The sequence below is a fragment of the Homo sapiens genome, chromosome 8 (genome assembly GCF_000001405.40).
Source record: "Homo sapiens chromosome 8, GRCh38.p14 Primary Assembly".
Taxonomy (NCBI): domain Eukaryota; kingdom Metazoa; phylum Chordata; class Mammalia; order Primates; family Hominidae; genus Homo; species Homo sapiens.
The window spans coordinates 33,296,362-34,449,794 of NC_000008.11; the positions used below are offsets into that span (position 1 = coordinate 33,296,362).

Below are 1,153,433 nucleotides of genomic sequence, written 5' to 3' on the forward strand. Positions count from 1 at the left end.
ACAGACAGAAGTAGTCCTACAAAGCTCTTTTGTAGGGGAGATTTGTGTCTGTAAACAATTTGAATTGATGCATCCAGGTTTTCTCTGAGGCCCTCCTTTGTCTGGATCTATGGAAGATTAACTAAAGATTAACTAAGGATCTGACACTTTTAAAGGCCTGAAGAGACATTTGTTATCTATATCTCAGAGGGCTGCTATTTCTGAGGTTTCATCTACATCAGGACCACCTGTGCTAGTCAGGCCTCCTATTATCTCCCTCCCATAACCTGTCTTGCCACCGTATCATGATTTACCACCATGATCTGTTTTTGGCCATGCTCTGAGCCTCCATTCTTTCAGTAATCTCATGATGGTATAAAATCATCAACCATTTGGCAGCTTGTTTTGAAATATTATTTTGTAAGAGTCCCATGCACACTAATACATTTGTAGGCCATTTCTCTTTTTAATCTGCCTTTTGTCAGTTAATTTCTCGGTGAACCTTCAGAAGTTTTTCCCTTGGGCCCTATGATAGTACCCAACAAATATGCAGACCTTTAAACTTAAGAATGTGAGAATAGGAGATATACAGAAATCTAGGTGTATGGGCATATCATTAACCCTGGAGAAGATAGCCTGAAGATGGAAGGGCCCATCTACTCTTCTGGAAGGAAGTGACCCAACCCTGGAAATACAGCAATACTAGATATGTTGTAGAGAAAAGGCTTAAGCACCAGAAGTGGGACACAGAGTGGGTCTGTGTCTCAGAAGCAAAACAAAGGCCCAGTTTGTGAACTTGAAGCACTAGGTCAGGAGCAACCTGGGAACCACTGGAAAATTTATCTCATAGTGTGGATATATAAGTCATAAGTTCTATTATTTTAAGTCAGAATTGATCCTAGATACCATCTTGGGGCTGTTTTAGGGTCCCATGGCCATAGCTAAGGAAAGGAGAATTGCAGAGACTGGAATCTAGGCTATGCCAAATACTTCAGAGTGCTACAGTTACACAATTAAGCAACTTAAATATTTAAACAATTTTATTGGATAAAAATTATGTATAGAAACTGAACATTGAGGATACATCAATAATGTATCAAGTTAAATTTCTGTGTATGTGGCAGGGAAGACTAGAATTTAAGAAGGAAAAAACATCTCCTTATTCAAGATGCTAAAAATACCAGCTTTGTGTGCCATGTTGAACATTACTGTTGAATACAGCCAAGTAATTAAATATATCAAATCTAGCTTACATTTTCCAAGCAAATATAGCAATGCTAAAAAAGTTTAAAGAAGTTATGCCTCTGTTTAGCATACCCTCCCTAAAAAATACTTTGTTAGTTTTTAAATAACCATAAACAGATAAATTCAAAAGGTAAGATTTCCAGAAAATAGGTAATTCTTATTATTTTGGCATAATTGGTTTGAAGAGGGTTTTTTTTTATCATGGCATGATTTTTCCTACCTATTCTCTTAAATCAAATAACTTGCTTTACATTGCCTCCAGGGAAGAATGTGGCAGGCAGAAAGCAAGAATAGCTTCAGAGACTCTGCATTCTGTGTTCCCAAAACCCAGGACTTTAGGGAAATTTAAAGTACTCACTTATAGACAAGACCCCAATACCCACTCCTACCTTATATAAAAAAGTATTTCTCCAAGACTAAGGAGGAGATAAAGGAAAAGGGTAGAGAAAGACAGAGAGAGAGAGAGAGAGAGAGAGGGGGTGAAAGCCAAGAAATTAATGTGTTCCTGGAAGAGGAGCCTGCACATCCTCTCCAGCAAAGGCCTACAAAGATTAACAAATCCCAGAAAGAGAGGAAATGGCTACAATGTGCTAGGTATAGAGGTTAATGGAGCCAAACACACTGGCAAAAACTCCTGGTTATCCAGGATAGCTCAGATGCAGCCAAGACAACTCCCAGGATGGAGGGGCCATAGAGACAAAAGATGTCTCAGTAGCCACCTGCACAGACCGGCTGCAGGTCAGAGAGGCTCCTGCCAGCCCATGTCTTAGCATTACATGAGGTGCCCTGACCCCTGATAAAACCCTAGAGCAGGAGAAATGCCTCCAAATTTACTAATATTACATTTTTACCACCCCATACCTCTGCACTGAGCCAAGATAGAGTAACAAGGACCAAATTTACCCTCCTTCCTGAAAGGACAACAATAAAAACAAAACAGGTTATATAAACCAATGATTCTAAAGACATTGAACATCAACTAATGAGAGACAATGGTCCTTGAGAAATGGGGAACAAAGGAGATAAGCTCTATGGTTATCCCAGATTACTGCCTTGAGAGCAGGCTCCAGACCGCAGCTCAGGGAGGAGGAACTCAGGCAGAGCCCAGCAGACTATCTGAATTGAGACAAACCTGCAGAGACCAAGGCTACTAGAGTTTGTCAACCTAGAATTTTATATCCAGCAAAAATATCCTTCAAAAATGAGGGTTGGAGTTAGAGGAAAATGACAGACAGGAGACAGGATTAAATTGCACTTCCCACTCAGACAAACAGAGCAGCATGTGGAGACTCACATCATGAACTTTTACTCCAAGAACTACTGAAGGAACATACCAGGAAATCCGAGAGAATCCACAGACCCTTTGAAAGAAGTGGATTGTTCCTGCAGGCCCCAGGAGACTGTGAGTGCCCAAAGTCTGAAGGAGGGATCATCTACCCACAAACACACACCCTCACTGGGTAACCTGAAGGTCCAGATCACGGGTGAAGGTTTTGACCTCACCTGGAGCTGAGACAACATTAGAGAACTGAGCAAAATACAGGGGTACAAGAATCAGTGGGAAGAGCTCTGTGGTCTCTCTCAGTCCCCAGAAAAGCCATTTCCAACTTTGTATCACAGAGGTCTTTGGTGATAGCTGCCAGAGGAACGGGGAAAAGACCACAGGGAGAAGGAAACTTCCAGCTGAACTCTGTAACAATTTCAACCAAACAAATGTTTCCTGGACAGAACGCGGGGGAAGGGGTGAATCCGGAGTGCAGACACAGCACAGAAACCATGCCAGTGGAGAGGCACAAAAACTGAAAGCCCTGCTTGCTTTCACACCCAGGAATCTGGTAGTCTGGGGCAAGTTCCCAACCCTGCTCACCCGCTGCCTGGAAACAAACAGTACTGCTGGGTGAGGGCTTGTGGGGCACAGTGAGGGCGAGAGTGGTCTTTTGGGCTGCATGAGAGTTGGGTGAGGCTTGTAACTGCTGGCTTTCCCCCACTTCCCTGGCAACCTGCATGAAAGAGCAGAAGCAGCCATAATCCCCCTGGGAACATAACTTCATTGGCCTGAGAACCACACCCCCAGCCCCTTGCAGCAGCTGCAGCAAGCCCCACCCAAGGAAAGTCTGAGCTCAGACACACCTAACCCTGCCTTCACCTGATGGTCCTTTTCTACCCACCCTGGTAGCCAAAGACAAAGGACATATTTTCTTGAAAGCTCTAGGGCCCCCAACCACTTCCTGATTCTCCCTATACTACCATAGCTGATGCTGTCTTAAAAATGAGAACTCCTTGCAGGAGGCCAACCAGCACAAAACTAGTGCAATAAACAAAACTACAACTAAGTATCTTCACTTAGTGAATGGACTTCAGAGTCCATTTCACTTCCCTGCCATCTCCACTGGAGCATGTGCTGCTATCCAAGGCTGAGAGACCTGCAGACAATTTACATTACAGGACTCTGTGCAGACACCCCCCAGCACCAGCCAGGAGCCTGGTATCTCTACTGGGTAGCTAGATCCAGAAAAGAAATAACAATCACTAAAGTTCAGCTCTCAGGAAGCCACATCCCTAGGAAAAAGGGGAGAGCATTACATCAAGGGAGCACCCTGTGGAACAAAAGAATCTGAACAGCAGACCCTGAGCCCAGGATATTCCCTCTGACATAGTCTACCCAAATGAGAAGGAACCAGAAAAGCAATTCTGGTAATATGACAAAACAAGGTTCTTTAACACCCCCAAAAGATCACATTAGCTCACCAGCAACAGATCCAAACCAAGAAGAAATCATTGACTTGCCAGAAAAAGAATTCAGAACATCAATTATTCAGCTAATCAAAGGTGCACCAGAGAAAGGTGGAATGCAACTTGATGAAATTGTTTAAAAAGATAGAAGATATGAAGGGGAAAATCTTCAGTGAAATACATAACATAAATAAAAAACAATCACAACTTCCAGAAATGAAAGACACACTTAGAGAAATGCAAAATGCCCTGGAAATTCTCAGCAATAAAATTGAACAAGCAGAAGAAAGAACTGCAGACCTTGAAGACAAGGTTTATGAATTAACCCAATCCCAAAAAGACAAAGAAAAAAGAATTTTTAAAAAATGAACAAAGTCTCCAAGAAGTTTGGGATTATGTTCAATGACCAAACCTAGGAATAACTGGTGTTCCTGAGGAAGAAGAGAAATCTAAACACTCAAAAAACATACAATGGAATAATCCAGGAAAACTTCCCTTGCCTTGCTAGAGATCTAGACATCCAACTACAAGAAGCTTAAAGAACACCTGGGGAAATTTATTGGAAAAAGATAATCTCCTAGGTACATAGTCATTAGGTTATCTAAAGTCAAGAGAAAGAAAAGAATCTTAGGAGTTGTGATGCAAAAGCACCAGGTAACCTATAAAAGAAAACCCAGCAGAAAGGCTACGAGGTAGAAGAGATTAGGGACCTATATTCAGCCTTCTAAAACAAAACGGTTATTAGCCAAGAATTTTGTATCCAGCAAAACTAAGCTTAGTAAATGAAGGAAATATACAGTTTTTTCAAACAAATGCTGAGAGAATTTGCCACTACCAAGGCAGCACTACAAGAACTGCTAAAAGGAGCTCTAAATCCTGAAACAAATCTTCAAAATACACCAAAATAGAACTTCTTTGAAACATAAATCTCATAGGACCTATGAAACTAAAACAAAATAAATTTTTAAAAGGTATTCAGGCAACAAATAGCACAATGAAGAAGTAGTACCTCACATCTCAATACTAACTTTGAATGTAAATGGCCTAAATGCTCCACTTACAAGATACAGAATAGCAAAATGGATAAGAATTCACCAAGAAAGTATCTTCTGTCTTCAAGAGACTCACCTAACACATAGGACTCACATAAACTTAAGGTAAAAGGGTGGAAAAAGATATTCCCTGCAAATGGACACCAAAAGCGAGTAGGAGTAGCTTTTCTTATATCAGACAAAACAAACTTAAAAGCAACAGCAGTCCAAAAAGACAAAGAGGGACGTTTTATAATGATAAAAGGACATGTCCAACAGGAAAATATCACAATCCTAAATATATATGCACCTAACACTGGAGCTCCAAAATTCATAAAACAATCACTACTAAGAAATGAGATAGATGGCAACACAATAATAATGGGAGACTTCAATATTCCACTGAAAACACTATACAGGTCATCAAGACAGAAAGTCGATGAAGAAACAATGGATTTAAACTATATACTAGAATAAATAAACTTAACAGATATTTATAGAACATTCTACCCAAGAACTGCAGAGTACACATTCATTCACTGGCACATGGAACTTCTCCAAGACAGACCATATGATAGGTCACAAAACAAGTTTCAATAAATTTAAGAAAATTGAAATGATATCAAGTACTCTCTCAGACCACAGTAGAATAAAATTGGAAATCAACTCCAAAAGGAACCCTCAAAACCATGCAAATACATGGAAACTAAATAACCTTCGCCTGAATGATCATTGGAGGAACGATGAAATCAAGATGGAAATTTAAAAATTCTTTGAACTGAACAATAATACTGACACAACCTATCGAACCCTCTGGGATAGAGCAAAAGTGGTGCTAAGAGGAAAGTTCATAGCCTTAAATGCCTGCATCAGAAAGTCTGAAAGGGCACAAAGAGATAATCTAAGGTGACACCTCAAGGAACTAGAGAAATAAGAACCAATCAAACCCGAACCCAACAGAAGAAAAAAAATCAGAGCAGAACTAAATGAAATTGAAACAAAAAAATACAAAAGTAAATAAAACAAAAAGCTGGTTCTTTGAAAACATAAATAAAATTGATAGACCATTAACAAGATTAACCAAGAAAAGAAGAGAGAAGATCCAAATAAGCTCAATTAGAAATGAAATGGGATATATTACAACCGATACCACAGAAATAAAAATATCATTCAAGGTTACTATGAACACCTTTATGCACATAAACTAGAAAACCTAGAGGAAATGGATACATTTTTGGAAACATACAACCCTCCTAGATTAAACCAGGAAGAAATAGAAACTCTGAACAGACCAATAACAAGCAGCAAGATTGACATGGTAATAAAAAAAAAAGTTGCCAACCAAAAAAATGTCCAGGACCAGGCAGATTTACAGCTGAATTCTACCAGACATTCAAAGACGAATGGGTACCAATTCTATTGACACTATTCCACAAGTTAGAGAGAGAGGGAATCCTCCCTAAATCATTCTATGAAGCCAGTAGCAGCCAAATACAAAAACCAGGAAAGGACGTAAAAAAAAGAAAACTATGAACCAATATCCCTGATGAACGTAGATGTAAAAATCCTTGATAAAATACTAGCTAACCAAATTCAACATATCAGAAAGATAATCCACCATGATCAAGTGGGTTTTATACGGGGGATACAGGGATGGTTTAACATATGCAAGTCAATAAACATGATACATCACATAAACAGAGTTAAAAACAAAAATCACATAATCATCTCAATAGATGCAGAAAAAGCATTTGACAAAATCCAGCATCCCTTTAGGATTAAAACCCTCAGCAAAATCAGCATAGAAAGGATATACCTTAAGGTAATAAAAGCCATATATGCTTTTCCTGCATCTACATTCATCAGGGTTATTGGTCTGTAGTTTTCTTTTTTTGCTATGTCCTTTCTTGGTTTTGGTATTAGGCTGATATTGGCTTCAAAGAATGATTTAGGGAGGATTCCCTCTCTCTCTCTCGTGGAATAGTGTCAAGTCAATAGAAGTGGTACCCACTCGTCTTGAATGTCTGATAGAATTCAGCTGTGAACCTGTCTGGTCCTGGACATTTTTTGGTTGGCAATTTTTTTTATTACCATGTCAATCTCTCTGCTTGTTATTGGTTTGTTCAGAGTTTCTATTTCTTCCTGGTTTAATCTAGGCAAATCAAAATCACAATGAGATACCGTCTCATGCCAGTCAGAATGGCAGTTATCAAAAAGTCAGGAAACAATAGATGCTGGCAAGGCTGTGGAGAAATAGGAATGCTTTTATGCTGTCGGTAGGAATGTAAATTAGTTCAACCATTGTGAAAGACAGTGTGGCGATTCCTCAAGGATCTAGAACCAGAAATACCATTTGACCTGGCAATCCCATTACTGAATATATACCCAAAAGAATATAAATCATTCTACAATAAAGATACATGCACACATGTATTTATTGCAACACTGTTTACAATAGCAAAGAAATGGAACCAACCCAAGTGCCTATCAATGATAGACTGGATAAAGAAAATGTGGTACACATACACCATGGAATACTATGCAGCCATAACAAGAAATGAGCTCATGTCTTCTGCAGGGACATGGATAAAGCTGGAAGCCATCATCCCCAGCAAACTAACACAGGAACAGAATATCAAACACCACATGTTGTCACTCATAAGTGGGAGCTTAACATTGAGAACACACAGACGCAGAGAGGGAAACAACACACACCAGAGCCTGTGGGGTGTTTGGGGGTGAGGGGAGGGAACTTAGAGGATGGGTCAGTAGGTGCAGCAAACCACCATGGCACATGTATACCTATGTAACAAACCTGCACGTTCTGCACACGTATCCCATTTTTTTAGAAGAAATAAAGAAAAAACGAAATTGTGGTACATATATGGTGTATATATATGTATACATGTATATATGTATGTGTATATATGCATATGTGTATGTATATATGTGTATATATGTATGTGTACATATATGTATGTATATATACACATATATACACACACATACATACACACATATATACCATGGAATACTACTCAGCCATAAAGAGGAACCAAATGATAACATTCGCAGCAACCTGGATGGGATTGGAGACCATTATTCTAAGTGAAGTAACTCAGGAATGGGAAACCAAACATTGTATGTTCTGACTCATAAGTGGGAACTAAGTTATGAGGATACAAAGGCATGAGAATGATACAATGGACTTTGGGGTCTCAGGAGAAAGGGTGGGAGGGGGGTGAGAAATAAAAGACTACAAATTGGGTACAGTGATATTGCTCGGGTGATGGGTATACCAAAATCTCAGAAATTACCACTAAAGAACTTATTTGTGTAACCAAACACCACCTGTTCCCCCCAAAACTTTGAAAATAAAAAACAAAATAGAATAAAAATGCATATGTAAATAAGTTTAAAAAACAAACAAAAATGAAAGCCAACTGAAAAACACAAGCAACAAAAACAAAAATAGATAAATTGGACTTAATTAAAAAGCTTCTGTATAGCAAAATAAATAACCCACGAAGTGAACAACCTGCAGAATGAGAGAAAATATTTGCAAACTATGCAACCAACAAGGGGCTAATATCCAAAATTTACAAAGAACTCAAGCAACTCAAAAAAAAAATAACCTTATTTAAAAGCGGGTGAAGGAAAAAATAATAACCTTATTTAAAAGTGGGTCATTTTTCAAAGGAAAACATACAAATGGCCACACATGTTTTGAAAATGTTCAACATCAATAATTATCAAAGAAATGCAAATTAAAACCACAATGATATATCATCTTATACCAGTCAGAATAGCTACTATTAAAAAGTCAAAAAGTAACTGATACATTGTTGGTGGGAATGTAAATTAGCACAACCTCTATAGAAAACAGCATGGAAATTTCTCAAAAACCTAAATAGAGAACTAACATTTGATCCAGCAATCCCACTACTGAGTATCTATCCAAAGGAAAAGTCATCATTATATCAAAAAGATATCATACACATATGTTTATCACAGCACTCTTCACAATAGCAAAGATAGGGAATTATCCTAAGCATCCATCAATGGATGACTGCATAAAGAAAATGTGGTAATCAGTCAAGAGAAAGAAATAAAGGTTATTCAATTAGGAAAAGAGGAAGTCAAATTGTCCCTGTTTGCAGATGAAATGATTGTATATTTAGAAAACCCCATCGTCTCAGCCCAAAATCTCCTTAAGCTGATAAGCAACTTCAGCAAAGTCTCAGGATACAAAATCAATGTGCAAAAATCACAACCATTCCTATACACCGATAACAGACAGAGAGCCAAATCATGAGTGAACTCCCATTCACAATTGCTTCAAAGAGAATAAAATACCTAGGAATCCAACTTACAAGGGATGTGAAAGACCTCTTCAAGGAGAACTACAAACCACTGCTCAGTGAAATAAAAGAGGACACAAACAAATGGAAGAATATTCCATGCTCATGGATAGGGAGAATCAATATTGTGAAAATGGCCATACTGCTCAAGGTAATTTATAGATTCAATGACCTCCCCATCAAACTATCAATGAGTTTCTTCACAGAATTGGAAAAAACTACTTTAAAGTTCATATGGAACCAAAAAAGAGCCCACATTGCCAAGACAATCCTAAGCAAAAAGAACAAAGCTGGAGGCATCACGCTACCTGACTTCAAACTATACTACAAGGCTACAGTAACCAAAACAGTGTGGTAGTGGTAGCAAAACAGAGATATAGACCAGTGGAACAGAATAGAGCCCTCGGAAATAATACCACACATCTACAACCATCTGATCTTTGACAAACCTGACAAAAACAAGAAATGGGGAAAGGATTCCCTATTTAATAAATGGTGCTGGGAAAACTGGCTAGCCATATGTGGAAAGCTGAAAATGGATCTCTTCCTTACACCTTATACAAAAATCAATTCAAGATGGATTAATGACTGGAATGTCAGACCTAAAACATAAAAACCCTAGAAGAAAACCTAGGCAATACCATTCAGGACATAGGCATGGACAAGGACTTCATGTCTAAAACACCAAAAGCAATGGCAACAAAAGCCAAAATTGACAAACGGGATCTAACTAAACTAAAGAGCTTCTGCATGGCAAAAGAAACTACCATCAGAGTGAACAGGCAACCTACAGAATGGGAGAAAATTTTTACAATCTACCCATTGACAAAGGGCTAATATCCAGAATCTACAAAGAACTTAAACAAATTTACAAAAAAAACAACCCCGTCAAAAAGTGAGCGAAGGTTATGAACAGACACTTCTCAAAAGAAGACATTTATGCAGCCAACAGACACATGAAAAAATGCTCATCATCACTGGCCGTCAGAGAAATGCAAATCAAAACCACAATGAGATACCATCTCACACCAGTTAGAATGGCAATCATTAAAAAGCCAGGAAACAACAGGTGCTGAAGAGGATGTGGAGAAATAGGAACGCTTTTACACTGTTGGTGGGACTATAAACTAGTTCAACCATTGTGGAAGACAGTGTGGCGATTCCTCAAGGATCTAGAACTAGAAATACCATTTGACCCAGCCATCTCATTACTAGGCATATACCCAAAGGACTGTAAATCATGCTGCTATAAAGACACATGCACATGTATGTTTATTGTGGCACTACTCACAATAGCAAAGACTTGGAACCAACCCAAATGTCCAACAATGATAGACTGGATTAAGAAAATGTGGCACATATACACCATGGAATACTATGCAGCCATAAAAAGGATGAGTTCATGTCCTTTGTAGGGACATGGATGAAGCTGGAAACCATCATTCTGAGCAAACTATAGCAAGGACAGAAAACCAAACACCGCATGTTCTCACTCATAGGTGGGAATTGAACAATAAGAACACATGGACACAGGAAGGGGAATATCACACCCCGGGGCCTGTTGTGGGGTGGGGGGAGGGGGAAGGGATAGCATTAGGAGATATACCTAATGTAAATGACGAGTTAACGGGTGCAGCACACCAACATGGCACATGTATACATATGTAACAAACCTGCACGTTGTGCACATGTACCCTAGAACTTAAAGTAAAATTAAAAATATATATATAATAAAAATAAAAAATAAAAAAAGAAAATGTGGAATAATACACAATGGAATACTATTCAGCCATAAAAGGAAAATAAAATCATGTCTTTTGCAGCAACATGGGTGTGAATTCAGAAACAGAAATTCAAATACTGCATGCTGTCACTTATAAGTAGGAGCTAAATAACGTGTATACATGGACATTCGGTGATAGACACTGGAGACTTGGAAGGGTGGGAGGGTGGGCAGGGATGAGGAATAAGAAATTCCTCAATGGATACAATGTACATTATTCAGGTGATATATATACCAATAGCCCAGCTTCATTTTATGCAATATATCCATGTAACAAAATTGGACTTGAACAATTTTTATGGATTAAACTACATATGTAATTTATATGTATAAATTATGTCTTAAATTTTTACATATAAAAAAAGAAAGTGAAATAAAGACTTTTTCAGACCTGCGAAAGCTGAAAAAATTTACCACCAAAGGAAAAGGATACCTGATGAAAACATAGATTCACACAAAGGAATGAAGATCAAAGGAAATGGTAATTACATGGGTATATATGTAAGGTATTCCTCCTCTTATTATTTAATCTCTTTTAAATATAATTAACTATTTAAAAACAAATAGTAACCATGTATTTTGGGATTTATTGCATACGCACAAGTAAAATGTATGATAACAACATGAAAGCTGGAAAGGAAGAAACATAATGTTGTTATACTATGTGTGAAGTGGCAATATACTATCAGTTGAACAAAGACTGTAATAAGATAAAGATGTATACTATAAACCTTAAAGAACCTGCAAAATAACAAAACAAACAGTTGTAGCTACCAAGCCAACAAAGGAGATAAAAATTGAATCATAAAAATTAATCTAAAAGAAGGCAGCAAAGAGAGCATTGAGCTCTATCAGGAGACCTGAGTTCCAGTCCTATTCTGTCTCTGGCTAATGGTAAGAATGCAGTCAGCTTTTCTCCCTGGATCCATTTTCCTCTCTGTAAAGTGAGGTGTTTGGACTAGAGTCTAGTCTAGGAACTGGATGATCTGCAAGGCTCCATGGAGCCCTAACATTCTAAAGCATCAGATCTTTTTACCAGAGATCACTGTGGAGGAAAAATTAAATATTCAATTTGAACTCAATTGAACATGGACACAAACAATGGTCACCAAGTCCCAGAACAGGTTGTGTGAGCCCCTTGAGGCATTCATCCTGCACTGTTTCGGAGAAATCTGTATTTCAATCTATTCCTATACATTAGTTAATGAAAAACAATAGACAGTTGCAAAAACAAGTTGACCTTTTTGTGTTCCTGGAGCCCAGTCACAAAGGGCCCTCGTGACTGGGCCTCATGTCAAACAACTTGTTACAAAAAGAGCTAGGGTCCCAGACTCCACCGAAGCTTCATGAGACCTCTCCTCATCTGTGCATTCTGGAGCCCAGGCTGTTGCTTCCCAGTCTGGTGGTGAATCGTCCATAGTCTAGTGAGTGTAGTGTCTGACTCTGGAGCCCAGGCTGTTGCTTCCCAGTCTGGTGGCGAATCCTCCATAGTCTGGTGGGTGTAGCGTCTGACTCTGGAGCCCAGGCTGTTGCTTCCCAGTCTGGTGGCGAAACCTCCATAGTCTGGTGAGTGTAGTGTCTGACTCTGGAGCCCCGGCTGTTGCTTCCTAGTCTGGTGGTGAATCCTCCATAGTCTGGGGAGTGTAAAAAAAAAAAAAAAAAAAAAAAAAAAAAATATATATATATATATATATATATATATATATACACACACATATTTTTTTCCTTTCCCCCTTCCCATTGCAAGTTGCTTATTACATCAATCTGCTTATTATATCAATTTGCTTATTATATCATTGGCTTATTATATCTGCATTGCCATTTACATGGGATAAAGGTTGTTTATCCTTAAAGGTATTGTGTGTGTGTGTGTGTGTGTGTGTTTTTCTCCCCTCGTGCGTCTTCCGCACAAAACAGTCACCTGAGACCTTAGAAATGAGAGCTTGGTTGGAGAGTTGAAGGAGGCTGAGAGAAAATGCCATTAGAATTTCCCTGTGGAAGGAAGATTGGATCAGGATTTAAGAACCCTGAACTCGAGTCTTCTTCTCTGCTGACCGGCCCAGTGACAGCAGGCATTTAGATTTCTGGACCCTCATCCATGCAGTCAGATGATTGATGAATCCTCAGGTCCTTGTTGCTTCCAACATTTCAATTTCTGTTTCTAGGTATCATCATCAATTGTTCCCAGGCGCTTAGTCAGTACTCAGTAAAAATAAATTAAAATATGTCTCACAAAGTCTGACCATAGTTTTGAAATTATATTAACCTTTAGGCAATTGTGGATAAAAACATTTCAGCCAAGCCCTGGCTGGATAAAATGAATGAAGCCAACCAGCAACTTGGCAGGGGAAACTGAATGGTTATCCAAGGCAATGCTTTCTTCTTTCCATCACCATGGTTACACACAAACAATTCCAACTGTTGAGGGAAGTCTTCAAGACCCAATTCTCCTGCTGAATTTCCAACCCCCGTGCTGCATATGATTTATGCTTTTATCATTAATATCTTCTCTATGCCTGAGTAGATTAAAAATAGGAAGGGATGGAAGGAGTATTTTCTGAAATGTAGCATATTGTGACCATTTGAGAAACTACTTTCATGTGGATCTGTTGACTGGGCTTAAAAATCTGATCTGACTTCTATCTTTGACAAACAGAATCATAGAATTCTTCTTATGACTCCTATCTTTTACTCCCCAGAATTTTGCCACACCACTCACAGCTGCTGAGATTTTACTAAATTGAAGGTAACTCAGAATTACTACCAAAAAAAAGAAGTTTTTTACAGTGTGCTTTACAGAAAAAGCTCAAAAACAAAATAAGGATTTGATATACAATTTCCTTAAAGTCACAACTCAGTTCTTCGTCTTGTTTCTCTGTCCACAGATGTGTTCTCTCATCAAATGTGTCCTTTTTCAAAACACAATAAAAATCCCCAGCCGGGCTCAGTGACTCATACCTATAATCCCAGCACTTTGGCCTCAAGGCAGGCAAATTCCTTGAGGCCAGGAGTTTGAGACCAGCTATGGCCAACATGGCAAAACCCTGTCTCCACAAAAATAAAAAGATTAGCATCCAGTCCCAGCTACTCGGGAGGCTGAGGCAGGAGGATCCCTTGAACCAGGGAGGCAGAGGTTAAAGTGAGCTGAGATCGTGCCACTGCACTCCAGCCTGGGTGACAGAGCAAGACTCCATCTCAAAAAAAAAAAAAAAAATATCTCCCACAGAAAAGACAGAACATTGTCGAGCAGAGCTGTGCCATTTCCATCTATTCTCCTGTGGCTTTCAGACTCTGCAGAACTTAAGTAATGCAAAGAGATGATGCCTGGTATCAGCTAGGCGCTTTAGCAGGCAAGAAATTGAAACTCAGCCCAAACCCAATTCACTATTTATTTGTAAATTTATTTTCTTATAATACAGAATGTCCTCATGTAAGGTTTGGTTAGTTTAGTTCCTCAACAATGTCATCAGAGACTTAAGCTATTTTTCCCTCCCTGCTCTGCTGAACAAAGCATTCGCTTTATCTTGGGGCTGGTACCCTCCTTGTCAGAGGCTGGGAAAACATATCCTTGATAATATCCAGTGGGAGAAAGGACCTGGTTTTTCTTTGCAGAAACCTCAAGCAAGACTATTCTCCTTGCTTTATTTGCTATTACATCCTCAATACCTTCAGGGTAGCCATGAAGACCTTCTGCATGCCAGCTGAAAGTTATCTGCATATTCCCATTTCCTGGACAAATTGTAATTTTTCTCCATGTTCTTTTAGATTAACACTGATGGGCTTTAAAAATCAGTAATTGACAGAGGTCACAATCTTATGTACAAGAAGTTTTTAGCCAGATATTTGAAGTATCTAGCATGTGGTAAAAACTCAATAGATACATGTTGAATCAATGAAAGAATAAATGAAGCACATTGCCCTAAATTGAGTTGAGCCTGAATCAGTCACTGGTAAGGGAAAGGGGATAACCATCATTACTTTCTCATCCAAGGGGATATGACCATACATCAAATACAATCCCACTGTAGAGAATCCTTCCTCTAGAGCGCCTTACCCTCACTATATAAAGACTGAAGCAAAAGCTTTGAAATTAAATTATTTTTATGTTAATGTCGGTTTTACTTCCCCTGCAAGGTTAAAGTTTGGGAAAGGTGCACTCTACTGTAATTTCTGAACATGGAATAGAGGCAGGAGGAGGATCCCTATTCCTTCTACATAAGCAATTCCCAAAAGTCAGTGGGGGAGGCACATTCCAGGAAAATTCATTCATTCAAGCTTCAGATGCCCTGTCTTTTGTTCTGATATGTTTTTGTGGTGGATAGAATCATGTCCCTCCCAAAAATATGTTCAAGTCACAACTCCCAATACCTGTGAACTTGACCGTATTAGGAAATAGAATCTTCATAAATATAATCAGGTAAAGATGAAACATACTGAATTAAGGCAGGCTCTAATTCAATGACTGCTGTCTTTACAAGAAGAGAGAAATTTGGCCAGGCATGGTCACACTCGTAATCCTAGCCTTTGGGAGGCCAAAGCGGGCAGATCACTTGAGGTTGGGAGTTCGAGACCAGCCTGGCCAATGTGGTGAAACCCCGTCTCCACTAAAAGTACAAAAATTAGCCAGGCGTGGTGGCACATACCTGTAGTTCCAGCTACTCAGGAGGCTGAGGCAGGAGAATTGTTTGAACCCAGGAGGCAGAGGTTGCAGTTAGCTGAGATTGCACCACTGCACTCCAGCCTGGGCAACAGAGCAAGACTCCGTCTCAAAAAAAAAAAGAAATAGAGAGAGAGAGAGAGAGAGAGAAATTTGGACATAGAACACAAGGACAATGCCATGTGATGACAGAGGCAGAGATGGCAGTGATGTGCCTACAAGCCAAGGCATGCCAAGGATTACCAGCAATCACCAGAATCCAAGAAGAAGCAAGAAAGGATTCTTCCCTAGGCCTTTAAAGAGAAGATGAGTCTCACCACCTTCCACATCCCCCCTCTCCTATCTCTGTTTCTAGCATGCAACTATGATGAGTTAGTTTTACTAACAACTTACATGAGATTTTATATTCCAAGTAAAGTTTTTCAGAATCTCTCCCAGCACCAAAGACCACCCAGATTAAGGAAGCTCATAATAGTCTAGGAAGCTCTTTGTCCACCCAGATGGTCAGCTTTTTCAGAACTGAAAACTTTCATGTTTTCATTTTAGAGTTCATCCTGTGCAGTTTGTGGCAATAGCTCAGAGCCATACCTTTTATCAAATCCCCAGAACGCTATTTCCATCCTTTCCTTTCATCTTTCTGAAGTGTCACAAAGCTACCAGTCTAGAAACAGCCATCTAAGTCAACCTCCTCCTGGCTAGACATTTGCAATTTCCAAATGATCGGAGTCACATGTGCCTTCTAGCACCTAGGCCATGAGACATGCATACCACCCTGCCTCCTCGGATCTTGCTGCTTCTGCTGCCGATGTCTCATTTATTCACTCATTCTATGATGATTCCATTACCATCTATTATTAATTAATATGTACTGAGTACATACTCTGTGCCAGGTACTACTCCAGGCTCTAGGAATACAGCAAGGAGAAAATGGACAATGAATGCCCATGTGAAGTGTAATTTCTAATAGGTGAAAATCATAAATAAACAAAGCATGCCAAGTGTTAATGGAGACCATGGAGGAAAATTAAGTAGGGAGATTAGAGAAAGGGGTTAGTGGGAGTACAATTTTTGAGGGACAGTCAGGGTAAGCCAACTTCTGGTTATTACAGCAAAATACAACTACAAACAGTACTTGCTTGCACAAACGCTATTTATTGCTATGAATGGTGGTAAGTTTTTCTTTTTGATTTTCTAGGATGTGTCATTCCTCAGAATGCTAAATCCTCAGTTTCTCTTCTATTTCCATGAGGCAGCTTCTTTTCCGATCCTAACCCTTCCACAATCATAATCTTCGCCCTCTTTGGAGCTAATGGTTGCAGGCATTCTCGTGGCTCTGCTTGAGCTGTACTTTCTCTGAATATGGTGCACAGAACTGATATCCTCCCTATTCCAGATGGGCTGTGAGCAACACGGAATAAAATGGAACCATCATCAGCACAGAACTGACATCCTCCCTATTCCAGATGGGCTCTGAGCAACACAGAATAAAATGGAACCATCACCTCTGACATTCCTTATTCTGCATACTTTCTTTCTTTTCTTATTTTAAAGATACTTTGCTACCTGAGAGCATAGATTCAAATTATCCTGAATATAAACTCCTCATATTTTATGTATGCTGGTGTAAACACAATTGTGCCCATTTTTCTCTTCTTTTTTTAATCACATTGCACTGTTGACTCATATGGAACCTAGAGTCAGTTAAATTGCTAAGAAATATTTATGGCTCCCAACTCTAACCCCAGGCTCTTTCCACTCTGCAGAGTCTCCTCCCTCTTGATTTCATTAGCTTTAGGAAAAATTTAATGAGTTAGGGCAGTAGCTGTGGCAGTCAGGACACACAGCACGTAATGACCTCTAGGTATCCTTTGTGCTCCCTATAACTCTGCCTACTTTATGCTAGAGATTTGATTAACACCATCCCAATCTGCAAAGCTTTAAAGTGCTGAGTTATCATCGGCCTATTTTTTCCCTGCTAATGTTTAAAAAGAAATCAATTGATGGCAGCTCATGTTTCTGTCCTTTTCGTCTCTTGCCAGAGGTGAATCCCACTGTTTCCGAGAGAGAACAGGCTGTGTGCCTGCCCTGCAGCCTCTCCAACTGAGGGTGAAAAGAAAATCCACATTCTCTTCTCACTGCCTTGTGACAATTCAACCACGTGGGATGGAGGTTAAACCTCTCTAATATCCACTCCCAAGGTGTTCTTTTGTATTATTTGCCTTTCAAAGTCAACAGGGACAAAACATCAAAAAGGCACTAACAGACAGTGTACTACAGCTGTTACGAGAGTTTAAATCCACCAGTTATTAGCTGTGAAATCATGAGCAAGTTAACCACTCTGACTCTGTTTCCCCTCTGTTAAATGGAGTCAAAAATAGTAGCTACTTTCCAAGCACACCATAAGCATTAAATGAGCTCACATGTGTAAAGCACTGGATCAGTAACTAGCACATAGCAAATACCATGTACGTGTTAGCTTCCATTTGGGGTTAGAATTAAATACATAAATTTGTGGTTTACTTCCAGTTACATTGGAGGCAGATTACTTGCTCTCTGTTTTTCGTAGGAAAAACGGTGATATAGCAGGTTCTGAAGTCAGACAGATGAATAATATCTGAGCTCAGTTGCATGACCTTGGAAACATTATTTACCTTAGGTAAGCCTCAACCTCCTCATCTGCCAAACAGTGGTAATAACACCGCCTTTACAGAGCTGTTGTAAGAATTAGGTGAGTTCAGTGTTCATAGGGCTCCTATTGAAAATGCACATTGAGTGTATGGCTTTGGATGCACAAATTGTAATGTTCATCCTTGATGGGAGAAGATGATTGCACAACAATTATGCTTCAGTAGAACCAAAACTTCTTTCTTGTTTCATGAGAACGTTTGCTTATCAGACTGCACATTTACTTTTCAAAGCTAGCTAGGTGCCTGGCAAAGAATGTTTATAGAGCATACCTCTGTGTGTAAAACCAAGGGCAACGTGATTCAGACAGCTAACACAGAAGTGAGCCTTGCCCAATAAATGCTTTCACTATACTGCCATCCCTGAATCACTCAAAATGAATTTGTGTCCTTGCTCATCTAATTTTCCTAGTAAATATCATCAGTCACCTTGAAGTAGGTCATTCCTTGCTGATAAACAGCCCTTAACAAGGCTATAAGCAGTCAGTGTTTACTACTTGATCATTAATCCCTAAAAATGCCCTATACCCAAATTCTTAATTGCTTAGACAAATGATTTCTATGGGTGATTAAACATCAGAGGGAATCTGCAGCAACTGCTAATAGCAAGGTAGTTCTTTGTGACATTATGGCTACTCTCTTCCCTCAATCCCAGGAAAAACTGAGTGAGAAGTTGAGAGAACTGTGACGGTCGTGAAGAGGGGGTCAGAAAGTGGGGGCCGTGTCCTGCCTTGTCTTCAGGAGACATGGAGACAACCAATCTGAAGAAAGGGAAAAATGAGAGAGAAACCGATGGGAACAAATGCAAAATGAAGACAGAGATAGTTGGGATAAGTTTTATTGCTTGTTCCAGCTGTTCCTGGAGGACATCTGCAGTCATGCTCTGAGATTCTATGAGACTCCCTAGCATTTGAATAATAAGACCTCTTTTTTTCATTAAGCTAGTTAGAAACCTGTCACTGAAAAAACAGAAATTCTAGAAAATATATTTTCTTCTTCCCTTTGATACTGCCTTCATGACGGATCATTTAAATCCAAGCACATCTCCTATTTTTCCTTTAAAATAATGTATGTTTCCTCCATGTTTATGTTATAGTTAGAGATGAGTGCCTAGGATTTATGCAATCTTGGCATTTCCTGATACTGTCTAATTGTGGGGCTGGGGAGTGGATTATCTTTGCTGCCAAATGTCAAGAACACCTGGATCTACCTGGAAACATAGCAAGTGCTAATTAAGAAACAATGCCAGGAGTGCAGGCTTGTTCATGCTGCACTTCTCATCACTGATCTACTATTTATTACAGGATATGGGTCATTATGGGGATAAGAGAGGTTCTGTATGAGTAGGTAACCCTTTGAAGTGGACTTAAAAAATTGACTTCCTGCTTCTATGGTGCTGGTGAGAATCCTGGGGTCAGGAGAGCTTCCTAAGATTCTCTATGCAAGGCCAGTTCCTATCTTCCCCACTTTACCTTGGCAAGCACAGAGAGACATGGTTACTAAGGGGTAACATCTCCCTGAGGTTGCATCTATGGTTAGTTAGTGAAAATAATATTAGAAAGGTCTAGTGGGTTTTGAAAACCATTTTGAAAAAGCAAAATTTTAGCCAGGCACGGTGGCTCATACCTGTAATCCCAGCACTTTGGGAGGCTGAGGCAGGTGGATCACCTGAGGTCAGGGGTTTGAGACCAGGCTGGCCAACATGGCAAAACCCCATCTCTACTAAAACTACAAAAAAAAAGAAAGAAAGAAAGAAAGAAAGCTGGGCATTGTTGCAGGCACCTGTAATCCCAGCTACTTAGGAGGCTGAGGCAGAAGAATTGCTTGAACCCAGGAGGTGGAGGTTGCAATGAGCCAAGATTGGGCCACTGCACTTCAGCCTAGGTGACAGAGTGAGACTCTGTCTCAAAAAAAAAAAACAAGGAAAGGAACAGCAAAAATTTGTTGTGTCTGTGAATGTGAGGCAAGGTGACACAGATTAAAGTGGAGCAATGACTTCCTGTTCTCTTCCCATATTTCTCACCACTTCCTTCCCATGATCCTATGGCCCTGTCTTGAGGAATTCACTGTAATTATTCTGTCTGATTCTCCATTTAAAGGCAACTTTTGAGCAAATGTGTAAAGTAGTGGTTCAATGTCCCCCACCTGAGACTGAGACAGAACCCCCTCATCAACCCCCTTCTTAAGGGCCTGCTGGGCCCCACTAGGCATGAAAATAAAGGAAAATCTTGAGTTCCTTCAAGGAAAATGCCAGGCACCTAGCTAGCTTTGACAAATAAATGAGCAACCTGATAAGTAAGAAAGTAATAATAGCTTAAAACAGTAGCAAAAGAAGTTATAGCCACAAAATACTTGGTTCCCCATAAAAACTAAAGATAACAACATATGTCCTTGAGTTGTTTTCAGAAGCCTGGACCCCCACCAAAGAGAAAATACTGTCCACTGGCACATCAATTTCAGATAAGGGGGAACCGAGGACTGAACTCTGACAGTTATTTTTTGTTCTAAATTTATTCTTGAGGGGTCTGAAGGAAGTCATGCCCACAGGCCAGACCTCAACGTTCCTTTCTGCTGACCCCAAGTTTTTAGACAAAGCTTCACTTCCATAGCCAATCAGAAATCAGGGAATCTTTGAATCTACCTATGACCAGTAAGCCCTCACTTCAAGATACTCCACCCTTTTAGGCCAAACCAACGTATAACCTCCATACTCGGTTTTGGAATTTTGCCTGTAACATCTGCTTTCCTGAAATGTATAAGCCCTGTCTTTTAAAACCCTTGCTTGTAAGCAAGCCATCAGGGAGGTCAGCTCTCAAGTGTGAGCTGCCCAATTCTCTTTGCTGGTTGCCCTGTAAATAAACACCCTCCTTTTTCCCCCCAGCAAAACTTCAGTGTGGATGTTGGCCTTACTGAGCTGGGCAAGCAAACCCCAGTTTGGGTCTGTAACACACCCACTCATCAAGCTGTCCCTCCGCGCCTAGAGCCTCAGACTTGACTTCCTTACCAGAGTCTTCATTTCCCCCATCAGGGCCCCAGGCATTTCCAGCCTTACTTCTCCATCCTTCATCCTCATGTCAGTTGCCTTCCATGTATTCACTGCTCTGTTCTCTGTTGGTTTCCCAGTAAATTATCCCTTTTGTGCAATATACTTTCAAACAAATGTCTGGTGAATAAAATGCCAATTTCAAAGAAATGCCTTTCATGGTAGAATTGCAGGCAAAGTGTCAGACAGGTGAGAGAGTGCAGTCTTTTGATGCTCTGGGCATAAATAGCCTGTTATCTATGCATTGGACCAGCTTCTACGTCTCTGTATCTGAGTCCACATGTAAGAATTCCATAGTGCAGCAAAGTGCTTAGGCTTATTTTATTTCCTGCTGTTTTGTATTTTCGTCTGAAGTTTAAACTGCTCCACAATAATATACTGTTTCACTTAACCTAAAAAGGAAAGCTTGTAATTCAGAATCTTGGGGGTGCTTAAAAGCTCAGGCTAGAAATAAATATTTATACAAATCCTACAATGTCTAGCACATTCCCTTGCACAAAAAGGGAAAAGAGTGAGGGGAAGGCAAGATTTTATGCACACATACACACATGTATATATGTATTTATATGTGTGTGTGTATGAATTCTATTATATTATTATAATATATAATGTACATATATTATAATATAATATATTATGATTATAATAATCATAATATAATTAGCTATTTTATATAAATATATATATAATATATAAATATATTGTATATATATTTATATAATATATAAATATATTGTATATATATTTATATAATATATAAATATATTGTATATATATTTATATAATATATAAATATATTGTATATATATTTTATATATATTTATATAATATATAAATATATTGTATATATATTTTATATATATTTATATAATATATAAATATATTGTATATATATTTTATATATATTTATATAATATATATATATTTTATATATATTATATATATATATTTTATATATATTTATATAATATATAAATATATTTTATATATATTTTTTATATCTTTATATAATACATAAATATATTTTACATATATTTATATAATACATAAATATATTTTACATATATTTATATAATACATAAATATATTTTACATATATTTATATAATACATAAATATATTTTACATATATTTATATAATATATAAATATATTTTACATATATTTATATATTATATAAATATATTTTACATATATTTATATAATATATAAATATATTTTACATATATTTATATAATATATAAATATATTTTACATATATTTATATAATATATAAATATATTTTACATATATTTATATATTATATAAAATATATTTATATATTTTACATAATATATAAATATATTTATATATTTTACATAATATATAAATATATTTTATATATTTTATATAATATGTAAATATATTTTATATATATGTTTATATAATATGTAAATATATTTTATATATGTTTATATAATATGTAAATATATTTTATATATATTTTATATATATGTATATATTATAGAAATATATTTTTATATATAGTATATATTATATAAATATATTATATATATATTTTTTATATATTTATATAATATATAAATGTATATATTTTATATATTTATATAATATATAAATATATATATTTTTATATATTATATAATATATATATATATTTATATAATATATAAATATATATATTTTATATGTATTTATATATTATATAAATATATATTTTATATGTATTTATATATTATATAAATATATATATTTTATATATATTTATATATTATATAAATATATATATTTTATATATATTTATATATTATATAAATATATATATTTTATATATATTTATATAATATATAAATGTATATTTTATATATATTTATATATATATAATATATATATTTAGCCAAACATTATTAGTTCTGATGTACCTGATGCTGACACTGGTTGAAGAGCTTTCAGGCTTTCAGGCCAGCTCCTGAGGCATAGTCTTTAAGAGGTGAAGAAGGTATAGCTAGCTGCACCTGGACTTGAGTTACTGATCAGCTCTTGGCACTGACATAATGAATAAATGAATTCATGATTCATGGAATGGAGAGTTACTAAGGATGTACTATGTGCCAGACACTGGAATAGACTATACCATCCTCTGCTTATAGCTTTGTGTTTTCCATTCACTGCCTAGAAAGACTATATTAAGAAATGCTTTGGGTATCTAAGAACAGAGACTATGCCATGTGTATGTCATTTATATGAGATCTTATAAATGATTTTATGAGATCTTAACCTTTTAATTGCTGATGATTTGATTGATGCTTTGATTGCTAAGACATATGGAAGGGGGGCATCTGATACACATTTTTGTGTTCACTTCTCAAAATAAATTAGGGGGAAGAGTATAACCCAACATTGAAGTAGAACAAAATAAAGTTATGATCAATGATAATGAGATAATATTCCAATAATTTGCAACTAGCCTAAGAGAGTTTATTTAGCTCTCAGTACCTAGAATGCTACATTTTCTTTTTTAATTCTGGGGTGTTGACCAAGTTTAAATTCTTCTGGCATGTTAGGATTTATAATGGATTCTTCCAAATCAAACACTATTTGCAATGGTTTCTCTTCTATTGCAGCACAATAAACTACTCCAAAACTCAGTGGTTAAAATTAATAATTAATTCTTACCTTCCATAGATCTGGGGTTACTTCAGCCAAGCTAGGTAGTTTTCGGTTGAGATCTGTCACGTCAGATGGAGCTGTGACTATCTGAAGCTTAACTGGGCTGAACGATTAAGATAGTGCACTTATGGCTGACAGTTGATGTCAATTAAAGACTGGAAGCTGAAGTGGAGCTTTAAACCAAAACACATGGCCTCCATGAGGCTTGGGCTTCTCATAGCTAGACTTCATGGCAGCTGAGTTACAAGAGGTAGAGTCAGAAAACCAAGCATTCCAGGAGGCTCAGACAAAAGCTACAAGGCTTCTAATCCCAGAAATTATCACTTCTGAAGCATTTCATTGGTTAACAGTAAGTCACAGGATGAGTCCAGATTCAAGTGGAGAGGGCTACATAAGGGCAGGAATACTGGGAGGCCTGGCTCATTGGAACGCCATTTTTAGACGCTAGCTACCACCATCAATATTCATAAGACCTCCACCTGCTACTAATGATTCATAAGACCTCCACCTGCAAAATACACTCACTCCTTCTAAGACTTCCAAATCTCATCCCATTATGGCCCCTGGCTCAGGTATGAAAGTCCAGAATCTCATCATCTAAACCAGGTCTAGGTAAGAATAGGCTAAGTATAGTTCCCGAGGTGCAAGTTCTCAAGTGGCAGCAATTCTCTTCCAATTGGCTATTACTACATAAAAAGCCACTGAAAGTTCTCTGGCTTATAAAAAACGTGATTTGTGAGTCAAGGATTCAGAGAAGATACAGCTGAAGGGTTTGTCACATGGCACCAGCTAGAGCAGCTGGGGCTCATAGATCACTTCCAAAATGGCTTTTTCACTCACACATCTGATGCTTCGTTGCTACCTGGTATCACTTTCTCTCCTTCCTTCCCCATTTCTCTCTCCCTCCCTCCACAGCATCTCTGCCACTGAGATAACTTTATGTGACTTTGGCTTCTCGCAGCAGGGTGGTCTCAGGATAGTTGGACCTCTTATTTGGTCACTGGCTTCCCCCAAAGATGCTCTCGAAAGTCCCAGACCATCTCTTCTGGCATATTATATTGTCAAGCCAAGTCACTAAGACCAGCCCAGATTCAAAGGTAAGGAAATAGATTCCATTTCTCAATGGGGGAATGACATGCTTGTGCCTGAAGAAAGGAATTGATGGTGGCCATCTTGGAAACAAACTAACAAGTATTCCTTATTGCCTACCAAAAACATGGGGATCTCCTAGGAAAATAACTCTTCTACTCTTCTGCCAGGTCTCAGCCTAAATGTCACTTCCTCGGGGCAGCTTTCCTTGATTCCCATAGAATACTTAGGTGCACCTTTTGAATGCTTATATAATAAGCACCCATATCACAGCAACTGTTACTACCTTTTAATAAAATGGCTTATTTAACTATATGTCTCCATGACTAGTTGCTGCAATGAGTATATGTCTGGCTCACCACTGCATGCTTAATACCCAGCATAGTACACCACACATGATCAACCCTCAACAAATACTTAACGGAATAAAAATGGAAACTGATTATGTCCATGGCCAACCCTGCTGGAGCTATCATTTGGTTTCAAGAGTCAGGACTGAGTTCTTGGTCTTCGTCTTTCCCTTTTATTTCCTTCCCCTTCAACTTTTCCCTAAATGTATAAGAGCAAGTTTTCATGTTAATAACATCATCAGGACTTGTCCTGAGCCCACTTTTTCTGCTGCAGCTCCTGTGGGCTGGAGGAGAGATTAACATGTGTAAGACACAGAAGGGAGGGGCCCTAAGCTGCTCCTGAAAATGAATCTCCCATGATGCACCAGCCTTGAGCTTAATAGGGAGCATGATCTTCAATTTGCTGAGTGTAGCTCTACAAGGGCCCTGAGCTTGGCTTGTGACATGCCATTTCTCAGAGGATTTCTACTGCTGCTGCTGCTACAGGGAAGGATTGATGACTCTGATAAGAGATTTGAACACAGTCCTCTTATAAAACAGAAGGGATGGGGTTGTCAGGCTAATTGGGATGGCAGGCAGGTGTATGTGCATACCATACATAATAATGCATGCATATTATATACATAGTATAAAAGGGTAGAATATTTGAGGATAAAGCAAAAGCCAAAAGGACAAAGACAACAGGCAATCTAATCCACTTAATGGGTCAAGGAGCTCAGAGCTGAGCTGCAAATGCATCATTTGATAACGGTAATGAAAAAGACAGCAATCTATATCTACAAATAGCATTAAGGCAGATTTGGTTTAGAGGCCAAACTAAGTTGATCTGAAATTTATGAGACTGGCTGTCTCGCAGACATGCTTGGCAAGGGAGGTGCATTCAATTCCTCCTTTTTTCCTTCAGAGCTCACTGTGAGTTAGATTTTGTTTCTGAGGTGGGTTTTCCCAATAAGTGGAGCTTTTTTTTTTTCAAAGACAACTAAGTGTTTTGCCACCCAAGCTTATCTTAGTCGTGAGGATGCCAATTTTACAAGTGGGCAACAATAATTTTAATTGCCCTTTTGGGCATTTCATTTCAGTGTCCAATCTCTGTGGCTCTCCCGCTTGCAAGGAAACAGGAGCACACATACAAGTGCACACACACAGTTAAAACTTGCAGGTGGCTTGAGCTGGAATTTGTAGCAAGGCATGTGTCTGAGTCATGACTTAGCAGCTGGTCCTAGAAAATATCTGAACTGTGTGTCTTGATGATGCGGACAGTATGTTTCATGTCTGCAAACCCCATCACAATATTCTGGGCAAAATGCTGTTGGAAACGTGCCTTATTTTCGACCAAAGTTCTCGTACATCCTCCACAGGAATGACAGTGCGTTGCACTGCAAATCTGCAGGGTGCATGAAGCTTTTTTCTTCTTCTGAGTCCTCAGTCAATATCAGGTAGCACTCACAAAGGGTAATGAAGTCTGCTTTCAACACAGCGATGTTCCTATAATTATGTGCTGATTGACCTTCACTTTGTGCTGTGCCTGCAAAGAAAGGGGACCCTGATATATTGCACAGCACAGAATATGTGCAAGTCAGATGCCTTGGAGTAAGTAATGAGCTTGTCCCTACCACATGTGGTGGAAGGTTTCACTGTAGACTTACTCCCAATTCAAGAATATATAACAGCCTACCAAATCAGAAGTTTGGGAAGGGATACGGGGCTATCAGTTCTAAAAACAGCCACCCCGGGATTTAGATCTTTACCTCTCTTGTCAGAAACCTTATAATAAGTGAAGTAACTTTTTTTACTTATTCCACAAGTTCAGCCTAGGCACGTGCTGCCTTGTGAAAGAAATATTCATTCTACATAAGATGATGTAACTGTATGGATAAGTTCTCACCCCTCTTTCATGCTTTAGTTTTTCTCTGCTTAGGTAACTACTGTAATGAATAAACTCAGAAATATACAATGACTCAAGTACAATAGACATGTATTTCTTGCTCACCTAAGAGCCCAGAGCAATTTCAAGGAATCAGGGCTGGGTGGTGGGAAGGAATGCCCTGCCCTATACAGGCATTCAAAGTGGAGGCTGATGGAAGCTTTTTCAACATGTGATGTCCATAGACTCCCCAGAGGTTTCCATCCCAGTCAGCTGGGATGTAGTAAGAAGCACAAAAAAGCCCATGTGAAAGGTTGCATGAACTATGACCACATCACTTCTCCCCACACATTCCTCTGGCTAGAAGAAATCAGCCACACCTCACAGCAAGGGAGGCTGGAAATGTCACCTAACTGGGTGCCCAGGAGGTAGAGAACATGGATAATGGTGAGCAAATAGCAGGCTCTTCCCCTCTCTGTCCTTTTAGTGTTGGAGTTCCCAGTTTTTCAGGGTCTGCCTCGATATTGTAATAGAACATGCTCTCCCTGGACCCTTTTTTAGGATGCAAGGATTTGTACATGTAAGATAATCTCAAATGTCCAGCCAAAACTCACTTCCTAATTCAAGATTGAGACTCCAAAACCCTACTCTATATCTATCTGATTGTCTAACAGGCATCTCAAATGTGACAAATATAAAACCAAATTTGTTATCTAAACCCCAGCTGTAAAATGGAGGTAGTAATAGTATCTATTCATAAGGGTGTGGTGAAGATTAAATGAGTTATTACACGCAAAACACTTTTAAAAGTCCCTGGAACATAGTGGATGCATAACAAATGTTGGCTATTATTATTATTATTTGCACCCCCCCAACCCCACTCTTCTCCCACAAACCCTCCCCCATCTCACAGCACCATCGCCTATGTAATAGATGAATTTGGAAGTCATAGCTGCCCACTCCTTCTTTCTCAGCTCTTACCCTCATCCAGTCACTTTCAAATTATTAGAAGAGCTGCTGCCTGATCTTCATTCCCAGTGCTAGGCTCTGTCTCAGACACTTACTACTTCTGAGCTGCACAGTTGCAAAATCCTGCTACGTGATCACCCCTTCTCTGGTCTCTTCTTCTTCTAACCTTCCTTCAACAATACTGGCAGAGTAAATAGCTTAAAATTTCCTAAAAGATGTTCTCAAATACTTTAATGGCTTTTTTATTGTCTATAAGTATAAAATCCACTCTCCTTAAAGCTAAAAATTTGGGTCAAGCCAGATTGGAAAGGCTCTGAACTCTATCCTGGTGCCCACATCCCGTTCTTCCCTTTCTCTGTCTCAATCATAGCCAACTACCACACTTTTCACTATCTCTGTGTCTTGCTGATTTTGGTCCTTGTACCTAAAAGTTCATCCTTTTTTCTTTCTCCTAAATTTCTCACACTCAATTCAAATATCACCCCATCAGAGTGGCAGTCCACCCCCAATCAGAATTCATTTGGTATGCCTTCATTTTCCCTAACATATTATTAAAACATCTATCACTTATCAATTATGATTTGTCCTGAAGTTAACTGAGCCTGTGTCCTCTGTTTGACTATGAGTGCTTGAATGCTCCCAAGTGGAGTTAGCTATCACCACCATGATACGTTAATTTATTTTTTAAAGTTTCTCAGCTCACTGAAATGTAAATAGAGAATTGTATTTTTACCTCAGTAAAACTTCAACTGGGCTGTGTTGATTTCTCTACCACAAAGGGCAGTGGCTCCCTTTACAATATTGTAGCAGATTCAGTCAATATCTAGTACCTGTTAGATACAAGAATATCTCCTGGTCTGGATCCAAGACACCTGCTCCTTCTTTTTCTAGCCTGAAGTTCCTCAAGTATTGGGAGAAGGGATAGTGGATGAGAATCTCCTTACATGGTAGGGGCTCTCTCTGGACTCATTCTGGTTCAGTCTATTGTGGCTTCCAGTTAATGGTGTGAATGGTATTTCCAGGAAGAGAATGGCTTTAATCCAGCCCCCTCCATAACTGAGGACCTCTCCCAGAAGGGTTCCACTATCTGTACACACCCCGCGCCCACCTGTGTTTCCAGGCCAAGCAATGCACGGTTTGGTGCAGTTGTTCACTAGGCAGACCACAGCTGCTGCTTCTCCACCAAACCTGGTGCTATTTGCATGGAGCTGCTGGGACTGCTGGAGTCAGGTCCTCTCTGACACCTTCTAAGTAAGGCCTATGAAGAACTGGGATGAGATACAAATTACCTCATCTTTTCCCCTAACACTTTATACCACAATATATTTCAAGGCTGTTCACATGGCCTACTCCAGAGGGTCTTTCATCCTCAGAAATCTCCAGATCCAAATTCTCTTTGTTCAAGCATGGCCCCAAATCTCAGGGAACATGTGAGAGTCTGGGACTGAAAGGGACAATGTAGGCACTCCTACACTGGGGCTCCAGCATGGCCCTCCAGTACCCTTAAGTCATAGTGCCCTAATTCAAGATTGAGACTCCAAAACCCCACTCTACGTCTATCTGAGTATCTAATAGGCATTTCAAATGTGACAAATATAAAACCAAAGTGGTTTTAGTCATATATTCAGTATTACATATAGCTCATTTAATTGAACAAATATTTGTTATTTGTTCAATACAGTATTCAGTATTACATATAGTTCATTTAATTGAACAAATATTTGTTAAATGTCTACTTCCTACTGAGCTCAGGAGCTCGGGGTATTTCTGAGAACTTGACAGCTCAGCACACACACAGTCAAGGAGTGAAATGCCAACCTCCACAGCTTGAAGTTACCTCCAATCTTTACAAGAAATTCTTTTAGAGCTTCCTTTGCCTGACTTTAGAGATGGGAGGTCATAGCTTCTCACCTGGAATATTGCTCTGCTCATGTAGCCAAGACTCTCCTACGTTTCCTTTTCGTTTGTCTGTTTGTTTGAAATAGGGTCTCCCTCTGTGACCCAGGGTGGAGTATAGTGGCAAGATCATAGCTCGCTGCATCCTCAAACTCCTGGGCTTATCAGTCCTTCCACTCAGCCTCTCAAGTAGCTGGGACTACAAAAGCATGGCCCATGCCCAGCTAATTTTATAAAATGTTTTGTAGAGATAGGGGTCTCACTATGTTGCCCATGCTGGTCTTGAATGCCTGGCCTTAAGCCATTCTCCTGTCTCTGCGTCCCAAAGTGCTGGGATTACAGGTGTGAACCACTGCGCCCACTCCTGCCCTACCTTTTGGTCCCCTTCTCCTAAAAGGAGGGAGTAGTGTGATAGGAGGTGAAGGGGAGCCTGCACTGCTCTGGTCTCCCAGTAAGCCCTGGGCAAATGATGCTGGCCTCGTTTGCTGAAGAGCTTCTTTGGGATAGAATGTATGTAGGGCCTTTTTTCTTCAGCTTTGGGCCTTGGCTAAATTCAGGGTCAGGAAAAAAGTCATTGTGACACACTGTAAGATGTCTTATATATGTAGACTTCTGCTGGCCTTAGCACCATTTTCATAATACTTTTCTCTAAGTATATGTCTCCCTGCAGACACTGGAAACTCTTTAAAGGAATATATCTTCTTCATTTGCTATCTCCATTTCTTAGCACAGTACTGAGCATTTTGTGGGTATTCAATGACTGTCTGATATATTATTTTCTGACCCCCAAGAAAGTCGAAGTCTCAGGATCACAAGATGCCAAGCTCCTCCTGTTTCAGAAAACAAAACTCAGGTCCAGAAAAATGAGGTCATTTATCCAAGGGCACCCAGCTAGATGGGATTCCGTTTCACACACAAGTTCATACACTTAATGGTGCAGCAGAAGCCTAAGTAAGCCAAGCATATTTGATGACTGGCCTTTGGAGGAAAGAAAGTGGGTAATGGAAAACACTGCACAAATTCTAAAAGTTGATTTTTGCAGATGAAGCACATTTTTCATGCCCTGATCTGGGAGGGTTTGCCAGTGTGTACCGTGACTAATTCCTGTTGGCCCAGCCTAGACTTCCTGTTTTCAGGGCAGCGTGACAGATTTGTTGGTAGAATTTGGCTTTAATTCATTTCAGGCTGATCCTGGAAACCAGAGGCTTTGTCATGTCTCATGGCAACATTAACTCCATTTTTCTGCCTTCACTCCTTCTATTATAAGCAGAGGCCACTCAATAGGGCATTCTTAACTGCCTGCTGAAGGTGACAGCCAGAAGTATAAATAACTCTTCTCATTTAGTCTTTTATTCTTTTCTGGGAAAAGTAGTGATCTTCTTCTCTTATCTCTCAAGTGGATCCAAAGCTGATTAAATTCATTCAAGACAGCTTACATGTTTCTTGGTGAAACATAATTTCCAGGACAGGCTGTCCGAGGAGGGGTGACTCCTACAGTGTCATCGGATGAACCCACAGTGACTCAGGGTCAATAAAAGATTTTCTATGGGGTCCAGTCATGTCCACATTTAATTCCATCCATTAGAGCATGGAGTGGTTGAAACCTGAGATATGTCCAGGAAGGTTTTACTCCTGCTTTTTCTGTAAGCCAAAAACAAAAACAAAAACAAAAAACAAAAAAAAAAAGCAGCTCACTTTTTCAAAATTCCCCAAGTCGGGGTGGAAAGGAAAACAGGTGGAAAACAGAAGTCTGCAGCTCTGCCCAGAGCTTTTCACATGGGGGTGATTCCACGGGGCACTCTGGACAGTATGCAATGAAGACTGGTCTCTGGGCACAGATCCCATGGAGGGAACAGTCAATGAGTCAACAGCCTGTCTGCATGGGTACCTTCTGTATTGTTCACCTTCACGCATGGAGTAAGGCCTGATCTAAAAACTACCACCAGCCCGAAGCCATCCCTGGCAGAGAAATAGAAGTCACAACCCTTTATTAGCTGGTGAGTCTTGTGCCCAAACATGAACCAATTGTCATGGTCAGAGAGATGTAGAACACTGGTTGGCCATTGTTTAACCAACACCCAAATCTGTAAAGGCAAAAGGAGCACCCAGTGAATGGCAGAGCAGCACCCACAAAGATATGGGGGCAAGGGAGAGGGCATTCTCTAAAAAGAGGAGCCTGGGCAGACACCCATCCATCAGTAAAGACCCCTATACACTTTTTTATTTATACATTAAAATTCTCTCATTTTACCTAAGATAATTTTGATATTTCATGTGACATTTAGGTATTTTATGTAATGCCTAGTGAATCTATCGGACATCATGTTGAAATATATTTTTCCAAAGACTGTTAGGCTTTGTATATCATACCCAAGAATTGTACACACTGGCTACCTTCTACACTTTTCCAACAATATACCACCTGTCAAATTTCTACATCAAGTGTCCGTCTTTCCCAATCAATTTCTTTCTTTTCCCATCTCTAGGAGTCACATGAAAAATATTTAGAAATAAACAAGTACTTCAGGATGGAAAAGATGGGGAAGATGTATTGCTATTGATTGGGCATACTTATCTATGGGAAAATGTGAAATATAACAGGACATTTGGAGAGTCTAAGAGTAAGTGATTATTTTCAAATACATTTCCAGAAAGCTAAGCACTAGCAGAATTTTCTGAGACAAAATCTAATTCTTACAAGGTCTATTAAAGGAGAGGCTGTTACCTTTATGCAGGAGCTGGAAAGCTGGAAATTGCCTTCTACTGAATACTTCTCTTTATTCTTCTTATGATACTGGACCCATAACTATTACCTCTATGACACAACTGCTCAATACTGCAAAGGGAAAGTTAGACTGATTTCCCCATTCGTGACATAATGTGACTTGGAGTCCCCAGTGCTATAAGCAATGCCACAGAGAAGGAAGAGAGAGGCGCTTCCCCTTATTTTCATTTTACTCTTAAGTAAATGTGGACAGCCAAGAATTATAAGTGCTCATAATGAGGTGTTCTTGCAAGATTTAATGTGTTTCTAGGCTGCCATCAGTATAACTGTGGGATTTTGATATTTCTTATAAATGGGTCTTTCATTTCAAAGAACATTTTAGTTACTTTCTGTCCAAAGATTCACTTAAGCAAAAGCTTAACCTAATGGATAATAAAACAATAATATTCCTTTTTACTTTGTAAGTCTCCTCAACCAACAAATACTTAATAATAGAAGGAAGGTCTTCTCCACCCCAGATCATTTTACCCTTTAACTAATAATAATAATAATAGAAGGAAGAGATGAGAGGAAGATGCTGGTGTTTAGCAATTAGAGGGTGGACAATGCTTTAGTAAGGCAAGTTGGAAAAGGGGAAAAGAAACTAAAATTTTTTAAACGTTTGCTTCATTCCAAGCACTCTCTTAGATATGGGGTTGACAAAGATAAATATAAAAAGATTTCCAGGCCGGGTGCAGTGGCTCACGCTTATAATCCCAGCACTTTGGGAGGCTGAGGCGGGCAGATCACAAGGTCAGGAGTTTGAGATCATCCTGGCCAACACAGTGAAACCCCATCTCAACTAAAAATGCAAAAATGAGCTGGGTGTGGTGGCAGGTGCCTGTAATCCCAGCTACTCTGGAGGCTGAGGCAGGAGAATCACTTGAACTCAGGAGGCGGAGTTTGCAGTGAGCCGAGATCATGCCACTGCACTCCAGCCTGGGTGACAGAGCTAGACTCCATCCCAAAAGAAAAACAACAAACAAAAAAAATTTCCACCCCTCAAAGAAATCACAGGTTAGCAGGGAAGACAAACATGCACATTAGCTGGAAAAGTGCCTCACACATTGAAGATGTCTTTTAAATGCTTGTTGGCCTGATAATTTACCTATAATAAAATTTAAATTCTGGCTCTACCACTAACAACCTCTGTGGTGTTGCACAAGTGACTTAACATCTCTGTATTATTGGGAACCACTTTGCACAGCACCTGGCACATAAATGTAATTGTAGTTCATATTATCATTGTTGTTGCCTTTGGCTCCCTTCACCTCCTGTCCTGGCCCCTCTTCCTCCCTTCCTTAAAAACCCATGCTCCAGTCATCCCAAACCAGGAGCCCCTTCCCAGGCGTGCCATGGTGTTTCACATCTCTGCGTCTGTGGTTTTCTTTCTATTTTGTTCATCTCAATTGGGCTTCCCAACCTGGTTGTGAAGTCTCTATGGGGAGGCACTATGGTTTTTCACCTTTTTAATCCCAGCGCCCAGCATGCTTCCTAGAACAGTAGGAAGTAGACATTTAACAAATGTAGACATATAACAAATATTTATTCAATTAAATTAACTATATATAATACTGAGTAGGGCTGGGCATGGGCTCACGCTTGTAATCCCAGCACTTTGGGATGCCGAGGCAGGTGGATCACCTGAGGTCAGGAGTTTCGAGACCAGCCTGGCTAACGTGATGAAACCCGATTTCTAATAAAAATACAAAAAATTAACCGGGCGCGCGCCTGTAATCCCAGCTACTCGGGAGGCTGAGACAGGAGAATCACTTGAACCCAGGAGGCGGAGGTTGTAGTGAGCTGAGATCGCGCCATTGCACTCCAGCTTGGGCAACAAGTGTGAAACTCTGTCTCAAAAAAAAAAAAAGACTGAATATTATGACTAAAACTATACACTATCAAAGTAGAGAAAGAGTGATGGATTCTTCATAGAGAAAGAATCATGGAAGGTTTCACATAGAAGCAGACGGCTTAAGTTGTGAATTTTGAAAGATAAATTCATCAAGGGATGGAGGTTTGGCCTATGCAAGTGTAGTTGGCTTAAGAAAAATACAAGTATTACCGGGGGCAGTGGCTCACACCTGTAATCTCAGCACTTTGGGAGGCCGAAGCAGGCACATTGCTTGAGCCCAGGAATTTGAGACCAGCCTGAGCAACATAGTGAGACTCTATCTCTAAAGATTTTGTTGTTGTTGTTGTTGTTGTTGTTTTTTGAGACGGAGTCTCGCTCTGTCGCCCAGGCTGGAGTGCAGTGGCGCGATCTCGGCTCACTGCAAGCTCCGCCTCCCGGGTTCACGCCATTCTCCTGTCTCAGCCTCCCGAGTAGCTGGGACTACAGGCGCCCGCCACCACGCCCGGCTAATTTTTTTTGTATTTTTAGTAGAGACGGGGTTTCACCGTGTTAGCCAGGATGGTCTAGATCTCCTGACCTCGTGATCCACCCGCCTCGCCTCCCAAAGTGCTGGGATTACAGGCGGAGCCACCGCGCCCGGCCTCTAAAAAGATTTTTAAAAGTAAGCAGGCATGGTGGCACACACCTGTAGTACCAGCTACTCAGGAAGCTGAGGCAGGAGAATCAAGTGGGCCCAGGAGATAGAGGCTGCAGTGAGCTATGATCAAGCCAGTGCACTCCAGCCTGGGCAACAGAAAAAGACCTTGTCTCAGAAAAGAAGAAGAAGAAGAAGAGGAGGAGGAGGAGGAGGAAAAAAAAAAAAAAAACGAAGCCAGGAGCGGTGGCTCATGCCTGTAATCCCACCACTTTGGGAGGCCGAGGCGGGCAGATTATTTGAGATCAGGAGTTCGAGACCTGCCTGGCCAACATGGTGAAAGCCTGTCTCTACTAAAAAAAGAAAATACAAAAATTAGCCAGTCATGGTGGCCTGTGCCTGTAGTCCCAGCTACTTGGGAGGGTGAGGCAGGAGAATCGCTTAAACCTGAAAGGTTGCAGTGAGTCAAGATCACCCCACTGCAGTCAAGCCTGGGCAACAGAGCAAGACTCTGTCTGAAAGAAAAAAAAAAAAAGAAGAAGAAGAAGAAGAAAGAAAGCGAGGGAGGGAGGGAGGGAGGGTAGTTGGTCCTAAATGTAAGAAATTTCACAGCGTGAGTGGGTGCTAAGTAGGGAGCTGAATGAAGGAGAAATAGAAGCACACATTTGTTCTCTAAGCAACAATTTTTTCATGCTAAGGAAAAGCACAACATAGATTGTTTAGCTTTATTTTAGCTTCTCTTCTGCATCAACAATATTATTTTTGTAAACTCGTGTGTAATGAGGAAGGAAGGGGCCTTAACCATTTCTCAGCCTTAACAGATAGATAGACCAAAAAATAACAAACAACTCTCACTGCCATTACAACTCCCCCATTTTCCAAGTCTCTTTTGCCCCAGCCCTTCATTTCCCATGGCCAATGGTGCCCTCTTCCCTATTCCATCCACAATCTGCACATATCTGTTCTCCTTCATCTTCGGGCTTGAGCTTGTATAGAAGCCAATCATAGCAACCTGAAGTTCAGGGAGAAAAGAATTTCAGCCAGAGTCATACATTTCTAAAATGTCTACAAGATAGATCAGCTATTTTCCATCTATTGGTGGGCAACAAAATGCTCCACCAAAAGGCAGACGCGGTACAAGCCCTACACCAAGGCAAATCGCCAAACTTCCCATTAGTTCTGCCTCTAAATGACTAGGGGTCAGCCCAGAAGGCTGAAAGGCCTGAGGAAAGTGAGGAAGGGACTTAAGCAAAAGGATCAGCGAGTGCAAAATTGATATGTTTCAGGAAAAAGAAGGAAAACAGAGGCAGAGTGGAAAGGATGGGAGAAAAAGTGGTAAGATCATGCACTAGGGAGGTAAGGAGGTCAGACCATGTAGTGGGGTTGAAGGGCTTGGTAGGACCTTTGGATGAAAAGACAGATATACTCCCTTCCTTTATAGAGAAATCGTCTACCAGGGAAAAGAGATGTCTAGAAAAGAATAATCCCAAACACAATAAACACTGTGAAATGAAAATGCAAAGAGTGGGGAATCATATAATGAAGGGGCTTAAAAAAGGCTTCCCTGGTTCTTCAAAGAGTATTGATGTGGCAACAGAAGAGCTGGGACCAGGGGTAGAGTATTCCTGAGAGAGCAAATGGAATAGGCAAAGAAATAGTGGGAAATAGTGGGGTACACTTGAGGCAAAAAGCCCAGGGGAGCTGAACACTGAATATAAGGAGGAGAGGGATGCCAAGAAGTGAGACTGGAAAGCAAGATGACACTGGACCCGGGGAGCCCTTGCAAATCATGGCACGGATTCAGGTCCATACTCTAAGAGCAAGAGGAAGCCCCTTTAAGCAATAGAATGACAATCAGACCAGGGTTCTAAGAAGACCGTATTGGCGGATGATTTGGTATGGCTGAAATACAGAGTGAGGAAGGGAAGTGGCAAGAGATAACACTGAAGAAATTTACTGGGGCCAGGTTATATAGGGAAAGACCTAGAAAAGTTCTTCTCTCCTTCATTTTTCTAAAAAGAAAAAGAAAAAAATAGACAATCCAACATGCACTAAGGAAAATATCATCTGTCTTGGGAAGCGTCACTTCCTTTCCCACTAACTTTATTCTCTTGGCCAACAAGCTGAAAGTTACCATTTTATCTTATTCATAGCTGTACAGTAACTGCCAACATAGGGGTCCCATACACTAGTGCTTCTCACACTTACTTGAATGTGCATAAGAATCCCCTGGTGACCCTATTAAGTTGAAAATTCCTTTTTTTTTTTTAAGACAGAGTCTCACTCTGTTGCCCAGGCTTGAGTACACTGGCATGATCTTGGCTCACTGCAGCCTCTGCCTCCCAGGTTCAAGCAATTCTCCTGCCTCAGCCTCCCAAGTAGCTGGGATTACTGGCATGCGCCACCACACTCGGCTAAGTTTTGTATTTTTAGTAGAGACAGGGTTTCACCACGTTGCCCAGGCTGGTCTCAAACTCCTGACCTCAAGTGATCTGCCTGCCTCGGCCTCCTAAAGTGCTGGGATTAGAGGTGAGCCACAGTACCCGGCCGAGTTGCAGATTCTTCAGCAGTAGTACACTGGTCCGGGACACGGTCTGAGATTCTGCATTTCTAACATGTTCCCAGGTAATACCTATGATGCTGGTCCATGAGCCACACTTAGAATAGAATAGCAAGGTAATATACAGTTCTAGAGCTAAACAGAAGATCTCCGGGCTTTCTGGACATAAACATAATAGCAGAGTTAAAACTACAAAATAAGCAAACAGAACCAGCCTCTGTTTACTTCGCTGCTTTCTGTCAGATAACTTGGATGTGGCATTGTCTTTCCAGAAAGTGACTTTAGGAGGTGTTCAGTGTGTAACTTCACTGAAGCAATTCAACTCCAACAATACTCCTCTGGGAGGCATAAGGTGAGACGCCTTCTGGCTATGACCCTACACCACAGTGACACCTGCTGGTGAATTGATGGATTACATTTTGAGCACATTTCTATAAGCAGGCTTTGAGAATAATTGTCTTGGGAGCCGACTTTTTCACAATTAAAACTGCCTGAAGTGCATCTTCTAGCTGTAAAAGGAACTTTTAAAAATAAGGCATCTGAAATGCCTTGATAAGAGTTAAGATCTGAGCAATGGTATGCTGATATATGTTTAGCAACCAGCTGTCCAGGAAAAAGAAATATATGTGTGTGTGTGTGTGTGTGTGTGTGTGTGTGTGTATCTTATACATTTTACTGATATAAAAGATTGCAGCACAGTAATGAAATGTACAACATATTTTATTATAAATTCTATATAGAAATTGACTCACAGAATGGCTATGCTTATTTTTACCAAACTTTGGTGTTGATTGCTAACCCATAATTGCAATTCAATCATGTTTTGACAAACAGACTATGAATAAGTACCTAATTAGCATGGAATTTGGCAATGAAGCCACTCAAGTCATTGATGACATGAATGTAATTCTGACATGAATGTTGGTTGATATTTAATGAATAAGGCAACAGTGAAACAACAAAGATATATGTTAGAACTTCACTCATTCATCAGTGACATAAACATAACTTTTCTTTAGAACTGGATAATACAATCGACTTTTGACTAATGTAGGGGTTAGGGGTGCCAAACCTGGGCATAGTTGAAAATCTGCCTATAACTTTTGACTCCCCAAAAACTTAACTACTAATAGGCTACTGCTGACTGGGAGCCTTACCAATAACATAAACAGCCAATTCACACATATTTTGTATGTTACATGTATTATATCCTGTATTCTTATAGAAAAGTCAGCTAGAAAAAGAAAATTAAGAAAATCATCAAAAAGAGAAAATATATTTACTATTTATTAAGTGGAAGTGAATCATCATAAAGGTCTTCATCCTCATGATCTTCATGCTGAACAGGCTGAAGAGGAGGAGGAATAAGAGGGGTTGGTCTTGCTATATGGGGGTGGTAGAAGCAGAAGAGATGGAGGAGGAGGCAGGAGAGGCAGGCACACCGGTGTAACTTTTTTTTTAATCCACGTATAAGTGGACTCGGGCAGTTCAAACGCATGTTGTTCAAAGGTCAACTGTCGTGTTGAATACTGAAAGACTATTTCTTCAATTTCTGTGTTATTCACAATGTAGTTACAGACACGACACAATTTTAAATTTAACCCACATTATTAACGTTTCTCTATCATTTTTTAAAGTCTAGATAGTCAACAAAATGATAAATCCTGCCCTGCTTTGTAGCATTTTTTAACTTCCTAGTTACAAATACTCCCATCATGACTGGCTTCAAGCTACGAGTGTGAAATCACTGAAAGTGGAGTTGGGCAGGGGCACCCCACCCTAAGGCATTTCCACCATATATATGAAACAGAGAGAAATAACCTCCAGAGGATAGGTACTGGAAAATTATAATACATCACTGGGAAGTGGTGAATTTTGAGTATTTTTAACCTTTGTTTTTAATATTATTTATTTGATTGTAAGTTTATGTAATTTAATTTTTTAATAGTGGCTGTTTTTAACAACCAGCTCGCACATCTTTTAAAAGTTTAACAACTGGGTCTCATAAGCTAGTAGGAGCCAGTTCCAGGAAACCACTGGGTCTGTTGGATTGAGGGGAGGTTTGGAGATAACATAAAAAGGTATTCAGAAAGCCTGGGAGGACATGCTGGGGATTTCACCCTGAAAAAGGTTTATGCCAGCTCTTGGCCAGGTCAGCAAAAAATGGCAGATGAAGTCATGGAATTGCAGTGGAATATAGAGCACAATTCCTGATATGGAGAACTGTTCCTGATAGTGAGAAAGGAACTGAAGTTGTCCTGCCCAAGAGTAGACATTAGCAGGAACATTGAAGGGCCAAGGCATGAGGGCCAAGGCAATAACAAGGTTACCAAAAGGGGAGAGACAGGGAGGGAAGAGAGAATCCTGGCCTGTCTCTCTTCTGAATCACCTATGCCACTGAACAGGCTCCTGTTTGACAATAGGGTAACCAGAATATTAGGGGAAAACAAAAGGTTAGCAAAGATGTTCTGCCCACAGTGCACATTCACCAGGAGTGAAGAGAGTGAAAGAATAAGGAAGACATTTACTCCTGAACTCTACCGCTAACCTAGACCTCCTCTAAAGAAAGATAGGATGATGAAGCCTCTGCCTTTGGTTTGATGTGAGTGCTGAGTCTTACTCTACTTACTCCCCACCTAAAGGGAAAAGTGGCTACATTTATTTAATTAGGATCTTGCTGTTTTAAAACCGGAAAAATCTATAGATCAATAAACCAGGAAGAGATTTTTTAAATCATCTAATCTAGTCCTCACATTTCACAAATAATTATAAACATTGACATTTCTGCACTCAGGAAGATGGAAAAGTACTTCTCCATAGTCCTTCTGAAAAGTACAGCTTTTTATCCTTCATATTATAAATGTAGTAGACTGACTAAGGAACTCAGTATTCAAAGAATGGCAAAGTGGCAAGTACCCTGGGTTTTCTTTTTGCCTAATACACATCAGAGTTGGAGCTGAAGAGGCAGGCAACTAGGAAAGGCCAAAGAACTAGGAAATGGACAGCCTAGCAAGATAGAAAGCTGGTAGATAATAACCCCTCTACTCTCACCAACAACCACAGAAATGAAAACCAGAAATGAAAGAGGGGACATTACTACCAATTTTACAGAAACCAAAGGAATGTAAAAGAGTACTATGAACAATTGTATGCCAACAAATTGGTAACCTAGATGAGATGGATGAATTCCTAGAAATATACAACCTGTCAACATTGAATCATGAAGAAACAGAAAATCCAAATAAGTTTACTAGGGCTGTCGTAACAAAATACTACCGACTTATTGCTTAAACAATGGAAAATTATGTTTCCACAGTTCTAGAGGCTGGAAGTCCAAGATCAAGTTGTCTGAAGGTTTGGTTTCTTCCAAGATCTATGGCCACATGCAGATGGCCACATTCTCACTTTGTTCTCACTCGGTCTTTCCTTTCTGTCTTTTTTGATGAGGAAGGAATACTTCCAAACTCATTCTATGAAGCCAGCCTTACCCTGATACCAAAGCACACAAATATCTGTTGTCTCTGTCCATGTCCTAATCTCTTCTTATAAAGACACATATTAGATTAGGGCCACCCCTAAAATCTCATTTTAATTGACTACTGCTTTAAAAGTCCTATCTCCAAATATAGTCACATTTTGAGGTAGTGGAGGTTAGGGCTTCAATATGTGAATCGCAGTGGTGGGACACAATTCAGGCCATAACAACCTATAACTAGTAGGGATAGTGAATCGGAAATCAGAAACCTCCCAACAACCTTCTAGATGACATCACTGGTGAATTCTACCCAATTTTTTTTTTTAATTAACACCAACACTTCTCAAACTCTTCTAAAATGTAAAAGAGGGAGAAGCACTTCCAAACTCATTCTATGAGGCCAGACTTACCCTAATCCTAAAGCCAGACAAAGACATTATAGATAAGAAAACTTGCCACTTGCCATTGGCTAGTAACAAGATCCCCCCTCCTACAGTGTCAATGGAGACCACATGAAAAGTGTGGACTTCCACTTCTATAGGCAAAAATGAAACACCCTTTCTCCTGGCTGGAGAGGTTTTAGAAGAGGTCTAATGAAGAGTCATGATGTTCACCATTGCCCAGCAGCAATGAAATCACCCCCATTGCAGTATCAGTAGAGACCATATGGGAAGCTGAACTTCCACAGACACTGCCCATCAGTAGTGAAGAGTTCCCTCCTCGGGTGTCATCAAAAGCCAAGTGAGGTGTCAGTATTTCACCTCCAATTGGCAGAAATGATGCAGTACACACTTCCCCTTCTCCTGGAGCAGTGGCAGGAAAAGCAGCTAAAACAAAAGGCTTAAATAAGACCCATATCTTATTCTTGCTTCAACAACACAAATAATAAAATTGGAATGATACAGAGATTACTATGGCCACTGCATGAGGATGTCGTGCAAATTCATGATCAATGAAAAAAAGATCAGGATCTCAAAACATAATATTTTAATGACCCAGTTGCAATAAAAAATTATTCATCATACCAAGAACTAAAAATATCTCAAACTAAATGAAAAAAGACAATCAATAGATGCAACTACCACTGAGAGAGATGTTGAAATTTACTGGGAAAAATTTTTAAAGGAGCCATAATTTTTTAATGCTCCAATGAGCTATACAAACATGCTTGAAATAAGTGAAAAAATAGTAAATTTCAACGAAGAGATATAAAGTTTCAAGAAAGAAATAGAAGATATAAAGGAGAATCAAATGGAAATTATAAAACTAAAACATACAACCGTGAGTATAAAAAGCTCATTGAGTAGGCTAACTGTAAGAATGGACGGGAAAGAGGAAAGAATCAGTTATCTGGAAGGTAAAACATTAGACATTGCCCAAATAACAATAGAGAAAATGGATTGAAATAAATGCACACAGCCTCAAGAACCAGTGAGACTGTAACAAAAGATCTACCATTTGTGTATTTGGAACCCTGGAAGGAAACAAGAAAGAAAATGGGGCTAAAAAGTACTCAAAGAAATAATGGATGAAAACTTTCCAAAATTCACAAAAGACAAAAACCTGTAGATTCAAGATGACCAAACAAGTTAAACCGAGAGAAATCCACATCAAGACATATCACATCATGATTAAACTTCTTAAAACTAAAGACAACATCTTGAAAACACCATAGAATAAATGACACCTTACCTATTGAGGAAAAACAGTTCAAATGACAGTTGATTTATCATCAAAAACCACAGTGGCCAATAAGAAATGACATGATATTTTCAAATGCTGAAAGGGAAGAACTATCAACCCAGAATCCTATATCCAACAAAAATATTCTTCAGAGATGAAGGAGAAATCAAGCCATGTTCAGATGAAGGAAAATTAAAATAACTTGTTGCCAGAAAACCTGCTCTAAAAGAATGATTTTTAAAAGCGTTCTTAAAAGGAAGAAAATTATAAAGAATATGCTAAGCAAAAAATGAACAAAAAACCCTCAAGTTTTCTAATTTATGTTTATTAGTTGAAGCACATATTACAACACTGATAAATTTCTAAATGTATGTTGAGGAAATATTTTAAACAATTCTATTATAAGTGGAGAAGGGTAAAGGAATGTAAAAGGAGACATGGTTTCTATATCTCACTCAAGCTGGTAAAATGACAACACCAGCCAATTGTAAAGTTCGTGTATATGTGATGTAATATCTTAAAAAAAACACTTAAAAACAATCAAATAATGCACACACACACATATATACACACACATATATGTAAATGGAAAATCTTTGGTGATAATAATATGTCAGTGTAGATTCATCAGTTGCAAGAAATGTACCACTGTGGTGTTGATAGTGGGGGAATAAAGTCTAGCTACATATGTGTGTGTGTATATATATATATACATGTGTGTGTGTGTGAATTATTAAATTATCAAATTGTACATAAAAAATTGCATCAAATATAAATGGTCTAAATACACTCCCAAAAAAAACCCAGCATATAGGTTTCAAAATATGACCCAACTACACGCTGCCCATAAGAAATTCTCTTAAACTATACTGATATAGGTAAATAGGATATAAAAGGATGTTTAAAAAAAAGATATATCATTTAAACATTAATCAAAGAAAAGCAACATTGGTAATATTGATATGAGATAAAGTAGACTTCAGAGCCAAAAATAGTACCAGAAACAGATAGGGACATTACAGAAAGACAAAAAAAAGTAGTCCACCAAAAAGACATAGTAATCCTAAGTAAGTATGCACCAAACAACAGAGCTACAAAACATATGAAGCAAAAACACATAGAACTGAAAGGAGAAATAGACAAATATACAATTATGTTGAAGTCTTCACTCTTTTCTCAACAGTTGACAGAACAACTAGACAGAAAATATAAAGACTACAGAAGAACACAACACAACATGCCATCAACCAACAGAATCTAATCAATATTTTTAGGGCACTTTTCTCAATAACAGAAGAATACATATTGTTTTTAAGCACTCAGAAAATATATACCAAGATAGGCCATATATCTAGGATCATAAAACAAACCTAAAAATTTTAAAATATTGGAATCATACAAAATGGGTTCAGTGACCACAATGGAATCAAACTGAAAATCAATAACAGAGCACTAAGAGAAAAATATTTGGCGAGGCGCGGTGGCTCACACCTGTAATCCCAGCACTTTGGGAGGCCACGGTGGGCAGATCACTTGAGGTCAGGAGTGCAAACCAGTCTAGCCAACATAGTGAAACCCTGTCTCTACTAAAAATACAAGAATTAGCCGAGGCTGGTGTCACACACCTGTAATCCCAGCTACTTGGGAGGATGAGGCAGGAGAATTGCTTGAACCCAGGAAGCGGAGGTTGCAGTGAGCTGAGATTGCACCACTGCACTCCAGCCTGGACAACAGAGTGAGACTCCATCTCAAAAAAAAAAAAAAAAAGAAAAAGAAAGAAAATATCCAAATACTTGGGAACTGAACAGCACACTTATAATATTTCAGTAAAGAGGAAGGCTCTAAAGAAATAGAAAATATATTGAACTGACAAAAAAACACAACTAAAGCAATACTGAGAGAGGAATTTATAGCACTAAATGTATACATTAAAGGTGGGGGAAAGCCTGAGATAAATAATCCAAATTCTCACCTCAAGAAGCTAGGGAAAAAAAAGAGCAAGATAAATCTAAAGCAAACAGAAGCAAGGAAATAATAAAAATAAGAGTCAAAATCAATGACATTGAAAACAGAAAAACAATAAAGAAAATTAGGCCAGGCTTGGTGGCTAGTGCCTGTAATCCCAACACTTTGGGGAGCCAAGGCAGGAAGATTGCTTGAGCCCAGGAGTTCAAGACCAGCCTGGGCAACATAGCAAGACTCCATCTCTACAAAAAAATCAAAAAAGCCTGGGCATGGTGGCTCATGCCTGTAATCCCAGCATTTTGAGAGGCCAAGGCCTGAGGTCAGGAGTTTGACACCAGCCTGGCCAACATGGTGAAACCCCACTCTACTAAATATACAAAATTAGCCAGGCATGGTGGCATGTCCCTGTAGTCCCAGCTACTTGGGAGGCTGAGGCAAGAGAATTGCTTGAACCCGGGAGGTGGAGGCTGCAGTGAGCTGAGATCACACCACTGCAACTCCAGCCTGGGAGACAGAAAGAGAGACTTTGTCTCAAAAAAAAATTAAAAAATTAAAAAATTAGCCAGGTGTGATGGCTCACACCTGTGGGCTCAGCTACACAGGAGGCTGAGGCAGGAGGATCACTCAAGCCCAGGAAGTTGAGGCTGCAGTGAGCTGTGTTTGTACCACTGCACTCCAGCCTATCTGACAGAGCAAGACCCTGTCCCCCCACAAAAAAAGAAAACTGACAAATCTGTAGCAAGACTGACCAAAGGGAAAAAATATTGCAACAAAGGACTAGTATTAGAATATATAAAGAACTCTCAAAACTTAACAGTAAAAAAAAAAAAAATCCAATTAGAATATGAGCTCAAGACATGACAAGGTATTTCACAGAAGATATACAGACAGCATAAAACCCATGAAAAGATGTTCAATCTTATTAGCCATTAGGAAAATGTGAATTAAAACCACAATTAGATAATCACTACACATGTATCAGGATGGCCAAAACTAAAACTAGTGACAACACTAAATGCTGGTGAAGAAGCAGAAAAACTGGATCACTCAAACATTGTTAGTAGGAATGTTACAGCCAAGCTAAAAACCATTTGCCAATGTCTTTAAAAACTAAATGTGCAGTTACCGTATGACTCAGCAATTCTACCTCTAGTCACTTATCCTAAAGAAAACTGGCCAGGCACAGTGGCTCACACCTGTAAAGCCAGCACTTTGGGATGCCGAGGCGGGCAGATCACCTAAGATCAGGAGTTTGAGACCAGCCTGGCCAACACGGTGAAACTCCATCTCTATTAAAAATACAGAATATTAGCCGGGTGTGGTGTCGCATGCCTGTAATCCCAGCTACTCGGGAGGCTGAGGCAGGAGAATCGCTTGAACCTAGGCGGCAGAGGTTGCAGGCAGTGAGCCAAGATCGCGCCACTGCACTCCAGCCTGGGCGACAGAGCAAGACTCCGTCTAAGAAAAAAAAAAAAAAGGAAAAGAAAACTTACTTTCACGCAAAAACCTATATCAAGTTTAATTTTAAAATATTTAGTTTACTTCTCAAGGGTTCCACAAGTGTGTACAGACAGACACAGGACCAGATCTCTGTCCTGACCTCTGTCCTTCACTACATATCTGTCCATCATGTCTGGAATGGTGTTAAAATTTTATCTTCATCTGATGGATACTGATTGCTCAAAGTTCTGTGCTGAGAAGGTTTCTAAGGCCTTGGGATTCTAAAATTAGCAGGAAAAGCTTTCACAATTGATTACAGGTGTCTGCCATGAATGTAACCGGCAAGAAATGCGATAGACAAGCTTAATATTGGCCAATCCTAAATTGAAATGTACTGCCTCTCCAATTACAGAATATTCAAACCAAAAGAGATATTAGCAATTACCATGTACACAACCCCTTTATTATACTGATGAGGAAAAGCGAAGCAAAGTAAGAGAGATCCAGACCCCAAGTTTACTATCTCACTTGTCCATCCTTGCTTTTAGAGGTAATTGACTAGGTATTTCAAGTCAGTGAGTTTTTTTCTGAAAGGATTTTACTTGTTCAGTTATTTTTTACAAACAGCTTCTTGATGCTAGAGGTTTCCTAGAAAAATGGGAGATGAACATTCTAGAAGAGAAAATATCCAACTTCAATATTTGGAGCAGAAACTCACACACGTCTTCTTGAAAGTCAAGCTAACATTTGCTAAGGATATCTTGTCTTATTTTAAGAAGTACATGTGTTCTCCTCTCATATGGCAGAAAGTGGTAGAGAGACATAATATGGGGTGTTAGGACCCCCAACCCACACTTCCTTGTGGGGACCTCCAAACCCCCACTTCCCTTTGCCTATGCAAATCATTACCCCATTGTGTTAGGAATTCCCAGAGTCTTTTCAGCCTTCCAAAACTAACAGCTTCCATTTTTCCGTTAGTTCGTTTGTCTTGTTAATATCAAAGAGATCCCTAAGAATGAATAAATGGAGTAAAATTAAAATTTCCAGGGGTAATCACACTCCTGAGAGTTTCCCCTATGCATGTTAAAATAAGTTTTGTGTGCCTTTTTCTCCTATTTAAAAAAATGTCAAGTCTGGATACGCTTATGTTTTTAAAAGAGGGAAAGAAGCCAGCTTCTTAAATCCTTCACTCCTAAGAACAAGCTGTGCTCAGAGATGTGAATTCATTACTGGCTACTTTGGTTCTGTGCGCCTTGAGACCTTACTGTCTGAAGCCTTGCTGCCACCTCCCTGAATAACCACGTATCGATGGTTAATGAATATATAAAGATTTGAGGATCTGACTGGTGTAAGCAGGACTGACACTTGATCTTTTGAGTGAAACTTGTGATAACAGCTCACAGAGCCCCCTCTGAAAGCTCTCCATGGCCTTTTCTGCTGCCAGCATCCTGCCTTATCAGCAGGCACCAAAAGCTTCAAATTACAGCAGCTAATTGGATGAAAACGGAAATGCATCCTTCTAATGGAGTGAGATTAATGCCCTGATCTTCTTCCTTCACTTGCTGAGGGAAAACAAAAACACAGACGAAGGTTGTGATACAGAAAAGGAAATTAGCTTGCTTCAGAGCCACAGAGTAGACGTTCCAGCTAAAATCTAAGGTGACTAAAGACACATATCAAAAGGACAGAAAACAACCCAAGATGGCAATTTCCAAATTATTTAAGAGGCAACTTGCCGAATCCCTTGCTCAGTAAAAGTTAACAGGAGGATTTACCTTTGTACACGGATAAGTCACTTGTGCCTAAAGGTAATTTCATTTATGGCTTGATTTTATGACATTTTTATAACTGTGACACCCTACATGGGTCCCAGGAATAAACAGAGCTGAATAATAAGAGAAATCAAAATAAAGATTGAATGTGAAATTGTCTAATGCAACTGAGACGGTGATATAGCCAACAGGGCATATTTTTATGAGCATTCTGTTGCTCCAGTAGATTTCTTATGGACTAAAATTGTTTGCATTAAAAACACATTTGCAGTTGGTTCAGGAGAGAGGACTTGGATGACATCAACCTATTTTATCTCAAGAATTGCAATTAAAAAATGTATGCAGAGTAATTTCATCTTTTTATTAAATTACCCTGAAAAAAAGAGCAATGCTACTATAGGGTGATTCAGACACTAAAATTCAAAAGAGCTCGAGAGTGAGAGACATTGAATTTACACGATTTAAAACACAGGTCTGCCATCAATGCCCTGGGTGATTTTCTTATGACAATTAATCACCACATGTGGTATATTTTACTTTTTTTTTTTTTTTTTTTTGAGTCAGAGTCTCACTCTGTCACCCAGGCTGGAGTGTAATGGCACAATCTCAGCTTATTGCAACCTCCACCTCCCGGGTTCAAGTGATTTTCGTGCCTCAGCCTCCCAAGTGGCAGGGATTATAGGCGCCTGCCACCACGCCCAGCTAATGTTTGTATTTTTAGTAGAGACAGGGTTTCACCATGTTGACCAGGCTGGTTTCAAACTCCTGACGTCAAGTGATCCGCCCACGTAGGCCTCCCAAACTGCTGGGATTATGGCTTTTTAAATATGTTTTTATACTCCATTTGCAAGGGATGAAATGTGTGAGTGCCTTAAGGAGGTACCAGCATGATGGCAGGAGGAACAATGGGGCGTGGAAAGAGGAAAGAAGACAGTAAAGCAGCTACAGAAGTTGGTATTTATTACTTTTTTTTTTTTTTTTGAGATGGAGTTTCGCTCTTGTTGCCCAGGCTGGAGTGCAACGGGGTGATCTTGGCTCACCACGACCTCTGCCTCCTGGGTTCAAGTGATTCTCCTGCCTCAGCCTCCCAAGTAGCTGGGATTACAGGTGCCTGCCACCACGCCCAGCTAATTCTGTATTTTTATTAGAGATGGGGTTTCTCCATGTTGGTCAGGCTGGTCTTGAACGCCCATCTTCAGGTGATCCACCCTCCTCAGCCTCCCAAAGTGCTGGGATTACAGGCGTGAGCCACCGTGCCTGGCCCTACATTTTTAAATTATAGCCACTGAGTGCAGTGGAAAGAAAAAAAAAAAAAAAACTCTGTGAGAGGCATTCAAACTGCCTAATTGTGAGCTAAATTTCCTTAGAATTTAAACCTAACTGCTTTGCATAAACTTCTAGATCAACAGATGTCCATCCTCTTCTATTATCTGAGGGTTTGGTTTACACTGTCAGCCAACAAACCCTTCTCTATTAAGCACCAATTACAGGTTGAGCTTTAGATTACATGCTTCATGAATGACCAGTGTGGAATAAATATAATTATCAGATAACATGAAAAATATACCAGGCCCATAACTAACCACTGCTGCCTCTCCATTTTATGTTGTCAGCAAAAGGACCACTAATTGTTTCCTTTGGAATCATTCTGTTTCTTTTCAGAGCTTATTGCAGAATTATCATAAACTTTGCTCTCAATCTGGACACTACCCCTTGTTTTCTGCATACATTTGGATGTTACTCGATATTCCACATCTGTTTTTCAATCTGCAGAAATCAGAGGTATAATGTTTCCATCTTACAAAGTTGTTTTGAGGCTCAAGTCACATCAGGGCCATAAGTAAAAATGTTTGGAACATATATTGAGCTATAGAGAATGCAAAGAAAGACATGAGCCCCCAGGATAAAATAATCTAGTAGGTGAGATACAATCTGGGCTTATTCTAAGGCATCATATGAACAAACATAATATAAATATAGAGAACAGAGACAGCCCATGTGAATGTCACAGTTATTCAAAGCAAGCAAAGAATCATCATGAGGTAGATTAGTCAGAGAAAACTTCTATGAAGTTTTAGTCCCTGAAGGAAATATAATTTCTCCATAAAATCAAAAATTATAATACACTATTGGCATTTGTTAGGAATATGGATCTCCAAAGTGCCTTTTGAATGCTTTACCCAACTCTCTGACACTTAGCAATACAGCCTATGCTTCAAAATATATCCAGGTGCTCCTTCTCCTGCGCCTGTCACCATCCGCACAAAAACAAGAGAACCGCTCCAGGTTCTTCCAATCCCTAAAAAAAACAAGCATCTCCACCTTGATCCCCGCAATCAACACTCTGAGCTGACACTTAGCTTCCTTTTCTGGAAGTGTTAATGAAAAAAGCCTGCACTGTTTGGTTGTATTTTCTCTGATCATTTATTTTATTCCCTTTTAAAGTACCATAGGTTCTGCAAATACTGTTTGTAGCTATATATTATGTCTACATGTCCACCACCAGCAGTAAGACTTGACAAATTATCTAAATTAATTATCCAGACTTGGCTTTGGTTACTATTTCAAAACACGATGCATTGAATTTGAGGCATTGGCACATGAAAATATTACTCATGCTTGTTGCTAATTTTAAATGAGAAAATGTTTTAAATTCAGACATATATTCAAGTACACTTTATTTACTCATGGGCAGGTTTTTAATTAAGGCAAAACAGGCTACTTAACATAAACCATGAACTGGCAATAGAAGTATAGGCAGAATTCAAAGTCATAAATTCATTCATTGATGGATTCTGCCGGGCACTGAGCTAGGCATTAGGGATGTATAGAGAAAAGGATACCACCTGACCTTCAAGGAACTCAGTCTGCAGGAGACAAATATGTAAACGGATTCTAAAACTTACAATGTAATACATTCTTTTACAGACGATGCAGGATTGATTTTTCCTTCACCTCCTGATGCCAGGTGCATACCAGACTAACATAAGAGAAGACAAAGGAGACAGATGATATTTTAAAAAGACAATGTAGTGGCCAGGTGTGGTGGCTCACACCTGTAATCCCAGCACTTTGGGAGGCCAAGGTGGGTGGATCACTCAAGGTCAGGAGTTCGAGACTAGCCTGGCCAACATGGTGAAACTTGGTCTCTACTAAAAATGCAAAAATTAGCCAGACCTGGTGGTGGGCACCTGTAATCTCAGCCACTCGGGAGGCTGAAGCAGGAGAATTCCTTGAACTCTGGAGGTGGAGGTTGCAGTGAGCCGAGATCTGCTTTCCAACCTCGGTGACAGAGCAAGACTCTGCCTCAAAAAAAAAAAAAAAAAAGGCCATCTACAGAAAATGCCTCTGTTATTGCAGATGAATGCTACATAGTCCAGAACATTGGAGACAAGGAACATACTGTCTCAGAACCAGTGAAGGAAACTGAAGAAAGAAAAACTAATAAAATGTGGCAGAAGAGTCACTCCCAATTGATGATGAGTGAAAATAATGAGTCCACCTCCTCATTAAAACTCTCAAAGAGCCAGAATGTAGAATTTCAACCAAAAAAAAAGTCAGAGTGTTAGGTGTGTCCTTCCTTTTTCCTTGTAGGTGTGTGGATGTGCACACATGAAAGTGTATATGTGTGAGTTAACCGGGTAACTGTTGAGACCATGTAGGGAATGGGTTGTACCACTTCCTCCTTTTCCACATTGGTGTATAACCTGGTAATTACACAGGAGAAATACAAATATGTAATGAAAGAAGAAGAGTAATAGCCTTTGGGGATATTAGGGCAGGCTTTACTGAGAAAATAATTTGAAGTGAGTCCTGAAGAAAAAACAGGAATCATTTATGTCCTGATATTCCTGGCAGAGGAAATAAAACAGAGTCTACAAAGATTTAGAGGTATGAAGGGAGCATGGAGTGTTTAGGGAACAGGCAAGTAGTTTGGTGCAGGCAGAGCACAGGGGCACATGAATGGAGAGAAGGAGGTGAGCCTAGGAATTCAGACAAGGGCTATATCAGAAAGTATTTATCCTAGAAGTGATGAGTGGCTCTTAAAGAATATTGAGCTAGAGAGTGTTTCGTTTATATGAGAAAAAAACCTAAAATAAGCAGCATATAAAGGTTACACCACATAAATACATTGGAAAAAGACTGTATGAACTTCATCTGAGCTGAGAGCCAAAGGATGTGGACTTGACCTCGGAGGAGATCCGTGGAGCCTAATGTATGGAGCGTGCATCTAGAGAAGCCTCATGGAAAGGAGTAGTTCCGTGTCAAGGGTCTTACCCGTTGTATTGGCTACCAGTGCCAGATAGCTGTAGGAGTCAAGCCAGAGGCCACAGACATTTTTCCCCATTCATGAATGTAGCCCTTTTCCTGGGCAAGTAGCCATGCAAGCTCCTCTTCTCCTTGCTTTTTTCACAAGTGCCTTAAAAAAATTTTTTTTGATAGTTTTGGGGGAACAGGTGGCTTTTTGTTACATAGATAAGTTCTTTAGTAGTAATTTCTGAGATTTTGGTGCACCCATCACCTGACCAGCGTACGCTGTACCCAGTGTGTAGTCTTTTATCCTTCACACCCCTCCTACCCTTCGCACTAAGACCCCAAAGTCCATTGTATCATTCTTATGCCTTTGCATCCTCATAGCTTAGCTCTCACTTGTAAGTGAGAACATACGATGTTTGGTTTTCCACTCCTGAGTTACTTCACTTAGGATAATGGTCTCCAACTCCATACAAGCAGCTGCAAATGCCATTATTTGGTTCCTTTTTATGGCTGAGTAGTAGTCCATGGTGTATATGTACCATATTTTCTTTATCCACTCATTGGTCGATGGGCATTTAGGCTAGTTCCATATTTTTGCAATTGTGAATTGTTCTGCCATAAACATGCATGTACAAGTATCTTTTTCATATAATGACGTCTTTTCCTTTGGGCAGATACCCAATAGCGGGATTGCTGGATCAAATGGTAGATCTACTTTCAGTTCTTTAAGGAATCTCCGTGCTGTTTTCCATAGTAGTTGTACTAGTTTACATTCCCACCAGCAGGGTAAAAGTGTTCCTTTTTCACCACACCCCCATTAACATCTAATTTTTTTAATTTTTAAATTATGGTAAAAATTATGGACATTCTTACAGGAGTAAGGTGGTATCTCATTATAGCTTTAATTTGCATTTCCCTGATATTTAGTTATGTTGAGCATTTTTTCATATGTTTGTTGGCCATTTATATATCTTTGTTTGAGAATTGTCTATTCATGTTTTCTGCCCACTTTTTGATGAGTTCCTTGTAGATTCTGGATATTAGTCCTTTGTCAGATACATAGTTTGCAAGTATTTTCTACTATTCTCTGGGTCGTCTGTTTCCTCTGCTGATTATTTCCTTTGCTGTGCAGAAGCTTTTTATTAACAGCTTCTTGCATATTGACTGTGGATCATCTGTAAGAGAGATTCATCTTGGCTGAAGGTATGTTGAGCCCCATCTGAAATGACCCACATCCTTTTCCCAGGCCCTGTCTTCTCCCTGAAACAGAGGGTGGTGTCCTTGACACCCTAAGGGACAAGGATGAGTGGATGTGAAAATCCACGGCCAGCTCCTGAACTTGGTAAGACTAGATTGTGGTGAGTTAGACCCTGCACAAAAATAGTAGCAGAAGGAAGGGACAGATGTGAATATATTAAGGAAGTGGACTATTGAGTGGGATTGATTGACATGGGAAGAGGAGGCAAGAAAGAAATACAGGATGATTCTCAGACATACAATTTTAATGATAGAAAAAGATCCTGATTTCCATTGTTTTAAGGTCAAGGGGCTTGCATGCATCTAAGTCAAGTTTCCCAGTGGAAAATTGATCATATATATATTTGCATCAAGATTAGAAACATGGCTTTGAAGAGAAAAAAATGTTTGGTGTCAGAAAGGAGAGATCAGTGATTGCCTTGGGCCAGGAAAAGGGGAGTATTGACTGCAAAGAGAAACTAAGGGACCTATTGGGGTGGATGAACGTTCTAAATGTTAATTGTGGTGGTATAAATACATTTATATACATTTGAAAAAATTCACTAAATGTGAAATGGGTGCACTGTGTTTTATATAATTATAATGCAACAAAGTTCTTTATTTTTATTTTTATTTTTTGGGACAGAGTCTCACTCTGTTGCCCAGGCTGGAGTGCAGTGGCACGATCTCGGCTCACTGCCCACTGCAACCTGCCTCAGCCTCCCGAGTACCTGGGATTACAGGTGTGCACCGCCACACCCGGCTAGTTTTTGTTTTCTTAGTAGAGACAGGGTTTCACCATGTTGGCCAGGCTGGTCACAAACTCCTGACCTCAGGTGATCCACCCACCTCATCCTCCCAAAAGTGCTGGGGTTACAGGCACGAGCCACTGCACCAGGCCTAAAGCTCATTTTTAAATATGTTTTAAAGTCATAAGTGTACGCTATAGTTTGGATGTTTGATCCCTCCAAACCTTATGTTGAAATTTGGTCCCCAGTGTTGGAGGTGAGGCCTAATGAAAGGGGTTTGGTCATAGGAGCAGATCTCTCATGATAGATTAATGCCCTTCCTGGTGATGGGGAGTCGGCGGGGGGCAGGGGGTGTGAGTGAGTTCTTGCTCTATTATTCTCAAGAGCTGGTTGTTAAAAAAGAGCCCTGCACCTCCTGCCCTAACCTCTTCCTCCCTTGCCATGTGATCTCCACATGCACCAGCACCACTTCCTCTTCCACCAAGAGTGGAAGCAGCCTAAAGCCTTCATTATATGCAGATGCTGGCACCATGCTTCTTGTACAGCCTGAAGAACTGTGAGCCAAATAAACCTCTTACCCAGCCTCCGATATTTCTTTGTAGCAACACAAAAGGACTAAAACAGTAAATTGAAACAGATGAGAGTGGAAAACATAAAACAGGCAAGACAGATGAGAAACATTACAGAGTGAGATAAAAAAAAAGGATAGAGGCTATAACTGTATATAACAGGTAGAAGATAAAAACTAGCAAAGTCATTAGCCAGTGGTTAGCCATGACAGAATTATATCATTTTAAAGCTGTTTGGGAATTTATATGTCATCTAGTTTCACTTCATTCTACATGTGAAGGAGCTGGGGTTCACATTGAGACAAAATCTTTTGCTCAAGGTCATAAAGATTTAATAACAAAGACAAAACTAGATATAAGCCAGGACTCCCAGGCCTGGGATGGCTGTGTGTTGAACGGCTCTGTCAATGGGACCAAGTTGTAAATGACACTTTACACAAAAAGAAACCCCTCTTGTGTCCTGCTGAGGGTGAAGCCACAGTCACTGCTTTCTGTGTCTAGTATTCATCAAATAGCCATGAAATTTCACACGCTTACAAAAAGCCTTAGAAAGCAAAACCACCTTATGAGGAAGAAGAGGTGTTCCTGGCTGTCACTACGTGAGATTTTGGAGTTAGAAACAAAATGTGCACCACTCAGCCGGAGAATGAAGGGGCCACTTTTCTGTTACACAAATACCTTAAACGGGGCTTTATTTCCCCGTGCAATGATGCATTTCTTCACATTGCACAGGCACTTTCTGACAAATCAGATAAATGAATATGTCCACAGGCTAGTGAAAATTAAGAAAGTGTGGAGAAGTTATTTAACAATGTATCAAGCCAAGTATCCCATTTTTATTTTTGATTCTTTTTTTTTAAATGAACCCACATAAGTGTATTTTCACTTATAATGAGAAAGACAAAAAGTTGACTTCATCCGTGAATATCTAACAGATGGAACCAGAGACATCTAGGGGAGAGGAAATAGAGACAAATATGGTTGTCATGGTTTCTTTGAGAGGCAGTAAACAAAGGGACACGAATGGACAATGAAAGCCCCCATTGGGAAAAGCCACATGTCTCTCTTTTCTTTGTTAGATAATTGCCAAGCTCACTTTGAATGTCGGGACTTGGCAGGACATGAGAGAATAGAGATACTGTCATTCACCCATGGCTATCCTCATATCAGATTACCCTGGGACCACCCTATCCTCCTCTACAACAGACATCAAACAATTAATGACCACCTCAGATTAATCAATTATCCCAGTGGGCAGTGCCCTGAGGACATATGGGACACATGTAAACATGAGAGAAGCTGTGCACAGCCTGAGACCAAGTTTTCTGTTTAATTGGGAAGCAGCATGCCCATAAGAGGAGAGCAACATTTCGAAAGCTTTGTAAATCCTGTTGAACACATTCAGGTTTGTAGTCCCCAGTGTCACTTTCCAGCCATCTCCAAATTGATCTAAACTCAACTCCACCATATTCTGGTTAATACATGAATGGTGCAATACTTGATAAATCTTCATTGTTGAATGTTTCCCTGTAATTTGCTTGCAGGGGTGTTAGACAAAGAGGGAATGGAAGCAGACAGGGATCCCTTCCCAACATCTTTTATGAGAGTAAAATTAAAGCCCAGTGCAATGAAGACTGTGCCTACATGATGTCAAACAGGCAAATGTTGGAAACAGTCAGTTTGGCTGAACTCACGCATGTTTTGTCTGGAGATTCTGATCAAGTTGACACAGACTAAAAGTCTTTTCCAAGGTCATCCTAGAGGCTGCCAGCACTGAGATCACTGCAGAAACCCCGGAGTTCTACAGCCATCCCCCTCCTTGCTATTGCCAAAACAGATTCTTTCTCGTCTGCACAAGATTAGAAGTTGTTTTCTCCTTGTTTTTCGTGCCCTTCATGAATGACCCCTTAAGTTTGCTAAAGGATTGTGCAACTTCAACAGAGCCCCTGTGAGGACATGGGGAATGTGGTTGTGTTGAGCAATCACTAGTTTTGGGGTGCTTGGCGGTGAGATCTGGCACCTGAGCCAGCTGCAGTCAGAGGGAGAAAGTGTGGCTTCACCTTGGCTCGGTGACATGCCCTCAGAAGCCAAGAAATCACTGAGCAATTTTTAGGTTGTTAGAATTTATCTCTCTCCTGATTCTGTCCCAAAAGCCCAAAGCTTGCAACATCTTATTTCCTGTTTGGGGATTTCCTGAAATCAAAACTAAGACTTTGGCCTCGGTAAAGAAACCAATAGAAAGCCTCTTTTTCTGGAATTATGCTGTGTGCATCAGCTCCACTGTACAATTCTGCTTCACCAACTTAACACTATTTTTATATCTCCTCAGAAAGTGCATTTTTTACTCTCTTTCTTCATTATCCATACAGCTCTGTTACTTGTTATTGTCATCCCCCTCACCTCCCGCCGACTTTTTGAAAATTTGAAAGCCTCTTATTATAGTAAAATTTGTTTGGTGTGTTGTTGGTGTTTCAAAAGATAGGCAGAATATGAATTTTGGAGAACCACATCATATTTGTCAGGGTTCTTCAGAGAAACAGAACCGATAGGAGATTACATATAGATAAGAAGATTTATTATGGGAATTGGCTCATTCAGTTATGAAGGTCAAGAAGTCCTACCATCTGTTCCACAATCTGGAGAACGAGGAGGGTTGGTGGTGTAATTCCCTGTAAGTCCAAAGGCCCAAGAACCAGAGGAGCTGATGATGTAAGCCCCGGTTTGAGTCTGAGGGCAGTAGGAGGATAATTCCCAATCTGAGACTGAAGGCCCAAGAACCTGGAATAACAATGCATGAAGGCAGAAGATGGATGTTCCAGCTCAAGAATAGAGAGATAATTCGCTCTTCTTGGCCTTTTTGTTCTATCTAACCCCTCTGGATTAAATAATGCCTGTTTTCATTGGCGATCTTTTTTACTCAGTCTACTGAGTCAAATGCTGATCTATTCTGGAAACACTCTCACAGACACACCCAGAAATAATATTTTACCAGCAACCTGAGCATCCCTTAGCCCAGTCAACTTGGCATATAAAATTAACCATCACATGTTATCTTCTATAATTGCAAAAATAAAGGAAATTTTGGATAAGAATCAAATTAAAGAGAATAACAGACTTGACTAATGGCGTCTTTGTTTCTTAGATCTGAGACTTATGTGGGGAGGAGCATAACAAGTAGGGCATGGGGGATGACATCATACGCTATTTTTCTTTGAACTTTATGGTCATTTCCCATAACTATAATCATGGTTTACCATAGCGGCACTTCCGAAATCCCAACAGTACTTTTTTCTGAACTTTCGTTGTTTACACAAATATGTGATCTTTACTTCACAGTCCTTTGTGAGCCTTATTCTGCCAGTACCCACAATGGAGAAATGGAAATACTTTTGGATGCAGAATTACAATGGCACCCTGCAAACAAATCAGGTGAGAGACCACCACACCTAGGCTTTCTTATCAATGGGAGTATCTTTTAAGGCTAACACAGCTGCTGCAGGATTTTCCAAGTGTTTAATACATGCCAACCAGATTATTTATATTCCAATATCAATATTATATCTTCCTTCCTAAAGAAGGGAAAAACAGGCTCACTTATAAGTGCTGACAGAGGCTCCCTTCCACTTGTAAAGAACTCATATTTATATTAAAGGTTATAAGAGTACAACTGGATTTTTCAATATCAATGTGGAAAATGAACAGCTTTTTCAGGAGTATTGCAAAAAAAATTGCAGCAGCCTCCATCGATTGATTTAAATGCTGATCTGTTCTGAAAACTCCCTCACAGACACACCTAAAAATAATGTTTTACCAGCTACCTAGGCATCCCTTAGTCCAGTCAAGATGATATAAAATTAACCATCATGCATTACCATAAACCAACTTGGGTTTGAAATTTGGATCTGCCAATTGTTAGTTATATAAACTGGGATGTTATATTTATATTGATATGTCCTGCTTCATCATCTCAGACAATAACAACACATTTATTTTTTTTTTGGTTTTATTATTATTATACTTTAAGTTTTAGGGTACATGTGCACAATGTGCAGGTTAGTTACATATGTATACATGTGCCATGCTGGTGTGCTGCACCCATTAACTCGTCATTTAGCATTAGGTATATCTCCTAATGCTATCCCTCGCCCCTCCCCCAACGCCACAACAGTCCCCAGAGTGTGATGTTCCCCTTTCTGTGTCCATGTGTTCTCATTGTTCAATTCCCACCTATGAGTAAGAATATGTGGTGTTTGGATTTTTGTTCTTGCGATAGTTTACTGAGAATGATGATTTCCAATTTCATCCATGTCCCTATAAAGGACATGAACTCATCATTTTTTATGGCTGCATAGTATTCCATGGTGTATATGTGCCACATTTTCTTAATCCAGTCTATCATTGTTGGACATTTGGGTTGGTTCCAAGTCTTTGCTATTGTGAATAGAGCCGCAATAAACATACGTGTGCATGTGTCTTTATAGCAGCATGATCTATAGTCATTTGGGTATATACCCAGTAATGGGATGGCTGGGTCAAATGGTATTTCTAGTTCTAGATCCCTGAGGAATCGCCACACTCACTTCCACAATGGTTGAACTAGTTTACAGTCCCACCAACAGTGTAAAAGTGTTCCTATTTCTCCACATCCTCTCCAGCACCTGTTGTTTCCTAACTTTTTAATGATTGCCATTCTAACTGGTGTGAGATGGTATCTCATTGTGGTTTTGATTTGCACTTCTCTGATGGCCAGTGATGGTGAGCATTTTTTCATGTGTTTTTTGGCTGCATAAATGTCTTCTTTTGAGAAGTGTCTGTTCATGTCCTTTGCCCACTTTTTGATGGGGTTGTTTTTTTTTTCTTGTAAATTTGTTGGAGTTCATTGTAGATTCTGGATATTAGCCCTCTGTCAGATGAGTAGGTTGCGAAAATTTTCTCCCATTTTGTAGGTTGCCTGTTCACTCTGATGGTAGTTTATTTTGCTGTGCAGAAGCTCTTTAGTTTAATTAGATCCCATTTGTCAATTTTGGCTTTTGTTGCCATTGCTTTTGGTGTTTTAGACATGAAGTCCTTGCCCATGCCTATGTCCTGAATGGTAATGCGTAGGTTTTCTTCTAGGGTTTTTATGGTTTTAGGTCTAACATTTAAGTCTTTAATCCATCTTGAATTAATTTTTGTATAAGGTGTAAGGAAGGGATCCAGTTTCAGCTTTCTCCATATGGCTAGCCAGTTTTCCCAGCACCATTTATTAAATAGGGAATCCTTTCCCCATTGCTTGTTTTTCTCAGGTTTGTCAAAGATCAGATAGTTGTAGATATGCAGTGTTATTTCTGAGGGCTCTGTTCTGTTCCATTGATCTATATCTCTGTTTTGGTACCAGTACCATGCTGTTTTGGTTACTGTAGCCTTATAGTATAGTTTGACGTCAGGTAGCATGATGCCTCCAGCTTTGTTCTTTTGGCTTAGGATTGACTTGGTGATGCAGGCTCTTTTTTGGTTCCATACGAACTTTAAAGTAGTTTTTTCCAATTCTGTGAAGAAAGTCATTGGTAGCTTGATGGGGATGGCACTGAATCTATAAATTACCTTGGGCAGTATGGTCATTTTCACAATATTGATTCTTCCTACCCACATTTATTTTAATATGAGTGTCTATCTTTCCTATCTCCAAAAGGTTTTGATCTTCTTTTCTAACTATTCTAATAAATCTAAGAATTTTAGGGGCCTATTAGCCCAAGGAGTTGTTCTTGGTTACAGAGAGAAAACTAAAAAAATTAATTGGTACATTAGAAGACCCCATTCTCTACCACCATTATCCTCTTGCAAATATATATATATATATGTATGTGTGTGTGTGTATACATATATGTGTGTATATATATATACATATATATGTGTATATATCTATATTTCTCTCTGTATATACCTCTTAAGTTTTCTTTTGTTTTCCCCTATTCCTTTTCCTCCTATTTTTCTCCTTCTCTTAATTCTCTCAATCCCAAAAATTTGTTGTGCATGCACATACACGTGCACATACACATGCAGAACTACATAAAAAACTGTCCTGTAGACCTAGGTGTTAAAGCCTGAGTCACCACCCCAGACTCTGTTTTCCCAAATAATCTCCACTCATACGCAGCTGGTCTCCTCTCCAACAGGCAGCCTCCATAAGTGTCTCTTTAGTCCATTAGAGATGTTCTAATACTGTTGAACCTCAGAAAAGAAGGGGGTCCATGAACCTAATCATGAGAAGGCAATCAGATAAATCTACATTATGGAATATTCTACAAGACAAGGCTGGGCACAGTGGCTCACACCTGTAATCCCAACACATTGGGAGGCCAAGGCGGGCAGATCACTTGAGTCCAGGAGCTCAAGACCAGCCTAGGCAACATGGCAAAACCTCATCTCTCTATATAAAAAATACAAAAAAATTAGCCAGGTGTTGTGGTGTGTTTCTGTAGTCCCAGCTACCTGGGAGGCTGAGGTGAGAGAATCACCTGAGCCCAGGAGGTCTAGGCTGCAGTGAGCCAGGATGGTGCCATTGCACTCCAGCCTGGGCAACAGAGCAAAACCCTGTCTCAAAAATAAATAATAAATAAATTTTAAAAAGGGATATTCTGTAAGATAAATGTTTTTGACTCTTCAGAAATGTCAGTGTCATAAAAGACCAAAACCACAGTGACACAAAGTAAAACAGGAGAACTGGTCTAGATTAACAGAGGGATGTGTAAAAAATACGTGCAATTCTCAATTGGAAAGAAAAAAGAAATATAGCAAATCATCATGGGGCAATTAGAAAACTGTAAATATGGACTGTGTATTAAATAATAGTATTGTATCAGTGTTCAATTTATTAGGTGCAATAATGCTCTTGTGATTCCTTAGAAGAATGTTACTATGGTCAGAATGTTTGTTGCCCTCCAAAATTCATGTTGAAATTCTAACCTGCAAGATGATGGTATTAGGAGGTGTGGCCTCTAGGAGGTGATTAAGTCATGAGGATGGAGCTCTCATGAATGGGATTAGTGATTAGTGTCCTTATAAAAGAGACCCAGAGTGCTGGGCTCGGTCTGTAATCCCAGGACTTTGGAAGGCTGAAGCAGGAAGATTGCCTGAGCTCAGAAGTTTGAAACCAGCCTGGGCGACATGGCAACACCCCATCTCTTAAAAAAAAAAGAGAAGGAGACCCCAGAGAAACTCTCACTCATTTTGCAATATGAGGTTATAGCAAAAAGAGGGTTGTTTATGAACCAGGAAGCAGTCCCACACCAGACACCAAATCAGCTGGCACCTTGATTTTGGACTTCCCAGCCTCTAGAACTATGGAAAATAAGTTTCTTTTCTTTATAAGCCACCCAGTATATGACATTTTGTTATAGCAGCCTGAATGAACTAAGACAAATCACAGAAGATGGAGGGGTGAATTGTTACAATGGCTGCAACTTACTTTCAAACAGCAAAAAAATAAAGAGAAATTAAAAGCAATGATGCAAATGTGGCAAGATATTATCAATTGGTGAATCTAACTGAAGAACATTCAAGTGTTATTTATAGTATTCTTACATCTTTTTTGTACTTCTTAAACTTCTTCAAAAAAAGATGTTGTGGGAAAATGGGTTTTGTAAGGTGAGGAAGAAGGATCTCTAAGCCTCAATAATTTGCTTTCCAAGAGTTTATGGCATCTATTCTCAAATTGCCACTTCTTCCTATAATTGACTTTTAACTTTTCCATAACTAAGATGTTTGGTGAAGGCACTATCTTTTCCAAACACAGAAAATTACTCCCACCCTATAGAACAAAGGGAGCCTCAGTGCCTTAAATCACCATATGTAAAGGGCTTGCACAAGAGGTTCCAGCTAGAGTTCAGATCATCTCCACCAAGAGGCTTTGGATGTACTCTACCACCACAAAAAGAAACTATTGGCAAATCTTAACTATTGACTTCTCACAATGAAAAGAAGTTTAAAATTTCACCCCACCATAGCTATATTATTTTAGTTTTATTTTGTTTAGTATTATAAAAGCAAGAAAATAAAAAACTATCTACCTCAGCCAGGCACAGTGGCTTACACCTATAATCCCAGCACTTTGGGAGGCCGAGGTGGGCAGATCACCTGAGGTCAGGAGTTTGAGACCAGCCTGGCCAACATGGTGAAACCCCATCTCTACTAAAAATACAAAAATTAGCCAGGCTTGATGGCACACACCTGTAATCCCAGTTCCTCAGGAGGCTGAGACAAGAGAATTGCTTACACCCGGGAGGCGGAGGTTGCAGTGAGCTGAGATCACGCCACTGGACTCCAGCCTGGGCAAAAGAGCAAGACTCCATCTCAAAAAAAACCAAACCAAACAAACAAACAAAACAACAACAAAAAACAAAACAAACTATCTACCTCAAATGGTAATTGTGTCCGATAAGTGCCATTATATATGACAGAATCCAGCAAAGTACCTGGCACACAGGGGACCCTTAATAAATATCAGTAACCGGCCAGATGTGGTGGCTCACACCTGTAATCCCACCACTTTGGGAGGCCGAGGCAGGCGGATCGTGAGGTCAGGAGATCGAGACCATTCTGGCTAACATGGTGAAACCCCATCTCTGCTAAAAATACAAAAATAATTAGCCGGGCGTGGTGGCGGGTGCCTGTAGTTCCAGCTACTTGGGAGGCTAAGGCAGGAGAATCACTTGAACCCAGGAGGCGGAGCTTGCAGTGAGCCGAGATGGTGCCACCGCGCTCCAGCCTGGGCAATAGAGTGAGACTCCATCTCAAAAAATATAAATAAAAATAAAAATAAAATAAATAAATAAATATCAGGAAACTTTTTTCTTATCCAAGGATCCCATCACCAGAGAATGTTTCTGAACATAGTGGTACTGAAACACCTTTTCCTCCCCTACACCCCCTATAGCTCAAGTGACCACACATCCCAGTTTATGCCTATTATTCTGGCTTAACCAATAGCGCCTCTTCCACTCTCAGAGTGCCCCAACTTGGATGATAAATTATAAGGTCCCTCTACCTACTGTTTTATTCTTTCCAGAAAACGTATCCTGCTAAAAGGCACAGAGAGCTGCATGGTCTTTCTGAATAAAGGCTACAAAAATGTGTCTTCAATGGCAGCCCTAGAGTCACTGCAAAAATAAACACACAAGCAAACAAATGGGGAGGGGGTGCCCCAGCAGACACGTTTTAATTTTATTGCGGAAGTGATGGAAGTGGTTCATCACTTACAGGTTAACTACACATTTGAGGTGAATTTTAGACCACAGAAACAGGAAGTAGTAAACATCTGTGATGAAACTTTGATACTTCAAGATGCTTGTCTTAGGGACCAACATTCTCTCAGACTAGCAGATTATTTCCATGGTGAATGAGTCTTCTTATTAATGGTGTGTGAACTATATACATGATGACTGAAAGCAGCTCATAAGATAAAATTCATCACCTTTTCTGAGGCACTGAGGCTGAGTAAATATTGACTCACCCCAGCCTCTCTACTTAAGGTGAACAGATGTGGATTGGCTGGAGCAGAACTGTTTGCCCCTGTGGACTCACCATAGTTATTTTCATCCCCCAAGTCAGTTCTTAAATCGCCCAGTGTTGACAGAAAAAAATGCCTCCTCTCCCGGGGAACAGGAATAAACACTGGTATAAAAATTAAAAGGACTTATTCTGGACTTGCCAGCTCACTTCAAATGTGAACTTTTAGTACTTTTAACACATCTCATTAATAATATAGCCCATTTAATATACTCTATAAATACAATCCACTTGTATCACATTTCATGTTTCAAATAGAGTGACAGAGATTCACGAGGTAAATTCTATCATATGAGGCGTCCACAAAACAGAGAAATAAAAGCTTCCTTGAAGTGGTTTACATTTTGCTAAAGCATTTCTGTTATAATTCCACACTAGAATTAGAATGTAAGCCCTGTGGTGGCAGCAATTTTGTGACTTCCATTCATTGCTATATCCCATTTGCCCAAAATAATTCCTGGCACATAGTAAATGCTCAATAAAAATATATAGAATACGTTAACAAATTTCAGGCAGTTTAATATTCTGAGTAATGCAAAATAATCATAATTTCCTTGATAGGTTTTTAAGGCATTTTTCATGTTCCTGAATACATTTTTTTCCGTGTTTCCCAATTGAAAAACCAAGACTTCTTTTCACTCATTGATCGATAGCTGTGGTTATCTTTTATCTTATTCCAATTTTCAAATTTAAAAAAAAATGATTTTTAAAATCTTCACTTAAGAGCAGTCCCAAGACACGTAATTGTCAGATTCACCAAACTTGAAATGAAGGAAAAAGTGTTAAGGGCAGCTAGAGAGAAAGGTTGAGTTATGCACAAAGGGAAGCCCATCAGACTAACAGCAGATCTATCGGCAGAAACCCTACAAGCCAGAAGAGAGTATGGGCCAATATTCAACATTCTTAAAGAAAAGAATTTTCAACCCAGAATTTCATATCCAGCCAAACTAAGCTTCATAAGTGAAGGATAAATAAAGTCCTTTACAGACAAGCAAATGCTGAGAGATTTTGTCACCACCAGGCCTGCCTTACAAGAGCGCCTGAAGGAAGCACTAAACATGGAAAGAAACAACCCGTACAAGCCACGGGAAAAAAAAGGCCAAATTGTAAAGACCACCAATGCTATGAAGAAACTGTATCAATTAACAGGCAAAATAACCAGCGAACATCATAATGACAAGATCAAATTTAAACATAACAATATTAACCTTAAATATAAATGGGCTAAATGCCCCCATTAAAAGACACAGACTGGCAAATTGGATAGAGTCAAGACCCATCAGTGTGCTGTATTCAGGAGACCCGTCTCACGTGCAAAGATGCACATGGACTCAAAATAAAGGGATGGAAGAAGATCTATCAAGCAAATGGAAAGCAAAAAAAAAAACCAGGGGTTGCAATCCTAGTCTCTGATAAAACAGACTTTAAACCAACAGAGATCAAAAGAGACAAAAAAGGCCATTACATAATGGTAAAGGGATCAATTCAACAAGAAGAGCTGACTATCCTAAATATATATGCACCCCATACAGGAGCACCCAGATTCATAAAGCAAGTCCTTAGAGACCTACGAAGAGACTTAGACTCCCACACAATAATAATGGGAGAGTGTAACACCCCACTCTCAATATTAGACAGATCAATGAGACAGAAGGTTAACAAGGATATCCAGGACTTGAATTCAGCTCTGCACCAAGCAGACCTAATAGACATCAACAGAAATCTCCACCCCAAATCAACAGAATATACATTCTTCTCAGCACCACATCATGCTTATTCTAAAACTGACCACATAATTGGAAGTAAAGCTCCTCAGCAAATGTAAAAGAACAGAAATCACAACAAACTGTCTCTCAGACCACAGTGCAATCAAATTAGAACTCAGGATTAAGAAACTCACTCAAAACCGCACAACTACATGGAAACTGAACAATCTGCTCCTGAATGACTACTGGTTAAATAACAAAATGAAGGGAGACATAAAGATGTTCTTGGAAACCAATGAGAACAAAGACACAACGTACCAGAATCTCTGGGACACATTTAAAGCAGTGTGTAGAGGGAAATTTATATCACTAAATGCCCACTAGAGAAAGCAGGAAAGATCTAAAATCGACACCCTAACATCACAATTAAAACAACTAGAGAAGCAAGAGCAAACAAATTCAAAAACTAGCAGAAGGCAAGAAACAACTAAGATCAGAGCAGAACTGAAGAAGATAGAGACACAAAAAACCCTTCAAAAAATCAATGAATTCAGAAGCCGGTTTTTTGAAAAGATCAACAAAATTGATAGACTGCTAGCAAGACTAATAAAGAAGAAAAGAGAGAAGAATCAAATAGACGCAATAAAAAATGATAAAGGGGATATCACCACCGATCCCACAGAAATACCAACTACCATCAGAGAATACTATAAACACCTCTATGCAAATAAACTAGAAAATCTAGAAGAAATGGATAAATTCCTGGACACATACACCCTCCCAAGACTAAACCAGGAAGAAGCTGAATCTCTGAATAGACCATTAACAGACTCTGAAATTGAGGCAATAATTAATAGCTTACCAACCAAAAAAAGTCCAGGACCAGATGGATTCACAGCCGAATTCTACCAGAGGTACAAGGAGGAGCTAGTACCATTCCTTCTGAAACTATTCCAATCAATAGAAAAAGAGGGAATCCTCCCTAACTCATTTTATGAGGCTAACATCATCCTGATACCAAAGCCTGGCAGAGACACAACAAAAAAAGAAAATTTTGGACCAATATCCCTGATGAACACTGATGCGAAAATCCTCAATAAAACACTGGCAAACCGAATCCAGCAGCATATCAAAAAGCTTATCCACCATGATCAAGTTGGCTTCATCCCTGGGATGCTAGGCTGGTTCAACATACACAAATCAATAAACATAATCCATCACATAAATAGAACCAACGACAAAAAACCACATGATTATTGCAATAGATGCAGAAAAGGCCTTTGACAAAATTCAACAGCCCTTCATGCTAAAAACTCTCAATAAACTAGGTATTGATGGAATGTATCTCAAAATAATAAGAGCTATTTATAACAAACCCACAGCCAATATCATACTGAATGGGCAAAAACTGGAAGCATTCCCTTTGAAAATGGGCACAAGACAAGGATGCCCTCTCTCACCATTCCTATTCAATATACTGTTGGAAGTTCTGGCCAGGGCAATCGGGCAAGAGAAAGAAATAAAGGGTATTCAATTAGGAAATGAGGAAGTCAAATTTTCCCTGTTTGCAGATGACATGATTGTATATTTAGAAAACCCTATCGTCTCAGCCCAAAATCTCCTTAAGCTCATAAGCAACTTCAGCAAAGTCTCAGGATACAAAATCAATGTGCAAAAATCACAAGCATTCCTACACACCATTAACAGACAGACAAATCATGAGTGAACTCCCATTCACAATTGCTACAAAGAGACTAAAATACCTAGGAATCCAACTTAAAAGGGATGTGAAGGACCTCTTCAAGGAGAACTACAAACCACTGCTCAATGAAATAAAAGAGGACACAAACGAATGGAAGAATATTCCATGCTCATGGATAGGAAGAATCAATAGCGTGAAAATGGCCACCCAAAGTAATTTATAGATTCAATGCCATCCCCATCAAGCTACCAATGACTTTCTTCACAGAATTGGAAAAACCGACTTTAAATTTCATATGGAACCAAAAAAGAGCCCACATTGCCAAGACAATCTTAAGCCAAAAGAACAAAGCTGGAGGCATCATGCTACCTGACTTCAAACTATACTACAAGGCTATAGTAACCAAACAGCATGGTACTGGTACCAAAACAGATATATAGACCAATGGAACAGAACAGAGGCCTCAGAAATAACACCACACATCTACAATCACCTGATCTTTGACAAACCTGACAAAAACAAGAAATGGGGAAAGGATTTCCTATTTAATAAATGGTGCTGGGAAAACTGGCTAGCTATATGTAGAAAGCTGAAACTGGATCCCTTCCTTACACCTTATACAAAAATTAATTCAAGATGGATTGAAGACTTAAATGTTAGACCTAAAACCATAAAAACCCTAGAAAAAAACCTAGGCAATACCATTCAGGACATACGCATGGGCAAGGACTTCATGACTAAAACGCTAAAAGCAATGGCAACAAAAGCCAAAATAGACAAATGGAATCTAATTAAACTAAAGAGCTTCTGCATGGCAAAAGAAACTACCATTAGAGTGAACAGGCAACCTACAGAATGGGAGAAAATTTTTGCAATCTACCCTTCTGACAAAGGGCGAATATCCAGAATCTATAAAGAACTCAAACAAATTTACAAGAAAAAAACAACCCCATCAAAAAGTGGACAAAGGATATGAACAGACACTTCTCAAAAGAAGACATCTATGCAGCCAACAGACACATGAAAAAATGCTCATCATCACTGGTCATCAGAGAAATGCAAATCAAAACCACAATGAGATACCATCTCATGCCAGTTAGAATGGCGATCATTAAAAAGTCAGGAAACAACAGATGCTGAAGAGGATGTGGAGAAATAGGAATGCTTTTACACTGTTGGTGGGAGTGTAAATTAGTTCAACCATTGTGGAAGACAGTGTGGCAATTCCTCAAGGATCCAGAACTAGAATTGCCATTTGACCCAGCCATCCCATTACTGGGTATACACCCAAAGGATTATAAATCATGCTGCTATAAAGACACAGGCACATGTATGTTTATTGTGGCACTATTCACAATAGCAAAGACTTGGAACCAACCCAAATGTCCATCAATGATAGACTGGATTAAGAAACTGTGGCACCGTATACACCATGGAATACTATGCAGCCATAAAAAAGGATGAGTTCATGTCCTTTGCAGGGACATGGACAAAGCTGGAAACCATCGTTCTCAGCAAACTATCACAAGGACAGAAAACCAAACACTGCATGTTCTCACCCATAGGTGGGAATTGAACAATGAGATCACTTAGACATAGGGCAGGGAACATCACACACCAGGGCCTGTCGGGGATGGGAGGCTGTGGGAGGGATAGCATTAGGAGAAATATCTAGTGTAAATGATGAGTTGATGCGTGCAGCAAACCAACATGGCACATGTATACCTATGTATCAAACCTGCACGTTGTGTACATGTACCCTAGAACTCAAAGTATATTAAAGAAACTTCACTTGTAGAACTTTTCAACTAAAAAAAAAAAGTATTTAACTTGTAAAAATTGCTGTCTCCAGTACTTAACACTTCCTTCTTTAGAATTATAAAAACAAATGATAAACAAACTAAAAACATTATTCCATGTCATTATTTCTGCATTTATTCAGTGTCAACAGTAACATTTGTTAATATTACCACCAATCTCCTCAGGAAAGTCTTTTAAGTATTGCAAAGTTGTCAAGCTCAATGTGGTGGATATTCGTTTTCCAAAATTTCACTTTTCGCTTGAAAGCTGAGATTTTTATCATTGGCAACAAATTCTGTCTCTTAAAGTGACAGGCTCACTTTGTTTTCACAAAAATTGTTGACAAAAACACAAGACAGAGTAAGCATAGTTTGTCAGATTTTTTTAAGTAAAAATAGTATTCCATGGAAAAAGCAGCAAGTTCAGCTCACAACTCAATCACACAAGCACTGTGAGACTCCTGTTATACTATGATGTGTAGCACAGGTATTTTACTCTTATTTTTGTCACACAGAATATTAAAAAGACATGCACTGGCCGAACATGGTGGCTCATGCCTGTAATCCTAGTACTTTGGGAGGCCAAGGTGGGTGGATCACCTGAGGTCAGGAGGTCGAGACCAGCCTGGCCAACAAGGAGAAGCCCTGTCTCTACCAAAAAATAAAAATAAATAAATAAATGTTGGGAACAAGTCCCCCAAAATCTGGACATAAACTGGCCGCAAAACTGGCCATAAACAAAATCTCTGCAGCACTGTGACATGTTCATGATGGCCATAACGCCCACGCTGGAAGGTGGTGGGCTTACCGGAATGATGGCAAGGAACACCTGGTCCGCCCAGGGCAGAAAACCGCTTAAAGGCATTCTTAAGCCACAAACAATAGCATGAGCGATCTGTGCCTTAAGGACATGCTCCTGCTGCAGTTAACTACCCCAACCTATTCCTTTAATTCGGCCCATCCCTTCGTTTCCCGTAAGGAATACTTTTAGTTAATTTAATATCTATAGAAACAATGCTAATGACTGGCTTGCTGTTAATAAATACGTGGGTAAATCTCTGTTTGGGGCTCTCAGCTCTGAAGGCTGTGAGACCCCTGATTTCCCCACTTCACACCTCTATATTTCTGTGTGTGTGTCTTTAATTCCTCTAGTGCTGCTGGGTTAGGGTCTCCCCAAACAAGCTGGTCTTGGCAAATAAATAAATAAATAAAAGACATGCACTTAAAGGTCAAGATTTAATAAAATTCATCATTTTTATTGCTTCACTAAGGGCATTCTTATGTAAAACTGGCTTTTTTTTTTCCCCATGAGTGGACTCATCAGATGAATTTACTCCATTTATATAAGAAGCAACTTACGTTACATTCATTCCAAAAGTTCTTGGGATAATATCCTGACCCAAAAGCATTAATATTACCCCCTACATACAGTAATGGTTTTTAAATATAATTACTTTCATAATCAGTTTTTTTTAATTTAGAAGCTTAAATTTTCAAATATTCATAATGGCCTATTTGGGCTAGTTGAATCATCTTCTCTGGTAAGCTGGGTTGGATGATGTGGTTATGGTTTGCATGGGAAATAAAATAAACAATAAATTTTTGACCTAATGCTCAAAATGCCCTTGGAGGCATTAATCAATTCCAGTTCTGACTCATTTCAGAGGCTTAGAGACAGTAATTTAACTGCTCATGTCACTGTTCCAGGAGGATACAAAGGGGCAAGGGTATATAGCAGAGAAGAAGCCTCAGGAAGATAAAAGAAGGTATCTGCTGGTCATGACTGGTCATATCCTCTTTGGGATACAGCCACACCTCTGACTGACCAGAGGCTTGGCTGTTAAGTCCAATGACTCGAGAGGACAATAATCCTAAAGAGTCACTTCTCCTCAAACACCTCTATCCCTTGCCGATCTCCTTAATTGGGCCTACTACCAGCACCAATGGTGTTGCTAAATTAATTGGTTTAATCCCAGGATATAGATGAGGCCACATTTTACTAGTGAAAAAGGTTAATATGACTTAAAAGTAAGCTCCCATGCATTGTACTCCATATTCTTGCATCCATATCACATGGACAGCAAGAGAGGGCTTGTCTCCTAGGAGAAAGGCTGCTCAGGCTCCTCTTCTTCTCCTTCTTCAGTTGATCTTCAGTATGAGCAAGCAGGGTCAAGACCTACAGATCTAGGCATTTTTCTCTCCTCTTTCTTATTGCAAGCACATTGAATAGACTAGTCCCAAGATTCAGAATTGGGAAATGGAAAGGCAGTAAAAGATCCTCTCCTAGTTACACTTCAAATCTAAATAATATGCTCAGATCCAGCTTATACAATCAATCAGTGTACTGCATTTATGTGGTTTGCAAAGCTACTATAAAGAGGCTGTTTGAGTCTGATTATCCTATTGAGAGCTTTGTGCAAGACTCCACCAGAAATCCCATGGAGGGTGGGAAGAGTCAGAGAATAATTTAAGCATTCCTCAGTCCTTGGTTTTAATACCATCATAATATCAAAAAGCCCTACTCAAAACCCTTCACACCTCTCTCTCCTGTGTCTTATTCCTATCAGCAATGGCGCCTAGTACAATGCCTATTTTGTAACACAATAAATGTGTACCACCCCAGGTACTATCATCAACGATTCCCTTTTTCTGGACAAATCTCAGTCAAGCTCTTCAAACACAAAGGGTAATGACCACAGATAGCTGTAACCACTACAACAAGCATCTATTGAGCAAAGTGAACACTAGCTCATCACAATAACCTCACAAGGAGGTTGGATATTATAACATCCATTTTACAGATGAGCAAGCTGAATCTTAGAAAGGCCATATAACTTGACCAAGATAATAAAGACAGTATGTTGCAGAGTAGCAACTAAAACTAGATTATTTCTTAGAGTCATCATTCTATATCCCCTTTGAGTTTTTCAAGCATTTTTATGTCTGTAATCAAAGACAACAAGATATATGCTGATATTAGAATTACACAGTAAAGATATTACCATTAACAATAAAAATTAAAAGAAAGAAATTTCCTAAAGAAAATTTCCATAATTTATATTTTGCTCCAGAACTGTGAGCAATAAACTTCTGTTTCTTATAAGCCACCCAGTCTATCGTATTCTGTTACAGCAGCCTGAGGTCCTAATGAATTGCCATCTTTAGCAGGACTTATGTCCTATTAATGACTTTTTTAATGCACATTTTACTGGGCATTTTACTGGGCAGGTCGGCACTGTGCTTGAATTCATACAGTCTTTTATAGATATTGAGCAGGTTCTTCTATGTGTAATATACAATGTGTGGCTGAAGGAATGATGTTCATTTTTGCTTATGTCTCTTATTTCTGAGTAATGCATAGAACACTATATGTTTCCAATCTATTACTAACAATGATAATGACCCCAACTGATATTCTGGTTACTAGAATCTAGTCCTTAACAGCAACAAAGAAGCCATTCAGCATTCAGGTTCCAAAATATATTTGCTATATGATCAAGGGTAAAAGTTGCATTCATTTTTAGGCGAAGACTATTAACTAGCATTAGTGATCATTTTCTCCAACATTTCTGAAAAGGCTTCTGACCACTTTGTAATATTGCTTTTAAAAATTAGTCATTGAATGGCCAGGCGCAGTGGCTCAGGCCTATAATCCCAGCACTTTAGGAGGCCGAGGTGGGTGGGTCACTTAAGGGCAGGAATTCAAGACCAGCCTGGCCAATATGCTGAAACCCCATCTTTACTAAAAAAAAAAAAAAAAAAAAAAAAAAAAAAAAAAAATTGTCCAGGCCTGGTGGCAGGTGCCTGTAATCCCAGCTACTTGGGAGGCTGAGGCAGAAGAATCGCTTGAACCCAGGAGGTGGAGGTTGCAGTGAGCTGAGATCGCACCACTGCACTCCAGCCTAGGTGATAGAGCAAGACTTCTTCTCAAAAAAAATAAAGTTCTTGAAAACAATCCAAGTAAAATGTACTGAAGGGCTAAGCAAAATGTTGCATTGTACAAACTCCTTCACAGCCATGAGGCATTCCTCAAAACAGTCCTGTGAGGGACGTTGCTTTCTTAAAATATTTCACAAAAGGAGACAGTGAGGTAAAGTGAAAGGTATGGCAAAATGGGATCAACACAGATTAATGATTTTATTTCACTAAATTTGTTCAGGGATACATACTTCAGAAACGCTTAGAGAGGATTTTATCTATGGACTTGATGAAGAACTAAGATGGAATGAGATTTCATGAAAGTTAAGGTTTAAGACATACACACAGCACATAAGCACTGGGTATTTGCTGAAGGCATTTATGGAGAAGAACTGAAGTTATCATGATAATACCTTGCCAGAGGCATAAATCACCTCTCAGGCTTTCTTTTGAGGGTTCAAAAAAACACAACTCACTTCATTTTATATGCAATTTAAAATCTGACCTTTAACAAGGAATCCCCCTTTCCAGTCTTTATTTCTTTAATATTATCAAATAAAATGGCAGAGAGAGAAATTCCCTTTCATCCTCAATACTACCCATTAAGTATGCTCCTTCCTCCAAACAGCGTGCTTCCCTTGAATAACATACAGCAGTTCCAAAATAGTTTGTTACCCTCTTTAGTAAAAACATCTACAAAATTAAATTTCTTAAATGTTGATGAACAATGAAGAATGTTACACAGGGGAAAAAAAAGAAAAAAACCTTCCAAGACCAGCCCAATCACTTCTTTTTGGATGCAAAAACTAAGGCCGATGGAGGTTAAGAGATATGTCCAAGATCATATTTAGTTAATGAAAGAGCTGGGATTGGGAAGAACCCAGTTATAGACACCTTCTCTCATCCAATGTGATCCTTCTGGCTTCTATAAGGAGGTATTGGTTTTGGTTCTCCTTTCTCACACGCTGGCTGACAAAGCCCAGCCAGAGCTACCTAATGAAGACGCTGCTCACTGCTAAGCACACCAAGGGCACAGCCTTCAATACAATGAGAGCTGATGCTAAGCAAGCACTCGTCAATTCCCCCTCATGCCATGACACAGACATGAGCATCACAGACTCTTCCTGTCCTCTGGCTGCCTTCTGAGGCTTGTGGCTTTCCATGATGAAGAATGGAAATCATGACACAACAGTGGCAACAGGCTTTTAGTATCATCTAGAAACCTCCCCTCCCTCACATGGAAAGAAAACATGAGCCAGTGTTTTCCTCCTTGTCTTCTGAGGTGCTCCAGTAGATGCCCCAGACAGGAGAGCTGAACCTTCCCTATAGCAGGATCCGAAATGACAGGAAATGCCCACAAACTGAATGCCTGTGGCTGCCACTGTGACAGGCTGCACATCATCCTACGAACAGACAAATCAGCTTCAGCACAATTGGAGTTCCTGGGGGTATTCACTTCTACTCTCGCGCTGCTCAAAATGTCCAGGCTGTCCAGCCTGAATCATAAGCATAGCAATTCTTAATATTATTCTGCGCAGCAGAAGGGGTAAGTGGTAACATCTCACTAATCAAAACACACAGGAGTTACTGTGTCTTTACAAGACATTCTACTTTGAAGGGAAAATGGGAGGCGATAGGGCAAGGCACAACTAAAGAAAGTGAGAGAGGTGGCTCAGGGTATGGAGAAGAAGGTAGACACACATAAGTTCTTTTCACTTGAAGAGTGGATAGTGGATAAACTTGAAACAGCTTTTATTACTCACTTACATCCCTGGAAACCAACAGATGGGATCTCTCATTGCCAAGTTCTAATGTATTTCATGTTCATGCTCGGCTGCAGGATACCAGGTTTGCCAAATACCAATAAGCTGTTGAGAGTGAGGTGAGTATCAAGAATCTATAGCTAGATCGTCTCCCTCCATTGCACAAGGAAAGTACTCACTCTAGGTGAATTTCCACAAAAGGCAGTAAGTATGTGGGTCCACAGACACGGACATGGAAGATAACCAGTGTCCATAAGAAATATTTCCTTTTTTAGTATAAAAAATATAGTGGCTACCCCTAAGGGTAATTTACATCTATTCCTTGAAAGGGCTCATTATGAGTACTGCAGCAACTAATTATTATCCTGATGGATAGTCAACAGAATAGCTATTATGTTCAAATATTAAGGCAACCTAGAAAATAAACCTCAAGAAGGCTCTAGTCTGTTTCATTCTGATCATTTTTGAAATCAGTCCTTGAATACTAGGCCCCAAAACTCTTGAGATGAAAAGTTTTGATTCCTATCAACCAGCCACCTTAGTGCCTGGGCTTCTTTCTTGGATTGTTCAAAGCTGGAAATCCACATCTCTCGCAAAGAGCTCAAAGGTGGAGTCCGGAGTGGTGAGAAAGCAAACACTGTGGGCTCTGGGCAACTCAGGTGGGTATCTTCTGCCTCCCATCTTTTGGGTGGTAAGCCCTGCAGGAAGAGAAAAGAGAAATGAATTAAAAACATATGATAATGAAGCACAATTCCCTTAAAGCAACAGACTTTCCTTAAAACAACAGCTTTACTCCATGGAGCTAAAGGGGAAAGAAAGCATCTCACATATTGCCTCACTTAATTCTTATGGTAAGCATATTGAATAGGTGCTACTACCCCATTTTACAGGAGTGGAAACTAAACCACAAAAAAGTTACATAAATTGCCCCAAACAGTATATACTTAAGATCGAATATAGTTCTCTTTAGATTCTAAAGCCTTCCCCTCCCTCTGGTTATTTATCTGTTGATTTGTTTATTCCTTTTCCCCCTATTATCCCACCCCTATCCTCCTCCCCATAGGCAAATATTTTAAGATGTTTAACACAGTTCTTTGTATTTGCATGTAAGCGTATTCGAATACTCATTGCAAAATGTGTTCTCAATCTCTGGGCATTTATTTTTAATATACTTATATGTTATTGTATGTCTCATTTGTTTGCTACTTTTCACCAAGCACTGTTTTTACATCTATCTATGTTGTCACATATTACAACTAATCCCTGTTTTTAATATATTTCCACTGCACTCAACTGTCCCCAGTACTAAGATGTTTCCACCCAACAATAATGGTACCTGACATTGGCATAATACCTCCCAGCTTCAAAATGCTGCAATGAGCTTGGTCCACGCTCAGTCTTGGCTTATTTCCATGGTCTCCTAACTAACCCCTTGATTCCACTTCTGATCCTCTGCAGGCTACACTCGGCAGCCCTTCTCATTCCAAGTTCAAGTCCAAGTCCTTAAAATGGCCTACATGTTCAGGATTTGACCTTCCAATAATTTAGAAGGGAGAAAGGGAGAAAAGAAAAAGAAAAGTAAAAGAGAAAGAGGAGAGACAGAAAAACTCCAGGATAACAGAGTGAACACACATATCCAATTTCATTTCCTCCAGAAACACCATTAAAATGAGAGTAAAAGGACTGTTCTTGAAAGGCATTAACCTGTAAGAATTGGGAGAATGGAAGAGGGCAGAAGAGTAACAAAACATAGAAGAATAGGAAAATTAGCAACTTCACAGTGGGAAAACCTAGCACATACCACCTGAACCAAGCAATCAAAGTTAACATTACCAGTTATACGTTATGTTGGTATAATGCATCCCCTGATACAGGGGTCCTCAACTCCCGGGTCATGAACCAGTACTGTTCCCTGGCCTGTTAGGAACCGGGCTGCAGAGCAGGAGGTGAGCAGCATGCATGTGAGCATTGCCGTCTGAGCTCTGCCTCCTGTCAGATCATCAGCAACATTAGATTCTCCTAAGAGGGTGAACCTTATTGTGAACTGCACATGTGAGGAATCCAGCTTGCTCACTCCTTATAAACATCTAATCCCCCACCCACCTACCGGTCTGTGGAAAAATTGTCTCCCACAAAATAGGTCTCTGGTGCCAAAAAGGTTAGGAACAGCTGCCCTAATAGGATGCAATGAGAACACGTTTACCTCTGTGGTATTATTCCCCATAATCCATAACCCAAGTGTTAACATGAGAAGACATTAGACAAACCGTATGAAGGGACATTCTACAAAATACTGACCAGTACTCTTCAAAAGTTATTAAAAATAAGAAAAAGCTTGAGCAACTGTCCAGACTGGAGGAGACTAATGAAACGTGATGGTTTAATTACAGCCTGGTATCCCGAATTTGATCCTAGCGCAGACAGAGGATGTTACAGAAATATGGCCAAATATGACTAAAGAGAAATATGACTAGACTCTGCAGTTTAGCAAGCAGTAATGTGCCAATATGAATTTCTTATTGGTGACAAATGTACCACAGTTACATAAAATGATAGCATGAGGGGAAGCCAGGGAAAAGGCATACAGAACTCTGAACTATCTTTAAAATATTCTGTAAAAAAAATTAAAAGTGTTTTTAGTAAAAGACAATGGCAAAATACCTTCAAAATTCTGAGAAAAATGAATGTCCATTTTAGTGGTTTACAGTCAGCTAACCTATTGCTTAAATTTAGGGTAGAATGAAGACATTTTCTTTTTTTTCTTTTCTTTTCTTTTTTTTTTTTTGAGACAGAATCTCGCTTTGTCTCCCAGGCTGGAGTGCAGTGGCATGATCTCAGCTCACTGCAACCTGCAACCTCCACCTCCTGGGTTCCAGTGATTCTCCTGCCTCAGCCTCCCAAGTAGCTGAGATTACAGGTGCCTGCCACTATGTCCAGCTAATTTTTTTTATTTTTTTTTATTTTTAGTAGAGACGGGGTTTCACCATGTTGTCCAGGTTGGTCTTGAAATCCTGACCTCAGGTGATCCACCTGCCTCAGCCTCCCAAAGTGCTGGGAGTACAGGCACGAGCCACCGTGCTCAGCTGAAATGAAGACATTTTCACACATTCTTGCATGTACCTCTTCTCAGGAAGCGACTGGAGAGTATGATCAACCAAAACAAGAGAATAAACTAAGAAAACAGGAGACATAGCATGCAGGAAACAGATGTCAACAGAAGAGAAAAAAAGAAAAGAAAGAAAATTCCCAAAATGCTGGGGAAGTGACATCTCAGGCTGCTGCTCCACACTAAGGTAGAGGACAATGAGCACAGATAGGAGTGGGTCAGAGGCTCCGGGAGAGATCCCTTCCATAAGATCAAGAGAGCTGGATGCCTGCCATATCTCAACATCTTCAGAGGAGAGTTAAACAATCAACAAAGACTGAATGACTGACAGGTACATGGAAAAATAATCAAATAAAGATGCAATTATTACCTGGGAAAGAAACAAAAAACTGTATATGTAAGGGGGAAAATGATAGTGTACTACATGGTTTATTTTTTAATAACAGTCACACAGTTATATTCAAACACTGAATATAAAAAGAATACTATGTAAATGTGTTACTTAGAAACATAGAGTAAATAGGCCAGGTGTGGTGGCTCATTCCTGTAATCCCAGCACTTTCGGAGGCCAAGGCAGGTGGATCACCTGAGGTCAGGAGTTAGAGACCAGCCTGGCCAACATGGTGAAACCCTGTCTTTACCAAAAATACAAAAATGAGCCGGGTGTGGTGGCGCGTGCCTGTAATCCCAGCTACTCAGGAGGATGAGGCAGGAGAATCGCTTGAACCCAGGAGACAGAGGTTACAGTGAGCCAAGATCATGCCACTGCACACCAGCCTGGGTGAGAGAGTGAGACTCCATCTCAAAAAGAAAAAAAAAAAACAACAGGAAAAGAAACAGAAACATTGGGTAAATACCAAAATAGTTAAATAATTAGCTAAATATTGTGGTTGCTTCTGGGAAGGACAGAAAAGGGAAAAGAAGTGGAAGACTGCTGTTTTTGTTAATTAACTTTGTAGAAATATTTGATTCTTCAACCTATATGCATGTATATATTTTTCTTAAAAAAAAAACTGTCTTAATGGGAAGACAATCCATTATGTGTCAGGTTTATAATGATTAGAATCTTCATCCATTCCAAATTTAGAAAGCATAGCAGAAAAACCAGTTGGAAATATAAAAATGTGGGTGCTACTTATGATTGGCTCAACATATTTTCTTTTCTTTAAAACTCCCATAGGAAATATATGAGGAGATACTAGGAGTATTTAGTGTGAAGAGGTGATGACTTTGAGTGAACAGAGTTTGTCTTCAAGCAAAGAAGTCCCTTCAAGTGAAGGGACTATATAAGTGGAAGTGTGAATTAACTTGTTTGGTAAAATGTGAAGGATAGAGATGGCCAAGTCCTCCTTTCTCTTGGGAACCACTGATGGATTATCATGAAGTCTGACTTCCAAGGGCCTAGAACTTGAGCAGGAATTCTTTACCAAGCACAGAGAAGCAGAGTGCAAATTGAAATTGCAAACCATTAGGAATGCTAAGACAAAATCTGGGAAATCTATGAATATCAAGTTCAAAGGACCAAAGGTAGGCTCAAAATTGTGATTACATTAGCCAGAGTTCATGGTTGGATAGAGACTGGATTTGAAGCAAGAACAGAACAAAATCACGTAAGGAGATGCAAAACAACTTTCAACTTTTGAGAGGCCACTGTTCACCTCTATTGGCTGGTAGGTACAGATGCCAGACTGTATCCTGCCAAACTGAGGAATCAGAGCAGGTAGCTAAGAATTGACTATAAAGGCCGGGCACATTGGCTCACACCTGTAATCTCAGCAATTAGGCTGAGGCGGGTGGATCACGAGGTCAAGAGTTCGAGACCAGCCTGGCCAACATAGTGAAACCCCATCTCTACTAAAAATGTAACAAATTAGCTGGGCATGGTGGCATATGCCTGTAATCCCAGCTACTCAGGAGGCTGAGGCAGGAGAATCACTTGAAGCTGGGAGGCGGAGGTTGCAGTAAGCTGAGATCGCACCATTGCACTCCAGCCCAGGCAACAGTGCAAGACTCTGTCTCAAAAAAAAAAAAAAGAATTGACTATAAAAGGGGAAGTTTCAGTTCAATACAAAGAACCAAATGTTCTGTTTATCTTTTGTCAAAACAAACAAAAGATAAAATAAGCTACCTTTAAAAATAATGAAATCACCAACACTGAAAATGCCCCAGCACAAATTAATGGATGGCTTGCTCATGATACTCGAGTCACCAGTCAGCTGGTAATTGTACAGATCACATAACCTTCCAAGGTCTTCCCAACCCTGACCTTGCATAACGGTTTATATGAGAAAGTCAGTAATATTACCCTATTTCCTTGCCTTCCCACTCAGGAGAGGAGCCCATCAAGTGTAGGATAAAGTTCCAACTCAAGGTGACATCACAGAGAAAAGAATCTTATGAAATGAACTCTTTCCACTCTAACATTCTGCCAGAAATATTTCACAGTATGACCCAAAGGAAGTGTGTCTGATGAAGTAGTTATGACAGTTTTAGAAGTAACTTAAGTTTCAGTATCCCTTTCCAGCTGAGGTCTTGTGCGGAAAAACCAGCTGTTTCTAAAGTATGATTTTAAAAGATTTTGTTTCCAAAGAGAACGTGGTTCCTAGCAATGAGAAAAATACAGATAATCCTTGAATTCATAACTTCTTGAGCCCATCAGGGAACTGAATTCCAGAGGGTGACAAAGCCCCTTTGAGGAAAGATGGATAATCTGTTTCACCTTTGGCAGAACACAGGAGAGAGAGGTGATCACCATACAAACAGGTAACAAGAAATCAGTTAAAATTTTAATAAATTCTTAGAAGTGGAGTAACCATATCAGCTGGAATAGCTGGGATGCCCAGATACAAAAATGAGAGTTCAAACTCATCAAAAGCTCTTTTCTATGGACCTCCATCAAATGCTCAAAAGGAAGATTGGGGGCAGCACAGGATTGGAAAGAGTCTCCCTCCTTGGCACAGCGTGGTGGATGATCTTCCTCTGCTAGGGGAATTCAGGAAGCCTCTCCACCCTCCCCAGACCTTTTCCTCATACATGTAAAGGCCTTAAGCCACTGCGGGAGCAGTAGCAAACGCTTCTGCTCCCAGATCCAAGGGAAAAATCTATTACTTCTTGGGGAGAGGGAGAAGCAAAACTCCTCTTTCTCATGGTTGGGTGCAGGATGGAAACCATTTTGGGCCTAGAATCCTATCATGATACCAGAAGTTACACCACTGGGGAGGGGCATAAACTCTCCCTCCAACTAACCACAGATACAAGGCAGAGCTTGGCTGCCAAGAGAAGAAGAGGCAAGGACACTGGAAAAGCTTCACCCCTGAGACCCAGGAATCCAGAACCTGCCTGAGGCTGTGAAGACAACAAAGAACCTGCCGTACTCCCAACATAAGTTTACTGCTAAGGAATGAATAACAGGAGTTTGCTGGTGGGGAGAAGCAAGAATATTAAAATAGACCTCATCTGTGGCATAGCAATGCAGGAATTGCTAAAAGCTGAGGGTGGAGGAGAAATACTGAGAAAAACTCTTTAACACCCCAGGCCCCACTTTAAACATAGGCAATAGCAGTGCTTAGTCACTGGATAATTATTATTACTGGAAATGTTTGAAACCTGAGGAGCACAAAAGGTAACAATAGCAACACAAAATCCAACTCTAGCTCAACTCTTGACTAACCTGACTCTACCTCCCTAATATGGTTTGGCTTTGTGTCCCCACCCAAATGTCATCTTGAATTGTAATCCCCGTGTGTCAAGGGAGGGAACTGGTGGGAAGTGATTGGATCATGGGGGTGATCTCCCCCATGCTGTTGTCATGATAGTGAGTTCTCACGAGATCTGATGGTTTAAATGTGTGGCATTTCCTCTCTCTCTCCCTCTCTCCCTCCCTCCCCTCCTGCTTTGTCGTGGTAAGATGTGTTTGTTTCCCCACTTTGCTTTTCGCCATGATTGTAAGTTTCCCAAGACCTCCCTCGCCATGCAGAACTGTGAGTCAATTAAACCTCTCTCCTTATAAATACCCAGTCTTGGTTGGTTCTTTATAAGCAGTGGGAAAATGGAGTAATACACATCCCTCCTCCCCAACCCACGCACATTAACAGCCTTGACAGAAAAGAGGCATGTCCATTGCCATACATAAACATTGATCTTGGTCTCTATGCTTTTGTACATAATGTCCAGGAATCAAAAAAAAAAAAATCATGAAACACATAAAAAGAGAAAAAACAAAAAAACAAACACTATCAAGAGCTAAAGCCATCAACAGAACCAGACTCACAAATGACTCAGATGTTGGAACTATCAGGCAGGAACTTTAAACTACCATTAGTATGTTAAAGAATATAGTAAAAGGCTGGGCGCAGTGGCTCACGCCTGTAATCTCAGCACTTTGGGAGGCTGAGGCAGGTGGATCACGAGGTCAGGAGTTCTAGGCCAGCCTGGCCAACATGGCGAAACCCTGTCTCTACTAAAAATACAAAAATTTGCCAGGTGTGGTGGCATGAACCTGTAGTCCCAGCTAGTCAGGATGCTGAGGCAGGATAATTGCTGGACTCCAAAAGGCAGAGGTTGCAGTGGGCTGAGATCATACCACTGCACTCCAGCCTGGGCAACAGAGCAAGACTCTGTCTAAAAAAAAAAAAATATATATATATATATATAATATATATATACTATATATATAACATACATATACACTATATATATGCTATATATATACACTATATATACACTATATATACCCTATATATACTATATATACACTATATATACACTCTATATATATAGTATATATATATACTATATATATAGTATATATATATACTATATATATACGATATATATACACTATATATATACACTATATATATACACTATATATACTATATATATACACTATATATATACTATATATATACACTATATATATATACTATATATATACACTATATATATATACTATATATATATACTATATATATATACTATATATATATACTATATATATATACTATATATATATATACTATATATATATATATACTATATATATATAGTAGAAAAGGGAGACAATATGCATGAACATAAGGGTAATTTCAGCAGGGAGATGTAATATAAAACAGGAGTCAAATGGAAATACTAGGTTTCTGCAGCTAAAGAGATGCTGAATTAGGTGATTCCTAAGCTACTTTCAATTCTGACATTGTATGATTCTAAGACCACCACTTCAAGAAGGTAAAAGAAGATAAATGATAAGAAAATGGATGGTTTATATGTAGAAAACATGAGACAACTAATAATCTCCCACTTGGAATTGTTCCTTCTCATCTTCAATTTGAAATACAAAAAGTGACCAGGTACAGTGGCTCATGCCTATAATCCCAGCACTTTGGGAGGCCAAGGTGGGAGGATTGCTTGAGGTCAGAAGTTTAAAACCAGCCTGGGCAACATAGCAAGACCCTGTCTCTACAAAAATAAAAGTTAAAAAATTAGGTATGGTGGCACATGCTGTAGTCCCGGCTACTCAGGAGGCTGAGGCAGGAGGAATGCTTGAGTCCAGCAGTTCAAGACTGCAGTGAGCTATGATTGCACCACTGCACTCCAGCCTGGGTGATAGAATGAGACCCTGTCTCAAAAAAAAAAAAAAATGCCAGGCACTGTGGCTCACACCTGTAATCCCAGCACTTTGGAGGGCCAAAGCAGGAGAATGGCTTGACCCCAGGAGTTTGAGACCAGCATGGACAACATAGTGAGACTCCAACTTTACAGAAAAACTTTAAAAAATTAACCAGGCATGGTGACATGCACCTGTAATCTTAGCTACTCAGGAGGCTGAGATGGAAGGATCACTTGAGCCCAGGAAGTGGAAGCTATAGTGAACCATGACCACACCACTGCACTTCAGCCTGGGCAACAGAGGAAGACCCTGTCTCAATCAATCAAATTTATATATGTGTATATATAAAATATATAAAGCAATGGAAAATTACTTCAGGCAACTCCAGTTAAAAAGTAAATTCTATTAACCTTAAGACAGATTGTCTGTTTTGTTCAGCTTAAATACAGATAGGAAATCACCAAATTATCTTGTCTTTTAGTCTTTCGTACTAAATCCTTTTTTCCTAGAAGCCTTCCCCCATTTTTATACTTTATCATTCTAACTTAAAAAGAAATCCAAACTATTTAAAACATCACATTTAATCTGTAGGAAGAAAAATTTTGACCTAAGGTACATCTGTCTTTGAACAACTGACATCATGATACAGGAAGTATAAGATCTTACCCTTCATAGATAGTAGATAAAAGTTTGTTCAAAGAAAGGACATGTAAGGTAGTTCATGCTCTCCTGGTAAGTGCCCATTTGATGACTTAGGGTTATTACTTCTGGTGGTGATTTAGTACCAAAGGATGTCTTATGCTAGAAAGCGTTAAAATGAAGAGAGTGCACTTAAATGCAGCATTTGTTACGAGTTCATCATCTTAGCGTGGTAGTTAATGGAATCTCTGTAACAGCTGTATTCTGATACTGTGGCGGTAGTACTAACAGCTGGCTGCCAGTGATTAAGATGGCCTTTTGGAAGACTCTTGTAGAAGCTTTACCAAAAGCATCCAGATCTCTCATTTTAGAGAATTTTTCCTTCACAGTGCACAAAGCTTATTCCTTTAATAATGTCTAATCTAAACTGTAAGCCCTATGACAAGGGACCATGTCTTTTCTTGCTTACCATTATCTAGCACAATAATGCCCGAATCAGAGCGCACCTTCAATACAATTTTTTTCAACTAGTTTGTTTAATAAAGAAAATAGGCTGGGCATAGTGGCTAACACACGCAATCCTAGCACTTTGGGAGGCTGAGATGGGCACATTGCTTGAGCTAAGGACTTCGAGACCAGCCTGGGAAACATGGCAAAACTCCATCTGTACAAAAATTACAAAAATTTGCCAGGCATGGTGGCTGCGCCTACAGTCCCAGCTACTCGGGAGTCTGAGGTGGGAGGACCACTCAAGCCTCGGAGCTGGAGGTTGCAGTGAGCCGAGATCACACCACTGTACTCCAGCCTGGGTGATAGAGACCCTGTCTCAATCAATCAATCAATCAAATGGAGATTTCCAAATAAAAATGGTTGACTAGACACACACTTTTAATTTCATTCCCTCCTGAAATCCCATAAAATGACAGCAAGGTGGTTTTTTTTTTTATGGCATAGATTCCTGAAGAAAAACAAAATGATAAGGAAAACAAAAAATTTCGGAAGTTGCAAAGTTAACAGATGGGTGGCAAATGACTTAGTTGATGTGAGAAAGCTGAGTTCTAAGAAGCAGCGGGAAAGCAGAAAAGCAACTCAACGTTCACTGCAGCTTGCACAAGATGCTGCAGAATTTGGTGGCGCACAGAACTCTGGCAGTGGGTGTAAAGAAGGGGCTGAAAGGGAAGTGGTTGCCAGTTTTGTAGGAGGCAACTGAAGACCCAAATCATCACTGTGCACAAGCAAGAAACTGACGTTCTCCTACCCCAGCAGCAGCTGAGTATTGTCCAAAGAAACTTAACAGTAGATCATTAGACTAGGGGAGAGCAGGCATGAACGAGGGTAAGAGTACCGCCCTCTAGCAGATTCCTGAACTTCTCAACTTCATCTATCCCTTGCCCCACCTGCACAGGGCTCTGACCAACAGTACACCTCACCTCCTTCCATGTGACTTCCTGCTCTAGAATTTAACTGTTGGAGTCACTGTGGAACTCTTCTCAGCACCCATATCACACACGTGCAACCCAAAAGGTAGAGCAAGTTAGGACCAGTGGGACAAATTTTGGACTACGGAGAAAGCAGGGCCCATGGATCAATTTTCTCCCCTTCCTTACCTGGAAGGAATGATTCCGAGTGCAGTATGTGCTTCTCAGGGGCAGGGTCCTGAGGATGAACCAATCACTCCCACTTAACACTCAGCTCAGTAACATCATCGCATTGCCCTCCTTCCTTCCCTGGTTCACTCCCCTACTCCTCCCTCCAACCCTCTAGGACTGCACTCCCTAACAGAATCACAGCACAGATGCCTCTGTTTCCATTTCTGTTTTCTGTGGAAGCCAGGTTAAGATCGTTGGTACCAGGAGTGGCGCTAAAGAGCATTATTCACCTGATGGCAATAAAAGCCCCATTGCTGGTGGTAAATCCCCATTAAAATTAATATCACCTGCTTTATCACCAGCACTCAACACCTAAGTGAGAAACAGAGGCCCTACTCTGAGAAGAAATAGCTTATATACCAAGAGAAGCAGCAAAGGCTAGGGTGTACTGTCAAGAACTGGGTAAGTGGCCAGGCACGGTGGCTCATACCTGTAATCTCAGCACTTTGGGAGGCTGAGGTTGGAGGATCACTTGAAGTCAGGAGTTCAAGACCAGCCTGGCCAACATGTTGAAACCCCGTCTCTACTAAATATACAAAAATTAGCTGGGCGTGGTGGTGCACACCTGTAATCCCAGCTACTCAGGAGGCTGAGGCAGGCGAATTGCTTGAATCCAAGAGGCAGAGGTTGCAGTGAGCCGAAATTGCACCACTGCACTCCAGCCTGGGTGACAGAGTGAGACTGTCTCAAAAAACAACTGCCCCCTCAGACAGGATAGTAAGTCTGAAGCAACACCATCATCTTGGAAAAACTGTAGAGATCAATGCCCCATAAGACCAAGGAGTTTTCCCCATCATAATCCCCACCACCACCATTTAATTCACCGTTCTGACCCCTGAAAAAAAAAAAAACAGATAAATCATGGTAGATGGTAGGGGACTACCAGGAACTTAACCTGACAGTAGTTCCAACTGCAGCTGCCTTGCTGAAACTGGTATCTACACAGGATCAACATGGCTCCAATCAGTATCTGATATTGATGCACACCAATAAGCAGCCACTGAGAGAAAGCTCACAACAAGCAGGTAGGTATTATGAGTTATTGGATTTCAGCCAGCCTGTCCCTTTGTTACCCCAATACTGGTTCCACTGACCCATGAACAGGACATTGTAGGAATGATGGAGGCTATGCATGAACAGAAGAGCTTTGGTTCTCACTCACAGGCAGAATTCATCACTGCCACTGTTGAAGACCTGATCTACCAGCAACAATGATCAATGCTAAAGCTTCTGATAAGGCACAATTCCTTGAGGAGAATATCTAGTCTCTAGTCTCCCAGTGACAGGCTAAAATCCTTTTACTCGAGAAGGAATAGCAATTAGTCCTTGCTGAAATTGACACCTACCTTAGATATACTCATGGGGAACTTCCTTGTCCCCCATACCTCTGCCTACTCTATCACTCAGGGGTTACAGAATGCCTTCTTCAGGCCGGGCGTGGTGGCTCACATCTGTAATCCCAGCACTATGGGAGGCCGAGGTGGGTGGACCACCTGAGGTCAGGTGTTCAAGACCAGCCTGACCAACATGGTGAAACCCCGTCTCTACTAAAAATATAAAAAATTAGCCAGGCATGGTGGTGAGCGCCTGTAATCCTAACTACTCAGGAGGCTAAGGTAGGAGAATCATTTGAACCCGGGAGGCAGAGGTTGCAGTAAGCCAAGTTCGTGCCACCACACTCCAGCCTGGGTGACAAAGTGAGAATCTGTCTAAAAAAAACAAAAAAGAATACCTTCTTCAGCAACATGGTATTTTGTACAACACTAACTCAGACTCAGGGACCCATTGCATGGTGAGAGAGGTACCAAAATGGACACATGACACTGTGACAACAATGTGACAGTGGGCACAGCAGTCACTGGTTTTACCAGGTACTCCATCACTCAGAAGAAGCCAGCCTCAAAGAACGATGGAATAGCCTATAAATAGCTCAGCTCAAGGACAATACTCTCTGGGTTTAAGAAACCAGTAGTCCATACATGGGACTGTGCTCCAAATACCTAGACTAGATACAGGAACCAACCCATTGAAGTAGAACTGACTAATCTCACCCTCATTCCCAGTGACCCGCTTGCTTATTTTGTGGTTCTCATCCCTGCAACCCTAGGCTTTCCAGGTTCCTGGTTCCCGGGTGGTGGGGGAAGGGGCATTCTTTTCCATTAGGGGCACAGGAAGGTTCCCACTGAACTTGAATCTACAGAACTGTAACTGCTACCCAGTCACTTTGAATTCATTGTGCAAGCAGGAAAATGAAGAAATTATTGTACTGGTCGTGGTAATGGACTCATGAGGAGATGACATTCCCACTACACGGTAGAAGCAAACAGGGTCTGTCGAGGACGGGGCCATGATGAATGGGGGAAAGTGTAACTGCCATGAACACAGTCTCAGAGGGGCAAGGCAACCACAGGCTCCTAAGGGAAGAGGGTCTGGGTCACCCTATCAGGCAAGCAGCCAAGAATAGTCAAATCACTGGCCAAGAGTGAAGGAAGGCAGGGCGCAGTGGCTCACACCTGTAATCCTGGCACTTTGGGAGGCCAAGGCAGGTGGATTACTTGAGGTCAGGAGTTCGAGATCAGCCTGGCCAACATGGTGAAACCCCATCTGTACTAAAAATACAAAAAAATTAGCTGGGCATGGTGGCAGGTGCCTGTAATCCCAGCTTCTTAGGAGGCTGAGGCAGGAGAATCACTTTGGCTGAAAGAGGAAAATAAAAAATGAAACATACTTAAGTAGCTTACTTTACGTTGTGCCATATAGAACGAATCCTGTAAAATAAGTGCAAATGAAAACTGGTGGCTGGGCGCAGTGGCTGATGCCTGTAATCCCAGAGCTTTGGGAGGCCGAGGCCGGTGGATCACCTGAGGTCAGGAGTTCGAGATCAGCCTGGTCAACATGGCGGAAACTCTGTCTCTACTAAAAATACAAAAATTAGCCGGGTGTGGTGGCATGCGCTTGTAATCCCAGCTGCTCGGGAGGCTGAGGCACGAGAATCGCTTGAGCCTAGGAGGCAGAGGTTGCAGTGAGCCGAGATCACGCCACTACACTCCAGCCTGGACAACACAGCAAGGCTCCATCTCAAAAAAAAAAAAAAAAAAAAAAAAAAGTGGTCTAATACCTTTTCATTTACTTTCATAGAATGTTTTATTCTGCTTTTCAATAATAAGCACATTAGCATTTTGGAATTGGAACTACTTCATTAAAATGCAAGCAAAGCCTCCTAATCATCTTCGCTGACCACCTCTCTGGGAGGAATCAGAGCAGGCTGGAGAAAAGCCTACTCTCATTTTCCTCAATGAGTCCAGAGAGAAGGACATCCAATCATACTACCTTTGGGCATTCTGAAATGCCACATTCAGTTAGCTGTTTCTGTTAGAACTGCAGGAATGATCTCCTACATCTTTTCTAAAGCTATTTACCCGCTGGGCGCTGTGGCTCATGCCTGTAATCTCAGCACTTTGTGAGGCTGAGGCGGGAGGATCACGAGGTTGGGAGATCAAAACCATCCTGGCTAACACGATGAAACCCCGTCTCTACTAAAAATACAAAAAATTAGCCAGGCGTGGTGGCGGGTGCCTGTAGTCCCAGCTACTCGGGAGGCTGAAGCAGGAGAATGGCGTGAACCCGGGAGGTGGAGCTTGCAGTGAGCCGAGATCACGCCACCGCACTCCAGCCAGAGAGACAGAGGGAGATTCCGTCTCAAAAAAGAAAGCTATTTACCAACGCCAGCATACCCTCTCTTCCAGTTCGCAATAATTATCTCAATAGGGTTTTTGTGAGGTACAGAAGCAGTTAGGGTTTTTATATTTCAGTTTTCTGTGAATATAATCTTGAAGCCTTGAAATGGTCTTGAAACCTAGCCCAAGCAAATCATCACCCTCAGAAATTCTGTTTTCTACCTTGATATATTTTGAGAATAAATAATTGGTATAGCATGGGCAATTAATGTGGTCTCTACTCTCTCATGTTTTCACATGGGTGGGTGTGTGTGTGTTTGTGTGTGTGTGTGTGTATTTAATTTTTTGCTTATGGCCCTATAAATTAGATCATACAGGAAGCCATCAGAAATCAGGAAGCATTCTCTGAGAAGAATGATGTAATATTTAGTGTTCATGTTGTGGACCAAGACAGTCAGCATAAAATAAATGATTTTATGAGTTGAACAGTTATACAAAACAAGAAAGAAGAATTTAAATTTTAATAATTCTTAAAATCTTAAAAAATACATTTCAAATATTTTAAATTTGTCTACCATATACATAGTATCTGAGAGCCCCATATGGTATACATACAATACCTAAAGATAATTTCACACACTGTTTAGGTTTATGTTTGACCTAAAATTCATATAATAACCAAAGTAAACATGTAAATATTTAAGAAAAGTTGTTGGCCTTCGGAAAATTTAGATAAGGCCAGATGTGGTGGCTCACACCTGTAATCCCAGCACTTTGGGAGGCTGAGACAGGCAGATCACCTGAGGTCAGGAGTTCGAGACCAGCCTGGCCAACATGGTGAAACCCCGTCTCTACTAAAAATACAAAAATTAGTCAGGTGTGGTGACTTATGCCTGTAGTCCCAGCTACTCAGGATGCTGAGGCACAAGAATTGCTTGAACCTGGGAGGTGGAGGTTGCAGTGAGCTGAGATGGTGCCACTGCACTCCAGCCTGGGCAACAGAGTGAGACTCGGTCTCAAAAAAAAAGAAGAACAAGAAAATATTTAGATAAAACCTTACACATCTATGAGAGTCTGGCACAGCAATGATGGGTGATAGGCAAGTGCTATGAGTGGGCCACCTCATTGTGTAAAAATTTCAGGAGAAGTTGAAAGTAATCTTTTTCTTTCAACAAATTTCCTTTGAACAAATTAAGTTACACATAAAGTAGGTTCATTCCCATTATAAACAAATAAAGTAAGCAAACAAACACCAAGCACCATCTAGAAATTTGAAGACATTACTAAGAAGTTCATAACAATTTAAGAAAGTTTTTATAAGGATTATCCCCACCATTATTTCAGTAGTTTCTCTCTATATTAATAAGCACATGTTTGCCAGAAAGAGAAAGAGTAAATATTAGAGCAGCAAGCAAAATGAAAATGAGTTTGAAAGTGGAGGCTGTGGAGTGTCAGTGTGAGAGGTCTGGCAGAAATTATCATACTCCTTCGCCACGGCATTGATGGAGAGGCTAAAGGATTGACCATGTGGATAAGCAGAACTCTTTTTTTTTTTTTTTTTTTTTTTTTGAGACAGAGTCTCGCTCTGTCGCCCAGGCTGTAGTATTGTGGCATGATCTCGGCTCACTGCAACCTCTGCATCCTGGATTCCAGCAATTCTCCCACTTCAGCCTCTCGAGTAGCTGGGATTACAAGTGCATGTCACCATGCCGGGCTAATTTTTATATTTTTAGTAGAGATGGGGTTTTGCCATGTTGCCCAGGCTGGTCTCGAACCCCTGGGCTCAAGTGATCCACCCACCTCAACCTCCCAAAGTGCTCCAATTACAGGCGTGAGCCATCATGTGTGGCAAGAACTCTTAATTTTTTATGTTAGGGACTCTTCCCCTTTTCTGCAGTTTTCTGTGTCACTGCCCAGCACCTGCAGCACGGGATCCCCCAGAAGAAACAATAAAGGAGAATGAAGGCTTTCAGGAATGAAGGCCTGTCCAGGGCTTGTAAACTTTACGACAGTCCCAAAAGGTAGTAATGGAATATTCAACCTTCCTGCAAAGCCCGGTCTTTCTGATAGGAATGAAGAACACTGATGAGGTGGCAACAACAGAAGGAAATGCAGGAGAGCAGAGAACATCAAGATGGCCAGCCTGCTGGCTCTATGCCCACCTTTGATTTGCTTACCTTTTCCTGAAGCCTGATATTAGCCCACACCTTGGTGCACACCATACACTCAAATGCATCGATGTAATTGTCCTGGTTGACGTCTTGCACTCCCCATTTCCGTTCCCTGAGAGCTGTCAGAAGTCGCTGGTTAGAGATCTCACCCTTCAGCTTCCATTCTACATAGGCCTCATACAATCTGTCATCAGAATCCAGTCGTCTGATGTAACTTGCCAGTTCCCTGGGGTGAGAAAATTCTGATACAAGAATAGCACTTTTGTTACTTGGAAGCCAGTCTGTGATGCTGGGGGATCCGTAATATACAGGGACTACCCCCAGTTTCAGTGGCCTCCAGAACTTCTCAGTGATGTAGTCATCACAAACTGCATTCTCAAAAGCTAGGATAAACTTATACTGTGCAATGATCCTATAAAAGCCATCGGCATCCATAGAGGCTGGATTTTTCAGCTGCTGAGGGAGGTCTTTGTTTCGTAAACATTCACCATAGGAATCGACCTCGATGTAAGTCATCAGCTCGCGAACATAGCTGTCCCTGTCTGATGGTGGGTCACAGTCTGACTGTACATACACCAGCGGAGCAAGTCTTTTTCTAAGCTTGTTTTTGGACTGCAAAGGAACTAGGTATCGGAGTGACTTCAGGACTTCAATGCTCTCCAAGTATTGGGTAGTTAGTGGCAAGTGGGAATGCCTGCTGAACGTGGCAGTGTAGTTGAACAAGGTGATCACTGGTTTATGAAAGAGCTTATAATTGTTTTTCGGGGACTCTTCATGAAAAACAGCCCAGTCATGATGGGCTTTCCGAGGCAGAGGTAAGCTATCTATGTTAAAGTCAGTACCTAGGAGAAGAAAATGAGATATTAATTAGTATTTCCAAAAGATGTTGCTAAGTTTGGGTCTACCTGGTAAGATTAGAATACAGAGGAGTCTGAGGCTATGAATAAGAAGCATGTGGCCGGGCACGGTGGCTCACGCCTGTAATCCCAGCACTTTGGGAGGCCAAGGCAGGTGGATCACTTGAGGTCAGGAGTTCGAGACCAGCCTGGCCAACATGGTGAAACCCTGTCTCTGCTAAAAATACAAAAATTAGCTGGGCATGGTGGCACATTGCCTGTAATCCCAGCTACCTGGGAAGCTGAGGCAGGAGAATCACTTGAACCCGGGAGGTGAAGATTGAGCCACTGCACTCCAGCCTGGGTGACAGAGCAAGACTCTGTCTCAAAATATATGTGTGTGTGTGTGTCATACACACACACACACACACACATGAAGCATGTTACAGTGTCACTGCAAAGTGCCTGGCAGTCAGTCACAAAGCTTTCACCCCAGAAACTACTGAGGGAGAGGATCACCAAAGAGGGGGACTATCATTTCTCATTTTACGAAAAAGGAAACAGGAGTCGTGTCTGGCCAGGTTCTAAAGGAGAATTTATTCCACTGCCTCTTGCAATGGGCTTTTCTTCCTGAAAAGTGTTACCTACAAGTAAATAGGAGAAATAAAGAGATAAAGACAGTTCTTTAAAAAGAAAAGAGCAAGAGAAAGGAAGCCAAAAAAGGAAAGCAACCAGGTCAGCAGGTTGATTAACTGCAAAAAAAAAAAAAAAAAAAAGTGAAACCATGCAAAAGTAGCCAGAAGAAATGTAGAAGATAGATTTTTTTAATCCAAAATGATTGATTTCAGCAAAGTGCAGTTAATCAATCTTAGTCAAAATGGTAGACAAGAGGCTTTTAAAGACGAAAGAGCTGATAATAGCACTATGTTACAGACCACTGCAGGATGGACAGGAATTAACAAGCTCATGGAGAAATAAAGAAGGCCTAACAGGATTACAATTATGAGTGACCCTAGCATCCACGGGATTAATTGAAAAACCTCTGAAACATGATGATGTGCAGACAGAAGTGATGGATGTGGTAAGCGATTGTTTCCTGGCTGCATGGGTGGAGATCCAATCAGGGAGAACTTATTTCAATAACTGAGAAAGAAGAACTAAGACAATAACACAATAGGTAATATACAATTTCTGAAGTATTCTTGACATGGATAATTTTGTAGACCCTTGAGTTTTTTTAAAATAAATATAAGGAAACGGGAAAAAATTCATCTTCCAATACCCACTGGAAAAGAAAATACCGAATATATATTTATGCCAAAATAAAACTTTATCAACATTTTCTGGCAGAGCTCATAAAAATTAATTATTTAATGCCAGTGTACACTCCCACAAATAAAGATAAACTCTTCAGTGCCAACACTACATCAATGAGAAATCAATTAATCAAGAAAGGCTTTTAAACAAAGATCAGATAAGGTTATGTCACAGGACATATACTAAGCACAGAGAAATTGCTGAAGAAAGTGCCTCTGTTTTGATAGCAGGCTTTTATTCTCAATCTTTGGCAATGACGTACTAACGTAAAAATGGGCTTGTCCTTGTTTATTGGCATTTGCTATATTTGACCTTAGGCTTAAAAAAGAACACTCACCCATATACCTGAAATCTAATGGCATATAAAGTTGGATGGCTGGCAAAGGTTAATAATCATTAAGATAGAGAAACATGAGGATATGAAAGAGAATGTGAGAAGAAAGGCAAATGACTGCATTGAAGTACAACAGCTGCTGCTCAAAAAGGGTCTAAGCTGGCTGAGAGGCCAATGATAGGAACCAGAACCTATATAATTGAGTTAGAACACAAAGTTGCCACCTAAGGCATACAGAGAATCAAGGCCATTTGCCTGGGAGAGAAAGTACTAGAGTCCAGTCCACAGGAATCAGAAGCAGGGATTCAAGGTGTGAGATGAGAGATTAAAGAGGATATGATTAAAACAAAAGTGGGTCCAGAATTAACTGGGGGGATCAGGCACAGGGGATTTGAGTGAGTGACCCAAACACCAGTCACTGTCTGCTGCTACCTGCTAGGTGGCACATGGAAGATTCTTAACCTAGCTCAGCATGGGTGCACCTCAGCAAAGATACCAGATGCAGAGCTGGGAAGCAGAAAGACACAAAGCCTGCCTCAGGTGCATTCAGATGAATGCTCTCCTGCATTCATCTGAATTATGTTTAGTCTGCAGGGGTGCAGCTGCCTTTAATAGTGGGAGATGCTTATTAATAGAGAGGAAAGTTAAAGGGACCTAGCCTTCCAGAAATATTTCCCATGTTTGCTATCTATAAAAGCATTTCCTGGTAACTTCCCTGAGATACATCCACACAAAACACAACCACACATGCGTGCGCATGTGTGCAATCACGCTAATATAGGTTTTCTGTAAGATTGTCAGATGCTTTCAAACTAAACTTCTCTGGAGAAGATTGAAAATAGGTCATTTTGGCATGGCACAATGGCTCACACCTATAATCCCAGCACTTTGGGAGGCCGAGGCAGGCAGATTACTTGAGGTCAGGAGTTCGAGACCAGCCTGGCCAACATGGTGAAACCCCATCTCTACTAAAAATACAAAAATTAGCCAGGCATGGTGGCACATGGTAGTAGTAATCCCAGCTACTCGGGAGGCTGAGGCAGAAGAATTGCATGAACTGGGGACGCAGAGGTTGCAGTGAGCCAAGATCACATCACGATACTTCAGCCTGGGTGACAGAGCGAGACTCTGTCTCAAAAAGTAAAAATAAATAAAATAAATAAAAACACGTCATTTTGCCCTGCAAGCATCTCTCCTAAGCCTAGAGCTTCAGACGGTAAGTGCTGAAGAATACTGAAATTAGAACCATGACCAACCTGGCCAGGCATGGTGGCTCACACCTGTAATCCCAGCACGTTGTGGGGCTGAGGTGGGTGGATCACCTGAGGTCAGGAGTTCAAGACCAGCCTGGCCAACATGGTGAAACCCCGTTTCTACTAAAAATTCAAAAATTAGCTGGGCATGGTGGTGCATGCCTATAATCCCAGCTACTCAATGCTGAGAAGGAGAATCGCTTGAACCTGGGAGGCAGAGGTTTCAGTGACCCAAGATTGCACCACTGCATTCCCTCCTGGGCGACAGAGTGAGACTCTGTCTCAAAAACAAAACAAAACAAAACAAAAAAAGAACCATGACCAACCTAAACTACTTCACTGGGGATATCATGGCCTAGAACATAAGTGTCAATATTGAACAATTTCTAAAAGGTATTGGATGTGGCTCAGAAAAAAACTGAGTTATTTAGCTCTCCCCAACTCCATCGCAATGCCTACTGTAACAAGAGTTGGAACTGGAGTCTATAGAGGAATGAAAATCAATTAACCTATGGTATATCCATAAAAATGTGACTAACGTATGTGCAATTGGCTCACTAGTTTTCTAGTCATGTTCACTGCTCTTACATTTAACAATTTCAGATTCAAACTTTCATTCCTCTGGGTTATTTTGTGTTTACTGAATTCTGACAAACGTATTCGTTCCTTTAAACAACAGCTAAATAGATCTTTGGCACTAATGTGCACTGTAAAGGGAATTGCAACTTGGAATACAAATGGAATAAAACGAATGCTGGCAAAGGGTGGCAGATTGCTGACTATGGAGACTAGATCTGAAACAGCAGAGGAGCCTGAGAGTGACATACTTTATGGGACATGTTTATATGCCCCTCTCCTTCTGCAGGAGCATGGCCTCTTCTTTCATTACTCCCATACAAACTGGTGAAAACAGAAGGCAACATACATTATTAACCTCACTTTACTAATGCAGTGTGAATCACTCATCTAGAGCTGAAAATCCCGGGTGGGGACAAGAACGTCTGACCAGCAAATAGGAAAGGACCAGAGGGACGACAGGCCCTGCTGCAATGTTGATTCCATGGAATGACATTCTTGGTACTTGCAATTACACCCACAGAAATGTTAGCCAGCTTTAGCACACGAATGATGTGGAAAGCCCAGCCTGCCTTAATTTGGAAAAGAGAAGTGCTTCTGCAGAATGCTCTCCAAAGGTAATCTGTTTTAAAAAATAATCTCTACCATAAAACTGTTGTGTCCTTTTGGGAGACTGAGGCAGGAGGATTGCTTGAGCCCAGGAGTTCAAGGCCAACCTGGGCAACATAGTGAGACCCTGTCCACAAGAAATGTTTTTAAAAAATTAGCTGGATGTGATGGTGCACACCTATAGTCCCAGATATTCAGGAGGCTGAGGTAGGAGGATCGCTTGAGCCCAAGAGGTTGAGGCTGCAGTGCACCGTGATCACGCCACTGCACTCCAGCCTGGGTGACAGAGTGAGATCTTGTCTCAAAAAAATATAAATAAAATAAAATAAAAATTACCATCATTTTCTGCCAAAGGTGGTGATTCTTCTTGGGACCTGGCATGAGGTAAAAAGGGGGAAAGAGATGACTCTCCCTTGCTTGCTAACTGACCCTCACCTAATCCCTCAAACCTTCCCATCCATCCACTCAGGACCCCCACAAGTGAACCACTCATTTCCTCTTCTTCTTTGGAGTGAGGGTGGAAGTTCACTCAAATCCTGTTCGAAGTCTTACCCCTCTTTACCCACAATGTCCAGACTGACTCCAGATCACATAAGGACCTGCCACTTAGCAACACTGCCCCAGATCTGAGTAGCCCCTTAATCTTTCACATGCTGAACCAACACTGTAAGCCAGTGATAAAGTTGTTTTTCACATTTATATTTTTCGTGGAATGATTTCAAATATACCAATGCCAATTTCCTATAAGAAACAAAACATGATATACATGAAAGGTTTTGCTCTTAAAAATTAAAAAAAAAAAAAACATCTCCACCTTAATGGGTCAATGTGCCAATGCTCATATAAATCCATCTCTAAAGCACAGAATTTAAAGCAGAGACTTCCTTTCTGGTGGAGAAAAATTTCTTCCAGATACACCAATGTCCCCCAACACACCTGCCTTTCGGATTTAAAACACTAGCCTTATTAGTACAACAGTCTTTAGCCCAAGATTACAGTACTCTCAGCCAAACCCAGGTTCATAAAGAGCACAGAGTCAGCTTAGTACTTTTTTTCTAAGAGGAGGCTGCATGAGTCATTGGCTTGTCAGTTGCTCAGCTCCATGTCCAACCTTCTATGCTATGCTCCTTATTGTATGGGGCTGAAACTCTGCAAACTTCATTCCTCAGGCTCCCTGGACAACTGGCTTGCAATTAGGTTTTACAACTAGGAGCACTGTAAGAAGACTGAAGGTGGGAATGATACAGACAGGAGGCAGGGAAATACTGGGTAGAAGAGGGTGGGGTCCCTGGCAAGGGTTCTACCCTCAAGCCTGGACCCTCGGCCCTAAATGAGAAATTTACATCCCCACTTTCCTGCCCAAATGTTGCCTTTTGGCCTGCCCCACCACCTATCCTGTGCCCATAAAAACCCCAAGCTCCACTGGCAGAGGAGCAGAGCGGTGTGGCAGAAAAGCAGAAGAGAAGGAGCATCTGAACATGGAGAGGAGAAGAGGCAGCTGGACATCAGAGATTATAGTCAGAGAGGAGTTCGGCCAGGGACGATTGGAGAGGAGTTTGGCCAGGGACAGTTAGAGAGGAGTTTGGCCATCCCCGGCCAAACTCCAGGGGAAGATCATCTTTCCGCTCTATCCCCTTTCCAGCTCCCCATCCCACTGAGAGCCACTTCCACCACTCAATAAAATCTCCACATTCACCATCCTTCAAGTCAGTTTGACCTCATTCCTCTTGGGCACTGGATAAGGACCTGAGCGTAGGTTCAAGAGGCTGTCAAACTGACTCTCCACTGAGCTGTTTAACACTTAGCCATCCACGGACGACAAGTGCTAAAAGAGCACTGATTGTAACACATGCCCTCTGGGGCTTCAGAGGTCACAGGCAACCCCTAGACACTGCCGTGGGCTGGTATGCGGTTTGTTCCTGCTGGCGCCCAAAAGCACTTGCCCAGGCTCCTGCACCCACTCACCTGCGTGCTCCCCTTCCTGCAAGGGGTTTGAGCATGGAGGCCAAGTAAACAAGTAAACAAGTCATCCCTGTCGCAAGGCCCACAAGGAAGTCACGGGAACTATCCTGTCTCAGAAGGAAGAGAGAAGGAAACTCTTCCAATTCTCATGTAGCAGAGCAAGCATTAGCACTCCTGACTGTGATAAGATCAGCTGTAGCATCAAGGAGTAGTGGCAGTGGTGACATGAGCTAAGCAGACAGTGGTGATAGCGATAGTAGCAGTGACAATAACCTGGGAGTGCTGGCTAGAGAGTTCTTGCCCGGTTAACTCACCCCCAACAGTAGAGCCTCAGAGACCCACTGGCCCTCACTCTGGGCAATGCTACCCTTCCTGTGCCTCTCCAGTCGAAGCGTAGCAGGGATTTCCTGCAGTTATTCATTCTGTATAACCTTCTCTTTCTGTATTTTGCTCCACCAGCCCTTCAGCCCCTTTGTAACCAATTCTTGTAATACATTCCCACTGTTTGAAATACCTAGAATAATTTGTTTTCCTATCAGAATATGATTAATACAGAGGTCCATTTCAAAAGCTTGGAACTTCCATCCGATCAACTGATTATTCCAAGTTCTGTTGCAAGTTTTCTCTTGCTGTCTTGCTCCTTGATTTTTCTAAAAATACTATGTTTCTTGGTTCTAACCCCTTGTTATCACCATCCTAGGCTTCTATTTTCCCTTCTCTTCATCCATCTGGTGATAATGTAAAAGAAAAATGCAAGCCTTTTATTTAAGAAGGAAAAATTGAAAATCAGAAGATGAGACTCCTTTTAAGAAAGAAACCATCAAAATACTTGAAACCAAAAACACACTCCCCATTCAGGTACTGTGCTGTAAATTCCTTCTCTGAGCTAAGAATTAAAATATACAGAATACTGAGACCCAGGTAACCACAAAGAATAATCAGGTTGGGGTGAAGGTCTCCAGTTACGTTGTTTGACTACATTCTAATTTTATCACAAATGACAAATCCTCTCCACTGTGTTCTTGACACTTAATTAAACAGAGATAAAGACTTTCTTTTTGCTAAAAGATTTTACTACAGAGCCTTTTACCCATCTGAAGGGAAAACTAAGGCCAAAAAAATGTTAAAGCTCATGAAACAATTGGCAAAATATGACTATTGTAGGAATAGCAATAGTTCATAAATTACAACTATTGTTAATCACCTCAGCTGTAACTAAACTTGCAGTGACCTGAGTTTTTTCTCATTTTCTGCTTTGGATTAAATCGTTTGTTTCACAAAACTCAAACAACTTCTAGTGTTTGAGATAACTATGAATAGTGCTACTTCCCTATTAGAACTCCCCAGAATAAGCTTAAAGCAAATTAAAGTACTTCTGACAACTTCAATATCCAAGCACGAAACAAAATTCAGTTTCTTTCAATAATAAGAAAAAGTGAGAATTAGGTGTTGGGAAGAGGAGAGGTTTTGGGAAGAGCATTGTCCAGAGTGTGGGTCCGTGGGTCTCTGAGGCTCCGCTCTTGGGGGTGAGTTAACCGGGCAAGAACTCTCTAGCCAGCACTCCCAGGTTATTGTCATTGCCACTATCGCTGTCACCACTGTCTGCCCAGCTCATGTCACCACTGCTGCTACTCCTTGATGCTACAGCTGATCTTATCACTGAAAACAGAGGAGGAGCAACAGTTTAAGGCACTGCCCTTCACTCAGGGAAACAGGGGCTGAGACGGCCTTAAGGGGTTGGCAAAGTCAGTTCGGAGTCCCAGAATGTTCTGCAGAACTCTGACATGAAACTTTCATGATGAGGCTATATAACTCTGTAGAGGGTTTGTTGCTACCTCTTATTCTTAGTTATTAAAGACCACATACAGATGTATCACACTCTGGTTAGTTGGTTAGTTACTAAAACTGGATTGACTGATTGATTGATTGGGACACGTTCCTCACTATGTTCCCCAGGGTGCTCTCAACCTCCTGAGCTCAAGTGATGCCTCCCACCTTAACCTCCTAAAGTGCTTTCTATTGCAGTCAACATATCTGGAGACAGAAGACATTACTAACTCAGAGAAGCATAGGCATTTCTAAAAAGCAAGGTTTTACTGAGTCCTATTATTTGAAAAGCATTAAGCTGAGAATTCTGGGACTTCAAAGATAAACAAAATAAGCCCCAAGGGATATTATGATTATGAATGTAAATGTTAAACCATTAGCCAATATTCAATCTAGACTAACAAAAATGCAAATGGCCATGGTGGGAGAAAGGAGTAATTATTTCTGACTGGTCAAAGAGTTTGGGGCTGAATTACTGATAAGTACACAGAAAACCCAGCAATTAAGAAAATTAAGACACAATTACCCAATTATTATTTTTTTGTTTTGTTTTTCAATTTTTAATCATCAACATTGTCAAGCTTAGAGAAAAGTTAACTGTACAGTACAATTAACATGGAACACCCACCGTTCAGATTCAAAAATTATTAAAACTGTCGTATTTTCATGTAGCATGTTAACACTGTTTTTAAACACAGATGACTAGTCAAATCCCCCACCTCCTGCTGGGATCCACACTGAATCGTTTGTGTATTTCCAGTGATAGGAAACTCATTATCTCCTAATACATCAAAACAAATAATAATCACATTTTCTCTTACACTGAGCGAAAATCTGCCTTTCTTGCATTTCTAGCCATTTATTCTATTTCTGCTTTTTGGAAATACATGGTCAAGATCTTTTCCTCTTCCCAGGGAGAAGAGCAGAAAAAATAACTATTGAGTACTGGGCTTAGTACCTGAGTGACAAAATAATCTGTACAACAACCCCCTGTGACACAAATTTACCTATATAACAAACCTGCACATGTACCCCGGAACCTAAAATAAAAGTTAAAATAAAAAGATCTTTTCCTCCTTCCCTAAGCTCCCTTTCATAACACTGAAGACGATCTCAGATATAGATCTCATCTGTATTTTCTTCTCTTGTAAATTGAGTACAAAGGAAAAGATAAGGATGATGTGAGGAGGTAGGGTAGGGCTATGGGCCTTCTTATGGGCCGGCATTTTTTTCCACAAATTTTGATTTGTAATATTTTCATTTTCATTCAGTTTGAGGTTTCTCAAATTTCAGTTTTGCTATCTTTAAACCATGGGATGTTGTGAAGTATGTCTAATTTTCCAAAAGAAGGGCTTTTTCTAGTTTTGTTGTTGTTGTTGTTGTTTCTATCTTATTTGCATTGTAGTTGGAGAACATAATCTGTATATTGCAAATCTTTGAAATTTATTTAGATTTACTTTAATGCCAGCATATAGCCATTTTCTTTTAATGTTCCCTCAATACTTAAAAAGGCTATGTATTCTGTACTGTGCTCTATACATGTCAATTAGTTCAAAGGTTTTAATCACATTTTCTATTCATTTCTGAAAACAAGTACTTATTCTTTCAATTACTAGGAGAAGTGTGTTAAAATCTTACTGCACAATTATCCAATTATTAACTCAGGGCAAAAAAGAAAAGTAATCCTTGTGCTCTCTGGTTCACCTATGAATATTATTTACATAGTCATAATAATGTAAAGAGGGAATATTGATCCATCAAACATGATAATATAACTGTAAGTGGACGGGGGATATAGGAAGGATGAGTGTGTATGTGTTGAACAGGAGAGGGTAAAAGAGTGATTCCTCATCTTCCAAGACAGGGAGTCAATGATAATGCTTAATAGCAAAAAATCATGAAATACTAATATCAGCATGTTATTCAGAGATCTGATGATAACAACCAAGAGTCAGAAAAAACTATTGAAAGTAGTCATCTTTTATTTATTTGTTTTTTTTTTGAGATGGAGTCTCACTGTATTGCCCAGGCTGGAATGCAGAGGCACAATCTCAGCTCACTGCAACCTCCCCTACTGGGTTCAAGCACTCCTCCCACCTCAGCCTCCCCAGTAACTGGGACTACAGACGTGCACCACCACGCCCGGCTAATTTTTGTATTTTTTGTAGAGACGGGGTTTCACCATGTTCGTCAGGCTGGTCTCGAACTCCTGACCTCAGGCGATCCGCCCATCTCGGCCTCCCAAAGTGCTGGGATTACAGGCGTGAGCCACTGAGCCCAGCCTAAAAGTAGTAATCTGAGAAGATACCCATTTGCTATTGAAATGTGGAGCATATATAGCTTTGATAAAAATAAAAGTAAAGTGAACAAAAGATTATATGGGAAAAGTAAGTCTTCTTCCCCACACCCCAGCCATCTAGGTCCCTTCCCTTTATTAAAGTTCCCTTTGTTAAGTTCATTAAAAAAAAAAAAAAAAAAGATGGTGGGGGGGTGGGGAGGGGCCAGGCGTGGTGGCTCACGCCTGTAATCCCAGCACTTTGGGATACTGAGGCAGGCAGATCACCTGAGGCCAGGAATTCGAGACCAGCCTGGCCAAGATGGTGAAACTCTGTCTCTACTAAAAACAGAAAAACTTCATTTCGTGTAGTGGTACACACCTGTAATCCCAGCTACTCGGGAAGCTGAGGCACAAGAATCACTTGAACCCGGAAGGCAGAGGTTGCAGTGAGGCAAGATCGCTCCACTGCACTCCAGCCTGGGTGACAAAGTGAAAATCTGTCTTCAAAAAATAAATAAATAAATAAAAATAAAATATAAAATAAATGGAGGGGTGGATAGACGGATGAAGGAAGGAATGCGGGATAAAGGAAGAAAGGAAGGGAGGGAGGGAAAGTATATCCAATTAAACTATGATACAAGGCTTTCTTATACCTAGACTTTGTATTTATAGTTAGTGAAAGAGCTCTTTTAAATTTACTTATAGATTTTTATTATTTATCACTCTTGTGAATACTTAGAAAAAAATATAAGTTAAATTGGTTTAAGTATCAAAACTTCTTCAGAGTCTCTTTTGAATCACTTTTTGATCTTTGATGTCTGTGTATTTCTGTACAATATTTTGCTTGTTAACATTAAGACCGTAAGCAACACAGCATTGCTTAAAAGAGTGCTCTACTATGACCTCTGAGATTTGCCTCCAAGCTACTGACATCGCCACGTTTTAATGTTGATGCTTTCTTAATATTACCAAAGTTGCCAAAGAAAGTTTTCAGACACCAACTAGACTCATATTCTTTTTGTTCTGTTTTTTTGTTTTGTTTTGTTTTTTGAGTTGGAATCTCACTTTGTCGCCCAAGCTGGAGTACAGTGGCATGATCTCAGCTCACTGCAAAACCTCTGCCTCCTGGGTTCAAGTGATTCTCCTGCCTCAGCCACTCGAGTAGCTGGGATTACAGGTGCATGCCACCATGCCCGGCTAATTTTTGTATTTTTACTAGAGACAGGGTTTCACTTTGTTGTCCAGGCGGCTGGTCTCAAACTCCTGACCTCAGGTGATCCGCCCACCTCAGCCTCCCAAAGTGCTGGGATCACAGGCATGAGCCACTGTGCCTGGCCTAGACTCATATTCTCTTGTCAAATGGTCATTAAATGGTGTGTTGATGGAAGCATCAAAGGGCTGTAGTTGCCCCATCATTCCAGGTAGAAGAGCAACCCAGTTCATGTCCATGCAGGCATTCATACTACACCACTGCCGCTGCCCAGCTGACACAGACAGGCAGGAGGCTATCAATTGCAAAATACATGTCGATTTCAGAGACATTCAAATTTAAAAAGAAAATAAATATTTTTATAATTAAGGAAAATCTTTTCACATACGTGAAAACATATATACCGTTAGAAACCTGGTATTATCCATGTAACTACCATGGAAATACTTCAGTATTGGTACATATAAAGCTACCCTATTTTCAAGAATGATCACATGGTATTATTTCATTGTGTATATGCAGTCAGTCCAATATTCTCCCAATTATTCCACTTTGTGGTGCAAAATGCAAATTATGAAAAGTGGGTTAAGGCCAGGCACGGTGGCTCACCTGTAATCCACACACTTTGGGAGGCTGAGGCGGGTGAATCACTTGAGGTCAGGAGTTTGAGACCAGCCTGGCCAACATGGCGAAACGCTGTCTCTACTAAAAATACAAAAATAAGCCGGGTGTGGTGGCACACGTCTGTAGTCCCAGCTACTCAGAGGCTGAGACACAAGAATTGCTTGAACCCAAGAGGCAGAGGTTCAGTGAGCCGAGATCACGCCACCGCACTCCAGCCTGGGTGACAGAACGAGATCCTGTCTCCAAAAAAAAAAGAAAAAGAAAAGTGGGTTAAGAAGCAGCTATTTTTCTAAGTTAGGTGCATTATATCCTAAGGCACTCAGTAATTGCTGATATCTTCAAAAGCAACTAGAATTTCAGAGCATATTGTCCATGTGTCTGCCCCAGACCCTTGGCTGGAGGGACATTTTACAGAAGTCAATAGTGAATATAGCAATCAATCTCCAAATTAATTAAATCAAAGGCTTATTCTCTGAAACTAATGATCAAGATACCAACCGAATGCTTTTTTTGAAAGCAAGTCTATCTACCAGGTAGATATGGAAACTGCCAAATCATTTTACTCCACTTAGCCTTTGTGATACATTTGACCTCAGTTAGAAGCTATGACCTGGAGAAATAAACTCTTTATTCTCAAAACCTGCAGTGTTCCACTCCATTTAATCTTCTTAGAGTCTCTCTCTACCCAAGAGGGAAACAGCACAGAACAAAGCACTGTCCTCCAAAGTTAACCATGTCTAGGATACCCCTACCTTGATTTTCTAATATACATGTCTCATCACTGAAACAGCAAAAAACTTGGTCCAGGATTTTTGGTCCACATTAAGAATCCCGAGTAATACAATGTATAAATTGTATTTTATATGCCCAGGTCTAATACTGTAAACAAATAAGATGCAACTCTCCGATGGCAGTAAAAAAAGAATGAGACAGTAAAAGCATAAAGCAAAGGACATAAATATTTTCCAATAATTTTTCTTTTATTTAAATTATTGGCCAGATTCGGTGGCTCATGCCTGTAATCCTAGCACTTTGGGAGGTTAAGGCAGGAAGGTCACTTAAGCCCAGGAGTTTGAGATCAGCCTGGGCAACATAGGGAGACCTGTCTCTATAAACAATTTTTTAAAAATCAGCCAGGTGCGGTGGTGTGTACCTATAGTCCCAGCTACTCAGGAGGCTGTGGTGGAAGAATCACTTAAGCCCAGGAGGCAGAGGTTACAGTGAGCCGAGATCGCACCCCTGCACTCCAGCCCGGGTGACAAAGTGAAACCGTGTCTCAAAAAAAAAAAATTGTTTTCATCAAATTTTTACTAATAATATATACTCAATAACGAGAAATTCTATTGAGCTCAAATACATAAAAGAAGGAAAGGGGGTAGAAAGAAAGAGGAAAAAAGAGGAGAAGAATCATCACCCGTATTCCCAAAGAAAAGCAATGCTCATCATCAGGATTTTTTTCCATATGTGTGCATGTTTGTATGGTGTGTGCGTGTGTGTGTGTGTGTGTATGAGAGACAGTGTGTGGACTGTGTGTGTATGGGACTGAGTAAGAAAATACTGATTTCAGCTCACTACTGATGAGTAGTGAAGTCTCTCATTACTGATTAGTAGTGAAGTCACTACTGATATGTCTTGAGAAAAAGAAGTTATTGGCTGGCTGTAGTGGCTCACACCTGTAATCCCAGTACTTTGGGAGGCCGAGGCAGGAGAATCATTTGAGGCCAGAAGTTCAAGACCAGCCTGGGCAACAGAGTGAGACCCTGTCTCTACAAAAAAATTTTTGAAGTTAGCCAGGTGTGGCAGTGCATGCCTGTAGACCCAGCTACTAGGGAGAGAGTGTGAGGTGGGATGATGGCTTGAGCCCAAGAGTTCAAGGCTGCAGTGAGCAATGACTATACCACCGCATCCCAGCCTGCGTGGGAGAGTGAGAGCCTGTCTTTTAAAAAATTTTTTAAATAAAAAATAAATTTATAATGGGTTAATTTTATATTATTTATATCTAAAGTAAGACGAACTCTGTCCCAAAACACCCTATCCTGTAGAGACTGGGGTTCAAAGAAGGAACAGAATGGACCCCAAAATAAGAGGTGAAAATCCCCACGTACACTCCAGTCATGCCAAGGGCAGCCTGACAGGCAAGGCTTCTTGCTTCCTGTCTCAACTTATCCCTGTCCTGCAAAGCTGTGGCAGGACACATCTGCAGCTCAGCACAGCAGACAGGCACAGGAGCACAGGAACAAAAACACAACATGGGTAAGAAAATGAAGGTTCCAGGCCGGGCGCGGTAGCTCACACCTGTAATCCTAGCACTTTGGGAGGCCAAGGCAGGCAGATCACCCAAGGTCAGGAGTTTGAGACCAGTCTGGCCAACATGGCAAAACCCCGTCTTGACTAAAAATACAAAAATTACTCAGGTGTGGTGGTGCATGCCTGTAATCCCAGTTACTTGGGAGGCTGAGGCACAAGAATCACTTGAACCCGGGAAGCGGAGGCTGCAGTGAGCCAAGATCACACCACTGCACTCCAGCCTGGGTGACAGAGTAAGGCTCTGTCTCAAAAAAAAAAAAAAAGAAAAAGAAAAAGAAAATTCGGGTTCTCAGAGAGGAGTCTCATTATACAAAGTTTGGGAGTGTGGGATGTGCTTGGATAGGTGAGTTCACAAAGCTTTCAGCTGCTACGGGCTTCATACCACAACGTGGAAAGACTTCCCCACCATGTGGAGAAATGGCAGAGTAAAAGGACATCTTCAGTAACAAGTTGAACTGCTGAACAAAACAGGTCTGCCTGCCCCAGATTTCTGACTAATTTAATAAATAAATGCCTTTATTGCTAAGCCACTTTGGGTCAAGTTCTTGATGGATGCAGCCTAATGCATTTAAATGACAATGGCAGGTCTCATCACATTTGGAAAGTCTGCATACTGGTGTTAAAAAAAAAAAGAAAAGAAAAGAAAACTATTCCATTTAATAGCATCAAATATGAGAAAGTACCAAATGGGTACAATGTATGTTATTAAGGCGATGGAAAACCTAAAGCCCTGACTTGTATGTAACAAAACTACACTTGCGCCCCATAAATTTATACAAATAAAATTTAAAGTTTCATCACAACAACAACAAAAAAAGAAGCAGAGTTGTAGATGAGACCTTTCCTGCTCTTTTTTCTATACATGATAATTTGCTACTGCCAACAGGACTCTGGAAAGTGAATACTTTTGCAGGAAGAACTTTCCAAATTGCTCAAGTCTTCATGTTGCTCCCTATCCAGTGATCTCGTGGCTTTTTGTATGGATCTGAACTATAATATTGATCATACTCAACTGTAGTTATGTGTGCACCTGTTTAGCTCCCCACCAGACCAGAAGCCCTCCTATCATCCATGTCTCTTTCATCTTGGCCCACAAAATTCTCCTTGGCAGGAGAATCACTTGAACCCGGGAGGCAGAGGTTGCAGTGAGCCGAGATTGTGCCACTGCACTCCAGCCTGGACAACAGAGCAAGACTCCGTCTCAAAAAAAAAAGGAAAAATAGGTGAAGCAAATTGATCACAAAACCACTACATCGTCTTAAGAACTTTCTCCTGCCTCATTTACTCAGACAAGTATGGCAGTTTTAATTACTTACGATGGTAGACTAGTAAGTGGCACTACCACCTCATTAAAAAATGATGAAGCTTAGCAACACTTTGGCATTCAGTTATTCTTTACAAAAAAAAAAATAGTCGATGATTCAAGAAATTAGTGAGTTGTAAAAATGGGAATGAAATATTAAGGAAATACTAAAGAACTCAACTTTTAACCTGACCTTTGGTATGAAAGAGATCTTTTAGTTGCAGGTAATTTCTTGATTATTCCAAGCTGATCACATTTTAATTAGTGTTTATTATATAGAAACATCTTATCAGTCAGTCATGGGGAAACACTCAGATTCATTCTAACTCAGAGCTCGTGTGAAGTCTATTAAATTATAACTGCCAAATAAATCAACAAGCCAAGTGTCCTAAGCTTTTCTGAGAAGTTTTATACCAATCAAATGTATAAGTAAATAATAAATAAAATTTTGTTAAAAGCAGAGCAAAGTCCCAGTTTGTGATTTGAGCTTACAAAATTTAATTAACTATGTTTACTTTGTTTCCAATTTTTCCCATTAAAAAAGTTCAAACTTGGAGGGAAAACTGGTATAGCTTTTTCAGAGACCAAGTTAGTAGTACGTAGTAAATTTTTAATTTAATTCACCCATTAACACAGCAACTCAAATTTCTAGATATTAGATAGAGAAATAATCGCACATATGAGGAGAGACAGATAAATATGTTCATAGTAACACAACAAAAAACAGAAGTAGCCTTAAAAAACTATTGACAGCAGAATGGTTAAATAATTTTAGTTATAGCCATACTATAGAATCAACATAGCTTTAAAAATAATGAAGTCAATAGATATATTCTAACATGAAAAAAAAAATCTTCAAAATCCACTTAAATGGAAAAACAAATATATATCTATGGTATGATTCAGTTAAAAAAATACATAAAATTACAGGCTGAATTCAATTGTACATAAAAATTCTGGAAGGATAGCCCTTAATCTGACTGGCATAGGGCTTGACATGGTAAAGACTGATTTTCATTTACCATGAAGTATACCATTTACTAGTATACTTCTTTTTTATTTTTTGAGACAGGGTCTCACTCCACCCAGGCTGGAGTGCAGTGGCAAGATCACGGCTCACTGCAGCCTTGACCTCCCAGGCTCAAGCAATCCTCCTGCCTCAGCCTCCAGAGTTGGGACCACAGGTGCACTATCACGCCTGGCTAATTTTTAATTTTTTTTTTAGAGAAGGGTGTGTCACCATGTTGCCCAGGCTGGTTTTGAACTCCTGCGCTCAAACAATCCTGCCTCAGCCTCCCAAGTACCTGGAACTGCAGGTATGCACCACCACATCCAGCTAATTTTTATTTTTTGTAGAGACAGAGGTCTTGCCATGTTACCCAGGCTGAGGGCAAACTCCTGGGTTCAAGCAATCCTCCCATCTCAGCTCGCCAAAGTGATTACAGGCATGAGCCACTGTCCCTGGCCCCTAGTAGACTTCTTTTTGTTTAAATTTTGACATAGTGATACGTTCATTCATTCTGCATGTAATTTTTAAAAATCAAAAAACTAACAAGAAGAACAAAGGCATTTCTTTGAAGTCAAGCATAAAAAGGCCTCACAAACCTTGTATAATATGTAAAAGTTCACAGATAAACTTCAAAACCATCACATCATCCCCCATGATACTTAGGAAATACTGCCCTTGGAATCCTACCTGCTTATAAGAGGATGATATTTCAAAATTTATATGGAAAATTATGTGGCACAGTAAAATGCCAGAGATTTCATCTACCCCAAAAGGAAAGCTGGCAGATATTTTATCTGAACATCAACAGAAGAACGTGTTCTGCTAACATCCAGCTAATGAATTATTTCAGCTATAAATGGGAGATTAGGACACATCGTCTGAGAGGCCCTGATAGAACAATGCCTTCTAATTCAGCTGAAAAACTGGCTGGATTTGAAAAATTAAACTGACTTCAAAGTAATCAAGCTGGAGTCCATCAAATCAAGCAACTCGAAATCATAATAATTATTAATTTGTTAATCTTAGTGCTTTCAAATACATACTTCACAATCTTCATTACATTTAAGAGCATTAAATGCTGGTGATGTTAAATCTCTTAAAGTAATATTTTGGAAGGTAGAAAAGTAATAAAACATAATATGGCCTTAATAAAATAGAAAACCAAATTATAGAGAATGTTAAAAAAAATTTTTTATCTCAGTTGAAATCAGGTAAGTAATGCAAGCCTTCAGCAAACCCTCCAGCTGGATTTAGTTTCCACAGGGACTCTCCCAAAGTTGGGTCCTTTGTAGCTGAGAGCCTTAAGTTAAAGAAACATAAGGCAGGTGCAGTGGCTCACGCCTGTAATCCCAGCACTTTGGGAGGCCGAGGCAGGCAGATCACCTGAGGTCAGGAGTTTGAGACCAGCCTGGGCAACATGGTGAAACCCTGTCTCTACTAAAAATACAAAAATTAGCCAGGCATGGTGGCACACATCTGTAGTCACAGCTACTCGGGATCGGCCTGAACCTAGGAGGTGGAGGTTGCAGGGAGCCGAGATGGCACCACTGCACTCCATCCTGGGCAACAGAGCGAGACTCCATCTCAAAAAAAAAAAAAAAAAAGAAAAGAAAAGAAAGAAAGAAAAAAACATAAAATCCGGCAGGGAACAATGGCTCACACCTCTAATCCCAGTACTTTGGGAGGCTAAGGTGGGAGGATCACTTGAGGTCAGGAGTTTGAGACCACCCTGGGCAATATAGCAAGACTCTATCTCTACAAAAAAAATGTAAAAATTATTTGGGGGTGGTGGTGCATGCCTGTAGTCCCAGCTACTTGGAGGCTGAAGCAGGGGATCACTTGAGCAAAGGAATTCAAGGTTGCAGTGAGCTATGATCACACCAACGCACTCCAGAGAGACTCTGTCTCTTAAAAAAAAAAAAAAAAGTTTCTACCCTGGTGTCTAATGTTCTTTATGGTACTTCCTAGAGGAGGACAGGTAACCAATCTGTCTCAATTTGCCTGGGACCTGTCAAGTTTACCACTGAAAAATCTCATATCAAGGAAATTCCCTGAATCCTAGGCAACTCAGGACAGTTAGTCATTTCCTGGGCACACTCCTATCAAAGAAGAAAAATGTTCAGGACCTTCAATTGCCTCAGCATGGGCACAAGAAGCATGCAATGATGCTCAGCCTGGTCTTATTCCATGTCATATAAGTGTGCAACAAAGGCTGGAAATCTCTTGATTTTAGTCTCCTGATTGGAAAATAGAGGAACCTCAGAAACATGCTGTGAAAAAGATGCCAGACAAAAAAGAGAACATAGTGTGCAATTCAATTTATATGACTTCTCTAAACTGGCAAAACTAACCTGCAGTGACAGAAATCAGGTCAGTGTTTTTTGGGGGTGGAGAGTTGGGGGTAAACTTACAGAGGGGAACCAGGGAACTTTCTGGAGTAAAGGAAAGGTTCTATATCTTAATTGGGATGGTGATTACATGATACACTTGTCAGAACTCACCAACTGCACACTTAAAATGTGTGCATTTTAAGTAAACTTAACCTTTAAAGTGTTGGTTTTAAAAAGAGATGTGAGATCCTCCATCACAAAAAAAGATTCAGGACAGATTAAGCAATATCTTTTAGGGATGTCGTTGGTGGGATTTCTGAGTTAGATATAGGCTAGAGGCATATCAAAGATCTATGGTCATTTTCTTTATTTTTATTTATTTATTTTTGAGACAGAGTTTTGCTTTTATTGCCCAGGCTGGTGTGTAGTGTCACAATCTCGGCTCACTGCAACCTCTGACTCCCGGATTCAAGCAATTCTCCTGCCTCAGCCTCCCAAGTAGCTGGGATTACAGGCATGCACCACCATGCCCATCTAGTTTTTGTATTTTTAGTGGAGACGGGGTTTCGCCATGTTGGCCAGGCTTGTCTCGAACCCCTGACCTCACGTGATCCACCCGCCTTGGCCTCCCAAAGTGCTAGGATTACAGGCATGAGCCACTGCACCCGGCCTGATCTGTGGTCATTTTCAACTCTCATTTATAGGATTCTAAAAGGGCACTACATTACTCCACTCCCTTATCTAAAATAAATTTAAAATTCATCGGAATTTGTCCAGTCCTCCATCACTGGAAAATGTACAGATTCCTTCTCTGGAAATATCTAAAGAAAAGTACAGCTAATGTTCCCCCATTTCGTGTTGTTTTGTTGCTGCTTTAACTATGAACTCATCTGGCCGGGCGCAGTGACTCACGCCTATAATCCCAGCACTTTGGGAAGCCAAGGTAGGTAGATCACGAGGTCAAGAGACTGAGACCATCCTGGCTAACACGGTGAAACCCCGTCTCTACTAAAAATACAAAAAATTAGCCGGGCGTGGTGGTACACACCTGTAATCCCAGCTACTCAGGAGGCTGAGGCAGGAGAATGGCGTGAACCCATGAGGCGGAGCTTGCAGTGAGCGGAGATTGCGCCACTGCGCTGCAGCCTGGGCGACAAAGCAAGACTCTGCCTCAAAAAATAAAAAAAAAACTATCAACTAATCAAAGATTAGAAGACAAGACACACAGTAGAAAAGGAGGTGGCACAGATGTCAGTGCCTTTGAATAATGCAATAGAGCAGCCCAACATCAATAGCTTCTAGCACAGAGATAATCCCAGCTGTGGGAACTTAATCTAATAAAGATGTGTGAAGTGGCTTTGGGTCAGGAGGTGGACTCCATTCTGATCTGGAGGTCTTATTTACTTATTTCAAGGAAGTGTCCGAGAGTTGACTAGATCCTAGGGAATAGGCTCCCAGGATGGAAAGGTGCAAGTACCAGGGAGGGGACCAGAGGACCCAAAGAGATGTCCTTTGATGCATCCAGTGACCCTTCCAAGGGATGCAGTCCTTGCATCTTTGATTGTTAGAGTGTTAGCTTGCCCTGATCCAAGGAAATGATCACTTTTCAGTTCCTCACATCTTCTGTGATTCTAATGCTGCCCAGTAGATTGGTATGCACTGCAAATAGCTGGCATCTGGGCTTGTGTCGCCGGGCAGCCCCGAGATAGGAGTGTAGCACCCACAGGGGAGGAGGAGCTGCCTACTGGTGGTGACTGTGAGACAGGAAAGCAGCTCAACCCTTAAACAGCCCATACAGACGTTTGCACTGAACATTTCTCAAGTGAAAAGCCAGAAGTCTCCCACTCAATACACATTTGGCAAGGTATGAGACTCATAGGCCTTTGGGTGTGTGCGTGTGTGTATGTCACCACGTGCCAAATGTCTGCTGGTTCCTATTAGCCAGTAACACAGCCCTTTGCATTGCACCGATAGAGCCAAACATCTTCCCAGAATTATTTCCCGGTTGGGAAATGGAAAGTTATTGGGTTGACTCTTCCATCTGATGGTTTGTAATGAAGTCAAGTGCAGAGCTGAGTTCCTGGCCCAGTAAAACAGCAGAGCCACTTCTCTCCTCTGCAACCTGAAAGCAGAACTGGTACACGGGGGCCCCAACACAGTGCCGTCTGCCCAGGCCAGACCCTCCAGGCAGGCTGCCTGTTCCTGATCACCACCCCTAACAGCCACTCACTCGGGTTTCCTATCATACCATCAAGTCCCCTCTGTCTAATAATGAGCTGGAGAAAGCCACTGGGTGTTATGGTCTGGGCCATTCAGATGCCAAACCTTGAAAATAAATCCTCCCCCAGTAACTTGGAGCTAGTGATCAGGAAAAATAATGGCACCACAGAGATATTGTTGAGTTTGCATGAAAGGAATTAGAGGATTAGAATTGGTGAATGACGTTATGAGAAAAATAGCAAATTCACTGATCCAAGGTACATATGAATATTAAGATCAAATAACACAAAATCAGGATGGAGGGGTGAGACAGGGCAACGCTGAAGTCGTTTTAATCCACAGCACAGCTGGAACGAGCCCAAAATGAACCAGGGAGTCTTAGTTTTATTTTCCATTAATCTGCTCCCTAGCAGACCTGCTGAAAAGGATGTGCTGGTTTCAACTTTATTGAATGCCTCTATCTCAAAAGGAAAAATACATGGCACCATTAGTTCCTAAGAAAATAGATTCTGAATTTTTTTTAAAATCTTCATTTGGATTTAAAATGACAATATGGGCCGGGCGCCATGGCTCATGCCTGTAATCCCAGCACTTTGGGAGGCCGAGGTGGGCAATCGCCTGAGGTCAGGAGTTCGAGACCAGCCTGGCCAACGTGGTGAAACCCCATCTTTACTAAAAATACAAAAATTAGCCAGGTGTGGGTGACACATGCCTGTAATCCCAGCTACTTGGTGGCTGAGGCACGAGAATCACTTGAACCCGGGAGGTGGAGGTTGCAGTGAGCCGAGATGGTGCCATTGCACCCCGGCCTGGGCAAAAAGAGTGAAACTCCATCTCAAAAAAAAATAAAAATAAAAATAATAATGATAATCTGCCAAACCTAGAGGGATTCATCTACAACACGGTCTTAGGACCAGCTCCAAATCAAGTACCTGGGAATTTCACTGGGCAGCGCCAGAGAACTCTGACACTCAAAGTCTCTTCACTGTACTTGCCCAGGGGTTCACCATTCACAGCTCAGAACAGGCATTTGACAGTTCCTGAGTTTTCATTCACAGGTTGCACACTGAGAGTTTCCTCATGCACATCACACAAGCAATGCAAACCACTTGACAGAATTAACATACGAACACTGATTAAATAACAAGGCTGTGTATTTACGGAACACACATTTTCATCTTCTTTAGTCTAAAGAACTGGGACGGAAAATCCTCAATGTAAGTAAAACCCACGGGCTTTGAAATCAACATGATCAAGTTAGTTGTTTTAATAAGGCCTCACATATCTTCAAAGACATTAAATACAGGGTGAAGGAAACCAAAAGTGAAGCATTGGGAATTAATAGTAAGTCAAAGCAAAAGCAGAAAAAGGCCTCCAAGACAAGACTCAGCAATGACAATACAGCTAGAATTGGAACTTGATCCATTCAACTCATTCTTCAACTACTGCGCCACCAAGGAGGCAAGATCTAAAATGACTGGGCTCCTTCACCAGTCATCAGCCTAGCTGCAGGTACAGCACAGGGAAATGCTGAGGCCTGGGCTGTGATTTTTGCCCTGTGTCTGAGTAGATCCACTGGTATGAAGCCTGTCCAGCTAACTACTAGGAAGTACTCTTTATTCAAGCGAAAAGCTCTCATATCACTCATTGCATCTCTGCTTTGCCATCTTTGGTTGTTGTCATTATTGTTGTTTGAGACAGAGTCTCACTCTGTTGCCCAGGCTGGAGTGCAGTGGCACAATCTTGGCTCACTGCAACCTCTGCCTCCTGGGTTCAAATGATTCTCCTGCCTCACCCTCCCGAGCAGCTGGGATTACAGGCGTGCACCATCATACCCAGCTAATTTTTGTATTTTTAGTAGAAACGAGGTTTTGCCATTTTGGCCAGGCTGGTCTCAAACTCCTAGCCTCAAGTGATCTGCCCACCTTGGCCTCCCCAAGTGCTGGGATTACAGGCATGAGCCACTGCACCTGGACTGCTTTGCCATCTTAAGAGACCCTGGGCACCAAGGCATTGCAGTAATGGGTCCATGCATAAGAAAATGAAAAAGCACACACACACAAACACACAAAACTTCACTTTCTAGGTATACGAGACCGTGATAGTTGTGTTCATTTCATTTTTTTATTTATTCACTTCTTTTTCTTCCTACCTGTTCCTTTCACATATATTTATTTTCAAAAACAAAAACAAGTGCTAGCACTTTGCAAAAGACTAAATGTTTGTGTCCCCTAAAAATTCACAATCTATAGCCCTAATGTCTTTGTACTGAGAGGGAGAGTCTTTGGGAGGTAATTAGGTTTCGATGAGGTCATGACACTGGAGCCCTTATGATAGGATTAGTGCTCTTCTAACAAGAGGAAGAGACTAGAGCTCTCTCGGGCGCTCACTTGCTTGCTCACTCACTCTCTTTCTCTCTCTCTCTCTCTCCCCCTCTGTCTTGCTCACTCTGCCATGTAAGGACACAGCAAGAAGGTGGCTGTCTGCAAACCAAGAAGCCAGCCCTACCAGACATGAGATTTGCAGACACCTTGACTGGACTATCCCTACCTCCAAAACTGAGAAATTAGTGTGTCTTTAAGCCACCCATCTGGAGTAACTTGTTATAGCAGCCCAAACGGACAAAGACACACTCATATCTTGGAAACATTATTCAACAACTCTCTTCTCCTCCTCTGCCATCTCTGTCCTTCTCTAGTCACTCTAGCAAATGTCCTTATTGCACCAACTAAGTGGGAATTTAAGTGAGCAGTGTGCCAAGGATGCTGGATGAAGCTATCACAGTGCCTTCTGCCATAATAGCCCATCAAAATAATATATATAATGAATAACTGCAATACATACAATAAAGATACATATACCATAAGTGCATTTCACCCTCCAAAATGAGCTAACTAGAATAATTGGATATAAAGATGAACCCAATTTTGACTTATTATCTGTAAGTATCTCTCCTTTGCTGGGGCTCAGAAAATGATACCCAAAGGTTGGGCACTCTGGTATGCTGAACACTTCAAACTAAAATAGGAAGGCCTTAGAAGCTACCTCAGAACCAAAGACTCTAATCTTCTCTGTCCCCCCTTCACCTCCACCCTCAGTGCAGGGAAGGGCTTCTTATCTGACTAAGGAAACTTATTTCCAAAAGAAATACAATTGTCTTAAGATTCCCCTCTGTAGGAATATCATTGAATAACCAGGAAAGATTAACCACCAAGAGGCGATTAAAAGTCCATTACCAAGCCCAAATAGGTTTTGTAATCTATTTTTCTGAGAGCAACTCCGAGATTGCCTGGGAGACTTTATCTGCATAATAAAACAAACTTTGTTTACAGTGAACTTCTGTCCCTCACCTTTCCACCACCTCCCCCAGAGCTCAGAGGAACTCTGTCCCAGGCCACTGTTCTTTCAGTTCATTCATTCCTCCTAAATATCATTTACTACCCCTCTAAAAACTTACCTACAGCCCCCTCACCCTTCTCTGCCCTATGAAGAGAGTATTTAAGCTTCAACCATCTGGCCTTTCTTTGAGTCTCATATCTATTATAGCAGCCCAAACTGACAAAGACACACTCATATCTTGGAAACATTATCTATGGGACTCCCTTGTCTATATACATGTTAATAAATTTACCATGGCTTTTTCCCCCTATTAATCTGTCTGTTGTCCATCATTCAACAAACCCTCAGTGAGCAGAGAGAATGCTTTTCCGTCTCCCCTACACCTTCAAATAGCATAAAGTTCTGTGGTTATTAGCTCAAATTTAACAATCTAATCTCCCTTAATTTTGTGATAATCTTCCTTCTTTTATTTCCAAACAACACACTGCCTTATTTCCTTCTCTGTTTATTGAAAAACTCCCAAGAGTTGACTTGGACACCTAAACTCACAGGCAGGGTAAGGAGGGCACTAAGCTCAGTGCCTGGCTCATTATGTTAATCATTCTTCAATATGCGAGCTAAATGCTAGTTCATCTCTTCCCCCATCACCAAACCCCACTAAATGAACCATAAAGAAAAAAAAAAAAAAAGGCCAGGCGCGGTGGCTCACGTCTGTAATCCCAGCACTTTGGGAGGCCGAGGCAAGCAGATCACCTGAGTCCAGGAGTTCGAGACCAGCCTGGCCAACATGGTGAAACCCCGTCTCTACAAAAAATACAAAAACTAGCTGGCTGTGGTGGCATGTGCCTGTAGGCCCAGTTACTCAGGAGGCTGAGGCAGAAGAATCACTTGAACCCAGGAGGCGGAGCTTGGAATGAGCCAAGATCACGTCACTACACTCCAGCCTGTGCAACACAGTGAGACTCTGCCTCAAAAAAATAAATAAATAAATAAATAAACAAATCTACAAGGACAAATAATTAGAGAAAAGTCTGAATCAGATGAGGGACTTAAATTCCTTTTTGAAAGATGTGGAGCTGGTGGACCCAGTGGAGAAGCTGCTTTGGAGGAGAAGGGAGCCAAGAGAACCCAGGGGACACTTGGAAAGTGCAGGACCAGACACTGACAGGGACTATGAAGGAGGGGTAGAGGTGAAAATATCGGGATTTAATGGAAAATCTAATTACAGAGCAGTCAAGTACCAGGTCCCCACCCTCATACATGTAGCCTGTGATCAATACACTCCCAGCCAGGTGACAGATTTATTCTCCCCATAGTTTTGAGATAAAAATCTTCAGACTTGGTTTCATCCAGCATAATAAAGGGTAGAGAGAGATCCTGAACTATAAATAGGAGGATAGAGGGAAAATAGGATTAAAGTCCCAGGACCTATCCCCATCAGCTCCCAGAGTATTAACAGTCAGGCTTATGTTACTCAAACACTTCCCTTCAGAAACTGAGCAGCCCACAGAAATGACCCGCATTAACTGTACTAATATTTAATGGTCCCCCAAGGGAAAAAAGCGGGTTTAATCAGCCTCCCGCTAGAAGCCACATGTCTATAAGCTTCTCTCCCTCAGAACTCCCAAACAGTTTTTTTAGTGCCTTACTCTAAAATAAAAACAATCAAAAATCATTAGTCAATGTAAGGTAAACCTACAACACAAATTACAAAGAATAAACAAAAGTGGAACTATTAAAAAGCAGGATTTAAGTATTAAAATTTATTTAATCAAAGAAATGTTGCATTATTGCATCCAGAAAACAAAAACAATCAAAGAAACAAAATTAAGAGCAATATAACAAAATGTTTAAGTGTAACAGAAGAAACAGAAATAAAATGGAAACCTGGAAAGCAGAATAAAATGGCAAAGTATGGAAAATATTTATAATAATTAATGCAGAGAATTAATCCAGGAAAGTGGATATCCACGTAGTAGTCATTTTAAGAATAAAATCACACAGGTGGACATGATTCAGAAAATAGTATGGGCCAGGTGCAGTGGCTCACATCTGTAATCCCAGCACTTTGGGAGGCCGAGGCAGGCAGATCACTTGAGGCCAGGAGTTCAAGACCAGCCTGGCCAAAATACAAAAATTAGCCAGATATGGTGGCGCACACCTGTAATCCCAGCGCTCTGGGAGGCCAAGGCGGGAGGATCACTTGAGGCCAGGAGTTCAAGACCAGCCTGGCCAACATGGATAAACCCCATCTCTACTAAAAATACAAAATTTGCCAGGTGTGGGGGTGCATGATTGTGATCCCAGCACTTTGAGAGGCCAAAGCAGGAGGATCACTTGAGGTCAGGAGTTCAAGACCAACCTGGCCAACGTGGTGAAACCCAGTCTCTACTAAAAATACAAAAATTAGCTGGGTGTGGTGCCGCATGCCTGTAATCCCAGCTACTCTGGAGGCTGAGGCAGGAGAATCGCTTGAACCCAGGAGGCAGAGGTTGCAGTGAGCTGAGATCGCACCACTGCACTCCAGCCTGGGCGACGACAAAAAAAAAAAAAAAAAAAAGAAAGAAAGAAAAGAAAAAAATAGTTCTGACAGAAGAGGATGTTTGGCCTCAAATTCTAATCTTCCTTTATTACTCTACTTGGGAAACAGTTAGAACAGGGGTCCCCAACCCCAAGGCCATAGGCCGGTATCCATCCGTAGCCTGTTAGGAACCCAGACAGACAATAGGAGGTGAGTGGCGGGAGTGAGAGAAACATCATCTGTATTTACAGCCACTCCCCAGCGCTGGCATTACCGTCTGAGCTCCGCCTCCTGTCAGATCAGCAGCAGCATTAGATTCTCACAGAAGCATGAACCCTACTGTGAACTGCGCATGCAAGGGATCCAGGTTGCACGCTCCTTATGAGAACCTGACGCCTGATGAACTGTCACTGTCTCCCATCACCCCCAGATGGGACCGTCTAGTTGCAGGAAAACAAACTCAGGGTTCCACTGATTCTACATTATGGTGAGTTGTATCATTATTTCATTATATATTACAATGTAATAATAACAGATATAAAGTGCACAATACATTTAATGCCCTTGAATCATCCCGAAACCATCTTCCCCTCCCCGCCCCACAGTCTGTGGAAAAATTGTTGTTGGTGAAACCAGTCCCTAGTGCCAAAAAGGTTGGGCACTGCTGAATTAGAAGATGAGCTACAGCCACTCAGCGGAGCAAATCAAGAGAAAGGAAAATGTGGGAACTGGGAAACAGGGACTCCATCGTAAAGCAGCAAAAAATAAAATAAAATAAATCCTTAGGATATCTGAAGCTCCACGATGGGAATATTCAGCAGGGTTAGGGAACAACAAGTCCAGCTTAAAGGAGGAGGGGTGGGGGCTTCAAGAAGGCTGAATAAGAAGCATCTGGTACTCGCCTCCTCCACCAAGAGCCAAAATAGCAAGTAGATAATCACACTTCAAATAGATCATCTAGGAAAGAACAGAGAAGTGACAGGAAACGTCTAAGGCAAGAAAGGAGAAGGAAGGCAGGCAGCCTGCTCAGCCAGGATCAGCCGGAAGCCCAGAGAGGCTCCCCAGTGCAAGGAAGGAGTTGCGGAGAGAACCCCAGGGGTCCACATTCCCACTCTGAACTCCCGCAATCCTAGCCATGCGACAGCACCTCACCCTCACGTGCCCTGATACTAACACTGGGAGCTGTCTGGAGACTGTATGACCACACTGTTTCAGAGAGGGAGCTCACACCGGGGTCCAACCCACGCCCAAACCTAAGCGGCTACAGCAACGCACCATTTTGAGCCCCCAGCCCCCAGCAGACTGCATCCTACACTGGAATCCAACAGCCCCTGCAGTTCCATATTTGTGGCACCCCAGTGATATCCCCCTTGCTGGCTGCTGCCCTGGGGCCAAAGCATGAGCCACAGACAATGATCCCACTGGCCCCACAACCACCACCGCTGAACCATAGCACAGCCTCCACGCACTTTCACCCAACTGGAGGACAAAATGCAAATCAAAACCACAATGTGTATCATCTTATGCCAGTTACAACAGCTAAGATTAAAGAGACAAAAAATAACAGATGCTGGTGATGATGTGGGAAAAAAGGGAACTCTTTTTTTTTTTTTTTTTTTGAGATGGGATTATAGGCACGCACCACCACGCCCAGCTAATTTTTGTATTTTTAGTAGAGACAGGGTTTCACCACGTTGGCTGGGCTGGTCTCGAACTCCTGGCCTCAGGTGATCTGCCCACCTCGGCCTCTCAAAGTGCTGAGATTACAGGCGTGAGTCACCAAGCCCAGCTGAAAAGGGAACTCTTATACACTGTTGGTGGAAATGTGAGTACAGCCACTATCAAAAACAATATGGAGATTTCTTCAAAAACTAAAAACAGAGCTACCATGTGATCCAGCAATCCCACTGCTGGGTATCTTTCCAGAAGAAGGGGACTCAGTATGTCAAAGCAACACCTGCACCCCCGTCTTTACTGCAGCACTATTCATAATAGCCAAGATACGGAATCAATCTAAGTGTCCAATGGATGACCAGATAAAGCAAATATGACACATATACACAATATAATACTATTCGGCCATTAAAAAGGATGAAATCCTGTCATTTGCAGCAACATGGATGGAACTGGAGGTTATTAGGTTAAGTGAAATAAGCCAGGCACAGAAAGACAAATATTACACGTTCTCACTTATATGTGGGAACTAAAAGAATTGATCTCATGGAGGTAGAGAGTAGAATGGTAGCTACCAGAGGCTGGGAAGGTTGGGGGTGGGGTGGATAAAGAGAGGCTGTTTAATTGGTACAAACACAGAATGAGGTAGAAAGAATAAATTCTAGTGTTTGATAGCAGAGTAGGGTGACTACAGTTAGCAACAAATTATTGTATATTTTGAAATAGCTAGACTAGAAGACTTGAAATGTACCTAACACATAGAATAGTAGAGGTGATAGATACCTTAAATCAGCAGTCTCCAACCCTTTTGGCACCAGGGACTGGTTTCATGGAAGACAATTTTTCCACAGACTGGGGTGGTGGGGGATTGGTTTTAAGATAAAACTGTTCCACCTTAGATCATCAGGCATTAGATAGATACTCACAAGGAGCAAGTAATCTAAATCCTTTGCATGTGCATGACAATAGGGTTCATGCTCCTATGAGAATCTAATGCTGCTGCTGAGCTGACTGGAGGCAGAGCTCAGGTGGTAATGCTGGCTCACCCGCCACTCGCCTCCTGCTGTGCAGCCTGGTTCCTAACAGGCCACGGACAGGCCCTGACGTTGGGAACCCGTCCCTTAAATGCCATGACTCCCTGACTTGATCATTATACATTCTATGCATGTAACAAAATATTACAGGTTCCTCATAAATGGGTACAAATATTATGTATCGATAAAAAGAAAAGAAGGAGGATGGGGACTGCAGAACAATGTTTTCTGGGGGAAAAATAAAGTTGATACATTATGTAATATGTTAGGTCATTTATTTAAACTTCATTTATTTATTTAAACTTCATTTATTTATTTAAAGTTTATGGCCAGGCATGGTGGCTCAGCCTGTAATCCCAGCACTTTGGGAGGCCAAGGCAGACAGATCCCTTGAGACTAGGAGTTCAAAGCCAGCCTGGTCAACATGGTGAAACCCTGTCTCTACAAAAGATACAAAAATTAGCCAGGTGTGGTGGCACACTCCTGCAATCCCAGCCTCTCTCGAGGCTGAGGTGGGAGGATCACCTGAACCCATGGAGGTCAAGGCTGCAGTGAGCCATGATCACGCCACTGTACTCTAGCCTGGGAAACAAACTGAGACCCTGTCTCAAAAAATAAATAAATAAATAAAATGTATGTACTTATTTATTACATATATGTGTGTGTCTCATATATCTAATGGAACACTGTTAAAATAAAATTAATGATAAGTAATTAATAAAAACTAACAAAAATTTAAGAGAGAATTATTAGTTTTAGACAAATAAAATATACAAAAAAATGTAATTGCTGGTTCTATGTTGAGCAGTATTTTCAAAGTCTTAGTAATATGAACAATGCTGGTGAAATGACAAGGTTTAAAATTTGTTTAAAATAATTGAGAGGAGGAAGAGACAGTGTGGGAATAATTAAACACGAATGAGAAGACTGATGGTTGTTGAAGCTAGATGAAGACTAAATGGGCATTCTTTATATCATTCTGTCTGTTTTGTTTGCATAAGAAAATTGCCAAAATGAAAAGTTTCAATTATAACATCTCATTGTAAACAATGATTTCTGATGTAATAAAATTGGACTACATTAGATAGATTTGGGGGGAGCAGAAAAATGTATCTGGGGAAATTCATTAAAAACAAACCAAATAATCACTTGCCTCAAGAAATATAAGTATGACAATTACAGCTAGATAGAAGGAATAAGTTCTCATGTTCTAAACCACTCTAAGATGACTATAGTTAACAATAATATATTATACAGTTTCAAATAGCCAGAAGGATATTGAACATTCCCAATACAAAAAAAAAAGATAGATGTTTGAGATGATAGATTTGCTAACTACCCTGGTCACATTATATGTATCAAAACATCACTACGTATCCCATGAATATGTAAAATTATTTGTCAATTTAAAAAGAGAAAATTAAATTTAAAAAAAGAAAAAATATATATATGTTCATATTAAATAGAAATACAAATGTAAATTCAGAAGACACTATAGGAAAGACAGGTGGGAAGAAGAAGGGACAAGAACTTCCTTTTTGTGAAAGAAATGTTAATACTATTTAATTTTTAAAATTTTTATCAAATTATTACTTTGATAAATATTAACAAAATTCTTCATCCTCAAGATATTTTTTATGATGACATATAATTTGAATATATTTTCCCTTTATCTATGGAATGAAATGAAAAGACTTCAGAGCTGACATTTGAATTTTAAAAAGCATTAATTGGAAATGGGAATTCAGTCTTGTTCCATTGCAAGGTTTTGCTATATGCACTGCCCTCTAGTGTCACTTTGTGGGACAAGCATCTTGAATTTCATAAACTAGAAATTTAACTAAATCTTCAAATGCCATATTCTCTCTTCTTGGATCTTCCATCTCCTCCATGTGGTCATATCCTATTAGGATATGACCTACGACCCAGAATTCAGGGCAAGGCTACTAGTTTTATAGGATGGTTCGTTATGGATTCAAAAGGTTTTAATGGGAGGGCCTTGGAACCTGATCTTGATTAATGGGGAAATGTGTCTGAGTTCTAAACAAATGTTTATTCGCTTGAGGGAAAGAACCCATCTGTTTGTCTTTGACTCCTTGAGAGTACTGTACATGCCTCGAATCAAATGCAGTGCTGGACAGAAGTCTGATATGCGGTGGATGCTCAAAGGAACATTAAGTGAGTCTGGCAATGACTGTTCAGAACTCGTTTTGTTATTTGGAGGCAGTCTGAAGTATTCTTTTAAGCATGAAATGCCATAAAGGAGAGTGATCATTGTCATCATTAATAACTGCCCAAGCCAAATCTCTAATGAATATGGACAAATCAACACAGATTATAGAATCTAAATCATTTCTGGAGGGGAAAATGGAGAGATTAATGGGTGAAAGGCCCACCTTGATGCCTTCCATCACCTCCTAAAAGGAAAAAAGAACAAACTTTTTAGGCCAACTTCCCTAGATCAAATGGTTTTTGTCTAAAAAAAAAACAACCACACAGAAAACAAAAACAAAAACAAAAACAAAAACAAAAAAAAACCCTGCTTTTCCCTCACAGTCTTTTCTTTGCAATGAGAAGAATGTATTTTCTTCCTCAGCATTATTTACTTTTTGATAAAATCACATATTTCTCCCTGCCAAAATTCTGACACATGTTCAGTTCCAAGATGTTCTTCCTTTGCTACTAGATAACAGAGGAAGTGCGCCTTGTTTCCCCTTGACTTCAACAGTTTTCGGTTTCCAGGCCTGGCGCGGTGGTTCCCGCCTGTAATCCCAGCACTTTGGGAGGCCAAGATGGGTGGATCACCTGAGATCAGGAGTTCAAGACCAGCCTAGCCAACATGGTAAAACTCCGTCTCTACTAAAAATACAAAATTAGCCGGGTGTGGTGGTGGGGGGTGCCTATAATCCCAGTTACTTGGGAGGCTGAGGCAAGAGAATTGCTTGAACCCAGGAGGCAGAGGTTGCAGTGAGCTGAGATCGTGCCATTGCACTCCAGCCTGGGCAACAAGAGCGAAACTCTGTCTCAAAAAAAAAAAAAAAAAAAAAAAAAAACCACAGTTTTCAGTTTCCACAAAGTTGTTGCCCCTCCACCCCAAAGCCCCAGGCTCTGAGACCTTGATCTTATACTCAATTTGCTAATCAGGAAGATTAACTTTTGCTAAAGACTGGCTTGGCATGGAGTGTTCAAGTCATGCTACAGTCAATACCTACAATAGGGTGGATTTGTTTTCTATTGAGAAATCCTCTCTTAGAGGATTTCACAAGAATGTTTCTTCTCTGATAGTTATATTCCAGGTCAGAAATCCATTTTTTTTAGACAAGGTGTTGCTCTGTTGCCCAAGATGGAGTGGCACGATCTCGGCTCACTTCAACCTCCGCCTCCCAGGCAGCCTCAAGCAATGCTCCCACCTCAGCCCCCCGAGTAGCTGGAACTACAGGCATGCACCACCATGCCTGGATAATTCTTTGTATTTTTTGTAAAGACGGGGTCTTGCCAAGTTGCCCAGGCTGGTCTTGAACTCCTGGACTCAAGTAGTCCACCTACCTTGGCCTCCCAAAGTGCCGGGATTACAAGTGTGACCCACGATTCAGAAATTCTTTAACTCACTTTATGGCGCTTCTCATTTTAGCTTATGATCCAGGAGCAGAGATCCTATTCCCTACACTGGTATTCACTTGATTAACACTTTGACCAAAAACCCTCCCCATAAGTTTGTATCCTTGATATTAAATCAAGATGACAATTCTTACAATTTTTTTTTTTTTGATAAAGGGTCTCACTCTGTCACCCAAGCCATGGTACAGTGGCACAGTCATAGCTCACTGCAGCCTTGACCTCCTGGGCTCAAGTGATCCTCCTTCCTCAGCCTCCTGAGTAGATAGGACTACAGGTTCATGCCACTATGCCCAGCTAATATTTCAAATTTATTGTAGAAATAGGGTCTCACTATGTTGCCCAGGCTAGTCTTGAACTCCTGGGCTTAAGTGATCCTCCTTCCTCCATCTCCCAAAGTGCTGGGATTACAGGTGTGAGCCACCATTTCCAGACCAATTCTTGCAGTTTTTGACCCTCACAGGCATGCCATATAGAACTTGGACATTTCAAATTCTGAGTTATTGTTGACAATCAGAGATTATATGCTGTTAGCCTAAAATGCAACATTTTATATTTACATTAATAAATTTCTCACAGGCCAACAAATCTAAAAATAGGGATAACAGTTTCTAGTATAGATTTTGAATCTACCAATATGGTCCATAACTGAGAAGGGTCTATTTCTCTTTAGGCACACCAAGTAAAAAAAAAAAAAAAAAAAAAAAAAAAGAGCCATTACTGGGCGGGGGCGGTGGCTCACGCCTGTAATCCTAGCACTATTGGAGGCCAAAGCGGGTGGATCATTTCAGGTTAGGAGTTTGAGACCAGCCTGGCCAACATGGTGAAACCCTATCTCTACTAAAAATACAAAAATTAGCTGGGCATGGTGGTACATGCCTGTAATCCCAGCTACTCAGGAGACTGAGGCAGGAGACTTGCTTGAACCCAGGAGGCGGAGGTTGCAGTGAGCCAAGATCGCACCACTGCACTACAGCCTGGGTGACAGAGAAAGACTCCATTTCAAAAAAAAAAAAATATGAGAAAGAACATGGGTTTTTAAGCCATGGGAATTAGGGTTAAAAACTGAGTTTAGCCACAATATGATTTGGGCAAATTACTGTAACTCTCTCAGCCATGACCCTCATGTTTCAAATAAGGAAAATACTGGCCATATTGGACTCCTTTGTGCCTGTAACACAGAAGCTACTTAGGAAATGTTAGTTTCCATCCCTCCCTACTTCTTCCCTGTGTCCCGCAGCCCAATCTCATGGTCCTATGTCCTGTGCAATGGATAGGAGCACTACACACCTGCCATGCAGAAGCTTCCAAAATGAAGCTGCTACCAGCAAGAAGTAATTGTTCTCTCCTCTTCCTATACCACATCTGTCTGCATCGTTAGGGCCTTCAGGTATACTGGGACAGGATGCTTTCCAACCCTCGAAAGGCCTAGAGAGAAGCAGGATGCCCGGCCACGGACTGTGTACCACTCACAGCTGAGATCCCTTTCCAGCTAACTCCCTTTCACTCCATTTTTCTTCTGGATAATCCCTGTACTTTTGCTTCTTGGATTCCCCTTCGACATTCCACCCTCTCCTCCACTCCTGATTAAACAGCCTGACAAACTGGATTTGCTAACCCAAAAGATAAACTAGAGGCCTCTACTCTGGTAGCTCTCTGCTGCCCCCTCTTGTCGCCAAATGGAACAGGCCACTGCTCTTGCCGCAAAAATCTCATTTCAGGTTTCAGGAACGCACAGCACTTACTGAGGTCAGTGCCAGGCACTGTGCTAGGTATTACAGATTCAACAGTGAGCAAAGTGAGCAAAATCAGAAAATGCCTTGTTCTCATGGAACTTACAGTACAGTGAAAAAGGCAGGCATTAAATAATCTTATTAGTAAGTATAATACCAGAACTCAAAAGTGTGATGAAATGCTCAGAGGCCGGGTGCTGGCTCACACCTGTAATCCCAGGACTTTGGGAGGTCCAGAAGGAAGGATGGCTGGAGGTCAAAAGTTCAAGACCAGCCTGGGCAACACAGTGAGACACAATGCCTACAAAAAAATTTTTTAATTAGGTCATGGTGGTACACGCCTCTAGTCCTAACTAATTGGGAAGCTGAGGCAGGAGGATTGCCTGAGCCCAGGAGTTCAAAACTGCAGTGAGCTACAATCATACCACTGCACTCCAGCCTGGGCAAGAGAACAAAACCCTTTCTCTTAAAAAAATAAAAATTAAAAAATTTTTTAAATAAATGCTATGAGAGCCTATAATACAGAATCTGACCTTGTCAGGTCAAAGAAGTCTTCTTGGAAGTGGTGGTTAAGGCTGAAATTGAAGGATGAGTGGAATAAACAGAAAAAAGGAGGAGAAGGAAAAAGTCCAGAGGGGGAAGCAGCTTGAATATAAGGTCTAGGGTCTAGGTTAGGAGAAGCATGTTGGGATGTTAGAAGGGACCTGAAGAAAATCAGTGTAGCCAGAGGAAGGGGGAGGGTGGAGGAAGGAGCCGCAAAAGGGGCTCAATGGGCCAGGCATGGTGCCTCATGCTTGTAATCCTAGCACTTTTGGAGGCTGAGGCAGGCAGATCACTTGAGGTCAGGAGTTCAACACCAGCCTGGCCAACATGGTGAAACCCCTATCTCTACCAAAAAAAATACAAAAATTAGCCAGCCCTGGTGGTGCATGCCTGTGGTCTCAGCTACTCAGGAGGCTGAGGCACAAGAATCACTTGAATGCAGGAGGCGTTCAAAGGTTGCAGGGAGCCGAAACAAGAGCAAAACTCCATCTCAAAAAAAAAAAAAAAAAGATTAGTGAATTCACTCTTGTTGCTCCAGGCTGGAGTGCAGTGGCATGATCTCGGCTCACTGCAGCCACCGCCTCCCGAGTTCAAGCAATTCTCCTGCCTCAGCCTCCTGAGTAACTGGGATTACAGGTGCCTGCCACCATGCCCAGCTAATTTTTTGTATTTTCAGTAGAGATGGGGTTTCGCCATGTTGGCCAGGCTTGTTTTGAACTCCTGGCCTCATGTGATCCACCCACCTCAGCCTCCCAAAGTGGTGGGATTACAGGTGTGAGCCACCATGCCCAGCCTGAAGATCACTTCTTAAAGAGATTATAGATATAAACTGGACTCTGCCCATATATGAAGTATTACCTATCTCTGTGGTCAGTATTGAATGAGTAGGAAAATGTAAAGTAGTGAAAAATGAGGACTGTCCCAGCTTCATTTTGGGCTAAATATTTTTAGAAAAGTGTTGACCATAAGCTATGAGGCTCACGGTGATCTTGTCTAAATAGCTGGAGAGACTTTAGGAATGAAAGCACAGTGAAGACACAAAGAAGCTGTAGGAAAAAGTAATTGTTCATTGACAAGCTTACAAAATTTGCTCACCTAGTGCTCAGTGTTGCAGAGGAAGTGAAGTATATCTTCTCTGTAACTAATCCAGTTTTTCTCATGAGTCCCCATCCACTGGGCATACAAAGGTAAAACAACAGATTCAATCCGATCTAAGGCAAAACCTTAAAACTGTGCTCTCAGGTAATTTTCACTCTAAGTAAAAATGGCTGCCTTTCAGATTTCCCAGGTCCTACCTCCCTCCCCAGCTCTCCTCTATGACTACATTTGCCAGGGGAAAGGAGGGCCTGGAAGCCGTGTAATTTCTGTCCTCTGATTTCTCTGACCTCAGAATGCTGAAATCGGCACCTGGCATCCTTGTGATCTGGCCCTGAAGGACCCTCCCAGGGCCTGGGGAATGTTCAGTGAGGACTCAGCCCCACTCAGGGCTCACAAGGGTACCCTCTCTGGAATAGCCACAAAATTTATGTGTGCCAGTTGTACCATAAATTATACGGTTATTCCAGAGAGTACCAGTGACAGAGGGTACCAACTGCAGAGAAGCCTAGGACAGCAGGTGAAAGCCAGGCTGCCCTAGGCAAACAAGCATACAGCCCCCTGCAGAGGAATCGCTGCCACACACTCTGCCCAGGCTTTGGCCCAGGTGCTCACTTTACAACTTCACTTTAAGCAGAACATCTAATACGGAAGCAAAGGGGCTTGGTGAGCAGCCAGGCATAGTGGCATGCATCTACCATCCCAGCTACTTGAAAGGCAGAGATGGGAGGATCAAGAACAGCCTGGACAACATAGGAGACCTTGTCTCTTAAAAACAAAAACAAAAAAGGGCCAGGCGTGGTGGCTCACACCTGTAATCCCAGCATTTTGGGAGGCCGAGGCGGGCAGATCATCTGAGGTCGGGAGTTCGAGACCAGCCTGGCCAACATGGAGAAGCCCCGTCTCTACTAAAAATGCAAAAAATTAGCTGGGCATGGTGGTGCATGCCTGTAATCCCAGCTACTCAGGAGGCTGAGGCAGGAGAATCACTTGAATCCAGGAGGCAGAGGTTGCGGTGAGCCAAGATCACGCCATTGCACTCCAGCCTGGGCAACAAGAGCGAAACTCCGTCTCAAAAAAAAGCAAAAAATAAAAAACAAATTATCTTGCTATAACCAGTAATTACAAAGAAAAAAAATTGTAAAACACCAAAAGCTTGGAAAGCAGACGACAAGCCCACTGCCTGGCCAGCCAATCTACCTAAATAACTAATTTATCTCAAAACCTGTTGTCTTTTTGGTGTCCTCAACTTACCACAATATTTCTAAAGTCCCATCTTCAAAAGCTATCCCCAAAGCAAGCTTTGGGGTTGGCAAGAGCGAATATAAAAACTGACCTCAGCCTGGCGCGGTGGCTTACACCTGTAATCCCAGCACTTTGGGAGGCTGAGGTAGGCGGATCACAAGGTCAGGAGATCAAGACCATCCTGGCCAACATGGTGAAACCCATCTCTACTAAAAAATACAAAAATTAGCTGGACATGGTGGCGCATGCCTGTAATCCCACTACTTGGGAGGCTGAGGCAGGAAAATCGCTTGAAACCAGGAGGCGGAGGTTGCAGTGAGCCAAGATCGCAACAGTGCACTCCAGCCTGGCGACAGAGCGAGACTCCGTCTCAAAAAGAAAAAAAAAATGACCTCTAACTTCCTCATCTCCTTCTCTCTCCTGGTTCTTTTCCCAATACCTAAGACTAAAAGACATAAGGCTGTCTCTTCTTCCTTCAACCATGGAGTGTCAAGGCTCCTGACCAAGCTGTCACCACTGGAAGCAGCACGTTCTCAACAGGAGAAATCTAAGCACTGAGTATTCTAATCTTCATTCTTATTATGTTAAAGGAGAAGCTAAAGAAATTTTTTAAATCCCTTCAAGGGAATGTCTGACTTTAGAAGGCTCTTATAATTTTATAGGAAAGACCTTATTATCAATGTCAAAATTGAGTATGAATGTCAAACTTCTCTCCTGCAATAGTCCTATTCTCCCCAAAACAGATGGATGCTTTAGACTAACTAACAAGGGAGATGGTAACCTATTCAAAAGAAGAAGAACTTTCCCCCAAAAAACCATCTTGATTAGTACAGCTTTTAAACATATTTGCTATGGTTTGAACGTGTCTCCCAAAAAGCATGTGTTGGAAACTTAATCCCCAACACAACAGTGTTGGGGGGTGTGGCCTAATGGGAGGTGGTTAGATCATTAGGGCTCCACCCTCTGAATGGATTAATGCCAATGATAAAAGGGTTTGAGACTATGAGTCCAACCTCTTGCTCTCTCACTCTTTTTGGCTCTTCCACCACGGGATGACATAGCAAGAAGGACCTCGCCAAGTGATGATCCCTCCATCTTAGATTTCCCAGCCCCCAGAACCATGAGCCAATAAATTTCTGTTGCATATTAATTACCCAGTCTCCAGTATTCTGTTACAGTAGCACAAAACAGGCTAAGACAATATCATAATCCTATTGCCACTGCTCTTTAACTTTGTACAGCAGCTCACCTGAACAAATGCATGATGCTAAGTCACAGGATACAACTTACTGGGCATCCACCCTGCCCCAGGCAATATGTTGTGTACTTTACATGAATTATACTCAAACCTTACAAAAACCCTAAAGAAAATGGTTTTCTATTTTCCTTTTACAAATAAGAAAAGAAGCTTAAAGATATTAAGTAATGATGCCAATGTCAGAGATCTAACATGTGGTGGAGATGAATTCGGCCCAATATTTACTGCAGTACTCTCGGACCCAAGGTCTTTCCATTACTCCAGTTTCTCAAGCAATTCAGGGTACAGAGTTTAGTTATGACATGCCTCACATCACCCCTCTCCCTGCCAAAAAAAGTCACTATTATCTCTGCAAAGTATAGAAATGTATAAAATTAGATCTGCCGTTGTGCATAAAGACAGAAGTTGTTTCTGTCAAACTGAGTATGTAATCATTGTTTGACTAATGTAAAATCAACTTTGGCTTCTTTCTTCCAAGGAATAATACAGTATAAAATAGATCATGTGGGGTATTACAAAGAAGATATGTACTTTCTATAATTCATGGCAGAAATGCATGAAGCAATTGAGGGGGAGGGCAGATGGAGGAAGGGGAGGAAGAGACAGACACAAAAAGCCGAGGAAGAAAAGGTACAGGAGGTACGAGTGCATGCAACCAACAATGAGGAGAAACACTTGATCTTAACTAAAATGAAAAAAAAAATGGGCCAGGCATGGTGACTCACACCTGTAATCCCAGCACTTTGGGAAGCCGAGATGGGCGGATCACTTGAGGCCAGGAGTTTGAGGCCAGCCTGGCCAACATGGTGAAACCCTATCCCTACTAAAAATACAAAAATTAGCTGGGCATGGTGGTGGGCACCTGTAGTCCCAGCTACTCGGGAGAGTGAAGCAAAAGAATCACTTGAACCCAGGAGGCAGAGGGTGCAGTGAGCCAAGATTGCACCATTGCACCCTAGCCTGGATGACAGAGTGAGACTCCATCTCAAAAAAAAAAAAAAAAAGAAAGACTCCAGTTTATATGTAAGCCTGGCAAACTTTCCCATGTGCCAAAACTCACCACCCTCTACTCCACCAACGCCATTACCAACCCCCATTTTACACCGAGGCTATGACTGAGAAAACCTACGACTTGTATGAGCATTATGATGTCCTGGTGCCAAATGTCATTATTACCCTTGAAAGACAGAGCACTGGCCAGGGAGATCAATGTTACAAGATGAGCAAAAGCCAAAGTAACTTGGTTGCCCCAAAAATCAAAAATGGTCCTTTCATCTTTATGCCTTCAACTCCTCTCAATCTTTTGGTGACTTAACCAGGGAGTGCTAGGAAAACCAAATTTAGAGGCTTAAAGGAAACCTGGGAATTTAGAGTGTGATCGTTTGCCTTTGCTTCAAACTATGGGACAATTTGACTAGGAAGGCTGCAAACTGCTGAACATCATGTATGAAAATAAAAACTAGGGTTTAGTCACCTTGAGAAAAAAGGGAATATGGACCACCCAAGCCAATCACGTGTCAAAGACTTGAGAAAAACCAGGAGTTTTACACTTATTGCTCACAGAGAAAATTTAAAGACATTGCTTTATTTATTTATTTTTGTATTTTGAGACAAAGCTGTGCTCTTATTGCCCAGACTGGAGTGCAATGGTGGGATCTTGGCTCACCACAACCTCCACTTCCTGGGTTCAAGCAATTCTCCTGCTTTAGCCTGCCTTAGCCTCCCGAGTCGCTGGGATTACAGGCATGCGCCACCATGCTCAGCTAATTCTGTATTTTTAGTAGAGATGGGGTTTCTCCATGTTGGTCAGGCTGGTCTCGAACTCCCAACCTCAGGTGATCCACCCGCCTCGGCCTCCCAAAGTGCTGCGATTACAGGCGTGAGCCACCGCACCTGGCCAAAGACATCGTTTTAAAGAAAACTAGGAACACCTGTATACTGTGGCAGACACTAACTCAGATGACCCCAGAGCCCCCTCAGCCTCAAGAGTTTTACGGTTTTATGGCAACATGCACACTTACCCTTGGAAAGTGTGCATTGTGGGTCTGTGTGGGCCTGGGTAGAGACGGTAGAGAAGGATTTCAAAGTCATCCCTCCTGGATCCATGCTTTTGCTCAGCATCAGCTAAGTATCTTATTCTAAGCAGAGACCACTCATTTTGACACTTTTAGATATCATCAGATGCCATATTAGTCAAATAATTAAGTGCTCCTCAAAGGCTAATCATGCCCATGTGGCTAAAAGTATACCCTAGTTGGCCAGGCACGGTGGCTCACACCTGTAATCCCAGCACTTTGGGGAGCCAAGGCAGGCGGATCACTTGAGGCCAGGAGTTCAAGACCAGCCTGGCCAATATGGTGAGACCCAGTGTCTACCAAAAAATACAAAAATTAGCCAGGCACAGTGGCATGTACCTGTAGTCCCAGCTACTTGGGAGGTTGAGGCACAAGAATTGCTTGAACCTGGGAGGCAGAGGTTGCAGTGAGCTGAGACTGAGCCCCTGGACTCCAGCCTGGGCAACAGAGCAAGACCCTGTCTCAAAAAAAAAAAAAAAAAAAAAAAAAAAAAAAAAAAAAAAGAATATCCTAATTGCATAATTCCTTTGAAGGAATCATCAAAATTCACATTCTTGATTACAAACAGTTTTCCAATTTCAACACAAAACATTCTTGGAAACTTTGTTACAGGGCTGATGTATTAAAGATGATTATATATTCCCAAAGGCATCATGTTGTAATTGGATTTTTTTTTACCAATCAAGGCTAACACCAAATAAATAATAGGCATATATGAGCAATAACAAGAGATAAAACCAAAGATACATCTACAAATTCCCATGATGAAGCTTAGAGATTTTATATTTAGTCATAAATATTAGCAGTGGAAACCACTTAAGAGATCTTCTAGGAGCTGTCCCCAACACATTCCCTCTGAGGGACCACACCATTATCTCCTGGGAAGCTTCATAAAGAGCACAAATTTGGGGACCTGGCACAGTGGCTTATGCCTATAATCCTAGCACTTTGGAGGCTGAAGTGGGCAGATTTCTTGAGCCTAGGAGTATGAGACCAGCCTGAGCAACATAGTGAGACCCTGTCTCTATTTAAAAAGTAAAATACAGCCAGGCACGGTGGCTCACGCCTGTAATCCCAGCACTTTGGGAGGCCGAGGTGGGCAGATCACATGAGGTCTGGAGTTCAAGACCAGCCTGGTCAACATGGTGAAACCCCGTCTCTACTAAAAACACAAAAATTAGCCAGGCATGATGGGCACCTGTAATCCCAGCTACTCGGGAGGCTGAGGCAGGAGAACTGCTTGAACCTGGGAGGTGGAGGTTCCAGTGAGCCAAGATCGCACCACTGCACTCCAACCTGGGCAATAAAAGCGAGACTCTGTCTCAAAAAAAAAAAAAAAGTAAAATAAAAAGTAAAAATAAAAAACAACACAAGTTCCCAGGCCTCATTCCTATTGGTATGGGTAAGAAACAAAATGCTGTCTCTTTTAATTTTTCCAGGTGATTCACATGTACATTTAGATTTGGGAATGCTAGATTGGTTATGTGAATTGTTCACAGTTACATGACTAGTATTAGAGCTGGATCTCAAACCTAGATATTCTGACTTCCAAATCAATGCTCTTTCCACATCAGAGTACCTGCTATACAGAAAGCCCAAATATGCTGCTTATATAAAGGCCTGAATATACTAAACATTATAGTGCTAGAATACATTAAAATGTGCAACCAAATAGAAATATTTAGCTATCAAAAAGATATATTAAAATATGTTAACTAATTCCACATGCATTTTTTATTATAAAGGAATTTTCAGGATGATAAAATAACCAAGGTCTAAGTAAGCTCTTCAAAGGAAATTTGCACTGCTCCTTTAAATTTTGATAAATTTTCTTGTAGCATATAGAAGTACTTAAAATCATTCATTGAGGCCAGGCACAGTGACTCACACCTGTAATACCAGCACTTTGGGAGGCCGAGGCAAGTAGAACACCTGAGGTCAGGAGTTCAAGACCAGCCTGACCACCATGGCAAAACTCCATCTCTACCAAAAATACAAAAATTAGCCGGGCACGGTGGCACACATCTGTAATCCCAGCTACTCGGGAGGCTGAGGCAGGAGAACCACTTGAACCCAGGAGGCAGAGATTGCAGTGAGCCAAGATCACAACACTGCACTTCACCTTGGGCAACCGAGTGAGACAGTCTCAAAAAAAAAAATCATTCATTAATCATTCTTTTCAAAAATAGCCCTGCAGAGTCTGGGCAACATAGGAAGACCTTATCTCTACAAAAACTAAATGTGAGGCTGGGCGCAGTGGCTCATGCCTGTAATCCCAGCACTTTGGCAGGACAAGGCAGGTGGATCACCTGAGGTCAGGAGTTCAAGATCATCCTGGCTAACACGGTGAAACCCCGTCTCTACTAAAAATACAAAAAATTAGCCAGGCGCGGTGGCAGGCGCCTGTAGTCCCAGCTACTCAGGAGGCTGAGGCAGGAGAATGGCATGAACCAGAGAGGCAGAGTTTGCAGTGAGGGGAGATTGTGCCACTGCACTCCAGCCTGGGCGATAGAGTGAGACTTCGTCTCAAAAAAAAAAAAAAATTGAAAAACTAGCCAGGCTTGGTGGCAGGTACCTGTAATCCCAGCTACTTGGGAGGCTGAGGCAGGAGAATCACTTGAACTCAGGAGGCAAAGATTGCAGTGAGCCAAGATAGCACCACTGCACTCCAGCCTGGGTGACAGAGCAAGATTCAGTCTCGGGAAAAAAAAAAACAAAAAACTAAATTTAAAAAATTAACTAGGCATGGTGGTATGGACCTGTGGTTCCAGGTACTTGGGAGGCTGAAGTGGGAGGATCGCTTGGGCCTAGGAGGTGTAAGCTGCAGTGAGCTGAGATTGTGTCACTGCACTCTAGCCTGGGCAACAGAGCAAGACACTGTCATAAAAAAAAAAAAAAAGCCGGGTGCAGCGGCTCATGCCTGTAATCCCAGCACTTTGGGAGGCCGAGGCAGGCAGATCATGAGGTCAGAAGATCGATACCAGCCTGGCCAACATGGTGAAACCTGTCTCTACTAAAAATACAAAAATTAGCTGAGTGTGGTGGCGCATGCCTGTAATCCCAGCTACTCGGGAGGCTGAGGCAGGAGAATCGCTTGAACTTGGGAGGCAGAGGTTGCAATGAGCCAAGATCACACCACTGCACTCCAGCCTGGGCAGCAGAGCAACACTCCATCTCAAAAACAAAAAAGCAAAAGTTGCCCTGCAGCAGGTCCACATTAAGCATTTTACTTGCAGGACCCTCTTGAATCTGATTCTCTTATTCATCTTGTCTTTGCTCTTCCTAGCTTTTTCTTTCCATCCCCCACCAAGGCACCCCTCCCACTCCCATATTCCCAAAGTGTGGAACAGAAAGGAAGTCCCAGAGGGCATGATGGAAAGGCAAGCTAATGGGAAGGCCACTACTGATTGCTCTTTCATGACCCTGCTACCTAGGACCTAGTGTTTAACACAGCTCTGTGGGTTCTTTAAAAACAAACCAAATAAGCATAAAAGCTATTACCTTTTTTCCCCTTCCCATGATCACTCGTGCCCCACTGTAGAACTGGAGACAGCCCCTTAGCAGGGCACCAGACCTCGGCTTTGGGTTCAGTGCTGCTGATGACTCCAGGAGGACCACCTGGAATCAGCTATGGCCCCAGAGAGGAGGTTCCAACCCTCCCTAGAGCGAGGCTCACTGATGTGCACCTCCACCCCTGCTAAAGCCACTGCAGGGCAGCTCCTCGCTCCCCGAGGACTCCCACATCGCCTCACAGGGCCTTGTTGCCTCCTGGGGTCTTCCCTGCCACTGCCACCAGATAACAAGAGGCTGGCTGGGCACAGGTGCAGGTGCACTGGCTCACTGGCTAGTGGTGCAGATGCTGTCACTGGCTCTAGTTTTCCCAGTGGCTGTCCAAGGAACAAAATAACATGACCCAGAGTGCTGGGGCAAACTTTGATCAATCAACAACAGGAAGGAGACAGGGAGTAACTGAAAAATATTTTCTTATTCATTCCTCCCCATCCAAGACATGTTTCCTTTCCAGAGACTTCTCATGACTATGCTCCCTGGTGAAACTGCCATCTACATGCTTTTTTCTTTTAATATTTTACTCATAATTTATTCATATCTTGCTTAATTTTATTTAGTTTTTAATTTAATTTTTTTTTTTTTGAGATGGAGTCTTGCTCTGTCACCCAGGCTGGAGGGCAGTGGCGTGATCTCAGCTCACTGCAACTGCCACCTCCCAGGTTCAAGTGATTCTTCTGCCTCAGCCTCCCAAGTAGCTGGGACTACAGGCACACACCACCGCACCTGGCTAATTTTTGTATTTTTAGTAGAGATGGGGTTTCACCATATTGGCCAGGCTGGTCTCAAACTCCTGACTTTATGATCTGCCCACCTCGGCCTCCCAAAGGGCTGAGATTACAGGCGTGAGCCACCGCGCCCAGGCAACTTTTTTTTCTTTTTCTGAGACAGAGTCTTACTCTGTCACCCAGGCTAGAGTGCAGTGTCATGATCTTGGCTCACTGCAACCTCTGTCTCCTGGTTCATGCAATTCTCCTGCCTCGGCTACCTGAGTAGATGGGATTACAGGTGTGTGCCACCACTCCTGGACAATTTTTGTATTTTTAGTAGGGATGGGGTTTCACCATGTTGGCCAGGCTGGTCTCGTACTCCTGACCTCAGGTGATCTACCCACCTCGGCCTCCCAAAGTGCTGGAATTACAAACCTGAGCCACCATACTCGGCCTAATTTTGTTTTTATATATTTTTTTTCAACTTTTTTTTAAAGTTGAAAAACCATTTATCTCACCGGAGAGAAAAAAAAAGTGATCAACTCTATAGGTCTAGCCTTTGGACCAAAAAAAGACCCAGGGGCAGTGAGACTCTTGCCACAGTCATTCCCAAATCCAACAGCTGCAGGAGGCAGGGAGGAGACAGCACAGCCCCCACCACAGTTTCTGCACACAATGAGGCCTGCTGGGAGAACAGAACATGAATGGGAAGCTACAGAAGTACTGAAGGACAGAAGAACAGGAAAATGGGCAGGAGAGGAAAGGAAAGGAAGAGAAGGTCTCAACTTAGCAAGGTAAATTAAGGTCCACGGTTCCTAAGGGACTGAATGCACCAAGCCGAGAACGTCCCAGAGACTGGGTACCACGAAGGGTGTATTCTCATGCACAACAACAGCTCGGAATTTCAGCCCACACACATCCCACTGTGAAACTCTGTGTTATCAAGGCCCTTGATGGTCTCCACTGCATCCTCTGCCCGCTCCATGTGTAAGAAGGCATCATCTTTCATGATGTCACATTCAACGACCGTCTGGACCATACTCCTCAAACTTGGCTGGAAGCTCCTTATTGGTACAGGTGGGACTGATGTTGCCCACATGCAACTTGGTTGAGGTTTTGCTCTCATTCGTGCTGGCTTCCACACTGATGTTTACCCCATAAAGCTTGTGATGGTGCAGGTTGCGTATGGCATCTTCCTCTGCAGTTCTGTCTTCTATGTGCACAAAGCCATAATTCTTAATGATGCCACATTCCAGCACCTTCCCATACTGCTAGAAGAGTGAGCGAATCTCCCGCTGTGTAGCCTCCCAGGGCACGTTTCCGATGAACAGCTTCACCATCCTGACCACAGCTAGCACAGAAATCAGCAGGGCCTCCTCCTTGCAGCACGGACGCTTCTGACAAAACGCTAAAATAGCGGCCAATTTTTTTCAACTTTTATTTTAGAATCAGGATGTCCATGTGCATGATGCTGAAGTTTAGGGTATGAATGATCTCGTTATCCAGGTACTGAGCACAGTACCCAACAGCTTTTCAACCTTTTCCCCCCTCCCTCCTTCTCCCCTCTAGTAGTCCCCAGTGTCTAATGTTGCCATCTTTATGTCCCTGGGTACCCTATGTTGAGTTACCACTTATAAGAGAGAACGTGCAGTATCTGCTCCTGCATTAATTCTAATTCGCTTAGGATAATGGCCTCCAGCTGCAGCTGCATTCATGTTGCTGTGGAGGACATGATTTTGCTATTTTTTATGGCTGTGTAGTATTCCACGGTGTATATGAAGATTTTCTTTATCCAATCCTCCATTGATGGGCACTTGGATTGATTCCATGTCTTTGCTCTTGTGAACAGTGCTATGATGAACATGCGAGTGCATTACATCCTTTTTCTTCCTTTCCAACATCACTTCCCTTCCCCCTCACTCTTGCTTCCCTAGCACTGTACCCATAATGGAGCTCGAACTCCCCTAGCTAAGACAGAGAGAACTGAAGCATCGGTCACACAGCAGAGGCTCAGTTAAAATAACAAATTAAAAAAAAAAAAAAAGCAGACTGCCAGCTTTCAAGACACTTTTATTGGAGGGGAAAAAAAAACCATATAAATGCCTCTGGATGTTTTTCTTCTAGATTTACTGATTAAATGGCTTCATCAGTTAAAAAAGGAGTCTGAAGGCAGGGCATGGTGGCTCACACCTGTAATCCCAGCACTGTGGGAGGCTGAGGCAGAAGGATCACTTGAGGTCAGGAGTTTGAGACCAGCCTGGCCAACAGTGTGAAACTCTGTCTCTATTAAAAACACAAAAATTAGCTGGGCATTGTGGCGCATGCCTGTAGTCCCAGCTACTTGGGAGGCTGAGGCAGGAGAATCGCTTGAACAGGGGAGGCAGAGGTTGCAGTAAGCCAAGATCATCCGCTGCACTCCAGCCTAGGTGACAGAGTGAGACTCCATCTCAAAAAAGAGAAAAAAAAAAGGAGTCTAAGGAATTTGTATTTACATTTCTAGATATAAAGTTTTGGGCTGTGAATTATATGACTGCCTACCAGTTGCACACTTAAATTTTTTCACTGGTCCTCACATGCAACCAAAATATATAGTTATCAATGATCTGATGTCAAATTTAGACACCTGTACTCAGGAAGGTAAAATATGTAGATGTCAATTACCTTAAGGATTAAATATTTACATGCCTATGGAAGCAAAATATTTTGTGATCAATAATTTACTGACGTTTTTATACCCATTAGGAAGGAAATGAATAATTGCATTTAGGTTGTTTATGCATCACAGTTGTGTTAAATTGATAACATGAGGTTGAACAAAGCATCTGAAAAGTCAAGGGGTTAAATAAATAAGCACAGTTAATTATTCTTTAGTACATATATACACCTGTATATATGAAAACAGATACCACTAAGCCATCAGCAAGACATAGATTCTGGCCAGATGCAGTGGCCCATGCCTGTAATCCCAGTACTGTGGGAGGCCAAGGTAGGTGGATCGTTTGAGCCCAGGAGTTCAAGACCAACCTGGGCAACATAGGGAGACCCTGTCTCTACAAAAAAAATTAAAAATTAGCCAGGTGCGGTGGCGCATGCCTGTAGTCCCAGGCATGGACCACTCAGGAGGCTGAGGCAGGAGGATTGCTTGAGCACAGGAGGTTGAAACTGCAGTGAGCATTGTTTGCACCATTGCACTCCAGACTGGATAACAGAGCAAGACCTTGTTCCTCCCCCACACCGTACCAGTCTGTTTTCACACTGCTAATGAAGACAAACTCGAGACTGGGTAATTTATAAAGAAAAAGAGGTTTAATAGACCCACAGTTACACATGGCTGGGGAGGCCTCACAATCGTGGTGGAAGGCGAAAGGCATGTCTTATATGGTGGCAGGCAAGGGAATGACAGCCAAGTGAAAGGGGTGAATGAGAGCCGAGCGAAAGGGGAAGCAGACAAGAGAGAATGAGAGCCCTTATAAAATCATCAGATCTTGTGAGATTTATTCACTACCATGTGAACAGTCTGGGGGAAACCGCTCCTATGACTCAATTATCTCCCACTGGGTCTTTTCCACAACACGTGGGAATTATGGGAGCTACAATTCAAGAGAGATTTGGGTGGAGACACAGTCAAACCATATCACCCACAAAAAATACATAGTATCTATCTTCAAATCACATCTCAAAGCTACCACTTCCTTCTGCTCTGCATCTCAACCTAATCCAGGACACCATCATTTCCACTTATTGAATAGAAACTGTGTTTTGCAGCTGGGAGTGGTGGCTCACGCCTGTAATCCCAGCACTTTGAAGGCCAAGGTGGGTGGATCAGTTCAGGTCAGGAGTTCAAGACCAGCCTGGCCAACATGGTGAAGCCCCATCTCTACTAATACAAAAAATTAGCCGGGCATGGTGGCGTGTGCCTGTAATCCCAGCTACTCGAGAGGCTGAGGCAGGAGAATCGCTTGAATCTGGGAGGCGGAGGTTGCAGTGAGCCGAGATCATGCCAATGCACTCCAGCCTGAACAACAGAGTAAGACTTAGTCTCAAAAAAGAAAGAAAGAAACTGTGTGGTTTCCATGTTCCTGTTCTAATCTGTTCTCCGTGGGAAAGTCAGAGGTATCTTTTTAAAGCATAAATCAGAATCAAACAAAATAAAAATCAGATCATATCACCCCTGCTTAAAACCTCCCGATATTTTCCCAAGGCCCTTAGAATATATCCTAACTTCAGCCGGGCGCGGTTGCTTATGCCTGTAATCCCAGCACTTTGGGAGGCGGAGGTGGGTGGATCACAAGGTCAGGAATTCAACACCAGCCTGGCCAAGATGGTGAAACTCCGTCTCTACTAAAAATACAAAAAATTAGTCAGGTACAGTGGCAGGCACCTATAATCCCAACTACTTGGGAGGCTGAGGCAGGAGAACTGCTTGAACTCAGAGGGCGGAGGTTGCAGTGAGCCAAGATCGCGCCACTGCATTCCAGCCTGGGTGACAGAGTGAGACTCTGTCTCAAAAAAAGCAAAAAACGAAAAAGAATATATCCAAATTTCCCACCCTGTCTGATGAAACCCTGATGGCCTGGCTCCTGACTCCCATTCAAATCTCATCTCATGCTGCCTTCTTTCTCTTCCTTCCACCTTCAAACTGCTTCCTCTTCAAGTCTCTGCCTCAAATGTTAGGTCCTCAGAGAGGCCTCCCTGATCACTCTGTCTAAAGTCAAAATGCGACAGAACCTGATGGCTCATACCTGTAATCCCAGCACTTTGGGAGGCTGAGGCAGGAGGATCACTTGAGCTCAGGAGTTCAAAACCAGCCTGGGTAACATATTGAGACCATGTCTCTGTGAAAAATTAAAAATTAGCCAGGCATGGTGGCATGCGCCTATAGTCCTAGCTACTCAGGAGGCTGGGGTGGGAAGATTTCTTGAGCCTGGGAGTTCCAGCCTGCAGTGAGCTATGATCATGTCACAGCACTCCAGTCTGGGCAACTGAGCAAGACCCTCTCTCAAGAAACTAATTAATTAATTAATTAAAGTCAAAATGCTCATCCCTGTCTGGTGGCATGCTGTGTACATATCTCATGAGCTCCATGAAGGCAGAGCTTGTTTTCTTTGCCACTATAACCCCCCCGCACCTAACCCATAATAGGTTTTTAGATGCCAGTTGTATAAATGAATAAAGCACAGACTCTGACAGTAGCAAGGGATACCTCCTGAGACACCCTCAAATTATCCCAAATCATAACTATTACAGCATATGATTTCTTCAAAAAAATGGAGTCACGTGAACCACTTCACACAGATGCAAACCATCAAGTTAGTCCAATGTTCTACAATTTAATCTATTTACATTGCTATCTGCTGCCTAATAAACTGCTATTTTAAAACACTTGACTTTTGTCTTCATTTCCATGATCAGTACATGTAGTTGACTTCCTTCTGAGGGGTCATTTTTTTCACTAGTAAGCAAAATTTTTAATATTTCAAGGGAGTTCCAACATATGCAAAAAGTATATAACACAAAGCTGGTTGAGAAATAGACACTGGTTCTCAACAGTGGGCAAGTGACTCTCTGGCACTCACATTTCTTAAAGGCCAGGGGACTCGAATCTGTGCCCTAGAACAATCTAGATAAGGTATATCAAACTATGACTGTAAAATTTGTAAAATAAAATATATATAAATAAATGGTTCTGGCCGGGCACAGTGGCTCACGCCTGTAATCCCAGCACTTTGGGAGGCCGAGGTGGGTGGATCACCTGAGGTCAGGAATTCGAGACCAGCCTGGCCAACATGGTGAAACCCCATCTCTACTAAAAATACAAAAATTAGCCAGGCATGGTGGTGCACGCCTGTAATCTCAGCTACTCAGGAGGCTAAGGCAGGAGAATCGCTTGAACCCGGGAAGCAGAGGTTGCAGTGAGCCGAGATCATGCCACTGCACTCCAGCCTGGACAACAGAGCAAGACTCCATCTCAAAAAAAAAAAAATGCAAGTTTAAGTTGTTTTAATATTTTTTCCTGCCTTTTTTTTTTTTTTTTTTTTGAGACAAGGTCTGGCTCTATTGACCAGGCTGGAGTGCAATGGTACAATCTTGGCTCACTGTAACCTCTGCCTCCCAGGCTCAAGCAATCCTCCCACCTCAGCCTCTGGAATAACCAGGACTATAGGTGTGCACCACCATGCCCAGCTAATTTTTGTATTTTTTGTAGTGATGGGGTTTCCATATGCTGCCCAGGCTGGCCTCAAACTCGAGAGCTCAACCGATCTGCCCTCCTCGGCCTCCCAAAGTGCTGGGATTACAGGCACGAGCCACTGCACCCAGCCTTGTTTTAATTTTTGACAGCAAAGAAAAACACAATTAAAGCTACATGGTTTTATTCTGCATGCCTATGAGAGATATAGTTGTCTGCTCTGCAGAATGGAGCTGCACGCACATCTCAGAGGATTTCTGTGGGTCGGAGAATATGCCTAGACCTGGATGGGGGCCATCATTTCCAAAGGCCTCAATTGCTGTAGCTGCAGTAGTGAAATCTGTGCCCTGCCTCCCAATGCCAGCCAGAGGGGAAGTGCTTAGGTTTGGGCACCTGTCACTTCTATTTTTTTTCTTTTTTGAGACGGAGTCTTGCTCTGTCACCCAGGCTGGAGTGCAGTGGCACGATCTTGGCTCACTGCAACCTCCGCCTCCTGGATTCAAGCGATTCGCCTGCCTCAGCCTCCTGAGTAGCTGGGATTACAGGCGCATGCCACCATGCCCGGCTAATTTTTGTTTTTCTGTTTTTTGTTTTTTGTTTAGTAGAGATGGGTTTCACCATTTTGGCCAGGCTTATCTCGAACTCCTGACCTTGTGATCTGCCCGCCTCAGCCTCCCAGAGTGCTGGGATTGCAGGCATGAGCCACCACGCCAGGCCTCATGTGTCACTTCTTTTTCTTTCTCTTTTTTTTTTGGGGGGGGACAGAGTCTTGCTCTGTCGCCCAGGCTGGAGTGCAGTGGTGCGATCTTAGCTCACTGCAAGCTCCAGCTCCCGGGTTCACACCATTCTCCCGCCTCAGCCTCCCAAACAGCTGGGACTACAGGCGCCTGCCACCACACCCAGCTAATTATTTTTTTAGTTACAGATGGGGTTTCACCATGTTAGCCAGGATGGTCTCCATGTCCTGACCTTGTGATCCGCCCACCTCAGCCTCCCAAAGTGCTGGGATTACAGGCATGAGCCACTGTACCTGGCCTCATCTGTCACTTCTTAACCAAAAAAAGGCTACCAGATTTTCAGCCACTTTTTTTTTTTGAGATGTGGGTCTCTCTGTATTGCTCAGGCTGGTCTCGAACTCTTGGGCTCAAGCAATCTGCCCGCCTTGGCCTCCTAAAGTGCTGGGATTATAGGCATGAGCCACCATTCCTGGCAAGATATTAATATTTCCTATAGCTATAATACTCATTTCCTTCCATGAAAAGATGACATATTAATATTTGATTTTTAATCTTTCCAGCTAAAAATGTAAGTTCATAAGGTTTTGCTAGATTTAGTTTGGTATAAGGACACAGGCTTTGGTGAGCCCCATAATGTTTAGCAACATGGCAAGACTCCATTTCTAATAAAATGCAAAAATTAGCCAGGTGTGGTGGTGTGTGCCTATAGTCCCAGCTACTCAGGAGGCTGAGATGGGGGGATCAGTTGAGCCTGAGAGGCAGAAGGTGCAGTGAGCCAAGATCACACCACTGCACTGCGGCCTAGGTGACAGAGCCAGAACCTGCCTACGAAAAAGAAAAGAAAGAAAGAATTATGTCTTTACATAATTAAAATTTCCCAAAAGTTATCTTGTAAAACAAAGAAGCCTAGGAATTACATCATTTATTAATAATTTTATTACCACCTTTCTGCGTAACTATCTCCTGAGACGAAATGTCTTTGTTAGTTAAATTTTCACTTATATCAAATTAATACCTGCACAGAGCTTTAAAGTGAAATCATTTTTTCAGGCCTATAACATAAGACAGCAGTGTCCTGCTTCATCCCTACTCCCGATTTTCACAGGCCAGAGCTCACTGCTCCAACGCTTTCAGGTGTTTCATCTGTATTCATACTTCAAAAATATCTAAATAACATGCTTACTGTGCTATGTTTTGATTTCTCAGCTTTATTTTATTTATTTTTTTGAGACAAAGTCTGGCCTGTCACCCAGGCTGGAGTGTAGTGGCACGATCTTGGCTCACTGCAACCTCTGCCTCCCGGGTTCAAGTGATTCTTGCACCTCAGCCTCCTGAGTAGCTGGGACTACAGATGCCTGCCACCATGCCTGGCTAATTTTTTGTATTTTTAGTAGAGATGGGGTTTTGCCATCTTGGCCAGCTGGTCTCGAACTTCTGACCTCAAGTGATCCACCCTCCTCAGCCTCCCAAAATGTTGGGATTACAGGCATGAGCCACTACATCAGGCCTAGGTTTAGGCCAGTTTCATGCATGCAATCATTTATTCAACAATGTCTACTGGCCAGGCATGGGGACTCATGCCTGTAATCCCAACACTTTGGGAGGTTGAGGCAGGAGAAGCACTTCAGGCCAGGAGTTTGAGACTGGCTTTGGCAACACAGTGAGACCTCATTTCTACAAGCTTTTTTTTTTTTTTTTTTAAAGAAAAGCAATGTCTACTGAGGCCTGCCATATGCCAGGCACTGTTCTAAGCAGTAGGGCTATAGCAATGAACAAAGCAAAGTCCCTGTTCCTACAACTGATAAACCAGTCACCAAAGGAGTAAGAGGGCTTCAGGGAGTGATAAGGGTTATGAAGAAAGAAAATACGGCAGGGGTTTATGTCCTCAGAGTGGTGAGGGAGGGAAGCACTATGTCAGAGAGAAGGAGAGGATGAGATCGCCTTGAGAAAATGTCATCTGGGCACAGATCTGACCGGTGTAAAGGAGTAAGCCAGAAATGCACCCCAGTTGGAGCAATGGCAAGTGAAAGATTCTGGGGCTGGAAAATGCTTCCATGTCTGAGGGCTGCGAGCAGAGCAGCATGGGGAGGAGGAACAAGGAGGACGGTAAGGGATAAGCATGGGCAGAACGTGTGTGCTCGCAGGCTACCATAAGGACTAGGGACTTGAATGAGGTGGGGTCACTGGAGGAGCCTGAGAGAACCCCCAGGCTGGATTACTTTATGTCAAATACTGTAAAAATAATTATCTGGGCCGGGCGCAGTGGCTCACACCTGCAATCCCAGCACTTTGGGAGGCCAAGGCAGGTAGATCACCTGAGGTCAGGAGTTTGAGACCAGCCTGGCCAACATGGGGAAACACCGTCTTTACTAAAAATACAAAAATTAGCCAGGTGTGGTGGCGTGTGCCTGTAATCCCAGCTACTCAGGAAGTTGAGGAAGGAGAATCACTTGAACCCAGGAGGCAGAGGTTGTAGTGAGCTGAGATCACGCCACTGCATTCCAGCCTGGATGACAGAGTGAGCCTCCATCCCAAAAAATAATAATAATTACTATTATTTATTTAAATAAAAATGGATGTCTATTTTAAACAAGGTATCTTATTGGAGCAGATATATATAAAATCTATTGTTCAGTTATGACCTTCATCTTTTTTTTTTTTTTTTTTGAGATAGGTTCTCACTCTGTTGCCCAGGCTGGGGTGCAATAGTGCAATCTCGACTCACTGCAACCTCCACCTCCCAGGCTTAAGCAATCCTCCCACTGCAGCCTCCAGAGTAGCTGGGACTACAGGCACGCACCACCATGCCCAGCTAATTTTTGTATTTTCTGTAGAGCCCGGGTTTTGCCATACTGTCCAGGCTGGTCTCAAACTCCTGAGCTCAAGCAATCTGCCTGCCTTGGCCTCCCAAAGGGCTGGGACTACAGGTGTGAGCCATTGCGCCTAGCCATGACCTTCATTTTTATGTCCAACTTTATTACTGCCAAACACTCTAATTAAGCCCATTTCTTTGCCACTTCCCAAAAAAGTCTTAAATCTGGCACACTATAAATGACAATTACCTACTATCTACATTCAATACACAGTTTCCAAAATAAAGCTAACCTCTGGAGAAAAAAACTAGTAAGAATCAACATGAAATGGATGAGATCAGCAGAAATCTCTACTCCTGAGAATGGGTCATAGATATGTCACTCATGAAGCCTTAGGAGACACCCAGTACAAGATGACCAGGGGTGGCGGTATAAGGAAATCTTTCAAGGTTGCTATCCCATCAATGGTGATATAATCATGTTGGACTGTACTTGTTCCTTTTCTGTGTTTCTCCAACACAGAAGAGGCCTGGCAAATGGTGACCCTCCAAAGAGCCATTCTAGAACTGAATGTTGAGATGGAACTAAAAGGACAGATATCAAGATTCCAAAGTAACCATGAGGACATAGAGACCAGAGACCTCTGCAGAAAGAAGCTGGCTGTGGTCTGCAAAATGCCAGGTGCTGGGAAGCTGTCCCATATGACTACCCACAGCAGAGATGCAGCTTCCTAGGAAAAGAAACTATAAAAGCAACAAGTCCAGCAAGGAAATTTCAAATGCCAGAAACCACCTCAGAATAAAAAAAAGTTCACTTGCATCACCTACCAGACCCACCCAAAGACACCAGCTCCAACCACCTGCCAGGTTCAGAGGACATAAAGCCACCCAGCCAATTAAGAAATGTCCTGTGCCTTCATTCTCCTTCCTGTCCTCACTGCAACTCTGACAGGCTCCAGAAAGCAGCTGGAGAGGGAGGGAGAAGAGGAACCAGGAAAGGGTATAGAGCAGAAAGACCATGGCAGCCTTCCAGTGGGGAAGGGGTCTGAGCTGGGGAATGCAAAAAGATACAACTGGTGGCCAGGTGCGGTAGCTCATGCCTGTAATCCCAGCACTTTGGGAGGCCGAGGTGGGTGGATGACTTGAGGTCAGGAATTCGAGACCAGCCTGGCCAGCATGGTGAAATGCCGTCTCTACTCAAAATACAAAAATTAGCCAGGTGTGGTGGCGCACACCTGTAGTCCCAGCTACTCAGGAGGCTGAGGCACGAGAATCTCTCGAACACAGGAGGCAGCAGTTGCAATGAGTCGATATCACACCACTGCACTCCAGCCTGGGTGACAAGGCAAGATCCTATTACAAAAAAAAAAAAAAAATACTTGGACAGTGTCCTTTGGCGCCTGGCACAGAGTAGGTACCAATTAATGACAGTGATCATTATTACTGCTCCTTTGTTAGGGACAAAGGAAGCTAATGAGGCTTTCTCATTTCTTGGATGGTCCATTGCTCAAGTGTTTACTGTAATTCTAAGCTCACTAAGCAACCTCATGATTCTAATGCCATTCTCTGTCTAACCTGATCATCAGGACTAGGTACCCTGAGCAATAAACATCAGTACTCCTGTTCCCATGCAAAGACACCAACAAGTTGGTTTTTTATTATAAGCATGAATCTCCTATGTAGGTCAATGCCATTCGGTTCATTAAAGTTTTACTGATTCTTTGTGAACTGAAAAAACTGACTAGATATTGAAGAATGAGGACTGCAGCAGAGGTCTGACCCTTGAGAGGCCCTGCCTGAACAGTCAGGCTCCCTCCTGGGTGTGCCTCTCTTTTTAATTACACGTGATCACATGAAGGCACTGAGAAATCCCGAAGCATCCTCTGAAACAAAGGAAGCATCGACTAGGTCTGCTCTCAGTTTTTCTTAATGTATTTCATTACAAGCCTCTGGGAATTCGTCATCCATAGATGGTGTATGGAGAGATACTTCATCGCTCGGGAGACCTTTTCAACCAGAACACCTGCTCTCTACCACATCGGGTCATGGAGGACTACAACAGTGATTCCAGGCCGGGCGCGGTGGCTCAAGCCTGTTAATCCCAGCACTTTGGGAGGCCGAGGTGGGAGGATCACGAGGTCAGGAGATCGAGACCATCCTGGCTAACACACTGAAAACCCGTCTCTACTAAAAATACAAAAAATTAGCCAAGTGTGGTGGCGGGTGCCTGTAGTCCCAGCTACTCGAGAGGCTGAGGCAGGAGAATGGTGTGAACTTGGGAGGCGGAGCTTGCAGTGAGCCGAGATCGTGCCACTGCACTCCAGCCTGGGCGACAGGGCAAGACTCCATCTCAAAGGAAAAAAAAAAAAACTTTATTCTTTTCCTCCTCACTTCAATAAACTAGTCTAAAAAAAATAACTCCTTCAGTGGTGGCTAGAGAATTGTTAATGTAGCTAAATCCTTGCATTTCTCAAAGACTCAAACCAGACACAGTATTCGCATATTTCACTGCTTAAAGTCTTTAACTAGTACCTCCAGAAACGTGTTTATATTCAGAAAATGATTCATCTCTAGGAAGAAGGAAAAACAAGGAGGTTACAAAGGTAACAAACAAAATTTAAAATGTAAAATGTTTGCAAAAGCTTCCAGGCCACATAATCCTGTGAGTTTCCTTTATCCTTAATTAGGTCAGCTTTTGATACTTCCATCATTTTTTCAGCATTTTCTTTTTCAATACTGCTGCCCCAGAATCCCATTTGCAGTTTTAATTGACCTACTTAATTAGGATTTGGAACACTCAGACAGAAGAGTGTGTTGTCTTCATTCTGTTTTGCTCAATAGACCTTATAAATAAATTGAATTTCTAATTCTGTTTGTTAAAAACCAGGCACCTTAGGCAATTCCAAGACCCAAATATTCAGGTTTAATTATGGTCATGAGTGTCTATTCAAATATGGTCTAGGCCAGGCACAGTGGCTCACACCTGTAATCCCAATACTTTGGGAGGGCGAGGCAGAGAGACTGCTCGAGCCCAGGATGTCAAGACCAGCCTGGACAACATTATGAGACCCCCGTCTCTACAAAAAAAAATTTTTTTTTATTAGCCAGATATGGCGGCAAGCACCTGTAGTCCCAGCTACTCAGGAAGCTGAGGCAGGACAAAAGGGAGTAGCCTTTTGTCCTTCAAAAGGTTATTCTAACTCCAGTGACTCCTCAACACTATCCTATGATGTGATGGAAAGTCTTAAACCAACATTTGAGTCCAGGAGTTGGAGGATGGAGTGAGCTATGATCATGCCACTGCATTCCAGCCTGAGCGACAGAGTGAGATCCTGTCTCCAAAACAAACAAAAAACAAATATGGTCTAGGTGAAGGAGCACACAGTCAGGAGTCAGTACACCTTGGTTCTCCACTGGTGTACTGCAATGGTACTAACCACTGCAATCTTGGCACATCCCTAACACTCCTGAGCCTCAGTCTCTCACCTTTACAAAAAAGAAGGTAGACTCTCGGGTTTAGAATGGGTCTCTCTATTCATAAAGACTCTAAGTCTCGGCAGGGCATGATGGCTTACACATGTAATCCCAGCACTTTGGGAGGCTGAGGCAGGTGGATCACTTGAGGTCAGGAGTTCAAGACCAGCCTGGCCAACATGGTGAAACCCTGTCTCTTCTAAAAACACAAAAATTAGCCAGGCATGGTGGTGCACTCCTATAATCCCAGCTACTCAGGAGACTGAGGCAGGAGAATCGCCTGAATCTGGGAGGCGGAGGTTTCAGTGAGCTGAGATCATGCCACTGTACTCCAGCCTGGGTGACAGAATGAGACTCCATCTTAAAAAAAAAGACTCTAAGTCTCTAAGAATATTTTCTGAGCACCTACTGTGTACAAAGCAGTGCGCTATATACAGTGGGTGGGAGGAGGAACAAAGATGAATTGATGTTGTCTATCGTGAACTCTACACTGCACTAGGGAAGAGAAGGTCATACAGTATAAGACCAAACGCCATAGCTGCCTTATTTATCTTCTGTATTCCTCATGATTGGCACTGTGCCTGATATACAGTACTCAATGAAATGACATAAAGGACATACAAAATGCTCTGTGGGCACTGAGAGAAGAAGGGCTTTATCTGATGGAGAGGAATCAGGAATGGTTTGTAGGTGTTATATCCGAGTTGATTTTTTTTTTTTTTTTTTTTTTTTTTTTTGAGACAGAGTCTCACTCTGTCACCCAGGCTGGAGTGCAATGACACGATCTTGGCTCACTGCAACTTTCTCCTCCCAGGTTTAAGCGATTCTTGTGCCTCAGCCTACTGAGTAGCTGGGATTACAGGCACCCATGACCATACCTGGCTAATTTTTGTATCTTTAGTAGAAGCAGGGTTTCACCATGTTAACCAGGCTGGTCTCAAACTCCTGACCTCAGGTGATCTGCCCACCCCAGCCTTGCAAAGTGCTGGGATTACAGGCGTGAGCCGCCGCGTCTGGCCTGAGTTGACTTTTAAAAGGTGGTTTTAACTCCAGGGACTGACTCCTCAACACCATCCTATGATGTGATGGAAAAATCTTAAGCCAACATTGAAGGTTCTCCAAGCTCTGGTCCCAATATGTCCTTCAATCTTTATCTTTCCCTTACCCAGAACTAAGCTATAGCCAACCACTCTGCTTGATGTACCTCAGATATTACTTGTAATTGTTTTCCTCCATGCCTCCATTCATGCTGTTCTTCATACTGAAATATCCTCCAATCTCAACGTTATCCAACCCCAATATCCTTCAAGGCCCACTTCAAATTCAAATTTCTTACTTTTTAAAGGAGGGGTTATGAAGCTTTTCTTTTTTTTTTTTTTTTTTTTGAGACAGGGTCTCACTCTGCCTCCCAGGCTGGAGTGCAGTGGTGCAATCTCGGCTCACTGCAACCTCCACCTCCCAAGTTCAAGTGATTCTCTTGCCTCAGCCTCCCAAGTAGCTGGGATTATAGGCATGATGCATGACCACGCCCAGCTATTTTTAGTATTTTTAGTAGAGACGGGGTTTCACCATGTTGGCCAGGCTGGTCTTGAACTCCTGACTTCAGGTGATCCACTTGCCTTGGCCTCCCAAAGTGCTGGGATTACAGGCATGAGCCATTGTGCCCGGCCTATGAAGCCTTTCTTGATCCTTCCAATAGTAGGTGCTCTCTCCTGTCTTTGAAACCCCACAAAGACTTGTTGGCTTTTCTCTCGTGGTACACGTACCATTTGCCCCTGCATTACAGTTGGGTCATATCTTTTTCTCAAGATAATAATCTTTGACATCAGAAACTATATTATTCATCTATATTGCCAAATAAATGGAAGGTATTCAGTAGATTATTCTGACAGGACAAATACGAAAAGGACAATCTAGGACATAGAACTATATGAACAATGGTGCTAAGTTAGGAATATTTCTGACTTATGCCTCAAATGGGGACTATTCCAGTTTGACTTTTGAATGTAAGGTTTAGTTGGTAGAATCAGAGGCGTTGAGCTTGGAAGGTAGGTTGGAGTCAGATTACACAGAGCCTTGAATGCCAAGGTAATAAACAGCATAGATTCGGTTCTCCATGAGAGTCACTGATAGTTTTGGGCACTGGAGAGTAACAGGATCTGAGGTATAGAAGGTCAAACCAGAAGTCTCCTTGGAATTTGGTTGGAGATTAAGTCCATCCCAGACAGAAAAACCAACTCTTAAGTGTACTGACAAAATTAAGTGCATGACTCTGTAGATCTGTGAGTCCCAAAAAAGTCACCAAGTTAAAGACTGTTTTGTAGGCTTCCTGGCAACCAGACATTTACGTTCCCACTTCAGTAAAAGGAGACAGACCCACACCAAAGCAGTTATTACTAAATTTCCAAACTGGTGAAACAGAGAAGATTCTATATGCTTCCAGAGAAGGGAGAGAGGAGCAAAAAAAAAAAGTACAGTACACACAAAGGAGGTGTATGTGTGTGTGTGTGTGTGTGTGTGTACACATACATGTACATACATACAGATTGAGTATCTCTTAACAGAAATGCTTGGGACCAGGAGTTTTTTAGATTTTGGATTTTTTTTTAATTTGGAACACCTGAATTATACCATTGAGAATCCCAAATATGAAATTCTGAAATCCAAAATGTTCCAATAAGCACTTCCTTTGAACATCACGTTGGTGCTCAGAAAGTTTTGGATTCGGGGGCATTTCAGATTTCAAATTTTTCAGATTTAGGATGCTCAATCTGTATATGTATATATAAATTACAGTATGTGTATGTATGTAAGTGTATGTATGTATATACATGTGTACATGTATACATGTGTGTATATACGTGTGTATATATGTGCATGTGTATATGTGTATGTATATGTGTGTGTATATGCATATATGCATATATGTAGATGTATATGTGTGTACATATGTATATGCATATGCATATGTATGCATAAATGTGTATGTATGTGTATATATGTATGTGTGTACATATGTGTATGTGTGTGTGCATGTGTATATGTGTATATATGTGTGTATACGTGTATATGTGTATGAACATATATATACATATATGTATATTGTATTAGTCCATTCTCATACTGCTATGAAGAAATACCCAAGACTGGATAATTTATAAAGGAAAGAGGTTTAATTGACTCACAGTTCTGCATTGCTTGGGAGGCCTCAGGAAATTTACAATCATGGCAGAAGGCAACGGAGAAACAGGCACTTTCTTCACAGGGCAGCAGGATGGAGTGAGTGCCAGCAGGGGAAATGCCAGATGCTTATAAAACCATCAGATCTCATTAGACTCACTCACTATCATGAGAACAGCATGGGGGAACAGCCCGATGATCCAGTTACCTCCACCTGGTCCCACCCTTGACACATCGGGATTATGGGGATTACAATTCAAGATGAGATTTTGGGTGGGGACACAGCCAAACCATATCAGTATATACGTGTGTATATATGCATGTATATATGTGTATGTATATGTATATATATATGTGTGTGTGTATATATATGTGTATGTGTAGGCATGTGTTTATGTATGTATACGTGTGTACAACTTGTTTTCCCTAGAGTAGCATCACATATTCTTAAATAAATTTCTACTACAGATTTCTAACAATAACATAAACAATGTAGAGTAGTGTTATATGTAACTTTCTATCTGTAACTTAGTTTTGAGGTTTATCAAAGTTACATGCTCACAGCTCTAGTCATTTTCATCATTGCATAGTATTCCACTGAATTTCTATATTACACTTATTTAATCATTTTTCTGTTATTGGACCTTTAGGTTACTTTAAAAGCTTTACTTATGATGAACAATGCTATAATGAACAATCCATGTATATATGTGACATTTCATGCGGTTATAAATTTAGTAGTGGAATTACTAAGTATGAATTCACATTTACTAGATATTGCCAAACCAATATCTAAAGTGGTTGTACCACGGTCAACGTTTAAAACATTTAAACATTTAAAAAACTTTTTTAAAAGTTTTAAACATTTAAAAAACTTTAACACACATGTATATATAACTCCTATTTGTCTAAATAACATACTTAGATTGTTACACAAACACACACACACACACACACACACACACACACACAATCATGATTCCCTCTAGAGTATCAGGGAGGGAAATGGGATCGGTCAGGGAGGGACTCATACAGATTTTCAATTATACATGTAATATTTTATGCCTTAAGCTATGTGATAGGTACATAAATGCCCATTATATTATCTATATTTTTTGTGAATGTAATGGAAATCTTTCTAGAAGCTTCTGCTACAATTTGGGAAATTAAACTCAACATTTAACTTTGCTTCATCTCAAAGCACAACTAGAAGATCATAATCCCTTATCCAACCCTTCAGAGATACAGGTGTTAGAGAATTCAGAAGCCACCACGCCCGGCCAGGCTTGTTTCTTTTTTGTGTCTGCTAAATGCTCAGGCCTTCCACAGAGCAAATGCAAAGGAAATCAGGGGTGTCAAAGTGTTTTCAAGGGGAGCTCCACCATCACTTTTCAGAGGTAAACTGTAACTCAGCTTTGGAGGAAGACCACAGCAAACAAGGGAGAAAGGCGAAAGTCCTGCTTACCATAGAAGAGGAATGCTTTGGTCATGTGATGATGGAGGTAGGTCCGGTTGATGGTGAAGAAACAAGCATCTGCTCCACATTGGCCTAACCTCCCAGTCTCCCCCGTCAGCGGGGACCACCAGAGCATAATGGGGTAGCTGTCCAATTCCCATTTTCTTTTCCTGTTGAAGGTCAATCCTTCTTTCTTAAGAAATGAATTAAGATGCGTAGGTGCTTCCTCCATTTTTGTATGTCCATCTTGCAAACTGGAACTTTTAAACTCCTTCCTTTCAAACTTCCCCAGCTCAACCATGACCTAAAAGAGAAGACAATTATTATCAGTGTCAAACTGTTTGATTTCCTTTTGCACATCTCTCATTAATCTTGATGATTTAGCCCCTGACTCGTTTTCAATTGCTGCTGTAACAAATTACCACAAACAGTAATTTAAAATAACACAAATTTAAGCAAGGTGCACTGGCTTATACTTGTAATCTCAGTGCGTCGTCAGGGGGGCAAGGTGGAAGGATCACTTGAGACCAGGAGATTGAGACCAGCCTGGCCAACATAGTGAAACCCCGACTCTACTAAAAAATACAAAAATTAGTCAGGCATGGTGGCGGCACACACCTGTAATCCCAGCTACCTGGGAGGCTGAGTCAGGAGAATCGAATCACTTGAACTCGGGAGGCAGAGGTTGCAGTGAGCCAAGATCGCGCCACTGCACTTGAGCCTCGGCAACAGAGCAAAGCTCCATGTCAAAAAAAAGAAAAGAAAAAAAAATTGGCCGGGCATGGTGATGCATGCCTGTAATCCCAGATACTCAGGAGGCTGAGGCAGAAGGATTGCTTGAGCCCAGAAGTTAGAGGTTGTAGTGAACTATGATTGCACCAATGGTATCCAGCCTGGGCAACAGAGCAAGACCTTGTCTCAAAAACCAATCAATCAATCAATAAATCACAAATTTGTTATCACACAGTTCTGAAGTCAGAAGTCTGCAATGGGTCTCACTGGGCTAAGACCCAGGGGTCAGCAGGGCTGCATTCCTCCCTGAAGACTCTAGGAGAGAAGCCTCTTTCTTGTTTCTCTTTTAGAGCCACCACCATTCTTGACTCATGGCCTCCTTCCTCCTCTTCAAAGCCAGCAACACTGCATCTCTCTGACTCTTCTGATATCACCTCTTCTCTCTGACCATGTCAGGAAAGGCTCTCCATCTTTAAGAACTCATGTGATTACATGGGGTCCACATGAATAATTTGGGATAATCCCCCCACCTCAAAGTGGGTCACATTGATCCCATCTGCAAAGTCTCTTTTGCCTCCTAAAGTAACATATTCACAGGTTTCAGGGATCAGGGAGTGGACACAGCCTCCAAATATCAACCAACAAGAATGGCCAACGATTCTACTAAACACTTAGAACAAATACATTTCCCTTCCATTTCATAAGTCTGTAGGATATCCAGAAATAGTTTTGCCTCTTTTTTTTTTTTTTTTGAGACAGAGTCTCGCACTGTCACCTGGGTGCAGTGGCGCGATCTTGGCTTACTGCAAACTCCGCCTCCCAGGTTCAAGTGATTCTCCTGCCTCAGCCTCCCAAGTAGCTGGGATTACAGGTGCCAGCCACAACACCCAGGTAATTTTTTGTATTTTTAGTAGAGACGGGGTTTCACTATATTGGCCAGGCTGGTCTCAAACTCCTGACCTCGTGATCTGCCTGCCTCAGCCTCCCAAAGTGCTAGGATTACAGGCATGAGCCACCACGCCCAGCCAGTTTTGCCTCTTAATGAAACCTATGACAGGATAATTACCTGACTACTACTAGAGAATGCACTCTAGGGAAAATGAGTTATAAATTATCAACTGGTTTCTTTTTTATTACAATTAAAGTAGTCATAACATGGGTTTTATGTTTCTAATAATACTCACTATAGCACTGAGATAGTGAAATAATACCTAATGTCAAAATTCCCTAGAGTCTATGTTACCAACATAGTAGACCATGAGTACTGGGCTTCCACTTACTCCCACTTAGAACCACATTTTTAAATTTATTCCAGGATAGTCTAAGTCTGGGTCACTGGACAGCTTGGACATCAGTAACAGTCATCTGGAGGGCAGGGTGAGTGTAGCAGAAACTCCAGAAGTGCTGCCTTTTCATCAAATTTTAAGATTTGGTATTGTGCTGAGCACAGTGGCATACACCTATAGTCCCAGCTACTCAGGAGGCTGAGACCAGAGGATCACTTGAGTCCAGGAGTTCAAGGCTGCAGTGCGGTATGATTGCACCACTGTACAGCAGCCTGAGCAAAAAAGGGAGACTCCATCTCAACAAAAAAACAAGATTTGGTATTAATATAATTGATATGGCACTAATTATAGAAATATGCTGGAGAAAGGGTTGATCTGCTCCATATGTAACTGAAAGTTTAGTAGACTATGAAACAAATACAGCGTTAAAGCAGTTAAAGTAAGGCACATTTACATTTCTATGTGTTAACTGCTCCACCAGTCGGCCATGGAGGCCATTCCCTGTGCAGCCCTCAGGTCCCGCTTTTAGCAGCCAAGAGTGTTACCTCTTTTATGTGCTCGCTGCTCCTGGTGTTAGATAAAGGCCGCTGATCATTGAAGCATTGCATGGAGTCTGTAACTCCCTGGGGAGGGCCCGTGACTTTCATTAGATTCTCAACGGTATCCAAGGCCAAAAAAGAAAAAAAAAAAAAACCACTGAGTGAAAGCCAAGCAGCACTCCAGAAGGAGTAAGAAATTATATTGGCTTTAAAAAGTCATGGATCACCTGAGACGCCAAAGTCAACACTAGAGCAGCAGAGCCATCACTGAAAACTAAAGTCTGCCTGTTGCCAATAGCTCTCTCAGCATTTTTATGATGGAACAATGTGGCTCTCCCCAGTAGTTTGATCCATGGGAGATGACTTGTAGCCACAAACTATCTTTTCATCTGACCTTCTTCCCCTGCAAATGTACAACCAGTCACTTAAAAGAAAGGCTTTTAGAAAGCCATAGGATACAACTCCAAAGGTAAAATTTATTCCACATTTCAGATCAATATCTACTATGTGAGTTATAAATTCATTTCCAAATAATAGGGATGCTTTTAAGGAGAGATTCTTCTTCTGCCATACAACTTATTTTTTTATTTATTTTTTATTTTTTTATTTTTTGAGACAGAGTCTCTCTCTGTCGCCCAGGCTAGAGTGCAATGGCGTGATCTCAGCCTACTGCAGCCTCCTCTTCCCGAGTTCAAGTGATTCTCCTGCCTCAGCCTCTGGAGTAGCTGGGATTACAAACGCAGGCCACCACGCCCTGCTAATTTTTTTGTATTTTTAGTAGAGACAGGGTTTCATCACGTTGGCCCAAACAGCTTTTTAAAAGGTATTACCTTCGGATATCACTACCAGATTGTAGGAAATATGGCAGAATAAAGGAATGCATTAAATAAAACCATAATCAGCCAATCCCACACTCTAGAAAAGTTAAAAGGATAAATGACCCAGTTTTTAAAAGTCCATGACATGGAATAAAAAGTGGGGCAGAAAAGCCTTTTATTTTCTTTTTTCTTTTTTTTTTTTTTTTGAGACAGAGTCTCGCTCTGTCACCAGGCTGGAGTGCAGTGGTACAATCTCGGCTCACTGCAACCTCCACCTCCCAGGTTCAAGTGATTCTCCTGCCTCAGCCTCCCAAGTAGCTGGGACTACAGGCATGCACCACCACGCCCAGATAATTTTTTTGTATTTTTAGTAGAGACGGGGTTTCACCATGCTGGCCAGGATGGTCTCAATCTTTTGACCTCATGATCCACCCACCTCAGCCTCCTAAAGTGCTGGGATTACAGGCCTAAGCCACCATGCCCGGCCAAACCTTTTAAGAGTGAAAAAACAAAAACATAAAACTTGAGACTCACCAACCAAATGCAATGTATAGGTTTGCTTATCCCAAATTCAAACCAACTTGGGACAGACATGGTGGCTCACACCTGTACTCCCAGCATTTTGGGAGGCCCAGGTGGGTGGATCACCTGAGGTCAGGAGTTCGAGACCAGCCTGGCCAATATAGTGAAACCTCATCTCTTCTAAAAATACAAAAAATTAGCTGGGCATGGTGGCATGCCCTGTCTCTCCTAAAAATACAAAAATTAGCTGTGCGTGGTGGCACACACCTGTAATCTCAGCTACTTGGGAGGATGAGGCAGGAGGATCACTTGAACCCAGGAGATGGAGGTTGCAGTGAGCCAAGAACATGCCACTGCACTCCAGCCTGGGCAACAGAGGAAGACTCCATCTCAAAAAAAACCCCAACTCATTATGAAAATTCTTTTTTTTTTGAGACAACTGGGAAAAATTTAACATGGCCTATCATACAGAGAATATTCAGTAATTGTTAATTTTATTGGGTATAATAGTAGCAATATGGTTACATTATATTTTTCAAAGTTCCTAGCTCCAAAGTGAGAGAATCATATTAACATATATCCAGGTGAAATGCTATTATGTCCTGGATTTGCTTTAAAATACTCCAAAATATATTCCTAAACTATTTATGCAACTAAAAAGTAAAATTAAAAAATAAATATACATATATACCCAAAGAATTTACAGACAGTTTATACAAAATATAGTTAAATGTGAATGGAAAACAATGTCTAAGTTTTCCTCCAGAGAACTATGTTTTAGCTTAAGTGTAGGTAACTATAATATTTTCATGTTTAGATTAATATTAATTAAATAATTTATGTTATAGAATCTGCTATGGGCTAAATTGTATACCCCAAAAAAATTCATAAGTTGAAGTCCTTACTCCCAGTACTTTATAACGTGACTATATTTGGAGACAGGGTCTTCAAAGAGGTAACTGAGTTAAAACGGGTGGGCCCTAATCCATTAGGACTGGTGTCCTTATAAAAAGGGGAAATTTTGACACACACAATTACAGAGAGAAGGCAGTGTAAAGATACAGGGAGAAAACAGCCATCTATAAGCCAAGGAGAGAGGCCACAGAAGAAAGAACCCTGCTGACACCTTGATCTTGGACTTCCCAGTCTCCTGAACTGTAAAAAAAAAATTAATTTTGGTTGTGGAAGCAAGCGACTTCATCTGCAGTATTTTGTTACAGCAGCGCTAGCAAACTAACAAAGGATCCATGGCATGATTTTTTTCTATTTATCCTATCTTTACCCTATTCATATGGCAAAGTATTTCATTTGCCTAAAAACAGGAATGGAGGCCAGGCCTGGTGGCTCACGCCTGTAATACCAACATTTTGGGAGGCCAAGGCGGGTGAATCACTTGAGGTCAGGAGTTCGAGACCACCCTGGCCAACATGGTAAAACCCCATCTCTACTAAAAATACAAAAAATTAGCCAGGTGTGGTGGCAGGCACCTGTAATCCCAGCTACTCAGGAGGCTGAGGCAGGAGAATTGCTTGAACCCAGGAGGCAGAGGTTGCAGTGAGCCCAGATCGCACCTTGCACTCCAGCCTGGCAAGAGAGCAAGACTCCGTCTCAAAAAACAAAAAACAAAAACAAAAACAAAAAAAAACTTCCCACAGAAAGCAGCAGAAAGCTGAAAATGTCAGGCCTTCTGTGCAGCAGGTCCTAGATACCTCCAGCACAAACAAGGAAAGAGACACATGTTGCCTCTCACCAGAATCCCAATCTGGCAGAAGGCAGCAGTAGAAATACAGCACCATATTGTCTGCCAAAGTGCTTTTATAAGCATTACCTCATTCAATCCTACACAGAAGGGAGATCCTGCAGAGTGAAAAAGCCCAGAGAACACCTTAGCGTCTACCAGTCCCACAACTGTAACTACTCATATCCACAAATAACCTTTAAATGTTGTGTGGAGAACCAGGCGTGGTGACTCATGCCTGTAATCCCAGCACTTTGGGAGAACAAGGCAGGTGGATCACCTGAGGTCAGGAGTTCGAGACCAGCCTGGCCAACATGGCAAAACCCCGTCTCTACTAAAAATACAAAAATTAGCTGGGCATGGTGGCAGGCACCTGTAATCCCAGCTACTCAGGAGGCTGAGGCAGGAGAATTGCTTGAACCCAGGAGGTGGAGGTTTCAGTGAGCCGAAATCACGCCATTGCACTCCAGCATGGGCAACAAAAGCAAAACTCCACTCAAAAAAAAAGTCCTGTGGAAGCCAGGCGCAGTGGCTCACACCTGCAATCTCAGTGCTTTAAGAAGCCAGGTAGGCAGATCTCTTGAGCTCAGGAGTTCAAGACCAGCCTGAGCAACATGGTGAAACCCCATCTCTACAAAAAAATTAGAAAACTTAGCCACGTGTGGTAGTACACACCTATAGTCTCAGCTACTCAGGAGGCTGCGTTGGGAGGATTTTTTTGAGCCTGGGAGGTAGAAGTTGCAGTGAGCCGAGATCATGCCACTGCACTCCAGCCTGGGTGACAAGAGTGAAACTGTCTCAAAAAAAAAAAAAAAAGTTCTGTGGATTTTGAAATGGATGGCTGGTACCTGAATGGGTGCAAATTCTATCAGAGCTGATATCTATACTTTTACTATCACTGCCCAATTTTTATTTCAATTTGAAATCAGTGAAGGGGCTGGGAACGGTGGCTCACACCTGTAATGCCAGCATTTTGTGAAGCCAAGGTGTGCAGACTGCTTGAGCCCAGGAGTTCAAGACCAGCCTGGTCAATGTGGTGAAACCCCGTCTCCACAAAAAAATACCAAAATGAGGCCAGGTGTGGTGGCTCATGCCTATAATCCCAGCACTTTGGGAGGCCGAGGCGGGTGGATCACTTGAGGTCAGGAGTTCAAGACCAGCCTGGCCAACATGGTGAAACCTCATTTCTACTAAAAATGAAAAATTAGCTAGGTGGCGGAAGCCTGTAATCCCAGCTACTTGGGAGGCTGAGGCAGGAAATCGCTTGAACCGGGGAGGCAGAGGTAGTAGTGAGCCAAGATCGTGCCACTGCACTCCAGCCTGGGCAACAGAGTGAGACTCCACCTCAAAAAAAAAAAAAAAATTAGCCAGGCACCATGGCACATGCCTGTGGTCCCAGCTACTGGAGATGCTGAGGTAGGAGGATTGCCTGAGCCCAGGGAGGTCGAGGCTGCAGTGAGCCGAGACTGCGCCACTGCTCTCCAGCCTGGGTGACAAAAATGAGATCCTGTCTCAAAAAATAATAAATAAATAAATAGAAATCCATGAATGAAGTTCGGAATAACTGACTAAGGGATTACAGGTAGGAGAACTAAGCACACGTTTCAGTTCATTCATCCATACACAGTCCTTGGTCTAGAAGCACATGTCAAGATTTACTTATAATATAGATGTCTGTGTTCTACACTTACTACAAGATACAGACTATCTTGTTCTCAGAATAGTCCTTGCTTCTCCAAGAACGCAATCTTTCAAAAGTGATAACAATAGGAGATTCTGAGGAAGCCATCCAATTTTGACCCAGGAAGACAGACTGAGCTTTACTTCCTGTTTCTCTACAACCAGGAGCTTACGAGAATCTCAAACTCACCTTCTATTTCAATGACTTTGTTTCTGCCTGACACGTCCATTCACTAAACCTCAGTTTCACCTGTTTAAAAAAGGGGGGCAGGGGGTGAATTGGAAGGGTCTCCCTGCCAGAGGTTTTTTACTGGGAGGTATTTTCTCCCAGTAGAAAACCTCTGATCCTGGCTGGGCACAGTGGCTCACGCCTGTAATCCTAGCACTTTGGAAGGCCAAGGCAGGCAGATCACTTGAGATCTGGAGTTCGAGACCAGCACGGCCAACATGGTGAAACCACATCTCTATTAATAATACAAAAAATTTAGCTGGGCGTGGTAGCGGGTGCCTGTAATCCCAACTACTCGGGAGGTTGAGGCACAAGAATTGCTTGAACCCGGGAGGCAGAGGTTGCAGTAAGCAGAGATCGTGCCACTGCACTCCAGCTCGGGCAACAGAGTGGTACTGTGTCGAAAGGAGTGGTACTGTGTCGGAAGGAAGGAAGGAAGGAAGGGAGGGAGGGAGGGAGGGAGGGAGGGAGGGAGGGAGGGAGGAAGGAAGGAACCAACCCTGATCCTGAACACCCCTGATTCAGCAAAAAGTGAAATAATTGGAGTTTTGAGAAAATAGGGGGTAGGGGGACATGGCAAAGGCCCAGCTATCAACACTACACAACCCACATTCTTGGTACCTGGAGTGTGACAAGCAGAAAGACGGTGGCTGTGACGCACAGGCAAGATGCCAAAAGCTTCCTCCTCTGAATCCGCACCATGCTGCCCTGCCCTGGGTGACTGACAGAGGGCTAACCTGGTTACCAGGTGTTCTCTCGTCAGCCCAGAGCCCGAGACAACTTCACATGGAAGAACCATCTGGGCGCCAATTTCCTGCACTGCCATTCCTGCTGGGACCAGGTCTCCATGAAGGACTGAGATCCGAGGTTGTGAGAGGGTCTGGCTTGGCATCGAGAGGAAGCAGCATGCAGTCTTCTTAGGCTATCATCAGAGCAGCTGGAGATTTCTCCAAATAAGAAGGAATCAAAAAAATTCTGCAACAAAAGATCATCTTTTAGCCATAGCGCAGATTTAATAAATATAGTCTTGCAGCAGGGTGATCATGAAAAAACATAGACATTTTAAACTAAAAGGAAACATTGAGATCATGTAGTCCTAGTACCTCACTCATAAGTAAGGAAATCAAGGCTGGGCGTGATGGCTCACTCCTGTAATCCCAGCACTTTGTGAGGCCAAGGCAGGTGGATCATTTGAGGTCAGGAGTTTGAGACCAGTCTGGCCAACATGGCAAAATCCTGTCTCTACTAAAAATACCAAAATTAGTTGGGCGTGGTGGCACGCACCCGTAGTCACAGCTACTCAGGAGGCTGCAGCAGGAGAATCACTTGAACCTGGGAGGCAGAGGTTGCAGTGAGTAGCCTGGGTAACAGAGAAAGGAAAGGAAAAGAAAGGAAAGGAAGGGGAGGGAAGGGGAAGGGACCAGAGTGGTGAATTGACTTACTCATGGCCACACAGCCCATCAGAGGAGAGTGACAAATCTACAACCAGATCCCAAATCTCAAATTCTGCTTCCACTTAATGCTCTCTGCCATCAGAAGACTGAATTCCAAGACTTTTATATGAAGTCATTCCCTTCTAAGTTTCAAAGGAGTTTAGAAATGGAATAAAAATTACCAGGACTATCCACCCACTCCCATAAAATTTAGGAAGAAAATAAAAGATTCAGGCTTCAATCAAAAATGGATAATCATCATGTGGCCCCCAATGCCCACTAAGGAAACCAACTTTTGCCACAGCATAAGGAATTCTGAATATGATTTATTTGTCTTTTACAGCAAGTGAATAAAGCAGTGGGCTGTTGGAGCAATATTATTCTTTGGAAGTTTCCAAATAAAATTTTCATCTATCTGAAATGAATGATCTTTTCAAAAAAGTTGTAAAAATGAACTAAATGAGTGCCAGGTACAGTGGCTCATACCTTTAATCACAGCACTTTGGGAGGCCAAGGCAGGAGGATGGCTTGTGCCCAGGAGTTTGAGACCAGCCTGGGCAACATAGTGAAACCCTGTCTGCATAGAAAATTTTACAAATTAGCTGGGCATGGGGGTGTGCACCTATAGTCCCAGCTACTCAGGAAGCTGAAGCAAGAGGATTGCTTGAGCCCAGGAGGTCAAGGCTGCAGTAAGCCGTGACTGCACCACTGCACTCTAGCGTAGGCAACAGAGCAAGACCCTATCTCAAAAAAAAAAAAGGTAAAAAAAAAATGCCCCCATAGAATGCCCTTTATCCCTATGATATTCTATGAACTTCAATGTCCTGGGCAAATGGCACTGTGGAGCTCAGAGTGGAGGAAGGGTCAACTTTCCAGAGGAAGGGCAATGCTGCTGCACAGTACTTCACAGATCTGAGTCTAAGTCAGACCTACATCATGCCCCTGACATACAGAGTTAAAGATATAATTAGATATCATTAGTCCTATAAAAATAATATAGAATCCTGGTTAAAAACTTTAGTCTTAAAGGTGTGCTCCCAGGTGGGTGCAGTGGCTCACACCTGTAATCCCAGCACTTTGGGAGGCCGAAGCAGGTGGATCACTTAAGGCAAGGAGTTCAAGACCAGCCTAGCCAAGATGGTGAAACCCCGTCTCTACTACAAATACAAAAATTAGCTGGGTGCGGTGGCAGGCACCTGTAATCCCAGCTACTCGGGAGGCTGAGGCCAGAGAATCACTTGAACCTGGGAGGCAGAGGTTGCAGTGAGCCGAGATTGTGCCACTGCACTCCAGCCTGGGCGACAAAGCCAGACTGCGTCTCAAAAAAAAAAAAAGGTGGGCTCCCCTCTCATGAGTCTACCTTGATTTACTTTTTTTTTGAGACAGGGTCTTCCTCTGTCACCCAGGCTGAAGTGCAGTAGTGTGATCATGGCTCACTGTAGCCTCCAACTCCCAGGCTCAAGCAGTCCTCCCACCTCAGCCTCCCGAGTAGCTGGGACTAATGGCATGTGCCACCACACCCAGCTAATTTTTGTTTGTTTGTTTATTTGTAGAGATGAGGTCTCACCATGTTGTCCAGGCTGGTCTTGGACTCCTGGGCTCAAGTGATCCTCCTGCCTTGGCCTCCCAAAGTGCTGGGATTACAGGTGTGAGCCACCGTGCACGGCCTTACTTTTAAATCCAGGAATTTTTTTTTTCCTTCAACCACAAAGTAACACTTGGACTCAGAAATCACCAAAAGTGCATTTTTCTTCTTTCATCCATGAAATTCCCAAAACCCAGTGACTAAGAGAAGGTCTCAAGTCTGCCTGCCAGGATTCAAATCCCAATTCCCCAGCTGGCTTAACCTCACCTCTCCATAACTCACTTTCCAAAAGTAGATCCTCATGAGGCCTAATCAGAGTTGTGAGAATTTTATGAGCTATGATTGGTAAAACACTTATTTCAGACCCTGACACATAATACCCAATAAATGTATGTTATCCTTATATTTAAATATTATTGTAATTTATTATCCCTTTAGGTGGAAAATGAAGCATATAAAATAGATTGCTACCCCATCAACTGGAACGTTAAAAGGAAAAATGCTCACTTTGCCAAAGAAAAGGAGATTGCTAATATTTGTTGAGTAACCTATCATTGGCAAGGCCTTTCCTAAGTACTTAGCACACAGGCAGGCGCTCATTCAATCCTCCCAACAACTCCACTCTCATTTTCAAATATAAGAAAACCGAATCTGAATGAAGTAAAGTAACTTGACCAAGACTCTAACTTTGACGAGTATTACGATCTGAAGTGCACACATTCCTTTATATTTTTTAGCATTAATACTATAAAATTCCTTGACTGCACACAGTGGCTCATGCAGGTAATCCCAACAGCTTGGGAGGCCAAGGTGGAAGGACCCACCTAGGCAACACAGTAAGACCCCATCTCTACAAAAAATAAATTAGCCAGGCATGGCGGTGAGTGTCTGTAGTCCTAGTCCTGGGAGGCTGAGGCAGGAGGATTGCTTCAGCCCAGGAGATTGAGGCTGCAGTGAGCCGTGATTGTGCCACTGCACTTAGCTTGGGTGACAGAGCCAGGCCTGGTCTCAAAAAATAAAAAATAATTTTAAAAAAAGAAATACTATAAAATTACCACCAGACAATACCAACACTCACAGGTTACCTGCCTAAACCACAGAAAACATATGTAGTACAGTTGTCAGCTAGTATATCAGAGAAAAAAGGAATACAAATCTATAAGAACCTGTAAAGTACCTTTGCTCCTACTTAGTAGATGCTTGTAGCTATTAACCACACACAACATGGAGCTAGCACTTTGGGTCCCAATCCTGGTTCTTTTACTTAATATAAATTTAGACAAGTTACTGAATCTTTCTAAGCCTCAGCTTCTTCATAGTAAATAATAAATGTTAACTATCACTATTTCTTTCCCTTGCATAACAGAAAGATTACCAAATTTTCATTTAATGTGCAGAAGCAATTTATTATAGTTATCATTAACGTAACCCAGATTATGTAGTAAAATAATATCACCTACTAAAATGGGAATAAAACTATACTGTTTTCAAAAATGTTTAGATATATCACTCTACTCAACCTTATTTATAACCACTTTGAAAAGTAGGCAAGGTAGGTATTATTATTCCCAGTTCCCAAGGAAGCTGAGCCTTCTCAAGTTTAAGTGATTTGCCCAAGATCATATATATATATATATACACACATACATACATATATATATAGAGAGAGAGAGAGAGAGAGTTGTTGCTGTTGTTGCTTTTGTTGTTGTTTTCAGACAGGGTCTCGCTCTGTTGCCCAGGCTGGAGTGCAGTGGCGCAATCTCGGCTCACTGCAACCTCCGCCTCCTGAATTCAAGCGATTCTCCTGCCTCATCCTCCCGGGTAGCTGGGACTACAGGCGCGTGCCACCACACCCAGCTAATTTTTCTATTTGTAGTAGAGACAGGGTTTCACCATGTTGGCCAGGCTGGTCTCAAACTCCTGAATTATCTTGAACACCTCAAATGATCCACCTGCCTCGGCCTCCCAAAGTGCTAGGATTACAGGTATGAGCCACTGCACCCGGCCACAGGATCATATTTTTTAAAGACAGAAGTGAGTCTAGATATCAGCTCACTCAACTCAAAGATGTGTGGAAAGCAGATAAATGAAGGAACATAGTGACAGCTTGTGAAAAGTACAGAAATAATCAGTAATAAAGGAAAACAAAAGATACAATTTGAGGACAGAGTTTGGGATATTTTTATAGCTACTGCATAGCTCAGGTCTATCATAGGAGCTTTTTGGGACCTTCGCATAGCTTTATGAACTATGACAGAAGAATTTTAAGATTATGAATTCCCTTATATTTAAAGAATCTCAACCTAGGCTATCTTCCCAAAGCCAGAAGTGTAGTAGGTCTCAGGGAACAACGTATGGTTAAGTAACTACCACTAAAGAACAGAGCCAGCCAGGTGCGGTGGTTCTGGGAGACTGAGGCAGGAAGATCCCTTGAGCCCAGGGGTTCAAGACTAGCCTGGGCAACAAAACAAGACTCCGTCTCTACAAAAAAAATTTTTTTTAATTTAAAAATTAGCTGGGCATGGTGGTGCATGTCTGTGGTCCCAGCTACCTGGAAGGCTAAAGCAGGAGAATCACCTGAGCCCAGGAGTTCAAGGCTGCACTGAGCCATGATTATGCCACTGTACTCCAGCCTGGGTAGCAGAGTGAGACACTGTCTCAAAAAAGAAAACAAAAGAAGGAAAGGAAAGAGAAAGGAGAAGGGAAGGGAAAATGGAAGGAGAGAGAAAAGAAGGGCAGGGCAGGGAAGGGGAAAGAAGGGCAGGGCAGGGCAGGGCCCAGCCAGGGTAGATAGTAGTATTGTGACTTAGAGCATACAACCATTATCCAGGCCTCAGGGTACATTTATAACAGTAACAGTCAATCTAATACTGTATATGGTATTAGTTACCCAGGAGCCTGACATCAAGTCAGCAGTCCTCCAACTGGTGGGACAGGCAGACTTGCAGAGAGCACTATGAAGGACAGCAGGCTCCAATTCAATAGAATAGACCAAAAGAGAACAGTAAGGGAGAAAGGGACACTGGCAGCCATGTCAATCAAGACTGGTGATTAGGCCGGGCATAGTGGCTCACACCTGTAATCTCAGTACTTTGAGAGGCCAAGGCGGGTGGATCACCTGAGGTCAGGAGTTCGAGACCAGCCCGACCAATATGGTGAAGCCCTGTCTCTACTAAAAATACAAAAATTAGCCGGGTGTGGTGGCAGACTCCTGTAATCCCAGCTACTTGGGAGGCTGAGGCAGGAAGGATTGCTTGAACCCAGGAGGCAGAGGTTGCAGTGACCTGAGATCGTACCACTGCACTCCAGCCTGGGCTACAGAGCGAGACTCTGTCTCAAAAAAAACACACAAAAATTAGCCAGGCATGGTGGCATGCACCTGTAGTCCCAGCTACTCGGGAGGCTGAGGCAGGAGAATTACTTGAACCCGGGAGGTGGAGGTTGCAGTGAGCCGAGATCACGCCACTGCACTCCAGCCTGGGCGACGGAGCGAGACTCTGTCTCAAAAAAAAAAAAAAAAAAAAAAAGACTAGTGATTAATCAAGGTGTGGCCAGAGCACATTTCTATTACAGAACTGAAGGCGATGCCATTCTTAAATTCCAGACACATACTGAAGCACTTAAATTATGAGACTCCAAGACAAAAGCTCTCATTTCATCATTGCCTACAGGATGAATCTGAGTCCTGCAAGAGGGTGCCCTAGAATACTCCTTCCTGGGACAGAACAATATGTATATTCAGACATCCACGGCAGGTACCATCTGAAATGGACTCTCACTCACCAATCCTCTTACCCCTAGGAGCTGAGCTTCTAAAGTGCATTGCACGGCTGGCATGCAACACCAGGGTTGGCCATCTGCTGCACAGAGTGGGGTTTGGAGCTGAGTATGACTACCTCATACTCTTGCACGTGCTATGCCATCAAAACCAGCAACACTTTCATCCTAAAATAATTCCAAATTTTCAACTGTATTTTGAATTAAGATGGACAGAAGAGGGACTGAATATCTTACAGGTAATTAGCAGCTTGAGGGTGCCAGCTTCAAATTTTGGCCATTCAGGCCAGTTGAAGGTGTAAGAGTCTCAGAAATGGAACCAAGGGGTGATTTCTTTCCTGCGTGTCTGACTGTAAAATGAGAAACCAACCTTAGGTGACACTCTGAGCTTTCCGAACCTGGTAGTTTGTGAGGCTGGGTGCGGTGGCTCATGCCTGTAATCCCAACACTGTGGGAGGCCAAGGTGGGCGGATCACCTAAGGTCAGGAGTTTGAGACCAGCCTGGACAACACAGTGAAACCTCATCTCTACAAAAAATACAAAAATCAGCCAGGTGTGGTGCCAGGCACCTGTAATCCCAGCTACTGGGGAGACTGAGGCAGGAGAATCCCTTGAACCTGGGAGGCAGAGGATGCAGTGAGCTGAGGTTGCACCACTGCACTCCAGCCTGGACGACAGAATGAAACTGTGTCTCAAAAAAAAAAAAAAAAAAGAAGAAGAAGAAGAAGAACCTGGTAGTTTGTGTGCCCCTCCTCCTCCTCCCTCTCCCTAGTTGCAGGAGAGGCAAGGCAGAAGGCAGGGAGCTCTGGGAAGACTCCTTTGCCCATTTCTGCTCTGGTAATTGGGGAGTCAACTGGGTTAATAAGCTAGAGGTAATACCAAGGAGAGTTTTTAGAAGAAATGTATCTAATTATCAAATTTAAACTATTCACACTAAAGTGCAATGTATCAAATAGGTTTGACTCTCCCAAGGTGTTTTCACTGGATAACGTATAAATCTCCTAATGCCCCTTAAATGGTGACTGTCCTGGCGAAGACATGTGATAGGCTGAGGAGATGCCTAAAGGCCTTTGGACAACTCTTCAGGCACTTTTAAGTACCTCCTTTCAACTACACCTCAATACTCCTCATTCATTTCTGCCTGATTACTCCAAAGTGCCCAACAACTGGTGTTCTTCCCAGTGGTGACCCTTTTGCATTCTTCATGCAGCCATAAAGAGATGTCCCTAGAGTGTTGATTGGATATCTCTCCTGATTAAAATCCTTCAATGGCTGCCCAAAGACCTCAAGATAAAAATAAAACTGTTAGCTTAGAAAACAGGGAGCTCTGGGAAGACTCCTTTGCCCATTTCTGTTCTGGTAATTGGGAGTCAACTGGGTTAATAAGCTAGAGGTAATACCACGGAAAGTTTTTAGAAGAAATGTATCTAATTATCAAATTTAAAGTATTCACAGTAAAGTGCCATTTATCAATGTGAGGCCGGATGCAGTGGTGCATGCCTGTAATGCCAGCACTTTGGGAGGCCAAGGAGGGTGGATTTCTTGAGGCCAGGAGTTGGAGACAAGCCTGGCCAACATGACAAAACCCCGTCTCTACTAAAAATACAAAAATTAGCTGGGTGTGGTGGTGCGTGCCTATAGCCCCAGCTACTGGGGAGGCTGAGGCAGGAGAATGGCATGAACCCGGGAGGCGGAGTTTGCAATGAGCCGAGATCGCGCCACTGCACTCCAGCCTGGGCTACAGAGCAAGACTCTGTCTCGAAAAAAAAGCAAAAACAAAAACAAAAACAAAAATCTGTGTTAATGTGTACCTCGCTCATTTTCAGTGAACTTCATATTTTGCTGAGCATTTATTTTTATATAAAGCATGCTTTGGATTGTAGATTTCTATGTGGGAAAGTCATCCTCTTCATACTAGTGCAAATTTCAGGAGAGACCAGTAGAGGACAGTAAGGGAGAAAGGCACACTGGCAGTCATGTGAATCAAGACTGGTGATTAATGGGGAAAGAGGTGTAGCCAGAACACCTCTGCACTTCTATTGCAGAAATGAAGGCAATGTCATTCCTCAATCCTTAAATTCCAGACACATACTAAAGTACTTAAATTATGCAGTGTTAATAATACAACCTCACAAGAAAGAGTATTCAGTGGATCTACTTGATGTAGAAACTAAAAACAAATCCAAAAGACAGAGAGCCAGATAAACAGACAGACTGATACAATGCCTCAATTAGAAACACAGATTTTTTACTTTTTCTTTTTTTTTTTTTTTTTTTTGAGATGGAGTCTCACTCTGTCACCAGGCTGGAGTGTAGTGGCACTCACCACAATCTCTGCCTCCCGAGTTCAGGCGATTCTCCTGCCTCAGCCTCCCGAGTAGCTGGGATTACAGGTGTGCACCACCACACCCAGCTAATTTTGTATTTTTAGTAGAGACAGGGTTTCACGATGTTGGTCAGAATGGTCTTAACCTCCTGACCTCGTGATCCACCTGCCTCGGCCTCCCAAAGTGCTAGGATTACAGGTGTGAGCCATGGCGCCCGGCAAGAAGCACAGATTTTTAAAATGGAAAGCTTGGTGTCGTGGCTCATGCCTGCAATCTCAGCACTTTGAGACGCCGAGGTGGGTGGATCACTTAAGCCCAGGAGTTCAAGACCAGCCTAGGCAACACAGCAAGAACCCATCTCTACAAAAAAAAAAAAAAAAAAAAAAAAAAAAAGTTAGCTGGGCATGCTGGTGTGCACCTGTAGTCATAGTCCCAGCTACCAGGAGGCTGAGCAGGAGGATCCCTTGAGCCCTGGAGGTCAAGGCTGCAGTGAGCTGTGATCGTGCCACTGCACTCCAGCCTGGGTGGCAGAGCTAGACCCTGTCTCAAAAATAAATAAAAATTAAAAGTGGGGTGACAGCACAAGACTATGAAGTTTATGTGTCACAGTAAGAACTAAGGCAATTCTTCAAGAGCAGGGATTCTTTTTCATCTTTGTTTTTCCTATGAGGTCTTATACTAATAAGTATTAGTAACTATTCTTCCTCCAAGTAGGGCTTATAGGTTACTTTGTGGCAATTTCCCACCCTACAAGATACTCGAATTAAAATCCCTCATCTCTAGAAAAAATATAAATTAATAAATATTGAATAACTGCAGACTAGAAAAAACAAATAAAATCCCTGATCTGCTTTTATCATTTATATATTCATGAATGAGGAGCTGGTTCAGTAACACTGACAAAATGTAGCTAATATTTCACATGACTAAAGACAAATCCCTGAGGATCTTCTGAGGTTCCATCCCAAAACTAAGCTCTCTCATCCCATAAATTATATCCAGGAGTAAAAACTCTCCATAAAAGATTAATCAAGAGACAGTAATCCAGACAACTTGAGTCATCACAAAGTAAGATTTCCGGAAATTTTTTTTTTAATTGTATATAACAGGTTTAGGATTACTTTATCTTCATTTTCCTTGTTGGTAATTCTGTATAATCTTTTGAAAACTCCAATTTCATTATCAAAGAAAAAAATCTGAAAGACATTTTAAGATAAACTTAACTTCTAAAAATGTTCAAAAACCCATGTTCAGAAACATTGTAACAAATGTTCACTGTAGAATGCTGGTAATTGAATTAGATATTGAATATCTACCCGAAATCAACTCTTTACATTCCGAGGTTGGTTTTTTTGTTTTTGTTTTTTGTTGTTGTTGTTGTTGTTGTTTTGTTTTGAGACAGTCTCGCTCTGTTGCCCAGGCTGGAGTGCAGTGGCGCAGTCTTGGCTCACCGCAACTTCCTCCTTCCAGGTTCAAGTGATTGTTCTGTCTCAGCCTCCCGAGTAGCTGGAACTACACGCACACGCCACCACATGAGCCCAGCTAATTTTTGTATTTTTAGTAGAGACGGGGTTTCACCATATTGGCCAGGCTGGTCTAGAACTCCTGATCTCGTGATCCGCCCGCCTCGGTCTCTCAAAGTTCTGGGATTACAGGCATGAGCCACCGCGCCCGGCCGGCCTACATTCCAAAGTTTAAAGCATTTAAATATGGGTTGGAAATATCTGCCTACTGAACAACATTTGTACATATATAAATAACATTGTTTTTCCAAACTATATTCTTTTTACTTCCTGAATTTAACCATAGTTTGAAATTTTTCAAAAATATTGTTTGTAAGATAAAACTTGAAAACTTACTTTTTTTTCTTATTGTAGAAGACAAGCAATAACAACACAGTAAAAGTTGAGATCGTGTTTTTAATTCACTGTTACACACTGCCATCTAGCAGGAAGCGAGCAAGAGTTATTACAGCAATTTCGAAATTGGAAGACCTGAATGATCACCTGAGGCTACCCAATCGCCTCTGGCTTCTCCTTACTCAGAAGAAAGTTTTAAAACGGAGACTACGGTGCTGCTAGATTGGAGGCAGTGAAACTTCAGCGTTCAAAGAGCTGAGCTGCTTATTCAATGCGAGAAAGGCCTCCATTTGAGACTACGGTAGACCAGGGAGAAACCCTGCCCTAGTTGTAGTGTGACGTTACTAACAAGCCCAAGATTGGTCGTGAGTTTCCTGGGTGTCTCATTGGAAAGAAAGGTGTACGAAGGGAATAAAGTCCTGAAAGCCAACTTGCCTTATTCAAAACTGTGGCCAGCCAGAGCTGGATGCATTCCACAAACTAAATTAACAATCCAAGTCATTTCATGCACAAAACACTCTAACCAACTATTATTGCAGGGAGCTGCAGCAGGGAGCAGGGGGCAGGCTGTTGGGGCCGTGGTGTTAGAAAAAGTCATTCTGTGTGACATTTGCTTTATTTTAAAGAATCATTAAAAGATTCCCAGAAAATGTCATAAAATCACAGAAAAATTACTTCTATAGTTTACAAAAAATGAGCTCTGTTCTGAGGGTACTAATCGGGTGCAAAATACCTAACACATGGCTTGCAAATGGGATAACCCAGGCCTGCGGTTGCCGGTGCTTTCCTGGGGCATTTTCTCCATTAAATACGCCGTATTCTCTGCAACTAGAAAGTCACAGTTGCTACGACTTCAACACAACATTCCTGCAACAAGTGATTCTCTGGGAAGACCTGGGGGAGAACAAGGCAATTCGCGCCCCGCAAAGGCAGATTAGGTTCTGGAATGGACGGCCGCGGACCTGGGGAGGAGGCCGATCGGGGCAGGCGGGGAGGCGCCGGGACCCCGCGCTCCTTCTCCGGGCTCCAGCAGAGGCTCCGGCCCGGCACCCGCCTCCCGCCTGGTGGATCAGGCTTCAATCTCAGGCAGTGGCTCTGCCTTTGCGCCACTAAGTCTCCAAAACAGACTTGGATTATTTTGCACACACCATTCCGTCTCTTACACGCACCCCCTGCTCGGTACAGAGAGGGAGTTTCCTTAGGCTGTGACTCCCGGAGGTAGTGTCCCAGCTTCCGTGGGACCAGAAAAGCGTCTTTCCGTGTCTCAGCATCAAGCCCCTACCCCCACCAAGAGACCACAGAGGCCAGATGTGATGCGGCGCTCGCACTCACCTCGCGCGGAGCAGGGTTCGTCCCGCAGAATGCAGCGCAGCTTCCTTTCTCCCTATGAGCCCAAGCCTGGGCGCCGGGAAGACCCGAAGAGCCGATCAGGAGCGGAAGAGGCGGCCGCGCGGGCGAGCTCGGGGCGCGTTCCGGCGGAGCCAGCCTGGATCCGGGTTTTCACTCGTGCCCTGTTCACAAGCTCTTGGGACCCGGGTTCTAAGAACACCGGGCCGCCCCCTGCTGATGATCTTGGTTCGCAGTCCGCCTGAGGCCACGGCCCTATGGAAAGTTCTCGGGAAGGCTGCGGGGGCCCTCTTCTTTAAGACAGGGGAAACTCTCCGCTTCTCCAACTGGACTAGGACTGGAGCGCATGCAGTCACCTATTCAGGCCAGGCGTGGCAGCGGCTCACACCTGTAATCCCAGCACTTTGGGAGGCCAAGGCGGGCAGATCGCTTGAGCCCAGGAGTTCGATACCAGCCTGAGCAACATAGCGGGACCCTGTCTCTACAAAAAATGCAAAAATTAGCAGAGTGTGGTGGCCCATGCCTGTAGTCCCACCTACTGGGAGGCTGAGGTGGGAGGATCTCTTGAGTCCAGGAGGTAAAGGCTGCAGTTAACCGAGATCAAGCCACTGCACTCCAGCCTGGGCAACAGAGCAAGACTGTCTACAAAAATAAATAAAATAAATTTAAAAAAAAAGGTCAAAGTCATTTATTCAAGAAAAGATTGTACTGGTTGCTATGGTGTGAATGTTTGTACCCTGCCCCAAATTCATATGTGAATTTCGTGCCTTTATAGTCTATATAAATTTACAAATGTACTGTGTCTTTATGAAAGAGACCAGAGCAAGCTTCTGCCATGTGAGGACACATAGAGGGTCTCTTGTATGAGGCACAGACGCTAACAGATGAGGAATCTGCCAGCGTGTTTGTTGATCTTGGACTTCCCATCATCCAGACTGGGAGCAGTGGAGTTCCGTTGTTCATGCATTACCCAAACTAAGGTGTGTTGTGATAGTAGCCCAAACGGACTAGACACTGGTAAAGGAAAGCTAATTGACTTCAAGCTACTGAGTTCCAAATCCAAAAACTCAAATAAAATTATTGTGCCCTAGTCTAGGAGGTAATAAACCTAAGGAGGTAATTCAGCATTTTGGGAGGGGTGGGTCTAGGGCAAGGCAAATGAGGTACTTAGGGCTCAAAATCTGAGGAGGTGCTGACCCTGGGTGTCCTGCAGTGCTGGGTGCACTGCAGAAGCCTGAGAGCGATTTGCTGTTTCGGGCCTGCCTCCCTCTGGTCCCGACCCTGCGGAGCTCTGGTGCCAAGAAACTCAACTTTTCTATGAAAACAGGTTGATAATAATGGTGTCCACATCTAAAAAACATCAAACACACAGAAAAGATTGATAAATTAGATATGATTAAAAGTAAGAAACTCTATTCATCAAAAGACACCATTAAGAAAATAAGAAATGGGTGCAGTGGCTCACACCTGTAATCTCAGCACTTTGGTAGGCTGAGACGAGAGGATCACTTGAGCCCAGGAGTTGGAGACCAGCCTGGACAACATAGGGAGACCCCGTCTCTACGAAAAATTTTTAAAAATTAGCCAGGTGTGGTGGTGCACGCCTATGGTTTCCGCCACTCAGGAGGCTGAGGTGGGAGGATTGCTTGACCCTGGGAGGTCAAGGCTGCAGTGAGTCAGGATTGTGTCACTGCACTCCAGCCTGGGCAACAGGATTAGATCCTGTCTCAAGAAAGAAAAAGAATGAAAACTGATCTACGGAATGAGAGAAGGTATTTTTGATATATTGTATCTAACAATGAATTTAGAATATAACAAGAACTCCTAAAAGCAATAAGAAAGAAAAGCAATCAATAAGTACAGCACTTCACCGAAGACGAATCCAAATAGCCAGGCAGTATGTGAAAAAGATGCTTAATGTTTTTAGTCATTAAAGAAATGCAAATGAACACGATGATGATATATACTACACATCCACTAAAATGGCTACAGATTTTAAAACTGACAAGACAACACAAGGACAAAGCCGTGAAGCACATAGAACTGTTATGCACTATTGTTGGGGGTGCAGTTGTGACAGCCACTTTGGAAAATCATCTGTTCATATTTACTAGAGCTGAATATACACGTTGTGACCCAGAAATTCCTAGGTATAGGCCTAATACACATACCTATATATAAACATCAAAAGGCATGTATACTGGGCCATAAAACACACCTCGGCAGGGCACGGTCGCTTACGCCTATAATCTCAGCACTTTGGGAGGCCAAGGAGGGCGGATCACCTGAGGTTGGGAGAGCGAGACCAGCCTGACCAACATGGAGAAACCCCGTCTCTACTAAAAATACAAAAAAGTTAGCCAGGCGTGCTGTCAGGTGCCTACAATCCCAGCTACTCAGGAGGCTGAGGCAGGAGAATCGCTTGAACCTGGGAGGTGGAGGTTGCAGTGAGCCAAGATAGCGCCATTGCACTCCAGCCTGGGCAACAAGAGCGAAACTCGATTTAAAATAAAAAATAAAAAATAAAAAAAATTTAAAAAAACACACACACCTCAACAAATTTCAAAGAATGGACATCATACAAAGCATGCTATCAGACCACAAAGGAATTAAACCAGAAACCAGTAACTGAATGATAATTAGAAAATCTCCAGATACATGGAGATAAAAACAACACACTTCTATATAGCACATAGATCAAAGAAGAAAACTCGGGCGGGTGTGGTGGCTCACGCCTGTAATTCCAGCACTTTGAGAGGCCAATGTGGGTGGATCACCTGAAGTCAGGAGTTTGAGACCAGCCTGGTCAACATGGCGAAACCCTGACTCTACTAAAAATACAAAAATTAGCCAGGTGTGATGGCAGGCGCCCACAATCCCAGCTACTCAGGAGGCTGAGGCAAGAGAATCACTTGATCCCGGGATGCGGAGGCTGCAGTGAGCAGAGATCACTGCCGCTGCACTCCAGTCTGGGTGACAGAGTGAGACTCCATCTCAAAAAAAAAAGAAAGAAAGAAAATTCAAATTCAAGGTTGGCTCTGCAACTTGTGTTGGCCACAGAATGTAGCAGAAGTGACAGGATGCCATTTCCGGGTCCAGGCCTTAAGTGGCCTAGCATACTTCCACTTATTTTCTTGCCACTCTATGCAACTGCCATGAAACCAACTGCAGAATAGCCTTCTGGGCTATGAGGGATAATGGCTCAGTCACCCCTGTTGCCCCAGTCAATTGCTACCCAACTCTAAGATATGTGAGTGAGGCCATCCTAGACTAATTAGCCTCGAGTCAGTCCACCAGATGACCACAGATATGTGAGCAACCCCAGGTCAGCAGACTACCCACCGACTCATAGAAACACAAACATGAATAAATGCTTACTGTTTAAGCCACTGAGTTTCAGAGGCGTGTGTTATACAGCAATAGCTAACTGATACAGAAATTGGCATCTATGGCCGGATGCGGTGGCTCATGCCTGTAATCCCAGCACTTTGGGAGGCTGAGGTGAGAGGATCACGAGGTAAGGAGATGGAGACCATCCTGGCCAACATGGTGAAACCCCATCTCTACTGAAAATACAAAAATTAGCTGGGTGTGGTGGCGCGCGCCTGTAATCCCAGCTACTCGGGAGGCTGAGGCAAGAGAATCACTTGAACCCAGGAGGCGGAGATTGCAATGAGCTGAGATCATGCCACTGCACTCCAGCCTGGTGACAGAGCAAGACTCTGTCTCAAACAAAAAACAAACAAACAAAAAAAGAAAGTGCCATCTAGAAATGGGATGCTGTTTAACAAAAGCCTAAAATATGTGGCATTGGTTTAGGGACCAAGTCCTGGACAACACTGAAAAAGCAAGAAGCATGCTTGTGTTTGACAGACCTGATGCACTTACTGTCTGCTGCCAAGGTTTCCACTACAGATGCAAAAAGAAAAAAAGCAGTGCCATGCTCTCTGTTGGATTGTGGCAGCCAAGATTGAGTGGGGGAAATACAGGAGAAAAAACATGGTAATAAAGGGAAAAACATGGACAGAGAATTTTTGCAACTCAGAAATAATCTTGTAAATAGTAAAGAGCCTGTTTTACTCCAAAACGAATTTAAAATTTGAGGGTTTTCTTAAGGTGCTAAGAAAACTGCTATAGCAAACTGGAAGAATGATGACATGTTAGATAGCAGTAAAATACTTGGTAAAACTATTACCTGTAACAACTCACAAGATATAAAACATACTTAATTTGTATGCCTTGATAAAATGATTTCCAGGCAGAATGCTAAATGTGTTAGTTGGTGTCTTTTAGCTGCATATTGTAAGGACTGCCAGAAAGAAATAAGAGAAATAAGGAGAAAGGGGTGCTGTACAGAATTTAGAGGAACTATCAAGAGATTAAAATTGAGCAGATTGGAAAATAAATCCTGTTCTTATCTCCAGCCTCCCCAGCCAGTAAAAGATCCTCAAGATGAGGCTGGAAGATCTTTTGTTAAGACATCTAAAAGAGTTAAGTTGGTACTAATGGATCTTTTCAGTTAAACGAAAGAGCCAGTAAGAATCATAAAAATGTCTTCTCTTAGCTGCCGGTTACAGTCAAAGTAAGCTCAATTAAGTCTGGAAAGAAGTTTGTCTGAAAAAAAAAAATGATGTATACAGCTTTTGACCAGCGGAGTAGACTGAAATCAGACTCAACATAGAAAGTTCACAAAGTTTCAAAAGTTTTACATAGCGAACATGTTTTGACCAGGCACAGTGGCTCACGCCTGTAATCCCAGCACTTTAGGAGGCCGAAATGGGCGGGTTGCTTGAGGTCAGGAGTTCAAGACCAGCCTGGCCAATATGGTGAAACCCTGTCTCTACCAAAAATACAAAAATTAGCCGGGTGTGGTGGCACGCTAATTAGCTGGGTGGGGTGGGCCAAGTAGTAATCCCAGCTATTTGGGAGGCTGAGGCATGAGGATTGCTTGAACCCGGGAGGCGGAGGTTGCAGTGAGCCAAGATTGCACCACTGCAGTCCAGCCTGGGTGACAGAGTGAGACCCTGTCTCAAAAAAAAAAGTTTCTGAGGCCCCAAGTTTCTGTGGGCAAGATACAGACTTAGAAGGGCACTCAGCTGCCAACAGGAGTCATTTCTTCCTAAGAATCCACAAAGCCTAATGGAAAAGAAAGGTGCTTCAGAGAATCAATCCAAGAGCTTTGGTGAACCAGGTGTCAGGGAGCCATTCCTAGAAAGCAAAACTGGGCCCTAATAACAGAATGTTCCCTGCCCCTGGAGAAGAGGGACCTGACAACATTTGCTGGGTGGAATTTCAGTATTGCATGGAGCAGTGACTGCTGTGTGCTTACCGCCGGGTACTAACAACTCTAATTGAATATCTAGTGGGCAAATGAAAATCAACACGTTCAGGCTGGGCATGGTGGCTCACATCTATAATCCTGGCACTTTCAGAGGTTAAGGCCAGAGGACTGTTTGAGCCCAGGAGTTTGAGACCAGCGTGGGCCATGAAGCAAGACCCTGTATCTACAGAAAATTTTAAAAATTAACTGGGCCTGGTGCTACCCACCTGTAGTCCCAGCTACTCAGAAGGCTGAGGCAGGAGGATCCCTTGAGCCCAGGAGTTTGAGGTTGCAGTGAGCTATGACTGTATCCTCCAGCCTGGGAAACAGAACAAGATCCTGTCTTTAAAAAAATAAAGCGGCCAGGCGCGGTGGCTCATGCCTATAATCCCAGCACTCTGGGAGGCCGAAGTGGGCGGATCACGAGGTCAGGAGATCGAGACCATCCTGGCTAACACAGTAAAATCCCGTCTCTACTAAAAATACAAAAAAAATTAGCCGGGCGTGGTGGCGGGCACCTGTAGTCCCAGCTACTTGGGAGGCTGAGGCAGGAGAATGGCGTGAACCCGGGAGGCGGAGCTTGCAGTGAGCAGAGATCGCGCCACGGCACTCCAGCCTGGGCAACAAAGCGAGACTCCCTCTCAAGAAAAAAATAAAAAATAAAAAATAAAATAAAGTAACATGTCCAAAATTCAATTCTCACCACCTGTAAAATCTGCTCCTCCAGTTGGGCACGGTGGCTTACGCCTGGGTGGCTCACCCAGCACTCTGGGAGACCAAGGCGGGAGGATCACTTGAGGTCTGGAGTTCGAGACCAGCCTGGCCATCATGGCAAAAACCCATCTCTACTAAAAAATTTAAAAATTAGCCAGGCGTAGTGGTGCATGTCTGTAGTCCCAGCTACTCGGAAGGCTGAGGCAGGAGAATCACTTGAACCAGGAGGGAGGTGGAGGTTGCAGTGAGCTGAGATAGCGCCACCGCACTCCACCCTGGGTGACAGAGTAAGACTCTGTCTCAAAAAAAAAAAAAAAAAAAAAGAAAAAGAAAAGAAAAGAAAAGAAACAAGTAAAGAGGGAGCCTGGTGACCTTCTATAGGCAGCTTCAGTTCTTGCATTCCCCTGTTTCTAAGAGGGTACAAACTGTTTCAGAGCATTGCTTCTCAAATACAAGTTCTTGCACTGCTAATGTGTCTGGCACTATCTAATATGTGAATCATCTGGGAGCTCTACTCCTTGAGTTTCTGACACAGCAGTTCTGATGTTATCAATGAAATCTGTATTATTAATCAGTTAACAATTTGCTTCTGATGTTTGAACATAACCAAGTTTGAAAGTCATTCCTCTAGATTGTTTCCTCATCACCTCTTTCCTATTTCCCTTTTTTTTTAGATGGGAGTCTTGCTCTGTCACCCAGGCTGGAGTGCAGTGGCACAATCTCAGCTCACAGCAACCTCCACCTCCCGGGTTCAAGCAATTCTCCTGTCTCAGCCTCCCAAGTAGCTGAAATTACGGGTGCCCATCACCACGCCCGACCAATTTTTTATTTTTAGTAGACACGGGGTTTCACCATATTGGCCAGGCTGGCCTCAAACTCCTGACCTCAAGTGATCTGCCCGCCTTGGCCTCCCAAAGTGCTGGGATTACAGGCATGAGCCACCGTGCCCAGCCAAATATTTCCCTTCTAACATGGAATAAAAAGATAGATGAAGTAGATAAAGGAGGGAAGATGTGGTATGTAAAATGCTAGTTTTTTTCCACATCCTGGTCTATGTTCTGTGATAAACATACAGTCATCTAATGAACAAAGAATCACAAATATGTTCTACCCCAGGATCTGAGAGTTCTCAACTTCCATCCCCTTCCATCTCAGTATTTCTTCGTCTGTGAACAAGATATGAAGCAAATGTAAAACAAATAGAAGCAGATATTCCCCACTGCACCTTTTTTATGAGCAAAAGCAAATATTGAATCATTTAAGGAATATTCATGGAGAGGCAGTTAAAACACACTTCATCCACCGGTGCAAAACTCTGAATGATCGAGCTCATTGGCAAGACAGGAGGCTGCAGAAATGACCCTCCCCATAGGACTTCTAAAAAAAAAGTATTGTTTACATTTTATTTATTTGTGTTTTTAAATTGATATATCATAGTTACATATATTTTGGGGGTATGTGTGATACATGTATACAATGTGTAATGATGAAATTAGGGTGATAGAGGTATCCATCACTTCAAACATTTTTCTTTGTGTTGAAAACATTCTAATTCTTCTCTTCTAGCTATTTTGAAATATGCAATAAATTATTGTTAACTATAATTTCCCTACTGTGTTATCAAATACCAGACTTTATCCTTCTATCTAAGTGTTTTTTTTGTACTCATTAACCAACTTCTCTTCCTCCCCCTCCTCTCCATAGGACTTACAATCATTGTGTTGAACTCAAGATCATCCAGCTCCAACAATTTTCTTTCCTTTCCTCCTTTGCAGTTCTAGCTGCTCAATTATTATTTTGGCAACCTAAAAATCACATTAATAAAGAGATGCTAGACCAAAAGAACCCTGAAAGTTAATAAAGAAAAAAAAAGAAAGAAAAAACAAAATAAAGTGATGCTAGACCTCTGATAATGACTCCCATTTCTTCCAGCTAGTCATTACATTTACAGAGAGAGGTTCTTTTTTTTTTTTTTTTTTTTTTTTTTTTTTTTTTTTTTTTTTAATGAGATGGAGTCTCTGTTGCCCAGGCTGGAGTGCAGTGGCGCAATCTCGGCTCACTGCAAGCTCCGCCTCCTTGGTTCAGGCAATTCTCCTGCCTCAGCCTCCCAAGTAGCTGGGATTACAGGCGCCCAGCACCATGCCCAGCTATTTTTTTTTGTACTTTTACTAGAGACAGGGTTTCGCCATGTTGGCCAGGCTGCTCTCAAACTCCTGACCTCAGGTGGTCCACCTGCCTCAGCCTCCCAAAGTGCTGGGATTACAGGCGTGAGCCACAGTGCCTGACAAGATTTATAGAGAGAGGGTCTAAATTCATTCCTGCACATCTCTTCCTTTTGGGGAGCTCTGTGGTTCTGCTAAAACAACAACAAAAAACTATGTATTTTTCTTCTCCTTAAATGGTTTATTCCTCTGATTGTATACAAGCAAACACACATGCTTTACAGATGAGCAACTTTATTAGGTTTAATCCTCCAACAAGCTGCCTTCCACACTTCAGGGTTTCGTGTGTGTGTGTGTGTGTGTGTGTGTACACTTCATAGGAAACCTGACTCTGCCCAGGGTTAGCTCTGGGAAAAGTTGCTGTGGGAGTGGCTGAAGGTGGCAGAGGCCTGGAAGGTAAGACAACGGAGACCCTGTCTCTAAATAAATAAGTAAATAGAGACCTAACAACTAATTTATTGTGAATTTATTATGTACCAGGAACTGTACAGGAGATTGTGGATAAAGAAATGAAAAGACATCATCCTTAATCTTGAAAAGCTCAACGTTGGCCTGGCTTGGGCGCTCACACCTGTAATCCCAGCACTTTGGAAGGCCAAGGTGGGCGGATCACCTGAGGTCAAGAGTTTGAGACCAGCCTGACCAACATGGTGAAACCCTGTCTCTACTAAAAATGTAAATATTAGCTGGGCATAGTGGAACACGCCTGTAGTCCCAGCTGCTTGGGAAGCTGAGGCAAGAGAATCGCTTGAACCCAGCAGGTGGAGGTTGCAATGAGCTGAGATCGCACCACTACACTCCAGCCTGGGCAACAGAGTGAGACTCTGTCTCAAAAAAAAAAAAAAAAAAAAAAAGAAAAGAAAAAAAAAAAACAGAAAAGCTCAAGGCCTAAGAGATAATAAACCAATAACAATAATACAACACTAGTGAGGAATACATAGTGCACTGTGGTAACAGAGGAGAATGCGGGTATGTATAGAGAATGTTGAAATAGCATTACATTTTCTTATCTTTTCTTTTCTTTTTTTTTGAGACTGAGTTGCGCTCTGTCACCCAGGCTGGAGTGCAGTGGTGCGATCTCAGCTCACTGCAACCTCTGCCTTGTGGGTTCAGGCAATTCTCTGCCTCAGCCTCTCGAAGAGTTGGGATAACAGGCACCCACCACCACGCCCGGCTAATTTTTGTATTTTTAGTAGAGACAGGGTTTCACCATCTTGGCCAGGGTGGTTTCGATCTCCTGACCTGCTGATCCATCTGTCTTGGCCTCCCAAAGTGCTGGGATTACAGGTGTGAGCCACCGCACACGGCTAAATTTTCTTTCATTCTTCTTTTGAACTGGAGATTACTTTTTGTTTGTTTGTTTTTTTAATGAGACAGAGTCTCGCTCTGTCACCCACGCTGGAGTGCAGTGGCGGGATCTCGGCTCACCGCAAGCTCTGCCTCACTAAATACTACATAATATCATGATAAATGCTTTTAAACTTTATATCAAATTTCTCATGTGTTTCAGTTGCAGTCAAATCCAGGGTATCCCTAGGGTGACCCCAGTGAGTCCCACTCCCTGGTGTTCATGTCTTGTATCTTCTCCTCCCCTCCAGTGAGGGTGGCACCTGTGACTTGATCTAACCAATGGCATAAGGCAAAGTCTATGGAAAGTCACTGCCATAATTTTTTAAGATTATTTAAGATTATTTAAGATTAACATTATTTAAGATTCTGTTTTAGCAGACTGGAATTTAACTCGTTGCTGGCTTGATGAAGTAAGGAGCTATGTTGAGAAATCCCATGTGGCAAGAAGCCACAGGCAGCCTCTAGGACCTGTGGGTGGCCTCCCGGACACACGCCATCCTTACTGAGACTGTGTCCTTCTTACACTTTTGTTATTAAAATGGTCTTGTTACTGGAAAGTGGTCCCCAATCAGACCCAAGAGAGGGTTCTTGGATCTTAAGCAAGAAAGAATTTGAGGTGAGTCCATAAGTTTCGTAAAGTGAAAGCAAGCTTATTAAGAAAGTAAAGGAATGAAAGAATGGCTACTGCATAGGCAGAGCGGCACCGAGGGCTGCTGGTTGCCCATTTTTATCGCTATTTGTTCATGTATTTTTTGAGACTGATTCTTGCTCTGTTGCCCAGGCTGAAGTGCAGCGGCTTGATCTCAGCTCACTGTAATCTCTGCCTCCCAGATTCAAGTGATTCTCCTGCCTCAGCCTCCCAAGTAGCGGGGACTACAGGTGCCCACCACCACGCCTGGTTAAGTTTTGTATTTTTAGTAGAGATGGGGTTTCACCACGTTGGCCCGTCTGGTCTTGAACTTCTGACCTCGGGTGATCCACCTGCCTCGGCCTCCCAAAATGCTGATTACAGGCGTGAGCCACCAAGCCCAGCCTATTTATTGATTATATGCTAAACACGGAGCGGATTACTTACGCCTCTCCTTTTTAGACCATATAGAGTAATTTCCTGATGTTGCCATGGCATTTGTGGCGCCAGTGGGAGTGTAGCAGTGAGGACGACCAGAGGTCAAACTCATTGCCATCTTGGTTTTGTGGGTCTTGACTGGCTTCTTTACTGCAATCTGTTTTATCAGCAACATCCTTATGACCTGTATTTTGTGCTGACCTCATCCTGTGATTTAGATGGCCTGACCCTCGGGAATGCAGCCTAGCAGATCTCAGCCTTATTTTACCCAGCCACTATTCAAGATGGGGTTGCTCTGGTTCAAATGCCTCTTGACAGTCTTTCTTTCCTTTTCTTTTTTCTTTTTCTTTTTTTTTTTTTGAGAGGTAGTTTTGGTTGTCACCCAGGCTGGAGGGCCACAGCATGATCTCGGCTCACTGCAACCTCCGCCTCCCGGGTTCAAGCGATTCTCCTGCCTCAGCCTCCCAAGTAGCTGGGATTACAGGCACCTGCTACCACGCCCGACTAATTTTTGTATTTTTAGTAGAGACGGGATTTCACTATGTTGGCCAGGCTGGTCTGGAACTCGCCCGCCTAGGCCGCCCAAAGTGCTGAGGTACAGGCGAGAGCCACCGCGCCCGGCCCGGCCGACAGTCTTTCTTCTATAATACGATACAAACTAGTAAAGATTTTCTTTTTCCCCTGGCGGAAAAGAGCTGTTAGGCTTCCAGATTTGTTTTTGTGGGTTATTAGACCTCTACTTTTCTTCTTGGTATTTTCCCTCCCTTATCAACTTTGTTTGTTGTCTCAAATAGGCAATGAGGAAGACACAGGTGTTTATTATTATTGGAATGCTCTTTCCATTTGGTCAGTGGTTTCTCAAAGCAGGAGGAATTCAAGTTCTGAGTTTCTAAAGTCAGGACCCGGTGCCGCACCCAACGTGGGCGTGGGGAGTGGCTAAGTCAGGGTCTGAGGGGCAGGGCCGGGGCCTGGCTGCGAGCTGGGGCCGGGGGACTCGGAGGAGCGGGGACCCAGCCCCGCCGCGCCGCCTGCAGCTTTCCCCAGCCTCCTCCCAGCAGAGGGGAGGCCCGACAGGGAGGGGTCCCATCCTCATGAACGGTCACAAACAGGGCGCTAGGGAAGCACGCCCGACCCCCGCGGTCCCCGCGCTCCAGGATTCGGCAGACTGCGCGCGTCCTGCCTCCCGCGGATCGCACTGGGTCCCAACAGGGTTCCCAGCTCCAGGCTGCGCCCATGAACAAGCCCAGCATTGCGGACGGGCGCGCGCAGACGCCAGCGTGGTGAAGACGCGGGGGCGCGCGCGCGGCGACGAGACTGCCAGGGGACGCTTCGCAACACCGAGAGTCTCAGCGTTTCTCGAGATAGGTGAGGCTGCGCGTTCCGGAACTGGTTTCCCGGAAGGAGCATGTCTGCGCCCGCGATCCGACCGGAAGTTGCACGCTGAGCCGCGGACACCATGCAGTCGGATGATGTGAGTCTCCTCCGGTTGTTCTTACACCCGGGGTTTGCGCAGGGAATTTTGCCCATTTTCGGACACTTAGAAAACGCGTACGCAGCGGGTCTGTTGCCTCGTGCCGCTCTGGATGTGAGGCTTCCGGAACCCCGATTTTCCAACATAGGTTCTCACGCGTGTCTAGCAGGGGTTTACTGCCCGCTGCCCCGGCCGGGTTGTGAGCACAGGACTCCGTCACCTCAGCCCATGGGGTCGATGTGTCCCGTCCTTCGTGCCTACCAATGCAGGACGTCGCGTCATGCTGTCAGCTGTCAGCTGTCAGCTCCGGACTTGGGGTGGGGGGCGGCCCGGGATTTGGCGAAGCTGACTCCAAGTTTAAGCGTCCTTCTCATCCATGTGCGCGTTACTCTTCCATCTGCGTTTCCTGTGTAGGCTTTTCTTTACATTTGCTCTACTTCTGCCTAAGTCATAATTTCGGAAGTATCCTAGATTCATTCATTGAGTTTTTTGTTGGAGAAATAACAGTGTGCTTACAGTGTGCCAGGCATTGTGGTAATTATTGAGGATTTGGTTAACCAGAAAAAATGTCCCACCTCTCCTGGAACACTGATGGGGGAGACACAGTAAACAAGTGAACAAATAAGTTAACAATTACACTATATAATCATACTATGAAAGAAAGACCAGAGATGATGAAGGACACTTCAGATAGGGTTACTCAGGGAAGGTTTCTCTGAACAGAAGATGTTTGAGTTGAGATCTAAAAGATAAGAATAAGCCAGTCACTGAGGAGCTGAGGAAAAAGCAATCCAGGCAGTAGGAACAGTAAAGTACAAAGAGTTGAAGATATGAGAGAATGAATATAAGGGTCATCAAAGTGACAATGTAAGACAGGTAATGAAATTAGATATGCTTGCCAGGGCGAGGTCATGCAGAATCTTGTAGGAAGTGTTTTTTAGGCCTTTTAATGATCTATGTTTGTGAAAAGTTGTCTAGTTGCTGTGTGAAGGACTTTTGGAGGGAAAAAATGAAAGCAAGGAGACTAGGGTATGACAAAGGTTGCTTCAAGCCAGACACAGTGGCTCATGCCTGTAATCCCAACGCTTTGGGAGGCTGGGGCTGGAGGATCGCTTGAGGCCAGGAGTTCGATTCCAGCCTAGGCAATAAAGTGAGACTCCATCTCTACAAAAAATAAAAAATTAGCTGGGCGCGGTGGTGTTCGCCTGAGGTCCCAGTTACTTCGAAGGCTGAGGCAGAAGGACTACTTGAGCCGAAAAGTCCGAGGCTGCAGTGAGCTATGATGGCACCACTGCACTCCAGCCTGGGTGACAGAGAGACCCTATCTCTAAAGTAAATAAATTTTTTTAAAAACGAAAGTGGCTTCGCCTAAGGTAGTAATTTAATGGTGGAGATGAAAAGAAATTGATGAATTTGAGACCTTTTACGTCAGTATAATTGACAAGACTTTGGTGATGGATTAAGTGAAGAAGAAAAGGAAGAAATCAAAGGATTTGGGATATAAATACATAGTTAAATGGTGATTTTATTTATTGAAGTGGGGGAACTCTAGGGAAGACTGTTCTTACGAGGGATGTGGAATTGAGAACTCCTTGTGGATATGTTAATATTTATGTTGCCTTTTAGATATTGAAGAGATGTCATATAAAAATCTGGTGCTCAGGAAAGAAGTCTGACCAGAAAATAACAATTTAGGAGTCATCCATTTAGAGATGATACTTAAAGCCACAAGCCTAAAAGAGCTCCCTTATTCTTCTTACCTGTTTCCTACCATCCCCCACCAGACACACCTATAAAATTCTTAAAGTGTGTTTTATTCTTTTGCCCTCTTCATATTTTTCCTTTAACAGTGGTAAAGCTTTTTTTTACCCCAGTTCCTCAAGGCAGCGCACTCAAAGGCTGTCATACTCTTACGCATGCTATGTGGCCTTTAGACCTGCTATTTTGTGATACTTTGTTTACATATCTTTCCCCTAACTAGATAGACGAAACTCTTTAAAGAGTATACTTTCTTTCATTCAGCAAATACTTAAGTGGCTACTGTGTGTCAGGACTTGGAGATGTCAGTGCCTTACATAAATTAAGTATATAATGCTGAATGAATAAAGAGCACATTAAGTACAGGAGGATAGCAGTAGATAGTTTTCTTTGCCCTCAATGAGATAAAATTATGGTATGTATATCTAAAAATCTAATACCATGAAGCCTTTTTTTTTTTTTTGGAGATGGATTCTCACTCTGTCGCCCAGGCTGGAGTGCAGTGGCGTGATCTCGGCTTACCGCAACTTCTGCCTCCTGGGTTCAAGCGATTCTCCTGCCTCAGCCTCTCAAGTAGCTGGGATTACAGGCACCTGCCACCACACCTGGCTAATTTTTCTATTAGTAGAGATGGGGTTTCACCATGTTGGCCAGGCTGGCCTCAAACTCCCAACCTCAAGTGATCCGCCTGCCTTGGCACTCAAAGTGCTGGGATTACAGGTGTGAGCCACTACACCCGGCCCATGAGAGCCTTTAATAATGGATAATGAACATAAGTAAAAAGGGAAAGTTACGAAGTATATAAAATGTGATTTCACAGAGTATGTCAAAAAAAGTCTGGAAAAATATTTACAGAATAGTAATGAAATTTTATCTCTGGGTAATGGAGTTATGATTATTGCTCATCTGTATTTAGCTTTTCTATAAGAATCTGCTGGGCTTTTTTGTTTTGTTTTGTTTTGTTTTGAGACGGAGTTTCACTCTTGTTGTCCAGGCTGGAGCGCAATGGCACAATCTCGGCTCACCGCAACCTCCCTCTCCTGGGTTCAAGCGATTCTCCTGCCCCAGCCTCCCGAGTAGCTAGGATTACAGGCATGCGCCACCATGCCCAGCTAATTTTGTATTTTTAATATAAACAGGGTTTCTCCATGTTAATCAGGCTGGTCTCAAACTCCTCACCTCAGGTGATCCGCCCAACTCAGCCTCCCAAAGTGCTGGGATTACAGGCGTGAGCCACCGTGCCCGGCCTTGCTGTTTGTATTTTAAAAAGTAAACAAGTCAGGCTATTTTACAAAACATTTCTTCCTCTCATTCCTGTCCTTGGGCATTGCCTTCTTGAATTAATATAGTATCTCTTGGGGCAGAGGATTTGAAATGGGCTTTTACTTTGTCTTGCAGGTTATCTGGGATACACTAGGAAACAAGCAATTTTGTTCCTTCAAAATAAGGTGAGTCTCAATTTACAACTTGGTCAAAGATTCCTTCAGTTGCCTCTTTGGCAACCCATTTTATAATCTTTGTTTCTTTTCTCCCATTCTAGAACCAAGACTCAGAGCTTCTGCCGAAATGAATATAGCCTGACTGGACTGTGTAATCGGTCATCCTGTCCCCTGGCAAATAGTCAGTATGCCACTATTAAAGAAGAGAAAGGTAACTCCCCAGTTTTAACTTCTAGAAGAACTGCTCCACAGCTTTTACAGGGATGTTCTTTAGTTTCTGTAAATAACACTAAAGCTATTTTACTTTATCTTCAGGACAGTGCTACTTGTATATGAAGGTTATAGAACGAGCGGCTTTTCCTCGGCGTCTCTGGGAACGGGTAAGCCTTACAACAAAACTACAGTGACCGCTGATCAAGAGCATCAAAGCCACATGCTTGACCATGATGCCCAATTCCATGACCATTAACTTTTGAGGCCATCCTCATTAGGCCATGGGTGTCACTGACAGTGAAAACCTAATGAATCATTTACACTTGCCCTTCAAACTTCCTGTTTCTGTTTGGTAGGTCCGGCTTAGTAAAAACTATGAGAAAGCACTGGAGCAAATAGATGAAAATCTGATTTACTGGCCCCGTTTCATTCGACACAAATGTAAGCAGAGATTCACCAAGATCACCCAATACCTAATTCGAATTAGAAAACTTACACTAAAGCGACAGTAAGTATTTGGATCATTCATTATTTTTAAATCTCTCTTTTTATGGAGCTTGTTTTGAAGTTGAGAAATTGTGAAACTTCGGGGCTTTCTATTCAACTTTGTGGAGTCTGTTATGATGTACTAAAGAGAAACTTTAGCTTTGACTAAAGGTGTGCCCTTTGATATGGCAGGACTTTTAAAACAGTAGAATACAACTTGATTATCACCCTCCTTGTCTGAAAATCTTTCAGAAAATTTTATTTTCTTTTTTGTTAAGACGGAGTCTCACTCTGTCGCCCAGGCTGGAATTTGCAGTGGCGCGACCTCAGCTCACTGCAACCTCCATCTCCCCGGTTGAAGCAATCCTCCCACCTCAGCCTCCTGAGCAGCTAGGATTACAGGCATGGACCACCATGCCTGGTTAATTTTTTTTGTATTTTTAGTAGAGATGGGGTTTCACCATGTTGGCCAGGCTGGTCTAGAATTCCTGACCTCAAGCGATCCGCCTTAGCCTCCCAAAGTGCTGGGATTACAGGCATGAGCCACCATGCCCAGCCTTCAGAAAATTTCCTCTATGACCCCCGAGGGAATCTTAACTTTAGAGATTTGAAAATGATCTAAGACATGTGACTATACAGGAATGTAAGAACTTTACTCTGGATTCACTGAAAACTAATTTTTAAAAGTGATATGAAATCCCCAGAATTAACAGAATACCTTCTCTAGGACTGTTAGGCCCTAATGCTTTTTGACTGTGATCTACATAGAATGCTAAAGATGATGTCAGACTTCGACAGAAAATTCTTTTTTCTTAGTTCACTGAAGTCTTAATTTTAGCATGGTGAATGCCCTGAGAATCCCAGAATGCCTGAACAAAAATGGCCGGATTAAAATACATGTAAAAATATATGACTTTTTATAGTATTAAATTTCTAGAAGCGTTTAGTGTATCTTGCTGTATTGAGCTGAGCCCTACAGCACCAACCTTGGGCTCCAAGGCTTGTTTGAATCGCTAGCCTCCGTGAATGCCTGAAGCTCAGCCATCCTGCCCTGCACATGAGTAGACTTCCATTTTAGTCACCAATTCCAATCCTTTTTTCTTCTCATCCTTAAAAAGGAACACAGCACATGACAGTGGATTTTCTGATATATTTTCTTTCCCTTAGGAGGAAACTTGTTCCTTTGAGTAAGAAGGTGGAGCGTAGGGAGAAAAGAAGAGAGGTAACTTATTGTTGAGATATTCATACCTTCTACATTTTCTTTCTGGGGGTCTCTTATAGATTCAGTCACCATCATTATGTAAACTGTTGAGGCCTTGGATAATGGTTCACTAATAGATAACTATTAGTTGCCTAAGACATTTAATTTTTCATATTTTAAGATTATGATTTTCAGCACAGGTTAAAGTATGTGTGCTTTGGGGATATATGTAATGGAGAACAGAAAGAATCCACAACTCCTTTTTCTGAATTTCTTGTGGTCAAATATTTCAGACTTCAGAATTTTGATGTTGCATATTTTACATACTACATAAAACCTTTAGTAGATTTTGAGCATTCTAATCAAATGGAATTTCTGCAGTGAAATACAATACAGGCATGCAGTGAGTAATAACATCATGGAAAATTGGGTATCCGTCCCCTCAAGCATTTATCCTTTGTGTTACAAACAGTTCAATTATCCTTACAGTTATTTTAAAATGTACAATTAAATAATTGACTATAGTCACGCTGTTGTGCTGCTAGCAAATACTAGGTCTTATTTCATTCTTCCTATTTTTTTTAGCGGGGGTACCCATTAATCATCCCCACCCCCATTACCCTTCCCAGCCTCTGGTAACCATCCTTCTACTCTGTATATCCATGAGTTCAATTGTTTTGATTTTTTGATCCCACAAATAAGTGAAAATGTGCAGTGTTTGCCTTTCTGTGCCTGGCTTCTTTCACTTAACATAATGACCTCCGGTTCCATCCATGTTGTTACAAATGACAGAATCTCATTCTTTTTAATGGCTGGATAGTACTCTATTGTGTATAAGTACCATATTTTCTTTATCCATTCATCTATTGATGGACACTTAGGTTGCTTCCAAATTTTGGCTGTCGTGAACAGAGCTGTAACACACATGGAGTGTGGGTATCCCTTTGATACACTAATTTCCTTTTGGGTCTGTACCCAGAAGTGGGACTGCTAGATGGTATGGTAGCTCTAGTTTTAGTTTTTTGAGGAAGCTCCAAACTGTTCTCCATAGTGGTTGTACTAATTTACATTCCCACCACCAGTGCACAAGGGTTCCCTTTCTCCACATCCTCTCTAGCATTTGTTATTGCCTGTCTTTTAAAAGATAAAAGCCATTTTAACTGGGGTGAGATATTTCATTGTTTTGATTTGCATTTCTCTGATGATCAATGATGTTGAACACCTTTTCATATGCCTGTTTGCCATTTGTATGTCTTCTTTTGAAAAATGTCTACTCAAATCTTTTGCCTCCCCAATCCCTGCCCCCTGCTTTTTTTTTTTTTTTTTTTTTTTTGAGACAAGGTCTCACTCTATTGTCCAGGCTGGAGTGCAGTGGTGCGATCTTGGCTCACTGCAACCTCTGCTTCCTGGATTCAAGTGATTCTCATGCCTCAGCCTCCCAAGTAGCTGGGACTACAGGTGCATGCCACCATGCCTGGCTAATTTTTATATATTTTGTAGAGACGAGGCTTCACTATGTTGCCCATGCTGGTCTTGAACTCCTGGGCTCAAGCAATCCAACCACTTCAGCCTCCCAAAGTGCTGGGATTACAGGTGTGAGCCACCATGTCTGGCCCTTTTATTCACTTTTTAATCCAATAATTAGAATTTTTTCCTATAGAGTTGTTTGAGCTCCTTATATAGTCTGGATTTTGTTTTGTTTTGTTTTTGAGATGGAGTCTCATTCTGTCACCCAGGCTGGAGTGCTATGGGGCAATCCCAGCTCACTGCAACCTCTGCCTCCCAGGTTCAAGCGATTCTTGTGCCTCAGCCTCCCAAGTAGCTGGGATGCCAGGTGTGCACCACCATGCCTGGCTGTTTGTTTTGTATTTTTAGTAGAGATGGGGTTTAGCCATGTTGGCCAGGCTGGTCTCGAACTCCTGACCTCAGGTGATCTACCTGCCTCAGCCTCCCAGAGTGCTGGGATTACAGACGTGAGCCACCGCGCTGGCCTGTATTCTGGTTATTAATCCCTTGTCAGGTGGATAGTTTGCCCAGTCAGTGGATTGTCTCTTCACTTTGTTGTTTCCTTTGCTGTGCAGAAGCTTTTTAACTTGATGTGCTCCCATTTGTCCATTTTTGCTTTGGTTACCTTTGCTTGTGGGATATTAAGAAATTTTGCCCAGATCTATGACCTGGAGTTTTCTCAGTGTTTTCTTGTAGTTTTGTAGTTGGAGGTCTTAGTTTTTTAATCCATTTTGGTTTGATTTTTGTATATAGCACAAGATAGGGGTCTAGTTTCATTCTTCTGCATATGGAGATCAAGTTTTTCCAGCACCATTTATTGAAGAGACTGTCTTTTCCCTAGTGTATGTTCGTGGCACGTTTGTCGAAAATGAGTTCACTGTACGTGTGTGGAATTGTTTCTGGGTTCTCTATTCTGTTCCATTGGTCTCTGTGTCTGTTCTTATGCCATTACTATAGTGTTGTGGTTGCTATAGGTCCATAGTATAATTTGAAGTTAGGTAATGTGATTCCTCTAGGTTTGTTTTGTGTTTTTTTTGTTGTTTTTTTTTGTTTGTTTTGCTGTTTTGTTTGGGATAGCTTTAGCTATCCTAGATCTTTTGTGGTTTCATAACAATTTTAGGATTTTTTTTTCTATTTCTGTGAAGAATGTCATTGGTATTTTTCTTTTTTTTATATTTATATTTGTCATTGGTATTTTGATAGGGATAGCTTTTCTTTTGATGCTTCTGTCCCCATTAATCACAGTTATGTATCTAAAATCTGTATCATTGGTCTGCAAAGTTGTGCTCACCTCAGTAAAATTTTTGAACATGTATTCCCCAATGTTATTTATAAATATTTTATTTTGAGACAAAGGTTCATTCTGTTTCTCAGGCTGGAATGCAGTGGTGCAGTTTTGGCTCACTGCAACCTCTGTCTCCTGGATTCAAGCAATTCTTGTGCCTCAGCCTCCCAAGTAGCTGGGATTCCAGGCATGCACCACCACACCCGGCTAATTTTTGTATTTTTAGTAGAGATGGGGTTTCACCACATTGGCCAGGCTGGTCTCAAACTCCCAACCTGAGGTGATTCACCCGCCTTAGCCTCCCAAAGTGCTGGGATTACAGGCTATAAATGTTATTATACATACACACTTCCACTAATAATACAATGTGTATTATAACTAATTGTGATGTAGTGAAACAAAAGTCTGCTTCTTAGCTGAGTATGATTTTGTCTTGAAGGGCTGTCATACATAACTGAGGGATTGTAGAGAAGTGCATTGTTGATAGGTGGTCTCAAGTACTTTAATTTTTCATTATGCTCCATTAGTTATGGAGCGGCTTTTTTTCAAGTCCAGTTAGTGAGTTTTCATCTCCAGTTGTCAAACAGGTGTTCCTACAAACCTTTCAGAAGAAATTAATTTTTTCTATTTTCACCAATTGAGTTTGTAACCCTCTGAAAAATGTAGATTTGGAAGAGTTTTAAATGCATTACAATATTCTGTTTCCACATTTTTAAAGTGTGTGATTGCAATTTTTATAGGAGACATGTTTTCAGCAGTGCCATATGTAGATATAATCAGTTTTCTTTTCACAACCTTCACAGAACAAGTTTTTTTTTTTTCAAAAAACAATTGTCTTCCTCAAACTATTAAAATGTTGCTTTTGTTTGGAAGACACAGATTAAGCGTATTTATTTTTAAAAATGTCTACTGGGTTACATAAAAAGATTGGCAAATTTGGAATATTTTTCTTTTTGTGAAAAGTGCATGGATCATCTTTAGGTTCTACAGCTTTTGCTCTGTCGCCCAGGCTGGAGTGCAGTGGCGCCATCTCGGCTCACTGCAACCTCCACCTCCTGGGTTCAAGCAATTCTTGTGCCTCAGCCTCCTGAGTAACTGGGATTACAGGCATACACCACTCTGCCCGGCTAATTTTTTGTGTTTTTAGTAGAGACGGGGTTTCACGACGTTTGTCAGGCTGGTCTTGATCTCCTGACGTCGGGTGATCTGCCCACCTCGACCTCTCAAAGTGCTGGGATTACAGGCATGAGCCACCTTGCCAGCCTGGTTCTACAACTTTTAAAAATACTAACCCATTAGATAACCAGCATACTTTTATAACTACTCTCTATCTTTGGCAGAATATTCAGTGTCATCTATGAATCCGCTTAACTAAGCAAACATAAACAGTTAAATAGTCGTCTAAATAAACAAGTGAGACCACCACTTGCAAGCCCTATCTGCCGTATTCCTCCCTTGAGATATCTGGCTCACTGTATCTGACACACAACTATTTACTTTATAGACAGAGTCAAGGCACCAATGTCAGTGTACAAGAAAAGTAGTAATGATGTTAAATTTTTTAAGGAAAAAGAGATATGTGGAAGTTTTGAATATTTTCTTCCTACACTTCAGCGGATACCCTTGAAGTGTAAACACCCCACTCTAGAGAACAACATGGAACATCGCTGTAGCCCTTTTTTTTTTTAAGATGGAGTCTTGCTCTGTTGCCCAGGCTGGAGTGCAGTGGCGTGATCTCGGCTCACTGCAAGTTCCGCCTCCTGGGTTCACACCATTCTCCTGCCTCAGCCTCCCGAGTAGCTGGGACTATAGGCGCCCGCTAACATGCCTGGCTAATTTTCCATGTGCCCCTACACAGTTTTACGTAATCATTCTAACATAACTTACAGATATAACACTTTAAAACCCTCTATGACTTTCACTATCAAATTAATGCACCATCCTGGGCTATTGTGTGGTAGTACAGGTTGATGTCATGTGTCATCTCCAATGAGAGATCACTGGAGGAAGAGATTTTTACCTATTCTGTCACATGGAATCTAGCATGATTTTAGAAAATGTAAACGAATGAAGATTTCTGTTCTCTTTTCTCAGCTTTTACAAAGTCTGGCTCCAGAGTTGCTAGATTATTTCTGAGACACTTAAATGTATATAGACTTACATGCTTTGTATCTATCAAAGCCTGTGTTAGAATTTAATTTAGAATGTTGTTTACAAAACCATAGGAATTTCAAAATGGAAATGTTCCCAAGGAAGTTTACAAGAGAAAGAAGAAGAAATCTATCTCGTTGGAAAGGCAAAAGCCAGTATTAGCAAGGAGGGGAAATAATTACATTGTCTTTCTTATAAACAACTTGGTAGTTTCTTCCATTTTTATAAGATGAGTAATGAGCACTGATGAATTAAACAGATTTGCTCTTTCCCCCTTATAGGAAAAGGCATTAATAGCTGCTCAGCTGGACAATGCCATTGAGAAGGAATTACTGGAGAGACTGAAACAAGATACGGTGAGAAAGCCATTAGCTTTGGGGTACTGAAATTTTAAGTGGTAGTATGTTGCTAAGACATATTGGGAATTTTTTTTTTTTTTTTTTTTTTTTTTTTTTTTTTTTTTTTTTTTTTTTTGAGATGGAGTCTTGCTTTGTTGCCCAGGTTAGAGTGCAGTGGTGCAATCTCGGCTCACTGCAACCTCTGCCTCCCAAGTTCAAGCAATTCTCCTGCCTCAGCCTCCTGAGTAGTTGGGATTACAGGCACCACCACTGCACCCAGCTAATTTTTGTATTTTTAGTAGAGACAGGGTTTCACCATCTTGGCCAGGCTGGTCTTGAACTCCTGACCTCGTGAGCCACTGTGCCTGGCTGGGAAATGTTTTTTAACATGATATGAAGATCTCCACTCGAATTTTATCCCTGGAATAAAATAAATCCATATCGGCCTGGCTTCCTTGCTTTAATTAATGCAAGCACATAAAATGCTTTGGTTACCCTTGATACTCCATTCACTATAAGAGACCTTTCCCTTTTTGCCATTATTCTCAGCTCCATTCCCCAAGACAACAATTCCAGATTTCTGTATAAAAGCCATGGGGTTTTGCTTCTCCTGCATATTACCCTAGTCTTTTAAGGCTCTTTGAAATAAGTTTTTATTCTCTTTTTAAAAATTAGTGTTGTTTATACAGACAACATGACTAAAGTATGCTTTTTCCTTATTATTTCCCCTTGTCAGCAAAATGACATTTGTCCCAATGCATGGGTTTTGTAGACTATTACATTTTAAATTATTTTAAAATGTAACTCCATAGAAGTTACCTATTTGATACTAACTGCAGATGATTTAAATGTTCAAAAGAACATGCTTTTTTAAGACACTGCTGGCTCTACACTTAAAAATATTACTCATCAAATTAAGTATTCTGATTTAATCACTGAGGAAAAAGTAATATTCTCCACAGAAAGTGGAACTTCAAGTGTAATATCCAAATGTAGTTAAAGCCAATCTGTGTTTATGTTCTTCAGTATGGCGACATCTACAACTTCCCCATTCATGCCTTCGACAAAGCCCTGGAACAACAGGAGGCAGAGAGTGACTCTTCAGATACTGAGGAAAAAGATGATGATGATGATGATGAGGAAGTAAGTCTTGTTTTTGTTTTGCCAAACCTACTAGATACCATTTGTATAAAACTGAGAAACAGAATATCATCTTCAGTCCGCTAACCAAAAATGATATGTCTTCTTTTTTCTTTCATGTGATTAATTTTGGTTTAGCACTGGTTGCTCTGTTCTTCAGGCTAACCAACAAACCATTAACAATTTTAGTCTTAATTTATTGGTCTTCTAAAATTGTTCCTGCAAGGTGACAAATTATAAAGCCTTTCCTGTCTATATGTAGTTTTTAACCATAATGAGGATGTTTTATTGCTAATAATTTAAATCAAGAATAAGAATGATCTGGTAGCCCTAAAATTTTTAAAATTCAGAAGCATTAAATTTAGAAAGAACTAAATTTTCATTGCCTAGTGAAAAGACTGTGGTTCTCATTATGTTATTTTGTACTTACTTAGATGTCTAATCTGAATCTTCATTATGTATTCTGAACCTAACAGTTATGTTTTATTTATAGGATGTGGGGAAAAGAGAATTTGTCGAAGATGGTGAGGTAGATGAGAGTGACATAAGTGATTTTGAGGTGAGCTTTATGGGTAAAAAGATTGTCCTTTGGCCTGCAGCAAAAAAAAAAAAAAAACAAAAACAGGGAGGTGGCCAGGCACCGTGGTTCACTCCTATAATTGCAGCACTTTGGGAGGCCAAAATGGGAGGATTGTTTGAGCTCAGGAGTTCGAGACCAGCCTGAAGAACATAGTGAGACCTCATCTCTAATAAAAAAAAAAATTTTTTTTTTTAGATGAAGTTTCGCTCTGTAGCTCAGGCTAGAGTGCCATAGTGCAATCTGGGCTCATCGCAGCCTCAGCCTCCCGGGTTCAAGCGATTCTCCTCCTTCAGCCTCCCAAGTAGCTGGAATTACAGGCATGTGCCACTCCACCCGGCTAATTTTTTGTATTTTTAGTAGACACGGGGTTTCACCATGTTGGCCAGGCTGGTCTAGAACTCCAGACCTCTGGTAATCCGCCTGCCTCAGTCTCCCAAAGTGCTAAGATTAGAGGCATGAGTCACAGGGCCTGGCCTAAAATTTTTTAAAAATCATGACCAGGCGTGGTGGCTCACGCCTATAATCCTAGCACTTTGGGAGGCCGAGGTGGGCGGATCACATGAGGTCAGGAGTTCGAGACCAGCCTGGCCAACATAGCAAAACCCCGTGTCTACTAAAAATACAAAAATTAGCTAGGTATGGTGGTGCATGCCTGTAATCCCTGCTACTTGGGAGGCTGAGGCAGAAGAATCGCTTGAACCTAGGAGATGGAGGTTGCAGTGAGCTGAGAGCGCACCACTACACTCCAGCCTGGGCAACAGAGCGAGACTCCGTCTCCAAAAAAAAAAAAAAAAAAAATTAAAATTCAGCTGGATGTGGTGGCGGTTGCCTGTAGTCCCAGCTACTCAGGAAGCTGAGGTGGGAGGATTGTTGACTACAGCAGTTTGAGGCTGCAGTGAGCCATGACTATGCCACTGCACTCCTGCTTGGGCAACAGAGCAAGACCCCGTCTCAAAAAAAAAAAAAAAAAAAAATTAAAGAAAGGGACAATTTCTGAACACAGACATAGACAAATCAATGCCCTAGTCTGTTCTAGATTGAGGGGACAAGGAAGGGAGTTTGGAGAAATCTAGTGTTTTCCCTCTTCCTTTATCTTTTCTCTCCCCGTAATAGGATATGGATAAACTGGATGCCAGCAGTGATGAAGATCAGGATGGTAAATCCTCCAGTGAGGAGGAGGAAGAAAAGGCCCTTAGTGCGAAACACAAAGGCAAAATGCCCTTGAGAGGACCACTGCAGAGAAAACGAGCCTATGTGGAAATAGAATACGAGCAGGAGACAGAGCCCGTGGCCAAAGCCAAAACCACGTGATTTCCCTTTCAGCATTTATACCCAGGACTGAACATGCAGAACTGTTTTTTTTTTTTTTTTATCTTAAACACATACACACCTCCAGTTTTTGCTCTTTTGTGTTGTACTGAACACAATATTTGTGTTTTTATTATTTATGCCACGTCAGTGGGGCAAGAAATCTGGAGTGAGTGAAGAAAGCTAAGTTGTGAACAAGAGTGTTTTTATAGCATATGTGTTGAAGTAACAGCTTGTGCCCGAGAAACTTAACAGATGAGTTCTTGAATCTGGGATGAGATGACGGATGTAAATATTTCTAAATTTTAAATGCTACATTACTTGGTGTCCTTTTTTCTCCCAAACTTTATTTAGAAATGGAAGGAGTTCAATTTTTTCTTGTTCTACTTTCCCTATTCTTATGGAGGTAAAAGGAAAGGAAGGAAGGAAAAAGCAGCTTTCACTTACAAAGTTTCGTGTAAAAATATCTTTTTTTCTTAAATAACTCCATTCATACAAATTGGGATGGGAAGAAAATCCTTTCCTCTTGGGAAAGTAATACAAGTCTTAAGTTCCATTGTAGGGTGCGCCTTCAGAAACCTGCTGCACTTTTCTGATATAGTTCACCACTTTTCTGTCTTCACAGCTTTGGGGAATTTTGGCCAGGAGACCCTGAAACATGAAACCAAACAGGCTTTGATATTTTTTTTTTTTTAATTACTTTCCCCTTTTGCTTGATTCTTCTTCCTTGGTATCATATTCAAAGGAGGAAAGAATGGATGACACTTAGGGACAGGTCACTAAGCAGAATAGGTATTAGTTGGTTTTTTATTATTTTTAAATTTATATAGCTCTCATGTATTGAAGGTGCTACTTTAAAAACTGTGTTAATGTACTTGCAAATCTCCTGCTGGCTCATGAAACAGCAGAATTCCAGCCAAGGCAAATTCAGTTGGATCTAGGGCTTGAAAACTGCCCAAGATTAAAGAGCTAAGATGAAATAGTTTGAATAAACTGGTAAAATAACAATTCATACTATCTCTACATATTTTTAGGATATGAATTTTTTTTTCCTGCTGGGTAGATTGTCCAGTGACTTATGGCATGAATTTCTTTTCATGCTACCTTCAATCTTCAACTAAAGATTTCTAAAAGGGGTAAGAAATGAGGCAGTAGTTTATTAAATACATAGAAGTACACAGCTATTATATGCTGTGGCTTTGAGAAGTTAACTTTTGTGGAATATGAAACCAAAGGAAGAATTTCCATGTAGATAAATTAAGAATAGGGAAAAACATCTACCTAAAAGATGGTTGTCCCTAAAAAACTGGAAACATCTGAAATGCTCTATTTATGTTATTATTCCTGGGAGCTTATAGCCCATTATTTTTACTTTTTTTTTTTAATTCAGAAGACTAGAACAGAACTTAAATTTTACAAACTTTTGATCATAATGCTTTTGCCCATACTGTCTCGTCCTTAGCCCCAGTGACATGTGCTGATCCTCCTGCCTTTAGTTCTAAATGGTTCTGAATAGCTTTAAAAGATGAATAAGAAAAAAGATCAAGCTCTTTTGAGGCTAGAGGGCTCATATGGAGATCTAAAACCCTCCATGTTCATTTCCAGACTTGGTCAGGCACATACATAGTAAATTATAATCAATCATGGGAATTACATAAGGATAATGAGGCCCAACTGAAACCAAGTTTCAGTCTGCCTTACCTTTACCCGTCCTTGAGAACAGCGGTCCAGGAGAATCAGGCAGTCTGTGGCCTCCTGTAGCAGGGCGCTCTTAACAGACTCAGGTGTAAGGTTTGGATCCCTTGCTACATCACAAATCAGTTTCAAGAGGGCCTTCAGTAAGACCACAAGTCTGCAGGAAACTCTGGAATCAGGAAGAAAAGCTATGTTCATACTCTAAATCTGGATATTAAAATTGGAAGAGACTTCAAAGACTGTCAAGTGGAAAGCTATCATTTCCTAAATTAAGGAACTTAGGTCAAAGTTAAATGAAAAAGACCTAAAAACAGAACCAAAGACAGCCTCTAGATTTCTTACCCTCAAGTCTCCTGTTAGCATACTGCCTATACACACAGACACACCCTCTGCCACACTGCTCTCTTCCTTCCAGAAGCTTGGTTCTACTGTAAGCAACAGCTCCTTCATGGGCTGAGAAGGGGAAACCAGGATCTCCCCAACCAAGGGCCTATACTTTTATTTTTCAACTCTATTAACTGAACTATGCTTGGAGAGAGCCCTGAATCCTTTAACTTTAATGCCATCTTAGGCCTGGAAGTTAGAGTGAGGGAAATGAGCTTGGCTTCTGGGACTGTGTCAAGTTGAATTTTCTGTCATTTAATTTCAGATCCTAGCTCATCATCAGTGAAGTCCAGCCTACTTACTTGTAACTATTAACCTTTCTAAAAGTTTTCATCGCCTTGGTAAAGCTCCAGAAATGGACAATGCTAGTGACTGCACAATATTGTGACTGTACTTAATGCCACTGAACTGTACACTTTAAAATGGAAAATTTATATGTATTTTTACCACAATAAACAAAAAACCCTAAAAAAACTTTAATGAAAGGTGGAAAATAATTTAACTTACAATGTGAAAATACAATGTGAAATGTACAATAAATCATATTTATGGACAGATGCGTGACTGGGAGAAAAAAGTTTTCATCTCTATCTAAATACTCCTCATTTTCCTATGGTTTGGGTGCCTCTCAGCCCTCGTTATTCAACTTATAATCGGCTCTGTTTTCCATTTCCCATGCTTCACCCCCTCATACGCATACACACATATTCCTTTTCTACCTCCCTACATTTATTCACTCTCCCTTCTTGGAATCTTGGTCTCTGCTCTTTAAAGACCTGACAATCTGATTCGATTTTATTCATCCATTGATTCATTCTCTTCCAGTCCATTCATTCTTTGAATATTTGTATACCTAATACTAGGTACTGAACATACTTTGGGAGAATATAATAGATGTGGTTTTCCGTTATCCTGGAGATTATAATTCCGTAGGGAGAAAGATAGTAAACAAATGCAACCTAGTTACCAATATGACTAAGGGAAAGGTTGTCATGGGGAAATGTTACTCTGGATTCCTTGCACATTTATAAGGAAGTGAGAGAATACGGTGCAGAATAGCTACTGTATGTTGTTGGGGCACTAGATTCTCTGGCTGAATTCAATTTTCAGCTATGCAAGAGATGCTTCTGCTGACTCCACAGTTTGGGTTCCAGTTCCTGACACCTACCTCAAGCCAGAGTTGGAATGATTTCCAAGCAAGTATATCCTACATTAGTATGCTTTTTTTAAATTTTTATTATTTTTTTTTATATTTTGAGACAGAGTCTCGCTCCGTCACCCAGTCTGGAGTGCAGTGGTTCCATTGCACCTCACTGCAACCTCTGCCTCCTGGGTCCAAGTGATTCTACTGCTTCAGCCTCCTGAGTAGCTGGGACTACAGGTGCGCGCCACCATGCCCGGCTAAGTTTTGTATATTTAGTAAAGACGGGGTTTCACCATATTGGCCAGGCTGGTCTTGAACTCCTGACCTTAGGTGATCCACCAGCCTTGCCCTCCCAAAGTGCTGGGATTACAGGCGTGAGCCACCGCACCTGGCCTCTAGATTGGTATTCTGATCACTGCTCTGCAGATGTTAAATGATGTGCTATGAAGTACTCTATTCTCAATTAGATTTAAAGAACATTAGGATTAACAAAGTTAAGCAAATGTTTTATTGCAACACTTCTAAATGACCTTTAATCTTCTAATATGCATTCTAAATCTAGAGAGAGGTACAACCTGTATGGTTTCCCAACCTATTTGACCACAGAATTTTTTTTTTTTTCCTGTGGGGCATCAAAGAGTACCTAGATGGAGATTCTGCAAAACACCAATCTAAACCATTCTTAAGATATATAGCCAGGCACAGTGGCCCACGCCTATAATCCCAGCACTTTAGGAGGCTGAGGAGGGGAAATCACGAGGTCAGGAGTTCGAGACCAGCCTGGCCAACATGGTGAAACACCATCTCTACTAAAAATTTTTTAAAAATTAGCCAGGCATGGTGGAGGGCACCTGTAATCCCAGCTACTCAGGAGGCTAAGGCAGGAGAATCACTTGAATCCAGGAGGCAGAGGTTGCAGTGAGCTGAGATCGCGCCATTGCACTCCGGCCTGGGTGACAGAGCAATACTCCATCTCAAAAACAAAAACAAAAACAAAAGGCTGGGCATGGTGGCTCACGCCTGTAACCCCAGCACTTTGGGAGGCCAAGGCGGGTGGATTACAAGGTCAGGAGTTCAAGACCAGCCTGGCCAACATAGTGAAACCCCATCTCTACTGAAAATACAAAAAATTAGCCGGGCCTGGCGGTGGGCGCCTGTAATCCCAGCTACTTGGGAGACTGAGGTAGGAGAATCACTTGAACCCAGGAGGCAGAGGTTGCAGTGGGCAGAGATCGCGCCACTGGACTCCAGCCTGGGCGACAGTGTGAGACTCCATTTCAAAAAAAAAAAAAAAAAAAACAAAAAAGATATACTAGAGTTTCAAAGAGAAGCGATTTAACTGTCAGAATCTGGAACTGATACCTGGTAAAAGAGTCAACTATGAGCACCTCAAGTAACTATAGTATATTTTATCTTTCTAATGCCATTTTCTCAGTTTAAAATCCTATAGGTGTGTGAAAATGGGAGGTATTCAAATACATAGTATACATTTAATACTTTGTACTGAATGTATTAAATACATCCAAGCAAGTTCTCAAGAGAAAATCGGCTGAGTTTTGCACCTTAAGGCTGCTATTACCTGGGCCAAGTATGTTGCATGAGAAGTTTTAGGGTTTCCAATATCTTCAGTCTAGCTTCCTCCTCAGGTCCATCATAAACCTCCAGATAACCAATGATGACTCTCTCCAGCCTCTTTAAGTGCCGGACAGTTAGGATCCCCAACCTAAAGATGAAAGAGAAAATATGACGCCAGTGCAGTGGCTCATGCCTGTAATCCCAGTACTTTGGGAGGCTGAGGTGGGAGGATTGCTTGAGGCCAGGAGCTCGAGAGCAGCTCAAGCAACATAGCAAGATCCTGTCTGTATAAAATAATAATAAATAAAAGCCCAGGGCCTCACCTGTTCACGAAAGCCGGCAGGTTTCTTGCGTAGGTCCTGCGTAAAAGAAGGCGGTGCTCTGGCTCCATGTGGGTCAGGATCAGCCGCAGGACCTCATCACAATGGGTGGTGGGTCGAGCTCCATCTCCTTTCCAGTGCAGGGTTTTCTCCAGGATGGGGAATAAATCCAGCAGACACAGGAGCACAGCCTAGGAGGAAGGAATGGAAGGACGGTGCATAGTTCATCCATTTGCATTTACAATACTCACTGACTTCTCTAGAACTTCATTAATCTACCGTCCTTAGGGTCCATACCAGAGAATTCTAAGATACTAGTAATCATATATGAACTGCACATTACTTTACATTTTCAAACTTTTTTACATTCTTAATCTCCATCTGACAGTCTCAAATCAATACATTCTCCTCAGGACCATTCTTTGCTAATTTATAAAATCGGAAAAATGGCAGAGCTGGGACTTTAATCCAGATTTTAGGAATCTAAGTCTACTGTTACTATGTCACTAAGTCTAAGTGACTTAGTGATACATGATATTTACACATTTTTTTTTTTTTTTTTTTTTTTTTGTGAGACAGAGTCACTCTGTCACCTAGGCTGAAGGACAGTGGTGCAATCTTGGCTCACTGCAACCTCCGCTTCTCAGGCTCAAGCGATTCTCGTGCCTCAGCCACCTAACTAGTTGGGACTACAGGTGTGCACCACCACACTTGGCTAACTTTTCTATTTTTTAGTAGAGACAAAGTTTCACCATCCTGGCCTCAAGTGATCCACTCGCCTTGGCTTCCTAAAGTGCTAGGATTTATCCCTAGGCCAGGGGTATCCAATCTTTTGGCTTCCCTGGGTCACAGTGGAAGAAGAATTGTCTTGGGCTACATATAAAATACACTAACACTAATGACAGCTGATGAGCTTTAAAAAAAAAATGCAAAAAAAATCTTACAACATTTTAAGAAAGTTTACAGATTTGTGTTGGGCTGCATGCAAAGCCATCTTGGGATGCATGCAGGCCATGGCTTGGACAAGCTTGGTTCAGGTACTTCCTTTTAACTTTCCTGGGACCTTTGGTTTTTCTCTTGGTGTTTTGGTTTTCTAAAATTTATTTTCTCTACCACCTTAAGAACCCCAGCCTTTCCGGCTGTTACAATCTGGATTCTCAATACCCAGTATTTAAAATACTGTAAAAAGAAAAAGAGGCTGGGTGCAGTGGCCTATGCCTGTAATCCTAGTATCTTGGGAAGCCAAGGCGGGCGGATCACTTGAGGTCAGGAGTTTGAGACCAGGCTGGGCAACATGGCAAAACCCCGTCTCTGCTAAAAATACAAAAATTAGCTGGGCATGGTGGCACCTGCCTGTAATCCCAGCTACTAGGGAGGCTGAGGCAGAAGGATCGCTTGAACCTGGGAGGCGAAGGTTGCAATGTGCCAAGATCGCGCCACTGTACTCCGGCCTGCATGACAGAGCAAGATCCACCTCAAAAAAATAAATTAAATAAAATAAAAATAAAGGCAGCAGGGTGGGGAGGGGGAAAGGAGGGAAGTAAGGCATAAAAAAGAAACAACGTTGCTTCCACCTCTCATTTTATATAACTTGTTTCTTCTGTCTTTGTAGTTTCTTTCTCCCTCCTAAGAAACTTTTACTTATTCATCCTTCATAAAGCTAAGTATCACCTCCTTCCCAAAACCTCCTAAAGTCAACCCAAACCTAGTTAGTTACCTATTGCTTGAAAGCCACTGCACCTTTTTTTTTTCTTTTTTTTTTGAGATGTAGTTTCACTCTCGTTGCCCAGGCTGGAGGGCAATGGCATGATCTCGGCTCACTGCAACCTCTGCCTCCTGGGTTCAAGCAATTTTCCTGCCTCAGCCTCCTGAGTAGCTGGGATTAGAGGCATGCGCCACCATGCCTGGCTAATTTTGCATTTGTTTTTTAGACGGAGTGTTACTTTGTCACCAGGCTGGAGTGCAGTGGCGCGATCTTGGCTCACCGCAACCTCCGCCTCCTGGGTTCAAGTGATTCTCCTGCTTCAGCCTTCCGAGTAGCTGTGACTACAGACACGTGCCACCATGCCCGGCTAATTTTTTGCATTTTTAGTAGAGATGGGATTTCACCATGTTAGCCAGGATGGTCTCGATCTCCCGACCTCGTGATCCGCCCACCTCAGCCTCTCAAAGTGCTAGGATTACAGATGTGAGCAACCATGCCCAGCAATTTTGCATTTTTAGTAGAACGGGGTTTCTCCATGTTGGTCAGGTTGGTCTTGAACTCCCAACCTCAGGTGGTCTGCCTGCCTCGGCCTCCCAAAATGCTGGGATTACAGGCGTGAGCCCTCGCGCCTGGCCACCCACTGCGCTTTATAGAAACCTCTTCTAATGCAGTCATCATTCTGTACTGTATATATATGTAGACATCTAAGTACATATTCGTATTTACATAAATGTCTTTTCCAAAGCTTATCTTAAAGCCAAAAATCCCTATCCGTTCATTTACTCTTGGAACCATGTCTGTTGGATGAAATAATAAATCACACTCCGATATCTAACATGCAAGAAGTTTCAAGTGTGTGTGCTGATAAAAGGCAAAACAGAACACTTAACTAATAAAAATAGACTTTTTCAGACATAAAGCTGCCTCCAAAGTAACGTACTTTTTTTTTTTTTTTTTTTTGAGATGGAGTCTCGCTCTGTCACCCAGGCTGGAGTGCTGTGGCATGATCTCGGCTCACTGCAACCTCCACCTCCTGGGTTCAAGAGATTCTCCTGACTCAGCCTCCCGAGTAGCTGGGACTACAGACACGTGCCACCACGCCTGGCTAATTTTTCCTATTTTTAGTAGAGGCGGGGTTTCACCATATTAGCCAGGATGGTCTTGATCTCCTGACCTCGTGATCCGCCCGCCTCGGCCTCCCAAAGTGCTGGGATTTACAGGTGTGAGCCACAGTGCCAGGCTTTTTTTTTTTTTTTAAATTGAGATGGAGTCTCGCACTGTCACCCAGGCTGGAGTGCAGTGACGTGACCTCAGCTCACTGCAACCTCCGCCACCCGGGTTCAAATGATTCTTGTGCCTCAGCCTCCTGAGTAGTAGGGACTACAGATGCACAACATCATGCCCGGCTAATTTTTTTGTATTTTTAGTAGAGATGGGGTTTTGGCATGTCAGCCAGGCTGGTCTCGAACTCCTGACCTCAGGTGATCTGCCTCCCTCAGCCTCCCAAAGTGCTGGGATTACAGGCGTGAGCCACCATGCCCAGCCCAAAGTAATATACAATTGACTCAGATGAATAAAAAACACTGTCTTATCTGTGGAGACTCAGGAATGTGGAGGCCTGCTTGGTGCTGAGATATTTTTAACTTGGCAACGCTTTTAGTTATCATCCTCACTTTCCAAGGCAGGAAAATGTCTCTCAATTACTACTACTCACACAATGCAACCTTCTACTCAAATTCAGAGAATCCAGACCCAGTTATGAAGAAATCATACTATTACCTGAATGAGGTGGTGCTCTGGTGTGTACAGGTGGTTGGAAATGGCATGGTATAGGACCTGGGCTCTGTTATACTGGAGCAAATCAGCAGCTGGCTGCAACCAGACAAATCGTCAAATTAAAAGAATAGTTTCCCAAGATTGGCACATGTTGACTATCTTTGAAATTGGATTATGGGTATGAAGCATGAAGAACATGCCATCCCAAAATATGCATGATTGTTTCGAGTTGAAAATATTGCAGAAACTGTAGATTCAGAAAGGGTGAGCTGACTTGTCTCTTTCTGCATGCAGCAAGTGATAAAAGATTCCTCTGGGTGGGGTATGCTTTCCATACCAGGGTAAGAAAACAGCCCTTACAGAGACTTGGAATTGAAGGCTGCAATGGACCTACATAAACTGAACAAAGTAACCTTTATCTTCCACCTATCCATCCCCCCACCACCTACAACCATGTATCTCCTAGTGACTACCCTAGAGCCAAGCATGGTGACTCACACCTGTAACCCCAGCACTTTGGAAAGCCAAGGTGAGAGGCTCACTTAAGGCCAAGTTTGACAGCAGCCTGGGCAACAGAGCAAGACCCTGTCTCTACCAAAAAAAAAAATTAAAAAATTAGTTGGCCTGGTGGTGCATGCCTGTAGTCCCAGCTACTTGGGAGGCTGAGGTGGGAGGATCACTTGAGCCCAGGGGGTTGAGGCTGCAGTGAGCTATGATTGTGCCACTGCACTCTAGCCTGGGTAACAGAGCAAGACCCTGTCTCAAAAAAAAAAAAAAAAAGGAAAATGTACTGCCCCTAGCCACATTTTCTTTGTCCTGTCATTTTTTCTGACAAGACAAAGAAAATGTGGCTAGCGGTAGTAAAAAAAAAAAAAAAAAAAAAAAAAAAAAAAAGACGAAAAATTTATCATTCTTAGTCTAAAAAGTATAAAAGCATATTGCTTTGGCCACTTCTTCAGAATACTCTCTCTTGTGAAGATCCCCATGTACACGTAAAACTAATAAAATGTGTATAGTTTCCTCTTGCTAATCTGCCTGTTGTCAATTTGGTTTCTAGATCCAGGAAAAGAGCCCACTAAGAGATAAAAAGGGGGCTGAGGCCGGGCTCACGCCTATAATCAATCCCAGCACTTTAGGAGGCCGAGGTTGGTGGATCACTTGAGGCCAGGAGTTTAAGACCAGCCTGGCCAACATGGTGAGACCCTACCTCTACAAAAAATTTAAAAAAAAGAAAAAGTAGCTGAGCATGGTGGTGCGTTCCTGTAATTCCAGCTACTCTAGAGGCTGACGCACAAGAATCGTTTGAACCCGGGAGGCAGAGGTTGCAGTGAGCTAAGATCACACCACTGCACTCCAGCCTCCAGCGTAAGCGACAGAGCAAGACTCTGCCTCAAAAAAAAAAAAAAAAAAAAAAGGGCAGGGGGGCAGGGTTGGAGGTGATCTCTGGCTCTCCCCTACAGGTACATGGAGATTAATTATACCACTCTCTCTACTTCTGTGTATATTTTAAAAGCTCCATAGTACAAAGTTTTTTTAAAAAATTTTTCCTTGAGTAATAGCTTCCACATTTGGATATAGTCCCTTTCAGGCTCTGATTTTGTTTGTTTTGTTTTCGTCCTTGAAACTCAACTGTAGGCCGGGCGGGGTGGCTCATCTCTATAATCCCAGCACTATGGGAGCCCAAGACAGGCAGATCACCTGAGGTCAGGAGTTCGAGACGGACGTGGCCAATATGGTGAAACCCCATTTCCACTAAAAATACAAAAATTAGCTGGGTGTGGTGGCTGCTACTAGGGATCCCCAGCTACTAGGGAGGCTGAGGCAAGAGAATCACTTGAACCCGGGAGGCAGAGGCTGCAGTGAGCCAAGATCACACTCCAGCCCAGGCGACAGAGTGATAATGTCTCAAAAAAAAAAAAAAAAAAAGAAAGAAAGAAAGGAAGTAGGCCAGGTGCAGTGGCTCACGCCTGTAATCCCAGCACTTTGGGAGGCTGAGGCTGAGGCAGGTGGATCACAAGGTCAGGAGTTGAAGACCGGCCTGGCCAAGATGGTGAAACCCCATCTCTACTAAAAATACAAAAATTAGTTGGGCATGGTGGCACGCACCTGTAATCCCAGCTACTCGGGAGGCAGAGGCGGAGAATTGCTTAAACCTAAGAGGTGGAGGTTGCAGTGGGACAAGATCACACCACTGCACTCTAGCCTGGGTGATAGAGTGAGACTCCCTCTCAAAAAAAAAAAAAAAAAAAAAGAAAGAAAGAAAATCAACTGTTGACCAGTTCTCAACATCTGGTTATTCAGTTTGATAATGACCCATGCCTTCCTGTTTCTTCTATAATTATCATTTTAGTTATTACATTACCTATAGGATACAACTTCTACCAGGTGGATAGAGGAAAAATATAAGGAGAAAATACAAATAAGTAAAGTTGAATGACTTAGCATTACTAGAAATGAAGAACAGCCAGGAATGACTCAGTCTGTCCTGTCAACACAGATGACAAGCCAGAGGTTGCTTACCACATTAAGCACAATGTGATGGAGACAGTGTACACCCAGGATTTTGTTCTCAGTCTGATAGTCATCTGAAATGACCAATGATGCGGGAAGTACCCTTTCCAGATGCTGGCTCAGCCAGGGCCGAGTGACCTGTTGCAGAGTCCATGAGAAAACATGTTTGATGGCAGGGTTATTCTTCCAGGATTCCCTAAGTGAATACATAGAATTACATTAAGTGACATGGTGATAAGTAGCAAAAAAAAAAAAAAAAAAAACTACTTCAAGCTAAACAGAGTATTTTCATGTCTTTGAAAAAAAAAATACATCGCACATAAGATAACTCTTGATTCTATATCATACATTCTAAGATCTGGATTAAAATAACTTCCATAACTTACACCAAATAATCATCCAGGGCTTTGGGTCTACAGCCTATCCAATGAGAAGGAGTCAATTATAACCAGAGCTACATAAAGGACTTATGGTGATGGATGGTGAAGGTATGTTGAGAAGGGAGGGAGGAGTAAAGGAAATGGATTAGTAGTATTACACTAAGGAAACAAATGAATCAACACTTGAACACCTGTTAATCGCTAATAAAGTGAGTGTACACACGACTTAACTAATTCTCAAAATAATTACTGTGTAATAGGTACATTATATTTATTTTGAAATAGAGTCTCACTCTATTGCCCAGGCTGGAGTGCAGTGGCACCATCTGGGTTCACTGCAACCTCCGCCTCCCAGGCTCAAGCGATTCTCCTGCTTCAGCCTCCCGAGTAGATGGGATTACACACTTGCACCACCATACCCGGATAATTTTTATATTTGTAGTAGAGACGGGGTTTCACCATGTTGCCCAGGCTGGTCCTGAATTCCTGGCCTCAAGTGATCTGACAGCCTTGGCCTCCCAAAGTACTGGGATTACAGGTGTCAGCCACCACACTCCGCCAAGTATATTATCTTTATATTAGAAACAAACAGATTCAGATAACTGTCTAATCTGGTCCTACTCAGAGCAACAAATAGAAGCACGAAACTCAAAATCAAGCCTTTTAATTCCGTGTTCCTGGTAAAATGACAGTTACAGATACTTTTTCTCTCATTACTCCAGTGCTAACAAAGTAGCAAGTGGAAACTCATTGAAAGAACTTCAGCTAACAGTAATCTAAAGGTGCTTTTCACTTTTTATCCTAAACATGGCTTTCTTAGCTGATAGTCATCCTTCTCTAACAAGCAGTAATGAGATTCAAGATCCCCAAGTCTAAATTCAAACCATAAGTTTAAATCCTCTCTAAATCCCCCATCCAAATTCTAGTAATTTGTAATTTTTTTTGAGACGATGTCTTGCTCTGTTGCCCAGATTGGAGTGCAGTGGCCCGATCTCAGCTCACTGCAATCTCTGCCTCCTGGTTTCAAGCGATTCTACTGCCTCAGCCTCCCGAGTAGTTTGGATTACAGGCGTCCACCACCATGCCCAGCTAATTTTTGTATTTTTAGTAGAGATGGGGTTTCACAATGTTGGCCAGGCTGGTCTCGAACTCCTGACCTTAAGTGATCCACCCGCCTCGGCCTCCCAAAGTGCTGGGACTACAGGAGTGAGCCACCTCGCCCGGCCACATTTTGTAATTATTAACTCCAAGTAAGTGGGACAGAATTTCCAATTTTCCTAGGCAGTCGTCCTAAGGGCTGGAAAGAGCATTGGACAACTGAGCCCGAACATCTCAGTTATGACCTCCAATTTGCCACTATCCAGTTATGTCATTTATAGCAAATCACAACGTTTCTGGGCCTTAAGAGATCCGTGGTTACAGCACCCTTATTTTACTGCTGAAGAAATTGAGCTTCCTTTGAGGTATAACGCTATAAAAAATTAAGCTAGGGCAGGCGCAGTGGCTCACGCCTGTAATCCCAGCATTTTGGGAGCCCGAGGCGGGTGGATCACTTGAGGTCAAGAGTTCAAGACCAGCCTGGCCAACATGGTGAAACCCCGTCTCTACTAAAAATACAAAAAATCAGCCAGGCGTGGTGACGGGCAACTGTAATCCCAGCTACTCCGAAGGCTGACACAGGAGAATCGCTTGAACCCAGGAGGCGGAGGTTGCAGTGAGCTGAGATCGCAACATTGCACTCCACCCTGGGCAACAAGAGTGAAACTCTGTCTCGAAAATAAATAAATAATAAAAAATAAAAATAAAAAACTGTGAGGCTCAAGTCGGTGGCAAAGGGCAGGAGTACTCACTTATACAAGTCGGGTTTGAGAAGCCCTAGTATCACCGAAAGTCTCCCTTTCTCATCTTCATTTTCTCCATGTAGGAATCCTGCCACAGAACCGCATTCAGTAACTTGAAGCAGTGAGGTGAGCACCTCCCTAGCAACTTCCCGAGATCTCGGAGTGGTCCATGGTTGCTCCAAGCTGTGTGTGATGGCAAAAATATAAACGGGTCCTGCCAAGTGATGCAGGCCCGTCTGCCATGCAGGGCCGACCAGGGAATTCTTAGCAGTCTCAACTTTCCCTAACAGTTTAAGAAACAGTAACCCAACTTGGGCTGCTTTCTCGGCCGCTTCGGAGTGCCCATCACCTCCACCTTCCTCCTCCTTGGAGGGGGCTGCATACTTCTCCAGGGCTTTTGCTACCTGCCCCAGTGTCTCCGGCATTCCGCGGAGCCGTGCACCAGTCCCCTCAAATAACCTATCAAATTCTGTGGCTTCTATTAGATCACCGAGGTCTTTAAGAACTGCATCTTTTACATTGCCTCGTCGTGCCTCCGGGCGGGCAAGACAGTGTAAAATCTTGGAGAAGGCCTGTCCAAAGGCGGAGTGAGACAACTCCTCGGACAAATTAGAGTCTTCCTGCGATGGGGCTTCCAGAGCGCTGTCAAGCTCCATTCCTGACTGCAGCACCAGAAGGCTGGTCTCTCCCACAGAACGAGGATGGAGGCGGGGAGGGATCCGTTGAAGAGGGAAGGAGCGATCACCCAAAGAGAACTAAAATCAAATAAAATAAAACAGAGAGATGTCTTGGAGGAGGGGGCGAGTCTGACCGGGATAAGAATAAAGAGAAAGGGTGAACCCGGGAGGCGGAGTTTGCAGTGAGCCGAGATCGCGCCACTGCACTCCAGCCTGGGCGACAGAGTGAGACTCCGTCTCAGTAAAAAAAAAAAAAAAAAAAAGAATAAAGAGGAAAGGACGCAAGAAAGGGAAAGGGGACTCTCAGGGAGTAAAAGAGTCTTACACTTTTAACAGTGACGTTAAAAGACTACTGTTGCCTTTCTGAAGACTAAAAAGAAAAAAAACTTAAAAATTTAAAGAAATAAACTTCTGAGCCATGTCACCAACTTAACCACCCCCAGGTACCTGCAACGGCTCGCGCCCGCCGGTGTCTAACAGGATCCGGACCTAGCTCATATTGCTGCCGCAAAACGCAAGGCTAGCTTCCGCCAGTACTGCCGCAACACCTTCTTATTTCACGACGTATGGTCGTAAAGCAATAAAGATCCAGGCTCGGGAAAATGACGGAGAGGTGGAACTATAGAGAATAAATTTGCATATATAATAATCCGCTCGCTAATTGTGTTTCTGTTTTCCTTTGCTAAGGTAGAAACAAAAGAATAATCACAGAATCTCAGTGGGACTTTGAAAATATCCAGGATTTTATACGTGAAGAATGGATGTATCGCATTACGGTAGTCACCCTATGTGTAAATTAGTGGCACATACTTGGCACTCCTTAATGTCAACTATAAGATGATCCTTTTGTAGTTCATGAGCGTGATGATTGGGTGTTCATACGCTTGTGTGAGATGTGCCACCCTTGAACCTTGTTACGACGTGGGCACATTACCCGTCTGACCTGAACTTCAAGGATCGATTTAACACTTGTATTTGTGGGCTTGTTACTTATGATAACAGGTGGCCTAGTTTCATGGCTTTGTGTTTACCGTTTTCGGGTGCCCTTTTTTCTGGCTGTATGCTACACGCACGGGTGCTTTTCCGTTGTCCAACTGTGTAATGTGTTTTTGTGTTTGTTCTTTTGTGAGTCGGAGTCTCGCGTTGTCGCCAGGCTGGAGTTGCAGTGTTGCGATCTCGGCTCACTGCAACCCCCACCTCCGGTTTTCGAGAGATTGTCCTACCTCAGCCTCCCGAGTAGCTGGGACTATAGGCGCGCGCCACCACGCCCAGCTAATTTTTGTATAAATATTGGCAAGGATGGTCTCGATCTCTTGACCTCGTGATGCGCCCGCCTCGGCCTCCCAAAGGGCTGGGATTACAGGCGTGAGCCACCGCGCCTGGCCAATGCAGAGCTTTTTAATGGCTTTAATTTTTTAGGTTTGGGAGATACCTGCGCAGGTTTGTTACCTGGATATGTTGTGGGATGCTGGGATTTGGAGTGCAGCTTAGCCCGTTTTCATTGCCCCCTCTAGTAGACCACAGTGTCTGTTGTTGCCACTTTTATGTCCACGTGTTCCTAATGTTTAGCTCCCACTTATGAATGAGAGCATGCGGTATTTGGTTTTCTGTTCAATGCAATACTTTAGCTGGTTTCTGGAGCTAGCGTTTTAAAGCCTGTAGCCACAAGCGTTTGAAAATTCAAATTCTAGCGTCAAGGTAGAAGCCCCCAGCTGGCGTCTGGGGCAGCCCTGAGGGAGGTGGGTCGTCGGGTTGGCGGATCCGGCTTGGGCCCGCCCCGCCAGTGTCGGCGCCGGGTGCGCAGGGACAGCAGAGCGCTGTCTTGGGCATGGGTCGCAGGCGGCGCCCGGAACGGGCCAGGGGAGCTGGAGGCTGCAGACTCGGGCTCGGCGGGTGTAGGAACCAGTGGTGTTTGCTTGGGTTTTGAGAAGGCGCGAGAAGGGTCGCGCCTGTGCGACCGCCCTGTGTTGGGTCCCCCACGCCGCGTCGGCATTGCTTGTTCCCTCTTCCTGCGCTTTCCTGGAGGGTAGAATTGCGTCCGATTGGCCTTCAGTTCCCGAGGAGCTGCTTCCATTTAGGACCTTGTGACTCTCATAGCTTCCACGGTTTCGCAGGAGCCCGAGGAGGCAAACTTCATTTGTGCCACTGCACAGGCGGGAGCTTCGGACCCTGGGAGGGGTGGCGCGAGAGAGACGTGTCGCCAGCTGCTCGGAGAGGGACTCTTATTCAGCCTCTAAGGCGTCAATTGCGCCTCCAGGGTTCCAGGAGTCCAGAGAAAGCCCTTCGGGGTCTTCTGACCTGGGGTAGGGTGAGGGGCGTGTGTGCGCGCAGGGGCGAGGGAGGGGTGACGTGTCAGGTGTCCTTTGTCCTCGCGAGGAGGTGGTTATGGGGTAGAGGGACATACAGTATTTTCGTCCCACCTTGGGGAGCGCACCAGCTTCTTGGTGCACTACTTGCAACTGTCCCATCTGCGGTGTCTTGCTGCCTACTCGCCTGCCCTTCTTTCCATTTTGCTGTCTGACCTTGGGCAAAAGTTCGGTAGCCTCTCTGTGCCTTCATTTCTTTTTATTTTTTATTTAATTAAAAAATATTTTTTTAGAGACAGGGTCTTGCTCCGTGGCCCAGGCAGGAGTGCAGTGGCGTCATCGTATCTCACTGCAGCTTCAAACTCCTGGGTTCAAGCGATCCTCCCGCCTCAGTCTCCCAGTAACTGGGACCACAGGCGCGCCCTACCACACCCTACTAATATTTTCTAATTTTTTTGTAGAAATGGGGTCTCGCTGTATTACCCAGGCTAATCTCGAGCTCCTGGCCTCGCGATCCTCCCTCCTTGGCCTCCTAAAGCGCTTAGATTACAGGTGTGAACCACCCACCTCGCTGGTGCCTTAATTTTTTTTTTCTTTTTCTTTTATTTTTCCTTCCTTCCTTCCTTCCTTCCTTCCTTCCTTCCTTCCTTCCTTCCTTCCTTCCTTCCTTCTTCCTTCTTCCTTCTTCCTTCTTTCTTTTCTTTCTTGTCTCCCTGTCGCCCAGGCTGGAGTGCAGTGGTGTGATCTTGGCTTATAGCAACCTCTGCCTCCCAGGTTCAAGCGATTCTCATGCCTCAGCCTCTCGAGTAACTGGGATTACAGGCACCCACCACGCCCAGCTAATTTTGTATTTTTACCAGACACGGAGTTTCACCATGTTGGCCAGGCTGGTCTCTAAATCTTGACCTCAAGTTATCCACCTGCCTTGGCTTCCCAAAGTGCTGTGATTACAGGCGTGAGCCACCTCGCCCAGCCACCTTAATTTCTTTATCGGAAAAATGCAGGTAGTAATAATTCGTACCACTTAGGAGTGTTGTGAGAAAGGAATTATATGTAAACTGCTTAGAACAATATCTGGTCAGCAGAAAGTTCTACATAGGTGTTGGCTCATGTTAAACCACAGCTCCTGTGTTGTTACATTTCCTCTTTCCAGGGTAATTTTGTGGTTAGGACCCTCCCTCTCGGCCTCTTTCATTCAGCTTTCCCTTCTCTGACCAATTGGTGGCACTCATGATTTTTTAAGCAATTTCAACCACTGGTAACCATCTCCTCCCGAGGGGACTCTCCTGTTTGCAGGCCCAAGTGGAAGCAAGATGCCAATAAATAGACAGTTATTGTGTCCCTCCTGTGTGCAAGCGTCTCTTCCCTGTTCCATGTGCCCCTTGTGCTAAGTGGACCCAAGCTATTACTTCTTATAAGGAAAGCACTTGTATTGTGGAGATCTCCCCATCTGCACTTCTGAGTTTCCTGAAGCCAGAGACCACGTCTTTATTCCCAGTGCCTGGCACAATTTGGTCATGCAATAAATGTTTGTTGAACCCACACATCCATCCACAGAGGACTGGCTGAATAAACTATGTATATCCACACAATGCAGTTTTATGCCGCTGCACAGAGGAAAGAGAACCATCTCTGTGGACTGCCTTGGAAATCTAGGATGTATTGTTAAGTGAAAAAAGCAGGACAGAGACCATGTGTATGTTGCCTTTATTTTTATTTTTCCCCCTTTTCACACGTGTTGAAATGCTGCCTTTCTTGTAAGAAAGATGGGAAAATAGAAATAATGATGTGTGCATTTGCTTACATGTTAAAGATGCAATAGAGTGTAAATTATAAACTAAGAAAAATGGTTATAGGTAAGAAAAGAACGGGGTGAAGGAAATAGGAATGGAAGCTAGATTTCTCTGTATACACTGTGTTTAATAGCTTCAACTTTGGATTCATGTAAATTTTTTTGTTGTTGTTGAGATAGAGCCTCACTCCAGTCCAGGCTGGAGTGCAGTTGTGCGATCTCGGCTCACTGCAGCCTCTGCCACCCCGGGTTCAAGTGATTCTCCTGCCTTAGCCTCCCAAGTAGCTGGGATTACAGGCGCCTGCCACCACACACGCCTGATTTTTGTATTTTTGGTAGAGATGGGGTTTTACCATGTTGGCCAGGCTGGTCTGCAGCTCATGACCTCACGTGATCCACCTGCCTCGGCCTCCCAAATTGCTGGGATTACAGGCATGAGCCACCGCACCCGGCCACATAATTTTTATTTTTTTTTGAAGCAACAAAAGCAGAGACGTATTGAAAATGAAAGTATACTCCTCAGGGCAAGAGTGGGCCAAAGCAAGCAGCTCAAGAGCCTACATAACTATTTTTTTAAAAGAAAATAACAAAGCATTTCCTAAAAGAAAAGAAATAAAGAGTACATTGAGTCACTGGCATAACCACACAAATTAACTGTAAAACTCATTAATTTGACTCTATATCCTTAGTGTGACAAAGCCTAAAATCAGAAAAAAATCAACTGCATTTAATAATGGTATACTGTTGGTAATATTAATATTGTTTAGGTGTGTTTCTTTTGGGTTTGTTTATTTGTTTTTTGAGACAGAGTCTCCCTCTTTCGCCCAAGCTGGAGTGCAGTGGTGCGATCTCGGCTCAGTGCGACCTCTGCCTCCTGGGCTCAAGTGATTCTCCTGCCTCAGCCTCCCAAGTAGCTGGGATTACAGGCATGTGCCACCTTGCCCAGCTAATTTTGTATTTTTAGTAGAGACGGGGTTTCACCACGTTGGCCAGGCTGGTCTCGAACTCCTTACCTCAGGTGATCCACCTGCCTCGGCCTCCCAAAGTGCTCGACCCACCGCGCCTGGCCTGTTTAGGTGTTATTACATGTATTTTGTATAACTTATATATGTATATAAGATAACAAGTAACAATATTATTAGAAACCCAGATTTTCAATGAAAGATAAAAGAGATACTAGTATCAAATCAATTAAGTTAGCTATAAATTCTGTAATCTGATTGAGTCACATATTTGAGTAAACAAATCTGTAATCTGAAATTAGAATTGGCAATGTTGGTATGAATTTATATATGTATATATACACATATACATACATATATATACACACACATATACATATATATATCCCAGTTGTGTCCACTGAAAGGCCAAGAAGAATGACAGTCTAATGGCTGTGAGCACCTGGATGTCCAAATTTGTAGTTTAAATGCCATTTCCCACTAAAAGGAACCAGTGAGGCTTTAGGAAATGATTGATTTCAGAACTAGGGCAGGAATTACACAAGGTGGGCCTGTGGCATTTTGTTATGCCTGAAAGCAAGGTAGCTATTAAATACTGCTGAGGTGATGTGAAAACAAAAACAAAAACAAAAACAACCCAAGGCCCTATAGCTCACGGATTACAGCACTGGTCTTGTAGAGGAGTAATGACTGTAATGAATTAAAACAAATATATACAAATCCATGAGTTCATAATGATACTAAAAAAAATCACTAATCATTCATCTTTGGATCACTTAAGAAAACAAATGTTTATTTTGAGAATTGATATATAAAGGAAAAAAATCAAGCATTTATTCTTCTGTCTATTCGAGGGTACCCAAATCATTCGTAAGGGTCATAAATGCAACAAAATGGTAGAATTAGAAAGTCACTATTCACACCTCCTAATGAAACATTGAGACAAGGCAACTATCATCCATTGTGATTACAATTATGAGGTGAAGGTTGATGGGGAACTTTATAACTGAACTACTGATTTATCGAACATCACTAAAAGCAAGGCAGCCAGGCACCTCTTAATGGAATAAGGTAGGAAGTACACACCACCTATGAAATATTTTTGCCCAAAAATGGACCCTAAATCTAATCAAATTTTTAGGTCTACTACCAAATGACAAGAAACATGAAGGGCAAAGAAACAAAAGACGCCAACAAATTCCACTGATATATTCAAGGAAAGATAAATAAATAAATAAATAAATTTTTTAAAGACACCAAGATGATATAATCAGTCAAGCCAAGGATGAGAACTGATATAGATTAAAAGTTCTAAAATATTCTCAACTAACAATGTTGCATATTCTTTCTTTCTTTCCTTTTTCTTTCTTTCTTTCTTTCTTCTTTCTCTCTCTCTCTCTCTTTCTTTCTTTTTTACAGGCAAGGTCTAGCTTTCTTGCCATGTCAACCTCCCAAAGTGCTGAGATTACAGGCGTGAGCCACTGTGCCCCACCAGATCTTATTTTCTTTCCCTCCTTTTCTTTCTTTCTTCTTTCTTTCTTTCTTCCTCTCCCTCTCCCTTTCTTTCTTTCTTTCTTTCTTTCTTTCTTTCTTTCTTTCTTTCTTTCTTTCTTTCTTTCTTTCTTTCTTTCTTTCTTTCTTTTTCTTTCCTTTCTTTCTTTCTTTCGAGATAGAGTTTCATTCTTGTTGCCCAGGCTGGAGTGCAACAGCGTGATCTCAGCCCACCGCAACCTCCACCTCCCTGGTTCAAGTGATTCTCCTGCCTCAACCTCCCGAGTAGCTGGGATTACAGTCATGCACCACCATGCACAGCTAATTTTGAATTTTTAGTAGAGACAGAGTTTCTCCATGTTGGTCAGGCTGGTCTCGAACTCCCAGCCTCCGGTGATCCGCCCACCTTGGCCTCCCAAGGTGTTGTGAAACGGAGTCTTGGTCTGTTGCCCAGGCTGGAGTGCAGTGGCATGATCTCGGCTCACTGCAACCTCCATCTCCTGGGTTCAAGCAATTCTCCTGCCTCAGCCTCCCAAGTAGCTGGGATTACAGGCATGTGCCACCGTGCCCGGCTAATTTTTGTATTTTTAGTACAGATGGGTTTTTGCCATGTTGGCCAGGCTGGTCTCAAACTCCTGACCTCAGGTGGTCCGCATGCCTCGGCCTTCCAAAGTGCTAGGATTATAGGTGTGAACCACTGCGCCCGGCCCAGATCTTATTTTCAGTAAATAAATTATAGGCCAGGTGCAGTGGCTCATGCTTGAGCCCAGGAGTTCTAGACCAGCCTGAGCAACAAGTGAGACCCTGTCTCCACAAAAAAATAAAAAATAAACCCACCCAAATTGTAAAAAGACATATTTAAGACAATCAGGGAAACGTGAATATAGATTAGTTATTAGGGTGTTCATATAATTTGTCATCTAAGCAGAATATGTTGAGAGTTCAAGGAGGCTCTATTAACAGTTGTGCTGGGACAAAGGTGTAAACTGGATTTGTCCCAGGCAAATGTGATTATCCTAGTATTACACAATTTTGTGGAATCACTGTTAATTTTTTAAATTGATAATGTTAGCACATTTATGTTTTTTTGAAAGCTATTAGTCAGAAAAGCAGTTCTGAAAGGTTTTAGTCTCAGGATCCTTTACACTCTTAAAAATTATTGAGTCATACTCATTAGGATGGCTAGAATGAAAAACACTGAAAATAAGTTTTGGCAAGGATGTAGAGAAATTGGAAGATAAATTGGAATGCTCATACATTGCTGATTAAAATGTAAAATGGTGCAGCTGCTATGTAAAACAGTTTGACAGTTTCTTAGAAAGTTAAACATAGAGTTAGCCATAGGACCCAGCAGTTCTATTCCTAGATATATTGCCAAGAGAACTAAAAACATGTATTCATACAAAAACTTGGCTACAAATGTTCATTGCTGCATTATTTGTAATATCCAGTGGAAACAACCCAAAAGTCAACTGATGATTGGGTAAACAAAATGTGGTATATACATACAATGGAATATTATTTAGCTATAAAAAGGAATGAAGTTCTGATACATACCACAACATGGATGGACCTTGAAGACATTATGCTAAGTGAAAGAAGCCAGAAACAAAAGGCTACATATTGTATGATTCCATTTATCTGAAATGCCCAGAATAGGCAAATCTGTAGAGTCAGAAAGTACATTAGTGGTTGCCAGGAGATAATGGGAGGGGATATTTAGAAGTTACTAATAGGCTGGGTGCGGTGGCTCATGCCTGTAATCCCAGCACTTTGAGAGGCCGAGGCAGGCGGATCACAAGGTCAGGAGTTCGAGACCAGGCTGGCTAATATGGTAAAACCCTGTCTCTACTAAAAATACAAAAATTAGCTGGGCATGGTGGCAGGCGCCTGTAGTCCCATCTATTCGGGAGGCTGAGGCAGGAGAATCGCTTGAACCCGGGAGGCAGAAGTTGCAGTGAGCCAAGATCGCGCCACTGCATTCCAGCCTGGGTGATAGAGTGAGACTCCATCTCAGGAAAAAAAAAAAAGAAGGGACTAAAATGGGTATAGGGTTTTCTTTTGGGGTGATAAAAAGGTTTTGGAATTAGCTAGTGGCAGTGGCTGCCCAACCTTACAAATATACCAAAACCTACTGAAGTGTACACTTTATTTTTTATTTTTTTGAGGCAGAGCCTCACTCTGTCACCTAGGCTGGGGTGCAGTGGTTCAATCTTGGCTCACTGCAACCTCTGCCTCCCGAGTTCAAGCAATTCTCCTGCTTCAGCATCCCAAGCAGCTGGGATTACAGGCTTGTGCCACCACACCCGGCTAATTTTTGTATTTTTTATTAGAGGTAAGGTTTTGTCATATTGGCCAGACTGGTTTCAAACTCATGGCCTCAAGTGAGCTGCCCACCTTGGCCTCCCGAAGTGCTGGGATTATGGGTGTGAGCCAGCGTGCCCAACCATTAGGTGTATATTTTATTTATTTTTTGTGTTTCTTGTTTTTTGTTTCTGAGGTGTACATTTTAAAACAGTGAAGCTGCTGGTCATGGCAGTATGTGCCTGTAATCCCAGCAACTCAGGAGACTGAGGCAGGAGGATTGCTTGAACCCAGGAGTTTGAGGCTGCAGTGAGCCATGAATGCACGATTGCACTCCAGCCTGGGAGACAGAGTGAGACCCCAACTCTAAAATAATTAAAAATAAATAAAATTGTGAATCTAGTGGTTTATGAATTAAATCTCAAAAATATTTTAGAAGTATTGGCCGGGCGTGGTGGCTCATGCCTGTAATCCCAGCACTTTTTTGGGAGGCCAAGGCGGGTGGATCACCTGAGATTGGGAGTTCAAGACCAGCCTGACCAACATGGTGAAACCGTCTCTCTATTAAAAAAATACAAAATTAGCTGGGTGTGGTGGTTCATGCCTGTAATCCCAGGTACTCCGGAGGCTGAAGCAGGAAAATCACTTGAACCTGGGAGGCAGAGGTTGCGGTGAGCCAAGATCAAGGCATTGCACTCCAGCCTGGGCAAGAAGAGTAAAACTCCATCTCAAAAAAAAAAGACAACTCTCTCTATATATATATTAGAAGTATTAAGGACCCCAAAGAGCTTTTCTTTATGTGTGATGCGTAAATATTCAGATAAATGGATTATTTTCTACATTAGAAATTAAAACTGAAAAAATTTTTAAAATACTCATTTGATTTTTAAAAACAGGTCTGGTGCGTTGGCTCATGCCTGTAATCCCAGCACTTTGAGAGGCCGCGGTGGGTGGATCACCTGAGGTCAGGAGTTCAAGACCAGTGTGGCCAACATAGCAAAACCTCATCTCTACTAAAAATTAGCTGGGCGTGGTGGCAAGCACCTGTAGTCTCAGCTTCTTGGGAGGCTGAGACAAGAGAATTGCTTGAACCTAGGAGGCGAAGGTTGCAGTGAGCCGAGATTGCGCTACTGCACTCTAGCCTAGGTGACAGAGCAAGATTCCATCTCAAGAAAAAATAAAATAAAATTTAAAAAACATAGTAATAATAAACATATTACATGTTAAGGACTTATTTTTATGAAAATAAGTATATTTTTCAAACAGCATCGTGACGAGTGATATTGTTTTACACTTTTGTCAATAGATTTGTAAAAATTTGCAACTCTGTCATATCTGGTTTAATAGGAGACAGCTGGATTTTCAGATTTGTGGCTGCATTCAATCTGTGTTGGAAAATTCTGCTGTACACGAGATAATGAGAACAAAAAGATAAACAATATATTAATATTGTTATAAAAATAGTTTTGACTTAGCAGGCTGCCTGACAGGGTCTTGGTAAGTCCCAGGAATCCAGACCACACTTTGTGAAGTATTATTAGAAACACACACAAGTATTAATTGTTGAAATGATGCAATGTCTGGGATTTGTTTTAAAATTCCCAACACTGGGCAGTAGACACTAAGCAGACCAGATTCCACTTGCTAGTGGGCATTGCTCAGCTTCCTCTGTGACTATGTCTGACAAGTCCAATATGGATGAGATCGAGAAATTCAGTAAGTCGAAACTGAAGAAGACAGAAATGCAAGAGAAAAATCCACAGCCTTCCAAGGAATGGATCGAACAGGAGAAGCAAGCAGGCTTCGTAATGAGGCGTGCATCGCCAATATGCACTGTTCATTCCACAAAGCATTGCTTTCTATTTTACTTCTTTTAGCTGTTTAACTTTGAAGGATGCAAAGAGGTCAAATCAAGTTTAAATGACTGTGCTGCCCCTTTCACATCAAAGAACTGCTGATGATGATGGCTGTGCCAGCCTCTCTTATCCGCCTGTCTGGCTGGCAGGGAAGGAAAGAACTTGCATTTTGGTGAAGGAAGAAGTGTGGTAGGATAGCAGTGAAATCTAGAATAAAACCAAGCTGGCCCAAGGCATCCTGCAGGCTGTAAAATGCAGTTTAATCAGAGTGCCATTTTTTGTGGTTATTGTTCAAATAATTTTAATTATGAGAATGCATAATTTTTTTTTTGAGACTGAGTTTTGCTCTTGTTGCCCAGGCTGGAGTGCAATGGTGCGATCTCAGCTCACTGCAACCCCACCTCCCAGGTTCAAGCAATTCTCCTGCCTCAGCCTCCCGAGTAGCTGGGATTACAGGTGCCTGCCACCATGCCCAGCTAATTTTTTTTTTGTATTTTTAGTAGAGACGGGGGTTTCACCATGTTGGCCAGGCTAGTCTTGAACTCCTGACCTCAGGAGTTCAACACCTGCCTCGGTCTCTCAAAGTGCTGGGATTACAGGTGTGAGCCACCGCGCCTGGTTCAATTTTTAAAATAGGCAAATAAAAAGTTTAAAAACTTGAAAAATAAAATTCTCCATGACAGGGGATGGTGGTGAAGGAGTGGTCAATAGCTAGATGAAAAAGATTATCAACATCTTGACAACTGTAGAAGCTGGGTGATGGATCACAGATGTCCTCTATGTTAATCTCACTTCTTTAGTGTAACTCTGAAATTGCCCATAATAAAAGTTGTTGTTATTAGCTGGGCACAGTGGCTCATGCCTGTAAGCCCAGCACTTTAGGAAGCTGAGGTGGGAGGATCACTTGAGCTCAGGAGTTTGAGACCAGCCTGGGCAACATAGTGAGACCTCATCCCTACTAAGAATAAAAAAATTAGCCGGGCGTTAGTGGCACATGCCTGTGGTCCCAGCTACTTGGGAGGCTGTGGTGGGGGGATCGCTTGAGCCAAGGAGGTCAAAGCTGCAATGAGCTGTAATCATACCACTGCACTCCAGCCTGGGTGACAGAGCAGGTTGCTGTCTCAAAACAAAACAAAACAAAAACAAAAAAATTGTTGTTATTGCCCTTATTTCAATCAATGCTTATTTAGCAGAACAAAAGACCTGGAGGTAGTTGGTAGGAGGAAAAACCAAGTTAGGGACTGGATATGTAAAGATGCAAAGATAAATTAGATACAGTTCCTGCATTCAACAGGTTTTCATCTGACGAGGGGAAACTGATACATAGCTGGAAAGAACTATAAGGAAGACATCTGATAAAGAACCCATCATATTTAATGAGCACCAGGCACTCTGCTGAGGGCCTTACATGCACTTCCTCCTCAAGGCAACCCTCTCAGACTCGCATCATTATCTCCATCTTGCAGAGGAGGAAACTGAAGCTCTGAGAAGTTGAGTAACTCGCCCAAGATCTCACAGCGGAAAGTGGTAGAGCTGCAACTTACACTTCGGTTTGTTGACTCCAAAGCCTGTGCTTTTCATGGCTCCACCCTTTCTTTCTAAACCTTTCAGTTACACAATCCTGGAACATCACTGTCACTGTGTACCACATAAATGGCACTCATCAGAGGCCCTGCTGGCGACCTAAAGGAGCCCACAGTCTTTAGAGAACAAAAAATATTATCAGCCAGGTTGGTCTTTACACTGTACCTATGTCCTCATTCAATCCTCACAATTTAAACTCATGGAGTAGGGGCTAGGCGGGGTGGCTCACACCTCTAATCCCAGCACTTTGGGAGACCGAGATAGGCGGATTGCTTGAGGTCAGGAGTTCGAGACCAGCTTGGCCAACATGGTGAAACCCTGTCTACTAAAAATATAAAAATTAGCCGGGCATGGTGGTGGGTGCCTGTAGTCCCAGCTACTTGGGAGGCTGAGGCAGGAAAATTGCTTGAAACTGGGAGGCAGAGGTTGCTGTGAGCCAAGATCACACCACTGCCCACCAGCCTGGGCGACAGAGTGAGGCTCTGTCTCAAAAAAAAAAAAAAAAAAAAAATTCATGGAGTAGGCATTTCTGTTCAAGTTTGCCTTTCTTTTCTTGACTCTCTTCCTCAAGGTTTTGGAAAGCAACATCTCTTAAAAAGAATAATAAATTCAATGGCAACTCTCCTGTAACTAGCAAATGCAAATAACCATATGTAAGGATATGGATTCAAGACCATAAAGATAAAGAAGTAGGTTTATCACATCACTATTCATAATGCAGAAATGTGAAAACAGTGAAAGCTTGCTCATCGATGGCACATCCACACTGGGGAATTCTCCAGCCATTTTTTTTTTTTTTTTTTAAGAATGACATGGAGCTAAGCCAGATGTCAAGGAGAGGTTTCCATAAGGTACTGTTAAATGGTGAATGTAAGATTTAACAGGCTAGGTGTGGTGGCTCACGCCTGTAATTCCAGCATTTTGGGAGGCTGAGGTGGGTGGATCACTTGTGGTCAGGAGTTCGAGACCAGCCTGGCCAACATGGTGAAACCCCATCTCTACTAAAAATACAAAAATTAGCTGTGCGTGTTGGTACACACCTGTAATCCCAGCTGCTCGGGAGGCTGAGGCACAAGAGTCACTTGAACCTGGGAGGCAGAGGTTGCAGTGAGCTAATATTGTGCCACTGCACTCCAGCCTGGGCGACAGAGTGAGACTCTGTCTCAAAAATAAATAAATAAATAAATAAATAATAATAAAGATACCATGAGTGCTTGTTTACAAAACTATGATTTAAGAAGTGACTGCTCAGCCGGGTGCAGTGGCTCATGCCTATAATCCCAGCATTTTGAGAGGCCAAGGCAGGTGGATCTCCTGAGGTCAGGAGTTTGAGACCAGCCTGGCCAAAATGGCAAAATACTGTCTTTACCAAAAATACAAAAAATTAGCTGGGCATGCTGGCATGCACCTATAATCCCAGCTACTTGGGATGCTGAGGTGGGAGGATCGCTGGAGCCTGAGAGACAGAGGTTGCAGTGAACTGAGATCGCACCACTGCACTCCAGCCTGGGCAACAGAGCCAGACTCTGTCCTCCCTCTCCCCTCAAAAAAGAAGTGAATGCTCTGTATGTGTAGACTCATATATATATGTGTAGGTATAAGATTACCTGAGTAAAGAGGAAACATGGGAGGATACATCCCAGGTTCTCGGTGTGGATGGGTGACCTTGGGCAAATGGTGTTGACATAGGGGAAGGGAGGAGGAGAGGAAGATGGGGGGCTCAGCAAAACAAAAGGAAAGAAAAAAAAGCACTTTTTTTTTTTTACAAAGCATATATGTTACTATATTTAGGTAGTTAGGTAAAATTATGTATGAATGTGATTATGATAAAGATTACATTTTAAAGTATTTCCTTTAAAAAGAAACGGAAGGCTGAAATAAATTCCTGGGAATTGATGACTAAATGGTAAGCAATACGTCTTAGCTTTCCAAAGACCATATGATCAACAATTTTAGATGAAGATTTCTTCATAAGGATAAACAAAAGTGAGAGAAAGTAAAAAAGGAAGTATTTGCTCCCCTTCATTCTACGAATAACAAACTAATGGAATTGAAGCGTGACAAATACACCAACTACAGCTTTCAAGGTTCATGTGGTCTAAACATGGTTAATAATAGGAGTTTGAAACACACTGTAAGGGCTGGCCGCGGTGCCTTACGCCTGTAATCCCGGCACTTTGGGAGGCCAAGGGGGACCGATCACGAGGTCAGGAGTTGGAGACCAGCCTGACCAACATGATGAAACCACGTCTCTATTAAAAATACAAAAATTAGCCAGGCGTGGTGGCACACGCCTGTAATCCCAGCTACTTGGGAGGCTGAGGCAGGAGAATCACTTGAACCCAGGAGGTGGAGGTTGCAGTGAGCCGAGATTGTGCCATTGCACTCCAGCCTGGGCAACAGAATGAGACTCAGTTTCAAAAAATAAAAAAATAAAGAAACACACAGTAAGATAATTACTGCTTGCAGCAGAGCTACTTTTCTGATTATAGGCCAAATGGAAAAATAATATTACAATATTTATCATCCTTGAATGCCTGCTAAGATTGAGGGAACCACTATATTCTTTTGCATATGAGGCTATAAAATTTTTTAAAATAAAAATTTAATATATATATTTTTCCGTAGAGGTGGGGTTTCACTATGTTGCCCAGACTGGTCTCAAACTTCTGGGCTCAAGGGAGCCACCTGCCTCAGCCTCCCAAAGTGCTGAGATTACAGGCATGAGCCACTGCGCTCAGCCTACAAAATTTTTAACGTGGATTATGAAGGTTAGTTTAGGCTCAGGGATATACTAATAATTTTAAAGAATATTCTAATATACTAAACATTTTATTTTATTTATTTATTTATTTATTTATTTGAGACAAAGTCTCGCTCTGTCACCAGACTGGAGGGCAGTGGCGTGATCTCAGCCCACTGCAACCTCCGCCTCCCGGGTTCAAGCAATTCTCCTGCCTCAGCCTCCCGAGTAGTGGGATTACACGTGCATGCCACCACACCCAGCTAATTTTTGTATTTTTAGTAGAGACGAGGTTTCACCATGTTGGCCAGGATGGTCTCGATCTCTTGACCTCATGATCCACCCGCCTCGGCCTCCCAAATTGTTGGGATTACAGGCGTAACATGTTTTTAAATTTGTAGAACAAGCACCAAGTGAAACCAAAATATTTTCAAACAATGTAGACAGCTATATAAACAAAAAAATCTTGTAAATACAAAATAGTCATCAAAGTAACAAAAGTCATATCCATGCTGAACATTTGACTCCAGGTGTCTGCTTTGACTTGGATACAAACACATCACATTGCTAACATTCCCTTACTCCTTCTACAATGATAGGATTGCTTAGCTTCCTTTTCCCTTTTCTTTCTTTTCTTTTTTCTTTTTTTTTTTTTTTTTTGGAGACAGAGTCTCACTCTGTGGCCCAGGCTGGAGTGCAGTGGCATGATTTCGGCTCACTGCAACCTCCACCTCCTGGGTTCAAGCGATTCTCGTGCCACAGCCTCCCTAGAAGCTGCGATTAACAGGCACCTGCCACCATGCCCGGCGAATTTTTTGTATTTGTAGTAAAGATGGGGTTTCGTCATGTTGGCCAGGCTGGTCTCAAACTCCTGGCCTCAACAGAGCTGCCCACTTTGGCCTCCCAAAGTGCTGGGTTGGCAGGCGTGAGCCACCATGCCCAGCTAGCTTCCTTTTCATTCTGTTTTCAGTTTAATATTTGTACAAGTATTTAGCCGGGCGCGGTGGCTCACTCCTGTAATCCCAGCACTTTAGGAGGCAGAGGCAGGCGGATCATGAGGTCAGGAGTTCGAGGCCAACATTGGTGAAACACTCATGTCTGTAATCCGAGCACTTTGAGAGTCCAAGGCAGGAGGATCTCTTGAGCCTGGGAATTCAAGACCAGCCTGGGTAATGTAGTGCGACCCCGTCTCTGTTTTTAAAACAATTTAAAAAAGAAACATTCCAGGATAACTCTAATTTCCAAAAAAAAAAAAAAAAAAGAAAACTAAAACTTAAGAAACATCAAAAAATAAAAAATTTTTAAAAGATGAGTGGATAATTGGGGACAACAGGTGTGGATTTGTTGTGGTTTTTTGATTTGTTTTTTAGAGGGTCTTACTCTGTCACCCAGGCTGGAGTGCAATGGCATGATCATGGCTCACTGCAGCCTTTAACTCCTGGTCTCAAGTGATCCTCCCACCTCAGCCTACCAAGTAGCTGGGACTACAGGTGTGCAGCACCATGCACAGTGAATACTTTTTACTTTGTAGAGATGGGGTCTCCCTAATTGCCAGGTTGTTCTTGAACTCCTGGGCTCAAACAGCCCTTCTCCTTTGGCCTCCCAGAGCACTGCGATTATAGGCATGAGCCACTGAGCCCAGCCTGTTTTTGTTTTAAGACATTTTGCTGAGCAGAGAAATAGCAATTGCTGGAGAGAAATATGGCATATAGAAAATTTCAACAATGAAATTGAATATTTTGGAGCACTAGAGTAAAAAAGTGTGGTCTTATCCTTTGGGTAAGATGTTCTTAGATAATGTATTACCTACCCTAATCAAAAACACTTGTAAAAATATTCTTTCTTTTTTTTTTTTTTTTTTTTTTTTTTTTTTTTTTTTTGAGACAGAGTTTCGCTCCTGTTGCCTAGGCTGTAGTGCAATGGCACAATCTTGGCTCACTGCAACCTCCATCTCCTGGGCTCAAGCAATTCTCCTGCCTCAGCCTCCCGAGTAGCTGGGATTACAGGCACACACCACCATGCCCGGCTATTTTTTGTATTTTCAGTAGAGATGGGGTTTCACCATACTGACCAGGCTAGTCTCAAACTCCTGACCTCAGGTGATTCTCCCGCCTCGGCCTCCCAAAGTGCTGGGATTACAGGCGTGAGCCACTGCGCCCAGCTATTTATTTATTTTTTGAGGTGGAGTTTCACTCTGTTGCACAGGCTGGAGTACAGTGGCACAATATCTGCTCCCTGCAATCTTCAGCTCCCGGGTTCAAACAATTCTCACACTTCAGCCTCCCAAGTAGCTGGGACTACAGGCATGTGCCACCACTCCTGACTACTGTTTTGTATTTTTAGTAGAGACAGGGTTTCACTGTCTTGGCCAGCCTGGCCACAAGTGATCCGCCTGCCTTGGCCTCCCAAAGCACTGGGATTACAGGTGCTCTTGATGTTATTTTTAATTTGTTCCTCTATCTAACCCATTTCCTGTAAAGGGGTGGTTGGATCTAGAGATAAAATGAAATTTAGGATCAGCCTTGGGGGTGGGGCTGTATACTTCTTACTGTATCACAGGAGGCATGTGATGTCTGATTGTCCCACTTTTACTAATGATAAGACAGATTGATCTGTTACAAAAGTCTCCATCAATCTTTCCCCTGGTGTCTACAGGAGCCATGAATAATCACTGCTTAATTTTGTTACTTCATTAGAGTTACAAAATGGCAATTTCCTAATTCTGTTATTTCCTTTTGCATCTTTACCTGGAACTCTGCTTTAAATAGAACTTTCCCCCAGCAACCAGTTATCTGATCACCCTGAATACAATTTGCACAGGAAAAGCAGGATAAATGCTTGATTTTTTCCTTTCATTAGCCAGTTTTTAGAATAATGAATTTAGTGCCTTAGTGACCTTCAATGAATACCTGATATTTGGTGGTTGTTCTTGTTAGTTTTTATTTTATTTTATTTATTTTTATTTTGTGGAGACAGGGTCTCACTATGTTGCCCAGACTGGTCTACTAACTCCTGGGCTCAAGCAATCCTCCCACTTCAGTCTCCCAAAGTGCTGGGATTTGGGAGGCATGAGCCATTGACACCCAGCCCGTTCTTACTAGTTTTATATGATCTTAAGGAATTTTATACATTTAATGAGTTTTATTCCATTGTAATTATTCTTGTTATACTCAAATCGTCCCATCTTTTGCCAATGGGGGTCTTTTCATTTTGGCTTCTGTGTCCTATTAACATGACTCAGTAGTCATGGATTGCTTCTTTCCTTTCTAGAATGGCAAGGTTGAAGCAACCATGTCTCCAAGAATCCCTAATTCCTTGTAAGGGGAAAGGCTATTTAAGGGCTACAATTTGAAGAGTGAGATGCCATTGCTCTTGAATTCGTATTGATTTTAGTTTTCTAGGTCTCGGTGGATGACACATCTAGGAAATATATGCTCTTTAAAAGCAGAAAAAAATCATAAATTTGTATTAATATTTCCAATTCAGATTTAAGATTTCAGGCTTATACTTCTTTAAAATGAGACTTGTATCTCTCCTCTCTTTTACTGCCCAGGTTGGAGGGCAATGGCACAATCTCGGCTCACTGAAACCTCTGCCTCCCAGGTTCAAGCTATTCTCTTGCCTCAGCCTCCCAAGTAGCTGGGATTACAGGAGCGTGCCACCACGCCCAGCTAATTTTTTTCTGTATTTTTAGTAGAGACGGGGTTTCACTATGTTGGCCAGGATGGTCTCCATCTCTTGACCTTGTGATCCGCCCATCTTGGCCTCCCAAAGTGCTGGGATTACAGATGTGAGCCACCGCGCCCGGCCAAAAATCTTGATTCATAATAACATTAATGTAATTACTTATTTGCTTTATTCTAAAATATACACATAAAGGTATTAAAATAGCAATATTGTTATTACTAAACATAAGATTACCTGGGCGTGGTGGCTCATGTCTGTGATCCCAGTATTTTGGGAGGCTGAGGTGGGCAGATTACCTGAGGTCAGGAGTTAGAGACCAGTCTGGCAAACACTGGTGGAACCCCACCTGTACTAAAAATACAAAAATTAGCCAGGTGTGATGGCATGTGCCTGTAGTCCCAGCTACTTTGTAGGCTGAGGCAGGAGAATCAGTTGAACCCAGGAGGCAGAGGTTGCAGTGAGCCAAGATCGCACCACTGCACTCCAGCCTGGGTGACAGAAAGAGACTCCGACTCAAAGAAAAAGAAAGAAAGAAAAAAACATGAGATTATTGAATATAATTTAAGACTTCTTTGCTATTTGTTTTTGTCTTTAGGGTACACTGAGTAAATAATTGCAATCAGCTGGGCATGGTGGCTCGCTCCTGTAATCCCAGCACTTTGGAAGGTCAAGGCAGGAAGATTGCTTGAGGCCAGGTGTTTGAGACCGGCCTGAGCAACATAGCTAGACCACCCCCACCATCTCTACAAAAAGTAAAATTAGCCAGGTGAGATGGCACATGTCTATAGTCCCAGCTACCTGGGAGGTTGAGGCAGGAGGATCACTTGAGCCCAGGAGGTTGAGGCTGCTTGAGCCATGATTGGGCCACTGCATTCCAGCCTGAGTGACAGAGCGAGGCCCTGTCTCAAATAATAATAATTTCAATCAAATGTTATGTTTCAAGTTACTTGAAATAGGCTTCTTTTCTATATAGCTGTGATATTCATTTTAGATGTCGACTCAACTGGGTCAAGGAATACCCAGATAGCTGGTCAAGGAATACCCAGAAAGCATTATTTCTGGTTATGTCTGTGAGGGTGTTTCCGGAAGAGATTGGCATTTGAATCAGTGATTGAGTAAGGAAGAGCTACCTGATGTGGGCAGGCATCATCTAATTTGTTGAGGGCCTGGATAGAATAACAAGTCAGAGGAAAGTCTAATTCACTCTGTCTTCTGGAGCTGGGACACCCATTTTCTCCTGCCTTTGGACATATGAACTCTAGCTTCTCAGGCCTTCAGACTCTGGGACTTACACCAGGAGCCCACAGGTTCTCAGGCCTTCGGACTCAGACTGAATTATGCCACTGGCTTCCCTGGTTCTCCAGCTTGCAGATGGTATATCATGGGGCTTCTCAGCCTCCATAGTCATGTGAACCAGTTCCCCTAATACATCCCCTCTTATCTACCTATCTGGAAAATTCTGACTTATACAATGGCTATGTGAGGACCTTGATATACGTTTATATGCATTTTTGTTTCTTTTCAATTTTCTAGGAATGGCTTGTCTCTTCTCATATATTATTATTTTTCTTTGTAGAGATAGGGTCTTGCTGTGTTGCCCAGGCTGATCTTGAATTCCTGGTCTCAAGTGATCCTCCTGCCTCAGCCTCCTAAAGTGCTGGGATTACAGGCATGAGCCAGTGTATCCTGCTCATTCACTGTTCAACACACTCAATTTTTCCTTCACCCCATGAATCCAGCAAAACTGCTTTTGCTCAGGCCCCCAGTAGCCTCCTCATTGCCAAATTCAATGGAGTGAAGTGGTATGCCCTCGACTCACTGCAACCTCCGCCTCCTGGGTTCAAGCACTTCTCGTGCCTCAGCCTCCCAAGTAGCTGGGATTACAGGTGTGCACCACACACCTGGCTAATTTTTGTATTTTTAGTAGACATGGGGTTTCACCGTGTTGGCCAGGCTGGTTTTGAACTCCTGACCTGAGGTGATTGGCCTACCGGGGCCTTCCAAAGGGCTGGGATTACAAGCATGAGATAATGCGCCCGCCCTGCCCGGCTCATTCTTTTTTTTTTTTTTTTTTTTTTTTTTGAAACAAAGTCTTACTTTGTTACAGTAGGTAGCTGGTCAGGCATGAGCAGGGCAGGAGAGGGCTCCGCCCAACACACACAAATATCAGGAATATCAGGCAACCATCAGGTGATGATCAGGCAGTTGTTAACTGTCTTTCTAAAATAGTAATTGGTCACAGCCAGTGCCAGGGAAAGGCAGTGTCCTAATACATGGAAAACACATGAAATGTGATCAGTGGCTTCTTGAGAAGACCTCAGGGGTTGGGCAAGTGGGCTCAGGAATGTGCCTGCAGACAGCCCACCCCAAGGGATGAATCAGGGGAGAAGTAACAAGACCGCAGAAGCATGCCAGCGTATAAAACCCCAAGTCAAAAGGTCAAACCGCACACTTGTCTTTCAAGTCACACACTTGGTCCTCGTCCAAGTGTAGGTTCTTTCCCTCCTTTTATTCCTGCTCTAAAGCTTTTCAATAAACTTTCACTCCTGCTCTAAAACTTGCCTTGGTTTCTCCTTTTGCCTTAGGTCCCTCGGTTGAATTCTTTCTTCTGAGGAAGCAAGATTTGAGGTTGCTGCAGACCCCTACAAATTGGCCTTGTCTAACATATTTTGGTGCCATGTGACTCGGATACCTTCCACCAGTAACAACTCTGTTGTCCAAACTAGGGTGCAGTGGCGCAACCATGGCTCACTGCAGCCTTGACCTCCCAGGTTCAAGGGAGCGATCCTCCTACCTTAGCCTCCTGGGCAGCTAGGACTATAGGCACATGGCCCAATGCCTGGCTAATTTTTTGTATTATTTTATATATATATATATATATATATATATATATATATATATATATACACACATATATATATATATATATATATATATATGTATATGTATATTTTGTAGAGATGGGGGTTTCACCATGTTGCCCAGGCTGGTCTTGAACTTCTGGCCTCAAGCGATCCTTCTGCCTCAGCCTTCCAAAGTGCTGGGATCACAGGCATGAGCCACTGTGCCCGGCCTATTTTCCATGAGCCACTGTGCCCGGCCTATTTTCCATTCTGGTACACAATTCCATTTCCAATAAAAACTTAACCCAGATAATGTCACTTTTCTGCTACAGTCCTATTATCAAAAGTTAGAATTCCCTAACATGGCTACTAGGCCCTCCCTGATCTGCTGCTGTGTCTCTTTGACCTCATTTGTACCTCCCTTCCCCATCTCTCACTAAGCTTAATTACATGGGATGTGTTCACCAACAGCCCAAGCTCTATTCTCTCTCAATTTCTTTTCTTTTCTTTTCTTTTCTTTTCTTTTTTGTGAGATGAAGTTTTGCTCTTGTTGCCCAGAATGGAGTGCAATGGTGTGATCTCGGCTCACTGCAACCTCCGCCTCCCAGGTTCAAGCGATTCTTCTGCCTCAGCCTCCCGAGTAGCTGGGACTACAGGCGCCTGCCACCACGCCTGGCTAATTTTTTTGTATTTTTAATAGAGATGGGGTTTTGCCATGTTGGCCAGGCTGGTCTTGAACGCCTGACCTCAGGTGATCCGCCCGCCTGGCCTCCCAAAGTGCTGGGATTACAGGCGTGAGCCACCACCCCCGGCCCTCAATTTCTTTCTTTTTTTTTTTTCCTCAATTTCTTACATACACTCTTCTGTCTGGCCTTTCCCTACCTCTTGTCATTCTTGTGCTCTGAGCTTAAATGTCTCTTGCTCAGAAAAGACCTTCCTTGTCCATCCCTCTCCTCTGGTTTTACGAAGGTAGTCACTGGATACCTTACGATGGTTGGTCCATGTATTAAATATATGAGTATGCTTGTTTAGGCTTCATCTCCCCCATTAGACTGTAAACATCTTGGGAGTAGGAGCCATTTTGGTCTTGCTCATTGGCACAATGCCTGGCATGTAGTAGGCACTCAATATGTGTTGGCTGTTTAATAAGTTTGAGAAGTTTGATTCTAAGTACAATCATCCACATCAGACTTCTCTACAAATTGTATATTCAGTGGGCATCAGCTCTGCCCAGTGAAAGAAAGCAAACCCGGAATGCAGTGCTTGTGACTTAGTACAGGCTCAGTAAGGGACAGCTGTATTAATTGGGATAATGGCAGGGGAGGGATATACACAAACTTCCTTATTTCTTACAGACTTTTCACTTAGTCCCCTTGTTTAGTTGCATGGCTTCCTATGACCTTATTTTATTTATTTTTATTTTATTTTATTGATTCATTTTTTTTTGAGACAGAGTCTCGCTTTGTCACCCAGGCTGGAGTGCACTGGTGCAATCTCGGCTCACTGCAACCTCTGCCTCCCAAATTCAGGTGATTCTCCTGCCTCAGCCTCCTGAGTAGCTGGGACTACAGGCGCATGCCACCATGCCCGGCTAGTTTTTGTATTTTCAGTAGAGACGGGGTTTCACCATGTTGGCCAGGATGGTCTCGATCTCCTGACCTCGTGATCCACCCGCCTCAGCCTCCCAAGGTGCTGAGATTACAGGTGTGAACAACTGCGCCCTGCCCCCTGTGACTTTAGAAACAAAAATAGCATGACTTCAAGTCTTTCATATACACTTTTTTATGTACTCTTCTTAATCACACTCTGAGGCAGTTACTATATCTCCATTTTACAGAGGAGAAAAAGGAGGCTTAGAGAGATTAAGGAACTAGGCTGAGGTCTCCTGGCTAATTAGAGGCAGAGCTGGGTTTAAAACCCATTCTTTGAATTCCAGGGCTAGCTTTGTTTATTCCACACTACAAATTAATCTCATAATGAGGCGTAGAAGGGAAAGATCCCATGTTTTCCCAAACACAGCCACATTTCATCACTGACTCTTGTCAGTGAACCTTTTGTTCCTCAAATACTAGGAACAAAAATCATTCATTTGGAACTGTTCTTTCTTCCTCTGTACGTGCTTCGTGCATTTCTCTTTGTAAACAAGACTTTAAATAAATTACTTCTAGGCCAGGAGCAAGGGCTTATGCCTGTAATCCCAGCAATCTGGGAGTCCAAGGCAGGAGCATCACTTGAGGCCAGGAGTTTGACACCAGCCTGGGCAAAAAATCGAGACCCCCATCTCTACTAAAAAATAATAATAAGAAGAAAACCAAAGAAATTACTTCTAATTGTTTTATTCTATAGGCACATCTCACTTAAACTTATTTACATGCAGATCTTAGTGTTTTAAAGTCTATAAATTAAGTAAAAAACTCCTTAAGTCTCATTTTAGAGAGGTTTTAGTTGTAAAAAGGCTCGACATAGACTTCTTTAGATAATGAAAACCCCTGGCATGTTTCAGGCAATTATTCAATTCAATGTGCACAGCTTCCAGAACACAGAATGCAGAGATGCCCAGAATTAATGGTCTGGCAGCAAGTCTGTTTCTCATGTTTTCCAATCTGAATGTATAAATTTTTAATCTTACAAACCTGTAATGAATGTGTTGGATTACTGTCTTTGCTCTATTGTCAGCATATAAAGAGACTCAGCTTCTTGGCAGAATGATTAAGTTAAGGATATTGCATTCTAACCACAAGGAAACACAGATCTCCTCCTTGTCAGCATTCTTCCTTCCAAAAAGGTTGCTTAAAGTGGTGCTTAAAAGATAATTCTATCCTAAAACACAGTGACTTAGGAAAAAAAAAAAGAGAGAAATAAATAAAGATAATTCTAGCTTACTAAATTTAGGGTGTGGAAAAAGTCCAAAATGAGAATATTCACTGGGTAATTGTGCAAGGAATGTTAATATGTGTGATAAAGGGAGGGTATTCTACCCACCTGATGCTTGCCTCTGCACCCTCCCCCCCACTTCCGTTTTGCCTTGACATACAACATACAATTTATCAAGGTTAAAAGTTAAATGAGGGCCAGGCGTGGTGACTCATCCTGGTAATCCCAGCACTTTGGGAGGCCGAGGCAGGTGAACTGCTTGAGCCCAGCCTGGGCAACATGGCAAGACCCTGTCTCGATAAAAAATATAAAAAAATTAGCTGGCTGTGGTGGTACAAACCTGTAGTCCCAGCTACTTGGGAGGCTGAGGTGCGAGGATCACCTGAGCCCAGAAGGTCGAGGCTGCAGTGAGCCATGACTGTGCCACTGCACTCCAGAGCCTCGGTGACAGAGTGAGACCCTATGTTACTCTGTTCTCATGCTGCTATGAAGAATAACCCGAGACTGGGTTATTTATAAAGGAAAGAGGTTTAATTGACTCACAGTTCTGCATTGCTGGGGAGGCCTCAGGAAACTTACAATCATGGCAGGAGGCAAAGGAAAAGCAGGCACCTTCTTCACAGGACAGCAGGACGGACAGAGTGAGTGCAAGCACGGGAAATGCCAGACGCTTAAACAACCATCAGATCTCGTGAGACTCACTATCATGAGAACAGCATGGGGGAACCACCCCCATGATCCAATTACCTCCACTTGGTCCTGCCCTTGACACACGGGGATTATGGGGATTATAGGGGTTACAATTTAAGATGAGATTTTAGGTGGGGGAGCAGCCAAACCATATCAGATCATGTCTCAACGAAAAAAAAAAAAGAAAGAAAGAAAAGCTAAGTGAGGCAGTCAACTCTTTGTCACTGCCACCACATTTTAAATATGAAATAGGCTGTGTGCGGTGGCTCATGGCTATAATCCCAGCACTTTGGGAGGCCAAGATGGGTGGATCACCTGAAGTCAGGAGTTCGAGACCAGCCTGGCCAACATGATGAAACCCTGTCTCTACTAAAAATACAAAAATCAGCTGGGTGTGGTGGCAGGCGCCTGTAATGCCAGCTACTCGTGAGGCTGTGGTAGGAGAATTGCTTGAATCCAAGAAGCGGAGGTTGCAGTGAGCTGAGATCATGCCATTGTACTCCAGCCTGGGTGACAAGAGTGAAACTCTGTCCCTGCCATACCAAATAAATAAATAAATACATAAATATGAAGTGATTTCATATCTGAGTTATTCCTTTTTTTTTTTTTTTTGGGACAGGGTCTCACTCTTTTGCCCAGGCTGGAGTGCAGTGGTGTGATCATAGCTCACTTGTAGGCTCAACCTCCTGAGCTCAATCAGTTCTCCCATCTCAGCCTCCTGTGTAGCTGGGTCCATGGGCCCACCACACCCAGCTCACCTTTGTTTAAATTTTTTGCAGGCATGGGGGTCTCACTATGTTGCTCAGGCTGGTCTCAAACTCCTGGGCTCAAGTGATCCTCCCACCTTGGCCTCCCAAAATGCTGGGATTACAGTCGGGAGCCACCACACCCACCCATATAGCTGAGTTATTCCTGAAACCACCCTGAAGTCAGAGCTACTCTTCAAAAATCTGTCAGCAAGTTCTCTGCTCATCTTCATATTCAAGGCAGATTTCTAGTCATCCTCAGTTAACTCACAAAAAGAGAAGCTAGCAGCACAAGTTAATATAAGAAGCTTACTGGTATCTGCTTTGAAATGCATTTTTTTTTTTTTTTGTGACAGGGTCTCACACTGTCACCCAGTGTCTGTGCCTTTGACACTTCAGTAAGCTTCCTGCACTTGACATTAGGCACGAAGGGTGACAGATAGGGGCGGGGCCAGAAAAGGTGCCCAGGAGACCAGCAGCTTAGTGGTTAAATGGTGTGTACAGAAGGATGGCTGGGTAGTGTTGATCTGTGTGACTCTGAGGTACATGAATATTTATGGAAAGAAAGACAGCATTGCAGACAGGGTATGGATTTCCCATGATCTCAGAAGGATGGTAGCTCAGCATCAATTTAATGGGAGGAAAACTGTAATTTCTAGAATATCTGAGTTTGCAATGGAGATTCATGCTTACAACATAATACTGATGACCACCAACTTGCTTGTCTCTTGGTCTTTGTCCCTCCAGATTTAAAAATACTCTTTCAATTTCTTCCTCATGGCAGCATATATATATATATATATATGCTGGGGTCTCACTATAGTGCCCAGACTGGTCTCAAACTCCTGGGCTCAAGCGATCCTCCTGTCTCAGCCTCCCAAAGTGCTGGGATTGTAGGTGTAAACCACTGTACCTGGCCCCTCATGGCACTTTTTACAGCCTCCCTATTTTTCTGCAGATGTAAAATGAGAGTAAAGGAATCCAATAGAAATTTGGTCAGTATTGAAGGCAGAAAGGACTTCTCGGCATGTTATAATTGTGCTATTGCATTTTGGATTCATTTTGACTTTTTTCTGCCTTATGACCAACTTGACATCCACTATGCTTTCAAATCAATTTCTCCTACACTTAAGAAAATCTAGTTTTTTCTTCATTTAGGTTGGTATTTGATGGCCGCCTTCACATTGCATCAAAGTCGCCATGGATTCTATTCCTGTCTTTGAGGATATCAGCATCATCTTGAGAAATAATAGACATATATAAGTAAACATTCAGAAACTCAGAGCTGGTTGCTGTGGGGGCTTAAACCCACATTTGGGTTAAACCATTTGGGTGTACTCTTAGTAATCTGTGTATCCTTTGAACTATTCATGACTATCGTAGCCCATCAGGAGGGGTTTTGCAATGGCTTGGCATTCTCAGCCATGATAGAGACTAGACTGCGATGAAAGGTGAAAAAAAGAGGAAAGAAAGGAAGAGGGAGAAAAAATGAATGGGAGAGGAGACGAGATTGATAAGAAAGAAGTTCTGATCCCAGTGTGCAATGGCTGCAAACAGCAGCTTTCTTGGTGGTGTACATGGCCTGTTTCTTGTATGGGTTGCTCTAAGGGTCCTTGGAGACAGGCCTTTCAAATGTACGTTCATGTCTCTGACCTTGCACTACCCCCGATGTAGGCTCGAAACAGGCATTCAAGGTGCCTTTGGAAAGCCCCAGGGCACTGTGGCCAGGGTTCACATTGGCCAAGTTAAGTCCATCTGCACCAAGCTGCAGAACAAGGAGCATGTGATTGAGGCGCCATGCAGGGCCAAGTTCAAGTTCCCTGGCCACCAGAAGATCCACATCTCCAAGAAGTGGGGCTTTACCAAGTTCAATGTGGATGAATGAGAAGACATAGTGGCTGAGAAGCAGCTCATCCCAGATAGCTGCAGGGTCAAGTACATCCCCAGTCATGGCCCTCTGGACAAGTGGCAGGTCCGGCACTGGTGAGGGCTTCCACTGTGCTGCTCCCCACCCCCTACCTTTTTTTTTTTTTTTTTTTTTGAGACAGAGCCTTGCTGTGTTGTCCAGGCTGGAATGCAATGGCGCAGTCTCGGTTCACTGCAACCCCCGCCTCCCGGGTTCAAGCAATTCTCCTGCCTCAGCCTCCCAAGCAGCTGGGATTACAGGCGCCTGCCACCACACCCAGCTAATTTTTTGTATTTTTAGTAGAGATGGGGTTTCACTATGTTGGCCAGGCTGGTCTTCAACTCCTGACCTCGTGATCCGCCCGTGTCGGCCTCCCAAAGTGCTGGGATTACAGGTGTGAGCCACTGCACCCGGCCTCTGCCCCATCTTAATACCCACCAATAAATGCTACTTCCTGTCCAGGTAAAAAAAAAAGAAAAAAGAAAAAGAAAGAAAGAAGTGCTGATGTTTAGCACCAGAGAGGTGCCGAAGATGGGAAAGTGTGCTCAGTAGTCATCAAAAACATCTTCTAGTCCTCCTGGCGCTCTCCCTCCTCTACAGAGCACATGCCCTGGTTTCTTTTCTTTTTCTTTCTTTTCTTTTGAGATGGAGTCTCACCCTGTCTCCCAGGCTGGAGTGCAGTGGCGCGATCTTGGCTCACTGCAACCTCTGCCTCCCAGGTTCAAACGATTCTCTTGCCTCAGCCTCCCAAGTAGCTGGGATTACAGACACCCACCACCACGCCCAGCTAATTTTTGTATTTTTAGTACAGACGGGGTTTCACCATGTTGGCCAGGCTGGTCTTGAACTCCTGACCTTGTGATCCACCTGCCTCGGCCTCCCAAAGTGCTGGGATTACAGGTGTGAGCCACTGTGCCCAGCCTGCCCTGGTTTCTTACTGAGACTTTCACATGGGAACAGAATAGGAAGTCGTGCCCATGTACAAAAGTGACATTGGTCAGGTCCTCCTTGCTTCCCTGGCTGACTAGTTTATTAGAAAAGGAATTAAATGGGCATGATTTTAAAAATAAGATAGGTAGGAATCCAGTGCTGACTGGGGTGTCGTAAACAGCTTGATTTTTTTTCTGTGAATGGCACTGGCCACACATGCCTGCATTACTGGTCAGTCTGTCCTTGTCTCTAATTTGATCACATCTGTCCCTCTGAACCTGTGCATATGGCTTCAACAGAAGACTCCCTCTGAGTGAGTCAAGAGCATGCAGGATATTACTCTGACACCCACAAAGATAGAAGAGGGTGGTAGAATGGAAGGCAGAGGTTGCGTCCTACCTTAGTGGGGAAAATATGCAAAACTGGGGAAACATAAGAACCCCAGGTGAGAATGGGAAAAGCCCTGTTGAGGGATGGGTGGCAGAAGTAAGAACTGATGGGAGGGGCCGGGCACAGTGGCTCACGCCTGTAATCCCAGCACTTTGGGAGGCCGAAGCAGGTGGATCACTTGAGGTCAGGAGGTGGAGACCAGCCTGGCCAACATGGTGAAACCCCATCTCTACTGAAAATACAAAAATTAGCTGGGCATGGTAGTGAGTGCCTGTAATTTCAGCTACTTGGGAGGCTGAGGCAGGAGAACTGCTTGAACCTGAGAGGCAGAGGTTGCAGTGAGCCGAGATCATGCCACTGCACTCCAGCCTGGGTGACACAGCCAGGCCCTGTCTTTAAATAAAAACAAAAACAAAAAACTGATGGGAGGGAATAAGGAGGAATGGGAGGGCACAGTCCTTGAAGAGACCCATTGTTTCAGTCTATCAGTCAGGAGTTTTCATATTCTCATCCACGCTCCAATTACTCATTTCATAAATGCTTCTTCAACATAGATTCCTTATTAGCTCAGTGTGGCTATGGGTGCCTGTAATCCCAGCTACTTGGGAGGCTAGGGCAGGAGAATCGCTTGAACCCAGGAGGCGGGGGATGCAGTGAGCGGAGACGGCGCCATTGCACTCCAGCTGGGCAACAAGAACGAAACTCCATCTCAAAAAAAAAAAAAATAAAGAAACAAACAAACAAACAAACAAACACAGATTTCTTTAAAAGAAGTAATCCACTGTGGAGTTAAAAAAACAACAAACGGCCGGGTGCGGTGGCTCACACCTGTAATCCCAGCACTTTGGGAGGCCAAGACGGGTGGATCATGAGGTCAGGAGATCGAGACCATCCTGGCTAACACGGTGAAACCCTATCTGTGCTAAAAATACAAAAAACTAGCCGGGCGTGGTGGCGGGCAACTATAGTCTCAGCTACTTGGGAGGCTGAGGCAGGAGAATGGCGTGAACCCAGGAAGCGGAGCTTGCAGTGAGCCGAGATCGCGCCACTGCACTCCACCCTGGGCGACGAAGTGAGACACCATCTCAAAAAAAAAAAAATCTCATGGAAGTAGAGAGTAGAATGATAGATACCAGAGGCTGGGAAGGGTATGTGGGGGGAGTGTAAAGAGGGGTTGATTAATGGAGAGAAACATGTAGTTAGAAGGAATAAGTCCTAATATTCCACAGGAGAGTAGGATGATTCAAGTTAGCAACAATATATTGTATATTTCAAAACAGCTAGAAGAGAGGACTTGAAATGTTTCCATACATTGAAGTGGTAAATACTCGAGGTGATGGATACCCTAAATACCCTGGCTTGATCATTACACATTCCGTACATGCAACATATATCACATGTACCCCCAAAACACTTACAAATAGCACAAAAAGAAAACTCACACCCCATGGCCCTAGATAATGACAAGCACACAAATCACTTGACAATTTTCTGGGGTTTTTGTCTTCCCGGATTGCATCAGTCCAGGCATTAATAGCACCTGCCGCTTTCTTATCTTTGCAGAGAGCAATCTGCTTCTGAAGCTACATGTGGCAGCAAACTTAGATCCATACAACCTGGGTTTGTGCCTTGACTCTGATGCTTATTATCTGTGTAGTCACAAGTAAGCTGTTGCTTTTCTCAACATTCTTTCCTAATCCGAAACTCAGAGGGATATATATGGCAGTGGGGGCGGGGCAGGGGGAAGCAGGAAATGCATTTTGTGAAACAACTTGGTGGGTAAATGCTTATTATCTTTGACTGATTGGTGTTTGTTTGCCACAGATAAGATCATTGAAGTTGGAATTCTGGTACCTATGATTATCACCCAGCTTTCTTCAGTTTTTACCTTTTTATTTTTATTTATTTATTTATTTACTTTGAGACTGCATGCAGTGGTGCAATCTTGGCTCACTGGAACCTCGGCTTCCCGGGTTCAAGCGATTCTCCTGCGTCAGCCTCCCCAGTAGCTGGGATTACATGCACCCGCCACCATGTCTGGCTAATTTTTTATTTTTAGTAGAGATAGGGTTTCACCATGTTGGCAGGCTGGTCTCAAACTTCTGACCTCAAGTGATCTAACTGCCTCGGCCTCCCAAAGTGCTAGAATTACAGGCGTGAGCCACCGCGCTTGGCCCAGTTTTTCACCCATTGAAACACATTCAGGGTACAAATTATCCTTCAGTAATGAGAATAGAGCTAAGTACACTGTAGCTGCCCATGGCCATCACATGAACAGAGAGGAAAATTATGTGCTTAGCTCCCAAATGGTGCCCCAATTTTTTTTTCTTTTTGAGACAGAGCCTCACTCTGTCTCCCAGGCTAGAGTGCAGTGGTGCGAATTTGAATCACTGCAACCTCCGCCTCCCAGATTCAAGCGATTCTCCTGCCTCACCCTCCTGAGTAACTGGGATTACAGGCACCCGCCACCACGCCTAACTAATTTTTTGTATTTTAAGTAGAGACAGGGTTTTGCCGTGTTGGCTAGGCTGGTCTCGAACCCCTGACCTCATGATCCTCTCACCTCGGCCTCCTAAAGTGCTGGGACTACAGGCCTGAGCCACTGCTCCTGGCCCAGTGGTGCCCAAATTTTTAAAAAGCCCAACCTAAAGAAACTTCAGAATTCTCACTCTATCAAGTCCCAAGTGTCTGGCCCCACCCAAGACTTCTCTTCTCCAGCCTTCGCCCACCTCAACTTTATTCTCTACAGTTTGCATTCTCTGGTACCCAACAGGCTGTTATCCTGTGTGAGTTTGCCCACACTGCTCTCGAGACTCAGATGTCATATCCCGGCAGGTACCCTCGCAGTTTTCAGAGCAGTGGTGCTAAGGGTCTCTCTGCCATACCAGCCTGCTCACCTAAAATACACTGCTTACACTGTTTTATGAGGCAGGAGTTATCCTATCTCAGCACCTGGCCCAGGTAGTAGGTTCTTTAGAAACACTGAACTGAGTCACAAGACAACGCTAATGACTACAAGTTGATTCATGATTATTTAACTTGTTTTCAGCTGCTGCCAAGTCATATCTGATCAGCTAAACAATATCCAGTTTTCCCTTCTCGGTGCTCCATCATGGCATTCTACCTAACTGTATGGAAGCACTAGAAATAATACAAGGAAGTTTTTCCCCTGTCCTCTTGACTTCAGGACATTGATTTTCAAATTTGTGAACACAGACAATTTAGTGCTAATATTTTAATCAAAATTGGCTGGGCATGGTGGCTTATGACTGTAATCCCAGCACTTTGGGAGGCTGAGGTGGGCAGATCACCTGAGGTTCAGGAGTTAGAGACCTGCCTGGCCAAAATGGTGAAACCCCGTGTCTACTAAAAATGCAAAAATTAGCCGGGCATGGAGTCCTAGCTACTCAGGAGGCTGAGGCAGGAGGATCACTTGAACCTGGGAGGTGGGGGTTGCAGTGAGCCAAGATCGCAACACCACACTCCACCCTGCGTGACATAGTAAGACTGTCTCAAAAAAAAAAGAATAAAATTCAATCAGAATTATGCTAATCTGATGAATTCAACACCAATAAATTTTCCTTAAGAGGAAGGGGAGACGGTTGAGGCAGGAAAGTTGAAGCCAACCTACTGATCATACTTTCCCCATCTGATCCCAGCAATGCATCTACCATGAGGCTGCAGCAGGAGCTGGAGGGAAGGCTCTGTGTTTTGCTTAGGAAACACATTTTATTTCCCACATTAAAGCAAGCTGAGGGTTGCTGGGAGATGATGCGGTACCCCCAACAAAGAAAGGATCAGGCTCCATAGGGTTGGCAGCAGCAAGCTGGAGCTGGTGGCTTCAAGGAAGAGCAGGGGTTACCTCTCAGTGAGGGAAAAATAGGTGGTAAGAACAGGTGTACCCTTGGGCAAAGAACTCCATCAAGACAGGTATCAACAACTGCACCAGGACTGCCAGGTGCCCCAGCTGCACCTCGGGACTGCCCAGCATGAGCACACACTGTGCTGACAGCCTCCATGGTGCAACAACAGGGGTGAGAAGGCATCGCACCTACCTGTGGGGCCTGGAACCTCTGGGTGTATGGGCATCTCCTGCTTACCTATGACACCAGAACAGTATACTTATTCAGCAAACGCTCTTGTTCAACACATAGGGGCAGTATAGGCCCAGCTGCTCCATGCTTATTATGGTCACGAAAATCATTCCCAACATTTTTACTTTTTTTTTGAGAGAGAGTCTCACTGTGGCTGAGGCTGGAGTGCAGTGGTGCAATCTTGGCTCAGTGCAACCTCCGCCTCTCAGGTTCAAGTGATTCTTGTGCCTCAGCCTCCAAAGTAGCTGGGGTTACAGGGGTGCGCCACCATGCCCAGCTAATTTTCCTATTTTTAGTAGAGACATGGTTTTGCCATGTTGGCTAGGCTGGTCTCAAACTCCTGATCTCAAGTGATCTGCCTGCCTCGGCCTCCCCAAGTGCTGGTATTACAGGCCATTCCCAACACTCTTAATGCACTTTGCATGCCCCCTGCTGACTCAGTGCTTCCTTGGGACATGGACAGAACAAAGCTGGAGGGCATGGATGCAAGGTCTGAGTGCACATAGGACCATAAAGCATCACCATGCAACATTGCTAGAGGTGGCAGCAATTGTCAGCAATTGCAGCTACTAGCTAAGAAAAAATAAGAGGCCTGGGCTCAGTGGCTCACCCCTGTAATCCTAACACTTTGGGAGGCTGAGGTGGGCAGATCACTTGAGCCCAGGCATTTGAGGCCAGCCTGGGCAACATAGTGAGACCCCATCTTTACAAAAAATACAAAACCCAGCTGGGCATGGTGGTGTGTGCCTGTGGTCCTAGCTGCTTGGAGGTTGAGGTGGGAGGATTGCTTGAGCCCAGGAGTTTGAGGCCACAGTGAACCATGATTGTGCCACTGCACTCCAGTGACACTGGGTGACAGAGTGAAATCTTGCCTCAAAAATTAAAAAAAAAAAAAAAAAAAAAAGGGGGTGGGCACGGTGGCTCACGCCTGTAATCCCAGCACTTTGGGAGGCCAAGGCAGATGGATCACTTGATGCCAGAAGTTCAAGACCAGCCTGGCCAACATGGTAAAACCCTGTCTCTACTATACACAAATAATTAGCTGGGTGTGGTATCACATGCCTGTAGTCCCAGCTATTCATGAGGCTAAGGCAGGAGAATCACTTGAAGCCAGGAGGTGGAGGTTGCAGTGAGCCAGAATTGCACCACTGCTCTCCAGAGACTCTGTCACCACAAAACAAACAAAAAAAGAGAGATCAGAGCCTCTATGGTAGCAACCTCTATGGTATAACTAAAAGGTAGACCTTTTTAGTTGTGACTAGTTGTGTTAAGGGCACTGACAATTGCTTAAATTACAAGTAGAATTCTTAGTTTCAAGTCTTAGTCGACGGAATGCTGTGATTGAAAATACCAACTTCCTTTAAAAATATGCTAGAAATCAGACGGAGCCTGGTTTAGCAAGGTCTTAATGTACCTTGTGTTAATCCTAACATATATTGTTCAGGTAATAACCTAAGATCGATTTTTGTTCCTAAGGATTAGGAACTTTTAGGCTGAGCGCAGTGGCTCACATCTGTAATCCTAGCACTCTGGTGGCTGAGGTGGGAGGATTGCTTGAGCCAAGGAGTTAAAGACCAGCCTGGGCAACATAGGGAGATCTAGTCTCTACAAAAAATTTTAGAAAATTAGCCAGGCACACGCCTGTGGTCCCAGCTATTCGGGAGGTTAGGTGGGAGAATCACTTGAGCCGGGGAGGTTGCAGTGATCTGTGATCATGCCACTATGCTCCAGCCTTGATGACAGAGTGAGACCCTGCCTCAGAAAGATAAAAGTAAAGACATTTAAAAAGGATCAGGAACGTGTGTGTGTGTGTATGCGTGTGTGTTTGATTTGGGTATGGAAAAGTGAGAAGAGGCAGTTTGAGAACTTTTTTCCCTCTACTGGCAGAAAAGGGCCAGGCAGCCACAACCACAAGCAAAAGTAGGTTAGAGAAACTTGTTATTAAATTTATTTTTCTTTAAATATGTAACTTTCTCCCACCCTCACCCACTCCAGGGAGGAACAGAAAATCCCCACCCCCTTCCATTCTGGAGATTTCGTATCTAAAGCCTGAGAGGCGAGGATGAAGTATAAAAATACTATTTACAAAGGGAAGGAGGTATCTGTTGCTTAACCGTAGACACCCCCATCCCCACACCCCTTTTGATCAAAAAAAAAAAAAAAAAAAAAAAAAAGGCCCCTGGGAATCAATTTAAGTATAGAACTAGCCCTCCTCTAGAGGGGCCCACAAACCTCAACATGGAATAGGAAGCTCCGAGATTAACTGAGGAAGAGACTGAATGGATAGCACCGTGGGTCCTGGCAGGGGAAGGGCCCTCTCTTACTCTGGAGTCAGCTGGCGCCCGCCAGCCTTTGTTTCCATAGGTCCCATGTAAACACTGACATTTTCCTTTATGTCCCTGCTCTTCTGTTTCATACAGAGCCTCCCTCGCCTCCCGTGGAGGCGCTTGGTTCCTTGATCTTTCCTTCCTTCCCTTCTAACCTTACTCCGGAAGGAGTGGGAAGGGGAGGGAAGGTTGTAGAGAGGTAAGAGCCCGTCTCATCCCTTCTGGGTCAAGGCAGCTCATCCTCCTAATGGGAGCCTTGAAAGAGGACTTTCTCCATGTTCTTGATCGGGGTGGACACCTTCCCCCAGAACAGGGACAAGGCAGGTAGATAGTCCAGTACCAGGAGACAGTGGTCTTGATGGGTGAGGCCACCAGCATGGAGTAGCAGGGAAGAAGGCTTCAGGAGGCAGGAAGTGGGGGCACATCTGGCACTGGTCTTGCACTGAGGGTAGAAGCCCAGTCCTAGACCACCCTTCTCATCACTGGGAAAGTGATCGTCATCACCCTACAGTCCTGTTGGTTGGAGCTGTGCAGAGGGACCAGACATCCATGAGGCAAGAGGTCTTCTCCAGGTCTCGGTGTAGCGGCAGCACTCACACCAGCTCATCCAATAGAATCCCAATGTTCTGCGTGGCCTCTGAGGGACTAGCAATGGGCTTGTTACACATGGGGCAGACACAGCGAACTTCCAGCCATTTCACCAGACACCTGAGAACAAATGAGGAATGGTAATCTCTAACCAGACAGACCACGCTGCTCCAGTTGTCTCTCAAAACAAGAATATCCCGTGGTGGCTCACAACTGTAATCCCAGCACTTTGGGAGGCTGAGGCAGGTGGATCACCTGAGGTCAGGAGTTCGAGACCAGCCTGGCCAACATGGTGAAACCCCATCTATACTAAAAATACAAAAATTAGCCAGGCATGGCGGTGGACACCTGTAATCCCAGCTACTTGGGAGGCTGAGGCAGGAGAATCGCTTGAACCTGGGAGGCAGAGGTTGCAGTGAGCTGAGATCGCACCATTGCACTCCAGCCTAGGCAACAAAAGCAAAACTCCAACTCAAAAAAAAAAGAAGAATATCCCTACCCCTGTCCCAACCTAATCCCTCTGGGCTTTGCTCGGTGTTCACGTAGGACCTGGGGCATCACGGATAAGGGGCAAATAGAAAGTGGCAGAGACTGGAAGTTTCCAGAAGATGCTCCCTGATTATTTCTCCTTCGACGGGCACCCTGGACACATTCCCACGTACTTGCGGTGAAAGGCGTGTTGGCACGGGAGCACGCCTAACTCATCCTTCCCCTTGAAGTCTTCCAGACAGACTGCGCAGGTCTGCTGCAGAGAGAAAAGAGCAGGTGTGTGAGGAACTGGGGAACCATCTCACTCATTCAACCCCAGACAAGAAAACTAAGCTCTAGCCTAGTCTGTTCTACCAGGCAGAGAAACTTTTTAGCCATCCTTTACAAAACTATATTGATGGCATGGTAGTCATTAACCATATGTGGCTGTTTAAATTTAAATTAACCAAAATTAGATGAAATTATAAATTCAGTCCCTAGTTACACTCACCACATTTCAAGTGCTCAACAGCCACATGGTTTCCATATTGAATGGCATGGATATAGAACATTCCTATTATCACAGAAGTTTCCACTGCACTGGAAATTACTGTCCTAGAAGAATGGTTTTCAATCCTTTCTTGCCCAATACATTTGGTGATGTGGCACTTAATACCAACTAGAGGTAGGATGAGGGCATGGTATATGTGATCAGTTATGTTTTTTTTTTTTTTTGAGATGGAGTTTCACTCTTGTTGCCCAGGCTGGAGTGCAATGGTGCAATCTTGGCTCACTGCAACCTGCACCTCCCAGATTCAAGCAATTCTCCTGCCTCAGCCTCCCAAGTAACTGGGATTACAGGAATGTGCCACCACACCCAGCTAATTTTGTATTTTTTGTATAGATGGGGTTTCACCATGTTGGTCAGGCTGGTCTCGAACTCCTGACCTCAGGTGAGCCACCCACCTCGGCCTCCCAAAGTTCTGGGATTACAGGCATGAGCCACCGCACCTGGCCCAGTTACATTCTTTAAATCCAGACTTCCCACATCCCTACATATTAACTCCCTTGATCTCAGTTGAATTATTCTCTGAGAGAAAGGCTTGGGAAACATCAGCACTTGCAGAGGTGTAATAGACAAAATGAGGCCACGTCTAGGCAGTCTCATGTTTAGTGGAACTGTGATCCGCTCTGCTCCCAGACAACCACAAACATGCTCTGAGTAGGAGTGTCTGTGGTCATGAACAGGAGCCTTGGGAAATGGGTTAGGTGACCTTAGAGGCATAGGTAGGAAAGGAATAGGATATGACTAATTCCTCAAGTCAGAGTTGAGGGGACTCAAGGAACTGGTGTATGGGTGGGAGTGGGGTGGGAGAGAAATGGCAGAGCCACAGGAATGAACACACTAGTCAGATCTAGTCTGTTAAGATGGGGTATATACAAAAGTAAAAGGACCTCATTTCCTATGATAACAACCAGGATGTAGGGGCTGAACATAGGGAAAGTTAGCTGAATTCTGTCTATGGCATGAAAGGGTACGACCATCCTCCTGGTAAAAATTATGTATTGTGGGACTCCTGGGGCTGTGGGGCACTACTTATCTAAACCCTTCTGTGATCCCTTCATGTCTTCTGCCTGAGGCTGTTCCAGGTGTAATCAATTCCACATATTAATTACTTGCTGAGATGTGTCTCCATTATTTGGCCAAAGGAGATATGAAGGCATGGACTAAGCAGTTTTCTGAAAAGCGTCCAGGCAGAGAACTGGAGCAAGGTGCTGTCTGCCTCACCTGCTGGGGCCCTCCTGCACACTTTCCTGGCACACTTACCCCATATAATTGTAACTTCTTGGCATCACCTTTAAGCACCACCTGAAAAGAAAGAGGAGGCATGATGTCCAAAGAAGAACCAACCACTGGGGCCAGCCAGGTAGTATCAACCAATGAAGGGAGTCCCCTGGACTGCCTGGGGCAAGCCGGACTTCAGACACTGAAGGGGTTTAGCCTCAGGGAGACCCAGAGGTGAGGCCAGGGGGATTCCTGCCCAGGAGAACCTGAGCCTGCCCTCCTTGCCTCTTCCTATCAGGTCAGGCAGAGAAGGAAGCTTCTGGGAAACACGCAGCACTTTACCTCCTTATATCCGTATCGCTCACTCTGTGCCTGGTTCCGCAGTTTGCTGGGAGAAAGAGAAAAAAATTAGAGAAAGCAGGTTAAATGGAACAATTCAAAGCAGGAGAGGCTGGCTGGCTGCTTGGGCATTCTTCCGAGGGCAGGGAGGGGTGCTTGTCCCATACACACCACAGGGCATACTTTGGACCTATGCAAGCCAACAAGGGTTGATAAAGGACTAAGACTGTTACTCGGGTTTGACAGCCTCAAAATTCACCACCAGGTCTCATACACAGATTGGGGGACCCTCCAGCACAGCATCCCCAAATAGCTCATTCACTCACCCTGCCTTTTTCTGGTCGGCAAATTCCTTCAGTCACCAAACTACATAGAAATCAACACTGTGTTTACTGAGTGTGCGGAAGTTAGACAGATATGCATAAAAGGGTTATTTCTGTTAAGCCAGGATAGCAGAATAAGTCTCTGTTGACCCTGGGGAATTTTCCACCCGGAGAACATAAGTATTCTGGAACCAAAGCACACTCTTCCCTTCACTGTGCCGGACAACACAGACGATGCCTCCTTTGTTTTCTTCTTTTCATTTTAAGCTGGTGGCCTGCAAACGGGCTGACTCTCAATGGCCAAAACATGGCATGCCGTTACTAATGGCAATAGCATAATATAATGGTTATGAAGTACTTGCTATATGTCGCTGGGACACTTAACATATTCATATATGTTCTTAATGATTCCAAACTCCAAGAGTGAGATACCTTCGCTTTTACAGATAAGAAAAATAAAGCCTGGCTGGGTGCGGTGGCTCATGCCTGTAATCCCAGCACTTTGGGAGGCCGAGGCAGGTGGATCACTTGAGTTCAAGACCAGCCTGGCCAACATGGTGAAACTCCGTCACATTAAAAATACAAAATGTGCCGGTGTGGTGGTGCATGCCTGTAATCCTAGCTACTTGGGAGACTGAGGCAGGAGAATCGATTGAACCCAGGAGACGGAGGTTGCAGTGAGCCGAGATTGCGCCATTGCACTCCAGCCTGGGCAACAAGAGCGAAACTCTGTCTCATAAAAATAAAAAAAGAAAAAGAAAAAGAAAAATGAAGCCCAAAGAAGTGAATTTATTTGCCTAAACATCACAGAGCTAATTGGTAGCAGAGTCTAGATTTGAATCAAAGTTGGTGTGATGACAGAGTCCAAGCTCTTTACCATATAATGTGGTCTGTTCCCCTAATCAGGTGGAATACATCATAGTCCTGAGAATATGATCTGGTCTTGGGACACACCCTACCTTTTATTAAGTTTACAACTCTGAATGGCTTGCTGTGCAAATGGCCGAGACCATAATTATACACTGGATTTTTTGCCGTATTATTTTCAAGGAAGGGATGGAGGATCTTACATGCTGAACTCTGCAGGTAGCTTTAGAATGCCTCCTGTATGTGGGTTGGGTGGGATGGCTCATGCCTGTAATCCCAGCATTTTGGGAGGCCGAGGTGGGCAGATTGCTTGAGCTCAGGAGTTTGAGACCAGCCTGGGCAACATGGCAGAACCCCATCTCTACAAAATGTACAAAAATTCACAGGACAATTCACACGGCATGGTGGCATGCACCTGTAATCCCAGCTACTCAGAAGGCTGAGGCATAAGCATCGCTTGAACCCAGGAGACGAAGGTTGCAGTTAGCAGAGATCGCACCACTGCACTCCAGCCTGGGTGACAGAGCAAGACCCTGTCTCAAAAAAAAAAAAAAAAAAAAGAATGCCTCCTCTATGTGTGCTATGGGGGAACCTTATGGAGCTTTTCCTGGTGATCACTTCTAAACACAGTCCTGGGTTATTTGGAAGGAAACATAGAAACCCAGCAAGCCAGGAGAAGCAGGAAACTTTAGTCTGAGGACCAAATCCAGCTCACTACTTGTTTTTGCAGGGTCTAGAGGCTAAGAGTGGTTTTTATTCTTAAATGGTTGAAAACAGAAATAAAGAATAATGCCAACTCAGGTGGATTGCTTGAGGCCAGGAGTTTGAGACCAGCCTGGGTGACACAGTGAGAACTTGTCTCTTCAAAAATAAATAAACAAAAGAAAATTAGCCAGGTATGATGGTGCATGTCTGTAGTCCTGGCTACTTGGGGGGTCTGAGGCAGAAGGGTCCCTTGAGCCCAAGAGTTCAGAGGTTACAATGAGCTAGGATTGCCCCCACTGCACTCCAGGCTGAACAACTGAGTGAGACTCTGGCAAAAAAATTTTTTTTAAATAAATAATTAAAATAAATAAACAAATGAGTGGATAGATGGATGACTGACCCAAGTCAATAAAAGGAAGGCTCCAATCACAAACAGCCCCAGTGGAAGGGGGTGGGGTGAGAAGCTGAAGCTGCTCCCTGGGTAATGGAAGAGGCAGAAGATGGGGGCACAGCCAGGCCCGTAGCACAGTGCAGGGCAGATAAGATCAGGCTGCCAGCCTCCTCCATTGTTCCTGATAGGAAGTCAGGTGTCCTGGCGAGGTTCATGTTCCTGGAGCCTCTTGAGAGCTCCAGTCCAAGTGGACTCATGCCACGGGCTTGGGCACTGGGGCAGCCCATCCACCGTCCCCTCCCCTCCCACCTCTCCCCACAATATCCTTTCTGCTTAAGGCAGGGCTGGGCTAAAGGCCTAACCAAGGCTCCCACTGTCTCATCCTTCACTTTGCAGAGAGCTCCTTGGTCCAGAAAAGGTCTTTGTACATACACATGTGTCTCTGTTCCAATTTCCAAATGAGCAGGGCAGGACATACCCAACGCTTAGGTGGCTACTGTTGCTTGACTGACACTGGGTTCAGCAGAGGTGGGAAGGAAGTGTTCCCAGGGACAGGGAGCTCACAGCGGCCTTGAGGGAGAAAGACACTGTTGCTCTGTTATGAGGCACGTGCAGAGTAAATAAGGAAGTGGTGAAAAGCCTGTGTTTTTAACTGTCTGGGGAATGAGTGATTGCTATGCATCTTTGAGGCACCAATGTCTCACCTGCAATGTGGCTATACTTATGTAGCAGATGCTGTCTTTTTCTGTTTTCTGTACCCCAGGCACCTAGAGTACCACTTCCCCACCCATCATGCCTCTTGTCTGGCTGGATCCTTTAGTGGTTTTGCCCAGGGATCCTCCAAAACTCAGAACAGGGAGGGGCATCAGAGCTGCCCCCTCATCCTGCATACAGATTTCAGCTCAGAAAGGATGAGATCATGATGAAATGTGGCCGAAAAGCTTGCAAGGAAACCAGAGCAAAAAGCAAAAACCCTGGGCAATCCCAGCTGGGGACCTAGTACCAACCAGTCTGGACAGGTGGCCTTCTCAGCTGTTGGGTGAACACAGCAACTAAAAATACCCTGATTTCAATGAGACCATTTCTAGCCGCTGCCAGTGGGCTCTCCCTTTCCTCTTTTCCCTTTTAGAACAAACAATGCAGCCAGGTCCTGAAAATAATGTTTCCCTTCCTGCCTATTTGTACTTCCCCGGCCCCTCCATTCCTGTGTAGGGCAGAGGTCAGCTCTGAGAGAGGGGGAAGAATGAGCGAGGGGCTGGCCTTGGCCGCTGAGCTCACCAGGTCAGAAGTGGGGCCTATTTTGGCTGAGGAGGAAACCGAGAAGCAGGGAGAGGAAGTGGTGGCTTCTGCGCCTGTGTGTCTTTCTATATATAGACATTCACAGGCTACCATGTACCAGTGGGCCTCTGAGACTGTGAAACTCCAGGGTCAGCAGGCTTCAGGCAGGCTACAGACCAGGGCAGGGTGACGAAGGAGATTACTAAAGGAACAGGTGGTGCTCAGTAGCACCACAGTGGGGTCAGCTTTTAGCATCATGTGGTTACTGTTCTGTTTTTTGTGTTTTTTTGGGTTTTTTTTTGTTTGTTTGTTTTTGAGAGGGAGTTTCACTCTTGTTGCCCAGGCTGGAGTGCAATGGCATGATCTTAGCTCACTGCAACCTCCACCTCCTGGGTTCAAGTGATTCTCCTGCCTCAGCCTCCCAAGTAGCTGGGATTACAGGTGCCTGCCACAGCACCCGGCTAATTTTTGTATTTTTAGTAGAGACAGGGTTTCACCATATTGGTCAGGCCAGTCTCGAACTCCTGACCTCAGGTGATCCACCTGCCTCAGCCTCCCAAAGTGCTGGGATTACAGGCGTGAGCCACCACGCCCAGCCCTGTTCTGTTCTTTGACCACAGCCAAAGAAAAAGAAATCAGCAATTCACAGCTCTCAAACCTGTCCTTCTGCAAGAACAGATCCTGACCTGCAAGGGGGTGGTTGTGGAGCCTATAGCGGCTCCTCTACTTCAAGGAATATGACTCAAAAGGCAAACACTTGGAAGGACTCGGCAAGACCCTAGCTCATTGCTACCAGACTTGTCCACCTCTGTATCTTCCTCTATGTATCACCTTGGGCAGATCCTGAACAGTCTGAGCATGAAATTCCTCATTTATAAAGTGGGTCAATACCTATACTAAGGATTAAGCGAGCTAAATGTTTTTTCAAATGCTGACCACAATGCCTGGCCTATGGAAAGCCCTTGGTAAAGAGTGGCTAAAGGCCGGGCACGGTGGCTCATGCCTGTAATCCCAGCACTTTGGGAGGCTGAGGCAGGCAGATGGCTTGAACTCAGGAGTTTGAGACCACCTTGGGTGACATGGTGAAACCTCATCGCTACAAAAAATATAAAAATTATCCACAAAAAATTAAAAAATTAGTTGGGCATGGTGGCACACACCTGTACTCGGGAGACTGAGTTGGGAGGATGGCTTGGGCCCGGGAGGTGGAGGTTGCAGTGGGCCGAGATCTTACAACTGCACTCCAGCCTGGGCAACAGAGCAAGACCCTGTCTCAAAAAAAAAAAAAAAAAAAAAAAAAGAAAACCTAAGGTCACACCTATTATTGGTTGATTTACGAAATGAACTCTGGTCACCCACTTCCTAGCCTAGAGTAGTTTTCTCTAAGTCATTTTTGTAGAGATGGAGTTTTGTTCCCAAGGCTGGTTTCAAACTCTTGGACTCAAGCGACTCTCCTGCCTTGACCTCCCAAAGTGCTACAATTACAGGCAAGGGCCATGGTGCCCGGCCTAGATGGTCTCTTGAAGCCCTTTGCCGCTTGGCATGTGTATGCTTCTGTGTGTGTGTGGTGGGCAGGGGGAGCAGGGAGGAAAGGGACCAAGGAGAGTTGGTTTTACAAACCCCTCTCAGCCTCATCATAAAGAAATCTTTGGTATTTGGTGTATCTTCATCCCTGTCTCCAGGATTTAAGTGTGAATTGCTTAACACGGGTGTGCGGGAGTGGGCAGGTTGGTGGTCAGGAAGAATTCAAGGAAAAAAACAGGCTTCAGGAAAGGGGAGGAGACAGGAAGAGAGGAGAGATACCAGAAATCTACCCTCATCTCCGCTTAATGGTTAGATGCAATCTTCAGACCCAACTGTACAAGAGGGAAGATAAACCAGTATCTCCTCTGCATAGATTTTTATGTGGAAAATTCTAGTTTCAGGGACCTGTGTGAAAAGTTCTGAGAAAGAACAGGTCCAAGGTAGCACCTGGGAGTGGTGGGGAGATGTGCCTGAGGGCACTTCCCCTTCTTAGAGGGAGCTCTTCCAGCCTTGGAGAAGATGGACTAGTACCTGCCTCTCTTGTAGCTGCCTTCTAGCAAAGCACTCAAACCCAGAAGGGCATCTTAGGAATAAAGCCAGCAAAGCCTTTTCCTTAATCTTAATTTAATCTTCTTAAATTATTTGATCAGTCACCAGCCCAGACCACAGCTGATGTCTACCCAAGCATTTGGTAATGTGTGGGTGGCGGGGGAGACAGCTAATGGCCACAATGGCCCTAAAGACTACTAGTATGCCCTATTGGCCAGGGATGTTCAATATTCTCCAATGTACAGAACAGTCCCATACAATGAGGAATTGTCAATGCCAACAGTAAACCCCAGTCAGAAACACTACTACTTTGATTCCCATTCTAAATACCAGTCATGCTCAAAATTTTTTATAGAAAACAGCCACCAGAGGCCGAGCACGAGGGCTCATGCCTGTAATCCCAGCACTTTGGGAGGCCGAGGGGGGTGGATGACTTGAGGTCAGGAGTTCGAGACCTGCCTGGCCAATGTGGCAAAACCCCGTCTCTACTAAAAATACAAAAATAAAAATTAGCTAGGCATGCACCCATAATTCCAGCTATTAGGGAGGCTGAGGCAGGACAATCGCTTTAACCTAGGAGGCAGGGGTTGCAGTGAGCCAAGGCTGTGCCACTGCACTCCAGCCTGGGTGATGAAGTGAGACACCGTCTCAAAAAAAAAAAAAAGAAAGAAAGAAAAAGTAAAAAGAAAACAGCCACCAGTCCCCATGTCCTTCAACAAGAGATAAGAGAAAGCGTTCCTGGAGTGTGGCGAGCCCTGCCAAACTCCAGGTCTTCTCTTGGATCCCTAAGCAATCAAGAATAAATGACAGTTTTTTAGGTTTGTTTTGGTTTTTTCCACTCTCAAAAATAAGAGCTTATAAGGCGGAATAAACAAGTAGCTCCGCCCGGGTGTGGTGACTCATGCCTGCAATCCTAGCATTTTGGGAAGCTGAGGTGGGTGGATCACTTGAGCTCAGGAGTTCGAGACCATCCTGGTCAACATGGTGAAACCCCATCTCTACTAAAAATACAAAAACTAGCCAGGCGTGGTGGCGTGCGCCTATAATCCCAGCTACTTGGGAGACTGAGGCAGGAGAATTGCTTGAACCCAGGAGGTGGAAGTTGCAGTAAGCTGAGATTGCACTCCAGCCTGAGCATCTCAAAAAAACAAAACAAAACAAAAACCAAGTAGCTCTCTAGACACCGGCTTGCTTCCTAATATTAGTATCTGGAGGGCTGACAACAGGTCCCAGGAGGGCAAAGGAACATGACGCTGGCATAACTGATGCCCACCTGTTCCCGACCACCCAAAGGGCATGAGTAGGAATAGAGACAGACAGACAAGGAAGGGACCACTAACTTTATTACTCAGTCACACAGTAATTCTAGGCAACCTTAGAATAATTGGCGAGGAGGTGGGATGCAGCCCAACCCGTGGTGACCTTATATGCTCAGGAACAACTTGATAGGCTAATGTAAATAGAAACACCAGATCCTCAGGGGCCTAGAGAAGGGCAGGCTCAGCCGTGTCCTCAAAGTGGTGGCTCCAGTATAAGACTGGTGACTCTGCTGTGGGACCCTCGCTCAGCTTACCCCACAACCCTGGTCTCCTCCCTCCTGCTGGACTCCCACCCCGGTCAGCCAGGGATCCACGCACCTGATAAAATAGCAGCAGAAGATAAGGCTGAGCATGAAGACAAAGATGCCTGTGCCGAAGATGACCATATAGATGTTGAGCGGAAGGTCCTGGAAACTGATGGGTGGCATCGAGCAGGACTTGTTGGTGCTAACCAGTCCCAGGCCACAGAAACACCCTGCAAAGGGAGAGAAAAAAAAATCATTAGGGTTGGAAATTTACTGCTGGGCTGATAGCACTGTGTCAGCAGGATAGAAATAACTGGCAGGCTCTGGGCACCTAAGCCTCAGATTCAGTGGCTCCAGTTTTATATCCTAGTTCTAACATTTACTAGCTATGTAATCTTGAGTAAATCTGATCTACAAAATTGAATACTATCCAAAATACTTAAAACAATATCCCCATCTAAGGGACAATAAATTCAGGCAAGCTGGGTGTGGTGGCTCATGCCTGTAATCCCAGTACTTTGGAGAGGCTGAGGCAGGTGATCTCGAGGCCAAGAGTTCAAGAACAGCCTGGCCAACATAAGACCCCATCTCTAAAAAAAAATAGAAAAATTAGCTAGGCATGGTAGCGCATGTACTACCATGTAGTCCCAGCTACTCAGGAAGCTGAGGTGGGAGGATCACTTGAGCCCAGGAGTACAAGGCTGCAATGAGCGGTGATTACACCACTGCACACCAGCCTGGGTGACAGCGTGAGACCCAATCTCTATTTTTAAAAATTAAAAAAAAAAAAGAATTTAGGCAATGGGCAGAAACTGGAGAGCTTAATTCCATTAGGTAGGAGCCCATATTGCCTTAGCTGAGAAAATATTATTTGGGTTCCAACTCCCCCATCCCTAGCTAGCCATATGACCGTTAAGAAATTACCTCTAAGCTTCACTTTGTTATATGAAAACAAGCAAAATAGAGAGAGGAATGAAAATGAGCGCATAAGAAAATATGCTTTGTAAATTGCAAAGGACAATTGCAAAGGTCATTTGTCATTATTAAGCCACCTGTTCCAGAAGACAAGCCATGCCAGGACTAGAATAGAAATTATTCACTCCAAGTCCTGGGCCAGCATTCCAGAAAGTGGCGATGGGGGTGGGGAGGAGGTTGCAACTTCCCTTACTGTGGTCACCTTCCCTCTTTCTCCTCAAAGTCTCAATGTGTGGTACCAATGGCAGCAGCATCCTCTGGGAGCTTTTTAGAAACATATACTCTCGGGTCCATCCCTGCCTAACTGAATCAGGACCTACGCTGTTTTTTTTTTTTTTTTTTTTAAACAGAGTCTTGCTCTGTCACCCAGGCTGGAGGGCAGTGGCGTGATCTTGGCTCACTGCAAACCCCGCCTCCCAGGTTCAAGCGATTCTCCTGCCTCAGCCTCCCGAGTAGCTGGGATTATAGGCGCACGCCACCATGCCCGGCTAATTTTTGAATTTTTAGTAGAGATGGGGTTTCACCATGTTGCCCAGGCTGGTCTCGAACTCTTGACCTCAGGCGATCCACCCACTTTGGCCTCCCATGGTGCTGGGATTACAGGCATGAGCCACGGCACCTAGCCAGGACCTACGTTTTAACAAGCTCCTCAGGTGATTCCCCTGCACATTCAGTTTGAAAAGCACTGGCCAGCCACTAGATGCATCCCTTCTCACAGGACTCAGGGATAAATACTGACTGGCCTACTCATCATGATAGTCACCTCTCCCTTCCCCCCTTGCCAGTATTTGGTGTTCAGGTGGGTACGTAACCAGGTTCTGAGCAAAGAAACAAAGAGATCTGCTGGAAAAGGAACTTTGCTTGTTTGTTTTTGGAGACAAGGTCTCACTCTGTCCCTGCAGGCTGGAGTGCAGTGGTGTAAACATGCCTCACTGTATCCTCCAACTCCTGGCCTCAATGAGATCCTCCTGCCTCAGCCCCACAAAGGGCTGGGACTATAAGCATGAGCCACTGCACCCGGCAGGTTCTTTTTTTCCTTTTTTTTTTTGTGAGGGGGGTCATGTCTCTCAGAGACACCTAGAATTGTGATAGCCAAGCTGTAGCTGGAAAGAGCAGCTCAGTAGAAAGTCAAATGCTTGACCAGGCATGGTGTCTCACGCCTGTAATCCCAGTACTTTGGGAGCCCGAGACGGCTGGATGGCTTGAGGTCAGGAGTTTGAGATCAGCCTGGCCAACATGGTGAAACTCCATCTCTATTAAAAAATTAGCTGGGCATGGTTGCACACATCTGTAATCCCAGCTACTCGGGAGGTTGAGGTAGGAGAATCACTTGAACCTGGGAGGTGGAGGTTGCAAGTGAGCTGACATCGTGCCACTGTATTCCAGCCTTGGAGACAGAGCAAGACTCCATCTAAAAACAAAAACAAAAACAAAACAAAAAAAGTCAAATGGCTGAGGATGGCAGAAGGGAAAGGGAAAGAGGGGAGTCCTTGATGAAAGGGAGAGCTGGAATTTGCTGTTCACCTGCTGCATCCTAAGCACATTCTCATGCTATCAATTTAATCTTTGTACTGCCACAGTAAAGGTTACTTCCCCCCGCCAATGGGAAAAAGACTCAATCATTTAGTAACTCGCCCACAGTCAAACAGCTAGGAAAGCCCAGCTCCAAAGGGTTCTCTGTACCCAGGCCTTGGGTTCTAGGCACTTTCCTGACATCTTGGTTAGGAGCCAGGATGCATTCACATGCCACAGAATTCTATACGCTAATAACCAGTGCTACTACAACTCAGCAGAAGGTGGCTTGAAAGACTGGAAGTCAACTTGGACATCAGTCCTCCTCATCCCTTACTGATGACTATATAACGAGCCTCCATTCAAACCTCTTTCAGGCTGTGCCCAATTCTACTGCCACAGCCCTATTGTAAACACTCATCACCTCCTACTGTTTCCTAGTTGATGTCATCCCTGTTTCTAGTTCCTTCTCTCATTTACCCCACACGCCTGACACATCCTCCTAGTTGCCTTTTTTTTTTTAATTTTTTTTTAGACAGTCTTGCATTGTGTCACCCAGGCTAGAGTGCAGTGGCACTATCTTGGCTCACTGCAACCTCTGCCTCCTGGGTTCAAGTGATCCTTCTACCTCAGCTTCCTGAGTAGCTAGGACTATAGGTGTACACCACCACGCCCAGCTAGTTTTTGTATTTCTAGTACAGACTGGGTTTCACCATGTTGGACAGTCTGGTCTTGAACACCTGACCTCAAGTGATCCACCCGTCTTGGCCTCCCAAGAAAGTGCTGGGATTACAGCGCATAAGCCACTGTGCCCCGCCCTCTCCTTGTCGTTTTGATCTTGTATTTTACAAACTCATGACTGGCTTCAAGTCCTCCTAAAACATTCACCCTGTCCCTTCACAACTTCCTACTTAAAAGTTCTCCAATACTACTCCATGTGGGCCAGTCTTTTTCACTATTTCTTGTACAATCTTGTCCTTGCCTGCTTCCCTGTCTTTGTTTACACAGCTTTCCCTGCCTGAAACGCTCTCTCTGAGGCCCATCAAGCCTGTGATAGTCCAATAACCTCTCTTCCTTCAATTCTACAGCACTCATGACCTCCATCATTTGTTCGGCCCCTACTTACTCAGTTAACTGTCTTACATCGTTCCTAGCATTAAGTTACTTTAACTCAAATGTGCATTAAGCATTGATTATATGGTAAGTACTATTAAAAGAAAGCACAGGCCGGGTGTGGTGGCTCACACCTGTAACTCCAGCATTTTGGGAGGCTGAGGCAGGAGGACCGCTTGAGGCCAGAAGTTCAAGACTAACCTAGGCAACATAGTAAGACCCCCACCTCTACAAATAATAATAATGATAAATTAGCTGGGTGTGGTGGTAAGTGCCTATAATCCCAGCTACTCAGGAGGCTGAGATGGGAGAATCACTTGAGTCTGAGAGGTCGAGGCTGCAGTGAGCCACAATTGCACCACTGCACTTAGCATGGGCCAGAGTAAGACCTTGTCTCAAAAAAAAAAAAGAAAAAGAAAAAAAAAAGATTAGATGATCTGATGATCTTACCACATAGGAAAAAAAGACACAAAGATTTTCACCATAGAAAGTGAGGCTCAGGCCAGGTGCAGTGACTCACGCCTGTAATCCCAACACTTTGGGAGGCTGAGGTAGGCAGATCACCTGAGGTCGGGAGTTCAAGACCAACCTGGCTAACATGGTGAAACACCATCTCTACTAAAATACAAAAATTAGCTGGGTTTGGTGTCTGGCACCCGTAATCCCAGCTACTCGGGAGGCTGAGGCAGGAGAATTACTTCGACCTGGGAAGCGGAGGTTGCAGTGAGCGGAGATCACACCACTGCACTCTAGCCTGGGCAACAGAGAGAGACTCCCGTCTCTAAACAAAACAAAACAAAAAACCTGGGCATGGTGGTGCACACCTGTAGTCCCAGTTACTCGGGAGGCTGGAGCAGGAGAATTGGTTGAACCCGGGAGGCAGAGGCTGCAGTGAGCTGAGGCAGAGGCTGCAGTGAGCTGAGATGGCGCCACTGTGCCCCAGCCTGGGCGACAGAGTGAGACTCAAGAAAAAAAGAAAAAAAAAAAAAAGCCTGAACCCTCCTAGGTTTGCTGACTCCAACTTGGACTTTTGTATATTCTCCAGTGTCCGGCCTAGCCTAGAGTTTGGCTTGTTCTCAATAACTAGTTAACAGATAAATAATTCCCCATTTTCTTAAAATAACCTGGTCCCCTTGGCAAAACCTCCCACTTCAAAGCAGCAGGACTGATGTTTGGGAAAATTGCCCAGAAACTGCCCTCCGCTAATGGATCACCAGTCAACCAGCAAGTATTATTGAGGGCTTGCTTTATGCACTGACCTACACATTGTGGGAAAACAGAAAGTAGAAGTTCTTGTTGTGAAAGACTTTTTGATTAAGTTGAAATGAAAGAAATAATTAGCTACTAAACTTTGCTGTGCCCAACAGGAAGTTCCTTGTGTCTAGGCTCTAGTAGGGGTTAGAGAGAAAGTGCTTTTCACCACCAGTCCCCACCCAAATATTTACTTTCTGTGGGTCAAAGAAGAACAATTTTCCATGAGGACATCATGGCAGACTGGCTAGAGTGACAAACTTCAGTCTATGCTGGAAAAGGGGCTCAGGACTTCCCTTCCAACAAGACCTGGTGCTCCCAGCTGTTTTCTCACCTCCTTCCCCCGCACTATTTGATGTTACAAGAGGGTCTAACCCCCCGTTTCCTTAGTTCTTCCAGGCACCTTTTATGAGCTGAAACCTCCTTTGGTTTCCAGTTCTGGGAACTTGCAGAACCTGGTCAGAGCTATTACAGAGGATATCTGTGCACTCCACAAGCACGATGGTCCCCGCAAGTCCTCTGATCAGTTTATCCCCACCAACTTATCCTGCCTGATAAAGGCTTCCCCTTTATCTCCCACTGATTGAATCAGTGAGCTTGGTATTTCACGTGATAAAGAGGTCGGTGGGAAGAGCATAGTCAAGAGGAGATGGTTCATTTGCTTGTGTTACTATTAAAGAAATGGCAAAATAGTCTACTGGTCAAAAGCTGACACTGTAGTAAGTTTTTCTTTAAAACTGTATAAGGACAGAGAATACCAGCCCCAGGAAAGAGGGGCTCCAGGTAGTTTCTGAAGGGGTGAGGGAAGGGTTGCTTCTTCACAGGAGTCAAAGGACAGGATCTCTCAGTCACTTTTCTAAGAAGTGCAAAGAGGGCCAGACAAGGTGGCTCCTGCAGGTAATTCCAGCATTTTGAGAGTCCGTGGTGGGAGGACTGCTTGAGCCCAGGAGTTCAAGACCAGCATAGGCAATGTAGTGAAACCCTATCCCCAAAAAGTAGATTAATTAATTAATTAATTAAAAATTAGCCAGTAGCCAGGTATGGTTGCACACACCTGTGGTTCCAGCTATGCTGGGAGGCTGAGGCAGGAGGATCCCTTCAGCCTGGGAGTTGGAGGCCGCAGTGAGCCCTGATCGTGCCACTGCACTCCAGCATGGTTGTCGGAGTGAGACCCTCTCTCAAAAAAAAAATTAAAGTAGGCTGGGCGCAGTGGCTCACGCCTGTAATCCCAGCACTTTGGGAGGCTGAGGTGGGCAGATCACCTGAGGTCAAAAGTTCAAGACCAGTCTGAACAACATGGAGAAACCCCCTCTCTACTAAAAATACAAAATTAGCCGGCCATGGTGGCACATGCCTGTAATCCCAGGTACTCGGGAAGCTGAGGCAGGAGAACCGCTTGAACCCGGGAGGCGGAGGTTGTGGTGAGCCGAGATCACACCATTGCACTCCAGCCTGGACAACAAGAGCGAAACTCAGTCTCAAAAAAATAAAAAATAAAAAATAAAAAAAATAAAGCAGCAAGTCTAAAATCTGATATGAAAGGGCGCTGCCCAGAAAGGGCAGTGTTACTGACAGCTGCCTCATTTCTCCCTAAGTCTCTGTTCCATTGTCTCGGCCAACCTATGAAAGCACTGACATCAGAATGTCTCATCTCATCTGGCAGGCTGGGAGCAGGAATGACGTCAGACAAGGGCTGGCCAAGAAAGACCAGGGGATCTGGGAACTGCTTCTCTTTCCCAGCCAACGGGAATCTTTCCCAGATGCTAGGGTGCAAGGGCCTTCCTCAACCCCCATCCTCTGCCCCCTCTCCCACAAAACCGCCTATCACACACGGCTTGGTTCATTTTCAGGAAATGAGATCCGACCAGCAAAAGGAGGAAGGCGGGGTGGGGGGATGTGGGGTATACATGCTACCCAAACCCTGCCTCAAAACAAAGCCTCTTGACATAATTAATCCAAGATCTGGCAGGAGTCTACTCTAAAGAATGATTTTTTTCCCCCTGTAACTAGCTCGCTTGCCATACTGAGAGATAAGGCCAGCTGCTTCCCATCTCTCTCTCCCAGAAACTCTCCAAGCATCGGAACAACGCGGTCAAGACTAGGACCCCAGGAGGACTGGAGCGGGTGGGGTGGGGGGCGATTAGTATCCAAGGTTTTGAAGTGTCCCGCTCAGAAACACCTACCTTTCAGGTAGCTCGCTGAGGAATCAGACTCCAGCCTAACCCAGTATCACCTGAACCTCCAAAAAGCCTCAGGTGAAATGAACTAACTTAGAAGCATCACCCAGGCCTGGGGAGAAATGGGGCGAGGGGTTGTCGCGTCTGGAGGTGTGGCCTTCACTTGGGCTCAGGAGCAGACACCCTAATCTGGCCTTGTGGCCAGAAACACGGCTCCCGCCAGGCCAGCCTCGCACCCCAGGGACAGCCGGGCGCGGAGCTCTCTGCGAGGGTTTATCAACTCAGGAAAACGGCTTTTTTTTAGATGGAGTTTCGCTCTTGTTGCCCAGGCTGGAGTGTAATGGCACGATCTAGGCTCACTGCAATCTCCGCCTCCTGGGTTCAAGCGATTCTCCTGCCTCAGCCTCCCAAGTAGCTGGGCTTACAGGCATGCGCCACCACTCCCGGCTAATTTTGTATTTTTAGTAGAGACGGAGTTTCTCCATGTTGGTTAGGCTGGTCTCGAACTCCCGACTTCAGGTGATCCGCCCGCCTCGGCCTCCCAAAGTGCTGGGATTACAGGCGTGAGCCACCGCGCCTGGCCGAAAGCGACTCTTTAATCCAGTCTTCCGCAAGCACCCAAGCCACGCCAGCAGCCCGTGGGAAACCAACAAAGCCAGAGGAAGCTACCCCCGCGCCCAGTCCCGCACGCTGCACGGTATACATATTTACAATAGCCTGCAAAGTTTCAGGCCGGGAACTTGAGCTCCCTCTAGGAGATCCCAGCCCGAGTGCGGATTTAATTCTCCTCCAACAACCACAACAAAGAACAGAGTTTGAGCGCACAAAGGCAGGGGAAGGGGGTAGAAGAGCCGGGCCGCCACACAAAGGCCGGGAACCCCTCGGCTCCCACGCCCCCGGCCCGCCGCCAGTCCGGAGGCCCCTTCCAGGCTCTGGAGTGAAACCTGGATAGTTTCAAATTCCGCGCTGTGCAGAGCAGAGTGGGGCGCCAAGACGCCTTCTCGACTGTCCCATTTCAGGAGAAACTTGGTTCCCGAGGGAGGACCAGCGCGCTGCTGTCCGACCTCGCACCCCGCGCCGCGGCTCCCACCAGCCCCACGTAGGCTCGGCCCTCGCCCCGGGGACTCACCGTTACACCACTGGAATGGGTGCATCAATGAAGTCGCGGTTGGCTTCCTCGGGCGAACGGACGCAGGCGGGGTGCCAGGAGGGCGGGGTGGGAGCACTAGCGGCGTGAGGGGCCGCAGGCGGGGTCGGGGCAGCGCGCTGCAGCCGCCCTGCTGGAGAAGCCGAACTCCCTCCGGAGTGGGGGGCTTTGACGAGGCTGGTGTTCAGCCCAACAAAGAGGGACGAGGAGGAAACAAACAAAGTCCCGCGGAGCACAGCCGCACGGAGCGCACGCGCCAAGGGCCCCGGGCTGGGGGAATGTGGGGCGCCGCGGGGCGGGGGTGCCCGGGCTGCAGAAGCCCTCGGCCGGGGGAGGAGGGAAAAACCTTTGCCGGAGGCTCGGATCGGGTTCAGCGGCGCAGAGGTGAGCTGGCTGGGGTTCCGAAACTGACACCCGGCGGTGCACACCCCCTCCCTTTTACTTCCCCCACCAGTCCCCAGGAAAACTCCGCCCCTTGTTCGTCACCCTCCCTCCGACCAATCGGAGCCTTTCTCCTGCCCCCGGCTATTATTTGCAGGCCCAGCCTCCCTTCCCTGGAAGCCGGGAGGATCTTCGCACGGTGGGCGCCTCCCACTTAGTCTTCCCAGGCCTGGGGAAACTTCGGTCTGCAGAGAATGGAGCGGCGACGAGCGATGCCCCGGAGTGGGGGCCTGCCTTTTGCCCAGGGACACCAAGGCAAAGGAACAATTACTGCCACATTGTTTTCCGCCTACAGATCTGTTATTTATTTACTTATGTATTTGGAGGCAGAGTCTGCCTCTATCGCCAAGGCTGGAGTGCAGCGGCGCGATCTCAGCTCACTGCAACCTCTGCCTCTCGGGTTCAGGTGATTCTCCTGCCTCAGCCTCCTGAGTAGCTGGGATTACAGGCGCTTACCACCATGCCCAGATAATTTTTGTATTTTTAATAGCGACGGGGTTTCGCCATGTTGGACAGGCTGTTCTCGAACTCCTGGCCTCAAGTGATCCTCCTGCTTCAGCCTTCCAAAGTGCTGGGATTATAGGCGTGAGCCACCGCTCCCGGCCCTCTTTTTCTTTTTTGAGTTAGAGTCTTGCTCTGTCACTCAGCTGGAGTGCAGCGGTGCAATAATAGCTTACTGCAGCCTCCAACTTCTGGGCCCAAGCAGTCCTGCCACCTTAGCCTCCCAAGAAACTGGGACCACAGGTGCCTGCCACCAAGCCCAGCTACTTTTTAATTGTTTTGTATAGATGAGTGGCCTCACTATGTTGCTCAGGCTGGTCTCGAACTCCTGGACTCAAGTGATCCTCCCGCCTGAGCCTCCCAGATTGCTGGGATTACAGGCATGAGCCATGGCACCCAGGACATTTCATTTCTTAATTGGATAATTGCAAAAGCTTCCTAACTGGCCATTCTGATTCTAGTCTATAGCTCAGACTTCAGAGCCTACAAGAATCACTCCTATGTTTGAGATGTAACATGCAGATTCCCAGGCCTTGAACCCAGAGATTCTGATTCAATAAAGGGTGGACCCAGAAATTTTCATTTTAATGTGCCTTGTCTTCCCCACCCCTCAAATTCTCATGCGGCTATTGAAAGAAACAGTGCTCTGATTTCACTCTCAAGTCCATCCCTTCTGGTCACAATTATCTCTGTAAAATGTAAATCTGAACATTTCTTTGCTTGATAACGTTTGTTGGTCTCCAGTGTTTACTGAATAAAGTTCTGTAAACTAGAGTGTGGCATTCAAAATGTTTCAGTCTAGACTCACTCCTATAATCTCAAAACTTCGGGAGGCTGAGGCGGGCAGATTGCTTGAGCTCAAGAGTTTGAGACCATCCTGGGCAACATGGTGAAGCCACCTGTAAAAAAAATACAAAAATTAGCTGGGCCTGGTGGTGCGCACCTGCGGTCCCAGCTACTCTGGTGGCTGAGGTGGGAGAATCACTGGAGTTCGAGAAGTCGAGGATGCAGCTGCAGTGAGCTGTGATTGTGCCACTGCACTCCAGCCTGGGCGACAGAATGAGACTACTCTGTTTCAAAAAGAAAAAAGAAAAAACTATTAAAATAAAGTGTTTCAGTCTAGCCTTATTTGTTTCAGTCTTCCTCATACTCAAATACTCCCCTTCACCACACACTATTCATCAGCCATGAAGCTTTTTGTTGTTACTCTTCCTTGAACATAGGCTGTGTATATTCTTTTTTGTTGTTGTTTTTATTTATTTAGAGACAAGGTCTGGTTCTGTTGCCCAGGTTTGAATGCAGTTGCATGATCTTGGCTCACTACAACCTCCACCTCCTGGGTTCAAGCCATCCTCCCACCTCAGCCTCCTGAGTAGCTGGCACTACAGGCACTCACCACTATGCCCGGCTAATTTTTTTTTTTTTTTTTTTTTTGTAGAGACTGGGTTTAGCCACGTTGCCCAGGCTGGTCACAAACTCATGAGCTCAGGCTATCTGCCTGCTTCAGCCTCCCAAGTGCTAGGATTAATGGGGGAGGCTATACATGTGTGGGGCTGGGGGTGTATCAGAACTCTGTACCTTCTTCTCAATTTTGCTGTGAACCTAAAACTACGCTGAAAAATAAAGTCTTTAAAAAAAAAAGTGTGCATAATGGTAACTATTGTTCTTTCTATTCATTGGCTCGGGGGAGAGATGTGATGGGTAATCCTAATTTTATTAAGGCTCTCCTGCTAACTGCCTCCAGCGCCAGACTGTGAAAGAAGGAGAGCCTTTGAAGGGAAAATTGATGGGAAGTGAGGAACACCTCCCGTCCCACTCGCCTTTGGACTAGAGGTTCTTGGAAGGAAAACACCCTTAAAGGTAGGAATGATGGAAATTCTTCTTTTTTTGAAACGGAGTCTTGCTCTGTGTCGCCCAGGCTGGAGTGCAGTGGCTTGATCTCAGCTCACTGCAGCCTTCGCCTCCCAGGTTCAAGTGATTCTCCTGCCTCAGCCTCCTGAGCAGCTAGGATTACAGGTGCAACAATTTATATTTTAAGCCTGATATTTTAAGCATTCAATAAGATCTCCAGAGGCACTTAAGGACTCCAATTTCGAAAAACTGCTGTATCCCTTCACACTCTCCTCCCTTCGTCCCTCCTGGCCAGTGTGGCCACAGGACCTCAACTGATGGCTGACATTGGGAGTTATATGTTGGTAGAAGGGCTTTGGTTCTGGGCATCTTTGAAATGATTGGTTCAGTCCCAGCATTTTCCTGGACTGAAGGGTTCTATGAAAGATAAGCTGATTTCTCACACCATGTCAACCAAATTTAGATCTCTCACTCCTCCACCCTCACCACCAGGTGACTCAGCTCCACATGAGTCAGGAAGACTAGTTTGGTTTATTGAGGAAGAAACTGAAACAGTAAAGAAGATGATGGGCCATATATTCAAAGCTACTTGATAAATATGAGGTAGAAATATGTTTCTAGGATGGGTGTGGTAGCTCACACCTCAGCACTTTGAGAGGTTGAGGTGAAGGAGCTTGAGCCAGGAGTTGGAGACCAGCCTGGACAACATAGCAAGACCCCATCTCTACAAAAAATAAACATCAGCTGGGCATGGCGGCACATGCCTGTAGTCCCAGCTACTCCAGAGGCTGAGGTGTTCAAGGCTGCAGTGAGCTATGATTGTGCCACTAGACACTAGCCTGAGCAACAGAGCAAGACAAAAGAAAAGAAAAGAAAGAAATATGTTTTAAAATCTTCCATGGAAAGGGAAAAAATAATACTAAACTTCCGGAAAAACTTTTTTTTAAAATTAATTAATTTTTTTATACAGGGTCTTGCTCTGTCACCCAGTGGTGCAGTGGTGACATCTCGGCTCACTGCAACTTCCACCTCCCAGGCTCAAGCGATCCTCCCACCTCAGCCTCCCGACCAGCTGGGACTACAGGCGCATACTACCATGCCTGGCTAATTTTCTGGGGTTTCGCCATGTTGCCCAGGCTGGTCTCAAACTCTTGAACTCAGGCAATCCCTCAGCCTTGGCCTCCCAAAGTGCTGGGATTACAGGCAGGAGCCACCGTGCCTGGCCTAGGAAAGCTTCTGAGGAGTCAAGGGATTCTTTTTATTCCCACTGCCTGACTCCAGCTTCCTCTTAGACACTCCGTGAGCCCCCTCATTTTAAGGCCTTGTGAACATTAGAGAAACACTCTGGAGAGAAGCAGTCAATTCTGTGGAGGTGCATGGGGGAAAAGGCCTGAATCACCTCCTTTCATCTTTAGTAAGACACCCTCTTTCATGGGCCTCCAAGTGTGACCCGATAATGTAGCAGAGAATGGTAACCATGGATGGTTGTAAAAAATGATAAATGGCTGGGGGCCATGGCTCATGCCTGTAATCCCAGCACTTTGGGAGGCCAAGGTAGGCAGATCACTTGAGCTCAGGAGTTCAAGACCAGCCTGGGTAACATGGCAAAACCCCATCTCTACAAAAAGTACAAAAATTAGCTGGGCATAGTGGAGTGCACTTGTAGTCCCAGCTATTCAGGAAGCTGAGGCAGGAGGATGGCTTGAGCCTGGGAGGCAGAGGTTGCAGTGAGCTGAGATTGTGCCACTGCACTCCAGCCTGGGTGACAGGGTGAGACCCAGTTCCCTGCCCTCCCACCAAAAAAACGATAAATAACCCCAAGTAAACATGTCATGTTTCAGAATTAGACAAATTGTGACAATATTTTCCCAAACTTTTAAATTTTGTATAAGAAGCATTTTCAGGCCAGGCACGGTGGCTCACGCCTGTAATCCCAGCACTTTGGGAGGCCGAGGCAGGCGGATCACGAGGTCAGGAGATCGAGACCATCCTGGCTAACACAGTGAAATGCTGTCTCTACTAAAAATACAAAAAATTAGTTGGGCGTGGTGGCGGGCGCCTGTAGTCCCAGCCACTTGGGAGGCTGAGGCAGGAGAATGGCGTGAAGCCAGGAGGCGGAGCTTGCAGTGAGCCGAGATCGCGCCACTGCACTCCAGCCTGGGCGACAGAGCAAGACTCCGTCTCAAAAAAAAAAAAAAAAAAAAAAAAGAAGCGTTTTCATGGGAGGGGCATGTAATTCTTTGAAGGTGTTGAGAGTCGTGCATTGTATATTGGGCAAATGAAGCCTTCGCGTTTTCTTTTTATTTTTTTTTTGAGACAGGATCTTGCTCTGTCTCCCCGGCTGCAATTTTTATTCTTGGAAGATCTAGCCTTCTTCTGTCCAGATACCCTAGAAGTCTCAGTAACAGGAATTTTTTTTTTTTTTTTTTTTTGAGACAGAGTTTTGCTCTTGTTGCCCAGGGCTGGAGTGCAATGGCGCAATCTCGGCTCACCGCAACCTCCGCCTACCGGGTTCAAGTGATTCGCCTGCCTCAGCCTCCTGAGTAGCTGGGATTACAGGCATGCACCACCACGCCTGGCTAATTTTGTATTTTTCGTATGTTGGTTAGGCTGGTCTCGAACTCCCGACCTCAGGTGATCCGCCTGCCTCGGCCTCCCAAAATGCTGGGATTATAGGCATGAGCCACCGCGCCTGGCCAGTACCTAGGTTTTTTTAGGGGATCGATGCAACTCTTGGCCAAAGGTGTTCATAATCTACCCAGCAATGCCCCCAGGTCCTAGTCTGTGGTTCTCCAGGAAAGCAAAGCAGCAATTTCCCACCCTTCCTGTCAGCTCGAAAACCACGTGGAAAGTGCAATCAGAGAAAAAGGCATTGGTGTGACTAAGGAGGAAAACACTTTGTCTCTCCAGAAGCTGGGGCAGTTCTGGGATGGTGCCAGGGGCTTTTATTAATTAAAGTATTTCTTTAGGGAATGCTCTGATGCTTTTCCTAAGTGTCAGCAGAGGCTGGGAGGAAACAAAGGCTATGGAGTTCAGGCGTACCTGGTTTCCCAGGAATTCCGCATAGTCCTGCTACGTTTTGCTTTCTGGAACGAAGCCAACAGTCTGGCCACAGCTGAACCATCTCATGTATGAATGAGAGTGGAGATTTGAGAAAAAAGTGAAGGAGAGGAGAAGACCACCTTTTACTGACCACCCCTATCTGTGCCAAGCCCTGTGCTCAGGTCTTTGGATAGTTTTATTTATTCCTTATCATAACCATTAAGGGATTATCTTTTTTCTATTTTTCTATAAGGTAAAATCAAAGCCCAAGAAGACTAGGTTTCACCAAAAATCACATAATTCTTGCCTAACAAAGATGAGCAAATAAAAGAAAAATCACATAATTCTTTTTTTCTTTTTTTGAGAAAGGGTCTCGCTCTGTCACCAAGGCTGGAGTGCAGTGGCACCATCTTGGCTCACTGCAACCTCCACCTCCTGGGTTCAAGCAATAATCCTGCCTCAGCCTCCCAAGCAAGTAGCTGAGACTACAGGTGCCCTCCACCACGCCCAGCTAATTTTTGTATTTTTAGTAGAGATGGGGTTTCACCCTGTTGGCCAGGCTGGTCTTGAACTCCTGACCTCAGGTGATCCACTCACCACGGCCTTCCAAAGTGCTGGGATCACAAGTGTGAGCCATGATGCCCTGCCGAAAATCAGACAATTCTTAAGTGTTGGTGCCAGAACTCCAACCAATCTCAGTCTCTCTCCATAAAGCACACATTTTCCCCAGCACTAGTTCAGTGATTAAGAGTAAGGCTTGGGGGAGGGATAGCACTAGGAGGAATACCTAATATAGGTGATGGGTTGATGGGTGTAGCAAACCACCATGGCACATGTATACCTGTGTAACAAACCTGCACATTCTACACATGTACCCCAGAACTTAAAGTATAATTTTTAAAAAAAAATCTAAAAAAAAAAGAGTAAGGCTTGGGACCAGGCACAGTGGCTCATGCTTGTAATTCCAACACTTTGAGAGGCCGAGGTGGGTGGATCACCCACTGGGAGTTTGAGACCAGCCTGGCCAATGTGGTGAAAAAACCCTGTCTCTACTAAAAATAAAAAAATTAGCCAGGCATGGTGGCAGGTGCCTATAATCCCAGCTACTTGGGAGGCTGAGGCACAAGAATTGCTTGATCTTGGGAGGTGGAAGTTGTAGCTAGGTGAGATTGAGAGGTGACAGCGTGCTGGCAGTCCTCAGAGCCCTCGCTTGCTCTCAGCACCTCCCCTGCCTGGGCTCCCACTTTGGTGGCATTTGAGGAGCCCTTCAGTACCCCACTGCACTGTGGGAGCCCCTTTCTGGGCTGGCCAAGGCCGGAGCCCACTCCCTCAGCCTGCAGGGAGGTGTGGAGGGAGAGACACGAGCGGGAACCGGGGCTGTGTGCGGCACTTGCGGGCCAGCTGGAGTTCTGGGTGGATGTGGGCTTGGTGGGCCCCGCACTCGGAGCCGCCAGCCAGCCCTGCTGGCCCCGGGCAATGGGGAACTTAGCACCCGGGCCAGTGGCTGCGGAGGGTGTACCGAGTCCCCCAGCAGTGCTGTCCCACCGGCGCTGCGCTCGATTTCTCGCCGGGCCTTGGCTGCCTTCCCACAGGGCAGGGCTCGGGACCTGCAGCCCGCCATGCCTGAGCCTCCCACCCACTCCATGGGCTCCTGTGCGGCCCGAGCTTCCCCGACGAGCGCCACCCTCTGCTCCACGGCGCGCAGTCCCATCGACCACCCAGGGGCTGAGCAATGCGAGCGCACGGCGCAGGACTAGCAGGCAGCTCCACCTGCAGCCCCTGTGCGGGATCCATCAAGTGAAGCCAGCTGGGCTCCTGAGTCTGGTGGGGACGTGGAGAGTCTTTATATCTAGCTCAGGAATTGTAAATACACCAATCAGCACCCTGTGTTTAGTTCAAGGTTTGTGAGTGCACCAATCGACACTCTGTATCTAGCTGCTCTAGGCCTTGGAGAACCTGTGTGTGGAAACTCTGTATCTAACTAATCTGATGGGGACGTGGAGAACTTTTGTATCTAGCTCAGGGATTGTAAACGCACCAATCAGCGCCCTGAGAAAACAGGCCACTGGGCTCTACCAATCAGCAGGATGTGGGTGGGGCCAGATAAGAGAATAAAAGCAGGCTGCCCGGGCCAACATTAGCAACGTGCTCGGGTCCCCTTCCACACTGTGGAAGCTTTGTTCTTTCGCTGTTTGCAATAAATCTTGCTACTGCTCACTCTTTGGGTCCATGCTGTATTTATGAGCTGTAACACTCACCGCGAAAATCTGCGGCTTCACTTCTGAGCCCAGTGAGACTACAAGCCCACCGGGAGGAAGGAACAACTCCAGATACGCTGCCTTAAGAGCTGTAACACTCACCGCGAAGATCTGCGGCTTTATTCCTGAGCCAGCGAGACCACGAACCCACGAGAAGGAAGAAACTCCAAACACATCTGAATATCAGAAGGGACAGGCTCCAGACACACCACCTTAAGAGCTGTAACGCACACCGCGAGGGTCCACGGCTTCATTCTTGAAGTCAGTGAGACCAAGAAGCCACCACTTCCGGACACAAGATAATGCCACTGCACTCCAGTTTGGGCAACACAGTGAGACTCTCAAAAAAAAAAAAAAAAAAAGTAAAGTGTAGGAGTGTGGACTGGTATGTACTCTGCTAAACCTGTTTCCTCACCTACAAAATTAAGGCATGTCGGCAGGGCGCGGTGGCTCACGCCTGTAAGCCCAGCACTTTGGGAAGTCGAGGCGGGTGGACCACCTGAGGTCAGGAGTTTGAGACCAGCCTGGTCAACATGGCGCAACCCCGTCTCTACCTAAAATAAAAAAATAGCCAGGCATGGTAGTGCATGCCTGTAATCGCAGCTACTCAGGAGGCTGAGGCAGGAGAATTGCTTGAGTCCAGGAGGCAGAGGTTCCAGTGAGCCGAGATCGTGCCATTGCACTCCAGCCTGGGCTGGAACTCAGCCTGGGCTGAAACTGGAAAAAAATAAAAAATAAAAAAAATAAGGCTTGTCGTAGAATCTACCACAGAGGTTCTCATGAGGCACAAAATGTTTGAAAATGCTTGGCATGTGCCTGGCACATAAAAAGCCCCCAGTGATGTTATTATTGTCCTTGAACTACATCATGAAGCATTATGGCTCAGAATATGCACTGGGATAGGAGTTGGTAGATTTAGCGTATTAATTAGGATGCAGAATAAAAAAAATTCTGTAAAAGTTATGGATTAGGCTGGGCACCATGGCTCATCCTTATAATCCCAGTGCTGTGGGAGGCCGAGGCGGGTGGATTGCTTGAGCTCAGGAGTGTGTGGTTTTTTTTTTTGTTTGTTTTCTTTTTTTGAGATGGAGTCTTGCTCTTGTTGTCTAGGCTGAAGTGCAGTGGCATGATCTCGGCTTACCGCAACCTCTGCCTCCCAGGTTCAAGCGATTCTCCTGCCTCAGCCTTCTGAGTAGCTGAGATTATAGGCACCCGCCATCATGCCCAGCTAATTTTTGTATTTTTTTTTTTTTTTTTTTTTTTAGTAGAGACAGGGTTTCACCATGTTGGCCAGGCTGGTCTTGAACTCCTGACCTCAGGTGATCCGCCCATCTTGGCCTTCCAAAGTGGTGAAATTACAGGTGTGAGCTACTGCACCCAGCTGAGCTCACGAGTTTGAGTCCAGACTGGACAACATAGCAAAACCCCATCTCTACAAAAGAAGATACACACACACACACACACACACACACACACACACACACACACTCTCTCTCTCTCTCTCTCTCTCTCTCTCTCTCTCTCTCTCTCTCACTCACTCACTCACTGGCTGTGGCGGTATGCGCCTGTAGCCCCAGCTACCCTGGAGACTGAGATGAGAGGATCACTTGAGCCTGGGAGGTGGAGGTTGCAGCAAGCCAAGATGGCACCACTGTACTGCAGCCTGGGGGACAGAGCCAGAACTTGTCTCAAAAAAAGAAAAAAAAGTTGAGTTAATAATGATAGTTAGGATACAGGCTGAGCCACTACGGTTGTTTTAAAATATGTCCACACATTCTTTGATACTCCTCCCTTTAAAAAGTGGAGCCTAGTTCTCACCCCCTTGAGCTTGGGCAGGATTTGGTGACTTTTTCTTAAAAAAGAAATTTATTTTAATTCTTAATTTTTAATTTTTTTTTTTTTTTGAGATTCACTCTTGCTGTCCAGGCTGGAGTGCAATGGCGCGATCTTGGTTCACTGTAACCTCTAATTTTGTGTTTTTAGTAGACATGGGGTTTCTCCATTTTGGTCAGGTTGATCTCGGACTCCCGACCTCAGGTGATCTGCCTACCTCAGGCTCCCAAAGTGCTGGGATTACAGGCATGAGCCACGGTGCCCGGCCGTATTTTTTGTTTTTAATTTTAATTTTTTTTTTCTTGAAACAGTGTCTCGTTCTGTCACCCAGGCTGGAGTGCAGTGGCTCAATTCTAGCTCACTGCTTCCTCCAACTTCTGGGTTCAAGCAATCCTCCCACCTCAGGCTCCCGAGTAGCAAGGACTACAGGTGTGTACCACCATGCCTAGCTGTTTATTTTGTTTTGATTTTTGGAGAGATAGGGTCTTGCTATGTTGCCCAGCTGGTCTTGAACTCCTGGCCTCCCACCTTGGCCTCCCAAGGTGATGGGATTACAAAGAACTTGGCGACTTTTCTAGCAAATAGAATGAAAGGGAGGTGACAGTGCTTGACTTGGGACTGGAGACTGGGTTATAAAAATGCACGGCAGTTTCCTTCTGGGCCACTCCTTATTTCTGGTCATTTGCTCTGGGGGAAGCCAAGAACCGCCTCACAAAGACACTCACCTGTGGAGAAGCCACGCGATGAGGAGCTGCGGTCTCTGACAGCAGCCAGAGTGGATGAACGTGGGAGTGAATATTCTAGTCCTGAGCTAGCAGTTCTGGATGGCTGTGGTCCCCACCAATACTCTGGCTGCAGCCTCAGAAGGGATCCTGAGGCAGCTGAGCTGCTCCTCAGTTCCTAACCCACAGAAACTATGAGACAAGAAATGGTTTTAAATTTTTTTAATTTTAATTTTAATTAATTGTATAATTTATATTTTTGAGAGAGAGTCTCACTCTGTTGCCCAGGCTGGAGTGCAGTGGTTCAGTCTCAGCTCACTGAAACTTCTGCCTCCTGGGTTCAAACAATTTTCATATCTCAGCCTCCTAGGTAGCTGGGACTGCAGGCATGCACCACCATGCCAGGCTAATTTTTGTATTTTTAGTAAAGACAGGGTTTCACCATGTTGGCCAGGCTGGTCTTGAACTCCTGGCCTCAAATGATCGACCAGTCTCAGCCTCCCAGAGTGCTGGAATTACAGATGTGAGGCACTGCACCAGGCCTAATTTTTATTTATTTATTTATGAATTTTTGATACGGGGTCTTGCTCTGTTGCCCGGGCTGGAGTGCAGTGGCATGATCTGGGCTCACTACAACCTCCACCTCCCAGGCTCAAGCGATTCTCCTGCCTCAGCCTCCCAAGTAGCTGGCATTACGGGCACCCGCCACCTCGCTTAGCTAATTTTTGTATTTTTATTAGAGGCAGGATTTCACCATGCTGGCCAGGCTGGTCTCGAACTCCTGACCTCAGGTGATTCACCTGCCTTGGCCTCCCAAAGTGCTGGGATTACAGGTGTGAGCCACTGTGCCCGGCCAATTTTTATTTTTAAGACAAGGTCTCATTTTGTTGCCCAGGCTGGAGTATACTAGTGTGATCATAGCTCACTGCAACCTTAAACTCCTGGGCTTGAGCAAACATTCTGCCTCAGCCTCCTGAGTAGCTAGGACTGCAGGTGCAAGCCACTATGCCCAGCTAATTTTTAATTTTTTTTTTTTTTTGAAGAGATGGGTTCTTGTTATGTTGCCCAGGCTGGCATTGAACTTCTGGCCTCAAGTGATCCTCCTGCCTGGGCCTCCCACGTTTTTTGTTTCAAACTACTGTGTTGTGGGGTAATTTGTTACTTAGCAATTGATAAATGATATAGCTACTGTAACAAACAGACGTAAAAATACCAGAGTGCTCCAACAATCCAGTTTATTTCTGTCTCATAAATATTCCAAAGAAAGTAGAAAGTGCAGGGCAAGGAGGTGGTTCTGATTCACAAAGCCTTCGGGAGATCCAGGTTCTTTTTCTATGTGGGTGTGTCCTGAGACGTGTTCCTTGTTCATAAGGTCTGGTCTTATCTTATCTCAACAGTTAGATATTTTATGTCCCAACTCAAAGGAAGGATACCAAAGAATGAAGAAACAGCATTTTCCTTATAAGAAACAGAGCATTATTTTCATTCACATTGCTGAGAATGTAGTCACTGCAAAGGAGGCTGTGGACTGTGGTCTCTAGCCCAATAGTTATGTGTCTGGTTAAAGCCTGGGGCAGGTGTTTCAATAAAAGGAAGAAGGGGAGAATGGAATCTGGTGGATGCCTAGAAATTTCTCCATACTTGAGTCCTGGTTTGCTTACTTTCTCTGTGACTTCCAGTTATTCGCCTTTGTATCTCAGTTTTCTCATTTATAAAGTGAAGAATAAGATTGGTGATTTTCGATTTTTTTTTTGTACCTTAACCTTTTCCTTTCTCTTCTTTCTTTCTTTCTCTCTCTCTCTTTCTTTCTTCCTTTCTTTCTTCCTTCCTCTCTCTTTCTCTCTCTCCCTTTCCTTCCTTCCTTCCTTTCTTCATTCTTTCTTTCGATGGAGTTTTGCTCTTGTTGCCCGGGCTGGAGTGCAATGGTGCCATCTTGGCTCACTGCAACCTCTGCCTCCCAAGTTCAAGCAATTCTCCTGCCACGGCCTCCCTAGTAGCTGGGATTAGAGGCGCCCACCACCATGCCCCACTAATTTTTGTATTTGTAGTAGAGACGATGTTGGCCAAGCTAGTCTTGAACTCCTGACCTCAGGCGATCCACCCGGCTTAGCCTCCCAAAGTGCTGGGATTACAGGCGTGAGCCACCGTGCCCGGCCAGCTTAACCTTTTTTTTTTTTGAGATGGAGTCTCACTCTGTTGTCCAGGATGGAGTGCAATGGCGGGATCTTGGCTTACTGAAGCTTCCGCCTCCCTGGTTCAAGCGATTCTCCTGCCTCAGCCTCCCGAGTAGAGTAGCTGGGATTACAGGTGCCCACCACCATGCCCAGCTAATTTTTTTTTTTTTTTTTTTTTTTTTTTTTTTTTTTTTTGGAGACGGAGTCTGGCTCTGTCTCCCAGGCTGGAGTTCTGGAGTGCAGTGGCGCGATCTCGGCTCACTGCAAGCTCCGCCTCCCGGGTTCACGCCATTCTCCTGCCTCAGCCTCCCGAGTAGCTGGGACTATAGGCACCCGCCACCATGCCCAGCTAATTTTTTGTATTTTTTTTTTAAGTAGAGACGGGGTTTCACTGTGTTAGCCAGGATGGTCTCGATCTCCTGACCTTGTGATCCGCCTGCCTCGGCCTCCCAGAGTGCTGGGATTACAGGCGTGAGCCACCGCACCCGGCCATTTTTTTTTTTTTTTTTTTTTAAGTAGAGATGGTGTTTCACCATGTTGACTAGGCTGGTCTTGAGCTTCTGACCTCAAGTGATCTGCCTGCCTCGGCCTCCCAAAGAGCTGGGATTACAGGTGTGAACTACTACGCATGACCTGTAGCTTAGTCTTTTAATGCAGTCATTTTTAAAAAAAGAGATGTGGTCTCAACATGTTGTCCAGGCGGGAATGCAGTGGCTATTCACAGGCATGATCCCACTACTGATCAGTACAGGAGTTTTGACATGCTCCGTTTCTGACCTGGGTGAGTTCATCCCTCTTTAGGCAACCTTGATAGCCCTCAGCTCCTGGGAGGTCACCATATTGATGCCAAATTCAGTGTAGACATTTAACTGGCATAGCGCACTGCAGCCTAGAATTCTTGGGCTCAAGCAATCCTCCCACCTCAGCCTCCTGAGTAGCTGGGACACAAGTATGGGCCACTGCACCCGGCTCATGTGCAGTAATATAGTTAATTTAATTAACTTATTTAAATATTTAATTGAGGTGAAATGTACAAACTGTATGTATAAAAAATAAAAATATCCAGGCATGGTGGCTCATGCCTGTAATCCCAGCACTTTGGGAGGTTGAGGCAGAAGGATGGCTTGAGCTAGGAGTTTGAGACCAGATTGGGCAACTTGGTGAGATCCCATCTCTACAAAAATAAAAGCATTAGCTGGGTTTGGTGGTGAGCACCTGTAGTCCCAGCTCCTTGGCAGTCGGAGGCGGGAAGGTTGCTTGAGCCAGGGAGGTCAAGGCTACAGTGAGCTTGGATTATATCACTGCACTCCCATTCCAGCCGAAGTGACAAAGTGAGACCCTGTCTCTAAAATAATTTTAAAAATACAGTAAAAAATAAAAATAGACCTGCTTTGTTTGAATCACAGTAGGATTTCTCTCTCTGTCCCCATTCCACATCAGTGGCCCCTTTGAAAGTTATTTAAAATACTAGGGCTCTGTCAAGCACTGTCCAAAAATCACCAAACTAGAAGTTCTCCTGGATTCCTTCCAGTTCTGGTATTTTTGAGGTTGTGATCATTCACCTGTGTGCCCTGAACTGGGTTGGATCACAGGCTTGTCTTGCTTGGCTGCTGTGAGCTTTTTGTACTTGGCCTGCATTGGCCGAGGAAAATGCTCTGGCTATCCAGACTCACGTCACTTCCTTTCACCCCTCATGAGGAAGGGGCATACCTCTCCTTTCTCCTAATGCAAGCGACGGTCCCCTTCCTTCCGGGACCAGGGGCCAAAGTGCGGTGGGGCTGGGATGGAGTGTTGTGGGTTGCTAGTATGCATCCCCCCACCGACCTCTGCGCTGCACCTCTCTCCTGGTGTTGGACTTGCAGATTGTTGGAGCGGACTCTGCCTCTCTCCCCAGGTTAATGTTTTTACTCACCCTCTGGCCTTGTCCTCTTGTAGGCTGCCATTGGTTTGGACTGGAATCAAGAGCTCAGGCTCCGTCAAGGTTATAGACTGAGGATATGAATTTACCCAGCCCAAACTCAGTTTGTGAGTAAACTCCGGAGGCCAGAGAGGAGGGGCCTGAATTCATCTTGGTATCTCTCCAGAACACAAACTGCTTCAGGGAAAGTTACCCAGGAGGAGGGGGCATTCGGCCTTTTCCTGGGCAGACCTTCAGAAAGAAGCCTGCCTGGGAACTGATAAACACATCTCCCTCTCTGGTTCCCAAGGACAGGGCTTGGCCTCTATCCACTTGTTTCCAAAGTTCCTTCCTGAGTGGCCTGCCTGTGTTAGCTACCTTCTCCCAGCCTGGCTCCAGTTGCTGGGTGGGAATCCAGCTGGGGGCTTAAGTGTCTGCTGTATCAGGGAAAACAAAATCTTAGGCCATTCTGAAGTCCAGAAACCACTGCCCAAAAACTAAGAGCATTCCTAGAATGGCTGGGAGAGGAGTGGGGATTGGGAGAAGATGAGAGAAGGTGAACTAGCCTGAGTTCCCTTTTTTCTTTTTGAGGTGGAGTCTCACTCCATTGTCCAGGTTGGAGTGAAGTGGCGTGATTTCGGCTCACTGCAACCTCTGCCTCCTGGGTTCAGTTGATTCTCATGACTCAGCCTCCCAAGTAGCTGGGACTACAGGTGTGTGCCACCATGCCTGGATAATTTTTGTATTTTTAGTAGAGACGGGGTTTTGCCATGTTGGACAGGCTGGGCTTGAACTCCTGACCTCAGGTGATCTGCCCACCTTGGCCTCCCAAAGAGCTGGGATTACAGGGTGAGCCACTTCACCTGGCCTAGCCTGAGTTCTTAAGATGAAGAACTCAGATGAACTCTTAAGATGAATAACTTTTTTTTTTGAGACAGGATCTTGCTTTGTCACCCAGCTTGGAGTGCAGAGGCTTGATCACAGCTCACTGCAACCTCCAACTCCTAGGCTTATGCCATCCTCCTGCCTCAGATTCCCAAGTAGCTGGGACTACAGGCATGTGCCACCGCGCCCGCTAATTTTTCTGTTTTTTGTAGAGACAAGAGTCTCTCTTTGTTTCCCAGGCTGGTATTGAACTCCTGGCCTCAAGTGATCCTCTTGCCTTGGCCTCACAAAGTGCTGGGAGTACAGGTATGAGCCACAACACCTGGCCTCCCTTTCAGCTTTTTAAGAGAAACCAGAACCCCACATTTCATATTAAGTTTTCTAGTTATTGAAGCAGTGTACAGAAAACAAAACACCCTCTTCTGTAGGCTTTGCTCTTGGGCTTTTCGTTTGCAAGCCCTGGTTTAAAGCCTTTGACAGATACATCCTTCTCCATGTACTTTTGCTTCACCAATGACCAATTTCTCAAACCATGTTAGAGATGAGCTCTGTCATTTGTCTAGATTTCCATGGAGAAAGGTCTTCATGGTTAGTCAAGGGACTCATATTAGATCCCTATTGCTGCTGTAGTAAATAACCACAAGCTTAATGGCTTAAAGGACACAAATTTATTCTCTTCGTTAGGTAGGTCAGAAGTCTGACACAGATCTCATTGGGCTAAAATCAAGCCTGTCAGTAGGGCTGTGTTGATGAAGAGTCAAACTCTGTAAAATACTTAAAGAGGTTTATTCTGAGCTAAATATGAATGACCATGGCCAAAGGGACAGTCTCAAGAGGTCCTGAGAAAATGTGCCCAAGGTCATTGGGTTACAGCTTGGATTTATACAGACATAAGACATCAATCAGTATATGTGAGGTACACATGGGTTCAGTCTGGAAAGGCAGGACAACCCGAAGCAGAGCTTACAGGTCACAGGTGGATTCAAGGATTTTATGATTGGCAGTTGGTTGAAAGAGTTATTATCTAAAGACCTGGAATCAACAGAAAGTGGTGTCTGAGTATAGGTAAGGGTGTGCAGAAATGAGAGTTATTATGTAGATGAAGTCTTATAGGTGGCTGCCCTTAGAGACAATAAATGGCAAATGTTTCCTATTTAGACCTTTAAAAGATGCTACACTCTAGCTAATCTCTTCAGGATTGGGAGGGTCTGGAAGAGGAAAGATCTAGTTAATAGACATTATTATTATTATTATTATTCTTTTGAGACATCACCTCACTCTATTGACCAGGCTGGAGTGCAGTGGCACAATCTTGGCTCACTGCAACCTCTGCCTCCTGGGTTCAAGCAATCCTCCCACCTCAGCCTCCCAGCTAGCTGGGACTATAGGTATGCGCCATCATGCCTGGCTAATTTTTGTATTTTTTGTCTTCCTATATTGCCCAGGCTGGTCTCAAACTCCTAGGCTCAAACGATCTGCCCGCCTTGGCCTCCCAAAGTGCTGGGATTACAGACGTTAGCCTCTGCACCTGACTGTTTCCTTCTTTGCCTTTCATGTGATGTTGTGCCAGAGTCAGGTTGGAAAGTAAGCCGTGTTATATAGGGTTAAATAAAACCCACCTGATGAGATTTTACGATTTGTAGAAGGTGAATCCTGGGGCCCCTAAGAAAGGAATTTGGGGTTGGGCGCAGTGGCTCACGCCTGTAATCCTAGCACTTTGGGAAGTTGAGGCGGGTGGATCACTTGAGGTCAGGAGTTCGTGACCAGCCTGGCCAACATAGTGAAACCCCATCTCTACTAAAAATACAAAAAATTAGCCTCAAGTGGTGGCATGTGGTGGCGTGTGCCTGTAGTCCCAGCTACTCGAGTGGCTGAGGCACAAGAATTGCTTGAATCCGGGAGGTGGAGGTTGCAGTGAGCCCAGATCACACCACTACACTCCAGCCTGGGTGACAGAGCAAGACTCCATCTCCAAAACAAAAAAAAAAAAAAGGAATTTGGGCAAGACAGGAAAAAGGCTAGAGTTTAGATCTCAGCTGTGTTCCTTTCTGGAGGATTGAGGGAAGAATCCACTTTCTTGCCTTTTCCAGTTTCTAAAGGCCACCCACATTCCTTAGTTTATGCCCCTCTTCTTTTTTATTAAATAATTCATTTTTAATTGCTGAATAGTATTCCATTGCACAACATTTTTTTTTTCTTCATAGAAACAGGGTCTCGCTATGTTGCCCAGGCTGGTCTTGAACTCCTGGGCTCGAGCCATCCACCCGCCTCAGCCTCCCAACATGCTGGGATTACGTGTGTGAGCCACTGCCCCTCTTCTTCATCAAAGCCAGCAAATGGGGCCTAGGTGAGCCTAGGTGGCTCACATCTGTAATCCCAGCATTTTGGGAAGCCAAGGCAGACAGATCGTTTCAGCCTAGGTGCTGGGATTATGTGTGTGAGCCACTGCCCCTCTTCTTCATCAAAGCCAGCAAATGGGGGTCCAGCCCTTCTCACATCAAACTTCTCACCACAAAACAGGTTCACCACTTTTTAATTTTAATTTTTTTTTTTATAGAGACAGGGTCTTGTTCTGTTGCCCAGGCTGGAGTGCAGTGGCAGGATCATAGATCACAGTAGTCTCGAATTCCTGGGCTCAAGTGATCCTCCCACCTCTGCCTTGGGAGACTCGACCCCTCTCTACAAACAAATAAACATCTTAAAAATTAGCTAGGAATGGTTTTAACCTAGCTAATTTTTAAAACTATGCCTGGCTAATTTTTAAAATGTTTGTTTGTTTGTTTGTAGAGATGCCCTGGCTGGTCTCAGACTCCTGGCCTCAAGCTATCCTCGTGCCTTGGCCTCCCAAAATGATAGGATTACAGGTGTGAACCACTGCGCCCAGCTGGTTCTCTACTTTGAAGGATTCCTATGATTGGGCTCATTCAGATACTCCAGGGTAATATCCTCATCTCAAGGTTGTCATTTTAATCAAGGGCAAAGTCCCTTTGGTCAGCTAAAGGGACATATTCGCAAGTTCTAGGGATTTGGGTGTGAACAGGGCTTTCTCATAAACTTTTGAATCTCTTGCCTCTTCATCCCACTCAAAAAAAAGTAATAAGGACAGAAACTTATGATAAACAGGCTTTATCTTTCCTTATAATCTGGACCATTTTTCTTCTATTCAGTCCTTTTCTTTAAGGGATCCGTTTCTAGCAGGGGCCTTTTGGTGCAGCAATGCTGAACCCACTATAGCCAGCATAATTCTGAGCTGCCTACCTGTGTATTTCCAGCTCCATCTGCCACACTGGGGCTCAGAATCAGTAGTTTTCCCTTAGCTGCATCCCTGTGGAATTTCCCAGCTGGGATTAGTTACAGGGGTGAAGGACTGGGCAAACATCCCTCCACCTTCCCAGAGAAAGCAAAGGCTCCAGGGGTCTGCTCAAGGATTTGAGTGAACACTGCAGAGTTGGTGGCTGGAGGTGATAAGGGAAGAAGGGGTAGGATGACAAGATTGACTTGGATCTCAATTTTGGAGCATTGAGGCTCCATGGGCTGGAAGCACAGGCTGAATACAAGAGCACGTTTATTCCTATTAATGCTGTGGTCCATTGTTTGGGATCAAATGATTAACTGCTCAAGAGCAGGATAGGGGAGGCTGGCTGGATTTTTAATTTTGGTTTTGGAGGTGGGAGTAAGACTCATTTGTGACAGGTGTCACCCTTGGCCCCCCGGAAGGATAGGACTGATTCTATCTATGTGACACCCAGGCTGTGGCCTCTCAGTTCTTCCCCTTGAACTATATAGATCCCTCTAGAAGAGTGGCAATCTCTAGAAAAGATAGGGAAATCTTCAGTCACTTGATATCTCCAGATGTAAGCTCTCAGAGCTAGTAAGAGTGGGGCTTCCCAGTCTGAAGTCTGAGTAGCAAGTCCTCTTCTCCCTCCCCCAATACACACACACACACACACACACACACACACACACACACACACACACACAACTTGAGATGGCGGAGTTGAAGGCAAAGCATAGTAGGATGATGATATATATATATATAAAATTTATATATTAATTATATATAAATATAAATATATATATACATATAAATATATATATTTATATATATATTCTGGAGTCTGAGAACCCAAGTATAAATCCTAGCTCTTCTATTTACTATTTTGTGTCTTTGGGCAAATTAGGCAAATTTAATCTGCCCATTCCTAAGCAATTGCAATTATACCTACTTCACAGGGCTTTTATGAGGATTAAATGAGTTGATATCTATAAAGACAGAAGAATGCCTGGGTATAGCCATAATATGTCTTTGTTAAATAATAAAAATGTATAAACTGTTTTATGAGGATAATCTGGAAGTTGTTCTTTGGTCAAATATAATTTTTTTTTTTTGAGGCGGAGTCTCACTCTGTTGCCCAGGCTAGAGTGCAGTGGTGTGATCTCTGCTCACTGGAACCTCCACCTCCTGGGTTCAAGCAATTCTCGTGACTCAGCTTCCTGAGTAGCTGGGATTACAGACTTGTGCCACCACATCGGCTAATTTTTGTATTTGTAGTAGAGATGGGGTTTTGCCATGTTGCCAGGCTGGTCTTGAACCCCTGACCTCCGGTGATCTGCCCGCTTCAGCCTCCTAAAATGCTGGGATTACAGGCATGAGCCACTGCGCCAGGCCTCAAATATACTTTAGTAGCAATACTTCCCTACTAGAAGTTAGAATTAAATTCTGAAGTTATTCAGCATGCAAAGAGTCTAAAACCATTCAGACTGGATAGATATTGTTATGGCTGTTAGGTTACATTAGTAAGTATATATTTTCTAAATGAGAACTGGCAGGACATGGTGGCTCACACCTGTAATTCCAGCATTTTGGGAGGCTTAGGTGGGAGGATCACTTGAGCCCAGGAGTTCACGGCTGCAGTGAGCTATGATGACACCACTACACTGCAGCCTGGGTGACAGAGCAAGACTATCTCTAAGAAAATAAAAAGAGCAATAGGAAAAAGAAGGTGAGATCATAATTACAGTCAGTCCTTCTAAGAGCCTGAGTGATTTGAGGGCTCTTTTTAGTTATACTTAAGTCCTTTGGCCCATGGTCTGACAGCGAATCAAAGCATTTAATTAGAGTCAACATTCCCCTCCTCTCCTCCCTCCCTCCCTCCTTTCTTTTTCTTTCTTTCTTTCTTCCTTACTTTCTTCTTTCTTTCTTTCTTTCTTTCTTTCTTTCTTTCTTTCTTTCTTTCTTTCTTTCTTTTTCTTTCTCTTTCTTTCTTTCTTTCTTTCCTTCTTTCCTTTTTTCTTTCCTTCTTTCCTTCCTTCTCTTTCTCTCTTTCTTCTTTCTCTTCCTTTCTCCCTTTCTCTCTTTTTCTTTTTCTCTTTCTGTCTTCCTTCCTTCTTTCTTTCTTTTTCTTCCTTTCCCTCTCTCTCTCTCTTTCTTTCTTTTTTTTTTTTGTGACAGAGTTTCACTCTGTCATCCAGGCTGGAGTGCAGTGGTGCGATCTCAGCTGACTGCAACCTCCACCTCTCTGATACAAGTGATTCTCCTGCCTCAGCCTCCTGAGTAGTTGGGATTGCAGGTATGCACCACCACGCCAAACTTACATATATATATGTATTTCTTCAGTAGAGATGGGGTTTTGCCATGTTGGCCAGGCTGGTCTCAAATTCTTGACCTCCAGTGATCCACCCACCTAGGCCTCCCAAAGTGCTGGGATTACAGGCGTGAGCCACCGTGCCCGACCGAGAGTCAACATTTCTAATGAAGGCCTCACTCTCTCCCTTAGATAACTGGCATTTTTAAATGCCAGTTAATAAATGTGTCCCTTAACAGTGACCACATTTTGAGATCACAGCCAGTAAATAGATCTTGCTGGCCTCCTATCTTATAGGTCTAGCCTGGAGCATTGAGAACTATACATTCTGTGAGATCTGGAATTTCAGTTGCCGTAGTTGGAAAAGAATGCCAATGTTGGCAATTTAAAATATGACAAATGCAGGCGATTGAAAACAATCGTGGCTGTTAGGCTAAAAGTAGGAGGACACAGAACCCTGACAGCTGGCTTCAAACCACGGGAAGGGCTGTCACAGGGAGGGAAGAAGAGAAAGAACTTTTTTTTTTTTTCGATGCACACTCTTTTTTTTTTTAAGTTATACTTTAAGTTCTCGGGTACATGTGCACAATGTGCAGGTTTGTTACATATGTATACATGTGCCATGTTGGTGTGCTGCACCCGTTAACTCGTTATTTACATTAGGTATATCTCCTAATGCTATCCCTCCCCCCTCCCCCCACCCCACGACAGGCCCCGGTGTGTGATGTTCCCCTTCCTGTGTCCAAGTGTTCTCATTGTTCAATTCCCACCTATGAGTGAGAACATGCGGTTTTCTGTCCTTGAGATAGTTTGCTCAGAATGATTGTTTCCAGCTTCATCCATGTCCCTACAAAGGACATGAACTCATCATTTTTTATGGCTGCATAGTATTCCATGGTGTATATGTGCCACATTTTCTTAATCCAGTCCATCATTGATGGACATTTGGGTTGGTTCCAAGTCTTTGCTATTGTGAATAGTGCCGCAATAAACATATGTGTGCATGTGTCTTTATAGCAGCATGATTTATAATCCTTTGGGTATATGCCCAGTAATGGGATGGCTGGGTCAAATGGTATTTCTAGTTCTAGATCCTTGAGGAATTGCCACACTGTCTTCCACGATAGTTGAACTAGTGAAAGAACACTTACTAAATACTGATGTTTGGGCTTTATGTCTCTTATCTATTTTATATTATATATATTTTTTGAGATGGAGTCTCACTCTTGTCACCCAGGCTGGAGTGCAGTGGTGCCATCTTGGCTCACTGCAACCTCCACCTCCTGGGTTCAAGCAATTCTGCCTCAGCCTCTCGACTAGCTGGGATTACAGGTGTTTGCCGCCATGCCCAGCTAATTTTTGTATTTTTTTTAGTAGAGACAGAGTTTCACCATGTTGTCCAGGCTGATCTTGAACTCCTGACTTCTAGTGATCTGCCCACCTCAGCCTCCCAAAGTGCTGGGATTACAGGCGTGAGCCACCATGCACCCAGCCTCTTATGTAATTAAATGATCACAACAATCCCATGGAAGTCTGCTGTACGATTGCCAGTAAACAGAGGGGGAAGAAGTAAGTGACTTAGTCACCTCCCCTAATTGGCGTGTGCTACAGTCAGCCCAGGAATCCTGGCTGGTCAGATCTTTCAACCTCCTCTCAGCACCACCATAACACGATTGCATTATGTGCATACAAGGCAGAGCTTTCTAAAATTTAGAGCTGGTGGGATGGTGTGGAAATTATGTAGTGGTTTCCTATTCTCAAAGATGTTCGAGCAAATGCTTGATGACTGTTATCAAAAATACTGAATAAGTGGCTCACACCTGTAATCCCAGCACTTTGGGAGGCTGAGGTGGGCAGATCACCTAAGGTCAGGAGTTCAAGACCAGCCGGCCAGCATGGTGGAACCGCATCTCTACTAAAAATACAAAAATTAGCCAGGCATGGTGGCGCCTGTAATCCCAGGTACTTGGGAGGCTGAGGCAGGAGAATCGCTTGAACCTAGGAGGCGGAGGTTGCAGTGAGCCAAGATCACCCCAACCCAGCTTGGGCAACAGAGCAAGACCATGATTGAGGAGAGTGGAAATGGATAATCTATGAAGGCACCTACCAACTTTAATGTTCTGAGTTCTGTACTTTGGGACTGGACATACAGCTATATTAAGTGATTTTTTTTTTGGTCCCCCTGTATTTTCTTTTCTTTTTTTTTTGAAAGGGAGTCTAGCTTTGTCTCCCAGACTGGAGTGCAGTGGCGTGATCTCCGCTCACTGCAATCTCCACCTCCTGGGTTCAAGCGATTTTCCTGCCTCAGCCTCCCTAGTAGCTGGGATTACAGGTGTGCACCATCATGCCCAACTAATTTTTGTATTTTTAGTAGAGACAGGGTTTCACTATGTTGGCCATGCTGGTCTCGAACTTCTGATCTCAAATGATCCACCCGCCTCAGCCTCCAAAAGTGCTGGGATTACACGCATGAGCCACCGCACCCAGCCTCTTTTCTTTTTGAGACATGGCCTTGGTCTGTTGCCCAGGCTGCAGTGCCTTGATGCCGTCACAGCTCACTGTAGTCTCAACCTCCTGGGCTCAAGCGATCCTCCCACATCAGCCTCCTAAGTAGCTGGGACTACAGGCATGCTCCACCCCGCCTGGCTATTTTTTAATTTTTTTATAGAGATGGGGTCTCGCCATGTTTCCCAGGCTAATCTCAAACTCTTGGGCTGAAACAATTGGCCTGCGTTGGTTTCCCAAAGTGCTAGGATTATAGGCATGAACCACCGTGCCTGGCGGTATTATATTTCTTAACACCCAGGTGTGTGAATAGAGACCTCTTTTTTTTTTTTTTGAGATGGAGTCTCGCTCCCATCGCGCAGGCTGGAATGTAGTGGCGCGATCTCGGCTCACTGCAACCTCCACCTCCCAGGTTCAAGCGATTTTCCTTCCTCAGCCTCCCAAGTAGCTGGGATTACAGGCGTGCGCCACCGTGCCCGGCTAATTTTTGTAGTTTTAGTAGAGATGGGGTTTCGTCGTGTTGGCCAGGCTGGTCTTGAATTCCTGACCTCAGGTGATCCACTCGGCCTTCCAAAGTGTTAGGATAACAGGCGTGAGCCCCTGCGCCGGGTCTAGAGACTTCTTCAAAGCTGGGAAGGTACAGGGTGTGCCCTCTGAACAGCAGCAGAGCTTGTTGCAAACCTGAACTTTCTGGTCCTCTGCTGCCCCTTTGTGGACTACCTGGAAACAACAGCCCAATATATCGCTGTAGGAGCATGAAATTGGACTTGGGAGAATAGCACCAGAAGAACTGGTGGAGGTTTGAAGGCTGGTGGAGGATACGAGGGAGTCACGACTGTTCTTTTCTCCAGCAAGGTTGGGGTTCCCAGGAGAGAGGCCTAGAACTCTTTCAAACTGTCAATGACTTCAAGAAACTCTCTTCTTTTTCATGATCTTTATTTATCCTCGAGACGCTTGGATCCAGTAAGCGAGTGACAATTTCAAGACTGCCAGCCATGCACCTCTGTATGTTTTTGGCCCAAGCAGCAGCCGTGGGCCTAGTGCCAACCCTCACACGCTAGCTACCTCCTCCTGTGCTTGGAGTGGAAAGTCTGTGGGGTTCTCTGTCTGGTTCTGCAAGCTTTTCACACCATCTCTTCGCTGTCTGTCTCTATGCTAGGGGTTTCACACAACTCTACACCATTGCATTCATGCTTGCCGTATCCCTGACTTTCTGCACAAGTGCAGGGCAGAGATGGCCCTTTTGTTTTGGTGAGGGAGAGAGGGAAACACTTGGGCACAAAGAGGGGAAGGGACTGTGAATCCCAGGGAGCACCCTGGCCAGATCCCAGCGGTGTTCGAATCCCAGGACCATCTTCCATCTACAGCCTAGCTGCCTCCTTCCCTGGTCAACCCTTCCTGGGTGCCCATCCACCACACTGCCCAACCTCACTCCCCGTCCCCTCCCACAAAGAGTGACAGTGGCCTGGGGCTCGGCCTCTCCTGACCCCAGGGGAGGATGGGTGATCTGGGCCTCCTGCTACCTGCCACCTGGGCCTCCTATCTCCAGCTGGGAGCCAGGGACCTACCCACGGGCCTGGCCTGACCTCTCTCCCCCTCCCCTCATGCTTCCAGACCCTGCCGCAGCCTGCGGTCCAGGGCCAGGAGCTGCCTCAGGAAGCCCCGGTTGGGGATGATGCCTCGGTGGTCTTTGACTTTCTTGATGGCCTCCACGAGGGTAAGGTGGTGGTACAGCATGAGGTAGGCCAGTACCAGGGTGGCGGATCGGCTCACGCCCACAGCACAATGCACCAGGATCTTCCCTGAGAGGAGAGACACAGAGAGAGCTTTGAGACTGCTTGTGGCAGCTTGGAGGAGGCTGGGGAAAGGGTGACATGGGGCCGGGCATGGTGGCTCACGGCGGTAATTCCAGCACTTTTGGAGGCCGAAGGGGGAAGATTGCCTGAGGTCAGGAGTTCGAGACCAGCCTGGCCAACATGGTGAAACCCCATCTCTACTAAAAATACAAAAATCAACTGGGCGTGGTGGCCCATGCCTGTAATCTCAGCTACTCAGGAGGCTGAGGCTGCAGTGAGCCAAGATCGTGTCATTGCACTCCACCCAGGCAACAAAAGTGAAACCCCATCTCAAAAAAAAAAAAAAAAAAAAAAAAAAAGGGTGACATGGACAGGGAAGAGGAAGACAGGTAAGTACAGGTGCATGAAGACAGGAATGGGTGCAGATGAGTGGATGTTAGGAATGCAGATCTCTGGCAAAAGGGGAGAGGCCTGGACAGAATGAGAGGAAGGGGACATGCAGTGGCTCAGTGTCCATAAACCTGAAAGGGGTCAAAGGTGGAGACTCACCACTGATGTAAGAGCCAGCTTTGCATAGAGTAGCGTGAATGAGTCCATTGAAAACACTGTCATTACTGGCCCCTTCCTCAATCTCTCCACCATTCTAGCTTGTTATTCTCAACCATTGAATATATATATATGTATATGGAGACAGGGTCTTGCTCTGCCTCTCAGGCTGAGTGCAGTGGCACAATCATAGCTCACTACAACCTCTAATTCCTGGGCTTAAGAAATCCTCCTGCTGGCTGGGTGCAGTGGCTCATGCCTGTAATTCCAGCACTTTGGGAGGCCGAGGCGGGTGGATCACCTGAGGTCAGGAGTTCAGGACCAGCCTGGCCAACATGGTGAAACCATGTCTCTATTAAAAATACAAAAATTAGCTGGATGTGGTGGCGGACACCTGTAATCTCAGCTACTTGGGAGGCTGAGGCAGGAGAATCGCTTGAACCTGGGAGGCGGAGGTTACAGTGAGCTGAGATCACGTCACTGCACTCCAGCCTGGGTGACAGAGAAAGACTCCATCTCAAAAAAACAAAAAAGAAAAAGTCGATCACATATAATCTTGCCACCCAGGTGTAACTTGCCACTCTTAACATTTTTGATAATTTCCTTCTTGTCTTTTTCTGTATTGCTTTAAAAAAATGGTTGAGATAATATTTTTTTCTTTCTTAACAAGATCCTGAGCATTTTGTCATGTCACTAAAATCTCACTCCACTCTCAGACCCTTGGACTTCCCCAAATTCCAGGCACCCTGTTCTTTCCTGCTCCCAGCATTCCCCTCCTACCTCCTGGCTGGCTCAGCGCCCGGTGGATGAAGTCGGCAGCCGTCTGGAAGTGGATGCTCATGTCAAAGGCTGGCGAGTCGTGGGCCTCAACACCCAGGTAGCGGATGCCCAGCCCCTCATAGGCCTCGGGCGTGCCTCGCCACCGGCTGTGTGAGGCATTGAGGACGTGCGTGATGCCCAGGCGGCGAAGCTCCCGGCGGTTGTTAGCCATGTCCCTGCATTGAGTAGAGGTTAGAGGAAGGGTGGGAAAGCCAGGTTGTTGGGGAAGACTCCCTTGTCTACACCCTGTTAACTTCCTGAATCCTATTGTTGATTTTTTTTTGAGATGGAGTCTCGCTCTGTTTCCTAGGCCAGAGTGCTCACTGCCACCTCCATCTCCTGGGTTCAAACGATTCTCCTGCCTCAGCCTCCCGGGTAGCTGGGATTACAGGCACATGCCACTATACCCGGATAATTTTTGTATCTTTAGTAGAGATGGGGTTTTATCATGTTGGCCAGGCTGGTCTTGAACTCCTGACCTCAAGTTATCCTCCCGCCTCGGCCTTCCAAAGTGCTGGGATGACAGACGTGAGCTACCATGCCTGGCCTCCTGGATCCTACTATTGGCCTAAGGACACTACTTTACTTACTAGTGATCCAGAAGGGAGGAACCAAGATGGGCAATGACTTGGAGTCTTGTCCTGTGAGCCATGGTTGAAGGTATAGGGGATGTTTTGCCTGGAGAAGAGAAGACTAAGGGGATGGGGTAAAAATAGCCATAATAAAACTGAAAGTGTGCGGCCGGGCGCGGTGGCTCACGCCTGTAATCCCAGCACTTTGGGAGGCCGAGGCGGGCGGATCACGAGGTCAGGAGATCAAGACCATCATAGCTAACATGGTGAAACCCCATCTCTACTAAAAATAGAAAAAATTAGCTGGGTGTGGTGGTAGGCGCCTGTAGTCCCAGCTACTCAGGAGGCTGAGGCAGGAGAATGGCCTGAACCTGGGAGGCGGAGCTTGCAGTGAGCCGAGATCGCACCACTGCACTCCAGCCTGGGTGACAGAGCAAGACTCCATCTCAAAAAAAACAAAACAAAACAAAACAAAACTGAAAGTGTGTTTTCTGGAATTGAGATTGTCTTGGATCTGTAGGGTTCTCAAGGGTACAATGAGGATCAAGGAATTAAAGCCCCAGGGAAGCAGATTTCATTTTTTTTTTTTTTGGGAGGTGGGACAGAGTCTTGCTATGTCTCCCAGGCTGAAGTGCAATGGTGCAATCTCAGCTCACTGCAACCTCTGCCTCCCAGGTTCAAGCGAATCTCCTGCCTCAGCCTCCTGAGTAGCTGGGATTACAGGTGCCTGCCACCATGCCCGGCTAATTTTTGTATTTTTAGTAGAGATGGGATTTCATCGTGTTGGCCAAGCTGGTCTCGAACTCCTGACCTTGTGATCCACCTATCTAGGCCTCCCAAAGTGCTGGGATTATAGGCGTGAGCCACTGTGCCTGGCCAGCTGATTTCAATTTCATACAAGGAAGTACATTCTAATGGTGGAGTCTAGCTGAGGAAAGGGTGGAGAACCTCGAGAGAGAGTGGTTTTCCTGTCCCTGGGGTATTCAGGCAGAAAGAGGAGATGGCCATGTAGCCATGGATGCTGCAGAGGGGAAATGAATGTCAGGCAGATTGTTCTGCTCATTTCATCGGTCCTGCTCACTCTGAGATAGTATGGTTCTGACATCCACTTCCACACCTAACTCCCCTATGTCTCTACTCTTGTTGACACCCAGAACCGTCTTGTGTTTTTGCCAGATATTCCATGGCTCACATTTACTGTGACTGTGTTTTTTTTTGTTGTTGTTGTTGTTGTTTGTTTTTTTTTTTGAGATGGTGTCTTGCTCTGTCACCTAGGCTGGAGTGCTAGAGTGCAGTGGCGCGATCTCGGCTCACTGCCACCTCTGCCTCCCGGGTTCAAGCAATTCTCTGCCTCAGCCTCCCGAGTAGCTGGGATTACAGGTGCCCACCACCATGCCAGGCTAATATTTGTATTTTTAGTAGAGACGGGGTTTCACTATCTTGGCCAGGCTGGTCTTGAACTCCTGACCTCGTGATCCATCCGCCTAAGTATCCCAAAGTGCTGGGATTACAGATGTGAGCCACCATGCCCGGCCACATTTACCCTGTTTTATGACGTCACCTTCAGGTGTTCATCCGGCCCAGACCCCTCAGCTTGGTGGCAGACACCCCTGGGCACCACAGTCATATCTCAGGGCAAACTGAGTTGCCCTGTCCAGTGCAAACTCCTTAAGCAGAAAGAGCACTGAACTTGAGCCTCCAAGCCCGGGCTCTGCTACTTACAACCCGTGTGACCTTGGCCAGGCACAACTTCTCTGAGCTTCAGTCTCCTCATCTGTAACCCAGGGAGAGTGATACCTATCTCACAGGGCTGTTGTGAAGATTAAGAGAGATAATGTGTGTGAAAAAAATCCTTGTAGGCCAGGCACGGTGGCTCATGCTTGTAATCCCAGCACTTTGGGAGGCTGAAGCAGGTGGATCACTTGAGGCCAGGAGTTCAAAATCAGCCTGGCCAACATGGCTAGACGCCGTCTCTACTAAAAATACAAAAATCAGCTGTGTGTGGTGATGGGCGTCTGTAAGCCCAGCTACTTGGGAGGCAGAGGCAGGAGAATTGCTTGAACCCGGGAGGCGGAGTTTGCTGTGAGCTGAGATTGGGCTACTGCACTCCAGCCTGGGCAACAGTGAGACCCTGTCTCAAAAACAACAACAATGCTGGGCACGGTGGCTCACACCTATAATCCTAGCACTTTGAGAGGCCGAGACAGGTGGACTGCCTGAGCTCAGGAGCTCAAGACCAGCCTGGGCAACACGGTGAAACCCCGTCTCTACTAAAATACAAAAAAATAATTAGCCGGGCAAGGCGGTGTGTGCCTGTAGTCCCAGCTACTCTGGAGGCTGAGGCAGGAGAATCGCTTGAACCCGGGAGGTGGAGGTTGCAGAGAACCAAGATCGCGCCACTGCACTCCAGCCTGGGTGACAGAGTGATACTGTCTCCAAAAAAAAATAAAAGAAAGAAACCAAAACCAAAACAAACCAAAGAAGCAAAAGAAATCCTTGTATAACTTTGAGGGAGAGAAGTGGGGATGGCTCTTCCTTTGATGTTTTTCTCTCCATAGCCTTCAAATTGCAGAATCTCTGTAGGCACTGCCGCTTTGCTTGGTCTCAAGAGAAACCACTGCAGCTTCCTACCTACTGCTCCTGGCTTCCAGTGGCTGCCTTTTCCCAGAGACATTGCACAATAGATGGAAGGTCAGAGAAGTCATCTATTGTGCCTGGTATGTAGCACTGGCATGTAATAATAAATATGTGATACATGAATGATATTATTACTGGAACAGAGTCTTTCTGTCCAGACTTGGGTATTTTTATTTTATTTATTTTATTTTAAAATAATAAGTAGAGATGGGGTCTGGTTTTGTTGCTCAGGCTGGTCTAGAACTCCTGTACTCTAGATACTCCTGCCTCAGCCTTTCAAACTGCTGGGATCACAGGCAAGAGACACTGTGACTGGCCAGAGTTGGGCATTTCAATAATCCTGGCCAAACTCTCCCAAACCTGCAGCCTCTACTCTTGGCCCATGTGCCCTATCCCCTCAATCTTCAACCAGGAACCAATGACACCACTGCATACCTGTCTGCCACCCTTCTCCTTTCTTACACACACAAACACACACACGCTCTACCGTGGGCCCAGTCTGCCCGATACATACTGGTCTCCGAGATAGAGGCCTGGCCAGACCTCGTCGGCATGGTTACAGGCTGTCTTGCCTGTGTAGAGGAGCCGCTCCAACTCGAAGACATTGAGGAAAGGATGTTGAACGGTTGGCATCTCCTCCAGGGTCCCTCGAGTTCGAACAGGAGACCTTGAGCTACTCCGGGAGAAGCGGGCCATAAAAGTCATAGAAGCCCAAAGCCAGTTACCAGGGCACATCTTAGAGGTGGCAGAAACCGTGGCAGCTGCAGGAGTGGCTGTGGTGATGATGGGTTCAGTTGCCAGGTAGCTGCTGCTGGAAGAGGAAGGGGTGTGAGACACACTTGAGTGAGTCCAGAGCAGCTGCTTCCCTTCCCTGGGCTGGTCCTTCGGGAGAAGATTCTCGAGGGAGAGAAGGTAAGCCTGGCTCTGGCAGGAGCCTTCAGGGGTGGCTTTTTCTTCAAGCTGCAGCAGCTCCTTTTGCTCAGCTCTTTGGCTCTGCCACGAAACGAGGTGGGAGAGTCACATGTCCTTGTTTACGGGGAGAGGGAGCTGCCCAGCTGCTAGGTTTCAGCTTCATCACCCCACCCCCACTGCCAGCACGCATACACACACACACACACACACACACACACGGCACTTGGGTGGTTGTCCCCACTGCTGGGGATCTTGCCAGCTGGAATCTGAGTCTCATCTGCCTGGGGCTATCGGCAGAGAGCCTAGGGAGCTGGGATGGGGTTGGGGGTACCTTTAGACCCATCCAAAGAGAATTAGCAGGGAGACAACAGCAGCTGAGGCCATGACACATGTCAGGCCTGCCATCTCTGTGCCAGAGTTAGACTTTAACCCCTTCGTGACCTGCCACTGCCTCAGAGATAAACCTGCTATGGGAAGGGTGTGGTGGGGGTGGGATGGGGTGAGTGGAGAATAGCAATAAAGAGGAAGAGTAAGTTTGCAAAAAATAAATACTTGCTGAATGCATGAGCTTATGGAAGAAGGCACCAATCTATGTGCACAACAGGCAAACCACCCTCCTTGGATCAGCATTAGGAAATTACTGATCAGATCTCAGCTCTAATGTGAGAATTTCTGAATCTAAGCAGGGTTGGAGTGTTTTGTCTGTGTGTGTCTTGAGGGGAGGGTGACAGAGGTGGATGGTGGGGGAATTGACGCAGGGTTGGAGTGTTTTGTCTGTGTGTGTCTTGAGGGGAGGGGGGACAGGGGTGGGTGGTGGGGGCCTAGAAAGCAGGAAGGAAAGGGAAAAATGAGGGATCCTGCCAGGTCCAGGGGCTCAGAGGCTTAGAATTACCAACCGTATGGCTGTTGGAGTCAAGTGACCCTACAAAACACGAGGTCAATAACGAGGGGCTTAGCAGGTGTGTCTCAGATTACCTGTTGAGCTGCAGAGCTGGGAAGGACCAGCGTTTGAGGCTTGCCCTGGGACCTTCAGGCAGGGAGGCAACAATGGCAAGGCCCCTTCCCCCTCCCTCCCCATCCTCTCACACCTGTGGTCCTGCCTGTTTGAAAGCAGGAGGTCCTGGAGCCTGCAGAATCCCCTTCCACTCCCTTCCTGGCCTCCTGCCAGGGGGACTTCAACTCTATGACCAGCAGTGAGAGGCCATCTTTGTCCCTGCCCATGCTCTGTCCCCATCTCACACCCCTAGACAGGGCCCAGCTCTCCCTTGCTCCAGTGCCAAGAGAAACCAAGCACTTACAAGGCATTAGAAGCAGGGGTTTTAGGACCAGGATTGGTGAGGGAAGATTGGATGTTAGGGAGTTTAGGGAGAGAGAGTTTTCAATGGCTGGGTCCGGAAGGAGCACAGAAATATAGCACTACAGCCATCATCACCACCACCATCACCATCATCACTACCACCATCACCACCATCACTATCACCATCATCTTCTTCTACCTTTGCACCCAGGCCTAAAGACCCCATTACTGTATTGCAATACAACCTTTCCTCTTAGAGAGTCTGCTGTCTACGAGATGATGAATGGGATGGGGGAAGCGTGAAGGAGCCCAGGTCTAAGAAGGATCTCCGTGGGGCTGTTTTTCCCGGGGGATGCAGAAGCCCCTTTCTGTCCAGGGATACAGCCCTGGGCATTCTCCAATCCCATCCGTCGGCTCCAGGGGCCCTGGCCCGCCGCTCCCTCCCTCCGCCTGCGGTCGCCTTTGTAACAGGTCCATGGCTGTCGCCCCAGTCCTCGCCAGCCTGGCAGCCGGGCCCCGCGCGCGGAGGGAGGGCGCCCGGGAGAGAGAGGCTGGCTCGCTGGGCTCGGGTGCCCGCTTCCCGGTCCCCTCCCTCCCCCGTCGCCCCTAGCTGGGCGCCTCTCCCCAGCGTGGAGAGCCAGCTGAAAAGGCGAAGGCCCGCCGCAGCCCCTCTACCTCTTTGCAAGCGCTGCGCTGGGCCTCAGTCCGAAAGGCGGATCGCCGGCGCAGACAGCGCCACGGCCATGACGCTCCTGCTGCTGTCGCCGCCGCTGTTTCTGCCCAAGACAGGTTGACAGATTAGCAGCTATTTTTAAGCCATGACACACACGTCGAAGCAGGGTTCAAATCAGCGTGTGCGCTGGTGACATAAAGGGACTCGGTCTCACATTCGGTGGCCCGAGTCGCCAGGCAGCGTGGGCTCCCCAGCCAACCCCCCACGAGCCCGCGCGCCTTGCAGACCAGACACGGCCCCGCCGAGCCCCAGCAGCACCGCCTGGAATGCATGCGTGTGTTCTCAGAGCTGCACCAATTACAAAGCGTTTTGCCTAAAGATTACATTATAAGTCATCCCAGGCACTGTCTTAAACACACACACTCCTCCCAGACAGAATTAACTAATTACATAGACACGATTCTGTGCACTGGCTTGTACATGCCTCGGTCTCAAGAAACCGTGTCATAAAGAACAATGGTCCGAAGCCCCCATTAGCCTTCATTATATGCCATGTGCTTCATTTAGCTTAAGGCATTTTATACTCCCCACAAGTCTATGAGGGAGACATAATTACTATTGTCCTAATTTTAGGGAGGAGGCGACCTAGGCACAGAGAGGCTAGGTACTCTGCCCTGGTCACACAGCTCGTTACTGGCAGAGCTGAGCTTGTTCAAACAATGCAGCCTGGCTTTGCAGTTTATGTCCTTAACCACTCTCTAAACCAGTGCCTCCCACAAAATGGAGAAGGCACCATGGATTTCCTTCATTCAGGAAGCCATTTCCACCAGCTCAGCTCATAGTGAACTTCACTTTCCCCAGACTCTCAAAACATTCATCTTCATATTTCTTTCTTTCTTTTTTGAGATGCAGTCCCACTCTGTCGCCCAGGCTGGAGTGCAGTGGCGCAATCTTGGCTCATTGTAACCCGCCTCCCAGGTTCAAGCCATTCTCCTGCCTCAGCTTCCCAAGTAGCTGGGATTACAGGCGCCCGCCTCCATGCCTGGCTAATTTTTTGTATATATTTTTTCTTTGTTTGTTTGTTTTTTAGTACAGATGGGGTTTCACCATGTTGACCAGGCTGGTCTTGAACTCCTGACCTCAGGTGATCCACCCACCTTCTCTCAAAGTGCTCAGATTACAGGCATGAGCCACTGTGTCCGGCCATCTTCATATTAATTTCTCATGTGCTGCCTTCTAGTGACATATTCACTTGATCGGCATTTTTATTGTAAGCACCAAGATTGTAAGCACTTTGAAGGCAGGGACTGTGCTACCTTCCCCAGTGCCTACCTTATTGTGTGAGAGGGAAGTGGGGGAGATGATAAATGTTAGCAGATGATGCTGTTGAGAACTAGGCTGGCTTGAACTCTCGCTGTCTACTAGAAGAAAGGCAGAAAGTAGATTGGCTCAGATTGAAGCTGATGGTGTCAGCTATAGCTGAAACCAGGACTGACTCCATTCCCAGCAGTGGTGGCAGATCAGGTTTTGATCTCTGGGTTAGAGAAAGTACTGGCCAATGTGACCAATCCCCAGGTTCCATGACAGGCTGCCATCCAAGTTTAATGTACCGCCTAGCCTTTTTTTTTCTCTAGAGAAACAAAATTCTTTTCACTTTTCCTTGTCCCTTGTGTTACAGCAGTTTAAATATGAAATGAAATCCTTGTCATTTAAAACAAAGAGGCAGGGCATGGTGGCTCACACCTGTAATCCCAGCACTTTGGGAGGCCAGGGTGGGCAGATCACCTGAGGTCAGGAGTTCGAGACCAGCCTGGCCAACATGGTGAAACCCCATCTCTACTAAAAAACAAAAATTAGCCGGGTGTGGTGGCAGGCGCCTGTAGTCCCAGCTACTTGGGAAGCTGAGGTGGGAGAATCACTTGAACATGGAAGGTGGAGGTTGTAATGAGCTGAGATCATGCCACTGCACTCCAGCCTGAGCGACAGAGCGAGGCTCCCTCTCAACAAACAAACAAAAGCGAAAATAAACAATCAAACAAACAACAAAAAACCCCAAGGAATTGACCTGAGAAATTTGAGATTTTAATTTGCGCATCCAAATTAAAATTTGGATTTAATTTGCAAACCTAGTTAAAACATTATCATAAAAGGAATTGTGAAAGAGCACTTACAAGATCAATATCTTTTTTTTGTTTGTTTGTTTGAGACGGAGTTTTGCTCTTTTTGCCCAGGCTGGAGTGCAATGGTGCAATGTCAGCTCACCGCAACCTCCACCTCCCGGGTTCAAGCGATTCTCCTGCCTCAGCCTCTCAAGTAGCTGGGATTACAGGCATGTGCCACCATGCCTGGCTAATTTGGTATTTTTTAGTAGAGACAGGGTTTCTCCATGTTGGCCAAGCTGGTCTCGAACTCCCGACCTCAGGTGAAGATCAATGTCATTTTAAGTGAAAAGTCTTCAAGATTGGTAGGTTGAGAGGATGTTGTAGGTAAAGCTGATCTCAATCTTTGACAAGACCTCTGTTTCAACCCTGCATTACACTTTTTTCAAAAAGCGGGGAAAATACAGTTTAAAGTACACCACAGACAATGTGTACAGCTGTTTATGGGTAATTATAGAAATTACCTGGGGACTGACATATCCGTGAGGATCATTTTCATGAGTCGATCTATAGCCCACTTGATTTCTTTTGTTTTGTTTTGTTTTGTTTTTTTGTTTGTTTTTTTGATTTTTTTTTGAGGCAGGGTCTCAGGCTGGAGTGCAGTGGTAAAATCATAGCTCACTGCAGCCTCAACCTCCTGGGCTTAAACCATCCTCTTTTAAACGATCCTCTTGCCTCAGCCTCCTAAGTAGCTGGGACTATACAGGTGCATGCCACAATGCCTGGCGATTTTTTTTTCTTTTTTTTTTTTTTAAGACAGAGTCTTGCTCTGTCTCCTAGGCTGGAGTGCAGTGGTGTGATCTTGGCTCACTGCAACTGCTGCCTCCCCAGTTCAAGCAATTCTTGTGTGTCGCCTCCTGAGTAGCTGGGATGACAAGTGCATGCCACCACACCTGGCTAATTTTTGTATTTTTTGTAGAGATTAGGTTTCACCATGTTGGCCAGGCTGGTCTCAAGCTCCTGACCTCAGGTGGTCTGCCCGCCTCAGCCTCCCAAAGTGCTGGGATTATAGGCCAGAGCCACCATGCCCTGCCAATCAGCTCATTTTATCTCACCCATATATTAAATTGGTGTCATCATTCTGATTGAATACCTGAGAGAGACTGACATTTGGTCAGATTAGTTAACTCATCCACATCTAGTGTGTGGCAGGACACAGGTTCAAACCCAGGGCTATCTTATTTGAAACTTCAGTGTTTCAAGACTAGGCTGGAGAATCGTTTCCTCTGTAAAGCCTTTTTGGATTCACTCTTTTTTTTTTTCGAGACCAAGTCTTGCTCTGTTGCCCAGGCTGGAGTGCAGTGGCATGATCTCAGCTCACTGCAACCTCTGCCTCCTGGGTTCAAGCAATTCTCCTGCCTCATCCTCCTGAGTAGCTGGAATTATAGGCATGCACCACCATGCCCAGCTAACTTTTTGTATTTTTAGTAGAGACGGGGTTTCACCAAGTTGGCCAGGTTGGTCTCGGGCTCCTGACCTCATGATCTACTTGCCTCAGCCTCCCAAAGTGCTGGGATTATAGGTGTGAGCCACCGTGCCCGGCCTGGATCCACTCTTTTTTTTGTTTGTTTTTTGAGATGAAGTCTTGCTCTGTCACCCAGGCTGGAGTGCAGTGGCTCAGTCTCAGCTCACTGCAACCTCCACCTCTCGGATTCAAGCAGTTCTCCTGCATCAGCCTCCCAAGTAGCTGGGATATAAGAGTGTGCCACCGTGCCTGGCTAAATTTTGTATTTTTAGTAGAGACAGGATTTCGCCATCTTGGCCAAGCTGGTCTCAAACTCCTGACCTCAAGTGATCTGCCTGCCTCGGCCTCCCAAAGTGCTGGGATTACAGGCATGAGCCACTGTGCCCAGCCTGGATCCACTCTTATTTGTCCGTTTCCTTCTTTGTGCTCATATACACTTCCATCAAAGGACCTATGAGCTATATTTGTTTCACTTATTTATACACTTATTTAAATTCATATTGCCCGTACTAGAAGCACGAATGGATACACTATGCTGGGATGAAGAGATTAGAGATGGAAAAATAAGGCTATGGAAAGATAAAGATAGGGCCAGGAACTGCAGCTCGTATGCCTGTAATCCCAACACTTTGGCGGACCGAGGTGGGAGGATTTCATGAAGCCAGGAGTTGGAGACCAGCCTAGGGAACATAGTGAGACCATGACTCTACAAAAAATAAAGAATTAGCTGGCCATGGTGGCAAGCACCTGTAGTCCTAGCTACTCAGGAGGGTGAGGTGGGAAGATCGCTGGAGCCCAGGAGTTTGAGGCTGCCGTGAGTCATGATTGTGCCACTGCACTCCAGCCTGGGTGACTCAAAAAAAAAAAAAAGACAAAAATAGATTTCAAAATAGTTCTGAAAGAAATGATTAAATAAATATACAGACAGGGAGGTGTTCAAAAATAGAATGTGGGAAAAAAGAAAAAACAAGAATGACCATCAAAATATGGCATATGTTAAAGGTCAATTCTAACTGCTACCATTTAATTATGGGCTGGGCTTTACATACATTAGCGAATTCAATCCCATAAATAGATTTAATTAATTCAATTTTACTGTTGAGGAAACAGGTTTAGAGTGCTGGTGGTAAATCCGCTCTGAGGCCAGAGAGCTAATGAGTAGAATTTGAGCATGGATTTCAACCTAGAACTATTTTAAACCAAAGCCTGTGCCTCAAACCACTGTAGTAGACTTAAAGAAAATAGAAGAGTAGTTGTTAAAATGTATCAAGTCCTGCTGCGTGCCAGGCATTTAACAGAAATGGCATGAATCATTCTCAAGCGACTCTCCTGGCTTTGTCCCTTCGGGGATGTGGCTCCCCGTGGCAGGATCTGCGAGGTGCGATGCGTACAGAAGGTTGGGACCAGCAGCCTCTTCAATCTCTGGAGAAGCTCCCTGCTGCTCTGTAATTCTTCCTCCTAAGTAGAGGATAGCGCTTCCTCCCAACCACACACCAGATACCGCCATGCCCATCCCTCCTGGGCTGGTGCACCCTGAAATCTGCTGCTGGGTGAAACAGCACTTTCACTTAATGCTTCAGATAGCAGAGGACCGACAGCTGTGACTTTATTTGGTGATGGAATAAATAAGGTGAGGGGGACGAGGGGCACAGAATGTTCTTCAAGGGTGCCCATTTTCATAATGTTATTTTTCTAAATCTGCATCTTCCCAGTCCCAAACCTTCTTCAGCTTTTTTTTGTTGACTGTTTAACTCCTGCTTTCCTCCACGTCCTTGCGTGTGCTTTGTGTCAGTTCTTTCAGGTACCAAGCGGGTGGTGGTGTTAGTGGGGCTCTTGCTGGCTCTGAACTGGGGAGAGAGGCACGCTGGTCTTTTGCGTAGAGTGAGAATCTGGTTTTGCTTCAACTCCACTTCTGTCCTTCACCTTTCCACCAATGCATTCCCCTCCATTTTCCTACTGATTTACCTGGGGGTGAAACCATCTTAACACTGTTAATATTAAATATTAACTTTCTTCTAAGGACCACACACTGTTGCAAGAGCAGAAATTCTTTCCATTAGCATAACTTTGTAAGGGACACTAGTGCTCCTCTAATGGTAATAAAGTAGAATTATTATTTGCAAAACAGGATACAAAACGAATATACAGTAAATCTCAGTATTGCAACAACAAGGAGATAGAAAAAAAATTCCTAAATACACATCTTGAGAAAGACTGAAAAGAAGCATGTCAAATACTAAAAGAGGTAAACTGTAGCCAGAACAGGATTTCAGATAATTTTGTTTGTTTTCAGATAGGGACTTGCTCTGGCACCCAGGCTAGAGTGCAGTGGTGCAATCCTGGCTCACTGCATCCTCAATCTCCTGGGCTCAAAGGATCCTCTTGCCTCAGGCTCCCAAATAGCTGGGATTACAGGGAGGCACCACCACACCCAGTTATTATTATTATGATTTTTTGTATAGATGGGGTCTCTCTATGTTGCCCAGGCTGGTCTTGAACTCCTGGCTTCAAGTGACCTTCCTACCTTGGCCTCCCAAATTGCTGGGATTATAGGTGGGAGCCACCATGCTTGGCTAGATTTCAGATAATTTTTTTTTTTTTTGAGACTGGGTCTTACTTTGTCACTCAGGTTGGAATGCAGTGGCATAATCTTGGCTCACTGCAGCCTCGACCTCCCAGGCTCAAGCGATCTTCCTGCCTCAGCCCCCCAAGTAGCTGGGATTACAGGTGCTTGCCACCATGCCCAGCTAAGTTTTATATTTTTTGTAGAGATGGGGGTCTGGCCTTGTTGCCCAGGCTGGCCTCGAACTTCTGAGCTCAAGGGATCTGCCCACCTTGGCCTTCCAAAGTGCTGGAATTACAGGTGTGAGCCACCACACCCCACCTCAGACCATTTCTAATCTTGTCCTTTAAATTGTCTATATTTCCCAAATTCTCTGCAATCAGTACGAATTAATTTTTTTTTTTTTTTTTGAGATGGAGTCTCGCTCTGTCACCCAGGGTGGAGTGCAGTGGCACAATCTTGGCTCACTGCAAACTCCGCCTCCCGGGTTGATGCCATTCTCCTGCCTCAGTCTCCCGAGTAGCTGGGACTACAGGTGCCCGCCACCATGCCCAGCTAATTTTTTGTATTTTTAGTAGAGAAGGGGTTTCACTGTGTTAGTCAGCATGGTCTCAATCTCCTGACCTCGTGATCCACCTGCCTCGGCCTCCCAAAGTGCTGGGATTATAGACGTGAGCCACTGTGCCTGGCCATGAATTAATTTTAAAATGTCAGTTTCATGAAATTGGTTGAGACTTTTTTAGTGGCTTCTTATGTGGCCAATTTTAGTAAATGTTCCATACATGCTTGAAAAGAATATATCATTCCTGTTTTGGGATGCAGATTTCTATCTTTATCTCCCTTCTGTGTAAGTCTTTATTTTTATTATTTATTTTTTATTTTTTGAGATAGACTCTCACTCTGTCTCCCAGGCTGGAGTGCAGTGGTGCGATCCCAGCTCACTGCCACCTCCGCCTCCCAGGTTCAAGCGATTCTCCTGCCTTAGCCTCCTGAGTAGTTGGGACTACAGGCAGGTGCCACCACACCTGGCTAATTTTTGCATTTTTAGTAGAGATGGGGTTTCATCGTGTTGGCCAGACTCGTCTCAAACTTCTGACCTCAGGTGATCTGCCTGCCTCGGCCTCCCAAAGTGCTGGGATTACAGGCATGAGCCACCTCACCCAGCCCCAGATGGTTGAAACTTACATACCCTCTTCATAGGGGAGAGGGAGGTGGGGGAAATGTGAGCAATTGTGAAGAGTAGTAAATAATTTTCAGGGGAAATGAATGGGTCCAAAGAGCAGACAATAGTTTTAAAATGATTGGGTGAGTAAACTGAATGGGATTGGTAAGTTATGGAAAGGTGAGGGGTGGAACTACACTGTGATCAAAGGTTGTCTTATTATGCAGGTAAAGTCTCTTAGGTAATCTCTCAGAGCTGCCCTCAGAAGAATAGACGAGAAGTCTGTCTGAGAGTGGTGATGACTTTTATTCTTGTTTCTTCTCTTGTCTCTTCTCTTCTGGTTAATCTTTCCTGGTTATTTGATGAGATTCTTAGGGAGGGGGTCTTAAGACAATTGCATTTTTTTTGGAAAATATCATCTTATTCAGATAAGAAAATTTCTGAGAGACTCTCCCTGTGCTGGAGGGTGGGTTGGGGGGCAATAAGAGAGGGTTAGGAAGTCCTTTGTTCTGAGGCAGCTCCTGAGGCCTTCTAATTTCCTTTAATTCAAAAGTGCTCAGCATGCCAAAGCACCACACTTTGGGGTATTGTTCTCTGCACCTCTCTTTCTTTCTTTCTTTCTTTCTTTCTTTTCTTTCTTTTCTTTCTTTCTTTCTCTTTCTTTTTCTTTCTTTTTTTCTTTCTTCTTTCTTTCTTCCTTTTTCTGTTTCTTTCTTTCTCCCTTCCATCCTTCCTTCCTTCCCTTCCTTCCTTCCCTTCTTTCCTTCCTTCCTTCCTTCTTCCTCCCTCCCTCCCTCCTCCCTCCTCTCTTCCTTCCCTTCCTTCCTTTTCCTTCTCCTTCCTTCCTTCCTTCCTTCCTTCCTTCCTTCCTTCCTTCCTTCCTTCCTTCCTCCATTCCCTCTCTCTCTTTCTCTTTTTGGAGACAAGGTCTTGCTTTGTCATCCAGGCTGGAGTGCAGTAACACAATCTTGGCTCACTGCAGCCTTGACCTCCCAGGCTTAAGCAATCCTCTTGCCTCAGACCCCACAAGTAGCTGGTACTACAAGTGACCAGCTATATATATTTCTTTCTTTTTTTTTTTTTAGATTTTATAGAGGCATGGTCTTGCTTTGTTGCCTGGGCTGGTGGCCTCAAGCTATCCTCCTGTCCTGGCCTCCCAAAATATTGGGATTACAGGCATAAGCCACCATGCTCAGCCACCTATTTTTTCTTATATAACTATATCATAATTTTGTTATATAAATATTCAGTGTTTAGAATATTAAAAACTATACAATTGTTATTCACAGTTGAATCATGTCATATGCCATGATTTCTTCTCCTGCATAATGTTCTGTCTTCCCATCAGTAAATAATTATTTTTTGTTTGTTCGCTTAATTTTCAATGAATGTCTCAGTAATTCAGCCCCCATATTCTTTCCCAATTGCTTAAATGTTTTCTTGGTAAATATAGTTGTTTTCTTAATATCATTTTTTTCATTAAGTCCTTTCTGGAGCCTTCTGACTTACCCTCATCTGGACTGGTTGCCGTCTACACTAGTATAAAGCTTGATCACCCTGGAGATTAGAATCTTTTACTCTCATGCCGGGAATTCTTTTTGCCTCTGAATGTCCTGTTTCCTGGGCCTTCTCTGGTTTTTATTTTTAAGTTTTTATTTATTTATCTTTTGGGGTATCCTGCTTTAGAATAACATTATGCTCAAATATGCCTAGTATCCCCCTAATCAAGAGATCCTTTGTTTTACTTTTTCAAAGAATAAACCTACAATCATATGCTGGTGTAGGGCAGGAACAGTTGCCTGACTGGGCAGTGATTAGAGATCTGGGGGTTTAATTTAAACAGATTTGCAGATAAGTCTGGGCTACACATCCTTATATGTGCTTCCAGAGGTAACACTGTCGCCAGTTCCTGAGCCTTTTGGATATGTCTGTGGTGTAAATCACATTGATTGTCAATATTCCCCAAGTGACTTTCTTTTTGCTTTTCAGCCTCCAACATTTTGTTGCTATTAAAAGATTTTCTGTTCTTTTCATTCTCATGGAATATATATATGCACATACATTTATATATGTATAAATATATATGGATAAATATATGTATATATAGATACTTATATCTGTCTATATAAAATCTACTGTCATTTTTATGAAGTTTCAGGAAGAAACAGAATTAAATGCTTGCTTTTAATATGCTATCTTCAACTGGGAGAGCCAGCTGGTTTCTGAAAACACTCAAAAAATGATGGCTATTCTAACTTTTTTCCCACTCAGTATTTATTTAGATTTACCAGCATTTTTAAAGAATTCTTTGGCATTTTTATATATATCTTTATACTGTTCATTCCTTGTAGGTTTATTTTCTTATTTAGTAGTTCTTTTTGTAAAGGACTGTTGTTAGTAAATTCTTAAGTGCTTGAATATCTATAAATTTTAAATTTTTTCTGACTTGTGAATGACATTTTGCTGGAGTTTAGAAATTTGGGCTCCCAATTATGTTTTTCAGCACATCAAAGATGTTACCTCATTGTTTTCCGCATTTATTTTTGCCAATGAGAAGTCTTTTCTTCTGGGGTTCTTACCATTTCTTTGTTGTAATCTGCCTTCCCTTTATGTTGGCTGTAGAATTTTCTCATTGTCCTTGTGGAATGCTGGCTTCCCAAGTATCATCAGGATAACCTTTTAATATCACAAAGCTGAGTTTATTGTTTATCACAGTAAGTGAGAATGCTAACTTTGCAGATAGCAACTCTCAGAAGGAATTGCAAGATCTGATTTATTGATATTTTGAAGTTTGGTTTAGGATGGGTCTTTCAATGCACAGACTTCATTAGAATTGAGTAATTATCATCGTACAATAGTTTAGAATTTGTAGAAACAGCAAGGTAAGAATTTTGAGAAGAGGAGCTCAAAGAGTCTTGGGATATAAACTGTATACTGATGCTTTTTGGAGTTGCTGGATCTTTTGATAATTTTTTACAGTGAACGAGAAAGTTATTTGCAACTTTCACCTTCTTGGACAAGTCTCTTGGGGTAGCAAAGTTATGCAAATGAAGACAATGGAATGGTAAAGTCCTGTTAAAGCAGACAGCAAACTATGTAGGGGTAGATAGTTTTGTTTTTTATTTTTCTCCTTTTTACCATTTTTCATTCTGAGCTGAAGGATAGACCATTAGTATTTGGGATTTGATCAATCCAGGTCCTTGCTGATTTGAGGCATCACAATTATGTATCAAGTTTATGGGAATGGCTTGTTCAATCTCCAAGATTCCAAAGGTACATGTTTCAACCTCCATTAGCATAAGGTTTTCCTGCTGTTTTTTTGGATGATTATTTGTTGAATTATTAGTTGGGACAGCTATTGCACCTCAGCATTTAAGACTGTGGAGATCACCATCTGAACACTGCAACACAGACAAATGTACTAAACAAAGGATCATATTCAGAGTTTGTCTTCTACTTCTCAACCAGGAGCCAAGTGTGCCCAAAGTAAATCAAGACCACAGATCACATCCCTAGTCTGAGGATCCCACAAAATCAAATTTGGTATTATTAGCCAAATTACCTAATTTTTCTGAAAATATTGACTATTATAGGAAAGATTCCAGAGGTCTGTAGGGCAGTAAGTACAACATTCTTCCCCTAAAAGAATAACTATTTCTTATGAGAGGTCAATATTAAATCTGAGTCATCTTCATTTTGCACCCCTGCCTGTTCAATTTCTCTCTTTTTTTTTTTTTCTTGAGGCAGAGTCTCACTGTGTCACCCAGGATTGGCTCGCTGCATCACCCAGGATCGGCCCACTGCAACCTCCACCTTCCAGGTTCAAACGATTCTTCTGCCTCTGCCTTTTGAGTAGCTGGGATTACAGGCACGAGCCACCATGCCCAGCTAATTTTTGTATTTTTAGTAGAGCCGGGCTTTCACCACGTTGGCCAGGCTGGTCTTGAACTCCCGATCTCAGATGATCTACCAACCTTGGCCACCCAAAGTGCTGGGTTTACAGGTGTGAGCCACCATGCCTGACCTCCAATTTCATGAACTTCTCAGGTGAGTACTCCCATAGCCTTGATGGCATTGTCTAGCTTCCCTGTCACACTCTAGGATTCACCTTACTTTTCAGGACTATTGTGATGCATGAAGTGAAGAGGTTTGGAGAAGAAAGAAAACAATCCAGAATTCTCCTTAAGTGGGTAGGATTTAGGTTAAAAAATAAAGTCAATGTGGACGGGCACAGTCGCTCATGCCTGTAATCCCAGCACTTTGGGAGGCCCAGGTGGGCAGATCACGAGGTCAGGAGTTTGAGGACAGACTGACCAACATGGTGAAACCTCGTCTCTACTAAAAATACAAAAATTAGCCGGACATGGTAGCGCGTGCCTGTAATCCCAGCTACTCAGGAGGCTGAGGCAGGAGAATCGCTTGAACCTGGGAGGTGGAGGTTGGAGCAAACTGAGGTTGTGCCACTGCACTCCTTCCTGGGCAACAGAGCAAGACTCCTTCTCAAAATAAATAAATTAATTAATTAATTAAAGTCAATGCTTAGTCTCTCTTCTACTTGAATTAAATAATCTAATGATCTGTTTTTTTCTAGAGAAGAAATCAAGCCAAAATTGATCCTAGGTGACATTAGTGTCTCTTCTGAAAGCAGGCATTGGTTGATCAAGGTAATATGTTTCTGTCCAGCTTAAAGAAAATGGTTACTAGGTCTTTGTGCCACAAATTCAATATAGTCATTGGAGGCCACTTAATAATCTATTTTTGGCCAAAATACCCTACAAGATTATCTAATGGTTGTAACATTCTGACACTGCTCATCAAGAATAGTTTGGCACCAGACAAAGAAATCTGTAGTATCAGGGTCATTAGATAGTTTTAAAGCAGAGTTTCTCAAACTTGCATTATTGACATTTTAGGCCTGGTCATTTCTTGTTGTGGATGTTCCATAATAAAAACTTTGACTGGCCTTTATCCCTGGTTCTGAGAGGAGATATTCTTGAAATTTCAGAATGATAAGTGTATCTTTGTTATGATAATGGAGCAACTCAGGGTGGGACCCAAGAAAGCTTCAGGATGCAATCTGGTCATTGGAAAGACCAAACACATAGGCAGAGCATTGGGACTTTCAGTTAACACAATCTCTGGAAAGGAGAGAGAGGTTGGAGATTGAGCTTGATCATTTTGCCAATGATTTAATCTATCATGCCTACATAATGTAACCCCAGTAAAAACTCTGGACACTGAAGCTCAGAGAAGCTTCCTGATTGGTGGACACATGGATGCACTATAAGGGAAATGCACTCTATGCTATGGGGGAAGGGCATGGTAGGTCATCACTCCTTCCTGGGTCTTGCCCTATGTGTATCCTTTACAATAAAAGTAATTGTAAGTATACCACTTTCCTGAGTTCTGTGACTCATTCTAGTGAATTCCTGAATTTGAGGAGGTCAGGAAAGCCCCTACATTTATAGACAATCAGAAGTGTAGGAGGCCTGGGGACCCCAGAGACTGACAGCTCCTGTCTGCAGGTAGAGCAGTCTTGTGGAGGACTTTGAATCTAATCTGTGATGTCTTCATTAACTCTGGGTAATTAGTGTCAGAACTCTACAGCAGAACTTCACTTGGAGTTGAGGCTGAGCGAGGGGGCTCTCCTATGAATTGTAGGGTGTTTCTCAGCATCCCTGGCTTGAACCTGGGAGTCGGAGGTTGTGGTGAGCCAAGATCATACCACTGCACTCCAGTCTGCGCGACAGAGTGAGTCTGTCTCAAAACAAAACAAAACAAAACAATATTAAGAATAGGGGTCTGGCTGGGCGTGGTGGCTCATGCCTGTAATCCCAGTACCTTGGGAGGCCAAGGTGGGTGGATCACCTGAGGTCAGCAGTTCAAGACCAGCTTGGCTAACATGGTGAAACTCCGTCTCTACAAAAATACAAAAATTAGCCAGGCATGATGGCGGGTGCCTGTAATCCCAGCTACTCAGGAGGCTGAGGTGGGAGAATCAGTTGAACCTGGGAGGCAGAGGTTGCAGTGAGCCAAGATTACACCACTGCACTCCATCCTGGGCAACAGAGCGAGACTCCATCTCAAAAAAAAAAAAAAAGAATAGGGGTCTAATGAATAAATAGGTGAAAATAGCCTCAAATCAGCAACAGAGAAAAGAAGAGGGGTAGGAAAACAAAAAACAAAAGAATGTAGATTAAAGAGTAGCAATCTGTGGTCTTAGTGCGTGGACCTCAGGTGGGAATGTCTATATCCCCCACAGTCGTCTTGTTGGGTAAACGTTATCTCTTCCCAAAGACTGTATGTTTCTGTAGGTTCCTAAGAATGCTCAGGTTAAGGTCTCTGATAAAGACAATCTTCCAATAACTCGGGGATAGTTTATGTTTCTTCAGTTGAGAGACAGCCTTCTTAGTTCTCTGTTGCTGCTGTACCAAATTCTCATGGGCTTATGGCTTAAAATAACACATATTTATTTTATTACATTTCTAGAGGTCAGAAATCTAAAATCAGTCCATGGAATGCCTTCCTTCTGGAGGTCTTAGGAGGCAATCTGCTTGCTTGCCTTTTCTGGCTTCTGGAGGTCACCTGTATTCCTTGGCTCATGATCCATTCCTTCATTTTAAAGCCAGCCATATGGTATTTTCAAATCCTTCTCTTTTTCTGCTTCTCTCATTGCATTGCTTTTTCTTTATTTGTGAAACTCCTGTTTCCTTCTTATAAGGATGCTTGTAAATACATTGATTTCACCTGGAAAATCCAAAATCATCTTTCTATCTCAAGGTAATTAATCTTAATATAATTAAGCTTAATTATATCTTCATAGTCCCCTTTTTCACAAAAAGTAACAAATTCACAGATTTCTGGATTTAGGATGTAGTCATCTTGGGGGTGGCTCAGGCATGAACTGGAGGATCAACACCTTACAGTTTTGCTGCTGTGCTAGTTGTTAACAGCACGTGATAGGGTCATTTCCACCATGGTTCAAAGGCTGTTTTTTTCTGAAGTCTGTTCCAAAAAACCGGGTCTCCAGATTTTTTTTTTTTTTTTTTTTGAGATGGAGTCTAGCTCTGTCACCCAGGCTGGAATGCAGTGGCAAGATCTCGGCTCACTGCAACCTCCACCTCCCTCCTGGATTCAAGCGATTCTTCTGCCTCAGTCTCCCGAGTAGCTGGGATTACAGATGCCCGCCACCATGCCTGGCTAATTTTTGTATTTTTAGTAGAGATGAGGTTTCTCCATGTTGGCCAGGCTGGTCTCGAACTCCTGACCTCAGGTGATCCTTCTGCCTCAGCCTCCCAAAGTGCTGGAATTACAGGCATGAGCCACCATGCCCAGCCCAGGTCTCCAGATTTTAAGTCATGCAAGGGTTGTTTAGGATAAAGTTGAAGAACAGCTTCTCCTACCTATTGATGATAAAAATGGGTGTATTGTGCTAGTCCCTTAAAACAGTTGACCATGTCTTCTTGGAACAGGGTAATGTCTACATTTAGAGGTAAACTTTCTAGACTCCCGAGCCAGCCTGTTACTAACTCATGGGTGGAGTTGCTAAGCCCCAGAAACAGTCGATCTCATTAACATTAAAGCCAACGGCAATACCTTAGGCCACAGAAGTTTGAGAGTCTTGAAGAATTTTGGTAATTTGAGTTTTAGAATTTCTTTATTTCTTTCTATCTTTCCTGAATATTGGGAGTGATATGGGACAGTGAAGTATCTAAATGTGTCAGGGCTCTGTAAAGCTCTTTAATAACAGTCCCAGTAAAATGAATATCTCTATCACTAGAAAGATAGATTAGAATTCCCCTGGTTGGAAAGATCATATCAAATATTTTTTTCTTTCCTCTTTGCTATTTCTCTCTATCCTGTCTAGCCTTTCTAAAGATTTTGACAATGACTCTCAACTAAAAGCAAGATAAGAGCTTAAAATCAACCATAAGAACTTTTTTGTGTTCAAAGAAAAGTTTAATTTTAAGAGGCAATTGAGTTTTGAGGGTTGCTAGCTAGCTAGGAAAAAGAGGGGAACAGATAAAAGAAAAAGATGGGGCAGAGGGAGGTTTAAATAACATAAGATGCAGGATAAGGAAGAGTAGGATAAAGACTCTTCAGTTTGGAGTTGTGATTTAAGGAGAAAGAACATTTTAAGTTTTCATTTTTTCCTCTTGGCCGGCCAAGAAATCACTTCAGGAAGCTATTTTGGAATTTGAATTTCCTTCCTTCCTTCCTTCCTTCTTCCTTCCTTCCTTCCTTCCCTCCTTCCTTCCTTTCTTTTTTTTGAGATGGAGTACAGTGGTGCAATCTCAGCTCACTGCAATCTCTGCCTTCCGAGTTCAAGCAATTCTCTTGCCTCAGCCTCCCGAGTAGTTGGGATTACAGGCAGGCGCCACCATGCAAGCTAATTTTTGTATTTTTAGTAGAGACGGGGTTTCGCCATGTTGGCCAGGATGGTCTCGAACTCTTGACCATAGGTGATCCGCCTGCCTCCACTGCACTCCAGCCTGGACGCCAGAGTGATACTCCATCTCGAAAAAAAAAAAAAAAAAGGAAGTGAAAAACAGAATGGTTGTATAGGTACTCAAAATATAGTTTCTACTGAATGTGTATTGCTTTCACACCATTGTAAAATTGAAAAATCCTACGTTGAACCATTGTAAGTTGGTGACTGTATATATACACATATATTTATATGTATATAAATCACATATATTTATGTGATTTACATGTATTTATGTAAATATGTGTGATTTATTTCTAATTTTCTTCTGTTATAAGAGACACATGCACATAAATACACACTTATTTTTGAAACTAACTTGCAGATGCAAAAATACTTTCTTCCTTTTCTTTTCTTTTTTTTTTTTTTTTCTAAAGATGGGGTCTTGAGAGATGCCCAGGCTGGCCTTAAACTCCTGGGCTCAAGTGATCCTCCTGCCTCAACGTTCTGAGCACACAGGATTATAAAATCAGCCACCGTGCCTGGCCACATTAATTCTTTTTTAAATGTCATGATCACTAATTCGAACAGTTTTTTTTTTTTTTGAGACAGGGTCTCACTCTGTCCCCCAAGCTGGAGTGCAGTGGTGCAACCATATAGTTCACTGCAAACTCAAACTCCTGGTTTTAAGCACTCCTCTTGCCTCAGTCTCCTGAGTAGCTGGGACTACAGGCACGTGTCATAGCGCCCAGCCCAAAATACTTTCATCTCAAATACCCTATTATGTATCTCCTAAAAAAACACATTCTCATATATAACCACTATGCCATTATGACCCCTAAGGAAATTGATAATAATTCCTTAATCTTTTTTAATATGCAGTCCTTTTTTTTTTTTTTTTTTTTTTTTTTTTTTTTTTTTTGAGACAGAGTCTTGCTCTGTCGCCTAGGCTGGAGTGCAGTGGCATGATCTCAGCTCACTGCAACCTCTGCCTTCTGGTTCAAGTGATTCTCCTGCCTCAGCCTCCTAAGTAGCTGGAATTACAGGCATGTGCCACCATGACCAGCTAATTTTTTGTATTTTTAGTAGAGATGAGGTTTCACCATGTTGGCCAGGGGCCAGGCTGGTCTCAAACTTCTGTCCTCAGGTGATCTGCCTGCCTTGGTCTCCCAAAGTGCAGGGATTACAGGCATGAGCCACTGTGCCCAGCCCTTTTGAATTTAGAATATAACCTCTCTACCATGTTCCTCTTCCATTACATTGACTTATTAGATGTAAGTGGCCAGTTGTCTTAAAGGATGTCCCATACACTTGTCTTGTTTGTTTCATCATAGTGTCATTTACATTTTTTCTCTACTCTTGTGTTTTCTGTACACTGAGTTGTGTCAAAACTGAATTCTTTGTCAGGTCATTTGTGGATTTCCATTTCTTGTTACTGGTGCTTTAGTTTGAAACTTTGGTGGTGTCACGTTTCCCTGATTATTTGAGTTTCTATGGCCATGTGTTGGTGTCTGCGCATTTGAAGAAACATGCATCTATTCTGATCTTTTCATTTTTTTGAGACAGAGCCTCGCTCTGTTACCCATGCTAGAGTATAGTGGTGTGATCTTGGCTCACTGCAACCTCCACTTCTCCAATTCTCATGCCTCAGTCTCCCAGGTGGCTGGAATTACAGGCATGCACCACCATGCCTGACTAATTTTTGTATTTCTAGTAGAGATTGGGTTTTGCCATTTGGCCAGGCTGGCCTCAAACTTCTGGCCTCAAGTGATCCACCTGCCTTGGCCTTCCAAAGTGTTGGAATTACAGGCATGAGCCACCGCGCCCACCCACTTATTTTAATCTTTACAGGCTGACTTTGTTAGGAAAAGCCATTTGCCAGTCAGCCTGTCCAGAGTTTCTTGGTGGGCCATCATGGCAGGCTTACTGCTGGAGGCCTAAGGCAGACTGGCCTGGTATTTGGGTCCACAGGGCCTGGGCATCATGCCTGGGTCTGTGGGGTTGGGCCTGGAGCCTGGGTCCGCTGTGTCAACTGATTCTCTGAGGTTGGGCCTGAAGCCTAGATCTGCAAGGACAGGCCTGGATCCTGGATCCATGGGTGCTGACCTGAAGCCTTCTGTGAGTCCACAGAAGCTGACTTGGCACCAAAGTGGGCCTTGAGCCTTAGTCTGTGAGGGCTGGCCTGGCACTGGGATAGGCTTGATGTCCAAGTCCATAAGAATGTTTCTGGAGTCTGAGCCTGTGGGGGCACACCTAGGTCTTGGGTCCATGGAGGCCAGCCTAAAGCCTGGGTCTGCAGGGTCTAGTGTAGAGCCCAGGTTTGCAGGTGCTGGCCTGGTGCCTGGGTTTGCAGGGGCTGGCCAGGAGGCTGGATCTGCAGTGGTCAGCCTGGAGTCTGAGGCCACGGGGCTGTGCTGAGGTGGGCCTGGAGGCTGGGTCTACAGGAGCAGGCTTGTGTCCTGGAGCCACAGGGGCTGGCCTTGAGCTTGGGTCTCAAATCCCCATTTATTAGAGCCTGTTATGTAATATGGCATTAGCTTAGGCATTGCATTTTGCATGTAGTAGACTTTGAGTGATGTTTTATGGCTTACCCACTCCAGTCTTCTTTATTCATAATGCAAATTGCAAGGATTAGAAAAATTCCTGGTCACTGAAAAAGAGCTTAAATAATTTGTAATTTGGCCACAGAAGAAAATATTTGAGGGAAATTTAGAGATTGAATTAAGAATTTTAAAAAAGTTTAAAAATTTTTTAAGCCCAGGAATTCTGGGCTAGCCTGGGAAACAGAGTGAGACCCTGGCTCTCAAAAAACGAAAAACAATTAGCTAGGCATGGTAGATGGTGGTGCGTGCCTGTAGTCCCAGCTACTCAACTACTAAAAGTCTACTACATGCAAAATACAATGCCTAAGCTACAGGCAGTGGCTCACGCCTGTAATCCCAGCACTTTGGGAGGCTGAGGCGGGCGGATCAGAAGGTCAGGAGATCAAGACCATCCTGGCCAACATGGTGAAACCTTGTCTCTACTAAAAATAAAAAAATTAACTGGGCATGGTGGCACACACCTGTAGTCCCAGCTACTCGGGAGGCCAAGGCAGGAGAATCGCTTGAACCCGGGAGGTGGAGGTTGCAGTGAATCGAGATCGAGACACTGCACTCCAGCCTAGTGACAGAGAGAAACTCCGTCTCAAAAAAAAAAAAGTTTATGATAGTGGCCTTTATCTTTGATGAGGTCAGATATACTTCCTTATTAAAGTGTAACAGTAGACAAAAAAAAGACTTCAAGCAGTGTTGTGTCTGTTACAAAATGGTCCTAGCTCATTCTCTCTCTCTCTCTCACTCACTCTCTTTCTATATATATATTTTGAGACAGAGTTTTGCTCTTGTCACCCAGGCTGGAGTGCAATGTCATGGCATGGTCTCAGCTCACTGCAACCTCCACCGCCCCGGTTAAAGCAATTCTCCTGCTTAGCCTCCGGAGTGGCTGGGATTACAGGCGTGCACCGCCACACCCAGCTAATTTTGTGTTTTTAGTAGAGATGGAGTTTCACCATGTTGGCCAGGCTGGTCTTGAACTCCTGACCTCAGGTGATCCACCTGCCTTGGCCTCCCAAAGTGCTGGGATTACAGGAGCGAGTCACCGTGCCTGGCCTATATTTTTAATTAATAGATAAATGGTATAGCTTCAAGCCATGATTGATTTTCCTCAGTCTGTAGTAGTTTCACTTCTGTCATACATCTGGTTGATGGTCTCAGTGATATCATTAGGGCTTCTCCATATTTATGATTCCACATTCAAAATAGGTCACGAAAGTTAAATTAGCGAAATTTTAATTATTCATGGGAGAGGAAAAGTTTGGGATTAAATGTACAGCAGATTAAAGATCTTTATAATGGCCACATTCTTTACCAGGGATCTTGAGAAATTGTATCTCATGAACTCGTTGGGATACTTCTAGCTAGAGATAGTAAAAGGTTGGTGAAATGTATATGGAAGTTCCTTGTACTGTTTTTGCAGTTTTTCTGCAAATTTGAAATTATTTCATCATAAAACGTTAAAAATAAAGACTCTGCTGGGTGCAGTGGCTCACGCCTGTAATCCCAGCACTTTGGGAGGCTGAGGTGGGTGATCACCTGAGGCCAGGGGTTCGAGACCAGCCTGGCCATCACAGTGAAATCCCATCTCTACTAAAAATACAAAAAATTAGCTGGCATGGTGGTGGGTGCCTGTAATCCCATCTATTAGGGAGGCTGAGGCAGGAGAATCGCTTGAACCCTGGAGGTGGAGGTTGCAGTGAGCCAAGATCGTGCCATCACACTCCAGCCTGGGTGACAACAGCGAAACTTTGTCTCAAAAAATAAATAAATGAATAAATAAATAAATAAATAAAGACTCTAGGTTGGGTGTGGTGACTCATGCCTGTAATCCTAGCACTTTGGGAGGCAGAGGCAGGAGGATCACTTGAGCTCAGAAGTTTGAGGTCAGCCTGGGCAACAAAGTGAGACCCCCATCTCTACAAAAATAAAAATTAGCTGGGCATTGTGGTGCATGCCTGTGGTCCTAGCTACTCAGGAGGCTGAGTTGAGAGGATTGCTTGAGTCTGGGAGGTTGAGGCTACAGTGAGCTGTGATTGTGCCACCGCACTCCAGCCGGATGACAGAGGGAGACCCCATCTTAAAAAAAAAAAAAAAAGACTCTGGTTCCCAAAATAAATGAAATAGATACATTGAGTATATTGTATATACTGTATATTTCTATTTGGGTACCACACATGTATTATTACTAATATATTTTATTTATATGTCCTTATCAGAACATAGTTACCTTTTTCTGGCTGGGCACGGTGGCTCACGCCTGCAATCCCAGCACTTTGGGAGGCCGAGGTGGGTGGATCACTTGAGGTCAGGAGTTTGAGTCCAGCCTGGCCAACATGGTGAAACCCCATCTCTACTAAAAATACAAAAATTAGCTGGGCGTGGTGGCGGAGTCTGTAATCCCACTACTTAGGAGGCTGAGGGAGGAAAATCAGTCACTTGAACCTGAGAGGCAGAAGTTGCAGTGAGCCGAGATTGTGCCACTGCACTCCAGCCTGGGCGACAAGAATGAGACTGCATCTCAAAACACACACACGCATGCACACACACACACATGAACATAGTTACATTTTTCTAGATGTAATTCCAAAGCTATTGGTTTATCCTTCTGAGTCTATAGGAGATTAGGGCTAGGTGCAATGGCTCATGCCTGTAATCCCAGCATATTGGAAGGCGGAGGCTGGAGGACACCTTGAGGCCAGGAATTCGATACCAGCCCAGGCAATTTAGGGAGACCCTGCCTTTACACACACACACACACACACACACACACACAAAAGTCGTGGCGCGTGCCTGTAGGTTCAGCTCTTTGGTAGGCTGAGGTTGGAGGATTGCTTAGGTTGCAGTGAGCCATGATTGTGCCACTGCACTTCAACCTAGCGACAAAGCAAGACCCTGTCTCAAGAAAAAAAAAAAAAAAAAACTGTAGGAGATTAAAGGAAGCAAATCAGAAATCTGGAGAGGTAGTATTTAGCAATCTATTAGAAATGGAAGTTGCAGGAAAAGGGAGAGATCTAAGAACTAAAAAAAGGTAGAAATAATTATAAATCCTTCAATACCTCCTGGAGCATTGCTGTTTTACAGCTTTGCAAAATAATGGAATGAATGAGTTAATACTGATTAATGAATTTATATATGTAAAGCAATTAGAACAGTGTCTGTCATATGGTAAGCACAAAATAAATATTAGCTCTTATTTGTTTATTATATTTTTGTGTTGTCACCCAAAGGGTAAATTCAGCTCCTTTATTTCTAAGAAGGCAAGAAACTGTGTAATATGTTGTGCTGGATGAACTGTTGAAGGAGATAATGAAACCGCAATGCCTCCCATGTACCCATGAGAAACATAGACCCACTGTTCCCCACTTTCCACCTCCCTGCCCCCAGTCTGAGTTGCGATTGCTTATGGAGTGTGTTCTGCTAGGGAACTTGTCCCAGTGGCTAGAATATTTTCTTTTCTTTTTTATTTATGTGTTTAATTTCATTTATTTAAATTTTTTTTTTTTTTTTTTTTTTTTTTAGAGACGGGGTCTTTCTCTGTCACCCAGGTTGAAGTGTAGTGGAGCAGTAGCTCACTGCAGCCTCAAATTCCTGGGCTCAAGCGTCCTCCTGCCCCAGCCTCCTGAGTAGCTGGGACTACAGGCATGCACCATCATCTACCATGCCCAGCTAATTGTTTTTTGTTTGTTTTTTTTTTGAGAGTCAGGGTCTCGCTCTGTTTCCCAGGTTGGCCCAGAACTCCTGGGCTTAAGCGATCTTTGTGCCTTGGCCTCCCAAAGTGTTGGGTTTACAGGTGCAAGCCACCACGCCCAGCTCCAGTAGCTAGAATAGCCATGTGGATAAAGGTGGGCATTGTGGCTCACCGTAGAAGGCAGTCATGTAAATAGACGATTCCAAATGGTTTCACAGCAACAGAGGCAGACAGAGGTGAGAAAAAGGGATAATGGAAGGAGTGGAAATGGATGGTGGAGAAGCACGTCCTTAGCTATGTAGAAGTCTCAGCTATCCACAGTGAATCATTTCCTTAAAGTTCAGCTGGCATCTAGAACTTTAATAATGGAATGAAATGTTTTGTAGCTGGAAAGGGAATTTCAGAGCATAGGAAAGCAGAAGTCGAGAAAGTAACACAGTGTTTGAACATTGGTTCCAGGCCTTTTTCGCTGCCTGTGACAAATCACTTAATCTCACTGGGCCTTAATTCCTCTCCTATAAATGGAGAATTAATATTCCACCAGGCCCTGTTGATGTCTCGGGGCTGTTATGAGACTTATGGATCACACACACGCACACACAGGCATGCACACATCCTAAAGTGCTATGCAAATTGAGGGGTTATGGCTGGGTGTGGTGGCACATGCCTGTAGTCCCAGCACTTAGGGAAGGAAGCCCAGGTGGATGGATCACCTGAAGTCAGGAGTTTGAGACCAGCCTTGCCAACATGGTAAAACGCTGTCTGTACTACAAATACAAAAATTAGCGAGGCGTGGTGGCACACACCTATAATCCCAGCTACTTGGGAGGCTGAAGTAGGAGAATCACTTGAACTTGGGAGGGGGAGGTTGCAGTGAACCGAGATTGCACCACTGCACTCCAGCCTGCGAGACAGAGCAAGACCCTGTCTCAAAAAACAAACAAACAAACAAACCAAATTGAAGTGGTTTAGCTAATTTAAGGACATATTTTGAAGGTGAGTGGTGGGGTTCAGTAAGCCTGTCCCAGGCTCCTCCAAAATTACCCCTCAATGGCAGTAAAGCATATTTATTAAGAGCATGTGCTTTGGAGTCAGATACCTGAGTGTGAATACTGGCTCTCTGCCTGAGTGTCTCTAAATCTCAATTTGTTCATTTAGACTGTGATATGACTTCTTGTGATGATTAAATTAAATAAAATATGTAAATCCTTTATTGTTACCAGAAAGGGGTCTGGATCTAGACCCCAACAGAGGGTTCTTGGATCTCGCACAAGAAAGAATTCGGGGCAAGTCCGTAGAGTAAATGAAAGCAAGTTTATTAAGAAGGTAAAGGAACGAAAGAATGGCTACTCCATAGGCAGAGTGGCAGCTTGGACTGGTGGGCTAAGAATACTTACAGTTATTTCTTGATTATATGCTAAACAGGGGGTGGATAATTCATGAGTTTTCTGGGAAAGGCGTGGGCAATACCCGGAACTGAGGGTTTCTCCCTCTTTTAGACCATATAGAGTATATAGGGTCTAAACATCTAACTTCCTGACGTTGCCATGGCATCTGTAAACTGTCATGGCGCTGGTGGGAGTGTCTTTTAGCATGCTAATGTACTATAATTAGCATATGAGCAGTGAGGACGACCAGAGGTCACTCCTGTCATCATCTTGGTTGTGGTGGGTTTTTGCCAGCTTCTTTACTACAACCTGTTTTATCAGCAAGGTCTTTGTGACCTGTATTTTGTGCTGACCTCCTATCTCATCCTGTGACTAAGAATGCCTTAACATCCTGGGAACACAGCCCAGTAGGTCTTAGCCTTATTTTTACCTAGCTCCTATTCAAGATGGAGTTGCTTTGGTTCAAACACCTCTGGCATTACCACAGTACCTGGTTCATGATAAGCACTCAACAAATGACTATTTTGATTACCCCACTGTGTGTAAGCATATACTAACATTGTCCTCATGAAAACTTTATTTGTTCATTCACTCCTTTATTTTTTGTGTGTGATGTGTATCATGTCTTGAGTCTCCTTTCATTTAAGTTGACATAAAGGAAATGAGGCAAGTATTAGGAATAATTTGAAGAGGTCATCTATGGTGACCACATTTTCTGAACTAAGAATCTGAACATATTATCTGACAAAGGCATGAGTGTATGGAAGAAGATAATGGGACAGGATCTTTGAAATTGGGTTGACTTAGAAAATCTGGGACCTGTTGGAGGGGTAAATGAACAGGAAGAAAGAAAGCAGGGAAGGCCGGGAGCTGTGGCTTATGCCTGTAATCCCAGCACTTTGGGTGGCCGAGGTGGGCGGATCACCTGGGGTCAGGAGTTCTAGACCAGCCTGGCCAACATGGTGAAACCCTGTCTCTACCAAAAAATACGAAAATTAGCTGGGTGTGGTGGCAGGCACCTATAATCCCAGCTATTTGGGAGGCTGAGGCAGGAAAATCGCTTGAACCTGGGAGGCAGAGGTTGCAGTGAGCTGAGGCTGTGCCATTGAACTCCAGAGTGTGGGCAACAAGAGCTAAACTCCGTCTCTGCTTCAAAAAAATAAGAAAGGCCCGTAATCCCAGCACTTTGGGAGGCCGAGGCGGGCAGATCACCTGAGGTCAGGAGTATGAGACCAGCCTGGCCAACATGGTGAAACCCCATCTCTGCTAAAAATACAAAAATTAGCTGGGCGTCGGCCACCACCCCGTCTGGGAAGTGAGGAGTGCCTCTGCCCTGCCACTGTGCAACCCTCCAAGTGTGAAGTGACAGCCTTGTGTGTGATCTTTCTGCCTTCCCCAAGTTTGCATTTTCGACATTAAAGTATACTTTTTAATTAAAAAAAAAATTAGCTGGACGTGGTGGCGCATGCCTATAATCCCAGCCAGTCGGGAGGCTGAGGCAGGAGAATTGCTTGAACCCGGGAGGCAGAGGTTGCAGTGAGCTGAGATTGCGCCATTGCACGCCGGCTTGGGCGACAGAGCGAGACTCTGTCTCAAAAAAAAAAAAAAAAAAAAGCAGGAACGAAAAAGGGCTGGGGGAAAGAAAAAGAGAGGAGGAATTCACATCTCAGCCACTGGAGGCTGCTCTGGTTTTTCTTATTAAGTGGCTCTGTATCGCAAACAGTTTACTAGCCAGGAAATCTCACACACAACACTAGAGATCCCAAATATGAGGGAAATGTGATCACCAAAAGAGGAAACCGTAGAGTCAGAGCTATTAGTCGCTGGTAGAAGGATGGATGGATGGATCATGAAGAAGGGATCTCCTTTGAGGACTAAACTGTTATTTCTGAAAGTCTGGTGAGGAAGTAGGTGGGCTAAACCACAGGACATCTGAACTTTATAGAACTCAGATTTCCTCCTAATTAGAGAGCATAACAGGTAGGTAAATACCTCTGGGGAAGAAGTGTCAAATTCACATGGAGGTGCAAATGACTAACATCAGGCCCTTTCCTGAAAGTGAAATTTTATGGGACAGAGGAAGGAAATAAATGTTTCCTCCTATTTCCTTTTTTATTTTTGCATCTTCCATGAGATCTGAAAACATTTCTTTCTAAAAGCGTTTCTAATTATTAACCTTTCTATTATGGAAACAATTAACAAAAGAAAGAAATAATATGTATTACTCTTATTCCCACAAGGCAAAGATAACTTCTGCTGACTTGGTGAATTTATTTTCAGTTTTAAGGTTTGACACTGGAAGTATAGAATAAATTTATAAGACAAAACATTTGGAAACCGTATTAATTTTTAAACTCTAGTATATTAAATATTCATTGTTTTGAATTTAGCAAATGCATAAAAACACAACAAGACAATTTAAAAAAATCATCCCAAATCCCAGCACTTAGAGATAGACATAATTATATTTTGCTGTTTTGCTTTCCATTTGTCCCTGTGCATACACAGATGCACACATATTTTTATGAAAATTAGAATCATAGTGTATATAACTATTTTGTAACTTGCCTTTTTTTCTGCTAAGGAGTATTTCATGACTATTGCTCCATTTACTAAATTTTTTTAATACAAACTGTTTTAAACAGTTGCATATTATTTTGTTGTGTGAATGTATTATCATGTAACCAATTAGAAAGGGACATTTAAAAAATTGCAAGGAAAGAAGTTATTTTCTAATACCCTTAAGCAATTTGAAAATAACCATTTAAATCCAAACAATTATAAAATTCTTATTTGTCTACAAGAGAAGATTCAATAAAGCAACTGAAGTAGGAGACAATAAAAATAAAAATAAAACAAAGCAAAATAAAAAATAATAAGAAAAGAAAAGAAAGCAAAACAAAAACACAGCACAATCTTATAATTTTTCAGCTTTAGTCTATAATTTAGTTTTCTGTTAACTCAAATGAATCTTCCTAGTAAGACTAAACCAGAGGGGCTTCCATGTTAGCATTTATCCTACAAGGACTCTTTCACTCGCGTCCGTGTGAAGAGACCACCCTTTGTGTCAGCTTCGTGTCAGCAACAAGGCTGTTTATTTCACCTGGGTGCAGGCGGGCTGAGTCCGAAAAGAGAGTCAGCGAAGGGAGATAGGGGTGGGGCCGTTTTATAGGATTTGGGTAGGTAAAGGAAAATTACAGTCAAAGGGGGTTGTTCTCTGGCGGGCAGGGGTCAGGGGTCACGAGGTGCTCAGTGGGGGAGCTTTCTGAGCCAGGATGAGCCAGGAGAAGGAATTTCACAAGGTAATGTCATCAGTTAAGGCAAGGACCGGCCATTTTCACTTCTTTTGTGGTGGAATGTCATCAGTTAAGGCAGGAACAGGCCATTTAAATTTCACTTCTTTTGTGATTCTTCAGTTACTTCAGGCCATCTGGATGTATATGTGCAGGTCACAGGGGATATGATGGCTTAGCTTGGGCTCAGAGGCCTGACAGACTCCAACTCAATCTGCTCCAAACCCAAACTGGTTTCATTTTGCTCCCCTATCTCATTAGGAATGTTTCTCCCTTTCCTTCAGTTGCCTTATTCTAAAACCTCAACTCGGGCTCCCTTGGTTCCTTCCTCACCCCCACCCGATCCAGTGTATTGAACCAAGTTACTAATGTATCAATTCCTTACCTTCCAGTCTTTCAAACCACCCCTCTCCTTCACCATCACTGTCACTCCTTGGGTGTTCCCTCCTCATTTCCTTATTTTTATTATGTTTATTAAGATGGAGTCTCGCTCTGTCACCCAGGCTGGAGGGCAGTGGCACGATCTCAGCTCACTGCAACCTCCGCCTCCCGGTTTCAAGCGATTCTCCTGCCTCAGCATCCTGAGTAGCTGGGATTACAGGCGCGCCGCACCATGCCTGGCTAAATTTTGTATATTTAGTAGAGATGAGGTTTTGCCATGTTTGCCAGGCTGGTCTCAAACTCCTGACCTCAGGTGATCCACCCACCTAGGTCTCCCAAAGTGCTAGTATTACAGACATGAGCCACCATGCCAGGCCTTCCATTTTGTTTTTAAATTTTTAAATTTTTTTATTTTTTGTAGAGATGGGATCTCACTATATTGCCCAGGCTGGTCTTGAACTCCTGGGCTCAAGCAGACCTCCCTCTTTGGCCTCCTAAAGTGCTGGGATTACAGGTGTAAGCCATTACACCCAGCTTCCAGTATTTTGAATTTACTCTAGGCCAGGTGTGGTGGTTTGCGTTTGTAATCCAGCACTTTGGGAGGGCAAGGCAGGTGGATCATGAGCTCAGGAGTTTGAGACCAGCCTGGGAAACATGGTGAAACCCTGTGTCTACCAAAGATACAAAAATTAGCCGGGCGTGGTGGCGCATGCCTGTGGTTCCAGCTACTCAGGTGGCTGAGGTGACAGGATTGCTGGAACCTGGAAGTCGAGGTGGCAATGAGTCATGATGGTACCACCGCACACCAGCCTGGGTGACAGAGTGAGACCCTATCTCAAAAATAAATAAATAAATAAATAAATAAATTTACTGCAAATATATTTTCTACATTACTGGGTAGTGACCTTTTATTTTTAACTAATTTTTTTGAGGCAGGGTCTTGCTCTGTTGCCCAGCCTGGAGTGCAGTGGTACAATCATAGCTCACTGCAGCCTCAAGCTCCTGGGCTCAAGTGATCATCCTGCCTTGGCCTCCTGAGTAGCTGGGACTACAGGTGTGCACCACCTGGCCAAGCTAATTTTTAAAAATTATTTTTTATACAGCTACTCAGGAGGCTGAGGCAGGAGGATCGCTTGAATTTGGGAGGCGGAGGTTACAGTGAGCCAAGATCATGCCACTGCACTCCAGCCTGGGCAACAGAGCGAGACTCCATCTAAAAAAAAAAAAAATATTTTTTGTAAAGACAGGAGTCTTGCTATATTGCCCAGGTTGGTCTTGAACTCCTGGCCTCAAGTGATCCTTCTGCCTCAGCCTCCCAAAGTGCTGGGATTATAGGTATGAGCCATTGTACCCAGCCAGAGTTAATCTTTTTTTGTTTTGTTTTGTTTTTTACCTGTCACCCAGGATGGAGAGCAGTGGCATGATCTCGGCTCACTGCAACCTCCTGCGTTGAAGTGATTCTCCTGCCTCAGCCTCCCAAGTAGCTGGGACTACAGGTGCCCACCACCATGCCCAGCTAATATTTTTTGTATTTGTAGTAGAGACAGGGTTTCACCATGTTGGTTAGGCTGGTCTTGAACTCCTGACCTCAGGCAATCTGCTGTCCTCGGCCTCCCAAAGTGCTGGGATTACAGGCGTCAACCACTGCACCTTACCTAGTAGTCACCTTCTAAGTGCAAATTTTTCCTGGGCGCGGTGGTTCACTCCTGTAATTTAGTGCTTTGGGAGGCTGAGGAGGGCAGATCACCTGAGGTCAGGTGTGAGGGTGTGTGCCTGTAATCCCAGCAACTCAAAAGGCTGAAGCAGGAGAATTGCTTGAACTGGGGAGGCAGAGGTTGTAGTGAGCCGGGTTGAACCACTGCACTCCAGCCTGGGTGACAGAATGAGACTCTCTCTCAATTAAAAAAAAAAAAAGAAAAATTTAAAAAAGCAAACTTGCTTTTGTCCCAGCTGCTTAAAGTAGTTTGATGGCTCCCAGCTGACTGTAGAGAAATTCCAGATTCTTTAGTGTGGGGCCCCTGTCTAGCCTCATTTCTGGCTATTTCCCACCTTGAATTCTATTGCACACCAGTCCTAAGAAACAATGTAAAAATTCAAAATATTCCATGTTTTTTTTCATCTTCATGTCTTTGAATGGGCCTAGGATCAATTAGCCTGTTCTTCTCTTCCATTTTGCTTGGCTAAATCTGCTCATCATTTAGAGCTTATCTCCAAGGTTATCTCACAAGTTGTATGTGTCTCTCCTTCTCACTCTCCAATCTAGGTAGTTATCTCTTTTATGCACTGGATAGCCCCCGAAGCATAATTCTATTATAGTGCTTATCATACTGCATCATAATACCTGTTTTTCTCATACTAAACAGTGAGCCATCTGAGCTAGGGGCACTGGTTTTTAGCTCTATGTTCCATTTTTTTTTCTGCTTAGTACTTGGGACATTGATGGTGCTCTGTAAATATTTTACTCAATAGTTAATGATTGACACTTTGGAGTGAAGAAGGGCTCAAACCATTCATCAACAGGTATTAGAGTCAAGAAAGTAATTAATTTCTGATGTGTGGGAATTTATCAGGACCTGGGATATAGCTTAGGGCACTTCACTGAGAGAGGTAAAATGCCCCTTATAAGTAAGGAAGGAGTTTGTGTTTGTGAATCTATTCTTTGTTAAGTGCATGGGTGCAGTGATTTAAAAACATGTTTATATGGGGATGGTGGCGCATATTTGTAGTCCCAGCTACACGGGATGATTGTGAATTTGAGCTGAGCCCAGTTTGGGCAAAATAGAGAGACTGTAGTCTCAAAAAACAAAACCAAACCAAAGAAAACTTATAAAAAACATGTTCACAAATACTTTGATAGTTCTTTTAAAAAGTAAAGCCCAATACTGTTTTTGAATGTGGGTTGTACTTCCTGACTTTTAATGAATAAGATGTTGTGGAAATGATGATATGTGACTTCTGAAACTAGGTCATAAAAGATAATGAGATTTCCTCCTTGTTCTCTCTCTTGGATAACAGGCTATAGGGCTATAGGGAAATGTGATACTCAAGCAACCCAATGAATATACCCAAATGGCAAGGAACTGAGGCCTCCTGCCAAAAGCCAGCAAGACACTGAAGTCTTTTCATAACAGCCAGGTGAATGAGTTGTTTAAGAAGTGGTTCTTGGCTGGATGTGGTGGCTCACGCCTGTAATCCCAGCACTCTGGGAGGCCGAGGTGGGTAGATCACCTGAGGTCGGGAGTTCGAGACCAGCCTGACCAACATGGAGAAACCCCGTCTCTACTAAAAATACAAAATTAGCCAGGTGTGGTGGCACATGCCTGTAATCCCAGCTACTCAGGAGGCTGAGGCAGGAGAATCACTTGAACCCAGGAGGCGGAGGTTGTGGTGAGCCGAGATCGCACCATTGCACTCCAGCCTGGGCAATGTGAGTGAAACTCTGTCTCAAAAAAAAAAAAAAAAAAAAAAAAGAAGTGGTTCCTGGCCAGCCAGGTGCAGTAGCTTGTAGCTGAAATCCCGGCACTGTGGGAGGTTGAGGTGGGAGGATCACTTGAGGCCAGGAATTCAAGACCAGGTTGGGCAACATAGCAAGATTCTGTCTCTACAAAAGATTTAAAAATTAGCTGGTGTGGTGGTGTGCACCTGTAGTCCTGGGTATTCCAGAGGCTAAGGCAGGAGGATTGGTTGAGCCTGGGAGTTTGAGGCTGCAGTGAGCTGTGATTGCACCACCCTGCACTTCAGCCTCGGCAACAGAGCAAGACCCTATCTCAAAAAACAAACAAAAAAACCAAGAATAGTGGATACTCCATCTCCAGTTAAATTTTCAGATGACTGCAGCCTCAGCCAATGTCCTGACTGCAACCTCAGAAAAGACCCTGCCCCAAACTATCCAGCTAAGTCGTTTTTAAATTCCTGATCCACAGAAACTGTGATAATAAAAATTTGTTAAGCTTTTAATTTTGGAGTAGTTTCTTACACAGCAATAGATAACCCACTCAATGGGCAAGGCCAAGATGGCTCTGAGCTCCTTATGTTGAAGCATGGCTGCTTTCTAGCAGGCACCACTGAGAACTTTCAAAGCCTGATGATACTTCTGTTCTTTGTGAAAATATTCTCATCTTGAAATATAACTGTGGCTTTTATAGGTACCCCCAGAGCCCTAAAGAGCTCCAGACACAGCATAATTAGGTGGGCAGCTCAACCAGTTCACTGAATTGGCTGTTTTTCTATATCAGCGAAAAGAGAAGTATCTTAGTTCATTTTGTGCTGCTGTAACAGAATCCCACAAACTGGGTAATTTATAAAACACAGCAATTTATTTCTCACTGGAAGCTGAGAAGTTCAAGATTGAGATGCCTGGCCAGGTGCAGTAGCTCACACCTGTAATCTCAGCACTTTGGGAGGCCGAGGCAGATGGATCACCTGAGGTCAGGAGTTCGGGACCAGCCTGGCCAATATGGTGAAATCTCATCTCTACTAAAAATACAAAAATTAGCCAGGCATGGTGGTGTGCATCTGTAATTCCAGCTACTCAGGAGGCTGAGGCAGGAGAATTGCTTGAACCTGGGAGGCAGAGGTTGTAGTAAGCCAAGATCATGCCACTGCATTCCAGCCTAGGTGACAGAGTGAGACTCGTCTCAAAAAAAAAAAAAAAAAAAAAAATAGATTGAGATGCCAGCATCTGGTGGGAGCCTTCTTGCTGTGTCCTAATGAGAGGTGACAGCCTGCTGGCAGCCCTCACAGCCCTTGCTCCCTCTTGGTGCCTCCTCAGCCTCGGCGCCCATTCTGGCCATGTTTGAGGAGCCCTTCAGCCCACCGCTGCACTGTGGGAGCCCCTTTCTGGGCTGGCCAAGGCCAGAGCCAGCTCCCTCAGCTTGCAGGGAGGTGTGGAGGGAGAGGCATGGGCAGGAACTGGGGCTGCACACGGTGCTTGTGGGCCAGCTAGAGTTCTGGGTGGGCGTGGGCTTGGCAGCCCCGCACTCGGAGCAGCCGACCAGCCCCGCTGGCCGCGGGCTCTAACGGGCTTAGCACCCAGGCCAGCAGCTGCGGAGGGTGTGCCGGGTCTTCCACCTGTGCTGGCCCACCGGTGCTGCACTCAATTTCTCCCTGGGCCTTAGCTGCCTCCCTGTGGGGCAGGGATCGGGATCTGCAGCCTGCCATGCCTGAGCCTCCCCCCATACCCACCGTGGGCTCCTGCGTGGCCGGCGCCTCCTTGATGAGCCCCGCTCCTTGCTCCACGCCGCCCAGTCCCATCGACCACCCAAGGGCTGAGGAGTGCGGGCGCACTGCCCAGGACTGGCAGGCAGCTCCACCTGCGGCCCCGGTGCAGGATTCACTGGGTGAAGCCAGCTGGGCTCCTGAGTCTGGTGGGGACTTGGGGAATCTTTATGTCTAGCTAACGGATTGTAAATACACCAATCAGCACTCTTTATCTAGCTCAAGGTTTGTAAACACACCAATTAGCACCCTGTGTCTAGCTCAGGGTTTGTGAATGCACCAATCAGCACTCTGTGTCTAGCTCAGGGTTTGTAAATACACCAATGGACACTCCATATCTAGCTAATCTGGTGGGGACTTGGAGAACCTTTATGTCTAGCTAAGGGATTCTGAATACACCAATCGGCACTCTGTATGTAGCTCCAGGTTTGTAAATACACCAGTGGACACTCTGTAGCTAGCTAATCTAGTGAGGGGGGCGGGGGTGGAGAACTTCTGTGTCTAGCTCAGGGATTGTAAATGCACCAATCAGCACCCTGTCAAAACAGACCAATCGGCTCTCTGTAAAATGGACCAGTCAGCAGGATGTGGGTGGGGCCAGATTAGAGAATAAAAGCAGGCTGCCCGAGCCAGCAGTGGTAACCCACTCGGGTCCCCTTCTACACTGTGGAAGCTTTGTTCTTTTGCTTTTTGCAATAAATCTTGCTACTGCTCACTTTGGGTCCACACTGCCTTTATGAGCTGTGACACTTACCGTGAAGGTGTAACACTCACTCCTGAAGCCAGTGAGACCACGAACCCACCAGGAGGAAGGAACATCTCCAGACACGCCCACTTAAGAGCTGTAACACTCGCCGCGAAACTTTGCAGCTTCACTCCTGAAGCCAGCCAGACCACGAACCCACCGGGAGGAACGAACAACTCCAGATGCGCCACCTTAAGAGCTGTAACACTCACCGCGAAGGTCTGCAGCTTCACTCCTGAGCCAGCAATGTGTCCGCAATTGGTGGGTTCTTGGTCTTACTGACTTCAAGAATGAAGCCGCGGACCCTCACGGTGAGTGTTACAGCTCTTAAGGTGGTGCCTCTGGAGTTTTTGTTCCTTCTGATGTTCGGATGTGTTCGGAGTTTCTTCCTTCGGTGGGTTCGTGGTCTCGCTGGCTCAGGAGTGAAGCTGCAGACCTTCCCGGTGAGTGTTACAGCTCTTAAGGTGGCGCGTCTGGAGTTGTTCCTGGACTTGTTCTTCTGGTGGGCTCATGGTCTTGCTGGCTTCAGGAGTGAAGCTGTAGGCTTTCATGGTGAGTGTTAAAGCTCATAAAAGCAGTGTGGACCCAAAGAGTGAGCAGTAGCAAGATTTATTGCAAAGAGTGAAAGAACAAAGCTTCCACAGTGTGGAAGGGAGCCCTGAATGGGTTGCCACTGCTGGCTCAGGCAGCCTGCTTTTATTCTTATCTGGCCCCACCCACATCCTGCTGATTGGTAGAGCCCAGTGGTCTGTTTTGACAGGGCGCTGATTGGTGCGTTTATAATCCCTGAGCTAGACACAAAGAGTCTCCTCCTCCCCAACAGATTAGCTAGATACAGAGTGTCCACACAAAGGTTCTCCAAGGCCCCACTAGAGTAGCTAGATACAGAGTGTCGATTGGTGCATTCACAAACCCTGAGCTAGACACAGGGTGCTGATTGGTGTATTTACAATCCCTGAGCTAGACATAAAGGTTCTCCACGGCCGCACCAGACTCAGGAGGCCAGCTGGCTTCACCCGGTGGAACCCGCACTGCGGCTGCAGGTGGAGCTGCCTGCCAGTCCCACGCCTTGTGCTGGCACTCCTCAGCCCTTGGGTGGTCGATGGGACTGGGCATCGTGGAGCAGGGGGTGGTGCTCATTGGGGAGGCTCGGGCCGCACAGGAGCCCACGGAGGGGGTGGGAGGCTCAGGCATGGCGTGCTGCAGGTCCCCAGCCCTGCCCCGCCCTGCAGGAAGGCAGCTAAGGCCTGGGGAGAAATCGAGCGCAGCACCGGTGGGCTGGCACTGCTGGGGGACCCAGTACACCCTCCACAGCCGCTGGCCCGGGTGCTAAGCCCCTCATTGCCTGGGGCCGGCAGGGCGGTCCGGCTGCTCCCAGTGCGGGGCCCGCCAAGCCCACGCCCACACGGAACTCCAGCTGGCCCGCAAGCGCCCCATGCAGGCATGGTTCCTGCTTGCGCCTCTCCCTCCACACCTCCCTGCAAGCTGAGGGAGCCAGCTCTGGCCTTGGCCAGCCCAGAAAGGGGCTCCCATAGTGCAGCGGTGGGCTGAAGGGCTCCTCAAGTGCCTCCAAAGTGGGAGCCCAGGCAGAGGAGGCTCCCAGAGCTAGCGAGGGCTGTGAGGACTGCCAGCACGCTGTCACCTCTCAGCGAGACCACGAACCCACCAGAAGGAAGAAACTCCGAGCACATCCAAACATCAGAAGGAACAAACTCCGGACACGCTGCCTTTAAGAACCGTAACACTCACGGCAAGGGTTGGCAGCTTCAGTCTTGAAGTCAGTGAGACCAAGAACCCAACAATTCCGGACACGCTAAGATGGCAGAAGGTATCACATGGCAGAAAGGCAAAGAGGAGAGGGAGGGGGGCAGAGAGAGGGGAAAAGGTGGGCAGAATTTGTTCTTTTATAAGGAATCCACCCCCATGATAAGGATATTATTCTATTCATTAGGACAGGGTCTCATGGCCTAATCGCCTCTTAAAGTTTTCGCCTCTTACTACTGTTACAAGGATAATTAATTAATTTTATTTTTTTATTAAAAAATTTTTTTAAAAATACAGACGGTGTCTCACTATGTTGCCCAGGCTGGTCTTGGGGACTCCTGAGCTCAAATGATCCTCCCGCTTTGGCCTCACAAAGTGCTAGGATTACAGGCATGAGCCTCTGTGCCAGCTGGTAATTAAATTTTAACATGAGTGTGGGAGGGAACAAACATTTAAATCATTGTAGGAAGGTTTCCAGCAAAATTCTCAGGCCTTATTATTTGTCATTAGAACCCCAAAACATACAGCTGAAAGAGGAAAAAACATTGGGAAAAGGAGATGCCATCTTTTTCTCAACTTCCCTTGCCCCACCTCGTAAGTGTAGCCTCTGTCTTTGAGTTCTGTTTATAAATCTGAGCCGTAAGGGTGTTTTTTCGTTTTGTTTGGTTTGGTTTTTGAGACAGTCTTACTCTGTCGCCCAGGCTGGAGTTCAGTGGCATGATCTTGGCTCACTACAAACTCTACCTCCCAGGTTCAAGCGATTCTCCTGCCTCAGCCTCTTGTGTATCTGGGATTACAGGTGCCTGCCACTGTGCCTGGTTCATTTTTGTATTTTTAGTAGAGATGGGGTTTCACCATGTTGGCCATGCTGGTCTTGAACTCCTGACCTCAGGTGATCGCCCACCTCAGCCTCCCAACGTGCTGGGATTACCGGCATGAGTCATCTCGCCCAGCTTGATCTGTAAGGGTTTTCACTGGATAGTGAGGGTGAATTTTGGTGGAATATTATGGTAAAATAAAGGAAGAACTGATGACTCCAATGGGACATTTTGAATAATCATTGATGAAATTCTCACACACTTTGGTAAAGGGATTCACTTATATTTTGAACTCTTGAGCCGGAAGGAACTGGGCTCAAATCTAGGTGTTCTGCTTGTAAGCTCTGTGTCTCTGGACACTTTGTTTTGTTTTGTTTTGGAGACAAACTCTTGCTTGGTTACCCAGGCTGGAGTGCAGTGGTGTAATGTTGGCTCACTGTAACCTCTGCTTCCTGGGTTCAAGAGATTCTCGTGCCTCAGCCTCCCAAGTAGCTGGGAGTACAGGTGTGCCCCACCACACTCGGCTATTTTTTTGTATTTTTAGTAGAGACAGGGTTTCATCATGTTGCCCAGGCTGGTCTTGAACTCCTGAGCTAAGGCAGTGTGCCCGCCTTGGCCTCCCAAAGTGCTGGGATTATAGTCGTGAGCCACCATGCCAGCTGTGGTCACATTCTTAGACTTCCTTAGTTCCAGCTTCCTCATGTCTAAAATACAGGAAAATAATACTGATCATGGCCGTTGAACAGATATTTGTCGAATGTTGATCATGCGTCAGATAATTAATGAAGTTCTGGGTACACAAATGGCCCCTTCCCTTATGGACTGCTCAGTCCAGTAGAGAAAACAGACAAGTTAACACACCCTTACATTTTAAGAGCCTGGGTAATGCCCCCAGAGGGATAGTTGGTCCCAGGGTATCCTGAAGGTCCGGTAGTTAATTCAGTCTTGGCAGCATGAAGCTGGCATGGAAAGTTTTCAAGAGGGAAGGACTTCTGAGATAATGTCTGAAAGATAAGTAGATGGTAGCTAGAAGAATGTTGGGAGTAGGCAGGGGTCCTTGCAGAAAAAAACACCATTTATAGAAGATTGGAGGGCTGGGCGCAGTGGCTCACGCCTGTAATCCCCGCACTTTGGGAGGCCAAGGTGAGCAGATCACCTGAGGTCAGGAGTTGGAGACCAGGCTGGCCAACATGGTGAAACCCCGTCTCTACTAAAAATACAAAAAATTAGCTGGAGGTGGTGGCGCGCACCTGTAGTCCCAGCCACTTGGGAGGCTGAGGCAGGAGAATGGCTTGAACCGGGGAGGCAGAGGTTGCAGTGAGCTGAGATCATGCCACTGTACTCCAGCCTGGGCAACATGGTGAGACTCCGTCTCAAAAAAAAAAAAAAAAAAAAAAAAAAGAAGATTGGAGAGGAGAGTTAGCTGGTACGTTCAGGGACTGGAGGTAGCTTTGTATGGTTGGAAAATGGAGTGCTGGGTTAGATGGATGAGAGAGGCTAAGAGGTCAACAGAAGCCAGACTGAGAAGGACTTCACTGGGTTGGTGTAAAAATTAAATGAGATATGTGGAATGTGTATAAATAATGGTTCCTTCTTGACTTAATCTTGTGCTATGAAGAAAGTATTCTGCAATAGGGAGCAGTTTTTAGTGAAGAATTCTTGTACAGAGATGTTTAGCTCCTTGAGGGACAAGGATTACATGTTATTAATCCTTTTTTTTTTCTTTTTTCTTTTTTTTGAGGCAGAGTCTATTGCCCAGGCTGGAGTGCAGTGGCCCGACCTCAGCTCACTGCAACCTCTGTCTCCTGGGTTTGAGTGATTCTCCTGCCTCAGCCTCCCAAGTAGCTGAGACTACAGGCTCCCGCCACCATGCCTGGCTAATTTTTGTATTTTTAGTAGAGATGGGGCTTCACCATGTTGGCCAGGCTGGTCTCGAACTCCTGGCCTCAAGTGATCCACCCGCCTTGGCCTCCCAAACTGTTGGGATTACAGGCATGAGTCACCGCACCCGGCCTGTTAACCCTTTTTAATATGGTGAACAAAGCCAGTTGCTGTGTTGCATTAAAGCCTGGTTCCAGGCTATTTTCAGTCTTTGGTGCCATTTACATCTTACCCTTTTCAGGATTTGTCAGCGTGTGCTTATACTTGAGGTTTTGTAGTGGTGACGAGTGGATGTCTTGGGGGTAGGTAGGAGTTGATAACAACTGAGTTTGCAGTAAATAAAATAGATAAAAGGCAATTATTTGTGAGAAAAAATAATTGGCAAAACCATTCTGCTGTCAGATTTGATAGAGCTTGGACATGCAGTAGTCATGGCAAACATTTTCTAAGGGTGTGGCAGATGGGTGGGAGTAAGAGTTGGGTGATGAAAGGAGGAAGGGAAAGGGAAAGAGAAAGGTTCTTGCCTTTAGGTCCTCATGCTAAATGAGCTGCATGCATATGTAAGCCTACATGGGGTAGATTGCAGAAATGCCATAAAAAGCCTTGAAATATCAGATGTAAAGAAATTAATTCTGATCAAGGCATCAAGAAGAATGCAGAGAGTAGAATCTGGGCTTAAAGGAGGGACCAAGAACACACACAAATGACTTGGCATTGAGGGTGCTCACTGAGTGTTCTCCTCCGATTCATTCCCTCACTACATTCTTTCTGTGCCTATCCTTTCTAAGACTAAGCAGTAATCTGCACCGAGAAGTGGCTCCAAGAGAATGTCGTGCAGGGACAGCAGGATTTTGTTGATGATGCTTCTGTGCCTCGAAGGATAACATGGGCCAGAAGAAGCCTCAGCACATGAGTTGAATGCAAATGTGCCAGGCCTTGAAACCTTAATTTCTTAGAAAATGAAGTTTAATCACCAAATATAGTCAGTTAGAAAAATATCATTCCCAAATCTGTAGTTGATCTTGAATGCAATATTGGTCTAAATCCACTCAATCACTTTTTTTGTATTTTTTATTGCGATAAAATATACACAGTATTTACCGTTTTTACCATTTTATTTATTTATTTTTTGAGACAGGGTCTTGCTGTGTCACCCAGGCTGGAGTGCAGTAACCTCTACCTCCTGGGTTCAAACGATTCTCATGCCTCAGCTTCTGGAGTAGCTGAGATTACAGGTGTGCACCACCACACTCAGTAATTTTTGTATTTTAGTGGCGACAAGGTTTTGCCATGTTGGCCAGGCTGGTCTCGAACTCCTGACCTCAAGTGATCTGCCTGCCTCGGTCTGCCAAAGTGCTGAGATTACAGGCATGCACCATCATGCCTGGCCTATTTTTACCATTTTAAAGTATACAATTCAGTGAAATTAATTACATTCATTATGCTATGCAACCACCATCATCTATTTGCAAAAATTTATTATACTGAACAGAAACTTTGTAAGCATTAAATAATAACTTCCTATTCTCACCCCATCCCCCCAGCCTCTGGTAACCTCTAATCTGCTTACTGTCTCTGTGAATTTGCCTATTCTAAGTAGCTCACAGAAGTGGAATCATACTATATTTGTCCTTTTGCGTCTGGCTTATTTTACTTAGCATAGTGTTCTCAAGGTTTCCGTGTTGATCATGTATCAGAACTTTACTCCTTTTCATAGATGAATAGTATTCCATTGTATGGATATGTCACATTTTATCCATTCATCTGTTGATGAATACTTGGGTTGTTTCTATCTTGGCTATTGTGAATAATGCTGCTATGGACTTGGTTGTACAAATTATCTGCTTGGACCTCTTCTTTCAAGTCCTTTAGGTATATACTTAGGAGCAGAAGTGCTAGAACATAGTCTATGTTTAGCTTTTTGAGGAACCACCAAACTTTCTCATAGCAGCTGCATGATTTTACACTCTCACCGGCAATGCACAAGGGTTTCATTTTTTCCTACTTCTTTGCAAACATTTATTTTCCAACATTTTTTTTCCTTTTTTATTTGTTTTCTGTTAGTAACCCTCCTAATGGGTGTTTAGTGGTATCTCATTGTGGTTTTGATTTGCATTTTCCTAATGACTAGTAATGCTGAGCATCTTAGGGCTTGGGATCTCACGTACATTTTCTCACTTGGTTTTCCAAATAACTATTAGCATCACCACTTTAGGGATATTGAAACGGATTGTAACTTGACCAAAATCTTACAAATCTAAGAGTTGGAGCCAAGGTGAAAATCCAGGACTTGTGACTCCAATATCCTTTCTACTACACCTTGTTTTGTAAATTGTTACACATCTTATAACGTAAGGCAGTTTTAATGTTATTTTTACATGGCAAGGTAAAAATAACATTCTGGGGAAGCCCTTCTGTTTCAAGCCTGAATGATATTTCCGGCTCATGAAAAAGAGTAACCTTTTGGGGTGGGCATGGTGCCTCATACCTGTAATCTCAGTGCTTTGGGAGGCCAAGATGTGAGGATTGCTTGAGCCCAGGAGTTTAAGACCAGCCTGGGAAACATAGCAAGACTCCTGTTTCTACAAAAAATTAAAAAATTAGCCTGGTGTTGTGGTGTGTGCCTGTAGTCTCAGCTACTTGGGAGGCTGAGGAGGGAGGATTGCTTGAGCCCAGGAGCTCGAGGTTACAGTGAGCTATGGTTGCCCCACTGGACTCCTGCCTGGGGGACAGAGACCTTACCTTAAAGACAAAAAACCATAAAACAACAGTAACCTTTCACCTGTTAAAAACAAACACTATTCCCCCCATACCACAAATACTTCCACACTTAGTACATAAAGAAAACAGGTGACATCACTGAAATGCTTAACAACCACTTACTGATGAGGAAGGGCCAGGGACAATCTCTACTTCCAGTTCAGCAGCGGTAATTCCTGAGAGCAAAAAGGCAGAAGCCTGGGGAAAAAACAGAAAAAAAGAAAATTTTCCATATTTTTGGACCTGAATTTGATTTTCTTTCTCCTGGGATAAGCCTCACATTCCTAGAAAGCAAAGTTTCTATTTGTGCTGGGAAGGAAATACAAGCCACTCAAGCAATATCTTTTTTTCAAAGATTTTTTTTTTCCCAAAGGCTCAGCACACGCCACCTGGTGGAAAGAACGTTAAAGCACAAGGTTCCATTTCTCCACCCTTTAACTGGGCATTTACTGGGTCTTGAAGGACCCTAACGGAGCAGGAGTCAATATCTTCTCTCTGGAGACTATTTATCTGTTTTTTTTTTTTTTTTTTTTTTTTAAATTCTTGTTTACTTTCAAATTTTACTTTCATGACCTTGGGTTTGGGGAGGCAAAGGTTTTCTGAGGATACAGAACTGATATTCCCTTGTCTCTCAAATGTAATTGGGATCAAAGTTCCAGATCTGGTTCAGAGGCAGCAGAGTTCCAGCCTTGCTACTGGGAAGGGCTGGGGGTGTTTTGGGAGGTGACCATGACATACTCAGTTCTGGATGTCTTCAACATAGATCACTTTTAGGGACCCAGAGGCTTGGGGAGACCCAGACATCATGGAAGTTCAAAGTCCAGGGTGAAGTGGGAGTGGGGCCAGAGTGGCCACTGGAGGAACAGCTTTTGTGGCCACAGGGCACCCTCTCCACCATGCTTCCGGCTTCCCACTGGCTTTGGGGGACCCGGATCATGAGCAGTGCAAGGACAGGCAGAACCAAGTCCATGTATGTTTGAGTCTTTCCACAAGGTTAGACTTTTACTGATGCTGTTTTAATCATAAAAGCCACAAGCTACACAGGCAATTCTCCTAAATACCACCTGCTCACTCAGTCAGAGCCATGGGCACACAGGTTCAAGCCACTCCACAAGTCAGTCAATATTGCAGACCATTCTTAACAGTATACTTAATCGATATGTAAACGTTATAGATTAAACATTACACATCAAACAAGATTTAACATCAAGAGAAAAGGGGATAGGAATAAGGGTTAATGAACCAGTCCAGGGAGAGCTATGTGGACAAGGAAGATGTCCTGGGCTGATCCAGACAGTTGTCAATGTCTTGCAGGAAGAGTTTTTGATTTGAGCACAGCCTTGGGTGGCAGATGCCAGGTGTCGATCACAAGCACCAGCAAGACGGGGTCTCTCAAGATGGCTAGGGCTGGCTGGTGAAGTCCGGCTCATCTTATCACCCTTGAGTCCTCGGATGAGGGCTGATAATAAAGGGTCATATGCCCTTATCTAGTTGGGTGTTGTCTCCATTGATTAGGCAAACATCTGGTCCTGTTGGCATAATGCCTTTTGAAATGTAAAATAAAGTATTTTTCTAAGATGAAGTCACTTATGTCAAGGGTGCCCTAGACAACCTGGCAGATGCAGTTGGTTCCAAAGTTGGTATCCTGAGTCTGAACACACCACAGGCAGCACAAAGCCTTGTAACTGTCTCTTTTCCACTTGGCAGTCAGGTTTGGATCTGCATAATCTTCTTTCAGATAATACGCACACAGTTCTCTGCTGATGGCTTTCTGCTAATGAAACATCTCTAAGATGTAGCAGGATTTCCAATGAGGAATCCTGAAGGTGGGCCAGAGACACTCCCCTGGCCTCTTTTCTTCCTGAAGTTCTCTCTCAGCTTCATCTTCTGATCCAACTCATCCAATGTTGCCTCAATTGGCTACCAATTATCACAGGGCATTTTCTGACTTTTTTTTTCTTTTTCATTTGCCATGTGTAGGATGTTTGCATTGAGCTGAGTCTGGAGGGTTTGACATGGATAAGTCATTTTGAGGATCCTCTCTCCTTTGCTGTCTGTATCTCTAAACCTCAGGGAGTTCCCATGGGCTATTTAAACAGTTTCCACTTGCTTGGGTCAGCCCAACCCACACCTTATCTCTCATGATTAACTCAAGGATTTTGGGCTTTGTTTACGTCTGCCAAATCCCCTTAAAGCCGCACCTCAACTAGGGTTTGATTGGACAACTGGGAGAAGGTGTGCTACAGACCATCCTGAGAACAAGAGTCAGCGTGCCCAAATCATCACAAAGCTGCAATCGAATCAGTCACAATTCCAGGCTATAAATATGTTTATAAATTTAACTAAAGGACAGACCGAAAATGTTTTCACAAGATTGGTTCTTGATAGGTGAAGCACTTCTTTATACGGCAAGAGTGATGTCATCTTCTGCATAATGTATAGAAAATGAATTCAGCGTTTCCTCTAGCACAGGTGATCCTAGTGAGCTCTCCATGGTTGATGGTTTAGAAGAGTTCTGCTTGGGGCCAGGCGCGGTGGCTCACGCCTGTAATCCCAGCATTTTGGGAGCCAAAGGTGGGTAGATCACTTGAGGTCAGGAGTTCGAGATCAGCCTTGCCAACATGGCTAAACCCCTTCTCTACTAGAAATACAAAAAAATTAGCCGGGTGTGGTGGTGTGTGCCTGTAGTCCCAGCTACTTGGAAGGCTGAGGCAGGAGAATTGCTTTAATCTAGGAGGCGAAAGTTGCAGTGAGCTGAGACATTGTGCCACTGCACTCCAGCCTGGGCGACAGAGTGAGACTCTGTCTCACAAAAAAAAAAAAAAAAAAAAAAAAGCTCTGCTTGGCTTCAGAGCCCTCATTGGTAGAGCTCCTTCTCTAATTCCTCCACAGTTTTGACCTGGCAGGTGCTGTCTGTAGTGGAAGCTTCTGGCAACCTTCTCTCCTAGTTATGGAGAGGAGCCTATGTATGTGAGGGCCCTTTTGGTAGGCTCAAAATGGTCCTTCTAAAGATATTCATGGTGGAGTGTGGTGGCTCACAACTGTAATCCCTGTGCTTTGGGAGGCCGAGGCAGGAGAATTGCTCAAGCCCAGGAGTTGGAGATTACTCTGGGCAGCATAGCAAGGCCCCATCTCCACAAAAACAAAACAAAACACAACACAACAAAACAAAAACTGGCCAGGAGTGGTGGTGTGTGCCTATAATCCCAGTTACTTGGGAGGCTGAGGAGGGAGGATTGCTTGATCTCAGGAATTTGAGGATGCACTGAGCTATGACTACACCACTGCACTCCAGACAGAGCGAGACCCTTTGATTTTTTTAGTTTTTATATATTTTTTTTTATTAGAGACAGGGTCTCACTGTGTTTCCCAGGTTGGTCTCAAACTACTTGGCTGGAGTGACCCTCCTGCCTCAGACTCCTGACTAGCTGGGACTACGGGTGTGCACTGCTGCACCTGGAAATCTCCTTGACTTCATTCAGTTCCAGTGCCCTTTACATTATATTCTGTATGAACAGTGCCTCTCTGGAGTCCAGCAACCCTGTGGTCCTGACTCTTAAAAAATAATATAGAATCACAGAATCTGATCGGGCATGGTGGCTCATGCCTGTAATTCCAGCTCTTTGGGAGGCCAAAGCAGGCAGATCACCTGAGGTTAGGAGTTCTAGACCACCTTGTCCAACATACTGAAACCCTGTCTTCACTAAAAATACAAAAATTAGCCGGGCGTGGTGGTGCTCGCCTATAGTCCCAGCTACTTGGGAGGCTGAGGCAGGAGAATTGCTTGAGTCCAGGAGGTGGAGGTTGAAGTGAGCCGAGATTGTGCCACTGCACTCCAGCCTGGATAATGAGAATGAGACCCTGTCTCAAAAAAAAAAAAAAAAAAAAAATCACAGAATCTTTCTGAAGATTTATTAAAATTGTTTTATCATTTTACTTACTCTATGATAATAGGTGATTTTACGTAGAAAGATTTTTTTATTTTTTTTTGAGATGGAGTCTTGCTCTGTAGCCCAGACTGGAGTGCAGTAGCATGATCTTGGCTCACTGCAACCTCTGCCTCCTGGGTTCAAGTGATTCTTTTGCCTCAGCCTCCTGAGTAGCTGGGACTATAGGTGTGCGCCACCACACCCAGCTAATTTTTTTGTGTTTTTAGTAGAGATGGGGTTTCACCATGTTAGCCAGGCTGGTCTTGAACTCCTGGCCTCAAGTAATCCACCTGCCTCCACCTCCCAAAGTGCTGGGATTACAGGTGTGAGCCACTGTGCCCAGCCAATATTATTTTAGATTTATTTATCTTGAAAAATTGTATTATAAGCCAGGCATGGTGGCTCACACCTGTCATCCCAGCACTTTGAAAGGCCAAGGCGGGTGTATCACGTGAGATCAGGAGTTTGATACCAGCCTGGCCAACATGGTGAAACCCTGTCTCTACTAAATACAAAAATTAGCCTAGAGTGGTGGTGTGCGCCTGTAATCCCAGCTGCTTGGAGGCTGAGGCAGGAGAATTGCTTGAATCTGGGAGATGGAAGTTGCAGTGAGCCAAGATCACACCACTGTACCCAGCCTGGGCAACAAGAGCAAAACTCTGTCTCAAAAAAAAAAATTGTATTATAAAGTTTAATATAATCTTAACAATATATGTTCATTTATTCCAGGAGTCCCCAACCACCTGGCCACAGACCAGTACCAGTCCATGGCCAGTTAGAAACTGGGCTACACAGCAGGAGGTGAGCGGAGGGCAAGTGAGCATTACCACCTGAGCTCCACCTTCTGTCAGACCAGTGGCAGCATTAGATTCTCATAGGATCACGAACCCTATTGTGAACTGCACATGTGAGGGATCTAGGTTGTATGCTCCTTATGAGAATCTAATGCCTGATGATCTGAGGTGGAACAGTTTCATCCCTCCCTACCCTACCCTCCCATCCATGGAAGAATTGTCTCCCATGAAACCCGTCCCTGGTGCCGAAAAAGTTGGGGGCCACTGTTTATTCAACAAATGTGGTTTGAGGCCTTTATATATAGCAAATACTGCTCCCTTAGCTTATCCTCATTTAATTCTTGACATGTTTTTAAATTTATCTTAAGTCACTTATGTGTAAAATATATTTTTGTTGACAAACATAAATTCCAAACTGGCATTGTATCCCATATGGTTTGAAGACTAAATTAATATAAAAATATTCAAGTTAAACCTATGTTATGCCATCAAATCTAGAAAAAAACTGCCTTTACGCTGTAAACTTTTGAATTCATGCATTATACATTAAATTATAAAATAGTTTGTTTTAGTATTTGTGTGTTTTATTTCTTTTCTTTTTTTTTTTTTTTTTGAGATGGAGTCTTGCTCTGTTGCCCAGGCTGGAGTGCAGTGGTACAATCTTGGCTCATTGCAACCTCTGCCTCCTGGGTTCAAGTGATTCTCCTGCCTCAGCTTCCTGAGTAGCTGGGAAGGTGTGTGCCACTGCACTTGGCTGATTTTTGTATTTTTAATAGATATGGGGGTTTTACCATGTTAGGCTGGTCTCAAACTCCTGACCTCAGGTGATCCACACACCTCGGCCTCCCAAAGTGCCGAGATTGCAGGCACGAGCCACCACACCCAGCCTGTATGTTGTATTTATAACTGACAAGATGAGAAGTTTAAAGCTGATATTTGCAAGTACTTTACTGCAAGTAAAACATTTTTGATATGGATAGCATTCACTCCGATTTAATGAAGATGCAACCACTATATTTTTGTTTAACCTATATTTTAGGCAGAGATATTCAATGAGTTCCTAAAGCATTGCATAAGCAGAAGGTAACTCAAACCTATGAGAAAGATCTATTTGAAAGGAATTTGCAGAAATATTTTCACCTTACTCTCCAAACTTACTGTTTTCATTTCTGTTTCTTATATTTCCTTTTTTCAACCAATGTTACATTACTGGAATATATTAAATGATAATTGAGAGTAAAAATCAAAAGGTTATAAAGATCACCATGATAGCTAATGATGTTCAGCTGAATTGTAACTCATCAGCCAAGTGGCAGAATCATAAAGCACTCATTGAAAACACACTCAGTATTGGAGGCCAGGTGCAGTGGCTCACACCTGTAATCCCAGCACATTGGAAAGCTGAGGCAGGTGGATCACTTGAGGTCAGGAGTTTGAGACCAGCCTGGCCAACATGGTGAAACCTCGTATCTACTAAAAACACATAAAATAGCCGGGCGTGGTGGCATAAGCCTGTAATCCCAGATGCTCTGGAGACTGAGGCAGGAGAATTGCTTGAACCCAGGAGGTGGAGGTTTCAGTGAGCTGAGATCGTGCCACTGCACTCCAGCCTGGGCAAAAGAACAAGATTCCATCTCAAAAAAAAAAAAAAAAAAAAAAAAAAGGAATAAAACATGAATACTAGAACCATTTTACAATATTTTTTTTTTTTTGAGATGGAGTCTCCCTCTGTTGCCCAGGCTGGAGTGCAGTGGCATGATCTTGGCTCACTGCAAGCTCTGCCTCCCGGGTTCACACCATTCTCCTGCCTCAGCCTCCCAAGTAGCTGGGACTATAGGCACCCACCACCACACCCGGGTAATTTTTTGTATTTTTAGTAGAGATGGGGTTTCACCGTGTTAGCCAGGATGGTCTTGATCTCCTGACCTCGTGGTCCGCTTGCCTCAGCCTTCCAAAGTGCTGGAATTACAGGCGTGAGCCGCCGCACCCAGCCATTTACAATTTAATGTAAAATGCATGAATTCAAAGTTTAGGGAGTAAAAGTGGTTTTTTTCTAGATTTGATGGCATAACATAGGTTTAACTTGAATAGATAATTTGATATGAATTCAGTCTTGAAACCATATGGGATATGATACCAGTTTGGAATTTATGTTTGTCAACAAAAATATTTTTTACACATAAGTGACTTAAATTAAACAACATGTCAGGAATTAAATGAGGACAAGCCAAGGGAGCAGTATTTGCTACATAAAAGGCCTCAAACCGTATTTGTTGAATAAACAGTGGCCTCCAACCTTTTTGGCACCAGGGATGGGTTTCATGGGAGACAATTTTTCCATGGATGGGAGGGTGGGGTAGGGAGGGATGAAACTGTTCCACCTCAGATCATCAGGCATTAGATTCTCATAAGGCGCATACAACCTAGATCCCATGTGTGCAGTTCACAATAGGGTTCGTGCTCCTATGAGAACCTAATGCTGCTGCTGGTCTGACAGGAGGCGGGGCTCAGGTGGTAATGCTCACTTGCCCTCCACTCACCTCCTGCTGTGCAGCCCAGTTCCTAACTGGCCATGGACTGGTACTGGTCTGTGGCCAGAGGATTGGGGACCCCTGGAATAAATGAACATAGGTCATTAAGATTATATTAAAGTAAAGTTGTTAATATAATTTTTCAAGATAAATAATCCTAAATAATATTCTTGGCTGGGTTCAGTGGCTCACACCTGTAATCCCAGCACTTTGGGAGGCAGAGGTGGGTGGATCACTTGAGGCCAGGAGTTTAAGACCAGCCTGACCAACATGGCAAAACCCCATCTCTACTAAAATATAAAAAATTAGCTGGTTGTGGTGGTGCACGCCTGTAGTTGCAGCTACTCGGGAGGCTGAGGCAGAAGAATCGCTTGAACCCGGGAGGCAGAGGTTGTAGTGAGCTGAGATTGCACCATTGCACTCTGGCCTGGGCGACAGAGCAAGACTCCATCTCAAAAAAAACCCCAGAATATACATAAAATCACCTTACTATCATAGAGTAAGTAAAATGATAAAATAATTTTAATAAATTTAATAAATCTTTGGAAAGATTCTGTGATTCTATATTCTTTTGCCCAGGCAGGAGTGCAGTGGCACAATCTCTGCTCACTGTAACCTCCGCCTCCTGGGTTCAAGCAATTCTCCTGCCTCAGCCTCCAGAGTAGCTGGGATTACAGGCTTATGCCACCATGCCTGGCTATTTTATGTGTTTTTAGTAGATAACGATGTTTCACCGTGTTGGCCAGGCTGGTCTCAACCTCCTGACCTCAAGTGATCCACTGGCCTCAGCTTCCCAATGTGGTAGGATTACAGCACATTTATGGGTCAGGGCCACAGAGTTGCTGAACTCCAGAGGGGCACTGTTCATACAGAATACAATGTAAAGGGCACTGGAACTGAATGAAGAAAAGGGGATTGCCAGGTGCAGTGATGCACGCCCATAGTCCCAGCTATTCAGGAGGCTGAGGCAAGAGGGTCACTTGAGCCAAGTAGTTTGAGACCAGCCTGGGAAACACAGTGGGACCCTCTCTCTTAAAAAAAAAAAAAAATCAAATTGACAAACATCTCTACATGGATTGCATCATTAAATCCTACCACAATCTTTCAAAAGAGGTATTATAAATGTGAGGAAACTAACAAGTTCATTACCTTTTTCAAAACTACTTGGTAAGTTAGTGGAAGGACTTGGATTTGAGCACAGGTTTTCCTGGGTCAAGCACCTGCCCCGGCACCCCCTAATCCTATCTTAGGGGCTTATCCTATCTAAATGAGCAACAAGGAAGGCCTGAGAAAGGTAGTGAGGTGGAGGAGGAACACAGTAGAAAAAATTGGGAGGGATCCATGGAGTATGAGGTGTGAGGGAACAGCCTGGTGCTTGCACACTGGGTGGGTGGAAGCTGGTGTGATCATGTTGGGAGGATGGGAGTCGGTTTAGTTTGGGACAGCTTATGCTTGTGATTCTGTAGGACACCGAAATGAACAGGCCCAGCTGGATGTTAGTTTTGTCTGATTGGAATAAGCATTTTCTGGGTCCCTAAGATGATTTTGAGCAATGGTTATGGGGGAAATACCAAAGATAATATTTACCTCCTTCCAGAATTTGTCAGAGGACAGCCCTGGAAAGGAACCCTTGATGTCTTGACTCAGGCTTGTTAACTGAAGAATCATGCAGGAAATTCATACATTTTGAGAAGAGACTTTATTTCTTATAAAAGGTTATAGCTTGAAGGTTGGCCATGCTGTAGGCTGGGAAGTGAAGCCTCTGTAAGAGACCAAAAGCAAGCACTTTGAGGGAGGAAGGATGAAACAGGAATATTATGCTGAAGGGGTTGGCCAAGTATACATATTCAACGGATTATAGGAGGAGCTATGAATATTCATGAAGGGGGTCCTAATGCATGTGTAGTGAATAAAGATGTATATTGTATACCACCCATGTTCACTTTGTGGTGGTGACAACATTTATTTCTTTTTTTCGAATAGAGATGGGGTCTTGCTATGTTGCCCACGCTGGTCTCAAACTCCAGGGTTCAAGTGACCCTCCCTCCTTGGCCTCCCAAAATGCTGGGATTACAGGCATGAACCACTATGCATGGCAGATAGAGACAACTTTTAAATGCAGTAAAGTTAGGCTCTATATATTATTAGTAGAAAGTGAAGCAGGGATACGAAGCACTCAGTGCTCAGCCTCTGTAAACTGGCCAGAACCAGTTCATGGTCGGTGGTCTTTTGTCAGGAGAAAATGAACCCAGTCTTTCGTCAAATCAAAGCTTTGGTTATGGCTGGTGGAACAGGGGTAAGTTGGTCAGTGAGCTGCAATTGCTTTAATACTGTGTATCTGGAGGCCAATTCTTGTTTGTCTGCTAGAGAAAAAGAAGAAAACCTTGTGGCAGTTAAAACATAGTTTACTCTTTAAGTGTAGGGGGTGCATGACTTAATCCTTTTCTGGCATGGCCTTAGATCTTTATAATTTGGTATCACGTTATTACAGTGTCTGTCCTGTCTCACCTGGGGGCCTGGGGCTTTATTTTTGCTTTACAAGGTTTATGTGGATGTGGAGTCAGATGAAGGCCTGCACTATAGGAGTGCAGGTGGGTCCATCATAGCCTCATCTCCCACCTGAGCCACCTGTATCATATTTAATCAGGCTTTGAGCCAGCCAGTCACCCCTGGGTGCAGGAGGCATCTGCTAGGTCTTGCTGTCTATACAACCCCTCATAGTCCAAGTTTATGTTCAAGGTGCTTTCTTAATGTACTAGCCCAGGGAATACCAGAGAACACCACTGGGCCAGCAGCTTAGCTTTGCTGCAAGGAACTTGAATAGGACCTGTGGTTGTTCCCTAGTTTAAGCCTTCCAGGCATACCCAGTCTAAGATTCTGCCTGTGGCTGTGGTTATGGCAGTATTGTGGGGCTAGGTTTGATGGGAGAAGGTATCTTTACTTGATCTCTGCTTTGAGGTAGGGCTTGAAATGTTCAATAGTGTCTATTACCATTAGTTTATTGCTTAATTTTTTTTTTTTATTTTTTTTTTGCAATGGGATCTTGCTCTGTCACCTAGGCTGGAATGCAATAATGTAATCATAGCTCACCCCATCCCCAAACTCCTAGGCTTAAGCGATCCTCCTGCCTCAACCTCCTGAGTAGCTGGGGCAACAGGTGTGCACCACCATGCCTGGCTACTTTTTTTCACTTTTTGTAGAGATGAGATCTTGCTATCTTGCCCAGGCTAGTCTTGAACTCCTGGCCTCAAGTGATCCTCCCACCTTGGCCTCCCACAGTGCTGGGATTACAGGTGGGAGCCACCATGCCTGACCCATTTATCACTGTTCTGTTTTTTTTTTTTTTTTTGAGATGGGGTCTCGCTCTGTTGCCCAGGCTGGAGTGCAGTGGCATGATCTTGGCTCACTGCAAGCTCTGCCTCCCGGGTTCATGCCATTCTCCTGCCTCAGCCTCATGAGTAGCTGGGACTACAGGCGCCTGCCACCACACCCAGCTAATATTTTGTATTTTTAGTAGAGATGGGGTTTCACCGTATTAGCCAGGATGGTCTCAATCTCCTGACCTTGTGATCCACCTGCCTTGGCCTTCCAAAGTGCCATTTATCACTTTTTATGGAAACACAAAAGCTGTATGCAGCATCCCCCTCTGATATGGTTTGGCTGTGTCCCCACCCAAATCTCATCTTGAATTGTATTTCCCATAATCCTCATGTGTTGTGGAAGGAACCTGGTGGGAGGTAATTGAATCATGGGGGCAGTTACCTCCATGCTGTTCTCATGATAGTAAGTGAGTTCTCACAAGTTCTGATGGTTTTATAAGGGGCTTTTCTGCCCCTTCACTCTGCACTTCTTGCTTTCACCATGTGAAAGATGTGTTTGCTTCCCCTTCCAACATGATTGTAAATTTTCTGAGGTCTCTGAGCCATGCTGAATTGGGAGTCAATTAAACCTCTTTCCTTTATAAATTACCCAGTCTTGGGTATGTCTTTGTGGCAGTGTGAGAACAGACTGATACAGTAAATTGGTACCAGAAGTGGGGTGCTGCTGTAAAGACAACCAAAAATGTGGAAGGGAGTTTGGAACTGGGTAACAGGCGGAGGATGGAACAGTTTGGAGGGCTCAGAAGAATACAGGAAAATGAGGGAAAGTTTGGAACTTCCTAGAGACTTACTGAATGGCTTTGATCAAAATGTTGATAGTGATATGGACAATGAAGTCCAGGCTGAGGTGGTCTCAGACGGAGATGAGGAACTTGTTGGGAATTGGAATAAAGGCAACTCTTGCTAAGTTTTAGCAAAGAGACTGGTGGTATTTTGCCCCTGCTCTAGAGATCTGTGGAACTTTGAACTTGAGAGAGATGATTTAGGGTATCTGGTGGAAGAAATTTCTAAGCAGCAATGCATTCAAGAGATGACTTAGGTGCTGTTAAAAGCATTCAGTTTTATGTATTCACAAAGATATGGTTTGGAATTGGAACTTATATCAAAAAGGGAAGCAGAGCATGAAAGTCTAGAAAATTTGCAGCCTGACAATGCAATAAAAAAGAAAAACCCATTTTCTGAGGAGAAATTCAACCTGGCTGCAGGAATTTGCATAAGTAACAAGGATCTAAATGTGAATCTCCAAGACAATGAGAAAATGTCTCCAGGGCATGTCAGAGATCTTCATGGCAGCCCCTCCCACCACAGGCTTGGAGGCTTAGGAGTAAAAAATGGTTTCATGGGCCAGGCTCAAAGCCTTGCTGCTTTGTGCAGTCTTGGGACTTGGTGCCTTGCATCCCAGCCATGGCTAAAAGGGGCCAATGTAGAGCTCAGACCATTGCTTGAGAGGGTGCAAGCCCCAAGGCTTGAGGGCTTACACGTGGTATTGGACCTGTGGGTGCACAGAAGTCAATAATTGAGGTTTGGCAACATCCATCTAGATTTCAGAAGATGTATGGAAATGCCTAGATGGTCAGGCAGAAGTTTTCTGCAGGGGCAGAGCCCTCATAGAGAACCTCTGCTGGGACAGTGTGGAAGGGAAATGTGGGGTTGAAGCCCCCACACAGACTCCCCACTGGGTCACTGCCTATTGGAGCTGTGAGAAGAGGGCCACCACCCTCCAGACCCCAGAATGGTAGATCCACCAACAGCTTGTACCATGCACATGGAAAAGCTGCAGACACTCAATGCTAGCCCATTAAAGCAGCTGGAAAGGGAGCTGTATGCTGCAAAGCCACAGGAGTGGAGCTGCCCAAGGCTGTGGGAGCCCACCTCTTGCATCAGTGTGACCTGGATGTGAGACATGGAGCCAAAGGAGACCATTTTGGAACTTTAAGGTTTAATGATTATCCTATTGGATTTTGCCTGTAGCCTCTTTGCTTTGGCCAATTTCTCCCATTTGAAATGTGTGTATTTTCCCAATGCCTCTACCCCCATTATATCTAGGAGGTAACTAACTTGATTTTGATTTTATAGGCTCATGGGCAGAAGGGACTTGCCTTGTCTCAGATGAGACTTTGGACTGTGGACTTCTGAGTTAATGCTGAAATAAGACTTTGGGGGACTGTTGGAAAGACATGATTGTTTTTTGAAATGTGAGGACATGATATTTGGGAGGGGTTGTGGTGGAATGATATGGTTTGGCTGTGTTCCCACCCAAAATCTCTTCTTGAATTTTAATAATCCCCATGTGTCAAGGGCAGGATCAGGTGGAGATAATTGAACCATGGGGGTGGTTTCCCCCATACTGTTCTCATGATAGTGAGTGAGTTCTCATGAGATCTGATGGTTTTATAAGGGGCTTCCCCTTTTGCTCGTCTCTCATTGTCTCTCCTACCACCATGTGAAGAAGGATGTGTTTGCTTCCTCTTCTGCCACAATTGTAAGTTTCCTGAGGCTTCCTCAACCATGCAAAACTGTGAGTCAATTAAGCCTCTTTCCTTTATAAATTGCCCAGTCTTGGGTATGTCTTTATTAGCAGCATGAGAGTGGAAGAATACACCCTCTTTTCCTGAGCTGACAGGTTAAGCCTTTATAGGTAAGAGGGGTGTGTGTGTGTGTGTGCGCGCACCTGTGTGTGCAGGAAGAAGGCTGGGTGGTGGGGGTGGCAGACAGTAGAAGGACAGGAGATTAAAGCAAATAAAAAGAATCAAAAGGATAGGAGAGAGAGAGAGAAAGAGCTATAGTAGAGGTAAATAATATCCAAGTGAACAATGGTAATTTACTTTAGGAAAGGGCAGCAGGCATCAGCTGATAGCTAACATTGTCTGCCTATGAAAGGAGTAACCTTTCTAGAGAGCAAGAGATTCACACAGGGAAGGGAGGAAATGAAGTTGTTCTTTGCGGTGCGAGATAGAGTGTGGCTTTCATTAAAATAAGAAAGGTCGAAGAAAGCAGGTGTTGAAAGTTGGCAGAGTTCTAGCAAAACCATTCATGGTGCCCTGAAGCAGGGGCCTTGCCACCAGCAGGAATAGGCTGTTCAGCTCCATAGCTGAGCTGCTCCTCCCTGCCCTGGCCTCCTCATTGTAGATAACCAGTCTCGTGCATACTTTGGCAGAAATATGCAGCACAAAATCTTTTTGGTCTCTGTGTGAAGATTAGTTAAATTACAAGTACTCAGTTTAGACAATGAGTTCAACTTGACAAAGAATCCTTACAGATATTTGTGTTGTTACAGAATTTGTTCATTCCACCAGTGCTCGGTGTGCTGGTTTCATCTGTGCACTAAAAAGACTTGGTTCATGGTTCTCCTTTCTACACATGAAAGGCTGTGGGGTGGGAGACAGTGTCCCCAGCTTTACGATTCTTTGTTTTTTCTCTGAAAACAAGTCATATGTATGTATGTATATGTATGTATATATATGTTTTTCCATCAGGACTCAGCTAGCTAGAGCCAGATCTCTTAAGGGTTTTATTGTTGACTTTTATGGGTTAAATAAGGTACCCCACCCCCACCAGTTCATATGTTGATGTCCCAACACTTGGCATCCCAGAATCCCAGAATATGATCTTATCAGGAAATAGGGTCAGTACAGATGTAACTAGCTGAGATGTGGTTATACTGGCGCAAAAGAGCCACTAATGCAATATGACTGGTGTCTTTATGAAAAGGGAAAATTTGGGCACAGATACATACACAAGGAGAATGCCATGTGAACATGTAGACAGCCATTGAGAAGCCAACAAGTGATGTCTAAGGCTGAATACAGTGGCTCATGCCTGTAATCCTAGGGACTTGGGAGCCTAAGGTAGGAAGATTGCTTGAGTCCAGGAGTTGGAGATCAGCCTGGGCAACATAGTGAAACCTCCATTTCTAAAAAAATTTTTTAGAATTAGCCAGGTGTGGTGGTGTCTGCTTGTAGTCCCAGCTACTAAGGAGCCTGAAGCAGGAGGATTGCATGCGCTCAGGAGTTGGAGGCTCTAGTGAGTTTTGATGGCACCACTGCACTCTAGCCTGGATGACAAAGTGAGACCCTGTCTCTCAAAAAAGATTATATCTTTATATAACAAAAATTGGCCAGGTGCAGTGGCTCATGCCTGTAACCCCAGCACTTTGGGAGGCTTAGGAGGGTGGATCACTTAAGGTTAGAAGTTCAAGACTAGCTCATCTCCACTAAAAAAATACAAAAATCAGCCAGGCATGGTGGCTCATGCCTGTAGTCCCAGCTACTTGGGAGACTGAGGCATGAGAATCCTTGGACCCAGGAGGCGAAGGTTGCAGTGAGCTGAGATTGACCACTTCACTCCAGCCTGGGTGACAGAGTGAGACACCGTCTCAAAAAAAAAAAAAAAAAAAGAAATGAGGCTTAGAACAGATCCCTCCCTCAGAGCCCTCAAAAGGAACCAATCATGCTAACACCTTGACCTTGGATTTCTAATCTCCAGAGCTCTGAGAGAATACACTTTTTTTTCTTTGTTTAAAAAAATTTTTTGTAGGTACATAGTAGATGTATATATTTATGGGATACATGAGATGTTTTGGTACAGGCATGCAATGCATAATAATCACATCATGGAAAATTGGATGTCCATCCCCTCAAGCATTTATCCTTTGTATTACAAACAATACAAATATACACTTTTAGTTATTTTAAAATGTACAATTAAACTATTACTGACTGTAGTCCTCTTGTTGTGCTACCAAATACTACGTCTTTTCCTCCTTTCTAACGATTTTCTTTTGTACCTGTTAATCGTCCCCACCTACCCCCATTCCCTCCACCACCCTTCCCAGCCTCTAGTAACCATCCTTCTATTCTCTATTCCCATGAGTTCAATTGTTTTGATCTACAAATAAGTGAGAGCATGCAATGTTTGTCTTTCTGTGCCTGGCTTATTTCACTTACGAAAATGACTTCCAGTTCCATCCATGTTGTGGCAAATGACAGAATCTCATTCTTTTTAATGGCTGTATAGTACTCCATTGTGAATAGTACCATATTTTCTTATCCATTCATCTGTTGATGGACTCAGGTTGCTTCCAAATCTTGGTTTTTGTGAATGGTGCTGCAACAAAACATGGGAGTGAAGCTATCTCTTTGATATACTGATTTCCTTTCTTTGGGGTTTATGCCCAGCAGTGGGATTGCTGGATCATATGGTAGCTCTAGTTTTAGTTTAGTTTTTTTTTTTTTTTTTTTTTGATACAAAGTCTCTCTGTCTTCCAGGGTGGAGTGCAGTGGTGCAATCTTGGCTCACTGCAACCTTTGTCTCCTGGATTCAAGTGATTGTCCTGCCTCAGCCTCCCAAATAGCTGGGACCACAGGCACACACCACCATGTCTGGCTAATTTTTGTATTTTTAGTAGAGACAGGGTCACATGGTTTGGCTTTGTCCCCATTCAAATCTCAACTTCAATTGTATTTCCCAGAATTCCCATGTGTTGTGGGAGGGACCCAGGGGGAGGTAACTGAATCATGAGGGCTGGTCTTTCCTGTGCTATTCTCATGATAGTGAATAAGTCTCACAAGACCTGATGGGTTTATAAGGGGTTTCCACTTGTGCATCTTCCTCATTGTCTCTTGCTGCCACCATGTAAGAAGTGCCTTTTGCCCTCTGACATGATTATGAGACCTCCCCAGCCATGTGGAATTGTAAGTCAAATTACACCTCCTTTTCTTCCCAGTCTCAGGTATGCCTTTATCAGCAGCATAAAAATGGACTAATACATGGGGTTTTACCATATTGGCCAGGCTGGTCTCAAACTCCTGACCCCAAGTGATCTGCCCACCTCAGCCCCCTAAAGTGCTGGGAGTACAGGCATGAGCCACCATGCCCAGCCTCTATTTTTAGTTTTCTGAGGAACCTCCAAACTGTTCTCCATAGTGGTTGTACTAATTTACATTCCCACCAACAGCATACATGGTTTCCCTTTTATCCACATCCTCACCAGCATTTGTTGATGATACACTTGTGTAATTTAAGGCACCTAGTTTGTGGAATCTTGTTATGGTGGCCCTAGTAAATGAATACACTGATCACTGTGAGTATTTAATTAGAGATAACAAACGTTTGGATATTGCAAAGGTAATTATGTTTCCAGAATCTGAAAAAGTCTTCACCAGAGTGCCTTCTGGGTGTTCCTCAGCTTTCGCCTTTAATTAGATCTTTATTCCAAATAGCCTAGAAAATCTCATTTGAAATTACTCCAAGTTATTATAATAGATGATAAAATGTATTATTTGTTCAAATGATATATCCATTTCCCACCCCTGCTGTGCTTCCCTGAAGCAGGACTACACCCACTTCACTGGCTTTGAATTTGGTCCTGTGACTTGATTTGACCAGAGGTGTGTGGGTGGATGGGATGTATGCCACACAACAGAAGCTTCAAATGCCATTGCTTTAAATGCAGTCACTCCTTGCATGCTGCTGTCTGCCATGAGCATATGCATGTCTCAGATAGGAGCGTCTCCATTGACTTGGGTCCTGAAATGAGAAGACATGTAGAGCCCAGCCTAGCCCAGTGGAACCGAGTGAAGTACTGTGGGTGAGAAGCAAATGATAGAGGTTTCATTTATTATTATGATAAAATCTGACAGATATCCAAATGAACAACCATAGTGATAGCAGCAGGAGGCAGACAAGCTCCTAGGCAGGCAGGGGTGGGTCCCTGGTGAAACTGGACCTTCAAACCAAAGACAGTTTAAAGCCTGAAAATCAAGGTACGAGTCTCAGATAAATCCATGGGCCGGATGGAGAACCTCTCTTCCTGTTTAGTGTGCTTTCCTCTGACTGATGCCACCCTTCCCCTATTTTGCATATACCTACCCTTCCCTAATTGGTTTTTTACACTGTTATGCCCATCTTTGAGTGGTGCCTTTTTTTTAAAATTTTTTTATTTTTTTTTATTGATCATTCTTGGGTGTTTCTCACAGAGGGGGATTTGGCAGGGTCATGGGACAATAGTGGAGGGAAGGTCAGCAGATAAACAAGTGAACAAAGGTCTCTGGTTTTCCTAGGCAGAGGACCCTGTGGCCTTCCGCAGTGTTTGTGTCCCTGGGTACTTGAGATTAGGGAGTGGTGATGACTCTTAACGAGCATGCTGCCTTCAAGCATCTGTTTAACAAAGCACATCTTGCACCGCCCTTAATCCATTTAACCCTGAGTGGACACAGCACATGTTTCAGAGAGCACAGGGTTGGGGGTAAGGTCACAGATCAACAGGATCCCAAGGCAGAAGAATTTTTCTTAGTACAGAACAAAATGAAAAGTCTCCCATGTCTACTTCTTTCTACACAGACACGGCAACCATCCGATTTCTCAATCTTTTCCCCACCTTTCCCCCCTTTCTATTCCACAAAACCGCCATTGTCATCATGGCCCGTTCTCAATGAGCTGTTGGGTACACCTCCCAGATGGGGTGGTGGCCGGGCAGAGGGGCTCCTCACTTCCCTGTAGGGGCGGCCGGGCAGAGGCACCCCTCACCTCCCGGACGGGGCGGCTGGCCGGGTGAGGGGCTGACCCCCCGACCTCCCTCCCGGACGGGGCGGCTGGCCGGGCGGGGGGCTGACCCCCCCACCTCCCTCCCGGACGGGGCGGCTGGCCGGGCGGGGGGCTGACCCCCCCACCTCCCTCCCGGACGGGGCGGCTGGCCGGGCGGGGGGCTGACCCCCCCACCTCCCTCCCGGACGGGGCGGCTGGCCGGGCAGGGGGCTGACTCCCCCACCTCCCTCCTGGACGGGGTGGCTGCCGGGCGGAGACGCTCCTCACTTCCCAGATGGGGTGGCTGCCGGGCGGAGGGGCTCCTCACTTCTCAGACGGGGCGGCTGGGCAGAGACGCTCCTCACCTCCCAGACGGGGTCACGGCCGGGCAGAGGCGCTCCTCACATCCCAGACGGGGCGGCGGGGCAGAGGCGCTCCCCACATCTCAGACGATGGGTGGCCGGGCATAGACGCTCCTCACTTCCTAGATGGGATGGCGGCCGGGCAGAGACGCTCCTCACTTCCTTGATGGGATGGTAGCCGGGAAGAGGCGCTCCTCACTTCCTAGATGGGATGGCGGCCGGGCAGAGACGCTCCTCACTTTCCAGACTGGGCAGCCAGGCAGAGGGGCTCCTCACGTCCCAGACGATGGGCGGCCAGGCAGAGACGCTCCTCACTTCCAAGACGGGGTGGCGGCCAGGCAGAGGCTGCACTCTCGGCACTTTGGGAGGCCAAGGCAGGCGGCTGGGAGGTGGACGTTGTAGCGAGCCGAGATCACGCCACTGCACTCCAGCCTGGGCACCATTGAGCACTGAGTGAACCAGACTCCGTCTGCAATCCCGGCACCTCGGGAGGCCGAGGCTGGCAGATCACTCGCGGTTAGGAGCTGGAGACCAGCCCGGCCAACACAGCGAAACCCCGTCTCCACCAAAAAAATACGAAAACCAGTCAGGCGTGGGGGTGCGCGCCAGCAATCGCAGGCACTCGGCAGGCTGAGGCAGGAGAATCAGGCAGGGAGGTTGCAGTGAGCCGAGATGGCAGCAGTACAGTCCAGCTTCGGCTCGGCATCAGAGGGAGACCGTGGAAAGAGAGGGAGAGGGAGACCGTAGGGAGAGGGAGAGGGACGTGCCTTTTTTTTTTTTTTAGCCAGTTTTGCATACTTACAAACCAGTGAGCATGCACTCCCCCATTCTGATCCATAAAAGCCCCTGCTCAGCCACACTGGGGGACTACCCACCTTCGAGGGGATCTACCTGCTTTAGGTGGGGGACCACCCACTTCCAGTCCCCTCTCTGCTGAGAGCTGTTCCGTCACTCAATAAAACTCTTCTCTGCTCTTCACCCTTCAGTTGTCAGTGTAATCTCATTCTTCTTGGACATGGGACAAGAACTCAGGACCTGTGAACCCAAATCTCATCTTGAAATATAGCTCCCACAATTCCCAAATGTTGTGGGAGGGACCTAGTGGGAGGTAATTGAATCATGGGAGCAGGTCTTTCCCATGCTGTCCTCATGATAGTGAATGTCTCACGAGATCTGATAGTTTTATAAAGGGGAGTTTCCCTGTACAAGCTCTCTTCTCTTGTCTGCCTCCATGTGAGACATGCCTTTCGCTTTCTGCCATGATTCTGAGGCCTCCCCAGCCACATAGAACTGTAAGTCCATTAAACCTCTTTCTTTTGTAAATTGCCCAGTCTCAGGTATATCTTTATCAGCAGTGTGAAAATGAACTAATACATGTGGGTACGAAAAAGGCTATAACACTGTAGCTCCAGTTTTCCACCAGTGCCAGGTAGTCACTCCATGTGACAGGAAGCAGTGGGAGGGCTGGGCCAGCCCTGGAGCTGGGGGCTGGAGTGGGGTAGCGAGACCAAACAAGTTGTAACACAAACAGGCTGAAGCAAGCCAAGTGCAGCCACATGGCTGAGCAGGCGGGGTACCTCCAGCTGTGAGCTCAGAGCTGAGTGGAGCCCCAGTGGGGGCGTTGCCAGCTGGGTAGGTCTCCAGCTGGTGAAACAGCACTGAAAAAGTCCTGCATCAATAGTTTTCATTTGTGTGTCAGATTCTGTGCTAGGAATTCCCATATGTTATCATGGGTAGGGCCTTTATATGGTTTGGATGTTTTGCCCCCTGCAAATCTCATATTGAAATGTGACCTCCAAGGCCAGGCATGGTGGTGCATGCCTGTAACCCCAGCACTTTCAGAGGCAGAGGCAGGTGGATTGCTTGAGGCCAGGAGTTTGAGACCAGCCTGGCCTATGTGGTAAAACCCCGTCTCTACTAAAAATACAAAAATTAGTCCGGCATGGTGGTGAGCACCTGTAGTCCCAGCTACTCCAGAGGCTGTGGTGGGAGGATTGCTTGAACCCAGAAGGTGGAGGTTACAGTGAGCCAAGATGGACTCCAGTTTGGGGGACAGAGTGAGACCCTGTCTGAAAAAAAGGAAATGTGACCTCCAGTGTGGAGGTGGGGCCTAGCAGGAGGAGTTTGGGTCATGGGGGTGGATCCCTCATGAATGGCTCGTGGTTGGTAATGATTGAGTTCTTGTTCTGAGTTCACATGAGGTCTGGTTGTTTAAAAGAATGTGGCCCTTCCCCGATCCTTTCTTGCTCCCACTCTCACTATGTGACACCCCAAATCCCCCTTCACCTTCTGCCATAATTGAAAGCTTCCTGGGCCTCACCAGAAGCCAAGCAGATGCTGGTACCATGCTTCTTGAACAGCCTGCAGAACTGTGAGCCAAACAAACCTCTTTTCTTTCTAAATTACCCAGCCTCAGGCATTTCTTTATAGTAACGCACAAAATGGCCTAATGCAGGCCTCTACACCCCTGATGTATTTCTATTCCATGTTGAGGAAAGGGGCTCAAGGAGGTTAAGTAACTTTCTAACTCAAGCAGTGGCAGAGTTGGGAAATGAATCCAGATGATGTAGACTCTAAAATCAGTTTTCTTTCCTGCCTGCTAGGATCCTCCTGTCTCAGTCATTCCTGTTGTTCTTCATGATGCTAAAGAATTCTCACTGAGGCCAGGCACGGTGGCTCACGCCTGTTATCCTAGCACTTTGAGAGGGTGAGGTGAGTGGATTGCTTGAGCCCAGGAGTTTGAGACCAGCCTGGGCAACATGGTGAAACCTTTTCTCTACAAAAAAATACAAAAATAAGCCAGGTGTGGTGGCACATGCCTGTAATCCCAGCTATTTGGGAGGCTGAGGCAGGAGGATCTCCTGAGCCTGGGAGGTGGAGGCTACAGTGAGCTGTGATTGTGCCACTGCATTCCAACCTGGGTGACAGAGCAAGATCTTATCTCAAAAAAGAGGAAGAAAAGTCTCATTGGAATTGATTATATTACAGTATCTTTTGTCAAAAGTCTGTTGGAACCCAGAACCCCTTATGTCCATACCTGGCATTGGTTCCTGTAGGAGTTTGGTGAGATTTTACTCTGGGTGGCCTTTCATATATTCTCAACAAATCTCTCTTTTTCTTCCCATAGATCTTTCAAACTTTTACATTCCCTTAAGTCTTTCACTCCTCATGTCCTCCTTATCTTTTTTCTTTTCTTTTCTTTTTTTTTTTTTTTTTTGAGACGAAATCTTTCTCTGTTGCCCAGGCTGGAGTGCAGTGGCACAGGCCTGGCTGCAACCTTCACCTCCTGAGTTCAAGCCATTCTCCTGCCTCAGCCTCCTGAGTAGCTGGGACTACAGGCATGTGCCACCACGCCCAGCTAATTTTTGTATTTTTAGTAGAGACAGGGTTTCACCATGCTGGCCACGCTGGTCTTGAACTCCTGACCTCAGGTGATTTGCCCGCCTTGGCATCCCAAAGTGCTGGGATTACAGGCATGAGCCACCATGCCCGGCCTTCCTTATTCTTACCAATGATTTTTTTCTTTCATTTTAGGAGGGATTTTTAAACTTAAGCAAGTACCAGAATCACTGGAGGGTGATTCTGGTTTCCTTTTTCTTCTTTTTTTAGAGATGGGGTCTCATTCTCTTGCCCAGGCTAGAGTGCAGTGGCACTGTCATAGCTCACTGCAGCCTCCAACTCCTGGGCTTAGATGAGCCCCCCTCCTCAGCCTCCTGAGTAGCTGGGACTACAGGCAAATGCCACCATGCCTGGCTAATTAAAAACAATTTTTTAGAGATGGGGTATTGCTATGTTGACCAGGCTGGTCATGAACTCCTGGCCTCTAGTGATCCTCCTGCCTTGGCCTCCCAAAGTTTTGGGATCACAGGCATACACCACCATGCCTTGCTGCATGACTCTGTTAAGCACAGAGTGCTGGGCCTCACCCCCAGAGTTTCTGATTAAGTAGGTCTGGGGCAGGGCCTTAGCTTAACTTTTCTCACAAGTTCTCTGCTGATGCTGATGTTGCTGGCCCAGGGATGACACTCTGAGAACTACTGGTTTAGAGAAAATAATAGTTATTAAAAGAGAACTTCCTCAGTGACTTGCCACTACTGCCACTTCTTGACACTTCCCTCCTTTCTACCTGCAACGTTAACGTGAAGGCTGGCTGCTTCCACTTGTGATCTGGATCCTAATGCTGTCTGTTTCCTCAGATGTGGTTCAATCAATTTTTCACTTTTTCTTTTTTTGAGATGGAGTCTTGCTCTGTTGCCCAGACTGGAGTGCAGTGGTGCCATCTCGGCTCACTGCAACCTCCCCTTCATGGGTTCAAGTGATTCTCCTGCCTCAGCCTCCTGAGTAGCTGGGATTACAGGGACGCACCACCACACCTGGCTAATTTTTGTATTTTTAGTAGAGACAGGGTTTCACTGTGTTGGCCAGGCTGGTCTCGAAATCCTGACCTCAGATTATCTGCCTGCCTTGGCCTTCCAAAGTGCTGGGGGCATGAGCCACCGTGTCTGGCCTCCTCTGGTTTCTCAATCACTGTTGTGAAGGGACTTTGCAGATGAAATTGAGTTTACTAGTCAGCTGAATTTAAACAGAGAGAGAGCATTCTGGATTATCTGGGTGGACTCAGTGTAATTTTATGAGCCCTTAAAAGCAGAAAAGGAAGGCAGGAGAACCAACCGGGAGAGGTCAGGGAGATTTGAAGTGTGATCAAGATTTGACCTTGCCAGACAAGGTGGCTCATGCCTGTAATCCCAGCACTTTGAGAGGCCTAGGCAGGAGGATTGCCTGAGTCCTAGAGTTTGAGACCAGCCTGGGCAACATAGTGAAACACCATCTGTACAAATAGTTTTAAATTTGGCTGGGTGCGGTGGCTCACACCTGTAATCTCAGCACTTCAGGAGGCCTAGGCGGGCAGATCATGAGGTCAAGAGATTGAGACCATCCTGGCCAACATGGTGAGACCCCATCTCTACTAAAAATACAAAAATTAGCTGGCGTGGTGGTGTGCGCCAGCAGTCCCAGCTACTCGGGAGGCTGAGGCAGGAGAATCGCTTGAATCCAGGAGGCGGAGGTTGCAGTGAGCTGAGATCGTGCCACTGCACTCCAGCCTGGCAACAGAGTGAGACTCCATCTCAAAAAAAAAAAAAGAAAATTAACCCAGCATGGTAGCATGTGTTTGTAGTCCAAGCTACTTGGGAGGCTGAAGTGGGAGAATCGGTTGAGCCTGGGAGGTTGAGGCTGCAGTGAGTCATAATTGTACCACTGGATTCTAGCCTGGGCAACAGAGTAAGATCCTGCCTAAAACAAACAAACAAAATATTTGACCTGCCATTTCTGGCTTTGATAACGAAGCCAAGGATTGTAGGCAGCCTCTAGAAGGTAAGAATAATTTCCAGCTGGCAGCCAGCAAGGAAATGGGGATCTTAGTCCAACAATCACATGGAATTGAATTCTTCCAACAGCCGGAAAGAGAACATTCTTCCCTAGAGCCTCCAGGTAAAAGCCCAGCCAATCCACACTTTGATTTAGGCCAGTGAGACCCGAAGTGACTGTGACTTTCCAACGGGTTCTTCCTGCCCACTGCACAAACAAAATTTAATTCATGGAGATCATGGCATTGCAGTAAAGAGAGAGTTTTGTTGACATGAGGTCAGCCATGCCATGGGGGAGACAAAATTATTACTCAAATAAATCTCCCTGAGCATTTGGGGACTAGGCTTTTTCAAGGATAGTTTGGGGGAAGAGATGGGGGTGGCTCGGCAGTGGGTGCTTGCTGCTGATTGCTTGGGCGTGCAATTATAGGGGTTTGGGAAATAGTCTTCCTGCAGGCTGAGCTGCTTCTGAGTGGGGCTACGGGAGCTGGTTGGCAGGTGTCAGACGTACAAAAAACCTGATAGCATATCTCAAAAGGCCAATCTTAGGTTCTGCAATAGTGATGTTATCTGTAGGAGTAATTGGGGAGGTTGCATATCTTGATCTTGTGACCTCCAGAATAATGACTGGCAGTCGTTTATTTCTACACCTTGGCAGAATTCAGCCTCCTCTATCTTCCTAGGCTGGTGGTCTCTCATTAGCTTTACAAAGGTGGTTGAGTTCTGGGGAAGAGCTATTACCATTTAAACTATAAACTAAATGTCTCCCAAAGGTAGCTTCACCTAAGCCCAGGGATGTCTAAGGGCAGCTTGAGGGCCAAAGGCACGATGGAGGTTTGGCCAGATCAGATCTTCTTCACTGTTATGATTTTCTTACTGTTATAAATTTTGCAAAAGCAGTTTTGCAATCTGCTTGGCTTCTGAACTACAGAACCATGGGATAAAAAGTGTATGAGTTTTAAGGCATTGAGTTTGTGCTTATTTGTTACAGCACCATTAGGAAGCTAATACACCACTTTCTCATCTTTCATTCACTCTTTTGGCAATTGATTTCAGTTTTCTCCTCCATCACTCTACTGAAACAATTATGATCAAGTTTTCAGAGATATTTTGTGGTGTAATCCTACAGATGCATTTCAGGCCTATCTAATTTGATACCTTTGTAGTATTTGAAGCTGCCTGTCACAACTCTCACCTCCTTTAAGTTTCATGACGCCATGCTGTAGGTTTTTCTGTTTTCTTTCTGGTACTTCTCACTTTCCACCAATGGCTTCTTTTTCCTTTGCTGTCACTTTTTCCTTTGCTGATTGATATATTTGCATTCCCTAGAGTTCTAGCTTCTCTTCTCATTTTATGATCTCTCCTTGAGTGAGCTCTTTTTTTTTCATGACTTCTACTAAATAATGATGAAAGAACTTTCTGGGGCCAGGTGCGGTGGCTCACACCTATAATCCTAGCACTTTGAGAGGCCAAGGTGGGAGGATTGCTTGAGGCCCAGAGGTAGAGACCAGCCTGGGAAACATAGGGAGATCCTATCTCTATAAAAAATAAAAATAAGTTGTGAGGGGAGGAAAAACTTTTCCTCCACCCTTGTATGTTCAATGCCTGGGGCCTGTGAATTAAACTAATATAAGACAGATTAACAGGAAAAAGATATATAGTTTGTATTACTAGTTATGTGCACAGGAGTTCACAGACATAAAACTCAAAGAAGTAGTTAGACTTGGGGGATTACATACCATTTTAAACAAAGGAAAAGTGGGTTTGGGCTTTGACAGATGATAAATCATGGAAAAATAATTAGGAAATATATAGAAGAAACTAGTGAAGGTAAGGGTCATTGTGGCAAGGTTTGTTTACCTTACTAAACAGGAGTTGGGATAGCAGGCTCTCCATCTCTGGGGATAAAAATCACTCTCCTCCTCCTGGTTCAGAAGAGGCAGACACCTTCATGAAACACATTTATGCCCTACTTTTAGTTAGATAAGGGGCAGGCAGAGAACTCTTCCAGCATCTGCTGATTCTCAATTACCTTCACCTCAAAATAATTTCTGTGCTGAAGTGGCATATTCCATTGCCAAAGCCAGAAACCTGCAGTCATCTTTAGCTCCTGTTCATCATTTGCATACAATCAGTCATCAACTTCTTTGGTCATCTTTATTCTCACTTCCTTTACTTTATGGTTTCCTTATTTTTAAGCTATGGTGATATTGACAATGATAATATGAATAACTAACATTTATTGAACTGTTACCACATGTGACTATGAAAAGCGCTTTATATGTATTTTCTTTCTCTTTCCTTTTCTTTTTTCTTTTTTTTTGTTTTGAAACAGGGGTTTGCTCTGCCACCTGGGCTGGGGTGCAGTGGTGTAATCATAACTCACTGCAGCCTCAACCTCCTAGGCTCAAGCAATCCTCTTGCCTTAGCCTCCCAAATAGCTGGGAACACAGGCACGTACTACTGTGCCTGGCTAATTTTCTTATGTTATTCTCACAATAACTCTATAACTCTACTTGATGAGTATTATTATTAAATCCATATGCCAGATTATGAAACTGAACCTTAGGAGATTAAGAAAAGTGCTCAAAGTCCTATGATTAGCACGTGGCAGAACTTGAACCAATCCTAGGTCTTTCTACCCCACATTTACTACTTCATACAGAAAGTCTATGGTAGCACTGACAGGAATGGGCCCGCACGCTGGAATTCAATCCCAAACAATGCTCAATTTCAGGTATGCCTACTTCCAGGACATTCTCCACAGTGAGTGGTCACAGAGTGATCTCTCTTAAATACACATTGATTCTCCTTCTTGCCTGATTACTGCTTTCCATGAATTTCTAAATTTTTCAAAATAAATTCTGAAGCCCTTTCTCAGTCCTTCAGCCCTTAATAGTTTCCTATAAACAGACTATGCCTAAACTATACTGCAGTACTGTATTTCCTGGCATGCAATATGCTTTCCTTGGGCTTCAGCACTCATTATTCCCTCTGCTGGGAACTGTTCCCCCTCCCACCCACTTCATCTGGACTCAATTCATACATTACCTCTTCTAAGAAAGGCTTCCTGACCTTCTCCTTCACTCAGTTTAGGCTAATTTTCCTCCCTCTGAGCTCCCTAGGCAACCTGCATAGACTTCTAAACTAAATGGCAGTAAGCACATTGTATTAGTCCATCTTCATGCTGCTGATAAAGACATACCCAAGACTGGGTAATTTGTGAAGAAAAAGAGGTTTAATGGACTCCCAGTTCCACATGGCTGGGGAGGCCTCACCATTATGGCAGAAGGTGAAGGAGGAGCAAAATCACATCTTACATGGTGGCAGGAAAGAGAGCATGTGCAGGGGAACTCCCCTTTATAAAACTGTCAGATCTCGTGAGACCTATTCACTATGATGAAAACAGCACTGGAAAGACCCACCACCACGATTCAATTACCTCCCACTGGGTCCCTCCCATGACATGTGGGAATTATGAGAGCTACAATTCAAGATGAGATTTGGGTGGGGTCACAGCCAAACCATATCACACACTAATTTGTAATTGTCTATTTCTCTCTGTTTTCCTCAGTAGTCTCCAGCTTCTTGAGGGACTGGACCCTGTCTTAATTATCTCTTTTTGCATCTCTAGGACCTAATAGGGTGCTTGGATCTTTTTTCTATTTTTTTTTTTTTTGACATGGAGTCTTGCTCTGTCACCCAGGCTGGAGAACAGTGGCGTGATATTGGCTCACTGCAACCTCCACCTCCTGAGTTCAAGTGATTCTCCTGCTTCAGCCTGCCAAGTAGCTGGGACTACAGGCATGGACCAACATGCCCAGCTAACTTTTGTATTTTTAGTGGAGACAGGGTTTCACCGTGTTGGCCAGGCTGGTCTTGAACTCCTGATCTCCAGTGATCTGCCCACCTCAGCCTCCCAAAGTGCTGGGATTACAGGCATGAGCCACTACACCCAGCTGGTACTTGGCTCTTAGTAAATGTTAAGTTAATGAATACATGTGCTGAATAAAGTAGATTCTAAATAAACATTTCTTGCTCTATGATTAAATCATCCTCACATCAATATTTCTAAAAATTTTAAAAACTAAGAGAAAATGAGCACAATGTCTTGTTTTCTTTTAAATACCAGATCTGATCTACAAGAGTAATTATTAGCTCTTTATCAGAAAACAAATACACACTCAGGGCTAGGTGCAGTGGTTCTCTCCTGTAATCCCAGCCACTCAGGACGCTGAGGTGGGAGGATCCTTTGAGGCCAAGTGTTTGAGGCTGCAGTGAGCTATGATCACACCACCACACTCCAGCCTGGGTAACAGAGTGATATTCAGTTTTTAAATAAATAAATAAAATACACACTCAGGCTTCTGGTGCATTTGAGTGGAAACAGAGATGATCTACTGTCTGAACTATTGTAAGGAATAAGATAAAGTATAACATGAGAGGTCTAATTTAATACTTGCCTCATGCACAAGAAAAACCCCACCATACCTAGGAGTACATATAACCAATGAGGTAAAAGATCTCTACAAAGAGAACTACAAAACACACCTAAAAGAAGTCAGAGATGACACAAACAAATGAAAAAAATTCCATGCTCATGGATTAGAAGAATCAATATTGATAAAATAGCCATACTGTCCAAAGCAATCTACAGATTCAATACTATTCCTATCAAATTACCAATGTCATTTTTCACAGACCTTGAAAAATCTATTATAAAGCTCATATGGAACCAAAAAGAACTCGAATAGCCAAAGCAAAGCAAAAAGAAAAAGCTGAAGGTATCACATTACTGGACTTCAAACTATGCTAGAAGGCTACAGTAACCAAAACAGTATAATACTAGTACAAAAACAGACACATAGAGCAGTGGATCAGAATAGAGAGAACCAGAAATAAAGCCACACACGTACAGCCATCTGATCTTTGACAAAGTCGACAATGACAAGCAATGGGAAAGGACTCCCTATTCAATAAATGGTGCTGGGATAGCTGCCTAGCCACATGCAGAAGAATGAAACTAGAACCCTCATTTCACCATATGCAAAACTTAATTCAAGATGGATTAAAAATTTAAATGTAAGACCTCAAACTATAAGAATCTTCAAAGAAAACCTGGGAAACACCATTTTGGATACTGGCATTGTGAAAGAATTTATGACTAAGTCCTCAAAAGATCTGTAACAGAAACAAAAATTGACAAGTGGGACCTAATTAAGCTAAAGACCGTCTGCACAGCAAAATAAACAACAGACAGAGAAAACAGACAACCTACAGAATGGGAGAAAATATTCACAAACTATGCATCTGACAAAGGTCTATTATCTAGAATCTATAAGGAATTGAAACAATAAGGCTGGCATGGTGGCTCATGCCTGTAATCCCAGCACTTTGGGAGGCTGAGGTGGGACGATTGCTAGAAGCCAGGAGTTCAAGACCAGCCTGGCCAACATGGCAAAACCCTGTCTCTACTAAAAATACAAAAATTAGCTGGGTACGGTGGTGCACACCTCAAATCTCAGCTACTTGAGAAGATGAAGTGTAAGAATCACTTGAACCTGGGAGGCAGAGGTTGCAGTGAGCCGATATCACACCCCCGCCCTCCAGCCTGGGTGACAGAGTGATACTCTGTCTCATAAAACAAACAAGTTCAACAAGCAAAAACCAAATAACCCCATTAAAAATAGGCAAAAGACATGAACAGATACTTCTCAAAAGAAGATACACAAGCGGCCAACAAAAATATGAAAAAATGCCCCATATCACTAATCATCAGAGAAATGCAAATCAAACCCACACTAAGATACCATCTCCCACCAGTCAGAATGGCTATTATTAAAAAGTCAAAACACAACAGATGCTGGTGAGGCCGCAGAGAAAAGAGAACATTTATAAACTCTAGTTGGTGGGAATGTAAATTAGTTCAGCCACTGTGGAAAGCACTTTGGAGATTTCTCAAATAATTTAAAACAGAGCTACCATTTGACCCAGCAATCCTATTACTGGGTATATACCCAAAGGAAAATAGATAGTTATACCAAAAAGACACATTCACTTGTATGTTTATCACCATGCTATTCACAATCGCAAAGATGTGGCATCAACCTAGGTGCCCATCAATGGTAGACTGGATAAAGAAAATGTGGAATACTTCCCAAAGGTGGCATGTGAATTAGTTAAAAATATTAAAAAAGAAAATGTGGAATACTACATAGCTATAAGAAGGAATGAATTTATGTCCTTTGCAGCAACATGGATGCAGCTGGAGGTCTTTATCCTAAGTTAATTAGCATAGAAACAGAAAACCAAATACTGCATGTTCTCATTTAAAAGTGGGAGCTAAACACTGGATACTCATGAACATAAAGATGGGAACGATAGACACTGGAGACTGTTAGAGGAGGAAGGGAGTGAGGGCGTCATGGGTAGAAAAATTAACTGTTGGGTACTATGCTCAGTACCTGGGTGATGGGCTCATTCTTATTGCAAACCTCAACGTCACACAATATACCCAGGTAACAAAGCTGTACATGTACCCCCTGAATCTAAAATAAAGGTTGAAAAAAAAAATACTTGCCTCATACAAGAAAACTAACAAATAATTCCATGCTAATTTCTCCTTCCCACGTTCTCTTTCTCTGCTTGATTCTTCTTTTCTTTCCCCCTTTCCATCTCAGACGGATGCCATGTTACTGGAATAAAGAGCTCTGGATGCAAATATGGGAGTTTGAATCTCAGCCCTGCTGCTGACTGTTTTTTTTTTTTTTTTTTTGAGGCAGAGTTTCCCTCTTGTTGCCCAGGCTGGAGTGCAATGATAGAATCTTGGCTCACTGCAACCTCTGCCTCCTGGGTTCAAGCAATTCTCCTGCCTCAGCCCCCTGAGCAGCTGGGATTACAGGCGTGCGACACCACGCCTGGCTAATTTTTGTATTTTTAGTAGAGATGGGGTTTTGCCATGTTGGCCAGGCTGACCTTGAACTCCTGACCTCAGGTGATCCACCCACCTTGGCCTCCCAAAGTGCTGGGATTACAGGTGTGAGCCACCGTGCCTGGCCTGTTATTCTTAAATTGCATAGGCTCTTGGGACTCTTCGGAGAGTCCCCATCAGCAGGAAGGCCCTCACTAGATGAGGCCCCACAGCCTCCATAAGAAATAAATTCCTTTTCTTTATAAATTAAAAAAATTAGTAATTTTCATTTTATTCCTTGAGTTACATTTTTTTGTTTCACCTCCAGCCCCTAATATAGTGCTAGGCACTGAGTTTATGCAGTAACATTTATTCCTTCAGGAAATATCTATCGGGTCTCTATGATTCCTAGTTAAAGAGCCTGTGCAGGAAGAAGGATTTCTGTAGTTAGGGAGGGATGACAAGTTCTGAATTCCGGGGTGAGGCTGCAGCTGCTGACCTGGACAGCCAGGACTGGCTCCAAGCCATCTGCTTGGCCAGCACGTGATTGGTTGGACATAGAAAGGAATAAAAACCAATCAAGAAAGATGAACTTTAGTGGAATTAAGCAATTTGAAAGCAGCTGCAGAGATCCTAGGACCCCTATAAGAGCAAGCAGATTTGCCTGTCTTTTATGTTGGACTCCCATCAAACTTGTTAATGTCAATAAGAGAGAAATTGAGCTTGTCTTTGTTGTGAGCCTAATGTGGGCATTTGCTGGTTGCACTAAATTTCTCTCTTTGATTTCCTTCTCTTTGCCTTTTTCTGTTCCATTTATTTAGTGTCCCTCTTGGTAGTGGGTCCGTTAGCCTTTATTTTCAAACAAAGGAAGGGAGAGAGAGAAAAAGAGAAGTTTCAAAACCAGGAAGAAACTTTAGAGTGAGTGGTTAGCCTTTCTCCAAGGTGATATGCTTAGATCCTCCCAGTTCAACTCCGGGGAAATTCTACTACAGATTGATGGGTGCTTTGGTGATGCTGGGGTACAGTTATGGAATAGGTTGGAATTCCTACCCAAGGAGAGCTGATTGCCTCCATCCCTGCTGAACCACTACTCAATATGAAATATCTCATTTGGAAAGATTGGTAACTTACGCTTCTAACTTACTTCTAAGTAGTAAATTAGGTTGTAGATAACACAAAACTCATTTCAAACTGAGTTAAGCAAAAGGGGGAGTTTATTAGCACATATGGTATAGCAGAAAAATCCCAGGGGAAAGCTGGCTTCAGGTACTGTCATCTGAAATTAGTTTCTCTCCATCTCTTATTTTTATTTTTTTAATTTTCTTCTTCTTCTTCTTCTTCTTTTTTTTTTTTTTTTGTAGAGACGAAGTCTTGCTAAGTTGTCCAGGCTGGTCTTGAACTCCTGGCCTCAAGGAATCTACCCACCTTGGCCTCCCAAAGTGCTGAAATTGCAGGTGTGAGCCACTGCACCTGGCCCTATCTCTTGGTTTTATAGTCAGCTTCATCCACAGGCTTCATGTGAGACCTCTGGCAATTGTAAGATAATATCTTCCTAAATCTAAGTTCAACAGAAAAGAAAAAATTAAGTCTCTTTCCTATAGCTCCTCCATAAATCCTGGGATTAACTATGATTGGACCAATTTGATATTACTGAACCAATCACTGTATCCAGGAAATGAAGTTTGCCGTTTGACCAGATCTAGGTCACATGTTCACATTGATCAATCACTGGACTAGAGAATGTTGAGGCCACGACTGTCAACCCGAGGTTACATATTCCACTCCTAATCTGGGGTGGATACCCTCCAAATCATGTAGCTTGAGAATAAAAAAAAGCTTGTATTCCTGAGGAGAGTAAAGGAAATTGGGATACTATTGCCATTAAAATAAATCAATAAAGGAATGGATGCAAGGCAACCAAACCAGATAATTATTAATATCCACAAAAACTGGGTAGTGGGTGGAAACAGAATTTCTCCTAAGTAAAATAATGCTATTCAAAGCCATAGTTAGACAACCACCCCTGAGGTTTCTGGACTGAATGCTTTATTCTAATAATTACCATAATCATATGAAGCATTTTATTTTATTTCACTTTATTTTGAGATGGAGTTTTACTTACTCTGCTGCCCAGGCTGGAGTGCAGTGATGCAATCTCTGCTCATTGCAACCTCTGCCCGCCAGGTTCAACCAATTCTCCTGCCTCAGCCTCCTGTGTACCTGGGATTACAGGTGCGCACCACCATGCCTGGCTAATTTTTATATTTTTTGTGGAGACAGGGTTTCATCATGTTGGCCAGGCTGGTCTTGAACTCCTGACCTCAAGTTATTTGCCCGCCTCGGCCTCCCAAAGTGCTGGGATTACAGGTGCGAGCCACAGTGTTCAGGCTGCAGCATTTTAATAATAGGTGCAATGATGTAGAATAGACTATTTTGTGACGTATTGTCTCATTTTATATATATTAGTGCTTTTTAAAAATTGTATTTTATTGTGGTAAGAGCGCTCAACATGAGATCCGATCTCTTTGCAACTTTTTAAGTGTACAATGCAGTATCGTTAACTGTAGGTTACAATACTATTATAGGTTATAACCTACACGTTACAGGCTATAATGTTGCACAGCAGATCTCCAGAACTTCATCTTGCTTAACTGAAACTGTATGCTGTTGATTAGCAGTACCCCATTTCCCTCTCCCCAGACCTGGCAACCACCATTCCACTCTTTGATTCTATGTGTTCGATTATTTGAGATACTCCCTATTGGTGGCATCATGCAGTATTTGTTCTTCTGTGATGAGACCTGTTTCACTTAGCATAATATCTTCAAGGTTTATCTTAGGTTAATGTTGTTGCATATTGCAGAACTTTGTTTTTTTAAGGTAGAATAATATTCCATTGTATGCATATACCACATTTTCTTTATCCATTCATCTACCGATAGATGTTTAGATTGTTTTCACATCTTGGCTATTGTGAACAGCGCTGTAATGAATATGAGAGTGCTAATACCTCTTTGAGGTCTTGATTTCAATGCTTTTGGATTTATGCCAGAGGCGGGATTGCTGGATTATATAGTAGTTCTACTTTTTTTTTTTTTTTTTTTTTTTTTGAGACAGGGTCTCTGTCACCCAGGCTGGAGTGCAGTGGCACTATCTCAGCAACCTGAAACCTCTGCCTCCCAGGGTCAAGCAATTCTCCTCTCTCAGCATCCTGAGTAGCTAGGATGACAGGTGCATGCCATCAGGCCTGACTAATTTTTTTTTTTTTTTTTTGAGATGTAGTCTCACTCTGTCACCCTGGCTGGAGTGCAGTGGCGCGATCTGGGCTCATTGCAACCTCCGTCTCCCAGGTTCAAGTCATTCTCCCGCCTCAGCCTCCCAAGTAGCTGGAATTACAGGCATCTGCCACCATGCCCGGTTAATATTTTTGTATTTTTAGTAGAGACAGGGTTTCACCATGTTGGCCAGGCTGGTCTCAAACTCCTCATCTTAAGTGATCCACCTGCCTCGGCCTCCCAAAGTGCTGGGATTACAGGTGTGAGAGACCACACCTGGCCACCTGCTACTTTTTTTAAACAAAAAGGATTTATTTAAAATAAAGCCTAAGAAAAGGTGTGTTGATTTTTGGGTAACAAGTAATGCCAATGCACTTATGTACAAATGAAGTAACAAAGTTGGCAAGGTCCCTTGCACTGCACTTGCTTATCTAACTATGTGCTTGCTTATAAATTACAGGGGCTAATCTTGAAATAAATCAGGCATAGAGACCCAGCTGCAGAATCCTCCCCATGTAGAGATTACCTCAAGGCAGTTAGTCTGCAACACAGCCATTGTCACCTTGAGATGGCACCAGCCCACGCTCCAGGTGGACAATAACTGAAGATGGCAGTCAGAACAAGACATACAGACCCTGCACCACTCCCGCATGCTTCCCATGCCAACTTCACTTTTTGAACACACTCACTTGCCTAAAGTTTTGAGATGGTTCCTTTGGGACTTGAGCCCAACCATCTCCTAGCTGCTAGCCTTTGAATACAGTTGCTTTCTTTTCAAAGCATCTTGCTTCTTTAATTTTGGTTTTCCAGTGGCAAGCAGCTGGACCTGAGTTTGGTTACGTTGGCAAGTAGAGTCTAAAATTCCAAAAAAGTTTATTTTTATTATTACTAATGTTCAGATAAAGTATATTCTCAATGCTCAATGAATACAATTGGCCCTTGAACAATGTGGTGATTATGGGCACCCCATGCAGTTGAAAATTTGTGTATAACTTTTGTCTCCCCCAAAACTTTACTAATAGCCTACTGTTGACTGGAAACCTTACCAATGACATAAATAGTCGATTATACGTATTTTGTGTTATATGCAGTATGTACTGTGTTCTTACAATAAGGTAAACTAGTGAAAAGAAAATGTTATTAAGAAAATCACACAGAAGAGAAAATACGTTTACTATTCATTAAGTGGAAGTGGATCATCATAAAGGTCTTCATCTTCATTGTCTTCACATTGAGGAGGCAGAGGAAGAGGAGGAAGAGAAAGATTTGATTGGTTTTGCTGTCTCAGGTGTGGCAGAGGCAAAGGAAAACTCACCTGAAATTCAAACCCATATTATTCAAGGATCAACTGTACTTCTTAATTTACCCAGTCTTTTGTGATGAGTGACAGTTTTTTATTAGTTTGAGGGTTAAAGAGAATGTTACCAAAGTAATAATATAGGCCATGATAAAAACAAAATATAATAAAAACAAAAATTAAAAAAAGAAAATAATTTAAATTTTACTTTAGAGATACAACTTTTAGAATACAAAATATTTGTTTAAAAAAGCCTAAAAAAAGGCTTGATGATTTTTGAGTAACAAGGAATGCTGATTCACTTATGTACAAATGAAGTAACAAATTTGATAAGATTATAGAAATTGAGTTAATTGTCACAAGGTGGGTGGTTAAAATAAGACTTCCATGACAAAAATAGTTTACACTCTTAGTGAACTAACAATTTGCTATAGCACACATTTTAACAAATGTAATTTCCTATAACAAACATTCATAGTATCAGAATTATAAATCAGCAATCATTGGCACTATTAAAGCAAATCAATATTACAGGAAAGCTCTTTGCCATTCTTGGTAAACATTCTTAGAAACAACTTTATGCTGACAAGATACAGATAAGTCTCGTTTAATGTAAATTTTATGGTAGGTAAGTTGTACGTAAATATTCACTAAGCTTTTTCTCAACTCTAACAAGATGATCATCTAGTTGAATACTTTGTCTTCTCAGAGCTCCTGTTCAACAGTCTTTGAGTCTTCCAATTCTTCTCAAGGGTTCCTCACTCAGCTGCTAATTAGGTTTTATAGCTTTTGGCTTCAGTTACATTTTCTTTCTGTTTTTTTTTTTTTTTTTTTTTTTTTTTAACACAGTTTTACTCTGTCATCCAGGCTGGAGTGCAGTGCCATGGTCTTGGCTCCCTGCAACCTCCACCTCTTGGGTTCAAGTGATTCTCGTGCCTCAGCTTCCTGAGTAGCTGGGATTACAGGTGTGTGCCACTATGCCAGGCTAATTGTTTTTTTTTTTTTTTTTTGTATTATTAGTAGAGACAGGGTTTCGCCATGTTGGTCAGGCTGGTCTCGAACTTCCTGACCTCAAGTGATCCACACGCTTTGGCCTCTCAAAGTGCTGGGATTACAGGAGTGTGCCACTGCACCCAGCCAAGTTATATTTTCTAGTCAAGGCTGAATTTTAAAAGATGAGGCACTCCTGAAGGAGAAATGTTATCAGTGGGCTGTGATTCCTCTGGTGGGCCCATGATTCAGGCTCTCACCACCACTGTGACCTGTGATTCTGGAATTTTACATCTCAGCCTGATGGGGACTGGGGAAATAGCTTACCACACTCAGTTTAAATGCTTTAAGATCAAGGATTCCCATCCTTTTTTGGGGGGCTCCCCGCATGAAATGCAGTTGTATAATAAATGCATGTGCATTGAAATTGATTCTGCTGCTCTCATCAAATCCAGGAGCAAAACCAAAGAGAATGTAATAGCAAGTAAATAATGTTACAGGTTACGACCCAGGTCTATACCTTGGGCTTTACATTTTTCTTGTTAATACTGTTGTTGTCTGAAGTGTTTCTGCCCAGAGTGATGCTTTCTTCTGGGCTTCATGGTCAAAGCTCAGAGCCCATGATTTTATTTTAACCCCATAACCAACCTTACATGAATCCTATCCTTATCTATTCCAAGTTGGTGAGCAAAAGGTTACTCACCAGAAGAAAATATTAAGTGCTAATATGCCAGTAACATCAACCTCAGTTTAGGAGAGCAAATTCTGTTTTTAAAATTTATTATTATTATTTTTTGAGATAGAATCTCTCTCTCGGCTCACTGCAACCTCTGCTTCCTGGGTTCAAGCGATTCTCGTGCCTCACCTCCCAGAGAGCTGGGACTAGAAGTGTGTACCACCATGCCCGGCTAATTTTTGTATTTTTAGTAGATATGGATTTTCATCATGTTGGCCAGGCTGGTTTGAACTCCTGGCCTTATGTGATCCACCCACCTTGGCCTCCTGAGGTGGATCACATTCTCTTTACTCCTCAACACTGAAGCGTTGGGACTGCAGGCGTAAACCACTGTGCTGGCAACATTTTATTATTATTATTTTTTATAGAGACATGGTCTTCCTATGTTGCCCAGGCTGGTCTCCAACTCCTGCACTTAAGCGATCCTCCTATCTTGGCCTCCCAAAGTGCTGGGATTACAGGCGTGAGCCACCACACCCTGCTCAAGTTCTAAAATACCCACCACAGTATGATTTTAATAAAAGATACCATTTTATGAAATTTTACCAGAGCTGCAAGGAAAAATCCTCTGGCAAAGGGTCCTTCTACATAGTTATCCTACTTAAGTTTGGATTTATTTTTTGGTGGAGGTTGCTACAATGGGGTGGGATAAGTCTTTCAAATGGAGCCATGTTGATATCTAGGAACAACCTCCTGCTTTCAGCATGGAACCTCAGGGAAAAGGTTACGGAACATGAAACCACAGTGATGAAAGCACTCACCTGATATTTCATGCCAAGAATGATTTATGTTTCCCTTGAACTCTGCCCACTTTGCTACCTGAGCCTCTTGTGGGTGTGGGGTGGTGATGAAGTTGTGGAAAAAACATGTGAACTCTAGATCTGACCCCGCTTGCCATCTTCAGGTATGTGATTGGTGTCTAAAGACACTTAGGATGTGTGTTGTGTTTACAGGAGGGTGACATTTTCTCTCCTTGGGGGAGACTTTCTATGTGCAAATGTGTGTGTGTGTGTGTGGGTGTGTGTGTGTATGTGTGTGTCTAGGAAGCCCTAGACCTGGATAAAACAGCTGGCTGCTAATTATATAATATTATTTAAAGATTGTCACTAAGAGTTTTCCCTCATCTGAACCATCTAAATATTCCACCATCAGTATTCACGGTGCCTACAGTTCTGCCAGTTATTCATGTTTTTAATTATGTTATGGGCTGACAGAGGCCTTGGTCAACATGCAAACATTTGAAGGTAGTTAATATATTAAATAATTAGCTGCAGCAACTTGACTTTCTCAGCTTATGTGACTTGCCACAAACAATTAACCACATCATCCAAGAGTGGAAAACTGGAATAATAAGTTTTGTTGAGGTGGTAGTGGGTGGTGGTTGAGGAGGAGTCAGGAAAGTTGTCAAGTCTGGGAGGACCCAGGGGTCACAGTGTGCTTCACTGGGTATCTCAAAGGGTAACCGGGACAACTAAGCCTCCTCAAAAGGTTTTGGCCATGCCATAGTCACCAAAACAGTGTGGTACTGGCATAAAAATAGGCATATTCTGTTCCATAAAAATGGAACATCTCTCACCTTATACAAAAATCAACTCAAGATGGATTAAGGGCTTAAACCTAAGACCTGAAACTATAAAATTTCTAGAAGATAACATTGGAAAAACCCTTCTAGAAATTGGCTTAGGCAAGAATTTCATGACCAAAAACCCAAAAGCAATTGTAATAAAAACAAAGATAAATAGCTGGGACCTAATTAAACTAAAGAGCTTTTGCACAGCAAAAGGAACAGTCAGCAGAGTAAACAGACAACCCACAGAGTGGGAGAAAAATCTTCACAATCTATACATTTGACAAAGAACTAATATCCAGAGTCTACAATGAACTCGAACAAATCAATAAGAAAAAAACAAACAATCCCATCAAAAAGTGGGCTAAGGACATGAATAGACAATTCTCAAGAGAAGATATACAAATGGCCAATGAACATATGAAAAAATGGTCAACATCACTAATGATCAGGGAAATGCAAATTAAAACCACAGAGCGATACCACCTTACCCCTGCAAGAATGGCCATAATCAAAGAAAAAACAGTAGATGTTGGCATGTATGTGGTGATCAGGGAACACTTCTACACTGCTGATGGGAATGTAAACTAGTGCAGCCGCTATGGAAAACAGTGTGGAGATTCCTTGACGAACTAAAAGTAGAACTACCATTTGATCTAGCAATCCCATTACTGAGTGTCTACCCAGGGGAAAAGAAGTCATTATTTGAAAAAGATACTGGTGGCTGGGCACAGTGGCTCATGCCTGTAATCCCTGCACTTTGGGAAGCTGAGGCAGGTGGATCACCTGAGGTCAGGAGTTTGAGACCAGCCTGGCCAACATGGTGAAACCCCATCTCTACTAAAAATGAAAAATTAGCCTGGTGTGGTGGCGGACGCCTGAATTTCCAGCTACTTGGGAGTCTGAGGCAGGAGAATCACTTGAACCTGGGAGGCAGAGGTTGCAGTGAGCCAAGATTGTGCCACTGCACTCCAGCCTGGGCTACAGAGAGAGACTCCATCTAAAAAAAAACAAAAAAAAAACAAAAAAAAAAAAAAAGAAAAAGAAAAAAAAAGGAAAGCATACTTGCACACACGTTTATAGCAGCACAATTCATGATTGCAAAATCGTGGAACCAACCCAAATGCCCATCAATCAACAAGTGGATAAAGAAACTGTGGTATAAACATATTATGGAATACCACTCAGTCATAAAAAGGAATGAATTAACAGCATTTGTAATGACCTGGATGAGATTGGAGACTATTATTCTAAGTGCAGTAAGTCAGGAATGGAAAACCAAACATCCTATGTTCTCACTGATATGTGGGAGCTAAGCTGTGAGAACACAATGGCATAAGAATGATATAATGGGCTTAGGGGACTCGGGGGTAAGAGTGAGAGGGGGTGAGGGATAAAAGACAACATATATGGTGCAATGTATACTGCTCAGGTGATGGGTGCAACAGGATCTCAGAAATCACTGCTAAAGAACTTACTTATGTAACCAAATACCACCTGTAACCCAATAACTTATGGAAAAATAAAATAATAAATAATAAGGGTTTTGGCCATGGAAAGTAGGAGAAAAAGGAAAGTGCATCTCCAAAAGGTTAACAGAAGGCTAAAGATCAACTTTGTTTATGTCATGCATTTTCCGAAATCGGGCTCCATCTCTCTTTTGCTTAATTGCACTTAGGGTGTGGGTGTATTATTTTGGGTGTAAAAGAGTCTGGGCATGTCTGTATTTAAAGGAATATTTTTTGTGTCTACATTCTTTTTTTTCCCGCTGGGGCGAGGTGGCTCAGGCCTATAATCCCAGCACTTTGGGAGGCTGAGACAGGTGGATCACTTGAAGTCAGGAGTTTGAGACCAGCCTGGCCAACATGGCAAAACCCTGTCTCTACTAAAAATGCAAAATTAGCTGGGCATGGTGGCCAGTGCCTGTAATCCCAGTTACTCACGAGGCTGAGGCAGGAGAATCGCTTGAACCCTGGAGGCAGAGGTTGCAGTGAGTCGAGATCACACCACTGCACTCCAGCCTGGGTGACAGAACAAAACTCTGTCTCAGAAAAAAAAAAAAAAAAAAAGAAAGAAAGAAAAAATAAAGGTTTTGGTGATGGAAAGTAAGAGAAAAAGAAAGCTGCGTCTCCAACAGGTGCACAGAAGGCTAAAGATCAACTTTGTTTACGTCATGAATTTTCCAAAATCGGGCTCCATCTCTCTTTGCTTAACTGCACACTTAGGGGTGTGTGTGTACATTTTGGGTGCAAAAGAGTCTGGACATGTCTGTATTTAACTGAATTTTTTTTGTGTCTATATTTTTTTGAAAGACAGGGTCTCCAGGCTAGAGTGCAGTGGAGCGATCATAGCTCACTGCAGCCTCAAATTCCTGGGCTCAAGTGATGGATCCTCTTGCCTCAGTCCCTGAGTAGCTGAGACTACAGACCACTCCCAGCTAATTTTATGTTTTCTTTTTGTAGAGACCGGGTCTTGCTTGTTGACCAGGCTGGCGGCCTCAAGCTCCTGGCCTCAAGCAATCCTCCTGCCTCGGTCTCCCAAAGTGTTGGAATTACAGGTGTGAGCCACCACGCTGGCCTCATTTATATATATCGAAACAGTCTCCTAGTCAGTGTGCACATTTATGTTCCCAGAAAAAAAGGAAATTCCCTAAGCATTTATTATTATCGTGTCCTTGTGTACAGGCTGTCCTGAGAAACGAGACCTTGGGTTCACCATTAAAAAATGTGATGCTGAAAACGATGTTTCAACATTAAGTAATTCACCTTGAGTAAATGAAAGAAAAGAGAAAGCCAAGTTGCTCTATGATAGGGCAAGACAGTGAAACTGTAAATAAAGGATTAAGTTAGCCAGAAAACCAGGTGAGTTAGCTAAGTAGAGGGGTAACTACTTCCATAATGTACTGAGCTACTAGGATAATAGAGTAATTTACCTAAACAGAGCAGCACCGATTTGTCAAGGCATTGATTTTTTGTTTGTTTAATTTCCTCCCTGTAAAGACAGCAACTCCACTTCCATACGGCAGGTGGCATCATTGCCGGCCGCAATCCCTGCTCAGCCATGGCCGGCTGCGTTTTGTGATGAATCTGCCAGGGCAGAAATGCTTGTTTGCATTACAGGAGACTGTAGCCTTTTAGAATTTCATTAAGAAGAGAAAGGCCGCTCTTATTACTATTAGAATCATTTTACACTTCTGATATGTCTCTGGAGCAGGCAAATACAGTAGCAGTGTTGAAGTGCCTGGGTGGCTATTTAAAAAACAGATGTAAGAATTTGTTCAATTCTTGCCCACAGTGAAAATAAATTTACGGCTTTTAATTATATTTGCAAAAGGAGATTGGGGCAAATCTTGCCGAGATTACAGTCTGGGAATGTGCATTGTGTTGACTATAACCACACTCTCAGTTTTCAGCTGGATTTTATTTATTCATTTATTTTTGAGATAGAGTCTCGCTCTGTCACCGAGGCTGTGCAGTGGCGTGATCTTGGCTCACTGCAACCTCCACCTCCCAGGTTCAAGCGATTCTCCTGCCTCAGCCTCCGGAGTAGCTGGTATTACAGGCATGTGCCACCATGCCCAGCCAATTTTTGTATTTTTAGTGGAGACGGGGTTTTGCCATGTTGGCCAGGCTGGTCTCGAACTCTTGACCTCGGGTGATCTGCCCGCCTTGGCCTCCCAAAGTGCTGGAATTACAGCCATGAGCCGCCGCACCCATCCTGGATATTATTTTATATATTTTATTTTCTTGATTCTATCTGTTGAATAATACCTTATTAAACAATAATAATTGGCAAGGTTCTACCATGGGTTTTGTGCAGAACATATACATTTTTAGATATGGGCTCCTTGATAGTAGCCATTGTATTTTAATTATAGTGTGGTCCCTTTACTGATAGAATACATGTAAAAATAATAATATTTAATATTTATTCAGTGCTTACTTTATGCCTGCCACTGTTCCAAATTCTTTACGTGAACTAATGTATTTAATTTTCATCACAGGCCGGCCGCTGTGGCTCACACCTGTAATCTTAGCACTTTGGAGGATCACTTGAGGTTGAGAGTTCGAGACCAGCCTGGCCGACATGGTGAAACCCTGTCTCTACTAAAAATACAAAAAAATTAGCCTGGCGTAGTGGCGGGCACCTGTAGTCCCAGCTACTCGGGAGGCTGAGGCAGGAGAATCGCTTGAACCCAGGAGGGGGGAGGCTGCAGTGAGCTGAGAACGCGCCATTGCACTCCAGCCTGGGGGACAAGAGCGAAACTCCGCTTCAAAAAAAAAAAAAAAAAAATTCTCATCACAGTGCTCTGAGGAATGTATTATTGCTATCCCCATTTTATAGATGAAGAATTTGAGGCATAGAGAGATTAAGCAACCTCTAGTAAAATTTCAGGATATGATAATCCTTGTTTTTATATAATTTACTTTTTGGTTCCTGATTTTTTTGGGGGGGGAGGGGTTGCAGCCCTCAAAATGACAAATGTGTGAGTTTCTGAAAAGTTGATGCAAAACAACATTTCACATATTTTAAAAACTCATATTTTGTCATTATGCAAATAGTACATGGTCCCATTCATATGAGGTATCTAGAATCATCAAATTCATAGAAACAGAAAGTAGAATGGTGGTTGCTAGGGGAATGGTGGTTGCTAGGGGATACAGGCAGGAGGAAATGGATAGTGGTTTAATGGGTATAGGGTTTCAGTTCTGCTGGATGAAAAGCTTCTGGAGATCTGTTGCATATCAATGCAATACTTAACACTACTGAACAGTACACATTAAAAATGGTTGGTTGGGCGAGGTGGCTCATGCTTGTAATCCCAGCACTTTGGGAGGCCAAGGCGGGTGGATTACCTGAGGTCAGGAGTTCGAGACCAGCCTGACCAACATGGTAAAACCCCATCTCTACTAAAACTACAAAAATTAGCCAGGCATGGAGGCAGGTGCCTGTAAATCCCAGCTACTCGGGAGGTTGAGGCAGGAGAATTGCTTGAACCTGGGAGGCGGAGGTTGCAGTGAACTGAGATTGCACCATTGCACTCCAGCTTGGGCAACAAGAGCGAGGCACCATCTCAAAAAAAAAAAAAAAAAAAAAGCAGTTACAGTGGTAAATTTTATGTTATGGAATTTTTAACCACTATTAAAAATTGAAAAAAGAAATCTGTCAAAGAGAAACAAACCAACAAATCCTATTCTGTCATTAAGGAATGAATTCAGTTTGCAGTTAATTAAAATTGTATTTGAGCCTCTTAGCATATTACAATAATATTTGTTGAAACAAGAAGCCCAGTAGTATGTTTGCTTGCTTTTTTATTGTTCCTAACAGTGAACTCTGAAAAAAATAGACATCCATTTGAAATTCCAAAACCTACTGATAAGGAGAGCTACTGATAAGCAAACAGTTTTTAAAGGGAGGAGAAAAGTATCGATACAGGCAAAATATGCTAATTTGTTAAAAATTTGTAAGATTTTGTCATAAACATGGTAAAGTAGGAAGAGTCCTAGACTTTGAAATACAAGACTTAGGTTTAAAGAATTACCTTGCTGTGTGACCTCATGCAAGTCACTCCATATGTCTGAGCCATAGTTTCCTCATTTTAAATGAAGATAATTTCTGTGTGTCTCTTAGAATTCTTAAAGGGATTGAATGAGTTAATGGCAAGAGAGCATTTAGTAATGTTAATGACTATAATTATAAATTATGATCAATATTAATGCTTTATATTTGTATGGCAAATTATATAGAAAGTCTATGCTTTATGTCAGAGTAGACTATTCAAGCTTGAGAAATCCTAGAAGGCAAGTAGCAGTTCTTGGTTAGCTTTTGTATGTGTCATGTAGAATCATAAACAAGAAATTAATGGGCAAACTTTTTGGTGGTGCTGACAGTGATAGCTGAGCTATCATTCCTGAACAGCAAAGGGCAGTTTTTACTTAGGAAATAGGGATATTTTATAGTTTGATTCTCTCAAATAAGTTGACCCAAATTAATTTCAGGGGTAACCTCTTATTATAGGCCTGAACTTTTAGAAAAGTAGAGTTTCTTTCTTTCTTCTTTTCTTACTGTTTTGCTTATCTCACCATTCAAAGATCTAAGATCTAGAGTTACTGCTGTTAACAATATGGGACACTCTTCCTGTTCTTTTTATACAGTTTTTCATAGCTAAGCTCATATTGTACATGTTATTAATATTTATATACATACTTATATATACATATATTTAGAGATGGAATCTTGCTATGTCACCCAGGCTGGAGTGCAGTGTCTATTCACAGGTGTGATCATGGTGCACTGCAACCTTGAGTTCCTGGCCTCACGCGATCCTCCTGCTTCAGTCTCCCAAGTATCTGGGACTACTTGTGCGCATCATCTTTCCTGACTTGTACATGTAATTTAGCATTCTACTTTTTTTTTTTTTTTTGTGAGATGGAGTCTCACTCTGATGCCCAGGCTGGAGTGCAGTGGTGTGATTTCAGCTCACTGCAACCTCCGTCTCCCAGGCTCAAGCGGTCCTCTCACCTCAGCCTCCCAAGTAGCTGGGATTACAGGCACACGCCACCATGCCCAGGTAACTTTTTGTATTTTTGGTAGAGACAGGGTTTTGTCATGTTGGCCAGGTTGGTCTCGAACTCCTGACCTCAGGTGATCCACCTGCCTTGGCCTCTCAAAGTGCTGGGATTATAGGCGTGAGCCACCGTGTCCAGGCACCATCCTACTTCTTACACCAAAAACGTATCATAGCCATTGCTTATGTCTTTAACTGTCTATAAAATGATATTAATGACTATAGAATGTTGTATTATTTGGATTTATACTAATTGATTTAACTGATGGCCTATTGTTGGACTTTTAATATGATTCATTTTATTCATATACATATTTTTTGAGGCTGAGTCTTGCTCTTTTACCTGAGCTGAATGCAGTGGTGTGATCTTGGCTCACTGCAACCTCTGCCTCCCAGGTTCAAGCAATTCTCCTGCCTCAGGCTCCTGAGTAGCTGGGACTATAGGCGCGCACCACCACGCTGGGCTAATTTTTGTATTTTTTAGTAGAGTCAGGGTTTCACGATGTTGGCCAGGCTAGTCTCGAACTCCTGACCTCAAGTAATTCGCCACCTCGGCCTCCCAAAGTGCCGGGATTATAGGCATGAGCCACCATGCCCAGCTGACTTAATTTTATTCAATTTTTGATGTTAGTAATAAGATTTTATTGCCTCCACTGTGGAACTACTAATCTAGACCCAATTTTATTTCTTTGTTAGGAGAAAGAGCCAGACTTTCTGGGTTTAAGAACTGTGGTTCTTATGAGAATTTTTAGTCAACACAAAAATGCCAAGGAAGATGTAGAGGTCTCTCTGACACTCAACAGGGTCTTCATGGGCTCTCTGAAATATCTGTAACCATGTCAGTCCCCCAAGTTTCTTTTGTGAAGATGGGAGCAGCATGTGGTGTTACCATTTCCTCTGTTTAAAACCATCACTGGGCTGTCATTTCAGCAACATCTTAACAAATGAAAATCCTCCTCTGAGTCAATAGTAATTATAGGAATTTATCACAATTGCCAATCAAGGTGTTCTGAAGAGACTCATCTTTCTTGTTAAATTAGCTTTCACTGCACGCAAACAGTGAGTTATCTTTAGGAAATCAATTGCAGGGAAATTACAGCTTTCATGGAGTGATATAACCTTGCCAACCGTCTTGTTATACATAATTCCTCTACCAAGAAATTCAGCTGGGCTCACATGACTTATTTTTTGGGATTGTATTTCAATGCAGTAGATGTGGAAAAGTCAACTTCCAAAGGGGCAGGAAGGAGACAGAGGCAAGGACCTTGGAAATGTCTCAAGACACTTGCAGCCAATTAAACCATCACCTCAGAAGAGGTCAGCAGGCTGAGGTTTGTCATTTCAAAAGATTTTGATCCAAGGTATTTGGAGATAGATGTCACTGGTGGTAGATGTCACTGCTAGTCTTTACATACCCACACTAGAAGAAACTTTGGTTGGAGGATACTTTGGGTAATTATTGAGCTCTTTAAAGAATCAGTAACATAGGAGTTTTTCTGAGAAGACTTGTTGATATCGTGTGAGCAGGGATCATTTTCTGCAGCAGTTGGGGAAAGTCTCTTTTAGCATTTAGTCTCTGCTGTAGGTTCCCACATCAAATGTATGGCTCATTGATGCTATAACAAGATGGTAATTAATATGCTATTAACCCAGAATTACTAGGGAATTACCATGTGGTTTTTAAACGAACTTGATTTAGGAATTTTTATGTTTATTGGCCATGCCCAGTGCATGTTTTCCTCCTGAAGCATTTATGAATACACTAGATGATGCCAGCTATTGTGAAAACCAGACAGAATCCTGACTCTCACTTTAGCATGACTCACCTGAGCATGGCATGTGTGTAAAGTTGATATGTTTCAGGAGGTCATTAGTGGAATTGGCAGACATATCACTTTTAAGTGTCAAGTACTGTGTTAAACACCTCTTCTGTAAGTTACCTCATTTGATCCTCATCTCAGTCTTACAGGGTTGAGCTACTATTGTTCCCGTTTTCAGATGATGAGATTGAAGCACTTGCCCAAGGTGATGAATCTGGGCAATGTCAGAGAGGAATTTCACCCCAGGTGGTGGACTCTTGAGTCCAAATTCAATGCCTCTTTCTCCCTTATATTCTCTAGCAATGGCCCCTGAGGGCTAAGTACTAACAGTAGTGCATGAAAGCACTGTGAAATTTCCTTATTACAGTCTCTTAGGTATTGCCTCTCTTGAGAACATCAAGGACAACTTCTCTGTACAGAAGCTTGGTCTACATTTGGTAGGTGGATAAATGCGGAATCCACGGAGGGGAAGATTGCAAACATTGCACTGTATTCCTATTTTTGCAACAAATACTTTGTGTGGCTTTGGGTTAAGTCACTGTCTTAGTCTGTTTGGGATGCTATAATGAAATAAATAACATAGACTAGGTGGCTTATAAATGATAGAAACTTATTTCTCATAGTTCTTGAGGCTGGGAAGCTGGAAATCAGGGTGATAACATGGTCAGATTTTTTCTTTCTTTTTTTTTTTTTTTTTCCTTTTGAGACAGAGTCTTGCTCTACCAGGCTGGAGTGCAGTGGCGCCATCCTCTGCCTCCCAGGGTCAAGCAATTCTCTTGCCTCAGCCACCCAAGTAGCTGGGACTACAGGCGCCCACCACCATGCCCGGCTAATTTTTGTCTTTTTAGTAAAGACCAGGTTTCACCATGTTGGCCAGGCTGGTCTTGAACTTCTGACCTCAGGTGATCCACTGGCCTTGGCCTCCCAAAGTGCTGGGATTATAGACGTGAGCCACCATGCCTGGCCTCAACATAGTCAAGTTCTGGTGAGGGCCTCTGCCAGGCTGAACACTGCCTGCTGACTTCTAATTGTGCCCTCATATGGTGCAAGGGGAGAACCCTAGTCTCTTCAGCCCCTTATGAAAGCAATAATTCTATTCATGAGGTCTCCATCCTCATGACCTGATTACTTCCCAAAGGCTCCACTTCCTAATACCATGTATTTGAGGAATAGGTTTCAACATATGAATTTTGGTGGGGGGCATGGACTTTCCAAACCATGGCAGCAATCACTTACCATTTCTAGCCTCAGTTGCTTGATATTCCTTTTGAGAGGTAAAATTGCATAAGATGAAGGCTATGATCCTTTCTAGAAACCAGACTTATAATTCTGTGGAGTTAATTATTTTAGGCATATCCTGGAATTCTCTATTATATGGTTTCAGGAGTCAAGCATAGTTCCAAAATTCTGAATTCAGACAGACAGCCTGGGGAGGGCCCATGATGACATTGTTATCAAAGGGTCACTAAAGCTACAGGAAGGTGCTAGGCAAGGAGCACTGAGAAAGAATGGCCAATGAAGTAGCATCTGAATGGGATGGCCAGGGAAAGGGAAGTGGGCGGGGGGCAGGGGCGAGCATTTGTCAAGGATCAAACACAGTGGAAATTGTAAAGGAAAGCTATTAAATACTTTGCAAAAGGAAAGAACCATTTATTATGGGAACTAAAAGGAAAACTTGGTCTGAAAGTTAGATGGGGCCTAGGTAGTCTTTCAGCACCTAAAAAACATATTTTCTTAGAGACAGGGTCTTACTCTGTCACCCAGGTTGGAGTGCAATGGTGGGCTCATAGCTCACTGCAGCCTCAACTCCTGAGCTCAAGTGATCCTCTTGTCTCATCCTCCTGAGTAGTTGGGACTATAGGCATGCATCACCATGCTTGGCTAATTTTTAAATTATTTTTTTTTGAGACATGGTCTTGTTGTGTTGCCCAGGTTGGTCTTGAACTCCTGACCTCAAGCCGTCCTCCCACTTCATCCTCCTAAAGTGCTGGGATTACAGGTGTGAGACACCTCGCCCTGCCATAAAGAACCTTTTATAAGAAAATAACATAAAATACTCAGCTTCCCTACTTGGGTCTTGGATGTACAGTTTACAGGCAGGTTTCTGTGCTATTCAGATGCAAGATACACAGGCACCTCCAGGATGGCTTTCTCAGTTTGCTCAGGTTGGGCCACTGCTAGTGGATACTGTGTTTTGTGTGAATTAGAAAAGGGTACCCCCACAGGGCAGGCAGTATACCCCTTAGCAGTGCAGCTTGGGGAGCAGATCATACCATTGTGAAAAAGGCACTCCTTCCTCCAGGCAGCTGTCCCTGGGCCAGGAACATGACAGGTTGCATGTGCCTTGTGCTGGAGGTCAGCCCCCACTGCTCCTAGCCAGGAACCCTTGTGCACAGACAGGCAGCACAACCATACACAGTCCTTCTGACACGGGAGTGGGGCAGGGAAGTGTTGGGTACAGAAGGTCTGGGTCTTTGGTGGGGGGTCCACCCTCAAGCCTGTGCCTGTGGACCTACATGAGAACAGGAACTCCTGTTTTCAAACCCAAATGTTGCATTTTCTAAGACCACTGTGCCCCCTCCCCCGCCCACTGAAGCCCCCATCTTGTGCCCATATAAACATGAGCCCTTAGTGGGCACAGACACAAGCAGGTGAATATTGGAACCAGCAGACCGGTGATGACAGAACAACGTGACAGAGAAAGAGAGAAGAAAAAGGAAGTCTGGACATCGAGGAGGGTTCAGCCGGGGGGCAGTCGGGGAAGAGTCCGGCCGCTGGGCAGCCCCACTCCAGGGGAAGATCACCTTCCCACTCCATCCCCGCTTCCAGCTCCCCATCCATCTTGCTGAGAGCCACCTCTACCACTCAACAAAACCTTGCATTCATCCTGTGAGCCAATTCTTCTGGTACACTGGGAAAGAGCTCGGGATACAGAAAGCTGTCACATTGGCCCTCTTCCCTTGCGATAAGGCAGAGGGTCTATTGAGCTGATTAACACAAGCCTTCTGCAGCTGGCAAAGCTGAAAGAGCACTCTGTAACATATGCCCACTTGGGCTTGGGGAGTTGCAGACACCCACCCCTAGATGCTGCCGTGGGGCTGGAGCCCCAGAGCAACCCCAGGGCCCCTGCACCTGCCCGTCTGCATGCTCCCACTAGAGGCTTGAGCAGTGGGGCAACTGAAGGGGCAAGCCACATCCCTGTTGCACATCCTGCAAGGGGGATAAGGGAACTCTCCCGTTTCACCTCCACTTTGGGAATGGGGGCCCTCATGCTGGCAGAATCAAAGCTTTGGCTGAAGAGAGCAGCTATGTAGTTACAGGGTTAAGTTTTCTCTCTCTGTGAGAGTGGCCTTCCATCTGCAGAGTGAAATTGAGATGTCCCTCTGATTCTGTTTCCCCTGTTTATAGGCTACAGCTTCTGATGTATGAGAGGGGTGCTAATACATATGGGTCCACATGTTGATAGACTGGAGAGACAGCATGAGGGTATAAAACCAACCTGCCATTCCTAGTTTCTCTCCTTGATCTAGTTATGAGTTTAGCAGCCGAAATAGTTTATGGCTCACTCCCATCTAGAGAAGCAGTTGGGGGAAGACCTGCTCTGAGAAATAATGCCAGCATCTGAGGAAATCAAAATGAACATTGCAAGCTTTCGGAGTCAGCACCTTGTCTTTCAGAATGGGAAGGGCAAGGGCCTTGGAAGCTGCAGCCTTTGAATCAGAGCCCAAGGCCAAACATGATGTGATGGCTTTTCCTGTGCCCTCAGTGTCCCCAGGAGCCCAGAGTCATAAATCTATAGAAGGCAGCAGCTCTTTACCGTGAAGGGGTCTTGGAGCATCCTCCAGTTGTTCTGTGCAAACTTCTGTCATTGCTAGAAGCAAATGCTACCCTCTAGGCCCCCAGGGTTTAAAGGTACTGGGCCTTTGATCACCTTGGAAGTCAGTAATGACAGAGATTGTGGGCAAGTATTCAGCGAGAAATTAGCTGATAAACATTTAAAAAGGGAATAGAATGCTTATTTTCTTGTCCTCATTTGTTATCGCAAAAATAATAAAAAAAATCAAATGAAATTAAAAGAAAAATGTGACCCCTTTGTTTCACTTTTGCATATTGACTTTCAGTTCTTGTTTTTGTATCTGTATATTTACACAGTTATAAATCAGAGTTGTGATTTATAATATATTAGGGGAAGGAAGCAGAATGCTCAATGCCTTCCCATATTTCTTCTCCACATCTTCCTGTTTCTGAATTTTAGTGGCTACATGACACTCCTATACTAGAATAAGAATATAGTTTCAAAATCTCGCTGTTTAACTCCTGTTCCTTATCTGCTCTTTCTTAACTTCATTCAGGCTGGGACAGGAGGGAGTGAAGCCTATCCTGTTTAGAGTTTAGAGAATATCCTGGGCTGAACAATATGGATACAATGTCTAAAGGTCTTTCCTGCCATCATTTTACTTTATATCACTTGTCAGTGAATCCTGCTATAGTTTATAAATCATTTTCAGACATGTTATCTCATCACCACAACTGTATGGTATATCTTTTCCCACCTTTATAGATGAGGAAAAAAGAGCCACGTATCAGTAAGTGGCAGCTCCAGAACTTAAAGTCAGACTTCTGACTCATCATCTAGCGAACTTCTATTCACCCTTCAGAGCCCAGTTCGAAAGTCATGACTTCTAAGTAACTTTTACTATCGGTTCCCTCCTGATATGGTTTGGATCTGTGTCCCCACCAAATCTCCTGTGGAATTGTAATCCCCAATGTTGGAGATGAGGCCTGGTGGGAAGTGATTGGATTATGGGGGTGGATTTGTCCTGAATGGCTTAGCACCATCCCTCTTGCTACTGTCCTCGTGATAATGAGTGAGTGTTCTTGAAATCTGGTTGTTTAAAAGTGTCTGGCACTTCCCCGCTCTCTCTCTTCCTCGTGGTTCTGTCTGTGTGGGGGCTCCCCTTTGCCTTCTGCCATGATTATAGGTTTCCTGAGGCCTTCTCAGAAGCCAAGCAGATGCCAGTACCATGCTTCCTGTACAGGCTGCAGAACCGTTAGTCAATTAAACCTCCTTTCCTAGAGTGAGGTATTTCTGTCAGCGTGAGAATCCCATCCTCATTGAATATAAATTGTTCTTGGTTGTTGTTTTAAAGTTGTGGTTTTAAAATATGTGGTACACACATAACAAAGTTTACTATCTTAACCATTTTTAAATGTACAGTTCAGTGACATTAGGTATATTCATATTGCTGTGCAGCCATAACCACCATTCATTTCTGGAGCTTCTTCATCATCCCAAAAAGAAACTCTGTACCCACAAACAATAACTTCCCATTCCTCTCTCCCGACAGTCCCTGGATAACTCCATTCTACTTTCTGTCTCTACAAATTTGCTTAATCTAGGTACCTCATATAAGTGGAATCACACAAGATTTGTCCTTTTGTATCTGGCTTATTTCAAGTTTTATTCATTTTGTAGCATGTATCAGAATGTCTTTCCTTTTTAAGGCTGAATAATTTTCTAGTGTGTGTATATGTATATTTTGTTTATCCATTCATCTGTTGATGGAGACTTGGGTTGTTTCCATCTTTTGACAACTGTGGATAATGCTGCTATGAGTATTGGTGACATGGGAAAAGTTCCCTTGTCCCCCTCACAGGGTGAGCCACAGGGGTGTGGCTTGCTTCTTCAGTGCTCCACTGCTCAGACCTCTAGGGCAGCATATAGACAGGCAGGCTGTGGGGCTCCGACCTCACGGCAGTGTCTGGGGTGAATGTTCACAGCTGCAGCCCCAGTGGGCGTGTGCTACAAGGTGCTCTTTTAGTTTAGCTATCCGTAGGCAGCTTGTGTTAGCTCAGTTAGACTCCTGCCTTATCACAAGGACAGAGGGCTTTCTGAATCCTGGGGTTCTTGCCTTGGTGTACCGGAAGAATCAGATCACATGTGGGCTTGGAGAATGAGTGCAAGGTTTTATTGAGTAGAAGTAGCTCTCAGCAGATGGGGGAGCCAGAATGGAGATGATTTTTCCTTGGAGCTGGGCCACTTGGTGTCCCGGGCTCTCCTCTGACTGCCCCAGTCAAACTCTGCCTCATTCTGCTGGTCAATGGCCTGCCGGCATGCTCCCCTTGACGTCCTTTCAACGTCCAGCCACTTGTGTCTTCTTCTGCCGATGTGTTCCTCTTGATGTCGAGCTGCTTGTGTGTCTGGCCTGCTAGAGTCTTGGGGGTTTTTATAGGCACAGGATGGGGGTGTGGCAGGCCAGGGTGGTCTTGGGAAATGCAACATTTGGGCACAAAAGCAGGAGAACCTGTCCTCACCTAGGTCCATAGGCACAGGCCCAGGGTTGGAGCCCTAGCCAGGGACCACACTCTTCCCTTCCCAGGACTTCCCTGCCCACCTCCTGTATCATTGGTATACAAGCGATAGTGACAGGAGTCAAAGAAATTCTAGGCAGGCAGGGGCAGGTCCCTGGCAAAACCCCACCTTCAAATCAAAAATCCTGAAACCCGTGGCCCAAGGTGAGAACTTCCATTCCTGTGTGCCTGCTCTCTCCCAGTTGGTTCTTTCTGAATAATGTCTTTTTACCAATCGAATATTGCCTTTTCCAAAACTACCTATGGCCCGCCCTACCCCCATCATGTGCCTATGAAGAACCCAGACTCAACTGGCAGAGAGAAGAAGCAGCTGGATGTCAGAAAGAAGTGGTTGGAGGTTGGGAAGAGGTGACTTCAAGACAGTGGCTGGATAAGGCAACTTGACTTTGGGAGAGAGAGGCAGAGAGGTGGCTTGACTTCCCTTCTTGTCCCCTCTCCAGCTCCCCTCTCCATTAAGAGCCACTTCCATCACTCAATAAAATTCTCCACTTTCACCATCCTTCAGTTCATCCATGTGATCTCATTCCTCTTGGGCACTGGACAAGAATTTGGGATGTACCACATGCAGGTACCCAAAAAGGCTGTCACACTGGCCCCTTGCCCTCACTAGTGGAGGGCAGCTGCCCCATGTGATGAGGCAAACAGCCCACTGAGCTGATAACACACTGCTGTCTGCAGATGGCAGAGCTAAGACAGCATTATAATACGCCCTCTGGGGCCTTGGGGTCACAGACACCCTATATGGATGCTGCCGCAGGGCCCACACAGAGTTCGCTCCTGCTGGTGCCAAAGCGGCCAGTTCCTGCAAATGTTCACTCGCATGCTCCCTCCTGCGAGGGGTTGAACGGGGTGGGCTAAGTAAACAAGGCACTCCTGTAGCGAGTCCCACAAAGAGGTCAAGAAAATATTCTGTATCACAAGTATTTGTTTAAATCTCTGCTTTCAATTCTTTTGGGTTTTCACATAGCCATGGAATTGATGGATCATATGGTCAATCTATGTTTAACTTTTTGAGGAGCCACTAAATGGTTTTTCACAGTAGGGGCATCATTTTACATTCCCAGCAGCAATGTATAAGGGTTCCAATTTCTCTACATCCTCACCAATATTTGTTTTTGATAATAGCCATCCTAATGGGTGTGAAGTGGTACTTTCATTGGCTTTTAAGCAAGTATTAAACACAATTCTATTGCCCAGATCAGCCCCAGCATCATGATGTGTTGTTTCTGAATCCTGCTACAGACTGTGAGGTGTTTGAAGACAGGGACTGTGTATCCTCAGTCCCTGGTACAGTGCTTTGCAGAGTATAGATGCTCAGGAAATGCTTGTTGAATCCTGACTATTCACTATCTCCTCATTGTGACTTGCTGACATTCTTTTTCAAAGTGCCGTTTCATTGTTTTGGCACATTTTGGAGAGAAGAGGCTAAAAAAAGGTCTTTGTCCCCTGAGAAGTCTGTATGGAAAAATTAACTGTGCTGGGCACAATTTGGCCTTTCCATTTCATCACAGATATCAAAATGCTTCACAGCTTAACAGCATTTTTCCTGGTTTTTCTTTAATAAAATGCTTAAGAGCACCTTTTAAGCAGACAATGGATTGGTGCTAAGTATCTAAAATTGAACAAGACAGTGCCCGCACTTGAGAAGTTCCTGGCTTATTGGGGAAATATCTACAAACAGCAACAAAACAATGTGGAAAGGACATTGTACTGTTGTGGGAGGGATCTGGTGGGAGATGACCGAATCATGGGGATGGGTCTTTCTCATGCTCTTCTTGTGATAGTGAATGGGTCTCATGAGATCTGATGGCTTCAAAATGGGGGTTTCCCTGCACAAGCTCTCTTCCCTTGTCTGCCACCATGTGAGATGTGCCTTTCACCTTCTGCCATGATTGTGAGGCCTTCCCAGCCACATGGAACTGTTAAGTCCAATAAACCTCTTTCTTTTGTAAACTGCCCAGTCTTGGGTAGGTCTTTATCAGCAGTGTGAAAGTGGGCTAATACACAAGGGGAGAGAGGTAATCCCAGAAAGGAGGACTGGTCTGTATAAAGTCAGGGAGGGAGATGAAAAGAAACATTTTGGAGTAATGAGACATTGGGCAAGACTGTAGGTCAAAGAGGACCATTAAAGAATTTTAAATGAGGAAATGAAGGGTGGGTTGGAGGGGGCTGAGGTAGAAGGCAAGGAGACCCATCAGGAAGGTCTTGTCATACACAGACTTGGAGAGGGAAGATGAAGACCTGAGCCATGTCATTGGCAGTAGGGATAGAGAGGCAGAGAAGGGTCCTGCAGATATATATAGGGTTGGAATGGCAAGACATAAGTGGTGACCAATTGAATATAGGAAGTGAGAGAGAGGAAAGAACCAAGTATAGGCATACCTTGGAGATATTGCAGGTTTGGCTCTGTGCAGTGGGCAAGAAGAACCCATTGGGTTATAACAATTTATCTTAGCATGTGATGCTCTTTGATAGCATTTTACCCATAGTACAATTTATTTCAAAATTATAGTCCATCCTCTCAAACCCTGCTACAGCTCTATCAACTAAGTTTATGTAACATTCTTCCTTTGTTGCCATTTCAGCAATGTTCATGCCATGTTCATGGCACCACCAGCAGTAGAGTCCATCTCAAGAAACCATTTTATTTTTCGCTCATCCATGGAAGAAGCTCCTCATCTGTTAAAGTTTTATTATGAGATTGCAACAATTCAGTCACATATTCAGCTCCACATTTAATTCTAGTTCTCTCATTATTTCCACTACATCTGCGGTGACCTCCTTCACTGAACTCTTAAACCCCTCAAAGTCATTCATAAGAGGTGGAATCAACTTCTCTCAAACTATCATTAGTGTTGATATTTTTACCTTTTCTCATGAATGCAAATGTTCTTTATAGCATCTAGAATTGTCAATCCTTTCCAGAAGGTTTTCAATATACTTTTCTCAGTTCCCTCAGGGGAATCACTCTCTATGGCAGCTGTAGCCCTAAAAAATGTATTTCTTAAATAAGAAGACTTGAGAGTCAAAATTACTCCTTGATCCATAGGCTGCAGAATATATGTTGTTTTAGCAGGCATGAAAACAACATCAATCTCCTTGTACATCTCCATCAGAGCTGTTGGGTGACCAGGTGCATTGTCAGTGTGCAGTAATATTTCGAAAGGAATCTTTTTTCTAAACAGTAGATCTGAACAGTGGGCTTAAAATATTCAGTAAACCATGCTGTAAACAGATGTGCTGTCATCCAGGATTTGTTTTTTGATTTGTCGAGCACAGATGGAGTAGATTTAGCATAAATCTTTCTCTTTTTTGAGACAGGATCTTGCTCTGTTGCACAGGCTGGAGTGCACTGGCTCAATCATGGCTCACTGCAGCCTTGACCTCCCAGGTTTAAGTGATCCTGCCACTTCAGCTTCCTAACTAGCTGGGATGACAGACACATACCACCATGCCTGAAAATTTTTTGTTGTTGTATTTTTTGTAGAGATGGGGTTTCACCATGTTGCACAGGCTGGTCTTGAACTCCTGGGCTCAAGCAATCCTCCTACCTTGGCTTCCCAAAGTGCTGTGATTACAAGCATGAGCCACCACACTCTGCTGACTTAGCATAATTCTTAAGGGCACTAGGACTTTTGGAATGGTAAATGAGCATTGGCTTTAGCTTAAAGTCACCAGCTTCCTGAGCCCCTAACAAGAGAGTTAGCCTGTCCTGTCCACTAAAGCTTTGAAGGCAGGCATCGAATTCTCTCTAACTATGAAAGTCATGGATGACATCTTCTTCCAATAGAAGGCTGTTTTGTCTACACTGACAGTCTTAGTGTAGCCACCTTCATCAATGATCTTAGCTAGATTTTCAGGATAACTTGCTACAGTCTCTACATCAGCACTTGCTGCTTCGTCTTGCACTTTTATGTCATCGAGATGACTTATTTCTTTAAATCTCATGAGCCAATGTCTGCTAGCTTCCAACTTTTCTTCTGCAGCTTCCTCACCTCTCTCAGACTTCATATAATTGAAAGGAATTAGGGCCTTGCTCTGGACTTGGCTTTGGCTTGAGATAATGTTGTATCTGGTTTGATCTTCTATCCAGACCACTCCAACTTTCTTCCATATCAGCAATAAGACTGTTTGTCTTTCTTATCATTTGTAGGTTCGCTGGATTAGCACTTCTTATTTCCTTTCAGAACTTTCATTTGCATTCCCAACTTGGCTAGCTGTTGACATGCCTTCCTTACTAAGCCTAATCATTTATTTCTAGTTTCTGATTTAAAGTGAGAGATGTGAAAATCTTCCTTTCATTTTAACACTTTGAGGCCATTGTAGGGTTATCAATTAACCTAATTTTAATATTGTTATGTCTCAGGGAATAAGGAGGCCTGAAGAGATGGTGAGGATGAGAGAATGACTGGTCAGTGGAGCTGTCAAAGCATGCCAAGTATTTATGGACTAAGTTAGATGTCTTCAGCGGACATGGTTTGTGGTACCCCAAAACAACTACAATAGTAACATCAAAGATCAATGATCACAGATCACCCTAATAGATATAATAATGAAAAAGTATGAAATATTGTGAGAATTATCACAACATGACACAGAAACATGAAATGGACACATGCTGTTAGAAAAATGGCACTCATTAACTTGCTCAATACAGGATGGCCACAAACCTTCAATATTTAAAAAATCTTATTATCTGTGAAGTGTAATAAAGTGAAGCACAATAAAATGAGATGTGCCTGTAGAGGACTCCAGATTTCTACATGGAATGACTCCTTTCTATTCTTTAGTGTTTTTTTTTCTTTTTTTTTTTAATTATTATTATACTTTAAGTTTTAGGGTACATGTGCACATTTAGGGTACATGTGCACAACGTGCAGGCTTGTTACATATGTATACATGTGCCATGTTGGTGTGCTGCACCCACCAACTTGCCGTCTAGCATTAGGTATATCTCCCAATGCTATCCCTCCCCCCTCCCCCCACCCCACAACAGTCCCCGAAGTGTGATGTTCCCCTTCCTGTGTCCATGTGTTCTCATTGTTCAATTCCCACCTATGAGTGAGAACATGCGGTGTTTGGTTTTTTGTCCTTGCGATAGTTTGCTGAGAATGATGGTTTCCAGTTTCATCCATGTCCCTACAAAGGACATGAACTCTTCATTTTTTATGGCTGCATAGTATTCCATGGTGTATATGTGCCACATTTTCTTAATCCAGTCTGTTGTTGTTGGACATTTGGGTTGGTTCCAAGTCTTTGCTATTGTGAATAGTGCTGCAATAAACATACGTATGCATGTGTCTTTATAGCAGCATGATTGATAATCCTTTGGGTATATACCCAGTAATGGGATGGCTGGGTCAAATGGTATTTCTAGTTCTAGATCCCTGAGGAAACACCACACTGACTTCCACAATGGTTGAACTAGTTTACAGTCCCACCAACAGTGTAAAAGTGTTCCTATTTCTCCACATACTCTCCAGCACCTGTTGTTTCCTGACTTTTTAATGATCGCCATTGTAACTGGCATGAGATGGTATCTCATTGTGGTTTTGATTTGCATTTCTCTGATGGCCAGTGATGATGAGCATATTTCATGTGTTTTTTGGCTGCATAAATGTCTTCTTTTGAGAAGTGTCTGTTCATATCCTTTGCCCACTTTTTGATGGGGTTGTTTGTTTTTTTCTCGTAAATTTGTTTGAGTTCATTGTAGATTCAGGATATTAGCCCTTTGTCAGATGAGTAGGTTGTGAAAATTTTCTCCCATTTTATAGGTTGCCTGTTCACTCTGATGGTAGTTTCTTTTGCTGTGCAGAAGCTCTTTAGTTTAATTAGATCCCATTTGTCAATTTTGGCTTTTATTGCCATTGCTTTTGGTGTTTTAGACATGAAGTCCTTGCCCATGCCTATGTCCTGAATGGTATTGCCTAGGTTTTCTTCTAGGGTTTTTATGGTTTTAGGTCTAACATGTAAGTCTTTAATCCATCTTGAACTAATTTTTGTATAAGGTGTAAGGAAGGGATCCAGTTTCAGCTTTCTACATATGGCTAGCCAGTTTTCCCAGCACCATTTATTAAATAGGGAATCCTTTCCCCGTTGCTTGTTTTTGTCAGGTTTGTCAAAGATCAGATGGTTGTAGATATGTGGCATTATTTCTGACGGCTCTGTTCTGTTCCATTGGTCTATATCTCTGTTTTGGTACCAGTACCATGCTGTTTTGGTTACTGTAGCCTTGTAGTATAGTTTAAAATCAGGTAGCATGATGCCTCCAGCTTTGTTCTTTTGGCTTAGGATTGACTTGGTGATGCAATCTCTTTTTTGGTTCCATATGAACTTGAAAGTTTTTTCCAATTCTGTGAAGAAAGTCATTGGTAGCTTGATTGGGATGGCATTGAATCTATAAATTACCTTGGGCAGTATGGCCATTTTCACGATATTGATTCTTCCTACCCATGAGCATGGAATGTTCTTCCATTTGTTTGTATCCTCTTTATTTCATTGAGCAGTGGTTTGTAGTTCTCCTTGAAGAGGTCCTTCACATCCCTTGTAAAGGTATTTTATTCTCTTTGAAGCAATTGTGAATCGGAGTTCATTGATGATTTGGCTCTCTGTATGTCTGTTATTGGTGTATAAGAATGCTTGTGATTTTTGTACATTGATTTTGTATCCTGAGACTTTGCTGAAGTTGCTTATCAGCTTAAGGAGATTTTGGGCTGAGATGATGGGGTTTTCTAGATATACAATCATGTCATCTGCAAACAGGGACAATTTGACTTTCTCATTTCCTAATTGAATACCCTTTATTTCCTTCTCCTGCCTAATTGCCCTGGCCAGAACTTCCAACACTATGTTGAATAGGAGTGGTGAGAGAGGGCATCCCTGTCTTGTGCCAGTTTTCAAAGGGAATGCTTCCAGTTTTTGCCCATTCAGTATGATATTGGCTGTGGGTTTGTCATAGATAGCTTTTATTATTTTGAGATACGTCCCATCAATACCTAATTTATTGAGAGTTTTTAGCATGAAGGTTGTTGAATTTTGTCAAAGGCCTTTACTGCATCTATTGAGATAATCATGTGGTTTTTGTCTTTGGTTCTCTTTATATGCTGGATTACATTTATTGATTTGCGTATGTTGAACCAGCCTTGCATCCCAGGGATGAAGCCCACTTGATCATGGTGGATAAGCTTTTGATGTGCTGCTGGATTTGGTTTGCCAGTATTTTATTGAGGATTTTTGCATCAATGTTCATCAAGGATATTGGTCTAAAATTCTCTTTTTTGGTTGTGTCTCTGCCCGGCTTTGGTATCAGGATGATGCTGGCCTCATAAAATGAGTTAGGGAGGATTCCCTCTTTTTCTATTGATTGGAATAGTTTCAGAAGGAACGGTAGCAGTTCCTCCTTGTACCTCTGGTAGAATTCAGCTGTGAATCCATCTGGTCCTGGACTTTTTTTGGTTGGTAAGCTATTGATCATTGCCATAATTTCAGAGCCTGTTATTGGTCTATTCAGAGATTCAACTTCTTCCTGGTTTAGTCTTGGGAGGGTGTATGTGTTGAGGAATTTATCCATTTCTTCTAGATTTTCTAGTTTATTTACGTAGAGGTGTTTGTAGTATTCTCTGATGGTAGTTTGTATTTCTGTGGGATCAGTGGTGATATCCCCTTTATCTTTTTTATTGCGTCTATTTGATTCTTCTCTCTTTCCTTCTTTATTAGTCTTGCTAGTGGTCTATTGATTTTGTTGATCTTTTCAAAAAACCAGCTCCTGGATTCATTAATGTTTTGAAGGGTTTTTTGTCTCTCTATTTCATTCAGTTCTGCTCTGATTTTAGTTATTTCTGGCCTTCTGCTAGCTTTTGAATGTGTTTGCTCTTGCTTTTCTAGTTCTTTTAATTGTGATGTTAGGGTGTCAATTTTGGATCTTTCCTGCTTTCTCTTGTGGGCATTTAGTGCTATAAATTTCCCTCTACACAATGCTTTGAATGTGTCCCAGAGATTCTGGTATGTTGTGTCTTTGTTCTCATTGGTTTCAAAGAACATCTTTATTCTGCCTTCATTTTGTTATGTACCCAGTAGTCATTCAGGAGCAGGTTGTTCAGTTTCCATGTAGTTGAGCGGTTTTGAGTGAGTTTCTTAATCTTGAGTTCTAGTTTGATTGCACTGTGGTCTGAGAGACAGTTTGTTATAATGTCTGATCTTTTACATTTGCTGAGGAGAGCTTTACTTCCAACTACGTGGTCAATTTTGGAATAGGTGAGGTGTGGTGCTGAAAAAAATGTATATTCTGTTGATTTGGGGTGGAGAGTTCTGTAGATGTCGATTAGGTCCACTTGGTGCAGAGCTGAGTTCAGTTCCTGGGTATCCTTGTTGACTTTCTGTCTCGTGGATCTGCCTAATGTTGACAGTGGGGTGTTAAAGTCTCCCATTATTATTGTGTGGGAGTCTAAGTCTCTTTGTAGGTCACTCAGGACTTGCTTTATGAATCTGGATGCTCCTGTATTGGGTGCATATATATTTAGGATAGTTAGCTCTTCTTTTTGAATTGATCCCTTTACGATTATGTAATGGCCTTCTTTGTCTCTTTTGATCTTTGTTGGTTTAAAGTCTGTTTTATCCGAGACTAGGATTGCAACCCCTGCGTTTTTTTGTTTTCCATTTGCTTGGTAGATCTTCCTCCATCCTTTTATTTTGAGCCTATGTGTGTCTCTGCAAGTGAGATGGATTTCCTGAATACAGCACAGTGATGGGTCTTGACTCTTTATCCAATTTGCCAGTCTGTGTCTTTTAATTGGAGCATTTAGTCCATTTACATTTAAAGTTAATATTGTTATGTGTGAATTTGATCCTGTCATTATGATGTTAGCTGGTTATTTTGCTCGTTAGTTGATGCAGTTTCTTCCTAGCCTTGATGGTCTTTACAATTTGGCATGTTTTTGCAGTGGCTGGTAGCGGTTGTTCCTTTCCATGTTTAGTGCTTCCTTCAGGAGCTCTTTTAGGGCAGGCCTGGTGGTGACAAAATCTCTCAGCATTTGCTTGTCTGTAAAGTATTTTATTTCTCCTTCACTTATGAAGCTTAGTTTGGCTGGATATGAAATTCTGGGTTGAAAATTCTTTTCTTTAAGAATGTTGAATATTGGCCCCCACTCTCTTCTGGCTTGTAGAGTTTCTGTGGAGAGATCTGCTGTTAGTCTGATGGGCTTCCCTTTGTGGGTAACCCGACCTTTCTCTCTGGCTGCCCTTAACATTTTTTCCTTCATTTCAACTTTGGTGAATCTGACAATTAAGTGTCTTGGTGTTGCTCTTCTTGAGGAGTATCTTTGTGGCGTTCTCTGTATTTACTGAATCTGAATGTTGGCCTGCCTTGCTAGATTGGGGAAGTTCTCCTGGATAATATCCTGCAGAGTGTTTTCCAACTTGGTTCCATTCTCCCCGTCACTTTCACATACACCAATCAGAAGTAGATTTGGTCTTTTCACATAGTCCCATATTTCTTGGAGGCTTTGTTCGTTTCTTTTTATTCTTTTTTCTCTAAACTTCCCTTCTCGCTTCATTTCATTCATTTCATCTTCCATCACTGATACCCTTTCTTCCAGTTGATCGCATCAGCTCCTGAGGCTTCTGCATTCTTCACGTAGTTCTTGAGCCTTGGCTTTCAGCTCCATCAGCTCCTTTAAGGACGAGTATTTAAAACTGAACATTGTATGATAAGTCTTTAACCAGACCTTTGGGTGTGGCTCAAAAAATACCATAAGTACACATAGCATTTATTCATTTGTTTTTAGCTCTTTAGAGGTTACTGTTTGCAAGTTTTTGACCCATTGGTTATGTCTTTATGTATTAATATCAAATATTATGAGCCTATTATGTGTTGGGTACTTTGCATATATCCATCCTTCCTAAATCCACACATCATAGTTATTATTATTCCTATGTAGTGGATATGTCACAGACAGGGGTGCTAAAGATGTCATATATATATTTTTTTAATCAAATCAATCTGACTCCGTGTACCCCTGTCCCACTAAGTCAATCTGTCATCATTAGGATTCTCTTTCCAACCCCTTCCCTATGATAGTACAAATGTCGGAAGGGTCTTACTCAAACAGAGGCTTTGGAGAAAGCCATTTGGTTTTCTGCCCATCCTGGTCACAGCTCATTTGCTCATTGTATAAGTCCACATTTTTTTTTCTTTTCGAGACAGTGTCTTGCTCTGTTGTCTAGGCTGCAGTGCAGTGGCACCATCTGGGCGTACTGCAACCTCTGCCTTTCGAGTTCAAGTGATTCTCCTGCCTCAGCCTCCTGAGTAGCTGGGATTACAGGCACACACCACCATGCCTAGCTAATTTTTGTATTTTTAGTAGAGGTGGGGTTTCGACATGTTGGCCAGGCTGATCTTGAACTCCTGGCCTCAAGTAATCCCCCTGCCTTGGCCTCCCAAAAGGCTGGGATTACAGGCCTGAGCCACTGCCCCTGGCCCTGTATGTTTTTTTTTTTTTCTTTTTTTTTTTTAAGGCATCCTTGTCAAGACTGAGAACAAAAGTACTTAGGGTCACTTCTCTCTGTGATATCATCCAGCCATCACCTTTTTTTACACTGCAGTCTCCTAGGGATCCTGCCAGGTTAGTTTTTTTTATGAAAACAAAGCCAAGAAGAAAAGCTGTCTTCAGGTATCATAAATAAGGTGAGGGAGGCCTTGAAACCTTCTTTGAATGGGAAGAATAAAATGCAATGATAAAACAAAAAAGTGAAAGCATCTTGCCACATCCCATTTAGAGTAGTTACTCTACCCTTTTAGAGTCATCAGACAATTTGCCAAAGTCATTGTGGTGGGCAGGACAATGATTTCCCAAAGATGTCCACATCCTAATACCCAGAAGCTGTGATTGTTACTTTACGTGACATGAAGGAACTTGTGGATGTGCTTAATGGAAGAATATCCTGGATCATTTGAGTGGATTCAATTTCATCTCATGAGTTCTTAAAAGTAGAAGATGGGTCAGATATAAGTGAGGACTAGACCATCCATGTGGCTGGCTTTGAAGATGGAGGGAGGGAGCTATGAGTCAAAGAATGTGGCAGCCTCCAGAAGCTGTGAACAGCCCTTAGCTACAGTCAACAAGAAAACTGGGACCTACAACCACAAAGAACTGAGCTCTGCCAATGATCTGAATGAGGAAGAAAATGGATCCTCCCCTTGAAGTTCCAGAAAATAAAATAGCTTTGCCAATACCTTAATTTTAGCTCAGTGAGTCTGTAGGTATGGCCCAAAGAACTGTAAGATTATACATTTGTGTTGTTTAAACCATGGAGTTTGTGATAATTTGTTATGGCAGCCATAGCTAATACAGTCACAAAGTTAGTAAAAGCCAAGCTCGCACTCCAGATCGGTCATAGTCTAAAGTCCATGCTCTCTGTATGACATTATATTTCATCTATTTAAAGTATTCCCAGGGCCAGTGCTATCCTACACAAAGTTAAATTAGAAAATGGAAGATGTGGATTTTTTTCTTCTGAAAATGACCTATTGTTGTAAAAGCAATAGATCTTATTCAAAGAGTCAGATAATACATACAAATACAAAAAGAAAGTAAAGTAAAAGCCCCAAGAAATCCAGAATCTAAAAATCAGTGCTAACATTATTTTCATAAACATCCTTCCAGAAAATTTGCTTCACGTGTATGTACGATAAATATTTATATTTTTATATGTTTCTGTAATTGCTTTTTTGATGAGACAATTTTTCATAGATATCATTGTGCCAGTAAATATAGATCAACACCATTATTTTAGTTGACTGAGTAATATTCTATTGTACAGATGTTTCATAATTGATTTAAGCAATTCTTATAAATGGACACTAATGTTGTTTCCAATATTTAGCTCTTATAAACAAAACTGTGATTAATGTCTTTTTGTCTTACCTTTCTTGTTTGAACATCACATTAAGATAATTCCAAAATGGGGATATTCACAGTATGCATAAATTACACTTTTATATATTTTGAGAAAACTGACTTCCAGGCAGGTTTTATAATTTACATTCTCAGCAATACTGTGTAAGTGAGTCAGTGTTTTCACAAACTCATCAATGTTAGGTTCTGTTAATCTTTGCGATGTTTGTCTACCTGATAAGCAAATAAATGATAAATTATTATTATTTTTTGACTTCTTTGTTATTTAGCAATTGACTTTAAAAATGTTTATTGGTTATTTGTGTGTCTTCCTTTGTGGGCTTCTTATGAGAAATTGATATAACATAGTGTAAAAGTGTAGACTTTTTTGAATGACTGTTTCATCATTTGCTAGTTGTGCAATTTGACACACTAAAGTTATTTAAACGATCTGAGCCTTAGTTTTTTGACCTATGATATCGGCATAATATTATTTACTTCCTAAAGTTACTGAAAAAATGAAAATAGATAATTTAGGTAAAACTCTTAGCCTGGGATGTAATGAGGTGTTTCATAAATATTTGTTATTGTTAATGAGATCTTTTGTCTTATACATTTTAATTTGCAAAAATTTAAGAGCTCTTTAATTCTTAAGGCTATTTATCCTTTGACATTAATGTTGCAAAATGTTTTGTGTGAGTATATTTTAAACCACTAGAAATAGAGAAGAAAAAACTTGTATAGTCATAGAAATACAGGTACTTAAACAAATTCTTTCAAAAAAATGAATCAGTGGCCAGCCATGGTGGCTCACACCTATAATCCCAGCACTTTGGGAGGCTGAGGTGGATCACCTGAGGTCAGGAGTTCAAGACCAGCCTGGCCAATATGGTGAAACCCCGTCTCTACTAAAAATACAAAAATTAGCCGGGTGCGGTGGTGTGTGCCTGTAGTCCCAGCTACTTGAGAGGCTGAGGCGGGAGAATCACATGAACCTGGGAGGCGGAGGTTGCACTGAGCCGAGATTGTGCCATTGTACTCCAGCCTGGGTGACAGAGTGAGACTCTGTCTCAAAAAAAAAAAAAATCAGTGTATTACGGCACCAATCTAGTCCTACAGAAGGCATTTCATCTAAAAAAAACTGTAGAGAATCTCCAAAAGGTTCAGCTGTACTTGGCTGTTCTGATTTCTATGTTGTCATTTGCCAATGGCTGAGGTTGTTGAATCTCAGGGACTGGCTATAGCTGTAGGGTTTTTAGCTTATAACAAAGACAGGAGTGGGGAACTCACGGTTAATTTCAGCCTCCATTTGGCCAGTGCTTCCTTTGCTGGCAAGGCCCTAACCAACTTTTCCATACCTGGTGTTGGGGGCTGCACACTGTCATCACTTAATTTTGTTTGTTTGTTTTTTGAGACAGGGTCTGCTTTGTTGTCCAAGCTGGAGTGCAGTGGCGTGATCATAGTTCACTGTGGCTTCAACCTCCTGGGCTCAAGTGGTTTTCCTGCCTCAGCCTCTTAAGTAGCTGGGACTACAGGAGCATGCCGCCACACCTGGCTAATTTTAAATTTTTTTGTAGAGACAGGGTCTTGCCATGTTGCCCAGGCTTGTCTTGAACTCCTGGGCTCAAGCTATCCTCCCAATTTGGCTTTCCAAAATGCTGGCATTATAGGCTTGAGCCACTGCACCCGGCCACTGACGTCACTTAAGCGCTACTTAAAAATCATCCCTTACTCTTGCTCTTCCCTGGCCTCATGAGACACTTTCATGAGCATTGATATCGCAGCACTAAATTCTAGGTTTTTAGTAGGGAGGAGCCCTGCCTTTGACGGCCCCTCCCTCAGCCATACAGAGAGGCGCGGAGTTCTGGTTAACATTTATTTCTCTTTGCTACCATCTGGCTCCCTCTCCTTCCTCAGAGGGGTCAATGGCCTGCCCCCTTCCCTTGCTCAGACTTTTCCTGGAATGATCAGCTTTCTTCCCCTTAACTGACTGATTTGGGGCCCAGCCCGCCAGCTGCTGACAGAGGAGTGATTTGTTGATTCATGTTAACAACTATTAATAGGGCTCATCATTTCCCAGGAAACCAATAGGATGATGCTCCTCCTTGTCTTCTGTTTTGGGGGCACAGCTGATTCCTCCTCACCACATTAAGTGGCAGCCGTTTCAATCATATTGATGCCTACCATTCAAAGTGATGCCTCTGATGTTTTGCGTGGTAACAAATTAAATATGGGAGCTGAAATCCTGAACATGCCATTTACCTATTTTCAGGCACAGGGTGGAGCTTACTGCAAAGAGTGAGGTGCTGGGGTTTTTTATTTTGAGGCATAGATGTGTGCATATAGTCTGTTTGTGTGGAGTTTCACAGATAAGTGTCTATGTGTCTGACTTCTGCCTGGGTATGCATTTTTTTCCCCCTTGTCAGTTACTAAAGTCTGAATTTCTCTCTTTATCACTAACTTTAAAATATATCCCCAGTGTTTCAGTGGAGTTAATCAGAGGACCTTATGATTTCTGGTGATTTCTGGACTCTTCCAGAAGAATGCTGCACTGTTTTAAGTGTATGCACTGGGTGGGTAGGACTGTCAGGCAGGTGAGTGAGAACAGGAAATTAACATGGACATGGGAGAAGAAAACATAAGATTCAAGATTAATTACCTCTGACTGGGCAAAGTGGCTCATGCCTGTAATCTCAGCACTTTGGGAAGCTGAGGAGGTAGAATTGCTTGAGGCTAGGAGTTCAAGGCCAGTCTGGGCAACATAGCAAGACCCTGTCTGTACTAAAAATATAAAAATTACCCGAGCTTGGTGGCACATGCCTATAGTCCTAGCTACTAGGGAAGCTGGGGTGGGAGGATTGCTTGAGCCCAGGAGTTTGAGGTTGCAGTGAGCTATGATTGCAACAGTGCACTCCAGCCTGGGTGACAGCATGAGACCCTGTCTCTTACAAAAAAAAAGATCAGTTACCTCCAAAAGGAGATGGGATTAACATGAAGCAAGTCACCTCGTGGATAGCATTGCAGCAGGAACTGGTGGGACATTGGACTAATGTGGTTTGCCTGTTGTTTCTTTTTTATTAAAAACAAAACAAAACAAAAAAACCACTGTTCTTTCCATCCACCCTGGCCAGCATGCTTGTAAGATGGGACATTGTTGGTGGATCTTCTCTTCTGACACTGTGACTCCTCAGGTCTCCCGCTGGGGTCCTGAGCCCCATGACTGCTGACCGTGACTGCTGTGTGGAAGCTGGTGGTCCTGCCCTGGGATGTGCATGTCTTTCTGTGTGTCTGCTGGAGGATGCTTGCTTGTCTGTGTGTGCATGTGTATTTCTGTGTAGGTGCATTTCAGAATGTTTGCAGCTTGTCTGGGAGTTGCTGATTTGCCAAGTGTGGTGCAAAGCCACAGAGGGAGAAAAAACTTTCCTAAGGACAGATTTGTAATGGCTTCACAAAGTGGATGGAAGTCAAATAAGACAGCCAGGAGAAGCAGCTTATGCATTGATTGCTTCCTGCGCACCACTTAAGTGAGTTGGCAGCCCGAGCTTCAGTGAGTGGTGCACCTGATTGATTGATTTAACATTACAGCCTCCAAAAATTGTGGAGGAGCTGTAATTGTTGCTGGAGGTGGCTGTCAGCTTCACGCTGAGTGAGTGACTGGTGTTTGAGAGATCCCTGGGGCCCTCTCGCTGGCCCTGTGTGAGGGGCTCCCTCCATGCTTCGCTGGCACTGCTGTTGCTTGGCGGACCCCTCGGCGACCACTTGGTTTAAGGGCTTTGGAGGCTAATGTGCAGGCAACACACACACAAACACACGTGGGTGCACACAGTCACACACAGGCACAGGCACATCACATCTGTTTGGGTTTCTGTTAAAATGACCTGGAAAATGGTCTCATTAGACATTTACCTTTACTGCCTCTTACCTTTATTTCCCTGGCCATAGGGCAATTGGGTCATAGGGTCACAGGGAAGTTAGGTCAAGCCCCAGACTTGAGCACAGCAAGATGATGACTTTTTGTTGTTGTTGTTGTTTTGTTTGTTTGTTTTTGAGACAAAGTCTCACTCTGTTGTCCAGGCTGGAGTGCAGTGGCATGATCACAGCTCACTGTATCCTCGACCTCCCCAGGCTCAGGTGATCCTCCCATCTCAGCCTCCCGAGTAGCTGGAACCACAGATGCATACCTCCGTGCTTGGCAAATTTTTAACTTTTTTGCAGAGATGGGGTCTCGACATGTTGCCCAGGCTGATCTCAAACTCCTGGGCTCAAGTAACTCTCCTGCCTTCCAAAATGCTGGGATTATAGGCGTGAACCACTGGCCCTGACTAGATCTTGGCCATCTGTATAGTTTGGCATATTTGGAGTTGACTCACAGTGTAGGAGCAAGGATAAGGACACCATTTGTTTAGCTATCTATTTATTTATTTGAGCAGAGTCATAGAAAGAGTCCCTGACACAGGGACTAGAAGGGAGGGAGCAAAGGGTGTTCCACACAAAGGAATGAGGTGCAGACAATCAGGAAGTGTGTGCACCTGCAGAGGACCTTACAGGACAGGTAAAGGTGGGGCAGTCAAGGAAGCCACTTTGAATTGTTCCTGGAGCCCCACTGTTTTCTCAGGAAGTAGCTGCTGAGTAATGTGAATCCAAGACCACTGGCCCTTAAACTCCCTAAGCTGATGAATGATATTCCATTATTTTGCCTCTTGGTTTAGGGTTTTGGATACTTTAAAATTCAAATATCCCTGGGGGAGGAAGTATTTTCATTTTTTTCCCCACTCATTTACACCTTTCTGGAAGTTGGCTTATTAGATCTTCTCCCTAGAACATGTTTTGAGTGGGTGAGGGCAAGTGGGTGGTGGATGTAAGGAGGAATCTGCAGGAGTGAATTAGCTTGTTCTCTAAGGGGATTGATGAGGTAATTCATCATCTAACTGACTATATCTTCTGGTAACTATGGCTGTTCTCTAGAGTGGTAGCAAATGTGGTTGGGTGGACATGGGATGGATGACCACTCATAAAGAGTAACCAGCCAGACATGGTGGCTCATGTCCATAATCCCAACACTTTGGAAGGCTTAGGCAGGAGGATTGCTGGAGTCCAGGAGTTCAAGATCAGCTTGAGCAACAAAGCAAGACCCCATCTCTACGAAAAATTTACAAATTAGCTGGGCACAGTGGTTCGGGCCTGTAGTCCCAGCTACTTGGGAGGCTGAGGTGGGAAGATCCCTTGAGCTGTGATCCCAGGAGTTTTTGAGGCTGCAGTGCGCTGTGATCGCACCTCTTCACTCCAACCTGGGTGACAGAATGAGACCCTGTTTCAAAAAAAAAAAGTAACAAAATACATGTATGCTTCCTTTAATCTCAATTTCTTTTGGATTTGTTGCATTGCATGGGGAAACTGAGGGCCTAGGAAATGCTTCAGAATGATTCTTGCTAAACATGGCCTGAACAATTTCAGGCCAATGACACTGATAAATGACACATTCCTCAGGGCAGGCTCATCCTCAGGGCAGGGTCCCGGGCCGTGTGTGAGATGCGTGGTCTGTGCTTTCAGCACGTCATCTACTCCCACTCCTCCTGCTTTGCCACTTTCCTGCAAACCCCTGATCTTCTCTAAACCTCCTCCAGTGGCAGCCTTCCCTACTTCCCTAGCTAATGTGATAGCAATTTCATCCTTTAAGTCGCTCAGGACCAATACCTGGACACTCACTGCTTCAGAAGGTCCTGGGATATATACCTCCAGAGGACCTTGGGGTTCTACCCTCAGCCTCCAGACACACGGTGTCTGAAAATCACACCTCCAACATGGTCACCATGATTCATCTACTGTCAGCTCTTGCCTGGATCACTACAAAGTCTTCTGAGAAGCTCTCCTGCTTCTTCCACCCTTGTCTCCATAGACTAGCATCTGTTCTTAGCACCACAGACAAAGTGATCCGTGTAAATCATAATCCAGGTTGTGCCACTTCTCTGGCTCCCAACCTAGCAACAGCTCCCTATTTCAAGGGTGAAACCAGACTTAGAGTGGCCCACGAGGCCCTACACGATTGAACCCTTAAACCCTTGCTTCTCCTTCCTTCCATTCGATTCTCCTTGCACATTCAGCTCCCTGTTCTTCCTGGAGCAGCTCAGGATGTGTTTGTATGCTCCTACCGTGGATCCTTTGCTCTAGCTGTACCCTTCGCCTAGAAATTTCTCCATCGACATCTGCTTGGCTCCCTCCCTCACTCCTTCCACTCCACTCACATGCCATCTTCTTGGTTAGCATTTCCCTGACCATCCTATTTAAGACGGAATCTCCCCTCCTATCCCCACCCCTACCATGCCTCACCATTTCTTTCTCTTTCTTTTCTTTTTCTTTTTTCTTTTCTCTTCTCTTCTCTTCTTTTCTCTTTCTTTCTTTCTGTCTTTCTTTCTTTCTCTCTCTTTCTTTTCCTTCCTTCCTTCTTTCCTTCTTCTTCTTCTTTTTTTTTTTTCCAGCGTCTCTCTCTCTCTGTTGCCCAGGCTGGAGTGCAGTGCTGCGATCTGGGCTCACTGCAACTTCCACTTCCTGGGTTCAAGCAATTCTCCTGCCTCAGCCTCCCGAGTAGCTGGGATTACAGGTGCCCATCACCACGCCTGGGTATTTTTTTTTTTTGTATTTTTAGTAGAAACAGGGTTTCACCATGTTGGCCAGGCTGGTCTCGAACTCCTGGCCTCAAGTGATTTGCCTGCCTCGGCCTCCCAAAGTGTTGGAATTACAGGCATGAGCCACCATGCTATGGAATGTGTTACTTTTTAATGCATAACTTACCTAATTAGTATGTTAATATTTCATTATCCGTCTCCTTCCACCAGAATGGAAGTTCTATGAACTCCTCCTTTGGTTAGTAATGTATTCTGAATACCTCGAAGAGCAGTTGGCATACCATAGGTGCTCAGTGTGTATTTGTTACTTGCTTTTTGATGATTCTCTCTCTTAGTTAGCTGCCTCTGTCTTAAAAAATTTTCATGTGGCCGGGCGCAATGGCTCACACCTGTAACCCTGGCACCTTGGGAGGCTGAGGCAGGCAGATCTCTTGAGCCTGGGGGTTCAAGACCAGCCTAAGCGACATAGTGATACCTAGTCTCTATAAAATATTAAAAAAAAAATTAGCTGGGCATGGTGACACACACCTCTAGTCCCAGCTACTCATCAGGCTGAGGTGGAAGGATTACTTGAACCCAGGAGTTTGAGGCTGTGTTGAGCCACAATTGTGCCACTGCATTCAAGCCTGGGCAATAGAGTGAGACCCTGTCTCAGAAAAAAAAAAAAAATTACCATTTGACTCTCAGGTTTCTAGCAGGCCATGGGGCAGAGAGTTTTCAATGGTGAAAGAAAGAGCTTATATCTCAAATAGGTAGCATGAGTGGTGTGGTCTGGGCTAGCCCTGTCTGCTTCAGAACAGCAGCCAAGAATCCTCATCCCCAGTCTGTGCCCCAAATTCTATATGCTATTTTTCTATTACTAATTAAACAAACATGGGCTGTATGTCTCTATGTATTACTTCATTTTAACCAATGCCACATTTCTGTCTGGAAGATATTATCATCCTCATTTTATAGATAGGATCCCCAAGGGCCAGAGAAACCAAGTAACTTGCCCAAGTGTGACTGCTAGCAGGTGACCAAGACTGTGATAGGGATTACAGTTCATATCTTTTCAGTCCAAGTTTAATGCTCTTAAAAAAAAAAGCCCCCCTTTTCTTTTCTTTAAGAGACAGGGTCTTGCTCTGTCGCTCAGGCTAGAATGCAGTGGTGTGATCATAGGTCACTATAACTTCAAACTCCTGCTTTGGTCTCTTGGGAATCCTCCTGCTTTGTTCTCTTGGGAAGCTAGGACTACAGGTGTGCACTACTATGCCTGATGATTTTTAAATTTTTTTTGTGGGGATAGGGTCTTGCCACATTGCCCAGGCTGGTCTCCAACTCCTGGCCTCAAGTGATCCTCCCACCTCAGCCTCCCAAAGTACTTGGATTACAGGTGTGAGCCAATGTGCCTGGCCAAGACTTCATTTTTTAGGCCAGTTGTAGGTTCATAGCAAAATTGAGTGGAAAGTAGTGAGAGTTCCCATAGTCATTGCCCACCCACAACCTCCCCTATTATCACCATCCTTCACCAGAATGGTGCCTGTTACAATGGATGAACCTAACTATCATTATTGCCCAGAGTCCATAGTTTACCTAAGGGCTTGCTCTTGGTGTCGTTCATTCTATGGTTTTTGACAAATGTACAATGATATCTATTAATCACTGTAGTATCATACGGGGTAGTCTCACTGTCCTAAAAATCCTCTGTGCTCTGCCTATTCATCCTCCCGCTGCCCTAACCCTGGGAAACCACTGAGCTTTTTGCTGTCTCCATAGCTTTTCCTTTTTCAGAAAGTGATATAGTTGGAATCCTACAGTACATGGGCTTTTCAGATTCACTTTCTTCACTTAGTCATATGCATTTAGTGCACATTTTAATACATCAGATTCCTCTTGGGTTCAAAGAAATTACCCTCTATGACCCAGAGTCAGAATGCAATTAACCATTCCTAATTTTGTTATTGTAATGTATTTGTCTAGTGGACATTTATAAGATGCCTAATTATAGCTGATTGTGCACATATAATATGATTCCATTCATTCTGATTTCCTTCCCCCAGCCCTCAACCTTTTGTAAAGATGGACCCCCTCCTAAGCCCATAGCAAAAGAACTCTGAGCTGGTGACTCCCTTATAAGTAATGAGGGGTAAATGTAAGATAAACAAGATGGGGAAAAGAAGCCAGAGAGAGGGAGGGGAGTGCAGACACAGGGACATGGTGACCTCCGATTATCCAAAGCTGTTTCTCTAACACATTTTTGTGCTATGACCGCCTGCTGTCTACAATCTGCACGCTGCCTTCACTCCTCCTAATTAAAGCCAGCAGGCTAGGATGGAAAAAAATAATCTCAAGCCAAGAGGGTGGGGTAGGGAGAAAGCAATAGCTTCTTTTCTTTTTTGGGGGGAGATTCTGAGCTTGTTCTAGGCTAGGTGAAGCTGCCCCAAAGGACATACCCAGGAAATTAAAACCCAGGGTTGTCAAAGGTATCATTTGAATTTACTGCATTCCATTTTGCTGAGGCCTCTGGACTGTGGCTCAGCATGCTGGAAGAAAGGGAATGACAGATGAGGGAAACTTAGACGTTGTCAGGCTGACATGAGACATGAGAGTCCGCATGACTCTCTCCTGGCCCTAACTATTCATGGAGTCTCAATGGGAGGAAATAGGTATTCAGAAATGACTACATTTGCCATTACTCTCCTTTTTTTTTGTCTACTAGACTACTAGGTGGTCTCAAATTTTGGTGGACATCGAATCACCTGTGTATTAGTACATTCTCTCATTGCTATAAAGAACTACCTGAAACTGGGTAATTTATAAAGAGAAGAGGTGTAATTGACTCACAGTTCTGCAGGCTGTACAGGAGGCCTGGCTGAGGAGGCCTCAGGAAACTTACAATTATGGCGCAAAGGTGAAGGGGACGCAAGCACATCTTCATGTGGTGGCAGGAGAGAGAATGAAGGGGTAAGTGCTAGACACTTTTAAACAACCAGATCTTGTGACAACTCACTCACTATTATAAGAACAGCAAGGGGGATATCTGCCCCTATGAGTCAATCACCTCCCACCAGGTCCCTCTCACAACACTGGGGATTATAATTCAACATGAGATTTGGGTAGGGACACAGACCCAAACCATATCAACCTGGAAGACTGATTAAAACACAAATAATCAGGATCCACCCCAGAGTTCTTTTTTTTTTTTTTTTTTTTTTTTTTTTTTTTTTTTTTTGAGATGGAGTCTTACTTAGTCACCCAGGCTGGAGTGCAATGACACGATCTCAGCTCACTGCAACCTCCGCCTCCTGTGTTCAAGCGATTCTCCTGCCTCAGCCTCCCGAATAGCCGGGATTACAGGCACCTGCCATCATGCCCGGCTAAGTTTTGTATTTTTGTAGAGACGGGGCTTCACCGTGTTGGCCAGGCTGGTCTTGATCAGGTCTGAGGTCTGAGGTCAAGATCTCCTGACCTCAGGTGATCCACTCGCCGTGGCTTCCCAAAGTGCTGGGATTACAGGCATGAGCCACCACACCTGGCTTCACCCCAGGGTTTCTGATTCAGTAGAATCAGGGTGGGTTTCAAGAATGTGCATTTCTAACAAGTTCCTGGGCGATGCTGATGCTGGTGGTCTGGGACCACACTTTGAGAACCAGTGCTCTAAACCAGCTGTTCCCAAACTTTCACATGTATGGGCCTTCAGAATCATCCATTATTTGATTTTCTCGATTGGCATTAGCTCACAAACATGGAGCTGACATGTACTTGCAAGAGAGAGAAGGTTTTCAGTGCAGGGCATTCTGAGCTAACATGATCCCTCTGTCAGCAGGCAGTGATACTTCTATCCACAAAGGCCTGGGTGAAGGAGTTAAGCTCCTTTTAAATCATGTTGGACTGGGCCAGGCATGGTGGCCCATGCCTATAGTTCCAGCTACTCAGGAGGCTGAGGCAGGAGAATGGCTTGAGCCCAGGAGTTTTGGGCTGTAGTGCACTATGCCAGTTGGGTGCCCATACTAAGTTTGACATCAATATGGTGACCTCCCAGGAGTGGTGGGCCACCAGGTTGCCTAAGGAAGGGTGAACTGGCTCAAGCTGAAAACGGAGCAGGTGAAAACTCCCACGCTGATCAGTAGTGGGATCACATCTGTAAATAGCCACTGCACCCCAGCCTGGACAAGCCACAAAAAAACAAAAAAACACAAAATGTTGGATTGGGCAATGAGGAGGTTGGGGTTGAACCTATTTCCACTATGGGATAGCAGAAAGAGCATATGTGGTTTGAGAGTTAGTCAGGCATGTTCCATTCAATTCCTAGCTCTGCCTCTTATGGTGGATTAGCTTTGAATGTGTTATTTAACTCATTTGTGCTTCCATTTCCTATCTGTAAATTTTATTTATTCCACAAACATTTATTAAGCACATGCTGTCTTTCCAGCTTCTGGGGATACAGTGGACACAGTCTCTGCCTCATGGAACTTATACTGTGGTCCCAGCTTCTTGGTAGGCTTAGGCAAGAGGATTGCTTGAGCCCAGGAGTTTGAGGCTGCAGTGAGCCACGATTGTACCGTTGCACTCCAGCCTGGGTGACAGCGTGAGACCTTGTCTCAAAAACAAAGAAATAAACAAACAAATCCTCCCTGCATTTGTATCCCCTAAATCTACAAAAAACAAACAAACAAAAACAAAAAAACTAAAAGTACCTAAAAAAAAAGAATGTCTTACCATAATTTATGAGATTTTAAGTGAATGGTTTGTCTTTTCTCCCTGAGCTGTTCATGGTATCATCTCTAAGGTATAAATGACACATCATTTGACTCTTTCCTTTGACCAGATTTGATGGAGAGAACAAGGTAAAAGCATAAGGGCCAGTTGAGGGGAAGGTGGAAGAAGAAAACAATTCCATACTTTGCACCCTCGTAGGGAAAGGGCATGGATTTTGCTGCAGACAGGCTCAAGATTGAATTCTAGTAACTCCACTTAAACTTTGTGCAAATTGTTTAAGCTGTCTTTGTCATCCATGAAATGAAAATACCACTACTACTAATACCTATTTTGTAGGCTAGGAATGGTGGTTCATGTCCGCAATCCCAGCACTTTGAGAGGTTGAGGCGGGAGGATCACTTGAGATCAGGAGTTGAAGACCAGCCTGGCCAACTGTGTCTACAAAACCCTGTGTCTACAAAAAATACAAAAATTAGCTGGGCGTGGTGGCAGGTGCCTGTAATCCCAGCTACTCAGGAGGCTGAGGTAAGAGACTCACTTGAATTTGACAGGTGGAGGTTGCAGTGAGCTGAGATCATGCCATTGCACAATCTGGGTGACAGAGTGAGACCCTTTTCTCCAAAATACACCCCAAAAAACAAAAAGCCCAAAAACCTATTTTACAAAGCTATAGTAGAAGAATGAACAAGTTCTGGTCTGAAGTATCTACTCAATAAATACTTATTATTTGGCATGTCGTTTAGTGCCTTTTTCTTACCACTTTCCTCTCTGTTGATTCCTCTCTGCTCAGGTGAGAAATTTCTCTGCTGTCTGGGCTTCACCTTTTAGGGAAGAAAGATATAAGATATTATGCTAATTTGCATTAAGGTTTGGGGCACAATAAGTCACATGGTACCTTTCCCATGAATGTTGCATTTTAAAAGAGAGTATCCCATGGAGAAGGCAATGTTTAACACGCAAGCTGGAATTTCAGGGTTCTACAGCAAAACTAATTTGAAGTGATGGTGGGCAGAGGAGCTCTACTAGTATTGGTCAAAACACCTCTCAAGATCACCAATTTCGTTCTCATTCCTGGATCCTAGGAGGTGGGTATTTGCATTGTCTTTAATTGCCATGCTCATAGGGTCGAGGGAGGCCTTTTTATCTGGGGAGTCAGGCAGGCAAAACACTTCCTGGGCCTTAACAGGTTTTATTAGTTTCTGTCCAGTCATTTGGTGGTGGTGATGGTGCTGCTGGAGGTAGTATGTGTATGCGTGTGGATTTATAGTTGTTTATTACTCTAGTGGTAGAAATGGGGGCTATGGGCCATGGTGAAGTGGTCGGGCAGGGAAGGAGCCAGAAAGGAAACATTTGGGCTGTCCTTGAATGAAGAACTGGAGTCCAGCAGGCTGGAAGGACATTTCGGGCAGAAGGAGGAGCATGAACAAAGGCATTTACTAAGAAAGCATCCCTTGGGATGGAGGGGAGGGCTGGAGTGTCTGTAAAGCTGCTGGCCTCTGGCCCTGGGGGGGTTCCCATCCCCACCCTGTCCATTTCATGGCCTTCCAAACCAGTGCGCAGTTAGCAATTCATTGTCTTGAAGGACAAACACATTGCCCTTTCTTTACTTCAATGCTGCATTCTTTAGGTGTCGGGTCCCACACAGCCAAGGCTTGGGGACTCTGTCCACGCATGCCTTTTTGAGAGGCAAACGTAACCTTTTTGGTCTCTGGGTGACTAACCTCTGTGATTGTTTTGCTCATTTGCTATAAATGACTATCTCTACCACTTGGTTAATTATGTGATTACAGCAGCCAGTGACAAGGAGAAAATTAAAAATCCATGCTGCATTTTCTATAACACTTTTGCTCTATGCAAAAGAGGGCAAATGCAATTTAGCTGAGCTGCGGTGAACAAGAGCTGCTTCCTTCCCCTCGTTTCAGCCCCTCCCTCGTCCTCCCCTGGAGAGAAGCTGTGTTAGCAGATGACTAAAGCTGGGAAGAGAGCAGGTGTGGAAGGAAACATAAATTACCATTATCCCTGACAATTCTGGACAGTGCCACCCACGGAGCAGCAGCTCAGCCAGACATTTCCCCCTGATTTCAGGAAAGACCAGTAAGTTGTGGGCTTCTGCTAAGTGCATTAGTGTAGAACAAGGTTTCAGCTTGGGCTCCATATTTAATCTTTATTTCTTTATGATGCCCTGCTATAGTTGTGCCTCTTCTGAAAAATCCAAGATACAGAAAGGGGAGGTACTGCTAACACGGAGCGAGTACAGTTCTTGGAGCCAAGACACCTGAGTTCTTGGAGTCAAGATAATCTGCCACTTACCTGGTGTCTGAGGCGGGGCCATTGCTTATTCTATCTAAGCTTCAGTTTTCTCACTTATAAATTAGGGATTTTAAAGCACCCTTTCTCCTCTCTCACATTTAACATCTCTGAAATCAGGCTACCCTGATGATGGTTGCATTTTAGCATGTGTCAAAAGTTTAATTGACTTCACTTTTTTAAACAGTGTTCCATTAAATAATATTGGGTCTCTGAATTGGCATTTTAGACTTGATGAAATAAGGTCCTGTGCAGGCTGGTTGTAGAGATTTAAAGAAGAAATATATGTTATCTATGTGACTCTCTATGCTATTGTCAGACCCCCTAGGATATGAATTCTAATCCAGGCTCCCTTGTGTCACCTAGACAAGTTATTCAAAATTGATCCCCTCACCTAGAAAATGAAACAACCTCCAAACTCTCCATAAGAATTAGCCTAAAGCAGTCTAGGGCCAAGGAACTAAACAAAGCTTAGGGGTCAATAGTATCCGCACCATCTCTATCCTCGTCTACACATATTTGTGGATGCAAAGATTCCCAGGAGTTACAAAGGTCAAAGTTAGAAAAGTTACAACTATTCCTGGGAGTTACAAAGCCTGGTCACAGGTGAGGTTTAGGGTTTATGGGTGTGAGCGGCATACATGTTTAGTTTATGTGTGTTGCTATAACAAAATGCTACAGGCTGGGTAATTTATAAGCCAGAGAAATTCATCTCTCATAGTTTTGGAGGCTGGGAAGTCCAAGATGAAGGTACTGGCAGATTCTATGTCTGGTGAGGGCTGGGTTGCTCTGCTTCCAAGATGGTGTCTTTTCACTGTTACCTCATGTGGTGGAAGGGACAGAAAAGGGTGAGTCCACTTCCTCAAGACCTTTTATTTTATTTTATTTTATTTTATTTTTTGAGATGGAGTCTCACTCTGTTGTTCAGGCTGGAGTGCAGTGGTGTGATCTCAGCTCACTGCAACCTCCACCTCCCGGGTTCAAGTGATCTCCTGTCTCAGCCTCCCAAGTAGCTGGGATAACAGGTGTGCGCCACCACGCCCGGCTAATTTTTGTATTTTTAGTCGAGACAGGGTTTCACCATGTTGGCCAGGCTGGTCTCAAACTCCTGACCTCAAGTGATCAGCCTGCCTCGGCATCCCAAAGTGCTGGGATTACAGGCGTTAGCCACCACCACGCCTGGCCCCTTTTATTTTATTTTTAAGAGACAGGGTCTTGCTGTGCTGTCCAGGCTGGAGTGTAGTGGTGCAATAATAACTCACTCCAGCCTTGAACTCCTGGTTTGAGCCATCCTTCTGCCTCGGCCTTCCAGGTAGCTGAGACCACAGGTATGTGTCGCCATGCCTGGCTAATTTATTTTATTTTGTAGAGACAGAGGCTCTCACTATGTAGCCTAGGCTGGTCTGGAACTCCTAGGCTTAAGTGATACTCTCACCTCAGCCTCTCGAGTAGCTGAGATTATAGGTTTGAGCCACTGCACCCAGCATAAAGTTCTTTTGTAAGAGTCCCCACCTTCATGACTTAATCACCTCCTAAAGGCCATACCTCTCTATCAAATTGGTAATTAGGTTTCGACATATGATTTTTGGGGGAAACATTCAGACCATTGCATATGGCACAGTAAATTAATGTAAGGTGGAGTAGGATACATGTAATAATTGAGGTGTAAAAAGGCATTGCTTGTGAATAGAAGAGGTAATTTCAGCAGACAGGTTCAGGAAATATAACACTGGTTTTGAGTCTTGAATTATGTCTAGAGTTCCAAAAAACGCAGGAATAAGGGAAATGAACAATGAAGCACATTTGAAAAGAGTAGGTTGTGCTCGAGAGGTGACAAATTATCTACTTTGACTCTAGAGCATTTGGGGGCTAGGAGTGTTTGAAGGGGTTGGAGTGTTTTGGGGCAGAGAAAAAGCTATGATGGGAACTAGGTAACTGACATCACTGTCTGCCTGCTTGCTCAAGCCACGCACCTTGAAGTAATCTCTGAAGTCTTTCATTCTTCTTTTTCCTTTTCCTCCCACAAGTGATCCTAGAGTAGATTCTGTAAAATCCTACCCCTCTTGCATATCATACCTCGGTTCAACTCTTTCCATCTCTCTTGCTGTCACTCTGGTCCAGGCCACCTCCACATCTCACTTGAAATCTGCAGGGGCTTCCAACTGAGTTCCTTGCCTCGTCCCTTGCCCCCAGCTCAATCTCTTCTTCTTAGGGTAGCCAAACTGACCCATCTAGGCTGAATATCACATTAGTTTGCTTCCTTACTTTTCTTTTTTCTGGTTGTAAACACTTCCAACAAGGCAGAAATGAGTAAGGGGAAAGTGGAACTTGCTGTGGACACGGCCACAGGACCACGCTTTTGTTCCTGTTGGGATGCCTGGGTCGGTTTCACAGGTCGCCTCTCAGTCCTGCAGGCTGAACCCGTCTGTCTGGGTGCCCCGCGCTGCCTGCCTCCTGGGCACTCTGGGGCGACGTGGACGGATGCGCCCTTGTCTAAGCTTCGGTGTGTGCGGTGAGGGGTCTGCACCAAAAATGCTCCATCAATGAGGGAGAGTCCTCCCCGGGAGGGGCTTCCGTGCCTCCCATTCTGGGCACTTCGAGATTTTCAGCAGGAAGTGCTGTCCTTGAGTCATTCTGTTTTGTCCCGAGGCTGCTGCGAGGAGGTGGACAGGTGAGCACATGCTGAAGAGTGGGGACATGTGCGACGGTTTCAGTCCAGGCACAGCCGCAGGTCCTGGCTGCCCCACTTTCCCTGGCCCGAGAAGAGCAGCCCCCAGCAGGCTGCCGGCACAGTCCCGGCTCACTCACGGCCTAGAGAGCATTGCAGGGCCCCAGCAGGCTGCCGGCACAGTCCCGGCTCACTCACGGCCTAGAGAGCATTGCAGGGCCCCAGCATCCCGCCTTAATTTTCACCTTTGTTCCCTCCTTCTTTCCAGCTTTGGAGTCCTTGTTAAGAGGGACTCGAACCCCAAGGTTATAAACACGACACTTGCATTCCCTTCCAATCCTTCCTGGTTTTCTTTTTTACACACAAAATTTACAACCTTTACTTTTTCCAACTGGAAAACCAGTTTTTCCAACATTTTTTAAAAAACAAATTATCCTTTTATCATATGCTGAAAGCCCTACCCATAACAAGCCCATTTCTGCGTTTGACTCGGTTCACTGACCATTTACTTCCTAAACAGACCCTTTTGGTAACTTTCAGTGAAGAGATGGCTTTAATAAATATATTCTCCAGAAAGCTCCAGAACCTTTGCATGGGTCAGGGTGAGAGGTGCCGCCACGATGTAAACAGAACAGAGCAGCTGAGCCCTCCAGGTGGGCTCCAGGTGCGATCTGCACAGACCGCGCGTGTGGGAGGCATGGAGTCAGAGGTGCATCCTCAAAATGCATCCCCCCGTCTCCTGCAGGGCGCTCAGGCCCCAGGGCCCCGTGGACAGAGCTGGTCCCAGCGTACGCACGCCACTTCCTGGGCTTGGCCGGTGGTACGCCAGAGGCTGCCCATAGCAGGAAACCCCCGCAGAGGCCAGGGCCTCTTGTTCCACTTGGCAGAGACCCCAGAGAGAGCCAGGGGGCAGCATCAGAGCCTGGGGCCCTGGCAGGGGTGCCCAAGGGCACGGCAGCTGCAGGTATTGACAAGGCCAGAAGACGGTGAGTGGAAAGCAGGGGGCGCGTGGAGAGACACAGAGAAGGGGCTGTTCAGCTGGGAGTCCTGCGTTTGTCGTTTCTGTTTCATCTGGCGTTTTTGAAACCAGGTTTTTGTCTAGACGTCCGAGAGCTGCATCTCCCTGCCAGCCTTTTCCGTTCCAGAGGGCCCAGGTCCTGGTGGTGCTGGAAGACGCCCTCCAAGGCGCGGACCTGCTCGGTGGTGAAGGCTGTGCCTACACAGGGGGCCTGCCAGGGGTTTGGCTTCTTACCCAACCCAGCCACGGCCCTCTCCGGCGCAGGCAGATTTGAGGACCGAGCCTTCTTGATGCTGACGGCCTGAGGGGGCTCCCGGGTGCCGGATGTCTGGCCCGGGCCAGGGTGGCTCCCCGGGGAGACGTCGGCAGGCCTGGGGGTGTGGGTCGGCCCTGAGCAGCTGTTCTGGGAGAGCCAGTCCACGGAGCCAAAGCTGGAGGGCTGCTGCCGGCCACGAGGTGGGGAGGAGGACGGACGCATGGCGGTCAGGTGGGCCAGAGGGAAGGCCGGGCAGGGCTGGCCAGGCGCAGGATCCACCACCTGCTTCCTTCTTAAAACCTGCTAATGGTTTCTCATCAGACATGGGGTTAAAAATCCATGGGCCTGTAAGCCCTACGTGGTCCAGGCTCTCCAACCTTGTCTCACACCATTCTCTCCATTGTTCCTGACGCTCTACCCACCCTGGTCTTCATAGTTCCATCGGGCCTTTGCCTTGGCTGGTTCCTTTGCTTGACGTAGTCATCCCCTAGAGGGTCATGTGGCTTGCTCCTAGTTATTCAGGTCTCCGTTTAAATGTCTCTTACTCAGATGCTCCTAATCACCCATTGTAGAGTGGTCCCCCGCCCCTGCCATTCTCTAGCGCTGCTTTATTTTCTTCATAGCACTTGTCACCATTTGAAATTTTTTGTTTGCTTGCTTAATTTGTCTGCTTAATATTCTACTAAGAAATTAGGAATCTTGACTAATTTCTGGTTTCTTGATTTTCCCAGTATCTCCCATGCTTGGCATTTAATTGATATTTACTGAATAAAAAGGCAAAGCTGGAGCGGGAGGCTGAGGCTAAGTTTTGGAATGCTTGGGTGCATTGCTAAGGAGCCTGGACTTCACTCGATAGTTAAGAGGAGGGGCATTAGAACTCTTTGAGCAGAGGATTAATGCAATTAGAATTAAGCTTTACGAGTACTGACCCAGAAGTGGGATGCAAGATGAATTGGAGAGGGAAGAGAGTAGGAATAAGAGATCTCTTAGAAGCCAAACTTCATACACTAGATGACTTGACTCTTTCCAAAATATTTGATGATTTTCTGGCTTCTTTGCCGTCGTGCATAAGAAACAGTGTGTGGATGCTGCTGTAATAACCCTGGACATAAAATCAGTAGAGCATTATTCCTTTTTTTTTTTTTTTTTTTTTGAGATGGAGTCCCTCTCTTTTGCCCAGGCTGGAGTGTAGTGGCGTGATCTCGGCTCACTGCAGCCTCAAACTTCTGGGTTCAAGCAATCCTCCTGCCTCAGCCTCCTGAGTTGCTGAGACTACGGGCGTGCACTAATTTTTTAACATTTTTTTTTGTAGAGATGGAGTCTCACTCTGTTCCCCAGGCTGGTTTCGAACTCCTGAGCTTAAGGGATCCTCCTGCCTCAGTTTCCCAAAGTACTGGGATTACAGGTGTGAGCCACAGCACCACCTGGCACATTTGCCACTTTCAAATGTCCTTATTTGTGCATAGATTCGTTCTTTCCTTCCTTCCCCTCATCTCTGGACTGTCTTGTTCATCGAGGATGAGACCATGTCTTGTTCTCTCGATCCCAGAGTCTGGCACTGAGTAAGGTTCTCAACAAGTGTTTAAGACGTGTTTGTGGGATACATAGATATGGCAAGTAAATCCTTTTAAGTGTTTTCAGAAGGCTGTATCCTGAGTCATTTCAAATTGGCCCATAGGCAAGTACTTGTGTTGTGCAAAGCAAGGAATGGTACCTTTAATGAACTGGGAGGCTGAGGTAGAGATAAGGGCATAATGAGGAAAAAGATGGTAATTCTATTCTTTATTTTGGTTTCTTCTCCAGACTTTGATTTATTGTTACGGAGTTTTTCAGGTCATAAACACAGAAGACACATTGAGATCATTTTTGGGAGAACTGAGAATGTATCTGTGGCCATAATTCAGTGTGTTTTATTTTGGGAAATGAGAAGTCATGTTTTCATTTCATTTGTTGTTGCTAAGCTCTGAAGATTGCCAATTAGCCCTTGCCCTTGCTGGATGCCTTGGTAAATTTTTAAAATTTGTGGTCCTTGAAAAAACAAAGCAAACAGCCCTATTATTTTTCTGCACTTTTGTATCTTTATTGTATCACTTATTATAGTCTGCTTTATATTATGGTTATTTGTTGGTGTGGCTTTCTTCTCAGCTAGATTGGGAAGCCTTTAAGGCAGGAACTATGTTCATTAATCTCTTAGCATGGTGCCAGGTACATAGAAGGAGCTTAATTGATGCAAGCTGTATGGAATTTTTTGTAATTGTACATTAAGACATAGAGAAGAGGCTGTTTTTCTTTTTCTCAGTCCCCTTGGGAACTAGATGTCAATGCCACATTTTCTGTATTTCTGTTTGATCTGCAATCATTTATACATTGTCTTCAGGTATTTCATAAGGATTGTATTTATCTATATCAACGTCTATATCTGTCAGAGGCATTTGAACCAAAGTGACTCCATCTTGAATAGGGGCTGGATAAAATGAGGCTGAGACCTACTGGGCTGCACTCCCAGGAGGTTAGGCATTCCTGGCCACAGGAGGAGATAGGAGGCTGGGACAAGATACCGGTCACAAAGGCCTTGCTGATAAACAAGGATGCAGTACAGAAGCCGGCCAAAACTAAGATGGCGATGAAAGTGACTTCTGGTCATCCTCACTGCTCATTATGCACTAATTATAATACATTAATATGCTAAAAGACGCTCCTAATGTCCCAAAGACAGTCTACAAATGTCATGGCAATGTCCAGAAGTACCCTATATAGTCTGACATGGGGAAGAACCCTCAGTTCTGGGAAATCGCTTTTGGGAAATCCCTGCTCCACCCCTTGTTTAGCATATAATCAAGAAATAACTGTAAGTATACTCAGTTGAGTGGCCCTGTCACTTCTGCCTATGGAGTAGCCATTCTTTTATTCCTTTACTTTCTTAATAAACTTGCCTTCACTCTATGGACTCACCCCAAATTCTTTCTTGTGTGAAGTCCAAGAACCTTCTCTTGGGGTTTGGATTGGGACTTCTTTCTGGTAACATATCTGTGTCTATGTCTGCATGCCCATCTATCATCTGTCTGCCTGCGTATGTATGTATGTATGTATGTATGTATGTATGTATGTATCTATCATCTATCTATCTATCTATCTATCTATCTATCTATCTATCTATCTATCTCAAGAATACAGCTGTCTTTCCTGCAATAGACTGCTTGCTCTTCAGGAACTGGGTAGTATCCATGGGATAAAGATTGCTCCTTTGAAATTGTCCATTGGTGTCTTTCTGAGATTTTTGCATCATTTTTCAGCTTCGGGGATATAGAGCAGGAAGTATTTCCTGAATCATTGCTAATGAAGACCTCTGTGGAGTTTTCCTAAGTTGGGGGACTCTGTTAAGAGTAGAGGGAAGAACCAGAGCTTAATGTGATTCCTCCTTAAAGAGTAGGCGCCTGCAGAGGCTATTTGGGCTATCTGTGGCCTTGGGCTGATATTGAGTTGTATGGATATATTTAGCCCTTGCGTGGACACTCAGAACCTTCAAGAGTTGTTGGTTTTGAATCTTGAGAGTGCCTTGGAAATCCCTAATGAGACAGCTGGAACCACGATCACTGGCAAACTTATCCCTAAAGGTCTGATCATTTACCCTTAGTCAGGGTTTGGTCAGGTGGTCCCCTTTCTGTTCTCCTTAACTCAAGAGGAAAGGAGAAAACTGGGACTGGAAAAGCCCCTTTCCACACAGCAGCTTAGCAGGCCCTGTGGAAGTGTAGGAAGATGCCAGTGGCAGAAGGTTCACTTGGCTGCCTGACTATGGTCATGCTAGAAATTAGGATTCCAATGATTCCTCCAGATAGGCATCCAAGTTACTTTATTCTACAAGACCCAGTTCCTTTTGGGATTTGATTTCAAATGTATGTCTCATAGAGCTAATTAAAAAATCATAGTGTTGATGTTATGGATGGAACCCAGGGGGAGAGAAAGCTGGAGCCTCAGGAAAGGCATCAGAGTGACGCCAGGAGGTAGACATTGCACTCAAAAGATGCACAAAGGTGGCCGCAGCAGTTAACAGCAACTGCTGTGAGTCAGCCCCAAGTCAGGGATCTTCTAATGACAGCTCAGAAAGGAAGTTGCAAGCAGCGGTCCACTGGGTGGCTGATAGTTATTGATATCCAGAGGAAGCCATGGCACTGGATATAATTGGCTGCAGAATGGGGGCACATTATACGAAATGGTACCTTTAAGAATTAACAAGTTTCTGTTCCTCTAGAGAGAAATCGATATAAAAGATTTTTAAATAAATGGTCATGTCAATGATGGAGAAAATGATTTCTGTCAAATGAATTAAATTGATTGGGGAGATGCAAGAGAGATTTCTTCACTCTGGGATGAGTGGGCAGAACATTTACAAGCCATGCCACTGTATGGTTTCTTGGTTTCTGGGTTGTTTTCTAATATAGATCACTAAGGAAATGATATTAGTTCTGAAGTGCTCTACTACAGAGATGAAAACCACCAATTTTTTATTATTGCCAAAGGGAGCCTCCTCTAGAAGTGACCTAGAGCATGTTATAAGTAGCTCTTCCTTGTCTGGCTGGGCTAGTGCAGGTACAGTTCTGCATGGAGGCAGCTGAATGACTGTGTCAACCTATGGCTGCACTCCCTGAAAGAGATTGAAGTGCCCCCAGGACAGACTAAAAGTCAGCCATGGGTCACTGCCCAGGGAGATTGGTTACAGTACCATGGTTGTGGGTTTAGGTGGTGGACATATAAATTATAGAACATAATTTATAGAAATATATAATCCTATGTAATTATAGAATTATAAATATATTATTTATTTTATCTATCACACTTCATACCTACTTCATTAACTATGAATTAAATTAGTTCTCCAGATTAATTATAAATATACTACATTATATATAGTATATTTGTATATTTATAGTATACTATATATATCTTTTATGTATATATAGTATATTTGTACAGTAATAAGGTCTGTACAGGCCAAGTGTGGCTTGGTGCCTGTTTCTGTAAGAAAAGTTTTATTAGAACACAGACACGCTCATTGCATTGTCTGTGACTGTTGTCCTGCTCTGATGGTAGAGTTGAGAAGTTGTGACAAGACCACAGAGCTCTCAAAGTCAAACATGTTAACTCTCTGGCCCATTGCAGACATGGGCTATTTTTGATCTAGTCTAGTCCTCTGATTTCACCCATGAGGAAACCATCCTGGGAGGTAGGATGACCTTGCCCTGGATCACACGGCTGGACCTGGAAGAGTCAGAACTGAAATCACCTCCTCAGCTTCCCTGTGTGTGTTCACACCCTGTACCAACTGTACTGCCCACCCAGCTTCTCCAATTGTCACCCATTTATGGCAAGAGGAAAGAGATCCAATGAAGAGTAAGTTTTTTGTTTTTTTTTTTTAGAGACGGAGTCTTCCTCTGTTGCCCAGGTTGGAGTGCAATGGCGTGACCTTGGCTCACTGCAACCTCCGTCTCCCAGGTTCAAGCGAGTCTCCTGCCTCAGCCTCCTGAGTAGCTGGGATTACAGGCACGTGCCACCACACCTGGCTAATGTTTATATTTTTAGTAGAGACGGGGTTTCACCTTGTTGGTTAGGCTGGTCTCAAACTCCTGACCTCGTGATCCGCCCGCCTGGGCCTCCCAAAGTGCTGGGATTACAGGCGTGAGCTACTGCGCCCAGCCAAGAGTAAGTTTTAAGAAAGGAATGAGAGGGAAAGGTCTGGCACATGGGAGACTTTCGGGTGTCACACTGGGGGAATTTGGGTAGGATCCACAGCAAGAGGGGTTCATCAGTAGGAGTGCCAGTGTTTCCCACTTGGCATTTTTCTTTTTGTTGCAGTGGGCTCAGGCCCCTGTTGTAGAGCATGTACACAGGCTCTGGCTGTGTCTTTCCAAGTGTCTATCATCAATCCTTAAGACAAACATATGGGGTAGGGAGTGTTTTTATTCCTACTTTAAAGATGATTAGACTAAGGCCAGAGATGTTAAGTAACATGTCATTGATCCCAAAGCTGGAATGTGGTAGAACTGGGGTTTGAACTCACGTAGATAGGCTCTAGAGCCAGCCTCATTGAAATCACACTTCATGTACCATCTTCTTGCTGCTTTTCTGATGCTGGGCCTGTCATTGTGGGAGAAGCACTTTTCTTCTTCTTCTTTTTGAAAGAAAGCAGAATTTACATTTATGTTGACCGTATGTTCATTATCCGTGACTCAGTACAGAGAACCTTTCTGTGCCTTCTTATAGGATGAGGTTGCTTATCCTTCAGACACTACAGAAGGAAGAAGCACAGCTAAATACATTAACAACACTTACCTCCTGGCTTCAAGGCCCTTCATATAATTTACCTGGAGAGACCAGGGTGCTCAAAGACATAGAAGGAATAAGATTACGTCTATCAGATACTATGCTTATTATCTGGGTGACAGAATTATCATGCACCAAACCCCCACAACATGTAGTTTACCTATATAACCAACCTGAACATGTACCCCTGAAACTAAAATAAAAGCAAAAAAAATTATTAGATTCTAGGGAAGAAAATTCTATAGCTGGATCCAAATTATACCTTGATAATAATAAATAAATGTGATTAGAAATAAGAGTATTTTTAACATAAGAATTTAGAATTTTTAAAAATCTGTTTTTTGATTAATTATTATAGATTCACAGAAAATTGCAAAAAAAGAAAAAAAAGAAAGAAAGGAAAAAAATGTACAAGGAAGACCCATTTTCTCTAATGGTACCATCTTGCACAGCTACAGTACAATATCAAAACCAGAAAGTTGACATTGATAAAATCCACAGAGCTTGTTCAAATGTCATTACTTTTACATACACTCATTTGTGTGTATACCTGTGTGTATAGTTCTGTGCAATTTTAGCACATAGATTTGTGTAACCACCACCCATCACAATCAAGATATGGATTGTTCTATTATCACAAGACACCCTTATGCTACTGCTTTATCATCGCACGTATGCCTACTTCCAATCCTCACTCCAGCAATCAGTCATCTGCTTTCTCTGTCTATAATATTGTCATTTTAAGAATGTTATGCACTCATGCTTGTAATCCCATTACTTTGGGAGGCTGAGGTAGGAGGATCACTTGAGCCCAGGAGTTTGAGACCAGCTTGGGCAACATAGTGAGACCTTTTCTCTACAAAAAATAAAAAAAATTAGCCCAGTGTGGTGGTTCATGCCTGTAGTCCCAGCTGTTTAGGAGGCTGAGGTGGGAGGATGACTTGAGCCCAGGAGGTGGAGGCTGCAGTGAGTCAAGATCGTGCCACCTCACTTCAGCCTGGGCCACAGAGTGAGACCTTGTCTCAACAAAAACAACAACAACAACAACAGCAACAGCAAAAACAACAACAACCAAGAATGCTATGCAAATTTAATGGTAGAGTATTTAACCTTTTGAGATTGACAGTTTTTTCACTCAGCCTAATGCCCTTGAGATGCATCCAAGTTGTTGCATGTGTCAATAGTTCATTCCTTTTCAGTGCTGCATAATATTGCATGATGGAGGTTTCTCACTGTGTAACCATTTGCCTGTTGAAGGACATTTTGGTTGTTTCCAGTTTCTGGCTATTACAAATAAAGCTGCTATAAACAGATTGTGTGTGTGTGACCAAGTTTTCATTTCTCTGGGATAAATGTCTAGGAGTGCAATGTTGTGTCATACAGTAAGTACATGTTTAGTTGTAGAAAAAGCTGTCAAACTATTTTCCAGAGGGGCCATACCATTTTACGTTCCCACTAGGCATACATGAGTGATCCAGTTTCTCTGCAGCTTTGTCAGCATTGGGGATTTTCCCTGTTTCTCACTTTAGCGATTCGGATAGGTATGTAGTGATTGATCATTGTGGTTTTAATTTGCATTTCCCTCATGGCTAATGTTGTTGAATGTGTTTTCATGTGCTCATCTGCCATCTGTATATCCTCTTCAGTGAAATGTGTATTCATGTATTTTACCATTTTATAATTAGATTTTGTTTTTTTAATTGTTGAGTTTTGAGAATTCTTTATATATTTTAGGTACGAGCTCTTCGTTGACTATGTCATTTGCAAATATTTTCTCCCATCCTGCAGCTTGATTCGTCATTCTCTCCATAGCTGTTTTGTTTTTTTTTTTCAGAGTAAAAGTTTTTTTTATTTTAATGAGGTTCAATTTGTCAATTTTTCCTTTTATGGATTGTGCTTTTGGTATCAAAGTGAAGTGATCTTTTGAAACAGGGTGGACAGTGGCTGGGATTAGTGTTACCAAAAGAGCTTGTGGATCTACTACAAACACTAAAAGGCCAAGTGACCCTTTCATTCTCTCTGCATGAAGTGTGGTCTGATGCCTTGTTTTAGCATCAGGCTACTGGGGGAGTGCAAGTTAAGCCCTTGATATGCCATTAGTATCTGGGAAAGAGACAGAGGCGGGATGTCAGTTATGGGGACACAGAATAAAATCCTTAAGAATCAAGAGCTATCTCTGAGAATTAATGGACTGCTTTCCTCCAGCTTATTCAAATAATCAGCTCATTTCATGTGAGATAAATTACAGGACCTTGTCACCCTGGCTCCCAGAGGAGGACACTTCTGTGATTCACAGTGCTCACCCCCGGGGAGCCTGAGGTGGGGGCACAGAGGCCTGTCTAGCTGATTGATGACTTGTGGCCTGCTGTTCAACCTCCCTGCAAGGAGCAGGGCAAGGGAGGGATTCACATGAAGCCACTGCCCACAGGACAGGCCTGGACCATGCCATGGAGAGGGAGCAATCTTAACAACCGCAGTCAGGTTCAACCTTGAAGCACCATTTGGCATTCTCCGGAGCCCTACAGGATGCAAGCAGAGCCAGCATCCACTTTGTTGCGTGTAGCCTTTGTTATTGTTGGTGGTTGTGCTGGTTGGTGCTGTTGTGTATATGTTGAGGCTGTAGGGGGTTGTATTGCAAGGGAGAAGCAAATTCTGGATGTAGGAGAAATAGTGCAGTGTGCCAGAAATGGAGCCTAGGGCATGATCTTATGGTGATGGGAAGTTCTGCAAGGAAGCATGGACATCTGGTCTTTCGAACTATGGAGCTCAATGGGAATTAACCATAAAGCAACTTAAAAAACCCTACTGCCCCTTATTTATTTATTTATTTATTTTTACTTGTGGTATAATTACATTGGTATAAAGTTCAAGAACAGACAGAACTTGTCCATGGTAGAAATCAGAAAAGAGAGAAGTAGAAATTGACTGAGGAAGGTCACAAGGGAACTTCTTGGAGTACTGGAAACATGCTATATTTTTATTTGGTTGGGGTTATACCAAGTGAATTAGATGGATAGATAATTGATGATGATGATGAAGATAGATAGATAGAAAATAGGTAGATAGATGCTAGGTGGATAGAGATTGATAGATAATAGAAAGATAGGTGATAAATAATAGGTAATAGATCATAGATAGATGATCATGATGATAGATAGATGTAGAGATATATATCACTGAGTTGTACACTTAACATCTGTACGTTTTACTTTATGTAAATGTTACCGCTCATTTTAAAAAATAAGTTTTAAAAAAAGGAAACAACCTTCACTGGAGTTTGAGGAAAGGGGTCCCCATTTGCCAAGTTCCCCACACGGCCTCTGCCCCATCCCCTATTCCCTAATCAGAAGTTCTTTCTTCCTAGGCTCCAGGGCTTCTCCCAGCTACATCTTCACGGCTGAGTACACACAGGGTTCAGAGGCTTCTTGGAAGCCTCTTGCTGGCTGGACAGGCCTTCACTTAGGGCTTGAGTGTTCAGGTCGGCATATGTCACCCTGTGGGCTTCTTCAGCTCTGGAGGCCTGGGATCCTTCATCCAAGGCAGGCCAGCAACTCTTCCAGCTGGTGGCACATCTGTTACTGCCTCTTTGGGTTCTTTGGAAGAATGGGAGCTTTTGGTTACCTTGTCAGGAGCTGCTCCACTCTGGGTGTTTGTAGATGAGAAAGATGGAGAGGAAGAAGATTAAGATGATTATGACAGTGATGATACTCCCAGCTCCCAGGGGTTCCTCGTCCCTGTTTTTCTGTCTGAGGAGGCTTGTTTCCTTCAGATTTATTGGTTTGTGGAAGCAAAATATACTGAGTTTTAGTTCCACTTACTCTGCCATCTTCTCCTTAGCCATGCAGATACTTTGTAATTGCCACTGCACAGAAGATTCAGGACAGAGCAGTTTTGTTTTATTTATTTATTTTTCTTTCCTTCCTTTTTTTTTTTTTTTTTTGAGACAGACTCTGGCTCTGTCTCCCAGGCTGGAGTGCAGTGGCGCAATCCTGGCTTACTGCAACCTCTGTCTCCCAGGTTCAAGCAATTCTCCTGCCTCAGCCTCCCGAGCAGCTGGGACTACAGGCATGTGCCACCATGCCCGGCTAATTTTTTTGTATTTTTGGTAGAGATGGGGTTTCACCATGTTGGTTAGGCTGGTCTCGAACACCTGACCTCAAATGATCTGCCCGCCTTGGCCTCCCAAAGTGCTGGGATTACAGGCATGAGCCACCGCGCCTGGCTTTTTTCTTTTCCCTCCCTCACTCCCTTCCTCCCTTCCTTCAGCGTCTTGCTCTGTCGCCCAGGCTGGAATGCAGTGGCATAATCGTAGCCCACTGCAGCTTCAACCTCCTGGGCTCAAGTAATCCTCCTGGCTCAGCCTTCCTTGTAGTTGGGACCACAGGGTCATGCCACCATGCCCAGCTAATTTCTTAATTTTTTTTTGTAGAGACGAGGTCTCACCATGCTGCCCAGGCCAGCCTTGAATTCCTGGGTTCAAGCGATCCTCTTGCCTTGTCCTTCCAAAGTGCTGGGATTACAGGCATGAGCCATTGCACCTGGCTGAGTGTTGTTTTCTTTAATAGATGAGCAAACTGAAGCTCAAATAGGATACATGATTTGCTCAAGGTCACACAGCTGGTGAGTAGCAGAGCTGGGAGTTGGGGTCACCATCAGGCTTCGTTAAACTCTGCTGGTGGGATTCACCACATCACTCTCATTGCCTTCACCATCCACAACTCCTACTGCCCCTTTAAACCTATTTACTGCATCTAGTTTTCCTGCTGCTGAATAAAATATCAGGCATTCTTCTGAATTTTCTGGTGGTTCTTATGTAGTATGAAATCTAACAATTACCTTTTAAATGATAAACACAGCCTAGATTCAGAAAATAGAAGGTCGACTGCCTTATAATAACCAGTATGCCAATTCTAACTCACAGTGGAGACTTCTCCCACCTTCTCCAGCCGTAGCTAGGTGCCGGGAGGCCTAGAGCAAAGAAGGAGGGTGTGGTTGGCTCCTCCTGTATTTCCTGCTCTGACTAGCTGTTATTTCTGACCCTTCCAGGTTGGAGATCAGAGGCCAGATGGAGGGATGAGAGGAACAGAATGTTACTTAACAGACACTGTTGGAAGCTGGCTTCAAGCTCTCTAAGCTTGGCAGATGTTAAAAAGAGAATCTTTCTCTCTCATGATATTCCAGTTGGTTCTTTGGAGATGCCTTACCTCCCCATTGCTAGAGATCTTGCACTAGCTGCTCCCCTGTTGCAGCTAGTGGCATCTGTATTGCAGCTGGTCACTTTTTGCTGAGCCCTCAGGAATTTGGCAATACCTTCAGTGCAGTAGTTCTCAATGATTTTGTCTCTTACAACTGGGAAGTGGAATTGGCATCTAGTAGGTAGAAACCAGGGATACTACTAAATATCTTACAATGCACAGGGCAGCCCCCCACAAAAAAGAATGATCTACCTCAAAATGTCAGTGGTGCCAAGGTTGAGCAAACCAGCTCTAGTGCATGGAAGACTCTCATGCATCTTTTGCCTGAGCAAATTCTTGGCTTGCAGGTGGGTATCATTGTAGCCTATCTCCTTTGGCTTACCCGTCAATAGCTAGCCAGTACGTCTCTTGTCCATATCCCTTAAACTGCACTTCTCTGGGTGGTCCTGCTGAAGTCCCCCTTCCTTGGCTTGGGGGTTAGGCACACTGTACAACTCTCTTCAGAGAGACACATATGCCCATAAATATCTTCTCTTCCTCTAGTTTTATTCCCATGAGGTGGGTGACAGGCTTAGGTTTCTAACTAATTATTGTAAAATTTACCTGCTGCTTATTGCTACAATAATTCTATGTAACACAAAAGTGCAAAACCTCTATGGTATACAACAAGATGTGTATTTATTGCTTGTGTATTTGACTAAGATGATTGACCAAGGTTCTGCTGATCTGAGCTGGCTCATGTGTCTGGGGGCCAACCAGCTGTTTCCTGATCTACTAGGTAGGTGCAAAAGTAATTGCAGTTTTTGTCGTTAATGGCAAAAACTGCAAATACTTTCACACCTACCTAATAGAATGGTCTTGGCTGGGGTGATTGCTCTACGTGTTTTCCATCCTCCAGAAGGCTTGCTTGGTTGTGTTCTCATGGCAATGACAAACGAGCAAAGGTATAATATTAGCAAGGATCAAGAATATGACAGAGGTTAGGCATGGAGGCTCATGTAGGTATTCCTAGCACTTTGGGAGGCTGAGGCTGAAGGAATGCATGAGACCAGGAGTTTAAGACTGGCCTGGGCAACATATTGAGACCCCATCTCTAAAAAAAAACATTTTAAAAAAGAGTATGACAGAGAGGATCTAGTGATAACAGGAAGGTTATCATGTTAACGTATGATAAACACATGTTTATCTTATACATTGTAGTACACATAGTTGGCATACAACACATGTATTGTCTTTATTACAAACAACAAAGAAAATAAATGAATGAATGAGTGGGTGAATAAATGGGATGGGGAACAGCTTGAAAGACAGCATCTAGGGAGGGAAAAACCTACTGGGGCAGGTGGTAAGTGGCTCTAGCCTGACCTGCTTTCATTCACAGCCCCTAAGAAAACATGTTGTAAGTCCACACCCAATCTCACACCTTAAAAGCATAAGCCTTCATGGAGATCAAAGGTAGGATTTCTTCTAGAAAAGACAAGAAACTCTTGAGGTACAGTACAGGAAGTGTTAGGAGCCTTGTTCTTCTTGAATTCATATAGGCACCAAAGCTGAAAAATTTAGCAAGACATGCTGGACTTTTTCTCTCTTCTATCTTTCCTTTCTTCCTTTCTTTATTGTATAATGACCCTTATTAGAACTTACTCTGTGTAAGGCACTGACATAAATGTCTTACAAGCTTTATTTTCTCACAACAACTCAGAGAGGCATTATAATTATTATTTTACTATTGAGGAAACTGAGGCTTAGAGAGAGGTTAAATGACTTGTCTAGTATCATGGAGCTGGTAACTAGCAAAATAAAGTTGAATTGAGGCCTGTCTGGCTTTTTTTTTTTTTGAGACAGAGTCTCACTCCGTAGCCCAGGCTAGAGTATGATGACGCGATCTCGGCTCACTTCAACCTCTGCCTCCCAGGCTCAAGCGATTCTTGTGCCTCAGCCTCCTGAATAGCTGGGATTACAGTTGTGCACCACCACGCCCAGCTAGTTTTTGTATTTTTAGTAGAGACAGGGTTTCTCCATATTGGCCAGGCTAGTCTCGAACTCCTGACCTCAGGTGATCCACCTGCCTTGGCCTCCTAGGCTGTCTGGCTTTTAATTACCACACTGTTCTACCTCAGACCTCAAGTTTTGGTTTGCTTTTTTAGCAAGAAAAATCTCAAACCAGTTTGTTCTTATCTCCTTCCTTGTTTTTTTTTGTAGCAGAAATTGGTTGATTCATTTAAAGCACTGAGAGAGTTTTACCACTGAAAACATCAGCCCTTCACCCCTTACCTGTAACACCCAGAGATGTGTTTTCTTTGCCCCCTTTGGGCCACTTAATTACATTCTCTCTTCTTTAGGAGGAAAGCTGACATGTAATTATTTTCATGATTAACACTCTTGTGCAGCTAATTGTAATTATGCCTTATAATCACAGTTATGATCGTCAATTGCTCATTCCTGCCTCATTTGAATGTTTTTCTTTATTCCTGCTTCAAAAAGTTGATGGAACTTCTTGTATGCACTCTGTCTCTCTTCTAAGTCATGTGTGGTCATTATTTTGGTCTTCTCTGTTTGTTTTCACCCTTGTTCTTTTCCCACATTCCATTACGGCATCTCATTGGCTACTCTCCACTTGATGTTCCTTCTCATTTCTGGCTTGGCTTGCTTTAGTCTCCTATTCATCCAGTTGTGGAGGGTGGAGGGGAATTCCTGTCCCCAGGAGGATGGCCCAGCACATGACACCCAGGACTGGGCAATGGAATGACAGCAATTTACCAGCCACATATAATCATAGCCTTGGGGAAGGGACACTGTGCCAGGCAGGGCCCCAGTGCTTGCCCTCAAGAGCAGAGTGAACAAATGAGGGCGGAGGGAGGAGGGCTTTGTAGTATCAAGAGGGAGGGGTGCCTGCTGGTTCCTACCAGAGGAAGTGATTGGCTTGTTTAAAGAATTTGGTGGGCTTGCAGAGAACAGAAACTTGCTAGTCTGGGATAGGCGTGAACTGTGACTGGTTCCTATAATAAGGAGCATTGTTGGACCAGGGGGTCTCATTCATAGGAGCATAATTGGGAGGGGAACTTGTAGTTAGGCCATTCAAGAATTTTACCATACAAGAATTTTATGTGTGCTTGTAATCTCAGCTACTTGGGACACTGAAGTGGGAGGATTGCTTAAGTCCAGGAGTTCAAGACCAATCTGGGCAACATAATGAGACCTCATCTCAGAAACAGAATTTCATCAGATGTTAAGGCAACACATAATATAAGGCCTTATTTTAAGCCTTATGCTACAGTGCTCTCACCTTGAAGGTGGAACAATAATGGTATAAAATGAAGAGGCTTTCAGCACAGACCCTGGAGATGGCCATATAAGTTTGAGCTCTGGCTCCATTTCTTACTAGCTCTTTGATCATGGGAGGCTTACCTGACATTCCTGTGCCTTGATTTTCCCGTATGTAAAAGGTAAGAGTTCAGCAGCTACCTCATAGGTTGTCGTAAATATTAATCTTGTTATATAAAACACTTAGCTCAGTGCTTGGCCACTGTTTTGCTCAAAGCATTTATCTAGTCTTCTTAACAAGTCATCTCTGGCTTTGATCTTTGAATTCTTGAAGGTCTAGAGGACAACTATACTTTCTCTATTTATTTTCTTTCTGAAATGCTTAAAGAAAATGATCTGGCCTAATCTGGTTCTGGATGGCAGAACTCAAATTCTGGTGCCAGGCTACACTGTCCTTCCTAAATGAGAACCAAGTGAGGTCTAGGGGCCTAAGGCATCTCTTCTCACCAGCCTCCCGTCAGAGCCTGAGGACCACCTGACTATTTAAATCGGCAACACTTCAAACCATTCACTCTTCCTCAAACATACTTTGTCCTGGGCTGCAGCCTGAACCACTCCAGGGCCCTTATTCTATATTGTGCTCCAGGAGTTTCCAGCACATGGAATTGAACAACCTGGAGGCCCTGACATTGTCCCTTTCTATAGGCGTAACTCTCTGTTTCAGCAATGCCTCTTTATCTTCTCTGGCTATCAAAAGCTCTAAATCCATTAATCCATTCTATTCTTCAAGTCCCAGATGGTATCTCTCCATGAACCGTTCCCTTATATCCTCAGTAAGACAAGATGTTGTCCTTTTCTAAATGCCTCTATTTGTGGTTTGTTCCAATTTTGGACACTTATCTATCCTCACTGTGTCTTATCTTGCTGATTATATATACATTTAAAGTCTTGGTCTCACTCTGTCACCCAGGCTGGAGTGCAGTGATGTGATTACAGCTCACTGCAGCCTTGGACTCCTGGGCTCTAGTGATCCTCCTGCCCCAACCTCCTGAATAGTTGGGATCCCAGGCAGGTGCCACAGAGTGCCTACATTTTTATAAAGCCTAACCTCATCTATCTACCTAATATGTGAGTCTGGCACAGAGTGGGCATTTGATGCATTCTTGCTGATTAACCTTCCAAACACTGTGTGTGATGATCTCAGTCGGTCCCTGCTCTCGAGGCCTGGTGGGATAATGTAAACGGCGGGAGGAGCAGGGCCCAATGTTACTGACAGGCAAAGTCTCCTTTGCCTCATTTTGGCTTCAGGAATTAGGCTCTTCAAGAATTCCATCAGATAGCAATGAGTGCCCTCATTTTGGCCCAGCTGCTGATGCTCTGCTTGGCTCTTGCTATCTGATAGAAGGAAATTGATCCTGTAATTGTAATTTCTAGCCTTAAATCAGAGAGTCATACAGAAAAGGGCTCTGATCCCGGAGACTTTAGTGACTTTCTTTTCTGTGAAATTGTCCTCTGGGCAAGCTGACAGGAGGAAAAGAAACTAATATTCATTGAACACCTTTGAGTTGAATGCATTGTGTGACAGGCGTTATCACCCTAAGATTGCATCTCTGAGTCACATATGCCACGCACACATGTTGCAGGCTGGATTCTCCAGGAAGCAGGCCTGAAATGGAGACTGGAAGGTGGGAGGTTTATTAGGGAGTGTCTGAGGGTTTAATACCCGTGGGGAAAGGGAAGGAAGCAGGCATTGATAGAGGAAGAAGTTGGCTGCAGTGTCGTTACTACAAAGATTGCAGCCATCACTGGAGTTGGGATTGCTTTTCCTCTCAGAGTGGGAGAGGGGCCCAAGCTTCAGGTAGTCATTGGAGGTGTGCTGTCTCTGGGAAGGGATGTGACCTTGGACAAAGTCAGGTGGCTCTTTTTCTTCAAGGACAATTGCCAGAGAGTGATGTCAGCTGAGGGTTGTCTGTAGGGAGCACCCACAGAATCAGAGGAAATGAGTCATTCATTTCTGAACAGGGAGTTGTATGATGGGGCCTAGTATTCACTATAACACATTTCAGATTTTTGTTAAACCCATGCCCTTTGCCTGTGAAAATTGCTTCTCGTTCATAGTGGCAGGCCCCAGAGGCCATGTTTCGCTATGATACTATTCTCCAGCTGAGACCCTGGACCCATGTTGGGCCAGTCAGCTGTTCTTTCCCAGGACAGTACAAATGGATTCCAATTAATTGGAATGGTGACAGCTATTTTATGCCACATACATGGAGATGTTAAGAAATCTAGCTCATAAAAAGACACATACATGATAACCAATGAGGTCTGCATTAGGCTGTTCTGGCATTGCCATAAAGAAATACCTGAGGCTGGGTAATTTATAAAGGAAAGAGATTTAATTGGCTCACAGTTCTGCTGGCTGTACAGGAAGCATGGCACCGCATCTGCTTGGCTTCTGGGGAGGCCCCAGGGAGCTTCTACTCATGGCTAAGCCAAAGCGGGAGCAGGCATGTCACCTGGCAAGAAGGAGCAAGAGAGAGAAGGGGGTGTTCCCACACACTTTTAAACAATCAGATCTTGTGTGAACTCAGAGTGAGAAATCACTCATCACCAAGGAGATGGTGCTAAGCCACTGATGAGGGATCTGTACCCATGATCCAAACACCTCCCCCAGACGCCACTTCCAACATTAGAGACCACATTTCAACATGAGATTTGGAGGGGACAAACTTCCACACCGTATCAAGGTCTCAAGAATATGAAGTATCAGGTTGCCTGGGTTCCTAAGGATATTGTATTTCCAGGTCCTCTTTGCTCATCAGGCTGGACTGCACTTCCTGTCCTTGGGTTCTGTAAAATAGCCCGATGTCCTCTTACGTCTCACCTCATTTTCTTCGATTTATTTATTTATTTTGAGACATAGTCTCACTCTATCGCCCCGGCTGGAGTTCAGTGGAGCAATCTTGGCTTACTGCAGCCTCTGCCTTCCAGGTTCCAGTGATTCTCCTGCCTCAGCCTCCCAAGTAGCTGGGATTACAAATTTGTGCCACCACTCCCGGCTAATATTTGTATTTTTAGTAGAGAGAGGGTTTCACCATGTTGGCCAGACTGGTCTCGAACTCCTGACCTCCAGTGATGCCTCAGCCTCCCAAAGTGCTGGGATTACAGACGTGAGCCACTGTGCCCGGCCTATTTTCCTCAATTTAAAGAGGACTTCTGTTACTTTCAAAGAAAGGAGTACTAATTAAGGCCTCAGCTGAAGACACTGAAGTTCAGAGAAGTCAAAGAACTTATAAAAAATCACACAGCAAATTAATGACAAAACATTTTTTTTTTCTGACAGAGAAGTTTTTTTCTATTATACAATGTTACAAATTAAAAATTCCAAAAATAAAGTCCAAGTTTTGGAATTATTAATTTACATCTATCTTTTATTTTAAGATTTTAAAGTACATTCACATTCATCATTTCATTATATTTGATTAATACAACAAACTCACAGGTGTAGGCAGAGTAGATGTAATCCCCATTTTTCAGAAAAGGAAACTAAAGTCTAAGTCAGTGTATTAGTTCGTTTCATATTGCTGTGAAGAACTACCTGAGACTGGGTCATTTATAAAGAAAAAAGGTTTAATGGACTCACAGTTCTACAGGCTGCACGGGAAGCATGGCTGGGGAGGTCTCAGGAAACTTACAATCATGGTGGAAGGTGAAGGGGAAGTAGGCATATCTTACCATGTGGCAGGAGAGAGAGAAGGATGGGGAAGTGCTACACACTTTTAAACAACTAGATCTCATGAGAACTCACTCATTATCACAAGAACGGCAAGGGAGATGTCTGCCCCCATGATTCAATCACCTCTCACCGGGCCCCTCCTCCAACACATGGGGATTACAGTTTGACATGAGATTTGGGTGGCTGGTGGCAGGGGCACAGAGCTGAACCAGGGTCAAAGTCCAAGAGAGAGGGAGTGGTTGAATGTTGGAGGTGTGTCCAATTGAGCCTGGAAGTTTCTTTTTTTTGATGCCAACACACCCAGTTTTGGCCTGGGCAAGTACAGTTGGCTCAGAAGGAGCACACGTCAAGGTACTCTGCTAGGAGTTGGGATATGTGGAGTTAGAGTTGAGTGGAACTTTGTAGCTGAAGAATCATGAGATGCTGAGAGCTGAAAGGAGAAAGAAAACTCAGGAATAAAACCCTGTGGGAATTAGAGGCACCAAATCCTGGCAGAAGGAGTCTCTAAGATCTTGCAGATCCAAGAATTTAAAGAAGAGATTGGTGCAAAAATGAGACTTCCAATCTGTCTTGCTCACTGCTGTGAAGGTCTGCAGTGTGCTCTAAAGTTAGCTTAAAAAACCAGAGACAGGCAGATAATTTACTCTCAAACATCATGTGACACAGGGTTGGCTGGTTCTGTGTACACTTTCCTACTCAGCAACAAATTCTTTTTCAAAATGAGGACAGGTATAAATAAATGATAAACAAAGGAAGAAGGAGGGCCTCGGGCTAACATGAAGTTTAATATACTCTCTTTGACTCTAAGCTATTTTATCTTTGGAGTCTTGGAAAAAGATCTAATATGAATGATAAATACTTGGAACCCTTTATGTACAGAATTTCAGTTTTCTTTCTAAAAAATTTCCACTAGTTTAGCTCATTCACTACCTATTCCAGATATAGGAGTGCTAGGGTTCAGTTGATCATATTAGAACTGTGCATGTGGATGCCCTCTTTGTCATTGACTAACAAATCCTTATATCATCTGCCTGGCAGAGATTCTAGTGAGCAGAGGTTTCATGGTTAAACTGGCTGGGTCAGGGCTATTTTATCCTATTATTTCCAGGTCCACTCTTTATTCTCACATTGACCTAATAACAACAGTGGATGAGGGAGCAGAGGTTGTCCTTTCATATGGATTTTTCTGAAATACACAATGGAATCTGATACATAATTTTTTTTTTTTTTGAGACAGGGTCTTACTCTGTTGCCCAGGCTGCATTGCAGTGGTGAGATCATAGCTCATTGCAGCCTCAACCTTCTGAGCTCAAGGGATCCTTCTGCTTCAGCCTCCCCAGTAGTTGGGACTACAGGGGCATGCCACTACACGTGGATAATTAAAAAAGAATTTCTTTTTGTAGAGATTGGGGTATTGTTATGGTGCCCAGGCTGCTCTCCAACTCCAGGGCTCAAGCAATCGTCCCACCTCTGCTTCCCAAATCACTGGGATTACAGGTATGAGCTACCAAGCCCCACCCTGATGCATACATTTTTGAGAAGGTAGATATGCATCTTCAAGAGCGACAATATTGAGGCAGTAGAGTGTGTGCATGTGAGTATATGTGCACATGTTTGTTGTGCATGGTTTTATGGATAAAGATGAGGAAAACGTGAGTATGGTGGGTATAGGGTGGTCAAATGTCTGCTTTAGGAAATCTTTTCATTCTTTTCACACTAAGAGCAATTAAAAATGTTACTTCTGTGATCTTATATTTCTCTAAAACTTGGATTCTGCCCATGTTTCTCCTCATTTCACCTCTAACAGAGAGCACTGGGGCAGAGCTGTAGCTGCAAAAGGATTCTATTACATACACTGGAGAAGTCAGAGTCCTCCTCAGATGAATAAAGGGCAGACCTCCAACCCTGAGGTGACGGTGTTATTAATAAAGCCTACAGCAAAATATTTGTTTTGGGTGCTAATGTGAACCAAAAGTCTTATCTGGGATCCTCATTTCTTGGGATGTTTCATATTCTGCGTGGGCTTCTCTGCAGTGGTGCTTAGGACTGTTGCATGCCCTTGGGATCCTGCTGTTCCTCCTCAGCCATGGCGGCACTGACTCTGTCTCTCTCAGGATCCACTTTTCCAGCATCTTCACTAAATCAAGCTGCTTCCCTACCAGAAATATCTTCAATATTTTACTGGGCTAATTAGTTAGATCAGAATTTATACATTAGAAGGCGCAGTAAGGGCTTATTTTGACAAATGCAAAAACTCAGACTCATAAATTTTGGCCATTTAGCCAAAAGAGCACAGAACTGGTGGAGAGGAAATTAGGAACCCAGGGACATGTGACTCCCAATCCCGGGCTCTTTCCATCCTGGTGATTCTGTGGTATTTAATGATTTTATTTTATTTCTTTTAGACAGAGTCTCGCTCTGTTGCCCATGCTGGAGTGCAGTGGTGCAAACTTGGCTCACTGCAACCTCGGCCTCCTTGGTTCAAATGATGCTCTTGCCTCAGCCTCTAGAATATCTAAGATTACAGGTGCCCACCATCACACCTGGCCAATTTTTGTATTTTTAGTAGAGATGGGGTTTCACCATGTTGACCAGGCTGGTCTTGAACCCCTGACCTCAAGTGATCTGCCTGCCTTGGCCTCCCAAAGTTCTGGGGTTACAGACATGAGCCACTGTGTCCAGACAGTATTTAATGATTAATTTGCTCGGATGCTTGTACTTACCAAACAACTCTAAAACACTCACTGAATTTTTGAACTCATACCTAATATTCTTCCCTATCCTGCTGCAGGAGACCAGGGACAGAGATTGCTTCCTTAATTTCACATGGGAATATTAAACATTTAACACATTTAAACAGCAGTGCTTAAGTGGTGGTTTTCAAACACTTTGAGGGGAATGCCCTTGTACTGGGTTCTATGCATTGGGGTAGATTTGGGGAGAAGAAGTGCAAACCAGACTTGCTCTTACAATGAACTTGCTCTCACAGTTCCACATGGCTGGGGAGGCCTCACAATCATGACAGAATATGAAGGAAGAGCAAAGGACGTCTTACATGGCACCAGGCAAAAGAAACATGTGCAGGGAAAATCCCCTTTATAAAACCATCAGATCTCCTGAGACTTATTCACTAACATGAGAACAGCATGGGAAAAACCTGCCCCCATGATTCAATTACCTCCCACCAGTTCCTTTCCATGACATATGGGAATTATGGGAGCTACAAGTTAAGATGAGATTTGGGTGGGGACACAGCCAAACCATGTCATTGCACCCCTGATCCCTCCCAAATCTCATGTCCTCACATTTCAAAACCAATCATGCCTCCCCAACAGTCCTCCAAAGTCTTAACTCATTTCAGCATTAACTCAAAAGTCCACAATCCAAAGTCTCATCTGAGACAAGGCAAGTCCCTTCTGACTGTCAGCCTGTAAAATCAAAAGCAAATTAGTTACTTCCTAGATACAATGTGTGTACAGGCATTGGGTAAATATATCTATTTTAAATGGGAGAAAATGGCCAAAGCAAAAGGGTTACAGGCCCCATGCAAGTCTGAAATACAATAAGACAGTCATTAAATCTTAAAGATCCAAAATGATTTCCTTTGACTCCATGTCTCACATCCAGGTTTCGCTGATACAAGAGGTGGGCCCCCAAAACCTTGGGCAGCACCATCCCTGTGGCTTTGCAGGGTACAGCTCCACCTCCGGGCTGCTTTCACAGGCTGGTGTTGAGTGTCTGAGGATTTTCCAGGTGCACAGTGCAAGATTTCATTGAATCTACCATTCTGGGTCTGGAGAATGATGGCCCTCTTCTCACAGCTCCACTAGGCAGTGCCCCAATAGGCACTCCGTGTGGGGCCTCTGACCCCACGTTTCCCTTCTGTACTGCCCTAGCAGAGGTTCTCCTTGAGGGCTCTGCCCCTGCAGCAATCTTCTGCCTGGACATCCATGCCTTTCCATACATCCTCTGAAATCTAGGCGGAGGTTTTCAAACCTCAGTTCTTGACTTCTGTGCACCCACAGGCTCCACACCATGTGAAAGCTGCCAAGGCCTGGGGCTTGCACCCTCTGAAGCAACTCCCTAAGCTCTATGTTGGCCCATTTTAGCCACAGCTGGAGCTGAAGCAGCTGGGACACAGGGCACCATGTCGGAAGGCAGCATAGACACAGGGCACCATGTCGGAAGGCAGCATAGAGCAGGGAGGCCCTGGGCCCAGCCCAACCATTTTTTCCTCCTAGATCTTCAGGCCTGTGATGGGAGGGGCTGTGTGAAGGTCTCTGACATGCCCTGGAGACATTTTCCCCATTGTGGTGGTGATTAACGTTTGGCTTCTTGTTACTTATGCATATTTCTGTAGCCCCTTGAATTTCTCCCCAGAAAATGGGTTTTTCTTTTCTACCTCATGGTCAGGCTGCAAATCTTCCCAATTTTTATGCTCTGCTTTCTCTTGAACCCTTTGCCACTTAGAAATTTTTCTACCACATACCCTAAATCTTCTCTTTCAAGTTCAGAGTTCCACAGCTCTCTAGGCCAGGGGCAAAATGATGCCAGTCTCTTTACATAGCAAGAGTGACCTTTACTCCAGTCCCCAACAAGTTCCTCATCTCCATCTGAGACTACCTCAGCCTGGACTTTATTGTCCATATTACTATCAGCATTTTGGTCAAAGCCATTCAACAAGTCTCTAGAAAGTTTCAAACTTTCCCACATCTTACTGTCTTCTGAGCCCTCCAAGTCTCTAGGCAGCTTCAGAACTTTTCCACATTTTCGTATCTTCTTCTGAACCCTCCAAACTGTTTCAACCTCTGCCTGTTACCCAGTTTCAAAGTCACTTCCACATTTTTGGTTATCTTTACAGTAGCACCCCACTCTACCAGTTCCAGTTTACTGTATTAGTCTTTTCTCATGCTGGTAATAAAGACATACCCAAGACTATGCAATTTATAAAGGAAAGAGGTTTAATTGACTCATAGTTCCACATGATTGTGGAGTCCTCACAATCATGGCAGAAGATGAAGGAAGAGCAAAGGTACATCTTACATGGGAAGTGAGCTTACTGAATATTCAGTTACTGGCTGACGCTGCCTTCCTTGTTCGATGTTTTGATACATGGAATATAAAACTTTGCAAAAATAGTTAGAGGGAATTGCTGGCCAGGCATGGTGGCTCACACTTGTAATCCCAGTGCTCTAGGAGGTGATATGGTTTGGCTTTGTGTTCCCACCCAAATCTCATCTTGAATTGTAATCCCCACATGTCAAGGGAGGGATCTGTAATCCCTACCTGTCGAGGAAGGGAAGTGATTGGATTATGGGGGTGATTCCCCCATGCTGTTCTCATGAGTGAATATGATGGTTTTATAAATTGTAGTTTTCCCTGCAGTCACACTCTCTCCTGCTGCCATGTGAGAAGGTCCAAGCTTGCTTTCCCTTAGCCTTCTGCCTTGATTGTAAGTTTCCTGAGGCCTCCCCAGCCATGCAGAACTGTGAGTCAATTAAATATCTTTCCTTTAAAGATTACCCAGTCTCAGGTATTTCTTTATAATAGTGTGAGAACAGACTAATCTAGAAGGCCAGGCTGGAGGATTGCTTGAGCCCAGGAGTTTAGACTAGCCGGGACAACATAGTGAGACCCTGTGTTTCCAAAAAATAAAAAATAAAGTGAAAAAATTAGCCAGGCATGGTGGCACTTACCTGTAGTCCCAGCTACTCGGATGGCTGAGGTGGGAAGATTTTTTGAGACCAGGAGTTTAGGTTACAGTGAGCTATGATTGCACCATTTCCCCCCAGCCTGGGTGCAGAGCAAGACCCTGCCTCTCTCTCTCTCTCAAAAAAAAAAAAAAAAAAAAAAAAGGAATTGCTAGTGTAGAAGAGAAAGTTCTATTCTGAGAACTTACAGTGTTCCATGTGGGTGAAGACAGAAACGGCCTCCTTGAAATTGAAGACCTAGATTTTCATTTTAATTGTAATCATTGACCATTATAATTTGGAAATGTGGGCATAATTTGTCAAAAGATTTATATCAAAAGAGATTCCTTTTTTGGAGATTTTAGAAAGAAGATAGCCATTTTTGTTGTTCACTTAAGGTCTGAACTTTCTTAGCTGGGGGCGGTGGCCCACGCCTGTAATCCCAGTATTTTGGGAGGTAGAGGCGGGTGAATTGCTTGAGTCAAGGAGTTTGAGACCAGCCTGGGCAACATGGCGAAACCCTGTCTCTAAAAATAAAATTAAAAAAAGAACCAAACTTCCTGTAAGTGGAAGGATAAAACAAAATTATTATACTAGGTTCCAGTAGCAAAATATATTTTCTTATCATGATACTTATTGATGTGATTGACTCATAGATGCTAACATTTAAGTTATTTTCAATGTCCTCTTTCCTTAATAAGCTTTACTTCTTGCCTCTCTGAGAGTATCTTTTTTCTTATTCCTGATTGTCCATCTTTTAGGCCAATTTCCAATTTATAATATAACCAGCCACTGAATTCTATGAGGCTGTGAATACCAAGAGGCAGTTTTAAAACATGAAGCGATGCAGCAGTAGGGCCCTCTTCTGGCCTCCTCCAGATCTTTTGGGAGGCTGAGTACTCTGCACCAATCAGGCAATAGGTGTGACATGCTAAGAAGAAGGCCCAATGCCTCAAATTCACTGCAAGAAAAAGAATGATTTTTTTTTTTTTTTTGGAGACAGAGTCTCGCTCTGTCACCCAGGCTGGAGTGCAGTGGTACAATCTCTGCTCACTGCAACCTCCAACTCCACCTCTAGGGTTCAAGCAATTCTCTTGCCTCAGCCTCCTAAGTAGCTGGGATTACAGGCCCCTGTCACCATGCTTAGCTAATTTTTATATTTTTAATAGAGACGGGGTTTCACTATGTTGGCCAGTCTGGTCTCAAACTCCTGACCTCAAGAAATCTACCCTCCTAGGCCTCTCAGAGTGCTGGGATTGCAGACATGAGCCACTGTAGTGGCCAAAAGAATGATTCTTCTATGAGGAGGATGCCACTATTCAAATCTCCCCTTCTACTAGGTTAACGTTATTCAGAAAATACTCTAAGTTAACTCAATACTTATTGAAAGGATAAAATTGATTGAGTATATCTATATTTTTTACTTTTGATGTTTTTGTCTTGCAAACTTATAGAAGCATAGAGAAGAATAAAAATTCCTGCACCCTCAATTCCACCACTCAGAAGTTTTCAGCAGTAGCATTTGGTGTTCATTATTCTATTTATATACACTGTACATGTGGATACAGGGCAAGCAGTAATTTCATAAAATAGAATCAGATCAATATGTTTCTTTTAGTATTAACTTTAGTTTTATATGAAATTAGGAAGAAAAAGAAACAAGTGAATTTATAGGAATTGTTGAACTTATATCAACATTTATTCACCTCAAGAGTCATTGGTTTTTAAAAGATCTTTTTAAGGTTATGAGAAAAGACTAGGAGGATATTAAGAAACTGAAATCTTTGTGTGTTTTATAACTCCATGTTTCCATTTTTGACAGTATTGAATGACTCCTTGTTATAAAGATGAAGAAATTAGCACTCTGAACACCTCTCCCCACCTCTTTTCCCCTCCCCACCTCTCAACTGCTATTTTTACTGTGTCAGTGTTTATAACATTTACATTCTATTTGGCAACGATAATTTTCACAGTTATTTGATTCAAGTCCTATTTTTAAAAACCTTCAAATTCTAAAGATTGTAACACATTTCTTAGTGACATTCCTTCCCCACTACACTTAGGATTTTGCACTTCTGGAGCTGGCCCTCCCAGCTGCCATTTACACCACCTGTTCCTTTCATTATTTCTTATAGGTTGGTTTCAGTGTGGCCCGGACCAAACGGCATCTTCTTTCCTGGTCTGTCCTATGGTTTTGTTTTTTTTTTTGTTTTTGTTTTCTTCTTCAATATTTACTCAACTAACTTCCTGAGAATATAATATTCTATGAGAATAGATTAATTAAACATATTTGTGGTTTACCATTTGGTAAAATCTATTTTTTTTAAAAAAATTACTCAATTAACTTCCTGACAATATCTTATTCTATAAGAATAGATTCTTTAAACATATTTGTGGTTTACTATCTAGTAAATCATTTTTTCAATATTATTCAACCAACTTCCCAAGCATATCTTATTTTATGAAAATAGATACTTTAAACATATTTGTGGTTTACCATTTGGTAAAATCTGACAGTTGGTAATAAATACAGGTACATATTTTTAAAACATTGGCATAATTGTTTGAGGAGTTGAGACATTCTTGTATTTATTTATTTTTATCTTAATTTCTCCATAAGTTATTGGGTACAGGTGGTATTTGGTTACATAACTAAGTTCTTTAGTGGTGATTTGTGAGATTTTGGTGCACCCATCACCTGAGCAGTGTATACTGCACCCATTTGTAGTCTTTTATCTCTCGCCCAACTCCCATCCATCCCCCTAAGTCCCCAAAGTCCATTGTATCATTCTTATGCCTTTGCGTTCTCATAGCTCAGCTCCTAAATATCAGTGAGAACATACGATGTTTGGTTTTCCATTCCTGAGTTACTTCACTTAGAATAGCAGTCTCCAATCTCATCCAGGTCGCTGCAAATGCCGTTAATTCATTCCTTTTTATGGCTGCGTAGTATCCCATTGTATGTATATACCAAAGTTTCTTTATCCACTCATTGATTGATGGACATTTGGGTTGGTTCCATGATTTTGCAATTGCGAATTTTGCTGCTATAAACATGCATATGCAGGTGTCTTTTTCATTTAATGTCTTCTTTTCTTCTGGGTAGACACCCAGTAGTGGGATTGCTGGATCAAATGGGAGTACAACTTTTGGTTCTTTAAGGAATCTCCACACTGTTTTCCATAGTGGCTGTACTAGTTTACATTCCCACCAGCAGTGTAGAAATGTTCCCTGATCACTGCATTCATGCCAACATCTACTATTTTTTTGATTTTTTGATGATGGCCATTCTTGCAGGAGTAAGATGGTATCGCACTGTGGTTTTGATTTGCATTTCCCTGATCATTAGTGATGTTGAGTATTTTTTCATGTTTGTTGGCCATTTGTATATCTTCTTTTGAGAATTGTCTATTCATGTCCTTAGCCCACTTTTGGATGGGATTGTTTTTTTCTTACTGATTTTCCTGTTTGTTGTAGATTCTGGATATTAGTCCTTTGTCAGATGTATAGATTATGAAGATTTTCTTCCACTCTGTGGGTTGTCTGTTTACTCTGCTGACTGTTCCTTTTACTGTGAAAAAGCTCTTTAGTCCCAACAATTTATCTTTGCTTTTATACATTTGCTTTTGGGTTCTTGGTCATGAAATCCTTGCCTAAGGCAATGTCTAGAAGGGGTTTTCCAGTATTATCTTCTAGAATTTCTATACTTTCAGGTCTTAGATTTAAGTCCTTAATCCATCTTGAGTTGATTTTTGTTTAAGGTGAGAGATGAGGATCCAGTTTCATTTTCCCACATGTGGCTAGCCAATTCTCCCAGCATCATTTGTTGAAAAGGGTGTCCTTTCCCCATCTTATGGTTTTGTTTGCTTTGTCGAAGATCAGTTGGCTGTAAGCATTTGGGTTTATTTCTGGGTTCTCTATTCTGTTCTATCGGTCTATGTGCCTATTTTTATACTGGTACCACGCTATGGTACTGTGGTGACTATGGTGACTATGGCCTTATAGTATAGTTTGAAATCAGGTAGTGTGATGTCTCCGGATTTGTTCTTTTTGCTTAGTTTTGCTTTGGCTATGTGGGGTCTTTTTTGGTTCCATATGAATTTTAGAATTGTTTTTTCCTAATTCTGTGAAGAATGATGGTGGCATTTTGATGGGGACTGCATTGAAATTTTAGATTGCTTTTGGCAGTATGGTCATTTTCACAATATTGATTCTACCCATCCATGAGCATAGGATGTGTTTCCATTTGTTTGTTTTGTCTCTGATTTATTTCAGCAGTCTTTTGTAGTTTTCCTTGTAGAGGTATTACCGCTCCTTGGTTAGGTATGTTCCTAAGCATTTTATTTTTTTGCAGCTATTGTAAAAGTGGTTGAGTTCTTGATTTCATTCTCCTCTTGGTCGCTGTTGGTATATAGAAGAGCTACTGATTTGCGTACATTAATCTTGTATCCAGAAAATTTGCTGAATTCTTTTTTCAGTTCTAGGAGCTTTCTGGAGGAGTCTTTAGGGTTTTTGAGGTAAACGATCATATCGTCAGCAAACAGTGACAGTTTGACTTCCTCTTTACTGATTTGGATGCCCTTTATTTCTTTCTCTTGTCTGATTGCTCTAGCTAGGACTTCCAGTACTGTGTTGAAGAGGAGTGGTGAGAGTGGGCATCCTTGTCTTGTTCCAGTTCTCAGAGGGAATGCTTTCAACTTTTCCCTGTTCAGTATTATGTTGGCTGTGTGTTTGTCATAGATGGCTTTTATTACACTGAGGTATGTCCCTTGTATGCTGATTTTTCCGAGAGTTTTAATCATAAAGATGTTGGATTTTGTCAAATGCTTTTTCTGCATCTATTGAGATGATCATGTGATTTTTAGAAAAAATTCTTTTTATGTGGTGTATCACATTTATTGACTTGCATATGTTAAACCATCCCTGCATCCCTGGTATGAAACCCACTTGATCATGATGGGTTATCTTTTTGATATATTGTTGGATTTTGTTAGCTAGTATTTTGTTAAGGATTTTAGCATCTATGTTCATCAAGGATATCAGTCTGTAGTTTTCTTTTTTGGTTATGCCCTTTCCTGGTTTTGGTATTAGGGTGATGCCGGCTTCAGAGAATGATTTAGGGAAGTTTCCCTCTTTCTCTGTCTTGTAGAATGGTGTTAAAAGGATTGGTACCAATTCTTCTTTCAATGTCTGGTAGAATTCTGCTGTGAATCCATCTGATCCTGGACTTTTTTGTTGGTAATTTTTAAATTACCATTTCAGTCTCGCTGCTTGTTATTGGTCTGTTCCAGGTATCTAATTCTTCCTGATTTAAGCTAGGAGAGTTGTATTTTTACAGGAATTTGCCCATCTCTTCTAGATTTTCTAGTTTATGTGCATAAAGGTGTTCATAGTAGCCTTGAATAATCTTTTGTATTTCAGTGGTGTCAGTTGTAATATCTCCCGTTTCGTTTCTTAATGAGGTTGTTTGGATTTTCTCTCTTCTTTTCTTGGTTAATCTTGCTAATGGTCTATCAATTTTATCTATCTTTTCAAAGAACCAGCTTTTTGTTTCATTTAGCTTTTGTATTTTTTTTTGTTTGTTTGTTTCAATTTCATTTACTTCTGCTCAGATCTTGGTTAGTTCCTTTCTTCTGCTTGGGTTAGGTTTGGTTTGCTCTTGTTTCTCTAGTTCCTTAAGGTGTGACCTTAGAAAGTCAGATTTTGCACTTTCAGTCTTTTTCATGTAGGCATTTGGGGCTATGAACTTTTCTCTTAGCACCACCTTTGCTGTATCACAGAGGTATTGATAGGGTGTGTCATTATCGTTGTTCAGTTTGAAGAACTTTTAAATTTCCATCTTGATTTCATTTTTGACCCAATGCTCATTCAGGAGCAGGTTATTGAATTTCCATGTATTTGCATGGTTTTGAACATTCCTTTTGGAGTTGATTTCCAGTTTTATTCCACTGTGGTCTGAGAGAGTGCTTGATATAATTTCAATTTTCTTAAATTTATTGAGGCTCATTTTAGGGCCTATCATATGGTCTATCTTGGAGAAAGTTCCATGTGCTGTTGAATAGAATGTGTATTCTGCAGTTATTGGGTGAAATATTCTGTGTATAACTGTCAAGTGCATTTGTTCCAAGGTATAGTTTAAATCCATTGTTTCTTTGTTGACTTTCTGTCTTGATGACCTGTCTAATGCTGTCAGTGGAGTATTGAAGTCCCCCACTATTATTGTGTTCTTGTCTATTTGTCTATTATGTCATTTCTTAGGTCTATTAGTAATTGTTTTATAAATTTGGGAGCTCCAGTGTCAGGTGCATATATGTTTAGGACTATGATATTTTCCTGTTGGACAAGGCCTTTTACTATTATATAATGTCCCTCTTTGTCTTTCTAAACTGCTCTTGCTTTAAAGTTTGTTTTGTCTGATATACGAATATCTACCCCTCTCACTTTTGGTGTTCATTTGCATGAAATGCCTTTTTTTACCTGTTTATATTAAGTTTATTGAGTCCTTATGTGTTAGGTGTCTCCTGAAGGCAGCAGATAGTTGCTTGGTGAGTTCTTATTCATTCTGCCATTCTGTATCTTTTAAGTGGAGCATCTAGGCCATTTACTTTCAATGTTAGTATTGAATTATGAGGTACCATTGCATTCCTCATGTTATTTGTTGCCTCTGTACCTTTGTTTTTGCTTTTTAACTTGTATTTTTGTTTTATAGGTCCTGTGAGGTTTATGCTTTAAAGAGTTTTGATGTGTTTCTAGGATTTGTTTCAAGATTTAGAGCTCCTTTAAGCAGTTCTTGTAGTGGTGGATTGGTAGTGGTGAATTCTCTCAGCATTAGTTTGTCTGAAAAAGATTGTATCTTTCCTTCCTATACGATGCTTAGTTTCACTGGATACAAAATTATTGGCTGATAATTATTTTGTTTGAGGAGGCTGAAGATAGGGCCTCAATCCCTTCTAGCTTGTAGGGTTTCTACTGAGAATCTGCTGTTAATCTGTTAGGTGTTCATTTATAGGTTACCTGGTGCTTTTGTCTCACAGCTCTTAAGGTTCGTTCCTTCATCTTAACTTTGGATAACCTGAAGACAATGTGCCTAGGTGTTGATCTTTTTTGTGATACATTTTGCAGGTGTTCTTTGTGCTCTTGTATTTGGATGTCTAGGTCTCTAGCAAGGCCAAGAAAGTTTTCCTCAATTATTCCCACAAATATGTTTTCCAAACTTTTATATTTCTTTTCTTTCTCAGGAACATCGCTTATTCTTAGGTTTGGTTGTTTAACATAATCCAAGACTTCTTGGAGTCTTTGTTCACATTTTCTTATTCTTTTTTCCTTTGTCTTTTTTGGATTGGGTTAATTTGAAGACCTTGTCTTTGAGCTCTGAATTTATTTCTTCTACTTGTTTAGTTCTATTGGTGAGGCTTTCCAGAGCATTTTGCATTTTAAAGTGTATCCAATGTTCCTGAAATTTTGATTTTTTTATTTATGTTATCTATTTCCTTGAATATTTATCCCTTCACTTCTTGTATCGTTTTTTTGGATTTCCTTGCATTGGGTTTCGCCTTTCTCCGGTGCCTCCCTGATTAGCTTAATAACTAACATCCTAGATTCTTTTTCAGGTAAACCAGGGGTTTCTTCTTGGTTTGGATCCATTGTTGGTGAAGTAGTGTGATTTTTGGGGGATGTTAAAGAGCGTTGTTTTGTCATATTAGCAGAGTTAGTTTTCTGGTTCCTTCTCATTTGAGTAGGCTCTGTCAGAGGGAAGGTCTAGGGCTGAAGGCTGTTGTTCAGATTCTTTTGTCCCACGGGGTGTTCCCTTGATGTAGTACTCTCCCCCTTTCTCTATAGATGTGGCTTACTGTGAGCTAAGCTGCAGTCATTGTTATCTCCCTTTTGGGTCGAGCCACCCAGCAAGTCTACCTGGCTCTGAGCTGGTACTGGGGTTTGTCAGCACAGAGTCCTATGATGTGAACCATCTATGGGTCTCTCAGCTGTGGATACCAGTGCCTTTTTCAGTGGGGGTTGCAGAGGGGTGAAATGGACTTTGTGAGGGTTCTTAGCTTTGGTGGTTTAATGCTCTATTTTTGTGCTGGTTGGCCTCCTGCTATGGAGGTGGTGCTTTCCAGAGAGCATCAGCTGTGATAGTATAGAGAGGAACCAGTGGTGGGTGGGGCCCTAGAACTCCCAAGATTATATGCCCTTTGTCTTCAGCTACCAGGGTGGTTAGGGAAGGCCCATCACGTGGGGACAGGGCTAGGCATGTCTGAGCTCAGATTCTCCTTGGGCGGGTCTTGCTGTGGCTGCTGTGGGGGATGGGGGTGATGTTCCCACATCAATGGAGTTGTGAACGTAGGAGGATTATGCCAGCCTCTGCAGAGTCATGCAGGTTGTCAGGGAAGTGGGGAAAAGATGGCGATCATAGGCCTCACCCAGCTCCCACACAAACCAAAGGGTTGGTCTCACTCCCACAGTGCTCACACTAACAGCCTCGAGTATGTTTCCAGGCAGTGGGTGAGCAGGGCCTGAGAACTTGTCCCAGGCTACCTGCCTCCCAGCTGTGAAAAAAAAGGGCTTGGTTCTTCCCCCAGCTATGGAGTCTGCACACCAGTTTCATGCCTTCCCCCGAGTTCTAGCCAGGAGAGTTCTTATCCAGTTCAAATTGTTACAAAGTTTAGCTGGAGATTTCCTTCTCCCTGTGGCATTTTCCCCCCACTCCTCTGGCTGCCCTCTCCAAGGATCCCTGTGGTGCCAGGCAGGAATGGGCTGCTTGGGGACCCAGGGAGCTCCCAAGGTCTTTCCTGCTGCTTCCTCTACCCCTGTATTTCGTTCGGCTGTCTAGACTGACTCAGCTTCAGGTAAGGTCGGAAACTTCTCCCACAAACAGACCTTCAGTTTCCCCAGTGGGGGTTGTGTTCAGCAAAAGAGGATCTCCTTTTCCCACTTCTGCAATTGGGGTACTCACAATATTTGGGGTGTCTCCCAGGTCCTGTAGGAGCAATCTGTTTCCTTCACAGGGTCTGTGGGTCCTCTCAGGATTCCTGGTTTGTTCTTGCAGTTGATCTGGAGGTAAAACTCACAATGCGAGCCTCTGCATGCTGCTCTGTCTGTCCAAGTCAGAGCTGCAATCTAGTCCTGCCTCTTGTCTGCCATGATTGCATTTTATAGTTTAAAAAACACTTTATTTTATTTGCAAGAACAGATGCTCTTTATATGTAGCTTAGAAAATGTAGGCAAACAAAAAGAAAACAGTAAATCTCTCCCACAATCCTATTATGCAAGGATAAGAATTCTTAAATATCTTAGACACTAGGTTATTTGGTATTCTTACTATTTTTTTCTATTCACAGAAAAATACCTATTAGTCTTTAAAAATAGAAATATGATTATACTACAATATTGTTTGTAACCTAATTTTTTAAACTCTATATATTGAAAAATATTTTCATTTATTGTTTTAAAATAGCGTAGCCTTCTACACTAATTCAGAAAATGTCAGCATCAGGATGCGCTGAAAAAATACTCCCATTAAGTAATATAACACTTTTATTTTAAAAAGGATCCAAGAACTTTACCTGCATTATTAATTTTATCAAATACACACACACACACAAACACACACACGCTCAAAAGCGTGAAGTAGTGAGGAGCATCGGTAACTTGTTTTATTCTTTTTTCAGAATAAGATCTGAGACAGATAATTACTTGCATAGAAACAGTGATTGTGGGATTTTCTGACTTCAAGTGTCTCTTTTATTAAAATACAACTCTTCCCCTGCCACATCAATGGTTATTTGCATATATCATGGGAAAACACTTTCTGATATTTCATAAGAGCTTCTAGATATCTCAAATGCACAGTAATAGCTAGGAAAAACTTTCTATATTTTATCTGCCCTGGTTTCACCATTGTTTAGTGAAAGCCTAATCTGTGGTATGAGGACATATTTTAGTGTAAATTAATTTCACTGACCAGTCAACCCCCACAGTAGTGGTTATTCATTACTTTAATTCATCTATAGACCATGCTTGGAGTTGAAGACTTTGGAGTAACTCTGAGGTCCAGAGGTAGGGACCTCAGAGGGAAGCATCTCTCTTGCATTTGTTTTAATAAGGTCATTAATCCCATTCATGAGGGCTCAGCCCTCAGGACTTAATCCCCTCCTAAAGGCCCCACCTCTTAATGCTATCACATGGGTGATTAAGTTTTAATGTATGAATTTTGGGGGACATATTCAGGCCATAGCATTCTACCCCAACCCTTTAAATTCATGTCCTTCTTACATGTAGAGTATATTCATTCTATCCTAGTAGCCCCAATTAACTCATTCTAGCATCAACTCAAAAATTTTTATCTAAATTAGATATAGAAGACTTAAGGTAGAGAGACTTCTGCTGATATGGATGGAGGTTGCATAGGGATCTAGGCACTTTACTTTGGACTAAGTATGCAGATCAAATGGAGAGAAAGAAATGAGTGAGTGCCTGTATTAGTTTTCCAGGGCTGCCATAACAAAGTACCACAAACTGGGTGGCTAACAACAATAGATGTGCATTCTTTCACAGTCCTGGATGCTGCAAGTCCAAAATCAGGTGACAGTAAGGCTATGCTCCCTCTGAGAGTCTAAATAGAATCCTTCCTTGCCTCTTCCTAGCTTTGATGGTGGCCGTTGATCTTTGGTGTTCCTCGACTTGCAGCTGCATAGCTCCAATCTCTGCCTCCATCTTCATGTGGCATGCTTCCCTTGTATCTTCACACTGTCTTCTTACATGGATAGCAGTCCTGTTGGATTAAGGGCCCACCCTCCTCAAGTATGACCTTGTTTTAACTAATTGCATCTGCAATGGCCCAGTTTCCAAATAAGTTGCATTCTGAGGTACTGGGGGTTAGGACTTCAATATATCTTTTTGGGGGACAAGATTCAACCCATGACAAATAGCATAACACATGTCCCTTAAATATTAGCTTTGGTGACACTGGAGGAAGAAAATGAAAAAGAAAAAGAAATACTAGGTTTGGATGTAAAGATTCATAAAGTAATGGTGAATGTGACAGCAGCCATTACTATGCTTTTCTTGCCTTTTTCCAAATCTACACTTTCTTGATGACAGTGAGGAAAAGGGCAAAAGAAATGATATGATATTTGGTTTTCTGAGAAATAATGACCCTTATAAGGTCTAGTTGTCAGAGGTCATTTTTAAAAATAACTACAAAGCCTGTCATTAGTGTAGCCTTTTACAGTTTACAAAACGCTGTCACAGACATTATCACTTTGATCCTGATAACATTCCTGTGAATTGGATAATGCAGGTATTCCCATTTTCTCCATTTTACAAAAGTGGAATCAGATTAAAGCAGGTTCCACAGCTGATAAATTGTGGCCTCGTGACATCAGATTACTTTTTCATACTACCCACCATACCTCAGGAAATGCAAAAAAATCACTCTCTTTTCTGTGGCGTCCTACATTATATTTTGCAGGTATATACAGCTATTTCCTTAGGACACATCAACCTGGGAAAGTTGTGGGGGAAGCAATAGAATAATAAACCCATCAATTCTTGGGAATGACTGAGAAACATTCTCCCCAGATTTTTCAAGTGCCTAGGTACTTCTAGATGGCTTTAGGGTTTTCTGTTCAATCGGCAAATTTAACATGTAGCCTATGCTTTTCTTCAAGGCTTTCTCTCCACGTCTAACGAATTATATGCACACATTAATCTATACGGGCTGCCTTAGTCTATTTGGAGTTTTGTAACAAAAGACCTTAGACTGGGTAATTTACAAACAACAGACATTTATTGCTCACAGTTGTGGCAGCTGGGAAGATCAAGGCACCAACAGATTCAGGGTCTAGTGACAGCTTTCTGTTTCATAGAAAGCACCTTCTTGCTGTGTCCTCACATGGTGGTAAGGGAAGGAATAAGCAAGTCTCCTTAGGGCTCTTTTATAAGGGCACTAATCCCATTTATGAGAGTAAAGCCTTTCTGACCTAATTACCTCTTAACGGCCCTACCTTCTAATACCATCACCTTGGAGGTTAGGATTTTATATTGGTCTATTTGTGCTGTGATATTGTTTGTATGTGTGACCTCTCCAAATTTCATGTTGAAATTTGATAACCACTGTTGGAGATGGGGCCTGGTGGGAGGTGTTGGGGTCATGGGGGCTTATCCTTCATAAATAACTTGGTTGCCTTCCCTGCAGTAATGAGTGTGTTCTCACTCTATTAGTTTACCTGAGAGCTGGTTGTTTGAAAGAGTGTGACACCTCTCCTTCTCTCTCTCTGCTCTCTTTCTTGCCATGTGACATGCCTGCTCCTCTATTGCCTTCCATCATAATTGGAAGCTTCCTGAAGTCCTTACCAGAAGCAGATGCCAGTGCCATGCTTCTTGTAAGCTTGGAGAATTGTGAGCCAAATAAACTTCTTTTTCTTATAAGCTACCTAGCCTCAGATATTCCTTTATAGCAACATAAAATGGACTAAAACATGCTGGTATAACAAAATACCACACACTGGGTAATTGTAAACAGATAAATGTTTTTCTCACAGTTATGAAGGCTGGGAAGTCCAAGATCAGGCTGCTCATAGGTTCAGTGTCTGGTGAGGGCCCAGTCTTTGCTTCCCAGATGGTGTCTTGTACCCTGTGCCCTCACATGATGGAAAAGATAGCAGCACAAAAGGGAGGGAAGCATCTCTCTTGCATTTGTTTTAATAAGGTCATTAATCCCATTCATGAGGGCTCTGCCCTCAGGACTTAATCTCCTCCGAAAGGCCCCCCCTCTTAATGCTATCACTTGGGTGATTAAGTTTTAATGTGTGAATTTTGGGGGACACATTCAGACCATAGCATTCTACCCCTGACCCCTCAAACTCATGTCCTTCTCACACGTGGAATATATTCATTCTATCCCAATAGCCCCAATCAACTCATTCTAGCATCAACTCAAAAATTTTTATCTAAATTAGATATAGAAGACTTAAGATAGGATTCATCCTGAGACAAATTATCTTTCCAGCTGTGAACCTATAAAATTAAACAAGTTATGTTTCCAAAATACAATTGTGTTACAGGTGTAGGATAGCAACAGGAATAAACTGGAAAGAAGAAAGGAGTAACTGGCCCCAAGTAAGCCCAACAAACAGCAGGACAAACAGCACTAAACCTTGAAGATTGAGAATCATTTTCTTTGACTCCATGCCCTGCCTTCTGGATGCACTGGGGCAGGAGTTGGGTACCTGAGGCCCCAGGCAGCCCTACCACCATGGCTTTTCTGAGTTTAGCTCACTCAGCAGCTCCCAGGGGTTGGAGTTGGGTGCCTGCAGTGCTCCCACACTGGCACTGAATGCTGGTAGTTCTATAGGTCTGGAGTCTTGGCGGACATCTTGCTGTCATGGCTCCACTAAGTACAGCTCTACTGGGGTCTCTCTGGGGTGGTTTCAACCCCATAGCTTTGCTAGGCATTGCCATGGCTCAGACGTTATGGTGGCCCTGCCTCTGTGGCAGTTCTCTGACTGGGCCTCAAGGCTCTTGGAGGCATTCTTTGAAATCTAGGTAGAGGTACTTACGTCTCTATAGCTTCTGTACTCTGCATGCTTGCAGAGTTAGCACTACATGGATGCTACCAAGGCCTACCTTTTGTGTCCTCTGGAGTGACAGCTGAAGCCACACTTGGGCTTTGCTTGAGCCACAGCTGGGGCAGCCAAGGGGTACTGCACCAGAATGTGGGGAGCAGAGACTTGAGATGGCTCTGGACAGTGAAACTCAAGGTCCCACAGGAGCCCAGGTCCTTCCTTTGAAACCATTCTGTTCTCAAGGCCCTGGAACTCTGGGCCTGTGATGGAAGTGGCAGTACTTATAATCTCTGAAATGACTTCAGGGTCATTCTTCCATTGTGTTGATGAATAGTATCTGTCTTTTTTCTGTCCATACTAATTCCTTATCAAACAGTAGCTTGGCCATGCCCTTGGTATTCTCTTCCAAACATACTTTGTTATTCCTCACAATCTGGCCAGGCTGAAAATTTTCTACATCTTTAAGTTCTGCTTTTTTTAAAAAATTGCAAATTCTGTCTTTAATTCATTTTCTTCTTGCATTTTACTCTAAGCAGTCAAGTGAAGCCAGATAACTCCTCCAATGCTTTGCTTGTAATTTTTTTCCACCAAATATCCTAGTTCTTTGCTCACAAGTTCTGCTTTCCACAAAGCATTAGGACATGGATACAATTCAACCCAGTTCTTTGCAACTTTATAACAGGGGTAGTCTTTCTTCCAAGAAAGGTTATTTCTGTTACACGTTTCTGTAAGACCTCATCATAATTGTCCTCCCTCGCTCCCTCCCTCCCTTCCTTCCTTCGTTCCTTCCTTTCTTTTTTGAGACTGAGTCTCACTCTATCACCCAGGCTGGAGTGCAGTGGTGCGATCTCTGCTCACTGCAACCTCCACCTCCCGGGTTCAAGTGATTCTCCTGCCTCAGCCTCCTGAGTAGCTGAGATTACATGCGCCCGCCACCACGCCCAGCTAATTTTTGTATTTTTAGTAGAGATGAGGTTTCACCACGTTGGCCAGGCTGGTCTTGAACTGACCTCAAGTGATCCACCCACCTTGGCCTCCCAAAGTGCTGGGATTATGGGCATGAGCCACTGCACCTGGCTTACTGTCCATATTTCTGTCAACATTCTTATCATGACCACTTAAGTAATCTCTAAGCAGATTTAGGCACTCCCTATAGCTCTTCTCTTCTTCTGAGCCCTCACCAGAATAGCTGTTTATGGTTCAGCCTCTACTCATTATCCAGTTCCAAAGATGCTGCCACTTTTTTAGATATTCATCATAATAACATAGCACTCACAGTACCAATTTTTGTCTTAGTCCATTTGTGTTGCCATAACAAAATACCACACACTGGGTGATTTATAAACAGATACACTTATTGCTCACAGTTATGGAGGCTGGGAAGTCCAAGATCAAGGTGCTGGTAGGTGCAGTGTCTGATGAGGGGCTGGTCTTTGCTTCCAAGATGGTGCCTTGAATACCGCGTCCTTGCATAGTGGAAAGGATGTGAAGGCAAAAGGGAGGGAGACAGCTTCCTTATGCCTCTTTTATGAGGCTATTCATCTCATTCATGAGATTTCAACATGTGAATTTTGGGGGAACACAAATATTCAGCTCATAGTATCCCCTAGATCTTACACAAAAGGTGACATACTACAGTCTTTTGGACCTTGCTTTTTTCACTTAACAATGTATCTTGGAAGTCTTTACATAACAGTGTATTGAGATCTTCTTCATTCTATGTTACACTACATAGTATTCTCTTATATGAATGTACTATTAATTATTTAACTTGTTCTCTATTGAAGGGCATCGGGGTTGTTCTAAGTTATTATTATACACAATGCTGGGGGGAAATCATGTACACACATCATTTAGTTAAGTACATATGCAAGTATATCTAGGACAAATTCCCAGAAATGAGATTGCTGGGTCAAAGGATAAATGCATTTGTTATTTTGATAATTCTTGCCAATTGTCCTCCATAGTAGTTGGGCAAATTTGCAATCCTTGTTGCATGGTATGTGTTTCCCCAAAACTTTTGCCAATACAGTACATTGTCAAAATTTTAGATTATTTTCTCAACTTGCTTAGGATGAGTAAAGTGAGCATCTTTCCATATGTTTAAGGGCCATTTATATTTTCTTTACTGTGAACTGTTAATGTCCTTTGCCGTTTTCAGCTGGATTATTGGTTGCTTTTACATTTAGATGCATATTATGGTATTTAATTATCTTAAGTATACAACTAGCAGATGTTCAATGCAAAAAAAAATTAGAAAATAAGAAATGCAAATAACCTTCGAAATATAAAATTACTCTGATAACTCTCCAAATGTGATATATGACTTTTAGGTGTATTTCTGTGTACATACACATTCATTTTTATAATATACACATTGTCAAGTAATCCCTTTTTTCACTTAATAAATCATGAACACCTTTTTTTTTTTTTTTTTTTTTTATGAGATGGAATATTGCTCTGTCACCCAGGCTGGAGTGCAGTGGCCTGAACTTGGCTCACTGCAACTTCTGCCTCTCGAGTTCAAGCGATTCTCCTGCCTCAGCCTCTGAGTAGTGGGGACTACAGGCATGTGCCACCATGCCCAGCTAATTTTTGTATTTTTAATAGAGATAGAGTTTTGCCAAATTGGCCAGGCCAGTCTCAAACTCCTGACCTCTGGTGATCTGCTTGCCTTGGCCTCCCAAAGTGCTGGGATTGCAGGTGAGAGCCACCGTGCCCAGCTGATCAACTCTCTTTAGCAACCTAAAATCTTCCTAGAGGCAGGGGATGCTTGGTGCTGGAAGGATGCAGCAAGTTCATGTCCACAGGAAATGGAATGCTTTATACACCGAGGAGACCAAGAACAAACACCAAGTTTGAAGTCATGTGAAAGGAAATTAAATCTTGAGACCCCAAACTCACTTAGCCAAAGGGAAAAGTCAAGCTGCGAACTGAGTCACGCAAAGCTGCCTTCCCCTTTTAGTTCCTAAATAAAATGGCTATGAGATGAAAAGCTACACACCTCCCTCATATTTTGCCCAAAAGGAAATTCCTAGTGATCTGTTAAAGTTCACCATGGCAACGTAAATCGATAACTTATCTTTACAGGTGCAGTCACCTTGGCCCACCAGACACAAATGCATATCTGATTGTTCCCCTTCCCCATTTGGTCTATTTTTATTTTATGTAAAATGCAGATTCTCTGCATTTTTCCTCCGCAACATTTGTTTATGTTATCTTATGTAAAAAATGCAGATTCACTGAGCCAAAGGCATGAATAACTATTTCTTCCTGCCCCCCGCTTACATGAAAATTTTGTACTTCTCTATTTCCTGCCCTTTCCCCTTTACATTTGGAGCCCTCAAAATCGTCTTCCGAGAAAGGCATAGACTTGTCTCTTGGGTGTGTCCTTAACTTTGGCAAATATGTCTCCTAAAATGATTGAGACTTGTCTCGTAATTTTTTTCTTGACTGACAGTCAGAAGCGGGAGCAATGATAGGATCTAAAAGGTGAGGCAAGAATTCAAAGATGAGATACTGGCAGGTACAGGTTAGACCAAGAAAGGGAGAGGAGAGATCCTGGGTTGGACAGTTGTCTCAGAATATGGGTTAATCAGTACTGACCTCAGTGTGGATTCTCACCTGTGTCAGGATAGACTAAGGGCTGAGGCAGGGGTCATATTAGCTTGGTCCCAATCAAGTATTCCAATTCTACCTTAAATGTTACAGGAAAGGGTCCTGATCCAGACCCCAGGAGAGGGTTCTTGGATTTCACGCAAGAAAGAATTCAGGGCCAGTCCGCAGTGCAAAGCAAAAGCAAATTATTAAGAAAGTAAAGTGGTGAAAGGACAGCTGCTCCATAGACAGAGTAGGATGTTCCTGAAAGTAAGAGGAGGAATGTGTCCACCCTAGGTACAATACTCTTATATATGGGGAGATGTGTTCTGCTACAAGGGTTTGTGATAAAGGCTTAATGTTCTTAATTACTATATTTTGCAAGAATCAATATTATTATCTTTAAAGCAAAATTAGGAATGTGTTTGTTCTCCAAATATTGGGATATCTGGACACTCCCAAGTCTGGGTCTGTTTTAGTAAATATTATTAATTTGTTCCCTTAACCATAAACATCTAGAGGCTAGGAATGTTTAATTTTCTGGGAATGCAACCCAGCAAGTCTCAGCCTTATTTTCCTAGCCCTCACTCAAAATGGAGTTGCTCTGGTTTGAAGTCCTCTGACATAAATATTTAAAGAGTAATTTCACCAGCACTGTATACCACTTCCTACAAAGAGAAGTTAAAGATTCATTAAGTTACATATATTATCTGGGGATTTGTGAAATATAATTTTCTTAGTCCATCTCTTGCTACCCTTCATCAGTAAAGACATAAAACATGATATCATTGAAATATACAAGATAATTTTTATTTTAATTTTGCCTCTTGCCTTGTGGTTCATATTAGGAAATTTATTATAGCCTTGGGCTTTTGCTCTTCTCCTATGGCTCTCGAGTGTTCCCCTCTCCACCACACACATTCCTTTTGTATTCCCAGTGGTTTTCAAAGTGCATTCAGTGCTATCACCTAATGGAAGTTCCTAGAAATGCTATCACCTGCATTTCTAGGAATTTCTTAGAAATGCAAATACTCAAGCCCCACCTCAAATCTTCTGAATAAGAAACTCTGTGGGTATCCGCAATCTGCGTTTTAACAAGCTTACCAGGTGATTGTGTGGTATAATCAGGTTTGATAATTGCTAGTTTAGAACAAGAGTCCTTCAATATTTTTGTGAGGAGAAACTACAATGAAATTTTAGATGGAAAGCAGAGAGGGGCTTTTCATTTAACATTCTGGCAATCCCATGAGACAAGTATGTTTATTCTCAACTTATAGCTGAGGAAACAGAGGCCAGCCCAGAATAGTAAAGCAATTGTCCCAGCTTTTAACAGCTGAAGCTGGGATTTCAACCAAAGTATGCTATCCTCAGAGGAGAGAGGGAAGGCAAGGAGGACAGAGAGAAATATGGATGTATGTGTTTCTGTGTGTGTGTCTGTGTGTGTATCAAGGAGAAAGGAAGAAGATCTGTGTACTAATATGGCTAAGGTCCTGGCCCCTACCTCACACCATATACAAAAATTAACTCAGATCGGGAGCAGTGGCTCATGCCTGTAATTACGGTGCTTTGGGAGGCCTAGTGGGAAGGATTGCTGAGGCCAGGAGTTCAAGACCAGGCTTTGCAACGTGGCAAGACCCTGTCTCTACAAAAAATAGAGAAAAAAGTAGCCATGCATGGTGATGCATACCTGTAGTCCCAGCTACTTGGGAGGCTGAGACAGGAGGATTGCTTGAGACCAGGAATTCAAGACTGCAGTGAACTATGATTATGCCACTGCACTCCAGCCTGGGCAACAGAGTAAGACCATCTGTTAAACAAATTTAATTCAGAATGAATCTAAAATTATAAAACTCTTGGAAGGAAATAAATATAGGGGTAAGTCTTTGTGACCTTGGATTAGGCAATGGTTTCTTGGATATGACACAAAAAACACAAGCAACAAAATAAAAAATAAATTGAATTTCATCAAAATTAAAAATGTTGTGCTGCAAACAATGTTATTAAGATAGTAAAATTAGCCCACAGAGTGGGGAAAATATTTTAAAACATATATCTGATATATGATATGATAAGGAACTTGTATCTGGAATACATGAAGAATTCCTACTATTCAACAATAAGAAACAAATAACTCATTTAAAAAATGGGGGCTGGGTTTGGTGGCTCATGCCTGTAATCCCAGCATTTTGGGAGGCTGAGGTGGGTGCATCACTTGAGGTCAGGAGTTTGAGACCAGCCTGGCCCACATTGCGAAACCCTGGCTCTATGAAAAATACAAAAATTAGCCAGGCGTGGTGGTGCACGCCTGTAATCCCAGCTTCTCAGGAGGGCTGAGGCCCAAGAATCACTTGAACCTGGGAGGTGCAGATTATAGTGAGCCAAGATTGCACCACTGCACTCCAGCCTGGGCAACATAGTGAGACCCTGTCTCAAAAAAAAGAAAAAAAGGCAAAAGATTTGAATAGACATTTCTTCAAAGAAGATATACAAATGGCTAATAAGCACTTAAAAAGATGCCCAACATCAATACTCAGTAGGAAAATGTATATGCAACCTACAATATAATATCACTTCACACCCAGTAGGGTGAATGAAATAAAAATGATGGATAATAATAAGTGTTGGTGAGGATAAGCAGAAATGAGAAGCCTCATACATTGCTGGTAAGAATGTAAAATGATACAGAACTTTGAAAAACAGTTTGGCAGTTTTTCAAAATGTTAAATATAGAGTTACTATTTGACCCAGCAATTCTACTCCTAGATATATACCCAAGAGAAGGGAAAACATTTTTGAAACTAAAAATAAAATCCTAAGCCCCTCACTGACTGAATGGACTCCCTTTTGGCCAATGGGACCCCAGAAAAACCCTAATAACTGAATTCCTGGCCATGATCGGAAGGGAGGCCAGACATAACTCATTTTATCCCCTCCCTCCACTTTTTTTTGGAGACAGGTCCTTGCTCTGTTGCCCAGCACATGGCTAACTGCAGCCTCAACCTCCTAGGCTCAAGCAATCCTCCCATTTCAGCCTCCTGAGTTGCTGGAACCACAAGTGTGTGCCATCATGCAAGGCTAATTTTTTAATTTTTAATTTTTATAGCTACTGGGGTCTCCTCTATTGCCCAGGCTGGTTTTGAACTCCTGAGCTCAAGCAGTCCTCCTGCCTTGCCACCACACTTGGCCTATCCCCTTTCTTGTGGAGTTTAGGCACAACAACAGACCACAGGGTCAGAACCTTAGCTGTATTAACACATAGACCTTTCTTTCTCCTTGATAGACACACACACACACACACACACACACACATTAATGTTAAAGAAATCCTAATTTGAACAAAACTGACTCTGTGGCAATAAGGAATGAAATTATAAATAAAACCTAGGGCCATGTGAGACAGGGATTAAGTCACGCCTGCAGGCCAATAATCTTGCTACGTAGCCTCCTTCTCTGAATTTAAAATATTCCTTTCTTTTGACTCCAAGTTTTACAGAGAGCCTTGCTCCTTTAACCAATTGAAAATTAAAGAATCTTGGAATACACTTATAACCTGTAAGCTCCCCCTCAAGATAGCCCATCTTTTTGAGCCAAACCCATGTATACCTTCCATGTGTTGATCTATGTCTTTGCCTGTAATTCCTGCCTCCCTACACTGTATTAAACCAAACTGTAATCTGATAGCTGCAGGTACACTTTCTCAGGACTTCTGGAGACTGTGTTTTCCCTGGCAAAAGTCACTCACATTGGCTCAAAATAAACCTCTTTAAAATATTTTGGAGTCTGGTTTTTCTGTTAACAATATTTCCAAACATAAACTTTTAATATGAGTGTTCATGGTACTGTGATTCAAAACAGCCAAGGTGGAAACAACCCAAATTCCCACCAGCTGATAAATGGGCCAAGAAATGTGGTATATCCATAAAATGGAATATTATATGGAAATAAAAAGCAATGAAACACTGATATGTGTTACAAAATGGATGAACCTTAAACAAAGTATGCTAAGTGAAAGAAGCCAGACAGCAAAGGCTGCATATTGTATGATTTCATTTACATGAAATGTCCAGAATAGGCAAATCCAAAGAGATAGAAAACAGATGATGGTTGCCAGAGGTTGAGGGGGAAGGGGGGAAAAGAGTAATTGCTAATGGGTATGGGCTTTCTTTTTGGGGTGATAAAAATGTTCTAAAATTAGATAGTGATAATGGTTGCATGATTTTGTGAAAATACTTAAGACCATTTAATTGTATACTTTTAAAGGGTGAATTTTATGGTGTGTTATATCTCAATAAATCTGTGACAAAAAATATAGTTGAGGTCTTGTGATGTAAAAGGGCAGAGCAGGAATAGTTCCTTTATCAGGCGTGCTCACCTTCCAAGAGAGATCCCTTTGGAATCACAAGGAAGAGGAGTAACTTAGAAAAACTTTGAGATATGTTACTAGATTCCATTATATTGCTTGGAGACCTCTGCCCTAAAATACTCGTGTCCTGAAGACTTTGCCAAATTAAATTCAGAAAATTAATTTAAACCTGAATTGGGAAAAATACTCAGGAGGAAAGGTATTCATGTCACTGAGCCCCTTTTGACATGATAGACAGAATGAGGAACTGATACAGATGGGATGAATAGGAAGAGATGCCATCAAACTAAGAATGACACGGTGGACTTTGGGGACTCGGGGGGAAAGGGTGGGAAGGGGCTGAGGGATAAAAGACTGCAAATTGGGTGTAGTGTATACTGCTTGGGAGATGGGTGCACTAAAGTCTCACAAATCACCACTAAAGAACATGCTCATGTAACCAAACACCACCTATTTCCCAATAACCAATGGAAATAAGAGATTTTTTTTTTTAAAAAGGAAGAGATGCTATCACAAAAAATTTGCAGATTTCATGATTGAGGGTATCTTTGCTCATTATTCCTATGAAAGACGTGAGCTTCTGCCTCTCAGTCCAAATGAAGATGGATGTGTGTATCTGCTGGAAGGTAACAGCATTCCAGCTGGCTGTTGAGCTTAAGGAATCTGGAATTCAGACTTAATCAACAGCAAATACAGTTATCCACGCTCTCTGTTGCTTGTCCAGGTCACCCTGAAGAGGCCACCAGCTGGTGTTTCAGGATTGAGCTGATAAGATATTGTTATCTGCCAGTCTTCATTTTTAAGCAAAAAAAAAAAAAAAAAAAAAAAAGGATTCAAATGAACATAGGGATTCTTGTTTTTGGCTCTCAGTGTGTGAAGGTGAAGAAACAGTTTAGAGTTTAAAGGCTAGAGGGTTAGAAAATGGAAGTGCTCACAGGACATCTGCTCCTCTACTAGGTGGAAGAAACGTGTCTAAGAAAGGTGTGTACCCCTTCCTCTCCTTTACGTCCCCAATATCTTGGGTTAGGTTCTCCCATGTCCAATCCTGTCTCTGAAATGTCCCTTGACAAGTTTATCGGGCTTCACTTTTTTGTTACTCTACTGTAAACATTACTGTTACCACCAGTTTTTTTTCCTTAAGATACAAACTTGAAGCTGTTTCTCCCTTGCCGATGAAAAATCTGTGGTTACTGTTTTGAATCACAGGATAAAGTACAAAGTCTTCACATAGGATTCAAGTTTCTCATCAAGCCACAATATACTTGTCCACTCTTGCTTTCCTGCCACACATCCTAAGTCCCTGCTACATTTAAAGAGTTTAGGGAGTATCTGTAGCTTACTTCCTCTACCCTCTGTATTCTTATTAATCTTTGAAGGCTCAGCTCAAATATATCTCTTCTAAGAAGCCTTTCTAATTCCTCCAAGCAGGATTAAATGCTCCTTGCAGGGGGTTCTGACAAGTCTACACTCCTTTTCCTGCACTGAATGCTTGGGAGGGCTGAGTCAGTTTTCCACTCTAGGCTGAATGCCTTGAGACAGACTTTTTTTTTTTTGAGATGGAGTTTCGCTCTTGTTGCCCAGGCTGGAGTTCAATGGTGCGATCTCGGCTCACCGCAACCTCCACTTCCTGGGTTCAAGCGATTCTCCTGCCTCAGCTTCCTGAGTAGCTGGGATTACAGGCAGGCACCACCATACCCGGCTAATTTTGTGTTTTTAGTAGAGATGGGGTTTCTCCGTGTTGGTCAGGCTCGTCTCGAACTCCCGACCTCAGGTGATCCACCCACCTCAGCCTCCCAAAGTGCTTGGATTACAGGTGTGAGCCACCGAGCCCGGTCCTGAGACAGACTCTTATTCAGCTAGGTATTCATGTCTAGGCCATTGCATGTTTCTTCTTTCTCTGTCTCTCCATACACACACACACACACACACACACACACACACACACACACACACACACACGGAGAGATCTACATCTGGATCTATATCTACCCACATTTTCTTTAATGAAGAGGGTAGACACTTGGGCCAGAAATGTAAAAAAAAAAAAAAAAAAAAAAAAAAAAGAAAGGCTAAAATGATGAAATTGAGACTGGGAAAAGGTTGTGCTCAAACTGGAATTTGTACCTTTTACTTTTCTCTCTGAAAATGAAGGGCACCAAAAACGAAGGTGCCAAGAATGAAGGCAGTGAGCAATGCCAGAATCGTCAGGGGCTTTTGTGATTTGAAAATGGCGCCCTTAGCAGGAAATTAAACTGAGCTCATTATCTCATTAACTTTTGACAGGAGAGGGAATATTCCACTGAAATTGTATTATCTTTCTGATATGACAAGTTGGTAACAACCTGGGATTTTGAAAGATGCTTTGTTTCCTTAGCAAGAAATTCCACCAATACAAATGAGTATCCATGGAGAGGAATTCCATTTTAGAAAGATCCTTAGAAAGGCAGGAACCATGCATGCCTAAATTGCTTTGTGTGCATGATGAATCCCAATGGTTGATAAAGGTATCCTTCCATTAAGATTAAATCTTACCACCAACATATTGGAGTGGTTAAAAACTGCTCTACAAGATAATTGTGCATGACCAACCTTTTTCCTTCTCCCAAGAGATCCTTTGAAATGCAGATAACAATCTCAGCATGCTTATTAGCTGGCACCATTTTTAATGTCCTTCAGCTTCTAAAGGGATATTACAAATTCTATGTTTGATCAAATGGTTTACATTATGGCCTTGTTTTTCAAAGATGGGAGGAGGTATATTGGAATTCTTAAAATTACCTGTTGATCAGACAGGCACTTACTTTATGAACTAGAAGGCATCTCTGTTTTTGGGGGAAATCATTTTATTTCTAAAGGTGGGAGGCAATGTGATACAGTGGGAAGAAAAATGGGTTTCAAGTCAGAGACATGGGTTTTCATTCTAGGTCTTCTGCAAGTTTGCTTAACTTTGATATCAATTCTTTTAACTAGGGCATATGCCATAAAAGGTTGGGCCAGGTGGGGTGAGGAGAAGGCTACCAAATGTGATCAAAATGGTAGAGCACTGGCTGGGCATGGTGTGTGGCTCACGCCTGTAATCCCAGCACTTTGGGAGGATGAGCTGGGTGGGTCATCTGAGGTCAGGAGTTCCAGACCAGACTGGCCAACATGGTGAAACCCCATCTCTACTAAAATACAAAAAAATTAGTGGGGCATGGTGGCGGGCATCTGTAATCCCAGCTACTTGGGAGGCTGAGGCAGGAGAATTGTTTGAACCCGGGAGGCGGAGGTTGGTTGCGGTGAGCCCAGATCATGCCACTGCACTCCAGCCTGGGCAACAAGAGCAAGACTCTGTCTCAAAAAAAAAAAAAAAAAAAAAAGTGGAGCACTTTCCTGGCCCACAAAGGTCTTTCTGTGTTAGTCTGGCAGGGGAGGTCCTATCATATGCTCAGCAAATATTATGAGGAATGATTTTATTTGATGCCTTTCAAATACTCTTCTCTTTATATTCTGTTAAAACTTTTGATTAATATTGAGAGGTAAAGAGTTCGATATTTTTAAATTCCTTAATGATTATCATCACAGTTTTGCAGGGTGAATACCAATAAATACCCCACTTTGGATGTGACAGAAAAAAGCTGAGAAGGCCCCCAGAGAGGTCAGTTTCTCAAATAGCGGGTGTCTACGTCTGTGTGAAGGCAAGGTGAGAGGGTGCTACCAGGCTGGCTCTCAATTCCCTTTAGGAAATTATTTTAAATCTGCTTTAGTTCACAAAGCAATGAGCGCTTATATTCGAGAAACTGAAATCATACTCTCTTTACTAAATACAGGTTTTTCTTTCTGTATTTTTTATAACAAGATCAGCACATAGCCAGCACAATAAAGAGGTCACAAATAAACAAGTTTAAAGAGTATAGAAAACTATAAATTCTCTCTAGGATCTCTACAAAAAGTTAAATATCTGCCGCTTGGAAATAAAGGACAACAGGGCTAACAAGATTTCTAGGAAGAACGATACATAGTTGTTCAGAGCTGTCACAGTCATGGGTGGGGAGAGCAACTGCTCAGCATCTGCAGTTAACTTTGTACTGAGATGAAAAGGTAGCAACATCTGAATGAATGTTACAGGTGGCTGAATTAATTACCTCCAAATCCCAACACCCCAAAACATCCGGTGCTGGGATTAGGGAATCAGAGCTAGTTTACTAGTGAATCCCAAACCTCAGACCTGATTTGGATTCAAATTGGAACTGTTGCAGATTGGTTAAGATGGGAAAAGGATTAGGGAAATGTGGGGGATGGATATGTTCTTTCTCCTCTGGGAACAATGACTATCTCTCTTTTATTTCTTTTCTCTTTGTTCTCTTTCTCTTTGTCTCTTCAATTTGGCGGTCCCCTTTTTCTTTTCTTCTTCCCTCAATTCATCTGTCTCCTTATTCCATGGGATGTCTGTTGCCCATCTTTCTATTTCTATTGGCCTCCTCTTCACCCATTGCTCTAGCTCAATTCTTTTTCTACTTCCCACTTTCTTTGATTTATGGGGTTTCTATTGCTTAAAGGCACAAATGTACTGCTCGATAAGTTTCTTTCCATTCCAGACACATTGGATTTAACTAAACAATACTGCCAAGACAAAGGTGAGAATATTAAAGGTGAAAATTAACAGCCACTAAAGAAGAATGTCAAACTCATGGTAGAAGAGACAATTTTCTTTAAAAGAATTTCTTTTGCCTTCATTTCCTGGTGATGAGAGAGAGAATGTTCAAAGGCCACATTAATGTAGCACAGATGAACCCACTACTGGCTGAGCACATCTCAGTGGCTGGTGGGGCTTTATTTTCGTGAGGACTAAACAACCCAACATCAAATCGAGAATCACTGGGAATCCTCAACTTCCACGGCGATGTTTCTCATGGGGAAAGATGAGATTTAAGGGGAAAGGAAATCAGGTGAATCTATTATATGTAGAGTTTTAGAATTAGGGATGAGATGGGGTTAAAGAGAAAAAAAATTTTGGATACAGCAGAGTATGGTGTTATTCCCAATTTATCTTTAGCTTGAGCCTCCCTGGGTACAGGTGTTAGATTAATAAATGATGGCATTTATAATGAACTGGATTTTGGAGTCAGACAGACCTAGGTTTGAATTTTCATTTGGCCACTTATAAACTGTTTGACTTTGGGAATATTAGTTAAATTTCCTAAGCTTTGGTCTACTTACCTAAAAAGGGAGATGATAAAACCTCGATGGATTGCAGAGAATACTAATGAGAGAATACACGTGAAGTGCCAGGAACACAGTATGTGTTCAGTAAATCATAGTGACTGTTATTACTGTTTCATGGAAAAAAGGCCCATGTAAATGTTTTGATCACACTAAAATACCTTGCCCCTGAAATAGTCACCTGAGCCTGCAAATTGTTTTAGAAAGAATGTTTTATATAAATACAGCCAGTCATGGTGGCTTACACCTGTAATCCCAGCACTTTGGGAGGCTGAGACGGGTGGATCACTTGAGGTCAGGAGTTTGAGACCAGACTGGCCAACATGGTGAAACCCCGTTTCTACTAAAAATACAAAAATTAGCTGGGCATTGTGGCAGGCACCTGTAATTCCAGCTACTCAGGGAGGCTGAGGTGAGAGGATTGCTTGAACTCAGGAGGTGGAGGTTTCAGTGAGCCAAGATTGTGCCACTGCACTCCAGCCTGGGAGACAGAGAAAGAATCCATCTCAAAAAAAAAATGTTTTATATAAATACAAATGAGGAATTATCTGGCAGGGTTTTATATTTTAATGGAACAGCTTAGAATGATGTCTTAGACCAGGGGTCAACACATTTTTCCTGAAAAGAGTCAGATACATATTTTTGGCTTTGTGGGCCATACAGTCTCCATTGCTGCTACTCAAATCTGCTATTGCATCATGGAAGCCCTTATAGATGGTATGTAAATGAATAAGTGTGGCTGTGTTCCAACAAAACTTTATTTATGGCTGCTAAAATTAGGATTCCACATACTTTTCCTGTATCACAAAATATTTTTCATTTGATTTTCTTTCTAACCATTTAAAAATGCAAACACCATTTTTAGCAAGTGGGCAGTGTAAAAACTGGCAGTTGGCTGGATTTGACCTGTGGGCTGTAGTTTGATGACCCCTGTCTTACACCTTCAAGATCCTAAGACATCAGTTTGCTTCCTTTTTCAGGTCACAGAGGAGGACTCAGAAGCACAGAGGCATTCTGTGACATGGCTGGAGTTATCTCTTAGCTCAATAGCAGAGCTGGGATTAGAACCTGAATCTTGTAGCAACTGGTCTAGTGACTTTTAGTGCTGATGTCTTTCTGCTGGCTTTAGTTTCTTCTTTGCCCTCAACCTTCCCTTAATCTTGATACTTTTCATGTTGTTTGCTTCTCTTTGAATACGTTCTCAGTCTTTTTGTGTGTCGATTTCTGCAGAGACCCCACTGCTTAGCAAAGAAGGAAAACTGAAATACCTCAGGGACTAAGAAGTTAATAAGCCTCAAACAAGGCCAGATGGAGGGTAGGAGATGTAGCAAATTGGAGAGCACATGCCACATCTAACAGAGAAAGATTCTGTTCAGCTCAGACCACTGTGGCCATCAGGAGTGAGTCCAGGGATCCCAGGCCTCCTGACTTTTTTTTTGAGATAGAGTCTTGCTCTGTCACCCAGGCTGGAGTGCAGTGGCACAGTCTTGCCTCACTGCAACCTCTGCTTCCTGGGTTCAAGCGATTCTCCTCCCTCAGCCTCCCGAGTAGCTGGGACTACAGCCGCCCACCACCACGCCTGACTAATTTTTGTATTTTTAGTAGAGATGAGGTTTCACCATGTTGACCAGGCTGGTCTCGAACTCCTGACCTCAAGTGATCCACCTGCCTTGGCCTCCCAAAGTGCTGGGATTATAGATGTGAGCTACTGTGCCCGGCCCCAGGCCTTTTTAAGGAGATACCAGAAATACAAATTTTTATGTGGAATTTTAAGATATTAGCAAAATTTTTAAAAAGCCTGTGGCGACCAAACAAAACATGTCTAAGGACTACATCCAGCCTGCGGGAGATCAGTTTATGATCTTTATCTTAGCCTGTCATTTCTTCACGGCACACATAGATGTGATTTATAAATATTTTGAAAAGATTTTCTTGTTTCACTTAGAAATGTATTTGATAAATAAAAATGTTTGCTCAAAAGGTGACAGCAATGACCACTGGTTTAGGACAAGTAGTTAGACTTTACCTTTTTACCTGGATGGTTTTGTATTTGAAAACAGCCTTGAGGGGCAACTCTGAAATTTTGGAGGGGGACTGAATAGAGATTTTCGAGTGCCTCTAGGATGGGCTATACATTCTCAAATTTTAAATATGTGGCTGTTTAATGCCTCCTGGAACCTTGTATTGCTTTTTTTTCTCCATCCAACAAAGAGCTAACAATCATGGCAGTTATTTTGTTTATTGAAAAGGGGTGTGTTTCCTCATTTCACTGATATCCAAAGCAATAGTTTTCTCCTAAGGTGCTGCCTCTCTAAGACAGTTTAGAACTGAAGGGTAGGAAACCATAGCTATAATTGGTGACAGTGGGGAGGAGAGAAGGGTTCCAGTGACAGTGACAAAGTATTTGGACAGAAACCAGCTAAATTAGAAGTTTCTAGGGTGGGACACTTAGAATAAGCCAGACTAGTTTCATGAGAATGAACTGGAAGCATGCTGATTTCTGGACTTCATCTCAATGGATCTGGAGTTGGATATGGGATTACGCTTTTTTTTTTTTTTTTTTTTTTTTTTTTTTTTGACAAGGATTCACTCTGTTGCCGATGCAGTGGTGTGATCATAACTCACTGCAGCCTCGAATTCATGGAACTCCTGGGTTCAAGCCATCCTTCTGCCTCAGCCTTCTGAGTAGCTGGGACCACAGGCATGTGCCAACATGCTAATTTTTTAATTTTGTAGAGATGGGGTCTCTTTATGTTGCTCAGGCTGGTCTCCAACTCTGGTGCTCAAGTAATCCTCCTGCTTTGGCCTCCCAAAGTGCTGGGATTATAGGTGTGAGCCATTGGGAAATATGCATTTTAACAATTTTATTTATTTTTTATTATTATAATTTTTTTGAGACAAGGTTTTACTCTTTTACCCAGGCTGCAATGCGGTGGCACCATCTTGGCTTACTGCAACTTCCACCTCCCGGGCTCAAGCCATCCTCCCACTTCAGCCTCCTGGGTAGCTAGACCTACAGGCATGGGCCACCATGCCTGGCTAATTGTTGTATTTTTTGTAAAGATGGGGTTTCACCATGTTGGCCAGGCTGGTCTTGAACTCCTGAGCTCAAGGCAATCCGTCTACCTCGGCCATCCAAAGTGCTGGGATTACAGGGCTGAGCCACCACACTTGGCTGGGAATATGCAATTTTAAAAGCCACACAGATGCTTCTGATGCTTGGTTCGGTTTGGGAAGCACTAGTCCACACCATTTCTTAGCTCACAGTTTTATCAAGACTCTTTTAGAATTCCCAGGGAGACCCCCTTTAGGGAGTGTTGAGCCCCAGCTAGGGGACCCTATAAAGGGTGCTCTATATTGGCATGGAAGCAATAGAAACTGCAAAAATTTAAAATGGAAATACAAGCAAAACTATAGTTTCTATAGATGGGGCAAAATCTCTATGAAGGAAGACACCAATGCCAGAGGATTCTTGGCCATTAACATGCAAGAGATTAACCTGTGGCACAGTATATTTAAACATGCACCTTCTTTTGCCCCATCAAAGATATCTTAGTCATATTTTCTTGGGCAGATCTTGAGTATCTGTACTTAGGTTAGGATTGGTAACCACTGTACTTGTGTATTTCTGGGGTTCTGTAAGGAGTAATTTTTTGTTTGTTTGTTTGTTTGAGACAGGATCTCACTCTGTCAGCCAGGCTGGTGTGCAGTGGCACGATCTCAGCTCACTGCAACCTTGACCTCCTGTGCTCAAACGGTCTTCCCACCTCAGCCTTCCTTGTAGCTGGGACTACAGGCACACACCACCAATCCCAGCTAACATATTTGTATTTTTTGTAGAGATAGGGTTTCACCATGTCGCGCAGGCTGGTCTTGAACTCCTGGACTCAAGCAATCCACCTACCTCGGCCTGTCAAAGTGCTGGGATTATATAAATGAGCCACTGTGCTTGGCCAGGAGTAATTCTTAAACTTTTTCCATTTCAGGTATACTTTGAGCACTGTCATATTTCTTACCCAGCCTTCCTGTTCTCATTGACCACTTTTCTTTAAAATTAAAATTAAAAAAAACATTTTAAATAAACGCAATGCTTACTTCCCCTAGTATAGAAACCACTGCTTCTACTCGATAGGAAGTATGGTAAATATGCCCCAAACATAGGTGTGATCAACTTTTTCCCTCCCAGCAGCATATGTTGCTTCTCACATTCAGAGGTGAAGTGTATTTCCCCTCTCCTTGAACCTGGGCTGGTTTGAAATGGGCTTTGACCCATAGCATGCTGTGGAGTGATGTGGTGCCAGGTCTGGCACCTCCCAACTCCATCTGCTTGGAAACCAGCCACTATATGCAATGTCTAGCTGTGTTGAGACCATCGGGCTGTGACCATAATGCCACCACATGGAGAGGTCATATAGAGGAAGAGAGACATCCAGTGGTAGGGGGAAATTTTGTCTTGAACTGTCTTATTAAGGATATTTTTATTCAAGGATGTTTGTATAGCAAACATCCTTGGAAGATAGAGATAGGGTCTCCTTCCTGAGCAGAGGGCAGATTTGTTTCCTGATCAGGGCAATAAAGAGAAAGTCTTCTCCTGGGAGGAAGGTTGGGCATCTTTGCTAGAAGCTCCCTTACAGGATTGGGAGCATCCTAAGCTCAGAGCTTCTCAGCAGTGGGACAATCCCACTGTGTGAGCAGCATCTGCTTGGGCCACTCTTTGTTGCTCTCATGAGACATAAGTGGGTGGGAGGTGGGGACGAGGGGCAAGGAGAACTCATGCAAACATACAACTCATGCTGACTCCTGTGCCATGAATAATAAAAATAATAAATAATAAATAAAAAATAAAGTTCTTTGTCCCTCACATAGGACTTCTCCCTGCATCCATGAATGTGACAGACTAATTTGTTAACTTGTAAGTAGGGTATTGTCTCAGATCCTTCACAGTTCTTGACATCTGGTCAGCTCCTAGCTGCTGACACTAGCCTAAGGGAGACAGCAGATATATGAGTGATGCAGCCATCTTGGCATTTCAGCCCCAGCAGATACTACATGAACCAGAACTGCCCAGCTAAGCCCAGTCCAGATTTCAAATTAATGAGAAATAATAACTTGTTTTAAGCTGTTTGATAATCATCTATCTAGTAAATCATTGAAATGGGGAGCAGAGCTGTTTTCTTCTCCTTCCAAGGGAAGCCCAAATAGCTCCCATAGTCCTTTCTGTTCATTACTCATAAATTCCTACATACCTGGCATCATACATTAACATCCAAATAGATCTGCCTGTATCCTAAATATAAAGATTTCAAAATTAAGCATTCAGGCTTCACAACTGCCAATGGCCTCCATTGCTGGCAGGACAACATTTAAGGTCCTCTCTGTCTGCCTCCATCCCCTCTACCTGATGTTATTATTCATAACTACTTCCCCATCAGAGGTTTTTGTTTGATCCTACCTTGTGCATGTTATTTTCTTTCTTGATTTGAAACCTTAACTACTACTGTTTCTTTGGACTGGAATGCCCTCCCTCTGTCACTACTAAATGACACCCACTCTTCCAGCTCACACCCTTTTCAGTACCTTTTCTGCATCTCTGTGGTGGTTATTATTAATATTGGATGGATTATTAATCACACAATGATTTGTATTGTATTCTAAATTAAAACTAGCTTTTAAAAATATACAAAAGCAAATGTATTCATTGTAAAACAAATTCAGAACTACAGCTCTTCAAATTAAAAAGAAAAAACTTTTTCTGTCTCCCATATCTAACCCCTGATCTCTTGCCCTTCTATTTTCTAACCTTTTCATACGCACATGAGCACATATGCACATAAATTCACAGGTGATCATTTTATTATTATATATGTACAAGTGAATGAAAAAGCATTAATACTTTTAAAAAGTATGTAATTTATTTTAGTTTTATGTGAAGTTACTGTATTACAGGTGTCATTGACAACATTCTCAGTGCTCAAATTACCTAACAAGAATGGATGTGGGTGATATCACTAAGTCTGAAGAACTGAAAATGGCTTTAACCAAAATAATTTCTTCACATCTGATGCACTGTGACTAAAAATTAAATAATGGCAATGTAGTAAATCTTTTGGGTCAAAGGTTATGCACATTTGGAAGGCTTTTGACAAATATTGTTAAATTACATTTTTAAAAAAAATCTTTTATTTTAGGTTCAGGGGTACATTTGCAGGTTTGTTATGTGGATAAACTGCATGTCACAGGGGTTTGGTGTACAGATTATTTTATCACCCAGGTAATAAGCATAGTATGCAATACATAGTTTTTCATCCTCTCTCTCCTCCCATCCTCCACCCTCAATTAGATGCTGTTGTCTGTTGTTCCCTTCTTTGTGTCCATGGGTTCTCAATGTTTAGCTCCCACCTGTAAGTGAGAACATGCAGCATTTGGTTTTCTGTTCTTGCATTTGTTTACATAGGAAAATGGCTTCCAGCTCCATCCATTTTACTGCAAAGGACATGATCTCATTCTTTTTTTATGGCTGCATAGCATTCCATGGTATGTATGTACCACATTTTCTTTATCCAGTCTACCATTGATGGGCATTTAGGTTGATTCCATGTCTTTGCTATTGGAATAGTGCTGCTATTTACATACATGTGCATGTGTTTTTTATATTCCTTTGGGTATATACTCAATAATGGGATTGCTGGGTCAAATGGTAATTCTGTTTTAAGTTCTTTGAGAAATCACCACACTGCTTTCCACAATGGTGGAACTAATTTACATTCCTGCCAGCAGTGTATAAACATTCCCTTTTCTCTGCAGCCTTGCAGCACCTGTTATTTAACTTTTTAATAATAGCCATTCTGACTGGTGTGAGATGGTATCTTATTACAGTTTTTTGATTTGCATTTCTCTGATGATTAGTGATATTGAGCATTTTTTCATATGCTTGCTAGCTGCATGTATGTTTTCTTTTGAAAAGTGTCTGTTCATGTCCTTTGCCTAGTTTTTAATGGAATTTTTTGTTTTTTGTTTGTTAATTTGTTTAAGTTTCTTATAGATTCTGGATTTCAGACCTTTGTCAGATGAAATTGCAAAATTTACACCTGTTTATTTTTGTTTCTGCAGTGTAAGAGAGGGTGCATTTTCCCCCACCCTGCCCAGATTGGATATGTTTCGTTTTTGGCAACTCCAAAACTCCTTTATACCACTTCTTAGTTATTATCCTAGTGCTTTATGGTGGACAAAAGGCCTTCACAAACATCATCGTCTTTGAGCTACACAACAGTACCAAGCGTAGAAATGTCAGACAGTTTTCTTCCCACCTTACAAAAGAGCAAATCAAAACTCAGAGAAATCAAATAGCTAACAGAGCTTGCGTGGTTAGTAAGAGAGGCCAGATAAGAACTCAGGTCTTCTGTGTCTTTGCCAGCATTCTTGGGCTCTCCTTCGAACATTTCCCTTGGAGAGAGAACTGTGTGGGAGCCAGGGCGTCCCTGTTATGAGAGACGATGTGGAGCTGGGGATCTCAGCCTGGCTTAGTAGGTAGCTGCTGGCCTTTCTGATGGGAACACAGCTTATGTTCTAGGGAACTTCCTTATCTGGAATGCCCATGAGCCCACTAATTTTTCTCTGGCTTGTAAAATCAACAGATTTTGATTTGCTCCTCTTAATGAAGAGTAATATTAAGGACACTTAGAGGAAAATGAGAAAGAGCAGTCAGTTTCTTTGTTAATCACAGTGGATGCTACCGCAAGGTTGCGGGGGAAGTTAGAGAGGGCACAACTGAGAGCAAGAGAGGCTTGGTGTTGTGTGCATCTCAGCCACTGCCTACTTATCCCCTAAGCTGCCAGCCAGCCTCAGCAGAGCGATGGTGAGGGCCCTGCCCCTCTGGCATGCCAGCAAACCTTGCTAATGTAATGGAAATTATAATTATTCCCAGTTCTGAATATTTTACTTCTTCTGGACTGCAGGGGTATTAAAATTGATTAAACACATATGCTTCTGATAGATAGCTTCTACAGTCACATATGGAGTGATCTGTCTTTTTTGTCCTCAGGAAGAGAGGGAGACAAGACCACAAAGGAGGCAAGGGCTGAGGTGGGGTTAAAAAATAGGAAATGAGTGAGTCCAAATTCCTTGTTACAGTCAAGACAAGGGCGAAAACCTAAAGACTTTAAAAAAAATCCCCTACATTTCTATACAGAAAAAAAAGCTAAAGATGCTTATTAGTGTTAAAATTCAATTTTAATAATTGCAATCTCCTCCTTTCAAAAATATATATTTGACAAAGATGAATATGTTATGCTCATTAGTCTAAGATTTGCCATTTTGGTACAAATAGATGTATATATGTCATGAATTATGGGTTGGAAAAACTAGTACATTTTACAGTGTGAGAGAAATGACTCACATGTCCTCAGGATTCAATTATTTTTTAAGAATTTATTTCTTAAAATGGCTGTACCATTCTGCAACATTTCTCAAAGCCAATAAGTGATGTTTGTCTCATTTGGAATTATATGTTTAATTATTCACAGCTTGACTTTCTACACCATTGGCAAGAAGAAATGTTAAGAGGCTATTATAAACTTTGCTTTGGAATAGTTGATGCTGGATCTTGAAAAAAGAGCTTTTTAATAATCCACTTCTTATTCCTCAGTCTCAACAAATCTCTTCCAGCATTGAAGCAGAGAGCAGCACTAGTCTATAGCTTCCCTGACATACATGGGAATGGAGGCTCCAAGTGCAGGCTGATGGGATATGCATTTGGGTAATAGTTGGCCTGGTTATTCTCTGGGACTATAGAGTTATTTTCTTAGGTACATGGTGCTATGTGCAGAATAAGGAAAGTCCCTTTCCACTCTATGTATTAGAATATATGTATTTCATCTGTGAGAAGGGAATTCACATAACTGGGTACACAAAATTTTTTTTAATCTTTAAGATCTTTTAAATATTACATTTTTAAATATTTTAACTTTAAAAAATGCCAATTTTTGCCAATATCAACATTCCTATTTTTTAGCTCTTGAAAAACTATTTTTGGCAGGGCACGGTGGCTCATGCTTGTAATCCCAGCACTTTGGGAGGTCGAGGTGGGCAGGTCACTAGGTCAGGAGTTCCAGACCAGCCTGACCAACAAGGTGAAACCCCGTCTCTACTAAAAATACAAAAATTAACTGGGCGTGGTGGTGCATGCCTGTAATCCCAGCTACTCAGGAGGCTGAGGCAGGAGAATTGCTTGAACTGGGAGGCGGAGGTTGCAGTGAGCCGAGATCCTGCCACTGCGTTCCAGCCTGGGTGACAGGGTGAGACTCCATCTCAAAAAAAAAAAAAAAAAAAAAAGAAAAGAAAAGAAAAAAAGAAAAACTATTTTTGTTGTTTTGTTCTAATTCAGAAAAGGAAAGAAGTTAAGATCACCCCAATTCTATCATTCAGAAATAACCAATGTTAACGAAATGGGAAAAGTTCCCTTGTCCTCTTCGCAGGGCATGTGATGGGAGTGTGGCTTGTTTCTTCAGTGCCCTGCTGCTCAAACCTCTAGGGGAGCATAGAGACAGGCAGGCTGTGGGCCTCTGACCCCACGGCAGTGTCTAGGGGTGAATGCCTATAGCTGAAGCCTCAGTGGGCATGTTTAATGGGGTGCTCTTTTAGTTTAGTCATCCATAGGCAGCTTCTGTTAGTCACCTCAATCAGACCCCTGCCTTATCGCAAGGACAGAGGACTTTCTGTATCCCGGGGTTCTTGCCTTGGTGTACTGGAAGAATCAGATCACACGTGGGCTTGGAGAATGAGTGCAAGATTTTATTGAGTGGAAGTAGCTCTCAGCAGATGGGGGAGCCAGAAGGGGGATGGTTTTCCCTTGGAGTCAGGCTGCTCAGCCCGTGTGTTCCTCCGGTGATGTGCTCCTCTAGATGTCCAGCCACTTTGGTGTCTGCCTGCTAGGGTCTCAGGTTTTTATAGGCATAGGATGGGGGTGTGGCAGGCCAGGGTGGTCTTGGGAAATGCAACATTTGGGCAGAAAAAACAAAAATGCCTGTCCTCACTGAGGTCTGTGGGCACAGGCCCCGGAGGTGGAGCCCTTCCATATCATTAAAGGGACTATGCCTTTTCCTTCCCAGCACTCCCCTTTCCCCCTTCTGCATCACTTAAAGGGATCATGCCCTTCTGTATCATTAATATTTGAATGGATTTACTTCTTCTCAGACATAACTTTTGGACAGAGTTGCAATCATAGGAATTTATCCTAATTTTTTAAGATAGGCATTTGCCATATCATAAAATGATTTTCAAATTTAATTGTAATAGTTTCACACACAAATTCGTTTTAAAAATAATATTCATTTTATTGATTACAAAAGTAGCAAATATTTTTATGAGAAAATTTGAAAGATGTAAACAAACATCAGAACATAAGAGCCCATCAAGTGATAAACAATTGCTAATATTTTTGGTATATTTCTCTCCCTCTCTTTCTCTGCTTTCAATCTCACCTTCAATCTTCATCTCTCTCTCCCTCTATACACACATACATTTTACATACACAAAGAAATACACACAATAACGACCTGTATGTATGGATGTGCTAAAATTTGACGTTTGGATTGAATACTTTTTAACTTTTTAGAAACTTACCTTGACATTTCTATGTTGGCTTTAAAAATCTTTGAAAACCTTAATTTCATGGCTGCATAATATTTCATTGAATGGATGTACTATAATTTACTTACTTAATGGCATTGCTATTTAGGCTGGTTGCAACTTTTCATTATTGCATATATTGAAGCAAACTGCATTCATATGTAAAAATCTGTGAGCCCGTTATTCCTACCTTACCAAGGGCAGTTTCTTAGCAGGGGTATAGTAGGGCAAAGGAAACCTTCCTGAGGCCCCTGGCATGCACGGCACCTGACTTTGCAGGAAGCTTTTCTTGCCTTACATATCTTGCTAGAGGACATGAGAGGGCTTGTTGCACTGCTCTTAGCCCCATGATCTCTCCTCTGCACCTCAAGACTCCTCCTCCAGGGAGCAGTGCAAAGATCAGCCGTTATTCCCATTTTTAATAGATGAAGAAACAGCGGTTCACGGGACCTCTTCAGACCCACGTGGACAAACAAGGCATTAAGAAGGATAGTTAACAGAAGGGACAACTTTAAATATTCTCACCACAAAGAACTGATTAAGGTTTGAGGTGATGTAATTACCCTGATTTGATCATTATACAATGTCTAGATGTATAGGATCACATTCTAGGCCATGAATAAGAACAATGACTACGTGTCAATTAAAAGGGAAAGAAAACTTAAAAGAGGAGTAGCTAAGTGTCCTGAATCTTAGCTCAGTGCTAGATCTTTAAAACAAAGTCACCCAAAATAAACACAGTTTTTGATGCCAAGAGGCAGTGAAACTGATAAAAAGCAACAAAAGATATACAAATTGGCCAGGCACAGTGGCTCATGTCTGTAATCTCGGCACTTTGGGAGGCTGAGCAGGGTGGACCACCTGAGGCCAGCCTGACCAAAATGGTGAAACCCCGTCTCTACTAAAAATACAAAAAATTAGCCAGGTGTAGTGGTGGGCACCTGTAATCCCAGCTACTCGGGAAGCTGAGGCATGAGAATCCCTTGAACCTGGGAGGCAGACATTGCAGTGAGCCGAGGTCGCGCCACTGCACTCCAGCCTGGGCAACAAGAGTGCAACTCTGTCTCAAAAAAAACCCACAAAATCAAAAAACGAAGATATACAAATCAACAGGTCTTCTGGCACTTTTGCCAGCCAGTTGGAGACTCGAAAGGGAGGGACAAAAATAGCTGTTGCTGTAGAATGCAATTGCCTTGGTCTGTTTAGGGAGAAAAGTGTGAGAGCTCTAATTTGTGGAAGTCACAAACTGAAGTGCTTTGAAATGTACTTAAAAATAAAAGAAAGTGCTGAGATAGCTTTGTTCCCCAATAAACACAATACACATTTTGGATAGTTATAGTTTTTAATCACATGTTTAGGGAATCCATGTGGTTATTCTCTTGGTGGTGGTTGTGTTTTTTTCTTCCTTTTTTTTTTTGAAAGAGCTAGACAAAAGTTCCTTAGATGAATGCTCCTGACCTAGATGAAACTAACAAAAGCAAAACTCAAGCTGTTAACTCTTTGATGGCTCATTGTATTTGGAAGGAAGTCTTATAATCTCTATAACTGGACGCTGATCACTAAGTTTAGCACAGACACTGGTGTATTCTCTTCTGCAGCTGTGTTCTGATCCTGCTGTTCACATCTGGATCAATTTCCTGAGTCCTGGCAGTCTGAGCTGGTGTTTGACTGAGGGATATTTACTCCCACACAGCTGTTAAGCAGTAGGAGCAGAAAATCAGCTCGGATACAATTAATACCATGTTGTAATAAGGAGACATCACCAAGGGAAACAGTTGCTGAACTGGTTATGATGATGCCAAGGAGGGTAACTATAATGATAATGGTGATTAATATAGCCATTACTGGGGACAGATTCATATAGCAGCACATTTTTATCCTGTCTTTGTTTATGCTATTGCAATCGTTCATGCTCCAGTTACCCACATAGATCAGGTTTACACAATTGCAGATAAACTTTATTTTGCTCTGAATCCTCTATATAATGAATAATAACACCTTTGATACAGTTCAGGTAAAGTTGGGGTGACACCCAAATGCCAGTCTGTTTTTTTTTCCTATTAGAGATGACCTCTTCTGAAATTGCCGGAGTTCTCATAAACCAAATCACTTAGCAGGAATGCTCAGACTGTTGAAATTGAGCTGGAGAGGGACTGACAAGGCTCTGAATGCCCAGTGGTCCTCCTCGTCTTGGGATAGCACTATTATAACTCATTAACTGACCACTGTATTTCCATTGCCTATGTGAGTTTCTCCATGAGGCTCCTGTTGCATTGCAGAGGACAGTTCTCCTGGGCGTGGGCCTGTTTGGAGTTGTAGACCCTTTAGCCACCTTGGGTTCTACACACCTTTGTCCCCCAGGCAACGTGACCACCCAAAATGTATCTGCACTTTTCCAGATTGCTTTCACCTCGTAGAAATCCATTGCCTTAGGCAATGGGTGCACCCAATTTTGTTAAGCTTAATTGACTTTCAAGGATGGAAAGAGTAGTTGAGACCTGTGAATTCAACTCTCCTTATATCACAGATGAAATGCAGGGGTTTATGACTCTCCCTTAAAACTGATGCCTAAAATTCCACCACTGGAGACAAAGTTATGTAGGGGAACATAAAAACACCCACTCTGGCATCTTATTACCTGGGATCAAATCCTGATTTTGCCACTGGTTAGCTGGATGACTGTGGACAAATGACTGAACCTTACGTGCTGTCATCGTTACAATGGGGACAAAATAGTACCTACCTTCTGGGATTGTTTTGATGATTAGTAAAGTGATACATGAAAGGGACTGACACAAGATGACCTCTCCATACACCTTAGCTTTGTGTCTTTGTGTGTGTGTGTGTGTTTGTGTGTGCACATACATGCAGTCAACATTTACTAAGAGCTGGACTTGAGTTATGTAGTGAAGATGACAGCCAGGGCTTGCCAGCTTTTGTGAGTTAGAGCTGTGACCCAGGGGAGTTCCTGGCTGGGAGAGAACAGCAGGGAGACAGAACTATGAGTTCTAAGGATGCCTCCAATGTTAGCTAGAGTATCATGCTCACTGTTGCTGACTTGGAGGAGTCTCTTTTAGATTGCATATGCCCCGAAAGGAGACTCACATCTTGCTAATGTCTTCCCTGAGTAGCATAGCTAGTTAGATCTAGTAGTTTTGTGTCTCGGAAATCTCCTAGGCTAGTGGTTCTCAAACTGGCCTGTAAAGAGACTCTTACAAACACAGATCTCTCGTACCCATCCTCTTAGATGCCAGCGGTCTAGGTGAGTCCAGCATTCTGTGTTTGAAAGCAACTTCCCCAGGTGATTCTGCAGTAGGTGGTTAGAAGTCCAGTCTGATAAATGTTGACCAAGAAAAAGTTTTCACTTTTAAAGATGAGAGGGCATGAGGCCCACTGCCACTGAGCATCTTGGTGGCAGTGTGGGAGTGGAAGCTGGCTAGCCTGATACGTGTTTACAGAGCTCCCTCCAACAGCATGAATTAGGGTAAAGGAGGCCTCAGGAAAGCAAATGTCCCTGAACTCAGCATCATGCATCATGACTTCTTCTTCCTTGTTTATTTATTTATTTATTTTTTTGAAACAGGGTCTTGTTCTGTTGCCTAGGTTGGAGCGCAGTGGTGCTATCATAGCCTGCTATAACCTGGAACTCCTGGGCTCAAGCAATCCTCCCACTGCAGCCTCCTGAGTAGCTAAGACTACAGGCCTGTGCCACCTGTGCGCTGGCTAATTTTTAAATTTTTATTTTGTAGAGATGGAGGTCTTGCTATATTGCCCAGGCTGTTCTCCAACTCCTGGCCTTAAGCAGTCCTCCTGCCTTGGCCTCTCAAAGTGCTGGGATTACAGCTGCGAGCCACAGCTCCCAGCCTTGACTTCTTTATTTCTCTAGTTCTCTGCCCTCATGATCTTTTAGCATCTTTGTTTAAGCTTCAAACTATCTAATTTGACCATCAGAGGTAAATCCTGGAGGATCATTTTGTGAGCTGATTTTTAAAAGGATCTTGAGACATTTGCTTTAATGGGTGGTGGCATTTCTGCCCACCTGGAGAGAATCAGAGAAGGCTGGAAGGAGAGAGGATGAGAAGACCTTGGGTACTGTGCTGTCCTGCTGCGGGAACTGTGGAGCCTCTCCCTTTGCCACCTGCTGGTCTCCTGTTCTGGGTACGGGGGTGTCTTCAGGGCAACCAGAGGAAGGCTCTGGCTCTCAGGATCATGTATGTCATCACGGCACCACATGTGCTTTTATATTATTTTTAAATGAACTTAACAGCAAGAAGATAGACCTCACTCCCTAACCACCTGCCAGCAAACCCACTCTGACACTGCTTGCACCTGTCAGTCAATATTTGCAGGCTGGGCAACTTCTTGTCTCTTGGCATTCTCTGCAGAAACAGCCTGATTCCAGCCTCCCTCTTCAATAAAATAAGTTAATGCTAGTAACATTATCTCCCATTTCTTACACTATGTCAGACATGATGCCCAAAGCCCTTATATGTCATTTCCCATTTAATCCAATTGAAAACTCTATAAGCATTGCTGTTACCATTTTAGGAATGTAATACTGAGGCTTAGTGATGATAAAAAACATTTGTCCAAGGTTGCACTGCTAATAAGCAGTGCAGGCAGAGCCTAAGTTAAGAAGGCTCCTTGACCCCTCCAGGCCCATATTCTTTTTTTTTTTTTTTAACTTTAATTTTAAGTTCAGGGGTACATGTGCAGGTTTGTGACATAGGTAAACATATGTTATAGGAGTTCGTTGTACAGATTATTTCATCACCCAAGTATTAAGCCTAGTACCTATTAGTAATTTTTTCCAGGCCCATATTCGCAACCATTATATTCTAGTGCCTCTTGTAAAAACTTAGTCTGCCCTTTGAAAGCTGAACTGTCCACCCCTAGGGCCAAGGACACGCATGTCACATATGGGGTGGGAGACAGAAAAGATGGCTTTTAGTGTTGTGGTTCATGGCTATTCCTCCTATTAGTGACATTTCTTACCCACTCAGAAACTGCAGCTGGTTTCAGGGGCCCTTTTGTTAGAAGTAGAGACAGTCAGGGAGAGAAAGAAACAGAGCTGGCCTTGTAGAGTAGTGGAGGATCTGGGAAGGTCGAGAGAAAGACATTTGTCTGGACCTAATTGACAAGAGGATGGAAATTCCCATTTCCCAATGTATTTCACTTTAACCCTTAGATAAAAGGGCTCAGGGAGCACTGGAATGTGGGGAAAGATGGAAGCTGGGGGGAGTAAGATTTGAGCTTTGGAAAGATAGACATTTATTGGTGCTTAAACATGTCTTTTGGTGAAAACCAGCTCCCAAATACAGAGCAGGCCGCAGACACAAACCCTTCCCTCCAGTGCAGTGATTCATGCCTCCTGAGGTTCCATCCCACTGTTGTCTCACTCATCGGAGGTCCCTGTTTCTTGAAAGGTTGGATCTGGCTCTACCCTGTGATAAATGTCCATCATGCTGAACCATCTGTCTAGCTTTGGCATCAATTCACCTGGTGGGTGACTGCTTTCCAATCCTACATATTTCCTCTCACCAGTGCCAGTTCACCAGCCACCATGCATTCCATGGTCCACTCGGTGAAGGGAGGAGAGGAAGGCGGATTCTAAAGTGGCTGAATAGCAAGACTCCCAGAGGGATCTGCTGCTCCTTCCTCCTCCATAGCACTTACTAGTCCGAACTATTTTTTTTTTTTTTTTTGAGACAGCGTCTGGCTCTGTCGCCCAGGCTGGAGTGCAGTGGTGCGATCTCGGCTCACTGCAAGCTCCGCCTCCTGGGTTCACGCCATTCTCCTGCCTCAGCCTCTCAAGTAGCTGGGACTACAGGAGCCCGCCACCGCTCCCGGCTAATTTGTTGTATTTTTAGTAGAGACGGGGTTTCACTGTGTTAGCCAGGATGGTCTCGATCTCCTGACCTCATAATCCACCCGCCTCGGCCTCCCAAAGTGCTGGGATTACAGGCGTGAGCCACCACGCCCGGCTAGTCCGAACTATTATACATTTACTTTTTTATTGTCTGTGTCCTCACTAGATTGTAAGCATAATAAGAACAGGGATTGTCAGCAAACAAAAACATAAAGTGGGGAAAGGACACTTTATTTAACAAACGGCGCTGGGGTAATTGGCAAGCCACATGTAGAAGAATGAAACTGGATCATTATCTCTCATCTTATACAAAAATCAACTCAAGATGGATCAAGGACTTAAATCTAAGACCTGAAACCATAATAATTCTAGAAGATAACATCAGAAAACCTCTTCTGGACATTGGCTTAGGCAAAGACTTCATGATGAAGAACCCAAAAGCAAAAAAAACCCCAAAAAACAAAGATAAATAGATGGTACTTAATTAAGCTAAAAAGCTTCTGCACAGCAAAACAAATAATCAGCAGAGTGAACAGACAACCCACAGAGTGGGAGAAGATCTTCATCATCTGTACATCCAACAAAGGACTCATATCTAGAATATACAAGGAACTCAAACAAAATCAGCAAGAAAAAAACAAACAATCCCATCAAAAAGTGGAGTAAGGACATGAATAGACCATTCTCATATGAAGATATACAAATGGCCAACAAACATATGAAAAAATGCTCAAGATCACTAATGATCAGGGAAATGCACATCAAAACCACAATGTGATACCACCTTACTCTTGCAAGAATGGCCATAATCAATAATAGATGGTGGCACGGATATGGTGAAAAGAGAACACTTTTACACTGCTAGTGGGATTGTAAACTAGTACAACCACTATGGAAAACAGTGTGGAGATTCCTTATAGAACTAAAAGTAGAACTACCATTTGATCCAGCAATCTCACTACTGGATATGTACCCAGAGGAAAAGAAGTCATTATACAAAAAAGATACTTGCACATGCATGTTTATTGCAGCACAATTCACAATAGCAAATCTATGGAACCAGCCCCAGCCCAAACGCCCATCAATTAACGAGTGGATAAAAAATTGTGATATATATATATGTGTGTGTGTGTGTGTGTGTGTGTATATGTATATACAGGGCTCGGCGCACACACATATATACATATATATACACACACACACATCATGGAATACTACTCAGCCATAAAAAGGAACAAAATAATGGCATTCACAGCAACCTGGGTGGAATTGGAGACCATTGTTTTAAGTGAAGTAACTCAGGAATGGAAAACCAAACATCGTATGTTCTCACTCATAAGTAGGAACTAAACTATGAGGATGCAAAGGCATAAGAATGATACAATAGACTTTGAAGACTTGGGGGAAAGAGCGGGAGGGGAGTGGGGGATAAAAGACTATACATAGGGTACAGTGTACACTGCTTGGGTGATGGGTGTACCAAAATCTCAGAAATCACCACTAAAGAACTTATTCATGTTACCAAACAGCACCTGTTTCCCAGAAACCTATTGAAATAAAATAAAATAAAAAAAACTGGGAAAAAAACAAGAACAGGGATTGTCTGTTGCTTTTATATCACCAGTATCTAGAATAGTGCATGGGACATAGTAGGTGCTCAATAATATGTGTTGAATAAATGAATGAATGCACGAGGTACCCTAACCAAATATTCTTTTTTATTTTTTTATTTTTTATTTTTTTTTGAGACAGAGTTTCACTGTGTCACCCAGGCTGGAATGCAGTGGCACAATCTTGGCTCACTGCAAGCTCCACCTCCCAGGTTCACGCCATTCTCTTGCCTCAGCCTCCCGAGTAGCTGGGACTACAGGCGCCCGCCACCACGCCCAGCTAATTTTTTTTTTGTATTTTTAGTAGAGATGGGGTTTCACCGTGTTAGCCAGGATGGTCTCGATCTCCTGACCTCATGATCCGCCCGCCTCGGCCTCCCAAAGTGCTGGGATTACAGGCGTGAGCCACCTTGCCCGGCCACCCAATATGATCTTGAGGAGACTAGTTGTGACTAGATGATTTAGCGATTGCTAAACATCCCCACTGTTCTCCCTATATTAGCACTTATACATCTCACAATCCCTTTCTGATGGAAACTTGCAAAAATAAATGGCTGCAATTTCTTTCCCTCCCTGTATTTATATTCATGCCTTTACAATGAGACATTGTAGCTTCTTCTTCCTTCTCCTTCTTCTTCTTTATAAAGACAGAGTCTTGCTCTGTCACCCAGGCTGGAGTGCATTGGCACAGCCATAGCTCCCTGCAGCATTTACCACCTGGGCTCAAGTGATCCTCCCACCTCAGCCTTTCAAGTAGCTGGGACTAAAGGTGTGTGCCACTGCGCCTGACTAATTTTTAAACTGTTGTTGAGATGGGGTCTTTCTATATTGCCTAGGTTGGTCTTAAACTCCTAGTCTCAAGGGATCCTCTTGTCTTGGCCTCCCAAAATGCTGGGATTACAAGCATGAGCCACTGCATCTGGCCAAGTTCTTCTTTTTTTTTTTTTTTTTTTTTTTTTTTAAATTAGTCTTTCTCAACTTTTGAGCTAGACTTGTGATTTGTTTTGCCTAATGGACACTAACAGACTCACAGACTTGAAAAGTGCTTGCATGCACAGTGAAATCCTAGGTCCTCATGCGACCAAGACATGCAAGCCTATAGCATAATAAGAGGCAAGTGGCTCAGTTCCTCTAGTGGCCCAGCTGGCAATGAACTAATACCCAGAAGCTGAGCCACTATCTTCAGACACATATGTGAGGCCAGCTGAGATCAGTTGAGCCCATTCCAGAATTGCCCAAAGCAGAATCATGACCTAAATGGCTGTTGTTTTAAGCCACTAAGTTTAGAGTGGTTTCTTTCATGGCAAAAGCTAACTCATATACCTGTATATGTGAAAAAGGAGAAGGCAGGAGTTAAAGAGTGAGGAAAAAGGATTTTAGTTGGCTTTAGTGGATATTGGTATAAGATTTCATAGTTCCAATAGCTAGGTCAAGCCCAAGGGGTAATGTTATCACTGCTGGGCCATGGAGCAGATGTACTTGGATTTAATGAGACTTTTTCAATGCAGAGAATGACAGTTAGTATTAATTCACATCATAGCCTTTTTCTTTCGGACATAGGAAGTCACGTTTGTGAAGCAGGTATGTCTTTATGGCTTCAGGACCTAACCATGGTGGTTCTTATCAGCAAGAGAATGATTCTGTTTTTTTCTAGTAAGTTAGGAATAAAGATTATAGAGGCCTATTTTTTTTTTTAATAGAAATTAGAGTAGAGAATAAGGGGCATCAGCTATTGGCCACTATTTGCCCTGGAGTAAATCACACGGGGGGTAGTAATTTCATCTCAAAGGAAAGGAGGAGCCGGGGAGAAGAGTCATTGAACATGAAAGGCTGGTGCAGCATTCTGTTGTGGGGGTTATTTGGGAAAGGCGCTCCAGCAATGTAGGAAGCATAATCTCATCTCACTGCCATTTATTGACTTTGTGACCTGGAATGAGGTTTTTCTTATCTAGAAAGTTTAGACTTTTATCAAAAAAAATGTGACTATCTGGCTCTCTGCCAGAATCTCTGCTTGGGTGTTCTAGAGCTTGTCATTGGGCTGCAATGTGCCAGTTCAGAGAGTTCCACATGGGAGGTGTTGGAAAGAAGTGATTTGGAATCGATGCTAGTCAAGGAGTGTGCCTGGGCTAAAGTGGGATCTATCTCTTGTTCATAGCCCAGTTTGTGTTCCTGGGAGAGAAGCAGGTATTTATGGCATCATGACGGGACAGACTGTGGGAATCTGTTGATGATTAAGCTGTGTAATATGTTGAAAGCTGCAACATACCTTTGAAATACAGGCTTGTTGGCCAGGCGCGGTGGCTCATGCCTGTAATCCCAGCACTTTGGGAGGCCGAGAAGAGTGGATCACTGGAGGTCAGGAGTTCAAGACCAGCCTGGCCAACATGGTGAAACCCCATCTCTACAAAAATACAAAAATTAGCCAGGCATGATGGCGGGTGCCTGTATTCCCAGCTACTCGGGAGGCTGAGATGGGAGAATCACTTGAACCCAAGAGGCGGACTTTGCAGTGAGCCAAGATTGCACCATTGCACTCCAGCCTGGGTGACAGAGTGAAACCCCTACTCAGAAAAAAAAAAAAAAAAAAAAAGAAAGAAATACATGCTTGTTGACATGCAACAGAATTGATGAAATTTCTATAACATATCCTTAATGCATAAGTTCTCTGCATCATGTCGTGAGTGTCCTTACACAAAATAAGAAAAGGTATTGCATTAGGTTCAAGAATGAAATTTCAGAGCCAAGGTAATGGATGACCCAGCTGCACACTGATTGAGGAATAATCTGTGAAGAAAAACAACAGGAAAGTGATTTGTGGAAATTCAGCTGCACTGCGAGATCACTGAGATGTAAGGATGTATCCACTTATTCAAGGCCTGAAGTGGTTTTCTGCCTTCACTCCTTATTTATCAGAGAGATACCTATTTTTCTTAAAGGTTCTCAGTAATTCCAGCAGATTCTTCAGTAGATAGCAGAAAATGTATTCAGACTCTGGGAGAAACATTAATTTATTGATTCACTGACTATTTACTGTTTATGATAGGCTATGCACTGTTCTAGGCACTTGAAATGCATCAGGGAAGCTGGGCACGGTGGCTTACACCTGTAATCCCAGCACTTTGGGAGGCCGAGGTGGGCGGATCACCTGAGGTCAGGAGTTCGAGACCAGCCTGGCCAACATAGTGAAACCCCGTCTCTACTAAAAATACAAAAATTAGCTGGGCGTGGTGGTGGGCGCCTGTAGTCCCACCTACTTGGGAGGCTGAGGCAGAAGAATGGCTTGAACCCTGGAGGCGGAGGCTGCAGTGAGCTGAGATCGTGCCACTGCACTCCAGCCTGGGTAACAAAGCGAGACTCGGTCTTAGAAAAAAAAAAAAAAAAGATAAAAGAAATACATCAGGGAATAGAACTCACAAAGATTCTTATACTGTGTGGAGATTGACAGTAAGTCATAAACATAAAAAAGCAAGTAAATATAAAGTTTATTGGAAGGAGATGTGCTATGGAATTAAAAAAAGGTATAGTAGGGGTAAGGGTTACAGGAGTGCTGAGGGTCAGTTGCAGTACTGAGAAGGTGGTCAGAGTGGACCTCATGGGGAAAGTGAAATCTAAGTGAAGACTTAAAAGAGGGAATACCCAGGCACCACCACAGAGAGATAGCAAGCACTCCTGTTTATCTGTGTCCCTTCTCCCCAGGATCCAGTCAAATACCTTATATATAGCAGTGGCTTAATTAATCTTTCTTGATATGAATTAAATTGAAGATGACCACATATTTCTTCAGCATATGGCAAATGGCTTTTTCCAAGAAAAAGAGATAGATGTTTTTATTCTTGCTATATCTCTCTTTTCTTTCCTCCCTCCTTCACTACCCTCTCACTCTTCAATCCATTGTGATCTGGATTCTGTCTTGATCACTCCAGTGAAATGTCCCTATTTTTGCTTTGGCCAAGCTATGGCTGTGAAGAAAATGCTAGAGCTGCTGTGATTTTTCTACTAGCAGCCAAGTGGGAGTGCTAGTGCCACGGTGGGAGTGCAAACAGACCCTTCCTCATTCTAGTGGCCCCCTCATGCCAGGTGCCAGCCACCTAGACCACCAGGACACATTCTCTCCTCTCTCCTCCTGCCATAGAATCCCTGGCAGAGAGCAAGAAGAAACTTACTTTCCTTGGCAGCCAGAGGGGGTAAGATACTAGCTTCCTTTATTCAAGGGGGAAATTGATTTGATTGACAGACTAGAGAGAGCTGCTTCTCATTTAACCCACCAAAAGATATTATATGGCTTTAAGCCGTGTTCAGGAGCACGAGAAGGTAATAAAGTAGGAGTATGACCTTAATTCTCCTGGGAGGGAGAGTTGCTGCCAAACCGACACTCAAATTGTTTCTTTCTTTCCTTTTGCAGGCCCTCTGTGCATGCCATGCTTAATAAGGTAATAAAAAGGTAAGATTATAAAGAAGGAAGAGGCCTATCAAGGAAAGAAGGCTCTTTATTTGCTTTGCTGTCATGGTATCCTTCCCATTCCACTGGCTTCCAGCACATATGTGGTAAGTGGCTGAATGGCAGTAATAGAAGAATGAATGAAGGTTGCATGAATTAGGAAATGAATTTGCAGTGTCCTCAATGTTGTTGTAGTCTTGTGATGGAAAGCAATCCATCTTCCTCTCAAGAGGTGTTTAGCTTGTTCTCAAAACCAGAGCTGCTCCTTGGTCTATAAGTGCTATTGGGGTGTGGCAGCAACCTGGGGTTGGGAGTCTTGGGCTTTACCTTGATGTACTGGGTCACATTAGATGGTTAGCCTATAGTTTATTTGCATCCACCACTGGTTTGCATACACAACTGGGCACATTTTGGGAGCCACGTAAATATTCATGTATAAATTAGTCTCCCTATGCCTTTGATGCCTCAGTTTCCCTGGTTGTAAAATAGTATAATACACTGGAAAGATCCTCTTCAGGCCTTCTCCCAATTATGCATGAAAATACTTTGGCAGGCCAGGAGTGGTGGCTCATGCCTGTAATCCCAGCACTTTGGGAGGCTGAGGTGGGTGGATCATTTGAGGTCAGGAGTTCAAGACCAGCCTGGCCAACATGGTGAAACCCTGTCTCTACTAAAAATACAAAAAAATTAGCTGGGTGTGGTGGCAGACGCCTGTAATCCCAGCTACTTGGGAGGCCGAGGTAGGAGAATCGCTTGAACCCAGGAAGCGGAGGTTGCAGTGAGCTGAGATCATGCCACTGCACTCCAGCCTGGGCAACAGAGGGAGACCAAGACTTAAAACAACAACAACAACAACACAACAAAACTTTGGCAGCATGCTGTTCACAAGAATGGGACCAGGCCTGTGGAGCTTTCTAATACCTTCAGGCACAGTCTTTATAAACACTAGAGAGCATTACTTTGTCTTTCCTGGAAACTTCTAGGTGTTAGGAAGTCCTAGCAGCAGTCCTCAGGGTTCGTAATCATCACATGCCGGTTGCTTATTCAGCAATAATAAGTAACACTGAGTGCTATGTAAATATCGAGCCCTTTCCTAGACGCTTGTGCTTACTTCATTTAATCCTCACAACATGAGGCAGGTAAGTACTATTAGTATCCCCATCTTACAGATGAGAAAACTGAGCCCCAGATAGATTACATTACTAAGTTTTCCAAGACTTATAGCTGACAAGTAGAAGAGCCAGGATATGAACCCAAGCAATTAAGCTCTAGAAGTTCTCTTCTAGCCATTGAGTTGTACTGGTTGTTCTTCAGCAACTGCTAACACAGTATGAGAGTTTTACAGGAATCTTGAGCAAGCTTTGCTGGTAAAGGAAATGTTCTATAGTTGTCTCTGTAATTTTTTTTTGAAGAGATTCCAGTGGGAGAAAGTACATAGCTAGTAACAGTTCTATTCTTCTTGTTAAGGGCACAGGCTAGGACATCATAGCAGCGTTCTTCACTACATCATAAGTCTACTTATGTTAATATATGTAGCAGCCATTCTGAAACTCTGCATTTCTGCTTGTTAAAAAGGAGGTGAAAAATGACCAACAACACAAACTTCGAGAAGCATATGCAAATACTACAGTTGTATTCAATATCAACTTTTATTGTAGCTTCCCCATAAGCAATTCTGAGATTATAAATACAGTCGTCTCTCAGTATTGTCAGGAGATTGATTCCAGGACACCCGTGAATACCAAAATCCACAGATGCTCAAGTGTCTGATATAAAATGGTATAGTGTTTGCATATAACCTACACACATCTTCTTGTATACTGTAAATCATGTCTAGATAACTTATAATACCTATTACAATGTATATGCTATGTAAACAGTTGTTATTCTGTATTTTTTCACTTGTATTATTTTGATTGTTGTATTGTTAGTTTTAATTATTATTATTTTTCAAATATTTTCAACTCATAGTTGGCTGAATCCATGGATGTGGAACCATGGATACTGAGGGCCACCTGTCATTGCTTCCAGGTGACTGTTACTTGTTTAGCATCTGTCACTTTTCTCTTCCACTGCTCACTTTTTTTTTTTTTTTTTCAGACAGAGTCTCGCTCTGTAGCCCAGGCTGGAGTGCAGTGGCGCAATCTCGGCTCACTGCAACCTCCGCCTCCAGGGTTCAAGCAATTCTCCTGTCTCAGCCTCCCAAGCTGGGACTACAGGGGCCCACCACCATGCCTGGCTAATTTTTGTAATTTTAGTAGAAATGGAATTTCACCATGTTGGCCAGGCTGGTCTCAAACTTCTGACCTCAGGTGATTCACCCACCTTGGACTCCCAAGGTGCTGGGATTACAGGTGTGAGCCACCATGCCTGGCCTCCACTGCTCATTTTTTAAAAAATCTAAATTTAAGAACAATCCATGAATTACTGGGGCAATTGCTTTTTTTGACAGATAATATAGCCATGGAAATTCCTTCTCAATCATTGTTCTGCTGACTAACTCAGGCCACCGTATTTACTGTAGGCTAAGGACAATGGGGGTTACATGGAAGCCACGATGTCTGTCTTACTGGAGGTTTTCTATCCATTGGAGAAACAAGAATATGTACATGGATAATTAAAGGATAGGATGAAGTAGCATTTGGTATGTGTACTGGGGGTGGCACAGACACTATGCTCCACGGGAATGAACTAATGATGGAGCTGGAGTGGTCAAGGAGAAGGTCATGGAGGAGGGCAGCTTTACTCCTACTGAATGGGATGGGGAGGATTTTGATGGGTGCAGAGAAGCAAAATTGCATTTCTAGTCTCATGTGTTATTGAGGCAGCATAGTTCAGGGGCTCTAAGAAAAGTTTCTGGAACAAGGCTGCTTGGGTTTAGATCCTGATTCTGCTACTTTTTAGCTGTAAATCTAAAGAAAAGTAGAAATTTGACTTCTCTGAGGTTTAGTTTTCTAATCTCTAAGGAGGTAGAAGGAGGAAAAGAGAATTTCAGTCAGGGTCCCAACAGGAAACAGATGGTGTCCTCTAAACAGGATGATTTATTTACAAGTATTAGTGCAGTAACGTGGAGCAGGAGCGGTGAGGGGAGAGGATAGGATATTATTATTAGATCCTTAGGATTGAGTGGGAAAGAAGGGTCCCTAGGAGCAGTAAGCCCAGTGTGGAGGAAGCCACCTCCAAAGAACAGTGCCCTTCAGGCTGGGGGCAGAACCAGCCTAAAGGAGCAGAGGGAAGGAGCCAGGACAAGCAAACACCTTCATTGCTCCATTGCTCTGATTTTTTGCCTGGCTTCATCCCTCTTTCCCTATGAACCCAGGAGCCCAATCAGGAAGCTACCATCTTGGGAAATGGATGAAACCATCCAGGTCAGGCTATCAGGATAAGAACCTGGAAGAGAATGGAAGAGTCTGGATCTGGAGAGGCAGACAGAAAGTGACCCAAGAGGGAACAGCAAAATGCGAATGATGTATTTTGTTAGGGAAAGGCTTGCTGCTTGACTCTAAGGCAGGGCGACAATAAATGTTGGAGAGAGATGTGGTAGGTTGAGACCCTGGGCTTCCCTGTTTGTTGCCTCCCCATGGTACTACACACTTTCCTTGAGGCAACTGTCTCTCAGGAACTTCTCTCCTTCTGCAGGCAGCAGTGCCTGTCTACATCCTTCTAGAGCTGCGTCCCTAGAACCACTTCAGCCTCCTTAGTAGCTGGGACTACAGGTATGCACCACCAGGCCTGACTAATTTTGTATTTTTTTGTAGAGACAGGGTTTTATCATGTTGCCCAGGCTGGTCTCGAACTCCTGAGCTCAAGTGATCCACCTGCGTTGGCCTCCCAAAGTGCTGATAGACTCTTCCTCCTTCCTTGCCTGTGGTTTTAAGAGCTGCCCTGATAACTGCAGCCTCGTTGGATTTTCTAGAAAGAAAGAGAGCTAGATTTAAAGCTGCTCCCTGAACCATAATCTCTGAGCTGTCATAGAGCCAGGCCATGTAATGCTTTGTTGCGGAAAAAAAGCTAATGTGACTCATTACAGCCTGATGCAGAGATTCCCTCTGACAGACACATGCGGTAATGGCTTGGAATGAACACACTCCTACGAACAATTGGAAAAGAGACTTCGCATTGTTCTTTTAGCCCATAATTGGTTAGCTGTAAAAAAGGACTGCATTGGTCGTACTACACATTTCCACTCTGAACAATGCCTTTATTGGATCAACTTAAATATATGAGGAATGAAGCAACCCAATGTCTGTATGTAGGTTTGAAAAACCAAGGTGTCCCTACAGCCAAGCCTTTAGGGGGTGCTGCTCTATTGCCTAACAGTTGTGTTTATGTTTCTCTTGCCATATTGAGCTTGACTCTCTCTTTCTACATAATGTTTTGGGGGGTAAAGGACTGTAGGGCTTGGGGACAAGCAGAAAATTACCCATTAGCAACTATCTCCATGAACAGATGCATTTGCCCCCTTCCCCGCCCTTACAGACAGAGCTTGAGAGGAAGATACCCACCAAGGGAAAGTTCTGAATTACATCTGTCTTGAAGTTTTAATTCTTTTTTCTTCCAGGTGCTAGTTCTGAGCCATTAAGCCCCAAATCAAGGGTGGTACTGCTTCCTTAGAGAAACAATGACATGGCAAGACATTATATTTCTTTCTAGAAAGTCATGCATTCATGCTCCTCTTATCCAAATTGTAGGCCACTGAGAAAGCTGGCTAATTGCAAAGGGGCTGGATTTCAGGGTGGGAAGAGTGAATGGGCCTTATTTTCTGATGAACACAGATGAAGTTGCAATTTGCCATCTTCAATCAACATCATCGGGAGGCATCAGCAAAGGCCACCCACTAACTGTGTTTTTGTAACAGAAATCTGAGATCCCTTCATATGACAGTTCTCAAGGTCAGCTTTCTGTGTTTTTCCATAGTGTCCTGCACTTATAGGATGATCTCAGATGAATTTGAATTGGTCTTCAATTTTGCTTTTGGATGCATATAAAATAATTCCTTTTGAAACAATACCCTCATGATTAAAAAACCACTGCAGCTAAAAATATTTAAATCAGGAAGAATCCCAAATAAAGAACTTGGCAAAACACATAAGATATGACAAAATTTTTGCTGGCAGAATATAAAATAGATATCAAAAGACTAAACTACACATACGGCACCATGAAGTGCTAGAGTTTTGCTTGGTATCGTTTTGCCCAAGATGTTTATACATCTCTATGTAACTGCAGCTAATCATATAAATTCTTTGTTTCAGTTTGAAATCTGCTCAGGTTGACACCTCCACTTTTGTGTTGATTTTCTCCCATCTTCTGATCTGTCTGCCTTTTTTATTTCTAAAGAATAAATTATTGGCAGAGCATGGGCTTGAGAAGCAGAGTTTTGATTCTCTTTAATTTTTTTCTTCTTTTCCTCATCTTCCTGTGCTTATCTCTGGCAACCCCTGATCTTAAACTCCAGACTTAACTCACATTATCTCAATAAACCCTTCTTGTTTTAATTCCCTGTCAGACTGATCTTTTCCTTTCCTCCCTCCTTCTTTTCCTCTCTATTTTTTATTTCTTTCCCTAGATGTCCTCCATTTTATGGGTCAACTATAAATTATAAACTGACACATATCATGGGTGGATTGTTCTGCTTGGTGGGCAAGGTGGTCACAACAGATTTCATGACATCAGCTTTTCCACTTAAAAGGGAAAGGCTTATCCTAAAACTAGGACCATTCTTTTCTTTTTGTTAAGACTTTCTCTGCCCAATTTCACTTTGGGCAAAGGAAAGTGTAAACAGTGATCATGGCTGTTATCCTCTCTCTACCCAAAACAGGGAAGCTTCACTCATGTTTTTGTTTGTTTATTTGCTTGTTTTTTAGAGATAGGGTCTCAAAAGAAAACTTCAGCCCAGCTTGAAGTCCACTAGTGCAATCACGGCTCACTGCAGCCTCGATATCCTGGACTCAAGCCATCCTCCCACTTCAGCCTCCCTAGTAGCTGGGACTACAGGCATGCACCACCAGGCCTGGCCAATTTTGTATTTTTTGTGGAGACAGGGTTTTGCCATGTTACCCAGGATGGCCTCAAACTCCTGAACTCAAGTGATCTGCCTGCATTGGCCTCCCAAAGTGGTGAGAATATAGGCTTGAGCCACCATGCCTAGCTTCACCAATGGGTTTTGAGGCTTTTGGGTAGACAGAGGTGATCCATGACAGCATTGGGAGTTTCTATAGGAAGCATTGTTTGGGAGACCAGAGGCCAGGAGCATGAGGATGCCAGGGTGTGGCAAGGGGTTCATCTCACTGTCTTTATTCCATTCAGCACCGGCGTCCCCCAGAGTAATAAGAGCTGTGAGCATCTCCAGGGCATCTGTCCAGGGAGAGCTCTCCTTCCTCTCTCAGACCTCACCACCCTCTGACTCTCTACTTCCTGGCAGCTTCTGTATCGTTCTTAATGTGGATGTGATCCCATGGTTGAGGTTTAGGGGTTTTTAGATCCCTAGATCTCACAGGGGCTGCTGTCACCTAGGAGCAGCAACATTTTCGAATATTTTCCCTTTAGCAAAAATTATTCAGTATCCTCCCCCTATTTTTTCTTTCCTAGGGAAATAACTCTAATGTTAAAACAATAGATCATTGGTTTCCATCTAGACCTGACTAGATTCCTCCTTCCTGTGATTTCATATCTCACTTTTTCTGAGTGTTCAGCCCACAGTGATTTTTCTATTTCCAACTCCCATAGAGGATACTAGGTCTCCCTGAGGGTGGGCACTGCTTCTTATTCTTTGTGAATCCCCAGAAGTGAGCAGAGGGCATGCCACTTGACTGGAACTCCATAGTACCTTCTGGAATTCACCATGCACTGATAGTGCAACTATTTTTTTTTCACATAAATATGTTTTGCTTTTCAGCTAGATTTCAACTCCCCGAGATTACTGCACCATGTAACCACCGCAGAGTGTGCTGTTCTTTGGATGGAGTTAGGTGCTCATTATAGACTTGTTTTGATAATCATGACTAAACATCACAAATGTTTTACTGAAATCTTTCACTGTGTCAGAAGTGTGATGGGCACATAGGATAAAACATGAAAAAACTTCCTGTTTTTTAGGAAGTCAAGTTATAGCATCATAATAATAACAATCTAGTTTTACTTACTAGATCCATGAGGTCTGGCAGAGATACTAATCTTAGCAAATACCCATTGATTTAATCACCATTATGTAGACCTGATTTTGGAAGCACAGTACCGTATTGTCATCTGATCGCCTGGCATGTTCATGTAAGGCTGGGATTGAATTGTTTTTGAACTGCCATGAGTCATGCCAATGAGCTGCATGCACTATTTCTCATTTAGTGTCTTGCCCATCTAAATTCAAACCAACTGTCAACACAGGCTCTGTGCTGGGCACTGGACAAAGAGAGAGCATATGTATTTGACACATTACTAATTCTCAAGGGCTCACAACTGGGACTTACATCAACACTGCTTACCCCTACTAGGAGGCAGACTGCTAAATTCAAGAATAGAGATAAAAACGTAGCATTACTGGAGTGATTAATTTTGACTGCAGTGATTCTGGCAGACTTCACAAATAAATTGACATTTGAGTTGGCCCTTGATATTGGATTTTGACAGGCAGAGATGGAAGGAAAGAGCAACCCAGGCAGGTGAAACAGAATGAAAAAAGGCACGAAAATGTGAAAGTTTCTTCCCTAAGTAAGCAGTGGAGGCAGAATACTTGGGCATGGTTTGAATATAGATTTTCTAGGGCTGCGAATGACCCAAATCAGGGGCTGCCGTGGCATTTTCCAGGTCAAATTAGGCCACTGGCCAAGATTTATTTGGCCTAGCACAAGGTTTTCCATTTTTCTGACTTGCTGCCAACATTTAAAAATCAGGAGTTTTCACAGACACATTTGGATTCTGGCTGCTCTTGAAGAAAATCTAACAATAGAGGGTCTGCATTTCCTCAAGGCAGCAACTGGCTGGCACTGAGTAATGGCTGTTCTTTTTAAACAGGCAAGAGCTCTTCAGCTTGTGACCATCCTAACTGGCCTCAATCAAATGACACAGGCAGGTGTTTGAGTTTGTGCCCTCTGACCTAAAAGCTTTACTGACTCCTGCATGCTGGGAGAGGTGGTGTCGATTGCAGGGAGCTTTATGCAGTGGTTGATTAAACACACATCTGGAAGACTCTTGGGAATTGGCAGACTCTTCAAGGAAGAGAAAGTATCAGGAAGTCATCCCAGCTGCTGCTCTGAGGAATCTTGCTTGTCTAATTAGATCTTAGGCTGGCACACCTGGTGGATTTTTCGAGGCAGGGAATAATGACCCTCACAGTTTAAAAGATCTCTTTCCATGGCAACCCACAATGCTTTAGTCAATTTGAGAGCTTGTTAGCATCACGTCTCTAGTTTATCTTTCCCTTATAAGTGAGTTTTCTTTCTTTCTGAATTGCATACTGGTGGCATGCCAACAAGAATCAAAATCCACTTTCAGAACAAAGGAGGAAATATATATGTGTTTTTTCTCTTTAATTTCCTTTGTTCAGCTCTTATGCCAGTCCGATATTCCTACTTCTTGGACCTTTGTGAGCCAACCTTTTATTTCCCTTTTTCTTATGGAAAAGTGCACTTTGATTGCACTGGTGCTTATGAACCAATGCAGGAATTTTTTTTTTTTTTTTTTTTTTTTAGACAGAGTCTTGCTCTGTTGCTCAGGCTGGAGTGCTGGAGTGCAGTGGCTTAATCTCAGCACATTGCAGCATCTGCCTCCCAGGTTCAAGCGATTCTCCTGCCTCAGCCTCCTGAGTAGCTGGGACTACAGGCACGTGCCACCACCCTACCCGGCTACTTTTTGTATTTTTAGTGGAGATGGGGTTTTGTCTTGTTGGCCAGGCTGGTCTTGAACTCCTGACCCTAAGTGATCCATCTGCTTCGGCCTCCCAAAGTGCTGGGATTACAGGCATGAGCCACAGTGCCTGGCCAATGCAGGACTTTTTAATACAAATGCATGTGAAGGCCCTCAAATGCAAACACACAGAAACATACGTAACAAAATGCACTTGTTTATGTACTGTGTACACACAGAGACCTGTGAGCTCTTGCTCATATACAAACTTGCTCTGTGCCTGATGCCTATTAGGAGTGAGAGGTTCCTAACTGACATAACCTTCTTTTCAGAAGAATAAAATAGAAGGTTACTGAGTCTACGAGCTAATCTGTCTAATTAGATGCCTCTGAGCAAAATGCATAAAATTTGCATGAATTATCTTAACATGCAAAGAATAGGATACTGGGAGGAAAACCCAAGAAAATTTGCATTTTGATGGGGGTGGGGGAAGTTTGAGGGCTATCATATAGAAGATCCTTTCTTTTATGTTTTGGGACTCAGTTCAAGAGGAGCTGCAGTGGGCTGACTAACATCAGCAAAGACAGCCCGTATATCCTTGGGCTCTGCAAGCAGTTACTCCAAGTCTTGTCTGCAGACTGTACAGTGGAACAGCCATCCAACCCCAACTGGGGAAACTTCATTAAGGCAGTGCAAAGTAATCAGTTTCAGTCCTGGCCTCTGGCTGGCTTGAAGGACAATCCCTTCTCAGCTGTAGGTGGCACTGTTGTATCTATTGTAAGAAGCGCTGTACTTCGGCTAGCTACATCACTGCTATTTAAAATGGAGGAAAAAGAGAAAAAAAATAAAATCCAACTCCCTCTTCCTCCTTGTCCCACTCCATCTCCTAACATGCACTGTACACCCTACCTGGGCAAACCTCCTCCATGCCACCCAGCGGACATTATATGTTGTTTAAGCTTATATGTTTTGTTTAAAATCAGTGGTTCTCTTAGGCCCTTTGCAGTGTATGTGCAATTTAGCTCTGGGATGTTTCATCTGAAGCTCAACTGCCTGAGATGATACTTGCTTCTCCCCATTCTCCTCCCCTCTACCCTCCCTATTTTTCCTTTCCCTGCTATAACTCACATTCACATAGTGATGGGTGGTATTGGAAGACAGACTGGGGAATAGTCTGTGTCTTGGACTCTGGAAGAGGCACTGGTTAGTAATAGAAATAAAAACCGCAGGAGCTGAGTGGCAGTGTGTGCTGGGGAGATGGCAACTTGACCGAAATGGGAGCGTGGGAAGAGAGCCAACTCTTGCTTCTCCCATTTCATTCTTTCTGGCAGTTCAGAAAACTGGTTTCCCCTGGGTTGACAGGCTTGGGCCAAATATGAGAATTAAATTCTGACATCTAGTTAGAGGTAGTGAGGTTGAGGTGGTGGAAGAAGAACCACTCCTTAGGAGTGCCTCAGCTTCCCCAGTGCTGAGATGGAACGTTGTACTGACCCATTAGGCAAAGCCTTATGGACAATATTAAAATGATGTGTATGGGAAAAAAAAGTGATAGGTTTAGGAGATGGGAGCTAATTCTCAAAACATTGTAGTATATAATGAAAAGACAGAAAAAATACAAGAAAAATAGGTAATATTTGGATAGCAACTTAAACTTTGCAAAGTTCTCCCACCCTCAATATGAAGCATCTTCTTTCCTCTCTCAGCATTGGTATCCCTGTTTCACATAGGAAGGCACTGGGTCCATTCAGTGACTTGCTCAAGGTCATGGAGGGAGAAGTAGAGCCAGTTCCTAAAACCAGGTTGTCTAACTCCAAGTTCTGCCATCTCTAGGTATTTGTTTCATTTTTTATTCCCAAATAAATACTGCAGTTGAGAAGCAATACCCAAGTCTAAAGAATCAACGTTTGATTCTTGCCACCCAAGAATCAAATCAAGATATTATGCTTAAAGCAATAAAAAGAGGTATCCAGTCTTTTTTTATTTGTTTGTTTTTAATGAAAATTCTGACTTTACATTGACTTCAGAAGCAATAACCTTAGGGTATCCTCTCTGTTCCTTTGTTAATTTTGCTGTTTTTTCTTTAGCTTATAATTTTATCTCTTTGAGCCTCAATGGTATCCTCTGTAAAACAGGTTGAATAAACTGTTTCTAAGCTTTGGGCATCTAGGGAAAACAAATTAATGCTTTATATGTCACTCAGGGTTCTTTGAATGAAAAATTCAAGATGAGCATTAGTTTTTATCATTGTTTTAATAGCAGTTTATTAAGCCAAAACCTTAGGGAATCATGTAAGAATATATGATTTCCTCTGCCTGATTACATCTTTATCTGTGAGTTTTGTAAAAGTTTACAATGGATGAAATAGTACTTAACAGCTTCATAAACCAAACTGTTATGCACAATTAAATGGTCTTCACTCTTATTATCTTAACTAATGAATTTTGCCAGGCATCTCCGTTATAGCTGTATGATTTATAAAGATTATATTTACTTTTTCTCCTTATAAGAACCTAATGAGACCAAATTGGTTGCATGTAATCAGACACTGGCCTTTTTCATCTCTTCGGGTTTTATTTACGAAACCTTATTAGAGCAAACGTACTGAGTAATATGCAGCGATAGCTAGGTTTTGCTTAATGATCCAAACAGCCAACATGGAATGCAGATAATGAAATGACAGGCTGATTACAAATGCGAGGAGAAAAGTAAATGTGCTCAGAGCCCATTTCTACAATCCTTACCTAGGCAGAACACCCATTAACATGTTTCAACCTAAGAACACATACTTCTACAGAGGCCTAAGATAAGACTGTAACACATATCTCAGAAACTGAGGGTTGAGTTGTTTTCCAGCAGTGTAGGATTGGGCCGAAGTATTATGTACAAGTGGTTTGTGTGGGATGATTATGCAGTGGCACCAAAGGTTTGATGAGCCCCAGTTCATGAAGGCAAACTGCAGGAGATAGTTCATGGAGCTTGCATTCAACAGCCACTACTAAAATAAATAATAATTTGGACTAACACGAGTGTTTTCCCTCTTAGAATCTCTTTTAGTGCTAAAACCTAATACAATCTGGATTGATATTATCCAAGTTAGTATTAATCACATGACAATCCTCTCTCAAAGATAGAAGCAGACTACATTAAGACATTGCTGGACTGTCTTAGTCCATTTTGTGTTGCTATAACAGAATACCTGAGGCTGGGTAATTTATAAAGAAAGGAGGTTTATTTAGCTCATGGTTCTGCAGGCTGGGAAAGTACAAGAAGCATGGTGCTAGCATCTGCTTGGCTTCTGATGAGGGCTTTTGTGTTGCTCCATAACATGGGGGAGAAGGTCAAATGAGAAGCAGACATGTGCAAAGAAGCAAAATCATAGGGGGATTCTGCTTTTATAACAACCTACGTTTGAAGGAACACTCCGGCAGGAACTAATCCAGTCTTGTGAGAGCAAGAACTCACTCAACTACTGCAAGAATGGCTCGAAGCCATTCATGAGGGATCTGCCTCCATGACCCAAACATGTCCCAGCAGGCCTTGCCTCTCAACAGTGCCATATTGGAAATCAAATTTCAACATGGGTGTGGATGGGGACAAACTCAAACCACAGCATAAACCAAGTGCCTAACATCAGTGCTTTTATCATGGCTGTACGTGTTGGAAGCTCTTAATCCACAATCTCTTCTTCCTTTCCTTACTGTGATGTTCCCTTATTTTAACAAAGCAAAGATTTACTGTACTTTTAGCAGTAGAACATGGAGCTGATTTTTTCTGATTTGACTTAGAAGGCCCTGAAGGAAGAGGGACAGCCTTATTGTTTTCCCAGATGTCACTCTTAAATATTTCCATTCTTCTGTAATATTTGACTTTGTAATGACTTGGCCATTCATAAAACTTTCCCAAGCAATGTTTGAACCCATTTATACATTTATATCCTCTCTGTACCAACTGCTGGTATAATGCATTTGGTAAGTTTATTACCCTTTGGGTGAACAACTTCCTCTATAAAGTTTCAAAGGGCGTCCTCTCATACTAGTATTTTGAGATTTGGTGAATAAATCAAAACAGAATAAATCAAAATCTTATTCATGTTATTGAAGCTTTTGTAGTTTAAGACGATATTCCCAATCTGGTCTTGACATTTACAGGCAACTGATACCTCCAGACCTTGGACTTCTGGTTGTTTTGTGTAACATTCGCTGCAGAATATCCCACTAGGAGAATGCTATTTGGGGATTTTCTTATCCAGGCCCTGTTCTTTATGTTTGTTTCCTTCACCTGACTAGACTACACTAGTCTAGAATAACCTAAAGTCAATGGGGAAAACAGTTATGGGATTAGATAATGCTACAGGCCACTGTTATTGTAGAATGAAGAAAGTCAAGCTCAAAGAAGTAAAGTGACTTGCCCAAGGTCACAGTGCTAGTTAAAAAGAGATCTGGATTGGAACTGGACTCTCAGATAAATATTCTTTCCAAGGACTTGCTAAAGGTCAAACTGCTAACTATTTTTTTGTTATCCTCATGTGGTCGAAAGTTCCCATGATCAAAAAGTATTGAGATTAGAATCTCGAAGTAGGCTGTTCTTTCTCCAATGCTCCCTCATTCCCCATCATGTCTTTCATTCTGGTGAATGTGTTCTTGGTCACTCTTGCCAGAGACCCAGTGTCTTGGTGCTACTTCCTACCTGCCTATGGCTTACCGTGTCCACCATGGTGACCTTTATGATCTGTGCTTCTGGCAGTCCCCATTTGACTTCTCTGCTACTTGCTCCTCTTCTCAATTCCATTAACCCACCATATGGCCCCTGCATCAAGACCTCCTACTCTGGTTTTACTACCATGGCCTTGATACCCTAAGGACAACAGTCAAACTGGATATACCATTCCCAGTGGAGATCCCCAGGATTTCAAATTCTTAAATGCTTTTATCCGCTCTCCTTTTCTTATTAAAATCAAACAAAGAGTAAATGTAAGGGCTGCATGTGGTGGCTCACTCCTGTAATCTCAGCACTTTGGGAGGCTGAGGTGGGAGGATCGCTCAAGGCCAGGAGTTTGAGACCAGCCTGGGCAACATAACATAGTGAGACCCCATCTCTACAAAAATATATACATATATATTAGCCAGGTGTGGTGGCGTGTGCCTGTAGTCCCAGCTACTCAGGAGGCTGAGGTAGGAGCATTGCTGGAGAATTGCTTGAACCCAGGAATTTGAAGCTATAGTGAGCTATGGTCACACCACTGCATTCCAGCCTCAGGCAACAGAGCAAGATCCTTTCTCTCAAAAAAAAAAAAAAAAAAAAGAAAAAAGGGTGAATGTTGAAAATGTTGTAGATCTCCAGGAATCATGATCAGTCTAGGAGGAAGATTAGATCTTTTCTTTTCACTATCCATTGCTTTCTGGTGTTGGCCTGCTCTGTAGCTGATCCTTTATACTTGACTCTGGACTTATCTTTTGCATAGAGGAGACAGTGCCATCATTTTGATGGTGTCCTTTCCTCCCAGAGGAATGCATGGGGTTTGAAAATGACCATCCACATGACAAGACAAGAGCACTCAAGGAAGGGGAATGCAGAAAACAGAGAAAAGGAAAGGACTATAGAAGGCTGGCTTTTCCTGGTACCACCTTGTATTTCTCCTCCCAGTTTTGTCTCATTTTGTTCTGTTTTATGGCTTTTAAATCTCCTTTCTGTGTCTCTCCCTTTCTTCTTACTGTAATACCCTCCTAGGCACATTTCTTCTTGAGCCGAAACACAATTTTTCTGGGTTACACTGTCCCAGAGAAGTTTCTCCTGGTGAACCCCCTCCAATTCTCCACCAATTTTAGCTGTCTTGATATGTTCTTCCCATTTGCCTGTTCTGTTTGGGATTTTGAATTTGAGGCAAACATTTACACCTTTTGCATTTAGAGTATATAAGATGTTATTTCAGGGCTTGGTGTCCTGTTATTTTCATCTGAAGCATTTGAGCCTAAAAGAATTTATTCTCCAAACTTCTTTATCCACATTTATGAGCATCTTGCAATAACAATGGTAGATGTTATCATTTTTAGTTACTTTGTAGATTGCAAAATGCATCTCCAGGCTTGCTTCATGTAGCTGCTTGACTTGCCTGCTCTGTGTAAAGGTTCCATGTATCTGTCTGATGGTTCTATCTCTCTTCTTTTGTAAGCTCATGGCTAGAGATGCCATTAATTCCTTCCACCCTGTTGTCTAGAAATACTCTGCACACAATGGACCCTTGATTTTCTGAATAGGTTTGTAAGTCTCAGTTGTTATTTCAAATGTCCCCACTACAGATTTATTCTAATTTAAGAAAACCCAACACAAACCACTAGAATTTACAGACACATATATTATTTGTATTACACAATGACTTATCACTGGACTTTCTCTAATAGCAAACTTCTTTAGCGTATTAAAGCTATTTTTATTTTAGAAGGCAATTTAATTTGTATGGAAAAATGCATGAACTGGAGTCAGTCACATTGATTGGATGTAATAAGAACACTTGATTCTTAGAGACAAATGGCCTGGTAGTATGTCTTTTGATCATATAGTTATGTCATACATGAAGGTGACTTTGACATTATTATGAATGGTAAGTTCTCAATTTACAGAAATGAAAAGTATGTAAGGATGGATAGTATAGAAGGAAGGAACAGTGTTCTCCTGGGTTTCAGTCCAGAGCCTAAAATCTAGAATCTATCCTAAAATGGATACATTGGAAAAGAACTGCCGACACACACACACACACATACACACACACACACACACACACACACACACACACACACAGAGACTATTCTACCCTCCTCTCCTCTACCCCCACTTTTTCAGGTAGGAAGAGGGCAGCCCCAGAATCGTGTTGACTTAGCTTGAGGACTTTGCTCAACCTTGCTAGGATCACTTCCTAGGCTTTGTGAGATTTGCCCCAGTGAGTTTCACTTTTGCTGTGACCAAGGCACACCTGTTCCCCAGGGCTGGACAAGAAAGCTATCAGGCCTTCCTGAGCCGGTCCAGCTCCTGGTTCAGCTCAGCCATGTGGAACCCTCCACGACTCACTTTCCTCTAACTGAAACAGCCAACCTCTCAGTCCCCTCATTCTCTCTCTCCCACTCTTGAAAGCCAATTTCCTGCTTCAATCTTATTCTTATGAATAGAAACACAGAGCTTGCATGGAGAATGAGAAACTACTGTATCATAGGAAGCAATCACACAGAACACAAAAAGCCATTCAAAGTAATTAAACTACTCCCATCCCCTTTTCTATATTTCTTTTCAGCTCAGCACTGATGGGCTGTTTATCTTTGCCACCACAACTGTGGCAGCGGCAGAGGAAACAGCAAGCCATTTTCTGCAAGGGCACATGCCGAGAGGGCAGAATTAAGACAAATGCTCTCATTCTTGGCTGCCAAAGCATTTTAGCTTCTGAAAAGCAAGGGAAGCAATGCCATCACCCTGTGAAGAAATAAATAAATAAAGGCCCGGTGGCAAGAGAAGCTTCTGGGTGATTTTCCACTTGTCAGAGGAAAAGGGGGATGGGGCCAGTGAAGATGGGGGTGAGAGGGAGGGGGGAGCTCATTATCTTCCAGCCCCTGAAGCTTTTGTTCTCTTCAGCTGTGCTAAGGAGGCTGCAGCTCTGCTCCCAGCTGTGCAGAATCTTGCAAGCGAACTAAGAAGAGTCTGAGACCAGCAATATGACTCCAGCAGGCATCGCTGCAGGGAGATGACAGCTGGGCAAGAAAGTGGAGCCCCCAGATTCCCAGTTAGCAAGACTGAGCTAACAGGGCTCTCCATGTTAATACCTGCATGGATGCTTTTCCAGTACAGCTGCAGAAAGAGACTGCTGAGAGGTTTGCCTGAGGGCTGTTTGCAATTTTTTCCCTTTTGTCCTGGCCCCAGACTGTCCATAGCAGCTGCTGCACCTTGGCGAGCATCATGGGGGAGTTTAAAGTTGGAGAAAAAGGGAGGATCTTAGAGTGGTTCAATCGCATCTACTGCTCAATATCACAAACGCATCTTGAATGTGTTTGTTCTGTTGTGAAAATCAATGCTTCTTCAGAATAGCTGGTGTTGGGACTTCAGTAAGAGAGCTCGAGGAAGTTTGCCTAAAGAAGGGCTTCTGGGCTGTCAGTAAGTCAGGCAGTCAGTCCACAGCTCTTTCTAGGTGGAAACTGAGAGGTGTTACAAAGGACCTACATGAAAAACCTAACAACCGGTTCTCTGTGGAGAAGCCTGGACTGCTTAGAAACATATGCCCCTTAGGGGTGTACTCTCACCTGCTACTACTGCAGTCTACCAGACCTGCTGCTACCTTTTTTGGGGTTTCAAGCAACTTTCCATCTAATAGACAACCTAACCCAGCTTGAAGATTTTTGCAGAGGATGGTCCATAAAATGCCAAATCAAGCTACATGGACCATCTCAGGTTTATTTGAGGACTAAGTAGCTTGCATTCCACTCCTGGGCGCTGCCCCACTCTCCACTGCACCCATAGATTTACCATGGTAGATTTAACTTCCCGGTTGAGGAAAACACCAATTTCAGAGTAGCCCCAGAAGCCCTGCCTCCTCTCCCTCCCAAGTCCCTGTGGCCTTGCAGGGAGCTGCCTGTTTGGTTTAATCTGGGGAGCTGGCACCTCTCCCATTCCCTACTGTCAGGCCTGCACTGTTCAGCATTCTTGTTTTTGCATCTGTCATTATCTTTTGTATGCAAAGAGGTTTAATGTGCAATAAATGTAAATGGCCAGTATATAGTCTGTGTTTTATTAACTTCCATTTGAGCCTGTTGTCAGTGACTACTCTGCCTTGCCAGGATTCATTAGCAAGACCCCCAGCCCTTGGTTTCTGCAACCGCCCAGTGGGTTCCTCTTGCCCACTTCCCAGACAGAATAGATTTTTCAAGACAGGGGAATTGCAATAGAGAAAGAGTTTTACACATGTAGAGCTGGCTAAATGGAGGACTGGAGTTTTATTATTACTCAAATCAGCTTCCTCCAAAATTTGGAGGCTAGAGTTTTTCAAAGATAGCTTGGGGCGAGGGTTGGCTAGGGAATCGGTGCTGCTGATTGGTTGGAGGTGCAATCATGGGGATGTGGAAAATGGTATGGTTCTTTTGCACTGAATCTGCTTCTGGGTGGGGCCACAAGACAGGTCGGTGGGTCCTGGTGGAGCCATTCATCATCAGAAATGCAAAACCCCAGAAAGACATTTCAAGTGGCCAGTCATAGGTTCTGCAATTGTGAGGTTATCTGCAGGAGTAACTGGGGAAGCTGCAAACCTTGTGGCCTCCAGAGTAATGACTGGTAATTGTTTAAATCTACACCTTAGCAGAATTCAGGCTCCTCATCCTCCTAACCTGGTGGTCTCTCATTAGCTTTATAAACATGGTTTAGTTTTGGGGAAGGGCTATTATTTAAACTATAAACTAAATGTCTCCCAAAGTTAACTTGGTCCAAGTCCAGGAATGAGGGCAGTTCAGAGGTTAAAGACAAGATGGGGGTAGATTAGATCAGATCTGTTTCACTGTCATAATTTTCTTACTACTATAATTTTTGCAAAGCTGGTTTCATTTTCTTTGCTTGCCCTGTCTCATTTCCAAAAGCTTCTTTGCCCAACTTCTATTTCTGCAGAGCCCACTGTGCCCTCCTCTAGCTTTCAGGGTGAAGGGTACACACAAACTTTCCATGGCAAAGTCTTTCTGGGATGGTTTACTTCAACCATTACCCAGACTTGACCTATCTTATGTGTGACTGTGACAGCAGGTGGAGAACTACTGAAACTATTTCCTAAATTTAGGTAAAATCAAATGTTGCTACCTAGTCATGACCATCAATCTTTTCTCCCCTACTTAAATATTTTTCAAAGATCCAGTCTTGTAATAATTTCACCTGCTTTGCGAAAGTGTTCAATATGCTAAATAAAAATGATAATTCAATTTATTCTCTCAGTAGGAATCCTTGTAAGGTACAGGGGAGATGGGGTAATGCCTACCGAAAAAGAAATTGAGTCTGTGGGGGTAATGGCAAAAAATCTCGGGATTCTTGACTCTCAGGGCAAGTGCATCGACATTCAAATGTCATTGAGTTTAATGTGCCTCCTTAAGTACTTACCTGACTACTTAGGATTGATTCAAGTAATGTGGAGACATTTTAATTCTGACTTTTGGGTGAAAATTCAAAGTAGCACATTCACGGAAAATGTGTTTTTATAATATCTCCTAAGAGGCTTACCCAGTAAACATTTCTAATTTGAGAACCAGAGAACAGTTGCAAGTCAGATACTGGGGTGGATGGGGGAAGCACTGTACTGAAACAGTGCAGCCATCACAATCATGGAAGGTTGGGGATGGCTATGACTGCTCCAAGGCTGCCGGTATACACTAGGGGACACAGAGAATTCACTGCCACAGAGTGCAAATGTCTTCCTTCCCAGACCTGGCAATGGCTTCAAGTAAGGGATTTCAAGTATTCCTGGATGGATTCTTTTATCTGCTATTGTATAAATGATTCTAAACTTTTCTGAGTGAATGTTAAGGAGGGAAAATGGGTTAGAGATATCAGAAGTGTATGCAGTGCTACAAACTTCCACAAATGCTGCCTCAAAAATACTGCAGCCCTCACTGTGGTACTTCTCCAACTCACAATGGAGTTCCTGCTTCAGAGTTGACAAAAACAAACAAACAAACAAAAACCCCAAAAAGCCACATTTCATATTGAGATATAAATCACATGGTGTATTAGTCTGTTCTTATGCTGCTAATAAAGACATACCCAAGACTGGGTAATTTGTAAAGGGAAGAGGTTTAATGGAATCACAGTTCCACGTGGCTGGGGAGGCCTCACAATCATGGTGGATGGCAAGGAGAAGGAAACTCATGTCTTACATGGATGGTGGCAGGGAAGAGAAGAGAACTTGTACAGGGGAACTCCCCTTTATAAAACCATCAGCTCTTATGAGACTTATTCACTATCATAAGAACAGCGTGGGAAGGACTTGCCTCCATGATTCAGTTACCTCTCACTGGGTCCCTCCCATGACCCGTGGGAATTGTGGGAGCTACAATTGAAGATGAGATTTAGGTGAGGACACAGCCAAACCATATCACATAGCATACACTGCAACCATTTGAAGTATACAATTAGTTGGTTTTTAGTAACTCACAGAGTTGGGCAACCATTATCCAGCAATTCTAGAACATTTTCATTTGCTACTTGTATCTGGTAGCAGTAACTCCTCAGCCCTTGGCAACTGCTAATCTATTTTCTGTCTCTATAGATTTGCCTATTCTAGACATTTCATATAAATAGAAAAATTTAATATGCAGTCTTTTCTGACTGATTTCTTTTACTTAGCATAATGTTTTCAGGGTTCATTCATGCTGTAGCACATATTGATACTTCATTCTTTTTATTGCCAAATAATATTCTATATAATGGATAAACATTTTATTTATTCATTTATCAGTTGGTGGACACTTCGGTTGTTTACACTTTTTGGCTATCATAAAAATGCTACTATGGGGCAGTCATGGTGGGTCACACCTGTAATCTCAGCACTTTGGGAGCTTGAGGTAGGAGGATTGCTTGAGACCAGAAGTTTGAGACCAGCCTGGGTAACATAGCAATACCCCTGTTTCTATAAAAAAAAATAATAATACAAAGTAAAAATAAAAGTATAATGATTCTATAAATATTTATGTACAAGTTTTTGTAGGGACATGTGTTTCCGTATCTATTGGGTATATGCCTAGGAGTGAAATTACTGGTTCATATAGTAACTCTATGTTTAGCATTTTGAGAACTGCCAAACTGTTTATCAAAGTAACTGTACTGCATTACATTTTTACCAGTAATTCATGAGGGTTCCAGTTTCTTCACATCCCACCAATGGTTTTTTTTTGTTTTGTTTTTTTCTTTTTTGAGATGGAGTCTCACTCTGTCACCCAGGCTGGAGTGTAGTGGCGCAATCTCGGCTCACTGTAACCTCCTCCTGCTGGGTTCAAGCGATTCTTATGCCTCAGCCTCCCGAGTAGCTGGTGTGCACTACCACGTCTGGCTAATTTTTGTTTTTTAGCAGAGATGGGGTTTCACCATGCTGGCCAGGGTGGTCTCGAACTCCTGACCTCAAGTGATGCGCCTGCCTCAGCCTCCCAAAGTGCTGGGATTACAGGTGTGAGCCACGGCACCCGGCCTAATGCTTGTTACTGTCTGTCTTCTTTGTCCTAGCCATTTTTGTGGGCATCAAGTGACACTGCTCTGTGGTTTTCATTTACATTCCTCTAATGGCTAATGATGCCAAGCATCTTTTCATGTGCTTGTTCGTTTGTGTATCTGCTTTTGAGAAATGTTTGTTTAGATTCTTTGTCTATTTTAAAATTGGATTATGTTTTTATTGCTGAGTTGTAAGAGTTCTTTACATGTTCTGGATAAAATTCCTTATGTAAAAGATTTGCAAATATTTTCTCCCATTCTGAGGTTGGATTTTGCACTTTCTTAAGGATATTATTTGTAGCATAAGGCTTTTAAATTTTGAAAAAAGATAAAAAGTTTTCTTTGTTTCTTGTGCTTTGGGTGATGTATTCCAGAGATAACATTACAGTATAAAAAACAAAGAGCTCTCAGGTATAGCAGGGATACACTGGCATACATTTGAGGCAAAAAGAAGGGAAAGGCTACATGCTAATTAAACTAATTCACTTTATCATGTAGATCTGTTTTTACTGATTTTATTTTTATTTATTTATTTATTTATTTTGAGACAGAGTTTCACTCTTGCCCAGGTTGAAGTGCAGTGGCGCAATCTTAGCTCACTGCAACCTCTGCCTCCCAGGTTCAAGCGATTCTCCTGCCTCAGCCTCCTGAGTAGCTGGGATTACAGATGTGCACCACCATGCCTGGCTAATTTTTGTATTTTTAGTAGAGAAGGGGTTTTCCCATGTTGGTCAGGCTGGTCTTGAACTCTGGACCTCAGGTGATCCACCCACCTTGACTCCCAAACTGCTGGAATTTTACAGGCATGAGCCACCCTGCCCAGACTACTGATTTTACTTTTAAAAGACTTCTATGGTTACACATATTTTAAATTTATGCAAATATTTTGTTTGTACATATTATATCTTCATTTGAGGAGAAAAAGAAGTGTTACCAATGCTGTTTTATAGATTTAAAAGCATGCTCTAAATTAACTGTGATTTAAACAGGGCTTCCCTGTATAGAACTTAAAGTCCTTCCCTCATTTTTGTTTTTGTTTCATAATATTCTTATACATGAGGATGATGATCTACCACTTGTCCAAACTGTCCTTGGTGGTAAGCTCACTGAGAAGGCTTAGCCCTATCACTTATAGATGACTATAAGTGCTCAACTTCTTCATGATTTGTAGAAGTGGATCAGACTAGGCAAGATCAAGACTTGTGCAAATTAAATGGGAAAATTAACATAAAAATTAGACTCTTAAACATTCAAGAGATTTGCTTTAATAAGATTGAGGGCTACCTATTTTGTTTGTGTCAATGATCCTGTGAGGCTAGGCAGCTGAATGAAGTTATTTCCAATTCTTTGTACTAGAGTACATATGTTACTCAGTAACAGCTATCAAGGCAAAAGTATTATTTTTTTCTGAATAAATAAGAAATCAAGGCTGGGAGTGGTGGCTCATGCCTGTAATCCCAGCACTTTGGGAGGCTGAGGTGGGCGGATCACTTGAGGCCAGGAGTTTGAGACCAGCCTGGCCAACATGATGACACCCTGACTCTACTAAAAATACAAAAATCAGCCAGGCGTGGTGGCGCACACCTGTAATCCCAGCTACTCAGGAGGCTGAGGCAGGAGAATTGCTTGGACCTGGGAGGCGGAGGTTGCAGTGAGCCAAGATCGTGCCACTGCACTCCAGCCTGAGTGACAGAGCCAGACCCTGTTTCAAAGAAAGAAATCAGTGTTTGTTTAGAGTTTGAAAGTTATGATCTCTTGTTGCTGAATGGACTTGTGAAATTCTGCACTATCAGAAATGGAGTCTGTATTCAAAAATAGTGGGGATAAGGGCTGTCGTCTCAGCTGTTTTCTGTTGCTTTAACAGAATATCACAGAATGGGTAATTTTTAATGAACATAAATGTATTTGGCTTACAGTTCTGGAGGCTGGAAGGTCCAAGAGCATGGCACTGGCATCTGGCAAGGGTCACCCCCCTGGCAGAAGGTGAGAGAGAGATAGAAGCAAGGACATGAGACATAGAGAAAATCAGGCTGAACTCATCACTTTGTCAGGAAATCACTCCCACAATAATGAACCTACTCCTGCAATAATGGCATTCATCCATTCATGAGAGTGGGGCCCTCATGACCTAATCACCTCTTAAAGGCCCCACCTCTTAGTACTGTTAAGTTGGCAATTAAATCTCCAACACATGAACTTTTGGGGGATGCATTCAAACAATAGCAGCTGTATTAGTCTGGGTTCTACAGAGAAAAAGAACCAATAGACAATATGTAAAATAGGGAATTGGTTCACATGGTTATAGAGGGCAGAGAATTCCCAAGATCTGCAGTTGGCAAGCTATACTTCCAGGGGAGCTGTTAGTATAGTTCCAGTCTGGGTCCAAGTGCCTGAAAACCAGGTGAGATGATGATGTTAGTTCCAGTCTGAGTCCAAGTCTGAAAGTAGGAGAAGACTGATAGCTTAGCTTGAAAACAGGCAGAGAGAAATAATTTTCTCTTATTTTGACTTTTTGTTTTATTTGGACTTTTATTAGATTGGAAGAGGCCCACCTGTATTGAGGAGGGCAGTCTACTTCACTTAGTCTATGAATTCAGATATTAACCTTATCCAGAAACACCCTCATAGACTCACCTAGAATAATGTTAACCAAGTATCAGGATACCTCATGGCACAGTCAAGTTGACACATGCAATTAACCATCACAAGGGTGTTGTAATGGCTTAGCTCCATGTGCCTACTTTGCAGTCTGTACTAAACTTCCTGGAAAATAATTTCTTAAAGCTATAACCTTAAGGTACACAGTGAGGTGATGTGATTCCCATAAATTGCAATCCCATAAAATTTATTACTTAGGATACAAAAATATTCTAAAGAAAGAACTGTTTCAAAGAGGCAGGATAAATTTTAATCAGCTCTTGCTTTCATACCTACTCTGCCAACCTCTCAGACCACTTCTTATTATAAATTCACATAATTGGAGAAGGTTGAAACAGTGCCCAGGATTCAGGATAGTATGTGAAGCTACTAATCCTTTCAGTGAGCAATTGGGCTTTCCTTCTGTACACATTTGGGAGACAAGGTTCTCATGGCAGCAAGTGCTAGTGGGCCTGAATTTAATTATTACGAACTCTTGCATTAGTAAGTGCAAATGCAGCTCCAGCAGGCCAAGAATACAGCCTTCAATCTGTGCTCATGCTTAAAAATCACCAGGACCTTCAGACATGAAGAACTCTTCATGTTATTAGTGTTGCCATTTTGGAAATGTCAATGATTGCTCAGAGTGTCCCATGGAAGGTTTTGGCTCAGGGATCTGAAGTGAGAAAAATGGCATTAGCTGTGTAAGCCCCCTTGTGTAGCTTGCATGCTCTTTCTGCCTTCATCTCCATATCTCTTAGGAATATTTTAAGCTCCTCTGGCAACTGAACATACCTTCTATTGACTGCAGGATATTAACAGGTTATGCAAACAGAGAACCAATGAAATTAATTGAAAGTAGAAAAGTTTAGTCAAACAATTATTTAGAGTCCAGGAGAGGGGGCTGGGAGGCAATGGACAATAGGGAACAGGCATCACAATATCAGATCATAAGTTTTAAAATTTATTCTCCTCAGAGAACTTATTGGATGTGTGAACAGGTTTCTATGAAACCAAAGCAGCCAACTGACATGGTCGATTCAGTCAATTAGCACTGGCTTCTTTTCAGGCTTGTTCTCTGAGGTGCATGTAAATTATGCAGGGTTCACTGCAGAATTTTGAGCAGGTAAAATCATTGCACAGAGCAGTCTCTGCCCACTTTGCAGAATTAGGATCTGCAAATCCTAAGACTATGTAGTCTTAATAATTGCAGAATAGTAAATAATTCCCAACTTTGTCATGGGAGGGTTGGAATAGAGATGAAATTCTTTCAGGTTTTGAAAACCCCAAACTGACACAATATGGAGCCAGAAGAGAATGGGCTCAATGATCATGAATCCAGTTGTTAGCCTCTTTCAGCCAGAGAGAAACCTAGAATATGAGTAAAAAGGCTGAAACACTTACACATTTTCTTGCATGTGTTTAAACCATGAGGTGATGATTTGTGACTATCCCCAGTCTTCTGCCTCCTTCAGTCACATGTCAACTCATTTGCCTTGGGATTCCCCTGTCATTTTGTGCTTATCATTATTATCTCTACTTTTTAAAGCAGACAGTGTAGTTATTTGAGCACTTGTCTTAATTCATTTTTCTTTTTGTATGCAAGAATGTTAATATTTATCTTCTTATATTTTCTATTCCCCATACAGTAAATTATGCATATATTTTGCAAAAAAAATGAATGAATGTATACCCAATTCCATTTGAACTATAGTAGCCTGCATGTAGAGCAAAAGGAATGACCACAGCTCATAGAGAAACAGTATACTCAAGAATGCTAGTAAATTTAAAAATAAAAAAATCATTAAATTTTTTATTTTAGGTTCAGGGCTACATGTGCAGGTTTGTTATATAGGTAATTAATTTCGTGTCACGTGCATTCATTGTACAGATTATTTTGTCATCCCAGTGCTAAGCCTAGTACCCAGTAGTTGTTTTTTTCTTCTCCTTTTACTCCTCCCACCCTCCCCCTACAGGTAGGATCCAGTGTCTTTTTTCCCTCTTTGTGTCCATGTGTTTTCATCATTTAGCTCCCACTTATAAGTGAGAACATATGGTATTTGGTTTTCTGTTCCTGTGTTAGCTTGCTAAGGATGATGGCCTCCAGCTCCATCCATTTTCCTGCAAAGGACACGATCTTATTCTTTTCTGTGGCTGCATAGTATTCCATGGTGTATATGTGCCACATTTTCTTTATCCAGTCTACCTTTCATGGGCATTTAGGTTGACTTCAAGTCATTGCTATTACGCACAGTGCTGCAATGAACATATGTGTGCATGTGTCTTTATGAGAATGAAACAATCATTTTTTTAAACAAAGACTTTCATCATGATACACAGAGGGACATAGTTATTCTTGGAAATATTGAACTAACAGTTCATTATGTGCAAGTTTATATGATGGGAAGAAAAATTCAAAAATTTAACACTTTTGTTCTAAATCAATTGGCTTGGCAAATATCTCCTTTATTGCATGTCTTAAATTTTGTCTTATGAAACATGCCATGTGAACAAAAGGGTATATAAACTGTATATGTCCAGTTTGAAGAATGATAATAAAATAAACATCCATATTCCCACCACCCTGGTTAAGATATAAATGATTACCATAGAAGCCTCTTTGTGCTTTCTCTTCAGACAACCCATCACGCACCCCTCTTCCCAGGCTCACAGACATTATTTCTACTTTTAACAAGGATACATCTATGAATAGGTAATAAATAAGGTATTGTTTAGTGTTTTCTAGATTGTATAGGATAATTTTTTTGGATGGAAAGATTTAATATTATAAAGATGTCAGTTATTTCCAGATTAAACTAGAGACTCAGTAAGTTTCAAAAACAGTCTCAAGTATTTTTATGGAGTTTGAAAATGTGATTATAAAATTTATATAGATAGAAAAGGGCCAGAAAGAGCCAAGACACTCTTGGAAAAGTGACATAAGATATGTATGGGTTGTGTGGGGAGCTTGCCCTACCAGATATCAAGACTTATTGTAAAGCTAGAGTAGTTAAGATCTTGTAGCACTGGGTGCAGACATGGACAAGACCCACAGGACAACAGAAACACAAACAGAGCCATAATTATATGACAACTTGATATATGACAGAAGCTGCATTGCAGACCACAAGGAAATCATTATTCATACAAACAAAAATGAAATTGCATCTCTACTTCAAACTATATATAATACTACATTCCTATTAAGGATAAATATGAAAGTTAAGAAAGTCAAAACCATAAACATTTCAGAAGAAAATACAGGAGAATATCTTTATGGGGTCTGGTTGTGAATGACTTTTTCCACAAGATTAATAAAAAAGGACAAATATAAAGGAAAAGGTTAATACATTCAACTGCATTAAAAAATAAGAACTTCTGTTCATTGGAAGACACCATAAAGAGAGTAAAAAGACAAACCATAAACTGAGAAAAGATATCTTTCAAAAAAATGTAATCAACAAAGATTTAGTAGCCTAAACATATAAAGACCTCCTATGAATCATTAGGCAAAAGTTAAACAACTAAATTTAAAGATGGTCAAAAAGCATGAATATAAATTTCAAAGAAGGAATCTATAACCCATAAACAGATGAAAAGATGCTTAGGCCAGGTGTGGTGGCTCATGCCTATAATCCCAGCACTTTGGGTGGCCGAGGCAGATGGATCACCTGAGGTCAGGAGTTTGAGACAAGCCTGGCAAACATGGTGAAACCTCGTCTCTACTAAAAATGCAAAACTTATCTGAGCATGGTGGCACGTGCCTGTAGTCCCAGCTACTCAGGAAGCTGAGGCAGGAGAGTTGCTTGAACCTGGGAGGTGGAGTTTGCAGTGAACCAAGATCGTGCCACTGCACTCCAGCCTGGGAGACAGAGCCAGGCCCTGTCTTAAAAAAAAAAAAAAAAAAAAAGAAAAGAAAAGATGCTCAACTTTGTTAGTATTCAGTGAAATGCAAATTGAAATCGCAATGAGACTGCATTTCATCTCTACCAGATTGGCAAAAGTTAATAGAAGGTTTCTCTCTACCAAGCTTTTGTAAAAATGTGGAGAAACAAAACAGGATCTCTCATCCACTTCTGGTAGAGTATAAACTGGTTCAAAACAATGTGACACTGCTTAATCAATTTAAAAGCACTATATTACTTTATTAATAGAAATAGATGGCAGGGAAGAGGGGAAGTCCTTGGAATTATCATTAGATGTTCATAGAAGTCAGACTGTACTGAGAAGGAAGAGAGGAAGATCACGGTTCATTCTTTGCTGGGAGAATTCTCAACAGCTTTTCTGAAGCTTGGCATTTTTGCATGGATCAATTTGTTTCTTAGGGAAACGTGAAACTTCGTCATATCTGAGAAATCTTTGGTGCTAACAGCTGATTTATAGAATTCAAGTAAACAACTTATTTTAAATGTTAAGTCTTCCACAGCATAGATCTGCACACCATTTGCAGGAGCTGTATTTGTGGTTTTAGGGTTGTATAAAGTTAGAAGCAGCAAGGATCTTATAGGTTGTGCTGTTGTGCTGTCTAAAAGCTCTGATCACTTGTCCCAGATGGGTGAGGAATTGCAGGCCTTGTCTAGTGGGTTATAGATACCTTTGGTTACCATGGTTTAGAGTCATCTCTTCAGTCACATTGCCTGAGTTACAATTTGAGCTCTTCCAAAAGACCTTAAAACAGCAGTTTGGATCTATATTTCTAGTAGCAAATGTAGGAACAAAAGAACCGCAAAAAAAAAGAAAAAATTCTTAAAGTGATCATCATACTCATATTATCCGCAATAGTTTTGGTACTGTCATTCTTGTGACTATTGTGTATAGAGTAGAGTAAATTAAAAAAGTGATTGTGTGATCGGCGGATTCTTTCCTTGCTGGTGTCATTGAGAACAAAAACCACTAAGGTTTTGTCAAAAGGTTTCAGGAGACAACTTGAGTTTGGCCAATTATATAACACGTGAACATCAATAAAGATAACTGTAATAAATTTAAATACACATATAATGAAATCCATGAATTTACCATGAAACTGTTTATAACAGTTCTGAGAAAACAAACACATCTGCTCACCACAGAAGAATGCTAATGAATTCACTCGTCACTTTGAAAACTGATACATAAAGGGAAAGGATCAATATTTATTTTGACGTTCCCATGAACTATATCATTGGATAATTGAATAATAGATATAGGGAAACAATCTTTATAGAAATATCTCTGCTAATAAAATAAGAATGATGCAATTAGACTATTATCGTATGGCCTCTCCTGATAAACTGCTGGATCTAGGCACTGAACATAATGCAGTTAACATTATAAAAAGAGAAATAACCAGCCATTACATACCACTAACTGAAGAGTGCACCACTGCTTCTAAAGTAGTCTTCCTAAAAAATCAAGCCTGAGTCTGATCAATTCCCTACAACTGCCTGGCAATACAGGAAATTCAAAAGATGAAGGAATATATTTAACAACAGCAAGGAGATGTAATCAGTGGAATCCAGTCTATTGGAAGTTGCACAAGGCAAGTGACCTAGTTTCCTTAAAAATAAATTACGAGAAAAAAAAAACAGAGAAAGAGGGCACTTATAAATTCAAGAGACATCAACCAATTGGAAAATGTGGACCTCATTTAGATCTTGATTCAAACAAGCAGGCTCTAAACGCCAAACAAAAGCACTAGCTTTCCTGTGGCTAATTAGACGCCTATTTAAAAATGTACATTTACTTATTCCCTCTAAGCCTCAGTTTCCTCATCTATATAGTGGAGACAATAAATATACCTTCTTTATAGGGCTTAATTGAAATGAATGAAATCATGTTTGTAAAACACAATGCCTAGTACATTGTAAGGACTCAATAAATACTATTATTATCACCAAAGTTGGTGTTAGAAGCTTGATAAGCAGTTTAGTATATGATTATCATATTTGAAAATTGAAAAATTAAAAAAAAAAGAGACAAGTTGGTAAGCCAAACAGGTTGGCAAGGGGGTAGCTGGTGTATAAGCAAGATAGATATAAGTTGTAAGAAAGTGAGAATGAGGAATACTTGTCCAGAGTTCTGGAATTATCCACAGCCTTCTAACCAAGTGCTCAGAGACTCTGGTGTGGGTTTGTCAAGAGTAGAGAACATGACTACCAAGGAGTGAACACACCCTGCAATGCGTTACTCACTAAGGCTGGGATTTGCTCAAGGCCTCACTTCCAGACTGTGGCAGAGCTGCGACTCAAATCCAGATTTCTTGACTGCTGAGTTCAGTGCTCTTTTTTCTCCACCACACCCCATCATCACATACATATTTTATTAAGGTCAAAATGACAAAGAAAGTAGAGGTTTGGGTGTGAAGAACAAATTCTGATTTGTTTGCAATATTGTTAGAAGTGCTCCTGGAATAGGAAAACATAGTAAAGGATGCAAAAAGAGGGAGTAGACAATTTTGCATTTTTCTCCTATGCTACTTTTATATCTTTTAAGATATAAAAGACCAGATGAAAGTTGCCAGATGAAACTCTATGTATGTAATTGATGCAATAGGAATAAAATCACATACAATATCCTGAAAATAGCCTTGTGAATATAATAATAATATTATTGTGATCATCTTTCAGTTGAGGAAACGGGATTAGCAAAGTTAAATATCAGTTGAAATCACACAAGCAGAAGGGGGCACAGCTAGGACTTAAACCTAGCCAGCTGTCCGTTCCACCTTCACTGAGGTAACACATAGCCTTATAAAAGGGAAAGAGTTCTGGTATTTTTATGAATAGAGAAGTAAAATATTACTCATCCTTAAAAGAAACTGGAGTTTTTTTTAAGTGTTTCTCCTTGATTTCCTTTGAGAGTATGATTTTTAAACCATGAAATAAAATATTCCTTAAGGGCAAAGTAATAGTTTCAATAAGATTTCAGTTATTCCTGCTTTAAGTGCTCTGTGCACCTATTATTTCTTTAAGGGCCTACCCATTAAATAAATCTCATTAAACACACTACCAGTATTACAATTACTTTTCTCATTATTTGCTGTTATTACCATTATGGAAATCATATATAAAAATTCTAGAAAATTGTCTTTTCTGGTTGTTAAAATAAAACATTGTATTTTAGGGATGTCATTTTGTGTTTGAAACTTGATTTTAAGCTACATGTGAGTTAAGAAACTAGAAGGGATGAAGTCTAGACTGACCAGTGTTCAGAAACACGGAAATAATTTTACCATGACTGCTAAGTCTTTGTCTCAAGATAAGTCATTTTATTCTCACTTGTGGTTAAAGAGAACTTTACAGAGAAAAACTGTAGACAGACTATAGATGTTACGTCTCTCAAGGCATTTCTTCTCATCGTCTTTTTCTTAGAAGACCATCAAATAGCAAAGTCATGAAATCAACCTAGGTACCCATCAACAGTGGATTGGATAAAGAAAATGGGGTGCATGCACAATGCAATGCTTTGTAGTCATAGAAAAGAATAGAAAAGAACGCAGCTGGAGGCCATTATCCTAAGTGAATTAACACAGGAACAGAAAACAAAATACTGTATGTCCTCACTTAAAAGCAGGAGCTAAACATTGGGTACTCATGAACATAAAGATGGCAACAACAGACACTGGGGACTCCTAATGGGAGGGAGGGAGGTGAGTATTAAAAAACAGTTGGGTAATATGCTCAGTACTTGGGTGACAGGATCATTTGTCCCCCAAACCTCAGCATCATGCAGTATACCCAGGTAACAAACCTGCACATGTACCCCCTAAATCTAAAATAAAAGTTGAAAAAAAAAAAAGACCATCAAAACTTTAAGAGACATTTTTTGGCTTTGCTTTTTTGCTTTGGCCTGATGATGTTACAGAATCCCCCAGGGTGCAAGAGAAAAACCTTAATTATAGAATGAGAATTAGAGAAGATTGTTTTGATTTATTTATTTATTTAGAGATGGAGTTTCGCTCTTGATGCCCAGGCTGGAGTGCAGTAGCACAATCTCGGCTCACTGCAACCTCCACCTCCCGAGTTCAAGCGATTCTCCTGCCTTAGCCTCCTGAGTAGCTGGGATTACAGGTGCCCGCTGCCACACCTGGCTAATTTTGTATTTTTAATAGAGACAGGGTTTCTCCATGCTGGTCATGCTGGTCTTGAACTCCTGATCTCAGGTGATCTGCCTGCCTCGGCCTCCCAAAGTGCTGGGATTACAGGCATGAGCCACCACGCCTGGCTGAGAAGATTGTTTACATGGGAGAGAAACTCTTCCAAGATTCTTTTTGATAGCTCATGGATCACTACTATTTACAAAAAAAAAATACTGTTTTTTTTTGTCTCTTACTTTTGTACATCTTCATGCTATCTAACAAGCCCTTTTTTGTTTTTTGAGATAAAGTTTCGTTCTTGTCCCCCAGGCTGGAGTGCAATGGCACAATCTTGGCTCACCGCAATCTCTGCCTCCCGGGTTCAAGCGATTCTCCTGTCTCAGCCTCCCGAGTAGCTGGGATTACAGGCATGTGCCACCATGCCTGGCTAATCTTTGTATTTTTAGTAGAGATGGGGTTTCACCATGTTGGTCAGGCTGGTCTCGAACTCCTGACCTCAAGTGATCCACCTGCCTTGGCCTCCCAAAGTGTTAGGATTACAGGCGGGAGCCACTGCGCCCAGCCAAACCATTTTTTGTGCTATATATTTCCAGGGATTGATGTAGACTGAATCCTCAAGTCTTGGCACCTCTGCACGATTGAGATTTGTCATGGATGGTTCAGAAATAATTTAAAAACATCAACCTATGTCATATTGGGATCAAGTTTACGAAAGGGATCTATGGATGTGAATGAAAAGTACTTTAATTCTATCATGATTAAATATCTTTAACTCCCAGATCATTGTCACTTCAGCCTAAAAAGTCAGTGTAGGACTTTTCACAAAATAACATTACTCACAGAATTCCAACTTGTCATAGGTATTACAAGTATCATTGAATCCTCTGGGTAATAAGACCTAGTGCCAGAGCCATTGGCACTGCAGCCTGTACCAGCTACAGACTTTCTTTAATTCTGGACTCCAGTGCAAAGTTTCATCCTTGATAAATGAATCAGAGCAACACACTCAAATATGCCGTCTGTTGATTTCAAAATTGGCTCACTCAAGTATCAGGCCTCTTCTGTATTAAATTTTTTAAAAAATGCTTTCATTTTTATAGATTCAGGGGGTACGTGTGCAGGTTTGTTATATGGATATATTGCATAGCAGGAGTGGGGTTTGGGCTTCTAGTGTATTCATCAACTGAATAGTGAACATTGTACCCAATAAGTAATTTTTCAACCCTCACCCTCCTCCCACCTTATCCCCTTTTGGAGTCCCCAGTGTCTATTATTTCCCTCTGTAGGTCCACGTGCACACATTGTTTAGCTCCCACTTACTAGTGAGAACATGCGATATTTGATTTTCTGTTTCTGAGTTATTTCACTTAGGATAATGGCCTCTGGTTCCCTCCATGTTGCTACAAAAGACATGATTAAATTTTTATGGCTGTGTCATGGTGTATTATGTATGATGTATTTTCTTTATCTAATCCACTGTTGATGGATACTTGGGTTGATTCCATGACTTTGTTATTGTGAATAGTGCTGTGATAAACATACAAGTGCAGGTGTCTTTTTGATATAACAGTTGATTTTCCTTTGGATAGTACCCAGTAGTGGGATTGCTGGATCAAATGGTAGCTCTATTGTTAGTTCTTTGAGAAATCTCTACACTGTTTTCCATATAGGTTATACTAATTTACATTAGCACCAGCAGTGTCTAAATGTTCCCTTTTCTTGCTAGTATCTGCTATTTTTTGTGTTTTTAATAATAGCCATTCTGACTGCTGTGAGATGGTATCTCATTTTGGTTTTATTTGCATTCCTCTGATTATTAGTGAGGTTGAGCATTTTTTCATATGTTTGTTGTGGGCCTCTTTTGTACTGATAGGGGGTATATGGTAGAGCAACTTGTCTTTCACTTTGGAGACGATATCCAGCCCAGACTACTGGACTTCCGGAAAGTTCACCGAGTTGAATCTTCTTGGAGTTTATTGCCCATCCTCTGTTACAACTATGTCTTGCCAAGGCATTTAGGCGGCCTGCTACTTCTTGCTCACCAGGTTCTATCAGTATTATGTAATTGGTGGAGCAGTCCAGCATGACATTCTATGAGATGGTAAGACAACCGAGGTCCCTGTGAACAAAATTATAGCCAAAGATTGGATAGCTGATGTGGCCCTGAAGCAAGAGAGTGAAATTATACTCCTGACTGAAAAGTGCAAGGAAACCACTTCTAAAAATTTCTGCTTCATACTTTAGAAAACAAAGCATTTTCGAGATGAGCACTGCATGCCAGGTGCTTCAGTATGTATTGGTTTGCTCTAGTAAAAAGACTACATCTGGCAAGTGCAGTGGTTCCTACCTGTAATCCCAGCACTTTGGGAGGCCAAGGTGGAAGGATCTCATGAGGCTAGGAGTTCAAGACCAGCCTGGGCAACGTAGCAAAACTCTCTCCATAAATAAAAAATTAGCTAAGTGTGGTGGCACATGTCTATAGTGCCAGCTACTTGGGAGGCTGGGGTAGGAGGATCACTTGAATCCAGCAGTTTGAGACTGCAGTGAGCCATAATCACACCACTGCTCCAGCCTGGGTGACAGAGTGAGACCCTATCTCAAAAATAACTAACTAACTAAATAAATAAATAAATAAATAAATATAAAAGAGACTACATCTGGAATAAAAGATTAATTTTCTGATTGAGTTTGTGATAATTTACCATTCTTCTTCAAGACCTTTCTGTCTTTTTATTATTTTTTATTTTTTTTGAGACGGAGTCTCGCTCTGTCACCCAGGCTGGAGTGCAGTGGTGCGATCTTGGCTCACTGCAACCTCCGCCTCCCAGGTTGAAGCGATTCCCCTGCCTTAGCCTCCCATGTAGCTGGGATTACAGGTGCCTGCCACCATGCCTGGCTAATTTTTGTTTTTTTAGTAGAGACAGGGTTTCACTATGCTGGCCAGGGTGGTCTTGAACTCCTGATCTTGAGTGATCCGCCTGCCTTGGGCTCCCAAAGTGCTGGGATTACAGGTGTGAGCCACTGTGTCCAGCCAAGACCTTTCTGTCTTTTGTGAAAGCCAATCCAAGAGTCAAATGGGGATGCTAAGAATGATCATTTCTGCATCTTTCAAGTTTTTGACATTAGCGGTAATTTCTGCAGCTCCCCAGGAATGTGGTTTTGGTTCCAGTTTACTATCGTCATAGGGATATGGGGCTCTACAGCCCTCCTTTAGGCTCTGCCTGCACACTAGTCATCATGCCATAGACCAGGAACCCATGTAGAAACCCATGTAGATGTTCCAGTGGTTGCTGAGCATGTATAGTTCAACTATCTATTCTTGGGGAAAATAACCACAGAAAGGATTTGCATATTAAGTGAGCCCTTTATGAAACAGACTGAGGCAAAAACTTATTATACAACCTACATAAGCACTGGTAGATATCAGGATATTCTTGGGGATAAAAAATAGCTCTGAACCAGTGTCCAATAATCCCTGAAAGGTCTGGTTGTATTACTGAGCAAAACAGGCTCACTGCTCGATGCTCTAGAAGCCTGTACTATGACACCACGGTTTTGAGAAAAGAAAAGCTTTTTATTGCAAGTCGACTCACAAGGAGACAGGAGTCAAGCTCAAATCTATCTCCCTGTGCTGGTTTCACAGCAGTAATTTTATTAGAAAAGGTTTAGGGGCTGGATTCTGGGATTAGCAGGTGATTGGTGGAAGGAAAGAGGTCTAGAAAGTCCTCAGGCATGTATAGCCATCTCTTCTTGCCTCCTTATTGGTCTCATGTGTAAATTTGGAGGGAGCTGGTATGAAGCATGGAAATTCAGGCTATGATGTCAGCAAGTTTGTTTTGTGCAAACTTATGCAGCTATAGTGGTTTCAACTGATTTCAGCCAGTTTTGTTATCTTACAAAGGAGAGAAGTTTCAGTGTTTCAGCAAGTTGTTTCTTTTCTTATCTGCCATCCTGCAAACTCAAGAATTTCTACTAGTTTTTTTTTTTTTTTTAACTTTGGGGCACAGTTTCAGTCATTCCCTTTTCTCCTGGGTACAGTCATTCCAGGAAGTGGTGGCACTTTCCTTTGGGGAAGAGCAGACAATTTACAAAACATAATATTGCATGGACCTTCCTCCATGGTGCAATCTTCTCTTTATTCATGTGCCTCTGGGAAATGATTAGTTCTGGAATTAGATGAAGGTCTCAAATCATCTATTTTCCTGGTTTACAGTTTCAGTTCAGTTATAGAAATCAATTAGGATGTTAGAGGATAGGCCATTTATTTGGATTCTAGGGACCTTGTAATCAGTTATCCACTGTCAAACCATTCTGATTACCATGAGCCTTGCTGCCTGGTATGGTGACTATGTCTGCTCTACTTCTGGCAGTTAGGTAGTGATATTTATCCTCTGCCTGGCCTCAATCCCATCATCTCCATGGAAATAAGAGAGCTCATTACAATGGCAGTATCTCTCAACCTTATCCATGGCCAATGGAGTGAAGCCAACATAGCACTTTTCAAGAATCGCAGGGCTTCCCAACTATGTATTTCTCAAAACTGAGGTGAATAGACAATTCTCAAAAGAAGATATACAAATGGCCAACAAACATATCAAAAAATGCTCAACATCACTAATGATCAGGGAAATGCAAATCAAAACCAGTGTGATACCACCTTACTCCTGCAAGGATGGCCATAATAAAAAAGTCAAAAAACAGTAGATGTTAGCATGGATGCAGTGATCAGGGAACACTTCTACACTGCTGGTGGGAATGTAAACTAATAAAGCCACTATAGAAAACAGTGTGGAGATTCTTAAAGAACTGAAAGTGGAGCTACCATTTGATCCAGCAATCCCAATATTGGGTATCTACCCAGAGGAAAAGAAGTCATTATACAAAAAAGATACATGCACACGCATGCTTATAGCAGCACAATTCACAACTGCAATAATTCTGAAAGGTCTGGTTGTATTACTGGGCAAAAGGGGCTCACTGCCCAATGCTCTAGAAGCATGGAACCCACCTAAATGCCCGTAAATCAACAAGTGGATAAAGAAACTCTGGTATATATATATATACACATACACACACACACACACACACACACACACACACACACACACACACACCATGGAATGCTATTCAGCCATAAAAAGGAATGAGTTAATGGCATTTGCAGTGACCTGGATGAGATTGGAGACTATTATTCTAAGTGAAGTAACTCAGGAATGGAAAACCAAACATTGTATATTCTCACTGATATGTGGGAGCTAAACTACAAGGATGCAAAGGTATGAGAATGATACAAGGGAATCCAGGGACTTGGCGTGAAGGGAGGGAGGAGGCGAGGGATAAAAGAATACAAATAGGGTGGAGTGGATACTGCTTGGGTGATTGGTGGACCAAAATCTCACAGATCACCACTAAAGAACTTACTCATGTAATCAAACACCACCTGTACCCCAATAACCTATGGAAAAAAAAAACTGTGATGAAAGGAGAGCCTGCTGACCCTACTAGGATGGGTAAGCAAGTCACTTGTGATAAATCCATTTCCGTACATTTCCTCCCTCTTTATCATGTCCAGGAATTTCTACTATCTTACTATTGTTTTGTGTAGACCACACTGAGTCTATGTTTCAGCCAACTGGAACATACATATGATAGAAGTGGAGAACAAGGAAGACTGCCATCCATTTGTTGGTAGCTGCCACAGGCAATGTTGTTTTAGGGTATTTGAGCAAGGCATGGCCAGACAGTTCTCCCACCAGACTGGGAGAACTCACATTTTCTACTGATAAGGGGGCTCATTAGTCTTTCGAATTTATAGAAAATGAAGTTATTAAATTCTGCCAAATATTGTCATTTAAATTATCGGGTGCCACACTTTTGCAGTCTTTCATGTAAGAAATGTGTTGAAACTGGAATTTAAGCCAAGAAATATCTAGCATCCTGTGGGATAAGTGTCAGTTTGATTTGAGCTTATGTAAAGCCCATAGCCAGAAGACATGAGATACATTTAGGGCATAGAAGCTATAGGTTTTTTGACCATGCTTTGAAAATGATACCCAGGAGGGCCTAGAATAACATCATTTTGTTCAATGTTCTGTCCAAAGTTGTATCATTATAATGTTGTTGAAAGAAAGTTGGTTACATTTTATGGTATTTTATTGCAAGTTCCAAGAACCTATTGATGACCACAAGTGAAGGCTTACTGTATATGTATATTACATTATTATTTTGCCCATTGCCCACCTCCAACCCACTAATGCGAGAATAAGAAATTGTTATCTCTTTTCTTCACACCTGTATACTCTGCTCAGAAAAGCACTTGGATCACAGTAGGTACTCAATAAATAGTTGGTGAAATAATGAATAAATAGTCCTTGTTTTTATGATGTTTATATCAAATGGAGGAGAAAGACATTAAACATTCATATATAATCTCTTAATTAAAATCTAAATTTGAATCTGTTCTAAGTTGTGTTGAATTGTTCTATTGTCAATTTGATTAACCTAGAAATTATTTTTTCCAGAATTCCTTTCTCTGTGGGTCGTGGACCCACAGAGGCAAGCTCCCCTTTGCTGTCACTTTAGCAGCTTAACATATTTGGTTTCTTGGATTTCCTTGGAGGCTCTTTCTCACCTATGCCATTGCTTAAGGAGAACTAATTAATAACTTTTTTTTTTCTTTTTTTAGACAGAGTCTCACTCTGTCGCCCAGGTTGTAGTGCAATGGTGCAATCTCGGCTCACTGCAACCTCCGTCTCCCAGGTTCAAGCGATTCTCCTGCCTCAGCCTCCTGAGTAGCTGGGATTATAGGCGCCTGCCACCACGCCTGGCTAATTTTTGTATTTTTAGGAGAGACAGGGTTTCATCATGTTGGCCAGGGTTTCATCATGTTGGCCAGGGTGGTTTCAAACTCCTGATGTCAAATGATCCTCCTGCCTTGGCCTCCCAAAGTGCTAGGATTACAGGCGTGAGCCACCATGCCTGGCCAATAACTCTTTTCTAATCCTCCAATTACCCACTTCCAGAATTCACATAAGTCCCACCTTTAATTATGTAATGTCTAATTCCTATTCTAAATGCTTTATCCCATAACACTCATAGCCAATTCTTTCGGGAGATAAACTAAGAAATCAGCAATCTTTCAAATCCTGTGTAGAAAATAGTCTGTGTTGAATTTTTTGAGAGTGGTATGTCTGTCTCAAGTACAGCAATTCCTGAAATATTTTCTTGGGTACTTTTGACTATTTGCCTCTTTTGCCTGACAGACTGATACTAGATATTCATCTCCATGCAAGAGGGAAAATGTGATGTAGCTGAGTGGGTGAGATCATTTATGAAAAAGAATATTGGGAGAAATGAGAGCCTCTATGACAAATCCTTGAGACACTCCAAAACTTCTTTACCAGACAATGAAGAATAAATTTGAAAAGCAGGCGCAGAGTGGCTAGAGAGGCTGAAGGAGAGGCAGGAAGGTGTTGTGTCTTGAAAGTCAAGGAAATGTTGTGAAGGGTGGTGTAGAAACTTATGCTTCAGTAACTTCGACATATTAGTTTTTTTTTGCAAGAGTATACCTTCAAATTAAAAAAGATAAGAGTTTTCATTAAGAAAGTTTTATTCCATAGTTGGACTGTCATAAAGTGAGGAAATCTTCAAGGTTCAAAGAAAAGAAAAAGAAGAAAACAATGTAAGCTTAAACTAAAATGGTGAACAAAGAACATATTTAAAGAGATCTCCCACAGGGCTTTTACACAATGTGCATAGCTTTTCTTTGTAAATATGTTTCCCTGAGAAATGTTAATATATCCTTAGGCTTATAGAAAAAGTGCTTCAGGCAAGTGACAAAATGAGGGAATGGAACTCAAGACTTCCAGATGTAACCCATGAAATTGGGAATGAACTGGAATGATCTCAGATAGGTAGAACCGTTGGCTTTAGGAGAAGCAAAACGAAATACTATCCAGAGAAATATATTCTCAATGGAGACTCCAGGTTTTCCACAAGTTAAAATCAACCATTGTAATTGTTAACCCCCTTAGCCCAACTTGACTGGTCGAAAAGATACCCAGATAGTTGGTAAAACATTATATCTGGATACATCTGTGAGGATATCTCCAGAAGAGGTTGACATTTCAATCAGTAGATGAAGTAAAGAAGATCCGCATTCACTAATGTGAGCAGGAATCATCCAAGCTTTTAGGGGCCCAAATAGAACAAAAAAGGTGGAGGAAGGGCAAATTTTTTACTGGCTTGAGCTGAGAAATCCATCTTCTCCTGCCCTTGGACACCAGTGCTCCTGGTTCTTGGGCTTTCAGACATAGATTGGGATCTACACCATTGGCCTCCTGATTTTCAGGCCTTCAGACTTGGACTGAGTTACACCACTAGCTTTCCTGGTTCTCAACTTGCAGACAGCAGATTGTAGAACTTCCTGGCCTCCATAACTAATATGTTTTTGCTGTGTCCCCACCCAAATCTCATCTTGAATTGTAATCCAAATTGTAATCCCCACCTGTCAAGGGAGGGACCTGGTGAGAGGTGATTGGATCAAGGGGGCAGTTTCCCCCATGGTATTCTCATGATAGTGAGTATGTTTTCATGAGATCTGGTTGTTTGATAAGTATCTAGAACTTCCCCCTTCTCTCTCTCTCTCTCTCTCTCTCTCGCTCTCCTGGCACCTTGTGAATAATGTACTTCTCCTTTGCCTTCTGCCATGATTGTAAGTTTCCTGTAGCCTTCCCAGTCATGCAGAACTGTGAGTCAATTAAACCTCTTTCCTTTTAAATTACCCAGTCTCAGGCAGTTCTTTATAGCACTGTGAAAACAGACTAATGCAGAAACTGTGTGAACCAATTTCCATAATAACACTCCTTATGTGTGTGTGTGTGTTCACAGACACAGATATACCCCATTGTATCCCATTGGTTGTGTTTCTCCAGAGAATCCTGAATAAACAACCATCATGAGCTCACAAATCATCTTGAGGGAGAGAAACAACAGATTTAATTCCTCAAGAATTTTAGGTAATAAAACTATTATCTATGTATGTGAGATAACTATACATATTAGCTTTCTGTTGCTGCTATAAGATATTACTGCAAAACTTAGTGAGTTAAAACACCACCAATCTATTCTCTTACAGTTCTAGACTTCAGAAGTCTAAAATTAAGATGTTGTATGGGATATGTTCCTCTGGAAGCTTTAGAGGAAAATATATTTCTTTGCCTCTTCTAGCTTCTAGAGACTACTTACATTTCTTGGTTTATGGCTCCCTCCTCCATTTTCTAAGTGTATGACTACAACTTCTGGCTCCCTTGTCACATTTATTTTTTCTGACTTTGCTTTTTTACCTTCTTCTTATAAGAACCCTCGTGATTATATTGGAATATAAATATAGATAATACCAGATAATTCAGGATAGTCTCCAATTTCAAGAACCTTAGTGACATCTACAAAGTCTCTTTTGCCATGTAAGGTAGCATATTTAAAGTTTCTGGGGGATTTGAATGAGGACATCATTGGCGATGGAAGCTTTATTTTGTCTTCCACACTATGCATGAATGTTTAAAGAATTTTTTTTAAAATGGAAAAAAAGATAAACATCATGGCAATATATACAAGTAATCATGTAGATGTAAAAAGAAGCAGATAAAAATTAAAAATAAAATGTAATCATCAATTAAAAAAAAAACTTAAGGGATGGACCAAACAACAGAGTAGATGTGGCTGAAGAAAGAATTAGTGAACTGAAAGACAGAGCTGAAAACTTTCAGAATGTCACACAGAAAGCTGAAATGGAAAATATGAGAGAGGTTAATAGATATGGAGAAGAGAATGAGAGTGCCTAACATACTTGTATTTGAAGCCCTAGGAAGAAAAAATAAAAATATTGAAGGAGAGGCAATATTTGAAAGCATAAATTTGAGAATTTTCTAGAACTGATACTATATAAGCCACAGATACAGGAAAGATAATATTTACCAAGAAGAATAAAGTGAAAAGAAATCTACCCCTAGTTATAAAGTTGAGCAACTGCAGAACATCAATGACAAAGAGATCTAAGATGTAGCCATGTAGAAAAGACAAATTATAACCTTCTTTCCCCTCCAAAAGACTTAGAATAGGCTTTTTTAAAACCTGAAAAAATGGAAGTCAGAATAATTGCATATGTTAATAAAATATATATTTAATTCAGAGAGAAAAATATTGGACTAGAATTGTCTCTATCTCAAAAATTGGAGTAATATACAGGAATTTTCATATAATTAAATATTGACTACATACTGAGTGTTAATCACTAATAGATCTGCACAAAATAAACTTCTGAAACATATACTTCAGGAGGAAGTAAAATTGTTTTGAAAAGGCCTAAGATGCAGAATAAAATTGTGAGCAAATGAATTTTTAAATGTAGATAAGTGAGCAATGTCTATATAATGATAATGGATAACTTGTTGTGGCTAATAAAGACACAATTGAAATACTGAGGAGCAATAGTATATAAGCCAGAATTGAGGTGATCAGACTTAAAATGTTCTAAGAATTCTTGAATGGATAAGAGTGAGAGAAAAACTCCTAATTTTAGATTTGTTACACATAGATGCTAAATTTCAAAGGTAACTTTAAAAAAATAGAAATAGAGTACATAATTTCCAAACAGGTAGAGAAAAATATGGAATAAAGAGTTATTCAAACAAGAAAAATCTATACAAAGTGAAGAGAACAAAAAGAGAGAAAAAAATCAAAAGCAAAAAATAAGGAGGTAAAACCAAGTCCAAATATATCTGTGATCACAGTAAATTAAAAAGAACCACATTTGATGATTAAAATGCAGTTTGTCAAATTGGATTAAGAGCAAAAATAAAGGCAGCAATCTAATCTTTTAAAGCCAACCTAAAGCATAAAAAACCATGATCAGGTTGAAAATAAAGGAAAGGAAAAATATAGGCAAATCCAAACCAAAGGTAACCGAAACTGAGTTTAGTGAAAAGCTGACTTTTGGATAAAAAGTATGAGAAGTATAATGGTGTTTATTACATAATGATTAAAAGTTTAATTTATTAGGATAATATAGTTCTAAACTTGCTTCTAACTAATAATCTAGTCAATAACATATAAAGCAAAACTTGATAGAACGTCAGGGAGAAATTAACAAATACACCAACCAAATAAGAAATTTTGACATGTCTTTCCCCTTATTAATAGATCAAAGAAACAAATTATTAGCATAGAAGTAAAATAGATCAATGACAAAATTAACATGCTTTATACATTGGACATATATAGAACTCTGCTTGCAATTAGAAAGCATGCATTCTTCCTAAGCACACATGAAATATTTATAAAAATTGACCATATATTAAACCACAAAGCAAGGCTCAGCAAATTTCAATGATTTAATATTCTAGAGACCACATTGTCTGATCAGAGTTTTATTTAATTTATAGCAAAAATCCAATCCATATATTTATTAAATTTTTTTGTTTTTGAGGTAAAACTAACATACCATAAAATTCACCATTTTAACCAGGCTAAAGTGTATAGTTTAATAATTACAATACATTCACAGTTGCCCAGCCTTCATCAATATCTAATTACAGAACATTTTCATTACCTCCACCAAAGAGACTCCATATCCATTAACAATTATTATCCACTCCTCCCCAACCCCAGTCCCTGGAAGCCACTAGTCTACTTTCTGTCTCTATAGGTTTTTCTATTCTGGACATTCACATGAATGGAATTATGCCAGGTGTGGCCTTTTGTGCCTGGCTTCTATCTCTTAGCATAATGTTTTCAAGGTTGATCCAGGTACTAGCATGTATCAGTAATTTGTTCTTTTGTTGCAGAATAATATTCCATTGTATGACTATGCCATGTTTTATTTATCCATTCATCAGTTGATCAACATTTGGGTTGTTTCTACTTTTTAGCAATTACAAATAATGCTGCTATGAACAGTTATACATTAAGTTTTAATATGAACATATGTTTTCATTTCTTTTAGGCAAATACCTAAGAGCAGAATTGCTGGGTCACATGATAATTCTATGTTTAACTTTTTGAGAAGCCACCACATATTTTTTTAAGTGATTGCACCATTTTACATTCCCACCAGTAATGTATGTAGGTTCCAATTTCTCCACATCCTTGTCAATATTATTTTACATTAAAAATATAATCATCCTAGTGGGTATGAAGTAGTATTTGCTATGTCATTGTGATTTTGATTTGAATTTTTCTAATGTCTGATGATGGGAATCATTTTTTTCATGTGCTTATTGATCGTTAGTATATTTTCATTATTTTATTTTTTATTTTTATTTTATTTTTTGAGACAGAGTCTTGCTCTGTTGCCCAGACTGTAGTGCAATGGCATGATCTCGGCTCACTGCAACCTCTGCTGCCAGGTTCAAGCGATTCTCTTGCTTCAGCCTCCCAAGTAGCTGGGATTACAGGCAAGTGCCACTACGCCTGGCTAATTTTTGTGTTTTTAGTAGAGACGGGGTTTCGGCATCTTGGCCAGGCTGGCCTTGAACTCCTGACCTCATGGTCCACCCGTCTCAGCCTCCCAAAGTGCTGGGATTACAGGCGTGAGCCACCGCTCCCAGCCCATCATTAGTATATTTTCTTTGGAGAAATATCTATTCAAGATCTTTGTCCATTTTTAAATTGGGTTGTCTTTTTGCTGTTAAGTTGTAAGAGTTCTTTAAGATTCTGGATGCTACACTCTTAACAGATATATGATTTCCAAATATTTTTCCCATACTGTGGGTTGCCTTTTCATTCTTTTGAGGGCGTCCTTTGGTACATAAAAGTGTTTACTTTTAATAAAGTCCAATTCATTTTTTTCTTTTGTTGCTTATGCTTTTTGTGTCATATCTAAGAATCCATTGCCAAATCTGTATGAAGGTTTATACGTTTTTTGAAGATTTATAAGAGTTTCATAGTTTTAGCTCTTAATATTTAGGTCTTTGATCCATTTTGAGCCAATTTTTGTATACGGTATCAAGTAAGGGTCTAATTTCATTCTTTTGTTGTGGATATTCACTCATCCTAGTAGCATTTGTTGAGAAGATTTTTCTTTCCCCTTTTGATGGTCTTAGTACTCTTGTTGATGTCAGTTGACCCTATACATATGGACTTAATTTCTATATTTTTGAGAAACACTCTTCTAAACAACTTATATGTCATTTCATTCTTCTGTTGTGGATATTCACTCATCCTAGTAGCATTTGTTGAGAAGACTTTTCTTTCCCCTTTCAATGGTCTTAGTACTCTTGTTAATGTCAGTTGACCATATACATATGGACTTAATTTCTATATTTTTGAGAAACACTCTTCTAAACAACTTATATGTCATAGAAAAATTTTGATGAAAACTCAAAATACTTAAATCTGAAAAATAATGAAAATATAACATAATAGTACTGTGAGAATTCTGCTGCCAGTAATGACAAACTACGTTGTTCCATCTAACCCTCCTGCCAAGAACTAGAAAAGTCAGAAAAAATTAAAATTAATCAGTTTGAAAATTGTGGGGAGCCATTGAGACATTAAGGACTTATAAACCCTAGGTCCTAGATAGGAGGAAAGCCCTGAGAGAGGAATCACACATGATATTAAGGCTCCTCTCAAAGCATTTGCCACATCAAAAGCAATGGCTGAAAGGTTGACAACTGAAAAGTAGGAGAGATAAAAGAAAGAAAATACAGAAAAGACATAAGAGGTATATGGGACAAGGTGAAAACTTCTAACATACGTGTAAAGTCTCAGAAAAAGAAAGAAATCAGTCAGAAGCAATCTTTGAAGAGGCAACAGCCAAAAATTTCTCAAAAATTAAAGACATCAAGCAACAAATACAAGCAGGATAAATGCAAAGAAAATCACAGGTAGTCATACACACACCGCATGGAAACTGCTGAAAACAAAAGACAAGATCATAAAACAGAGAAAAATGATATATTATCTTGGAAAAAACAGCAGTAGGGCTGAAAGCATTACTAGATATAAAGTGGAACATTTCATGATAATAAAGGAAGCATTCCACTAGAAATTATAATAATTCTAAACTTGTATCAGTAATAATATATACAGTAAGATGAATTAAGCAAAAGTTGATAGAACTAAAAGAATAAATAAATTTATCACTATAGGAGACAGTAGGAGATTTTAATACACTTCCCTCAATAACTGATAAACCAAGTAGAAAAACAAAATGTCAGTAAAGCTGTGAAATTTAACAGATTATTATTACACTGGCTTAATTTACATTGTAGAACACTGCACAACAATATTTTTTCTATTTTCAATTTTTTCAGTTACACACAAGCTGCAAAACTTAAGCTAGACATCAACAGCAAAATGTAAGTGAAAAAGTCTCAAATATTTTCAAATTATAAAGTAAACATCTAAGTAATTCCTGGATCAAACAAGAATCACAATAAAAATGAGAACATATTCTGAGTTGACAGAGGATGAATATGTAAGAGATAAAAATGTGTGAGGTATAACTAAAATTCTATTTAAGGGAGGTACATAGATTACATGTATGTATGTATGTATGTGTGTGTGTGTGTGTGTGTATATAGAAAAGCTAAAAACAAATGATGTATGTCTTTATGTAAAGAAGTTAGAAAAAAAGCAATAAATTAAGCCCATAGAAAGTAAAATAAAGATAAGGGCAGGAATTAATAAAATTAGCCAAATCATACAAAAGAGTGTACCATCAGAATCAAATGAATAAATTGCTTCTTTGAAAATATCAATAAATCAGTATAATTCTGGGAAGACCAATTAAAGATAAAAAGAAAAAAATAGAAAACTGATAATGTCAAGAATGAAAAAAAGGACATTGCTATATATTTGAGAGTCATTAAAAATAATATGAAGATATGAGGTTATAAATAAATATTTCAAAATAAGTAGTTAATATTTTGAAAAATACAACTTGTCAAAACTGACAAGACACAAGAATTAAGTATGAATTTTTATGATTATAAACAAACTTAAGTCTACTATTATTCACGAGGAACACTCTTGGCCTAGATTGTTGTATCTGTGATTTCTACCAAATAGATACTTAAAAAGCCCAACATAACACAAATTTGCCTTTTTTATGGGTTATTAAGCTAATGTGCCTCACCTCCAAGTTCATTCTTTTATGCTTTACTTTCTGATGCCAGGGCTGGGACTTTGCAATTCCCAGTTGTTTTTTGTTGACTGGCTTCCTGTTGGGTTCTGCAGAAAAGGAGCATCAGAGGGAGACTGGGACAAAAGAAGTAGGAGATGGGTGATATTCTATATTACTAAATACAAAAAATTATATGCTAATTAAAAAACAGATTATAAAACCAAAAGAAAAAGAGAATAATGATCAGCTGAGAGCTCAGAGAAGATGAAGACCATCTTCGAATTTTGTAATTCATTTAGGGAGAGCTGCCAAGGAGAAGTGATAAGGGCAGAAGCCAGATTACAGTGTATTTATAAGTGAGTAGGAAGTAAGAATGGAGACCTATGGCCTGAGCTTGTCGCTGTTTCTGGGCCCAGATTGTATGAGACAATAGCTTTCAGGTCTTTAGCAGCTATACTTTGGCATGGCTGGGATAGGCATGGACGGACAGCAAGGACTCCAATATGTAAATATTATGAGGCTTAAGTATAGATTAGATATTCATTCAGGGCATTATCTAGCTTTGGCTCCATACACCATAATTGGTACTGGAGGGCTGAAATATTTGGCTGGATTGATTCACTTTAGTTCCTATAATGCCAAACCTCAAAGCCCAACAAAGTTATCCTTGGTGGTCTGGACCACCTGAGAATTTTCCATTCCAATCTGGTTTTCTTACTGATACAGAGATTTAGTCTCATACCATAGAAGGCATTTATGCCCCTAAAGGAGCCTAACTTTATTTTAATAATTAATAGTGAATAGGATCTAGTTATAAGATTAGATTGCCCAGTCCATTAAAACAGATTTTAAGACCAAACTCCTGGCTCTAGTGGCTTGTGTTTGGGATCTGAGATTTGGCAGGCAGGAAAGTTTTGGTCCTTCAAGCAGTTTCCTGGAACTTTCAACTGAAATATATTCATGGCAGTTCTCCTTGGTGTCCCCTCTCTAGAGCTGGAGGATTTTGGTTTTACAGAACAGCTACAGCAGTGTTCTGTATGAATTGCAAAGAAGGTCATGGCAGGGAGCCCGTTAATGAGGTAACCTCAAAAATGTAGTCAAGGAAAACTTCCCCTCCTGGGGTTAGTATTAAAAATTTTATAAGGAATGTCCACATGTGCATAAAAATGAAGGTGTTTGGTTCTATTTATGAGGGTTATTTTTTTTTGAATAAAATTCAAGTAACTTATGAGACCATGGAACTTCCCTTGGTCCTCAGGGAACAACCAAAAGGGACAGAGAAGCGCAAAGCAATTTACACACACCTCTTGAGGAATAACTCAGGCAGACATCATCTAATAAGATGCCCACCTGCTTCTCCAAGAGCTCCCCCAGATACCACTAGATTGCTTGATTCTCTCAGGGTTACTTAGTTTCCTCTTTCCTGAAAAACTGGAGCTTCATTATCCTATTTTTTTTGTCCTCAGAGGTTCTCCTTCTCAATAACAACTTGTCCCACACTCCAGGGTAAGGACACTAGATATAGAGAAAAAAATTAAAGCAAGACACTTGCTAATCTAATACCAGTCTACATTGAGTTGGACTTGTTGATACATGGTCACAGGAGCACATATGCACAGGAAATGTCAGCTGAAAAGCGAAAGGAATCCACCCTGAGTTGACTCAGTCACATTTCTCCTGTTCTCTCTGATTTTTGTTCATGGTAGGAAGTGTGCATGTCTTGTGTTAAAGAGGTTATCAATTGTTTTGAATAACCCAGGGATGTTTTTCATTTATTGAGCCTGTCTTCAAGGTAAATCATTCCCTACAGAACACACATAAATAAAAATGTTTTTAGATTGTTTGTATTCAGATACCTCATCCTTCATATGAAGAGTCCACGTCCCATAGCTTTGGATGACTGTATGATATTGGGCCATATGGAAGGTTGTTAGAGTAATGACTTCCAGCAAGTCACACCTTCCAATATCCAAGCACTTATGTATTCCTCTCCCACTTTGACTCTGGCCTTGGTCACTGACTTGCTTTGGTTAATGGGACATCACAAATGTGGCCCAAATAGGGACTTGTGAAGCATTCCCCTATTGGGGCTTCCCTCTTGGAATGTCGCCCTGAGCTGTTGCCATGTCAACACCCAGAATGAAAGGTCACAAGAGGGAAACTGCACCATCCCCGTTATCTCAGCTGAGCCTGACTGTTAGCTGTCTTGCCAGCTGAATGCAGCAACATGCATAGTCCCTAGAGAAAAGGCCAGAAGAACAACCCTGTAAACTTACAGGATCATGAAAATTAAGTCACTTTTTAAAAAGCAAGTGTTGGGATGATTGTTGCACAATGATAGATAACTAAAACAAGCCAGGATCTTATATTTTGGGTATTACATTTTTTTTGCATATGTTTGAGGATAATTGTGATATTCCACAACAAATTACTATGTGTAGAACTGTAAATATCCCTGTGCATATATAGTAAGATATGACTATACAGAAATGGGACTGCTTTCCATAAGGCCTACCCAGAATCTATCTGTTCTATGTTCAGGAGTTGATGTGCATGTATTGTAGAATTACAGGTGGTGAGAGATTAGAGACCAGGTGGAAGAAAATGCATAATTGGGAAACTAGAGGAGACATGGTGTGTGTATGTATGTGCATGTGTGTACATATGCACATATGGGTTGAGAGAGAAAGATCAGGGACATGATCAGGGAAAGCTAGTTAAATGGAAATTGTTCTCGGTGGGTGGTGATGTACTAAACAGCACAGATGGTGAAACATGTTAACTTCCAAGTTCAAGACCTAATCATTAAAACAATCCACATGTGGTGCCTACGCATTGGCTCATAATTAAGATTCAGATTAATAAAAACATGGGCGTTCCAGGGAATTCATTCCTAGGGTTCTTTGTATTTTTTCTTTATATTGCTTGAAATTCTTTGCAAATTAAATATGTAATGCTGAAGCCACAGAGAAAAAAGGGATATTAAAAAAGCAAATAATCTTCTTTTGATACAAACTTGCCTATGGAATGTCTTATGATATTCTGTATTGCTTTTTTAACTACACAGAAAATCAAAAATATGCTTCCCAATGAATAGGAGGAGACTGTATAGTAAAGGATATTCACAATTAGAATTATGTTTGGCAAGTAATGCTTAGCCTTATTTAATACATTCTAACTTGTGTGAGTGCTAAGGAGTTCTCCAAGCTGAGGTTCTACGGCCATGATTCTGGCATTAAGGGCACTGAAGCTGAGTAATAGGGAAGTCTATAGGGTCTATAGGTTACTCTTGTTGTCCGAATAACTTCTTTCTGGGTATGCATGTAATGCCCACTTGCAATGAAACAAAATTAATCCTCTTCTGATAAATACTTTCCCCAGATCTGCAAAACACTGAGGAAACTGTGTATAAATATATATCTGATTACTTTTGATTTATAGTAAGCAATTAAAATGTACACACATATACACCACCACACATATTAAAAGATATCAACAGCTTGGCATGGTGGTACATGCCTGTAGTCCTAGCTACTCAGGAGGCTGAGGCAGGAGGATTGCTTGAACCCAGGAATTCAAGGCTGTGGTAAGCTATTACCACGCCTGTGAATAGCCACTGTGCTCCAATCTGGGCAACATAGCAAGACTCCATCACCCCATCTGTGAAAAAATAATTTTGAAAAAGATACCACCACTGTTTCTGTGCACCCATTTGGGATCTAAACTTCTTTACTGTTCTGGCATAAATATCCACATTCTGGTTAAATAGGAAAAATCAGAAGCACTATTAATCAAATCCTTCTCAATGCTCCTCTAATTGTCTTGCTGTTATAACAGGGATGATTTCTTAGGAAGAAATCACTTGATGTGAAGCAAAATACCATTTGCTGAATGCCCCATTCAGAGTCATCAGGTTAGACAGCTTTCTTCCTACCCAGAAAGTGATGGAAACACAAATGGAATGAAAACAGGTGTGGCTGTTTGGTGCATTGTTTTGTCAGACGTTCCTTGGGGTTTAATGATCCCTAGCATTGCAGGGAAGGAGTATAAAGGAGAACTTAATGGCTTTATTTTTAACTGATTAGCTGAAGGACTCTTCTTTGTGCTCACAAATAATTTTTAAATTACAATATTACCTCTTCCCCCTTCTTGTCACTTGACACTCTCTCACCTCCATCCTGGGACTCCACTGCCCACAACACATTCTCTCTGAAAATTAAGAAATCAGTAAGCCAGTAGTGTCAATGGTGAGATCATTTACAGAGTCTCCTTCCTTCCTTCCTTCCTTCCTTCCTTCCTTCCTTCCTTCCTTCCTTCCTTCCTTCCTTCCTTCCTTCCTTCCTTCTTTCTTTTGACAGAGTCTGACTGTGTTGCCCAGTCTGGAGTGCAGTAGTGTGATCTCAGCTCACTGTAGCCTCTGTCTCCCAGGTTCAAGTGATTCTCCTGCCTCAGCCTCCCAAATGGCTTGGATTACAGGTGCCCGCCACAATGCCTGGCTAATTTTGTATTTTTAGTAGTGACTTGGTTTCACCATGTGGGCCAGGCTGGTCTCGAACTCCTGACATAAGGTGATCCATCCTCCTCGGCCTCCCAAAGTGCTGGGATTACAGGCGTGAACCACTGTGCCCGGCCAGAGAGTTCTCAATGAGATTAGGTTAAACGACTATACTTTTATTTTAAGGCAGTGTTTCTTAAAGTGTGGTCTGGAGACCAGTGCTTTAGCAGAGGGTAAATGGCACCCTAGGGGCAATGTAACTTGTTTGCACTTGCTCTCTCAAGGCTGTGCTGGTATTTTCCTGAGAAATAAATAAATAAACACATAGCCCAAACAAAAGTGTTTCTACATCCTTAGAGAAACAAATCTGAAGATGATGAATCAAATTCTTGTATATTAGCATGTTTGTAGTAGCTCCAGGTATGCACTGCCTTCCTTTTCTCACTCTCACTCTTCCAGAGACCAGCAGCTTCACAATTACTTATTAAAGTTACTTGTGAAAATGAAGATTCCTGACACCTGCTGGGAAAAAAAATTCTGATTAATATGTCCCTAGGTTCATAATATTGTTATGAAGTCATCCTTGCATCTTGGACTATATACTGCTAGAGTTTTATCTGCGAGAAAAATCCATTTCTGCAAAGTTTAAACTAACACTGTTCAATAACTTGCGGGCTACATCATCTCTAATGTTTATGGTGGGTTAAATAGAAGACCTTTCCTGTTGAATCATTCTTCCCAAAACAAAACCCTTCTTGTCTATGTTCTTGCCTTAGCAAGTTCAGTATCACAAACAAATTGAATCTTTGCAAACTGAAGTTGTTCACAGGTTCAGAATCATCAGTACGATCATCAGTGAATACTTTATGGTGGAGGTGGCATAGATAGGCTATCAAGTAGCCTATGTATCAGTTATAGCATTACTGTGGAAGTTGGGTTTTGGAGGAATAACTCACATTAGTTAATAAAAGTTGAGGTGGAGACTACTTACTGGTTGTTCCCAGTGATCTGTTTTTCTTTTTTCCCTTATCCTAGTTTCATGCAAGACCCCATCAGCTTCAACAGGGATGGCACCAGGTTCAAGAGCCTAAAGAAGAGACCCAGAGCCAACAAATGAGGCGTAGTGTTTTGCTTGGGGGAACTTACATACAAGGACACTCCAGTGGCAGCAGGCTGGACAGGAGAACTTCAGCTGCTTGTAAAAAGCATGCAGTTTATATAGCATTTTCACCTAGCACCTGCCTCCATGTAACCTCCATGTGGCAACTCCCATTTCTTAAGTTATTGCTGTCAGGTGCATCTATGATACAGCTAGACCCCCAGTTTTCAGCTGGGCACATGGCCTTATAAAATAAAGTTTGTGGCCTAGCACAGTGGCTCATGCCTGTAACCTGAGCACTTTGGGAGGCCGAGGTGGGTGGATCACTTGAGGTTGGGAGTTCAAGACTAGCTTGGCCAACAGGGTGAAACGTTGTCTCTACTAAAAATACAAAAATTAGCTGGGTGTGGTGGCATGTGCCTGTAATCCCAGCTACTCAGGAGGCTGAGGTAGGAGAATTGCTTGAATCCAGGAGGCGGAGGTTGCAGTGAGCCAAGATTGCGTCATTGCACTCCAGCGTGGGCAACAGAGTGAGACTCCGTCTCAAAAAAAAAACAAAAGACAAAAAACAAGAAAAAAATTGTATTTCTTAGCCTTATTTACAACTAGGGGCCATGATGTTACTAAGTTCTGAACAATGGAATGTAAATGGAAGAGGTGTATATGATTTAAGGGACGTGTTCGTAGGATTTGTTCTTTTACTTCTTCATCCTCATCTTACAGGCTGCAATGCAGAGGTAATGACTGAAGCTTGAGCTGCCCTCTGGGATCATGATATAAAAAAGCAAATTCGACAATACAAAACAATATAGAGAGCAATAGAAAATTTAAAAGTAAAACAAAACACACAAAACAACAAAATAACTATAATCCATATGTTTATTATACAAAAGCAGATATTGTATCCATAAAACAATAAGATAGCCTTATCAAAAGCAAGAATAATAAAAACCAACAACAGAAGCCAACAACAACAGATAAACAAAAGGCAACATGAGATAACCAGGCAGAACTCCCAGAATGCAAAAATATACAGCAGAAATGAGAAAAAGATCAGGTGAAAAGTCGGAAGCTAAAGTTGAAGAAATCTGCCAGAAAGTATGAAATGACAAAAAGGTATAAAACTGGAGGGGAGACTCAATTTAAGAGCCCTGACTCTTAATTTGAGAATGTTAGAATGAAATAAAAGAGACAATGGGAGGAGACATCAAGGAAATAATTTAATAAAACTTTTCAGAATGGAAAAGCTGCATTTTTTTGGTTTTGATATTAAGTAATTTCAACTTTTATTTTAGATTCAGAAGACACATATGCAGGTTTAATACCTAGGTATATTGTATGAATCTGAGGTTTGAGGTATGATTGATCCCTTCATCCAGGTACTGAGCATGGTACCAAAGAGTTAGTTTTTCAACCCTTGCTCCCCTCTCTCCTTCCCCTCTCTAGGAGGTCCAGTGTCTATTGCTGCCATCTTTATGTCCATGAATACCCACTGTTTAGCTCCCACTTATAAGTGAGAACATGTGGTATTTGGTTTTCTGTTTCTGCGTTAATTCACTTAGGATGATGGCCTCCAGCTTCATCCATGTTGTTGCAAAGGATATGATATTGTTCTTTTTTATGGCTGTGTAGTGTTCCATATATATATATATGGACACTATATATATATAGAGAGAGAGAGAGAGAGAGATACATGTATATCTCTCTCACATTTTCTTTATTCAGTCCACTGTTGATGGGCACCTGGGTCGTTTCCATGTCTTTGCTATTGTGAATAGCTCTGCAATGAACAGACAAGTGCATATGTCCTTTTGGTAGAATAATTTATTGTCCTTTGGGTATATACCCAGTAACGGGATTGCTGGGTTGAATGGTAGTTCAACTCTTAGTTCTTCGAGAAATCTCAAAACTGCTTTCCAGGTGGCTGAACTAATTTACGTGCCCACCAACAGTGCATAAGTGTTCCCTTTCCTCCACAGCCTCACCAGCATCTGTTGCTTTTTGACTTTTTAAAAATAGCTATTCTGACTCACATGAGATGGTATCTTATGGTTTTGATTTGAATTTCTGTGATGCTTAGTGATGTGGAGCATTTTTTCATATGTTTTTTGGCTACTTGTATGTCTTCTTTTGAGAAGTGTTCATGTTTTTTGCCCATTTATTGATGGGGTTATTTGTTCAATTTATTGATGGGGTTGTTTGTTCAATTGTTTTATGTCTTTATAGATTCTGGACATTAGACCTTTGTCAGATGCACAGTTTGCAAATATTTTCTCCCATTCTGTAGGTTGTCTGTTGATAATTTCTTTTGTTGTGCAGAAGCTCTTTAGTTTAACTAGGTCCCACTTGTCAATTTTTGTTTTAATTGCAATTAAAAGCATGAATTTTCATATATTAAGGGCTCACTAAGCATTCATTATAATTAATGTAAAAGACTTGCACCCAGACATTCATTGTAGCTTGAAGTTTCTGAAAGTTACATTGAGAGGTGAAAAATCAGGTCACATTTACAAAATAAGGAAACGTATTGGCCCTATGCTCCTCCAGGGCAGCCCAGGATGGTAAAAACACAATAAATCAATGTCTTCCAAATTCTGAGGACTGTGAGAAAATGTGAATCTATAAGAGCCAATTCTTCAAGGTTGATCCTAAATGAATACTGGGCCTAAATTTAAAATGAAACCAAGTGGCCATTTGCTGACTAGGGGTCACACACATACTCTGAGTTCCCTGAAAACCAGAAACTTTTTATCTTTAGGACTTTCAGAGCTTGGCTGTACCAACCAACCAGGGCTCAGCTATATTGACCAATCAGACCTAAGCAAGTTTGAATTCTTCATTTGCATAAATGGACCTGATTAGGAACCTGGGTGGGAACTTTTGCTATAAAACCTGAGTCTTCCCTTGGTTCTCTCTTTGAACTCACTTTGGTTTTACACAAAGAATGTGTAGAACTCCTGTTTGCAAACTGTTTACTGGAATGATATCTTTCCTCCAAATTTCTTTTCAGGGAACTTTTGTTTACAGGATGAATGGTTTCCAAAAGAAAATTCCAAACTCTGGAGAAGAGGAATAGAAACAGGTTGATGGAGGAAAGGGTCATAAGCCAAAGAATGTAGGTGCTTTCTCAAAGCATTCTCAAAAGTGGGCAAGGAAATGAATTCTCCCTGGATCGTCCAGAAGGAACTTAGCCTTGCAGATATGTTTTAGAGTCTGATCTCAAGAACTGTCCAATAAATGTAGGTTTTAAGCCACTACATCTGTGGTAATTTGTTTCAGCCACAAGAGAAAATACACTGGCCAAATACATTAATTACGCAGGCAAAGGAAAGACATTTTACATATTCATGCCCCCAAAACTTTACCTCCCTTTCCCTATGTAGGGAATTTACTATGGTGGTGTTTTAATAAATAAGGATCAGGCATGAGAAAGAGTATGAGGTTCAGGAAAGAAGAGACCCAAAGGACAGGGGCATGAGGGGAAGTCCTATGATTAGGGATGTTCCAGGTAGATAACTGTGTAGACTGTGAGAAAGCAACTGCTCCAGGCTGGAGCAGCTCCAGGCAGGGGCACAAAAGACTGGCTGACTGCTTATCACTCATTTTACTGTCTTGGGTGATGGTTAAGAGCTCAGCTTCAAGAACCCTGAATACCTGGTTTTCCATCCCAGTTTCATTACTTACTAACCAGGCAGATACATTTAACTCACTTTTATTTTTATTTTTGCAAAGTGGAAATAATGATAGTGCTACCATATAGGTTTGTCTTGAGGGTGAAATTAGTATGTGCAGCATGCTTAAAACAGAAAAATTTATGGATAGGCACATGGAATATTGACCAAATATTCCCCTTCTTGAGACAGTTACAAACAGTATTATATACAAGTTTCAGTTGTCAAAAATATTTACCATCATAATTATGTAACCATTAAGTATTGATTTAATCAACTTGTAGCTTAAGTATTTTGGATAGCTGGGAGAGGGATTTGAAGTGTGTGTGTAGCGGGGGGATGAGTTGGGTGGATAGAAAATCAAATGATAGGGTATCAAATTGTAAAATCAAGACATAGCAGTATAAGCATATTGTTTAGAAATAGAAGAGTTAATAATGATTATCTGTAGGGATTATAACCTTGCACTGGGGCAAAGTAAAGCAGGGAACTATTGATTTCCATTATAAGCCTCATGGCACTATTTGACTTTTTCAAGTATGTTCCTGTATTCTTTGATAAAATTTTAAAAATTGAATAATGAAGTTAATGTAGGTGATAGAACACATTTAGCAAGGTGGAGCAAGCCACATAAGCTTCATTACCAAGAGTGTGAAAACTGGCATTCTTGACTCTATTGTCCAAACATATGAGCAAAAATTAACTTTAGAGTTTTGGAAATTGCAAACATCCAGCAACCTTTAGGTTTCATTTCTAATGATGCTTCAAAATCAGTGGTGCCCAACCTGGGTTGCAAATAAAAATGGGCCAGGCTATATACATTGTAGCCACCTGGGAGACTTTTAGACCTCCAATGACCCAGCTTCACCCCAGACCAATTAAATCAGAAACTCTGGGGTTAGGCTCCAGAGTACTAAACGTCAATACTGAAAGGTTTCCAGGTGATTACAATACGTGGCCAAGATTGAGAATAACTGTATGAAAACATTTTGGGCAGCGCTTGGTCAGATTTCCTTTTACTTACTGGCTTTTTAGTAAGCAACACTCCATATTTATCAGCTTGGTAGGAGCGGACATGGAACTGGTAGTAGTTTGCAAAAATAAAGTGTGTGTCACACACGTCCTAAACATTGAAAAATATATGTGTTTCCTAAATATTATAATTTGGATTAGAATCATGTTTGATCACTTTGGTTAATTTTGTCAAACCATAAATAGCTTTACACTAGTTTTTGAGTTATTGAATGCATGAGTCAGACTCCTAAGCCTTCGAGATTTAAACACTGATTGTTATGGCTTAAACACACTGATCTGTGTGAATGCAGAATTTCCTAATGAACTAATGAATAATAACTAAATTATACCAGGAAGACCCAGTATTAATTACCACATAATTCATATGGCAGTTTATAAATCAGATACAAAATCTAATAATTATAGGACAATTGTTATGTAATTACCTTGACTCTATATAGTAATTACAGTGTAATTTTGTCAATGGTTCACATCACATAACCATAAAGAGAACTGCTATTACTTTGCACCCTGGAGTTGAAAATAAGTAGCAAGATTATTCTAGCATCAGTTTAGAGAGGAATCAATATATGATCTTCCCTCTAGATTAGGATCCAGAAATAATGTAACCGTTTGTTTCTAATCTGCTCCGTATTTGTGACTGTACTAATTGATATAAGAGATATTTAATATGTAATGCAGTTGGTGCAGGAAGAATTTAAGCATTCTACCTGCTATTCTGAAATAGACAACATTTAAGTTAAATCATATATAACTAAGCAGATGAAAGCAGATATTCATGAGGAGGAATGTACTTTGATTAAAAACAAATTAGAACATAGTAGAAAATGCTGCTTTTCCTGTGGAGATATAGCTTAAATAGTTTTATGCTAGTTGAATTTGAGTTGGTCAATGCCTTCTTTAGCAAGTGTGTAAACTATCATTTGCTTAGCTCCCCTCAGAAAAGTTTTTTGTTTTTGTTTTCATTTTTAAAAAGATATATTAGCTCCATTAATAGCACACTATACTGGAGAGGTAAGAACACTCCACTGGAGAGGAGGAAAATGACTAGAATTACCATGAAATGGGTGAAGACCTTATATCATCCTCTGGCCAGCACAGGGGTTTACAGTCTAAGACCAAATCTAAAGAAGGACAAAAGTTTCTGCCCATGTTCAAGTAGAGTTGGGATTGATACTGGGAGAATGAGATGTGGGTGAATTTCCTATGGTTCCTTACAGAGAGAATGTGTGGTGCCAATAGCTTAGCAGAGTCATTTCATGGATTTCATGAACATGGCAAAGAACTGGTGAAAAGACACTGAAGTATTTACCAGACCTTCACGACTCATGAAAGTGATTATTCTCTGACTGTAAGCTCCCTGAAGAAGAGATAAATCCCAAGCAGGATGGGATCCAGGAAATATCCAGGAAAGCTTGTCTTTTCAATAGAGTCATAGAGGTCCTCAGGCAGAGAACAGCCCCTTCTGATACTCTAGGCTGAGATTCTAAATATCCTGGACTTGAAACATTGTATTCTCATTGTTTATAGTGGTGAAAGTAACAGCCACAATACTATTTGGAATGTTATAAAAATGAAGCTCAATTAAATAATGAAAGTCAGTCTATTGACTCTGAAAGTTTTTCTGCCAGGTAAAGATGGCCAACTTCCCTGGTAGCTAAGCTGCTGAACATTTATAATTGGAAACCATAGAAAGGATCATTTTTTAAAAATAGAGATAGGGTCTCGAACTCCTGGGCTCAAGCAATCCACCTGCCTCAGCCTCCCAAAGTGCTGGGATTGTAGGTGTGAGCCACAGTGCCCAGTCAGAATAAACTTTTAATGACTCCAGAAAAATAGGATGCCAACTCTCTGATTCCTGTCTACCCAAACACACTGAGGTAATTGCTAGCTAATCGATAAAGCAACGAAACTACAAACAGGATGCAAACCCCACTGAGGCAAGGCTTTGTAAATGGAATGAGTGGTCCCATGAATGTATTGTAGCCTTCCTGTAGCCTGCAGTGACCACCACATCAGGTAAAAAGGAAAGAACACCAAAGCTTGGCCTTTAATACCCTCTAGAAAGTGTCTTCAATATTAGCTGGAGTCTTTCCTTCCACTGTGCACTTTTGTGTATCCTACACTTAGTTATCAAGGATACTCATCTTTTGTTTAACATTCCCTTTAATTTCCTGCTACCAGATTCTTTCTTCCCCTTATCTGAAGTGGCCCATCCATCAACATGTCTCCTGTCCAGACCTCACTCATTATTTAAGCGCTCCATTTTCTTAGTCAAGAGACTCCTTTTGCTTCTTGGAAACTCTGCTCTTGTACTACATATATTTTTATATGCATTTTCTCTATTGGCTTATAAATTCCTGGAGGCAAGTGCCATGATTTACACATTTTTAGATTATTTCCAAGTAGTTATTGTTGAATTTCACAATACAATAAAAACTAGAATGAATGTACCTGTTGATATTTCCTTTGTTAAATTTAAGCATTTGTAGGCTATATTAATTATTAGACCCCAGGATTACTGATCTATGGAGTAAGCATTTTTAGTGCAGGTTTTTGAACCCTCTCCTTCCCTGAGAATGTTTCTTTTATCCTAATATGACTATTAACAACTTGCTTTTTGAAGGACACCGAAGATTTGATGTAGGAATTCAAAGTGATCTCTCTGATAGTAACAGAAAACCTGATTCTGTTATTAGACATAGATGACACTCTTTGAAGAAGTTAAAGCTTAGCTCCTCAAAGACTTTAAGTCACATCAGATTTGAAAAAGGAAACAGTGGAGAAGAGCTCCTGTGTGCTGTCAGAAGAGCCCCAGATGGGGGTTCGGGAGAATGAGGGGCTTCCTCTTTCCCTCAATAACTGGGCTGTATGAGTTGGGTTATGCCAGACAACACCTGAAAAATGAGTGGTTTAGGTTATATGAGCTTGAAGACACCATGAGTCTTAAGAAATCATGCTGTGAGTACATTTCTTGGAGAAAAAATACTGTAATGAAAATAAAACAGCAGGCTGGGATAAAAATCTTGAACTATTGGAAAAGGTAATTATGAAGAAATAATAATTTTTCTCCCAAAGCTTGGCCTTAGGAAAATTACGGCTAATGTATTTATTTATTTATTTTTTTGAGACAGGGTCTCTCTCTGTTGCCCAGGCTGGATTGCAGTGGTGTCATCACAGCTCACTGCAGCCTCAAACTCCTGGGCTCAAGTGATCCTCTTGCCTCAGCCTCCAGGGTAGCTGGGACCACAGGTACATGCCACGACACCCAGCTAACTTAAAAACAAAAATTTATTTATTTTTGGTAGGGACAGAGTCTCACTATGCTGTCCAGGCTGGTCTCCGACTCGGGCTCAGGCAATCCTCCTGCCTTGGCTCAGGCTCTCAAAGTGCTGGGATTATAGGCATGAGCCACCATGTCCGGGCAGCTAATTTAATTTTAATTCTCTCTCTTTCTTCCCTCCCCTCAGTTATTTATCCTAGTTTCAATTCCAAGGGCATTACTTTCAGATTTCTGGACTGATTACAATGGAGTTATTTAAAAAAGCAGTTTAAGGTATTGCTCTTCCTTTAGAACTCTTTGTAGAAGGCACAAGAATCCTGGCAAGTTTTCAAGGCGTAAAGAGATTCTAGTGTTGGGATTTGTAGGAATTCTCCCAGGTGATGAAGCCCTCAGAAGTTTTCCCACTTCCCCCACCCAAATCTCCTGAGAGAGTTGAACAATTAGGATAAATCACTGGTTCTCATTATTAGACATAGATGTCTATGATTAAGATTTCAATCATACACCTGAGGAACTTGGCTCTTGGTTAAAAACCAATGGTGATTTTCTTTTTTGAAGCTTGACTGTCAGCAATTACAAAGGTTTTCCCTGGCAGGCTCTTAGGAGAAGCTGCTCTCCCCACACCAGACTCAGTGCACAACCAGTGTATTCTAATGTCTGCAGGGAGCTGCACTCAAGCCCTCAGGCCCCTCTGGCAGGTCATGCTCTTCCCTATTTGCATTCCTGGCGCTGGCACCTTCATTCCTGAGGTTTCCCAGGCTGGATTGTAGTGTTGTCATCACGGCTCACCGCAGCTTCAAACTCCTGGGCTTAAGTGATCCTCTCGCCTCAGCCTTCAGAATCGCTGGGACCGCAGGTGCATGCCACCACACCAAGCTAGCTTAAAAACAAAATTTGAGGCCTTAGGCAGGGGGCTTCTTCATGCTCCTCTGCTGAGGCCTCCCTGTGCACGGAGGAAGGGGAAGTCTTGAAGACCCAGTCCATGTCCGCTCCTAGCCCTCCCTCTTTGCCCTCCTCCCCCCACCTCAGAGTCCATGCAGCTGTTTGGGGCTCCCTCAACAGTGAGACACCCCCGCAGTGTGTGTCGATTCATCTGACCCACTGTCAGTGTGCTGTTCTCTGGGGGAAGATGGAATAAAGGGAGTTGGTACAGGTTTCTCAGGTTTTAGCCTCTTATAAGCGATTGCAGTAAGTGATTGAAGGTTTAATCCTTTCACTTTTGGCTTGTTGCTTTAATCGGCTCCTCTAACACCTGGAGGCTCAGCTCTCTCTCCCTGCTCAGCTGAGCTCCTACCAGCACCTCTGCTTTCCAAACAACTGAAATATTTGAGCTCAGGTCAGTTTCCCAGAGCACGTGGAATGAAAATGTTTCAATAATCAACACACGACAGGGCCTAGCAACCAGCCGAGGATGACAGGAACTCAACCGCCTTTCAGTCCAGTCGCTTATATCTGAGCATGAAGCTCCCTGTCTGTCACAAAGGTTCTGCACTGCACATTCCATGACCATGAAGACTTATTGCATGAGCATCAATTTTCCCTACAGCCTAACGCAATACCCAGTATGTAATTAGATGTTAATATATATTAATTTAAAAGCAATCATGATATGTCAAGTAATTAGTGAATATGTTGCACAAACATTTTTATCAGGTTGTTACTCTTTCTGTCTCATTGGGGCAATTAACAAAATAAATCCACAATAATATTCATATAAGATGAATTAGAATATAATTATTTGGAAAGTTTAGATTATTAAGGAAAATAATTCAAAGCAATATATTCTTAGAAACACACGTAGGCTAGCAGTTATCTGGGAATATATATGTTACTAGAGTTCTTCGGTTTTTAAGAATGCTGAGGTCCCCAAATTGACCCAGTTATCCTGTCTGAGCTAAATACACATTCACTTTTGCTTCCTAGTTCTGGGTGTTGAGGTTGCAATTGACTTTCTCTTCTCTTGACCAAGATTTACTTGAAATAAACCTAGAGGTGGTTTCCAAAACCATAGTATGATTTTGTGAGGGATTGCAGTATGGGGATGAAATATGTATGTTTTACAAAGTATAAATCTTTGGGCAGAATGAAATTCAGATTTTTGTTTGTGGATTCAGGGAAATTGTAGCAGGCTAGGTTGGTGCTTATTGGATTCTGAAAACATTTGATTTAACTGGATGAAGAAAATGCACACAATATCCACTTGTCTATCTAACAGAAAAATAGAAGGTCATTGATTTAGGGTCCTGCTCCAAAGAGAGAGCCCACTCTGGCAAGTGCACTTCAAGACCATTTGTAAATATGCTAAACAATAAGACAAAATTTCAAAGTATCATGATTACATGTTCTAGAGACATTTAGAACATCATCATTTTTCTAAGGAATGTCCCTACATACAAAATAAAGTCACTTTATACAAAATGAAATGACTTCTCCTCAAACTGCCTAGTAAAAGTAGCCAACAATAGTGTAGGTGACACCCCCAAATAATCCAAAGGTTATTTTAGATGCTCAACTGATTTATTTTCCTAATCATGTTTTTTTTTAAATCAGTTATTTAATTAAGTTCTTCTTAAGACATTTAGAACACCAATTTGTGAGGATAAATTCCATTTGTCAGGGCAAACACATGAGGAATAGCTTTGATTTTTGGTAAAATCTGTGAGTCCACAGCTTTCTCATCAATCTTGCACTGTCTGTATTCTCATATTTCTCTTTTTCTGTGTCGAAGATCTCACCTTCCTGGTGTCTGGGCTTCCGCAGCTGCTTCTTCCTGAAGTAAGCATCAGTAGGATGTTTTGGGATTTTTACATTGCTGATATCAATTTTGGTTGAGGTGGCAATGACAAGTTTCCGGTGTGTTCTTCATAGAGGAATTCGACTGAGGACCAGAGGTCCAGTCACAAGTAACAAGCCACTAGCCAGCTGCTTCAGGAAAACCACCCTCTTGCCCCTGTGGTGTCCAGTGAGGATGATCAGAATGGTCCTGGGGGTGATTCTGGCTCACAGTTTTCTCACGTGCTGATTGAAGGGTTTTGTGCAGTGGCTCAACAGCTTTCCAGGCGCATCTTCAGCAGAATATTATCTGGGCATTTTGTGAAGTTTAACCACCCGGGTACCACCGTTCTTGTCACTACCAACTGGTTTTGTAACAGTTGCAAGAACCTTCTCCTTCTTTTTCTTTTCAACCTTGGATTTAGTGGCTGAGTACTTCCTCTTGTACATGGCCTTTCTGGAATACATAGCAGATCGAGAATACCTGCCAATTCCTCTGACAGGGACAGGATTGTGGCTGCAATGGGGCTTCCCCTTCTTGGGCATCTTAGCCTTGAGGTTGTGCTTTTTCACCTTGCCACCAGCATCAGCCTTCTTAGCTTCGGGTTTCTTCTCTTTAGTATCGGCTTCTCCGCTTTTTCACCTGCCATCTTGCAAGATAGGAAAGAACCTTAATCATGTTTAATATCATTTGATGCCCGATAAAAATTCAGTACATTTTCCTAGTGTTCAAGTTTCATTTAATAATCATTTCATTAAAAAACCCAACATTTATAGTATGCAAAGTAATATTAAAAAAGGATTGTCAGATTTTGAAGGAAAAGACCCACTGAAATACAGCCCCAAATGTCATTCACAGCTGCTGAAAGTAAATTATATAATCTTCTGGGGAGTAATTTGGCATTATGAATGAAAAATTATATAATGTATATTTTTCAATACTGCAATTCCCATTCTAGAAATTTACCATAAAGAAATAATGTTGTATGCACAAAGATATGTATACCAAGAATATTTAACACAGTCTGGTTTATACTACCGAAGAAATGGAGCCAAATGAAATGTTCAGCAACAGTCTTGGTAGCATAAATGAGCAGTCCTCAAAAGTGATGATGCAGATCTATGTATTTTTAGAACATATTACTAAGTAGAAAGTAGTTCCAAAACAAAATGTATGGTATAAAACAATTTTCTAAGTTAAAAAGTGGTTTATTCACCTGTAGTAAAAAGCTGGCAGGCTGTGAATTAATTTTCAGTTGTGGTCATGTTTAGATGGTGGAATTATGCGTGATTGTTTTACTCATCTGTATCTTCTATTGTTTTCCCATAAGGAACATAAATTCCTTATCTACTCCAGGTATTATTCCTATAAGGAGTTAGGAAATAATTTCACCAATATTTTTTAGACAAAAGAGTCTTATGATTATGTAAAACATGCCACATTAGAAGAATTTTATTTAACGGACATTTCTATAGCACTTACTATGTTCCAGACAGTGTTTCTCTGCCATTTTTCCTGCCCATTCTCCCTTTCCTTCTTCCTTTCTCTTTTCCCTCCCTTCCTTAATTTATTCCCCTCCCTTTCCTCCTTTATATCATTTTTTATTGTGGTAAAATGTAGCATTTTTGGTGTATAGGTCTATGAATTTTGTTAAATACATATAATAGTATGGCATCACTACAGTCAATACACAGAACAGTTTCATCCCTCCACCCTCCCAATTCCTTTAAGTCCTTTTGTAGTAAACACCTGTTATCCTAGCCCTGGGAAACCACTGATCTCTTTTCTCCTCTTGTTTTACTTTTTCCAGAATGTTATATAATTGCAGTTATATAGTATGTAACCTTCAGAGTCTAGCTTCTTTTATTTAGCATAATGCACTTGAAATTTATTCACGTTAAGTGTATCAAGAGCTTGTTCCTTTTTATTGCTGAACAGTATTCAATTATATGGATATAGCACAGTTTGTTTATCCATCATCAGCTGAAGGACATTTGGGTTATGTTCAGTGTTTTGTAATAATGCATAAAGTAGCTTGAATATTTGCATACGGGTTCTTATGTGAACATTGTTTTCATTTCTCCTTGGGTAAATACCTAGGAGTGAAATTGCTGGATCATATTGTTAGTATGTCTTTAACTTTATAAGAAACTGCCAAAGTGTTTTCCAAAGGCGCTGTAACATTTTGCATTCTTGCCAGTAATATATGAGAGTTTCAGTTGCTCTGTCTCCTTGACAACATTTGGCATTGTCATTTTTCTAAATGTAGCAGCTTCTATTTTAAATATTTACAAATATTAATTCATTTAACTCTGTGAGATAAATAGTATTACTATCTCAATTTTATTAATGAAAAAATTGATATGGACATCAGGCTCCTCTCTCAAATTCACACAGTCTGTAAGTGGAGAGCTGAATTGGTACCCAGACAACCTAAGGCCAGAATATATGTTCTTAATATACTATACTATACCTCTCTTTCTGTCAATACGGGAAAGAAAGGCTTGCTATAATTCCAGTGAAAACTTGAAAGTTCATCATTTCTACTCTTGGAAAGTTGGCTAAAATTTATTGAGTTTTAAATTAATTTGCCAAACATGTACAGTGTGGCTCCATCTAGAACTATTCCTGTCAGCTAATTAAAGGATGTCAGTAGGCCGGCTCCTGAGAGATCTTTCAGAATACTGTAACTTGTTGGGTTCCCTGCGGTTCAGAGTCTTGCTCTCAGCCCTGCAAACCTAGAAATGTAATCCTTTTGCTATCCAAGAAATGACTGAACTCAGTCATGCTGGAGGACATAAGAGATAAAGTTCACAAGACAATGATATGTTAAACAAAATGGAAATTTATTAATTTATTGCGAGAAATATAATGACCAAAGGGAACAAATATTCATTTATATTTGACAGCACATCTTCCTGTAGAAAAACTGCATGGGAGCCAAATTATAATCAGAAGGTTCCTAGGTATGCCTAGAAACATAACTGGGAGAGTTCTCTGATTTTAATAGCCTGAAGCCTTTAAACACTCAATCATAAAACTAAGTCCTGGAAGTTTGTGCCTGAAATATCCTTATTTGTTCCTTCCCACAGTATGATTTAGTCTGCCTAGGGGCCACAGAGAATGATGAAGTGTCTGCCTTTCCGCTGCTCTAGCTCTGATCAACCCAACTTCTCACTGATGTCTTTGTTTCTTAGACATGGATCTTCTAATTACAATCAATTCATATTCATCTTCAATAACCCAATATTTGTTGATCATCTATCGTGTGCCAAGACTGTTCTATGAGTATGGGATAGAGCTAATTTCAGGAATCATTTTGTCTTTTTAAAATTTTGAAGTATCTCTTCTTGTCTTTTTTTGGATCCATTTTATGTTGAGATATATATATATATGTATATATATGTATGTATGTATATATATGTATGTATGTGTATATATATGTATATATATATGTATGTATGTGTGTGTGTGTGTATATATATATAAAATCTCTAAGGAGAAACTCATTTATGAGGTCTTGATGGTCACCTCACTGTGGTTCCCATGTACTGACTTAGAACATGTATTTTTGAATTTGTATGATTATTATTAATTTTTGTCTTTCTACACAACCCCTAGTTTCAACTCTAACCAATGTGTGAATATTTTAAAAGTCTAGGTCCTTTGTACAACACATTTGGTCTTCTGAGCTGAATCCATGAATTTCAATTGTCTAAATGTCACTGTCTGGACATTTTGCTAGCTTCTCAAACTCAATGACTCACATCAAACCTGCCATTTTCTTCTAACAAACCAGCTTTTATTTTTTAAAAAATCTGCATTTAAAATTGTGTTTTAAATGAACGCAATCAGCATCGTCCAGCCATTCCATATTTTAATTCTGTTCCCATTTTTCCTGCACCCCATGTCATGTCAATGAGTTGACAAATTGGATGAAAAGCATTTTGTAAACCAAACCCTTTCTTTCATTTGGCTGCTTATTTTCAATATGTCCAACCAACTAGTGACATATATCATTAGACACTGAAACTGGTGTGTGTTGTACTGCAAGGTTCTTGAGCAGTAGATCATTCTTTTTTCTTGCTGTTGTCTCAGGGAACTTCTCTGGGCTCTTTCTGTTTGCAATTTTGGGTCCCAACCACATCCTGCCTCAACACCACTTGCAATGGACTGAATCAAAGTGTCTGTGTTAAAATCCTAACCCTTAAGATGATGGTATTAGGAGGTGGGGCCTTTGGGGGGTGATTGGTGCCCTATAAAATAGGTCCTAGAAAGATCCCTTGCCTCTTCCACCATGTGAGGAAACTGCCAAAAGATGGATATCTATGAATAGGAAGCAGGTCCTCACCAGACACTGAATCTGTTGGTGATTTGATCTTGAACTTCCCAGTCTTTAGAATTGTGGGAAATAAATTTCTGTTGTTTATAAACCACCCAGTCTGTGGCATTTTGTTATAGCGGCCTGAACAGTCTGAGACAGAGAGCCCAGAGCTTTGGTTTTGTGTGCTGTTTCTTTCTTTGGTCGAATATTTCCTTTAGACCTTTTTCTGAGCTGCCATGTATCTATGCTTCTCTTCCTGTTGCCCCAAGTTAGCCCTACTTCATTCCTACCCTTCCTACCACTCTCCCCTTCTATGTTTTTCTTCTTTTTTCATCAGGAATCCAGCCCCATTTGACCTCCTTTTCCCCTGCTTTCCTCATTTACCATTCCCTTCCATCCTGTCTTATTCCTTCTATTCTCTGCCTGCCTTGGGTGGAGACTGAAACAATGCCCTCACTCCCTTGGTCAAAATGAAACCAGCCCATAGATGACAGTTTTTGAGACAAATAAAAATTGATCCTCCTGGTCTTAAAGCTTGAAATTTACATTTGTCTTATCTGAGTTCCCTCTTAGGAAACTGACTCTCAGGCCTCCCAGATGGTATTAAGGAAGTGAAACTCATCTTCCTTACCTCTCCCTAATTCCTGTTTTACCAACTGACTGCCTGCTTTCTGTTGACCAGCTCCTCTTTCTTACCATCCTAATCCCTAATCCCTGCTTTCTCACACATACTACATTCCTTCTCTGCTATGTAAACCCCCAATTTTAGATGGTTTGAGAGATGCGTTTGAGATTGATCTCCCATCTTTTTGGCTGAAGCACTTGAATAAAGCCTTCTTCTTTGGCAATACTTGTTGTCTCTGTGATGGGGTTTCTGTGCAGTGAGCAATGGGACCTAGACCAAATGGCTGGTGTTTTGGTATCAAAAACATTCAATATCTCTCAATGAAAGAAAACATTTCTCATTCACATTTATGAGGCACTTCAACCATATTAGCCAAGTTTGTACTTTCAGGCTTAATTTTTATTATTTTCCTACAAAGAGCCTCGTTCCATTTAAAATAGGGGTCCTTCTTTTTTCCTAGTATTCCCTAACATGTCCGCATCCCTTTTCCCAAACTTCAATTCATACTGATTGCTAAACTTATGAAGTTATTTTATTTCTCCTAATTGATGGAAGTCCTACTCCTTATGCAAATTCATGTTTTCTTTAAGTCTTTTCTATTACCCTTGATCAGAAAAGTATCCTCTGCAGCCTTCAAATTAGGAAAGAACTTTGTTTTTAGGTCAATTTTACTATACTTAAAAGTTATTTGTATACATTTTTCCCACTCTGCCAGATTATACATTTAATGAAGTTTCAAGCATATTAGTTTTCAAATACTCAACCATGGACTAGTGGGTACTTTACCATTCGAGGAGCTTAATGACATAAATCTACTGTGTGAAAGAATGAGAAGATGAGTCACTGCAGCCTTAAACACGATTTCATTTGTTCTCCATTCATGTCATCATCTACTATGTAATTTTCTTCTTAAACCAGAGACATGTAGATTTCAGGCAAAGCCTGTACTTTGTTCTCTTCTGACCCCTTAAAGCCTTCATTATGCCCCACAGACCTAGGGTGCCCATCTTTCCTTGAATTTCTCCTTTTCTGGATCTAGTTATACGTGTGCAGGCTGCAGCCCTCCACTGTCCACTGGCTATGTGGGAATTTCCTGATACAATAATCTGACCTGAAATGTCACCAAGGCAGGTTTGGGCTGGCTTCCAGCCCAATGCAAACAGCAGGGATAAACAGCAGTGTTCTGCTCAACACTTCACCAGTTAAGCTGTCATTAAAAGGGAAACACCTGCTACCCAGAGAGTCTTTATATTTTACTTTACCACAGGGGTCTTCTCTGGACTTGTCAACTGATTGCTTTGGGGCTAAGCTGGAAAAAAATACATTATCTCCCCATGTAACTATCAAGTAAGGAAAGAAGTTTCCTCTGTGTGATTAGACCCATCCACAAAACAGGCCCATGGAGAGTCTAGAAGAACATGCTATACCTTAGAAAAGGAGAAATACACTATGTTTGCTGTTATATGGAAGAAGAGAACAGGAGCATACAAAATCATTGTGCAGTTAGAATCCTGCAGTCAGTTGGAGTCTCTGTTCCACAGCAGCTTCCTCTGTAATTCCAAAATTATTTGTTACAGAATAAAAGATAGCAACATAAGGTGCTAGATCTGCAATCTTTTGAATTAGTATAGCTTGGGAGGTAGGAGGCACAAAGGTTAAAGTCCTAATTCTACATATTATTGCTTTACTTTGGGCAAAAGTTTTAACTTTCTCAAGACTGCTTTATCAGTATAATGTGGTGGTGAGGCCAAGTAATCTTAGAATTTACCTATTTAATTCCAGTAGTCTAAGACTCTGTGACTAGTTAATGCTTCTTGACTCTGTACTTAAGCAACTTAAAGTGCGAATTGGTAGCATTTTATAAGGCAGTGCGTTTTCTCAAGATTTACAGTGAAATCTCTGTGGTTTGTGCTTACAGAGGGGGCAGTGAATAGTTTGAATTATGGGATACTTTTTCAGAAATGCCATCTTTATTACTTTCAAATGGGTGCAGTAAATATGCTAGGCTAACAAAACGTTGCCAGGATATTTTGCCAAATATAGATCTTTTTGTGAACATATCAGAATGATATGTAATTAACTTTTATTGTTTATACATCAGTGTGAGCTTTTAAAGTGCTTAAAAAGAGTTTGTTGCCTTAAATGGTTTTGTGAGTACCTTCGTTGCCAGACTTTTATTTACACGATGCCCTATAAGATGGTTAATTTTATGTGTCAACTTGACCAGGCTAGGGGATGGCCAGACGGCAGTGAAAACATTATTTCTGGGTGTATCTGTGAGGGTGTTTCTGGAAAAGATGAGCATTTGAATTGGTAGACTGAGTAAAGAAAATGGCCCTCAGCAATGTGGGTGGGCATCATCTAACCTGTTAAAGGGCCTGAATAGAACAAAAAGGCAGAGGAAGGGCGAGTTTACTCTATCTGTTTGAGCTGGGCATCTGTCTTCTTCTGCCCTTGGACATCAGCATTCCTGGTTCTCAGGCTTTGGGACTTGCATTGAATTTCACCATTGGCTTTCTTATTTCTCCATCTTGCAGGTGGCAGATAATGGAATTTTTCAGCCTCCATAGCTGTGTGAACTAGTTCCTATAATAAATCTCCCTTTATATATAACATATATCTATATCCTGTTAGTCTGTTTCTCTGCAGAACTCTGACTCATTCATTCTATGTAAAATTTGTTGGTTAAAAGGTAAAACTTACATTTTCTTATTATTAAAACTTCAAGATAAGTGATGTTTAGGATGTTTTGAATGATGATGAGTTGGGATTACAACATAGCTCTGGATACACACTTCTTTCATGTAAGCATTCATTACTAAGCCTTGAAACCACGAAGTCTTTGCAAGCTTTGTCTTCATAGTTACGCCATTGTTTCAGAAGTTTTGCTTCCTCATTTTGTTCTAGCTTGAGGTACAAGTTGATGCTGAAAAATAAAAGAGATTCTTTGAGGTTCAAGCTCTTTGACTCAGTGTGCCATTGGCTATCTCTCCTGCTCCCACCCTCTTACCCTTTGTCCTACATGTCCTAGTACCTAGTAGAACCTTAGACCCCTTCTTGTCTTACTGCCCCATAGGACCTGCCAACTCCAAGGCTCCTAAGTACAGTTCAGGAAATACCAGTTCCTATGGGGTAAAGCATTGCAGTTTAGGAAATGATAACTGATGGTCACTGACAACCAGGGTTACCATCAAAGTCTTTAAATTCTTTATTAAGTCAGTAACTGTTGAATACCTACCATGAATAAGCTATAGGGGTTGTACAAAGATGAATAAGATACAGCCCCAGTCTCAGGAAACTTGTTTGCAACTTGGTAGAGGAGGCTAATTTCATCATAATTGTATCTCTAATTTCTAGGAGAATGGATTTTTTTTTTTTTGTCCTCAGGCTTTAATACCCACAGAACTATGCAGAAAGTATCACCTTCACAGCACTGGTGTGGTCACCTTTTTCATTATGCTTACACTATGCCGAGGGAGAAGATGACCTCAATACATTATTACTTGGCTTAATTGCAGCTTCCATAAAACAAATAATACACAAAATTATTTGAAACCACAAAGCAGCCTAATGACATATTGAAAATCCCAGATCAAGTGAATAGGGAGAAAGAATATGGAATTTTTTTCAAAACAAAAATTAAACTGAATTTTTGGGGGTAGGTTGGGGTGGGTGAGGATTTTGGCCTAGGTCATCAGCATGAACTGATAGAACATGTGAAGGCAGAAAAAACAATGAACTAGGATCTTTCTACCATCCTCCATCAAGACGGAATCTTTGCTGACCTTTCCATATTACTTCACTGCTTCTAATAGTGTTGGAAAGTAATAGCACAAAAGCTTGCTTTATCTGGTGATGGAGAAGCAAAGCCAGACTTTCTCTTTGTGTGGTGTGACCCAAGATACCTCAAGGCTAAGATGACTTCCAATAGTTCTTTCCCTTAACCCACAGCAACCAAAATTCCCACCATTAGAATTTTTATGTAGGTGCTTTCTAGAGATGTGTACTCTGTGGATAGATCAAGATCTTATTATTTATTTAGAAGTCTAATGTCTTGGGTAATGTCTTAGTCTGTTTTCCACTGCTGTAACAGAATACTTGAGAGTGGGTAATTTATAATAAAACAGAAACTTATTGGTCAAGGTTCCAGAGGGTGGGAGGTCCAAGACCAAAAGCTGCATCTGGTGAGGGCCTTCTTGCTGTGTCATCCCATGATGGAAGGGCAAAGAGAGGGCATGAAAACATGAAAGGACTAAACTTGCTTTTATAACAAACTTACTCTTGCAATAAAGAACTTATTCCTGCAGCAATGACATTAATCTATCAATGAGGTCAAAGCCCTCATGGTCTAATCACCTCTTAAAGGTCCAGTCTATCAATATTGTTGCATTGGAGACTGTTTCCAACACATGCTTTATTGGAACTTCCAGATAGCAGGGCTTTGGTGATCGGAGAGTCCATTAAGGATCACTTTGATCTAAGGGAGAGATATGAGCTGGCAAAAAATAATAAGAAAGTGATATGGTTTAATGAATGAAGTGTGGATGGCAGAGAAAGGAGAGAAAAACAAACTAGAGCTGCTCTAAAATCTCAGTGACTTTAGAAAAATGTGTCAAAGGCTTTGGCCATTGAGAGGTGGAAGGTCTCTGCCTTCTCTCTTCTTTACCTGTTTCTTATCAATATGTATGGCTGATATTACTTAGCATTAAATGGTAACATGTTTTTTCATGCTTGCTTGTGGGATGGGAGCTGATGGTTTTGCTATGAGCCAAACCAGGCAGCAAGAGACACTTCACTGGGATGGGTTAAATCCATGGATTTAATATATCATTGAAATGGGTACCAGATTATGTAGGTTCTTGGCCTGGCTCTGCTGGGAATTACTGTGTGGCCCTAGGCAAGTTTGTTTTTCTTTCTAGAGACCCATTTTCTTTAACCACACAATGGCCAGGACTGGTGGAGAGAGGGACCATATAGGAGTAGCTGCCTCAATTCTAATGGAAGCTTATACCCTATTTCATAAAAGCAGAAAATGCTGTGGTATCTGAGAACTGGATCTTATATTTACCAGTATCTCAGAAATAAAATTCAATTTCAGCAAGAGATGGTTCTAAACACTCACATGCTACTTGGGGGAATCTAATGCACGTAAAAGCTGAGTACAAGGCTGCAAATCCCCTTCCAAGCCTTCTTCACCTGCTGAGTCATCTTCCAAAGTCTGGATATGTCGCTCTTGGGATATGTCCAGCTTGCCTTGAGCTAGGCAGCAGGCATCTAGTCAGGGTAGAAGCTTGGATTTTAATATAACAACTGGAGCCAATTTACAGAAGCAATATGATTTTCTAAATTATTGGAATTAGCTAGTCAAGCCTGGGAGTTACAATCACTCACAGGCTCACAAACCCTAATAACATCTGGCAAACTCCAACAGGGGCAGAAAGAAACACACACACATGCACACACACACACACACACACACACACACACACACACACACACACCCCACATACCCAACAACAAGCAAATAAACAAAAAACAAACCCAAGGCATTCACATCCTTTTTTAGTATGACATCCTTAAGGTCACCATGTCAAGGGACTGGAGGAAATTAAAAGGAAGCTTCTCAGAGGACACTGCTTACAAGGACTCCTTTACTTATAGCTTGTTAATTTTCACAGTACAGTGGCCCTGGGTCATGAATTAAAGAAACAGATGAAAAAAAATATTGTGCTTTAAACTGTACTGGAGGCCCCTTGCATACTCCTGTGCCTTTTGATGAGAAACATTAAACATTTTTAATTTAGCACGTCAATTTGAAAATCTAATTTTTTTTTAATGCTTTGTAGCAGCAGACGCGTTCACGGTGCTGTCACTACCATAGAAGAATTATGAGAAACTTGAACCGCAAAAAGTAAATTAGAAAAATCTCATTTCAGTTACTCTAAAAAGAGGGGAAATTAGATTTTGATTAAAATCACTCACACATACAATTTTAGGTAAACTAATTTAGCAAGACTGACTATATAATTTTTTTTCCTGCCAGTATGTCCTTTTAATACTGGCTGTGAGGTATTTGTACCCATAACCTTTCTTCCAACAAGTGGATGAAAAAAAGAAACTCTAATAAAGTGGCCTCTTGACCACTGTGTGCAAGGCCTGGTAGGGAGAGATTAAAGTAGTGTATTTGTCAATATAACAGGCAGAAGCTGAGAATGAATTAAGACTCCTTGTACAAGTCTTTTTTAGCTGGTTCTTAGCTTTGCCTTTTCAACTATTTTTTTTTTAAGGTTTCAACTTGGAAATTTTTACTTTAAGGAATGATGTGTCAGCTAATGTAGGGGATTAATTGCATCATTAGTGCTGCATAATGTACAGTCCATGGCCAGAGGCCCCAGTCTGGGTGACACAAATGCTGCCACCTCCAAGGTGGGACGGGAGCACAGCAACTGACAGTTCTCATTAGTTAAAGGTAGACCCACATCCTCTACAAGGGTGTTGCCAGTTGCAGTGAAACGATGCATAAAGATGTGTTTTGTAAACCATAAAGTGTTACCCAAGACTGTAGTGTCAGTATTATTCTTCTGTCTGAGTTCAAATTACTGCCTTCCGGGGTCTGAGCTTGGTCCTCTGAAATCCCAGCATGGAATCTAGGTTTTAGTTATTAAGCATCTTGTACCAAACCTCATTTTGAAAATAGCATTGTTAATGAATTCAAAACTTTTAAATTAAGGCTGAAGGGCAAATAGTTAACTCTCTGAAAGAACAGGAATGGCTGGTGTATAGAAGATTGTGCCCATAACTGATCTCCCTCCCTACTGAGCAGAATACTTGGAGAAACAGGTTTCCTTGAACTTGCCAGTGAGGTGTGATGAGACGTGCATGATGTAATATATATGGGAGTGATATGGTCAGTCTCTGTGTCCCCACCCAAATCTCATCTTGAATTGTAATCCCCATAACCCCCACGTGTTGAGGGTGGAACAGGTGGAGATAATTGAATCATGGGGGTGGGTCCCGCCATGCTGTTCTCATGATAGTGAGTTCTTTTTATATGGTTTTATAAGGGGATTCCCCTTTGCTCGGCACTCATTCCATCCTGCCACCCTATGAAAATGGTGTCTGCTTCTCCTTTGCCTTCTGCCATGACTATAAGTTTCCTGAGGCCTCCCCAGTAATGCAGATCTACGAGTCAATTAAACCTCTTTCCTTCATATTAATAAATTACTCAGTCTTGGGTATTTCTTCATAGCAGTTTGAGAACAGATTAATACAAGGTGCCTTTGAAAAACATAACATATAATGTATAGGTAAGATACTATTTAAAAAGAAATAAGGCTGGGCGCGGTGGCTCACACCTGTAATCCCAGCACTTTGGGAGGCTGAGGTGGGCAGATCTCGAGGTCAGGAGATTGAGTCCATCCTAGCTAACATGGTGAAACCCCGTCTCTACTAAAAATACAAAAATTAGCTGGGCATGGTGGCATGCACCTGTAATGTCAGCTACCTGAGAAGCTGAGGCAGGAGAATCACTTGAACCCGGGAGATGGAGGTTGCAGTGAGCTGAGATTGTGCCACTGCACTCCAGCCTGGCAACAGAGCAAGTCTCCATCTCAAAAAAATAAAAAAATACAAAGAAACACAGTATAAAAATAACAGTTCAGTACGATGTCTGTAAGTAGCAGAAAGACAAGGAGGGTTGAAAGAGAGCTGTTATTTACTAATCATTGTCACCTGGATGTCCACTCTTCTCCAATCCTGGCATGACACAGAAAGATAGATAAGATCGAATCTGGAAATAGAACAGGGGAAGAAAAGAAAGTAGAAAATAATTAGAAATGAAAGAGTAAATTAGGCTAGAGAAGTTAGAAATTGAGAAAATAGAAGAAGAGAAAGATACAGGAAAGAGAGAAAGGAAAAAAAAAAGCAAGAATCAGAAAAACAGAGGGGAAAGGAAGAAGGTGGGAGGGATGATCTTGACTTTTCTTCATGAGCCTAGTCCATTTTGACAACATTTTGGTCAAATAAGCCTCATATATCACTTTCAGTCTTGGAAATAACAGAAACCTTCTTAAAGCCTTCTTTAAAACTTCCATAATAGAAAAGTACCAGGACATTTTTTTCACTGGGCATCAGTCTCTGCAGTTGTCTCTCTCAGCTTTGAGTCCGTGGCCCATCCCTATAAGCACTCCCTTGCAAGCACCATAACTTGTCTCTCTTTTCCAAAGCCCTGCTAGAACCCAACTATTCACCTTCTGCTTGTTCATCACAGAGTAACTAAATATTTTTGGATAGAAACCATACAACAGAACAGTGAATGCTTTTTAAATTAATGATTGCCAAGATTCAGAATAACAGGTGACTGTTTATTATTTTATTTTCTAGAGACAGACTCTTGCCTTGTCACCCAGGCTGGAGTGCAGTGGTGGGATCACATCTCACTGCAGCTTCAGCCTCCCAGGCTCAAGCAATCCTCCTGAATAGCTGGGACCATAGGTACATTCTACTACACCTGGCTAATTTTTATTTTGTAGAGATGGAATCTCCCTATGTTGCCCAGGCTGGTCTTGAACTCTTGATCTTAAGAGAGCCTCCCACCTTAGCCTCCCAAAGTGCTGGAATTACAGGCGTGAGCCACCACACCTGGCCAACAGGTGACATTTCATGGCATTTCTGTCTTCCTATTCCATGAAGTGACTACTGGCATACCTCTCAGAACATCTTCCTGTTTGATGCCATTTGGTTTTTAATAACCAAACTTGATGAGGCGTAAATATTTCTCACTGGGACATTTTTGAGGTGGATGTTTATGCAGAGAATATTTATATTTACATGCCCTAAACTCAATAAAACACTTTAAACAAAATAAAATTCAGGAAATTACTCAAAATGATTTCCCAATACAATAAGTAGCCTAAGCACCATATGTAGATGTTTTAAAGGGCATGCTGTGTGTTAACAGATGTGCATCTGACTTACTGAGAGAAGTGATGTTACTGCATACACAGCAATTATTTCTTAACAAGTATATTAACTTTGAGATAATAAAGATATGTTATAAGCATTATATGTCTTAACATAATAATTATATATGTATAATATATAATTGGTAAGAATTTTTCTTTCTTGTGAATGTTGGCATGCTGATTCTAAAATGGATATAGAAATGTAAAAGGCCAAGAATAGCTAAGGCGATTTTTTTTTTTTTTTTTGAGACAGAGTCTCTCTCTGTTGACCAGACTGGAGTGCAGTGGCGCGATCTCAGCTTACTGCAACTTGTGCCTCCCGGGGTCAAGCAATTCTCCTGCCTCAGCCTCCTGAGTAGCTGAGATTATGGGCGTGTGCCAACATTCCCAGCTAATTTTTGTATTTTTAGTAGAGACAGGGTTTCACTATGCTGGTCAGGCCGGTCTTGTACTCCTGACCTTGTGATCTGCCCGCCGTGGCCTCCCAAAGTGCTGGGATTACAGGCGTGAGCCACCGCGCCCAGCCTGATGATTTTAAAGATGAATAATACTGGAGAGTTTTCAGATAATGTGCTATTGACACAAGGACACACACAGAGGTAAATGGTACAGAAGAGAGGGTTCAGAATCACATGGAATTCATACTTGATTTAAAAATCCATGGCACTGAAGAGAAGTGGTGAGAGGATGTATTTTAAATCCATGATACTGAGTTAATTTGGTATCCCTATATAAAAAAATAAAAATTTGAACCCCTACCTTACACAAAATACACAAAATTATTTCCAATGGGTTGTAGCTCTACATATGTATGACAAGTAAAACGATAGCCTCTAGAACATGGCATAGGAAAACGTCTGCATAGACATTTTTCAAGTTACTTATTAATTCTAATTGTAGATTCTTTGGGAATGCCTGTGTGCAGTAATCACGTGGTTTCTGAATAATGGCAGTTTACTTTTTTCTTTCAAATTATCATGCTTTTTATTTCTTCTTTTTGCTTTATTGTCCTGACTAAGATAGTCAGTACACTGTTGAATGGAAGGGATGTTAGCTGACAACCTTATCTTATTTAAGATCCAAAAGTGAAAGCTTTTGATATTTAGTATTAACTTGATGTTTGCTATAGGTTTTTTTGTAGCTGTTATTCATCAGACTAAGGAAGAAGTTCTCTTCCTTTTCTAGTTTACTAAGAGTTAAAAAGTATCACAAATGGGTATTGAATTTTATCAAATGCACTTCCTATGTCTATTGAAATAATAGAAATTTTCTCCTTAATGTGTTTAATTACATTAATTGATTTTCAAATGTGTTAACCAATTTTACATTTCTGGAATCAAGCCCACTTAGTATTGATGAATTATTTTATATGTCCCATAATTGTTTGCTAAATTTTTAAGTGAATTTTGATATAAGGAAGGTTGGCTTCTAATTTTCTTTATCAAGTTTTAGTATTAATGCCATGCTGGTATGCTGGTCATACAAAATTGGCTGGAAAACATTTCTCTTTAAAACAAATTCCTGCATACATTTGTGTAAAATTGGTGTGCTTTTTTTCCCCCTTAAATGTTTGGAAATCATCTAGGGTTTTCTATTTTTAAATTTTTTTTAGAGGAGGCCTTGGAAAATTCCTTTAATTTCAAAGGATTTAAAGGATTCAATTCCTTTAATAGGTCTGTCTTTTTTCTGGTTTTTAAATATTAAATTTTTTTTAATTTTTTCATGTGTTATTAGGGTACAGGTGGTGTTTGGTTACATGAATAAGTTCTTTACTGGTGATTGTGAGATTTTGGTGCACCTGTCACCTGAACAGTATACACTGCACCCTATTTGTAGGCTTTTATCCCTTGCCCCCTCCCACCCTTCCTCCCAAGTCCCCAAAGTCCATTGTATCATTCTTATGCATTTGTGTCCTCATAGCTTAGCTCACACATGTAAGTGATAATATATGATGTGTGATTTTCCATTTCCGAGTTACTTCACTTAGAATAATAGCCTCCAATCTCATCCAGGTCATGAATTTATTCCTTTTTGTGACTGAGTAATATTCCATCACATATATATATATAATATCTCACAGTTTCTTTATCTATTCATTGATTGATGGGCCTTTGGGCTGCTTCCACAGTTTTGCAATTGCGAATTTTGCTGCTATAAATAAATGCATGTGCAAGTAACTTTTTCGTATAATGCCTTATTTTCCTCTGGGTACATAGTAGTAGGATTGCTGAATCAAATGGTAGTTCTACTTTTAGTTCTTTAAGGAATCTCCACACTGTTTTCCATAGTGGTTGTACTAGTTTACATTCCCACCAGCAGTGTATTTGTGTTCCCTGATCACTGCATCTATGCCAACATCTACTGTTTTTTGATTTTTTGATTATGGTCATTCTTACAGGAGTAAGGTGGTATTGAATTGTGGTTTTGATTTGCATTTTCCTGATCATTAGTGATGTTGAGCATTTTTTCATATGTTAATTGGCCATTGGTATATCTTCTTTTGAGAATTGTCTATTCATGTCCTTAGCCCCTTTTCAATGGGATGTTTTTTTCTTGCTGATTTTAGTTAATTGTAGATTCTGAATATTAGTACTTTGTCAGATGTATAGATTATGAAGATTTTCTCCTACTCTGTGGGTTGTCTGTTTACTCTGTTGACTGTTCCTTTTGCCATGCAAATGCTTTTTAGTTTAATTAAGTTCCAGTTATTTATCTTTGTTATTATTGCATTTGCTTTTGAGTTCTTGGTCATGAAATCCTTACCTAAGCCAATGTCTAGAAGGATTTTTCCAGTGTTGTCTTCTAGAATCATTATGGCTTCAGATCTTAGGTTTAAGTCCTTGATCCATCTTGAGTTGCTTTTTGTATAATGTGAGAGATGAGGATCCAGTTTCTTTCTTCTCCATGTGGCTAGCTAATTCTCCCAGCACCGTTTGTTGAAAAGGGTGTCCTTTTCCCATTTTAAGTTTTTGTTTTCTTTGTCAAATATCAGTTGGCTGTATTTTGGTTTATTTCTGGTGCTCTATTCTGTTCCATTAACCTATGTGCCTATTTTTATACCAGTGCCATGCTGTTTTGGTGACTATGACCTTATAGTATAGTTTGAAATCAGGTAGTGTGATGCCTCCAGATTTGTTTTTTTTGCTTAGTCTTGATTTGGCTATGTGGGTACTTTTTTTGATTCCATATGAATTTTAGAATTGTTTTTTCTAATTCTGTGTTGTATGATGGTGGTATTTTGATGGTAATTGCATGGAATTTGTAGATTGCTTTTCGTAGTATGGTAATTTTTCATAATATTGATTCTTCCCATCCATGGAACATGGGATGTGTTTCCATTTGTTTGTGTCATCTATGATTTCTTTCAGCAGTGTTTTGTAGTTTTCCTTGTAGAGGTATTTTGACTCCTTGGTTAGGTACATTCCTAAGTATTTTTTTTTTCTTTTTTGCAGCTATTGTAAAAGGGGTGGTGTTCTTGATTTGTTTTTCAGCTTGCTTGCTGTTGTTGTATAGAAGATCTACTGATTTGTGTACATTAATTTTGTATCTAAAAACTTTGCTGAATTCTTTTATAAGTTCTAGGAGCTTTCTGGAGGAGGCCTTAGGGTTTTCAAGGTAAACAAACATATCATCAGCAAACAGTGATAGTTTGACTTACTCTTTACTGATTTGAATGTCCTTTATTTCTTTCTCTTGCCTGATTGCTCTGTCTAGGACTTCCAGTACTATGTTGAAGAGGAGTGGTGAGAGTGGGCATGCTTGTCTTGTTCCAGTTCTCAGAGGGAATTCTTTCAACTTTTCCCCATTCAGCATTATGTTGGATGTAGGTTTGTCATATATGGCTTTTAATACCTTGAGGTATGTCCCTTCTATGTTGATTTTTCTGAGAGTTTTAATCACAAAGGGATGCTGGATTTTGTTGAATGCTTTATCTGCATTTATTGAGATGATCATGTGATTTTTGTTTTTAATTCTGTTTATGTGGTGTATCACATTTACTGACTTGCATATATTAAATCATCCCTGCATCTCTGGTATGAAACCCACTTGATCTTGGTGGATTACCTTTTTGATATGTTGTTGAATTTGATTAGCTAGTATTTTGTTAAAGATTTTAGCATCTATGTTCATCAAGGATATTGGTCTGTAGTTTTCTTTTCTTTTTTGGTTATGTACTTTCCTGGTTTTGGTATTAGGGTGATGCTGGCTTCATAGAATGATTTTATTCTCTATCTTGTAGAATAGTGTCAAAAGGATTGGTACCAATTCCTTCTTTGAATGTCTGGTAGAATTCTGGTTTGAATCCATCTGGTTCTGGACTTTTTTATTTTTGGTAATTTTTAAATTACGATTTCTTTCTCGCTGCTTGTTATTGGTCTGTTCAGGGTATCTAATTCTCCCTGATTTAAGCTAGGACGGTTGTATCTTTCCAGGAATTTTCCATCTATTCTAGGTTTTCTAGTTTATGTGCATAAAGGTGCTCATAGCAGCCTTCAATGATCTTTTGTGTTTTTGTGGTGTCAGTTGTAATATCTCCCGTTTCATTTCTTATTGAATTTATTTGGATTTTCTCTCTTCTTTTCTAGGTTAATCTTGTGAATGGTCCATCAATTATATTTATCATTTCAAAGAACGAGCTTTTCATTTCATTTATCTTTTGTATTTTTTTGTTTTAATTTCATTTAGTTCTGCTCTGATCTTGGTTATTTCCATTCTTCTGCTGGGTTTGGGTTTTGTTTGTTCTTGTTTCTCTAGTTCCTTGAGGTGTGAGCTCAGATAGTCAGTTTGTGCTCTTTCAGACTTTTTGATATAGGTGTTTAGGGCTATGAACTTTCCTCTTAGCAGTGCCTTTGCTATCTCACAGATGTTTTGATAGGTTGTATCATTACTGTCGTCCAGTTTGAAGAATTTTTAAATTTCCATCTTGATTTCATTTTTGACCCAATGCTAATTTAGGAGCAGGTTATTTGTTTCCCATGTGTTTGCATGGTTTTGAAGGTTCCTTTTGGAGTTGATTTCCAGTTTTATTTCACTGTGGTCTGAGATATTTTTTGATATGATTTCAATTTTCTTTAATTTATTGAGGCTCATTTTATGGCCTCTCATATGGTCTATCTTGGAGAAAGTTCCATGTGCTTTTGAATAGAATGTGTATTCTGTGGTTGTTGGATGGAATGTTCTTTATATATCTTAAGTCCATTTTTTTCCAAGGTATAGTTTAAATCCATTGTTTCTTTGTTGACTATCTGGCTTCATGACCTGTGTAGTGCTGTCAATAAAGTATTAAAGTCTTCCACTATTTTTATGATGCTATCTCATTTCTTAAGTCTATTAGTAATTATTTTATAAATTTGGGAGCTCCAATGTTATATATGTTTAGGATTGTGATATTTTCCTGTTGGAGGAAGCCTTTTACTATTATATAATGTCCCTCATTGTCTTTCTAAACTGTTGTTACTTTAAAGTTTCTTTTGTCTGATATAAGAATAGCTGCTCTTGCTTGTTTTTGGTGTCCATTTGAATGAAATACCTTTTTCCACCCCTTTAAGTTTATGTGAGTCATTATGTGTTAGGTGAGTCTCTTGAAGGCAGCACATAGTTGTTTGGTGAATTCCTATCCATTCTGCAGTTCTGTATCTGTTAAGTGGTGCATTTAGGCCATTTTCATTCAATGTTAGTATTGAGATGTGAGGTACCATTCCATTCATCATACTATTTTTGCCTGTGTAGTTTGCTTTTTTGTTTTTGTTTTTTAAGTTGTATTTTTGGTTTTAAGTCCTGTGAGATTTATGCTTTAAAGATGTTGTGTTTTGATGTGTTTCCAGGATTTGTTTCAAGATTTAGAGCTCCTTTTAGTAGTTCTTGTAGTGGTGGCTTGATAGTGGCAGATTCAGCATTTGTTTGTCTGAAAACAACTGTGTCTTTCCTTCATATACAATGTTTAGTTTTGCTGGATACAAAATTCATGGCTGATAATTGTTTTGTTTGAGGAGGGTGAAGATAGGGTCCCAATCCCTTCTAGCTTGTAGGGTTTCTGCTGATAAATCTGCTGTTAATCTGATAGGTGTTCCTTTATAGGTTACCTGGTGCTTTTGCCTCACAGCTCTTAAGATTCTTTCTTTCACCTTAACTTCAGTTAACCTAATGATAATGTGCCTAGGTGATGATCTTTTTGTGATGAATTTCCCAGGTGTTCTTTGTGCTTCTTGTAGTTGGATGTCTAGGTCTCTAATAAGGTTGGGGAAGTTTTCCTTGATTATTTCCCCAAATATGTTTTCCAAAATTTTACATTTCTCTTCTTCCTCAGGAACGCTGATTATTCTTAGGTTTGGTCATTTAACATAATCCCAGATGTCTTGGAGCTTTTGTTTATATTTTCTTATTCTTTTTTTCTATGTCTTTTTTGGATTGGGTTAATTTGAAGACTTTGTCTTTGAACTCTGAATTTCTTTCTTCAACTTGTTCAATTCTATTGCTGAGACTTTCCAGAGCATTTTGCATTTCTATAAGTGTTTCCAATGTTTTCTGAAGTTTTGATTGTTTTTTCTTTAAGCTATCTATTTCCTTGAATATGTATCCCTTCACTTCTTGTATATATATATATATATATATATATATATATATATTTTTTTTTTTTTTTTTTTTTTTTTTTTTTTTGGATTTCCTTGCATTAGGCTTCACCTTCTTCTGGTGCCTCCCTGATTAGCTTAATAACTAACATCCTGAATTCTTTTTCAGGTAAATCAGGGATTTCTTCTTGGTTTGGATCCATTGCTGGTGAGCTAGTATGATTTTTTTGGGGTGTTAGAGAGCCTTGTTTTTTCATATTACCAGGTTGGTTTTCTGGGTTCCTTCTCATTTGGGTAGGCTCTGTCAGAGGGAAGGTCTAGTTCTGAAGGCTGTTGTTCAACTTCTTTTGTCCCAAGGAGTGTTCCCTTGATGTAGTACTCTCCCCTTTTTCTTATGTATGTGGCTTCCTGAGACATGAGGTGTAGTGATGGTTATCTCTCTTCTGGATCTAGCCACCCAACAAGTCTACCTGGCTCCAGGCTGGTACTGGGGGTTGTCTGCACAGTCCTATGATGTGAACTGTCTATGGGTCTTTCAGCCGTGGATACCAGCACCTGTTCCAGTGGAGTTGGCAGAGGAGTGAAATGGTCTCTTTGAGGGTTCTTAGCTTTGGTGGTTTAATGCTCTGTTTTGGTGCTGGTTTGCCTCCTGCTGGAAGGTGGCACTTTCCAGAGAGCATCAGCTGTGGTAATGTGGGGAGGAACAGATGCTAGGCGGGGCCCTAGAACTCCCAAGAGTATATGTTATTTGTGTTCAGTTACCAGGGTAGGTAGGGTAGGACCATCAGGTGGGGGCAGGGCTAGGTGTGTCTGAGCTCAGACTCTCCTCAGGTGGGTCTGGCTGCAGCTGCTGTGGGGGACGGGGGTAAGATTTCTAGGTCAATCGAGTTGTGTACCTAGGAGGATTATGGCTGCCTCTGTGGAGTCATGCAGGTTCTCAGGGAAGTCGGGGAAGGCTGGCAGTCACCGGCTTCACTCAGCTCCTACACAATCCAAAGCGTCTTTTTGACTCCCACCATGACCGCCTAACAGCACTAAGTCTGTTTCCAGGCAGTGGGGATCCAGGGCTGAGAACTTGCCCCAGGCTACCTGCCTGTCAGCTGTGAAAGCAAGTAGGGCTTTTGTGCTTCCCCTGCCTGTGGAGTCTGCACACCACATTCATTACTTCCCCTGAGTTCTGGCCAGGAGGCTTCTTGACCAGTTCAAGCTGGAGATTTCCTTCTCCCTGTGGCACTTTCCCCGTTCTTCTGGTCACCATCCTGAAGAATCCCTGTGATGCCAGGCAAGAATGGCCTTCTTGGGGACCCAATGAGGTCACAGGGCCTTTCTTGCTGCTTCCCCTACCCCTGTATTTCACTTGGCTCTCTAAATAGACTCACCTCCAGGTAAGGTTGGAATCTTCTTTAGTAAGTTAGACCTTCAGTTTCCCAAGGGGGATATGTGCTCGAGGGTAGACAATCTCCCTTTCCCACTTCCACAGTTTGGGCACTCACAGTATTGGTGGTGTCTCCTGGGTCCTGCAGGAGCAATCTGCTTCCTTCAGAGGGTCTGTGGGTCCTCTTGGGATTCCTGGTTGGTTCTTGCAGTTGTTCTGGAGTTAAAATTCACAATGCGAACCTCTGCATGCTGCTCTGTCCATTTGAGTCAGAGCTGCAATTTAGTTCTGCCTCCCATCCGCCATGATGCCCTGACCTTGACTCAATAGCTCTGTCTTTACAATAAATAAATAATAATGATTTTTTAAATATTTGTTGTCAGTTTTGATGAGTTACATTTTTCTAGGAATATGTCAATTTTTAATCCAATTGGTAAAGTTATTTAATGTATACCGTTATGATTAATTTATGTTTATAGGATCTGTAGTATCGGCCCTTTTCTCATTTTGTATTACCCTCTCACTGTTTTCCTTGATCTGTCTTTGCAGGAATATAACAATTTTGTTAGTCTTTTCAAGACAGCAACATTTGGCTATGCTGATCCAATTTTGCAGGACTACTCAAAGTGTTGTCTATAGATAGATGATGGGCTGTGAAGTGTTTCATACTGGTCTGAGATATAATGAGCATTAAAAATGAAGAATGAATGTTCAGAAACTTTTATAGTAATTTGACATTGCCATGACATTCAATCACATCATTAGTCCTAAAAGTGCTTTTATTTTATAAAATTATTTATGAAAAAAATTTTATATATTTTGAAATCATAGAAACATACACACAAACACATATAACACATTTATGTAGGTATACATGCATTTATAATGTACATGTATATGCATAATTTTAATGTAAAAGTAAAATCTAATGAAAAATAAAGCTGATGCTAGGTGGAGATCAATAATGTTAGGGAATTGGAGATATTAAAAGAACATAAAAAAATAAATTTGAACTCTTAAAAGATAACATGAGAAAATATAGATGACCTTGAGTTTGACAATAACTTTTTAGATATAGCACAAAAGGCACTTATTTCTAAGAAATAAATAATTAATAAACTAGACTCATTAAAATAAAAATTTCTGCTCTGTGAAAGACACTGTCAAAATAATGAGAAGACATTCTACAGATGGAGAGAATACTGGCAAAAGACATATCTTATAAAGGACTGTTATCCAAAATATACAAAGATCTCTCAAAACTCAATAATAAAAAAATGAAAAACCTGATTAAAAAATGGGCCAAAGATCTGGACAACTCACCCAAAAGATACACAGGTGGCAAATAAGCATATGAAAAGATGCTTAACATTATATTTCATTAGGGAATTGCAAATTCAAACAAGAAGATACCATTACATACCTACTAAAATGCAGAAAATCCAAAACTATGACAACATTAATTGTTGGTGAGGATATGGAGCAACATAAACTCTCATTCATTGCTGGTGGGAAAGCAAAATGGTGAAGCCACTTTGGAAGACAGTTGGATAGTTTCTCAAGAAACTAAACATACTCTTACCATATGACCCAGCAACTGCATTCCTTTTCGTTTACTCAAATGAATTGAAGGCTATGTCCACACAGAAACCTACACATGCATGTTTATAGCAGCTTTATTTGTAACTGCCAAAACTTGAAAGCAACCAAAATTTCCTTCAATAGGTGAATGGATAAATAAACTGTGGTACATCTAGACAATGGAATATTATTCAGTGTTCAAAACAAATGAGGTATCAACATGAAAAGATATGGAAGAACCTTAAGTACATAACACTAAGGGAAAGAAACCAATCAGAAGAGGCCATATACTGTATGATTTAAACTATAGAATAGTCTGGAAAAGGCAAAACTGTGGAGACAATAAGAGGCAGCAGTGAATAAGTGAAGCACAGAGGACTTTTAGGTGAGTGAAACTACACTGCATGATAGATGCTATGATGATGGGTGTGCTGTTATACATTAGTCAAAACCCATAGAATATACAACTCTAAGAATGAACCCTAATTAAACTGTGGACACAGGGGATAATGATGTGTCAATGTAGGTTCATCAGTTATAAATGTACCACTCTGGTGTGGGGTGTTGATAATGGCTAGGGGATGCATATGTGGGGCAGTGTTATATGGGAATTCTCTGTATCCTCCACTTGATTTTGCTGTGAACCTAAAATTTCTCTAAAAAAATCAAGTCATCTAGGCACGGTGGCTCATGCCTGTATTCCCAGCACTTTCAGAGGCCGAGGTAGGAGGATCACTTGAAGCCAGGAGTTCAAGACCTGTCTGGGCAGCATAGCAAGATGTCTCTACAATGTTTTTGGTTTTTTTTTTTTTTCATTTTTTTTTCATTTAATTAGCTGAATGTGGTGGTGTGTGCTACTTTGAGAGGCTGAGGCAGGAGGATTGCTTCAACCCAGGAGCTGGAGGCTGCAGTGAGCTATGATCATGCCACTGCACTCCAGCCTGGGCAACAGAATAATATCCTGCCTCAAAAAAAAATAATGAAGTCTATTAAAACATACCTACAATTTACCAATAAACATTAATAAATAAACAAATTTGAGGCTACTAAAGGGGGTTAGAATGGATATGTAATTTAAAATTAAGGTTTTTTTTTGTTTTGTTTTGTTTTCTTTTTTTTTTGGTTTTCTTCATATTTGTGCTTGATCTGGTGGAAAGAGCACGAACTTCATATCAGGCACAATCATTGTATCCCAGCACTGTTATTTACAAACTCTATGACCTTGGGCAAATCACTTAAGCTTTCTAATTCTCAGAAATCCCACCTATGAAACCTGCACTCTACATATCCCAATGACCTAATATGTGTCATTATTGTGGTGCCTAGTTCATTTTAAGTCTCAGTAAACAGTGGCTAGTAGTAGTTTTAGATGTAATATTCATCTTTACAGTATTTATTGTAGGCAGTGTTCTTGATTCTGGTTGTAAACAAATGTACTGCTATGTGTTGCTGTGTATTGCCGTGTGTAACATAATATGTTATCCACAATGTGCCATTCGTGGATAACTTGTTTATAAATTACTGTATAGGTTAAAAAGTGTTTTAAACATCTTTTTGTTGATATTTACAACAAATCTGTGAATTAGGTATTGAAGTAGGGAGATATTATTACTATCTTTTGTTACATAGATGAGAAAACTGAGTTTTCTTAGGCAAGTCCCTCACTTAAGATCATGTAGCTAATATGTTTTTATTCTAAAGAGAATAGGAAAAGAAAAATAATGCTCTAAATTTTTGAAAAAGTAACAGAAATAAAAAGATACAAGAATTAAAAAATAAAGTAAAAAAACCATAAAAACAAATAGCAGAACCCATTTATGCTGGAGGTTGCACATTTTTGTGTGTGAAAAATCAGATCTTGGTGATGACCTTGGGCAGTAGGATATAAATAACTCCTACAAGCTTAGCGTTCCAATAATGGAACACTGGGCATAAATGGGTTAAGAAACTGAAAAATTTTACCAGAATGGAGAGCCATGTTAGAAGAAGCAAGTAGGATAGATGTCACTAAAAGAGAGTCAGGGACATGGAGAAAATGTTCGAGAAAATCATATAAAACCAAATGGAGAAGAACAAAAAGATGAAGGCAACTCGAAAGAGGAAGAGATGTGTAAAATAAGTGGAATTGAACATGTGAATCATTCTTAATGAGAGAAAAGGATTCCAAATTTAATAAAACTTCCCTCAACCAATTGTCTGAAAAAGTACAGTGATTCAAGAAAATAAAAATAACATAGAATAATAGATGTAGAAAAAGCGGGGGGTTTTTTGTAAGGCTGAATTTGGCTTACTCCTCTATATCATTTAATTTTAAAATAAGGTGAATACAATGTCTACAGATTTTTATAGGGGTAAAAAGTAAACATAAGTATTTTATTCCACATCGGATTATCAATCATGTGAAAAGAAAGGGATGTTTTTTTTTCTTTAGGAGAGAGAGGGGGAGAGAGAGACAGAGAGAAAGAAACACTGTGCGGCTGCGCGTGGGGGTCGAATGCCTCCAGCCGAAGAAGGCACAGCTTAGAGATCTCTTACCACTAGGGAAAGTATCCAAGTCATGTGGCACCAAATATGTAACTGGTAGAAGGTATCCAAGTTACCAGGGCTGATTTCTTATGGGTCTGCAGCAACCTTAATTCTTGCCTCCTCAGAAGAAAGAATTTGACTGAGGGGCATAAGGCAGAAAAGGAGACCAAGGCAAGTTTCAGAGCAGAAGTGGAAGTTTCTTAAAAAGCTTTAGAATGTAAGGAAAGGAAGGAAAGGAAACAAAGGAAGGAAAGTACACTTGGAAAAGGGCCAAGCAGGTGACTTGAGAAACCAAGCGCATCAAGAAAGGCATTCTTAAACGTGAGAGTCATGGAGGAATGTAAGGCTTATCAATGGTTTCGAAGCAATTACTTCATGATGAAACCCTAAATGAAATTAAATAAAGGATTCAGGGATGAAAAAGCAGCAGTATGAAAGACCAAGAGGCAAACAATGAATTCATTAAAAAAAAAAAAAAAAAAATATATATATATATATATATATATATAAAAGCTGCTATGGAGGTTTTAATCACAAAAGAGGCTGTAACTGACATAAACCTTGACAATGTGAAATGATAATGACATAACTGAAAAATCTACAGGGAGGGAGGGAAGAGGGGAGTTAAGACAAGAGAGCACTAATTTCCTCATCTTTCATCTTGGAAGTCAAAAGACACTGTCTGAAGTTGTTAGGTCAATAAATAGAGGTTGAAGTATATAATTAATAGTTAAAAAGAACTTGAAAAGACAATAAATCTCTTAAATAATCAGAATAGAACAAAACATTAACACTAAGGAAACAAAGACTACAAGAAAAAGGTAGGAAACAATAGAAGTATAAAAACAGAAACAGTAAGAAACTAAAATGAAACCTCAAGACTCAACATGTTTCTTATAAAAATGTGTATAAATGGAAGAAATTCACTTAGCGAAACAAAAGTTATCAGATTATATAAAAGGCATAAAATTAAAATAATTCCAAAAGACTAAATATAAATCAATATGAAAAGAAATATCTGGTAGCTGAATACATGCATGTTAAAAAGGAAAACAACCAAAAATAATAACAAAAACTAGAGGTCACAACTAGTAATATTATAGAAGAGTGAATACAAAACAAAAAGCATTACATGGAACAAAAATAAACAGTTTATATTAGTAAGGGGTGTACACCACCCTTTTGAAATAAAACATTAATTTTTTGAACCCATGCAGAATCAAATTATTTAAGGCCAAAATTACAGTAAATAAATGATAAATTGACAAATATTCTAATAGTAGAAACCTCTAATGCACTGCTCTTACTTTTTGAGAGGTGATATAAATAAAATTAACTAAATTACTTTGGGTTTTTACGATATAACTAAGAATGATTATATACTCATTTACACAAGCATATATCATGAAGCATTTAAAAAATTGATCAGACATCTTTATGAAAAAATCAGAAATTTATAGAAATTTATAAATTTATAGAACTTACCCCATAATTTTGGCAAGTTTCCCTGAAGCCATAAAGTTTCATGAACTAGAGTTCGAAAACCTCTAAATTAAGAAACGAGTGAAATGTTATTAGACAGGCAGCATGAAATGGTTTCCTTTCAATATCAAACTACTTTTCCCATTGTTATCTCAGAGAAAACATTGTTGTCATTACAGGTGTCTAGACAGCTGTTAGTTATAGCCAATTCTACCATTTTCTAATGAAGGAACTAAGGAAAACCTGGAATCAAAAGTCATCTCTCAACAATGATTTGAGTAATAACACTTGTGGTTGCAAAGCCCTTGGGCTAGTAAGAGCTGGTGTACCACCCATTCAAGGTTCTCTGATCTTTCCCTTATGACATACTCATGAGTCAAAGATTCACTTTAATAGATGAGGTCATGTTTCCATTGATTAGTAACTGAACTGAGAGTTGAATCCACATCTCCTGAATCTTAGTCCTTTGCTACTTTAAGCCACATTGCTTTTCCTCAGCACACACAAGGACTATGGCTGCAGGTCAGCTTTTCCTTCAGTTGAACGTTACAAGAGATGTATTTAACTGGTTTTCTGACCATTGTTCCTATGGCCTTAGCAATTTTCCTGAGTCTTCATACTCAGTCTTATGAGTGTTCATTGTATAAAATGTGATTGATTGGTCTATTTTTAATTGCATAATTATCTTGCTCACACCAGATTATTGTTACAAAGGAAGGTTGCGAATATAGCTTTCTCCCCGATGGAAGCCTGTGGTCAGCTTTTTGGATATAGTAAACACATCTATCCCAGCTCTATGGTGACATCCCCTGGGTACTAATCTAGTAGCTCTGGTCCCATGACCCCACAGGTATTGCTCTACATGTGATTTTCTTCGAACTTACCGTGAATGTGGCTGCATGCATTATTGGGATCTTTTTAATCTTTTGCCACTCTCTGCATACTTTTATCAGGTATACCTTCAACCAGGTGTTTAATAGACTCTACGTATGTTCCTTTTACAAACATTTTATTTGTAATAATAAACTAAAATGTTCTTACTCAAAGAATATTCAGAAGAGTCCTGTGATTTAAAAATAGAATATTGCTTTCTTTACTGTTTTTCTAGGTCTCTATTCTGAGCCTTTTGGTTCCTGCTGAAGGGCTAAAGCTTTCCTAAGCCACTGGGAAGGAAGCCAGTCCCAGAAAAGAGGAGTGAATAGTAGCCATTCCTAGAAGAAACTTATAATTTTGACAAGGACGGTATCTTTATTTTTACCATCAAGACTGTCTCTAAGCAGGGATATCACACTTGGGTCCTCCTGTACAAAGATGGGAAAGTTAATTCATATTTATAATGTTGAAAATCTGGCTGTTTTAAAACAAGATGCGAAAACATCCCAGAATGGTGAATTTGTTAACGCAACATGCTATCAATCATTTCTCCTTTCCCTTTAGTGTTCTTTTTTAAATTTATAGAAACAAAATGTTTAAAGCTGAACTAATTAAGTTTTGTGTTTTAAGGGGAAAAAAATCTACATGTAGATAACAATTCATCTTGGGTTCCTTTCAGGCAACTTTTAAAAGTTCAAGAGATGTTGATTTGTATCTGAGCTATTTAATAGAATTGTCATTGTCAGGAAGTGTCTACATGCAACTTGATTTTTTTTTTTTTTTTAACTGAGACAGGGTCAGGCTGGAATGCAGTGGCACCATCTCGGCTCACTGCAGCCTTAACTTCCCAGGCTCAAGCAATTCTCCCACTTCAGCCTCCTAAGTAGCTGGGACTACAGGTGCATGAGAACACGCCCAGCTAATTTATGTTTTTTTTTTTTTTTTTTTTTTTTTTTTTTTTTTTTGTGGAGATGGGGTTTTGCCATGTTACCCAGGCTGGTCTTGAACTCAAGGGCTGAAGCCATCCACCTGTGTCAGCCTCCCAGTGTGCTGGAATTACAAGTGTGAGCCACCACTCCTGGACTATACAATACATTTCATTTTCAGTTATTCTATAAATATTTTGAACAGCTTCTGCTACAATGTATTATGAGTCCTGTGGAAAAAAAGGGGTGGTGATCTCAACCAGACTGTCAGCTCATTGAGGCTAGAATGTGACATGTGAATAAGTCATTTGAATATGAGATAGGAAATGTTAAGTGTAATGGGAGATAGAGGTAAAGGACTTTGAAAGTACAGGGGCGGCAGAGATTACTTCTGGCTGGAGAATCAAGAAAGAGACAATATTTGAGGTGAACTTGAAGAATTAGCTAGGATCTTAATACACAGAGAACAGGCAAAAATACACTCTAAGCAAAGACATCATTGTAACCAAATTTGTATGAACTTCCAGTTGAATTATTCTTCTTAGGATCCTGCCAGAGAACCAGGCTAATTTACAATTAGACACCCAATTTTTGGCCAATAATAACTCTCATCTCTGCATTTTGGGTCTGCGTGTTTCTACAATTCCAAAACCTGGGCCAGATGACAGCAGCAACCTCTTTAAGGCTCCTAAGGCCAGTGGCCCACTGAGCTTGTGGTGGAGACTCAGCACATTGGGACCCATCTGTATGTCAGAGCCCCTGGCTGGAACATTCTACTCCCAGCCATCTGTTCCTGCCAGCTGTCCATCACCTTGGAAAAGACTTCCCTTGGTTGAGATGTGGACAACACAAGTATTGCTTTTTTTTTTTTTTTTTTTAAAGTGTGGTAGGATGTGCTAACACAGAACCCAGAACATTAAAAAATAAAGAAATTAGTTTTGTGGTAGTTTTACTGTTTGCTGATTTTGGCAAAGGCAATTTACACTGCTGGGTTTGTTCCTCCACCTGGAAAATAGGAATATTAGCATTGGATTTGTTTCTGCCATCCATAGCAGTTGAGAGAAGAAATTAATTTCAAAGTATTCCTTCAAAAAAATTCTTTTTTTAAAGAGTCAGGGTCTCTCTGTCACCCAGGTTGCAGTGCAGTGGTACAATCATATCTCATTACAGTCTCCAACTCCTAGGCTCAAGTGATCCTCCCACTTCATCCACCAGAGTAGCTGGGACTACAGGTGCATGCCACCACACCTGGCTAATTTTTAAGTATTTAGTATAAATGGGATCTTGCTATGTTGCCCAGGCTGGCTTAGAACTCCTGGCCTCAAGTGGTCCTCCCACCTTGGCCTCTCAAAGTGCTGAGTTTATAGGCAGAGCCACTCACTGCACCCAGGTGAATTCATTTTTTTTTTTTTTTACATAAAAACAGATGTATCTCATTCTTTGGACGAGATTTAATTCTGTAAATTTAGCTATGTAATATTTTTAGCAAATTAAATAGTAAATATTTTCCACCATTTTTCTTTGTAAAAGAAAGAAATGTTCATAGAAGGCAAAACTCAGGACACAAAATTGCATGTAGTAGCCAATGAACTTTAAGAATCTCATATCTTTGATCATCTTTTTTTTTGATAACCCTCTAATGTCAATGTTAAAATAAGCCACACAATAAAAGGGTTTACCTGAAACCAAGTTCTCCCAGAACGAATCCCATGTGAGAAGAAGATAGGCTGTATGGGTTATATGCTGTTTAAAATTATGCTGTTTAAAATTATTCTCTAACAAGTGTCTAGGGTTCTTTAGCTATACTAAGCATTTATTGACATTTATCAAAACTCTTGGTCACTTTCTACTTGGCTGGTGGGCCTGTAAACTGGAACAAGCCTCTTGGAGAGCAGTTTGGCAAATCTGTCAAAGATCTGAAACATATTCATACCCTTTGGCCCCATAATTCCATGCCTGGGAATTTATCTTAAAGCAATAATCAGAGATGTGCCCAAAGATTTATGTATGATGATATTTATCACAGCATTTTTAATAATAGCAAGCAGTGGAAACAACTTAAATGACAAACAATAGGGGGTTGGTTAAATAAATTATGGTACATCTATATCCAGAATACTGTGTAGCATTAAAAATAATGATCTTAAAGAAGCTTTTAAGGCTGTGTGAAAATGCTTATGATATTTCACTAAGTGAAAAAGACAAGAGTCAATAGAGCAGATCCCAATTTGTTTAAAAAAGCATATCTATCTCTACATAGAAAAAATAATATGGATATATATTCTAAAATGTTAATAGTGATTATCTCTGTATGGTAGAACAAATGATTATTTATGTTCTTTTTTATACTTTTTCTCAATTTTAGATTTCAACATATGCTACTAGTATCTTCAAAAAAGACTTTCTCTTTTTTTTATATGTCATATAATATACAATTGACCATGAAACAACATGGGGGTTAGGGGTACTAATACACCACACGGTAGAAAATCTGCATGCAACTTTTGACTCCCTTAAATCTAACTGCTAATAGCCTACTGTTGACCAGAAACTTTACTGATAACACAAACAATCAACACGTATTCTGTATGTTATGTATATATTATATACCTTATCCTTACAAGAAAGTAAGGTGGAAAAAAGAAAATGTTATTAAGAAAATCACAAGGGAGAGAAAACATATTCACTGTTCATTAAGTAGAAGTGGATAATCACAAAGGTCTTCATCCTCATTGTCTTCACATCGAGTAAGCTGAGGAGGAGGAGGAAGAGGAAGGGTTGGTTTTTCTGTCTCAGGGAGGGCAGAGGCAGAAGAAAATCTGCATATAAGTAGACCTGGACAGTTCAAACTCCGTTGTTCAGGATTAACTGTAAAACTTGTATTAAATACTTCCTAAATTTCCCTAGTTCAAGGAATCCCCCTGAGGGTTGGCTTTGCTGTGGCTGTTCAGTTCCACTGTTAGGTTCAGAAACATCATTTCATAAGGGTATTCAGAAGATAACGTCACTCTGGGAGGATGGTTCTCACTAATCAAGCTCAAGAGTGATTTCAATGAACATAAAAAGAACAATTAAGTAACTTTGAAAATGGACTGTAGTTTTCTAGTGATTAGAGTCCCACTGATTCATTGAAAGTGTGAGCTGGAAGAACCCTCAATGATGACAAACTCCAGAATGGTTAGTGTCATTCCCAGGTCACACAGATAATAGTGAAAAAATGAACCCAGAACTCAGGTTTGAAACCTTTCTTCCACCTTCTCTTCCACACTGGTTTGAACTGAGCTCCAAGGTTTCCTCTATAGGACACTCCCTTTTTGGTATGAAGATGCTGGAAAATGTAAGTGAATAAGCTAGCTTTTAACGACTAATTCATTCTGAGCAAAGACAGTTGAGAAATCTTCCAGAGATGATACAGGCTGACTGCTATGGGTTCTGTGGGTTCTTAGTTGTTGTCTTTTCACTAATAAAATATCTGTTGGGTAGACCAAAATACTTATATATGGCAACTATATGGGTCTTTTCCAGTTCTTGGAGAGAACCCAAAAAACCAAATCAAATCAAAACAAACACTGACAAATTATTATGAATTCTTACCTTTCTTCTTTATTAAAGCTTTTTTAATGTTACCAGAAGCTTCTGTCATTTTAACACCATCTGGTTGCAGTTTTCTAAGAGGAAGGCAGCTCTTTGCATTTCTGTGGTTGTTAATTTCTGATGAAAGTGGGAAGCCCCACTGTTTATTATGTGTGAATTCCAGTGCTTTTCAGATATGGGGAGAGAATTGTGGACCTTGTCCCTCAGTTGTGGAGTGATTCCTCTTTTATGTGGGAGAGTTGTCCTTTATCCATATCCTACATTATTTCCTAAGCCATTACCATATATAAAATATCCTAATCTAATCTAATTAGTATTAGTACTTGAAGAAGGTTCATGCAAAGACACCAAATAGGTCAGTATATCTCTTTTATGCTGCCTGAAATTCTACCTCTATTTCTTTTTTTTGGTCAAGAAACTTTCTTTCTAAATTACATCAACCTGTGTAAGAGATTAAGCGGTCTCGTAATTTATTTCTCTATAAGTAGCTATTTTTACATTACGTGTCTCTTTTATATAGTATTTTTCTGTGTTTGGCTTCTATAATTACTGCAGCTGATTTTAATATAACTTTGTGGGCAAACTGGTAGGAGGATGATATAAATGTTGGGAAATAGAAAAATTACATAAATACGACTTTTCTTCTTTATGTAATGTAATGAAATCATTTCTAGGTATGGGATACAGAGGGTGTTGGATTGGGAAGAAGTGCGTATGGGGAATTTAACACAGATAATATCAAGGTAACTGCAATACATTTTCCTATTAGATTCCAAACACCACCTGAAGATAATTTGGAAGGTGTAGCAGCAGAAAATTAAGCCCTGTAAATGCTGTCTAGCAAATTAAAAGACATAATTGATTATATTAGCTTATTTAAGTGCTTCTAATTGCGAGCAATAGGATTTGTTTGGTATGGCTTTTCAACTTACCAAGCAAAGTTTACACTGTCAACAAGCAAGTAATACAAGTTGCCAAATGGCTCTTCTAAAAATTTCAACTCTCAGGTGCTTAATTTTACTTGATACTTTCCTTTTGGTGCCAAACTCTCTTCTGTAGTCTCCAGTAAGTAAAACAAAAACAAAAACAAAAAACACCAAAAAAACTGTAAGAGCATCATGTTGGATTTAGGAGGGGTCCCCAATGCCCATCTATTCTTCTTCACTGCAGCCAAGGGTTCTAAACCCATATCCAGGCAAAGAGATTCTGTTTCCATTTGAGTTACTGATTGTAACATTCACACCTGTACTCAGAGATTCCCAGAGCTGGTTTTATGGGTAATACTTAAGGGTACCATTCTCTCTCTTCTGCTCGCTCTGCGATGCCAGAAAACCACAACCTTTGAGTCAGCACCCAAATACTCTAGGCCTGGAGGGTGTTAACACCAAGCTGGCTAGACCTCCTTTGGCAGTACATTTTTCTCTAATACAAGTGGGTAAGGCAATGGAATAGCACCCAGAGTATTCCTGCTTACTCACATAAAATTCTTAATTACCTATGCAAATTACCTGGTTTTAAAGGGCTCACAGATTCCCCCAACCCCATCGAAATGCTATTTGTTTTCTGAATATTGAGTCTCTCTGTTAAGGCACAATACATATTTATTGGGCACTTTTCATGCATGCAACACTATTCTAGATGCTCTAGGGAAAGTAAAGAGGGTATGTGTCAAAATTTTTGTCCTCAAGGAGTTTACAGTATGTCAGAGAGACAATGAATGCTTACCTTAAAATAGCTACAACATAAGTCAGTTATTTGTAAGTGTCAACTGACGTGCGTAAGGGACCTGTTCTAAATCCTGCTAAGTTGTAAGTACTGAGAAGGTAAGGACTCAGGATTCTTGAAGGCCAGCCTGGGTTTCTCCCTTGCGTTTACTCAGCATCTACGCCCAGGGACAACTGAGAAAGCAAGGTTATTGTACTCAGTTCTTGAACATTTTTACAGTTCAGTGAATGATGTCCTTTTCCACCTGGGGAGGGGAAACATTAAATGGTTACTGACATGCTATTTCCTTGCCCGCCATCTCTGTTTGGAAATACCAGTTATGGGAGGAATGGAACAGGGAGAGACAAGCACCAAGATGATTTTGATATGGTCTTATACATGCTCTTCTATTTGCATGCTAAGCCTGCTACTAGATGTTCCCAATGCAGATGAAGCTGTGAATGTGAAAGAGTTTTTAAAAGCATAAATAATTGTAATAGCCAGCATTTATGAGCACTGTGTGCCAGGCTCCTGGCTAAGCATTTTGTGTATATGATTTATTTTAATCCTGATGACAACTTTATGAAGTCAAGTAGTATTTTTAGTATCATCATTTTCTAGGTGGGGAAACAGAGCTTGAAGAGGTTAAGTTGCTTGCCCAGTATTACCTGGCTAATGGCTACTGGCAGAACGAGAATGTGAGCCTTGGTCTGAGTGACACTAGAGCTCACGTTCTCTAACACTACTCTATACTACCTTTTAGAAAGCATTTTATTACACCAAGGGATGGTGATGTTTATGTAGGTAATGATGGTGCGGAAAGAGGGATGGCAGCTCACTTTCTGTATCTAGAAAGAAGCTTTCTGGTGCTACCTGTTGGGATTTCTTGTATTCCCATTTCCAATAATCTTTAATTAGAAGCAGAAGGATGAGATGAATACAGGTATCACTTCCCTGCCCCACTACAGAGACTAGGTCTCTCTCCATTTAGACATAAGTTCCTGTCTTGAGACAAAAAACCCTTTGTCAGATTGGATCAAACTTTTGACTTTGGGTTATACCAATGACTCACCATTTATGATTCCTGATCACAGTTGCCTGTGGATGACATAAGCCTTCCCCCATGCTCGGGATTTCTAAAGGCTGGCTGTGTCTGCTCCTTATCTGTGGTTGAGGATCTTTGATTTACAGATCCTTATCTCTTCTCAGTAGCACGTTATTGTGTGTTTCTATAGCCCACTGCCTGGGCTCAAGTGTCAGCTTCCAAATGAGACCCAATCTGGCTGTGCCACTTACTGGCAGCATTGCTTTGGGTAAGTTATTTGACATTGCTAAGATTTAGCTTCCTCAAATCTAAGATAGTTTAGTAGTACTTACACATTTTTGTGGTTGAGAAGATTAAATAATGCTTGTAAAATGTTTAGCACATTACCAGGCACAAGAAAACTACTCAGTAAATGGTTGAATAGTCTATCCTTTTACATAGCTTTGGCTTTCTCTGAGTAATTGGACTTTTATCCTTTCCCTGCCAGTGGGAAAATGATCCCCCTAGGCCAATGGTCTTGGACAATGAGCTTGGGCAGTGTTCCAAAGGTAAGAAATAGGTGGCTGAGGTCTTGGCTTTCTAGAGCAGTTGGATCTGCTCCAGATGCCTCTAGGCTTCCTCAAAAGGTGGTCCCGGCCAGGGTGGGGCTAATTAGCCCCAGAAGTCCTAGGCCAGCTGCTTTGGGGAGCTGCTGTAACTGGGGCCTTCCAGCAAGCTCAGAAGGCACTGCTATCTTCATACTCCCACAGCTTCCCTGTGGCCTTACTGAGACAACTTCAGCTACCCCCAACTACAATACCCTTATACTTGATGACACATGGGGAAGCCCCATTATTTATTATGTGTGGATTGCAGTGTTTTCCACATATAGAGAGACAACTGTTTGTGGGCCTTGCTACCTGGCTCCTGACCAGCCTGCTGATCCAACCTGACATACTTTTGCTTTCAATTTAGGGCTTAACACTGTGGCCAGAACCACTGATTGTTTTTGTTTTTTTGAGACGGAGTCTTGTTCTGTTGCCCAGGCTGGAGTGCAGTGGCACTGTCTCGGCTCACTGCAGCCTCCACTTCTTGGGTTCAAGTGATTTTCCTGCCTCAGCCTCCTGAGTAGCTGGGACTACAGGTGTGCACTACCATGCCCAGCTGAGGCTAATTTTTGTATTTTTAGTAGAGATGAGGTTTCACCATGTTGGCCAGGCTGATCTTGAACCCCTGAGCTCAGGCAATCCATCAGCCTCGGCCTCCCAAAGTGCTGGGATTACAGGGGTCAGCTACTGCGCCTGGCCTGATTGTTATAGTAGGTAGTCACGCAGGCATAAGCAGGAGAGGGTTCCCCCTCCCCACACCAGGAATGTCAGGTGACCATCAGGTGATGGTCAGGTAGTTGTTAAGCTGTTGCTCTAAAAAAATTGGTCACAACTGGCACCAGGGAAAGGCAGTCTCTCAGTATGTAGAAAAACCTGAAACTGGTGATCAACTTCCCAATAAGATCTCCTGAGCTAGAGGGCTCACACATGTGCATTAAAAGGCAAAATGGTGAAGTTTAACTGGTATATTACCTTACAGAAACACTGGACTTGTAAGGGAAAAAGGCTTCAAGTGAGCATGAGTACAACTCTAGTAAACACACTGCACATGCTCCTCTCCCAATCACTGGTAGGCCACTGTGCATGCAGGACAGACCGCCCCAAGGGAAGAATCAGAGGAGAAGTAACACAAGACCCCAGAAGCATGCCAGCATATAAAACCACAAGTGAAAAGGTCAAACTGTGCACTGGATCACTCAAGCTGTCTGCTCGGCCCACTTCCAAGTGTACTTTCCTTCCTTTCATTCCTGCTCTAAATCTTCTTTTATTATTATTATCATTATTATTTTTATTTTATTTTATTATTATTATTTTACTTTAAGTTTTAGGGCACATGTGCACAATGTGCAGGTTTGTTACATATGTATACATGTCCCATGTTGGTGTGCTGCACCCATTAACTCGTCATTTAGCATTAGGTATATCTCCCAATTCTATCCCTCCCCCCGCTCCCCACCCCACAACAGTCCCCGGTGTGTGATGTTCCCCTTCCTGTGTCCATGTGTTCTCATTGTTCAATTCCCACCTATGAGTGAGAACATGCAGTGTTTGGTTTTTGTCCTTGCGATAGTTTGCTGAGAATGATGGTTTCCAGCTTCATCCATGTCCCTACAAAGGACATGAACTCATCATTTTTTATGGCTGCATAGTATTCCATGGTGTATATGTGCCACATTTTCTTAATCCAATCTATCATTGTTGGACATTTGAGTTGGTTCCAAGTCTTTGCTATTGTGAATAGTGCCGTAATAAACATACGTGTGCATGTGTCTTTATAGCAGCACGATTTACAATCCTTGGGGTATATACCCAGTAATGGAATGGCTGGGTCAAATGGTATTTCTAGTTCTAGATCCCTGAGGAATCGCCACACCAACTTCCACAATGGTTGAACTAGTTTACAGTCCCACCAACAGTGTAAAAGTGTTCCTATTTCTCCACATCCTCTCCAGCACCTGTTGTTTCCTGACTTTTTAATGATCGCCATTCTAACTAGTGTGAGATGTTATCTCATTGTGGTTTTGATTTGCATTTCTCTGATGGCCAGTGATGATGAACATTTTTTCATGTGTCTTTTGGCTGCATAAATGTCTTCTTTTGAGAAGTATCTGTTCATATCCTTTGCCCACTTTTTGATGAGATTGTTTGTTTTTTTCTTGTAAATTTGTTTGAGTTCATTGTAGATTCTGGATATTAGCCCTTTGTCAGATGAGTAGATTGCAAAAATTTTCTCCCATTCTGTAGGTTGCCTGTTCACTCTAATGATGGTTTCTTTTGCTGTGCAGAAGCTCTTTAGTTTAATTAGATCCCATTTGTCAATTTTGGCTTTTGTTGCCATTGCTTTTGGTGTGTTAGACATGAAGTCCTTGCCCATGCCTATATCCTGAATGGTATTGCCTAGGTTTTCTTCTAGGGTTTTTATGGTTTTAGGTCTAACATGTAAGTCTTTAATCCATCTTGAATTAATTTTTGTATAAGGTGTAAGGAAGGGATCCAGTTTCAGCTTTCTACATATGGCTAGCCAGTTTTCCCAGCACCATTTATTAAATAGGGAATCCTTTCCCCATTGCATATTTTTGTCAGGTTTTTCAAAGATCAGATAGTTGTAGATATGCGGCATTATTTTGGAGGGCTCTGTTCTGTTCCATTGGTCTATATCTCTGCTTTGGTACCAGTACCATGCTGTTTTGGTTACTGTAGCCTTGTAGTATAGTTTGAAGTCAGGTAGTGTGATGCCTCCAGCTTTGTTCTTTTGGCTTAGGATTGACTTGGCAATGCGGGCTCTTTTTTGGTTCCATATGAACTTGAAAGTAGTTTTTTCCAATTCTGTGAAGAAAGTCATTGGTAGCTTGATGGGTATGGCATTGAATCTATAAATTACCTTGGGCAGCATGGCCATTTTCATGATATTGATTCTTCCTACCCATGAGCATGGAATGTTCTTCCATTTGTTTGTATCCTCTTTTATTTCATTGAGCAGTGGTTTGTAGTTCTCCTTGAAGAGGTCCTTCACATCCCTTGTAAGTTGGATTCCTAGATATTTTATTCTCTTTGAAGCAATTGTGAATGGGAGTTCATTCATGATTTGGCTCTCTGTTTGTCTGTTATTGGTGTATAAGAATGCTTGTGATTTTTGTACATTGATTTTGTATCCTGAGACTTTGCTGAAGTTGCTTATCAGCTTAAGGAGATTTTGGGCTGAGATGATGGGGTTTTCTAGATATACAATCATGTCATCTGCAAAAAGGGACACTCTGACTTCCTCTTTTCCTAATTGAATGCCCTTTATTTCCTCCTCCTGCCTGATTGCCCTGGCCAGAACTTCCAACACTGTGTTGAATAGGAGTGGTGAGAGAGGGCATCCCTGTCTTGTGCCAGTTTTCAAAGGGAATGCTTCCAGTTTTTGTCCATTCAGTATGATATTGGCTGTGGACTTGTATAGATAGCTCTTATTATTTTGAGATACGTCCCATCAATACCTAATTTATTGAGAGTTTTTAGCATGAAGGGTTGTTGAATTTTGTTAAAGGTCTTTTCTGCATCTATTGAGATAATCATGTGGTTTTGTCTTTGGTTCTGTTTATATGCTGGATTACATTTATTGATTTTCGTATATTGAACCAGCCTTGCATCCCAGGGATGAAGCCCACTTGATCATGGTGGATAAGCTTTTTGATGTGTTGCTGGATTCGGTTTGCCAGTATTTTATTGAGGATTTTTGCATCGATGTTCATCAAGGATATTGATCTAAAATTTTCTTTTTTGGTTGTGTCTCTGCCCAGCTTTGGTATCAGGATGATGCTGGCCTCATAAAATGAGTTAGGGAGGATTCCCTCATTTTGTATTGATTGGAATAGTTTCAGAAGGAATGGTACCAGTTCCTCCTTGTACCTCTGGTAGAATTCAGCCATGAATCGATCTGGTCCTGGACTTTTTTTGGTTGGTAAGCTATTAATTATTGCCTCAATTTCAGAGCCTGTTATTGGTCTATTCAGAGATTCAACTTCTTCCTGGTTTAGTCTTGGGAGGGCGTATGTGTTGAGGAATTTATCCATTTCTTCTAGATTTTCTAGTTTATTTGCGTAGAGGTGTTTATGGTATTCTCTGATGGTAGTTTGTATTTCTGTGGGATTAGTGGTGATATCCCCTTTGTCATTTTTTATTGCGTCTATTTGATTCTTCTCCCTTTTCTTCTTTATTAGTCTTGCTAGCGGTCTATCAATTTTGTTGATCTTTTCAAAAAACCAGCTCCTGGATTCATTGATTTTTTGAAGGGTTTTTTGTGTCTCTATTTCCTTCAGTTGTGCTCTGATCTTAGTTATTTCTTGCCTTCTGCTAGCTTTTGAATGTGTTTGCTCTTGCTTCTCTAGTTCTTTTAATTGTGATGTTAGGGTGTCAATTTTAGATCTTTCCTGCTTTCTCTTGTGGGCATTTAGTGCTATAAATTTCCCTCTACACACTGCTTTGAATGTGTCCCAGAGATTCTGGTATGTTGTGTCTTTGTTCTTGTTGGTTTCAAAGAACACCTTTATTTCTGCCTTCATTTCGTTATGTACCCAGTAGTCATTCAGGAGCAGGTTGTTCATTTTCCATGTAGTTGAGCGGTTTTGAGTGAGTTTCTTACTCCTGAGTTCTAGTTTGATTGTATTGTGGTCTGAGAGACAGTTTGTTGTAATTTCTTTTCTTTTACATTTGCTGAGGAGTGCTTTACTTCCAACTATGTGGTCAGTTTTGGAATAGGTGTGGTGTGGTGCTGAAAAGAATGTATATTCTGTTGATTTGGGGTTGAGAGTTCTGCAGATGTCTATTAGGTCCACTTGGTGCAGAGCTGAGTTCAATTCCTGGATATCCTTGCTAACTATCTGTCTCGTTGATCTGTCTAATATTGACAATGGGGTGTTAAAGTCTCCCGTTATTATTGTGTGGGAGTCTAAGTCTCTTTGTAGGTCACTCAGGACTTGCTTTATGAATCTGGGTGCTCCTGTATGAGGTGCATATATATTTAGGATAGTTAGCTCTTCTTGTTAAATCGATCCCTTTACCATTATGTAATGGCCTTCTTTGTCTCTTTTGATCTTTGTTGGTTTAAAGTCTGTTTTATCCAAGACTAGGATTGCAACCCCTGCCTCTTTTTGTTTTCCATTTGCTTGGTAGATCTTCCTCCATCCCTTTATTTTGAACCTATGTGTGTCTCTGCACGTGAGATGGGTTTCCTGAATACAGCACACAGATGGGTCTTGACTCTATCCAGTTTGCCAGTCTGTGTCTTTTAATTGGAGCATTTAGCCTATTTACCTTTAAGGTTGGTATTGTTATGTGTGAATTTGATCCTATCATTATGATGTTAGCTGGTTATTTTGCTCGTTAGTTGATGCAGTTTCTTCCTAGCCTTGATGGTCTTTACAATTTGGCATGTTTTTGCAGTGGCTGGTACTGGTTGTTCCTTCCATGTTTAGTGCTTCCTTCAGGAGCTCTTTTAGGGCAGGCCTGGTGGTGACAAAATCTCTCAGCATTTGCTTCTCTGTAAAGTATTTTATTTCTCTTTAACTTATGAAGCTTAGTTTGGCTGGATATGAAATTCTGAGTTGAAAATTCTTTTCTTTAAGAACGTTGAATATTGGCCCCCACTCTCTTCTGGCTTGTAGAGTTTCTGCCGAGAGATCAGCTGTTAGTCTGATGGGCTTCCCTTTGTGGGTAACCCAACCTTTCTCTCTGGCTGTCCTTAACATTTTTTCCTTCATTTCAACTTTGGCGAATCTGACAATTATGTGTCTTGGAGTTGCTCTTCTCAAGGAGTATCTTTGTGGCGTTCTCTGTATTTCCTGAATTTGAATGTTCTTGCCTGCCTTGCTAGATTGGGGAAGTTCTCCTGGATAATATCCTGCAGAGTGTTTTCCTGCTTGGTTCCATTCTCCCCGTCGCTTTCAGGTACACCATTTAGATGTAGATTTGTTCTTTTCACATAGTCCCATATTTCTTGGAGGCTTTGTTCTAAAGCTTCTTAATAAACTTTCACTCCTGCTCTAGAACTTGCCTCAGTCTCTCCTTCTGCCTTATGCCACTTGGTTGAATTCTTCCTTCTGAGGAGACAAGAACTCCTCAGAAAGAACCCAACTCCTTGTGGGTTGCTGCAGACCCATACGTATTCTGTGCCCGTGACATGATCATCAGGCTCTGTTCCTCTTTCTGTCACCCTTGACCCAGAGGAAGCACTTGTCAGGTTTATCTCTTGGTGCTTGCTCTGCCTTTAACCCTTTCTTCTCACAGGGCCTTTCTTTCTGTCTTTCTTCCTTTTTCAGACAGAGTCTCACTCTATTGTCCAGGCTGGAGTGCAGTGTCACAATCTTGGCTCACTGCAACCTCTGCCTCAAAGGTTCAAGCAATTCTCCTGCCTCAGCCTCCTGAGTAACTGGGATTACAGGTGTGCACCACCATACCCACAGCAATTTTTGTATTTTTAGTAGGGACAGGGTTTCACCATGTTGGCCAGGCTGGTCTTGAACTCCTGATCTCTAGTGATCCACCTGCCTTGGCCTCCCAAAGTGCTGGGATTATAGGCATGAGCCACTGTGCTCAGCCTCACAGGGCCTTTCTTAGTGCTGGTTTCCCTCATTTTCCACCTTCTCCATCTTGCTTCTAGTTGAGCTCTTCTGTGACAATGCTGCTGCCACCTCAGGTAACCTGAGTGGAAGAAGGAGGAAAGCAATTCCATCTTCAGTGACCTGAGTAAAGCTGTCTTCCGTAGCCACATGTGGAGAATTGTTCTCATTATGACGATTTGAATGTCATAAATCTTTGTGCTTCTCCAGTGACATAGAGTAAAGCCTCATTAATTAAGGCCTCACTGAATTCAGAATTTAAGATAATTTGTTCATAGGCCAAGCTGAAATTTACATTTGCACTATCTATGAAAAAAAGGTTCATTAAGTAAATCAATAAAGTAAGGAAGATTGTAGGAAACCTGTTTAATCTAATTAAGAAAACAAACTATTTTCAAGCACTTTGTAATACCATCGACATATAAACAATGTGCTCATTACAAATGACTGTTATGGGATCATTAAAGCATTTTTGAGGAAGATTCCTGTTTGACACCTTTTTTTTTAATTGAATGATTACTTCAAGTAAATGTATTTAATCGAAGATAATGAAACTGCTTTTTAAAATAATTTGTGGTTTCAGTCTTTCCTGTAAGTGGACATATCAGTAAGGTATTGGTCAAGAGAGAAGTCAACCTGGGACTCTGGCGTTTGCATGTTGGCTCTCTGACTGTGAACTTGGGCAAGTCATTTCCTTCTATAAGCTATGATTTCGCCTTCTCCAAGCGATTTTGAGAGGATTCAATAAAATAACATATGTAAGGTATTTTTCACTGTCTTAGACATTGAATGATAAGCAACAAAAAGCAGCTGTTTCGTCTCAACCCATATAACAGAACCTGAGACAATTGTCATTATTCTCATTTTCCACATGAAGAAACATGGGCTCAGAAACATGGCCTCATTTTTCCAGGTAGTAAGTGGAAGAGCTGGGATACAAGCTGGGGCCAGCCTGGTACCATGCCTACCTCTCTCGCCTCGGTTCTCTGTGTCATATCCTGTCTGATGGCTCTCAGTGGGGTAACCTGTGTCTCGTACACACCCTGGAGATACTGGTGCTTACTGTTGCACAGGCTAACTCTATTATGTTACTTATTTATTTTTTCTTAAAGAGACAGGGTCTTGTTCTGTCACCTAGGATGGAGTAAATGCAAGAGGTACTATCATAGCTCACTGTATCCTCAAACTCCTGGGCTCAAGCAATCCTCTTGCTTCAGCCTCCAGAGTAGCTGGGACTACAGATGCACACCACCATGCCCGGTTAATATTTAGAATTTTTGGGGTTTTTTTTGTTTTTTTTTTTTGAGACAGAGTCTCACTCCATTGCCCAGGCTGGAGTGCAGTGGCATGATTTTGGCTCACTGCAACCTTGGCCTCCCAGGTTCAAGTGATTCTCTTATGCCACAGCCTCCTGAGTAGCTGAGACTGCAGGTGCATGCCACCATGCCTGGATAATTTTTGTATTTTTAGTAGAGGCAGGGTTTTGCCGTGTTGGCCAGGCTGGTCTCAAACTCCTGAGCTCAAGTGATCTGCCCACTTTGACCTCCCAAAGTTTTAGAATTACAGGCATGAGCCACTGCACCTGGCCATGAAAAAAAAAATTTTTAGAGACAGGGGTCTCACTATGTTACCATGGATGGTTTTCAACTCTTGGCTTCAGGTGATCCTCCCACCTCAGCCTCCCAAAGCACTGGAATTACCGGTGTGAGCTACTGCACTCTGCCAGCCATGATTCTGTAGCTGTTTTTCTTCCTTTTAGTGCAGTAGAAAAAATGAAAACCTTTTTCTGATGCATGTATTTTATTTTCAAATTTTAAAGCAGAATTAACTTGACAGTGAGAGGAAGGACAAAATTAAGGGTATCTGAAATGGGGCTTTTGAAAGATGCAGAAAATTTCTGGTATCTCAGAGAAGGGAGGGGAAAGAAAACCAACCATGTCGTCCTGAAGGCACCAGGCTGATCTCAGCCACGCACAAATCACTCAGAGGAGATCAAGAGCCGCTGCTTTTAATACTGAAGCCAGAGCTTCCAAAGTGATGGAAATCTATTGTTGACAAGAGGGAAGAAATATGGATTAAGCCTATAACTCTGTTTAGAGCATCAGGGGATGAATTAGCCTAATTGGAATATTAGTCTCAGTTACAGAGAGCAATCACTACAGGCTGCCTCTGTTTTTATTAGAAATTTAATTAAGTTTATCAATGTTTGGCTTCTCTGGCCTTCATTTTCCAGATTCTCTCTGGACAGCCCTATTGTTTAAGGGGAATTTTCTTTCATTTTTATATTGTTTCCTAGGAAGGGAGTTGGGCTGGGATCCGAGCAGAGATTTGGGGATGGAAAAGGGGTTGGAAAGACAGGAGGGTGATTCTTAAAGGTGCTGGCCCTTCTTGGGGAGCTCAGCTGACAGGCATCAATGGTGAGGGCTAAGGGCTTGGTTCTCACAGCACTGGGGGCTCACCAGCATTAAACAGAACTTAAAAGGGAACAGTCTAAGTCCAGGAACCAAGCATTTTCTAAATCTACTTGACAAAATGCCAAAGCATTTCTTTAGATGCCTCCAGTAAGAGCACAGGCATGGGCCTCCATGATTCTGCAATTTAGGCTTTGACAGGCAAATCTCCTCTAGGAAAATAGGTGATTTTATCTAATCACACGGTATCTGTGGCCACAATTTATAGGAAGCATTGTGTGCACAATGTAAATGCTTCTAAGAAGAATGTGGGTTTTTCAGTTCAGCAGAAAGTGTGCCTTCCTTCTTCCTTCTCTGTTATCTTCCTATTCTTCTCCTCCTTCTCTCTCTACCTTTCCCTCTCCTTCTCTCCTTCATCTTATCCTCCTCCTCCTTTTGCAATGAGTTTAGGTCTCTTCTCTAATGCAGACTTTTCTTTCTGCTTGTTGTTCTCTTCCCACCCTGACCCCAGCCACATCCAAACTTTTATTTTAAAAATGTTCAAATCTATGGATTGTTATTTTAGTATTTTTGTTTCCTTTCTACGTGTGTATGTATTTATACATATGTGTATAAGACTGTATATTATTTGTTTTTGCTGAATTATTTGAAAGTAATTTGAAGAAATGATTATACTGTACTCATAAACATTTTAGCATGTGAAAAGTCTTGTTTTGACATGAATTTTGTCATAAATGATTCTGAACATGGAGTGCAAGAACCCTTTCTGTGGAGGAAGAACACTTTAAATAGGGTTCTTTTGGGAGTCAGGGAGAAAGAGGCAACATGGTGGAATTAATTGCTGATGATAATTTGTAACAAATTGACCTAACAACATCTCCATCCCTACACCAAAAAAAGTCTTTTCTCCCACCCCAAAGAATAAAACCCAAGGCTTTTTCAGTATCTTTATTTCTTCTTGCGAATAAATTTATTTTTTTGGATAACTGGTCTGTTTTGTCTTTTTTATACTATTCCATGTACAGTTGTAAAAAGCACTGTGTTCTATATTCAGCTTTTAAGCATAATTCTCAGCTTTATTTGAAGGGCAATGTGACAATGGTTAAGCCATTTAATCTCTCCGGTCTTTAGCTTTCCCTGCTGAAAAATGGGGTGGGGGTTAAGGATCTTATGGGACCTTTAAAGAATTCAAATTTACTTATAATTTACTTATAATAAAATGAACCGATTTTAAGTATACAGTTCAGCGAATTTTGGCAAATGTATATGTCCATGGAACTCAAATCAATTCAGAACATCTCCATTACCTCCAAAATATTACCTAGGGCCACTTTGCAGCTAATCCCCATGATGCAGTCTTGACCCTAGGCAACCTCTGATTTGCTTTAGCATATTTTAGAATTTCATACAGTATATACTGTTTTGTGTTGGCTTTTTTGCTCAGCGTAATGCTTTTGAAGTTCTCCATGTTGTTGCACCTAGCAATAGTTATTCTTTTTTATTTTTAGTGTTCCACTGTGCAGAATCTGAATGGAATTTCCATTGTATGGCTTTTGCGTTATTCTTGCCATGCAGTTTTCTTCTACATACATTGTAAACTCCACAACATAATATTGTAATTTTTGCTTTTTAATTATATTGTAAAAATATTTTTAAAGTGAAAAAGTAATTTTTAAATTTACCCTCACATTTACCATTTTCAATGTTATTCATTCCTTTGTGTAGATTCAAGTTTCCATTTGGTACCATTTTCCTTAACCAGAAGACTTTCACATTTCTTATAGTGCAGGTCTGTAGATGGCCACACTTCTTAGCTTTTGGTTGTTTGAAAAATATTTATCTTTTTCTTGAAATATATTTTTATTGGATATACTAAATTGATCATTTTGTTTGTTTTTGTTTTTTCAACACTTTAAAGATATAATTCCATTTTCTTTTGTCTTACCTTTTTCCTAACAGAAACTCAGTATATAATTCTTATTGTAGTTCCCCTTTATGTAATGTTTTTTTCACTCTGATTTTAGGATTTTCCTTTTTATTACTGGTTTTAGCCACTAAGTATGGGTTATGTACTTCTATATGTTTCTTTATGTTTATCTTGTTCAAGGTTGAACTTCTTGAAAATTTTTCATCAAATGTAGCTTTTCTCAACTTTGGAAAATGTTTAGACCTTTAATTTTTTTCCCCATTCTCCCTATACCTTCTCTCCTTCTGGGAGATATTTACATGTATATTAGACTTAATATTGTCCTGTAAATCACAGAGGCTCTGTTTTTATTATTGTTGTTGATTTTTCTCTTGCTGATAGTTTGGCACTGTGTCCCCACTTAAATCTCATCTTAAATTGTAATCCTCATGTCTGGTGGGAGGTGATTGGATCATTGGGGCGGTTTCCCTCATGCTGTTCTTTTGGTAGTGATGGTTTAAAAGTATTTGGCAGTCCCACCCCTCCTCCTCCTGCTGCCATGTAAGACGTGCCTGGCTTCCCCTTTACCTTCTGCCGTGATTTTAAGTTTCCTGAGGCCTTCCTAGCCATGTGGAACTGTGAGTAAATTAAATCTCTTCTTTATAAATTACCCAGTCTCAGGTATTCTTTATAGCAGTGTGAAAATGGACTAATACACTTGTCAGTTTTAGTATTTATTGCTGTGGTCTTAGATTTACTGGTTATTTCATCTGCAGTGTCTAACTTGTATATCTCATTAAATTTTTTTTTTTAAATTCAGACATTGTACTTTTCAGCTTTAGAAGTTTGAGTTTTGTGACTTCTAGACTATAGACAGTGCAAGGATTCTTGAATCTGTGAGCAGAGTGGTGCATAGGCTGGATACAGTCTGTTGTGGTAGAATACAGTTGAGGGTACCACATTGCATTTAGTTGATTTTTTGTTTGTTTGTTTCCCTAGCGCTTAGCACAGAGCCTGGCAATAGTAAAAATACAATGAATGTTGGGTGGCCAAGACAGGCAGATCACAAAGTCAGGAGTTCGAGACCAGCCTGACCAGCATGGTGAAACACTGTCTGTACTAAAAATACAAAAATTAGCCAGGCATGGTGGCACATGCTGTAATCCCAGCTACTCAGGAGGCTGAGGCAGGAGAATTGCTTGAACCCAGGAGGTGGTGGTTGCAGTGAGCCAAGATCACACCATTGTACTCCAGGCTGGGTGACAGAGCGAGACTCCATCTCAATTAAAAAAAAAATGGAGAATACAAAGGAAGATTAGAAGCATTTCATGCTCTCCTCATCCACTTAGAAGACTCAAAATCCTGTGCAGGCATAACACTTTGAGTATATTATCCAAGAGAGAACATGAGAGTTCAATAGAAAACACCAAAAACTAGGAAGGAGAAGGAAAAGAAGCAGCCTGCTTGACTGGGACTGTCCAGGAGCTTGGAGTGACTCTCCAATATGGGGAGAGTATGAAGTGAGAGTCTCTACAGTCTACTTTACCTCTGGGGAATTGTCCAATCTAGGCCATAGGAGAGTACCTTAACCCTTCCAAGCTCTAAATCTAACTTGGGGAGCTACTGGGAGATTGTGAGAAAACACTGCTCCAGGGAGGAGCTTGCCCTGGGTCTCACACATGCCCTTTCTGAAACCTAACTGGTTACAACAAAATGCCATTTTGATCTTAGCTTTTAATAGCATCTAAAGTGTTCTGGAATCCAATAAGGTTGGTCGTACACATTAAAAAAAACCTGAGCTGTTGTTTGCAGAACTGGGGCATAAGCAGCAGGTGGGCTCCTACTGCCAGGAAAGAGAAGTGAATGTGTCATGGACTGCAGCCACAAATGCTGGTGCTGGGAAGTGGGTGCCACCCCTAGGACTTGAGCAGGATGTGATAATTGCAGAGGCTTGGTCCGGAGCTGGGCAGAAGCTCCTATGGCTCAGGGCTGAGTTGCAGGTTACGTGTGTGCTGGGTCTGACAGATTAGCTAGGTCTGCTAATTAACAATCTGATGATGCACCTCAAGAAACTAAAAAAGCAAGAACAAACCAAACCCTAAATTATCAAAAGGAAAGAAATAACAAAGATTGGAGCAGAACTAAATAACATAAAAACAAACAAAAAATATGAAAGATTAATGAAAAAGTTGATTATTTGAAAAGATAAATAAAATCGCTAAACTACTAGCTAGACTAACCAAAAAGAGGCAAGACCCAAATGAATAAAATCAGAAATGAAAAACGAGACATTATAACTGATATCACAGAAATACAAAAGATCATCTGAGACTATTATGAATAGTTATATGCTCACAAACTGGAAAACCTAGAGGAAATAGATAAATTCCTGGAAACATACAACCTACCAAGATTGAACCAGGAAGAAATAGAACTCCTGAACAGATCAATAACAAGTAGCAAGATTGAATCGGTAATTTAAAAAACTCCCCCAAATGAAAATCCAAAGACCAGACAAATTTACAACCAGATTCTACCAAACACAGAAAGAACTGGTACTAATACTCCTGAAACTATTCCTAAAAATGAGGAAGAAGGAAAATTCCCTAACTCATTCTACAAGGCCAGTATCACCCTGTACTAAAGCCACACAAGAGCAATGAGAAAGAAAACTACAGACTAATATCCCTCATGAACAAAGACCCAAAAATTCTCAACAAAAAACTAGCAAAATGAATCCAACAGCACATTGAAATGATAATACACCATTATCAAGTGGATTTTTTACTGGGGATACAAGAATGGTTCAACATATACAAATCAATAAATGTAATACATTGCATAAACGGAATCAAGGACAAAAACCATATGATTTTCTCAATAGACGCAAAAAAAAAAAAAGCATTTGATGATTCAACATCCCTTCATGATAAAAACTCTCAACAGACTAGGCATGGAAAGAACATACCTCGAAATGATAAAGGTTATTTATGACAAATCCACAGTTAATATCATACTGAATCGGGAAAAGTTGATAGCATTTTCTCTAAGAACAGGAGCAAGATAAGAATGCCCACTTTCATCACTCCTAATCAACATAATATTGGAAGTCCTAGGCAGAGCAATCAGGCAAGAAAAAGCAATAAAAGTCATTCAAATTGGAAAAGAGGAAGTAAACTTATTTCTCTTTGCTGATGATATGATCTTATATCTAGAGAAACTTAAAGACTCCATCAAAAACTCACTTAGATTGATAAATGAATTCAGTGAAGTTTCAGGACACAGAATCAACAAATAAAATTTAGTATTGTTTCTATATGCTAATAACAGTCTTACTAAGAAAGAAATCAAGAAGGCAATCCATTTACTATAGCTACAAAAAAGCCTAGAATAAATTTAACCAAGGAGACAAAATATTTCTACAAAAAAACCTACAAAACACTGAAGAAAAATATTGAAGATGACACAAATGGAAGACCACCTCATGCTTTTGGATTGAAATAATTAATATCATCCAAATAACTTTACCGCCCAAAGCAACCTACAGATTCAGTGCAATCTAAATCAAAATACCAGTCATCTTTCACAGAATTAGAAAAGACAATCGTAAAATTCATATGGAACCAAAAAAGTCACAAGTAGTCAAAACAATCCTGAGCAAAAAGAACAAAGCTGATGACATCATGTTACCTGACTTCAAATTACATCACAAGGCTATAGTAACCAAAACCGCATGGTATTGATAGAAAAAGACATATAAATCAATGGAACAGATTAAAGAATCCAGAAATAAAGCCACATATTTACAGCCAACTGATCTTTAGCAGAACCAACAAGAACTTACACTGGGAAAAGGATAACCTCTTCAATAAATGGGGCTGGGAAAATTGGATTGCCATATGCAGAGGAATAAAAGGACTCTTATCTCCCACCATATACAAAAATCAACTCAATATGCATTAAAAACTTATATTTAAGACCCAAAAGTATAAAAATAGTAGAAGAAAAGCTAGGGAAGACTTTTGTGGACATTGGACTAGGCAAAAAAACTATGACTAAGACCTCAAAAGAACAGGCAACAAAAACAAAAATAAACAGGACTTAATTTAACTAAAAGTCTTTGCACAGCAAGAGAGATAATCAACAGAGTGAAGAGATGAACTGTTAAATAGGACAGAATGTTTGCAAGGCATTTATCTGACAGGGGACTAACATCCAGAATATGGAAGAAACTCACATGACTCAACAACAACAAACCCAAATAATTCCATTAAAAAGTGAGCAAAGTATACGGATAGACATTTTTCAACAGAAGACAGGAAGAGGGCCAACAATGTATGAAGAAATGCTCATCACTAATCATCAGAGAAATGCAAATCAAAGCCACAGTGAAATATCATCTTACATTAGTCAGAATGGCTATTAAGAAATGACAAAAAATAACAGATGTTGGTGAGAATGTGGAGAAAAGGGAACTCATACACAGTTGGTGAGACTATAAATCAGTACAGCTTCTATGGAAAACAGTATGGAGATTTTTCAAAGAATTAAAAATAGAAATACCATGTGATCCAGCAATCCTACTACTGGTTATCTACCCAAAAGTAAAGTAATCATTATATCAAAAAGATACCTTCACTCATACATATGTTTATTGCAGCACTATTCACAATAGTAAAGATATAGAATCAACCTAAGTGTCAATCAACAGATGAATAAAGCCGGGCGTGGTGGCTCAAGCCTGTAATCCTAACACTTTGGGAGGTCAAGGCGGGTGGATCACTTGAGGTCAGGAGTTCGAGACCAGCCTGGCCATCATGGTGAAACCCTGTCTCTACTAAAAAAATAACAAAAATTAGCCAGGTGTGGTGGCACACGGCTGTAGTCCCAGCTATTTGGGAGGCTGAGGCAGGAGAATTACATGAATCCAGGAGGCGGAGGCTGCAGTGAGCCAGGATCACGCCACTGCACTCCACCCTGGGCAACAAAGTGAGACTCTGTCCCCCCCCAAAAAAATAATAAATCAACAAAACACCAGATGAATGGATAAAGAGACTATGGCACCCACAATAGAATAAAATTCAGCCATGGAAAGAATAAAATCATGTCTTTTACAGCAGCAACATGGATGGAACTGGAGATCATTATCTTAAGTGAAACAAACTAGACACAAAAAGACAAATAACTGCATATTCTCACTCATAAGTAGGTGTTAATAAATGTATTCTTGTGGACTTAGAGAGTTGAATGATAGATAATGAAGACTCAGAAGGGTGAGGGAGTGGGACAGGGGAGGATGATGAGAAATTGGTTAATCAGTGCAATGTATTTTATTTGTGTGATGAATACCCTAAAAGCCCTGACTTGGCTACTATGCAATCTAGGCATGTAACAAAATTGTACAGATAAGCCCATAAATTCATACAAATAAAAAGGGAAAAAAGGCAGTTTTCTTTTAAAAAATCAACTTTATTGAAATATAATTATGTACAATAAATTGCATCTATTTAAAATATACAATTAAATATATATTTTCTTCTATATTCATGTCTTTCTATTCTTAATTATATTTCTAATAACTATTTTAAAGTTCGTTTCTGTTAATTCCTTTACCATTCACTGTTATTTCTAGGATGCTTCTATTGGTATGATTTTGTTCTGGCCATGGGTCAAAATTTCCTGCATTTTTTGCATGTTTAGTAATTTTTGATTGGATTTTGGATATTTTTATGTCGCTGAGTATCTGGATTTTTTTTTGTCTTCCTTTAAATAACTTGAGTTTGTTTCGATAGGCAGGCAAGTTATTTGCATATGATTTGATTTTTTTAAAAATACTCATCTGTAAGTTTATTAAAGGCTGAAGTGTAGTATTTGCTCTATGGCTACTCTAACCTTACTACTAAAGCCTGATTGAGTATCTTTACTGAATGCCCTGGATGTTAATGAGATCTCTTTTTTTCTGACTGGTGGGAACTTGAATGGTATAATACTTCTTTTCCCTGCCTCATAGAGTTTCTGTCTATATATGCATAGCTTAGTATTTAGCAACAGTCTTATGAGGTTTTCCTAGGCAATTTTCTGGGTCTCATTTTTTGCATAACTCTCTCCTTGCCACTACCATGTCTCACAAATTTCAGCTGCCTCAATCTCCCTGAACTCCCATCTCCATCTTCTCACCTTCTTAAGACTTCTGTGCTCTGTCTGCATTCCTCTTCCCTGAGAAACAGACTAGAAAGTGCCATAAGAGAGAAAGCGGGGGCAATTGTAGGACTCACCTCATTTGTTCTCTTTTCTCAGGGATCACCATTCTGTGCTGCCTGTTGTTCAATGTCTGAAAACTCTTGCTTTATATATTTTGTCCAGTTTTCTAGTTTACAAAAGGCAGAGTGTCTGGTGATAGTTACTCCATCATGATCAGAAACAGAAACTTTCCTAATCCTTTGTAATCTCCAAATTCCACCACTTCTAGACCTAATCATATGGATTAGTCTTCGTATCCTGCAGAACTTTATTTTTTGTTTGTTTTTACAAAAAATGAAAGCAAACACAAACAAAAAGCCCCAAATATAGAATCAAGCTTCTGGAATGAAGAAACACATGGTAGCTTCTGATGTTCCCAAAATCTTTTCCCCCAGTTCTTTTTTTTGCTGACCTGTGTCTACTCTTTTCTCTAGTGGCCTATTAAAATTTATGTCCATATTTCTGTATCAATAACCATATCTAAATTTGTATCTATATTTGTGTCTTTATTTGTATTTCTATATCTACATTTTATTCTTATTTATGTGTATATCTGTTTGAACCTGTATTTTTACCAATTTTCCTTTTCATCTATGTTAATATGAGATGTAGAAAGGCCGTCTAGCCTGCTATTTAAGAGCAAAGACACAGGATCCAAACTCCTTGGATTTGAATCTTATTCCACCAAATGTTGTGTGTCTCTGGGCAAGTTATCTGATATGGTTAGGCTTTGTGTCCCCACCCAAATCTCATGTTGAATTGTAATCCTCATCATCCCTATAATCCCCACATATCAAGGGAGATACCAGGTGGAGGAAATTGAATCACCGGGGTGGTTTCCTCCATGCTGTTCTCGCGATAATGAGTGAGTTCTAACAAGATCTAATGGTTTTATAAGTGTTTGGTAGTTCCTTCTGCATGCACCCTCCTTCCTGCCACCTTGTGAAGAAGGTGCCTTGCTCCCCATTTGCCTTCTGCCATGATTGTAAGTTTCCTGAGGCCTCCCCAGCCATGCTGAACTGTGAGCCAATTAAATCTCTTTCCTTTATAAATTACCCAGTCTTGGGCAGTTCTTTATAGCAGTGTGAAAATGGACTAAATAAAACATTATCTAATCTTTACGTGCTTAAGTTACTTCACCTGTAAAATGGGGATAATATTAGCATCTACAAGTTTGTAGCAAAGAGTAAAAGAGTTAATATACGTGAAGCACACAGAATAGTATCTGGTATATGGTAAGTGCTATATAAGCTGTAAATGTTATTAGCTATGTCTGATTATGGAGAAAGGTCTTACTGAGTTCCTGGGCTAAATGCTTACTAGCATTTTTTTTGAACCTGCAGCACTTGGGCTTGCTTTCAGAAACATTTGGAGGTAAATTTGCTTTTTCCTGAAATGAATAGAAATGAATGTGACTTGGAAAAAAAATGAAAATTTCTATTCAAATCAAGTCATATCTTCTCAGGAGCAGTAGCCTTTCTATGTAAGCAGCCTGGTGCCTAAGAAGAATCATGCCAGAGGGCATGTAGAATACCTAATAGTGATTCTATAGGGCTTTCTGAGGCCCTTTTATTTACAACCTGATGTGGTGGAATTCATGGTGTAACCCAGGAATCAGTTGCCTCTTCCTGAAGCCTCTTTTCTCTCTCCACACCAGGCTTACCACTCAGCCACTGCAATTTCAGTTTGTGCCTTACATGGTCTTCCCCAAGGCCTCTCAATCTACTACAACTTGCTTATGCAGAGCAATTTATCTCCTTTCCTGTTCCTATTTCCTCATTTACATGTTCTCCCTGACCACATTTCTCATCAAAAAGGTTTCTTTAATGTAAAGTGCCACCTTCCTTTTAGCTCAGTGAGGAATGATTAATAAATAGGTTTTTAAAAATTACATTAGTACATCTATTTCAGAAATAATAAAATTATTAGGAATAACAATTCCTGAAGGAAGAAAGAACATAATCAGGGTCACACAGCTGGTATTATAGGTTGCAGAACAGGAATTGTATTTCAGCTTGCTTGTCTCCAGATCTGAGTGTTTTTCCCCCACATCACACAGTTCAGATGGTTTCATTAGGCCTGGAGGAATCCAGTCATCTAGGAGAATCCAAAGAAGTTGAACCCTACTTTCAGCCTTTGTGTGGGTGTGTGACAACTTTTTTTTCTCACCACCTGCCTCATGTAGAAGTCACATTTGCAGAATCATATTTTCTTTGTTTCTTCTGGTTACTATAAAGAGAGGAAGCTAGAGTTTTATATTTCTCTCTGTCCTTGAGTCATCAGAGTGAATGCCCAAGGCAATGGAAATTGTTTCTCCTTATTAAGGCTGCTGGACACCAAGTAAGTGGCTATTTCCTTCTAGTGTCTTAATTTTGGTGCTGGTACTCTCAAGATACTTTTCTCTTAGTTGAACCTCACAGAAGAGAATAAAGGGATGGGAAAAAATGTTAGAATTTTTCAATCCATTGCCTGCAGATATTTAGAATCCTGAATATTTTTTCCACGTTACACTGAGGACTTGAAATACAGCCCATTTTCCTGTCTATGATGTGGGTTGAACATATGTGTATTAGAATCATGCTATTTTTAATGCAGAAATCAACCCATTCTGTGCTTTTTCTGAGGGTTATAGGGTTTTGCTTTATGCAGTCACAATGGTGAGAAACAACTGGAAATTGGACTTGTCCCAAAATACAGAAAGGTGACTGCTGGGCCCTGACAGGTTCACTGTTGCTTTCAAATCCTGTAAATGACATTGCTTATGTATGGGGTTTGTAAATGTAGACAATTAAATAATAGCTAACATTCCCCTATTTTAAAATTAGAGTCCATGATTGACTGTCTTGTGTCTGACTTTGGCCCTGCCAGGGACCAGAGAGGGAACTAATGTGAATTGCATTTAGTGTTTGTCAGATACGGTAAGCTGGTCTTGGTTGAAAAGGTAAAAATATGTGTCTATTTTATAGTAAATGCTTTACTGTAAGCAGATATTAAAAGATGACATTGTTGATCGATCTTCCTGGTTCTCTAACAGTAGGACATATGCATCATTGGGATTCATCTTGTTAATGTTGGGGTCTGAGGGTGGCACCTTACTTTATCATCACACCTTAAAAACCTAATACATATGCACAAATATGCGGCATTGCTTAGCATTTGTCATTAGAGCAAAGGGGCCTGGCAGTGGCTATATACCCTGATGCGTTGTCTAAATTAATCCATTGAGGGATATTGAATCACTTAATCACAACACAGACTTGCTGCCTTGGTAGGCACGCTCTCCCTTCATTAGATTTAATATATTTCTCATTATACAAATCTGCCGCTGTGACAATAAGTCTTGTTCACAAATCAGTTTGCCCTTTTGCTTTGCAGATGTGGAGAACTTTCATCAAACAAGACATAAATGGGGCCTGTTAGACAGGAGGTCAGAGCAGTCACTGTCAGATATTAATATCTATTCATTAAGATGATTTTTAATATCATGTTTTAATGGGCAGAGGTAAAACAATTGTGATTCTAACTTCTTGCTTGCATTGTAAACAAGAAAAAGGAAATGTCGTGACAAGGAATACTTGGAATTCCTCAGGTAAGTCACAAAACTTCTTCCCCTCATTCCCTCTGAATGCAAACCAAATGCATGGGGACTCCATTTGTACATGTGGTCTTTCAGGTTACTGCTGATTTGAGTCTAGTTGATTTAAAAACCAAGGCATAAAGAACACTATGCATATAAAGGTAAGCAAAGTGTTTGGAAATCAATTAAAAATGGATATTAACCAGTGGAGCTAAAATTATAATTATTGATTTCAGAAAAATATCTACCTTTTTTCTTTTTTTGCTTTCTATGGTAGTATAGTGCTTGGTAGAGTAGAAAGTTTGAATAGCATTTTTGTAAGTCAAATTCTAATTTATTGCACATTTAGTATATATCCTGGCACATTATTTACCTCCTTTCTTATTTTCTTGATCGTATTCTCCAAAGGATTATCTCTGTTATTGATCTTTCCAAGAATATGTTTTCTTTCCCGTTGATCCTTTCACTTGTTTTCATTTTGTTATTATTTTATTTTGCTAATGTCTATTTTTATCTTTATTAATCTTTCTTCCTCTCCTTTCTTTGGATATTGTTCTTTTATTAACTTTTGTGAGTTGAAAGTTTATTTTTTAATTTTCTGTTTGTTTTCTCTAGATTTCAGATGCACAGAAGTGAATTAGTTGCAGTTTTTGGTTCACGACATACCATCAACTCATATTTCTTTGTTGATGACTTATTTAATGTGAAAAGAACACATAAAACTACTATTCAAAACAAAATGTAGAACTGTGACATTATCTTCATTTAATCATATGGACTCCTATGCTATTTTTCTTTCTCCCTCTTGCTGTTGATGTAAACATTATCTTGAGTTCCAGATCTATCTTTCCTTTTTATATAGTCTTATTGCATCTATATGTAAACCTAAAATTACATATTTTAACTTTAGTAGTTGTATACTTTATGAGAAGAGTATCATGTTGTATGTAATCTTTTGGGACTTTTTTTTCCACTTCATGTAAGAATACGTATCAACAATGGTCTGGATACAGTGCTTTGTATGTATCAATCAAATCATGTGTATCAATACTATCATTTAAACCTTTTCTACTTTCAGTGACTTTTTTCTTCTTAATCACTTACAAGAGAGGTGTGTTAACATCTCTCACTCAGATTATGGGTTTGTCTACTTTACTTATTTTTTTTACTTTATGTATTTTTAGGTTATGAATGCAAATTCAGAATTGTCAAATTTTTCCAAGGTAAAATGGATCACATACCATTAAGAAATATCTCTTTATTATTTCTGGTAATTTTTTGTCATAAAATCTACATTGTTTGACATCCATATAGCAATATTAACTAAAAAAAAGACTGAAACTGTGATTTTTAAAAAGTCAAAAGACATAAACCGACATTTTACAGATAAAGCAAGGCAAATATCATTTAAAAATATGAAAAGATTTTAACCTCGTTCATAAAAGTAATGCAAATAGAAATTCTGCTGAGATACCACTGCTCATCTAAGATACTTTAAACAATTCAAACACTTACAAAACAGTGTGTTGACAAGACTATGGAGAAACAGGCACTGCTACATGGCAGGTGATAATCTCAAAAGGTAAAGTACAACTCCTGTGGTGGGGGATTTAGCAATATCTAACAACATTGCATATGTATTTATTCTTTGATCCATGGGTCTACCAGTCTATCCTGAGACTACTCCCAAAAAATATAAAGAACACATGCAGAAAATTATTTACTACAGCATTATTTGTAATAGCAAAAGATTAGAAACAACACAAACCTCCATGAATAGAGGGCTGTTTGAATAAACTCTATTATATGGCCAAAAGAGTGCTATGCAGCTGTTAAAATGAAAATGAGGAGGATCTCATGAGCTCATGGCTAGTGATTTCTAGGAGAGAGAGATATATATATATGTATCATATAATATAAATATATAAATATAAATTAATATATTAATTTATAAATATACTATATAATTATATATTGTATAATTATATGAAATTATATAATACATAAATTATTATATATAATATATCTATTATATATTAATATAAATATATAATAGATATATTATGATTTATAAATACATTACTTTATAAAGATAAATAATAAATATAATATGTGAAATATATGTTATATAATATATAATATAAATATATATAAAATATTTATTTTATATACATATAAACATACATTTTTTCATTTCATTCTTTTTATTTTGTTTTAATTTTTGGGACACGAAGTCTTCCTCTGTTGCCCAGGCTGGAGTGCTGTGGTGTGGTCATAGCTTACTGCAGGCTTCAACTCTTGTGCTCAAGCAATCCTTCTGCTTCAGCCTCCCGAGTAGCTGGGACTACAGTTGTGCACCACCACACCTGGCTAATTTTTAAAATTTTTTAATTGAAATGGGATCTCACTATGTTGCCCAAGCTGGATTCAAACTCCGGGTTCAAGTGATCGTCCTCCTTTGGCTTCCCAAAGTGCTGGGATTATAGGTGTAAGCCACCATGCTTGGGTGAAGATTTATTATTAAGGGAGAAAACCAAGTTATAGAGTGAAGCATATGTTATGCTGCTTTTTGTGTAATAAAGGAGAGGAAATATGAATAAATATATAGATTTGGTCATTTTCCACCAAAAGAAACATAGCAAGGATAAATTAGCAACTAATGAAATGGTTACCAATAGGGAGTTGAAGGGATGTGGTAGAGGGGCTGAAAATTGGCTGAGCTTTCTGGAGAATCAGTTTTGACTTTTGAACCATGTGTGTTTTATATATTCAAAAACTTAACTAAAATCAAACATAAATAGAAGAAACATCTATATCAAAATGATAAAGGGGAAAGAATTATTTCAAGTAACTTCTGAATTCACTCCTTTGTATACCTTTAGTAGAGCACATTTTAAAGTACAAAAGGACTGCCAAGAAATCTTAAATTTTACACTGGAGTTTATTGTTAGCAGTAACAATTGTAACTTGGAGGCTATTTTTCATTTTTATATTGTAGGCTAAAGTAAATACATAATTATATTGAGGTTTTTATAGGAGAATAAAATGTAAAATTAAAAAACCCTGTAACCTGAATTCAAGTTAGAAATATCAATATAAAATTGTATTTAAAAAACCCCACATTTCCAACCTTTGCCATTGAACATGCCTGGGAACAATGACCTTTGAGTAGCATTGAGCACACCAAACGTCTAGATTTGGGTTCTAAATGTCATTCTTCATTAAAAGCAACCAGGGCTCCTTGGAGAAATGGCTGATTTCACATCTGAGCTGGGAAAGAAAAACACGGTCCCAGGACTTCTTCTTGTGCTACCAAATAAGGAAGTGCTCAAACGCTAATGAGATTATGTCTAAGGGACACAAAAGTCAGCTTGAAGGACCTCTCACTGAGTACATTTGCGATGATATGAACATAAATAAAGATTATAATTGATTATGATACATGAAATGAACAATATGTCATGAGTTGATTACGATGGAATGGGGTAAGGAAAGGGAGAGGGGTGGTTCTGACTCAATTACAAAGGAATGTTAGTTAATAAATGTAGAAGTTATAATAGAATTAGAAAATCGCCATTTTTCAATTCCCAATAAATGATTCACTGATTCAGGTGAGCCTCAGCAATCAATGCTAAAGCCATTAGACAAAATGTTGTTTGGAAGTGGGAATATTCACAAATGGCTGAAGTGTCACCACACAGATTAATCACTGACTATAGTATAGCAAAGGAAAAAATGCACTTTTACAATACAGAGAGCTAGTGGTTATTACTGTAACCAAATAAACAAAGCTACCATCACTCATAGTGGGATGCTCTGACTGTGTGAGCTTCTTGATCTTATGCAATGCATATTCCACCCTTGTGAGATGCACTTGCCAAAAATGTGTAACCTGAATCTGTTCAAGGGTCCAAACATAATTTTTAATTAAAGGCAAAATTTAATAACACCATGAGAAAACAATTAGACAAATACAGGCTATGAGACATCCTGAAAGACAATGGGTTTCAACTTTTCAAAAAAATCAATGAAAAAGTTTAAAAAAAGGGAAGATTGAGGTACTGACTGTTCTATGATAATCTGATAACCAAGGCAATGCCTGAACCTTACTGGATCGTTTTTTCTTTTTAAATAGCTATAAAAGACATTTTGGGTGCAATTGGAGGCATTTAAAAATGGACTGGCTATTAGTCAATATTATGGAATTGGAATTATTGTTTATTTTCTGAAGTGTAATAATTGCATTGAAGCTATTCTTAGGAGATGCATGATGGAATATTTATGAGTAAAGTATCATAATGTCTGCAACTTCATGTGGCTGGAGAAAATATATATATATATAGAGAGAGAGAGAGAGAGAGAGAAAGAAGTGGAAACAGAGAGAGGGAGGGGGTCAGAGGAAGTGGGAGAGGAAGAGATGGGGAGAAGAGGAAAGGAGGGGTGAAGGTTGGGGAGAGGCAGGAGGGACAGAGAAAGAGAGAGGAGGTTTGTGGGTATAGAGAGGGGATAGAGAGGTGTGAGGTGTAGACATGGTAAAACATTAATAGTTCTTGACTGTAGTTGGTATGAATACAGATTCATCATATTATTTTTCCAGCTTTTGTGTGTTTCACGTTCAGAGTAAAATTGGGGAGGCACAGGGTTGCAGCTGAGAAAGAAAACACACTCGCACAGCCCTCTTGAAAGCAGCAGCTGTATACTTGAAGTGTATCCCAGATACCAGGGACTAGAATCTTGGTACACAAAGAACAGACTGAGAATCAGCAGCATCAGCAGCTTCTTGGAGTTTATTAGAAATGCAAAATTTCAGGCCCTACTCCGTACCTTCTGAATCAAAATCAGCATTTTAACAGGCTCTCCAGGTGATTCACTTGCCTATGAAGTTTTGAGAATACTAGTGAATAAGGCAAAATAACCATTGAATTTTCCGTGAAACACATCTTCTAATTGTCCAACTACTTTCTTGATGCCACAGCTATTACTATCTGAATTTACACTGTCTTTGTAAACTTAAACAGCAGGACATAATATAACCCCTGGATCTTTTATTTTTTTTTTTTCTTCTGTGGAACATAGGAGAATTGCTCCATAATTATATTTGTCTCAGGGCAGGTGGCCTATGAGTCAATAAACAATAAGGCTGCAAAGATTCAGATTGTCTTCTGCTCCATCTACTTCTGTATTTCCTCTCATCAGATACAATTATAGGAAAATAAAGAGACTTCCTAAAAGGCAGAAAACAAATGTTCCTAGGATTCTGTTTTGGATTTCCTCTGCCAGCTCAGTATTTGTGGACTGCATTTCAACACTGATATGGTTTGGCTGTGTCCCCACCCAAATCTCATCTTGAACTGTAGCTCCCACAATTCTCACATGTTGTGGGAGGTAATTGAATCATGGGGGTGGGTCTTTCCCATGCTGTTCTCATTATAGTGAATAAGTCTCATGAGATCTGATGGTTTTATAAAGAGGAGTTCCCCTGCACATGTTCTCTCTTTGCCTGCCACCATGTAATATGTGACTTGCTCCTAAGGAGCAAGGGCCTTCCACCATGATTGTGAGGCCTCCCCAGCCATGTGGAATTGTAAGTCCATAAAACCTCTTTCCTTTATAAATTACCCAGTCTTGGGTATGTCTTTATCATCAGTGTCAGAACAGACTAATACAAACACCTTCTCTGCTCTGTCTGGATTAGAAGCCTGACCAGCAAAACTGGATTGTCAACAAGTGAAACCCCTTCTTCAAAAACAGTGACTGAATAATGGCTATGGAAACCCAGGGCCTCAAAAAGGTTTTCTCAAACTCTGATTTATGAGGACTTTTATTCTTGTTGTTCCTTATCCACCTGAGGAGAAATGTTTTACCATCTCCTTTTTTTAAGATCTCTTTGCCCTGAGATGTCTAATTTGGGCTTTCCAAATCTGTAACACTTCTTGGGTATAATAAGATCTATGTTAATTCAGGGTAACAAGAATCACTATTGTCTTCTGCTTATTGTTTCTGATCTACACATGAATCTAAACATAATTTGGTGCATTTCTGCCCATTTTCTGGCCCAGGCAAGAAATGGGTGTGTCTTCATCCCTTGAGTCATTTATTTCCAGATAAATATGGTCCAGCTGCTGAAGTTTTCTGTGTTTTCCACACTTCATATAAACCAACCAGACTCCCCGAGAGATTTGGACAATAGTTGCCTAGCACAGATAATAAGGCTAGTAAATAGCTCCCTATTTCTGACACTTTTGAATGCAATTAAGAAGTGATAGCTCATCTGAGCATGGGTAACACTCTAGGGTTTGGTGGTGAATAAGCTCTAGATGCTTTGCTTTTCATCTCTCATATCTTTCTTGCTTCCTGTCTTAATCTGGCTGTGGTTTTCTAAGGGATCTTCGTATGAATTATGCCCTTGGCATTCAACTCTTCCCTATTTCTTGCTGCAAAAGGAAATTGGCCAGATGGGATTTGATGCCCCCTCCCAATGAACAGCTTACTCCTCAGTATTTGTACTTTTGAATACACATAGAAAGTACCAGATGTCCTTTTTCTTTCCCTGGGAAAAGAGGCAGGGTGGTTACACCTGTTTCCCTCTTTTTTTTTTTTTTTTTTTTTTTGAGGTGGAGTCTTGCTCTGTTGCCCAGGCTGGAGTGCAGTGGCATGATCTCAGCTCACTGCAAGCTCCGCCTCCCAGGTTCACATCATTCCTGCCTCAGCCTCCCGAGTAGCTGGGACTACAGGAGCCCGCCACCACGCCTGGCTAATTTTTTGTCTTTTTAGTAGAGACGGGGTTTCACCGTGTTAGCCAGGATGGTCTCAATCTACTGACCTCGTGATCCACCCACCTCAGCCTCCCAAAGTGCTGGGATTACATGCATGAGCCAATGCACCTGGCCACCTGTTTTCCTCTTTTTCCTTTGTCTTCTTCTACAGTCATTATTGATTCTTTGACCTTGTGAAATGCCCTCTTCTCAATTGAAAGCCTTTGTTATCCTGAGTGAATTTAAACTACTGAATTATGCATATGGAAATCATAGCATAGCAAAACAAGATGGAAGTCGTAGATTCAAGAACTGAATTTTTCAGTATTCTTATAAATTTTGGAAATTTAATTTCTTGGTGCTCCAATTTTCTTGTTTTAAAACTGGAGTGGATGAGGCTTCCTGACCTACTTCCCAAGGATATATTGAGGAGCTAATGTACTTGAAAGTAGACTGCTCTTTTATAATTCTTATTTTGAAATAATTGTAGATTCACATGCAGTTGTAAGAAATAATACAGAGGTATCCTCTGTATCTTCACCCAGTTTCCTCCAGTGATAATTCTTGTGGAACTAAAGTACAATATCACAACCAGGAAATTGACATTGATACACATCTCACCTTATTCAGAGTTTGCCAGTTTTGCATGCATTTATTTGTGCACACGTGTGTATTTACTTCTGTTTTAATTTCTCAGGGTTGCTGTAGTGAAGTACAACAAACTGGGTAGCTTAAAACAATAGACACATATTCTCTCTAGTTCTGAAGACTAGAAGTCTAAACTCAAGGTGCTGGTGGGGCCATGTCTTCTCCAGAGCCTCCAGAAGATGACCCATCCTTTCCTCTTCTAGCTTCCAGGTGTTTCTTGGCTTGTGGCAACATAGCTCTGATCTCTGCCTCTGTCATCACATGACCCTCTTCTCCCTGTGTGTTTTCATGTCATCTTTCTTCTTTGTGTGTGTGCCCCAATTTCCTCCTTCTTATAAAGACACCAGTCATATTGGATTAGGGCTCACACTATTCCAGTCTGGCTTCCTCTTAACTAATTACATCTGCAGCAGCGCTATTTCTAGATAAGGTCACATTCTAAGGTACTGGGGGTTAGAACATCAACATATCTCTTTGGGGGTCACAATTTGCGCAAGAAATTCTATACAATTTTATTACACATGTAGATTTATGTGCCCACTACTACACTCAGGACATAGAACAATTCCATCACCACAAGGATCTTTTTATAGTTGTAGATACCTTCTTCCCTCTCCTTTGCCCTACCCCCACAGATCTTTGGAACACCACTCATAAGTTCTCCATCTCTATGATATTGTAATTTGAAAAATGTTATATAAATGGGATCATACAGACCACTTTGTAAACTTAACACCCTGCACTCGTATACATGTATATGGTGGTGTAGTTGTACACAGCTGGATTTTCTACATCATCAAAGGGCAGGTAATGTAGAGTTTGGTTTTTCCCAGTTATGTTTTTCTGAGCTCATTTTTAATTCCTTTTTTTTTTTTTTTTTTTTTTAAAGAGACAGGGTGTCACTTTGTCATCCAGGCTGGGATGTGCAGTGGTGTGATTGTAGCTCATTACATTCTTTACCTCCTAGGCTCAAGTGTTCCTCTTGCCTCAGCCTCCTAGGTAGCTGGGATTACAAGTGTGAGCCACTACGCCTAGCTAAGTTTTCTTTTCTTTCTTTCTTTTTTTTTTCTCTAGAGTTGGGGTTCTCACTATGCTGCCTCAGTTGGTCTCAAACTCCTGGCCTCAAGCGACCCTCCTGCCTCACTCCTGGCCTCAAGCTACCCTCCTGCCTCAGCCTCCCAAAATGCTGGGATGACAGGCATGAGCTACCATACCTGGCCTCTTCTGGGCTCTTTGTTGGCTTGTATAGAATGTTGGCCAGCACTTTTTTCTTCCTCACCTTCTTTGCCAAAGAAGGGTTGGAGACTATGGGAAATGTTTGCTCTGAGTGCATTTGGCCTCTGCTGTGACCCTGCTCCTCCATGGGAGACCTGTGCTTATTGCAGCTGAAACTCAACTTGTATTTGCAACATGCCGAAATGCTGTAAATTTTAAGACATGAGCGATCATAAAATTCCCAAGGGCTATTGATAGACAAATATGTAATGTACCAGAAATTGAATCCTACAATGTTAGAGTTGTATGGGAACCTGAAAGCCATTTTGTTCCTCCTCTCACCTTTAGGAAGGATGTGCTCAAACAGATGCAAATGAGACACATTGTGCTGCAGCGTAGTCAGTTGTGCTCCAGACTATACTTGGGACCTAGGAATGTTCTGAAAAAGTTGACTGCTCTTTATTTAGGTTTCTTCCCCAGTGTTGTCCTTTCACATGACTTGGCTGTTCTGACTGCCTACCAGTGTATTTTTCCTGAATTAGGACAATTCATATGTATTTGCCTTATTTCTAGGAATTAAAATATAATTGTAAGCTAGACAATGTACTTATTCAAACTCAGAATGTCTAAGCATAAGGAATCAAATTATATTTCTAAAGTGAAAGCACTAAAGCAATTTTTGGATGCCTCTGAATGAAGCCAAAGGTTGATCACTCATGTAGTTCCGAATTGCCAAACCATTTTCTTACTGGAGAGGAAGTGGGACCTCTCTCAAAGCTTCTTCATTGTCCGACACAAAAGAGCTGTCCCATATGGCTATTTTTGTCCCTTGCAAATGTTGTAGCAGTTTAGCAATCTATCGACTTGACTTTTTTCCATAAACATGCTGCCTGTTAGATGCATAATTCAAATTCACACACAAACGGTGAGATGTTTGCTTAGCAAGAGCTATAATTTAAACGTAACCTCTGTAGAAAGCCATTCAGCAGTGCCTGTGTATAAAGTGCAATTTAGTCTGTAGAAGCAATCTTCCCCTCTACTGTTCTAATATGTGAGCTTGTTTGCTAAATAATCATTGTAGCGTTTTGCTCAAAGCGGTGGTTTTATGTATTTTTTCCTCGCCACTCGTAAATGTTGCCAAGGTAAATGAGAGTTCTTTGGAAACTGTTACTGTCATGTAGTTTTCATTTGAAAATGTCACAATAAAGCAATGTTCTTTGATGCCAAGAAGCATGGAACATTGGAACATGATAAACATAGTGCCTAAATATAATAAAATAACATACCACAGTGGCTTGCTTCTCGCTTAAAATGAGAGGCTTTTTGTTGTTGTTATTCTAAAGGGTCCAGTTTGAGGGACAGAGCTGGAAGTAATACGGAATGTATAAGGAGTTACTAAGGTGAGAGTTTAGAGGAAATTATTATTATTTGCATCTTGGGCCAAATGGAAAGGAAAAGAAATTTGGAAGAAAAATGTACTCCAAATAGGTGAAATGGAGATTATAGTCCAAAATATGCCATTAACACCAAGTTACAAAACTCTTTTCAAGAGCCAGGTAGAGGCACAAAGTCAAAGCAAAGTTTTAAAGGTGTAATTTGAATAGTCAGTGGGGAAAATACAAATAGAAAAAAAAAGATAAAAATAAAGAAGAAAGATACAGAGGCAACCAGAAAGGGGAAAGACATTATTTTCTAAGTGCATGTTCGATATCTTTTTCTTGTTCTGCCTACTACAATGTTAATGAATACCAAGCATAATTTTTTGTGTTAGAGTCCTAAAAAATGTCTAGGCAGTAAAATTTGTTAAATCTCAGTGGTAAATCCATTGATGATTGTTACATTATTTTTGCACTTTTGTATTTTAAAATTATGACAATTTCTAAATTATGAGATTGGGAATTCAAGTCCATTAAGGAGATTATAGAAATGGCAAACAAATGACATCATGAGATAGTAATATGGGAAATTCTAGTTGCATTACTTTCATATATTTGAAGGCATAATTATAATGGAAGTGATCTGTTTTATTCTCATTCTTCAAAAGCTTATTGAAGTTGGGTGTGGTGGTGCAGGCCTGCAGTCCAAGCTATTCAGATGAGATTCAGGAGGTTCGCTTGAGCCCAGGAGTTTGAGGTAAGCCTGGGCAACATAGTGAGACCCTGTCTCTGATTAAAAAAAAAAGTTTATTGAGTGATTACTATATGCCAATCACCATGGTGGGCATGAAGCATTTAAAAATGAAAGATTTTGCTTCTCGCTGTGGAGGACCCAATATCCTGCAACATTATTATGGTATGTTTCAGGGGGGCCCAGGAGGCCTTATTTTCCTCCCGAATACTTCCATGTCTAATGTGTTTAAACTTATTAAGACACAACTTTTCTCCTTATCATTTGTCATCATTTCATGAACTCCAAAAAAATTAATCTTTTTCAATTATAGTGCATCTTGCTTCTGACTACTCACCTTGGACAAAAGTTATTCATCATCATGCCCTGTGATTGCTTCCAAGCACCAATTGCCACTATAGGAAGCTTTCAACCTTTAAGAAATTTTGAAGAAATGGGCCTACTGCTCTCAACCCAATTTTAAAGCAAAAAATTTTTAAGCAATGACAACGTTTCTAGAATAAATACATTCATAATCACCACTTTGAAGAGAAAAAAATTCCTTTAGGTGCCGATGTTCTGATGTGTTTCCCTTTTAAAAAAAGTTTCTTTTCCACATGCACACGTATGTTTATTGCAGCACTATTTATAATAGCAAAGACTTGGAACCAACCCAAATGCCCATCAATGATAGACTGGATAAAGAAAATGTGGCACATATACTCCATGGAATACTATGCAGCCATAGAAAGGAATGAGTTCATGTTCTTTGCAGGGATATGGATGAAGCTGGAAACCATCATCCTCAGAAAACTAACACAGGAACAGAAAACCAAACACTGCATGTTCTCACTTCATAAGTGGGAGTTGGACAATGAGAAGACATGGACACAGGAGGGGAACATCACACACTGGGCCCTGCTAGGGGGTGGGGGGAAAGGTGAGGGAAAGCATTAGGATAAATACCTAATACATGCGGGGCTTAAAATCTAGAGGGCGGGTTGATAGGTGCAGCAAACCACCATAGCACATGAATACCTATGTAACAAACCTGCACATGAAAGTTCACCTACCTATGGCGATTATCCCTGGTTACCATTTAGCTGTGTCTTAGTCTGTTTGGTCTGCTATAATAAAATACCATAAACTGTGTGGCTTATAAGCAATGGAAATGTGTTTCTCATGGTTCTGGAGACTGAGAAGTCCAAGATTCATGGAGCCAGCAGATTCAGTTTCTGGTGAGGGCCTGCTTCTTAGTTGGTAGACATCTGTTCACTGCATTCTCACATGGTGGAAGGGGCAAGGCAATACTCTGGGGTCTCTTTTATAAGGGCACTAGACCCATTCATGAGGGCAGGCCCTCATGACCTAATCACCTCCCTAAGTCCTCACCTCCCAATGCTTTCACAGTGGGGATTAGGTTTCAACATGTGATTTTTGGGAGGACACAAACATTCAGACCATAGCAAGCTGTTGCTGGACACACAGAGCTTCACCTAAAAATTCAAAGGTTGTCTTGGGGGATAATAGGCACTCTTGTGTGGTGGCATTACCTTTTGGAATTCCCAGGGTGGTCTTGCTCACCACTCTTCATTTCCAGCTTCCTTCTCCCAAGTGAGTTAGGCCGTTGCTCCAGGCCTCCTGATGGTCCGTTCCCATTGCAGCACTTTCCTGGTCAACTTCCTTTTCATTCAAGTTGCTCTCGCTGTGATATGGTTTGGCTGTGTCCCCACCCAAATCTCATCTTGAACTGTAGTTCCCATAATCCCCACATGTCATAGGAGGGAACCAGTGGGAGGTAATTGAATCATGGGGGCAAGTACTTCTGTGCTGTTCTTGTGATAGTAAGTGAATTCTCATGAGATTTGATAGTTTTATAAGGGGATTTGCCCCCTTTTGCTGGGCACTTCCCCTTGATGCCACCATGTAAAGAAGGTTGTTTGCTTCCCTTTCTGCCATGAATGTAAGTTTGGTGAGGCCTCCCCAGCCATACTGAACTGTGAGTCAAACCTCTTTGCTTTTTAAGATACCCAGTCTCAGGTCTGTCTTCATTAGCAGTGTGAGAACAGACTAATACACCCTGGCTAAGGACTCTAACCTGACTCTGACATTGTTGCCCTGGGCTTTTGAAGCTGTATCCCAGCTGATTCCTAGAAACTAATTCTCCCAAGGATATTGGTGCTTCTCAGGAATGAGAATGGAATTTTGCCCCAGCACTTGGAAATGCTTTCACAGGAGCAGTAAATGTCTCTCTTGTATAAATAAAATTGCCTGGGCTTTGCACTGCTCTCGGCTCATTTCCATTTTGCCTCCTCTGTGACTAGCTCCTCCTTATTCTCAGAGTATCCTAGGGACGGCATTTTGTCGTAGCATACTATTATTTTCTCTGAAGGAGGGTACATCAGAAAAGGGTTACTTTGAGTCACAAAGTATACACAAAAACTCCAGTTACCTAAAATACTCTTGGAATGGGATTTTCTCATTAGTAGAAATTTCTACTTAGAGTAAGACAAATTTATGTCTATTATTATCAAAATATAAAGCAATCTTCAGTAGTAATGTAGTTAATAATAGCAAACATTTACCAGGCATCTACTATATGCTAGGCGCTGTCATTACACTTACTCCCAATCTCATTGAAGTCTACCAACAACTTTAAGAGGCAGAATGGTAATTAATCCCACTTTATTGATGAGAAAACTGAGTCACATAAAGGTTAAATTACTCATCCAATGTGACATAGTTAATAAATTAGTAAGAGGCAAAGTAGGGATTTGGACCCAGGAATGTTACACGTGAGAACCCAGGCTTTAGGTTTATGATATTACCTCCACACAGACAATAGGCAGTCTCAAAACTTCTGAGATGAGTTTGTGTTTGTAAGAGTTTACTTTTCAAGGATACCCTCCTCTTTTCATGTTAACACTCTCAAACCGCTCCTTATATACCCTGTTATACAAATCTCACTCCTTTGAGGTCCTTGTTATTCAACTAAACTGTCATCCCTCTCTAGTGACTGTCTAGTCCCTCTCCTTCACCATCCCAAAGGGAATAAATCCAAGTGAGTAAGTTATCTCCTGTCAGATCCTTAGTCTTCTTGTTTCCAGTGAGAGTTGGAGTACATTTTGCAGTCTACTTTGCAGTCAGATGAGACCCAGTGACTGGGTTCTGTTCAGTTGCACTCAGGCCATGATGATGTAATGTTGCCTCCAAGCCAGGGCTGGAAAATCACCCAAACACTCCTTCTAGGTCTCTTTCTTTGTTCTTTGGCTGGCCTCATGCCATGGGCAGTGGTCACTAGGGGATGGTTTACCCAGGCTCTGCACTCACTGTCTCCCTTCCATCACGAGGTCTTTGTATGCTCTCCTCCTCAAAAACTCCCTTCTTCCCTCTTCATCCAGGTGAAAGCTGTTCTCTCTTTGGCCTACAGCTTCCTCAAGAACACCCTTCCTATCCTGCTAATTAGGTCACATTAACCAGTATGAGTTATCAGAGCACCATGAGCCTCTCCTTCTTAGCTGTTACAGTAGTAGATGATCCTTTAATTGTACAGTTTTACTTTAAATGCCCAAAGGGTTTGCTTCTTTCTATTTTGTCCACCATTAAATCTCTGACATCTAGTACAGTGTCTGATACAGAGCAGGTACTAGTTATGTATTGAATGAATGAATGGAGGAATAAGTGAATAAATACAAAATTTTCTTTTTAAAAAATTTTCCATTTTAAGAGATCAGAGTCTTACTCTTTTGCCCAGGCTGGAGTGCAGTGGTGCAATCACAGCTTACTGCAGCCTCAAACTCTTGGGCTCAAGGGATTCTCCTGCCTCAGCCTCCTGAGTAGCTAGGACCACAGGTGCACACTTCCATGCCTGGCTGATTTTTCTTATCTTTACTTTTGTAGAGATGGGGTCTTGCTATGTTGCCTAAACTGGTCTTGAACTCTGGATGTCAAGTAATCCTCCCACCCCAGCCTCCCAAAGTGATGGGATTACAGGCATGAGCCACTGTGGCTGGCCACAAAATTTTATTATTATATATTCTCCTATTTCCTGAAAAGGAGGCACACAGATATATTTTCTCCCGCAATTAAAAATATGGATAAGACAGAATTTTGTATGGTTCCCCTCTTGGGATCTTAGTTTTATGTGAATTATTTTGCAATGTTTACTCTTAATTTTTCTAAAGTTTTCTTTTCTACTAAACTAGAATGTATAGTTATAAGTTTGGTATCACAGGGATTTCAAACACAGCAGGGTTGTGTTTTTGAAATTTTTTTTGTTCACTGCTACCTCTTTCAGTGTATCTTAGTTCTCCAGAGTCCATGAAATTGTAGAGAAAAAGGGAAGTTATTTACACTGGTTTATTGCAATTTTTTTTAGTTTTTTCAGTGGAATAAACAGTAGTTGCCAGGATGCTTTATTCCTGAAACTAGCCTGACAAAGTGTGAAATTTCATGCTCATATACAAGTTCTTCATAATGATTTTTGTAATTTACATTCTTTTTTGTCTAAGACTTCAGGCTTTTAGCTTTTTGCTGCAAAATTCTGAGTTCTTAAAGAGTTGTTAGTTTCTGCTTGTGATGTTAATTCCTAAAAAAAAAAAAAAGAAAGAAAGAGAGAAAAGGCAGTTTCTTTAGAACTGGCCACTTGATTAGTGAGAAAAGTACAAAGGTGGTAATCATTATGAGTAAGACTCAATGATTGTATGAGCCTATAAATGTGAAGTTGATGATTGCACAGACATACGTAGAATTAATGGCCCTGATAATATAGAGGGACTTGAGCATTCCTGATTCAGTATATTTCCTTCCTATTCTTTCGTTTGGAATCCTGAATTGCAATAAACTGTCTTGAAGGTATTTCCCAGTTCTGTGATTCTAACCTGCACAGGTGAGCACTAGCTATACATTAGGATATGAAAGTAGATTAAATTTGTAACCCTGTGAAGCCTTATCTAGTAACTCTAAAAGCACTTACGTTTCCTTCTGTTCTTCTTCTATTCAATTTCTATCACCCACCCTTTTTTTGGCCCTGTCATCAGGAGCCATACAAGCACCTTGTTGTTCCTAGTCTCATCTTTTTCCCCACCCATTAACTCTTTAGGATCCTAACTTGATTCCAAGGTATTAAGAAAATACACACACACATGCACACACACACACACACACACACACACACACATACATATATATATGTTTTTAATTTTTGTACACAGTAGGGGTATATGTTTGTGGGATACATAAACTATTTTGATACAGGCATAGAGTGTATAATAATCACATCAGGATAAATAGAGTATCTATCACCTCAAGCATTTATCCTTTCTTTGTTTCACAATCCAATTATATTCTTTTAGTTATTTTAAAATGTACAATAAATTATTGTTGACTGTAGTCATCCTGTTGTGCAAATACTAGATCATACTTATTTTATCTAATTATATTTTTGTATCCATTAACCATCCACACTTCACTCCCCCCAACCCTTCCCAGCCTCTGGTAACCATCCTTCTACTCTCTATCTTCATGAATGCAATTGTTTTAATTTTTAGCTCCCACAAATAAGCAAGAACATGTGAGGTTTGTCTTTCTGTATCTGGCTTATTTCACTTAACATATGACCTTCAGTTTCATCCATGTTGTTGCAAATAACAGGATATCATTCTTTTTATGGCTGAATATACTCCATCATATATGTGTACCACATTTTCTTTACCTATTCATCTGTCTATGAACACTTATGTTGCTTTCAAATCTTGGCTATTGTGAGTAGTGCTGCAATAAACATTGGAGTGCAGATTTTTACTGATTTCATACTGAAATCAATGTACTGATTTCCTTTCTTTTGGTTATATACCTAGCAGTGGGATTGCCGGATCATATGATAGCTCTATTTTTAGTATCTAGAAGAACCCCCAAAATACTAAAAATACAGCTACCATATGATCCAGCAAAAAGGAACATTTAAAAATTTTTAAAAATGTTCCTTTTCACAAAAAAACCCACCATGCTATTTGCAAATAAGGAAACTGGGGCCCAAAGAGGTAACGTCAATTGTCCAGTTATAGAATCATTTAGTGAAAGAGCCAAGTATATATGACCAGCTCTTAACTCTTAGCTTGATATGTTTTCTAGTACATTATCTTAATTATTTCCATTGGGCTAACAGTTATCTTAGCCTCACAATTAGTAATGGAAACCAAATCAGCCTTGGGCAGAGGAATTACCTATGTTACTTTAGAATTAAAATATCTCTTCTAAATTGTAGTAAATAATTAAAAAGTTATTTTTCTTGTGTAAATAAAAAGGAAAAAACTTGGGAAATTGGGAGAACAATACAATATAGTCCAAAGGACAGGGGAGAGAAAAATAAAAAGGGCATGGAGAATGTGGAAGTGATGTTTCCTGAGAGGAGCAGGGAGGAAGTTGGAAGGTGAGAAATAGATAAATTTCTGACCCTGTGAAACTCATAGTCTGTCAGACAAGACATGATGTGAGATAACTTGGATTTTAGTGAATTATTTTCTTCTAAAAGAACAGTTTTAAAAAACAAATACTCCATAAATGTTACTGATATGCAGGAAGCAGCACTAAAGTACTGGCAAAATTATCTTGCTCAGTCCTTCCTACATTCACCTGAGAGGTAGATGCTGTTTAATCCCTATTTTACCTATGAGAAAACTGTGGCTGAAAAAGTTTTAGAGACCTGTTCAAGGTCACATCACTAATAAAGATTTAAAGATTATCTGAATTTCTTTCTGGTCTTTTAAACATGATCCAACACAGGCAAAGATTCATTGACCTCTCAATCTCAAAGGTAGTTTGCAGTGCTGTAAATTTTTATCATCACAGATAACCCTATTGCATCAATTAGAATTCACAAGATCATGTAGCCATACTTAGTAATTCTCCAAGGTATCATTATTCTTCATTGTACAAATTGAGTTCTTACTGTGAGCTAGGCATGCACGGTGCATTGGGAAATCAAAGACAAATAACACATAGTCTCGTAGGAAAGAGAAAGCTGAATTCAAGTTATCAGCACACAGTATACTAAACACAGTGATGGAAAAACCTCAGAGACACCTGTGAGAAACCATGTGATGAAATCTCTGCTGAGTTGGGAGGCTATGAAGAGAATATCAGTTTTCTGGGGCTACCATAAAAATAAAATACCACAGTCTGAGTGGCTTCAACAACAGAAATGTATTTTCTTACTGTTCTGGGGGCTGGAAGTCCAAGATCAAGCTATGGGCATGGTTGGCTTCTTCTGAGGTTTCTCTCTTTGGCTTGCAGATGGCCACCTTCTTGCTGTGTCTTAGCATGGCCTTTTCTCTGTGTGGGTGCACCCCTGGTATCTCCCCTGTGTCCTGATATTTTCTTACAAGGACACCAGCCATACTGAATTAGGGCCCACCCTACTAGCTCACATTAACTTAATTACCCCTTTAAAGGCCTTATCTTCAAATACCATCACATTCTGAGGTATGGGGATTGGGACTTCAGCGTAGGAATTTCAGGTCTGTAACAAAGGCCAGCTGAGATGTTAAAGGAATTACATGGCTCTTGGAGTTGTGTACTAGGAGAAGCAGGCCTCCTGACCTACCCCCTGCTCAGAGCAGTTCTTTTCTCATATGAGCATTCAGAGAATCTCTTGGAGGCCTCATGAAAACAGATTGCTGATTAGTTTCTGATTCAGCAATCTAGCTTGGTCCAGGGTAGGGGCTGATAAATTGCATTTCAAAGAAGTTCCCTGGTGCTGCTGTTGCTGTTGCTAATCTGGCGATCACACTTCCAGAGTCACTGCTTTAGAACACAACCTCTGATCCAGCCCATACCAGAGACCCTGCTGACCCCTGGAGGGTGTTGGAGCAAATTCTGGAATGAGCTTTGCAAGGACTGGCCTGGCATTTTCTCTTTTTTTAGGCTGGTTGTAGAAGCTCTTTTTTTTTTTTTTTTTTTTTTCTGACTGCCATCTTTAAAAAGCTCATTTTGTTCACTGGAGATAAATATTGCCACTGCTTCTGCCTCTCCCCACCTCCTTTCCCTGCTATTTTTCTGAGCTGTTTGCTTCAGATAGGCTCGTCATCTGTCTGAATTGTGGCTATGTATTCCCCTCATAGCATGGTGATTTCTGGCCATGCAGAAGACAGTAGCTCTGGGATTTGTTGTAGTTAGGCATGTTTTATATTTCCTTAATATGACTAGTTGCCTGTGTCCTGAACTCTGTGTATGTGTATGGAGTAAGGCGGAAGAAGCAGGTTTGTCTTATTTAGTGAGTTTTTCATCATGGGACTCCAGCATATATTTACCCTTAAAGAATGCTTGTTGAGGGTTGTAGCCTTTCAATGCTGTCTTGAAGCTGGGTAGTTACAATTTAATGCTAACTACGACCAATAATCATAAAATTAAAAAACAAAGAAATTACGATTATAACATTCTGTTCTCCAGGCACTAAGTTGGCTACAAAGGCATTCATTATCATTATGGATATTAGTGTTAAGTGGGCGCATTCATATTTTATTTTGTATTATCACAGTTGAATGATCATAAACACTAGCAGGAAGAGAACTGAGAATGTAAGGCATCTTTTATTCATTACTCTTTTGCCTGTATGTCCACTTATGTGATGTGCACATGGGTCAAATCAGTCATTTCAGCCAGCTCCGTGATCCGTTTGGATCTCTCCATGATCAATCTGGCCCAGACAGTTGGTAGCAGAGAGGGGGACAAAGGAAATAAAGGATCCACAGTAGCTTGTTCAAATGCCTGCTGGAGAGACATCACTTCTGTCTGCCTTACAAGCTTTGTTTCAGAGTGTCACATAACAGAACTGACACTGTGTGTGTGTGTTTGTGTGTTAACTACATATGTCTGTGACAGTGAACAGCATAAAGTCAAAAAGATTACACAAATGAGTGTCACATAACAGAACTGACACTGTGTGTGTGTTTGTGTGTTAACTACATATGTCTGTGACAGTGAACAGCATAAACTCAAAGAGATTACACAAATGTTTAGAGCAGGTACAAGAGCAAAAGAAACAAGTGAAAAGGGAATCATTTCTTTTCTCATTAACCCTTCATTGGTCTGGGTTGTTGAGATGCCAATCTTCCAAAAATGTAAGTCCTTCTTGAAATGATTATGCTGATCATCCATTCACTCAGCGCACATTTACTAAGTGCCTCTATGTGTCAGACATTTGTATTAGCAGCTGTGAACAGAGCAGTCAATAACACAGACATAGTCCCTCTTCTCATGGAGCTTCCTATATACTGAAAGAGATAAGTAATGCACAGACAAATAAACAATGGAATAATGGCAGAGTCTTGGGAAATAAACGGATGATGTGTTAGAAGGGGTGGTTAGGGAAGTTTGTATGGGAAGTTGACTTTTAAGCTGAGACAGGAGAGATGAGAAAGATCTATACTTGCAAGGGGAAGAGAGCCATGTGGGCAGAGAGGATCACATGTGGGAAAACCTTCAATTACAGATATCATAATCAGATTGTCTCCTAAGATCTATGTGATTGAAGGAATGTGTGTTTTCAATGATGAGTAAAAGTCAAAGGTAATTTTGGATATAAGTTAGCATTAGGTGAAGCAGAATTTGGTGGGCAGTTGGTGGCCACTGGAAAGCCATAGCCAGGGGGAGGAATAAACGAAGTGTGGCAAAGACACATTTCTCTATTTAGCAATTCTGTGTAAAATATTTTAATGCCAATAGGAGGCTGTGTGCTACAGAAAATTTGCCCCAGAACAGCATCCTCGGAGAAAGGGCAGCATTCCTTAACTCTTGGCCTCTTCACATTTGTCTGGCTAAGTGTGATGGCATACTCATGGAGACAGGTGTTGTCTCACCTGCTTGCCTGAGCTGTGAGCACGGTGGGCTAGGTTCCATCTGTATAAATAATCTAGGCCTATTTAGAATTGTCCATAAGCTCTGCACTGCACCTGCACTGGCTGTTCAGCAAAAGACAGGAGTCCGGTCTTGTACTCTATATTAGGCTCAATGCAGCAAAACCACCCAGTTGAAGAGTGAAAAATTTATTCAATCAACCCATTGTTTAGTGTTCAAAACATTTTAACAGTTTGGGCATTTAACTAAATTGGCCATAATTTGAATGGGCATCAAAACTGTTAAAACTAGCCAAAGTGAAATGGAGGATCAAGACAATTATTGTGGTCTAATCATTCATTCAACAAGTAATGAAAGCCTAACACATGAAATTGAACCCATTTCATGAACCTGGGGGAGGGAGAGTTTTGAGAGTCAGAAATGCTGTCATACAGTTGAGTCTGCTTGACTAGGGGAAACTCATCCCAGACTTAATCACATTCCTTTGTCACCTTAGAGATGGAGTTTGCAAAGGCATCACCATATATGCCCACAGCAAAGATTCAATTAAAGCCTGATTTTTAAGTGTTTTTCAAAAAGTATTAATAATATCTACTATTTATTAAGATAAGTGGAATTTTGCAAACTAGTTAGGAAGCTGTCTAGACAGACAAAAATATATTTTGGGTCTTGAGGTTGGGGAAAAGTTTAGTATGTTCAAAAATGGTTATTCTTTCTCTATGCTATTACACAGGACCAGTGGGAAAGAATGATGAGAAAGCAAAGGTAGTTGGAGCAAGTTTACAAAGATGTTTACAAACACCATTGCTGAGAAGCATGAACTTATTTTTTAGGCTAGTAGTTCTTAAAGTTTAGTGTGCTTAAGGATCATGAGGCATGCAGGATTGCTTAAAATGCGAATTCCTAAGATTTACTTTCTGTGATGCCAATTCAGTTGGTCATGAGTAAGACTTGAGTGAGAACAAGTCTTTTGAACTTGTGTTTCATGTGATTTGGAAGGAGGAGGTCCAAGAATCACCAAATCACCATCTGAGATGTATCGCTGAGGGTAATAGGAAGCTTTTGGAACGTTTGAATCCAGAGAGTGTCTTATAAGGTTGCATTACTCTGATCTAGTTGAATTCTTCCATTAATGTGCTAATTCTCAGCATTACTGATGCTATGTTAGATACCTGGTTTTGTGTACTTCTCCACTGTCATGTGGTACCCACAGGAGATTAATATTAATGATAACAAGAAGGCAAAGGTTCTTTGGTGCTGTAATGCACAATGGCCTCCCATAAAAAAACTTCCATGAATTGAAATATATAGTCATGATTCAATTTAGAAATCTCCCCAACCAGAAGTTGGGAAGATTTAAGTTTTATCTAAATTTGTGTGGCGGTTTTTTTATGGTATCTAGCACTTTGTGGCAATTCATTGGCTAATCCAAATGTCTTTGTCAATCTAATTTCCTGCCACTAAGGCCATTCAGAGTCCTCTGGGGTCTCTGGGAGTAACCTTCACCATTCATTACTGCAAGAGCCTCTTAGCTGATCTCTGACTCCTGTCTTCTTCTTCTCAAATCCATTTTTCATATTATTGCCAGTTAATTTTCTAAAACTTGAGTAAAGATCATGCCACTTCTTTTAAGAACTTTCAATTGTTGTCCTGGCTGACTACTTGCCATTCTTAGAACAACTGCACAGTTCAAGTTGGTTTTGTTTTACTTGCCAAGTTGCCTCTTTCTTGAATGTCCTTAAATGGTGGGAAACCTACTAATTTTTGTACCTCCTCCAGGAAGAGTTTCCAGATTCTCCCAGTCATAAATAATTGCTCTACTTTTGTTTCCACAGATTATTTTTTTGCTCTTGCTATAGAGCTAATCTAATTTTGCCATATGACATGTAATAACATATATCATCATATTTTATAGTTGTTTCTTTGTTCTTCATCTTCGCTGATCCCTCTCCCCAAAATTATATAGTATGCTTCCTATTAGCAGCTAGGAATATAAAAATGACTTAAGGTTTGGCCTTCTTCAAGCTAATTACAGTGCAGTACAATTAACATAGATATTTCTCTTACCAGTTTGTATTCATCAGGGTAGCCTCAGAGCTGTAATAAGCAACTCCCAGTTCTCAGTGAATTAATAAAATTTTATTTATTTTTTTGCTTATGTCATGGTCCAGTGTAGATCGGTGGAGAAGTTCTGCTCTACACAGTCACATTCATGAACCCAAGTTTCTTCTTTCTAGAGACTCAAGCATTCTCCAAGATCTTGAAGTCCTCTGGAATTTTTTGCATCAGACTGGCAGGCAGGGGGAGACAAAGACAAGAAGGATTGCATGGGCTCTTTTATAAGCCAGGCTTAGTTATGTCAAGAGCCCTTGTACCATGTCCCTTTGTCCAGAGTCATGTCAAATGGCCCCTTCTAATTGCAAGAGTCTTGGAAATGCAATTTAGCTGTGAGCCCAGTATAAGAAGAAACAAGTTTGATGAACATTTTGTTAAATTCTTCCACACAGACCATAAACAGCATGAAATTTCCTTAAAAGCCATGTTGCAGCACATAGTTCAAGAGGGGATGGACTTTCTTGGAAAACCAATGGTATAAGTCAAGTCACTGAGATGTAACAGAACATCTCAGGCATAGGAGATTGGCTAATAATATTCAGTAATAAGCATATGCTGGTTACTCTGATGGAGCCAAGATCCCAGTCTTACCAGGCCGGACACTCAGACCCAAGCAAGGAATCTGTTTCTTCAGTCATGTTCCGAGAGCACAGGGCAACATGAATTGAAATGTTCCTCTTTAGAACTGAGTGGCACAGGCTTCTGCTTTCATTGGAATGAGATTCATGGGCCTGCCTCCTCTATGCAGGTGGAAGCTGAGTGAGGCAGCCCCTGTGCTGTTTTGTTAAAGGTGGAGAGGGACACCAGGGAAGTCTTACAGTTGATTGATCAAACTGGTTTTCTTCAGAGTCTCATCTGACACACCTGTCTCTTGCTTCTCACTCAATCCTCCTCTTTCCCTAAATCCTTTACACCATTGGGCATTTTTGAGTTTGACAAATTGCACTGTCTGCATGGAGATAAATGCGAGGAGCCTGATTCTTATTTAAACCCAGAGAATCTGTGGGAACCAGATGTGTGTCCCAACAGACAGCAACACCTGGAGCCCAGCAGAAATCAGATAGGAATGGGGGAGGACTAAGAATGAGACGGATGCAGAGAGCAGCCCAGAGGTCTTGAAGAATCATTTTTTGAACATTCTGGGGAAAGGGATGGGATTAGTTCTGATGCGCTAATCATCTAGAATTTCCAGTAATGACAGCAGTTCATTTGGGCCAGATCCAGCCCAGTAATACTGTGGAAATGAATTTTTTGTTTTTTTTCCCTTATAGAACACAGGGGCCTCTTGAATGTCCTCATTTCTCACATTTATTTGTTTAAAAGAAGGAGTTTGCTGACAGTGCCCCCATTAAGATGACTCTCCTTATCTATCAATCCTGCCATGCTCCCTGATAGAAAGGGGATTTGGTGCTTTTAAAAATAAGTTTTCTTCCCAAATGAAGCAAAGCATGGAGAAGGGGGAAAGAAAAGTAAAATGTGAGACTTGTCATGTGAAAGCCAGTTTCATTATTTGTCCTTTAGCTGCTTTTGTTTCCCCTCAGGGAGTGTTTGGGTCTCTCTCCAATTTGCTAAAGATGAAAGCCCAGTTGTCCAAGCATAAATGACAGAAAAGGACAGACGGAGGAGCGGATTTTTCCAATACTAATCCTTGGTCTTCAGACTGAAAATAGGATCTGGGGACCTGTTGTTGCTAAGTATATGTAGGAATGTGCCAAATTAGAGTTCCCAGGCTTTGTCTCCCAGAAAGGTCTGTTAGACACCTAAAGTTCCTGCTGGTGAAAAAACAACATATTTTAATAGAGATTTTATATATGATTCTTATTTTGTATTATTATTATTGATACATAATAGATGTTTATATTTTGGGGGTACATGTGAAATTTGATACTTTCATATAAGGTGTGAAGATCAAATCAGGGTAATTGGAATATTCATCAACTTAAATAATTATCTATTCTTTATGCCAGAAACATTAGAATTATTCTCTTCTGGCTATTTTGAAGTGTATAATATATTATCATTAACTATAGTCACTCTACTGATTATTAAACATTAGGTTTTATTTCTTCTATGTAACTGTATATTTGCACTCATTGATAATATCATTTGTATAGACGGGTTTTTTTTTTTATTTTTTTTGAGACAGGGTCTTGCTCTGTCACCTAGGCTGGAGTGCAGTGGTGCAATCTCGACTCACTGCAACTTCTGCCTCCCAGGCTAAAGCGATTCTCCCACTTCAGCCTCCGCAGTACCTGGGACTACAGGCACACCACCACGCCAGGTTAATTTTTGTATTTTTTGTAGAGACGGGGTTTTGCAATGTTGCCCAGGCTTAGATTTTTTTTTTTTCTCAAAGTTCCTTTTCATCTCTAATCTTGCTTATTTAGGGCAGTTTTCAATTCTGAGCTCAGACCTTCTTACTTCTTTTTTCCGTGAGATGCCTCAGAGACAATAACCTGCCCACCATCTCCAAGCCCCACTCATTCTGGGGACACAGTCACCCATGTGGGAATGGGATGGAGACCAAGCTAGAAGGATGGACCAATGTCTGCTAAATACTGATAAATAGAGTTTTGCAGTAGATGTAGCACTGGGTCAGAAGGGAACGGAAACCCATGGATGGGTCCTGCCTTACATATTCCCAACTCTATGGTCATAGATAAAGTGTTTCAATAATTTGGACCTTATTTCCTAAACTGTAAAATGTGGCTAAAGTTCTGTTGGTTACTTTACCTCTATGGTTCCTTTCTGCTTCATGAATATGGGTCTGCAAAGTCTTTTGTATCTGAACACTCCTGGCATTTATAGTGATTCAAATAAAGAAATTTGGATAATTTGTTAGCCCTCAGACAAATATGGCCTACGTTTTCTCATCTTATTTAATTTAATTTTTTTAATTTTTATTTTTATACACTTAGAGGTACAAGTGCTGTTTTGTTACATAGATATGTTGGGTAGTGGTGAAAAATTTTTTATTTTAAAAAATGAGAACAATAATAGCATCTACTTCATAAAGGTGTGAGCATCAAATGACAAAAAATTTGGAAGGCATTTACCATGCCAGCTATATTGTCAACAATCAATATATACTAAATATTATTTCTGCATATTCTCACGAGTAAGTGGGAGCTAAATAATGTGCACACATGGACATAGACAGTGGAATAATAGACACTGGAGACTCAGAAGGGTGGGAGAATGGGAGGCAGGTGAAGGATGAGAAATTGCTTACTGGGGCAATGTACACTGTTTGTGTGATTGTTATACTAAAAGCCCAGACTTCACCATTACATATCATTTAACAAAATGGCAATTGTACCCCCTAAATCTATAAAAATAACAAGTACATGCTAGGCCAGGCACAGTGGCTCACACCTGTAATCCCAGCATTTTGGGAGGCTGAGGCGGGTGGATCACTTGAGGTCAAGAGTTCGAGACCAGCCTGACCAACGTGGTGAAACCCCATCTCTACTAAAAATACAAAACTAGCCAGGCGTGGTGGCACATGCCTGTAATCCCAGCTACTTGGGAGGCCGAGGCAGGAGAATTGCTTGAACCCAGGAGGTGAAGGTTGCAGTGAGCCAAGATCATGCCACTGCACTCTAGCCTGGGTGACAGCTCAGACTACATCTCAAAAAAAAAAAAAAGAAAAAAAAAAAAAGGACATACTAGATATTATGATCCCTCTACTTCACAGTCATAGGAAATAAATGATAATTTTGAGGTATGTTATCAATGTTTCTCTTGCAAGTAGAGTCTGTGTCATTGGCTACACAGGATTTCAGGGCAGAAGTTACATCACGTAGGGAAGGGAATGCATTACTCTTGGAGGCCATGCAATATCTCGCTCCTGGGTGAGGCCTGTGAGGGGAGGCTGAGATGTGTTTGCTTATTATAACTCTTCACACCCCAGAGCTCCATCTGTGAAAACTAGCTGTGGCAGAAAGGGAAGGTCTAGGCTCCTCTGTCAATATCCTTGGTATCCATGGAGAGCCGGGGGAGCCCCAAATGGATCATAATTTTAGGTAGTTTTAAATGGAAGACCTGGGAACAGGTTTTAGAATGGGGGCCACAATCAAATGGGCTTTGACAACCCCATGATGAACCATGCAGCTTCTCAGATGCAAGCATTTTCCCTTTCATTTGGGTCTATTTGTGAAACCAGAGTGATGACGAGCAAGGAGATTATTATTAAGCATCGACTGGGTGCCAGGCACTTAATACATGTGATTCCCTTGTCTTTCCAGCTCTTCAGCCCAGTCCCAACAGGTAGAGACTTGCTCAATCACTTCCTCCAGTTAAGCAGGGAAAGTGGAGTAAGACAGGACCCCTGCCTTGCCACTGTGCGATGGTGTCCCTCCCCAGGGGTTCAGACTCCCTCCCTGGTTTTAGGTTAGCTATACTAAATAAATTGACTAGGATATGGCATTCTATTTCTCTTGAATTATAGATAAAGATTTGATTAGGTTGTTGATTAATGATTTAGTAAAGCCCCATGTTTTCAGAAGGCTGATGAGGTCTCCTCAGGGTGCTTAATGTTTAGCATTTTCAGAAAACCCAGTTGTCTCGCAATCCCTGTATTTAAATACGCTTTCAAGTGATCCAAAACCACAGATAAAAGATACAAATGGAAAAAAAATTAGCATATTTTCTTTCAAGTGTAGGTGGGCGCATATGTAAATGTGTATTCTGCTGCTCTCAATGTGTGTTAACATAGGAGTGTGTGAGTGAGTGATGGATGAGAGAAACAGTGACAGCAATTTAATTAATTCTACTGACATTGTTATGCCTTCAAATGCAAGTAAGAATGGAGATTGTAGCAACCTAGAAATCTCCATGGCTGCTATTGATCTTACTCTTCTGTTCAGTAAAAATAGAGCTGCAAATTAACAAAACAAACCAACCCCTGGCAACTGATGGCTTACTGATGATGAAATCTCTGAGGAAGTTTGTGGAATGACCTTCTTGTTCAGAAAGGAGGGACTTCTCAGCCTCTATCCCCCTGTGCAAAAAGAGTAACAAGGCTTTTCAGCTCAAGGAAAAGGAGAAAGATTGGCATTGTGGGAGTCACCTAGTCACCTATTTGGTTTCATATATCTCTGTCATGTCACCATTGCTAATTAGTGAAAATGCATTTCCTGACAACCACTATTAGAAACAATTTTATCCACGAAAGTTCTGAAGAATGAAACCTTAAAAAAAATGGAAGGATACAAAACTGGGTCAACTTGCTGTGTTTTATTTGACTTGTCTGCATATGTGAATGAAGCTTTGGAAACTAATTAATACCCCTAGAAAATGTTTAGTTTTTAAATCATTTATTGTAATGGTCCATGGAGATGGTAGGTTTGTATATAGCCGTTGACAATGCCACTAACTAGTTGAACTTCAGCAAGTCACATGATCTCTTTGAGAGGTGCTTCCTCTTTTGAAAAGTTAGATTGCAGGATTGAATAGGTTTTAAAGTCCTTGTCAGTGCTACGTTCCATAATTCTCCCTCTATAGGGCAATAGTTCCTAAGTAAAGGGGAGAGGGACAGAGAGGAGTGCTTTGTCTCCCAGGGGAGATTTGACAATGCGTAGATTTTTTTTTTTTTTAAACTTTCATTTTAGGTTCAGGGGTCCTTGTGCAAGTTTGTAATATAGGTAGACTTGTGTCACAGGGTTTTGGTGTACAGATTATTTTATCACCCAGGTAATAAAGATGGTACCCAATAGTTATGTTTTCTGATCCTTCTCCTTCTCCCATTCTCTACTCTCAAGTAGGGCCCAGTGTCTCTCGTTTCCCTCTTTGTGTCCATGCATTCTCATCATTTAGCTCCCACTTATAAGTGAGAACATGCAGTACTTGGTTTTCTGTTCCTGCATTAGTTTGCTAATGATAATGTCCTCTAGCTCCATCTATGTTCCTGCAAAGGACATGATCTTGTTTTTTGTATGGCTGCATAGTATTCCATGGTGTATATGTACCACATTTTCTTTATTCACTCTGCTGTTGATAGGCATTTAGGTCGATTCCATATTTTTGCTATTGTGAATAGTGCTGCAATGAACATACGTGTGCATGTGTCTTTACGGCAGAACAATTTATATTCCTTTGGGTGTATACCCAGTAATGGGATTTCTGGGTTGAATGATAGTTCTGTTTTTAGCTTTTTGAGAATCACCACACTGCTTTCCATAATGGTGGAACTAATTTACATTCCCACCAAGTGTATAAGTTGTTCCCTTTTCTCGTGTGGAGATATTTTTGGTTGTCATAACTGAGGTAAGGGAGATGAACTGGGGAACTGCTACTTGCATCTCATCAGTGGAGGCTTGGGATGCCACCAACTACCCTACCAATGCACAAAACAGGCCCCCACAATAAAGAATTGTCTGGCCAAAATGCCACTAGTGCTGAGGTTGAGAAATTCTGCTCTAGGAGCATAAACAGTTAACTTATATCCTTGATCCCTCTACCATTGAAAAATTATAAACAATTCAATTTCCTGATTGTATTAGTTCATTCTTATACTGCTAAAGGACATACCCAAGACTGGGTAATTTATAAAGGAAAGAGATTTAATTGACTCATAGTTCTTTGGGTTGGGGAGGCCTCAAGAAACAATCTCTGTATTAAGAAATACAAATCATGGTGGAAGGGGAAGCAAACACATCCTTCTTCACATGGTGGCAGAAAGAAGAAGAATGAGTGCCCAGTGAAGCAGGGAGCCCCTTGTAAAACCATTAAGTCTCCTGAGAACTAACTCACTATTACAAGAACAGGGTGTGGGAAATCAGCCCGGTGATTCAATTATCTCTACCTCTTCTCTCCTAAGACACAAGGGGATTATGGAAACTACAATGCCATATGAGATTTGGGTGGGGACACAGCCAAACCATATTACTGATGATTGACATCCAACATTTCATATGCTGGTCTTCAGAGGCTAAACTTAGATCTAAAGACAGATGGCAGCGGGGCATTCCCTAAAGATAAAAGCATGGTGCTTAGGGCTTGGGAAGAGACTGTGCAAAAGTCTTGAATAGTTTAGGATTGCATTAGATAAAGGTATTCCCAATCATCTCTTATATTTAGTGCTGTTTTCCATGATGTACTTATTGTATAAAAGGGGTAAAAGATAAAATAGTAACTAGTTCTTCAACCTGCTGATAAGCAAATGCTTCTATACCTGAGCTGTTTATACAAAAACTGATAATCAGGTATCCTTTACCATCAAAACAGATTTTCTGTTGCTGCTTAGATAAATTACCACAAATGTTGTGACATTAAAAAAATACATTTATTATCTTAAAATTTGATGGGTTAGGAGTTCAACACAGGTATCATGGGCTAAAGCCAGACTGTCAGCAGGACTGCATTCCCTTCTGGAGGCTCCAGGGAGGAATCCACCTGCTTGCCTTTGTCCAGCTTCTGAAGCTTCCTATATTCTTTGTCTTGTGGCCCCTTCCTCTATCTTTTAAGTTAACAACTTCCGTAGTCACATCTTCCCTTGACTCTAACCTCAGCCACAAAAGGTTTGTTTGTTTGGTTTCAAAGAATGCATATAATTAGGTTGGGCACCCTGAACCCAGGTTCAGGATAATCTCCCCATCTCAAGGCCTTTAAACTCAATCACAATGGCAAAGTCCTTTTTGCCATGTATGGTACCATGTCCCCAAGTTGTAGGGATTTAGATATGGGTATTTTGGGGCCACTTTTCTTTCTGCCATAGCAGGACTGTCTGTTTTGGATGCTGTTGTGCCATCGAGATCCACCTTCAGAGCTAAGGCGCCCATTTCTTCAGTTGCAGGGAGTGTGGGCCTTTGACAACTTTCTGCTGAGTTGCTTTCTGGGGATGTCCTCAACTAAAGAAAACCACTGCTCTCAAACTCAAGCCTCATCCCAGAGGCAGCCCATAGACAATGACTGGTCGATGCAGGGATGTAAAATTATTGGTCCCTTGTCTAAAAACATGACAACTTTGATGGGCCATTCCAGCTCTAGAGCTTATAAGAAGATGGGCTGAAGCCTTTGCTCTGAGTGCATCAGAGTTCAGCTTCTCCCGGTTCTCAGTCTTCCTTCTTATAGCTTTTATTGATGTTGGTTCCTAGGACACTTCCCAATAAGCTTCCTGCAAGAAAATATTCATCTCAGAGTCTGTCCCTGAACTGTTGATGCCAATAGTTGTATGATGAGGCATATTCTATAATAGGCCTTTGGAGCTGGCAATGAAGACCCAATCACTGTGGAAGGTGGAACATGGATAGCTTCCTGCATGATGTGGTGTGATTGTAAAAACCCACATGGGGGATGTGGGTGGGGGCAGGAATTGCAATCAGGTACTGGTGGAAACTCTTAGTGGAGGCAGTGTCTGAGATGTTTGGGAAGTTTGAGAGGGCAGTGATTAAAAAGACTGTAATTTCTGGAGGCAGTCTATGTATTAAGAAATACAATAGTAGGTTGGGATGACTGATAACCAATTAAAGGCTAAGTGTGAATGCCAGAAGGCCTTCCTTCTTTGCAACATGTAAGGAGTTTGCTCCAGCCAGAGGATAGAAAAAGCTGGAGATCATGCCCAGGATTTAATTATAAGTGTGGCAGAGCTCCAGAGGAGGCTGAATTTTCAGCCTCAGCAAATTTCCTCTGCATGAGCAGGGCCTTTGTCAGACTTGAGATGAGGACATCTGAGTTAATGCACTTGAAACTCTTAAATTTCCAGATCCCTCTGACCTGTCTAGGCCCACAGATGTGACCTATTCCTCCTCACTAAATGCTAATCTTTTATTCTTGAAGATAATGCAGAGGTCTCTGCCTTGCAAAGCATATGCATCCCACTCATTACCTACCTTCTCCTCCCATCCTGATCACCAGTCCAATAAATAACTAGGATTAAATCAGAACATAACTTGGCCAGGGAAGTTCTGGGCCAGCTAAGAGAGGTTGAAGGATTTGCAGGACCTACGTACTATGTACTTACATGAGCTGGAACATGTATGGACCGGGTCTGAGATGCTGGATCAAGATACAAAATGAAATACCAGGTTGGATAAGGGAGAACTTATCAATATGGAAGAACCTCATGATATAGGATTTAACAAACTGGCAAGGACCTTAGGGGATGATATTAATGTGCTGCTAGGTTAGTATAATGTTGGAAGCTTGGAGAAAGTGTTAGGTTCCCTAAATAAACTAGAAATGCCAGAGCTGCTGAGAAAGATTGCAGAAATGTTATCAAGAGGCTCAGATAATTTGGTATGCTAGATTAAATATAGTGTGTAACCCACCAGTCAACTCTGTTTCCTGGAAGAGTCTAGGAGGCATTCTGTTTATCAAAGTGGTAAAGAGCTAACTGGTTAGAGGGCTTTCACATTTGTTGTGGGGCTCAGCAGTGACTGATCTCCACAGGCCAGGGACAATGGTAATGGATGCTGTGCCAGAATTTAGCTTATTGAGAGGAAAAGAGATGATACAACGTTGAAAAAATAGAAGCCAGATGTCAGTGCATAACTGCCAGAAGCAAGATGGGCACAATTATCATAGTAAGTGGCACTGTTGGAGTGGTGGCTGGAAGGCCTGTCCCACCAAGAACTATGAAGGTGGTTAAAAGAACACAGTATTCCTAGAGACAGTATAAAGGGGAAGTCAACAAGATATTGTTTGATCTATAGAATTAAAAGGAAATCAGAGAGATCAGGAGATTGAAGGCAGGCATTCCAGTTAAAAGTTATGATCCTTTGACCAATTTTCTGGCCCAGAAACCACTGATGGAAGGAGAGACCAGTTCCCCAGGAAGAATGAACACCATAGTAATTATATATAGTAATAATTCTTCTAGTAGGTTCCCAAATGGGTGTATGATCATTTACTTGGATAACATTAAAGAAAAAAAAAGATATTCAAACCTATCAAAGATCTCAGTTGATATAGATGCGTGGGGACCTAAGGTGTCACCATGGGCCCCCATATGGCAGCAAGTGGGGGCCATGTAATAAATGGTGTCCTGGGCCGGGTTGACCCACAGCCAACCAGTGGTCATTTTTATAGGCCTGAATATTTAATTGGGTGGGTATACTTTGGAATTGGCAAAAGCCCTACATTGATTCCATGGCTTGTGGGGTAAGAGTAGAGAGGAAGACCAAGTGGAAACCTCCTAAATACCTCATAAACCAAGAGAGTAAATAAAAAGCAATATTGCAATATTTATGGCAAAAAACCAATAAATAAAGTAAATGGCAGAAATTATGGGCACTCTTTACATTGTAAAAGGGTGTAGAGATGATGGTCCACATTAGATGACCATTTAGTTTACTATTTTGGCCCTTATAAAAATGATGCAATTAGCTGGGCATGGTGGCATGGACCTGTAGTCCTAGCTATTTGGGAAGCTGAGGCAGAAGAATCTCTTGAGCCCAGGAGCCTGCTTCTTGCAGTAGGAAATTAATCTCTCTGAAAACAGGCTTTTGTGTGCCACAGGGGTCTGGGAGAAACAGAGTGCCTGATCAAGGGATACCAACTGTCCTAGGTAGCCAGAATTGCCCCTCATGACCTGGATTCTGTCAGATCCATCAAATCATAAGATTGGGTGAACCTGGTAGCAATCTATCACAGGAAGGAAGTGGTAAATTTGGGATCAGGCATGAGCAAAGCCAGATGGCTCAAGTCAGCTTCATGTGCCAGACCCACATGTGTTCCATCTCTGTCAAAATGATGTTTCTCCCTCTCCTAAAATCTATGACCACAGGATGAGCCAACAACTACAGCTTCCACTTACTAAACTCCATCAAGCTACCATTTCTGCCAGTAGCCCAACTTGCTGGCCACAGGACCAAAGCTTAGCCCCCAGTATGACACTAGCTTTCAAAAAGACTGACTGGTGATAAGGAGACAATGGCCATTATATGGCAGTATGTTATTTGTGGGTCATATACACAAGTTTAGAAATCAACGGGTAGAAGTTAGATCTGAATGTGTAACTATCTTGATAGACTTGAGAAATTTTCATTGATTATTTTATTAATTAAATTTTCTAAAGTTTTTGATCTCTCTCCCCATTTTGGAATACTGATAATTCATAAATTCGGTCTCTTTACATATTCCCAGATGTCTGGAAGACTTTGTTCATTTTTTAAAATTCTTTTTTCCTTAGTTTTGTCTAACTGAATTATTTCAAAAGACCTGTCTTCAAGTTCTGAGATTCTTTCTTCTGCTTGGTCTAGTCTATTATTAAAGCTTTCATATATAGTTTGTATTTCCTTTAATGAATTTTTTATTTCCAGGCTTTTTGTTTGGTTTTTAAATTTCAGATAGCTATCTTCTTAGTAAATTTTTTATTTATATTCTGAATTGATTTTCTGATTTATTTGTATTGGGTTTCAGATTTATCTTGCCTATCATTAAGCTTTTTAAAAATCAATATTTTAAATTTTTTATCTGGCATTTTGAGGAATTCTTTTTGATTGGGATCTGTTGCTGGAAAATTGTTGTAGTATCATATGTCCCTGCTTTTTCATGTTTTCTATGTCCTTCCCTTGGTATCTGCTCATCTGTTCTAGCAGTCACTTGCTTCAGTTTTCTTTGAAATTGCTTTAGTAGGGGAGAATTTTTCCTGAGGATGTATGTGTATTGTTAACTGAGCGGGATACTTTGGCTGTGATTTTGGGTGCTGAGATAGTGTGATCTTTGTATGATTTCTTCAGGAGTACATAGGGTTGGTGGTACATGTGATTTCCTCAGTGACTTAGGGTACAGCCATTAGTCGAAGTTGTGATGAAGTTCAGCTGAGGACTTGGATTCCATCTCAGTTAATCTTTGGGCCCTGGTGGTGGCAGCAGTGGGGTGGATGTCCCTATTTTTAAGGCTCAGAGAAATTTACACCGGCTCTGGTATTAGTGAGTCCTAGAGGGCTGACTTTTGGGCCTCCAGGTGGCTTGCTAAGAAGCTAGCAGTGGGAATGGTGGGCCAGGTGTGTGGGCAGGTTCTCAGTCCCCTGGGCATCTTGTGTGGTGTGGATGATGGCAGTAGTGGTGATGGAGCAAGCCACTGGGGCCCAAGCAGTCCGTGCTGGTATTGCTGGTAGCTATGATGGGTTGGGTAGGTTAGTTCCTAGTCCCACAGCCACCCATAGCAGGGTGGTGGGTATTGTCCTAAGTGTGTTTAGGAGAGCTTGGTCTCCCCTGTTCCTCCCCTGGCTAGGTGGAGGCTGCAGCCACATCTCTCAAACTCAGCCTAAGGGTGGAACAAAGCTCAACGCTAAATTCTCAAAATTGTTTCAGTTGTTGGCTTATGACCAGAGATGACAGAGTCCCTCTCAAGTGAGAAGCATGGACAAGAAGCTGTGGGGAATGCTGTCTACTGGAGTCTCAGTCTCACAGCAGCCTGTAGCAGGGTGGTGGGTATTGTCCTATTTATGTGTAGGACAGCCTGGTTCCCTGTCCCTCCTTGGCCAGGCAGCGGCTACAGCTACATCAACTCAAACTTAGCCCAAGGGTGGGCACAGCCCAGTGTTAAGCTCTCAAAATGATGCCTTGGACCTGGGACCAGGGAGGGGAGGGTCTTCCTAAGGCAAGCAACATGGGCAAGAAGCTGTGGGGATTGCAGTCCGTTCATGTCTCAGTCTCAAAGGCAGCCCAAAGCAGGGCAGGGAAGTAGGGACTCTCCCATGAGTGAGAGGGAGTGTCCAGTCTCTCCTCTCCCTCTTTGGAGCAGTGCGGTGGCAGCAGCCATTTCTGTAGATTCCCAGGATCTAGGCTCTCAAAATGGCACCTGGCTGAGGCTGCACTAGGCTTGGATGCTGTGAATTCCGTGTGGGTTGCCTTCCTGGAGCAATGTCTCTGTAGTCTTTAGGCAGCTCCATATGTCAGGCCTGAGGCCCTAGTGGTTCAAGGGTTTCTTCCATAGCCAATATTGCAAAAGCCCATTTCAGTGCCCTGGGGATTTCTCTTTTACTGTTTCCCCGTATCCAGGTGCCTTTCCCAGCTCAGTCTCCAGTTGGACAAATGCCCTCCTTACTTATTTCTGGTGCTTCCCATCTCTTCTCTGATGAATCCCAGCATTCTCTCCTGGACAATCTGGTCAAAATGGAAGGGTCTACTTAGTGTTTTAGTTTCTTTCTGTGGAGGAGGCATATGTCACCTGCCATCTTTCTCAGCATTTTTTTTTTTAAATAATAGACTATTTAATGAGTGCCTTTGATAGACACTCTCAATAATTTTGCATGTAGTATTTCATATAGTTACTGTAATTGTCCCCATTTTACAGATGAGAAAATGAAAGTTTAGAAAAGTTAATTATATGTCCAATGTCCTATACTAATCAGGGAAGAAAACCAAAATATCTTGAATTCAGGTCTAGTTAAAAACCATTCTGTTATTTGACAGGTAGAACCCTCAAATCTTAGTAACATAAATCTAGAAATTTCAACCAATCCATTATATAGAAGTAATAAATGAAGTAAGAACTAATTACTCCTTAAGAATTTATAGCTGATTTCTAGAGAAACTTGGCTTGGTGATAACAAATCTCAATTACCCTAAACCTCCAAAATTATCTATTACTTAAATGATTTTATGTGACATTCTATATATAGCTTTCTCTTCAACTAGTTAAAATTTTTTTTTCTGGTTCATTGAAATTTATTGACATTACAATGTACTGCTCAAAGAAATCAGAGGTGACACAAACAAATGGAAAAACATTTCATTCTCATGGATAGGAAGAAGTATCAATATTATTAAAATGGCCATACTGCCCAAAGCAATTTACAGATTCAATGCAATTCCTATCAAACTACCAATGAGAGAAGAAGGGTGGAGAAAGATGGCAGAATTGAAGTCTCCACCGATTATTCTTCCCATCCGCAGCAAAGACAGGAACTCTTTGCCAGTTCCTATGTCCAGAATGGTATTGCCTAGGTTGTATTCCAGGATTTTTATAATTTTGGGTTTTGCATTGGACTCTGTAATCTATTTTGAGTTGATTTTTGTATATGATGTAAGGAAAGGGTCCAGTTTCAGTCTTCTGCATATTGCTAGCCAGTTATTCTAGTACCATTTATTGGAGTCCTTTCCCAATTTCTTGTTTTTTTTTTTTTTTTCTTTTTGTCAGTTTTGTCAAAGATCATATGTTGTAGGTGTGTGGCCTTACTTCTAGGCTCTCCATGCTATTTCATTGTTCTATGTGTCTGTTTTCATACCAGTATCATGCTGCTTTTGTTACTGTAGCCCTGTAGTGTAGTTTGAAGTTGGGTAATGTGATGTCTCCAGCTTTTTTATTTTTGCTTAGGATTGCCTTGGCTATTTGGGCCCTTTTAGCGTTCCATATGAATTTTAAAATAGTTTTTTTTTCTAGTTCTGTGAAGAATGTGAAGCTAATTGTTAACTTGGTATCCTTGCAGGTGGGGAACAATTAGTGGAGCCTTCCATTCTGCCATATTGCTCCACCCTTCTTCTCTCATTGGTAGTTTGATAGGAATTGCAGTGAATCTATAAATTGCTTTGGGCAGTATGGCCATTTTAATAATATTGATTCTTTTTATCTATGAGCATGGAATGTTTTTCCATTTGTTTGTGCCATTTCTGATTTCTTTGAGCAGTACTTTGTAATTCTCATTGTAGAGATTTTTCACCTCTCTGGTTAGCTGTTTCCTAGGTATTTTATTCTTTTTGTGGTAACTGTAAGTGGGATTGTGTTCCTGATTTGGCTTTTGGCTTGCCTATTGTTGGTATATAGTAGTGTCAGTGATTTTCGTATACTGATTTTGTAACCTGGGACTTTGCTGAAATTGTTTATCAGCTGAAGGAGATTTTGGGCTGAGCTTTTGGGTGTTTTCTAGATATAGAATTATGTTATCTGCAACCAGGGATACTTTGACTTCTCTTTTCCTATTTGGATGCCCTTTATTTCTTTCTCTTACCTGACTACTTTGGCCAGGACTTCCAATACTATGTTGAATAGGAGTGGTGAGAGAGGGCATCCTTGTCTTGTGTCAGTTTTCAAGGGGGGAATTTTTCCAGTTTTTGCTTATTTAGTATGATGTTGGCTGTGGGTTTGTCATAAATGGCTCTTATTATTTCGAGGTATTTTCATTCAATACCTAGTGTATCGAGAGTTTTTAACATGAAGAGACAATGAATTTTATTGAAAGCCTTTTTTGCATCCATCGAGATTACCATGTGGTTTTTGTCTTTGGTTCTATTTATGTGATGAATCACATTTATTGATTTGTGTATGTTGAACCAACCTTGCATTCCAGGAATAAAGTCCAAAGCCTGCTCGATTGTGGTGGATTAGCTTTTTCTGATGTGCTGCTGGATTTGGTTTACAAGTATTTTGTGGAGGATTTTCACGTCAATGTTTATCAAGAATATTAGCCTGAAGTTTTCTTTTTTTGTATGTGTCTCTGCCAGATTTTGGTGTTGGGATGATGCTGGCCTCATAGAATAAGTTGGAGAAGACTTCTCAAAATTTTGGAATTGTTTAGTAGGAATGCCACCACCTCTTCTTTGTACATCTGGTGGAATTCAGCCATGAATTCTTCTGGTCCTGGGTTTTTTTTATTGGTAGGATATGTATTACTGATTTAATTTCAGAGCTCATTCTTGGTCTGTTCAACGAATCAGTTTCTTCCTGGTTCAGTTTTGGGAGAGTGTGTGTCCAGGAATTTATCCATCTCTTCTAGCTTTTCTAGTTTGTGTGCTTAGAGGTATTCATAGCAGTCTCTTATGGTTGTATGTATTTCTGTGGGGTCAGTGGTTACATCCCCTTTGTGATTTCTAATTGTGTTTATTTGGAACTTCTCATTTTTCTTCTTCATTGGTCTAGTTAGTGGCCTGTCTTATTAGTTTTTTTTAACCAACTCCTGGATTTGTTGATCTTTTGTATGGTTTTTCATGTCTTGATCTCCTTCAGTTTAGCTCTGATTTTGGTTATTTCTTGTCTTCTGCCAGCTTTGAGGTTTGTTTTCTTATGCTTCTCTAGTTCTTTTAGTTGCAATGTTAGGTTGTTAATTTGAGATCTTTTTAACTTTTTGATGTAGGTATTTATTGCTATAAATTTCCCTCTTAACACTGCCTTAGCTGTGTCCCAGAGATTCTGGTATGTTTCCTCTTTGTTTTCATTACTTCCAGAGAACTTCTTGATTTTTTGCCTTAATGTTATCATTTACCCAAAAGTCATTCAGCAGGAGGTTGTTTAATTTACATGTAATTGCATAGTTTTGAGCAATTTTTACATATTTATTTCTATTTTTATTTTGTTGTGCTCTGAGAGTGTGTTTGGTATGATTTCAGTTCTTTTGCATTTGCTAAGGATTGTTTTATGTCCAATTGTGTGGTCATTTTTGAGTGTGTGCCACATGGTAATGAGAAGAATGTATATTCTGTTGTTTTTGGGTGGCAAGTTCTGTAGAAGTCTATTAGATTCACTTGGTCCAATGTTGAGTTCATGTCCTAAATATCTTTGTTAATTTTCTGCCTAGAAGATCTGTATAATACCATCAGTGGAGTGTTGAAGTCTCCCACTGTTAAGGGAGTCTCAAATCTCTTTGTAGGTCTCTAAGAAATTGCTTTATGAATCTGGGTGCTCCTGTGTTGGGTGCATATATATTTAAGACAGTTACGTCTTCTTGCTGAATTGAATATTTTACCATTACGTAATGCCCTTCTTTTTTTAATTTTTGTTGGTTTAATGTCTACTTTGTCTGAAATTAGGATTGCAATTCCTGCTTTTTTCTGATTTTCACATGCTTGGTAGATTTTCTTCCATCCCTTTATTTTGAGCCAATGGGTGTCACATGTGACATGGGGCTCCTGAAGACAGCATATCATTGGATCTTCCTTTTTCTCCAGCTTGCCACTCTGTGCCTTTAAAATGGGGCATTTAGCTCATTTACATTCAAGGTTAGTATTGATATGTGTGGATTTAATTCTGTCATTGTGTTATCAGTTGGCTATTATGCTAGCTTGTTGGGGTGGTTGCTTTATAGTGTCACTGGTTTGTGTGTTGAAGTATGTTTTTGTATGAGCTGGTGGCAGTATTTCCCTTATATATTTAGTGTTCCTTTCAAGATCTCTTGTAAGGCAGGTCTGGTAGTAACAAACTCTCTCAATCCCAAATACGAAAAGGATCTTATTTCTCTTTCACTGAGGAAGCTCAGTTTGGCTGTATATTAAATTCTTGGTTGAAGATTTTTTTTTAAGGATGTTGAATGAAGGCCCCCAATCTTTTCTGGCTTGCAGGGTTTCAGCTGAGAGGTCTGCTGTTAGCCTGATAGGGTTCCCTTTGCAGGTGAACTGCCCTTTCTCTCTAGATGCTTTTAATATTCTTTTTCTTCATTTTGACCTTGGAAAATCTGATGATTATATCTTGGGGATGATCTTTTTGTGTAGAATCTTGCAGGGTTCTCTGTATTTCCAGAATTTGACTGTTGGCCTCTCTAGCAACGTTGGGAAAGTTTTCATGGATGATATCCTGAAATATATTTTCCAAGTTTTTTTGCTTTCTCCCTGTCTCTTTCAGAGATGATAGTGATGTGTAGATTTGACGTATTTACATAATCTCCTATTTCTTGGATGTTTCATTTGTTCCTTTTCATCCCTTTTTCTTTATTTTTGTCTGCTGTCTTATTTCAGAGAGCCAGTCTTCAAGTTCCAAGATTCATTCCTCAGCTTGGTATATTTTGCTGTTAATACTTGCAATTGCATTGTGAAATTCTTGCAGTGTGTTTGTAAGCTCTATCAGATTAGTTAGGTTCCTTTTTATACTGGCTATTTTATCAGTCATCTCCTGTATTGTTTTATTTTGATTCTTAGTTTCCTTGTATTGGATTCTGCATTTTGCTGAATCTCAATGATCTTCATTTCTATCCGTATTCTGAATTCTATTTCTGTCATTTCAGGCAACTAAACCTAGTTAAGAACCCTTGTTGGAGAACTAGTGCATTCATTTGGAGGATTAGTACAGTCATTTGGAGAATATAAGACACTCTGCCATTTGAGTTGCCAGAGTTCTTGCATTGGTTCTTTCTAATCTCTGCATGTGGATTTTCCTTTAACTGCTGGGATGCCTCTGATTGAAGTAGTTAGGTGGGGCCAGGATGATTGTGCTGCAGTCCCATGTTGGGTGGCCCTGCCTAGTGAGGAGGCATGAGGACTGCGACCTGCATGGAGAATAGTTCACCCACTTTTCCATGAAGTGAGTGCTCTGTGCTGGGGTCTGAATCAGCTCCTGGTCCTCATGGATTCTCCAGAGCCTGGAGACAGCAAGGGTGGGGCCATGAGACTGCAAAATGGCAACCCCCACTCCTACTGGGAGCTCTGACTCAGGGAGTTGCAGGGCTTCTACTGGAGACCCAGGCTGTGAGATCCTACCCAGTGAGGAGATATGAGATCAGGGACAATTGTATCTCCTCAGCAAAGTCTGACCACTTTGCTGCAGGGCTGCTGCATTATGTTGGTGTTCTGCTCCAGTCCCTAGCCACCGTAGATTTTTCCAGCACCTGAAGGTATCAACTGTGAAGGCTGTGAAATGGCAAAGTCAGCGGTCTGCTCCTCCCTCTGGGAGCTCCATCCCAGGGAGGTACATATCTGTTTCCAGCCTGAACACACCGGCAGTGGTAGTTGTAGACCTCGGTCAGGAGATCCCACCCAGTGAAGAGAAATGGGATCTGGGACCCATGTGAAAAAGCAATCTGGCCAATTCTCCATGGAGCTGCTGTGCTGTGCCAGGGGGACCACTCCAGTCCCTAGTTGCCTCAGATTCCCTAGATCCCAAAGGCAACATTGACAAAGGCTATGAAACAGCAAAAATGGCAGTCCATCCTTCCCCCTGGGAGCCCTGTGCCAGGGAGTCTTGGAACCACTGACAGCTGGAAAACACTGGCAAAGGTTGCTGGTGACCCTGGTCAGGAGGTCCCACCAGGTGAGAAGAAGCAGGTTTGGGGATTCACATTTAAAAAGTGGTCTGGACACTTTTCCACAGGGCAGCTGCACTGAAGGCAACAACCACTAAGGTTGCAAAATAGAAAAGATGGTGGCTCACCCCGTCCTCTGGGAGCTCTGTCTCAGGGAGGTGTAACGTTGCTGCTGGTGGCTGGCTGCAGTTCCAAACTAGTGGGTCTTACCCTGAAAGGTGCATGGAGGCAGGGCCTGCAGACCATCACCGCTCAGCCCCCTGGATTCAGCTCCTTTTCTAGCAGTATGAATGGGAGTCTAACCTCCCACTTTGCCTGAATTGTAGCCACTTTCTCTGGGAAGTGCAGATATCTAAAGCTTTTGGGGCTCCTCGTGTGCCTGAGTAACCAGCTGCTTCGCCAAGACTCCATGTAGCTCTGCGTGTCAGACTGCAGGCCCTCGTGGAATGGGTTCATGAGGGGATCTCCTGACCCAAGGGTTGCAAAAATCTATGGGAGAAGTGTGGGTCCCTGGGGTTGCTCATTCACTTACCACTTCCCTTGGTGGGGGAGGCTCCGTTGGCTCTGTGTTGCTTCTGGGTGGGTGGTTGTCTTGTCTTGCTTTTCTCCATTCTCTGTGGTTCAAGGAATTTTCTTGATGAATTTCAATGTGTGCACCTGGGAGTTTCAGTTGAAGGAACTGAATTTACCCACCTCTTCTATTTCTCTCCATGAGAGCAGTGCACAGTAACTGCTTCCAGTAACTGCTTCCAGTCAGCCATCTTGGTCAGCCTAAAATTCTTTTTTAAGAAAAGCTGTGGAAACATCATTTTAAAGCTGAGGACATTTGGTTCAAAGCTCTATCATATCTGTGCTTTTGAAGGGCAGGGACTATATCCCCCCAAATAAGCATAGTGTCAATAACTTAGTTTTATCAGCTCACTGTTGTATGCCTGGTGAGCTCCACAGATATTACTTACCTTTTCCCAAGGTTGGATAGTATGTTTGTGCCAATGCAAAATTGAGTCCAGTTTTGTAATTACTTCTTTTTCTAAGATCTTTCCTCTACATTTACTATTCCTTGGTTCACTGAGAGATCAAATGTAAATAACCTTAAGATATGAGCTCTACATTAACACTTAATGTGAAAAATGGTCTGTTTTCACCTTGGGTTAATGGAATTCCATGAGGAAAATAGATGACTTTTGGCTTTTGGCTAAATGCAAGAGGATCTTTCAGGTATCTCCAAAATACTGCCTCCCTGATTGGTGATTTCTTCATTTGGCTTACCTGTGAAAATTCCTGCATGCTTTGGTGGTGGTGCTGGTGATCTTGGGGGAAAAGCCAGGGAAAAAAGGAGAAAACAGGTGACTCTGATCTTTTACTGTGTGCAGCATAGTGATGGTTCCAGCTCCTGTCCCTTTTGATCTACTGCAACATCCATGCCAACCTCATGTTTCTGTGGGCTGCTCCCAGCTGATAAGTGAAGATGGCAAAGATTTTATGGCAGGCTTATTTTGGCAATATTAAAGAATTCTTCCAGCAAAAGACTTTGGCTTTTGGACATCCATCAGGATTTTTTTTTTCTTTCAATAGTGCTGTTGTTGAAGTTTCTTTCTGCTAAGTTCTCCTTCCATAGCTGTCAGACCTACATTGTAGTCCAATAGCACCTTGTCCCATTTCTTTCTAATAAACCCTCTGCACTCCTAACCCTGTTTTGGTGTTTGCTCCTCAGAAGACCCAACCTAATGTGTTAGTGAGAGTGCTCCAAGACAGCAGGTAGTAAGGTGGAGATTTGGAACTGGCTAACCCACTTCCTGGGGGCAAAGAGAACATCATCCTGAGTAGTGGGTTGGCCATAGATGCCCGTGGTACAAGGTAGTAGTCTAATTGCAAAAGAGTTCACTGGTGAGACTGAAAAATGTTTGGGTGGTGGGGAATGCGATTACACATGTGAGTGACAGTGAAGGTGACTGATAGCTGCTAAATTCTATTAACCCATTTCCCGTTTGCCCTGAGAATACTTGTGTCTAATCCTAATGTTACATCACATAATTTCTGTTACATTAGGATTAGAGACACGTTCTGTTTAGAAAGCACTCCAAGAACAGTTTTTATATTTTATTTTCACATTGAAAATCAGTCAGATTTGCTTCAGCCTCAAAGAGTGTGCTTATGTAGAATCAAATGAGCACTGGCAGCAAGCTGCACTTTTTTTTTTTTTCTAAATGAGAAACGGGTTAAAGCCTTGAAGAAGGGTAATGAGAAATAGAGGGCCATGGAAAAATAGCCCTGAAAATAGAAGAGGAACCAATTTTGTGATTAGTTAAGAATCATAGAAACCAAACCAAACCAAACACAAGTTTACCAACCACACCACTTTGTACCTAATAATGGGTTTTTGTTTAATTAGCTTCTGTATGTATATTTGTGTATATATGCAACCCACATATGTATACACAGACACGCAATCACTTCTCAACTTACATAAATAGACTTACTTCCCACTAAACCATCATATGTTGAAAATATTATAAATTGATAATATGTTTCGTACACCTAACCTACTGAACATCATAGCTTAGCCTAGTCTACCTTAAAGGGGCTCAGAACACTTAGATTGGCCAAGAAAATTACCTAACACATTTTAAAATAAAGTACTGAGTACCTCATGTAATTTATTGAACACTGTACTGAAAGTGAAAAACTGAATGGTTGTATGGGTAGTTGAAATACATTTTCTACTGAATGTGTGTCACTTTTACACTATTGTAAAGTAAAAAAATTGTAAGTTGAACCATCCTAACTCAGGCACTTTTGGACCCAAAATTAAGGCTGGCAACAGAAGGTAGGAAGAAATGGACATTACATTTCTGTATAACACTAGCGTCTCCTAGACAGGGAGGTTAGTTCACTCAGTGGTGAATTGCACTTGTTTCTAATCTTAAAATGCACAGATGGCATTCATTTACATCTTAGATTTGCATAGTATTTTTCCTCCAAATGATTCAGAGCCTGTACAATATAGAAAAGCATGGCGCACTTTGCTTAAAAACTTTGCTAGAAAAACTCACTGATAATTAAAGTATGGTTATGATAAAATGGGTGATATGAAAGTGGCAAGTTTGGTGTAAAAGAAATGGGACTCAGGACATCATATGTTGTGTTTTTCCTGTAGTATTTTGATTCCATTTTCCTTTGATTGAATGATTTCTAGTCTTTACTTTCTCATTCTTTCTTATCCTCTGCCTAGATTGAGCAAAGGATATTTCCTCCAATCCTGATTGCTCTTGTTACTGAATTATTTTCTCAACTGCCTGAAAATGTTTTTTCCCTTTGTTTTGGAGGCAACTCTCTTTTTGTTGTCTCTTTAGTACTGAGATCACTGATATAATTTTTTTTTTCAGAGTACAACAACATTTATTTTTCATTTCTTCTTTTTAAACTTTTTATTTTGAAATAATTATAGATTCACAAAAAGTTCCAAAAATAATGGTACAGGAGACCCTGTACCCACTTCACCTAGCCTCCACCAGTGGTAATATCTTACATAACTATAGTGCATTATCAAAACTGGGACATCAACATTGGTAAAATCCACAGAATTTGTTCAGATTTCACCAGGTTATATACACTCACTGTGTGTAATTTTTTTGTAATTGTATCATATGTAGATTTTCTTTTTATTTTATTTTTATTATACTTTAAGTTTTAGGGTACATGTGCACAACGTGCAGGTTTGTTACATATGTATACATGCGCCATATTGGTGTGCTGCACCCATTAACTCGTCATTTAGCATTAGGTATATCTCCTAATGTTATCCCTCCCCCCACCCCCACCCCACAACCGTCCCTGGTGTGTGATGTTCCCCTTCCCGTGTCCATGTGTTCTCATTGTTCAATTCCCACCTATGAGTGAGAACATGCGGTGTTTGGTTTTTTGTCCTTGCGATAGTTTGCTGAGAATGATGGTTTCCAGCTTCATCCATGTCCCTACAAGGGTCATGAACTCATCATTTTTTATGGCTGCATAGTATCCCATGGTGTATATGTGCCACATTTTCTTAATCCAATCTATCATTGTTGGACATTTGGGTTGGTTCCAAGTCTTTGCTATTGTGAATAGTGCCACAATAAACATATGCGTGCATGTGTCTTTATAGCAGCATGATTTATAATCCTTTGGGTATATACCCAGTAATGGGATGTCTGAGTCAAATGGTATTTCTAGTTCTAGATCCCTGAGGAATCGCCACACCGACTTCCACAATGGTTGAACTAGATTACAGTCCCACCAACAGTGTAAAAGTGTTCCTATTTCTCCACAACCTCTCCAGCACCTGTTGTTTCCTGACTTTTTATGATCGCCATTCTAACTGGTGTGAGATGGTATCTCATTGTGGTTTTGATTTGCATTTCTCTGATGGCCAGTGATGATGAGCATTTTTTCATGTGTCTGTTGGCTGCATAAATGTCTTCTTTTGAGAAGTGTCTGTTCATATCCTTTGCCCACTTTTTGATGGGGTTGTTTGTTTTTTTCTTGTAAATTTGTTTGAGTTCATTGTAGATTCTGGATATTAGCCCTTTGTCAGATGAGTATGTTGCAAAAATTTTCTCTCATTATGTAGGTTGCCTGTTCACTCTGCTGGTGGTTTCTTTTGCTGTGCAGAAGCTCTTTAGTTTAATTAGATCCCATTTGTCAATTTTGGCTTTTGTTGCCATAGCTTTTGGTCTTTTAGAGGTGAAGTCTTTGCCCACGCCTATATCCTGAATGGTATTGCCTAGGTTTTCTTCTAGGGTTTTTATGGTTTTAGGTCTAACATGTAAGTCTTTAATCCATCTTGAATTAATTTTTGTATAAGGTGTAAGGAAGGGATCCAGTTTCAGCTTTCTACATATGGCTAGCCAGTTTTCCCAGCACCATTTATTAAATAGAGAATCCTTTCCCCATTGCTTGTTTTTGTCAGGTTTGTCAAAGATCAGATAGTTGTAGATATGCGGCATTATTTCTGAGGGCTCTGTTCTGTTCCATTGATCTATATCTCTGTTTTGGTACCAGTACCATGCTGTTTTGGTTACTGTAGCCTTGTAGTATAGTTTGACATCAGGTAGTGTGATGCCTCCAGCTTTGTTCTTTTGGCTTAGGATTGACTTGGCAATGCGGGCTCTTTTTTGGTTCCATATGAACTTGAAAGTAGTTTTTTCCAATTCTGTGAAGAAAGTCATTGGTAGCTTGATGGGTATGGCATTGAATCTATAAATTACCTTGGGCAGCATGGCCATTTTCATGATATTGATTCTTCCCACCCATGAGCATGGAATGTTCTTCCATTTGTTTGTATCCTCTTTTATTTCGTTGAGCAGTGGTTTGTAGTTCTCCTTGAAGAGGTCCTTCACATCCCTTGTAAGTTGGATTCCTAGGTATTTTATTCTCTTTGAAGCAATTGTGAATGGGAGTTCACTCATGATTTGACTCTCGGTTTGTCTGTTATTGGTGTCTAAGAATGCTTGTGAGTTTTGCACATTGATTTTGTATCCTGAGACTTTGCTGAAGTTCCTTACCAGCTTAAGCAGATTTTGGGCGGAGACGATGGGGTTTTCTAGATATACAGTCATGTCATCTGCAAAGAGGGACAATTTGACTTCCTCTTTTCCTAATTGAATGCCCTTTATTTCCTTCTCCTGCCTAATTGCCCTGGCCAGAACTTCCAACACTATGTTGAATAGGAGTGGTGAGAGAGGGCATCCCTGTCTTGTGCCAGTTTTCAAAGGGAATGCTTCCAGTTTTTGTCCATTCAGTATGATATTGGCTGTGGGTTTCTCATAGATAGCTCTTATTATTTTGAGATACGTCCCATCAATACCTAATTTATTGAGAGTTTTTAGCATGAAGGGTTGTTGAATTTTGTCAAAGACCTTTTCTGCATCTATTGAGATAATCATGTGGTTTTTGTCTTTGGTTCTGTTTATATCCTGGATTGTGTTTATTGATTTTTGTATGTTGAACCAGCCTTGGATCCCAGGGATGAAGCCCACTTGATCATGGTGGATAAGCTTTTTGATGTGTTGCTGGATTCGGTTTGCCAGTATTTTATTGAAGATTTGTGCATTGATGTTCATCAAGGATATTGATCTAAAATTTTCTTTTTTGGTTGTGTCTCTGCCCAGCTTTGGTATCAGGATGATGCTGGCCTCATAAAATGAGTTAGGGAGGATTCCCTCATTTTGTATTGATTGGAATAGTTTCAGAAGGAATGGTACCAGTTCCTCCTTGTACCTCTGGTAGAATTCGGCCATGAATCGATCTGGTCCTGGACTTTTTTTGGTTGGTAAGCTATTAATTATTGCCTCAATTTCAGAGCCTGTTATTGGTCTATTCAGAGATTCAACTTCTTCCTGGTTTAGTGTTGGGAGGGTGTATGTGTCAACGAATTTATCCATTTCTTCTAGATTTTCTAGTTTATTTGCGTAGAGGTGTTTATAGTATTCTCTGATGGTAGTTTGTATTTCTGTGGGATCAGTGGTGATATCCCCTTTGTCATTATTTGATTCTTCTCTCTTTTCTTCTTTATTAGTCTTGCTAGCGGTCTATCAATTTTGTTGATCTTTTCAAAAAACCAGCTCCTGGATTCATTGATTTTTTGAAGGGTTTTTTGTGTCTCTATTTCCTTCAGTTGTGCTCTGATCTTAGTTATTTCTTGCCTTCTGCTAGCTTCTGAATGTGTTTGCTCTTGCTTTTCTAGTTCTTTTAATGGTGATGTTAGGGTGTCAATTTTAGATCTTTCCTGCTTTCTCTTGTGGGCATTTACTGCTATAAATTTCCCTCTACACACTGCTTTGAGTGTGTCCCAGAGAGTCTGGTATGTTGTGTCTTTGTTCTTGTTGGTTTCAAAGAACACCTTTATTTCTGCCTTCATTTCGTTATGTACCCAGTAGTCATTCAGGAGCAGGTTTTTCAGTTTCCATGTAGTAGAGCCGTTTTGAGTGAGTTTCTTACTCCTGAGTTCTAGTTTGATTGCACTGTGGTCTGAGAGACCATTTTTATAATTTCTGTTCTTTTACATTTGCAGAGGAGTGCTTTACTTCCAACTATGTGGTCAATTTTGGAATAGGTGTGGTGTGGTGCTGAAAAGAATGTATATTCTGTTGATTTGGGGTGGAGAGTTCTGTAGATGTCTATTCGGTCTGCTTGGTGCTGAGCTGAGTTCAATTCCTGGACATCCTTGTTAACTTTCTGTCTCGTTGATCTGTCTAATGTTGACAGTGGGGTGTTAAAGTCTCCCATTATTATTGTGTGGGAGTCTAAATCTCTTTGTAGGTCACTCAGGACTTGCTTTATGAATCTGGGTGCTCCTGTTTGAGGTGCATATATATTTAGGATAGTTAGCTCTTCTTGTTAAATCAATCCCTCTACCATTATGTAATGGCCTTCTTTGTCTCTTTTGATCATTGTTGGTTCAAAGTCTGTTTTATCAGAGACTAGGATTGCAACCCCTGCCTTTTTTTGTTTTCCATTTGCTTGGTAGATCTTCCTCCATCCCTTTATTTTGAACCTATGTGTGTCTCTGCATGTGAGATGGGTTTCCTGAATACAGCACAGAGATGGGTCTTGACTCTTTATCCAATTTGCCAGTCTGTGCCTTTTAATTGGAGCATTTAGCCCATTTATGTTTAAGGTTAGTATTGTTATGTGTGAATTTGATCCTGTCATTATGATGTTAGCTGGTTATTTTGCTCGTTAGTTGATGCAGTTTCTTCCTAGCCTGGATGGTCTTTACAATTTGGCACGTTTTTGCAGTGGCTGGTACCGGTTTTTCCTTTCCATGTTTAGTGCTTCCTTCAGGAGCTCTTTTAGGGCAGGCCTGGTGGTGACAAAATCTCTCAGCATTTGCTTGTCTGTAAAGTATTTTATTTCTCCTTCACTTATGAAGCTTAGTTTGGCTGGATATGAAATTCTGGGTTGAAAATTCTTGTCTTTAAGAAGTTGACTATTGGCCCCCACTCTCTTCTGGCTTGCAGAGTTTCTGCTGAGAGATCAGCTGTTAGTCTGATGGGCTTCCCTTTGTGGGTAACCCGACCTTTCTCTCTGGCTGCCCTTAGCATTTTGTCCTTCATTTCAACTTTGGTGAATACGAGAATTATGTGTCTTGGAGTTGCTCTTCTCGAGGATTATCTTTGTGGTGTTCTCTGTATTTGCTTAATCTGAATGTTGGCCTGCCTTGCTAGATTGTGGAAGTTCTCCTGGATAATATCCTGCAGAATGTTTTCCAAGTTGATTCCATTCTCCCCATCACTTTCAGGTACACCAATTAGATGTAGATTTGGTCTTTTCACATAGTCCCATATTTCTTGGAGGCTTTGTTCATTTCTTTTTATTCTTTTTTCTCTAAAGTTCTCTTCATGCTTCATTTCATTCATTTCATCTTCCATCTGTGATACCCATTCCTCCAGTTCATCGCATTGGTTACTGAGGCTTGTGCATTCATCACTTAGTTCTTGTGCCTTGATTTTCAGCTCCATCAGGTCCTTTAAGGATTGCTCTGCTTTGGTTATTCTAGTTATCCATTCGTCCAATTTTTTTTCAAAGTTTTTAACTCGTTTACCATGGGTTTGAACTTCCTCCTTTAGCTCGGAGTAGTTTGATCATCTGAAGCCTTCTTCTCTCAACTCGTCAAAGTCATTCTCCTTCCAGCTTTGTTTCATTGCTGGAGAGGAGCTGCGTTCCTTTGGAGGAGGAGAGGAGCTCTGATTTTTAGAGTTTGCAGTTTTTCTGCTCTGTTTTTTCCCCATCTTTTTGGTTTTATCTACCTTTGGTCTTTGATGATTGTGATGTACAGATGGGTTTTTGGTGTGGATGTCCTTTCTGTTTGTTAGTTTTCCTTCTAACAGTCAGGACCCTCAGCTGCAGGTCTGTTGGAGTTTGCTGGAGGTCCATTCCAGACCCTGTTTGCCTGGGTATCAGCAGTGGTGGCTGCAGAACAGCAGATATTGGTGAACCACAAATGCTGCTGCCTGATTGTTCCTCTGGAAGTTTTGTCTCAGAGGAGTACCCAGCCGTGTGAGGTGTCAGTCCACCCCTAATGGGTGGTGTCTCCCAGTTAGGCTACTCTGGGGTCAGGGACCCACTTGAGGAGGCAGTCTGCCCATTCTCAGATCTCAAACTGCGTGCGGGGAGAACCACTACTCTCTTCAAAGCTGTCAGACAGGGACATTTAAGTCTGCAGAGGTTATTGCTGTCTTTTTTTGTCTGTGCCCTGCCCCCAGAGGTGGAGTCTACAGAGGCCGGCAGGCCTCCTTGATCTGTGGTGGGCTCCACCGAGTTCGAGCTTCCTGGCCGCTTTGTTTACCTACTCAAGCCTGAGCAATGGCGGGCGCCCCTCCCCCAGCCTCGCTGCCACCTTGCAGCTTGATCTCAGACTGCTGTGCTAGCAATGAGTGAGGCTCCGTGGGCATAGGACCCTCCGAGCCAGGTGCGGGATATAATCTCCTGATGTGCCGTTTGTTATAATCTCCTGGTGTGCCGGGATATAATCTCCTGATGTGCCGGGATATAATCTCCTGTTGTGCCGTTTGTTAAGCCTGTGTGCCATTTGAAAAGCGCAGTATTAGGGTGGGAGTGACCCAATTTTCCAGGTGCCGTCTGTCGCCTCTTTCTTTGACTAGGGAAGGGAATTCCCTGATCCCTTGTGCTTCCCAGGTGAGGCGATGCCTTGCCCTGCTTCGGCTCATGCATGGTGCGCTGCACCCACTGTCCTGCACCCACTGTCTGGCACTCCCCAGTGAGATGAACCCGGTACCTCATTTGGAAATGCAGAAATCACCCATCTTCTGCATTGCTCACGCTGGGAGCCGTAGACTGGAGCTGTTCCTATTTGGCCATCTTGGCTCCATCCCCACTGATATAATTTTTTAAGTGGTGACTTATATATCTTGGTTTTTATTTATTACCATTTGACCTTTTAAATTTTTGTCTAAATAATAAAAAAACTTTATCAGAAATGTTCCACAAAAATCTAAGTATAAATAGTGCAGTCTTAAGTTATTGCCACAAGAGTGGTTCTTAGTGATAAGTATAGGAAGCAAAAGACTTCTGGTCAATGTCACAATGTTGGATGTATATTCTAGTTCACACTTGTCCTTTTGTTAATAAAAAAATTGAAGTCTAGATATGTTAAAACTGGTGGTCAGCTTTATCCAGGAACGAAAAGAGAAAATTTCACCATTTGGGGCTCTTACCTTACTCTTTTTAATAGAATTATAATATAAAATTACAGCTAGATAGGAGGAATAAGTTATAGTGGTCTATATCATTGTAGGATGACTATAGTTAACAATAATATATTTTATAGTCTCAGACAGCTAGAAGGAGGATATTGAACATTCCTAACACAAAGAAATGATAAATGTTTATGATGATGGATTTACTGATTATCTTGTTCTGATCAATATACATTATATGTATTGAAACTTCACTATGTACCTGATGAATATGCACAATTATTATGTCAATTATAAAATGAAATTGAATTAAAAATAAAAATATTATGGTTAACATTTTTTAAAAATGGAACTATGAGTTTAACACATTCCATAATGTACCTCTCTTTTGAAAAGAATCAGTTTAGAATTTTGTAACCTTTTTTTTTGTGGTTTTCTTTTTAATTATCTTTAGTCTTGTGATCACACATAATTTTAAAATTTGTGCATATCTCCGTTACCTTAATCCTTTTAAGTTGGCAAAAGCACCATTCCCAATCACATATACCCAGTTCTACAGTTTTATATTTCTGAATGGCTGTTTAAAGACAATCCTAAAGTATAACTTAGTTTGACTTAGATTGTAAAGAATTCAAGAGTGAAGTTTAACTTGCTACTATTTTAAAAGCATGTGACCTTAGAGATCTTTAAGATGTGAGAGGTGTTGAATAATCTTTAATATTACACATAAACCACACTAAAATGCCTTTCAATAAGTAAAGGGAACCATTTTAAATACAGGGAATTATAATTAGATTGGCGTAGTTAAGACCAAAACTATAGACATTGCTACCATATTTATCTTCAACCCTTGCCTTTAAGAGGCAAATGAACACAAAACACATGTGAATCTTGCTTGGTTCTAAGACAGTGAAGGAATTTCCCCAGTATTTAAATATATTCACATAACCAGTTATATAAATCTAAATATAAAACCAATCTCCAGTATAAGTTTTAAGATGGCACTCATCATCTTTGTGAAAAGTTGAACATTACTAATGAAGTCTAATCATATCTTTAAAAGGGGTAAACAGTGATAGCATTTACTGAATTGGAGTTACTATTAAAATTCAAAAACTGAACATATTCATTTAACCACAAGCCAGGCTTAGTTTTAAATCAGGACTGCCCAATAAAATATTCTGTCAGTCATTCATGATCTGAATTCTGGTGTATGAGATCCATTAAAGGATGGTACACATAAAAAAGTCATGAGACATTTCTGTCTTGTAATAAATAAGGCAGTGGCCAATTATTACTCATTAGTAGCTTTTTTGAGATAAGCTATCAAGTCTGCCCTTTCTTCCTTCTTCTTAATGCTGACAAAGATCATTTTTGTTCCAGGGATGTACTTCTTGGGATTCTCCAAATACTCCATCAGTGTATCCTCTCCCCAGATGATGCATTTGTTCTTATTGGCGGCTGTGTAAGAGTATCCAGGGGCCTGACCTGTCTTCCACCTGAAAAGACCATGGAGATTTGGCCCAATCTTGTGCTTTCCTCCCTTTTCAACAGTGTGGCACTGGGAACACTTCATAATAAAAATCTTCTTGCCTTTCTCAACATCACCCATATTTAATTCTCTTTTTAGTCACTGGCGCAATGAAGACTCCCACTGCGAAACTGGACGTCCGCACTCTCTGAATTCTGTAACTTTTAACTGACTTTTTTTGGTAATGTAAAAAAGAATTATTCAGGATAATATTGAGGACTACTTAAGGGAATAAATAGCAGATGACACCTCACCACCCAAAGCACAATTGCCTGAGGAGAGGGTGGATGGGAGATGCAGACTTGGGATAATGATGGCTCTCTTGAATATATTGTCCAAATTGCTGCATTTGCAACAAATATGTAAAAGATATGTGCTGTCATTACATTTTGAGTGCCATGGTGATGGGATGTCAGAGGAAGTAGTGTGAAGATGAAATGGGAGAGTTCCCTGTACCCTTTCATGGGACTTGCAACAGGAGTGTGGCTCATTTGTTTGGCTGCCACATGCTCAAACCCCTTACAGGATGGGGAGCACATAGGTGAGCAGGTGCAGGAGCCAGGGTGAGTGCTTTTGGGCCCTTGCCCCATGGCAGTGTCTAGGAGTATTACAGTGCTCTCTTAGTCCTGCTGTCTGGGGATGGCTTAGGTGTTAAACCGCTCAGTGAAGAGTCAATGTGACAGCCTTTTTGGGTTCCCACACTCAGTGAATCCTGGATTCTTGTCCCGCATCCAGTAAGAATCAGGTCACATGGACTTAAGGATAGTGAATGTGGGGATTTTATTGAGTGATGGAGGTGGCTGTCAGTGGGATGGGGAGCTGGAGAGGGGATGGGGTGGGGTGGGAAGATTATCTTCCCCTGGAGCTCGGCTGTTCTGTTTGGTCGATCTCCTTTCCGACCATGCTCAGGTGAACTCTCAGTGTTCAGATGCTTCCTCTTTTCTCTCCTTGTCTGCTGCTCTGCTGCTTGTGGAGCCTGGGGTCTGAGGTTTATATGGGTACAGAATAGGCAGGTATTTTGGGCCAAAAGGCAACATTTGGGCACAAAAACTGAAATTCTTGTTCTCACTTAGGGCCATGGTCCAGGCTTGAGGGTAAAGCCCTCTCTCCAGGGACCCCACCCTCATGCCTCCTGTCCATATCAAATAGACGACTGCTGGACATAAAATAAATATATATAAATAGCCTACAGGTGGTGCCATTTTGTGTGTGTACTTTTTCCAACAACACACTGCCCAGGCCTCATTTCTCTACTGACCTTTGCATGCCCCCGAAACCTGTGACTTCTTTCAACTCCCCTTCCCCTATTCCCACACCTTGATAAAAACTTTTGAGTTAAAAATGCCCATTGTGTACTTATTTGTTAGGTTGTTATATTTCTTAACCTCCTTAAATATAGAAGAGGAATTAGGAGCTGGCCAAATCTGGCCTGCAGCCTATTTTATGGTAAATACATTTTTATTGGAACACAGCCATTCCATTTGTTTAAGTATTACCTATGACTTTAAGAGTTGAGTAGTTGTAACCAAGATGACATGGCCTGCAAAGCCTGAAATATTTGCTATTTGGTCTTTTACAGAAAAGTTAGATAAACTCTGATATACAAAGTCCCCTATTCCCTTTTTACTGCACGTTGACTTATTGAAGAAAGTAGGCAGTTTTCTTGTAGAGTGACTCATATTTTTAATTTGTTCTGGATTTTTTATTTTTTGGTGGAGGGGTGTTGTTCAACTTGTTTCTTCACCTCCTTGTTTCTAAAACTGGAAGTTAGGTTTAAAATCTTTATTAGATTAATGAAAATTTTTAAAAATCTATAAATTTTCTCATTATCTCAATAGCCTCCTTTTGCCCTTATTTAATTAGGCAAGAATTTCTTAGGAGAGGAATAAAAATAAAAATAGTTAATGTTTATTGCATGCTTACCATTTGCCAAATGTACTTGTCAATGTTGAATAGACAATAAAGATGCAAAGGGAAATCTATTATATAGGTGAAGGGAGGCACCAGGCTTATTTATTTAGTAGAAATAAACGAATTAAGAAATCCAGGGGAAGGTAGCCGTTCAGCAAAACCTTGAAGAAAAAACAAAAAGGAAAGAAGGAGGGGGCAACTGAAGAATGTTTATATTCTTGTTATTTCAAAGAAAGATGCATACCACACATAGTGGGAATTTAACAAACATTACTAAGAGTCTCAATAAAGACCAAAAGTAGAACGATGTATACAACTTTTGGTTGTCCTATAAAAAGAGACCCTGTGTTGGCTATTCTCTGTTTCATCCCCACCATTCTGAATTCATTCATTACTTTTCTGCCCTGCTCTTTGCTACAGGAGGCTGACTTCTACAATCACCTAGCTCCCTTGCCTTCTGGCTTCCGATTGGGGTAGGTCAATGGATGACATCCACAGCAGATCTATGGTGTCGGCAGAATAGGAGTAATAGGGACAGGCTGTTTACTCAACATAATTCTATGGATATAGGCTAGAGGTTCAGATAAGCCAGGTGGTGGGAAGTTTCTACCTAAAGAAGTGGTGTTATTTAGAAATGTGAGAAAAGATAAAAATAACTAAGGAAGAATGGGGGATGTACCGCTGGATGAGCAGCAACTTGAAGCAGTCTTGGCACTAAAAAGGGACAGGGTTGGAGCGGAGCTGTGGGCAAAGGGAGTGCTAGGTAGGAGAGAGGCAGAGTCCAGGTAAGGATGCTCAGATGATGTCATGAAATGCTTGATTTTCTGGTGATTAGAGGTAGTCCTCAAATAAATTTTCCACTAAAGAGATCTTAGACAGTATCAGTACAACACAGCACCTTATAAAGAAATTTATCCTTCAGTATTGAATATAACCAGTCTATTTTGATTACCAGGTTTGTCTTTCTCCGTTAAATAGCTATCCTGGGTAACTAGTTCTTTTTAAGTTGATCAGTTCCCTTTTCTCCCTGGAGAAACTAAGAAAACAATACAATACAACTAGGTCTGCCACTTTTCCTTCCCTTTCCAGAGGCAAAAGTGCCTGATTCCAGCTTTCAAGGGAAAACTTTCATACTAGTGAGTGACTATTTGGAGTGTGCAGAAACACTTCAAAGATTTCTGAAAAATTGCAAAGAAAAGCTTGATTACCTTGAGCCAAGAGAAGAGGAGACATTTGCATTGGAAACAGATTCAATAGAACTGCTGGTCAGCAATTAGTCTGCTAATCATGGCTCTTTTAAATTTATTTAATAATTGCCAATTAAGTAATCCCACCTGCAAAGCTGGTGCTTGGCTCTGAGAGAGACAGCAGCAAACAAATATTTACATGGCACCACATTCCCATGCACAAGGGAATTTTAAGTGGACCATTGATTTTCTTAAATAAGAAAGTCACTGGAGGTGAGACACGAAACTATTTTAAATGGTGAAGCAGCTTTCTTTGGATAATGTGCCAAATTTCCCTTTCGCATATGCCTCAGTCACTGTTGTCCTCTCTGCTGATGACTGACTGTTTGGTGATGGTTAGGGGCAATAAATATAAAAACTTGATAGTCACTTCTTTTAAAAAATCAAAGAAGGCCGGGCGCGGTGGCTCACGCCTGTAATCCCAGCACTTTGGGAGGCTGAGGCAGGCGGATCACAAGGTCAGGAGATGAAGACCATCCTGGCTAACACGGTGAAACCCCGTCTCTACTAAAAATACAAAAAAATTAGCTGGGTGTGGTTGGGGGGGCGCCTGTAGTCCCAGCTACTTGGGAGGCTGAGGCAGGAGAATGGCATGAATCCGGGAGGCAGAGCTTGCAGTGAGCCAAGATTGCGTCACTGCACTCCAACCTGGGGGACAGAGCAAGACTCCATCTCAAAAAATAAATAAATAAATAAAAATAAAAAAATAAAAAATCAAAGAAAATAAATCAAATGGAAAGAAGTATCTCAATTTTATTAGATTTCTATGGCTACTGTAACAAATTATCATGAACATAATGGTTTAAAACAGCATAAATTTAGTATCTTACAATTCTATGGTTTAGAAGTCCAACATGGGTCATACTGGACTAAAACTGGGGATCTTTAGAGCTGTGTTTCTGGATGCTTTAGTGGAGAATTCATTTTCTTGCTTTTTCCAGTGTCTAGATGCCACCACATTCCTTGGCTTGTGGCCCCTTCCTTCTTCTTCAAAGAAGCAACAACTGGTTAAGACTTTCTCATATCAGTTCAGCCTCTGTAGAAAGTAGTTTGGAGATTTTACAACGAGCTGAAAATAGAATTAGCATTCGACCCAGCAATCCCATTACTAGGTATATACCCAAAGGAAAATAAATTGTTCTACCAAAAAGACACCTGCACATGTTTACTGCAGCACTATTTACAATAGCAAAGACATAGAATCAATCTAGGTGCCCGTCCATGATGGATAGGTTAAAGAAAATGTGGTACATATACACCATGGGATACGATGTGGCCATAAAAAAGAATAAAATCACGTATTTTGCAGCAACATGGATGCAGCTGCAGGCTATTATATTAAGCTAATTAACACGGAAGTAGAAAACCAAATACCCCATGTTCTTACTTATCAGTGGGAGCTAAACTTTGGGGGCACATGGTCATAAAGATGGAAACAATAGACACTGGAGAGTACTAGAGCAGGGAGGGAGGTAGGGAACTTGGGTTGAAAACTATCTATTGGGTGTTATGTAACTATTTGGGTGTCAGGTTCAATTGAAGCCCAAACCTTAGCATCATGCGATATACCATGTAACAAATTTGCACATGTACCCTCTGAATCTAAAAAAAAAAAAAGCCTTTCTCATATCATGTCGTCTTGACCCTTCTATCTTCAGTTTTCCTTCTCTGGCTGTGACTCCTTTTCTGCCTCCTTCTTTTTCTTTTAAAAACCTCAGGAATTGGCCTAGCGCGGTGGCTCACGCCTATAATCCCAGCACTTTGGGAGGCCGAGGCGAGCGGATCACGAGGTCAGGAGATCGAGATCATCCTGGCTAACAGGGTGAAACCCCATCTCTACTAAAAATACAAAAAATTAGCTGGGCGTGGTGGCGGGTGCCTGCAGTCCCAGCTACTAAGAGGCTGAGGCAGGAGAATGACGTGAACCCGGGAGGTGGAGCTTGCAGTGAGCGGAGATCGCGCCATTGCACTCCAGCCTGGACGACAGAGTGAGACTCCGTCTCAAACAAAAACAAAAACAATAAAACACCTCAGTAATTACAGTGGGCACAATGGAATAAACCAGAATAATCTTCCTATCTTACGGTGGCTTACTAGCACCTTAATTCCATCTGCAACCTTCATTCCTCTTTTCTATGTAATATAACATATTCACAGGCTCTGGAATTTACGATGGGCACGTCTTTGTGGTTGGGGTGGGTCATTATTCTGCCTCTTACTTTAACCAACAATTAGTGATCTTTGGTGAGCCTTTGGTATGTTACTATGTCTGTGCTGGACACTCTGAAAGATGTAAGAGATGAATAAGGCAAGATGCCTGTTCTTCTTTAACATAGACACCAATTAGTTGCAGAGCAAAGATGAACACATACAGAACAATAAGTGGATGCTGTGGAGCTCACACATTGGCAGCCAGTACACTAAATGTGTGTTGTATGTGTGTGTGTTTGTTTGGTGGGGACATGGACCTCCTGATTCCCGACAGTCCTCATGGAGCTGATACCTGGAAAATTTTACTCATCTATACCAGGAGGCTTACCTTCAAAAGCATCTGAGATCTCCATCATGATTAACAAATCGCATGCATTCTGTGTGCAGGCATAGTTTTGAAAAGAAAAGAAAAATGAGAGAAGGCATTGTAAAAACAACTCCAGTCAGTTCTTTTTATTTCAAACTATTGATTACACCCCCCCCCATTAAATCATTGCCCTTCATAATCAGGTGTTTGGAAATGTTTCAATCACGTGGCCTCAATCAAAATTGCTATAACAATCCGTTGTGAAGTTATTTTTTGATGTTCTATCAATTTTTCATTTTTCTCTTACCTATTTTTTCCTAAATAAAAAAATTAGCTATTTACTTCAAGTTAATTTCTAAGAAATAGGTTAAAAATCAAGTGTGGATATTGGCGAGCCTAGAATTATCTGGGAAAATAACCATCTGTCCCTCACTAGCAGTTAGCTTCTTAATAAATGCTAACACCTGGAAACATTTTCTAAATATCAGTTACTCAAAGGACATATAGATGGTACAATCCTAAGGAGAACAGAATAAGCAAGACTCATGGATAATGGGACAGGGCTGTCCCTGCACTTCAATAACAATCTTTCCAGCAAGCTCGAGAAGTTGTCTACTGTGTGGAAGGGTTAAGCCATTAACCTTAACAATGCCAATGTGTTCTCATTTTCAAATCCCACTTAATTAGTATCCCAGGTAATATTTAAGAACAAATTTCTTACAGAGGAACAAGTGAAAGCATTAGCTGCTCGTAAACATGATAGTCTTTTGAGACACAATGAAGGAAAATGATGCCAGGCAGAATATAAACTGTTATCGATGTAAATGGTAAGGAAATCTGAGCCAAGAGGATATATTGCCAGCAAGGTAGGTCACGTACTATAGTGCAGCGTTGTCCTGTATAGCAGACACTCCTGCCAGTGATGACTGGACCCAAGCATGCCCTGAGATGACCTTTACAGCAGACACACCTGCCGTAAAGATGAATGTGTGGTCAGAATGAGTTAGGGAATCCAAGATTGGCCAACATGGAGATCCATTCCTTAACTGTGAGGAACATCTGAGCCCCCGGCCCTTCTGTGAGACGGAGACCTTACAGGGCATTGAGGCGCTTTGTTTTGGAGTAAATGAAGTTTGTCAGGTGGAGATTGTTAGGGGGAAAGTGTCAGGTGAAGATGCTGTATAAACTGCATGCCTTTCGCAAGTGGTTGTGTTTCTCCGCCCAGCCCACTGCCACTTGGCTGTGTGCTTCTCCTATCCAACCCACTGCTAGCAGGCTCTGTCTCCTGTATGTAAGCCCTTGATAAAACCCATAACTTGTTTGCTTATCTGGGTCTCTTCTTTGGCCATTTGAACCTGGATTGAATTGGATATCTACCTCAGAAGAAGAAATGTTTCGTGTTGGGAATGTGAGAGTTAAAAAAAAATTTGGAACCTGCCTCGTAAAAAGGTAGGTATCCAAATACGTATTTTAAATGGTGGGGGTGGGGTGGGGGTGGGGGAGTGAGTGCTTGTGGTGTATATGTCTCATTTGAGTTGGGTGAACTTTATATTATAGTAATGACTACTTCTGATGATTGAGTCTAATGAAAAATTTTGTCTTCTGATTTATAGTTTATTTCTGTAAAGTGTTGCCAAGATGTATAAATAGAAGCACATTGGCTGTGTGTTTCATTTATTGCATATACTGAAATGAATACAATTGCATGAAACTCTGGTTGTCTTATAGAATACCTGCTGAGTGATCATCATAGTTACTTTAAGCTATTTTCCACCCTCCTCAAAAACTCTTTTCTTCAAATGTAGTTTGATTGAAAGCATATTGGCAGTGTTCACAAATCTTGTGCCTAAAGAAAGATATTGCTTTTAATTTGGAGACTGTCAGTATGACCAAAGTGTGATAGATAGAAAAGGCTATTTCTTAAGAAATATATTTAAAAATGTGTTCTTTAAGAAAAATACTTTTTTTTTCTAAAATTTCTGGATTGTTGATGTTAGATTGGTTAGATTGATTAATTTCAATCTAATACTATTGTTCTCCCCCTGTGTTTTCTGGAGAAAAGAATTGACCTATTATTAGCTTTGTATTTTGAGGTTGTGATTAATTGTTTAGGAAGCTATCTTTATTGCACAATTTCTGTCGGGTGTTTATGGATGTATTTAATATCCCTTTACAACTCCTAGGACAAACATATCTGAATCATGGCTTCACCAAAATCAAGTTGGCTTATTATATGTAAAGATGTACAGAATCGTGGGTAAAAGGAAGGGCAAAGACCATGTTCTAAATACCCAGAGGCCAATTATCTTCATAGCATGCAGGCAGCATTATATGGGTTATGGATCAAGTTATTTCCCAGCAACGCTGCTTACTCTGTACTTAACAACTGTCCACGTGCCTAATGTAGCATCTTTGCAATCAAGAGACATGTTTAGCTATCCCTCTTCTCTCTCTCCTTTCCATTTCCTTCCTTCCTGTGTTTTTCAAGACGAAGTACTACTATGTAGAAGTACTCTGTGCATTTTTGTCAAAGGCCACTGTCAAGGGTCCTTAGATAAAGCATAGTTTGATTTTTGCCCTTAGGTAATCTAATGTATCAGAGTTATAGGTGCCTCAAAATGGTTCTATAGATACTGGTTACCAAAACTTCCATATTACTGTGAATTAATCCATGGAAAGTATTTGAGACCTTAATAGATGTCTGAATAAGCATCATACACACCTTCCACCCTCAGAGAGCTTATAGTTCAGGAAAGGAAAAAACAATAGTGGACATTAAATTATTACTCAACAATTAAATCTGAACTGTGTGATGGTGATATTTTGAATACAAATAGGTATTTAAAAAGTGAGAAACTAATGAGACAAGGAGGAGTTGAAAAACATACTGGTAGAAGTAGAGATAAGGAATTAGTTGAAAAAATTTCTACTCCTTTTAGCTTTCGTTATACAGGCAAGGCTTCGGACTACATTTCAGTAATAAACCAAACCATTTGGTTCTTATTTGATGAATTCCATAGCCATTTCTGTGTGAGTCTTATTATGGTTTGTTTTGAGACAGGATCTCAATCTGTCACCCAGGCTGGAGTGCAGTGGCACAATCATGGCTTACTGCAGCCTTGACCTTCTGGGCTCAGATGATCCTCCCACCTCGGCCTCCCAAGTAGCTGGGACCACAGGCATATGCCATGACACCTGGCTAATTTTTGGAATTTTTTGTAGAGGTGGGGTTTCACTGTGTTGCCTAGGATGTTCTCTAACTCTTGGGCTCAAGTGATTTGCCTGCCTCACCCTCCCAAAGTGTTGGGATTGCAGACGTGAGCCACCATGCCTGGCCTCTATATAAGTATTATAATCTAAAATAATTAAGAATGATTCTTATAGGTTTAAGAGAACTATTTTTTTCTATAACCCCTATGTCTCATGGGATAAGACAACTCTTGTTAATCATGAGTTCCCACTGAGACTGGGAAATTAGTGCTGGACAGGTATCATTGCGATGTAGCTCTCAGAGAAGTCTGAAGCCCAAGTCCCAGAAATACTGAAATGTGAAATAAAGTAAAATGTATAATAGCTGCAGAATCATTGACTTCAGGGCATCTGTGCAGACTGTCTTTGGTTTGTCCTTCCAGATCTATTCTAAGCCCTGTGCTGTGCTTGGGAGGTCGACCAGTATAGATATAATGAAGAGATGCTTTGCTTCCGTCTTCCAGTTGGATTGGGTCGGTGGCAGACTCTGGCAAGATACCAGAGGGAGGGAGAAGAATGAAGTTGGAGTATCGATCCCTCTGGCTTACTCCTTGGGGGTTATGATGAGTTGGCTGCCTCAGTTGATTGAAAGGTCACAATGCCTGTTAGGTGGTCCTCTTTTTTATAGCTGTCTCTCCAGGTTCTATTACCTGACCTATTTTCTTGCTCCTTCAGTTCTTGGAATTGCAACCACTATTACTAGTCCTGTGGCACTGCTCCAACCCTTGTTGCTTTTCCTAATCTCTGCCCATTTTTTGGGTAAATATTGCCTTTATTGCACTCTCCTCTACCAAGCTTCAGTGTGCTGCTGATTGATTTCTTGTCTTATGCAGATTCAAGGATGGCAGAGGAGCTGGGAGTAGTCCCATGCACTCAGAGTGGCCCTTTGGACCATTTCTTCCCAGCCATGTTGAAGTGGCTAACTTGGGTTAGCCTATGTGAGTTTAAGCCTGGAGTAAAACTAACTGATGCAGAGGACAGTTGGCAGTGGTCAATCAACCAGTAACTTGCTTGAAATTATATTCACTTCAGACAGTTTGTCCACGCTACTTCTCAAGAGTTTGAGCATCCCAAAGCAACTGACCCACCATCCAGTTATAGGAAAATGGTGCAGTTGACTGCCAGCCACTCTCTTCAACATTCTCTGTAGCTATACCAGTATCACTTCCCACTTGCACTTGCGAAAAAGCATTGAATTCCACACACTACTCAATTAGCAAAAACACTAATGGCTTGATTTGCATGTAAAAATGCTGTTTGCACAAAAATATTGAGTTTTGTGCACACAAATGATTTGCTTATACAAAATTGTATCTAAAATTTTTGGTTTTCAAAAACTTACTACTTAAAGTTGATGGTCTTAGAGCAGTTATTACAGACAGGAAAACAACCTAATGACAGCCTTTCTTCCTCCACGTGCATTCTTATCCCTTATTCGGAGTCTGCACATCCTATCTGCTTATCTTCACTGCTCTCCCCTGAATCTGCCTAGGAGATTCAAGGGAGAGGGGGAGGAAGGAGGAGCAGGCTGACATCCTGCTTCATTTCCTATTGACAGCTGAGCTCTCATCAGAGTCTTGCAACCAGTGATGATGTGCAAATGAAGATCTCTTAAGGATTTGCAAGTCCCAGGTGGAACTCATGGCGAAGGCATTTAAAAAACAAAACTGTCTTTAGACGTGTGAACTGATTAAGTGTGATATGCCCTTCCCTGCAAGGGTAAGCTCAGGGAACTCTGAAGAACTATCCCACTCGTAGGATGGTTGCTCAGATGGCAGTCACTCATTCTGAGGGGACATTTAAAAAATCCCAGAGGCAAACTCGGAGCTTTCCCCTGGAGCTTGGTGAGATCACGGCGTTGAACAGCCGTGGGGCTCTCCACAGCCTGGACAATTTTGTTCCAGTCATACAGTGATATTTTCTATATGAGTGAATGAACGTTTACCACTGTAATTGGTAACTTGTGTGAAAGCTTTAGACTCCTTTCAGTCAACCAACTTGGCCAAGTAAATATTTATTTCCTACTATGGGCTTGGCATCATGTAGACCGCCAAATAAATACTGTCAGGATCCTTGGTCTTAAGGAGCTTATAATAATCTTTTTGGAGTTTAATGAAACGTGAAGTGAAATAAGGAATGAAGAATACAACATAGTACCATTTTCAATATTTATTGAGCACTAAATGTTAGCCATCGAATTAAGCATAAAATGGTGGTCTTTGCTTTGATTCTGAGGTGCTTATAATCTGGGTGGTGAATGATGTGGGCACAGGTTTTACTATAGAATTTATAGAAGGGAGGGGTCATGGTAGATTGGCATAGTTGAGGAAAGACGTAGAGTTTGAATTGGATCTTAAGAGATGGGTAGGATTTAAACGGGTGAAGATAGAGATCAGCTGTAATCTAGAGGAGGGGAAATACAGGCTTAGTATCTGGAATACATGATAGGATTGGTAAGGAAAGGAGACAACGGGCTTTTCTAACACTGGAGAGTTTATCTGGAGAGTGGTAGAGAATGTGTCCTTATGGGTTTGAGTCTTGCTCTGCAAGGTTTAAAGACAGCGACCGTCACTGTGAAGTGTGATGGGGAACATCAGTTAGGTGGCATGTGGTCCTACCAGTAACTGTTTGCCTTGCACTCTTTTCTCTTTAATTACCAGTCTTCTGTCTTTTACAATAGTTTGCCTTTTCTTCTTCAGAGAAGTGCTATGTGAGCTCTTGTGTTATATGCGGGAACATTTCAGCAGTGTGCCAGCAAAAACCGCATCATCCATCATGCCAGACAAAACTCAGCGATGAGGGAGGAGGAGAAGTTTGCTTTTCACTTAGGCACAAAGGTCGTAGGCAGTCTGCTTGCAGTTTATTTTTCAGTCCCAATATTTTGGTGTACACCTTTTTTCTTTTACTTGTCCGACTTGCAGCATTCTTTGCCCTTTTCAACTTCTTTCTTATATGAAATGTATTTTACAAGCCTCTGTCAAGTTCTCTACAAACTATCCTTGATGCACAAAGTCCAGAGGGCTTTTAAAAATTTTCTCATCTTGTACCGTTCAGGGAACCCTGATAAATCCTTTCTTCTTGTTAAGGGCCCCTCTCTGCTCTGCTGGGAGGTCAGTGCTGGAAGGGCCATAGTGATAGAGGAGAGGAGCAAGAGGGTGACAAATGGAAGGAAAGTACTTCTGCACCAGCCAGCAACTCACTCGCTCTCTCACACTTGCAGTGTGAGGCAGGAAGGAGGGAGCAGGCTGGGAATACAGAGGAATCTCAGGCTGGATTGGTAGAATGGAAGTAGTCAAAGGTGGATGAGATCTAGTGAGTAACTTGGATTGGACCTCCCACTAACATGGATGATCAGAGCAAGTTGGAGAATGAGAGTCTGGCTGCAGGCAAAGAGTCTTTGCTCATTGCGGTGATGGTGAGTTATAGACAGGCAGGTGTCAGAAAGCAGAGCCACAGACAAAACCAGGAAGACACCACAGCAGAAGGAATAGTGATAGAAAAGGCGCTACGTTCAGGTGCAGAGACTGATACTAGTGGTTTTTTTTTTTTTTTCTTTTTGAGACAGAGTCTCGCTCTGTTGCCTAGGCTGGAGTGTGATGGTGCAATCTTGGCTCACTGCAACCTCCACCTCCTGTGTTCAAGGGATTCTCCTGCCTCAGCCTCCCCAGTAGCTGGGATTAGAGGCATGCGGCAACATGCCCAGCTAATTGTGTATTTTTAGTAGAGATGGGGTTTCACCATGTTGGCCAGGCTGGTCTGGAACTCCTGACCTTAGGTGATCCACCCTCCTTGGCCTCCCAAAGTGCTGGGATTACAGGCATGAGCCACTGCGCCTGGCCTCAGTTGCCTTTTGAAACCCACCACAGAGAGGAAGATGTGTTCTTCTTGAGGAATAGGACTCAACACAGGGGCAAAGTTAATGACTACAGGGCTGGGTGGGTAATTAAAGAGTGAGGAAAGTGAGGAATAATATTTTTTAAAAATCAGTTCACAGCAGGGACCAGGGCCAGCTGGAAGCCACATTCTGTCCGTCTAAAGGGAACCACTTTTTCTCAGCTCCGGGAAACAGTTGGCCCAGAGTTAAACAACCCTTACGTTGCCAGCTCTTCTGATTTTTTTTTAAAAGAGAAAGTAAAAAAAAAAAAAAAAATTTTAGTAAATTTACCTTTTTCCCTAAATGTTAGAAGCAAATTAAGTTTTTTTTAAAAACAAAACCAAAAACAAACAAAAACACCGTAAGGGCCAAGATTGTGGGGGCTAAACCAAACACCACTTTGGGCTGCCAGTGTGCAGCTTCTAAAAGGAGAAAGGATGTGAGCCCTGAGGTTGAACGGCCTTCTTATCTCAGTTCCCTACTGCCTGTAAAAATCTGTGAACCTGGGATACTTGCCTTTCCAAGTCTCAGATGCCTCGTACACAAGAGGTAGACAATGATAGTTTTGTCTCAGAGCATTGTAATGTTTACTAATATATGTATAGTAGCATCTATTTTATTATTTAAAAAAAAAGACTTTCATATTGGAGGCAGCTTAGAGGCAGAACTGTGGAGGCTGGAATCAACATCAGTTTGACCAGTCAGGGCTAAGCAGGTAACTGGAAGTACAAAAAGGCCCTTGAAAGTGGTCATCTTTACCTGGCAGTATATGAGTGGGACATTTGACTCTGGAACTAACGGAAAAACAAGGAGGGGAGAAAAAGAAAAACTAGAGGTGATAACTGGTGAGAAATAGTGTTTCTTAGAGTTAGAGCCATTAGACCGTGATACTTTAGTTTCTAAGGAGAAAACCAGAATGGAGAGAAAAAGTAGTGCATTCTCTCATGCCAAGCAGGTTCCATGCTTTATATCTTTAGTGGTATTGTCCAGCACACATTCTACTTGGTTGGGGTGGAGGGACTGGGGTGGGTGGGGGGTGGTGTGGGTGAGAAAGAGAGGCAGGCCTTGGTTTCTGTTTCCTACCCCCACCCCCATCCACCCAGCCCTACGGTGTAAGGAGAATAGTGATTGGTCATTGCTTAGACTTCCAGATAATAATTAGAAGAAGAGTTTTAAGTTCTTATGGTCTGTTCTATATCAGATCTTGTGCTTATACCTGATACATATTAGGTGCTTAACTCTGAAGGTAAATATCAGTTCCATTTTACTTGTGAGGGAACTGAGGTTCAGCACAGTTCAAGATGGTACTCTGGTTCACACAAAGCTCAATGACAGAGCTCATATACCAATCTCAGTCTTTTTGAAGCTTCACACTGTATAAAACTGTCTCCCATCAGTGAGGGGAAGGGAAAGTTTGAGGTGCTGCTGGGGCCTCTTTGTCTTTAAGCCCTTGAAGGACATGGATTCTGTAAGTTAGGGGGGCATCTCAAACCAACTATGTTTTATGTCAGTATTCAGGATTGAATACGGCATCACATTGTCCTGAGGCTGATAAATCCTGAGGAATTAGCCTTCAGGTCATTCAGGACATTCTCTTCCTGGGCTGTCTTCAGCCATGTTTTTACTCAGCTTTCTTCCCCAAACCCCTTTGTTTGGAGCAGGATAGACTACTATTCCATATACTCATCCCTGTATTTCACAGTGCATTTTTCCTTTGAAGAGAGCAAAGCTTGTGGAAGTCCTAGCCTGAAGCTTGGTTTGGGGAAGAGATTGGTAGGTAGATTTGGAATGTCAAAAGTGTTTTCCTCGATTGTGTAGGAAGTATGATGCTAGGATGATATTTTATAAATGGTAGTAATAACAGTAACTATTGAAAAGAAGAAAAAGAAAAAGGCAAGTTAGTTTGATACATCTACCAATTCTTCTTGGCTGAAGAAAAAGCATCTAGGGACCAAAGGCTGATGTGATAGAACACTGATATGGGGGAGGTGAAGGAGTCTTAGAGGGAAGCCTAGTCCACCAGGTAAGCAATGAAATAAGTTATTTTTCAGAGCACTGTAGGGAACTGGAATCCATGCCTTATCTCTGAAGGATACAATGTACTGGACGGAGTTCTTGGCAATGATGCCCATAGGATTTTACTTCATAGGTGGGAGCAAGGCCTCGACAAACAAAACAGATAACCATATAACACAAAGATACAAGTGCTATCAAGGTAGTTAATAAGTGGTCATCATGTCCTTATTGACATGACATCAGACTGAAGGGATAGTCCTCTTCCTCAGTCTAAAAGGAGTGTAGAAAGTACCATATCTGGGACTTGTAACCTACTCTCAACCTCCATCCATCCTCCATCCCCTCCTTGACACCAATATGTCATTATCTTTCCTTCTCTCTCTAACCTTTTATCTTCCTGTCTTCCATCTGCTACCTTGTTTTCCTTTCCTCTCTCATCCAAGTGGCCAATGAATCTTTTTGGTTCTTCCTCCTGTATATATCTCCATAAATCTCTTCCCTTCTATCTATTCCTCATGCTACTAGGTTTCTCTTTTTCAATCCCTCCTACTTCACCTAGTGTTAAGTACCGCCTTGGTAGCATTCTTTTCCCCCTAAATCTGACATGAAGCTCTGCCATCCATTGATGAAGGCTGAACTCCTTGATGTACAATGCCCCTTAGACATTTTTCCATGCCTAAACCACAGACCAATTTTTTTGTCACTCTATTCCATAAGCCCTGAAGTCCTTACTTCAGAAACTTCTGGAGGAAACCCTAATAAATTGTATTCATTATTGAAGGATTTCATTTCTTTCTTTTTTTTTTTTTGAGACGGAGTTTTGCTTTTTTTGCCCAGGCTGATGTGCAGTGGTGCTATCTTGGCTCACTGCAACCTCCGCCTCCTGGGTTCAAACGATTCTCCTGCCTCAGCCTCCCGAATACCTGGGATTACAGGTGCATTCCAGCATGCCTGGCTAATTTTGTATATTTAGTAGAGACAGGGTTTCACCATGTTGGGCCAGGCTGGTTTTGAACCCCTGACCTCCAGTAATTCACCCACCTCAGCCTCCCAAATTGCTGGGATTACAGGTATGAGCCACCACTCCTGGCCGGACTTCATAATTTTTAAATTTTCTTTAGGGATTTGGGGATCTCTATTAAGCTTGATTTGAAACACAAATTACCTCTTAGGAATATATATTCTGCTCTTACACATTTCTCCTATCTTCCATAATGTTAATAACTTTAAAACACCCCAATAACTTAATCCATCATTAGCAAAGACCTGTTTGGTAGTGTTTCCAAGAACCATGCCTGTTTGATGTATTGTCCCACACTTAGTTGTGACAGTCCTGTGAGGCATTATGTCACTCAATGTTTTCACTCCAGAATAATAAATTGGAGAAATGAGACATCTGCCTGCAGTTTATTCCAGTTATATCTTTTCCTCCCTGAAAAGGAAATGGCAACATTTCTAAAATGAGAAAGCTAGGTCAGCTTGATTCTTCAAAAAGCTACCCACAGATCCATGTGACAATCACATCATTTTTTGTGTCTTAGTATAGTTGATTAAAACAAAAACAAATTTATCCCTTTCCTTGTAAAGGTGTTATATTAATTAACCAAAGAGAAAATGGAAACTGCTTATGAGTCAGGCACTACACTAGCTCCAGGGGCACAGGGATGGTAGACTGAGTCCTCCACGGAGGTGGTGGAGTAGAGTGGTTGGTTAAGAGTATGAACTTTGGGCTCAAGTCCTGCTTCTCTTATTTACCAAGTGTGTGTCCTTGAGTATGTGACCTGGGCCTAAGTCTTAATTTCTTCAGCTGAAGAAATGAAAATGATTGTGGTAATATCTCATAGGGTTGGGCTCGATGAAATGAGTTAATACATGCAAAGTACCTGGCATATGTAATAAACTTTTAGTGAATAGTAACAATTTATTTTGTTTAATATGGTAGACAAGTATATAGGCTATTACAATAAAGTAAATATTTTAATATTAGAGATGAACATAGCACATGGTCGCTATAGACACCCTTCTCTAATTAGATGGTTAGATACTCAAAAGTAGCTCATGGATCCCATCGATGTCATAGGAGTGCCTAATGTTTGAGTGCTTACAGAATGCTAGGAAATGTGTAATTCTCACAATAAGTTTAAAAAATTATTGACACATAATATTTGTACATATTTATGGAGTACATGTGATATTTTGTGACATGCATGTGACAAGAACATGTATTTGGAGTATTTATCACCTCAAGTATTTGTCATTTCTACATGTTAGGAACATTTTAAGCTTCTAACTATTTTAAAATATATGGTATGTTATTGTTAACTATAATCACCCCATTCTGCTATTGAACATTAGAACTTATTCCCTCTAACTGTATGTTTCACAATGAGTTTTTAAGGTAGGTGCTATTGCTGTCTGTTTCACAAAGAATCTGAGAACACAGAGAGGTTGAGTAGCTTGTACAATATTCCCCAGCTTCCTGCAAGGCTCAGGCAAGGTCTCCAGGAAAAGGGATGCCTACTGGACATATCAGTAAATCCCTGTATACATGACAAGCAGTAATTGGGTAAATATGAGCATAGGAGGCAAGTTGCCTGCTGTCAAGGGGGTAAAGGGATATGATTAAGGAGTGGAGGGTCATGGAGATAGAGAAGAGAGAAAGAGACCCATACTGGGTCTGTGGGGGTTGGGATAAGATGACTACTTGATTAGAAACTCCTTTAGAATGAGACTTGCTTTATTCTTCTTTCTTATGACACATAGGGGGTATTAGAGCATTTTGTATAAAGTAGTTGTCAGTAAATTAACGTAGAAAAATAATCAGTGAAATATTACTTGTTATAGCCAGTAGATTCAGAAGAAAGGACAAGAACCAACCCACATAAGCATTATGTTGTAAGAACTTGGATTATAAAATCACTAGTGTCTCTGTCAAGAGATGTTGACTGTGTCAGGGGACAATTCTTTGTAGTGAAGAAGCTGGAAGAATCAACTTAGAATCACTGTAGATTATAATTTTTTAATGAAAGAAGACTGGAAAACAGGCAGAGTAGAGTCTCCTAAACTTAAAGGATTGAAAGCAGGCAAGACAGAGTATACGGTGGTGTTTCACTTTGAACACTTTTGCCACCAGTGCTCTAGTGACATTTGTCACAAGCAGCCTTGCTGAACAATGTTAACCAACTTGGGTAACATTCTCAAACATGGTCTAACTCAGTAAAAATTTTATCTCATGAGTTGTCTGACACTGAAGACAGGCTACTTAGTCACCTTGCAGCATTTCAAACTTTTTAGCAGGCTTTGTTTGGTAGTGCACAGACCCTGTCTTGATGACTTGCTACCTGAATGAATGCACCTTGCAAAGGAGCACCATTCACCAAGACACTGGGATGATGGTTATTCACACCTGCTTGAGGCTCTGCTCCTAGAGGCAGATGTGACTGCAATATCCAACTCCACCCATGACACCAAGCTTTTAGGTGAAAAGAACAGGCATTATCATCCTTATTCTCCATTTGAAGAGACTGAGTCTTGAAGCGGTTAACCGAGGTGTCTTGGGTCACACAGTCAGTGGAAGGCCAGGATATAAACTTCAGTCATCTGAACGAAGGCCCAGTACTCCCTCTCCTCCAAAGTTCCTTCTGCAGAGCAATCATGGGGGTTGTTTCAAAAACCAAAATCTCTTCCCAGGTCAAAATCCAGAGAACCTACAGAAATGTGGATGGCATGTGCTCTATGGGAATTAAATGAATTATTAGGATTGTGTAATTATTAATAAATAGCCCTGCAGAGTCCATCTAATTCCTGGATCCAATATACTAAATACAGAATGCCTGAATCTATTCTACATAATGAGCCATATATGGTTTACTACACACACTTGTATTGTAAGCTATAAACTATTCTACTTGGGCTGCTGTGCCAAAATGCCACAGGCTGGGTGGCTTGAACAGCAGAAACTTATTTTCTCACAGTCTGGGGCTGGAAGTTGATGATCAAGGTGTCTACAGGACTTGTTTCCTCTGGTTTATTCTTTGGTTTACAGATGACCGCCTTCTCACATGATAATTTTCCTTGGGCACACACTGTGTCTTATTCTCCTCTTATAAATACAAGGGTTCCACTCCTACTGGATTAGGACTTGCTCAAATGATTGCATTTTACCTTAACTACCTCTTTAAAGGACCAATCTCCAAATACAGCCACATTTTGAGGTATTGGGTATTAGGACTTCCACACAGGAATTTTGCAGGTAGTGCAGTTTAGTCCATAATAGCTGTATATTGTGGTTTCTATTTTCTTTTCTTTCTTTTTTATTTTCTCCCAATCTATCTCTGGTTTCTCTTCCCTAAGGAAATTCTGATGATTATTAGCAAGTCTATACACTTAAAGGAGTAGTTATGGTTTTCTCTGGACCAGCATTGTCAATAGAAATATAATGTGAACCATGAAAGTAACTTTAACTTTTCTAGTAGCCACGCTAAAAATAAAAATAGGCGGAATAAATTTTAATAATATATTGTATTTGGCCCAGTATACTCCAAACATTATCGTTTCAACATGTAATCAGTATAAAAATTAGGGAAACTATTTTACTTTCTTTGTACTACATCTTCAAAATCTGGCGTGTGTTTTCTGCTACAGCCCATCTCAATTTGGACTCGACACATTTCAAGCGCTCCAAAGCCACGTGTGATAAGTGGCTGTCATTTTGAAGGCCTAGACTCTCATCTTTGGGTCTCACATGACTGCCTGCTTCAAGCTTTGCTAACTACGTCTTAATCTTTACTTGTGTACTTGCTGAAAGCAAGCTCTCACCCCAACACTCTCATCAGTGGATTTCAATGGAAGACATAGGTACTCTTAAATGTGCTCTAAAAAGTATCCAACTATAGCCTGTTTCTCTCCTGGTCTCAAACTTAAATCTCAAAGGAAGCAATAGGTCATGCAAATGTGTGAATTTGGCTACAGGTAAGATGAAAGAAATGCTTGGACCTGTGAGGAATTTGAACGTGGGCCCTGCTTAAATTCAAAATTAAAAACCAGAACCAAAAAAGCATCGCGCCAGTCCAAAATATTTTTTAGGACAGTATTTAACCCCAAGATAATCCAACTGACATGACTGTGTTCTCTTTGGTACCTGAATTATTTCACAGGAGCAACATTTTATTTAAGCAAAACAAATGAGTATTTTATGTGAAACCTTTCTTGATTGCAGGTATCACTGTCTATTATTATCTATTGATGTATTCCTTGCTCATTGATAATAGTGTCTTAATGTTCTATGCCATACGCCATACTATTATGCCAGCCTCACCTTCTGGTATCAGTAGCTTGGGGCATTGCCATTTAAATTCATGATTACAGTATTCCCGTTACACCATATGTTAAAATACATAGACTGGACATCATCCTGTGGGTAATGCTATATTTTCCTTCCTTAAGTACGGTGAGAGTTTTTATCTTGGTGACAAACAAAAATGGGAAAGGTCTTTTTCCCTGGATGAAAAGGTTTTATCCATGTGACCTCGTGGGGGAGTTCTTTCTTAGCATTTAGGAAAATTAGCTGAGTGGAAGGCTAAGTTATCTCCTGCATTCTCCTGTCCCAGCTTGTACTCTTTGCCTTATTATCAGTGTGACAATAAACTAGTGGGAAAAATCTGTGTTTGGTCACAGCCAGAGGTGAGTGGCTGGTTATTATATTTTCTCATTTGGGAAACAATTCATTGTAGCCCTCGAGACAGGGATGTGTTTTTATTTCTCTCCCTCTCTCCAGCTTGCTTTCCCCTGTTTCTCTGCAGTAATCAGTGCATAGTTCCTTAAGCTACATTAGGTTTAAAATGCCATATTTTCAGGGAAAGCATCTAGCAAATTAAGAGGTTAAAAAATCTGCCTTTCCCTCCCCTATGTATTATATAAAAAGCTTGTTTTGCCAAATTCGTGTTTTTGTGCTCTGATAAGTTTCCTCATTATTAAAGCCCACCATCAATGGCTAATCAACTCTCCCACAGGGAACATTTGCATATTGTACAAAAGGGGAAAACTCCAGTCAAACAAGGAAGTAAATTTGGCATCTTTAGGCAAACCCTTAACATGAATTTTTAAAAGACTGTGTGTGTATGGAAGTTGGGGCAACAGGTTGATCAAATGAGGACTCTGATTGCTTAATCTATTTTCTTCTAATACAAGCTTGGGCCATCTAGTTATTGGAATAGATCATGAAAATGGAAAAAAGAGAAGAAAGCACAAATGCTTCATGTTATACATCTGTTCCTTATTGCTTACAGCTCCAGGCAGCCTTAAGAATCAACTTTTATTAACTCCCTATTAGAGGACCATTTCCCTTATGATTTGATTATTAGAAAGAATATATTTGAAATCTACATTTCCATATAGATAGAACCACTCTGTTTTTATGGCCCTGATGCACCCTTAAATACTCACAAAGGGACTCAATCTGCATTTCCTCAGTTGATTGTTTACGAGAAAGAAATGTGAACAAAATCCACTGAGCTAAGAGAGACAGGGTCCAGGTTAGGGAATGATGAATGGCAAACATTGGCTATCTTGAGCCTCATTAGATAAAAGAAGTATTTTTATTTTCTTTGTCCTCGACAAGCACATCAATTAAGGGAAAATTACTCTTTGATTTTTTCTCTCTTTTCTCCATTCAAGGAAATATGTATTTTCTCTCTTCCCTCTTCTTCTCTCCTTTTTGCCACTTAATATACATACTAAGGATGCACAAACTCCTGCAAAAGTCCTGCTGACTATACAGGTTTAAGTGCTCATTATCCAATTCCATGCTGGCATTAATAATAGTTAACATGTACTGACCTACTGACCGTTTACTTTACGCCAGGCATTGAGAGTATTCCATCACTTAATCTTCACAACTACCTATGTGATAGGTGCTGCTATTATTATTCCCATCCACTAGACAAGGAACCTGTGGATTAGAGGGTCCAAGAAAATTGCCCAAGATTGTATATAGAGTTGATAAAGGATGAGCTGGGAATCAAATTTAGGAAGCATGAATCAGTAGTCCAGATTCTTAACCTTTCTGCTTTACTGCCTACAAAGTAGGTCCAAACCATGATCTCATTTGATTCCCACACCAAGCCTGTGAGACATTTATTATCATCATTCCCATTCTAAAGACATACTTAAGCTCAGGGTGGCACATCCCTTGGACACGTTCACTCAGCTGATAAGTGATAAATCTGCTGTTTTTCTGTTACTCGTGTTGTAAGATATTTTGGAGGAATAGGTAGGTATAGGTCCTGTCTGCAGGAAAGTGTGCAGACACTCCCAAGGGGACTCTAGGTCTCTCTGATATCTTTTATAGATATAGGACCCCAGAATGCACTTGAAGTTTAGAGTAACGTGTGAGGTGGAACTCTATGCAGACAGTGGATATCCTCACACCCCCTACCCCCCAACAAATTCTATATTTACTTGATTATGGTTGGAACATACTGCCTCTCTTGAGACATCCAGAATAACAAGTTGAGAATTGCTGCAATAATAGAACAAGGGGAAATTAATCCTTTCTAGCATTTTTCCTGTTTCAGCATGAAAACTTTGAGTTGAAGGTGCAATAATGAGTAGAAAAAAATTAGTTAAATACAATTATGTAACAGTAGAATTGCTCCAAATTGATTCTCTCCCCTCATTATTTTTTATTCCATTTTATCTTCCTAGGGAGTGCTCATTCAGGACAGAAGTCATCTTAAAGAATAGCAATAGGGTTTGTTTTTACAATTTGGGTTAACAGAGACAGTGATCCTGGTGGATTAAGATGTCTTTTTTTTTTTTTTTTTTTTTTTTAGAATTTCATTTTCACTGTGTGCTTCACAGGTGGGTATGCAATTATACAACTGCTGTGATCAAGTAAAAGCTGGGAGCTGGGCTCGGAGTGTGTGCTTCTCTCTAGTGAAGGGAAGACTTTTTTCCAGTAAAAATTCTGCTAATCATTTTATGAGTGATAATTCATAAGAGCTCAAAGGTGCATTAGAGGTAATATAGTTCAAATCCCTTACTCAGTAGATAAGTTAACTGATATTTAGAAAAATTGACTTTTCCAATCTCTTCTCAGGATGGGATTGTGAAACATGCAGGAAAGACCCAGGCTGGCTGGAAGTGGAGATAAAGGGAGAATATCAGATTGAAATAGGGAACATGTCCAGCCAGTTCTTCAAGCAGAGAAAGCCTAAAATAATATTAAGAACCTACATGTGGAAGAAAAGATGAGATCAGAGACATCAAGACTGAAAGAGTGGTTTGTGTAAAATTTCAAAAGCAATGGCATCCTCATGTATTCCCATAGCAGAATCAATTTGTCATGCCCGAGACTGAATGGACAAGACCCTAGATCGCCTTGTTTTCTACCTCCTTATGGTGCCAATATTGCAGAGTGTGTTGGGAGTGAGCCACGCAGGCTCTGGAGTCTTAAGTCCAACGTGGGATAAACTCTCCACTCTGCCGCTGTGACCTTGGGCATATTACTTGTCTTGGTTTTCTCAAATTTAAGTTAGTATAATACCTCATAGCATTGTGAAGATAAAATAATATATGAAAAGCATTTAGCATAGTTGCTGGCACAAAGTGAATTTGCCGTAAGTGATAGTTACTATGATTGCTGACTAAGATGGCACAGCTAGTGCTTTCTGTTTTTTTAGAGAGTGTGCTTCACTTCAACACTGATCTCCTTTCTGATCCCAGGAGCAGGCATTTGAGATGGCTGGCTGGGGACAGGATGCCATCAGGGATCTTTCTGGGTGAACGCTCTGGTTCCTACAGGAATTGGCTTTTGGCTTCACCATCAGCATGTTCTAACCAACTGAACACGTGGCCCAGATAAAAATCTGATTGTCAGCTGAAGTCACAGCTCAGAGTTGTGAAACTTAGTCCCAGTAGACACTTCTAGTTTGGTAGGAAAAACAGGATTTCTAGGCTAAGATTAGGCATAAGGCAAGCTAATGATGGGAAATTCTCACACCTTTTGTTTTGGGCATAGCCTTTTGTTTTGCCTGATCCATCAGTAAAAAACAACTGCATGGGCAAAAGGTGAATCATTTATATGAAAGAGTTGAGAATCCTTATTTAGAAATAGACCAGAGAGGAGAAAGTTGACATCACAGTACCATTGACTTACTAAAGAAAAATTTATGTAGAAATTATTCAAATTTAGAACTACCTGGTGTGGGAAGTTGGAGGGGATGTCCCAATTTTTTTTTTCAAATGCTGAGGTTAGGATGAGTGAGTGATTGAGGTAGTTTTAAGGGCCATAGGTATATGGAAAATACTTTTTGGAGCTTCAGTGAATATTTTGAAGCATGGCTTTTTGAACTCAAAGCTGCCATTAGGGTCCTTTTTTTTTTGTTTTGTTTTTTGTTTTTTTAGATGGAGTCTCCCTCTATTGCCCAGGCTGGACAGGCTGGAATGCAGTGGCATGATCTCAGGTCACTACAACCTCTACCTCCTGGGTTCAAGCAATTCTCCTGCCTCAGCCTCCTGAGTAGCTGGGATTACAGGTGCCTGCCACCACGCCTGACAAATTCTTGTATTTTTATTACAGACGGGGTTTCATCATGTTGGCCAGGGTGGTCTCAAACTCCTGAGCTCAGGTGATCCACTGACCTCAGCCTCCCAAAGTGCTGGGATTATAGGCATGGGCCACTGTGCCTGGCCTCTCTCTCAATTTTTTAATTTGTTTTATTTATGATTTTTATGCTCAGTGGAGTGGCTGGCTTGTAGTATGTGTTCAATAAATATTTATTAAACGAATGGATGCAGTTCTACAAGAGGCCCTTACAACACTAATACTAGCCGATATCTATTGGGAAACTACTATGTGTTAGGTTTTGAGTATTTCGTATACGTTAACTCATGCCATTCTCTCAACCACCATCGAAGATAGGCATTATTATTATCCCCATTTTATAGAGGAAATACAAAAAAATTAAATAAGTTATCAAAAGCCACCAGTTAGGAGGGAGGAGAGCCATGATTCAGACTCTAGCGATCTTGTCCCAGAGCTTTCTGTCTTTACCATTGAAGCTTCATTGTGGTCCTAAGGCTACTGTGATGAATAAGGGCAAGTCCCTGTTTTTAAGGGATACTCAAATTTAGGAGTAGACAAATATAAAACTATTCAAACAGCATGATGAAAGGTAGTGTAATTTATTAGGAGCTTAGGACTTGGAGTCAGAGAACTTGCTTCAACAAAGAGTGAAAGAATTTCACAGAAGGTTTGACAAATAAAAGTGAGAGGATAACGCCCCAATTTCATCTGATTGCTGTCCTTATAAGAAAGGGAAATTTGAACACACAGACACCAGGGATGCATGTGTGTGCACAGATGAAAGACAATGTAGCTGGGTGTGGTGGCGTATGCCTGTAATCCCAGCACACTGGCAGGCTGAAGCAGGTAGATCATGAGGTCAAGAGACTGAGACCATCCTGGCCAACATGGTGAAACCTGGTCTCTACTAAAAATACAAAAATTAGCTGGGCATAGTGGCGTGTAACTGTAGTCCCAGCTACTTGGGAGGCTGAGGCAGAAGAATCGCTTGAACCTGGGAGATGGAGGTTGCAGTGAGCCGAGATCGTGCCACTGCACTCCAGGCTGTGACAGAGTGAGACTCTGTCTTTTATTTATTTATTTATTTTTTGAGACAATGTGAGGATACTGTGAGAAGGCAGCCATCTACAAGCCAATAAGAGTAAGCCTCAGAAGAAACCAAACCTGCTGACGCCTTGATCTTGTAGTCCCAGCCTCTAAAACTGTGAGAAAGTAAATTTCTATAGTTTAAGACACCCAGTCTGTGGTTTTAGTTATGGAAGCCCTAGCAAACTAATACAGCCACTAAGAGGAGTAGTCATGATTCAGGTGTGTCTTAGTGTTGGTGTGTTCAGAAATGTGAATTCAGGGCTACCAGATTTGATAGTTTTTTTTTTTTTAATGCTGTAAATCTAGGAGTGTTTTGTCAGAAATATCCTGATTAAAAAATTTACGTTTAATATTAAATCCTTTTAACTCAAAGAAAATACCTGTATGTTATATTTGGCCCATAAGCCTTTAGTTGGGAACCTCTGATATAACTCATGTAGGCATCAGCTCAGGGTTTGGCACATAATGAGCTTTCCCTAAATTGTTATTAGACAGTGAAAAATGCTGCAATGGAGTAGACTCCAGAGGGACGCTAGATCATCCAGCTCTGGAGGTAAGGGTGGAAGGGAAAATTGGTGGCCTGGAAATGCCTTTGTAGGAGATAAAGCTCGAGTGGACACCTGAAGAATGATTTGTCATTGTCTAGGTAAGGGAGAGGGCAGCAAGAGAGTGCTTTCTAGGTAAAGGGAGCAGTTGTCAGTGGCCCTGAGAAAGAGGAAGTATGGCCTTTTGGTGAACTACAAGTTGTACAATATGTTTGGGGCATGGAGTTAAAAATGGGGGGTGATGATGCTTGAGGGAGGGAGGGAAAATGAGGGCCAAATTGTTAAACTTTATCGAGAGAGCAAGGGGAGTAATTGAGTTTGAAGCAAAGCAAAGGTAGATTAGATTTGCCTTTTAGGAAGACTGCCCTGGAAATAATGTGAAGGCTGAATTAGAAGTGGTCAGGGTGAAGGAAGGGAAACCAGTTCGCATGCAACGCAAGAGATGATGGTGGTTTGAACTTAAATAATGGCAGTAGAAACAGAGGACATATTTGAGAAATGCCTAAGAGGGAGAATTGACTTGTGATTGGTTGGGTGTGGAGTGAGGGAGAGAATGAATTAAAGATGACTTTCTGTCTTCTTTGGACAATGGACTGGAATAATATGTCCTTCCCTGAGCTACAGAGCACAGAACGTCTGTAAGCCAAAGGGCAGATGAATTTAGTTTTACATATGCTAAGTTTGAAGTACCTGTTGGTGATGGAGAAGCTTGTATTTAAAAGCAAGAGATCTGGGCTTGAGATATACATTTGGTATTTACCAGTGGATAGATAATAACAGAGGTCCTGGGAATATTTGGAGTTGGAAGAGATGAGGGCTGAAAGAGGAAGCAAAGTTGGAGAAGGAGACCCTTGATAAGTTAAATTGAACTCCTGACCTTGCTCTGTCTCAAAACTTCTCTCATTCTGCTTGTATCTGTAGCTAAGATTTGAAATTCTCCATTAAAGCAAAGATAGTCATGTCCTATAATGGAGATTTCTAAAGAACGAGGCATCCATTACCTTATATACAAATAAATTATTAAGGTAGTAAGCAAGTAGCTTCGTCAAGGTCAGTGGGAGACTCAGGATGACTTTCTATTGCATATATGCTGTGTGGCATATTCAACATGTTAATATCATAAATGCCATTTAGAGATGTAGATAATATGAACTCTAAAGTAATACTTAGGATCACTTTGGAAAAAAGGAAATAATCTTGCTAAAGATAAGAGGGAAATAATAATTTATGACTATTTACACACTGTTAGTACATAAACAATAAATAAAATCCTTGCAAGCATACAAACAAAGAATTGCTGCTCTTCAGATCCCAAGCCCTAGAACAAGGTTAGTAACTCCTTTCTCACGGGCATTGCAAAACATAATTACCTGAGCTTTGTAATTCTTTAAGATCTGAGCTTAAATCAGACATGCTACTGAAGGATCTTATATATCCAGTTATATAACAAGCACACATCACAATTTGTTGTCTTCATTTTAGCAAGAATATGAGCATTAGAAGAAGCCCGTCAAGGAAAGAGAGCTGAAAATAGAATGATAAATGCGTGACAAATCCAAAGAAGAAGAACGTCTAAGAGAACTTTGTCTACCTATATGAGCATCTTTAAGGTGTTAATTTCCTGCATCAGTAGGATTGCCTCTAAAGACACATGGTTCCAAGGATTTTTCAAATACAAAGTTATGAAGATGTGTTACATACTAATGCATCACAGATGGGGTTCTCACTTCAATTAGAGCTGGCTTTAGAACATCAAGGGTTAATGTTAGGAGAATGGGAAGTGTTTGAGCAAAGGAAGTGTTTTGGAAATACGGTGCCATGCATGTTTCCGAGTTCTATTTGACTCTTTATTGGTAAAATGACTGCAATAGCAATTGGTGAATTTTTTTCAGACCTTTCTGGAGTTCTGATGAAGGCAGCTTCGCCTCAGCTAGGCCTTGAAGCCTGTTTCAGGAATTGAACAAAATCCAGGTGATTTGAAAAGTTCTGCATCACCTGCTTTTATCTTCATCATCACTAACCCAAGCAATGTCTGGAAATCTCCTTGAGCTCCGTACTTCCTTATGTTATCTTCTTTCAAAAAGCACATGGACTTCTACAGCCTTAATTTTTTTTTCTGTCTCCCAGAAATGAAGAGGAGGAAATATATTACCTAATTGCAGTCAAGCCCTCTAGGTAACAAAATCCCCTCTCCTTTCATTTCAGGGAGCTTGTATAAGCAAAAATGAAAGACAATCTCCGTCTTTTTTGCTAGCACACTGGGTAGGATGCTTTTATACCAGAGGATGAAATAAAAGAGGTCACTGTTCAGCGGGCCACTCTCTCAGTTAAGCGGCTCTGTTCTCAGCACTTTGTGAATACTAAGGTTACCTCATCCCCATGGCTATCAGAATATGAATTGTATGGTCTTGAAAATGCCTAATGGTTCTACCTGTCCATTTGAAGTTTAAAAGTATATCACTCTTACAGCTTGGCTTTGGTTTGCAGTGCTGGGTACTAGAAGGGCAGAAATGGAGCTGCTCTTACAGCATGCAGTGATAAGTGAGCTGCTCAGGGCAGAATATCATTGTTATGGATGTGGGGGTAGAAATCTCCAGTCTAATGGGCATTTTACAGCTTTGTTTAGATTGGCTTATTTTCCTCTGGCTGAGTACCAGTGTCTTGAAGTGTCATATTCAGAGCCTGCCTCTCATCTCCAGTATCGTTGAGTATTATGTTGAAACCAGAACATGCTGCTGGGGCAAAGAGCTTGGGAGAAGATGGTTTGGAATGGGGCTATTATAAATAGCTTGTAGAGTTACCAGTGAAAAGTGATAGGCCTCAATGTATCAGCTAAGGTTTTATGCAAGATAAAACATCTCAAAATTATCATACAGAAGTCTCAGCTACACTGTCAGGATAGATTAAAGAGAACTGCTACAGGATGACTTTCTTTCTTTCTTTTCTTTTTTTTTTTTCTTTTTTTTTTTTTTTTAATGGAGTTTCACTCTTGTTGCCCAGGCTGGAGTGCAATGGTGTGATCTCAGCTCACTGCGACCTCTGCGTCCTGGCTCAGCTTCCCAAGTAGCTGGGGTTACAGGTGCCTGCCACCACGCCCAGCTAATTTTGTGTATTTTTAGCAGAGATGGGGTTTTACCATGTTGGCCAGGCTGGTCTCAAACTCCTGATCTCAGGTGATCCACCTGCCTCAGCCTCACAGTGTGCTGGGATTACAGGTGTGAGCCACTGTGCCTGGCCTCAGGATGACTTTCTATTGCATATATGCTGTGTGGCATATGCAAAGTCACTTTATCTGTGTGTGCCTCTTAAATTTGTGGTGGAACTCATTCATTCCTAAAATCCATTTTGATTCTATATGTAATTCTAAAAGCTGAGAATTCTCAGTTACAGACTATTTTCTTGACACATAATGGCATGTTTTATACCCTGGGATTTCCTGGAAGTATGTTTGAGAATGTAGAGCCATTCCACATGATGCTTACTTAATGTTTGATAATTCATTTACTTTTATTCATTCAATAAATATTTATCACTCATCTTTTATGTGATGGACACTGTTGTAGGCACTGGATTACACTGATGAGAAAAAGATAGCTTCTGCCAACAAAAATTCTTTTCAGTGGGCCGGGCGCGGTGGCTCACACCTGTAATCCCAGCACTTTGGGAGGCCGAGGCGGGTGGATCATGAGGTCAGGAGATCGAGACCATCCTGGCTAACAAGGTGAAACCCCGTCTCTACTAAAAATACAAAAAATTAGCTGGGCGCGGTGGCGGGCGCCTGTAGTCCCAGCTACTCGGGAGGCTGAGGCAGGAGAATGGCGTGAACCCGGGAAGCGGAGCTTGCAGTGAGCCGAGATTGCGCCACTGCAGTCCGCAGTCCGACCTGGGCGACAGAGCGAGACTCCGTCTCAAAAAAAAAAAAAAAAAAAAAAAAAAAAAAAAAAAAATTCTTTTCAGTGGTGAAATGGTCAAATATGCTACAAAACAGAGCTGTGAAATGATGTTAATATAGTACTCTAGCAGTGATTTTCAACAAGGATTGACTTGCCCCATAGAGGACATTTGGCAGTGTCCGGAGACAGTTTTGGTTGTCAGAACTGGGGAACTGTGGTACTGGCAACTAATGGGTAGAGGCCAGGAAATTTGCTAAACATCCTACAGAACGGTGCCCTATGGCAAAGAATTATCCAGCCTCAAATGTCAATAGTACTGAGGTTGACAAACACTTGGTTATAGAATAAAAAAACATAATGCCTAATTGAAACAGTAGGTCCTTGGGAGCTCATCTAGCTTTCAAATCAATTCTACCTGAGTGTGAAAGGGAAATGGCAAAAAGCATTCTAATGATTTGATGTTTGAGTTGAGTTATGAAAGATGGGTAGATATTAACCAGATGAATTAGTGGAGAATGAGAAGGAGGATATGTAGAAAAGCTTTCCAAGGAGACGAACCACACAGATTTGGGGGGTGACAGATCTTGGCATCATCACTGATTGGCAAGTGGTTCTTTATAGCCTGAACACCTGTAGGATCTGCAAAGACAGAATGATAGGGTGCAAGGTCTTGGCTAAAATACTGAAGAGCTTGGATTACTTCTTAGATGTAATAGTGATCCAGTGAATTATATCAAAAAATAGAGTGACTTGATCAAATCTGCATTTTCTAATGATCAGTTTTTTTGGGAGGAAGGTGGTGGTTCTAATAGGGTGAGGCTGAAGGGTGGGACACTAGTGAGATTTTTTTTTTTTTGAGACAGAGTTTCGCTCTTGTTACCCAGGCTGGAGTGCAATGGCATGATCTTGGCTCACTGCAACCTCCGCCTCCTGGGTTCAAGTGATTCTCCTGCCTCAGCCTCCCAAATAGCTGGGATTACAGGCATGTGCCACCATGCCTGGCTATTTTTTTTTTTTTTTTGTATTTTTAGTAGAGATGGGGTTTCTCCATGTTGGTCAGGCTGGTCTTGAACTCCCAACCTCAGGTGATCTGCCCACCTCAGCCTCCCAAAGTGCTGGGATTACAGGTGTGAGCCACCGTGCCCAGCTGACGTTTTTGTATTTATTCCAGGTGAGCACTGCTGAGAGCCTGAATGGGCAGTGATCATGCAAATGAAAATAAAGTCACAGATTAGAGACTTTTAGAAAGTAGTGTTGTTAGGAGAGGTAGCCAGTTAGTTGTGGGTATTTTAGAACAGGAACTATTAGAAGATAACTCTCAGGTTCCAGCACCACCAGATAAATAGTGTTAGCTTTTAACAAGTTAGGGAATACAAAAGGAGAAGTAGTTTTGGGTGAGAGAGAGCTGTAAAAGAGATGGTGAATCCCTGTGTCATGGAAGGAAATCATGAAACCAGTCTAATTAAAACCATCAGTCACTGGGGGTTCATCTAGCTTTCAAACTTGGCTTTGAATAAAACATATGAAATGATTTCCTAAAAGATAACCTGACTTGTTAGCTTGGTTGAAAGATGGAAATACAAGGAGGCGTCTATTCTGACAGGTTTACAAGCAGCAAAAACTCATAAGGACATCCCTGTCAGAATTGTCTGCTTGGCCTTTATTGGAAGCAATTATTCTGGACAACTGAAGCATATTTATAAGGGCACCAGCTAGAAATGGCTCAGTCTCTGTTACCTTGATTGTAGCTCACTCTTTCTCATCATGTAGATGGTGACCACAGGTGTAAAGAACCCTGTAGCCATGTTGACTCTGCTTACTTGATTGGGTACTACAGTTGGGAAGAGGACCTGGTCTCCAAAAGAACAGGGGCCCCTGGGATAATCAGTTTGGATTACTCTTGTCTCTGTGCTTTGTAAGTTTCTTGGCCATTTGAAATTGCAAGAGACTTTAGTCTTGCTGGGATAGCTTCAGATTATCCTTCCTATAGACTGTTTTTTTTTCTTCAGATCTAATGCTATACAACAGGAAATTGGTCTGTGCTGAGTTTCTGAGATCTGCATTTGGGAGCTAAAATATTTTCCTGTGTTTCCCTTATAACTTGGCTGCTGGCTTGAGTGTGCCCTTTTTAGGCTACAGAAGTTGGGTGAGATTTTATGGTTGGGTAGGAAAATCTATTTTGCCCTACTTTTTAAAACAGCATCCTATGTTATAGCAGTAAGATCCCTGTGATTTTACTCTTGCCCGAACAATTCTACTAAACGAGCTGATGTTATTAAACACTGGCAATATGTCAGGTTTTTACATGAGCTGACTGATTTAAGTTTCATATTTTTATTTGAAATAGTCATTGTCCCTTTTTCAGATGAGAAAACTGTGACTCAAAGATGTAACACTAGCAAGTGACAAGGTTATAACCCTTTCCCATGGCTCCACCTGGCTCAATGCTGTATTTTAAATGCCAGATGGCTTCTTAGCCTCCTGCTTTTCCTGAAATATTGCAAATGGCAGAGCTTTAACTATAACGCTGAACCCTCCTGCATGCAAGGCAATATTCACGTATTCTTAGTGACACTCCATTCTTCTCTCATTTTGAATGTTGTTCTATTTTGAATTTTAGTTGTGTGCATGCTTGTCATCCCCTATTAGACTGATAGTTCAAATATATGAAATCATTGTAGGTCTGTTTTTTTCTGTCTGTGGCTTTATTCATGCTTGTGCAGTCTTGTTTTCTTGTGTAAATGGTAATATATGACAGCCCCTGGATATTCTTGAAAAATTATTTGTGAGAATAGAGAAGCTTTGTGTTTGTTTCTGCTAGACATTGATAGACATCTCCAGAATGAACTGCTGTGGACCAATTCAGGGTTGAAGAGTCTCTTGCCCATGCAGCCTATGCATAGGATACCCAGGATCATTGAACACCCTTTATTTTTTATTTATTTTTTATTTTATTTTTTTTTCAGACCGAGTTTCACTCTTATTGTCTAGGCTGGAGTGCAGTGGCACAATCTCGGCTCACTGCAACCTCTGCCTCCTGGGTTCAAATCATTCTCCTGCCTCAGCCTTCCTGAATACCTGGGATTACAGGCATGTGCCACCACGCCCAGCTAATTTTGTATTTTTAGGAGAGACGGGGTTTCTCCATGTTGGTCAGGCTGGTCATGAACTCCCAACTTCAGATGATCTGCCTGCCTCGGCCTCTCAAAGTGCTGGGATTATAGGCGTGAGCGAACACACCCGGCCCATTGAACACCTCTTAAGGGCAAGTGGGCAGCTACTAGGTATGATTTATGTTTGCCTTTCACTTTTCTTCTCCATTTCTGGTCTGCCACGGAGGCAGCCCTCTCTGAATTTTCACTGGTTGGGGAAAGAAGAGGAACTGTTTAGAGCTAGTTTACCCTTACCTTGATAGAGTGACACCTGGGGCCCCAGCTCTCTATCAGGATGGTTTCACAAAGCTCCTCTTGTATTACTGTGTTCTCATGCTGCTAATAAAGATACACCCGAGAGTGGGTAATTTGTAAAGGAAAGAGGTTTAACGGACTCACAGTTCAGCATGGCTGGGGAGGTCTCAGGAAACTTACAATCATGTGGAAGGGGAAGCAAACACACCCTTCTTCACGTGGCAGCAACAAGTAGAAGAATGAGAGCCAAGCAAAGGGGGAAGTCCTTTATAAAACCGTTAGATCTTGTGAGAACTCACTATCACAAGAACAGCATGAGGGTAACCACCCTCGTGATTAAATTACCTCCCACTGGGTCCCTCCCATGATGTGGGGATTATGGGAACCACAGTTCAAGATTTGGTTGGGGACACGGCCAAACCATATCATGCCACCCCGGCCCCTCCCAAACCTCATGTCCTCTCATTTCAAAACAGAATCACACCCTTTCAACAATACTTCAAAGTCTTAACTAATTCCAGCATTAACTCAAAAGTCCAAGTCCAAAGTCTCATCTGAGGCAAGGCAAGTACCTTCTACCTATGAGTCTGTAAAATCAAAAGCAAGTTAGTTACTTCCTAGATACAATGGTGGTATAGGCATTGGGTAAATATAGCCATTCCAAGTGAGAGAAATTTGCCAAAACAAAGGGCCTTATAGGGCTCATGCAAGTCCAAAATCCAATAAGGCCGTCATTGAACCTTAGAGTTCTAAAATGATCTCCTTTGACTCCATGTCTCATATCCAGGGCACATTGATGCAATGGGTGGGCTCCCACAGCCTTGAGCAGCAGCTCTACCCCTGTGGCATTGTAGAGTACAGCCCCCTTACCCCAGTTGCTTTCACAGCTGGTGTTGAGTATCTATGGCTTTTCCAGGTGCACAGTATAAGCTGTTGGTGGATCTACCATTTGGGGGTCTGGAAGACAATGACCCTCTTCTCACAACTCCACTATACAGTGCCCCAGTGGGGACTCTGTATGGGGGCTCCCACCCTACATTTCCCTTCTACACTGCCCTAGCAGAGGTTCTTCATGAGGACTCTGTCCATGCAGCAAACTTTTTCCTGAACATCCAGGCATTTCCATATATCCTCTCAACTCTAGGCGGAGGTTCCCAAACCTCAGTTTTTGACTTCTGTGCACCTGCAGACTAAACACCACATGGAAGCCACCAAGTCTTGGGGCTTGTAACCTCTGAAGCCACGGCTCAAGTTGTGCCTTGGTCCCTTTTAGCCACAGATGGAGCACCTCAGATGCAGGGCACCAAGTCCTGAGGCTGCACATGGCAGAGGTCCCTGGATCCTTCCCAGGAAACCATTTTTCCCTCCTAGGCCTCCAGGCCTGTGATGGGAGGAGCTGCCAGGAAGATTTCCAAAATGCTCTAGAGACATTTTCCCCATTTTCTTGGAAATTAACATTTGGTCCCTCATTACTTTTGCAAATTTTTACTGCTGGCTTGAATTTCTCCCCAGAAAATGGGTGTTTCTTTTCTACTACCTTGTCAGCCTGCAAAATTTTCAAACTTTTATGCTCTACTTCCTCTTGAACATTTTGCTGCTTAGAAATTTCTTCTACCAGATACCCTAAATCATCTCTCTCAAGTTCAAAGTTCCACAGATCTCTAGGGCAGGGGCAAAATGCTGCTAGTCTCTTTGCATAGCAAGAGTGACCTTTACTCTAGTTCCCAAAAAGCTCTTCATCTCCCATCTAAGAGCACCTCAGCCTGGACTTTATTGTCCATTTCACTGTCAGCATTTTGGTCAACGCTATTTAACAAGTCTTTAGGAAGTTTCAAACTTTCCCACATATTCCTGTCTTCTGAACCTTCCAAGTCTCTAGAAAGTTCCAAACTTTCTCACATTTTTCTGTCTTCTTCTGAGTCTACCAGACTGCTCCAACCTCTGCCTGTTACCTAGTTCCAAAGTTGCTTCCATATTTTTGGTTATCTTTACAGCAGCCCCCTACTCTACCAGTACCAATTTACTGTATTAATCTCTTCATACACTGCTAATAAAGATATACCCAAGACTGGGTAATTAATAAAGGAAAGAAGTTTAATTGACTCACAGTTCAGCATGGCTGGAGAGGCCTCAGGAAACTTACAATCATGGCAGATGGGGAAGCAAACACATCCTTCTTCATATGGCAGCAGCAAGGAGAAGTGCTGAGCAAAGAGGGAAAAGCCCTTCATAAAACTATCAGATGTCCTGAGAACTCACTCACAAGAACAGCATAAGGGTAACTGCCCTCATGATTCAATTACCTCCCACTGAGTCCCTCTCACGACATATGGGGATTATGGGAACTATAATTCAAGATGAGATTTGGTTGGGGACACAGCCAAACCATATCACCCTTGAACTCTAAATCTCTAGCCACATGTGGCTAATGCTCTCTACTTGAACACAGTGTTTGTGGTATCAGCAACTGCCCTAAGGGAAAATGCAGCTCTGGTGTTCTGATCTTTACCTTACCTCTCTTCTTACAGACTTTCTTCCCCCCAAAATTGGCCTGAGGTATCTCACTGTATTTTTAAGGTCTTTAGTGTTTCTATTTAGACAAATTTTACCCAGCATTTTACTTTGGGTATATGAATATAAGTTAGAGAAAGTTGGTATTATTAATATCAATAATTATGCTGATAAAGCCATCATGTTGATAAAAGAAAAACTGCATTTTAAGTTATATTCAAAGCTTGTAAAGGATGATTTTGAGTCAATATGTAGGTCTTTGCAGGGAAGATTTGAATTTCTCCCCAGAAAATGGGTGTTTCTATTACAGAAACACCACTTGAGAACAACAATTAGGACTAAAAACTGGGATGTCATCACGAGAACCAATTTAATACGACCCTTCAAAGGCCATATTAATAGAATAAAAGGGCCCTGGCTTGGGTTGAAAGTAAGAGATAGATAGTAAGAGGTAGATTGCAGAACACAGAAGGCAAAGAACTGCCCTAGAAAGGGGCTAGAATCTGACCAGCCCCATATGTCTATAATAATAATAACTTCTATTTGCACTACATTGTGTTGTTTGCAAAGTGTTTTAAAATACTATACCATTTGTTTTATTTAATTGTAACAATGACCTTAGGAAGAAGGTTATTATCATTAATATTTTACAGAAAATGCCCAAGAGCATATAGCTATGGGAGGCTTTGATAAGAAGACCCTGATCTTCAACACCTTGCCACATCCATATTCTATCTTCACCCTGAAGGAAGGCAGTTTCTTGTGTTCTAAACTGTCAGTTGAATGTGATGTTATTGGTGAGTTCATACTGCAGAAGGGACACAGAATATGATTAAGGATAATGAGTCTGCTGTTTGGGATAGTTGTCACAGTAACTCAAGGGTTCTTACAGGTTATTAGAATTTAATAGCAAAGTTATCCTAAAGAACAGCTCTGATTTCAAAGCTTCTATACTCTAAAACTTAGACTACCAATTGTGGTTGAGGCATTTCATTCTGTGGTTGCTGCCTGCCATGTCAGCCTTCCTATTTTTCATCTTATATATGGGTCATGAAATCATACCAGGCTACCAGACATGCTGTCCATTCTTTGCCCTTTCCTATCTTTGTCATGTGGCTGATGCGGTTGTCTCCTTTAGGAATGACATTTTCCATCATTTCTACCTGTAAAATCTTGCCTGTCTGTCAATGTCTTTCTCGTGTGCTGCTCTTCCATGAGATGGCCCATTTTTTTTCCTGCCCACCACTTGCCTGTTGATTATGTGTATTCCCATTGCATTTTGTTTCCTCTTTATAGCACAGGTTGCAAAAGTTACTAAAAAGCCAGGGGTTTTGGTCTAGGTCTTGCTGCTCACAGAATAGAAAGCCCATAACTGAGTCAAAAAGTATTGCCAGAGAAGGCTTTAGTCTGGTGCTGCAGCCAAGGAGAACAAAAGATACAATCTCTAACCTTCTCTCCAGTGGACTAAATTTGGGAGGGGGGCGGTTATATAGCAGGGAAGGTGGGAAAACAATAATCAGGGAAGGGTAAAGAAGCAGTCATGATGGGTGAGGGATCAGGCATTACTAGATGCAGTAATGTGAGTTCCAGTTCCTTTCCTGAGGGTCAGTTTCCTGAGGATAGAGCTCAACTGAGACAAATGTAAGTTTCAAGTTTTAAGACCAGGGAGGTACACTCTCTATGTTTATTATTGGGAAGAAAAAGCCTGTAAATATCAGTTCTATAGGACAATTAGGTTGGCTTTCCAAACTAAAATATGTGCATGAGCCAGCCTGGTTCCTTAAATAAGGGAGGTGGTTGAGTGTAAAAAACCTATTAAGATTATGGTGAGTTTTTGAGCTCCTTATCTAATAGGTAACTACCACTATGTTCTAGTCATTAAGCCCAAACTAATGTGAGTGTGAGTGTGTGTGTGTGTGTGTGTGTGTATGTGAGAGATCTCTTAGTTTGAAAAATATTGGTAAATAATTCAAATGTTTTTTGAAGAGATGGGGAGACAAAACAAAAATTCTCCTGAAGACTATGTTTGGCCCATTTCCCTAGTTTATGACCCTACTCTATAGAATTTGGAGACAAATAAATGGTACAAGTCAGAGTTTAATATGTCCATCATTAATTAAATATCTACAGAGAGCAAACATTCTATGGGATCATCCTTCTAACCTTAGAGTGTCTTTTGTGGAGTGACTTACACATTTTTGTTGAATTGCAGGAAACTTTTTGGGAAAGTTCCCCAAAACTTTGGGGAACTGTGTTCCCCTGAAGTTTGGAGGGTGAGGAGTGAAAGAGGTTGAGAAGAATGAGCTGGCTGGGTGAGTGTGCTACTTTAAACAAGTTGAGACTAATTTTTGTAAACTTTCATTTTGATGTTTTATTAACCACTGCTGTTGGTGAATTTAAATATTTTAATGATCAGTATATTTTACTCTTTGCATGCCCTGGGGCTTTCTTTCTTTCTTTTTTTTTTTTTTTTAAAGAAATGGCAGCTTAAAAAAATTAAAATAGACTCTCCATTCGATCAGCTTTCAAAATGCTTGGTGCTCACTCTGCCCTGAATCTGGGTCAGCATGGCATTTGATGACTAAGAAACCTGCATCTACCTCCCTAGCAGGCTTTCACTATGTTGAAATTGCTCTTTAAGTAATTTCATTTCTCTTGATTGAGCCTCTGCAAATTATTTCACGAAACAATTCTTCATTTTGAATGTGAATCTCCACACTTCCACAAAGCTGGGAGGAAGAAAAAAGCATTTATTACCACAAAAAACATTTGTTACCACTACATTTAAATCTTGCCTTTCTTTTCTTGCCTTTTTAACTATTAAATATCTTTTTTTCTCATAAACTATGTAAATGATAGATTGTGTATCTATGGGAAATCTCTGGTGTATATGTAAGTTCAGAGCTCCTTAAGGATATAAAGTATTTTTTAAAACAGGTTGGGGAAGGTGAATTTATTTTTCAATCTTAAAAAAAAAAACAGTGAAATGTTGGGCATTTTTTCGTTGGATTTTAGTTACACTTGGCCTCTGTATCCATGGGTTCTGCATCAGCAGATTCAACCAACAAAGAAGAAAAAATATTCTGGGGTGGGAGGGCAGAAAAAATTAAAAAATGATAAAACAAAAATAAGTAAAAATACAGTATAAGAACTATTTACGTAGTATTTACATTGTAGTAGGTATTACTAATAATCTAGAGATGATTTATAGGAGGATGTGCATAGGTTATGTGCAAATACTATGCCACTTTATATCAGGGACTTGAGCATCTGCAGATATTGGTATCTAAGGGGGTTCCTGGAACCAATCCCTATGGAAGGCACCATTGTAGTTTATTTCTTTGTGGCAAGGGTATTTGTTCTTGTGTCAGCATGCTAATGTAGTCATTCTTGAGAGGAGATTGTTTTTTTGCTTTGCTGCCTCTTTTTCCACGAAAGCATCATTTTCAGATGAAAGTTAGGGCCTTGACTCTTGTGCCTGGAGTTTCTTCCTGTTGATTCACACCACAGAGGGTTCCAACTGGGCCTTTTTCTGTTCCCTTCCTTCCTGTGGTTCATCCAGGATCTGTGCAGTGACCAAGTGTGGAGTCGTGATCTGTAACCATCCCTGGAAATTCTCCTACTTTATTGGTCCTATCTGTCCCATTTCCTCTCACTGTGCAGTCTTGCCTTTTTCAGTGCCAGTCTTGGCTAATTTCTCCCTCTCTGGGTTGGTATCTAATTCTGTAAATCATTGACCGGCGGGGTGTGGAGCCCGAGTTATGTCACAGAATTGTGATTTTTTTCATTCTTTCTCACTCAACCGTTCTGAATTGTCACTTTTCAGCCAATTCTTAGACATGAAGTTGAAAAAATATATAAATAGCTTTGTGACTTACCTGAGGGATTCTTTGACCTTTTATTTCCATTGTTTTCACTTTCCCCCCATCCTTAGTTGGAAATCAACAGTCTGCATTTAAAACAAAAACAAAACTCATTGTTCTACTCTACTAAACGTGAAGAGGAGTGGGGGGATTGTAAGACTCCACAGGGAAGAGTTTGGAGGGATTATAAATAGGAAAATAAAAAATGAGAAAAAATATGTAAACTTGGGTGTTTTAAAGGATTTGAAGGTATTCCCATGTAAGTGGATATAAAGTAGTAACATCCTCGATGTCATCTTCAGCTTCTTGGCCACACAGAAACGTATGTCCACATTATTCTGCTTTCTTGAGGCAACTTTATGCTGAATTCTGATCTAGAGGTAGATATACCATTAAGCTTAAGTTTCAGGCCTATCCAAGGCCCTGAGAGGGGGCCTAACAATGTGTTCACGGGGTGTATGTTCTACAAAATTTGCAAAAAATACTTTTAATTGTCATTGTTCATTTCCTACTCCCTTCTTCCCAGTGATCGGCTGTCCCCAGTGGCCCTTGGACATTTTAAGGAATTCTCTAAGGAGAAGTTGAATTAAGGACATTTTAGTTTGTGTTTAGTTAGCTACATTTTTGTGATATCTGTTCGTTCCATGGATAGTTAAATTACTGCCAGCCATCCCAGTTTAGGAAAGGATTCCAGGAATATTCCTACCAGAGCTATGCTGCCCCCAGAGTAGGGTAGTTAGTTATGGGGTTATCACTTAAAAGAAGATTTAAATATACAAGAAAACTTAATTGCTCTGAAATTTTACAGCTTTGATATGAAAGAAACTTAAGAGAGGTTTTTCCAACCAAATCTCGTATCTTCTCACTTATAAGTTAGGAGCTAAGCTATGAGGATACAAAGGCATAAGAATGATACAATAGTCTTTGGGAGCTTGTTGGGGGGAAGATGTGGGGGTGAGGGATAAAAGACTGTATTTTGGGTACAGTGTATACTGCTCAGGTGACAGGTGCACCAAAAATCTCAGAAATCACTGCTAAAGAAATTATCCGTGTAACAAAAAACCACCTGTACATCAAAAACTATTGAAATAAAATTAAAATACACACACACACACACACATTAATGAACATAAAAGAAAGGTTTTTCTATCTTTGGCAATCCTATATGTATATGTGACATCTACCAATATTGAGTTGTGATGCTGAGCCTTTTCTAAACTATTGATAATAAAAGGAAAACTTAAACAACTGAAGTTGAGTGAGATATTTAAAATCTTCTTAATGGAAAATTATTTTTATAAAATTATTATAATCATGCATTGTTTAACAACAGTGATGCATTCTCAGAAATGTGTCATTGGGCAATTTCTTTATTGTGAGGACATCATAGATTATGCTTACACAAACCTAGATGATATCGCCACTATACACCTAGGCTATATGGTGTAGCCTGTTGCTCCTAGGCTGTAAATCTGTACAGCTTGTTACTGTATTGAATACTGTAGGCAATTGTAACAAAATGGTATTTGTATATTTAAACATATCTAAGCCTAGAAAAGATACAGTAAAAATGATATTATAATCTTATGGGATCACCATCATATACGTGGTCCCTGGTTGATTTAAATGTTATGAGATGCTTGACTCTATATGAAGAGGTGATTGAAGTATGAGCAGTCAAAAATGAGAAGAAAATATCATAGATATTTGTCACAAAGTTAATTCGTGAAAATGTTATGCTATTTTCTGAATATTTGTCATGTTTGTGGCATCTGCCAGCTTTTAAAAATTTGTATTTGTTATGATCCTTTTCTGATTTATTTTTGTACCCTAGTTTTATATTTGAAATTTTGTGTTATTTTTCTTAGGGCCTTCAAGATTGTAAAAGGTTTTAGGCCCTACAAAACCTGGATCCATCCTTGATCTGACTTATCTGTAACCAGCTGATACTTTCTGTCCATCAGCTGAATGTGGTTAACTGAGGTACCCAGATTAAAAGCTTAGAGCCAACTTCAGATTCTGGGGAATGACTCTAGCCATGTGATGGCTACTCCCTGGTAGCAGTATGACCCCATTCCTTCTTGTTAATCCTAGATTAGCTACTTACCAGGTAGGACAAGGATTGAAGTGCTTTGGAAAATTTCCTGAAGTCATAAACCCGACTAGTTTAAAAATTGAATCATGCCATATACTGGGGAATCAGTATATACCCTCTGGGACTTCTGTATTGTAACTTGAAGTCTAAAAAATACTTTTAAGTAAGCAGACAAAAAAAAATTCTATTAGGACAAAGTGGGGTTAGGAGAAAAATCTTTATATAAAACCCACAAGAATTTTCAAGATTAGGATTCTAAATATTCTATGAAAGTCTATAACATAATCTAATAGGAGCCTTTATCATACTTACTTTGCTTTGTCCAAAATTAATATATGTAGTTCAGCTTTATTTGGTCAGGGTTAGCATGATATATGTTTTTTCATCTCTACTTTTATTCTATCTGGATCTTCAAAATGAGTTTCCTTTAGACAACATATAGTTGAGTCTTTTTTTAAAAAAAAATCTACTCCGACAATCTCCATCATTTAATTGGTGTATTTGAACATTTGCATTTAAAGGGATTATTGATCTAGTTGAAATAATGTCTACTATATTTGTATGTATTTTCTATTTGTTGTCCTTTTTTTTGCTTCTACTCATTTTCTTCCTTCCTTGATTTTAAGCATTTTACATGATTTCATTTCTTTCCTTTCTTAACATATTATAATTCCTTTTTAAAAAGATATTTTTTAGTGGTTACCCTAGAGTTTGCAATATACATTAATGACCAATCAAAATCCACTTTCAAATAACTATACTCCCTGTAAACCAAAAAGTGATTGAGAGCCGGGCATGGTGGCTCACGCCTGTAATCCCAGCACTTTGGGAGGCTGAGGCAGGTGGATCATGAGATCAGGAGTTCAAGACCAGCCTGGCCAAGATGGTGAAACCCCGTGTCTACTAAAAATCCAAAAAAATTAGCCAGGCCTGGTTGTGGATGCCTGTAATCCCAGCTACTTGGGAAGCTGAGGCAGAGAATTGTTTGAACCTGGGAGGCGGAGGTTGCAGTGAGCCGAGATCGTGCCACTGGACTCCAGTCTGGACAACAGAGGGGGAGACTCGTCTCAAAAAAAAAAAAAAAAAAAAAAAAAAAAAAGTGACTGAGGCAGGTATCTCAATCAATTAGAGGTTTATTTAACCAAGGTTGAGGAAGCCCAGGAAAAAACTCAAATCACAGGAGCATCTGTGATCTATGTTTTTTCCAAAGAGGGTTTTGTGAACTTTTGTATTTAAAGGGAAAAGAGCAAGCAGAAGGGAGACAAAAGGGAGGGGAGTATAGGTTGTGAGGCAGATGGTTACATTCTAGTGAGGCTCTGATGAGCTTCAGTGAATCTACATTTTACATGTGAAAAAAGAAGCTGGTCAATTATGCATTTTCTTGCACTCAGTAAATTTACATTTTATGTAAGATAAAGTAAACATGTGAAACGAGGGAGTAGAGGAAATGAGGCTGTGACATGGGAATGTGAAATTACAGCTACCTGTTTGAAAACAAAAGGGAAATAGTGTTGGCGGCTCAGTTCCCAAGGTTAACTTTCCCTTTGGCATAGTGAGTTTGTGGCCCCAAGATTCTATTTTTCTTTCACATGCCTCACAGATAGTACAAGTACCTTAAAACAGAGTATTCCTAATTTCTTCCTCCTGTCACTTATAACGTTTCTGTCATTCATTTCCCTTACCTATAAGCTATAATCACTGAATAAATGACAGAGCTACCAGAGGTAAAATTCACAAAAGTGTTGGGGACCCCCTGAAACTGGGCACCCTCTGAGTTTTTAATTCTCAAACTATTCAATACTGATCCTCTAGTAATTTGTCAATTATAATTTAAAATCTTCCCACCAATATGGTTTTTGCTGTGCACTTCTCCTCCTGGGCTTCTGATCTGTAAAGTTGTGAATCTCTGTATCTGCCTCTCTATCTTCAGTTTTGGTGATAGCAGTTTTTCTGTGGCCTTAATTCTCTGACAGATCTAATAAGGTTGTTGATTTTCAGTTTGTTCAGAATTTTCCTTGTTGTAAGGATGGGAGTGATGACTTTCAAGTTCTTGGACTTCCAGCCTCTAGAATTGTGAGAAAATAAATTTCTGTTGCTTAAGCCACTCTTCTGTGGCGTTCTGTGATGGCAGACCAAGTAGATTAATAGACTACACCTATTTCAGATAATATACTGGCAATGCAGCAATGAAGAGTTTACTAGCTCAACAGTGACTGACAGATCTTAGAATTAAAATGATTACTTTCTAAAAATTTGCATTGTGTTAGATGCCTACTTTCTTGTAAAGGAGCTCTTTGAAATAATTTTTAAACTTGGGTTAGAAAAAAATGTAAGAAAACATTGCTGTAAACAAAGAAAAAAGAGAGTCTCCAAACTTTTTTTTTTTTTTTTTTTTTATCATATTACCTTGTAGATGAAGGTCCAAAGCTATGCACTAATGTTAACCGAGTAGGCCACAAATAGAAAAATGGTTGAAATTTACATATGAAGATTTGTCAAGATAGAATAAAACAAATGCAGTCACCTATAAACATATATTAAACAGAATCTCTGAAAAAAACATGTGAAGTGCCAGATGAAAAAGCTGAGTGTGATAGCTGTATTGAACAGGAGACAGAGTCAGGTACTGTGATGAGGAGGGGTAGCTCCATAGCTCACTAGTGTTTTTGTCTTTGATAAGCTGTCTAATGCCTCTAGCTTTATTTTCCTTGGAGCACGATGATATAGTAATCCTATCCTGGCCATATTGCAATGTGTTTGGGGGGATTAAGTGATATTGAGAATGTGAACAGGCCTTGGCATCTTATATTACTGGAGAGTGAGTATTGCTGTGAGGATAATGGACGTAATGTAGGAGACAGCTTCTAATCCAGTGCTCAGCCCAAAGTAGGGACACTTTATAAATGGTTCTAGAATAAATGATGACTGTTAAATGGCCTAAACTGAAACTATAATATTCTGGATTCTAATCTTCTGGAGGCTTTAAAGATATGCTCTAGGGTTTTTAGAAATGTAACAGGTATAGTGAATCTAGAACTCTCAGGGTGTAATACATTTTTTTTTTTTACCAACCCTGTCCAATTTACATTTCATCCATGGGTGAGTTATTTTTCTTTGTTCTTAAGAGGGAAATTTGACATATCCTGTAATTTTTCTGCTCATTCTTAGGTAACGTAGTCATAAGATCATGAGTCACAAAGCACTAACTCTGTTCTGTTTGTTTTATTTGTAACTGTTCAGTACTCCGTTCAAGATATTAATAAGTCTTCTTCAATCTTCCATTAAAAGTCCTCTCCTTTCCTTGGATATGTACTTGGGTTGCAGGCTACCTTCAGGGCTGGTTTCTTTTCTCTCACTCACTCACAAGTGAGTGACTTTTACTATTTTGGGCCTCTGGTTTGGGAGATAAGAGACTGAGAGATAAAGGGATAAAGAAGACCTTACTTTAACTGGGCTACTTCAAGCTCTCTGGGCCTAGACAACGGTTAGAACGGACTCTTTCTTGGTACGTCAATGGATTCTTCACAACTTCCAGTTATTGTCAACTCTTGAAACTTAGGTATCGTTACTTTATTTCTCAGGCTGCCACGTGCCTCTAAGCACCTGATTCTCTGGTGGTTTACTTCAGTTGCTGTTCTTTTTGTGTTCTTATTGACTTGGGATAGGATTTTAAAGGGCTATGGCCCAGGTCTCTTTCTCATGAGTCTATATTTGCATCAAAGACACATTCTTGTAACCATTTTGCTCGCAAGACTAAGAAGGTGTAGGGGGATTCCAATGATGTCAGTTTATCCTGCTGCCATAGGATAGCTATTTTAGAGTCATATCAGGATCACATGGAACACATAGAAAGCTCTTCCAAAGCTCCCTCTTGCTGTGATTGGGTGAAATTTTAGCATCTCTCTCACCAGCACTGCATCTCCCCATAGCCCCCACCTTTACTGGGGAGGACTCTGCAGTTCAACAGCTCTTTCTAAGGAAAATCTTACAAATCCTTCTTGTTTCTCTACTTTCTAACTTGGCTTATATCCTTGATCCTTCTGAAAGGTCCAAGATTTATGAAACCATGCCTCAGCTATCTCTTTTAAATTTTCCACATGAGAATCATCCCACATTCACAGTGGTATCTGATACGTCTTATAGTGATGCTTTTGTTGAAACTTCAGTATCACACCCTACTACAAAAACAATAAATTATCTCCATTAAACTATAGATTTAATCCTGAGGGATTAAATCTGTAACTTTTTATAGAATGGGACCCACAAAGATTCCATTGTGAAGAATTACACTTTTAAGAAGATTGGAAAATTAATGCCCTAGTGAAACACTTTGTTCAAGAATGTGTCCATATTTCTAAGTGAATATTCTTTATTTAACAAAATATGAATCTGCTATGTGAATAGCACTGAGGTTATTTTTGGGCAAGTATCACTACTATTGTGACCACTATTAAAGCCTACAGTCAGGTAACCAGAAAGCTATACAGGGAACTCCTTGCCCTTCAGATCTGGGCAAAATATTCTATTTTGTTGGATTCCATGCTTCTCCCCCATTGTCTCCCAACATTTCATTATTTTTAGTAATTTTGTTAAAGATATGCAGGCTGATGACAGGCAGATGGAGGGATTATGTCAGCAAATGTTCAATTTTTTGACATCTCACAGAATCTGCGTCTTCCTCTCTCTTTCTCTTCCCTCCTTCTCCAGAGTAACTAGCAATTTCTTTCCCCCATTTTTCTCAGATCAGTTCTATCCTTAGGCCTTGTTGGAGTTGTATCTTGCACACTCAGCCCTTTTCTAAGCAGATACAGTTCACTTCATAGTGGAAATTTTGGTGCATCTAATTTATCCTTCAAATTATATCAATAATAACCTAATCCACACTTGGAGAACACACTGCAGTTTATAAAACATGTGAATCTACATGGCCTTTTGTTTTTTTTTATTTTCTTAGGGTGCAGATAATATAGGCATTATTATTTGCACCTTATAGACATAGGACTGTTAAAATATTATCTGGATTAGTGGAATTTGTAATAGAGGAGAGAAGACATATAAATTATAAATTATGAAAAAAGATAATTTTAAAAGTATGCATAAATAGTGTAATGTAGTATAGATTAGATAGCAATTACTTTGGATCTGATAAACCAGAGGAGACTTTGGGAAAGAGAAAAACATTTTTTCTGACTACTAAAAAGAGACAGCTTTTTTGTCCACTCAAAAACCTTTTTTGAAGGTTTGACATGATCCCTCCATCTGCCTGTCATCAGCCTGCATATCTTTAACAAAATTACTAAAAATAATGAAATGTTGGGAGAGAGACAATGGGGGAGGGACGTGGAATCCAACATGATAGAATATTTTGCACAGATCTGAAGGGCAAGGAGTTCCCTATATAGCTTCAAAAAAGGTTTCTAGAGAAGAAAATTCTAAGCAGATAGGTTTGTCAGAGTATGTAGGTGAGAAAGCAGGCAACATGTTTAAGAATATGACTGATTTCTAGGGGCTGAACTGCAGAAGGTTAGTTTGTGGCCAGTGGACGAGGGAATGGTTGCAGGGAAATTTAAAGTGCTGTGAACAATTTCCTCTTGTTTTATTTTCTATTTTCAATTAGATAAAAAAAACTGATAGTAAGTACCTATAACCAGATACATGTGAGGATTTGTGTTGGCACAATCAATCATTCATAGGCTCATTCTGTTTAAAAATTAAATCTATAGAAACTAACAGAGCTACATGGAATTGTTTGTAAAAATATTTATTCTCATGGGTGTATTACTCTTATGTTACTGGCAACAATGTTAACAAGATGCAACTACTTTTTGGAATTATCTTATCAAAGGAGGGCATTTCCTATCATTTTAAATAAACATCCTCCCAAAGTTTTATATTGGAAAATCTGAATGCAGGTTCTTTCCTGTTACAGACAATAGTTAGAGGGTGTGTTGTTGATGGCATTAAAAGGTATATTAAGGAATTTGTACTTTATTTGCTGTGCAAAGCAGTATTTAAAGGTTTTGAACAGAGAAGGAAATTGTCTAACCCTACTAGGTATGAGATACATAATCCAGTAGGTTCTTTAGTTTTTATAGATAAGAACATAGAATTTTTAAATCTGTCTACAATCTAGTGGTAGGTGAGAAGATATCTATCTAACATTGTTTCTTTCAAAAATATTATTTAAGCACCTACTATGTGCCCAACACTTTTAGGGTCTGGACAGGCAGAAACCCTGCTGGTGATGGGCCAAGAATGTAATAGAGAGATAAACACCACCACCAAAAAACAAAGAAAAAAATAGTGAACATGATTATTTCAATTATTTATAAAGTGGAAAATTTCATACAAATAAGAACCAGAATAAGAAAATAACTTGTGTGTCAGCGTGGCTACTTAAGATTGGGAGGTAAATTTTGAGCTGAGACCTAAATGCCAGGAAGACACAAATCATGTGGAAATGGGTTGAAGAGATTTCCAGGCATGGAGTAGAATAAGGGGAAGCATCCCAAGGCAGGAGAAAGCTTAGGCTATTAAACAGAAAAATAGCTGAGTAAGCAAGGATGGAATGAGAGGAAGTTATACAGGGAAGCACAGGCCAAGTCCTGGGCAGGCTGGGCCATGGAAATAACTTATTGTATTCTCAGTGTGATACGGGAAGCCATTGAAGGAGATTAATTTAGGAAGTGAGGCAGTCTGATATTTATTTTAACTTTGATTTTTAAATTGACAAAATAGTTGTACATATTTATGAGGGACAGTGATGTTTTCATATATGCAATGTATAGTGATCACATCTGGGTAATTAGCATATCTATTATCTCAAACATTTATCATTTGTGTTGGAAATAATCAATATTCTCCTAGCAATTTATAACTATATATTATTGTTAATTATAGTTATCATATGGTGCTATAAAACGCTAGAACTTATTTCTCCTATGTAGCTATAATTTTGTATCCTTTAACAATATTACCAAGCAGAGCTGACTCATTACCATGGGGATGGCACCAAGCCATTCAGGAGGGATCCAACACCCATGATCCAAACACCTCTCACTAGGCCCACCTCCAACATTGGGGATAATGTTTCAACATGAGATTTGGAAGGGCCACACATCCAAACCATATCATTCCCTTCCCCGGCCCTTCCCAGTCACTAGTATCCTCTGTTCTACTTATTTCTTATTTCTTTTTTTTTTTTTTTTTTGAGACGGAGTCTCGCTGTGTCGCCGGGGCTGGAGTGCAGTGGCGCGATCTCGGCTCACTGCAAGCTTCGCCTCCCGGGTTCACACCATTCTCCTGCCTCAGCCTCCCGAGTAGCTCGGACAACAGGCGCCCACCACCACGCCCGGCTAATTTTTTGTATTTTTAGTGGAGACGGGGTTTCACCGTGTGACCCAGGATGGTCTCTATCTCCTGACCTTGTGATCTGCCCACCTCGGCCTCCCAAAGTGCTGGGATTACAGGCATGAGCCACTGCGCCCGGCTCTGTTCTACTTATTTCTATGAGATCAATGTCTTCAGCTTTGGCATATGACTGGGAACATGTGAAAGATCTCTCTGGCCTCTGTGTGGATAATTCTTTATAAGAAAGTAAAGAGAAACAATATGACCAGTAAGGATGCCATCTTAGTTTCCATGCTGGAGATGATTGGTGCTTGGGATAAGTTATGAGAGCATTTAGTGGCTTGGATTAGGTTGGGTTGGAGTCTCAAGTGGGTAGCAAATTTCTGAGGGAAAGAAAAAAGAACAACATGTCATTTTATCTGTGACAGCAGCATCATGAATCCTAATTATAATGGATTATGTAGACAAAAGATCATTCACATCTCTTTAAGGAGATATACCACCAGAACCAGTTTAGCATTACAAATCTATATAAAGGAATCAGTGATTTAGAAGGCTGTTGCTTAGAAAACACGGGTAGTTAATTTCATAGAGAAATCTTTGTTTTCATTTCCCAATGCTGGACTGCTAGCATAATGATTTCAAATATTCAAGATACATAAATGTATATTTAATTAATTTTTTTTTTTTTGAGACGGAGTCTTGCAATGTCACCCAGGCTAGAGTGCAGTGGGGTGATCTCGGCTCACTGCAATCTCCGCCTCCCGAGTTCAAGGGATTCTCCTGCCTCAGCCTCCCAAGTAGCTAGGGTTACAGGCACCAACCACTACGCCCGGCTAATTTTTTTTTTTTTTTTTTTTTTGTATTTTTAGTAGAGATGGGGTTTCACCATCTTGGCTGGGCTGGTCTTGAACTTCTGACCTGCCTCAGCCTTCCACAGTGCCAGGATTACAGGCGTGAGCCACAGTGCCCAGCTTATTAAAAATTTTAAAAATAAAATTATAATTATATATAATAAAATTATACAGATATGTAAAAAATTAGTACAGAAGAATTTTCAATGAAAAGCAGCAATCTCTTGCTCCAACTGATCTAATCCCAGTCTTATTTCCTGGAATGAACTTTCAATACTCCCTTTTAGTTTTTCTGAATGTGCAAATTCAAAATAGTAAGGTTATGCCATTCTTCTTCTTCTTTTTTTTTTGAGACGGAGTCTCACTCTGTTGCCCAGGCTGGAACGCAGTGGTGCGATCTCTGCTCACTGCAACCTCCGCCTCCCAGGTTCAAGCAATTCTACTGCCTCCGCCTCCTGAGTAGCTGGGACTACAGGTGGCTGCCACTATGCCTGGCTAATTTTTGTATTTTTAGTAGAGATGGGGTTTTGCCATGTTGGCCAGTCTGGTCTCGAACTCCTGAGCTCAAATGATTCTCCCACCTTGGCCTCCCAAAGTGCTGGGATTATAGGCGTAAGCCACTGTGCCCAGCCCTTATACCATTCTTTATTGGTGTATATTTATTGATATATTTACTATAGATGTTGCTCGACTTTCTGCTGGAAACCTAACCTCAACATCAACCCATGTGCTAACCCTAACCTTATAATCTCACTTACATTGCCTGTCTCCCATATAATTACACAAATATTCTGAGTTTAACCAACTTCACTGGTTAACTTTGCAACCGCAAAAAGGTGACTTAAGTCACAATTATTTTCTCCATGGGTTACACCATGGGGTATATTGATAGTCCCTGTTCCCACCACCCATGTAACCTCTGTTACCTCTACTTTTTTTTATTGTCAGGATGAATAACATTCATTTCTTCGCTTTTATTATCTCTCAACAAAAAAGGGATTTAGAAAGTGAATATATAGAAAAGATTTTGAGAAAAATTTGTTTTTGTTTTTTTTTCCTATTTCTATTGCTCGTGCAGCCTGCTCCTTCCATGTTTAGCTTTCTTGTGTTAAAGTAAACCATTTAGTATTTTTTTCTATGAGGTCTACGAGAGTAGCACATTCTTAAACTTTTTCTGAAAATATATTTTTTATGTTTACATTTGAGTGATAGTGTGACTTAGAGTAGAAATCAAGGATAATAATTATTTCTTTTAGCACTTTGAAAATATGATTGCATTGTCTTATCAATGGGGTATCTGTTGCCAATTTGTTGATCCTGTTAGATGATGTGTTTCTGATTTTTAAATCTCTGGTGTGGTAGCAGATCCAGTAAGTTATCTGTGGCTATCTACTATTTTTTCTTAGAATAGAATTAAGCCGGACGTGGTGGCTCATGCCTGTAATCCCAGCACTCTGGGAGGCTGAGACAGGTAGATCCCTTGAGGTCAGGAGATCGAGACCAGCCTGGCCAACATGGCGAAACCCTGTCTCTACTAAAAATACAAAAATTAGCCAATCATGGTGGTGCATGCCTGTAATCCCAGCTACTCAGAAGGCTGAGGGAGGGGAATTGCTTGAACCTAGGAGGTGGAGGTTGCAGTGAGCCGAGACCGTACCACTGCACTACAACCTGGGCAACAGAGTGAGACCCTATCTCAAAAAAAAAAAAAAAAAAAGCTAGCATATGGGTTCACAGATCTCACCTTCACAGTTTGGTTTAACTATGTGGTTAAGTTATACCAAGGTGTATGCGTATGCACCTTCAAGTAAGGGGCTTTAAAAAATGTACATGGACCCTTGCTTCCTACTTCCAGGGATGCCAAGAACTACAGAAGCTATACTGGACCCAGATACCCAACCAGTCCTAGAACACTTACCTACAGAACTATGCTGTCATTATGGTGGCCAATAGTCACATGTGGCCATTGACTACTTAAAATACGACCAGTGCATCCGAGGAACTGAATTTTAAATTTTACTTCACTTTGAATAACTTAAATTTAAATGCTAATATTTGATTTGGGAGTTGAAAACTTTTGAAAATGTTTGTAACAATTTGGGTATGTGAATGTACTTTTTTCACAGTAAATGAAAATATAATGTCCACATTGAGATCTGCTATAAATGTGAAGAATTTAAAGACTTAGCAAAAACATGTAAAATACAGTAATCCCCCCTTTTATCCATGGACGGGGGATATGTTCTAAGACCTACAGTGGATGCCTGAAATTGGAACACATTTCTGTTATATCTTCCACACACAAATGTAATGCCTTTTCCATCTTAAGCTCTTACCATGCACTGTGGTTGTATTTTTTTTTTCCACATAAAGCTTTTTGAGTTTTATTTTTTTCCTCAGGTTGGAGATTCATCTTAACATGCATGCATTTTAAAACACTAACAGTGTCTCGAACTGTTCAAAGCAGATATTAGGTAAGCACAAGGGATTGAAAATTCCTATTTAAAAAATGGAAGTTGCAGTGGGATATTGAAATCACACACATGTGGTGGGGTGGTAGTTTGTCCTGCTTCCCCAAAAGCTGGGTTTAAACTTCATTAACATTTTTTGATTATGACGATCTGACCTGATACTGGGGTGTGCCGAGCAGCACTAGAGCTCCCCCAGACGGTGTTGGCTCCCGTCACCTCGCAAAGTGGCTTTGAGCAAGGGTAAGGGGCTCCTGTGGAAGCTTCCACCCTGGCCTCTGCCGGGGATCTCGACACAAGCTGCTGAGTCTCCTCTTTCCCATGGGGAACATTCTAGAGGAGGGCGAGGGCCAAATCACTACCCCCTGCAGATGGCTAGTAGACTTGGGGACAGCTGTCTAAATATGTTTTCCCTTTGAGGACCCCCTGCCCACATGACTGCCAGAAAGAGGTGAGGCTTCCAGACTTGGGGTGGCCACAGGTTTAAGGTCAGAGCTCTGAAGGTTGTTAAAACACATTGTCCCTTCCGGCTCCAAACACCTGAGTAGCTCAAATGCTGGAGTGCTGCAGTTTTCTCTCTCCCACCCTGAATTGGTAAAAAGACAGCTGAAGGGGTAGGATTGCCTACTGAGTAAAGGCCTGTGTCTTTGGTCCACCTCCGCATGGTATGCCCTGGGAGACCATGAAGATGGGAAAGTCACAGGGCAGGGTTCTAGCCTAATGCCCTGAGCACTGCCAGGAGATCAGTTTGAGGCCTAAAGCACAGGCAAGAGAAAAGAGTGAAGCAGGGAGAGCGGACGAACAGCCTGTGGTGGGAACTTAGAGACTACCACTGACAACACTGTGGCTGTAATTTCTGCAGTTTGAGGTGGGCCAGCAAAACTAGCAGAGATTTCTTTTTCCTTCTTCACGATTTCATATATAGAAGGTTTGTTCTTACCGTAGATCTTAGCAACCTCAGTGTACGATTTTTTCTTTTCCTATTAAGTGAAGATCTTTCATGTTTTCATTTAAAAGAAGTACTTCGGGCAGGCATGGTGGCTCACGCCTGTGATCCCATAACTTTGGGAGGCCGAGGCGGGCGGATCACGAGGTCAAGAGATTGAGACCATCCTGGCCAACATGGTGAAACCCCGTCTCTGCTAAAAATACAAAAATTAGCTGGGTGTGGTGGCACATGCCTGTAGTCCCAGCTACTCAGGAGGCTGAGTCAGGAGAATCGCTTGAACCTGGGAGGGGGAGGTTGCAGTGAGCTGAGATCGTGCCACTGCACTCCAGCCTGGTGACAGAGTGAGACTCTGTCCCCGCACCACACCCCCCTGCAAAAAAAAGTACTTCACAGCTTCTCTTCTGGCAGGTCCACATAGCCAGCAAAACTACTCTTGTGCTTTAGGGCCATTATGAAGTAAAACTAAGAGTGACTGTGAGAACTGAAACCATGGAAAGTGAAACTGTAAATAAGGGAGGACTACTGTATCTAATTATTTTTGTGTTGATTATACATTGAACTAAACTGATATTTTAGATATACTGCATTAAAGAAAGTAAAATATTAACATTAACTTTTTTACTGTGGCTGCTAGAATTTTTAGAATTATATATGTGGCTTGCTTTATACTTCTATTGGATTGAGGTGCTTTCGATTATTACATGAGAAAAGAAAATGAATTTCAATCATTTTGAAAGCATTGTATTTCATTTTACTTTGTAGCTAAACATATATATACCAAAACAAATACCGCTGTTTTTACAATTTTTTTCTTTGTGTTTGATGTTCTATTGTTTCACTATGGTATGGCTAGGTATAGATTTACTTTGACTTATTCTGCAGAGGATTTGGTGTGCTTTTCTAATGTCTTAAATGCTGAAAAATCTATCTTTAGTCCTTTTAATGATTCTTCCTTTTTCTCTATTCTTCCCCCATTAGGAATGCTTATTTGATGTGTGTTGTGCCTTTTCTTTCTAGCCTACATATAACTTTTTCCTTTTCTATGTGCTGAATTAATGTATTTTCTCAGATTTTTCTTTTAATTCATTAATTTTATTTTTGTTTGTACTGTTAAATCCACCCGTAATATTTCAATTTCCCTCATTGTACTGTTTATTTATGGCATTCTTTTTAATCTTTAGAAAAATCTGCCAGTTTTTTTCATATACTTGTCCTATACTTTCCTGTTTCTATTTCTTCTTTGTCTCTTTAAGCATTTTAAACATACTAATTTCAAAGCCTCTCTCATATTGCATTACTATTTCTAGTTTTAGACTGTACATTTTCCTGTCTACTTGCATTTCCTAATGGTTCTTTAGTGTACTTCATTTCCTCACGCAATTTATCAAGTTTGGCTATGAATCCATTTTCAGCGATGGCCGTTTTCCATGAAAGTCCTTGCTACAAGTCTTGTTTGTAGAAGCATTCTTACAGTGTGATTTTGTACCGGTCTCTGATAAATTCTGAATCCATTTTTCATGCAAATTCCTTGGCTTGGAATTCACGTGTCCTTGGAGCGTATGAATTCAGATCTTATCCCTGCAAATGGCATTGGCCTGTATTCAGACTTTTTAAAAACGTGGACCTGAATGGATGGGAGCCTTCCTTGTCAAATCCCAGGGTGTCATGTGGGGTTCTTCTAGACCATATTTACAGCTGGGAGAAGGCTTTGTGACTCCTGGCCTTATGCAGGAATCATGTCTCTGGATTCCTATGCTCTTGAGGGCAGTGGACTGGATTCCCCTCTCTGCAGGGAACAGACAGTATCCCATTCCCTAGTTTTTAAAACCCACTGTGATTTCCACAATACTGTGAGGTATTTTGCTTTCAGTCCACAGTAGCTACTCTGTGATTTCAGCCTCCTTTTATTTCTATCACCTGAGAATTTTCTATTCTTGGTGCCAAGTTTAGTTATGGTTTCGAAAACTTAAATGTTATATTTTATTCAATTTTTCTCAATTCGTTTGAAGTGGTGTTGTGTGTATATTTTTCCATCAACCTAATACGCCATTCCAGAAATATTTTGGTTGATGATATTTATGTTACCAAACCAAACTGGATCTCTTTGTCCATGGGCAATGCCAAACACCAAGTGCTGGGTTTTTGCGGTAAGAAAGGTTTCGTGCAAGTCAACGGGCAAAGAGACAGGAGGAAATCTGTCTCCTTGAACTGGGGGCTGGGTTGGGTTTTATAAGCATAGGGTAATGAGGATGATCTGATTGGATCTTGCAGTGAGGTGAAGTGAAGGAGTGTTATCTAATTGGATCCTGCCATGGGGTGATGCCAGAGCTCAATCTTATTGGATCCTGAATCCTGTCATGCAAAGTCCACTTCTTAATTCAGTCTGTGCTTCTCTGCCCAAGCACTTAGGTTCTTGCTGTGGTTGCAAGCTTTGTTCATCTGGGCATGCTTAGGTTATGTGACCTTCAGTCTGAGGGTCTGTGGCAGCTGAAAAACAACTCACAACTCTGTTACATAAAAGTTCAACCAGATTGGCCTGGTGTGGCTACAGTTACTCTTTCTAGTTTACAATGAAGTCTTCGATGTTTTTGTTGGTTAATCATGAAAGTTGAAAATTAATAAACAGAGCTGATATTATTACAGCTACATAGAGAAAGTTTACTTCAGAGCCATCTGATAAAATAGAATTTATTTTTGGGTGTAATATAATTGCCACTATGTCACTCAAAGGATAATTATTCTATCATCACATTAAAATACAGACAGGTATTGCCATAGGTTCTAGTCTTTGCTCATGAGACAATGTAGACGGACAACTCATAGGGTTCTCATGTTTCTGAACATCTCAAGAGCAGAGGCACTGACTCTCCCTTTTTCTCTGGATTATCTTTTCCAGATTGTATAGTAATCAGTCATGGAAGAAAGAGACAGTATCTTTTTTTCTGGAGCAAACAATAGGCATTCTTACTGCCCATTATAAAAGATTTGGGTTCTCTAAGCTCAGATTTCCGCTCTTGGAATGCAAACCACTCCTGGTGCAGGCATCTGTCTGGGCCCCTTGATGTCACCCTTATGGGACTTGGGAGCAATGGGCTCTGACATAAATATGCTGATGCACATTGTATTAGTCCATGTTCACACTGCTATAAAGAAATATCCAAGACTGGGTAATTTATAAAGGAAAGAGGTTTAATTGATTCACAGTTCCACATGGCTGGAGAGGTCTCAGGAAACTTACAATCATGGCAGAAGGGGAGGCAGGCACCTTCTTCACAAGGCATCAGGAGGCAGAGCATGTGAAGGAGGAACTGCCAAACACTTATAAAACCATCAGATCTGGTGAGAACTCACTCACTATCATGAGAACAGCATGGGGGAAACCGCCCCCATAATCCAGTCACCTCCCTGCTTCGACATGTGGGATTACAATTTAAGATGAGATTGGGTGGGAACACAGAGCCAAAACATATCACACATGCTGCATGCTTTGCGATGAGTGATAAACTTCTTTATCTCTGACCAGCAGTCTTATATTTTCTTCCTGCATTCATGCATCTGTGGCATGCTGACATGTTAGTTTACAAGTTGGGTAAAATCTCAGACACTTTGTAGTTCTTGACAGAGATTTACAAGAGGTTACACTAGAAAGCTTCTGGAAACAACTTGACCTTTGTTTTTTAAAGGAACAACTTTTGACATAACTTTTTGCTTTCCTCCTCCCCTTGCACATGGTAGTAAATAAAGCCTGGAGTTATGTTAACTATCTTGAGGTCATTAGGTAAAGATGAATTCTGATGTCATTGAACCATTTAACAAATGTCAGTACCTTACCACCTTAATACTTTTTGATAATGTTAAGACAAAAGAAAAACAAATGAGCATAAACCAACACAAATCCCCAAACCCACGAAAATAAAACTGTTTAAGCCACTGTTAGCCAGGTCTTATATTTCTTTGACAAATGCCTTCAATACCATTGCCATTGGTCATTTCTCCAAGAAATCAATGTTTATTCTGTATAAGACATTATGCTAAGCACTACAGAGGATAAGAAATGTTAGCTATTATCTTGCCCTTGAGGAAGATAGAGCTTTTTTGAGAAAATGGTAATTAGCAAAACAAGGCAGTGATATAAATTTTTCAAGAGTGAAACAGGTAACAGGAGCTGTTGGAACTGAAGGGAAGGAGGAATGGCTGAACTTTACATGCTTGGAGGGCTGCCAAAACCATAGAGTGTGGGGAAGCCATTTCCTCATCTGGAAGATGAGAAAGCCAGCTACAATCAGATGTTTTTGAACTGTAATTTTAGCAGCAGAACTATTTTTGTAAATGAAATTTTACAGAGACCTTTAATCTATGAAACAGGTGAAAGCACAGATTCTTTGAAGTTTAAACCTGGAGTCAGCTCACTTGATCTTCCCTCACCAGTCTGTCTCTCCATTGCTCATTGCTCCCCACCCTTCCGAAGTTTATAATGCATCTCTCTGAAACCCCAAAGATCACAGGATACAATTTGAAAATGATCAGGCATGATGATTGAAGAGAATTACAGAGCTAAAAGAAATGCATTCTACAAGGATCAGTCATATCCATTGAGTTTCAGTTGGGTAGTTCTGCTGACCCCATCAGCACAGTGCAAGACTCCAGCCAGGTCTTTATCCCTTGTTAACTTGGCTGGCCACGTAGTTACAGACAGCAGCCTAAGAAGAACTAGTAGCTTTGTAGACATCTGCTATTTGATCATAGCGTGGGGGATGAGTGAGGTCAGAAGATGTGAATGAATCAGTTCAAAATCCATCATCACTAACTAGAAAAACAACTTGCAGCTCATTCCTCACTGACTGCGGGTTGGTGACATCTCTCTACTTAGTAAGGGTGACAAGCATCTATTTGGAAATCAGTGTTTCGCACATCATGAAAGAAAAAATGCTTTTTGGATTAGCTCCCCCCTCAACTGCACCCCCACTATACCCAGAGGGAGAGGCTTTTGTGGTCATTAGCTTTTTCTGTGTTAAAGCTGCTTGGTCTGACTGGGCCATTTGATTTCAGGTTTATCCTAAAGCCACAAAAATCGAGTTGCTGGGTATTTACTTGGGATTAATGACCAGTTAAGAGCAGCTGTGCTTTATATCATTAACCCGACCCAGGTGCTAATTCCTGGAACATGCCCTGTAAGCAGGGGCCATTATTGCTATTTGAAGCTGCAAATGCTGCCTTAGAGACTACAGACTTTATTTGAAGAGGAAGCCATTTTGATTGGTCAACACGTCATATTTCTGGAGAATTAATGCTCTGTGTATAAGCCAATCTGATTGCCTGGAAACATCTCCCTGTACTTGTGCTGTTCAGCTGATAATCCACTTCTAGACACAGGGCAGCCGGCTGGAAACGGCAGCAGGTTCTATTTTTGGTACCTAAAATCAATGCCCCACTCTGGCAGCCTGGGCGGCTGCCTCATTATCCCCCCTGCCCGGTGCAATGAGCACAGCTTCCCTTTGTGGGAGATTAAAGCAAGTCAGGGAGTGTGATAAATGCTTTTAGTCATATCTGCTGTCATTTGAATAATACTAGGTGTCAGGAAGAAATACGTCCCTAGCGGATTTTAACCAACCAAACTCTTTTGATATTCTCTTTTTCCTTAGTGCAATAAGAAACAGCAACTTAGAAAACTGTAACCCTCCCCTCACCACCACCCCCAGAAAAAAACAAAACCAAAACAAAAAACAGCAAAACCTGTTTATATTTGTAGGCTAGGTTGGATAATCTTTCTGTAAAGACTTTTTTCATTTATCCAGTGATAGCCAGGGAGTGACTATTGGGTTGAGCAGGGACATTTCCTTTGTTTACCAGAAGAGAAAATGGCTCAGTTCTGCCAGAATCTTCCAGCCCTCTGGAACCTCAGATCACTTTTTCTAGCTAAATCCCTATCTATATGCATTTAAGTTGGCTTTATTGAGTATGCTTATTCATGCTTCAGTTTTCCTACAGGTAAAATAGAAGAAAGATAAAGGTGTGATGAAAGGTATAATTGGTTGGAGTCCAGTGTAGGGCATGAGTCCTGGCTCCTCCCTACTCTCGGCAGGCTGGGATGCGAATGCTGGCTTCTTGTGTGGCCAAAACCATCACAGGCAATGCTGAGGCCAGTGATGTTGGTCCTCAGCACCTCCCAGGTTCCCCATTTTGAGTCTATTTGCTGCACAGGTGGGTTCCCTTCCATTCATCCCTTCAGTTAAACAAGGGTCCTCAGATCCTCTCTCCTTATGCCCTGTTGAGATCAGCTCTCAGGAGGGAATCTGATGGATTGTTCATGATATAATATTGACAGCAGGAATCTTCTAGGATAGTGGAAGACTGTTACACCTTGAACGCTGATTGGGCCTATCTCTCTGGTTGTGTAAAATCTGTGAATGACTCCCAGAGACACTAGTATCAGGCATTCTTGGATTCCAAGAATGCCTAAGCACTCTCTACAGTGTGCTAGTAAACTGGCTCTGATTTGTAGCTGTTGCTGATTTCAGTGGCAGAACAATTCCCATGACTACTGATTTCAGGGTACTAACATAAAGTCACTGATCACCAAGCTGGAAAGAGATGTTCACGGTTTGCTGCTGTGAGCCACTATGAGTCTTTCCCTAGCCTTTTTAGGGAATTTGTCCAGTATGTTTTTTGCATTTGTTTTTTCATGGTTAACTTTACTGACTATAAGATAGGGTAGTGATAGGGTTTAGATGGAGAACCTTAGCTTGGAATCCTGGATTTCTCTGTTACTTACTGTGATTTTGGACAATGTAATATCATTGAGCCTTTTTGTCCTTGACTACAAAATAAGAATAATACATAACTCTCAGAGGTGTTCAGAAATGAAATATATAAAATATTTGAGAAAAGCCAGCACTTAATAGTGGCTCAACAAATGTTTTAGAACCAAGTAAATTATTTCACATGTCAGAAAATGGTAAGTGTTATAAGCAAATACTTTAGTAATGTGATGTCTATCATTGTTTTCTTCTGTTTATTCTTAGTTTTAAAAAGAAATGAGAAACAGCAGCCCCAAGGACACATGTGAAATTGTCCATTGCTTTTACATAAGGAGGTGGGATTATTTCTCTGTTTTTTTCTTTTCCTGTACCTCTTCTGGTCCTTAGTGAATCCTTCCTGGAGAACTTAGTCAAGAACAAACATCTTCCCTTTGAGGATGGTAATTAACATGATATATAAGATTATTTTGCCCTCTTCTTGCCTAAAAGAAACTCAGCATCATGGTTTCAGCAATTGCTGTATGTGGTTTTCAAAAATATCTAGTATCTCTATGAAAAGGTTTTGCATTTTAATAAGGATCAGGATTTTGAGTCAAGAGAATGGATATAATAGCTAACATCTTTTCATGTTTACTACATGCTAGAGACTTCACTAAGCCTTTATAAAAGGATTATCTCATTTAGTCTTCACAACAACCTATGAGATGGGCACTATTACTTCACTTTACAAATAAGAAATCTGAGACTTAGGAATGTAAATAATTTGTTCAAGATCACAGAAGTGTAGTGGTTTATCTGTAATTATGGGATTTTAAGCATCAGTGAATTTGTATGTGAGGTAAATTGGGGAAAGAGGAATCTCTGTAGGGCAGTAACAATCATGCCTCATGGGCAGTCTGCTTGGCTAACTCTATTAATACTTGACCACAATAAGTTCTTTGAGGGCAGGGAGCTTGTTCTATTCATCCCAATATGTTCTCATCACTGCCTGGCATGGTGCTTTGCACAAAGTGAGTCCTTAGTAAAGGACAGTTGAACTGAATCTTTAATTTACTGACTAAATTTTTATAAAACATTTCTGTGATAGATACTTTTCTAGGCACAAGAGGTAGAGTGGTAGAAAAACAAAAGACAGAAAAAAATGTGTTGTTTACATGAAGTTTATATTCTATTAGGAGGAGCCTAATACAAAATATAATTAAATTATTTCACACGTTAGAAAATGGTAAGTGCTATAAGAAAACAAGGCAGGATAAAGAAGAAGAAAAATTGAGTGAAGGGAGTTCAATAAAACGATGGCATTTGAATAGACACTTGAAAGAGTGAAGGTGGTAACCATTACGGTTATGTTCCAGGCAGAGAGAAGGCCCTGAGGTGGAATGGAAGCATGCCTAACCTGTTCTGGAAAAGCAAGGAGGGTCCCCATGGCTGGAGCAGAATAAGCAAGTGAGAACGTAGGAGGCGATGAGGTCAGAGAGTTTGGGGATGTGCATCACACAGGACCTCTCTAACTTTTACTCTGATGAAATGGAAAGCCCCTGGAGGGCTTTGAGGCTCAGTTTTTTGAAGGTTTCAGAGTGTTAATAATCTGACTTACATTTTAAAAGGATTACTATGACTGAGCTCAGACTGTAGAGTAAAAAAGGCTGGAAGCAGAAAGATCAATTAGGAGGGCATTGCAATAATCCACACAAGTCATGATGGTGGCTGGAGCCAGGAAAGTAGCAGGAGAACCAACAGGATTTGAAGGAGGAGAGTCAAAGATGATGCCCAGCAACTGGAAGGTTGGGACTACTATAACCTGAGCTGGGGAAGACTGCTAAGAGAGCAGGTTTTGGGGAGAAGATCAGGATTTCAATTCTAGACATGTTAAATTTGAGATGTTGATTAGGCCTGTGTCTAGTAGGCAGCTGGATATGGGAACATGGATTTCAGAGGAGAGGATTGGGCTGGAGATTTTTATAATAATTGGGAATGATCAGCCTCTCGGTAGAACTCAAAAATGTCATCCAAAAGACCACCAGAATAGCTAAAAGATAAAAAGGACAGCTTTACTGGGAATATCAGTTCACAAACTGAAAAGAGTCTCTGGTGTGAATCAAAGGTGTTCTTTCTTTGAAGAGGAGAAGGGCCAGTTGGGTTTTATGCCTCACAGGGTCTGCTTTACAAAATAGAGTCCTACATATTCAGCAGATTTGGTGGAGAAGCTATATATATTTATGAGGGGAGGTGAGTTACGTGGAATGGATAAACATGTAACATACATCTCATGGCAATTTGGGGGTAGGTACTTAGCATTAAAATGAAGTGGAATTGGGCTCCTTATGTCAAAAGGTGAACTATAGGACACAAAACGATTTGTGTGCAACCTCTAAAAGCTGGCTGAAATCAGCTTAAGGTCTGCAGTTGCTTATTAAAAAAGAATCTAAGGTCAGTCCTCTGTCCAGCAGAGTTGTAGCGGTCTGGGTTGTAAACCAGAGTTAGGAAGGGTCTGATAATTTTCCTGATAGCTCCTATCGTTAGGGAGTTTAGCAAGAGTGCAGTTTTTCTTGTAGCTGTAGGAATTTGGAAATTTTCTATGCCAGCCAGACCGTGAACCCTCAACCTATAGGTACCTTTTGTTTCCTTAACCTTAGGGTTCTTCTTAGTTGATTAAGGGGCATCTACTTTTGTCTCTCAGATGATAAAACTGAGAGACCAGAAGAGGATATCAAGAAGAGAAAGAGTTCAAGGACTAAACCTTTAAGGCCTGAAGTCAGAAAAAAAGAATAAAAATTAACAAAAATATTAATGAAGTATGGTTACAGTTTGGAGAAAAATCAGAACATAGGGCCCTAGAGGAAAAGTAAAAAAAAAAAAAATTATGTATCTAAGAGAAAGTAAAGAATGACAGTTAGAAGCTGCTGGTAGGTTAAGTAAGATGAGAATAATGGACCCAGAATTTCACAGTACGACGTCTCTGGTGACCTTGACAAGAGCAGTTTCAGTGGAGCTTTGGTGGCAAAAGCCTAAATGAAATGAGTTTTGGGACGGTTGGGTGAGATAAATGAAAGATACTGAACAGAGGTAACTCTTTCAAAGAGTTTTAATATAACAGGCAGCAGAGAAATGGGGCAGCATCTGGAGGGGGAAGAGGAACTAAGAAGAGGTTTATTATCATTATTATAATCTCTTAAGTTGGAGAAGTAATAACATGCTTTATGCTGACAGGAAAAACCAGTAGAGATGAAAAATGGGAGATGTAAGACAGATGCAGTTTAAACGTCATTGTGTAGGAGGGGGGAATGGGATCTTGTGCAAATATGGAGAAGGTGGTTCATAAATAGTTAGAGGAGGGAGGTCCAAGTGTATCTGTACTGACTCTTTTAGCCTTCTTTGGCCAAAGATGGCTCAAATTTTTTTTGTTTTTGGTAATATGTATATTCTCTGTAATGGGGGTGTGTTTGTGTGTGTGTGTGTGTGTGTGTGTAAATTATAGCTGTGAGGTATGCATGCATATATGTTTGACATGTGTACATATATGTGTATTACAAACATTTGTACAGTACAAAGATTGTTAATTTGGGATATATACACACATATATGCACACATACATACATATTTTGTGATATACATATATAGGTGTATATACATATACATGCATATGTAGTCTTATTTTCTGTAAGGTGGAAAACAAGAACAAATAAATGAATTCTTCTTCTGAGAGATTTCCAAACTCCATAGCACTATAAGGCCACTTAAAAATTTCTGACTTTTTAAAGGCATATTGTTAAAGCTCAATTAGTCTTTTTTTAAAAATTTCCTTCTGGTATTAAATTAACATGAAAGAGCAGTTAAGTATATTTAGGACACTTTATTTAAAGTGTTTTCCAATCAGGAAACAATAAATATTTTTTTAAAGAGTGAATCTTTGAAGCGAGTCAGCTGCTGCTTCTCCCTCCCATAATTGAAGTGAGGGAGAATTATATGGAAAGAGTCCAGGACGCTCTTTGGTCCAGACAAAGCTGTGGTGATTAGGAGAATGAATTGCAAATGAGGAAGACAATAGGGAAGAAGGTTCTTTTATGAAGGGAGAGAGGATGGGTGTTGCAGAAAGGACACTTAATAATGACAATCCAGGCTCAGAAAGCACTTGGGGTTGTGAATAATTCAGCAGCCATTAGAGAAAAGGAAACCTTTGGAGAATGTCAATCTGTGGACACCAAATTGTACAGTATGGGTGCAACATCTGTGCCCTCCCAGATGGGCCCTGCTGCTGATGGGTAGACAATAATAAATGCAACCAGTTTATCGAGTACTCTCAAGAAAAATACAAACATGAAATGGCTTTATTTCTCTATGGTTATAGCTCCTAACCATGCTATGCCAAATCTCCCTTCCCCATTGAGAGCAAATCCCTTAATTCATTTTAGGAAGATTCCATAATTTTACAGATATTTTCAGTTATTAAAACACCAGTTTAAAATTTAATCTCATATATCATCCCAAGCTTTCCTTGCTATCATATGTCAGGCTTATAGCCAGGGAGATGGGAGGTGTAGGGGCAGGCTATTCCAATACTATACCAAGATGGGGGCTTCTGGTGGTGCAGGAGCATGTACCACCAGCAAGTCCCATGATTGTGGGCACACCTCATAACCTCCTTCACGGTAAAGTGGCTCCTTTGGTTAAACATTACATTGGTGTGGGGTTCTATGCCTATAAATCAGGCACTCTATTGGTCCTTGGATGATGATGCTGGCTGAGGCAAATTCATACCCAGAATAAGTATCTATTTTCATGGGAATGTATCACTGACTCTTCTGGGCTGAAAGGCACCCATTGTAGCCAACTTGCCACCATGTGGCCAGTTGATCTCCTCAAGGAATAGTGCCAGTCTCAGCTTTGGTCTCTGTTGCTTGTAGGTTGGACATTCAGAGGTGACAATGGCCAGATCAACCTTGGTAAGTGGGAGTCCATGGTGTTTGTTCCACGCAAAGTTCTGTCTCTGCCACTTTGTTCGTTTGCCTCTTTTTCCAGTGCTTGAGGGTGGCAGCTGACAAAGGCTGACTGATATCAACTGACTGATTCATTTCATCTGGTTGGAAATTTACTGCCTTTTCTGTGGTAGATGCCTTCTGATGGGTCTTAATGAGAAATGGGTGGCATCACATTTAGTATTTGTGCCTATATTGCCTTCTACATGCTTCTATCAGAAATCTTTATTCCCCCAGTCTTTTACCTTCTTGGCCTTGACATGAGTATATATATATATATGCACGCACATATGTATGTATATGTGTGTGTATATATGTATGTGTATAAATATGTATATGGTGTGTGTCTGTATGTGTGTGTCTATATATCCCTCAGGCCTTTTCTTTTTTCATGCAAAATATTTGATCAGTGCACTACCCAAACCACCCTTTGGGAAGATATTCTGTCCACCGACTTCCAAGGCTACCTTTGAGTGAGACAGTAAGGCAGCTCTTATCCATTTTTGGCTTCTACCTTCCTAGCAAGTCTTTCCAACCATAATCCAGACTTGGGCTTTTTCTTCCTTCCTTAGGTCATCTTACAGGACTTCCCATGGCCATCTGTGTAAGCTGAGAGAGAGATGGTGGTGTAACCATGATGGATAACATGGTACTCCCTGCTCATACAGCTTGCCCGTGTCCTCTGTTCCCAATAAAGCTCCCTTTGAACTGCCTTTGGACCAGCTTGACTTCATTACTTAGTGGGTGAGACAGGACCCAGCTTATGATGGGGAGCTCTGCATGCCCATTTACTGGGTGTTTTAAGTATTCCATCTCTACCAGAGCCAAGGAGCATGTCAAGAGCTGTTTTTTGTTTTGTTTTTTTTTCCCCAACACATAATTTTCCACAGCAGAAGTCAAGGCTTTGTACCAGAAACCCAGATTCTGCTTTGTGATTCTCCCCCTGGGCTTGCCATAAATACATCTTTTTTCCATCCTTGGCACCTCACACACCAGAGGGTTTGTGAGAACCTATTCTCCACATGGCAGGGCTATTTACACGGCAACCCGAACCTGATGATGACAACTTTCCTGCTTCAGGCTCCACTTACATTCAGCAGTTTCCATGACTCCCAATGTTTGATCTGGAACAGTATTGTTAGGTGTGCAGTGTGTTGCCTCCAAAACTTACCAGAGGCCTAGCAGGTGTGTGCTTCACTCTGTAATGGTAGATATAGAAATAGAGATAGAAAAGCTGCAGTGAATAGTCTTTTCTTTTTGCTTTTTTAATATACCACCTTGTTGAGGTATGTTTGATGTATAAGAAGTTGTACATATGTAATTTATACAATTTGAGTTTGGAGATAAGCTTATACCCATGTAACCATCACCACAATCTGTGCCATAAGCCTATTCATCACCTCTGAAAGTTCCCCTGGCCTTCCTTTTTTTTTTTATTATACTTTAAGTTTTAGGGTACATGTGCACAACGTGCAGGTTAGTTACATATGTATACATGTGCCATGTTGGTGTGCTGCACCCATTAACTTGTCATTTAACATTAGGTATATCTCCTAATGCTATCCCTCCCCTGTCCCCCCACCCCACAACAGGCCGCAGTGTGTGACGTTCCCCTTCCTGTGTCCATGTGTTCTCATTGATCAATTCCCACCTATGAGCGAGAACATGCGGTGTTTGGTTTTTTGTCCTTGCGATAGTTTGCTGAGAATGATGGCTTCCAGCTTCATCCATGTCCCTACAGAGGACATGAACTCATCCTTTTTTATGGCTGCATAGTATTCCATGGTGTATATGTGCCACATTTTCTTAATCCAGTCTATCATTGTTGGACATTTGGCTTGGTTCCAAGTCTTTGCTATTGTGAATAGTGCTGCAATAAATATACGTGTGCATGTGTCTTTATAGCAGCATGATTTATAATCCTTTGGGTATATACCCAGTAATGGGATGGCTGGGTCAAATGGTATTTCTAGTTCTAGATCCCTGAGGAATCGCCACACCGACTTCCACAATGTTTGAACTAGTTTACAGTCCCACCAACAGTGTAAAAGTGTTCCTATTTCTCCACATCCTCTCCAGCACCTGTTGTTTCCTGACTTTTTAATGATCGCCATTCTAACTGGTGTGAGATGGTATCTCATTGTGGTTTTGATTTGCATTTCTCTGATGGCCAGTCGTGATGAGCATTTTTTCATGTGCCTTTTGGCTGCATAAATGTCTTCTTTCGAGAAGTGTCTGTTCATATCCTTCACCCACTTTTTGATGGGGTTGTTTGTTTTTTTCTTGTAAATTTGTTTAAGTTGATTGTAGATTCTGGATATTAGCCCTTTGTCAGATGAGTAGGTTGCAAAAATTTTCTCCCATTCTGTAGGTTGCCTGTTCACTCTGATGGTAGTTTCTTTTGCTGTGCAGATGTGCAGAAGCTCTTTAGTTTAATTCAATCCCATTTGTCAATTTTGGCTTTTGTTGCCATTGCTTTTGGTGTTTTAGACATTGATAGACTGCTAGCAAGACTAATAAAGAAGAAAAGAGAGAAGAATCAAATAGACAATAAAAAATGATAAAGGGGATATCACCACTGATCCCACAGAAATACAAACTATCATCAGAGAATACTATAAACACCTCTACGCAAATAAACTAGAAAATTCAGAAGAAACAGATAAATTCCTCGACACATACACCCTCCCAAGACTAAACCAGGAAGAAGTTGAATCTCTGAATAGACCAATAACAGGCTCTGAAATTGAGGCAATAATTAATAGCTTACCAACCAAAAAAAGTCCAGGACCAGATGGATTCACAGCCGAATTCTACCAGAGGTACAAGGAGGAGCTGGTACCATTCCTTCTGAAACTATTCCAATCAATAGAAAAAGTTTCAGCCAGGCTGGTCTCTAACTCCTGACCTCAAGTGATCTACCTGCCTTAGCTTCCAAAAGTGCTGGGATTACAGGCATGAACCACCATGCCTGGCCAGCTTTTGGCAAATTCTAATGTACTTTATGTCTCTATTAATTTGATTATTCTGCATATAGAAGCAGAATCACAAAATGTCCTTTTATGTCTGGCTTATTTCATTTAGCATGATGTTTAAAAGTTTCATCCATGTTGTAGCACATGTCAGGACTCCATTTTTTAAACGGCTGGATAACCTATTGTATGCATGTACCTTATTTTGTTTATCCATTCATCAGTTGATGGATTTTGGGGATGTTTTCACCTTTTGTTTGTTGTGAATAATGTTCTAAAGAACACTGAAATACAATTATCTGTTTGAGTCCCTGTTTTCATTTTTTGGGGGGTATATATCTAGGAATGGAATTGCTGAATTTTATGGTAATTCTTTTTAACTTTTTGAGGAACTGCCAAATCAGTGCTAATTCTTTTTTTTTTTTTTTTTTAGATGGAGTCTTGTTCTGTCACCAGGCTGGAGTGCAGTGGTGCGATCTCAGCTCACTACAACCTCCACCTCCTGGGTTCAAGTGAATCCCCTGCCTCAGCCTCCCTAGTAGCTGGGACTACAGGCACACACCACCACACCTGGCTAATTTTTTGTATTTTTTAGTAGAGACGGGGTTTCACCATGTTGGCCAGGATGGTCTCAATCTCTTGACCTCATGATCTGCCCACCCCACCCTCCCAAAGTTCTGGGATTACAGGCCTGAGCCACTGCACCTGGCTGCTAGTTCTTAAGAGGGAGGTATGAGACGTATGTATAGACTAAGTGAAAGGAAAATATCTTGGGCCCCCAAAATCACTAAGCTAAAAGGAAAATTCAAGCTGGAAACTGCTCAGAGCAAACCTGCTTCCCATTCTATTCAAAGTCATCCCTCTGCTCACTGAGGTAAATGCATATTCTGATTGGCTCCTTTGTAAAAGCTAATTAGAAACTCAAAAGAATGCAACTATTTGTCTCTCACCTACTTGTGACCTGGAAGACCCCTCCCTGCTTCAAGTTCTCCCCACCTTTTTGGACAAAACCAGTGTACTTCTTACTGTATTGATTAATGTCTTGTGTCTCCCTAAAGTGTATAAAACCAAGTTGTGCCCTGACCACCTTGGGCACAGGTCATCAGGACTTCCTGAGGCTGTGTCATGGGCATGCGTCCTCACCCTTGGCAAAATAAACCTTCTAAATTAAATGAGACCTCTCTCAGATTTTCTGGGTTTACAACTATGAATGTTCAGGAGAGTTTGGAAGCCAATATCTTCAAGGTCATACACTTATCTGTGTTTAGGGTACGTCTCCAGAGGGAGAGAACCACTAGGATGCATATGAAGGGAAACCAACTAGGGGAAATTGGCTCACACAATCACAAAAGTGAAGTTCCTGATGGGCCACCTGCAAGCTGGAGAACTAGAGAGGCTGGCAGCATGGTTCAATCAAATTCCAAAAGCCTGAGAACCGGGCAACCTGATGGTGCAGCCCTTAGTCTGAGGCTGAAGGCCTGAAAGTCCCTGGGAGGCCTCTGGTGCCAAAAGGCCAACAAAATTGGAGTGTGATGTCCAAAAGCAGGAGGAGAAAAAGGCATCCTGCTCTGAGACAGAGAGGAAGCAAGAGGTCTCAAGCTGAATATCTCCTCTCTTCCACCTGCTTTGTCCTAGTAGAGCCCTCAGCCCATGGGATGCTGCCCCCTACTTTGAGGGCAGGACTTTCTCACTCAGTTCACTGACTCACTCACTAATCTCATCTGGAAATAACCTTAAAGACACACCCAGACACAGGCATTCCCCCTTCCAGTCACATCAACACTTAACATTAACCATCACACTTTCCCATGTATCAGGATGTCACATTCCCCAACTAGGGCTCTAACCTTAGAATAACAACCTGGCCTTTTGTGAACATTCAGTTATCTTTGAAAATCAGTCTATCATTTTACTTTTCCACTTGACTCCCAGGAAACCCTCTCATTCTTGCTATGCCAAATACAGCTACTGGTCATAGAGCTGCTATACATTTTTTCCTTCTCTGTGTCATAATATGTGAAACTTCTCATGTTTATCTAGGTATAGAGCAGAATAAAAAGTTCTCTGTTTAAATTAGATAAGCAAATGAAGATTGAATGCCATTTGCTTCTACTCACAATCATTGCTAGTCTATACTAGGGCACTTGACTCTGGAGATTAGAGAGAACACACTCTTTTCTCCCCCCTCAGGAAGGTGCCTGGCTCCCATCATTAAAGAATCTCAGTCTAATGTGGGATGCTTATTGCCTCTTTGTCCTCATCTCTGGTCTCTAGTCACCAATTCTAGAACAGAAATGCCAGTTTCTTCTAACAGTGAATGGGCAGGAGGGCTTAAGGATTCTGTGTTCTATGCTGCAAGTATACAGAAGTCTGCTCAGGTTGGTAATCACATGGTAGAGCCTCATTCTGAGTGAAAGCTGCTTCCCTAGTCGCAGGGAAATAATACTTGGGAATGGTGTGGTGTAGTGGCAGGAAGAGCCCACAGGGTAGTCATCAGGAAGTGTGGATGAAAATCCAACTCTGCCACCTTCCTACTGCTTGACATTGGGAAAGTCACTTTTCCTTTGTGAGCTACTTTTCTCATTTGTGAAATGAGTTGATTACATTCTCCCAATGTGTCATAAAAGTCTGTTTTTGAGAGTTAAATAGGGTTGTGGCTGTGCAAGCACGGTAAAATAATAAAAGGTTTTCCTAAGGTAAGGTGATATTCTTATGAATGTAGAGTGCTTTCAAGGTCATTTTTGAGAGGTTTGCTTCTGAGGGTGAAGGTTGGTTGAAACACTTTGCATGTAGGCTACCCTTTCCATCCACCCACCAACCCACCCATCCATCCACCAACCCACCCACCCACTCACCCATCCATCCATCCATCCATCCATCCATCCACCCACCCACCCACCCACCCATCCATTCATCCACCCACCCACCCATCCACCCACCCACCCACCCATCCATCCACCCACCCACCCATCCACCCACCCACCCACCCATCCATCCACCCACCCACCCACCCACCCATCCATCCACCCACCCATCCATCCATTCATCCATCTATTGGTTCACTCATTCATTTATTCACTAATTCATTCAACAATAACTGAGCACTTATCAAGTGCTGAGTGCTAGAGACATAAAGATGAATGAAAGATTCCTTCATTATTCAAAGAACTCACAATCTAGTGAGAGGAATAAACATACAAAAAATCATAATTCAGTGGAATCAAGGTTTCGATGGAAGTAGGTTGTACAGTATTGGGAGCCCATAGGAGGGGCATCTAACTCCCAGGCAGGTCAGATGAGGTTAAGATCCCATCACATGTGAAGGCTGGGAGAGTGAACACATTTTGAATTAGGCTGGACATCTTCTGAGAATTGTCCCATGATAAAAATTACCTCCCTGTTTGTGTTCTCAGATGCTGCCAATTTTCCTGCCAGGCAACATCTGCTGTATCACCTGTAAGCTTTACGCTAATGATTATTAATGACACTCTCTCCCTGCATTATGGTAGATTGCAGGGGAAGCCACAGCCAACAGTTCCTCCATAGGGCTTGTGCCGTGGACCACTGCTAAAGGAACCGATGTCAACAGCTCCTCCATAGGGCTTGTGCCGTGGACCACTGCTAAAGGAACCGATGTCTTACCTCTGGTTCTGCAGCCCACCCATCAGGAAGCATGCTTGCCTGCAGCAGGCAGGGCCTTAGCTTTTCTTTTTACGCACCTTCTCTTCCTTGAATATTTCATTTGCATCTTAGGGGTTTTAGCTTTCTCAGAAAAGGGGCTTATTTTCACTCTTTGTGATTTTTTTTTCATGTCATCAATTACCAAAGAAAAAAGCAATAGCGGCAGCAGAAGCAACAAAAGCAGATTCCCATATGAACTCACTCATTCAACAAATTTGTACAACAGTGAGCACAAAACAAATGTTACTGATTTACTGACCAGATCAGTCGCTGCTATGGCCTCTTGTGTGTAAAAAAAATAAGGACTTTCCTATCTCTGACATAACATATGGGCATAAGAACCCTTTTCTGGAGTCAGGGAGAACTGAGCTTGAATCCCAGATTCAATATTTTCTAATTATATAACCTTGTACAAGTTGCTTCTTTCTTCAAGCCTTGGTTTCCTTCTACAGACCTACTTCCATAGGATACTTAGGAGGATTAAATGAGCTCATCCATGTAAAACACTTATCACAGTGCTTGCACACTGTTGCAGTGCAGTACATGAAAATATTACTACTATTACTGTTATCACTTTTGTCCTGATCCCCCATAGCCTGTTCCCTTCCTTTGGGATTAGGATTAATTTAAATGGAAAATTCCAAAGCGCAGAAGGGTTCATGGAGAAATTGTCCCCTCTGCACTATTTGCCAGTAGTCAGAGAAGGTTAAACTCTACATCCTCTAATGCAAACACTCTTACCATTTATAGATCTGAAGTGCTTACTAGACAAATACCATGAGAATGTTTATATATGTTATCCTTTTAAATAGCTCTGAGGGGTGGTGTAGGATTGCTGACTTATAAATAAAGGATTATGCCTCTTTACCCTAGTTAGTATCATAAACTAACTCTATCTGTTTTGTGGTCTCATCAACCCTACCTAAGTGTTGTATGGTCCATCCTTCCTCCCCAGTGACCACAGGACAGTCCTAAAAGTGTGTATTGAGATGTACTCACTAGAAAAAGACACTGAACAATTGGTGTTGAGGAACTGGGCAATGTTCTAAATGGAAAACACTCCCTTCCTTCCTCCTTGTAAAGCAGTTATGAACAATTGGGCCTTACTTTTAAATACTTGGTCTGAATTATTAAATTCTTAATATATCTGGGTTATTTAAATACACTATTTTATTTCCTTTCTTAAGAGAGATGTTACTTTGGGCAGTGCCATTAATTTCTTTCTATTATTTTAGTCCATTTGTGTGGCTATAAAGGAATACCTGAGGCTGGGTAATTTATGAGGAAAATACGTTTATCTGGCTCATGGTTCTGCAGGCTGTACAAGAAGCATGGTACCAACATCTGTTTCTGCTCAGGGTCTCAGGCTGCTTCCACTCATAGTAGAAGGCACAGGAGAGGCACTGTGTGCAGAGATCATACAGTGAGAGAAGAAGTAAGAGGAGGAGGAGAATGTGCCAGGCTCTTTTTAACAATCAGCTCTTGTGGGAACTAAGAGTGAGAAACCACTCATTCTTTTTAAGAATGGCACCAAGCCATTCATGAGTCATCTGCCCCCATGATCCAAACACCTCCCACCAAGCCCCGCCTCCAATATTAAGAATCAAATTTCAACAGGAGACTTGGGGTAGGGGGCAAATGAATCATATCCAAACCATAGCACTATTCCTTATATCTTCTCCCTTTACTCTTGCTGCTGTCATTATTGTGACTCAAAACAAGCATCAATACCAGCTACACAGGAATAGTAGCTGGTATTTAAGTAGTGTGTCCAGTGTGCCAGGCAGTATTCTAAGTGTGTAGTTAATCATCACAGCATCACAACGTTGGCATTTTACAGAAGAGAGATTGAGGCACTGAGAGGTTAGGTAAGTATCCCTCAGTCACACAGCTAGCAAGTAGTGAAGCCACATTTTAAACCTCAGCAGCCCATCTCTAGAGTCGTCAGTCTTGACCACTATGCACAATTGTCTACTGGGGGAACCCACCCCAATAATTCAACGTTATTTCACGTAGATTCTTTTCTATTTCCCTAAGTGTCGGTCAGTCTGAGAAATAAAGAGAAAGAGTACAAAAGAGAAAAATTTTAAAGCTGGGTGTCTGGGGGAGACATCACATGTTGGCAGGTTCTGTGATGCCCCCGAGCTGTAAAACCGGCAAGTTTTTATTAGCAATTTTCAAAGGGGAGGGAGTGTACAAATAGGGTGTGGGTCACAGAGATCACATGCCTCAAGGGTGACAAAAGATCACAAGGCAGAAGGTCAGGGCAAAACTAGAATCACTAATGAACTTCCATGCCCCACTGTGCACACATTGTCAGGGTTCAAGAGCAGAGAACAAGTCTGACTAGAATTTCCCAGGCTGGAATTTCCTAATCCTAGCAAGCCTGGGGGCGCTGCAGGAGACTAGGGCGTGTTTCATCCCCATCTACATCTGCATAAGGCAGACATTCCTAGGACGGCCATTTTAGAGGCCCCACCCTGGGAATGCATTCTTTTCCTGGAGCTGTTAATTATTAATATTCCTTGCTGGGGAAAGAATTCAGTGATATTTCTCTTACCTGTTTTTGGTAATAAGAGAAATATGGTTCTGTCCTGCCCGGCCCACAGGCAGCCAGACTTTAAGGTTATCTCCTTTGTTCCCTAAAAATTGCTGTTATCCTGTTCTTAAGGTGCCCAGATTTCATATTGTTCAAACACACATGCTCTACAAACAATTTGTGCAGTTAACGCAGTCATCACAGGGTCCTGAGGTGACATACATCCTCAGCTTATGAAGATGATGGGATTAAGAGATTAAAGACAGGCATAGGAAATTAGAAAAGTATTAATTTGGGGAACTAATAAATGTCCATGAAATCTTCACAATTTATGTTCTACCATGGCTTCAGCCAGTCCCTCTGTTCGGGGTCCCTGACTTCCCGTAACAATTGTCTTTTATCCATAGTGTTTGAGCAGTTTATATATACAATTTTATTTCATTCTCACAGCCAGCTTGTGATGTATGTATCAATATTTTTTCATTTAATAAATGAGGAAACAGTGTTTCAGAAAGTTTTAGGAGTTCTTCAGAGTTGCACAGCTAGTAGCCATTCAACTGGAACTTGGACCTAAGATTTCTAACCACAAATAATCTCTCCATGTGGCACTTTTCTTCAAATAGACAACTAACATCAGAACTGCTAACTTAAAGAGCATTTGATTCTTGGGCCCATTCTCCATCTTATTGCAGTTTTGCCCTGGTGAAAAAACTATGTGCAGGCATTGAAAATGCTTTCCAACAACCCTGTTCTCCAAGGTCTGATTTTTCTTTTTTCTTTTTTTCCCCCTTCACACAGTGAGAAAAGCTAATTGAAATTCATGCTGTGGTCTTATGAACTATGAGTCAGAAGAAAGAAACACTTAATCACTTAATGCAATTATTGTCTTTTCCAGTAAGAAAAGGGAATAGGATCAGGGTGGGGGTGCAGAGAAGAGACGAATGTGCAAGATTTTTTATGGGAAACCCTTTGAAAACATGACTCCTTGATCTTTGCAGTTTTTGTCATCCTGTGTAACTCAATGTGCTCTTTTCTTATGCTCTGTTTAATAAAGAGGAAGCTAGCTGACTGAAGTTCTGCATCTACTTTGGTGTCAGAAAACACAGTTAGGTGTGTCTGTGGACCATAATTCATTGGTCGAGCCAGGTCTTCTTATGAGTCTATCTCACTGGGATGATGGTCACCAAGACCAATATGGGGTACCTGGGTTCCCTCTATATTGTTAATGCCCCCAAGTTAGATGTGTTTCTAAGAGTCAAGCTTAACTCCCTAGAAAGATAGACACTGTCTTTGACTACTTTTTGTGTATCACCTTTCCCATCACCTGTTCTCTTCCTCTGGAGTTAGGCTTCAAAGTCATGGTCTATGACACAACTTGCATGTAGTAACAATTACTCTAGAACAATCTTTCAAATTCTCCCCTAAGGAACACACCATAGGAATTTACGCATAGCGCACCATCCTAGTAAGTCCAATGCAAGCCAGATTTTTCCTTCAGTGTTGAAAGAAATTTCTGTTTCCTTGGTTTTCTGCCAGATGAAGTGGCTGGCTTGTGCTTAGAACCATGTGGTCTAAATAGGTTTATTTATTATTTTTACTTGGCTTTGCATATTTGAATTTGCACTAGTTAAATGTCATTACTTTGTACCTGCTATATGTGCCACATGTTGAAGATAACTGATATGAACATGTTGAGCTATCCTGTGATTAAGGCAGAAGGGTTAGGCTATTGTGTACTGCCAAGGATGTCACACAGTAGGGAGGAATTACAGGCAAGGAACATTTTACAACTTGGACAGCTCTTGCATTAGAGTTCCCTGAACTTCCTTTGCTGCATGATAGATAAAATAGTATATCATGTTCTGTCATTAACCATTGACTCATTTACTCTGCCTAGTAACAGCTCTCTCAAAGTTGTTTGTTCTTTATCTGTGGGGAGAAAATTTATGTTCTCTGTGTTTATGAAGGATTGTGTTTATGTATGAGATATAAATCCTGTATAGCTAGCATTTTGTAAAGGAATCAGGATATAGAAGACTTACATATTTCAGTGTGGATTTAGAATATGTGCCGCTTATTTTTTAACTCTAGATAGTGTGACTTTGGAGACATCACAAACTTTTTAGGCCTCAATTCCTTTATTTATTTGTTATTGCTAAATGCTTTGTAATCAAATAGAATTTTCTTGCATACATATTGAAAGAACTGTTTTAGACTTAGCTGGACATTAATTCTTTCATCATATAACACTCTTGTGCATATATTAAAAGGAAAATACAAATTGAGGTATTCTTAAAAGTGTTTTGTATTCAGAATCTATCCTTACTGAATCACTCTTTGACTCAGAGTTGTTGAAGTTTTTTTTTTTTTTCAACAATAATTTTAGATTCATGGGGCACATATGCAGGTTTGTTATCTGGGTACATTACATGATGCTGAGGTTTGGGTAACAAATGATCCCATCACCCAAATACTGAGCATGGACCAATAGTTGGTTTTTAATCCCTTGCCTCTTGCCCTCCTCTAGTAGTCCCCACTGTCTGTTGTTACCATCTTTCTGTCCATGAGTACCCAGTGTTTAGCTCCCACTTATAACTGAGAACGTGTAGTATTTGGTTTTCTATTCCTGCATTAATTCTCTTAGGATAATGCCCTCTAGTTGCATCCATGTTGCTGCAAAGGTCATTATTTCATTTTTATTTTTATGGCTGCTTAATATTCCATTATATATCTATACCGACCTATCTATATATATATCTCATATTTTCTTTAATTTGCCATTTATGGGCACCTAGGTTAATTCCATGTCTGCTATTGTGAATAGCACAACAATGAACATGTGAATACATGTGTCATTTTGGTAGAACAAATTATTTTCCTCAGCAAACTCAGTAATGAGGTTGCTGGGTTGAGTGGCAGTTCTGTTTTATTTGAGAAATCGCCAAACTGCTTTCCACAGTGACTGAACTAATTTGCACTCCCACCAACAGTATATAAGTGTTCTGTTTCTACACATCTGTTGTTTTTTGACCTTCCAATTATAGCTATTCTGATGGGTGTAAGATGGTATCTCATTGTAGTTTTGATTTGCTTTCCTCTGATGATTAGTGATGTGGAACTTTTTTTTAAATATGTTTGGCTACTTTTACGTTTTCTTTTGAGTTTTTGTTCATGTCTTTTGCCCATTTTTTAATGGGGTTATTTGTTTTTTTGATTACTGTTTAAATTCCATATAGATTCTAGACATTACACCTTTGTCAAATCCATAGTTTGCAAATATTTTCTCCCCAATTTGTAGGTTGTCTGTTTACTTTGTTCATAGCTTCTTTTGTTGTGTAGAAGCTCTTTAGTTTAATTAAGTTCCACTTACCAATTTTTGTTTCTGTTGCAATTGCTTTTGAAGACTTACGCATAAATTCTTTCCCAAGGCTGATGGGCAGAATGCTGTTTTCTAGATTTTCTTCTAGGATTCTTATAGGTTGAGATCTTACATTTAAACCTTTAATTTATCTTGAGTTAATTTTTTTGTATGGTGAAAATTAGGGGTCCAGTTTCATTCTTTTACATATGGCTAGCAAGCTATCCCATTGCCACTTATTGAATAAGGAGTCTTTTCCCCATTGCTTATGTTTGTCAACTTTGTCAAATATTAGATGGTTGTAGCTATGCAGTTTTATTTTTGAGTGCTCTATTCTCTTCCATTGGTCTATGTGTCTGTTTTTGTACCAGTAACATGTTGTTTTGGTTACTGTATCCTTGTAATGTAGTTTGAAGTGGAGTAAAGTGATGCCTCTGGCTTTGTGCTTTTTGCTTAGGAGTCTTTGGGTCTCTAGGTATAGAATTAAAGCCTCTGTAAAGAGAGATAGTTTGAATTCTTTGTTTCCTATTTGGATGCCTTTTATTTCCTTCTCTTGCCTAATTACTCTGCCTAACACTTCCAGTACTATATTGAATAGGAGTGGTGAGAGTGGGCATCCTTGTCTCGTTCCAGTTCTCAAGGGTAATGCTTCCAGTTTTGCCCATTCATTATGAAATTAGTTGTGGTTTGTCATAGATGACTGTTATTATTTTAAGGTATGTTCCTTCAATGCTTAGTTCCTTGAGGGTTTTTATCACAAAAGGATGTTGGATTTTATCAAAAGGTTTTTTTTTTCATATCTATTGAGATAATCACATGATTTTTGCTTTTAATTATGTTTATGTGGTAAATTATATTTATTGATTTGCATATGTTGAACCAACCTTGCATCCCAGGAATAAAGCCTATTTTAACATGGTGAATGAACTTTTTGATGTGCTGTTGAATTTGGTTTGCTGCTATTTCATTCAGGATTTTTGTATCTATGTTTATCAGGGACATTGGCCTCTAGTTATCTTTTTTCATTGTGTCTTTGCTCTATTTCTTTACTTGTAAAATGGAGATACAAGTACTTGCTTCATAAATTTTAGATTTGTTGTAAAGATTAAATAAAACAACATGTGGGAAAGCACTTATGTGAAATGAGTGGGACTGCTGAGATGTTTAATTTCCTAGGATGAATATATGAATTTTTGTTATACTTTTAGGACACTATTTTTTCTCCTTGATATGAGGTCTTTCTATTTTGTTCAGGGTGGTCTTGAGCTGGTCTTGAACTCCTGGGCTCAAATGATTCTCCCACCTCACTTTCCTGAGTCGCTAAGGCTACAGGTGTCTTCTGTTGCACCCAGCTTAGGATACTATTTTGAACTATTTATTGATATTTCTAGGGATGAAAAGCTTTTTTAAATATTAGAACAAACTACTCCATTTTAAGAAAAACCAATTAAGGGAAAAAGAAACCCAACTAACTGTATTAGACGGTATTAGGAAGATTTTACGAACACAAAGGACAAGGAGCATCAATATGGAAGAAGATTTTAAAACAAAATTTAAAATAATCACAGCACTAAGGCTATTAGTACTTATTGTTAAGTAAAGATTATAACTCTCTTGGATGATGCAGAGGAACTTTGACCAAAGAATTGAGTGGATATGTATGAAATATCAGTTTGTAATATGTGGCATGGAAAATGGGTAATGAACAAAAGGGACTTTACAGTGCATACCTTTGTGTAGCCTCCAGGATTTGGATAGTAAGGAAGATTTGTAGCATCTGTGACTGTGTCACACTTTTCATAAATTTATTGTTTTCAAAGATGGTTGGTCTGCTTTTGGGAGTACTATGTTACTACAGCCATGTTTTGATAATATATTACTCATCCACGTCATCAGATAATTTTTTTTTTTTTTTTTTGAGACGGAGTCTCGCTCTTTCACCCAGGCCGGACTGCAGTGGCGGTATCCCGGCTCACTGCAAGCTCCTCCTTCCGGGTTCATGCCATTCTCCTGCCTCAGCCTCCTGAGTAGCTGGGACTACAGGTACCCGCCACCGCGCCTGGCTAATTTTTTGTATTTTTAGTAGAGATGTGGTTTCACCATGTTAGCCAGGATGGTCTCGATCTGATCTCGTAATCCGCCCACCTCGGCCTCCCACAGTGCTGGGATTACAGGCATGAGCCACCGAGCCCAGCCATCATCAGATAATTTTATTATCTCTATGGCACTGTATTACCTTCATGGGGTAACTGGAGTAGGATACTAATTCATCAATTGGGTGGGCAGATGCACTAATATATACTCCACCCTTATAGATGCAATAAGAGAAAGGGGAATAGGCTTTGTTCATTTTGCCTTAAGATCTGGCAAACTTCCTAGTGGTTCAGATCATCATTCAATACTACAAATAGAAAGAACCTTAAGGAACTTTTAGACATTTTTTTTTCATTTTATGTGTACAAAAAGTACCAAGAAAGGATACTTGCCTAAGGTCACATAGCTAATTTGTTAGAGTTTAGCTTTTCTCTTTGCTCAGCTAGGATTCAACAGAAAAATAAAATGAAAATTGAAATATGATAAAATAAATTTGGTACTGTCATTTTCTGGTTTGACTGACCACATTGATCTAGTTAGTTGTGAACTTGCCAAGTTTCTATATTACCTTCAGCTATGAAGGAAACCTGCTGGCATTTACCTTAGAAATATGAGCTTTCTGTGAGTAAAATAACATTAAAGTTTATTTTATTGTATTAAAGCAACAAGAACATATTTCCTAAAAGAAAGGTCAGTTATAATGCAGCTATGAAAAGAAAAGTCCAGAAAAGATTATTGTTTTCTAACATGAAATTCTTTCAGTTTTGGAGGGTAGGAATAGCAGTCATTAAAACAGCTTGGAAAATTGTGATTTTGAAGAAAATATTAGGAGCTGTAGTTATTTAAAATATAACTACAGTGTTTTTTTCCAAGATGGCGGATAGGAGGCAGTGTTAGTGTGCCTCTTCCACTTGGAAGGACAGAATAGTGGGAAGATTCACACTGGATTTTTTGCCCCCAAAACCACAGAAACTTACCAGGAAAACTGAAAGCATCCATAGAACCTTTGAAAGAAGCAGCAGGCTGCAGCCTACTCTGTCAGACAGGCAAAAAACAGAGTGTGGGAGGGGGAGAGCCTGCCTCTGAGTAGACATCCCTACCAAGGAACCTGAAAATCCAAATCAGAGGAGAGGGTCTTATCCCTGCCCAGAGCTGGAACAGATTTAGGGAGTGGCATGAAATATATAAGTAGAAGCTGCAGCACAAAAGGCCTTGTAGGCGTTCCCAGTCTCTGGTGTGAGCCCAGAGAAGCCATTTCTGACTATATCTCATAGGGACCCTCAGGGAAGTCAGCAAATGAACACAGGGAGGGGTTACAGGGTGAAAAAAGCCTCCAACTGAATTTTGTGATATAATTTTGAGGGGGAAGAACTCCCTTGAACAGAACCCAGGGGTGAGCAGCAATTGCACTGCAGGCATGAATGCAGGAGCTGGGTGCCTGGCCTTGTGAGCAGATGGGGAGGGACAAGGGCTGAAAGACATGCTTGCTATCTCTGCAGGGGAGCTTATGGCCTGGGGCAGGTCTGAATTCTGTGAACATGCTGCCTGGATCTAAACGTGGCACTGTTGGTGGTGCATTGCAGGAGTGAGACCAGCCTCACCAACTGTGTGGAAGCTGGGTGAGGCTTACTACTGCCTACTACTTCCCACTCCCTTTGCACAGCAAAGACAGTTATAATCCCCTCTGGAACATTACCCCAGTGGCCTGAGAACCACCTCTGTCCCTAACAGTGGCCGCAACAGGCCCTGCCCAAGGATAGTCTGAGCTCAGACTTGCCTAATCCTGCCTCCACCTGATGGTATTTCTCTACCTACCCTGTAGCTTTACATGAAGAACATAAACTTTTGGGGGGCTTTATGGCCATCACCTGAGAAGCCAGAATATTTCCCCCGGGCAACTTACGGCAAGCTGAAATCCCATTGCTACTACCAAAGTTGGAGAAAATGGCTGTGGGATCTCAGTTAACACCACTGCCTGGAACACCCTGGCTAAAAAGAGATCCTGAGTCTGTCCACATGACAAGTTTACAACTAATATAACCAGCCTTCAAGAAAGCCAGCACACTAACAGCCTATCTACAGTCAGGAACCTCACGGAGTCTACATCACTCCCCTGCCACCTCCGGTACAGCTGCTGCTGGTATCCACTGCTAGGTGGCCTGAAGCCAGGTCATATCACTGGATCTTTTGCAGGCATTCCCTAGCACCAGCCTGGAGCCTGGTAGCTCCACTGGGTGGCTAGACCCAGAATAAGAATCACTGTAGTCTGGCTCTCAGGAAGTACCATTCCTAGGGAAAGGGGGAGAGTATCTCATCAAGGGAATACCCTGTGGGACAATAGAATCTGAATAGCAGGTCTTGAGTTCCAGATCTTTCTTATGGTAGGAAGTTTCTTATAGCAGAGACACAATTGCTGTGCTGGCCACAATAGGGAAAATCTCCATCTCTACCCCAACAGGCAGGCAGCCTCTGTGATGGTGAAGGGCCTTGGAGAAAGAGTCCTTGTTCCCTGAATTGTACACCACTGCAGACACAGCTGGGGCTTCTCCCATGAGAATGCAGTGTGGTCGCAGACCCACAAGAGAGATGCTCTCCAGATTTAGGTCTGCATGAGAGGCAGTCACAATTCCTCTCTACTTGGAACATCGATATCCCTACAGATGAAAGGAGGTGCCTGTGTAATCTGAATAGCCAGAACACTGGAACAGGAGTGAAACTGGGAGGTGGATAGCTTTTCTGCTGGCCTGGCAGGGGAGCTGAGTTAGTTCCCACCCTTTGCCCTGACAAAACCACAGAACATCTAACTGAGAGCTCCTCCAGGCACCTTCATCAGGGTTGGGACCTCTGCTCACCATTGGGTATTACATCTACCCACTTGCCTTAGCTATAACCAGTGCCTACCCAGAGATACTCCCCTATTGGCCTGAAGCCTGAATCATCAACTCAATAAATAAAATACTGGGGAAAAATTAAGTAAATAAATATATAAATAAAGTATGCATCATGACAGAATGAGATAAGCTTCAAGAGATCCCTGCCATTCCAATCCCATAGGAGACAGTGAACTTGTCCACACACCAAGTACATAACTACTACAACCAGCATTTTGGAAAGCCAGCACACAATGACTCTATATAATTAAGGAACTCATATAGAATCTTCATTCCTAAAAGTACCAAGAATCAAATTAGGCTAAAATAAATTATAAGCATTGAAGTCAGAAGAAGAAGAAGAGGGGGAGAGGGAGGAGGAGGGGGAGGAAGAGAGGGAGGGGGAGGAGGAGGAGGAGGAGGAAACAGTTCAATCAAAAATAAATCCAAGGACAATTTGAAGAAATAGTCTACCCAAATGAGAACGAACCAGAAAAGTACTTCTGGTAATATGACAAAACAGGGTTGTATAGTACCCCCAAAAGATCACACTAGCTCCCTAGCCATGGATCCATACCAAGAAGAAGTCTCTGAAATGCCAGATAAAGAATTCAGAAACTTGATTATAAAGCTACTCAAGGAGATACTGGAGAAAGGTGAAAACCAATGAAAAGAAATTAAAGAAAAAAATCCAGTATATAATGGAAAATTTTCCAGAGGAATATATATCATAAGGAAAAAACAATGAGAACTGTTGAAAATAAAGGACACACTTAGGGATATACAAAATACAGTGAAAAGTTTCAACAATAGATTAGAACAAGTGGAAGAAATAATTTAAGAGTTCAAAGGCAAGGCTTTTCACTTAACTCAATCAGATAAAGACAAAAAAGAACGAAAAATAAGAATCAAGTCTCCAAGCATCCAAACCTAATTATTAGTGTTCCTGAGAAAGGAGAGACATCTAAAAGTTTGGAAAACTTATTTGAGGGAGTATTTGAGGAAAAACTTTCCTGGTCACTAGAGATCTAGACATCCAAATACAAGAAACTCACAGAACTCCTGGGAAATTCATTCCAAAAAGATCATCACCAAGGCACAAATTTATCAGGCTATCTAAAGTTAAGATGAAGGAAAGAATCTTAACAGCTGTGAGACAAAAGCATTAGGTAATCTATAAAGGAAAGCCTATCAGACTAACAGTGTATTTCTAAGGAGAAACCATATACGCCAGAATGGATTGAAGTCCTATCTTTAGCCTCCTTATACAAAAGAACTGTCAGCTAAGAATTTTGTTTCCAGCAAAGCTAAACTACATAAATGAGGGAGAGATAAAGTATTTTTCAGACAAATGCTGACGGAATTTGCCACTACCAAACAAGCAGTACAAGAAATGTTAAAAGGAGTTTTAAATCTTAAAACAAAAGCTAATTATACATCAAAATAGAACCTTCTTAAAGCATAAATATCACGGGGGCTATAAAGCAATAACAATGATCAAAACAAAGTATCTAGGTAACAACTAACATGATGAATAGAATAGTACCTCACATCTCAATATTAATATTGAATATAAATGGCCTAAATGTTCCACTTAAAAGATACAGAATGGCAGAATAGATAAAAACCCATCAATCAAATATATGCTATCTTCAAGAGACTCACCTAACACATAAGCACTCACATAAACTTAGGGGTAAAGGGTAGAAAAATATACTCCACACAGATGGAAACCAAAGTGAGCAGAAGTAGCTATTCTTGTATCAGATAAAACAGACTTTAAAGCAACAATGGTAAAAAACAAAATCAAAGAAGGACATTATATAATGATAAAAGGATTACTCCAACAAGAAGATATCAGAATTCTAAATTATTTGCACCTAATGCTGGAGCTCTCAAATTTACAAAACAATTACTACTCAACCTAAGAAATGAGATAGACAGCAGCACAATAATAGTGGGATACTTCAGGACTCCACTGACAGGACTAGACAGATCATCAAGACAGAAAGTCAACAAAGAAACAATGGACTTAAACTATACTCTAGAACAAATGGACTTAACAGATAGTTACAGAACATTCTTTCCAACAACTGCAGAATATACATTCTATTCATCAGCACATGGAACATTCTCCAAGACAGGCCACAAAACAAGTCTCAATAAGTTTAAGACAATCGAAATCATATCAGGTCTTTTCTCAGATAACAGTGGAATAAAGCTGACAGCAGCTCCAAAAAAAAAAAAAAAAAAAAAAAAAAAAGAGTCCTAAACCATACAAATACATGGAAGTTAAATAATTTGCTCTTCGGGGTGGAGCCACAATGGCCAAATAGGAACAGCTCCAGTCTACAACTCCCAGCATGAGTGACGCAGAAGATGGGTGATTTCTGCATTTCCAAATGAGGTACTGGGTTCATCTCACAGGGGAGTGCCGGACAGTGGGTGCAGGACAGTGGGTGCAGTGCACCATGCATGAGCTGAAGCAGGGCGAGGCATCATCTCACCTGGGAAGCACAAGGGGTCAGGGAACTCCCTTTCCTAGTCAAAGAAAGGGGTGACAGATGGCACCTGGAAAATCGAGTCATTCCCACCCTAATACTGCACTTTTCCAACGGGCTTCACAAACGGCACACCAGGAGATTATATCCTGCACCTGGCTTGGAGGGTCCTACACCCATGGAGCCTCGCTCATTGCTAGCACAGCAGTCTGAGATCAAACTGCAAGGTAGCAGCGAGGCTGGGGGAGGGGTGCCCACCATTTCTCAGGCTTGAGTAGGTAAACAAAGCAGCCAGGAAGCTCGAACAGGGTGGAGCCCACCACAGCTCAAGGAGGCCTGTCTGCCTCTGTAGGCTCCACCTCTGGGGGCAGAGCGCAGACAAACAAAAGACAGCAATAACTTCTGCAGACTTAAATGTCCCTGTCTGACAGCTTTGAAGAGAATAGTAGTTCTCCCAGGAAACAGCTTGAGATCTGAGAACAGGCAGACTGCCTCCTCAAGTGGGTCCCTGACCCCGGAGTAGCCTAACTGGGAGGCAACCCCCAGTAGGGGCGGACTGACACCTCACATGGCTGGGTACTGCTCTGAGACAAAACTTCCAGAGGAACGATCACGCAGCAGCATTTGCGTTTCACCAATATCCACTGTTCTGTAGCCACCACTGCTGATACCCAGGCAAACAGGGTCTGGAGTGGACCTCCAGTAAACTCCAACAGACCTGCAGCTGAGGGTCCTGTCTGTTAGAAGGAAAACTAACAAACATAAAGGACATCCACACCAAAAACCGATCTGTACATCACCATCTTCAAAGACCAAAGGTAAATAAAACCACAAAGATGGGGAAAAAACAGAGCGGAAAACCTGGAAACTCTAAAAATCAGAGCGCCTCTCCTCCTCCAAAGGAACACAGCTGCTCACCAGCAACAGAACAAAGCTGGACGGAGAATGACTTTGACAAGTTGAGAGAGGAAGGCTTCAGAAGATCAAACTATACGAGCTAAAGGAGGAAGTTCGAACCAATGGCAAAGAAGTTAAAAACTTTGAAAAAAAATTAGATGAATGGATAACTAGAATAATCAATGCAGAGAAGTCCTTAAAAGACCTGATGGAGCTGAAAACCATGGCACGAGAACTACGTGATGAATGCACAAGCCTCAGTAACCAATGTCATCAACTGGAAGAAACGGTATCAGCGATGAAAGATGAAATGAATGAAATGAAGCGTGAAGAGAAGTTTAGAGAAAAAAGAATAAAAACAAATGAACAAAGCTTCCAAGAAATATGGGACTATGTGAGAAAACCAAATCTACGTCTAATTGGTGTACCTGAAACTGATGGGGAGGATGGAACCAATTTGGAAAATACTCTGCAGGATATTATCCAGGAGAACTTCCCCAATCTAGCAAGGCAGGCCAACATTCAAATTCAGGAAATACAGAGAATGCCACAAAGATACTCCTCAAGAAGAGCAACTCCAAGGCACATACTTGTCAGATTCACCAAAGTTGAAAAGAAGGAAAAAATGTTAAGGGCAGCCAGAGAGAAAGGTCGGGTTACCCACAAAGGGAAGCCCATCAGACTAACAGCTGATCTCTTGGCAGAAACTCTGCAAGCCAGAAGAGAGTGGGGACCAATATTCAACATTCTTAAAGACAAGAATTTTCAACCCAGAATTTCATATCCAGCCAAACTAAGCTTCATAAGTGAAGGAGAAATAAAATACTTTACAGACAAGCAAATGCTGAGAGATTTTGTCACCACCAGGCCTGCCCTAAAAGAGCTCCTGAAGGAAGCACTAAACATGGAAAGGAACAACCGGTACCAGCCACTGCAAAAATATGCCAAATTGTAAAGACCATCAAGGCTAGGAAGAAACTGCATCAACTAACGAGCAAAATAAGCAGCTAACATCATAATAACAGGATCAAATTCACACATAACAATAATAACGTTAAATGTAAATGGGCTAAATGCTCCAATTAAAAGGCATGGACTGGCAAATTGGATAAAGAGTCAAGACCCATCACTGTGCTGTATTCAGGAAACCCATCTCACGTACAGAGACACACATAGGCTCAAAATAAAGGGATGGAGGAAGATCTACCAAGCAAATGGAAAACAAAAAAAGGCAGGGGTTGCAATCCTAGTCTCTGATAAAACAGACTTTAAACCAACAAAGATCAAAAGAGACAAAGAAGGCCATTACATAATGGTAAAGGGATCAATTCAATAAGAAGAGCTAACTATCCTAAATATATACGCACCCAATACAGGAGCACCCAGGTTCATAAAGCAAGTCCTTAGAGACCTACAAAGAGACTTAGACTCCCACACAATAATAATGGGAGACTTTAACACCCCACTGTCAACATTAGACAGATCAACAAGACAGAAAGTTAACAAGGTTATCCAGGAAATGAACTCAGCTCTGCACCAAGCGGACCTAATAGCCATCTACAGAACTCTCCACCCCAAATCAACAGAATATACATTCTTTTTAGCACCACACCACACCTATTCCAAAATTGACAACATACTTGGAAGTAAAGCTCTCCTCAGCAAATGTAAAAGAACAGAAATTATAAAAAACTGTCTCTCAGACCACAGTGCAATCAAACTAGAACTCAGGAGTAAGAAACTCACTCAAAACCGCTCAACTACATGGAAACTGAACAACCTGCTCCTGAATGACTACTGGGTACATAACGAAATGAAGGCAGAAATAAAGATGTTCTTTGAAACTAACAGAACAAAGATACAATGTACCAGAATCTCTGGGACACATTCAAAGCAGTGTGTAGAGGGAAATTTACAGCACTAAATGCCCACAAGACAAAGCAGGAAAGATCTAAAATTGACACCCTAACATCACAATTAAAAAAACTAGAGAAGCAAGAGCAAACACATTCAAAAGCTAGCAGAAGGCAAGAATTAACTAAGATCAGAGCAGAACTGAAGGAAATAGAGACACAAAAAACCCTTCAAAAAATCAGTGAATCCAGGAGCTAGTTTTTTGAAAAGATCAACAAAATTGATAGACCACTAGCAAGACTAATAAATAAGAAAAGAAAGAAGAATCAAATAGATGCAATAAAAAATGATAAAGGGGATATCACCAGCAATGCCACAGAAATACAAACTACCATCAGAGAATGCTCTAAACACCTCTATGCAAATAAACTAGAAAATCTAGAAGAAATGGATAAATTCCTCAACACATACACTCTCCCAAGACTAAACCAGGAAGAAGTTGAATCTCTGAATAGACCAATAAGAGGTTCTGAAATTGAGGCAATAATTAATAGCTTACCAACCAAAAAAAGTCCAGGACCAGATGGATTCACAGCCAAATTCTACCAGAGGTACAAGGAGGAGCTGGTGCCATTCCTTCTGAAACTATTCCAATCAATAGAGAAAGAGGGAATTTTCCCTAACTCATTTTATGAGGCTAACATCATCCTGATACCAAAGCCTGGCAGAGACACAACAAAAAAAGAGAATTTTAGACCAATATCCTTGATGAACATCGATGCAAAAATCCTCAGTAAAATACTGGCAAACTGAATCCAGCAACACATCAAAAAGCTTATCCACCATGATCAAGTGGGCTTCATCCCTGGGATGCAAGGCTGGTTCAACATATGCAAATCAATAAACGTAATCCAGCATATAAAGAGAACCAAAGACAAAAAACACATGATGATCTCAATAGATGCAGAAAAGGCCGTTGACAAAATTCAACAACTCTTCGTGCTAAAAACTCTTAATAAATTAGGTATTGAAGGGAAGTATCTCAAAATAATAAAAGCTATCTATGACAATCCCACAGCCAATATCACACTGAATGGACAAAAACTGGAAGCATTCCCTTTGAAAACTGGCACAAGACAGCATGCCCTCTCTCACCACTCCTATTCAACATAGTGTTGGAAATTCTGGCCAGGGCAATCAGGCAGAAGAAGGGAATAAAGGGCATTCAATTATGAAAAGAGGAAGTCAAAGTGTCCCTGTTTGCTGATGACATGGTTGTATATCTAGAAAACCCCATCGTCTCAGCCCCAAATCTCCTTAAGCTGATAAGCAACTTCAGCAAAGTCTCAGGATACAAAATCAATGTGCAAAAATCACAAGCATTCTTATATACCAATAACAGACAAACAGAGAGCCAAATCATGATTAAACTCCCATTCACAACTGCTTCAAAGAGAATAAAATACCTAGGAATCCAACTTACAAGGGATGTGAAGGACCTCTTCAAGGAGAACTACAAACCACTGCTCAATGAAATAAAAGAGGATACAAACAAATGGAAGAACCTTCCATGCTCATGGGTAGGAAGAATCAATATCATGAAAATGGCCATACTGCCCAAGGTAATTTATAGATTCAATGCCATCCCCATCAAGCTACCAATGACTTTATTCACAGAATTGGAAAAAACTACTTTCAAGTTCATATGGAACCAAAAAAGAGCCCTCATTGCCAAGTCAATCCTGAGCCAAAAGAACAAAGCTGGAGGCATCACGCTACCTGACTTCAAACTATATTACAAGTCTCCAGTAACCAAAACAGCATGGTACTGGTACCAAAACAGAGATATAGACCAATGGAACAGAACAGAGCCCTCAGAAATAATGCTGCATATCTACAGCCATCCAATGGTTGACAAATCTGACAAAAAGAAGAAATGGGGAAAGGATTCCCTATTTAATAAATGGTGCTGGGAAAACTGGCTAGCCATATGGAGAAAGCTGAAACTGGATCCCTTCCTTACACCTTATACAAAAATTAATTCAAGATGGATTAAAGACTTACATGTTAGACCTAAAACCATAAAAACCCTAAAAGAAAGCCTAGGCAATACCATTCAGGACATAGGCACGGGCAAGGACTTCATGTCTAAAACACCAAAGGCAGTGGCAACAAAAGCCAAAATTGACAAATGGGATCTAATTTAAATAAAGAGCTTCTGCACAGCAAAAGAAACCACCATCAGAGTGAACAGGCAACCTACAGAATGGGAGAAAATTTTTGCAACCTACTGATCTGACAAAGGGCTAATATCCAGAATCTACAATGAACTTAAACAAATTTACAAGAAAAAAACAAACAACCCCATCAACAAGTGGGCAAAGGATATGAACAGACGCTGCTCAAAAGAGGACATTTATGCAGCCAAAAAACACATGAAAAAATGCTCATCATCACTGGTCATCAGAGAAATGCAAATCAAAACTGCAATGAGATACCATCTCACACCAGTTGGAATGGAGATCATTAAAAAGTCAGGAAACAACAGGTACTGGAGAGGATGTGGAGAAATAGGAACACTTTTGCACTGTTGGGGGACTGTAAACTAGTTCAACCATTGTGGAAGTCAGTGTGGGGATTCCTCAGGGATCTAGAACTAGAAATACCATTTGACCCAGCCATCCAATTACTGGGTGCATACCCAAAGGATTATAAATCATGCTGCTATAAAGACACATGCACACGTATATTTATTGCAGCACTATTCACAATAGCAAAGACTTGGAACCAAGCCAAATGTCCAACAATGATAGACTGGATTAAGAAAATGTGGCACATATACACCATGGAATACTATGCAGCCATAAAAAATGATGAGTTCATGTCCTCTGTAGGGACATGGATGAAGCTGGAAACCATCATTCTCAGCAAACTATCGCAAGAACAAAAAGCCAAACACCACATGTTCTCACTCATAGGTGGGAATTGAACAATGAGAACACATGGACACAGGAAGGGGAACATCACACACTGGGGACGGTTGTGGGGTGGGGGGAGGGGGGAGGGATAGCATTAGGAGATATACCTAATGCTAGATGACGAGTTAATGGGTGCAGCACACCAACATGGCACATGTATACATATGTAACAAACCTGCACATTGTGCACATGTACCCTAAAACTTCAAGTATAATAAAAAAATTTGCTCTTCAATGATTTTGGGGTTAATATTGAAATCAAGATGGCAATTTAAAAATTCTTTGAATTTCAATTGTTTGAATAATAGTGACATGACTTATCAAAACCTCTGGGATACAGCAAAAGTTGTGCTAAGCCATATATGACAAACTCACAGCCAACATCATATTGAATGGGGAAAAGTTGAAAGCATTTCCTCTGAGAACTGAAAGAAGACAAGAATGCCCATTTTCACCACTTCTATTCAACATAGTACTGGAAGTCCTGGCCAGAGCAATCATATGAGAAAAAGAAATAAAGGGCATCAAAATTGGAAAAGAGGAAATCACACTCTTATTTTCATTTATAATATGATTGTATACCTACCAACCCTAAAGACTCATCTAAAGAGCTCCTAGATTTCATAAATTCAGTAAAGTTTCAGGATACAAAATAAATGTACACAAATCTGTTGCACTGTTATATACCACTAATGACCAAGCTGAGAACACAATCAAGAACTCAGTTCCTTTTACAACAGCTGCAAAAAATGAAATTAAATAAAAGACTTAGGAATATACTTAACCAAGGAAGTGAAAGATCTCTACAAGAAAAACTGCAAAACACTGCTGAAAGAAATCAGAGATGACCCAGACAAGTGGAAACACATCCCATGCTCATGGATGGGTAGAATCAATATTGCAAAAATGACCATACTGCCCAAAGAAATCTACAGATTCAATGCAATTCCCATCAAAATACCATAATCATTCTTCCCAGACCTGGAAAAACAATCGTAACATTTATGTGGAACCATAAAGAGCCCTCATAGCCAAAACAATACTAAGCAAAAAGAACAAATCTAGAGGCATCACATTACCTGACCTCAAATTATACTACAAGGCTATAGTTACTAAAACAGCATGGTGGTGTAAAAATAGGCATGCAGACCAGTGAAACGGAATAAGAGCCCAGAAATAAGGGCAAATATTTACAACCAACTGATCTTCAACAAAGCATACAAGGACATAAATTGGGGAAAGGACACCCTATTCAATAAGTGGTGCTGGTAAATCTGTGAAGCCACATGTAGAAGAATAAAACTGGATCCTCATTTCTCACCTTACACAAAACTCAACTCAAGATGGATCAAATACTTAAGTCTATGACCTGAAGCCATAACAATTCTAGAGGATGACATCAGAAAAACTTTTCTAAATATTGGCTTAGGCAAAGAATACATGAGTTAGATCACAAAAGCAAAAGCAAAGCCAAAAAAAAAAAAAAAACCCAAATAAATAAGTGGGACCTAATTTAACTAAAAAGCTATTGCACAGCAAAAGAAATAATCAGCAGAGTAAACTGACAACCCACAGAGTGGGAAAAATATTTGGAAATTATGCATCTGACAAAGGACTAATATCCAGAATCTGTGAGGAACTCAATTCAGCAAGAATAAACAAATAATTTTATCAAAAAGTGGGCAGAGGACATGAATAAACAGTTCTCAAAAGAAGATATACAAACAGCCAATAAACTTGAAAAGTTTGCAACATCACTAATTATCAGGGAAATGCAAATTAAAACCACAATGAGACATCACCTTAGTAGAATGGCCAAAAATAAAAAGTCAAAAATAATAAATGTTGGTATGGATAGGGTGAAAGGGAGTACTTTTACACTGCTGGGAGGAATGTAAACTAGTAACACCACTATGGAAAACAGTATGGAGATTCTTTAAAGAAAACTGAAAGTAGAACTACCATTCAATCCAGCAATCACACTACTGGGTATGTAGCCAAAGGAAAAGAAGTCATTATATAAAAAACGCACACGTGGCCGGGTGCGGTGGCTCACACCTGTAATCCCAGCACTTTGGCAGGCCGAGGCGGGCAGATCACGAGGTCAGGAGATTGAGACCTTCCTAGCTAACACGGTGAAACCCCATCTCTACTAAAAATAGAAAAAATTTGCCGGGCGTGGTGGCGGGCGCCTGTAGTCCCAGCTACTTGGGAGGCTGAGGCAGGAGAATGGCGTGAACCTGGGAGGTGGAGCTTGCAGTGAGCCGAGATCACGCCACTGCACTCCAGCCTGGGCGACAGAGCAAGACTCCGTCTCAAAAAAAAAAAAAAAAAAAGGCACATGCATATTTATAGCAGCACAATTTGCAATTGCAAAGATATTGAACTCACCTACGTGCCCGTCAACCAACAAGTAGATAAAAAAAATGTAGCGTATATACACCCTGGATACTTATCTATTAAAAGGAATAAAATAATGTCTTTTGCAGCAACTTGAATGGAGCTGGAGGCCATTATTCTAACCGAAGTAACTCAGGAATGGAATACCAAATATCGTATATTCTCACTTATAAGTAGGAGCTAAGCTATGAGGATGCAAAGGCGTAAGAATGATATAATGGACTTGGGGGGAGAAGGCTGAGAAGGGGGTCAGGGATAAAAGACTACATATTGGGTACAGCGTACACTGCTCAGGTGACAGGTATGCCAAAATCTCAGAAATCGCCACTAAAGAATTTATCAATGTAACCAAATGTCACCTGTACCCCAAAAACTATTGAAATAGAAATTAAAAAATATAACTACAAATTATTTGATACTCCTTTCAAGGGATACAGCCTAATTTTTCTCCCTTGTGGGCTGGACTTAGTGATTGTCTTCTAACAAATGGAATAAAGCAGAAATAATGATGTATGACTTTGGAGACTAGATCGCAAAAAAAGCACTACAGCTTCCTTCCTAACACCTATCTTCTTGTGTTGGTTAGTTTGAGTGAAGTGAGCTTTCAGGTTGTGAGGATTCTGTGGGGAGGACCTATGGTGAGGACCTTGTAGCAAAGAACTGAAGTCTCCTACCAACATCCAGCAGGGAGCTGAGGCACCTGGCCAGTAGTCCTGTAAATGTGCTGTCTTGAGAGCAGACCCTCTGGTCTGGGTTATGCCTTCAGATGATGGTAGATCCTGCTGACATCCTGACTAAAACTACCTGAGACAGCCTGTGCCAGAACCATCCAGTGAAGTCTAAAGTGATCTACCAACTCATTCTGGTTTGCCTAGAACTTTCCTGGTTTGATCACTTAAAGTCATGTTTCCTAAGAATCCTCTAAGTTGTGGGCAAACCAGGTGGTTTGTCACCCTAATGTTTCCTAAATTCCTGACCCACAGAAACTGAAACACTCAAACTGATTTTAAGTCACTAAGTTTTTTGTTAATGTATTACATGACAACAGATGCTCAGACAAGAGTCATGGTTTTCTACTTATTGGCACATCAAAATTCAGAAAATTAAGAGTTGTCTCAGACACTCATTTACACAATTTAAATTTTAGATTCTGACTCTAGCCTTCATGATCTAACAAAAAATTGGCTAAAAATCTAATCATTTTACCTATTGTCTTATTCCCTAATGATTATTTGAATGCATTTCTTTTTTTCTCTAAATTTTATGGTTGTTTTGATACCTGGCTTGTGTGTGTGTGTATATATATATGTGTGAATATATATTTATATGTGTGTGCGTACATATATGTATATATGTACACACACACATATATTTATGTATATATGTATTTGTGTGTGTATGTATGTGTGTGTGTATATACCAGGGTCTCACTCTGTCACCCAGGCTGAGTGCAGTGGCACGATCCTGGCTCACTGTAACCTCAAACTCCCAGGCTCAAGTGATCCTTCCACCTCAGCCTCTTGAGTAGCTGGGACTACAGGAACATGCCACCATGTCTGGCTAATTTTTAATTTTTTTGTAGAGACAGGGTCTTACTGTGTTGCTCAGGCTTGTCTCCAACTCCTAGACTCAAGTGATCCTCCCATTTTAGCCTCCAAAAGTGTTGGGGATATAGGTGTGAGCCACCACATTCAGCCAGATATCTGTTAAATATCACATTTCTAAAAGTATTACTCAATATATTGTGTACAGACTACATGCTTTACAATCATCTGGAGAATTTGTAAAAAATGCACATTCTTGGCCCCACTTCAGACCCACTGATTAGAATTTCTGGGGGTGTGGAACAGAATTTTGTGTGTTTATTAGGCCTGAGAGGTGGTTCTTAGATACTGACTTAAGAGAAATGACTTAAAAATTCTGCTATTGACTACCAACTTTCAAGCTGGTAGAAATAATACATTGACTATAATATGCTATGAAAGAGCTCTTATTGATAACAAGGTTACCATTACCCAAGGGTTTTAGTCTTCTTAACTTCACTGGGGAAAGGAGAGGAATACATACTGACAGAGCAGATGGATGAGTTCACTGATTGCTTTCAGGAGATGGATAATAGGTCAGCAAACATGCTGTGGACTAATATTGGGAAGTGCCTTGTGTTATCTGGTATTGGGAGCTGAGGAAAACAATTAAAAGCCCCCTGGCTGAAAAGCCTTGGTGCATATTTCCCTTTTCTGTGAAGTTATACAGACATCAGAAGGCCCAACTAATCTGTTACAAATCCAAACAACTATAACTGGAGTCAGGCTGTTTTTGAAGGGAGATGAGCAAAAGGAAGACAAATTGAGGAGGTGTGGGAGTGCCAAAATGAGAAAAGCAATTGCAGTTCCAGCATAATGACACATGTGAATAATAAGCACGCCCCGTTTGTGGTGTATACATCGTTGCTAATGAAACATTTTACAGATTGTACAAATAACATGTCCACTACGAAGGAGGGGGGAATATACCAAAGTCAAATAATTAGAGAAGGCAACACTTTCCAGGAAGATGCAATACAGCAGAAGCAACAGATGGAAGCTAATGGAAGAAAAGGAAAAGGGAGACTATGAGATGCTTTTTGTGCTAAAATAAACAAAGTGCAGGAGGTCAAGGGGATGGAACAGAGCAGGAAGGAAGTGACTGACAAATTGCAAATCTTTCTCTCTTTGATGCATACAGCATAGAATTGATTAGCTTCAGTTTAATTTAATTTAACTCGGTTCAACATTATTAACTCTGCAATGCACTCCACTTAGGCACTGAGATTATCCAAGAATGAGTAAGGCAAGTTTCATCTCCTCAAGGAGTTTACAATCTAGCAGGCAGGAATGGAGATGGAGATGGGTAAATACACACATAAACAACTAGTGATAATTATACCAGTTTCTCTTAGGAAATATATGTCATGCCCTTCATTGTATCCTGAAGAATATTTTCTGTGACCTCTGGATGTATAAAGGATAAAATAATCTATGAACCTTATCTAATTTGTCTGCAAAATTCAAACAATTTTTTTGTTGAGTTGTTATGTCAGATTTTCTAAGTTGCTTCTCTTTATGCCTTTAGAGTAAAAATATTAGGGGAATTTGTTTAATGAAAACTGTTTAGAGAAAGTATTTCCTTCTGACACCTATTATTTAAATGATAGCAGGTATTTATAAGCATGTAGTTTCTCATTGACATAATAATTATATGGAATAGCTATTGTTGTCCACATTTTAGAGATGATGAAAAGAGGTTGAGATAGTTTAAACTAAGTATGTTGCCCAAGGTCATACAGCTAGTAAGGGTAGAGCTGCAGTTGTAACCCACATCTTTCTAATATCATTAGCATGAACTCTTAAAATTCTTTATGTTGCCTTTTGAGATAGCATGGAAGTAGAATGAAATAAGTGCTAAGTGTATGTATAAATAAATTATAGGCTTCCAAATGAAAAGGCATTTTTTTTTTTCTGACATGGGGTTAGACAATCCAAAGGCATAGTGGCAACTGAATTGGGTCTTGAAGGATGAGATGGATTTTAATAAAGACTTGAGAATTGAAGGAGCAACAGGAGCAAAAATGTTAAGACACACAAGCTAAAGGTGTGTTTTGAAATTGACTAGCATACAGTGTTACACACAGAGGAATCAGACTAGAATGATAATTTGCAATTGGTTATTTAAAAAACCCAAGAATTTGGGGTTTTATTCTGGAAGCAATGAGGAGGCTATACAGTTTTTGAGGCGAGAGATGAAATAACCAGATCTCTATGGTTGGTTGATAAGGGATTGGAATATTATGGGCAAAGAGGCAAATGTTTAGAATTTGTCAGGCTGATTAGAAGGCTATTGAATTAGTCTAGGTTAAAATAAAAACAAACAAAAAACCAAGAGCATGTTTAAAAGCATAAATATTGCAAAACCCCCTAGAATTATTAGGATTTTCTGACTATCTGGATGCAGTGGGTGAAGAATAGAAAGCTGTTGTAGATGACTTTAAAATGTGTGCTTGTAATTAGAATAGAAGCACTTTATTAAATGAGATAGAAAACCTCAGCAGAGAGGCAGTTTTCCAGAAGAGGAAGGTGAAGAGTTCATTATACTAAAATTGAGTTTTAGAAATGTATGGAAAACAGCTGGAAATATTCTAGAGTTTAGGAGAGAGAGAAAGTCTTATGATATAGATGGGAGCATTTATGGTCATTGGATGATCTGGGAGATTATTTTGTCTGCAGAAAACTGGGGGAAAAAGCAGGAACATTCACTTCCCTGAGATTACATGTCATCTAAGTTATAAAAATTAATCTCAATCAACATTTAATGAGGAAAAGGCATAGGCTGTGGCCATTACAAGCCTTCCATCCAAGAAGGATAAAGAAATAATTCTATAAATATTCTGTGAATTCCCATGGACATCTCATAAAATTAGGGATTTATAACCCCTGAGGGGCCTTAGTAAAAATGCAACATTACACAGGCTGGGAATGTCAAAATTCCTTGAAACTTTGCAAAATTATAGCAATGAGGGAAATCTAACATTATTGACTCCATCTTGCTTCTAGCTTCATAAGCTAACTGCTTTTGCTTAATCTTGTGTGTAGGTCAGGCTAACTATGGGAGGAATTTAGTTCACAGTTCTACCTTAGAGCAAGGATAATAGTCCCTTCCCAAAACTAACAACCTCCTTGTTCAGGGACTAAAACTGCCTTTGTGGAACCAATACAAGGCCACAAGCTTAGTATTATAATAGATGCCTGAATTCTGCTAAGGTATAGGCACAGTTAAACAATAACTAGTCATTGTTCCCTAACTTGCTTTTTATAATTGCATACTGCTCAGGAATCACATAGCTGGTAGTCACAAGATTTGTAACTTCCCTAGTTGCTCCTATAGATGACACTGCTATTGTGAAACTTAAGACTGGTGTTGAAGATATTTTTCAGACTTTGCATTCTGGTGGACCAGCTGATGCCACCCAGACCAGTGACCCATATCTAGAAGCTGACTCAACTGGTTCTGTGACCCCAACCCAGGAACTGATTCAGCACACAAAGACAGTTTTGACCCCCCTGGGATTTCATCCCCATCCCAACCAATCAGCAGTGCCCATTATGTAGCACCCTGCCCACCAAACTATCCCTGAAAACCTTAGTCTCCAAATTCTCTGGGAGTGGGATTTGAGAAATATCTCCTGTCCTCCCTGCTTGGCTGCCTTGTGATAATTAAACTCTTTCTCTGCTGTAATACCTGCTGTCTTGGTGTATTGTATTTTTCTGTGCAGCACACAGAAAGAACCCATTGGGCTGTAGCACCATGGGCTTCTTTTTTTCAGTCCATATTCAGGCTTGAATCAAGCCTGGGGATAGGATGATGTGGGCACTTCCATAGTTCAGTATTCACACCCTACAATTTTTGCTGCCTCTTATAGTTGTACTCAGTTGAAGAGTGATTTTGGCAAGTATATTGCTTCATGCTTTGTCTTTGAAATCTTGGTGTTATTCTCTCTATAATCTCTTAAGAAATTTATAAGTGGAAACAGCACACATCACAATTGAAAAACATGTCTTTTCTCTCCAATGTTAAAAGGAAGAGATTTTTTTGCAGCTGTCATTTCAAAAACTAATTATCTTTTTTGTCATATGTGTGGCATATGACACACATGTGTCATATGTGTGGCATATTATTTTAGGAACACTAGGAGTACTATTTTAACTTTTATGCTATAATGTCATGAGTATAATTATTATAACTATTTCTTTACTTATTTTTAGTTTTTTGAGACAGAGTCTTGCTCTGTTGCCCAGGCTGCAGTGTAGTGGCACAATCTCAGCTCACTGCAATCTCTATCTCCTGGGTTCAAGCGACTCTTGTGCCTCAGCTTCCTGAGTAGTTGGGACTACAGGCATGTGCCATAACACCTGTATGATTTTTGTATTTTTAGTAGAAATGGGGTTTCACCACATTGGCCAGGCTGGTCTTGAACTCCTAGGCTCAAGTGATCCCCCAGCCTTGGCCTCCCACAGTGCTAGAATTACAGGCATGAAACACCATGCCCAGCCTAATTATTATAATTATTTAAAATCTGTTCTGATGAAGTTTAAATGGACATAATTTGTAATGAAAGGAAGTGTTCTGTTTATTGCAAGTCTGACTTACAGATTTTAGTTTCAGAAGTTTAGGAATAGTGAAATTCTTCCATTAGTTTATAGATGCCCCATAGATTACCAAAAGGATATCAAAAAAATTTGCATTATCTGATTGATATCTTCTAAGTACTATCTTTATGACTTTTCTGAATAGCCTTCTGAGTCCATAAACAACCAGGAATTAAAAGACTAGCAGAAATGTTTGATGGTGGCTGTCTTCTTAGGCAATCGGCTGTTCACTCATCAAATATGGAGGCATTTCAGCTTTAGTGCTTCTGGAACAGAAGTGACATAAGAATGCCTCCTAGGTATTTTAGATGTGACTAAGTATACTTTTTTCCAAGGTCAGGCAGGCATTCCATTTTTAAGTTCTGGGAAAGAGAACTTGTGTTATTACAATCTAGTCACAAGATAACACCTGCAGGATGCTTGTAAGTACACATCTTTAGCTCTCAGGCAATGAATGTTCTCAACTGATTAGCTGACCACAAGTAAGTCAAATCTCTATTTCATTTATGAGGCAACTTGTATTTCATTAGGTTTTAATACTTTGCTTTGGACATGTGTACTGACAGGAACTCGGTGTCTTATGGCTACTTCTAATTCTCGAATCAGTGATTCTAATGAGATTATTTGTCTTAAATGAGTCTCATTTTACTTACATTATATAACATAATAAAGGCCTAATAATATCCAAAATATTTGAAATATTGTTTTCAGTATGGATGTTATTAAGTCCTCCTGAGAATGTGGTCTATTTTCTCATGAGAGTAATTAAATGGTGAGTTATCAAAAATGGCAATAGAGTGAGAGCTTCAAATTTGGGCTTTAGTGACAGTCAGACCTGTACTGAAGCCAGTTCTGTCACTTACTGAGTCAAGTTGGTCAAATTATTTGAACTGTAGAAATTCTCAATTCCAATAACATAATTACCTCACGGGTTTGGAAGGCCTAAATGACAGAATGCATATAAAATGTTAATTTCAAAAGTGAGGTTATTGGGGTTTGTGTCTCTTGATCATTCATTTGCTACAGGATATTTTATTAATCTCTGATAAGGAAAGTAGCCAAAAGGCAGAGCTATTCATGCATGATGCACTCTTCCCACACAAAACAGTAAGTGTACTGGGTTTGGAATCGGTAGAGTTGTGATGTAGGGGAAGGAAACGCTATTTGCACCCAACAATTTCAGGAAACATGGTGCCTAAGGGAACACATGGAAAGAGGAATCAGATTCTCACTTAAACACAAGAGCAGGGTTGGAGAGGTTTCATAAATGAGTACACCTGGGCATATAACTTCAAACACCTGGGCAAATAAGTTATGAAAAAAATGTTTTTATTCAGTGCCTACTATGTATAATGTGTTATGTTAGAAATATCACTGTAGTCTCTCAATCCTATAATAATCATTACATCAGTGATGGAGATAAATTTCCTAAAATTTAGAAAATTTAATTTTCCCAAGATTCACATCTAAAAAAATTTAATGTCATGAAGGGAGATGAAATTTCCTCTTCAATATTGCCTCCCTGACCTGCTTCTATGTTTTAGACATGGGATTATAAGAAATGGATCAAGAAAGAGTATTCTCTTCCCATTGGAGGATGACTTGGCCAAAAGAGATCTGTCAGAAGAGTCAAGATAGTTTCTTCAGTATCTGCGTAGAGACCCCATCCTAGCTCCCCTGTTTAAGGTTCCAGGTCCCCATTAATCTGTAGAGGCCATGGCAACAGCCCACAAAAGTGCAGCAAACAGCACTGCATGGGGCTGGCACAGGACAAATTGGAACACTACATGGTCATCTAAGCCTATAAACAAGTTTTCGGGAAGGAAAGTTCTTTAAATCTTGAAGAGTTGCAAACATAAATAGACCTCAGACAAGACAGACTGTGGCCAGACCAGCGAAGAAGACAATGAAGAAGACTTTCCCTTGCTTCTAAATCCACCCATTTCTTATATCCTTTGGACACCATTATGTTTTGCTTTGTTTGCCAGGGGTTTGTAAGCAAAATTATCTCAACAGATGTACAAGTAGCCCATGGGTTTTTCAAGAGGTTACGAAATAGCCTTGTTAACCCTCAGTGTACTAAGATGTTCCAAACACACAACTTCATGTTGTTCTAGGGGCTGGGATGGTAACAGCTGGCCCAACTGGCTTCTTAGTCCAGGGAGATTACAGTGAAGGGAAACAGAAAAATTGTCAGTGGCTCTGCATGTGACTTCTCCCTTCCCTAGTCATATACTTACCTCTCTTATAAATTTAATGCTCAAAAATATTTTTTTAGGCATTAAGGGTCCTGGAAAATATTCTAGATTCTGGGACAATTCAGAAAATGTCCCTGCTCTCATGGCTGTTGAGTTTGTGGCTGGGTGGGTGGAAGATAGACAATCAACAGACACATCGAGCTGTAAAACAATTCTAGATAATGATAAGCACATTTGAAGAAAAATAAAGGTAAGGAAGAAATCAGAGAGCAACTGAAAAGAAGTGGCTGAGGGACTAGGGCAAAGATTACGGTTAAGCTGAGGTGTTTAGGGAAGGTTTGAGGATGTGGAAGCTGCAGTTGAAACAGATGCTCTGGGAGAAAAGGAAGAAGAAGCAGAGTGGAGAGAGTGGGATTGCCTATGGAAGATTAGAGAGTGATAATTCCAGGGTCATGCAATTGTGTGGGAGAAGTAGAGAGAAGTAGCAGCAACTTACAAAAGAAACACAGAGACGAGCTTAGATAATCAAATATGTGCAGCTGTGTTTTGGTCTCAGTGTTTTCTTCTTACTCATAACAAATAAAGTTAGATTAATTTAGTAGCACATTTTCATCATCAGAATATTTCCCGCCCCCCCACTAACTCCCCGGTCCTTTCTTCCTTTCCTTCCAGAAGGTTGTATTGTTGGAGATGTTAATTTAACCAGAAAAGCTGAAACCGATAATGTGGAACTTTCATTCGCTTGCCATTGTGGCCCTGAATATTACAAACCCCATTTATGACAGGTCTAATATGTCTCTTTTTACTGGCAAATTATCATTTATCCTGCAAGGTGTGAGAACTTAATCCTTTGCATTTAAGGAGCTCATAGCTTGAGCACTGCAATTATCAACCCATTAATTCTTTTTCTTGAGAGACTAAAAAAAAGTGCTTAAAAAAAAAAGTGCTTAAAATGTGCCCGTGTCCTTTTCTTGGTGTCACCATAGTCTTAACTCTGCTGACTGAGGTTTAACCTACTCGTGGTATATTTTCTCTCTCGTCTTCTTGATGTTGCTACTGTGCTGGGCAGAGCTTTGCTCACTCAGCACCTTAATAAACCAAAACAAAATAGTTCACTTTGTATTTCCACAAGTTCAAATATTTTAGGAGGTGGCAGGAAATAGTAGAAAGATTAGGGATGTTTAGAATCAGACCATTTTGGGTTCTAACTGTACAGTGACATCATTTACTAGCTGTTTGAGCTTGAACAAGTCATTTTAACTCCCTGAGCCTCAGCTTCCTCTTACAAAAAATACAGCAATAAGTCCTACCTCGTTTGTTTGTATTAAGGACGATACAGAATATGGTACCTGGATGTCAGGCCCTGGGATGTGGTTAACTCATTCAGTTGGTATTAACCCATCCTTTAAAATTTAACGTTAATCAATATTAGTTTATTAACATCACCCGTTATACATTAAATAGGCCAGCATCCCTCCTGGTATCTTTCAGGATGTGAGTATTTGCATGTTTTACCTGAGCCCTTCTGGCCTTAATCCCTGGTTCTGCCTCACTGTTGACCTCAGATCTGCCTAACACTTTGTTCTGCTGCCCCCACTTTTTTCTGTTCTTACCTGGAGAAAATTAAAAACAAAAAAACAAAAACTTCATTATGCAGATCAACTTTCTCTGGTTTTGTTAAAGAATACTATATTAGTCTGTTCTCATACTCTTTAAAGAACTACCTGAGACTGGGTAATTTATGAAGAAAAGAGGTTTAATTGACTCACAGTTCCACATGGCTGAGAAGACCTCAGGAAACTTACAGTCATGGTGGAAGGCGAAGGGGAAGCAAGCCCCCTTTTTCACATAGTGGCAGGAGAGAGCGAGAGCAAAGGGGAAGGTGCCAAAACTTTTAAACAACCAGATCTCATGAGAACTCTATCATGAGACAGCACTACAGTTATGTTGCAAAACTGTTGGAAACTGCCTGTGTGATCCAATAACCTTCCACCAGGACCCTCCCCTGACATGTGGGGATTACAGTGTGAAATGAGATTTGGGTGGAGACACAACGCCAAACCATATCAAATACATTTTTCAAAAAGGTAAAAACTGTGTTTTTTTTCTCCCTAGGAGCCCATTCCTAGCTTATCCTGGCCACGCACAGACTATTTTCACAGTATCTAAATTGTTCATCAGTGACAGAGCATCACTAAATGGAGATCTATTCTTTCTTCCCAGAGGAATAATACTGCATCGTTCTTTCTCTTTTTCTGTCATGTCAAAATACTTGGCACTTTGTACACATTCAATAATTACTTCTTCCCCTTTACCCTTCCTGACTTGTTCTTCAATTCTCAGCTCAGATTCTATGGCTGTTACATGCTTTGCATTGTTTCCCTGAGCTAAAAGTATTCTTCCCACTCTGAATTTTCATGTCTTTGTACTGCAATTGCTCTATCACAACAATAAGAATGGTAAATGTCCTAAGAGATGCTGGTGCTTTACCTCCCCTACTTCTTGAAGCTACGTAAAGGACTACTTTTAGTGTCTCTAAGTAAGCAGTCTTCAAACTTTTTGGCACCAAGGACCGGTTTCATGAAAGACAGTTTTTCCACAGACTGGGGGCAGGAGATTGTTTTGGGATGATTCAAGCACATTACATTTATTGTGTACTTTATTTCTATTATTATTACATTGTTTTATATAATGAAATAATTATACAACTTACCATAATGTAGAATCAGTGTGAGCCCTGAGCTTGTTTTCCTGCAACTAGATTGTTCCCATCTGGGGGTGATAAGAGACAGTGACAGATCATCAGGCATTAGATTCTCATAGTGAGTGTGCAACCTAGATCCCTTGCGTGTGTGGTTCACAGTAGGGTTTATGCTCTATGAGATTCTAATGCCACTGCTGATCTGACAGGAGGTAGAGCTCAGGTGGTAATGCAAGCGATGGGGAGTGGCAGCAACTACAGAGGAAAATTCACTTCCTTACCTGCCACTCACCTCCTGCTGCGTGGCCCAGTTCCTAACAGGCCACAGATGGGTACCTGGGGGTTGGGAACTCCTGCTCTAAGTATCCTCACAGAATCTGCCACAGATAATTGAACTTATTTTGTTTGTATGCAAGGTTGAACTAACTTAAGGAAAATAGAGTGATAAAGTGAAATTATGGCTTCAGGTATATTTGTATTTTGATCATCCCTAAATCTCATTTTAGCATCAGAATGTGACTGAAAAAAATAGAGTCAATGGCATAGAATTTGAAAGGAAGCAGAGAGGATAAGACAAGAAGTCCTTCGAAATCTTTCTAATTATAGGTTTTGTTGAGAAGATAAAAATTACTTTTACTCAGGGCGTGAGATAAAGACAGGGAGGTTATTTAATTGCATTTCATAAAATAGAAAAAGAATCTTATTGTTTCTCAACCTATTCATCATTGTTATAATCAGTCATGTAGAACTGTATTTCTCAAAGTGGGTTTCATGGTCTACCTGCATTAAAATCATCTGAGGGCCTGTTAAAGTAGATTTTTAAAGTAGTTTTTTTTTTTTTTTTTTTTTGGCGTCATCCTCTTAAATCAGAATATCTGAGGGTGGGTTGGGGGTATATCTCTCAAGAGTCTGAATTTTTATTGCAGACCTCAGGTGATTTTTAGGCCTGCTGAAGTGTGAAAACTTGGCCATAGAAAATGCATTATTTTTTTACATTCAAGGAAAATGTTAGGGAACTCTTTCTAGTATGGCCAGAAGTAGTGCAGTTCAGTGAAAATAGCAGAAATTGCAGTGTCACAGCTTCTAGGAGACCTAGGGTTTGACCAGTGCTGCTGTTTTTTTTTTTTTTTTGGTGGGGGACGGAGTCGCACTCTGTCACGCAGGCTGGAGTGCAGTGGCGTCATCTCGGCTCACTGCAAGCTCCGCCTCCTGGGTTCATGCCATTCTGCCTCAGCCTCCCGAGTAGCTGGGACTACAGGCGCCCACCACCACACCCGGCTAATTTTTTGTATTTTTAGTAGAGACGGGGTTTCACCGTGTTAGCCAGGATGGTCTCCATCCCCTGACCTCATGATCCACCCACCTTGGCCTCCCAAAATGCTGAGATTACAGGCGTGAGCCACCCCGCCCGGCCTGATCAGTGCTTTTTCATGAACTAGCAGATCACTGGGTAAGTCTTCAAACCTCACTGACTTAAAATTTTTTGAGAGATGGTATTGAACTAAATGATCTCCATGTCTCTCCCAATCTTAAACTTGGTTTATTCTTTTCATAAGTAAGCATGAAGATAAACTTGTTCTTCTGATGATAATATGCTTAGAAGGTATTGTGTATTTTGTGGGGGGGGGGGGGTCATGAACATATTAAATTTCCTGCCCCCAGATGGCTACAGAAAAAGGCACTATGCAAGTTCGCTGATAGCATATGATGAACCATGAGTTATCTTGTTTTTTTTTCTCATGTGCTTGAGTTGTATGTGTGTTTGTTTTCTTTTGCTTAGATGTATGCAGCACACTTTTCTCCTGAAGGAACTAAGGCAGAAACACACTTCTGAGCTCCCTCCGCTGGGGGAATCTTATACCTGAAGCCTAAGAGAGAATTAAATAAGAGTGCAGGCACTCAGCATTATGGTCAATAAAAGCCCCATTGTTCTTTTAGAAATAGACTGAAAGGCAATGCTCACCCTCCTTTGTACTAGAGCTCAATTAATTTAGCTGGAATAATTTTTCTTCCTTTATTAACTGTCCTCTGTGCTTAATGGGACCAAAAGTGATATAGGAAGATGGAGTACTCAAGTATATATATGACTAATTTTAGTATCAGGGTTAGTTGCATGGGGCTTGGAGCCAGATGCATTTCAGTCTTAATGAGGTGACACCTCCTCGATGCTTTTGACCTTGTCCATTATAGGTGGGAATTTGTAGAAACCATTTAGACAGCTTAAAGTACGGTTGACAGAACTGTCTGCACCATTAATCCTTATCCCATTTTAGCAACACAAGAGCAGGCCAAGTGACATTTTCTGTAAGTAGAGAATAACATACATTTACTCAGTCATGGGACAGACACAAACATGAGTTGACAACTCTTCCTGGCTCTCCTGCCCAAAGTGAAATCAGCATTAATAAATCCCAAATGATCCTGATTTTGCTTAAGAGTCATACACTAGGTCAGCAGGTTTCTTACAGCACCATCAAACCTGCAGCCAACACCTGACAATAGAAAATAAAAAGTAAAAGTCATCTGAAGAAGCTATATGACTAGGGCAGTTTCCTCCAGCTAGGTTCTGATCATCCTCACCAGAATCATTTGTTAGACTAGGATCTCATTTGATGAATCAGAAAAACTAACGGAGTCATTTCTATCTGTAAATCCCTGTTTACTCACTTTTGTGGTGCACTGTCAAGCTTATTTTTAAGTGTACTGTGAGAAGAAAGATGATGGCTATCTTTGACCTTTGGTAATACTTGATTGGTCCTTCTCTTGAGTGCTCTTGAGAAATATTTTAACTAAGATGGCTACAGTTTCTAACAGCCTTCTGTTAGCCATTTATTTATTAAATCTACTTCCCCCCATTTATACCTCCCACACATTTTCAGTGACAGCTACCATTTTTATAACTCAAAAACAGTGAAATAAACAAACAGAAACCCCTCACAATTGTCATTATCTTTTCCTTACTGAGAAATTTCTTTGAAAGAGAACAGTATATAATCGGTACAACCCACTTCAACAGAAAAGCTCTTCAAGGGCACACAGGCTTTGTGTGTGATAAGTTCTCTCGAGATGAACATAAGTTAGGTTGAATAATTTCATGGTTTCTTGGTTACTGGGCTTAGGAGTACTCCATTGCTATAGCAATGATGTTAAAGACTTTCCAGTTTTGTTCAAAACATTTTGTTAATGTCTACATTTCCTTTGGAGAAAAAAAATTATTTCTCCTTCTTGGAAAATGTGTTAAAAATAGAATATCTTAGAATGGGAAGACATGTATCTAGTGACAGAGTTAGGACTAGCGTTCAGAAATGCCACACACAATTATTGGCTCATCAGTACATTCTAGTGTCATCAGTTTTCAAGATGTCAAGAAGCCTCTGCCTGCAAAATGCTTATACCATTGAAATAAGTGTGTATACTGGAAATATATGAGAGAAAACACAATTACATGCTTTATTTTTCTTTTGAAAGCTCTAAGTTTATTTTCCCAATTCTAATTCATGCTAAAGTTTCTAGACCACTATCCTTCTATTCTATTCTTTTACCTTTTAATCAATATTTCATTATTTGCTCCTCATAATTTCTTCCCTTCATGCATATCCATGCATGTCCCTAAAGCCTAAGAAATGCCTGGGTGCATGAGGAAAAGCACAGAATGGCATTGATAAAGGGAGTAATTTTATTTCTAGCACAGTGATTACATAATGTTGCCAAAAGAACACTGAGCTTAGAATCAGGACTGAGTTGCATTTTCTTAGTTGTCTTGAACAAGCTGTGTAACCATTGGTAAATTAAATATCTTGAGTTCAGCTGGGCATGGTGGCTCATGCTTGTAGTGCCAGCTACTTGGGAGGCTGAGGTGAGAGGATTGCTTGAGCCCAGGAGTTTGAGGCTGCGTGAGCCACGATCATGCCACTGTGCTGCACCCTGGGTAACAGAGCGAGACCCCAACTCTAATAAATAAGTATCCTGAGTTCAGTATTATTATCTGAAAAAGAAAATAGTAGTACCAGCCCTGTTTGATACATAGAATGGACATAAATATCAAATATGTTAATTTAGTTGAAAATATAAGTAGAGATCACTTCAGAAAAGAGTTAAAATCAAAAGAAAAAATAGTTAAGGACTTCTGTTATGAAAATAGCAATTTCAGCATGATTCAGGGTTCTTACATGTTGACAAAAGGTATAAAAACAACATACAAAAAAGAGGCGTATGTTTTTTTCTTTAGAAAATAGTAGTTTTCCCAATGTACCTTTCCTATAAGTTGTTCCTTCCTACCTTAAATGAGATTATGAAAATCCTTGGGACCCAAGGATTAACCAAACTGGAGTGACCGTTGAAACCCAGGAGTCTTGTAAAGCCAGAGACAGTGACAGTGTGAAGCCATAACAGACAGCACAACTGTACCTCCTTGCCATGTAGTCATGGTGGCCAACAAGATTGAAAAGAATCATCTGTACCTGAGGGCTGCTATGAAGACTGCAAAGGAACCACAGCAGTTACTGTAGTGCGCAGAATACTGAGCTCAGCACAGAATAACGCCGGGAGCCAAATGTGCACAGTACATCAGATAAAAATTAGTGTGGATTAGTGTGGTGGTTTTTCAGATTGGACAAAAACACTGCTCTTCCCTGCAACAATGTAATACAATGCATGGATGCACAAATTTAAAGAGACAGAGATGGATGAAAAGGGAAAGAGTGATGTAGCAGCAATTGCGGCTGCAGTGAAAGTGGAAAGTCTTAAATATTACTAAGTGGACTTAAACAAATGCAGTGATAGTCTGTACTGACCTTTTGGAGAGGGCTCTAGAAAATATTAGGACTGTATTAGAAAATTAGGTAAGGGTAATTATAGGATCTTAGTATAGATTGATGCCACATAAGACCATAACCAAGACTGAGATTTAGCAGTTCCTGGGGAAGGTGAGGATATAGCAGAAAGAAATCTATGTTTCATGTTAATGTAATAAGGCACACACCCTACCTTTTACTTCTAATTAAATCATTTGTTTTTATAGTTTCTATGTTTAAAAAAAATGAGTATCAATAGAACAGAAATGACCAAATTGGAGTGGACCCAACTAATATACAGACAAGTTTTAAATTCCTAAGAGATATTAACATTGGAAAACTCTGCAAAACCTATTATAGAAACATTGAAAATCCAGCTGGAACCAGAATAGGAAATATCTCAGGTGTGAGCATGTCAAAAAGGTCATAGAAAAGCTTGTTGGAAAGCCTAAGATGTGACAAAAATGCAAGGTTTTGTTACTAAAAATCACCACTTAACACACAAGAAAAGGATCTCCAGAGTAGGTCAGAAGCTGCCAGTTGCCTTTCATGTACCCATTCACTATGCTTCTCTTTCTGGGTCCCTAATGAAACGAAGGAGGTTAAATTTATTGGGAAGTACAAAAAGATAAGCACATAACTAGGATTATTGTTACAGCTTTCGTCTAAAATAGTCTTTGCCTACTAACTCTTTCTTGCCAATATAATCTCCTCTGTTGCTTTACTAGTTTGTTACTTGCTTGCTCAAGTGTTTATTCTTCATTCAACAACCATGACTCATCCTAGTAAGTACCAAGCACTGTGCTTTTACAGAGCTCTATTTGTTTAGCAAAACTAACAAATGCCCCACACCTCTTGAAGCTGATAGCATAATGAAGAGGTAGAAATTACATGTACTACTGCGTGTCTGTGGATGAAGGACACGCATATCATTATAAACTGTAGTTAAGTGTAAAGATCTGCAGAGGCCTATGAGAGCATAAAAGTCAGGGAATCTTGTTTAGATTGGAGGGTCATGGAAGGCCTCCCACATGGAGTGGCTCTTAATCTGGGACCTGAAGGATAGGTAGAAACAAGAGAATATTACTGTGGGGGCAAGAGTATTTTAAGCACAGAGACATGTGCAGATATCCCAACAAAGAATAGGCATATTTGAAAAACAGAGAAAGAAAATGTGACCTAAGTCTAGTAAATAAGAGAGGTGGCATGACAAAGGGAGGGTGAGGAGGAAGCCTGGGGTTGCATTGTGTTGCGGGAGGACCATGCTAAGCACTCGGATGTTTTCCCATGGGGATTCCCAGATTTCTGGACAGTCACTCTTCTCTTGATGGCATCTCTTAGCTCTGCTCCATTCTCTTCATGATTAATTCTGAATTTCTTGTTACCAGATTTTCCAAATAGCTCTATCCTCTGTTTTCTAGAAATTTCTACTTAGTGTTCATCCAAGCACATACAAGAGAAAGCAACCATGACTGAAATAACACCATGATAGAAAATGACACCCAAAGTAGCGAACAACTAGGACCAACACTGCACATAAAATGTCACTTGTATGTTCAAAAAGGAAGACTTTAGAGGTGGTATGGGGACTCCTTATACAGGGTAGCAGGGGTGGATGTGAGTGCAGTGCTTCCTGGAATGTGTGGAAGCTACAGCCTCAAGCAGCTGCAATCACTTTCCAAGTGTTCAAAGACAAAATGGACTAGAGGGAGATATAGTAGGGTACAGGGTACAGGTTTTAGTTTACTTCTAGTGAGAATGCAAGCTTATCCTTAGTTCATCACTCAGTGAATTTTTAAAAATTTTTCATTTTAATTTTGGGGGTATAGGTGTTTTTTTGTTACATGGATAAATTCTTTAGTGGTGATTTCTGGGATTTTATTTCACCTGTCACCTGAGCAGTGTACACTGTACCCCATATACAGTTTATTTATCTCTTACCCTGCTCCCAGTCTTCCCCCTCCTCAAGTCCCAGAAGTCCATTATATCATTCGTATGCCTTTGTATCCTCATAGCTTAGCTCTCATTTATAAGTGAGAACATAAGATATTTGGTTTTCCATTCCACTCAGATAATGAGTTCCAAAGCTCAACTTGTTGCTGGCAGCATTTATGGCTGTGATTCCCTGGCCAGAGCCCACCTATTCCATGACTACCTGAGAACTCTATCAGCTTTCTTCAGGAGACCTCCAGTTAGTTCTGCATGTCACAGAGGAAGTAGGCATATTTGAGGAAGACTTTCTCAAGGATTTTTTTCAGGTGGGTTTTCTCTTAATCTTTTAAATTCTGACCTTCCTCAATCACACCCTCATATACAGGAATGCAGATTCCTGAGGGGTGGAGAGTTGGGAAGGTGGGGAGGTGTTGAGGAATCGGGAGCTAGAGAGGAGAAAAAAAACTTTTTGCTTAAAGAAAATGTCAGCATTTTCCTTCTATGTTTTTAAATCTACAACTTTAAAAATACTCATTCTGAAAAAAATTATAGAATCCTAATAGCTAGCAATTTTTCAAATTGTTTAAAATGGTTAAATAAGTATTCAAAAATGAATTTATAGAGAAGAAAAAGCAATCTGAGGTGCCTAAATGCATTTTGATCTTGGAAGAATTTGCCTTAAAACAATAATCAACTGATGATTAATATTAATTTACTATTATTAATTTTTACTTTAGGAAAATATAATCTCAGCAATTTCTATAGCTTTTTATGGAGACTGTACCAGCAACTAATTTTCTTCTCTTGCCTGTCACTTGGTTATTTATGTCTAAGGTGGGAATAATAGTCAGTAAATCCTGTAGGGCACCAGCCATTAAAAATTATTCTTTAGATTTAAATATGTGAGTTTAAATACTGCTCCAGGTAAGACTCCTGGGTGCTTAGTAGCTGAAGAGAAAATACAGCCACCACTCATTCCATTTTGCATATCCATGTTACTGTCTTCCAAATATAACATGGGGTTCCCTAGAGATACTCTCATAGGAATAAAAAGAGAACTAATAAAAATAATGCTTAGTAATATTATTTTTAGGCAGCACTTTTCTCTAAACTTATAGGTCCACACCAAAAAGAATGGCAGACAGACAGCAGGAGGCAGTCCATGTGCAAGGAGAAATTAGCTACTAACCAGAATCCCTGGGAAGCAACCTTTCTGGGCTACAAATGTGCAGAATTGATCTAGTTAAATGGTCATTCTGCCTTATTTACATTTATTTTTTTTAATTAGGGATAATAATATTGGCTTGTTGCTTTCACAGGGAGTGGTTAACTATAGAGGGGAAAGAGTGTGGAGAAAAATAGGGTGAGTTAGCTTCTGGTTAGGTTTAGTGTTTGGGCTCACTCTAGAAAGTAAGATTGTCATAAATTCTAGAGACTGAAAGGCTTCGGAAAGCAGGTAATTTTCTGTCCTGTCATCCTCTTGTCCTGATTTTCCTTTCTATCTGCAATCTCTCTTGACGGAAGCATATACTAGGGATGGGCATATCTATCTCATAAAGTAGTGGTTTGGGAAGAGTTACTCTCCTTCTATGATGAAGTTTCTTATGTTTTGGATATGCTTTTACATGCTTCAATTTCTAAGATTGCCATGTCCTATAAATAAAATAATGCCGATATTCTTAAAGACTTATTATTTAAAATAGGTGACTATATAAAAAATACTTCATAAGGATTTTCTAGAAATTAAATAAAAATGAATAAACAAACCAGATTTAAAAAATACTTCAGTAGTCAAAGGAACTTTAGGAAGTTTGAACTATCAGGATTTATTTACCACCTGGGTATAGAAAGTCAAGGAAAGGAAAGCATTAGTGATATTCGATTGCATAGGTAGGTGGATCCCACTAACCAGTCATGGTAGGGTAGGTTACTATGTTCTAACAAGCAAGCTGCGAATCACAGAGCCTTAAAACGCTAATATTTATTTCTTTTTAAGTCAATTTGGCAGGGAGATTAGTGCATCACAGGCACTAAGTTACCCACGTAGAGAAAGGTTGCTACCAAGCCACCATTTCAAAATTTCCTTCCATGTAGTGAGTCTGAAAGAGACAGCATGGATAATTATGTACCAGTTCTTTAATCTGTTTGCATGAAAGCAACAGATACACATGAATCTGTTCATATTTTATAAGTGGCCAGACATAAGTGCAGAAGCTTACAGGATGGATATGTCAAGGGAGAAAAGAAGCAGAACAGGGATATACTTTGGAAAACTCCAGCACTTAGGTACAGCTAGAGAGAAATAGTCAAAAGAAAACCACAGTAAATAATAGTAATATGGGCTGTATAAAACATATGAAGCCAAATTAAAATAAAAAGTACAGATAGGTATGTTTATTTTCTTATTTACTCGGGTAAAAATAATGACCTAAACCATAGTTCTTATCGCTTGTCATTTCCAGCAAACATGCTGCACGTGGGTACATACAGTCCCTTGGAAGTCACCTTGAAACAATTCTGCCAATCAGTCAGCAGCAGAACAGAGCTAAAAGGAATTAAATAGCTCACACAGTGAGGAAAGCAATCTTGTTAAGTTGGGCTTCTAAGTGACCCCTGACTGACGTACCTCAAACTCGGAAAGTCTTTGGCTTTTATGTTGTAGAAACTGAAATGTAAAGAACAGCTTGTCTTTTTGGAGTCGTGATTACAAAACCTACTAGAAAAGTGAACTTTCAAAGTTAAGCCTGAAAGAGTCACCCAAAGTGGTCCTCACTGCTCTTGAGAGATGAGGACTCTGATGGGCTGAGGATGGGCAATGGAAGAGGTCACATGATCAGTAGGTAAAGTCAAAAGGTTCCAGATGCAAGAGAAGACGGAGGTTATTGGAACTGGGAAGCTTAGAAAAATCAGGCAATATGAGAAACCTATTATGTTTGTGACTCTTGGAGGATGGAGACTGCCATTTTGAAGAGGTCCTTAGTATGTAACAGGAAAACCTAAAGGACTCTAGGAGAACCAATCCAAGGTAAAATGCTTTGGGGCTATTTTCCCCAGCTCCCTCTCTTGGGCCTGTGAAAGAATGAATGACCTTCTTTTCCTTTTTTTGAAAATGGCTTGTTTTATTATGTACATAATTCTAATATTGAAAAAGTAGAGAAGTGTGAGGGTGAAGTGAAGCAGCGGACAGAAGGAAGGAGAGAGATGCCTGTGAGTGGTGGGTTTTCACACAGAGATTGAGAAGTGGGTGGTAACCAGAGTGGAATGAGCACCTCGATTTATTGTTGGGATCACTGATGATCAGTTATCTCTGCTCCATGAAGGTTATCCTTACACAGGGAGGAGAAACTTGGTGGGCACATTAAAAAGACGGGCTGCTTTGAAACTAGAGTTTATCCAGTTTTCCTCTGGTCATTGGAAGGTGTTGGCCTGAGGATGACAGCAGCACACAGGCATTCATGAGATTCACTTTAGATGGGAAATTGGAACCAAAGAGAGAGAAGGCAAACTTCAAAGAGAGAAAAGATCTCAAGAACAGACTGGTGACCAAATTCAGTGGAGGAAAAATGTCAACCACCACCTAATTTTTCTTATTTTCTGAACTTGCTTTTTCCAGGTCCTCATGGGTAAGCTGGTGATTTGTCCCCATCTGTGGATTAAAATACTAACCTAGTTTCATGGCTAGGTGTATTAGTCCATTCTCACACTGCTATAAAGAACTGTCATAGACTGGGTAATTAATAAAGGAAAGAGGTTTTATTGACTCACAGTTCCACATGGCTGGGGAGGCCTCAGGAAACTTACAATCATGGTGGAAGGCAAAGGGAAAGCAGACACCTTTTTCACAGGGCAGCAGGGCAGAATGAGTGCTGAGCAAAGGGGGAAGCCCCTTATAAAACCATAAGATCTCATGAATGAAAACTCACTCACTATCAGAAGAACAGCACAGGGGAAACCACCCCCATGATCCACTCACCTCCCAGTAGGCCTCTCTCTAGACACATAGGGATTATGAGATTACAATTCAAGATGAGATTTGGGTGGGGACACAAAGGCTAACCATATCGCCAGGTTGGTCAGAGATGGAGAGTGTAGTGGCAACCTTGGTACCTTTCTCATATGCCCCTGCTGGACACATGCACAGGAGCATAGAATAAGGCTTGGGCTCCGGGAGCCCAGTTATGATTGCTGGCTTCTCATCTTTCCCTTGGAGATGTTTTGCTGCCAAGAAAATGAGCCACCTGGTGTTTCTAAGTCCTGGGACACAGGGCTCACTCTAATTCACTGTGCTCCCACTTTTTGGGTTGGTTGAGCTTATATCCTGCTTTTCTCTATCTCTTAGGATGGACTAGGTTATGTTTAAGTAAAAAACTGCCCCCAAATCTCAGCAGTTTAGTAAAATATATATCTGTTTATTGTTCTCCTGGAGAACCCATTTCAGGTTGCTGGGAGCTCTGCTCCGTATCTTACTCAGATATGAATACCATAGACGCCTGTGCCATCTGAAATGTCATCAGTCACTGGGTCAGAGGAAGAAAAAAAATATATTGAATGATGCACTAGTATTTGTAGACTTATTCCGTGAAGTCCTGTGTCTGTCTCTTTTCTTCACGTTGCTTTTATTGGCCACAGCAAGACACATGGCCAGCATGACTTGAAGTCTGATGGGGTAATAGAATGCTGGTGTGTATCCAGAAGGAATAGAACTGGAAAAATTGGTGATCACTGCAAGTTTTATCTCAGCTGCTGCTCTAGATTTCTGCCAGACTCTTTCCTAGTGTGCTGGCTTATTTCAGGACAGCACCTCAACTGGGAGGCCTGTCAAGGATTAGAGTTTTTGCCCCTTGACGTTTCTTCCTGCCACTTTTGTGCATGTTAGCTAGCACATGATGAACTACCTGCAAAGAACTGCTTGGGTCTTTTGGCACTCTGTTCTGCTCACTATAGCAATGGCTTCCAAACCTCTGGTAGAAAATAGTGTCCCCATGAAAAGGTGCTCGGCCAACCTACTCACATCTCTGGAGTGAGCCTTTCATTGAATTGGATCTGCCCTTTTGAGTGAATCTTGAATCAGTTTCTACTTCCCTTCTCTTCATTTCCTTCTCACCTAGAATGACCTATAATGCCTTGTGTCTTTGTCATAAATTGAGCATGCCAGCTGGGCGCGGTGGCTCACGCCTATAATCCCAGCACTTTGGGAGGCCGAGGCGGGCAGATCACGAGGTCAGGAGATGGAAACCATCCTGGCTAACACGGTGAAACCCCGTCTCTACTAAAAATACAAAAAATTAGCTGGGCGTGGTGGTGGGTGCTTGTAGTCTCAGCTACTCGGGAGGCGGAGGCAGGAGAATGGCGTGAACCCAGGAGCCCAGGAGGCAGAGCTTGCAGTGAGCGGAGATCGCGCCACCGCACTCCAGCCTGGGTGACAGAGCGAGACTGTCTCAAAAAAAAAAAAAAAAAAAAAAAAGCATGCCTGCAAATCTCCTTCATGAACTCTCATGAGGACAGGTATTAACCTGCCTTGTCCTCCTTGCAGCATGAATCAATTTCTTGGTTTGCTGTCTCTGTTTCACTGCCATTTTCAGGAGATTTCATTTAACTGGACTTAAAGATTTTAACTTATTCTTCCGTGTGCCTCCCAATTTCCATCTGTTTGCTTGTGAAACATTGGGAACAAAAAGCATTGAAGACTCTGTCTCTAAAATTGCTGATTGAGATTTGGTATTTAGTAGCTATGAGCAATAAGATTAGATGTGGTTATGTTTTGTTGCTGCTATGCTGACTAGGTGTGATGGAGAAGCACTAGGATAGAAATCAGGGGACTTTTCTTCTTGCTGTTTTGTTTCATTTTGCACACACACACAACCAAAAAAAAAAAAAAACCAAAAAAAACAAACAAACAGTTTTTTCTTGAATTTGGGCAAACCAGCTTTTCTTGTCCAATCCTTACTGCCACTATTTCCCAGAACCTGCTTCGTCATTCCCATCTAAATCTCCTCTTTATTTTCTTTGCCTTATTTGATATTTTTGTTGAAATACATGTTGTGGTTTATCTAAGACTCATGGCTTGGCTCACTTATACTATTTGGATAATGTGTATAAGAGAATCCAATTTTCAGCAGGGATCCCCTCATTAATGCAGCCAGTCTAAAAACCTCTATCATCCTTTACTTGGCCATTGGCAGCCCAATCTCAGAGGTTTGGAACTTTTCTTTCAACGTCACCTGACTCCTTCATGGGAACGACAGCAACGATTCCAAAGAACTCGCCACTAGGATGTATTCTTCAACACTGGGACCAGTTTAAATGGAATGGGCTTAAGAAAAAACTGGTGTTTCTGTGTAATACTGTTTGGCCTTGGTATTATTTGGAAAAACAAGAGAAATGGCCTCCTACCATTAAATGTCCTTTAATACTATACTTTAACTTGATTTGTTTTGTAAGCAGGAGGGAAAATGGGATGAAATACCATATGTCCAAGCATTTTTCCTGCTCATTCAGGATAAAACCCTGCAGCAGGTGTGTGCATGTTTGATAAATGGAAAAGAATAAAAAGAGCTAGACATACTAGATGATCCTTTAATGCAAGCCCCCTTCCCCAATTCAGTGGGCAGTTTTGGGTGGAGCAAAACCTCCTCTGTCAGCTCTGAAGTTTCAGATGTGTCAGTCCTTTCTCCCTGTAGTTAACCTGAAAGTTCTATTGAGAACCCTTCATCCCCTCCTGCTTTACCCATCTAGTCCCACTCTATACCCACCACTCCCTGGGGAACTTAGCCAGCGAGTACTACTCTTAGTGGAGCCTCCTATCAACCTCCAAAGAAAAACCTTTGTACACTTAAAGAGGCAGCAAATGGGGAAGAAGGCACTGTGAAGAGTACATGTTCCCTGTTCTATGTCCAATTTGACTCTATGTAAAGAAAAGCTTGGTGGTTTCTCTGAAGATCCAGGAAAATTCACAGATGAGTTTGAGAAATTAATTCCAACCTATAGTTTAACTTGGCAGTATCTGCATGTTTTGTTGTATCTGTGTTGTACAGTGGAAGAGAAACAATGCATTTTGGGGACAGATAGGACCCATGCAGAGGAGGTATTGGCTCATAACCCGAACCATAATATATATCAGGCAGGAGGTACAGCAGTTCCAGATCAAGACCCAGAGTGGAACTATCAAAGGAGCAGTGAGGACTTGGGGAGGAGAGATCATAGGGTCACTTGTTTGTTGGAAGGGTTGAAGAAATGTATGCAAAAGCCTGTTAATTTTGAAAAGGTTAAGGAAGTTTCTCAGGGTACAAATGAGAATCCAGTTTTGTTTCAATAACATTTCCTTGAGGTAATGAGGAAATATACTAACAGTTTTCCTGCCTCAAGGGAAGGACAAATCCTTTTGGGAGTACATTTTATAATCCAGTCTGCTCCTGATATCTGTAGGAAACTACAAACAGCAGCTATGGGTCCCCAAACTCCTATGGAGCAGCTTTTGGATGTGGCATTTTTAGTTTTTAATAACAAGGACAAAACAGAGGAAGCAGAAAGAGCAAGAAGGACCTCCCACAAGGTGCAGCTCTTGGCTGCAGCCTTAAGCTCACCTCCCACATGGGGCTGCCCTCCTGGCCCTTGGCCTGAGCAAGGGAAGCTGAAAGGTGGGAAGCCCAAAGTTGAGTGTTTGAGTCACCATGCCTTGGGCATTAATCAGTGTGCACACTGTAGGAAAACTGGCCATTGGAAGAGGGATTGCCCAGCATTTTGAAGGGAGCCATCGGCACCCAAACCAATGATGGCTGAAATAGCCAGGCAAACCCAAGAGTGACGGGGCCCGAGACCTTCCACCACAGCTCCTGTGAGACAACTAGCCATATCTCTCAAGGAGACATGGGTAACCCTTGACATGGCAGGTAAGAATATTAACTTCCTTCTGGAATGCTTACTGTGTTTTGACCCATTATAATGGGTCTATTCACCCCAAAACTGTATGGTCAAGGGGATAGATGGACAAGCGCATATGTGCCATTTTACCTATCCTTTAAGGTGCTCTTCAGGGGCTTTGGTTTTTTCCTGAATGCCCCACCCCCTTGTTGGGAAGCGATTTGTTAACTTAGCTGCATACAGTAGTATCTTTTGGAAATCACAAGGTAGATGAGAAATTGCTCCTCCTCCTTTCCTGTGAATAAATATCAGGCTTTGTTGCTAGATGCTCCTGATATAATTCTTAAACTACGCCAGACTTTGAATCCAGCTACCTATTTGCCTGAACCCACAGGCACCCTAGATCATTCTTGTATACAAGTTATGGAGCAAGTTTACTCCAGCCATCCAGATTTAAATGATGAGCCTCTAGATAATCCTGGTTTACAGATGGAAGTAGCTTTGTGCACCAGGGAAACAGGGCAACAAACTGTTAATACAAGGTGCTAATCAGTGGAAAATAGTTCAGCATTTGCATGACTCTACCCATTTGGGAAGAGAGTCCCTGTTTCAATTAATGTCCCAGCTTTTTATAGGAAAAAGCTTACTTAAAACAGTGAAGCAGATAACTCGTGCCTGTGAACTATCTGCCCGGAATAACCCAAATAACCAATCTTTACCTCCTCCTCTCGTAAGGCCTGTTCAGCTTAGGGGAACTTACCCTGGTGGAGATTGGCAAGTAGACTATACTCAGATGGCCCCATGTAAAGGACTTAAATATTTGTTAGTATTTGTTGACTCCTTTGCCGGTTGGATTGAAGCTTTTCCTACCCGGTCTGAAAAGACAATTGAGGTTTCTAAACTCTTATTAAAGGAAATGCTTCCTAGATTTGGGCTGCCTAAAAGCTTACAGATCGATAATGGCCCATCTTTCACAGCGACAATTATCCAAAACACATCTTCAGCCCTAAGAATTCAGTACTGCCTTTACTCAGCATGGAGGCCACAGTCTTCAGGCCTCCTGAAGTAGTGATTAGCAGAAAGAGCTAATCAAACTCTAAAAAAGACTCTTGCCAAACTATGCCAAGAGACATCAGAAACCTGACTGTCTTTATTACCTGTGGCCTTATTATGGGTTCGAGTGGCCCCTAAAGGAAATCTGCAGCTCAGCCCTTTTGAAATTATGTGTGGAAGGCCTTTCTTAACTACAGACCTCCTAATAGACATAGTTACTTTCAAGCTACAGAATTATGTGATCAACTTAGGACAAGTGCAAAATAGACTCCTTGAATATGGAAATCAAAAACTCTCTTCCCCCACTAAGGAAGAGAATCTTGTTACAACACATCTGGGAGACTGGGTCCTATTAAAAACTTGGAAGGAAAGATCCCCAGAAGATTAACTTTCCCTAATATGGAAGGGACCTTATCAAGTTCTCCTTAGTACCCCAACTGCACTTAAACTTCTGGGAATAAATAGCTGGGTCCACTTATCTCAAATTAAACCTATCTCTTATGAAGTCCCACAGACCGATGGAACACCAGAGAATGATCCCATTTATTCCTGTGAGCCAATCAGTGACCTCCGACTCCTGTTCAGAAGAAATAAAAGGGATGCATAACATAAAGATATGGATTGACATTTTACTTTTAGGTATAAGCTGAAATCATGCAGAAAGTAACTTATTTACTGAATGGGCATAGACTTTAGCCTTGCTTCATAATCAGACAAACTGTTGGGTATGTGGAGAATTGCTACTTTCCTCCACTTCCGGGTTGCCCTGGCATATTCAACAAGCCAAACTAAGGTTGTGGGGATTTTATTATGATTGGGAAACTGAACATTATAAACATAGCCCCTCTTTTCCCATATATCATAGCCACCTTAGCCCGTTTCCTTCCTATGAAGAGACAAGAAGGCACCTTTTTAATCTAATTAGAAAACAGCTAAACTCCACCCCAACTTTAGGTTATGCTATATGTAATGAACTTGGGTGAATGACAGCTGTTCAAATGCAGGTATCAGGCAAAGCGCCTCTGTGTTTTGAAAGGCACAATAATAGTCACCACCAGACAGAAGCCCATGATATGAGATGGCTGTAATTTCAACAATGTAATCAGACCTTCTTCTAACAGACCAGATGTGGATGAGGTGGCAAGAAAATTTGCCAAAAATGAATGCCTACCCTTCTCCTTGGGAATGGTTATGGGCTTGTGGAACTCCTGGCTGGTCGTACTTACCTTATAACTGTACTGGAAGGCGTATATGAGGTTGTCCTTGTCTGCTGGGTTGTATCCTCACCTTATTGGACTCTATCCCGTTTAACTGTGAAATTGTAAAAGCTTGCCATAAGCGACAAAAGGGAGGATCTTGGTGGTTCTGTCTGATTGCTATATTTTCCCTACTGGCAGCTGCAGTCAGTATTGAGTTATGAGTTTAAGTCTTAGCCAAGGACATGGCTGTGGTTTTCAATAATACATCCCATGCCCTTACCTTCCTAACTGAGGAAACTTTTCAGATTAGGCAGGTAGCCTTACAAAACCCTATGACTTGGACATTTTAACAGTGGCCCAAGGGGGAACTTGTGCTTTGATCAAAACTGAATGTTGTGTGTATGTTCCCGACTATTCACATAATTTTACCCAGGCTATGAAAGCTTTAGACACTCACATCTCTGCCATTGATGCACTATCAGTTGACCGTATATAGGCTTGGTTCCAACAACTGCCCAGTGTTTGGAAAGCATTCCTGTTTAGTTTACTTGGAAGGATTTCACTTATTTTGCTTTGCTGTTGTGGAATATATTGTGGTTATACTCTTTGTGTAAGAATGCAAAACAAGCTCACTCAATGCTTTCTTAAATTGGACACTTATTAATCTTCCAGATATCACCTTTTGTCAGAACTCGGAGTTATGAATGACCTTCACCATACCAACGCTCTGACTGAGCTTTGCTCTACCCTGAATGCAAGAGACCCTAATAGTTAGGCAGGAATATCATTGCCCCTATTCAGCCTGAAGAAGTTACAGAAGATGGATGTTCATCCCTCTGCAACCCTTAGGATTAAGGGTCCTCTTGTAAAGGGAGGGGGGGATATGTCAGATGCGTTTGAACCAGAGCGACTCCATTTTGAGTGAGGGCCAGGAAAATGAGGCTGAGACTTGCTGGGCTGCATTCCCAGAAAGTTAGGTGTTCCTAGCCTCTAGATGTTGATGGTTAAAGGAAAAAATTAATAATGTTTACTAAAACAGGCCCAGACTTGGGAGTGTCCAGATATCCTGGTATCCGGAGAACAAAGGCATTCCTAATTTTGCTTTAAAGATAATAATATCGATTCTTGCAAAATATAGTAATTAAGAAAAGTAATCCTTTATCACACAACACATCTCCCCATATACAGCAGCATTGTACCTAGGGTAGACGCATTCCTTCTCTTACTTTCAGGAACATCCTACTCTGTCTATGGAGAAACTGTCCTTTCACCACTTTACTTTCTAATGAACTTGCTTTTGCTTTGCACTGTGGACTCGCCCTGAATTGTTTTTTGCACGAGATCCAAGAACCCTCTCTTGGGGTCTGAATCGGGGCCCCTTTTCCTGTAACAATGTAAGTCCTTGCCTCATTCTCTCCTTTGTCAAGGAAATCTAGCTAAGATAGTTTTGATCTTCATTCGTTCGCCTTTTCCAAGTTCAAGTGTTCTTCTCCCTTTTCTATCTTCTCTGGTAAAAAGCTTTGTGAAAAGAAAAATAATCAATTTATTTTAATAAACTCTTTAATAACAGTTTTGTATTTATGGAAAAATTGTGAAATTGCACAAAGAGTTCTCACAAACCTGTCAAATACCTGTTTCTGGACTGAACTGGGGTCCGCTCACTTGGCACAGTAAAATCAGACAACTACACTAAGGTTTTCAGCAATAGAAAAAAAAAGGCTTTCGCAGCAGGGTGCCAAGCAAGGAGAACCAGGCAGCTAATGCTCAAATCCTGACTTCCAAAATGGCTTGAAGGCAAGGATTTGTAAAGGTATGTATACATTTCAGGAAAGCAGAAACTACAGGCAAACTCATAAATCAATACATGGAGGTAACTCATTGATTTACACTCAAGAGGGTGGGATACCTTGAAATGGGGGTTACAAGTCAGAGATAAATTTAACAATTTTCTGATTTGCAATTGGTGAAGGAAGAGAAGATTGTTTACAAAATTTGGGGTAATATTTGCAGAAAAATGTTAACTGGGTAGAGGAAGTGACTTGCTCCAAGTCCCTCAGGAAGAAACTTTGAACGAAGAACAATGGTTAAAGTTCAGTCTTCATTGCCTGCTTACCTGGGGTTGAAGAGCTGGCCCATCTATTTGGTGGGGTTCCTAAGTGGGAGCCTCTGAAAGGCAACTAAGGGACATATGTTAAGATGTTATCTTCAGTTTCTATAGTGAAAGCAAACATCTATCTCTGCAGCTTTAACTTCCTTGGCTGTTGTTCTTCAGCTACTATTACCTTCTTGTTTAACAATTTACTTAATCACTTCTGGGGCTAGCTGGATGCCTGGAATTTTTCTTGAAAGAATTTCAGGATTTTTCTTTATTTTTATGCTTGGGATCCTTTCTCCATCTTATACCAATCCAGATTCTCCTATTATTTTATTAGTATGGTGCATTTTTTTGCTATTAATGAATGAATGAATATACATTACTATTAACTAAAGTCTTCAGTATATTGGGTATCTATAGTTTTTACCTAATACTCTCTCTGTTCCAGGATCCCAACCAAGATGCCTCACTACATTTAGTGGTCATTACACCTTAGACTCGTCAGATTTCTCCATTGTAACATTGCTTTTCTTCTCTGCTTTCTACACTTTGCTCTTTAGAAGGAAGTCATTATGCATAGCCCACATAGGAGGGATATGCTCCATCTCCTTGAGGCAAAACTATCTGGATAAATTATTTGAAATTCTTCTGACCAGGAGATTGGTCTATTCTGCCCCATTTGTTTATTTTAGTTATTTATTTATATTACTATGGACTCATGGACATTTATTATAGTTTGGGTTGTAATCCAGTATTACTTTATTTTCTTGCACAAGTGGTTTCTTCTTTGAGCATTGGAGCTCTTTCAGTTGTGTTCTGTGTCCTTTCCACACAACTCCATCATTGTGTGTTATATTACATTGTTACCTTACAAGATGTTCCAGTTTATCTTGTAAAGTTTCTGCCACAGTCTTAAAATCTGCTATTTCTCCAAGATGTCCTAGTTCTTTTTATTGGAAAGTGGTGGCAGAAATCAAGGTGTGGGTGTTAAAATGCTCTGAAAATCTTTTGAATTCCCTTATATTAATTCAAAAACTGGGTTCCTTTTGTCATTTGCTTTACCTGAGTCTGTCAATCATTCCTCCTTTCAGGGGATGCAGTATCTGTTCCAACTAGTTATCATCGGTTCTTAGGACCACTTGTTTCCTCCCTCATTCTCACCCTAACTACACTTAATTTTCCTATGAGTGTGCATTTTACCGGTTTGAGAAAATGGAACCAGATGTGCATAACCATGGAAATCACTGGTTCAACCCTACTCCGTATCACACAGAACTAGCTAGCTTTATGGAATATTGAAATAGGCTTCAAAAAGGTCAGTTAAAATGACAGCTTATTTACCTAATGGACATATATTGAACCTAGGCCAGCTGGAAAATCCAGCTCAGCTGATTGGCACAAAGCTCTCCAAACCCTATGTCTAGGAAAAGGAGGCTTTGGAGTTCTTCTTGGCATAAAAATCAGACTTGCTTCCCTCCCTGTCTGCAAAAGTAGAGACGTAGGCAGTTCCCTGTGAGCCATGTGAACACCTCCTGTAGGAGAGCTACTGTACCCAGTGCCTGAACCCACCCACGCCTGTTTTTCTTGCTGCCAGTATTTTCATAAATAAAAACTAAAAATTATATTTAAAAGAATAAAATGACAATTTAAGGACAAATTCTGTGGAGTTGGAGTGTTCTTCTCTAGGATTCAGTATATCCAACAAACCAATATCTTATCCTATGTCCCCATTAGGTAGGAACACAGCTCAAAGAACCAAAGGATGAAATTTGGATGGGTTCATCTTACAATAATTGTAAGTGATCCACTTGTGGAATTTATCTTTTTCATCCATGCAGCAACCTTAGGCATTGTTCGTTTGGAGGTTCTGGTTCCCAGAGAATAAAACATTTACATGAGGGGATGAATAAGGTTTTCCAGTGGGATGTTATTGACCCTGATTGTTATAAAGATCTAGCTTTGTTACTACATTTAGTGATGGGGAGGATTATCCAGGGAACTCAAAGGTACACTGGAGTGTCTTTTGGTGTTTTTCATGCTCAGTAAAAAGGATGAATGGACAACTGCAGTAAACATGGCCTGCTGAGTGTAGGGCAATTAGAAAATGAAACTTCTCAGGAAAAAAAGATGTGTGTTACCCTAACAGGAAAACATCTAGATCCACTGAAATTCTGGCTGAAGGCAAGGCACATTTGGAATGGATGGTGGAAATAGAGGATGATGAATTGAATCTAAGTTACAGATTTGGGACTAGTTGCCGTAGTAAAGACTAACTTGTTTAATCATTTCATATTGGGTCCTTTGTGAAGACTAAGCTTACTACCAACCTAAGGGCTCTGTGATGGCAAGAATCTATTTAGGGTGTAAACTTAGATTCAAGTGGCTCAAGGAATGGACTGTGTTAGACTTCTTTGATAGATTTCTTGGTTAGATTTCTGTCTCTGATGACCTCACTGAGCTTCAATTAAACAATGGATTTCTTGCTTACTCGCTAGGAACTTTCTGGTACTGTCATGTAGGATGCTTGAAGGAGCCCACTCAGCCTTCCTGGTGCATGATCAAACCTTGATCCAATTTGGCAATGGAGCTCCATTGAGTTTCTGGTTGGCAATTACGGCAATAGTATGTTTCAGAAGATCCCGGAAAAATCTAGTTCCCATTACACAGGGGTGACCCTGGTATCTCACCCTTATATTAGCTTTACCTCCTGCACTGTCTTACTCTGTCAGCTTCTCACTCTGCTTGGCTTACCTGCCACATAAACTGCCTGCTCAAATGCCCTGCATCATGTTCTGCTTTTGTGGTAATCCAAATTAAAACAGATGGGCAGATCTGCAGTGGCCTGAGGGAAAGAGATAGAAAATTTCATGAGTAAAGAACTTGACATTATAATAAAAAATCTCACTGTAGATTAAGCACTGGGTTCTAAATTTTTTTTTCCAAATTCCATTGTGTGGGTAGTTTTTTTCCTCCTTTTTTCTCATTCTTCCCTCCACAAATTTTTTAAGTTCCAATTAAAACTCAGGCACTATATAACAAAATCTGGGGAATAATGAACTTAATGAGCTTATGAGGTCTTGGTATGATTAAGAGACCTATGGAATGCTCTGTATGTGTGCATGTGTCTCCACAATGCATTCACTGCACCCACATGTACTGAGAGCTTGGTGATGGAAGTGGACAGTACCGGGAATCTTATTAGAGATGACTTTCAGATCTTCTCCCATATGCTCTTGGGTTCATATTAAAGGGCTAGGCATGATCACAAGGCAGCTGTGTGACAGCAAGAATTACTTGGCTGTTACTAAATTGCTCTCACCAGAGAGACTGAACCACTGAGACACACATGAGTTGAGGTATTCCCCATTATCCCTGATGAGACACCTGAGGCCTAACAATTCCCTCTGCCTTCCAAGCAGGCTCCCTGCAATCCCCTGCCCTGCCTAGATCACTTAGGCTCATTAGCCTCCAAAATGTGACCATGATGCAGAATCATCAGTGGCTTTGAAATAAACTAACAAGGAAATTATTCTTATGGTTTTCTATATTCTTCAGAGTCAGCAATTGACTTGCAATCAATCAACAGCATTAAGAACCAGCGTCAGATGCACTGACATTTAGCAAGTGGGAAGAAGCATTTGACCAACTGAAGGCATTTCCAGGGGTGCTGTGGCCATGTCAAAGCAGATGAACATGAAGATGCACACACATGTGGCAGAACATGCTTATGGATCTGCACACACACACATGTGTACCCACATGCACACACATACATTTTGCTTTCTGTTCTAGTGGGAGAGAGTATAGTGATGTGGAAAAGAGCATCAGCCCTGGGGAGAAAGTGCCTCGGTCTGAAAACTCATGTGACCCTTTAGTAGGTGAATTTGGAGATAATGTTAAATAAGTCACTGGTTTCTATGAGGATTAAAAAATATTATTTATAAAAGATACATTGTAGATGTAGATGCTTACAGGTGATAAATACTATTGTAACTGAATTGAAATGTGTTTCACACGTCACATGATGGTATAAAAAGATGGATGACAGGGAGAAAGATGAAATCTTGAAATAAATACAGTAAGTAAACCAGCAGAAGATGAGACACTTTTATCCAGAAACCCAGAGGTCTAGAGGAGAATTTCACCCAGTACCAGGTGCCAGGGAACCTAATTTTGTTTTTCATTTTGCCAACTGATAACATCTGTTGCGCTTTCTCAGGGTTTCAATTTTTCCTGAAAATGGGGACATTGTACCTTATGTTTTCCTCTTCTTATTTGTCTTTTCTATTCTAGTCTGGTTAGATGAATCCCATTTTCCTTAAAGCGCTGTTTCAAGTGTCTTGTTCTCTGAGAATTATTTCCCAGCTTGTGGCTCTCTGGGTCATTCCCCCTTTGACTTCCAGTAGCAGCTATGGCCTGCTCCACCACCCATGGAGCTCTTCTGTGGGTACTTCGTTAAGGCACATAAAGAAAAAAGGTCTCTCTAAGAAGGCTGTAAGCACGTAGAGGGCTGGATCTTATTTATCTTCACATCTCTTATGCTGAGTATAAGCCTTCATGTATAATAGGGACTTCATGAATGATTTATTTTGCTATTGATGATGATGATGATGGTATCTCCAAGATATATTGTGCTATTAACAACACCCTTTGAAGCCTTCTCAATGAAATCTCCATGGAGATGAGTAAAGGGCACACATCTACATTATTAACTGCCATTAATACAATAAAATTTCTTAGTTTTATATGGTACTTAATAGGATTTCTCTCATCTCACATAGTATCTCCAACAAAAACATTAATAATAAGCTCCTTAGATATCCCCATGAGGTAGAAAAAAAAGTTACGTTATTCCTATTGGACAGATAATAACTAACATTGAATGAGGGTTGACTGTATTCTGGGTGCCGTTTTAAATGTTTTTCATATGAAAACTCATTTAATCTTTATAACAACCTGATCAAATGGGTACTATTATTATGAGTTTTATTTTACAGATAGAGGAAGTCAGATGCAAGAGGTAGATTACATTTTGTACACAAGCATTTACCTCCTTTCATGTAAGAGGACCAGGGATCCCTGCCCTTTGCTGTTTGACTTGTTTATCCTTCATATGAAGGGAATATGCAGTCATGTGCCACTGATGAACTGCAACTAGGACAGTGGTCCCATAAGATTTTCATGAAGCTGAAAAATTCCTGTTGCCTAGTGCTGTCGTAGCCAACATAATGTGGTACTGTAATGTGTTACTCACATTTGTGGTGATGCTCATGTAGACAAACCTATTGCATTGCCAGTCTTATAAAAGTCTAGCACATGCAATTCTGTACAGTATGTAATTCTTGATAATGATAAAAAATGACTGTTACTGGCTTACATGTTTGCTATACTTGTTATCATTATGTTAGACTGTACCCTTTCAACTTATTGAAAAACAGTTATCTGTAAAACAGCCTCAGGCAGGTCCTTCAGGAGGTTTCTCAGAGGAAGGCATGGTTGTCAGAAGAGATGACAGCTCCATGTGTATTATTGTCCTGAGGACCTTCCAGAGGGACAAGAGGTGGAGGTGAAAGACAGGGATATTGATGATCCTGACCCTGTGTAGGCCTATGCTAATGTATATGTGGGTGTGTGTCTTAGTACTTAACAAAAAAAGTTTAAAAAGTAAAAAAAAAAAAAAAAAATTAAAACATAGAAAACGTTAAAAATAAGAATATAAAAGAAAGAAAACATTTTTTGTACTGTTGTACAACGTATTTGTGTTTTAAGGTAATTATTATTAGAAAACAGCCAAAAGGTTAAAAAAAAATTATAAAGTAAAAAAGTCATAGTAAGCTAAGGTTAATTTATAGAAGAAAGAAAAATATTTTTTATACATTTAGTGTAGCCTAAGTGTAGTGTTTGTAAATTCTATAGCAGTGTACAGTAATACCCTAGGCCTTCACATTCACTCACCCATTGCATTAGTCTGTTCTCACATTGCTATGAATGAGAGCTACCTGAGACTGGGTGATTTATGAAGAAAAGAGGTTTAATTTACTCACAGTTCTGCAGGCTGTACAGGAAGCATGGCTGAGGAGGCCTTAGGAGAGTTATGATCATGGCGGAAGGCACAGGGGAAGCAGGCACATCCTACATGGCTGGAGCAGGAGGAAGAGAGAGAAGAGGGAGATGCTACATACTTTTAAACCAGATCTCCTGAGAACTCATTAGCACAAGAACAACAAGGGGGAATTCTGCCCTCATGATCCCATCACCTCCCATCAGGCCCCTCTTCCAACAATGGGGATTACAATTCAACATGGGATTTGGGCAGGGACTCAAATCCAAATGATATCACTACTCATCCACTGACCCTCCCAGAGCAACTTGCACTCCTGCAAGCTCCATTCATGGTAAGTGCCCTGGACAGGTGTATTATTTTCTATCTCTTATACTGTACTTTTACTGTACCTTTTCTATGCTTAGATGAACAAATACTATTGTATTCCAATTGCCTACAATATTCAGTACAGTATCATGCTGCACAGGTTTGATAGGAGCAAAAGGCTCTACCATACAGCCTAGGTGTATAGTAGGCTACACCATTTACAGTTGTGTAAGTACACTCAGATGTTTGTACAATGACAAAATTGCCTAATGATGCATTTCTGAGAATATATCCTCATTGTTAAGTGACACCTGATGGTACTCCTTTGCATTTTGATATCACTGTTGAAGCCAATGAAATGTGAGTGGAAGAGATAATAGGCCCTTCTCAGCCAAATGCTGGAAGAGCCGTCACATGGCTGGACCTGGCTTTTTTACATCACACATCCGCTATGTGGCCAAGATGTAGGCTTTATCTCAGCTAAATTCCTCAATGAGGAAGATATGGGGAGCCAAGCCTCAGAGCTATAGGTATTCTATAGCCATAATGCAAATGAGTGAGAAATAAACCTTTATTGTGATAAGCACTGAGATTTTGTTGTTGTTATACAGGACAGGAAAGAATAAGCTACTTAATACAAAAACTTCAAGTAACTTGCCAAGGTTTCCTGGTGGCAAATCTTGGATTCAAAATTAAGCAATCCAGCTTGCAAAGTCACATATTTAACCATTGTGTAATACTGCTTCATAACACATAGACACATTGAGGCCTAGAGAGATAATCATGTTAGCTTGTCTCAATCATACATAAAACACTTGACCAAATTGGAACCATTACTCTATGCCCTGAACTCTTCCCATGACATAGGATTTTGACTTAAAAAAATTATTGCTACTGTGCCTGGAAGGTAGTACTCTGTTCTGTTTCTATCACACTAGAAAAGTTTGGAATTCATTCCTATGCTTCATGGCCTGGCTGCAAAATTATTCTCTGAGGTGGAGCTAGAGCTGGCTGTACCAAACTCTTCAGCATTCAGGCCCTTTCTCTGCGGCCATCCTCCTTCTTGGGGATTATTTATGAGGGATGAAGGAAGAAGGGGGGCTGTGCACAGTTATTTGTTTTCTGTGAAGCTAGGGGATTGGAAATGTTTTAGAAACATAACTGGTTGACACAAAGGATAAAAAGTTAAACATACAGAACCCAACATGTCCTCTCTCGGGACCCCTGTCTGGCTAACAGTGGGATTCACTCCGACAGTGTACTGCAGACTGAATGAGGAAAAGACAACCCCATTCAAACAAAGGCTGGAATACAATGGTTTTGAAGGCCTCATACTGAGTTCTGTGAGGGCGTTCAAGAGACAATGCAGTTTGAATGCTAGTTGGGGCCTAATGCAGAGAGAATCTGGCGGTCCGGGGTCACAACGCTTGAGAAATGAATTCAGGGGTTTCTTGCTGGGTTGCCTGTGTTCATAAGCATCACTAGGAATTGGAGAGGACTTTGCTTTGAGAAATGCCTACCTCCCCCTACCCCCACCAGAAACATGTACACACATTTCAGAGTAACACAATATAGAAAACACTACTGCAACAATTTGCTTCAAAACACTTTTCCATTTTTACCCTTTTGAGATGCTTACCAAAATAGCAAGATCTTGATAGTACTAGCTGTTTTATTTTCTATTGCCTTACAGATTGCAGAATCAGCAAAATGGCTCCTAGGGTATCCCATCTCTAACAGTAGAGATTTTGATCAGATGATATTTGTGGCCCAGAAATGTTCAGCGGACTTGCCTCAGAGTGTATTAAAGGTAACCAGCAAACTGGAACCAGTGTGAAGAAACCCAGGGCAATGAAACTTCTCAGAGGTATCTGTACCTCTGAGAAAGCAAAATCTGCACCTTGCCCTATTGGATAAATAATAATCACATCACATACCATAAATGGAAAGAAAAACCATTCTGCATCCTGAGATAAACTCAGAGCAGGAACACCCTACCTGGGACTGATCTCCCAGATAAATGAAGCCCTGTGGTCTAGTTAGTTCCTAACTCTCTGATATGGTTTGATTGTGTCCCCACCCAAATTGCATCCTGAATTGTAGTTCCCATAATCCCCACATGTTATGGGAGGGACCCAGTGGGAGGTAATTTAATCCTGGGGGCAGTCACCCTTGTGCTGTTTTCCTGATACTGAGTTATCATGAGATCTGATGGTTTCATAAGGGGCTTTTTCCTCTTTTGCTTGGCACTATCTCCTTGCTGTTGCTATGTGAAGAAGAACATGTTTGCTTCCCCTTCTGCCATGACTGTAGGTTTCCTGAGTCCTGGAAACCTACAGTCATGGCAGAAGGGGAGGCAAACATGTCCCCTTTAATTTGCTGTGAGTCAATTAAACCTTTTTCCCCTATAAATTACCCAGTCTCAGGGTTGTCTTTATTAGCAACGTTAGAATGGACTAATACACTGTCTAATGAAAACTCTTTCCCTGACTTTTTCAAACCTTCCTTTTGCAGTCATGTGATGACCCCTGTGTTTAGGATAACTATGTGAAGAAACTGATGTTTTTCCACCACCAACAGGCTTACGTGCCTTTGTGTGTTAGATCATTTCTCCCAAGAATCAGATATGAAAACAGGATTAGAGATGCCAGGTTTTTTTTTTTTTTTTTTTTTTTTTTTTTTTTTTTGTGGGGGGATGTCTGGAAAGAAATGTCAGGAAGAATCAAAAAGAGCCCTGAGACCACTATGCAGATTTGACACCTGTGAGAACAGGCAGAGAAGGAAGGAATGGCCAGAAATAGCCTCATATTGCAGTGCAGTTCTGTGAAAGTCTTGGCCAGACTGATGCAGAGTCTCAAGCCAAATCTACCCATTGGAAGAATTCCAGAGACAAAAATTGCTTGTTTCAAGTAATTCCTTATTCTCAGTGATTGGTGAGGAGCAGCTCAGGGAAGGATGTCCTGGTGTGAACACCACAGTAGATTAGAAGATGTGGCATTGGCTACCATTCCCTGCAGAAGGTTCTCTGGAACATCTGTATTTCCTGCAGTAGATTCTCTGGAAAGGAAGTAGGTTCTCTGGAGCTTCTATATTCCCTGAGGTTGGTTCTCTGGAAGGGAGATTGGGCCTCTAGACTTTGGTAATCTAATACATGTTTTCTCCTTACAACCTGCCTTAATCTTTGTTTGGGAATACAGTTCTTCAGAAGTCTGGAATTTTGCTGGCATTGCAAAGAAGAGTAATTTAATACTCTTAATACTGTAGTCTCTGTGTAATATTTAAACATAATTTATTAAATGCCACTTAAGTGTCAGCAGCTATAGATGTTGGGTATAGCAGTGAATAAAACATAAAATTCCTGCTGTCATGTAATGAACATTCTCCGAGTGGGAGGAAGCAGACCATCCACATGTAAATGTTTTGAAGTAGTCGATTAGTATTTATAGTTTTACATTTTACATTCAAGGCCATGTTCTATTTTCAATTCATTTTTGTATGTTTCATAAGATCTTGAGATTTATCTTTTTGCTTATGGATGTCAATTGTTCCAACACCATTTGTGGAAAAGGCTGTCTTTCTTCCATGGAATTGCCTTTGTAGTATTTGTCAAAAATCAGTTGGGCATATTTGTGCTGTTCTTGATTACTGTAACTACATAATAAATCTTAATATTGGGTAGAGTGGCTGTTCCACTATATTCTCGATTTTTGCAAAATTGCTTTAGCTCTTCTAGTTAATTTGCTTCTCCATCTAGACTTTAGAATCTTACCTATATCTGTAAAAGTCTTGCTTGAATTTTGATAAGTTTTTTCCTTATTACTGGTTTTAAGCAATTTGATTATGATGTACTTTTATTTAGTTTTGTCCATGGTTTTGTTCTTGGAGTTCATCTAACTTCATGGAATTGTATGTTTATAATTTTCATCAAATTTGGAAAACTTTTAGCCATTCTTTTCCAGATATTTCTTGTTTTCCTCTTCCACAGCCTCTGATCATCCATCTATTAAGCTGCTTGAAGTTGAAGTTGTCCAATAGCACACTGATGCTGTTCTTATTTTCTAAAAAGATTTTTTTCTCTCTGAATCTCATTTTAGTTTCTATTGCTGCATTCTGTAGTCTTTTCTTCTGCAATATCTAATCTGCTGTTAATCCCATCTAGTGTATTTTTCATCTCACATATTGCAGTTTTCACCTTGCAAGTTATATTTGGGTGGTTTTAAAAATATCTCCTATGTCTTTACTTAACATTTGAACATACGGATCACAGTTATAATAGCTTTTTTAATGTCTTTGCCTGCTAATTCTAACATCTGTGTCCATTCTGGTTTCATTCTGATTGATTACTTCTTCTCCTCATTCAGGACTGTTTTTTCCTGCTTCTTTGCATATCCAATATTGTGAATTTTATTTTTTTGGATGCTAGGTATTTTTGTATTCTTACGTGTATTTTTTAAGCTTTGTTTCGAGTTGCAGGTAAATTACTTGGAAACAATCTGTTCCTTTCATCTCTCACTTTTAAGGTTTGTTAGGTGAGCCATGCTTGGCCTAAGACTAATTATTTCCCACTGTCTGGACAAGACTATTCTAAGTACTACAACATCCTGTCAGTCATTATGTTTTTCAGTCTGAATGATGGGAACAGGTGCTATTTTGGACCTGCTCGAGCCCAGGTCCAGTTTCCTTGAATCTTTCTGGAAGGTTCTTTCCTTGACCCTGGAGGACTTTCTCATTACCATTTGTAGGTTTCTGGCATTTTCTTTGCATAGCTTTCTCTCTCCTAGCTGCTTTGATGTCCTAGGACTCTCGGCTCTGGCTCCTCGACCCTGGGACTGTGCCATATTTTGGGTTCCTTCTCCCTGTGTTGTATTTTTTGTTTGTTTGTTTGTTTGTTTTTTTGAGACACAGTCTGGCTCTGTTGCCTGGGCTGAGTGCAGTGGCACAATCTTGGCTCACTGCAACCTCCACCTCCCAGGTTCAAGTGATTCTCCTGCCTCAGCCTCCTGAGTAGCTGGGATTACAGGTATGCACCACTATGCCCAGCTAATTTTTGTATTTTTAATAAAGATGGGGTTTCTCCATGTTGGCCAGGCTGGTCTCAAACTCCCTGTTTTGTATTCTTAAAAAATATTTCAGGCCATTAACTGGGACAGTTGTAAGGTTCACCTTATAGTTTTTCATTTCTCAGAGATTACTATCCTTATTGTCCATATGTAGTATTTAAAAACAATTGTTGCACATCTTTTGTCTGTTTTTTGGTGTTTCAGGTAGGAGGGTAAATGCAGTCCTTGTTACTCCTTTTAGCCATAAGAAGTTGCCTAGGTAAATTTCTTTCTTTCCCATGCAAACCCATGCCCAACCGTTTGTAACTTTGGTAGAAAAGGGCAGAGAAAGTCTGAAAGTGAGAAAACTACTTTTAACAATGATACTATTGTATTTACATTCTTCGTTCTTATGGTTTTCTAGACTAGCTACACAAATTGAACGTCTGAACTGGGTAACTAATAAGCATGATTGTGAGGCTTTTTCTTATCTCATAGTTGAACAAGTTTAAAGATCATGCAACTATCTGAAGCATTAAGATGACAGACAGAATTCCATCTTTTGGGAGTTTTCACCAATTCCACTGATACTTTATAAGGCGTTTTCTTAATTTGACTGCAAAATTTACCCATTAGACATCCATATTTGCATGTCCTACAATACTCGCAGCATATAAAAAAATGTGTTCTCATTCACTACAGACTGTCTTTAGACTTTTCCCATTTCTTTCACAGGGTCAGCTTCAATCTTGAAACATTGACTCATTTATTTTTTGCTTACATTTCAAGATGTATTTATTGATTCACCTTGTCTTGTTTCTTTCTTTAAAATACTCACTGAATTATACTATTACCATGTTTCTGTTATTCCAGATTGAATTCCTTTCTTATAATTCTTAACGAAGACTCCTGTCTAATCTCTCTGCTTTTCAAGTCCTCAGTCAGAATCTACTGTAGAGAGAACTGATGTATCAGACTTCCCCACTTTCCACTTTAATCATGCCACTGCCTTTTCTTAGCATTCAGCTCCCACAAAAATATGACTCTGTCATTAATTATTGTGCCAACTCTCACTTCTTTGTTTTATTAATGTAGTCCTGTATTTATCAAGTCAACAAATATTTATCAAGTGCCTACGTTGAGAAGAGCACTGGGCTTATGGGTATAAATGGTATTCCATACATTCATGGGCTTTTATTCTAATTGGGAAGCCAATATAGTGACATGCATTAAATATCAGTAAAAAAATGTGTAACAAGTCACTGTGTGTTTAAATTGAAAGGCTAGTATAGAAAACAAATACAAATGACCCAGTCATCTGTTGGGAGGGCTCACTTTAGACTAGAGTGGGCATGGAAACCTCATTAAAGATGTCAGTGACAAGACAAGTGTCTTGAAGAATAAACAATATTTGTTCTAGTTGAAAGAAATGTGAGGGGAAACATCTCACTTATGGTAAAAAACATATAAGCAGAAATATGAAGGTAGACCTTCTTGGTTTAGGTACTGAAGCATTAGCCTAAGAATTAGTTTATTGCTTTCCTGTGTGTTCATGGGCTCCAATAGTGACAATATAATCTCTCCCTCTTTTGAAGTGCTGCAGGATAATTATCTGTTCTAAACAAGTGAACACTTGATTATATTCTGCTTTACATTGTTCTCTAATGCAGACATGCAGATTGAAGGTACCTCATGGAGGGTTTTGAGTACCTTACTACATCCTCTAGTAATAATTATTATTGTAAAGATTGTTAGTTAGGCTCTTCTTTTGTGTTGGACTTTTATACATTATCTCATTTAAATATTCATAGTATTGCTAGATATATAGTACTATTCCAAGCTTAAAGATGAGAATAAATCTCAGAGATTTTACAGGGCAAATAAAGAAGTTGGGGTGAGATGCGAATGCGTCTTTACCTGGCTTCAGGGTCAAGGCATGTCCTTTTTCAGTCCCAGCTCGTTGCCTGCCTTGGTGCACATCACAGGTGATAAATTTCTGGAGACAGATGGAGGGGTTGGGAAAACGAGGGTGGGAGAGGTAGAAATCAGATGTAGGGAGACTAAAGAGTATATTTTAGTGATCAATGTCTTAGTAAGGATTGTAGACAAAATAATAGGAGGAAGATGAAATGTATGAAAAACATGGATAGAAGTTGTATGGATGGGACTAAAAAATACCTCAGATTGCCTGGCTGATAGAAATATCAATGTGAGGAAGGAGGGCTTCTTGTGTGGAGAAAGACATCATGATCGATTTTGCACTTGTTAATTTATATATAATTGTTGAAAGTGTGAATGATAATGTTCAGAAACACAACTAGAACTTGAGAAAGAGGTTAGATTGACAATATGGAAGCAAAGATTTGGCATAAAATTCATGGGCTTATATCGGAATAGTTCCCTAAGAGAGAAAGGAGGGTACAAATCAATGGAGTTCTGGAAGCTAAGCCTCGAGAATTACTGTAGTTTGAAGCTATGAGGAGGAAGAGACATCTATGGGAAAAACAAACACAACCACAACAGCATTTGCTATGCCTAGGGATTCCGAATAGTTTTATATCAAATAGGCCTTCTCTAGGAAGCATTAGCCTAAGAATTAGTTTATTGCTTTCCCATGTGTTCATGGGCTCCAATAGTGACAATATAATCTCTTCCTCTTTTGAAGTGCTACAGGATAATTATCTGTTCTAAACAAGTGAGAATTTGATTATATTCTGCCTTGCATTGTTCTCTAATTTTTTTCTCTCTGTATAACTCCTCTCTCTCTGGTCGTAAGAACAGGGACCATGTCTTCTGCTTTTCATATTTGCTGCAGTATTTGACAATGCTGATCACAGAGTATTCTATTAGTAAATACTCAGATTTATGTGAAGCATGCAACTGAGTAAAAATATCTGTACTGATGTAGTCCTCATAAGTCTTCTTAGGTAGGTCCTGAAAGTCAACAATAGATATAAATCATATTGTTCTTCATTGATAAGTGATGTAATTAAGGTAAATAATCAGCAGCAAAGCCAGTACTGTTATTTGTTGTTATTTAATCAAACCATGTATCTATTCAGCTCCTTAATGCCAAGTAGCAGGGAACCATACAAGACAAACTCCACAAACTATGCTTGCAGGGAGGAAGTTGCTAAGATTGGCTTAGGCATGAAATAATTCTTGGAAAGGTGAATAAAAATGTCCAGAATTCACTTGGGAAAAAATGAGTGAGCTTGAGAAAGAGGTTACATTGGCAGTGAAGCAAGTCTGAAGGTGAAACCATAATACCCATGACAGATAAAAGATAATTCTTTGTACTACAGTTATTTTTTATGTGCTTATGATATTACAGTGACGCATATAATTGTTTCAAGATCTTGCTTTACTAAGTGAGAGCTTATGGTAACGTTGAGACTTTAAAGAATTTATTTTGAAGCATTTAGGAATGCTTTTTAGAATATCTGCAGCTAGAAATCCCATACTACTTAATTTATAGGCCTAAGAACTTGATTTAAAATGCCACTATAAAATGGTGCATTATTATAGGGAATCATGTTACTGTGTATTAAATATAATACTCAGAAGAAAATGGCCCTGTGTTTGATATAATTTATTCAACTGACAAACATTAATTGAGCATCTTCTATGTTACAGTTATTGTGCTGGGTACAGATTGAGTATCCTTCATCCGAAAATCTGAAATGCTCCAAAATTTGAAACTTTTTGAGTGCTGGTGAAGTGGCATCATTGGGGTGATACCTGAGGTTTATTGTCCCACGGGCATGGAAAACTAGGACGCAGATACACCAGGATGAGATTCAGAGAGGAAGTCTAATAGGTGAAAGAAAGAAAAGCTCTCTCTGCTGCAGAGAGGGGGGTCCCAGCGAAAATGGGTTGCCGCTTCCACAGTGAACAGTAAGAGGTTTTGTAGATAAGCTTGAGGAGGCGGCGTTTGATTTACATAGGGCACAGAAGATTGATCAGACCAGTTGTGCTATTTGCATAGTGCACGAAAATCTGGCCACCTCCACTTTAATCTTTTATTATGCAGATGGGTTCTCTACCTGACCAGCACCATGTTGCCTGTTCCTTACTGTACACGTGGTGACAAAGAAAAGGGAAGGTGGAACCGCCATGTCGAGCCTCCAGGTGGCCCTTTTCTATTGGCACAGCTGCGGGCATTCACCCGAGCAAGCTTCTAGCTTGCTTGTCTATGTCTGCAGCTCAGTTTTTCAGGCTGCTCTTTGTTAGAAAACAAATAATGGAGGGGCTGCTTTTTATTAAAAGGGAAGCTTTGCTGAGGACTTTACCCTATCTGCCTAAATAATTTCTATCTAGCTCCTGTATCACTGGCATGTTGCTCAAAGAAAGTGATCATCGGAGCATTTCGGATTTTGAATTTTTTAATTAGGGATACTGAACCGGTAAGTATAACGCAAATATTCCAGAATCTGAAAAAATTTAAAATCCAAAACGCTTCTGGTCCCAAGCATTTCAGACCAGAGATAGTAACATTTACTAGAAACATAAAAACGAACAAATATTCTCAACCACCAAAGAGTTTACAACCTAGAAGGGAGGTTTTTTTTTTTTTTTTTTTTTTTGAGACGGAGTCTCGCTCTGTCTCCCAGGCTGGAGTGCAGTGGCGCAATCTCGGCTCACTGCAAGCTCCGCCTCCAAATTATTACAGTACAAACATTCTTGGTAGACTAGAAGTCATGAGACATTATGATTTAGTAAGAAAAAAGGTCTTTGCAGTTAGATTTGAGTGTGATGTTTGGTTTTACCTCTTTCTGAGTTGTGCGAATTTGAACAATGTATTTAACCTCTGAGGCTCATTTTCTTAATCTGTGAAATAAGGAGAATTAAGCCAGCCATTCAGAGTTCTTATGAGCATCAATGATAATGCATTGGCTCTTACAACAGCACCTAGTATAGAGTGGACAGATTCCCAGGAATGATTGTTGTTGTCCAAATGGTAATGGTGATGATGGTGAGACTGCTGATGAAGCAGCTCAAAGAGCTATAGGAAAATCAAGGAGGAAGCCCTGAGCTAGGATTAGAGAGATTAAAGAAAGCTTCACAGAAGAGGTGGGTGACGTAGTTGCTACAAGCCAGATAGGCCCAAAGAAATGTACCCAGATGACTGAAAGTAGATTCAAAATGGCTGGAATGAAGTTAACTCCAACATAAGAATTACTGTGTTATTGTTTTAGAACCAGGCTTCAAAAGTGGCTTCCCTATATACATAAAAGATATATATATATATTCCATATATTTTATATATAAATATGCATATTTTTATAATCCATATGTATATATAAAAGATATATATCTTTTTTCTTCCCCAAATATATATATATATGTAAAATTTGTCTTCCTGAAATAATTGAAAAATTGTGTTGGAAAAAGTGTCAACAAGAAATTCTATTTAGAACTCAAAAGGACCTCACCAATTTTCTCGTTCCACCTTTTCACTTTACTAATGAGAACATCACGGTTGGGAATGGGTGAGAGACTTGCCTACGGTCACCTTGTTAGGTAGTGGCAGAGCTGGAATCTGAACATGACAAGGCTGACTCGATCTAGTGTGATTTCTACCCCAGTCTGTCTCGATAATGAGAAAGCAATGCCTATTAGCACACTTAGGTTGTTATCATTCCAACAGCATGTCAAATAACTTTTTATTTCCATAACATTTTGAACTTTTCAAAATACTTTCACATCTGCTAACTAATTTGATTCTCACAATAGCCTGTGAGGTATTTATAGAGTAATTTCATTTGAAAAATGCAACAGAGATAACACTTCAAATTACGGTAGGCCCCAAAATGCAAAAGAGAATATTTCTAATCAGACAGGTGGAGAAAGCGTTCATTATTCTCCAATATTGAGTTCTAGGTCAGAAATGGGGGAAATATGATAGGGAACTTCGTGGATGAGGTCTTTAAACATATTAGACTTCTTGAATTAGTATAAATTTTAGTGATGCTTCTATGAGGTTTCACAAATTTACATTTGTGTGACTCTGATGTGCAGGGCCATTGTGCCTTCTTTATTTTGCCTATTCAGGTGTTATTCTGATACCACACTGCTGCTTAATGGAGATAAAAATTAGTCTGGCACCTGAGGTGTGTCGGGGCAAGATGGGGATGGGAGATTACCTCTGGTTTTGTGAATATGGTATCAAGTGATGAACCCAACGTGTCTGTTTTTCTATGCTGTTGTTAATTTTTCACTAGACTTGCTGAAATTTGTCACATCTCTCTATCAGGTTCTCTACCTGAGAACCCCCCTTCCTTTCCTAGCTATAGGAAAAAATAATATCTCTCATATTATTATATCTTTGTCAATATTTAGCTCAAATAAACCTAGAATGGGGCAGTGTACTATAGCCGTTACAATGTGTAGTGCAGCCTCTGAAGTCGAGCTGCCTGGACTTCGTTCATGGCCGGTCTCCACCAAAAAAGAGGGCATGGAAAATTTATCAAAATCTACCTTTTGTATTCATTTCACACAAGTGATCCACCAGAAGCCCTTAGAACAACGTCTGATTTCTTGTTAATAAAAAGAATATAGCTACTTAGAGCAGTGCCTGCCGTATAATTATATGATATAGCTATTTAATATGGCTTTTATTAATATCTTTACTTATAAACTAAGACATTAGTTTTATTAGGCCAAAATATATATTCCCTGCATCTGTCCTGAGCTAAATATCCCTTGCCCAAAGCCTTCTTTCTAGGGGAGAGAATTAAGGATGAATGGGTCCTTTCTTTCCATTTTCTAGAATATTGTTTTCTGTAGTGCCTTCAGCCTCTATAATGTACTTGTATGTGATTTATGCCCAATAACTGAATGAATGTTGAGTGAATAGTTTTTTCCAGTTATCAACTTCTCCCTTTATTCAAGAGCTTAGAACTATTTACTTTGTAAAATATTGCATGCAACTGCCATTTCAACACTTACAATATCATTAGAGAACAAACTCCTGTAAAGCAGTGGCAGAAAGGTGGCTGGTAACAGGTTTATTAGACAAGCCCTGTCCTTTGCAGAGCATATGAGAAATGTCAAGTGGATTTGAATTTACTTAAACTACAAAGTTTATTTGTCCATCCTGTTCATCTATTTTTCCCTTTTCGCTGTCTGAAAATATTAGGTATTTCTTCCTATTCAGACATAGCAGAGAGACTTAGTGACAGATATTGTTTTTACATCTGACTGAGACTTAAGCTAATTCCTCATCATTTCATAAAAAGTCAAAGAGTGTGTCAGGAAGGTAAAATCATGCAGGCGGCCAGAAACAATGGGAGACAGGAAGGCCTGGGTAGCCCAGAGCTGTCTCATTGCACCTGGAGTGGGAGGGACCAGGAGGAACTCAGCTCTGTTTCTTTCTCTCAGTGGCTGTTCTGTCTTTGTTGTTACAGAACAAAGCACATTTTAAAAAAGAATTCTCTGATGTCCCCGGCTTGGCATAAGTAAGGAAGAATAATACAGAGATAAAAAGAAGGGGAGATTTCTAGTTTGATTTAGAAAGCAGAGCATCCTAAGCTATCCTCTTAATTATACTGTAACAGCATTCAGAGCCTGAATGAACACCATCCTGGGCTCAAGGGAGATATAAATGAAGGAGTCTATCTACAGCTGACCTCCTCTCCCAGGCCCCAGTGTCCCTTTAGGCAGTGTGGACAGGCACTAATGCTTTTTAAATGGAGGCAGAGCTCAGCAGAATCCAACAACACAGGGAAGGCAGGGGACATCTGTGTAGTGGCAAAGCTGCTTTGAGGATCTGTGTGGTTTCCTAGGTTGGAAGCCTCATGGGAGAAGTGAAAGTGGGCAGCAGCCATGCCTTTTCTGTATGCTGGGATCACAGTGCCACCTGTGGAAACATGAGGTCTGAAGTAAGCTAGAGCAGTGTTCTCTGCAACAGTGTGCTCATGCTCACTGGCCGGCAGGGAGAATACACTAGAGCTTCGGTTTATAGTTAGTTTTTAACTCATTTGAAAGACAAATATACATGTACTGGTGGTACTTAAAGTTATAGGGCTTGGGATTTTTAAAAATAAAATAGTTTTAGGGTTGAAAAGACATTTTAGTTGTTCATCCTGTTCAATGCTGTCTAGCCTAGCCCAGGGTCTGGCTGGGAAGCTGTTTGCTATATATGAAAACTCCCCAGAAATCAGTGGCTTAAACAAGTATTTATTATTGTATAAAAGTCTGTGGGTCTAGGCCGGGCACCGTGGCTCACGCCTGTAATCCCAGCACTTTGGGAGGCCGAGGCGGGCGGATCACTTGAGGTCAGGAGTTTGAGACCGAACGACAGGGTGAAACCCTGTCTCTACTGAAAATACAAAAATTAGCCAGGCATGGTGGCACGCTCCTGTAATCCCAGCTACTGGGGAGGCTGAGGTAGGATAATCGCTTGAACCCAGGAGGTGGAGGTTGCAGTGAGCCGAGATCATGCCACTGCACTCCAGCCTGGGCAACAGAGTGAGACTCTGCTTCAAAAAAAATAAAAAATATAAAAAGAAAAAAGCTGTGGGTCTGTTAGTTCTGCTGATCTAGGTAAGCCTCTGCTGATCTCAGCAGGGCTTGATAATCTATCTGTGGTCAGCTGTTAGGTCAATAGGGGACTGCCTGGCTGGTCTAGGATGGCCTCACTCACGTGTCTTGTGGTCAGATGACTATTAGCTGCTGTGATGTGGGTGATTATTACTTGTCATCCAGCGGGCTGGTCCAGACTTTTTCTCATGGCAGCTGGTCAGGGTCATAAGAGAGTGAGGCCTCTTAAAGGCTAGGGTCAGAATGGGCACAATGTTGTCCATCAGTCAAGATTCAGGGGCACGGGAAGGGGGAAGGCTTTGCTGTGTTGAGAAGAGATGCACAGTCAGGTGGCAAAGGACGTGACTACAGAAAAGGGAATAACTGGCCATCTTTCCAATTGGCATAGGATAGTACTAAATACATTTTTGCCAGATAAATCAGTCATAGTAAATGGCACCGAGTTCCCTAGCATTGCATATATCGAAGCTCTCTACAATTTCTTAACCAAGTGGTCACCCACTCTTGGCTTGAACATCGCATGCAATAGGAAACGCCACCTTCAATTGTAGCCTACTTCCTCTGGACCCAATAGACTGAATTAGATTTCAAAACTTCCTTTACCTCCTCAGAGCTCTGTTTTTCATAAAATATTGAAAAGATACTCAAATCCATAATACAGTTAACAAGAATTTTTTTTCTGAGGTTATACACAAGGTTTCTGAAATAGGGATCACCTCTTCCCATTTTTCTACTCTTTTTTTTTAGCATAAAGGAATCATGTATTTTTTTTTTTTAGGATAGAGCACTATGAAAACATCTACCTAGGTTTTGCCAAGGACCCAGAGGTGAGAATTTGATAAGATATAGACAGTATATTTTCTTTTCACTTTTATGATGGTGCCCGCTATAGAACATTTTTGTTGCATTGAAAGAAGTACTTCGAAAGGGGTCATTTGGCATTTCCAAAGGGCTTGCAGACATTCTGAGTTTTCCCTGTGGCAATTCTGTGAGATCAGTGAGGGTTTTCATTCTTCTCAATTTATAGATAAAGGTTTACATACAGGTGGTATGCCTTAGTCCACAGGATATGTCAGCGATTAAGCTTGCATGAAACCTCATGGTCCAGAGCTCCATCAGTTTGTTGACCTGTATTTTTATTGGTAAGTGAAGGCAGACTGAGTCCATGGACTTGGATTCTACCCTGCAGCTGTCATCCAGGTCAAAGTCAGAACCTTACACTGTACAGAAAAAAAGGATTTCAGAAGTGTTCTAATCTGGGGTCAAATTCTAAGTGGTTTTGAAATGAATTTAGTGGATTGTAGATAAGCATTTTAAAAAATGGGATAGAATAGGATAAAAAAAGAATAATAGGAAATAGATCATATTCATATAGTAAATGTTAATAAAAAGGTTTTCATTTTCTCCATATAATTGCGTATTTTTACATATGCATGTGATATAATTTTGGCTGTGTCCCCACCCAAATCTCATCTTGAGTTGTAATCCCCGTAATCTTCACCTGTCTTAAGAGGGACCCAGTGGGAGGTAATTGAATCATGGGCACAGTTCCTCCATGCTGTTCTTGTGATAGTGAGTGAGTTTTCACAAGGTCTGATGGTTTTATAAGCACCTGGCATTTCCCCTGCTGGCACTCATTCTCTCTCCTGCCACCTTTGAAGAGGTGCCTTCTGCCATAATTGTAAGTTTCCATGATTGTAAGTTTCACATTTCCTCTCCAGCCATGCAGAACTGTGAGTCAATTAAGCCTCTTTTCCTTATAAATCACCCAGTCTCAGGTATTTCTTCATAGCAGCATGAGAATGGGCTAATATAGTGTGTATATGTACATATATGCATATTTATAGGTATTTATATATAGAGAGAGAATTGAAATTTAATGTACAATTTCTTACTGTGGGTCATAATAAAATATATATATTTTAAAGCTGTTGATGTAGTCTAGCCTCTATTATTTTAGAATTCAGGATTCGGAAGCTCAAGGACATGACCCAGAAGGTTGGTGGCCAAAGGTAAGTTTAGAATTTAAGTTTCCTAATTCTCACAGGCAGTGGCATAGTATGGTGTACAGAGCAGGGACTTTGGGTCAGACAAAAGTTGGTTCAGATCTTTGCTCTGTTGTATACTGGTTGTGTAATGATAAAATTCTTATCTTTATTTTATAGGTGAGGGAACGGAATCTTGGAGAGATTAAGACTTGTGTTTTAGGCTTTAGAGTGGGGGTTAAATTAGATAATACTATATATAGACAAAACAATTAAGAACTGGCTCATTTGATAGTTTTTCAGGCCAGACTTTTTTGGGAAGGAGGAGAATTTTTTTTCCCCTCTCATTCCCAAAGACCACTATTATTGCATGATACAGTTTGGGTCTGTGTCCCATACAGTTTGGGTCTGTGTCCCACACAAATCTCATGTCAAATTATAGTCCCCAGTATTGGAGGTGGGTTCTAGCGGGAGGTGATTAGATCATGGGGGTGGATTTCCCCTTCGTTGCCGTTCTCATGACAGTGAGTGAGTTATTGCAAGATCTGGTTTTTTAGAAGCGTGTGCCCACCTACCCCACCTCTGCTTTCTCCTGTTCCGGCTATGTAAGATGTGCCTGCTTCCCCTTCTGCCATAATTGAAAGTTTCCTGAAGCCTCTCCAGCCATGCTTCCTATACAGCCTGCAGAAATGTGAGCCAATTAAACCTCTTTTCTTCATAAATTACGCAGTCTCTGGTAGTTCTTTATAGTAGTGAGAGAATGGAGTAATAAATTGCACTTTTAGATATGTCTTATTGACGTGTGTATGTGTGTGTGTGTGTGTGTGTATGTTTGTATGGCATATATAAAATGATTAAACTTTGGCATAAAAATAATAAACATCTGAATAATTCTAAATTGAATCCTATGCAACAAATATGTGCTACAACTTCTAGAGATTATAAGGAAACATATCATATAGTAAATCTAGTGGACACAAATGAAACTCATATCCATAAAAAGGTATTTTGCAAAACCAAGCAGAACTTGACCATTTTATCATAGGAATGGTCCAAAAAATTAAATGTAACAAATCTTAAGCAGAGAGAGAGAGAGAGAGACACCACTGTGAGATAAAAGAATCATGGGGGGCTGCCAGGAGGACATTTGACTTGGTGATGTTTGGAGAATTGGGAGACTTTAGAAAGTTATGGGAAGATGATGGCACCATGAGAAGGAGGAAGGGCACAAATCAAGGCACAACAGCGGCAGGTCTAATGTGATCAGACATATTTAGTTTGGGCAATGTGGAGGGTGCTGATGAAGGGGCAGAAGAGTCGCAGAGTGCCTGAATTGCCAGCTCAGGCTTTGGGATGTCATTCTGCAGGTGTAATGGCCTCATGAGAGGCTTTGTCTGAATAGTGATATGAGAAGAAAGTATTTAAAGAAAACCAGTTCTTTATAATAGGCTTATATTCTTTTGGGTATATTATAAAGCCACATGCATATGTATGTTGATTGTAGCACTATACACAATAGCAAAGACATAGAATTAATCTAAATGTTCATCAATGATAGACTAAAGAAAATATGGTATATATACACCATGAAATATTATAAAGCCATAAAAAAGAATGAAATCATGTCCTTTGCAGTGACATCGATGGAGCTGGAGCCCATTATCCTTAGGAAACTAACATAAGAAAAGGAAACCAAATACTGCATGTTCTCACTTATAAGTGGGAGTTAAAGGATGAGAACACATGGACACACAGAAAGGAATAACACAAACTGGGATCTTTCGGAGGCTGGAGGGTGGGAGGAGAAAGAGAATCAGGGAGGACAACTAATGGGTACTAGGCTTAACACCTGGGTAATGAAATAATCTGTACAACAAACCCTCGTGACACAAGTTTACCTAGGTAACAACGTGCACTTGTACCCCTGAACCTAAAATATAGGTTAAAATAAAACCAGTTCTCAGCCGAGTAGGAGCACATAGTTTATTGGAGGTGATATGTCTTGCAAAATTTAAATCGTGGTGGATGATATGGTTTGGATCTCTGTGCCCACCCAAATATCATGTTGACATGTAATCCCCAGTGCTGGAGCTGGGGCCTGGTGGGAGGTAACTGGATCATGGGGATGATTTCTCATGGTTTAACATCATCTCCTCTTGGTGCTGTTGTGGCAACAGTTAGTTCTCATGAAATCTGGATGTTTAAAAGTGTGTGGCACCTCTCCACTCTCTTTCTCCCTCCTGCTCTGGCAATGTGAATTGTTGTTCCCCCTTCACCTTCTGCCATGATTATAAGTTTCCTGAGGCCTCCCTAGAAGCCAAGCAGATGCCAGCATCACGCTTCCTGTATAGCCCACAGAATCATGAGCCAATTAAGCCTCTTTTCTTTATAAATTACCCAGTCTCAGGCTTTTCTTTACAGCAGTGTGAGAATGGACTAATACAGTAGGTTAATTGCTTTCCAGTCATATATCACTAAAAATGTCATATACCACTAAAAAAAGGCAACAGCAGCAAAGACAATAGGTTCAGTTTGAATATTCAAATTTGAGATCAGGCAAGCTAACATTACATCTAATGGATTCTGGGTAAAACAGATTTGGAGAAATTTCTCCCAAAGCATTAGACAAGAGGCAGATAAGAGATGCTAAGCTTTGGAGATAGTCAAGGAAAGAGGAATATAATCCAATCTTGATGGGGCTCAGATAAATGGTCAGGATGGAGAGGTGATCAGTACTTGAATGAAACTGCATGAAAATACTCAAGGAAGTTTGCAGAAATTGTCCCATCAGAAATGACTGATGTCTCTTAGAAGCCTAGGAAAATGACTAGTTGGAGTTCAGCATGGGTATTACAGTTGACAGCCTGAGAGGGTAATATAGGAAATAGATGATTTGACACTCTCACATTTAACCCAGGAACAAAGACATTGCTGCCTGTAAGATTAACACAAAACCAATAATTACTGTAGTTTTCTCGTTCCTAAGGCTGCAGTCATTTTTACAATCCCCGTATTCCAGAATCATTCTTCCTCTGTTATATCACTCCAAGTTTCATCTCTTCTGCTTAAGACAGGATTGTTGTTAAAAAACAAAAGATAAAGGGCATCAATATTCTTTGTACCTCTGGTATACTGTATGTGTGCAAAACAATCACCTTATTTCATGATTTTTGTTGTTATTATTAGTATTTTGTTATTATTTTACTATTTTTATGTTCTTTCTGGAAATAGCATTATATATTGTCAGAGGTAACTGATGCCCAGTAAAGGAAAGCAATGATAAAAATGTTATTAGCTTCTCTGAATAAGAAACACATCCTGTTGATCCTGCTTGCATTTAATTAGCCAGGCTTCAAATTCTTTAATTCCATACATCACAGTTGAATATCTGAATAACCTCGTAATATAATAGCTAATAGAGAATTTAAAGACTATTAACAATTTTTCCTTTTTCTCTTTTTTCTTCCTCTTCTCTTCCTCCTCCCTTCTTTTTCTCTCTCCTCTTCCTCCCTTATTTTTCTCTCTCTTCCTCCTCTTCCTCTTATTCTCCTTGACACAGACTCACAGTGCCTTCAACATTTACCCAAATAGTGTGTTTTTGACTTTCCCTTATTATGGCTGTCACTTGCTTTTTATGTCTTTTTTGTGTTTATTTTTTCTTATATTAGGACAACTGGAAGTGAACCCAATGCTCCATCTATGGTTTGACTTTAGAGAGTCACAAGAGGCTGATTATGAGATTTGTCCAGGATATAATTTCTACTGTTGCAGTTAAATATGTCAGATTTGTGATATCAAAATAATAACACAAATTATATCAGACCCAAGTTATGTACCTCTCCAGTTTTGCTTGGTTCCACCTGCCTTCAGGTTTCTCTGCCACTTGCTCTGTAGAGTCTTGATGCAGCTGACACCTCTCATGACTTCTCCAGCCATCCCTCCCTCCCCTCTCTTAGGCTGCTCTCTAGCACTGCCCTTGTTGTTTCCCCTGTGGCAGAAGTCTCAGCTCCTCAAATACTCAGACTCAACCCATCTACAGCAAGAGAAGCTCTGGTTCAACTCATGGCTTTAGGACCCAGATGAAGTACCCTGGGGCATGAGATCTGGCTTCTCCAGTGGACACTTGAAGGGCCAGGTGATACAGATAGATGTGTGAGAACATTAATGCCCCCCCAGGACAAAATTTGACCAATGACAGACGAAAGAAGAGAGCCAGTATATTTCTTTGTCCTTCCTTCTTCTGATGAGATGTTTTAATGTGTTTAATCAGTTCAAAGTGCATGGAGACATTCTGCATGAAGGAACAATCAGCTAAGTTTTCTTGTGCAGATATGGGTGACATTATTACTTACAGGCTTTTATTTGCTTTTCTCCTTCCCCGCCTCATGTCCCTATCTCCAATCTTGCTGCCCTAGTATTTCTATGAAAGCAAAGCATCTAAGCTTTGTCTTGGGCTTTGTCTTCTAGGAAGCTTGGGCTAAGCCACATACTGAGTCTGTAATCATTTATGCGACAAACACTTAACTAAGTGCTTTTCATGAAGTCTAGATAATGTGTCAAAAAGCTGTGGCACTTACTTGGAAACTTGCTTACAGTCTAGTAGCAGGAATAAATTATTCATCTTTTACATAGAAAATTTTGTTAAATCACAGCTTTGCTAAATGATATCGGTAGAGATGATTTTTAATAGAGATTAATGAAAATTTGGCACTAGGATTTAAATAACCCTTAATCATAGTAGTTTCTCATGTAATTTAACATACTGAAAAGCATTGGGTTTATGGTCATCTATAAAGTTCCATTTAATGAATGTCTTATAATTAATTAACCATACTCTTAAGTTTGGACATGTTGTTTTACTTCTTTTCATCCTCTCACCTGTTCTTCTTTCTTCCTGCTTTTCTCTCTCCCACACCCTTCTCCTTCTCTTCTTTCTCTTTGCTTGCATGTATGATGCTGGAGGTGGGCATTTTGACATGTAAATCTTGGCCTGGTTTTATAGATCTTTAGGAAAGATTCCTAGAAGTGAAAAAATGTGTCAAAGGATTAGAGTGCTGTGCCAAATGTATACTGACCGGGATTGTTAAATTTCTCTATCATAAGTTCATCAAATCTATCTTTACTAAAATGAAACATCATAAGTTCCTAATTATTGATATTTTAATGGGAGAATATAGGATATTACTATTTTTACTATTTAATTGGTATAGTTCAACATATTTCCTGAACAGCTTAGTATATAATCTTTTTTCTTTTATGAATTATGTATTTATATCTATTGGAGTTTTAGTATTTTTCTTATTAGCTTGTGGGAAAACTTTACATATTATGAATATTGTCTCTTTTCCTGTGCATTTCTTACAAATATGTTTCTTAGCTTAGTGTTATTTGATGGTACTTAGCCTTGCTGAACTTCAGTTTTTTAATTCATGATTTTACTTTACAAATATGGCAGTCCTTTTTGCATCCTGTTTCTCAATACTTTATTATTTGATTTTCAACTTTGCCTTACTTTGCAAATTAGACAAAAGATACCTTTTCAAAAGACTTTTTAAAAAATGCAAAACAAGAAACATAGACCCCAATAAGGCAAAAGTCAGAGTCTTGGTATTTGAGGTTCTACTGCTAGTCAATTCAAAGTTTGCTAATAAATGTAACTTAGTGATTTATCTTTCATGAATGTCTTTCTCTTCTTTTTTTTTTTTCACAAAAACACTTGGAGAGACTTCTTGTCTCCAGATCTCGGCAAGATGTTTGATGGTGTCCACACACAGCATTCCTCTCACTGGCTCCATCACAGCCACACAAAAGGGAATGACCGGACTTGGATAGAAGTTTCTGAAAAAGTGTAATAATTATTGAAAAGCAGTATAGGGTCCCTCTGTTCCCACACTTGTTCATTAATACATCTCCCATTATTTCTGGAAATGACATTATAAAGTAATATTTTTAGATTCTATATTTGTATATTAAGATTTGGGACAAAATTTGTCTGAATAAGTATGCAACTTTGGAGAGATGCCAGAGTTCACTGTCAACAAGGTTAACCAAAAATGTTCCTGTGACCTCATCTAAACCTAGGAGTTTCCTCTGGGATTGGAGATCAGTTTACATTATGTTATGAGGCTTTATTCTAGCTAGGGGTATGTATTAGCCCATTTTCACGCTGCCGATAAAGACATACCCAAGACTAGGTAATTTATAAGGAAAAAGAGGTTTAATGGACTCACAGTTCCATGTGGCTGGGGAGGCCTCACAATCATGGTGGGAGTCGAAAGGCACATCTTACATGGTGGTAGACGAGAGAGAATGAGAAGCAAAATGGGAAACCCCTTATAAAACCATGAGATCTTGTGAGACTTATTCACTACCACGAGAACAGTATGGGGGAAACTGCACCCGTGATTCAATTATCTCCCATCAGGTCCCTCTCACAAGACATGGGAATTCTGGGAGCTACAATTCAAGATGAGCTTTGGGTGGGGACACAGCCAAACCATATCAGGCTGTAATTCCTTCTCAGTCTTGTTTTCTGTTCCCATACTTTATGTATTTTTAAAAACTAACCTTGATAGAGAAAAATGAAACCAATGAGGAATAGTTCTGTCTTCTCTCTGCCATTCTTAGGGTGTATAATATTGTGTGGAATGCACCAGTAATTATGATTTCTGTTGTTCTAGTTATATGGTTTCTTCTTCATTCTTGTCCTCTCTTTAGGCCCATAAGAATAAAATCAACCAGCATGAAATCAGTATTCACATGTGGGAGTGAATGTGGGCTGGAGCTGCCTGAGGTTTATGGGCTGACCATCATTGGTACTGAGCACACACATAGAACTCTGCTTCTGTAACTCACTCTTGACTCTGACGAAGGCCTCTTTCAGACCCTGCAATCAATCACCTGGCACTGTGAGCTGTGGACTAACATTTCCATCCTGCAGGGAAGGGCCAGGACCACCAGACCTGTGTTCGTTTATGCAACATAAATCTGATTATATCTGATGTCTATCAATAAATTAGTTTCACCTTGTTTCTCAGTTTCTTCTATCAGGAAGGGAAAGGGACTACCAAAACTGTATGATTGTGCTTCTGTCTAGGCATCCTTTTTTTTTCCTTCCCAGAGAAGATCCCTGGAAAAGTACCTTTACTTTGCTTGGGGCACGGTTTCCTTGAATGTCACCACAAGTCTGACTGAAGAAGACAAAAGAGTCTGGTTTGGATGAGAATGTCTCCTGTGCTATTTAACTTTTAGGCCAATAAATGTCCCTGGATCCCAGCTGTGGAGATGGATAACACATACGTTTAGCTTTAACCTGCAAGCTGTTGGGGGCAAAGAGCACAGGAAATTCAATTCCAAGCTTCAGTTGTTGCTGATCAGACTTGACATGTATGCCTGGACAATAAGATTTGTGACCTAAGCAGAATAAATGTAAGCCTAATCCCAATTAGCATGTATAAACAGTTGTGCTCCAAGCACTGGGGCTCAACTTTGTACTCCCTAAATACAGGGAAGAGACTGGAGCCTAGGAGATGTTCTAGTTCCATCCTCCCTCTAGGCGTGTTACTCAACCTTGCTAAACTTCAGTTTTATTACCTACAAACTGAAGATAAAAGTAGTATCTGTCTCATGACTTTGTTGAGAGTATTAAATGAGAACATAGCATGCAATGTATCAGCACAGGGCCTGGTACATAGTTTTTAATAATAGAATAATAATAGTAATAATAACATATTAACAATTAATAATAAATATGCAATGATATCTTTTATCTATATCCCTGGATACCAATAATAAGAATATCAATAATAAACATTTTTATCATTATCATCATTATCAAGGGCCAAGAAGTGAGACAAAATGTATCATTACACACACACACAACTGTTTTTCCAAAGACCTAAAAGAAAGTCACAGACGTGAAGTCTTTCTGACTCTCACAGAGATATTTTTTTCTCTTTCTTTTTCTCAAAACAAAGGCAGTTTGTTTAATCTTTTCTTTGTATGATAACATTAAATTTATTTTTCCCTCATGTATGCACCTAAACTAGATTATAAGCCACTCTAGGACAGAGGGTGCCAATTAGATGGTTATGCATGAGGGTAGGTATGGACAGACACAAACAAGTTAGAAGTCAGGGTGGGTACCACCATTGCCATTTTGAAAAGGAGCTCAGGAACTTCCTAGGGGATGAGACCATTTGAAGAATGAAAGAACTTTTTTTTAATGTCCGGAAATAAATCCTAAAGTCTTCACTTAAAACTCGCATTTCTCGGTCCTTTCCCTCAACATTCTCTCCTGTAGCAGTGACACAGCCAGACCATCATTTATTCTGATGGAGGAAGAAGCCATAGATTTTTTTCCACATTTATGGACCTGTGTGTATTAGGGGTTAATTGAAGGTTATAAATCTTCCAACTGAGTCTCAATTTAATGTAAAATCTATAGTCACTTGTGAACAATCAATAATGGAAATATTAGCTAGTAATAGTAGTGATCATAGTAATGAAAATGTAACGAGTGGTAATATATAACTTCCTAAATCTTTTACATGCTAAAAAACATTGTATACAACACTTTCCATTTTTTAGCACATTTAAATTTTACAATAAGCCTATGGTACAGGTAATTATTTCACTATATATGAAAACAGATTCAGAGGTTAGGTAAATACCCAAGGTCTTTTTCATTCTTAGAAAATATTTATGGAGTACCTACCATGTGCCCTAGAAATTGGGGACATAGCAGTCAATATAGCAGTGAAAAATCTCTGCCTCTTGGAGCTTACATTATAGCAGGAGAGGCAAAGGATAAACAAAATAAATAAAACATATAATAGATGCAATATGTGCTAAGGAGAAAAATAATGCAGGCAGGAGAGTTCGGAAGTGTCAGAGGGAGGTTGCAGTTTTGGATGAGTGGCCAGGGAGGGCCTAAGAAAATGACATTTGAGTAGAGACCTAAAGAAACTGAGGGAGCCACCCATGCATGCATTTGGTGGAAGAGCATTTCAGGAAGTGGATAAAGTAAATGCAAAGTCCCTATATTAGGAATATTCCAGGAGTGTTTGAAGAACATACAAGAAGCCAATGTGACAGGACTGAGCAGATGAAATCAGAGATGTTACCGAGGGCTAGATTATGTAGTAAGACAGGATGCCTTTGAGAATTCGAGTGGGGGAATGAGACAAACTTTTCTATATAATTTTAATTTTTAAAAAAAGTTGGGTTAATTTTAAAGTTAGGGAAAAGTTGCAAAGATAGCACAATGTTCCCATAATTTGCTTAGTTTCCCCTAATGTTGACATCTTATATGACCATGATACATTTGCCAAAACCAAGATATTAACATTGTTACGTTACTGTAACCCAAATTGCAAACTTTATCTGGACTTCACCCATGTTTCCACGGTTTATCTGTTCGAAGATAACATGCTGCGTGTATTTATCGTGTCTCCTTAGTCTTTTTGGGTCTTTCTTCAATATTTTCTTTTACTTCAAGACTGAGATTTTTGAAGAGTACTGGTTATGATGTAGAATATACCTCAATTTGGGTTTGTCTAATGTTTTCTCATGATTAGTCTGGGTTTATGATTTTGGAGAAGAATGTCACAGAGGTAAGCTGCTCTTTTCATCACAACATATCACAAGATACATAATATCCAGACGATGTGTCACTGGTTATGTGAACCTTGATCATTTGGTTACGGTGGTATTTGCCTGATTTCTCTACTGTAAGGTTACTATTTGTCTCTTTACCTTCTCTATTCTTTGGATTTGGGTCACTAAATCTAGCCCACACTTAAAGGGAAGTGAATTAATTTATACCTCCCTGACCTACTTTTTAACAGATTGTTCTGGCTGTGGTGCTGAGAAAAGTCTAGGAAACCATTGCACAAATCTAGCAAGAGATTGTGGTGGCTTTGACTGGGGTAGCACAGTGGAGGCAGGGGGACATAGTTGGGTTCTGGATATATGTAAAAATACAACCTAATAGGATTTACTGACAGATCGGTTGTGGGATGCAAAGAGGCGTCAAGGATGATTCTAAATCCCTGGAAATATGGAGGTATTTGCTGAAATGAGGAGCAGTGCAAGATGAGGTCACATTGCTAGTAAGTGTGGGGTAGTGAGAGTGTAAACCTGGTTTACCTGATCCCACAGCCCAAACTCTCAGCTCCTGTGCTCCTCCATTTATGTGATTCACTCACATCATCTGGGGAGTATGTTCTGGCAGAAAGCATAACAAAAGTTCAAAGTATGCTTACTTTGAGTTTATTCCTCCCCATTTTGTAGCTGATCTTCGCCAGCAAGACCTTTCTCCAGGTGTTTGGCCAGGGTGTGTTTACTCTTGCTCAGCAGGTACATGACAGCTTTCCAGTAACAATACCTAGGATGGGGAACATTTGGGGACAGCCATCTCCTATTATGATCATCATGGACTTTTATTGGATTCCTTTATTATCTTGCTGCAAATGCTGGCCTTTTCCCTGCATTAAACAGGGAAACATTTTATTATCATTGACAAAATTATCCAATAACACATGCCCTAAAGCAGTCCAAATTAGTCAAGGTTAAGGGATGTTCTGTGATTTTCAGCACTAAAAACTGATGTTGTTTTAGAGATGTTTGGCCACATTGGATGAGCTCATTTTACAGGCTAAAGGAAAATGATGTGGAGACAGATGTTCATTTATACATCTTACAACCCCTCTTCTTTTTCATTTAGTTTTTGTCAATTTCAGTGGGAGCTCTGCTGTAAGATGTTGGCTCCCCTGCACTTGGTTACAGGCATGTGTATTTGAGATACTTTCAGCTAACCGTGGGCGTGTGCTGGTGGTTATATAGCTGCTAAAATATTTTCTCATAATATTTAGAATAACATCTAACCTCCTCATTATGGTAAGCAAAGTCCTGCAAGATCTACTGCCTACTTCTCCATTCTCACAATATTTCAGCCAGAGAAGCCTACTTTTTGCCCTAAAACTGTCAATCTTCCCTACCTCAGTGCCTTTGCACTTTCTTTTTCCTTCCAACTTAGTTTAGGTTCGGGGGTACATGTGTGGGTTTTTACATGTGTAAATCGTGTGCAATGGGGGATTGGCATACAGATTATTTCATCATACAGCTAATGAGCATAGTACCAGATACGTAGTTTTTTGATCCTCAATCCTCACCTTCCCACACTGCTTCCTCATGTAGGCCCTGGTGTCTATTTTTCCCTTCTAAGTGTCCATGTGTACTCAATGTTTAGCTCCTACTGATAAGTGAGAACAGGTGGTATTTGGTTTTCTGTTCCTGTGTTAGTTTGCTTTGGGTAATGGCTCCATCCGTGTTCCTGCAAAGGACATGATCTCATTCTTTTCTTTTTTTTTTTTTTTTTTGAGACACAGTCTCGCTCTGTCACCAGGCTGGAGTGCAGTGGTGTGATCTTGGCTAACTGCAATCTCTGCTTCCTGGGTTCAAGAAATTATCCTGCCTCAGCCTCCCAAGTAGCTGAGACTACAGGTGCATGCCACCATGCCCAGCTAATTTTTGTATTTTTACTAGAGATGGGGTTTCACCATGTTGGCCAGGATGGTCTTGATCTCTTGACCTCGTTATCTGCCTGCCTCAGCCTCCCAAAGTGCTGGGATTACAGGCATTAGCCACCGCGCCTGGCTGATCTCATTCTTTTTTATGGCTGCATAGTATTCCATGGTACATAGTATTCCATGGTACATGGTACATCTTCTTTATCCAGTCCACCATCAATGGGCATTTACATTGATTCTGTGCTTTTACTATTGTGAATAGTGCTGTGCTGAGCATACTCATGCATGTGTCTTTGTGGTAGAACAATTTATATTCCTTTGGGTATATACCCAGTAATGGGATTGCTGGGTCAAACGGAAGTTCTCTTTTAAGTTCTTTGAGAAATCTCCAAACTGCTTTCTACAGCAGCTGAACTAATTTACATTTCCACCAGCAATGTGTAAGTATTCCCTTTTCTCTGCAACCTTGCCAGCATCTGTTATTTTTTGACTTTTTAATAATAGCTGTTCTGACTGGTATCTTTTGCTCTATTGTAACATTTGCCTACAGTCCTTGTCCCCGGTGCTTTGAAGAGCTCATTGATTTAAATTTTTCATATTTTAGTTAAAATATTACCTTTGCAGAGGGGCCATTTTTTTTTTCCTACCAGATCTAAAATTGAAATGTTCTGGTATTGTCTCATACAGCAAACACTTCTTTTCAACATCACTTCCTAGTATAAGACCCTGTTCATTTTAGTTCTAGCACTTTGAATAATCTGAAATTATTATTGCTTATTTCCTTGATCTCTTGATTATTTTCTGACCACTTCTTCTAGAATACAAGCTTGTTAATGGCAGGAGCATCACTTGCTTTTTCACTGCTGTATCTTCAACAATCGGAGAAAATGCCTCAAAATAATTAATCAACAAATATGTGTTAAGTGAATGAGTTGTGTGTCCTAAGAGTTTCCTGAAAAAAGATTGTAAACAGTTCACTTCATCACGTTAAACAGGAACAAATGGAAAATGTATCCTATGGTAAATAAACTGCAGGAAAGCCTTTTGATTTGAGAATTCAAAATATGTGTTTTGAACTGTCAGAACAAGTGGCTAGTGTGGACTGGAGCAAGATGTGGATAAGAAGAATCTAGCAGAAGCAGATCAGAATCAGGCATCTGAACAGAGCTAGTGCATTTCCACCAGCATGCAGTAGCCAAGTCGCAGACTACACTAATTCCCAAGAGATTAGTTTCTGTGGACTGGCTCTCTTTCACACATCATACACCCAAAGATTCCCAGGTTGCTTTATCATGCAGTTCCCGGAGGGGTTGTCAAAAAACAGAGAAGGAGAGGCATGAGGATATTTTAGAAGCCAATTATCTTTAAAAGTTTATTTATTCATTTCCATTCCAGTCTCTGTGGAGCAATGGCAGAATTCTCCAATGGGTACTTGATTTTTAAAGATGAAAAATGAATAGGAATCTGGGCATCTCAAATTAGGTTTCAGAAGCATCTGATGCATAAAATAATAGTGGAAAAGTATATAAAAAGACCTGCGTCTTCTGGCCAAGTGTGTTTACTGTATAAAATGAGCAACCAAAACCAATATCATTTTGTCCATTTACAGGCTGCAGCATTTGGTATTAAGGCTCTGACAGTGCCCTTTTCCTTGGAGTCCTCAGCCTTTGGATTTGTATCAAATCAGATAAATGTGAGCCACAGAGTTAGTGTCCAGTTATAATTCTCAAATATATTATCTGGATCTAAAATCTATTTAACCTTGGAAGGAGGCAAAGCCACTCAAAATTCAGAGGCAGGGGGGCACTGGAGGAGTTCTCTGTGAGTCAGGCTGCACCTCCAGCTAGATGCCGGTAGGAACAGGGAGGTATGGGAAAGGAAGGAGGACCTGTGGCCCCTCGGCCTAATTTAGGTTTTCTAAAAGACTAAGATAAAATTTGAGTATGAATAAGCCAAAATGTGAGACTATTTTAGCAAGAAAATTTGTATCAAGGAGCAGAAACAAATAATAAAAGGGGCCCTGCGCTATATTCGTCTAGCAGAGGCATCTCAGGTTGATTTTACCCTCATTAGTTTTTGTTTATTTTGCTCATTTTCTTTTTCTTTAATTCTGTTTGACATTCAGTCTCTCCTTGAGGAGGAACCCTTTTTTTTGGGAAAAAAAAAAAAAAAAGGTGTTATGCCCCTTTCCTCCATTTCAGTGCCTGATGCAGAGTAAATAACAACAAATTGATTCTTTCTTTTCACTTTCTTTGGCAAAATAAAATAAAAAAGTACTTTTGCTTTTCTATATTCCATATTCTGATTTCCTTCCAACCCAAAGGAAATTTTTATGACATTTCACTAATGTGTTAATGACTGCCCAAACCACAATTGTTCTTAAGGAGCCAAGTGACAAGAATGAAGAATGGAAAGGGACTTTGGGAATGATGCTGTGGAGTACAGTCACTATCGTATTTGCTTGTAAAACACTTTGGCCAGTAGAGTCTATGATGAAGGAGTCAGGAATAAGACAAAAAAATGTAACATTTAGTGGAAGTTTTATGTGCCTCTTCTAGCACATTCTGCCTCCCAGAGATATCCCACTGCCTTCTTCCCTGTGTTTTCTTCAAGGATGTGCCGTACTTGTTATGACTGATGCTGAGCCAGCTGACAAGCCAGCAGGGAGGGCCTGACCTGACTCTGGGAAACTCTGTCTCCCCACTCATGGAGCCAATAAAATCCTCCCAGTTCTGCAGAAGATAGTAGGTTACCTGTGGCCTGCTGGGTTCCGTGTCAAGGGTTGGGACACATGCAGAAAAATAAATCTAATTGTCAGCCACAGTTCTTTCCTCAATCTTCCACATCTACCAGGGAAATCAGATCTGGCAGCTCAAGTGTCCGAGACTGGTACAACGTGTACTTTCTGCCTCATCATAAATTAGACTCTGGGAGATGTAGACAGAGGAGTCAAAGAAGAAACAGAAGGAAACAGTAGAAAAGGAGAAAGTCAAGGAGGAGTGGTCTGGGATGAGTGATCAGACAGAATCTGAGTCTCCCTTTTTTCCCCTCTTTTGGATGTCTGTACAACCAATTAAGTAGTTTAGGTGCATTAATGATACTGTATCAACAGCAGAACTGAGCTGGGAGTCACCTTTGGAGGAAACCCGAAGTGTTGCAGCCTGCCTCCTTGCTTCTAAAATGAGGGAATTAACATAGGGAGAGATGTGGCTATGCATGTTTTATCAGATCCCCTCCTTCTAGCAGGGATTAGAAGAGATTCAAGTTCATTAATGTGTGTATTTTATGAAATAAGGTGCATCTTTCACCTTTTTAACTCTCTGTTAGCTGCTCTGTGCCGTGAGAAGAGAGAAGCAGCAATATTGCATGCTAATTTCTGTCATAGAGTGAACCTGAGAACTGGGCCACCACTCTTGGGCATGGCTGTGGGTGGAGGTAAGGAACCAGCAGGAGCAAGGGGAACTAAAGTCGTGAATATACATGGGCTCTGGCTAGGAATTAGTTGGCTCAGGAATTACTCAAAGTCAAAACTATCTGAGTAGATTCACAGAGGCCTTGAGGCAAAATTTCAAGCAGAAGGGCTTGGTCTTCAGGTGATGGCGAGCACCACTTTTTTGACAGAGAAGTTGCTCTGCCAGTTCCAGAAATCAGGTTGAAACTGTCCTTGTGAAATTAATAAAAGTTGGACTGGAAGCATAGCTAAGCATTAACCAGCTTGCTCTATAGCCCACTTCCTTATAGCTGCTTACTGTTTAGAAGTCACATAGCCCCTGTCATAGAGTCCTACCTTCTATAGATAACATCGTTAACATTAAGAAACCCCAAATTTTCCTTTTGATATATTTTTTCAGATCCTGCATTCCAATGGGTCCACTGACGCCAGCCAGTCTGAAGACCCCCGCTGAAGAACACACTCAGCACGGGAATGCAGTTTCTGTTTTATTATGATTTCATGCCTCATGCTCAAGCCAATCAGCAACACCCAGACCCTCAGCCCACTACCCACCAGAATTCCCTTTTAAACCCCATGCCAAAACTCCTTGGGGAAGCATATTTGAAATTTCTCCCACCTCTTTTTTTTTGGCTGCCATTCAATTATTAAACTGTTTCTCTACTGCAACTCCTGCTGTTTTGATGTATTGGTATGTTGCTGTGCAACATGCAATTGAACCTAGTGGTCCTATAACAAGGCATGGTGTTGGCCCTGGTCTGAGGCTTTTCACCTGGCCATGAGTCTGGCTAGACATTGTGGGCATTTAGCCTCTTGCCCTCCCTTAGAGCTGGTGGCATTCTTATCAAAAGGCAGACTTCACATTTCGGCCTGTCTTGGCCCTTTGAAGAGGTGCTTCTGTCACCTCTGAATCTGGAAGGCGATTTTTTTTTAATTGGAGACAGGGTCTGGGTCTGTTGCCTGGGCTGGAGTGTAGTGGTATGATCTCAGCCCACTGTAACCTCCACCTCCTGGGCTCAAGCCATCCTCCCACCTCAACCTCTTGAGTAGCTGTTACCACAGGTGCCCACCACCACACCAGGCTAATTTTCGTATTTTTTGCAGAGACAGAGTTTTGCCATGTTGTCCAGGCTAGTCTTGAACTCCAGAACTCAAGTGATCTGCCCATCTAAGCCACCCAAAGTGCTGAGATTACAGGCGTGAGCCCCAAAATCCAGCCTGGAAGATGATTTAAAAATGTTTTCCTATTTTATTTTGTTTTGTTTTATTTATAATGTCAAGTTTTATTTTAAATTCAGGGAGTACGGACAGGTTTATTAAAAGGGTATATTGCGTGATGCTGAGGTTTGGGGCATGATTGATCCCATCACCCAAGTAGTAAGCATAATACCCAGTAGTTACTTTTTCAGCCCTTGCCCCTCTCCCTCTCTCCTGCCTCTAGTAGTCTCCCATGTCTGTTGTCCCCATCTTCATGTCCATGAGAACCCAATGTTTACCTCCCACATGTAAGTGAGAACATGTGGTATTTGGTTTTCTGTTCCTGCATTAGTTCATTTAGGATAATGGCCTCCAGCTGCAGGCAGGTTGCTGCAAATGACATAATTTCACTCTTTTTTTGTGGCTGTGTAGTAGTTCTATTTTTGTGGCTGGTGTATATGTACATTTTACTTATCTAGTCCACTACTGATGGGTATCTTGGTTGGTTTCATGTCTTTCCTATTGCAAATGTTGCTGCGATGAACATGCAAGTGCATGTGTCTTTTTGGTAGAACCATTTATTTTATTTTAGTTGCTGTGTGAAATGGTAATTCTGTTTTAAGTTCTTTAAGAAATCTCAAAACTGCTTTCTAGAGTTGTTGAACTAATTTACATTCCCACCAGCAGTATGTAAGCATTCTGGTTTCTCCACAGCTTCACCAACATCTGTTGTTTCTTGACTTTTTATTAATAGCCATTCTGACTGGTGTGAGATGGTATCTCACTGTGGTTTTGATTTGCATTTCTCTGATGATTAGTGATGACGAGCATTTTCTCATGTTTGTTGGCCATATGTATGCCTTGGTTTGAGAAGTATCTGTTTATGTCCTTTCCCCATTTTTTAATGACATTATTTGTTTTTTGCTTGCGGAATTGCTAAAGTTACAGATTCTGGATATTAGAACTTTGTTGGTTGCAGTTTCCAAATATTTTCTCTCATTCTGCAGGCTGTCTGTTTACTCTGTTGATAGTTTCTTTTGCTGTGCAGGAGCGCTTTAATTTAATTAGGTCCCACTTGTCAATTTTTGTTTTTGTTGCAATGGCTTTTGAGGACATAGTCATTAATGCTTTCCCAAGGCCGATGTTCAGAATGTTGTTTTTTGGAAGGTGATTGAGCTGCAGTGGCAAGTGCCAGCCCTGTGTTCTTCTCTGAAAGCGTACATTTTCTCCTCTGAGGATGGAGACCCTGAGTTGGGGCTGTGACCAGGGTGAGCCAAGTAAGGCATTCACAGGGCTGCCCCAAAACCCAATTATCAAGACATACAGGATTTTAATACAGTCATTTTAAAAATCAAAATTAATGACGAAAAAGTCCATGTGAATAAATTATCAAAATTCTCAATAAGGATAGGCTCAATGTTCCTAATTTTTCTTTTGCCTTTGGCTTCACTGTACAACTCAACTGGGCACTTACTCTGACTACACCATTCTGAGGACAGAGACTTTCTTTCTTCTATATCCTCTCCTGGGACAGAGGAGAACATAATCAATCATGTACTAGCTGAGCCAAGGCTGGAGGTGAGAGCTTATGCCCCCAAAGATCCGTTGTACTAACTAAGCCTGTTGCTGAGAGCAACTTTTTAATTAGTTGATCATGCCCTACTCTACCTCACAACTGTATGGTTCCTAACTGTGTATAAAAGGGACTAGCTAAGCAGGAATGTACTGATGCAGCTAAAAATAGTATTAAGTCATTATTGGAGGAGTTTTCTCAGCTGTCTCAGGTGGCAGCATCACCTCTTTTGGTAGGACTTTGAGTGTGACACAAACAAGATTACTGTGTCTATCAGGTTTTCACTATTGAGGCTACTCTCTGTGACAAAGGTTTGAGTCCCCAAGAAAGACATTTAATGGGGTCTGGTGGATTCTTTCTTTGCATTGTACCTTAGACGGGGCTCTGGCCCTTGATACCCAACCTTTTTTTCTGGTACAGGATCTGAAGCTCTTTTAAGTTAAAGTGTAAATGATTAGTAATCTACAAGTACTTCTGGGTAACAGCATTAGCTTAAGGCTTTAATTTCTGCCAACAGTAATGGTAAAATTATAGGTATTGCCCAAGGAATATGAAGCAAAACCGTTGTTCTTTCCATTGGTATAAAAAATAGACATGGTATTTTGATGAACTGATTTTATTTTATTTTTTGAGGAGGGTTACACTGTCATTTGTTGAACTTGTTGTCTCTCCTCAATGCTCTGTATCAAGAAATACCTTTGGCAGTAAAAAAACTATATACAGTTAATTCTTGAATAATATGAATTTGAACTGCATGGATTCCATTTTACATTTTTTTCAGTAGAAGTTACACGGAATATGTCTGCCTCTCCTGTCTCACCTCCTTCACCTCTTCCACCTCTGCCACCCTGAGACAGCAAGAAAAACTCCACCCTTTTTTCCTCTTCCTGAGCCTATCAACATGAGGACAATGGGAATGAAGATTTTATGATGATCCACACCCACTAAGTGAATAGTAAGTATTCTTTTCCTAGTAATTTTCTCTTTTTTTTCTTTTTTTTAAATTATACTTTAAGTTTTAGGGTACATGTGCACAACGTGCAGGTTTATTACATATGTATACATATGCCATGTTGGTGTGCTGCACCCATTAACTCGTCATTTAACATTAGGTATATCTCCTAATGCTATCCCTACCCCCTTCCCCACCCCACAACAGTCCCCAGTGTGTGATGTTCCCCTTCCTGTGTCCATGTGTTCTAATTGTTCAATTCCCACCTACGAGTGAGAACATGTGGTGTTTGGGTTTTTGTCCTTGTGATAGTTTGCTGAGAATGATGGTTTCCAGCTTCATCCATGTCCCTACAAAGGACATGAACTCATCATTTTTTATGGCTGCATAGTATTCCATGGTGTATATGTGCCACATTTTCTTAATCCAGTCTATCATTGTTGGACATTTGGCTTGGTTCCAAGTCTTTGCTATTGTAAATAGTGCCTCAGTAAACATACGTATGCATGTGTCTTTATAGCAGCATGATTTATAATCCTCTGGGTATATACCCAGTAATGGGATGGCTGGGTCAAATGGTATTTCTAGTTCTAGATCCCTGAGGAATCACCACACTGACTTCCACAATGGTTGAACTAGTTTACAGTCCCACCAACAGTGAAAAAGTGTTCGTATTTCTCCACATCCTCTCCAGCACCTGTTGTTTCCTGACTTTTTAATGATCGCCATTCTAACTGGTGTGAGATGATATCTCATTGTGGTTTTGATTTGCATTTCTCTGATGGCCGGTGATGATGAGCATTTTTTCATGTGTCTGTTGGCTGCATAAATGTCTTCTTTTGAGAAGTGTCTGTTCATGTCCTTCGCCCACTTTTTGATGGGGTTGTTTGTTTTTTTCTTGTAAATTTGTTTAAGTTCATTGTAGATTCTGGATATTAGCCCTTTGTCAGATGAGTAGATTGCAAAAATTTTCTCCCATTCTGTAGGTTGCCTGTTCACTCTGATGGTAGTTTCTTTTGCTGTGCAGAAGCTCTTTAGTTTAATTAGATCCCATTGGTCAATTTTGGCTTTTGTTGCCATTGCTTTTGGTGTTTTAGACATGAAGTCCTTGCCCATGCCTATGTCCTGAATGGTATTGCCTAGGTTTTCTTCTAGGGTTTTTATGGTTTTAGGTCTAACATGTAAGTCTTTAATCCATCTTGAATTAATTTTTGTATAAGGTGTAAGGAAGGGATCCAGTTTTAGCTTTCTCCATATGGCTAGCCAGTTTTCCCAGCACCATTTATTAAATAGAGAATCCTTTCGCCATTGCTTGTTTTTTGTCAGGTTTGTCAAACATCATATGGTTGTAGATATGCGGCATTATTTCTGAGGGCTCTGTTCTGTTCCATTGGTCTATATCTCTGTTTTGGTACCAGTACCATGCTGTTTTGGTTACGGGACCCTTATAATGTAGTTTGAAGTCAGGTAGCATGATGCCTCCAGCTTTGTTCTTTTGGCTTAGGATTGACTTGGCAATGAGGGCTCTTTTTTTGTTCTATATGAACTTGAAAGTAGTTTTTTCCAATTCTGTGAAGAAAGTCATTGGTAGCTTGATGGGGATGGCATTGAATCTATAAATTACCTTGGGCAGTATGGCCATTTTCATGATATTGATTCTTCCTACCCATGAGCATGGAATGTTCTTCCATTTGTTTGTATCCTCTTTCATTTCATTGAGCAGTGGTTTGTAGTTCTCCTTGAAGAGGTTCTTCACATCCCTTGTAAGTTGGATTCCTAGGTATTTTATTCTCTTTGAAGCAATTGTGAATGGGAGTTCACTCGTGATTTGGCTCTCTGTCTGTTATTGGTGTATAGGAATGCTTGTGTTTTTTGCACATTGTATTTGTATCCTGAGACTTTGCTGAGGTTGCTTATCAGCTTAAGGAGATTTTGGGCTTTTCCCCAGCTTCCTTGTAAGAATGCAGTATATAACACATATAACATATCAAATATGTGTCAATGATTGTTTATGTTATTGGTTAGGTTTCCAGTCTACACTAGGCTACTAGTAGTTAAGTTTTTGGGGAGTCAATAGTTATACAAAGAGTTTTGACTGCATGGGAGGCTAGTGCTCCTAACCCCTGTATTGTTCGAGGGTCTGTTGTAGTAGGTGGTCTCAAATTTTCTTACTGTAACAATAAGAAAATGAAAAGTGCATCAGAAATTGTGGATTATTTCACATGTTTCTCTCAGACCTTGAAATAACTCTGTGAGGTAGGAAACACCATTCCTACTCTATGGATGAGAAAACTGAGGTTGAGAAAGGATAAGCTATTTATTCAAGATCATACAGCTAATATTCAAGTGATAGCATTGGGACTTAAATCCAGGTAAGCTAACTCCACACTCAGGGCTTTTTCAAAAACTTGGACTTCTTAAAAGTCACTCTGATATCTTCTGAGTTCACTTATCCCCACAATGCCCCATCTCCATCCAGAAAGCTATTAGATATGACTCCTTCTGTAAATGGTAGCCCATTGAGACAGGAATGGCTAAATAATACCCTGCATCAAATGTGGTTTGCCCCTGAGCCTTCAGCTTTATTCAGCATATTGGAAATATTTGCATAGATTTTCTTCCTCTAGCAGTACTGGAGAGTGGTATTTCTGTCACAAAAATGGCATGTCATACTCAGGAGAATGAGTCTGATGAGAATCTGCCCTTGAGGTACTTTTCTGTATTCAATTTCTGAGTCTGGTGAGGCTGACCCTTGGGACCCTTGTGAATTCCCATAAAGCTGGAGTCATACTGCATTCTTGCCTGGACAGCAGCAAATGCGTTGTGTGCATGCAGCAAAAGTCAGAGCTATAAGAAAAATAAACCTTATAGACTCTGGCTAGTATATAAATTAACTATCATATTTTTGGAAGCATCATTTGCCCTGAAGCATTTCTCTAACTATGCATTAACAAGCTGGGTCACAACAGAAGTACACCACAGTAATTAGTGGGTCCAACTCATAGCTGACCGAACATACCTTATTGGGGAGATTATTTGCTAAATTTGGTTTTCTTGCACTCAAAAGGAAACTTGTCTCTTCTACTGTCCTCCTCTTTGAAGAAATTGAATGCTAAACCCAGAATTAGACACCAAACCAAGGATTCTTGGCTTCAGTATGTTCTGATATTAACCAGAGTAGCAAACCTAGGTCCAAATTACAAGTTTCTGAAAGGTAAAAACAGAAGAATTAAAAAGGTGAAAATGTAAAAGAAACAGAGAGATGAGACAGAGAGGAAATTGTAGAAGAAACAGAAGAAAAAGAGAGGGAGGTAACTTAGAAATCAACTAGCTGGGGGAGGAAAAAGGAAGGAATTACCTCATGCTTTATTGTTGGTGTCCATTAACAAATAAAGGATAAGGGTGTGGCATTCCTGCAATGTACACAAGGGCGTCTTCCTCTGAAGGACACACTCAGAGAGAGGAAGAAAATTCACAGGAAAAAGACCAAACACCAAGACACTGAAGATTTGAATCCTCCTACTCTACAGTAGGTGGAGACACTGTGCCTTTAACACGCTTGATAAATAAATTCTTCATCTCTTTAGAATTATATTGTGCATTTCTCCCTCATAACAGTCCCTTTCGTAGCTATAGATTTTGCCATTATTCTCTGCATGTATATGGGGTTAGTTATTGACTGAATTATTTTCTAAGACTTCAAAAGAAAACAGTTTTATAAAAGCAGAGGAACATTCTTGGAGCTATACTGCAGGGTAATTAGTGGTAACAGCAAACTGTGCTACCATATTTCCCCCCCATATTTCTTAGTTGTGTGGAGTTCTACTTAAATCCTAGTGATGCATGAACAACTTGAATTGTTTTCTCTTTTCATTATTTAAAGAAGTGAAGAAAGTCTCCTCCTTGTATTATCTAAAGGAAAAGTGCATTAATTGATCACTACCGATTGATGATCTCAACTGTTACATTTTGAGCATGTATGTGTGCGCATATGCGCATGTAGTTACACACACACCACATTAAGAACAGTCACCCTCCCCTATTTCCAGAGCATGATTTTCTCTTGTTTCTAAAACTTTGTGGATCTCCTGTTTCTTGCTCTTTTCTACCGTTACCTGTCTTTCAGATTTGTCTAACCTTCAGACTTGGTTGTATACATTTTCTGTTAAAAATAAAAGTGACTGCTCGCACCAGTCTTCAGAGTCCTCCATCTGCATTTCAGCTGGCTGGATCAAGTGGCTCTACCAGGCTGACTTAGTTTGAGATATTTCGGTTCCCATCAACTTAAGGCTTTGTTTTTTCAAGACTTGGGAAAGTATCTGGATGGTTGGAAACAGAAGCAAATTGACAGCAACACTCAACACATACTCTGTTATTACAAAAACTTGCTTACGACATCTGTCATAGAGTTTGTCTTTTTTCTTGAAGTGCTTAGTGCATTTGTTAAAAAACATAAAATTGTAATGTTACTCTTGAGCCTCTGCCTGCCCAAAGAAAGATCTTTTCAGTATTAATAGTAGAAGGATGAAAGGAATCTCTTAAATTTACTAAAAGTCTTTCCACTGTTTCCTATCTTTGGATCTTTGTTATTGCTCATTTTTAAATACAGACAGAAAGGCATTGTTTGGGTAAAAGGTAGCAATTTGGCTTAGAGGAATTTTCCTGGAAGCCTGATTTCTATAACAGGTTCCTCTGTTTAATAAGCTAGGTTAGACTTTAGCCTCAGGATAGGCAGTAAATGAAACGTCTCTCCTTGTCTCTCTCCTCTTCCTCTTTCCACTTCTCACCCCCTTTGCCTATCAACTTCTTATTTATCCTTTCTTGTTACCAATTATTTGTCTAGTCCATTTCTTACATTGTTCTTTTTCACGTGATAACAGGTTTCTTCAATCTACCTGACTGAGAAAGGGGATTCTAGAAGCCTTTCCAGACACAATAGACAAAACAAACAAACAAACAAACAAAAACACAGTCACAAACAGTGATGTCTTACCTGTCTTTAACTATCCAGGCCACAGAACTGCCAGCTCCTTTACATCCTTTTTTGGTTCCACATGAGGCCTGAGAGACATGCATTGGGTGAGTAAAAGGGGCACGGATGTGGACCATCTTGATTTATTCCTCCCCTAGACTATCTTCTTGCTGTTGATGCCATCACAGTTACATATTCCAGTCACTGCTGCAGCTGTTGAAGTTTGTATTAACATTATCTGATAAGATGGCAAGCATTTAGACTTAACTATACTAACAAGGCAATTGACATCTGAGTAGCATAAATTTTTACCAGAATTACTGGTAAGGTTATTTGAGATTGTTACATTTGAAAGATATGAAGTAATCAGTTTAAATATGGTTTAAGATTTAAATATAAAATGTAACATGATAATTCTCAAAAGAGGCTTTTAAGCAAATAAAATCAGTGAAGTGCTGCAACAGGGTCATACCAGCTAGCAAGAGTTGATTGTCACATTTTTCAGGAATTTTGAGAGCTGGTTGTAAAATACAGACATTATTCAAAATTAAATTGTGGAAACAAATATATTAAAATGGTAGTAAAAAAACTTATTAATTCATAGTTATTTTGCTATATTTACTAATATCTGTGCTTCTGAGGTTATTTAAAGCTATTGTTTTTGTATAGTGAAAACATTATACAATGTACTAGAGCAAATCTCTTCCCAACTCTGTGTTCAGTTATGTCACATTATGGTTTCAAATTGGCCATTGTGGGTCTATTTATAATACACCACAGAAATAGGAAAGTGTTACAATCAAGCCTTTTTTATTCCTCGTAGAGTTGGTTGTTAAAACATTTACCAGCACGCCACTGTGTATAATTATACTTGTCCTATAGATGAGAAATCAGAGGCTCAGAAAGTGAAGAAATCTTGCAAGATGTAGAGGGTTTCAGTGTTCTGCCATTATTGGTCCTGGGACACCTAAAGCAGGATGAACATTTGGGGAAGAGGAATTCCTTTAGTAACTCGAATCTCTTCTTTCTTCTCCCCACGAAAACCTATAAACATGTCATTTCCACTTTCACCATCTTTAGTCCAGTTCAATCCCCAGCTAGTGCAGTGTATTTTGGGATCTTCTGCTCACAAATGTCACACCCCAACAAAGAGCCTCAATGTCTTAAGTTACATCAGCCCCAGATAATCACATACTAATTTCAAGGGTGACTCTGGCTTTCAGATAGATGAGCCTCAGAACATCGTGAGAAATTTGGGCACATTCGAGTTTGTGTGGGTATAGAATGAGTATGGAGGGAAAAAAAAAGGTAAATAGGGAAAAACATGAAATACATTTGTTAAGCCTGGGTATATGCAAGTCCATATGTGTTGAGGGTTGCTTATAATGACAAACTTTACGTCTGTATTCTTGCTCAGGATGGATCCTGGCTTGGACATTTTAATTTTGTAACAATAATATGTAAGGGCATCCTTCAAAAGGACATTTAAGGTATGCTTGCTGAGAATCCTGTAGAAGACTCTCAAATAGTTACCAAGTAAATGCCATTATTATAAAGTTTTTACAATTATGATCATAATCACCATTAACCTCCTTCCCATTTGTAGTATACCTTATATTTTTTAAAAGTGCTGTACATATTTTTACATTTAAACTAGATAATGCTTTTTTTTTAAAAAAATTGTTCAACAGTGGATACACTAAGGTCCAGAGTGAATAATTTACCCAGAATTGCACAGATAACCAGCTTGATAAGAAACTTGGCATTGGTTTTAAATGTCAGCTCTGAAACAAGCATTTAGTGAACAATTACTCTGTGCTAAACACTGTACTAGCTGCTTTACATACACAATATTATTTGGGTCCCTCCAGATAAGTATTATGTCTTATATTTTATAGATGGGGAAACTGGAGCATAAAATAAGTAAATGATTTTTCCAAAATCTTGTAGCACGTTAGTGTTAGAGCCAAGTGCTAAACCCCAACTCTGCCCGAATTCAGCATAGATGTGCTGCACTATCTACTTTAAGCTAATAGGTCCAAACCTAGATGACATGCCCTTTCCTAAAGTTACTTCCATTAGTGAGCAAATTCACAAGAGCATTGCCTGCCATGAAGAATATATCTGTCTTTCTAGTAAAGTGCTTTTGGAATTTTTTTTCCCTAGTGAGAGATTTGGAAACTTAGCATCACAAGAAAAAATAAATAAATAAAAAGCAAGGGAAATATCAAATGACCTTAGTTCTCTGCCCTCAAATGCTGATGTTTGGTCACCAGTATTTCTCGGTCATGAAAAAGTGACCTATAGACATACACTTTATTCAATTGGATGAAGTTTAAAATGCAAACACCAGTGTGTCTCTGTATGACATTTAGTGTTTCATTTTCTACTCCATGGATCCTTGCTTCCCAAGAGAACTCTTCAGGCAGGTTTCTATGGAAATACAAGCCAAATGCTTTGAGGGTATAATAAAAAAATATTTCCACTTTAGCCCATGGGACCCAAATGTGTTTGTTGCTGTAAAATATAGAACTTTAAAGACAAGCACAAATCAGAGTACAATATGGACCCAGTTCTATATGACTACAAGTTCTTCAGCTCCAAGTTACCTTGGGGAAGAGTGTTCATAATCCTAAATCTTGATTGTTTTCAAAAGAAGAAAGTACCTTCTGCTGTTCAAAGTAGCTTTCTTAGAATTAAGCAGTAGGAACTGTCAGGGAATGGTGAGCTCGTGGGTAATGGACCAGGTAATTTTCCGGCTTCATGTATTGTTGATAAACCTGCATTTATTTCTAAGTCTTTTGAGGGATCATTTTGGTTTTTGAATTTTCTAATGGGAAATCACATCCTCCAAACACCACTTGATTTTTCTAATATGAATCAGTCACACCATAGTGATGTTCTGGTTCCTGTTGCTGTATGAATTCTTACTCCAAAATTTAGCAGCTTAAAGCAATCATTTAATTTTGCTGACAGATTTCTGGGTCAGGAATTCTAGAAGGACTTGACTGATAATTTTTACTTGGCATCTCCTGTGAAGTTGTAGTCAGATGTCAGTTGGGGCTGGTGTCATCTGAAGTCTTTTTTTGTTTTGTTTTTTGAGTCAGGGTCTTGTTCTGTCACCCAGGCTGGAGCACAGTGGTACAAACAGCGCTCACTGCAACCTTGACTTCCTGGACTAAAATGATTCTCTCACCTCTGCTGCCCCTGTAGCTGGGACCACAGGCATTAGCCACCACATCTGGCTAAGTTTTTATTTTCTGTAGAGACAGGGTCTCACCATCTTGCCCAGGCTGGTCTCAAACTCCTGAACACAAACAATCCTTCCACCTCAGCCTCCCAAAGTGCTGGGATTACAGGTGTGAGCCACCATGCCTGGCCTGGATGTCTTGACTGGGCTGGTTGTATGAGATGGCTTAATCACATGGTTGGAAGTCAATGCTGACTATCAGCTGGGAGCTCAGCTGGGGCCATTGAACAGAACACTTATATGCAGCCTCTCCAGTACAACAGCCTTAGTATAGTGAGGCAGCTTATTTGATGCCTGACTTCCCCTAGAGTTCATGTTCCAAGAGAATTGGGGGGCTACTTGCCTGGTCTTTTTTTGACCTGGCAGTCATACAGCATCACTAATTGTGTGTTCTCTTAGTCACAAGCCCACCCAGATTCAAAAGGAAGGGGCCCAGATATCCCTTCTTGATTGGAGAAATATTAAAGGAGTGTCTTCCCCCTTCTTCGTGATGAGAAAAGAATAAAATAATTTTTGATAACATTAAAATGTATTTTAGAGTAGTAACAGTTATATCAGTTTGCTATTGTGGCACAATTAACCATGATAAAATTAAAAATAAGAGGGGCCACGAGTGATGGCTTATGCCTGTAAGCTAAACACTTTGAGAGCCTGAGGTTGGAAGACTGCTTGAAGCGAGGAACTCAAGACCAGCCTTGGTAACAATACAAAATAAAAAAAAAAAGGAAAAAAATTATCTGAGCATGGTGGTGCACCCCTATCATCCAAGCTACTTGAGAGACAGAGGCAGGAGGATCACCTGAGCCCATCCAGAGGTTCCACACTGCAGTGAGCTATGATGGCATTAACGCACTCCAAGCAGGGCAATGGAGCCAGACCCTGTCTCTAAAAAATAAAATAAAATATGAATAAGAACCATTTGTTTAGCTCACCATTCTGTGGTTAGTAATTTAGGCTGGGCTCAGCTAGGTGACTGTTGCTCCCTCGTGCGTCTGTAGTCAGTTTTATGTCAGTTTTGCTGATCTTGTCTGGTCTTTCTCCCTAGCCTGTTTCTATGGTGAAAAATTCTGAGAGAGTGTGGAAGCATGGACAGCCACTTGAAGGGTAGGCTCAAAGTTGGCAAGTTATTACTTCTGCTAGCCAAAGCAAGTGGCAAGGCCAGGCCGGGTTTCAGAGCCAGGGATAGAGTTTACCTCTCATGGGTGTTGCTGTACAGTCACTTTGTAAGGGGCATTGGGGATAGGGAAGGGAATAATTGCAGCCAATTAAAAAATAATATTTTATGATAGCTAACCTTTATGTAGTATGTGTTTCGTTCCAGAAATTCTTCTAAGCATTCTACCTGTATAGTTGATGTGATCTTCAAAACAACCCTACACATGGTTACTATCACTATTCAGATTTTATAGATGAGGAAACAAGCACAGAGCATAACTGACTTGCTCAAAGTCACAGAAATATTAAAGGAGTAAAATAGTATTCATACCCAGGCAATCTGGCTTCAGAGTCTGTGTTTATAACTACTAAATTATACTGTTAATTTTTTTGATATAAATTGCATCATGGTAGGTAATTAAGGAGTACTTATTATGAGATATGAACCAAGGGTTAAATGTTCCCAGCATACCAATATTTGGTTATTGCTGGGTCTTTGGACCATTGAACACAATCTTTTAAGCTGTTTTTTTCACATAAGTGATGTTCAAGTGAATTCAGCTTGTATTCTTAAAGCTATAAGCAGATTTTATTACATCTAAAGGTAGTATGGAGGATTGGCATGATCACAGAGTTTCAAAGTAGAACTTGGTACTTGCTTTTGTAGTTTTATTTCCTCATTTATCAAATAAGGGGGTTAGACTGAATAATCCCTGGTTACATAACATTCTAAAAGCTAAATCTTATCAGCATCATAGTTGTGTATTGATCTAAAGCTATTAATGATGATCTGTAATAAGGATAACAAATGTACTGTGAATTGACAATATTTCTCTTTTCTGATTTTCTGTAAGTTCTTCATATGTCTTAAACCATGGACTTTTCTGGTTTTTAGGTCAGATACATTTCTTGCTGATAATGGATAATCTATTTCCTTACAGTAAGCAGCAGTTGGAAAACAGCATATTCAGAAAGCATGTTAATGGATGTTTGGATAGGCATTTCAATGATGATTGCTTTAGTAAAGCAATAATAATGGGGCAATGTAATGAAGAGAGGTACAAAGACAAAGCAATAAAAAGAAAGGCAAGGATAAAGATAGAGAATGAGAAAAAATAAAACAGGCTCAATGTGACATCTGTTTGGCTCTGGAAAGGCTTAATGAATCTGACGTCTGGGGTCTCTCATTGGCCTGGGGGCTGTTTGACAAATGGTGTCCTGTGGGGAAACATGAAATGAAATCTGTGTTTCAGGGGTAGTTTTTTGATTGATCCAGCCAGGGGCCCTCAAGGGAGATACCAGTGCCTGGATAGCAATTGGTGGTGCCTTCCAACACCATGTCACCTGGAACCAAGAGGCTCGGCATCTAGATCCTTTTATTGGAGCTCTTTTAGAAGAAAAATGGGGAAATAATCTTTCAGCAAAACAAGCATAGGCAGGACACAGGATGAAACAGAGCAGTTCTGCCATAAGGAGTGGGGAAAGCCCTCACATGGTCTCTTGCCATTTGATCTCAGTGAGCCTTAGTTATCTCATCTCTTAAATGGGGTTGGGGATGGGGTAGGTGGGTGGGTGGAAGGGTATTGCTCTGAATGAAAAGTAAAATCATTTTCTAAGTAATTTCTGGTTTTGTTAAATCAATGACAAAATTCTAATTTCACCATCATGACATTCTGAACTAACACAGAACCTCCAACATGAAAAACATTTATATATCCATGTTTTAATCAGCATGTTCATAGTAGCTCATAAATTTCTGAACATTTAACCATTAACTCTTGCCAGCCTATACAAGCTGGCTTCAGCACACATTACTGCAATTCTGAGGTACCAGAAATAATTTATACCCAGATTAATAAGAGATATCAAGTTGGACCTGAAGGCATGCAAATAGATATAGGTCTTAGCGAATAGTGGCTGAGATTTTAATGTCCACTCAGAGTAAGATATATGGCTATGGAGGAGGGGGATATAGAGGAGAGTGGGCACTGCTGTGAGGCTGCTTGCTGAAACCAGACACCAGCAAAAAGCTGAGACCCTGTAAGAGCTGCCCAGTTTGTCAAAGAGGTAAGAAAACACCGTAAATACTAAGAATTAACAAGGAAGCATGTCTTTCCTTTATGCTTTGGGAAAAAAAAATCCAATTAAGAACTGAAACTGAAAGCTTATGCCATGCCTAGGTATGGAATACCAATTCACATTCTGTATACAGGCATGAATTCTAAGCTGATAAATTAGAAATGTAAATGCTGATCCTGGACAAGTGAATTTTCAGAGGTGCCCAATAAAAGCAAAACAAAACAGCTCTTTAGGGCTTCCACAATACAGAAGGCAAGGGACACACACAGGAAAAAATACATTCAAGTTGAAGATAAAAACTCATTCAAAAATTACAAGTCATAGGAGGAAATGAACTATAATGGAAGGACATCAGCAGATACAAAGTGCAGGTTAAAAAAAGGTATAAAGATAAGACAGATAAACAGATGCAACAATGGAATAGATATTAACAATTAGAGAAAATGAATAAAAATTGTTGGAGGAGAAAAATAAAAATAACTGAAATTAAAAACTCAACAGAGACTTCTACTTCTGAAAAGGTGGAGTAGATGTATGATATGGTTTAGCTGTATCCCCACCCAAATCTCATCTTGAATTGTAGCTCCCATAATTCCCACATGTTGTAGGAGGGACCCGGTGGGAGATAATTGAATCATAGGGGCAGTTTCCCTCATAGTGTTCTCATGGTAGTGAATCAGTCTCACGAGATCTGAGGGTTTTATAAGGGGAAACCCCTTTCACTTGGCTCTCATTTCTCTCTTGCCTGCTGCCATGTAAGACATGCCTTTCGCCTTCCACCATGATGGTGAGGTCTTCTCAGCCATGTGGAACTGTGAGTCTTGTAAACCTCTTTTTCCTTATAAATTACCCAGTCTCGGGTATGTCTTTATCAGCAGCATGAAAACAAACTAATACAACGTACTTTCCTTCTTCTACCTAAGTATGGACTAAACACTCTGGATTGTGTCATAGTACAATTCTGAAAGGTAAAGAGAAGAAAGCAGATGAGCTAGGGTCCTTTGGAACTTGAGGAATTACTTGGTGGTAAATTCCCTAGGATTCCTTTCTTTTCACCTTCTGTATCCCAGACTTAAGTCTGAAGAAATCAGCAACCTGCAAATATCAATGATTACAGACAAATAAAAGCTCCAACAAAAGCTTGCTTTATACAGTCAAAGGATGAAGAAAGGGGGAGACTAGTAATATAGAAAACTTTTGGACAATAGCAACTCTACTCTAACAAACACCACATAGTAAAACTGTCTATACCCCTACCCCACCTGTAAAGGGCTCATGAGGATCTAGACTTCCATCCTCACCAGGGTAAACTGAGGTCTCACCAGGGTAAACTGAGGTGCCCCAATCACTCATCTGGGTTGTATTAGAGAAGTCTGAGTTGGGGCTTTTATCCTCAGTGGATGTTAATAAGCCCTCATCTTTTTATAACGTCAGTGGAGCCCAAATGGGGAAACTAAATTCCCCCCACTGCCAGCAGTAATGAGGTATCCCTCCCAGTCACTGTTGGGATTATGTCAGAAAGAACTACTGGAGAATCTGGGTTTTTAACACCACAAAATAGTATTAAGGTCATCCTCCTCACTATCATGCAGTGGAAGCCTCCTGAGGAACTAGAACTCCCACTCTATCAAGCAGTAACCCTGAACAAAGTGCTCACCTCTGTCCCATGTCAATGGAAGCTGAGTAGGAAATCCGGACTTCTGCAAGCACCTGACAGTAGTGAGGCAGTGCCTACCACTTATTTATCAGAGCCATGTCAGAGAAAGCAAGATAAAACAGAAGGTTTGTAAGACTCACAGTTTCATTACATAGTACCCCAAAGTTCCAGATTTCAATTTAAAAAAATCAGTTGTTATATCAAAAACAGAAAGATTTCAAACTGACCAAACCAAAAACAAAGAATGCCAACACAGAGATGAAAAATATGTTAGAATTATCTGGCAAAGATTTTAAAGTAGCCATCATAAAAGATGCATTACAAGCAAATACAGATACACTTGAAATAAGTGAAAAATATGAAAGCCTCAGCAAACAAAGGAAATATAAAAAATAACCTAATGACAATTTTAGTACTAAAAATATAATACCTAAAAAGAAAAAACCAGTGGACGTGCTCAGCAGCAGAATGGAGGAAAGAACTAGTGAACTGGAAGATGGAACAACAGAAATAATCTCATCTGAACAACAGAGAGAAAATAGACTGGAAAAAAAACACACCACAACACAGCCTCAGGTACCTATGGGAGTATAACAAAAGATCTAACATTTTTTTCTGTCAGACCCCTGAAATGAGAGGAGAAACAGTTGGGGTTGAAAAGTACTCAAAGAAATGATGTCTAAAAACTTCTCAAATGTGGCAAAAGATATTAATCTACAGAGTCAAAAAACTAAGCAAATCCCTAACAGGATAAACCCAAATAAATTTACATCATAGTCAAACTTCAGAAAACTAAATACAAAGAAAAAAAATCTTAAAAACAATGGTTAGAGAGAAAATACACCTTACTTATCTGGGGGGAAAACATTCAAGTGACAACCTATCCTATTTCTCTTAGAAACCACAGAGGCCAGAAAGTAGTAGTGTGACACTTTTCAAGTGCTGAAAGTAAAGGACTGTCAACCCAGAATCCTATATCCAGTGAAAATATCCTTCAGAAATGACAGAAAAATAAAGCCATTCTCATGTGAAGGGAAACTAAGAAATTTTGTCACCAGCAGACCTCACCTAAAAAGAATGGCTAAGAGAAATTCTCTGAAAAGGAAGGAAAGTAGTAAAAGAAAGAAGATAGGAAGATCAAGATGAGAAAAGAACAATAGAAACAGTAAATATATGAATAAATACATTTTCCTTCTCCTCTTGAATTTTCTTGGTGATTGATGCTTGAAGTGAAAATTATAACACTGGTTGATGTGGTTATAAATGTATGTGGAGAAACATTTAGGTAGAGTAAAGGAGTGTAAATCAGGGACAGCTTTTTATACTTCACTCAAACTGGTGAAATTGTGACACCAATAGAGTGTGATAAGTTATGTATGCATAAGGTAATACCCAGAGTAATCATCAAAAAGCTATACAAAGAGCATCTCTCAAATACCATGATACATTTTCAAGTAGCCTATAGGAAAGCAGGAAAAATTAAAGAGAGAAACAAAAACTAGACAGAACAAACAGAAAACAAAATTAAAATTTCAGATGTAAGCCCTAACAAGTCAACAATTACATTAAATTTAAATAGTCTATACCAATTAAAAAACATAGTGCATTATAAAATATGACCCAACTATACGCTGACTGTGGGAAACTCACCTCAAATATAATGGTATACACAGGTTGAAAGAAAAAAATGAAAAAAGAATTATGCAAACAAAAAGTAGGAATGATATTAATCTATATTAATATCAGACAGAGCAGTCTTCAGCACAAAGAAAATGACTGGAGACATAGAGGGACATTATATAATGTTTAAAGGGTCAACCCACCGTGAAGACATAACAATCCTGCAACAACAGAGCTACAAAATATGTGAAGAAAAAATTGATAGACCTGAAAAAAAAAGAGAAGTCTATAATTACACTCCCTCAATTGATAGAATGGTTACACAGAAAATCCCTAATGACATGGATCAATTCAATAATACCATCAACCAACAGTATACAATGGTCAAATATTTGTCCCCACCAATAGAGGTCCAATTGCTGCAGCACCATTTACTGAAAAGACTATCTTTCCTAAATTGAATTGCTATTTTACTTTTGTCAAAAATTCAGTTCAGCAATTGTGTGGATCTATTCCTGCATTCAATTGATCTATGTGTCTACTCCCCTGCCAATGCCACAGTCTGATCACTGTAGCTATACAATATAAGTCTTGAAATTAAGTAGACAGATTCCTCACATTTTATTTTTATTTTTCGATCTTGTTTCAGATATTCTAGTTTTTTTTGGCCTTTCATACATGTAAATTTATAATAATGTCTATGTAGACAAAAAATGTTGCTTTGATCTTGGTCAACTCCAGGAAATTTGACATCTTTACTGTGTTGAGTCTTCCAATTGATGAAAATGGCATGTATCTCCATTTATTTAGATTTTACTTTATTTTATAAGTATTTTGTGGTTTTAAGCATGTAAACCCTGTAAATGTTATCTTAGATTTACACCCAAATCAATTTTTTGAGAGATTTTAAATAGTATTGTATATTTAATATCAGAGTTTATGTGTTCTCTGATAGTATACAGGAATAAAGTTGATTTTTCTGTCTTATGTATTTGGTTACTGATAGTATATAGGAATAAAGTTGATTTTTCTGTCATATATTTTGTTACCTTGTGGAACTCACTTATTAGTCGTGGAATATTTTCATAGATTCCTTAAAATTTTCTACATAAACAAACATGTCATGTAGAAGACAAACCATTTTACTTCTTGCTTTCTTATATATATGATTTTATTCTCTATGTTTCTTTATTGTACTGGCTATAACTTCTTACCACTGTTAAGAGTGATGAGAGTGGACATCCTTGCCTTGTTTCAAGACTTAGAGGGAAAGCATTTAGTCTTTATCCATTACATATAATTTTAGTTGCAAGTTTTTTTCTAGACATATTTTATCAAGTTGAGGTAAATCCATCTATTCTTGAGTTTCTATTATTTTCCAATATGTGTACATGATAATTTTTTCAAAGCAGTGATAATATTTATTTTTGAGTTTAATATGTGCTTTTACCGTCAGATTATTTCAGCAAATATTTACAGAACACTTGTTCTTAAGAGCTCTTTTTTTCTTCTGATTTTTTTTTCTTTTCTGTAAAGCACCCGTTCTTACGTAAATAGGGTATCTTCTCTTTGAATATATTTTTTTAATTTTCTAATATTGGCATTTTATTTCCTTTGAGTTCCTTTTTTTCTTATTTGTGTTTGTTTTTTTAAAAAGTGTGTTAGACTTCAGTGTCTGATGATTCTTGGTTGTCTGCTGATATTTCAGGATGAGACACTAAAAAGTAGATTGGTGATAGATGCTGGCATGGATATGGAGAAAAGAACTTTATATACTTTTATTGAGAAGGTAAATTACCACAGACATTGTGGAAATTGGTATTGAGATTTTTCAAATAATTAAAAATTGAACTACCGTATGAGTTGGCAATGCCAACTCAATTTTCTTTCCAAAGGAAAGAAAATCAGTATATCAAAGGAATATCTGCACCTCTATGTTTGTTGCAGCATGATTCACAATAGCAAAGCTATGAAATCAACCTAAGTGTCCATTAATGAATGAATACATCAATGAAATATGGTATATATACCCAATGAAATACTATTCTGTCATAAAAAAGAATGAAAGCCTGTCATTTGCAGCAACGTGAATAGAACTGAAGGTCATTATGTTAAGTGAAATAGACAAAGCACAGGAAGATAAACATCACTTGTTCTCACTCCTGTATGGGAACTAAAAAAGTTGGTCTGTGGGAGGCAGAGAGTAGAATGTTAGTTACCAGAGGCTCGAAAGGGAGTGTGTGTTGTGGAGATAAAGAGTTTGGCTAATGGGTACAAAGATACAGTTAGATATAAGAAATAAGTTCTAATGTTCAATAACAGAGTAGGGTGACTATAGTTAACAACGTTTCACATATTTCAAAATAGAATAGAGAACTTGAAATGTTCCCGACAAGTAGAAATGATAAATGCTCAAGATGATGGATATCTTAAGTACCCTGACATGATCATTACATGTTCTATGAATGTAACAAATATCACATGCACCCTGTAAGTATGCACAAATATTATGCCTCCATTTTTTTTAAAGTAGATTGAAAGCACTATGCTCACTGTCCAGGCTAATCAGAATTGTTAATAAACAAAAATAAAAAGGAAAATTTCAGAAATGAAAATAAGCATAAGTAAAGGTAGATTCAAAAACGTTTTTAAAAGAGTTATTGTTTCCAGTGATTCTCCAATTAATCCTGTAAAAATTCCAGTGTTTACAGGATTTTATATTTTCACCCATTGCATGTGACTGTCCTGCTTATTTGTGTTCACTAGCCTCTGCCCCCGTGACTTTCAGCATGTGACATACCTGTGTGACATTTGCCACATCTGAACAGAAGATTAACTGTGTTTGTGTTATTTCACTCTGTCTTCCTTCTAACCTTGCCTTTTTAAGATTATGGATTCTTCTTTACTCTGGGTGCTAAAATGAGAAAATACACTGGGGGCTGGGCGTAGTGGCTCACGCCTGTAATCCCAGCACTTTGGGAGGCCAAGGCGAGCAGATCACCTGAGGTCAGGAGTTGATGACCAGCCTAGCTAACATGGTAAAATTCCACCTCTACTAAAAATACAAAAATTAGCCGGGCACAGTGGTGGGCGCCTATAATCCCAGCTACTTGGGAGGCTGAGGCAAGAGAATTGCTTGAGCCCGAGAGGCGGAGGTTGCAGTGAGCTGAGATTGTGCCACTGCACTCCAGCCTGGGCAACGGAGTGAGACTCTGTCTCAAAAAAATAAACAAACAAACAAAAAACAAAACAAAACCCAAAAAACGTGGGGCCCAACCAAGACCAGCCCAGCCCAGTAATAACCAACAGAGCTCAGGTCAACCACAGGCTTCATTACAAAATGAGTAAACAAGAAATAAGTGCCTTTTTCTGTGAGGTACAGGTATCTTAGAGTTATTTGTTACAACAGGAAAAGTTGCCTAATAAACTAATAATCTAACCTGGGGTTATTTTTCTTCTCTTTCTACACACTGATCTTGAGCAACCTTATCCATACTCTTGCCTCTAGAACACTGAGGACTTCAAGTACATATTTCAAACTTCTACCTTTCTTCTGAGCTTTAGATGCTTATTTCCATCTTCCAACCCTAACTCAAAAGTCATTCCATCTCAGGAAGCTTTTCTAAATCTTCCCCTCTGCACTTGACCAAAGTTACATGCTCTATGTGTTTCAATATCACTGTTTCATACTTTTATTTATAATGTTCACCTCATTGCAATGCAACTGTTGATCTACGTATCCTTTTTACCACTGGACCAGAATCTAGTTAAGAACAGGGACCTTATAGTCTCCAGGTTGTGAAAGAGCTTGGGCCCTACAGTCATGTTTTTTCAGTATGTGCTGAAATAATGCAAGGTAAAAATACATAGAGAATTCAATTTTTTTAATTAATTTATTTTTTTGCTTATAAACAACAGATTTTTGTTTTTCATAGTCCTAGAGCTGGGAAGTCCAAGATCATAGTGCAAACAAATTTAGTGTCTGGTGAGGGCCTATTCACTAGTTCATGGACAACCATCTTTTCATTGTGACCTCAATTGGCTGAAGGGCCAAAAATAAATATTATCACAGTTTTGGAAAAAATTCCCATTTATACTCATTGGAAATGTACTATAAGAAAAAAATGTAGCAAAAAGTGAGAAAAGGCTGGGCATGGTGGCTCATGCCTGTAATCCTAGCACTTTGGGAGGCCGAGGCAGGTGGATCACCTGAGATAAGGAGTTTGAGACAAGCCTGGCCAACATGGCGAAACCTCATCACTACTACAAATACAAAATTAGCCAGGCTTTGTGGCACATGCCTGTAATCCCAGCTACTCGGGAGGTTGAGGCAAGAGAATCACTTGAACCCAGGAGGCGGAGGTTGCAGTGAGCCAAGATCACACCACTGTACTCCAGCTTGGGCGACTGTTTCAATCAATCAATCAATAAATGCATGCATGCTGGGTACAGTGGCTCATGCCTGTAATCCCAGCACTTTGGAGACTGAGGCGGGTAGATCACCTGAAGGCAGGAGTTCAAGACCACCGTGACCAACATGGTGAAACCCTGTCTCTGCTAAAACTACAAAAATTAGCCTGGCATGGAGGCGGGCGCCTGTGGTCCCAGCTACTCGGGAGGCTGAGGCAGGAGAATCGCTTTAACTGAGGAGCGGAGATTGCAGTGAGCCGAGATGGTGCCATTGCACTCCAGCCTGGGCAATAGAGTGAGACTGCCTCAAAAACAAACAAAAAAGTAAGAAAAAATAACTATAGTTTTAAAATATGACATTTATTTTTTACTTAGGTAAAAGCAGGTAATTGAATTATAAGAAGTATAGCCCTAACTGTTCAACACCAATTTCTAAAATTCTATTGGTTTTCCACATATTGTTTTAAATCCCCAATTTTACATTAATTCCATAGAATCTATTTTGCTTTTGAAGAAGAAATGGAAAGAAGAAAGGGGGAAAAACAGAAAGGAGCCTCTTGTTGACAATATATTTACTAGACTGTATGTTAGGTAGTTTACTTTTATTTTATTCTCTTTAGAACTCTTCATAATATATATCTGCAGAAACAAGCTAGTTTTAGCGCAGTTAGATCACTTGCTCTGGGCCACTCATCTAATCATTAGTAGAGCCAAATTTGAACCTGTGTCTCCCAATTTCACATCTAGCACTCTGTTGGTGATTTACTCTGCCATCTATTTGAGTCCTTATTCATGTGTGTACCAAGAGGTCATCATCAATACATAGACACACATATGAGAGGAAGGAAGATAGAATGCTGTGTTATTTAAAACTAACCATCCCCATTGCAGAGAGAAATCATCAGGGACCCACTGAGAATATTGTGGTGGCTTCTTCAATGGACTGCTTGTTGATGTGATGTTTCCTAATGTTTTCAGCAATCACTCCATGGTTTATCACCCTGATGTGAAGATGGGTTTGAGTGTTTGAAGTGTGAGAGAAGTTTCTCAAGCAGATAGAGTGAACTAATTTTCAGCCATTAATAACGTGTCTATTTCTATTTTCTTTCTGGCATCTCCAGGACTACATTAAAGGCTCACTGACCTGTTACATTTAATTTGAGAAAAAACAAATCCACTTTTGAAATCATGGAAACCAGAAACATTAGAAAGAACAGAACTCTATTTTCACCCCTAGAACTGAAAATAGTGGTTATGGTTTGAAATGCTTTACAATGGGAACATAATATGATTGTTATTAGAATAGAAATGTCTCCAGAGTTTTGAAATACATATTGTTTTTATTTACTCTTAAAGCAATGCCATTCTGACATATTTTAAAATTAAGTTTTAATATCTTAAAAATATTTTAAAATATTTTAAAAATAAGTTTTGTAATTCAGGTGTTGCATTTTCATTCTCACAAATGCCTTTGGTTATGAGCTTTCCAAAAGGGAGTGCAAAAAAGGTGAAAAGGGAAGGGAGCCCCTTGGCCCAGCACTACCGTGGCTGCTTTAGCTTCCTCCATCAGGATCTGTGTTTGTGTACCTAGCAGTTCACTTCTTCTCAAACATATCATTATCCTGTGCTTATCCATTTCCATTTATTGGAAATAATGTTTGTTTAAAGGGAATATTAAAATTTGTTACTGGGTGCATTGACTTAATTTGATATTTATTGAATGCCCACTATCTGCCTATTGCTGTTATTAAAAAGAAAGACAGGTTTTTGCTTTTGTATAGCTTACATTCATGTGAGAGTGTGTGTGTGTGTTTGTGTGTGAGTGTGAGTGTAAGAGAGAGACAGACCAGTGCCATTAGTGACATGAAATATGAAAAAAGAGATGGAGACCAACTAGGGGCTGAGGACAAAAATGGTTTTAGACAGGGTCATCAAAGAAAGATCAAATTAAATTTGATCTGAGTCCTGAGTTGTAAGAAAAATTACAGAAGGGCAAGGAGCAGGTGCTGGAAGCAGAGGGAACAGCAAATGCCCTAGAATATTCAAGCAAAAGAAAGAAAACCAGCGTTGCTGTGATATAGAAAACAGGAAGAAGAGCTCAAAATGAAGTCAACCATTTAGAGAAATGCAGTCACAGTGAGGATTTTGCATTTTATTCTAATTCCAGTGGGAAATTATTGAAGAGTTTTAACCAGGGGAATAATGTAATCTGATAAAAATGAAGAGTTAACGTCTAAAAATGGAGGATTTAAGCTTTGTATTTTAGCATCGTTTTAAAGGTAAAAGATCAACAGTAATTATGAAGAAGGCAGCACAACAATTTTGCACATCTTCTTTCCCGCTTGCCCTTTTCCCTCTAGAAAGCCCATGATTTGACTTTATGTTTTTGTAATGGCAAAAATCAAGCTTGCGTGGAGCCCCTCTGGCTTGGTGGTTTTCCCGCATATGTCAGTTGAGTCTGATGCCAGGTGGCAATTGAAATAAACACAGACTATTAGTTCAATCATTGGAGCATTTTCTATCTTACTAGGAGGAGGTGAATATCAAGTGAATTTGATGAATTGTGAATTCACTAACCGGCAGCTGTGGCTAGAATGGAAACTGAGACATAGACCAAAAAGGTGACAGCTCTTTGAGCAGGAGTCGCTGGAAACACAGCACATGAACTTCCCCTGCAGCCTGTGTTCCTTGGCAATAACATGTGCTCTCGGGTGTGCTGGCAGAGACCATGTGGCCATCTGTCCTAGAGCAATGGGTTTCCGTGGTATCCTGTCATTCAGTTAAAACTGTTCACAGATTAAAAAAAAAAGATGAAATGTTTCTATATTCCTCACCGCTTCTAAGGAAAGAATGATATCTGGCTAACCTACGGACAGAATACAAGGTACCGTCCTTTGGAGATTGCCTGGAAGCAGCAATCTGGAAAGTTAAGTGCAGATTTTAAGTGCAGAACATCTGATGTGTAGTTGCTACATTTCTGTGGTTATTCAGCAAACTGTTGGGATACTGATAATGTCTATTTGAGGATATTTGCATATCTATCTTATCTGAATGTAATTTTCTGGTTAGTGTTGTACAACACTGGGAGACAGAGAAATGTTATCACTCTAAGTATGCTATATTAAAAGTTTAAATCTAAAGGACAAGCCTTTCCTTTTTAGTCTCTGTGTATGATTTTGGAAATTCTGATACTTTAACAGTACAAGGTCCTACATATTTTAGCCAATATTCTCCTCCTACGATGGGTATGAGGCAGGTGTGCTTAATAACTCCTTTCTGCAGTTATAGAACTTAATGCTTAGGTAGATTTTTCTGAGAGTCTCACTAGAAGGCATTGGATGAGCTGTTTACAAAAAAACTAACTTTACTTCAACAAAGTGTCTTTTAATACCTACTGATATGGTTTGCCTCTGTGTTTCCACCCACATGTTATAACTCCCATAATTCCCAGGTGTTGTGGGAGGGACCCGGTGGGAGATGATTAAATCATGGGGACGGATCTTTCCTGTGCTGTTCTCATGATAGTGAATGGGTCTCACAAGATCTGATGGTTTTAAAGATAGGAGTTGCCCTGCCCAAGCTCTGTTTTTTGCCTGCTGCCAAGTCACATAAACTGTGACTTGCTCTCCATTGCCTTCTGCCATGATCGTGAGGCTTCCCCAGCCATATGGAGCTGTAAGTTCAATAAACTTCTTTCTTTAGTAAGTTACCTAGTCTTGGGTATGTCTTTGTCAGGAACATGAAAATGGACTAGTACAATAAGTTGGTAACGGGAGTGGAGACCTGCTGAAAAGATACCTGAAAATGTGGAAGTGACTTTGGAACTGGGTAACAGGCAGGCGTTGGAACAATTTGGAGGGCTCAGAAGAAGAAAGGAGAATGTGGGAAAGTTTGGAACTTCCTAGAGACTTGTTAAATGGCTTTGACCAAGATGCTGATAATGATATGGACAATGAAATCCAGGCTCAGGTGGTCTCAGATGGAGATGAGGAACTTGTTGGGAACTGGAGCAAAGGTGACTCTTGTTATGTTTTAGCAAAGAGACTGATGGCATTTTGCCCTGCCCTAGAGATTTGTGGAACTTTGAACTTGAGAGAGATGATTTAGGATATCTGGTGGGAGAAATTTCTAAGCAGCAAAACATTCAAGAGGTGACTTGGGTGCTGTTAAAGACATTCAGTTTTAAAAAGGAAACAGAACATAATAGCTTGGAAAATTTGCCTCCTGGCAATGCAATAGGAAAGAAAATCCCATTTTCTGAGGAGAAATTCAAGCTAACTGCAGAAATTTGCATGAGGAGGAGCCTAATGTTAATCCCCAGTACAATGGGGAAAATGTCTCCAAGGCATTTCAGAGGTCTTCATGGCAGTCCCTCCCATCACAGGCCTGGAGGCCTAGGAGGAAAAAGTGGTTTCATGGGCTTGGTCCTGGATCCCTGTGCTGTGTGTGGCCTAGGCACTTGGTGCCCTGTGTCCCAGCCACTCCAGCCATGGCTGAAAGTGGCCAACATAGAGCTTGGGCCATCAGTTCAGAGAGTGCAAGCCTTAAGCCTTGGTGGCTTCCATGTCATGTTGAGCCTGCCAGTGCATGGAAGTCAAGATTTGGGGTTTGGGAACCTCTGCCTGGATTTCAGAGGATGTAGGGAAACACCTGGATTTCCAGGCAGAAGTTTGCTACAGGGGCAGGGCTCTCATGGAGAACCCCTGCTAGGACAGTGCAGAAGGGAAATGTGGAGTGGGCACCCCCACACAGACTCCTCACTGAGGCACTGCCTAGTGGAGCTGTGAGAAGAGGGCCACCATTCTCCAGACTCCAGAATGGTAGATCCACCAACAGCTTGCACTGTGCACCTGGTAATGCTGCAGATGCTCAATACCAGCCCATGAAGGCAGCTGGAAGGGAGGCTGTACCCTGCAAAGCCACAGGGATGGATCTGCCCAAGACTACGGGGACCTACCTGTTGTATCAGCATGACCTGGATGTGAGACATGGAGTCAAAGAAGATCATTTTGTATCTGTAAAATTTGACTGCCCTGCTGGCTTTTGGACTTAAATGGGGCCTGTAGCCCCTCTGCTTTGGCCAGTTTCTCCCATATCAAATGGCTGTATTTACCCAATGCCTGTACTCTCATTGTGTCTAGGAAGTAACTAACTTGCTTTTGATTTTACAGGCTCATGGGCAGGAGGGACTTGCCTTGTCTCAGATGAGACTTTAGACTATGGACTTCTGAGTTAATGCTGAAATGAGTCGAAACTTTGGGGGACTGTTGGGAAGGCATGATTGGTTTTGAAATGTGAAGATATGAGATATGGGAGGGGCCAGAGGCTGAATGATATGGTTTTGTGCTGTGTCCCCACCCAAATCTCACCCTGTAGCTCCCATAATTACCAGGTATTGTGAGAGGGACCCAGTAGGAGATGACTGAATTTTGGGGGTAGGTCTTTCCTTTGCTGTTCTCGTGACAGTGAATGGGTCTCACGAGCTCTAATGGTTTTAAAAACAGGAGTTGCCTGTCCAAGCTCTCTTTTTCTGCCTGCTGCCATCCACATAAGATGTGACTTGCTCCCCCTTACCTTCTACCATGATTGTGAGGCTGCTCCAGCCACGTGGAACCGTAAGTCCAATAAACCTATTTCTTTTGTAAATTGCCTAGTCTCAGGTATGTCTTTATCAGCAGCATGAAAATGGACTAACGTATATACAAACCTGCGAGGTGAGGCTTCTGTCCTTTCTCTCATGGAGCATATATTCTTCCTGGAACAATATGGTAAATAGTTCAGTTTGATAAAATTTAAACTGAAAAATGCAGTATTGGGGGATAATCTAACAAGTGTCTAGAACATTTGTATAAGAAGGAGAATACTATATTAAGAATCTAGACTTTGTGTTGTGGAGCTGTTGACAAATTTTAAATAGAAACATAATCCTATTTGTGTTTTAGAAAGATCAATTTGGCAATGTGTGTAAAATATATATACAGTCATCCCTCCATATCAGCAGGGAATTTATTCCAGAACCTCCCCTTCCAAACCAAAATCTGTGGATGTTCAAGTCCCTTATATAAAAGTATGCAAGTATGCACACCCTCCCATATATTTTAAATCATCTCTAGATTGCCTTCGGGTTTTTTTCTTCTTTTTTTTTTTTTTTTTTTTTTTTTGACAGTCTCACTCTGTTGGCCAGACTGGAGTGTAGTGGTGCAATCTTGGCTCACTGCAACCTCTACCTCCCAGGCTCAAGTGATTCTCTTGCCTCAACCTCCCAAGTAGCTGGGATCACAGGGGTGCACCACCACACTCAGCTAATTTTTGTATTTTTAGTAGAGACAAGGTTTCACCATGTTGGCCAGGCTGGTCCTGAACTCCTACCCTCAAATGATCCATGTGTCTCGGCCTCCCAAAGTGCTGGGATTACAAGCATGAGCCACTGTGCCTGGCCTATACTGCTTAATACCTAATGCCATTTAAAATGCTATGTAAATAATTGTTATATTGTATTATTTTGAATTTGTGTTTTTAATGTTGAATTATTTTTTAATCATTTTTTCCCAGATATTTTAGATCTGCAGTTGGTTGAATCTGCCATGCAGAACCTGCAGACATGGAGAAAATGACTGTATATTGGAAGAGGCTGATAATGGATGTAGAGAAACAAAACTACTTAATAAATTCAACCAAGTCAGATAAATTCAGGTCTACTTCCTGGGGTTCAAAAATCTCAGCCAATTGCTTAATACACCGTTGTGTGTTTTTCATGTATTTCATTTACACTTCCACATTACAACTATGTGTATTGATACTGAATGAGAAATGACCGCTGGAGTCAAATGACCCCTGGAGAATTCAGCTAATGGTACTAAGCTGAGTAGCCATCTGGAGAAATAAAATAAGATCTCGACCTCACAACTTATACCACAAAATTTACAGATCGATCATAGATTTAAGGTAACAAACTGAAATCAAGTCTTTAGAAGGCACCATGGAAGAATTGCATGTAGGTAAATATATAGGAATATTTTGTATATGTAAGATAAATATGCATATAAACTATATATGTAAAAATTTATATATGAAAAATAAAACCCCAATCTAAAACCCCAATCTATAAGGAAAAAGATTGCTGACCTCAACTAGATCAGCAGCAGCAGCACCACTATCATCTACATGTAAAACCCATAATAGGAAAAATGCAAAAGACAAATGACAAATGAAGAGAACATACTTGGAAGGACTGATATTTTTAACATTGCTCTTTTAAAAAAACATTCCAATAACCTAGTAGGAAAACAATAAGCAAAAGACATAAAAGGATGGTTCACAGAAAAAATATATAAATGGCTCAAATATATGAGAAGATGCTCAACTTCACTCATAATAAGAGAAATACAAACCAAACTATACAAAGATACCAATTTTGCATAGTGGTTTGGCATGCATATTGCTGTTGGCAAGGGTTGAGGGAGCAGGCACTCTCAGACGTTTTGGATAAGAATGTAAATTGCTGTAATCTCTTTGTGGCAGTGCAGGGTGTTAAAAGAAAAACTTCAGCTGAATTAAATTTAAAGGAGTTTAATTGAACAATGACCGATTTGTGAATCGGGCAGCCCCCAGGATCACAGCAAATTCAGGGAGACTCCAGGAATACCTCATGTTCAGAACAAATTTATAGACAAGAAAAGGGAAGTGAGGTACAGAAATCAGAAGTGAGGTACAGAAATAAGTGGATTGGTTACAGCTCAGCGTTTGCCTTATTTGAACAGTTGGAGCACTCAGTAGCCTATGACTGGTTGAAGTATGGCTGCTGGGCTTGGCCGAGACTGAACTATTTTTACAGGCGCACACTGCTAAGTTAGGTCTTGTATCATGTCTACCTATTAAGTTAGGTTGCAGTTCGTCCACAAGGACTCAATATAGAAGTACAGAGTCCTTCTCAGGCCATATTTAGTTTGCTTTAATGGGGCAATTTGAAAACAGCTATTAAAATAGAAAATAACAAAATGTCCTTTGAGTGGGCAATTCCACCTCTAAGAAATTATCTTGGCCGGGCGCAGTGGCTCACCCCTGTAATCCCAGCACTTTGGGAGGCCGAGGGGGGTTGGATCACCTGAGGTCAGGAGTTCAAGATCAGCCTGACCAACATGGTGAAACCCCATCTCTACTAAAAATACAAAATTTAGCCAGGCATTATGGCGCGTGCCTGTAATTGCAGCTACTCAGGAGGCTGAGGCAGGAGAATCACTTGAACCCGAGAGGCAGAGGTTGCAGTGAGCCAAGATCGCACCACTGAACTCCAGCCTGGGTGTCACAATGAGACTCTGTCTCAAAAAAAAAAAAAAAAAAAAAAAAAAAATTAGCCGTGGGTGGTGGCGCATGCCTGTAGTCCCAGCTACTTGGAAGGCTGAGGCAGGAGAATCGCTTGAACCCGGAAGGCAGAGGTTGCAGTGAGCCGAGATTGTGCCACTGCACTCCAGCCTAGGCGACAGAGTAAGACTCGGTCTCAAAAAATAAAAAAAAAGAGAGAAATTATCTTAAATATATGCTTTGCCTATGTAAAATTTTATATGTGTGTGTTTATTATACAGGGCATTTTTTCTGAAGCAGCAAAATTTTGGAAACAATCTAAATATCCGTTAATGGGGAATGATTAAATCAGAATATCCTACAATGGAGCACTATGCAACAATATATAAAGGAATGAGGCAAGCTATTCATGGTCTTAAATGGAAAGGCTCCCATATTAATTGTTTAAAAAGTGCAAACAGGTGCATTGGTACCCTAATATTTGCGTAATATGAGATAAAAAAGAGTAAATATATGTAGATCCATATATATTCAGGGTTAATTACATATGCATGAAATACCTCTGTAACAATGTAAACTACAGTGATAAAATTTGTTGATCCAGAATGGAGAAATTGGGAGTCTGGAGTTTAGGATTGGGAGAGATCATTTTTACATTCTACTCTTCCTTTTGTACCTTTTTCATTTTGTACCATGTGAATGTATAATCTACAGAAAAAAATAATATTAAAGAGAAGAACAGAACCAACCATCAGAAGTCAAAAATAATCTGTAATAAAGGACTACAGACTATAAGAGATTAATTTTTTCCCCACCTAGTTTCTTATTTAATGTTTGTCTGTGATCATTTCTTTTCACAAATGAAGAAATTGCATTGTAAAGATAAGTAACTTTTCCACAATGATGTAGCTAGGAAGTGGACCTTAGATCTGGCTTCATATCTCATTCATTTAGTCCTGTTTGCATTTCAATTTCCAATGCTTTACTTGTTTCAACACTTTTTTTTATTTTAATATAACGGACATAGCTAAAATGTGTTGGTGCCTACTTCTTTCCTGCACAGAACTTTCTATTGTTGTTTTTTCCCTTTTAGAGTTTTAGGAAGCTTAGGAGTAAGGTTGAGTTCAAAAATGCCTTGAAACACAAGGACAAGAGACAAAGTCTGAGAGCACAGTTAGTGGCCCCAAAGTTAGACTTCAGACTGCCACTCAGAAATAGTTATAACAGGCAACTCTACCTTACAGAAACTTGAAGAACATGATAAATCATTCATCCTTGTTTGAGAGGTCACTTTATTACATGCTGCATGAGTGGCAGATGGAAGGAAAATACTTAGAAATGTACTAGGAGAATGGTTTTGTCTATGTACCCTGTGGATATTATGTTTATTAAGTCCTATCTTACTTTCGAGGAGAAAATTGTGCCCAGTAATTATGTGTCTCTTACTTGTCAGTTCCTAAGAGATCCGCTGACAGATAGGGTGCCAATTATATTGACAGATCCTGCTCCCTGAATTCCACAGTGGCGTGGCTTAGCTTTGCCCTCTCCCACCTGCTAAGAGTAGATCATTAAAGTAGGTAGAGAGACACCATCAGGAAAGGAACACAGCCAACAAGGTGGAGGGGCCAAGTTTTCTTTTAATCATAGGTCTCCCTCCAACTGAGCAAGTTCCAAGGATGAGAGTCATGTAAAACAAGAAGTCTCAGAAGCACAGAAGTGTAAGAACATGGAAGGAAAGAGTCCATGCTGGTCTCATTGAAATGAGATGGGCTGTAAGGCTAGCCTTCATGGCTTGGTTTTGTTGTTATTTGATTTAAAAAATCAAATGGCTTTTCTAGCAGGGTTAATTAAAGTCTGGATTTAAGTATAAAGATTGCTGAAGGATCTGATGTTGGTCTTGTCCTTCATAATTAGAGGCACTTGTGATATTAACTTGGCTAAACAACTGCGACAAAATTGAAATAGCCAGAAGAGACTCTTCATTCAATACCAAAATATTACATTTAGAGTTAATATTCAGTGTTAGTGAGGAACAAATGGGCAATTTACCTGTTAGTGGGTGTTAAATTAGTGCAGTTCTTCCAAAGAGTTTTAACAATGTTTCAAATATGGTTAAAATGTTCATACATGTTCAATCAGCATTCCACATCAAATTATTTCTCTTAAATTTCTTAAATATTTGAACAAATATGTACAAGGATGTTCATAGCAGTGTTGTTTATAATGGTCAGAAACTGTGAGCCTCCTAAATGTTTAGGAAAAGGATTGGAGAAATATTCAGTCATTATAATGTCAATCTGTATTTATCAATATGGGGAGACGTTCATGTGTTATCCGAGAAAGATAGTTTACAAACCACATTTGTAGTGTGATTATGGTTTTTGCACATTTATACACCATACATGCCTAGTGTAAAATATACAATAACATGTGCCCAGCAATTCCCTTTGTGTGATAGGCCTAATAATGCCTTTCTTTTTTTGTACTTTTTGTTTACATTTTCTATTTTTTCCACTACAAACGTGAATTACTTATGAGATGAAAAAAAGAAAAAAAAATCTGCTAAGGGATCTACCATCCAAAGCATTTTATCTAAATTTTAAGTTGAAACATTAAAAATAGATAATATTATGTGCTCTAATAAATAAAACTAGTGTACTAGTATTCAGTATATAGCAGGTTTGGAGAGTGACAACCAGTTTGGTTTACCTATAATATAATTTGCAAGTAGATGATTAGTGGATCCTAAGCTAAGAAGCCTGCACTCTGTTCAATAGTCTTTCAACAAGTTGAGGGAGCTGTACCATTTGAATAGGGTAATGATCTGATTAATTGTGCCATAAGACAATTAATATGGCGATACTTCATAAGATGAATGGGAGGAAGAAGACATCTCTTTTAAAATATCTTGACTGATCAACAGAAATTTGTCAGTAGTAAATTACTCATTTCCATCCATGTTTATAACACTACTATCTTTTGTTCATCAAGTTGATATACATTCAGAGTTATATTGATGAGAGACATGCTTACTTGTGGAGGGAAAACAAGGAAGGTCACATTTAAACCTTAACAAGACTATTTTTGTCTCATGTAGCTTTCTCATCACAGAAGTAGTACTAGGCCCAAAGAAGTTATTCACATACTGGTTAAGCACTTATTCTCTAGAATTAGAATGTTTGGTTCTGAAGTCATTCTACCACTTAATAGATGTGTGACTTGGAACAAGTTACTTATACTTTCTGTGCCTTAATTTACTTACCTATTAAATAGGAAATTTACAGAATCTACTCCATAGTGCAGCTGTGAAGAGTAAATTAAATAATACCAATAAAGTGTTTAGAACAGTGGCTGGCTCATAGCCTTCAATAAATATTGAGGATATTATTTTTCTCCTTTTGAAAAAAGAAAAATAAGAGTCAATGTTATGTCTGGACTTGAATTTGTTGTAGTTTGCAAATCTGCAAGGAGAGAACCAGACCTAGTGGTCTGCATTTTGTTTGTTTGTTGCTTGCTTGCTTCTTTTTGCTAGCAAGAGAATCTATTTGGTATGTAGAGTAGAAATAAATTAACCCAAGGCTAGGGAATTCATTTCAAAGCTTAAATGAAAAAATTTAATTCTTATAGAACACATTTTATACTTTAAGTGCACAAACACGATTTCCAATAACAAAACTGTTTATAAATTTAAGTGGTTAAATTATTTTATTTATAAAGTTTTCTTCCCACTATCAGGAAATATAGGGAATCATATAACTGAGCTTAGCGAGTTTGTGTAGTTTAATCTTGTAGGACTTGACCCACCCTATTCTTTGTGTATGATACTGATGTGGACACTGAAATATAAATAGTGCATAAACACCTTTCTCTCCCCTTTAATTCATGGTTAGTAACATACTTTGAATTCCATAAGTCTTGTCATTAGTTAAATTATAGTGTATTCATGTATTTAAAGTCAAAGACTTTTAAGTCCACAATTTTTCATTTATACATCCCATTTACAAAATGTGAATCCTAAACTTCATGATATTTTAGGACATGGCCACGTTTAAAGTTCTATGACAATAAATATGTGGCTGGGAGTCAATATTCCTGGATGGGTAAGTGCTTGCTAGAGGGTAACTCTCATAGGATGAAATGGTTGGTGGTTTGGTTTCAACTTGTGTGGGCATGTAATTTAATATTTCAAATGATTTTAGAGTTCATTTATCCAACTAATATCTAATGGATAGCTACTAAGTGTCAGACACTCTTCAAACTACGGGATTAAACCTCCATCAGACAAGTGACCTCATTTTATGGAACTTACGTTCTGCTTTACAAGACAGGATATATGAGAAAAGTAAATAAACAAGGTTTTCAGGCAGTGCTAAGTTCTGAGAAGAGAAGAAAATGAGATACGGTGGCAACCAGTAACTATGGAGACTGTGTTAGATCAAATCATCAGGGAAATTCTCACTGAGAGCTTGACATTTGAGCTGTACCTGATCCCAGAGACCTCTCTCCAGGTCCTTTGTCAAGACATTCAATGATCACCTTGGAGGGTTTGTTTGTTTGTTTGTTTATTTTAAATAGACCTTGCATTTTAGAATAGTTTCAGATTTACAGAAAAAATTGTGAAGATTATAATAGAGTTCCCTTATACCTCACCAGTTTCTGATATTGTTAATGTCTTACATTAATATGGTATGTTTGTCACAATTAATGATCCGATATTGACACATTATTATTGATTAAAGCCCCTACTTTATTTCTTTTAAACTTCTGTCCTTTTTCTGTTTCGGGTTAAACTTCTGCCCTTCTGTTTCAGGATTCCATCCAGAGTACCAAATTACATTCGGTTGTCATGTCTCCTAGAGACCTCTTGGCTTTACCAGTTTCTCAGACTTTCCTTGTTTTTAATAATCTTGATAATTTTATAGAGTATTGGTCAGGTATTTTGTTGAATGGCCCTCAATTAGGATTTGTCTGATGATTTTTGTAATGATTAGACTGGGGTTATGTGTTTTGGAGATGAAGGTCACAGAGGTAAAGTGCCATTTTCAGTGCATCATATCAAGGGTACATATGAGCAACATGAGCTGTCAGTGTTGATGTTCCCTTGATTACCTGACTGAGTTAGTGTTTGTCAGGTTTCTCTGCTGTAAAGTATATACATAAACTGGTCTTTGTAGAAAATGAGTGAGGGGAGAAGGCAGAGGAGTCTGGAGCTAAGAACCTAGAAAGTTTGCTTGATAATAACAGTGGTGCTCAAAGATAACTAATTTGCTGGCAATAGGTGGAGAAATTTAGAGGAAAAAGAAATGGGACAATTTCCTTCTGTAGTCTCAGCATATTAAGATATTCTCTAATATTTCATGTACAAATTTGCATTTTACAATTAGAGTTTTATAAATAATCATTGTATAATAAAGGAGTCCATTTTATATGTGGATAAGCAAATGTCTCAGCATGTTTTGTTGAATTTTTTCACTGATCTGTATTGTCACCCTTTTCATATATCAAGCTTGCTTATACATGTGAGTCTGGTTCTAAGTTCTCTATTCTTCTTCGTTAGTCTATTTGTGTATAACTGTGCTGATTCCACATTGTCTTAATTATTAGTCTTATAATAATTTGATATTTGATTAAACCTAATCTTCTGATTTGTTGTTTTTCAAAATTTCCAGGATTCATGTCATGATAGCGTCATGACCATTCTTGGCTTATAGGTGGTCAAATTACATGACAAACCTTATTGGAAATTTATTTTGAATTGCATTGAATTTATAGATTAATCTAAATGATACTGAGTTAGTGTAACTATGAACTAAGTTACATTTGAAATTCTTTGTGTTGATTCTGGAGTGTTTACTCATTTATTCATTCACCACCAAGATGGCATACGGTAAGAACACAGGATGGTGCAGCTGAGCTTGGGTGAAAGAAAAAGATCATTGAAGGACAGAACACCAAGGAATTATATTGCTGCAGTTGCACTGAAGATTATCTATGTTTCATTTGAAGTCATAAAGAATTATGATTGGGGCAGGGTTGACAGGGTTAGAGAAAGTGAAAACAAGCTGCTAGCTAAAATCTTTAAGGAATCCTGAAAAAATCCAAGGACGTATATATGACTTGAAAAAGAAATGAGTGCATGTGGAATAATGTAATGATTTTAGATTCAAATTTGAGAGGCTTTTATGTTGGAGAGGGACACTATGGTTTGGAAGAAGCTATGACAGTTGTTCAAACAAACCTTACACTCATGTGAGGGCAGACCTGTGGTTACTCGGAGGAGTTTGTGGTCATTGTTTTTGCACCCAAAGTCCAGGTAAAGACAGGCAATCTTGTTTATAATTTCTTGTGCTGGTATGTTTTTAAAAAATATATAGTTCACCTTTTCCTTGAGAATATAGCTCTTCAGTCTTGGCTTTGTAGGGAGGATTTTTGGTTCTTACTTTACTTTGACCAGTCTCAAGACCTTTTCTCTTGACAGGATTGGCGACTAAAACCCAAGTCCCTTTGTTCCTGAGTTTGCTTTGCTTTCACCCCTATTCCAGCAAAATTATCAAGTTCCTCTTTATAATGTGGTTTTTAATATCTTTATTTGACTTCTGAGATATGCTTTCTTTCCTTTAGGCCTTATTCGTCAAATATGTATTTAAAAAGATGTCTTATATATTTTCCAGCATTTTAAGCTGCTTTGAATTAGTTAGTCATGGTGCTAAAAATGGGAATTCCTTGCACTTGCTCTTTCTCCCTCAAAATGAACAAGGAAAAAAGTTTATGTGAAGACCAAAACTTACCATATAATATTATAAAATAAATGGAAACTAGCAACACATATAATCACTGCAACATTTTTGGACTTCTGTAAAAATAGCCCATTTTTCTACCACACTTTACACATCAACATATGTTGTTCAAATATTTGAAATGATGCAGTGATTTCATTTCTACTTTGTGAAACACATATTACAAGTTGCCCAATCATATACATTTATGCAGGTAGTTATTTTCTCAAGCAATAGACTAGCATATGCATGTGTACAAAAGCATGGACACTTAAATATTTGAACAACACTCACATTGTATTTTAATAAAATAAAAGTGATTTTTTCTCTTTTTCACTGTTGTATGATGGCAATTAAATATCAGTTGAACTCAACTTGTAAAATTCTCTCATCACACATTTGAATCAAACTTCATTAATAGATTGGCCCAAAAGAGTATCCTATAGGTGCAGGCAAACAAGGCCCAGATACCAGTCTATGTGTGGGCCCCCACTCCCTCCCACTTTTTGGAGAGATTTCTAGTAATTTTCTAAGACGCCCTGCCAAGGCTTCGACTGTTAGTACAGCAGTGCCTTCCAGGCAAAGTATGTAAGCATAAGCTCTTTCTCCAATCCTCCACCCACCTGTGGACTCAACTAGATGCTTGGAGAAGCCCTGGAAATTGGGCACCCATGTCACTTCCTGGAGGGTGGCCTCCCAACCCATCATTCTCTCAGCAGGTACCTAATTTCTTTCTCCAGATAAAGCACCAACAGAAAGGTGCTGAAACAGTGATTTGGAGAGAGTAACATAGTTCTGCAGACAAGTGACCCACACTAAAACATTTTCCCACATGCCTTATGGTACGGATGAGGAAGGAGTCCATAGATGTGCTATGAAAACATTCTCCCTCCTACTCCATCTCTCTAGTCTGCACTTTTGAGAGTAAATACCAATGAGCAACTTAACCACGGTCACTTATTCTTTTCATGAAAGTGATTCCAGTAAGATTCTCAAGGGATGAAAAATCTTAGAAGAGACACAGTAACTCTCCTGTCCACCTATTCTTAGGAGGGAATATTTACCTCCACTGTCCACTGTTGCTGTAAGAACTCGGGGAAAATAAAGCCCAGTTCCCTTAGCTTGCTATTGGTTCACAAGTGTGAAGGCAGAGCCCCAGAGCCCCCATGTGATCAGGTGCTGAGCCAAGTGCACTTGATGAAGGATGGTGGGAAAAGTGCCAATAAATCTGTGTCTTTTTCTTTTTCTTATAGTCCAAATGCCAAAACATGGTGAGAGAGAGGCCATTTTCACTGATTTCTGGCCCATTCAGAAATACTAGAAATCTCCGAAGAAGTAGTTTTAGGGAAATTTACAGTTCAATTTTGCTGACCCAGTAGGTTTAGATGAGAATTGAACTGTATTATTGGTTTGTGACATTTTTCTTTGTTTGGGGGGACAGAGGACTGATTGTGAAGGAGGCTCTGAAAACCCATCAAAATCTGTTCACAATGATGTATCAATGTGAAAATGTACTGTAAACAAAGACACTGGGGGGAAAAATCCTTCTCATTTTAAAATTTTTTATTTTTATGTTTCCTGGACTACTCCTGTCTGAGACTGAAAAGCAAATAGAGAAACATAGTGATTTAAGCACAATAGCAGTAGATACAAATCAATTGTTATCCAGTTTTACTTCATTATGAGTGGGATCTTTGGAGCTATTAATTCACTATTCACAACCTCATATAAATAAAGAAGAATGATAGAAACATGCATTTAATTATTTACTTTCTGCCTTGGGATTAGAGAAGTCTCTGCAGTGGTCTTACTACAGAATCATCCATCAGGCCTCTGAGGAAATGACAGAGAGCACAATATGGGTGACCTGGGGGCTTGTCATCTTATACTCTATGAAACAGGAAGAAAGATATGAGGGGTTCGGGAAGCCCATCCTCCATATTTCAGAAGACTTAAGAGTTGGAATCAGTTTCATCACCCCTCCTGCCCCCTCTGATAACCCCATTTTGTATTCTTCACGTGAGGCCTTGGAAAGAATGGCGGCCTGTCTGAGAAACTGACCAGCTGCCTTGGAGACACTGGGGCTGAGTTCTCCTGAAGCACATTGCCAAAATCTTGTTGATGTAGAAAGAAATTTGAAAGGTAAACTGCAAAAGGGAGAGAGAATGGGAGAAGGGGAGAAAGAGGGAATAGCAAATGGGCAGGGAGGGGTATCTATTTATTGTCTAATTGGCAGTTATTCAGATTTCTTTGTTAAAGCCCAAGGACACAATGCTATCATCTCAAATTAATAGGCTGAACCCAAAGCAACAGGGACAACAGCAAAAGTCGCAGACAACAGAGTGAACATCCCTCCATTTCAACTGAAGCTCAGCCAATTAGTGAAATCAGTCTCCCTCAGCTCTGTGCTTTGTTTTGAGCATTTGACACATTCTCATGTTTGAGTAAACAACAACAACAAAAAAAACCATGCAAACAATAACTGCAGGCATTGTTTTTGTTTCCTAGGGCTGCCATGACAAAGTACCACAACAGCACAAATATAACGAGTGACTTACACAACAATAATTTATTGGATCACAGTTCTAGGGGCTGGAAGTCCAAGATGAATGCGTTGACAGGTTCATTTTGAGGGTGGTGAGAAAAATCTGTTCCGTGCCTCTCCCCTAGCTTCTTATGGTTTGCTGGCACTCTTTATCATTCTTTGGCTATCGATCTATTGCCTATCTCTGCTTTCATCCTCATGTGGCATTCTTCCTATGGGTCTGTCTGTCTCTCTGTCCACATTTCTCCTATTATAAGAGCTCGGTCATGTTGGACCGGCAGCCATTCTAACCTCTTTTTAACTATATCATCTGCAAAGGCTCTATTTCCAAATAAAGTCATATTCACAGGTACTGGTGTTTAGGACTTTAACATTTTAATTTCAGGAAGTTTATAATTCATTCCACACCAGGCATGAATGTAATAAGTAATTTAAATATAGCCTTTAACCTTGAATAGTGAAACATAGATGGATGTGGGCAGCACTGCTGGCTCTCTACCTGACATTAGGTTAAGGTGTTCACTCCAAGGTCTAGGCTTAACAATAATGTAAATATAACTAGTTTTCAAATACTCGTCATGCCCACAATCCCTTAAGCTTTCAGGAAGCTATCAGACTTCATCCCCAATCCTTCAGCTATACTTCACCTTCCCGGCCTACTCATCACATTATAACTACTGTTGATTGAGTGCTAACCAAGTGCCTAGCCATGAGCTTCGTGTTTCACACTTACATAACATGTTATAATAATTACATGAGATAGAAACAGTTCTTATCTCCATTTTGCCAAATGGGAAACCTAGCTGAGAGGTTAGGTAACTTTCTCGGCCCTCATGGCTAGTATGAGACTGAATTCAGACTTAAGCCATGTTTGTCAGAATCTGAAACCTGTGCTCATAATTACTGTGCTAATATTACTGTGCTAATGTTTCCCTCCTATGACATTTTAAAAATTGTGTTAAAAAGTCATAAAATTACCATCTTAATCATTTTAAGTGTACAGTACAGGAGTGTTAAACTATATGTGCGTTGTTGCACAACAGATCTCCAGAAATTTTTCCCCTTGCAAAACTGAAACTCTATAGACATTGAACAACAACTACTGATTGTCCCCATTTCCCCCATCCCCTGGTGACCACATTCTATTACTGTTACTGTTACTGAGTCTGACTATTTTAGATACCTGGTATAGGTGTAATCATACAGTATTTGCCTTTTTACTTGTTTTTGTTGTTGTTGTTGTTTTGTTTTGTTTTGTTTTTGTGTTTCTAGACAGAGTCTCTATCGCCCAGGCCAGGCTGGAGTGCAGTGGCACGATCTCAGTTCACTGCAACCTCCGCCTCCCGGGTTTAAGAAATTCTCCTGCCTCAGCCTCCTGAGTAGCTGGTATTACAGGTGTGTGCCACCATGCCTGGCTCATTTTTGTATTTTTAGTAGAGATGGGGTTTCACCATGTTGGCCAGGCTGGTCTCAAACACACGACCTCAGGTGATCTGCCTGCCTCAGCCTCCCAAAGTACTGGGATTACATGGCGTGAGCCACTGTGCCCAGCCCAGTATTTGTCTTTTTGCGATTGGCTTAATTCACTTGGTCTAGCGTCCTCAAGGTTCATCCATGTTGCAGCGTAGGACAGGATCTCCTACCTTTTTAAGACAGAATGGTGTCCCGTCGTGTGAGTGTATCACATTTTCTTGGTCTGTTCATCTGTTGATAGACATTTGTATTGCTTCCATCTCTTGGTTATTGTGAATAATGCTGCAATAAGCATGGATGTGCAAACATCAAAAATAAACAAATATAGCCTTTTTTTTAAAAGAACAAAATAAAGTCATAAACTTGCATTTGAATTTGGAAAACTAAATTTGAATGTAGTTCTTGTGTTATAATTGAAGTAGGTCCTAGACATATTGAAAATGACTATCTTGTTTGATTTTGAACATTTGGGACATAATATAACATGTACCTAGTTCTGAGGATACCTATAAAGAGTGCCCCAGGTGGTATCACAGAACATAATTTGATAACTGAAATATCTCTTGCACATAAAGCAGCATTACAGCTTTTGCTAAAAATAAATAACTTTTAAAAATACGTTAAACAATTTGTGCTCTTTTTCTACTTTTATAAAATCAAGTTTGGTTCTGCCATTTCCTTTTCACCACTCCTTGCCTGACTTTCACTTTAACTGCTTTACACCTGAGATTTTTGCCTGAGATATAAATGGGCATATTCCCTACAAAAAGTTCTAGTCAGGAACAAAGAATAAACATTTCTCATTGAGCATAATTTGGTGAGGAAACAGGTGAGTGTACTTTTGGCATGATGCACAATTACAAACAGCTCTCTGATCTTGAAAATTATCCTTTGATTTCACTCATATTTATTACATGTGAAATATCTTAGGAAATGAATCACCATCACGTGATTAAAATTGTCTGTATATTTTAATTCCCAGAATTCCAGTGGGAGTAACACCCAGATCCTCTGTATGTAAAAAGGAATTGAAGAAAGGATTGGAGGTCTTAAAGGGTAATACAAATGGATTCAGAATTCTAAAACACTAGCAACACTAAAAATGATTTCAGAACACTACAGAGCCCTGGGCAAACATTTTTGCTGGGAGGTTACACACATACACACACGTGCACACGCGCACACACACACACACACTCCTTCCGATATTGCCCCAGTATCTGGATTTTAAGGTTAGGTAATACAAATATAAATTTGCCTCATGATGTATCATTCAGAAGAAACTGACTATCGCGATGTTCTCAGGTACCATGTAATTTACATCGAGAAGACTATGCTGTTGAGTTGAGCCTAGGCTAGCGTTATTTCATCCTGTTTCATTCCTGTTACAACATAAGTTTACAGAAGGTTAGAGTTGGAAAGAACCTAGAGATCACTTAGCCCTCCCCCCAACCACTCTTTAAAGATAAGGACACAGGTGAAGTGAATTGCCTAAGGTCATTTGTGCTTTGCAGAGCACCCTGATCTAGAATCTGGCTCACTGGGTTCCCACACCAATGTTCTTTTCCCCATATCACAGTTGGCTCAGTAATTTTTAGGTCTGTGTTTGGAAAAGCATCTCCCTTTTATTCCAGGTGCTTCAAATTTATATTCAGAGTCAGTTCCAGTGCCTCAAATGTGAGAGAATGTTGTTGACCATCCCTGGCTTATTTGAGTAATGTGTTTTTAGGGGTGGGAGGGAGAGAGAGAGAGAGAGGGAGAAGGAGAGGGAAAGAGAGGGAGAGAGAGAGAGAGAGGGAGAAGGAGAGGGAAAGAGAGAGAGAGAGAGAGACAGAGAGAAGAATCTTAGCAGTGAAGTACATTGTCAGTCATTTAGCTAAGACAAGGAATAGGAGAAAGACTAAGATAACTTTTCAGAGAGATCATCTGTTTATAATATGTGCTTATATGATCTGACAGTCTCACTTTCCAAAATTGTATTAATAAATCATCTATAGTACTGGCTGGAATAGTTAATACACTTCTTGTGCCTCAGCAGAGAGAAAAATGGCCCTGCTTTCCTTAGCTTTATGACACATTAAGCCTAAATAGAATTAATGATTGAGCTTTGGAATCATATTTACCATGGCGAGCTCCACTTGAAGGCCGGGAGAGCTACAGAAATACAGAAGAGACTTCTTATATTATTAAAAGTAGCTTTTTAGCAGCTCAGAGAACTTTTTCCAGTTGTTGAGGTAGCATTACTTGATGACATAAACTGTTTCAGTATGTCTCTGTATGTATGAATTTGCTATTTATGCATATCAAAGCTGTTAGGGAAATGTACATGCGTTTTTTTTTTTTAACTAGTGTTGGGTATTTTCATATTATTTAATATATTTAATGTGTTGAATCTTCCCAAGCCCTAAATACTCTTTGGAGAGAAAGAGAGATGGAGAAAGAAAGAGTGAGAGAAAAACAAAGAGAGACAGAGACAGAGAGAATGAATAGAAACACAATTCTTATTGTTCTTCAGGGACTAGCTAAAAGAAAGAAGAGGGAATCTTTACCTTGAAACTCAAATAATTTCTGATGTTTTGTAGTCCCTGGGACATTAGGAAGTAGATGAAAATGGCAAGAACAATGAAATATTTTAAAGGGTGAAAATAAATTAAAAATTTTCTCTTACTGTTAACGCTAGTTAATTATTGAAATGTTAAGCATATTATAATTAATGAATAATTGAATCATAATTTTAATAAAAGATGAGGATTTTAAAGTTAGAGCAAAACATGTTAATTTTATTGCAACAACGTTGGAACATGTCTCATTTCTAGGGTCTCACCACTGCAGCCATCATCAAAAGTGGTTATTACCAAGACTAGATTGCAGCTCCGGACAGAGCAGCTGGCAGGGACTCATATTGTGAATTGCAGCTCCAGCTCGACTGCAAGAACAAACCAGCAATCCCGAGAGGACCCACAGACCCTCTAAAGGAAGTGGACTGCTCCTGCAGGACCTGGGAGACACCCCAAATATTGTGAGTACCCCAACTGCAGAAGTAGGAAAAGGAGACCCTCCTCTCCCAAACGCACCCCCCCACTGTGGAGAACCTGAAGGTCTCTTAGCAGGAGAAGTTTCCGACTTTACCTGCTGAGTCAATTTCGAGAGCTGAGCAAAATACGGGGGTAGAGGAAGCAGCAGAAAGGCCGTGGGAGCTGGCTAGGTCCCCAAGCAGACCATTCCAGCCTGGCACCACAGGGATCTATCAGGAGAGGAGCAGGGAGTAAAACTCCAAAGGGAGAAGGAAATCTCTAGCTGAACTTTGTAACAGTTTGAACAGGGTGAGAAGCCTGCTGGCCAGAGCTTGGGGAAGGCTGCCAAGCCTGCGTGCAGACTGCACAGCTGGGGGAAGAACTAAGCCCTTTTCTTTTGCAGCTGGGAGGTGAGGTGGGTATCCTGGGGCAGATTTTCAAGCCCCTATCATTCTCCACCTGGAAATGGGCTGGGGGCTTTTGTAGGGGTCATGGTGGGAGCGAGACCGGCCCTTCGGTTTCCGTGGGAGCTGGGTGAGACCTGTGACTTCTGGCTTTCCCCTACTTCCCTGACAACCAGCATGACTCAGCAGAGGAAGCCATAATCCTCCTAGGTACACAACTCCAGTGACCTGAGACTATCACCCCCAACCCCAACAGCAGCCGCAGCAAGTCCCACCCAAGTAGAGTCTGAGCTCAGACACACCTAGCCCCTCCCCCACCTGAGGGTCCTTCCCTACTCATCCTGGTAGTGGAAGACAAATGGCATATAATCTTGGGAGTCCTAGGCCCCACCCACCACTTATTCCTCCCCATAGTACCACAGCTCATGCTCTCTGGAAAGTGCCACCTCCTGGCAGGAGGCCAACCGGCACAAAAACAGAGCATTAAACCACCAAAGCTAGGAACCTTCACAGAGTCCATTGTACCCACCCCACCACCTCCACTGGAACAGGCACTGGTATCCATGGCTGAGACCCATAGACAGTTCACATCACAGGACTCTGTGCAGACAACCCTCAGTATCAGCCCAAAGCTGGGTAGACTCGCTGGGTGGCTAGACCTAGAAGTGAGATAACAATCACTGCAGTTTGGCCACAGGAGGCCACATCCACAGGGAAAGGGGGAGAGTACTACATCAAGGGAATACCCCATGGGACAAAAGAATCTGAACAACAGCCTTCAGCCCTAGACCTTCCCTCTGACAGAGCCTACCCAAATGAGAAGGAAACAGAAAACCAGCCCTGGTAATATGAAAAAACAAGGCTCATCAATACTCCCAAAAAGTCACACTAATTCACCAGCAATGGATCCAAACCAAGAAGAAATTCCTGATTTACATGAAAAAGAATTCAGGAGGTTAGTTATTAAGCTAATCAGGGAAGGGCCAGAGAAAGGCAAAGCCCCATGCAAGGAAATCCAAAAAGTGATACAAGAAGTGAAGGAAGAAATATTCAAGAAAATGGATGGCTTAAAGAAAAAACAATAAAAATTCAGGAAACTTTGGACACAGTTTTAGAAATGCAAAATGCTCTGGAAAGTCTCAGCACTAGAATTGAACAAGTAGATGAAAGAAATTCAGAGCTCGAAGACAAGGTCTTCAAATTAACCCAATCTAACAAAGACAAAAAAGAATAAAATATGAACAAAGCCTCCAAGATTTCTGGGATTATGTTAAATGACCAAACCTAAGAATAATTGGTGTTCCTGAGTAAGAAGAGAATTCTAAAACATTAGAAAACAAATTTGGGAGAATAATTGAGGAGAATTTCTGCAGCCTCACTAGAGACCTAGACATCCAAATACAAGAAGCACAAAGAACACCTGGGAAATTCATTGCAAAAAAGATAATTGCCTAGGCATATTGTCATCAGGTTATCCAAAATTAAGTCAATGGAAAGAATCTTAAGAGCTGTGAGACAAAAGCACCAGGTAACCTATAAAGGAAAACCTAACAGGTTAACAGCAGATTTCTCGGCAGAAACCCTACAAGCTAGAAGAGACTGGGGCCCTATCTTCAGCCTTCTCAAATAAAACAATCATCAGCCAAGACTTTTGTATCCAGTGAAACTAAGCATCACATATGAAGGAAAAATACAGTCTTTTTCAGACAAACAAATGCTGAAAGAATTCACCATTACCAAGCCACCACTACAAGGACTGCTAAAAGGAGCTCTAAATCTTGAAACAAATCCTGGAAACACATCAAAATAGAACCTCTTTAAAGCACAAATCACACAGGACCTATAAAACAAAAATACAATGTAAAAAGCGAAAACAAAAAAACAAAACCCAAAATACACAGTCAATAAATAGCACAATGAATGCAAAGGCACCTCACATCTCAATACTAACATTCAATGTAAATGGTCTAAATGCTCCACTTAAAAGATACAGGACTGCAGAATGGATAAGAACTCACCAACCATCTATCTGCTGCCTTTAGAAGACTCACCTAGCACATAAGCACTCACATAAACTTAAAGTAAAGGGGTGGAAAAAGGCATTTCATGCAAATGGACACCAAAAGTGAGCAGAGGTAGCTATTCTTACATCAGACAAAACAAACTTTAAAGCAACAGCAGTTAAAAGAGACAAAGAAGGACATTATGTAATGGTAAAAGGCTTTGTCCAACAGGAAAATATCACAATCCTAAATATATATGCACCTATCACTGGAGCTCCCAAATTTGTAAAACAATTACTAATAGACTTAAGAAATGAGATAGACAGCAACATGATAATAATGGGGGACTTCAATACTCCACTGACAGCATTAGGTCATCAAGATAGGAAGTCAACAAAGAAACAATGGATTTAAACTATACCTTGTAACAAATGGATTTATATTTATATATATAGAACATTTCATCCAACAACCACAGAATACACATTCTATCCAAGAGCACATGGAACTTTCTCCAAAATAGACCATATGATAGACCATGAAACGAACCTCAATAAATTTAAGAAAATTGAAATTATATCGAGTACTCTATCAGACCACAGTAGAATAAAACTGAAACTCAACTCCAAAAGGAACCTTCAAAACTCTGTAAATACATGGAAATTAAATAACCTGCTCCTGAATGAGCATTGGGTCAAAAACAAAATCAAGATGAAAATTTAAAAATTATTCAAACTGAATGACAATAATGACACAACTTTTCAAAACCTCTGGGATACAGCAAAGGTGGTACTAAGAGGAACATTCATAGCCCTAAACCCCCACATCAAAAAAGACTGAAAGTGCACAAACTGACACTCTAAGATCACACCTCAAGAAACTAGAGAAACAAGAGCAAACCAAACCCAAACCCAGCAGAAGAAAGGAAATAACCAAGATCAGAGCAGAACTAAATAAGATTGAAACAAAAAAAATTACAAAAAATAAATGAAACAAAAAGCTGGTTCTTCAAAAAGTTAAATAAAATTGATAGACCTTTGGCAAGATTAACCAAGAAAAGAAGAGAGAAAATCCAAATAACCTCACTAAGAAACGAAACAGGAGATATTGCAACTGACATCACTGAAATACAAAGATCATTCCAGGCTACTATGATCACCTTTACACACATAAACTAGAAAATCTAGAAGAGATGGACAAATTCCTGGAAAAATACAACCCTCCTAGCTTAAATCAGGAAGAATTAGATACCCTGAACAGACCAATAACAAGCATCAAGAATGAAATGGTAATTAAAAAATAACCAGGAAAAAAAGGCCAGGATCAGATGAATTCATAGAAGAATTCTACCAGACATTCAAAGAAGAATTGGTACCAATACTTTTGACACTATTCCACAAGATAGAGAAAGAGGGGACCCTTCCTAATTCATTCTATGAAGCCAGCATCACCCGAATACCAAAACCAGGGAAGGACATAACCAAAAAAGAAAACCACATACCGATATTCTTGATGAACATAGATGCTAAAATCCTTAACAAAATACTAGCTAACAGAATTTGACAACATATCAAAAAGATTATCCACCATGATCAAGTGGATTTCATACCAGGGATGCAGGGATTATTTAATATATGCAAGTCAGTAAATGTGTTACATCACATAAACAGAATTTTTAAAAAATCACATGATCATTTCAATAGATGCAGAAAAAGCATGAAACAAAATTCAGAATCCCTTTATGATTAAAACTCTCAGGAAAATCGGCATACAAGGGACATAGCTTAATGTAATAAAAGCCATCTATGACAATCCTACAGCCAACATAATACCGAATGGGGAAAAATTGAAAGTATTTCCTCTGAGAACTGGAATGAGACAAGGATGCCCACTCTCACCACTCCTCTTCAACATAATACTGGGGAGTCCTAGCCAGAGCAATCAGAGAAGAGAAAGAAATAAAGGGCGTCCAAATCAGCAAAAAGGAAGTCAAACTGTCACTGTTTGCTCACAATATGATCATTTGCTTTGAAAACCATAAGGATTCCTCCAGAAATATCCTAGAACTGATAAAAGTGTTCAGCAAGGTTTCCAGATAAAAGATTAATGTGCACAAATCAGTAGCTCTTCTATACACCAGCAGCAAACAAGCAGAGAATCAAATCAAGAACCCAACCCCTTTTACAATAGCTGCAAAAAATAAAATAAAATACTTAGCAATAAACCGAGGAGTCAAAAGACCTCTACAAGGGAAACTACAAAACACTGCTGAAAGAAATCATAGATGACATGAACAAATGGAAACACATCCCATGCTCATGGATGGGTAGAATCAATATTGTGAAAATGACCATGCAGCAAAAAGCAATCTACAAATTCACTGCAATCCCCATCAAAATATCACCATCATTTTTCACAGAATTAGAAAAAACAATTCTAAAATTCATATAACATCAAAAGAGAACCCGCATAGCCAAAGCAAGATTAAGCAAAAAGAATAAATCTGGAGGCATCGCACTACCCGATTTCAAACTACACTATAAGCCCATAGTCAGCAAAACAGCATTGTACTGGTACAAAAAGAGGTGCATAGACCAATGGAATGAATAGAGAACACAGAAATAAACCCAAATACTTACAGTCAACTGATCTTTGACAAAGCAAACAAAAACATAAAGTGGGGAAAGGACACTCTTTTCAACAAATAGTGCTAGGATAATTGGCGAGCCACATGTAGGAGAATGAAACTGGATCCTCATCTCTCACCTTATAGAAAAATCAGCTCAGGATGGATTAAGGACTTAAATCTAAGACCTGAATATAAAAATTCTAGAAGACAACATTGGAAATACCCTTCTAGACATTGGCTTAGGCAAGGCTTTCATGACCAAGAACCCAAAAGCAAATGCAATAAAAACAAAGATAAGTAGCTGGGACCTAAGTAAACTAAAGAGCTTTTGCACAGCAAAAGGAACAGTTAGCAGGGTAAACAGACAACCCACAAAGGGGGGAGAAAATCTTCACAATCTATACATCTGACAAAGGACTAATATTCAGAATCTGCAATGAACTCAAACAGTAAGAAAAAAACAATCCCTTCCAAAAGTGGGCTAAGGACATGAATAGACAATTCTCAAAAGAAGATATACAAATGGCCAACAAACATGAAAAATGGCTCACCATCACTAATGATCAGGGAAATGCAAGTCAAAGCCACAATGGGATACCACCTCACTCATGCAAGAATGGCCATAATAAAAAAAATCAAAAAACAGTAGATGTTGGCGTGGATGCAATGAACAGGGAACACTTCTACACTGCTGGTGGGAATGTATACTAGTACAGCCACTATGGAAAACAGCATAGAGATTCCTTAAATAACTAAAAGAAGAACTACCATTTGATCCCACTACTGGGTATCTACCCAGAGGAAAAGAAGTCATTCTTAGAAAAAGATACTTGCACATACATGTTTGTAGCAGCACAATTCACAATTGCGAAATCATGGAACCAACCCAAATGCCCATCAGTCAATGAGTGGATAAAGAAACTGGTATATATACATGATGGAATACCACACAGCCATAAAAAGGAATGAGTTAACACCATTTGCAGTGACCTGGATGTGCTTGGAGACTATTATTCTAAGTGAAGTAACTCAAGAATGGAAAACCAAACGTCGTATGTTCTCACTGATATGTGGGAGTTAAGCTACAAGGATGCAGTCTTAAAAATTATACAATGGACTTTGGGGACTTGGGGGGAAGAGTGAAGGGGGGTGAGGGATAAAGCACTACAAATAGGGTGCAGTGTATACTGCTCGGGTGATGGGTGCACCAAAATCTCACAAATCACCACTAAAGAATTCATGTAACCAAATACAACCTGTACCCCAATAACTTATGGAAAGAAAAGATAGGTAAGAGCAAGATATTGAAGACCTGTCATCCACAGAGATAGTATTTTGTTGGAGAGGGAAATATAAAGTAGTAACAGACAAAAGAAAAAAAAAGCGTTGGAACATGTCTTTCTTCCCTTTGGTGAGCATTATACTAAAAAAAAAGTCATTTCTGTCATCAGAATATATTTTCCTTTGTTTTAAAATTCTAGCATGATAAAGGTAGATTAAAAGATTATTTCATCCATTCCTCTGGCTATAGAACATACTACACCCAGAGTCGATTTTTAAAGAAACCTCATGCATCCTCTTCCTCTCAGGATATGCATTATTTACAAAGATATGTGCATATTATTTTTTTTAAAGTTAATTGATATTTATCCTGTAAAAATAAGTGAACTTTTTAATCTAACATTATGAGTCTCCATGGCCAGCGTGTGCACTATGGAAACATATATTTTACTAAATCATTCAATATTTCAGAAGTGTAAAGATTTTATGTTACTCTTTAAAAATTTGTGATATCTTATAGATTGTCAAAATAAAAAAAAGGAGGGATATTGGTAGGAGGTAAAATAAAATATTTTACCATTTATCAAATAATGAGTAAAGGCATTCTCTTAAAAAAAAAAAAAACAAAAACCAATAGAGAAGCAGGAAAGAATTGGCCTTTTTGGGGACCCAATTTATATTCCTCTCCCTAGACATGAGTGATAATATATTATTTACCTTTTCGTATGAAAAATTTCTCCTGTTCCCCTCTGTATATCAATTCCAGCAGCCTGGACATTCAAAGGAGCAGGGGATGGAATCTGTGGAGAAGTTAAAGCTCCTGAGATCGATTACTTGAGTAAATAGTTGTAGAGCCTTGTTCGAGACAGACGCCTGGCTAACTTAGGTAAATACTGTAATCCATTTAAACCAGAAACTAGAATTCCAAAACATTTGTATTCATTAAAATTTCTGGCAGTTCAGCAAGTGTGAGTAGAATCCTTGAACATCATCTTAAAGCCCCAAGCTTAACATGAATCCTACTGTGGTCTTTGCCAGGCACTTCTTAACTATTACCTTTTCCAGGTAGAGAAAGAAAGGAGAGATATCATTTTTTTTTTCAGGGTAAAACAACAACAACAAATACAACATCTTTGCCTTCTTTTTTATATACTGAAGTATTTATCTAATATCCTAGATTAACTAGATATTTTGGCCAGTGGCACATAGGGAATGAACTCAACCTTCATTTCACCATCCAGTCTTTACCCAGTGCTATAAATGCCTTTGCTGAGTTAATTAATCCCTTAGAGATTTCTTCTCAAGTCAGGTTTTTGTCCCTTGTTTCTAAGAAGCCAAATTGCTGGTGACGTGCTAAGCTCTTGCAGTCCTTAAGTTATCACTTGAGAGCAATGATACATGGTAAATTAATCAATTTAGGACATAATAATCAAGTAGAAGTATGAGAGGGAAAAAAGATACAAAATTGTGATTTATTACCTTTGAATTTTTTTCTGCCACCTGGATCTCAAGATAGCAATTGAGTTTGTTTTTCTATCCAAGGAGCCTAAAATACGCGGCTTGCAAATCTTTGTCAAACACTAGGGTGAGTGATGTAGCTGACATTAGTTGATGGGTTGGGTAGGAGGCTGGCAGGGTTAGTGCATTAGGAGGCTGATGAAGAGAAGTGAGTGGGAGAGAAAAGCTGAAAGATACCTTTTCTTCTAAAGACTAAGAACCTACTGTACACAAGATTTAGCGTATTTCCAGACACTATTTCTCTAAGTAGACAACCAATTGTGTACGAGATGTTTATTTATGCAAAATTAAATAATACAGATATGCAAAAGGAAAGTTATGTGCGTGGAGTGCTAATGATATGTTTCTAATGATAGAATACACACGTATAGGATATGTATTAGGGTTCCCCAGAGAAACAAAACCAATTGACTATGTTTCCCTAGAGAAACAGACCCAATATGATTCCGAAGAGACACAGAACAATAGGAGACAGGAAGAGAGAGAAAAAGTTTCATTGATTAGTTGATTGATTGATTTGAGGAATTGGCTTATGTGATTGTGGGGATGGCAAGTCTGAAATCTACAGGGCCGACCAGCAGGCTGGACACCTGGGGAAGAGTTGCTATTGCAGCTTCAGCCTGCAGACAGTCTAGAGGCGAATTCCTTCTTTCTTGGGGAACCTCATCTCTTTCTCTTAAGCCCTTCAACTTATTGGATGAGGCCCACCTACACTGTGGAGAGTAATCTACTCAAAGTCTACTGATTTAAATGTTAATCACATCTAAAAATAAAATACCTTCACAGAAACATCTAGATTAACATTTGACCAAAAACTGGGTACTATGTGCTAGCCAAATTGACACATAAATTCACCATCACAGGATAATAATATTAAGCTATTATTAGTTGAAAGCACATGTTGTACACTGCTGAATATGGTGCACTGAGTCAGAGTCCTGGGTTTGGAGGCAAGAGATCTGGGTACTTGTCCTCTATCTGCTAGGCAAGTAACCTAAGATATTTCCAATTTTTTAAATTGTGAAACATGGTGCATCTTGGTAATAGAATATGAGACAGGCAACCCAAGGAAGAGAAAAGGTTTTCTCAATATTGACCCTGAAGTACCCATGGAACACGGAGGCGAAGTCCTGCAGACAGTTGAATGCGTGTATACATCTAGAGCTCACAGAGAAACTGGCTGGTGAAAGTGAGGTTTGAGAGTCATTCACATATAGATGGCAACTGAGGCCCTGTGAATGACCAGAAGGGAGGTCTAGAATGATAATGGAAGTAGTCCAAGGAAACAAGAGGAAGTAGAGGTAGAAGTATCAATGCAGCATACCAAGAAAGAATAGTCAGGGTGTAGAATGAGAATCAGGATAAAGTGGTGTTATGGTGGTCAAGGCTTAGGGAAGTTTAAGATGTTCAATAACATCAGATAGCAAAAGGAAGCTGTAGAGACTAGGTCTGAAAGCATTCCATTGGATTTAACAATTAGTTGAACATTTAGTGAATTTTGCTAGTACAGTTTAAATAATGGCTAACATTCGTGTAATTCTCGATGAGTTTCTATGCTGTGCTGTTCTTTGTATGGATTCTTTCTTTTAATATTTCCTATAACCTGTGAGACTGGTATTAATATCACTGTCTTTATTTTATAGATCTATAAACTCAATTTTAGGAAGTCAAGTATCTTCCCGAAAGTCACACAAGTAAAGATGGACTTGGGTCTCTAATCCATTTGTTTGACTTCAAAACATGTTATCTCCATTCCACTACCTCTTCTGTTCAGTGGAATGAAAGAGGTTAAAACAGTTCACAGGGTCCATGGAGTGAATGAAAAATGAAAATGGGAAGATAAAATACAGATTATAGTTTTCAAGGATTGGAGCTGGAAGGAGTTGCCTGTTTGAGAGCTGTGTTAAGGTCTGAGAAACATGTGCATGTTGTGCACTGCAAGAAAGGAATCAAGAGGAAGGAGAGGATGGAGATATAGAAGATGAAAATCAGCCAGAGTAACAAGGCTCCAGGAAAGCCACATGGCTATGTGCATCCCTTAGAGAAACAAATTGGAAAAAGGGTAAGTGACACCTCTTTTCCTTAGACTAAAAATAATTAAATGTGGGGAGAAGATATAGCAACATTTAAAATGGTGGTAGAAGGTGAGTGAGTTGGTTAGAATAAGCTGAGAGAAATGAATGCTTCAGATTGTTCTGGAGAAGGTCAAACAGTAAATGTTGTTGCACAATAATTAGGAACTTGGGCTTGGACCACCCCTCCCCTAAGTACCAGCTCCACTCTGCTGCTCCCCAGTGCATCCTGTAGCTGACTGGCTGTCCTTGAGGACTCAGGCTGTATGTGCCCTCTGCAGCAAAGCTTTCCTGACCACCTTCTTTGGAGGCTTCCTTTTATTCTGTATTTAATGACATCACAATTTGCCAACATTTTAATCCTTATTTACCTTTTTCCCTCACTGTAACAAAATCTCCATGAGGGTACCTCTATCTTTCTCATGGGTGTGTTTCTTACTCCTAATGTAGTGCTTCTCTTCTTAGCACTTAGTAGGTCCTGAACAACTTTGCATTGAATGAAAAAAAAAAAAAAAGCCTGAATGCCACTCTCTATTACTCAATAGCTATCTGACCTTGGGCAAGATGATTTAACTTCTCAGGCCTTTGTTTTATCATTTGCATAATGAAGAGACTTATATCCTATCAAGGTGTCTTACAAGCATAAAAGATGCTAAACATAAAGGTCTCAATTTTATTCTGGTTGAAAATATGTCCAATAGGTATCAGCTATTATTATTTTGTTGAGTGTGAGAGTGCAAAGGCTGGAAGGGTTGTTAAAAAATGGAGTTTAAGACATCAGAGGGGACTCCTCAAAATAATAACAGAATCCAGACTGAGATCTTTCCCTCTTAGACTGATGGACTGGTACCCACTTATAAAGTTGTTTGGCAATGAAGACAAAGGGAAGGGACACAGAAAATGAAAATGGATCTTGAGAATACAGACATCTGGTTCCAAGGAAAGGGAGTAGAAGGGGATTCAGACCAAGTGCATTTCCTTTCAAACAAGTGCTTTCATCTGAACTGTTCTGCTGAAATAGAAAAGTCACTGTCAATAGCACATCTCATTACAGCCTAGCTTGATGCAGCTTAATACCAAGCAATATGCTCCATTAATTAAATTTAAGGCACTAAGGCTGGAATCTGGAAGCTGTAACCTGAGTCACTTCTCCCCAGGTAAACATGAATGTGTTTTTCTATAAATTGCTTTGAGGTGCTCTGAGATTTCTTTAATCTAATCACCAGACATGATAGCCAATGCCTTATTTGATGGGGCCATGTGGCACGTCTTTTCCCTTCTTTCATTACATTTCCCCCCAGATAATAAGGCTCCACAGGCTCTGGATTAAAAAAAAATATTACTGCTATCACAAGGGAGGAGGTGAAGAAGAGTTTGTTTTTTTATGTGCTTTCTGTGGTTCAGCAAGAGCTAGAGGTTCTCTATTGGCTGAACACGCTAAGAGGTGGAAGGTGAAAATTCAACTGATTCAGAGTTTGGTAGATTTGTTCAGACTAGACATCTCAAAGGCTTTTAATTACTTGGGAACACGTCTGCATGATATTAATGACTAAACCACAAGTAGCCCTCAGAGGGATCCTGAAATCCATCCAGAATTATTTATTAACATCTAAACTAGACTCCACTTAGATCTAGAGATAGTGATAAGGCCCTGCATAATGTAATTTTATCGCAACTTACACATATATTTGTATTTAGAAGCTACGTATTCTTCATTCATCCTTGACTAGCACAGAAACATCAAAGCTGTCATCATTATATTTGTCAAGAATAGTTGTTTTTTATTTCTCTTTAGTTATTAATAGTGCATAGGCAAAGAGGTCTTTGGGCTCCTTCTAGATGTTTTATTTCTTTTTTCTTGTTTCCACAGCATGAAAATTTATCAAAGCTACCTCTCTAATCTATTGTTCTTTGCCTTGAATGCTCTTTGTCAGATGCTTATCTTTGATGTTTTAAGCCTTTAAAAACACTCTTTTAATCTCCCTTTATCGCATTGCTCTGTATCTAGCTACAAGCTCTCCTAATATCACCCTCTCCTTTTTGTTTACATCCAAGTCTGAATGTGCAGATAAAAGATGGTTGGGACACAGTGAACGTTTTCCCTGCACCTCCTGTGAAACACACATTGGACATAGACGTGGTCCACTGGCTCCTCAAAGATTTTTTTTTTTAGAGGAATGATTTTCCAGTTCTAATCTCAAAGCTATAAAATCTGATTTTCTGATCCTACATTTATCCTGTACTCCTCCCTATGTTTCATAGCGAGAGATAGCATGCCTGATTTCCACTAAATTCAGCTGATGTCCACCACACACTTCAGCTGCTGGGTTTCCAAGTAACAGTGGTGTTTTTGTGTCATGGGATATTAGAAGAGGGGCCCAGGAGTGTTGACTCACAACTGTAATCCCAGTGCTTTGGGAAGCTGAGGTAGGAGGATTGCTTGAGGCTAAGAGTTTGAAACCAGCTTGGGCAACAAAGGGAAACTTCGTCTCTGAAAAAATAAAATAAAATAAAAAGTAGAAGAGGCAGATGGGTGCTTTCTTACACCACCATGTTTCCTCTAAGACTCTTTGGCCAACCAGCCAAGACTGATGTAGAAACCAAAATTTTGTATCCACATTTCTTTGCTATATACTACTTTGCTATTCCCTGCTCAATTTTACCATATATACCATTTTGATGTCCATACCAAGTCTTAGCCATTTCAATGTGTTCCATTCTTTCTATCTTACATTTACTCACATGTATTCCAACATGCTACAACCAGTGGTTCCCAAAATTGGCTGCACGTTGGAATCACTTAGGAAACTTTAAAAGGTCTTCAGTGCCTGGCTTCTCACCCCAGGCCAATTAAATTAGAATCTCAGGGGTGGGGGCATAGACATCAATATTCTATAAAATCTCACCAGATGATTATAATATGCAGCTAGGGTAGAAAACCATTTTTAGCTCATGGTTTCCTAGATGCTGTGAGTTTCTGCCCAACTTACTATTAGGCAATGCTTGCAAAGCCCTTTTACTTTCTCTGAAGTTCAGTTCTGAACTCTCAGATGCTTTCTCTAAAGGTTGATCCTGACAGTCTTATTATCTGAGATAATGTGCCCTCACATCCAATTCTTCCAGGAATCACACCACATAGATGCCGTCCTCTAGTGTTCACTTCCAGAAACTCAGGAACTGGGCTAAGTAACATAGTAACAGCTATCTAATTTTATTAAGGAAAGCCAATTGTTAGAAAGGTAGTGGGGGCAAAGAGCAGAGAGGCAGTCCACCTACCTAGAAGTGGGGTTGTAGAAAAGTAATATTTCCTTTAGATTGTCCATCCAGCCATTGACTAGCCCAAGTTTAGCAGGTTCAAGACAAAACGACATCTTATCTCTTTGGTCAATAATTGTGCCTTAACCACAGGCTGCCCTGCACAAGTAGTTTTGGGTTCATTCTCTGCCTGTCTACTACACTGGAATGTATATATTTAGAGAAGATGCTTGGCCACAGCTCCTGTCATGTTGTGGAACTAGATGGCTTCAGGATGCAGTCCTCTCTATGCAAATAGTATTCACCTAGTGTCTTGCTTGGAATATAAATTAAAGCATCACTCCACAATAAACTGTAGGTGTTTGGTGATCAATACAGAACTCTAATTTTCTCAAGTTAATGCCTTTTAATGACAGGTTCCCAATGCTTGCTGTAGATGGTTACATGCAAGATTATAAATCATGGAGATGTCTTAGCTTTGAATTACTAATCTTTGCTCCCCCCTGCATTGCATAATTGATAATGACTATATTGACAACGCCAAGAGGGCTCCTGGGATGGATCTGTGCAGTGGAAGGAAAAGCATCACCACTGTGCAGAAATGACATGCTGTGTATTCTAATGAGTGGATTCCTTAACCTCTAGTTGTATCCTTGAGTTTTCCAGAGTTTTCTTTCTCCTGAAAGCTTACTGGTGGTCAGAAAGTGACTGTATAAATATGTGATCGTCTTACCATGGATATTTGTTTCCTGTGAGTCTTCAAGACATTTTTGGTGACTTTTACTGATGAAAAAATACATTTTATCTCCCCTTTGGGTCCACAGGTTCAACAAAGTTACATGAGAGAGAACTGTAGTGTATTCTTCCCAGCAGATCAGCATTCTTTATGGATTTACTCTTTTTCATAGCAAATAGAAGGCAAAAAGAGGGGTAAACAAGACAATTTTGAGGAGAGAAGATGCCCAGAGACTAAAGTGACTAAATTTTAAAAATTTTAAATTGACTAATTTTTAAAAATGCTTGTCTTTCTTGAAATAGAGATTTTATTCATTTAAAAAGCAATTTTTCCCCCTATGAGTTTGGCTGGCTTTGTCTGACAAAGAGGATAAATAAAAATTATTTTACAGTTTTAACAGAAGTCAGACCTAGAGGGAGTAATCGGTGTGTATGTGACTACTTTGTGAAGTCTGTCGACAGTACAGTTTATTCTCTGTGCAGTTGAACCATTCCCTCTGTGGGAACTGGCTTTTCATATCTTCACTGTAAATACAAACAAGTTATTAACTCCCTAATTGACCTTTGTTGTTTTCAGCTTTTCTTTCATTGTATACATGGCGGGGCTCTCTATCCACACAACCCACAGGAGGGCACCTGCTTAGGCCAAAGAATGCTTTAAAACAGGCTACTGTCACTCACCCAGAAGGGCGATGCCTTCATAATAATCAACTATATGTCCCTTTACCCTCCCTGCATCCCTGCAACCTAAAGGAATAAATGATGGATAATTTCTTCAAAATGATTTTCACCATCATCCCAGGAGCCCATTTGACAACTCATTTGCTGCAAAATCCTTCTCTCTATTCCCCTCTTCTTTTCCTTTTGCTGCACATGCTGTCACTGGGCCACACGTCTTGCTGTGATATGGAACAGCCAGGAGTAGAATCTTGGCCACTGGAGGCCTGATGCTTTGCTTTTGTTTCATGTTTAAAAACTTGCCTCATGTTACTGAGTCTTTTTCCTCTATATGTACAGTGGTGATAATAAAACACTCCCTGACTTATCAGTCATATGTGAAAGAGCCTTGAAAGGTGTAAAGTATAATGTAAATCTATGCTGTCATTAATATTCTTGAAGGGTACATGGTCCCAGATAAATACACAGGAGTTTGTGAGCAAGATGTATCCTTGGGTTTTCTTAACAGTTTCTTGCCCTTGAACATTAAACCTGATATTCATTTGGAGTCTCTCCATTCTCTAACTCGCTTTAAATGTTTTATATTTACTGTATAGTTGGCAACTTATGGAGTGATTTCCTGGTCCCTAATTGTCATTATTTACTACCCCAAATGGCATTCTATCATCGTATGTTGCCTTACCCTGAAATCACTTCATGAGAGTTCAGATTATTTTCTCAACCACGTGACACCTGCCCACACCCTTTATAACAGTGCAATGTAACAGAGTATGTCCCTGATAGATACTGAAGGAACTAACAGCTCCATGTATTCACTGCACTTCATGTAATGGTAAAAATAAGGTTTATTATGTACATTTCTAGTTAAGCCTCAGAGGAAGAATAGATGTGCTGATGTAGTAAGAATTAAACACATCCCAGATGAGAGTGGTTTGGACAAATCCCATTGGTACAATTAGCATCTGCTAAAAAATGCACATTTTGTAATTCCTGACAGAGAAAATAAGTCATGTTTTAGTCTGAATCCTTGGTCTGGTATCTATGGCAAGAATGTGTATTGCATTTTTAGACATAATTTCCTATTTCAACTAATCTACATTTGTGCCACTGAGGATTTTTAAAAATTTAAATAAATATTATGGAATTAATGCTTTCATTTTAATGAATACATCAGTCTTCTAATGTTCATGCATGCCATATATTGGAATACATTCAAGCTATGGTGAGATCACTGCTAAATCATTTCCAGTTGAATAATCAACTTATGGAAAGAAGATTGACTTGAGGTCACTTGGGGAAAAAATGTCCCTTCATTTTGTAGATGAATTGAAACACTTAGGCTGATAACATAATGGGAAAAACTAATTTGACACCATCTATTAGAGAATGGCTTTGGTTGCATGTCTTTTAAATGCCCCTGTTTTATACATATGAGATACTTGACTTTTCTTTATTAAACCCTGTTTCTTTCTATGTATATACTGATCAATAATATGTGTTCCTCAATTTGATAGACACCATGGTCCTTCCACCTTTAAGAAATTTCTCTGAAAAAAGATTAAAAAATATATTTCTTCAAAATATAACTGAATTTAGATATCAGTGTCTAAAAACAGAATAGAGGTTTTTGACTTGATTTTGTATTGATAAACCCTGCCTATGTACTACTTTCCACCACTTGTCTCCTTCCAATGTTGGAGCCAATTCTTTCTGGTCTTCCGAAACAGCCTTCTGGCTGGGTGTGGTGGCTCACACCTGTAATCCCAGCACTTTAGGAGGCTGAGGTGGGTGGATCACTTGAGGTACGGGGTTCGAGACTAGCCTGGCCAAGATGGTGACACCCATCTCTACTAAAAATATAAAAATTAGCCAGGCGTGGTGGTGTGCACCTGTTGTCCCAGCTACTTGGGAGACTGAGGCAGGAGAATTTCTTGAACCTGGGAGGTGGAGATTGCAGTGAGCTGAGATCATGCCACTGCACTCCAGCCTGGGTGACAGCATGAGACTGTCTCAAAAAAAAAAAAAAAAAAAAGAAAGAAAAAGAAAACAGCTCTCTCTACTCAGTGCCAGGCCATTGTCATATTGCTAGTTTAGCCTGACTTGTGGCCCATTTTAAATTATTAGATATTTTTTGCATTGCCAAGATTTCCTCCCCTCTCCTCCCCTCCGCTCCCCTCCCCCTCTCCTCCTCTCCCCTCCCCCTCTCCTCCCCTCCCCTCCCCTTCCTTCCCCTCCCTCCGTCCGTCCGTCCCTTCCTTCTTTCCTTCCTTCCTTCCTTCCTTCCTTCCTTCCTTCCTTCCTTCCTTCCTTCCTTCCTTCCTTCCTTCCAGCATTAAAACAGACAGACCCACTTGCCTCCAGTCAACACTTGGCTATTTTACTATTGCTTCAGCTGCCTTTATTCTACAGTCACAAAGTAAGCATCTTCAACTCGCACATACTTTCCAAGTTCATTTCTGCCTCCACCGTCCTCTTCATGTTGAATCGTTACTTACTAGACTTTTCCCTTTTCATGGGGGGTGTTTTTTTCTTGTAAATTTGTTTAATTTCCTTGTAGATTCTGGATATTAGACCTTTGTCAGATGGGTAGATTGCAAAAATTTTCTCCCATTCTGTAGGTTGCCTGTTCACTCTGATGATAGTTTCTCTTGCCTTGCAGAAGCTCTTTATTTTAATTACATCCCATTTGTCAATTTTGGCTTTTGTTGCAGTTGCTTTTGGCATTTTTGTCATGAGGTCTTTGTCCATGCCTATGTCCTGAATGGCATTAAGTGTTCTTCTAGGGTTTTTATGGTTTTGGGTTTATATTTGAGTATATCATCCACCTTGGGTTAATTTTTGTATAAGGTGTAAGAAAGGGGTCCAGTTTCAGTTTTCTGCATATGGCTAGCCAGTTCTCCCAGAACCAATTACTGAATAGGAGATCCTTTCCTCATTGCTTGTTTTTGTCAGGTTTGTCGATGATGATCAGATGGTTGTAGATATGTGGTGTTATTTCTGAGGTCTCTATTCCTCCATTGGTCTATATGTGTTTTGGTATGAGTACCGTGCTGTTTTGGTTAGTGTAGCCTTGTAGTGTAGTTTGAAGTCAAGTAGTGTGATGCCTCTAGCTTTGTTCTTTTTGCTTAGGATTGTTTTGGCTATATGGGCTCTTTGATTCCATATGAAATTAAAATAGGTTATTCTAATTCTGTGAAGAATGTCAATGGTAGTTTGATGGAATAGCATTGAATCTATAAATTACCTTGGGCAGTATGGCCTTTTTCATGATATTGATTATTCCTATCCATGAGGATGGAATGTTTTTCCATTTGTTTGCATTCTCTTATTTCCTTGAGCAGTTGTTTGTAGTTCTCCTTGAAGAGTTCTTTCACATCCCTTGTTAGCTGTGTTCCTAGGTATTTTATTCTCTGTGTAGTGATAGTGAATGGGAGTTCATTCATGATTTGACTCTCTGCTTGTCTATTGCTGGTGTAAATTAATGCTTGTGATTTTTGCACATACATTTTGTATCCTGGGATTTTTCTGAAGTTGCTTGTCAGTTTAAGGAATTTGGGGCCTGAGATGATGGGGTTTTCTAAATATAAAATCATGTCGTCTGCAAACAAAGACAATTTGAATTCCTCTGTTCCTATTTGAATACCCTTTATTTCTTTCTCTTGTCTGATTGCCCTGGCCAGAACTTCCAATACTATGTTGAATAGGAGTGGTTACAGAGGGCATCTTTGTCTTGTGCCGGTTTTCAAAGGGAATGCTTCCAGGTTTTGCCCATTCAGTATGATATTGGCTGTGGGTTTGTCATAAATAGCTCTTATTATTTTGAGATATGTTTCATCATTACCTAGTTTATTGAGAGTTTTTAACATGACGGGATGTTGAATTTTATCAAAGGCCTTTTCTGCATCTATTGAGTTAATCATGTGGTTTTTGTCTTTCGTTCTGTTTATGTGATGGATTACGCTTATTGATTTACATATGTTGAACCAGCCTTGCATCTCAGGGATGAAGCCGACTTGATCATGGTAGATAAGTTTTTTGATGGCTGCTGGATTCAGCTTGCCAGTATTTTATTGAGGATTTTCATATCGATGTTTATCAGGGATATTGGCCTAAAGTTTTATCTTATTGTAACTGGTTGATTTATTATACCCTGATTATACTTCCTTTCCATATTTCTCAACAGAATCCTAACTCATCTCTGAACACTAAAGCACTTCAGGTATGGCAACAGTTCCATCATTTTTATGGAGACCTTTTTCAGAGACTGCTCTCCTTGCTCTCTGCTAGACTCATGCTCAAGCCTGACTGACCACAGCTCTCATTCTTAGACTTTACCTCTCTTCTTTCTTGGATTCTCTATTTACCAAATCATCTTTTTTCTTCATTTACTCCCTTTTTTTTTTAGCAACACACATTCACCAGGTTCTTGAAGAAAGGAGAAAGGGAGATTTTTTTTAAACCTTACATATATGAATTTGTTTTGTTGTGCCTTCATGTTTGACAGTTTAGTAGCATTTGCTAGCATAGTTTTAAAGCCATTTGAAGAAATTGTTACATCATCTTCTAGATTTGAGTGATGTTTCTGAGAAGTCCAATGCCATTACGTCTCCTGATGCTTTTTATGTTATTTGATTTATTTCTTTTCTGGAAGTCTTCTGGATTTTTTTTCTTTTTCTTTTCTTTCTGAAATTGTGTTTTGATGTGACTGAGGTCATTTATTATGCTGGAACCTTAGTAAACCCTGTTAATCTGGAAAATAATATTGTTGGCTTTTAAAAATTGTTTCTGAATTATTGTACCACAGATTTAGTTCCCGGGACAGTGGACTGTGACACAGAGATTAAAATGCAGAAGGCATGGATCTCCTGGATTGATACTTGAATTTTTTTTGTATATATTTGTAGGTCTGAAGGACTAGTGGGCTTCATTGTAGGAAACTGTGTGAGGACCCAACTGCTTCATTGAGGGACCATCAGTGGTCAGTATTTATGTCTTTGTTGGGTGCTGTTGAGTTTTTCCAGAAAAGACTATTCTAACCACTTACTTGAGCATATTGGTTTAACAAAGGGTGTTCTTGCAATGGAGTGAAATTAAGAAGGTTGAGGCATTGGATTAAACAGTAACTTTCCAGAATGGTACCTCTCCCCCACTTTTCCTCTGTGCCAGGTGTGCTCAAATCTGGATGCTCTTGAATTCAATTTCCATGAAATGAACTGCTGGGAAGAGGCCAATATGTAAACACTTCCCTCAAGGACTTTCAGTTTTCTGTTTGTGCCACACCTGGCCTTCCTTGGTTTCTAGTATCAAAATGTATGAGCCTTTCCAAGTTCTTGCTGCACGATGCAGGTTGCTTCTCCTTGTATCACCCACGTTCCAATAGTTTGTGGATAACTCTGTTCCCTGATAGCTTCCTTTCTTTCTCTTTGTGCTTATGGGTTCAACTTTACTCTAATTTGAATGCAATTTCTGGAACCAGCACAGAAAAAATTGCTTATGTAGTCACTTCTCCATGCTTATCCAGAAGTTCTTTCCATTTGAAACATAAAATCTTAAGGAGGTCAGAGAAGAAAAGGATTATTTTTGGCTTAAGGGTATGTGTAGGTCAAGGCAGCTTTATACAATAATAAAGATATTTCCTTTCAGAGTGTATAAAAGACTGGGCATATGGTTTGAAAATTATCAATATAGTCTGTTTAATGGGTAACAGTACTGAAAGTGTTGTTTAATTTCTTCTGGCAAGACTGATTATTGATTTTTTTTGATACTGTCTGGAAAAGGCTATTTTTGTGCTGTTGATTCTTACTGAATTTAAAAAAAGAAAATATATGATGACCAGGGTTAGATTAGGCTTTCTTTTCTTCTCTATTTTCTCTGTCCCAAGCAGAATTAAAGTATTGAGGGGGAAATGTGCTTAACAAACAGTACTTGTTCTTGCCATTGATGCTATCATTAATCTAATAGGGCTGCTCGAAGTTCTGTGGCTGTTCCATTTAGTAATGTCAAAATAACCTTGTTAAAGAAAAATGCTTAACTTGACCTTTAAAACCCTTGTCCTTTTCTTTCTTATTTATTATTATGTATGTCTTTTAAGATAAAGTAAATAAAAGTTTTCTTTAAAAAAAACTCTATTTATTTACTCATTCGGTTTTTTAGAGAAACTCTTCAAGGTATTGACTTCACCAGTATGAGATGTCAGGAAATGCAATTGTCGTATATCTATAATTACACATTATTAAGTAAATTGAAAATATTATTTGGTGGGGGAGGTAACACTTTGGTTGTCTTCAAAATGCTTTTGATTGTTTTATTTTTTAAAAGCAGAATCTCGCTTTTTTTTTTTTTTTTTTTTAAATTGAGTCTCACTCTTGTCGCCCAGGCTAGAGTGCAGTGGTGCGATCTTGGTTCACTGCAACCTCCGCCTCCCAGGTTCCAGCAATTCTTCTGCCTCAGCCTCCAGAATAGCTGGGATTACAGACATGTGCCACCACCTAGCTAATTTTTGTATTTTTAGTAGAGACAGGGTTTCACCATGTGAACCAGGCTGGTCTCAAACTCCTGACCTCAGGTGATCCACCCACCTTGACCTCCCAAACTGCTGGGATTACAGGCATGAGCCACCATGCTGGCTGAATCTGGCATTTTAATAATTATAAATGTGGCCTAATTATTTATTTTCAGCATTTATACAAAGTACCAACATTATGACCTCTTGCCTACTGATTGACAGATATTTCTTGAAAACTCAAGAAAATGACAGATGAGAAGACAAAGGTACAACTTGGCTTCTATCCCCCAACATTCAATTGGATACGGCCCCTTCAAAAATCAATGGTGGCTTCCTAATTGACAAATCTGAAAGCATTTCCTTAGCTTTAATTCTCCATGGAATCTATGTTAGTAAGTGACTGAGAGAGCTCTTCCTTGGAAGTTTCATTGCACCAGTTTATCCTGGATCCCTGTTAGCCATTTAACTATTCTTTGTGTGTGTTTGTGTGTGTGTGTTCTGCTTGATTATCACAGTGTTTCCTTGACATATGCACACCTAACATGGGTCTCCTCATCTTTTTCCTCCTTTAAACCAAATCTCTTGGCATTTTCTTATTGGTGTGCATTTGTCATGTAGGCTTGACACCTCATTCATCTTTGACTTGTCTTCATCTCCTTCCATTTTAAGCATGGTACTGTTGACTTCTCCCTCATGTTTTTCTTATATCCAAGTCTTTCCATTGTATTATCACTGCTATTTTCCTTCATTCCTTCATTCTTTTCTTCCCTAAACATTTATTCAGCATCTTTTATTCTAGGTCTTGTGCAATAAATAAACTACCCAAACAACTAACCAACTGTTGCAGAAGTTTGCTCCTTAGTTCAGCTAAAACTGGGTTCTTGTCACATGAGGAGGAAAGATTAGGCAAGTGGATACATTGAAGGGTGAGGAGAGCAGAATTTATCGGGTGTAAAGGAAAAAAGAAAGAAAAACAATCAGCAAAGCGAGAGGGAGTCCTGCTATCAGGCCCCCACCTCACAAATTGAATACTAAGCCATCGCACAGGAACTGAAAATGCCAGGCTCCTCCTTCCTGCACAAGGTGTAAGCTTCCCCTGGTTTCACCCCATTCTCCCAGTGCCCAGGTGGGCCCCCAGTCCATTGTGAACATGTGCAGACAAGACCCTGGGCAGGTTCCCTCCTCTGCATAAAAGCCTCTGATGTGGGGTGGGTCGAAGATTCTTCAGGGGTCCTCCCTCTTACCTGCCTCCTGCATCTATCACAATCTATCAATTACTCAGTCAATGAATACTTAACAAGTGCCCCGCTCTAGGGGCCCATCATTGAACTGAAGAAATAGTCAAATAATTAATTTATATCATAAATCATCAATAACTCAAATTATATGTAGAGAAATCTCTGTGTGATTTTAAGAAGATTCTGAGGTTGAATGGCCTCTGCCATCTGGGGTCAGTTTACCTCCTCACCTTGCCCCCTACTCTTCTGCATAAACCATCCATTATAGACAGGTAGAAATATTAAAACCCGTTTAGCACATCTTATGTCTTGAGTTTCCCACATCTGAGCTTTGCATCTGTGGCGACTTATTTGCCTGAGAAACCATTTTTCTCCTGTCTGCTAATTTGAATAGTATGAGGACGGCCTCTTCCTCCAAGGAGCCTCTTCAGATTGCCCCAGGGCTCAATGGTTTCCTTTTATTTTGAATTTTCTAACTTACCTATGGATCACACACCTGGCTTCTGTGAATAATTGGGGTTTTAGTCTAAATAATTCCTCTGCAAGGAAGCTTCCCTTGACTAATCTATCTAGGACAAGTTGTCTCCCAACCTATTTGCTACCACGTTATCCTGTTTCAACCACAGCACCTGCTACACTCTAACACTTCCATGTTCACAGTTATCTCCCCAGTTCACCTCCCTGCTGGAGAATGTCACCTCTAAGAGGAAGGGGAAATTGTGTTAGTGATGTTGTCTGCATATGTAGTAAAAATTGATACTCAGTACATATTTACTGAAAAAAGTAAATGAACAATAACACTTAGTGGCTGTATCTCCTTAGGCACCATTTTTATCACTTTGTGTACACTTACTAATTTAATATTCACAAAAACCCTATGATGTATATTGTACTATGGACATCATTTACAGCTGTGATAACTAAATTGCACAGCCACAGTCATCCAAACCCAAAGAAACCCAATGAGAAGCCTGACTCCAGAGCACAGAAGCTGCATTTATTTTAAGTTATCTTTTACCCAAAGCCTCAGATAAGTCTTAAAATATTGACATATACTCTCTCTTAACTCTAGAGTAAGTTGTCTGAAGATAGGAAACTGAGTCTTATAATTATTTTTTGTCTCCTATGGTGTTTAGAATAGTCTTGGAAATGGACAAGATTTAACAGTAAGTGTGATGTCACAAATTTAACCTAGCAACACCCCACAGAGCTATCCAAATGGGATATAACTACATTAAGAAAAGGAAAAAAATTTTCAAATCTTAGAGATAGGAAAGAAATGGAAAGAGACACTATGTTTTCTCCTAATGAGGCCTTTCCCCTCTTTCCAAATATACAGGCATCCTCAGGAATTAAAACAAGGAAACATTAATGTTTTACATCTTTTATAAAACATGAATTTATATGTCATTAACCTTGAAGTACTGATGTCGTGGGAAGTGGGGAGTAACTGATGGTTTATGTCAGTGTTATGACATCTTTTCCAGGAATATCATAAGATCAGTTTTCTTAAATAATTTAGATGTTTCCGTTTACATCTCCAACCAGGAAAAACTGTAACTCTGATGAACGATTTTCTTTACCAGACCAGACACTTCATTTCCTGCCATGACAAATTTGAATTAGCATCCAAACTGTCCCTAGAGGCAAAAAATACATATAGTAAGGCACCAAATCAATGCCATTTTGAAATGTGATTGTAACATGTTAGAAAAATATCTTGTATTAATTTTTGCAGTTTGGCCTGATATTACTATTAAAACTTTCCTCATTTGAAAAAAATCAAATCAATATTTCAGGATCTGTGAAATTGAAGTTTAAAATAAATAAAGCAATTCGACTGAAGATCAGTTGATGTACTCAAAAACAACAAAACAAATTTTGACAGTAATTTTGGGATCAAATTTGTTAATGTTATTATGAACTTACAAGCAGCATGAGTCAAAGGACAGCATTTGTTTCTGTGAATTTCACCTGTGCAATCATACCGTCTCTGCAAAGTCACTCTAGCATTCAACATCAGTTGATGTTTCAAATGGGACCATGAAAAGTCCAAGCCGTGGCTGGTGTGTAATAGAACAGGCTAAGAAAACGTCGTTCAGGATCAACACTGCATCTATCACCATCTTCCATCTTTCTCTACTTCACCAGCCTCTCCATTTTTACTTGTATAATGCTTTATTGGTAGCCCAGTTTGTTCCATCAAAACCCCTAACTCATGCTACAAACACTTCCTGCCATAGTATCCACTCCTTTTTTTTTTGCTATCCGTACTCACGAAGCCCATATCAGTAAAATGCTGTTCTATAACTGTCATTTCTGTCCTACAACAAATCTCACTGCAGCAGACTGTTCTGTGGCTGCAGATGCTATTAATGTTTTCCCTGCTATGTCAATTGATTTCAAGGCTGCATCCCTATCAAGCCATGTGCGTGCTCTTTCAAATGGTACGTAAGCCAGACTGAAGGGAAGGATATAGAAGTGTCGGACAGTCTCACATCATCTCCACACAACTTGTCATTGCTGGATAAATTCTTCCCATGTGGATCTTTTGGTAACCATCTTCCCAGCTTGCTAGTTAGCCTTCCTCTTTCCCCTTATGTGAAAGTTTTCAACTGACCTGAGGAAACCATCTGGCTGTCTTGCAGCCGCTAGGGGTGTCATGTTCATTTTCAAAATAAAAAGTAAAATAGGAAAGTAGGCACTTTCTCTCTTTTAATTCTGAAGATAGCTCATCATCGATATACTGATAGATTCCCCTGAAACTTTTAAACTTTAATTTAAGGAAATCTGCTCATGGTTTTTCATCATTGGTTGTCAATTCTCTTGACTGCTTACCCCCTACCCATCATGCCAACATGTCCTTTGCTTTCATGTCGAGTACAAAACACATGCCATTGCTTGAGTGCCCACAGAGGTTGGCTGTGTAACAGTGATTACAGACATGCTATGAGAATGGACATTACTCAAAGAGAGTGAGCTAAGTAAGAAGAAAATAAGGAGAATACTAGCATGTATGGGGCGGGCCAAAGGTGACCATGTGCAGTGCATTGTGGCATCCAGACTGCTCTGATTTGCTGAAATAGGGTCATCTGTTCTTTTGATATTTTGTGCTTGCTCCTGTTCTGCAGCTTTTTTTTTTTTTTTAATTATTATACTTTAAGTTCTAGGGTACGTGTGCACAACATGCAGGTTTGTTACATATGTATCCATGTGCCATGTTGGTGTGCCGCACCCATTAACTCGTCACTTACATTAGGTATATCTCCTAATGCTATCCCTCCCCCTCCCCCTACCCCACGACAGGCCCCGGTGTGTGATGTTCCCCTTCCTGTGTCCAAGTGTTCTCATTGTTCAATTCCCACCTATGAGTGAGAACATGCAGTGTTTGGTTTTCTGTCCTTACGATAGTTTGCTGAGAATGATGGTTTCCAGCTTCATCCATGTCCCTACAAAGGACATGAACTCATCCTTTTTTATGGCTGCATAGTATTCCATGGTGTATATGTGCCACATTTTCTTGCAGCTTTTCAATACTGACTTTTCCCCATTGGCCCAGGCTTGTGGTTTGTGTGACATTCAAGGAGGTAGAGAATGACTCTGACTGTGTTCTTCCAATAGGAATGCAGTTGTTTCCATGGAGGATTCAAATAAACTCTACTTGGGACTTTGTATACCCTAGAACACACCCAACTGTTTCACCTCAAAAGATCTTGTTTCCTTTAAGATAATGTGAAAATCACACAACCTCTACATGAGGGGCTTTGAAACCTGGCCCCAAAGTACATTGTGACATTTGCTATTTGCTCTTTCAATGCCCATCTACTCCTATAACTTTGCTTTGGTCATTCCTTGTCCTAGACATACCATGTTCTTTGACACCTCTAAGTCTGAATTTGTGCTGTTTCCCTACTTTAAATAGCATTCATACTAGTTATGATGAGCTATTTATTCATTTGTTTTTCTACCACAAATCTTGCATTGTACTTTGAATAGACCTAATGATCACACGCTGCATTGAATTTCACACATTTCTCCTCTACTAGCCTGGGGGCCCCTCTAAGTCAAGAACAATCTGTGTCCACATCTAAGTACAGTCATGCACTGCTTAAAGACAGGAATATGTTCTGAGAAATGTATCATTAGGCCATTTCATCGTTGTGCAAACATCTTAGAGTGTACTTACACAAATTTAGATGGTGCAGCCTACTGCACATCTAGGCTATATGATATAGCCTATTGCTCCTAGGCTGCAAACCCGTACAGCATGTCACTGTACTGAACATCGTAGGCAACTGTAGTACAATGATAGGTACTGTAGATCTAAACATAGAAAAGGCCTAGTAAAAATATAGTATAAAAGATTTTTTAAAATGATGCATCTGTATAGGGCACTTACCATGAATTTAGCATGCAGAACTAGAAGTGGTTCTGAATGAGTCAGTGAGTAGTGAGTGAATGTGAAGGCCTAGGACATTACTGTGCATGACTGTAGGCCTTATCAACACTGCACATTTAGACTATACTAAATTTGTAAAATTTATACAAAATTATTTCTTCAATAACAAATTCACCTCAACATACTGTAACATTTTTATTTTATGAACTTTTTATTTTTTAAACTTTTTGACTTTTTGTACCAAAATTTAGTTTAAAACAGAAACATTATACGGCTCTATGAAAATATTTTCTTACTTTATATCCTGATTCTGTAAGTTTTTTCTATTTTTATTTTTTTACTTTTTAAACTTTTTTCTTAAAAACTAAGACATAAACACACACATTAGCCTAGGCCTACACGGGGTGAGGATCACTATCTTCCACCTCCATATCTTGTCCCACTGGGAGGTCTTCAGGGGCAGTAACATGCTTAGAGTGGTCATCTCCTAGGATAACAATGCCTTCTTCTGGATACCTCTTGAAGGACCTGCCTGAAGCCGTTTCACAGTTAACTTAAAAAAAAAAAGTACAGAGTACACTCTAAAATCACAATAAAAAGTATGGCATAGTAAATATATGAGCCAGTAATAGTCATTTATTATCATCATCAAGTAGTCTCTGCTGCACATAATTGTATGTGCTAGACTTTTTTTTTTTTTTTTGAGACAGAGTTTAGTTATTGTTGTCCAGGCTGGAGTGCAGTGGTGCAATCTTGGCTCACTGCAGTCTCTACCTCCTGGGTTCAAGCAATTCTCCTGCCTCAGCCTCCTGAGTAGCTGGGATTACAGGCGCACGCCACCATGCACGGCTAATTTTTGTATTTTTAGGAGAGATGGGGTTTTACCATGTTGGTTAGGCTGGTCTCAAACTCCTGATCTTGTGATCCTCCCACCTCGGCCTCCCAAAGTGTTGGGATTACAGATGTGAGTCAACGCACCCAGCCCATATGTGCTAGACTTTTAAGAGACTGCCAGTGCAGTAGGTTTGCTTACACTAGCTTCACCACAAACACATGAGTAATGTGCTGTGTTATGATGTGACAGCTACAAAGTCAGTAGGCAATGGGAGATTTTCAGCTTCATTATAATCTTGCAGGACTACCATTATATATGTGGTTCATTGTTTACTGAAACATCATTATATGGCACGTGACTGTACTTCATGCCTGGCAAAGTACTTGGCAGGTAAAATGTCTAACTGAAACCAAACACTTTAGGGAGAAAAGAAAATACTTTTTACGTGAAGGGTTTCATGGACTGCATCTACCTGCTTCTTTTTCTATCTCCTCATGTTCATTCTTAGCATACAAACCAAGAATAGATTTTGGAGTCCCTTTTTTATAGAAAAATACCTGTCCTTAAGTGAAAAGAGAATATACTGTAAAGGAAAGTAGCAGTGCAGACCACAATCTAGAAATAGAGCTGATATTTGGAAATCAAGAAGAAACATGGACCTTAAAAACTAAAGCAAGGGCCAGGTGCAGTGGCTCATGCCTTGTAATCCCAGCACTTTGGGAGGTTGAGGCGGGTAGATCATTTGAGGTTGGGGCTCAAGACCAGCCTGGTCAACATGGTAAAACCCAGTCTCTACTAAAAATACAAAAATTAGCTGGGCATGGTGGCATGTGCCTGTGGTCCCAGCTACTCGGGAGGCTGAGGCAGGAGAATTGCTTGAACCGGGAGGCGGAGGTTGCAGTGAGCCTAGATTGTGCCATTGCACTCCAGCCTGGGCAACAAAAGTGAAACTCTGTCTCTCAAAACAAACAAAGAAAAAAACCGAAGCAAAATGGATCACGAAGGTTTAGTTCTAGTGTATGCAGCAGGTGGCTAATGTTCCCCTTTCCCTACGGCCCAATGTACCACATTTCCTGTCCTAATAAGCATTTCTGTTTTTACTTTGAACTTTTCGTAAAAATCGCAGAAACATCCCTCTTTGGCAAGCACCAATGGCAAAGATACTTTGGAGGAAAATAAAATTTTGCAAGTGATGCTGGGTGGCTCTAGATGCCACCAACCAAGGCTGTTATTATTCTCTGCTTTATTCTTGCAATGTGGGCTCAACTTTTCTCCTGATGTCTCTGACCACAGCTGGGCAGAGTGTAGATGCTTGAAGAAGAGGTGGTGGGAGGATGATGTATATGGGGAAGTGGACTCAGAAGACTTCTCCCGCAGTCCACGAGTAGGAGGGGTGAGGCGGTGGCACACGTGGAGTGGCAGTAATTGGGTACCACTCCACTTCATTACTCTCTTTGCGATGATCCTGCTGTCACCCAGGCAGGGACAGATGGAGCTATCAAGTGAGAAAGACATCACAGACCCAAAGGAAGAATGGTTTGCCACCTGTCCAGTAAGAGGTGAAATGGGGCATCTATGCATATTTTTTGAATTGGAGATACACCCTTAAAATGAGAGGATTACTGTCTCATTAACAGTCATCTAAAATACCCAAGTTAATTTGACCCACTGGAGCTAAATGAATACATTCTTGTAAAGGGCATGAAGAGATACGGGGATTAGAATAAAACAATATATGTGGCAACAAGTGGAAAATACAGCTCTGTTATCTTATTCCTTCTCCTGTTATGTGCCTGTGAGATTATAACCCAGGTACTCATTCAGACTGAACTATTGAGTAGGACTTAGTGCTGCTACTCTGCTACTCTGCCTCTTTTTACTAATTCTAGTACTATTCATAATGTTATCTCTGCTGCTTGACCCTTCTGAACCTGTCAAATACGTTATCTCACAATGCATATTAATCTGAGACATGTGGTTGAAAGAAAGAGCTGATAAGTCCATCTTCAAGAAGTGATAAGTATAAAGCATTTCTACTGAATGGGTATTGTGTTAAACATCTGCAGTATCACCAGAACCTGGGGATATTTAATTAAAAACGCACACACACAAGATAATAAGGAGGGAAGGGCGACTCCCCTTGTATGGGGGTTTCTAATTCCTGATAGTAGGTTTCTTTTGCTGTATTGCTGCTAATTAAATATTCCATAGAAAGTCTTGCATTGATCTTGAAAGGTACAGTTAAACACATTTTAAAATTTATGTATGGCTTTGTGTGTATGTGAGTGTATGTTTAATAAGCTTAAATAGTTTAGGCATTAAAGCAGTCATAAATACAACACTAGAGCTAGTTCAGTTCCTCGGAAAGCAAGGTTATACTGGGGAGAAAAACTTGTTTTGAGATAAGAAGAAAGAAAATAAAAAATATAAAAAAAAGCATTATGAAAACGGTGTTATGAAGCTAAACTGGGAAGCTTAAATAATCATTCCTGAACAAAGGAATCTGCATCACAAGAAGCCTGCCAGAAGTTGAGTGCTCATTTGAAGAGAATTCTTAAAGGCTATTTCTGCCAAGGAAAGTTAGGTTGAAAGATGACACGTTTTCTTTCCCCCTTTACAGGCTATAATTTACACTTTGAGGACTATTTTCCTTTTTCACCTCTACGGTGGATTTACTAGCTCTAGTTGTTGAAGAAGCACAAAGATTTGGCCAACTGAGAGAGGGGATGCACCTTGAGAAATTTTAGTATCCTTGGGTTCCACGAGATTGTCAAGGCTTTCATCTCCTCTCTGTTAGCTGTAGCTGAAAACCCCTTTTGCTCTTTTCAAAGGTCAGGGTCGGTAGATATTTTTGTAAGGGGCACATTTGAACTAAAGAGGTGAGCAATTGCACTGACAGCAAGAAGCTTCTGCAAAAGAGTTGGTAAGAAAGAAAGGAAAGGTCATTGTTCTGGAATTTTTCCTCAAGGTGCAGATTCAGAGCAAAGGGATAGAGACCCAGACTGAGGACAGGACCACAAAATAGGTGATTCCGGCAATGGGTCTCTTCACTTGCTTGAGCAATGTGGGGAAAGACTATTGCCAAGGGAGAAGGGATACGATGAAAAGAAATGTAGAAGCCAGGTCAAATGATTCCTTCTCTCGCTCTATTCACTGTTAGCTCATTTTCTTGTTCTTAGGGTCTCCGAATCCTCCATATGAGGATAATATTAAATGCGTGTACCAAGAAAAATGACAACACCCCAAATTCATTAAAAAAACATGAAAACACTGTAGTCTAGAAAAAGTCCTAATGCAATCTGTAGCATTGACCTCCACGAAGATACCCTTTTAATCTTAAACCTACAAAATCACAGATTTCATTTTTCTCCTTGTTACTTTTTCTGAAATTGAAGTACAATGCTACTGGGTAAACAATGTCTTGGACTGGGTACAATGGCTCATGTGTATAATCCCAGTATTTTGGGAGATTGAGGCAGGAGGATTGCTTGAGGCCAGGAGTTCAAGGCCAACCTGGCCAACATAGCAAGACCCCATCTCTACAAACAATAAGAAAAAGTTAGCTGGGTGTGGTAGCACACGATGGTAGTCCTAGCTATTCAGGAGGCAGAAGCAGGAGGATTGCTTGAACCCGAGATTCTGAGGCTGCAGTGAGCTATGATCACACTGCTGCACTCTACTCCAGCCTGGACCACAACCTGTGTCTCAGAAAACAAGTGAAAAACAAACAAAAAACAATGTCTTGATTTTCACTGTAGGAGTAGTCATGCTTTCTATGTATAGTGTTAAGTAAATCAAAAGAGGACATACACTTTTTCACTCTTGCTTGTTTTTAAATTAAAAAGAAAATCTCATCTCACCATAGAAGATACAGAGAGGGCAAATAAGCATAGGAAAAGATGCACTATGTCTTACATCTTCAGGTGAATGCAAACTAAAACAGCAATGAGATGCCACTACACACACACCTATTAGAATGACCAAAATCCAGGACACTGACAATACCAAATGCTGGTTAGGATGTAAACTAATAGGAACTTTCTTTCATTTCTAGTGGGAATGTGAAATGGCGAAGGCACTTTGGAAGACAGTTTGGCATAGTTTCTTAAAAATCTAAGCCTATTCTTACCATATGATCCAGTAATCACACTCCTTGGTATTTACCCAAAGGAGTTGAAAATTATTTCTACACAATAACATGAACATGGATGTTTAAGCAGCTTTACTTGTAATTGCTGAAACTTAGAAGCAACCAAGATGCTCCTCAGTATGTGAATAAACAAACTGTGGTACACTGAGACAATGAAATATTATTTAGCACTAAAACAAAATGAGGCATCAAGCCATGAAAGACATGGAGGAACCTTAACTGCATCTCACTAAGTGAAGAGAAACAATCAGAAACAGCTACATACTGTGTGATTCCAAGTATAAGACATCTGAAAAGGGTAAAACTATGTAGACAGTAAAAAGATAAGTGGTTGTCAAGGGTTGGGGGGAGTGGAAGAGGGAGGGATGAATAGGCAGAGTGCAGAGGATTTTTAGGGCAGTGAAAATACTCCGTATAGTACTATAATAATGGTAGATACTTGCCATTACACATTTGTCCAAATTCATAGAATGTACAATACCGAGAGTGAACCTTAATGTAAATTATAAACTTTGGGTGATTAAGATGTGTCAATATAGATTGATCAGTTATATCAAATGTACCACTCTAGTAGGAAATATTGATGGCTAGGGAAGCTATGCATGTATAAAGACAGGGGTATATGGGAAATCTCTGTATCTTGATCAAAATTTTCTTGTAAACCTAAAACTGCTCTAAAAAGTAAAACTTTTTTTTTTTAAAGAAAATTACACAGCTATCTGTTTTGGAAAATAAATTTTGGAAAAATGTATAAAAGCAGTAAATAGATAAAAGACAACTTTAATAAAGAGCATAAAAACATATTGATGACATATTTTGCCTTCTTATTACACGTAACTTAGAATATGATGTAATGAAATATGTTTACCTGAGAATATAGGCATTTAAGTGTTTGTGTCACTGTTTTGTTTCCTCAAGGTTACCCTCTTGACTAAAACTGGCTATAATTTTCTAATTTGCTGTTAGCCTTGTCTATGCATTTCAAGATTCTCCACTTATTTTGCCTACATTCAAGAATCTGTTGCTTTTCTTCTGTGATAGGCTTTTCTTTTACATTAATCTTAACACTAACAAGAAGGCCTGATATATCCTAAACATTTTCTTGTTCTTTAGCATTTTTTTAAAATACTCTATTGAAGGAAAATAAAGTAACTGTTGGTAGAAACTGTGATTAGAACAAAGACTCATAGGAGATTTTGATTTAGGTTGTTTTATTCTTTTTTTCCCCAAAGAACTTTAAACTTTTTTCCTTGAGAATGTTTGTTCTGCATTTGTATATAATTTATAGATGTGTTAAAAACTGCATTTACCTTCAAGAATTTATAGTCTGGAACAAATTTCTTGGTTTACAATAGAATTGATTCTTTCTTAAAATTACATTATTGCGAGGTCTTTTAAAAAGTAAATTGCCTGTGCTTTATTTGCACATGTTGATTTGTCAAAATAAAAATACGTAGTCATTTCTTCAGAGTCTTAATGATAAATCCTAGAGGTGATGAACAGAATATAGTGAAATTAAAATAAAAATCTGAGAAATCTAGACAATTAAGAGAAATTGAGAGTTTGAAGAGCAGAGCAGCTATTGATTGATAATAATTAGATACATATTTATATTAACTTGTTATTTTAAAGGATCAGTTTGCTCCTTGTAGCAAAACTTGGAAGAAAAGTAGTCAGATTTTATATATGTTTCTTTCAATTAATGATTTTCCTTCATATAGGACAGATTTATTTAGTTACTGCTACTTCTGTTTCATGATTATACTGATTGACTTTTTCTACCAGGTAAATAAATATTTCACAAAAGACTTTTTTCTATTTGCCCCTCTCTCCTTTATGTATGTTTCACTTGATGGATTTTGTCCTTATAAATTACTTTCTTTTTCCCAGTTAAAAAAATTGTTTCACAACTTTGAAATAAAAAGCAATACACAAAACACAAGAACTACCAAAAACATTGAACAAAATTTAAAATGTGTTTTTAACATTTTGCTTTCTTAAGATCTAGAAAGTTAGTTCCGGAAGATGTAAGGGATTTGTTTTTTTGTTTGTTTGTTTTAATTTGTTTTTTCTTTTTAATTTTTATTTTTAGTTCTGGAGTATATGTGCAGGATGTTCAGGTTTGTTACATAGGTAAACATGTGTCCTGGTGGTTTGCTGCACCTATCAATCTATCACCTAGGTATTAAGCCCAGCATGAATTAACTATTTTTCTTAATGCTCTCCCTCCCCCAACCTCATCCCCTTACAGGCCCCAGTGTGTCTTGGAGAGTATGTGTTGTTTACCTCCCTGTGTTCATGTATTCTCATTGGGCAGCTCCCACTTACAAGTGAGAACATGCAGTGTTTGGTTTTCTGTTCCTGCATTAGTTTGCTGAGGATAATGGCTTCCAGTTTCATCTATGTTCCTGCAAAGGACCTGATCTTATTCCTTTTGATGGCTGCATAGTATTCCATGATGTATATGTACCACATTTTCTTTATCCAGTCTATCATTGATGGGCATTTGTGTTGATTCCATGTCTTTGCTATTGTGAATGCTGCAGTGAACATACACATGCATGTATCTTTGTAATAGAATGACTTATATTCCTTTGGGTACATACCCAGTAATGGGATTGCTGGGTCAAATGGTATTTCTGGTTCTAGCTCTTTGAGGAATCGCCACACCATCTTCTACAATGGTTGAATTAATGAGAATTAGCCTTTAGAAAAATGCTTATTTTTATAGCAGTCTTAATCTAATCCTTAGGTACATTTACTTTCATCTACTTCTCCTTTATCACAAGAAAATTTGTTAATCAGGCATTTACCCATTGGAGAATATTGGTAAGCATCTGGTTGGCATAGAAAAAGTCTATTGTTGGAAGTCTGTAGTTTCTTGGTTTGCATTTTAAGTGGTTCTCATGAACGTTTACTTATATTTGCTATAAATCCTTCCTTATTAACTACATCATGTTAGCCATCCAGTGGTAATCAATTTCTATCACTCTAAGCCCTGAATCTAGATCCATGAATTACCATTTTACTTCCTCAGCACTGATGAAGTCCACTAGTTTCCACATCATTTAAGCATCAAGATGATAAAGTCTATTTATAAGCATTGAGTCCAAGAATGAATATTATGTAAATGTAGAGAATCATTATTCTATCCTAAACTGAGGAGCATCCCAGATCAATGCTATGATACATTGTTGAATTTATTGTTCTAGTCCTAATGGCACACACATTATATTGTCAATTTCAAGTTACTGGGCAACTTGTGCCAAAATGCCTCCATTCATCATATTGACAGTAATTTTAATCAAATTAACTATCCTTAAAAAAAAGCCCTGCTTCATTTGAGTTATATTGCTTTTCTGCCTACGGGGAACATTTACACAATTAACAAAAGCAGATCAAATGCTAATAAAGAAAACAAATGAAGATTTATTCATAATCCTCCAAAGAATTGTAATAATTTAATTAAGGTGTATGCTACTTTTGGAAGAAAAGTGATAAGATGGAAAAAAAATCCTTTGTGAGAAGGTAAAAGGAGGGGCAAAATAGCTTGTTTAAGAATTCTTCAGCTTTTGTAATTTTTATTGATTTCATCTCAAAGAACAATAGGCAAAAATCCATTGAAGATAGACGTTAGCACTTGGGGAGAAGAAAAAAAGGGTGGATCAATCAAAATCTGCAGCTTGCCAAATATTTGAAAGATATAGAGACAGCCAGGAGGGAGAACAACAGTCTGGGGTGGTCCAAGGGAATAAAATAAATACTTAATGGGATGAAGTAAGAAGCAAAAGAAAATTCAAACTGATAATCAAGTAATGTTTTCTGGCAGTCACAGATTATTCATTCCTAAGCAATGTTAGACTTCCCATGGAGATGTTTTTCTTTAGAGTTTTATTCTCAGTCATTAAAAGAGAAACAAAGCTCCCTAAACTGTGATGTGAATGAAACATCAATGTTTGTGAAGATTGTTGGATCAGCTAAATGTAGTGAGGCATTTTGGGGGCAAGAATCCCAATGAAGTAATAGCCTTCAAACCTAGAGTAGACTTTGAGATTCAACTCCTAATTAATAAATCAGGTACAGAGAGTATTGCAGAGTAATTTAGAAAGTCACAGTCATTCTTTAAAGTCATCAAAGTGGTAATTCAGTCCTTCAAATTTATATATTATTGAGAAGGAGTTATGTCCACCATGGCATGAGAAGATTCTAGGGGTCATGGACCCATTCCTCGTCCAGGTGAAGGTTAAGTATAATCTGTATGGCAACTGTAAGATTGATATGTGCGATATAGGTATATTATTAAGGGGTAAAGCATCTAGGATTGACTATAAGGGGAAATCAATGAAAGCTGAATTCTTCAGGGGAGCCAATATGGAGTTGGGCTAGGAACAACTGACAAATTCAAATGTGTAAAAGAGATAGGAAGCTATACGTGAAGAGAAATCTATTGGAAGTCACTAAGGCAATGGCAACTATTTGCTCATTTCACAATACTGTGAAATTTATAAAGTCTGCATGTTCAACTCCCTAAAACTTATAGGAAGAGTTTCATAGGATTGCTTATAGGAAGAGAATTTTACACAAAGAGAATGTAGAACATTGTTTTTTTTCTTAAAAAATAAACAAAGCTATTGTATATTCATGGAAATGCCTATATATAAAGGAAGCAGTACGTACAATAGAGTAAGGACTGAATTGAAACTTTTAAGACATGGATGCTCAACACAATTCTGCTATTAACTAGCATCAAGCTTTTGGTAAGAATCTTCACGCCTATGGACGGACCTCAGTTTAGCCATTTGTAATGAATGAATGAATAGAAGAAAGTAGGTAAATAAGTAACATTTCCTAATTTCTTCAATGCTCCTTTTCTCTTCTACATTTCTAAAATTCTCTGAAGTATTTAGAAAAACAGTGTAGAACTACCCATGGCCTAAAAATTTTGAGTATGGGAAAGCTCATTGCACACTGATGTTGATATGAGAACACATGGAAGATACCCAGTTCAAGTGAATGGTGAAAGGAACTCCAACCAAGAAATTGATATCCTTCTTCATTACCTCCTTTCCCTTATCAGTTTTCCTTCCAGGAGCATGGTGGGTTGGGTCCCAACCTCAAATCCCATGAAGAGACATCATCAGGCTAACATCAGACAGACACAGGAATATAGTGTTAGGTTTGGAAAGAGGAAATAAAATTAATTAGTTTGATCTCTGAGTCAAGTAGCATTTCCTTCCCCTTGCAGTTTATCATTTCAGTGTGATATAACATCAGTATCCTAACTAGTAGCTTTCCTTTTGCAAACACTTAGTGTGACATAGTTCCTAAAGAATAAGTTGGAGCTGGAGAATCCTATTTGACAAGGAAGATTTAAAAATGTGTAGAATGAGGAAATGGAGTAGATCGAACACAAACATTTCTCACTTTTCAACATATGCAGTTAATATTGTTATTAATCTAAGTACTGCTTTGATATAAGGAAAAAACCTACTTGTACTTACTTATGTCATTTTATTACTTTTTTATTTGGAAATAAGAAAGGCTATATTGTGTTGCTCAGTGCTTCTGTTTGTGATTGTTAGGAAGACAGGTGGGATTAGCGATGGCATGTAATGAAATTGATTATATTTTAAAAAGTTTATTGCTTCACTTTGAAAATATAAATTTACAAGAAAAAAACAACCCTATCAAAAAGTGGGCGAAGGATATGAACAGACACTTCTCAAAAGAAGACATTTATGCAGCCAAAAGACACATGAAAAAATGCTCATCATCACTGGCCATCAGAGAAATGCAAATCAAAACCACAATGAGATACCATCTCACACCAGTTAGAATGGTGATCATTACAAAGTCAGGAAACAACAGGTGCTGGAGAGGATGTGGAGAAATACAAACACTTTTACACTGTTGGTGGGACTATAAACTAGTTCAACCATTGTGGAAGTTAGTGTGGTGATTCCTCAGGGATCTAGAACTAGAAATACCATTTGACCCAGCCATCCCATTACTGGGTATATACTCAAAGGATTATAAATCATGCTGCCATAAAAACACATGCACACGTATGTTTATTGTAGCACTATTCACAATAGCAAAGACTTGGAACCAAGCCAAATGTCCAACAACGATAGACTGGATTAAGAAAATGTGGCACATATACACCATGGAATACTATGCAGCCATAAAAAATGATGAGTTCATGTCCTTTGTAGGGACATGGATGAAGCTGGAAACCATCATTCTCAGCAAACTATCGCAAGGACAAAAAACCAAACACCGCATGTTCTCGCTCATAGGTGGGAATTGAACAATGAGAACACATGGACATGGGAAGGGGAACATCACACACCAGGGCCTGTTGTGGGGTTGGGGGAGGGGGGAGGGATAGCATTAGGAGATATACCTAATGTTAAATGAGGAGTTAATGGGTGCAGCACACCAACATGGCACATGTATACATATGTAAGAAACCTGCACCTTGTGCACATGTACCCTAAAACTTAAAGTATAATAAAAAAATATATAAATTAAACATAAGCTGATAGAAAGGACAGAACTTAGCACAAACCCATGTCAAGGAAGGCTTGAGATATAGAGCCCTATAGCATTTTTGGCTTATTTTGCATAATGCTTCTAAATAGCAAGATTCAGTGCTCTAGACTATAGCACAGATGGAGATTATCTTGTAAAAACTATTTAAATAATGAGATCCAGACAGATTTTATGTGAAAGCAGGTAATTTGACTGGTAAATATAATTGACTGGTTGGACAAAGCCCCATCGGCCTGAATATCTCTTATAACTCATCGAGATGACAGGTTCAGTCTAGAACTGACATTCCAAATATTTCTTGTCTTGATAAGAGAGTTAATAACAGGGAGTGGAGAAAGCACTGGGATAAGTATAAGGGGTTCTGAGCCTTCTAAGTTTGGTTCTACCATTTATGAGCTATGTTGTCTTGGGCAAGATACCTTTACATGTCTACACAAATAAACCTCCTATTTAAAAAGATGGTAATGCCCACTCTTCCTTACTCGAACAGAATTGTGAAATTTGATTGAAATGATGTTGATGACATAACAATGATTAAATGATAACTCAGTAACTGAATCCCAAGTTCTTAGTGTTATCCTAAGTGTTATAATTGGATCATTTTTGATTTCTACAAATGACCTAAGAGATCACTATTACCTTTTCCATTTTAAGGATGAGAAAACTGCTGCTCAGAACGTTAAAGGGACTTATCCAAACTCATGAGATAAGTAAAAGGCAGAACAAAGTTTTAAATCAGCTCTCACTGGTCCTAAAGCCTGTACTTATTCCACAGTACTATTGGAAAACAGAGGAGTGCCAAACAAGTGACTGTAAGTATAGAGCACTTTTCAGTTTTCAGTTATGTTTCATTTCTATAAACAGAAATAAATTGTAAAAATTCCTGTTACAACTTTGGTTATTTGTATTTTGGTTTTACAAGCAAGGTTTAAAAGCTTACCAAAGTCTTCTTATTTCTTAAGATCTATTTCAAATGCTGCTTAGTCTGTGAAGCCTTTAGTTAAACTCCTAGTCAGTGCTAGTTACTTCTTACATGAGTTAATGGGACTTCTGGCATTTTTAAACATATAGTAGTCTTTGTGTTTTTCCGTGCCTCTCTTTTCTTTTAGACAAGGCTATTCAATAAAGTATCATGTGGCTATTTGAATGACTTAAATTAAATTAAAAATGTGGTACCTTAGTAACACAAAGTCACATTTCAAGAGTTCAACAGCCACATGTGGCTGTTGGTTATGTAGACACAGGACACTTTCATCATTACATCTATTGGACAGTGCTTCTTTAGATCAGGGGATGAAAACTATGGCCTGGGGGCAAAATCTGGCCTGCTGCCTATTTATGTAAATTAAGTTTTATTGGATGACAGCCATACTTATTCATTTGATATTTTCTTTGGCTACATTTGTGTTAACAATGCAAGAATTAAGTAGCTCCAACAGAGACCAAATGGCCCACTAAGTCTAAAATATATACTATCTGGACCTTTACACAAAAAGGTTTGCAGGCTTCCAATTTAGACTACAAGTTGTTTGAGGCTTAAAGCTCCAAGCATGTTCCTTTTATTTTGGGGCCCATCATATTAGATTATCTAGTAAGAACCAAGGCACTTTTGCTGAACTAAGTTGACATCAAATTAAGAAACAAACCCCATCTGATCCGAGGCTGGCAGCCAAGATGGCCGAATAGGAACAGCTCCGGTCTACAGGTCTACAGCTCCCAGCATGAGCGATGCAGAAGACGGGTGATTTCTGCATTTCCATCTGAGGTACCGGGTTCATCTCACTAGGGAGTGCCAGACAGTGGGCGCAGGACAGTGGGTGCAGCGCACCGTGTGCGAGCTGAAGCAGGGTGAGGCATTGCCTCACTCAGGAAGCACAAGGGGTCAGGGAGTTACCTTTCCTAGTCAAAGAAAGGGGTGACAGACGGCACCTGGAAAATCGGGTCAGTCCCACCCTAATACTGCGCCTTTCCAACGGGCTTAAAAAACGGTGCACCAGGAGATTATATCCCGCACCTGGCTTGGAGGGTCCTACGCCCACGGAGTCTCGCTGATTGCTAGCACAGCAGTCTGAGATCAAACTGCAAGGCGGCAGCGAGGCTGGGGGAGGGGCGCCCACCATTGCCCAGCTTGCTTAGTTAAACAAAGCAGCTGTGAAGCTCGAACTGGGTGGAGCCCCCCATAGCTCAAGGAGGCCTTCATGCCTCTGTAGGCTCCACTTCTGGGGGCAGGGCACAGACAAACAAAAAGACAGCAGTAACCTCTGCAGACTTAAATCTCCCTGTCTGACAGCTTTGAAGGAGCAGTGTTTCTTCCAGCACACAGCTTGAGATCTGAGAACGGGCAGACTGCCTCCTCAAATGGGTCCCTGACCCCTGACCCCCAAGCAGCCTAACTGGGAGGCACCCTGCAGTAGGGGCAGACTGACACCTCACATGGCCGGGTACTCCTCTGAGACAAAACTTCCAGAGGAACGATCAGACAGCAGCATTCGCGGTTCACGAAAATCCGCTGTTCTGCAGCCACCGCCACTGGTACCCAGGCAAACAGGGTCTGGAGTGGACCTCTAGCAAACTCCAACACACCTGCAGCTGAGGGTCCTGTCTGTTAGAAGGAAAACAAACAGAAAGGACATCCACACCAGAGACCCATGTGTACATCACCATCATCAAAGACCAAAAGTAGATAAAACCACAAAGATGGGGAAAAAACAGAGCAGAAAAACTGGAAACTCTAAAAAACAGAGCACCTCTCCTCTTGCAAAGGAATGCAGTTCCTCACCAGCAACGGAACAAAGCTGGACGGAGAATGACTTTGACGAGTTGAGAGAATAAGGCTTCAGACGATCAAACTACTCTGAGCTACAGGAGGAAATTCAAACCAAAGGCAAAGAAGTTAAAAACTTTGAAAAAAATTTAGACGAATGTTTAACTAGAATAACCAATACAGAGAAGTGCTTAAAGGGGCTGATGGAGCTGAAAGCCAAGGCTCGAGAACTACGTGAAGAATGCAGAAGCCTCAGGAGCCGATGCAATCAACTGGAAGAAAGGGTATCAGTGATGGAAGATGAAATGAATGAAATGAAGCCAGAAGGGAAGTTTAGAGAAAAAAGAATAAAAAGAAACAAACAAAGCCTCCAAGAAATATGGGACTATGTGAAAAGACCAAATCTACGTCTGATTGGTGTACCTGAAAGTAACGGGGAGAGTGGAACCAAGTTGGAAAACACTCTGCAGGATATTATCCAGGCGAACATCCCCAATCTAGCAAGGCAGGCCAACATTCAGATTCAGGAAATACAGAGAGCGCCACAAAGATACTCCTCGAGAAGAGCAACTCCAAGACACTTAATTGTCAGATTCACCAAAGTTGAAATGGAGGAAAAAATGTTAAGGGCAGCCGAGAGAAAGGTCGGGTTACCGACAAAGGGAAGCCCATCAGACTAACAGCTGATCTCTCGGCAGAAACTCTACAAGCCAGAAGAGAGTGGGGGCCAATATTCAACATTCTTAAAGAAAAGAATTTTTAACCCAGAATTTCATATCCAGCCAAACTAAGCTTCATAAGTGAAGGAGAAATAAAATACCTTACAGACAAGCAAATGCTGAGAGATTTTTGTCACCACCAGGCCTGCCCTAAAAGAGCTCTTGTAGGAAGCACTAAACATGGAAAGGAAAAACCGGTACCAGCCACTGCAAAAACATGCCAAATTGTAAAGACCATCAAGGCTAGGAAGAAACTGCATGAACTAATGAGCAAAATAACCAGCTAACATCATAATGACAGGATCAAATTCACACATAACAATATTAACTTTAAATGTAAATGGACTAAATGCTCCAATTAAAAGACACAGACTGGCAAATTGGATAAAGAGTCAAGACCCATCAGTGTGCTGTATTCAGGAAACCCATCTCACAGGCAGAGACACACATAGGCTCAAAATAAAAGGATGGAGGAAGATCTTCCAAGCAAATGGAAAACAAAAAAAGGCAGGGGTTGCAATCATAGTCTCAGATAAAACAGACGTTAAATCAACAAAGATCAAAAGAGACAAAGAAGGCCATTACATAATGGTAAAGGGATCAATTCAACAAGAAGAGCTAACTATCCTAAATATATATGCACCCAATACAGGAGCACCCAGATTCATAAAGCAAGTCCTGAGTGACCTACAAACAGACTTAGACTCCCACACAATAATAATGGGAGACTTTAACACCCCACTGTCAACATTAGACAGATCAATGAGACAGAAAGTTAACAAGGATACCCAGGAATTGAACTCAGCTCTGCACCAAGTGGACCTAATAGACATCTACAGAACTCTCCACCCCAAATCAACAGAATATACATTTTTTCAGCACCACACCACACCTATTCCAAAATTGACCACATAGTTGGAAGTAAAGCTCTCCTCAGCAAACGTAAAAGAGCAGAAATTATAACAAACTGTCTCTCAGACCACAGTGCAATCAAACTAGAACTCAAGATTAAGAAACTCACTCAAAACCGCTCAACTACATGGAAACTGAACAACCTGCTCCTGAATGACTACTGGGTACATAACAAAATGAAGGCAGAAATTAAGATGTTCTTTGAAACCAACAAGAACAAAGACACAACATACCAGACTCTCTGGGACACACTCAAAGCAGTGTGTAGAGGGAAATTTATAGCACTAAATGCCCATGAGAGAAAGCAGGAAAGATCCAAAATTGACACCCTAACATCACAATTAAAAGAACTAGAAAAGCAAGAGCAAACACATTCAAAAGCTCGCAGAAGGCCAGAAATAACTAAAATCAGAGCAGAACTGAAGGAAATAGAGACACAAAAAACCCTTCAAAAAATTAATGAATCCTGGAGCTGGTTTTTTGAAGGGATCAACAAAATTGGTAGACTGCTAGCAAGACTAATGAAGAAAAGAGAGAAGAATCAAATAGACGTAATAAAAAATGATAAAGGGGATATCACCACCGATCCCACAGAAATACAAACTACCATCAGAGAATACTACAAACACCTCTATGCAAATAAACTAGAAAATCTAGAAGAAATGGATAAATTCGTCAACACATACACCCTCCCAAGACTAAACCAGGAAGAAGTTGAGTCTCTGAATCGACCAATAACAGGCTCTGAAATTGTGGCAATAATCAATATCTTACCAACCAAAAAAAGTCCAGGACCAGATGGATTCACAGCTGAATTCTACCAGAGGTACAAGGAGGAGCTGGTACCATTCCTTCTGAAACTATTCCAATCAATAGAAAAAGAGGGAATCCTCCCTAACTCATTTTATGAGGCCAGCATCATCCTGATACCAAAGCCGGGCAGAGACACAACCAAAAAAGAGAATTTTAGACCAATATCCTTGATGAACATTGATGCAAAAATCCTCAATAAAATACTGGCAAACCAAATCCAGCAGCACATCAAAAAGCTTATCCACCATGATCAAGTGGGCTTCATCCCTGGGATGCAAGGCTGGTTCAGTATACACAAATCAATAAATGTAATCCAGCATATAAAGAGAACCAAAGACAAAAACCACATGATTATCTCAATAGATGCAGAAAAGGCCTTTGACAAAATTCAACAACGCTTCATGCTAAAAACTCTCAATAAATTAGGTATTGATGGGATGTATCTCAAAATAATAAGAGCTATCTATGACAAACCCACAGCCAATATCATACTGAATGGGCAAAAACTGGAAGCATTCCCTTTGAAAACTGGCACAAGACAGGAATGCCCTCTCTCACCACTCCTATTCAACATAGTGTTGGAAGTTCTGGCCAGGGTAATTAGGCAGGAGAAGGAAATAAAGGGTATTCAATGAGGAAAAGAGGAAATCAAATTGTCCCTGTTTGCAGATGACATGATAGTATATCTAGAAAACCCCATTGTCTCAACCCAAAATCTCCTTAAGCTGATAAGCAACTTCAGCAAAGTCTCAGGATACAAAATCAATGTGCAAAAATCACAAGCATTCTTATACACCAATAACAGACAAACAAAGAGCCAAATCATGAGTGAACTCCCATTCACAATTGCTTCAAAGAGAATAAAATACCTAGGAATCCAACTTACAAGGGATGTGAAGGACCTCTTCAAGGAGAACTACAAACCACTGCTCAATGAAATAAAAGAGGATACAAACAAATGGAAGAACATTCCATGCTCATGGATAGGAAGAATCAATATCGTGAAAATGGCCATACTGCCCAAGGTGATTTATAGAAAAAATGCCATCCCCATCAAGCTACCAATGACTTTCTTCACAGAATTGGAAAAAACTACTTTAAAGTTCATATGGCACCAAAAAAGAGCCCACATTGCCAAGTCAATCCTAAGCCAAAAGAACAAAGCTGGAGGCATCACGCTACCTGACTTCAAACTATACTACAAGGCTCCAGTAACCAAAACAGCATGGTACTGATACCAAAACAGATATAGATCAGTGGAACAGAACAGAGCCCTCAGAAATAATGCCGCATATCTACAACTATCTGATCTTTGACAAACCTGAGAAAAACAAGCAATGGGGAAAGGATTCCCTATTTAATAAATGGTGCTGGGAAAACTGGCTAGCCATATGGAGAAAGCTAAAACTGGATCCCTTCTTTACACCTTATACAAAAATTAATTCAAGATGGATTAAAGACTTACATGTTAGACCTAAAACCATAAAAACCCTAGAAGAAAACCTAGGCATTACCATTCAGGACATAGGCATGGGCAAGGACTTCATGTCTAAAACACCAAAAGCAATGGCAACAAAAGCCAAAATTGACCAATGGGATCTAATTAAACTAAAGAGCTTCTGCACAGCAAAAGAAACTACCATCAGAGTGAACAGGCAAACTACAAAATGGGAGAAAATTTTCGCAACCTACTCATCTGACAAAGGGCTAATATCCAGAATCTACAATGAACTCAAACAAATTTACAAGAAAAAAACAACCCCATCAAAAAGTGGGCAAAGGACATGAACAGACACTTCTCAAAAGAAGACATTTATGCAGCCAAAAAACACATGAAAAACTGCTCACCATCACTGGCCATCAGAGAAATGCAAATCAAAACCACAATGAGATACCATCTCACACCAGTTAGAATGGTGATCATTAAAAAGTCAGGAAACAACAGGTGCTGGAGAGGATGTGGAGAAATAGGAACACTTTTACACTGTTGGCAGGACTGTAAACTAGTTCAACCATTGTGGAAGTCAGTGTGGCGATTCCTCAGGGATCTAGAACTAGAAATACCATTTGACCCAGCCATCCCATTACTGGGTATATACCCAAAGGACTATAAATCATGCTGCTATAAAGACACATGCACACGTATGTTTATTGTGGCACTATTCACAATAGCAAAGACTTGGAACCAACGCAAATGTCCAACAACAATAGACTGGATTAAGAAAATGTGGCACATATACACCATGGAATACTATGCAGCCATAAAAATTGATGAGTTCATGTCCTTTGTAGGGACATGAATGAAATTGGAAATCATCATTCTCAGTAAACTATCACAAGGACAAAAAACCAAACACCGCATGTTCTCACTCATAGGTGGGAATTGAACAATGAGAACACATGCACACAGGAAGGGGAACATCATACTCTGGGGACTGTTTTGGGGTAGGGGGAAGGGGGAGGGATAGCATTAGGAGATATACGTAAAGCTAAATGACGAGTTAATGGGTGCAGTACACCAGCATGGCACATGTATACATATGTAACTAACCTGCACATTGTGCACATGTACCCTAAAACTTAAAGTATAATAATAATAAAAGAAAAAAAAGAAACAAACCCAAATTCCCACATCTAGTAAGTGATAGAGCCAGAATTCAAAACTGTTTATCTGATATAAACCCATGCACTCACGCCATGCCATCATGCTGGCTCCTGGTCTTCTGTAGTTGGTGTACCAGTCAAACATTGAGACTGGCCTTCATGTGTAAGATTTCCTCTGGTTAGGCTTTGGTTGTCAAACATGGCTTCCAGCTTTAAGGAACTCACATAAAAGCAATCACAATGGATAATAAAAGGGAAACTCAGACTCATTTAGACTCCCATTCCTCTTCTCCCTATTCTTCAGTTTGCTTTCTCTGTTCCAGCTACAGTGATCTCCCTTTCTCATGATGAACCTACTGGGCATGCTGCCACTCCAGATCTTTTCAGTTGCTGCTGTCTCCACTTGACGGAAACGCTGTGTAGCATTGTTCAGGTTGTGCAATAAAACATGCATGATAGCTGAACATGGTAGCCATGATGCCTACAATTCCCTTCCCTTACAATATCCACTGGCTCTCTCCTTGACTTTCTTCAGGATTATGTTTGCTGTCATTTTCTCTTAAAACAGCCCCTGGCATCCCCAATCCTTTGTACTCAGTTCTGCTTTCCTCAACTTTTTTATTCTAACATAGGATAATATTTAACTTACTTTCTTTGTTTATTCTTTATTTTCTCTCCCAGTGAAAGCTCCAGGGAAGACAGGTCTTCTTTACTGTTGTTGTTGTTCATTGATATTCCCCAGTGCTGGGTAGAGGATTTGGAACAATATCTTCCAGTCTCTTTCTTTGAATTTCAGTACATCTAGCAGCCATATCTGAAGGGGTTGGGAGTAAAGTATACACAATCTAATTAACAACACCTGTAATAAGCACCTTTACTCACTTCTTTTGGTGAATTCTCCTTCTTTTTGTTTCTCTAATCATAAAGGATCTCAGCTCTTTGTTATTTTGAAATCTGCATTATATATATATATGTATAGAAAAGTTCGGGGAATGAGGATTGTGGCTAAACATAGAATAACAATTGCATGTGTGAGTGAGTGTATGTATGTAATTGCATGTGTAAAAGAGAGAGAGGGAGAGACATTGAGAGTTGTGGTATTTATTGGAAAGGGTGTGAGATGCTGAATTTGGCCAGATGTTAATAAAATCTGTAATATATCTATTGGACCAAGCTAAATATGTGGTGGCAAATATGCTTTGAGACACTGAATTATCCAATGCAGTTCCCAGGCAGTGCTCTTACTGTTGGTGCTGCTATTTTGGAGAGTTTCTTGGAAGCTGAAATAGATTCTGCTCATTCCTTCCTGTAAGATTTCTTTTTTTTTTTTTTCCACCAGAAAAACTTAAGAGATTGTCCATAAATCAAATAGAAAGGAAGTGAGAAGTAGAACAAGGGATTCTGTGATCCCTGTGGATTTTCCCTGCATTTTTACTCTCTAAATATATTGAAAGATCAGTTCTATTTCTTTGAATCATTTTTCTTAACCAAAGGAAACAATATCTCACTGCTATTTCAAAGAATTGATTAATTTTGCATAATCTGGGCAGATAAGAAAATCAAGTTCAGTGCTGAGGAGCATTGAAAAGAGTTGTGCAGCCAAGTGTCCTTGCTGTACAATTCAGTGTTGATGCCAATCTTTTAACTGCCTTTGAAGTGGAGCTGAAGAGCCTTATAATAAAGATAATAAGGCTATGAAATTTAGACTCTGTACTGGCTGAAATTGGATAATTAGTTTAGGATTTCTTAAATTATGTGGGAGGTGGCGGTAGAGAAAAATAAAAAGAATAAGAACCTGATTCTCAGCAGCACAAGCTAATAATTTAATCTATATAGATTGATGAATATTCACTGTATGCCCAGGAAATACTAACTACTTTGTGCAGAGATTAACTGGGTCTGGTTCAGGACAGAAAAAGAGGTTATGGTGCAGAAAAGTATCCAACATGAAACAACCTCCCTTTAGAAGACAGGAGAACAATAAAAAGTCACAAAAAAGCATACACTTTATTATGCTGATTTGATATTGCTAGCTTTTTGAATGTGTTCATCTATCTTTTCCTTTTGTTTTGTTCCTTCAATAATCTCATGTCTATATGTAAAGGAGATCTGATAAATTAAAGACAAAATGACAGCAAATAAACTATACCCAGAAAAGTTTTCCTGTTATTTGCCTTTGCTTTTGGTGCTACTATACAATTTTCCTAATAACTTACCATAATAATAGCGGTAACTTCAAGTTTATATCATTGTTGAAAAAACTATAACATCTTTATGTGATCGCTTAACCCCCTAATCCCTGCTGCCTCTCCATCACCTTTCTGTCTCTCTTTATTTACCTCAGCTTTAGAATTTCTCTTAAATATCATTGTAGATGTAGACTTTCTTTTTTTAAATCAACTTTTATTTTAAGTTCCGAGGTACATGTGTAGGTTGTGTAGGCTTGTTACATAGGTAAAGTGCCATGATGCTTTGCTGCACAGATCAACCCATCACTCAGGTATTAAGGCCAGCATCCGTTAGCTCATCTTCCTGTTGCTCTCCCTGCCCCTAGTGTGTGTTGTACCCCTCACCCCACATGTCCATGGGTTCTCATCATTTGGCTCCCACTTACAAGAGAGAACATGTGGTGTTCCTGCATTGGTTTCGTGTTCCTGCATTAGTTTGCTGATAATGACTTCCAGCTTCATCCAGACTTTCTACGATAGAGAAGACCTTATTTTTTGCATAGTTACTTTTAAATGTGCAGAAAGCATCTTGGAATCCAAAACAAACCATCCCAGATCTATTTTGTAAATGTATAAAAATCAGACAACTGACTTGTATTGTCCACCTAATGAATGTAATAAACTAGCTTTGTGTTTCAAGCTCAAGATGGAAAGTAATAGGTCTGTCCTCATCTCCTCCGAATGATGCAGGTATCACTAAGATGAGATTTGAGGTAAGTGATCCTTTACTTCACCTGCAGCATTGTATGTGGAGCCGGTTGTGTGAAACAAATCTTAATATCTCAGAGATAAAAAAGGGAATTATGTATGGTGGAAACAATTTTCAAAATGTAGATAATCTGCTGGAGAGATAAAATTGTATTACTTTTTTCTTAAGGAAAGACAACATTAGAGTAAGTGTATATGAAATCTCTCAAAAATGATTTAGATTCCTTTTTAATCAAATTACCAAAATGTAAGCCTATCTAAATTCACAATATTTTGTTTTTGAAATCTCTCTTTTGAAATTGTTCTCAGAGCAATAAGCACACTTTAAAAAATTATTTCAGCCTAATGATAGCAAATCTTCACCTTTTGAGCAAGGGAGTTGATTTTCAGAAATAGCCAAAATTTTTACCACATATAAATAATGGCATCAGTTATCCCTAATATTATTTTTAATGAAAAATAGTTGGTGAATATTTAGTATTGAATTTAAGATTTTTTTAGTAGTACAAATACTGTTCACAAAGACAATTTCAAACATTTCTTTGAATTATGATTGAAATGAGGAGTATTTGTTTCTTGCATCATAGACCCACTGTGCCCTTTTTAGTGGAAAGTCTTTTGTTGCTAAGAGGGAAAGTTTCAAAGCAAAAAGAAGACAGTGTTAGTGGGGACACCTTTCTTGTTATATTTCTTCAGTGAGTCACCTTGAGGAGTTTACATGACATTAGGGCAGTCTGCAATATAAGTCCGCAATATAAGGTTTATATGATGGCCATGAAAATTCATATATCATTTTTTCCCCTCTGAGCTTTGTTATGTTTGAAATGACAGTCATCCCATTAAGAAAAATTATTCTATTTAAAATCTTCAGGTCCGGTGCAAATAAAAACAATGAGTGGTAAATAACTTAAATTTTACTTTGTGTCAATGGGTAGGCCTTTGCAGACAAACAAAATTGGTTACTGCTCTGAGTCAGTTTTTCTCCCATGGGTCAGAAAGAGATTATAGATAATAAGTGCTGATTTTAATATTAATTTACAGAAGTAAATAAAGTCATTTTTTCTTTGAAATGGTATCTTCCTTTGCAGGTTTTGTTGAATGTTGATGCAATATCATTTGCCATAAATTTGGTTCTGGGCATAGTCTTTCAAGTAGGAGGGAGAATTTTTGTTTGGCACCTGAAGCCAGTTGTTTATTGGTGTGTGTGTGAGCATGAAAAGCAATTCCAGGGGGTGGGAGGAGATACAAAAAATTAACCTCTCATTTTGGAGGTTATACAAAATCCAATTGACATTTTTAAAAACATCTAATATGCACGCAGGTACTTTCTGGGCTCAAACTGGCAGTCAAATATCACAAGAAAGGTTATTCTTGTTATTTCAAAACCTGCTTGAACCAAGAAGCATTGTGTGTCCTTGGGGAGGGGGTATGGGTTCTAATTAAGCTCATCGTGGTTTTCTGTTTAATTAATTAATTACTTAATGTTTGTCAAGTGATTTGAAGATGCTAAATGAAATGTATGTGCTGCTTAGTATTATTCATGAAAAGCAAATAAGACATTAATCCTTTTCATTTCCTCCTAAGTATGTTACCTAAGCTGGCTAACTTTTATGAGCCCTAAGTACAGTTGCCCTCTTATAGATTTGTAAAATGCGTAATACAAAGAAAATGTGTAAATTCGAGCACAGTTTCTAAGAACTAGATGATATATGTTGCTCTATCATTTTAGCTAGCCTATGTTCTCTAATTTTATCAGTGATAAGTTGTCTACATAGAATAAAATATAAGGGGTGTGTACGTGTCTAGCGGTGTTTTACAGTGTTCTTGGCATTAAGTAAACTTGAGAATTGTATGAGAACCTTGAATTTATGCACTAATCTAAAAGGATGCACTAATCTAAAAGGCTGGTATGAATGGAGAATTGTTTTTCCTTGGTACCTTTCACTGAAAATTTTAAATAGAGTAGATATTTTCCCGTATATTCCACTTAATGCTGTTAGTAATAAAAGGAAAGTTCAGTCTATTTGGAGTCAGTTAAATTCTGGACCTTGCTGTGACAGTGCTCATGAATATAGAACCAAAGAAAAATACTTGTGACTTAAAAAACACACATGCATATGACAGTGTAGAAAATGAAGGGTGACTATGACAGCTTACAACTTTTTGGGGCTCTCCCCAAACCATGTCTTCCATTCATCACTAGATGTTTCAGTACCAAGAGACACCAAAATACACCAAAAGAGCAGCTTAGTAGCAATTTTTGAGATGTTGAAACATGTTATCTTTGTTATTGAACCTAGTATAGCTGCAAATCATGCTTTAAATATAAAATTGCAGAAGGTTTTGCAACTTTTAAATCTTTTCTTGTCATTTTATGTTTCTGGTGTTAAATTTTGCTGTGTTAATGTCATCTTCACTTGGTAATATTTACAGCACCTAAATCAATGCTGAAGACACACAGAATATTGAAGGATCAACTCTACTTCTTCGAAATATACTTTAATACTTTCACTGCCAAACCAGAGTTCAAGAAATAACTGCGGTGGAATGATAATGAGAAGTTTAACAGTTTTATGATGGTTGAAGCTGACTTTATGAAAGTTGATAAATTTCATCTTGTAGGTTTCAATTTCTCATTCCCTACCGAGAGATGGGGAGAATACATTGACACTGCATTTCAAATTGGCTAGATCAGAAGGAACAGCAGCTAAAATCCATTACAACCCAATTACATCCATCAGCTGAAGCTGTGTGCATTCACTTGTGAACATCAGCATTTAATCCATAAAGAGGAACTAATGAGAAATTTGAAAATGGAATCCACGCATCAGTAAGTTTAGAGAGATTTTTCTGGGATTAATGATCTGCCAGAGCATCTTCAGCATTCTGGAAAGCTATTCTCTCTGGGTTTGTTTACTGACCAAGAGAAAAAAAAAGGGGGTTTCCTTCTGTCTGCTCATCAAATATTTGAAAGACTACTCATTTCAGTCCTTGAAAATGGGATACCGTGAGCTTTGGAAGTAAGGTACGTGTTGGTGAACACTGTTGTCATTGAACAGGAAAAATTAAATTATTAGGTGAGAAGTTTCCACCTAGAGATTAGTAACAAGTAGCCTGAACAAATTATTTTACCTGTATAGATGCTAAGACAGATGTGTTCTTTTAATTTAAGACCTGAGAGCATGTTTAGAGTTGCACGTAATGGCAATAATTCTATGTTGTAGAAATAGAGAAATAGTTTTTATTTTTCACTTTTGGTGATTGCATGGATAGAAATAAATATTCCTCTTGTCGAATTGCAATTGCTTAAAGAGTAACAAGGAAGCTTAGAGAGAGTAGAGTATAAACTTGTTAACAATTGCATAACTTCACATGTACAATTTCTGAGTTAATAAACATATAGTTTGTGAAAAGTTAACACTGGATGAAGCTTTAGAATGCTGTGCAATTTCTTCTCATCTGGTGAAAACGGTTTCTGTAAGCATACAATTTAGGGATGTTACTATATCCGAGGTCTGGCAAATGTAGTCATCAGATTAAATAAATGTATATGTGGACTGTGGGGGATTGGATCCCCATGTTTGGAAAGTAATTTGGTTCAATTTGTTGCTCTTTGGAGAGAAGGTAAGTGTGTAGATTTCATATTCAAATTACATCAGACAGTATGACTTGTTCCTCTGTTTCTATAGTTCCTGAAGTATGCCTCTCTAAGTGTGAATACAGCACCTCATGATATTGATGGCTTTAATGGAGGTTAAAACATAAGAAATTAGAGTTGTTATTTTTTTTGCTTATGCAAAATTTCAGAGAGAAGTTTAATTTCATTCTATCTTTAGAAAAATAAATAGCAAAGGGAATACACAGAAGTGTGACCCTTGTATTCTGGGCACAGGGAAGCCATTGGAGGATTTTTAGTGGAGAGATAACACACAGGTATTAGAAGGATTACTCTGGCTGCAGTGGAGACTAGATTGGGGTAAGACTGTAAATGGAGAGTGCAGAGAGAACAATGAGGCTTTTTCTGTTTTTAAAGGAAGAGAGTATTGGTGGTGGCAACAATATTGGGAGAGGAGACATGTTGAAGGATATATGAGAAGTAGAGCTGACAGAACTTGGTTGTTGAAATACCGGATGTTGTTTTTAGAGCAAGTGGGTTATTGGTGGTTCCATTTACTGCGAGAGAGGTACTGGGTAAAAGGGGATTAGTCATGGGAGTCCAGGCTATCTTCTTGGCCTTTGCTGATGGGCATGGGTACAGGGCTGTTATTTTTTTGTGGTATTGGTCTGCAGTAGGGTACCTATTACCTTAAAGTTTGTTTTGCTAGCCTTTGCCTTTTGTGTATTTTGGCTTGAGAGAGCTGGCTTTCCATGGGGTGATTTTTGTGTGCTATTGTTGCTGTTTCCAAATTGCTAGCTTGCCATCACACAGTCTGAGATACATGAAGCAAAAAGCAAAATCAAGAAACTCATGTAATTCCTTGAGTTAAGGGTCTCAAATGGTATGTTTTTTTCCTCCAACTTTGGGAGTCCTTTTATGATTGTTTTATACCTAGTGTCCTGGATTTTTAGTTGTACTTAGAAGGAGGAGTAGGGAAATTTACTTCTACTCTATTTTGTTCTGAAACTGCAAGTAACTTAGGATTTCTTGAGCTAGAAACAATTATAAAAGAACTAAGGAGGAAGAGACTAATACAAAAAACAAAGTTCCATTACTGCCTGAAATACTGACCCTTCACATTTAAAACTAAGATTATTATATATTTATCTAAGACTCACTTTTCCAAATTTCTAGCATTATCAGAAACACTAGTCTGTAAGTTCTGCTTCAAAAATAATCTGAAGAAAGGCCATAACTGTGTGTTAGGAATAAGAGTTCCATTATTCTAACATAAGATTAAGATTGCTCTGACTTATGATAAGAAAAGAAAAAATTATTGATTTTGATAACATCTAAACATGACCAACATTTTATTAGAAAATCAAAACATTAGAGAGAAATTTAATATAATTTTAGTATAAAGTCAAATAGGTGAACAAGCATGGAAAATACACATAAAAGGTAACTGGGACTCATTTGGTGGAAATACAAATTACAGCACATCAAGGCCATTGGTGAACAATTATTTATTAAGTGTATTTTTTCTGATTGAGCAGTTCTGTAAATATTTGTGTATGTACTTTTATTATTAAATATATTCAAATATTTACTCATATATAGTCTATGTTGCTATGGAAAGGAACAGAGATGAGAGAGAGAGAAACAGAGGAAAAGAGAGAGAATTAGTGGATTAAACAAGAAGGAAGAAAACATTAAAAAAATAATTCCAGAGGAAGGTGGATGTTCCAGGATGGGTGAATGGCTCAGCTCCATGAAGTTCTGAGCAATTCTTTCTCATTGCTTTACCAGTTCTGAAGGGGTTGCTATTTTTTGCAAGGTCAAGTCTGGGTCAAGTCTGGCTTCCTGAAACTATAGCCTGGTGTTCCATCCTATAGAAAGGGGGAAAGAGAAAATGGATGTCAAGCATATGTTTCCAAGTAAGTCACATGGATTTGTATACATCGTTTCTACACACATTTCGTTTGATGATAACTTCTTTCCCTCACTGACCATTTCCCTAAGGATACTACCCCAAATTCCATTCAGCTACAGTATGCAACTAGAAATTTAGGATCTGTGAGTGATGTGCAATCCTTTCTATATGCTCCAGAATTGGCTCCTGGTTAACTAAGGGGATATAAACTAATATCTGTTCCCACTCCTCACACATACCCAGTATGCAACAGATAGTTGCTTTAAACTCTCCCCATAAATAAAAGGAAGAATTAGAGGCACACCACAGAGTAGTCACAGGTTTTCAAGAAATCCTCTTGCCTCAGCCTCTTGAGTAGCTAGGACTACAGTGCATGCCACTATGATTGGCAAACTTTGTTATTTTTTTTTTTTTTTGTAGATATGGGGTCTTGCTATGTTGCCTAGGCTCATCTTGAACTTCTGGGGTCAAGCAATCCTCCTGCCTTGGCCTCCCAAAGTGCTGGGATTACAGGTGTGAGATGTGGTGCCCAGCCAGTAGTCATAGTTTATAGCAATGAAAAAACTCTACTGGCAAGGAAGGGTGAAAAACCTCTGCCTTGGTCTAAATTCCTTGATTGAATGCTGGTTGTGTTGTCTGGGAGGAATTTCTTTGTACAAAAATCCTCATTGCTCCCAGCTTTGCCCTCTTGGGGATTCTTGTCTATTATTATCTGTGGCTATGTCTGAAATCGGTGTTGGAGAAAATGCCCTTCCTGGGTTCTGCCCAGCATTCCCAGCCTACTTTCTGCACACGCCTTTGGGAGATAAGCAGGTTGCTTTATTCATGTAACAATTATATGGCTTTGAAGGCCAGGGTTGTAGTTGCATTGGTAAAGTAATTTCCTCAAAACTTACCAGAGTTCTGGTCTGTTTACCTCCAGACACTTTTATGTGAAAGTTAAAATAGCCATTATCTTGTCTGGTCATGATTCTGAGCATATTTACTAACTGTTCTCTCTGCTTAACTCACTTCTGTCTTTCTCCGTTGAATGGTGGCTATTGTGAAGCAATGTGAAGCAGTAGGCTTAGGCATGGAGGTTAATCAGTCTCTAGTTGCCAGCAATCACAAAATCTCAGTGGCATACAACAGGAAGCATTCATTCACTCATGTGTCTACTACTGGCTGAGCTTTAGCTGATCTAGGCTGTGTTCAGCTGGATGACTTAAATCTAAGCTATGGGGTTGAGGCCATGTTTATTTCATCCTCTTTGGGTAGCATGTTAGCAGAGGTTCCCCTAATGGGACTTGCAGAAGACAGCCTCAAATATTTGCTATGCTTCTCAAAGCTTATGCTTAGATCTAGCCACTACCACTTTTTTTTTGGCGGAATATATATATATACAGACACACACATATATATATATGTATATATTCCTTTGTGTCTTCTAGTTACAGGAATTTGTAGTCACAGCTTGATTCATAGCACAGATCTTATTTATCTTCATTTCACCTACAGGCCCTACCACAGCCTTTATTTTTTAATTTTTATTTTTTTTTAATTTCCATAGGTTTTCGGAAACAGGTGGTATTTGGTTACACAAGTTCTTCAGTGGTGATTTGTAAGATTTTGGTGTACCCATCACCCAAGCAGTGTACACTGAACCCAGTTTGTAGTCTTTTGTCCTTCACCCCTGTCCTACCCTTTCCCTCCAAGTCCCCAAAGTCCATAGTATCATTTTTATGCCTTCACATCTTCATAGCTTATCTCCTACTTATGAATGCAAACATATGATATTTGATTTTTCCATTCCTGAGTTACTTCACTTAGAATAATAGTCTTTGATCCCATCCAGGTTGCTGCGAATGCCATTACTTCATTCTTTTTTATGGCTAAGTAGTATTCCATCATTTATATAAACACAGATTCTTTATCTGCTCATTGATTAATGGGCATTTGGGCTTGTTCCATATTTTTGCAATTGCGAATTTGGCCACTATCACTTTTGTCCACATTTCATTGGCTAAAGCTGGTCACATTGCCAAGCCCAAGGGGAAATGGGAGAACATGCCCACCTTTAGCATGACGGATATCAAATCATATGACAAAGGACACAGGGAAATAGATACATCTACCACAAGGAACAACACCATTTTGTCTCTGACAGAGGACATTCAATGGGAGCTTCTCTTATTCTTGTTGTTTAACTGTTCCAAACTTCTAAGCCCTGAAATTTCTAGCCTGTCAGTCAAGTTAAGTGAAAGAAAAGTCTCCTTTGAGTAGCTGTATTTCCTCCATTACTGCTTGTAGAGGTACACTTTCCTGACTTTCTCTTACCTACTTTCTTAAAAGTATCAAGGAGAAGGTAACACACACAAATATTCCAATCACTTTCTTAGCCAATATCACATATTGTATGTATTATTTTGACCCCAGCCTATGCTCCACTACCTTGGATACCAAATACTCTAGATGTTAATGTTTGGTGAAGGAAAAATCATTCCAGGTATTGTGAGAATTTAAAATAAAAGAATTTAATACAGGGAACTCAATACTTCCATAAGACATAGAAGAATAGGAGTCTGGGCTACCACTGCTTTAAAGAATTTAAGGACAACTGTTACAGCTACAATCCAGAAATCAGGAGACTGTAGCTGTTGCCATAGCACTGCCTGTTAATACAGGAAAAGCTGGTGACCAGAGGCAAATGCTGAGTATGCCACAAGTAAAGACAAACATCATGTTGACCTTGGTTGCTCAAAAAACAAACAAAATAAATAAATAAATAAAATAACAAGAAGTTGTCCTTGCTTTAATTAGCCTGTACAGTATCTGCATCAGCACACTGGCTAAAATCTATACACATGCAAAATCCTAGCTAAAGGTGAGGCAAATCTTTGAAATATACTTTTCTCTGCAGTTCAAGAAGAGGCAGAGAAGAGGGTGGGGAAGGTGGCTATTTGCCAATGGACTATATCTGGTATGTACAACAAAGGAAGCAATATCATCTCTCAAATCCTGAAATTGGGCTGTATTATGGAATAAATAAATTAGAAAATCAAATGATAAAAGATGGCCAATTTTATGCATAAAGAATTAGCAATGAAGAAAATATCAATGATATTTCATAAAAGAACTCTGTATTGTATCAGAAATCAAGAACACATATTTCAAAAAATAAATATATATACCATCATGGAGAATATTTAGAAATGTATATATTTTCATGGATTTTTTATATGTACCTCTCAGAAGAGATTAAGAGAATCTACAAATTTAATGACAATCATAATTTAATCAAATCTAGAAAAATGAAAATGGTGCAAATTCATAGTTGACACTTTTTTGAAATTTATTTTCATTAGTTTTGATAATCTTATCTGAAATGCTGATGTATCATTATAATAGAATACATTAAGTATTAGAAGGAATATTATTCATCTTTAAAAGGAGGACAATAAACTTGGATTTACAGCAGCAAGCACTGATTTGAATCAATATTTTAGTATCAAATATCACTCTAATATTTTTCAGTATAAAAATGCAATGAGAGGCTGGGCATGGTGGCTCCTGCCTGTAATCCCAGCACTTTGGGAGGCTGAGTTGGGTGGATAACCTGAGGTCAGGAATTTGAGACCAGCCTGGCCAATATGGTGAAACCCTGTCTCTACTAAAAATACAAAAAGCCGGGTGTGGTGGCACATGCCTGTAGTCCCAGCTACTCGGGAGACTGAGGCAGGAGAATCGCTTGAACCCAGGAGACGGAGGTTGCAGTGAGCTGAGATGGTGCCACTGCATTCCAGCCTGGGCAACAGAGCGAGACTCTGTCTCAAAAACAAACAAACAAACAAAAAAAAGAAAAAAATGCAATGAGATAAAAAGGGCTCATCTTTATTTCTATTTAAGAGAGCACTGTTGTTGCTGTTAACTGTTTATGTTTCTATTCATTTTCGTATGAATATATTGACGTATGTGATATACGTAGCTTGCCATTTTTTCTTGGATTTTTTTTCAATTGACAACGTTCGTCTTGACTAATATTAAATATTATTTTTATTCTTTTATAGGCAGTACTCAATACACAAACATACATGCACACATCTCCTTAAACTTCATAGCTAGAAGGGAAATACTGGTAAAATGGTTCACAGAATTTAAATTTTCATTGTTCCATCAAATAGCCTTTAAAATTATCAATTTATATTTAAAAGAAAGAGAATAAAAGTACTTTATTTTCTATATACTGCTAACACTAACTTAACCAAATTTCCCAATGTTTGCCAAATTTATAAAAACCAAAATTATTATCATTGAGGTTTTAGTTTGCATTACCCTTATTATCAGTGAAGTTGAATAGCTTTTCACATTTTTATCATGTTTTTTTCTCTTGTTCTCGAAATTGCCTGTTTATTACAATTTGCCTTTTGGATTTTGAGGTTTTAACTTTTTAGTAACTTATTAGAACTATAATAGATGTGGATGTATATAAAATATGCTCATATATATGGTCATATATATATGGTCATATATATATAGTCATTTATATATGTAAATAAAACAAATATCTTGCCACATTTTCCTTTTCCTGTTTCAGTTTGCTTTGCAGTGATTTAAAAGATTTCTGTGCTCAAATGTCTCAAGTATATTAATCTTTTCCTTTATGATTATTGTGATGCTTAGTACCATAATTATAGATAACTCTTCTTTAATTCACGAATTTGAGTGATATGTATTTTTAATCAACTAATAATTTACATACAATAAAATGCACATTTTAAATATATAGTTCAATGAGTTCTGACACAGATATATGCCTATTTAACCAAATTCCTAATCAAGGTAGAGACTATTTCCATAATCACGGAAGCCCTTGGCATCGGATAGCAAGTCAACCCTTGCTATTCCCTGCTCCAGTCAACCACTGAATAGATTCTATAAGAATAGATTAATTTCACCTATTCTAGGATTTTATGTAAATGAAATCATGCAGTATGTACTATTTTATGTCTAATTTTTTCCCTCAGCATAGAGATTTTCAGATTTATCCATCCATGCTACTGCATTTATCAGTAGCTCATTTCTTTTTATTTCTGAGTATTGTTCCATATCATGAATGTAGCAGTTTAGTAATACATTCACCCGTTAGTGGACATTTGAATTGTTTTCAGTGTTTACTATCATGAGTAAAGCTGCTGTGAACATTTATATATAAATGTTTCTGTGAAATGTGTCTTTATTTCTCTTGGGAAAAGACCCAGGAGAGAGATTACTGAGATATATGGTAAGTAGATGTTCAGTTTTATAAGAAATTGACAAAGTTTCTCAAAGTGGTTGTACTATTTTACACTACAATCAGAAATAAATGGGTTCCAGTTGCTTCAAATTCTTGTCCTCACTTGGTATCACCTTTTTTTTTTGTCATTCTAATAGGTGTGAAATGATTTCAATTTGCACTTCCTTGAAGATTAATAGAATTGAGCAGCTTTTTACGTGCTAATTGGCAATTTGTACATCATCTTTGATGAACTGTCTGCTCAATTCTTTGTCTATTTACTTATTTATTTATTATTTTTATTATTATTGAGATGTAAGAATCTACCATATATTCTAGATTTTAGTATTTTGTCGGATAGCACAAATATTTTCTCCCAGTTTGTAGCTTATCATTATATTTTTAACCACGTATTTTACTTTTTAATATATAATTTAAAATTTGCCCTTTAAATCATAATTTAAATTAAAATTTATAATTTAAAGTGTAATCATTTTTAAGTGTACAATTCAGAGACATTAATTACATTCACAGTGTTGAGCAACCATCAGAACTATGTATTCCCAAAACATTTTTATCACTCCAAACAGAAACTCTATAAACTTTAAGCAATAACTCTACATTCTTCCTGCCTCCCAGCACCTGGCACCCTTTAATCTATTTTCTGTCCCAATGGATTGTCTATTCTAGATATTTCACGTCAGTGCAATGATACAATATTTGTGCTTTGATGTCTGGTTTCTTTTGCTTAGCATAATGTTTTTAAAGTTTATTCATGTTGTAGCATCTTTGAGAGATTTATTTGTTTGTTTGTTTGTTTATTTATTTATTTATTTATTTTGAGATGGAGTCTTGCTCTGTCGCCCACGATGGAGTGCAGTGGCGCTGTCTCGGCTCACTGCAGGCTCCGCCTCCCAGGTTCACGCCATTCTCCTGCCTCAGCCTCCTGAGTAGCTGGGACTACAGGCGCCCGCCAACGAGCCCGGCTAATGTTTTGTGTTTTTAGTAGAGACGGGGTTTCACCATGGTAGCCAGGATGGTCTCGATCTCCTGACCTTGTGATCTGCCCGCCTCGGCCTCCCAAAGTGCTGGGATTACAGGCGTGAGCCACTGCGCCTGGCTTATTTCCTTTCAATGGCTAAATTATATGCATATTATGTGATATATATGTATCACATAACATGGTTATAAATAGCACATTTTGCTTATCCATTCAACATTTGGGTTGTTTCTGTCTTTTGGCTACTGTAATTAATGCTGCAAGGAACACTGGCATTCAAGTACTATACCTGTTTGAGTCCTTGTTTTTAATTCTTTTGGGTACATACCTAAGAGTGGAATTTCTAACTCATATGTAATTCTATGTTTAGCTTTTTGAGGAATCACCAAACTGTTTTCCCTAGTAGCTGTACCACGTTACATCCCCATCTGTAATGTATGAGGGTTCTAATTTCTTTACATCTTCACCAACACTCATTACTTTACTTTGCTTTTAGATAATAGCCATCTAATGAGTGTGAAGTGGTACTCATTGTGATTTTGATTTGCATTTTTCAAAGACTAGTGATGTGTTGAGCATCTCTTCATATGATTCTTGGCCATTAGTATATCTTTATGGAAGAAATGTCTACTGAAGTCCTTTACCCATTTTTAAATTGGATAGCTTGTCTTTTTGTTGTTGCATTATAGTAGTTCCTTATATATTTTGAATATTAAACTCTCATCAGATATATAATTTGCAAATATTTCTCCCATTCCATAGGACATTTTCACTTTCTTTATAATGTCTTTTGATGCACAAAAGTTTTAATTGTGATTATGTCCAAATTATCTATTTTTCCTTTGTTACCTAAACCTTCGTTGTCAAAGCTAAAAATTCATAGGAAATCCATTGTTATAAATATTTATGTTATGGCTGGGTGCGGTGGCTCACACCTGTAATCCCAGCACTTTGGGAGGCCAAGGCGGGCGGATCACAAGGTCAGGAGGTCGAGACCATCCTGGCTAACATGGTGAAACCCCGTCTCTACTTAAAAAAAAAAAATACAAAAAATTAGCCGGGTGTGGTGGCGGGCGCCTGTAGTCCCAGCTACTTGGGAGGCTGAGGCAGGAGAATGGCGTGAACCTGGGAAGGTGGAGCTTGCAGTGAGCTGAGATCGCACCACTGCACTCCAGCCTGGGCGACAGAGCGAGACTCTGTCTCAAAAAAAAAAAAAAATTTACGTTATTATGTTTTCTTCCATGAGATTTATGGTTTTAACTCATATATTTAGGTCATTGATCCATTTTGAGTTACCTTTTGCATATGCAGTGGGAGTTAGGGATCCCACTTCATTCTTTTGCATGTGGAAATTCAATTGACCCAGCACCATCTTTTGAATGTGCTATTATTTCCCCATTGAATGAACTTGATAACCTTGCCAAAAATTTTCACAGGTCCTTTAATACAATACTAAATAAAAGTAGTGAGAGTAAATATCCTTACCTTATTATCAATCTTAGGGATGCGTTTGTTTTCAACATTAAATATTGTGTTAACTGTAGATTTTTTGTACACGCTGTTTATCGTGTTGAGGAAATTTCTTTCCCTTTCTAATCGGTTTGTTTGTGTGTCTTGAAGAAGTGTTAAAGTTTTCCAGATAAATCTTTTATGATTTATTAATCTTGTTTTTTTGAGAATTAAGGAAAATATGTTAAGGTCTCCTAATTCCATTAACCTTCCCTTACACTGTCAACATTTATATATACATATATATATTTTATATATATTTGTGCATTATGTTCAGCATATATATATGCACAAATATTCATAATGCACAAATATTTCTAAAATTTATGTCTTTATTGTAGAATATATTATTTCTCAATAAAATGCTATTTCTTTTTGAATATTATTTTTAAATAATTTTTAATACTTCTAATAAGTATGGTATTAATATTATATATTTCTGTCTCTTTTTGTCTCTCTCTGGCATCTCTTTCCAACTTCTTTTTAATTCAACATTTCTTGTAGACAGTATGTCTTTTTATTTAATCTGAGACTTTTTTAAATATATGCTTTAGGTTTAATGTCAAAATTTATGAACATAATTAATATGTGTGGTGTAATAGGTACAATGAAAGAAAGAAAGGAACTTGGCACTGCAGAGATAGAGAACACACAGCTTTTCAAGAACAAACAGAACATATAAAAATAGATCAAGAATTATGTCTGCAAAAAAATTCCAATAATTCCTAAAACAAAATTAATATAGTCCATATTCCCTGAATATAGTGTAATAAAATTAGAAGTTTAAAACAGCTCTGCAGGTAGAACTTCAGAAATGATCCTCTAAATAAATTGTGGTATAAAGACAAAGTCTAAACTAAAATTAACAACTATCTTGATGCTAAAAGACATTAAAGGCAGCATCTGTCAAGAGTTATATTATCTTGCAAAAGTGGTACTGAGCTAAAAAGTTATAGCATAAAAATGCATATACTTTAAAAAATAAAGCTAATAAATTATGCATGTGAAGTAAAAACCTAGAAGAGAAAAAAAGTAAGAGTAAGAAAAATAAAAGGAATTACTAGAGATAAACATAGAAACTAAATTGCAAACAGAAATAAAAAGTAAAGATGATCAAGAAAATTAAAAACAAACTTTAAAATTATCAATAAGATGGCCAAACTTAGATACTTTCACCAGTTAAAAATACAAACAAATAATGCCAGGAATGAGAAAATAAATACCATTTTAGATATAGAGGCAACCTTGTATTAGTCCATTCTCACACTGCTATAAAGAACTACCTGAAACTGGGTAATTTATGGAGAACAGAGGTCTAATTGACTCATAGTTCTGCAGGCTGTACAGGAAGCATGGCTGGGGAGGCCTCAGGAAAGTTACAATCATGGTGGACGGCAAAGGAGACACAGGCACATCTTACCATGCTGAAACAGGAGAGAGAGAGCAAAGGGGAAAGAGCTACACACTTCTAAACAATCAGATCTCATGAGAACCCACTATCACGAGAACAGCAAGGGGGAAATCTGCTCCCGTGATGTAACCACCACCTCCCACCAGGTCCTTCCCCCAACACTGGGAATTAAATTCAACATGAGATTTGGGTGATGACACAGAGCCAAACCATATCAAACATAAGTACGGTTTATGTTATAAATTAAGCATCTTAGTAAGAATTATTTGCTAGTGACACAAATGACAAAAGTTCACCTAAGGAATAGCAGAAATATTGATAATGTCAGGGGAAATATTGAGAGCTTATTGCCCACGATAAAGGGAAATCAGGTGCAGGATGTTTTATGGGTGAGGCTAACTGTACCTTTATAGAGATAACTTCTTTGTTATGTAATGTTTTTCGACTGACATAAAGAAATAGAATTTTTTTAAAATAATTTTATGGGAGTAATATAACACTGATATCAAGATTTAACAAAAAAAGCACAGAAAAGAAAACTTGTGAATACAGATATGAAAATTATAAATGAACTATTCACAAATTAATTTCAGGAATGTGTTAGCAGACTAATATTAATACATTATGCCCAAAAGGTGTATACTGGGAGTGCAAAAGTATTTCAAATTATGAAACATGTGCATTAATTTAATTAGTACATTAACAAAAGAGAACAGTGAATAAACATCTCAATATGGATGAATAAATGATTTGATTCATTACAATATTTGTTACTGACTCAGAAGAAAGAAGCTCTTAGTAAGCGAGTTATAGAAATATACTCTTGAAAGTGACTTAAAAAAATCTACCAGAAGCCTTAAGAAAACTTCATAAATAATAGTGAAATATTTTAAGCGTGGTAGGTTTAACAATGTCCCCTCCCCGCAAAAATGTCTTAATTCCCGGAACTTGTGAATGTGTTACTTTACGTGTTAAAAGAGGGTTTGCAGATGTGATTAAGTTAAGAACCTTGAGACTGAGAGATTATTCTGAATTATCTGGGTGATAGGAATTTAGACAGAGGTGAAGGCAATGTGATGATGGAAGCAAGCAAGAGGTTGGAGCGTTATGAAGAAGAAGCGTTGACCCAAGGAATGCAGGTGGCTTATAGCAGCTGATAGAGACAAGGAACAGATCCTCCCTTGCAGAAGGGAGAGCATGTTCCCCTCAGAAGGAACCAGCCCTGCAGACACTTTGATTATAGCCCTGTACATCACATTCTGAATTCAGACCTCCAGAACTGTAAGGAAATACAGTTGTGGTGGGTTAAGTTACAAAGTTTGTGGTAATATGTTATAGTGGTAGCAGGAAAGCTAATACGAAGATAATCTGCAGTAAATCAGAAATAAGAAAAGGTTCCCAGCTACCACGTCAATATTGATGTTTGCTGAAGATGCTATTCCATGCAATAAAATAAAAGCAAAATGTGTGTATGTGTGTGTATATACACATACACACATATATATATAGACACATATACAAGCACATATATATACACACATGACAAAGATAAAGTTATTGTCCACCAAAAGAAAAAAATCAGCAAGAATCAATAAAAAACTGTAAGAACTAGTAAGAGTCCAGGAAAGTAGCCAGATTAAAATAAATCAATATTAAAAAATTAATAGCTTTCTTATACACCAGCAATGATGAATTTAAAATGTAATAGAAAAATGAGTCCATTTAGAACAGCCACAAAACTCATTAAATACTTATGGTTAGGCCTGACAAGAAAACTTGTAAAACCTATTTAGAATATAGAAGTCTATTGAAGGTCATAACACAGGCCCTGAAAAAAAGAAAAAGTTATACTATGTTCTTGGTTAAGAAGTATTCAGTATTTGAAAGAGGTAAACTCTCCCCAAAATTATTCTATATGTTAAAATTTATCTGAAAATTAAACTCTAAATATAATTTCTAAGGAATGTATAGGATTACTTTAAATTCATTATGGAAAAAATATTCGCAAAACACTAAGACAACATTTGAAAGGAAGACCAGTGAGAAACTAATCCCACCAATTATCAAAACATATTACAGAATTATAGCAATTTAAACAGTGTGGTTATTGCAGGAAACAGTAAGAAAATTGATGGTACATAATATAGAGTTCAGAAATATTCATGTTTTTATAATGATTCAACTTATAAAAATGGATGGACTATATCACATTGATATTTTGACAACTGATTATCAATCTGGAAAGTTTTATTTAGCTCTCTGTATAACCTCACTAGAAATAATGTACTATGGGCAGGTTAAGAAGCTAAATACTGAACAAGTCTCTGAAATTTTGGAAGAAAATACATGAAAATATTACGTATCTTGGAACTGTAATGCTTTTCTAATAATAATACAAATCTAAACATGACAAGAGACATAATCAGCAAACTCAACTGCACATGAATTATAAATTATGTTTGGTTAAACAGATGGAAAAAAATATTTGCACCATGTATGAAAAATAAAGCATTAATCTTAAATACATTAGAATCCTACAAAACAACAAGAAAGGATAGACAGGTTAATAGAAAAATAAGCAAAGGATTTGAAGCAATTTACACACACATACTGACACAAATACAGATGTCAACATTGGTAGTACTCACATTAGATTAGCAAAAATATAAATAAATGATAAATAATTAAGGGCTGGCAAGGTGTTCTGGTTATAATTTACTATGTGACAAATTACCCCTAAATTAACAGCTTTAAGCAACGAATGTTTATTACCTCATTGTTTCTGTGGATCAGGAGTCTGAGAGGTGTTTGGCTGGGTGTTCCTCACTCAAGGCCTCTCATCAGATTATAGTCAAGCTGTTGGCTGGGGCTGCAGTCATCAGGACTCGCCTGGATCTGGATGACCCATTTCTAAGCTCACTCACCTGGTGTTGGTGAGGCTGCAGCTTCTTGTGAAAGGCTGGACTGAGTGTCTCAGTTCCTTGGGTGTGCCATGCCACATGGGCCTCTCTATAGGGCAGCTCACAATATAGCCATCTTGATTCCCCCAGCATGAGAGGAAGGAAGAGAGAAGGAGAGGGAGAAAGAGAATGTGTGTGTGTGTTTGTGTGTGAAAGAGAATGTGTGTGTGTGAGAGAAAGAGAATGAGAATGTATGTATCTGTGTGTGTGAGAGAGAGAAATAATGAGAAAGTGTGTATGTGTGTGTGACAGAGAGGCAGAGAGAGACGGGAAGAGAAGGAGGGAGACGGAAAGGAGATGTGTGTTTGTGAGAGAGAGAGGAAGAAAGTTGGGGAAGGCGGAGAGAGAGAGAGTGAGAATGTGTGTATGTATCTGTGTGCATGTGTGTGACTGAGAAGGAGGGGGAGAAAGAATGAGAGTGAGATTATGTGTGTGTGTGAAAGAGGGAGTGAGGAAAGAGGGAGGGAGAGAAAGTGAGAGAGAGAATGTGAGTGTGAAAGAGGAGGGGCGAGAGAGAATGTGTGAGGAAGAAAGAGAGAAGGAGAGATGGGAAGGGTAGAGGGAGAGAGAGAATGAAAGAGTGTGTAAGTGTGTGTATGTGTGTGTGTGAGCAAGAAGGAGAGGAGGAGAGAGAGAATGAGAATGAGATTATGCACGTGTGTGTGTATATGTGTGTGTGTGAAAGAGAGAGGAAGCCAAGGAAAGAGAGAGAAAATGCGTGTGTGTTGGGGGGAGAGATGACAGAGGAGAGAGAGATGAGTGAGAAAAAGGGGGAGAGAGAGAATGTGTGTGTGAGAGAAGGAGGGAGAGAGAAAGTGTGTGAGAGAGAGAGAGGAAGAGAGATGAGGAGGGGAGAGAGAGAAAGGGAAAGAGAATGAAAACGTGTGTATGTATGCATCTGTGTGTGAGAGAGAGGGAAGGAGGGAGAGAGAATGTGTGTGAGAGACACAGAGGAGGGGGCAAGGGTGAGAGACAAAGAGAATGTGTCTGTGTGAGAAAAGGGAGGGGTGGGGGGAGAGAGAGAAAGAGAATGAGAATGTCTGTATGCATGCCTATATGTGTATGTGAGAGAGAAAAAGGATGGGGGAAAGAGAGAGAGAGGGAGGAAGAAAGAAATTTGGAAGCCACAGTCTATTTATAGCATCCCATCACTGAGATATTCTATTTGTTAAAAGCCAGTCCGTAAATCTAGTCCACACTCACGGAAAGGGGATTACGCAGTATATGAATATTGGGATGCAGGGATCATCGAGACCCATTTTAGAAGCTTCATAATCTTCACTGGTAAATAGGCTATTGGAATTAAGCCAGAGAGCAGTTTGGTATTACCCACCAAAGCTTAAAGGGCACAAACCCTGAACAAAAATTCCTGAAAGTTTTCTTTATAAATCTGTTCCATAGACATATTTGCACAAGTGTTTAAAAATTCATACATAAGAATGTTCCCTGAAGAACTGTATTAGTGAATATTGAAAGCTCCCTCAATTCTAATTTACCATTAAACAAATACAGTTCAATGTATCTAGGAATTTGGTGCAATTGTTGGAGAGAAAGAGGTAGAATTATGTACTGAGAAGGAAAGTACATTAGCTGTGTTCGTTTTTTAAAATTAAATATGTTTTAGCTTATTAAGGAATAATTGATGTACACAAAATTGCACACAATTAATGTATACATCTTGATCAGTTTGGATATAGGCATACACCATGGTACTATCACCACAGCCAAGGTACTAAACATGTCCATCACTTCAACAAATTCAATGTGTTCTTTTATGCGTGTGTGTGTGTGCATGTGTATGTATTTTGGTAAGAACACTTAACATGAGATCTTACCTTCTCAGATTTAAAGTGCACGATACTGTATTGTACTATGTTGAACAGCAAATCTCTAGAACTTATTTATCTTGTATAATAGAAACTTTATACCTATTGAAGAATGACTGCCCCTGCCAATGGCAACCACCATTCTATTTTCTGCTTCTATGAGTTTGACAATTTTAGACACCTCATTTAAGTAGTATCATGTAGTATTTGTTCTTCTGTGACTGTCTAAGCCATATTGTTAAGTGACAAAAGCCAAGTTATGAAACAGTGCCTTTACTCCAGGAGAATCTCATTATAAAAAAAAGAATAAATGCAAAAGTAAAAATAAAGTTAAAAATAGAAATAAGTTTTTATATAGTTATATTTTTAAAATATATTTTACATTATAAACTTGTGAAGTGTTTGAAATTCTTTTGAATAGAAAATTTATAATTAAAATAATTTTTTAAATAAAAGAATATTTATAGGCATAAGTACTTTTAAACAATTACGTTACTAAGAGTACTTTTACTTTAATTGGATCCTAAGAAATTTGACATGATTTAAGTTCAGATAAACATTATTCCAGATATAGACATTTTTCTTTTACTAACTAGATATCAGTTAGAAATTGTGTAATCTGAGATTATGTCTCATATCTATAGTAAGCTTAAGTTCAAATAGTGGAAAAAAATATGTTCCAGAAAGTCATAGATAATATTTATATTAATATCATTTATCATATATCATATATTACATATGATATATATGTAATAATATATCATATAATTATTGATATAATAATATATAATATAATATATATGATTTATTATATACCAGATATATATAATATATTATGAAATATTATATATCATATATTAATATTTATATCAATAGGATTTTTATGAAAATCTCTGTAGGACAATAAGTTGATGGATCATTAAATATAGGAGAACAGCTCAATGGATTTTCCTTCTGATTAAAATAATAATGCTAATAAAAGTAAGCCAGTCAAATTGTATGACAAAAGTTGTTATATACTCTTTCCTCTTTTGTCTATTTATTACTTTTACTATTTAGGTTTCTGTTTTGTTGTAATACAAATATTCTAAAACAAATAATGTTATTCAAATATGAACAAAAATCTCACAAATTGTAGATATATATTTTTAAAAAAGGCAAAACCTCAATTACTGTTGCACCAACCGAATAACTTGATGCGGTTTCACATAATGCACATATCCTGTAACTTACAGTCAGGAGAGACTGAATACCACCAGCACACACGAAACACCTTCATGCACCCTACTGGCCACACCCTATTGAAAAACACTGTCCTAATTTCCAATGCAATCCATTTGAAATGTATATGAACACATTCATACTAAATGCATTATTCTGTGCCTGATTTCTTTTTCTCAGTATTGGGTTTGGAAGGTTCACTTATGCCAAATGACTATTTATCTACACCACTACAGTCAATGGACAATTTGTGTTGTTTCAGTTTTTGGGTACTTGCAAATTATGATTCTGTGGTCACTCTTGATCTTGTCTTTTGGGACTCATATGTGTATCTGTTAAGTATATACCTAGGAAAATGAGAGTATGCATAAGTTGTACTTCAGTGGATACTTTAAAACAATTTCTAAAGTGATTTGTCAACTTACTCTCACACCAGTACCTTCCAGGGGCTTCCTGTCCTCTTAGCACTTTCTACAAGGAATTTGTTTGTTTTTAAGCATTTCTATTGATTACGTTGTGAAATCTCATTTGGTTTTAAGTTACATTTATTTTATCTTCATTATTACTAGCTTTTTACACAATTATTCACCATTTTGATGTCTTCTTTTTGAAGAAATTGATCAAGTCCTTTGCCATTTTGTTTTCAATTTTGTTTTATATCTTCCTCTCATTGGTTTATAGTGGATCTTTATATATTTGGTGAATCACTTATCAGGTAGATATTACAAGTGTCTTCTACCACTATATGACTTGCCATTTTACTCTTAGTAATGCCTTTTGTAAAACACAATTTCTTTTTTTTAATTCTTTTTTTTTTTTTTTTTTTTTTAGTTTTACTTTAAGTTTTGGGATACATGTGCAGAACATGCAGGTTTGTTACATAGGTATACACATGCCATGGTGGTTTGCTGCACCTATCAAACCATCATCTAGGTTTTAAACCCCCCATGCATTAGGTATTTGTACTAATGCTCTCCCTGTCCTTGCCCCCCATACCCCAAACCGACAAGTCCAGGTGTGTAATGTTCCCCTCCCTGCGTCCATGTGTTTTCTTGTTGAACTCCTACTTATGAGTGAGAACATGCAGTGGTAAAACAGAATTTCTTTAATGTAGCCCAATGTTTGCCTAGGTGAAAGGCATTAAGATATCCTTCTTTGTTACATTCTAGTACATGTATTGGTTTACTTTTTACAGTTAGATTTACAATGCACTTGGAATTGATTTTGTATATGGAGTGAGACAGAAATTAAGACATATTTTTCCACGTGGATAATAAATTGACCCAGTATAATTTACTAAAAATACTATCTTTTCCTCACTTCCACATAATGCCATTTTTATCATAAGTCAGATGACTAGCTATGTGCTATTTTTTTTTCTGGATTCTTGATTGTTTTTCAATGCTCTCATTGTTCTCTGTGCATTAATGTAACACTGTCTTATATATTATATTTTATAATATTTTTGATGCAAAATTTGTAGGTATCCCAAATTTGTTCTTCTTTAAAGTCATCCTTGCTATTCTTTGTCCCATGCATACTCATATGAATTTTACATTTATTTTTGTCAATTTTCCTAAATGTTTGTCTGTTTTTATAAAAAAGTGTTTGTTAGTCATATTGTTCAAATATTTTTGTATTTTTACTGATTGGCTGTCTGCTTGATCTATGAATTACTAAGCAGATATTAAAATCTCCCACTGTTATCGTGTATCTGCCTATTTCTATTTTGATTTCTGCCAATTTTTCCTTTTTGTATTTTCAGGCTATACATTTACGGGTATATAAATTTTAAATGATTATATTTTCCTTTTATCATTATGGATTACCCCTCTTTCACTCTAGGAAATTTCTTGACCTAAAAAATCACTTTGAGGTTCACCAACTTTCTTTTGGTTAGTGTTTTCATAATATAAATCTTTCCATCCTTTAATTTGCAACCATTTCATATTCTTATATTTAGGGTGTGTCTCTTGTAAGTTGCCTTCAGTTGTTTTTTTTTATCTCAGTCTCACAAGTATTATCTTTTAATTTAAATATGTATTTCAGTTCTACTTATTTTATTATGACATATTTGAGCTTGAGTACACCATCATACTGTTTGTTTACTATCCCATCAGTCAATTACTTAAAATTTATTTTACAAAAATGACTATATGCAGTTAATTTTCTATTCTCATGTCCTAAAATATAAATTATAGTATAAATTATAACAAAGGAGACAAAAATAAAGGACTGTGATATTTCCGTAACCTGGAAGCTAAACTGGTATTCTTGATGAATTCTGCTTATTTCCATGGTGATAATGAGATATGAGAGTACAGGACTGTCAGAAGGTCAAGGTTAGAGGATGAACATTGCTGTTTTCAAGGACAATCTTGTACTGAAGTAGATGTTCTGCTTGCGTGTTTGTATTATTTGATAATAAATGTTGAATGAGCCTGACACAGGTCTACGCATGAAGGCAAACTTATGTGTTCCCCAGTGTATGTTTAAACCTGCTAAATAGGACTGTTCCATCCCTACCTTGGTCTCTGAATGCATATGCATCAGGTCCCCAGGACTCCTCTGGTCACTCCTGGCTAAAATCTTATGGTCACAAATTCAAAAACAGCTTTAATTTATACAGACATTTTTGCAGTCCCAAAGAAAACTCAGACTCTGGCCCTGACCTTACATTCTATCTTTGTCCTTCTTAATTTGGGTCCTGTTGCAGGTATTTCCATTAACTTGTGTGTTTCTAGGAGTTTTTCTCTTCTCTCTCTTCACACAATGTGTCCCCCTCTTCCCTCCTCCACATTTTTTTTTTTTTTTGAGATGGAGTCTCGCTTTGTCACCCAGGCTGGAGTGCAGTGGTGAGAACTCTGCTCACTGCAACCTCCGCCTCCCGGGCTCAAGCGATTCTCCTGCCTCAGCCTCCTGAGTAGCTGGGACTATAGGCGTGTGCCACCATGCCGGGCTAATTTTTTGTATTTTTAGTAGAGACGAGGTTTCGCCATCTTAGCCAGGATGTTCTCGATCTCCTGACCTCGTGATCCGCCTGCCTAGGGCTCCCAAAGTGCTAGGATTACAGGCATGAGCCACTGTGCCGGGGAAGGCCTCCTCTTCCCCCTTCTTACTATGCAGAGCCTACCAGCATCAGAGTCAGGGAAAGGAAGAGAGGTCAGTGGGATAGGAATTTGTTTCCCTTGGCTTGTGTGATGTTTGGGGGCCTTTGGCTCTTTGGGTCTCTCTGGTATTTAGAGTTTACTTTCCTGTGGGTGCTTTCATAGATTTTTCAGAGAATCCTACTAGAAAAATTAAACTTGCTTTGACTCCTTAGACACGGCAGTGCATTTTCTTCCAGGTGGATGCTACTGCCTTAGCCTGTTTCTTTTTCTTTTTTGTCTAAGTGATTTCACAAAGACGATCATAAAGTATTGTGAGGTGAATCCAGCTGGACTTCCTGGGTCCAGTGGGGACTTGGAGAACTTTTCTGTCTAGCTAGAGGATTGTAAACTCACCAACCAGCACTCTGTAAAAATGCACCAATCAGTGCTCTGTGTCTAGCTAAAGGATTGTAAACGTACCAATTAGCACTCTGTAAAATGGACCAATCAGCACTCTGTAAAATGGACCAATCAGCAGGACGTGGGTGGGAACAAATAACGGAATAAAAGCTGGCCACCCCAGCCAGCAGTGGCAACCGCTTGGGTCTCCTTCCATGCTGTGGAAGCTTTGTTCTTTGGCTCTTCATAATAAATCTTGCTGCTGCTCACTCTTTGGGTCCACACTAGCTCTATGAGCTGTAACGCTCACCACAAGACTCTGTAGCTTCATTCCTGAAGTCAGTGAGACCACAAACCCACCAGGAGAAACAAACACCTCCAGACATGCCACCCTTAAGAGCTGTAACACTCACTGCGAGGGTCTGCGGCTTCATTCCTGGAGTCGGTAAGACCACAAACCCACTGGAAGGAACAAAGTCTGGACACACCATCTTTAAGAGCTGTAACACTCACCGTGAAGGTCCGCGGCTTCATTCTTGAAGTCAGTGAGACCAAGAACCCACCGGAAGGAATAAATTCTGGACACAGTATCATTCCTCAGAAAAATAGCTACAATCACTTTATATTTATCAGGTTCCCAAACTTAGAGGTTGCAGAGCAACTTCTGTGAGTAATCCTGTTGATGTTCTTCTCTTTCGACTTCAGAGGAAACGTACTGTATCCTTCTCATGCTTCCCTGTTGTATAGAGAAGACACTAATCTCAGGACAGTTCCCTCCAAAAGGCCTTTTTCATGAATTCCTTCTATCTCCAAAAACTTTTATTCATTTGATGTTTATGAGTTGCCCTACTGATTCTGAGAATCTATCTGGAGATTTTTGCTGTATAGAACCTCTCATAATAGGCTTTGGTATCAGTCATCATTTACATCCTGGCTCCTGAGTTGAAACTGCCAAATAATATTCATTAATTTGTTCATGCATTCACGTATTCATTCATTCATGCACACATATATTTAATACATATTGATTACTTACTATATGCTAAGCACTATTTTTGATGCTTTGGCTAGGGTAAAGAAAGGAAAAAGACCAAAATTTCTGCCCTTTTTCTAGAGAGAGATAAACAAACAAATTATAAATAAGTTATATTGTATATGAGAAGCTGGTAAATGAGCGCAGAAAAATAAAGCAGGGAAGAGAAACTGGAGATGGGGTGGGGATATGGAGACAATTTGAAATAGAATGATCAAGGATGGCCTCACTGATCTGAGAGAAGCCCATGATCAGAGAGAAGACCTGTGTGTAAAGAGTGTTCCAAACGGATATAACAGCAAACGCACAGGCCATGACCTGGGAGCGTGCTTGTCTTGTTTGAGAAACATAGGGAGGCCAATAGATGCAATAGCATGATGGATGGGGAGAGTAGTAGGAACTGAAGCATAGAATAATTGAGAAACTAGAGTGCAGAGAGAGTCAACCACCCTACCTGGCTCCACCCTGAGTTACAAAGAAAAGCATGGCAAGGATAGGAACAGAGGAGTGACTGCCAGCTGAAGTTTTTAAATGATAATGTCTTCCTTTTTATAAAAATATGCTATACGAGAGATGCGTGTGAAAGCAGGGAGACTCGTTAAAAAGCTATTGCAATATTCCAAGCAAGAGATGATAGTGGATTGGATCAGAGAGGTAGCAGGCAAGGTGGCAAAACAGAAAGGTTAAGTCAGGGATACATTTTGAAAGTAGATGCAAGAGGATTTCCTGACAGATTTAATGTGAGATGTGGGAGAAAGAGGAAAGGTGAAGGTGATTTTGGAGGCCAACATTTTTGGTCTGAGGAGCTGAAAGAATTAATTACAATGAAGGCACATGAGGGGAGGGGTAGGCTGCAAGGGGCTGCAGAAAGGTAGTGAACAAGGCCAGGGGTTCGTGTTCATTTTTGCACATGCTTAAGTTAATTTACTAATAGATATCCTACTGGAGGTATTGAGTAGGCTGTTAGATACATGAATTGGGCGTTCAGGAGTTTAGCAGAGAGGTCTAGACTCAAGACATTAATTAGAGAATCATCAGAATATGCATGACAGAATTGGATCACCAAGGGAGGAAGTATTAACAGGGAAGAGAAATAGAAGTTTAGGTATGGACCCAAGGTCATACAAAAGGCCGGACAATGAGGAGAAGCCAGCAAACAGACTGTAGGATAGACCAGAGAAATAAGAGGAAAACAAGAAGAATGAAGTCTTGGAAACTAACAAGAAGAATGTAAGGATGAGGGTGTGGTCAACTGGGTCAAATGTTCTCATAGGCGTAGTAAGTTCAGAACTGCATATTGATCATTAAATTTAACAACTTGGAGGTCACTGATGACCTTGACAAGAGCACTTTCAGTGAAGTAGTAAGTCTGTTTAGATAAAATAAAAGAGGAAATGGAAAAAGTTAAAAATTTCAGGTATGGACCAATTAATACAAGTTTTGCAATAAATTAGAGAAGAGAAATGGGGTGGCAGATAGAAGGGAATTGGAGTCAAGAGTGGACTTTCAGAGAGTTCAATGTTTGTATGCTGATGGCAGTTATCTCCTAAGAGAGGAATATTGTTCAGGCAAGGAAGAAGGAGTTTTCACTGAAGCCATGTCCTTATGTAGAAGAGACAGGATGTAATCAATTGCCTAGAAGAAGAAGTTTCCCAAGGACTGAACTATGAGAGAAGAGGAGTTCAAGAAACTGTGAAGCTGGAATACGAAGAGAATCATCTAAATGGATATTTAATGTCCCGTGATGTCATACTGAAGTGAGGTTGGAGAGTGTTACAGAGAGCCAAAACTGCAACTGTGATGGTGAGTGACCCAAGGAGGATGGCAAAAACGAGGAAGTAAAAGGGGAATGGGTAGTAAAATCAATGATAAGGGATTGGAGCTGAGATTTTACTAATTTGGAGGGCTTTAGAGAAGCAGTAACTTTACAGTAAGAAGATGAAAGGAACATTGAGAGAAGAATTCGAGAATGCATTTCTTTGTGTTGAGCAGTCATGAATTCTAGAAGGCACAGTGGAAGGTTTTTGGTAGTGAGAATGTTAGGAGATGAGGACAGAATGTAGGATATGTAGTCTTAGGAAAATTAGGGTAAAGGAAATGAGTGGGTACTCAAAATTCCTAGGCTTCTTGTAGTTCTTAAGTGGCAATAAAGAATATAATGAGATTAATCATAGAGACTCAAAGCAGATAGTGAAGCTGAGACTCTGTTGGGGCCAGAAGGTTTAGGAGGACCATAGGCACATGACCCATTCTAATGAAGGGTAGGATTCTCACTGTAATGCTTTTTTTCTCATCCAGAATATGCCCAGATTTCTTTTTTTAACATTATATTGATTTAATTAGTGTGTATGTACTAGAAACAGCACATATTATTTTGACTTATTCAGTTTTGTTATTTAGGTCATTTGATCAGTTTAATAATCATGAAACTAATTAGTAATCACAAAATATCTTTGCTTTGCAACTCCATTACATAATGCAAAATGATTAAATGAAATTTAACATATGGCACAGGCTTAGTCTTGTTTTGGGTGCTGTGAAGTATGGGGAAAGGGTGCTTTTTATCTATTGCATTATTTATTCTGGTTGCAATGATCTAGTTACATTAGAAATTGATAAAGAAAAGTGTGTGTTTTTAATACAAGGCAAGGGGAGTTCCCAAGGAGGGTTGCAATGTGGGGCTAGACATTATTCAAGTTCTGGAAACTCTTCTGACAATATTTCTTAAGGTCTTAATCAATCAGGGTTCAATATTTGATTTTAATGATAGTTTGTATTCTACAGCATGAATTTAGATTTGAGATGGAGAGAACTCAGCCTTCCCTCACAGCATTCTGTTAGCATTTTCCTTCAGCGTTTGCTCTCAGACTTCACCAAAGATGTCCAAATGGACAGCTCTGACAGGTGGCTCCTCAGAGAGTCCTCTTGCCTGCGCTTCTTGTTTAGTAGAAGTGACAGCCAAAGATGGGTTAGAAGAGCCTGGCAAAACAAGAGGTAGCTAAAACTCATGAAGTGTCAATAATGGATTATGTCAGGGTCAAGGAGAGAGTTGGGGGAAATAGTTTGAGAAAATGTATTAGGGATACACACAACCAATCAGTTTTGTTTGTCTGTTTCTTCAGTGTGAAATTCAACAAAATGAAGCTAGAGAACAAGTGTTCTTGGACATATTAGTAATTCTCAGTTATTAAAGAATTAAATTCTGATAGGGGAATAAAGTCTGATTGACAACTGTCTCCTTTGATCCCTTCCTCAGCTTGTTACACACACACACACACACACACACACACATTATTCTTTATCTCATAGATTTCAATCACTGCCAACAGCAGTAGAATCTGGTTTATATGTGTTCCAACTGCTGACTTCCTATTAATTTATTCAAGAAATATTTATGGAGTATCTTTTATGCCCCAGCTACTATTCTAGGCACTGGTGATTTCACAGTTAACAGGATGGTTAAAGTCCCTGATTGTATAGATGTATCTATTCTAGTGTTTGTGTCGGCAGGAGGAGAGTAGAAACAATAAATGTGTTAGTAAATAACAGGCAGACCTGGCATATTATAAACAGGAAATTAGAATTTTAATATTTATGTTCATGAATCACATAGAAACATGCACCTGTGCTTGAAATATATGTTATCACACAGCTAGGAGGAACATAAAGATATATGACATAAATTACTGCCCTCATTTCATTAGAAGGAAATTTGAGACAGAGATGGTGATTGTGAATTGTATAAAGTCAATCTAAAGTAGAGAAATTGGCAATTACTATTAAGTCAAATCAATACTTAATTTCAAATTAAAGGGTAGTTTATTTCTAACGGTCTAAAACTTGGGCAAACCCCTCCAGTTACACAACTACTTAAACTATAGAAAAATTCTAGTCATATGTATTAACATTGTTCCTTTCTAGTGTGTAATCCTTTGATTACCATTACTCCTGCATCCATATTTTTAAAGACTTCATGCTTGTTGTTTACCACTGAACTATATATCGGTTGTACATAACTAAGTCTAGATTCTATGATTCTTTTGCTTAACTTTATAGACAAGAAAGTGATAGAAACCTGAAATTTATTCAGATTGGGAATTAGATTTAGGATGCAATGACTTCTAATAGTGTTCTACCTTGTTGTAGAGGGATGTTTTCGGATCACACACTGAGTCTGTGGTTTACTGCACTTTCTCACCAACTAAGAGCCTTCAGCAAGGTTACTCTAGATTACTTACATGTAAGATTATATTAGTGGATAGTTGATTTTAAAAAATCACTTCTCCTATCAGCCAAGTCTGTCCTCACCCCCTTACCACTCAGAGCAATGCATTGTGGTTGTCCTACTTTTCCCCTAATACAAACTTTACTCCTAAGTCCTTCTGGCTACTTCATCCTTTTTAGTCAAATATTTGCCAGACAAAAGTAGTTTCCCCTCTTGGAGTATTGTCCTTTCTCTGATGACAGTGTCAAGGCAGATTTAGACTACAGCCCATTCTCTGCAGTACTGACCCTTCACTAATATCTGGGATTTTATTCTCTCATATCAATTTCTTTTGTTGAAAGCAGCAGGAAGCCCAACCAAAATAGCTAAGTTTTTTCAGGCAATATTACACATGCATGTGCAGACTGGCTAGCATTAAAAAAGAGAAGGTCAGGTTCAGGGATCTCATGCTAGTTACGTGTAGACACAGACTATTTCAAGAACAATTTGCTTTTCCTTCAACACTTTTAGATTTGGTTTACTTCCCTGCCTGTATCAGGCCTCCTTAACAGTTGTAACTCTTTTTTTTTTTTTTTAATCCAAAGCAAAGACAGAAGGGGAAGTGATCACAGCACCCAAACAAAATGCACTTCCTGCAAAATGGTGGCTTGCAGAAAGATCTAATTTTTTTTGGTCAATTTAGTGCTTAAAAAACAGAGTTCAACATATTAGTTTGAAAATGTCCTGTTGTAGTTTAGAAAAAAGAAGAAGACACACACGCAGAGGTCTGTTCACAATCTCAGAAGGTCATTTCTAATATCCTCTACCATTATTATGCATTTAAAAATAAATCATAAGAAAAACCAGACTATTATTGAGTTTATGTTAGATGAGGATTACTCATATCTTTCCGAAATAATATTTTTGTTTCCTAATGAAAAATATCTTTGTGTATACCATTTGTAAAATTTCAATATATACACATTCCCAGAGGTTTATTCACTACTTGGCTCCACCAGATATCTAAGATTGCATATAAGGGATACATAAAATAAAAAGGTAGAACAGAAAACAGAAGATGAAAGAGGAAAACAAATGGACAAAAACAATTCCAGGGCTATGAAGCAAAGGTAGAAAGGAGGCCCTTACAGAGACGTCCACCAGAGTCCTCTTCATCAAGCATGGAACATACATTTGGCTCCAAGCTTTCTTACAGTCCTACATAAGGATCCATCTGCTATGAGAATATGGCTTATAATAGTTAACCACGAGCAGACCAAGAAGATAAAATTTATTACTACTTAAAATAGAAACTTTTTCCCTGAGATCATTGTAAATAAGATTATGTATAATATAATAAAAAACTCCCTCTTCGTATTTTTAAAGCAGCTGCAGAAGTAGAGCAGCCAAATGATTTCTTCTAAAGGCCTGCAATGTAGGATAAAGATGTCATTTTCTTGTGAAGTCCTGTAGGGGCCTAGAATTGTGGGTCTAGAAAGAACAGTTCTCAAATATTAATGGGTATTAGGAGCAGCTGGGTAGCTCATTAATGTGTGGACTCCCAGACCCTACCTCCCCAGGAGGTTCTCATTCATAGGTCCAAAGGCAACCCTAGAATATGCATTTTAACAAGCATTTCAGGTGATTCTGATGAGGGACATATTTAAGAGCATCTATGTGACAGTGTCAGTGTTTTTGATACTTGACAGATGATGCTTTCATGGCAGATACACTGCTAAAGACACATATAAGACAGACTTCAGGCATCTTCATGCTTTTTCTCCCACTTGAAAAACACATTTCAGTATGCAAGCTAGCCACAATGATGTTGGAAGAATAACCCTATGTCTGCTCTAATTATTTACTTTAAATAAATCATTTGCAAATTTCACTCTTTTAATTCTACTACTAATAAATAGCCTCCAATATATTCCACAATTGACAACAATGTACTGCTATGTCATTAACGCACAAATTACCTAGAGATGAACGTGAGGTCTGCATATTTTTCAGACAATGCTTGGCAAATGTAATTTATTTCACCTTTTTAAAGATAGATATTGGGTGAAGACTAAACTACCTGGCAGAGACCTAGAATGCAGCTGTTCTAAATTGCAAATTAAATCTAAATAATATGTTTTAAGTGCAGCCAAGCTGGGTGGAAGATTTTTTATGTGGTGAAAATTGAGGACTTAATAAGTATGTGTCCTGGAAGAGACGGCCTTTCCACTTCCACTTGCCAAGTCTAATGTTCTTCTTAAAATATATTTTCAATTCTTATACTTAGGTTAAACTTATAAGTAAGTTTAACCTAAGTTATATCTCAACCAAGAAAGAACAATATGTATGAATCGTCTAAAGGACACTTAGGTTTGCAAAATGTTATTTGTTGATATCCCTTACAAGATAAATTATAATTAACAGTGAGCCCAAATGGTGGGCTGATGTAGAGCCTTGATTCTCAAAGTGTAGTCTTCAGAGCAGGCGCATCAGCGTCAGTTTGTCAACTTGTTACAAAACCAAATTCTCAAGCTCCACCTAGACAAAATGAATATGAAACTCGGGAAATGGGGTTCAACAGTCTGCTTTCACAGGCTCTGCAGGTGATCCTGATGGATGATAAAGTTTGAGAACCACTGCTCCCTAGCATACTAAGATTTGGGGAACATGGGAACATCTGCCTAAAATAATAACTTTGGTTGTGGGAAGGTGATTTTTAAGTCCTGTTTTTCATAACAGGGAGAGCTTGAGTTTATATGTATAAATGCATACATGTGAGATCTCATTTTACCAAGCACTTCTATCTGGTTTATTTCAAACTGTGCTCATTTTTATCTATTTTGTTTGTTCTTTATTACAGGTTGCAAGATGGTGGCTTGCAGGAAGATCTAATATTTTTGGTCAGTTCAGTGCTTAAAAAATAGATTTCAACACTATTAATTTGAAATGTCCTGTTCTAGTTCCTTGCAGGTTGCCACACTGATTTTTGCCCCATTCGGAGATCTGTGTCACAGTCTGGCTCCTGGATGCTTTCTGCTACACCACGTCAGGTCAAAATGACATTAATTTAAATGATACCATTTTTTAGCCTTAACTCTTGCTATACTTTCTTAAACTGCCTTATTCCAGTGATTCTTCTTATATTTTACCAAATGTACCTTGTAATTTTTCACTTTCTGTCTTTGCATATTATGTTATCCTTTCCTAGGATGCACTTTTCATTCCTTTTTCATATTAAAAGCATTCTCCAGAAGCAGCTGAAATCCCATTTCTACCTTAAAGTCCAGCCCAACATAATAATCTCTATTGCCATTTGTATGTGTGTGTGTGCAGGAAATGTCATCTGCATAGATTATATCTATCCAGTGAAGTGTTAAGCTTCTTCAAATGGGCTGTATCTTCTATTACATACATAGGTCCAACTATTTTGTACGTAGTAGTTACCTTATACACTTTTTAAATTAACTTTCTTTTTTTTCTTTTGCCTCCCCCTCCCCTCCCCTCCCCTCCCCTCCCCTCCCCTCCCCTCCCCTCTCCTCTTCTCTCCTCTCCTTTCCTCTCCTTTCCTTTTTTAAGACAGGGTCTTGCTCTGTGTCCCAGGCTGGAATATAATGGCATGATCTTGGCTCACTGAAACCTCCACCTCCCAGGCTCAAGAGATTCTTCTGCCTCAGCCTTCTGAGTAGCTGGGACTACAGGCAAGTGCCACCATGCCTGGCTATTTTTTGTATTTTTTGTAGAGTTGGGGTTTTGCCATGTTGCCCAGGCTGCTCTCGAACTCCTGAGCTCAAGCAATCCACCCACCTTGGCCTCCTAAAGTGCTGGGATTATAAGCGTGAGCCACCACACCCAGCTGATTAATTTTTTTTTATTAACATTATCTACTGAACAGATTTAAAACCTCAGTGTATACTAGGTATCACCTGCCTTTTAAAGAACATTTACTCAGCCCTCTAGAGCCAGTTCTGTTCTTGTGCAGAAATGAGCTCAGCTGGCAAAGTAGAGTCCATGATTAACTAAGCTATAAAGGAATAGACCAGGGATTGGCAGAGGAGAACAGAGCTACCTCTGAGGGGCCTGTCTAGAACGCTGCACAGAACAGAAACTCTCTCCTTAAGGTGTTATCAAGCTAGTCCAAGCAAAGAGAGAATGAACTCACTGTAGGCTAACTAGCTGTGGCTACTGAACTGAATTATTGAAGTCTGCAGTGCCTCCAAAGATCTAGAAAATTGAGGTCCAAAATGACTTATGGAATTTCAGAGTTTTTTATTTTACTCTCATAATCAATAAATATGTATTTAGTCCATAGTGTGTATAAGTAATTGTCCAAGATATTGAGATAGATAGTGAACAAAATAGACAAAGATCCCTGTCCTTGTGAAATTTATAGTCTAGATTACCTATGTGTCCAAATATCAGCTCTGTAATAGCATTTTTATATACTGAATCATCTGACCAATTGAACTGTAATGCTACACCTATTATGAGGAGATCACCCTTTAGTAGAGGAATTTCCAATAGTGGCTACTACTCACATTTCCTGGAGGGTAATGACATACATTTATGTGGGTAAAGGCATGCATTTTAATCTGGGTGGCCAATATTATTAAGTGCTCTCTTTCTGACTATGATTGATTGAATTGTAATAAAATCTTGATTGCATTATTCAATACTGCAATTATTTTTTTAGTTGCTAGTAACGCTTGTACTGACCACAGGGAAATTTCTAGGGTTCTGAACAAATAAAAATAACTTTTATTTGTGCAGTAATTTCTCTTGGACAAAATGCTTTCTCTTATGTTATCTCATTTAATTACAGGGACTGTGATATGAGGTACATACTATTATTTCCATTGCATACTTAAGAAAATGTTCAGAAAATTTGAGTGGCTTATTCCTCTGCCTCCTAAATCCATTCTCTTTTCAGTCTCATGTGTTACCTCTGCCTTGTGCTAATAGTGGGTTATCATCAGCTCACCATTAGAGGCTGCTAGCAAGCAAACCTCTGGTTCATAAAACTGAAACCCTATTTTGAGGTTAAGTTTACTCTTTACTTCCTTGGACTGATTGATTTTTTAGAAGTAAATCAGACTTGTTACTTTATTTGGCAGAAAAGTATTTTTAAAAAACTTAAGAAAATGTGCAAATTTGGTCACTAACTCTATCATAAGGAAAGTCAATGAAAACCCCAAGGCATTTCTAATGTTTTCACTGCAGAAAAGGTCACCCGGTTAAAATGACTCTTTGATGATAACTTAGTTGTGGTATAAAAGGCAGAAACATTGTGATATGTAGAGTTTGCAAAGGGAACACTCTGGGAAGTGTTAACTATCCAGCATTCTGAAATCCCCTTAGAGCCCCCTGCACAAGGAATGCTAAACTTATTTTCACATGTTTGTAACCTAATTAGGTCTTCAGGGATAGTCTCCTGAGGTCAGAGACTAACAATATGCCAACCCTCAGCACTGCTGTATTCACCTTAAAAAAAAAGAAAGCTTTCAGTCCTTCAGGAATAACAGTTTCATTAAAGCAAGTAAATTCCAGGGAAAAACAATCAGGTTGTAAAGAATTTACATCCTCCTTTTTATAAATGATCCTCCTGGCTCTCTCTTTTTTAATCTTCCTAAAAGTTGGTTGGTTTTTTAATCTTCTTAAAACTGTCACTTCCCTTCCTTTCTCCCATTTTGCCCAAGCGTAGTCATTTTGATGTATTTGCAGCAGCCGAGAAGCCATTGCTGAAGACGTATGTTCTAAATATTTTCCTCAGATTCCATGTAGCTACGTAATGTGTAGAGACATTTTTCAGTGGTGCTGGGTACTGTCTTGGGGATTCAAAACTACCCCTTGAGGTACAAAGTCCTCTGTGTTAAACCTAAAATAGTAATGTTCGTTTCAATCATTTAGATTATAACTGTAGAAATGTCCTACAGGTTAGATTTTTATCATCAACGACACTTCTGTATCTATGCTTTCTTGAGGTTTAAGCCTTCTAAATGTGTTTTTCTTTAGCAAGCAACCAGTCTAACTCACCTGCTGTTTCTATGAAATAGAGCAAAAATATGGCTTGATGAAATTTAATAGCTGATCCTTGTTTAGATATAATCTTCCCAATCAAGTTATTCTAGTGGGTGCACCTGGTTTAGGCTATAACTGCTTCATTGGAGTGGAAGACAGCAGATGAATAATATGGCGAAAGCAGAGGACAGTTGAAGCCTAGGCTGAGTTTAGCTAGTTCCTGGTGAGTATTTTGTGCCTTGTGGTTGATAAGAGTAAGGGATAAATTCCTTACCACAACACCTCGTGCGAAGATTGGTTTAAAGTGGCTGATTACCCGAAAGGCTCTCAGGAAAGAAAACCAGAGCTCAAATCAAATAGAGTAGAAAATAAAACAGTGAAGTAATTGTAAACAATTATCACCAGAAACAAGTACTGTGCAAATTATATACTCCTAAGTGGCACTAGATCATTGTCATATTAAATATATTCTAGCAACAGTTCTATGGACCTATGCCTTTTTAATGACTGAATAATTCTTAGACCATAGTGGTAAACTATAACTCTAAACCCTTTCTTTTTGTGTGCCTTAATATTCCAAATACAGTATTATGAGACTTTTTAATTTTTAATATATCAAATATTTAATAGCTATACTTACTAAAATAACTGGGTACTTTGTGGAAGGCATGGCTTGAGGCTGATAAATTGATACCTCCATATATATAAATGAAGGGGTTACCTGTGGTTTAGGTGACATATAAAATGGGGAACACAAAAAGCTTATTTTGTCAGAGTGTACCTTGGGGCTGCCTCTATATCACTCTGGTATTTCGCTTTGACTGTTTATTCTCAAGGATGCTTTAGGTCTATGAATAGCATCTATTGGTCAAAAGCAACTTGTTTATTAAAACACCCATGTAGTTGAGTTTCATGAAATGTGTACTGTTTTCTCATCAAAACCATGGTCTTGTCATGGAAACCTTCATAAATCATACTCCAAGAACAGCTCCTTAACTGCCTACTGTTTTCTTTTCAAATACCTGTTGTTAATCTTGCTGACAGTTCTGACAGGCGTGTGCCTGCAGCTTTGAATTCCACATGTTGTAAGCAGCTTAAAACTTCAAGCCAAAGGAAGAATATTCATCCGTGGTAGAAACCATAGAATCTCATGTGTGACATCATTATAGGCAGGCAGAACTCAAAGAGATTTTCCCAAGGGATCTGAAATTTCTTTATCAATGAGATACTAATAATTTCCATTATTGATGATAATAATAGCAGAATCTACTATTTGTTTAGGGCCAGCCATTCTAATATGCGTTTATCTTGATACTTGCAATAGTCATATAAGGTAAATACTAGCTAAGGCATTAAAAATGATGAAATAAGAGGTTGTAATACCTCTAAAGTATAGCCAGAAAGTGGGAAAACAGGAGTCAAGCCCAGATATTCTTAAAAGTTTAGCTTATTTCTATTTTACCAACCTGACCTTCATTCAATTTGCCCTTTCTAACTTGAAAGGAAGTGTATCCCTTGTTTTCTCATGTTATTTACTGAATAGAGCATTATAATACCAATCAGAATCTTTCCAGAGAGGTTCTGCCAGAGAACACAGGTGGAGATCAGCTTACTCACAAGAGCTGGCTGCTGGGTGTCGCTGTAACCTCTGTCCCACTCCTCATGGAAGCCAAATGTCAGAGGTGGGTTCTGAGGTCAGTCTAGTAGGGGGAACTTGCTTCTTCAAACTCAGTGCTTGGGGTGAGTCGAGAAACTGCTCTCATTGCCCTCACTCACCTTGTAACTAGATACGTGAAAGGAGGAGAGAGAGGTTCAAGCCTCCACTTAGAGCCACAGTGGACAAACTGCTTTGAAGCACCATGCATTGAGGTTCCTGCCCAGAGTTCCTGCTAGACTTAAAACCATGCCAGAGCAAGTGATACTTTGACCTTACTTGTACTTAGGAAATAGGGTGTTTGAGTTGGAAGGAATACACAGTGTTTTCGTACCTTGCTTGACTGTCAGGCCTTCCTCCCCAAGCTCCCAAAGAAGGATTATAAAAGTTGCTAACGGGTTTGAAAGTAGAACATATGGGATTCCAGCATTACAAAGGACCTTGTGAATTTCTAACTTCCTTGTTTTATGAGGGAACTGAATCCCAGAAAAAGTGACATAATGTAAGGTTTGAGCCCTTAGCATGGCCAAGGTCTTCATCTGCCTGCAAGACAAGACCCAGCGAAGTCTTGGCCCACTCTCCTCCTAGTCTTCTTTCACCTGCCCTGCCTCTGACTCCCTGCCCCCTGTCTGTTTGCTGAACTCGCCTTGCATGTTCATATCTGTCTATAACACTCTTGCCCCAGATACTTGTTGGTGAACTCACTTAGCCCAGTTTTTAGATGAAATATCGCCCCCCCCTTTTTTTTTTGCAATGCTTTCTTAGACTGGCCCTCTAAAATAGCATCTTCATCCTTCTCTGTCCCCTTATTCTGATTTCATTTTCTTTATAGCACTTGTCCACTTTCATTTGTCTTTTCCTATGAGCCCCAAGAAGGCAGGTTTTTTGTTTTGTTTTGTTTTAATGTGGTATCCTTAAGCAAGTGTGTCATCCAATAAATAATAACTGAAAGAATAAGTGGGTGAGTGAATACCCATTTGTTCTGTTTTGCTCACTATGTTCTACTTGAAGGATAAATATAGAACTGTATTTATTCTTCAGGTATTGCCTTCTCCAGAATTCTCTATTGTCATTTGGCTAAAGGCTCCTCATTCTGGGTTTCCACATCACTCTCTCTCTTAGCACTTAGCAAAATATGTTGTGTCACCCTTTACCATACATCTTGACTCAGGCTTCTTTGGACGCAGTCCTGAGACAAGAGCATGGGTGCAGATGATTTGTTTGGTTGGTGATCCCAGGGAGAAGAGATGAGGGGTTGAGAATAGTGAAGACTGAGGAATGAGGATAGAGATGGAGGAAAAGCCAATATAAAACTCTGATTGAGAGGTTGCTGCTATGGACAATGGGGGCCTGAGACCCCTAGGACCAGAGAAACCTACAGAATATTTTGCAGAATTGTCTGCTATTTATCCACCAGCTCCTGAGGCTGGTCCTGGATGGTAACTCCCAGACACATCCCAGCTTCAGGTATTATCTCCTCCTGAAGTCTTCCCAGCTTCATAGGAGCAAAAACAGCTCCCGGTGGTATCCAGTAGCAGAGAAGATATGGCACATGCTTGAAAGGAGAAGCTGTTAGCACATCAGGAATCAGGAATTGAAGCACACTTGGAACTCTCTATCCAGACATGGATGGAATCAGAGATGAGGCCAACAGGAAGTAAACAGAGTTCCCATAGGTGTCTGATACTGGCATACAGTACAACTTCAACAAATGTTTATGGAATTGACTTAACTAAAATGAGATTATGACATAACCTTGGGCTCAAGAAACAGGCTTAAGTTTAAATCCCTGTTCTGTCATGAAACCTTGAAACAATTATATCACTTTTTTAGACCTTAGATCTTTCATCTGAAAAGTGGGATAATATTAGTTATTATTTTTTAAATGAGAAAGTTGATACAGAATCCACAGTGTTTAACAAGCAGAATGAGCTAAATAATGGTGAACTACATTACATATAATAATAAATAATAATTAGCTCACTTTAATTTGCCAAGCACTGTGAAATCTGTGGTTATTGACCTGATTATGGATGTGGCCTAAGCTTCCCAAATCCCAGCCCAGTGCTTTTCTACCACCTGTGTTTCCTCTAACATCACAGAGGCAACTTGACTCTGGTTCCTGTGTGTGAATGGGAGCTCAACTCTTACCAGGTCCATCCACATTCTCAGAGTTTCCATAAAGAGATCAGAACATTTCTGTTGGAGATGGTGGACTGGCCACAAGGCTTACCTCCTCTCTTTCCTCAGAATCCCTTAAAATTATATATATACTGAACCAAAAAAGATATAAATCTGTAGTAACAAAGAGAATACGTTCATCAGTAGATAAGAAATGATAACACAATTGCAATAATTGGTCAAATAGATACCAGTTTTTTAAACACTTTTTTTTTCTCTCGAGACAGAATCTTGTTCTGTCATCCAGGCTGGAGTACAATGGCGCCATCTCAGTCCATTGCAACCTCTGTCTCCTGGGTTCAAGTGATTCTCCTGTCTCAGCCTCCTGAGTAGCTGGGATTACAGGTGCACACCACCATGCCTGGCTAATTTTTTGTATTTTTAGTAGAGATGGGGTTTCACCATGTTGGCCAGGCTGGTCTCCAACTCCTGACCTCAAGTGATCCACCTGCCTCGGCCTCCCAAAGTGCTGGGATTACAGGTGTGAGCCACCATGCCTGGCCTTAAACACTACTTAATTCATGTTCTTAGATAAGTGCTGGTATACAATAAGCACTTATTTGTAGAATGAATAAAGGAAGATATACAAATAAGCAATCTAGACATATTATTTGGAAACCAATAGGTAAGCATCAGGAAAAGTTAAAGCAGAAACAGATAAAGTGGTTCTCTCCAGAAGCAGGACTTAGAATGGGAAAAGGGAGTGGCAACAGATTGTTGATTTCCATTATAAATTAGCTTTTATTATTATTTTATTTTTCAATATGTGTTCATATGTTACTGTAAAAAAAAATTAAAAAAAATTTTAAGATGTTTAAGAGGAGAGACACCTGTGAGCCCCTTCCTTTTTGTTTCTTTTTTCTTTTTTCTTATTTATTTATTTTTTTTTGAGACAGTCTCACTCTGTTGCCCAGGCTGCAGTGCAGTGGTGTAATCTCAACTCACTGCAACCTCCGCCTCCCAGGTTCAAGTGATTCTCCTGCCTCAGCATCCCAAGTAGCTGGGACTACAGACATGCGCCACTGTGCCTGGCTACTTTTCATATTTTTAATAGAGGTGGGGTTTCACCATGTTGGCCAGGCTAGCCTCGAAATCCTGGCCCCAAGTGATCCACCTGCCTTGGCCTCCCAAAGTGGTGGGATTACAGATGTGAGCTGCTGCGCCCAGCCACTCCTTCCATTTCTGCTGAGGGAAACTGATTGTATATACTGACCGAAGAGACAGGTCCTGCAATCCATGTGAAATGGTCATCTGATAGAATCTTGACATGTATGATAATCACCAACATGTGTGGGGTGGAGATTATCTGTCAATAAAACTGCAGAAGATCCAAGAGCAATATGTAATTCTTGTTGATTTGTTTCAGGAAATTGACTATTTTCAAGCAGCTGTGAATAATCACAGCTAACTTAGGAGAAAAAAATAGAGATTGTACACCTGGATGGTGTCTGCATATTTATTACATATTTGTAGAATTAAGGAATCAAGGAATTACATCAGCTTTTAAAAACTTTTTCCTTTTGTTAAATCAGAAAAATCCCACTTTATGTCAGATAATTTTCTAGAAGTGTCTATATGTCTTTTCAATCAAATTGGAGGAAAAGATCGACTGGTATGATGGAAGGTTTATTTACTCAAATCAATATAGAGTAATTATTATATCCAGATCAAGTTTGAGAGCTAGCTGAAGTGTATTGACCAGTCAGTCTTGCTCTTTGAATAAGTGATGGGTGCTGGGAAGAAGCCGGTATAACAGCCCAGTCATCATGTGTCCAAGCTATAGGCAGGTGGGCAGAGTAATGGGCAGATCAGGGAGGGCACAGGGGGTAGGCCTTGTTCACAGATTAACAGCAGGGAGCCCTGATGTGTTCCTCAGTTAGAAGTCCAAACCAGCAAGGGGTTGTATCAAGGGGCTTTGGTCATTCCCTGCACAAAATTTGAAAATACAGATGCTAACTGCCTCCTCCACTTCCCCTATCATCTGGAGCCTCTGCTTCTGAGGGTGGGGGTGGGTCAAAACATGCCTATTCAAAATTTTATGTTTTTATTGAATCTTCTCTGATTTATATCTCTCAGAAACCTATTATTATCATCATTTGCTTACAAAATGCAAATACACTCTGCTTTCCCCACAAACATTTTGGAATAAACACAACCAAACTGCCAGAAGGCTTTATTCCCCAAAAGCACCCCATGCATGCAAAATTTGACTGTCTCCCAGTTCCATTCGTTAAGGTCTCCTTCAGTTGTGCCACTTCTCTTTCTAACCTATAATCTGCTTTCACTGGAAGCAGGAACCTGACGGGTCTTATGGGCTCAACAATTGGAATGGCATCTCCTCATTTTCTCCTCACCTCTCCCAGCTTGTGAAATGCCCACTGACATAAGCTGGCAGTCAAATAAAAATAAAAATCCTATTCAATATTCCACTCATTGTTGTACATATGCAGTATTGGCATTTTGCATGTCAATATCTGACACTGTTTTTTAATTTGTTCTAAACTGCCAGCTCATTTGCATCATCATTCTGTGATCTTCCACCTGTGCAGCAATTTGGGGGGAAAACATAACCATTTATGTACCTGCTAAAACTTGACATAGTCACAGAACCTGATCCAAGGAGAATTCATTTATTTTCTAAGCACTCTTTATTTTGTCTTTGAACTGGGTTCTTAATCTGCTTACTCAGAGCACTGCTCGCGGTCTCTGAAAACCAAGCGAAGCTTTGAAAAATGCTCATACTCTTGGGCTAAACGGAGCAGCTTGATGGTGTTCACGACATGGCGTGGTGATGTGTACACTGTCAGGCACATCCTATCTCAATGCTCAGGCCACGCCACACTATTCATCGTAAGTCATCTACTTGAATTATGGGATGAGAGAACAAAGATCTGAGCTAAGCTTATTATAGGAGAAAAGAAAAAAAGAAAATATGGATGCCATAAGTACAGAGACCACAAAACAATTGCGTTTCAGCAGGTTTGACAACTAGGATGTAGCTGTCTCATGGAAATTATTGAGTTTGTTTATCCAAGAACTCATAATCTAGGAAGGAAAATAGTGTCCTCTTTTGTAATCTGTATTATAAACTGAGTATCTTGAAGAACTGATCTTTGCTTTAATCATCACTAAATCAAGTTAGCCAAGAATCCATGATCTGGCATAGGAAGTTGCTGGTTTTGAAATGAATTGAATTCAGATACTATTGCCTCTTGTCCAAGACCTGTATACCTGTAATACATAGGCTAATTACTTATTTATTATGTTTGTTGTTTATTTTCTGTCTCTTCCCAATGAGAAGATAAGCTTGATGACAGTAGGGATTTTAATTGGATATTCTGGTAACTGATGGATCTTCAATGTCTAGAACAGTGCCTGGCGCTTGGTAGATGCTCATAAATATTTATTAGGTGAACATATGAATGAAAAATCTCTGCTCCCTTTGTGCGTCTGAAGAATCACAATACTCTTCCTAGAAAGTGGTTCCTAATCTGAAATTTTACAGATAAAATACATTTTTAAAAAAAGCTAAGAGAGATACAACTAGTGCTGCCATTTTGTAATTGTTAAATCTAAGATTTTGAAAAATAACAATAAAAATCCAAATGTTATTTCCACTAAAATTTTTTAATAAAAGGAAAGGTTCTTAATTAAAAAAAAATGAGAAAAAAGAAAATAATCTAAAATAATGATTAGTTTTCCCCAGAAAAGACTCAGCTAGCTTAAGTCACAAACCAGCGTCCAACTGTTGGCAAATTTTTGAGAGCTCCTGGCTTAGATAACCACAGCGACAAGCTCTGCTGAATTGAAACAGATTCTACAAAGATGGGCCAGGCCTGAGGACATGCTGGATTCCAGGCTAAACAACTCGGTAACTATAGAAGCAGAGCCTTAAAGGGAATTTGAGAGATGAACCAGTCCAGCAACTTCAGGCGAGTGAAATTCTAAACCATGTAGTTTTGTTGGGTGGCTTCCAGTAGAGTTAGTCCCTCTTGAGTGTCCCGATGTTTCTAGTGCTTAGAGGAGGCTTTTTCCAGCCAGCTGGCCTTGTGAAAACTTCCCACTTCCATCTTACTCCCCCATGGAAGCCTGCTATCTAAAGAACAAAACCCAGAAAATAGCTCCTGATTGTCTCTTTCTCTCTCTTTGTTGATGTCTTTTTAGCAAATATTTGTTTCCTCAACTCATGTAGATAGATAATAATAGGAACAATCCAAAAGTGATTTATGAACATCTAATACTCTCAGCCAAATGAAGGGATTTGCATCTGTAAATACATTGCTAAAATACATGCAGTTTGATGTATTAAAGAAGAAGAACCAGTCCAAAAGTCCATCTTAAAATTTTACCATGGGCTCAGGACCCTCTCCAAACTTGTATGTTCCAAGCCTCTCCATACCTCCTCTTCCTCGCAGCTGGGGTTTCTGGATTCTTGCCTGGCAGTAGGCTCAGTTCTCAACTTCCCAACACCATGTTGCCCATCAGAGGGTGTGAACCTGAGGTTATTCAGACATCACAGCTCCTTCCTTCTTCTTAAGCTCCGATTTCCCTCCCTGAGAGCTTCATCTACCATGTGCTTTAGAAATAGGTAGCAAATACCAGCCTGGTTTGAATTATTGAGTTTTGCTTCTGGTAACTTGACTGTTTCCTCAGTGTTCTACTCTTCAAATCCTGAGTTCCTCTTGAGAGTGCCTACAGCATGAACTGGAGACCTGGTCTGATCTCAGGCTTGGTTGGTGACAGATGAGGAGATTCAGAACTTCAGACAGGCACCAATAGGAAGGTCTAAGATTTTCCTCCCAAGATGACAATGACGATGGTGGTGATGATGATGATTTTTACATTTTTATCTATAAAAGTGTCCAAATAATATCTCAGTATAAGGCACATTTTAGGGTTGACTTCTTTTTCTGAATTCTTCTTCATAAGAGCAGGTGGCAACAGAATAGTGAGAAGCTAGAATAAAGAAGCCTTTTTAGTAGTGAATAAAACATCTTGAAATTAATAGTTTATTAAACTTTCTGGAATAAGAATGCAGTTTTTCAAGATTTTGTTTCTTGTGTCTATAGGTTTTTCTGTAGTGATTTTACAAAAGAAAAAAACGTGTCCATCCTGTATTCACCTTTTTATTTCCCTTTGCAAGTATAAACTTAAAAAAAAAAGTTTTTGGTGGATGTTTTCAGAATATAATGATTTTCCCCCTAGTTTGGGAAACCATAAAGGACAGAGAGGCAAGGTTACTGATCAACATCTATGATGAAAAGAACTATCAACTTTTCCTAGTAGAGCTATATTATCAATAGTACAGTGCATAACCAAGTCGAACCTGTGCAGCACTCTTGTTATAAAGAATTATTTCCTGCAACTAGATCACCAAACATTTTCTTTATTAATGTAGGTGAACACTAATGCATGAAATACTATCGTTAGAACAGATGTGACAGTTTTAATTCCAGCATGAAAATGCTGTTTTATGGATTTTGATTTCTATTTAAATCTTCTTATTCCTTAAAAAAAGTCTATAAAGTGATTTGAAGTCTATAAAGATGGTTGCTTTAAAATATATTTATAATAGTGTTACTTTCCATTTGGATACGCTGTTAACATTTATGTGGCAGATGCAAAAATGAAAGATCATTCATTCGTAAGAATGAATTCATTAAAAAATGAAAGATCATTCATTAATTCACTCATTCATTGCATAATCTCAAAATGAAACTGAAATTCAGGCCACAGCACATTTACCCACTAGATCTTACATGAAATGTAAAATCATTTAAATATTCTTAGGGATTAACATAGCTTACTGGGGGTTTTTTTTTTTTTTTTGAAAGGGTTGATAGAAAGTGGAGTTTATCAACATCTTATAGTGGAAAAACGTTTAGAAAGTTTATTCCCTTTCTGCCTCTAACTTCTTTTTTCTCTCTCAAACAGTACCCAAATACCATGTAAAACACCACTGAGTTTTAAAAACAAAACGTCCAAACATATTTTTGCTTTCTCACAATTATTTAATTGTCTTCCTAATTAATTCCACAGTCTGAAATAAATTATTGACTTACCAGACTTTCTTGTTTTCTGTGACAGCTTCAGCAGTAAACAGGCCATTAACAATTCATAATGAGCAAGACACGTTTGCTTTTTCCATGTGCTAATTTGGTACCCCATTAGAGACATCTTTTGACTCTTCTCTTTCCTGTGGGTTCATTTTGAAAGAGGGTGACAGACTGCTGGGCCCTAATATGTTTGAATAAAAAGGTACTAAAAAAATAAAACTTTCTTTTGGCTGATGCAATTACTTATGTAGAGATAATTCATTAGAACTTTTCTTTAATCCTTTTGTCTGTTTCTTTTTTTCTGCTGTATAGAGGAATACCAATATTCTATACAGAGTCTAAAACTTTCTTGACGTGGGCTACTTATCAGTACCCAGTGAGTGTTTCTAGCCAAGGTTCAAATGGATTTTCTATTAAAAAAAAAGTCTAGTCTATACTATGAAAATGGATCCCAGTATTCCTGGTAAAATGTGTCTTGAAATGTAGGGAGGAATTGCTGTAGCATGGTTCCTGATTGAAGAAAAAATATGGGCAAAAAGATATCCAAAAAGGATCATGACTGGTTGGTCAGTGGTATGAAGTAAAATAAAATCCTAATGTGTATTATTTAGCTTGGAGCACAGGTACAGGAGAGATTGGTAGATAAGATACATTATTTTTGTGAAAAAATAAGAATGCCTTAAGTTTGGAACTAAAGTGTGGGAGCTAATGATTCATTCTTGGATCAAATGCAAGGACCACTTATGAGAAATAGTACTTGTCTAGTAGCAGTCTATGAGTTGTTATGTTGGATTAGAAGAGGGAAAGCCAAAATGAAGAAAAAGGGATGACATTGCCCAAACTTTAATGTTGAGGGAATCTGGTGGTGACAAGAGACAAAAAAAAAAAAAGCATATTGACTAGAGAAGTTACTTTGAAAATTGGCAGTTTTGATTTCAAATTTAGCTTTGGGTTGTCTGGGCATGGTGGCTTACACCTGTAATCCCAGCAGTTTGGGAGGCCGAGGTGGGTGGATCATCTGAGGTCAGGAGTTCAAGACCAGCCTGGCCAACATGGTGAAACCCCGTTTCGACTAAAAATACAAAAATCAGCTGGGCGCAGTGGTGTGTGCCTGTAATCCCAGCTACTCAGGAGAGTAGCTGAGGAAGGAGAATCCCTTGAACCCAGGGGACAGAGATTGCAGGGAGCCGAGATCGCACCACTGCACTCCAGCCTGGGTGACAGAGTGAGACTCTGTCTCGAAAAACAAAACAAAACAAATTTAGTTTTGGGTATCAGTGTTCTTATTTATAAAATTGGGATAATGTATACTTCAATAAATAAAAAATGTAATTAAATGTAGAGGTTGGCATTTAGTAATAACAAATTATAAGAAATATTATAAGTATTATTCAACATAAATATTCATAAAACATTTATATTCTTAATATTACTCTTTATATACATTGTATTATGCTGTAGAAAACATTGTAATTCAAGAATCTCAAAAGTTTAGTACTGAACCTTTGGTTTAATTTCTTGAGAAAGAGAGAACAGAGAATGATGTTTCCATGATAATAAATCAAAACTTTGGTAGATAATTTCAGTTAAACTCTGGTCAGTGGAATGACAGAGTCCATAGTGTTTTCTTTAGTTTATTTTTGTATCTGCTATATTTGAGCACAGAAAAATAATATTTCCTCAGTTAAACCAGTACATGAAACCTAGGACGTGTGTACCCTTCTGGTGGAAAGTTCATTTTAGCTCTAGTGGTAGATCGATTAAGTTAATTGTTCCAATTTTTCTCTCTTCTCTACATTCATGGTCATTACAACCTGACTTTGCAGCTCCTTTGATCAAGAGATGGGTTCTTTCCCCACCCCTTGACTCTGAGGGTGGCAGGTAACTTGCTTTGGCCAACAGGATGTTAACAGTTGCAACTCAAGCAAGGGCTTGAAAAAGTGCTTGCACATTCTCACTTCTGCTCCTGCTCCCTGCCTGAGCAAGAAAATGTCAAGTCAGCTTGTGAGAGGATGAATCACAAGGAATAGAGCCAGGTCATCCCCAACATCCTAGACAAGGTCATCCTAAGCGAGCTGACCCTCAGCAAACTTCCAAACATGGGAGGAAGCCCAGCCAAACCTAGTGGAAATCACTGACCCACAGCTCAGGTTTGAGCTTAGTAACTGCTTATTATTTTAGGCCACTGAATTTCAGAGAGGTTTGTGGTAACGATAAAGAGCTGATATGCTCCTTCAAGAGTGTAAGAATGAGATGAACAAGAAAAGCATTACAAAATATGTAAATATTTTTTATTGGGAAATAAATGGCCTTGAGCCCACTGAAAATAATACTGGATCCTTGGGCTTCATTTTAGGGTCTGTACCTCACTCTCGAAGCTCTGGTCTCCTCTGCCTGTCCTCCCTATAAATGCTCCCCTAGCCCTAATCAGAATCAACTTAACTAGAAAACCTTTGACAAATAACCAGGAAGAACATGATGGTGTGTTCTAGCGAAGAAAAGACAGAAAAAAGTAATCACCTGCAATTTTTATTAGAGGACAACACAAAGTAATGGAAATAGTAATGATGTTGGATTAATACATTTTCATATTTGGATCCCACTGTGGCATTTATTAGATGTGCAACGTTAGAAAATTTATTTTCATTCTCATGTATAAACTGGAATAATATCTACCTTATCTCTCTCTCTCTTTCTCTTTCTTTTTTTGGTTAGGAATAAATAGGAAGGACAATTGGAACAGAGTAGTTAGAATTCCATCAGTTGTCTTCGTCTGATGGCCACAGTACACTGCCTCTTTCTGAACACGTCTTAATCTTGATCATGGATCATGTCTCTTTTACATGATCTGTTCATGAGAGATAACCCACTGTCTTTTATCTCTCCATTCCCAGAAGTTAGCATAGAACCCAGTAAAATATCTGCATTAGTCAGGGTTCTCCAGAGGGACAGACCTAATAGGAGATATGTACATAAAAAAGGGAATTTATTACACAGAATTGACTCAGATGATCACAAGGTGAAGTCCCATGATAGACCATCTTCAAGCTGATGAAGGCTGGAAGACTCAGCAAGTTGACTCACTCCACCTTGGGCTGCCTACTTTTTCTAGCCCTGCTGGCAACCAAATGGATGGTGCCCACCCAGATTGAGGGTAGGTTTGCCTCTCCCAGTTCACTGACCCAAATGTTAATCTCCTCTGGCAACACCCTCACAGACACACCCAGAAACAATACATTGCATCCTTCAATCCAATCAAGTTGACACTTAACATTAACCGTCACAATATCTTTAACATCTATTAAATATATAAATAATAATAAGCCGTGAAATAGATGTTTGCTGCTGCTGCATCAGCTCCTGTTTTTTCATTGCTGTTTCAAAGCAAAAGCATGAAAAAGGCTTCCTTATTTAGAATTCAGCAGTATTAGCCATCACATTTCCTGCCTATATCACAGGGCTGGGGCAGAGGTTTGGAGAAGAAATGCTGATTATGCGAAGAACCTGGAGGTAAAAATGGGATGGTGACAAGAGCCTGGGTTTATTTCAATCTGTTCCTTATGCCTGCTCTGAGGTGAAGACTCTAAATGAGAGACTCTTAGCTGAGGCAAGACAGTGGTTGAGGATTTCACTCTATAGGAGACATCTCAATATATAACCATTGGAAATGTGAGCTCCAAGAAGATGAAAAATTTTAATTGTAAGGGCCCATGTTATTAGTGCAGTCAAGTGGAGGAGCAATGAAGAGCTGCATAAAATTAGTGGAATATCATGTAAATTGATCAAAAATTACTGGTAGTTACACTATTTTCAACGAAATGATTCATGCTAATTCAAGGAAACGTTTCTTTCCTCCATTAACAGCTTTGATGCTCTGAGCATCAGGGAAGTTATGAAGCTGAAGAAAAAGAGCAGGCCTTGCACACTCACCTGCTCCTAGAAAGGACAAAACTGCCACATAGCTCCTTAAAGACTTTGGTGTGCCACAGGGAAATAAATTCTGTGGAGTCCCAGCCAGGTCTTCTGTCTCCCTTCTCCCTCCCCCCTCCCCTTCTTGGTGTCTAGCATGGCATAGAATTGTCTAAAATGTTTGCTCAGGTCCTGGAGATAAATACACAGCTGCACGTCCATTTATTTTTTTAAATGAAGTCAGTAGTAGTTGGAAGGCTGTTTTTGTTGACCGAGAAGTCTTAACTACTCTTTTGTTTTAATAAGTTTGCATGTGAGTGTGTGTTGGTGTCTGTGTACATACATGTACTGTGGTATGTGCAACAAATAATTTATTTTTCACTTTTACACGATAGTTATTATCTACTTTGTGTATTCTGTTCCACTTAAAACCAGCTCAGCGGCAGGGAGTGGTGGCTCACGCCTGTAATCCCAGCACTTTGGGAGGCCGAGGCAGGCAGATCATGAGGTCAGGAGTTCGAGACCAGCCTGACCAATATGGTGAAACCCCGTCTCTACTAAAAATAAAAAAATTAGCCAGGCATGGTGGTACATGCCTGTGGTCCCAGCTACTCAGGAGGCTGAGGCAGGAGAATGGTGAATGGCATGAACCTAGGAGGCGGAGGTTGCAGTGAGCCGAGATTGCGCCACTGCACTCCAGCCTGGGCGACAGAGCTAGATTCCGTCTCAAAAAAACAAAACAAAACAAAACAAAACAAAAAAAAACAGCTCAGCATAGGCTACTGAGCTAACAGAAAACTGAAGAACCCAGATATGTAACATTTTCTTATTTCCTTTTTTTTTTAATCTGCTGAAGTTTGACAAAAAATTGAATTACAGTGCTTCCCTCTGCTTTATCATTCATCTTAAATTGCCCCTTTCTGAATTTTAGTTTTTGCCACCCATATATGAGGGGTCACATTTATAGATGCTTAGAATTGGGCAGAAGTCTGCATATAGAAATCAACTATGTGAAAACAGCATGCAGAATTTATAATCTTATATTTATTCTTATCACTGTATTTGATTTATTCTAGGAATTTTGATAATCATACTCTTAAATCATTTCTATAACTGTCAGTAATTTGCATCATGGTTGGGCCAAGAGATCTCAAAATTGAATGTTCACACAAGTGCAAATCATTTCATTTCTGCTTCTCTATAGACCTGGAGCAAATGAACTTTAGTTTAAATTTTCATCAACACAGATACTAGGTAGTTGCCCTTGCACATTTGCAGAACAGCCACCTACTACGTTGTGTTTCAGTTTATAATTCAAATTTGTTTAACATCTTTTATAAAATATTTTCTAATGTCTTCCTAAAGATCCCTTTTTGTGATTTACAATAATTACCCCAGAAGATTACAATCGGTTAATTTGCATTTATTAAGCACTTGTTTTGTACCCAGTACTGTGTTGTGTGCTTGGGGGATACTAAAAATTATTAGAGAATCTCTGCTGACCAAGAGCTCAGAATTCACAGGTTAGTTCTGTGATTCCCAACCAGACTACATCTTATTGTTTCTATATCAATTTATGCCTTGAAAGAAGAAAACAGTATGCCATAGAATACTTGGAAAACACTCTATGAAAATGGTGGGCTGAACTGGTGAGAGATGATGAAGAGAAACACCCCAAATGATCATGCAGGTTCCACATAAGTTTGTACAGGCTACATGCTGCCCAGCTTTTGGGAGTATCATTCACAAAGCAAATGATGCACCCTAGAGTTGTGCAGTATACAACTTGTGCAACTGTACATTGTGGCTCTGGTAAACAGCATAATTAAATGAGAGTGGGAGGCTGTTATGGTGGTGGTAAAGAGCTTGAGCTGTGGTGTCACATGACTCACACTTCTGCCATTTCACAGCTATGGAACCTTGTGAAAATGGCTTAACTTTCTCTATACCTTAGTTCTCGCCAGAAAAATCAGTTTTATAAAATAGTTCCTCACTCCTACGATTGACGTGAGGATCGAAGAGGATAATGACAGTAAAATATTCAGTACACAATAAGTCACAGTAGTAAATTTTAGTTTTTGGTTATTATTACTTTTTTAAAATTAAAATATTGGGAGAGTCATTAGGGTTTTAAGAATGGCATATAAGAAGTTGGAAGTCACTACTCCCTTGCAACAGTAAGTAAAAAGCTGAACAAACTGAAACATCAACATATTTTCTTAGATAAAGCATGGAAGTGAGGTCACATGGAAACTGCTACCTTAACATGAAGGAGACAGGCAGATACTGAGAAGGACTCCTTGCTAGAACAGAAACCCATGAGCAGCAACCTCCTTGGGAACCAGGGCCAGGGTAGAGCATCCTGAACTGTAATTGACAAATTGCTAGAGACTCAGCGTGGACCAGTCCAAGAGTTAAATCTCCAGGGAAACTTAGTCATAGGGAAGTCCCAAACACTTGTGAGTTTTACCTTGAGGAGCTCACCAGATTCTCACAGTGAATATTGGAGAAAAGTCTTTTCGTGCTTTCTTCATAGGAAGGGGGAAAGGAACCATATTGAAATATGCCAGAATATTCTGTTTTTCTTAGCAAGGTCTGCCCTCAAGAGAAACTGTTTTACCAGAGCCTAACATGCTGGGGTTTTACCAGAGCTGAACTGACTTGGGGAAATGAAATACCACCTTCCATCTGGCTCTTGCTTTCCATGTGGAACAGGCAACTGTTCAACACTAGCCCCTTCATCCTTCCATATGGGAGATGGGAAATACCCAACTCTGGCCTATGATAGCTATCTTGTCTCATCTAAGGGGATGATGAGCATGTGTGAAGTTCATAATACAGAGGTTCAGGCTCACGAAAATCGTGAGACCTAACATAAAACAATAGAACACCCTCCTCCCCTATAACCTACTACCACATTACTAACGGCCTATTTACAGCAGTTCCTTTTATCCAGCACATCATATCTAGCTATCAAGAAAAAATTGTAAGTCCTACTAAGAGGCAAAAGATCCAGTTTCCAGAGACAGAACAAGCATCAAAACCAGACTCAGATATGGCAGGAATGTTGGAATTATCAGACTGGGAATTTAAATGACTATAATTAATATGCTTAGGGCTCTAATGGATAAAATAGAACAGATAGACAATGTAAGCAAAGACATGTGAATCTTAACAAAAAGCTGGAAAAGAAAAACCAGATAACAAAAACAGTGTAACATAAATGAAGAATGCCTTTGGTGGTCATATGAATAGACTGGCCATAACTGAGTAGAGACTCTGATCTTGAGAGTATCTTGATAGAAACCTCCAAAACTGAAAATCAAAGAGAAAAAAAATGAAAACAAAACATCCTACAACAGAACAGAATATCCAAGAGTTGTGGGACAACTACAGAAAGAGTACCATGCATGTAATGACAATAAGAGAAAAAAGAAAGAGAAGAAAGAGCAGAAGAAATATTTGAAATAATAATGACTGAGAATTCTCCTAAATTAATGTGAGACACCAAACCGAAAATCCAGGAGGCACAGAGAACACCAAGCAGAGTAAATGCCAGAAAAATGACACCTAGGCATTGTTTTTGAATTACATAAAATCAAAGATAAAGTCAAAATCCTGCAGGAAGCCAAAGAAGAAAATACCTTACTTACAGAGGAGCAAGGATAAAAATTACTGACTTCTCTTCAGAAATCATGCAAGCAAGAAGAGAGTGGAGTGAAATATTTAAAGTGTTAACATAAAAACATAAAACCTAATAACCTAGAATTCTGTACCCTGTGAAATTATCCTTGAAAAATGGAGGAGAAATTAAGACTTTCATAATCAAACAAAAGTTGAAGGAATTTGTTGCCGGTTAAGGTGCCTTGCAAGAAATGTTAAAAAAAAAAAAAAAAGGTTATTTAGAGAGAAAGAAAATGATACAGATTAGAAACTCAGAGCATTGCAGAAAGAATGACTGAAGATAAAAAAACAAAACAAAACAAAAAACAAAAAAAAACCCTTTTTTATTTTTAAATAATGTAGCAGAAAATGGTGTGTTCAATATAATAATAGAGGCAATGCATTTTATTATGTATGTATACTGATGTATGCTTATGTATAAGTAAAATGAATGATGGCAATAATACAAGGGATGGGAAAGAGGAATTAAGGTTATTTTACTACTATAAGGTACTCTACCCATAAAGCATTATATTTTATTTTAATGTGAGCTTGGATTAGTTGTAAATGTATGTTGCAAACACTAGGGCAAACACACACACAAAAAAGTGAAAAAAAGAGATTCAAATAATATGCTGAGAAGTAAAAGAAAGTGGAACCATACGTATTGCTCAATTAAAAACACAAAAAGCAGAAAAGAGTGGAACACAAAATAAAAACAAAGAACAAAGTCAGCAAATAGAAAACAATAACAAATATGGTAGATATTAATCCTACATCAATAGTTACCTTGAATATCAATAGTCTAAATGCACCAATTTAAAGACAGATATTGTTAGAGTGGATCAAAAAACAATATACAAGTATATGTTTTCTACAATAAATGTCCTGTAAATATAAAGAGACATTCAGTTTAAAAGTAAAGGCATGAAGAAAGATATACCATACTAACATTAATGCAAATGAAGTGGTAATACTACATTAGTTTCAGAAAAAGCAGACTTTAGGGCAAGCAAATTTATCAGTAAGCAAGAGGGACATTACATAAAGATAAAGGGGTAAGTTATTTAGGTAGATAAAACAATCCTTAACATGTATGTGCCTAATAAGAGAGCAGCAAAATATATGAAGCAAAAACTGATAGAACTTCAAGGAGAAATAGATGAATCCATTATTATAGTTGGAGACATGAACATTCATCTATTGGAAATGGACAGATCCAGCAGACAGAATATTAGTAAGGACGTAGTTGAACTGAAAAACACCATCAGTCAGCTGGATATAACAAACATCTATAGACTACTTTATTCAACAACAGCAGAATACACATTCTTCTTAATTGTATATGGAACATTCACCAAGATAGATGATATTTGGGGCCATAAAACATACCTTAACAAATTTAAAAAATATTAATCATACAATGTCTGCTTTCAGACCACAATGAAATTAAACTAGAAATCACCAATAGAAAGATAGCTGAAAAATCCTCAAACACTTGGAAATGAAACAACACACTTCCAAACAACATATGGGTTAAACAAGATATTTCAAGAGAAATAAATTGATCTAAATGCAAATCAAAATACAACTTATCAAAATTTGTGAGATACTGAGTAATCAGTGCTTAGAGTGGAATCATTAGCATTGAATGCATATATCACTAGAAAAGAAGGATCTACAATCGATCATATGGGCCAAAGATCTTAACAAATATTTCATCAAAGAAGATATACAGATGGCAAATAAGCATATGAAAAGATGCTCTACATCGTATGTCACCAGGGAAATACAAATTAAAACAATAATGAGTTAGCACCACACATCTATTAGAATGTCCAAAATCCAGAGCACTGGCAACTCCAAATGCTTGTGAGGATGTGGAGCAATAGGAACGTTCATTCATTGTTGGTAGAAATGCGAAATGGTACAGCCGCTCTGTTAGATTGTTTGGCGTTTTCTTACAAAACTAAATGTTCTTCCATAGGATCAATCGATCACACACTTTGGTGTTTACTCAAAGGAGTTTTCCACACAAAAACCTGCACATGGATGTTTATAGCAGCTTTATTCATAATTGCCAGAACTTGGAAGAAACCAAGATGCCTTTCAGTAGATGAATGGATAAACGGTGGAATATCCAGACAGTGGAATATTATTTAGTGCTAAAAGTAAATGAGCTATCAAGTCATGAAGAAACATGGAGCAAACTTAAATGCATATTACTAAGAGATATGCTAGTTTGAAAAGGCTACATACTGTGTAATTTCAATTACATGACCTGGAAAAGGCAAAACTATGGAGGCATTAAAAAGATCAGTGATTGCCGGGGATTACAGGGGAAGTGGAGATGAATAAGAAGCACACAGAGGATTTTTGGGGCAACTAGTCTCTATCACACTACAATAGAGAACATATGTCTTTATACATCTGTCCAAATCCATTACATTTGCAGTACTGAGTGAACCTGGATGTAAACTCTGTTAATGACTTTATCTTGGACTTTTCAGCCTTCAGAACTCTGAGAAATACATTTCTGTTGTCTGTAACCTACCCAGTCTATGATATGCTTTTTTAGTAGCCCAAACAGACTAAGGTATAAACTGTAGACTTTGGATGATAAGGATATATCTGTATAGGTTCAGCAATTGTATTAACTCTACCAATCTGGCAGAGGATGTTAATAGTTGGAGAGGCTATGCATATGTGCTGGCAGGGGTATGTAAAAAGATCTCTGTACCTTCTGCTCAATTTTGCTATGAAATTAAAACTGCTCTAAAAAATAAAGTCTATTAAAAAAAACTTAGGGAATGCCTCCACACTTTCCTTAGTCACTTAGAAAGCCATTCAAGCTATTTAGAAAACTTTGAATGTGCACTGTATGTATGTGTGTGTGTGTGTATATATTTGTGTGCATGCATGTGTGTGCATGTTTGTGGGATGGCACTATGGTTTGAATGTGTCCTCTCCAAAATTCATGTTGTAACTTAGTCCCCCTTGTGGTGGTTTTCAGAGGTGAGGTCTTTTGGGAAGCGATAAACTCTTAAGGGCAGAGCCCTCATGAATGGATTAGTGCCTTGTAAAAGGACTGAAACAAAAGGGCCTGGAGGGAACTCAGCCTTCCTTCTTTGTGTTTCTGCCCTTTGGCTATGTGAGGACGCAGCTTTCGTTCCCTCTAAGTCTCAGCAACAAGGCACCATCTTGGAAGCAGAGACCTAGTGCTCACTAAATGCCAAACCTGCCAGTACCTCAATCTTGGACTTCCTAGCCTCCAGAACTATGAGGAATACATTTTAATTATACATACAGTACCCAGTTTCAGGCATTTTATTATAGCAGCATGAACAGACTAGGACAGATACTATGACATCTTTGTTAAATTTAATGGGCAAGTGATCACCTTTTGGGGGCATTTAAGCAACCTTAAAAACAATGGATTAATCTCTATAATCTTATAATCAATCCCCTACTTTTAGAAAAATTATTCAGGATCTGCTGGTAATAAAATGCCTGAGATGATCATATCTTGTTATTTATTTGGGGTATAAACGTAATGACGGTGTCACTTCAGATGTCTATAATGCTGGAGTTTGCCAAAAAGAGTGATGCAGAGAGAAATGATTGTTCTCTGAAAAAAGGAGGAGGGAAAAACAAGATCTCCCAACCTGGTGTTAAACCTGCTAGAAATTCACACAATGACTAGGAAAATACATGAACGTCTGCAACACCTGTCTTCTTTTTTAGGAAGTGTGTGTGCCTGTTGGGGTGTGTGTGTGTGTGTAATGGGAAGTGTGTGTGGTGTGTGTGTGTGAGAAAAGTGTAGGGAAAATGGGAATATGAAACTATAAATAGAGAAGATTATAGATTTAGTATAAGGATGTTTGGTCCTGACTCCTGCTTTCTGATTACCTAAGAGAAACTAACCATTTTAAAGAATATGTCTTATTAGTTTATAAAAGCTTTTAATCAGAAAGCATATAAATACTATAAAAATTTTTAAATGATTATGATATTTTCTTTTTCCTTTTAATATTTTATTTCTTTTTGGTCTATTTCCCATGCATCTCTTTTGCATTGCTTTAGCCACAGTGTATGTACTAATTTGCATCTTCTTTGCTCACTAATAATATAACCTTTTTCACGTTGCCAAATCATTTTCATTACCAGTCATTTTAATCTTTATATAGCACTGTAAGACCGAATCTACATATTTGTGAAATTCTCACCCTACTATCAGAGTCTAATGGATTTTCGTTTTTTACTACTATAAATACTGCCTGGTGGTCATCTTAGTGCACAATGCCTTTCCCACATTTTGTTTTCTTTTCTTTTAAGGATATTTACAGAATAAAATAACTGGCTAAAGGGGTATGAATACATACATGGTTAGATTTGTAGAGGCCTATTTCTTGAGAAGAAAGAGATGGTTAGGTTTTACCAGTGCACCCTTCTGAAGTCCCACTTCCCCAGGTCTTATCAACAATACTGTTTCCGAAAGATGTAGTACATCACTGCTGATTCATAAGTTGACGAACTCCTTTTAATTCCTGTGGCCAGCATAATTCCAACAGAGCTCTGAATCATCCTACTTCTTAAATAGAAGTAGAGCCTAAATTATAGCGAAAGCCAAGCATGTTCTGAATTTTATTTCCCTTGCTTCCAGATATGGACAGTAAAAATTTACCTTCTGGATGAGACTGATAGTGGCTTAGTAGCTCAGAATAGATATGGTGTTGGGGAGAGGGTGGGAATTGCAAGCAGCTCACCTATTTCTAGAGCAGTGCAGGAGAGTCCCAGAATGGAACCAAAGGGATGCATGAAAAATGGCTTAAATATTAGGCAGCTACCTCTTGTCATTCTGGTCCGAGTGAGTGAAGAAAATACATAAATAAAAATTAAATAAAAGAAAAGGGCTAAAAATAAAAATCACACAAAGCGAATGAAACTGAAACTTTGAATACAAATACAATTATATGTCTTTGGGTGAAATTCATAACCAATTTTCGGCAATACCCACCTGACTTGCTCACTGAATTGTGAAACGAGAGAATATAAATCAGAGTTGACAACGAGATCTTATTTTCCTCTTTAGAGGTTTTAACTGAATAATAAATCATACACATCCAGCATCATGGAACTCATAGGATACGGTTCCATTGTCTGTTTTGGTGCCTACAAACAATAATTCCTACTATGTGGTACATGTAGAGAGAGAACCTCCCTTCCTCTTGCTGTCACCTCCTGTTCTAATTAAGCAGATCCATAAGGATGGAGATTTGTTTACTCTACCTAGAAAGCAGAGAATCAGCTACTCCTCTGAAAAATATTCAGGCTTCAGTCTTCTCTGAACGTTACTATCAAATTATTTTTTTAAAACACAATTTTCTTACTTTAAATATTACATGTGATACATAAACATCTGCCAGTTAAAAACTAAAGGACTCAGATACATACAGAACAACAAATCATAATTTTTGCTTATCCTCTTCTTCAATCACCACAGCTGTCTCAGAATTAACTTCATTAATATAATTAGCTATAGAAGTATTTGATGTCTATCTCTTCACACTTTTCCTGTATGTTTTATATATGTATATGTTGCATATATACAGACTCGTATATGATTACACAGTATATTGTACATGTTATAAACATTGTTTTGTGAATAATTTTAATATGTTTTGGAGTATTTCTCTGTCACTATATATATGTGTACATATATACATACATACAATTATACACACACATATATACATGTGGCTACCTCATTCTATTTAAATGTTACATTACATTCCATTTATATCTGTACAATAATTTACTTAATATTTTATTATTAAAGAATACTTAGATGATTTCCATAGTTTGACTTTAAAAGGCAATGCTGCAGCAAAATGTGTGTGTGTGTGTGTGTGTGTGTGTGTGTGTGTGTGTATTTGTAAATATATCCTTAGGATAGATTTCAATAGATTTCAAGAGGTACAATAACTGTGTCAATTAGGTTTGGACATTTACAATTTTTATAAACCTTGTCAAATTGTTCTTCTATATATAGAAGAATAGTGTTCTCCCACAAACTTGCCAATAGTGGAGATTATCAATATATTTATTAAATTATGTTTGTAATATTAGTATGTACTATTATATATATATTTATAATATTCAACTATAACATAGTTGAAAAATGTTGCCTCTTGTTATTGATGTTATATCTCTAAATACTAGTGAGATTGAATATATTTTAAATGTTTCTTGCCTAAATTGTATTTCTTTTTTTGTGAATTTCTATTTAAATTCTGTGAATTTCTATTTTCTCATTTTTTCTTCTTTCTTTGTTTTTTTAATTGATTCCTGGGAAAATATACATATATATATATATATATATATATATATTTGTTTTTGAGGGGGGAGATCAAAAGCATTTATCTTAGGTGTTTACTGACTGATTTTCTAGGAAGAGGGTGGTAGGAGTGGGAATTGAGAAAAGAAACACAACGTATTATTCTCTTATTACTAGTGTTGGTCTATAGAGACGGCTGTCCTTGTAGCTTAGAAAAATAGATGGCACTCTGTGATATTTAAGAAAGATTATGAAATATATTTTAATAATTGAATGAGTATATATGTAAAGCCACTGACATCCAGTATGCTCCCCACTCATTTCTGTGTTTTAGTTTATATTTTCATCCAGTATGTTCCCCACTCATTTCTGTGTTTTAGTTTATATTTTCATCCAGCATTTACATGCAGGTTTCTTTTTTTTTAAAAAAAAAAAAAAAGCTTATTTCAATAGTTGTTGGGGTACAGGTGATTTTTGGTTACATGGATGAATTCTTCAGTGGTGAATTCTGAAATTTTTGTGTACCTGTCACCCAAGCGGTGTACACTGCACCCAATATGTAGTCTTTTATTTCTTACCTATTTCCCAACCTCCCCCCACCTGGTCCCCAAAATTGATTATATCACTGTATGATTTTGCATCTTCATGGCTCAGTTCCCAATTGTAAGTGAGAAAATCCACTCCTGTGTTACTTCACTTAGAACAATGGCCTCCAGTTCCACCCAAGTTGCTGCAAAAGAGATTATTTTGTTCCTTTTATGGTTGAGTAGTATTCTGTGCTGTATATATACAACCTTTTTTAATCCACTTGTTGATTGATGGGCACTTAGATTGGCTCCATATCCTTGTGATTGTGAATTGTGCTGCTATAAACATGTGTGTTCATGTGTCTTTTTCATATAATAACTTATTTTCCTTTAAGTAGATACCCAGTAGTGGGATTGCTGGATTGGATGGTGGATCTACTTTTAGTTCCTTAAGGAATCTCCATACTGTTTTCCGTGGAAATGAATGCATAAATAAATAAATGCAGGTTTCTAACTGAATTCAATTCAATTCATTTATGCTAAACAAGTGGTAAGAAATTACATTTAAAAATTTTGTTCTTGATATAATTGTTCATCAACACACTTTTTTTGTAGAAAAGACAGATCTCTATTCCTCCTCAAGAACAGATAGGTGTAAATGGTTAAATCTGCAATTTCCTGAATTTAAACTACTCTTGTAACCTGATGTCCAGTTCCAGAATAAATTATATTGATAAAATTTGTGTCAACATACAGATGTTTGAAATAAAATCAAATTTCTTGCTTACCTGCATATTCCACTTTGTCTTCCATAATGTGAAATGTGTGAATTCATAATTTAAATGCCTACACCACTCTCATTTCTCTTTATGGGTCTTTAGGACACTTTGCTGCTACATAGAGAATGTTATTCTCTTGTGATAGAGGAGCTATGGCAACACACTCTAAAACAGCTTCTAATTATCTCCATGTTTTGGTGTACATGCGTTGCATAATCCCTCCCCTTGAGCACAGGCCAGACCCGTTACTTTGTTCTAGCAATAGAATACAGTAGAGGTAATGGGATGCCATTTCTGTGACTACATTACACAAGATTGTAACTCCCATCTTGTTAGTAGACTCTGTATGTTGACTCTTTCCCTTGCTAGCTTTGATGAAGTAAGCTGCCATATGGTAAGGCCCACGTAGCAAGGAATTGAGGCTAGCCTCTGACCAACAGCCACTAAAGAGCTGAGGCCTTCAGTCAGGCAACATGCCAGGAACTGCATCCTGCCAAAAACCACATGCAGACCATTGGAAGCAGACCCTTCCCTAGTTAACCCCAGATGAGATCCTAAGGATGGCTGACACCTTGATTGCAGCCTTGTGAGAAATCCAGAAACAGGACCCAGGTAAATTGTGCGTGGATTCTTGACACACAGAAATTGTGGAATAATAAATGTGTTGTTTTTAGCTGTTAGGTTTGTGGTAATTTGTTATGCAGCAATAGAAACAACAGGAATTGTGACAAAAAAAGAGCTAATACTGTTGTTTCTCTGACTTGCAGAGAAACAAAGATTTGCAACACAGATGCAAGAAGGTTTTTTTGGATTTTTTCTTAAGGGAAGTCTGATACGGGCTTTAAAAGAAAAGTTCTCTGAAGATGCTAAGGGGAAAACACGAGAAGACAAACAAACCACAAAACTTTAGGGATTCAGGGCATGGCATATCGATTCTATATCTGTTGTGCTCCACCTGGAGAGTGCACTCAGAGTCTCAAATGAATGCCTCCTGAGGGTACTTGACGCTGCTCTGTTCTCACTTCAAAGACTACTTTAAACCTTTATTGAGGACCTCAAGCTCCAACTCCTGATTCTTACTTCATCTCTTTGCAGGTAGTCTTGACTCTTACATAATTAAGGTCAAAGTTTCTTGATATGCATTCTTTCAACTTTCTTCTCTGTATCAAAATCTTCTATTATCTTCACAGAATCTTTCTTGTTTTCCCTTGTTCCCTCTCCTCAAAGCTAAATACCTTTCCCTAAGCCTTTATTTCATTCTTTCTAGCTAGCTCTCCTGCTGTCCTTAATGCATCAGTTATCCACTCTCTTTAATACTTCCTCCTTCCTCTTTGTCTTCAAAAACTAATAATAAGGGTCGAGTATGGTGGCTCGTGCCTGTAATCCAAGCACTTTGGGAGGCTGAGGTGGGCGGATCACCTGAGGTCAGGAATTCGAGACCAGCCTGGCCAACATGGTGAAACCCCGTCTCTACTAAAAATACAAAATTTATCCAGGTATGATACTGTGTGTCTATAATCCCAGCTACTCAGGAGGTTGAGGCAGGAGAATTGTTTGAACCTGGGAGGTGGAGGTTGCAGTGAGCCGAGATGGCACCACTGCACTCCAGCCTGGGCGACAGAGTGAGACTCTGTCTCAAAAACAAACAAACAAATAAACAAAAACTAATAAGGAAATTCCAACCTCAAACAACAACAAAACAAAGACAAATAAACAGCAACAGAGCAAAACACTTAATTCATCACAACATTGAACTACTCAGAAAAGAAAATCTGTGGTTGGGCCATCAAAGCTATTCATCAGGGACCCAAAATTTGGAGGGGACAAAGATTTAAAAATAGGGTTGAAAATAAAATGCAAATAGTAAGTATCTCTTCTCTAGCTAAAGTTCTCCACTTCTTCTCTAACTTCCATCTGACCCTAGGATCAGCCACTTTTCAGTGGTGGCATCAGGACCAGGTCATGAACAGGCGGCCTTTCTGCATTGGCTGCCTTTCTTCCACTAATATCCAATAGTATGAAAGCAAGTCTGGTATTTCTTTTTTGCTGAATGTCTTAAGAAAGTTTCCCAGTAAGTGCAGTTTGGGGCAATTTTTCTGTCAATCTTTTATTGCACTAAAGAGCAGCTGTTTTTTTTTGTTTGTTTGTTTTGTTTTGTTTTTACCACCACTGCCTCTTTAATCCTTTGCAATTGGGCTCCCATGTGTTCTACTGAAACTACCTTCCTAAAGGTCATTCATGATTCTGTACTCACTAAATTAAACAACCCAAATCCTATGTATCTGACCTCTCCATAATATTTAAAATTTTTTTCATTCCTTGCTTGAAGCTCACTTGGTTGTTTTTCAGAAAACACTAAACTTTGTTGATTTTTATTCCTATCACCATCTATTCTTGTTTTGGTTTCTGTTCTCAGCTTGTTCTGTCTGCAAGATCTCCCTTAATGATATCATTCCACATTTATACCTTTAACTGTGATACTCAAATAGAGCTCTGCACTCTTAACTCCCTCCTAAACTGTACATCCACATTTCCAAATGTCCCATGGAAATCCCTGAGTGAAAGTCTTGCCTCTAACTCAACACTACCCTCAAGTAAACCCTTCCATCATCTCCACCATATCTGTCCTTTTCTGAGATTCAATTTTCCCCACCCCTCAGACTTTCTAGCTTTTATGTGATCTCGCGACACTCACAGTTGGTTTCAAATACTTTTGCTTTTTCCTACAGTCTCAAACCTATTTCCTTATTTCAATTCCCACTTCTATTTGATTAGTGCAAAAGTCATTGCTGTTTTTGCCATTAAAAGTAATGACATTTGCACCAACCTAATACCACTTTACCTCTTCCTCAGCCCTCCTTGAATCTTCTGAGCTTTGTGATAAAACACTGGTGCCTAGGCCACCAATCCTTGATCTATGCTACCTTTTTCACATATTGTGGCCAGGTTCAAATGACTGTCTTGTTCAAAAGCCTTCAACATTTCCAGACAGATTTAGCAGAGCTTTTCCCTATGCTGTTAATTGCAACTTCTGTTTATGTTCATTATGGGAATTTCCCAGAGAAGTAGTATAGATATTTCTATATATGTCTCTACACCATTTTGTTAGCATCGTCGTAGCAAAAATCAAGGTTTTTTTTTTCCCCTCTGTGTCTTTACTGCCTAAAATAATTTCTAAAATATAGTAGGTTTTCCAACAAACATTAGCTTTGTATATTTGTGGACTGGATAGCTCTCCTTTGATCACCAGATTAAGTTAAATGTACCCTTGTGGTTTGGTTGTGATCTGTCATTCCAGGCTCCTTCAATTCTCTAAATTGTCCACATGTTAGAAATCACTGTGTCTTTGATAATTCAGTTTCTTCTATCAGAAGTAGCCTGATTGCTTTCTGGTTCCTCTCCCACATTTTCATTTTCCTAAAAGGCCACTGTGGTTTAATGGAAAGAATGGGTTCTGGAGTTTAGCTTTGGATTTAAATCTAACCTCTGTTTTCCCCTCACCCCATGAGCTTGGTAACAACTCTCCTTATTTTACAGGTAAATTTAAAAAATACTACCATCCTTTAAGTGGGCATGTTGGCTCACACCTATAATCTCAGCCCTTTGGGAGGCCAAGGCAAGAGGATCAGTTAAGGTCAGGAGTTCACGACAAACCTGGGCAACATAGCAAGACTGTGTCTCTACAAAATTTTTTTTAAATTAGCCTGACATGATGGCACATACCTGTAGTCCTGGCTGTTGGGAAAGATTGCTTGAGCCCAAGAGTTCCAGGCTGCAGTGAGCTATGGTCATTGCCATTGCACTCCTGCCTGGGTGACAGAACAAGATCAAGTCTCAAAAAAAAAAAAAAAAATACCATCCTATTTATCTTGCAAGGTTAAAGTGAAAATAAATTTGAGATAATGATGTGGAGCTATTTTATAAAGCATATTCTAGAATACAAATATCTGGCCCAACTTTCTAAAGTTTCCATCTAATGTTTCTGAAGCTTCTTCTTGAATTTCTCCTGTTAACCACTCTCCTTCCTAAACTTTTCTATTGTAAATAAGATGAGAGTAACAAGGTATTATCTTAAAGTACAGGAACTTAGTTGTGTACCATTGTTATTTGTTGCTATATGAGTTCCTTTAGGACCAATATAAGATAAGGTACTATTCATCTTTGAGCCCACAGCACTTATAAAAATAGTTTGCATAAACATTTGTGATGATTGGTGGTATAGGAACGCAAGATCAGTGTAGCTCTTACTTTACGATACACTGTCTCCTTCCAAATAGCAGAATAAAAGTGGAAAAAAGACTCCTCTGCTGTTATAAGTTTCACAAGTAAATGTTAATTATTTTGGAGGAAGAATTTAAAAAGTAATGGAACAGTCTTCTGCGTCTCATGGAAAAACTGAATGGCTATTCTGCTGAGATTACATACCACTGTTTTGCTGCTATTCTTTTTTTTTTTCTTTCCCAGGAAACGAGCTCAATTATTTAAGAGCCTAATCCTTAAGTTTTGTTTGTGTTTGAAGGAAATTTTTTTTTATTTGAGTTTCTGGAAATTCTGGAATTGTAGAGAATTTCTATCGATTTATATAAAAATAAGGACTGTTTCTGCTAGGGGTTAAGCTTTGACTACTGCCTCTTGGATGTCATCCTGAAAGCTGGCAGGTCATAGCTTCTCACTTATGTGCTAGTCACTCCCAGAATCATGTCATGTGCCTTGTCAACAATCATTTCCATAAAAGAATAGCTTGCACATCTCAGATAAATGGACAGATATTTATTGTTCTTGTCTTCCTGAGACCTGAGGTCTTTCCAAGACTTCAATTTACCTCTGAAATGAATAGCCCTACTACCATGTAATATATAGTCGCATGAATATAACTGTAAAATATGCAAATTCAAAGTTGTGCAATTAAAATATGAATGGATTCTGATTTTTATGAACATAGTACAAAGTTATGCAAATGCCTGAATTTAATTTTTTTTCAAGAATCACAGAATCCCAAAGTTGGCAGGCGAAATGAGCTGTGTTGACATTGTTACTGCCACATGGCAGTGCCACTTTAGCTGGTAAACAGAGATATCTCTCATCATTTGACAGGATTCATTTTACAAATGCATACTTCAAACTGAATGGCCTTCAGGATCCCAGTCCTCAAATAAAATGCAACCATTTTGCATGTAAATGATAAAAAAAAATTGTTACACAGAAGTTCTGCATAATTGGTAATCTGTACTAAGCAAGAAATTTGTATGTATGGATAAGAAGAGTGGAAGAAAAGTCAGAATCTATGAATAAATGGTGGTGGGAGGGATGAAAAAAGCCAGGATGAGGGCATTCAGAACAGAACAAGCAGAGGATGGACAAGGGAACGCAGAGCATGGGTGAGTGCAGAGGGAGGGAGGTGGGGGCGTGGTAGGGCTCTACGTGGCCCAAAAGGAACTAAATGAAGCCAAAGAAGACCAGAAAGGGTAAGAACAGACTCTGCTCAGAGCTTCAGCTCAGCTGTGTCCCCCTCATCACCTAGCAGCATAACTTTGGGAGCAAGATATCCCACTGGCTTCTGTTTATGCTACAGTCTTTCTCTCACATTAACTGAGGCTCTTCCCTGGCTCTGGTCTTGGCTTCTGTTTTCTCTTTTGTTATGTACCAGATCGCTTTCTTTCCACTTGGATAGACCTGTAGGTGTATTAATTCTACAAACACAGTGCTGCTAGCTACTATGAGTGAGTACTTTACACCAGCCATTGCCTCAAGCACTTTATCCAACAATACAAGATGCCTATCTCCTCCCACAAAGGAATACCATCCTCATAAGTTTCACTTTGTATACAGCATGGAACATGTACACCCACTTTTGCTTTGTGTACATATTTTTTTGTCTTTGAGGGGAGCACCTATTAATTATGGCTACTATCAAGCACTTCAAAGAACTTCCACTATGCTTTTACACTGAACATTGATGTGGTGTACAGCTCTCGAATTGCTATGTTCTTATAACCTAAGGGCTTGCATGGACATTTAGTGTTTAATCTAAAAATATACCATAATTTTATGCAAAAATAGCATCCTGACACTTTGTGTTACTCCTTTTACACGTTAATTTGCACAGCCTGTAAAAAACTGTAAAAGGCAAATGCTGATGTTGCAGCTGCCCCAAGTTCCTGGTAGGTTAAGGAGTTTCATACATTTTATTAGTGCAATAATAGATTTTATGGTTAACTGAAATATGTAATTATAAATGCATATTATCACTATTACCAGCTTGATACTTGGGCTTAGTTTTGCATTGATTGAAAACTGAAGTTTTAAAATTAATTAGGAAGAGAGTTAATGGTCACTTAAGTTTTCCCACATGAGAGAAAGCATTGGAAAAAAGTACACTTGGGTAGTGAATGATAATATATTATATGATAAATGCTTTATTAGAGGCTTATTAACATGAGAGTGATCCCTTAAAGATTTGTCTGCAGTGGAAAAATATACAAACACCAGAAAATCTACAAGATAAAATATGGGTAAAATTAAAATGTGATGGACAAAGAGAGGGAATGAGTCCTGTGGTCTGAGCACTGGGGATTTTTTTCTTTTTAGTTGGGGAATTGAGCAAGTGGCCCTGCCACTGCTTTGGGGAATGAGAGGCTAAGTTCGTCCAGCATAGAGGCTTTGGAGGATTGTGGATTATTAACTGCATCTGCTTTTGTGTTCTTCACAAGTCACAAGTAAAAAATAGAGTTTGTTTTTAATTACTTTTGGTTGCTGGGTTGTTTTGTTTTTTTTTCTTATGATCCTCCTTGCAGAGATTGAATCACATGGGCCTCTGGGAAGTTGTTCAGGTTACATATACAATGTGATCAGATAACATGTATAAGGGGTACAAAAATCAGACTGAAGGCAGAGGGAAGAGAGACAGGAAATTTGAAATGAGAGGAAACATTTTCCTTTTTTTTTTTTTTTTTTTTTGAGACAGGATCTCACTCTGTCACACAGGCTGGAATGCCGTGGCCTGTTGATAGCTCCTTGCAGCCTCAAACTACTGGGCTCAAGCAATCTTTCTACCTCAGCCTCCCGAGTAGCTGGGGCTATAGGCATGCACCTCCATGCCTGACTAATTTTTAAAATTTCTTAGAGAGACAGGGTCTCAGTATTTTTCTTTTGATGGCCTCTTCACCAATCTACCTGAAAGACCATATAACATAGTTTTAAGAGCAAGACCTTTGGCTCCAGGCTGTCTGGGTCCTCTCCTACGTCTACTGTGTGCTACTCATGTGGAAATTTGCTTAATTTCTCTGGTCTTAATTTCCTTCTATGCAACATGGGAGTAAATGAAATTACCTACCTCATAGTGTTATAAAAATTAATGTATTATCCATGTGCCTGATACATAGCAGTGTGATATAAACATCAGCTATCATTATTGTGACATGCAATAAAGCAAGAGGGAATACAATATATACAAGGCAGCAGTAAGCAGTTGTGTAAAACTGGAATTTAGAGTGTGGGTGGAGATGATACTAGAGAAAAAGAAAGGGCCACATCATAAAATGCCATGTATTCCAGCTTTGTATTTTATCTTAAACACAATGGGAGCCATCGAAGGATTTTGCCTGGGAAAAAATATTGAATTGTGTACACCAAACAAAAATTTGTTGAATTTCTAACTCCTAGTGAGTCAGAATGTGACCTTATTTGGATATAGGGTTGTTGCAGATGTGCTTTGTTGTGATGAGGTCATACTGGAGTAGGGTGAGTCCTACTCCAGCATGATGTGATGTCCTTATAAGAGGACAGCTATGTGAAGATATGGGGGGAAACCCAAGTGAAGTTGGAGGGAGATTGAAGTGATGCATCCACAAGCCAAGGAATGCAAAGCATGTTTGTAGTCATCAGAAGTTGGGAAAGAGGCATGAAATGGATTGTTCACCACAGACCTCAGAAGGAACCAACCCTGCTGACATCTTGATTTCAGACTTCTACTCTTCAGAACTGTGAGAGAATAAATTACTGTTATTTTGAGCCATCAAGTTTGTGCTGCTTTGTTAGGGCAGCTCTAGCAACTTAATATGGGGCTGGGAAGTGGGGAAATGGAATTCTGTTAAAAGCTAACTCTGGTTTTTATGAGGAATATGGAGTAGAGGGGAACAAAATTAAAAGGAGGGAGGCCAGTCAGGAGGAAATTAAGGCTTCATGTATAGTTGGGACCCTGTCTCTTTGCTTCTAGGTGTTTCCAGTTTCCTGTTTTCCAGTTGGGTTTCATGAATGTGTCAGGTATAGCTCTCCTGGGGCTGCTGCTCCACTGCTTCTCTTAGTTCCCAGGGTCATGTTGCCACCTTCAGCAATAAAATACTGCTGGATTTTAGTCTCTGCACCCAGAACTTCCTCAGTACAGGGAAACTCCTCAGTATAGGAAAACTCCTCAGTATAACAAAACTATTAAAGAAAAACCTCAGCCTCATGACTGGGAGGCCATATAAAAAGAAAAGGGCTCTGTTGTGTTAGGATCTGTTAAACTTTAGGAAGCAAATAGCTCAAGCTGGTCTATGAAGTAATTGAAGCAAATTAACAAAATTAAGATATAAGAAAGATCTATTTTTCTGTAGGGCTGTTTTCAAGGAATTGCAGGGATAAGCATTGGTAAGAGTCTAGTCTTGTTTTCCTTAGTGTTGGATACCTATACTGGACACCTGTGTGATCAAGTGAAAAATCCCTGGGTGAATATGTTTAATAACTGACTTATGCTTCATTTCTTTTTTAATTTAATTTTTAATTTATAATTGCATAAGAATGGTACATATTTATGGGTGATAATCTGATGCATGTATATGTAGTATAATGATCAAATTGAGGTAATTACCCTATCCATCAGCTTAAACATTTATCATTTCTTTGTGATGACAACATTCAAATCTTGTCTTCTGGTGATCTTGAAACATACACTATACTGTTGTTTGCTCTAGTCACCCTATTGGGTGAACAGGAAAGGTTGGTCAATGGGTACAAAGTTACAGCTAGACAAGAAGAATAAGTTGTGGACTTATGCTTTACTTCTAAACGAGGCTGTGGTACTAGGCAAGGAGAGATGCTGGAGGAGGCTAATCCTGCCAGGAAACCAGGCTGTTGGAGACTGTCGTCACTGGACTCAGACTAGGAATGAAGTTACTTGTTGGGTTGGATGAGCAGGCAGTTATTATTTAGAACACTTAAGACTTGGGATTTTTAGTTCCCCTTTTTGTGGACAATGGAAATAATTCCCCAGCAAGAGAGTGCATAAAACTATGCCCCAAACTACAAATTAAATCAAAATATACAAACTGTGCAATAATAAAGATGGAGGTGTGCTTTTTCTTGTAAATTTCGTTGGGTTAGACATCATTAATTTTCAAAGATAGAGTAAAAAGACATAACTTTTTAAAAGTTACTTGCTTATGAAGAATATCTACTAGCATTTCCAAATATTCTGTTGAGTATAGGTTGGGATACATTAAATCATAAATAATAGTCTTAGAAGGTAATTCCAGCTCATTCCTGTGCCTCTTGAATGAAATAATTTTAGAATTAGAGAGAAGTTTAATTATCGAATTTGTCTTTAGAGGAGGCAATTCCTTAAAAACTATCTTTATACTTTGAATTCTTTTCAGTCAGATTGTTTTCTGTCACAGAGGACTCTCATGAAAAGGCAGCTCCTTCCCTAATCCATGTAATTAACAAAAGCCAAATGGCCACCTGCTTCAGGATATCTTCTCTAAAGACCACTAGGGTCTAAACTTCCGAACATTCATTTTATGTTTGTGTGGGGTAAAAACACCTGAAAGCAATAAATCAAGCAGGTACTTAGAATGACCCTGTTTGGCAGACACACCTGAATGTATGCTCTGAGCTAGGGAGTCAGGGAGTGGCCAACCTGGAGATTCTTTTTTTCTCTATGAGGAACGTCTGAGCCCCTGGCCTGTCCAGTGGAACATGGGCTGTACAGGGGATTGAGGCCCTGAGTTTTGGGATAAATGATGGTTGCCAGGTGAAGGTCATTAAGGTCACTAAGTTGTTAAGTGAAAATGTTATGTAAACTTAATGCTATTTGCAAGCAGTTGTGATTTTCCTGCCCAGCCCACCCTACTGGGCCATAATATGTAAGGCATATCCCTTGTCCAGACTGCTGCCACTGGACTCCTTGTAAGGCAGATATGTTGTACAGCTTGCCGCCACTGGACCATTTCTGTGTGAAAGGGGGTTCTCCTGTCCAGCCCACCACCACTGGACTCTCTCTCTCCTGTATGAAAGTCCTTGATAAAAACCCATGTCTCATTTGCTGGCTCTGGGTCTCTTCTTCCGCCTCTTGAACATGGTCCCTTCCCTACTGAGGTTAATAGGGGTTCAGCACAGCAGCTTGTCATAGGGAATCATCTTCGGAAGCGTCTGCAAAAATTGAGCCAAATCTTGTAAAGAGTAGTCATACATTCAAGGAATTGGATTTATCAGAGATGTTTAGATCTTGGATGGCAGAAAAGGAATCCTAAGGAAAATAATGTAAAGATATAGTACATGGCACACTTCCCAAGAGAACAGTTAGTGAAGCTACGAAGCGTGTTTCTAACATTTCCCCTGGGCTCCTTGTAGGCAATGGGTCTTTGTGGGATAGTGAGGAGTTCCGCTAGAATGGAAAAGTAATAGCAGAAGGACATGAGAATGAATAATTTTCTTTGTGAACAATCCTGTCCCAAACAAGATCTATCAAGGCTTTCTAAACCCCTGAGGACAACAACCACCCAAACCAATACTATCAACAGAACTGAATCCACCACAATTCTCCAAACTTAGGGAGAGAAAAGGTGGCTTAAACAAGATTTCACTGTGGATTATATCTTTCTTGAGGCCTGGCTAAATTTGCAGCTTTATATAATTTCCACTCATATTTCATGAGGCTCAGGATTTAATATATTTTGATACTAGGATGTTTGACAGGTCTTCTCTGTCATTCCCCTTCATGTTTCCCTTTGTATTTTCAGCTCCAACAGGTGCAGATTTGCCAAAACGAATGTTAATTGCCTATTTACTGTCTCCCAGCTTGTTCAATTTACTCACAGATCATTTTCTATTCAGAGCCCGGCAGCAGTTTGTCTCTCATTTACTTCTCTAATCAGTTCACGTTCTAAGAAAACTACATTTTAAAAAATCTAGGCTTCCAAAACTTTGCCTTCATCCACAAAAGCCCCCATCATGCTCAGAGGAGAGCTAGTCCTATTGAGAGGCAGACAGCAAGAAGCCAAGGGAAGAAAAAGATCCCTTGACTACATTTCTCTTAGAGCAAGTCATTAAGAAACAAGGAAGTAATGTCATTGCAGATACATCTTTCAATAAGCTTAATTCAACTGTCTTAATTTATCATCCATTCAAGGGTTTTCCTGAAGTTCATCCCTTCTACTTAGCAGCTCAGCAGTATATTTTAGTTTCATCTCACTGATTTCATCACCCTGAATCTTTTATTCCATTTGTTCTGATGGTTAAGCACAGGAAGAAAGACAAGCAGAGAGCAAATACTCATCATGAGAGACTGCTTAAACGGTCTGATCAGTTTAAGCTGAGACACAAGATAAAAAGTAGTCTTGGAGATATGGGTGTTCCTGGACTGTTTGTTCCCAGATCACCAGACTATTTGCAGCGAATAATTCAGATCTGATTTAAGACTTCAATTTTACTTTTCAGATATAAAATTTCCATATATACATATCTATATATGTGTGTGTATATATGTATACAAATTTTATATTGTTCAGGAACCAAGAAATTTGTCAACATCTACAGTATTAATGAACCACTCTAGGAAATGAAAACAGTTTGTCAACATGTGTAGCATTAGTGAAACAACATGGAAAAGTAAGAAAAGATACCATAGTTCTGAAAATTTTTATTTTCAAACACAGAAGTTCTATGTGCAGAGTTGATGCATATCTAGGTTCCAGCATCATGAAACCTCTTGTGATAGGCACAATCATCATACTCTTCACACGTGCAAGTCTCATCAGGGGTAGCTGGTGGGCATGACTAGATTAATGCTATCACCATAGAATCTGGTTTGGTTGGAGCAGTGTATCTGGAATAACTTTGGCGTAGATCAGGGAAAGCTACAGCTTAAGTGACAGACCCAAAAACTTTGCTTATGTTGTACTATCTAACATGGTAGCCATTAGCCACATGTGGCTATTTAGATTTTAATTTTTAGCTTATTAAACTTAAATAAAATAAAAAATTTAATTCCTTAATATTGAAAGTGCTCAATAACTGGAAGTGGCTAGTGGTTAGTGGCTACTGTGTTGGGGAGTACAGATATAGACTAATTCCTTCATTGCAGAAAGTTTATTGGACAGCACTGGTGGAATGCCATTGTTTTATAGACATTTAGAGCACTTTGTTCTTAGAATAACCTGGTGTTTACATCCCAGAAGCAATTATATCATAAAAAATAAGTGACTTCATCTACATGGAAACTTCTCTTGTTATTATCTGAAGAAGTGCCCTGTCTTCCCACTGAATTGAGGTCTTGAAAAGGGAGAGGGTTTGTTTCTATTATTCCAAGGTATAAAAAGAGTAGGTCACAAACTTTTAGATATAAGAATTTCTCCTTATCATCAAGGGTCTTGTTTTTTATCACGTGAAGACCTAAGAGAAGCAAATATTGATAGCCCATTTTCTGTTTAAAAGAAATCATCTAGGATTCCCAGGCAAGATGGCTGAATAGGAACAGCTCCAGTCTGCAGCTCCCCACGAGACCAACGGACAAGGTGGGTGATTTCTGCATTTCCAACTGAGGTACCCGGTTCATCTCACTGGGACTGGTTAGACAGTGGGTGCAGCCCATGGAGGGCGAGGAGAAGCAGGGTGGGACGTTGTCTCACCCAGGAAGTTCAAGGGGTTGGAGAACTCCTTCCTCTAGCCAAAGGAAGCCATGGGGGACAGTGCCATGTGGGATGGTGCATTCCGGCCTAGATAGTACACTTTTCCCACCATCTTCACAACCAGCAGACCAGAAGATTCCCTCAGATGCCTACACCACCAGGGCCCTGGGTTTCAAGCACAAAACTGAAAGGCTGTTTGGGCAGACACTGAGCTAGCTGAAGGAGTTTTTATTTCATACCCCAGTGGCACCTGGAACTCCAGCGAGACAGAACCGTTCACTCCCCTGGAAAGGGAGCTGAAGACAGGGAGCCAAGTGGTCTAGCTCAGCAGATCTCAACCCCATGGAGCCTAGCAAGCTAAGATCCACTAGCTTGAATTCTTACTACCAGCACAGCAGTCTGAAGTCGACCTGGGATGCTTGAGCTTGGTGGGGCAGGGCGTCCACCATTACTGAGGCATGAGTAGGCGATTTTCCCCTCACAGTGTAAACAAAGCTACAGGGAAGTTTGAACTGGGCAGAGCCCACCACAGCACCTCAAAAGTACTATAGTCAGACCGCTTCTCTAGATTCCTCATCTCTGGGCAGGGCATCTCTGAAAGAAAGGCAGCAGCCCCAATCAGGGGCTTATAGAGAAAATTCCCATCTCCCTGGGACAGAGCACCTGGGGGAAAGGGTGGCTGTGGATGCATCTTCAGCAGACTTAAATGTTCCTGCCTGCCAGCTCTAAAGAGAGCAGTGGATCTCCCAGCATAGCACTCGAGCTCTGCTAAGGGACAGACTACCTCCTCCAGTGGGTCCCTGACCCCTGTGCCTCCTGACGGGGAGACATCTCCCAGCAGGGGTCGACAGAGACCTCATACAGGAGAGCTCCGGCTGGCATCTGGTGGTGCCTGTCTGGTACAAAGCTTCCAGAGGAAGGAGCAGGCAGCAATCTTTGCTGTTCTGCAGCCTCCACTGGTGATACCCAGGTAAACAGGGTCTGGAGTGGACCCCCAGCAAATTCTAGCAGACCTGCAAAAGAGAGGCCTGACTGTCAGAAGAAAACTAACAAACAGAAAGGAATAGCATCAACATCAATAAAAAGGATGACCATGCAAAAATTCCATCCAATGGTCACTAACAGCAAAGACCAAAGGTAGATAAATCCATAAAGATGAGGAAAAACCAGCACAAAAAGGCTGAAAATTCCAAAATCCAGTATGCCTCTTTTCCTCCAAAGGATCACAACTCCTCACCAGCAAGGGAAAAAACCTGGATGGAGAATGAGTTTGATGAATTGACAGAAGTAGGCTTCAGAAGGTGGGTAATAACAAACTCCTCCGAGCTAAAGGAGCATGTTCTAACCCAATGCAGGGAAACTAAGAACCTTGATAAAAGGTTAGAGGAATTGCCAACCAGAATAACCAGTTTAGAGAAGAACATAAATGACCTGATGGAGCTGAAAAACACAACACAAGAACTTCACAAAGCATACACAAGTATCAATAGCCAAATCGATCAAGGAGAAGAAAGGATATCAGAAATTGGAGATGAATTTAATGAAATAAAGCATGAAGACAATATTAGAGAAAAAAGAATGAGAAGTAATTAACAAAGCCTCCAAGAAATATGGGACTATGTGAAAAGACCAAACCTACGTTTGATTGGTGTACTTGAAAGTGACAGGGAGAATGGAACCAAGTTGGAAAACACACTTCAGGATATTATCCAGGAAAACTCCAACCTAGCAAGACAGACCAACATTCAAATTCAGGAAATACAGAGAACACTACAAAGATACTCCTTGAGAAGAGCAACCGCAAGACACATAATTGTCAGATTCACCAAGGTTGAAATGAAGGAAAAACTGTTAAGGGCAGCTAGAGAGAAAGGTTGGGTTACTCACAAAGGAAAGCCCATCAGACTACCAGTGGATCTCTCTGCAGAAACCCTACAAGCCAGAAGAGAGTGGGGGCCAATATTCAGCATTCTTAAAGAAAAGAATTTTCAACACAGAATTTCATATCCAGCCAAACTAAGCTTCATAAATGAAGGAGAAATAAAATCCTTTACAGACAAGCAAATGCTGAGGGATTTTGTCCCCACCAGGCCTGCCTTACAAGAGCTCCTGAAGGAAGCACTAAATATGGAAAGGAAAAACTGGTACCAACCACTGCAGAAACAAACCAAAATGTAAAGACCATCAACACTATGAAGAAACTGCATCAACTAATGGGCAAAATAACCAGCTAGCATCATGATGGGATCAAAATCACAAATAAAAATTTTAACCTTAAATGTAAATGGGCTAAATGCCCCAATTAAAAGGCACATATTGGCAAATAGGATAAAGAGTCAAAACCCATCAGTGTGTTGTATTCAGGTGACCCAACACACGTGCAAAGAAACATATAGGCTCAAAATAAAGGGATGGAGGAAGATTTGCCAAGCAAATGGAAAGAAAAAAAAGCAGGGGTTGCAATCCTAGTCTCAGATAAAACAGATTTTAAACCAACAAAGATCAAAAAAAAAAAAAAAAGAAGGGCATTACATAATGTTAAAGGGATCAATAAAACAAGAAGAGCTAACTATTCTAAATATATATGCACCCAATGTAGGAGCACCCAGATTCATAAAGCAAGTTCTTAGAGACCTACTATGAGACTTAGACTCCCACGCAATAATAGTGGGAGACTTTAACACCCCACTGTCAATATTAGACAGATCAACAAGACAGAAAATTAACAAGAATATTCAGGACTTGAACCCAGCTCTGGACCAAGCAGACCTAATAGACATCTACAGAACTCTCCACCCCAAATCAACAGAATATACATTCTTCTCAGCACCACATAGCACTTATTCTAAAACTGACCACATAATTGGAAGTAAAACACTCCTCAGCAAATGCAAAAGAATGGAAATTATAACAAACTGTCTCTCAGACCACAGTGCAATCAAATTTGAACTCAGGACTAAGAAACTCACTCAAAACCACACAACTACATGGAAACTGAACAACTTGCTCCTGAATGACTACTGGGTAAATAGCGAAATTAAGGCAGAAATAAAGATGTTATTTGAAACCAATGAGAACAGAGACATAATGTAACAGAATCTCTAGGACATAGCTAAAGCAGTGTTTAGAGGGAAATTTATAGCACTAAATGCCCACAGGAGAAAGTGGGAAAGATCTAAAATAGACACCCTAACATCACAATGAAAATAACTAGAGAAGGAAGCACAAACAAATTCAAAAGCTAGCAGAAGACAGGAAATAACTAAGAGCAGAGCAGAGCTGAAGGAGATAGAGATATGAAAAACCCTTCAAAAAATCAATGAATCCAGGAGCTGGTTTTTTGAAAAGATTAACAAAACAGATGGACCACTAGTCAGACTAATAAAGAAGAAAAGAGAGAAGAATCAAATAGACACAATAAAAAATGATAAAGGGGAGATCACCACTGATCCCACAGAAATGCAAACTACCATCAGAGAATACTATAAACACCGCTACACAAATAAACTAGAAAATCGAGAAGAAATGGATAAATTCCTGGACACATACAGCCTCCCAAGACTAAACCAGAAAGAAGTCAAATCCCTGAATAGACCAATAACAAGTTCTGAAATATTAATTACTATTAATAGCCTACCAACCAAAAAAAGACAAGGACCAGACGGATTCACAGCCAAATTCTACCAGAGGCACTAAGAGGAGCTGGTACTATTCTTCCCGAAACTATTCCAAACAATAGAAAAAGAGGGACACCTCCCTAACTCATTTTATGAGGCCAGCATGATCCAGATACTGAAATCTGGCAGAGACACAACATAAAAAGAAAATTTCTGGCTAATATCCCTGATGAACATCGACGTGGAAATCCTCAGTAAAATACAGGCAAACCAAATCCAGCAGCACATTAAAAAGCGTATCCATCATGGTCAAGCCAGCTTTATCCCTGGGATGCAAGGCTGGTTCAACATATGCAAATCAATAAATGTAATCCATCACATAAACAGAACCAATGACAAAAACCACATGATTATCTCAATAGATGCAGAAAAGGCCTTCAATAAAATGCAACACCCCTTCATGCTAAAAACACTCAATAAACTAGGTATTGATGGAACATATCTGAAAATAATAAGAGCTATTTGTGACAAACCCACAGCCAATATCATGCTGAATGGGCAAAAGCTGGAAGCATTTCCTTTAGAAACTGGCACAAAACAAAGATGCCCTCTCTCACCACTCCTATTCAACCTAGCATTGAAAGTTCTGGCCAGGGCAATCAGGCAAGAGAAAGAAATAAAAGATATTCAAATAGGAAGAGAGGAAGTCAAATTATCTGTTTGCAGATGACACAATTGTTTATTTAGAAAACCCCATTGTCTCAGCCCTAAAACTCCTTAAGCTGATAAGCAACTTTAGCAAAGACTCAGGATACAAAATCAATGTGCAAAAATCACAAGCATTCCTATATGCCAATAATAGACAAAGAGATAGCCAAATCATGAGCAAACTCCCACTCACAATTGCTATGAAGAGAATAAAATACCTAGGAATACAATTTACAAGGGATGTGAAGAACCTCTTCAAGGAGAACTATAAACCACTGCTCAAGGAAATAAGAGAGGACACAAACAAATGGAAAAACATTCCATGCTCATGGATGGGAAGAATCAATACTGTGAAAATGGCCATACTGCCCAAAGTAATTTATAGATTCAAAGCTATCCCCATCAAGCTACCATTGACTTTCTTCACAGAATTAGTAAAAACTATTTTAAATTTCATATGAAACCAAAAAAGAGCTTTTATAACCAAGACAAAAAGAACAAAGCTGGAGGCATCATGCTACCTGACTTCAAACTATACTACAAGGCTACAGTAACCAAAATAGCATGGAACTGGTACCAAAACAGATATATAGACCAGTGGAACAGAACAGAGGCCTCAGAAATAATGCCACACATCTACAACCATCTGATATTTGACAAACCTGACAAAAAAAAAAAAGCAATGGGGAAAGGATTCCCTATTTAATAAATGGTGTTAGGAAAACTGGCTAGCCATATGCAGAAAACTGAAACTGGATCCCTTCCTTACATCTTTTACAAAAATCAACTCAGGATGGATTAAAAATTTAAACAGAAGACCTAAAATCATAAAAACTCTAGAAGAAAACATAGGCAATATCATTTAGGACATAGGCATGGGCAAAAGACATCATGACCAAAATACCAAAAACAATGGAAACAAAAGCCAAAATAAACAAATGGGATCTAATTAAACTAAAGAGCTTCTGTACAGCAAAAGAAACTATCATCAGAGTGAACACGCAACCTAGAGAATGGGAGAAAATTTTTGCAATCTATCTATCTGACAAAGGGCTAATATTCAGAATCTACAAGAAATTTAAACAAATTTACAAGAATAAAACAACCCCATCAAAAAGTGGGCGAAGGATATGAACAGACACTTCTCAAAAGAAGACATTTATGCAGCCAACAAACATATGAAAAAAAGGTCAACATCACTGATCATTAGAGAAATGCAAATCAAAACCACAATGAGATACCATCTCATGCCAGTTAAAATGGCGATCATTAAAAAGTCAGGAAACAGATGCTGGAGATGATGTGGAGAAATAGGAACACTTTTACACTGTTGGTGGGAATGTAAATTAGTTCAACCATTGTAAAAGACAGTGTGGTGATTCTTCAAGGATCTAGAACTAAAAATACCATTTGACCCAGCAATACCATTACTGGGTATATACCGAAAGGATTATAAATTATTCTACTATAAAGACACATGGACACATATGTTTATTGCAGCACTATTTACAATAGCAAAGACTTGGAACCAACCAAAATGCCCATCAATGATAGACTGGATAAATAGAGCTACAATTTGATTCAGTAATTACACTTGTGGGTATTTACCCCCCAAAAGTTGAAATCAGGATCTTGAAGACATATTTGCACTCCATTGCAGCATCATTCCAATAACCAAAATACTGAAACAACCCAAATACCATAGCATATTTTACACTTGGGATACACAGATGTAAATATGATCATGTTCAGTGTCTTCTCCCTTTTTTCTTACCAAGGTCAGAGTAGTCTAGACAGCACTACAAACCCTATGGTTTGTTCTACCACCTTTCTTTAATGTCTTTTAGGAATCCTTTCTAAACTTCTTATTTTAACCAACTATTTGTTATCAATCATTCTATCTAACAAGTCTTAGGCTTAGTCATTGACAGTTTGCCTCCCAAAACAACAACAACAAAAAACAAGAAGCTGAAGAAAAAGTAAGTTTTTGAAAGAGGCTATCATTTCAATGAGCTAGATCCTTGTTTTTGGTCTCTAACCCCTTCTGAGAGCTTTGGTTCAACTTGCTCTGCTTTCAGTGCTACAGGTATCTTAGGTCAGGCTATGTGGGTTTAGTAATAAATTGTCATAAAGTTACTTAGATGAAAGATGTGGGAAAACTACAGAAAAAAATTGTAAAGATACAGTAATCTCAACAATATATTTTTAGAAAGGCATAACAAAGTTTGAAAATAATAGGCCATACATTAACAATTGTTATCTTTGGGTGGAAGAATTATTGATCATGTAATTTTTCTTCTTTATACCATTTTGCATTAAAAAAACTTTCTTATAGTAAATCATTTGAAAAGGAACTATAAGGCTCTGATTTTGCTGTAAGAATAATTTCCATTTTGTTTGTTCTCTTCTAACCTATATCAAAATATTGATACAATTTTATATAATTATATTTGTAATCTGCATACATTTGTTTTCTATTTTTCTTGAAGAAATACATTTTAAATGAGAAAACATGAATTGTATGTTTAAAAAAAAGACATAAATCTAGCTTCTGGGACTTTAAAGTCTAGAAAGGAAACAGATATATAAAACAATAAACATAATGTATCTTAATAAATGTTTGACTGGAGGGACAGGGTTCCATAAAATTATAAAGGGGAACAGAATTGGACAAGACAGAAAAAGTCATCATAAAAGAAAGACATTCAGATTAGCTCAGGATTTCACATAATTACACTGATTAATTTTTAACAGCTTCATTATATTCTAGTCAATTGATATGTCAGATTTTACTTAACCTAATTGTCTAATTATAATAATGTCCTTCTCTTGGTTACTTTCCTGCATTCACTATCTTAGGTAGTGCTGCTATGCTCAACCTTAATTCAAACATCTTACCCCTAGAAAATTAGCTGTAAGAAATTGTTTGAATGGAGAAAAAAAAAGCAGTATCTACACTGGTTATAAACATTTTCGTGACTATTGATGTATCTTACCAAATTATTATCTCTAACATGATTATGTAAATTTATAATTTCTGCATGCACATTGATCCTTGCTTTTTGTTTTAGATTCCCCTCACCCCCCCACACTGCCCTACTTTAGTCTTTTTCTTACTTGCTTTTCCAATCCACCATATGTCCTAGACAATCTTGGTGGGTATCTTGACTCAGATCAAGATACTTGAACCAGCAGTTCTCATCTGGGCTTCTAAGTGAGCCACTCCTAGTAGGCCATGATCTCTTTAGAGACTAGTAGGCTTTAATTATATTTCAATTTAAAGGAACCTAGTTTATATGTATTAACTACCTTTGTGTGGTGAATGCTATCAGAAAGTTAAGAATCAAATGAATCGTTAAAACTATATATGACGTGTAAAGCAAGCAGTGATATTCATTGTATATATGCACTCTAGGAAGTGTGTATAAAAATGATGGATAACTCTAGATGAAAATGGACAATGCCTATATACACATTTTGTTGAAGAAGAAATATGAATGAATAATAAGCATATGAAAAAACATTGCATGAAATTAGAAAAAAACGTGGGTCAAAGCAGTGAGATACCATTTTCTCCTGTGCAAGAAAAAAAATGATTGCTTTGCAGTTTTGGCAACAGTGTGGAAAAAAGTCACTCCCACACTGTTGGTGGACATGTATAGCTTTTTAGAAGCCAATTTTGTAGTAATTAGGAACATTTAAAATACATATACTATATCAGACAAGTTAGGCTAAGTTATGCTCTTATATCCAGGAACCCCCAAAAGGCAGTCTTTAACAAACACAAAGGCCTATTTTTTTGTCTTACTACATTCCATATTTATAGTGGGTCAGTTTGTAAATGATGAAGCAGCCTCTATAGGGAACACTTTGTGTCATGGGAAAAGGTAAAAAACATCCTAGTTCCTAAAGTGCCCTTTCACAGGGGCTCACGTCCCTTCTGCTGCCATTTTATTGGCTAAAGTACATCACGTGACCTAGCCTAAGGAACAGAAAAACAATCTCTCCTGAATGACACACTCTGTAGGGAGGGGACAAATGTTCTGAATAACAATACATGACCATGTGTACCTTTACCTTTTTACTAAGCAGTTTCTTTCTGCAGTCATACATCTCACTAAACCATGTATACAAATGCTCAATAACATATGTCTTGGGATGTGCACTGGAATTTCTTGTATCATAATATAAAAGGTAGTCACACTGATGTTCTAGGCAACTTCTAAAAAGAATAGAGTAGCACCACATGTACTAATGTACTATCATGGAAGGATGCACAGGTTACACTTAAAAAAAAGTTATAGAATAGTATACCGGTTTCCTATTGCTACTGTAACAAATTACCAGAAATTTACTGGCTCAAAAGCAACAAACATTTATTTTCTTACTCTGGATATCATAAATATAAAATTAAGGTGTCAGTAGGGCTGTATTCCTTCTGGAGGCTTCGGGGATGAATAAGTCTTCTTGCTTGTTTTAGTTTCTGGAGGCTGCCTGCATTCCTTGGTTTGTGATCCACCATTGAATTACTCCAACCTTTTGATTCCATCATCATGTTTCCTACTACTATCTCTGATCTGCTTGCCTTCTTCTTCTAAGGACCCTGTGATTACATTGAGGCCACTCTAATCATCTAAAATAATCTCTCCATCTTAAGATCCTTAGTTAAATCACATCTACAAAGATCTTTTTACATGTAACATGCTCACAGGGCCCAGGGATTAGGATGTGAACATCTTTGGGAGTCATTATTCAGCCCATCACAAATAGTATGGAAGTCAATTTCTGTACACACATGCACGTACACACACAACACACGTACGGACACATGAAGAAATGTTTGGAGAGACATTATGCAAATAATCAACATAGTTATTCATAGGGAACAAGAGTAGAAGCAGGGCAGGAAGTGAGAGAATATGGCACTTTTAGTTATTGTGCTATTCTGTACTATTTTAATATTTTGAAGACAACTAATACAAATGTGTAATTAATGTGTAATTAAGTATGCTAAAATTTGTTTACTGCTTTTGATATAAATAGAGTAATTGAACATTGCTTTGAACTTCATATTTAACATATTTTTACTGAAAACTCTGCTTACATTTTAGTGTTCATAAAATAATCAGTTTTAATTACATGAACCAATTTGATAGTTTGGCTTCGTCTTCTGAACAACAATGTGTACATTTTAAAATTAGAGCAGGTGTAAGTAACTTAGGTATATTCCTTCTATTTATTTATTGATATATTTTTAATTTTGTGACACATGGTTCTCTTTCAAAGTCCAAAGGTATGTATGAATTTTCTCCCTAGAAAAATACACTTCAAACTTAATGTGATTATCACAGAATGTGAGATGTTCATGAAGCCCATTAATTTTATTTTAACAACCTCCTGCCATAAAGATGTTTGCAGAAAAAAAAGGGTCTTTCTTAAAAAGTTATTGTTGAAAAAAGATTTATCTATAGACTTATCTATGAGGCTGCCCTATTGGAGCCAAATTCTATTCTAGTGCTTTGCCATACTATATGGTAGCCTCTAACTACACGTCTCTTTGAATTTAAATGTTAATTAATTAATCACATATTCATGGATTGGAAGAATTAATATTGTTAAAATGCCTATACCATTCTAAGCACTCTACAGATTCAATGCAATCCTTATCAAAATTCCAGTGGCAGTTTTTATAGAAATAGAAAAACAGTCACAAAATTCACATAAAATCACAAAAGACTCTAACTAGTCAAAGTGTTCTTGAGAAAGAAGAAAAAAGTTGGAGGAATGTAACTCCTTATTTCAAATTATAATCCAAACTTATACTAATCAAAACAGTATTGAACTGGCATAAAAGTAGACATATAGTCAAATAGAACAGAATAGAGAGCTGAGATATAAACCCATGCATGTAAGATCTAACTTATCTTTGACCAGAGCACCAAGAATACACAATGGAGAAAAGATAATCCCTTCAACAAATGGTGTTGGGAAAACTGGATACCCACATGCAAAAACAAAAACAAAGATGAAATTATATCCTACTCTTTAATCACACAAGAAAAATCAATGCAAAATGGATTAAAGACATAAGCACAACATATGAAACTGTAAAAATCCTAGAAGAAAACATGATTTCTTGACATTGGTCTTTGCAATGATTTCTTGGCTATGACACCAAAAGCACATGCAATAAAGGCAAAAAATAGACAAGTGGGACTACATTCAACTTAAAGGATTCTGTATAGCAAAAGAAACAATCAAAGGAATAAACCTGAAGGATGGGAGAAAATATTTGCAAAACATACATCTGATAAGGGATTGCCATCTAAACATTAGGAACTCTTAAAACTCAGTAATAGAAAACCACATAACCCAAATAGAAAAATGGGCAAAGGACTTGAATAGACATTTCTCCAAAGAAGGCATATAAGTGGCCAACAGGCATATAAAAAAATTCAATATCATTAGTCATCAGAGAAATTTAAACCACAATGAGATATCACTTCACATCAGTTAGAATGTATGTCATTAAAAAAAGATAAGAAGTTGCTATTGTTTGAATATGTCCCCCAAAGCTCATGTGTTGGAAACTTAATCCCCAATGCAACAGTGTTGAGAGGTGGAATCTTTAAGAGGTGGGCCCTGCCCTCATAAATGGATTAATGCTGTTATCATAGATATAGGTTAGTTATCACGGGAGAGGCATCCTTATAAAGGATGAGTTTGGCTCCCTTCCCTTTTGCTCTCATGGCAGTGTTCTCTTGCTTTTTCACCTTCCTTCATGGAATGAGGCAGCAAGAAGGTCTTGATAGACATAGGTCCCTCGACCTTGGACTACCCAGACCCCAGAACTGTAAGCAATAAATCTCTGTTCCTTATAAACTACCCAGTCTCAGGTATGCTGTTGTAGCAGCACAAAATGAACTAAAACATATGTGTTGGCAAGAATGTGGAGAAAAAGAAATCCTTCCACTTTGTTTTTGGGAATGTAAAATCATGTAGCCAGTCTCAAAAACAGTATGGAGGTTTCTAAAAAATAAAAATAGAACTACTATACGATTGAGCAATTCCATTTCTGGGTATATATCCAAAGGAAATGAAATCAGGATCTTTAAGAGATAACTGCACTCCTATGTTCACAGTGGCATTATTCACAATAGCCAGGATATGGGAACAACTTAAATACCCATCAGTGAATAAATGGATAAAGAAAATGTGCTACATACATACAATGAAATATTATTCAGCCTTTCAAAAGGAAATTCTGGTATTTGTGACAACATGGGTGGACCTGGAGGACATTATGTTCATTAAGTGAAATAAACCAGACACAGGAACACAAATTTTGCATGTTTTCACTCGCATGTGGAATCTAACATAGTCAAACTGATAGAAGTAGAGAGTAAAGTGGTGGTTGCCAGGGGCTGGCTGGGAGGAGGGAAAAATGGAGAGGTGATGGGTAAAAGGTACAAAGTTTCAGTTATACAAGATAAATAATAACTGGATTTCTATTTCACAGCACACTGACTATAGCTAATACCCTATATTGTATACTGAAAATTGCTGAGAGAGTAGATTTTATGTTGTTTTCTTACCAAAAATAAAACCAATAATAATAATAATAAAGGGGATGGGAGGAAACATTGGGAGATAATATGTTTATGGCCTCGATAATGGTTTCAAGGGGTATATTTTTCCCCAAATTCAATGAGATGCATACATTACATACGTGCAGCTTTTGTAAGTCAATCATGCCTCCTTAAAGTGGTTTTTTAAAAAACTAAATTAAGGTCAGGAGATCGAGACCATCCTGGCCAACATAGTGAAACCCCGTCTCTACTAAAAATACAAAAATTAGCTGGGCATGGTGGCACATGCCTGTAATCTCAGCTACTCCAGAGGCTGAGGCAGGAGAATCGGTTGAACGAGGGAGTCGGAGGTTGCAGTGAGCTGAGATTGAGCCACTGCACTCCAGCCTGGTGATACAGTGAGATAAGTCTCAAAACAAAAGCGGAAACAACAACAAAAAACCCTAAATTAATTAAAAATAAGCAATTAAAAAATTCAGTTTCTTAGTCACATTAAACACTTTTCATATGCTCAACAGCCACGTGCAGCTAAGGGCTACCATATTGGAAAGCACAAACATAGACTATTCCCATCACTGTGGAAATTTCTATTTGACAGCCCTGTTTCAGAGCATGTGTTCCAGAAGTAATCCATTATTTTAAAAGAAGTAATATTTCTTCAGCTGTAGGCACTGTCATATAGGGTATCTTAGTTATTTCCATTAACAATAGTTTGAAGATAATATTATCTTCATCCGGAAAACACTGAGGCACAAGCAATTTGCATTCAAATGGCTAATCTTGGCATAACCTGTGTTTTAAACCTAGGCCTTGATCATGCTTAGTGAGTCCAGTTAAATACTGTAAGCTGCCTTTCCTGATTTCAATGCCTCAGGCTCACACACCTCTGGAGAATATAATTTTAAAGCTTTCCACTATCAAAAGTTCCATATTCATATGTTATACATAGAGTAACCTTTTTTTTGACTAATTTTGTCATCTGTTTATACCTACAGTAATGGAACATCTTGCCTATAGGTTTGCCTAAAGAGAGCAATGCTCAACAACTTTAAAGCTTATTTCTGTGAAGCCGAGTTAGCTTCAGGAAATGTATTTCTCTCTTCCTGCCTGATTGCTTTAGCCTCTGGACCAAGGCATTGTTCGGAATTGGAAGTGATACTACTCAGAATATTTTAGAAGAAAAAAAACTGATGCATAAGAAAGTCTCTACTATAGTCATCAAGTGACAGAAAGATAGCTTTAAAATATTGCCTATGCTTAGAATTCTCTTAAAAGCGAGACTTTCAACAGGACCAAGAATAATTTCAACCCATTTTTGTTTCTAAAACATCTCTTGATGAATTAGAGTTTGAACTGAAAATAATAATATATAAATAAGAGCCAGATGAGGGTTTAAATCTACTCATTGCTCAGCCTACACATAGCTTAGGTCTGAATTTGCTCAGAGAAAGGGCTGACTTTTTCTAATTTTTATAACAATGCCATTGACTTATCAAGCCACATTCTCAAGGGTCCTCTTTCACCCAGAAGTCCACACACAGGGGAAAGTTTTTCTAATTTGCTTGAAGGTATTGTGCATTTAAATGCAGTTAAACATTTTTGAATGATACTTTATCACAATTACTAACTTAGGGAACATAAAGTAGGAGAGATTGAAACACATCATGGGATTTAAGTGACCCATTATGCACTATTAAAGAAAGAACAATGCTTCCAATGCTGATGCCTAGAACTGATACAAAGGAAAACAAACACTAGAGAAACGAACTCTGGATAAAGATCAGTTTGTTTGTTTATTCAATAATTTATTTGGAAGGAAGGTTTGATTGGCTGAGCCCTTTAGAGGTTACCTGGGTCGAAGGTGGGATTGGGAGAAAGCAAGACCACGCAGGTTCTAGGCACCTAAATTTTATATCTCAGTTAATTCATTTATATATGGGGCTTCTAACACTTAAAGAAACTTCCATGGCTAAGTCACATTTATTATAGTTATATAATTACAATTATATAGTTATATAGTTATATTTGAAAACAACTATCTTAGAAACTTGATTATAGCTATATTCATTGAGTATTCGCTATATGACAGGTAGTCACAGGCATTACCAATTAGATCTTCACAACAGCCTCATGTAGTCTTAACATCCTCTCTCTGTACATGAAACAGGCTTAGAAAAGTTAAGTAACTTGCTTAATGTTACCTAGTCAATGACAAGGCTGACATTTTCATGACATCTGACTTTTTTCAAAAGAGTTACTACCAAGAAATTCCATATAGTAGTTTAGCTTGATTGTAATAAAAAATACTGAATTAAGAATCTATTTTTATAAAAATAATAGTATTCTTATTGAAAAACACAATTACAAGAAATAATTTGATGTCAATATAATCTCAATTTGACTATAAGAGCTTTTTTATAGCTTCATGTGGAGATTATTGATCCACATTTGTTGCCCAGACCGAGGTGCAGTGGCATGATCTCAGCTCACGGCAACCTCCACCTCCCGGGTTCAAGTTATTCTCCTGCCTCAGCCTCCCGAGTAGCTGGGGTTACAGGCACACACCATTGCACCCAGCTATTTTTTGTATTTTTAGTAGAGACAGGATTTCACCATGTTGGCCATGGTTGGCCAAGCTGGTCTTGGACTCCTGACCTCAGGTGATCTGCCCACCTTGGCCTTCCAAAGTGCTGGTGTTACAGGCGTGAGCCACTGTGCCCAGTCTCTAGCTGTGCCTTCGCCACATCACATGCAAACGTGACCCTCTGATCCCGTTGAAAAACTCAATAATCTTGAAACAAGCATTTCATTTCACAAGGGTGCATTTTTGCAGTATGTTTCCTACAATAATCTCTCTACTGCCTCTCATCTAGAGAACTTTCTTAACTTCACTGACATCTCTATCAAGCCTATTTAGTTTCCTCCTCTTATGTCTCTGTAGCATTTTGAATGAAAATTTTAATTATTTAGCTATATAGGTACAAATATAAAAATAAGACACAATTATCGCTTTCTGTGTCTGTTAGGGCATGAATTATATATGATTCACCATATATACCCCAACATGTATTGGACCTGCAGTAAAAGTTGCTTCAGTAAATGAATAAATGAATGAATAGCAACTACTGAAAATTTCCACAGCTTGAAAGGGTAAGGAATTAAATGTGGTTTAAAAACCGTCTCCCCACATCGCCCATTCTTCTGTTTCCAGATCCAAGAGGACACTTTACCAACAAGTAACACCCCAGGAGATGACTGAAGGCCAGTCCCACTTATCTCTCTTTAGTCCATTCTTCAGCAGGTTCATCCCTTCATTCTTCAGGCCTTAGCATCAGGAAGGTTTTGGTCTTTGGAGCTTGGAATGGCTTTCTATTGTTGATTGACATTTACCCCTGCACTGTTCCAATTGGAATATTAGCACAAAGGAAGCACTGGAAGTTGCCAGAGAGATTCTGTACTTCTTTCCTTTCCCAATATTATTCATTTCCTTACATTATTTATATTTGCATGATTTTTGTGTCTGTCTTACTATATAATAAGCTTCTTTGGTGATGGGTACAATATTATGATTTAGTCCTTATTTTCTAACATCACCATTCCTTACCAGCACCTTAATGCAGGACTCAGCAAGATGTTTTGTTCACAGTGCATCCCTGAGGCTATTAACTAAATGACTATCTTTGGTAAATATCCTTACAATATGCAATAGTGCTTACCAGTGCATTGCATTCCCCGTGGTACATCAGGCAGGACTGTGTAAGCAATAATTCTCAATCTCTATTGTTAGAAGGTTTTCTTCAAGTTAGTGAGGAGGTTTTTTTGTTTAGTTTAGTTTTGTTTCACCAGGCACTTGATTGCATAATGTGCTTTTCACACGGATGACCTCACTTGAGATAAGTGGTCATGGTCATTTGCTTGCACATGGGGTGTCATACTCAGTCATGTGATGCTGTTATTTCTAACCCCAGTTTTTTGGATGAGGAGATCTAGGGTATACTGAAAAGTTCAATCAGTTATCTATGAGACAATGTGGCCAGATAATTTCAACCAATAGTACTGAATAGTGACTACTTGATTCAATTCGGTCTCTCTTTTTTCTTTTACAGAATTTTGAATACAAGTAACAGACAGAGAAAAATGGTACAAAGGGTTAAAAGCAGTCTTAGTAACATTGGAGATGTGGAGAGAAAATTAGAAGAGAGAAGCAGAAATAAGGAGGCCCTGAGTCACAAGTAAGGAGAACCTCTGGAATGAAAGTAATGAAAACCAGCATTTGAATGGGCAAGATGAAAAACAGAGGGATTCTCAGTCCTTAGCGTGATGGTTGGGTTTTGGACAGTAATGACAGACATTCCAGTTCTCCATGAGGTTTGCCCAGATGTTCCCATTATACTCTATTTTCTCCTATTTTTGTAGTTCATGGATTTGTTTCTCACTAGGTTACCTAAATGCCTTAGGCTTTTTCAGGTTTCTTTGTGAAATGTGATTCTGTCAATGAGCTTTCAGTTCAACAACAACAACAAAATTAAAGTTAATAATTATTCTGTTAATTAAGAGCTCGCCTTCTAGTTGAAGACTTTGCATATGAGCTGAATTTGAGTTTAAACAGTTCAGTATGTTTTGTTAGTGTTTATGAATCAGGTAACTAACACTGAAGATGTGGGTAGAGATCCTCATTTCTATGTCTTGTCTCCTTATATCCTATGTGTTGCCATTTCTCTTAAGGTCAAATAATACAGTTTGTAGTTAGGGACCAAAGAATGTCCAAGGGGATTAAAGTCAATTAATATATTCATTGTAAAAAGTGTTAACAGAGTTGGGAAGTTTCAGTATTCAATCTCAAAAAGCAAAATCTATTATGTGACTTCGGTGTGATAAAGGAGGCATGAAATATTTTTTTCAGTTCCAACAAAGAAATAGATATATTCTTAGACATATGTATAACTTGCTCTTACTTACTCAGCTTATAGCAAAAGTTCTTGACAAAATGGTGATCAAGTGCCAAAACAGTCCATTTAAGGTGTTATGCAGAGTCCATGCCTTATGATTTTTTAAGTGAGAATTACAACCATATGTCTTTGATGGTTTGAATATGTAACTATTTAAGGCAGTGGACTGGATAAAATTACTTTTTTGGAGATCCTCTTCAAAGCTATAATTCTGTGATCATTTATACATTTTGTATAGCAGATATTATAATGTGAATACATGCAGCTTGAACAATGAAAATATTTTATCAATTGCCCTGTAGATTTGTGTTTTAATAGCTTTGTAACATGTAGGAAGCACTTTAGAGTATTAGCAAAAAAATGATACAGTATCATTAGAAAGTATAGTAATCATAGATGTGATTAAGAAAGCCCTGTGTCATGGTTGACAATAATCATCTGAATAAGTTACTATTGCTGTAAATTCTCCGTTCTGTGCAATTATCCTGCTGGTTTCACTGAATCTGCAGATAGTTCAAATAATCTGCAACAACAAGCAGGACAAAGGTCACCTGAATGAAGGGCACTACAAGTACAGAAACTTCATAGAGAAAGATATAGTTGCCCTGGCTAAGGCATCATAGTATTTCCCCCACACAAAATCTCTTCTCCCAAACCACTTGGATGTCAACAAACTTTGGAAAATCCATTAGCAATGTAAATGCTTTATTACCTCTGAGTTTTGTGAAACAAAACAAAACTCATAGAAGCCTTTTTATTTCCTTCCTCAGTTTTCCAAAGGGGCACATACGCAAATAGTCGAGATGGTCTGAAGACATTTGAACCAGTAACTTGAGGTCCCTTGGGAATGTGCACTCACTCTAATTTACTTTCCTTTCAAATGAGAAGCAGGGGAAGATCTATTCCCATGAATGAGTTGTTAGTGACCACACCTGTTGCCTCAGCCTCACGGTTCATCTGATAATTCACTCACTCATTCATTCATTCATTCATTCATTCATTCAATGGATCCAGGTTGAGTGTATATGTCAGCCATAGTACCAGATACTGGACAACTCAGAACCAGAGGGACCTTTGAAAAGAGCAAAGGTGATCTTCTATAGAGAATCATCAGGAATTATCCTTGTAAATAATTGTTCATAAATCATCACTAAGGGCAATTGTTTAAAAAGTCAAACTCAAAGTGGTGAAGAACTTAGAGCCTGAAAGGAATGTTTCAAAGGAATATTTGAAGAAGTTCATGAAGTACCTAGACCAACAGAATATGTTCATTGAGCGGAAGACAAATGATATTCTGAGAAAACTCTGTCTGGGACCCCATGGGTAGAAAACAGAAGGCCAACATAATTTCGACTGAAATAGAAATGTCCTCTTTTCTAGAGTCTCATAGCATACTAACGAAGTTTAAATTTTAAGGACATTTTCTGAGTGTTTTTTTTTTTCTTTTGTTCCTCTGTGATGTCATCCCATGGGAGAAATATACATTATTAACAGTACATTTTTGCCACCGGATTCATCTTATAGATCACTGGTGCCCACACCACTAAAAGCCACTTCTTCTATACTTGTACTCAGTTAATAGTTCCCTAGTTTGTAGTTATAGTTCTGTGCCACAGGCACTAACCACCGTCTCTGAATCAGGAGCTGACAGATATGAGAAAGGTATGAACAAAACCTAAAACCTCATCTAGAAGAAAAACAGCTTCCCAGAGTCATTATAACAAAGTAATAGTCCTCACCAACAATAAATATCATTTATTTAAAACAAAATTCTATACAAAGCTTTTTGTTGGACAGTTTTCATAGATTATTTCACTGAATGCTTTTCCTCAGCCCACAAGGTAAAAAGTATTTTGCTTCTTTTATAGATGAGGAAACAAGCTTAAATTGAGTAGTTTGTTTTAAACTAACCACACAGCTAGTAAGTGGGTTTAAATGGAGATTTGTCTTACCCCTCAAACTTGAATTCTTACTGACTTATATGATGGTAAACATCTGCTGGTGGCTGAGTACAGAGCCAGGAGCACTGGAGTTATAGGTCAGAGGACAGAAAATACAAAATGGCAGCCAGGAGAGGCTCTAGATTCCTCTGGAACTAACTCAAGTCCTGTCCACAGCACTTACCAGCTGTGTCACCCTAAATAAACCCTCTGAACAATGGTTTTTTCTTGTTTAAATGGGGGCCCACAGTTGTGTATATCTCCCAGGGTCCTTGTAAATTTTAAATGAGGTGATGCATATTGCCTAAGTTTCCTGTTGGTGCTTTAACAAATTACCACAAGCTTAGTGGTTTAAAACAACACAAATTGATTACCTCACAGTTCTATAGTTCAGAACTCCAAAATGGACCTTGCTGGCTAAAATCAAGATTTCAGCAGAACTGCATTTCTTCTGGAGGCTTCAGGGAAGAATCTGTTTCCTCACTTTTCCAGCTTTTGGACAATTTCCACATTCCCTCCATCTTCAAAGCCAGCAATGGCCTGTTGAGTCTCTCTCACATCTTATCGCTTTGACATTGACTCTTCTTTTGCCTTCTGCTTTTGCTTTTAAGCACCCTTGAGATTACATTGGGTCTACCCAGATATTCCATAAACATCTTCCTGTTTTAAAGTCAGCCAGTTCTCCTTTAATGCAACCTAATTCCCCTTTGCCATGCATAGGGCATGGCATATTCAGATTCTAGCCATTCAAATGTGGACATCCTTTGTCTTTTTGTCCAGGGGTGGAGGCATTATTCTGCTTAGCAAAAATATGAAGTATCTTGTGCTTTTAGAGAACTCAATATATAATTTCTGATGTGATTATTGGTATTATTTTAATATGCAGATAATATAACATGAATTCATTATCCTTATGAAATGCTCAAACAGCTCAAATACACACATATAGTTATGTATATAGTTTTTTCTGTAACTATATACATGTAAATATATATAGTTATAGCTCCTAATTCCTGAATTCTACTCCCCTCCAAAAGTAACACTATTAAGAGTTTAGCATGCATCCTAATAGAGTTTTCATTATTTATTCCAGACATATAAGTATTCATATATATACATATATATATAAAAAACCTGCAATGGCATTATATGAGGTTGGTGCAAAAGTAATTGCGTTTTTTTGCTGTTACTTTTAATGCAAAAACCACAATTACTTTTGCACCAACCTAATATCATTTGTATTATTTAGTAACTTGCACTTATCGAACAATATTCCCCCTCAGTAAGTGTATCTCTACCTTATTCTTTACTCTATGGTGTCTTATAGTGGAAATATGCTATAATTTATTAAACCACTACCTTCATGGTTTATTTTAAGGTTTATATCATTTTTGGAATTATAAACAATGCTACAATGAGCATCTTTGTGTACCTTTGCAAATGTAATCCCTAGAAGAGATTTCTTGAGTAGAATGGATGTACTAGCTTAAAAATATTATGTAAGTTCTTTAAAACACACACACACACACACATTTCCATTGAATATATAAGTGCAATCAAATTGTACACCCCTCATCCTCTCTCCTCTGCTCATATCCACACTCTTAACTACCACATTACGTCTCCATGCTAGTAACATGTTCCATCTCCAGTCTGTTGCTAAGCTTGGGTATATAGAGTATAATATAATTCACTGTTACTTTGACTCATGATTCCTTGCTCATCAGCTATATTAAACCACTTTCCATATGTTTATTGGCCACTTAGTTTTGCTTTTTGGTGAATTATTCATACTGCTTACCTATCATTCTTTGAATTGGTTGTCTTTTCATTATCAATGTGTAAGTGCTTTTTATTAAGGAGACTAAGCCTGTGTTATCTGTGCTACTTAAACATTTTCTCAGTCTATTAATCTTCTACTGACCTAGTTTTTGATGTATCTTGCATTTTTTTTCTACTTTATGTTGTCCACCCTATCTTTCCTTTCTTACCGAGCTACTAGGTTTCTGGTCTTCATTAAGGAGGTCTCTTATGCAATTATATTGGTAATATAGCTTTCCAATTGCTCATGATATTTTAGTTTGTTTATAATATCAGAATCCTTTCTGGAACTTATTTTTATATGTGATGTAAAATAAAAATCCAAATACATTTTCTATGCAATGTACAAGTACCATTTATTAAATAATACACCACTAAGACTCTAAATTTAAACTATCACCATTACTGTACATTACATTTTAAAATATACTAAGATCTACTTTTGAATTTTGTTCTGTTCTGCTAGTATACTTCTCTATACCACTATGAATACTATAATTCTATTTTAATGGATTTATAGTATGTTCTGATATCTGATAAGATGACTTGACTTTTTTTTTCCTTTTTTTGACAGTTTACTTAGTTAATCTTAGACATTCATCCTTTTAAAAATATTATTTTTATTCAATTCAAAACAAACATAATATAGTAACAAAATAAAAAAATAATATACCAACATCTCATTGGGAGCACAAATGAAATTGCATTCAATTAATATATTTGTTTTAAGAAAGATACTTATTTTCCCTCTTCCTCAGCCACACAACCCTCAAATTTGAGCTGGGCACGTGGCTACTTGGAATAAAGTCTGTATTAATAGCCTTCTTTGCAGACGAGTGAGCTCTGTGCTTAATTTCTGGTAATGTTCTCTTTACTCTCGGCAAGCGTCTGGCCTAGATAGGATAAAATGGGTAGTGAGAAAAAGTAGCTATGACTATTAACTTAGACCTTGTGACTGGCTCGGGAAATGAGGACCTTTACAGCTATGGCTTATGTTCATTAATTATTTATTTCTTCCCTTTACTCCTACTAATTTATTTAAAATACAATAGTAGGCTTAGTTCAAATCTGTATCACTCTGCTGTTGAGACCTTATATAAAAGACATTTGTCACCTGGAAAAGGGAGAAAGACACTAACGGGCACACATCATTATCTGTGTAAATAAGTTCTGTCTCTTCGTATTCCATTCCATGTTTTTCCTTCCCAACAATTGCCCTGAGAAGCTCTCTCACCTGCAAAGAAGGCTATTAATACAGACTTTGTTCCAAGTAGCTATGTGCCCAGCTCAAATGTGAGGGTTGTTTGGCAAAGAAAGGAGGAAAATAAATATTTTTCCTAAAATAAATATATTAATTGAATGCAATTTCATTCATGCTTCCAATGAGATATATCAATGAACATCTCTTCTATTTTTTGTTTGGCTCACTCTGTGTAGACACTATCAGGAGATTAGAGGAAGGGAGAAGACATCTGCATTTATGTTGCTCAGATTTTTTTGATGATAGTTTTATCTTAAGTTGGCTGCAACCCTCTGCTGAAGTACACAGCTCCTGCCAAATAATAGCTTTTTCTGCACAGCTACTCTCTGAGTTCTAGTATCTACTCCACATCCTTTGCCCCTTCAGTCCTAGAAGTAGTAATGGCTCCTGCCATTGCTGATCCTGGAATACTACCCTATCCTTTATTTATTTCCTTAATGTTCATGCATTTTTTAAAATTTTTTTAATTTTTAATTTTTTTTATTTTTGAGATGGAGTCTCTCTCTGTCCCCCAGGCTGGAGTGCAGTGGTGCGATCTCGGCTCACTACAATTTCCGCCTCCCGGGTTCACGCCATTCTCCTGCCTCAGCCTCCCGAGTAGCTGGGACTACAGGCACCCACCACCACGACTGGCTAATTTTTTGTGTTTTTTTTTTTAGTAGAGACGGGGTTTCACCATGTTACCCAGGATGGTCTTGATCTCCTGACCTCGTTATCTGCCTGCCCCAGCCTCCCAAAGTGCTGGGATTACAAGCGTGAGCCACTGTGCCCGGCCAATGTTCATGCATTTTAATGGGCCATTTTATTAAAGTCTTCTTAATTATCTAGTTTGAGTGTGCCATTTTTTATTGCCAGGTTCCTGACAATACACCCAATCTGCTATAGACAGCACCCACGCTGTGTTGATCTTGGTGCCTCCAAATACAGGTCCCTGTAACTATCTCAGCCTCTCTTAAAGATCTTCCTTTGGTTGGTGTATAGTTAGTTTTTTATGGCTGAGTAACAAATTAAAACAATCATTGGGAAATAGTTTTCTGGGTAGCCTTGGAGAGACCCAACTCTTCTCTGTCTTTCTCACTTGTAGTTCTCAATGTAACTGTGGAATGTACTGGGAATGGAACATCTTGATGTAAGGAGGAGCTAGCAGGATCAGCCTAGACTCTGTTCCAGTTCCCCCCTAGAAACAGGACATCCTTGAGTGGGTCAGCCCGGCCAGTCTTGTGACCCTGAGGTACAAAGCCCAAGGTGGGCTGGCTGCAAGAGAGGCACATAGAGATGAGAGTCCATCCACCCTAGGTAGCTTTCCTGAGTTTTAGGGGCATGGCATTCATTTAGAAGCCTGGATAAACATGAGTCCTAGGCTTCTATTGTCCCTTGCTGCCTGTGTATAATTAATAAACCTGCTTCATGTAACTTTGTGTGTGGGTGTTATGTCTCACCTGACTCAGACAAGTCGGTAACCTGCGCCCAGTGAATGCGCTTCACAGTGATAGCAGTTTAACGTCCACCTATTCATTATCTCACAGTTCTGTAGGTCAGAAGTCTGGGCTTGGCATAATTGGCACAATAGTCTTCCATTCAGCTTCTCAGAAGGCCAAAATCAAGGTATCCTCTGGCTGTCTTCCTGGGAGCTTGGGATCTTCTTCCAGGCTCATTCGTTGTTGGTGGAATTAAATGCCTTGTGGTTATAGGCTGTGGTTCCATTTCCTTGCTGGTTGTTGGCTGATCCTAACCACAAGGCCTTCTCACAACATAACAGCTACTTCTTCAAAGCCAGCAGGGGAATTTCTCTCTAGCCCACTATGAGAGAGTTGTAAAAAATATAATGTAGTCACAGGAGGGAGCCTCCCATCATTTTTACTGCACAAAGTGACTGATATAGTTTGGGTATTTGCTTCTGCCCAAACCTCATGTTGATATTTAATCCCCAGTGTTGGAAGTGGGACCTGGTGTGAGGTGTTTGGGTCATGGGGGAATATCCATGACCCCACTGTGATCCCTGGGATCACAATGAGTGAGTTCTCACAAGATCTGATTGTTTAAAGTGTGTGGAACCTTCCCCACTCTCTCCTGCTGCTGCTCTCACCATGTGACGTGCCTGCTCCTGATTCACCTTCCATCATGAGTAAAAGCCTCCTCAGGAGCTGAGCAGATGCCAGCACCATGCTTGTACATGCTACAGAATGATGAGCTAATAAAACCTCTTTTCTTTATAAATTACCCAGTCTCAGGTATTTCTTTATAGCAATGCAACAAGGACCTAATGCTGTACTTAATTAAGGGAGTGATATACCATTATATTCACACATTTCCCCCAAACTTGAGGGAAGGGACTATACAGAGTATGTGTGCTAGGGATGGGAATCCTGGGGGTCATTTGTGATTCTACTTACTATAGTGGTGAAGGGGGTTGGGGGTATCTAACTGCTTCAGATATACCTACAACTAACTTTTCTATTTTATTCATTAGTGTACCCTCAGTTATCTAAGAAACCTTTGTCTCAATTAGTCAGCCTTACTGTAGTTCTGTAGTATAAAATGATCTGTTGATAAGCTTTCGCAACTGTTGGCTTAGATGCAGCATTCTTGGGTCTGATAAGACTTAGTGATTTAGCTTGTCTTGAGATAAATTTTCCAGTCTCCTGCCTGAGAGTGTGGTAAGTTTACACCAGATTGTGTCTCTTCTGTGGTTGATTGAGGAAAGAAAGCTGGAGGCCTAATAATCATCAAATAGGCAGACTTTAACTTAATCATTCTACCTTCAGAACAGCACTTCACCTTAATGATTTTCTGCCTATAACTCCAAGTCTCTCTGGTTTATTATCTTTTCCAGAAAATTGACTCCCTTTCTCCTATGAGGATAGTGCAGGGTGTTGCGTTTCTGCTCCAAGTAGTGTTGGAAGCTGGGCTTTTAACTGTTTTCTTGTTGTCTATTAATCTAGACTCACCCTTTTGATGTCCCACCTTGTCTTTCCCCTTCAGTGTTCCCACTGCCCAGTTTCTCAGCTATTGGGGGATTCTGTGAACAAAACTTGCTTGTTTATCTTCAGATTTACATGTTTGGGAATGAGCTCTCCTGCCAACTCCTTTATTATCCTTGACTAACAGCTTTTAATTTCCATCTATTGTGCTTTGAAGTTACCTCATTTCCTTGAATATAATGTTTTTGCTTCTGTGTCTACATTGATTATTGCCTGAGGATGAGTCATTTTCAATTAGAACAGGGGACACATGTGGTTTTATTCTACCACGAATACCAAAGGCCAATATAATAATAATAATTACTATATTCTTATAATTTATTTATTTTTTGAGACGGAATCTCACTCTATCGCCAGGCTGGAGTGCGGTGGTGCAATCTCCGCTCACTGCAACCTCTGCCTCCTGGGTTCAAGTGATTCTCCTGCCTCAGCCTCCCGAATAGCTGGGACTACCTACAGGCACCCGCCACCACGCCTGGCTAATTTTTGTATTTTTAGTAGAGGTGGGGTTTCACCATGTTGGCCAGGATGGTCTCGATCTCCTGACCTCGTGATCCACCCGCCTCAGCCTCCAAAAGTGTTGGGATTACAGGCGTGAGCCACTGCACCCGGCCTTGTTTTATTTTTTATTTTATTTTTTGACTGGTAACAGTAGAATTTATTCAAATGTGCCTTACTATAGGCGCTGGAGCTTGTCCGTGGTCCTCTTGATACATAAGGCCCGGACATTCTGCCAGTTTTTCTTGAGCAATGACACCAGGAATTTGACAGCCAGGTGAATGTTATACACAAGCTCATAGTCTGTCATCTTCACGTGACCAACAGCCACAGCCAGAGGTAACACCTTCTTCATTTGGAACTTTATCATAAACTTCACCTCGTCCACTTTGGCCACCATGTTTTCCTTGGGTGTGAGCAGGGAAGGGAACTTTCCTGCCTTATTTAGGCCTGGGCCGAGGACTGGGATCTGCTTGATCAGAGACTCTGAGGCCAAAATTGCATCATACTTCTTGGCCAGCTTCTTGATCAGTTTCTTATTCCTGTTGAGTTTTTTCAGTGCCTCGATATCCATGTGGGGAATATCCACGGCCTTGGCCTCGTCGCAGTGCTGCTGCCTCCCCAGGACACACACAGAGAACTTGGGGTGGGGAGTGGACTTAAGTCTGACTGTGCCCGAGAAGCGCTTGTCCTTCTGGGGGTCATAATTCTTTAAGCTGATCTGCAACTCCACCGTATCCAGGAACTTGTGGCGTTTGTGATGGTTCCTGTGCAGGACTTCCCGCACCGCCTCCTGCAGTGTGTAGCGAGAGACTTTGCTACTCATGGCTTCTTGAGCCGGCTAACCGGAAAAGAGCCTGTCATTATTTTATAATAAAGTTCATATAGCATGGCATCTACTCTGGAAGTTTGGGCTGTTCTTATGGAAAGAGGCTTAAACCCATTGTCTCTGAAGAAATAAGAGTGCTAACAGGATGGCTCTTCATACAAGTGAAACTGAGAATTTGCATGGATTACTTGTGTTGGTTTGTTAGTCTACCTGCCCTCTGCAATGCATAAAATCACTTTGCCAAGTCAGTAAAGGCCATTAGAGTTGCTGGAGTGATGATTAGATGGGTTTCTGCATGCGGAGAATTCATATCAGCAATAGATCTGCTGGCAGCATTTGTGTTGTTCAACTTTTAGAAAAAAATCAAGTAATAAACATGAATATCAGTGGTTTGAGTAAGAAATATACAGTATGGTATTTAGGGGTAAGAATTCCCATTAGAAAATCCAAAATGGGCTAGGCTGGGGGGAAGAATTCCCATTAGAAAGTCCAAAATGGGCTAGGCACTTTTTGATTTGCTAAAATAAATCAATTATTAGGGAGCTATTTATTTTATTAAAACATTTTCATTTATTGAAAAGAATGTCTAAGCTTCTTATTAACACATGTGGGAGACACACAATAGACATCAAGGAACTCACAGGTGGTGCTGTTAACCAAGATGCGCAGGCTAGCTTTTATGTAGAGGTGGATAAAATTGTAGTGAAGGCTTGAACTAAGCACACTGGATCTCAAACTTGGCTGCAAAACATGAAAACTTAAAAAAAAAGTGAGAATCTCATGGATGTGTATGCATGTGGGAGTGTGTGCAAATACACACACACTGATGCCTCAGATCACCTCAAGGAGATGAAACCAGAACTCTGGGGATAAAACTTATGTTCTAGAATTTTACAATTTGTCTAGCATTTTTAGATAGTTTCAATGTGTAGCTAGCATTGTGAATTGCTGAACTAAGATTACAGTCAACTTTGGAGGAAGATATAGATGGGAAGAGAGGTAGTTACTTTTTTTCTGTTTCTACTGATGTTTCATACATTTCGAGAAATCCATTGAGAAAACTCTTTAAACACTTTCTGCTCTCTCTACTTCCCCTAGGAATAGGAGTGGCAGAGAATTGGCTCTCAGTCACCAAATCTCAGTATCCTACATACAGAATAAAGTGCCTTGCTTTAGAGCAAAGACTTGGTCAATTAGCATTAGATAAATTTTCTGTGTTTCCAAAGGTAGAAATATTCTCACCATCCTCCCACTTTAATCAAGCCACCAATTGCCATTTTACCTATTTAATTACAGGCTTCCTTTTGAAAGGTTGGCTGCTGAGGAATTAGTTTCCAGGGTCACTGAACCCCTGTGAGCAGCCTCGCCTCTGAATGCCACAGAGGGTGCTCATTCTCAATTCAAAGGCTTGTCTACTTAGATCTCTGCTTCAAGCTCTGGATGTAGTCAGCCTACAAAACATTGCTCAGAAAGAAAGTTACAAGTGCTTGATCAGCCCCTGTGAGGATATTGAATTCAGTTCTTATTTTTAATCATGTTTAAAGGTGGGATCTCTTCATTTGTTATGATAAAACCCATCTTTCATTCTGAAAAGTAAATCAAAGCAAGAACAAAACAGTGTAATCAGTGCCTCTGATGGTTTATACAGGATATGGAGATATTTCAGAATTGTAAATATGAATGTGAATTTTTGTATCAGTGTAAACTGATACTGATACTAAGAAAAATTTCCCCCTTCCATTGTCAAAGAGAAGAGAGTTAAAGTTGTTTCTCTCTATCATTGTTCTTTTCTTCTGACATAAGCAGTTGTTTTAGCCTCTGAAGACTCTGGTAGATATGCATAAACTGATCTGGGTTTCATTCTATTTCACAAATCAATGAACAAAGCTGTCCTCCTGAAAAATTATTGAAAGCTCTTCATTACAAATGACAATGAAGGAAACTAGAAGAACCAGATGAAGTTCTAAATCCTAAGTGGGTTTTCTGAGCATCAGAATAGGCTGAGGTAAAATAAATAAATAAAAAATAAAGCCAACTCTGTTTGACTTGCAAATTTGTTATGAAATACATATGGAATGCTTCAATGCTGGCTTAACCAGCCCTTCTTCTCTGAAATAATAGTGCAAATTTATTTAGCTTCTTTCCTCCTTGAAGATTCTCAAACATTCTATAAGTTATGAGTAGAGATGTTCCCTAGAGAGATAGAAAAAGAACATAGCAGAAAGGGGCAGTAAACATTTCCAGCCCTTCAATGATGTTAGAAACTATTTGAATTCAGGATAGTGACAATATTCCTTCCTCCAACATATGTATTAGACAGTTTCCCAGGTTTTATAGTTGAATAGTACATGTTGGAATAGTGAGTCACCATACAAAAAAAGTCTTTATTTAGAATTTTTTGGTAAAAAGGAAGAAAAAACATTTTTTTATATTATTAAAAAAGGGAACAGTTTTCTAAAAAGTGACTACTCTTTGACACTATCTAATTTGAAAGAGTTTTGAAAACATTTTGGCACATTTCAATATTTCAGTTGGATTGGAGAAGACATTCTTCAATTAGTAAACATTTATTTCAGAGCCTTCCCCAAGAGAAAGAGTTGCTCCCTCACTTTGTTTTCTTTTTCTTTAGGAATCTAAGGGAGTGATACATCTTTCTGTCTTATAATCTCTGTAGATCCAAATTCACAAATATTTAGCCTATGGAATTCAGCACTATGTTTTGTGTTTTGCTCAAATTGGATTTCAGTGAGCTTTTCTAGAACAAGTTGGATCTTTATCTCCTTCCTTTCCTGGACTTGAAGGCTTTGTAATCACCCAATTGGGTTCTTCTTGCCTTCTGCCCAGAAAAAGCTAATACACTGAGAACAGCAGGAATGTTTGCAGTAAAGAAAGAGTTTAATGATCACAGGGCCAGCCAAGTGGAAGGACAGGAGATAATTCTCAAATCTGCCTCTCCAAGAATTTGGGGACTAGGGGTTTTCAAGGATAGCTTGGCAGTCAGAGGACTAGGGAATGAGGATTGCTGATGAGGTGGGTCTGGGATGAAATCATAGGGGGTTGACACTGTCTTATTGTGCTGAGTCAGTTACTGGTTGGGGGTTACAACTACAAGATGTTAGTTGGTCCGTATAGAATGCAAGGTCTGAAAAATGTCTCAAACACTAGTCTTAAAGTATTTACAGTAGTGATGTTATCCATAGGGGCAACTGAGGAAGTTAATCTTGTGACTATTGGCTGTGAGACTCCTGAGTAGTAAGTAGTTTTAAAAAAGCAAGTTATAAAACAATGACTTCTTAAGAGTTTATGTCAACAAAAGAAACAATGGCTGGTTAGAGTTTCCACTATGCCTACAGCTTAGCAGAATTCAGGCTCCTACCTATCCCAATTCTAACCTTGTGGCCCTTCTTTTGTTTTACAAAGGTGGTTTTAGCCTCTGAGCAAGGAGAAGGTTAGTGTTTGGATAGGACCGTTATCATCTTTGTTTTAGACTTAAACTACAAATGAAATTCCTCCAATAGTTAACTAAGAATGAGCAAAGACAGTTATCTTGCAAGGTTAGAAGTAAGACTGAGTCAGTTATGTTAGATTTTCCCCACTGTCATAAGTTTCATAAAAGTGGTTTCAGCATTGCTTTGGGTTCTTAGATCACTCTTAGCTCCTGCTGGCCTGGGACACTCTACATATACTTTTAAGGAACTCTATCAACTACTGCATTATGTAAAAGCATGGAGTTAATTTAGTTTTGGTATTCTTTATTTCAAGGATTTATAACATTTACATTTTGGAAACATAATAATGAGAAAGACACTCCCTGACCTCAGTGTGCTTACATACTACCAGGCAAAAAATTAATACATGATATTAATAAAATACTTTAAAGAAAATACATAAGATGGTCATAAGCAAAGCAGCGTAAGGATTTACAGGGAAACTGTTCTTCTGATCAAGGTAATTAGTAATTAACACTTCAGCTAGACATGTAGGCAACATATTTGAGTCGGATCATTCAATGGTAACTCTAAATTTAGATACAATAGGCAAGATGTTCCTGGAATTAGGTAGTTGTGAAGAGTTATTCCCATATCTAAATTTCCTGCCATAAATTCATGAGAGAGTACCACAAAGAGATTGCTACCCAGAGCATCCCATTTTTTTAAATGTTAGGCTTTAATAATCATAAATAAGCCAATGATTAAGTACAAAGAAATAAGCAACTGAGAAATTCTCTAAGATGGAGCCAGGCTAACGCAAAGCATCATTCTGATTGAGCAAGGTGATGCTGGATACTCCTCACTCTACTCACCCAACGTTCAATTCCAAGAAGACTCTGTGGGGCAGGCCAGGCAAAGTTGGTGCAGCCTCTGCCTATTCATTCCTGCGGATTCACGAACCCCAAACAATGCCTATGTCTTTTCTGAGTAGTCCAGGGTTTGCTGCAACCCTAGTATAAATATTCCAAGACAGCTCTGATTCTCTAATAAATGTAAGTAAATAGATTCTGGTCTATAAGATGTGATTTATGAAACATACAAATCTTTCCTTGCAAAACTATTATTTTCTCATCATTTTCCCCCATGCCTGAAATTACATACCTTAAGGAATAATCTTTTAATTTAGAGATAAATTCATTATAGGTTGACATACATATATTTCAAATAGGTTCCCTATTAAATCTAATCAGCAACTCACACCTAAGTGTAAATTAATTTAATTAGATATACTCAGAGAAAAATTTAATGCAAACTAAAAGAAAGGAAGAAATAACATTTGTTAGGACTAGGCAATTAAATACATTTTTTCAAGTAGCCCATAAACCTAGTGGATTCTGCATCATTATTAAAAAGGACTCTGGAGTTCAAACTGGCTCAAGTTAACCCTGCTAGTAGCAAAGGCAATATATATCCAGTTCTGTGTCAATATAAGTTAAATACACTTGAAGAAGAGAAAGTAGGAAGAAGAGGAAGAGGAAGAGGGAGAGAGGAGGAGTCAGAGGATTCAGAGATCAGTGTTGCCAAAATTTTTGTTTACATTCTATATGCATGCAACATACCCTGTTGTAAGAGTACCCTTGAATAAAATACATAAGTAAAATTTATTTCTGTGCAATAGTACCTAAGGGAAATGATTATAAGCTGTGTTTTGATTACATGTGATGCAATATGAACATCTGTATCACATGTAGATAGATAAATGTGAGTGATAAAGGCTAAACAAAAAATATAAAATAGCAAACAGCAACAGTATTTTTTTCCTTGCAATCTCACTCTCTTATGAGTAAATAAAACAAAAAGAATATTCATAGGTTTTCACTTCAGGGACTATAAAGATGCCAGTGACTGGTTGATTCTATCATTTAGAGTAGCCATAGGTAGGCAGTAGCTTGAGTTTACCATTCAGATAAATGGTAGATATTGTGCAACTGCTCAGAATAAAGCCGTTCAGAAACAGTTCTGAAAAGTAAATTTGGGGGAGCATATTTCCAAATGTATTAGTGTGCTGGCTTTTGGTCATAGAGTTGAAAGATCTCCAAAATAGAGCAGCATTTCATTGTCCTCTATACATATGTGCTATTTAAGACCTAGGTAATAATGCTAGATTAAAAGCATAAAAACCACCAGCCTGGCATTTTCCAGGGTGTTATATGTATACTTCTGGTGTTATAGGAAATGATTGTTTTTTGGTGGTGGTGGTGGGACGTGTTTGTGTGTGTGTGTGTATGCATGTGTATGTGTATATGTAAGTATATATATATATATGCACACACACATATCTGAAGAGTTCATTATTGTAGTAAATAATAAATAGACCTTGTTTAAAAGGAATATTCTATAAGGTAAGACTAAGTTCATTTAAGTATTGAACCTTTGTGAGTTGATTAAAAATATTACATTAGTAGTGTAGGTGGTATCCAGATGTGACAAAAATTGTGATATTAAAACATGAATTAAATTTGAAGAAAAATAGCATCATCCTAGACAACAAGCTATCAGAGGGCAGGGAACTTATCCTTTTTCTTGTGCCATATTTGCAGTCCTTTGTATAAAGCCTAGCACATAGTTGATGTTCAATAAATTTTGAATGAATTAATACTAAATGAATACTAATTAAAGTTAACTTTGCCTCTACCGTGAGTTTGTGGAAATTGTTTATTCCTTCTGAACTGTCAAGCATCAATCTATTGACAGAAAATGATAATTACAGTCCTCCAATTTCACAAGGCTATTGTAAAATGCAAATACAATAACATAAATAAAAGTACCTTGCAAACTGCTGAACATCATACAAAATAAAGATAATTTTATATTGTTTGTAATTCACATGTCATAGGTTGACAACCTAGGTAAATGACTTACTATACCATTTCTCTTAGTGTTAGAGACCACAAATGTGTCATGAAAAAATTCAATACTCCTAGGGGCATGTTAGACATTTTTATCTAAGTGCTGCAAGAAATGTATCCTGGTCCCTGGTGTTTTATCCAACCACACAAAGTTTTTTGTTTTAGAAGAAAATGAACTTAAATAACTTAGCTACGTGCATCATACACACATGAAATGCACAATTAGCTATGAGCATTATAGGAGAGACTTGCAGTGTTCGTAATAATTGTCATTATGGAAAATTGCTCATGTACAGCTGGATTGTCTCCATCACGTAGCCTTGGTGTGGTAAATTAAAGGCAACCACAAATTCTTTGTTACCCTTCTCATTGAGAAGTGGACTCTAATTCCTCTTCTCTTCAACCAGGACTGGCCTTAGCGAATTCTTTGACCAATAGAATATGGAGCTAGCTTCTGGTGCCAAGCCTTAAGAGACCATAAGCTTCCACTTCCTATGTCTAAAAATGCTTTCTCTGGAAGTCCTGAGCCATCCACCATGTGACACTATGATGCCCCTAAGACTGCTGTCTGTAGAGGCCATTTATAAACTCTGATAGACAGTTCTGGCTGAGCCCAGCCTGACGGCTATCCTTAACAAAAACCCAGCCATGAGTGTCAAGTTGTCTTGGACCTTCCAGATCAGGCTCATATTCTGCCAGCTGAATAGTCAGGTACCTCTGTCAACATTGTGTAGAACTGAAAAGTTCTCCAACCCTTCTTTTATTTGATTTCATTTTATTTATTTTATTTTTTGAGATGGAGTCTCACTCTGTTGCCCAGACTGGAGTGCAGTGGCGCCATCTTGGCTCACTGCAACCTCTGCCTCCTGGTTCAAGTGATTCTCCTGCCTCAGGAGAATGATTCCCAAGTAGCTGGAACTACAGGCAGGTGCCACCACACCTGGCTAATTTTTGTATTTTTAGTGGAGATGGGGATTCTCCATGTTGGCCAGACTGGTCTCAAACTCCTGACCTCAAGTGATCCACCCACCTAGGCCTCCCAAAGTGCTGGGATTACAAACATAAGCCACTGTGCCCGGCATCCCTTCTTGATTCCTGACCCACAAAATTGTGAAATAAAATTAAGAGGTTGTTTTATTTTATCAGGGGTAATTTGTTATACAATAATAGAAGGCAAGAACACTCAGCTCACAGTCCACAAGATTTTCTTCCTCCATAATAATTCCATATAATGTGTGTGCTATGTATATTTGCAAAAGATCTCTTATTTGCTACTTTTGTATTTCTTATATCCTCAATTCATACAAATAAATCAATGGATTGTGGAAATACAGAGATAGTAAAGTAGTAATTTTAATGAAAACATTACAGCTTCAAAAATAACATTAGAATGAATATAGAAGGAAATTCCAATGCAAACACAAGGTTTTATGTACTAAGGGTTTTATATACACAGGGTTTTTATGTACATAATTTTTTATGTACTGAGATAAATGAGTCTCTGAGTATGATATGTAATTGGAAAAAAGAGGTAAAATTGAAAGTATAAAAACAAATATTTTAAAATTCAGACTGGTGTGTTCACTGTCAAGAAATTTTGTCAAATGGTAGCATAGAATTTACTGAGTCTTTTGTGTTATTTTCAAACAAATCAAAGTAACAACTCTAGTAATCCAAATTAGTTTTTCTTTAACAAGTGAAAAACAATGCTTTCAAGTAAAAATTATGGCCCTGAAGCATCACTCAAAATTGCTGTCTTTGTAACTACAATGAGATTTAACTCACAATGAAACAGAGAAGATTGTAATATCACCTGAAACTTATTAACAAACATCATGCTTTGCACCTTATCCTTAAAATTCCATTTCAAGTGACAATAATGGATACTACATAATAGCAATGTCATATAGTATAGAAATCCAATTACTGGTTTGTGAATTTCTGCCAACAGAGCAGACAGTTGACCTTATATTTAGATAAATTAAAGTACAAAAGATGAATCAGTGTGATGCCTTAAGTGATACTCCTATAAAAGAGATGCTCAACAACTATGTCCTTTTTATCATTGATAGTACAAACTATAGGGGAAAATAGTTTTGGTTTACTTTATCATTATTTTGTAAACCATGATGTAGGCTCCTACCATTTCATTAGGCTGAGCAGAGACTGTGTAGGTATGTACCTGCTCTGCGTGGTATGTGCTGCTAGGGAATAAACGCTGCTTTACTCACAAAGAAATGTGGTGGTTGATGATACTGCTTCCTGATGTCTATTCATCATGGGCACGAACACTAAGCATTGGGATTAAGATTGAGTTTTAGCTATTAAGAATTAGTACTTTTATCATGTTGTTTGAAGAAACATTCCACAGTTTTGCTATACTGACCATTTAGGGAATGTTGGTTACATGTAAACTGAAAAATTAAGAGATTTCAAAGATTTATTATTAATTTTGATAGCTCAGTAGTTTTATTTCAGGTGGCTTAGTCAAGTGATAATATATTCAGATTTTAAATTATGAATCAGTCACTTTACAGGCAAAAGAAAGCAAGTTTTTAACTTTAAGGCAATATAAGGATTTAATAAGACTGAATTAATTATTGTGGAAATAATTGAGTTAAGTTTTTTGACGTTTTTATTTAGTTACTAAGAAAAAAAATATGCCCATAATACAGTAGAAATCTCTCTCTACAGTTTCTTCCCAAATTGAAACATTCAAAATTCTCCTTTTGAAAGCAAATACTTATGGCATTGTCATCTGACAGCATCCTGAGATTAGACTTCATGAAAAAAATTACTTCAAATTTCAAGGCCTATTTCAAATCAAATATTCAAAATTAACTGTCAGTGACTCACAAAGCTTATATCCATTCCAATATCTTTAATTATGTTGTGGGTTTCTTTTTTTACTTAGTATACATGGAATAAACACAGAAAACTAGATTTTGTATCTGACCAAAATATCACCTATTCATTATTGAGTCAAATATTTTATAGTTTTTTTGGTGAAATTTGGTGAACAATGTCACCCTTTTAGTGAAGCAAAATAAAATAAAAATTTTACTAATTTAATAAAAATTTTACTAATTTAAAACTCCCTGTTATTTTTATGGAAAGTAAGTCACATTCCTTCAGGAAAAGGCAAAATATAGAAAGAAAGAGGAAGTCAGTAGTCAGGGTGAAGAGCTGCAGGGGGATCTGATTGCAGAGGAGCAGTGTGAAGCCTTGTTGAAGTGTTTGCAATGCTGGGCATTCTATCGGTGGTAGTGGTTACAAGTGTGTAAGAACTCATGGAACTCTATGACAAAAAGGGTCAACTTTTCCATTTGTAATTTTTTTTTTTTTTTCTGAGATGGAATCTCACTCTGTCACCTAGGCTGGAGTGCAGTGGTGCCATCTCGGCTCACTGCAACCTCCGCCTTCTGGGTTCAAGAGATTCTCATGCCTCAGCCTCCAGAGTAGCCAGGATTACAGGTGTCCATCACCACACCCAGCTAATTTTTGTATTTTTAGTAGAGATGGGTTTCACCATGTTGGCCAGGCTGGTCTTGAACTCCTGACCTCAAGTGATTTGCCCACCTTGGCCTCCCAAAGTGCTGGGATTACAGACATGAGCCACTGTGCTCAGCTAGTTTTAATTTAAAAAAAATAAAATGAATCTATTTTAAAGTGATACAGAATGAGGTGTTCATATTTGCATTAAACTGTCATTGATTTGTCTGAAATATTGAAATATAATTTTTCTTTTTTTTTTTTTTTTTTTTTTACAATAGATTTGAGTCTTTATCTCCTTATTCAGGCTATCATGAAATCCTAGAGTTTAGGTGGAAGGGAATGAGAAAAGATACCAGAAGCAATAAAAACAGAAGCAGAGCCATGAAACTCATGGAATACTTGGAAGGCATGCCTGCTCTGCTGAACTAAATATAGTGAAGTTCTTCTCAGCACTGACGCCCAGGTGCAAATACGCACATCTGGATTTGATAGCAACATGCTCACAGAAAGACACCAAGAAGCAGTGGATAAAATATTCTGTTATTACACACAGAATATTTTACAAAATATTCTGTCTTTATGTGAAAGTTGCCTAGTATTTCTTCCTGGAATGTCATTCTCTTTAGTATTCACTATTTAAATGTATTATTTCCTTAGATAAAAACCAGGAGACTAATGATTTAAGTCCCTTTTGTCTTTCCTTCCTTCCTCGATATTCTTCTCATAAAAGAATATTTACTTAAAAAGTGCTTCAGGTACTAAAGCAATTGGTCAGACCTTCGAATTACTTCCCTCACAATTGAATTTAAAGCATCTGTTGCAAGCAACATAACAATCGTCATAGTAAGAAAGGAGCTGTGGAGAGACAGGAGATTAAGAATCATAAGGTCTCCATGCTAAACCCAGTTCTGTCATTTATGGGATGACCTTGGGTGACAATGATTATGATGATGATCATGACGCTGATTTCTTACTCCCAAATCCAAGAACACTGAGATTGGGTTTGAAGATACTGGACCTGAAAATAATAGACTTTGCTCAGTTTAATGCACAGGATTATTAAACATGAAGAAAGTCACGGGTTCTGGAAATGGATACTGGTGATGACTACATAACACTGCGAAAATATTTAGTGCCACTGAATCGGACACTTAGCCATGGTTAAAATGGTAAGTTTTATGTATATTTTGCCACAATAGAAAAAAAGATATGAAAACAGCATAGGTAAAGAATATACCTAATGCAAGCCTGTTTCTCAGGTGACCCCTTTTATTCTTTATGAACACTTATTCCAGGTGGAACCATGAAAATAGTCAGCAACTTCAGGAATCTGCCACACCTGAGAAGCCCTCCAAGAAAGCATCTTGAGTTTTATCCTCCCCTGTGCAGAAGGGCTGTCTCAATGCCCAAACACAATTTCTAGCAAGTAAGACCATAAGTTTGCCACGAGGTCAGCCACATCCCCCAGGCCTAATGTCCTGGTAACAGGGCTGGAAAATTCCTGCTGCATCAAAGTTGTTCAATCTCCTTTTCATTATCTTTGCTGCTCATTGAGAAACCTTATGTTGCTTGTGTCTATGTGGCAAAACCTGGGAATTTTCACTGATGTTCATGTCAGCTTGTCCACAGTCAGGCATGATACACACACGCAAATAAAACCATTATAGTGGTATGAGCTCCTTCTCCTGTCTAAAATTTTCTTCTATGTGAAGGGAGCTTCATTATTATAACATTCTTGGTTCTTCATGTACTTCTTTTCAAGAGCAGTAGCTTAATCAGATTATTGTGTTTGGAAAAATAGATGAGGCATAAGTAGCCCAGCTTCTTGCTAATTCCTTATTCTTGGAAGCAGCTTTGCTCACATAGATTATGCATTATCTTTTGCTCCTTCATATTGTCTGTTTCATAGGGACCTGCCTCTAGGTGGAGAGATGTCTGAGAGCCTGAGACTGGATAATTCTGTCTAGTTTCAGGGAGCACTGTTGGCTGTGTGTGTGTGTGTGTGTGCAACATTCTTCAATATCAGCTTATTCAGTAAATAAAGGCAGGATTTTATCCTTCCCCCAACCCCCCTATTCTCACTCCATTTGTTTTATTTCCAAGTTAGTTCAGAACTTAGGCAGACAAGACAGATGCTATTTACTGAGCCTATCAAAACACCCCAACATCTGCTGCATGAATTAATGAGTTTGAAAAAGAGACAATGAATAAAATGTGGAAGGCCAGAACATAGGAGAAGTAATTGAGGCTTCTTATGTGCCTTGAGAGGGGAAGTTGAACTTTGGAGTTGCTTCATTAAAACAAATTGAGGATTCAGCTGATGACGTGCAGGCCTTTCTCTTCTTGAACAAAGGCCTCAGCAACGGCGCAGACCTCAGAAGGCTGATCGTCTTAGCAAAGATTTGGGCCATACAAAACAGTGAGCAAGCTTCAGCAAGGGGATTGGACTTTAGCAAAGATTTCAGAGTCCAGACCTCAGCCAAAATGCTGGCTTCAGGTCTTAAGCGCATTATCCAAACACCAGCTGGCCCTGACTGTATCAGCAAAGGCTGGGCCATTTGCATGTGCAGGCCACCTGGGGGCTACAGCAAGGTTTTGTGGGAAGTGGGGTCTCTGCTCATCTCTGCTGCTCACAGAGGCCTTATAAACAGGCTCAGGTTTTCGATTAGACAGAAAAGAGAGTTTTACTGGCCTTTTTAACTTTGTAGGAAAAGCAATATTTGATGCTTTTAAACTGCAAAGCAGCTGACGTCTACAGAATACTGGTGAGGTTCTTGCTTTAAATTGTTAATGCCAACTGGAGTGTTTATAAGTGAAATAACAAGGTGTTTTGTTTTGTTTTCAAATAAACAGGAACAGTATCAGCATAAGGGCAGGAATTGATCCAACTAGATTTTTTTAAAAGTTTATACTTGTGGATGCAAGGAAATTGATGAATGGAAGTTAACTATATGCTTCTCTCTGCTTTTGTGAATTTTAATGCCAGGCCTAGGCACATGGTCCTAGACACTATGTCCCAAGTTGCTTTCTGCATTTTAGAGAAATGCATATTGTGGGCAGTTCACGTGGATTAAAATGGCTTGTTCACATGGTCTCAAGAATGATCTCTATAAGTTAAGTACATGGAATTTAAACTAACAGCATGGCTATTCACTAGCAATATTTAAATCTGTTACCATACAGTGTCCACCCTCAGTATGTCACTGGATTGACAAAGCTCTGGTGCTCAAAGGAGGAATTAAAATTTGAATATGCTGAATGAAAAAAAGAAGACACCTAAAATAACTATCTCATCTCTGATGGGCTTCATTGGTCAATAAAATTTGACGTAATTTTGGGAATATCAAATAACATAGAGATCAAGTTTTCAGCTGTGGGTCTGTTGTTAATTTAATAATTGATTTTTGTGAACTACCTAGCTTAAGGGAAAAATCTACCCTGCATATAAACAGCCCCAGGAGAACACTTAAAAGATTTGTACTTGCTTTATGTTGCAGGGTAGTTTTATGAAACTGGGAGCACTTGTCTCCTGATAAAACACTGATCTTCTCAAAAAAGACAAAGAAGGACAGGTTCTGTACAGCAAAAGAAACTATCAACAGAGTAAACAGACAACCTACAAAACAAGAGAAAAAATACTTGCAAACCATGCATCTGACAAAGGTCTAATATCCAGTCTTTAAGGAACTTAAACAAATTAACAAACAAAAAATAAACACCTCCATTTAAAAGTGGGCAAAAAACATGAACAGACACTTGTCAAAATAAGACATTCACGTGACCAAGAAGCAAATAAAAATAAGCTCAACATTACTAAGCATTAGAAAAATACAAATTGAAGCCACAGGGAGACACCATCTCACACGAGTCAGAATGGCTCTTAATAACATGTAAAAAAATAACAGATGCTGGTGAGGTTGAGGAAAAAAAGGAATACTTACTTATACACTGCTGGTGGGAGTGTAAATTAGTCCAGCCATTGTGGAAAGCAGTGTGATAAGTTTCTCAACTTAAAAGAGAACTACCATTTGACCCAGCAATCCCAATATTGGGTATATACCGTTAAGTTGTTTTACCATAAAGACACATGCACGCATATGTTCATCACTATTCACAATAGCAAAGACATAGAATCAACCTAAATGCCCATCAACAGTAAATTGGATACAGAAAATGTGGTACATATATACCATAGAATACTATGCAGCCACAAAGAAAGCCAAGATTGTGTCCTCTGCAGCAGCATGGATGAAGCTGGAGGCCATTAACCTAAGTGAACAAATGTAGGAACAGAAAAATAAATGCTGCATATTCTCACTTTTAAGTGGGAGCTAAATACTCGGTACACACGGACACAAAGACGGGATCAGCAGACATCAGGTGGAGGATGGGAGGAGGGTCAGGATCGAAAAACTACTTATCAGGTACTAAGCTTATTACCTCAGTGACAAAATAATCTGCACACTAAACCTTCATGACTTGCAACTTACTTACATAAGAAACCTGCACATCTGCCCCAAATTTAAAATAAACGTTAGCAAAACAGCAACAAAACACTGATCTTGGAGAGAGGAACGGCCACGACTTGAGTGTGCCATGAGGTTAATGGTTAAGATTAATGTGTTAAAAGAACAAATAGTTGAATTGTTTGGGGAAAAATCTTACTTTTTTTTTTTTCTCCGAGGTAGAGTCTCACTCTGTCACCCAGGCTGGAGTGCAGTGGAGCCATCTAGGCTCACTGCAACCTCTGCCTCCTGGGTTCAAGCAATTCTCCTGCCTCAGCCTCCCAAGTAGCTGGGATGACAGATGCCCGCTACCACGCACAGCTTATTTTTGTATTTTTAGTAGAGACGGGGTTTCACCATGTTGGTCAGGCTGGTCTCGATCTCCTGCCCTCAGGCTATCCACCTGCCTTGGCCTCCTAAAGTGCAGGGATTACAGGTGTGAGCCACTGCACCCAGCCAAGAATCTTCTTTCCCAGGACTGGAGTGTCCTTTCATATGGAAGGCTCTCCATTAGCATAGCTCTCCACACCGCTCTTCTCTCACTCATTCTTTTCAACAGAGGAGAGACATAATCTCTTTAATTAGTTGGAAAAAGAACCTGGACACAAAAGGCTATGAAAACATTAGGCTGTTTTCTTCTGTCAGACACATGATAGGGTTACATTTCTCCACCCAAATGAAGTCAGACCAGTTATTCCTTCCTCTTACCATAAGGATCAGCAGCCTGAACTATTAAGTAGGATGATGGTGTTGATGTTGAATAGAGCTCCCAACCAACCCTTGATGGACACGTAATATGAGCTTCTGTGAGTGGAAAGACTTGCTACCCATATTGTTATGTATTGTTATGTAGCCTATTTTCACCAATGCAGAAATTAGCTCCTAGAAATGGAGTGACCTCATAACAAAAAATCTAAACTATGTGGTACTGCCTTAAAGGCTGTGGAACAGAGAATGAGGGAAATAATATTAAAGCCTGGAAATATTGTGAACCATGTTATTCATTAGCATGATATTTGATAGAAAGCATCACCTGTAATAACTCAACAGGCAGATAATATATCCAATGAACTTATTGGTCTTAGAGAAGAGTTTAGAAAAAAAGAACATAGTACCATAAATTGGTGCTGTTTGCTCCATTTGAAAAGGTTCTATAATCACAGAAGAGACTTATGAATTTGCAAAAAGGGAATGAAAATTGAGAAGAAACTTGAAGGGGTATAAGGCTTATTAGAAAGGCAAAATAGAAAATTGAGACATTCCTTGAGTGACAAAAACTTAAAAGGTGATAGAACTCAGCCTTGCTGGTGAGGATAAAATCAGAGATTTTACTTATCACAACCATTGTTAAAACCTGAAAAAAATAGGTTAATATCATGCCTAGCAATTCCCCTGAGTTTTACAATATGGCTTAGGGAATTAAAGCTAAAAGTGTATTTCTCACCACAAAGCTTCATAAGCTCAAAGTATTTAGTAAGTCCAGAGAACGAGGCATGCGTCTAAAAGAAAGGTAGTCTTGGTTATTGGTATCTGGATCCTACTAGAATCAAATAGAAGTCATTCTTCTGAGTTGTACTGTCTGGGAAGATATGAAACAATATTAAAACATTATTTGAGACCTAAAAAAAATTACTCTTTAAGTGCTAACCTTCATGAGCAGGAAGCAAGCTAAAAAGCTGCTCTGCCTCCCAAGAGGGTATGTCCTCTAATACCCTCATTAGATGTAGTCAAGAAAGATAATAAACAAAGAGGACTTTTCCGAAAGTCAGAGCCAGTTGCCATAGAAATTATTTGACTATAGAGCCTTTTCCAGGAATGAGAAGTGAGGACTAATCAAGGAATGTTACCTTTGCCAGAGATAGGGCCCATCCAACATCTGCTCAGTGGGATTTAGAATTGCTATGAACTAGTAACTATATGATGTCTCCTCTCCTCCAACCCACCCCTTTTTAAATGAGAATGCTGAAGTTGTCCTGTTTGCCTTCCATCATGGTATACTCTATATGTGACTGTAGTGGTTGTGGCAGGGTGAGGATGTAAAAAAGAAAAAATCACTTGTTTTTGTACTTCGTAGGTGTTTAGAACAAGAAGAATTATATGTGTTCCTGGTATCAACATTTTCCCCATTACCTCTTGATGCATTGACTACAAGTTCACCCAAAGATCCTAGGCCTTGACTTGATGCTTTGACTTGATGGAACTTGGGGTGGCCTTCCTTGAGAAAGTGGTGAGTCTAATTTGTATAAGAGGGAGAGTGAAGCAAATATTTAGTGGCAAGAAGGGAGAACTATTGGGGATGTTCACAAATACGTTGCTTGTCCTTCATTCTCTGCATAGAATAGAATCAAACCTGCCTTCCTACTTCAGTTTGAACATAAGGCTTGTTTTTGTCAATACAATGTGAGAAGAACTGGTGTGTGTCACTTCTGGCTGTGTGTGTTTCACCAAGCTTCCTTCACCATTACCATAGCTACCTGCAGGGTTCCAGATATTGGGTACTCCATCAGCTTAAGTCCTAAAGTGAGATACGTATGGACCTCATCCCTAAAACTGATGAACTGTAGAAATGTTGTGTGAACCAGAAATAAACCAATCCTGCCTGATACTATAGCCCTGGTATTACTCTTCCCTACTTCTTGGGAGCAAGCATGCCCATAGAGAATGCGTTTACTACTGCTCTTAGATGCCGTAAGTCTTACAGTTCCAATGATGCCTGGAAGATGTAATCAGAAAGCCCCACTGTCTAAAGATGTAAGTTAAATTTTCCAGCCTGGCCTCTATAAATAACAAAATCTTATCAGTGAATTATTTGTCTTATTCTCTATTGTATGGAAATTCAAGTATAGAATAGAAGGACTGATCTGGAACACAACAAATGCAAAGTTTTTCAGCAACATTCGTTGGGCACTATTCTTACAAATCTTCACAACTACTTTAATATAGAGGTTTTGGTTATTATTCTCATATCCTTACAGATATTGTTAATAGTGATTAACAGTTTTTAAAGAAGAAGAAACTAAGACACAGAGAAGTTAATTGTTCAACAAATTAGCTTCATTTCTTTTAGCTTATGATTTCTTAAAAAAAGATACCTAGAAAAGTGAATGAAACATTATTCTTTTTTATTTGTACAACCATGTGGGACTTTTTGGTTATGTCTGCATTATGTTTTGAGGAAAAAAGGAATTAGGTTTTTTAAGAATAAGAAATCAATGACCCCTAAATAAATAATTTACTAAAATAGAATTCCATGCAAGTAAAGGAATCTGAAAATTTATTTTAAAATGTACTCATTAATAGCCTGTCAGACCAGAAAATTGTAAAACTCTGTAGCACTTCGTATTGCCTATTATGGGTAATAGTATATGGTGAAAATTTGATTTCACATTGATTGAGCCATTAGACAAATTAACTTTAAACATTCTTTGAAAAGCCATATCAGTATGAATAGATGGATAAGTAGATATGCTGGTTGCATAATAAAATATTTTTAGAAGCATGTAGGAGTCTTTGGGGGTAGGAGGTGCCGAACTTTTAAACACCATGGATACCTACGTGGACTTCTCTAGGGTTCAACACAATTCTGGTACACTTATGCCTGCCCTTGCACTATCAAAAGTGTCATAGTATAAACAATTGATTAGTGGTCACCCTAACTACATGCTATCTTTTGATCTGCATGCATAAATCTCATATCTGCTGTGAACTGAAAATTTGTGCCCTACTCTCATTTATGTGTTGAAATCCTAACTCCCAATGTGATGATATTTGGACATGGGGCCTTTGGAAAATAATTATGGTTAAATTAGATCATGAGGGTGGAGCCACCATGATGGGATTAGTGCCATTCTATGAAGATGAAGGGAGCAGAGTGCTCTCTCGCCACCATGTGAGGATATAAGAACACCACTTTCTTCAAACCAGAAAGAATTATTTCACCAGACACTGGATCTGCTGGCATCTTAGCGTTAGACTTCCCAGCCTTCCAGAATTGTGAGAAATAAATTTCTGTTACTTAAGCCACCCAGTCTGTGGTATTCTTTTATAGAAGCCTGAACTGACAAAGACAGGCGATATCTTCCTTGTATTAAAAATAATGTACTGTGGAAATATAAGAGAATAATTATCAGCTAAGAGAGAGGGAATTTCAGCTCATGGTCAATTTTCTATCAAGATAAAATAATGTAAATGCACCGTATAGGTGTTGTTCTTTGATATGATTTGGCTTTGTGTCCCCCACTCAAATTTCATGTTGAATTGTTGTGGGAGGCACCTTGTGGGAGGTAATTGGATCATGGGGGTAAATTTCCCCTTTGCCATTCTCGTGATAGTGAGTGGGTTTTCATGATATCTGGTTATTTAAAAGTGTGTACCACTTCCCCCTTCACTCTCTCTCCTGCCGGCATATAAAGATATGCTTGCTTCCTCTTTGCCCTTTGGCCATGATTATAAGTTTCCTGAGGACTTCCAGCCATGCTTCCTGTACAGCCTGTGGAACTGTGAGCCAATTAAACCTATTTTCTTCGTAAATTATCCAGTCTCAGGTAGTTCTTTATAGCAGTAGAGAAAGGACTAATACATTCTTGTAGCAAAAAGATAGAAAGTGTTATAACAGGCCCTTATGCAGTTTTCAAGGCTGATATAATAATGCATTTGGTCAACTAGGTGAATGTTGGTAGAAGGTTAGTGTGTTGTTGGGTGGGGTAAGAAGTTTTTGATCCCTGTTCACCTCTATATTTTTGGTGAGAAAAAGCAGGCTCATTTACCGTATCTCCAAAAGCAATCTTCAATCTAGTTTGGATACATAGTTGATTATGAATTTTATGAGCACTTAAGCTCTCAAAGCAATCATGTATTATCACATTTTCACATAGAAAAGCTATAACCACAAGTCTCTTCTCCAAATATGTCCACTTTTAACCTTATTTCTAACCTTATTTCCCAGTATAAATTTACCTTGAATTGGTCTGAAGCCAGAATTTCTGAAAGAGTCAGGCAACTAATAAAGTTAGAGCTTCAGCTGCATTTACTTCTCAGGATATAAACCCATTAAGTTACGCTAGATGGAGGGAAAGTCTTCAATGTAAAAGGGTTATGCAAAGAAATGCCATTAAGTAGGTGGATGGAAGCTCACTATATTGTAAGAGTTTCCAATGTTGGAAATTTCCATTGTTTATACAATTTTGTCGTACTTTCTACATAATATATCTTTGAATACCTTTTTCATTGTTAATCAGAATAATGTGCTTTGATCTTGACCCCTTTTCAATAAACATCTGCTTAATGAATCAGACATGAAGATAGACCCAATAGTTTTTGTAATAGACCATTTTATATTTGATATATTCTCATTAGCAATCATGTAAATTTTTTAAAGGTCAAGAGGTCTAATACATATTTCAAGTGGTATATATCAGTAACTTAATCTTTCAAGAATGAAGACATAAATATTAAGAGATCCCAGTATTTAAAAGTATATTCAAGTAAAAAAGCCCTGATAATTCAGAAGCAACTCAGCTGGGTATATTTACTATTCTATTTCAGGTTGTTTCCAACATTTAAGGCCCTTTAGATTCGTGATCTGAGGTTAGGTAAAGAAATATGTCTCTAGTTAAGCCATTGCTGATCTTTCATATTTATATGGTGACTTAGTATTTCCAAATAACTTTTATATACATTAAACCATTTAATCCCTGATATAGTCATCTGAGTCACGGATTGTTATCTTCACTTTTCATATGAGAATGTTCCAGCTGAAAATCATAGTCCAAAATTACATAGCTATAAAATGACAGATCTGAGACTCAAAATAAAATGTTTTGCTTCCAAGTTTTCTGTTCTTTTCAGAAACGCTTTGTTCTGGGTTAGTTGCAATGTGTGTTTATAAAATTCAATATTTATGTCTGTTTAATTTTAAGTAGAGGCCTGGTGCTTCTTCTGTACTCATGGAAGAGGCTGGAATATTAACTACATATTAACTATGTGTTAACTTAAAAGTAATCCATGCAGATAGTTTGTACAGGTTGCTAGAATACATTGAAATTCATGTACTTTCTTGAAGAAATTCCATGATAAGATTAGAAAAAATAGTTATTGACCTCATGTAGCCATTCAGGTGAATGCCTCTGTTTTTCATGACTACAGGTCATAAAATGGGCACAATTATATTCAAGACCCTTGGTACAAACAACCAATGAAGTCCTCAACTCTTCATGCTCCCTTGTTCATGGCTGGCACTCTAAACTCTTTGCCTTGACCTACCAAAAATAAGACTTTTGGAAGTGTTTGTCTTCGTGGTTTAACTCTTCCCTGTACTGTCCTCATTACAATTGGTGTTGTTCCATAGTATTGCACTCTGGCTTTCTCAGCTCTCACTCATTTTAAATTATTCCACGACATTGCTTCTATATGCTCTGGGTAAACATTCTTGCTGTCTGTTCCAGCATTTCTCTGAGTTTTACTCCAGGTCTAAGAAATGAGCCAGAAAAATGGGAAATACCAAACTTGGGAGTTTCTACTTACACAAATAAAGAAATATTGGTCACAGAGACCTATTTTAATGATCACTTAAAAGTGAGAGCAGATTCCAGAAGTCTAATTCACCTTATATTAAATACAATATTCATCTCTGGCCATGTGAAAGAGCAGTAGCTATCCAGCTGCTGCATTCCATTTTAGAAATGGCTGTCATTGCAGCAGTGGATGGATTAACACTTTCTTTATATATATCACTTTAAGATTGAGATTAAAATGCTCTGTGTAAATGTAAGTTCTTAACAACCACTTGCAGGATTAAGGACTTCCCCAATATAGGTTGATGTTAGATACATTAATAGTTCTGAAGAAGCCATTACAGTTTATGGTGTCAGTGATTTGATGAGAGAATATAATAGGAACATCATCTCTGTGACCCAGCAAAATATCATTTATACCTTTGATGAGATGAAATAAAAGACATTAAACTTATGGGATATCTTAAGGTACAAAGAATGGTAAGAGAATGTTAGGTGACCTTGTGAATCAATTCTGTCACTGTTTCCAGGAACAGTAATGAAAAATAAAATGGCAAAATATTAACTCATTTATGAAGTCTTTTGAAAATATCTGGCAAGCTTCATGGACAATTAAAATAAAATAATTACAAATCATAATATGGTAGAAACCAACCACAGCATTAATAACCACACAGAATTTCTTCAAGTCCCTGAGCTAACTATCCAGCCATAATTTCTTTTTATTTTGAATCACACTGTAAGAAACAGTCCCTTAACTCCACCAATTCCCAGTCTCATAAGATTAGATATACAGCCATTTTGTATAATGTAAGTTTGAAGTTTATTTTGTATATGAGTTTTACATATGTTTATTAAACACCCTCTATATACTTATATTTGCATACATCTATCAATCTAGCAAACAGAATCCATGAAGGCAGGGTGACGGAGAACTAGCCATTGAACCCCCAACTCAATTGTGTTTATTTGCTCTCCTTAGCTTCCTCCAGCTTTCTTTTTGCTTCGATGAATGTTTTGTTGATTTCACTTTTGAGAATCATTTTTAAATTTCTCTTGATCTGTTTGAGCTGTATCTCAGTAAATACCAGAGGAGTGTCAGAATCAATATACTTAAGCAGTAGCACTCATAGGAAAATTAGATCTCCATGTAAGTGAGAAACAATTTGGAAGAAAATACAGGAAAATAAATTAAGAGGGAAAAATGCCTCCCAAGGCTACATTGTTTCCTACTGTATTTATATTTATTTCAACAGGAGCAAATATGCTTTCTAAATGGCGCAGGATCAGATGCACCCTTAATAGGAATCAGGGATGAGAATATAATATCTGTCCCATGCCAATATGTTGCCTAGTCGTGTTCTTGTCATAATTCTAATAGTTTTGCCCCTTGATCTTTTAAAAATTTATGTTTTTGTAAAAGGGTTATGAAGCCTTTCTTGTATATAAACTCATTAGAATCTCAAAATATATCTGTAAGGTGGGAAGAAATTATTATCTATATCTTTCAAATAAGAATATTAGAACAAAAAGACCCTATGTAACTATATTACCATTTTCCATGGTCACATAGTTCATAAGTGGCAGAGGAGAGATTTGAAACTTAGTTGTTGCTTTTTTATTTTTTTCTGGCAGTTTTATTTTATGGGAAAGTAAAATGTAAGGAGGCTGTTTCCTTGAAAAAAGTGTGGAGGCCATTATGTGATCATATCCCACAATTTCCATACCCTTACAAATTTATTTCAATCCAAATAGTCTCCAAAGCTGCTAGGAGAGGCAAATATTGGCTATATTTTCAGTGTCGTTTTTTATTAGAGATGCTGATAGAGTTGGAGTGGGAATCTTGATTGCAGGGAAAATAATTGCCACCTTGATATATTAGTGCTATAGAATAATCCTTCATCAGAACACACATGCTGCCCCAGTTTGCCTGTTTGTGTATACACACACATGCATGTGGGTGGTAGGATACAGTTCCACTAGGCTCCTCTCCACACCCCTCCCAGCAACTCTAGGTGAACACTCAATGCCGCTTCCATGTACACAAGCAGAGCTGACTAATGATTTATCATATCACCTTTGAATAGGCAGAGAAGAGACTGGGAAATGGATGAAGGTGAAACCCTGTCAGAACAAAAGAGATGATCCTGCCAATTGACATAAACCAAAACAAATGCTAAATCCATGTGGCTCTTCAGCCCCATCTTACACATGCCTCCTGAATCAAGAGAAAGGTGGGGTAGTTATGTAATTACTTTTCTCTTATCCATACCCTCTGTAGTTATTATCAGGACAAGAGGAAAGTCTATATTCCTGTCTTTCTGTCTCTTTTTCTCTCTGTCTCTTTCTCTCTTTAGGCTTTTTAATTTTAATTTAAAAAATTTAAAATTAATTTAAATTTAAACTAAATTTAAACTAAATTTAAACTTAATTTAAATTTAAACTAAATTTAAAATTAATTTATATTTAAACTAAATTTAAAATTAATTTATATTTAAACTAAATTTAAAATTAATTTAAATTTAAACTAAATTTAAAATTAAATTTAGATTTACAGGAAAGTTGCAGAGATAGTTCAGAGAGTTTCTATTCCTGTCGCCTAGTTTCTCCTATTGGTAACATCTTACCTTAATATGGTACATTTGTCAAAAAACAAAATTAGCCAGGCGTGGTGGCGGGCATCTGTAGTCCCAGCTACTCGGGAGGCCGAGGCAGGAGAATGCGTGAACTCGGAAGGTGGAGCTTACAGTAAGCCGAGATCACGCCACTGCTCTTTAGCCTGGGTGACAGAGCAAGAATCCATCTCAAAAAAAAAAAAAAAATACACACATACATATATATAACCCAACATTGGTACACCACCATTAATTAAACTTCAAACTTGATTCTCGTTTTACTAGTTTTTCTCTAATACCATGTTTCTGTTCTAGAATACCATCCAGGATGCCACATTACATTTAGACATCGTATCTTCTTAGTTTTGTTTGGCCTCTGACTTTTCTTGTTTTTGATGACCTTGAAAGTCTTGAGGAGTAATGATAGGGTATTTTGTAGAATGTCCATTAATTGGGGTTTATTGGATGTTTTTCTCATGGTTAGACAAAGGTTATGACTTCTTGGAAGGAAACCACAGAGGTGAAGTGCCATTCTGACTACAGTATATTAAGGCTGATGTTATCAATGTGACTTCTCACTGATAGTTAACCTTCATCGTCAGAGGAAGGTAGTGATTTTCAAGGTTTCTCCACTGTAAAGGTACTTTTCCTCTTTTTTCATATTCTACTATTTGGAAGCAAGTCACTAAGCACAGCCCACACTCAAGCTTGCTAGACAAGTGAGTTAAGCTCTACTTCCTGGTAGTTAGAGTATTCACATAAATTATTCGAAATTTCTTCAGTTTGAAAAATTTTTTTTAACTTTCTTATGGAGCAAGTATACTGGTGAAAAATCCTCTCAGTTTTCATTGATCTGAAAATGTCTTTCCTTTGATTTCATATTTGAAGGATATCTTTGTTGAATATAGAAATGTAAGCTTACAGTTATTTTTTCTATTTGCTTACAATATTTTAAGTATATTATTCAATTTTTTTCTGGCTTGCATTGTTTCTGATAAGAAGTTAGCAATTATTCTTGTCATTATTCCTCTATAGGTAATGACCCTTTCAAGGTTTTCTCTTAATATTTGTATTTTATAAATGTAACTATGATCTGCATACATAGTTTTCTTTTTATTTCCTTAGATCAATTTCCCTTGAGCTTCTTGGATTTAATGCATTAATAATTACAGTCAGATTTGGAAAATTCTGGTCACTATTTTTTCTGACGCCTATTTTTACTTTATTTTCTCCTCTCTCTCCTTCTGGGATTTGAATTACAAATATTATACACCACTTTGGTATCCAGCAATTTGTTTTGTGTTGCTGTCAGCGGTGGTGGTGGTGGTGGTGGTGTGTGTGCATGTGTGTGCTTCATTTTCATATATTTTAATTTAGATAGTTTTGTTTGACCCATCTTTAAGATTATTGATATTTTCAAATGCAGTGTTAAAGTTTTTATTTCTCTGTTGTGATTACTTATTTATTCACTCGTTATGTCCATATTTCTATTTAAGGCATTGGATATGTTTCTAAGAGCTCTTTGAAAGTCTTGATCTGCTAATTTCAACATCTGCATCATCTCTATGTCTGTTTGTATGAGTTGTTTTTTAAACTTCCTCTTGAATACAGGTCACATTTTATCGCTTCTTGTATCTAGTAGTACTTTTTAAAATTTTGGGATGCACATGGAGAATATTACATTCTCAAGAGTGAATTGTCAACTTTGCCTTGTTCCTGTTAAGGCTTGCTTTTAGGTTTTGTTGGAGTAGGCCTAGAGTAGCTTTATTCTTCATGTGAGGCCTTTCTAGGAACTCGTCGAAAGTCCCAATATATTTAGAGAGGTCTTTACACTTTGGCTGGTCAGAACTTCAATACCCTCCAGTATTGTATGATGCCCAGAATGTTCATTTGGCTCACAAATACTCAACAGCTTTTCTCTGAAGGCTTTGTCTTGTATTTTCCCGCATATATGCAGCTTTGCATTTGGCAAAAAGTGGAGGGGAGTCTTCTCTAGATTTCTGGACCTCTTCATGTATGTAACTAGCTCCTCTCTGGTGTCTTGCCCCACAAATAACAATCTCCTTAGAAATCCTGGACTTTGTATTCCAACTAATGAGATTGCTACTTTCTACTTGCAGTCCACTTCCTTGTGCTGCAGTTTCAATATTGACTTCAGCCAGAAAGTCCTGGTGAATTTGGTGTTTGCATTGTATACTTCTTTTATCTCAAATATAACATGCCTGTACTGTTTGTTTTCCACTGTGTGAAAAGAATTGCCTCATATATTTTTGTCTAGTTTTATGGTTTCTCACGGTAAAATGATAATATCTGCTATTTTGTAATGATTAAAAGTGGAAGTCACTTACTTTGACTTTTTTAAGTCATTTTATAAATTTGGTCAATGTCTTTTAATATTTCAGACTTATTGTTTTCCCACATATTACTTTAGATCCATGTTTTTCTTCCCAATGCCCAGCACTCATTCATAAAAATATAAGGCTACCCAGATTCTATATTACAAAAAATAGGGAAACTTGGACACTAGCAGAATATTTTAAATGAGTGACTATAGAAATTAGTTCAGGTTTTCTTCTGTCATTTAAATCTTATCAAGGATCAGAGATAATCCAACATATAAATATAAGGCCATTCAAAGATACTGAGCTTTTTTTTGGGAAAAATGTCAGATCTCTGATTAAGAAACAGGAAGAAGCAAAAGACACAATTAGAACCTGTTGCTTTTTGGCACAACTTATTCCACTTTTATTTGAATTTTGGATGTTCATGTGATTGATATCAGGCTTCCCAAATATTAGCTTTAAAAGATGCATGATTATGATGCTTTAACTTTAAACTTGGTCTTCAATTAACCCTTAAGGATGAATAGACTGGTGCTTTTTGTTTTGTTTTATTTTTCTGTTCTCTTACAACCATGACATGGATGTTCCCAGTACCTTTGTTGCAGACATAGATATTTGGTACAAGCACATGAGACCAAAATAAGAGAGCCAGCATAAAACTCTTTCATTCTAAGTAGTTGTAAGAACATTCACAAGTCATGATCTCCCTAAAAATCAGGTATTTTGTCCAGTAATGTATATATATTAAGAAATAACTGTTTTGTTTGCTTAAAATATAATGTATATGAAAGCACTTTTAAATTGTAAAGTGCTATTTAGTATACAAAATTATACTTATATTGGGTATGGTGGCTCATGCCTGTAATCCTGTCACTTTGGGAGGCTGAGATGGGCAGATCACCTGAGGTCAGGAGTTCGAGAGCAGCCTGGTCAATGTGGTGAAACGACGTCTCTACTAAAAATAGAAAAATTAGCCAGACCTGGTGGTGCAGGCCTGTAATCCCAGCTACTGGGGAGGCCGAGACAGGAGAATCGCTGGAACCTGGGAGGTGGAGGTTGCAACCTGGGAGGCGGAGTGAGCCAAGATCACGCCAATGCACTCCAACCCGGGTGACAGAGTGAGACTCTATCAAAAAAAAAAAAAAAAAAAAAAAGGGTGCTTTTGTGGTACAATTTAAGGAACATCAAAAAGCTTCAATACATATCCCTCGTTAGATATTAATAATGCCTAGAAGTCACATTATTTGAGTCTTTCCTCTTGTTTAAGATATTGACTTCCAAAATCATCAATAGGAATGCCTGAGAAATTAGTTTATGTGACTAGCATTGTTCACTAAACCGTGGACTAAAGAGAAGGGAAAATAGAGAAGTACTTTTTTTTTTTTTTTGTAGGAGAAGGGATTGGGAAGTTCTGACACATGGTGTACCATTGGCATGAAAAAACCTAGAATGGAGAAATGGTCTGAGAAGTAAGGAAAAGCATAAAGCAGAATGGGACACTGAAAAGAAGAAAGAAAGGATCGTGAAGCAAAAGCTACTCATCGTACTTTGGTTTAAAACCTACCTCTCCTAGAAGTTTTTGACAGGACTCAGCTCACCAATCTTTGCAATAGCCCAGAAGTGGAAGTTAATAGTTGTACAAAAGAAAATATATTAGAGCATATTAAAGATAATTTAATTTTAGTTCAAAGATTAATATATCAAATTTTCTTTTAGTTTTGTGGCCAAGGATATAAAATAACTCTCCAACACAGAGCTTGTTAGTATTCGATTCAGGTCGAGACCTCAAGGCCCCTTGTTTTTGGCCCTTTGTTCTCTCTTCATCTTTTCCTTACTTTTTATTTTTCTAGTTATGGGCATTATAAGTGAAGACTGGCCTGCCTATAGTCACAGCACAAACCAAAGAAGCAACATTAAATCTCTGCCAAGAATTAGAAATTCATGCGCATACTCTCAGGTGTTTCCAAACCTCTCTAAGCATGCTGTAGTGAAGTTTGCATAGAAATATAGATATATGTTTTGATCTTCAGACTGATCTATTCTTATAGTATATATCATTGTTTTCCATAATCCTGTGCTGGCATCGCTATTACCCAAGAGGTTGAAAAGACTGATGCATAACCTGGAGCTCTTTCCATTTGAAGGATAAATACATGTTGCAAAACTGTCTTCTGGATTTAGTAATTGCCAAAGCCTGTGATTCTTGAGGTTGCGTGGGCACAGTACATATAATTTAGCATATTCTACATCTAAACTATGTAAAATAAGTAATCATATATGTTAATGAGAAGAATGGGAAATGGAACTAGGTATTAACAACTCAGATTCATTTTCTTCATGTCTAAGAGTAAGACTATCTGGGAATTACTCCCAATTTATTTATAGTTTAGTTCGTAAACATAGAATAATGAGATTCTAAAAGTGCAACTCCTTATTTTTACAAATGAGAAAAATATAGATGCCAAAATGTTAAATGACTCACTCAAGACCACACCAGAGAGTTTGTGGCAAGGCCACAATGGAATTTGAGCTCAAGGACTCAGTCCTGCGGTCAGGGATCCTACAAGGATTTGTACTGTTCCAATGAAAAAAAACCTAAGTCAGGGAACTATCTTAAAGAAATTAGTTTTTAATATTTCAAAAACAATGAAACAGAATATTCCATGATATGGTGTTCAAAATATGTGTCTTTTATTGGATACCACGTTCATGATCAGACATACAACCTCAGACACATACAACATTCACTCAGGAACCTATTCTGAAAAAAAACTGGGTGAAATTTTCTGAATTGCTGCTATCTTGGTCACTGGTATCATCAAATATTTTTAGTCTCTTTTCTGAGCACAACTCAGATATTCAACAGCTGGGAATAAATAAGCAATATAAATCTCTATTTCTTGAAAACAGAAATGAAGTCTATACCTTTCAGATAATAACCTCTAGCATCAGTAATAAATATCCAGCTTTCTGTATAAATTACATTGGTCTTGGAATATTGTACTCAGCCCTGAATTATTTGTTTCATATATCGTATCTCTAGGTATACAAATTAAAAAGAAATGCTTTGGAATGTGATTAAATTATGATCGGAGGGAGGTGTAGGCTGGCAATAAAACTCTGTGACGTGTTCCTCTCTGTACTTTCCTTAGTTCTTTGTTATAATTGCATTTAATTAAATAAGTGCTCTAGAATTTCAGAATAAGGCAGGCATTCTCAGTGTCAAGAGGAACCAGCTAGCCACCCTGATGTGAAACAGCCTAACCTTGCCCTGTACAGTGAAGTTTCAACAATTGACGGTCACAAACTCTCATTAGTTGTTTCAGCCTTTGTAGAGAGCCAGGGTCAGAGACAAGCACGGCAAAGTTCAAACAGTTCTATGTTTCAGGTTGAGCTGTGGTGCTTTGTTTATGTTCCACTAATGACTAGACCTGCTGCATGGCCAATCTGGTCTCTTCACCTGTCTTCAAGGCAGATATTGATCACCACAATCATTCTCAGTTCAGAACCGATCTTAATCAGGGTCCATTCTTTCATGACTATCTGTCAGCAGTGAGAAACATGTCATTACAGAGCCAAAGGTGATGAGTGGGTCTCCTTCTCAGAAAGGTTTTGAAAAATAGGCATGAATTGTTATTGCAAAGTCAATAAACTTAGACACTGACTAAACTAAACCCTAATGTTCTGGGAGAAACTGGTGAAGATTATTTGGGCAGCATATTCATTATCAGTTCAACACTTTATTTTAATCAAATGCATTCTGCAAACATCTAATATCTGATATGTAAAACAATAACTTTATATCTGCCCATATATATACCCATGCATAAAAGGAAAACATCCACAGCAAAAGATGCATCACATCGTATTTGTGCAAATCACTGTCTCCTGGAGTCACATATTTCATTATATAAAAATCTCATTATGAATTTTGCTTGAATCACTATATTCTTGACTTTTTCTTAGCAAAACAATATTAAGTTCAACATAATATTTTAGACAATATATGAAAGATGTTTGAGATAAAATTAAATCTATGCCATATATGTATATACATACAAGTTGAATTGAATATAAGTTGGTCTTGTGTTTTTTTACTGTAGATTTTTGATAGGGTTCATAATAATTCAGAAGGCTCTAAGTTAGAATGTCAGAGCTTTTAGTTTTGTAGATAGATGGCAAGACAGATAGATAATCTTGCATGGTACAAGGTACATGTTCACATTTCAAGTTTGTAACATGGAAGTAACAGCCCGTGGCTTCATTCTGATATTTGGCACTGTCTGAGCATGTCGAGCACACTGAAGGAACAATCTTGGCTGATGGTCATTTGCATGAGGCTCTAGAAGTCTCTTAGACAAACACATATGGGGAAAGGAGGAATAAAACAAAACCAAATGCTATTCATTGCTTGCCTTGTCCCCTGGATACCTCGTGGTGTTAGGAATACAAGGAATACAAGCAGTTTGAGAAAATAATTAAATGATCTTTTTCTGATCTTTGTATTACATTGGGGCACAAATGTGTACTATTCTGAGGACCCCTCTAACATAGTATTACAAAAAGGGACACTCTTCTTTCCCAGTATAATCATAGATCACCTTTTGGCTTTGATACCTTATGTTGCAGCTTCATAAGACAAGCTAGGATGTCCGGTGGCAGATGGCAGAACAATAATCGTTTCACTATCCACAATTCCTTTCATAAGAGAGGAATTTAGGGGAATAAAAAAAAACAGATGAGGAACAGAGGAGACTCATGTGTTCCAGTTTGACCACCAATTTCCCAAATCATTAACCATTTGAACTTGGATTATACATTGCCAATAAGAAAGCTAAGAATCCTTAGTACTTCTTTTATTCTAAGGTGTTCACATTCCCCACCAGTGTTGACTGAGATTTAGGATGGTTATGTATGCAACAGACTGACTAGCAATAGCACTATAATAGCTTATAATGGTCTTTCAGTATGACTTTTTGATTCCAACGGATATGGCAAAAAGCCTATATTATTCTGCAATTCGATAAGCATTATATAATATTAATGGTTAACAATGTAGTCTTTTATTTATAATTTTATTATCAACTTTTGTTTTAGGTTCAGGGGTACATGTACATGTTCATTATATAGGAAAATTGCATGTCACAGAAGTTTGGTGTGCAAGTTATTCTATCACCCAGATAATAAGCATAGTACCTGCTAAGTAGTTTTTAATTCTCTCAATCTCCCCTCCTCAAGTAGGCCCCAGTGTCTGTTGTTCCCTTTTTTGTGTCCAAATGTACTCAAAGTTTAACTTCCACTTGTAAGTGAAAACATGTGGTATTTGGTTTTCTGTTCCTGAATTACTTTACTTAGGATAATGGCCTCCAGCTCCATCAGTGTTGCTGCCAAGGACGTAATCTCATTCTTTTTTAGGACTGCATAGTACTCCATAGTGTATATGTACCATATTTAATATAGCCAGTCTGCCATTAATGTGCACTTAGGTTTATGCCATATCTTTGCTATTGTGAATACTGGTATGATAAACATATGCATGAATGTGTCTTCATGGCAGAACAATTATTTATATTCCTTTGGGTATGTACTCAATAATGAGATTGCTTGGTTAAATGGTAATTCTGTTTTAAGTTCTTTGAGAAATCCCCAAACTGCTTTCCACAATGGCTGACCTAGTTTATATTCCCACCAGTAGTGGACAAGCCTAAATGTTCCCTTTTTTTCACAACCTGGCAAGTATCTGATATTTTTTCACTTGTTAATTATAGCCATTCTTTCTGACTGATGTGAGATGGTATCTCGTTGTGGTTTTGACTGGCATTTCTCTAATAATTAGTTATGTTGAATATTTTTTCTTATGGTTGTTGGCCACATGAATTTCTGATCTTAAAAAGTGTCAGTTTATGTCCTTTGCACAATTTTTAATAGGTTCATTTGTTTTTGTTTTTTTTTTTGCTTGTATTTTTAACTTCTTTGTAGATAATGGAAATTAGACTTTTGTTGGATACATAGTTTGTGAATAATTTCTCTTATTTTGTATACTGTTCAATCTACTGGTAATTTCTTTGGCTGTGCAGAAGCTCTTTAGTTTAATTAGGTCCTATTTGTCAATTTCTTTTTGTTGCAATTGCTTTGGCATCTTTGTCATGAAGTCTTTGCCAGGTCCTATGTCCAGAATAGTATTTCCTAGATTTTCTTCTAGGGTTTTTACAGTTTTTCATTTTAAATTTAAGTCTTTAATCCATCTTGAGTTAATTTTTGTATGTGGTTTAAGGAAGGAGTCCAGTTTTAATCTTCTCCATATGGCTAGCCAGTTATCTCAGAATCATTTATTGAACAAGGAGTCCTTTCCTTATAGCTTGTTTTGTCAATTTTGTCAAAGATCAGATGGCTGTAGGTGTGTGGCATAATTTTTGGGCTCTCTATTCTGTTTCATTGGTCTATGTGTCTACTTTTGTACTAGTACCATACTGCTTCGTTTACGGTAGCCATGTAGTATAATTTAAAGTTGGTTAGTGTGATGTCTCCAGATTTTTGCTTTTTTCTTCAGACTGCGTTGGCTATGTGAACTCTTTTTTAGATCCATATGAATTTTAAAATAGTGTTTTCTAATTCTGGGAAGAATGTCATCAGTAATTGGATAGGAATAGCATTGAATCTGTTAATTGCTTTGGACATTCTGGCCATTTTGGCAATATTGATTATTTTTATCCATGAGCATGGAATATTTTTCCATTTGTTTGAGTTATCTCTGATATGTCTGAGCAGTGTTTTGTTTTCTCATTGTAGAGCTCTCACCTCCTTGGTTAGCTATACTCCTAAGTATTTTATTCTTTTTGTAGCTATTGTGAATGGGATTGCATTCTTGATTTGACTCTCAGCTTGGATGTTGTTCATGTGTAGGAATACTAGTGATTATTGTACATTGATTTTGTATCATGAAACTTTGCTGAAGTTGTTTGTCATATCAAGGAACTTTGGGGCAGAGACCATGGGGTTTTCTTGATATAGAATCATATCATCTGCAAACAGGCATAGTTTGAGTTCTCTTCCTATCTGGATGCCTTTTATTTCTTTCTCTTGCCTTATTGCTCTGGCTAGAACTTCCAGTACTATGTAAAATAATGGTGGTGAGAGATGACATTCTTGTCTTATTCCAGTTTTCAAGAGGAATGCTTCCAGTTTTTGCACATTCAGTATGATGTCACCTGTGGGTTTTTCATAAAGTGCTCTCATTATTTTGAAATATGTTCCTTCAATGCCTATTTTTCAGAGTTTTTAACATGAAGGGATGTTGAATTTTACTGGAAGACTTTTCTGTAGCTATTGAGATGATCATGTGATTTTTTTGTCTGTAGTTCTGGTTATGTGGTGAATAACATTGACTTGCATTATGTTGAACAAACCTTGCCTCCTGGGGATAAAGCCTACTCGGTCATGGTGTATGAGCTTTCTGATGTGCTGTTGGATTTGGATTGTTTGTATTTTTTCTTTTTTCTTTTTTTTTGTTTTGTTTTGTTTTGTTTTTTTGAGATGGAGTCTTGCTCTGTCACCCAGGCTGGAGTGCAATGGTGCAATCTCGGCTCACTGCCACCTCTGCCTCCCAGGTTCAATTGATTCTCCTGCCTCAGCCTCCTAAGTAGCTAGGATTATAGGTGTGTGACACCACAACCAGCTAATTTTTGTATTTTCAGTAGAGACAGGGTTTCACCATGTTGGCCGGGCTGGTCTCGAACTCCTGACCCTCAGGTGATCAAGTGGCCTCGGCCTCCCAGATTGCTGGGATTACAGGCATGAGCCACAACGCCTGACCAGGATTGCTTGTATTTTCTTGAGTATTTTTGCATTCTTGTTCATCAAAGATATTGCCTTGAATTTTTCTTTCTTTCTTGTGTTTCTGCCAGGTTTTGGTATCAGGATGATGCTGGCCTTACAAAAATGAATTAGGAAAGAGTTCTTTCTCTTTGATTTTTTGGAATAGTTACAGTAGGAATGGTACTAGCTTTTCTTTATACATCTGCTAGGAGTTGGCTGTGAATCTGCCTGTTGGGTTTTTTCTGGTTGGTAGGCTTTTCTTTTTTTTTTTTTTGAGATGGAGTCTCCCTCTGTCCCCCAGGCTGGAGTGCAGTGGCACAATCTTGGCTCACTGCAACCTCTGCTTCCTGGGTTCAAGCAATTCTCCTGCCTCAGCCTCCTGAGTAGCTGGGATTACAGGTATGCATCACCACGCCCGGCCAATTTTTTTTTTTTTTTTGTATTTTTAGTGGAGACGGGGTTTCACCATATTGGCCAGGCTGGTCTCAAACTCCTGACCTTGTGATCCACCCACCTCGACCTCCCAAAGTGCTGGGATTACAGGTATCTGCCACCATGCCCAGCTAATTTTTGTATTTTTAGTAGAGACAGGGTTTCACCATGTTGGCCAGGCTGGTCTTGAACTCCAGACCTCAAGTGATCTGCCCGCCTCTGCCCCCCAAAGGGATTACAGGTGTGATTTATTGTGCCCAGCAGGTAGGCTTTTTAAAAAAATTTTTTGAGAGACAGAGTCTCATACTTTCATGCAGGCTGGAGTGCAGTGACATGATCTTGGCCCATTGCAACCTCTGCTTCCCAGGCTTAAGTGATCATGCCACCTCAGCCTCCAGAGTAAGTGGGACTACAGGCATGTGCTACCATGTCTGGCTAATTTTTGTATTTTTTATAGAGAAGGGGTTTTGCCCTGTTGCCCACACTACTGTCAAAGTCCAAGGTTCTAGTGATCCACCTGCCTCAGCCTTCAAAGATCTGGGATTGCAGGCATGAGTCACTGAGGCTGACCTGGCAAACTTTTTAATACTTACTTAATTTTGGAAACCAGTATTAGTCTGTTCAGGGATTCAATCTCTTCCTGATTCCATCTTGGGAGGTTGTATGTTTCCAGGAATTTATCCATTTCTTCTAGGTTTTCTAGCTTGTGTGCATAGAGGTGTTCATAATAGTCTCTGAGGTTTTTTTTTTTTTGTTTTTTGTTTTTTTGTATTTCTGTGGGGTCAGTGGGAACATCCCTTCATCATTTCTGTTCTGATTGTGTTTACTTGGATCTTGTCTCTTAGTCTAGCTGGAGGTCTATGTATCTTATTGTTTCACAAAAATAGCTTCTGGATTCATTGATTTTTTTTGTGTGTGTGTGTGGTTTTTTAAATCACAGTTTTCTTTAAATCAGCTCTAATTTCGGTTATTTCTTGTCTTCTTCTAGCTTTAGGGTTAGTTTGCTCTTGTTTCTCTGCTTCCTCTAGATGTGATGCTAGGTTGTTAATTTGAGATCTTTCTATAATAACTTCTTGATGGGGGTGTTTAGTGATATAAACTTCCCACTTAACACTGCTTTCACTATGTCTCAGATTCTGGTATGTTGTAACTTTTTACTCATTCGCTTCAAAGAATATCTTGATTTCTGCCTTAATTTCATTATTTACCCAGGAATCATTCAGGAGCAGATTGTTTAGTTTAATTCAATGTTTTGAGTGATTTTCTTAGCATTGATTTCTATTTTTAGTGCATTGTGGATGAACAGTGTGGTTGGTATGATTTTGTTTGTTTGTTTTTTTAATCTGCTGAGGGTTGTTATATGCCCGATTGTGTAGTTTAGTTTAGAATGTGTGCAATGTGCAGGTGAGAATGTATATTCTGTTGTTTTGGGCTGGAGATTCTGTAGATGTCTATTAGGTCTATTTTGTCAAGTGTTGAGTTAAGGTCCTGAATATTTTGTTAGTTTTCTTCCTCAATGATCTAGCTAATACTGTCACTGGGATTTTAAAGGATCCAACGATTGTTGTGTGGTTATCTAAAACTTTTCATAGGTCTCTAAGAAGTCACTTTCTGTATCTGGGTGCTCCTGTGTTGAGTGTGTATATATTCAGGATTGTTAGATCATTTTGTTCAATCGAGCCCTTTTCCATTTTGTAATGTCTTTGTCTTTTTTGAACTTTGTTAAAGTCTGTTTTGTCTGATTTAGAATAGCAATCCCTGCTTTGATCTGTTTTCCATTTTCTTGTTAGATTTTTCTCCATCCCTTTACTTTGAGCCTATGAATATCACTACATATAAGATGGGTCTTTTAAGACAGCTTACCTTTGGGTTTTGCTTCTTTATCCAATTTGCCACTCTGTGCCTTTTAAATGGGGACATTTAGCCCATTTGCATTCAAGGTTGATATTGATATGTGTGGATTTGATCCTGCCATCATGTTGTAAGCTGGTTATTATGCACACTTGTTTGTATGGTTGTTTTATAGTGTGACTGGTCTATGCACTTAAATATGTTTTTGTAGTGGCTGGTAACAGTCTTTCCTCTTTCCATATTCAGTGCTGCCTTCAGGACCTCGTGTAAGCCAGGTCTGGTGGTAATGAATTCTCTTAGCATGGGCTCTCTGAAAAGGATCTTATTTATCCTTTGCTTATAAAGCTTAGTTTGGCTGGGTATGAAATTCTTTGTTGAAAATTCTTTTCTTTAAAAATGTTAAAGAATTTGGACCCCAAATGTCTTCTGGCTTGCAGGGCTTCTGCTGACAGTTGTGCTGTTAGCTTGAGGAGGTTCCCTTTGTAGGTGACCTGCCCCTTCTCTCTAGCTGCCTTTTGCATTTTGTCTTTCATTTCAGCCTTAGAGAATATGACTGCTATGTGTCTTGGGGATGGTCTTCTTGTGAAGTATTTCTCAGGGGTGTTCTACATTTCCTGAATATAAATGTTGGCCTCTCTAGCAAGGTTAGGGAAATTTTCATAGATGACATCCTGAAATATGTTTTCCAAGTTTCTTGGTTTGTCTCCCTCTATCTCAGGCACACCAATGAGTCATAGTTTGAGTCTCTTTACATAATCCCGTATTTCTTGGAGGTTTTGTTCATTCTTCTTTATTGTTTTTTTCCTTTAATTTTCTTTAACTGAGTTATTTCAGAGAGTCAGTCTTCAAGCTGTGAGAATCTTTCCTCAGGCTGGTCAATTCTGCTGTTAATACTTGCTATTGCCCTATGAAATTCTCATAGCGCATTTGTCAGCTCTATGAGATCAGCTTGATTCTTTTTTATAAAGGCCATTTTGTCTAATGTCTCCTGTATCATTTGACTGTAATCCTTAGATTCCCTGGATTGGCTTTCAACTTTCTGTTATATGTTGATGATCTTCATTCCTATCCATATTCTGAATTCTGTTTCTGTCATTTCAGCCATCTCAGCTTGTTAGGAACCATGGCTGGAGAACTAATGCGGTTGTTCGGAGGTAAGAAGTCATTCTGGCTTTTTGAGTTGCTGAACCAGTTACAAGAACCAGTTGCTTGAACTGGTTCTTTCTAATCTTTGTGGGCTGATGTTCCTTGAATCCTTGAAGTTGCTGACCTCCGGATGATTTTTTTTTATCCTATTTGATGTCCTTGAGATCATGATTCCATGTTTGCTGTTGTTTCTTGTGAATATACATGTAGGTCTTTGCATCGAAGGATTGGTTATTTAGTCTTCTCTTTCTGGCTTGTTTTGGTTTTTATTATGTTTGCTTACAAATTCTTTATAACTTATCTGTTGATTTTCTTTATTTCTTTCCTTTATTTCCCACTAGGTTGCTGCCTCATTTTTGATACTATGTGGCATCTTAATCCCAGGTTTGCTTCAGTTCTAATAAACAATCAGATAACTACCCATCTTGAATGGGGTGGAAGGAGGATCCAAAAGGGGGATACTTCTGTGGTGTGGGAAGCCTGACTAAGGATTTTTGTCAGGGGACCTGTGAACAAATATGCATAGTGATGCTGAAGAGCTATTCTGATATGGCATCTGTTTTGTTATAGAACAGAGTTTCCAGGGATGTAGATGGTAGTTCTGCCTCTCTCCTTTGTCTTTTGCTCTCAGACGTCTTTCTCCTTTCAGGTGCTCCCAATGCTCCCTATGAGTTAAGGCAGATACAGTTCCGCAGCAAGGGAATGCAAGATGGTGAAGAAGCTGATTGTCTACTTCATCTAAGTTTTCCAGTATGGAAACTGTGATTTAGAGGGATATATTTTACATGCTTGGTGCTGGGTGGATTGAGGAAAGGAGAATTGCAGCTATGGAAGTCTGATTCTCTGACCATCTGCTTGGACATTTTTATGACTCTGTGACCCTGGAAATCGTCTCATCCTCATATTTGAGTTCAGGGAGAGTGTTGGTGATCATTTTTATGCTGTATATTTGTTTTTGGTTTTCTGTGGGGAAGAGTAAATTCAGCTTGCTTCTATGCCACCATTTTGGAACCAGAGTCCCTCTTTTAAATAATAATTTAGTCTTTGGAGTCAAAGACCCTGGGATTATAATTAAGATTTTAAACTTATTAGTTATATGATCTTTGGCAAGTTAACTAATCCTTCTATTGCTTGGTTTCATTAACGTAAAATGTTTATTAAAAACACTTCTATAATTAGACCTGTTGTAGAGTTGAATCATTAATACTTGTAAAGTGATTTAAATAGTACTTGATATACAGAAACATCTTAATAAATATTAATTCTCAATATCATGGAAAGAGAAAATGAAAACATGAGAATAGATGTCTGAACATTATGCTGACCAAGGAATGCTGGTTTGTATGGAAACTTGATGTTTAGCGTTTTCGGAACTGTCAAACTATTTTCCAAAGTGGACACATTTTACATTTCCACAATTAGTGTTTGAGGGTTCCTATTTCTCCATGTTGCCACTAATGTTTATTATTGCCTGTTTTTCTTAATATAGCCATACTAATAGGCATAAAATTGTATCTCATTGTGGTTTTGATTGGCATTTTCCTAATTACTAATTGTTTTGAGCATTTTTTTATGTGCTTATTAGTCATCTGTGTAGCATCTTAGAAGAAATTTCTATTGAAATTCTTCATTTATTTTTAATTGGGTTATTTATCTTTTTACATATTCAGGTTATTAGATCCTAATCAAATTTATGATACGTATATATTTTCTATATTTTTTGCCTTTATAATTTTTGATAGTGCCTTTGAAGTACAAACATATTTAATTTTGATTATATCCAATTTATTTTTCTTTGGTTGATTATACTTTAGATGTCATAGGTAAGAAATTATTACCTAATTATATGATCTGAAACTTCATCACAAACATTAATAGTTAAGTGATATTGTTTATTCTAATTGTATTTGATTATATTTCCAGATCTAGGACTAAATAAGGAAATTCATCTTGCAATCTTCAGTAATGATAATAAAACTTGTTATTTTTTAAAAAACAAATTATTACCTAATCCAACATCACAAAGATATATACCTATGTTTTCGTCTAAGAGTTTTACAATTTTATCTTTTCCATTTATGTCTTTGATCCATTATGAGTTAATTTTTGGACATGGTATGAAACAGTAGTTCAACTTCATTCTTTCACATGTGGCTACCCACTTATCTTTGTACCATTTGCTTAAAAGGCTATTCCTTCCTCTTGAATTGTCTCGGCACAATTGTCAAAAATCTATTGAGCATAAACATATGACCTCATTTCTAGACTCTCAATTCTATTCCATTGATCTATTTTTCTACTATCATGTAAGTGCCTCATAATCTTGATTAGTGTAGCTTTGTAGTAAGTTTTGAAATCAGGAAGTATAAGTCCATTGACTTAGTTCATATTTTTTAAGATTGTTTTGGCTATTCTGAGTCACTTGCATTTCCTTATTAATTTTAGATTCAGCTTATCAATTTCTAAAAAAAAAACGAGGGATTTTGATAGGGTTTTTTGAAAAATGTTGATCAATTTGGAGAGTACTAAATCTTAATAACATTGATTTTTTTAACTCATGAATATAGATGTCTTTTCATTTATTGGGTCTTATTTATTTTTTTAAATTATATTTTATAATTTTTAGTGTATAAATTTTAAATTAAAAATTATTCCTAAATATTTTATTTTTGATGCTATTATAAATAGAATGGCTATTATAATTTTGTTTTGGGTTGTTTATTGCTAGTGTATAGAAATACAACGGAGTGTTAAATATAATCTTGTATCCCAATACCTTGCTGAATTTGTTTATTAGATTTAATAACTTCTTTGGTAGATACCTTAAGATTTTCCATATTCAAGATCAAGTAAACTGCAAGTAGAGATAATTTTACTTCTTTTTCAATCTAGATGCTTTTTATTTATTTTTCTTGACCATTTGCCCTAGCTGGAAACTCCATTACAATGTTGACTAGAAGAATCAGGAGTGGACAACTTTGTCTTGTTCTTCATCTTAGTGTGAACAGTTTTGGTTTTCTATGTCTTTTGAGCTGATCATGAGGCTTTTGACCTTTATCCATTTAATAAAGCATATGATATTGATTTATTTTTATATGTTGAACAATTCTTGCTCTCTATGGATAAACCTCACTTGGTCTTGTTTCTTTTTTATATATTGTTGGGTTGTTTGTTTTGTCAATAATTTTTGAAGCTATAATCATAAGGGATAGCAGTCTATAATATTCTTGGGATCTTATTCTCTGATTTTGCAATCAATATAATACTGGTCTTATAAAGTGACTCGGAAAGTATTTCCTGCACTTCTATTTTTGTCATTGTTGTAGTAGCTAGAAGAGTTTGCAAAAGATTGGCATTAAATATTCTTTAAACATTTGGTAGATTGCATCCATGAAACATCTGTTCCTGGGCTTTTTTGTTTTGATTATTAAATAAATATTTTTACATGCTATAAATCCATTTACATAATCCATTTCTTCTTGAATCAGTTTTAGTAGTTTGCATCTTTTTTAGAAATTTTAGAAAGTTTTAGAAATTTGTGCAAATTTATTGACATAAATTATTTATCATATTTTCTTATGAATATTTTTATTTCTATAATTTAGTTAGTAATTTCTCCTCTGTCCTTGATTTTAGTAATATGAGTCTTTATTCTTTCATCTTAGTTAGTCTAAAGATTTGTTAATTTTGTTGATCTTTTCAAAGAACCAACCTTTGTTTTGACTAGTTTTTAAAATTGTTTTTATATTCTTACTCTCATTTAATTTCATTCTGATCTTTATTATTTCCAGAATTTTGTTTTCTTTGGATTTAGTTTGCCCTTATTTTTCTAGTTTCTTAGGGTGGAATGTTAGGCTTTTGAGTTGAGATTTTTCTTATTTCTTTTAACATAGGTGTTTAAAATGATAATGTTTTTTCTATGCATCATTTACCTGTATTACATAAATTAATATATTTTATGTTTTTGTTTTCATTTATCTCAAAATATTTCCTAATTTCCCTTGTGATTTATTCTTTGACTCATTGGTTATTTAACTGTGTGTTGCTTAATTTACATATTTCTATTTCTTATTGACATTTAGTTTTATTTCAGTGTTCTCAGAGAACATACTTTGTATGATTTTAATATTTTAAATTTTCTTGAGATATGTTTTATGGCCTAACATATGATCTATTCTAGAGAATGTAACATCAGCACTTGAGAAGAATGTATATTCTCCTGTTGTTGAGTGTAGTGTTTCATAGTTATTTGTTAGTTCTAGTTGTTTTATAGTATTGTTCATATCTTTTATTGTCTCATTGATTTTCCTGCTAGTTTTTCTATTATTTGAAGTGAAGTACTGTAGTCTAGAAGTACTTATTATAGAATTCTCTATTTCTCTATTCAGTTCTTTCAGCTCATACTTCATGTATTTTCAGCCTCCATTATCAGTTTCCTATGTGTTTATAATCATTATATCTTCTTAATGGATTAGTCCTTTTATTATTATAGAATATGCTTCTCGCCTCTATAAAAATTTTTGTTTTAAAATCTATTTTGTCTCATATTAATGTAGTCATTCCAGCATGTTTTTGTTACTGTTCATATGGCATATAATTTCCATCCTTTTACTTTCAATCTATTTGTGCCTTGGATCTAAAGTGTCTCTAATGTAGATACCACATAGTTGGATGATTTTTAAAGAGTCTGTTTTCCCAGTCTGTACATTGTATGTGGAGTGTTCAATTCACTTACATTTATTATAATGACTTGCAAGGTAAGATTCATGTCTGCCATTTTACTATGTGTTTTCTATATGGCTTATGTCTTTTTTGTTTCTTTGTTCTCTTACAATTTTTGCATGTCAAATAGATATATTATAGCTTACCACTGATTTCCTTATCATTTATTTTACTATGTATTTTACAGTTATAATCTTAGTGATTGCTTTGCTCTGGGATTACAATTAATATCTTAATTTATAACAATCTAGTTTGGATTAAAACAAACATGAATTCAATAGTATAAAAAGCCTATATACGTATCTCTCTGTTTTGTTCCCATTCTTTGGTGCTATTTTCATAAAAATCAGATCTTTATACATTGTGTGCCCATTAAAACAGATTTTAATGGGTGTTGTTTAAATTAGACAGGAGGAAAAACAGAGTAAAAAATAAAAATACCTTTATAATGTCTTTTATATTTACCTAGTAGGTATCTTTAATAGTTTTGTATTTCTTCATGTTGATTCTAATTATTGTCTGATATACTCTTCTTTCAACCTGAAAGATTCTCTTTAGTATTTCCTGTTGAGTTAGTATTCTATCAAAAATTTCTCTGTTATTGTCTGAGTATCTGATAGTGTCTTAGTATTTACTTTTAAAGAATAATTTTCTGGCTATAAAATTACTGGTTGATGATCTCTCTTTTAGCACCCTTGAATATATCATCCAACTGCCTGCTGGCCCTTATGGTATCTGATGAGAAATCAGCCACTGATCTTATTCTGGATTGCCTAAATAAAATGTGTCACTTCTCTTGCCACTTTTAAGGTTCTCTTTGTCTTTGGCAATTTGACTATAATGTATCCAGGTATGGATCTCTTTAAGCTTATCCTGTCTGGATTTGCTGAACCTATTGAATGTATAAATTGATGTTTTTTTAAAATCAAATTTGGGAAGTTGTGGTGATTATTCCCTCAAATATTCATTACATTAGTTCACTCTCTCCTTCTGGGACTCTAATTATGCCTATGTTGCCATACCTAAGGTCCTCCACAGGTGTCTGAAGCTGTGTTCATTTTTCTTCATTCATTTTTTTTCTTTCTTTTCCTCAGACTAAATAACCTTAATTGATCAATCTTTAAGTTTGCTCACTCATTATTCTACTATTTAAATCTTCTCTGAGCACCTCTAGTAAATTTTTTATAGAAATCATTAGACATTTAAACTCCAGAATTTTTATTTGGGTCTTTCTTCTGTCTTTATTCATATTATCTATTTGGTGAGGCATCATAATCACACATTTCTTCAGTTCCTTCAACATAGTTTTCATAAGTTCTTGAACATACTTAAATAGTTCATTTAAAATTTTTGTCTAGTATGTCTGGACTGCACAAAAATTTAGTCAATGAATTTTTGAAATGTCAATGTCTGGTCTTCATAAGGCAGAGTTACCATTGATACTTGCCCCCTACCTGTGTACTGGCTACACTTTCTTGTTTCTTTATATGTCTCATAAATTTTTATTGAAAATTATATATTTAGAATAATATAAAGGTAAATGCTGGAAGTCAGGTTCTCCTTACTTCCCCTTGTTCCCCCAGTGTGTGTTGATGTTGCTCTACATTGTTTATCTGGTAACTTTTCTAAACTATTTCTGCAGTTTCTTTGTCATATGTGATCACTAAAGTCTTAATGATTCAATGGAAATTCTTAAAATGGCTGAAGCCAATAAGTCTCACTCTGCTGAAGTGTGTGTTGTCACATGTCTTTAATACCTAACCAGATATTATAAAAGTCTGCATTACCGTTTACTTCCTACTTATACAGAGACTCAATTTTAGCTAGATGTGAGAGCTTGGATTCTTCTCTAGTCTGCCCTAATTGTGCATACGACTCTACACATGCACATGGCATTTTGATTCCCAGGAATATGCCGTAGCTCTTCAAAGACTCCTATAGACAACTCATTTTCAAGATTTCTTCTTTTGAACTCTTTCATTAGCCTATTATTTGTCCATTTTTACTCAGTGCTTCAGACAGCTGCAATGTTAAATAATTTTCTGTGATTGTTTTTGACAAACACACTAACAGAAAAGGCTTTGTACACTGGTGAATTATGAGTTAGGTTAAATAAGGAAAGTTTTGTGAATAGAATCTTCCAAGGAATTATCAAATGAGTATAATGGCAATCTCTAGAAATGAGGCATTGAAAGAGCCCCAACCCAGTTCTGCCCCTTTCAGTGACTGGCAAGCTGCTGATTTTCACTGTTATTGTAAGCTATTGGTTGCTTTCCAGAGTTCTAAAAATGTTGATTTAGTTTACCAGTGTTTTCATTGCTTACACAGAGGAGAAAGTTTTGAAGGTCTTTGGTATTTGTTATGGCAGCCCTAGAAATCTAATATGGCATTATTATTATTATTATTATTATTATTATTATTATTATTATTTTCATCAGTTTGAGATACTCCTGGTTCTTGGCATGATGAGTTATTTTTAGTTGAAATCTGGACATTTTGTTGCTGTTGTTGTGTTATGAGACTCGAATCTTCTTTAAAGCTTCTGTTTTATCTGGCTTCCTCTGCTGTTGCTCTACCAGAGGAAAGGGAAGTTCACCTCCACGTAGAGGTAGAGTTCTATGTCTGCCAATCAGCCTCTGTTGACACTTGAGGAGGTACTTCTCTTCACTGAGTGTCCTGGCTCTCTTCTAACCCTCCACTGGTTGCTTTCTGAGGGTGTAAGCACATAACTACTGCTCCTCACATGGCCTCCATTGAGATCATGGGGAGGAATGGTCTCCTGACCACTAGGATTGGTGAGACTCTGTCTCCACGAGACACCTGAGAAGAGAGATTAGGGTCATCTTGTTGCTACCACATGAAGGAAGAAGTTCAGGCTCCCTGAGGGGTCTCCACTGGCATTGCAGTGGTAGCCCTTGTTACAGTCTAGCAAGGATCAAGGTCTCAGATGTCTATTTTACTTTTCTGACACAATCCCACAACAAGGCAGGGGCAACATTTGGAGTGTGTCATTATAGTTTGGTGAAGGTGAAATTCTATACTTCCCATTTGACCTTTCCTGGTGTGGGTGTAAGCAGGGCTACAGTTTTGTATTCTGTGCTGTTTGGCTAGAGTAGAGCAGTTTATTGTCTTGCTGGGCTGCCCTTTTCTGTGCCTTTGGCTAGAGAGATTAGGCTTTTGTGCATGTCTCTTTTGATCTGTGCCTTTTGATGTTTCCTGGTTGCTGACTTCTTTACCTTCAAGTTGGGATATGTGAGACAAAAAAAAAGTCCAGATAATTTACCATGGAGTCACTTTTCAGGCCTTGAGTCCCTAGCCAGTCTTCCTTCTCTACCTTATCTTTCAGAGTCTTCTCTGTTTGTTTTATCTAAAAACAAAGATTTTAGTGGGAGGAATGAGGAAAAGTATGCCTATGCCATCTTCCTAAAAGTGAAAGTTGGATATATTTTTCAGCATGACAACCACTTTAATTGTCGATGCAAGAAATTTAGAAATATCAAACTCAATTTTAGCACTCTAGATATTAAAATTCTGTATCACACAACATACCCATGAAACAAACATGCACATGTACCCCTAAATCTAAAATAAAATCTGAAATTATTTTAAAAAATGAAATATAAACAATTCTCATTACCCTTTTTATTTTAAAAAAAGAAATCTGATTTGTTTGTTTTTGAGTTAGCGGCCATGTTGTCTCTTTTTTTAAAAAAAAAAACAACAGGTAAGTTGATTTTCTTTGCATTAAGAATTATTGAATATGAAATTACTATAAGGGCAATCAAAGCATTGTAGCTTATGAGAGATTCACTAAACTCCAACTAGTCACCAGTCCTTCACAACTACAATTTGTCAACAAAAGCAAACCTAAAGAGTCTCAGGTCTGAAGGTATTAGAAGTTAAAAGTTGGCTTAAAGCTATTACTGATGGCTAATCTTTGTTGTGGAATGCTTTTAACAGAAGGGGCATGGTCTTTTAGTGCAAACAGGATTGGGCACCAAAGAACCTGGAAAACTATCTGATGATGATAAAGTAAAAACAGAACTAATTCAAGAGTTTGAAGAACTGGACTTCATTCCTACCTTGGCCTTTAATCTGCCATGTAAACTTACTCAAATTAATTAAACTTCTCAAATCACTGCCACTGTGGCTGTTTAGAGCTGAATGAACTTATTCAGTAGACTAGTGAGAACTGATATTATTATTACTATTCTCTTTGTGTTTACATTTTGGGAGATGCATCTTGATATACTAATCTTGGGGGAGGCCTAACCATCAGTGTTTTTGAAAGCCCCTTCTCCAGCTGACTCTAATGTGTGCAGGGCTGAGACTCTTCAATCTAGACAAATATCTCCAGTTCTGACTCAAGATGTCATTCAACCTGAATGATTCAAGTGTTCAGCCATGTTTGGGTACCATTGATCTAGTAATTTTCAAAACAGGGTTGGGGAAGACGGCTAGTTTAGGAGAAATTTCTAACTCCTTTACCCTTCTCCTTATCCCTCAAGATGAACATTTTGAAAGTATTCCCTAGTGATTCTGATACCTGACTTGGACTTTCACACTCCCCACTCCACTGCCATTTTTGTCTCCTCTAACCTTCCAGTCCAGAGTTGTCTTGATGTAACTGTACTTTCAAAGCTTGAATGCTCTCTACAACATTGCTACCAGCTTCCGTTTGAACATCATCTATGACAAGAATCTCATTAGCTCTTGGGCAACTAATTCTGTCTCTTGACAGTCTCAATAAGGCAAAAGATACAGTAAGATACCTGAGTAAGGTAAGGTAATGAGGAGACAGCTTTCTGCTCTCTGTAAAGAAGATTACGTGTGCTATTTTAAAAATAAGTCACAACTCAAGTTATAGTCACTTTGGAAAATCGCTAACTTTAAAAATAAATAACATATTTCACTTGCTAAGTCTCTTTCCCTAAAAAATTCCTGTGGAAATGTTACAATCTTCATTTTTTGAAAATAAAAATAATTTTTCTTAATTGTTACAGATAAGAAAGCCGAGTTATATGAAGATAAGTAAATTGACAGAGTCAGCTGGTACATGATCACGTGGGATTTGAACGATGGCAATTACCCTCACAGCCACACTCTGACATAAGGCTTCCATCAGTGAACAGGTTGAGTTTGCTCCCCTCCCCACCACCACACACATACAACATGAAATGGTGATGCTCTTTCAGTAATATTCCCGAAACATGTTTTCCAGATCAGTCCATATCTATGAAGAAATGTCTGATACATGAAAGGAGGAAAGGGACACTGTTGTGACCAATGCTGAAGAACAGGCTAGAGACAGAATCCTCAGAATCAGTCTGAAAATCATGTGATGGAAGACAGCATTAGCGAAGGCAATGTGCATGAACCCAGTTTGCTTTTCTCTTGGCTACTGTTTTCAGCTAAGTGTGAACTCAGGACATTTCCTGCATTTAAAGGCAAAAGCCTGTCACTCCCAAAAAGAGCTCTCTGTACTGACCGGTTCACTAATTCACTGCTGACTGGGCTTGTCTGGTAAGGGAACACATTAAATATTTAAACCTCGTCCTTCCTCAGATGCAGAGCAGCAAAGATGATTTTCCACGGAATTTAGCATTAAACTCAGGCAATTTGTACAGCTGTGCATATAAATGGCTTTTCACATAATCTCTAGAGGCTAGGGTCAATGTTCCTCGTACATTTTAATACTGTAGATGACATAGCAACATCCTCCTAATTTATGTTCCCTCATAACTGAAAGAGGCTTAATAAAAGTGAGGAAGAGGCAATATGTACACAGCAACATCGATTTCTGCTGACAGTTGAGCGGAAGTTAATTGTAATTTTAATGTAATTTGTTCCATGGGTGATGTTGAGCCTTAGAATGTACCTAAATCCATTTTAAAAGAAATTATGCGTGTGCATATGTGTGTGTGTGTGTGTGTGTACCTGCATTATAACGTTAGAATGACCCAATTATACAGTTGTCATGAAAACACCAAATATAACTTGCCCAGATGAATAATTATTTTTCACACAGATATATTTGTTTAAATAAATGGAAGCTGGGTCTGTATTGCCAACACAGAATTGCGCCCGATTAGATTTTGGGGTGACATAGATGTTATGTTGTGTAAAATAAATGCAGACTTTGTTTGTCAGAGTAAGAGTGCAACACAGTCCTAATTGCTAAATTAAGCTTATCTGCATGAACTGTAGTTAATATTTATTCTGAGTGAAACAGTTTTTTATTATTTTTTCATTTAGTAGAGCAAGAACATGCTAATAGTTTTGTTGATAATTCAAACATTTCCTGCTGTGGGTAAAAACAAATGTAAAACGGAAGAATGATGGTGTTCCCCGGCTCTGAAATTTGCTAATTGCAGGGCTATTCAATTATAGGTAATATCCTTTTATTGCTAATAAGATTACCGTGTGTCAACACAACTGCAATTCTGAAATGGAATTTGCCCAATTTGCCTTGTATGGAATTTAAAACTGTTCTGCGTAAAAGACTTTAGAAAATTAGCACTGAAATATGAATGACAAAGAGAAGAAATCAGTAAAATATCTAATGTACTTATTTTTTCCCATGCAGATGCTTTTATTTTGGAACAGTTTCAAATTGGGTATTTTGTCACCAAAAAAGAAAAATAAACAAAAGGCAGGAGTATGATCGAATATGTTGCCCCCTAAGTTAAAAATTATTTTAAAAGTTTATGATTCATTTAATACATTTTAGTATTTTCCAAATCTCCCTCCATGAGCCAGGATTTAATATTGTGTTGGGTCCACAATAAGCAAAGAATGAATGTAAGTTTATGAATCCGTAACACAGATAAAGAATCAAGAAGATAGCCAATCACCTGGCGGGGAGAAAAGAATGTGTAAATTGAGTATTCCTGAATTTTACTTCTGTGCAGTTAAATCAGACTCTTAGAATATAGAGTACAAGAATGTCCATGTTGTACTGATCCCCATGTGCTTCTTATAAACCTGGAGTTTGAGAACTACTGGGTTGATGAGATCATTCCAATGCCTGAGTAATGGTGACAGTGCTTATCTGGTGTCCCTAAGTCATGGTCTTTGGCTACAAAGGCTGTAAAATGGCTTTGGATCTTCTCTTAAGGAAAAGACTAGTTATCTGCTTCCTGCCAAACACATGTGAACAGAGGCCTCCAGAATGATGATTGTCTTTAAATCAGATATTACTAATGATGCTAGCAGATACAGGTGCTAGGCTCCTCTGGATGTAGTAGGACCCTGTAAGAGTATACAAGAAAGACTCCTTGGGAAGTCTCTCTTTCTTAAAAAAGCTTTCTAAAAACGTGACCTATGAGCTGTGTGTGTCAGAATAATTTAGGAAGATATTAACAGTATGTGTTCTGGAGTCTCATGCCAGACCTGTTCAATCAAAATCACAGAGAATGGATCCAGAAATCTGTATGTCTTAACATGTCATATCAAAACTACACCCTTACCTCCCCCCACCAAAAAAAATTGGGTCACTGGCATTTGGTGATGTTAGGAGAGAACTTTCTTCACTTTTCCCAGGATTTAGGACTAACCAAGGTGAGCAATTATCTCAATTTGCCTGGCTTTTCCAAGTTTAACACTGAAAGTCTCATGTCCTAGGAAACTGCTCAGTCCTGGGCTAATCAGAACCGTTGGTCCCCTGAGATCTAATTTCACATCTTGTTCTACCATATACTAATTACAATGCTTTGAGGGTGGCACTAAACCGTTTTAAGATCCAATTTCCTCATCTGTAAAATGGCTATAATAACCATTTCACAGAGATATTGTGTGGATTAAATGAAATTAGATGTGATTACATATATGAAGCACCTAGCAAGCAGACATTCCATAAATGTTATTTCCTTTTTCTACCATTGGAAAAGTTGTATTTTCAAGCCCAAGGGGAGGATCATGTTACACACCACAAGACAGTGGATGCCATTTAATTTATTTCATCTTAAAAAAAAGAGAGAAAGGGAGATACTTTTTTGTCAGTAAATAACAGGTTGTCACACAGTTTTCAGGCAGATTTGTTTTTGATTTTTTTCTTCAGTTTGCAAATATGCAAATCAAGAGTCATGATTCACTTCATTTCCATGAAAAATTAATTCACTATAAAATTCTGGATATAAGCAAAAAAAAAGGAAAAAAGATGAGTTCAAAATACTGAGTCCTAAGTCCTAGAATTTAGACAAGACATTTGGAGTCATATAAATCAAAGAAGGTATTGCTTCTACAATTTGAGTAGATATACGGACAAAGCCCTCAGGCCAGGCTATGTTCCTACCACTGGCTTTATTTTATTTTATTTTAAGATGTAGTTTCACTCTTGTTGCCCAGGCTGGAGTGCAGGGCGCAATCTTGACTCACTGCAACCTCTGCCTCCCAAGTTCAAGCAATTCTCCTGCCTCAGCCTCCCAAGTAGCTGGGATTACAGGCATGCGCCACCACACCTGACTAATTTTCTGTTTTTAGTGGAGACACAGTTTTGCCACGTTGGCCGGACTAGTTTTGAACCTCTGACCGCAGGTGATCCACCTGCTTTGGCCTCCCAAAATGCTGGGATTATAAGTGCGCCTGGCCTGGTTTTAATAAGCTATATGCATTTAGATATGTCTCAATTTTTCTGGACCTTAGATTTCACTTATAGAATGGAGGTTGGAATAGTATATTGAATTGGTATCTAAAATTCTTTCAAGTTTTATGATTCTATTCCAGATAAATTATTTTGCTTTGGTTTGAATTATCTTAGTAAAAGGGAGCTGGCTACTTTTAGGCAATTGATGTCAAAATAGAAAGATTAATTTTAGACTGTTATTTATTTTGGATCAAAATCTTCTTTCTATAACTTATTCCTGCTAATCTTAAATCTCTCTTAGAAAAACACAGAATAACTCTATTTTCTTTTTCGTGGGCTTGTTCTTCAACTATTTGAAATGAATGACCACATTAAGCGTTGGCAAATCATATTTCTAGCTCTGCCAGAAGTGGTATTGACATGGCCATGTTTAACCATGATGGGCTTGATTGAAGCTCTGAGGACTTCTCAGGCCAGGTGAGACTGTCCTAACCAAGCATCAAAGTTGATAATTGAATGAAAAGGTTCACCCTTACTTATTAGTTAGCTTATAATACGAGGGTCAGAATTTAAAGGTAAGAGTGAATTAGAAGAAGATTAAATCGGCAGGAGCTCAATCATGGAAAGACTTTGGAACAGGTAAATTTGGTGAGGAGGTGTCTGGGTAAAGGCTGAGAAACAGAGGTGTTTAATTGATAGCAATATCCTGAGTTGTAGTTGAGAGGATAGAGGGCTTAAATCTAGATTAGAGAGATCATTCATTTCTTCAGTCATTAATTCACCAAATATTTGAGTACTCACTATGTGCCAGGCATGATTTGGGCCCTGGGATATTTCAGTGAGCCAAGATAAGCCTAGCTCTTTCCAACATGGCACAGGGTACCAAACTGACCACCTGTCAAATGCCTCCTATTAGTACATTAATGATCTGAGATTCCCTGTGCACGTTAAAACATACAGATTTCTGGATCCATTCTCGGTGTGGTTGGATGGGTTTGACAAAGGACCCAGGAGCATAGGAGCATACGCTTTTTAATAATCTTCCTAGATTATTCTGAAACATAAGGCCCACAGGTTACATTTTTATTAAGATCATTGTAAAAGGAGAGATCAGATTTCCCGAGGAATTCGTCCTTTATATGCTTAAAGGGTCCTAAGATATCCTGAAGGGTCCAGACACCTATATCTATGGAAGTAGTATTTTCTACTTATCAATACATGGCTTGTTCAAGGCACTGACAACCTGTTTCTCATTCTACATGTCCTGACAACTTCCTGATTTCCACTGCATGTTAGGGATCTGGAGATTGACTCTCACTTACCGATGTTATTCTTTAAGAATAAAGCCCAGAATTATCCTTGGTGTCCTGGATACATTACATCAGCCAGTGGGTATATTCACTTTGGCAGGGCAGTGAATTTTTATTGACACAATCAAAGAATACATTGTTTGTCTTCTTTAGTGGAGTCATGTTTTCAGCTTTTATTGATCTGATAGTCAGAACCTTCACATCCTTCATATATTTCTCAACTGAAATTGTGTCATCCAATCACCTGTGTGCTTTTGCAAGTCAGCTTCTTTACTCAGGGGCAAAACTGAATCTCAGTCTCTAGTGATTCCATGTTTTGCTGCGTTGACACTTCCCCAAGGGCCATGAACAGCCGCTTTAGGTTATTCAATCCCTTTTCTGATTTCTAGAATTAATCCACTGGGCTTCTACCCTTGGATATTAACAGAAATCCAAGTTTCAATACCATAAAGCATAATACAAATGATTATCTCCCTACAATTGTTTACATTTACTGATCAGATCTTAACACCCAACCCTCCACCTTTTTCAAATCCTTCAGTACTTTTTGGAATCACTGTCACAAGCATACTCCATTCTGTTCTCAACCCCTTCTTTGAATGATCACTTTATGTTCTTGCTTAACTAAAATGTGGCTGCACTGAAAATACATCTCTATAACCCCTTGAATGGAGACTGTTTTTTCTTCTACACTTCCTATAACTCAAGTGTCTTTTCTATTCTGTATGCCCACTTCAGAACCATTTCTTTCCCTTCTCCTTTAAAACACTAGCTTTTTGTCAGGTTCAACCATCAGACTTTTTTAGCTCCCACTTCCATTACTGCCATCTATAGACACTTTTACCTCCTCCTCTCATAAGATACCTAGCTCTTGTCTCTCTTTCCACAGGTATGACTTTTTTAAGATTTCCTCATGCATATTGATGATACATACACCTCCTACATTCTTAGAACCTTTAAATAGTTGTTTCCAACATTTTCCTCCTATCTCTCTTGACCATCCAGGAATGATCTTGTCGTTACCTATAACTATACTACTCCCAAAATGTTAGTTTCAAATATTTCAATCTTTATCAACTTTTCTTCTTTCAGCTTACTTAGTTCAATATTTTTATTCCAACCATCCTCAAAACGCATGAAAATTTGTATTCCATTTGTCTTAATACCTTTTCACTATTGGTTAATCAGTCCCAGTCATAACTCTCAGGAGAACACCTGAATATGTAGTCCAGCTATGTGATCCCTTGCAGACCTTGTGAATTCTCTATTCTCTCTCTCCTGAAATTCTATTCACCTGGACTATCCAGAAGCTTGATTAAGCTCACTACCATTTTATTTTGTATTTATTAACAAGTATCTCAAAATTTAGAGAAGAGTCACTGCTCGGACTTACTTTACATTTATGTCCACTGTATCAAAAGCAGTCTCCACAATGAGACAGTTCTGCTAAACGTTCCTATTAAATTCACTTAGTCACTTTCTGAAGTAACAATTTTATGCCTTTTTGTCAGATCTTTAGTATCCACAGCCACATAATGTCTGAGCTGATGACCTTGCATACAATAAATAGAATTAGAAGATAATTACTTCAACTGCACCAAAAATTTGACTACCCTACTGTATCACTTCCCTTATTATAGTTTCCCTTATTGTAGTTTCTTTCATTATAGTAAAAATGATGTTCCTACTTAAGGCCAAGTTAGCTTTTGCCACAAATTTAATCCACTATTACTATCTTAAGAATTTAATTTCTGCAATTAAACACTTTCTGTCCTGAATCACCACATTTCCACTCTTTCCTGGTTCTTTCAAAATATCTTTAAAAATATTTTTTCTTGCCCTCATATAACCTTGCAGTTAGAGTCCTATTTCTCTGATCCTTTTCATGGAAGAAAAATCATGAAAGTAGTTTCTTATATTTGTAGTCTCCATATACTCCACCTTGCATTTTATTTTCCAACCATTCCAATTAGACTTTGGACCCCATAACTGTATGTAAATAGTTCTTAACAAGCTCACTGTTAATCTACATCTTCCTATAGCTAATAGTTCTCCATCACCTTGCAAGAGCCATCTACAGTATTTAATGTAATTGATGATTCTATCCATCTTGAAATATATTTTTCTTTTTCTTCCAGGACACCTTGGCCTCCTGGTTTCGTTCTTACTTCACTAACTGTGGTTTTTAAAATTTTCTTTCACAGTTCCATGTTAATAATATTTGTATTTTGTTGAACTTTTAAGATAACTCCATCTGAATATTTCCCCAGCATGCAAGTCTAACATAACCAGCTAACATAGCCAAATAATCACTACTAGAATATTTAATAGGGGGCAGGCCTAGTAGCTCATGCCTGTATTGGGAGCCTGAGGCAGGAGGATCATTTGAGCCTAGGAGTTTGAGACCACCATGGGCAGCAAAGTGAGATTCTGTCTCTCAAAAAAAAAAAAAAAAAAAAAAAAAAGAGGGAAAAGAAAAGAAAGAGAAAAAGGAAAAAAAAAATTAGCCGGGTATGGTGGCACACACCTATTGGCCCAGCTGCTCAGGAGGCTGAGGTGGGAGGATTGCTTGAGCCCAGGGGATTAAGCCATGATTGCATCACTGCACTCCAGCCTGGGTGACACAGTGAGACTCTGTCTCAAAAAAAATATATATATATATTTATTAGATATCTCAAATTGAACATGGCCAAAGAAGAACCATCAATTGTTGTTTTCCAACTTATTTCAAAGCAATCCCATTACCTCAAGAAATGGTAATGCCATTACCACTTAGATGCTCAGGCTACAAATCTAGGTGTTAATAATTCTTGATTCTTATTTTTCTTTCATAATCTAGTCTCAATCTATTAGGTAAGTTCTGCCACCTCTTCTGACAAAATATAACAAAATTCAACCAGTTCTCACTATCTCTATTGCTCTACAATACTCCTCAAAGCCATCATTCCTTATGGAACTCTAGCAAGAACCTCCCCTCATATCTCTCTGCATCCACTCTCATCATCCTATAGATTATTCTCCACAAAGCAGCCTTGGTGATATTTTCAAACGCATGTCCTTATTCAATGTCAAACTCTGCAATGGCCTTATATTACATCTAGAATGAAATCTTACTGTAACCTACAAGGCCTTATGTGATCTGGCTTCCATTTATCTATATTCCTTCTCTCAGTTGTTCAAGAGACAACATCACTTTGGCATTCTTTCTGGACCTTGAACATACCAAGGTCTTTTCCATCGCAAATGCTTTGCACTTACTGTTTCTTCTGATTGAATCATTTTCTTCCTTCTACATGTTTGCATAGCTGCCTGCTTCTTATTCAGGATTTAATGTAAATAGAACCTTCTTACCAAAGGCCTTCTGTGGTCACTATAGCTAAAGGAGACCTCTCAGTCGCTTGTTATTACATTACCTTATTTTATCCTTTTTATTGACCTAATCAGTTCCTGAAATTAGCATTCTTAGGTTTTTCTTATTTGCTTTATGTGTTCATCACATCCCTCACTTGCATACTGAAACATAAGTTTCTGAAATATTATGTGCTGTATTTCCAGGGCCTAAAAAAGCACCTGAAAAACAATGAATTTAATACTTTTTGACAGCTGAACAATCACATTAGGATGTTTTTGTTTTGTTTTTGAGATAGCATCTGGCTCTTTCACTCAGGCTGGAGTACAGTGGTGTGTTTATGGTTCACTGAACCTCTAACTCTTGGCCTCAAGCTATCCTCTCACCTCAGCTTCCTCAGTAGCTGGGACTACAGTGGCACACCATCACACCTGGCTAATTTCTTTTTATTTTTTATAGAAATGGGGTCTCACTATGTTGCCCAATCTGGTCTCTAACTTCTGGACTCAAGCAGTCCTTCTGTCTTGGCCTCTCAAAGTGCTGGGATTATAGGCATGAGCCACTGCACCTGGCCCATTAGCATTTTTTATCCAGTATCTGTGTATCTGCTCTATACCTAAATTTAGACATGTGTGGTAGGTTAACATTTCATTTGGTTGATTTTGGTTAATAGTTCTGGCCCACTGATCCTTCTTTGCATCATGAATCTGTTACCCTTTATCTATTACCTTTACTATTAATTATTATTTAGCTTTGTGCACAAGAGCATTGTTTTCTAGCATATACTTATTTTAACTATTTTTAGAAGCACTTCGCATTTTGAAAAGTGAAAATAACCTAAGTGTTCATCAATGGATGAATGGAAAAAGAAACTGTGGTACGTATATACAATGGAATATTATACGGCTCTAAAAAAGAATGGGATCCTGCCATCTGTCACAACATGGATGATCCTGGAGGACATTTTGCTAAGTGAAACAAGTCAGACACAGAATAACAAATACTACATGATACCGCTTATATGATGAATCTTTAAAAAAGTCAAATATACAGAGACAGAGAATAAAACAATGATTACTGGGGTGATGGTTGGAGAGTAAATGGGGAGGTTTATGTCAGAGGATACAAAGCAGCAAATGTGCATGATGAACAAGTCTAGAGATCTAATGTACAACATGGGCACTATAGGTAATAAAATTGTACTATATGTGAGATTCATGCTAAATGAGTAGATTTTAGCTGCTTTTGCCACAAAAACAAAAAATAATGAATAACTGTGTGAGATGATGGATATGTTAATTTGCTTCACTCTACTAACCTTTTTACTATCTATATGTATCCTGTAACATGTTGCATACCTTAAATAGAAACAATAAAATTTATTAAAAAATAAGAAAAGTGGAGATTGAGAAGTGACCACTATTTGAGAAGGGGAGGAGGGGCATGTTTTGGAATTTAAAAATATCTAAATGTGAATCTTGTCTTGATCCTATTCTTGTTTTTGCAAAAAGTAACAGGTTTCTAACATGTAAATCATTTTGTTTGAAAGGTTGCTTTGAAGTTCAGTGAAATAATGTATATAAAGTATTCAGGGAAAACTTTGGCCTGGAGAAGTGGTATCAAAAGAGAAAGAGCTATTTTGTGGTCAGCGTGGGTTAGGAAAAGGAGGGCTCAACTTATAAAAGGGACAAAGAAAGACAATATATGCTCATACATATTACCTTACACATTTTAGGTTTACAGTTCCATTTGAATTACTAAATTACCTTTCAGCATTTTAGTTTCCTTTCTTCTAAAATAAGGGGTCTGACTTCTAAATTCTTGTAGCTGTAGAGTCTCTGATCAGATTAAGTAATTCACATGGGCAACACAAAGAATGTTTTGCCTCAGGCCACAGAGAGAGTCCAGTTTTCTAGTTTTAGTTCATAAAATACTCAGTGATTTTTGCATCTTACATTTCAGCCTCTGCCTGGAAGAATGAGTACAGAGGAAAGAGGAGGCTGGACAAGGGAAGATAACATTGGAGCCTGGGCCCTTCAAGGGGAAACAAGAGTCGTCCTAGTAGGAGATTGTAATGGAAAGCTTCAGCTTGTCAGAGGTTTCCAGGAATCTTCTGTGCAAGGAATAGGAGAACCAGTGGATAGTACAGACCCTCAGTGAGTGATGAGAGAAGGTTATGTTTTACTTTGCAATTTTTTCCAGAGCCTTTACCTTGAGTAGCTTCCATGTGATTAGCAGTGTAGCAAGTGGTTCAGCATTTGGTGGAGAAGTATTAAAAAAAAATGGAGCCAGGGGCTGGGTGTGGTGGCTCATGCCTGTAATGCCAGCACTTTGGGAGGCTGAGGCAGGCACATTGCTTGAGCTCAGAAGTTCGAGACCAGCCTGGGCTACATGGTGAGACCCCTCTCTACAAAAATACAAAAATTAGCCAGGTGTGGTGGTGCATGCCTGTAGTCCCAGCTACTCGGGTGGATGAGGTGGGAGGATCATTTGAGCCCAGGAGGTTGAGGCGGCAGTGAGTCGAAATTGTGCCACTGTACTCCAGCCTGCATTGATAAAGTGAGACCCTGTTTCCAAAAAAAAAAAAAATTGAGCTAGAATATGTGGGTTTCAGATCTAGCTCTGCCACTTTTTAGCTGTGTGACTTTCACCAAGGTATTAAATGTCTCTGAGTGTCAATTTTCTCATTTGTAATAATTGGGATATCATCTATCTCATAACTCCTACTTCAGATGGTTGCTCAGATACATTTCAAATAAAATGAAACAATTAATCATTATTTCCCAATCTTTCCTAATAATAAGAATCGCCTGAGGTTTCTGTCAAACATGCAGATTATAAAATATTTACCCTGAGAAAGTCTGATTTGGCCAATTCTGTTTGATGAGCAGAATTTATGCTTTTAACAATAACCAAGATTTTTTTTCTTCAGGCAAATTTAGAAGACAGTGAAGTGATAGTGCTATGTTATGGTAATGGGAATGGTAATGTTAGTTAATATTGTGAGAACCAAAGACCTGAGTTAAAAATGAGCCAGCGCAAGATATTTTCTCTCTTCATTTGGTTCTCATTCATGTAAAGGAGATAGTAGTATATTGTTGTCCAAAGATATTGCTATTGTGGGGTAGAGATAGAGGTACTTGCTTTGCTTTTGTCTGTCTATCTATCTATCTATCTATCTATCTATCTATCTTCTATCTATCTATCTTTATCATCTATTTTCATCATGATCATCATCTATAAATTAAGCTAACTACCTAGCCATCATCTATGTATCTATCTACCAACATATCTACCTACCTACCTATCATATACAATTTACTTTTACTGTGTGTTAGAAGCCAATGCAAACATGTTACTGTGTCACAAATCTAAGTCTCTGAGTACTGACAGATTTAGGTCTATCTATTATAATCATATTTTTATACAATAAACCTCAATGTTGTTGGGAGAGAGACAGAAGAGAAGAGACACACAGTGAACCATATTATGTTTTCTGGTGTTATAATGACAACTGTGTCAACATCATAATTGTTTACTTAAATTAAAGGCAATGTTTTCTCATATAACTATGTTTACAAACACAAAACTGCAAGGATACCACTTTAATACTGGCATATGGGGCAGGTATTAAACCTTATGGGGTGCTCAATTTATTGCCCTGTGTTTGGTTAAAACTAATTTTTTTTTTTTTTTTGAGATGGAGTCTCGCTCTGTCGCCCAGGCTGGAGTGCAGTGGTGCAATCTTGGCTCACTGCTAGCTCTACCTCCTGGGTTCACGCCATTCTCCTGCCTCAGCCTCCGGAGTAGCTGGGACTACAGGTGCCCGCCACCACGCCCGGCTAATTTTTTGTATTTTTAGTGGAGACAGGGTTTCACCTTGTTAGCCAGGATGGTCTCGATCTCCTGACCTCGTGATCCGCCCGCCTCGGCCTCCCAAAGTGCTGGGATTACAGGTGTGAGCCACCGCACCTGGCTGGTTAAAACTAAATTGATAAAGAAAAATGAGATGCTATTTTTCTTACAAATCAGCAACACATTAGCAAGTGAATTGCTTTTGAATCTCCAAAGTTCCAAGAGCCACGGAGTGTTTTTGCTTATCCATTCTCTAATTTCAGTCAACTCCACTTACAAAGTAATACATATGAGATTCATTATCAGCAAGAGACCTGGTGAAATTTAGCAAACTGTTGTGCGGTATTGAGGCTCTTTTACTATTTCCCTCTTGTCCTGAATCTGCCTTTGAGTAAGTACCTAACAGGGACTATAAGAACTGCTAAGGGAATTTTCCAGTTTTATGGTGCACATATGGTCCTTGAGCCTATTTCCTTTTAGTTGTGGTTCTGTACTTAGTTTCTTTAAATCTTCTGTATATGAAAGGGTTTAGCTCCTACAGCAGTCATCTACAAATGAATCGTTACCATGAAGTATTAATGGTTACTTTCATATATCTGATCTAGCACCTTATACATCTTGCATATAAAAAAAGCCTAAATAAGTGTGTAAGTGACTGATGAATTTTTTTCCTTCAATCATAATCTATGAGATACAACTTTTGAACTCTAAAAGTTTAAGATCTACTATGGCTAACAAAACATAGGTATAATATGCAATAGATATTTGCAAGTAAAGTACCCCCCCCATCTTATCAAAAAAGGAACTTGGATTCACCTTCCATGGCTGCAGGTAACCATGGGGGATCTTGGAACATATCCTTCGTGGACAATAGAGGACAACTATCCTATTTATTGTATAACACGTTCAAATAAAATGATATGATATTCTGAGATTGATGAGATCACTTTTGGATAATGTGTCCATATATACCTACATTTTCACCCATATGTAAAATTTAAAATAAATCAAATTGTTATCCAAGTTTCCTGAGTTGTAAGGCATCAGCAGCTTTCAATACTCTTTTTTCCTTGTCTTCCTCTCCCTCTCCAAGTACCCAGTTTTCCTAATCTAGTTCCTCTTATGAAGAGTGTTTTGATACATGATAGAAATATTGTGAAAATAAATGTTTTTGTCCTCTCAGAAGTATTCATGTTTTAAAGAGTGTCACAGTAAGAGGAAACCTTAAGAACTTTCTACAGGTAGAATTTCAGACTGTATTACAAATGAGAAGTGTGTTTTGAAGTGGGAGGGTGAGCAGCCTTTCAGATTTCTCTTGAAATGTGACAGAGGACACTGCCACTTGTTCTTTAGTGGCTATAACCAAGATCCTTTGAAACAGACTGAGCAGTACATGAGAGGGTACTGAGGGAGACAGGCGATGTTTACAGAATTATTTGTAGAACCACTCTAGCATACTTCTCTACTCATATTGACTCTGGCCATTCCTTTCCTAACTAACAGTTTATTCTTCTGCTCTCCTAGGTCAATATATGGTTGGACAACTTTATAGGCACTAAAATATTTTAATTTTATGTCTTGGAATATTTTCTATACATTTTCTCTACCCAAGGATGACTTGGTAATGATTTCCTTTTGGTTTAACCCCAGGATAACTCCAAATTTAGTGCCACCACTGAGATATACAGGACCTGACAAAGCTCAGACTTTGATCCCTATCCCATTCTTCACCTGGTTTCAGAATATGAACTTCTGATGCTTTGTGTAAGCCTCAGTTGTTCAGCATTTGGTCTTTAATGCATGCTGAAATCTATCTTTCTTAATAACTGATTTCTGAAAATTATAAAGTTGCACTCACCATGGGCTCAACTATAGAACCCTGGCTGAAACTAGCTTCTCTTTGCATAAAGTCCCTGCTGGAGGTACAGCTTCCCTCCATAGTTAAATTAAAAACTGTTCAGGACTTCAAGTCCGGAATGTAAAGAGCTCAGAGCTATCACTACCATTCTCACAACAAAAAAGCCCGGAGTGAAAATAATGACTAACTCCTTTTAGCACCATCAAAGAGGTCAGTGGGCAAACTGTTTCTTCCCAAACTATAGAGAAAGAGAGGTGAATACAGAGAATCACAGCTTACTGGGACAGAAGCTTAGGAGCAGACTGCATCACTTGAGCCAGTACAGAGATAGAAACAATTAACTATAATTGAGGAATAGGCTTGAGGCTTACTGTGGATAAGCTTGAGAGCTACAAAAAAATCCACAGGAGCCCCGTCTTAGTGAGACCCTCATACTTTTGTGAGTCTTCCCTCCAGGAATCTACCAGGTTTTCACAAAAAAGAACAAAAAAAACCTCCTGTGTGCTTCTGGCATGAGGAAGGGAAAAGTAGCCATCTGAAATATGCTCAGACATTCTGCTCTTTTTAACATGAACTTCCCTTAAAGGAAAGTATTTTTCCTGAGTCTAACCCCAAATGGAGTTTACTAGTCTAACCAACCAAAGAGAAAGAAAAACTAAACTGCAGCTCACTCCAGCTTCCATCATAGGGGAAGAGAAATACACAAGTCTAACCTATTCTAGCATTACTGCCTCATTTAAGGGGTGGGGAGAGACTGAAGAGTACTTTTGAAGGCCATAGCCCAGAGTTAGAGGCTTAAAAAAGGAGTAAGACATAGTAACAGGACCTTAGAATGCTTCCTTTCCCCCAAACTTATCACCACATCAATAGGACTCCTGTATAAATAACAGAGGAATGCACCTGAATGAACTGCACATCTCAGATCTTATTCAAGGAGAAGTCTTTAGGGAAACCCAAAGACGACAGAGGAAACAAGAAAAAGGATACCAGAAGAAATTTTAGCTTCTGACCCATACAGCTGTAGCAAACAGTAACACAGCCGAATTCCTAGCCACAAAAATGCAAGACCTCACACTTAAAGGTGTATTTACTTCCATTTTTTTCCCCCAGTACATCATGTCCAGTTTCTTCAAGATGACTGACTAGAGGCATCTGGTACTCACCTCCTACTCAGAGAAGAACCCAAATAGCAAGTAATCACACTTCACAAATAGATCCTCTAAGAGAGAACACTGAAATTCAACAGAGAAGTGACAAAAAACACCTAAGGGAAGGAAGGAGAGGTGGCATCTTTAGCCAGGATCAGCTGGCAGCCTGGAGAGGCTCCCATTGCAGGGAAAGAGTAAGTGAGAGATCCCTAGCAGTCCACATTCCCACCATGAATTCCTGCCATTTTAGCCACAGGAAAGCCCCTTGACCTTCACAGTCCCTGAGACTAACATAGGAAGCTGCCTGGAGACCATATGACAATATTGCTCCAGAAGTGCTTATGATGAGTCTCATACACCACTGAGTCCTAAGCAGCTACAACAAGATGCCATTTTGAGAGCCCAGCCTCCGAACAGACTGCATCCTGACCTGCAGGGAACACCCCCTGCTGTTGACATTCCCCACTCACAGCTGCCACTTTTGCTGGCTGCTGCTGCCAGGGCCAAATTGTGAGCCATTGGCAGCAACCCCCTCACACCCAGCAGCAGGATGACCAGTGCATGACAAGCACCCTGAAAAGAGGATACCCTGCCCATGGCCACAACTTGGGGCTTAGGTGGATGTATTATCGTCATAAAAAACAAATACGTTGCAAGAAAGGAAAAGCAGAGACTAATATCTCTCATGAACACAGATGCAAAACCTCAACAAAATATTAGCATATTGAATAAAAAAAAGTATAAAAAGAATTATATCCCATGAGCAAGTGATATTTATCCAGGTATGCAAAGCTGATTCAACATTAAAAAAATCACTGTAATTTATTGCATCAACAATCTAAAGAATAAAAATATGACTACAGCATTAGATGCAGAAAAAGCATTTAACAAAATTCACTATCCATTCATGATCAGTCTCTCATTCCATTCCTAGTTTGCTAGGAATAGAGGGAAACTTGCTCAAATTAATAAAGAACATGTACGAAGCACCTACAGACAACATTATATTTAATAGTGAGAAACTAGATTTTCAATTAAAATGAGGAATAAGGCAACAATGCCTCAACCCACCATTTCCTTTCAACATCATATTAAATGTCCTATCTAATACATTAAGACAAGAAAAAGAAATAAAAGATATACTCATTGAGGAGAAAAAATAAAACTTTTTCACAGATGACATAATTGTCTATGTAGAAAATCTGAAAAATAGACAAAATGAACAAACAAAAACGTCCTAGAACTAGTAAGCAACTATAGTAAGGTTGCAGGATACAAGATTAATATACAATAGTCAATTACTTTCCTATAGATCAGCAACAAACAAGTGGGATTTGAAATTAAAAACACAATACCATTACATTAATACCCATAAAAATGAAATACTTTGATATATGTCTAAAGATGTATGAGATCTATAGGAGAAAAGCTACAAAATTCTGATGCAAGAAAAAAATGCATATAGATGAAGATATTCCTTGAAAATGGTTTTAAAAATCTCAATATTATAAACATATACATTCTTCCAAATTTGATTTCTAGGTTCAATGCAATTCTAATCAAAATTCCAGCACATTGTTTTGTGTTTTTTTAAATTTGGAAATATTTTAGATTTATTAGATTTCTGATTTTATTACCTCTTATTTTCCATATGGTTTCAATTGTTGTGTGGATTTTAGCAGCCTGATTCTAAAACTTATATGGAAAGGCAAGGGTCCAGAGTAGCCATTACAACATTGTTGTGGAGAAGAACAAAGATGAAGGACTGATATGGCCCAATTTCAAGATTTGCTATGAAGCTGCAATAATCAAGGGAGTAAGGTTTTGGTGAAATAATAGCCAAATACATCAATGGAACAGAATATAGAACCCAGAAATAGATGCATACACATGTAGTCAACTGGTGTTTGACAAAGGAGCAAAGGTAATTCAATGGGAAAATAGTAATTTTTTTCAACGAATGCTACTGGAACAACTGGACACCCACATGTAAAAAAAAAATCTAGATACAAATTTTGCACATTTCAAAAATTAACTCAAAATTGATCATAGACCTAAATGTAAAACACAAAACTATAAACTTTCTAGGGGGAAACATCTCCTTTGTTATCTAGGTGACTTTAGGTTTGGCAATTATGTCTTTTTTGGTACAACATCTAAAGCACAATCTATGAAAGAAAAAAATAAGTTAGTCTTCATTAAAATTTTTAAAAGTCACTCTAAGAGAATGAAAAGCAAGCTACGGACTGAAGGAAAATTGTTGCAAAACATATATCTGATAAATGACTAGTATTCAAAATATACAAATAACTTTTCATTATTATTATTATACTTTAAGTTCTAGGTTACACGTGCACAACGTGCAGGTTTGTTACATAGGTATACATGTGCCAAGTTGGTTTGCTGCACCCATTAACTCATCATTTACATTAGGTATTTCTCCTAATGCTATCCGTCCCCCTGCCCCCCACTCCACAACAGGCCCTGAGGTGTGATGTTCCCTGCCCTGTGTCCAAGTGTTCCCATTGTTCAATTCCCACCTATGAGTGAGAACATGTGGTGTTTGGTTTTCTGTCCTTGTGATAGTTTGCTCAGAATGATGGTTTCCAGCTGCATCCATGTTCCTGCAAATGACATGAACTCGTCCTTTTTTATGGCTGCATAGTATTCCATGCTGTATATGTGGCACATTTTCTTAATCCAGTCTATCATTGATGGACATTTGGCTCGATTCCAAGTCTTTGCTATTGTGAATAGTGCTACAATAAACATATGTGTGCATGTGTCTTTATAGTAGCATGATTTATAATCCTGCTACTATAAATCCAATCTATTATAATGGATTTACAATCCATTACATCCCAGTAATGGGATGGCTGGGTCAAATGGTATTTCTAGTTCTAGATCCTTGAGGAATCACCACACTGTCTTCCACAATGGTTGAACTAGTTTACACTCCCACCAACAGTGTAAAAGTGTTCCTATTTCTCCACATCCTCTCCAGCATCTGTTGTTTCCTAACTTTTTAATGATCACCATTCTAATTGGTGCGAGATGGTATCTCATTGTGGTTTTGATTTGCATTTCCCTAATGACCAGTGATGATGAGCAGTTTTTCATGTGTCCGTTGGCTGCATAAATGTCTTCTTTTGAGTAGTGTCTGTTCATATCCTTTGCCCACTTTTTGATGCAGTTGTTTTTTTCTTGTAAATTTGTTTATGTTCTTTGTAGATTCTGGATATTAGCCCTTTGTCAGATGGATATATAGACCAATGGAACAGAACAGAGGCCTCAGAAATAACATCACACATCTACAACCATCTGATCTTTGACAAACCTGACAAAAACAAGAAATGGGGAAAGAAATCCCTATTTAATAAATGGTGCTGGGAAAACTGGCTAGCCATATGTAGAAAGCTGAAACTTATCCCTTCCTTACACCTTATACAAAAATTAATTCAAGATGGATTAAAGAGTTAAATGTTAGACCTAAAACCATAAAAACCCTAGAAGAAAACCTAGGCATTACCACTCAGGACATAGGCATGGGCAAGGACTTCATGATTAAAACACCAAAAGCAATGGCAACAAAAGCCAAAATAGACAAAGGGATCTAATTAAACTAAAGAGCTTCTGCACAGCAAAAGAAACTACCATGACAGTGAACAGGCAGAATGGGAGAAAATTTTTGCAAAAATATACAAAGAACTCTTAAAGCTCAACAATAAGAAAACAAACAACTAAAATATAGGCAAAGATTTGAACCTCATTGAAGAATATAAATAGATGGTAAATTATATGAAAAGATTCACAGCATCCTACATCATTAGGTAATTGCAAATAAACCCATGGGATAGCATTATATACCTATTAGAATGGTGAAAATCCAAGACACTGACAAAACCAAGTATTGGCAAAGATGTGGAGCAATAGGAACTCTCATTTATTGCTGGGGGGAATGCAAATTGATATAGCCCCTATGGAAGACAGTTTGGCAGGTTATTACAAAGTTAACCATATTCTTTGATCCAGCAGTTGCACTTCTTGGCATTTATCCAAATGAGTTGAAAACGTATGTCCACATGAAAATCTACACCCAAATTTTTATAGTATCTCATCTTTATACATAATTGCCAAAACTTGGAAGCCAACAAGATGTCCTTCAATACAGTAATGCTGTGAGTGGATACACCAAGTGGGGTACACTGTACGATGGGATACTAATCAGCAATAAAACGAAATGAACTATAAAGTCAATAGAATATGTGGAGATATCTTAAATATATGTGTGTATATATATATACATATATATATACATATATACATATATACATATATATACATACATATATACATATATACATATATATACATACATATACATATATATACATACATATACATATATATACACACATATATATATATTTCTAAGTGAAAGAAACCAATCTGAAAAGGATATGTACTTACTGCATGATTCAATTTTATGACATTCTGGAAAAGGCAAAACAGAAGACAAAAAGAAGATCAGAGGTTGCCAGGGGATCAGAGGGAGGGAACAATGAATAGGTGGTGCATGGGATTTTTAAGGCAGTGAAGATATTCCATATAATAGTATAATGGTGAATATATGTTAGTATACACTTGCCAAAACCCATAGAATAACAACACAAATGGTGAATTCTAATGTAAACTAGGTACCTTCATTAATCATACTGTATCAGTATGGGGTTATCAGTTGTAACAAATGTAATACAGTAATGGAAGATGTTAATGATGGGAGAAAGTGTGTGGCAGGGCAGGAGTGAGGAAGTAAAGGAGTCTTTGTACATTCTGGTCTGGTCAATTTTTCTTTAAACCTAAACTGACTGATGCATTTTAAGTTCCTAGTATCCTCCAGATTTCTTGGCTCATAGATAAATAATGGGTATTAATCCTGGTCTTTCACCTCACGGAGTAATGAGATATGGAAGATTCTCTGAAAGTAAGAAAGGGCTGTCTTTTTTCAATATTAGTGGTGAGTTTAGCCACATTCCCGATGCCAGCCAGTGTTTTAGAACTACAGAACATATCCCAAAAGGGGCAATAGTCAATGAGGACTTGTCACATCACCAAACTACATGCAAACCCTGGATTATTCTTAGTCTAAAAGAATCTCATTAAATACTCTCATATGGATGATTTTGGTCTGCAGTGAGTTGTGGCTGGCTGAGATGTCACATTATTGCCTCTGATATACAGAAAGGTAAAACATGTACCTTACCTTGTTAGAATTCCAACTTGCCAGATTGTTTTCTGCATTCTTTCCTGCAAGACTCTTGGCCCCTCTAATGAAAGACTATAGACTTTATAAAAACATAAAGATTATAAAAACATAATTTATTTTTCACAGTTCTGGAGACAGGGAAGTCTACAAGCAAAGCGCCAAAAGATTTGGTGTGTAGTGAGGGCTCACTTTCTCATAGACAGCTGCCATCTTATTGTGACGTCACATGATAGAATGAGCAAGGCATCTCTCTGGGAGCTCCTTCATAAGGGCACTAATCCCGTTCATGAGGGCTGTACCCTCATTATATCATCACCACCCCAAAGCCCCACATCCTAACATAATCAGTTTGGGAGTAAGGATTTCAACATATGAATACTGGGGGGACATAAACATTCAGATCATAGCAGCTTTGCAGCTTCAAATTTTTTCAATCCATCTACTCTCCTAGTTCTCAATCATCCTACTTCCTATCATAGTCTTTAAATTAGCTAGTTTATATCGTGACTGAATATTGTCATGTATTAATTGCAAACCTTTCATTAAACTGGGATTCAATCAACTTGAAAATACCTTGATATACATTGCTGATTTTATTACCAAGATTATATGGATCTTTTCATTTCTAGCCTAGCTTAGGATGGGAGGTGTATTAGTTATTTACTCCTATTTAACAAATTACTCCATCTTAGTGGTTCAAAGCAACAAATATTTGTTATTTTGCAATTCAATTCCTTTGAGTCAAAGATTCAGGAGTGGCTTAGTTGTATAGCTCTGGAGAAGAGTCATTCACAAGATTGTACTCAAGAAATTGGGCTAGGGTTATAGTCATGTGAAGGTGTGAATGAGATAGAAGAATTTACTTCCAAGATGGCTTACTCGCAAGGAGGTTGGCAGGATGCCTCAGTTTTTTTGTTGGCTATTGTCAGGAGACTTCAGTTCTTTCCATATGGTTCCCTCCACAGGGGTCCTTGAGTGTCCTCAAAACATGGCACTTGGCCTTCCTCAGAGTGTCCCAAGGCAGAGCAAGAGAGAAGCCATAATGTCTTTTATGATCTAGCTGTATAAGTCATATATTATCAGTTCTAAAATACCCTAGTGGTTATGTAGGTTGACCTCATTCATTTTGAAAGGGGAATATACAGGGCCATGAACACCAGGAGGTGAGGATCATTGGGGTGGGGTCATATTAGAGGCTACCACAGTAAGGCATTTGGATGTTTGTTATAATTACAAAATATCAAACTGATACCTCTCCCCTAAATAAACCACATGGATAAAGGCTAATATGTATTTTTAAATAACTTGTCTTATATTTAATTAATTAATTCCACAATCACTTTTTTGGGGTAGATTCCCTATTTTACAGTTGAAGAGGCTGAGTTTTCATACCCAATATTACCCAACTAATAAGCTGCAAGGCCAAATTTTGAACCCAATGAGGGCAATGCTAATTCTGTTTGAATTTCTATAGAATAATAGTCAACATTGTTTTCATATTGACTTTCTTGATGAGAAAATGTTCATAAAAGCATGCATCCTCATTATACTGGTCATTCACATGGCTTTCTGCACTGTCAGGCTGCAAATTATGTTCAATATTATGCCATCCAGATACAGTATCTCCTCTTCCCACAATTTCTTTTCCACTAATCACTTAGCATTCAAGGTTACTCTGTAGTTGAGGCTCACCACTGCGAAGCATTTAATTTCCAAAGAAATATCATCCATTTGCCATCATTAAAATATAGACTTCAATGTCATCATCACCAGTGCTTGGAAATCCCCCATGAAGAAGCTCCTCTTTGCTGTGAACATCAACTTTTGTCTTGCAGATGAAAAAGGACATTTTATCTTCTACTCATGAGTCTTTGTGGCAGCTTCTGCTCTTCCAAATTCATGTTCCCTTGGGGAATGAATGTGTATAAGAACTGTAATTTTCATTCTAACCACACATCTAAGGGCACAGAGCCCTGAAGATATGATCTGTCTTAGCCTTGATTCATGACTGTTTTAATACCTCCAGTTAGCATTTGGTGCACACAGTTTCAACTTCAATAAAAACACTGTGACTACTGCCAAAGAGGTAGAATGGTAGAGCAAGCTGCACAAATCACAGAGGATGCTAAATTCATTTTGACCAAAAATCTAAGATTCCTATTGTGGCTTATTTAAGCAGCAGAATTATAAAGCTTGGAATTTCATTTGCAAGAGTCAGTTTCACAGATGTTAAATGTTTTGGCTTTCTTTCCACTTTGCAAGCTTGATCACAAATTATGTCTTGGCCCTGCTTTATTTCTTAGTCACTTGAACTCCAATTGTGGGGTCGAGTTCTGATGGTTCTTTATCTATCCCAGATCAAAATTAGGGCATTTTCTTTAAAACCTCCCAGGCTTGGAATGACAAAGAAATAGGCCAACTGCTAAATGGTTGCTGCTACTCTAAATAAGATTGGGGATGTAACATAATGGACAGAATCTCATATTATCTTAAGAAAAGCCCTCCGTGTGGTAAAGAGACACCTTCAAGAGGTCTGGGTTGACCTCAGCATGACAGTAATTCTCCAGAAAGCAGATTGCATAACAATAGATGATCCCTCTCTACGTTACTGTCTAAGGAAGCTGGGTCTCATTTAATTCAGGGTGTCAGATGGCATTAAAAGATATTTTAATCATCTTAGATATAACAACAATTCTGTATTTACATGAGAACATTTCCCTATTTTATGAAGATTCATATTGAGATACATAGGACTGACATGACCTATTGTCTGTAATTTAAGCTACATCAGCAAGTAAAATAGATGATGCAAGTATAGCAAAAGGTTATCAATTGTTAAATACAGGTAGTAGATATTTAGACGCTTAATTCACACACTTTTTTAGAATAAAAAGTAAAAGAAGAGCTGAATGAGGTACAAAAATTGGGGGACAAAGTGCACAGGTTAGAACAGTAGAAGAAAGGGTGAGGCCTTGCTATAAGCCATCTTTCTTCACTGTCCTTCCCTAAGGCAACATTCAGGCTACTGTCTTAATAAACATTGGACAAATATTTAAAGAACATATTTTAGGAAATACTAAATTATGTGTCTGGCTTCAAGTTTGGCCTGTAAAGTAACTCTTTTTAAATCTGTAGCTCAGAAACTTAACCAGTAGGAGGGCAACAAGACCTAAGAAATGAAGGTGAATGAAGTGAAAATAATTAATTTTTGAACCAAGGTCTTGCTCTGCTCCCCAGGTTGGAGTGCAGTGGCACAATTATAGCTCACTGAAATCTCAAACTCCTGGTACTCAAGAGATGCTTCCACCTAAGCCTCCCTGGGACTGCAGATGCATACCACCATGACTGGCTAAATCTTCTGGTATTTTTTTGTAGAGACAATCTTGCTGTGTTTCCTAGGCTGGTCTGGAACTCCTAGCCTCAAGTAATCCTCCTGTCACAGCCTTTCATATTGCCAGCATTACAAGTGTGAACCATCACACATAGCCGAGGAAGTAAGTTTAGACAGACAAAAAGATGTTATATCTATATATCTCATGGATAAGAGCTTCAAAACACAGTAGTCAGAGGCCATTTTTAAATAGTCCCAAAGGTATTACTGCCTCACTGCATGTTCACAGTGACTATTCCAATTTTTAAATAAAAGTTGCTATTTGCAGAATAATTTGCTTAAAGAATAGAAAAGTGAAGTCAATTTTTAAAAATATTTGATAAAAGATGACTTTTTAAACTGTGGTAATCAGGAATATCATCAGTTATCTGAAAAGTGTTTATTAACTTATTTCATCAGTGTGTAAAATAAATGATAGAAAGTAATACCATAAACCAGGAGGACTCTGTTTTGGAGGCATGTTTGAGAAACTGGTCAGCTATTTTAAACTTCTTTATTCTTTTTTGGTGATGCGGAGTGTGTGCCTATGCATGTGGATTTTATATTTATTTCTCTTTTTTATTTTTGCCATGGTCATTGCCACTTCATTGTTAAGTAATATAGTACATTTATTCTAAAAAAAAAAAAAAGAAAAAAGAAAAGAAAAAAGGCTATCTGTGAAAGCATATGGGGTTTCCACGCAGATTAAACTATGTGTTGAGGAAAGTTTAAAAAAAATCTGAAAAATACTTTTTCCTCTTCCTTTTTCTTTGCACAATTTGCAAGGGAACAAGCAGTCTGCAACAAGGATGACAGTAGAAAATGAGGTAATTAACTATACAACTGAGAGTCAGAAGATAATCCAAAGAGAAGTTGAGAAAGCTTAGGCCAGCTGGGTAATTTAATTTTGTCATTAGTGGTAATCAGTGCTTGCTATTCATCAAAATAATCCTAAAATGGGATCAAAGAGAAAGTTCATAGTCCTGATGATGTTAACCTGAAGATTCCTATTTTTTTATTTGTATGCATGTGCATAAGAAAATTAGCTATGATGTAAAAATTTTAATAAACATGTTTTATATTAAATGTATAAAAATTATTTATTTATTCCTTTCCATAATATTATTTTAGATTCATATTTCCTTGAGTAACATCAAAGTTGATAGAATTTGAAAATTAAATGTGAAACTGTGCATAATTCCTTAATCGTAGATTATTTAAAACAATATTGAGTCCTGATAAGAAATGTTTAGTAAGCATTTTTCCTTAATAAATTATCATTTTGAACCTCTCTTTTCAGCCTTCCCAAGGTATTTTAAATGGAATTCAATTTGTGAATATTTGACTCTATAAAGATCTTTAAAATAGTCAAAATAAGTATATTTCTTCTCATCAATTAAAAAAATGTGTTTTTTTTTTCATTTTTTTCCCCTCAAGGGGAAAATTCCACAAAAATTCTAGCTGCCCAAACTTTTCTGATCCAATAAAGCTGGTAGCATGGACCCTGTAGAAAGTTATTTTCTGACTTAATTTTATAACATAGAGTTAGAAAGACATTTTTTTCTGAAAGCATTGTGGCTTTGACTCAACTCTTGACATCATTTTTGGTTGAAATACACCTAGATAAAAATATACTGTGATTTCTTACAAAAGATTAGGAGAGAAGGGATGTAAAAACAATATCCTTGAGCTAGTATTCTAACCTTAGGCAAAGTATCCAAGTATTATTGGTAAAATTAAGTTTAAGCTTTTTATCATGTATGAAAAGCACATAAAACAGTTAAGAAAGGCAATGGTGTCATTAATTTTTCTATCTTCCCATCTGCTTAACTCTCTATATCTACCTTCAGGTACACATATAAACACATACACATGTTTTAAAGAGCAAGATGAAATTAGAAAGATGTGGGAAACTATAGAAAATGATGTACCAGATGGCAGGAGATATGGAGGAGACAAGTTCTCTCACCTTCAGCGGTGAGATTACATGTGTCAACAAACCTCCAACACATATACTTTAAAAAAAAATGTAGCACTGTATATAGACTTTTGAATATGGGAAATAAAATTTCACTCTAATTAAGATGAGAAATAGTCATTACACATTTGGACTTGTTCCAGTTCTCACAAGGGCAAATTCCTAAACTGCCATTTTCTTTTCCCATTATAGATTCTGGCACCAGGACAAGATATTAGGATTTTAATACCTTAATATATTCTATGAAATATACTAGTGTACTTTACTATTTTGACCTTTTGGCATATCATATTTTGATTCGGATGGCCATTTCACTCTTTACTCTCAAGCTCAGGGAGGCCATAAAAGACCAAAATGAATGGATTGACTATAGCTAGTCATAATACAGAATACTGAAAAGGTCATTGTATCTCATCGACTCTGCTATTATTCATGGAATATACAGGATCTTAAATATTTGATACTGTAGTCTTGTGACAAAGAAATCCAGGAGAAAGTGGGACCAAAAATCACTTCTCATGGCAAAATTGCACCATAATTCAAGAATAAGAAATAGAAGCCTAGTACAAAGGGAAAATCAATCATTTGCACTTTTTTTCCTCTCTTCCTTTTTGGTAAAATGTATCTATGAGCACGTGCTATCAAAAAGAAGAGGAGGCATAAAGGTATCTGAAAATGTTAAAGGAATAGCTTGACATAAACAGAATTTAGGAATTCGGATTTCTGGTAGCATTTTCCAAGAGTTTCTAGGTCAGATTTGCTTCTATTCTGTAGAAGAGATTATGTGGCTATACATCTAAAAGAAATATAAGGAAATTTACCCAATTTAAGGTATTAGCATAGAATGCCTAAATAACATTTTCTGTACTAGAAATTTTAAAATGTTTTTTTCCACCCACTTATAATATTAAGTAGCCAGAGGAGTTCCAGGTTCCTCATCCACAGATAGAAAATAAGCTCCTAGGTGGTACCTTAACCGCCGTGTCTTACAGAGCTGTATTTGTTGCTGCTGCTATTTCATATTGAATGACTCAAATAAAATCAACCATAAAAATTAAAGGAATAGTGGGTCAAACTGACCAAACTTAAAGAGCCAATTAATCAAGAAGAAATACGTATCACCAAAGAAAAATTTTGACAAAAAGCTCAATCTCACTAGTAATTCTTTAAATGTAATTTAAGCATCAATTATATTCATTTTCAGCGACCTATAACAGAAGAGTAAAAAAGATGTAAAAACCCCACTGTTTGTGAGAGTTAGAAAAAATGATATTCTAATATTTCTTAGGAAAATATATTAATAAATCCTACTTGGAGGGCACTATTATTCAAATGAATTTAAAATGTGCATAGCTTTAATTCAGCAATCCAACTTCTGTATTTATCCTAAGGAATAAACTAGATGTGTGCAATGACTTATCTTTAAGATAATTACAGTGATAATGATAGTGAAGCACAATGATATTAACACTTGTAAAATACTGAAGACAACAGGAGGTTAAATAAATTGCATTCTGTTTACATTATTTAACTTTAGGAAAAGCTTAAGGACTTAGAAAACGTTCATAATGTAAGTGAAAAAAAGTAAGTAGCAACTTAATATCTTGAATATGTTTCCAATTCGTAGAGTGTGTGTATGCGTATGCATGTAAGGTGTATTATTGTATTAAAATCTGTTGGTAATTTTAACAGTGATTGAATCTAGGTAATTATAAGATGATAAAAATGGGTAATTTTGTGTGAGTGTTTCTGTGTGTGTGCATATATATGGAAAAAAGTCTGGGAGAACAAACATAGAAATGTGAGTAGTAGTTAATTCTGAGACATAAAATTATAATTATGGGTAATTTTTGTATGTGATGTGTTTGTGTCTACTTTTCTGAATTTTCTCAATATTCTATAATCAACATGCATGACTGCTTTAAAAACTGAAGAAAATATCACTTAAAAAAAAAGAAAAGAAAAGCCAGGAGAAATGTATTCAAATGGTGATAAGAAATCAGAAAGCTCTGAATTACAGTAATACTTCAGAGAAACATTGGAAGATTCTGATATGAAACATTGGAAGATACAGTAATACTTCAGAGAAACTTTGGAGCAACCAATACATTTCTCCTTTGTAAATTGTCATGTCTTTACCTAGGACTAATTTCCTGAGGTGTGTGTGTGAGCAGTGAGGGAAGCTACAGATAAAAAAAACTAAAAAATTAAGAGAAAAAATTCACTAGTTGTTGCAAAACTCAGTTATTTAAAATGTTTAGCCCTTCTAAAGTTTCTACCAGAGACAGACTACGGAATATAACACAGACTGAATGTGAGGGTTTAGTGCTTACTAAGCCACTAGGTCACATGATTCATGACTAACAACATGTACTTCTCTTTCACAAATTGTATAAACATCATACACAGCAGACCTTTCTTTCAAAATCATTCTATACCTTGCCAAGAATCTCTTTAAGTTCTCAGAAAATTAGTCTGAGTCCCAGAACTATGGTTTAGATTCTACTGATGTCAGGAGAAAACTTAGCCACTGATTGCTTGATATACTTTAGTTTCTAGTGCCTTAACAAAGATTTGAATTCGGTTAGATTAGTTCAGTTGTGGGGCACTTACCAGCACGACATTTTTATTTATTTCCAAGATGTGAACTGATAGGATAAAAATTCTATTTCATATAACCCTCTTTGAATTATGAAAATAACAGTTCTTTGGGATATGTCACCCTATCTTGATTTTATTTTGTGGAATACAATGATACACTCCAAATATCAAGAAGAAATTCATGCTACTGATTTTGTTTTTCAGAATGTGATGCATTAATTTGTATTTTGTTCCTGTTATTTTTTTCCTCCTACCATTTTTTAAAAGGTAGCTTTCACAGAAGCTTCTCACAGATATCCTCTCATCAGCGTTTGAAATTATGTAGCAGGGAGCCCCAGAGACAGGTAAGTAATTTAAAAGGCAGCAAAAGAGAGAAGAGATTTCTTTCATTTTCAATGAAGTAGAGACATTTTTTTTTTTTTGAGATGGAGTCTTGCTCTGTTGCCCAGGCTGAAATGCAGTGGCACAATCTCGGCTCACTGCAGCCTCCACCTCCCGGGTTCAAGTGATTCCCCTGCCTCAGCCTCCCAAGTAGCTGGGACTACAGACACATGCCACCACACCTGGCTAATTTTTTTTTGTATTTTTGGTAGAAACAGGGTTTCACCATGTTGGCCAGGCTGGTCTTGAACTCCTGACCTCAAGTGATTCATCCGTGGCGGCCTCCCAATGAGAGGTTTATACAACCCTAGATCATACGATGTAGACAACCTACTTCCTGGCCATTCCCTGGAATCTGAGGGAGAATGACATTTAGGCACTGGGGCTCCCAGTCCTGGCAAATACCTTTCTGCTTTAGGGAGGCATAGAAACCACAGAACCATCAGACTTGAAAGAAATAATATGGACCTGGGTCTTTTTAGAATTCTCAATTTGGTTCGTTATCTCTCAAACCTTTGCCCATCACTTGGGGAAGAGGGCAGATAGTATAGGAATAAGGTTACTGAGTCATTTGCCAGTTTTGCGGAATGGAAAATTGAAGTCAAGTACGATTTTCTTTAAGGGGGAAAAATGTGATTTTTTAAAATGTATCTAAATTTTGGTTGCAAATTTATATTGGGTACAGAAGTCTGGGGAATATATACAATCTAATAAACTCCTAGATGAAAATCATAGGTTATTTTTGCATTACCATATACTCTTTTCAATACTCCAAAATGCTTTCCCATACCTTAATTCCTTTGTATTTTCTGCATTCCTCAACTTTCTTAAACTGTAATGAATATGAAGTTAGTCTTAGGAGCCACGTGAAACATACACTTCCTTTATGATATTTTCTTGCCCCTTCTGGACAGACCAATTTATTTCTGCCTCTGAGCACAATTCTGCTTGGTAGATCCAATTCATATAGATGGATGATAATATGCTAGAGTATTTCCACATTAGGCTGTGATATTTTTAGGTCAGGGTGGGCAATATCTTATAATCATCTAATTTTTTGAGCCCTTACTAGGTACCAGGGACATAAAGCAATAAAGATACTTTACATGGTTTAAAATGTTGCACAATCAATATGTATTAGAGTAAGATACGTCTAAAGATATCATCTAGTAAATCCTCTCTTTTTGTAGATGAGGAAACTGAGTCACAGAAAACTTCTATTGCTTAAAGCAATGTTCCTCAAATTTTAGATTAAGCCCAATATCTGGGGGGCTTGTAATAAAAAGAGTTCTGGATCCTACCCCTAGTTGCTGATGCTGTAGGTCTAGGGACTGAGAATTTGCATTTGATACTGCTGGCCAGGGACCACACATTTAGAAACACCGGGCTAATGCCACACTGGTCATTCAGTGGCAAGACTAGGATCCAAGTTTCCTGAGTTTACTACACTGAGGTTGCTTATGATAGTTATTCATGACAACATTCTTTATTCATGACAATTATGTGACCATATGTAAATAATAAAAATACCATGAGAATTAATTGCTGGTTTTTACAATTGCATTTAATAAATGAAAAATCCAAGGCAAAAATTGAGGTAAAAGTCTGCCCTCACCCCTTTTAGGGCTATTCTTTGGATCAGAAGCAGCTGACCAGTTTGCTTTTCTGGGAATTATGGACAGACCTTCTTCCACTTCTCTTGGCCATATCCTACTGATATTACTTCAGCATCTTTCTTCTTAGATTTTTCTCAAAGCCTTTGTAAAGCCCCCAAGTTTCTCTCTCCTGGCCTACTGTCTCAGAGATGGAGAGTGAGGCTTAGGCTCCTGACAGCCTTTTGTCCACCTTCCTCCCAAACCTCCTAAACCTTCCAGATTTAGGAAAGCTATTTGTTTACTTCCTCCTATCTGGTTCTCTGGGAAAGAACAGCCATCAGAAGCAAGCATGTTTCTAACATTTAAAGACAAACCAATACTAGTTTCATTTTCTGTGTGGATAAGGACTGAATGCTAACATATGATTATTCCCTGCCAGGGCATAGAGCACAAGCTGGTATTTGATGGATCCAGGAAGTCAAAAAGCAATAATGTTTTAACACTTACATAAAACCACCTTTTGTTTAATAGGAATAAATAATGTTCCAATCTTAGTAATGCCAACTCTCTGCACACAGAGCTGTAGCATCTAATGAGATGGGACCTTCGGACGTGAGGTGGGTACAATAGCATCAAGCATGCAACAGAGCAGCAGGAAAGACTTGTCCTAATCCCATGTACCACTAAGGAAAATCACCGAAGAAAACACCATAGAATTAATGCTTTATGATTCATAAATAAATACCCTGATCATGTACTGAAATTAGGGACAGGTGATATGAATTTTCAAAATAGAACTCCAATAGTCATTCAGAGCTCCTGAAAGTAAAACTTAACTAATTAGACCAAAATATAAGAAATAGCAGAGAAAAGAAAAAAAAGAAAACATTATAAAATCTTCCATCTCCATGTTTCTACAATTTTTCCACACTCCTCACATGTCTAGTTCTCTCCCAAATTATGGAGCCAAATGTGGTTATTGTTGGGGAGAGGGGGTCGGAGTCTTTTGTTTGTTTGTTTGTTTGAAACAGAGTCTGGCTCTGTCACCCAGGCTGGAGTACAGTGGCACGATCTTGGCTCACTACAACCTCCACCTCCTGGGTTCAAGCAATTTTCCTGCCTCAGCCTCCCAAGTAGCTGGGATTATAGGTGTCTCCCACCACACCCGGCTAATTTTTTTTTTTTTTTTTTTTTTTTTGTATTTTTAGTAGAGACAAGGTTTCACCATGCTGGTCAGCCTGGTCTCGAACTCCTGACCACAGGTGATCCACCTGCCTTGGCCTCCCAAAGTCCTGGGATTACAGGCGTGAGCCACCGCACCCAGGAGTCTTTTTATTTTTATCCTATTTATGTATTTATTTTAGAGATGGCATTGTCTTACTTTCCCCAGGCTGGCCTTGACCTCCTGGGCTCCAGTGATCCTTCCTGCCTCAACCTCAAATAGCCAGGACTACAGGCATGCACCACTGTGCCTGGCAAATGTGCCTATTTCTGACTCATGTTGGTTTTCTTTACAATTGCTTCCCTAGCACTAATGACTAAGTCTAGCAAATGATATTGTCTCAAAAAATATTTGTAACTGGGCACAGTGGCTCAGGCCTGTAATCCCAGCACTTTGGGAGGCCGAGACAGGCAGCTTACTTGAGGTTAGGAGTTTGAGACCAGCCTAGCCAACATGGCAAAACTCCACCTCTACTAAAAATACAAAAATTTGCCAGGCACGGTGGTACACGCCTGTAATCCCAGCTACTTGGGAGGCTGAGGCAGGAGAATCTCTTGAACCTGAAAAGTGGAGTTTACAGTGAGCCAAGATCGTGCCCCTGCACTTCAGCCTGGGAGACAGAGTAAGACTCTGTCTCAAAACAAAAACAAAACAAAACAAAACAAACAAACAAACAAAATATATCCGTAGGATTAATACTTTGAAGACTGGTCCTTTACCTGGAATTTTCTTATTGGGTGGCCTTCCTGGCTCTCTACTTTTCATGGGCTTTCCCTTCCAGTTTCTACTACTGCAGATATGTACCCCTTTGTACTGATTCTGGCTGCCCCCAGTCCTGTGCTGGATGTCTCACCTGGATGCATCCTATCAAAATAGCTGTGTGCCCCCTTCTTAACATACACTTCCCTGCCCTCACTGATTTTGCCCTATGTCCTAGCCAGCCTTGCTGTGCAAGAAATCACAGATCTCTTGAATCCTTCATGACTTTTTTATAGATGCATGCCCTGAAGGATTTCCCAAGTAATAAAAATCCTAAATAGATTCAAAGATGTAACTAGCAATAGGAGTTAAGATACTATATTCACCCAGAAGAGCATGAGCAAAGGCAATATTGAAATGAACGTGAGATGAATGACACCAGCATTGGCTGCTAATGCCACCTAAACAGTTATTTGGGTGACTCCTTTTCCTGGAAGTAAGTTCCACAGCTCATTCAGCAAGTTACATTCCTTTCAGTCATCTTCTTTTCCCTCAGATATATTCTTTTGGGGGAATTGTCTAAAATATCAGCCTGCCTCTTCCTTTAGATCTCTGCCTATATTTTTGTTTTATTTTATGTTATTTTTAGTTTTTGAGATGGAGTCTTGCTCTGTCACCCAGGCTGGAGTGCAATGGCATGATCTCCATTCACTGCGAACTCCACCTTCCGGGTTCAAGCAATTCTCCTGCCTCAGCCTCCCAAGTACCTGGGATTACAGGCGTGCACTGCCACGCCCAGCCAATTTTTGTATTTTTAGTAGAGACAAGGTATTACCGTGTTGGCCAGGCTGGTCTCGAACTCATCATCTGCCCACCTCAGCCTCCCAAAGTGCTGGGATTATAGGCTTGAGCCACCTTGCCCGGCCCTATATATGGTTTGTAATGAGATAACAAAAGGTCCACGCTCACCAGGTCTTTACTAGCCTTGGTGTTAAGAGTGGATGTTGCACCCTACCCAGGAGGGATCTGTCAGGAGACAGACATAAAGATAAAATGATATCAATAATAGAAGTATCATTTTAGGACATAGTGTGGATTATGGCTTCACAGTTTGCTCTGTGAGCTGGGAGAGCCATTTACCTTCATTTATGAGTGAGAAGAACCAAAGTTCAGGGAGGTTAGAACTCTCTCTGCATTCCTCAGAGATTTGGAAACTGAGATAAGAATATCTGAGCACTTAAAATTTTTAAAGAGGTGTAATTGATCATTGGTTAAAGTGGATGATTTTCTCTCCACAAAAAATGGAGGGAGGGTTCAGTGTTACTTTTCCAAATCATTGATCAATTATTTTGTTTGACCACACAGTGAATAGGCCATAGTTTAGTAATTGCTTGATTTGTTTAGATTTACAAAATACTCTGATTCTTAACTCTTCCCCAAATTGTAAAGTGGTCCAACTAGTTGAACCTTCAATTCAATATGAATTGAAGGAATATATTACTTATGCTGCTGTGAAGATAAAATAGTGATGACTATAAGAGTCATTCTTTTCAAGTTATGATTACCATTGGGAGTTTAGAACTCCATAAAGGGAGTTGGATGTATGTCCCAGGGAGGTTTTTCTTTACCTTGTAGATTAAGCTTGGTTCAAGTGCTGTTTAAGCTTGTTAAAAGGATGATGCTTGAACCTGAGGATTGTGCAAACTGTTATGGTCACAAAAGACCACCTGATTCCTGTCCCCTCATTAGCTTAGCCACTTGAGAAGGAGACATTCAGGCTGCTCTTTTCTGAAGCCCATTCTGCCTGCCATTTCTCATACACCTAACAGATCTTCTCACAATAATTCTCATCTCAGATTCACAGCCTGTTATTATCTCATTGTTTTAAACTAAAAATAAACACAGCCGCTAGCAAGGCTGTCTATACAATATGCTCTCCACTGCAAGCCTCCCACAGAGCAGATGAATGTTTATATGTGAGAGTTCACTTTTCCACGGGGTGGTATGAATGATATTATCTGAGGCTATCACTACTCCTGAATTTCTTCAGTTTAAACACTAATCCTTTTTTGTTCATGTTTATTTATTTCCATTTATTGAGATATAATTTCCTTATCATAAAATGCACAGATATGAATTGTTCAGTATGATGATTTTGACAACTCTATATGCCCATAAAATATACACCCATCAGATAACTACATTGACAAGATGTGGAATATTTTCATCCTCTGAGAAAACCCCTTTTTGCTCCCTTTTTAGTTAGTTTACCTAATATTTGTCCTTCCCTATCTCTCCTCCCAGCCAAGTCATTTGCCAGACACTTGTATTGCCAGCAATTTCTTCTGCGAGAGACAATCTCTCTCTGACTTCACCACAGTTTGGTTTGCCTGTTTGTGGTCATTATATAAATAGATTCATAAGGTATGTTTGTGTTTGGTTTCTCAACATGACATTCTCAGAGATTAATTCATGTTGTGTTTATAAGAAGTTATGTTCCATTTTATCACTTAGTTGTATTTCATTCTATGTTTATATAGCAATCTGTCAATCTGTTTCTTTATCAGTGGGCATTTCAATTGTTTACACTTGAAACTCAGGCTACTATGAATAAAGTTGCCATAAATATTCATATACAAGATGTTCATGTATAAAACATATGTTTTTATTTCTTGTATTTACCTAAGAGTTCAATTGCTGGGTCATATGGTATCTATTTGTGTATAAGAAGCTGCTGAACAATTTTCAAAAGTGATAGTGCAATATTTCACTCACACTAACAATGAGAGCTGATGAGATTTCCTGTTTATTTCACATTTTGGCCAAAATTTGGTATTGTCACTCTCTTTGATTGTTGCCATTCTAATGTCTGAAATTGTATTTTATTGTAGGTTTAATTTTTATGTCCCTGATGATTAATTATGTTGAGCATTTGTTCATGTTCTCATCTGTTTATTAATGATAAACTATGTGTTTATCATTGTTTCAGAAATATAAGAAATATTCCTCTATTTCTTTATTGAAGTGACTAAGATTGTTGCGCATTTTAAATTGAGTTATGTGTCTTTTCATTGTTAATTTGTAGGAGTTATTTACATATTCTGGATACAAGTCATTTGCCAGGTACGTGTATTGCCAGTAATTTCTTCCACTCTGCAGCTGTCTGATTCATTTTCTCAAGAGTGTCTTTTGGTGAGCAGAAATTCTTAATTTTGGAGAAGTCCAACTTATTATTATTTTCTTTTGTGTTAGTATTTTGTGATTTATCAAAAGAATATTTCTCCAGCATAAGGTCACAAAGGTATTCTCCTTTGTTTTCTTCTAGAAAGTTTGTGGTTCTAGCTTTTATGTGTAGGTCTCTGGTCCATTGAAAATTAACTTTATGAGTAAAATAATTTTTAAGTCCTTTGTTTTATGTATGAATATCCCAGTGTTCTAGAACTACATATTTGTTGAACAAAAGATCTTGTTCTCACTGAACTGATCTCGTACTTTTGTTGGAATCAACTGATAATATAAGTGGGCCTATCTAAACTCTCTACTGTCTTCCTTTGATTGTGATGTGTAATGTAAGTAGACAAAATAATGAAATTATGCTAATTCCATACTATTTTGATTACTTTTGCTTTATAGTTGGTTGTGGAATTGGGTAGTAAAAATCCTCCACCTCTATTATTTTTCAAATTTATACTGGTTAATCTAGAATTTTGATTAGAATTGCACTGAACCTGAATATTATTTTGAGGAGAACTAATATCTTAACATATTGAGTCTTCTAATATACAAAATAATAAATTTTTTACTTATATAGGACTTTTTTCTCTTGTAGCAAGGTTTTACAGTGTCCAGTGTAGATATCATAGACATTTTACTGTATTTATTTTAAGATGTTTAATGTTCTTTGATTACATTACCAACTGTATTATTTTCTAAGCTTCACTTCTAATTGTGTTGCCATTACACAGAAATACAATTTTATTTAACATTTCTTTTATATCCTATTTACTTGCTCAATTTTCTAATCAGTGCCAGGAGATGTTTTTGTAATTAAATTCCACAATGTTTTGCATGTACAAAATAATTTTATATAAGAATAAAGATAATTTCACTTTATTTTCAATCTTTATGACATTTATTTCTTAACTTGTCTTATTGCACTGGCTAAGACCTGCAGTACAATGAATGTTAAACAGAAGTAGAGTGGACATCCTTATCATGTTCTCAATCTTAAAGAAAGATTGTTGATTGTTTCACCATTGATTATGATATTAACCATGGGTTTCTCTGATGTACACCTTTTAAGTTTAAAAATATTTTCTTCTATTTTTAGTTGGCTGAGAGTTTTTGTCATGAATGCTAATTGAATTTAGTCAAATTTAGTCAAAAAATGTACTTTTTTCTGCATCATTTCTGAAAATCACACTCTTCTTTATTCTTTTAGTGTGGTGATTTACACTGATTAATTTTCAAATATTAAACCAAATAAGCATTCCTGGGATAAATTGCATTCATCACAATGTATTAGCTTTTCATTAATTGCTGGATTTTATTTTTTTCTCATTCAATGAGGAATATTGATCTGCAATGTTTTTCTTTTAGTGGTATTAGAATTATACATGGTTTATCAAATTAATCAGGAACTATATCTTCGATATCACTTATATGAATTTGTATTAGTATTATTTTTTACTTAAATATTTGCTGAAATTCAACCAGTGAAGACATTTACTATTTTCTTTATTAAAATGTTAATTTCTTTAATTGATATAGTGTTAAGATTTTTATTTTATTTTGTTTTAAATTTGGTTTGTTAAGTTTTCTAAGATACTTGTTCATTTTATTTAAGTTGTCAAATTTATTCACATGAAATTGTTTATAATATCTTCATGTGTTTCACAACTATGGTACATTGTGTGACATACCTTCTTTCATTCCCAATATGTTTACTTTTTGTTTTCTCTCTTTTTTATTGATCAGTGATGTTAGGGTTTGTTAATATTATTCATCTGTTCAAAGAATCGATTTTTTACTTTGTTGATTTTCTCTATTGTCTGTATGTTTTATTTCAATGACTTCCACTCACATTATTTTCATTTCTACTATGCTTTTAATTTGCTGTTTATTTCTCTCTTTTTGAGGAGGAGGAGTGGTTGGAATAAAAGAGAAAACATAGGGGAAAGGCTCCATGACATTGGTCTGGGCAGAGATTTTTTTGGATATCATTCCAAAAGCACAGGCAACAAAAGCAAAATTAGACAAATAGGATTGTATCAAATTTAAAAGCTCCTGTCCAACAAATTGAGCAATCAACAGAGTGAAGACACAACCTTCAAAATGGGAGAAAATATTTACAAACCATATATCTGGTAGAGGTTAATATTTCAATGATTTTGTACCTTTCTTCTTTTCCAAAATATACAGTTAAAGGTATAAATTTTCTTCTAAGGGCTACTTTAGCGATTTTCTACAAATTTTGATATGTTGTGCTTTCATTTTTATTCCATTCAAAACGTATCATAATTTTTGTTGTGACTTTTGATTCATGGATTAGAAGTATTTATTCATGGATTAGAAGTATTAGAAGTATTTCCAAGTATTTGAAGTATTTGGAAATTTTATACATACTTTATGGTATTGATTTCAAATTTAATTTTATTGTCGCCTGAGAACATTCTCTGTATAATAATTATTCTTTGAAAAATATTGAGACTTTTTTACATCTAGTTTTTTTTTTTAATGCCGTATGCTTTGTTATGGTTCCACAGCCACTAGAAACAATGATTATTCTGAAGTCAATGGGTGTGTACTTCTATAAATATCAATTAGATCTAATTGGCATTGTTCAAATCTCTATAGTTTTACTTATATTTTTGTGTGTCTATTTGTCCTTTTTGTTTGTTTTTGAGTCAAGGTCTTACTCTATTGCCCAGGCTGGAGTATAGTGGTGCAATCATGGCTCGCTGAAACCTCAACCTCTTGGGCTCAAACTATCCTCCCACTTCAACCTCTGAAGTAACTGGGACTACAGGCATGCACCACCATGTCTGGCTGTTTTGTATTTTTTTCTGTAGAGAAGGGTTTCACCATGTTGTCCAGACTAGTCTTGAGCTCCCGGGCTCAAGCAATCTGCCAGCCTCAGCCTCCCAAAGTGCTAGGATTACAGGCGTGAGCCACCACGCCTGGCCTCTACTTGTTTTATCAGTTACAGAAAGAGCCATATTAAGATCTCTTTGTAAAATTATGACTTTGCCTTTCTTTCTCTTTACCTTCATCAGTTTTGCTTTTTATTTAAAAAACATGCATAGTAATTATGATTTCTATGTCTTCTTGATGAATATTCCCTTTTATCATTATGGAATGCCTCTGTTTATCTCTGTTAGTATTTTCCGTCTTGAGTTGTTAAGCTTAGTACACTCATTGTACATATTTTTTCACTCTATTGTTTTCTATCTGTCTGTGTCTTCATAAAGTGTGCTTACCATAGATAGCATAAAATTGGGTATTACTTTTTTGGTTCAGTCTGTCAATCTCTGACTTTTAATTGGAGCTACTATGACCTTAATATTAAGGTAGTTTTTGAAACAGTTAAGTTGTCTACCATCTTCATATTTGTTTTAAATTTGTCCCATCTGTTCTTGGTCAATGACACCTTTCCTTTCGCTTTTTTAGTGAAACAAATTCCATTTTATTTGTTTTAGTTATCCATTTTCATGGATTTATTCATTATTCCATTTTATCTCTTCTGTAGCATAAACTTCTCAGCCATTTACACATCTTTTGCCTTATATGTAATTTCTGCATATATGCAAACAATATGACATGTTATTATTTTTACTTTAAACAGTCATTGGCTTTTTAAAGAAATTTGAGAATATAAATATAAGTATCTATTAGGTTGGTGCAAAAGTAATTGCGGTTTTACCATTACTTTTAATGGCAAAACCGCAATTACTTTTGACCAACCTATGTATGTATGTATATATGTATGTATCTATTTATCTAAGACATCTATCTGTACATAGATACTTCTCTTCTTTATGTATAAGTATCTATAGATAGAGAGACAGATAGTGATAAGGATGGAGAGAATAAGAATATGCCTTATATTTACTGGTTCTCTTCACTACTTTCCACAGATTCAGACTTCCATTCTGTTATTACTTTCTTGGGCCTAGAGATCTTATTTTAGCATTTCTTGTAGTACAGGTCTACTAGAGACAAATCTGTCAGTGATTGTCATTTGAATATGTTTTCATTTTTAAAAGATATTTTCACTGGATATAGAGTTTGAGGTTAGAATTTTTTTTAGCACTTTAGAGATGTCATTTATTTTTCTTCTGTTCTTTACTACATCTGTAAAGGAAATAAGAATCACAACTATCTTTGTTCCCTCTGTGTTATATGTCCTTTCTGTCTTACTGCCTTTTTTCAAGTTTCTTTTTATCTTTGGTTTTCTGCAGTTTGACTGTGATGTGCCAAAGTGTTTTTTACTTTGTACTTGTTCTATTTCATTCACTTATCTTAATTTGTGGATTTGTTCCTTTCAATACTGTGAGAAATTGTCAACTATTGTCTTTTTAAACATTTTTATTGCTCCATTTTTTCTTTTTTCTCTTTCTGATGCACCAAATATACATAAATTAGACCATTTAATATCATCCCACTGATTTTGGATGCTCTATTTTGTTTCATTCTTTTTCTTTTTATGTATTAGTTTATTTAATTTCTACTGACCTTTCCTTAAGTTAATTCTTTCCTCTGCTGTGTTCAGTGTAGTTTAAGCACATGAGGAGACATTGTCATTTTGGTTTTCATTTACAGCATTTTTATTTGCTTCTTTTTAATAGTTTACATTTTTTCATGGCATTTTCTACTCATTCACACGTTTTCTACCTTTCCCAAAACTCATTTAAAGAGTGTATCATTGTAGTTACAAATTCCCATCAGATAATTCCAATATTTGAGTCTATTCTGAGTCTGCATCTATTAATCATATTTTATTTTAGCTATGGGAAGCATTTTCTCATTAATTCACTTAACTTTTAATTTTTTATTATATCACAATTTTTTTGGTAAGAGAGCTATCTATATCTATCTATAACTGAATTAAGTAGTATTACTTTTTAAAAAAAGGTCAACTTATTTCTTCTGTCAGTCCACTGGTGTCAATATAACTAATAGCAGAGCTGAATTTAAGTTTGGGCCATGTGCAGTGGCTCACACCTGTAATCTCAGCACTTTGCGAGGCTGAGGTGGGTGGATCACCTGAGGTCAGGAGTTTGAGACCAGCCTGACCAACATGGTGAAACCCCGTCTCTATTAAAAATACAAAAATTAGCCAGGTGTGGTGGCAGACTCCTGCAGTCCCAGCTACTTGGGAGACTGAGGCAGGAGAATCATTTGAACCCAGGAGGTGGAGGTTGCAGTGACTCTGAGATTGCACCATTGCACTCCAAGCTGGGCGACAAGAGTGAGACTCTGTCTAAAGAAAAAAGGAAGGGAGGGAGAGAGGAAGAAGGAAAAGAAGGAAGGAAGGAAGGAGAGAGAGAGAGAGAGAAAGAAAGAAAGAAAGAAAGAAAGAAAGAGAGAAAGAAAGAAAGAAAGAAAGAAGGAAAGAAAGAAAGAAAGTTAGTTTGTGAGTCTTAGACTCAATCGACCAATGCTTCAACATTTTAAGAGTGAAAATAGGACCTTCCCTTTAGCAAGGATATGAGCCTTTCTTGTATTACAGGCCTACTAGAGACAAATCTGTCAGTGATTGTTATTTGAATATGTTTTTATTTTTAAAAGATATTTTCACTGGATATAGAATTTTGTGTTAGAATTTTTTTAGCACTTTATTATGGGAGATCACTTGTTTTAGAGCCTAGTTGCAAACGTTTTGACTTGCTGGGGAATTCTCATTGCTTTCAAATCCTGCCCTTGGCTTTTTGCATCTAGGAGACTTTCTACCCACTGTCCTGCACCCCAGCTTTTCTTTCTTACAGGTTTCAATAATCTATGATTTTTGTAGCTTGTCTGGCTTGTAGTACATTCTTTTGTGAATTTTTTCCCATCCTATAAGTAAACAAAAGTCTGATGTTTAGTTCTTATTTTAGAAATACTAAGGTGTTCTTTTCCTTTTATCAGCTGACTTTAGTTATATTTATTCAGAAGAATCTAATCTATCTTATAAGGGCATTTTACAAAACTGTGAATGTATTTTATGACCCTAAATGTACACACACTGCTAGGTAAACACAGTCAAGACAATCTATAAAGGTGTAAATTAAAAAGAAAAAAATCTTGGCTCTGGTATCTTTAAAAGTTAAGAAAAGAAGTTTTACATGTGACTGAGTGGTTGTTTTAGTGCCACAGGCCAAGTTTTAAATAACAGTAGTCAGAATTCTGTAAGTCAATGCTAACATTAAACTTAGGTGGCATGGTGCAGTGTTGCCAAGGTACCCATCTCCAGAGTGCTCTGGGGCTTCTCATGAAGTCATTTCAAGTCTTGTCCTCCCTTTCCTAATTCCTATGAGGTTAGAATTTAGAAGTGGGAGGACATTATTATTCCCTATTTGCTGCTGAGAAGCAAGGTGAAGTCACAAAAGTGCCAGGTATTTTTGCCCAAATCATAGAGCAGTCAGTCAATCAGAAGGAAGAATTCACAGGAGTGAAACTAGCCTGTCTTTGTCCTGATCCTGGTCAGTTGGCACCTAATCCCTACATGAAAAAATCGCCTATCTCATTTTAAATGTCTCTTGAGACAGCACTGAGCCATTGTGGTATTTAATAACCTTTAGATCAAGAATATTTGTTATGTCTGACTAAACTCTGACAATCTTCCCATGGCCTCAAGATCATCAAGCTTAAGGACCAGACTTAAATGGGAATAAATTGTCAGCTTCATACATTTTTAGGTACCTAAGAATGGTAGCCATACACCTAAGAGTTGTCTTGTCTCTCATGCTCAAATCTCCCTATAATTGAAACTTATTAATGTTTATGTGAAATATTCCTTGTTGAAACCACAGATTGGCCCTACTTTATAAAAGTAATATCTACTTTTAATTAAACGTTTTTGCTAAATGCCTCACATATGATGAGAGAAAAACCAAATTCTGTCAAAACATTAAAAGAGATTTATTCTTAGCAAATGTAAGTGCCCATAGCCCCAGGGAAACAGTCTCAAGAGGTCCTGAGAAGGTGTGCCCAGCGTGTTCTGGTAAGAGTTTGGTTTTATACATTTCAAGGTGACAGAAATTACAGGTAAAATCATAAATCAATACATAGAAAGTATACATTGGTTTGACCCAAAAAGTCAGGACATTTTGAAGTGGAGGCTTACAAGTCATAGACAGAGTTTAGGGATTCTTCAGTTGGCAATTAGTTGAAAGAGTTAAGCTTTGTCTAAAGTAGAAAGGAATGTTTAAGTTAAGATAAGGGGGTCTGTTACCTGTCATGTAATGCCATACCAGAGTCAGGTTGGAAAGTAAGCCACAATGTACTGGGTCAGGAAAGACCTGTTTAAGGACATTTTATGGTTTGCAAGGCATAACTCCTCAGGTTCCTTAGAAAGGAATTTGAGCAAGAAAAAAAAAGGTCAGCGCTAAATCCTCATATATATTATTTAATTTTTATGAAAATGACATCAAATATTATTTGATTTAATTTTCACAAAAATAAATAAGGTAGAAGCAGAGAAATATATAGAAGGCCATGTCTACACAATTCATGCATGGTAGAACTGGTATATGAAGGCAAGTATGTATGATTCCATTGCTCTTGTTTTTTCTATTCCTATAATCATTTTCTACTGTTTCTACAATGTATCAAACCAAATTTGGGAACAGTTTTCTATAAGACAAAATAACTTATTATGGGGTTTCTTTAAATCACAAATACCCCTGATGCACTTAGAACTTGATTTGATTATACATATTAGATTTACACTTTTTTTTTTTTTTTTTTGAGATGGAGTCTTGCTCTGTCACCCAGGCTAGAATGCAGTGGGGTGATGTTGGCTCACTGCAACCTCCGCCTCCTGGGTTCAAGCGATTCTTCTGCCTCAGCCTCTGAGTGGCTGGGACTACAGGTGCCCGCCAGCACTCCCAGCTAATTTTTGTATTTTTAGTAGAGACCCCATCTCTATAATTCACTATATTGGCCAGGCTGGTCTTGAACTCCTGACCTTGTGATCCCCCCGCCTCAGCCTCCCAAAGTGCTGGGATTACAGGTTTGAGCCACCGCGCCCAGCCAGATATACACATCTTTATGGGAGAAAATGTATTGTGCAATGTACAACTACACTCTTAATTGTCATCCCTGGTTTAATCCTTGTTAGAAGTAAGAGAAGCAATCTGTGAAAGAGAGATGAGTTTTATCCCACATAGGGCTTAAAAAAGAGGTAAGTAGTTGTTATATTTTGAAATTGGAAGATTTTACACAACAATAAGGAATTTTGAGCTGGTCTTGAGAGAATGGGCAATACTTGGCTTGCATTCCTACATGGTACACAGCAACAAAAGCCTTCAGAAAGGACATAAATTTACTGGAGCTCCACAGTTCTCTGGTCCCTATTGCTTCCTTCTTTGCATTAATTGTTTTGTTCTTGAATGCATTGAATTAACCATTTCTTTCTTTCTTTTTTTTTTTTTTTGAAATGGAGTCTCACTCTGTCTCCCAATCTGGAGTGCAGTGGCATGATCTCAGCTCACTGCAACCTTTGCCTCCCAGGTTCAAGAGATTCTTCTGCCTCAGCCTCCCAGGTAGCTGGGATTAGAGGCTCGTAGCACTATGCACAGCTATTTTTTTTTTCTTTTTTTTCAGTAGAGACGGGGTTTCACTGTGTTGGCCAGGCTGGTCTTGAACTCCTGACCTCAAGTGATCCGCCCATCTCAGACTCCCAAAATGCTGAGATTACAGGCATGAGCTACCACACGTGGCCAACTATTTCTATTTTAACATAGGTATACATTGCTTTAACCAAAGAGTTGAAGTGGTAGCAATGAGCTAACAAATAAGTACAGTCTTCACTGAAAAAGTGGGCACAACCCTCATTTTTAAAGGCCATTACCAATAACCATCTATGGAAGCACTGTTATGTTTTTTGTGTTAGGCATTCTGTTGTTCTTAGATTTCAGAATACATGGTTGCCCTGTAGCTTCAGTCTTCAATGTATTCTAGAAGAGTTGTGATTTGGTAGTTTATCTGGCTTTTTCTCAAGTCTGACTTTCAACTTTTTGCATTTTAAGTGGAGGAAGAACTTAGGCTTTTAAAAAATGCATATGAGCATTATTAACCTCACTATATCATGTATGGACAAAAGTAGTGACAATATTCAAAACATAGTAAGAAAAAGCATGAGGATGGAAACGTACAAGAAAATTACAAAAGTTTGCAAATCCACTGTGTGTATACACACACACAGAAACACACACACTATATATATATGTGTGTGTGTGCATATGTATATAATGTGTGTGTGTTCAGAAACATCTGTGGAAATTTTAATAAATAAATTTAAAAAGTTTAAAAAATCCACATTATGTGTATTTTGAAGTTGTATATGTTTCAGTTGGACTAAGTTCCAGTGTGGATTTATAAGCAAATACACTTGGGAAAAGCCTATCAAATTCTCTCCTAGTTACTGGGAGCCCCTCCTTTAGTTAGTTATTACCAGAGTAAAGAAACAAGGCAGGGAATAGTGACTTGGCTAGAACGGCAGCAGAAAACCACTCGAGGCAAAGCCTTACATCACAAGCATTGTTTCTATCTCATCCTTCAGGTGATGAGGCACCATTTATAGCTATGAGTAGAAAATTCACCTGACAAAAATTATGTTAGAAAATTAATTCCATCACAAGTCATTTAAAAAGAAATCTACATGGAAGATAAATGAAATATAATATAATATATAATAAAATAAAGATAAATAAAATGAAATATAATATAAAATATAATAGCCAAGAGGCTATTATAAACAATGAAGGTCTTACCTAAGGCTTTGTAGACGAAAAGAATGCCCACTTTCAAGAAATGGTTAGAAGCTATTGTCAACTAGATTGTGTGATACAGTTGAATAGAGGGCTGGGAGTGGGGAGTAATTGTTGTGAATCCCAGTCTGAATGGAGAGTATTCGCTTTTGTTTTGCTTGTTTTTTGAGACAGGGCTCTTTGTCACCCAGGCTAGAAGGCAATGGTGCAATCATAGCTCACTGCAGCTTCAAACTCCTGGGCTCAAGGAATCCTCCTGCCTTAGCGTCCTGAGTAGCTGGGACTATAGGCATATGCTGAAGTGGCATCATTTGTCTGGGGTAAATACCCAAGATTCGTTTTCTCATGGCCACGGAAAACTAGGATGCACACACACGAGAGTGAGGTTAAGAGTGGAAGTTTAAAAGGCGAAAGAGAAAAGCTCTCTTGCTACAGAGAGGGGTCCCAGAGAAATTGGTTGTCAGTTCTGTTGTGAAATGCAGTGGGTTTTGGCCGGGCGCGGTGGCTTACGCCTGTAATCCCAACACTTTGGGAGGCCGATGTGGGCGGATCATGAGGTCAGGAGATCGAGACCATCCTGGCTAACACAGTGAAACCCCGTCTCTACTGAAAATACAAAAAAATTAGCCGGGCGTGGTGGCGGGCGCCTGTAGTTCCAGCTACTCGGGAGGCTGAGGCAGGAGGATGGCGTGAACCCGGGAAGTGGAGCTTGCAGTGAGCCGAGATCGCGCCACTGCACTCCAGCCAGGGTGACAAAGCGAGACTCTGTCTCAAAAAAAAAAAAATGCAGTGGGTTTTATAGATGAACTTGAGGAGGCAGTGTCTGATTTACACAGGGCATGGAAGACTGCTTGGACCAGGTGTGCCATTTGCATAGGGCATGAAAAACTGGTTAGGGCTAGGGGTGCCATTTGCATAGGGCGCAAATTTCTGGTAGGCCCCACCTTAATCTTTTATTATGCAGATGGGTTCACCATGGCCTAGTTGGCACCATGTTTCCTGTTTCTTTATTGTACATATGGTGACAAAGAAAAGATGGAGCCTCCGTGTTGAACATACATGGCCCTCAGGTAGCCTGTTTCTATTGGTATAGCTGCTGGCTTTCACCCATGCAGACTTCCAGCTTGTTTCTCTCTGTCTGCAGCTCAATTTTTCAGGTTACTCTTTGTTAGAAAAGAAATGATTTTGGAGCTGCTTTTTGTTAAAGGGGAAATTCTGCCAACGACTCTGTTGCCCTTACTATCTGCCTAAATAATATCTATCTCCTATATCAATGCCACCACAACTGACTAATTTTTAAATATTGTTTTTATAGAGACAGGCTCTCATTATGTTGGCCAAATTGGTCTTGAATTCCCAGCCTCAAGCCATCCTCCTGCCTTGGCCTCCCAAAGTGTTGGGATTACAGGCATGAGCCACCATGCCTGGATCAGTATTGGCGTTTTTCAATGAGAAACTGAACCTAGGTGGAAGGGGACGTTGGCATGCTTTCTACACATCTGGGAAACTAAGAAATTATTTAAAATTAAAGGTGATGCATTTTCTCAATCAGATTTTTTTTCCTCCCAACTTATTTGGGGGATACACAATGTGTCATGTTTTTCTGTGTATACATTTTTCCCATCCTGCCTAGAAGTCACCCACATGATGGACCCTCAAGAAATATTTATTAATCAAATTCTCCCCTTCTCTATCCTTCAGCTGCGAGAGCTGGGATTAAGCCTCCTTATGGAAATGATAATCAATATTTTATAGTATCTTTCACCAGAGGCCATCAAATGTAATGACAGTCAAATATTTTTGTTCTTTTTCAAATTGGAAATCAATCAACATTATCCATTTTTTCATTACCACTTATACATGGTTGATCAAATGTTTATGCTGATGACTTTATTGCATTGAGGAAGGTTTCAATGCCACTGACCTTCTCCCTTTGAGTGCTTATTTTTCTAGCAGACAAAATTAGCAAGTGTGATAGACAAAGTTTGAAATATAATGTAGTATTTTTCCCAGTTCTTTACTAATGGTATTATTTTACAACACCTAATTTAATGTAGAATTTTATAGCTTAAAAATAATTTTATAGACATGATTTTATATAGTATGCAGCATAGCCATATAAGAAAACTGAAGATAAACAATCAGAGCTGCAAAATGATCTGCCTGTTTACTTGGTAGTTAGCAGTCAAATCAAAATTAGAAATTTAGATCTTCTGACTCATCCTGACACTTTACTCTAGGGTTCTCTGATACACACAGATGACGCTGTAAACTCACCCTGATGATGGGCATCCATTGAGGTCTTTGTTCCTAATGATAACTGAGAGATTGATAGGAATTCTCTTTAGGTATTGAGCCCCCATCCAAGTTCTCTAGACACATGTAGCAAGTAAGGCTTGTAAGCTCTTTTCCTTATTTTAAATATCCTAAGGCTGAAATCTCCTTTGCAAAAATTATAACATTGAGACCATTATGGCAGTAGGAAAGATCTGATCTAACCAACACCCCTCTTGCCTTTAGCCTTCAACCTGCCTTTAATTATTCTTAGGATTATGCCAAGCTAACTTTGGGATACATTTAGTTTATAGTTTAAATGATAATAGCCCTTCCCCAAAACTCAGCCACCTTTTTAAAGCATGGCTGGCCTCATGTCAATTAAGCTCTTTCTTTACTGCAATGCCATGGTCTCCCGAATTGCTTTTGACTATACAGTGGACAGGAAGGACCTGTCAGGTGGTTACAATGCCATGATGCACAGGCCAACTAAATCTCAGATTTCTTATTTTGATTGAAAGTGTATCAGTCCCAAGTGGTAATGCTGATCACTTTGTTCAGATTTATTTGGCAGTTTTACATCTCTGATATCTAAAACATGGCAATTTAATGTATTTAACAAACCCATTTTGCTTTGTAAACTGCAATCTTTCACAATATAGAGTTTCTAATACAGGTTGGGCAAGAATAGAAATGCTCAGATCTATATTATTATCCGACACCATATCAGTTAGCCTTGCTAAACTTCAATTGCTATATCTGCAAGTAACTCATTTAATATTTATTTAATAAATATTATTGAGCTGCTTCTATGTGCTAGCTACTATATGTAGCTTCTATATTATTATTGAGCTTCTTCTAAATACTATTGAGCTTCTTCTATGTTCTGGCACTAAAAACTGGATTAGAATTGCTCTTTTATATAGATATTGGTGATTTCAAACATAATGTGTGTAAAGTCCATGACCCTGTGCCATAGCTTGCTGGCTGACTTGGAAAATTAGGTCTAGGACCTGTCCTTTACCAGCCCCCTCTCCACATAAGTCAGCTCAACAACTGTGGACATCGTAGAGCCTGGGACACTGCAGAAAACATTCATGGTGCTGGTGCATCGTGAGTGAGTCATCAGAGGCAGAGGCAATGGGCAGGCTGATTAGAACTGAGACAGCTTCTGTTTACATATAAATATCCTGCTAATCAGTGATGACAAGAGAGGAAACATAGGCAAATGCCAGTTAAATGGAGTTTGAAGTTTTTAGAAAAGTACATTTGGTAGCGCTTGCCAGAGTGTGGCAGTGGTTCTTTAATTATACAGGAAGAAATCTTTAAAATGAATTGGCCTCAGGCTGAGTTAAAGGGAATAGTTTTGTAACAGGTTGTCAGAGAATGTCTCTGAAAGTAAGACTTTTCGTTGCTTTTACAAAATGATAGCACTTACATAGGTATCTATATTTCTCACTATGTGTTTGTATGTGTGTGTGTAGGGGAGAGGGATCTTTTTTGATTAATTACAAAGGAGATATTTTTTACATAGATTAATTATGGGTTCAGTCTCAGGTTTGCCTTATTTTATTTTATTTTTTTGAGACAGGGTCTTGGTCTGTTACCCAGACTGGAGTGCAGTGGCATAATCATAGCTCACTGCAGCCTCAAGTTCCTGGGCTCCACTGACCCTCCCACCTCAGCCTCCCTAATAGCCAGGACTACAGGCACATGCTACCATGCCCAGTTAATTTAAAAATTTTTTTTTTCATTTTTCAGACACAGGTTCTCACTATATTGGCCAAGGCAGGTCTCAAACTCCTGGTCTCAAGAGATCCTCTCTCCTTATCCTCCCAAAGCACTGTGATTACAAGTAAGACTGTTGACTGTGGTAACAGGCATGACTGTAGGCATGGTGTCCACCCACGGATATGCATTTTTTTTAATGCTCTTTCAGGAAGCAGTTCCTTTTAACATGTTCTACATCATGGAGCCCACTTTAGGTCCTGGCATTTTATAAGGTATACTCACCATTTATACATTTTGCAGTACCATTGGCTCCTTTTCAAATATACTCACGAATCCATTATAGACGCTCCTGATCAGTTCAAATGACTTCAAAACATTTTATCTTTTAGAATATAGCTTTGTTAGTATTTCAGGACAACTCTACCAAATCCTGCCTGGGGAAACTGTTGTACCTGCTAAGGGGAAGCAATAGGACATAGTGTCTGTTTATGTTTTAGCTTCAAGGGTACTTGAAAGATTAAGGAGTTAAAGAAATTCCATGAAGCCTAAGGCAGGTTTTTCTTCAATTTGTCCATTACTTTCTGTTACATTCCCAAGATTGTCCTTATATTAAAAAAGTAAAATAGCTAAAGACATATTTGGGGTCTATATGCCTTCCTTTTGATGTTCATCTTCCAGCCTCAATTGCTAGTCAAGAACTTCTGCCTTCCCAGGCTGCTTAGATTTCTGCTTTGTGCTTTGGTATTTTTATTTTTTCCTTTAGAGATAGAGTCTTGCTCTGTCCCTTGGGCTGGAATGCAGTGGTGGGATCATAGCTCACTGCAGCCTAGAACTCTTAGGCTCAAGAGATCTTCCCACCTCAGCCTCCTGAGTAGCTGGGACTACAAGCATGCACCACAACTCCAGGCTAATTTTTCAATTTTTTATAGAGATAAAGAGATGGGGTCTCACTACGTTGCCACAGCTGGTATCCAACTCCTGGCCTCAAGCAATTCTCCCACATTGGCCTTCTAAAGTATTGGGATAATGAGTATAAGCCACCACACCTAGCGATCTGGTAATTCTTATGCCCAAGTGTGCAAATACTCTATCAGATGTCCCTGAACATCTGTCTTCTAATCCAGTATTTCATGCTTTGGATAAATCTTCATCCAGGAGGCTATCCCTGGTTTAATTAAGAAATCAATTGCATTCTAGAACAGATTATAGCATAAGCATTAACCATTGCTAGCCAAATTCTTCATATTTATGGGAGCCTTCATGATGACACAAGATTTAACTTAGTCAGGAGAGTGAAACTAACACTCAGAATTGCAGACACTTTAATAGCCCTTGCAAAAAAACTATTTTATATTAAATGAGACTTTTGTATTTTGTCTGTCAAATTACTTCATATGGGAGGATGAAGTGATGGAGGATTTTCCATTCACACACAGGCTACACTTTCCTTCTGCCCTTGCCTTTATCCTGGAAACATAAAATCGTATTTGTATCATTTGTTTCAAGCTGACCATCCGTTTTTATAGTATCCATGAGCAAAACAAACAAATGAACACCCCAAAAACTGCCTTCCTAGTAGTTGCAGCTCTCATGAGAATGTCCCAAAAATCTGTCTTCAAATTGAGCTTCACAGCAAACTTGCAGTATGGAAGAACATGCATAAGGATCTCATTTTCAGGTGAAGAAATGAAAGTCCCACCAGGTTGGATGTTCTTGTGGCCATACTATAACTGGCTTAAGTCTGGCTGCTCACTGCTCAGAGGTCAAAGCCTGAGAAAGCAAGGTGTGGTAAAAGGAAAGCAGCTTTATTCAAATGCTAGCTGTTGGAGAATGGTCCTCTGTCTTTTTAAAAGGCCACTCCCACTTTGGAGGCTGAGCGAAGGGGTTTAAAAAGGAAAAGATGTGTGAAACATGCGGGAGTGGGGCAGGGGGATGCAGGTCTGTGTGTCTTTTTCCAGTGGTTATCTTGAGTAATTGCCCATCCAGAGGTTCAGTTGGCATCATCCTGACTTCGGCCCAGTGGTGGGGGGTTAACTGTAACTACCCCTAAGCGGGAGGATTCTGCAGCTGGATCTCTACAGCAGTTTGCCATGGTTACTACAGGACTGAACAAAGGGGGACGAACGCAGAAATGAAAACTTAAAACAAAAGTAACTATTTTAAAGGAAGGAGCCATTGGAAGAAGAAGAGGGCTCCCAGCTCCTAGTGATCAAGAGCAGCCACTTGAGCCTCTACAGCCCTTTGTATTTATTGGACAGAAAGAGCAGGGAGCAGGAGGCAACCGTTGGTCAGCTGCTTAATTGATCACAGGGTCACATTATTGCTAACAGGCTTCAGATGTGCCTAATTACAAGAAACACTGCACTTGGGGCATGACTGCCCTCAGCATTCCTTCTGGGCGGCAGACGCAGCTTGTCAGTTTGCCAATATTCTGCATTTATGAGAACAGTTTAATGTTTACTCATATAACCTCCAGTGGTATACAGAGTTGATCACGACCCTCACTCTTTTGGCCTGCAACAGATCTCTCTGTCTGGTTTGTTTTAACATTTCTCAGCATGCACATAATTGGATAAATGAGCACTGTTCACAGAAGTGCCTGGTGGGAAAAGGTAGAAACAAAGAGTTTCAGAATATGTTTCAAGGCTGAACACAAGAAAGGAAAACAAGTTTTAGAATGCATTTTGAGGTTCGTATACTTGATTACAATACAAGTCTTAAGTGGCAGAATTATTATTTAAACTCAAGTGTGTTGATTCTTAAATATCTGAGATTTCTATTACCATATTGCTTTTCTAAAGCACTAAAATTCAAACCCAAACGGTACTATCTTCATCATAATCTCAAATCATAAAAGCTCAAATCAGAGAAAGTATTTTTCTTCTAAACATTTCTTTTTCTTTAATGCTATTCTCCCATCACGCCCAGATCTACTTTTTTTTTCTTTTTGTCCCAGCATTAATAATGTTTTAATGTCTTTCTTACTATATTAATAGTGGGCTTTCTGGTTCATTCCCTCCCCAAAGCTCCTTGACGGCAAGATGATTTTGGGTTGCTTTGTTTTGGTCCAGTGCCTGGACCAAAGGTCAGCAAACCATAGCTTGCAGCTGGTTTTTGCATGACCTCTCAAACTAAAAATAGTTTTAACATTTTTAAAGGGTTGTTAAAAAATACTAAAGAAGAAGATGTGATAGAAACCATGTGTGGCTCACAAATCCTAAAATATGTATTGCCTGAGCCCTTCTAGAGAATGTTTGCTCACTCCTGGCCTAGAGTTTTGCCTGCACACGGTAGGGGCTCCATCTATTTGTTGAGTGAATGTGGGCAGGCATGCACATGTGTTGAAGTGGATTTCTTCCATGGAGTTAATTCCTGGCAATAAGGCCTATCCAACCTGAACTTCTCGTCCTCCCACTGTGAGCCACTGGCATCTGGCAAATCTGATGGTGTTTTCTAACTCGTTGTTATTTCCATCTCCATAGCACAGATGTAGGTTAGGCATCTCAAAATCAGGAGCTATTCATCAGCTAGTGGAGAATATTCATTGTTATTTGGGCTGTCACTGTAATTAGCTCATCTTTTAGAAGTCTTTGCTCCACGGCTTGTTTGTTATTGGAGACTTCTCCTCATCACCAGCATTCACATGCATATTAGCGTTTCAAAAAGCATATTGCTATTTTGATTTTTCCGAGGAGTTAAGATAAAATATTCAATATCTTTCTCATTCCCCCACCCCCTCCCAGCCCTTGAAGACAAAGCCCCTTGGTCTGCATGTAGCTAATGGCCAATATTCCAGGAAGCCTTTGATAATGGCCCACATAAGAGAGAAGAGCAGCCAAGCACAAAGTACACTGTAATAAGGTCACTAAAGCTGTAAATTACTGGTTTTCATCCTTAGATATGTCTTCCAGTGGCCTGAGAGAGTTTCGCTTCATTAAATGTGAGAAGTCGCAACTCAAGTTAAATCTCTCTAGAGATATTAAATTCTGGACATATGAGATTACACCAAATGATGCTCCCAACTTGAACAGCCCCAGCTTGAATTTAAAACCGTAAAACCCGCTATCTCACTTTCTTACCAGGGTTTCCTCTGTCTTCACTGTCCCCTTCCCCAAGTATCCCATCCCCTCCCTTAAAAATAGCATTTGAAATATCAGCCAGGGTTTTGGAACAGCCTGGCTGTCTGGCTGGCTGTTCTTCATGGCTCACTGATGATCCCCACAGGTTTTTAGAATCAAGCCCTGCCTCTGTCGTTCACAGCAGCCTTTCCTGGCTACATTTTAATTAACTCCGTATGGTACAATGATGATAATTTGGCCCAAAATAAAAGTGAGCCTGAGTTAATGCTGTTATCATTAGAAAGATTGAGGGAACAGAAGCAATTAGGAAGTTCTGGAAGTATTGAGGAGTGTGAAGGGAAAAAGAAGAAACTGGTGCCCCAAACTCATTTATCATATTAACAAATGTGAGAGCATGAGTTCTTGCGTGAGTTCTCCCCTGGGTCCTTTCCTTGACTGCATCTGCTAGTAAGTGCTATTTAACATCTGCACAACCTGTGTTTTCTTTATTATATGCATAGTACTGAGACCAGGCTTGCAAAATCCAGAGGGGACGGAGATGGACAACCTTTTCTGGATCACCTTTGTGATCTCTATTCATAGGGCTGGATGCCTTTTCTCAGTCACACCCTCTTCTTTTGCAATACATTTTCTTCATAGTTTTTTTTCAAAGTGGGGTGATCAAAAGACAAACTTGGGGTATCATCTACTTTTAGCAGTTTTCTATCCATTATTTTTCCCCCTAGTTGCTAGGCCACACCACTGGGTGTCCTGGCTCTCATTATAGTTCTCTAGTTACAAAGCATTCCCTCAACTCTGAGCAGGATTTTCTTTCCAAACTATTCCCAGAGCTGTTTCCTCTAATATAGTTTACCTATTATGTGTTTAATCTATGGGATGTTTTTACCAACTTGTTGTCCTGAAGAATGGTTCTAATATAAGCAAGTATTTACAACTGATAGCAATTTATGTATTGCCCTTTCCAGTGATATTTGCACCCCAATGTTGAATAATGGTATCAAGTTAAGTCCTTTTATGTCAGAGACAATTTTGGTTTGAGGTAGACCCTCCTGGACTCTGTGACATTTCTTAACTAATTTTGATACATATTGCCAAATTACTCCTAGGAACACTTAATTCGGTTGTACTAATAGTGTATACAAGTTTCCGTTTCATAAATTTCTTGATGATAATCCATAATATTTTCTGATAACTTTAACAATTCTATGGGCAAAAGTGCACCTTTAAAAATTTTTTAATTTCTTTGAAACTTTTTAAGTTTTAAGATTTTAAAATATCGGTGTCTGTTTTTCTTTTTAAAAAATTTCTGTATATATTAGTCCTACATATTTATTTTGAAGGTGTTTCAAGACAAATGACAAAATAATGTATGAAGATAGTAAACAAATACATACTGGACTCACAGGTAGAATTGCCAGATTAAATATAGGATGCCCAGTTAGGTTTAAATTTCAAATAGACAACACATTTTTTAGTATAAGTATATCTCACATATTACATGAGATATTTCTACTAAAAATACTCATTGATTATCTGAATTCAAATTTAAATGAACATCTTTTTTATTATTTGATAAATCTGAAAATTATATTCACAAATCTCTATCTTCAGTCCTATCTAAAACTATACTAAACTATCTTTAGTTTGGATTGCAGACTTAGTATCCAGTGGGCTCCTCAGCATTTCTATTAGGTTGATGCAAAAGTAATTGTGGTATTTGCCATTAAAATAACTTTTAATGTTAATAAGCTTTACTTTAAAAGTAATTAAAAATATCTTTTAAACTTTTAAAGTTTATTACCGTTAAAAGTTACTTTTAATGGCAAATACCACAATTACTTTTGCATCAACCCAATACTTGGAGGTCTATTAGGTATCTGCAAACCAATACGTCCATAAAATGTGTAAATGTCACATGTGCTCTGCCCTTTCCTAAGTCTGCTGTTATCCTTCTTTACTCATCTTAGTTAATTGTATCAGCATCTTTCTGAGGTCAACTATTCTAAGGGTTAGACTTTTTTTTTTCATATACACTCTCTTCATACTCTCAATACCTTAGCATGCTCTCCAAAATATAATATGCATGGGGTCCTACAACTTCTTGTCATCTCCATTGCTATCATCCTGATCCTAACTCCTTCCTTTCTTAACTAGATCATTGTAGAGCTTCTGAACTAACTGTCCTCTTTGCTAACCATTTTGCAGGTCCATCATTCATTCCCCAAACAGCAATGAGAATGATCAGAGCTTACAACCAACCCTCCAAGAGCTTCCCTCTGCAATGAGAAAACATCCAAACTCCTTTACCAGGGTTCCCAGGTTTCCTTAGCTTGCCTTCAGATTCAGAGCATTTGACTTGTTTTCCCCTTTGGGATACCCTTTTCCCCAAATTTCTTGGCTGCACATTTCTATTTATTTACATTTCAATGCAAGTTTCACTTCCAAAGAGACGACTTTTTTGATAACACAGACTGCTTTCCTAATGTTTTCCTTCACAGCACTTCTTACAATTTGTTGTCATTTGTTATTTTGCATGTTTTCAGTTTTAACTCCTCTCTCTAGAATGCAAAGTTCATAAGAGAAGATTTTTTTTTCTCATTTGTGCTGCATCCTCAATGTTTAAGATTGTGCCTAGTGGATGGATAACATGCGATAAATAATATATGCTGAATGCCCAAATGAATAAAGAACAAATGACACGTTAACATATACTGAATATTTACATTATGCAGGCACTTGGCTTAGGGCTTTGCATATTTATCCTGTAGTGTGATACGCAGACCTCAGTTGGGTCTTAGGTGACACCAGGCAATCAGATATACATCCCAGTCCATTTATTTCTCTACTTATTTTAGGTGACTGTTTCACCCCTTCTCCACTCTTTTCAAAATACCCAACAGCCCCATCTGCCTTCTTCAGTTTCAGAGATTTTGTCTCTTAACTTCACTGAAAAATTGAGGTAAACAGAAGAAGTGTGCCAAAGATTCCCACGACCACATCTACCCATGTAGAAGCATCTACACCTGTATACCTAATCTGAGATATCTGTGCTCTCATCCACAGTCAACATCAACACTTGCTTTTCAAATCCCATCTCTCTTCCCTATTTGAGGGCACTGTTGCAGACATGTTTCCCACTTTGTCTTTTTTTAATCAAATATTTACTCTTCATTATACTCATCAACAAAACATACTTTCATCTTAACCAAAAAAAATGAAAAAGAAGAAAAATTTAAACATATTTGCCTTTACTTTCTTGCAAGCTTCACTACTCATTTGCCAACTTTTGCTGTAAAACTCCTTGGTTGAGATGCTCTCCCTAATTTCTCTCCTCCCATAATATTCTTCCTCTCTCATTGAGATATAACTCACATACCGTAAAATTCACCCTATTCTCTATTAAAGCCACTTTAGTGAGGCATTTGTCCCACTAAATATTGCTACTAAATATTATAATTGGGATCTCTAATAACCCACTTGTTGCTAAATCTAGTAGTTAATGATCAATTTCCATCTAATTTGACTTATCAGAAGCATTTGACCTGCTAGCATTTATCACAACTGTCTTCCTTCTTTTTGATTCGCTTTCTTCACTTTGCTTTCAGGGTTTTTGGTATTCCTATGACTTCGCTGGCTGCTTCTTCTCAGTCTTCTTTGCTGGATCCTCTTTTTTCAAACTTCCTAATGGGGCACTCCAGGACTGAGTCCTTGGTCCTTGTCTCTTTATTTATACTTGCATTCTTCTTGTTCTCCTCCAGCCTTTTGGTTTTATATCTCGAGCGTAGACTTTACTCCTAAACTCTTCATTCGCATATGTAGCTGCCAATTCCACATCTTTACATGGACAATGAAGAGATAGCTCACATTCAACGTGTTCATATTTGGTAAGAAATGTGTCTATTTTTGGTAAGAAAAACCCCTAGTCTTTTTACCAAATATATTCCTCCTGCAGTTTTCCCACCTCAGCGAATGGTAACTCCATCTTTTCAGTTGTTCAGATCAGTTTGGTCAAAAACTTGACATCTTTGACTACTCCATTTTTCTTGTATTTCACATGTAGCCAATCTTAACCTTGGATCCATTTCTGTATACAGGATGTGACTATATCTCACAACCTCTCTTACTACTACCTTGGTAGTACAATACAATAACTTCTTTCCTGGATTACTGCAATAGCTCCCAACAGGTCCCCCTGACCCTACTCTTGTTCCCCTACAACCCAATCTTAGCACAGCAGCCAGAGTGACAATTTAAATGTAAGTTGGATTTTGTCATTCCTTTTCAAAACACTGCAGTGACTCTCCATTTAACTTAGAGTAAAAGCCAAAATATTACACAAAGGGAAGCTCGCAAATGTTCTGTATGAACTGGCTCCTCCTCACTTGCGGTTTCCTCTTCTACTATCCTCCTGTTTGTTCAGTCCACTCTGGCTCCATGGATCCTTGTGGTTTCTGCCTATGTGTGATTCTGCTTAGACCCTTTGATCTGGTTGTCCTGTTTGCCTAGAATACATTTCCCCAGATATCTGTTTGGCCAACTGCCTCCTATCTTCCACATCTTTGTTCATCACCATCTCAATGAGGCTGATTTTACACCACCTGGCACTTCATTTTTAAATTTTTTTGGCACAGCACTTTTGACTCCTGGAATGCTGTAAAATCTATTTATTATTTACATACTTCTACTGGCTAGAGTATAAATTCCTTGAGGTCACACATTTTTATTTGTTCATTAATGCATCCCAAGCACTTAACAACCTGTCAATAAATATTAATGAATATACGCAGTTGTTAGGAGTGTGGGCTCTGGAGTCAAACAGCTTGGGTTCAAATTTCATCACTGCCTTTAGTAGCTGAGTAACACTGCAAGGTACTTGGAATTTTGTGATATCATTACTTATCTGGAAAAAACAGGTAGTTAATAAGGTTATCTACCTCATGGAGTCAATGTTTAAGACTAACTAATTAATCTTTGATTAACTAAAATAACATGCAAATTAAAAAAATTTATACTGCACATATAGCAAACTCTCTAAAATTTTTAGCTATTACTTATTCTCTGCAACAATCTTATGAGATAAGTACTATTGTTATCCATATTTTCCAAGTAAGATAAATTGAAATGTAGAGAGCTAAGCAATTTGATAAGAGACACACACCGTAAATGGCAGAGCTGGGATACAAATTCAGTTCCATTTGACAACAAATTTAATGTTCAGTCTCTCCTTATAGCTTACGATGCCTTTGCAAATGGAATATAATTTTCCTATTACATCTCCTAACTGTTGGTATATAAGAAACTATTGATTTTTATGTATTTATCTTGTACAACCTATCATATGAGCTTTGTCCTTCTAATATTTAATTTAAACATTGTGTCAAATACTTATTTCAAAACTTATTTTAGGTTTTAGTATATTGTGGAAAAATTTCAGAAAATATTAATAACAGATGTAGTAGTACATCCCTGGTTGATTCAAGTAGTTTATTCTATCTATGGAAAAGCTTCTAATGCTTAATCTTTATTGCTGTGTTCACTGTGGACTTACAGGATGTGTTCTCTAACTTCTTATTCTTAAGAGGTATCTTCTTATTCTTAAAGTTTTGTATTTTTTATATCAAGAATGGTAGAATTTATCAACCACCTCCACATATTATTTTACAAAACCTTGGAAGGGTAAATGAAATAATAGTTGTGAATACCTATTCAATCTTAGGAAGAAAAGTCACTTATGAATTGCAGGTACCATACAAACAATAAGGATTGGAGGTATATCTGTTGCTATAATGTTGGGATATTTTGACAGAAACTTCACTTTAAACATATAGGGTAATGTATCAATCCTTTTTCCATGTGAAACCAAAGCTTCAGGCACCTGATAGAAAGGGCAGTGGCTCCTGTGGCTCCTAGAATCACACTATGTTCTGTCTTCCACTCTATTTCAAACCCTTTCTTTCTGCCATGACATCTCTTTTTCTCTTCTGGGGAAATTGACTATTATTTCCAAGTTTCTGCTGCCATATTTTTTAAGAAGGTAGTAATGCCCACCCACTGATATCAGGTGTGGTGACAGTGACTTGCACTGGCCAATAAAATGTGAACAGATGGCACATGTCATGTCTGAGCAGGATATTTAAAAGCCATTGTTTTATCATTATTCCTTTTCTCTCCATTACAAAAGCGTCATGGCCCATATGGGATCTTCTTTTTCAGTCTCAGTCTAAAAATAAATACAAGCAGCAGAACTACCTCCAATTGGTGGTGGACACTATCTTTCCTTAGGAAAGGGATTAAGTGTAACCTTGGATCCATTTCTATGTACAGGATGTGACTATATCTCACAACCTCTCTTACTAATACCTTGGTAGTACAATACAATAACTTATTTCCTGGATTACTGCAGGATTACTGTTAAGTGTATTATGGGAGTAAAGGAAGGGAAGCAAATAATTGTGACCAAGAGAGGAGCTTAGGAAATCACATTATTTTTCTTGAGCACTCTCTCTTGCATCCTTTAGGAGGATAATATATCCCTAACGCATTGCACCATGACCCACTTGGTCAATAAAATGTCAGTAGAAAGGGTGCATGCCACATCTAAGGAAAGCTTTGTCTTCCTGCCACAATCAGATCAGCTTTGCCTAGGTAGGGGCTGTTCCTTCAGCTCTATTTCCAGACTGAAGACAAATAACAACAGAAATGCATCGAAAACATAACGAGGAATGCATGAGATAAAGCTTACTTGTTCTAAGCCACTGATATGTTTGCAGTTCTTTGTTAATATTGTGAAAGCTGACTGATACACCTTCTCCTTCTTCAAACCCGGTTTCTATTTCTCTACCAACTAGGGTGACCAAAGTTTCGGAGAGCCAACCTGGGATATAGCCAGACCAAACAATATATTTTATGACCTTATCACAAATTTATGCAGAACAGGTATTAAAATAAAATTTATAGTATTCCATATTATTTACTTTTCTGTTACATAATTATGACAATAATAAATAGTTAATAGTAGAACTAATTAATGTATATGAAAAAACATAGCAGTATTTAATAATATTTCTTTTTGTTCTATAGTATAACAGTTTATTTTTAAATTCTTACAAAGCTCTTAGTTGGGTACATAAATTGGAAGGCTATTTATGTTATTTTCTAAAGCCTATAAATATAAGATATTTTAAAAGAACAAACTCATTAATATGACTAATTAAAAAATGTTACCTATATTTGATTTTAAAATGACATATTTTTGTGCCATACATATTTTTATTTTTTTCTGTTTACTTTCCTAATAATTCTTATTTGAATTCCCTGAAGCTTTTAGAATATTGTTCTTTTATGTAGTGGTAAAACTTAATGTAGTTAAGTGTTGTACAATTCACTTTGACTTGCAGATCTGTTTTTATTAAGCCCACCTTGCACTCATTCCTAATGTCAGTTCAATGTGAACTGAACATCAAGTCAAATATCTTTTAAACAAAAATATCTGAGTATGGAATACTTGAGATTTTACTTACTGCAAACAGCAGATTTTTAAACTTGCAGAAATTAGCTTACACCTCTGAAAACTGAATTTACTTTTTATTGACAGACTTATTTTGGTAGGCACCTATTTGTCAATCAAACCCTTTGCATCTTCAAATTTACTATATAGTGTATCTATGTCTACAATGTCATCATTTTAAATCATATTGGATGTCATCATAAGTTACACCTTTCTTTGTCAGAGAATATGGTTTTAAACACAGAGGTCATTTGAACTTCTGAAGTCAAAGTTGAATTCCAAATAAGTTAGAGTTTTAGCAAAGAAATTGAGAAAGTCCTGTTTAACTTGGCTGCCCTTTTCTAGTGACATTTCTTAAGTTCTGAGACAATCTTATTTTCAACCAAAAGAGTCATTTCATTCCAGTAAAAGTTTTCGTCTCAACCTACACTTAACATTGAACAACTCCAAGACAATCAGTTCATCTTTCTCCTTGTGTCCCATCAAGGATTACCAAATAAAAACCTAGGTCTGGCACAGTGGTGCACATCTGAAGTCCCAGCTACTTGGGAGGTGAGGTGAAGGCTCCCTTTTGCCCAAGAGTTTAAGTCCAGTCTAGACAACATACCAAGATTCTGCCTCTAAAATAGGGGGAAAATTACTAAATAGCTTTGGGAAAACAATACAAAAATGTTTGTTTTACTACAGTTCTTTTCTTTATTCTCATCCTCAATGTATTCCCATATTAGAGATAGTCATTTTTTTTGCTGCACTCCTTGAAAATATGATTTTATGGAGGGACAACATTTTAATATCTTTTTCATGGCCTGCAACGATCACAGCCATCTTGCAGGATTGTGCCTACGTGGCTGTAGCCTTCCATTTCTGTAAAGCAAAATGTCAGTAAGTGCTTCTACACATTTTGAAGAAACTGCAAGTGACCCAAACTTCAGTATAAAAGCACTATATTTCAGCTCAACAGATCACAACTCCTTGTAACGTTATCGTGTATAAAATGTGCAGGATATTAGCAGTTAAGATAATTTTCTGTCTTGCATAAGAAATCACAGACTGAATGGAATTTGCCAAAATGGAATTTGCCACAATTTACATTTGCACTGTCTACTGAATATGCAGATAGATGACCTGCATAGAGGCTGTAAAGGACTAACACATATGTTATCAAAATTTCCACTTTTGTTTGTCCACATTTTAGTTGCAATATTTGAATCAGGAACTATAAGTTTGCTCAGTTTCATAGAATAATCAAGAGAGCGATGGGGCAGTGTATGTGCACATTCCCTGGCAGGTCCAAATTCATTGATGCCTAATATTTTCAAGAGGAGCATTGGTGATATTTAAAAAAAAAAAAAAAGAAAAAAGTATTGATTTAGCAGTACTTTCCTACCTTACACCGAATTTGTGAGATTCCATGTCCATATGGACTGATACATCTCTTTCTTCATTGTGCTCAATCCCAAATTATTTTTGACATATTGTATAGAATGCTCTGTTTTGGTTATTTTCTTTCCTAATCATATCACCTGTCATTGTATCAACACAGCTATTTAGCCTTCTTTTTGTGGTGATGTCTAGCATTGATATTGTCACCATTCTCATTTTTACTACCCAAATTCTTAGAAAACGTGGTCACCATATTTAGAATGTTCAAAATTAAACGGCATCATCTTGATAAAAAAAAGAACACTTTATTCAGAGATTGTTAATGCTCATGATTACAATGTGCTTAAGTTGCACATTTAGGTCACATTTAAGTTACTTGGGGTGATGGAACAATGGCTGAGCTACTGTGCTTAAACCACAAAACACAGTTGCCAACATCAGCAGTCAGCAGACAAATCCGTGACAGCAACTCCAGCAGGTAAGCCATCTATGTCTTAGTCATTTAATACTAAAAACAGTGTTCCTTTCAGACCTACTATGTTTTGGAATATTTAGTGGGGTTTTCTGTTTATCCCTGAAACTTTTGCACTGATGACTGAATTCCAGGACTTTTGCATTCCAGAGAAGAGTTCCCTGGGATGCTGAACCGTCAGTGCTGAAACCAGGGTAGTTCTAGACAAGCCTGGAAGGTTGGCCACAATAAGACCATCCCTCTCAGTGTGTTGTCTCATGTGGCTGTTTGCCAAGACACACTTGGGACACCTGTGGCTTCTATTATCTTCTATTGTCACCTTTGGCTTCATCTTCTAGAGCTCTAATGTTAGTCACCAGGACCCCTGGACTCCAAAGTCTAAAGAGGTTCTCTTTTCAGAGGAACATATTACAACACTTATCTTTTATTATTATTATTATTTCAATAGATTTTTGGGGAAGAGCTGGTGTTTGGTTACATGAATAAGTTCTTTAGTAGTGCTTTCTGATATTTTGGTGCACCCATCATCCATACCCAATGTGTAGTCTTTTATCACTCGCCCCACTCTCATCCTTTTCCCGGAGTCTCCAAAGTACATTGTATGATTCTTATGCCTTTGTGTCCTCATAGCTTAGCTCCCACTTATGAGTGAGAACATTCAGTGTTTGATTTTCCATTCCTAAGTCACTTCATTTAGAATAATGGTCTCCAATTCCATCCAGGTTGCTGTAAATGCCATTATTTTGTTCCTTTTTATGGCTGAGTAGTACTTCATGGGATACTACTCATATATATATATATATATATATATATATATGTATATATATATATATATATATATATATATATATGTATATATATATATATATATATATATATATATGTATATATGTATATATATATAAATAAGTGTATATATATAAATAAGTATATATATAAATATATATATAACATTTTCTTTACTCACTCATTGACTGATGGACATTTGGGCTAGTTTCATATTTTTGGAATTGCTAATTGTGCTGCTATAAACATGTGTCTGCAAGTTTTTTTTATATATATAATGATTTCCTTCCATCTGGGTAGATACCTAGAAGCGAGATTGCTGGATCAAATGGTAAATATACTTTTATTTTTTTAAAGAATCTCCACACTGTTTTCCACAGTGGTTGTGTTAATTTACATTGCCACTAGCAGTGTAAAAGTGTTCCCTTTTCACCACATCCCTGCCAACGTCTATTTATTTTTTTAATTTTTTGATTATGGCTATTCTTGCAGAAGTAAGGTGGTATGCATTGTGGTTTTGATTTGCATTTTCCTGATCATTAGTGATGTTGAGCATTGTTTCATATGTTTCTCAGCCATTTGTATATCTTCTTTTGAGAATTGTCTATTCATGACCTTAGCCCAATTTTCAATCCATTGTTTTTTTCTTGCTGATTTGTCTGACTTCCTTGTATATTCTGGATATTAGGCCTTTGTTGGATATACAAATTGTGAAGATTTTCTCCCACTCTGTGGCTTGTTTATTTATCCTGCTGAGTATTTCTTTTGCTTTGCAGAAGCTGCTTAGTTTAATTAAGTCTCATCTATTTATCTTTGTTTTTGTTGCATTTGCTTTTAGGCTCTTAATCATGAAGTCTTTGCCTAAGTCAATGTCTAGAAGGGTTTTTCTGATGTTATCTTCTAGAATTTCTGTGGTTTCAGTTCTTAGATTTAATTTTTTGATCCATCTTGGGTTGATTTTTGTATAAAGTGAGAGATGAGGATCCAGTTTCATTCTCCTACATATGGTTTGCCAATTATGCCAGCACCTTTTGAGGAATAGGATGTCTTTTCCCCACTTTATGTTTTTGTCTACTTTGTCGAAGATCAGTTGGCCTTAAGTATTTGGGTTTATTTCTGTGTTCTCTATTCTGTTCCATTAGCCTATATGCCTATTTTTATACCAGTACCATGCTGTTTATAGTTTGAAATTGGGTAATGTGATGCCTCCAGATTTGCTCTTTTTGCTTAGTCTTGCTTTGGCTATGTGGGCTCATTTTTGGTTTCGTATGAATTTTAGAATTGTTTTTTCTAGTTCTGTGAGAAATGATGGTGGTTTTTTTATTGGAATTGCATTGAATTTTAGATTGCTTTTGGCAGTACGATCATTTTTATAGTATGGATTCTACCCATCCATCAGCATGGGATGTGTTTCCATTTGTTTGTATTGTCTATGATTTCTTTTGGCAGCGTTTTGTAGTTTTCTTTGTAGAGGTCTTCACCTTCTTGGTTAGGCATATTCCTAAGAATTTAATTTAATTTAATTTAATTTTTTATAGCTATTGTAAAAGTGGTTGTGTTCTTGATTTGATTAGTTGCTTGGTTGCTGTTGGTGCATAGCAGAGCTACTAATTTTTGTATATTAATTTTGTATCCTGACACTTTGCTGAATTCATTTACCAGTTCTTGGAGATTTTTGGAGGAGTCTGTAGGGTTTTCTAGGTATACAATCATATCATTAGCAAACAGTGACAGTTTGACTTCCTCTTTACTGATTTAGATGCCCTTTATTTCTTTCGCTTGTCTGATTGCTCTGGCTAGGATGTCCAGTATTATGTTATGTTGAGAAGAAGTGGTGAAAGTGGGCATCCTTGTCTTGTTCCAGTTGTCACTGAGAATGCTTTCAATTATTCCCTATTCAGTATAATGTTGATTGTAGGTTACCTTAAGTTACATCTCTTCTATGCTGATTTTGCTGAGGGTTTTAATCATAAAGGGAAGCTGAATTTTGTCAAATGCTTTTACATTTGACATTGAGGTGATCATGTGATTTTTGTTTTTAATTCTGTTTATGTGGTATATCACATCTATTGGCTTGCATATGCTGAACTAACCCTGCATCCCTGGTATGAAACCCACTTGATTGTGGTGGATTATCTTTCTGATATGCTGTTGGTTTCGGTTAGCTAGTATTATGTTGAGAATTTTTGCATCTGTGTTCATTAGGGATATTGGTCTGTAGCTTTCGTTTTTTGTTATGTCCTTTCCTGGTTTGGTATTAGGGTGATACTGGCTTAATAGAATGATTAGGGAGGATTCCCTCTTTCTCTATCTTTTGTCCATTTTTTTATTTTTGAGACAGAGTCTCACTCTGTCGCCCATTGCCCAGGCTGGAGTGCAGTGGTGCCATCTTGGCTCACTGCAAGCTCCGCCTCCTGGGTTCATGCCATTCTCCTGCCTCAGCCTCCCAAGTAGCTGGGACTACAGGCACCCACCACCACACCTGCCTAACTTTTTAATAGAGACGGGGTTTCACCGTGTTAGCCAGGATGGTCTTGATCTCCTAACCTCATGATCCGCCTGCCTCAGCCTCCCAAAGTGCTGGGATTACAGGTGTGAGCCACTGCACCCGGCTAAGTCCATTGTTTCTATGTTGACTTTCTGTCTTGATGACCTGTCTAGTGTTGTCAGTGGAGTATTGAATTCCCCCACTATTATGTGTTGCTGTCTATCTTATTTCTTAGGTCTAGTAGTAATTGTTCTATAAATTTGGGAGCTCCAGTATTAGGTGCATATATATATATATGACTGTGATATTTTCCTGTTGGAATAGTACTGTTATCACTATATAATGTCCCTCTTTGTCTTTTTTAACTGCTGTTGCTTTAAAGTTTGTTTTCTACTCCTGCTCACTTTTGATTTCCATTTCAATGGAATATCTTTTTCCAACCTTTTACGTTAAGTTCACATGAGTCCTTATGTGTCAGGTGAATCTCTTGAAGACAGTAGATACTTGGTTGGTGAACTCTTATCCATTCTGCCATTCTGTATCTTTTAAATGGACCATTTAGGCCATTTGCATTCAATGTTAGTATTGAGATGTGAGGCATTATTCTATTCATCATGCTATTTGTTGCCCGAATACCTATTTTTCCCACTGTGTTATTGTTTTATAGGTCCTGTGAGATTTATGCTTTAAGATGTTTTAATTTTGGTTTATTTTGAAAATTTATTTCAAGATTTAGACCTCCTTTTAGCAGTTCTTATAATGCTGGTTTAGTAGTGGCAAATTCTTTCAGCATTTATTTGTCTGATAAAAGACTGTATCTTTCTTTCACTTATGAAGCTTGGTTTTGCTGAATACAAAATACCTGGCTGATAATTGTTTTGTTTATGTAATCTAAAGATAGGACTCCAATCCCTTCTAGCTTGTAGGGTTTCTGCTGAGAAAACTGCTGTTAATCAGATAGGTTTTCCTTTATAGGTTACCCAATGCTTTTGCCTCACAGCTGTTAAGATTCCTTCATCTTGACTTTGGATAATCTGATGACTATGCGCCTAGGTGATAATCATTTGTGATGAATCTCCCAAGTGTTCTTTGAGATTCTTATGTTTGGATGTCTAGATCTCTAGCAAGGCCAGGGAAGTTTTCCTCGATTATTCACTTTGAAGGAGGTAGATTGCTGCTGCAGGCTCCCTGGGACAGCCCAGGAGCCATGAGTCAGCTTGCTTTATCAGGGAAGGCTTGTAGCCTGGGGCAAGTTCTCAACCCTGCTCACTGGTTGCCTGGAAATAAACTCAGTGCTGTTGGAGGGGACATGGTGAGAGTGAGACCAGCCTTTTGGGCATTGGACTGCATGAGGGCTGGAGGAGGCCTGTGGTTGCTGGCTTTCCCCCACTTCCCTGGCAACCTGTGTGATGCACAAAAGGCAGCCATAATCCCCTGGGAACATAACACCATTGGACTGGGAGCCATGTCTCCATCCCCACAGCAGCTGCAGCAAGCCCTGCCCAAGGAGAGTCTGAGCTCAGACACACCTATCACACACCCCAGCCTGGTGGTCTTTCTCTATGCAACCTGGTAGCCAAAGACAAAGGACACAATCTCTTGGAAGCTCTATGGCCCTGCCTACTGCCTGAGAAACCTGAATACTTATCCAAAGGTGACCCTAGGGCAAGCTTGTATCCTCCCTATTATACCACAGCTAACGCACTCTTGAAAGTGCCACCTCCTGGTGGGAGGCCAACCAACACAAAACCAGCAGACAACAAAAATACAACCAAGGACCCTTACAGAATCTACTTCACTCCCTTGCTACCTCCACTGGAGTAGGTGCTGGTATCCATGGCTGAGAGACTTAAAAATGGATCACATCACAGGATTCTTTGCAGACACTCCCCAGTACCATGCTGGAGCCCAGTAGCTCCACTGGGTGGCTAGATCTAGAAGAGAAATAACAATCACTGCAAGTAGAAGGATTCAATATGGCTGAATAGGAACAGCTCCAGTCTGCAGCTCCCAGCAAGATCGACGCAGAAGGCAGGTGATTTCTGCATTTCCAAATGAAGTACCTGGTTCATCTCACTGGGACTGGTTGGACAGTGGGGGTAGCCCACAGAGGGCAAGCTGAAGCAGCGTGGGTCGTCACCTTACCTGGGAAGTGTAAGGGGACAGGGAATTTTCTCCCCTATCCAAGGGAAGCTGTGAGGGTCTGAGCCTGAGGAACATCGGCACAGATATTGCACTTGTCCCACGGTCTTTTCAACCCTCAAACCAGGAGATTCCCTCCAGTGCCTACCCTACCCAGGCCCTGGGTTTCAAGCACAAAACTGGGCGGCCAGTTGGGCAGACATCAAACTAGCTGCAGGAGTTTTTTTTGTTTTTTTTCTTTTTTCCATACCCCAGTGGCTCCTGAAACGCCAGTGAGATAGAATTCTGCACTCCCCTGGAAAGAAAGGATGATGCTAGGGAGCCAAGTGGTCTGGCTCAGCAGGTCCCACCCCCATGGAGCCCAGGAAACTAAAATCCACTGGCTTGAAATTCTTGCTGCCAGCACAGCAGCAATCTTGAGTTCCACCTGGGATGTTCCAGTTTTGTGGGGGGAGGGGTGTCAGCCATTGCTGAGGCTTGAGTAGGAGGTTTTATGTCACAGTGTAAACAAAGCTGCTGGGAAGTTCCAACTGGGCAGAGCCCACTGCAGCTCAGCAAGGCTGCTGTGGTCAGACTGCCAGATTCTCCTCTCTGGCCAGGGCATCTCTGTAAAAAAAGGCAGCAACCCTAGTTAGGGGCTCATAGCAGACTTAAACATCCCTGCCTGACAACTCTGAAGAGAGCAGTGGACCGCCTAGCACAGGGTTCAAGCTCTGCTAAGGGTCAGACTGCCTCCTCAAGTGGGTCCCTGAGCCCCGTGTATACTGACTGGGAGACACCTCCCAGTAGAGGCTGACAGACACTTCATACAGGAGAGCTCTGGCTGGCATCTGTCAGGTGCCCCTCTGGGTTGAAGCTTCCAGAGGAAAGAACAAGCAGCAATCTTTTCTGCTTTGCAACCTCTGCTGGTGATACCCAGGAAAACAGGGTCGGGAGTGGACCTCCAGCAAACTCCAGCAGACTGGCAGCATACAGGCCTGACTGTTAGAAGGAAAAGAAACAGAAAGGATTAGCATGTCCACTCAAAGACCCCATCAGAAGGTCACCAACATCAAAGACCAAAGGCAGATAAATCTACAAAGATGGGGAAAAACCAGTGCAAAAAGGCTGAAAATTCCAAAAACCAGAATGCCTCTCCTCCTCCAAAGGATCACAACTTCTCACTAACAAGGGAACAAAACTGGATGGAGAATGAGTTTGATGAACTGACAGAAGTAGGCTTCGGACGGTGGATAATAACAAACAACTCCGAACTAAAGGAGCATGTTCTAACCCAATGCAAGGAAGCTAAGAACCTTGAAAAAAGGTTAGTCGAATTGTTAACTAGAATAACCAATGTAGAGAAGAACATAAATGACCTGATGGAGCTGAAAAACACAGCACGAGAACTTTGTGAAGAATACACAAATATCAATAGCCGAATCGATCAAGCAGAAGAAAGGATATCAATGATTGAGATCAACTTAATGAAACAAAGTGTGAAGTCAAGATTAGAGAAAAGAGAATAAAAAGGAATGAACAAAGCCTCCAACAAATATGGGACTATGTGAAAAGACCAAATCTATGTTTGACGGGTGTACCTGAAAGTGATGGGAAGAATGGAACTAAGTTGGAAAACACTCTTCAGGATATTATCCATGAGAACTTCCCCAACCTAGCAAGACAGGCCAACATTCAAAATCAGGAAATACAGAGAACACCACAAAGGTACTAATCGAGAAGAGCAACCCCAAGACACATAATTGTCAGATTCATCAAGATTGAAATGAAGGAAAAAATGTTAAGGGCAGCCAGAGAGAAAGGTCAGGTTACCCACAAAGGGAAGCTCATCAGGCTAACAGTGGATCTCTCTGCAAAAACCCTACAAGCCAGAAGAGAGTGGGGGCCGATATTCAACATTCTTAAAGAAAAGAACTTTCAACCCAGAATTTCATATACAGCCAAACTAAGATTCATAAGTGAAGGAGAAATAATAGCCTTTAAAGACAAGCAAACGCTGAGGGAGTTTGTCACCACCAGACCTGCCTTACAAGAGCTCCTGAAGGAAGCATTAAACATGGAAAGGATCAACCAGTACCAGCCACTGGAAAAACATACCAAATTGTAAAGAACATTGACATTATGAAGAAACTGCATTAACTAATGGGCAAAACCACCAGCTAGCATCATAATGACAGGATATCAAATTCACACATAAAAATATTAACCTTAAATGTAAATGGGCTAAATGCCCCAAATAAAAGACACCAACTGGCAAATTGGATAAAGAGTCAAGACCCATCATTGTGCTGTATTCAGGAGACCCAACAAACATGCAAAGACACACATAGTCTCAAAATAAAGGGATGGAGGAATATTTACTAAGCAAATGAAAAGCAAAAAACAAACAAACAAACAAAAACAACAAAGATCAGAAGAGACAAAGAAGGTCATTACATAATGGTAAAGGGAACAATGCAGCAAGAAGAGATAACTATCCTAAATATATATGCACCCAATACAGAAGCACCCAGATTCATAAAGCAAGTTCTTAGAGACCTACAAAGAGACTTAGACTCCCACACAATAATAATGGGAGACTTTAACACCCCACTGTCAATATTAGACAGATCAATGAGACAGAAAATTAACAAGGACATTCAGGACTTGAACTCAGCTCTGGACAAAGTGGACCTAATCGACATCTACAGAACTCTCCACCCCAAATGAGCAGAAAATACATTCTTCTCAGCACCTCATCACACTCATTCTAAAACTGACCACATAATTGGAAGTAAAACACTCCTCAAATGCAAAATAATGGAAATCATTTTGCATCTTGGAAACCAGTGAGAACAAAGACACAACATACCAGAATCTCTCAGACACATTTAAAGCAGTGTGTAGAGGGAAATTTATAGCACTAAATGCCCACAAGAAAAAGCAGGAAACATCTAAAATAGACACATTAACATCAAAAGTAAAAGAACTAGAGAAGCAACAGCAAACAAATTCAAAACCTAGCAGAAGACATGAAATAACTAAGATCAGAGCATAACTGAAGGAGACAGAGACATGAAAACCCTTTCAAAACATCAGTGAATCCAGGAGCTGTTTTTTTTGTTTGAAAAAATCAACAAAATAGATAGACTGTGAGCCATACTAATAAAGAAGAAAAGAGAGAAGAATCAAATAGAAACAATAAAATATGATATAGGGGATATCACCACTGATCCCACTGAAATACAAACTACCATCAGAGAATACCATAAACACCGCAACACAAATAAACTAGAAAATGTAGAAGAAATGGATAATTTCCTGGACACATACACCCTCCCAAGTCTAAGCCAGGGAGAAGTCGAATACCTGAATAAACCAATAACAACTTCTGAAATTGAGGCAGTAATTAATAGCCTGCCAACCAAAAAAAGTCCAGGACCAGATGGATTCACAGCTGAATTCTACCAGAGATACAAAGAGGAGCTGGTACCATTCCTCCTGAAACTATTCCAAACAATTGAAAAGAGGGAATCCTCCCTAACGCATTTTATGAGGCCAGTATCATCCTGATACCAAAGGCTGGCAGACACACAACAATAAAAGAAAATTTCAGGCCAATATCTCTGATGAACATCGATGTGAAAATCCTCAATAAAATACTGGCAAACTGAATCCAGCAGCAAATCAAAATGCTTATCCACCATGATCACCTCGGCTTCATCCCTGTGATGCAAGGCTGGTTCAATATACGCAAATCAATAAACGTAATCCACCACATAAACAGAACCAATGACAAAAACCACATGATTATCTCAATAGATGCAGAAAAGGCCTTTGATGAAATTCAACAACCCTCACGCTAAAAACTCTCAATAAACTAGGTATCGATGGAACATATCTCAAAATAATAAGAGCTATTTATGAGAAACCCACAGCTAATATCATACTGAATGGACAAAAACTGGAAGCATTCCCTTTGAAAACTGGCACAAGACAAGGATGCCCTCTCTCATCACTCCTATTCCACATAGTATTGGAAGTCCTGGCCAGGGCAATCAGGCAAGAGAAAGCAATAAAGGATATTCAAATAGGAAGAGAGGAAGTCAAATTGTCTCTGTTTGCAGATGACATGATTGTATCTTTAGAAAACCCCATTGTCTCAGCCCAAAATCTCCTTAAGCTAATAAGCAACTTCAGCAAAGTCAGGATATAAAATCAATGTGCAAAAATTGCAAGCATTCCTACACACCAATAACAGACAGAGAGCCAAATCATGAGGGAATTCTCATTCACAATTGCTACTAGGAGAATAAAATACCCAGGAATATAACTTACAAGGGTGTGAAGGACCTCTTCAAGGAGAACAGCAAACCACTGCTCAGGGAAATAAGAGAGGACACAAACAAATGGAAAAACATTCCATGCTCATGGGTAGGAAGAATCAATATCATGAAAATCACCATGCTCCCCAAAGTAATTTATAGATTCAATGCTATCCCCATGAAGCTACCGCTGACTTTCTTCACTGGATTGGAAACAACTACTTTAAACTTCATATGGAACCAAAAAAGAGCCCGCATAGAAAGACAATTCTGGGCAAGAAGAACAAAGCTGGAGGCATCACACTACCTACTTCAAACTATACTACAAGGCTACAGTAACCAAAACAGCATGCTACTGGTACCAAAACAGAGATATAGAACAATGGAACAGAACGGAGTTCTCAGAAATAACACTACACATCTACAACCATCCGATCTTTGACAAACCTGAAACACACAAGCAATGGGGAAAAGATTCCCTATTTAATAAATGGTGTTGGGAAAACTGGCTAGCCATATGCAGAAAACTGATACTGGACCCCTTCCTTACACCTTGTATGAAAATCAACTAAAGATGGATGAAAGACTTAAATGTAAGACCTAAGACCATAAAAATCCTAGAAGAAAACCTAGGCAATACCATTCAGGACATAGGCATGGGAAAAGGCTTCATGTCTAAAACACCAAAAGCAATGGCAACAAAAGCCAAAATTGACAAATGGGATCTGATTAAACTAAAGAACTTTGCACAACAAAAGAAACTATCATCAAAGTGAACGGGCAACTGACAGAATGGGAGAAAATTTTTGCAATCTATCCATTCAACAAAGGGCTAATATCCAGAATCTACAAATAACTTAAACAAATTTACAAGAAAAAACCAAACAACCCCATCAAAAAATGGGTGAAGGATATGAACAGACACTTCTCAAAAGAAGACATTTATGCCGCCAACAGACATATGAAAAAATGCTCGTCATCACTGGTCATTAGAGAAATGCAAATTAAAACCACAATGAGATACCATCTCACACCAGTTAGAATGGCGATCATTAAAAAGTCAGGAAATAGGCCGGGCGCGGTGGCTCACGCCTGTAATCCCAGCACTTTGGAAGGCCGAGGCAGGCGGATCACGAGGTCAGGAGATGGAGACCATCCTGGCTAACACGGTGAAACCCCGTCTCTACTAAAAATACAAAAAATTAGCCGGGCGTGGTAGCGGGCGCCTGTAGTCCCAGCTACTCGGAAGGCTGAGGCAGGAGAATGGCGTGAACCCGGGAGGCGGAGCTTGCAGTGAGCTGAGATCGCGCCACTGAACTCCAGCCTGGGTGACAGAGCGAGACTCCGTCTCAAAAAAAAAACAAGAAACTAATACATGTAGGCACAAAAAGACCTGTTCATAACCATACTGTGTAATTCCCCCAAACTGACAAAAATCCAAATATCCATTATCAGCAGAATAGTTAATAATATGATTGTATACTTATACAATGGAATATTATACAGTAACAGGAATGAACAACTACTACATATGTGAACATAGATGAATCTTACAAGCATAACCTAGAAAAACAAAACAAAACAAACACTATAGACACACAAAAAATCATGCACTATATGCCTCTATGTATATGTAACTCAAAAACCAGCAAAACAAATCCATGATGACTGAAGTCAAGATATTGATTGTCTTAAGGTAATTAGTGACTGGAAAAAAGTAATAAACTCCTCATTTTGGATATTTGTTCTGAATACATCATTGTGTTTACTTTGGAAAAATTTACTAAGGTGTACGCTTATGATTTAGGATGTTGTATTTCAATAAAATGTTTTCTTAACAAATATCGAACCTTCCTCAATAAGGCATAACTATGCCTATTAATTTCAGGGTGAGGGAAAAGCTTAGATTAAGTAGATTTGGGAATAAAGACAATATTTAATATTTGAGGGATATCCAATCTTAATTCTTGCAATTCTGCTGAAAATGTCAGACAGATTTCTAGAATCATTAAGCACATTATCTGGAGTTTATGTGGATTGAGGCTACAAATAGCTGGCTGTCAATTGGTCAATGAACTGGACATTATAACGTGATCCTTTTAGGAAATGTGCAAGCAATTCTTGGTATTGTTTGTAAAGTACTGTGAGAAGAAAATGTGAGACATATATAAAGTAATATTCTATTTATCAAACAATGAGGTATCACTGATCTGGTGTCCTGGTTTGCATCTAATTAAACTCATATTATTATAGATATTACTGCATGCCCTGTGCCACATATCGGTTTGGTCGTAAGAGAATCTTAAGTGTAAGTGCTGAGATCTGAGAGAATAAACTCTGTGTTTCCAAGAAGCCCTCAGGATAAAGTGTCTTCTCTGCCTTTTTCTTCTGACAACTAGTTAGTACTTTTTAAAAATTGAAATCTGACTCCACTTAGCTTGGGGCAACGCTGCTGTGGTCATCATGGATCACAAAGTATTGTGGCCTCTTTAGAAGTCTGAGTGAATAATTTAATAATGGCCAATAAATATAATAAGTTCCTTCAGCCTAACCCTGCCCTTACTTGTGGGACCGATTAATAAAGGTGAAAAGTGAGTCATGTAAGTGGTGCATTGATTCTTTTAGAAGCCATTGAAATACTCTGACCACAAGGGAAATCATGGAGACAAGATTTGGCTGAGCTATATGGCCCATCAGGGATAGACCCGTGAGTGGAGTGCAGGAGGGTTGCAAACTCCTGTCTTCTCCAGATTCCAGCTAAATGCCTCCATTTAAAAAATGTTCTGGACAAATTATTTTTAATATTCAACCCTAAAGTTGAGTTTTTGGTTGACCAGGATGGTTGGGCCATGAAGCAGTGGTGGGATATAGGGAGAAATGAAGGACAAAGTTTATGTCTAGTAGCAGGGCACATGGTTTCACATAAAGTAAATTCATTGCATGGTTTGTTAAAGATTCTAAGGACAAGAGGTGAGACATAAATATAAGTCAAATTGTTCATCAAATAAAACAATTTTCCTTGCAAATGGACATTCAATGATGACAGAAAAAAGATCAAATGAATGTAGCCTGATTTTTTCAGAATAAAAATGATTTTAAAATTTCCAATTCATGCTTCCATCCTTTATAACCAATAATATAAACAGATGCACAGGCATAAAAAACCAAAGCAAAACACTAGATTTTTTTTCAATTATCAAGAATTCTGATAGAGGAATCTCCCAAGAAAACTCTACTATATTCAATCCAGAAAGAGCTTATTGTATTTTATTTTCGCTTCCATTCTAAGAGACCCGTTCATGGTGTATAAGTATTTTATGAGCCACTGCTTTATCTTCCAGAGAACTTCCAACACTAGTTGCTTGTTAATTACCAACTATTTCATAGTTACTTTGAAATTCTAAAATAATAATTACTATGAACATATTCCATTATTTTATAAGAAGCCCCCTGTGATGCACATTTTATTAGCAGAACGAACATGATTGCTACTTTGCTTGTATGTTTTATTTATTTCCATACAGGTTTGATTCCTTTGCAGCTTCTCATTTTTGCCTGTTGTATAATTCATGATTTATACAATATTATAGTAGGTATATGACACCCTCATTTTATTAGCTACACTATAATTTCCACACCATATACAAATGAAGTTTGGCTGGGGAAAGTTTTGTTCATTTGTTTATTTATTTATTTAATTTTACCTTTTGGCATAAAACATATTTCTAAACCATTTCCTCAAGACACTTTTTGCACTTGAACCCATATTTTAAAGTTTCTGTTAACCTCCTTGGACACAAAATAACATTTTAAAAGACCAAACAACCACATTAATTGCTGTGGATTTCTGCATCATGTTGGTATCTAACAGGAAATTTGAAAATAATATGTTTATAAAAGCAAGAGCTAAGTAGAGTCTGACTTCAATCAATGGGAATTTGATATGTTGAAATTGAAATGCAGTCATACTTCATCAATTTACTTATGACATTTAATCAGAATTGGTATCATTTATGATATATATATACATATTTTTTGACAGGGTCTTGCTCTGTTGCCTAGGCTGGAGTGCAGTGACACGATCTGGACTCAATGCAACCTCTGCCTCCTGAGCTCAAGCCATCCTCCCACTCAACCTCTCAAGTAGCTGGGACGGCAGGTGTGTACCACCACACCTGGCTAATTTTTGTAATTTTAGTAGAGACAGGGTTTCACCATGTTGCCCAGGCTGGTCTCGAACTCCTGAACTGAAGCAATTCACCCACTTCAGCCTCCCAAAGTACTGGGATTACAGGTGTCAGCCACTGCACCTGGCCCATTTTTGACACTTCCATCAATTATAGGATGTAAAGGAATTTATTTGTCCAATAGTGACTAAAGTACCACTAGCTCATTGAGATCAATTTTAAAAGGTTAAACATAGGGATTCAATTTTCAAACTATTTTAGCTTTTGTATTTTGAAAGGTTTGCACAAGAATTCAAGTTAAGACATTACTTTGGCTATAAAATTTCTGAAACCATTTCTTTAAAGTATCTGCTTTTTTTTACTAGTCCTTTCATTTTTTTTTATTATACTTTTAAGTTCTAGGTACATGTGCACAATGTGCAGGTTTGTTACATATGTATACATGTGCCATGTTGGTGTGCTGCACCAATTAACTCGTCATTTAGCATTAGGTAAGTTGGATTCCTAGGTATTTTATTCTCTTAGTAGCAATTGTGAAGGGGAGTTCACTCATGATTTGGCTCTCTGTTTGTCTGTTATTGGTGTATAGGAATGCTTGGGATTTTTGCACATTGATTTTGTATCCTGAGACTTTGCTGAAGTTGCTTATCAGCTTAAGGAGATTTTGGGCTGAGACGATGGGGTTTCTAAATATACAATCATGTCACCTGCAAACAGGGACAATTTGACTTCTTCTTTTCCTAATTGAATACACTTTATTTCTTTCTCCTGCTTGACTGCCCCAGCCAGAACTTCTAACACTGTGTTGAATAGGAATGGTGAGAGACGGCATCGCTGTCTTGTACCAGTTTTCAAAGGGAATGCATCCAGTTTTTACCCATTTTGTATGATATTGGCTGTGGGTTTGTCATAAATAGCTCTTATTATTTTGAGATACGTCCTATCAATACCTAAATTATTGAGAGTTTTTGGCATGAAGAGCTGTTGAATTTTGTCAAAGGCCTTTTCTGCATCTATTGAGACAATCATGTGGTTTTTGCCTTTGGTTCTGTTTGTTTATATGCTGGATTACGTTTATTGATTTGCGTATGGTGAACCAGCCTTGCATCCCAGGGATGAAACCCACTTGATCATGGTGGATAAGCTTTTTGATGTGCTGCTGGATTCTGTTTGCCAATATTTTACTGAGGATTTTTGCATTGATGTTCATCAGGGATATTGGTCTAAAATTCTCTTTTTTTGCTGTGTCTCTGCCAGGCTTTGGTGTAAGGATGATGCTGGCCTCATAAAATGAGTTACAGAGGATTCCATCTTTTTCTATTGTTTGGAATAGTTTCAGAAGGAATGGTACCAGCTCCTCTTTTTATCTCTGGTAGAATTTGGCTGTGAATCCCTCTGGTCCTGGATTTTTTTGGTTGGTAGGATCTTAATTATTGCCTCAATTTCAGAGCCTATTATTGGTCTATTCAGGGATTCAACTTCTTCCTGGTTTAGTCTTGGGAGAGTGTATGTGTCCAGGAATTTATCCATTTCTTCTAGATTTTCTAGTTTATTTGCATAGAGGTGTTTATAGTATTCTCTGGTGGTAGATTGTATCTCTTTGGGATCGGTGGTGATATCCCCTTTGTCATTTTTTATTGCGTCTATTTGATTCTTCTCTCTTTTCTTCTTTATTAGTCTTGCTAGTGGTCTATCAATTTTGTTGATCTTTTCAAAAAACCATCTCCTGGATTCATTGATTTTTTTGAAGGGTTTTTTGTATCTCTATCTTCCTCAGTTCTGCTCTGATCTTAGTTATTTCATGTCTTCTGCTAGCTGTTGAATGTGTTTGCTCTTGCTTCTCTAGTTCTTTCAATTGTGATGTTAGGGTGTCAACTTTAGATCTTTCCTGCTTTCTCTTGTGGGCATTTAGTGCTATAAATTTCCCTCTACACACTGCTTTAATTGTGTCCCAGAGATTCTGGCATGTTGTGTCTTTGTTCTCATTGGTTTCAAAGAACATCTTTATTTCTGCCTTCATTTCATTATGTACCCAGTGGTCATTCAGGAGCAGGTTGTTCAGTTTCCATGTAGTTGAGTGGTTTTGAGTGAGTTTCTTAATCCTGAGTTCTAGTTTGATTGCACTGTGGTCTGAGAGACAGTTTGTTATAATTTCTGTCCTTTTACATTTGCTGAGGAGTGCTTTACTTCCAACTATGTGGTCAATTTTGGAATAAGTGCGATGTGGTGCTGAGAAGAATGTATATTCTGTTGATTTGGGGTGGAGAGTTCTGTAGATGTCTATTAGGTCCACTTGGTCCAGAGCTGAGTTCAATTCCTGGGTATCCTTGTTAACTTTCTGTCTCGTGGATCTGTCTAATGTTGACAGTGGGGTGTTAAAGTCTCCCATTATTACTGTGTGGGAGTCTAAGTCTCTTTGTAGGTCTCTAAGAACTTGCTTTATGAATCTGGGTGCTTCTGTATTGGGTGCATATATTTTTAGGATAGTTAGCTCTTCTTGTTGAATTGATCCCTTTACCATCATGTAATAGCCTTCTTTGTCTCTTCTGATCTTTGTTGGTTTAAAGTCTGTTTTATCAGAGACTAGGATTGCAACCCCTGCTTTTTTTTTGGTTTTCCATTTGCTCAGTAGTTCTTCCTCCATCCCTTTATTTTGAGCCTATGTGTGTTTCTGCACGTGAGATGGATCTCCTGAATACAGTACACTGATGGGTCTTGACTCTTTATCCAATTTGCCAGTCTGTGTCTTTTAATTGGAGCATTTAGCCCATTTACATTTAAGGTTAATATTGTTATGTGTGAATTTGATCCTGTCATTACGATGTTAGCTG

General features: G+C 40.3%; 5 protein-coding genes, 3 long non-coding RNA genes, 1 other non-coding gene and 12 pseudogenes across 28 annotated transcripts, besides 32 other annotated features; 8 read left to right on the top strand and 13 right to left on the bottom strand.

Annotated features, from left to right (window-relative positions):
• Positions 1-11,699: 11,699 nt before the first annotated feature.
• POFUT3 (protein O-fucosyltransferase 3) lies at positions 11,700-176,785 on the bottom strand. 8 transcript variants are annotated; one of them, XM_011544676.4, is made up of 7 exons: positions 176,703-176,785; positions 165,011-165,364; positions 159,409-159,534; positions 156,855-157,149; positions 92,602-93,437; positions 76,283-76,443; positions 11,700-12,766 (listed from the first exon to the last, which is right to left on the bottom strand). In XM_011544676.4, the coding sequence occupies exons 2-7, from the start codon at positions 165,089-165,091 to the stop codon at positions 12,451-12,453; spliced, it is 1,815 nt and encodes a 604-aa protein (XP_011542978.1). In that variant the 5' UTR covers positions 165,092-165,364; positions 176,703-176,785; the 3' UTR covers positions 11,700-12,450. The 8 variants fall into 8 exon arrangements, with proteins under 8 accessions (XP_011542978.1, XP_011542979.1, XP_047278281.1 ...); XM_011544681.4 differs by lacking the exon at positions 11,700-12,766 and adding an exon at positions 27,118-27,148; XM_011544679.4 differs by lacking the exon at positions 11,700-12,766 and adding an exon at positions 64,478-75,850.
• Positions 42,506-42,605, top strand: RNU6-528P (RNA, U6 small nuclear 528, pseudogene; annotated as a pseudogene).
• Positions 47,889-48,442: an enhancer, noted in NCBI's record as "OCT4-NANOG hESC enhancer chr8:33201768-33202321 (GRCh37/hg19 assembly coordinates)". NCBI's record gives its function as "activates a minimal SCP1, AML or CMV promoter by ChIP-STARR-seq in naive H9 embryonic stem cells {active_cell/tissue: H9 hESC(naive)}" and the evidence as "EXISTENCE:reporter gene assay evidence [ECO:0000049][PMID:30033119]".
• Positions 48,030-48,324: a silencer, noted in NCBI's record as "tiled region #14794; HepG2 Repressive non-DNase unmatched - State 23:Low, and K562 Repressive DNase unmatched - State 8:EnhW". NCBI's record gives its function as "represses a minimal TATA promoter and a strong SV40 promoter by Sharpr-MPRA in HepG2 and K562 cells {active_cell/tissue: HepG2 | K562}" and the evidence as "EXISTENCE:reporter gene assay evidence [ECO:0000049][PMID:27701403]".
• Positions 56,135-56,754: an enhancer, noted in NCBI's record as "NANOG hESC enhancer chr8:33210014-33210633 (GRCh37/hg19 assembly coordinates)". NCBI's record gives its function as "activates a minimal SCP1, AML or CMV promoter by ChIP-STARR-seq in naive and primed H9 embryonic stem cells {active_cell/tissue: H9 hESC(naive and primed)}" and the evidence as "EXISTENCE:reporter gene assay evidence [ECO:0000049][PMID:30033119]".
• LOC100507379 (RNA binding motif protein 4 pseudogene) lies at positions 139,707-140,420 on the bottom strand (annotated as a pseudogene).
• Positions 175,005-175,054: a silencer, noted in NCBI's record as "silent region_19094". NCBI's record gives its function as "represses an Ori minimal core promoter by ATAC-STARR-seq in GM12878 lymphoblastoid cells {active_cell/tissue: GM12878}" and the evidence as "EXISTENCE:reporter gene assay evidence [ECO:0000049][PMID:35858748]".
• Positions 175,755-175,964: an enhancer, noted in NCBI's record as "active region_27218". NCBI's record gives its function as "activates an Ori minimal core promoter by ATAC-STARR-seq in GM12878 lymphoblastoid cells {active_cell/tissue: GM12878}" and the evidence as "EXISTENCE:reporter gene assay evidence [ECO:0000049][PMID:35858748]".
• Positions 176,285-176,524: a silencer, noted in NCBI's record as "silent region_19095". NCBI's record gives its function as "represses an Ori minimal core promoter by ATAC-STARR-seq in GM12878 lymphoblastoid cells {active_cell/tissue: GM12878}" and the evidence as "EXISTENCE:reporter gene assay evidence [ECO:0000049][PMID:35858748]".
• Positions 176,815-176,894: a silencer, noted in NCBI's record as "silent region_19096". NCBI's record gives its function as "represses an Ori minimal core promoter by ATAC-STARR-seq in GM12878 lymphoblastoid cells {active_cell/tissue: GM12878}" and the evidence as "EXISTENCE:reporter gene assay evidence [ECO:0000049][PMID:35858748]".
• Positions 187,977-188,613: an enhancer, noted in NCBI's record as "H3K27ac hESC enhancer chr8:33341856-33342492 (GRCh37/hg19 assembly coordinates)". NCBI's record gives its function as "activates a minimal SCP1, AML or CMV promoter by ChIP-STARR-seq in primed H9 embryonic stem cells {active_cell/tissue: H9 hESC(primed)}" and the evidence as "EXISTENCE:reporter gene assay evidence [ECO:0000049][PMID:30033119]".
• Positions 188,241-188,430: a silencer, noted in NCBI's record as "silent region_19097". NCBI's record gives its function as "represses an Ori minimal core promoter by ATAC-STARR-seq in GM12878 lymphoblastoid cells {active_cell/tissue: GM12878}" and the evidence as "EXISTENCE:reporter gene assay evidence [ECO:0000049][PMID:35858748]".
• Positions 188,601-188,750: an enhancer, noted in NCBI's record as "active region_27219". NCBI's record gives its function as "activates an Ori minimal core promoter by ATAC-STARR-seq in GM12878 lymphoblastoid cells {active_cell/tissue: GM12878}" and the evidence as "EXISTENCE:reporter gene assay evidence [ECO:0000049][PMID:35858748]".
• Positions 188,601-188,828: a biological region, named in NCBI's record as "ReSE screen-validated silencer GRCh37_chr8:33342520-33342707".
• Positions 188,641-188,828: a silencer, noted in NCBI's record as "fragment chr8:33342520-33342707 (GRCh37/hg19 assembly coordinates)". NCBI's record gives its function as "represses an EF-1alpha promoter that drives an FKBP-Casp9 reporter gene in an ReSE screen in K562 erythroleukemia cells {active_cell/tissue: K562}" and the evidence as "EXISTENCE:reporter gene assay evidence [ECO:0000049][PMID:32094911]".
• Positions 188,821-204,901, top strand: MAK16 (MAK16 homolog). The gene is made up of 10 exons (NM_032509.4): positions 188,821-188,860; positions 192,017-192,066; positions 192,159-192,268; positions 192,373-192,437; positions 192,627-192,778; positions 193,924-193,978; positions 199,181-199,255; positions 200,264-200,380; positions 200,871-200,936; positions 202,071-204,901. Exons 1-10 carry the CDS (start codon positions 188,846-188,848, stop codon positions 202,266-202,268), a joined length of 903 nt encoding a protein of 300 aa, NP_115898.2. The 5' UTR covers positions 188,821-188,845; the 3' UTR covers positions 202,269-204,901.
• TTI2 (TELO2 interacting protein 2) lies at positions 202,361-216,774 on the bottom strand. 5 transcript variants are annotated; one of them, NM_001102401.4, is made up of 8 exons: positions 216,721-216,774; positions 215,606-216,351; positions 213,385-213,571; positions 210,868-210,960; positions 207,387-207,574; positions 207,068-207,211; positions 203,967-204,129; positions 202,361-202,916 (listed from the first exon to the last, which is right to left on the bottom strand). In NM_001102401.4, exons 2-8 carry the CDS (start codon positions 216,250-216,252, stop codon positions 202,812-202,814), a joined length of 1,527 nt encoding a protein of 508 aa, NP_001095871.1. In that variant the 5' UTR covers positions 216,253-216,351; positions 216,721-216,774; the 3' UTR covers positions 202,361-202,811. The 5 variants fall into 5 exon arrangements, with proteins under 5 accessions (NP_001095871.1, NP_001252510.1, NP_001317434.1 ...); NM_001265581.2 differs by having other exon boundaries at positions 216,599-216,774; NM_001330505.3 differs by lacking the exon at positions 210,868-210,960.
• Positions 216,806-216,945: an enhancer, noted in NCBI's record as "active region_27220". NCBI's record gives its function as "activates an Ori minimal core promoter by ATAC-STARR-seq in GM12878 lymphoblastoid cells {active_cell/tissue: GM12878}" and the evidence as "EXISTENCE:reporter gene assay evidence [ECO:0000049][PMID:35858748]".
• Positions 217,114-217,217, top strand: SNORD13 (small nucleolar RNA, C/D box 13). Its single transcript, NR_003041.1, has one exon. It is a non-coding gene; the product is annotated as a small nucleolar RNA, C/D box 13 (small nucleolar RNA).
• Positions 217,376-217,425: a silencer, noted in NCBI's record as "silent region_19098". NCBI's record gives its function as "represses an Ori minimal core promoter by ATAC-STARR-seq in GM12878 lymphoblastoid cells {active_cell/tissue: GM12878}" and the evidence as "EXISTENCE:reporter gene assay evidence [ECO:0000049][PMID:35858748]".
• Positions 218,466-218,755: an enhancer, noted in NCBI's record as "active region_27221". NCBI's record gives its function as "activates an Ori minimal core promoter by ATAC-STARR-seq in GM12878 lymphoblastoid cells {active_cell/tissue: GM12878}" and the evidence as "EXISTENCE:reporter gene assay evidence [ECO:0000049][PMID:35858748]".
• Positions 226,735-227,312, top strand: LOC100630919 (thymosin beta 4 X-linked pseudogene; annotated as a pseudogene).
• Positions 241,287-241,487: a silencer, noted in NCBI's record as "peak6988 fragment used in MPRA reporter construct". NCBI's record gives its function as "represses an SCP1 promoter by STARR-seq MPRAs in K562 erythroleukemia cells {active_cell/tissue: K562}" and the evidence as "EXISTENCE:reporter gene assay evidence [ECO:0000049][PMID:32103011]".
• LOC124900261 (uncharacterized) lies at positions 243,679-243,776 on the top strand (annotated as a pseudogene).
• Positions 243,824-244,518, top strand: RPL10P18 (ribosomal protein L10 pseudogene 18; annotated as a pseudogene).
• Positions 249,480-249,549: a silencer, noted in NCBI's record as "silent region_19099". NCBI's record gives its function as "represses an Ori minimal core promoter by ATAC-STARR-seq in GM12878 lymphoblastoid cells {active_cell/tissue: GM12878}" and the evidence as "EXISTENCE:reporter gene assay evidence [ECO:0000049][PMID:35858748]".
• RNF122 (ring finger protein 122) lies at positions 251,393-270,767 on the bottom strand. 2 transcript variants are annotated; one of them, NM_024787.3, is made up of 6 exons: positions 270,338-270,767; positions 262,254-262,410; positions 254,983-255,028; positions 254,683-254,724; positions 253,049-253,131; positions 251,393-252,506 (listed from the first exon to the last, which is right to left on the bottom strand). In NM_024787.3, exons 1-6 carry the CDS (start codon positions 270,360-270,362, stop codon positions 252,392-252,394), a joined length of 468 nt encoding a protein of 155 aa, NP_079063.2. In that variant the 5' UTR covers positions 270,363-270,767; the 3' UTR covers positions 251,393-252,391. The 2 variants fall into 2 exon arrangements, with proteins under 2 accessions (NP_079063.2, XP_016869335.1); XM_017013846.2 differs by lacking the exon at positions 270,338-270,767 and adding an exon at positions 269,215-269,544.
• Positions 265,177-265,346: an enhancer, noted in NCBI's record as "active region_27222". NCBI's record gives its function as "activates an Ori minimal core promoter by ATAC-STARR-seq in GM12878 lymphoblastoid cells {active_cell/tissue: GM12878}" and the evidence as "EXISTENCE:reporter gene assay evidence [ECO:0000049][PMID:35858748]".
• Positions 270,142-270,191: a silencer, noted in NCBI's record as "silent region_19100". NCBI's record gives its function as "represses an Ori minimal core promoter by ATAC-STARR-seq in GM12878 lymphoblastoid cells {active_cell/tissue: GM12878}" and the evidence as "EXISTENCE:reporter gene assay evidence [ECO:0000049][PMID:35858748]".
• Positions 270,332-270,381: a silencer, noted in NCBI's record as "silent region_19101". NCBI's record gives its function as "represses an Ori minimal core promoter by ATAC-STARR-seq in GM12878 lymphoblastoid cells {active_cell/tissue: GM12878}" and the evidence as "EXISTENCE:reporter gene assay evidence [ECO:0000049][PMID:35858748]".
• Positions 270,412-270,481: a silencer, noted in NCBI's record as "silent region_19102". NCBI's record gives its function as "represses an Ori minimal core promoter by ATAC-STARR-seq in GM12878 lymphoblastoid cells {active_cell/tissue: GM12878}" and the evidence as "EXISTENCE:reporter gene assay evidence [ECO:0000049][PMID:35858748]".
• Positions 270,532-270,651: a silencer, noted in NCBI's record as "silent region_19103". NCBI's record gives its function as "represses an Ori minimal core promoter by ATAC-STARR-seq in GM12878 lymphoblastoid cells {active_cell/tissue: GM12878}" and the evidence as "EXISTENCE:reporter gene assay evidence [ECO:0000049][PMID:35858748]".
• RN7SL621P (RNA, 7SL, cytoplasmic 621, pseudogene) lies at positions 283,849-284,147 on the bottom strand (annotated as a pseudogene).
• On the bottom strand, positions 294,969-303,662 carry DUSP26 (dual specificity phosphatase 26). 3 transcript variants are annotated; one of them, NM_001305115.2, is made up of 4 exons: positions 303,304-303,662; positions 300,934-301,227; positions 297,172-297,386; positions 294,969-295,851 (listed from the first exon to the last, which is right to left on the bottom strand). In NM_001305115.2, the coding sequence occupies exons 2-4, from the start codon at positions 301,152-301,154 to the stop codon at positions 295,652-295,654; spliced, it is 636 nt and encodes a 211-aa protein (NP_001292044.1). In that variant the 5' UTR covers positions 301,155-301,227; positions 303,304-303,662; the 3' UTR covers positions 294,969-295,651. The 3 variants fall into 3 exon arrangements, with proteins under 3 accessions (NP_001292044.1, NP_076930.1, NP_001292045.1); NM_024025.3 differs by having other exon boundaries at positions 300,934-301,230; NM_001305116.2 differs by lacking the exon at positions 303,304-303,662 and having other exon boundaries at positions 300,934-301,398.
• Positions 301,328-301,828: an enhancer, noted in NCBI's record as "H3K4me1 hESC enhancer chr8:33455207-33455707 (GRCh37/hg19 assembly coordinates)". NCBI's record gives its function as "activates a minimal SCP1, AML or CMV promoter by ChIP-STARR-seq in naive H9 embryonic stem cells {active_cell/tissue: H9 hESC(naive)}" and the evidence as "EXISTENCE:reporter gene assay evidence [ECO:0000049][PMID:30033119]".
• Positions 329,508-330,365: an enhancer, noted in NCBI's record as "OCT4-NANOG-H3K27ac hESC enhancer chr8:33483387-33484244 (GRCh37/hg19 assembly coordinates)". NCBI's record gives its function as "activates a minimal SCP1, AML or CMV promoter by ChIP-STARR-seq in primed H9 embryonic stem cells {active_cell/tissue: H9 hESC(primed)}" and the evidence as "EXISTENCE:reporter gene assay evidence [ECO:0000049][PMID:30033119]".
• BUD31P1 (BUD31 homolog pseudogene 1) lies at positions 345,220-345,578 on the bottom strand (annotated as a pseudogene).
• Positions 361,764-362,418: an enhancer, noted in NCBI's record as "H3K27ac hESC enhancer chr8:33515643-33516297 (GRCh37/hg19 assembly coordinates)". NCBI's record gives its function as "activates a minimal SCP1, AML or CMV promoter by ChIP-STARR-seq in naive H9 embryonic stem cells {active_cell/tissue: H9 hESC(naive)}" and the evidence as "EXISTENCE:reporter gene assay evidence [ECO:0000049][PMID:30033119]".
• Positions 419,423-419,709, top strand: RN7SL457P (RNA, 7SL, cytoplasmic 457, pseudogene; annotated as a pseudogene).
• VENTXP5 (VENT homeobox pseudogene 5) lies at positions 424,833-426,775 on the bottom strand (annotated as a pseudogene).
• On the top strand, positions 426,021-961,756 carry LOC105379364 (uncharacterized). Of its 5 annotated transcripts, NR_189605.1 has the most exons (12): positions 426,021-426,207; positions 426,312-426,726; positions 499,933-500,075; positions 738,525-738,563; positions 837,228-837,398; positions 876,616-876,689; positions 878,450-878,652; positions 888,126-888,544; positions 917,559-917,716; positions 930,086-930,677; positions 933,060-933,187; positions 960,047-961,756. It is a non-coding gene; the product is annotated as an uncharacterized LOC105379364 (long non-coding RNA). The 5 variants fall into 5 exon arrangements; NR_189608.1 differs by lacking the exons at positions 426,312-426,726; positions 738,525-738,563; positions 837,228-837,398; positions 960,047-961,756 and adding exons at positions 711,495-711,594; positions 927,585-927,657; positions 934,733-935,962; NR_189606.1 differs by lacking the exons at positions 426,312-426,726; positions 738,525-738,563; positions 837,228-837,398; positions 933,060-933,187 and adding exons at positions 711,495-711,594; positions 885,734-885,850.
• Positions 458,678-459,877: an enhancer, noted in NCBI's record as "MED14-independent group 3 enhancer chr8:33612557-33613756 (GRCh37/hg19 assembly coordinates)". NCBI's record gives its function as "activates an origin of replication core promoter dependent on BRD2, BRD4, P300/CBP and CDK7 cofactors, and independent of MED14, by STARR-seq in HCT116 cells {active_cell/tissue: HCT116}" and the evidence as "EXISTENCE:reporter gene assay evidence [ECO:0000049][PMID:35650434]".
• Positions 561,350-561,850: an enhancer, noted in NCBI's record as "H3K4me1 hESC enhancer chr8:33715229-33715729 (GRCh37/hg19 assembly coordinates)". NCBI's record gives its function as "activates a minimal SCP1, AML or CMV promoter by ChIP-STARR-seq in naive H9 embryonic stem cells {active_cell/tissue: H9 hESC(naive)}" and the evidence as "EXISTENCE:reporter gene assay evidence [ECO:0000049][PMID:30033119]".
• RPL6P22 (ribosomal protein L6 pseudogene 22) lies at positions 562,987-563,887 on the bottom strand (annotated as a pseudogene).
• Positions 619,893-620,394: an enhancer, noted in NCBI's record as "NANOG hESC enhancer chr8:33773772-33774273 (GRCh37/hg19 assembly coordinates)". NCBI's record gives its function as "activates a minimal SCP1, AML or CMV promoter by ChIP-STARR-seq in primed H9 embryonic stem cells {active_cell/tissue: H9 hESC(primed)}" and the evidence as "EXISTENCE:reporter gene assay evidence [ECO:0000049][PMID:30033119]".
• CYCSP3 (CYCS pseudogene 3) lies at positions 673,200-673,517 on the bottom strand (annotated as a pseudogene).
• Positions 687,334-687,503: an enhancer, noted in NCBI's record as "experimental_103242 CRE fragment used in MPRA reporter constructs". NCBI's record gives its function as "activates a minimal promoter by MPRAs in K562 erythroleukemia cells, with activity observed for both the introgressed and non-introgressed 8:33841298 variant alleles {active_cell/tissue: K562}" and the evidence as "EXISTENCE:reporter gene assay evidence [ECO:0000049][PMID:34662402]".
• Positions 718,297-718,497: a silencer, noted in NCBI's record as "peak6990 fragment used in MPRA reporter construct". NCBI's record gives its function as "represses an SCP1 promoter by STARR-seq MPRAs in K562 erythroleukemia cells {active_cell/tissue: K562}" and the evidence as "EXISTENCE:reporter gene assay evidence [ECO:0000049][PMID:32103011]".
• Positions 737,324-738,859: an enhancer, noted in NCBI's record as "VISTA enhancer hs1715". NCBI's record gives its function as "enhancer in: neural tube[4/6] | dorsal root ganglion[6/6] | trigeminal V (ganglion, cranial)[6/6] | cranial nerve[6/6]" and the evidence as "EXISTENCE:transgenic organism evidence [ECO:0001131][PMID:17130149]".
• On the bottom strand, positions 840,794-878,874 carry LOC105379366 (uncharacterized). Its single transcript, XR_001745705.1, has 6 exons — positions 878,763-878,874; positions 875,804-875,915; positions 862,246-862,293; positions 843,213-843,334; positions 842,389-842,456; positions 840,794-841,714 (listed from the first exon to the last, which is right to left on the bottom strand). It is a non-coding gene; the product is annotated as an uncharacterized LOC105379366 (long non-coding RNA).
• Positions 918,944-919,443: an enhancer, noted in NCBI's record as "H3K4me1 hESC enhancer chr8:34072823-34073322 (GRCh37/hg19 assembly coordinates)". NCBI's record gives its function as "activates a minimal SCP1, AML or CMV promoter by ChIP-STARR-seq in naive H9 embryonic stem cells {active_cell/tissue: H9 hESC(naive)}" and the evidence as "EXISTENCE:reporter gene assay evidence [ECO:0000049][PMID:30033119]".
• LOC101929881 (uncharacterized) lies at positions 932,634-946,396 on the bottom strand. Of its 2 annotated transcripts, NR_189604.1 has the most exons (3): positions 945,127-946,396; positions 942,268-942,401; positions 932,634-933,139 (listed from the first exon to the last, which is right to left on the bottom strand). It is a non-coding gene; the product is annotated as an uncharacterized LOC101929881 (long non-coding RNA). The 2 variants fall into 2 exon arrangements; NR_189603.1 differs by lacking the exon at positions 942,268-942,401.
• RPL10AP3 (ribosomal protein L10a pseudogene 3) lies at positions 1,026,599-1,027,314 on the bottom strand (annotated as a pseudogene).

Coding starts and splice junctions, on each gene's coding strand:
- POFUT3 (XM_011544676.4), bottom strand. CDS start 165,091: ATGGTGCGGATTCAGAGGAGGAAGCTTTTGGCATCTTGCCTGTGCGTC. Junction 157,150..159,408: donor GCAGCGAGCACATAAAAGAG/GTAACACTCTTG, acceptor CTTCTCTTTTAG/GTCATGGTTGAGCTGGGGAA. Junction 93,438..156,854: donor CAAAGCATTCCTCTTCTATG/GTAAGCAGGACT, acceptor TTCTTCTCCTAG/GTACTGACTTTAACATAGAT.
- MAK16 (NM_032509.4), top strand. Junction 192,269..192,372: donor CACTATTAAAGAAGAGAAAG/GTAACTCCCCAG, acceptor CTTTATCTTCAG/GACAGTGCTACTTGTATATG. Junction 192,779..193,923: donor AAACTTACACTAAAGCGACA/GTAAGTATTTGG, acceptor TCTTTCCCTTAG/GAGGAAACTTGTTCCTTTGA.
- TTI2 (NM_001102401.4), bottom strand. CDS start 216,252: ATGGAGCTTGACAGCGCTCTGGAAGCCCCATCGCAGGAAGACTCTAAT. Junction 213,572..215,605: donor CTCAAACCCGACTTGTATAA/GTGAGTACTCCT, acceptor GTATTCACTTAG/GGAATCCTGGAAGAATAACC. Junction 204,130..207,067: donor ATGCAACATACTTGGCCCAG/GTAATAGCAGCC, acceptor TCCTGATTCCAG/AGTTTCCTGCAGACTTGTGG.
- RNF122 (NM_024787.3), bottom strand. CDS start 270,362: ATGCACCCATTCCAGTGGTGTAACG. Junction 254,725..254,982: donor AGCGATACGGATATAAGGAG/GTAAAGTGCTGC, acceptor CTTTCTTTTCAG/GTGGTGCTTAAAGGTGATGC. Junction 253,132..254,682: donor AGAAGTTACAATTATATGGG/GTAAGTGTGCCA, acceptor TTCTCTCTGCAG/CAGACCTGCGCAGTCTGTCT.
- DUSP26 (NM_001305115.2), bottom strand. CDS start 301,154: ATGTGCCCTGGTAACTGGCTTTGGGCTTCTATGACTTTTATGGCCCGC. Junction 297,387..300,933: donor GGCCTCTATCTCGGAGACCA/GTATGTATCGGG, acceptor TACTCAATGCAG/GGACATGGCTAACAACCGCC. Junction 295,852..297,171: donor GGCGCTGAGCCAGCCAGGAG/GTAGGAGGGGAA, acceptor CTCTCCTCTCAG/GGAAGATCCTGGTGCATTGT.